General features: G+C 43.4%; 1 protein-coding gene, 2 non-coding genes and 1 pseudogene across 3 annotated transcripts; 3 read left to right on the top strand and 1 right to left on the bottom strand.

Annotated features, from left to right (window-relative positions):
• Window positions 1–119,910: 119,910 nt before the first annotated feature.
• Window positions 119,911–120,226, top strand: LOC145346395 (large ribosomal subunit protein P1-like; annotated as a pseudogene).
• A 132,496-nt stretch (window positions 120,227–252,722) lies between these two features.
• Window positions 252,723–1,148,102, top strand: LOC145346843 (piezo-type mechanosensitive ion channel component 2-like). Its single transcript, XM_080194667.1, has 54 exons — window positions 252,723–252,786; window positions 391,774–391,869; window positions 553,035–553,160; window positions 636,699–636,741; window positions 727,643–727,805; window positions 762,985–763,192; window positions 763,407–763,620; window positions 773,766–773,934; window positions 794,059–794,193; window positions 807,628–807,666; window positions 815,500–815,638; window positions 822,073–822,191; window positions 825,830–826,075; window positions 834,873–834,984; window positions 835,357–835,538; window positions 854,519–854,667; window positions 855,230–855,403; window positions 874,541–874,680; window positions 891,983–892,146; window positions 900,266–900,442; window positions 907,391–907,519; window positions 920,170–920,370; window positions 924,926–925,130; window positions 926,839–926,940; window positions 935,373–935,538; window positions 942,185–942,428; window positions 948,215–948,311; window positions 948,955–949,120; window positions 949,426–949,515; window positions 949,672–949,802; window positions 966,214–966,285; window positions 968,508–968,617; window positions 986,264–986,362; window positions 988,719–988,818; window positions 999,819–999,896; window positions 1,001,149–1,001,315; window positions 1,012,594–1,012,793; window positions 1,020,658–1,020,816; window positions 1,023,362–1,023,664; window positions 1,023,752–1,024,010; window positions 1,033,080–1,033,262; window positions 1,046,821–1,047,058; window positions 1,061,366–1,061,501; window positions 1,069,967–1,070,114; window positions 1,084,861–1,085,075; window positions 1,085,289–1,085,447; window positions 1,094,574–1,094,721; window positions 1,097,536–1,097,724; window positions 1,099,923–1,100,015; window positions 1,103,913–1,104,085; window positions 1,107,172–1,107,288; window positions 1,125,902–1,125,981; window positions 1,131,934–1,132,126; window positions 1,143,616–1,148,102. The coding sequence occupies exons 1-54, from the start codon at window positions 252,723–252,725 to the stop codon at window positions 1,143,866–1,143,868; spliced, it is 8,262 nt and encodes a 2,753-aa protein (XP_080050793.1). The 3' UTR covers window positions 1,143,869–1,148,102.
• LOC145347110 (U2 spliceosomal RNA) lies at window positions 458,814–459,001 on the bottom strand. The gene has a single exon (XR_013887768.1). It is a non-coding gene; the product is annotated as a U2 spliceosomal RNA (small nuclear RNA).
• LOC145347171 (U2 spliceosomal RNA) lies at window positions 658,089–658,280 on the top strand. Its single transcript, XR_013887815.1, has one exon. It is a non-coding gene; the product is annotated as a U2 spliceosomal RNA (small nuclear RNA).
• Window positions 1,148,103–1,153,433: the final 5,331 nt, after the last annotated feature.

Below are 1,153,433 nucleotides of genomic sequence, written 5' to 3'. Positions count from 1 at the left end.
GATCTGGAGTAATATGTATACCAGACCAGGTTACAATGGCAGATTTCCTTCTCTTAAGGATATGAGTGAACATTTAGTGTTTTATGACAATCAACAATGGTTTCGTGGTCATTATTAGACTTTTAATTCCAGATTTTTATTAAATTCAAATTGCACCATCTGCCGTAGAGGGATTCAAACCCAGGTCCGCAGACAATTAGACCATAAGACTATGAGGTATAGGAGCAACACTCAGCCCATTGAGTCTGTTCTGCCATTCAATCATAGAAATCAAAGAAACCCTACAATGCAGAAAGAGGCCATTTGGCCCATCGAGTCTGCACCAACCACAATCCCACCCAGGCTCTATCCCCAATTCCCTACATATTTTACCTGCTAATCCCTCTAACCTACGCATCTCAGGACACTAAGGGGCAGTTTTTTAACATGGCCAATCCACCTAACCCACACATCCTTGGACTGTGGGAGGAAACCAGAGCACCCGGAGGAAACCCACGCAGACACGAGGAGAATGTGCAAACTCCACACAGACAGTGACTCGAGCCGGGAATCGCATCCAGGTCCCTGGAGCTGTGAAGAAGCAGTGCTAGCCATTGTGTTACCATGCCGCCCAATCATGGCTGATATTTTTCTCATCTCCATTCTCCTGCCTTTTTCCATAATCCTGATCCTCTTATTAATCAAGAACCTATCTAGCTCTGTCTTAAAGACACTCAATTATTTGGCTGCCACAGCCTTCTGCGGCAAAGAGTTCCACAGATTCACCACTTTCTGGCTGAAGAAATTCCTTCTCATCTCTGTTCTAAAGGATCGCCCCTTAGGTTGCGCCCTGGATTACCAGTCCAGGGATTATACACCACCTGCCCTCCCCCCCCAACCAGGGAAGTGGAACTAGAGTAGGCAGCTCCCATTAAAGACATGGTGGACCCAAGTGTTCTTTTACCACACTGTAACTACTTTGATTCTCTAATATGCTTTTAGATTCTCATTTAGGTCTCAGCTCATTGATGGCCTCTGGGATTTGAGGAGATGAAAATTGGCTATGTCTCTAATAGCAGTAGAATAGGGAACCTAAGATAATGTGGAAGGGCATTTCTAATCAGCTAATAAGATTGATAGGCAGAATGCAGTCTTTCAGAGGATAAGGAATCCGTAAAGAGTTAAATGATTATAGGGCAAGCTAACACAAACAGTTTACACATATGTGAATGCAGTAAGTGAATCAAAACAAGTAATTATGATTTTTAAAAAATATGCTAATATTTTATATGTATTTCAATGCATTGTATGCTTTTGTCAAGCAAAGTCACTGAAAGGGTGGTGGTCGGAGTCAGTAGTTTAAAGTCAAAGGTCTGGGAACAGATTAGTCAGTAAATCTCATCGGGTGGCATTCCTAAGAAGGGATGCATTCTGTAATATTAATGAAGAGATGTATTCATTGCCCAGACACGGAATAGATATGAACCTGGGTATAGGAACACATGTCTACTCAACTTGACAGTGAGCCAGTGGGAGTATCCATTTTGACCTCACGGTAAAGTCTGCCATTACCAAATGACAGGGAGTTAGTTAGTGCCAAAGGGGAGACTATGTCCAGAATCAGTTGGATGAATAAGATATCACCATGCTATTAAGTAACTTATGATTGGCTGTGGTATTTGACTTAGACTTGTAATGATGTATAACTGTTAAATGGAATTGATTTTAAGCTAATGAAGGGCAGAATTATCGATTATGAAAAAGTATAATTGATCTATATTTGACTTTGTAATCCCGTTATTTTGGATATATGCTATCGCTCTATCCTTTGAGCTGCTTTACCCTTTGTCACATTCTGTTGGCTGTACGTTTGTCTTGTGTTGTTGGGGTGGCACAGTGGTTAGCACTGCTGTTTCACAGCATCAGGGACCCAGGTTCGATTCCTGGATTGGGCCACTGTCTGTGTGCAGTTTGCACATTCTCCCTGTGTCTGTGTAGGATTCCTCTGGGTGCTCCGGTTTCTTCCCACATTCTAAAAGGCGTGCTGGTTAGGTGCATTGACCCAAAGAGGCACCAGACTGTGGTGTCTAGGGGAATTTCACAATAACTTCATTGTAGTGTTAATGTAAGCTTTACTTGTGACTAATAAATTAATTTTAACTTATGTTTCATGTTCAATAAATTTGTTACGTCTTTTACACAGAGATATCTGCCTTGGGAGTTTTGAATTGTCTTAGTTTAAGACACAATTAATTGGCCACCTCTTGAAATTTCCCCACCACTGTGCAGTATCCCTGTGTTGGGAAAGGAGTCAGCTACAAAAGAGAGGCGACCTTATGGAGACTTGTTGAGACATATAGGATTCTCAGAAGGGTTTCACAGGGTAGTTGTTGAGAGGTTGTTTCCCTTATAGGAGAGTCTAGGACCAGAGGCCATAATCTCAGAGTAAGAGATTGCCCATCTAAGATAGAGATGAGGAGGCATTTCTTCTCTCAGACGACAGTGGATCTGTGGAATTATTTACCACAGAGGACTGTAGAGGCTGGGTCATTAAATATGTTCAAGGGTGAGGTAAACAGGTTTTTAACCAGGAAAGGAATCAAGCTGAATGGGGATAAGGTGGGAAAATGGAGTTGAGACCAAAAGAGAAAATGCTGGAAAATCTCAGCAGGTCTGGCGGCATCAGTAAGGAGAGAAAAGAGCTGATGTTTCGAGTCGAGGTGACCCTTTGTCAAAGCTGGATTTACACCAGAAATTAAAGCAACTGCTTTATGAAAGAAAATGGAGTTGAGGATTATCATATCAGATTAGTCATGATCTCTTTGAATGGTGGAGCAGACTTGATGGACCAAATGGCCTACTTCTGCTCTTATGTCTTTTGTTTTATGGTCTATAACAAAGATCCTTACTTGCAGATAGGAAATTTTTATGTATTTTTTCTCCCAGTCATTAGCTGAATGGAAAATAGTGAAAGAAGGTAAGAAAAAAGACCTGCAATGAATTTTTTGCTTAGATTTTGAGTACAGTCTCTAATGCGCAACTTGAACTCACAACTATCCAACACAGAATTGAGAACGGTATCCCTGAATTACAACTGACAACATACCTTTATCGGGAAAGTTTGCAACTTGGATCTGTTCATGGAACAACAATGGGTAACTCTTAAAAATGCCTTTCAAAACTCTTTGGAAGAACAAGGCTTCAAATCAAATTACATTTTAAGCGTGAAAATAAACAGAGTTTTTCAGTGTCAGAAATTTCATCAAGTACAGACAAATTATATCTCTGTAGAGAACTTCAGATTATCATTACACTGTCTCATTTTAGCTAGGACATTATACATGACAGACAACACAAAAGATTAACAGTTTAGTTTTCTACCAGCTAAAGTGATGGATCCCAGGAGACAACTTAAAGCGTGGGGCAGATGGGACTGCATCTTTCTTGTTAAAAGCAATGCTTTCTAATCTCAGTTACTTCAATGAATGTGACCTTGAAATGCTTTTACATTGAAACTTCCCCCCATTCTATTGAAGAAATATGATGTTCAGTTACAACAACCTTTGCAAGTTGGAACTTTGAGAAAATACTACAACTGTTCTCTATCATCCCGGATCATACTAATGGCCCAATAAGTAAGGCAGACTGTATTTGAAATTTATTTTCTATAGGTATTCATGAAATGCTGGAGTTGATTTTTCTTCACTGGTGTAAGTCAGATTTAAGGATTGCTGCTAATTTTGTTACATAACGTGCCACCAATGTAACACGCTTAGAGCTCTGGACAGAGTAGCTGCTGAGAAACTCTTTTCCCTTGATTGGAGAGTCTACACTCAGGGCCATAGGCTAGGACTTTCTGGTCTTTCCCAGTGGCAGGATCATCTGGTCCCTTCAAAGCTGACCCGTTGTGGCAGATCCCCGATGGCATGGCTGGCGAGCAATGCAAACGGCCTTTGACTTCGGCAAGACTGTATGATTCTGCCGGTGACCAATGGTGAGCCCCCTCTGCTGTGGCTGGCGGGGGGAGGGTGGGGGGGGGGGGGGGGCACGGAAAATCCCATAGTCTCATGGTGAGAGTTCAGTCATTTAGGATTGAGATGAGGAAAAGTGTCTTCATTCAAGACCCTTGTGATTTTTTGGCATTCTCTACCCCACTGCGCTGTGGATTCTCAGTCACTGAGTACATTCAAGGCTAGGATTAATACATGCTTGGGCACTAAAGGATATTGGGAGTGGGCAGAAAAATGGAGTTGATGTGGAAGATTTGCTGTGTTCATCATGAGTTGCAGACCATGCTAAAAGAGCCAGATAACCTCCCACGGCACTATTCCTTACATTCTTATTTAATAGACTAGCATTTTGAATCCATGTATTTGCATAATTGATCACAGACCCAGCTGCAGATGTGGCAGGGACAGAGAGGGCATTGACAATGAGAGCACTTTGCTTGTGGCTTGGCAAGTTGCCTTTTCACTTGTGATGAATGGTAAGACATGAACTGACACCAAGTTATAGGGGGATGTGAAAGACATCTTTGATTGTTTGCAGGATAGTTTTGTCTTAGTGAAATTGGATGGGATAGGGAAATGGCTTTCACCTGTTGTTATCCGATGGGTGTGCTGGTGGGAGTTGAAATGAATCATGTATTAACGAGGCAACCCATGCAGCAATGTACAATGCTGCTGGTGCGTTCTCGCATCTTGTACTGCGTCCTCGCCCTCCTTCTTAAAATCATCTACGTCTCTGGTTTCTTGGCTTTTTTGCTCCTGCAGGTCCAAACTTCACTCCTGTACAGAGTTGTGCAGGGTTCAGTACACCATGACCATTCTGCACATTCTGGTTGGTGCCGACATAAAGGTGTTTCTGGAATTGCCCTGGTTGAAGTGTGCCTTCAGGATGCTGTGGCTTGCTCAGTGACACACCTGGTTGACTTTCACTGTATTGTTCATTGGTTGGGATCCTCATGATGTTGTGAGCCACATTTTAAATGAGTATCCTTCACAGATTGTGGGTTATGCTGGCTAGATCAGCATTTATTGCCAATCTCTAATCACCCTTGACAAGGTGGTGGTGAGCTGTCTTCTTGAACAACTGCAGTCCATGTGGTGTAGGTACACCCACAGTGCTGTTAGGGAGGGAGTTCCAGGATTTTGACCTATGTGACAGGAAAGGAATGGTGATATATTTCCAAGTCAGGTTATTGTGAATTTGCAGGTGCTGGTGTTTCCACGCATCTTCTACCTTTGTCCTCTGATACAGTCAGCCTTGTGGACTTAGAAGATACTGTGGAGAGTTGCTGATTTGCATCTTGCAGATGGTACACACTGCTGCCACTGAACATCAGTGGTGGAGGGAACAAATGTATAAGTTGGTGAATGAAGGGCCGATCAAGCAAGCTGCTTTGTCCTGGATGGTTTCAAGCTTCTGACATGTTGGAGCTGCACTAATGCAGGGAAATGGAGGGTATTCCATCACAATCTTGACTTATGCATTGAAATAAGAGCATTAAAAATGGAAGTTCATTTGGACAATCCAAATGGGAGATCACTGACAGCAAATTCTGAACTTCTTTGATTAGCTCTGCATGTGGGGACACCGAGGGTTGGATTTACAAAGGCCAGTGGCTGAATTCCAGTGTGGGCAGAATTGAAAATCATTGTCCTGGATGCTACCTCAGGATTCAGGCACCTTTGGGAAAGTTTGGAACTTTCAAAAGGCTGGCAGGGTGAAGGAACGGGAGATCCATTGTCGCATTAAGGACATCATTGAGCTTGTAAAGGGGCTGGGATGTTCCAGAAAGCAATTTTGAAATCTGATGTTGCCAAACCAAACAGTCTGATACACATTAGTCAACAACCACCTGGGTTGCTGCGGGGTAAAAGGAGTTTTTTCCATTTGTGTTCAAATGACATTTGAAGGATCAACGGTTGCCAGGTCCTGCTTGGTGTTCATGGACATCCTCCGCATGGTCCTTTCATCAGCTGCTTTCTCTCCTTGGCAAGGCAGTGGAAGCCTCCGACATTGCCAAGGCACAAGGCAAGCAGCTCCTGCCTCCTGGAGGAATTTGGGGTCTATAAGTAGGCGTTGATCTCACTTCCTGCCCAATTAGTGTGCTTGCGTCCGAGCACATTGTCTTGAGAACGATGCAGCTCAAACACAGGGTTGAAAACCAGAATTCATCTGGGTGTCAGCTTCCCAACTGCATTCTAAATCTAGTCCCAGAAGTTGCTGTCAGATTCACAGAACTTTGGCATTGGCAGTTTTGCCGTAGACGCTATCACAAATTCTGGGCAGTGAAATTGACAAGTTCTGGACTCCTCCCCCATTGTTTCCGGCATTCTCTATCCTGACTAACCTCGGCATTGGCCCCTTCCCCCCGATCATCACCAGCATCCCTATTGCTCCTCCCCCTCCCCCCGCCACTGCCAACCACCATAAAAAAGAGTCCCTGCATGTGAGGCTCCCTCTAAGGTCTGTCCCTGGCAGTGCTGGGAAATTACCAGGGGAAGTGCCAGGGCCATATCCCTTTTGCCTGCGGGCTCCATTGAGCTTTACACCCCTGGGGGGATTCCCACGACAGGTTCACATCTGGGGGAACCTGTTGTAAACCTTGCTTTATGACACTTCTTATAGTAAAAAGTCTGACAAAGGGACAAACCCCGACAGCTTGTGAGTTTACTATCAGATAAATCGGTTGGACTTAAACCTGGCGTTGTCAGACTTTTTACTGTGTTTACCCCAGTCCAACGCCGGCATCTCCACATCATGACTTCTTGTAGTGACATAGGTGTCATTGTAACTGTTGTCCACCCACCTCCTTAGCCCTAAGCACGTCGTACTAGTTATGAGCCAGGACAGCAAACTGGACAAACCCGGCAGCAAAAGTCCTGACTGAATCTTCGGAGTACGAGTAAGATTGATACAGAATGAAACTTTCAGCAGCTGTGCAGAAAATGACCTGAGTAATGTGTTGGCTTCCTCAGAATACTTTAATGCAATTCTTACCACCATTTATATAGTGATAGTAATTACTTGTGGTGGGTTTAAAGTGGAAGCTTGGGGAAATGGATTGAAGGGATTAACCATGCACCCACTTACACATTAGTCTCTGGGAGGCATTCATGATGTTTTTTTTTCTGGAGGATAATTTACGTGCTGTTTCCTTCATAGCAAATCAGTAACCTTCAGTGACCAAGTTATTATGTTTAGCACACCAAATTCATTCTAAGATATATAGTCCAGGCTAAAGTGTCTCTTCTCATCACCTATGAAGAAACAACATACATATGAATTAGGAGCAGGAGTAGGCCATTGGTCCCTCAAGTTTGCTCCGGCATTCAGTAAGATCATAGATAGAACATAGAACACTACAGCACAAACAGGCCCTTCGGCCCACAAGTTGCACCGATCACATCTATACCTACCAAGCCATAGAACTATCTGTAACTCCCAAAGCCATTAGATCCCATTGTCCAGAAGTCTTTTAAAAGACCCCAGTGAGTTCGCCTCTACCACCACCGATGGCAGCCGATTCCACTCACTCACCACCCTCTGAGTGAAAAACTTTCCCCTAACATCTCCTCTGTACTTGCTTCCCAGCACCTTAAACCTGTGTCCTCTTGTAGCGACTATTTCAGCCCAGGGAAATAGCCTCTGAGAATCCACCCTATCTATTCCACTCAACATCTTATAAACCTCCATCAGGTCACCTCTCAACCTTCGTCTCTCCAGGGAGAAGAGTCCCAGCTCCCTCAACCTATCTTCATAAGGCATGCCTCCCAGTCCAGGCAACATCCTTGTCAATCTCCTCTGCACCCTTTCAATAGCTTCCACCTCCTTCCTATAGTGAGGCGACCAGAACTGCGCACAGTACTCCAAGTGGGGTCTGACAAGGGTCTTATAAATTTGCAGCATTACCTCCTGACTCCGAAACTCAATCCCTTGATTAACGAAGGCCAGTACACCATACTTCTTCACCACGTCCTCCACCTGTGAGGCCGATTTAAGAGTCCTATGGACCCGGACACCAAGATCCTTCTGCTCTTCAACACAGCTAAGACTCCTACCCTTGATATTGTATTCCTTCATCCCATTGGTCCTGCCAGAATGGACCACTACACACTTATCTGCGTTGAAGTCCATCTGCCACTTCTCCGCCCAGTCTTGCATCCTACCTATGTCCCGCTGCAACTTCTGACATCCCTCCAGACCATCCACAACACCACCAACCTTCGTATCGTCAGCGACCTTACTAACCCATCCCTCCACTTCCTCATCCAGGTCATTTATGAAAATGACAAACAGCAAGGGTCCTAGAACAGATCCCTGGGGCACTCCACTGGTGACCGACCTCCATGCAGAAAAAGACCCATCCACAACCACTCTCTGCCTTCTGCAGGCAAGCCAGTTCTGGATTCACAAGGCCAAAGCCCCCTGGATCCCATGCCCTCTCACCTTCTCAAGAAGTCTTGCATGGGGGACCTTATCAAAACGCCTTGCTGAAGTCCATGTAAACCACGTCTACCGCTCTTCCTTCGTCAATGTGTTCAGTCACATTCTCAAAGAACTCAACTAGGCTCGTAAGGCACGATCTGCCCTTGACAAAACCATGTTGACTATTTCTGCTCATTCTGAACTTCTCCAAATGCTCATAAATCCTGTCCCTCAGAATCCTCTCCATCAACTTACCAACCACTGAGGTCAGACTCACCGGTCGGTAGTTTCCCGGGCTATCCCTGTTCCCTTTCTTGAAAATAGGAACCACATCCGCAATTCTCCAATCCTCCGGAACCTCTTCCATCTCCATCCACGATGCAAAGATCATCGCCAGGGGCTCTGCAATCACTTCCCTCACCTCCCACAGTAACCTGGGGTACATCCCATCCGGTCCCAGCGACTTATCAATCTTGATAGAATTTAAAAGTTCCATGATGATGATCAACTCCACTCAACTCCACATTCCCCCCACACCCGATAACCTTTGACTCCTTTCTTAGTCAAAAATCTATTTGCTTTAAAAATATTCAATAACCTCTTCTCCACCGCTCTCTGGGGAAGAGAATTCCAAACACTTACATCTATCTGAGAAAAAAACTGTCTTAAATGGGAGACTCCTTTTTAAACTGTGTCCCCTAGTTCTAGTTTCCCTCACAAGGGGAAGCATCCTTTTTAGCTTCACTCTGTCAAGCCGCCTCATGACGCCACCTCTTATTCTTCTGAACTACAATGGCTACAGGTCCAGCCTGTCAATTCCTTTCCTTATAAGGTAACCCATCATATCCACAGAAATTATAGAATCCCTACACTGCAGGTGGCCAATCGGCCCATCAAGTCTGCACTGACTCTCCAAAAGACCCAGGCCCATCCCCGCAGCCCTGTCCCCGTAACCCTATGTACTTACCATGGCTAATCCACCTAACCTACGCATCTTTGGATGCTATGGGACAATTTAGTACGTCCAATTCACCTAATCATCCCAGGTCTCTGTCATGCGCACCTTCTCTGAATTGCTTCAAATGTGGTTATATGCTTTCTTCAGTAAGGCCACTAAAAATATACACACTATTCCAGGTGTGGTTTCACCAACACCCTGTACAACTGGAGCAAAACATACTTAATTTTATAAAATCATAGAATCTCTACAGTAGAGAAGGAGGCCATTCAGCCTATTGCGCCTATACTGACAACAACCCCACCAAGGCCTTATCCCCATAACTCCACCTATTTATCCTGCTAATCCCCCTAACATTAAGGGACAATTTATCATGGCCAATTAACCTAATCTGTATATATTTATATTCTACTTCCCTTGCAATAAGCAACAACATTCCATCTGCCTTCCTACTCTCTTGAGCATACTAACTTTTTATGTTTTAAGTACCAGGACACCCAGATCACTTTGTACCTCAGTATTCTGCGATCTCTCTCCAGTTAAATAATAGGACGCTTTCCTGCTCTTCTTGCCAAAATGGACAAGTTCATAATTTCCCACCTGCCAAAGCTTTGCTTGCACCCTTAACCAATTTATATCCCTTTACAGCTTCTTATGACTTATCACAGCTTATTTTCCCAACTATCTTTGTAATCATCAGCAAATTTAAACAACCAGGACTTTGTGCTTTTTTGCCAAACAACGGCTGTTTTGGATTTCAATTCTCTTACTGACTGGATGAGTCGTGTGTGGGGAGGGGGGAATGATGGGGTGGACGATGGTGAAGAGGTAGGTCGGGAATAGATTCAAACATCTCTTGGAGGCGGAGTGAATAGGAGTGGGGAGAGCGGATGGTGAGTTCAGGATAAGATGCCAGAATACATCAATGACTCGGAAAAAATGCAATAGTTCAACAGGTAGTCCAAAGAGGAAGAGTCAGGCATAGCTTTAGTAGTGAGTAGGGATTGTGAATGGAATGTGGTGATGTTGGGAAGGGGGTGCTTAGTTGGGGTGTGTAGTGGCAGGGTACTAGTTAAATGAAGAATTGGAGAGAGGTCCGTTTTGGGGAAGGGAAGTGTCAGAGACCTTCATCTTCCAATCAAATTCCTCCACAAAATGGAGCATCTTTTTTTCTCCACTGCATCGCTGATCTCATCCTAAAGAAAGATGAATAGAAGAAACAGATAAAAGTATAAAGAAAAGCGAGTAAGACAAGTTGTTGGATGAGAGAAGCATGTCAGAAAAGAATGAGGGACAGAAGAGGGGAAAGACAGAAAAAAAAGGGAATATGAAGGAGAAATAAGCAAAAGAGGGACTATATCGTTTGGGCTGCCATGAACAAAGCCATGTAGGATTCGCGGGTAGATATCTGCATATTCAAATAATATAATTTTCTTTTGAGGGTGATTGGAACTCTGCAAAATAGTACACATTTACAGTAAGTAGTTTCTTTTTAAAAAGTTGACATCCAATACATTAAATATTGAACAATAATCACTTCTGTAAACCAACACCAACTATCAAGAAGGAAGTGCTTTCAAAGGGATCTTGATGGATGAAACCAATGGTTTATGACATTGTGACCAAGCATTTTACATGAATATTCAGTGTAATTGACAGATGTAAAGTAAGCATTTGAGCTTCTCCTTTGGGTACCATTGCTGCGAAAGGCTTTAGTAATGACTAACAACTGCTAATGCAATACATAATATCCATCCTGTAATACCAGTGGGAGGTTGGTAAGTACTGTACATTATATTTATCACCTGCCTTACTACCGGCACAAAGGTTTTAAAAGCTAAAACTGTGTGACTGCTTGTGAATATGATGGATAAGGAGTTGCTTCCTCCCTGCCCTACCTCCCAGTTTTAAAACATTTCTGCTCTGGAACTAATTCCGACTTTCCCCACCCCTTGCTCCTAGTTCCCAGGCCAGTAGTCAGTCCACGTAGACAGAATGTTGGACACTTATTTACTTGTGGGAGCTGAGCCCAATGTTATTCTCTCAGTTTCCACAAACAAGCAATTCCCAGCAAGGTCACTGGATTGTGACCCTTAGTGAGAACACAGCCTGCTCCGTGAGTTTAACAACTTTGGGTCTGATCTGCTTCTCCCATTTCTTGGACAGCATGTGCAGGCAATGGAGAATGGCTGCATTAGAGCCATTGTGGGTGGCACAGCAGCACAGTGGTTAGCACTGCTGCTCCACAGCTCCAGGGACCTGGGTTCGATTCCCGGCTCGGATCACTGCCTGTGTGGAGTTTGTACATTCTCCTCGTGTCTGCATGGGTCTCCTTTGGGTGCTCTGGTTTCCTCCCACAGTCCAAAGATGTGCGGGTTTGGTTGATTGGCCATGTTAAAATTGCCCTTAATGTGCTGAGATGCATAGGTTAGAGGGATTAGTGGATAAATATGTAGGGATATCGGGGTGGGACCTGGGTGGGATTGTGGTTGGTGTAGACTTGATGGGCTGAATGGCCTATTTCTGTGCTGTAGGAATTCTAAGTTCTAGAGCCATTGGAAATGTAGGAGGGATGTGGTTGTGCTTGGATAGAGGGGGCGGGGGGATTTCCCTTTCGGTATGCAGCTGGGGGGGGGGGGTGGGGCAGTGATTTACACCCATACGCTACTTATCTTTCCTTCTGCACTCTGGGCCATTTCTTTGCCATGGTCCCCTCCTTCTCTCCCTGGTATTTTGCAGTAATTATTTCCAGTTTCTCCAGACACATCTTTTTTTATTATTGCTTATCCCATTACCACCTTGTCTGGTCCCACCTTCCCTTTTGTCATTGAATCTCTCCTGTTCCATTGTAGATCATTTTCTTCCTTCCTCCAATTTTCCTCACCCACTTTCCCTGGCTTTGTATTCACTTCAGATCTGTTCAGGGGCAATTTTCCCCAGAAATATTTGGAGCTTGGCTTCTGCTAGCGCTGCTGCCTCACAGCACTAGGGACGTGAATTCAATTCTGTGTGGCGTTCTGCCCATGTCTGCGTGGGTTTTCTCCTAGTGCTCCGATTTTCTCTCACAACCCAAAGATGTGCGGGTCAGGTGGATTGGCCATGCTAAATTGCCCCTTAGTGTCGGGGGGGTAGGTAGGGTAAATGCATAGTGTTATGGGGATAGGGCCTGGGTGGGATTGTGGTCGGTGCAGACTTGATGGGCTGAATGGCCTCCTTCTGCACTGTAGAGATTCTATGATTCTATCCCTAATATAGGATCATAAGAAATAGGAGAAGACACAGGCCATTTGGCCCATTAAACCAGCTCTGCCATTCAGTAAGATCGTGACTGGTCTGATTGTGGCCTTAACTCCAGTTCTTTGCCTGACTTTTTTCAATATATGGTCAAGCGACAGCTAACCAACCCATCAAACCACATGCTGAGTGTGCATGTACAAACTGGGGAACTGTAAATAACACCTTCAGATTTGGAGTCACTTCATTGGAATGTGCCTCCAAATTCCTTGGAAATGCTAATCCCAGGGAACCATTTGATTAGAGAAAAGCCTAATACAATAACCAAATCCTTCCCCATCAAAACCATCTTCACATGTTAATGGATTATTTACAAACAATGTTTACATCTCTGCTGATGCTAAATGTGAAGGCATCCCAAAATCCAGAGGGGTAACTCGGAACACCAGCTCTTGGTGGTGTATATTTTAAATTTGGTATAATGTGAGAAAAGATTACTAAATTGTGCGTGGGATGAAGACATCAGGAAGGGATGTCTGCAGTAATCGTTGGATTGCAAGGCTGACTGGAGCAGTCCCATGCCTTAACCCTGAGGAGATAGTGTTGACACTCTGAGGCAATCAGGTCAACCCTTCTTGCCTCAGAGGGACCTCTGAGGGCCCAGAGGGTGGCAGTGTGAATCCTGATGCAGGACTTCTGCCCTGCACTGGTAGAGGGCACGATTTCCATGGTGCAAGGCATGTACTCCATGGTGCAGACTCTCAAGGGTATCCATGAGTGCCAGCACAGTAGATGGTGAGGCTTGTGGGTCTCACTTGAGTTGTCCCTCTATGCCAAGGAGGAAGCCAGGTGCACCCATAAGGAGGAGCAGAAGCTGATCCATTGCTGATCCAGCCAGGGAGTGTCCAGCCCATCTGACTCCCGTCTTTCTATGTCTGTTCCAGCTCCAACCCCACACACTGACGATGATGACATGACCACATCCCGAAAACATGCCAGGCCCTCCAAGTACCGGCCCTCCATTGGACACCTGCCAAGATAATCTCAGGCAACAGGATGTGGCAGACAGAAGGATGCTCCACGTCTGCTGTGGATCCTGGGAAGACGTAGCCTTAGGGTTAGAAAACTGAAAATTTTAGTTGCAAAGAGTGGGCACAGGTGTTGTTAGATAATTATAGATACCATGCACTTATCTAAGAATTAAACCATCTTTGTCAATGTGTTAAATATCATATTTTGCACCTCTTTGCCTCTCCCTGCACTTGTTAGATTTCTCCATAAAGTGTCGCTGAGACAACTGTGTCCATCTAACACTGAGAGGCTGGATGCTCTCACACACACACAGCTTTCAGCTCCTCTCTGTAATGCACACATTGGTTGACACTCTCTCACATTAACACAGCACATGAGTAATGACAGTGTAGCACAGACCTCCCCCACAAAGGTCATGCCTATCACTCAATCCAGTCCAAGGGAAACTCTGATCTCATTCCATTGGTCCCAGTGCCTAGACTCGTGTGAGAACTGTGCCTCTGGCAGTGCTCACACTGATCCTGAACAGTACCCCTAACTATAGAGGAACCAGCATCAGCGGAGATGAGCCTCTATACGCCATGTTTCCCTAATACCTCTCTGGTCCCTGGGAGTTCATGAGCTGCCTGTCATATATTGGAAGCAGCTCTTTGAGGAGCACCTAGGACAATGCTAATCTCCTTCGCTCAAACCCACCAAACTAGATGGTAAATTGTCCTGTGGCAGGGATGGGTGAATTAAAAAATTAATGATCTGGCAGGCAAGGGTGCGATCGTTGATGTTAAGTACAATTTTCCAGGTCAGATGTTCCATCATTAAATCACTGGAGGAATGCCCTATCCCCTCAACGTGATGGATCCTAAAAAATCTTGTCTGTGGGACACCCACTCACTTAGTCCAGTAGTTCGGGCTTTCTAGGTCAGTACCGGAGCACATCCAGAAGGCAAAGGCCATTCAGGCCAGATATTCAACCTCAGAGGTGGCACGGTGACACAGCTGTCAGCATTGGTGCCTCACAGCGCCTGGGACCTGGGTAAAATTCCGGCCTCGGGGGACTATCTGTGTGGAGTTTGCACATTCTCCTTGTGCCTGCGTGGGTTTCCTCCGGGAGCTCCGGTTTCCTCCCACAATCCAAAGATATGCGGCTTAGGTGGATTGGCCATGCTAAATTGTCCCTTAGTGTCTGGGGAATAGCATAGTAAATATGTAGGGTTGTGGGGATAGGGTGGGATTGTTGTCAGTGCAGGTTTGATGGACTGAATAGCCTCTTTCTGCACTGTGGGATTCTCTGATAGATTGGATGAGCTTCAGAAGTGGCTTTCCTCCCCTTCCCTTGCTTATTTCTTTCACCCTTCGGGGGCTAAACCACAATTGCTGCCACATCAGTCTACTCGTGATTATTATAGGAAGTGTTATTGACAGTGCCATCAAGCTGCACTTAGTCAGCAATCACTGACACACAGATTGCGTTCTGCCAGGGCCACTCAACTCCTACCCTTATTATAGCGTTCACTGCCCTCTCTGTCATCATAAGGAAATCCAAACTTCTGATGATTCCTGGTTGCTTAAGCTGCCGAAGGCATTGTTAATGTGCAGCAGCACATCATCACCCAACCTCGCAGTGACCGGTTCCCAACGGGTTGTGGAAGAAATCACAGTGAGAATGCCAAAGATATTTTAGTAAAGCTAAAATTGCTGGAGTGAGTAGCCTAACAATCACGGAATGATACAGCCCAGTTGTTCTAGCACGCCAAAGTCAACTCTTTGCAAGAGCTATTGAGTTGCTCAGTTCACATTGGCATCCCTTTCCTTGTAACTTGCAAAATGTTTCGCCTCACATGTAACTTAGAATGGACTGGGTTGGGCTGGATGGAGACTCTCGTGGGAACAAACAGAATAGTTCACGAACATTCCATTTTATTTTATTATGGGAAAATATCAGTGGGGAACAGACATTACAGAGAAAATTGGCAGCTGATCCTTCAAGTGACATGTGAAACTCAAACTCATTGTAACTTGCATGTTGAAATCAATATAACTTTGTCAAAGGCTGATCGTGCCTTACGAGCCTGGTTGAGTTCTTTGAAAATGTGACTAAATACATTGACGAAGGAAGAGCGGTAGATGTGATTTATACGGACTTCAGCAAGGTGTTCAATAAGGTCCCCCACGCAAGTCTTCTTAAGAAAGTGAGAGGGCATGGGATCCAAGGGGCTGTTGCCTTGTGGATCCAGAACTGGCTTGCCTGCAGAAGGTGGTTGTAGATGGGTCTTTTTCTGGTGACTGGTTGGTCACCAGTGGAGTGTCCTAGGGATCTGTTCTGGGACCCTTGCTGTTTGTAATTTTCATAAATGACCTGGATGAGGAAGTGGAGGGATGGGTTGGTATGTTTGCTGACGACACACAGGTTGGTGGTGTTGTAGATAGTTTGGAGGGATGTCAGAGGTTGCAGCGTGACATAGATAGGATGCAAGGCTGGACGGAGAAGTGGCAGATGGACTTCAACCTGGATAAATGCGTAGTGGTACATTTTGGCAGGTCAAATGGGGTGAAGGAGTATAATGTCAAGGGTAAGACTCTTAGCAGTGTAGAGAATCAGAAGGACCTTGGGGTCCGGGTCCATAGGACTCTTAAATCGGCCTTGCAGGTAGAGGATGTGGTTAAGAAGGTATATGGTGTACTGGCCTTCATCAATCAAGGAATTGAGTTTAGGAATTGAGAGATAATGTTGCAGCTTTATAAGACCCTAGTCAGACCACTCTTGGAATACTGTGCGCAGTTCTGGTCGCCTCATTACAAGAAGGATGTGGAAGCTATTGAAAGGGTGCAGAGGAGATTTACAAGGATGTTGCCTGGATTGGGTGGCATGCCTTATGAGGATAGGTTGAGGGACTTAGATAGGTCTTAGGGAGACGAAGGATGAGAGGTGACCTGATAGAAGTGTTTCAGATGTTGAGAGGTGTAGACCGGGTGGATTCTCAGAGGCTTTTTCCAAGGGCAGGAATGGTTGCTATGAGAGGACACAGGTTTAAGGTGCTGGGGAGTCGGTACAGAGGAAATATCAGGGGTAAATTTTTCACTCAGAGGGTGGTGGGTGAATGGAATCAGCTGCCGTCAGTGGTGGTGGAGGCAAATTCGACAGGGTCTTTTAAGAGACTTCTGGATGACTACATGGGACTTAATAGAATTGAGGGTTATAGGTAAGCCTCGTAGGTATGGATATCATCGGCACAAAGTGTGGGCCGAAGGGCCTGTTTGTGCTGTAGTTTTTCTATGTTCTAACTTTTTTTTCCCGTTTTCACTGAATCATATGTTATGATCTTTATGGAGACCAACAATGTTTGAAAATGTGTTCTAATGTTCAGTTAATAGCTGAAAGAAAGGGTGATGTGACAATATTTTACATTTTAAGACTTTTACTGTAAGAAGCAAACTCGGAAATACATTGACTAAACATTATTTTTGTATCCAACATATACCTTAAACTATGGAACCAAAACTTTCCCTTTTATTTTAACAAAAACAAAAGCCTTACTTCACAATTATGCATTACACTGTCCTTCAGATTTACATTCAATTCTCCCAGAATGAGTCCAACGTAATTGTTAATTCCCAAGGGATTACTTCTGTACTCTTATTCCCAATCTGGTAATTTTAGTTCCTGATCTGGCTTTGACATCTTGGGATTTTCCTGAAGATACTTCTTCTAGTCCAAGCTTGGCAAATCTTCCCACTGCTGATCAAATCTTCATGAATTTGATCTTTTCAACCTGAGCACAAAGGAAGAGCCACAAAGAACCCTAGATGCTCCCTCTCTCCCGGATCCTGGAACACTATTTACACCTATGAGTTTTATGGCCAACTCAGAAATCCTTCCCCTCACAAATGCCATCTCCATGGCAATGTGAAAGACATGGGCCTTTTATCCAGGTAGAAATACTGATGACTTAATCTGAGAAAGAAAGACTCTTAGGAAGGGCTCAGCATGTAAGTTAAAGATAATACCAAGTTGAAAGATAAAGCATATCATTCCGCAAAGTTGAGTGGCAGGTCAGAAGATTGGACAGAATAAAGAATAGCGAAGAATGGATAAATGATTACAAGAAGGGAGACATTAGAGTAAGAGAGAATGTTAGTTAGAAATATAAACTAATAGTTTCTACAGGTATTTAAAAAAAGTAAAATGTTACAAAGAATGGGGAATTAATAATGGAAAACAAGGAAATTATGAATAAATTGACCAGATATTTTGCATCTATCTTCACTGTCAAGAAATCAAATAACATCCGAGAAGTAATTATGAATCAAGAAATGAAAGGAAGGGAGGAACCTAGAGCAGATACAGAGGAGGTTGTGGTGTAGTGATACTGTCACTGGGCTAGTAATCCAGATACCCAGGGTAATGCTCTGGGACCTGGGCTCAAATCCCACCATGGCAGATAGAGGAGTTTAATAAAAAAATGGAATTAAATGTCTAATGGTAATTATGAAATTATTGTAAAAAGCCACCTGATTCACCAATGCCCTTCAGGGAAAGAAATCTGCCATCTTTGCCTGGTCTGAGTTACATAAGAACATAAGAAATAGGAGCAGGAGTAGGCCATCTAGCCCTTCGAGCCTGCCCCGCCATTCAGTAAGATCATGGCTGATCTGTCGTGGCTCAGTTCCACTTTCCCGCCATCTCTCCATAACCCTTAATCCCCTCTCTTATCAAGAACCCATCAACCCGCTTCTTAAAAATATTTAGCGAGGCAGCCTCCACCACTTCAACGGGCAGAGAATTCCAGAGATTCACCACCCTTTGAGTGAAGAAGTTCCTCCTCAACTCCGTTCTAAACCACCTCCCCTTTATCTTGAGGCTGTGCCCCCTAGTCCTACTGTCTTTTTTGAGCGGGAAGAGTCTCTCCACCTCTATCCTATCCATCCCATTCATCATCTTATACGTCTCAATGAGATCTCCCCTCATTCTTCTAAACTCTAACGAGTACAAGCCTAGTTTATTCAGCCTCTCCTCATAGCTCAATCCCCTCAACTCCGGTATCAGCCTAGTAAACCTCCTCTGCACTCCCTCCAGGGCCAAAATAACATTGCGCAGGTGCGGCGCCCAAAACTGCACACAGTACTCCAGCTGCGGCCTCACCAATGCCCTATACAGCTGCAGCAAGACCTCCCTACTTTTATATTCAATCCCCCTCGCTATGAAGGCCAGCATCCCATTCACCTTCCTGACCACCTGCTGCACCTGCAAGCTGGGTTTTTGCGACTCATGCACAAGGACCCCGAGGTCCCTCTGCACCGTCGCCTGCTGCAGTTTTTCGCCACGTAAGTGACTCTAAATGTGCAGCAATACAGTTGACCTTGCTGGAATCTAGAGAATTTTGGAAATGTTCTCTGAAATGGCCTAGCACTTACTTCAAGGGCAATTAGGGATGGGCAATAAATGCTGACCCAACAAATCAAATGCTGGCCCAGTGAATGAGTAAAAAACACAGGCACAGAAAAAATTATAGAAATAAAAGTTGATAAGTCCCCAGATCCTGATGGACTTCTTCCAGTGGCTGCTGAGAAGGTAGATGCTTTGGTTTTAATTTTCCAAAATTTCATAGATTCCAGAAAGATCCCATCAATTTGGAAAATAGCAAATGAGACTTCTCTATTCAAGAAAGAAAGGAGACAGAAAGTAGGAAACTACAGGCTACTGAGAGTGACATTTGTCAGAGAGAACTGCTGGAATCTATTGTTAAAGATGTTTTAGAAAATCTCAGTACAATCAGGCAGGGTCAAAATGGTTTTGTGAAAGGGAAATAATGACTAATTACTGAAGTTCTTTGAGGAAGGAACAAACAATGTGGATGAAGGGGAACCTGTGGATGTGGTGTACTTAGATTTGCAGAAAGCATTTGATAAGGTGTCACATCAATGGTTACTATATAAAATAAGAGGTCATGGTATAAAGCGGTAACATATAGCATTGCTAGAGGATCGGTAAACTAACAGGAAACAAAAATTAGTGATAAAACATTTATGATGGAGGTGAGTGGACACTTTCCCTCTTAGAAGGTCGTGAGTCTTTGTAACTCTCTTTCCCAGAAGGCAGTACAGGCATTGTCATTGCATCTTTTTAAGCCAGATATGTATTGATTCCTTACTAACACTGGAGTCAAAGGTTATCTGGGTAGGCAGAAATGTAGAGCATGATCAGAACAGCAATGGTCTTATTGAATGATCCTCGCTAATCCTTCTGCCAATCACCTTAAATCTATGCCCCTTGGTATTTGACCCTTCAGCTAGAGGAAGCAGATATTTCCTGTCTAGCCTACCTAGGCCCCTCAACAATTTGTACACCTCAATTAATTCACCTCTTAGCCTCCTCTGATCTGAGGAAAATAACCCTAACCTATCCAATCTCGCCACACTGCAGTGACTGAGCCAGCCAAAGGCTCATTAACACTTGTGGCGCCAGTAAATGCTGCCAACAGATTGGACCTGAAGTTTTCACTGAACCTTCTTGAAAAGTAGTGCCCAGGATTGGACACAATGGCCTCAATTCTGACTTGCTCATGGCTGGGATTCCTTGTTCCTACTGCAGTGAATGGAAATTGGGGCTGAGTGCCAAATTTCTCATTCTTGCTGGCAGTGGCGGGGGGAACGTGTGAAACAGGAGAATTCAGGCCAATGTTTCAGCTGATTCCTCACTAGTACCATAATATGGAGATGCTGGAATTGCCTGGGGACTGGTACCATAACTCCTTTGCTTCTAGACTCTCTGTCGCTATTTATAAACCTGTGCATCCTGTATTCTTTTGCTTAACAGTTTGTCCTGCCACCCTCAAAGATTTCTGTGCATAATCCCTCAATTTCCTCAGTTCTTGCAAACTTCGTAAAACTGAACCAGAGGTTATATTGTCACTATAGGATCGGCGTAACATTCTCAATTTCCCCACACCAGCTGTCCCACTGAGAATGCTAATTTAGTGTTAATTAGAGTAAAATCAAGGACTGTTTATTGCTATGGTTCCAATGTCCTCTCAGAGATCGCACAATGTGACTTTACAGCGAGTAGAGACAGGTGCCATTTTCCCTCTTTGGTCTGATCTGAATGTAATCCAGTTCGCAGAATGTCTCAGCCCTGCCCAATCCCCTAGGAGCCACTTCATACTCTGTTAACCTCAGCCTACATCATTGTAAACTAATTCCTGCCCAGCTGGGATTGGGGGCAGGTTTTGTTCTTCGGAGAGCAAAGGTAAGAATTTGCTTTAACTGTTGACCGTGGACTGCATCTGGCTGTAAAGAATCAGCAAGAGGGATAGATCTTTCACCAGTCCTCAGCTGGATTTTGGATCATTTATTGCTTGTGTTTTAAAGATATTTGCTTTGGATTCTTACCATTTCATGTGTTAAAAATATATAAAGGATCATTTCAACATTCAGGTACATTCAGCAACTCGTCTGATTTGAAAATTGTTAATGATATGGCTGCAAAAACTGCCTTCAAAAGTATTATTGTCAAAAGACCCAATAGAATCAGCATTAAGTCATCATTTCACTAAGGCAGCATTTCTGAAGCTACTCAAAATCATCAAGCTTTAAAGGGACGGTATTCCATATGATAGAATTGATGAGTGCCTATTTCAAAATCACAGAACTGAATCACAGAATTGTTATGCTGCAGAAGGAGGTCATTTGGCCCATCATAGAACCATAGAACCACAGAACATAACATCACAGAAACAGGCCTTATGGCCCTTCTTGGCTGTGCCGAACCATTTTTCTGCCTAGTCCCACTGACCTGCAGCTGGACCATATCCCTCCACACCCCTCTCATCCATTTCCCTCTCCAAGTTTTTCTTAAATGTTAAAAGAGAGCCCATGTCTGCAAATGAGCAACATGGCTCAGTGCCAAACCCTGCCTGTTCTCTGTACCCCGACATGTTGTTTCTATTCAGATAATCATTTAATTTCCTCTTGACGCATCATGGCCTGCAGTGATTCAAGAAGGCAGCTCATCACCACCTTCTCAAGGGCAACTAGGAATGGGCAATAAATGCTGGCCAGCCAGTGACGCCCATGTCCCACAAATGAATTAAAAAAAATTGAACCTGCCTCCACCCTCACTTCCAGCCTGTCCATTCCAGATCTGAACCACTTATGTGAAAATAATTTTTCTCACATCACATTTGCTGCTTTTGCAAGTCACTTTAAATCCGTGCCCTCTCATTCTTGATCCTTTTATGAGCGGGAACAGTTTCTCCCTAGCTACTCTGTTCAGCCCCCTCATGATTTTAAATATTTCTATCAAATTTCATCTTCAACTTCTTCCCTTGAAGGGGAACAGTCCCAACCTATCCAATCTATCCTCATAACTGAAGTTTCTTACTGCTGGATACATTCTTGTAAACCTCTTCTGTACTCTCTCCAATGTGTTCATATCCTTCCCATAGTGTGGTGCCCAGAACTGTACACAATATTCCAGCTGATGTATAACTAGTGCCTCCTGTTAGTTCAACATAACCTCCTTGCTCTTGTACTCTATGCCACTGTTAATAAAACACAAAATGCTATATGATTTATCAACTGCTCTCTCCGCACATCCTGCCACCTTGAATGATCTATGTGTGAATATTAAGCGTTCTCTACCACAGGAGGCAGCTGAGACCAAAACATTGTTTGTTTTCTCGAAGGAGTTAGACATAGCTCTTGGGATTAAAGGATCGAACAATATGGGGGAAAGCGCAAACAGGTTGGATGATCAACAATGATCATAGTGAATGATGGAGCAGGCTCAAAGAGTCAAAAGGCCAACTCTTGCTCCTATTTTCTGTTTCTATATAAGTAGGTTTAACAAATGAAATGTTGTCTCAAGTGTATTTTGAGTTGTTTTGGATATGCAGCTCAAAAGATTATTTACTCAATATTAACTCACGAGATTGCATCAATAAACAACCCCATGTAATATATGATTTCTTCTATTGAAATATCTCAAAAACATTTAAAATAGTCTCTCTAGATGTATAATGTAGAACAGGTCTCAAAGAACATAATGAAAAGGGTTCATATTTTTATTGTTCTAACCAAAGGCACATCTGCACAGATGTGTGCAGATGTTTAATGTTTATCAACTCATTACAGATGTTGCTTTAAAAATCCAAGAGAATGATAATCTCCTTTCAGCCAATTTCCCTCTGATCCTTTTCTTCAGATTGTTTCTTTGGAATTGGTCACTGGACAGTATTAAACAATCAGGGCCTTTTGTAAATAATACTTTGACCCACATGTAGTTTGCTCAGTGAGACCAGAAAGATGTGAAATGTCAGAAAATGAACAGTACCGAAAAGAAATTGCAGAAGCATACGCTACATTTTATGATGAATTACTAATAGCTGACAGCAAATGCAAGTTGTAATTCCACCATGTAGATTCTGTTGAGGTTTACGAACTGCCTAATTAATGATATCGTCAAAATCTCTGATGAATTTATTGTCCTCTAAGCCACTAATAGCTTTTTATTTTTCATTGTTTGAGGGCAGCAGTATTATTGCTGTATTCAGATCACGGGTGAGACATATTGGAATATACTCTGCAGTAAAAATAAAGGTGCGGTTAATCAAGCACAAATTGGGTGGCAACTAACAATGAGCAAACAGGTAAGCATCCTGGTGGGTAAATCTTAATTCCTGGCAACCAACCACACTGGCACTGAAAATTAGCATTCACACGTGTGGAGTCAATTTCCCTCAGCTTTATTTGTTAATTAATGACATTTAATTTAAATTAATCTTAATAAAATTTATTTTAAAATGTTTTTCTCCTGTCTCTTTTAAAACTTTTAAAATGTGCTTATTAATGTCACAAGTAGGCATACTGTGTTGAAGTTACTGTGAAAGTCCCCTAGTTGCCACACTTCAGAGCCTATTCAGGTACACTGAGGGAGAATTTAGCATGGTCAATGCGCCTAACCAGCATGACTTTTGGACTGTGGGATGAAACTGGAGCATCCGGTGGAAACTCATGCAGGCACGGGGAGAACATGTAGACTCCACAAAGACAGTGACTCAAGCTGGGAATAAAACCAGGGTCCCTGGCACTGTGAGACAGCAGTGCAAACCATTGTGTCACCGTGCCACTCTTTTCCTCACTGTGCCTGATTTGACTTCTAATGATTCTTCTCATGTACACTATCTAATTCAGACTTTCTGTTGTGATCCTTCAATCTGATTGGTTAAAGTGACAGAAGATCTAGCCCTGTTTACCTGTAGACACACTGTAGAGGATGCTGAGCTTTTTGATAGTTGGCTGACAGGAATTTTCCACTGCCCGTGGGCAAATTTAGATTTAAACCTAAGAAACAGCAAGTTAGGAGTAAAACGTTTACTGGTATCTAACAATGATTTTCATAGGATTTCATAGAGTCCCCTCAAAGCAGAAGGAGGCTATTTGGCCAATCAAGTCTACACTGACTCTCCAAAAGAACTTCCCCTCAGGCCCTATCCCCTTAACCCCACATATTCATAACCACGCTAATCCCCCTAACCTACACATCTTGGGACACTAAGGGGCAACTTTGCATGGCCAATCTGTATGAAGTTGGACTGTGGCAGGCGACCAGATCACCTCCATGCACACATGGGGAATAACGTGCAAACTCCACACAAATAGTGACCCAAGGCCGGAATTGAACTCGAGTCCCTGGTGCTGTGAGGCAGCAGTGCTGACCATTGTGCTACCGTGTGTGCTATATAAATGCTGTGTGAATTTTGTGAAATAATGAATGGAGCATTAAGTTTTACTGCTTTGTTTCAAAAAAAAACTTGTGAGACCACCACTGAGATTTTATTCTGCTAGTTAGTAGTGTGAATAGTTCGTGTATTAACCATACTAAAGGGATCCAACCTTCAGTGGTGTAACGAAAAGTTGCTTCTATTAAAATAATAAATTATTATGAAAACATATTTTATGCCAACATGCTTTATTTGGGGGAGATGGTGCACAGTAGTAGCAGTGCTGGACGTACTCCAGAGGCCCAGGATAATATGCTGGTGACATGGGTTTGAATCTCACCATGGCCACTGTTGCAATTTAAATTCAACCAATAAATCTGGAATATAAAACCAATCTCAGTACTTGCGACCATAAAATTATAATTGTTTGTTGTAAAGACCCAACTGGTTCACTAATGCCCTTTAGGAAAGGAAACTTGCCATCCTTTTCTCATCTGGCCTTTATGTGACTCTAGACCCGCAGCAATGTGGTTGACTCTTAACTGCCCTCTGCAGTGGCTAAGCGAGCTGTTCAGAGAAAAATAATGATTTTTAATTCACTGACTGGAAACCTGAGCTTAACTTTTAAAACAGACTTCTTCGAGCTGGCTATATGATTTGCCTCACTCTAACCTCTGCATTCCAATTCACTGAGACGCATACACCATGGTTGCAGTGACCCAATCAAGGACAGTAACCTCTGGAGAATATGACTGAGCTGCACATCCTGTCTCCATCAACAAGACATCAAGGCAATGACTGCCGGAGGTTCCCAGACATGAACTCATCAAGCTACAGTGGGAATATGCTTTAAACATAATCATTTGAATAATGCAACCCTGGCTGAGAGGAGGTTTTCCAGATACGAAATGATTGTTACCAGGAAGAATACGCTCGTAACAAGCATGTTTGTATCACTGGGTGATTGGGGCCATGTGACAGGCCTCCCTTGTGTGTTTAAGCTTCTGCTTTCCCTAGGTGCTGACCAGGGAAGATCCAAGTCCCTACTTCCTCCCTCTCCCTCCAACTCAACTCACAAGTTTCAGACTCTATTTGCTGATAGCGCTCTTTCAGAGATGCAGACAGAGACTACTTGAGGGAATTTAACTGTATGTCCTGGTGTCCAGGGGAAATCAGCAATCCACATCTTTAGATCACTTCAAGCACCAAGACCACCGACTGAAAGGTGCAGGACCACCAGATTCAGCCTGAAACCCACCAAGTCACCAACCCCAACAGATGGTAAACCACTTTTATTTTATTTTGAGGTAATGTAGAAACAAAGAAGCAGAGAAAATAAGAGCAGAAGGAGGCCATTTGGCTCTTCAAGCCTGCTCCACTATTCATTATGATCGTGGCAGATCATCTAACTTAATAGTATGATCCTGCCTTTCCCTTATAACCTTTGATTCTTTTTGCCCAATAGCTATGTCTAACTCCTTTTTGAAAACATACAGTGTTTTGGCCTCAACTGCTTTCTGTGGTAGCAAATTCCACAGGCTGACCACTCCCTGGGTGAAAACAAATACTTATCTCGGTCCTAAAAGGTTTACCTTGTACCCTTAGATTATGACCCTTGGTTCTGGACTCCCCACCATCCTCCCTGTATCTACCCTGTCTAGTCCTGTTAGAATTTTATAGGCTTCTATGAGATACCCCCTCATTCTTCTGAGCACCAGCGATGGTAGTTGTAACCGACTCAATCTCTCCCCATACGTCAGACCTGCCATCCCAGGAATCAATCTGGTAAACCTTCTCTGCACTCCCTCCAGAGCAAGAACACCCTTCCACAGATAAGAAGCCCAGAACGCACACAATATTATAGATGTGGCTACACCAAGGTCCTGTATAATTGCAGCAAGATAGCCCTGCTCCTGTACTCAAGTCCTCACGCTATGAAGGCCAACATACCATTTGCTTTCTTTACTGCCCACTGCACCTGCATGCTTACCTCCAGTGTACAAGGCACCAGATATCATTGCATACTCCCCTCTCTCAATCTATAGCCATTCAGATAATAATATGCCTTCCTGTTTTTGCTACCAATGTAGATAACCTCATATTTATCCAAATGTACTGCATCAGCCGTGCATTTGCCCACTCACTCAGCTTGTCCAAATCACACTGAAGCATCTCTGTATTCTCTTCACAGCTCACTCTCATTACCAGCATTGTGTCATTAGCAAATTCGAAGATATTGCATTTAGTTCCCTCATCAAAATCATTAGTATATATTTTTGTGAATAGTACTGATCCCTGTTATACCTCACTAGTCACTGCATGCCATTTGGAAAAAGGCCCGTTTACTCCTACTCTTTGTTTCCTGTCTGCCAACCAGTTTTCTATCCATCTCAATACACTACCCATCCCTCCATCACATGCACTTTAAGTTTACATGCTAATTTCTTCTGTGGGACTTTGTCGGAAGCCTACTGAAAGCCCAAATAAACTATATCCACTGGCTCCTTCTCATCAACTCTACTGGCTACATCCTTGAATAATTCCTTCGTAGATTTATCAAACATGATTTCTCTCTTGTAATCCCATGCTGACTGTCTGATTCTGCCACTGTTTTCCAAGTGCTCTTGATAGTAATAAAACCCTTGACAATAGAGGCATAGAGTCATAGAGGTTATAGTATGGAAACAGGCCCTTTGGTCCAACTTGTCCATACCACGCTTTTTTTTAAAACCCTAAATTAATCCCAATTACCCACATTTGGCCCATATCTCTCAATACCCATTGTCCCCATGTAACTATCATAATGCTTTTTAAAAGATAAAATTGTCACCCGCCTCTACTATTACCTCTGGCAACTTATTCCAGACACTCACCACCCTCTGTGTGAAAAAAATTCCACTCTGGAGACTTATGTATCTCTCCCCTCTCACCTCAAACCTACGCCCTCTAGTTTTAGACTCCCCTACCTTTGGGAAAAGATATTGACTATCTACCTTGTCTATGCCCCTCATTATTTTATAGACCTCTATAAGGTCACCTCTCAGCCTCCTATGCTCCACAGAAAAAAGTCCCAGTCTATCCAGCCTCTCCTTATAACTTATAATGGACACTAGAATTTTCCCCATTACCAATATCAGGCTGACTGACCTACAAATCTTTGTTTTCTCTCCACCTTCCTTTTTAAACAGTGGGGTTATAATAACTACTCTCCAATCAATGTGAACTGTTCCAGAGTCTATAGGGTCTTGGAAAGTGACAATCAATGTATCTACATTGTTGATAAAACTCAAGAAAATCTGCAGGATTATGGATTTTAAGATCAATGTGAGTAAACAGTTAAGCACTCATGGAATTAATAAGTATGTTGTTTTCACAAAAATTCTGTTATAGTCAAACACGGAGCTGGAAAAGAAGGGAATTTTATGCCCTCTCATCTGATTATAACACCATCTTCTGAAATCTTGACATAGTTAGAAATGGAACAAATACTCGGAAGGTCGATTTCTATGACCACTGTATATTTCATAGGGGCACAATCTTTATGAAAATCTGCTTTGTAAGCTTCTTTTTGTTTGTGTAGGGATAAGAACTTGCCCATGAAACTGCTCAATAAAAAAATCAATTTCAAGGTTTAAACTATTAAAGCCAGGTTCATAAAGGAAACAGAACAATAATTTCACTTCAACTCTCTACAGTTGACAGGTTGAGCTGAAATTATTACTCCATTATAGGCACAGTATTTCCAGATAATTAAAGTGAACTTGAAAATAAAGAATGGCTTCTTGTGGTATAATCCCTTACGTTTATTCAAGATTGCTAGAAAATGCAGAAAGAAATAGATAATGAAGCATTGTACTCAATAAAAAAGTTCTGCCAAGCGCAGTGTAATGACACAAGTTATATTGAAGTGCATTTTGAAAATGCTATATTGTCATGTCATGATGAAGATAAAGCAATGGTTAGCACTGCTGTCTCACAGCACTCTTGAAGACTGACCTTTCTTGATCGTCATTGGAAAAAGAACCAAGTCCTGCACCAACTCCCCCCACCCCCACCACCAAACCCCCATTTACCACCTCAGACCCTGATACTCCCTTCCTTATGTAAGGGCTCAGTAATATGTTTTATTTAAAGTTTGCCCAATTCTGGGATCCAGTTAAGTAACTTAGGCTTCTTCCTCCCATCCCCTAGGACAGAGTTGAGAACAAGCCAAGAGAAGAAATCAAAAATATTATTTGCTATTAAAAATATTGCAGCTTGAGAAAATAAACTGTAGCTGGATGGGGAGTTTAGAGTTGAGATTGTCATATGATAAAATCTCCAGGAATATGTCTAACCAGAGTTTGGCAACCTTATAGATAACCCAGAACTGTTGCAACTTCTTTGACCAGGGTACACAACTGGGCAAATATCTCCATGAATGCTTATTTTCCTCACTACTTAGTAATAATAGAGATTGGAGTTAGATTAATGTGTTTGGGCCATTTCGTGCCTGGGATGAGCATCAATGTGCTTTTCTTGCCTATTTTTCTATCCAGTCATAAATTGGAGGCAAACTCAACCACACAACTTCAGGTGAGCTGGTTAATAATGGCAGGGGGCTGATGAGCAGCCCACCTCCACAGAGAGGAAGGATGGATGATCTTAAGATACATAGATACATTCCTATGGATTAAGAATTCTGATAACTTCATCTTTATATGACTATAGGTAAAGGATGCCTAGGGATTAGTAAGGGGAATGTTTGAAGTCCTGATGATAGGCTGGAGGGAGAGGGAGTTTCATAAATCTCTGGCTGTTGAGGGGAGGGTGCCCTCAGTCAGAAAGGGGCTTCTGATGGAGATGTCCCCCCTGTCCTCTCACCCAAGATAAAGGATTGGTCATATTTCTGTTTTCCCTCGATCAGTTATTTACCCTCCCTAGAAAATGAGGCCAGGTGGGAAAAGGTGCTGAAATTGAAATTAAGTATTCACTTAAAAGCTTTAACTGGGGAAAAGGTGGTCTCGCTGAGTAGCCACCTTTCTCAATTGACACACGTTCAAATAATAATCCACCTTCCTATTTTTGCTGCCAAAGGGGATAACTTCATATTTATCCACATTATAGTGTATCTGCCCACTCACTTAGCATGCCCAAATTACGCTGAAGCATCTCTGCATCCTCCTCACAGCTCACCCTCCCGGTCAACTTTGTATCATTCACAAATGTAGAGATTATACATTTAGTTCCCCTGTTCAAATCATTAACATATAATGTGAACTGTTGTGGTCCTAGCACAGATCCCTGTGGTACCCCACTACCTACTGCCTGCCAATCAGAAAAAGATCCATTTGTTCCAACTCTTTGCTTCCTATCTGCTAATCACCTTTCTATCCCTTACAAGGCACTACCTGCATCCCATGCATTTTAATTTTACATAGTAATCTGCCATGTGAATCCTTTTCAAAGGCCATCTGAAAGTCTAAATAAACCATATCCACTGGTTCTCTCTAGTCAACACTGTCAGTATATTCTCAAAGAATTCCAATAATTTTGTCAAGAATGATTTCCCTTTCAGTAATCCATGCTAATTTTGTCTCATTATACCACTGCTTTCCAAATGCTGGGCTATGAAATCTTTGATAATGGACTAAGTAACTTCCCCACTACCAATGTTAAGCTCACTGATCTATGCTCGTTGGAGCAGGGAAGTCTGAAGGACAACCGGATTGAGGCATACAAGATTATGAGGGACATGGACAGAGTGGATTTGGAGCAACTATTCTCCTTAGTTGAAGGGTCAGCCACAAGGGTGACTCAATGTGAGGGCAGGAGGTTTAGGGGGGAATGTGAGGAAAAACTTTTACCCAGAGGGTGGTGAAGGTCTGGAATGCACTGCTGGGGACGGTGGTAGAGGCGGGTTGCCTCATATCCTTTAAAAAGTACCTGGATGAGCACTTATCATGTCACAACATTCAAGGCTATGGGCCAAGTACTGGTAGCTGGGATTAGGTGGGAGCTCAGGTGTTTCTTGCAAGTTGATGCAGATTCAATGGGCTGAAGGGCCTCTCTGCACTGTATGCTTCTATGATCTATAGTTCCCTGTTTTCTCTCCATCTCCCTTCTTGAATGACAGTCTCATATTAGCTAATCCCCAATCTGTAGGAACTATTCCAGAGTCTAAAGAATTTTGGAAAATGACCACTAATGGACCTACTATTTCTGGGGCCACTTCCTTAAATACTCTGGGATAAACATAATCAGGTTCTGGAGATTTATCTGCCTTCAATCCCACCAATTTCTCCAAAACCATTTCAATACTAATTCTGATTTCCTTCAAGTTCCTCACTAGAACTTGTGTTTCTCAGAACTTTCAATACATTATTCATGTCTTCGTTGTGAGGATAGAAGCAAAATACAAATTTAGTTCCTCAGGTATTTCTTTGTTCCCTGTTGTGAATTACCTCATTTTTGACATTCATTTTTGTCAATCTTTTTCTCTTTATACACCTATAGAAACCTTTATAGCAGTTCTTATGTTTCCTGCTAGCTTATTTTCATACTGTTCTTAATCACATCTCTTCTTAATAGTGTCGTTTGATTTCCCTTGAAGCATAGATTTTTAAACATTGCCACTGATTTAGGTTAGTTATTTTCTTAGGTGGTCAGATGTGGAAGAAGTTGCACTTATTTTGAGATCTTGGCTTGATAATAGGTTTCTGATAGTTGAATTCTCAAACAGAATGACACACTTTTTCCAAAAGAAAGAATGAGCAGCACGGTAGCACAGTGGTTAGCACTGCTGCTTCATAGCTCCAGGGTTCGTTTCCTGGCTCGGGTCACTGTCTGTGTGGAGTTTGCACATTCTCCTTGTGTCTGCGTGGATTTCCTCCGGGTGCTCCGGTTTCCTCCCATAGTCCAAAGATGTGCGGGTTAGGTTGATCTGCCATGCTAAGTGTCCAGTGATGCACAGGTTAGAGGGATTAGTGGGTATAATATGTATGGATACTGGGGTAGGATCTGGGTGCGATTGTGTTCGGTGCAGACTCAATGCGCCAAAGGGCCTCTTTCTGCACTGTAGGGTTCTATGATTCCAATGGAAGAGAGGGCTTTCAGCTTGTCTCTTCTGCTAAAGCCTTTCTTGCCAGCTTCTTGCACTGGCTACAGCCTGGCCTGTTATGCTTTGTCCATTGTGTATTTTGGGTGGATCTGTCTGCAGCAACCATGTTTTCAATATTCATCACTGCTCTTTAATATCTCTTCCTTAGACAATGGGCAATACAGTGGCATGGTGGTTAGCACTGCTGCCTCACAGTGCCAGGGACCCAAATTCCAGTCTTGGGTGACTGTCTGCTTGGACTTTGTGCGTTCTATCCGTGTCTGCATGGGTTTCCTCCCATAGTCCAAAGATAAGCAGGTTAAGTGAATTAGCCATATTGAATTACCCATTTGTATCAAAAGATGTGTAGATTAAGTGGATTAGCCATGACAAATGCACACTGTTACAGCGATACGGCAGTGGGGGGGGGTGTGCTGGGTAAAATGCTCTCTCAGAAAGACAGTGCAGACTTACAACCCCCAATGGTGCCTTGTTTGCTTTTTCACCTTCAGCTTGGAGGGCAGCCTTGCATTCTTAAGTAGTTTGTTCTGGCTTATTTCAAATTGCAAAATTTCCAGAGGGTTGAAAATTGACAATCCTATTTTTTTCAGGGGGCACAGAACAGAAAGATAGATAACAGGCTGATCCAAACTTTTCACAACAGTGGCATCTGATTTGACCCTGCAATGAGCTTCTGACCATCTCCATTACCAAGAGCACTTAATTCTACTTCCATGCATCACCCATCTCTTACTCTATCTCAGTTGTTGAATCTGTCATCCATGCATGGACACCTCTTCACTTGACTATTCTAATGGTCTCCTGGTTGGTGTCTCATGTCCCACCTTCCATTAAATTTAACTCATCCAAAATTCTGTGGTCTATATCCCAACTTGCACTCAATCTCATTTACCCATCATCCCATGTGCTCGCTGCCGTATATTCATTTCTTGCCAAGCAATTCCACGATTTTAAAATTTTCAATCTTGTATTCAAATCACTCCAGAGCTTGGCTCTCCCTTTCTCTGTGACCTTCTGCATCCCTAAAGCCTTCAGAGATCTTGTTGTTCTTCCAGTTCTGTCACCCCAGATCTGTGTATCCGAGATTTGAATTACTGCACCATCGGATGCTGTGCTTTCATCCTAAGCTCCCGAACCCTCCCCAGCTCTCTACCTCTCTCTCTTGCCTTCTTTGTGACACTCTTTAGCAGTTTTATCTTTGGCCAACCTCTTCATCACATAGCTTAACATCTTCCCACAATGCCTCAGTGTCAAATTTTGTTTCCTATTGCCCCTTTGAAGCACCTTCGAACAATTGAACACATTAAAGGTGTCATATAAATGTAAGTTGTTGAAGGAAATGATAAATGCACAATTTGTACGGATGTGTATTGGACAATAAGATTATAAGTAGTCTCACAACACCAGGTTGAAGTCTAACAGGTTTATTTGGTAGCATGAGCTTGAGAGCAGCGCTCTAAAAGCTCATGCTACCAAATAAACCTGTTGAACTTTAACCTGGTGTTGTGAGATTACTCATTGAGCCTACCCCAGTCCAACGTTGGCAACTCCACACCATAAGACTATAAGACTTAGGAGCAGAAGCAGGCCATTCGGACCATCAGATCTGCTCTGCCATTCAATGTGATTATGACTGATCTGATATAATCCTCAACTCCACACTCCCGCTTTATCCCCATAACTATAATGCTCGTTATCCTTGTAGGAATTTCCACAATTTATGCAAATGTCAGGAAAATGCAGGAAAGAGTATTGTTGATGTCACTTACTTGGAACCTCCATGGATTTTGTGCTGGAGTTTTGATGGAGGATTAGGAAAATGTCTTTGAAAATTCAATCCCAAATCACCAAAAAATCTATTAAACCCTACAATAATAGAGGATAGGTAGAGAATAAGTGAATATCCAGAGTGAAGCATACTGAGGAAAACAGGAGAGAGTTAAACTTTCAAATGACTGCTCCTGGAAAGTTTGACTCTGAAGCATATTATAAATATACCATCCTACATCAGGCATGTACTTGGGACTTTGACATTTTGTGGAGCAGGGGGTTTCAATTTGCTGATGGGATTTTGAACAGTAAATCCTCTGGGATGTATGAATTACATCCAGTGTATTTAAAGATACAAGAGAGGAAATTTGCCCAACATTTTAAGGGAACTAATGAAGATTAGAGATTTTAATGGATTAATGCCGTTCCCAGATTCTCTCATTCAAGAAGAACAATACAATCATGAGTAAGTATAGATCTACTAGACCAAACTGCGATTAGAAATCTGAAGGAATCAGAAAAAAATTGCAACCTAAATCAGGATAGGTCTTGTCTGATTACCTTCCTGGCATTTTTTGCATTTCAAATACCCGAGATTAATGAGGGTCAGGAATATAACATATTGATTGAGCAATGCATGGAAAAAGTCTTAAGAATGGTTGATTTTAAGGTTAAGTCATTGATTTGAATAATTGGCTACAGAGGAGAAAACAAAAGCTGGAATTTTACCTCCCTCCCGCCGCTACGGGAATTGGAGCAGGCTGGGGCCGGGGGTGGGGGGGGGGGGGGCGTGGTGGATGGTTGGGGGGGAGTGTGGGGGGGGGTGGTGGGTGGGCAGACAATGGGCACGATTTTATGCTTTCAGGACAAGCCACGCCGTAAAATCCCACCCATAAGATTCTAAGTAAACAGGTTACAGTGGAAGTGCTAAGTAAAATATCACAATGATTTTTGATGGGACGTCTTCAGTTCCTGGTATTGACTGTAAGGAAATCAATGTAATTTTAGGTCATTTATGTTTATGTGTGTTAGGATCAAGTTATAGATTTAAGTTTAATTTTAAGCTTAATTTGTATTTCTGCAGTTGTGTGTTAAGTAGACTTTAAAATATGGCTTTTATTTTAATGAGAGCTTTACAACTCAAAAACAAATATCGAGTGTAAAAAACTGGGCTGTTGCTGAGCAACCAAAGGCTGTAAATAGGCAGTAGAAACAATTTAAGTTCAGTCAAAAGAATATAACCTAGCAGTAAAGACCTTTTCACAGAATCTGCTGGAACAGGGACATGAGAGACTGTGGGGAGCAAGTTCCAAGCTAAAGAACAGAAAGGCCCTAAAACCAGGGTGAGGGACAGAGGTATGTTCCAAGAAGAGCTTTGAGTCACGGGAACAAAGAACAGGAATCTGGAAAAAAAGATTCCGTTCAGTGAAGTTAAGAATGAGAAGCAGAGACAGATGCCAAAGTTGTAAAATGCAGACAGAAAGTAAAGTGGGCTTGCCAGAAACCAGAGATCCAAGAAGACCAGAAGGTTGGTAACCCATTTCTACAGGCCTCTGATATAATAATGCTCTGCTGGCAGAGTTATTGTGTAAAAGCCTGAATGCATGTGGCAACCCAGGGCAGAGAAGTACCAGAAAGAGAGCTTGAAACCCTGGAAGTGGATCCTTGGTGAAGACATCCAAGACGAAGTGTCATTTTGGGGAAGGTTCCAAGATGTTTTCTTTGAGATTGAAAACTTCATGTGAAAGTAAAGTTTGAGTGAAACCAGTTGGTTCAGTTGTTTGGGGGGTAACTACCAATTGGCTTCAGAGTGTGGTGTGTCTGACCACAGTTTGCCTATTAATTTACTCTGTATTCAGTGAGAACATTAGGCTTTAAGATAAATTTTGTAACTTGTGTTTTCCTTATGAATCTGTATATATCTTCTATCTGTATATATCTTTTTAAGAAAAAATAAGATGCTTCAAAGGAAGATGTATGGTTGTTTGTTTTCTGGAGAATGGGATCAATGGACTGAATAAGCTTTTGAGTCTGAATTGGACGTGAATTGTAATAATATCAATCAGCTAATTGTTTTCTTCTGGATAGGGTGAAAGGGGAAGAGTCGAATTTTACAGCTGAAATGTCATGTTGCAATAGTTTATCCAACATTCTACATGAAAGCAAATTCAATTGATCTGAAATTCTGCTACATAGCTCCCACAGCATTTATATTGGTGCAGTTCTTTGAATCTAACTGAAAGGACATTATTTTGAGCATAATATTTAGCAAATCTTTTTGTGTGTTTGTCAGACATTGATAATGTGATACTGGATATCTTGGGTGGGATTTTCAGGTTGCGTGAACCCCAAGTCTGGAAATTCCCATTCGAGGTCAACGGAACTTTAAATAGTCCACCAAATTTTCTGTCCCATCTGCTGCGATTCCTGCAGTGGGAGAGATTGGAAAATTCTGCCTCACATGATCACTTTACATAAATGTCTTCAGAATGAAAATTATGTATGGAAGTTTTGTTAGGCCAAGAACACGTTTTTTTTATTTCACCCCAATTTTCTCCCTTCTCCTGAACATCTGATGATTCCTTGTAAGAAACAGTTTCACAGGCACTTGGCCCTTTACCCTGCAGCTAGTCAATTTTTTTACACATAATTTGTCTGAGTGTGGGACTTGTAGGCAAGTCCAAACACAAGCCTCACACACATAGAACTAACAGCAAATGGTTGAGTAGCAGAATTTGCTGGAGCAGGAATCTTTTCAGTTTTTACTCCCCTGATCCAAGAGATCTGAGGTCATTTGGGGTGCCTCAACCATCCAATACTAACCAACTCTTTATAGAACAGGGATTGAACCAGGTCTGCAATGGCCCAGTTATACACTGAATAAACTCAATGTGGTATTCGAGAACAAACAGTGCTCCTTTAACTTAAGGAGCAATTTAATTTTACCAACAATGGAGTGGCACAGTGGTTAGCTCTGCTGACTCACAGTGCCAGGAACCTGGGTTCAATCCCCGGCTTGGGTTACTGCCTGTGTGGAGTTTGCACATTCTCCCTGTGTTTGCATGGGTTTCCTCCGGGTGCTCCGATTTTCTCCCACAGTCCAAAGATGTGTGAGTTAGGTTGATTGGCCATGCTAACTTGATCCTTAGTGTCAGAGGATTAGCAGGGTAAATATGGGGGTTAAGGGATAGGGGTTGTGTGAGATTGTGTTTGGTGCAGACTCGATGGGCCAAATGGCCTCCTTCTGTACTGTATTGATTCTATGAATAGATTTTCAAATAAATTTTGTGAATCGATCAACATTCATCACGTATCTTCACATTATTTGCGAACATGCTGTTAGTAGAACTTTATTTTTTTCCTCTGGCAATTTTGTTTTAGTAAATCAAAGTATCAATTGTGAACAATTGGAATGGGTGTTGGAGTCGGATTACCTGCTTCTATGACATGCATTCTGTGCATTTCAATATAATGGGGATCCTGCTTATTTCCCCAGTTACTCCTTACAATGCCTCAGCAATGTGATGGCATCTCATATAAAGGAGAATATGTTGTTTAATATTACCTCCCTATTTCTGCCTGCCTACCATCATATTTCTACATGGATGCTGAGGGGAAGGGATACAATTCAGCCTCACTGAAACTTCAGGTCAGGTTTTACATAACCACTACATAAAACTTTCAGCAGTAAGAACCCGATGAGAAAGGTGTCGAGGGAATAATTTAAGACCACTGCTGAACATTTTTCACGTTACAGGCCATCTCAATACTTTGTTGCTCTCTGTGGATGCTATCAAGGACTTTGGCATAGTGCACTTGTCTTTTTTTTATTTGCTGTCCTTAATGGACTCGGCTTCCTGGAATCCTTCACATGTTTTATATGTATTTGTTTCATCCAACGAAGTGACTCAATGCATTAATGTTCCAGTAGTAAGGTAATGCGCTTTAAATTTTGGCAACACACCCCCAGGTAATGATGATATTGAGAGATATCGGCTAACTTCCACTCACTCAGCTGCTACGTGGCCCATCAGATTCTTGAGACCTTGAGAATGATAGCTGCTCAAATATTAATCAGAGCAGCACTCTGTGCATTAACACCACTCAACAGATGCTGACAATGGCAGCTTCACATTAATGAGTCACTTAATAACTTTCCCCAGGAAAGCGAATGTTCAGGGAACAAATCCAATAAAATGTTATATCTTCTATACCATGTGTTGCCAAATTTGTTGCACTACACATAATTTACAAAATTAAAATAAGATTAGTAACACAGTTGGAAAGATTGTTCTTACCCAATTCAGCGCTTTCATTGGCAAAATATTTGTAAAGAATGGAATAAGCAAATTATCCTGTCAAAGTTAAAAACATGTAACCTTCTGCCCAAACTAATACAAAGTATTTTACTATATGATAAGTTCATATGTGTACAAGTAATTGAAGTCAACACATCCAAATTAGTCCAAAAACAAAGGAAACAACAAAAAAAGTCAATTGACTTTTGGTCGCTCTCCAAATTCCCCCAAGCTGCCCGTGACAATGCCCACCATTGGCAGGAGTCGAAAATCCCAGCCTAAGACTGGATCACATGACACTTTCTTTCATGCCCAGTCTGCTGAATCCCTTAAAGACATATTACAACTCCTTTCTTTTCAAAATGCTTTCCCTCCTTCCAAAGAAGCATAAATATTTACAGTGCATGTTAATGTTTAGTTACCATTATGTAAGTGCATAGAACCAATGAATCTGTAAGTCTGTAAGGCATAAAGTTAATCTGCTGATACGCCCGGAGCTTGTAATGATAACCGTGTGTGGAGGCTTCTTCAATTGCTCATAGTGATCTGTGGAATTGTCATTCTTGGATGTTATTCCTGGTTGCATTTGGGATTTTGGCCTAGGTACAATAGAACTACATGTGGGTTGAGGAGCTGGGATGCATCTGATGTGTCCTTGGTTACACCTCACCATTGCGTTTTTGTGTGTAATGACTTCGCAGGATCTTGGTTCTGAATAAGTCCTTATCATCTGGGCTAATTAGCGTGTGCTTTCTGTGGGATCTCATTGCAAAATTGTCCTCCCAACTGTAAACCTGGTAGTTCTTTGCCTGTAATTTTATTGTGCATGTTGGCCACCTTCTGTTGTAGTTCAAAAAGTTGCTCTGTAGCTTCTAATGGAGTTGAATGGGTAATAGTAGGTACATTGGTAAGTACTGATCTGCCAAGCATGAGCTCATGATGTGGGAATGCTGGCGTTGGACTGGCGTAAAAACAGTAAAAAGTCTGACAACACCAGGTTTTAGTCCAACCGATTTATTTGATAATACTCACAAGCTCTCGAGGGGACTGCCTCTTCGTCAGGTGAATGGAGAGTTCTGGCCTCAGACAGAGCATATAAAGCACAGACAGTTTAGAGATTCTGTAAAAACTTGATGTCTGTGTCGATATGCGCAATCTTCTTGGAGATCCTCTCCACTTGGATCCGGCAGTTTGTGGTGTCGATAGTAGTCATGATGTGGGAATGCCGGCGTTGGACTGGGGTAAACACAGTAAAAAGTCTGACAACACCAGGTTTTAGTCCAACCTCAAAAGCTTGTGAGTATTATCAAATAAATCGGTTGGACTAAAACCTGGTGTTGTCAGATTTTTTACTGTGTTTACCCCAGTCCAACGCCGGCATTCCCACATCATGACTACTATCGACACCACAAACTGCCGGATCCAAGTGGAGAGGATCTCCAAGAAGATTGCGCATATCGACACAGACATCAAGTTTTTACAGAATCTCTAAACTGTCTGTGCTTTATATGCTCTGTCTGAGGCCAGAACTCTCCATTCACCTGACGAAGAGGCAGTCCCCTCGAAAGCTTGTGAGTATTATCAAATAAATCGGTTGGACTAAAACCTGGTGTTGTCAGACTTTTTACTATTAAGCATGAGCTCTGCCAGTGATGGAATAGCTGTATTTAAAAGGTCTCTTTCTGTGATGTAATGTTGCAATGTGCAGATCTTGCTTGGTCTGTCTACATTTAAGAATTAGGGATTGCACTTTGCAAATCATTCATTCGGCTAGGCCATTAGATCTAGGGTAATGAGGGGAAGTGGTAGTGTGATTGAAATGCCATTTCTCAACATATCCCAAAATGGTTTATCAATAAATTGCAAATTGTTGTCTATAATTATCTCTCGAAGCACACATAGCACTTATGAGGATGTGCAACAGTTGTGCTTGATGTAATATGCAATTGTTAAATAATGAGGCACTTGCAAAAGTAGTCGATACTGATGGAAATCCATGTCATGGACATGAAAGAGATTGGATGCAATTTTGGACCAAGGGTGAGTAGGAACATCATATGGAATCAAGGGCGCTTTTGTGTTAACTTGGAATATGCTTTTGACATACCTCTCACTTCTTGACAATAACTTCAGTGTCATTGTTCACACCCGGCCAGTAGCCTGTCTCTTGTACAAGTCTTCTCATCCAATCTATGCTCATATCTGAGTAATGAAATAGTTGAGTATTGTCAGGTTATAAAGATTGCACCATGATGATCTATGTCTTTAAACATGATTCCCTGGGAGATGCCTGATAGGGTTAAAGTGGTCTCATGTGTTCATGGACATGCTGAATTTAATCAGGCCATCCTTTGATGATGGCTTTCTACCACTTCTATAGTGGAGAATCTTTTGCTGTTTCTTCTTGTAGCTGCTGGCAGTTAAATTGTGCAAAATGTAACTATTTGGAGAACATCTTCAAATTCAATGTTAATTAAATCAACTGGTGGATCTCAGGACATACCTCCTGTTTTCATTATAGGCAACCTGCTAAGTGTGTCCAATGTGATCATCAAATTATCTGGCTTGTACCTAATCTCATCATCATAGTTCAGAATCTTTATCACAAAACATTGCCTTTAGCAGTGCACTGGCCAATAGTTTTTATCAAGTGATCTTCAGTGGCTTGTGGTTGGTCTCCACACAAGTCATTTGTCAAACAGGTAAATATGAAAATGCACAAATCCAAGTATTAAAGCTACCAATTCCCACTCAATGTTAAGGTAGTTGGATTTCATTACAGAGAGATTTTGAAGCAAATTTGTTTGCCTTTTCGTAGTATACGTGTTCCTAGAGCTTTCTGAAAGGCATATAATGCAAAGGTATTGTCACCCAGGATCATAAAATAGCAAAGTTGATGCTTCTGGTAATGATTGTTTCTTTGCTTTGAAGAGGTCTTAGTGGTCTCTATGCCACAAGAAAGGCACATCCTCTAACAACAATTCGCTTAGCTTGGGGGATGTTCAAATAACTAGAAATTGTAGAGAGACAAGAAATTGACATCTTTGAAGATCATCCTTATCTTGATGAGTTGACATTGCTTTAATATCTTCTACTTTACTTGGATCAGGAAATATGCCAGCTCTGGAATAAATAGAACCGAAGCACACTGATGTCACTTTTCAGGCTGTTGAAAAGGAATCCTTAATTTTGTGCTGCTTGCATCAATAAATGCACTTATTTTAATCTTCCCACATTGGCAATATCATCAGTGATACAGATGCACCCTGGACCAGTGGATGTAATGCAGTCCATATGAGCTAAGGAAAGATTCTGACTAGCAGACAGCCGGAAAGGAAGTCACTAAAAACAGTATCGTATAAATGGGATACAAACTTATCCCAAAATGTACAGATCAGTAAATCTGCTGGGCATCAAGCTTCATAAAGAAATTTGCACATGTATGTATTCCAGGACGATGGATCCTGGAAATAGTGAACAATTGTACGTTCAAAGTACCTTTTGCCATGGCCTCCCACTTCTGTGGATATGTGCCTTTTAGAATCTACAGAGATAGTGCCTTTGCACTTGCTCTGTGTCAATTTTGGCCAAAAATGAATAGTTACCAAATTTTAGGAAAAATAATTTGAATCTTGAAAACACTTCAGACAGTGTGATGACATTTATATTTACCATGAAATTGATGGAATGAAATGTCTTCACCGTAACTTGTCTCATCTTCCATATCATTGTCATTTTCTGGTTTGCCACTGGCCTCATGTATATGTTCCTGACTGGATACCAGGTGGTCATTCTTATTGCTTAAAGGTAGCCACTGTGTATGGTCTGCATGAATTAGTGCACAGCTTATGTAGCTGAGTCTGCCATTGCTCTAGTGTACTGTCGCAGTCTGTGGCACTTTCTACCAGGTACCTTACAAAATTGTTGAAAAGCTGGACATTTCCTTGGAGCATACAGAAGGCCATACCTTCCACATGCCTTTCTAGATCTGGGTGTTCTTGAAAGGGCATCAACAATTGGGCCTGTAAGGCTTATCACCCTATGAGAAACGCTTTGTACTTACGTTCATTCTGGAGTAGTTCTTTGATGCTGCACATTTTGTGTTTGTCAAGCAGTTTTTTCTGGAATGCTTCAATGGGTGTAGATAAAATTATCCACAATTTGGTCTGCATTTGAAAAATCACAGTATTTACTCTTTTCTCTGCATTTTTTGATGAAGCGCGCTGTGGGTACAGGAGATGTTTTCAAAATGATATGAACTCTAGTCGATGACTACGGGAGTTTAACCAGATTTGGAACTGGTTTTCCATTGTAGTCAATAGCTTTTGGGGATCCTTTAACTCTTCTGCGCAGATAGTCCTAACACATTCAGTCTGTGCAGACTTTCATTCCCAATTGCTAGACGATTTTAATGACTTGCTTATTTGGTTTAGGTACACCTAAATCAAGAAGCCACATCTCTGTATTTTGTTTAAACATTTTGAATCCGGATAGTATGTCAGTTGGGGAATTTTGTAGACATTCTGACAATATCCCTTTGACCTTCCTTCTTCTGTTGTACCTAGGATGAGAGTCACTGTAGCCGCTTTCCCTTCTCTGAAGCTCCACCCACCAAAATGAGAAATGATGGGATTATATCACTGAGTAATGACTTCTTTGCTTTTTAATCAATTGTTTTTCAGCAACTCCCGAGCCCCCCAGTTAGAATTGGAACATTCCCTGGCTGGATTTTTATGGCTTTTCTTTGCTTTTTTTTGTTTGGCTCCACCTTGCATCGACCCTGATCACTCGCCTTTCCTGACTGAGCTGCCATGGCGCTGGTCCTCTCGACCACACTGTCTTACTCACCCAGTGACAGGCTATACACTGCAATCTCACCATGAGTGATCTCTCTGCTTGCCCTGCTCTTTATTGGAGCACTAGTTCAGCACTGTCTCTTCAAATCTTTTATTTGCACTCACCACAATGTGTTTTCAATGCTCTTTCACACTTCCCCTTCAATGTGATCCAGGCAAAACATCAAGGCTCTTCTCACAACATGTACCATGATCTAAAGTTGTTCACTATGTCATATCTGTGCTGAGTCTTGCTGCGAGATTGTTTGACCATTGCTGAGCACCATTTTGTGTTATGGTAATGATATAACTCTGAATTAGTATGATGAAAGCCACATATTCCTTCCCAGTATTTCAATTAGGAGTGGGTCATATTCTAATAACTGCTTTCTGAAAATCTGATTAAGGGCTTATCTTCCAATGGACATACATTAATTTCTTAATTATTCAGATCTAAGTGTGATGGAATCATAACCAGCACCATTTTATAGAAATACCAGCACAAATACATTTATATACTATATATTTTATACACACATAAAATATTGTTCAACCATTGAAAATTAATTTGTGTCAACTAAGTTTCCATATTGTATTGATTACTCAGAACTAATTTAATGTTTAAAAGCTTCATGTATCAAGAACCCATAAATAGAGCATTTCCACAGATAAATCAACAGCCATTAATTTTACATGCATTCATTTGACCACGGCCCATAGGAAGTGAAACATGGTGAGAAACATTTCAGTTATCATTTAATGAAAGTTACCAGCATGACCACGTTTTCATCTCTCATCATCACACAAACAGTAAACTAAAAGACGTTATTCAGTCATGTTTGATTACCCTGGCTGGGATTTTACCATCCTACCTGCCAAGGGAATCACAGCAGGGGAAGGATGGACCATGGAAAAGTCCAATGACCTTAGACGAGATTTTTTACAGTTTTGGGACGAGCGAGTCCATAAAATCCCGCTCTTTGTTTTTGGCAATGCCAATAAAAGGTTGTTTTATTTAAAAAAAAGAAACAGATGCGTAACTTGCAAACTATCTTCTGCCGAAGGTTGGCATCCATGTGTTTGATCGCTTAGTGCTTATTCATAATCACAGAAACCCTACAGCGCAGAAGGAGGCCATTCAGCCCATCAAGTCTGCACCAACAATAATCCCACCTCGGCCCTATCCCTGTAACCCCACAGAGGGGCAATTTATCATGGCCAAAGCACCTGACCCGCACATCTTTGGACAGTGGGAGGAAACCGGAGCACCTGGAGGAAACCACACAGACATGGGGAGAACGTGCAAACTCCACACAGACAGACACCCAAGCCAGGAATCAAACCCAGGTCCCTAGAGCTGTGAAGCAACAGTGCTAACCACTGTGCCATCATGCTGCCCATTCCTTGATCAACACCATTAAATCAGATCATCTGGGTCATTATCTGTTTGTGTGAGTGTGTTGCTGTGTGTAATTTTGTCCACATCCTATTCCAACACAACAGTGTCTATGCTCCAAAAATAGTTAATTGGCTACAACATGCTTCAGGGTGTCCTGAGTCATAAAATGTGCTTTATATGTGCAATTAATGAATCCTTTGATTGAAAAACAAGAGGGTTGATGAATGAACAAGAGGGTTGAGGTACATTTGTGGATGATGAAGCACCTGGGGATGGGCAGTGATTGGCTGAAGTTCACTGCTCAAACTCAAATGAAAGGCAAAGTCCAATTTTTATTGGGCCTTGGGTCTGCCTGTCCTCATACAGGCTGGCACTTTCAAATTAGCCATGGATATGCAATCACTTTCCAACTGTGTGACAAGGCAATCCGGGACTACGATGCCATTCCCATTCCCATTTCTCCATCTCTGTGTTTTTCAACTGTTTGACCAAATCATGGATGATCCAGAACTACTTATGGCTAAACATTGAACAGTGTGTAATTATTACCTGGCAAAAACATACTACCGTTGCTCTCATCTCTATCCAGCTCCTTGGTTGTTCATTGAGGTTGAGTCAGTCAGGTAAGCTCATTGTTCATTTCGACACAAGCTCAGTGTAAAATACAAACTTTCGCCAACGCTTGAGTTTTGTCAGTTCACATCATGATTCAATTATTCCAACAAACTTTCCTCCCCCATGATCCATAGACATCAACTTGTCCAAAATACGGCTTTTTAAAAAATTGATTTATAGCATGTAGGCGTCACTGACTAAGCCAGCATTTATTGCCCATCTGTTCAGATATGAACTGTCAATATACTGAGACTGCTTAGTCTATAGACTCCCCTTTTAACCCTGGAAAATGTTGACTTGATGTATTTTTTTTGAATTGCCCTAGCCATACAGTGAAGCCGTACAAATTTGCCAGACACTGCTTGGAATGCCACCCTTCTCTGTTAAAAAACCCTTTCTTAAAACCACTCAGGGAGCCTTTTTTCTTACTTGGTCTTCCTGGCACATTAATCTTTAATTCCTGTTGTTGCTTTTCCTCAGCCTTCGGATATTCGAAGTGTGAGGACCCACAATGTTATTTTCTTCTACTTAGGATCTTTCCTCAATGAAACAAAATGTCTAGACTCGTCACCAATTTTCTTTTTGTAATGTCCTATGTTAGCATAGACGTGGCTTGCGCACTTAGGTTCAGATCAACGACAACAGATTCATTCGAGCAGCTTTTTGCCTGTTCAGCGTACACACAGAAAATAAAACAGCAGCCTCTGCAGCACCCATCACCATCAAGTCATGTGGCCAATTCAATGTAATCTGCAACCATTTAAATATATAACACATTAACCTAAATTTGTGGGGTTAACTAATTTATTTTGTGCCAAATCCTACATTTATTTCAGTAAAGAGTCATTAATTTAGCTTTGTTACCAATTTTTTTTCCTTTTTTGATCCTACTTTTTATGTTTGTAACCTCTGTCCCTTCCTGTCACATTCTGGGTGTCATTACCTAAATAGCTGCCTTGTAATGCTGCCATATTCTTTTGCTTTGTAAATTTACATTCCTCCCTCACCCCGACCCCCAGTTTAGATTAAAACCCTCTCTACTTCCCCAGTCAGGCAATGTGCAAAAAACATAGGTCCCAACACGGTCCAAACAGTATAGCCCCCACTTTCCCCAGAACTGATTCCAGTGCCCCATGAACTAAGATTCACTTCTTCCACGCCAGTTTTTGAAACACATATTCATCTATCTAATTTTATGTAGCTCTATGCCTGGATAAGGAGACAAAACTGTTCAAAATATTCCAGGTGTGTTCTAACTACTGCCTTGTATGGTTTTAGCAAGATTTCCCTAGTTTTATACACCATTCCCTTTGAATTAATGACCAGCATTCAGTTGCCTTCCTTATTACCTGCTGAATGTGCATGCTAGGCTTTTGTGATTTATGCAAAAGGGTCCCCAAAGCCCTCTGCACTGCAGTTTTCTGGGGCCTTTCTCTATTTGGACAATGTTCAGCTCTTTTATTCTTCCTACCAAAATGTGTAACTTCACATTTTCCTACATCTGCTGCTCTCCTGATTTTCTGCCCCGTCTATTCATTGTACTCTTGTGCTTGCAAAAGTACACAGCGAGCATGTTTGGATAATCAGTGCTGAATTTGACAGAGTAGATTTCTTCAGTAATTGCACGAAGGATGACAAGAGTTCTGGGAGCTCCGTTCATTTCTCAGAAGACAATGTTGTTTACTTTTCCTGGACTGGATAGATACCAAAAGGAATACAATGTATACACCCCTCTGGAATGTGCAGGATTCCACCATAATTCCAAAGGCAGTGACTTCGATTTGGCATTATCGGAAGCGATAAATTACCCATTCTCCTTGTCACTCTTTGTATAAGTCTCTGTTGGGTTTTTGATTTCCTGTGCTGTTGTGATATTATCAGCATTCTTTCTCCTTGGTCTTTCAAACTTTATTTGCCATTAAGCATGAAAGATGTCTTCCTTTTGTTGTGTCCCAAGGGTGGTCACTTCTTTCTTGCTGTGTAATTGCTTCTGTTGGTTAAAGTGCCTGCAGAAGTTAGTTACAAAATATTTGTCGTGTGATAAATCACCTCCTGTTGTTGAAATCAATGCAAAAATATGATGCTGTTTTGAAAAGTTGGTGTTCATTTTTCTGTTCCAGCATGATCACAAATTACAGCAAAGGCATGGCTTGAAAATCCAATTGTGCTCCCATCTACGAGTTTGATTGACATTTCGAGAAACACCACAACTTTTCTACAAATGGTTGAAATACGTGTTCAGGAATTATGTTATTTGAACATATTTTTGATTGCTAACATTTTGGAGATAATCATTTTCTCCAGATGTATGCTGTTCTGATAGCCATTATCCCATAGCTGCATCAATAGTTGTAATCTCCGTTTTTCTTTTTTCTACTAATCAATTACTTTATCTCTTTTTCATTGATATTCTAGTCGATAGACTGTCTTGTCATTTTTGCTGATTTGCAGTAACAAAGGAAATGGACTGAATGTTATTCGTCTATCAAAAGGAATCCAATGTTGGCAAAGTCAATGCTTCAGCCTCTGTTGCCCACTGCATTTATTCCCAAGCTCCAACAACTCCTTACTGCATCTCCCAAAGAAAAACCTCAAAACACTTCTCAAAATTTGAGCATTGCACAATGGTTAGCACTGTTGCCTCACAGTGCCAGGGACTCAGATTCGATTCCCGGCTTGGGTCACTGTTTGTGTGGAGTTTGCATGCTCTCCCAATGTCTGCATGGGTTTCCTCCAGGTGCTGCAGCTTCCTCCTGCGGTCCAAAGATGCTCAGGTTAGATGGCTTGGTCATGCTAAATTGCCCCTTAGTGTTCAAAGATATGTAGGCTAGGTGGATTAGCTATGGTAAATGTGGTTGGTTATGGGGATAGGGCGAGGCAGAGGGATAGGGCTGGTAAGATGCTCTTTCAGAGAGTTGGTGCAGACTTGATATGCTGAAAGATCTCCTTCTGCAATGTAGGGATTCTTTGGAACATAATAGTCTGGTATAGAGTTCATTTGCTGTGCTAAGTGCAACCCATGGGCAATCATTTAGTGAGACTGAAGGGATGAGAAGATTGAAAGTGTCAGATCAGTCGAGAAGATAATTTTTCTTATAGAACATAACAAATAGCAGCAGGAGTAGACCATTTGGCCCTTTGTGCCTGTTCTGCGATTCATTGGGATCATGGCGAATCTTTTCCTTCAGCACTGTTTTTCTACGCTATCCTCATAACCCTCAACATGCAGAAATCTATGGATCTCAGTTTTGACATTCTCAGTGACTTAGTTACCACAGTCCTCTGGGGCAGAGAATTCCAAAGATTCACCACTCTTCTGAGCAAAGAAATGGGTTATCTTAAATATATATTATGTTTACATGCTTATATTTATTAACATGTCTATGTATATAGTAGAGTAATAATCGTGTGAAACTAGAAGTTTTGAAAAATGAAGCCATCTTTGATTTGATTTGATTTTGATTTGATCTGTTTTATTGTTGTCACACGTATTAGCATACAGTGAAAAGTATTGTTTCTTTCCTGCTATACAGACAAGCATACCTTTCATAGAGAAGAAAAGGAGAGGGTGCAGAATGTAGTGTTACAGTCATAGTTAGGGTGTAGAGAAAGATTAACTTAGTGCGAGCTAGGTCCATTAAAAAGTCTGACAGCAGCAGGGAAGAAATTGTTCTTGAGTTGGTTGGTTTTTGACCTCAGCCTTTTGTATCATTTTCCTGATGGAAGAAGGTGGAAGAGAGAATGGCTAGGGTGCACGGGGTCCTTAATTATGCTGGCTACTTTTCCGAGTCAGCAGGAAGTGCAGACAGAACCAATGGATGGGAAGTTGGTTTGCGAGATGGATTGGGCTACATTCATGACCTTTTGTAGTTTCTTACAGTCTTGGGCAGAGCAGGAGCCATACCAAGCTGTGATACAACCAGAAATAAGGCTTTCTATGGTACATCTGTAAAAGCTCATGAGAGTCGCAGCTGATATGCCAAATTTCCTTAGCCTTCTGAGAAAGTTGGTGGGCTTTCTTAACTATGGTGTCAGCATGAGGGGACCAGGGCAGGTGTTGGTGATCTGAACACTTGAAAATTTGGAACTCTCGACCATTTCTACTTCGTCTCCATAGATGTAGACAGGGGCATGTTCTCCACTATGCTTCCTGAAGTTGGTGACAATCTCTTTCATTTTGTTGACATTGAGGAAGAGATTGTTATCACCTCACCAGTTCACCAGATTCTCTAACCCATTCCTGTACTCTGCATCATCATTGTTTGAGATACCCCTCACATCAGCAAACTTGAAAATCGAGTTGGAGGGGAATTTGGCCACACATTCATAGGTGTGTAAAGAATGTAGTTCTGGGGACACTGGTGTTGAGGATGATCGTGGAAGAGATGTTGTTGTCTGTCTTACTGATTGTGGTCTTGCATATCAATGGTTCATTTTCTCTTAAGGGGAGATGTGGTGATACTTCAATTTGATTTGATTTATTACCGTCACATGTATCGGAATATAGAACATAGAACATAGAACACTACAGCGCAGAACAGGCCCTTCGGCCCACGATGTTGCGCCGACCAGTTAAAAAACAATGACCCTCTTACCTAAACCAAACCCTTTCCATCCATAAACCTATCCACGGATCTCTTAAGCGCCCCCAAACTAGGCGCGTTTACAACTGCAGCAGGCAGGGCATTCCAATCCCTCACCACCCTCTGGGTAAAGAACCTACCCCTGACATCCGTCCTATAACTGCCATCCCTTAATTTAAAGCTATGCCCCCTCGTGCTAGCTTTCTCCATCCGAGGAAAAAGGCTATCACTGTCCACCCTATCTAAACCTCTAATCATCTTATATGTTTCAATAAGGTCCCCTCGTAGCTGCCTTCTTTCTAACGAAAACAACCTCAAATCCCTCAGTCTCTCCTCATAGGACCTCCCCTCCATACCAGGCAACATCCTGGTAAACCTCCTCTGCACCCTCTCCAAAGTCTCCACATCCTCCCTATAATGTGGGGACCAGAACTGCACACAATACTCCAAGTGCGGCCGCACCAGAGTTTTGTACAGTTGCAACATGACGCTGCGGCTCCTAAATTCAATCCCCCTACCAATAAACGCCAAGACACCGTATGCCTTCCTAACAACCCTATCTACTTGATTCCCAACTTTCAGGGATCTATGTACACATACACCTAGATCCCTCTGTTCATCCACACTATTCAGAGTCCTACCGTTAGCCCTATACTCTACATATCCATTATTCCTGCCAAAGTGAATTACCCCACACTTTTCCGCATTAAACTCCATCCTCCACCTCTCGGCCCAGCTCTGCAACTTGTCAAAATCTCCCTGTAGACTAAGACACCCTTCCTCACTATCTACCACACCTCCGACTATGGTGTCATCAGCAAATTTACTAATCCACCCAACTATACCCTCATCCAGATCATTTATAAAAATTACAAACAGCAGTGGCCCCAAAACAGATCCCTGAGGCACACCACTCGTAACTGAACTCCATGTCGAATACTTACCATCAACCACCACCCTCTGTCTCCTATCCGCCAGCCAATTCCTAATCCAATTTCCTAAATCACCCTCAATCCCATACATCTGCAATTTCTGCAGAAGGCTTCCATGGTGAACCTTATCAAACGCCTTACTAAAGTCCATATATACCACGTCAACTGCCTTACCCCCATCCACCTCTTTGGTCACTTTCTCAAAAAACTCAATAAGGTTAGTAAGGCACGACCTACCCTCCACAAAACCATGCTGACTATCTCTAATCATTTCATTACTCTCCAAATAACTATAAATCCTATCCCTAATAATTTTTTCTAAAACCTTGCCCACAACAGAAGTAAGACTCACCGGTCTATAATTCCCGGGGAAGTCTCTGTTCCCCTTCTTAAACAATGGGACAACATTCGCTAACCTCCAATCTTCTGGCACTATACCGGTGACCAACGACGACCTGAAGATCAGAGCCAGAGGCTCTGCAATCGCCTCCCTTGCCTCCCAGAGAATCCTAGGGTAAATCCCGTCCGGCCCAGGGGACTTATCTATTCTCAAACCCTCAAGAATATCTAGCACATCCTCCTTATCGACTGCAATACTGTCCAGTTTACAACCCTGTAACCCAGTGTTCTCCACAGCTACATTTACGTCCCCCTGCGTGAACACCAAAGAGAAATATTGGTTCAATGCCTCTCCAATCTCTTCCGGTTCCACACATAAATTCCCACTGCTGTCTCTAATTGGCCCTAATCTTGCCCTAACCAACCTTTTGTTCTTAACATACCTATAGAACGCCTTAGGATTCTCCTTAATCCTATCAGCCAAAGTCTTCTCATGTCCTCTTTTAGCCCTTCTTAACTCTCTCTTTAACTCCCTCCTAGCCAATCTCAAGCTTTCTGTATGTGCCACACAGACAAAGCATGCCATTCATAGTGTACATTGGGAGAAGGAAAGGATAGGGTGCAGAATACAGTGTTGTAGTCGGAGACAGAATGAAGAGAACGAGCAACTTAATGTATGATAGGGCCATTCAAAAGCCTGATGGCAGCAGGGAAAAAGCTGTTCTTGAGTTGGTTGGAACATTTTGCCAGACTTTTGAATCTTCTTCCCGATGGAAGGAAGTGGAAGAGAATATGTCTGGGATGTGTGGGGTCCTTGATTGAGCTGTCTGCTTTCATAGAAATCATAGAAACCCTACAGTGCAGAAAGAGGCCATTAAGCCCATCGAGTCTGCACCAACCTCAATCCCACCCAGGCCCTACCCCCATATCCCTACATATTTTATCTGCTAATCTCTCTAATCTACGCATTTCAGGATATTAAGGGACAATTTTAGCATGGCCAATCAACCTAACCCGCACATCTTCGGAGTGTGGGAGGAATCTGGAGCACTCGGAGGAAATCCACGCAGGCACGAGGAGAATGTGCAAACTCCACACAGATCGTGACCTAAACCGGGAATTGGCTTTCCCGAGGCAGGGAAAGCATAGAAGGAGTCAATGGATGGGAGGCTGGGTGGCGTGATGGGCTGGGCTTCGTTCATGATCAGGTCACATTATGGGCAGGATTTTACGGCCTTGTTCAGACGAGTCTGGAAATTACCACCTGAGGCTGTTCTGATTCTGGGTGGGTGAGGTGGCAGTGTCCCGGCCTATATGTTTTTTCCTTCAGTACTCTCTTAACTTCATTGGTTAACCATGGTTGATTTATCCCCTTCTTAGAATTCTTCTTGCTCACTGGGATACATTTTTGTTGTGAGTCATGGACCATTTTCATAAAATGTCTGCCATAAGACCATTGAGTTCCTGCAGTTCAGAAGGAGTCCATTTTGCCTATCGAATTGGCACTGACTCTCCATAAAAGCATCCCATCCAGGGTAGCCCCGTGACCTTGTGCATTTACCATGGCTAGTCCACCTTATCTACACATCTTTGGACACTATGGGGCAATTCAGTGTGGCAAAATGTCTCATTGACGAAGTGAGAACTAGCCCAATTCATCAATCAGGAAAATCCACCACTCACTTATCGCAAATGACAACTGACTGACCAGTCAAACTGCTCAAACAGTTCACCCCCTCAGAGAGCTGAATGGGAGCTGGTCCAACAGCAAAGTCAGATATTGGTACCAGTTGCCAGTGCAAAGGTGCCAGGGGCCAAGTTTAGTGTCATTTAGCCACCAGGATTCTCAGCAAAGGCAATTCGGAAAGAGTGTCCAGTTATTCTACACAACCTGGCTGCAATAGTGTTTCTACAGTGGCTTCCTGTTGGACAGCATCTGCATTCAGCTCCCTGTGGTGCTCCATGCCATGGCTGGGATCTCGGATCTCGGAGACCTTGCAAAGATGGCATAGTAAGGTGAAAAGTCACTGAGGAGCCATCTTTGAATGTTTCACTTTGATTTCAAGTAACTAAATTGTATTAAAATCCCAGTATTTTGCCTTCTGTGTTGCTGTCACTGGAACGGCAGCATTTATCGTCCATCTCTGTGAGTGCGATAGCCCAGCACAGGGCCTTAATAAAACAGATTGTCTTACTAAACAATAACTTTGAGTAAAATGAAGATTCTGGCCAGGCTGGCTGAGCATTAAAGATTATAACTTCTGTTTCAGGCTCGTGTCTTCAACAGCCATGAATCCTATTTCTGTGTTATCAGCAACTTGCCAGAGTCACTGAAATGTTGTAAAGTCAAGTGAACAAAATACAGGGACACCTTCTTTAGTAGTGAAACTGTCAAAACTTCAAATAGTGAAACCAAAGAGCTCCTGTCATGGTGAAAGGCTAATGTCACAGGATTCCTCCTCGGAGAGAGTATTGACACTGATCAGGTTCTCACAGCAGCTCATTATTGACAACCACAGCCTCCTGGAACAGAATCTCCTTCCTAGTGGAGTACTATCACTTATCAACACAGCACCTGTCACTGCAGATCCAGCCCCGCCTTCAGGTCGCCACCTCTCCTGAGTATGTTTGCTTATATCAACTACATGGAGGGGATTGGGTTGTGTAGATAGGAAGCAAGGGAACTTTTAAAAAAGAGTGTTTGCAAGACACGGATGCAAGAAGGCAAACATGGGTGTTTTCTCTCCAGATGGGATGTGAAGTGTCTCCAGAAAGGGGATAACTGGAATTGTATTATCCTGAGGAGCGCTCTATATGACTGGGAGTAGAGGGAGCGATCAGAGTGGAGGGTAGGGGGTTGGACATGAACAGGGGTCAGCCATCCTTAGACTGGGATGGACAGGGGATTGGGTGGTTGATTGGTAGTCAGGTTGGGGTTGCTGTGGTGGGTTCACTGAGGGATCTTGTGATTGCTGTGTCCCGTGCAAGATTGACTCTGGTTGTTTAGATAGTTATGCTGGAGTTAGAAGTATTTTTTCCTTCTAACTCTTTCAGACAGAAGCATCAGGAACTAGAGATTCAAATCATTTCTGTTGGATGGTTCCCAGCCCAGTGCAATTATCCAGAGGAAGTGAGAACTTCTGAGCAATTGCTGGGTACACTTGTGTGGGAACTTCCTGGAGGGATTCCCAATGCATCACTGGGGTACCCCCAAATGCTCTACTGGGAAGCCCAAAGGTTATGGGCCTGCAGAGTTTGGGGCTTGGAATCTGAAAGTGTTACACTGCTTACCTTTCATACCCTTCTGAGATCCTGGATCCTGTTAGTGCACTCTTCCTAGATTGGATGGAATAGACTTCTATTGCAGACTTACTCAGTTACTTACATCTGCGCTGCCTTGGTTGAAGAAGCTACCCTCTTCTTCCCATTCTTATAGTTGTTGCAGCCTCTGAAATCCAAATGCTGGTGAGTCCTTGTAATATATTTCAAAATGCCTATAATTAGAAATCCCTCTATTGACAGATCCAGGGATTCACCACCCTTTGAGTGAAGAAGTTTCTCCTCAATTCTGTTCTAAACTGCGCCCCCCCCCCCTTATTTTGAGGCTGTGCCCTCTAGTTCTGGTACACTGAGGGAGAATTTAGCATGGCCAATGCATCAAACCTGCACATCTTTGGACTTTGGAAGGAAACCAGTGTACATGGAGGAAAACCTGTGCAAACTCCACACATACAGTGACCTGAGGTGAGAATCGAACTTGGGTCCCTGGGGCTGTGAAGTAGCAATGCTAACTGCTGTGCCATTCTGCCGCCCTTTAGTCCCAAGAGTGACATCTAATTTCTTCTTGAAATCATTCAACGTTTTGGTCTCAGCTACATTCGATGGGAGCGAATTCCACAAATTCACTGCCCTCTGGGTGAAGAAATTTCTCCTTGCCTCAGTTCTACAAGGTTTACCCCTTATCCTCAGACAATGATCCCTCGTTCTGGACTCTCCCATCATTGGGAACATTCTTTCTGAATCCACCCTGTCTAACCTTGTTAGAATTTTATAAGATTCAATAAGATTCCCTCTCACTCTTCTAAACTCCAGGGAATATAATCCTAACTGATTTAGTCTCTCCTCGTATTCCTACTATCCCAAGAATCAGCCTGGAAAACCATTGCTGTGCTTCCTCTATAATCATTTGTGGATATTGTTGACACTATTCATATCTTCTGCAGTAGCCTACAAGTGCCAAAGGTATAGAAAGAAGATTTGTATTTATTTTGTGCCTTTTCTGACCTCAGAATGTGCCAGAATGATTCACAGCGTATGAAGCTGTGGCTGTTATATACAAAAAAACTGCAGCCAATTTGACCACAGCAATGTCATCATATAAATTTATTCTGTTTTTAGATATTGATTCATGAGAAATGACTGCTAGTCTTCTTTGAAATCTTTTACTCCCCTCCCACCCCACTTTAACACCTCACTTAGCAGAGGATGGGTGGGATTCTTCGGCTGCACTTGCCTGAAAACCAGAGATTCCCACTTGACTTCATTCGACCTTCAGATGGTTGTTTCCCCTCCCTCCCAGCCTCTAGAATTCTCTGCCCATTGAAGTGGTGGAGGCTACCTCGCTGAATATATTTAAGTCACGGGTAGATAGGTTTCTGATAGACAAGGGAATTAAGGGTTATGGGGAGAAAGCGGGAAAGTGGAACTGATCCACTTCAGATCAGCCATGATCTTATTGAATGGCAGGGCAGGCTCGAAGGGCTAGATGGCCTACTCCTGCTCCTATTTCTTATGTTCTTATAGAATTCCAGTGGCGGGCAGGATGCTGGAGAATTCACTGGGAAATATATCACTGGGAGAATTCTGGCCAGTATCTCCAACATTACCACAGTTCCTCAGGACAGGGCGGCACAGTGGTACAATGGTTAGCACTACTGCCTCACAGCGCCAGGGACCCGGGTTCAATTCCCGGTTTGGGTCACTGTCTGTGTGGAGTCTGTGCGTTCTCGCTGTCTCTGCCTGGGTTTCCTCCGGGTGCTCCGGTTTCCTCCCACAGTCCAAAAGGTGTGCCAGTTAGGTGGATTGGCCATGCGAAATTCTCCCTCAGTGTACCCGAACAGGCACTGGAGTGTGGCGAATACGGGAATTTCACAGTAACTTCATTGCAGTGTTAATATAAGCCTACTTGTAACACTAATAAATAAATTAAGCAGGACTGCACTGGAAGATCAGCCTAGATTTGTGCTCTGCAGCTGGGTCTTGAGTCTATAACATTCTGAGTCAGATGGAGACTTGAGCCACGTCTGACAAAAAAGTCAGATGATGTGGAGATGCTGGCGTGAGCACAAGTTGAGAATAGGGACTCTATCTTGGTTTCCAGGATGCAGCGTTTGCTGTAGAGCTGGTGTATGAGATTGTTGAGGAGTGTGAGAGAGGTGAGACGGCAAAGTCTCTCAGTGTAGTCTGTGTTATAGGTTGATCTGAGTGGGTTCGTGATCTGTCATCCTTTTGGTATCTTGCCTGCATTCTTGCATCTTTGTAGAAATTTGATGTTTGTGTCGATATGCGCGATCTTCTTGGGGATCTTTTCCACTTGGAGCTGGCAGTTTGCGGTGTCAGTGGTGGCCATGATGCGGAGATGCCAGCGTCAAATGTCATTGCCACGTTAGCTATCACAGGCATTTGGCACAGCCTCTCTATCCAGATCTCAGGTTGAGATTGCGGAAGGATCTCACTGCCTTCAGCTGTACGTCGGTGGCACAGTTCCAGCAATCCAACTCAGATTTTCCTGACCTGCCTTCCATAATGGCTGGAATTCTTCAGCTGTTCACATGCCGGCATCGCTGCCAGCGAGAATGGAAAATTTGACATTCAGCCCAAATCTCCATTCGCTGCAACAGGACTGGAGAACTCCGGCTGCAGGCGAGGTCAGAGAATTTCGGCCAATATCTTTGATTTTTATCCTCTTGTGAGGGATTCAGTGAAAGACCGAGACAGTCCCATAGTTTGCAATGGAATTACAGTGAAGGTCTCCCTTCTCCAGAGGTGATAACCTTGACAGCCATTTCACACGAGCAATCTCAAGTTCTTTGTGGCAGCGTGAGAAAACAGGAAATTCACAAACAGATTCATTGTCTCCTCAACTGCGTGGAAGCTGCTATCATAATGAGGCTTCTTACACACTGCCAGAGGGTCAAGAAAAGAATCGAGCAAACAGAGCGCACAGGAAGCCAGATAGTTTTGGAATTCATAATTTTTTGGCACCTGTTTGCCGAGCTCCAGCCAGCAAAAGCAATTTTGCCATTAGGAATTTCTAAACTAACCCAATAAAGCCAGACATAATGCTCGATTTACAACCTAGGCTACCAATGATTTGAAGATAAACGTAGACTATTCTGCCTGTTTCAGAAATTAATGTGCTTGTTTTAAATAATTCCAAACATATTACAAATGTGATGGGTTTTTCTCTTTCACAGATTCATTTTGTTACGTGCTCAGTCAGTATATTCTCTGCAATACCCACCTCCTTTCTCAAGTTTTAAATTGGCATTGATCTAAATCTATTTTGCTTCAGGTTCAATGTTCAGGTCCGTTGGTGCAGCAGTAACCAATTCCTCTCCCTCTTTATTTAATATAAGCTTTGGCAGAAGTAATCAGGGACTTCCTTTCTGCATATCCTTTGGAGCCTGCGGCTACTGTTATCCCTGCACAGTGAGGAAGTACTGTATTTATCTGACTTTGTAAGTATATAAGAAGAACTTTAACTAATAACAGTACAAAGTTTAAGTAGTTACGATGGAGTAGAAATTCATCCAGAGCAGTAGTATAAAACCAGTGATAGTGAATCAGCAGCCTTGTTTTATATACCACTTGATTTTCTTTTCCAATTGGGCAGAGTTCAGAGCTGGTTGCAATTCACTATTCTTTGTTTGGAGCTACCGGCCAATAAAAATTTCTACTCCAAGTGCTTTTCGAGCCAAATCTGTCAAAGGGAACCCATTATGAATGTTTGGAATTGAACAGAATGTCAGCTGGATTAAAATTAATACCATTGTTAACACTGCTGCAGATGTTCCAGTTCAGTTTTCAAAGTTTCAGCTTTTAAAGATAAAAAGTAGCGTAAGGTTCCTTTGAAAGATTAAAGAAATATCCAAATCACTTGACAAAAGAAAGAGGGGGAGACCTGTGTACACCAAACCAGAGTTAGGAGATGTCCTAGGGCCGGGTTTTGAGAAGGCAATTAAAGATGTGGGGAGAAGTTATAACAGCAAGAAGTCTCACAATACCAGGTTAAAGTCCAACAGGTTTATTTGGTAGCACAAGCCACAAGCTTTCAAAGCGCTGCTCCTTCGTGGGAGATCTGTTCACAAACAGGGCACATAAAGACACAAACTCAATTTACAAAATAATGGCTGGAATGTGAGTTTTTACAGGTAATCAAGTCTTAAAGGTGAATGGAGAGAGGGTTAAGCACAGGTTAAAGAGATGTGTTGTCTCCAGAGAAGTTATAAGGCAGAGAATTCTCAGCTGCAGAGACCAGTTTTTGTGAAGATAGGAGAAAAGAATATGCTGCATGTAGTAGGGCTCCTGGGGAGATTGGGCTACAGCAAGATAGGAAAGAATGGAAAAGGTTAAACAGGCAACCTGGCTGTAGGATCCAAACTCACTGCAGGTAGACACATGACTAATTACAAATGACTATCTCCCAGACAGCACTGGACAGTCACACCTCAGGTGATACCCTTCAGACATTACAGCAACAATAAACAATCAATACATTTATCGTGATGCCACAATTTCTAGACAAGATGCATAAGATCCATTGTGCCTCCAGAAAACTAATCAAGTATTGGGGAGATGGTGACAATTGACATAAACAGTTGAATAATTGCAAGGCTTTGATATTACAACAAGATAGACAGGATATGTGCAATAGAACGATTAAATATAAAAGCATATAGGGCAATAGAGCAGCACAATGTGATAAGAACCAAACTTTAACAAGTTTAAAGTAACAAGATAATGACCTAATCGAAATCTCGCATGTAACACATTACAGCACGAAAAAGTATAATGTGTAAGGACCTATGATTAGCAGAGTAGCTCAGAAGCAAGCTGGAATAATAGTTCCGAGTACTGCTCTCCCTCATGCATGTTGAATAAAGCCGTTTTTGTTGAAATTCTATACATTCTCGTGGACTGTTCAATTCCTCCAACACTGCATGATTAGACACACCAGTTGTATGTGAACTGGGTCTCAAATTATAGATGTTATGTATTCACCCATGTTTGAACAGAAGAAATGGGAGCAGGAGGAGCTGATACCACATCTCAAAACTATTCACACTCAATCTTATTGAATGACTGTGTAGACTTGAGAGATTGCATGTCCTCGCCCTGCTCCTATTTTATGTTCCTTTGGGAAAATTGTTAATTTAAGATCATTAGAAATGCATGAGATCACAAAGACCAACAAGAATGGATTAGAACATAAGAACATAAGAAATAGGAGCAGGAGTAGGTCAACTAGCCCTTCGAGCCTGCCCCGCCATTCAATAAGATCATGGCTGATCTGTCGTGGCTCAGTTCCACATTCCCGCCCTCTCCCCATAACCCTTAATCCCCTCTCTCATCAAAAACCCATCAACCCGTGTCTTAAAAATATTTAGCGAGGCAGCCTCCACCACTTCAACGGGCAGAGAATTCCAGAGATTCACCACCCTTTGAGTGAAGAAGTTCCTCCTCAACTCTGTTCTAAACCGCCTCCCCTTTATCTTGAGGCTATGCCCCCTCGTCCTACTATCCTTTCTGAGCGGGAAGAGTCTCTCCACCTCTATCCTATCCATCCCATTCATCATCTTATACGTCTCAATGAGATCTCCCCTCATTCTTCTAAACTCTAACGAGTACAAGCCTAATCTATTCAGCCTCTCCTCATAGCTCAACCCCCTCAACTCCGGCATCAGCCTAGTAAACCTCCTCTGCACTCCCTCCAAGGCCAAAATATCCTTGTGTAAGTACGGCGCCCAAAACTGCACACAGTACTCCAGCTGCGGCCTTACCAATGCCCTATATAGCCGCAGCAAGACCTCCCTACTTTTATATTCAATCCCCCTCGCGATGAAGGCCAGCATCCCATTCACCTTCCTGACCACCTGCTGCACCTGCAAGCTGGGTTTTTGCGACTCATGCACAAGGACCCCGAGGTCCCTCTGCACTGTCGCCTGCTGCAGTTTTTCTCCATGTAAGTAATAATCCTTCCTACCATTATTCCTACCAAAGTGGACCACCTCGCACTTGCCAACATTAAATTCCATTTGCCATTTCCTGGCCCATTCGCCCAGCCTATCTAGATCCTTCTGTAGACTCTCCACACCCTCCGCACAATTTGCCTTTCCACCAATTTTGGTGTCATCAGCAAATTTCGACACCCTACACTCGGTTCCCTCCTCCAGATCATCTATATAAATGGTAAATAGCTGAGGCCCCAGCACCGACCCCTAAGGCACTCCACTAGTCACCATCCGCCAATCCGAATAGCACCCATTGACCCCCACTCTCTGCCTCCTGTTTGACAACCAGTCCCCTATCCACGCTAACACCCTACCCCCAACTCCATGCCCCCTGACCTTCTGCAATAACCTCTTGTGAGGTACCTTGTCAAACGCCTTCTGAAAATCAAGAAAGACCACATCCACCGGCTCTCCTCTATCCACCGCCCTAGACACATCCTCATAGAACTCCAGTAAATTTGTCAGACACGAAACCGTGCTGCATCTGCTCTATCAAGCAGTTCCCCTCAAGATGCCTCACTATTTCCTCCTTGATGACGGATTCTAACATTTTACCTACAACAGACGTTAAACTAACAGGCCTATAATTCCCCGCCTTTTGCCTGGCATCCTTCTTAAACAACGGCGTAACATTAGCCGTTTTCCAATCTTCCGGCACTTCCCCGGAATCCAGCGACGTCTGGAAAATAACCACCAAGGCATCCACTATCACCTCCGCCATTTCTTTCAGGACCCTCGGATGCATTCCATCCGGTCCTGGGGACTTGTCCACAATCAGCCCCTCCAGTCTGTCGATTTCTAAAGGCAAGTGTGTTTGACAAATCAACTAAGTTATTTGAACAGCTGATTGATTTTATATAGGACAATATATCTATGTATATTTAGATTAAATATAGTTATGGGGATTATTTGGATTTAATACCCTGCTGTCTGAGGAAGCTGGATGAGTTCCTGCAGTGTATCTTGTAGATGGGGCATACTTGCATTGGTGATGAAGCGAGTGAATGTTTGTGGTTGAGTTGCAAATCAAGCAGGTTGCTTTGTCCTGGATAGTGTCCAGCTTCTTGAGTGTTGCTGCAACTACACTCATTGAGGCAAATGAAGGGTTTTCCATCACACTTTTGGCCTGTGCCTTGTAGATGGTGGACAGTCTTTGGGGAATCAGGAGGTAATTTACTCTCAGCAGAATTCCCAGCCTCTAACCTCCTCTTGTAGCCATGGTATTTATATGTTGAGTCCAATTCAGTTTCTGGTCAATAGTAACTCCCCAGCCCTGCCACAATGTTGATAGTTGGTAGTTGTACAAAGCTCATGGTAGCAGCAAAGCTCAAGTAGTCTCTGTCTGATCTCATTTATCTTTCCCAGGCCATGATGTCTGAAGCAGGAGGGCCTAACCTCATGGCCTGCACCCGTTCTTATTTTGAAATCCCCCAGTAGGGTAAAGATGTTTTGATTCAAGGTTTCTTGCTAATACCAGTATGATCCTCCTCATAGAACTGGCTTATCAACTCTATCGGGTATCATAGTGTTGGAGCATAAATGTCTATGAGGTTACATGGTCCTGTTTGAGTTGAGAGTTGGATCTAGGGAACACATTCTGAGCCTTTTGTGGGAAGGCTAGGTTCTATCATTGTGAGTAATGAGTTCCTTTCAGCGAAGTCTACATTTGGTCACACATTTCCTCTGAACTCTTCTGCAAAGGAGGAAGTGAAATCACTTATTCCCTATGAAAAACCGCAGCTGTCAACCTGGCTAAGAGCCTTTATGGACATCACGGTTCCGAAAAATGGGAGTACTTGAGATGCATTCGAGCATGAAGGGAAATGTCAATAAACACAGCTGACTGGAGACTGAGTAGAAATCAATTAAGCTGTGAATGAAAGTCTATGTTAAAGCACTGTACTATGAAATTTAAAGAGATCAAATGTTTCCAGTGCAATAGAGACAATTTCAAAAGTTTCAACTTTCTAGGATGGCTCAGAGACTGAAAATATAAGATGTCTGATTGCACTAGGAGAGGGGAACCACTTCCCCCAGTGAAATTGACCTCCCCCTGTCTGGGGACTTCAAAGGGGTCTGCTTACACCTGCAACTTCTAACAGAGAGGATGGTAATACCTGCTGCATAATGGAGCGCTGCTTTCCTTTGAAAACTTGCCAGCTGTCCAGGGGCAAGGAAATTAAAGTGACTGGGCAGGAATGAAGATGTTAACCACTGAGCTGCCTGAAATCACCATGCCAGTGGTGACCTTCAGATCTGCCAGGGCTGGAATGGGCAGTACTGCCATGGGACACCCTCATCCCAATATTCTGAGCCATGATCAACCCCTTGCCCCAGCCTGAGACCAACCAACCTCAGGACCATTGGGGGATCCTCCCTCCGCAACATGACTGTGGCAGAGGGGCAAAGTCCACTGAACCTACCTCCTTAACCAACCTCAGAGTCCAAAGCGCCAGACCAGGGTGTCAGTACCATGATGAGAGGGGACAGTGCACCATTGGCACTGCCAAGAAGTAGATCCTAAGAGGAGGTCTGGGTGGAGAGAGGGACCAAATTGGGGGGGGGCTGCTGAGTGGGGATGGGGGCTAAATAAACTAATAAACTAGGCTTGTACTCGTTAGAGTTTAGAAGAATGAGGGGAGATCTCATTGAGACGTATAAGATGATGAATGGGATGGATAGGATAGAGGCGGAGAGGCTCTTCCCGCTCAGAAAGGACAGTAGGACTAGGGGGCACAGCCTCAAGATAAAGGGAGGGGCGGTTTAGAACGGAGTTGAGGGGGAACTTCTTCACTCAAAGGGTGGTGAATCTCTGGAATTCTCTGCCCGTTGAGGTGGTGGAGGCTGCCTCGCTAAATATTTTTAAGACGCGGGTTGATGGGTTTTTGATAAGCGAGGGGATTAAGGGTTATGGGGAGAGGGCGGGAATGTGGAACTGAGCCACGACAGATCAGCCATGATCTTATTGAATGGCGGGGCAGGCTCGAAGGGCTGGATGGCCTACTCCTGCTCCTATTTCTTATGTTCTTATGTTAAATAGGGGGGCTGAGTGGGGATGGGGACTAAATGGGGGCGCTGAGTAGGGATGGGGACTAAATGAGGGGGCTGAGTGGGGATGGGGGCTAAATGAAGGGGCTGAGTGGGAATGGGGGCTACATGGGGGGGCTGAGTGGGGATGGGGGCTAAATGGGGGGCTGAATGGAGATGGGAGCTAAATGGGGGGGCTGAGTGGGGATGGGGGCTAAATGGGGAGATTGGGTGGGGAGGTGCTACTGATTGGGGGGGCTGAGTGGGGCACCTACTCGGGTGGTGGCTTGAAGAGAGGGGGTCAAGTCAGGTCACCCACTCACCCAACTGGCTGATTTGAAGTTTCGGGCTATATAAAATAGTTGCCTTCCTGCCTCCTGTCTCCCAGATTATGGTGGGCAGGGAAAGTGGCAGCCCACCTATCCTTAGGTCTATTGAAGCCACAAGATGGCCAATCAATGGCAAGTTAAGGACCTCTTTCTGTCTCCACTGCTGTTTTACTGTGTCAGGGGAAGGCAGGTAGACTGGTAGCTTTCACACTGTGGACTGTGGGGCAATCGGTGCGGGGGGGGGGGATTTTCTGATCTCCCCATGGCATGTTTTTTGCACCGGGAAGCGGCATGAGATTTCCCAGTGACTGTACCCCATGCGGCAGGAAACTCACGGCAGGGATGCACCATCAACGGGACTAGAAGATCCCACCGGCATGATCAGTAGGTAAATTCCAGTCTGGGTTTCCAGTGGGCAATCTAACAACGGACTTATTGGCACCCCATAAAATCCAACCCTTGGCAAAAATAGCACTTGCTTTTTCATATGCCATCTTTCAATATGCAAATGAAACTTCGATCTGTCCATTACAGACACAATTGAGCAATAAGTTTAAGAGCTTTTTCCCTCCTATCTTGCCAACGCCATCTCCAATTTCACGTGATAATAATATGCAAATCACTACAATATTCAGCCAACTCTCACAACAACAACTTACATTCAGACGATGCCAAAAATGTAGCAAAACATCCTGAGGCTCTCCATGGAAGAGTTATCAACATTTGACACATAATGAATAGTAGGGCAGATAACCAAAATGTTGGTCAGAAAAGTGAGTTGGTGGTGGGGGGGCGGAAATGGTCCTGAGTGGAGTTTATTATTAAACTAGAAAGAATGCAGGAAAGACTTACTCAGATGCTACCAGGACTTGACGGTTTGAGCCATAAGGAGAGGCTGGATAGACTGGGACTGTCTTCCCTGGCGCCTAAAAGGCTGAGGGGTGACCTTATAGAGGTCTACAAAATAATGAGGGGTGTAGATCAGCTAGATCATCAACAACTTTTCCCAAAGGTAGAGGAGACTACAACTAGAAGGCATAGGTTTAAGGTGAGAGGGGAAAGATACAAAAAGTTCCAGAGGGACAATTTTTTCACACAGAGGGTGGTGAGTGTCTGGAACAAGCTGCCAGAGGTAGTAGCAAAGGTGGGTACAATTTTACCTTTTAAAAAGCATTTAGATATGGGTACGATGGGTATTGTGGGATATGGGCCAAATGTGGGCAACTGGGACTAGCTCAGTGGTTAAAATAAGGGTGGCATGGACTAGTTGGGCCGAAGGACCTGTTTCCATGGTGTAAACCTCTATGACTCAATAAGTGGACATTAAGAGCTATCTCAAAAGAACAGTGATGCTCACAAAGGTTTAGGGATGTAATTTTATAGCTTAAGGGATACCTTACGACAATCTTTAAAGCTGCTTGATGTACAGTCCAACTGAATTACCTCTGAACTTGGATCCTCATGCCAATTAGAAGCAAAACATCCTGACAGAGGGGAAGGAAACAATGAACATTTGTTTGACACTGACTGAGATTGGAAGGAAACTGCAACAGCAATAATATGTGTAATTCCTAAGTCCACAAAACAGTAATTCTGTTTTGAAGGAGAACCATGTCGATGGAATTGTGTTAGGCAAGCCCTATAAGTTTATTCACAAATGCAAACACAGCCTCATAAATAATGGTGAAATGTATCATCTTGCCGTTTGTATGTAATATCATCAGGTTACAAAAGATTTAACTGGCATTTCTCCCTCTTCACATTTGTCACAGAGAGTATGTTTGTTCAACCTAAGGCTTTTAAGGCTGTTTTTGATTAGTCAATGAAATAGACTGTGAGGCATTCTTCTCCATCTTACATAACTTGGGTGATTTTGTATTTTCTGCATACTGGGCCCGCTGTATAAATGGCCTTTTATAGATTTGCCGAGCTTTTTCTTGTGAAATTATACTTTCTGACTTAGCAATGGAACAAAACAGCAGCAGCTTTGATTCCTCCAGGCCAGTAGTTGGGGTAGTGGTGGTGAGATCAATGTGGCATGGCATAACCAGGATCGAGGTTTCCCTGTAATCAGGCAGTGGGCCCTTGCTGCCTGAATCCCTGAGCCTGCCGACCAGGAGGTGATTCCTGCCTGGGTTGGAGTGTAAGCCTGAATATTTGAATTAAATTTGGGAATGTCCAGACCTGGATGTGCAAGTTCATCCCTTGCTCTGGCTCCATTTGCAATTGGCCCCATCCATATCTGTAACTGAGGTCTGGCTGTGTAGGTTCAGGGCATAATAAGATACTTACAAGAACTGAAACCATTAAAATGCTTTCAGGGCAGACAACATTGTTAATATTTAGGGGAGGTGATGGCCTAGTGGGATTATCACTAGACTATTAATCCCGAAACTCAGCCAATGTTCTGGGAACCTGAGTTCAAATCCCGCCTTGGCAAATGGTGGAATTTGAATTCAATAATAAAAAATATCTGGAATTATTGATGACCAAGAAACCATTGCTGATTGTCGGAAAAACCCATCTGGTTCACTCATGTCCTTTAGGAAAGGAAATCCTCTGTCCTTACCTGGTCTGGCCTACATATGACTCCAGAGCCACAGCAATGTAGCTGACTCTCAACTGCCCTTGAAGGGTGACTAGGGATGGGCAATAAATGCGAGCCAGTCAGCAATGCCCATGCCCCATGAATGAATTAAAAAAAAGAAAATTTATGGAATGTATTCATTGAAAGAGGCAGCACAGAAAATCCTAGTTGAAGTTTATTTATTAGTGTTACAAGTAGGCTTACATTAACACTGCAATGAAGTTACTGTGAAAATCCCCTAGTCGCCACACTCCAGTGCCTGTTCGGGTACACTGAGGGAGAATTTAGCATGGTCAATGCACCTAACCAGCACAGCTTTCGGACTGTGGGAGGAAACCCATGCAGACACAGTGAGAACATGCAAACTCCACGCACACAGTGACCCAACTGGGAATCAAACCTGGGTCCCTGGTGCCGTGAGACAGCAGTGCTAACCATTGTGCCATTATAAATTGAGGCTCTTATGTATATTTAAGACACTGACATTTTTCTTTGAGAATTTTAATGATTGCATCAAATGAAATGTTGATGTGAAACTTCAAACCCTATTGTTTCCAGTACCTTCTGTTCTTCAGAAATATCGCAGTCTTCACTTGGTTCAAACTAATGACTGAACCATTGGACAAATGGCTGAAAACATTGCCTAGGCATGAGCTGATAGGCCCAGGGCTCACCCACTACTGGACTTCAAACCTCATTTATATCAAACACAGCTGGGTAAACACTGGTGGTGGAAATGAGAACTTCAATTCCAAGTTGCCGCTCCTCTGACTGTGATGCATAAATAGGTCTTGTAAAGTAAAAATAATTGCGAGGGAGGGAGAGAGTTGGGAGCATTGGAGACAATAATTGTGAGTGGGGAGTGCAGTGGGTTAGCAGGGGCAAGTGATTGGGAGGTGTGAGGCACTGAAATGCAAGGGAAGAGATAATGTTTAGGAGGCCAGTAATTATGAGGCTTGAATGAGGGAGAGGCTGGGATTGAGTGGTGGGGAGGCATTGATCGTAGAGGTGAGGCAGTGATAGGTGGAGGTGGGTGCCAGTGATCGGGCAGGAATTTGGAGGGAGGGTCAGTGATGGAATGGGGTGCAGGATTTTTTTGGGAGAAGGACCAACATGCGGGATACGGTGATGAAAAAATGATCAGGACAGGGTCCAGTGATGGGGAGAGAGGCAGTGAATTGGGAAAGGGACAGTGATGGGGAGATGGAGCATTGATGGGGAGAAAGGGAGGGCAGTGATAGAGAGAGAGGGGGCAGTGATGGAGTCAAGGGCAGAAAAGACAGAGGGGGCAATGATGGGAAGAGAGGGGCAGTGATGGAGTGAGGGGCAGAGAGGACAGAGGGGACAGTGATGGGGAGAGGGGGCAGTGATGGGGAGACAGGGCAGTGAAGGGGAGGGGGTGACAGTGATGGGGTGAAGGGCAGTGATGGGGAGAGGGCGGCAGTGATGGGGAGGGGGCGGCAGTGATGGGGAGGGGGCGGCAGTGATGGGGAGGGGGCGGCAGTGATAGGGAGGGGGGACAGTGATGGGGAGGGGGGACAGTGATGGGGAGGGGGGACAGTGATGGGGAGGGGGGACAGTGATGGGGAGGGGGTGGCAGTGATGGGGAGAGGAGGCAGTGATGCGTAGAGGGGGCAGTGATGGGCAGAGGGGCAGTGATGGGGAGGGGGGCAGTGATGGAGAGTGGGGGCAGTGATGGAGAGGGGGTAGCAGTGATGGGGAGAGAGGGCAGTGATGGGGAGAGAGGGCAGTAATAGGGAGAGGGGGCAGTGATAGGGAGAGGGGGCAGTGATGGAGTGAGGGGCAGAGAGGACAGAGGGGGCAGTGATGGAGAGAGCGAGGGCAATAATGGAGAGAGGTGGCAGTGATTTGTGAACATTAAAAATAAAGTAGATTAAGTGTAAAAATCTGTGTTTAGCTTTGTTACTGGGGATATTGTGAGTATCTCCAATTCACGCTGTTTATTTTCAGTTTGCTTTCCAATTTGTGCTGCGAACATTGCTTTTCCTTTTGTGTTGTTATTTAGTGTTTTGCCTGGTGTTTTATTTGTGTTTTCGCTGTGCACTGGTGTGATACCTCAGTCTTTCCCTCACTGTGAACTGTCTTTCTGTGACCTTACTGCACTTTCAAACCATGAATAATATGTTAAAAAATCTTCAATAATCTACCATCCGACTACTGGTCACAGTTAAATCATCAAATTGCGACAGTGACTTAGCGGGCCCTATTTTACCATTTTGATTCAAAGTGCCTTGTGGATTTGAACCTGGGAGTGTTTCAAATCTGACTTTTAGACCCGTTCTCAGGCACCCCCATACATGCTGTGCCTGAAAAATATCAGCGATTCCGAATCGCTCTGCAGAAGCCTGTGTGTGGGGCTTAATGCATCCAAAATCCTACAGCTCCCATTGGCATCTCCAAATGCGCATGCGCAGAAAAGAAATAGACAAGTGTTCCCCTGCCACATTGCTCCCGGGCCAAATAATGCCTCCCCCCAGCCTAGCTCCACAGACATTATCCCACTCCCACACCATAACTGACTCCCTTATTCCCCCAACCCCCATCACCCAGACTGATCGTGGGCCTCTTCCCCCTTTGACACGCAGAGTGGCAGCGGACCTCCCCTGCTCCCTGCCCCCCCATCCCTGCCTCCTTGTCCCCCCCCAGCCCCCCTGCTCTCTCCCCACCAGAGAATCATCTAACTTATCTCCGTCCCCCCCACTGGAGAACCATCTGACCTACTTCCCTCCCTCCATCTGAGAGCCGTCTGATTCACCTTCTTCCCCCTCACCAGAGAGCCATCTGACCCACCTGTCTCTCTCCCCCACCTCCCCACCCACCGATCTAAGTCACAGAGCCTCTGAAAGCTCTGAACTTTCCTCTTCAGAAGCTGGAGTGCTCGAATCAAACCTTTGTGGACCATGTCTGTTTCGTGCTGATTCTGGATGGGCAAACGTCCAAAGGGGGAAGTGCTGGTAAGTTTGGGCTTGCAGCCCATTAAATTGCTGCGCCTATTTCGGGCGGGGTCCCGATCGCGGCCATTTTTGGCCCTTGGTAAAGTGGGAAGGAGCGCAGAAGTGGACATGGATTGTGTTAATCGCCTCACACCCGACTTTACCAAGTTTTCGTGCCTGCAAATGCGCGCAACTTGATGGTAAAATCAGGCCCAACATGTTTTCTGTCTTTCTTTTAAGGCATTTGACATGCAGCTTTTAATTGATTTGTGTACAATTAGAACCAGAGTTTAGCTGACTACTGTATTTCAGGGTAAATGTAGACAGTGACACAATGGTTCACACAGAAGAGACAAAAGTCTGAGGTCACGTACCAACCGACTCAAGAACAGCTTCTTCGCTGCTGCTTTTGAATGGACCTACCTTGCACTAAGTTGACCTTTCTCTACACCCTAGCCATGACTGTAACACTATACTTTGCACCCTTTCCTTTCCTTCTCAATTAACAGTTCCTATAGCATACAAGAAACAATACTTATCTCTGTATACCAATATATATGACAATAACAAATCAAATCTAATTTTATTTCTAAAGTGTAAATCAATAAAGATAAGCCACTTTACACCTTGTTTCCCGACCATAAAAAACAATAAAAAACAAAATGTATTCGTATGAAACCTTTAATGTCGTAAAAATACCCAAGGTGTTTCACAGGAATGATTATCAAATGAAATCCAGCAATGAGCTATGTAAGCAAACACAGTGCAGCCTCGTTGTAACGTGATGGTTGGGGTCCATAAAATGTTATCACAAATGTTATTGGGGTTGCACTAAATCGGGATCGTGCTAAACCACTAAACCGGAAAGAGCAAAGAAAAGGGTCCATCCATCATATCGCACCATATCCAATTTTGCGCTAAATTGGGGCATGTAAAATCGGGGTTCCACTGTATTAGGACAGATAACCAAATGTTTGATCACATTTTTGAGGGATCACTAAAGGAGGAGAGTGAGGGAGATGGAGACGCTGAGGGAGGGAGTAAAAAACTTAGGGTCTAGGTAACTAAAGGCAGAAGCACCTAGAACCGTAGAATCCCTACAGTGCAGAAGGAGGCCATTCAACCCATCGATTCTGCACCAAACACAATCCCACCCAGGCCCTATTCCCTTAACCCCATATATTTATCCCGCTAATCCCCCTGACACAAAGGGTCAGCTTATCATAGTCAATCAACCTGCACATCTTTGGCCTGTGGGAGGAAACCGGAGCACCCGGAGGAAACCCACACAGACATGGAAAACTCCACACAGACAGTGACCCTAGGGCCAGAATTGAACCCAGGTCCCTGGCGCTGTGAGACAGCACCGCTAACCACTGTGCCACCGTGCCACCCTTTTAACTTATCATTTATCCTATGGAATCACATTATTCCAGTTAGAATGATAAAAGACAATGGATGGGACTATACCCTGACTTATCAAACCCAATAACTGATATGGAAGTATGCCATGTTGGAATTGTATTAAGTATAAGCATGACCATTTTTGTGCACGGCCTCAGGAAGAAACCTGAGAGAAATGATCAGAGGTGGCTCTTGGCTGAGGGGGACCAAAGAGGGAGACTGTTCTTCTGCTGGTGAAGAATCTAAGCAACGTTTCAGAGCTGTAATCGCAGAACTAGTGAGGAATGAGAAACCTTCTCTATCTCCCAATATCTGCTGAGTCCACCTCCGATTATTACTCCATAGACACCACCACAGCTCCACACAATCATAAATCTTTCCAATAGCAGTAGAAATAGACCAGGGCCCATCGAGCCTACTCCATCATTTGATAACTAACACTTCAGTTGCATGCTTTCGGCCTTCAATGATATCTGAAAAGACTGGATTTAATTTGCCCTAATATGTATCTTTTATTCTTATTTCATTTAATATCTGTATGCGTTTAGTTAGTAACCTTTACTTAAGTAATTTATTACAGCGATTTATAACAAACTGACCTGTATCTAGTTCAAGATTAAAGCTTAGCTACTTGCTATTTTGAAATTGAACCACTCACAAGTCAAAAAGGAGGCTACATGCAAACACAACCATTCTTAACTTATGGACCACTTTGGGGAAATGCTTATCACAGGATCCTGACATAATGGCAACATTTTTCCTCTTATCTCATTGAGTTTTCGAAAAACTGTGAAACCAGAGAAGCAAATGGAATTTATGAGTAAATATTGTGATTACATTTATTCTCCCATCGATAAGTTAAATTCCTGGACATTTTCAGAAACTCTGATACTCTAAGATTTCAAATTAATGTAATTACGAGATCCTCTCGATGTCGGATGTATTGGGAATTACAGTTAAAGCAGCTTTAGTGTGAAAAGTTATGACCTGGTATCAATGAAAATTACATTTCATTTATCTGTGGAAACATAAGGATCGTGTTTTATCATTAGGCAGAATTCCCTTGCTTGGCAACCAATCCCAGTTATTGAATCAATAAGTTTATTTTTTTTGCCAATAATAAGATTCAGGTGATACTGGATTACAAGGTTTATCAAAGGATTGTAAATGCACCATAGGACTTACACTAAAGCAGTTTGTGCCTGTCAATAGAATTCTGATATCCATTGTAATATATTCTGATTAGTTTATCGAAAGATATCAGGTTGTTTTCTGCTTTAGCAGAGATGGATTAATGATACTCTTGATCCTAAGGATGTGTGTTCCTATTTTTTAGCAGTGGTTTTGTTTAGAATAAAAGTAGGTGAGAGGCCATATTATGGGTAAAAGCGCACCCTTACCATGTCACCAATGCTACTGTATTTCAAATCATTTTCACAGTTAACAGATTCAGTTAATATTTGCAGTAAAATTATTTTAAGAAATGGCTAGTTGGCATATTGATATTGTACCGGTCAAGGAATCAGTTCCAAGATGCAGGTATCTGCATGCATCTCCATCTTGGTCAAACTACTTTGTGTGGTATTCCTCTGAGTTGTATGCATATGCATTGTCTTCTTGCTCTTTACGTGATCAGTTGTGGTCCTTGCTATTTTCATTTATAATGGTCGTTAGTTATATATTTTACATTTATATAAAACTGTATATTCATGTGTAATTAGATGCAGGAAGTGGGCATTCACAAACAATTCACTTGAAGCCCCATAAATACTCACAGACTGAAACTGTGTTTGTTGTGTTAGGAGGTATATGCATGTAATGTGTAACTCTGTAAAAATATATAAAAACTGTAACGATTGTCTATCCTTCAGCAGCTTGTCTTCTGGAAAATAATATGAGTGTAGGTTAAGGTAAAAAGATATCTGGTCTCATTCCATTTAAGCTCTTGACATATAGTTGCCTAATGTTCTCAAACCAGTGGGTGAATGATACCATTTTGTGATAAATTTTCTGATGAATTCACTCAGGCAGCTTCTCTTGAGCAAGCTGATCACCTTTCAAAATTAGGCTATATCACACATAAATGGAAATGTTTTGCATTGTTGCAAAGTTACATTAGGCAACACATTATCTTTTTTAATTCATTCTTGGGACATGGGCGTCACCCACTAAATATGGTGTATGCTGTGCCACTGTATCTGGATGGAAACCTCATAGCAGTCACCAGGAGAAAGGGAGTGGTTGGTCCTCAGCATCTTGCTCGTTGACTCCCTTGGCCTACAGGAGGAATGGGAGGAAAGCATGATACTCAACAGAGCAGCACAAATATGGGCAGCACGTTGGTACAGTGGTTAGCACTGCTGCCTCACAGCACCAGCGATTGGAGTTCGATTGCAGTCTGGGGTGACTATGTGGAGTGTGCACGTTCTCTCCACATTTGCATAGGTTTTCTCCCACAGTCCAAAGATGTTAGGTTGGGTTAGGTTGGCCATGCTAACTTGTCCATAGTCAGGGGATTAGCATGGAAATACTCAGGGTTACAGGTACGGGGTTAGGGCCTGGGTGGGATTGTTGTTGGTGCAGGCTTGATGGGCTGAATGGCCTCTTTCTGCATTGTAAGGATTCCATTAATCTACGACACAGCTGCAGGAGAGAGGGGCAGAAGAATGAGGTGGATCCCTTCCCCACTCCATCTTCAGGCAATTCTCTTCATCTGGTCAAGGTCCCCTGGTGCCATGTCTGATAACCTGTCCACTCACCTTCTCCTGTGATCCCTGATCAATTCAAAAACCTACCTTTTTTATGTCAGCCAGTGTAGTGCACAACTTCAGTGGAAGTGGGTGTGAGGGGCCTGCACCATACGGCCCTCCTATTGATTGAATTTAGTTAAGATAGTATTTCCAATGTTTGGGCCTAATCCTAAAGGCCCCGGTTGCACAATGCTGCAGCAAACATCACAACATTTCCTCCAACCATCCTACCCTTGCAGACAGGCTTGCTGCAAAGCTGGTTATCACACCAGAAACCTGTGACTAGATAGTCATTACCTCGACAAATTTCAAGCTAATTTTGGGCAGCATGGTGGCACAGTGGTTAGCCCTGCTGCCTCACAGTGTGAGGGACCTGGGTTCGATTCCCTGTTTGGGTCAATGTCTGTGTGGAGTTTGCACCTCCTCTCCATGTCTGCGTGGATTTCCTCTGGGTGCTCTGGTTTCCTCCCACACTCCAAAAGTGTGCAGGTTGGGTTGAATGGCCATAGTAAATTGCCCCTTAGTGTCAAGGGGTTAGTAGGGTAAATAAGAGGGTTTACGGGGATGGCCTGGGTGGGATTGTTGTCGGTGCAGACTTGATGGGCCGAATGGCCTCCTTCTGCGCTGTAGGGATTCTGTGGATTCTATGGTTCACCAAAAAACAGTTTAGTTCAATTGGTGATGTTCCCACGCTTGAGTCAGGCTTGAATTGCAGTCTCAGTCCTGCATAGGATCTAAATTGTTGGCATTGCCATATTTCAGGTAAACTGTGAAGTCTTGTCAGTCTGTTCCTCGGGGTCGGCTGCATGTTAAAGATCCCTTGATACCATTTAAAGAACAGAGAGTCCTTCTGGTGTTCTGGCTAGCGTTTCTCCCTCAGCCACTCACCAAATACAAACAAGCTGGTTATTCATCCGATTGCTCTTTATGTGAACTTGATGTGCAGAGTTTGAGTGCAGCGCTTACACCTACATAGCAGCAGTCAGTTTAATTGAAAGCAGTTCCTCATGGACGAAGCAGTTCGGAACATTTCTGAACGATGTCATAAGCCACTTTCCAAATACAATTACATTTCTCTCTTTTTTCTTTCTGTCTCTCAAGAGCAGACTCAGGATACACAACACAAATTCTTGGCCAAATACATCTCAAAGACTTTACTGTTTGCCTGACACTGTGAAACTACTTGTTCCCTCCTGGGTCCCATTGGTGCACTTCATTCACCTAAACATGTCTAGCATACTAATATCCAGTTACATTGAGGCCCTTTATTGACCATTTATAAGTTCCCGAATGCCACAAAATTTGCTTTTAATTACTTGCTGCATGAAATTAATGACAAACATTTTCTATTTCAAGCAATGCGTTGAAATGTCACCTGATGAGTAATCCAGAGGCTTGGATTAATGAATGGGGGGGGGCAAGCAGATAGATTTTCCCAACCCCGTGGTGAGTTTGAAAGGGGGGTTGGGGGGTGCAAAAACTGGAGAAATTGCTTAGGGATATCTCACCATGCCGCCAGATAACATTCTCGGGGCTAAGCTGGGAAGGTGAAAGGCTGCTCACTCCAAAATGGAGGCAGCCAATTTCACTTGTTATGGCCCCCACTTGGAGGGGATTTTGTGGCCTCATCAGCATTTTGCTGAAGCAGAGAGGCCCATTCCCCCACCCCTCTTCCCCACACTCCCTCTCCGCTGCGTGTGGAAGCTGACAACTCAGTGGAGGCAGCCTCCCTGCAGAAGGCCTGATGGCTCTTGGATGCTGAATTCATGAAAAGCTACATCTGCGGCTGAGAGCAATCCAGCAGAGAGCTTTCCCCCTCCACCTGAATTGTGGCACAGTGGTTAGCACTGCTGCCTCACACCGTCAGGTACCCGGATTCAATTCTAAGGGGCAGTTTAGCATGGCCAATCAGCCCTAACCCGCATATCTTTAGACTGTAGGAAGAAACCCATGGGGAGAATGTACAAACTCCACACAGATAGTCAGGCCAGAATTGAACCAGGGTCCCTGGCACTGTGAAGCAGCAGTGCTAACCACTGTGCTACTGTGATGCCCTGGATCATTGTAAATCATCACCACTGGATCATTGTAGAAACCCACCTAATGTCCCTTAGAGAAGGGGACCTGCCGTCCTTACCTCATTCAACCTGTTTGTGGCTCCAGCCCCATTAGCAATGCGGTTGGTTCTTAACCTCCCTCTGAAATGGTCTAACAAGTCAGTGTTGTATTCAGGAAAGGCAGCTAATGTTGGCCAGTGAGGCTCACATCCTATCTTTTAAAAAAGTTGCTCTTTTATACACATTTTTTCACTGGCTGGATTTTAAACTGAAACCTTATGCAGAAACAGCCCAGACAGACCAAGCTGCTACAACGTGCAGTTTTGCATTCCACAAAGTTGGAATGAAGACAGACAATCAATCCCTCGGAGAGCGTGAAATCCCCAATCTCCTGACTGCTCACACCACACCAAGACTTAGTAAATGTTTCTGAGATGAGACGTAAAAATTAGGTTACCTGTTCCGAACTAATAGCTGCAGAAGGCATAAACTAGCCAAGCCCTCTGGAACATATAAACAACAAGGTATTTCAAGGGAACTCCTGTCAAGCAGGAGAGGGGAAGAAGTTTTTTTTTAATATATCTGTGAGCTGTGAGTGTCACTGGCTGGCCAGCATTTATTGCCCATCCCTTGGAGAGCAGTTGCAAGTCAACCACATTGCTGTGGCTCTGGAGTCACATGTAGACCAAACCAAGTAAGGACTGCAGATTTCCTTCCTTAAAGTATATAAGTGAACCAGATGATTTTTTTTCCCGACAATCAACAGTGGTTTCATGAACATCGGTAGATTCTTAATTCCAGGTTTTTTTTATTGAATTCAAATTCCACCATCTGCTGTGGCAGGATTCAAACCCATGTTCTGAGAACATTAGTTGAATTTCAGGATTAATAATCTAGAAATAATACAACTCAGCCATCAGCCAGAGGACAATGCTGCACTGAAGTAGGCTGTGGGAATTGTGTGCCTTTTCTGTCTCTATCTGTGAGTCAAGAACTTTTAAAAAATGGATACCACTCTGTATGACTACATCCAGGAGAATGGCTAAGCTAAATACCCAAAGATTGAATCACTATGTCAAGTATAATTAAGGAACCGCTCACTATATACTCTGTTTTGCTTTATTTCCTCTTACTCTGCCACTTGTACCTGCATTTACGTGGATTCAGAAAACTGTTTGCAACTGTATGAATGGTGTGGCTTTTCTTTTTAGCACGGGAATTATTTCCAGGAACGTAAAGTGAACACACCAAGCTTTCATGGTTGGGCTGAAGGGCCTGTTTCCCGTGCTGTGTTGTTCTTTGTTCTTTGTTATACCGCCACTCACTGCTGGGTTAATTCCATCAATTATGTAACCTAGGTCGTAGACTCGCTTGCCATATTCTCGCCTAATTAAATGTCCCCCATCACAAAACTCACCATGGGGAAGGAACAAGATTCTGCCTCAGCTTTTCCTAGGTTTCATAAGAACATAAGAAATAGGAGCAGGAGTAGGCCATCTAGCCCTTCGAGCCTACCCCACCATTCAATGAGCTCATGGCTGATCTGAAGTGGATCAGTTCCACTTACCCGCCTGCTCCCCATAACCCTTAATTCCCTTATTGATCAGAAATCTATCTACCCGTGCCTTAAACATGTTCAACGAGGTAGCCTCCACCACTTCAATGGGCAGAGAATTCCAAAGGTTCACCACCCTCTGAGTGAAGAAGTTCCTCCTCAACTCTGTACTAAACTGCCCCCCCGCAACCCCCCTTATTTTGAGGCTGTGCCCTCTAGTTCTTGTTTCCTTTCTAAGTGGAAAGAATCTCTCTACCTCTACCCTATCTAGCCCCTTCATTATCTTATATGTCTCTATAAGATCCCCCCTCATCCTTCTAAACTCCAATGAGTACAGGCCCAATCTACTCAACTTCCCCCAATTCATGCCACTCTTTCTACATCCATTTGATCCATAGGATTAACCTTCTGCTCCCTCAGCCCCAATTCCTACAAACCATTTGATCAGCCAACTTCCCTTCTTGCCTCCCATTTTAGTTGATATTGTAAATAATTCTCTCTCTCCTGACAATCTCCCCAGACCTTTCAACGTTACCGCAATCACAGACTGCCACCTTAAAAAAAATCTCAGTGCTAACTTCTCTGTCCTCATGAACCATCAGCCATCTCCTGCACTTTCCCAAATGTGTTTTTTATTCCAGATCTGTGGGCCACCTCTGCTGCAACATCATTTTGAATTCCTCTAGTCAGGTTTTTACTTCTTCCACAGCACCAATAAAGCCCTAACCAATAAAACAGCTGTGACTATGGGAATCACCCCTTCATGAACTCTATGTAGCTTTGGCACAGTTCATCACACAACCCCTCTTCAATATCACTCCTCAAGTTGCAGCTCCATGGGACCCCTATTGTTTGGTTTATTCTTACCGATTCATGTCAGAATCAGATTATCTACTGCATTGACTTCTCTTCCTTTCCTGGGATTATTTGTTTTCATTCTCCTCCCCTTCTTCATTCACAGATTGTCCCCTGAGGCATCAACAGTCTCACCACATTCCCTATTTCCTTGTTAAATCCGTTCTCACCCTGGCCATCATCTCTGGCTGAAGCAACTTGTTTAGTTCCTGTTTGACTCTGAATTAAGTTTGAGCTGCATATTTCCAACTCCTTAAAGTTCCCTTAATTCTATTTACATTGCCTGTGCTCACTGTAACGTAACCTATTTAACATTGAAACCCACATACATGCACTTTTGTTATCTCTGGACTTGCTGATTCTAATGTTCATCTGGTCAACATCTCATCCGTCAACATTCACAAACACCCGCTCTTTAAAACTCTGCTGCCCGCGCCTATTCAATACCAAGTCACTAATCACACCACACCCACCATCACTAACACAGTATCTCTGATTTTACATTCTCATCCTTGTGATTTAAAGTTCCCTCTTCACATGTGTAACTTTCCATATCCCTATAATATGCATCCCTGCTCTGTATCCTGCAATCCATATGCTTGTGTATTCTCCATCCTTATGCCCCCGTTTGTTGCTCTACCTTCAGCCACCTAGACTTCAATCTCTGGATCTCCCTCCAAAAGTATCTCCTGCTCTCCTCCGTTAAACCCTTGTTAAAATGTAACTGTTTTGCTCATTCCTTTTCTTCAACTTTAGCTTAGAATCCATTTTTTGATGGTGCACTTGTTTTTTTCCACGAAGGAGCCACTACATAAGTGTAAACTGTCGCTGTTAATTAAATAGGAGAAAAATAAATGAGGAAAAAAGAAGCAAAAAGGTGCGTTAATGCCACCTTTACAGTGTCTGTAGGGTTGGAGGTATATTAGCCAAACTTCCAGTATTGCTCTTAGAAACAATGGAGAGTTTGAAGCCAAAAGCTGCCTTGGCTCCAGGTATTATTGAAGAGCTGCTACTGATAAAGACATCAAATGGTGTATTGCCACCAGTCTGCCTTCACTTCTTTTGGACAATTGCAGATGTGGCAGCACAGGTGAGGAGGTGGTGTGGTATTGCCACTGGACTAATAATCCAGAAACTCATGTCCTGGGGACCCAGGCTCGAATTGCACCACAGCAAAAACAACCTGGAATTAAAAATCTGATGGTGACCATGAAACCATTGTCAGTTGCCATAAAATATCCCTTTAGGAAAGGAAAACTGCTGTCCTCACCCGACTGGCCTGCGTGTGTCTCCAGACCCTCAGTACTGTGGTTGTCTCTTAAGACACCCTCTGAAATAGCCCAGCAAGCCATTCAGTTCAAAGGAAATTAGGGATGGGCAATAAATGCTATCTCAGCTAATGATGCTAATATTCCTATGAAAGAATTAAAACCAAGATATTAGGAAAACCAGTCCATTTGCAGGAAAATACGGAGCTGTGTACAGCTGAGAATGAAGTACAAACAACAGAATGGTTGCAGATATGGATTGGAAAAAATTGCAGGTTGGATTCTTACAATTTTAGGCAGGGAGAAGGGGGTGATTTTACCCTCTTGCATGTAATTCTGGGTTCACGCCCGGTTTTTCATCTCTCTTGTCCTAGAGGATTGGAGAATAGCCAATGTTGTTCCTTTGTTTAAGAAGAGTAGCAAGAATAATCCAGGTAATTACAGGCCGGTGAGCCTTATATCAGTGGTAGGGAAAAGAGGATTCTCTGAGACAAGATTTATTCACACTTGGAAATAAGTGGATGTATTAGTGAGAGTTAATATGGTTTTGTGAAGGAGAGGTTGTGTCTCATGAACTTGATTGAGTTTTTCGAGGAACTGACGAAGATGATTGATGAGTGTAGGGCAGTGGATGTTGTCTATGTGGACTTCAGTCAGGCCTTTGACAAGGTCCCTGACGGCAGACTGGTGCAGAAGGTGAAGTCATGTCGGATCAGAGGTGAGCTGACAAGGTGGATACAAAACTGGCTTAGTCAAAGAAGACAGAGGTAGCAGTGGAAGGGTGTGTTTCTGAATGGAGGGTTGTGACAAGTGATGTTCTTCAGGGATCAGTGCTGGGACCTTTGTTGTTTGTAATATATATAAATGATTTGGAGGAAAATGTGACTAGATTGATTAGTAAGTTTGCGGTCGACACAAATGTTGCAGATAGCGATGAGGACCACCAGAGGATACAGCAGGATATAGATCAGTTGAAGACATGGGCAGAGAGATGACACATGGCGTTTAATCTGGACAAATGTGAGGTAATGCATTTTGGAATGTCTAATACATTTAGGGAAGATACAGTAAATGGCAGACCCCTTAAGAGTATTGATAGGCAGAGGGATCTGTGTGTATAGGTACAGAGGTCACTGAAAGTGGCAATGCAAGTGGAGAAGGTAGTCAAGAAGGCATGTGGCATACTTGCCTTCATTGGCCGGGGTATTGAGTTTAAAAATTGGCAAGTCATGTTGCAGTTTTATAGCACCTTAGTTAGGCCATGCTTGGAATATAGTGTTCAATTCTTTTGCTACACTATCAGAAGAATGTGGAGGCTTTGGAGAGAGTACAGAAAAGATTTATCAGGATGTTGCCTGGTATGGAGGGCATTAGCTATAATGAAAGGTTGGAAAAACTTGGTTTGTTCTCACTGGAGCAATGGAGGTTGAGGGAAGACCTGATAGAAGTCTACAAGATTATGAGAAGCATGGACAGAATGGATAGTCAGAAGCTTTTTCCCAGGATGGAAGAGTCAATTACAAGGGGGCATAGGTTTAAGGTCTAAGGAGCAAGATTTAAAGGAGATGTACAAGGCAGATATTTTACACAGAGTGTAGTGGGTGCCTGGAACTCGTTGCCGGGGATGTAGTGGAAGTGGATAGGGTAGTGACGTTTAAGGGGTGTCTTGACCAGTACATGAATAGGATGGGGATAGAGGGGTATGGTCCCTGGAAGGATAGGGTGTTTTAGTTAAGTCGGGCAGCATGGTCGGTGCAGGCTTGGAGGGCCGAAGGGCCTGTTCACGTGATGTAATTTTCTTTGTTCTTTTGTTCTTACTGCCCCAATCTGCTGGCATAATAAACCTCGCACCCTTCTTACTTATTTATAAATAATTTTTTATAAGTTAATTTAATTAATCTTAGTGAGCCCAGGATGTAATCGTCTGGGCTCACTTGCATTAACTGTCTTACCAACCGGTGAGAATCAATGGTCTGCAGCAACGGGAACCTGACATGATGTCCTTGCCAGTGGTACTTGAAGCCATTGAAGATTCCCAGGTGTTTGGGGAGCAATCATCTCCACATTTTTGGGGACAAGTACAGGCAGTGCCCCTTGAGCAGTGCCAGCCTGGCACTGCCAGTCTAGGACCTGGTAGTGCCAATATGATACTCTGCCAACGCCAGCATGGCACCCTTGCACTGCCCACTGGATACCTTAGCACTACTTGCCAGGCAACAGGTAGTCCAAGAGGCAGGGCCTAAGGGGAGACAGTGCCTGGGTGTTGCACATTTTGCATTGGTGAATGGGGGAAGGACGGGGGCAGTCATCGACTGGGGGCTGATTGGGCACGGTGATTTTCCGGGGGGCTGAACAGGGATGGTGATCAGCTGGGGGAATTGGGTATCGGGGTGGTGATCAGGGTGGGATAATTGTGGGGTTGGGAGCATGATGTTTGGGGAGTGGGGGAGTGACAATCACCCAGTGCACTGTGTACGCTTGACACAATGCATTGGGAGATCAGGGCACATGCACAATAGCACCGTCCAGCAGTCAGCAGCTGACTTCCTATTGGGAGTAGACTCCATCCACTTGCCCTCGTGGCAAGAATCACACTCTGCCTCATTGTTTTTCTCAGTGTCATAAGATTTGATTTCTTCTCTTGCTGAAGAAAACGGGTGTGAAATTTTCCTGCTTTCATACTTGTTCGGCACTTAGAATTTTTTTGGCAGGAATGCCCCAAATGCAATGAAGTCATGATGAATGGAAATCTTGTCCTGCCTCACTTTTGGTGGCACAGCCCATTGCTAGAATTTACAGGTGTTATGGGCTTAGCAGATTAGCTAGATTATTATATAGAGATGTGAAAATAGGCTACAGACTGTGGAATGTACATTCTGGACAAACAGTTATAATTAAGGCCACTTGTCCATGATTATGCTTGAAATTTAACTCCAAATAATTGGTTTGGCGATTGAGAGGAATGTTAAATGTAATTCCAAGGATAAGATTAAACTAAACAATTCTTCCCCTGGGACACCCCCTCCCAAAGAGCCATGTCTCCTTAAACTCTATCTCTGTATGTGGACAATTTTAAATTCAGAATTATAGAAAAAAATCTCTTAAAGTCTTTTTGCTTTTGAAAGGATTCCTGTAGACGGCTGGAATTTTACTCGCATGCCCGCACCCAGGATTGGGGTGGGTGAGGCTCACAGAATGGCATCCTCCATTGGCCTCGAGCAGGATTTTATGAGCCCCGGGAGGGCAAGACGACAAAATTCCAGTACGTATATCTTCATGTATGGATATTCTGCTCTCTTGTCAAAACATTGAAGTATGACTAATGTTTAACAGGTAACATACAACTCAGAGTGGTCTGAACATGTTGGAGTTGAACTATTATGGAACTCTGGAAAATCAGATGGGAAGAATCGCATTGAGATGTGGCAGAGATCTGGCAAATTTACCTTTGTGTGCTCTGTTCAAGGCAATTATTCAATAACCAAACTGCAAGTAAGGAAAATCTGTTCCCTGATGTTTTTTACTGTGCCTTAATTTTCCTGAACGTGCGAAATTGTTTACCAACAAGAGAATCATTAAATGTAACATGTGGTGGAGAAGATTGTGGTTTATGACAATTATTTTTCCATTGAAAAGGGAAATAGGGGTTACTTTGTGTGAAAAGTTGTCATTGAAGGAAGGCAAATTAAAAACTAATCAGCAGAAATGTTCAGTAAGTGAGCGACCAATCTATTGAACAGGCTCCTTCGGGAAATGATGGAAACAAATAGACCTGATTGATTTAAATGAAGATTAGGTAGGTTTCTTCAAGAGTACAATATTTTGGCATGTAGTATGTTAATAATCGAGACATTTGGGAAGTATAATAGACTTGCGAGGAGCAGATGATCTTAGATGAATGTTTCCCAAAGCTTTCAATGACTTGGGATTTTGTCTGCTTCTGTTGCAGGCTAACTAATAGAGATTTTTTGCCACAGTCAGTCAACGACTCCAGTTATTTTTCTATCGTGCGATTACCAGGATAGTAAAAGGCAAATTAGGTGGATGTGAGCTTTGTCTGCTGGTTCCTATCTTACTATGTTGTTGAAGCAGGTTCTGGGGGAGCAGGTTAGGTTATGGTAAATCTATTACCATTGCCCTATTACGTTGTCACTGAATATCCTATCTCAAGCAAATTGAGATATTAGGTTCAATTATTCACCGGACGCTGTACCCCTCTGTCATGCCGAAAATAGGAGTGGGCTCGGCCATCATGGGCAGTGGAACCCTGCACATCATTTTTCCCATGAGCATGGCTGTCTATGTCCCCCCTTCAACCAACACCCCACCAACCACCCCATCAGAGCTGTAGGGCCAATCAGAGGGGCTGAGGGACCGTGGCAGATAGACCTGGCTACGGCTGAAGATGAGGGTGTCTCAATGCCCAGGCATCCTTGAAAACTGTTAAACATGCTGAGGGAAGTGGGACCAGACAAGCAAGCCCCAGCCATTAGAGGATGTGAAGTGGAGTGATAGAGTTCATGGTGCATCAGCTACCAGTGACCAGTTAGGTATGGGGATGCCCATTTCCACCTGGGGTTGCTCCAAACACCATCAAGGAGAGGCTCCCCCTTGCCCTGGCCCAATAGGGAACTAGTTAGGCAATTGATAGTGGGGAGATTCCGGAGGTTTATGACTCAATGGGCTGCCCAGTCGGTGGCCCTGGCACGGAGGAGTCTGCCATTGGCCATAGTGGCAGTAAGGCATCAGGTTTCCCTCCTGATGCATTCCCTCTTCCACTATTCCAGATCCCCACCTCCCAGCCTGTCTGCAATGGACTGGGAAAATCCAATCCATTTTCTTAATAGCAACAGGGGTTTGTTTTACTGACCCTGCTTTATTTAATATACTGACTGCTATCAACTGAAGCCATCTGTTCCCATACTCTGAATGCAATCATCTATTGTCGAATGAAAGGCTTCCATTCAGCAAAAGTATAAGTGGGATTTCATTCCTGCAACATCAGCAGGAAGGTGTTTAGCAATTACTCTGGCTCCAGCCCGAAGTCGTTTATTCTTATAAATTCTAGCTCAGACACCCTTAATGCCTGGTATGTACTGAGCTTTGAATCTTCTATGTTCTTTGCCTGTGTCTTGCTGACTTTCTGCTTTTCTTTTTTATTTGGTGACAGTGATTATAATCTGAAGCCTCGACATAAAGAAGAAAGATAAAATGGGAAGGAAGTATCACTGGTATATTGATTGAGGACTCAACAGAAAACCTGGAATTCAATTTGGTACTTTAGATTTTTCGGTAGATCAGTTGTAACCGCGTTAATGAGATTTCAGAATTCTTTATTGCTCTTTTGCTATCTAAGCACCACTATATCCTTGTGATAATAAAGAGAGAGACTTGCATTTTTGTAAAGCCGTTCATGAGCTCAAGAGTTTCCAAACTTTTCAGCAATAAAGTATTTAGAAATGTTTTAAACGTACGAGTAAAAACCTAGCATGAATGTTCATTTGGAGGAGAGAAAAACAGTTAAGATTCCATTATACATAACCCTTCTCTTTAAAAGTTATTGCAGTAATAGACAATATTAAAATAGATGATTGAACACAGTCAGTTCCCTTCGTAGCCAGTAGACGATAAACTTTAACAATTATTCCTACGAAGCTCATCTCCAAACTCCGTGGCCTGGGGCTCGGATCCTCCCTCTGTGACTGGATCCTGAACTTCTTAATCTACGGATTGCAATCAGTAATGATAGGCAACAACACCTCCTCCATCCTCAACACCGATGCCCACAAGACTGTGTACTCAGCCCCTTATTATACTCCGTATACATCTATTACTGTGTGGCCAAACTCTCCTCCAGCCTGATTTTCAAGTTTGCTGATGATACCACTGTAGTGTGTCAGATCTCAAACAATGATGAGACAGAGTTCAGGAATGTGATAGAGAATCTGGTGAACTGGTGCGACAACAATAATCTCTCTGTCAATGTTAACAAAACGAAGAGATTGTCATCGACTTCAGGAAGCATAGTGGAGAACATGCCCCTGTCTATCTCAATGGGAACGAAGTAGAAATTGTCGAGAACTTCAAGTTTTTAGGTGTCCAGATTACCAACAACCTGTCCTGGTGCCCCCATGCCAACTATAGTTAAGAAAGCCCACCACTGCCTCGACTTTCTCAGAAGACTAAGGAAGTTTGGCGTGTCTGCTATGACTGTCACCAATGTTTACAGATGCATCATAGAAAGCCTTCTTTCTGGCTGTATCACAGCTTGGTATGGCTCCTGCTCTGCCTAAGACTGCAAGAAACTACAAAAGATTGTGAATAAAGCCCAGTCCATCACACAAGCCAGCCTCCCATCCATTGACTCTGTCTACATATCCCACTGCCTCAGAGAAACAGCCGGTATAATTAAGGATCCCACGCACCCCAGTCATACTCTCTTCCACCTTCTTGCATCAGGGAAAAGATACAAAAGTCTGAGGTCATATACCAACTGACTCAAGAACAGCTTCTTTCCTGCTGCCATCAGACTTTGGATGGGCCTACCTTACACTAAGTTGATTTTTCTCTACACCGTAACTATGACTGTAACACTACATTCTGCACTCTCTGCTTTCCTTCTCTATGTATGGTATGTTTTGTCTGTATAGCACACAAGAAACAATATTTTTCACTGTATACTAATACATGACAATAATAAATCAAATCAAATCAATGAAGGAATGGAAGGAACTGTTTGCAGTTCTGGAATCCACATTATAGGTGTGATGTGATAGCATTGGAAAGGATATTACCTGGGCTGGAACGTTTTAGTTATGAAGAGAAATTAAATAGACTGGTGTTATTTCCTTTGGAGCAGAGGAGATTGAGGGGGGAACAGATTGAGATGTATAATGTTTTGAGGGGAATGGATCGAGTAGACAGGAAGAAACATTTCTTCTTGGTGGAGAGATCAATGACTGGGGGTGTACAGATTTAAGGTAAAAGGCAGGGGGTTTAGAGGGGATGTGAGGAAAAACTTTCTCACCCAAAGAACAAAGGCCAAGGAAAATTACAGCACAGCAACAGGCCCTCCAAGCCTGCACCAACCATGCTGCCCAACTTTACTAAAACCCCCTACCCTTCTGGGAGACCGTATTCCTCTACTCCCATCCTATTCATGTACTTGTCAAGAGGCCCCTTAAAAGTCACTACCCTATCTGCTTCCACTACCTCACCCAGCAATGAGTTCCAGGCACCCACTACTCTCTGTGTAAAAAAATCTGCCTTGTACATCTCCTTTAAATCTTGCCCCTCGCTCCATAAACCTGTGCTCCCTAGTAATTGACTCTTTCACCCTGGGAAAAAGCTTCTGACTATCCACTCTGTCTGTGCCTCTCATAATCTTGTAGACTGTTATCAGGTCACCCCTCAACCTCTAGGTCTCTCTGTTCTGTAACTCTCTCCAACGCCCTACCATTAACTAAATAAGCCCTGCCCTGGTTCAATCTACCAAAATGCATCATCTTGCACTTGTCTAAACTAAACTCCATCTGCCATTCGTCAACCCACTGGCTCAGTTGATCAAGATCCTGCTGCAATTGAAGCTAACCTTTCTCACTGTCCACTATGCCACCAATCTTGGTGTGATCTGCAATTTTACTAACCATGCCCCCTATATTCTCATCCAAATCGTTCTTATAAATGACAAATAACAGTGGGCCCAGCACTTCCCAGCATCAATCCTATTCACCCCTTAAGTATTTTTAATGTTTCAACAAGATAACTTCTCATTCTTCTAAATTCTAGGAAGTATATGATCTAGTTTGCTCAGTTTTTCCTCACTAGGTAATCCCCTCATCCAGGATTCAGTATATGAACCTTTGTTGCATTTCCTGAAAGATAAATATATTGTTTGGTAAGTTTCCTCCAGGGGCTCCCGTTTCCTCCCAGAGCCCGAAAGATGTGCTGGTTAGGTAGATTGGCTGTGCTAAATTCTCCCTCAGTGTACCTGAACAAGCATTGGAGTGTGGCAACTAGGGAATTTTCACAGTAGCTTCATTGCAGTGTTAATGTAAGCCTACTTGTGAGACTAATAAATAAACTTTAAACTTTAATGCTTGAAACTTTAAAATCTTTAAACTTTAAAGGTAAGGAGATCAAACTGCAAAGTATTCCAGATGTGGTCTTAACAAAGTCTTTTACAATTGCAGTACGATTTCTTTGGGCCATCAAGCTAACATAAGAACATAAGAACATAAGAAATAGGAGCAGGAGTAGGCCATCTAGCCCTTCGAGCCTGCCCCGCCATTCAATAAGATCATGGCTGATCTGTCGTGGCTCAGTTCCACTTTCCCGCCCTCTCCCCATAACCCTTAATCCCCTCTCTTATCAAGAACCCATCAACCCGCTTCTTAAAAATATTTAGCGAGGCAGCCTCCACCACTTCAACGGGCAGAGAATTCCAGAGATTCACCACCCTTTGAGTGAAGAAGTTCCTCCTCAACTCCATTCTAAACCGCCTCCCCTTTATCTTGAGGCTGTGCCCCCTAGTCCTACTGTCTTTTTTGAGCGGGAAGAGTCTCTCCACCTCTATCCTATCCATCCCATTCATCATCTTATACGTCTCAATGAGATCTCCCCTCATTCTTCTAAACTCTAACGAGTACAAGCCCAGTTTATTTAGCCTCTCCTCATAGCTCAATCCCCTCAACTCCGGTATCAGCCTAGTAAACCTCCTCTGCACTCCCTCCAGGGCTAAAATATCCTTGCGCAGGTGCGGCGCCCAAAACTGCACACAGTACTCCAGCTGCGGCCTCACCAATGCCCTATACAGCTGCAGCAAGACCTCCCTACTTTTATATTCAATCCCCCTCGCTATGAAGGCCAGCATCCCATTCGCCTTCCTGACCACCTGCTGCACCTGCAAGCTGGGTTTTTGCGACTCATGCACAAGGACCCCGAGGTCCCTCTGCACCATCGCCTGCTGCAGTTTTCTTCATTGCTTTCTTTACCTGCATTTTTATGATTCACATACCCAATGTTTTCTACCAATTAATCAACAGTGCTTTCAAGCAGCAATTGCTTAATTATAATCTGCTCACTAACACTCAGTTTGGGTTTGGCCAGGATCCTGATCTCATTACAGTCTCAGATCAAACATGGACAAGAGAGCTGAATTCCAGAGGCGAAGTGAGAGTGGCTGCTCTTAACATCAAGGCCTCATTTGACTGACTATGACTAGTGAAGCTGGAGACAACAGGAATTAGGGAGAAAATCCTCTCCTGTTTTGGAGTCATACCAAGCACAAAGGAAGACCATAAATCAGCAGAAGTAGACCATTAGCCCTATCGGGTCTGCTCCACCATTCAATGAGATCACGACTGATCTAATGTGATAATCCTCAACTCCATTTTACCACTTTATTCACTTAACACTTAATTCCCTTCCTGATTAAAAATCTGTCTATCTTGGTCTTGAACATATTTAATGACCCTGCCACTAAAGCCCTCGATGGTAAATAATTCCATAAATTCACCATCCTTTGAGAGAAGAAATTCCTCCTTTTTTAGGTCATAAATGGGCGATCCTTTACTCTGAGATTATGCCCTGTCTTCCTTGGTCCTTCCGCAAGGGAAAATGACCTCCCAGCATCTACTGTGCCATGCCCCTGAAAATCCTGTACATCTCAGTAAGGTGGCCTGCATTCTTCTAAACTCCAGTGAGCACAGGCCCAGCCTTACGTTGGTCGTGGTCATTGTAGTTCAACCATCTCAGTTCCAGGACATCCCTGCAGGAGTTGCTCAGGGTAGTATCCCAGGCCCAACCATCTTCAATAACTTTATCAATAACCTTCCTTCCATCATAAGGTGAAAAGTCGGGATGTTCACTGATCATTGCATCATGCTCAGCACCATCCATGACTCTGCAGATACTGAAACAGTGCATGTCCAAACACAGCAGCATCTGGACAATATCCAGCTTGAACTGGCAAGTGGCAAGTAATATTCGTGCCTTTTAAACACCACATAATACCATCTCCAACGAGAAATAACCTCACTATTGCCCTTTGACATTCAATGGCATTGCCAATACTGAATCATCCACCATCAACATCATGGGTATTCCATTGACCAGAAGCTGAACTTGACAAGCCAAATTATTGGACTCTTTACCTGTGGATTTTTTATTCTTTAAGGGAACGTACAATTGTGGTAAATTATGAATTAATTATTTAAATAATTGCCATTGCTTATCTACAGGCATGCCATTTAATATAATTCGACTTGCCCTCGAACCAAATATTCTGTTCCAATTTAAGACTCAGCTTTGGACTTAACTAACTCACTCTCAAAGTCAATGTAAGATTTTATAATGTTATGATCAGTATTCCCTTGAGGATCCTTTACTACATAGATATTACATAATCCTTTCTCATTTCACAATGTTATATCTGAAATATACTGTGCCCTTGTTAATTCCTAAATGCACTGACTAAAAAATCCTGTCTTACACTTTTCCATGTATTCATTCTTTGTACTGTAGCTGAACATTTGATTTTCTGAGTATATACGAAAATTAAATCCTCTATGATTACTATGTTACCCTTGTAACCTTTAATTTACACCCTATCTGACTTTACAGCTGATATCAATTATTCCCACCAGTGTTTTCAGTTCCTTGTTTCTTAGTTTGACAAACCTATTTGACAAACATTTTGATTTTTCAAGTCAAGATCTTTTCTCTCTCTGTCATTATCCCTTGTTACCAGGGCCACCCTTCTCCACAACTACCTTCACTTCCTTTTCCATGTTGCCTATATCTTCTAAAAGTTCAAGATACTGAAATAATTAGCTTCCTACTCCACTGCCACATCTCTTTCGGGGCTATAAGCTGAAACCCATTAGTTTCTATATGTATTATCCGTGAATGCTTCACGTATAGTCCAGATATAGTCCTGTGAACTTGAATCTATTTTGATTTTCCCTGATGTCACTTTGTAGCCCTTTGAACATAATGAACAACATAATTGTGGAAAGAATGGATTGCAAAACAGAATATGTATACTCCAAATCAACTATTTTTACATTACTCTTATCCCAGTTGGCACAAAACCTTGTAACTGGTGGATTTGATGCCAAAATGTTTTATTGAGGTTTAGAGAAATCTGGTTTCACAGAAAGATTTTCATATGCCTCCAGATTGTTATATATTCATTATTTACATAATACACAATGCTAATAAATTGTTGACCTTGGTAAGTACAGGTTATTAAAACAGTTCACAAAAACAGAAAATGCTAGAGAAAGTCAGGAGGTCTGACAGCATCTGTGGAGATAGAATGGAGCCAATGTTTTGAATCAGGATGACCCTACGTCAAAACTCTGACCAGCTGATTTTTTTCCAGAATTTTCTGTTTTTGTTTCGGATTCCAGCATCCTCAGTATTTTGCCTTTGTTATTAAACTGCTACTGAATCACAGAATCCTTACAGTGCAGAAGGAGGCTATTCAACCCACTGAGTCTGCATCGACCACAGTCCCACCCAGCCCCTATTCCCGTAAGACCACATATTTACCCTGCTAATCCCCCTGACACTATGGCCATGCTAAATTGACCAATCAACCTAACCTGTGCATCTTTGGACTATGGAAGGAAACCGGAGCACCTGGAGAAAATCCACACTCATATGGGGAGAATGTGCAAAATCCACACAGAAAGTGACCCGAGGCAGGAATTGAACCCGGGGCCCTAGTGCTGTGAGGTAGCAGTGTTAACCATTGTGCCACCATGCCATCCTGATGCATCTGTATCTCAGATAAGCGAAGGATTTATTGCATCAATCTACACAACAAACATGCACTTTCTAGCAAGAGCATGTGTCAAAATAATGTCGTAGAATCATACAGTCATACAGCGCAAAAAAGGCCCTTCAGCCCATCGAGTCTGCACTGACAGTAACTATCACTAAAAGCATGCACATCCCATTTGCCTGTATTTGTTCCATATGTGGCCCAAGATTTGGTCATATTCTTTGCTTTTGATTGAATGCTTATAAATAATTTGGTATTCCAAATCCTTGGACAGATCTTCAATGCACTCTAAAGAGATCTGAACGAAAGAGGTTTGAAAGATGGTGTTGGATTGTCCAGCAAGGCCATATTTTTTATCTGCATCTTCGCCATTGCTGCGACCTCAGGCGCACCTGAACTGACTTAAAATGGAGGTTGATGTCGTGGATTGGTTTGGCAGAGCGTGCTGGGCCTCAACTTTGGCTTTCCTGCTTTGCTCCCTATCGAAGATGTGGAAGCTGAACCTAATAGGCAGGCTAAATACACAAAATAACTGAGGAGACAACTTTCTTTTATACTTTTAACATGCAATGTCCCAAGTGCTTTACATAATAGGAGGAAGAAAGAAAATTGATGTAAGGAATAAAAGAGCTGATGAGGATGGACTGAGGGCCAGCAAGTGTAGGAATGTTTGGTAACTGCAGGGTAAGAGATGGGCAATTGAGATTTGAACAAGCTGAAGACTGTAGGATGGGGTCTGAAAAATTGCTGCTAGAGGTGACTAAGGCAGAGATAAGGGTTTGAATGGTGTGATTGAGCAGGGTGGAGGGTGATTATATTAGAAATGTGGAAGTAAGCAATCATGATTATGGCTAGTGTGAATTGTATGTTGATCTGCTGTTTAATTGTATTCAAGTAGAATGCACTAATTGGGGACTCACTCATACTCATAGGATCAGGTGGAATCTGTGTTTGTTGGGTTGGAGATGCATAATATATAATGGCTCTGTAAATAATAAGTTGTAAAGGTACAAGCATTTGACTCCAGCATTCATGCCTTCATCTCCTGGACTCCTAATAGCTAGGATGTAGGGTATCAAATTCAGGTCATTTCCTTTTAGTTTTGAGAAATGTTCTTGTTTGCACCATGAATGAATTTCAGTATCTTTAGCAGGAAATTAATAAAAATATACATTGATATGACAAACTAAAATGTAAGGCATCATCACAGTCCTCGCTGCCATCAAAGAATCAATACTGCAGAAAATGGATACCATTGATTTTACATTGTTTGTAGTTTTATGCTAGAGACAGTGAAATTATCAGCCCTTCAACTAACAGCTTAAACTACCATTTGTCTCATTTATTATTAATCTACCAGCGCTATAGCAATGAAGATGTAGCCTTGAGACTTTGTGCATTACCCTCAAATTAACCAATTCACACCGGATTTACAATAATACAAAGTTGCACCATTGAAGGCTGTATCATCATGCCAAGTTTATTTAACTTGGCACTGAATCGGTGGGGATGCGTGATGGTGAAATGAGTGACAATCTGATGCTCTGAGGCCTGGGGAGGATTTAGCTCCCAGATTTCATTTACATACACAGGCTGGAATCCCACTCAAATCCAACATGGACAATGCCTGCTCGGCTGGGAAAAGTGGGAGTTAGAGTGAGAATTCTGACCACATGACTTTTTTGTAGCTCAGAGGGATACTCCTACTTCTGGCCCTGACTTCTGTTTCAGAGTGTTTGGCCTGGTGGGGATCAAGCTACCACTGCCCGCTACCAGTTGCCATGTTAAAAAGGGCAATCAGGTTGCAATAATGCAACCATTACCTGACCTTTAAAGATCACTAGATTCTCGGGGATAAATAAAAGTTAAAATAAATTCTTGGGCTTTAAGTACCAATTTTTTTTATTTGATAGTGACATATCTTCATCCCACTTTGGACGGTGACTTATTTGCTGTTGTGATGACACTATCACCATACTAAGTGGGACAGACTTTGAACAGATCTAGCAACTCAAGTCTGGGCATCCATGAGGTGCTGTGGACCATCAGCAAGAGTGGAATTGTACTCCAGCACAATCTATAACCTCATGGTCCAATATATACCCCACTCAACCATTACCATGAAGTCAGGGGATCAACCTTGGTTCAATGAAGAGTGCAGGAGCGCATGCCAGGACCAGCACTAGGCATACTAAAAATGAGTGCCAATCTGCTGAAGCTACCAAACAGGACTGCTTGCATGCCAGATGGCATAAACAGCAAGTGATAGACAGAGCTAAACGATCCCACAGCCAAGGGATCAGATCTTAACTTTGCAGTCCTTCCACATTCAGTAAATGGTGATGGACAATTATAAGACACAAGTCAGGAGTATGATGGAATACTCCCCACTTGCCTGGATGGATGCAGGTCCAACAACACTCAACAAGACTGGCATCTTTCAGGAAAAAGCAGCCCGCTTGATTGGCATCACATCTACAAACATCCACTCCCCCCACCACCAATGCTTACGAGCAGCAGTGTGTACTATCTACAAGATGCACTGCAGAAATTCACGAAGGATCCTTAGACAGCACCTTCAAAACACACGACCACTTCCATCTAGAAGGACAAGGGCAGCAGATACATGGGAACACCTGCAAGTTCCCCTCCAAGACACTCACCATCCTGACTTGGAAATATATCACTGTTCTTTCGCAGTCGCTGGGTCAAAATCCTGGAATTCCCTCCCTAATGGCATTGTAGGTCAACCCACAACAGATGGACTGCAGTGATTCAAGAAGGCAACTCACCACCACCTTCTCAAGGGCAACTAGGGATGGGAAATAAATGCTGGCCAGCCAGTGATGCCCATGTCCCACAAATGAATAAAAAAATGGTCTCTGCCATATAATTCGGAAGATGTGAACAACAGCAAGATGATTCTCATTGCCTGGACATTTGGTTTACTACAATGCATATTTGCTAAGTGCAATCTTCAAAGATTCTGAATTTCCATTAAAGAAAACAGAGGCTGATGAACCATCAAGATGCCCAGCCCAGCATCTAAGCATGAGATCACTTAGATTAAATTATGCTGTGTTATACCCACGATCCTGTGGGTATAACTTAGGTGTTTACCAGATGGAAGAGACTGCTCAATATAGCAGTGTGTACATCATTGATTGGTGCTATTGTGTCAGCATTGGCTCAGTGGGTAATCTCTAAGCTAAAGGTTGTGGATTTAAGTCCCACTCTGGAAATTTGAGCAATAAACCTATTGGACTTTAACCTGGTGTTGTGAGACTTCTTACTATGTTTACCCCAGTCCAACTCTGGCATCTCCACATCATGAGTACTGCTCTGCCAGAGATGCTATCAGTTGGGTGAGGTTTTAATTATGAGAAGCAATGACAGTGGTGAGTGGGGAAGTTTGGTGAAGAGGGAAAGGAGGTGTTCATTTTGTTTTACTTTTTCTACGCTTTTCACTCTATGGGAATTGATTCTGATTCTATTATAAGGGAAAGAGCTAGCTGCTTGGTGACTATCTGGTAAGGGATAGATAGTATGTAAACTGGTGGTAACGTTTATGAAATATATAAAAGAAGAAAGTAAATATGGGAATAATATAATTAAGGAATTCATTGAACACATTAAGGATGGCTTGAGGAGATTCATCTTAGAATCATGCATTGACTGCACCCCATATCTCCGTGAAACCCGCAGCAAGGGTATGCAATCATCAGGATGAGAAGATCCCACTGGAAAATTCCAGCCAATATAAAAGAAGCTCATTATCCAAATGGAAAAAGATTACAGAGCTCTGAGATGCAGAGGAATCAAAGTATCCTATTGTATTAATCACAAAAGGCTGATGTGCAGCTACAGCAAGGAATGCGGAAAGCTAATATGATGTTATCATTTATTGTGAGGGGAATTGAATACAAAAGATTATTCTTTTGTAAGACCCCACCTGGAGTATTGTGCACAGTATTGGTCTCCTTATTTAAGGAAGGATGTTAATGCATTGGAAGCAATACTCATACCTGGAAAGGGGCGGGTTATCTTATAAGGAAAGATTAGACAGGTTAGGCTTGTATCTGTTGATGTTTATAAAATAAGAGGTGACTTTATTGACACATTAAGATCCTGAGGAGTCTTGACAGAAGGGATGTGGAGAGGATGTTTCCTCTTGTGAGAGAATTTAGTACCATGTGTCACCATTTAAAAATAACACCTTTCCGATTTAGGACAGAGATGAGGGGGGAATGTCTTCTCTCAGAGGGTTGTGAGTCTTTGGAACTCACTTCCTCAAAATATAGTGAAAGCAGAGTCATTGAATTGTCTCATTCTTGAGGAAGGGAATGAATGGTCACTGAGTAGGTGTGAATGTGGAGTTGAGGTTACAATCAGATCAAGCATGGTACTATTGAATAGTGAAGCAGGCTTGAAGGGTTGGAGAGCCTACTCCTGTTCCAAGTTCATAAGTTAGTAATGGGCAGCATGGTGGCACACTGGTTAGCACTCACAGTGCCAGGGACCCAGGTTCAATTCCGGTTTCGGGTCACTGTCTATGTGGAGTCCCCCACGTCGGTGTGGGTTTCTTCCAGGTGCTGCAGTTTCATCCCACAGTCCAAAGACGTGTGGGTTAGGTTGATAGGCCCTGCTAAATTGCCCTAGTTTCAGGGGAATTAGCAGGGTAAATATGTGGGGCAATGTGAATAGGGGGTGGGTGGGGTTGTGGTTGGTGCCGACCCGACGGGTCGAATGACCTCATTCTGCACTGTAGGGATTCTATGATTCTATGATAATTGAGGATCATCTGTTCTCTCAAATAGGCATATAAGAACACATGACACTATTTTGAAGAATTGTTGGGAAGTTACTCCTGGCTTCCTAATGGTGCAACCAGCATTTATCTCCCAATAAGCATAATTGAAAACAGATTATCTGGTCGTTACCACATTGCTGTTTGTGGCAGCTTATTGTGCACAAATTGATTGTTACATTTCCTGCATTATAACAGAGAGATTACATTTAGAAAAAATACTTCATTGGTGTCAAACACTTTGGAGCGGGGATTAAGGGTTATGGGGAGAGGGCGGGAAAGTGGAACTGAGCCACGACAGATCAGCCATGATCTTATTGAATGGCGGGGCAGGCTCGAAGGGCTAGATGGCCTACTCCTGCTCCTATTTCTTATGTTCTTATGTCATGAAAGGAAAATTTTAAGTTTATTTTCCAAATGTATCCCCTTTTGAGATTCAGCTCTGTTTTGTAAAAAACCTTTGTTGTAACGGTTTCTATTGGACAATAAGGCGAAGAAATCAATAATGGATTGGCAGCTAGTTTTCCCAACTTCAGATGAAATTGTGTAATATCTGAGAAATGTCCTCCAGATCATTTTGCCCTTGGGGCCAAATAAGGGTTCTTGTGGGGTTTAGACCCAGATCAACATTTCTACTTAGAGTAATACATCCCAGAAATGTTCTGAGTGGAAATATGTTCTGACAAAGAGTTTCCATTTTAAATATTAAACTGTAACTTCTTTGTCCAGAGGTTGGTGCTATTTAAATTGTGCTGGAAGAATAGATAATTTGCAGCAGTGAAAATGTTGATGTACTTGGAAGAAAATGCAGCTGGTTAGTTGGTACTTGTTAAAATGCTTCACAAACACTTTCCATTAGGATGAGTCAATATCAATGCAATTACAAATCATAATGATGTAACAATTACCATGTTCAGCTATATAAGGTCTCTATTATTGCAGTATACTGTTGCACTTCTGGAGTTAACAATGCATTACAAATGAAAACCCTATTGGCTGTAATGTAAGCAGAAATGTCTTTATGGCTTGAGTTTATTGACAGCAGTTTATTAATGAGGTATGAAAATTGGATCTAGTGGAAGAGAAGCTAATCAAATTTGATTTCGGAGGCTAACAATGGAAAGGTGACTGGATGGGCTGGTTTTTCACTGCCTTTTTATATTGGTGCCCAATGAGATTTGACCAGAACAATAGGAGCAGAGGCTTGTACCATTGCTACCCTTTGCACCTGATGGCCATGTTCTCCGCATCTCCAGTACTAATGGATATCTCTCCACTTGAAACATGTTCTTGTTTCATTGTGGCCAGAATTGAACATTGTACTTTAGGTAATAGAAAGTATTGTACAATATCTACAAATTTCTCTTCTAGCTATACATCCTGGAATTTTACTTGCTTTTTTAATTGCTTTGTCACATTTTCTGAAAGTCAAAACTTTGAGCCCACTCTCAATCCCAGTTCCCTGCTAAATTTCGTGTTAATCCAGTTCCTTCTTTTCCTTCTGTTATATACTTTTAAAACACAATTTTCAACTAAAGTACAAATATTATATTTAATTTGCTGTCAGCAAACTTGACAAATATTCAGGTGGTTTGCATTAGGAATACAGGAGTAGGCCATTCAACCCTGCTCCAGCGTTCAATATGATCATCGCTGATCATCCATCCTCAGTGCCTTTTCCCACACAATCTCCACATCCCTTCTTAATAACATTGGCAATTAGCAATCTGTCAATCTCTACTTTAAACATACTCAATGACTGAGCTTCCACAGCTCTCTTAGATAGAAAATTTCAAAGGTTCACAGCTCACTAAGTAAAAGGTTTTCTCCTGATTTGGGTCCCCCTATTTTAAAAATGTTCTAGATTCCCCAATCAGAGGAAATATCGTACCTCCATCTATCCTGTCTAGGATTTTGTAGATTTCAATGAAATTAACTCTCATCCTTTGAAACTGTGAAGAATACATGCCCAGTTTCCCCAATCTCTCTTCACAGGACTGTCCTACCATCCTAGTAACAAGTCTGTTGAACATTCATTACACTCCCTCAATGGCAATAATATCCTTCCTCAGATAAGGGCACAAAATACTCGAAGTGCAGCCTAACCAAGGATCCATACAATTGAAGCCAAGACTTTGCTTCTATTGTACTCAAATCCTCTTGCAATCAGGCATACCATTAACCTTCCTAATTGCTTGTTGCACTTGCAGGTTAGCCTTCAGCAACTTATTGCCTAACACATTCAGATCTTTTTATACATCAACACTTTTTAATCTCTTACCATTTAAGAAATACTCTGCACATCTGTTTCCTTATGACTGTAAAAGATTTACATTTCTCTTTTTGTCAATCTTTTTTCTCTGTAAATACCTAAAGAAAATTTTAGAGCCAATTTTTATGTCCCTCACTAACTTACTTTCATACTTTTTCATAATTTTCCCCTTCTTACTCAACCCTTTGATCCGCCTTTGCTGAATTTTAAACTGCTCCTAATCCTAAAGTCTATTGTTTTCCTTTGTCAACTATTTCTAATTTCCCTTGTAAGCCATGGTTTGACCACAATTCCCTTTCCACTCTTGTGGCAAACAGGAATAAACAACTTACCTGTTCACTGTATTTCCTTTCAGTAATTTTCCCAGTCTATCATAGCCAACTCATGTCTCATCGCATCATAGTTATCTTTATTGAGATTCAGGACTCTGGTCTCAAAATCAACTGCTTCACTGTCCACCTTGATAAAGAATTCTAACGTATTATGGTCACTCATTCCCAAGGGTTCTCTCACAATTAGATTGCCACAATCATTTCTCATTGCAAACACCCAGTCTAAAATGGCTTGTTCTCTTGTTGGTTCCCCAACATATAGGTCCAAAAAACCATTCTGCATGCACTCAAGAAATTCCTCCTCTATTGTGCTGTTACTAATTTGACTCTCCCAATCTAAATTTAGATTAAAGTCACCCATAATCACAGATGTTCCTTTAACACATGCATCTCTGAGTTCTCGCCTGATGCTATTCCCAACATTAGCATTATGGTTTGGTGGTCTGTATACCACCCCCACAAATGATTTTTGTCATTGGTGTTTCTGAACTTGACCATTTAGATTCCACACTGCCTGTGCTAATATTTTTCCGCAACGTTGTATCAACATCATCTTTAATCTACAGTGCAACACACCATTTCTTTTCATTTCTGTCTGTCCTTCCTAAACATTGACTAGCCCTCAATGTTTAGTTCCCATCCTTGGTCACCTTAGAGCTATATCTCCATAATTCCAACTATATCACACCACTTTGCATCTTTCCGTGCAACTAATTCATCCAATTTATTTCAAAAGTTCTAAGCATTCAGTTATAAAACCTTAAGATTAGTCCTTTTAACATTCCTTGTCCTGTTCTTATTATTTTTTACCATGTTCTTGTGTGATTCTGACCCTTGATTTCTCTGCCTGTCACTGTTCTTACTCTCTTTTCCTTGATTCCCCCCTGCGCTGAATCCTTTCATAGGTTCCCATTGCTGTGCCATATAAGTTCAAACCCTTCCCAACCACTCTAGCAAGTATCCTCCCCGAGAACGTCAGTCCCAATCCTGCCCAGGTGTAACCCGTCCAGTTTGTAAAGGTCCCACCTCCCCCCAGAACTGGCCCCAATGCCCCAGGAATCAGAAACCCTCCTCTTCATACCACTTTTTGAGCCACATGTTTGTCCTATATATCTTGCTGTTTCTACTCTGACTAGAATGTGGCACTGGTAGTAATCCTGAGATCACTATCTTTGAGGTCTACTTTTCAGCTTGCTTCCTAGCTCCTATATTCTGTTCTTAGGACATTATCCTGTTTTCTACTTACGTCGTTTGTACCAATGTGTACCGCAACAACTGGTTGTTTACCCTTCCCTTTCAGAATGTCCTGAAATCGCTTTTGAGACATCCTTCACCCTAGCACCATGGAGGCAACATACCATCCTGGAGTCTCTTTTGGCAGCCACAGAAATGTCTATTTATTCCTCTTCCAATTGGATCCCCAATAACTTCTGCATTTCTATGCCTTTTACTCCTTCCCTGTGTAGCAAAGCTAATCATGTTACAAATTTGTTTGTTGCTGTTATCCCCTGAGACTCCATTCCCCTCAATACTGTCCAAAACCGTATATCTGTTTTGCCATGGAATGGCCTTAGGAGATTCCTGCACTGCCTGCCTAGCTCACTTGCTCACCCATTCCCTTCCTGCCTGTGGGGTCTGAGCCTACAATGTTACCACCTCTCCATGTGCACTATCCGCGATACTCTCTGTCTTGCAGATGCTCCACAGTGTCCCCAGATATTGCTCCAGCTCCAAAACTAAGGCTTCCAGGAAGTGCAGCTGGAAACAATTCCTGCACACATTCTGGTTCCTGGCACTGGAAATGTTCCTGTTCTCCCACCTGGAGCAAGAAGAATAGACTCAGGGCTTAGAGCTTTCTTGCCATATCTTACCTCTTCAAGCTAAATTAATCCTTTTAATATCAAACAATATCATAGAGATCTTTTACATTCTTTGTTTTATAGAATATATTTCAAACAAACAATCATGGAGAGGTATCTTAAAAATTATAACCAATAGTAGTAGTAAGTACCTACCCAACTCTACTCACCCAAACAGCTGTTCAGATTGCTTTAGATCTAAACTTGCACTCTGCTCTTGCTTACAGTCTTTTAACCTTCTGGTGCTGCTCTGAGATTCCCTTTTTCTTTATTGTTTTATCCTCCTAGTTTTGTTCCCTAACAGTTATCTTAGTTATTTAAGTTTCAGCTATTTACAGACAGTCCCTAATAAAGTTAAAGTTTATTTATTAGTCACAAGTAAGGCTTACATTAATACTGCAGTGAAGTTACTGTAAAATTCCCCTAGTCGCCACATTCTGGCACCTGTTTGGGTCAATGCACCTAACCAGCATGTCTTTCAGACAGTAGGAGGAAACTGAAGCACCCGGAGGAAACCCACGCAGACACAGGGGGAACATGCAAACTCCACAGACAGTGACCCAAGCTGGGAATTGAACTCAGGTCCCTGATGCTGTGAGGCAGCAGTGCTAACCACTGTGCCACCGCACTGCCTCATCATGATATCAGTTACTCACCAACTAATCAGCTTGCCACTTTCCTGTGACATCACTCAATGTTTTTTCAAACGGAGTGCACTGTTTGGCTGCCGGCCCTCACTGTTCTGGTGTTCTCCATTCCCCGAGGGCCTTGAGCCTCATGCTCCATTTATCCTCCACTCCCAGTAGTGTCCCTTGCAGGTCCAGTTCTCTGGAAGAAGGTGGAAGCTGGCTTCTCAGGCCTAACGCCCCCAGACCCATAGTCAACCTCCTTACAATATTTTGCGCCCACGTTGCCATTTGTGCTTGCGGCGAACGTGGGCGCAAAATCGCAATAAAATACATGATGTCTTTCTTACCTTTGATGAGCAGGAATATGACTGTGGAGAAAACAACCACAATTGTAATCCAAGACACTTAGGCCTGAGAGACAGCTCAGCCAAGGGTTGGGGAGTTTGGAGACGAGTTAGAGGCGATAGATCAGCTGATTAGAAAAGATGTCGTTCGAAGGAAGTTGTTAATTATGGGATAAAGGCTATCCATTGCATTTACGATTAAGTGTCCACGAGAGTATGTTTTCTAACCAAAGCAAGAATATGGCAAAGTTACTGGAAAATAACTCGGAAAGAGAAAGAGAAGAGTCAGTGTTTGTGATTCAATAACATAGGAAAAAGCAGGGAGGAGGTCCAGTTGAGTAGCAGAAGTTAGTAATCTGTGGATTACAATGTGAATTGCGTGCAAATTGCCATAGGGATAAACAGATTAGGAAAGTGAATGCATGACTGAATGATGACTGTGGAAAGAAATAGTTTCATTTCATGGGAAACTGGCTCAAGTACTGGAACAGGAATAGAATATACAAATAAGGAGGACTGAATGTGAACTAGTTTGGAATGAGGGTCTTTGCAAAAGGGGGGAAAGAAATTTCAGCCAATAAAGAGGGTGGGCAGGTGGTCCAGATTCAAATAGTAAGAAGTCTCACAACACCAGGTTAAAGTCCAACAGGTTTATTTGGTAGCACACTTTTTCGGAGTGCTGCTCCTTCATTAGGTGAGTGGAGGATTGGATTCACAAACAGGGCATATTAGACACAGGGTCAATTACAAGATAATGGTTGAAATGCGAGTCTTAACAGGTAATCAAGTTTTTACAGGTGCAGACAATGCGCATTCCAACCATTATCTTGTAACTTGAGTCTGTGTCTATATATGCCCCTTTTGTGAACCCAATCCTCTACTCACCTGATGAAGGGGTAGCGCTCTGAAAGCTCGTGTTATCAAATAAACCTGTTGGATTTAGCCTGGTGTTGTGATACTTCTTACTGTGCCTAGCCTAGTCCAACTCTGGCATCTCCACATCACGGGTTCAAATAGTAGTAGCCAAAAACAATAAAAGAGGGGATATGATGAAAGGCTAGAGATCAAAAAGAGATAAAGATAATATAATCAAAGTTGGAATAGAATAGGTTACAGATAATATTAATAAAATATGTTCCACCTAATTCAGGGTAATGGAAAATAAAGCATATTGTCCTTGGCTGTCCCTCAATTCGAGGATTACGTCTGCCCGGAGTCACAAGTTTTCTTCGTGGGTCTTCACTTGACTGAACAAGCTGATTTTCAATCCACAGATCTTTAGGCAAATGGGCAGGATGTCCCATGAGGTAATGGTATCTGGAGTGTACGACTTATTTCCTTTTGTTTTCTACCGCTACTCTGCCTCATGATTCAAGGCATGTTGCAACTTGACAGGCAGGCTGGTGGGTTTTTTTATGCATTTACTGCATGTGGGCCTCACTGGCTAGGTGAGTGGCTTGGAGGGGAACCTGCTGGTGATGGTGTTCTCATGTATCTGCTGCTCTTGCCCTTCCAGGTGGTAGTGGTTTTGGGTTTGGAAGGTGCTGCATAAGGAGCCTTGGTGAGTTCCTTGAGTGCATCTTCTAGATAGTACACACTGCTGCTACTGTGCGTCAATGGTAGAGGGAGTGAATGTTTGTGGAAAGGGTGCCAATCAAATGGGCTGCTTTGTCCTGGATGGTGTCAAGCTGCTAGGAAGAGAACCACACTGTTTTCCTTGCTGGAAACAACGCTCCTCCATTTTTTGGTAAGAATCTCCCCTTTATTTCTCATGTTTAACAGTACAAATATAAATCCCTTAAAACTACCTTTGTTTTCCTGACAGGATATTTGAAGTTTGAAGTTTATTTATTAGTCTCACAAGTAGGCTTACTTTAACACTGCAATGAAGTTACTGTGAAAATCCCCTAGATGCCAGTCTCCAGCACATATTCAGAAAATAATAAGAAGCTATTTTATCATCTGTTGAATATCTAGACACCTTCCTAAGAGAAGGTTATCCATAACAATACTTATTAAAGTAAGATGATGCATCATTTCATAATTAAGCTGGAAGCACATTCTGAGGTTATGCCTTTGTTGCTTTGAGTAATCAGTGGTAAAGATGATGGAACCACAGGACACAAGGCCACCTTATTAACACTAAGCGTTTATCTGTGAAGCAATTGATCTTGTCAGAAGCATAACATCAGAGCGGTCACAATGTGTGCATGGCGTCATTTTTAAATGCCCCCTTCTAGTGATATAATTACATGGTGTTCGCCCCCAAAGGTGTTGGTAACTTTAAAATTCCATTAACCCCGGTGATGCTGCTCTTTAAAAAATCCCGCCACTGAGTGAAAAACACCTCTGCCTCTGAGGCCTCTGTCTTCCTATAATTCTTTTCTCTCTCGAATGATTCCACTGTCAGCGGCTGTACCTTCAACAGTCTAGACACTGAGTGAATTCTTTCCCTAAACCTCTCCACTTCTCACCTCTCCTTTCCTCTTTTAAGACGCTTCTGTCCTGGTTGCTCCTTGTTGTGGCTCAATGCCAAATTTAATTGATGATGCTCCTGTGAAGTGTTTTGTAATGTCCTACAATGTTATGGGTACTATATTAGTGCAAGCTGTTGTTGTTTAATATAAAAGGTTTAGCCCTATAGTAAACACATGACCTCTTTGCCATTTTAGGTATGAATTGGCCTTAAGCCATTACAGCTCCCTAAGTAATGAAAGAGGAAAATCCCTTTTGGGTAACAATTCGACACAATGGGTAGGATTTTCCAGCCACGCTCGCCCCAAGACTGGAAGATCCCACCCAAGGTCAATGACCTTTGCATGGTCCATGTCCTGCTCACTACGATTCCTGTGGCATGCGGGACAGGAAAATTCCACCCACTGAATCCATAATCAGTGCCTCCTGCATTTCTGGAGATGAAGGTCAGTCTGAACACCCATGGAACAAGTACTGTAGCCAGGGTGCACACCCGCCCTGTGGACAATAACTCAACACAGCCAGCTGGCACAATTACAGACCAAATTCCAAACTCAAGGACTACGTGCTGACTTAGTGTATACATGGGATATTTCCTGTTTTAAAATGGGGGGATGGGGTACGAAGAAACAGATTGGGCCTTGTTCCAGGTTTGGTGGAATAGAGAATGTTTAGTTACTGCGATCCATCATTGTTACGTGCAAGTGAGTATGTGGAAATGGGGAAGATTGCGTCCATATGTATATTGTGAGGCAAGAAGTGACACGTCGGTAGCACAGGAGTTATCCCCAGCTTGGCCACACATTCAAAATGTAAGATCTGCCAAAGAACTGTAAGTAAATTGTTTAGGTTTTAGCCTTGGTCGTCATTTTCATATAACCTGGTAACTTGACAAATATCAAGTACCTCACATCTGACCGAAAGTAGAAAAGACTGAGTCTTCTTCATCACTACGTCTGCCCAGACATCCTCCTGTCCCTGACTTCTAATCAAATCGAACCTCAGGGGTATCATTGCCTCCTGGGTGAAGATATCCTTGTCACTCTCCCCTCCCTAATTCATTGCAATGCCGGCATCTTGGATTCCAGCTCAGCAGCTCTGAGCCAAATTTCCTTAAATTGCAGACACTAACAGCAGATGTGGTTTCCTGCAAATCATAAGAGCTCTCCACAAACACTCACATTCTGCAGATGTTGCATATCTTCTACATTGCCACCCCTGGTTAACCTGGTTTTATGTTTTATTTAGAGTTACATTATAATTAAAATTTCAGATAATTCATTTGTCTGGGTATATTAAACCACTGTAATTAACTTATTTAGCTTAATTTACTGGTTCCTAGTTTTAAATTCTTATTTCCTGATGTGTATTTACTTTAAGCATTAAAAGCAAAAGAAAACACCACCTTTTCTCTCAATTACAAATTCCCACTTTCAGCAAGTTCTGAACTTCCCATTCGCTTTGTGATGTATTTAGTTAAAGTATGGCATGTGTTTATAGTCCAGTCTTAACTGATGCCTTACCTGTCACTTTCCACTTCTTCTGAGCCACCTCTTACCCAATCAGTTTCTAGCTTACAGTAATTAACCTCTTTGAAGAGAATTATTTAGAATCATAGAAACCCTACAGTGCAGAAGGAGGCCATGTGGCCCATCGAGTCTCCACCAACAACAATCCCATCCCCCCCAGGCCCTATTCCCACAACCCCACATATTTATCCCACTAATCCGAACACCCCAGGTAATTAAAGAGCAATTAGCAAGGCCAATCAACACAACCGGCACATCTTTGGACTGTGGGAGGAAACCGGAGCACCCGGAGGGAACTTTCGCAGACACGGGGAGAATGTGCCAACTCCACACAGACAGTGACCCAAGCCGGGAATCGAACCCAGATCCTTGGAGCTGTGAGGCAGCAGCATTAACAACCGTGCCACCATGCTGCCCTTCTAGTGCTGATGAGAACTCTTCAAACGGAAACATTAACTCTGTTTCTCTCTTCAGGGAAGCTGCCAGATCTGCTGAGAATTTCCAGTGTTGGTGTTTATTTCAGATTTCCAGCATTGTGACAATCTGCTCTAAAATCACTTACAGCTGTCCAACTGTTAACTACAAAACTGCCTTGCAGCTTTTAAAGTGCAACGATAACTTCCAAATGCTAGCATTAAATTTCTGTTTGACTTACTTGGGTTGACATGGTGGCAAAGTGGTTAGCACTGCTGCTTCACAATGCCAGGAACCCTGGTTCAATTCTGTCCTTGGGTGACTGTCTGTGTGACATTTGCATGTTCTCCTCATGTCTCCCGCACTCGCTTTAAATCTCCAGTCATTGGAACTTCTGAGTCCGAAATGGACACGGTGGATGTATCTGAGTTTACTCCCTTACTACCCGAAGTAGGGAGTGAACCCAGGCCTTGGCATTCCAGATGAAAGTGGTGATCACTGGTTCGCTACACCCTGCCTACATTGGGCACAGATCTCGAGTAAAAAGACCTGGCAATTAAATGCCTCAAGATGCACTCGAGGTGAATGAACTGCCAAGGTTCCCTGGACCTGGAGGGGGAGGGATGTAATGACTTTAACAAGGCCCACCATGTGGACCTCTTAGAATACGAGCTCCAGATTAAGTCAGTAATGGCTTTTGTTCCTGAATGGCCTGAGAATTTAAGACTTTCATATGGTCCAATCAAGGAGCCCTGTATGTGTACGTAACGTTGGAGTTAAAGGTACTCAAGGTTTATACTTTGTGTGAGGAAGTCCATGGCCAAGAGCAAATCCAACAGAACCTACTGGACCAAAGTGTTCATGGTGGTTGCGAACCTTCCCGTGGTGGCTTTGAGGTGCTCATATATTGGAGCCACAACATAGACAGAATGCAAAGGGACTCCTCTATCATGTGTGCTCTACTTCAGGAAGTGACTGTTAAACATCTGCCCAATGTTCCATTCCCTGCTGTGGCATCTCCATCAGTGAGCTAGCAGCTGCTTCCAAAGGTTCACTATCTGACTGGGATTGAGTAGATGGCTGGTCTCCAGCAACGACCCTCCAACTGCTGGAGACCTTGGCTCCAACTGCTGTGGGGATGTACCTGTGAGATGTTCTCCAAAACGTAATCCCAAAACAAACCTTGAACTACGGACCACCAAGTTGTGTGTCTCTGCACTAGTGGAGGGTACGGGTGAACACTGTATCGGTTCTTCATGTGCCCCCTTGTCCTCACAAGTTCCAGGGGTTTGAAGAGTTGCTCAGCTGGCTGGCTTGGCACTGTCTGCTTGTACCTCCAAAAGCCAAAACGACAGTTTTAGTGGATGAGCTGAAATTAATTCAGAATATATTACACATAGTGTGAGTTGCAGGATTGGGTGAAGTGATGGAGTTGAGATCCATACGAGGTTGTTGTGGAAGGCCAGGTTCTGCATCAACACAGGAGCGATCTCCATCCTCACTGGCAAGCTTTGCAGCTGCCTCTCAAACTCAGTGAGGCTGATTATCTCTGCCATCCCTCTGTCCAGTTTGGGCTTGGTCTCACTTGTCGTGAATAAGTTTGGCCTGTGTGGGAACAAAATAAAGATGTGATGAGAGGGGATGGAGCAGAGGGTGGGTGAAATGCTTGTGTGTGGTATGCCCTACCTAGAAGAGACAGGAATTGGAGTTCGAGCAATGAGACAGATGGGATGGTTGTGTTGAGAAGTCTTGTTGAGAGCATGAGGGCTCATATGTGTTCCCCACTAATGGATGCGTGAGTTACATGAAGAAAGTAGATAATTCAGTATATGATGTCATGCTGAGAGTTTGACAGTGGAGCAACCTGAGCAATTTTGCTTTGATTTGATTTATTACTGTCATGTATATTAGTATACAGTGAAAAGCATTGTTTTGTGCATGCTATGCAGACAAAGCAGACTGTTCACAGAGAAGGAAAGTGCAGAATGTAGTGTTACAGTCATAGCAAGGGTTTAGAGAAAGATCAGCTTAATGCAAGGTAGGTCCAATCAAAAGTCTGACAGCAGCAGAGAAGAAGCTTTTCTTGAGTTGGTTGTTACATGATCTCAGACTTCTGTAACTTTTTACTGATGGAGGAAGATGTGAGAGAGAATGTTCGGGGTGTGTGGGGTCCTTAATTATGCTGGCTGCTTTACTGAGGCAGCAAGAAGTGTAGATAGAATCAATGAATGGGAGGTTTGCATGGTGAACTGGGCTACATTTACGACTCTTTGTAGTTTCTTGCGGTCTTGGACAGAGCAGGAGCCATACCAAGCTGTGATACAACCAGAAAGAATGCTTTCATGGCAAGGGAGGACTTGCCCTGGTGGAGCGAATGAGATTATTCATCCGTTTTCTGCACTTGATGGCACTTTGTGGGCGGTTGACAGCTGTACACCGACGTTCCATCCAGAGAGGTTGGTGTGCTTCTTTGAAATGTCTCTGGAATAGAGGAAATGCCAGAGGGTCCACACTCCTTGCATAAGGCCTGAAAGCTGGTGCTACCATCTTCTTCAGGCCATCTGGGCTCTGGGCATCCTGCATGGTCTGGAGAAGACAGAAGAGAGTGATTCACTTGTACTGGACTGGTGTTTAAACATGACACTGGGATCTCCAAGCTTGCTAGCCAAAGGCAGACAGATGAATCAGTTGCTGACCCAACAGGAAAGCCTGAGAGGAACTCACCTGTGCATAATTAATGAGGTCCCAAGAGCTGAATCTGGTGTGAAATCCCAGTGCTCTGGTCAGCGGGACAGGTGGCAATGCAGCCAACCAACACTGCACTTAGTTTCAAAATGGGAGAATTCCATTTGTAATTTAAATATGGTCCAACCAAGATTCGATGCATGTTTCATGTAACTTCTCTGCTTCTCAATCCTGCCGCTTTAGATATAGGTAACAGTGCTTGGTTTGCTTTACAGAACCTGAATGAACAACATATAAACACTTATGATTTTCAAAAGTGCATTGCATCCAATATCGGTGCAGGTGTGTCAGCAATCCTAAAGCATTTTATTCTCCGTTATGTATCTGTGCAATGAAACTCCTTTGTGATTTCCTTAACTATGTAACTATGTGTACAGAAGGAACTGGGCATTTTATACAAAGCTCATTTCCAGATAAGTGTGTGTTTTGATACAGCAGGTCAAACCACTCTGCTAAATCATATCTACAATGTTGAGAATATGAATAATATTTGGGAAAGCAAGTTCACAAAAAATAAACATCAGCAAAAATGTAATTTGAAAAAGAGTTGTAATCAATTCAAATCTAATAAAGGATTCTTAAAAGCCTAATATGTTGACAATCAGTAGCAATTCCTTCTGGAACTCCTGCACAATAATGCTTCTAGCAATATGAAAGCAAATCAGATTTATATCTAAATTATGATTTAAATATTAATCTTACAGTATACCATTCTATACTGTACCATTTATTGAATCAGGGTTTTGCATTGTGCCACTTAAGAAGCCTTTCATTGATTACCCAGATTATGAGGATTGGTTTATCATTAACTAAAATGTTCCACATCTAGCGGAAAGAATCATCGGTTTTACCAGAACAGCAATTTCCCTCGGCTGCAGGAGTACAAAGGCTGGTTCAAAATGTATCTCTCAGTGGTTACTTTGAAACACAGCACTCTCCTAGTGTTCTAAGCGCGTAGGCAACACATGAGCTCTGTGTTCTGGTTTAAATAAAGCTGATTTTTTTGGGTAATATTTATATTGCTCCCGGATTACTAAGTTTCCTGGTGTGGGCTCCATGTGGCTGATTGCAAACCTTATGTAAAGCTGTTGGTATTTACAAAGGTCAATGGCTACTAAGATTGAAAATAATCATTGCGTTTACTCGGCAATGTGGAAAATTGCCCACGTATGCCCAGTCCAAAGCCGTATGTTAGGTGGATTGGCCATGGTAAATGCACTGGGTTGCGGCAATAGGGCAGAGAGCTGGGCCTGTGTAAGAAGGACCTGTCAGAGAGTCAATGGGCCAAATAGCCTCCTTCCTTTTGTCGTTGAATTTTTAAATACTGACCAATCCACTGACTTGAAGCAGTCCTGTAGGAAATCATCCAATTCCTCAGAACAACATTGCATGACTTGCTTCATCAGATTCTTCTGTTTCAGTTTTTGCTTGTAAGCCAGGAGAGGAGCACAGCCTCGTGGTCTGATTTGTTAAATTATGGGTGAGCGAGAGAGTGGTAAGCATGTTTGATATTTCGTAGAATCCATAGAATCCCTACTGTACAGAAGGAGGCTATTCAGCCTATCAAGTCTGCACTGACCACAATTCCACCTAGGCCCTATCCGTGTAACCCCACATATTTATCCTGCTAATCCCCCTGACACTAGAGTCAATTTAGCATGGCCAATCAACCTAACCCACACATCTTTGTACTGTGGGAGGAAGCCAAAGCACCCAGAGGAAACCCATGCAGACATGGGGAGAATGTGCAAAATCGACACAGGCAGTGGCCTAAGGCCGGAATTGAACCTGGGTCCCCGGCGTTATGAAGCAACACTACTAACCACTGTGCCACGGTGTAGCAGTGATCTAGAACGTGAATCAGGAATTGTGCTGGTGGTAAGCCCTTGGTCTTGGCCTGATTGAAGTCCCCGGTCACGTGAATAAGGCCTCCGGATGTTTCGTCTCAAGGCTATTTGTCGTGGCGTATATTTTGTCCAGCGCAGTCTTCACATCTGCACGAGGTGGGATGTAAACTGCTGTCAGGATAACAGAGGTGAACTCCCACGGAAGATAGCAGGATGACATTTTAGCGTCAAGTATTCTAGGCCCGGAGAGCAGAAACTCACCAGTGTTGCTATGTCCATGCACCAAGAGTTGTTGATTAGGAGATAAACCCCACCTCCCCTAGCCTTGCCTGAGGCCGCTGTACAGTCCATTCAATGGATTGAGAAGCCCTCTTGTTGTAGGGCACAGTCCAGTGAAGCAGGAGTGAGCCATGTTCCATGAAACAGCCCCTCAGTTCCCTTTGAAAAGTGAGTCTGGTTTTAAGTTTGTCCACCTTGTTTTCCAGAGATTGGACATTTGCCAGGAGTAAGCTGGGGAGAGGATCTTGGGACCACCTTGTTTCACTCTGACCTGCACGTTTTTCACACTTCCTGGAGTGACTACTTCTTTTCATGCCTGGGAGACGGTAAGAATAGTATATAATATCAAGGGTTTAGGTGCGCCTAGTGAGATTCTTTGCTTTGGTCGGTGTGTGGATGGAAGATTTGTTGTCTTTTTTGTGGTTCCTGCGTGAGAAGATGGGTCCGCACTATTGGGCGTTCCGGGTCACTGTCGGGCTGTGGTTTGGATTTGAAGGTCAGACATTTTTCAGACCACTCTCCAGCTTGGATGGGTCGAAGGCTGGTGTGTGACCTGCATTTCCTCTCCCTCCTGCTCCTAACTCTCTTGCTCATCTGTCTCCTCTTCCTTCACTTCCTGCTCCCATTCCTCATCTTCCTGCTGTTTCCCATCCTGTTCTTTCTCCTCTTCCCATTCCTCCTCCTCTTTGTTCTTCTCGTAGTTCATCACCTCAACATAGTCCAATCTATCAGAAATGAGCCTCCGATCCATTCACTCAGTCTACACTTCCCTCTGCCTCAGATAAGTAGCCAGCTGAATCAACGACCCCATAGACTCCCAACATACTCTTTTTTCCACCTTCTTCTGTGGGGAAAAAGATACAAAAATCTGAGATCACGTACTACTGACTCAAAAACAGTTTCTTCCCTGCTGCCTTCAGACTTTTAATGGGCCTACCTAATATTAAGTTGATAGTTCTTGACATCCTACGTATAATTGTAGCACTCTATGCTGCACACTTTCCTTTCCTTCTCCCCTATGTCCTCCATGAATGGTATGCTTTTTATAGTGTGCCAGAAACGATGCTTTTCGCTGTACCCCAACACATGTGACATTAATAAATCAAATCAAATCAAACCATTCTCCTCGTTCTTGTCGTCATTCTCCTTCTTCTTCTGATTCTCCTGCTGTCACATTCTGCTGCACAGGCAGTTGTAAGAGCAGCTTACTCACAATGAGAAGAATTATCTTTCACAAATCTGGAAACTTGCTCTGATGAGTACTGCAAAACCCTTCCCAAGTTTCAAGCAACAGAAATGTTGAGTCATGTTTCAGTGGGTGAATCCCAGAAGGGAAAAACAGTAAAATGGGGAAATAAAAATCCTGATCTGAATTGGTCTTGCATAACTTAAAATGGAATATTCATAAAACAGGCAAATAAGAACACTGGTTCAAGCTGCTTTTTCCCTTCTGGGTGGCTTGTGTTGCAAGCCATCTTTGCAGCTGTATCAGGTTCCTGTTAGTGTGTCACGGATTAAGTCTGAAAGGGGTAGCCAGCCTACAGCCTGACTGCCTGGCCAAAAGGAAGGCAGCATAGAGAGCTGACACAGGATGAATGTTGTCAAGAAACTGGGCACTCCCTTTAGTCACAAAGAAGCTAGTTGTTGAGGCAGTGGAATGACATTCAATTGAGAAAACATGTCAAACTGGCGACGGGAAGGAACTGGGGCAATGTGAGTGCAGTCTTGTCTCACCTTGCACTCAAGGGAAATGTACCACACCAAGGGCATGTCTGGTGTTTTCTAATTCTGCTTTCTCTGGATTGTGGTAGAAGAGGTAAAGGTTCTCTTCCTCCAACAACAAGCATATATCAGACATCTACAATGTGACGAGTGGCACACTTCAGGTGTAGAATTACTATACGCACTACCATGCACTAAACTAGACATTCAGGTGAACTTGAGAAAATAAGCTTAACGTTTTAAGGAGCATCTTAAAGGAGAAGGGAGAGGGAGATATTTAGGGAGGAACTTCCAGAGCTTAGGTTCTAGCCACCTGAAGACATGGCCACCAATGGTGAAGTGAAGGACATTAAGGAGGCACCAAAAAGGCAAGAATTGGAGGGATATGGAGATCTCAGGTAGGAGATTATAGAATGGGGGGAAATCATGGAGGAATCTGAAAGCAGGATGAGGATTTTTAAATCCAGGTGTTGCCAGAACTGACATGAGGAATGAAATTTAGTGAGTTAGAATACAAGCAGCAGGGTTTTGGGGAGTTGAAGACTCGGGAGCCACAATATGGGCCAGCATTTGAATAGTTCAAGGCGAGAGGCAACAAGGATGTGGATGATTTGCATGCTACTTGCCCCTAGCTTCCTGTGGGGCTCTATCAGTCTTCTGCTGCACATCAAATATCCTGTGGGAATTATCGATGGAATTTCTTCTCAGCCAATTTGTAAGCCAGGTTGAGTGTTCTTTGAAAGGAGTCAGCGCAGCTGCAGACTACTTGCAGAGTAGTTGAAATAACTCTGCTTCATAGCACTATAATTATCCTCCAGGTACTTCTAAAAACTACAAGCTGGAAGATAAATTAAAGACTGAAAATTTGTTAAAAATCTGGAAATTACTCCATGGTGTATGATCTACGAAGTTAAACAGATGGCTAAGTCAGTTGCTATTGCTATTATGTTTTACTTTTAGCACCATAGCACATTTGCTTCCTTGAATTAAGCAAACAGCCCAGCAGTTTCAGACATAGGTTCCACTCAGCTTTATGGCAATAATAAATCTAACTTTCTAGGAGATGCTAAAAAGTTACATTAAGTTTCACTTCTGATAAATTTACTGATGAGGTCTTGAAACATGTTTCCGCATCAACAGGTTTATAAAGCGTACCGGTTGAGACCTGGAAACCAGGCTGCAAGCTCACGCTATTGGTTACGGTGCAGAAGGAGGCCATTTGACCCATCGTGCCACCACTGGGTCTCCAAACGAGCATTGCGACTCTGCCTTTTCCCCATTACCCTAAACGTTGTTTATATTCAAATAACCATCCTCTTGAATGCCTTGATTGAACCTGCCTTTACCACTCTTCCAAATAGTGCATTCTAGACCCCAACCACTTACTGTGTGAACAAGTTTTTCTCCTGCATCGCATTTTCTTCTTTAACAAAGCACTTGAAATCTGTACCGTCTTGTTTTTGATCTTTTTAGGAGCAGAATGAGCGTGCGCCTACCACTTAATAAATGAACATTGAGGCAAACTTGAGAAAATGAACACATACCTTAAAGTTTTACGGAGCATCTTAGAAGAGGAGATAGAGGTTAGGAAATGGAGGGATATTTCTCCCTGTCTATTCAGGGCTTCCTCATCCTTCTGATAGTGTGGTGACAAGAACTGCACGCAATACTCCAAATACTGCCTAACCATGGTTTTAATTAGCTGCAACATGACCTGCCATTTCTATCAAATCTCCTCTTAACCCTCTCCTCTTCAAGGAGAGCTTCAAAGAACTTTTTGCAGGACCCATGCCCAAATCATGCAGGCCGCCATTTTCTAGTCAACTTAAATTGCCCCTGAGTAACTAAACTGTGTTATGATTTAATTTGGATGTTAAGACGAATGGAAGTGGGCTCAGTGTATCGAATGGCTTCCTTCTGTGTCATATTGGTACAAATATGTTTTCCTAATTTTCGTACAGGGAATGTAGCTGTGTTCTGCTGGAATGTTCTGTGTGGAATGGGAAAATTAGAGCCTTCCAAGACTTGTAACTATATTTACCTCAATCTATCAATACTTAGAGCTCAGATCAGCAGTGAAGCAGAAAACTCGGGATAATAAGAACATAAGAACATAAGAAATAGGAGCAGGATTAGGCCACCTAGCCCTTCGAGCCTGCCCCGCCATTCAATAAGATCATGGCTGATCTGAAGTGGCTCAGTTCCACTTTCCCGCTTTCTCCCCATAACCCTTAATTCCCTTGTCTGTCAAAAACCTATATTCAGCGAGGTAGCCTCCACCACTTCAACGGGCAGAGAATTCCAGAGATTCACCACCCTTTGAGTGAAGAAGTTCCTCCTCAACTCCGTTCTAAACTGCTCCCCTCTTATCTTGAGGCTGTGCCCTCTAGTCCTGCTGTCCTTTCTGAGCAGGAAGAATCTCTCTACCTCTACCCTATCCATCCCTTTCATTATCTTATACGTCTCTATAAGATCCCCCCTCATCCTTCTAAACTCCAACGAGTACAGACCCAGTCTATTTAGTCTCTCTTCATAGTCTAACCCCCTCATCTCTGGTATCAGCCTAGTGAACCTCCTCTGCACTCCCTCCAAGGCCAAAATATCCTTGCGCAAGTGCGGCGACCAAAACTGCACACAGTACTCCAGCTGCGGCCTCACCAGTACCCTGTACAGTTGCAGCAAGACCTCCCTGCTTTTATATTCTATCCCCCTCGCTATAAAGGCCAGCATCCATTCGCCTTCTTGATCACCTGCTGCACCTGCAGACTGGGTTTTTGCGACTCATGCACAAGGACCCCCAGGTCCCTCTGCACCGTAGCATGCTGCAGCTTTTCGCCCTTTAAATAGTAATCCCTCCTACTATTATTTCTGCCAAAGTGGATAACTTCACGCTTGCTAACATTGTACTCCATCTGCGAGGTCCTCACCCACTCGCTCAGCCTATCCAGATCCCTCTGCAGACTTTCCACACCCTCCGCACAATTTGCTTTTCCACTCATCTTTGTGTCATCAGCAAATTTCGTTACCCTACACTCAGCCCCCTCCTCCAGATCATCTATATAAATGGTAAATAGCTGAGGCCCCAGCACCAATCCCTGCGGCACTCCACTAGTCACCAACTGCCAATCAGAATAGCACCCATTGATACCAACTCTCTGCCTCCTATTAGACAACCAATCCTCTACCCACGCTAACACCTTACCCCCAACTCCATGCCCCCTAACCTTCTGAAGCAACCTTTTGTGTAGCACCTTATCAAACGCCTTTTGAAAATTGAGAAACACCACATCCACCGGTTCCCCTCTGTCTACCGCACTAGTCACATTCTCATAGAAACCCAATAAATTCGTCAAACACAACTTGCCCTTAATGAATCCATGCTGCGTCTGCTCTATCAAACCATTCTTTTCTAGATGCCTCGCTATTTCTTCTTTGATGACGGATTCAAGCATTTTTCCAACTACAGACGTTAAACTAACCGGCCTATAATTCCCTGCCTTTTGTCTACTACCTTTTTTAAACAGCGGCATAACATTAGCCGTTTTCCAATCTTCCGTGACTTGCCCGGAATCCAGTGAAGTTTGGTAAATAATCACTAAGGCATCCACTATCACCTCTGCCATTTCCTTCAGAACCTTGGGATGCATTCCATCCGGTCCTGGGGACTTGTCCACCATCAGTCCCGCTAGTCTATCGAGCACTACCTCTCTAGTGACAGTGATTTCATGTAAATGATTTCATGTAAATACTTTTATACTTAAAATCATTAGTGCTTACTATCAAGCATGAACATTGATGATGATTGCAAGCAAACAGGAGCTACATGTACTAACACCAGCAGTGTAGATCACCAGTTTAGTGTAGATTGTTTCTTCTGTCTGTGCAACTAATAATGTTGCCCAACTCAATGCAACAGTCTTGAACTGCTAAGCTTACCACCAAAAGCTTAGCAGAAGCTTTGCCACAGCTTAAAGGTTTGACTTGCATGATTTGCACCTCTTCCCTTGTCTGAAGTGCAAATGTCCCAACCATAATTTTGGGGTTTTCTAATGATTTTCTTGTTCGAATCAACTTGACTTCATCATTTAACAAACAAGAATGGCTGCTCACTCAGATTTAAATTCTACTACCTGTAATTAGATTAGTAAGGATAATTTGAACGGAGGAAATCCCATTTTACAGAATTAATTTGGCCAGTAGCTCAACCCTCAGCTTCTCAAGGCCTGTTGGTATCTCCAATTCACTCAAGTTACAACATAGATTTGGCCAATTTTTTTATTCTTTAATAGTGTAATTTCAAGACAGAAATATTGCATTTTTCATTGGATAGGATTTGATTGTGGTCTTTATTGCGACAATTTCTCTCTGCATGGCAGAATAAAATTGAGCTGGAGCACCTACCTAATTCTATGGATCTACTCCAAAACCTGTTCCAATTCCCTGAGTCAAGTATCTCCCCATAAGTGCGGTGGTTTCTGCAGGGATTCCATGCTACCAATATGGAGGCTGCCGTTGGGAAATCATAAAAAAATTTAATGACCATACAGTAACTTCTGCCACAATCTTTTAACTTCAGAGCTCATTACAGCTTTGCTCCAAATATGCAGAGAAGAATTGAATTTCAGAAATGCGGTGAAGGTGACTGTCCTTGGCATCAATGAGCCCTGCAAAAATCAATGGGAATCAGATGGGAACTTCTTCACTGGTTGAAGTCATACCTGGCACAGAGCAAGTTGGCTGTCATTGTTGGAGATCAATTATCCCCAGCCCCAGGACATCTATGCAGGAGGTCCTCCAGATAGTGTTCTAGGCCCAGTCATCTTCAGCTACTTCATCAATGACCTTCCCTCAAATCTAAACTCAGAATTGGGGATGTCCTCTGTTGAATGGACAGTACTCTGCACCACTCATAATTCCTCAGATACTGAAGTAGCCCATGCAGAGAGACTTGGGCAACATTCAGGTTTGTGCTTGCTAATAGGTAGCAAGTAACATTCATGCCACAGAAGTGCCAGGCACTAACTATCTCCAACAAGTGAGAATCTTTCAATCTCCACTTTATGTTCAATAGCAATACCATCGCTGAATCTCCCACAAACAAACTTCTGGGGGTCACCATTGACCATAACCTTAACTGGTACATCCAAATAAAGAGGAAGTTAACAGCTGGAAATTCTGCGGTGTGTAACTCACCTCCTAATGTTAGGAGGTCTACAGTTAAGGATAGGGTACAGGTAAGGGAAGAGGCTGAGGATGTCCCAAGTGGTGGCGTTACGGCAAATAGGGTCCAGAAGAAGGCTGGGATGAAAGCGCTTTATCTGAATGCACGAAGCATTCGGAATAAAGTGGATGAGCTGGTGGCGCAGATCGACACAAATGGATACGATCTGGTGGCCATTACAGAGACGTGGCTGCAAGGTGACAGGGACTGGGAGATGAATGTACAGGGCTATCAAGTGTTTAGGAAGGATAGGCAGGAGGAAAGAGGGGGTGGCGTAGCTCTGCTGATTAAGGACAGCATCAAGGTGGTAGCAAGGGATGATATCGGAGCCAAAGAGCAGAAAGTGGAATCGTTGTGGGTGGAGATTAGGAACAGCAAAGGGAGGAAGACGCTGGTGGGTGTCGTCTATAGGCCCCCGAATAATGATCTGGAGGTGGGGCGGGCTGTTAACGCGCAAATAAGTGCGGCGTGCAGGAATGGGACGGCAGTAGTTATGGGGGATTTCAATCTGCATATTGATTGGTCGACCCATGTTGGACGAGGTGGGCTCGAGGAGGAGTTCTTGGAATGCTGCCGGGATAGTTTCCTGGAACAGTGTGTGTTGGAGCCGACGAGGGAGCGAGCTATCTTGGATCTGGTGCTATGTAATGAGGCGGGTAGAATTAGGGACCTTGAGGTGAAGGATCCTCTTGGAGAGAGTGATCATTGTATGGTGGAGTTTCTGTTGCAGATGGAGGAGGAGAAAGTGGGTTCCCGGACACGTGTCCTTTGTTTGAATAGAGGGGAGTATGGTAGGATGAGAGAAGAATTGGCGAATGTGGACTGGGGGAGCGCGTTGGAAGGTAGGTCTGCTGAGGAGCAGTGGAGGATCTTTAAGGAGATCTTTCTTGGTGCTCAGCAGAAATTTATTCCGATGGTTAAAAAGGACAGTAGGAAGAGAGGTAATAAGCCGTGGATAACGAAGGAGGTGAAGGAAAGTGTTAAATTAAAAGCGGAGGAATTTAGAGTAGCTAAGAGCAGTGGGCGAGAAGAGGATTGGGAGAGGTTTAAATGTCAACAAAGATTGACAAAAAAGTTGATAAAGGAGGGTAGAAGAAGCTATGAAGCTGGGCTAGCGCTTAATATAAAAAAGGATAGCAAGAGTTTTTATAAATATATAAAAAGGAAGAGGCTGGCTAGGGTGAACGTTGGTCCCTTAGCGGATGAGAAAGGGGACCTAGTGGTAGGGGATGGGGATATGGCTAAGGTATTGAATAACTTTTTTGTTTCTGTCTTCACGGAGGAGGACGTGAATAATTTGCCGGGTGTTAGCGATGGAAAGGTGGTAGGACTGGAGGGTCTTAATGACGTTACTGTTACTAGAGAGGTGGTGCGCAACAGACTGGAGGGGCTGATTGTGGACAAGTCCCCAGGACCGGATGGAATGCATCCGAGGGTTCTGAAAGAAATGGCGGAGGTGATAGTGGATGCCTTGGTGGTTATTTTCCAGACGTCGCTGGATTCCGGGGAAGTGCCGGAGGATTGGAAAACGGCTAATGTTACGCCGTTGTTTAAGAAGGGTGCCAGGCAAAAGGCGGGGAATTACAGGCCGGTTAGTTTAACGTCTGTGGTAGGTAAAATGTTAGAATCCGTCATTAAGGAGGAAATTGCGAGGCATCTTGAAGGGAATTGCTTGATAGGGCAGACGCAACACGGTTTCATTAAAGGGAAGTCGTGTCTGACAAATTTACTGGAGTTCTATGAGGATGTGTCTAGGGCGGTGGATAGAGGAGAGCCGGTGGATGTGGTCTTTCTGGATTTTCAGAAGGCGTTTGATAAGGTACCTCACAAGAGGTTACTGCAGAAGGTCAGAGGACATGGAGTTGGGGGTAGGGTGTTAGCGTGGATAGAGGATTGGTTGTCAAATAGGAGGCAGAGAGTGGGGGTCAATGGGTGCTATTCGGATTGGCGGTTGGTGACTAGTGGGGTGCCCCAGGGGTCGGTGCTGGGGCCTCAGCTATTTACCATTTATATAGATGATCTGGAGGAGGGAACCGAGTGTAGGGTGTCGAAATTTGCTGATGACACCAAGATTGGGGGAAAGGCAAATTGTGCGGAGGGTGTGGAGAGTCTGCAGAAGGATCTAGATAGGCTGGGCGAATGGGCCAGGAAATGGCAAATGGAATTTAATGTTGGCAAGTGTGAGGTGGTCCACTTTGGTAGGAAGAATGGTAGGAAGGACTATTACTTACGTGGCGAAAAACTGCAGCAGGCGACGGTGCAGAGGGACCTCGGGGTCCTTGTGCATGAGTCGCAAAAACCCAGCCTGCAGGTGCAGCAGGTGGTCAGGAAGGCGAATGGGATGCTGGCCTTCATAGCGAGGGGGATTGAATATAAAAGTAGGGAGGTCTTGCTGCAGCTGTATAGGGCATTGGTGAGGCCGCAGCTGGAGTACTGTGTGCAGTTTTGGGCGCCGCACCTGCGCAAGGATATTTTGGCCTTGGAGGGAGTGCAGAGGAGGTTTACTAGGCTGATACCGGAGTTGAGGGGGTTGAGCTATGAGGAGAGGCTGAATAAACTAGGCTTGTACTCGTTAGAGTTTAGAAGAATGAGGGGAGATCTCATTGAGACGTATAAGATGATGAATGGGATGGATAGGATAGAGGTGGAAAGACTCTTCCCGCTCAAAAAAGACAGTAGGACTAGGGGGCACAGCCTCAAGATAAAGGGGGGGCGGTTCAGAACGGAGTTGAGGAGGAACTTCTTCACTCAAAGGGTGGTGAATCTCTGGAATTCTCTGCCCGTTGAAGTGGTGGAGGCTGCCTCGCTAAATATTTTTAAGAAGCGGGTTGATGGGTTTTTGATAAGAGAAGGGATTAAGGGTTATGGGGAGAGGGCGGGAAAGTGGAACTGAGCCACGACAGATCAGCCATGATCTTATTGAATGGCGGGGCAGGCTCGAAGGGCCAGATGGCCTACTCCTGCTCCTATTTCTTATGTTCTTAAATCTCTGAAACCTGTCCACCATCTACAAGACACAAGTCAGGAGCATGATGGAATACTTTTCACTTGCCTGAATGAGTACAGTTCCAACAACATTCAAGAAGCTTGATACCATCCAAATCAAAGTGGCCCATTTGATCTGTGCCTTATCTATTCTGTTAAATATTCATTTTCACCTTCACAGTAGCAGCAATGAGTACCGTCTACAAGATACACTGCAGGAACTCACCAACGCATTCCAAACCCTTTCTTCTTCACTGTTTGGTTTGGAAGTGCTTGGTTCTTCTGATTGATGCTAAGGCTGAGTTCTTCCCAGCAACTAGTACCATCAGACCCGCATCCAGCAGAGATCCAGCGCCATGACTTCTACCTCTGAACTTACGTGCATCTGCAGCAGATTCATCCTGCATGACAATGAGCTAATTCTATCCTGAGATAAACTCAATGCCCTGGAGTAACTATTAAGCTTTTCTGGCCCATTTTGTTTGACAAAGCATTGGCTAATGTCGACAACAATAGTCTGATCTACAACGTTGTTTCTGGTGATTGTGTCCCAGCTGCTACAGCTGTTTCTACTAATGCCCCCTGTTGCTGCTGAAGAGAAGAAAGGAAGAAAAGAAAGAAGAGGAATTGAAAGAGAACGATGATGACATGGGCTTTGATCTCTTTGGTTAAGTGTACCATGCAACATAACTGTTGCAATTAAAAAAAAGTGTAAAAATTGAATTGAATCTACCACCCAGAAGAACAAGGAGAGTGGCTACATGGGGACATTACCACTTCTGATTTCCCATCCGAATCACACACTAGCCTGACTTAAACGGTATTGTCATTCTTTTACTTGCTGGATCAAAATCCTGGAACTTCTTTTCTAACAGCACTGTGGGTGTACTTACACCACATGGACTGCAGCAGTTCAAAGCAGATCATTGTGATTTTCTCAAGGGCAGATACCGATGGGAATCAGTTGTTGGTCTTGCCAAAAGACAAAAATTAATTTAAAAAAGGGAAACCAGGAGCGGTAGTAGGAGAGAAAAAAAAGAGATGAAATTGCCTCAAGTGTTCCAGTCAAGGCTCCCATTGAAAGCTAAGTCCTTCAGCAGTTAAATGTTTGAGACTGATGAGAAAGGGATGGTCATTACAAGGCCCTTCTTCCTCTGTTGACGGGCTACAAGGTTCTGATGTAGAAGCATTGAAACTAGAAACAGGAGTAAGTCATTTAGATCATCGAGCCTGCTACACCATTCATAATGATCATGGCTGATCATCAAATTCAATATCCTGATTCCCCCTCCCCCCCATATCCTTTGACCATTACTTTGCGCAGGTCTGCCATCACTATCAAAATGGCAACCCTGGGAAACAGTGGTGTGTGCGGTGGACAAGAAGGAATCCTTGCAGGGTCACAGATTCCAGCCTCAGCCACTACTTTTCTTCCATTAGCGCAGTGGGGCAGGAGAATGTCATGGCGGGTGATACGTGGGATTCATGCATGCATTCCTGCCATGATAACGTTTCCCAGTGCCGGATTTCCGGCGGTGTCTGCTCTGCGCCAGAAACCGGCGGGGAGGCATGGAAGTACGTAGAATAAAAGGACAAAGAAAATTACAGCACAGGACCAGGCCCTCCAAGCCTGCACTGACAATGCTGCCTGACTTAACTAAAACCCCCTGCCCTTCCGGGGACCATACCCTCCTATTCCCACCCTATTCATGTATTTGTCAAGACTCCCCTTAAAAGCCACTACCGTATCTGCTTCCACTACCTCCCCTGGCAACAAATTTCAGGCACTCACCACCCTCTGTGTAAAAAATCTGCTTTTATTATTATTTTGCATCTGAATCAAATGCAATTCATCGCCCGGGACTGAAGTCTCCAGGCCTGCTTGCTTCTTCCCCCCCACAGAGCATTTCACTCCAGCATGGATTACAATAGCTTCCCATTTTCGGGGAGCTGGTTTCCAGGTCCAGCTGGAGTGAAAGTGGGCGGGGGGGGCAACTAAGGAGCCCAGATAATCAGGTGGTGGGGGTTGTCCCCTGGGATTGGCACCCTGGCAGTACTAGTTGTGTACCTGGCACAGCCCAATGGGCAAAGCATCAATGTCCAGGGGGCACCTTGGCACTGCCCATTGGGCATGGGGCAGTGCCAAGGGGAGGGCCATATGGGAAGCGGGACCTAGGGGTGGGGTCTGGTGGAGGTGGGACCTGGGGGCAATCAGTGAGGGTGGGGATCCTACTGCCACTCCGCAGTCGGGATCAGTTGGGGAGGAAGGGAGGCCAATGATCGAGGCGGACTGCTGGGGCAGGTGGGGCTAGCCAGGAGTGGTTAATCTTCAGGGATGCCAAGACTGTGTTGGGGGGGTGGGGGGGTAACGGTTGGGGGGGTGCTGGAGATGGGGTAGACTGGGGGTTGGGCCGAGGTTGGGCTTGGGAATGGTTGGGGGGGGCCAACGACTGGGCCATTAGGATGGCCGAGGGCCGGTGATGTGGGGGTTGCAGGGTCACTGTGCGTGCGCATGTATGAATTGGCCAGCAATCGAGAGGCCGTCAGCGCGGGGCCACTGTGACTGTGCTGATCCTGGCACTGACAGATCAGTGCACAGTGGCCTGCTCAGCGTGCAGATTTCAGCCTCTTCATCAGGAATCGGCCCTGCCTCCTAGTTTTTAATGCTATTCACGCTGGTGGCCTCTGCGGTGCGGAGTGTGGGAGATTCTTCTCTGAACTCCCACTGTGAAAAACAACGTGAATTACTCCAGTTTTCATACAAACTTGACACTTAGAATCTTTTTGGGAGAATTCTGGCCTTCGCCCAGCGGTTACTGTACTGCAAGCCCACGGATAACCTCACAATTCTCCACTTCTCCAGCTTCCACTCTAAACTTGTTAAAGAAGCCATCCCCTACGGACAAGCCCTCCGTATACACAGGATCTGCTCAGATGAGGAAGATCGCAATAGACACCTCCAGACACTGAAAGATGCCCTTATCAGAACAGGATATGGCACTTGACTCATCAATCAACAGTTCCAACGTGCCACAGTGCAAAACTGCACCAACCTTCTCAGGAGATAAACACGGGACACTGTGGACAAAGTACCCTTTGTCGTGCAAGACTTCCCCAGAGCGGAGAAGCTACAACATCTTCTCCAGAGCCTTCAACATGTCATTGGTGAAGATGAACATCTCGCCAAGGCCATCCCCACACCCCCGCTTGTCTTCAAACAACTGCACAACCTCAAACAGACCATTGTCTGCAGCAAACTACCCAGCCTTCAGGAGAACAGTGACCATGACACACAGAACCCTGCCACAGCAACCTCTGCAAGACGTGCTGGATCATCGACACGGATGTCATCATCTCACACCATCCACCAGGTACACGATACATACACTTGCAACTCAGCCAACGTTATACCTGATGTACTGCAGGAAAGGATGTCCTGAGGCATGGTACATTGGGGAGACCATGCAGACGCTACGACAACGGATGAATGAACACTGCTTGACAATCACCAGGTAAGAATGCTCGCTTCCTGTTGGAGAACACTTCAGCGGTCATGGGCATCCGGCCTCTGATCTTCGGGTAAGCGTTCTCCAAGGCGGCCTTCACGACACACAATAATGCAGAGTCACTGAGCAGAGATTGATAGCCAAGTTCCACACACATGAGGACGGTCTCAACCAGGATCTTGGGTTCATGTCACACTACCTGTAACTCCCACAGCTTGCCAGGTCTTGCAAAATCTCACTAACTGTCCCGGCTAGAGACAATACCCACCTCTTTAACCTGTGCTTAACCCTCTCTCCACTCACATTGTCTTTAATACTTGATTACCCATAAAGACTTGCATTCCAACCATTATTTTGTAAATTGAGTTTGTGTCTTTATATGCTCTGTTCGTGAACAGAACTCCCACTGACCTGATGAAGGAGCAGTGCGCCGAAAGCTAGTGGCTTTTGCTATGAGATAAACCTGTTGGACTTTAACTGGGTGTTGTGAGACTTTTATTTCATCCAGCAAGCAGGGATAAGAGCAATCATGTCAGCTGCAAACCGAGGAAAGGCCAGGAATCTGCTTTGTTGCGGGTGATGTTAAGTCACACTGCTGGATTGCTTACTGCTTCCCTGCTGCAATCCTGCTTGAGTGTGAGTGGGCACAATGGATTTTGAAAGCTGCAATGATGATATTTTTTATTTCTCTTCAGTTTTTATTTTCAAGGATTTTTGATTGCTGCAGCTACAAAAATCGATATGCAAGTTATTTTGCGTATTGCTCCTTTTCATGGTCTTAGCGGAGAGAGAAGGCGATTAAGGGAGAGGTGCCAGTAAAGCTTGTGACAAAGAAGACTGTCCAGATGCCTTTACCTCAACTATCATATCTATTGACCCAGTGCACCTACCTGGAACTGTCCAAGGAAAGTCATCTTTGCAAACCCAGTTGACATAGGCTCAAATTAAAGTGTGCTACATTCATTACAAAGGTTAAGAAGCTATTCTTTATACATTGGGTGTTAAATATGTTCAATAAACTTTCAGGCGGAGGCAAAACCTCTGGAATTAGTCAGATAGAAAGATGTTATGATTTCCCTGGATGAATGAATGAAGATGGACTAAATAAGATTCAATGTGATGGTTATGATACTGAACCCTGTGTTCATGAACTTAAATCTCAAGTCGTGCAATTGAATTCAACATATCAGTTCTAATAAGTTATTAAAGCTGCCAGGTTGCTGTGAAAAACAAACATCCTCTGATTTTTTTTTGGAGGAAATAATTCAACCTTACCTAAACATAACTCAGTCCCACGCTATGTGGTTGGCCTTTAATGACCTCTGAAGTACCTTGGCCAGTCATTCAGTTGTTAAAAACAATCACTGCAGTGATAAAAGCCCAAAACCATCTTCTGAATAGGCTGGGATGTAAATGCTGTTTTGCCAGTGCCACCCACATCCTGAAAGCAAATAAGAAGGAATATTTTGCCATCACCTATTGCTTTTACCTCATACAACCTTTGAAAGAACTTAAAATAAATTTTGAAGATCTTGCACCTTTTAGAAGCAAGTAAAATATCAGCAGGAATAGGCCATACAACGCAAGCAGCCTCGGTGTCATTCAAAAAGATCTTGGCTGTTCTTTTATCTAAATTGTAACTTCTTGTTCTATCCCCATTACCCTTGATTTTACCTGAAATTTGTTGATCAAAGCCTTGAATATATTCAATGACAGGGCTCTGGGGTAAAGACTTCCACAGCTTCACAATTTTCTGAGTGAATAAATTTGCCCTTATTTCCTCATTTCAGTCCTAAATGGCTGGGCCCTTATTGAAGACTTTGACTTTTAATTCTGGACATTCCAGCCAGGGGAAACCCACCTCTCACAAGTGGAAAGACGTAAAGCAATACTTCTAAAACTGTTCACTATTCCAAGGTCAGTCTGCATGGCAAGGATAATCCTTTTCTTTAAAAGGTCTTTCTTTTCTCTACAGCCAACTGTCTTCTGAAACCCCTCAACACTGCATGTGCCCCTCACCTCCAAAATAAATGTGAGGAGCTCATAGACCTCTTTGTCATTATGGCTGTGACCATCTGTTTAGCTGACTCTGCTACTTCCATCCTTTTCCCTCGTCTATTAGGTCAAATTTCTTCTTAGGTTACCGCTGTCTGGGCCCTGACACTTTCACTTTCTCTAATTTGTCTCCTGTCTCCCATTATTGCACCTCATACAGGATGGCACAGTGGCACAGTGGCTAGCATTGCTGCCTCATAGTGCCAGGGATCTGGGTTTGGTTTCCATATTGGGTCACTGTCTGTGTGGAGTCTGCATGTTTTCCCTGTGTCTGTGTGGATTTTGTCTGGTTTCCTCCCACAGTGAGAAACATGCTGGTTAGGTGCATTGACCAAACAGGAGCCAGAGTGTACTGTGAAATAGGGGAATTTCACAGTAACTTCATTGCAGTGTTCATGCAAACCTTACTTGTGCCTAATAAATAAACATTTTTAAGTATCATCTGAAAGCACAATGTCAGTTTCCAAATGCATACTGATGGCACCCAGATCCACCTCACCAGTACATCTTCCTTGACCACTCCACTACCTCTGTGTTGTCTGACATTTAATATAGGTTGAGCAGAAGTTCCTACCAAATATCAGGAAAAGCAAAGCTATTGTCTTTGACCCTTGCCATAAAACCTGTTCACTATCCACCAACTCCATTCTTCTCCCTGGTAACCATCTGAGAGTGAGCCAGTCTGTTTGCAACCTTGGTGTTATATGGTGTCATGAGATGAGCTTCCGATCACATATCAGGACCAAGTTTCTTCCTCTGCATGCCACTAGGGGTGCAACTGAATCCTTTTCTTCCAAAGGACACACGTGTGAGAGGAAACTGGTGCTCCGTGACAGAAGACAAAAATGTTCTGAAAGTAATTAGTCCCTTTTTTTGAGAATAAAGGTTTGGACTCCCAAGTGAGCCCCAGTGATACATTTCTCCAGAACAGTATGCATGATGTTATTCAGTAGACCAGCTGCCAATGCTCCATCCAGCCCCTGCAGAGTCACGGATGTAGGTACTCTTATGTTGGGAATTCTCTCCCCTCTAGCTCTGTCCCTTCCTAAACCACTGATGTTCATTAGGGCAATAGGAGACCCTGCTCCTAATGGGAATCTGTGCAGCACAGGAATTCCAGCAGGATTTCCCCAGAAGAAGCACGTTTGATCTCCTGTTCATAGAAGCTCTTATATTTATGTACTTATAGCTGTGGTGCACAAGAAACATTGAGCAGAATTTTATGCCCACCCACCAACCAGTCCCACTGAGGTTAATGGCCTTTTGAACAGCTCGCTGCATTTTCTGGTCTTGTCCTGCCATGACAGGACTGTAAAATTCTACCCATTCTTTCCCACCCCTTTCCCTTTTTGCTTGCAAATCTAATACAGGTCAGCAGTTTGCCTTAAATACAACACTGGAACATGTGTTCACTTTCCTAACACAGACAGGAAAATAGCTTGCAATGCTCCACCCCCACTTCTTTAGTCCCAAAACTGAAACATAAGCTCTGTGATCTTTAGCACAACGTCACATGTGTCAGCATGTTGACAGCACCCCTGTAATGCATTTCAGCTGTGTACCCAAATGAAATGCTTAAAATAATAGAAATATCCTCAAATATAGAAAAATAGTGCGAGGACAGAAATAAAAGAGGAGTGAAATTCCTCATTGAAGCGAAAACAGTGAATGCTTGTTTTCTCTGCAGTGCATGACTGCTACGAAAGTCACAGAATATAAAGCTTTGAAGTGAGGATTTCTGAGAATGTGCAACCATTAGGTCTTGTCAATTATCGAGACAAGAGTCATATTCAAGGTTTTAAATAAAAACAGCAATTTTACTCCCAGTTTCTCCTGACAACAGCTACTATAGTTTGGGGTTTCAAGGTCAGCAATAGACTGCAATGAGAAAACTGAATAAATAATAAGCAATCTGCATGGACTGTACCAACCTCTCCCCTTACCCAGGGTTCTGTTTATGTTCTGTCGTGCCTCCTCTACATTACAGTCATTTGTCCTTTAGGCCACTTTCTTTAGTTCTGAAGCTCAGAGTCCAGCACTTAGAAAACACAATCCATTTCCTCTGCTTTTCAGAAGGATGTTGGTTGGCTAATGGATTTATCAGGAACAGGGTTGTGGAAATTTTTAATTTTTTTCATGTGATATAGGCATCATTTGCCCTTGAGAAGATAATGATGAGCTATCCCCATGAATCACTGCAGTTCATATGGACTCACCTGATGAAGGAACAATGCTCCGAAAGCTTCTGATACCAAATAAACCTATTGGATTTTAACCTGATGTTGTGAGATTTCTTACTGTTCATATGGTGCAGCAAAGGGAGAAACTCTTAAGGAGGTGCAGGAACAGAGGGACTTCAGTGTATATGTACGGAAGTTACAGAAGATTGCAGGTCATGTTGAGAGAGCAGTTGATAAAGCATATAGTATCTTTGGCTTTATTATTTGGGGCATTGAATGCAAGAGTAAAGGGGAGTTATGTTGAACTTGTATAAGTTAGACCTCATCTGGTGTACTGTGCCCAGCTCCCAGTGCCTTACTTTGGAAAGACGTGAAGATATTGGAAAAGAGATTCATGAGCATGATTCCTGGGATGAAGAACTGTGGCTTTGAGAATAGATTGGAAAAAAGAAGGCTGAGAAGAGACCTGATGGAGGTCATAAAGGGTATGGACAGAGTAAACATGATGAACCGTTCCCACTGAAGAGAGCGTCAAGAGGGTGTAGATTCAAAATAATTGGCAAAAGGAGTAAAAGTGATGAAACAAAAAATAAATTTCATCCAGGGGGTGGTTGGAGTCTGAAATTAACTTCCTGAGAGGGAGGTGGAGGCAGGTTTGATCGAGATATTCAAAAGGCATTGAACGGCTATTTGAAAAGAAAGAATATACAATATTACAGGGATTAAGCAGGGGAGTAAAACTAGATAGAATGATCTTTCAGAGAGGGAATGCAGTCATAATGGGCTGAATGGCCTCCTTCAGCACTGTAAAGATTGTGTGATAGGACACCAACAATGCTGTCAGGAAGAGATTTTAACCCAGTGAGAGTGCTATCAAAGGAGAATTGATAGCATTTTGCAGACCTGTGATCTCCAGTGCCTAGAAGGCCAATGGCAGCAGATATATGGGAACACCAATACCTGCAAGTTTCCCCCCCAAATCACATACCACCTTGGACTTGGAATGATATCACCACTCCTTCACTCTCACTGGGTTAAAATCCTGGAAATCTCTTCCTGACAGCATTGTTGGTGTCCTATCAAACAATCTTTACAGTGCTGAAGGAGGCCATTCAGCCCATTATGACTGCATTCCCTCTCTGAAAGATCATTCTATCTAGTTTTACTCCTCTGCTTAATCCCTGTAATATTGTATATTCTTTCTTTTCAAATTGCCGTTCAATGCCTTTTGAATATCTCGATCAAACCTGCCTCCACCTCCCTCTCAGGAAGTTAATCGCACCTCATATACAAGTACACATTGCTGCATTGATGGTGGAGAGTGTGAGTGTTTAATTTGGTAGATGGGGAACCAATCAAGTGGAATTGTTTATCCTGGATGGTGATGAATTTCTTGAATGTTGTTGATAAAACACTCAGATCGGCAGCTAAACAGTATTCTTCATATTGCTGACTTGTGCCTTTTATATGTATGGTGGCCAGTCTTGGGAGTCAGGAGGTGAGTTATTCCTCCAAGGATTCCCAGTTTCCAACCAACTCTTGGTGTAGCCACAGTACTTATATGGCTGTAGGTGCAAGCTTCGAGGTGTCCAGATTACCAATGACTTGTCTTGGTCCCTTCATGCTGGCACTATAATTAAGAAAGTCCACCAATGCCTCTACTTTTTCAGGAGGCTAAGGAAATTCAGCATGTCTGCTACGACTCTCACCAATTTTTACAGATGCACCATAGAAAGCAACCTTTTTGGATGTATCACAGCTTGGTATGGCTCCTGCTCTGCCCAAGATCGCAAGATGCCAAAGTGGGTTGTGAATGTAGCCCAATTTATGATGTAAACCAACCTTCCATCCATTGACTCTGTCTATTCCTCCTGCTGCCTCGGGAAAGTAGCCAGCATAATCAAGGATCACATGCATCCCGGATATTCTCTCTTCCATCTTCTTCCATCAGGGAAAAGATAGAAAAGTCTGAGATCATGTACCAATTGACTCAAGAACAGCTTCTTGAACTGAAGGTCTGTGATAAGCAATGTTCTACTAGGATCAATGCTTGACCTCTATTGTTTGTAATATATATAAATGATTTGGGGGAAGGTATAGGTGGTCTGATTAGTAAATTTGCAGATGATACAAAAATCTGGGGAGTAGTGGATAGTGAGGAGGATTGTCAGAGGATACAGCAGGATATAAATCGGCTGGAGACCTGGGCCAAAAGATGGTGGATGGAAGTTAACCCGGACAAATGTGAGATGATGCGATTTGGAAGGTCGACTGCAGAAGGGAAGTATACAGTAAATGGTAAAGCCCTGAGAAATATTAGCAGACAGAGCAATCTAGACATGCAGATCTACAGTTCCCTGAAGGTGGCATCTCAGGTGGACAAAGCGGTCAAGAAGGCAAATAGCATGCTGGCCTTCATCGGTCAGGAGGTTGAGTATAGAAATTGGAAAATCATATTATGGCTGTATAATACTTTGGTAGGGCTGCATTTGGAGAAATGTGTACGATTCTGGTCACCACACTACCAGAAGGATGTTGATGCATTGGAAAGGGTGCAGAAGAGTCAACAACATTGCTGTGGCTCTGGAGTCACATGTAGGCCAGATTGGATAAGGATGACAGATTTCCTTTCCTAAAGGACATTAGTGAACCAGATGGGTTTTTATGACTATCAAAAATGGTTTCATGGTCATCTGTAGATTCTTAATTTCAGATTTTTTTTATTGCATTCAAATTCCACCCATTTGCCATGGCAGGATTTGAACCTGGGCCCCCAGAACATGAGCTGAATTTCTGGATTAATAGCCTAACAATAATACCACTGGGCCATCACCTCCCCTTGTTGTTTTAAGTTAATTCCCTATGTAATTTGGAGATTTTAGCTGCCAAATTCCTCTCTTCGTTCTAAATTCTTCTCATCTGACGACATCTTTTTAAACATGTACCTAATGCCAGCGTGGGGAAGGGAGATGACTATCAGAAAGAAATCCATTCTGAATTTACACACATTTAACAGACAGTTCGATCTCTCTGTGCTTGGATTAATAACTTTACAAGTTTCCTATTTTAACTTCAAATGATAAAATGCAACTAGCTGCCTATTGTTTTATGAATTCAATTGCTTTCAGATACTTCATTTGGTGCCTAGTATCCTGCATACATTGCCATGTTCAGTCGAAAGGTTGTCCTCTGTGTCATTAATTCATTGTTTTCTGCAATTACTTTGGTCTGATCTCATTTAATTTCTTTAGAATGACCTATTAAATATTCATAGTGAACACCCTGCCCCGATGGGGCCTGGTACAGGGAGCCCACTGATATAGTGGAGGGGAAACAACATCTGTCAACTTAAGGCTCTTACACAGCAGTTTTTTAAAGGTTTTGATGAACATTTGCTGGCAATTGTGGAAGAAGTGGCCGGAGCAAGAAATAGGTCTGATGCAAATCTGGATGTTCTTGTAGATAAAGTGCAGCTTGACAGGCCACCTTCCTCTGCAAACGAATGTGTGTGGTGCTTGGCAGGAGGTGATAATAGAGTGAATGATGTTTTCACCATACAAAAAACCTGGAGGCAGATGAGGGAAAAGTTAATAAATAGCTTTAGGAACTCTGCCAAGGGAAAGCTAGCCAGCATTTCACTATGTCAAGTCAATGGGCAAAGTATCCAGGACATTAATAGATTCCTTTTACCCAGTTAAACCCTAGTTGAGGCTACAGATGAAGCACTCAGGAACCAATATTTCCCAAATTTAGCATCCATGCCCTTACCATCGTAGGATAAATGTTATTCTGGTTATAGCTGTAACTATTATTGCGTGACCATTTGGAAAGGTTCACTACAAGGCAAATTTACCACAACGAACCTGCAGCTGCAGCATAAGCTGGAATCCAGGGTAGCTATTTCATTGGCTCTAGTCCACATCCTTTTCAAACTCTTGACGCCTCAACATTCTTTTGCCACTATTATTCAGTCAAAGCTGCACATAAAAGAGGAGGACCCTCTAATTTTAGAACCATCACTCTACATGTGTAGAATACGCTTGGCATGTTCAAATAGAGAAGGAGGTCAGCAATAGTGGAGCCGGATGGCTTATTGTAGAACAGATCAAACACAATCCTTTTTTTGTCATTCTTTCGTCACTCACTCACTCCGCTATTCAATTGATCATACAAATTGCAGCAAATCATTACAACACACGCCATTAACTATGTTAGCTCTGTTTTAGGAGACAGTTTACAGGCATCATTTATGACATGAGATGCAATTAGAGTATTGATTCCAGTTCTGGTCACCATAATTTTGGAAGGATGTGGGGATCATTGAGAGTGTGCAGAGGAGATGCTAATTTATTCTAGGGATGAAGAGTTATTTTGGATTGGAGAAGCTGGGTTTGTTCTCTTTGAAGCAAATGAGATTTAAGAGAAGATTTGATATTCACGTACCAGATTGTATAAAACCTTGGTTAGGCAGCATTTGGAGTATTATGTGCAGTTCTGGTCACCACATTACCAGAAGAACATAGAAGTATGAGAGAAAGTGCATGTAAGATTTACCAGATGTTACCTGGTTTTAAGGGTCATAATGTGGAGATGCCGGCGTTGGACTGGGATAAACACAATAAGAAGTCTCACAACACCAGGTTAAAGTCCAACAGGATTATTTGGTTGCAAGAGCCACCAGCTTCTGGAGCACTGCCCTTTTGTCAGGTAAGTGGGAATTCTGTTCACAAACAGGGCACATAAAGACACAAACTCAGTTTACAAAACAATGGTTGGAATGCAAGTCTTTACAGGTAATCAAGCCTTAAAGGTACAGACAATGTGAGTGGAGAGAGCGTTAAGCACAGGTTAAAGAGATGTGTCTTAACTCCACACAGGACAGTTAGTGAGATTTTGCAAGCCCAGACAAGTCGTAGGAGTTACAGATAGTGTGACATGAACCCAAGATCCTGGGTGAGGCCGTCCTCATGCGTGCGGAACTTGACTATCAGTTTCTAATCAGCGACTCTGCGTTGTCATGTGTTATGAAGGCTGCCTTGGAGAACGCTTACCTGAAGATCAGAGGCCGAATGCCCGTGACCACTGAAGTGTTCCCCAACAGGAAAAGAACACTCTTGCCTGGTGATTGTCGAGTGGTGTTCATTCATTCATTGTCATAGCATCTGCATGGTTTCCCCAGTGTACCATGCCTTGGGCCATCCTTTCCTGCAGCGTATCAGGTAGACTACATTGGCCAAGTTGCAAGAGTATGTACCATGTACCTGGTGGACGGTGTTCTCACGTGAGATGATATCATCTGTGTCAATGATCCAGCACGTCTTGCAAACGTTGCTATGGCAGGGTTGTGTGGTGTTGTGGTCACTGTTCTCCTGAAGGCTGGTAGTTTACTGCAGACACTGGTCTGTTTGAGGTTGTGCAGTGGTTTGAAGACAAGAAGTGGAGGTGTGGTGATGGCTTTGGCAAAATGTTCATCTTCATCAATGACATGTTGAAGGCTCTGGAGAAGATGTCGTAGCTTCTCCACTCCAGGGAGGTACTGGACGACAAAGGGTACTCTGTCTGCTGTGTCCCATGTTTGTCTTCTGAGGAGGTCGGTGGGGTTTTTCACTGTGGCGCATCAGAACTGTTGATCAATGAATCAAGCGCCATATCCTGTTCTTATGAGGGCATTTTCAGCATCTGAAGGTGTCTGTTGCGATCCTCCTCATCTGAGCAGATCCTGTGTGTACAGAGGGCTTGTCCATAGGGGATGGCTTCTTTAATGTATTTAGGGTGGAGCATCGTGAGGTTATCCATTGGTACAGTGAGGTTCTGAGGTGACCATCCTTGATGGAGGTGTGTGTGTCCAAGAATGCAGTCGATTCTGGAAAGTAGTCCGTGGTGAGTCTGATGGTGGGGTGGAACATGTTGAAGTCATCATATAGTTGTTTCAGTGATAGAAGTTGAGTAGACTAGGATCCTTTTCACTGAAAAGACCTAAGGTGAGACCTGATAGAGGTCTACAAGATTATGAGAGGCATAGACAGAGTGGACGGTCAGAGGCTTTTTCCCAGGATGGAAATGTGAATTACAAGGGGGCACAGGTTCAAGGTGAGAGAGGAAAAGGTTAAGAAAAATGTGTGGGGGAAGTTTCGCATGCAGAGATTGGTGGGTGCCTGGAACGCACTGCTGGAGGAGGTGGTGGAAGCAGGCACATTAGCAACTTTTAAAAGATATCTGAATGGATACATGAATAGAGAGGGATGTGGACCGAGTAAGGACTGAAGATTTTTTCTTTAGTTTAGTTAGGGCATCATGATCAGCACAAACTTGAAGGGTTGAAGGGCCTATTCCTGTGCTGTACTTTTCTTTGTTCTTTATTATGTCATGTTTGGATAAAATAAGCAAAGAAAAGTAATTCCCATTAGCCACTGGTACCAGGAGTAGGTGAGGCTGGAAAAGTAAGAAAGAACTGTCCCTGGTGTGTCTCCCCAACACATTCCTGACTCCTGAAAACTTTCTAATTTGCAGTTAGCCAATTAGGGGCCATTTTGCAATGGTATCAAAATTTTCCTGTCACCAGTGTGGTTCCTCCTCAGCTGAGGAGGCCTCAGCTCAATTCAGGCAGCATTCAAAGGCAAGCCAGGGTGGCTATCAGAGTCTGACAACAGAGATGAAACACCAGTTATCTTTATCATGAGTTCTGTTGGGGAGTTTCCCTTCATCTTCTTCGTTCTATTGACTTCAGACTTCTGAGGGCACTTCATGTTGAGGCAACTCCCTGCTCTCCTTACTGTCTCAGCAGTGGAACTTTTCCTGGTGCGGTTATCAACCAGACATCACAGTGGATCCTCTGATTGGGCCCGAAACTCTGGAGCCTGCAGGGGCTACTTTCTGAAAGGCTGTGCCACTGGGAAAGCTGACAAAATTAGTGGGCTTGGGATTTCCATATGGACCCAACTTTGGAGTCCTGATGCCTATTAACTCTGTCTTGCTTTCCACTGACGCTGTCTGACCTGCTGAGCATGGGCACAGTAAAAAGTCCCACAACACAAGGTTAAAGGTCAACAGGTTTATTTGGTATCATGAGCTTTTGCAGCACTGCTCCTCAGGACTCCAATGTTGGGCCTATATGGAAATCCCAAGCCCATCGATTTTGTCAGCTTTCTCACTGGCACAACCTTTTAGAAAGATTGCAGATGTCAGAGCAGCTTTCTCGAAGGTCAATCCACGGAAAGTGACTGGTCTGGATGGGGTACCCGGACGAGCACTCAGATATTGCATGGATTAGCTGATGGGGATACTCGCAGACATCTTCAATCTTTCTTTACAACAATCTGAGGTCGCTGTCTGCTTTAAGAAGACAACCATTATCCTGGTACTTAAGAAAAACCAAGCAGCGTGCCTCAATGACTAACGTCCAGTGGCTCTGACATTATGAAGTGCTTCGAAAGGCTAGTCATGGCATGAATCAAATTCAGCCTCCCGGACTACCTGGATCCATGACAGTTTGCCAACCGCCGCAACAGGTCCACAGCAGATGCTATTTCCCTGGCCCTGCACTTAACCTAGGTAACACCTAGGAACACCTAGATAACAAAGACACCTTTGTCAGACTCCTATTTATTGACTACTACAACACTATTCTTCAACACAATTATTCCCACGAAACTCATCTCCAAACTCCATCGCCTGGAACTCAGCTCCTCCCTCTGTGACTGAATCCTGAACATCCTACTCACAGACCACAATCAGTAAGGATAGGTAACAACACCTCCTTCCCTATCATCCTCAACACCGGTGACCCACAAGGCTGTGTTCTCAGCCTCCTGCTATACTGCTTATACACCTATGACTGTGTGGCTAAATTCCCCTCCAATTCAATTTTCAAGTTTGCTGGAACAGCACCGTAGTGGGTGAAATCTCAAACAATGACAAGACAGAGTACAGAAATGAGAGAGAGAATCTGGTGAACTGATGTGGCGACAATAACCTCTCCCTCAACATTAACAAAACGAAGAAGATTGTCATTGACTTCAGAAAGTGTAGAGGAGAACATGCTCCTGTCTAAATCAATGGGGACATAGAACATAGAACACTACAGCACAAACAGGCCCTTCGGCCCACGAGTTGCGCCGATCACATCAACACCTACCAATCTATAGACCTATCTATAACCCCCAATCCCATTAAATTCCATATACTCATCCAGAAGTCTTTTAAAAGACCCCAGCGAGTTCGCCTCCACCACCACTGACGGCAGCCGATTCCATTCACTCACCACCCTCTGAGTGAAAAACTTACCCCTAACATCACTTCTGTACTTGCCTCCCCGCACCTTCAATCTGTGTCCTCTCGTAGCAACCATTTCAACCCGGGGAAATAGCCTCTGAGAATCCACCCTATCTATTCCACTCAACATTTTATAAACTTCTATCAGGTCGCCTCTCAACCTTCGTCTCTCCAGGGAAAAGAGTCCCAGCTCCCTCAACCTAACTTCATAAGGCATGCCTCCCAGTCCAGGCAACATCCTTGTAAATCTCCTCTGTACCCTTTCAGTAGCTTCTACGTCCTTCCTATAGTGAGGCGACCAGAACTGTGCACAGTACTCCAAATGAGGCCTGACAAGGGTCTTATAAAGTTGCAGCATTACCTCCCGATTCCTAAACTCAATCCCTCGATTAATGAAAGCCAGTACACCATACGCCTTCTTGACCACATCCTCCACCTGCGAGGCCGATTTAAGAGTCCTGTGGACCCGGACCCCAAGATCCTTCTGCTCTTCAATACTACTAAGACTCCTGCCCTTGATAGTGTACTCGTTCATCCCACTGGTTCTGCCAAAATGGACGACTACACATTTATCCGTGTTGAAGTCCATCTGCCACTTCTCCGCCCAGTCCTGCATCCTATTTATGTCCTGCTGCAACTTTTGACATCCTTCCAGACCATCCACAACACCACCGACCTTCGTGTCATCAGCGAACTTACTTACCCATCCCTCCACTTCCTCATCTAGGTCATTTATGAAAATGACAAACAGCAAGGGACCTAGAACAGATCCCTGGGGCACTCCACTGGTGACTGACCTCCATGCCGAAAAAGACCCATCCACAACCACTCTCTGCCGTCTGCAGGCAAGCCAGTTCTGGATCCACAAGGCCAAAGGCCCTTGGATCTCATGCCCTCTCACCTTCGCAAGAAGTCTTGCATGGGGGACCTTATCAAACGCCTTGCTAAAGTCCATGTACACCACGTCCACTGCACTTCCTTCGTCAATGTGTTCAGTCACATTATCGAAGAACTCAACCAGGCTCGTAAGGCACGACCTGCCCTTGACAAAACCATGCTGACTATTTCTGATCATGTCAAACCTCTCCAAATGCTCGTAAATCTTGTCCCTCAGAAGCCTCTCCATCAGCTTACCAACCACTGAGGTCAGACTCACCGGTCGGTGATTTCCCGGGCTATCTCTGTTCCCTTTCTTGAAAATAGGAACTACATCCGCAATCCTCCAATTTTCCGGAACCTCTCCTGTCTCCATTGATGACGCAAAGATCATCGCCAGGGGCTCTGCAATCACTTCCCTCGCCTCCCACAGTATCCTGGGGTACATCCCATCTGGTCCCGGCGACTTATCTATCTTGATAGAATTCAAAAGTTCTAACACATCCTCCTCCTTAATATCCACATACTCAATCTTTTCCATCTGCTGCAAAACCGTAGCAAAATCTCCCAGATCAGTTTCCACTGTGAATACTGAGGCAAAGTACTCATTAAGCACCTCTGCCATTTCCTCTGGTTCCACACAGACCTTTCCCCCTTCACCTTTTATAGGTCCTATCCCTTCTCTTCTCACCCTTTTACTTTTCACATATTTATAGAAGGCCTTGGGATTCTCCTTAATCTTACCCACCAAGGCCTTCTCATGACCCCTTCTGGCTCTCCTAATTTCCCTTTTAAGCTCCCTTCTACAATCCTTATACTCCTCAAGATCCTTAACATCTCCTAGTTCCCTGAATCTTTTGTACACCTTCCTTTTCCTCCTGACTAGGTTCACCATAGCTTTCGTGCACCACGGTTCCCGTGACCTACCAAAGCCCCCTTGTCTCATCGGAACGTTGTCGTGCAGAGCTCCAGACAAACATTCCTTGAACATCTGCCACCTTCCTTCAGTACTTTTCCCTAAGAACGCCTCCTTCCAGTTTATTTGTCCAAGTAACTTCCTGACTTCTTCGTATTTCCCCCTACTCCAGACAAAGTAGAAAAAGTAAAGAGCTTCAGGTTTTTAAGTATGCAGATCACCAACAACCTGTCCTAATCCCCCCATGCCAATACTATAGCTAAGAAAGCCCACATAAGTCTCTACTTTCTCAGAATATTAAGGAAATTTGGCATATCAGCTACAACTCTCACCAACTTTTACAGGTGCACCATAGAATGCATTCTTTCTGGTTGTATCACAGTTTGGTATGGCTCCTGCTTTGCCCAAGACTATGGTCACGAATGTAGCCCAATCCATCATGCAAACCAGCCTCCCATCATTGTCTCTGTCTACACTTCCCACTGCCTCGGCTAGGCAGCCAGCATAATTAAGGACCCTACGCACTCTGGGCATTCTCGCTTCCACCTTCTTCCATCAGGAAAGATACAAAAGTCCGAGGTCACATACCAGCCAATTCAAGAACAGCTTCTTCCCTGCTGCTGTCCGAGTTTCGAATGGACCTACCTCACATTACATTGATTTTCCAAACATCCTAGCTATGACTGTAAAACTACATTCTGCGCTCTCTCGTTTCCTTCTCTGTGAACGGTATACTTTATCTGTATAACGTGCAAGAAACAATACTTTTCACTGTACGTTAATACATGTGACAATAATCAATCAAATCAAATCAAAACCTCGGTCCAACACAGGCATCTCCACATCACTGCTGAGTATGTTCAGCATTTTCTGTTTTAAAATCAGATTTCCAGCAGCTGTGGTGCTTAGCTTTTGTTGACAGAATACCCTGTTCCTGCACCTTGGATTTATGGAAATATCTTGGCAGATGCATTGAGGAAAGCACTCCATGCTTGTGAAAGAGTGTACCCAATTTCAGCGCATTAATTTAAATCAGCAGGGAAAGAACAGAAAACAGTTGTCCAGAAGGCTTGTCGCTGTCCGTTCTCAGCCTCAGGGCGTTGGTGTGCAGAATTCACTGAGCCTGTACATACAATTCTTCTGTTGTTGCAGAATCTAGCGAGTCGGTCAAACACCTGGCAAGGCTGTTGGTAGTGCAGTGCAATCCATTAGCAGCATCTTTGAATGCCCACCTTTCTTTTACGTGAAGCTTAAGTTCCAATTTCCCAGATGTGTCTTCTCCAGCTTGGGGAATTTCCTGCAGATAACCACTATGATGGATTTAATTGCTCTCATTGCTTCCTGAAGGCCTGATCCTACTCAGATGAAGACAGCTGTTGGGAGAATGCCTATTATTGGCAGATATATCGCTGGTGTTGAGCCTGAGGAGAATGGTGTTTTTCAGCACGCTGAAACATTAACCCCTCCAAGTCCCCTTGTTTCATTGAGAATAGATATCAGAAAGTTAGCAGGACCAAGCAGCCTTCCATAGCAGTGGAAGTTTTGAGTGGCAATCAGTTTCTACAGTAAGAAGTCTCACAACACCAGGTTAAAATCCAACAGGTTTATTTGGTAGCAAAAGCCACTAGCTTTTGGAGCGCTGCTCCTTCGTCAGGTAAGTGGGAGCTCTGTTCACAAACAGGGCATATAAAGACACAAACTCAATTTACAAAATAATGGTTGGAATGCGAGTCTTTACAGGTAATCAAATCTTAACGGTACAGACAACGTGAGTGGAGAGCGGGTTAAGCACAGGTTAAAGAGATGTGTATTGACTTTAGCCGGGACAGTTAGTGAGATTTTGCAAGCCCAGGCAAGTCACGGGGGTTACAGATAGTGTGACATGAACCCAACATCCCGGTTGAGGCCATGTCATGTGTGCAGAACTTGACTATCAGTTTCTACTCAGTGACTCTGCGTTATAGTGTGTCATGAAGGCCACCTTGGAGAAGGCTTATCTGAGGATCAGAGGCCGAATGCCTGTGGCCGCTGAAGTGTTCCCCAACAGGAAGAGAACACTCTTGCCCGGTGATTGTTGAGCAGTGTTCATTCATCCATTGTCGTAGCATCTGCACAGTCTCCCCAGTGTACCATGCCTCAGGACATACTTTCCTGCAGATTATCAGGTAGACAACATTGGCCGAGATGCAAGAGTATATACCGTGTACCTGGCGGATGGTACGGCTTTTGCTCTCAAATAAACCTGTTGGACTTTAACCTGGTGTTGTGAGATCTTCTTAATGTGTCTACCCCAGTCCAACACCAGCATCTTCACATCATAATCAGTTTCTAGACAATGGTGTAACTCCATCACTTTCTCTCAAGTAAAGACAATGATCCTGAATATGCCACATCTCAATTTCTTAGATTTTCGGGAACACTGTCTTCAACTCAGCTTAGAACAATTGAGATACACCTAATATCCATTCAGTGCAGGAGAATCATAGGATTCCTGCAGTGCAGAAGGAGGCCATTTGGTCCATTGAGTCTGCATCTCTCCAACAGAACATCCTGCCCAGGCCTGATCCCGTAACCCCACGTATTTGGTCCGCTAATCTCCCTCACCTACACATCTTGGGGCACTAAGGGGCAAATTATAGCATGGCCAATCCACCTATCCTGCACATCTTTAAACTGTGGGAGGAAACAGGAGCAACCAGAGGAAATCCACGCAGTAAGAAAACAAAAGTAACAAGATATAATTTGATGCATTAATAATGAACAAACAATAAATTATATTCCTATATATCCATGTCAAGTGTAGTGTGGAGTGCTGAGAAAAGGGAGGAAGGTTCTGGAGAAGCTGGAGTGCAGAGTTAAATGGATTTGGGGTCCGGAACACTCTGGAAGGTTTTACAAGTTTTCTGAACAAATAGCAAATCCTAGGGTCACTTTCAGTGCATTAAAATTGTCACATGGAAACATTCAGAGTGAGCAAAGAGTTCACAAGTTCTTCAGTGACTGTTTGGGCAGATGGTGGCAGGCTGGGGATAGGGTGATTAAGGAACATACGAGGTTGTGGAGTATTGGGAATAAAGCTGGAAGTGTTTTGAATACATAATCAAGATCTATGACTGCTTGAATTGACTGGTTGGGTCCATTATTTCTCAGAGCATGTGATGGCGATTGTAAATATTTGTGATGGGCAGGGATGGAAGTAATAGAGTGAACAGATGAGCTGCTCAGATGAAATAGCACCTAAAAGCAGTGCTCCCCAAACTTCTTCCCAATGTGACCCCATTTTAATACCTCAGGCTTTATGGGACCTCTCAGAATGAAAATTGTGGGGGTAGGGCAAGGGATGGGTACTAGCGAGTTGTTGGGAGGGGAAAATCACTATTTATCTTCAGCTCAGAGCTATGTTGATAGCACATTCAGAGAGCTGGTCACACTACAGCTTAAGGAGCTAGAGGAAGAGAGGAGCTATGTTGATAGCACATTCAGAGAGCTGGTCACACTACAGCTTAAGGATCTGGAGCAAGAGAGGAAGTGGATAGCCCAAGGGAACAAGGCAGGTAGAACAGGAATCCCCTGGGATCCCACTCAGAAATCATTTTTCCACATTTGGAAGCTGGTACTTCAGAGGAGTGCAGTTAGAACCTGATTCGTGATACAACAAATACTTCAGCTCTATAGGAGGGGAGGAAGGAGAAGAAAACAAAATTAAATGGGGATTTGTTAGTTAGGAAAACAAACAGGCATGTCTATGACCATTGGTGTGACTCCAGGATGGTCTGTTGCGTTCCTGGTGCTAGAGTAAAGGATTTCACAGAGCAGCAGCAATCATTCTTCTGGGGGAGGATGAACAGCTCGAGGTCCTGGTCCACATTGGTACTAATGACTTAGGTAGGAAGGGGACAGAGGCCTGCAATCACAATTTATGGACCTTGATAGAATATTAGCAAGTAGGATGTTAAATGTAATAATCTTTGGAATATTCCCAGGACAATTTGAAACGGAATGCAGAGATAGGAGGATAAGGTGGATGAATATGTGGATGGAAAGATGGTGCAGGAGGGAAGGTTTTAGATCCCTGGGACACTGGGACTGGCTCTGGGGAAGATGGCACCTGTACAAACTGGATGGGTTGCACCTGAACAGAGCTGCGACTGAGTTCCTCGTGAGATGTTTCGCTAATGCTGTTGGGATGGCTTTAAACTAACTCACCTGGGGAGTGGGAACCAAGAGGAAATATTAGAGAGAAATACCAGGATGCACAAAATTCTGGGAGGGACAGAAAGCGTTAGTGTAGAGAATAGTAGGTTGGAATAGTAAGAATAGTGAAGTTGGCATAAGTGAGAAAGTAATGACATTTAAATCAGGGTTACTATGCATGTATGTAATGCACAAATATAGTAAACACAACTGGGGAGTTACAGGTGCCGATGCATTATGGAAATATGGTATTGCGGTGATAAGAGACCTGGCTCAAGGAAGGGAAAATCTGGCTGTTAAATATTCCTGAGCACAAGGTGTTCAGAAACAATATTTGGAGTGTAATGAATTGATTAGAAATAGTCAGCATGGTTTTGTAGCAGGTAGGTCGTGCCTTACTAACCTTATTGAGTTTTTTGAGAAGGTGACCAAAGAGGTGGATGGGGGTAAGGCAGTTGACGTGGTATACATGGATTTTAGTAAGGCGTTCGATAAGGTTCACCATGGTAGGCTTCTGCAGAAAATGCAGATGTATGGGATTGTGGGTAATCTAGGAAGTTGGATCAGGAATTGGCTATCAGATAGGAGACAGAGGGTGGTGGTGGATGGTAAATATTCATCATGGAGTGCAGTTACGAGTGGTGTGCCTCAGGGATCTGTTTTGGGGCCACTGTTGTTTGTAATTTTTATTAATGATCTGGATGAGGGTATAGTTGGGTGGATTAGTAAATTTGCTGATGACACCAAAGTTGGAGGTGTGGTAGATTGTGAGGAAGGGTGTCATAGTCTGCAGGGAGACTTAGATAGGTTGCAGAGCTGGGCCGAGAGGTGGCGGATGGAATTTAATGCGGAGAAGTGTGAGGTAATTCACTTTGGTAGGAGCAACAGATGTGTCGAGTATAGGGCTAACGGGAGGACTTTGAATAGTGTGGATGAACAGAGGGATCTAGGTGTGTGTGTACATAGATCCCTGAAAGTTGGGAATCAAGTAGATAAGGTTGTCAAGAAGGCGTACGGTGTCTTGGCGTTTATTGGTAGGGGGATTGAATTTAGGAGTCGCAGTGTAATGTTGCAACTGTACACTACTCTAGTGCGGCCGCGCTTGGAGTACTGTGTGCAGTTCTGGTCCCCGCATTACAAGAAGGATGTGGAGGCGTTGGAGAGGGTGCAGAGGAGGTTTACTAGGATGTTGCCTGGTATGGTGGGGAGGTCCTATGAGGAGAGACTGAGGGATCTAGGGTTGTTTTCGTTGGAAAGAAGGCGGCTAAGAGGGGATCTTATTGAAACATATAAGATGATTAGAGGTTTAGATAGGGTGGATAGTGATAGCCTTTTTCCTCGGATGGAGAAAGCTAGCACGAGGGGGCATGGCTTTAAATTAAGGGGGGGTAGCTACAGGACGGATGTCAGGGGTAGGTTCTTTACCCAGCGGGTGGTGAGGGATTGGAATGCCCTGCCTGCTGCAGTTGTAAATGCGTCTAGTTTGGGGGCGTTTAAGAGATCTCTGGATAGGTTTATGGACGAAAAGGGATTGGTATAGGCTAGTGGGTCATTGTTTTTGTAACTGGTCGGCGCAACATCGTGGGCCGAAGGGCCTGTTCTGCGCTGTAATGTTCTATGTTCTATGTTTTAATAGGAAAAGAAGGGAGAGAATTGCTGTGCTGGAGAAAGAGGATGTAAGACCATAAGACCATTTTCCTCCTCCTGTTGCCTGAGGGATGAAATGGCCTGGACAGGCAAATAAGCAGAACTAGGACCTGTGTGAAACATAATGAGATATTTAGGTATATACACCTACATCAGCTGTGTAGACATACAAGCCTTTGTACTGAAACAGAGTATGCATCAGAATATGGATATGCAGACGTGACCATTTCCTTGATCCTCTCTGCAGATGAGTTAAGCTACTTATCCGGAATGTAGCAGATCCCCAAATCTTTTTTGACACTGAATCCAGGAACTTCATTCTCTCCTGCTGGGCTCACTGCAGCTGCAGTTTGAATCCAGGCTTTCTAGATTGTTATAGATGTATTATGTTGGCCTGCAGAATACAGGATACATCTGGAGACCTCCAGGCTTTAGGCAAGTGTGGGGCAGCTTCCTCCATGTCTCCTGTGTTATTCTCTCGATAAAAACATGGGGCAGAAAGGTTCATGAGCAATTCAGAATAATAAGCTGTCAGTTACTCTGTATTTATATGCTGTAATCATTTTCTGCATATTGTATGGTGTGGTAGTTCTACAAAAGTGCTTGGTGCCATGTATGTGTGGCTGCGACTCCATAGCATGCTGTGCTCTGGGATCACTGATAGCTCTGCTGGTTTGTTCCCTCTCCGTCACACTGTTATGCTGTGACAACGTGCAGATGTGACAGACCTGGTCAGGGGTCAACACTGGGCGCATTCTGATTGTGGATGGAGAAATGACATGGCACTGTTCATCATTCATCCATCCACCATATCTTGGCAGCTAACTACAATGTTTTCAGTGTTTCTGAAAAGTGCACGTTGAATAGGTAACAACAATGACAATTCTTTCATAGGGAAAGCCATGATGGTCATCTGTTTCAGGGAGAAATTCTCTGTTCACCAGTCTAAGTGCAGCGGTGGGTCACTCGCATAGAATCCATAGAATTCCTACAGTGCAGAAGGAGCCATTTATCCCATCGAGTCAGCACCGACCACAATTCCACCCAGGTCCTATCCCCACAATACCACATATCTACTCTACTAATCCCCTGGCACTTAGGGTCAATGTTCCATGGCCAATGAGCCTAACCCGCACATATTTGGAATGTGGGAGGAAACCAGAGCACCTGGCGGAAACCCATGCAGACACAGGGAGAATGTGCAAACTCCATGCAGACGGTCACCCAAGACTGGAATTGAACCCGGGTTCCTGGCATTGTGAAGCCGTAGTGCTAACCACTGTGCCACCGTGCTACCCATAATATCTTTCCCGCTGGCTAGGTTGGTGGGATCCCATGACAGTTTATGTACTTGGAATATCATTGATGATGTGCAGGCGAATTCCCCTCCAAATCACCTGTTGGGCTAGCAAGCTGATTTGCCTGCCCACAATCTGCTGGCACGTCATATTTAAAGAGCAGTCCAGATCAGTGATATGGTTTTGTCCAGCCCATCTATCTTCACCACATCATTCAGGACATCTGGAGCTCTGAAGCAGAATGCGAGTAGCCGCACAAGAAGAAGGCAGCACCAGCTTTAACCATCAAATTCCTCAAGGCCTATATTCAAGAATCTGAGTCCATTGGCATGTGCTCTACCCAATGAATGGCTTGAGAAAGCGCCTGGACTGCACCTGGCTGGCCTGAGAGGCCATTGCCTAGGAGGTCAGCACAACTACCATCCATCCACAACGAGCAATCCACTGCAGGAAGTGGACAAATGAGCGTTTATGCTGTTTACAGTCACCTGACTCTGTTATCAAGAACATATCTCAGGATTTTCTGATCCTAAAAGAGGTCCCCCCCCGGCTGGAGACAATAGTCTTTGTTCAGAAACATTTATTTACATGCCGACTATTTACAAAGGCTGAGTAGGCCTAACAAAGAGCTGGAGCTGCCCTTCATGACGCTACTCTGACATCGTCTTTCAGTAGGCGAATCATGGTGACCAAGCTTCTTTTGCACATGCTCAATGAGCTCTGATTAGAGTTAGCACATTACATCGCTTGCCGTGCCCTGAGTCTATCCACAATGCCCTATGCCTCCCTGCAAAGTCTCTTCTTTTAAATAGATAGTCTATTTGGTGGTTTTCCCAGTCTCCATGAATGAGTATGAAGCTCCTGCAGGGGTGGATGGGAATCCTGCAGTTCTAGGGGGCTGTCACTCCTGGTTTCCTTCATTAGTGGTGTAGTAGGCATGGTTCAGGGAACTTTGCCCATGCTGCTGTTGGTTTTCTGTCTATTGATATGAGGGCAGATCTGTTCTTCTGAATAATTCCTGACTGTGTTCTGACCAGGTATGAAGTTGTTTACAGCAGTATATCAACTGCCATTTCCACACAATTCTGCTCTCTGATTCATTGCCATTCTCTTTTCCCAGAATAGAAAGATCTTGAGCTCTAGGTTGCTGGTTGAATGTACAAGCTTGATATGTCCACTAGGTTTCTTCCTTCTTCCTAGCTTGATGATGCTCTTCCCCGTGTCACTCAGTAATCAGGTATGTGGCAGAAAGGGAATTTGAGTCTTTTATGCATGGCCTAACAGGAGTTTGCATGGGGCAAACCCATCATGTAATGAACAATAGCTCAGCAGAGTGAGCTCAAAGCCATCATTTTTCTTCAAGATTATTTTGTTAGTGCCTAGTCTTGTTCAGCTTCTTCACTCGTTGGAAGGTACTATAGGGAACTCAGGCAATCTTTGACTTGATTTGATTTGATTTATTATTGTCACATGTATTAGCATACAGTGAAAAGTATTGTTTCTTGCACTCTATACAAACAAAACATACCGTTCATACAGAAGGAAATGAGAGAGTGCAGAATGTAGTGTTACAGTCAGAGCTAGGGTAGAGAAAGATCAATTTAATGCAAGGTAAGTCCATTCAAAAGTCTGACATCAGCAGGGAAGAAGCTGTTTTTGAGTCAGCTGGGACATGACCTCAGACTTTTATATCTTTTTCCCGAAGGAAGAAGGTGGAAGAGAGAATGTCGGGGTGCATGGGGTCCTTAATTATACTGGTTGCTTTGCTGAGGCAGCGAGAAGTGTAGGCTGAGTCAATGGATGGTTTGCGTGATGGATTGGGCTACATTCACAACCTTCTGTAGTCTCTTGCAGACTTGGGCAGAGCAGGAGGCATCCCAAGCTGACAACCAGAAAGAATGCTTTCTATGGTACATCTGTAAAAATTGGAGAGAGTCCTAGCTGATATGCCAAATTTCCTTAGACTTCTCAGAAAGTAGAGGCTTTGGTGGGCTTTCTTAACTATAATGTCAGCATGGGGGGAGCAGGACAGGTTGTTGATGATCTGGGCACCTAAAAACTTGAAGGTCTCATCTCTTTCGACTTCATCCTTGTTGATGTAGACAGGGTCATGTTCTCTTTTATGCTTCCTGAAGTCGATGACAATCTCCTTCATTTTGTTGACATTGAGGGAGAGATGATTGTTGATGCACCAGTCCTCCAGATTCTTATCTCATTCCTGCACTCTGTTTCATCATTATTTGAGATCTGATCCACTATAGCGGTGTCGTCAGCAAACTTGAAAATCGAAAAGGAGGGGAATTTGGCCACACGGTCATAGGTGTATAAAGAGTATAGTAGGGGGCTGAGAACACAGCCTCGTGGGGCACCGGTGTTGAGGATGATCTTGGATGATGTGTTGTTGCCTATCCTTACTGATTGTGATCTGTGAGTTAGGAAGTCACAGAGGAATCATCGGTGAATTTGAATCACTATTGGCTATGTCTGGAATGCCATGTGTAGTGAATGTTTTCTTTAAGCAGATAGTAAATCTGTGTAGTAGTGGATATGCCTCTTGAGAAAGTAGAGGCATTGGTGGGTTTTCTTAACTATATTGTCAAACAAACCCAAGCTAAAGTGTTCCCAAAGCCTTGATGGGGAGGGCAGGAGTTTCTGTTTCTACTCCTGCCTGTGGATGACTCAGGTGACACAGATGGAGACCATCTGCTTAACTGAGGGCCTCAGACAGTTTGAGATCCCTGGCCACCAGACAGACTACTGTGCCCTGGCTCCAGTGAGCTGCAACAGGACTCCTATTTGACCTCAGTCTGATTTAAATGAGGCTCGCATCTCAAAATGTCTCCACCTTTTCTCCCATTTGAATCCTGGCATAGCCACCTGGAGGGTGGCTGCGTTTCAGCTGGCTAAAAGTTTAACTCTCATACACTATCATAGCACCCCACCCTCATGCCCCTGCTCCCCCCCACACCCCAACAACCAACCTGCCCCAGCCCCCACTCCCACCAGAACTAAACGCATCAGTAACAATGTTGCATTGCTTGCTAACCTAGCTTTAGTGCTGAACGCAATACAATTGTTTGGAAATGATATTGTGCGTTAGGAATGTTAAATGTTGCTGCCAGGAAGTGAGTGGTTATGCGTATCGACAGTCACAGGGTTCTGTGCGAGGTGCTGCTGTCAGGGTTTGAATGGATAAACAGGATGGGTCAATAACCTGGGGACACAGATTTAAAATAATTGGCAATAAAACAGTTGGGGGGGGGCACAGAGGAGAATATTTTACACGCTGTATTGTTATGATGTGGACGGCATTGCTTGAAGGGGAGCGAATTCAATAGCAACTTTTAAAAAGGAAATTCTTTTGAAAAATAAAAAATTGAAAGGCTACGTGGAAATAACAGGAGAGTGGGTATAACTGTTAGCTTGTTCAGAGTCATGATATGGAGATGTCGGCACTGGACTGGGGTGGGTACAGTAAGGAGTCTCACAACACCAGGTTACAGTCCAACAGGTTAAATTTGGAATCACGAGCTGCTGCTTCATCAGGTGAGTGGAGAGTTGGGTTCACAAACATACATGGACAGAGATGCAATTGCAAGATAATGGTTGGAATTTGAGTCTTTACAGGTGATCAAGTCTTTACCTGAGACAGAGACAATCGCAGGTTAAAGAGGTGTGAATTGGACAGTTAGTAGGATTTTGCAAGCCCGGACCAAATGGCAGGGTTGCATGCAGGTGACGTGAACCAAAGATCCCGGTTGAGGCTGTCCTCATGCGTGCATTTCAGTCAATACATGCATAATGAGCCAAATGGCTTTCAATTAGAAACTACAGAAAAATTACAGCTCAGAAACAGGCCTTTTGGCCCTTCTTGTCTGTGCCAAACCATTTTCTGTCTAGTCCCACTGACCTGCACTTGGACCATATCCCGCCACACCCCTCTCATCCATGTACCTGTCCAAGTTTTTCTTAAATGTTAAAAGTGACCCCGCATTTACCACTTTATCTGGCAGCTCATTCCACGCTCCCACCAGTCTCTGCGTGAAGAAACCCCCCTAATATTCACTTTAAACTTTTCTCCTTTCACCTTTAACCCATGCCATCTGGTTTTTCTCGCCCCTAGCCTCAGAGCAAAAAGCCTGCTTGCATTCACTCTGTTTATACCCATCAAAATCTTATACACCTCTCAAATACATCAAATCTCCCCTCATTCTTCTACGCTCCATCAAATTTCCCCTCATTCTTCTACACTCCAATTGTGCTGAATAATTCTATGATTCAAATATGGTCCAAGTGAATTTGTTTTTATTTTCTGAAATTCACCCACCTCCCCCAGTTGTCCCCACAACCTACCTTCCACCGCTTAGAACATAGAACATAGAACATTACAGCGCAGAACAGGCCCTTCGGCCCACGATGTTGCGCCGACCAGTTACAAAAACAATGACCCACTAGCCTATACCAATCCCTTTTCGTCCATAAACCTATCCAGAGATCTCTTAAATGCCCCCAAACTAGACGCATTTACAACTGCAGCAGGCAGGGCATTCCAATCCCTCACCACCCGCTGGGTAAAGAACCTACCCCTGACATCCGTCCTGTAGCTACCCCCCCTTAATTTGTTGTAGTTTGTCACGATTGGGAGGCCGATATCCCACTTCTGTCAAAATTCCAGTTGCTTGTCAGAGAATGTTTTAACTGGATATACAAGCTTGAGTAGTGAATAGGTTGGGTTTGAGTTGCCCTCATCACTGATGCAGTTCTAAAATTGAAGAATTAATGACACGCACTGCTGCTGGTTTGTTGATTAACATGAGAAAGTTTACGAGGTGCAATAAATTTTGATTACCCCAATGGAATCAGTAGAGATTTGGTGCTGTCAACCAAATTCTGCACAGGCAAGATGCTGCTTATTCACAAATATTGAGCCCTTCCAACTCATTTCCTCCATCTGAATCTTTCTATGCAGGGCAATAGCAGGTGGCACATTATTGTACAGCTGGAAAGTGGGCACAAGCTAGCAAATGGTTTCACAATGGTGTGGAACAGGAAACAAGTTAACAGACATTTGGACAAACTGTAAGAAACATTATCTGAGGTAAGCACAAAAATCACTTAACCATGGTTTGCCTGAAATTTTATTGGCTCCCATTGTACCTCATTGTGTCAAAAAGAAATTGTATTTAAGTGATTAATAATAGTAATGTTCTTATCTGAGAAACAGCAACCATTACCAGCCAGCTACTTTTCAACAAATCAATGTAACAAATTGCAAAATAATTATATTTTCTTTAAACCATACACTGCTCAGTCTATAGCTTAAATTTATCCTGTGTTATCAATTTCTGCATGTTGCAGAAACTCGATATTGGAAATTCTGTCAACAGAGCAAATGTTTATATCAAAGGACTTCTCTTCCGCTCAAAAAAAGTGTAAAATAAGGACTTTTTCATCATTTAAGCCCATTTTTAGCACTTTTCAAGTGTGGATGCAGGGTGTAACATTGCGGTAAGTAGTTTTTACACTGACTCATTTCACAAGGCTCTGCGTAGTATTTATTGTAGTTCACAAATTCCAACAAAGGTTTTAAAGAAAGGTAACTGTTTTATGATAGAGAGCCAGAAACATCAGTCAGGCCAAATATTGCAGAACCGATTCAACTAGCTTCAGATGGACCGCAAATTCCAAATTGTTACGCGGTGTACTCAACTAATGTCGTAAGTAAACCTAAGATCTGGTCTTAATTTACATCAACGGACGAGATGGCTCGTAATAAATGAAACAAATTTGGCAACTTTCTCGCAAGCTGCACTATTTTCAAAAGAGAAATTGTTGAAGCAAAGGCTTTGGTAAAACTGAGGGCAAGCAAATAGCAGGCAGCACTGACCTAGGGAGAGGGTCTATTGGTTGCACAAATCCTAAGTAAGTTTACAGTTTAAACTGATTCTGATCAAAGATAATTGACTTGAAATGTTGGCTGGAATTCTCTGACCTCACCTATGGCTGGGGTTCTCCCTCCCGCTGCAGTGAACAGAGATTTGGCTGAGTGCCAAACTCTCTGTTTTTGCTGGCTGGGCTGGGGGAGCGTACAACACAGGAGACTATTTTATCTATGATAGCTCAGAAGGCTTTAGACCTGACTTTTCGATGTTTGATCAAAATTAGATGAATATCTTGTTTTTTTCTTCCAAAATTAATGATATACCAATGATATTGCAGGAACATATGGTTTTCAAAAAATGTCACTGCCTTAGTGGAGTCTGCATGTTCACCCTGTGTCTCCCTGGGATTCCTTTGGGTGCTCTGGTTTCCTCCTACAGTCTGAAAGACGTGCTGGTTAGGTGCATTGGCCATGCTAAATTCTGCCTCAGTTTACCCGAACAGGCACCAGAGTGTGGTGACTAGGGGATTTTCACTATAGCTTCATTGCTGTGCTAATGTAAGCCTACTTGTGACACTAATAAATAAAAAAAATTCAAGTTTAAAAATTTAAAAATTTGAAACTTAAATATGTGATTTATAACATTTTTCAAAGACAATCAGTAGAACCTTAATACAAATACAATTCAGATAACCTTTTCTTCATCAGCTAATGAGCCACTTGGCCAATGCAAAACTCAAAGGTTGTGATCTTATAACCTCGCTCTGCCTGAATTTCAGCAAGCTGAGGTGCTAAGATTGGGCAGTAGGTGAAAAATTAGGTTTGTGCCCGGTCTTTACCTCCCCTGATCTTACTAGCACTGTTTTGTTTACCATTTAATAGTCACAATTAGGATGAGGGTAGAAAACCCATCTTAGACCTCGCCCATCCCCTGTAAAATTATTGATAGGTCATGGCAGGGTGGGCCATTGGGGCAATGTTTTGGGCCACCTGTCTGCAAGCCCAACAAGCAGGGACTCTAAAGTTCTGCCCTACGAATGTCCCTATAGAGCCCCTATGGGAATATAGATTTTATTGGGCCTGCATTGAAACAATAGTTGAAATAGCACCACCACAGTATTGAATAGGTGCTCACTTTGTCATACTATGTATTTGAAAGCAGTGTGACTGTATCGCCGTCTTCTACAAGAGTAGCATCATTAGAACATAACGCAGTCACGTTGCAATAGTAGAGGTGGAATACTTGGGCATGAATTGTGCATGGCGTAAAAGTGAGTACATAGCAGTAACAGTGATATTTACAGCTTACAAAGATTGTAACACAATAAGGGCAACCATCATTTATGCTGCTGTTACTCCTATGGGTCCAGGATGCAGTTATAGCTGGGATCAATCTGTAAGCCTGGTTATAGATAACCCTTCATAAATGCACACTTGCACACATGGGACAGTGGCAAATATGAGTGACAGATGGATAATTGGTTGGCACTCTGACTAACAGTAATTGTGCACAATTCCTCAAGCTTGCACAAATGATATTAGGCATTGTTTTTTGAAAGAGCAACGCCAAGGCTACTAAAACTGCAGAGGTTTCTGGCATTGATGTCTGTCCATCCTAGTTAATTACAGATGTAGTTAAAGAGCTTACTCTGTCCTTTCCATTGCAAAGTTTCAGTTATTAGTGCACGCTCTGAGCTACAGGAGCATTTAGTACACGTCACATCCACAAACTACACAGAAAACTGCATACTGTTCTTAGGACAAAGGATCAAATTCAGCACTAATGCCAAGAATAATGGGAAACTTAATAAAAATTAATTCATCTTTTATGTTTTACGTAATCTCCTACTCTTCTTGTGACTAAAGTATGTTGTCAGTTGGTCAAAAGCTAAAAAGCAGAAGTGCAAAAAATGCAAAGAAAAAAGAACGGGAATAAGAAATAATAGTTTCATTATTGTGAAAATGTGATAAATATGTGTGTGAATATGTGAAACCTTAATGCACGTACCTCCCATTTTATTGTGGATCAGTGCTGGATCCTGCAGAGGTGCCTGGAATGTGCAGCACAACAGTGCACTGTTTCAGTAACTTTCAATAGCAATTAGTACAGAACAGACTGACTCATTCCTTATATTCTTCTGTGACAGAAACACTGAGGGCAGTAGTGGCATTATCTGCTGGAATGAGCAGATGCTTGGCTGTTCTTTTTCGATCTTAGTGGACAAGGTGGCACAGCCTCCTTCGGAAGTCTGAACCCTCTCCTTCATTTCCTCCTCCCTTTGTGGTGAGGCAGTGGCATAGCAGTATTGTCACTACACTAGTCTTCCAAAGACCCATGGTAATGCCCTGGGGACCTGGGTTCAAATCCCACCATGGCAAAATCTGGAGTTAAAGGTCTAATGATGACCACAAAACCAATGTTGATTAAAAGCCCATCTGGTTCACTAATGTCCTTTAGGGAAAGAAATCTGCTGTCCTTACCTGGCCTACATGTGACTCCAGAGCCACAGCAATGTGGTTGACTCTCAAATGTCTTCTGAAATGGAGGACAGTTAGGGACAGGCAATAAATGCTTGGCTGGTGACACTCATGTCCTGTACAAAGAATTTAAGAACATCGGGAAACTAATAGGAATTGTACTTCAAAAATAACTCATTGGTTGTTAAACACTTTGGAACATCCTTAAGATAATCCAGGATCTATAGAAATGTAAATTATTTGTTTTATTCTAGTACAGCTTCATTGGGCTGAATTAATACTTTTTGTTTATATATTCATACTGCTGAATTGAAGACTTTCCACCTTGTTACCTGCTATATTTATCCTATTGACTCCTTTGCACACAGAACATCCTACCTTTCGGCAGTGGAACAGAGCTAACTATTTGCTGCTGACTGTTGATTGACATAGAGCTGCTGGAATCTCAGAGAGCAGTATTAGAAAATAAACAACATGAACAATATTCTTACAGTTTCTCTGTCCAAGCTATACTTGATGTGTTCTTCACACACTAAGTACTTGTTATTCACTATACCTGGCCTGTCATTCCTCATGACAGAAAACATTTAAAATCTAACTGCACCCACCTGTTCCCAACTGAAAAATACAGATATAAACAAAACCAGTCATCACTGAAAATCGAGTCATTGGTGTAAATGACAAGGCAGCATTCAATAGAATTCACACCTGCATTTCTCTTTCCGCAGTGGTTTGATCTCTGCTGTGAATAACCCTCTACCCTGTATGAAAACAAAGTTCATGGTGTGGATTCTGTGTCGAATACTGTGTCGTATGTTGTGGGGTGAGGGCAAATTGACTGAATGAAACTGTAATGAAAACAGGAAACGCTGGGAACACTCAGCACATCGTGCAGTTTCTGTGAAGAGAGAAGTGGGGTTAATGTTTCAAGACCATGAACTTTAATCATAATTCTCCAGCTCGGGCTCAACTAGCTTTTCTGCAGGTTTCAAAAGTGGCGTGAAGTAGCACAAAGTCCAGAGTTGGGTCGGAGTTCTGCTAAATAAAATACTTGGGAATTTGGAGAAGGGATTCGAATCAGTGAAGGAAGAGAACTGAGTTTTGGTCTCAGTAAAAGCAAGGTGTGGTCTGAGAGACGGAGCAGAATGTAATGAAATCTGAGAGCTGAGATTCAGGGACGTAGTGGGCAATTCTCCCAGCCTGCTGTGCTGCCTTTTCAGTGCAGTGGGCCAGAAGACTCTAACAGAGGCCATTTCGTGGGCTTCCCACTTGGCGCTGCGGTCTCCAACTGAAGTCTCCAGGCTCACTAGATTCTCCCCTCCCCTGCCAGGTATTTCACTCCGGCAGGGGAGTTGTGGGGAGCTGGCGGCCTGAGCCCACTGGAGAGAAGGGAGGCCACTGAAGCCCCCTAGGGGGTCAGGGGTGAGGGGGATACCCCCTCGGCATTGCTGTCTTGGCAATACCAGCGTGGCACTCTGGCCACCATGCATCGGGCTGTGACAAGGGCATGGAGCCTACAGGGGTGGGGCCTCTGGAGGGGAGATTGGTGGGGCTGGGGGTCCTGCTACCATTCTGCACAGGGGACACTAACGGACAGAGGGAGGCCAGCGATTAGGGCTGTCCATTGGAGTTGTGGGGGGCATCGGCCTGCTGACGGGGTCAGGACTGTGGTGGGTGGGAGGTATGGGTGACATTGGGATTGCCAGGCAGAAGGGAGATCAAGGTGGGCTGGGTATGGGGGGAATCAAGACTGGCCGGAAGGTGCTTGAGAGCCAAGTGACTGGGCTGCGGGTGGTCAGAGGGGCAGCAATGTGGGGGTCGCAAGGCTGGCCAGTGATCGAGGGGGCCAGCAATTGGGAGGCCAGTAGTGTGGGGCCAGTACGTGTGTACTGATTGGCCCTGACAGATCGATGCATGCACAGCGGCCCTCTCAGTGCTATGCTGCTGGTCTCTCCAGCGGGAATAGGCCCTGCCCTCAAATTTTTTGTGAAAATCGCAGTAGCGCACTCTGCAGTGCACAGAGTGTGGGAGATTCATTTTGAAAAAACAGTGGGATTTACTCCAGTTTTTACACAATTTTTTTGTGTAAATCGCCTCCATAATAGGTTAGCAGAAAAATGATAGGTTGGTGAGTTTTAAGATCCCTTTTCATCTCTAAATTAGGATAGTTGTGTAAATCTGAACTAGAAAAGTGTAAGTACACATTACATTTATAACACAACTAGTTAAACAACTTGATATAACTATAAATACTAATTAAACAAAGACTTTAAGTAAATACATGAAATAAATCTAGTATGAGCTATAGCAGGTTGTGTGTCTGCACTGCAGAATATGGGAGTTTGTGGGTGAGAATGTAATGAAGAACATGTTTGCAGGCAGTCTCAAGCTCAAATCTCTTTGCTCAGAGTCATTGAGCAGAACTTTAGGATCTCTCATTAATAGGTTGACAAGTAAGAGGCATAGAATGAGGCACCAAGGCAGTGGTGTTGGGTGCATTGCCTACTGCTACATCTCCTCCTGTGGGTATTTTACACCTGGCAGGGAGCATTGGGCAACCCAGTTGCTCATGGGCTAATTGAGACTCTTAATTGGCCAATTAATGGGGAGATCCATGCAAAGTGTCCTGGCAGCCTTGTGACTTGCCCATGTTCTGACCAATCCATTAGTGTCATTTGTCCCTCATTGCATGGGTAGGGCCAAATTAGGGGACCAACATCCTGCGTTTGAATAGCATCAGAAATATTTCCAATGCTAAATTAAGTCAGGGGATCAAGACCATTCCTAATGTCAGCCTAAAAGAGGCATTTATCAGAGTTCCCTACATTGCCAAAGGAGGCTACATAGTCCATTGAGTCTGCACTGGCTTTCTGAAAGAGCATCTAACTCTTTCTCAGGTAATGCGCATGAAGGTGGCTGAAATATTCAGAAATTAAAATATAACTAAATTTAATTATTATCATTCATTGCTGCTTTCTGAATGAATTATAAACATGTTGCTGCTGCTTTAAACCTATATATCAGAAAACTGGAACCTTCACCCACAGAAGTTGACTCTTACATGTTGCCACCAAAAATACTTAAACCATTAACAAAAATCACCAGTGTCACTTACAATTTAGTAATTAAGAACTGTTGAGATTAATATACATGAACTGACTGAACTGAGACTCTACGGCTATTTGGTTTTATAAAACAAACTCCTGCACTCCTCAATATTGTCTTCCCTCATGTCTTGAGAGTGCACCTGTCTTGAGTGTTGGCAGAGTGCAGCAGTGCGTGTGTGGTATAAAACTCTCTTTGGAAGATGTCTCTTTGAGTTTAGTATGCAAGTACTTTGTGGGCAGATTATCTTCTCAAGATCCAATTTAGAAGTAAATACAACATTCCCTGGCTGATTTGGTGAATTTATCCTTTGAGGCACTGAGCTAAGCAATTCAGAAGAATTCTAAGTTCAATCCCTAGTCTATGGTAAATTAGTTGATCTCACCTGGGAGGTGGTAGGACCATTATAATGAGCTCTCACATTCCCAGATCCAGAGGAGGAAAATGGGCCATGATTCCCATGCTTGACTGCTAGGCAGTGTGATACTTGCTGGAGGTGCCAACTAATGGACAGTAGGAGAGGATACAAACACACAGATTAGGAGAAGAAATAGGCTATTCAGCACTTTGAGTCTGCTCTGCCATGGCTGATCTGATTAAGGATGGACTGAAGTTTGGCTCTGATGCAATAGCCATCAACCAGCCTACCAATTCTGTTGAATCCTCCTGTTGAAACAATGACTGTTTAGGGAAGGCACTGGAGAGCAACTGTGGATGATGGAGATTCAACAGAGTGAATGGCCTTGAATGTTCATGGAGTCTTCCCAATCTCCTGTGGTAACTAAGGCAAATTGCTGGAAACCTTTATAGGAAAAAGAAGAGGGGAAAATTGAGAAGACAAATAAAATGTAGAAAAAGAGAGTGCTTGATATATTTGCATGATGACAAACTCTCTACCTTTTCTGTGATGAATATTTTAACATCATATTCAATATTTCTACATTGTGGCCATGATGTCCACTGGTTTCTCTTTTAGCTACAATGTGCCATGAAGTGGTGCCAGAAATAAGCAAGAGAAGGCTAAATATACTTTAGCAGAATAAAAGTAAAGACAGATCATTTTATGCAACAGTAATGGTATTGTTCATCCAAGTAAATATGGGAAGAGGTCAAATAGGCACAAAAAAAACCAAATATTTTAAGCAAGTCAGCTTCCAAATATTTTAACCGAAAAGCAATCAAGGATGCGAATTAAAGCCAAAATTGAATGTTTGGACATTCTATAGATGATAGTAAGTTGGATTTTGTTGAACCTCAGTGGTTATTCTGCCTGAATCTGCTTTCCCTTCCTGGTAAAATTCAGATTGAATGCTCAGCTAATGACCATTCATTCACATATGTGGCAGACATTTCACTTGGGCATCACTGAAATCCAATGAGTGGAAAATTCTCAGGTTCAATAAGTGGTGATTCAGATTGCACACAGTATAATGCAAATTTTCCAGCAGTTTCCAATTTCTCTTCCAGTTTGTAAACAATATTGAAACATACTTTTGAAATGCAAACGACACTACTGTGCTTCTGGGCTCGGGACTTGAACCTTTAAGTCCACGAATAGACTGAACTAAGCCAAGGAACTGGCATCAGAGTAATTCTTTATTGCATAAGGGTAAGTAATACATGTTCCAAAAGGTCAGGCTCTAGTTTACTGCACTGGTATCTTCCATTTTGCACCAGTACAACTCTGGGTCTGAAATTCCAATTGAAGCCTGGGTGCATTTCCGACCCAGATGTGGAAGTGGAGGGTGGAAAATGGAGTAGACTGGGGGGGGGGGTGCAGAATTAGGGCTGGTGAAATGGGCAGACAGTGATGAAATTTCATTCAGCGAAGTGTCATGTCATTCATTCTGCGAGGATGAAAGAGGAGAAATAACATAAGAGAATGGGTATAATAAGAACATAAGAAATAGGAGCAGGAGTAGGCCATCTGGCCCTTCGAGCCTGCCCCGCCATTCAATAAGATCATGGCTGATCTGTCGTGGCTCAGTTCCACTTTCCCGCCCTCTCCCCATAACCCTTAATCCCCTCTCTTATCAAAAACCCATCAACCCGCTTCTTAAAAATATTTAGCGAGGCAGCCTCCACCACTTCAACGGGCAGAGAATTCCAGAGATTCACCACCCTTTGAGTGAAGAAGTTCCTCCTCAACTCCGTTCTGAACCGCCCCCCCTTTATCTTGAGGCTGTGCCCCCTAGTCCTACTGTCTTTTTTGAGCGGGAAGAGTCTTTCCACCTCTATCCTATCCATCCCATTCATCATCTTATACGTCTCAATGAGATCTCCCCTCATTCTTCTAAACTCTAACGAGTACAAGCCTAGTTTATTCAGCCTCTCCTCATAGCTCAACCCCCTCAACTCCGGTATCAGCCTAGTAAACCTCCTCTGCACTCCCTCCAGGGCCAAAATATCCTTGCGCAGGTGCGGCGCCCAAAACTGCACACAGTACTCCAGCTGCGGCCTCACCAATGCCCTATACAGCTGCAGCAAGACCTCCCTACTTTTATATTCAATCCCCCTCGCTATGAAGGCCAGCATCCCATTCGCCTTCCTGACCACCTGCTGCACTTGCAGGCTGGGTTTTTGCGACTCATGCACAAGGACCCCGAGGTCCCTCTGCACCGTCGCCTGCTGCAGTTTTTCGCCACGTAAGTAATAGTCCTTCCTACCATTCTTCCTACCAAAGTGGACCACCTCACACTTGCCAACATTAAATTCCATTTGCCATTTCCTGGCCCATTCGCCCAGCCTATCTAGATCCTTCTGCAGACTCTCCACACCCTCCGCACAATTTGCCTTTCCCCCAATCTTAGTGTCATCAGCAAATTTCGACACCCTACACTCGGTTCCCTCCTCCAGATCATCTATATAAATGGTAAATAGCTGAGGCCCCAGCACCGACCCCTGGGGCACCCCACTAGTCACCAACCGCCAATCCGAATAGCACCCATTGACCCCCACTCTCTGCCTCCTATTTGACAACCAATCCTCTATCCACGCTAACACCCTACCCCCAACTCCATGTCCTCTGACCTTCTGCAGTAACCTCTTGTGAGGTACCTTATCAAACGCCTTCTGAAAATCCAGAAAGACCACATCCACCGGCTCTCCTCTATCCACCGCCCTAGACACATCCTCATAGAACTCCAGTAAATTTGTCAGACACGACTTCCCTTTAATGAAACCGTGTTGCGTCTGCCCTATCAAGCAATTCCCTTCAAGATGCCTCGCAATTTCCTCCTTAATGACGGATTCTAACATTTTACCTACCACAGACGTTAAACTAACCGGCCTGTAATTCCCCGCCTTTTGCCTGGCACCCTTCTTAAACAACGGCGTAACATTAGCCGTTTTCCAATCCTCCGGCACTTCCCCGGAATCCAGCGACGTCTGGAAAATAACCACCAAGGCATCCACTATCACCTCCGCCATTTCTTTCAGAACCCTCGGATGCATTCCATCTGGTCCTGGGGACTTGTCCACAATCAGCCCCTCCAGTCTGTCGCGCACCACCTCTCTAGTAACAGTAATGTCATTAAGACCCTCCAGTCCTACCACCTTTCCATCGCTAACACCCGGCAAATTATTCACGTCCTCCTCCGTGAAGACAGAAACAAAAAAGTTATTCAAGACCTTAGCCATATCCCCATCCCCTACCACTAGGTCCCCTTTCTCATCCTCTAAAGGACCAACGTTCACCCTAGCCAGCCTCTTCCTTTTTATATATTTATAAAAACTCTTGCTATCCTTTTTTATATTAAGTGCTAGCCCAGCTTCATAGCTTCTTCTACCCTCCTTTATCAACTTTTTTGTCAATCTTTGTTGACATTTAAACCTTTCCCAATCCTCTTCTCGCCCACTGCTCTTAGCTACTCTAAATTCCTCCGCTTTTAATTTAACACTTTCCTTCACCTCCTTCGTTATCCACGGCTTATTACCTCTCTTCCTACTGTCCTTTTTAACCATCGGAATAAATTTCTGCTGAGCACCAAGAAAGATCTCCTTAAAGATCCTCCACTGCTCCTCAGCAGACCTACCTTCCAACGCGCTCCCCCAGTCCACATTCGCCAATTCTTCTCTCATCCTACCATACTCCCCTCTATTCAAACAAAGGACACGTGTCCGGGAACCCACTTTCTCCTCCTCCATCTGCAACAGAAACTCCACCATACAATGATCACTCTCTCCAAGAGGATCCTTCACCTCAAGGTCCCTAATTCTACCCGCCTCATTACATAGCACCAGATCCAAGATAGCTCGCTCCCTCGTCGGCTCCAACACACACTGTTCCAGGAAACTATCCCGGCAGCATTCCAAGAACTCCTCCTCGAGCCCACCTCGTCCAACATGGGTCGACCAATCAATATGCAGATTGAAATCCCCCATAACTACTGCCGTCCCATTCCTGCACGCCGCACTTATTTGCGCGTTAACAGCCCGCCCCACCTCCAGATCATTATTCGGGGGCCTATAGACGACACCCACCAGCGTCTTCCTCCCTTTGCTGTTCCTAATCTCCACCCACAACGATTCCACTTTCTGCTCTTTGGCTCCGATATCATCCCTTGCTACCACCTTGATGCTGTCCTTAATCAGCAGAGCTACGCCACCCCCTCTTTCCTCCTGCCTATCCTTCCTAAACACTTGATAGCCCTGTACATTCATCTCCCAGTCCCTGTCACCTTGCAGCCACGTCTCTGTAATGGCCACCAGATCGTATCCATTTGTGTCGATCTGCGCCACCAGCTCATCCACTTTATTCCGAATGCTTCGTGCATTCAGATAAAGCGCTTTCATCCCAGCCTTCTTCTGGACCCTATTTGCCATAACGCCACCACTTGGGACATCCTCAGCCTCTTCCCTTACCTGTACCCTATCCTTAACTGTAGACCTCCTAACATCACCTACCCTCGTTATAAAAGGGATGCAGGAGAAGAAGGACCTGGGGGGATATATGCACACACAAATCATTGAAGGTGGCAGGGCAGGTTGAAAAAGCAGTTAATAAAGTATCCAGGATTCTGGACTTTATAAAAAGGGGCATAGGCCTGGAATTTCAAATCCTGGTCAGGATTGGAGAGATGGGATATTTTCCGGCTCTGCTGCCCAACCTGGGAGAAAGAGGCCCAGAAGGTCAGATTTTTACTTCAATGTGTGTGTGTGTGTGTGTGTGTGTGTGCATGTGTGGTGTGTGTTTGTGTGTGGGTGCGTGTGTGTGTTTGTGTGTGCGTGTGTCTGTGTGTGTGTGTGTTTGTGTGTGCGTGCGTCTGTGTGTGTGTGTGTATGTGCATGTGTCTGTGTGTGGGTGTGTGTGTGCACGCACACGCATGTGTGTGTGTGTGTGTGTGTGTGTGTGTTGGACGGTTGTGGGAAGGTGGGGGGGGTGAATTGGTGACATTTAAAGTTGGGCCCACAATCCCTGGAAGTACTGTGGAGGCTGATGGGTGGAAGGCCTGCCTCTGTGCACCGCCACAAGTAGGTTGGAAATGCACCTGGAAGTTATTTAAAATCTAATTTTAAAAAAGTCCTCAACCCACACACCTCCTCAACCCCTTAGACAGTCTACACACCCCATCCATGTCAACCTGTGCCACCTCATGTCTCCCACCTCTCACCTCTGGCCTCTCATACACTCTGTGCTACTCTATAGTCCCTTACCCTCCTCCCCTTAGCCCCTCATATTCCCTATGCACCTCCAAGCAGCCCATGGACCGACATATCTCTTATGCCACCCTGTTCTCCGTCACCCACCTTCTTATGCCAACTTAATGCCAACTTAATTTCAATTCACAGCAACCCATGCCCCTAACAACTTGCCTTTGCCCTTATTCTCCCCCCATGTGCCAACTTATCTTGTATCCAGCATCGATAAACCTCAGGAGCAATGCTGACATAAAGTTATGGTTTATTGATGATGTCACTATTTTTAAAAAACTCTCATCGATTAACATAAAAACATTCAATATGTTGAAATGTCTTAAAATAATCACTTATGGAAACAAACATTTCACTTAAGTAGTTAATCAGATATGAAAATAAACATTTCTATTTTATAACTGCTTAGAGCTGCCAACTGGGCAGCATGGTAGCACAATGGTTGGCACTGCTGCTTCACAGCGCCAGAGACCCGGGTTCGATTCCCAGCTTGGGTCACTGTCTATGTGGAGTCTGCACATTCTCCCCATATCTGTGTGGGTTTCCTCTGGGTGCTCCGGTTTTCTCCTACAGTCTGAGTGATGTGCTGGTTAGATGCATTGGCTTCACAGTTGTTTGGAAGCTTTGCAAATCCTTGACGATTTGTCACTTTCAATGCATTTATGCATTTTTATGCATAATCATGTCCAATTTTATGAATCCTAAAGTGAACCTGACCTCGCCCAAAAGGTTTCTTAACTCTTATAAGAAGTGCCTTGCTTCTCCTAAACGTGACCTGGGACCATATCCAAAGTGATGTCTTACCTGTCCGAAAGGGTGCCCTGGCTATCCAAACATATTAAGAAGTCTCATATCACCAGGTTATAGTCCAACAAGTTTATTTGGTAGCAAACACCACTAGCGTTTGCTACCAAATAAACCTGTTGGACTTTAACCTGGTGTTGTGAGACTTCTCACTGTGTTTACCCTATCCAATGCAGGCATCTTCACATCATATCCAAACATATTCACAGGTTTGAGACCTGCTCCTACCTGGTTTTACCTTCAGGTTTCAGATACATTCATGTCTAAGGGTGACATCATGGCACAGTGGTTAGCGCTACTATTTCACAGTGCCAGGGGCCCATGTTCAATTCTGGCCTTGGGTGACTGCAGCTCATGCTGAGGTCATGCAAATATGGCACATGACCACCCCCCCCCCATTTATCTCTCATTATGTGCCTCAGCTCATGGCTCTTTCATAAGAACATAAGAACTAGAAGCAGGAGTAGGCCATCTGTCCCCTCGAGCCTGCTGATCTTTTTATGGACTCAGCTCCAATTACTCACCCACTCACCGTAACCCTTAATTCCTTTACTGTTCAAAACTTTAACTATCCTTGCCTTAAAAACATTCAATGAGGTAGCCTCAACTGCTTTACTGGGCAGGGAATTCCACAGATTCACAACCCTTTGTGTGAAGAAGTTCCTCTTCAACTCTAAATCTGCTTCCCCTTATTTTGAGGCTATGCCCCCTAGTTCTAGTTTCATCCACCAGTGGAAGCAACTCCCCTGCTTCTACCTTATCTATTCCCTTCGTAATCTTGTAAGTTTCTATAAGATCTACATAAGAACATAAGAACATAAGAAATAGGAGCAGGAGTAGGCCATCTAGCCCTTCGAGCCTGCCCCGCCATTCAATAAGATCATGGCTGATCTGTTGTGGCTCAGTTCCACTTTCCCGCCCTCTCCCCATAACCCTTAATCCCCTCTCTTATCAAGAACCCATCAACCCGCTTCTTAAAAATATTTAGCGAGGCAGCCTCCACCACTTCAACGGGCAGAGAATTCCAGAGATTCACCACCCTTTGAGTGAAGAAGTTCCTCCTCAACTCCGTTCTAAACCGCCTCCCCTTTATCTTGAGGCTGTGCCCCCTAGTCCTACTGTCCTTTCTGAGCGGGAAGAGTCTCTCCACCTCTATCCTATCCATCCCATTCATCATCTTATACGTCTCAATGAGATCTCCCCTCATTCTTCTAAACTCTAACGAGTACAAGCCTAGTTTATTCAGCCTCTCCTCATAGCTCAATCCCCTCAACTCCGGTATCAGCCTAGTAAACCTCCTCTGCACTCCCTCCAGGGCCAAAATATCCTTGCGCAGGTGCGGCGCCCAAAACTGCACACAGTACTCCAGCTGCGGCCTCACCAATGCCCTATACAGCTGCAGCAAGACCTCCCTACTTTTATATTCAATCCCCCTCGCTATGAAGGCCAGCATCCCATTCGCCTTCCTGACCACCTGCTGCACCTGCAAGCTGGGTTTTTGCGACTCATGCACAAGGACCCCGAGGTCCCTCTGCACCGTCGCCTGCTGCAGTTTTTCGCCACGTAAGTAATAGTCCTTCCTACCATTCTTCCTACCAAAGTGGACCACCTCACACTTGCCAACATTAAATTCCATTTGCCATTTCCTGGCCCATTCGCCCAGCCTATCTAGATCCTTCTGCAGACTCTCCACACCCTCCGCACAATTTGCCTTTCCCCCAATCTTGGTGTCATCAGCAAATTTCGACACCCTGCACTCGGTTCCTTCCTCCAGATCATCTATATAAATGGTAAATAGCTGAGGCCCCAGCACCGACCCCTGGGGCACCCCACCAGTCACCAACCGCCAATCCGAATAGCACCCATTGACCCCCACTCTCTGCCTCCTCATTCTTCTCATTCTTCTCTCCTCATTCTTCTGAATTCCAATGAGTATAGCCCCAGTCTGCACAGTCTCTCAACTCCAGAATCAACCTGGTGAATCCCTTCTGCACCCCCTCCAGTGCCAGTATATCCTTTCTCAAGTAAGGAGACCAAAACTGTAGACAGTACAGTTTCACACAATCTAATACAGTGAGTCACATTTCTATACACAGCAGCAACATGAACAAAATCTCTTGCTCTACCAGCATAGCAATGCATATGTTAGACTTGCGTCAGAGGATTATATCAAGTGGCTCATGAGTGTAGGTCTATTCCCCTGATGCACCTGCACTGAAGACCCCTATGTAGATCTGGTAAGTTTTAATGGCAAATTGTATCGGACCCAGATTAACTCATTTCAGAATTGAGGAAATGTCCTTAATTCTCCCACACCGCTCACCACTGGAATTTTAGCAGATGAATTGCAGACAATGTGAAACCCCATTGACAGTCGAGTGAGAATTTCTGGCTTTTAGACCAGCATGGGCGGAGAATTCTGCCTATAGTGATTCTCAGCCTTAACTGTGGATTCTATTGTAAGACTATGGCAGCATGAAGTTATGATCATGTGTACATCTAGATATCACCCCTGTATTAGTTCACATTCTCCTCCTGCAGGATGCAGATCTATGGATCTAGCTGCCACTTTGTGACTCCTAAAGTGTTAGCTATATGGCAACAACAATGCGAGATCAGAGATGTGTGTCTAGGGCCCAGGTGACGAGCTATTAAATGGGAAGATACCACTCTTGACCTAAAAGTCTGGCTAACACAGCTTGAGTTAATCCCTGAACCAGGTCTCCAGTGGTTATATGGTTGTCAAGATACCATCAATGTGCCAGCTTTCCTTGTGTCTTTCTGAAACTGCTGGAATGAAAATGTGAAAATCTTAAATAGGATCAGAGTGAAGTGCTAGTGCATCATATGTGTGTTCTTTACTATCAACAAAGTTACCAGTTAAAACCTAAATGTGTTGTTGACATGTTCTGGGCCACAGATGCCAAGGCAATGCTGGATGTGAACTTGAGAAGCTCCTTACAAAGGCTGGGCCATGAATGCTTGTCAATGATCAGACAATGCTGCTGCTGAAGCTCTCTGTGCACACAAAGGTGATCTAACCCGTATTGTGTCCTGGGCTTAAATGTTTTTGGAAAATTGACTAAGTGAAAGAGAAACACTAAAGCCTGATGAGACATATACAGGTACTGAGCGTTCTGCACGCTGGAAATGTACAGGAGTTGTACTGGAGGTGTACATCATTAATTTGCAGACTTTAAATGAGGCTTCTACCTGTTTCAGGTGAGATTGTTGACCATTTTAACCCTGATAAAATGGACATTTGCAGAAATGAGGCAGTTCTTAGCCTCCATCTCCATCGTGCTTCTACCTGAAAATGGAATGAATAATTGGCCCATATCCTTTTTGTCTTGGTAAATTCCGTAAGATAGACTCAAACAGAATCCTATTAATTAACGGCATCCAATATTTTCTCTTTGACTAATCATCTCAAACTTAGTTATTCTGTGCATGCAGCAGTTTCTCTGTCTGCCAGTGTTTCCTAATGAAGTTCATTAGTTTTGTGCTGAAATAAATGGAGTCTCTCTCTCAATCAACTCCTGATATTACCAGCACTAGAGAGCTATTAAATTGTTTTATGTAATATAATCAGCTGCTCTTTAATCTAACATTTGAACTAATCAATACAAAGTAGTGGATAATACTGTTCATGCTTTGATGATTGTTCACAGCAGAGACCAAGGGGCGGCATTAAATGGGCTCTAAATTTGCACTCCTAGTTTGTTGCTTCTCTATCTAAAAAATCACTCAGAAACATTTTCAAGCTACTTGCAGTTGTTGTTTCTGTAACTTTGCATTCTTCTCTTGGTGAATAGTGTGAAGTAGTGGAAGGGCATGCAGGTAGTTGGGTATTCCAAGATTGTGATCACCCTTATAACAGCCAATAGGAATGGTTGGAACTTCATGGAGAATTTTAAGGTGTGGTAATGTGGCCTCTTTAAGGAGGTGATTCCTGAGGGCCATGTGGTTGAACTGGAGCCTATGGTGAGACATTGGGAGAAGATGAGCTAATTGGATGCAAAGGTGAGCGCCCTGGGTCAGGGTGGTATCTCAGTTGGAGTCAAGAAGGAGAAGAGAGTAGACATATATTCCTTTGTCAGACCTTTGTTTGTACCCTTGATATAATTATTGTTGATAATAAACTCTTTGTAGCTTGATGGCTTGCCTTCAAAGTTATTGCATCAGATCTCTCATAACCCATAAAAAAGAGGAGGTTTGAAGTGTCACACTAAATCAGGTGTAATTATCCCACTGGATGTCACACAAAGAATTTAGAACTGGTGTCTACTTACGGGAATGTCTGAATCAGGTTTTGAACCCAGTAATTTCCAAGGCAGGAATGCTATCAATCATCAAAGTCTCTGCCTCAGCAGGCAGTGGATTGAATATTTTTAAGGTGAAGGGAAATAGGTACACGTTAGGGAACAGAATCATTGATTATTAGGGATTAGTGGGAATGTCAGACTTGAAACTCAAGTAGATTAGGTACGCTTTTATCAAATGGCAGAGCAGGCTCGTGGAGCTGAATGGTCTACTGCTCCTATTTCATATGTTTGCATAAAATAAAACCCTGTTATTCAAAATGACCACTCACTAATAATTTAAAACAAGCCCAGCTTTGCGTCTCTCTGAAGATATGGAACTGTGTTTTATGTGCCCCTGCCTGGAGTGCTTTTGGTGGGCAGACCCAGGATGTGTAAACCAGGTCAGGTGAGTAGACCACCATCTTCCCATCCACCCTTGAGTTCACCCCCCATAATACGCAACCTAAGTGGGTGCCAAAGCAGCAGCCCATCCACCATATGTAAATAAATAATTAAGGTTAGTTGGCAAAGCTATTGACCTGGATAATAGAATCATAGGACCTCTACAGTGCAGAAGGAAGCCATTCAGCCCATCAAATCTGCACCGACCACAATCTCACCCAGGCCTATTCCTACAATCCCACATATTTACCATTCTGACACTAGGGTCAATTTAGCATTGCCAGTCAACCTAACATGCACATCTTTGGACCATGGGAGGAAACTAGAGCACCTGGAGGTACCCATGCAGACATGGGGAGAACATGCAAACTCCACACAGACAATCACCTGAGGCTGGAATTGAACCTGGGTCCCTGGCGCTGTGAGGGCAGCACTACTAACCAGTGTGCCATCGTGCCAATTCACAGTAACTTCACAGTAGTGTTAACATAGTGTTAAGCCTTACTTGTGACTAATAAATAAACTTAAAAAAAAACTTTATACATGTGAAGGTTTGATGAGTCATTATGCTGGATGGTTCTTCAGAAGTATCCCAATCACAGCATGCCATGCTTTCTGTGGCACTGAATGAAGAAAGACATGATGATGACCAACCATCAAAGTCTAATTATTTTATTCCACAATTCAATTTGTTTTCTGCCAAAAAAACTGCAATCCAACATCCTCACATCTAGAATACAAAAAAAAATCAAGATTGCATTAAGCTGAGGCTGTATCCAAAATTCCACCAGGAAAGTAAAATGAAAGTAACAAAAAGTAACATGTGCAGAGGTGGATGGAGAATCTTTTTGAAGGGCAATCCCTCAGCAGAGATCTCTTCACAAACCCAGCAAGAGGGACGGGGGAAGTGCTTCCTGCAAACCTGTTGCCAGACTCTTTTAAACCAAGAGGTTCACAGACATGAAGGATTGCAGTGGCCTGTGAGCAACCCCATTCCCAGAAATATTTGAGATGTAAGCCCTGCCCCCATGGCCCTGTACTGCATTTGTCTGGATCCCCTGCATCCTGTAAAAAGTCTGACAACACCAGGTTTAAGTCCAACCGATTTATTTGATAGTACACTCACTAGCTTTCGGGTTAGCCCCTTTGTCAGGTGAATGGAGAGTTCTGGCCTCAGACAGAGCATATAAAGCACAGACAGTTTACAGATTAGAATGCGAATCTTTACACCTAACCTGCTGTTCAAGTCTTAAAGTGGCTGACAATGTGAGTGGAAGGAGCACTGATCACAGGTTAAAGAGATGTGTATTGTCTCCAGACAGTACAGTAAGTGAGGTTTTGCAAACCCAGGCAAGTCACAGGGGTTACAGATAGTGCGACATGAACCCAAGATCCTTGTTGAGACCGTCCTCATGTGTGCGGAACTTGGCTATCAGTCTCTGCTCAGCGACTGCGCTGTCGTGTGTCGTGAAGGCCGCCATGGAGAATGCTTACCCGAAGGTCAGAGGCTGAATGCCCGTGACCACTGAAGTGTTCGCCAACAGGAAGGGAACAGTCTTGCCTGGTGATTGTCGAGCGATGTTCATTCATCCTGTCCAGTGCCTCCTCTCTAACTGACTCCCCAGGTGTGATGGTGACTTGGCCACTCAACTCCGATATCCCCTCCAGAGGCGAGGTCACCAAGTTTTGGTTTTTATATAGCTGTTGTACATCACACTGGCGCGCAATGAATATTCAGTGAGGTAGGAAGTCCTGGCAAGAGGGCTCACTAACGATGTGTTAAAATCATGTAAATGAGGTTCCTGACTTTTCTGGGCAGGAACCTTGTTACGCCACTGGCGAGGGGTTGGAGGATCAGTAAACGTGATTTTCATGGGATATTGTACCTGCGTCATCATTCTCACTGATGTCTTGTGCAGGCTCAAAATTTCACCATCTAATTTTGATTTGATTTGATTTGATTTATTATTGTCACAAATTATTGTTTCTTGTGCGCTATATAGACAAAGCATACTGTTCATAGAGAAGGAAGGGAGAGAGTGCAGAATGTAGTATTACAGTCATAGCTAGGGTGTAGAGAAAAATCAACTTAATGCAAGGTAAGTCCATTCAAAAGCCTGACAGCAGCAGGGAAGAAGCTGTTCTTAAGGTTGGTACATGATCTCAGACTTCTGTATCTTTTTCCTGACGGAAGAAGGTGGGAGTATGTCCGGAATGCGTGGGATCTTGATTATGCTGGCTGCTTTGCCAAGGCTGCGGGAAGTGTAGACAAAATCAATTGTTTGTTTTGTTCTTTCAGTTAATTTCTAGGCAGCTTTGTGCTGTGAACTCATGCCTACAGTGAATTGGATTTAAGATGTTAGAACTCATTTTGTGTAACATGCCTATTTCCATCAGGGAGGGAAACATTCATCCCATTAACCTGAGCTAGATTCAAACACATCTCCCAAAGGTGAAAGTATAACATACTAATTCACTATACTCCAAAATAATGTAATTGTAATAGAAAATCTATAACACATTGGGCATTTTGATTTTATGTTATATCACATTATCTGTAAAATGGATTAATTCCACAGGATGAAAATTGGATTTGTTTCAGTTCTGTATCAACTATTTTGATGTTAACAAAAACAACTTTTTTTTGATTATCCTTGGTGAGGTTGAGGTAACTAATTGGCGGAGGGGGGGGGAGTGTTAGATTGGCCCCAGATGGTGATCAAAGAGTGGGACTTAATCTGGTTCAATAACAAGAACATGACTTGTGACTCTGTGACTCTATGACTCTGTAACATGATGGATATATTTGCCACTGAAAGGTAGGGTTCTATCCACTGAACCCCATATAGAATGACAATGGTGGCACAGTGGTTAACATGTCTGCCTCATAGTGCCAGGGACCTGGATTCAATTTCCAGCTTGGGTCACTGTCTGTGTGGAGTCTTAACGTTCTCCCCATTGTCTGCATGGGTTTCCTCCCACAGTCTGAAAAACATGCTGGTTAGGTGTATTGACTATGCTAAAATTGTCCCTCACAGTACCTCAACAGCTGCTGGTGTGTGGCAGCTAGGGGATTTTCATAGTAACATTATTGCAGTGTTAACATAAACCTACTTGTGACACTAATAAATAAACTTTAGTTAACCATGTTACAGTTTTAGATATTTATGCTAGATTTCTCAATCACTCGCAGAGGTACACTCTCACTCCCAATATCTGAGGGAGGTTTAATCTATCATTTATCTATTAAATCATATTGAGTCCAGGGATGGTACAGGAATGATTGTGAATTCTTCCTTGATGTCAGAGAGCAGTAAACATTTTGCTGGAAAATAGCTGAGAGTATAAACTGCCAAACACATTTATTGAACCAAAAATGGATAAATGAGCAGAATCAGTAATGGATTTGCAGTGTTTAACAGATTAACTATCTCTCCTTAGATATTACATTCTGCTAACATTAATATGATAAAGAAGGGTTTTACTAGATATTATCACAGGTGGAAATCGGTAGTTGTTTTAATTAAATCAATTAAAATTACAATTTATGTATTTATTACAATTTATTTCACTGATTGAAAAGAACAAGCAGTTACGTCTGCTATGCTAAATCTTATTATAAACTGTAATTTACACATGGTCCCTGAATATTTATCCTTAAGTGTATCTTTGCTCCTATGCCCACGGGCGCATCTTATTTTGCCTATCTCACTGTCTGTTGGCTTCAGTGGATGCCCAATTTGAATAATAAAGGTTTATAAAGGAGCAAAACCGTAATGTTACATGTCCCTGCTAATGACAGGTGTCAGTATTTATATGGGAAGTCCTAACAAGGAACCATGCTGTAATATGCTCAGCTGTTCCAAGCTGATAGAAACTCTTGTGTTTGCCACTCTTTGTGTTTCTGGGAAGGGTCTACCCAGAACTCACACCTTTCCCAAGACCCCTTTGTTAACTCCATTAACCATTGTGTAAGTGGCCAATGCTTAAATATTTTCTAAAGAATCTGACTCTCGATATTTTATCATACCCACAAGTGGAAGGGAGTCCAGCTGAGGGGCCATGGAAATTTCCCCCACGTAAGTTAAACATATCCCAGACTCAAAATAAACCGGCATATAAATATGTTACTCAATCAGTGTCAACAATTTTGAAAGTCTGTAGATTTTCAGGGTCAGAATCTACATTCCTCAGCTTTGAGATCTAAGACAATTTTGTGACTTTTAACCCCATATTTGCCATAACAGAAAGAAAGTCACCAATATAGTGATACACATGACTATTCCCATTCACAGGATGGTTGTGGCTGAACTATCAGTGAACTTCTTATTGATACTCCGAGCTGAGAATTTATCTCTGACAACTCACTCTCCATACCTGGAGGTGTCGAAGACATGGACCTGAGTTACATGGGGGATTCTGAGTCAGGGGTTTGGAATGATCTTGCAGGAAGATAATGTGCAGTGCAGATCAGGGAAGCAGAAATGCCAGACATGGGGATTTTCTCATTGTTTGGTTTGGAGAATATTATGTGTGTTATTTTGGAATGCTGTGTGTATCTTATTTTACCAAACCGAAAAAATGTTGAAATTTATTTTATTTAAGTTATAAATGAAACATCAATCATATTGGAAACATTATCAGAAAATTGCAATGGCACATTATTAGCAGATATAATGGAAGATGTTTATTGTAAGTTGTAGTTGAGGATCTTTTCAGGCATCATGAATTTTTAAAGTACAAAGAAGACAGTGATTGCATTGCCTAGGTCGTTGAGCATTATCTGGAAGAGACTATCTACTACAGCAAATAAAGTTATAAATTCACCACACTATTATTGTAAAGTAAGCTGTAAAATAGAAGGCAATGCCTGACAATAACTTTGTTACTCATTTTTGCTAGGATGGCAACTCTCTGGAGTTGGTGTCAGAAATCAAGTATACATTTTTAATATTAATAAATAGAAAGAATGTGAAATTGACCTTTGGCAGTTGCGAGAATATTTCTCACAGAGAGAGACAGCAGCTGGATTTCCACCTTGATAAAAGCAAAATGCTGTGGATGCTGGAATCTGAAACAAAAACAGAAAATCTCAGCAGGTCTGAAGCGTCTATGGAGAAAGAATAGAGCCAAGTTTTGAGTCTGGGTGACCCTTCACCAGAGCAGGCTCTGCAGTGTAAAGGTAAGCTGTCGATTTGTAATGGACTTGTTTTGTGCCACTGGCCGATAGCAATGTCTCTGTATTGCTTATTTTACATAAACTTCCATTACTGGTAATATTTGTATCATGAATTATTTTGCGAAATCCTATTTTATTATGAACATATATTAATGCAGACCTGTGGCTGAAAGGTGCTGCAGAATTAACAGTTTGCAACTCTAAGAGAAAGATTACGAAAATCCCAAAGCGTGGGATGGTCAATAGAATAACCTACAGAGGTGAAAGAAAAATGGAAAAGAATCACACGGAAAAAATTGATGCTATTTTGAAGTTTAAACTTTTTTAAAAATTAAGTGGCCGATTGATGGAAAGCACACTGAAGTCAGAAAAGTTCAGAGAATAACTTTTTTAAAATATTTAAAAAAGGCCCATAATCCCTGGGACCCTAAAAATTGCAGCAAAATCATAGAGAAGAAGCCAATAGCTGAAGACAGCCTCAGTTTAAAAAATGGCTACTGCACTGATCACCTGAAAGGGGAAACAACATTCAAGGTTGTAACTACAAAGAAAGAAAAAAGCCATGAACATTAGAAGAGTCAGGTGTGTTTTGGATAGGAAATGGCTCAACCAGACCACAGAGTGGAAGTCTTGGAGAAGACCATTCTTCGTGAACAGGAGGCTTACAGACTTAAGTAAAGAACCAGAAGATGTACAAGTTAATGAGTTTTAATTCATCTTTTGGTTCACTTGCTAGTGAAGTACTCTACAGGCAACGCATAATTCAATACTCAACAACATTTGGTGAGATATTTAGAGGCCTTGACAGATGTTTAATATGCCAAGTTGTAGAGAGTGCAGATCCTAGAAGAAAGTTTTGTGCACACCCAATAAAGCACCAAGGGTAACAAGTGATCCTAGAGAGAAAGGGCAACAATTAAAAAGTTATCTGAATAAAAAGTTCTTCGGTCTCACTTTTTTGTCATTTTTAATGGGAGGAGTGTTGCTGCTCCTTGGTCAAATGGAAGAGTGCTGCTGGAGTGCCAGATTCTCATATTGGACACATATTCATATCTCACATACACTCACACACACACACACACACACACACACACACACACACACACACACACACACACACACACACACACACTCTTACATTCACTTATCTCTCTCACACACATTCTCTCATCTCTCACACACTCACAATCATCTCTCACACACCCACACTCATCTCTCACACACACACATGCACACTCACACTCATCATACACACACACACTCATTCTCTCACACACTCACTTTCATCTCTCACAGTCACTGTCCTCTCTTACACACACGCACTCTCATCTCTCACATACATACACTCTCGTCGCCCACACACACATCTTGCTTACACACACTTACTCTCTCTTACATACACTCACTGTTATCTTACACACACTCACTTACTCTCTCTCACACACACATACTATCTCATCTCTCACATACTCACACTCCTCTCTATGTCTCACACACCAGACACACACAGATACACACAGACACACACACACACACTTACTCTCTCACACACTCACCCTCATCTCCCACACACTCATGTTCACTCTCATCTCTCTCACACACACACTCTCATCGCTTACACACACAAACACACACACACTCACTCACACACCCATCTCATTCAGACACACTTACTCTCTCTCACACATACACATTGTGTGAGTCAGCAGAAAGGAAGTACATGGAAGAAACTCAGGGAGACTCTACTGAATTACAGAGAAACTGAAGATGAAGGAAGCAAACTTTGTAAAGAAAAATAAAAAAACCTCTTTTCCTTTTCAAAAGAGTTCTTTAGAAAGACCTCTACAAGCTACAAGAAATCCTCAGGACAAAGTTTGTACCTTTGGAAAATTAAGCCACAAAGCAAAAATAATTTAACATCACTGAAGGCACTGAAGAACCAGTTGGTGGAGAAGACTGATCAATGTTCTATATTCCAGGATAAAGCTGAAAGTTGTGAGCATCAGACTGAAACGCTAAAGAAGCAGTTAAATAACAAAGAGGAAGCATTGAAAGGGAAAACCGTAGGACTTTCCAAGCTGCAAGTGGATAATGAAGCTATGACTAGCACAATTACAGGACTGAAATAAGTTTAGACTTTGCCAAAGACAGGCTGGGCCAACAGTGAGAACAAAATGAAAGACAAGGACGAAATTCTGCTACAGACAGAGAAAAAACAATGCAGAAATAAGATCCATGGATATCTCCCATGTATCTAGGGAAGATTTGAAGATTATGGCAACCCATTCCCATGTGTCCATTACCACTTAATTTAGCTAGCTTGATGCAAGCCATTCAGACCAGGCAACTTACTCATTGTAAGCATAGTCAGTTTTTCCTGTATGTCCTTCCTGTCATTTTTCATCCCAAACTTTACCATTGTCATCCCTATTTTTTCCTTCACAGTCCTGGAGGACCATAGGCTGCTCTCCCCTTTGAGAGAGGGCTGACTGGTGGTGATTTTAACCTCAGGGTCACCACACCTCAGCCTTAGGCGAGAAGCAAGGTTGAGAAGGCATAGATAACCTCAACTGGTATAGGAATTGAACCCGTGCTGTTGACGTCACTACACATTACAAACCAGCCATCCAGCCAATTGAGCGAAGCGATCCCCCCTTTCTTCATAACCATCAATATATACAGTACTCATCTAGTTTAAATAAAACACAGAAAAATGTTTTTATTAAAAAAGTTTAAGACAACATCTGATGTTGCAGTGAATAATATTACCAGCTGAAATATCATTTCAAAGATCACAACATCTTGATACTAGGAAAGGTCAATAGACTATTAATACTTCAATAGAAGAGGTCAAGAAAGCTCTTTGTTAAAAAGTTAAGAAAAATACTTATAATGTAATTCCTTGGGCTCTTCAGTTATCTCTCAATGGATGTGTCAGCAGCAATTCCAGGATTCTCATTCAATGTTAATTCTCTGCTTATCTCCTCTGGCTGTTTCTGATTTTACTGTTCTGCAGATAAGAGATGAAGCTGAAATATTGGAGGCCCTATTCCCCCTAATCACCTTGCCTAGTGCATTACATTTTCTCTTGATCTTATCGATATAATAACACCAGTCTGAGTCTGCATGCTCCTCAGATTATCTGTTCAATTGACATGTTTCATCCCTTGCAGCAGTGCAAGACAATACATCAATTACAAAAGAAATCAAGGTTTTGTGTTCTTGAACATCAAGGATTCCATGATCATCAGTTGTCTCCATTTAAAAAGCCAACTTGTTAGCCTAGGATTTACACTAAGTGTATGCATTATCAACATATCCTCTGATTATAAACCCACAATTCCCATGACAACCACCATTCACAGCAAACTTTTGGGCCATGTTGGCATGTAACCTATAGGACACTTGTCAGAAATTATATTAGTAAGATGTAAGGCAGCATGCTGGCACAGTGGTTAGCACTGCTGCTTCACAGTGCTAGGGTCCTGGGTTCGATTCTCGGCTTGGGTCACTGTCTATGTGGACTTTGTACATTCTCCCCGAGTCTGCGTGGGTTTCCTCCAGGTGCTCCGGTTTCCTCCCATATTTTGAAAGATGTGCTGGTTAGGTACATTGACCTGATCAGGTGCCAGACTGTGGCAACTAGGGGAATTTCACAGTAACTTCATTGCAGTGTTAATGTAAGCCTTACTTGTAACTAATAAATAAAGTTTATAAACATAGCTGAATTCTCTAATCATCCCTCTTCTGTAGTTTCACCCCCAATTCACTGTCTAGATAAAACATAAAAAAAAGTGAAGCTTAAAATTTATATAAAAACAGAAAGAAACTGTAATGGTAGAAGTATTTGAAGGATTGGGAAGAATTTGTTCCAGTTACTGTAGAAGTCCCTACATTTGAAAAAGTACCAATGAAAATCCCAGCAGCTGTAAGACAAGTAGTTACAAGAGCAGGTCAGAGGCTAGGAATACTGCAGCAAGTAACTCACCTCCTGACTCCCCAAAGCCTGTCCACCATCTACAAGGCACAGGTCAGGAGTATAATGGAATACTCCCCACTTGCTTGGATGGGTGCAGCTCCAACTACAGTCAAGAAGCTTGACACCATCCAGGACAAAGCAGCCCACTTGATTGGCACCACATCTACAAACATTCAATCCCTCCACCACCGATGCTCAGTAGCAGCACTTTGTACTATCTATAAGATGCACTGCAGCAATTCACCAAAGGTCCTTAGACAGTATCTTCCAAACCCACGACTGCTTACATTTCCAAGGAAAAAGACAGCCGATAAATAGGGAGACCACTCACTACCTGCAAGTTCTCCTCCAAGCCACTCACCATCCTGACTTGGAAATATATCGCTGTTCCTTCACAGCCACTGGGTCAAAATCCTGAACTTCCCTCCCTAATGCCATTGTGGGTCAGCCCACAGAACATGGACTGCAGTGATGCAAGAAGGCGGCTCAGCACCACCTTCTCAAGGGCAACTAGGGATGGGCAATAAATACTGGCCAGCCGGCGACGCCCATGTCCCATGAATGAATAAGAAAAACAAGTCTGGAACAGACAGGAATGGAGGAAGAGTCAATACCAACATGAAGGCGAGGGTGAGGGGCTTTGCGTAGAGAAGCAGATGGGCATGGAAGGTAAATTAAATACACAAAGACTGTTCCATGTTCAATCAATATTTACCTTTCTTGAGCTATCTGGGTCAAGTTCCAAATAAGACTGATGTTAGATTAAGAACGTTAACTCTGTTTCTCTCCAAGGATCCTGTCAGATCTGCTGAATTCTTTTTCCAGAAAGCTGTTTTTACTTTAGATGTCCAGCATCCACCATGTTTTGCTTATATTGACCCTTCTGGGAACAGGCTTTCTCAATCCTTCAGGTCAAGAGTTTTGAAGATCTGAAGTTTCCAAGTTTTTATGCTTTGAATGAGACAAATGAAGGTGGCAGGAGAAAAAGATAAGGGGGATAAGATAGAAACAGAAAGATGAAAAGAAAGGAGGGGGAGTTCTTCTGTAATAATTTGAACTTGTTTTATCTTTCAGTATATTTACAGAAAACTAAGTTGAGGCACTGCTTTAAAACACAGCTTCTGCTGGAAGTACCTTTCATCCGAAACAAGAGTTTACAGAGACTGATTTATGTTATATTACAACATTTCCATTTACGAGTCAGTATAATGCAAGGCCATTTTGAGGAAACAAAATGACTCATTAACTGTTTTGAATTATTTACTCTGAAGTTTTTTGCTATTGCCAGAATCTACTTTGCACAACATGAGATGGCAGCTTTCAGCTTCCCATGATCCGAAACTATCCATGGCAACACATACACAATTTAAAATGCAGTATTTTTGAGTAGCTTTCTCTAATTTATGTATATCTGACATCCACAAAGCTCAGTGAAGAATGGAAAAATTACCTTAGCGCATCCTTATGTCTGAAATGGTATGTCAGTGCCCATGTTGATAGTCCTGATGTAACCACTACCAGTCTGATCAACATTCTTCTGCAGTTACCTGTCTTATCCATTCATCTTTTCCTTACTCTTCCTCTTGAAATTTGGCTGTTCAGTTCTCCAAACATGAACATCTCACCTGATGCATTCCTTCCTTTATGGTTACACGTCTGGAGTTGTTCAATTCTAGGGCATTGTTTGTACTAGTTGAATATGGTGATGTCTATTGATTCTCATGAACAATTTGATTCAGGTGCAGAAAACCCAGAGGTTCGAGGGTTGGAGGACGTGAGGTGGGGGAACAGATTGGGGAGGCCATTGTTTTGTTCTTATATTGTCAAAAACAATTAATAGCTAAATTGTTAGGCGCATGAATACATACGTACCCAAGGTGCCAAATCATTCACTAGTATACCACAGTCTGCGTACTGAACTGGAGTATATGGTGAGATCCGAGAGACCTGGGAACCACACAGCGTAACATGGTGGCAGCAGGTGCCTGTGAATAAAATCCAAGTATTATAAATGGAATAAATACGGCATTAGATTGAGAACAATCAACCCAAATTAATGCCAGAGAGAGAGATAAAAGCTGGGTAAATTATGTGAAAATGAATTGAACACCACTGCAGCAGTGAATGCGCAGCTGCAACTCAGGATGAATTGGGAGATTGACAAAGGCATAGAAACATCAGAGAAGTTTAAGCAAAAGTGTAGATTGACATTCAGTAGTTTTCCAAGAAGCACCAGTGAAGAAGGAAGGAGTTACATTACTTTGCAGGAGAGAAAGATTTAGATATTTTCAATAGCTGTGAAATGAATGAGGACTAAACACCCTGACAAGATTTCTGAGAATTTCAGAGCATAGGCTGGCATGATGGCACACTGATTAGCACTGTTGCCTCACAGTGCCAGGGACCTGGTTTCAATTCCAGCCTCGGGTGACTGTCTGTGTGGTGTTTGCACGTTCTCCCCGTGTCTGTGGATTTCCTCTGGGTGCTCCAGTTTCCCCCCACAGTCCAAAGATGTGTGAGTTAAATTGATTAGCCACAGTAAATTGCCGCTTAGTGTCAGGGGGACTAGCAGGATAAATTTCAGAATTTCAGACAAGAACCAGGTGAGCCTGTTGACAATTCTTAACAAGATTACGCAACATAGTTAGTGAGTGTAAATTCAAGGAAACAGACAGTATCTCATTTAGGGCCCTTCATTCTCTGATGTCCCAAAAGATCTGATTGGAAAGGACAAGTTCACTATATGGGAGGCGAGGGAAGTGATTGCAGAGCCCCTGGCGATGATCTTTGCGTCGTCAGTGGAGACGGGAGAGGTTCCGGAAGATTGGAGGATTGTGGATGTAGTTCCTATTTTCAAGAAAGGGAACAGAGATAGCCCGGGAAATTACCGACTGGTGAGTCTGACCTCAGTGGTTGGTAAGCTGATGGAGAGGCTTCTGAGGGACAAGATTTACGAGCATTTGGAGAGGTTTGACATGATCAGGAATAGTCAGCATGGATTTGTCAAGGGCAGGTCATGCCTTACGAGCCTAATTGAGTTCTTTGATAATGTGACTGAACACATTGACGAAGGAAGTGCCGTGGATGTGGTGTACATGGACTTCAGCAAGGCGTTTGATAAGGTCCCCCATGCAAGACTTCTTGAGAAGGTGAGAGGGCATGGGATCCAAGGGCCTTTGGCCTTGTGGATCCAGAACTGGCTGGCCTGCAGAAGGCAGAGAGTGGTTGTGGATGGGTCTTTTTCGGCATGGAGGTCAGTCACCAGTGGAGTGCCCCAGGGATCTGTTCTAGGACCCTTGCTGTTTGTCATTTTCATAAATGACCTGGATGAGGAAGTGGAGGGATGGGTAAGTAAGTTCGCTGATGACACGAAGGTCGGTGGTGTTGTGGATGGTCTGGAAGGATGTCAAAAGTTGCAGCGGGACATAAATAGGATGCAGGACTGGGCGGAGAAGTGGCAGATGGATTTCAACGCGGATAAATGTGTAGTCGTCCATTTTGGCAGAACCAACGGGATGAACGAGTACACTATCAAGGGCAGGAGTCTTAGTAGTGTTGAACAGCAGAAGGATCTTGGGGTCCGGGTCCACAGGACTCTTAAATCGGCCTCGCAGGTGGAGGAGGTGGTCAAGAAGGCGTATGGTGTACTGGCCTTCATTAATCGAGGGATTGAGTTTAGGAGTCGGGAGGTAATGCTGCAACTTTATAAGACCCTTGTCAGGCCTCATTTGGAGTACTGTGCGCAGTTCTGGTCGCCTCACTATAGGAAAGACGTAGAAGCTATTGAAAGGGTACAGAGGAGATTTACAAGGATGTTGCCTGGACTGGGAGGCATGCCTTATGAAGTTAGGTTGAGGGAGCTGGGACTCTTTTCCCTGGAGAGACGAAGGTTGAGAGGCGACCTGATAGAAGTTTATAAAATGTTGAGAGGAATAGATAGGGTGGATTCTCAGAGGCTATTTCCCCGGGTTGAAATGGTCGCTACGAGAGGACACAGATTTAAGGTGCGGGGAGGAAAGTACAGAAGTGATGTTAGGGGTAAGTTTTTCACTCAGAGGGTGGTGAGTGAATGGAATCGGCTGCCGTCAGTGGTGGTGGAGGCGAACTCGCTGGGGTCTTTTAAAAGACTTCTGGATGAGTATATGGGGTTTAATGGGATTGGGGGTTATAGATAGGTCTATAGATTGGTAGGTGTTGATGTGATCGGCGCAACTCGTGGGCCAAAGGGCCTGTTTGTGCTGTAGTGTTCTATGTTCTATGTTCTATATCACATAAAGACACTGCCAGAGAACAGAAAGTCATGAGCAGACAGATGAAGATACTGACCATCCAAATGGTCAGCTTTCAGTTACATCGAAGGTAGCAGGGTTGATGCAATGAAACAGCAACAAAAGAATGCACACCAGACAGAGAGAAATATGTGCAGGAGCTATGGGTGACAACATGAGTCCACAGACAGAAGGAAATGTGTCACATAAGCTTCAGAGTTTGTGCAACCACTCAGAAAAAAAGAGCAGACCAAAGAAAGAAGATGGTCAAGGAGTTACCAGAGGCAGACAAACACAGTGAATGAAAAGACGAAGAAACTGAAACATTCATATCCTGAAAGATGATGGTAAGTTTGAGAACACAATAGTCAAAGGAACCATACAACTGTGAGATATGTCTGGAAGCCACAATTCTCAGAGATAGGAAATTCAAAAAACCAATATTTAAATAAATGCAATTTATGCTCTTCAGTTCAAATAAGCAGCATGGAAAAGCATGGAGAAATTGTGGGCAGTGGTGGTGAGACAAAGCTGGGTTTCATTAACATATATGTGGAATTGACATTGTGTCAGTGATGATAAAGTCACTGAGGATTAGTATGTAGATGTGAAATGGGATAAAACCAAGGAAAGATCCTTGGAAGGCCATGGAAGCGGGAAGAATGACATTTGCAGGAGATTCTCTGCACGTGAATGGTGAGAAAAGAATGGAACCAGACACCAGCAGCTGGTGTCTGCTGGATAACGAAGGATCAGCATTGTAAAAGAATGGTGTGGTCCATCATATCAAAGGCTGCAGAAAGGTCATGAAGCCTCCAAAGGGTTAGCTCACTACCAACACTGTCACACATGGTGACATTTAGGACTTTAATTTAGGGCCATTTTAGTGTGATTGTAGTTCTGAAACCTGATTGGATGTGTTCAAGATGGAGTTACAGGAAAGATAGACGTGGGTTTAGGAAGCAATAACACGTTTGTAATTATGCACACTCACAGACTTCATCAGAAATATAGGGTATTTGTAAGGAAGAACTGTATAGCAGCCAACCAGCAACTCCCCACCCTCCCAGATGCAGTAGAGCAGCCTGCCGGCTGCCCCAGTCCCTACATGTCTTCCACATGTTTTTAGACTGTCTTCTGCCCAACTGAGGGCCCCACCCTCTGCGGTGATTACCCACTCTTGTCCTAAGTGGTCCCTCAAGCCAAGTGGCCTACTTGTGCTGTGTTGCCCTGAAAGGAACAATCACCACAATGTTTAAGGGCTTGCAGCTTAAAAGAGTCTTCTTCTTCCAGACCAGAAGAAAATATTCTCTCTTACCAAGAGTGCAAATAGCAGACAGTGAATTGATTGAATCTGTGATTGAGATGATGTCCTTGATATTAACAACTCTTCAACATTTCTAAAAATGCTCGTGCCTCTGCATATGTCCTCACACCCTGCACAGATTTGGGTTTAATGGGATTAGTTAAGATGTCTTAAATTACGTTTTTATTTATTTGATTATCCCTGTCTTTTATTAGATAGAAAATTCCAATGATCACTGGCAGTCACATGCACATTTGACATTACCAATTAAAACACATTGATCTGACCAAAATCAAATGACAATTTCAGATGAAATCCTCTCTAATGTGTCTCAGTTTGTGAGGAGTGAAACTGCAGCAATTGCAACCACAGTCCTGTTTTTAAAACAGAGAATTAAAGCGTATACTTTAAGTCATGTGAGATTCAATCTGCTTATGGAAACTGCCTGAATTAGCCAGGAAAATGAGAAGAGTATATTACTGGGACTAAGCCTAACCATATTGAGAAGTTTCCAGATAGTATTAATTTCCAGTATAATCTGATTTCCAAAAAAAAATCAAAAAGCCCACAAACTTGGTGGAGAGAAGTTATGATTGAAACAAACTGCAAATACACTGCTTTCGTTTGACTATAATTTGCAACAGAACATGTGATTGGCAATAAGTCGGATGTGTCTCTTTAAATAACTAACTTTAACTTTAGGATTTAAAATGTTGAAGTCCCATTAGAAATATGTTTGGTTTTCTGTTATGGCGGTTTTGTAATTCCCATTGTGTTAGTGAGAGGGACAAGATTCAGGCGATATTCTTTGTAACAAAAATCTCAATGCAGGTCACCTGAGTGCTGAGAAATGATAATGATTTGTTCGAGGAAATTAAAGTTTATTTATTAGTCACAAGAAAGGCTTACATTAACACTGCAATGAAGTTACTCTGAAATTTCGCTAGACGCCACAGTCCAGTGCCTATTGCGGTCAATGCACCTAACCAGCATGTCTTTCAGAATGTGGGAGGAAACCCATGTGGACACGGGGAGAACATGAAAACTCCACACAGATAGTAACCCAAGTCAAGAATCAATCCCAGATCCCTGGCACTGTGAAGCAGCAGTGCTAAGCACTGTGCTACCATGCCACTACCTAAAGAGACAGAAATACAAAAAGACAGAAATCACAGAAACAAGTCAAAGCTTGTCATATTTTTATTGATACTTATATTTATTTGTTTGCTTTCTGGCACATGTTAGAATGTGATACTGTATGTTTCTGCAGCACTTTTTTTACTTCAGGCTGCTTTTTAGAATCAGGTGGCTTCAGCAAATATCAGCTTCCAGTTTTGCTCCTGGAATTCAGGTGCAGCTCCGTTGGTGGCCCCACTGCCTCTGATTCAGAAGATTGCAGGTTCACGTTTTGCTCCGGAGGCCTGAGCACAAAGGTTTGGGCTGACATTCAAGTGCAGTGCTGCATTCTCCGAGGTGTAAGTCTCTTAAACGAAGGGTTAAATCAAGGCCCTGACTACCCCCTCAGATCCCATATCAACCATCCGATTGCACTATTTCGAAGAACATTATCCTCGCTTATCCCTAGTGTTCTGATCAATGTTTACTCATTAATCAAATTCACTATCACAGTGTTGCTTGTGGTAACTTGCTGCGCACAAATGTGCCTGGCAACTTTTCCACTTTGCAGCAGCAATTACACTTCAAAAGTACTCCATTGGTTGTAAAGCACTTTGGGGCATCCTGAGGTCATGAAAGGTGCTTTCTAAATGTAAGCTATTTTGCTCTTTCTTGACTGACTAATGAGTGGAATCTGTGATTGATTGCACATTCAGATGGCTGAGAGGCCTCCATGGCCTTGAGTCTCTGGTCTCATTTAAACTGGGGAGGTAAACTACAGAGTGCCAAACAGGAATCCTAACACAGCCAACTATGCTGCAGTCTCTAAATTGGACTCAAGCTTCCATCAGCAAGGTAAAAGTCCCAGGATTGCTAAGCCCTGGAGGTGTAGTACAGCAGTTGTGTAGATTACAATGTGGCAGTTGGTGGTGCTGGTTTGGGAACCTGTAACAAATGACGCCAGTTTCTGATGTAGGAAGCACCATCTGAGGCAACCACAAAGCTGTTTGGATTGGGCTGTGGGCCACTGCCAGTTTGTTCTGGCTATGTGTGGTCTGCATTCTCAATGTCTGGCCATACTAGAGTGCAGAGTCTGTGGGCGTATAGTCATAGCACCTCTCCCTTCTTGGTGTTGTTTTCAGAGGGCTCCACCCACATTTGTTTTCATTTTTGATTGGAGAAGGGCTTAGGTGACAGGGTTCATGGTTCTGGCACATCTGGAGGATATTCTCTGAGATGACGAGGGCGGGCCTCTCTTGGAAAATTTTGCAAATTGTGTAATGCTGCATGTGTTGTCATGTTGCCAAATTAAAATGCCCATTTTTGATAAAACTCAATTTAAAGAGTTGGCAAAAGAAATCTGCCAAGCACGGGCTGCATTCAGTTACAAACAACAAAATCAAAGAAATGGTGCTGTTAATTCTTACTAAATGCTGAGCAAATTTATATCATAAACGAGCATTGGAAAGAGCAAGGTAATGAATGGGATTAGAGTAAAATCTCTAGTAGAAGGATGGTACCACCACGAGTATGTGGGGTGAAGGGCCATTTGTTCTATAATTTTTATCAGGGCACAAAATAAATATATTACTTCAAATATTAAGATTTTCTTCACTTTGCTTGCGAAAGATAAATGCAAAGACCGGGATTCTCCCAAAAAAGTTCCCAACGTGTGGGAAAATGGGAGTAAATCCCATCGTTTTTTTTCCAGAATGAATCACCAACACTCACAACGAATGAATCACCAACACCAACACAATGGCCCCTCGGCAGCACTAACCCCCACAACATGGATGGAACTCCGGTCACCCTCCCTTCCCCACCGATTCCAATTGCAGAGTGGCAGTGAGTTCTCCTGTCACTGATCACCCCTCCTATAGGCCCCCCCACCAGTAGGCCTTACCCTCCTCTGGCCCTGCCTCCTTGGTACTTCCTGGTGCCTGGTGGGTAATGCCAAGGTGCCCCTTGCGCATTGCCAGTTTGCCCCTTGGGCAGTACCATGGTGCCAGGTTGGCACTGCCAGGCTGGCATTTCTCAAGGAGGCCCTCCCCCTTACCCTCAAACTTCTGGGGGGAGTGACAATGGCTTTTGTTCCCTGACTCCAGTGGCGTCAGGTCGCCTGTTTCTCATTAGTGTCGAGCAGTACTAAATCCTGCTGGAGGGAACCACTCCTGGCAGGGCAGGGATGACACTAATGGGTCCAGGAAACTCAGTCCCAGGTCCATTAATCATACAGAAATATCAATTACCATGAAGTTTCCATATGATAAATTGGCATGAGCTAATCACATCAGGAGACATCAGTGGAAGCCATGTTGACCAGTGGGAAGCCCACAAAACAGATACCATTGATGTCTCCCAGCCCCCTGAAGCTGTGTAGCAGGCTGGGAGAATTGCCCCCAAGATTTTTTTTTAAATTTAACCCACATAATCACATTTTGAATAACCATTTTCATCCCTTTTCACCAAGATGGCAATTTACTGAAATACTTTGAGTTGACACAACAGAAATAGGCCATTCAGGTGAATTGGTTGTATAGCATTTATGCTCTACATGAGTCTCCTCCGCACTCTGTTCAATTAACTCTGTAAACATATTCTTCTATTCCTTTTTCCCTGATAAAAAACAGGAGCAAGATTTGGTCACATGGCCCCTCGAGCCAATTCTGTTGTTTAATAAGATCATGGTCAAGCTTATTCTTCAACTCCACTTTCCTTCCCCCTCCCTTGATTAGTAGTGCCCAAAAATCTTTCGATCACATTCTTAAATATATTCAATCCCTGAACTTCCACATGCTGTCAGAGAATACAACTCTCTCAAAAAAGAAATTTGTTCTCCTAAGTACAAATCTTGCAAGTGGAGTCTATATGTGAGAATGAAGTTGCTGAATTCACCAACAATGCATCGCTCAAAATCACAGCCCGATTTTCCATTGGTACTCTCTTCTTTTGTATATAATATGCAACAGCCTCATTGCCTTCCAGAAACTGTGCCAATAAAAGTCAATGTTATTAGTTCATCATATTTTTAAATTTATGACATCAGTTAGTTGTGTGTTCAATCAAAAGTCCATCAAAAGTAGACAGTTAAAGGTCAGTTCCATAATGACTTGGCTTAAATTGAACAACTCTTTGATTTGTAATTGTGTGCAGGGATATGATTCAGTGCCTCTCTTATGGTAGGCTCAATACACTAAGGTGAAGAAGAAAGAAGAAGTGCCAGAGCAATTAAATCCTTATTGGAGGTTGGCACTAAACAGTAGAGATGGGTGTAATCCTTCGATATAGATAAATTACCAGTTCCCACCATTGAATACAAACTGAGCATCGATACAAACGACCCTGCGCAGCTCCTAGGATAATCATTGGACATACCATGGAGACCTTGCAGCTAACTTTCAAATGTCTTTGCAGATCAAGGGATGTCACATGTATCATCCTGCCATGGTCATCTCAATTATCAGTGTTTGCTGTACACGCAATAATGTTGTTCTCCAAAGAGAGCCTGATGAGGTGGAGGAGGCCAACCCACAGTCAAATAAAGAGCATGACACAATGACACATACATAAACCAAGAAGTCTGGCAAAATCTGGAATGCACTCCCTGAAAGGTTGCTGAAATCAGTCTCCATCGGAACATTCCACAGGCAATTAGGTGTCTATTGGAAGAGAACTAATTTTCAGGGTGATGTGCTGAAAGTTGGATGTGTGGCTAATTTGGACTAGTTTTAAAGAATCAACACAAGCATAATGGCCTCCCTTGTCTGTACTGTAGAATTCTAAGTGCCAAAGGGCCATGCATTCAATCAGGAAAAATCTTGCACAAGACATTCTGACATTCTGACATTGCTATACCAAAGCAAACTATTACAGATGCTGGAGATCCAGGATAAAAACAAAAAATGCTGCAGGTCACCTGTGGAGAGAAAGAGAGTTAGCATTTCTCTGATCTTCTCCACAGATACTGTCTGACTGCTTCCAATATTTTGTGTTTTTATTCTACAACCAGCTGTGCTTGTGCCAATCCTTTCATGTAGTTTTGATTTGAAATGTACTTAATAACATTTTTAAAAATTTATTCATTCATAGGATGCAGGCAAAATGGCTGCACCAGTATTTACTGCCCATCCCTAATTGTTCTAGAAAAGGCAATGATGAGTTGCCTTGTTGAACTGTGCAATCCAAGTGCTGTAGGTGCGGTGCTGATAGGGAGGGAGTTCTAGGAGTTAACTAAGTGACACAGTGATTTTGTTACAAGTCAGGATGATACAGGAGAACTTGCAGGTGGTGCTGTCCACTTCCATCTGCTGCCCTTGTGCTTCTAGGTGACAGAGTTTGCAGTTTTGGAAGCTGTTGTCATAAGAGCTAGGAGCAGGAGTAGGCAATTTAGCTCCTCAAGTCTGCTCCACATTTAATACAATCATGGCTGATCTAATCTCAACCTTAACTCCACTTTCCTGCCCATTCACCATAGCCCTTCAAACCCTTCCTAATTAAAAATCTGTCCATTGCACCCTAAATTATGCAATACCCCAGCATCCACCTGGCTCTGGGGTAATGAATTCCACAGACTCATGACTCTTTGAGAGAAGTAATTCCTCCTCATCTCTGTTTTAAAACTGCAGCAGGAATTTCACTTTCTCTCTGTTAGAAGCTGCAGGCATGAGCGGACCCCTCTGATAGACAGACAGAGATGTCAATTTCACAGGGGGAAGCAGTTTCCCTATCCACAGCTGTTCACTCTACACTCTACAAAGACTACAAGCCTGATTGACAGCTGTTTTTTTTATTGGGAATAAGCAGTTTCACTTCCTCTTCTGCATAAGAGTTCAGAGGAAATGTGTGAGCAAATGTGGACTTCGCTGAAAGGAACTCATTACTCACAATGACAGAACCAAGCCCTCCCACAAAAGGGTCAGAATGTGTTCCCTGTGTCCAACTCTCAACTCAAACAGGACCATGTAACCTCATAGACATTTATGCTCCAACACTGTGATACCCGATAGAGTTGACAAGCCAGTTCTATGAGGAGGATCACACTGATATTAGCAAGAAACCTTAAATCAAAACATCTCTACTTGCTGGGGATTTCAAAATAAGAATGGGCACAGGCCATGAGGTTAGGTCCTCCTGCTTCAGGGAACATAGCCTGGGAACATTAAATGAGATCAGACAGAGGCTATTTGAGCTTTGCTGCCTCAATGAGCTTTGTACAGTTACCAACTATCAACATTGTTGGGGAGGGGTGGGGTTTGATAAGTGGTGGGTTTTGCCATTGACCAGAAACTGAACTGGACTTGACATATAAATACCATGGCTGCAAGATGAGGTTAGAGGCTGGGAATTCTGCAGAGAGTCACTTACCTCCTGTGCCTGTCCACCAACTACAAGGCTCAGGATAAGAGTGTGATGAAAAACTCTTCATTTGTCTCAAGGAATATGGCTGCAGTGTTACTCAAGAAGTTAGACACCATCCAGGACAAAGCAACCCGCTTGATTGGCATCCCAACCACAAACATTCACTCCCTCCATCACTGATGCAAGTGTGTCCCACCTACAAGATACACTGCAGGAGCTCACCCAGCTTCCTCAGACAGCAGGGTATCAAATCTAAATCATCTCCATATCTATATATTATAAATATTATATACATAATATATAGACATATTGTCCTATATCACATCAATCAGCTGTTCAAATAACTTAGTAGATTTGTCAAACACACTTGTCTTTAATAAATCCACTCTTGTTGGTCTTTGTGATCTCATGCATTTCTAAACAATCATTAACGATCTCAAATTAACAATTTTCCCACAAAGGAAAACAAAATAGGAGCAGGGTGAGGACGTACAACCTCTTTAATCTTAACCAATCAATAAGATTGAGTTTGCGTATGTTTGAGGTGTGGTATGGGCTACTCCTGCTCCCATTTCTTCTGTTCTAACATGGGTGAATACATAACATCTATAAATTGAGACTCAGTTCATGTACAATTGGTGTGTCTAATCATGCAGCATATTCTTTTCTCCCATCTTCACAGTAATAGTCTCTGCACCGTGGAATTCTCTGCCTTATAACTTCTCCCACATCTTTAATTGCCTTCTCAAAACCTGGCCGTAGCGCATGTCCTAACTCTGGTTTTGTACACACTGCTCTCACTCTCTTCTTTTTGTCAAGTGACTTGGACATTTCCTTAACCTATCAGAGGAAACTCACACTACTTTTATCTTTAAAAGCTGAAACTCTGAAGATTGAACTGGAACATCTGCAACAACGTTAACAATGGTATTCATTTTAATTCAGCTGATATATTGGGACCAATTTTACCATCATGTTGTGCCTGTTTAGGGGCGTGAAAACTTGGTAAAGTCGGCCATGGGGGCGAGTAGCGTGATCCACACCCACCCCTGCGCCGGTTCTCCCTTTACCAATGGCTGCGATCGGGACCGTGCCTGAAACAGACAAACAGCCATAGAAATGCATTTGTATGCAGTTAAATTGACTTAATGGGCTGCACACCCAACTTCACCTGCACTTCTCCCTTTACCACTGTGTTCGCCCATCCAGAATCAATGTGAAACAGATATGCCCAATATAAGTCTGATTTGGGCACTCCAGTTAGTGAGGAGGTAAGTGCCAAGAATCTGATGGCTCTCTGCTTGAGATTGGTGGGGGGGTGGAAGGTGGGTCTGACAGCTCTCTGCTTGAGATTTGTTTTGGGGGGGAGGTGGGTCTACTACCACTCTGCCTGAGATCATGGAGGGGAAGGGGGGGTCCGCTGCCACAGTGCCTGAGATCAGTCGGGAGGAAGAGGGGGTCTGGTGCCACTCTGAGATTGTTGGGGGGAAGGGGGGAAGGGGGCTGTGATCGGTCTGGATGGGGGGGGGGACAAGGGGGTCAGTAGTGTTGTGGGGGTGGGGCAATGTTTATGGGGGCCAGGGAGAGGCATTATCCGGCCTGGGAGGGATGTGACAGAGGAGCCACATTCTATCATTTTTTTTCTGCATATGCGCAGTTGGAGGCACTGATCAGAGTTACAGGATTTCGGGTGCGTTAAGCCCTGCCAGAGGCTTGCGCAGCACGATTTGGAATTGCTGATATTTTTGCAAGCAGATCTGAAACAGTGCCTGTTTCGAGTCTGCCAAGCACTTAGAATCAACGTGATTAAATCGGGCCCATTCTATTCAATTCCAAAAATTCATAATATATTCCCTTGACCAGATCATAGAATCCTACAGTGCAAAAGGACGCCTTTCGACCCATCGAGTCTGCATCAACCACAATCCCACATAGGCCCTATCCCCATAACCACATGCTAGACCCCTGATACTAAGGGGAAATTTATCTTGGCCAATCCACCTAACCCGTATATCTTTGGACTGTAGGAGGAAACTGAATCACCTGGAGGAAACCCACACAGATACGAGGACAATGTGCAAACTCCACACACCCAAGCTGGGAATTGAACCCGGGTCCCTGGCGCTGTGAGACAGCAGTGCTGACCAACTGTGCCACTGTGCTGCCTAGATCAACAGGACTGCACTGATGCAGACCAGTAATGATTCGCGCTAGTGTTACGTCTCATCGGAGAGGTGGATAGCATCCGGGAGGGGGGGAAGAATGTATACTGAACACGCTACTGATATTGAAATCCAACCAATTTCATGATAATAAGTTTTGCACCCTTTCATGACATGAAGGGGCCAGGAAAATCAGAAACCATTTCACACCAGGTGTAAATTGGGTTTTTAGCTTTGCATGCTATTTTCCCAGCCTAGTGAAATATACATTCTCATTTCCACCTGCAGCACTATAACATATATTCATACTATGGATGCTGGATATCTGAAACAGAGACAGAAAATTCTGGAAATACTCAACGAGTCACGTAGCATCTGTAGAGAAAAGAAAGTTAACATTTCAGGTCTGTGCCTTTTGTTTCGATGGAAGGTCATAGACCTGAAACTTTTATTTTATTTCTTTCTCCACTGATGCTGCCTGATCTGTTGAGTATTTCCACAAAACTGAGTCTGTGCAGCCTCCTTACATAAGTTGCAATGGCAGAGGAGTCCAGAACCAGGGGTCAGAGTCTGAGGATACCGGTAACCATTTACGCCTGAGATGAGGAGAAATTTCTTCACCCAGAGAGTGGTGAGCCTGTGGATGTCTCTACCACAGAAAATGGTTGAGACCAAATATTGTTTGTTTTCAAGAAGGAGTTAGACATAGCTCTTGGGCCTGAAAGGGATCAAAGAATACGGGAAGAAAGTGGGATTACGTTACTGAGTTGGATGATCAGCCATGATCATAATGAATGGCAGAGTACGCTTGAAGGACTGAATGGCCTACTCCTGCTCTATTTTCTGTGTTTTTGCATGTTTCAATAGGAGTCACAACTTGCATCAGGAAATATTAAATCAGGAATTTCCATCTCCTATTAGTTCCATCATTCCATGCTGTGCTTTTCTTTTATTACTGCTAATCCTCTTCTATAGTATCTCTGAAATGGATTTTTGAAGACTCTATTACGAGCTTTAATATTAACTTTAAATATAATGTTAATAAATGTGAGTAAATTTACAGGTTCTATACTCTATGCCAATTGCTCTGTAAGAAATAGAAAGAAAGCCTTAATGTAAAGTTGATAATAATATGTATTAAAACATTTGCTCCCTTGGAGAATTTTTAGAATGGTTGACAGAAGTTAGTATTTATTCCATTAATGACTGATGAACTCACTGATAACTTCTCCAACATGACGTTTATCTCTGTTTATCTGTCAATCATGAACTTACAAAAATTATCATCTGAAAACTGCTGAGAAAGTCAAACCGGAAGTGACCTAATCATCAAACTGGTTAACTCCACCTCAGGATCAATGCTTCCGTTTCACACTCATCTACTCCTATCCTTTGCTATATTGTGGAACATTGCACCTTATTCAGGCTTGGTCACCACATACTAAGCTGGTGGATATTCAATACATGCTACTTTGCATCTTGTATTGGATACATTGCACCCCTTTTATGTTGATCAGCCTCTTGTAACAAAGTTCCATCTCATCGTAATCTTTTAGCTGCAGTAGCAAAATTTGATGCATCATTTTTTTTGCCAAAATCAAGCTGCCATTTCAGTCCAATTTATTCTATCCACTAACAACTCTTGGAAATGTCCAGTCTGGTCAAATCTTCATGATTCCTATCACTGTCTTTGTCAATTCACTGGCGTGAAGAGTGACTGTTCCTATCAATGACTATTTCTTCCCCAACCCTACAGGCTGTCTGTCAATCAGGATTTAACTGGGCACTTTGAAGCTGGGTGCTTCTTAAGTACTTTCAAACTGGACCAGGACAGCACAATTGAAATCTTCACCCATGCCCCACATCATCAACTATTTGATGGCTAATCAGTTTTGTATAGCAGTGAAGATGATTCTCAAAGATGGCTGGAAGTATATGCTGAATCTGCATGTCCTTGATAAATAATTAATAAATCCCAACCATAAAACTACCATTCTCTCAGCACACAGTGAACATTCACACTCGCTGCACACAGCAAATGAATCCTGTAGATGCGAATGTCAAGTCCCTTCTTTAGTTGACAGCTTTGTTTCATTCTGTTGTGTACAATACAGTTTCAGAACAAAACTTCTGCACCAATTAATAATACAACATACTCAGTTGTGACACATTAATCTGCTCACCAAATGAGATTTAGTCAATAGAAAATGTGCTGAAGAATTTTTCTATTTGGTTTCTCTGTGCAAGTAGAAAATTGAATTTATAATTTTCTAGCTTTAGCCTTATTGATTATAACTATATCGAAACGAGAAGTAACTGTGTTCTGCAGAGTTATGAACATGTGAAGTAGACTTGCAGATAGAGCAATCAATTCTGCATTGACAAGTACCTGCTGAATGAAGTGGATGAACAGCTGATTAGGAACAGAATTGACAGTTTATTAAATAAAGAGCAGGCTGAGATAATGAAATGCCTAAATGCTGCAAATACATATCCATCTGTATCTCTGAAGATGAAGACAAGTTAACATTTTAGGGGCTGGCCTTTTGTCAGGATGGGTGAATTACTGCTTTGTGGAATGTGTCAACTTGTGTCAACTTCAGCCATGATCTTATTGAATGGCGGGGCAGTCTGAAGGGGCTAGATGGCCTACTCCTGCTCCTACTTCTTATGTTCTTATGTAAGCCACTACTCTCCAAAATTTCTCCTTGCTCCTGCTCAGTGGTAAATCAAACCAATTTTCACAGTTATTATCTTAATTTATGTGCTTGGGGTAAATTTTGCCAAACTGCTTTTCTGAAAAGTGGATTGTTTAAATTCAGTTCAATGAAAGAGTGCATTGTCCATGATTAGTGGGAAGAATAAGATCTCTGGTTATGAGCATTCTAATTAATACAGCATGCATTTCTGTCAGTGCAATTGATTTTTCTGGTGGGAACTATACATGCAGGAGTGAGAAAATCTCAAGTTTCTTCAAATGGGTTTTCCAATTTGACATTCCTGGCACATGCCAGGAACATAAAATGGGTAATTTCCTGCCCCACCACCCAAGACACTTCTTAACTTTCCACTCCCACTTTCCCCTTCAACCTAAGCTGTATTCCAAAGATGAGGTGAGTGTGAAAGCCTTCAACATCACTGAAGCATTCAAACTTGTCTGGTATCAAGAAGTCCTACTGAAACTAAAATAATTGAGAATTGGGGAAAAACTCTTCAATGGTTGTCAATGTATTTGTCAATATGCAAAATGGTTATGGCTGTTGACAGCCAATCATCTCAGCCCAGGATATTGCTAGAGGAGTTCCTCAGGGCTGCATCCAAAGCCCTTCTATCTTCACCAGTGATCTTTCACTCCACCTTAAGGAGAGAAGCAGGGCTGTTTGCTGATGACTCACTTCATTTGGCTCGAGTTACAATTCCTCAGATAATGAAACAGTCAGTACTCATATGCTGCAAGACCTGAACAATGTGTAGACTAGGACTATCGTATAAGTGCTAGGCAATGACCATATTCAACAAATGAGAGTCCAATGACTTCCTTTATCATTCAATGGCATAACTATCATTGCATATCAATAGAGGAGGGATGAGGGATGCAGACACAAGGGCAGATGGTAAATTTCTGCAGGCGCCTCTCTTCCCAATGCCAGGGCCCTCAATCAGACAATGAATGCCTTTGAACAATGGATCCCATCTCCTGCTCCAGGATCTCACAAGCAGACAAACCACAATTTGCTTATTGTGTTCCCCAAATGGCTAGCTCCTGCTCATTTCCTTGGACTTAATCAGGGTGGAAGTGAGAAGACGGCAGGGTCCCCACCAGCCACCCTCCTACCCAATTAAATGACTCCCACCACCAAATGCTGTCTAGGTGAGGGCACAAGATTCTACCCAATGTGTAGAACAAGATGCGATGCAGTAAATTTTCAGGGCTTCTTTGACAGCCTCTCCCAAATACATAATAATCAAAATGCAGCATAATTAGAGCACAATGATTTCCTTCAACTTGCATCTATGTTTTTATTATATAACTTAACATTCTGCTGGTTTTGTTGATTTATCTGCTGTATTTGTTGGACACACTCAGCATTCAGTCTAGAAGACGCTTCGTTCTTTTTTGACTTTATTGTTGGCTATTTTAGCATCATCCCTGATATTTTGCTTGCATTTTTCATAACCGCTAATCGTTCCAAAATGTTTTACAGTCATTAAGTACTTTTGAAGTGGTCGCTGTTGCAATGTAGGAAATGGGGCAGTCAATTTGAGAACAGCGTATTCCCACAAGTACCAATGTGTTAATGACCACATAATTTGTTTTTTTATGTTGATTAACAGATAAATATCAGCCAAGATACCAAGATACCAGGTCTACCTCCTCTCCTCTTCTCCAAAATAATGCCATTGGATTTTTTACATCTACTTGAATGGGTAGACAGGTCCTTAGCATAAGGTCTCACCTGAACAGAACTTCTACCAATTGTTAAGAAATGTATACTTACTTTTGGAGGTCAGGAACTCTGATTCCTGATGAACCTTGGGCCTTCTGTACATACACCGGCTGGGAAATGGCTACACATGTGTAGTTTGGGTTTTTTTTTTGTGTTCTTCATCTCTGGGACAGCTCTGTGTGCCTGCATGGAAGGAGGAATGTGAAAATCATGTAAAAAAAACCTCAAATGATCTAATATAGAGGCCATTGTCTATTGGGCATCCCAGGGTACAGGACATATGAGGGGACAGGTCCCAAAAGGGAGTTGCAGGCAAGGGATAAAAGACAAGGGAAACAGGTCCCTGTGAAAGAAAAGAACAGAGAAATAGGCTCTGAAGTAAAGAAAGAGCTGTGTGGAGCAGACTTGAAATGAATTGGGCAAGAGAGAATGCCTGAAGATCCAAGAAAGCAGCCAAAGGTTGGTGACTCTGTGTTGTGGGCTCTTGGGGCAAAGGTACCCTTTTGGTGCAATAGTGTTTTGCTTGGTCCAGCCAAATTTTGTTGGGTAGCTGAAGTATGAATGTACTTAGAAATCAGAAGGCAAGATTGGAACCCTGAGATGTTGGCTATTGCTGAGTCTGTTCAAGTGTAAGTGACTTTTGGAGTGGGTTCCAATGCAAAATCTTTAAATGTGGAGACTGGAAATCTGTGTGAGAAAGATTATGTTTCCATCAGATTAGATTCGTAGATTCCCTATAATGCAGAAGGAGGCAGTTGGCCCATCAAACCTGCACTGACAACATGATGGTATTAGACAGGAACTTTCAAAAGTTCACTGGGTGAGTCTGTTGGCAGGCAAAGGGACAGGGAGGGTTTCAAAAGTATGTTAACCGGGGTTCAGGGTAAGCATATTCCTTTTAGAGTGAAGGGCAAGGCTGGTAGAAATAGGGAACCCTTAATGACTTGGAATATTGAGACCTTGATCAAAAAGAAGAAGGAGGCATATGATATGCATAGGCTGCTGCAATTAAGTGGATCCCTTGATGAGTATAGAAGGTGTCAGAGGAGAGTTAAGAGGGGAATCGGGAGGGTAAAAAGGGGACACAAGATTGTTTTGGCAGATAAGGCAGCACCAAAGAGCTTCTACAAATACACAAAGGGCAAAAGAGTAACTAGAGACAGAATAGTGCCTCTTAAGAACATAAAAAATAGGAGTAGGAGTAGGCCATCTAGCCCCTCGAGCCTGCCTTGCCATTCAATAAGATCATGGCTGATCTGAAGTGGATCAGTTTCACTTACCCGCCTGCTCCCCATAACCCTTAATTCCCTTATCGATCAGAAATCTATCTACCCGTGACTTAAACATATTCAACGAGGTAGCCTCCACCACTTCAATGGGCAGAGAATCCAGAGATTCACTACCCTCTGAGAGAAGAAGTTCCTCCTCAACTCTGTTCTAAACTGACCCCCCCCCCCTTATTTTGAGGCTGTGCCCTCTAGTTCTGGTTTCCTTTCTAAGTGGAAAGAATCTCTCTACCTCTACCCTATCTAGGCCCTTCCTTATTTTATATGTCTCTATAAGATCACCCTTCAGCCTTCTAAACTCCAACGAGTACAGGCCCAATCTGCTCAATCTCTCCTCATAAGCTAACTCCCTCATCTCTGGTATCAACCTAGTGAACATTCTCTGTACTCCCTCCAAGGCCAATACATCCTTTTGCAAATATGTAGACCAAAATTGCACACAGTCCTCTGGTTGCAGCCTCACCGGTGCCTTATACAGTTGCAGCAAGACCTCCCTCCTTTTATATTCTATCCCCCTCGCGATAAAGGCCAACATTCCATTCACCTTCTTGATCACCTGCAGACTGAGTTTTTGCGATTCATGCACAAGGACCCCCAGGTCCCTCTGCACAGTAGCATGTTTAATTTTTCACCATTTAAATAATATTCCATTTTACTATTATTTCTTCCAAAGTGGATATTTGTCATTTATATTAATGATTTGGATAAGAATTTTGTAGGCATGTAAGTTTGCAGATGACATCAAGATTGGTGGCATAGTGAACAGTGAAGAAGGTTATCTAGGATTGCAACGGGATCTTGATCAATTGGGCCAGTGGGCTGACGAATGGAAGATGGAGTTTAATTTAGACAAATGTGAGGAGATGCATTTTGGTTGATTTAACCAGGGCAGGACTTACTCAGTTTATGGTACGACTCTGAGGAGAGTTATAGAACAAAAAGATCTAGGGATACATGTTCACTGCTCCTTGAAAATGGAGTCACAAGTGGACAAAGTGGTGAAGAAGACATTCAGCATGCTTGGTTTCATTGGTCAGAACACTGAAACAGGAGTTGGGACATCTTTCAAGGAACTTGCTTGCCTTCACTGGAAAGGGCATTGAGGATAAAAATTGGCAAATTAAACACTGGTTAGGTCACATTTGGAATACTATGTCCAATTTTGGTCACCGCACTACCAAAAGGACGTGGAGGCTTTGAAGAGAGTACAGAAAAGGTTTACCAGAATATTGCCTGGTATGGTGGGAATTAGCTATGAGGAGAGATTGAATAAACAAAAATTGTTCTCCCTGGAAAGACGGAGACTGAGGAGCGACCTGATAGGAGTTTATAAAATTATGAGAGGTATAGATAGAGTGAACAGTTGGATCCTTTTTTCCAGGGCAGAAATAGCAATTGCAAGTTCAATATAAGGAGGAAAGGTTCAGTGGAGATGAGTGGGACAAGTTTTTTATACAAAGGGTGGTGGGGGCCTGGAATGCGCTGTCATGTGAGGTGGTTGAGCCAGTTAGGTTAGCCACATTTAAGACTTGTCTTCATAGACATTTGAACAAATGGAGAATAGACGGATATAGGCAGTCATTCTAGATAGATAAACGTGATCGGCGCAGGCTTGAAGAGCCGAAGGGCCTGTAACTGTGCTGCCCTGTTCTTTGTTGTATACGCTTTTCCACTCACAAAGCCATGCTGACCTTAATCAGTCCTTGCCTCTCTAAATGCCTGTAAATCCTGTCTCTCAGAATACCTTCTAACAATTTACCCACTACAGGTGTGAGGCTCACCGTTCTGTAGTTTCTAGGCTTTTCCCCTCAGCCATTCTTAAACAAAGGCACAACACTTGTCACCCTCCAATCTTCAGGCATCTCACCTGTGACTACTGATGATTCATGTATCTCTGCTAGGGGACCCACAGTTTCCTGCCTAGCCGCCAACAGTGTCCTAGGATATACTTAATCAGGTCCTGGAGATTTATCTACTTGATGCGTTTTAAGACTTACAGCATCTCCTCTTCTGTTGTATGTACACTCCTCAAGACATCACTACTTATTTCCCCAAGTTCCCTAACATCCATGCTTTTCTAAACAGTGAACACTGATGAGAAATATTCAATTAGGATCTCATCCATCTCTTGCAGATTTGCATAAAGATGACCTAAATGGAATTAATCCATGACCATTTATTTTCCTCTCTATTATCTCCTGATAATATGCAACTAAAGAGTTAAATAAGCAAATAAACAAATATTTCTTGGGTAATGATGCATTTCCTGCTGAAAAGTGATTCATCGTTTCCTAAAATAGCCATACTCTTATTTTTTCCATCTTGTTAAAGTCGAAACTTAATCCATCTGCCAATCAACCTACTTTTTTGTCTAATTAGGAAAAATACATATTTCATCATGATGTGTTCCATTTTGTTGTTACTTAGGCCTGATTATAAAATATATGTTGATCAGAAGTATTCATGAGCTGATCAACTCACCAAATAGTGATAAAGGACAGCTGCTGTCAAAATGGAATAGTGCTATCCTAACGTGTAGAAAATCTACAATCTGGTTGTATTTAGATCAGATATTTTAAATTTAAAACTTAGGGAAAATGGTGGAATTTGAAATCAATAAAAATATCTGGAATTAAGAATCAACTGATGACCTTGAAACCATTGTCAATTGTCAGAAGCATCTTGTTCACTAATGTCCTTTAGGGAAGGAAATCTGGTGTTCTTACCTGGTCTGGCCTACATGTGACTCCGGAGCCACAGCAATGTGGTTGACTCTCAACTGCCCATGGGCATCTAGGGATGGGCAATAAATGCTGGCCAGCGATGCCCATTCCCACGAATGTATATATAAAAAAAACAAGGTTCCTTAGGCAACACCTTCCAAACCTATCACCACTACCATCTAGAAGGTCATGGACAACATATATCTGGGAACACTATCACCTAGAGGTTGCCTTCCAAGTCACTCACCATCCTGAGTTGGAAATATATCACTGTTCCTTCACTGTCACTGGGTCAAAATCCTGGAATTCCCTCCCTAACAGAACTATGAGTGTACCTACATCTCAGGGACTGCAGCTGTTCAAGAAGGCAGCTCACCATCACCTTTTCAAGTGCAACTAGGAATGGGCAATAAATGCTAGCCTAGCCAGTGACATCCATATCCCGTAAATTAATTTTTGAAAATGGGCAGTTGATTTGATCTCCAAGATTCACGTGGAACGGTTGGTTGCTGATCATGGAGTTGATTGGTTGTAGGCTATTTACACAGATATGATTTTGGAGAGTCTCAAGAGTATGCCTGTGAACCACAGCGTGACGTAAACACAACAAAGGCAGTTCCTGCCTTTGGGTCTTTCTGGAAACCACTCTCAATATGTGAGGCCAGTGTCAAGGTCTGCTTTTAGCAATTGTGGCCTGTATGCAAACCTTCTGTTGTGGGAGGGGAGAGGAATGGGTGGGGGATGCATTGCTGTTTCCAGGTTGGGACTCAGTCTGTTCAGCAGGAGGCGTTCCAGGACCTTATTTGTAATTGAGAGTGGATGATCAGGTGATAGCCATGTGGGTCATCGAGTGAGTTGCCCCTAGCTTGGCAATGGGCATGATCTTGAATTCGTACCAACCGTTTGGATGGTGCCTGTGCCATGGATGTTGATGAACAGCTCTGCTAACCACTTCCTTCCTTGTGATCTAATGTTCTGGATAAATCCCTTTGACTCTTGCAGCTTTGCCCCACTTGGTTGCTGTCAAGGCATGGACCACTTCCTCTTTGTGTGTAAGAGCTTGAAAAGTCTGTCTGCGAGACCATATTGAGGCTGTTATCTTCCCGACTTGTCAGCATCTTTGATTTTATTAGGATCTGGGTAGTGAAAGCGCCAGCATTGCTTGGTTGTTCTGAGGCAGCACAGGAGTTCCCATGTGTTTCAACTTGAGTGCACCTGAGTTTCCACTTTTCCCCACCATCTGATGAGACAATCTTCATCAAGCGACTCAAGGAATGCTGTTCCCACACTGGGGACTGCATTTTTTCTTCTGTATTCTTCCAGGAGCCTTTTACTTGCCAGGGTCCAGCAGAGGCTGAAAGATTTTCCAAAGCCCCAGAGAACACAGTTGGTGGCTGTCAGTTTGAGAAATTGATTAAAGCAGTGTTGTTTGCAGAGGTAGAAGTGGAATTCGGTTCATGGTGGTTTAATTTGGACTGTAAATCTTAACTCACTTTTTCACCACAGATCTGCCAGAACTGCTGAGTTTACACAGCATTTTATGATTGTTCTTCAGATTTCCAGTATCCACAGAATTTTGCTTATGTAAGCTTTCCAGTTGTCTGTTCACAGATTCCAGCATGGTTTTAGCTTTGGGTTTATGAAGGTTAGTTTGAAGCCAATGTGAAAGAGGGCCGGCTGATGTTGGGAGTGAGGAAAGATCAATGGCACTTGTTGGGAGCACATCAGAAGTCAGCCATTACTGCCTGGGTCATGAAGCAAAGATGAAGTGAATAGTCCTTCGTCCACCTCACAGAATCGAATGTGTCAGGCTGCTTTTGCATCATAATATAAGTTTTAGGCCATGCATGGAGGCCCATTCTGACAGTTGCCACATATTGATTTCTGAGAGACTTTCTCTATGTTATGCACTTAAAGTTATATGACACACTTGACTCTTGGCAGTTCATGAATCAACATGAACATGATGGTGACCATGTTTCCAGCCCAGTCTTGTGCCTGGGTAATACTGATGTACAGACACACAGGAGATGATCTCACTGGCTCATCATACTGGTTGACCAGCGTGGCAAGCTGCTAAAACTGGGTGAGAGGTGAAAAATTGGGCTTGTATCTGTTTCTTGTCTCTCGTGATGTTACCAGTCCTGTTCTGCCAGCAAAATGATTTAAATATTCACAAAATTCTTTAAATGTGGGTAGTGACTCCTGGATGCAACCTTCTGGGCTCATGTGTCCTTACCTGCTTGCCAGTGAAGTTTCTCACTGGCAAGGATCACGTATGGTCCCTATCAATGGGGGTCTGACCTGATAGCCTCACTAGTGGGACTGGAGGCTATTGAAGTCACCTGGATTGTTGGGGAAAGGCTGGGCAATGCACCTTGAGCAGTGCCAGCCTGACAGTACCAACCTGTCACATTGGCACTGTCCACCAGGCACCCCGGCACTTCCCACTGGGCGCTGAGAAGTGCCAAGAGGTGGAGCTTGACAGGGAGGCCAGGGGGACAACTCCATGGGAGGATACACTGCATGGGGGTGGTTCGATGATGGCGATCAGCATGGGGAAATTGGGGCTAGCGATTGGCCGGGGTGGCAATTATGGGGGGTGGGAGTGATTTGGGGGGGTGGGGGGGGGGGCGATATCGCAAGGGGAGCAATGTGCAGGAAGACAATCGGTGGAGAGTGGTTGCATTGCCTGGGGAGGGAGGGGGGAAGAATTGGTGAGGGGGAGAGATTGGTGGGGGGAGCCATGTTCAAAAGGTGTCGGTTGGGGGGCAATGTCCAGGGGTTGTGGGGAGTGACGATCTCCCAATGTACACAATGCACTGGGAGATCTGGGAGCCCGCACAATTGTGCCCTTTGAGGTCAATAGCCGCCTTCCTGGTGAGAGCAGACTCCACCCACTCCCCCTACTAGTGAGAATCACATTTTGCCTCTTTGCTTTTCAGCTGCTGTATGATCATGTTTCAAAGTTCACTCAAAAAATAGGAGTGATTATAACCCATTTCACACTTGTTTGACCCTTAAAATGTTTCTGGTGAGATCGCCTCCATGGTATCTGCCATGGATTTGATCACAACTTTATGTGATGATTACAATACAAGTTACATGTAGGTTCTTATCGTGGCATTGGGTTTACCCCATCTCAGCTGAACTAAGTGAACAGCTAGAGGTGACTACCTCAACCTCAAAATTGATGAGTGTGTGTTGGTTTTCAGGGTTGGTTTTCAAGGTTTATTGCACATGATACCAATGACATGTGTAAGTATACTGAAGCACTTGTTTTAATGTCTGAACTAGTGAGTCATTCATTGAAACAGATCAAGTAAAAATCTTGTGAGCCATAACTAGAAGCCATTTCAGCACAATGGGCAAAATTTCTCTTTATTTTGGATGTGTAGTTTCCTTAACCCAAAATGATATCAAAAGAATCATTGCTTTCTCAACATGAGAAAGGTGAGTTTCATGCTATATTTTCAGGCACTTTGGAAATAACAATTTGCACGACTTTCGTGCTGCACTCATGCAGGCTGTCTTTAATTCACCCACCTTGTTATTACTCCAATCAGGGAGGCATTCCCAAGCATTTGTTCCAAGTCCAGTCAGGAGAATAGCTATTAGGAAGGCTGCCCTGAGGTTTTCTGAGCGAGAACTCACCAGATTGCTGGATGGGATGGAGCTGAGGCTGGACATCCTGCAAACTCAGGCTGACGGAAGACCAACCAGCAACGTCAACAATCAAACATGGGAGGCAGTGGTAGCACTGGTAAGCTCAAGCTCCCTGTTCAAGAGGACGGTCATTCAGTGCAGGAAGAAGATGAATAATCTCCTCTGTGCAGCCTCTGTAAGTCACTTCACATTTCTAAACACTCACCCACTCGTAGACCCATCACAGATCCACTGTGAGCTCATTGACTGCCAATTCACAGGACCCCACCATTCACCCTCCCACATGTTTCTTCGTCTCCCCTGTGGTTCCTCTCCTCATCACGTCTCAGCTCCCACTCACCAAGCACACATTCCTTGCATCCTTACCATCTGACCCAACATGCATCCTGTTTACACTCTCCCCATCTGCCTACTTGCAGAAAGAGCTGACTCACAATTAAAACGAGAGAGCACAGTTTTGGTTTGATATTTTAAATTTCATTTGCTTGTTTGGTTCAGACAGTATCCCTTTGCAGAGGATGCCTCAGTTTATTTGATTTATTTTTTATTAATTGTTATTTGATTTGCCACAAAAAGGCCTAATATTGAACTCCTCCATCTTGAACTTAACTGGACCAGATAACATCACTTTCAGCCCCCCACCCCTCCAGAAGTTGTGGCTTCTACAAGCACAGTATCGTGGACGCCCACCCACTTAGCCCAGCTGCTACTTGGTCCAGAGCCAGGGCTCCTTGAGACTGCACAAGCCCTTCAAGCTGTGGATTCCAGACTCAAGGTGGGTGTGATTTGTTTGTGGCTTAATTGCCCACTCACTGAAAATGTTCCTTAGCTCTTACAGAGCCAAAACCACTGCTGCCTCGCTGCACCAGGGACCTGGGTTCGATTCCTGGCTTGGGTCACTGTCTGTGTGGAGTTTGCACATTCTCCCCATGTCTGTGTGGGTTTCCTTTGGGTGCCGTGGTTTCCTCCCACAGTCCAAAAGATGTGCATTGATGTGAACAGGTGCCGGACTGTAGCGACCAGGGAAATTTCATAGTAATTTCAATGCAGTGTTAACATAAGCCTTACTTGTGACTACTAAAATAAACTTTTAAAAACCATACCCTCCTCTCAGAGTCATGCCAATGGCAGTCATCTCAAAATTCCCTCCCCTTGGAGGTGAAACTGCCTCCCCTCGGAGGTGAGGTCATAATTTCACGTTTTTAAAAACCTGTCAGAACAGCCTCCATTGAGGCTTGAATATACAATGAGGGGGAATGGCCATGTGGTAGCATCACTAGAGTATTAATCCAGAATGTTTTAATGTTCCCTGGACCTGGGTTCAAATCCCACCACGGCAGATGGTGAAACTTGAATTCAATAAAACACAAACCTGGAATTAAGAATCTACTGATGACCATGAAACCATTGTTGACTGTTGGAATAACCCATCTCCTTCACTCATGTCCTTTAGGGAAAGAAATCTGCTGTCCTTGCATGGTCTGGCCTACATGTGACTCCAGGGCCACAGCAATATGGTTGACTCTCATCAGTCCTATGAAATGACCTAGCAAACCACTCAGTTCAACAGCAATCAGGGATGGGCAATAAGTGCTGGCCACTAGTGATACCCATGTCTCATGAATGAATGAAAAAGATGAATACACTGGGAGTGCCCGCTATTGAAATGTTGATGTACTGAAATGAGGTTCCCAGCCTTCCTGGGCAGGAGCCTCGTTACGTCACTGGCAGGGGAGGGGAAAACAAGATCTCACTGACGAGATACCCATTTTTTGACTCTTGCAGGACTTTATGCCCATGTTTCAATTTGCAAAATCCCAGCCTTTGAATGGTGATGAAAGAGACCAGGCCACACATTCACTGAACAATTTTGTTGACGAATGGAATGCAATAAAGTGAGGATTGCCAGATATATAAAAGGTGCTAGGTGCCTTACTGGAAGAAACCAGAGAAGAGACACACTGTCTGCTCAACAGGCAACAGAGAAGAAGACAGAAAGAGTCAATTCAGTGTCCAGGGTTTGCAGAAACCAGAAAAAGCAGGAAACAGATGCCAGGTCTCAAGAAATCTGTTACGGTAAGTCAATAATAATGCTCTACATAACCTAAGTCCTTGGCCAAGTACATAAGCAAACATGACCACTCTGCTAACAATTTACTCTTTTATTTCAGCAAGATACAATGCTCTAAATCTAGTGCAAGATGTAGCAGTGACATAAAAGAACCGGGGCAAGAAACGTTTTGTTTGAACAGATATTTGTGTGGAACTGTGTGCACAGCAACATTCCTTAAAGGCGAAATCCACACAATGAAATGAATTCTGAATTTGAAGCATTGCATTGACTCTATGCTATTGGCCACTCTGCACTGTTACTTTGTTTGTAGGACAAGGGAACTTTTAATTGTTCATGATATGCGCAAGTCGTTTTCCAAAGCAAGTTAATAGCCAGGATTAGAACATAGAAAAACTACAGCACAAACAGGCCCTTCGGCCCACAAGTTGCACCGATCATATCGCTACCTGCTAGGCTTACCTATAATCCTCAATCCTATTAAGTCCCATCTACTTATCCAGAAGTCTCTGAAAAGACCCTATTGAATTTGCCTCCACCACCGACGGCAGCCGATTCCACTCACCCACCACGCTCTGAGTGATTCTCCAAAAAAAAATTCTATGTCGTCAATTTGCATGAAAACAGAAGTAACTCCCATTGTTTTTTTTTAGTGGGAGTTTCAGATTAAATCTCCCACCCTTTGAGCACTGCAGAGTGCCTCAATGCCATTCCCTCTGAAAATCAGGGGGTGGAGCCTATTCCTGCTGGAGAGGACGACAGCATAGCATTGAGCAGAGCCACTGTGCATGCACCGATCTGTCAGCAGAGAGATCGATGCACGCGCAGTGGCCCCATATTGCTGGCCTCCAGTTTGTTGGCCAGCCCGATCGCTGGCCAACTCCACAATCCCCCATTGCTTCCCTTGCTGACCGCCCCCCTCAACCCTGGATCACTGGCCTCCTAGATCTCCCTGGGCAAGCCCCGATGTCCCCACTCCCTCACCAGCCCTAATCTCCCCAACCCCCACCTGACCAGGCCTGATCTCCTGATCCTCCCCCACAGCAGTTCTGAGACCTCCCCCACTCCCGGGCAGTCCCAAGTCCTCGGCAGCTCTGACTCTGCCTCCCCATCTGGATGTCCAGCCCCATCCCTCCCTCCTTCTGTCACCACTCCACTGATCCCGAATGCAGATTGGCAGCGGGTCCCTCCATCCCCACTGATTGTGCCCCCCAAAAGACCCCATTCCCCCCTTTGGTCCCTCCCCCTTAACTCTGCACGATGCCTGTTGGACAGTGCCAAGGTGCCTCTTGAGCATTGCTAGTTTTTCCCTTGGGCCAATGCCAGCAGGCCAGGCTGGCACTGCCCAGGGTGCACCCCCCTGACCACCGATCTCCTCGGGGGGCTTCAATGGTCTCTCTTCCATCCAGTGAGGTTGGCTGCCTGTTCCCCGTTAGTGGAGAGCAGTTGTAAACCCCGCTGGAATGTTGCTCCCTTTGGGTAGCACCAGCCTGGCATCCTGGAACTACCCAAGGGGTAAACTGGTACTGCCCACCAAGCACTGAACAGTGCCAATGGGGCAGGTCATACTGTGGGAGTCAGGGCCTATGTGGGGGGGGATAATTAGGTATGGGGGGACCCGCTGTCACTCTGGCAGAATAAAATGGTGGGGGAGGGGGGAACTAGTGGGCCCAGAGACTGGAGCAGTGCAGTATACTGGGAAAATCATCCCCTATATCCTTTCAAAGATGCAGGCTGAGATTCTCCTGGCCTGCTGAGCTGCTCGAGCACTGTAGTGGCATGGGAGACATCAGTGGGGGCTTTTAGCGAAGTTTGCTGGTCACGAGATGCCCAAGTGCTTTGTTTTAGCACTATCAGCTCTGCGCTGACTATTGTATGGAAATTAACATCTCCATATGTGTCTCCCCCCTCCTCCCCCCCACCCCCCTACCCCGCTGCACTATGAGAGGTTCCCTCAAGCAGGGTTTATGACTACTCCCTATTAATCGGGAACAGGCAAACAGGCAGGCTGAACCCACTGGTCGGGATGGAGGGTATTCAGCCTCCCTTTCCCTTTGGGCAGCACCAGCCTGGCATCCTGGAACTACCCAAGGGGCAAACTGGTACTGCCCACCAAGCACTGAACAGTGCCAATGGGGCAGGTCATACTGTGGGAGTCAGGGCCTATGTGGGGGGGGAATATCAAGTATGGGGGGACCCGCTGTCACTCTGGCAGAATAAAATCCCATTTTACTGTCCGTTGGGCACTTAGTTTTGTTTTGGGAAAATTCTGGCTGCCACTTTTAAGATCATTGGACATGATTCCATCAATGCAGCGAGGGACGGTAAAGCTTGGAGCTTCTCTTGCATTTGGTACTGACATCATAATGTTCATGGAATATTATTCATTCTACTGAACAAGTTTGTACACTAATCCACCTAACTGGAATAGCATCACACACAGTGGACAAAACTTAATCCAGATAAATGGGGCTATCTGATTTTTGATTTTATTTATTATTGTCACATGCATCAGTATACAGTGAAAAGTATTGTTTCTTGCATACCATTCATAGAGAAGGAGATATGAGAGTGCAGAATGTAGTATTACAGCCATAGCTAGGGTGCAGAGAAAGATCAACTTAATGCAAGGTAGGTCCATTCAAAAGTCTGACGGCAACAAGGAAGAATGTATCTTGAGTTGGTTGGCATGTGACCTCAAACAGTTGTATCTTTTGGACATTGGGCATTGTATTGGGCATTTAAATACCTGCTGTGGGGCCTTCCCTAGGATTAAGGGTCCCGGGATAGAAATCCAGCTGCCTCCTAGAGCATCTGGCCTAATCAAAGGCCAACAGTGCTTCATTGGCCATCAGCACCACTGGGGGTGATGGCAGCTATCAGCAATGCATCTACAAGAGGCTTGGATCAACAAGGGACTGGAGGCCAAAAAAAATCACAGAATGGAGGATGTGGGCTCACATGAGAGTAGGTTCAGATGCAGGGCAGAGAGAGGGCTGGCTTTTAGCTGCCCTCTCTTCCTGATGCTGGATCCATCCATCAGGCATAGAATGCCTTTAAATGAAAGGCCCCACCTGGGACTTGTAAGGTTTGCTTTTTGGGCTTCCTGTACGACAGTTCCCCCACCCAGCAGTGGTTGAATACCAGTTGCAGTGTTTAAGCACTCAAGTAGTTATTGTTAGGTCAGCAGGCTACATACTGTGTCGGCCCTACCAAAATAAGTGACACTGTATTTACATAAATCAAATAGCATTTGCCAATGTGTAGCCTGCCCACCAGCACATCCAAATCAGAAGATCATGGAGCAATACAACATAGTAGGAGGTGCAGTGCACATGTGTCAACTCTTTGTTAAAGCTATCCAATCATCCAACTCCTGATCCTTTCCCATAGTCATTTAAATGTTTCACTCATATTTAAATAAGATTTCACTCCTCTACCATCTTAAATTCTTGCATAGATTTTGGTGTCATCTGAAAACTAACATACCGAACTCCCACTGTCCAGGTCATGAAGGATTACTGTGAAGATTAATGAATCCAAGACCCATCGCCCAGTTACACCATTTAGCAAAATGTCTCCAAGATAAAACATATCTATTAACCGCAACAATTAAAGTAGTGCTAAAGGTAGTATGAAAATCAGGAATGTTCATAAGGCTGGAATTGAAGGAGTGCAGGGGTCTTGGAGAGTTGTTTTACAGAAAAAGGGAAAGAAGATGCCATGGATTGGATGACAATTTAGAGAGAACTACTGGGCTGGGAGCCTATGCATGGGTGATGGACATCTTGACATTTTTCTCCACTGCTTCAATAGGATGTGCAAGAGGACTGAATTTGAAAAGGTCAGATGTATTTGAAAGTTATAAGGTTACAGAGATTGGGAGGTGTGAGGCTATGGAAGGATTTGAAAACAATGATTAGAATTTTAAAATTGAGGCTTTACAGGATCGGGAGCCAACGTACATGGATAGATCTGGGGAATTGGATTGAGTTAAAATACAAGCAGCAGATTTATGAATGAATTTGAGTTTACAGGGGGTGTATAGTGAATGGTCAGCCAAGAGAGGAGTAGAATAGACCAACGATATTACCGAGGTTGAAATAGGGTTACTGACAGTGTCCTCGCTCGGACATGCTGCAACGTGTAAACCCCCATGCAGGCCAAGTAAAAGTCAGCACTGTTCAATTATCATGCATGTGCAGCCACACAAAAAAAAGGGACTGCACTCTTAAACAATCACCTGTACAATCAAAAAAAGGTTATCAATAGAACGTTACCATTGATTAAAAACTCTCTGGGACTGTCTGTTTGTTTTGTCTATTAGTTATGAAAATACCGGAGGTGGCAAAAGAAACCTATTTGACTATGGAGGGTAATTGAAAGATATAACAATGAAACCTCTAGAAATACTTCAAACCAGAGTTGGCAACCCTACTCTTAAGACCTATTGACAGATGGAGATTGCTGCTTTGGCGGGATTTCCTAAATGCACATTTCTGTGTAAAGTACATTGCAAGGTCTGTGGAGGAATCTCGAACTGCCCAATATGCCATAAGAAATGTTAAATTTAGACTTTATCTCTATTTTCATGTGAAATTAGAGATTTATCTCTATTTTCATGTGAAATTAACAGCTAAAGAGCTGTTAATACACAATCCATAAAAATCAAGCAAAATTGCTCAGGTTAAAATAGGAAATAAATTTAGGTATCAATTTACATGATGGGTGGAATTCTCCTGAATTGGGACGAAGTGCCCAAGTCAATGGGAAAATGGGAGTGTTTTCTGCTGGCGCAGGGGGTATCTGTCAGATGGGATTCACCTATATTGGTACCAGAGCAAGCTGTGCCTAGCATACCTTCTAATTCTACATTTTACCCTCATTCTATGTTTCTAAAACTTTATTCTAACTCGCTTAAACTCTCGAACAGTGCTTTATTCAATTTCTTACACCCTAGCTATGACTGTAACACTACATTCCGCACTCACTCCTTTCCTTCTCTATGTAAGGTATGCTTTGTCTGTACAGTGTACAAGAAACAATACTTTTCACTGTATACCAATACATGTGACAATGATAAATCAAATCAAATCAAACGCACTTGATGGAGATTGTGCTAAGTGTAGGGGTGCCTTTTGGGCAGTGCCAGCCTGGCACTTCTGCACTGACCAAGGGGAAAACTGGCACTGTCCAAGAGGCACCTTGGCACTGCCCACTAGGAATTTTGCAGTGCGAAGGGGGATGAAACTGAGGGGGTTGGAGCCATTTGGAGGGTGGGGTCCATGGCGGGGAGGTGATCAGTGTGGGGGTGGGGGGGCCCACTCTGCAATTGGAATCGCAGAGGATGGGGGCAGGTGAGAGTGAGAAAAGAGATAATCAGGGCTTTCCATCTGGGTTGGGGGGGTGCTGCTGGGGGGCTGGGATTATCTGGGGGAGGGGGTGGTCAGGCCTGTCACGGGGAGTTCAGGAATGTTGGGGGCAGTTGCGGGGGAGGGAATTAGGAGATCAATGGTGGCTGGTTAGGGTTGGTGGGTGCTGGGGGATGGGGATTGGGAGACTGGGCCAGCTGGGGGTGGGGGGGCATGTGGTGTATGGGCAACATTGGGGCTTACTCAGGGAGATCTGGGATCCCTGCAATCTGGAGGTGGGAGGTTTGTAAGGCCAGTGATGGGGAGGAGTTTGCAAGGCTGACCAGCAGATAGATTGGCCAGCAATCAGAAGGCCGGCAATGTGTGATCATTGTCGACCTCGGCTCTGACAGATGTGGCCGACACAGTGCTATGCTGCTGGCCTCTTGCGTGGGAATAGGCCCTGCTCCCTACTCTCCAGAGTGAATCCTGCTGAGGCACTCTGTGATGTACAGTGTCGGAAACTCATTCTGGAAATCATGTTAAAAAAAGAACAATGGGATTTAATCCCATTTTCCCACAAATTGGGTACTTGGGATTTCTTTGGGAGTATGTCGGCCACAGTTTCAAAGTATCAGGGCAATTAGTAGTTTTAAGATATGCTTGAAATGATGACTATAGATGGTGAATTGCCTATGGCTTTTTCTTGCATTGATGGAATCTCATGCTGTTTCATTGCATTTGCTGCTTAGTGTCTGGTGTGGTCGCCTTCCTTTGTAGTCTTCCACCAGGGAATTTTCAAAGGAGGTGCACAATAAGTGGAGTCGATGGTCACATTAATTAAAAATGTTCAAAAGACTTTCCTTAAATGAATCCTCAAAGGGCATGGAGATTAAGTTTTATGGAAAACATTTTGTGTCCTAAATTGTTCTCAGAAAAACAACAGAAGCATGCGGAGTGTATACAATTAGAACTGTTGGTTATGAATGCTTGGAGTTCGGTCTCTTTTGGACTTAATGTATGACTAAGAAATGTTTAATTGTTCATTCAAATCTTACTGAGGCATGAGCTTTTCTTTGATTCAGGAGATTGCCAGCCTAACAATGTGGCCAACTGGGAGACACTAGGATCTCAACAGTAGTTATAAGAAAACAAATGCCCAAATTTGAACTTTTTCAAGTGGGGTTTCAAACAGCTATACTGTACTTTTAAGTGTGGTCTAACCAATGTATGGTGCAGTATTTCTTTTACTGTTGTCGAAGTTCCATTTTGTGACCCCAAGGCAATGCAAATTTCCTTTAATTCATTCCTGGAATGTAGGCATTACTAGTTGAGCTAGCATTTTATTGTATATACCTAATTGCCCCTGAACTGAGTGGCTTTGCTAGGCTATTTCAGAGGGCAAAGCAATATGTCATCCAGGCCAGGTAAAGATGGCAGATTTCCTTCCCTAAAGGACATTAATGAACTGGATAAGTTTTTACGATAACCGTTTCATGGTCATTATTAGACTTAATTCCAAATTTTATACTGAATTAAAATTTCACCACTTGCCCTAGTGATCAGCATTATCATGGGTCTCTGGATTACGCATCCAGTGACAGTACCACTGTGCCATTGCCTCCATATGTAAGGTCCACTGATCTATGATGGCTGAATAAGTAAAATAATGTATTTTTTAAATTACATAGTATTTTGATGTTAAGCTGCTCAGATTGCCCCAGTTCTGGCCAACTTTCCATTGGTTAGGTGCCTCAAATATTATGATTTTATGTTTATCTGCAATACTTCTCTTATTATCTTTTACCTTGTTCAAAACCCCAAATACACAGAAAGATGGTTGGCAGGAGATGCCAGAGAGGAACTTGGTATCTGCATTTAAAAGTCGTGGTCAGAAAGTTAAGACTTCACTTTCACCTACTGTTTTCTCCTTTGGTTAGCCCTCTCAGTTGGAAGGACAGAAACTTGCTGTCAAAAGGTTTCACAGTGTAAGTAGGTTCCTGGTCTCTGGGGAACTTTTTAATTAAAAAATATGTATGCTTATTACCTAACATAAATGATGATAAAGAAATCTCATACGGCCACCCCAATCGGATGGAATGTTAGCAGATGAAGGAAGTGACTTGCACTATTTGTTTGTTCAGTGGTTTGACTCCCTGAGAAGTGCTGGCTCTAATAACGTACAGCTTCATCCTCTTCCGCCTTTGAGAAGAAGTTTAATATTAAATTTATCATTTTAATACATGTTTGCTGTTTATTTAACCTTAAGAAGCTAAGTTAAAAATTCACTAGCATAATTACTAAAACAAACTCACCTTAAATCTTGAAATGTGAGCTGGTACCACAGTTATTATCGGCTTCTGTTAATGCATTCATTAAATTGTTTAAGTTAGTGTTAATGTGGAGTATTCTAGACCCAGCCATCTTCAGTTGCTTCACTAAACCGATGGCATTCCCTTCAACATAAGGTCAGAAACTGGAAAATTTGCTGAAGATTACACAGTATTCATCAACATTTGCAAATGACGCAATATGCAGCCACATGTAGAAAATCCTGGACACCACTCAGGCAGATGATCTGGAGGAGGGAACCGAGTGTATGGTGTTGAAATTTGCTGATGACACCAAGATTGGGGGAACGGCAAATTGCGCGGAGGGTGTGGAGAGTCTGCAGAAGGATCGAGATAGGTTGGGCGAATGGGCCAGGAAATGGCAAATGGAATTTAATGTTGGCAAGTGCGAGGTGGTCCACTTTGGTAGGAATAATGGTAGGGAGGACTATTTCTTACGTGGCGAAAAACTGCAGCAGGCGACGGTGCAGAGGGACCTCGGGGTCCTTGTGCATGAGTCGCAAAAACCCAGCCTGCAGGTGCAGCAGGTGGTCAGGAAGGCTAATGGGATGCTGGCCTTCATAGCGAGGGGGATTGGATATAAAAGTAGGGAGGTCTTGCTGCGGCTGTATAGGGCATTGGTGAGGCCGCAGCTGGAGTACTGTGTGCAGTTTTGGTCGCTGCACTTACGCAAGGATATTTTGGCCTTGGAGGGAGTGCAGAGGAGGTTTACTAGGCTGATACCGGAGTTGAGGGGGTTGAGCTATGAGGAGAGGCTGAATAAACTAGGCTTGTACTCATTAGAGTTTAGAAGAATGAGGGGAGATCTCATTGAGACGTATAAGATGATGAATGGGATGGATAGGATAGAGGTGGAGAGACTCTTCCCGCTCAGAAAGGACAGTAGGACTAGGGGGCACAGCCTCAAGATAAAGGGGGGGCGGTTTAGAACGGAGTTGAGGGGGAACTTCTTCACTCAAAGGGTGGTGAATCTCTGGAATTCTCTGCCCATTGAGGTGGTGGAGGCTGCCTCGCTAAATATTTTTGAGACGCGGGTTGATGGGTTTTTGATAAGCGAGGGGATTAAGGGTTATGGGGAGAGGGCGGGAATGTGGAACTGAGCCACGACAGATCAGCCATGATCTTATTGAATGGCGGGGCAGGCTCGAAGGGCTAGGTGGCCTACTCCTGCTCCTATTTCTTATGTTCTTATGTTCTTATAAGTGACAAGTAACATTCACACCTCACACGTCCCAGACATTGACCCTTCACCAACAAGAAAGAATCTAACCATCTCCTGTATCATCACTGAATCCCCAAGTATAAAAATTCTACATGTTTTTATTGACCTGAAGCTTAACTGTGACTACAAGAGCAGGTCAGAGGCTGAGAATTGTGTAGTGTGGAATTCATTTTCCGACTCTTTAAAACCTATCTCAATCTACAAGGTACAAGTAAGCACTGTAATGGAGTGCTCTCCATTTGCCTAGATGTATGTAACTCCAAAACAGTCAAGAAGCTTGACACAATCTTGGGCAGAGCAGTCCAATTGATTGGTAGCCCATTCATCACCTTCAGTTTCACATAGTGGCGGGGGTGTTCACCATCTATAGCATTCACTGCAGCAACTCGGAAGCAACTTCTAAAGCTGTAACCTCTACTACCAAGAAGAAAAAGGGCAACAGACGCGTGGGTCACACTCCAAGCCACTCAGTTGGAATTATATTGTCGCTACTTCACTGTCACCGGCTATAAATCCCGAAACACAGTGCCTAACATCATTAAGATTGCATCCTGTGGGAAATTCAAGATTAGGAATAAATGCTGGCCTTGCCAATCACTCATATCACAAGAAAAAGATAGAAAAAAGTAGGAGAGCATCATTACTTCAAATGTAATCAGCATCAAAATCTTCATTTAAGTGCCTGGTTTAACACATCATAATTGAATCATAGATTCCCTACAGTGCACAAGGACTCAGCCCATCAAATCTCCCCATCAGAGATCCCACCCAGACCCACATCCCGCCTTACCCCAAGTCCTTAGACTCATCCTGCCACTTTCCTAACCCACACATCTTGGAACATGAAAAGGCAATCTAGTGTTTAGTAGTAACAAGTCCACCTAACCTGCACATCTTTGGATTGTGGGAGGAATCCAGAGCACCCTGAAGAAACCCACGCAGACATAGGGAGAATGTGCAAACACCACCCAGACAGTTACCCAATGCCAAAATCAAATTCAGGTCCCTGATGCAGTGAGGCAGTAGTAACCACTGTGCCACAATGTCGCCCATATCTTTATGCAGTTAGAGTCATAGAGATTTACAGCATGGAAACAGGCTCTTTGACCCAACTTGTCCATGCTGCCCTTTTTTTTAAAATCCCTAAGCTAATCCCAGGTGCCTGCATTTAGCCCACATTCCTCTATAGTCATCTTACCCATGTAACAGTCTTAATATTTTTTCAAGGACAAAATTGTACCCGCCTCTTTTACTACCTCTGGCAGTTTGTTCCAGAGACTTACCACTCTCTGTGTGAAAAAATTGTCCCTCTGGACGCTTTTGTATCTCTCCCCTCTCACCTTAAACCTATGCCCTCCCCTACCTCTCTTACCTTTGGGAAAAGATATTGGCTATCTAGCTGATCTGTGCCCCTCCTTATTTTGTAGACCTCTATAGGATCACCCCTCAACCTCCTATGCTCCAGAGAAAAAAGTCCAGTCTATTCAGCCTCTCCTTATAACTCAAACCATCAAGTCCCAGTAGCATCCTAGTAAATCTTTTCTGCACTCTTTCTAGTTTAATAATATCCTTTCTATAATAGGGTGACCAGAACTGTACACAGTATTCCAAGTGTGGCCTTACCAATGTCTTGTACAACTTCATCAAGATATTCCAATTCCCAACAGTTCCCAACAGTTAGTAGGGAAAATGCTAGAGTTTATTATAAACAGGACAAGTCAACATGGATTTATGAAAGAGAATTGATGTTTAACAAACCAACTGGAGTCTTTGAGGATGTAACCAGTAGAATGATTGGAAAACCAGTAGGGTGGAGTTGGTAGAGAGGGTGGAAGACTTGCTCTATTTCTGTTCTTTCCCAAAACGGAAATCCAATGATGGCAATGATCATTTGTAACTTAACAGCTGAATTGTTTTATTTGTGGGCATTACTGGGAATAATTGCCCATCCCTAACATGGTGGTGGTGACGGTGCCATGGAGCACCATAATCTCTCTTCATATGACAATTTTCATTCCACTCATATTAATGCAATGCGTATAGGTTTATTTCTGTTAAGAGTTGACAATCTGTTCTATTAGGTTACTGCAGAAGTGCCAATTGAAAATTACACCTTTTACACTTGCTAGTTGTGTAGAATATGACGTAAAATGACGCAAACAGTGTGATTGCCATATTGGCTGTGGTAGTTTATAAAGGCCTGCCTCCTTGCCATGCCCCATGCTTGTGGAACAGTGTCCCTCAAGTTTTATGCAATCAATTGGGTACCTCTGATGTAATGAGATTCCTAGGTTCTTTGTGGACTACAACTAATTATTTATTTGCTAAACCCATCCAGCAAGATACCTGCATTATAACAGTGGCTACACATCAAAAATACATTGGCTGTTAAGTGCTTTGGAATGTCCTGAAACACACTGTATGAATGCAAGTTCTTTCTTTATCTGACTTTGTGATAAGAAGCTGGTCTCAGAAAACTGGTACAAATATTATGCATCCCATTGTCTAATATCCACAAATAATTATTCTGTCACAAATGATACCAATATGGAAAGCATGCAGCTGTAATCTCAAACTAGTACTTTTGTTAGAAGATAAAATGAGAGCTCAGAAATGATGGGAATCTGAAATAAAAACAGAAATGCAAAACATTCAGCATTTGATTAAATGTCAAGTCCTGAAGGAGCACCTGAACTCACAACCTTCCTTACTTGGTAGGTGAGACTGCTGCTGTTAAATCATGCTGACAGAACATCACGTGGTTTTGTGTTCATGTAACTTTGTTAGTAAAATTATTCAATCATACTATTTCATTTATTGACTTTCCAATGCTTTATTACACTTTTAAAGAAATGTATTGAAGGTAGTATCAAAGTTAAAGCTAATCCTCTCTCACCAAATATTTTTAAATTTCATCACGGCCATATACTTAAAATAAAGGGGCGGCACAGTGGCACAGTGGTTAGCACTGCTGCCTCACAGCACCAGGGACCCAGGTTCAATTTCAGGCTTGGGTCACTAGCTGTGTGGAGTTTGCACATTCTCCCTGCTCTGTGTGCATTTCCTCCCATGTCCTGAAAGACTTCTGGTTAGGTGCATGCACCCAAACAGGTGCCAGATTGTGGCGACTAGGGGAATTTCACAGTAACTTCATTGCAGTGTTAATGTAAGCCTGACTTGTGAATAATAAATAAACTTTAGCTTAAACAGGAGTAATTGCAGCATTACTGGTTTCATATAAACATTGCTATAATAAACCAGATGAACATTCCTTCAAATCGACAGGTACATTTTTGGTAATGGGACATGGTGCCTTGGTGGCAAGGTAGCACAGCCTACTGTTGTACCAACGCATTGCACTATTGAGCACAAATACATGGCAAGGTCTTTGTTTTAGTTGAGTCATTAAAGGGAGAGACATGAGGTAAACAGACACTCAGGAGAAGGTATTGAAAATAATTAGAAGACAATTCAATCTGATTGCTTACCCTCTTGCACCTCCTAATGGTCCATTACAGGGAAGTATTGATAGAGTTCTGGCAGCAGATCTTCTGCTCTCTCATCCAAGGCACAGCTACATTGTGGTAGACTTCTGAAAGCATTAAGGACAAAGCATAATAATTAAATACATGAAGTGACTGGCTGAAAAATAGGCAATAATCTTAACTATAGCCAACTATTTTCCAGTTTAGCTTTTAAAAATATACTGTAAACATTCCTTAAGAATTACCAAACTGAATTGTATCTTATAGCATAGTGTAGAAATATGTTCTCAATTTTATGGAATAGGGGTTTTAAACTAATTTAACCTCAATATGAAATAGCTCTTTTACTCCTATTTCAAAATGTCCCAACTATCATATTTCAAATTCTAAAAAATCTGCTTAGCATGGTATGGTGACTCAAATACAGATTAGAGGAGATGATCAATGTCTCCATTACTGGCTATGCTTATCAAAACTAAATATTGACATCTATGGGAACACAAGAATAGAAGTAGGCCATTTGGCCCTTTGAACCTGCTCTATCATTCAATCATATCATGGCTAATCTGACTATGATCTCAGCTCCACTTTCCTGTCTTCCTCCACCACTCATAAACCTTGTTTCCTTGCCTAACAAAAATATGTCCAACTCTGAGGGAATCTTACCTCAATTTAGCAAAGTGCTGGTTCCGGTGAGAAAAACAGTGCAACATTTTCTCACGGAATTTTAAGCCTCATTAGGAAATGCTTTCTCTGATGTGATTCACCCCGGCTCATGGCAGCCTACCTCTGATTCACTCACAATCTCTGCAATCAGTGGGGAATTCCATATAAGCGCCTCCTCAGCACTTATTCCAGATCCATTAGAGAGGATGGGTGTCAGGCAGTCAGCATCATGATTCTTTAGAGGGAGCTATTGGACGGTGTGCAGCACAGGTGGGATGTCCTCTAGACATGGTTGCGCAGGCGTCCTTCCAGCAGGTTGACCATACCCACCTGGGAGGCAGTGTCAGCCTTAGTGAATGACAGCTCACTACACAAGAGGACGGGACAGCAGTGCCGCAGGAAGATGAATGATCTTCTTTGCATGGCCAGGGTAAGTGTGCCTCCATCAGTCTCCCGCCAGATCCACAGTCAATAGTGGGGTAAAAGAAAATGTTAACACTGAGAACAGTTGCAGCTGAGGAGAATTCTTCAGCGGACTGTGACATACTTATGGGCAGCCCCTAAAGAAGCAAATAACTTTAAGATTGACATGTCTTATAAGAGAATTCTTGGTAGAAGTAGGAATTAAATCTGAATTGCCATGGAGAAAGCAACTGGGAACTATATGCTACCCAAGCCTTGAACTAAATTACCCAGAAGTTTGGGAGCTTCTTCTTCCCTATTGTTTTCTCCAAGGCAATGCCTTGACCAATCAGAGCCCACTTGCCAACCAATTAGCATCTTTTTCCCCTATATTACAAACTGTTGTGATCCTTTGAAATTTAACATTGTTGCAATTCTCCTAATAAGCGCAAGACAAAAAGTTTAGACAACATATTTCTCTTTTCAACATCATCGTCCATTGTTGCCTCACCTGCCTCATCTGTCAAATAGCCTAAGTCCTCTCTTTCTTAATATATCTATTAAAAACTCCTGCTGTAAGTTTTGATTTCCCATGCAATACTTCAATATTAGAAATGTGTATGTGGTTTAAAAGGCATATCTTGAACTCTTCTGTATGAATTAAATAGTAATAGCAACTCTTCTATAAGAATTTAATAGCAATAGTACTGAAGACTTATGCTCCAGAACTTGTTCCCCTAGCCAAGCTCTTCCAGTACAGTTACAACACTGGCATCTAACCAACAATGTGGAAAATTGCCTAGGTATGTTCTGTAACAAAAAGTAGGACAAATCCAAGCGGCCAAGTATCACCCAATCTGTATGCTCTCGATCATCAATAAAGTGATGGAAGGGGTCCTCAACAATGCTATCAAGCAGCACCTGCTCAGCAATAACTTGCTGAGTGACGCCCAGTTTGGGCTTTGCCAGGGTCACTCATGGGCAAAAGAGCTGAACTTCAGAGGTGAGGTGAGAGCGACAGCTCTTGACATCAAGGCCACATTTGACTGAGTGTGGCATCAAGGAGCCCTACGAAACTGGAATCAATGGGTAACGGGGGCAAACTGTCCACTAATTGGAGCATGCCTGGCACATAGGATGATGGATGTGGTTATGGAGAGTCAGTCAACTCAGCTCCATGACATCTCTGCAGGAGCCCCACAGTGTAGTGTCCTATGCCCAACAATCTTCAGCTGCTTCATCAATGACCTTCCTCCTGTCATAAGGTCAGAAGTGGGGATGTTCGCTCATGATTGCACAATGTTCAGTATCATTCGCAACACCTCAGATACCGAAGCAGTCCACGTTCAAATGCAACAAGATCTGGGCAATATGCAGACTTGGGCTGACAAGTGGCGAATGACATTTGTGCCACACAAATGCCAGGCAATGACCATCACCAGTAAGGGACACTCCACCATCCCTTGACATTCAATGGTGTAACCATCACTGAATTCCCCACTGTCCACTTGGGGTTAACATTGGCCAGAAACTCAACTGGACTTATCACATAAACACAGTGGCTACAAGAGCAGGTCAGTGGTTAGGAATACTGTGATGAGTAACTCACCTCCTGACTCCCCAAAGCCTGTCCACCATCTATAAGGCACAAGTCAGGAGTGTGATGGAATACCCCCTGCTTGCCTGGATGGGTGAAGCTCCAACAACACTGAAGAAGCTTGACACCATCCAGAACAAAGCAGCCCGCTTGATTGGCACCACATCTACAAACATTCAATCCCTCCACCACCGACACTCAGTAGCAGCAGTATGTGCAATCTACAAGATGCAGCAATTCACCAATGATCCATAGACAGCACCTTCCAAACCCATGGCTGTCTCCATCTAGAAGGACACGAGCAGTAGGTAATGGGAAACACCACCATCTGCAAATTCCCCTCCAAGCCACTCACCATCCTGACTTGCAAATATATTGCTGTTCCTTCGCAGTCGCTGGGTCAAAATCCTGGAATTCCCTCCCAAACTTCATTGTGGGTCAACCCACAGAATATAGACTGCAGTGATTCAAGAAAGCAGCTCATCAACACCTTCTCAAGGGCAACTAGGGATGGGCAATAAATGCTGGCCAGCCAGTGATACCCAAGTCCCTCAAATGAATAAAAAAAATTAATAGGATCACATCATGGGGCACAGGCCTTAAAAACATTTTCTGAGGCCTTAACAAATTTGGTGCACACCTGTTGCACGGACCCTTAACACCACATGTGCCTCTCCATCTCATTTTCTTGTGATGTGTACAATAAGCACACAAAAAGCTTAGCACTAAATAATATAGGTCACCTGCACTCAATTCACATTACTGTTACTGGCACCAAGCTTTACATTATTGGCCCCATAATTTTTTCCTGGTCAATGAAAAATGCATTATGGTGAAATGGCTCAAAGCACAAGAATTTAATTACTTTTCTCATGTTGGCTTCCCAAAAATTGCCTGGTCAGTAAAGAGTTGTTGGGTATTATAATGGAGTTGAATTTATTAATAATGCAAATGTAAAAGGTAATTTATATCTCTTCTTATCCTTGTAACTTAATGGTTGATGTCATATTAGACTGAATGACGGTTGAGTATAGATTATTGAACACTGCACAACAAACAATCAGATACATTAACATTTAGAATTTCCATTTCCACTCAATATCCCATTTATTTTTAATAGTAAAATGTGTACCCATCTAAGGGGAAATGTATTTATCTTAATTTAGTACCATACCATTGGAGCCTACTTCAGAGGCTTAACTTTAAGAAGGTTAAGCATTGCAATAATCTGTTCCATTGTTTTAGAAGAGATTTATTCTGAATAAACCATTTTTATTACAAACTCCAGCAATTAATTAAATGTGGTTGCAATTTCACTGAAAATGTTTAACTTGCCTGACAATATTTATCTATATTTTTTCCTTTTCTAGAAATAACCTTGGAAATGCATGTGAAGATTAAAGGTGACTGATGCCATGCAATTGTTTCTAAGGGTTTCACTCGTGAGACTTTTTTTTGATATTTTGGTTTATCTATGGTCAACCGAATAGTGGGTAATCTATTACAGGGTTTGCATGAGGTTATTGAAAGAGCTCCAGCAGCTATATAAACATCTGCATTATTGTCCAAAACTTCTGGGCAAAAAAAGGCTTCTCATCTTAGACTCATAAATCTGCAATATCGCACTGGAGCTTATGCTGTTAAAAGGAAGGTTGTCCCCTTTAGCACTGAAGAATACCATTCACAAGAATTGCAATTCTGGCAGTAGATAACAAGCACTGATAACTTTTGCCACAAATATCCAGATCATCTGGGTTGAAATGGATAAGGAAGCTTTTAATTTAAGGTTACTGAATGACTTCCTTTGCCAAGTGTTATGTCCTGAGAATAATTGCAACGAAGTCCTATAATCTATTTGCTCGATTGAAATATTTTTACAACTTACAGCACTTTGAATATTTATTAGACATAGCCTAAACAGAGATTACAACTTATATCTGACATTGTTGATACATTGTAAACTTTACACATGGCAAACCTTTCCAATAGAAGCTAAATTCCTTCATTTGCAAATTGGATAAACCGCATCTTGTACAAAAATCTGTCACTATATGTGCTTTTTAACCATTTCAAGTCTACTCTGCCTGCAGTATTTAATTTAAACCCTTGAATCACTTTGAGGAGATTTGGTAAATATTATCGGAAATGGACGCTTCCAGGAAATTAGGGGAGGTGAATCTGGAAACCTCCTGAAGCGGTTAGCATAACTTAGTGATACATTCTCCCTATGGCGAAGAAAAATAAGGCTGGTCTCGCATGGTGCAACAACTGATGGATTTCATTATTTCTGCACTCTTTTTGTTTGTTGCTGCTGCAAAGACGTCATTAGCCACAGCTAAAGATGGTAACCATAATCTGTGCAAATTTCCTTCAAATGATTCTTATTCAAATGATTATCAGAAAATGAAATGGTTAAATGGGTTTTTCTGGGTACGTGGTGCTTGAGTTACATCATACCGCGTTGGTGATCATGAGATGATGTACAACACTTGTTCCTGTTCCTTGCACCACAGGGATGAGAGACTGATAGCTACAAGCAATATCCTAATATACTTTGGGAAAACCAACAAGCAGTTCACTTGAGCAGCATTGCCCTTCTGCTCCGGAGAAGGAGATGCAGATCTTCAGACTGTAGGCTGTTTCATTAGCCACCTCACCTGATACATTTGTCAACAGAACATATACATATTTCCTGCATCAACCTGGAAGCAATTGGAGGCATAAAAGTTTGAGACAGATTCATCTTGACTGCTGCTAATAGTGCTGCGCCAATAGTGGAGGTTTACTGCACATTGTCTTGACATGTGAATCTCTATGATAGTTAATGACCATTTAAATGGGCAAGATTAGTGCACTACATTTTTGTGGCATGAAAGCAGGAAATGCTGCATAAAGTATTATTCAATAAAAAGTTTGCAATGCCTATAAAGATATCATTTGTCATGTAATAGCACCCATCTTTCAGAAGCCTTAGAGTAATGAGGCAGAATTTTATGGCCTTGCTCATCTTGAAACTGTAAAATCCCATTTGAGATCAATAAACCTTTCCATGCTCCGCCCCTTATGCGCTCCAATTCCCATGACGGGCAGGCCAGTAAAATTGCGGCCATTGAGTCATAATCATACAGAGCAGAAAAGGCCCTGTAACTTCTCTGATTAGCCACCGTTGGACCACTTTTTTTCAGGGAATGCAAATTTAATACAAATTATGAATGAATTCCTTAAATGCTTGCCCCTTTGTTATCTTGCACTGCATCTTTTAACCTAGTTTCCCAATCTAACATAGCCAAACTTGCCCCTTGTACCTATATAGTTTGCTTTATTCAGATTTTATATTTTAGTTTTGAACTAAATTACTCCCAAAGTCAATGTAAAATTCTATCATATTATGATCAATATTCCCTAGACACTCTTTTACTACAAGCTCCTTAATTAACTTAATTCTTTACATAATACTGAATCATAGACAGTTCTGAAATTGGTTCCACTGCATGCTGACCTGGAAAACTAACTTGGTCTCACCACTATCACTGCAAATTTGGTTTGTCCACACTATATGAAAATTAATGATGTTGTAACCAACACAGATGAAGGAGCAGTGGACCACAAGGAATAAAAGCCAAGTCTTCAATTATTTATGCGCACTTTAATATTCAATTATATAGCAGATTAAGGGGCTACTAAACTATAAAAGAAAAACACTTAAAAGGCAAGGGAAGAAGAACAATCAGCTTTAAGTAAGTAGCTGGATTAGGCCAAACCAAGAAAAAGAAGTACCTTATAGGATTCAGATTTAATCCATCTGATTGAAGGCACATCAAGAAGTAGAGATAAATGAATAACTGCGGTAAAATGAATAAATAAGGATAAAATAGATAATGTCAATGCAGTCAGTGTATTAGGGCTGAAGAATGTGGGAATTCGTCGGCAATCGCAGAGAGTCCTAATGTCTCTAATCCTTCTGGCTGAGAAACACTGAGTTAGAAGCACACTGACACTTACTTGGATAGAAACATGCTATTAAACAGCATTTCCTAACATATGAACCTCCACAACATTTAATGAACATTTAAAATGCACAAGGTCAGTGCACTACTTGTGCAAATTTTGTCATGCTGAGTTGGTACAAAAAAAGGGATGCATGACAGACAACCAACAGGGCAAGGGAAAACTAGTGCAGGCAAGGAAGGAGAAATCACTGAAGTTCGTCCTTGTTGTAAAATTGCATGAAACACACTGTGAGCAATTCCTGTAGAAATTTAAAGGAGGAAAATTAGATTATGTGAATTTTGATTTTGCTAACTTTAAAATATGAAACAAATGTTTCAAGAGTAGCCAGGTTGCTTTTGTGGAACTCTGAGGAGCACGTTACTTCCCCTACCCCTGAAAGTTGACCTTGTCACCTTCCCTGGGGCTGGACAGCCAGCTGAAACTAATGTGGCAGGACTCAACTGGTCACAGCATGTCTACCTGAATCCTACAATGAAAATCTATTTGTTAAGTTCATCATGAAATCCCTATTTGTAGATTAAGAAGGTGAACCACCTTGTATGCTCCAGCTACCTGTATAGATGGAAATTTAGCCACAGCAGGATTGGGACAGTAAGACTTACATAGGCATTTTTGGGGTACTATTGTCTCATTGTTGACAGGCATGAGACCTCAAAAATCTCCCTGACATTTTACTTCCATTTACTATTTGTGTTGGCATTTAACTAACTTGACTCAATAAACAAAACCTATACTTTGCTGTCAGTAGTGTTAAGACCCAAGCCAGAAACTCCAAGGTGTTTTGTGAAGTTAGCCTAGACCCTAATTTTACATTTGATTTTGGCTTGGGTGAGCAAAAGATGTTTTACTCCAGGTATGATTCAAATGACCCACTAGGAAGTTTTTATCAAGCAAAGTTTATTTAAGAATACAGTTAAAGCATAACAAAAAGAATTAGCATAACTTTTACTAATTACACAATTTAAACAAGACATCGCATAACCCTTAACATCTATCTATGTTGTTCCAGTTAAAGCAACCCCATAGACATGTACCCTCCTTCAGACTAAGTTAGCACTAAAGCAAGTATGTTCACATGATGCTGGTTTTGCAGCTTTCAACACCTATGTGAATTGGTCCTTTCAATGTTGGATGAAATATCCAAAGATCACCAGTCTTGGAACTTTCAGAAAGTCTTTGGAAAGAGAGAGATAGCGAGATACTGCTTTCTTCCACCAGCTTCTGGCAGCAACTGAAAACAAAACTAAAACTGTAATCTTCTATGGGGAAAAAAGCTGTCCTCATTCACCCTTGTTCACATGACATAACCTGAAAATCAACCCCAATCAAGCTCCACTCAGCAATCCCAGGGGATACATTAAAACCAGAGAACACTGCATTCCTTCAGATTAAAATCAACACTGCTTCGATTATCCTGCCTCAACAACAATAAAAAACAATGGTCACAGACAACAATGTTGACAAAATTCCAGACCCTGCTAGAAACATCCCGCAGAGAACATGATCAAAATACACCTCTTAAAGACACAGTACAATCATAGTATCCAGTAACTCTCAGAGATTACGATATGTCAATGGAGAGACCGCAATAAGCAAGATTAAATTCCTGTTCGAGGACCATTTTATATTACAGGTGTGACATAACAAACAATTATTTAACATGGGTTAAACAAGCTGTTATTGCTATAGCTAAAATCTTTTGTTAATTTGTAGTTAAAACAAATTTCTTAATTGCTCAAAGTGCCTACAGATCCCTGAGGATTAAAAATATATGAAGTGAAGCATTTGTTAATCTAATGACATTCTCTGGAATGATTTCTTCTATGGGAAATAATATTCTGTGTTTTACTAGTGAAGAAATGGTTTTCTAGACAGCAGTAGACTTCTGGCCTGAAAAAGCTGACAACAGCTTATCGTTAGTAAGCTGTCGTTAAACTGAAAAACTGAATTAACATGCTTCTGGGCTTCTACATGTTTGTCAGGGTAGAAATTCTGACTGTTTTCAGCTTTCCAATTGGGTTTTGTGTCCTCCAGATGAAGACCATTACTGTCTCCCCTAAAATATATTTCTTTGTAAAAGACCTTAATTACAAGTGAAAAAAAAACCTTAAAAGGATGATTTTTGAAACAAAGAAAGCAAACAACTAAAGTAACTCATTTTAATGTTGATTGTGGTTCCTTGGGTCAAAGCTTTAAAAACATGTATTACAAATATCAGAGGTTTCAGTGTGTGGGGAAACGAGAGATTAGATTTTGGCATAACTTAACCTGAGGCATTGGGTCGGGAAGAGAATGGAATTGTATGTATGCACGGAATCTATGGTAGATGGACGTGTATGATAATTTCCATCTCGCAAATGTTGAATGGGAGGAAATTGAAACTTGTCAAAGACCGGGTGGTGGGATTTTTCCATTCACGCTCTAAGTCTGATGGAGGGTGTAAAGATCGACTTTTTCCTGCCAACCCCAAAGGTGGATTTAAATGCTGTATGTCAGTTAACTGTTTCATTAGTTATGTGCATATGGGAAAAATGTTGAATTGTGGATGGCTGGTCTCTGATTCACTCACCCTACATGAACTCACCGGTACCTCACTCTGGGTGATAATTTAAATAGCAGCCAAACACAGCTGTCCCACTGTGCAGGATAACTCCACTGAAGACGTGGCCCTGAAAGCCAAGACAACGCAACCCCCAAATTCAGTGATGCCTCCTTGGGCTATTACTTGTCTCTCCTTTCTTTAGTAGGGTGGTCCTCCCAAGTGTCAGCCAACCGTGAAGACCTGCTGTAGCCACAGGAGGTCCACCAATATTAACATACTGGCTTGGAAGGCAGTAGCAGTGGCAGAGGTGGTCTGTGCTAATGCTGCACAAAAGAGGTCAACCATCCAGTGCAGAAAGATGATGAGATGATGAGTGATCCTCCCCATTCCACCAAGTCAATCACTTCATCATTCTCAACTCAAACACTCAGCAGCCAAAGAACAAAGAACAAAATTAGCCTGGGAAACAGGCCCTTCGGCCCAATGAGCCCACGCTGCCATCTCAACACCACCTCTCTACCCATGACCGCTATCTAATGTTTTATGGCCATCCAGATTGAGGGAAAACTGATTTAGGGACAATTTATTCCTGCCAATCAGCCTAACAGCACATCTTTGGGGTGTGGGAGGAAACCGGAGCACCCGGAGAAAACACATGCAAGCATGGGGAGAATGCACAAACTCCCACATTCCCATTGGACATTCACTGGCATCTCACCACTACTAACCCAAAAGACCTCACTACTCACTCTTCATACACACTTTTGCATATCTGTCTGGTCTTACATCCTCTGGAGCTCATATCTACATCCGTCCATGATTCCACTTAGCAACTAAAACTGCCCTAGTGTGCATTGTGCTCAAAGTCTCTTCATGCAGGACAAGCTTGCACACAATCAGAGGAGGACGTACCAAACAGCTGGTGGAGTAGTTGAGATCAAATTCCTCACTCCCCATGAGAAGTGAGCCATTGAGCTGACTGGAGAGGATGTGGACTGTTTCTGTGGCAATAAGATTGGTGAAAATCAACCTAGTTAGTATCCTGTACCAACTTATTCCTCAAACAACCATACTGTGAATGCAGTGAATGTTTTCTGAGTGCCCTGTTATGCAATAATCATCTATACTTTATTTCACACGTACTTCTGCCAACTATCTGAGGTCCTTAACCAGCCAAACCCTCATCTCTTGCCTTATAACATTTCATATTGGGAATGTTATATATTTAAAAGGTTTGCAGGTTGCTTTAAGAGCTGATCACATGATTTGATGATCACATCATTAGGGTGTTGCCACAGGCTGCTGTTTTACTTTTAGTTTGTACTCTGTGCAGCCCTAGTATAAATCTGTTGTTGTTACTTTGAATCCATGTCTGCAAAGCATGTTTTTCTCCTTTTTGTTAAAACCCACAAGCCCTAACATTGGAAGGAGCCTGAAAGAACATTAACCCATCTCCTCTATCAGCAGAGACAAACACATTGTTGGGACCTAATTCCAAAGCAAGCTCAGGATCACTATCTGGTGAACACAGCACACAATCTGGTCTGCAACAGATGGAGAAGGGATTTTGCAGCTTGCTGGCACTCAGGAGGCTGCTAGAGACTGGGATTCTTCTGAGTCCAAGCCAGGAAACAAGCCTCTGGAGCTGCAGCAACAATCATGGGAACATCAGCAAAGGACTTTGGCTGCATTTTTCAAATATCGACACATGATGGAAGAGTTTGTCCACTTTCAGCCTGTCTTCATCGTGTCGGCATGTCAACACACAAGATCAACACTGGTAGGATGGCAATAGCCATGGAGACTTTGGCCCAGGACATTGGTCATGCATTGTGGCAGAAGCTTCATTTCATTGGTGTGAGCGTTGGTGGCATCCATCAGTGGCTATGTGAGAGGATCTGGGGCAACTCAATTCCATTCCTGCCTAGCCTTCTCCTCAGGCAATCAGCTAGAGGGTCTCAGACATAGGGATGAGGACCAGCAGCTGGATACCCTGGGGTCACCCACACAGATGTGTTAAACATATGAATATAGTATTCATAAAGTGTAAATAGAATCCCATCCTTCTCACATAACCTCTTATCTATGCCTCCTCTTTATGATCAGCTATTTCTGTCAATCATATGTGACAACATGATCCTTCTTGCAAAGGGATATAGTCAGGTTAAGTAATTGAGAAACAGGTGCTGGATGGATCATAATGTGGGGAAGTGGGGAGTTATTCACTTTGTAGCATCAGTGGCCTTCAAAGAGATAATAAGAAAATTAAAATAAATTTACGTCAAGTTGTTATGCTTCATTTTGATGTTCCCACTCTCAAATTATGGGAGGTGCTACATATGAGTCATTTTGAGAATAGTGATGTGGATTGCAAGTTCTGGGAAGTGCACAAACCACTTTTCTTTATTATAAGAGCTGAGACTTGTCACTTGTAATAGGAGAGACACAATGGTGCAGCTGTTGAGTTTATTTATACATTACTTCCAAATGTCATTACATATTTATACTTCCTCTGAACAAACAATAGAAACCAAAAAAAAATCCAATCAGACAATATGAAAGATTGAACATAGCATGAATAATATTTGCCCTGAATTGTCAAAGCATTAAAATATTGAAGCATGGTGTATATGCATAGTGGACCCCACGGGGAAATGATTCATATGATGGGGACTTAAAAGGTGTTTTGGAATCAATCAGACACTTACTTTTTAGACAAAAACCTTTTCACATCCATTTTGTTTAGTTTTCCAACAGGTTATTTTAGATCCAGTGAAATAGAGTTAAAATAAAGCATAAGGCAGAGTGAGTATTTTTTTCAATTCAATTTCGAGCTGTGAAATGAAATGAACATTTCAACTTCAAGATGGATGGTCATGACAAAACATGGAGCAAATCCACAGCAAGATGTTACAGTTTACCTGTCAAAGCCAATGCCTGCTGTTGTAATTTATTGAATCTTAAATAAATGCTTTATCATTATCTTTATGGAGATCTGAGTGTGTAGTGTAAATTTAATGGGCTAGAAACCAGAGGCCCAGGCTAATGGTCTGGGGCCTGCATTTGAACGTCATCACAGCAGATAGGGATGATAGTGGTTTAGTGACAATGTTATTAGGCTAGGAATCCACAGGCCCAGGCTAATAGTCATGCGATGAGAATAAATCCCACCACAGTTGGTGCAGTTAAAATTCAGTAAGTCTGGAATATGAAGCTACTTTCAGTTATAGTGATCTTGCAACTTTTGCAAAAACTCATCACGTTCACATCTGCCCTTTAGTGAAAGAAATCTGCCATCCTTACCAACATGTGACTCCTGACCTACAGCAATGTGTTGACACACTGAAATAGCTTAGCAAGCCACTCATTTGTATTGCAATTGCTAGAAAGTCTATAAGGAATGAAACCAGATGGGTTACGTAGCATAGATGTAGGCACAAGAAATGACAATGGCAAACTCAGCACTGATGTGGAGATGCCAGCGTTGGACAGTAAGAAATCTCACAACATTAGGTTAAAGTCCAACAGATTTATTTGGTAGCAAAATCGGAGTGCTGCCCCTTTGTCAGGTAAGTGGGAGTTCTGTTCACAAACATAAAGAAACAAACTCAATTTGCAAAATAATGGTTGGAATGCGAGTCTTTACTGAAATCAGGTCTTAAAGGTACAGACAATGTGAGTGGAGAGAGCATTAAGCACAGGTTAAAGAGGTGTGTATTGTCTCCAGACTGGACAGTTAGTGAGATTTTGCAAGTCCAGGCAGGTCTTGGGGGTTACAGATAGTGTGACATGAATCCAAGATCCCGGTTGAGGCCATCCTCATGCGTGCAGAACTTGGCGATCAGTGTCTGCTTAGCGACTATGCGTTGTGTGTCATGAAGGCCGCCTTGGAGGACGCTTACCTGAAGATCAGAGGCCGAATGCCTGTGACTGCTGAAGTATTTCCCAACAGGAAGAGAACACTCTTGCCTGGTGATTGTCGAGCAATGTTCATTCATCCGTTGTTGTAGTGTCTGCATGGTCTCCCCAATGTACCATGCTTCAGGACATCCTTTCCTGCAGCGTATCAGGTAGTCAACGTTGGCCACGTTGTGAAAGTATGTACTGTGTACCTGGTGGATGGTGTTCTCACATGAGATGTGGCATCCATGTCGATGATCCGGCACATCTTGCAGAGTTTGTTGTGGCAGGGTTGTGTGGTGTCGTGGTCACTGTTCTCCTGAAGGCTGGGTAGTTTTCTGCGTCAATGGTCTGTTGGAGGTTGAGCAGTTGTTTGAAGGCAAAAAGTGGAGGTGTGGAGATGGCCTTGGTGAGATGTTCATCTTCATCAATTACATGTTGAAGGCTCCAGAGAAGATGACGTAGCTTCTTCGCTCCGGGGAAGTACTGGATGACGCAGGCTACTCTGTCTGCCGTGTCCCGTGTTTGTCTCCTGAGGAGGACGGTGCGGTTTTTGGCTGTGGCGCGTCGGAACTGTTGATCGATGAGACGAGCACCATATCCTGTTCCTATGAAGGCATCTTTCAGCGTCTGGAGGTGTCTGTTGCAATCCTCCTTATCTGAGCAGATCTGTGTATACGGAGGGCTTGTCCATAGTGACGACTTCTTTAACGTGTTTAGGGTGGAGCATCGTGAAATTGACTGTGGGCTTGTGGCACTGTCAGCTTTGCAAAGTCCTCTTTACTAACATCTGGGAGATTCTGCAAAAATTGGAGGAGCTGCCCCACAGACTAGTCAAGAACAGTCTGATATAGTCCTGGACATGGAATCATACATTACAGATGATATCCCAGACACCATAATCACCATCCCTGCTTATATCCTGTTCCACCAGGAGGACAGACCTAGCAGAAAAATGGTGGCATAGTAGTATACAGTCAGGACAGAGTTGCCCTAGGAGTCCTTAACATTGAAGTCTCATGGCATTAGGTCAAACAGGGGCAAGGACTACTATTTACCACCTTTCCCCTCCCTCCACGCTTTAAATGATGAATCAGTACTTCTCCATGTTGAACACTACTTGAAGGAAGCACTGAAGGTGGCAAGAACATTTAATCTACTTTGAGTGGACAACTTCAATGTCTAACCAAGATCGGCTCAGAAGCACCACTACTGATTGAGATGTCCAAATCCAAAAGGACATAACCACCAGACTGAGTGTGTGATAAGCGGTGAGGGAATCAATAAGAGGAAAAAACATAGTTAATCTCAACTTCACCAATCTGCCTGTCACGAATGCAACTGTCCAAAACAATATTGGTAGGAGTGACAGCCACACAGTCCTTGTGGAAACAAACTCCCATCCTCTCACTGGGAATACTATTGATTGTATTGTACAGCACTGCCACCCTCTTGCCAGCCCCCAGTGAAGAAACACACTCCCTCAGCAGCAATATGGACAGGAACCCAGGAAGCAGCACACAGGAAGAGCTGGCTGCATACCAACCCCTTTAAAGCAAGTGATGCACTGACATGAAGGGAAGGTAAGGTCTGCAAGTAACCCCTCCTGACCCCCCTTGCCCAAATGGCCATTCTGGGGCTTTCACCCCTAGGTGAACTTATCTGTGTACCCATGTGTACACCACTGACGGTACTGGCTGCCTAAGTGTTTACGTCCAAAATTCCTCTTGGAGATGAAGGTGCCAGTTTCATACTTATACAGAGCGCCTTCCAAATGGCGCCAGTGTCACCTCCTCTGGCACCTATTGAATATCCAGTGAGGGAGGAGTTCCTGGAGTGAATGTTCACTAATGACATGCTAATGTATTAAAATGATCTTTCTGCAGTCCCGCGGCATGTTTCATGCCACTCCACCAGTAAGGGGCCAGTAAGTTCAGAATTTAGAAATTAGCTGATGCAAATTGTGCTGTCTGGATTTTGAGCACGCATCACCATTCCCACATTGATGTTAGACTCACTGGTCTATTGTTCCCTATTTTCTCTTCACCTCTCTTTTTGGGCTTACATTAGCTACCCTCCAATCTGTAGGAACAAGTCCTGAGTCTAAAGAATTTTAGAAAATGACCACCAATGGATCTACTATTATTTAGGTGAGAATAGTTTCAATTTCTGCTTCATTTGAGGTAAAACAGTGTGATGTCTGGGAACATGGATTTATCATTTCAGATGGTTAATCGATTTCTAGTATCATTATGTCCTGTAGAACTTCACTAAAGCAGGCACATATCAATGTATTTTTGATGAGAAAACTACTTTGCCATAGTATGTTTTTGTTGTAGCTGTTAGTACTTGGTATAATTCAATTATAGGTACAGGATTGCTTTACAAAACTTAAAAAGTTTTGGAAATGACAAAAATTTGATAAACATGTGAAGTGATTGTTGCGCTAAATATAACACAACACATTCAGTTAATACATATTAAATTTCAAAGAACCATTGAGTTACAAAAGCTAATTACTGAACTTAATATTAAACTTACAAAATCAAAGATAGTTACGTACTGTGAAAGAAATTGACATATTTTAAGCATCATAAGTTAAACTGCATTAATTTAGTGCACAAGGCTGAATGTTTTAACACTTGTTTTTCTTTGCACAATGGGTCTTTGAATTTAGAGAATGTAGCTGATCATTTTAATTGCTAGGGAGGTGGATGGTTCCACTCCAGTAATAGTTCAAACTTGATGCCGTGCATCACTGGCTGTATTTTTTTCTCTCTTGTTAAGTGTAAGCCCCATGCTAAGACCAAGTCGTGTGATGAGCTAGTGTGCCAGAATTCAGCATAAAATCATATTGGGTTGACATAATTTGATTATTTGACTAATGCCATAACTGAACTACAAACTAATTGCAAATAATTATCAAAATTGAGCTTTCTACATCAGTTTCAGGACATCACTGCATGAGTTCCTTAGGGTAGTGTACTAAGCTCATCATCTTTGGCTGCTTTGTTAATGACCTGCCCTGATGACAGTATAACGTTTGGCACCATTTGCCACTCTTCAGATACTGAAGCAGCTCATGTCAAAATACAGCAAGAGCTGGACATCATCCATGCTTGAGCTGGCAATTGGTAAGTAACATTCTTTTTTTTTTATTCATTCATGGGACAGAGGTGTTGCTGGCCAGCCAGCATTTATTGCCCATCCCTGCCTGCCCGAGGGCAGTTGAGAGTCAATGATACACTGCTGTGGTTCCAGAGTCACATGTAGACCAGATCAGGTAAGGACTGCAAATTTTCTTTGCTGAAGGATATTAGTGAACCAGTTGAGTTTTTCTGACAATCAATAATGGTTTCATGGTCATCGGTAGATTCTTAATGCAGATATTTTTTATTGAATTCAAATTCCACCAATGGCCATTGCGGGATTCGAACCCAGAATTCGTGCCACACAAATGCAAGGCAATGACATTCTCTAACAAGGTGGAATCTAGCCATCACCTATCAACATTCAATGGCATTACCATTGCTGAAGCCTTCACTATCACCATCCTGGACATTACAATTGGCCAGAAACTTAAAGGACTATCCATATAAATACAGCAATTACAACAGCAGGTCAAAGGTTAAGAACCCTAGGGTGAGTAACCTAGCTCCTGTCTCCTAACAACCTGTCCACCATTTACAAGGCACAAGTCAGGAGTGTGATGGAATATTTTCCACTTGTGTAGATAAGTGCAGTTCCAACAACACTTAAGAAGCTGGACACTATCCAGGACAAAGCGAACTGCTTGATTGGCATCCCAACCACAAACATATACTCCTTCCACCACTGACACACAGTGGCAGGAATGTTGCCATCTACAAGATGCACTGCAGGAACTCACCAAGGCTCCTCAGACAGCACCTTCCAAACTGATGACCGCATGCATCTAGAAAGACAAGGGCAGTAGATACATGGATACACTACTGCCTGAAAGTTTCCCACCCAGCAACACACCATTAACTTGGAAATATATTGCTGTTCCTTCACTGTCGCTGGAACAAAGTCAAAGAAAATAATCACAGAATCCCTATAGTGCAGAAGGAGGTCATTCAGCCCATCAATTCTGCATCGACCACAATCCTACCCAGGCTCAATCCCTGTAACTCCACATATTTACGCTGCTAATCCCTATGACACAAGGATCAATTTAGCATGGCCAATCAACCTAGCCTGAACATCTTTGGATTGTGGAAACCCATGCAGACATGGGGAGAATGTGCAAACTCCGCAAAGACAGTGACCCAAGGCTGGAATTGAACCTGGGTCTTTGGTGCTGTGAGGCAGCAGTGCTAACCACTGTGCCACCATACCACCCCAAATCCAATTCACTGTAGGTGCGAGTCCACAGCATGAAGGTGCCTAGAAATTAACTGTAAATTATCCCTGATAAAATTATAGAATCCCTGCAGTGCAGAAGGAGGCCACTTGGCCCATTAAGTCTGCACTGACCACAATTCCACACAGGCCCTACCCCCTTAACCCAATCTATTTACCCTGCTAGTCCCAGAACACTAAAGGGCAATTTAGCATGGCTAATCAACCTAACCTACACATCTTTGGAGTGTGGGAGGAAACCAGAGCACCCAGAGGAAATGCATTTAGACACGGGGAAAACATGCAAACTCCGCATAGACAGTGACCTGAAGCTGGAATTGAACCCAGGTCTCTGGTGCCATGAGGCAGCAGTGCTAACTACTGTGCCACCGTGCCAGTAATAGTGCCACCATGCCGGCGATGGAACTTCCTCTGTTATAATACTGTGGGTGCACCTTTATCACATAGACTGCAACTATTCAAGAAAGCAGCTCACCAATACCTTCTCAAGGGCAATTAGGGATGGGTATTAAATGTTGGCCGAGCCATTGATACCACATCCCATGAATGAATATGTAAAATTGTTTTTGTATGTTGTAAATTTGACAACAAAACATTAATTTTGTGATCTGAGCACATAGCTTTAAAGATAGAGGATGTATTGACTGATTTGAAAAGCTTCACTTTTAACCTTAAAATTATGAATATTCAAATTTGACATGTAAGCATGACATTGAGTAATATTGCACAATATGTTAAGGTAGTAGATTACTTTGCCCACTATTATAATTTCTAATACTAATGTTAAATTTTCTGTTAAGGCTGTGGTCCAAAAGTGGGATGAGGTTCAAAGAGGATTGGCACACTGGAGGCCCTGCCATTAAATAAAAGTCCTGGAATCCTACCCAGTATCACACTAGGTTCAGTACTTGAGAGGTAACCAGCAGTGGGGATTTGGCATCAGGAGGTTGACAGTCAGATTTGGAAATGATGGGGATTGAAGGTTTTGGACGACCTGTGTGATCATGAGTAGGCCAGGACGAAGGATGCCCGAGGAAACACACACAGAGGGACCTGGGGGTGCAAGTCCACAGATCCCTAAAGGTGGCAGCACAGGTGGAGAGGGTGGTGAAGAAGGCATATGGCATGCTTGCCTTTATTGGATGGGGCATAGAGTATAAAAGTTGGCACATGATGTTGCAGCTATAGAGAACATTGGTTTGGCCACATTTGGAATACTGCATCCAGTTCTGGTCGCCATACTACCAGAAGGATGTGGAGGCTTTGGAGAGAGTACAGAAAAGGTTCACCAGGATGTTGCCTGGGATGGAGGGTCTTAGCTATGAGGAGAGATTGGGCAAACTGGGGTTGTTCTCCCTGGAAAGGCGGAGGATGAGGGGTGACCTAATAGAAGTGTATAAAATTATGAAGGGTATAGATAGGGTGAACAGTGGGAAGCTTTTTCCCAGGTCAGAGGTGACAAGCACAAGGGGTCACAAGTTCAAGGTGAGGGGGTGGTGGGTGGTGGGGTGGGGGGGGGGGGGAGTTGGTGATGGGTATGGTTCAACACAGATGTCAGGGGGATGTATTTTACACAGAGGGTGGTGGGGGCCTGGAATGCACTGCCAAGCAAGGTGGTTGAGGCAGACATGCAGGGATCGTTTAAGACTTATCTAGATAGCCACATGAACAGACAGGGAATAGAGGGATACAAACGAATGGCTTGGAAGGCTGAAGGGCCTGTTCCTGTGCTGTGCTGTTCTTTGTTGAAACTTTATAGGAATGTAAGGAGCATTCCTGCTTCTCCTGGTCTATAGGTGTGCAATCTGAAATAAATTCCTTCAATGTATCTTGGCCTTTTCTGACCAATCAGCTTTCCCACCCTGGTTTTGGGGCAGCACGGTGGCACTGGCTGAAAAGAATACATGATTTCTGTCTCGCACTCATCAGAACAAGCAGAAAATGCCAAATTTCTGAGGGAGTGACAATTTGTACTGCATGAGAAAAAGGCTCTGGTTGGTTGGCTAGTCAACTTTGATTGGTAAAAGTGCTTCAGTGGAGAACATGCCAGGGAACCATTGTTCTCTACCCTTTTGTTTTAAGTAAAAAATATACAATTCTTGGATATGTTGTTTTTGCCTGTAGAGGACAGGTTCCTACATATGTAGGAAGCATAAGCTTGCAAGCATAAGTGAGTCATATTATGATAATCTTAGGTCCCAGTCCATAGCCTCTCCTCGTAGCTCAAACCATCAAGTCCCAGAAGCATCCTAGTAAATCTTTTCTGCACTGTTTCTAGTTTAATAATGTCCTTTCTACAATACGGCAACCAGAACTGTACACAGAATTTCAAGTGTGGTCTTAGAGGTGGCACAGTAGCACAGTGGTTAGCACTGCTGCTTCACAGCGTCAGAGATCCAGGTTTGATTCTTGGCTTGGGGAATCTGTAGTGTTTGCATGTTCTCCCTGTGTCTGCATAGGTTTTAAGAACATAAGAAATAGGAGCAGGAGTAGCCCTTCGAGCCTGCCCTGCCATTCAATAAGATCATAGCTGATCTGAAGTGGATCAGTTCCACTTTCCTGCTTTCTCCCCACAACCCTTAATTCCCCTGTCTATTAGAAACCTATCTAACTGTGACTTAAATATATTTAGCGAGGTAGCCTCCACCACTTCAATGGGCAGAGAATTCCAGAGATTCACCACCCTTTGAGTGAAGAAGTTCCTCCTCAACTCTGATCTAAACTGCCCCCCCCTCTTATCTTGAGGCTGTGTCCTCTAGTCCTGCTATCCTTTCTAAGCGGAAGAATCTCTCTACTTCTACCTTATCCATCCCCTTCATGATCTTATACGTCTCTATAAGATCCCCCTCAGCCTTCTAAACTCCAACGAGTACAGACCCAGTCTATTTAGTCTCTCTTCATAGGCCAACCCCCTCATCTCCGGTATCAGCCTAGTGAACCTCCTCTGCACTCCCTCCAAGGCCAATATATTCTTCTGCAAGTGCGGCAACCAAAACTGCACACAGTACTCCAGCTGCGGCCTCACCAGTACCCTGTACAGTTGCAGCAAGACCTCCCTACTTTTATATTCTATCCCCCTTGCTATAAAGGCCAACATTCCATTCGCCTTCTTGATCACCTGCTGCACCTGCAGACTGGGTTTTTGCGACTCATGCACAAGGACCCCCAGGTCCCTCTGCACCGTAGCATGCTGCAGCTTTTCGCCTTTTAAATAATAATCCCTCCTACTATTATTCCTGCCAAAGTGGATAACCTCACACTTGCTAACATTGTACTCCATCTGCCAGGTCCTCGCCCACTCGCTCAGCCTATCCAGATCTCTCTGCAGACTTTCCACACCCTCCACGCAATTTGCTTTTCCACTCATCTTCGTGTCATCAGCAAATTTCGTCACCCTACACTCAGCCCCCTCCTCCAGATCATCTATATAAATGGTAAATAGTTGAGGCCCCAGCACTGATCCCTGCGGCACTCCACTAGTCACCAACCACCAACCAGAATAGTACCCATTGATACCAACTCTCTGCTTCCTATTAGACAGCCAATCCCCTATTCATGCTAACACCTTACCCCCAACTCCATGCACCCAAACTTCTGTAGCAACCTTTTGTGAGGCACCTTATCAAACACCTTTTGAAAATCTAGAAACAGCACATCTACCGGTTCCCTTCTGTCTACCTCTGTTTTCACAGTAAAAAGTCTGACAACACCAGGTTTAAGTCCAATCGATTTATTTGATAGTAACTCACTAGCTTTCGAGGTTACCCCCTTTGTCAGGTGAATAGCCATTCCCCTGACGAAGGGGGTAACCTCGAAAGCTAGGGAGTTGGTTGGAGTTAAATTGGTTGGACTTAAACCTGGTGTTGTCAGACTTTTTACTGTGTTTACCCCAGTCCAATGCCGTCATATCCACATCATACCTCTGTTTTCTCCAGGTGCTCCGGTTTCCTCCCACATTCTGAAAGATGTGCTGGTTAGGTGCATTGACCCAAACAGGCACTGGACTGTGGTGACTAGGGGAATTTCACAGTAACTTCATTGCAGTATTAATGTAAGCCTTACTTATGACTAAAAAATAAATAAACTTTAACGTCTTGTACAACTTCAATAAGACGTCCCAATGCCTGTATTCAATGTTCTGATCAATGAAACTAAGCATGCCAAGTGCCTTCTTCACCACTCTGTCGACCTGTGACTCTATTTTCAAGGAGCTTTGAACCATACTCCTAGATGTCTTTGTTCTATAACTCTCCCCAATGCCTTACTACTAACTGAATAGGTCTTGCCCCAACTCAGTCAACCAAAACATATCACTTTGTATTTATCTAAATTAAACTTCATCTGCCATTCATCAGCTCACTGGCCCAATTGATCAAGATCCCATTGCAATCCTAGATAACCTTCTTCGCTGTCCACTATGCTACCAATCTTGGCGTTGTCTGCAAAATTACTAACCATGCCTCCTAAATTTTCATCCAAATTATTAATATAAATAACAAAAACAGTGGACCCAGCCCTGATCCCTGGTGCACAATACTGGTCCAGTTTGAAAAACAACCCTCTACAACCATCCTCTATCTTCTGTCAACAAGAAAATTTTGTGTCCAATTGGCTACTTCACCCTGGGTCCCATGAGATTTCCCTGGATCCCGTGAGATGTGGCTGAACTCGGCTCCTAATTCTGAAATCCTTTGTGTTGCTTATGTTCCCAGTTGGAACAAGGTCACATTAAGAGTCCAGTCATGTGATGTATTGTTGGCATCATAGGCGATTTGCATGGGAAAATGGGCAGTCTATTCTAACAACCCGCAGAGTAAATACCTTTCCAGTGAAGCACTTCTTTGTTGTACCTTCATGGTTTGCTAGCCTATCCTTTAAAAAAGTACAAAAAACAAGGAGAAATTGAAAAATTGTTGATCTGTACTGCAGATATTAGGAAAAATGAGGAAGATTAAAAACATCGCCAAACCAAAGCTGGTGATGGGGGGATGCCAAATATTAGTAGCAGCCATTGATGGAACCAAAATTTAAACAAAGATCAATATCGAAAAAAGGTTTATTATGTGTTCTGCCCAGAGACATCTGGAACAGTGCAGGAAGCATTGTGAAAAAAAATACTTCTGCAACAATAATTTAGAGCTAGGGGTTTTGCAAAACTTGGAAGGAAACAGACTGAACTCAGGGTTACCTTGTTTGAAAGAAAAAGAAGCAAAGTGGTGCTAAAAACTTTGTGATACGTTGTGCTTATGCAAGCCATTCTCCTAGTAAAATGATGGAAGTTTTTGGCACTGTGAGATCATACAATGAGAACCATGAGTAGTGCAGCTTATACACTGAAAGATTTGCATACTTTTTCCAAGTGAACAAAATTTCCACAGAAATTGTAGTCCCTCTTTCCTGAATATCATGGAGGGCGGGGTAGGGGGCACATTCAATTTCTTGCAAAATCTGTTGCTGTCAGAAAAACCGGGCTCAAAAACCTGTGATGAGATTGTGGAGATATTTCAGGGTCACTTCTCTTCTTTGGTGCTTCAGGTTCCCTTAGCATAACTAACAAGAAGCTGAATCAATTGCAGTTTGTAGCTACTTTGAAGAAATTAGCTGAACACTGCGAATTTGGAGATATCTTGAACAACACCATTAAAGACAGACTAATATGTGAGTTGAGGAACAAAGCTAAGCAGAAGAGGCAGTTAAAAGAAAGTAACTTAGACCTAAAGGTTTTAGCAGTCATGATTTCTGTGGAAGTCCAACAATTAAGCTTGAGCGCGAAAGTCCATAAGGTATCGGCTGAAACCCAAACATAGACACAGGTTTGAAATTTCCACTGATGTGCAAAAAACTGGACACACAGCAACTGGCTGCTGGTGCAAAGATGTAAAGTCCACAAATTGTGACAAAATGGGGCACATCAAATGTGAGTGTTGGAGAAAGAAACAATAAGTTCCAAACAAGAATTATAAAAAGCAAGAGCCAAGAACCAAATGCAAAACTGAATAGAGGGAAAAGGATCCATTAGATACAAAAGACTGTGAAAAAGGACCAGGGTCAGTCAGATAATGAACTATTGTTGACCATATTGGCCATTGCTGGTGCAACAAACTATTACTGGGTCACTCCTTTACTGGACGGACAGCGATGAAAATAGATTTGGACACAGAGACAGCAGTTTCAATTGGTACTAGAAACTGTTTGCCAATAGAAACTACAACATATTGCCTTAAAATCCTCAAAGATAATACTAAAATCCTACACTGGTGAAGTGTTTCCACTGAGGGGCTATATCAATGTAAATATGCAGTTGAATGGACAGACCGCAGACTTGTCAAAGCAAACTATCCGGTATTAATGGGGAGAGCTTGGCTGGAGAGAATCAAGCAAAATTGGGCCGAGGTGAATGGTATGTCGGAGTTTGAGCAGGTCGACAAAAAAATGTGCCATTGTCTTTGATGGAGAGCTGGAAAGTGTGGAAAAGATCTCAGTCAAGCTAAAGATTAAGAATAAAGCCAAACAAGATGCTTAAAGGCTAAGTCAGTGCCATACATAATCAGGCCTAAGAGAGGCTAGTCAAGGCAGGGGTCCACAAACTTCTTAATGTAAGTGAGCAGACCCTGCCTTTAATTGATGGTTTATTTGTTTGGTTGACTGGAAGCCAGCATTTCAATACTGTTGATCTAGGTCAAACTTCTCTCCAGATGAATGTAGTCTAGATTCACAACCCTATTTGACAATTGTGACATGATGTGGGGGTATTCAGATATAAAAGACTTCCATTTGGCATTATGTCTGCATCTACATTGTTCCAATGTGCTATGGATCAAATTCTAAGTGAGCTTTCAGAGACAATTTTACGCTACTTAATGCAAAAAAAAGGCAAAGTGTGATTCACACCAGTAGGGAGAGTGAATGGAGTCTATTCTCACTGGAAAGTTGACTAATGACAGCTAAAGGTGATATTGCACATGCACAGATTACTCAGTCTTTTGTGTACAAGTGTACATAGAACACTAAATGTCTCTCACTTCCCCCACCTCCTTGATTATCTGCCTTCCCCAATCACTGGCCTCCCCAGCCAATCGTCCCCCCACTGATATTGCCCTGATACCCCCCCACTCAGGCCAATTGCCACCCCAGTTGATCCCTGATTGCAGAGTGCACAGCTCCTCCCACCCTTTAGGCCCCGCCTGATCACAGACCTACCCCATCTTTTTAGGCCCGCCCCTCGGCACTACCCAGTGCCAAATACCACCAGGATGCCTGGTGGGGAGTGTCTAGATCCCAGGCTGGCAGTGCCAGGTAGGCACTGTCTCTCCCAGCTCCCGACCATCCGGGGGCCTCAATAGCCTCCAGTCCCACCAGCGAGGCCATCACATCAGTTTCCCTGTTGCTGGGGACCATACTTGATCCTCACTGGTGAGGACCTTCACCGGTGAGGCCACTAAGGCAAGTGAGCCCAGATGATTCTGGCCTGGGCTCACTAATCACATTAAAATGAGTTTTTAAATACTTAAATCAGCACGAGGCTGGTCACACCAGTAATCCAGAGCTGGTTAGACTGTGAGAGGTCAGAAACTGGGATTGAACCCACTTTTTCATCTTTCTCCTCAGATCTTACTAGTTCACTACACTGATCGACTGGCATGACGAGCTGTTAAGATTGCCTCCTAAGAGTCCAATCACATGACACATTGACAATGTCATCAGTCACTGGTGCGAGCAAATGGGTAGTCTACCCTAACAGCCTATAAACACCTTCCCAATAAAACCCATGCTTGTTTTTTCACCATTGTGGTCTGCAAGCCTTTCTTTTAAAATACCATGCTTGTCATCCCAAGATCCAGAATGGGCCTGAGCAGGCTGGAGCAGAACACCAAGTCAAAAACTGTCGAGAAAAGCTGTGCCGTCTTTGCCTCTTGAGAATCATCAGTCGTCAGTCAGTCTGCGAACCAGACCCTGAAACTAGCTGCAAGTCATCAAACAGTCAAAGTACTGAACCTATTCCAGTTTCAAAGATCATCTGAGAACAAAGCTCCTAGACGTTCAATGACAAGAAATGTTACAACCTACTTCATTTTACAAGATCCTCACTTCAACTTTAAAATAACCAGGTCCATTTAAAAAACCACCAGCCTGCCAAATGGGAGATCGGGAATTATAAACCAGAGACTGAAATAACTGTATCCTGTAAAATAATGTTATCTTTATCAGTATTTTATCTTTTTGTGTGTGTGTGTGTGTGTGTGTGTGTGTGTGTGTGTGCGTGTGTATATATATATATATAAATGAAACCAAGTACGTGTGGTTGTGTTAATTCAGGTTAAGTGTGAGAATAAATAACCTTCCTTAATTAAACTCACAAAAGTTGTTGTTGAATTATTTAATTGGAATACACACTCCAAGCATAAGAAAATACATACCTCTTTCTATACAAAATGTACTGACTGCAGAGAGTAAGAGAAAAAAACACATTGTGACACCATTTTGTGGAGGCTACAAAATTTAAGAAATAGAAAATCCATTAGGTATAGTTTATTTGTATTTTGAGCAAAATCCTTTTGAGCGGCTTCTAATTAAAATAAATCCATGAGAATCCAAGTTAGAATAGGAGATTAGATTGGAAATAGAAAGCAGGCAGGACGTGTGGGAAACGTGAGGTGGGCGATGGGATTCTCTCTTTCAGAACAAACATCTGGCTGTGGGCCTTCCATCCACCCCTCTGTTCATAAACCCTGTTTCATGGATCAGTGTTAATCACATAAGCGCAATTTGCTTTTGGCTGGATTCCCAAAATCAAGTCTGTCACTCCAAAATTAGAAATGGGAGGGTGAGAGCAGTGGAGAGGGGTGGTGGAAGAGGGGGCAGATTGCTGGAGGGGAATGGAATGTAGTACAAGAGGATTCAGCAAAGGTATTTACAGGGAAAACATGATGCAATCTTTACAGAGGAGATTTGCCCTCCCACAGAAGCCCATGCCTCAAATTAGGGCCTTCAGTGAGCAAATGCAAGGAAGTCGTAGGAAAGAATTAAAAAGGGGGTGGGGGAATGTACTTTCATACAAATCAAGAAAAGTTATATTGAGATTTTATACTGTACTGCTCTGATTTTTTTGTGTTGTGTTAGATGTAGAAAAAACAAAACATAATAATCACAAATGGAAGGTTGAATTTGCAGCCATGAGTTAAGTACTCTGAGGAAAGAATAATGAAATCTAAGTGAATGATGTAAATAAGATTAACAGAACACTATGGAGGCAACGCTCCCAAAAAAATTCTAAGTGTTGAATTCATGTAAAAACGAGTAAATCACGCTGTTTTTTTTCAGGGAGGGTTTCAAAACCCACACTCTGTGCACCGCAAAGTGCACTGACATGATTCACTCCAGAAACCAGTGGGCAAGGTCTATACCTGCTGAAGAGGCGGGCAGCATAGCGCAGAACAGGCCATTGCACACGTGCCGATCTGTCAGCACCGTGATCGGTGTATGCGCTGTGGCTGTGTCTGCCAGCCTCCCAATCAGCCAGCCCTGCAACCTCTGCCTCAGCACCCCACCCACCTGTGGTCCTAATCTCCGGATCCATCCTCTCATTTTCTCCCTCCCACTGGGAGCCCGAGCCCCACTCCATAATCCCGAGCCCTCTCCCTGCAGCTCTGACATCCCCCCACCGTCCCCCACCCACTAGGCTGCCTCCCCACCCCAATGCCCAGCTCCAATTAGAACCATAGAAAATTTACAGCTCAGAACAGGCCTTTTGGCCTTTCTTGTCTGTCCCGAACCATATTTTGCCTAGTCCCACTGACCTGCACTTGAACCATATCCCTCCACACCCCTCTCATCCGTGAACCCGTCCAAGTTTTTCTTAAATGTTAAAAGTGATCCCGCATTTACCACTTTATCCGGCAGCTCATTCCACACTTCCACCACTCTCTGCGTGAAGAAGCCCCCCTCCCCAATATTCCCTTTAAACTTTTCTCCTTTCACCCTCAACCCATGCCCTCTGGTTTTTTTTTGCCCCTAGCCTGCTTGCATTCACTCTGTCTATACTCATCAAAATCTTATACACCTCTATCAAATCTCCCCTCATTCTTCTATGCTCCAGGGAATAAAGTCCTAACCTATTCAATCTCTCTCTGTAGCTCAGCTTCTCAAGTCCCGGCTACATCCTTGTGAACCTTCTCTGCACTCTTTCAACCTTACTTATAACCTTCCTGTAACTAGGTGACCAAAACTGTACATAATACTTTAAATTCGGCCTCACCAATGCCTTATATATGTCTGAAGACTGAGATCTGCCAGAAAATAAGTCTCGTTCACTAAAGGTCTGTTGCTGGAAGGTAGATCTTTCTCTGGAAACTGTTGTATGGGAGTCAGAAGACAGGTATCTTTCTGTTTCTGTCCAGATGGGCTAAAGGGCTGGAAATCTAGCATCCACATGAGCTTATCTGTTTTTGGTGCTAATTGATTCAGAAGTAGGATTAATGCCTATGGGATTATTGCTTATATTGGAACCATAGAGATAGTTAGCTGTTATGAAATATACTTTGTCATGTTTAAGTATTTTAATTGATAAAAGTTATGCTAATTCTTTTTGTTATAGTCTAACTGTGTTGTTAAATAAAGTTTGTTTGAATAAAAACTTCCTAGTGGGTCTATCGAATCATTCTGAAAGAAAAACATTATGCTTGCCCTAATGCTAAAAATGTGGGGTCTAGACTAACTTCATAATATACTTTGGAGTTTCTAATCTGGTCCCTAGCACCATGCAAATGCCAGTCAATGACCAACTCTAGCAAGAGAGGGTCTAACCATCACCCCATGCCATTCAATGGCATTATTACCATCATTGAATCTCCCGCTATCCCGCTACCATTGACCGGAAACTGAACTGGACTGGCTAAGTAAATACTGTAGCTACCAGAGCAAGTTAAAGGTGAGGAATCCTTCAGCAAGACGTGAAAGAGGTTCCCTCACATCCTTTAAAAGTGCTTAAATGAGCAATTGGCACATCATAAAATTCCAGACTATGGGCCAAATAAATGGGATTAGGTGGGAAGTCAGGTGTTTCTTGTGTCGGTGTATTCGATGGGCCGAAGAGCTTCTCCTACATTGCATGAACCTATGATTCTAAGTAACTCATCTCTTGACCCTAGGAAGCCTGTCAGGAGTGTAATGGCATATTCTCCACTTGCCTGGACGAGTGCATCACCAATGCTGTTCAAAAAGCTCAGCACATCCAGAACGAAGCAGCCCATTTGATTGCTACCCCTTCCACAAACATTCAATCCCTCCACCAATGAACAATGGCAGCTGTGTGTACCGTCTTCAAGATGCACTGCAGAAACTCATCCCAAGGTTATTTAAGCAGCACCTTCCAAACCCACAACCACTACTATCTAGAAGGACAAGAGCAGCAGATAACTGAGCACATGACTCCCAGGAAGGTGCCCTTCAAGTCACTCACCATCCTGACTTGGAAATATTTCGTCTTTCCTTCACTGTCAGTGGGTGAAAATCCTGGAATTCCATCTCTAACAGCACTGTAGGTGGATCTCACCTTAGGGACTTCGCTGGTTCAAGAAGGACGCTCACCACCATCTTTAAGGGCAACTTGAGATGGACATTAAATGCTGGCTTAGTCAGTGATGCCCACATCCATAAATGAATTCAGAAAATATCTAGACTATGTGGTCAAGGTTCTGGAGAGAGGATGGAATCTGCAATATTTTGAATCAGTATTGAATCAGCGGTGTACCAGAGGGATCAGTGCTGGGTCGTCTGCTATTTCTGATTTTTATCAATGACTTGGAGGAGGGGCTGAAGGGTGCGTCAGTAAATTTGCTGATGACACCAAGATTGGTGGAATAGTGGATGAGGTGGAGGGCTGTTGTAGGCTGCAAAGAGACATTGATAGGATGCAGAGCTGGGCTGAAAAATGGCAGGTGGAGTTTAACCCTGAAAAGTGTGAGGTGATTCATTTTGGTAGGACATATTTGAATGCGGATTACAGGGTCAACGGCAGGGTTCTGAGGCATGTGGAGGAACAGAGAGATGTTGGGATTCATATCCACAGATCTCTGAAGGTTGCCACTCAAGTGGATGGAACCGTGAAGAAGGTGTTTTAACGTTTATTAACAGGGGGTTTGAGTTTAAGAGCCATGGGGTTATGCTGCAACTATACAGGACCTTGGTGAGACCGCATTTGGAATATTGTTGCAGTTCTGCTCACCTCACTATAAGGATGTGGAAGCACTGGAGAGAGTGCAGAGGAGATTTACCAGGATGCTGCCTGCTTTGGAGGGTAGGTCTTATGAGGAAAGGTTGAGGGAGCTAGGGCTTTTCTCTTTAGAGTGGAGGAAGTTTATAAAATGATGAGGGGTGGATGGATAGAGTGGAAGTTCAGAGACTATTTCCTCAGGTGGATGTAGCTGTTACTAGGGGGCATAACTATAAGGTTCATGATGGGAGATATAGGAGGGATGCCCGAGGTAGGTTCGTTACTCAGAGAGTGGTTGGGATGTGGAATGGACTGTCTGCTGTGACAGTGGAGTTGGACACTTTAGGAACTTTCAAGCAGTTATTGGATAGGCACACGGAGCACACCAGAATGATACGGAGTGGGATAGCTTGATCTTGGCTTCGGACAGAGCTCAGCACAACATCGAGGGCCGAAGGGTCTGTACTGTGCTGTACTGTTCTATGTTACTGTCACCTTGTATATTGTTGGGAAAATTGAATATTATCTGTAAACTACTGAGATACTGCAAGGTTCAGTTCTTGGGCCTCAGGTATTTGTAATCTAGATCAGTAACTTAGATCAGAAACTGAATGTAATGGATGAGATTTCCCCAGAAATCAGCAAAAGCTGATGTTGGGTGGGAAAAGTGGTGTTTACAGCATTGGTGGCTTTCTCTGCTGTATAGTCCAGAACTTTGAAAATAAAACCTGAAAGGGCATATCCCACATATATTGCTGGCGGGATGACCATTGATTCACCCACCCCACCTGCAACTTAGTCAGCTGAGGATTGGGGCACCATTTTTAAAGGTGGCCTCAGTGTAGAGAGAGCAAAGGAGTTCACTCTAGTATAACCCTCTCCCCCCACCCCCTAAGCGCTGCATATGCTTGTACTCACCCAGGAGTCTGCTTGCCAGGTGCACACCTTGAGAAGCCAGTGATGATTCATGCCATACTGCCATCATGCTGATATAAACATATTTTTGATGGGTGTGGGGAGGAGGGGTTGATTCAGGTGCAGGGACCTGATAATTATGTTAATGTATTTAAATGATATGCCCAATGTTGAATGTCAGGAAATGCACCCTGTCACTGATGTCATCTTGTACTTACGCCAACATAACACACGACTTTGCAGTTCTTGCAGTATTTTCCTCTCTGTCGCTGGACCCACCTGATGCAATCAGGAGCAGAAAATGTATCCAAATTTGCTGAGGGGACAACATTAGGTGGTAAGGTCTGAGAAGGATATAAAGAGACAGCAAGAGAAGTTAGACAAGTTAATGAAGTGGACAGATGTGGCAGACAGATCATAATATGAAGAATTGTAACATTTTCCACTTTACTCAGAAAAGTACAACACTTCTTTTCAAACAATGGGAGACAGAGATATCGATCAGAATTTTCATGCCCCACAGCTATTGTGAGCAAAGATGGAGAATTTCACACTCAGCCAAATCTCCATTCATTGCAGCGGGACCAGAAAGTCTCACCGGCATGAATGGTCATTTTCCCCATTGAGTGAGAGATGTTGGTATTCAAAGGGAGCAGGGTGACCTCCTTGTAAAGGAATCACAGAAAGGTAACTTGGGGATACGGTGAGCAATTAGGAAAAATGTTGTACTTTTTTTAACAACGGAGTGTAACAGTAAAAACCTTGGTAAGATCACACCTGGTTTACAGATTACAGTTCCTTGCCTAAGGAAGGATATACTTGGATATACTTTTACTTAGAGGGGCTGCAATTGGTTCACTGGACTGATTTCTAGGATGATGTACTTGTACTATAAGAATAAATTGAATAGGCTAGGGCTATATCGCTTAGATTTAAAAGAATTGAAGAATTGTAACATTCCTTTCAGAGGTTTGACAGGATAGCTGTAGGGAGAATGTTTTTCCTGGCTGGGGAGTCAAGAAATAATGGTTAAAATAGCAGAATAAGGAGTAAGCCAATTACAACTGGGATGAGGAGAAATTTCTTCTCTGAGTGAACTTTGGAAATTCTCCAACTCAGGAGTGTTGTCGTTGTTGAATTGTTAACTATATTTGAGATAAAGCTTGATAGATTTTTAGGTACTAAGGGAATCAAGGGCGGATGCATATAATTCGGAAGTTGCAGTTCAGGTAGGTCAGCAAGCTCTCATTGAATTGCAGAACAAGCATAGAGGGCTTGTGGATGAAGAAAGAATGACTACAACAATGATTTCAACAACAATAATGGCAACATTAGCTTTAAAAAGCAATGGTGACTGAGAATTAAGTATGCTGGGATTTTCGGTCAATTTATAATTGAAAACAGATGCAGGTCGTAAAGTTGTTCTTGCTGTGGTCTGGCCTGACACTTCCTGTGTTGACCAAAATGGGAAGTTGTTTAGTTTGAGCTGAACTCTATGGCACCGAGATTTAAGGGTTCTATGTGAGCTGCATGCTATCTGGATCAAGTATAATGGTGTAAAAGTAATTCCATTGGCTGGTCAAGCAATGTGATCGGTTTCCAGTTACACCTTTGGCTGGGTGCTAGAAAAACTGAAAAAGTTGAAATAATTTGTAGGTAAAAGAGATGCGCAGTCCTTCGTCACTAGCGATAACTCTAGAGATCAACAATCACAAGAAATGTCCTGAAGAACATCAGAGAAGGACCATGAGGATATTCTACATTGAGAATGGACCCGGCCATTTCATTCTAAACTGGGTAGTACCTGTTTTCAGTTAAAGAATTAAAGTTAATGTTAAACAATTAGAGAGAATGTTCAGTTAAAGAGCCAACGTTCAGCGAAGAGTTAAAGTTCAGTTAAGAGTTAATGTTCAGTAAAAGTGTTGCAACTGTTGTAAGTTTGAATTTGGTACTGAAAGTGTTAAATAAAGGAAGATTGTTAAATGATTAAGAGTCCACTCCTGTCCTTATTTGTGATATTAAACTGGAATGCTTGGACAGGGTTTAAATTAGTAGCAGAATGACAGGCTGAATGGCATACTCATTCTTATATTTCTTGTGTTCTTAAGTTATTATTTATTCTATAATCTATGTTGTTGGCATGCATCTCCTGGTTTATTCACTAATCATATCCATATGTTCTGCGAGTGTTACCAAATGTTTCTGACTTGCCTAGTTCTGGAATTTCACATGATCTCATGTATCAATTAAACCAGTAGTCCTAACATTTTACTGTCAGTTAAATAATGAACCCTCTTTTAGATAGTTATCTAATCTCAAATAAATGACTATCAATCATACACTCATGTAACTATGTTCGTATGCAATATTTTCATCTTTTATTAGGTGACTCCTGCATAATAATGATTGTATTGTTGGTGACTGGCTCAATCACCTAATGTATTGTCCAGAATTTTCAGCAGTTTCACTATTGCCAACTATTAACTGGAGCTGATTGCTTGGTTACTTAATGATGCAGCCTTTCCCATCACATCACAAAATTGTAATAATTAGGTGGCAGCTGGCAAACTGGATGACTGGCCAATTTTGTGGAAATTAGTCACTGTCTGCTACCTTTACGTGCAATGGGCCATTAGATCTACAACTATTTAATGTTAATATGCTTTAACAACTGCACATAGATGTAATAAATAATTAAATCTTTGGCATGTAAAGGAAATGCAGAGCCTTCTCTATTGCAGTAACACTGAATAGCTCATATTTCTGTTATGATTTATATTATCTGCTACTGTAACTGGAATTTCTACTGTTGAAGAATGTTTCAATAATTTGAAGAGCTTAAAAATAATGTTTTAAATTATTATTTAAAAATAATAAGATATTTCTCAATAAACATATCAGAGGAAAACAATCAGTAGATCAATTGGTGGGTTCATTTGCCATCTGCAGAACTGACGCATAGACGCCTTGACCCTCCAATGGACGTTTTCAATAAAAGTCAACATTGACACTGAGGAACGGATGTCGCTTCTTTTTTTCAAATCCAACTCCTTTCCAAAAAATACTTCCAAAAAATGATTGTGTTTTATTTAAACGGAAAATCGTCCAGTGTTCAGGATATTCCAGGTGGATCCCTTTCCTGTTAACAATGCTAAAAGACTTGTTTCCAATTTCTAAGGAAATAACATTGTGAATTCCAAAAAAATTTCCGCGAGCAAAAAAGTTAAATGGTAGTCAATAAAGTCCGTGGATCTTTCTGTCTCCAGGCATTGGGCGTATGACCAACTGCCCCCAAAGATCTGCACCTGAAGAAAACGCTACGTGGAACTAGACGAGGATCCGAAAAATAGAAAAAGCTGCTTACTTTTGCTTACATTTTGCTTACTTTTTTTTGTTTTGAAAGGTCACATCAGTCTTATATTGCTTCAGCAAATAAATATAGGTAAACAAAGATCGCTCTGATATTTTTCGAATACAACGTCTTTATTTTTGTATCTTTTATTCTCTCTCTTTGTGTCGTTTTACAAACCTGGCATTCCGAGTAGAAACTGATTTAAATCAACTTTAAATACATCGCTTTCTTCCTCCAGCGATTGTGTCATAGATCATATATTACGTACCAAATAAATAGTTGGCGTGTGATTTAAAAAAAATCCAACCCACAAATAAAGTAACTGTCAAGATGAGTTTCTGTTAAAGATTAGTTTTTATCTATGTAAGGATTTAAAAAATGGACGACCATGAATAAAGTCTCAATCTCTTTTTAATAGAGAATTTGTAGCATCGTTTAATACATCGAATTTTCTTTCCAGCAATGTTCTCAACTGTTTTAAATCGTAAAAAGATCATTGCTGCGCTTTTTTTTAAATATTGCGTTCATGGTGTTTGCAAGTGGCTCCACTGTCCCGCTGGGTGCAATGAAAGAAAGAAGAGTTTCCACACTCCATCCTCAGTTGTAAAGATTGGCTTTTATTCCAATATACCAAGCAGTACTTTATCCTCTCTCTCTCATACTCTGTCCACACGCATCGTCTCCCTTTGTGAATGGTCGACTTGCATGTCAATCACGGAAGGAGGCGGTGGGAATTGGTTTGACAAAGTTTCATTGAAGGTAGTTCAGTCAGATGTGAGCAGAGCAGCTGGAAGCCAGAAACCAGCGAGGGGCAGCGCAGGAAGGCTGAAATTTCAACCCTGTATCAGCGGGATTTAAAACACATTCATTGCATTTCAGCCTGTCACAGAACGCACCCACGCGCATCTGGTTTTCAAAAAAAAGAGAAAGAATCTTCTGAAAAGATCATTTCTTTTAAAAGAAAAGTCAAGGGGATCACAAAGCAACGAATGAAATAGAGACCGTCGGTAGTGGAGTGCCCCTTGCATTCGTGTTGCAGATGTTAATCCTCATGGATGAAAAAAAAGAGAAGCCAGTCCAGAAGCACCATCAGTGAAACGTGTTGGGCTCCGATTCTGCTTTAGCGATGAGTCATACAAGCCACGGGATTTAACAGCAGAAGTTTGTGAAGTCCCCGCTTGCTGGAAAATTGAAAACCAGTTCGCCGCTGGATCATTTCTTGCAAGCCGTTCCGTCGCATCGTTGCCTTTTTTTTAAGAAAAAGAATTGATGCATAAAACTGCTTTTGAAAATAAATAAAAGGACAACTTCGAAAGAAGGCGGAATTTGCTTGCCGGATCGTCGTTTCTAGATTCCTCCCCCCCGGGCTTTATCTCATGAAAATTAATTTGCCTCCCATCAGATCAGCTGGTACTTGATGGGCTATTCCGGCGATGCCAGCAACCTTCTGAGACTTTCCGGCTGCGGTGGGTAGATTGAAATAAGTTCACGAGGGCACCATGCTAAGGTTGCTTTGAATTTGGACGAGGCCAGACCTGCAGTTGACTGGGATTTGTGTACATTTTGAATGATAAGCGGTTCGGTGCGGCCAACAAGTATTTAAACACCCTCTGCCTATTTGAGAAGAGAGCCATCTATCTCTACTCGCGATGGCTTCAGAAGTGGTGTGTGGGCTGATCTTCAGATTGCTCCTTCCCGTCTGTTTAGTTGCCGGTAAGAATGCTTTCAGATAAGGAAAATAAACTCTTGGTGTTTTTTTAGACCGAGGGGCATTTCTGGTGCATATTTTTCTTTCTCCCTATGGATGCCAACTCCACAAACCGACGCATCATCTGAAATCAATGATAATACGGTTTTGAAATTGTTTTTAAATTCTCTGGGCCAAGTTCATCATTGCTTTCACATGCTAGCCATTGGCCGTAATAACATATTGCTGCAATATTGCGCTTTTAGACAGATGTATGACCTAAAAGACATGAAAGTGAGTGCATGACAGAATTTACAGCATGAGAGGGGCAAAACCTCACACGTATAATCGATTTTTTTTCGTTCATTTAAAACGTACTTTGAGAATGCATTTTAGAAATAATGATCGCCAACAGGAAGCTGTTTTGCAATCGATCAGGTGTATTTATCCATGTCTATCACTCTCATAAGGCGAAGGTAAATGTCAACGCGCGACTGAGACGAAGTCATGCGTTTCCCCCACTTTTTAAAAATAAACAAAAAAAATGCACCAAGCAAAAATACAAACGGGTACAACTACAATTGCGGATTATTTTGTTCAGAGTTTAGCAATACAGGGAAGCTTATTCCAGGGCAAGGAATGTGGATGGTTTGAAAAATGAAATGGACTTCTTTTTTAAGCTGGGGAGCAACCTGTCAGGGGGCAGAATGAAACCGAGTAGTTTAAATGACAAGTCGAGAGAGGAATGAATGGCTCTTGATCTGAAGCTGCCAGTGTGGTTGAGGTCTGGGATAGAAAAATAAAAAAGGGGAACAGGGTTGCAGTCAGACGGGTTTCGGGACTGCTTCAAAAGTTTCATTGTAATGGGCGTGAGGAGAGACCATCGGCTCGGGTCGGATGCCGGTGAAGTGTATCCCTCGCCTGACCCTTCTATCCTTTTTCCTTGCTGCCAAATGGGGGAAGGGTCGGATCGCCAGCCCACCTCCCCCCCACCCCCCTCACCTTTTGCCCCACTGGCCTGGGGAACTAACATCAATCCGGTCCAGAGCTACATTATTGCGAGTGACTGTAAACTTCACCGCCCAAGCGCATTGGTTTCACGGTCAACGTCCTTGGGTCAATTTGTAGTTAAAAAAAGAGTTGCCAGGTCTGACTTTGCGTTCTTACCTGCCGATTTCTTAAAATTTCAGTTCGGTAAACCATCACCCCAGCAGTTTTCACGTTTGTCTGTTACATGCGTTTTGATGTTACCAAGTCAACGTTCACTTCTTAGTGTCCATTCATTCCATCGATTTTTCTGACCAAAGAAAAGCGCTATACCGCTGGCCAAACACGAACTGGCTCAACTCCCAATTTCACAAAGTGTTAGCAAAAGTGACACACAAGACTGGAAAATCTGGGTTTTATGTTTTTTTTAAAAGTCTCTTAACGCGGTTTGTGTGAGATTGCTTCATTACTGCCTTTTTTTCTGTCACCTTTTACTACACTTGTCCGGAATGCAGCAGGTAGAAATCCAGACGTCCAGCGAGCTAGTTTAAATAAACATCCTTCTCGCTGCAAAGTCACGCATTCAGCATATTTCGGGGAACCGTTACCTTTCTGCACTTAAGGATTTCCAGATGAGACGGCGACGCGCCGCTCGCAGCTGGAGAAACGTCGTCTGTTGCCGTTGCAATTCGTAATAGAAAAAAAAAGAAACACTGCATTTTGTGCCTGTGAGAAGCTGGTGCTTAATATTCGGCAAGGGGAGAGTAGCAGAGCTTGCAATCGCGCCCAGGTGTGTGCTTGCAGGCTGCCTCCTCGTGCTGGGCGCGGTGAGCGCACGTGCTGCTTTTCCCCCGCGCTCGCGCCTGGTCCCGGGGCGGCCGCCTGGGCTGGAGGGAGCCGAGGGGAGGCTCTGCACCGCCCGGGCTGGAAGAAGCTGCGGGGAGGCTGCGCCGCCTGGGCTGGAGGGGGGTGGGCGGCAGTGCACCCTGGGCTGGAGGAATCTAGGGGCGGGCAGGGGGTGCTGTGCACCCTGGGCTGGCGCGTGCTGGAGGGGGGTCTCTGCGCCCTGATTCTCGGGGCGACCGCCTGGGCTGGAGGGAGGGAGGGGGGAGTGGGCGGCTGTGCACCCTGGGCTGGAGGAATCTGGGGGCAGGGCGGGGAGGGGGTGCTGTGCACCCTGGGCTGGCGCGTGCTGAAGGGGGGTCTCTGCGCCCTGATCCTCGGAGCGACCGCCTGGGCTAAGGGAAGATTTCGAATGAGCTCGCGCCGCGCCAACCGTCAACCGCCTCTCTCTGTGCGCCTCTTGACATTTGGCAGTCGAAGAATACCTTTAAAACACAAAGAGAGGGAGCTGGGAGTGAACCTGACTCCCGATGGTGCAGTCGAGAGAACAAGAAACAAATAATCAAATGTATGTTTTGAAAAAAAGGTACTTTTACTAGTTTTGCTTTCACCGTTTCCCCATTGCATAAAGTATGGAATTTATTTATATATCTTTGTTAAATAGGAGTGATTCACACACTAATATTAACGTGTGACTTGGTGAAGTTACCTTTGGAATGAAGTTCCTGACGAATAAGAGAAACATGGGAATCGTTAGCATGCAGCTTAGAAAGTTAGTGTTAAATTCAACATGACGGCTGACAATTTGGGATTCCTGGTGGAAATTTCCTCATGATCAATATTACAGTTAATACATGAACACTTACGTACCGTTCTCTTCCTGTCGAACCCATAATCTTTACTTTCTAAAAGTACTTTGATTTTATTGTCACGTATTGGGATACCGTGAAAAGTATTGTTTCTTGCGCACTATACAGACATAGAAGGAAAGGAGGGGGTGCAGAGTTAAAACTTTCCTAGCTGATAGACTACTCTGACCTGAAGTTCAGGAGACCCCAGACTCATTGCCGGATCGTTAACAGTCCACATTTCCAGAAACTTGTGGTGTAAAAATGAAATGATCCGAAGGGTGAAGTGAAAAGAAAATCAAAGCACAACAATATGAGATAGCAGGTCAGCGATTTTTATGCCAAGCTGGGTTCATTTCGAAAATGTTTAATTTAATTGCACACAATTGCTTATTTCGCGCCCACAAATATAATTGGTAAGATACCATGCTATACTTAGTATTTCCACAACAGGCAGAATTAGACACTGAAGGAAGACTATTCTAGTGTGAGATGAAGTCTAGTGCAAAAGGACAGAGCTAGAATGGTAATGTACAAATACAAACACTTGACCTGTATCTCTTTTTTATAAATCAAGACTTCCATTATCTCAGGGATTGTTTTGACTTTACAGCAGTGGTGAGGCAGAAGTATACACAGTCCACAATGGAATTAAGATGACGTTAATTGTTACTCTACATCAGAAGTTAGAATTGTACTTTTGCATTGATAAGGTTGCATTTCATAATATGTTTTAAAAGAGGGAGGCAGATCTCAGAAGTTAGAAATAATTTTTAAAAAGTTAAAGTTTGTTTAGTCACAAGTAAGTCTTACATTCACACTGCGTTCAAGTTACTGTGAAAATCCCCTAGTCGCCATATTCCTGCACCTGTTCGTGGATACTGATGGAGAATTTAGCACGACCATTTCACCTAACCTGCATATCTTTGGACTGTGGGAGGAAACCGGAGCACCTGGAGGAAACCTACGCAGACACAGGGAGAACGTGCAAATTCCACACAGACAAAAAAAAATTATTAGTTACAAGTAGGCTTACATTCACACTGAAATGAAGTTACTGTGAAAATCTCCCAATTGCCATATTCCTGCACCTGTTCAGGTACACTGATGGAGAATTTGGCATGGCCAATGCACCTAACCTGCACATCTTTTGGACTGTGGGAGGAAACTGGAGCACCTGGGGGAAACCCACACGAACACAGGGAGAATGTGCAAACTCCTCACAGGCAGTGACCCAAGCTGGGAATCAAACCCAGGTCCCTGGCGCTGTGTGGCAACAGTGCGAACCATTGTGTCACCCATTATCATCGTTTGGAAGTTATGTTGCGTGCACATGAAGAAAAAATATATGCTGGAGTAAAGTTGTATGCGTCTGGTGACTTTAAGTAATGTAGTCTGAGTTTGTTTTAGAGGAACATCCAGTAATTAATTACTCAAAATCTTTTCATGTTAATTATCTTCCAGGTAGCCACATGGGTACTGTCACATATTCAAAACAAATATATTCACAAACTCTTATGCAGCCCATTTGCAACGATATGGTTTCTAGAGTGAACTTTATGAAGTACTCTACAAATTATGCATTTTAAATTATACTAATCCATTAAAGCATTTGCTTATCAGGCCTTGAATAATCTGCAATTTTTATTTATTTCAGCAAAAGTTTGGTAAGATTTTTGTGCAAAATGCATTCAGGATTATGGAAGAAACATCCAGAGAATTAATTTATAATTTCCATGGTTATGAAATCCGCACCCTTCAACCTTTATTCAAACCCCATAAATAGTTCCATTTGTAAATGAGTAAATCTTAGTGTACATCTCTTGTTTATTATTCTTCTTTGTACTGAAATGGTGGTAATGTATTCTGAAGGCTTTTAAACATTCCTTTCAGATAAAATTTCATGTGTCAAGATGAATATTTTGTCTCAGGACAAAATTGAACAAACATCAAGAAGATAAAGTAAATATTTTTCTAAAAGTTCGGAATCTATGCTATGTGTCTAAATTGGAAAATAAACATGAATTAAAGCATTTGTTACAGATTAGGAATGTAATCCAAATTTTAGATACCACCCTTGTTATAGAAAGATTTTGTGAAAACATTGTGCCTCTTTGTGAGGCAAAATATTCCATTTCGTTAATTATTTTTACTTCTTCTGTGATCAAGTTCAGTATAGAATCTCTGAACACATCTAGGTATTAACCTAAAAATGACTCTTGTTCCAGTCCTCTCAAACCCACTCTGTGTGGAATTAACTGAGGTATATTCAGCACACGATGCATAGAATATAGTAGGTGATTTGGCCCTTTGTGCCTGCTTCGCATTATGATCATGGTTGATCATCAAATTCAATACCTTGATCCTGCCTTCCCTCCATATTCCTTGATCCTTTTGGCCCCAAGAACAATATTTCATTCCTTCTTGAAATTGTACAACATTTTGGCCTCAACTACTTTCTGTGGTAGTGAATACCACAGATTTACCACTCTCTAGGTGAAGAAATTTCTCTTCACCTGAATCCTGAAAGGTTTACCCTTTATCCTCAAACTATGTTCTGGACTCCCCTCTTACTCTTGTAGACTGCAATGAATATAGTTCTAATTGACTTTGTCTGATTTTGTATGATAGTCCTGCCATCCTAGGGTACCGCCTGGTAAACCTTCGCTGTACTCCCTCTATAGCAAGAAGATCCTTCCTCAGATAAGGGCTTCCAAACTGCGCACAATGCTCTTGGTGTGGCCTCTCCACTGTCCTATACAATCACAGTAAAACATCTCTATCCTATACACAAATATTATCACTATCAAGGCCAACGTATCATTTTCCTTCTTTACTGCCTGCTGTACCTGCACACTTATTTTCAGTGACTGATGTACATGTGCACCAAGGACTGTGAACAGGATACAATAAAAAGAATGACCTGCATTTATATAACATGACCACCAGACTTTACAGCCAATTAAACTTTTTGAAATGTAGTCACTGTTTTAGTACTGGAAACTGTTTTAGTACAGTGAAATTACAAGCTTCCACAAAGAGCAATGTGATAATAACCAGATAATCAGTTCTGTGATGTTAACTGAAGGATAAATGTTGTCCAGGATACCAGGAATATCTTCCCTGTTCTTCAAAATAGTGTCATGAAATCATTCACCCAAAGAAGCAGATGGAACCTCTGCTTAACTAAAATACAGCGCACCTGACAGTGCAGCACTCCCTCAGTACTAACCTGGAGTGTCAGCTTTGAACTTGTGTTTATGCTGGTTTTGTATACTCTTGTAAATTTTATATTTAAAATATTAAAGGAGAATTGTAGGTGTGTATTACATTAAAGCATAATTTGGTCTCTTCAAGTTTATCTTGCAATTTCTTTGAACACTATGGATAGTTAATGGATATTAATCACAGAACTGTTGTTATATATTGCGCAGAAAGGGAGGATGGGAAGAAGCCTGTGAGGTCGATGTGTTCATTTAGATGCTGGTTGTAATAGCTTGGAATTTTATGAACTTAAACTTGTAAACTGTAAACAAAGTTTGACAAAACTTAGTTCCAGAAGGATAGTGCAAAAAATGCAGCACTAGAGTAAAAGAAGAATACAAAGCTATGGTTTGAGTGCTGCTGCAGTCCCAAATTACTCTTTACGCCCAGTAATACAATTAAAGTACTATTTTGCTATTGTGTGAGGCAGTATGAGGTATATTACAAATATTGAATGAAATGCAGACATTTTTTGCAGGAACAATCCTTGTCAAATCTGGTTATATAGCTTTATACAAAACTTATTCAATAGCGAAAGAACAAAGACTTGTATTTATATAGCACTTTTCACAACCACTAGCCAAAGTACTTTAAGCAATTGGAAAATTTAAGAAAGTACACTGATGGGAATATAGTGCATATCGTCGATCAAAATGACTTTAAGAACATAAGAAATAGAAGCAGGAGTAGGCCATCTAGCCCTTCGAGCCTGCCCTGCCATTCAACAAGATCATGGCTGATCTGAAGTGGATCAGTTTGACTTTCCCACTTTCTCCCCATAACCCTTAATTCCCTTGTCTATCAGAAACCTATCTACCCATGACTTAAATATATTTAGCGAGGTAGCCTCCACCACTTCAATGGGCAGAGAATTCCAGAGACTCACCACCCTTTGAGTGAAGAAGTTCCTCCTCAACTCTGATCTAAACTGCACCCCCCCCCCTTATTTTGAGGCTGTGCCCTCTAGTTCTGCTATCCTTTCTAAGCAGGAAGAATCTCTCTACCTCTACCCTATCTAGCCCCTTCATTACCTTATATGTCTCTATAAGTTCCCACCTTAGCCTTCTAAACTCCAACAAGTACAGACCCAGTCTTTTCAATCTGTCCTCATAGGCTAGCCCCCTCATCTCCGGTATCAGCCTAGTGAACCTTCTCTGCACTCCCTCCAAGGCCAATATATCCTTTCGCAAATGCGGCGACCAAAACTGCACACAGTATTCCAGTTGCGGCCTCACCAGTGCCCCGTACAATTGCAGCAAGACCTCCTTGCTTTTATATTCTATCCCCCTCACTATAAAGGTCAACATTCCATTCGCCTTCTTGATCACCTGCTGCACCTGTAGACGGGGTTACAACTTAAAATACTCATTATTACTTCAACATTTCTTCAATGTACTCAAAATCCGGACCTTTGGCTGAAAAATGAGTATAAAACTCAGTTAAACCAGTATCTCATCTATATCCTTTAATGCAACAATAAAAATCTTGGTGAGAAATTCGCCAAATGATAACTCTTCTGTACCACCAAATTTCATAGTAAAAAGTCTCACAACACCAGGTTAAAGTCCAACAGGTTTATTTGGTAGCATGAGTTTTCAGACCGCTGCTCCTTCATCGGGTGATGAAAGCTCGTGCTATCAAATAAACTGTTGTACTTTAACCTGGTGTTGTGAGACTTCTCACTGTGCCTACCCCAGTCCAATGCCGGTATCTCCACATGACAACTAAATTTCATGTTATGATATGGCACGTTAAATCTTGATTGAATATAGGCTCAGACGACTTTTAGTTGTTCAGTGTGTTCAGCTAAAACCGATATTAGACCCCTTGAGTATTCAAATCAGGCTTAAATGTGAATTTAAAGACAAATATGTATAGTTTGTACCATGCATATTCAGCTTAGATTTATTGAGCCTTGAGTGACCTAATCAGTTTTGCTTTAAGAGACTGCTGGAAGTCACTCAAAATATGGTGACAGGTGGATTCTCGCAGGGATCTGTGCTCGGACCCCAATCTTTTACAATTTATGTTAATGATTTGGTGGAAGGGCACGAAGGTATGGTAGCTAAATTTGCAGATTAATAAAAGATAGATAGGAATGTATGTTATGAAGAGAATGTAAGGAGATTATAGTTGGATATAGGCTGAGTGAATTGGCAAAAATCTGGCAAATGGAGTATGATGTCAGAAATTGCGAAGTTGTTCACTTTGACATGAAGAATAAATAAAAGAGACAAAAGATCGCTCAAAATGGAGAAGGACTGTAATTCCAAGGTGCAAAGGGATCTAGTTGTTCTAGTGTATGATTACGAACAGTTGGTATGCAGATATAGCATATAATCAGGAAGGCTATCTTTTATTACAAGACAAATGGGACATAAAAGTTATGTTATGCTTCAGTTAAAAAGGGCATTGGTGAGACCAAGTCTCAGATACTATGTGCAGTTTTGGTCACCTTATTTAAAGAAAGATGTAAGCATGTCGGAGGAGATTCACTAAATTGATCTCTGGAGTGAATGGGTTTTCTTACCAGGAAAGGTTGGACAGTCTAGGCTTGTTTTCAAGGGAGTTTAAAAGATTGAGAGCTGACTTAATTAAAATATAAAATTCAGAATGGTCTCAGCAAGGTGGATGTGTAAAGGATGTTTCCCCTTGTGGGTCAGTGCAGAACTGCAAGGTGGCTGTGGAAAGTCTGCTTCCTCTTGTGGGTCAATCCACAACTAAGGGCTACTGTTTGAAAATTACGGGCTGTCCTTTCAGACAGAGATGAGAGGGTTGTGCAACTTTGGAACTCTGCCTCTGTAGGCAGAGTCATTGAATATTTTTAAGGCAGAAATAAATCAATTATTGTTAGGCAAGTAACTCAAAAGGTCATGAGGTAGATGGGAATGTGGAATTTGAAACTCAGACAGATCAGCCATCATATTGAATAGTGGAGCAGACTTGAGGGCTGAATAGCTACTCCTATTTTATATGTCTGTAGCTTATGGTTCAAAATATATTCCTAGACATCCATCATTTGTCTTTTTGTATGATTATTAGTATCAGTTTTCAGCTTTAGCTGTGTACCGAACATCCAGCAATTGGGTCTTGGCTTAGAAGAACTATGCTTGTGAATTATATTGTCTTAAAAACAACAGTAACTTAAAATTAACATAATCTTTTCTTATACAGCATTGCATTTATTATAGCATTAAACATGTGGCAGGTTGATATGCCCTTGTGGTGTTGGTCAAAATTTATGGCTATCCGCACCATCAGAGTTTTTAGTTTTGCTTTGACTATTGCTCAAAGAAAATACCTGATTCCCTAACCATCTTGAGATAATTAAACTGGTAGTGGTAATATACCTGTGCACTTTTAAATTTTTACTCTTTTAGCTTTCATAAGTAAGCTTTTGAACTTCACCTCTAACAAAATAGTCTCAACAATATATCTAGGATCGCGAAACACACTACTTATGAGCGTACATATGTTTTCTGTTTACGTAGTAGTTAAAATGGTTGAAATTGTGATTGTGAACTGCACACAAGTGTACACTTTTGAGTGTCAGCCCATTCCAAGGGTGGAATTTAGTGTTCTCACCACCTTTCTCCAGGATGTTGACACAATTAACAAGTTAAAAAACAAAATGCTGGAAAAATCAGCATAGTGTATAGAGGGGAACCAGTTAATATGTTGCATTTGGACTTCTAAAGGTGTTCAACAAGCCACTTCACAAAAGTTCAAGTCATAAGAGCACTTGGTATTGGGGATAGTATGTTGATATGGATAGACAATTGACTAATGGACAGAAACCAGTGAGTGCGGATAAGGGGTTCTTTTTCAAGTTGATGAGCTGTAACCAGTGGGGTTCCATTGGGATCAGTGCTGAGACCACAACTGTTTACGATATATATTAATGATTTGGAAGTAATGGACTGTAGCCAAATTTGCAGACAGCACAAAAAATAGGTGGTCGGGCAAATTGTGAGAAGGATACAAACAGTTTACAAAGAGATATTGATAGATTAAGTAAGCTGGCAAAAAGTTAGCAGATGGAGTATAATTTTGGAAAATGTGAAGTTGTTCATTTTGGAAGGAACATTAAAAGAACAGTTATTTTAATTGGGACAATTTGCAGAAAGCTGTAACACAGAGATTTGGGGGTATGTGTGCATGAAACATAGGTGACACACAGGTGCAACAGCTAGTCATAGGGCCAATACTTCATTAGCCTTCCTATCAAGGGGGGTTAGGGTATTAGAGTAGGGAAATCTTTCTGCAAATGTACAAGATACTGGTGAGACCACATCTGGAATACTGTGATTCTCCCATCCTGCTGTGCTGCTTTTATAGTCTAGTGTTGGGCCTCCATGCATCACCCAGGACCAGATTTCTGGCACTGTCAGCACCTCGCAGAGCTGCATAATATGTGTGAAAGGTAACTTAAATATATTTTAAATAGCATAGTAAGCCTGTGGCTAAAATTTCCGTGCCTGCTAGCCAAGGGGGCAGGGCCTCTGTGGGGGGGGAATGATTGGTGGAGGATCCCGCTGCCACTCTGCACTTGATCTGAGTGACAGAAGGAGGGAGGCCAGCAGTTGGGGCGGGGTGATCGGGGCTGGGCCAGGCATGTTATGGCGGGCGGGGGGGCAGTGATCAGACCGTGGGGAGAGTGGAGGGGCCAGCAATGTGGAGGCTGGCAGACAGGAGCCACTGCATGTGCACCTATCTCGGTGCTGACAGATCGGTGCATGCGCAATGGCCCGCTCAGCACAATGCTGCCAGATTCTCAGTGGGGATAGGCCTGCCCCCAGCATCTTAATGTGAATCATGCACAGGGTGTGAGAGATTAATTTCTAAACTCCCGCTGGAAAAGAAAAGTGTGATTTACTCCAGTTTCTACATGAATTCGACACTTTGAATTTGACTGGGAGAATCCATCCCTATATTTCATTGGAGGCAGTTCAAAGAAGATTCACAAGGATGATCCTCAGTGTGGAAGGATTGTCTTATGAGCAAAGGTTAAATAGGTTGGGCTCTAATCATTGAAATTTAGAAGAATGAAGGGTAATCTATTGAAACATTTAGGGATCAGGATATTGAGTTTGGTGATCTGCTGTGATAATAATGAATTGCAGAGCAGGATCAAAGGGCTGAAGGGTCTCCTCCTGCTCCTATTTTCTATGTTTCTATGAAACAAAATTCTGAGCGGTTTTAATCCTCCAAGGCCTGCGGATGGATGCTCAGGTTAAGTTAAGTTAATGAGTCGGTTAGGAAATACATGGATTTGATGATTGAGTTGAAAGAGATATTGATGCAGAAGTTCAGCCATGATCTTATTGAATTGCGGAACAAACTTGAGGTGCTTTATGTGCCCAACTCCTACTTCCACTTGCTCTTGTTCTATTTTAGTTGCTTGAATTATGATAATAATAATAGTGTTGACTGTCCTTTGGAACTGAATGATTGCTTGTTGAATTTTTTTTCAAGCTCGCATCTATTAAATAAGAACATAGGAGCAGAAGTCAGCCATTCAGCCCGTTAAGACTATCCATTCAATACGATTGTGGCTGAGTGGACACAATAATGCCTTTTACCCATACTATCCCCCAGAACACTATATGTTATTGTTAATCAGATTTATATCAATCTGTTCCACAGTGGTTAGCGCTGCTGCCTCACAGTGCCAGGGGCTGGACAGGTAAATGCTGAGGGGATGATTTCCCTCATAGGAGAGTTTAGGACCAGAGAACATGGTTTCAGAACAAAAGGATTGCTAATTTGAGACTGAGATGAAGAGGAATTTCTTCTGTTGGTTGTGAGTCTTTGGAACTTAGCTATGGAGGCAGAGTCCTTGGCCGGAATTTGACCATCCCACCTGCCACGGGAATCAGAATGGATGAGGGGCGGACCATGGAAAGGTCCGTTGACCTCAGGCAGGAGTTTATGGTTTCAGGATGAGCGAGGCCATAAAATTCCGCCCTTTGTGTATATTTAAGGCTGAGACAGAAACACTTACTGATCAAAAATCTATCAAGGGTTGCAGGGAAAGGGCAGGAAAATGGATGTGAGGAATGTTGGTCGGATCAGCCATGATCCTATTGAATGGTGGATTGGCTTGAGGGGCTGCATGGCCAACTCTTGTTCCTGTTTCTTATGCTATTGTGGTCTGGCAGCATATGTGGAGAGAGAGAAGCAGAAGTTAATGTTTTGAATCTGGATGGCTCTTTTTTAGAGCTGAAGAGAGGGAGAAATGTGAAGGGTTTTATACTGCTGAAGAGAAATGGAGAAAAATAGAAGGTCAGGGATAGGTGGAAGCCAAGGTTGGGGTCATCTTTGTTGTCTGACCAATGGTATTCTGCAAAAGCAGTCACCCAACCTTTATTTAGTCAACCTAATGCAGAAGAGATTGCATTGTAAGCAGTGAGTTAAATAGACTAAACTGAAGGAGGTGCAAATGAAAAGGAGTGTTTGTGGTTTGTAGCTTTGAATGGTGAGAGGCTCAACGGGCAGGTGTTACAATTTCTGCGATTGATGGGAAGGTGAATGAGGAGTTGGGGGCGATGCAGGAGTGGACCAGGGTGTCACAGCATTCCTTTGGAATGCTAACCGCAGTGGGCACGGCAGGGGGGTGTGATTTTGAAGGTGAGGGGAAGATGTGTTTGGTGGCAGCATCACGCTGGAATTTATGGAAATGATGGAAGGTGATCCTTTGAAAGTGGACACTGGTGGGGTGAAAAGTGAGGATAAAGGAAACCCTATCATAATTCTGGGAAAAGCAGAAGGGTTGAGGTAAAATTATGGTTTAAAGTTTATTTATTAGTGTCACAAGTACAGTTACTTTAACGCTGCAATGAAATTACTGTGAAAATCCCCTAGTTGCCTGTATGGGCACACTGAGGGAGAATTTAGCATGGCCAATGCACCTAACCAGCATGTCTTTCGGACTGTGGGAGGGAACCGGAGTACCTGGAGGAAACCCATGCAGGCATGGGGAGAATGTGCAGATTTCACCGAGACAGTGACCCAAGCTGGGAATCGAACCCGGGTCTCTGGTGCTGTGAGGCAGCAGTGCTAGCCACTGTGCTACCATGCCACCCATCTCCCATGGGAGATGGGGTGAACATGAAGGTTTGTCAGCCAGTGAAGTAAAAGCTCAGCTCAGGAAAGAGGAAGACATGTCAAAAGCATGGTTTTGGAAGTAGCATCATCAGAATGATCTGATTGATGCAGGGTGTGAGCCACCTGTGGAAGTTGCTGGGCTTCCTGGTCCAGATGGTGGCATGAAGCAGCACCAATACAGTCATCCACGTACCAGAAAAATGTGGAAGGGGGCCTCTGCAACACTGGAAAAAGTAATGTTCCACATAGCCCACAAAAAGACATTTGTAACTGGGGCCTGTGTGGACGTTCGTAGCCATTTGGAGGAAGTAAGACAAGTTAAGGGAGAAATTGTTCAGTAAGAGAACAAGTTCAGCAAGGCAGAAGAGAATAGTGGTGGATGATTATTTGGGCTTCTGTTCAAAGAAGAAACAGAGAGCCAATAGACCAGCCTGGTGGAGGATGGATGTGTAGAGGCATTTGATCTTCATGGTGAAGAGGATATGCTTATGGTAAGGAAACAGGAAATTGTTAATATGTCATAGGGCATCAGAGGAATCATGAATGTCAGTGGACCGAGGCTGGACAAAAGGAGAGAGAATGGAGTCATAGCGAGAAGAAAATGTGGGCAGGAATAGCCTGAACCTATGGGCTTCCCAAGCCAGTCCTGTTTATGGATTTTGGGAAGGAGGTAAGCCAGAAAACAGCAGGTTTGATAACAAAATCAGAATTGGACCTGAGAAAACGGAGTGCAGCAAGTTCAGAAGGAGACAGATTGGAGTGGGTCAGAAGAGGCAAAGAAATTAAGATGGTCAGTGATAACTATTGACATGACAATGAAAAGATCTAGAGCAGGTAAGGTGCCTGAGGGAAAGGGCCAGATAGAGGGAGAATACAGGAGGTGTATGACAGGATCTGTTGAACGATTGGAAGATTCCTGCCCAAAAGAAGTGAGCATGCTGTCAAAAATGACAAAGTTCAGCATCGTGTCGAGCCCGAAATTCATTAAGGTGAGGGCATAAGGGGATGAAACTGAATAGTTGTTGTGCAGAGAACATTCAGCATTAGAGAAAGAAGGTCAGGTAAATACACAGCAAGAACTGAGATTAGAAGAAGAGATGGAGTCAGAGGGATAGGAAAGGGTGGAGGGCTCTAGGTGGGCATTGCTATCAATAAATTGTTTGAGCTTCCATTCCTTCACACCTGAATGGAAGAGAAAAAGAGTTAGCGCTGGTACTGCACAAAACAAATTGTTTAGTCCTTATGTTGCTGATTGCTATTTGCAAATCAGCTGTCCACTTTATAACTGACTACATTCCAAAAGTATACCTTTGGCTGTCAAGCACTCTGGGGTGCCCAGTATTCATGAATGATGATATATAAATGCAAATTTTCTGTGGTATTGTGGTATTGTTATTGGGCTAGTAATCCAGAAATGCAGGATAATGCTCTAGGGACCCAGGTTCAAATCCTACAATGGTAGATGGTGAAATTTGAATTTAAAAAAAATCTGGAATTAAAATATTAAGAGTGACCGTGAAATCACTGTTGATTGTTGTAAAGATTCATCTGGTTTGCTAATACCCTTTAGGGAAGGGAATCTGCTTACATGTGACCCCAGACCCACAGCAATGTGATTCACACTTAAAAGTTAGGATTTGGAATGAAATGCCTGATAACGAGATGCACAGGAATCCTGTAGTAATCTTGGGAATTAGATAACTAGGTAACTAGGTAAGATAACTTTTATTCAGGGTGGTAGGTTCTTTACCCAGAGGGTGGTGAGGGATTGGAATGCCCTGCCTGCTGCAGTTGTAAATGCGCCTAGTTTGGGGGTGTTTAAGAGATCCGTGGATAGGTTTATGGATGGAAAGGGATTGGTTTAGGTTAGAGGGTCATTGCTTTTTAATTGGTCGGCGCAACATCGTGGGCCGAAGGGCCTGTTCTGCGCTGTAATGTTCTATGTTCTAACTATAGGAGAGAAAAAATTGTAGATAAAGGGATGAATTTTACAGGGTGGTGGTTGGGGTGGGGAGCTGGGGGGGATGCGGTGGTTGTATTGGTCACTGTTCCAGTCGAAAAGTTAGTCTTGAGCTGGTCAACTTTTTTTTTAAAAAGGCTGCTGGGGATGGTCTTAACAAGCTGAGAGAGGGACTTTCATCCCTCAGGGAATGCCAGTGAGAGCTTTTGGCAGCTGAGTAGTCCCAACACCATCAGAATTCAGTAGTGGTCACTGCTGGAGCTGCAAGACCTCCCAAGGAGAAGATCCATGAATGTCAGACTTACAGGTGCGTCTAAGGTTTTATTCAGGGTGGTAGACAATGTTGGGGTTGCAAAATCTCACTAACTTTTCTGGCTGGAGACAATACGCATCTCTTTAGCCTGTGCTTAACGCTCTCTCCACTCACATTGTCTGTGCCTTTAAGACTTGAATACCTGTAATGATTCGCATTCCAATCATTATTTTGTAAATTGAGATTGTGTGTTCATATGCCCTGTTTATGAACAGAACTCCCACTCACCTGGCGAAGGAGCAGTGCTCCGAAAGCTAGTGGATTTTGCTACCGAATAAACCTGTTGGACTTTAACCTGGTGTTGTGAGACTTCTTACTGTGTTTCTTCGCAATGCCTTGCTCAGCTGCATGTATTATTGTGGCAGGAGCAGAAACAGGCCCTTAACTGTTAACAATTAATTGCCCAGTTAAGTACCTCAAGCCGAAGGACAGTTGAGCTGGCTGTCATCTTAACTGTCTGCCGTATTATGGGGGAACAGCTAAGGGATGGGCAGGAAAATGTTGGAATATCTCAACTACCTGTTCTATTTTACTTCTTAACTGCCTCCTGCCACCCCCACCGCAACCTCGGCTGTCAATTACACTAGCAGGAAGCCATAAAATTCTCCCATGGTATAAAATAGGACTGGGAACAACTTGATTGTTTTGGTGAAAGAAACTAGTTAAGACTTTGTGTCAAATGGCCTTGTTCTGTGCCACACAACTGTACAATTCTAAGATAGCTGGCTTAACTGAGCATGGATTTGGAATCAACTGTGAGACCTTATGGTCTAAATGACAGTGCTGTTACTGCAAAGATTATTTGAACACATTTGATTTCTTTAAATAGACTTTTTTATCGCTGAGCAAAAATTATCACTTCTTTATGTTGGAATATAAGAACATAAGAAATCGGAGCAGGAGTAGGCCATCTAGCCCTTCGAGCCTGCCCCGCCATTCAATAAGATCATGGCTGATCTGAAGTGGATCAGTTCCACTTTCCCGCTTTCTTCACATAACCCTTAATTCCCTTGTCTGTCAAAAACCTACCTACCTGTGACTTAAATATATTTAGCGAGGTAGCCTCCACCACTTCAACGGGCAGAGAATTCCAGAGATTCACCACCCTTTGAGTGAAGAAGTACCTCCTCTTTGGATTGGAAGAAGATGAGATGATTTTTTTATGCAGAGTTGCTGTGATCTGGATGGACTTGAAAGTTTGATAGAAGAAAGCCTTTTTCCTTGGATGGTGATGGCTAACACGAGGGGACATAGCTTTAAATTGAGGGGTGATAATTATAGGACGGATGTCAGAGGTAGGTTCTTTACTCAGAGCGTAGTAAGGGTGTGGAATGCCCTGCCTGTAGCAGTTGTGGACTCGCCAACTTTAAGGGCATTCAAATGGTCGTTGGATAGGCATATGGATAATACTGGAATAGTTTAGGTTAGAGGGTCATTAGATTGGTTCCACTGGTTGGCGCAACATCGAGGGCCGAAGGGCCTTTACTGCACTGTAATGTTCCATGTTCGATGTTCTAGAAGCAAATTCAGTAATTGCCTGGATTTTGCAGTAATAAAAATAGTGAGACTGTAGGTGCTTACTCTTACTGGTAATACTAACAGCAGCTTCTGTCAACCACACATTGGGCTGCAATCCAGAAATTACTTTCATTGCTAGTCTGCTCTTCCTCAGGCTGCACGGTTGCCGTCTTTGTCAGTGGAATCAACAGAGATCATGCCAGAACCTGAATCTATTCTCAATCAAAATAAGTTTAAGGCTGATTTAATCATGCTTAGCTGAACTTTTAATGATATAGTAAGTGATAATTATTCTTAACCTCTCTTGTGCCAAAAAAATGGAATTTCATTTCTTCAGAAAAAAATGAGAGTTGCAGATTTTTTAATTTTCATAATCATTTTGGCATTTTTCCGTTTTACATCTTTATGACTTTCCCTTACTCCATGTGTATGTCTTTGAGTAAGATAGTGTAGAACTCCAGAAGGACATAGGCAGGCTGGTGGAATTGGTGCACAAGTGACAGATGAAATGTAATGCAGAGAAATGTTAAGTGATCCATTTGGTAGGAAGAAAGACAATATAAAATAGAAGGAACAATTCTAAAAGAGGTGCAGAAGCAGAGGGACCTAGTTGTATGTGTGCATAAATCATTGAAGGCGGCAGGACAGATTGAGAGATTAATGAAGCATTCAGCGTCTTAGGCTTTACCAATAAGGGTATTGTGTATAAGAGAAAGGAAGTTATATTAAACTTATATAGAGCACTGGTTCAGCCTCAGCTGGATCATCATACAGTTCTGGCTGTCACACTTTTGATTTAATATGTTATTGTCACATGTATTAGTATACAGTGAAAAGTGTTTCTTGCTATACAGACAAAGCATATTGTTCATAGAGAAGGAAAGGAGAAAGTGCAGAATATAGTATAGGGTGTAAAAAAAATCAACTTAATGCATGGTAGATCCATTCAAAAGTCTGATGGCAGCAGGGAAGAAGCTGTTCTTGAGTCGATTGGTATCCTTATCATTTAGGAATGATGTGAAGGTATTAGAGAGGGTGCAGAAAAGATCCATGATAATGGTCCACAGGATGACACGAAGATGAGTGGAAAAGCAAATTGCGTGGAGGGTGTGGAAAGTCTGCAGAAGGATCTGGATAGGCTAAGCGAGTGGGCAAGGACCTGGCTGATGGACTATAATGTTAGCAAGTGTGAGGTTATCCACTTTGGCAGAAATAATAATAGGAGAGATTATTATTTAAAAGGCGAAAAGTTGCAGCGTGCTACGGTGCAGAGGGACCTGGGGGTCCTTGCGCATGAGTTGCAAAAACCCAGTCTGCAGGTGCAGCAGGTGATCAAGAATGCGAATGGAATGTTGGCCTTTATAGAAAGGGGGATAGAATATAAAAGCAGGGAGGTCTTGCTGCAACTGTACAGGGTACTGGTGAGGCCGCAGCTGGAGCACTGTGCAGTTTTGGTCGCCGCACTTGCGCAAGGATATATTGGCCTTGGAGGGAGTGCAGAGGAGGTTCACTAGGCTGATACTGGAGATGAGGGGGTTGGACTATGAAGAGAGACTAAATAGACTGGGTCTGTACTCGTTGGAGTTTAGAAGGATGAGGGGGGATCTTATAGAGACATATAAGATAATGAAGGGGATGGATAGGGTAGAGGTAGCGAGATTCTTCCCGCTTAGAAAGGATAGCAGGACTAGAGGGCACAGCCTCAAGGTAAGGGGGGGGGCAGTTTAGATCAGAGTTGAGGAGGAACTACTTCGCTCAAAGGGTGGTGAATCTCTGGGATTCTCTGCCCATTGAAGTGGTGGAGGCTACCTCGCTAAATATATTTAAGTCACGGGTAGATAGGTTTTTGACAGACAAGGGAATTAAGGGTTATGGGGAGAAAGCGGGAAAGTGGAACTGAGCCACTTCAGATCAGCCATGATCTTATTGAATGGCGGGGCAAGCTCGAAGGGCTACGTGGCCTACTCCTGCTCCTATTTCTTATGTTCTTATGATGAGGAACTTCAGTTATGTTGACAGATTTGAGAAATTAATACTATTTTCCTTGGAGAAGAGAAGGTTGAGAGGAGATTTGATAGAGATATTCAAAATGATGAGGGGTCTTGACAGAGCAGATGAAGAAAAGTAGCTCCCATTGTGAAAAGATAGAAAACCAGAGGGCACAGTTAAAGTAATTGGCAAAAGAAGCAATGATGATATGAAGAAAAGTTTTTCATGCAGTGAGTGGTTAGGATCTGGAATGCACTGTCTGAGATTGTAGTGGAGGTAGGGTCAATTGAGGCTTTTAACATGGAACTGGATGGTTATCTGACAAGAAAAAAAATGTAGAGTGACAGTGGGAAGACAGGGGAGTCGTCACTGATTGTTATGTGGAGATTTATTGTGGTAGTATGTTGCATGTACTTTATAGCGCAGAGCCAGACTATTTGGCCCAGCTGGCTTATCTGCTATTCTTATGCATCACAATAGCCTTCCCTTAATCTACTTCATCTAACCCAATTGAAATATCCTACTATTCAACACCAACTGGCTGCATTTAAACAATGCCTATAACATTTTATGTCTACCCCGGAATGCGAAGACAGAGTCTGGCGGATTGAGCAGATGACACCAATGGAAGGTCCAACGGTCAAAAAGGCGGTCTCTGCAAGTATCGTGGAACACGAAGAGCAGGATAAGACACAGAAGACGTCCTGGTCATCCACTGCGCCTAGTCCCACCTCCAGCCATCTTGACTCTTGTCTTGCCACTGGATCTAGATGGGAATTGGGAAGAGAGAGTGAGGCTGATGCTGCGCAACTCTCCCTCACTTTAATCCAAATCAAGTGGTAGTCCTTTGGCGATGGGTGAGCGATGAAGCAGCAGTTGTGGACACACTGGGAGCTGTAGTCACGGACCTGCACGCAGGTGGCTCAGGTCTAATGGTCGTTTTCCGCTGACCGAAGCAGCAGTGGAACTTGGCGCTTACCTGGGCGACTGAGCAGTCCTCTTCAGGAACGCACTGCTCACCTCCATAGAATGAGGAAGGGGCTAGAAAAGGTGCCCTAAACATTGCCTACTTTACTACACCCTAGCCAGTTTACCACGGCTGGTGGGGATCCCATCTTGTGGTCAAACAAACAAAATAAAACACAAGGTGACACCGCTCATCATTGGCACTTGGAACATGTGCACGCTTTTGGATAACCCTACAGCAGACAGGCCAGAGAGAAGAACAGCCTTAGTTGCCAGAGAGCTTGCAAGATACAACATTGACATTGCAGCCCTGAGCGAAACTCATCTTGTCAACATAGGTCAGTTGACTGAAACTGGAGGTAGATACACTTTTTCCTGGAATGGCTGCAGCAGCGATGAGTGTCGTGATGCTGGAGTTGGATTCGGTGTCAGAAGTCACCTTGTTCGGGAACTTGCTAGTCTACCCAAGGGTGTGAATAACCGGCTTATGACATTACAGCTTCCGCTACAGAACATACAGAGGTCAAGCCACCCTGATCAGCGCCTTGGCTCCACAATGAACAACCCGGACGAGATGAAAAACAAGTTCTATGAAGAACTAGACGCCCTACTATCAGCAGTGAGCAGTACCGACAAGCTGATCATGCTTGGTGATTTCAATGCAAGAGTAGGGTGTGACTCTGCAATCTGGCAAGGAGTCACTGGGAGGCATGGAGTGGGCAAGTGTAACAGTAACGGCCTACTCTTAATGAAGACCTGTGCAGCACATGACCTCCTCATCACCAACACAACCTTCCATCTGCCTACTCATAACAAGACTCCCTGGATGCACCCCTGCTCTAAGCATTGGCATCTTATCAACTGTCTCATTGTCAGGAGAAAAAACAGGCAGGATGTTAGAGTAACCAAGCCAATGTGTGGTGCTGACTGCTGGACAGATCACAAGCTCATTGTCTCCAAAATGAGGCTCTGCATCAGACCCAAGAGGCAACCACAAGGAAGCAAGGTTATGAAAAGAATCAGTGCGGCCAATCTAAAGAATCCCAGCATAGCTTCAGCACTGGCTGAAGGACTTAGAAATCAAGCTTGCTGACCTACTGACCAGGCAGCGCTGAGGACGACTGGGAACGCTTCAGGGATGTTATCCATACATTTGCGCTGAAGACGCTCAGGCCCTCCACCTGCAAGCAGCATGATTGGTTCGATGAGAATGATGAGGAGATACAGGTTCTACTTGTTGAAAAGCACTGTCTTCATCGGGCCTGTCAGAACAACCCATCTTCAGCTGCCAAGAAAAATGCTTTTACCAGTGCTCGCAGGACAGTCCAGAATAAAATGCAGGGTGCCTGGCTGAGCGCCAAGGCAGATGAAATACAGGGATACGTTGACAGAAACAACTTGAAATGGTTCTATGAAGTCCTCAACGCTCTCTATGGACCTCAATCTCTCAGGAGTTCTCCCCTCCTGAGTACAGGTGGTACAACTCTCATTACAGAGAAGGCTCAGATCCTGCAGAGATGAGCTGAACACTTTGAAGCTGTCCTGAACCGACCGTCATCTATTAACGATAAGACAATAGACAGGATCCCCCAGGTTGATATCAACAGCGCCATGGATGACCCACCGGTAGTAGCCGAAGTCACGAAAGCTGTCAGCCAGCTATCCAGTGGCAAAGCCCCGGGGCAGATGCCATACCTGCAGAGACCTATAAAGCTGCTGGTCCTGCACTTACCGAGAAGCTCACTGAGTTGTTCCAGTCCTTTTGGAAGCAAGGATCCATTCCTCAGGAGCTTAAAGAAGCTTCCATCGCACACCTCTACAAGAGGAAAGGTAATCGGCAAGTATGCGACAACCACTGAGGAATCTCGCTGCTCTCCATCACAGGAAAAACCCTTGCAAGAGTCCTGCTAAATCGTCTGGTCACTCATGTAGAGCTAGGCCTGCTTCCAGAGTCACAGTGTGCCTTCTGCAAAGGTCGTGGGACCACTGACATGATTTTTGCTGTGTGCCAACTTCAGGAGAAGTGTCAGGAGCAGAATCGCGAGCCCTACACAACCTTTGTTGACCTCGCGAAAGCCTGCGACTCTAAGCCGACAAGGCCTGTGGAAGATCATGTCAAAGTTTGGCTGCCCCCCCCCAAATTCATTCAGATGGTACGCCACTTCCATTATGGCATGATGGCAGAGTACTGGGTGGTGGAGAATCCTCTGAGGCATTCCCAGTCACCAGTGGCATCAAACAGGGCTGTGTGCTCACATCCACACTGTTCAGCATGATGTTTACTGCCATGCTGAATGATGTCTTCCAGGCCAGTGTTGCTGGAATCAGCCTCAAGTATAGAGTGGATGGGAAGCTTTTCAACCTGAGGAGACTTCAAGCTATTACCAAAGTGAAGGAGACTGTTCTGAGGGACTTCCTCTTTGCTGATGACTGTGCCCTGTATGCTGGCTCAGAGCCAGAGATGCAACTCAGTACGGACAAATTTTCCATGGCTTGTGACAACTTTGGACTCACCATCAACATTAAAAAGACCAAAGTCATGCACCACCTGCTCCTCATGCACCGTACGCAGAACCCACAATCACAATCAAAGGGCAGAAACTACAGGCAGTGGACCAGTTCACTTATTTTAGTAGCACCCTCTCCCAAGCAGTGACTATTGATTTGGAAGTTAACTGCAGAATAGCAGAGGCAAGTTCTGCTTTCAGTAGACTGCGCTCTACTGTATGGGAATGTTGAGGAATCAGCCCAGCAACAAAACTGAAGGTCTATAGCACCGTGGTACGCACTACCCTCCTTATACCTGTGAAACATGGACTGTGTATCGAAGGCATCAAGCCTGCTCAATCATTTCCACGTAACTTGTCTTTGTAGACTATTACGCATCCTATGGTAAGACAAAGTACCAGACACTGAAGTTCTCTCTAGAGCAAGTGTTCCATCAGTCCACACACTGCTGATGAGAGCGCAGACCCGTTGGTCAGGTCATGTCATCCGTATGTCATACGAGCACATACCCAAGCAGCTCCTTTCTAGGGAACTCTCTGCTGGAAGATGCTCACATGGAGGGCAGAAGAAACATTTCAAAGACACACTCAAGGCCTCGCTGAAGTCGCTTGACATTGACACGACCACCTGGGAAACGCTGGCACAAAACCGCCCTACCTGGCGCTGCCTCATCCACAAAAGCCGTCAAGCTCACGAAACAAGGTGTACTGCTGAAGCACAACTTAAGCACGAGCTGCGCAAGTCCAGAGCCACTAGCATAACAACGACAGTGTCTACACAAGTCTGTCCAATATGTGCCAGGACATTCCGTGCCCAAATTGGCCTGATCGGTCATCTTTGGACACATCGTATCCAGCCTCAAAATGACTAATGGTGTCGTGGTCCTTATCGATGATGATGGACAAACAACAACAACATCCCTTGAGACATCATTATTTATTTCCACAATTTCCCTAACATCCATGCTTTTCTTAATACTAAATACTGATGAGAAATATTCATTTAGGATCTTACCCATCTCTTGTGGATCCGCACATAGATGACCTTGTTGACCTTTAAGAGGCCCTACTGTCTCCCTAGTTACTCTTTTGGCCTTTATGTATTTAAGACTGGGTAGTTTGCTGCGTACAATGGTCTGTTTTGAGGTTGCACAGTTGTTTGAAGGCAAATAGTGGGGGTGTGGGGATGGCCTTGGCGAGATGTTCGTCTTCATCGATGATATGTTGAAGGCTCTGGAGAAGATGTCGTAGCTTCTCTGCTCTAGGGAAATACTAGACAATCAAGGGTATTCTGTCTGCCGTGTCTCATGTTTGTCTCTGAGGAGGTTGGTGTGGTTTTTCGCTGTGACGCATTGGAACTGTTGATCGATGAGTCAAACGCCATATCCTGTACTTATGAGGGTGTCTTTCAGCATCTGCATTTGTCTGTTGTGATCCTCCTCATCTGAGCAGATCCTGTGTGTACGGAGGACTTGTTCGTAGGGGTTGGCTTCTTTAACATGTTTAGGGTGGAAGCTGGAGAAGTGGAGCAATGTGAATTTATCCATGGCTTGCGGTACAGTGAAGTGCTGAGAAGAGTGTTGTTGATGGAGATGTCTGTGTCCGAGTTTGCAACCAATTTTGGAGAGTAATCCATCGTGAGGATGGAACTTGTTGATGTCATCATATGGTTGTTTCAGTGATTGTTTGCCATGAGTCCAAAGAAAGAAAATGTCATTGATATGTCTAGTGTAAAACATCAGTTGAAGGTCTGTGCGGGGAAGAGGTTTTGTTCGAACCTGTGCGTGAAGACGTTGGCATATTGAGGTGTGAATTTGGCCCCCATGGCTGTTCCATGTGTCTGGATGAAGAACTGGTTGTTGAAGGTGAAGATGTTGTGGTCCAGGATGAAGCAGATGAGTTATAGAATTGTGTCTGGAGATTGGCAGTTTTCAGCGTTGAGTACTGAGGTAGTTGCAGCAATGCCGTCGTCATGGGAGATGCAGTTGTAGAGTGCTGAGACATCATTGTGATGAGGGGTGGTCCTGGTTTAACTGCTCCATGTGTGCTGAGTTCCTATAAGAAATCTGTAGTATCACAACAGAAGCTGGGGGTTCTTTGTACAGTGGGTTTCAGGATGCCCTTGATGTAGCCAGAGAGGTCTCACACAGGGTCCCATTGCCTGATACAATGGGACGGTCGGGTGTGTTGGCTTTGTGTATATTCAGGAGGCAGTACAGATCTCCAGTATGTGGGATGAGAGCACGGACAGTGCTATGAAGATCTTGATCAGTCTGTTGAGTTGACAGGTGTGTTCTTTGGTCAGATCTGTGGGTAACTGCCTGTAGTGTTACTCGCTGTTCAGATGTCAGTATACTTCTTTGCTGTAATCCATTCTGTTCAGTATGACAGTGGCCCCTCCTTTGCTGGTTTGATGACAATGTTGCGGTTAATCTTAAGAACGCGGATGGCATTGTGTTGTGCTTGAGTGACATTTGGGGCTGTCTTGTGAGTGCGGCTGATGAATCTGGCATTGACACACCTCCTGGGGCATACATGTCGAGTTGAGGGCAGCCGCCTTCTGGAGGAGTCTAATTCAACTCTTTCCTCTTTGGTCGTTGCATCTCGGATCGCTCTGTCTGCTGATCTGGTTTACTGGCTGTCTGATTGGGTTTGCTGTTGGCCTCATGGGGTTTGTGGAAGAACTTGCGGAGCTGATGAATCCAATTCTTCCCCGGAGCGGAGATGCTATGACATCTTCTCCGGCGCCTTCAACATGTCATTGATGAAATCGAACATCTCACCAAGGCCATCCCCACACCCCCGCTACTTGCCTTCAAACAACTGTGCAACCTCAAACAGACCGTTGTTTGCAGCAAACTACCCAGCCTTCAGGAGAACAGTGACCACGACACCACACAACCCTGCCACAGCAACCTCTACAAGATGTGCAGATCATCGACACAGATGCCATCATCTCATGTGAGAACACCATCCTCCACGGTACATACCGTTGCGACTTGGCCAATGTTATCTACCTGACATGCTGCAGGGAAGAATGTCCCGAGGCATGGTATATTAGTGAGATCATGCAGATGCTATGACAATGGATGAATGGACACAGCTCAACAATCACCAGGCAGGAGTGTTCCTTTCCTGTCGGGAAACACCTCAGCAGTCAAGGGTGTTCAGCCTGTGATCTTCGGGTAAACATTCTCCAAGGTGGCCTTCTAGACACACGACAATGCAGAATTGGCGAGCAGAAACTGATAGCCAAGTTGTGCACATGAGGACAGTCTCAATCGGGGTCTTGAGTTCATGTCACACTATCTGTCAACCCATGATTTGCTTAGGCTTGCAAAATCTGTCCTGGCTTGAGACAATTCACATCTCTTTAAACTGTACTTAACCCTCTCTCCACTCGCATTGTCTGTACCTGTAAAGACTTGATTATCTGTTAAGACTTACATTCCAATCATGGTCTTGTAATTGAGTTTGTGTCTATATATGCCCTGTTTGTGAACCAAATCCTGCACTCACCTGATGAAGGGGCAGTACTCTGAAAGCTCGTGCTATCAAATAAACCTGTTGGACTTTAACCTGGTGTTGTGAGACTTCTTACTCTGCCTTCCCTGGTCCAATGCTAGCATCTCCACATCATGGCTACCCCAGGATGTTGATAATGGAGGATTCAGCGATGGTAATGCCATTGAATATCAAGGGCAAATGATTAGATTCTCTTCCTCTTTGCAAATGGTCAATGCAATCTCAGCAGGGTTGGCACCTTCAGTAGTGAGAGAAACAGAGTTCGTAATTTGACTCCAGTGCGACCATTCGAAATTAGATACGGGAGTTCCAAATAAGAATCATATTGGGCTTGAACTGTTAACTCTGTTTACCACTACACAGATGCTGACAAATTTGCTGTGTTTTTGATTGCTTTTCTGTTTTATTTCCAATTTCTAGAATCCAAAGTATTTTATTTTTATTTCAGTTCTGTTAGAAACTCCCCTCTTGGAGATACTTTTTGTCTGGCTGTTATTATCCATGTGTGGGAATCATAAATCAAAATAACAAAATACACTGAGTGATCCCCAAATGAAGAAATTATCAACAAGATACCACTTTTTGGAGTTTAACACAATCAGAATCCATGTAAATTAAACACGAGTTAACAAGCAAATTATGGTTGTGCAAAATTTAGATTACAAGGAATAGCAAATACAGCAAAGACAATCTCATAAGATATCACATCATTACCCACACAAATATGGCACTATGTCACTAACCAGCTCCATAGTATTCTGTTTTTTATTTATGCAGGGTAGGCCAGGAGTCATATCCAACAATAACTTTTGCCTTGAGTTTCATGAATACGGTTATCATCACCGAATCACACTTATACAAACCCTCAGATCCTGACAATCCTAATGGTGCAGCTTTTCAGAGTTTTAGTGACTAACCAATAATACCATGGTTCAGAGTTTGGCCACTTTTGGGAAAACTCCCAGCTCCTTGGCACCGTCAAACTACTTGCACAGCTTTTCAGGTTTTAGAATTTTTAAAGTTAGCTCTTACAGTACCCCTAAGAGCTTCTGTCTTGCTTTTTGACAGACAGAAAAACTCACCTCTTCCTGAAGGCTGCCTTCCCAGATCTTTCCATTACTGTCATTGTTATAATCTTAAAAAGTCCAAGGGCTGGTTGACTTTTCTGGTCCATGCCGTAGTCCCTGTTATTAGATATTTTTCCTTTGAGAGAATTGACCAGTTATCCTAGCCTTTCTCCTGTAATAAGTCAAGGGTGCCTTGATGAGGCCTAGGAAGAAAAAGGCTTCATTGCCAATGAACAAATAACTATATTTACAAACAAGATGAGACAGAATAACTGCGACTGTACACTGCCCTCCCTGAGTCCAACTGCAGATCCTTGCCCAATCCCGGATACACATCCTTGCACTCAATTGGCTCATCTCCCCACCTTGACACTCCATAGGTCCAGATCGACCACATGGCCCTCAAAGGGGCCAAGCTACCACACTCATTTTCTCCCTAACTTCTGAAGTCACCAAAGGAGGAAACAAAAGAAAACATCATTGGCATAAACAACAATTTTCAGAAAAATTTCAGGAAAAGCCCTCAAGTTAAGTAGTCGTAAGTTCACTCAATCCAATGGCTTCCAAACTCTAGTTGAAGTCTGAATTCTGAGCTAGGTTCATCTGGAAATGAAAAATTACATCAGACCAAGGCAAAAGACATACTTATCAACCAGGGTCTATTTCTTCCTCGGTAGCTGCTGTATTCATAAGAACATAAGAAATAGGAGCAGGAGTAGGCCATCTAGCCCTTCGAGCCTGCCCCGCCATTCAATAAGATCATGGCTGATCTGTTGTGGCTCAGTTCCACTTTCCCGCCCTCTCCCCATAACCCTTAATCCCCTCTCTTATCAAGAACCCATCAACCCGCTTCTTAAAAATATTTAGCGAGGCAGCCTCCACCACTTCAACGGGCAGAGAATTCCAGAGATTCACCACCCTTTGAGTGAAGAAGTTCCTCCTCAACTCCGTTCTAAACCGCCTCCCCTTTATCTTGAGGCTGTGCCCCCTAGTCCTACTGTCTTTTTTGAGCGGGAAGAGTCTCTCCACCTCTATCCTATCCATCCCATTCTTCATCTTATACGTCTCAATGAGATTTCACCTCATTCTTCTAAACTCTAACGAGTACAAGCCTAGTTTATTCAGCCTCTCCTCATAGCTCAATCCCCTCAACTCCGGTATCAGCCTAGTAAACCTCCTCTGCACTCCCTCCAGGGCCAAAATATCCTTGCGCAGGTGCGGCGCCCAAAACTGCACACAGTAGTCCAGCTGCGGCCTCACCAATGCCCCTCAGTTATAGAAACCACTGGTTCCTCCCGTTTCATATTTACACCTGGGATCCATGTAACCAGGTGTGGCAGATCTAAATTTAGTGCTGGAGTCTCCTGTTGATCCCTTGTATCAGGCACTTCCTCAGGTGGTCTACATGTTTCTTGATGTGACAAACTTGCACCTTTACAATATAGGAGACTGATCTTGTCCTTTTGCACAATCTTACCAGCCACCCATGTTGGTCCTGCTGCAAAATTTTTGACCATGACTAAATTATCAATTTGGAAAACTCTATCACTCTTCCTTGAATTGTGATTTTCTTTCTGAGAGGCTTGCCTAGCCTCCACCCTCCCCATCTAATCCAGGAATGTCATATCCAAATGTGTCCTTAAGTGGTGTCCCATTAACAGCTCGGTTGGCATGACCCTATGCTCACACTTGGTGTGGTGTATAAGGCAGTACAATGCTGGCAATACGTAAGGGTAGAAGCTGATTTACTTATTTCTTTTTTGATGCGTTTAAAGTTTGCACAGTATGTTCAGCTAACTCATTTGAGACTGCGTGGTGAGGTGCTGACCTAACATGGTGATTTCACAAATTTCTGAAACTCCTCCACAATGAAGGATGTTCCCTAGTTTGATCCTAAGACCTCAGGGATATATCATTGGCAAAGATTTTTCTCAATTAATTAATGGTAGCAGTAGCCATTGTGGACTTCTTCAACTGAACATTAAGCCACTTCAACCATGATACTGGAAACATATGGCCCGTAACTGGTCTTGCTAAATCGATATGTATTTTTGCCCGGCGTTTGCCCGGCACTCCCAAGGATGCATTTTGCTGGTGGCAGCAAAGCTTGTTTGCCAACTGGAAACCATGGATGAACCACTGCTTGCTGAAGTCCAGATCTGAGGCATTCAAGTTAGATGACTCTGACCTATTCCGTGGATAGGTTTATGGTCCGTGGATAGGTTTATGGATGAAAAGGGATTGGTTTAGGTTAGAGGGTCATTGTTTTTTAACTGGTCGGTGCAACATCGTGGGCCGAAGGGCCTGTTCTGCGCTGTAATGTTCTATGTTCTATGTTCTATACATGAAATCCAGACACGATCTACGGAGAACAATAAAGCATGCCAAGAGACAGTATTGGACCAAGCTTAGAGTCCCAGGCTAGCCCCATGGATTCCCACTGACTATGGCAAGGTCATAACAGGCTACAAGATGAAGGCATGTAGAATCGCTGGCACCAATGTACCCCTCCTTGAAGAACTCAATGCATTCAGTGCATATTTTGAGCAAAGAGGTCAGTGAGGGCATGTCTCCCAGCCCAGAAGCCTCGGCCAAACCGGTATCTGAGGTCACCATCACAGACATCAGATCAGCCTTCTTGAAAGTCAACCCGCGGAAAACAACTGGCCAGGGTGAGGCAGCTGGACTAGCATTCAGATCCTGCAGGAACAGTTGATGGGGGTATCCTCAGATAACTTTAACCTCTCCTTACACTGATCTGAGGTTCCTACTTGCTTCAAGAAGATGACCATCATCCTTGTACCAAAGAAAAGCCATGCTGCATGCCTTAATGACTATCACCCAGTGGCTCTGACATCCATTGTTATGAAGTGCTTCAAAAGATTAGTCATAGCACGGATCAATTCCAATCTCTCAGATTGCCTGGATCCACTATGGTTTGCCTATTGCCGCAACAGGTCCACAGCAGGTGCTATTTCCCTGGATCCCCCTCTGTGACTGATCCAGGATTCCCTAACCCACAGACCCCAATCAGTATCGATAGGGAACAACACCTCCTCCACAATTATCCTGAAGACAGGTGCCCTGCAAGGCTGTGTCCTCAGCCATTTACTATACTCCATAGACACCTAAGACTGTGTGGCCAAATTCCCTTCCAAATGTATTTTCAAGTTTGCTGATGATACCACCGGAGTGGGCTGAATCTCAAACGATGAGATGGAGTACAGGAAAGAGAGAGAAAACCTGGTGAATTGTCCAATGACAATAATCTCTCCCTCAATGTCAGACCAGGTGCTAGACTTGGAAGTTGGTGTGCATTTTGGTGATAGTGACCACAATTCGGTTACGTTCACCTTAGTGATGGGAAGAGATAGGCATGAACCTCGGGTCAGCAATTTTAGCTGGGGTAAGGGCGATTATGAGGCTATCAGGAGTGAATTAGGAAGCATGGATTGGATTAGGGGATTACAGGGACTGGGAACGTCTGAAATGTGGAGTTTTTTCAAGGAGCAGCTACTGCGAGTCCTTGATAGGTATGTCCCTGTCAGGCATGGTGGATTTGGTAGATCTAGGGAACCGTGGTGCACTAAAAGAGTTGAGTCGATGGTTAAAAAGAAAAAGGAGGCTTATGTTCGGATGAGATTGGAGGGCTCAGATAGTGCACTAGAAAGCTTTAGATTGGCTAGGAGGGAGTTGAAGAGTGAGTTGAGAAGGGCTAAAAGAGGACATGAGAAGACTTTGGCTGATAGGATTAAGGAGAATCCTAAGGCGTTCTATAGGTATGTCAAGAACAGAAGGTTGGTCAGGGCAAGATTAGGGCCAGTTACAGACAGCAGGGGGAAGTTGTGTGTGGAACCGGAGGAGATTGGAGAAGTATTGAACCAATATTTCTCTTCGGTGTTCACGCAGGGAGACATGAATATAGCTGAGGAGGACATTGGGTTGCAGGGGTGTAAAATAGACAGTATTACGGTTGATAAAGGGGATGTGCTGGAAATTCTTGAGGGGCTGAAAATAGATAAGTCCCCTGGTCCGGATGGGATCTACCCTAGGATTCTCTGGGAGGCTAGAGAGGTGATTGCAGAGCCTCTGGCTCAGATCTTCAGGTCGTCATTGGTCTCTGGTGTAGTCCCGGAGGATTGGAGGATAGCGAATGTTGTCCCATTGTTTAAGAAGGGGAACAGAGACTTTGCCGGGAATTATAGACCGGTGAGTCTTACTTCTGTTGTGGGCAAGGTTTTAGAAAAAATTATTAGGGATAGGATTTATAGTTATTTGGAGTGTAATGAATTGATTAGAAATAGTCAGCATGGTTTTGTAGCGGGTAGGTCGTGCCTTACTAACCTTATTGAGTTTTTTGAGAAGGTGACCAAAGAGGTGGATGGGGGCAAGGCAGTTGACGTGGTATACATGGATTTTAGTAAGGCGTTCGATAAGGTTCACCATGGTAGGCTTCTGCAGAAAATGCAGATGTATGGGATTGTGGGTAATCTAGGAAGTTGGATCAGGAATTGGCTATTAGATAGGAGACAGAGGGTGGTGGTGGATGGTAAATATTCATCATGGAGTACAGTTACGAGTGGTGTGCCTCAGGGATCTGTTTTGGGGCCACTGTTGTTTGTAATTTTTATTAATGATCTGGATGAGGGTATAGTTGGGTGGATTAGTAAATTTGCTGATGACACCAAAATTGGAGGTGTGGTAGATTGTGAGGAAGGGTGTCATAGTCTGCAGGGAGACTTAGATAGGTTGCAGAGCTGGGCCGAGAGGTGGCGGATGGAATTTAATGCGGAGAAGTGTGAGGTAATTCACTTTGGTAGGAGCAACAGATGTGTCGAGTGTAGGGCTAACGGGAGGACTTTGAATAGTGTGGATGAACAGAGGGATCTAGGTGTGTGTGTACATAGATCCCTGAAAGTTGGGAATCAAGTAGATAAGGTTGTTAAGAAGGCGTACGGTGTCTTGGCGTTTATTGGTAGGGGGATTGAATTTAGGAGTCGCAGTGTAATGTTGCAACTGTACACTACTCTAGTGCGGCCGCACTTGGAGTACTGTGTGCAGTTCTGGTCCCTGCATTACAAGAAGGATGTGGAGGCGTTGGAGAGGGTGCAGAGGAGGTTTACTAGGATGTTGCCTGGTATGGTGGGGAGGTCCTATGAGGAGAGACTGAGGGATTTAGGGTTGTTTTCGTTGGAAAGAAGGCGGCTAAGAGGGGATCTTATTGAAACATATAAGATGATTAGAGGTTTAGATAGGGTGGATAGTGATAGCCTTTTTCCTCGGATGGAGAAAGCTAGCACGAGGGGGCATGGCTTTAAATTAAGGGGGGGTAGCTACAGGACGGATGTCAGGGGTAGGTTCTTTACCCAGCGGGTGGTGAGGGATTGGAATGCCCTGCCTGCTGCGGTTGTAAATGCGTCTAGTTTGGGGGCGTTTAAGAGATCTCTGGATAGGTTTATGGACGAAAAGGGATTGGTATAGGCTAGTGGGTCATTGTTTTTGTAACTGGTCGGCGCAACATCGTGGGCCGAAGGGCCTGTTCTGCGCTGTAATGTTCTATGTTCTATGTTCTAAAATGAAGGAGATAGTCATCGAGTTCAGGAAGTATAGTGGAGGAGATGCCCCTGTCTACATCAGCAGGGATGAGGTGGAAATGGTTAAGAGATTCAAGTGTTCAGATCACCAACAACCTGTCTTGGTCCCTCCACACTGATGCTGTAGTTAAGAAAGCCCACCAATGCCTTATTTTCTCAGGAGGCTAGGGAAGTTTGTTGCGTTTGTTACGGCTCTCACTAGGGTTGACAGACGCACCATAGGAAACATCTTTTCTGGATGTATCACATTTTGGTATGGCTGACCAAGACTGCAAGAAACTACAAAAGATCATAAAAGAAACCCAGTCCATCACACAAACCAGCCTCCCAATCATTGATCCTGTCTTTGGAAAAGGACCCAGCACAATCAAGGACCCAAAGCACCCTGGATATGCTCTCTTCTACCTTCTTTCAGGAAAAAGGTACAAAAGCCTTGAGGTCACGTACCAACTGAATCTTGGACTGCTGCTTCACTGCTGCCTTTAGACCTTTGAATGGACTTATATTAAATTGATCTTTCTTGACCCCTGACTGTAATTCACATTCTGCATTCTGTCTCCTCTCCTCTATGAACGGTATGCTTTGTCTGTAAGGTGTGTGAAAAACAGTACTTTTCACTGTATACCAATACATGTGACAATAATAAATCAAATCATACCCGAGATCAACTGAGTGAACCTTCTCTGGATTGCCTCAAATCTTTGCACATCTTTCCTTAGATAAGGGTACCAAAATTGTTCACATTATTCTAGGTGTGATTTTGACTTTTTGATTTTGTGGATTGTTTTAGCAAGATTTCCCTATTTTTAAGCTCCATTCCTTTCGAAATAAAAGCCAACATTTCATGCACCTTCCCTATTATCTGCTGAACTTACATGTTAGCTTTTTGTGGTTTATGCAGCAGAACCCAGGAATCCTTCTCTACTGTAGTTTTCTGCAGTCTTTCTCCGTTTAACTAATATTCAGCTCCCTTATTCTTCTAACCAAAGTGCATAACTTCACATTTTCCTTCATTGTATTCCGTCTGCCAAATTTTACCCACTCACCTAACCTATATAATCCCTCTGAAAACTTGCCTTCCCACTTATTTTTGCGTTATCTGCAAACTTGACAATAATACATTAACTTCCCATATCCAGTCATTAATATATATTGTAAATAACTGTGGCCCCAGCACTGATTCCTGTGGCATTTCACCAGTTGCAGATTGCCATCCTGAAAATTCCCATTTTAACCGAACCCTCTGTCTTCCGTCAGTTAACCAATCTCTAACCATGCAAATATTCCACCCCTGACACCATGGACTCTTATTAAATAGCTTTTTGTACAGTATATTATCAAATGCTCTTTGGAAATTGAAGTGTATTATATCTACTGGTTCCCCTTTAACTATCCTGCTCATTGCAACCTCAAAGAATTCAAATAAATTTGTCAGGCTTGATTTCCCCTTCATGAAACCAAGCTGACTCTGCTTGATTATACTATGCAGTTCTAAATACTTTGCTATTACACCCTTTGTAATGGATTCTTAACATTTTCCTAATGACAGATGTTAAGCTAACTGGCCTGTAGTTATCTACCTGTTACCTGTTTTTTGTCTCCCTTTTTAAGTGTGTAACATTGGCAGTTCACCAATTCTCTGGGACCATGCAAAATTTAAGGATTTTCTTGGAAGTTTACTACCAATTCATCCATTATCCCTATACCTACATTCCTTAATATGCTGGGATGCAACCCACCAAGTCTAGGGGACTTATAGAATCATAGAAACATAGAGAAACTACAGCACAAATAGGCCCTTCGGCCTACAGGTTGCGCCGATCTTATCTCTACCTACTAGGCTTACCACTAACCCTCAATCCTACTAAGTCCCATGTACTCATCCAGAAGTTTCTTAAAAGACCCTATCGAATTTGCCTCCACCACCACTGACGGCAGCTGATTCCACTCACCCACCACCCTCTGAATGAAAAACTTACCCCTAACATCTCCTCTGTACCCACTCCCCAGCACCTTAAACCTGTGTCCTCTTGTCACAGCCATTTCAGCCCTGGGGAAAAGCCTCTTGAGAGTCCACCTGATCAATACCTCTCATCATTTTATACACCTCTATCAGGTCCCCTCTCATCGTTCGTCTCTCTCTAAGGAGGAAAGATCGAGCTCCCTCAACCTATCCTCATGAGGCATGCCACCCAATCCAGGTAACATCCTTGTAAATCTCCTCTGCACCCTTTCAATGGCTTCCACATCCTTCCTGTAATGAGGCGGCTAGAACTGAGCACAGTACTCCTGGTGGGGTCTGACCAGGGTCTTATACAGTTGCAGCATTATTTCCCAATTCCCAAACTCAGTTCCTCAATTCATGAATGCCAGTACACGATACACCTTCTTAACCACATCCTCTACCTGCAAAGCTGATTTGAGAGTCCTATGAACCCGGACCCCAAGATCCTTCTGATCTTCCACACTGCTAAGAGTCTTACCCGTAATATTATATTCCTTCATCCCATTTGACCTGCCAAAATGTACCACTACGCATTTATCCGGGTTGAAGTCCATCTGCCACTTCTCCGTCCAGTCTTGCATCCTATCTATGTCACGCTGCAACTTCTGACATCCCTCCAAACTATCCACAACACCTCCGACCTTCGTGTCATTGGCAAACTTACCAACTTATCCCTCCACTTCCTCATCCAGGTCATTTATAAAAATCACAAACAGCAAGGGTCCCAGAACAGATCTCTGGGGCACTCCACTGGTGACCGACATCCATGCAGAAAAAGACCCATCTACAACCACACTCTGCCTTCTGCTGGCAAGCCAGATCCACAAAGCAATGTCCCCTTGGATCCCACGCCTCCTCACTTTCTCACTTATCGGCCTTTAGCTCCATTTGTTTCTCTAATACTTCTCTAGTGATAACTATTGTATTTATTTATTAGAGGAGGTTCCAGATAAATTGAGAGAAAACCAGAGAAAGAGGCTCTGCGCAGGAAAAGGACTGAGATTAGCACATTTCAATCAAAGAGGGCTGAATAGAAGCCCTGGCAGTGGAAGAGAACTCTGGAGAAGTCCTGAACATCTAAGAAGGCAGCAGAATGTTGGTGACTCAGGCTGTTTGGGAGGTATCCTTTAGAGCAGTAATGTTCTGCTTGACAGGGTCAAAGAGTTGAAATTGTGTTTAAGTTATACTTGAGCGCATACTTGGAAATCCAATGGAACAGAATCTCAGGAAACAAGATTGTAACCCTGTGACTTGGGCCATTGGTGAGGCCTTCAGTGTTGGAATGACCTTTGAAGAGAATTTCCAAGTTATATCTTCAAAGTTGAAGTTTGAAGTTATGAGAGATACAGAGCCAGGATTTTCAGGCTGCATTGTGCCCAGCACGGAGTGCATTAGAGCAGAACGGGGCCAGAGTATCACAGATGCAGGTCCAGCACATTCAATGCTGATGCGAAACCCTTTGGAATCTTCCCAGCCACTGCTCTTGGATGTAATCTGGTGGGTGGGAACCAGATTGGCATATTTAAATAAGTACTTAAATATGGTAATTCTAAGGCCAGATTCTCTCTGTTCCTGGGGTTTTCCAACCCTTGGGCACAGCAGGAGCCCGGTGAAAATCACTACTGGCTTCCACAAACGGAGATCAGGCATGATAGCTAGACTGGGCCATTGAAATCCCTGAGTGGTTGGGGATATGGCTGGACAGGGATGGTCATAAGGGGAGGGACATGGAGGGAGAGTCATGAAAGGTAACCATTGGGTGGGCCCCAATGCTGGAGGTCTTTGTTGGTGAGGGAGATGGGGAAACATCCCTTCAATGTGAGAGAGGGAAAGGGGATCTTCAATTTCACTTTGAGGTCATTAAAAATGGTGCTCAATCGCTTTGATAGAGTCACAGAGGTTTACAGCATGGAAACAGGCCCTTCGGCCCAACTTATCCATGCCGCCTTTTTTTTAAATCCCTAAGCGAGTCCGAATTGCCCGCTATGGCCCATATCCCTCTGTACTCATCTTAACCTATGTAACTGTCTAAATGCTTCTTAAAAGACAAAATTGTACCCACCTCTACTACTACCTCTGGCAGCTTGTTCCAGACGCTCAACACCCTCTGTGAAAAAATTGCTGCCCTGGACCCTTTGGTATCTCTTCCTTCTCACTTTAAACCTATGCCCTCTAGTTTTAGATTCCCCTACCTTTGGGAAAGGATGCTGATTATCCAGCTGATCTATGGCCCTCATTATTTTATAGACCCCTTAGCCTCCTAGCTCCAGAGGAAAAAGATCCCAGTCTATCCAACGTCTCCTTATAATTGTGGCCTTACCAATATCTTGTGCAACTTCAACAAGATGTCCCAACTCCTGTATTCATTGTTCTGACCAATGAAATCAAGCATGCTGAATGTCTTTGCCACTCTGTCCACCTGTGACTCCACTTTCAAGGAGCTATGAACCTGTACCCCTAGTTGTACCCCTCTTTGTTCTGTAACTCTCCCAATGCCCTACCATTAATTGAATAAATCCTGCCCTGCTCCAGTCTAACAAAATGCACCACCTCGCATTTATCTAAATTAAATTCCATCTGCCATTCATCAGCCCACTGACCCAATTGATCAAGATCCCATTGCAATCCTGGATAACCTTCTTCACTGTCCAGTATGCCACCAATTTTGGTGTCATCTGCAAACTTACTAACCAGCCTCCTTTATTCTTATCCAAATCATTAATATAAATGACAAATAACAGTGGACCAATCACTGATCCCTGAGGCACACCACTGGTCACAGACATCCAGTTTGAAAAACAACCCTCTACAACCACCCTCTGGCTTCTGTCATGCAATTTTATATGCATTTGGCTACCTCACCCTGGATACCATGAGATTTAACCTAAGGCAACAACCTACCATGTGGTACCTTGTCAAAGGACTTGCTAGAGTCCATATAGACAACATCAACTGCACTGCCCTCAACTCCTTTCTTGGTTACCCCTTCAAAAAACTCAAGATGCAGATGAGCAAATTTGAATCAATTGGCTGGTCAGCCCCACTTTTCTGAGATTGGGCCAAACTTTGAGACAGTACCTCCCCCCCTCAAAAAAAATTAAATGAAGTCCACCCGCCTTCTACTGACCAGGGGAGGACCACCAACTCCTCACCAAAGAAGGGCATCCTTCCCCCACCACCCACAAATAATGGATAACCCCTCCCATGCACACCATAGGCATGAGGCTGTCCCAAACTGCTCCCCCATTCAACACTTCTCCTCCCCCCTTAGATGATGACACAAAGGTCGGAGGTGTTGTGGATAGTTTGGAGGGATGCCAGAAGTTGCAGCGTGACATAGATGGGATGCAAGACTGGGCGGAGAAGTGACAGATAGACTTCAACCTGGATAAATGTGTAGTGGTACATTCTGGCAGGTCCAATGGGGTGAAGAAATATAATATTACGGGTAAGACTCTTAGTAGTGTGGAAGATCAGAAGGACCTTGGGGTCTGGGTTCACAGGACTCTCAAATCAGCTTTGCAGGTAGAGGAATTGGTTAAGAAGGCGTATGGTGTACTGGCCTTCATCAATCGAGGAATTGAGTTTAGGAGTTGGGATATAATGCTGGTTGTATAAGACCCTGTTCAGACCCCACTTGGAGTATTGTGCTCAGTTCTAGCCGCCTCATTACAGGAAGGATTGGAAGTCATTGAAAGGGTGCAGAGGAGATTAACAAGGATGTTACCTGGATTGGGTGGCATGCCTTATGAGGATAGGTTGAGAGAGCTGGATCTTTTCTCCTTGGAGAGATACAGGATGAGAGGGGACCTGATAGAGGTGTATAAAATGTTGAGAGGTATTGATCAGGTGGATTCTCAGAGGGTTTTTCCCAGGGCTGAAATGGCTGCCACAGGAGGACACAGGTTTAAGGTGCTGGGGAGTAGGTACAGAGGAGATGTTAGGGGTAAGCTTTTCATTCAGAGGGTGGTGGGTGAGTGGAATCGGCTGCTGTCGGTGGTGGTGGAGGCAAATTCAATATGCTCTTTTAAGAGACTTCTGGATGAGTACATGGGACTTAATAGGATTGAGGGTTAGTGGTAAGCCTAGTAGGTAGAGATAGGATAGGCGCAACTTGTGGGCTGAAGGGCCTTTTTGTGCTGTAGTTTTTCTGTGATTCTTTTCTATGACTGCCCCCTCAGACCCCTTCACCCAGATCTTCATTCAGCCCCTTTACTCTTCAGATATCCCACGCAGGCCTCCTTTCCCCTCAGACCACCCACTCAGGCCCTTCAGTCCCCCTTCAGGCTACGTGCTTTGGCAGTGCCCATGGTGCACTTTCCCCTGGCAAACCTGCACTAACACCTTAGCCCGGTACCCTAGGAGGTTCAAGGAGGAAGACCCAGTACCAATTTGCTCCTGTGCTGCTGCCATGCTGCAGAGGAAGAGTCCCTCAGGGATACTGGAGATTGGGCTGGGGGCATTCTCTGCTGGGATGACGTTGTTGTGTCGAATGTGGGGGTCTGGTTAAGTATCATAACAGACTATAGACCTGAAAATGTTCCCATCATTCTGGAGGGACTGAAATGAAAAAATTCCACTCTTCATGTTTGTTATTTCTAGCGAAGCGGTTCTTCCACAAGAATGGGTTATAATTTGACAAGAAGTTGTAAGTCATGATGACCAGAGAAGATCCTTTCTTTATAGTGAATTTAAGAAGTGTTCTATGGTTCTATATGTTGGTTTTATTTTATAGGGACAAATTTTACATAATCTGTGGTGAATCTAAAACAGCCATACAATATATATCCGTGTTCGCAGTTGTTATGGTGTAAATTGGATTACAACCTCTGGCAACTACAAGTTTGTAATTAAAGCAGGCAATCAGTAAATTGCTGACCTGATGTCCTGCTCCCGTCAGAGCTTCATTCACCAGCCAGTACCTCACGCAGAGACTTGTAATTAAAATACATGGAATGTCTTGCATTGTGTGGCGGTTGCCTACTGGATTTCCATCATTATGTCAGGGTTTGAGATGATAAGATCCCACCCTTCATGTTAAGTGCTAAACTCACCAATAAAAGTAACTTTTTTGGTTTTTTGCATGTGAGCCATGTGAACATCTCTTTGGGTTCCCCTCTAACCAAATATTACTTGCCACTTGTCAGCCCAAGCGATGTCCTGGGACTGAGGTGATTGACCTCCAACAACAACAATAACCACCTTTTTTGTACAAGGTGTGACGCCAAGCAATAGAGAGCTTTCCTCCTGATTCCCATTGACTCAAGTTTTGCTCGGGCTTCTTGATGCCATACTCAGTCAAATGATATCAAGGGCAGTCACACTCACCTTGCCTGTTATGTGTGCTGAAGATTGACTTTGTGCCCTGAGACAGATGAAATGCTTGTGATGCTAAATCAGTAGCAATCTTTGGAAATGTTTCCCACCTAGTATTGTGTAACCCTTTGAGTACATGATGCCATTATGAGATTGTGAGATTGGAGTGAGGAGTAAGTTGATTTATACTGGCAGTTCGAATGCAATCATTCATTCACTTCCTGCATTGATTGTGTTTTGAGGGGTGTTGTATATTGCATTCACTGCTCTTGCAGTGGCCTGCCAGGTTGGCTATCTCTGGGCCATAGGGTATCCCTACGTTGCTGCATACTATGTATTTGAGATTGCAGGGGCTCCTTGCAAACCTCAGAGCAGCTTTCTTTAATGTAGCCATTTTGCACATATTCTTCTGGCAGCTGGGTTGGAGAGAGTGAGGATGGTGTTTAACTGTAGAGTCCAGGCCTTTGAACCCATTATGTGACAGTGCAGTTGAGTTAGTTCCCAATGTGTAACATGATTTGGAGAGAAACTTACCTATGCATAGTTAATGAGCAAACAAGCATGAAATTGGTCACTATTTCCCTCCACAGCAGTCTGCAGTAAATGCCCTCCATCACTCTTAGTTCCAAAAATGGGAAATTCCACCCTTGACACTTCATGATATTAACAGGAAAGGACAGGGTTGATAACGATAAAACTATTTCCATTGGTTGGAAATTCTCGAACTAAGGGGTGCAGTCTAAAGATTAGGGCTGTATGGTTTAGGAGAGATGGAGGCTTGGAACTCTTCTTCCACAAATAGCAGTTAATGCTAGATCAGTTGCTTTCTTTAAATCTGAGATAGATAAATTCTTGCTTAGCAAAGTTATTAAGGGATATGGGCCAAAGGCAGGTATTTAGAAATAGGCCACAAATCAGCCATGATTTCATTAAATGGCAGAACAGGCTTAATGGGCTGAATGGTCTACTCCTGTTCATGTAAACTTTTACAGGCACTATTCTCATTCCTTCAGATTTTTTAGTGTTGGAGATTCAAAAAAACTGTAATTTTTAAAATGTCTGTTCCTTATATTTCTCTGCTAATCCCATATATCCTTCCCGTTTTTAATTTCTCTTGCTATGTATGATTTGGCATTGGAATAAATATTTGACTTCACATTTCATGGTTCAGAATTTCCATGCTTCAGCAAGTGTTCTTCGGTTTAATTGGCCAAAGAGATACACAGCTGCTGTCCTGTTCATACGGATTCCCTGCTGAGGGTGAGACATTTAAGTGGCTTTCTAACTCAGCATAAGTGCAGTGAAGAGAGAGCATTGTTTGTTTGCCACAGAGATTTTTTTGAAGTAAACAATTTTCATAATTTAAATAATAACAAAGCAAGTATCTCTGTGAGATAAATATTTAAGAAAAGCAGTGAAATAAATTGAAAAGAAAATTGGATATAGTTAAAAACAGGTTGCTGATTCATTAATGTTCATGATTGGCCTTACAGCTATAGTCTTGTTTCATTCACATTGTCCTCCCACTGTCTGATTAATTTGTATCTTTTTTCTGTTGGTCAGAGAGGGTGAGTCTGTGCTAGTTTCTTCCCCTCACTGACAAATGAACATCTTGTTACCACATGGCATTCCAACCAAAAACTTAGCTGAGTGCTGGCAACATTTACCCAACTGAACAAATTAGCTCAACTACCAGGATCAGGAGTTGGCTTTTGGCTGACTGCCAAACTTGAGACTGCTTGAACTACAAAGCTCATTCATTACTGTGCATGTGCAAAATGGCAATAGATGTGTTGAAGACTAATTTTTTAATTCCCTGCAAATACAGCTTAGGTTTAAATATATTTCAAAATGTTATTTAAAACATATCAAAGCATGGTCATGTTTATTTAATGAACTTTGAAACAGCTTAAAGCGTTCCAAAATATATATATTTTTAGCAATATGTTTATATAAGCAGGTGGTATTAAATATGACTGAATACATATAGAAATTTAAAATATGTTTGCATTATTGTTGCTGTTCATAACTTTTGCATAATGAATTAAGTAAAATGGGTATTGGGTAAGCAAGATTCCTTATACTAGTTATAGCAAAATTGCAAACTTATTTATAAAGAAGTTCTGCTACACCAGAGGAAATTTTCGCCACGGCCAATAATTTATTTTTGTGGCCCTTATTTGACTTACATAAGAACATAAGAAGTAGGAGCAGGAGTAGGCCATCTAGCCCTTCGAGCCTGCCCCACCATTCAATAAGATCATGGCTGATCTGAAGTGGCTCAGTTCCACTTTCCCGCTTTCTCCCCATAACCCTTAATTCCCTTGCCTACCAAAAACCTATCCACCCGTGACTTAAATATGTTTAGCAAGGTAGCCTCCACCACTTCAACGGGCAGAGAATTCCAGAGATTCACCACCCTTTGAGTGAAGAAGTTCCTCCTCAACTCTGTTCTAAACTGCACCCCCCTTATCTTGAGGCTGTGCCCTCTAGTCCTGCTGTCCTCTCTGAGCGGGAAGAATCTCTCTACCTCTACCCTATCCATCCCCTTCATTATCTTATACGTCTCCATAAGATCCCCCCTTATCCTTTTAAACTCCAACGAGTACAGACCCAGTCTATTTAGTCTCTCTTCATAGTCCAAGCCCCTCATCTCTGGTATCAGCCTAGTGAACCTCCTCTGCACTCCCTCCAAGGCCAAAATATCCTTGAGCAAGTGCGGCGACCAAAACTGCACACAGTGCTCCAGCTGCGGCCTCACCAGTGCCCTGTACAGTTGCAGCAAGACCTCCCTACTTTTATATTCTATCCCCCTCGCTATAAAGGCCAGCATCCCATTCGCCTTCTTGATCACCTGCTGCACCTGCAGACTGGGTTTTTGCGACTCATGCACAAGGACCCCCAGGTCCCTCTGCACTTTTGCAGAGCTGCACTCTGCAGCTTTTCACCCTTTAAATAGTAATCCCTCCTACTATTATTCCTGCCAAAGTGGATAACCAAAGTGGATAACCTCACACTTACAAAGCTGACCTAACTGATTTGTGCAACTTCACATCTGAACTACAATATCCAGTTCGCAGTGAACCTGAAACCAGTTTGGATTAGCATAAAGTGTCTAGTATTACTAACTGATTATGTGAGTAAGGGGGGTATAATGTTGCAATCAAAATCAATAATGATTTGATGCTGTTGCTAATATTTTTAATAAGTTGATATGTGTCTTTGTTTCATAAGCATTTGTGTTGCATTTACAAAACTGGGAAAAAGTGATGTTTCAGTGAGTAACATGAATTGATCTGATTGTGATGCTTGAACATGTGCAATGTTTTCTCCGCAGTTAGTTAAAAGTTGAAACATTGAAGTGGAACTTATCCTTAGACTTTCCAATTAAATTACAATCAAAAGTATGAAGTGTGATGTTTAGCAAGGTCAAATTACACAGGTTGTTTTGCTACTGTACCATGTTCAGCTTCTGTTGATTATCTGATACCTTAGTAAAGACAAAGGTAAGGCCAACAGCTGTGCATCCGGTGTATGGAAAATATATTACAGTATAGGACTTGCTGATTGATTGGGTAGACTGTAATAAGTCTTTTGTTGAAAAATGTCTGGAAATGATATGAAGCTCTGTATTTCTAAAGAAAGATCTAGGAAAAGACATTTTGTGTGTGTGTATACTATAAATATGTGTGTTTTTAGATGCCTGTTTGTTGTTTGTACAACTGAACAGGGGTACTAATTTGACGGTTTTAAACGCAGCTGTAGTAAACTGATATCATCTGTAAATAACTGACAAAGAACCACAATGAAAGATTTACAATGATGATTTTGTAATAATTTCCCACAGCTCTATAATGAAAACATAAAACACCTTGTGATTATGGGCTTTTATTGAAAGTAGCAAAAATAAATTTCAAAAGGTTTTTTTGATAGTATTTAATATAATTTTCCCTAACACCTTAATATTCACAGCATAATGCATAGAAAGCTGATTGAAGGTACACAGGCTGGAAAAACTGAAGCTTTTTTATATGTACTAGTTGTTGAGTTATTTGAAGTTTTACTTTCTCCAAAGCAAGGTGAAGACAGTTGTTGAATTAAGGAGAATGTATGCCAAAAGTCTTCATTTGAACACTTGTGAAATTGTTGGGTTTTGGAAATAAAATTATGAATTTTGCTTAATTTGAAAACTTATATTGAGATTCCCATGTTAAGGATTTTGCTGCTAAAGTTTTCACTCCATTGTGTGATGCACCATTTGCCTGTTTATGGGTAAATTGCAGGGACATGGGTATGTCTGGCAAAGCTGCTTTTAGTTAGGTTACATGCTGGAGGCCTCATTGTTATTGAATATCACTGTTTCTGTAATGAACTAAGGAGGCCAAAATCTATGGGGAGGGTGGGGGCGGTGGGGTGCAAGTGCAGGAAGTGCGGGGGAAGACCGTGTGTGAAGTCAATAATGGAAAGATAGATTGCTAATCCTGGATTTGTGACAACCAATTAAATCTTTCTAAGAACAAAATAGTATCTTTTTGCTCCCATTCCTGCAAATGTTCATGGTACACTGAAACAGATGCAATGTAAGAATGAAGGCCTAAAGCAGCACCGCAGGACCTAGCTCCTAAATGTGTATGATTGTATAGAATGGATGATAGCAAGTCAGCATGACTCCCAATTTTTATTTCATTGATATCTTGTAAATATAAACAGATTTAACTTCCTCATACTAGATTTCATGAAGCTTACTGTGAGAAGACTGTTAGACTGGCTGACTTCTGTATTCTTTATTGGCAGCTGTGCCTTATTCCAGTTGATTTATTAACGTTCATTTCTCAGTAAATTGTTTGGCAGATTTGCATGAGTGCACTGAATTGTCAAATGATTTTTATCCCATGCTAAAGTTGAGAAACAGGCACATACGGATGGTATATCCCTGTACCATTGCCAGCTGTAGCCCTATGGGTACCACTCTTGCTTCTGACTGAGTAGGTTGTAGATTCAAGCCCCATTTTAGAAATTTTAGCAGGAAAAATATTGTACTGTTGGACGTGATGCTTTCTGAAAAGGATATTTAAATCAAGGCCCTATCTTCTGTAAAAGTGGATGTAAAAAAATCCCATAGTCCCATTTCAAAGAGAAGTGAGTGAGTCACCACCCCACCTTCTCCCCCCCCATTCCCCCAGTGCCCTGATACACATTTATCCCTGAACCAACAACATTGCTAAAAATCAGGTTAATTGGTCATTATGATTTTGCTATCTGCGATAGTTTGCTGTGTGGAAATGAGTTGCTATATTTCATATTTTCAGTGACTACATTTCAAAGACTTATAGAGGTTTACAGCATGAAAGTTTTTACCACTAAGCTAGTCCCAATTGCCTGTGTCTGGCCCATGTCCCTCTACCCATCTTACTCATGTAACTGTCTAAATGCTTTTCAAAAGACAAAACTGTACTTACCTCTACTGCTACCTCTGGCAACTTGTTCCAGACGCCCACCACCCTCTAAGTGAAAAAAATGCCCTTTGGACCGTTTTGTATCTCTCCCCTCTCACCTTTAACCTATGTCCTCTAGTTTTTGACTCCACTACCTTTTGAAAAAGGTGTTGACTATCTTGCTGATCTATGCCCCTCATTATTTTATAGATCTCTATAAGATCATCCTGAAGTCTTCTACGCTCCAAGGAAAAATGTCCCAGTCTATCCAGCCTTTCCTTATAACTCAAATCATCAAGTCCCGGAAGCATCGTAGTAAATCTTTCCTGCACGCTTTCTAATTTAATATCCTTTCTATAATAGGATGATCAGAACTGTACACAGTATTGCAAGTGTTGTCTTACCAATGTCTTGTACAACTTTTGAATGTACTTCATTATCTAGTATGTTTTGTGATGTCCTGAGATTTTGATAGATGCTCCTTAAATGCAAGTCTTCCTTTCTTTACTTCATGGTTTAGTCTCAGAGCTTCATATACCCGGACATAAAGTGCAGTGGCTGCCTCTGGAGTACAATTTTCGTAATGCTTGTTCAGTGCATGGAAGAATACAACTGCTTCCTATTTCAAAGTCTTAATTGGCTGCTGAGCATATTGAACAAGTGTTGGGCATGATGACGGAGCGGCTTTGGGCAATCATCACACTACAAGACATCTTAGACTGAACACGCAGGGTAAGAACTAAGTTAAGAGCCAAAGGGCTCTTACCATGCTTTATAATGTTGAAACAGCTGAAGGAATTTTTAGGTAAACTGTTATTTTTATTAAAAGTGCAAACTATTATTGTCCATGCACTAATTTCCAGCATTCTTCCTGAATCACCTGAAGTAGAACCATAGGTGAGCACAGTCAAAATTATGAGCTGTGCTATTACAACATTGAGTAAGTTCTTACAACACCTTTTGAAGGATAAAAAATATTATTATTTGGCTTATTGATCCAAAACTAGTATTTAATAAAGTTTTTTTTACTTAATTCATGAGATGTGGGCATCATTGGCTGGCCAACATTTATTACCCATCCCTAGTTGCCCTTGAGAAAGTGAGCTGCCTTCTTAAATCGTTGCAGTCCATGTTTTGTGAGTTGATTTTGAGTTGTGGGTTGGTAGGAGGCGAGGTCCTTAATACAATTACTGTTACTAAAGATGTGGTGCTTGGTAGACTAATGGGACTGAAGGTAGACAAGTCCCTGGGCCCGGATGGAATGCATCCCGGGGTACAGAAAGAAATGGCAGAAGTAATAGCAGATGCGTTAGTTATTTATCAAAATTTGCTGGACTCTGGGGAAGTACCGGCTGATTGGAAAACAGCCACTGTTACGCAGCTGTTTAAAAAAGGAAGTAGACAAAAAGCGGGTAACTACAGGCTGGTTAGCTTAATGTCCGAAGTTGGGAAAATGCTGGAATCCATCATTAAAGAAGAAATAGTAGGACACCTGGAAAAGAATGGTTCGATCAAGCAGACGCAGCATGGATTCTTGAAGGGAAAGTCGTGTTTGAAGAATTTACTGGATTTTTATGAAGACGTGACTACTGTGTTTGACAGAGGGGAACCAGTGGATATGGTGTTTTTAGATTTCCAGAAGGCATTTGATAAGGTGCCTCACAAAAGGTTGCTGCAGAAGATTAGAGTCCATGGAGTTGGGGGTGAAGTGTTAGTGTGGATTGAGGATTGGCTATCTAACAGGAAGCAGAGAGTTGGAATAAATGGGTGCTTTTCTGGTTGGCAGTTGGTGACTAGTGGCGTGCTGCAGGGTTCGGTGCTGGGGCATATACTATATACATAGACGATCTGGAGGAGGGGGCTGAGTGTAGGGTAACAAAGTTTGCTGATGACAGAAAGATGAGTGGGAAAGTGAATTGCGTGGAGGACGCGGAAAGTCTGCAGAGAGATTTGGATAGGCTGAGTGAGTGGGCCAGGATCTGGCAGATAGAGTATAACGTTGGCAAATGTGAGGTTATCCACTTTGAGGCTTTGGTTATCCACTTTGGAAGAAATAATAGTAAAATGGAATATTATTTAAATGGTGAAAAATTACAACATGCTCCTGTGTAGAGGGACCTGAGGGTCCTTGTGCATGAATCACAAAAACTCAGTTTGCAGGTGCAGCGGGTGATAAGAAACATAAGAAACATAAGAAATAGGAGCAGGAGTAGGCCATCTAGCCCTTCGAGCCTGCCCCGCCATTCAATAAGATCATGGCTGATCTGTCGTGGCTCAGTTCCACTTTCCCGCCCTCTCCCCATAACCCTTAATCCCTTCTCTTATCAAAAACCCATCAACCCGCTTCTTAAAAATATTTAGCGAGGCAGCCTCCACCACTTCAACGGGCAGAGAATTCCAGAGATTCACCACCCTTTGAGTGAAGAAGTTCCTCCTCAACTCCGTTCTAAACCGCCTCCCCTTTATCTTGAGGCTGTGCCCCCTAGTCCTACTGTCTTTTTTGAGCGGGAAGAGTCTCTCCACCTCTATCCTATCCATCCCATTCATCATCTTATACGTCTCAATGAGATCTCCCCTCATTCTTCTAAACTCTAACGAGTACAAGCCTAGTTTATTCAGCCTCTCCTCATAGCTCAATCCCCTCAACTCCGGTATCAGCCTAGTAAACCTCCTCTGCACTCCCTCCAGGGCCAAAATATCCTTGCGCAGGTGCGGCGCCCAAAACTGCACACAGTACTCCAGCTGCGGCCTCACCAATGCCCTATACAGCTGCAGCAAGACCTCCCTACTTTTATATTCAATCCCCCTCGCTATGAAGGCCAGCATCCCATTCGCCTTCCTGACCACCTGCTGCACCTGCAAGCTGGGTTTTTGCGATTCATGCACAAGGACCCCGAGGTCCCTCTGCACCGTCGCCTGCTGCAGTTTTTCGCCACGTAAGTAATAGTCCTTCCTACCATTCTTCCTACCAAAGTGGACCACCTCACACTTGCCAACATTAAATTCCATTTGCCATTTCCTGGCCCATTCACCCAGCCTATCTAGATCCTTCTGCAGACTCTCCACACCCTCCGCACAATTTGCCGTTCCCCCAATCTTGGTGTCATCAGCAAATTTTGACACCCTGCACTCGGTTCCCTCCTCCAGATCATCTATATAAATGGTAAATAGCTGAGGCCCCAGCACCGACCCCTGGGGCACCCCACTAGTCACCATCCGCCAATCCGAATAGCACCCATTGACCCCCACTCTCTGCCTCCTATTTGACAACCAATCCTCTATCCACGCTAACACCCTACCCCCAACTCCATGTCCCCTGACCTTCTGCAATAACCTCTTGTGAGGTACCTTGTCAAACGCCTTCTGAAAATCCAGAAAGACCACATCCACCGGCTCTCCTCTATCCACTGCCCTAGACACATCCTCATAGATCAAGAAGGCAGATGGAATGTTGGCCTTTATCACGAGGGGAATGGAATATAAAAGCAGGGAGGTCTTGCTGCAACTGTACAAGGCAATGGTGAGGCCGCAACTAGAGTACTGTGTGCAGTTTTGGTCCCCTTATTTGCAAAAGGATATATTGGCCTTGGAGGGAGTACAGAGAAGGTTCACCAGGCTGATACCGGAGATGAGAGGGTTAGCTTATGAGGAGAGATTGAGTCGATTGGAACTCGTTGGAGTTTAGAAGGCGATCTTATTTAGAAGGGTGATCTTACAGAGACATATAAGATAATGAAGGGGCTAGATAGTACAGAGGTAGAGAGATTCTTTCCACTTAGAAAGGAAACCAGAACTAGAGGGCACAGCCTCAAAATAAGGGGGGGTCAGTTTAGAACAGAGTTGAGGAGGAACTTCTTCTCTCAGAGGGTAGTGAATCTCTGGAATTCTTTGCCCATTGAAGTGATGGAGGCTACCTCGTTGAATATGTTTATGTCATGGGTCGATAGATTTCTGATCGATAAGGGAATTAAGGGTTATGGTGAGCAGGCAGGTAAGTGGAACTGATCCACTTCAGATCAACCATGATTTTACTGAAAGGCGGGCAGGCTCAAGAGGCTATTTCTTATGTTCTTATGTTCTTATGCCATTAGGGAGGGAATTCCAGGATTTTGACCAGCGGCTATGAAGTAACGGCGATATATTTCCAAGTCAGGATGGTGAATAACTTGGAGGGGAACTTGCAGGTGGTAGTGTTCCCAATGATCTGCTGCCCTTGTCCTTCTGGATGGAAGTTATTGAGGGTTTGGAAGGTGCTGTCTAAGGACCTGTGGTGAATTGCTGCAATGCATTTATAAATAGTACACACTGCTGCTACTGAGCATCGGTGGTGGAGGGATTGAATGTTTGTAGATGTAGTGCCAATCAAGTGGACTGTTTTGTCCTGGATAGTGTCAAGCTTCTTGAGCGTTGTTAGAGCTGCAGCCATCCAGGCAAGTGGGGAGTATTTCGTCATACTCCTGATTTGTGCCTTGTAGATGGTGGATAGGCTCTGGGGAGTCAGGAGATGTGTTATTCACCTCAGTGTTCCTAGCCTCTGACCTGCTCTTGTAGCCACTGTGTTTATGTGATGAGTCCAGTTGAATTTCTAGTCAGTGGTAACCCCAAGTTGACAGTGGGGAATTCAGTGATGGTTACACCATTGAATGTCAAAGGGCAGTGGTTAGAGTGTCACTTATTGGTGATGGTCATTGCTCGACATTTGTGTGGCGCAAATATTACTTGCCACTTGTCAGTCCAATCCTGGATATTGACCAAATTTGTTGCATTTGAACATGGACTGCTTCAGTACCTGAGGAGTCACGGATGGTGCTGAACATTGTGCAATCATTGATGAACATCCCCACATCTGACCTTATGATGGAGGGAAGGTCACTGATGAAGGAGATGAAGATTGTTGGGCCTAGGACACTACAATGTGGGACTCCTGCAGAGATGTCGTGGAGCTGAGATGACTGACCATCCACAATCACAACCATCTTCCTATGTGCCAGGTATGACTCCAACCAGCAGAGAATTTGCCCCCTGATATCCATTGATTCCAGTTTTGCCTGGGCCCCTTGATGCCACACTTGGTTGAATGCGGTCTTGATGTCAAGGGCTGTCACTCACACCTCACCTCTGGAATTCCGCTCTTTTGTCCATATTTGAACCAAAGCTGATTTGTAGACCTCAAAATAATTGGGCTGCAAGTTTAACCTACAATAATTCCTTCTAGTCTCAGGAATTTTGTTGACTGTAAAATAAAAGAATATCCAGTATGGTAAAGCGCAATTTTTGCTTTGAGTTTTCATGTTAAGTTACAATTTATATCAAAGAAAACACTTTAAAAGTACACTTTATCCCATGTAATAAAAAAAAGTTGGCAACACACTGGCTTTACTAAGCTTTGTTCCCATGGTTTATTATATCATACAATCATACAAATTTGACAGCAGAAAAGACCAGCTGTTCTCGCAAGTCTGCCCATAACATGATGCCAATACATCATGACTGAATACCATAATTCCCTTCCTCCCCACCTCCTTCTCATCCCTTGAGCCATATAAGGGGAGGCAGAAATACAGGGTCATTCAGAGAAAAAATATTTTGGAAAATCCCTTTCCAATCCCTTCAACTGATTAATACAAATTCAGGAGATCAGATGGACCAAGTGTTATCTGTAAAGACAGTTGTCTTCCATGCACTCAATGCAAGTCAAACAAATTATTGAATTGTAATTTGCTGTCAACTACCTATTCTAAACTAATTTAAACTGTCATACTTTAAATCTGTGCTTAATCAATTTGACTGGTTGCTGGTTTTTCAATTCATGCTGATTGGATCAAAAATCACATTTTCATTGCCACATAGGAAGAGCGACAAGACAGGTCACAAAATGTTACTGCCAAAATTTACCATTATCAATCAGGAACCAGCAGCCCACAGTATGCATAATAGCAATCAAATAATCATTCAGTATTTATCTTATGCTGTCAACTCACGGTGAACGATGTAAAGGATACCATAGAATTTCACAATCATTTAAAAATAAATTTGATTTATTGCTGTCACAGTACAGTGAAAAGTATTGTTTCTTGCATAATATGGACTATATGCATACTATATGTTCATAGAGAGTACAGAATGTAGTGTTACAGTCATAGCTAGGATGTAGAGAAACTTTAAAGTAATAAAAGGATTGCACAAATGTCAACATTTCAGTATATAAGTAATCACAATATGTTGAAAAGTGCAGGTCGCAGTCTAAAAGTCTGTTACACTCTCCATTTTGTGTTAAAGTCCATTAAGTTGGGTTCATTAATTTCTCAATTATTTAAATAAGTGGGGGCTTTGGCTGTCTCAAAGTCTTTCATTTTATATCTTACTTGAGATATGGCGTCCCTTCTCATAAACAGGTTGGTGGAATGGGCAAATCAGTAACAGATGAAATTTAATGCAGTGAAATGATTCATTTTGATAAGAACACAGAAACAATGGCTGGAATTCTCTACCCTTGCCTGTGGCTGGGATTCTCCAGTCCCACTGCAGTGAATGGAGTTTTGGTTGAGCACCAAATTTTCTGTTTACATTGGTAGCAGTGGTGGGAGGAAAAGAATTGGAAAATCACGGCCAATTTAATATATGGGGTGCAATTTTAAAGGGGCTGCTGGAGCTGATGGATTTTCCTATATGTGTGCATAAATCATTGAAGGTGCCAGGACAGGTTGAGAGGGTAGTAGTCAATAAAGCATACAACACTCTGGACTAAATTAAACAGGGCATAGAGTTCAAAAGCAAAGAAGTTATGCTAAATATGTATGAAGTGTCAACTGGAGTTTCATGCCTAGTTCTGAGCATCACACTAGGAAGAATGTGAAAATATCAGAGAGTTCAGAAAAAGATTAGCGAGAATGGTTCCACGTATGAAGAACTTCAGTTACAAAGAGAGATTGGAAAAGTTGGGACTGTTCTCATTGAACAAGAGAAGGTTAAGAGGAGATTTCTTAGAGCGTAGAATCCCTAGAATGCAGAAGGAGGGCATTCGGCCCATTGAGCCTGCACTGACCACAATCCCAGTAAGGCCCTATCCCCATAACCCCTCATATTTACTCTGTTAATCCCCAGACACTAGGGTTAATTTAGCATGGCCAATCAACCTAACATGCACATCTTTGGACTATGGGAGGAAACCAGAGCACCTGGAGAAAATCCAAGCAAACACAGGGAAAATTTACAAACTGCACACTGGTCTGGAAGGATGTCAAAAGTTGCAGCAGGACATAAATAGGATGCAGGACTGGGCGGAGAAGTGGCAGATGGACTTCAACGCAGATAAATGTGTAGTCGTCCATTTTGGCAGAACCAACGGGATGAACGAGTACACTATCAAGAGCAGGAGTCTTAGTAGTGTTGAAGAGCAGAAGGATCTTGGGGTCCGGGTCCACAGGACTCTTAAATCGGCCTCGCAGGTGGAGGAGGTGGTCAAGAAGGCATATGGTGTACTGGCCTTCATTAATTGAGGGATTGAGTTTAGGAGTCGGGAGGTAATGCTGCAACTTTATAAGACCCTTGTCAGGCCTCATTTGGAGTACTGTGCGCAGTTCTGGCCGCCTCACTATAGGAAAGATGTAGAAGCTATTGAAAGGGTACAGAGGAGATTTACAAGGATGTTGCCTGGACTGGGAGGCATGCCTTATGAAGTTAGGTTGAGGGAGCTGGGTCTCTTTTCCCTGGAGAGACGAAGGTTGAGAGGCGACCTGATAGAAGTTTATAAAATGTTGAGAGGAATAGATAGGGTGGATTCTCAGAGGCTATTTCCCCGGGTTGAAATGGTTGCTACGAGAGGACACAGATTTAAGGTGCGGGGAGGAAAGTACAGAAGTGATGTTAGGGATAAGTTTTTCACTCAGAGGGTGGTGAGTGAATGGAATCGGCTGCCGTCAGTGGTGGTGGAGGCGAACTCGCTGGGGTCTTTTAACAGACTTCTGAATGAGTATATGGGGTTTAATGGGATTGGGGGTTATAGATAGGTCTATAGATTGGTAGGTGTTGATGTGATCGGCGCAACTCGTGGGCCGAAGGGCCTGTTTGTGCTGTAGTGTTCTATGTTCTATGCACACAGTCACCCAAGGCCGGAATTGAACCCGGGTCCCTGGCACTGTGAGGCAGCAGTTCTAACCACTGCGCCACTGTTCGATGGAGGTATTTAAACTCATGACGGTTCTGGACAGAGCAGATGTAGAGAAACTTGCTGTTGGTGAAAAGATCATCAGCAAAGTGATGAAAGGTGTCGTTGACAATGCTATCAATCAGCACCACCTGAGAAATAACCTGCTCACTGATGCTCAATTTGGGTTTTGTAAGGAGGACTCAGCTCTTGACCTCAATACAGCCTTGGTCCAAACCTGGACAAAAGAGCAAAACTCAAGAGATGAGATGAAAGTGTTTGCTCTTGACGTCAAGGCATCATTTGACGCATTGTGGCATCAGGGGATGAGAATCGGGGGTGGGGTGGAAATCTATCCACTGGTTGGAACCATATCTATTACAAAGGAAAATGGTTTTGGTTGTTTGAGGCCAATCATCTCAGTCCCAGCATTTCCATCGGGGTAATGCCCTAGGCCTAAACATCTTCAGCCACTTCATCAGTTGCATCCTCCCCCTGCCAACGCCATCATATAGTCAAAACTGGATGTTCGCAAGTGACTTCATATGCTCAGCACCATTCATGAATCCTCAGATACTGAAGTAGCTTGTGTCCATGTGCGGCAAGACATGGAAAATATATAGGCTTGTAGTGAAATGGCAAGTAACATTCATGCCCACAAGTGGCAGGCAATGACCATGTCCAATAAGAGACAATATTAACTATGTTTCCTTGATATTCAGTGGTAGTGGCATTGCTGAGTGCCCCAGTAGCAACATCTTGAGGATTATCATTGATCAGAAATGGGACTCGACCAGCCATATAAATTCTACTAGAGCAGGTCAGAGGTTGTGAATTCTGCAGATAATAGCTTACCTCCTGACTCCCCAATGTTTAGTCTACCATCCACAAGGAACAAATCTGGGATATGATGGAATATTTTATTCTTGCCTGGATGAGTGTGCTCCACCAGCATTCAAGATGCAGGATAAACATTCAGCTTGATTGGCACCCCATCCATCACCTTCAACACTTACGACCACCACCGATGCATACTGGTATTGGTGTGTACCGTCTACGAGATGCACTGCAGCAACTCACTCAGGCTCTTTCAAACAGCATCTTCCAAACCCACAACCTCTACTACCCAGGAAGACAAGGGCAGAGCACCACCTGCAGGTTCCCCTCCAAGTCGCATATCATTCTGAATTGGAGCTAGCCGCCATTCTTTCACTGTTGCTGTGTCAAAATCCTGGAATTCCCTTCCTAACAGCACTATGCGTGTTCCTGCAACATATGGACTGCAGCAGTTCAAAGCGAGAGCACACCATCATCCTCTGAAGAAAAATTAGGTATGAACAACAAACTGGCCTAGCTAGAGACACCTACATCCCATAATGAATGAAAGAACAAACCTCAGCAATGGCTGCCACCCACCCCATTCCTAATTCCTGCCTTCTTCCTTCTATCCAGAATGCGATTCCAGGCCAAATACCTTATTTCCATATTGAAATTGCATGCACATTGCTGACACAGTGCAGGGTTGGGACCTGGAAGTGGCTGCCACGTTGGTCCTGACCCCAGAATGCAAATCCTGCCCCATACAAAATCGATCAGAAACTTTACAAAGAACAATGATGAGGTGTGTGTAGCAAACAAAGGGTGAAATAAAAATTAAGCATTGAACACAGCTGATGAAAATGAATGTAAAGCTTATATTTCTATTCCACTGTCCAAGCATCCTGAAATAGCCACAAAATCAAAACTAGAACAGCTTAATTTTGGATATACCCTTGCTGCACATCCACGTTTTGTAGGATCCAGCCTGAAATCCCAAAGCTCAGTGTGAGGAACATTCACAGCACAACAAATGCATACATATGTGGATTACTTAATACCTTGAGAAGTAACAAAGCAGTGACACATGTAATATATATTTAATTTTGATTTGATTTATTATTGTTATATGTATTAGTATATAGTGAAAAGTATTGTTTCTTGCATGCTGTACAGCCAAAGCATATCATATGTAGTGAAGGAAAGGAGGGAGTGCAGAATGTAGTGTTACATCATAGCTAAGGTGTAGAGAAAGATCAACTTAATGCGAAGTAGGTTCATTCAAAAGTCTGACAGCAACAGGGAAGAAGCTGTTTTTGAGTTGGTTGGTACATAATCTCGGACTTTTGTACCTTTATCCCGACGGAAGAAGGTGGAAGAGAGTATGTCTGGGGTACATGGGATCCTTGATTATGCTGGCTGTTTTTCTGAGACAGCGGGAAGTGTGGAAAATATCAGTGGATGGTTTGAGTGATGGACTGGGTTTCATTCACAACCCTTTATAGTTTCTTGTAGTCTTGGACAGAGTAGGAGCTGTACCAAGCTGCGATGCAACCAGAAAGAATGCTTTCTACGGTGCATCTGTAGAATTGGTGAGAAATGTAGCAGACATGCCAAATTTCCTTAGTCTCTTGAGAAAGTAGAAATGTTGGTGAGCTTTCTTAACTGTAGCATCCGCATGGAAAGACCAAGACACGTTGTGGATGATCTGGGTACCTAAAAACCTGAAGCTCTCGAACATTTCTATTTGTCCCCATTGATGTACAGGCATGCCCTCTACCTCGCCTCCTGAAGTCAATGACTATCTCCTTTGTTTTTCTAACAGTGAGGGAGAGACTATTGTCATTGCATTAGTTCACCAGATTCTGTATTTCTTTCGTGTACTGTGTCACGTCATTGTTTGAGATCTGATCACAATGGTGGTGTCATCAGCAAAATTGAAAATTGAGTAATTTGGCCATATGGTCAAAGGTGCCTCAGGAGTACAGTAAGGGCTGAGGACACAGCCTTTGAGCACTGGTGTTGAGGATGATTATGGATTGTTGTGTATCCTTATTGATTACAGTCTGTAAGTTAGGAAGTCTAGGATCAAGTTGCAGAGGGAGGAGCTGAGCCCCAGGCCATGGAGTTTGGAGTTGAGTCTCGTAGGAATAATAGTGTTAAAGGCTGAGCTGTAATCTATGACTAGGGGCCTGACATTTTGTTATCTAGGTGTTCCAGGCTTGAGTATAAGGCCAGGGAGATGGTCTGCTTTGGACCTGTTGCAGTGATAGGTGAACTGTAGTGAATCCAGGCAGTCTGGTCAGCAGCAATTGATTTGTGTCATGATTAACCTTTCGAAGCACTTCATAGTGATGGATGTCAGAGTCACCAAACGATAGTCAATAAGACATGCTGCCTGACTTTTCTTGAATACCTACTCGTTAAATTACTCTTCTCAAAGTGTATCATTTCACACTTTCTTCAGGATGAAATTTCATCTGCTACTTATCTGTCTACGTGACCATTCTTATAGCCCAAGACATGCAGCCTCACTGTTAACCATTTGGCCAATCTTTTGTCGTCTGCAAATTTACTAATCCTACCACTATCCCCGCCCCCTACACACACACACACACACACACACACACACACACACACACACACACACACACACACACACACACACACACAGTCATCTATGTCATTTGTATAAATGGTGAATAATAGGGGACCCAACACAGATCCCTGTGGTACACCACTGGACACTGGCATCTAGTCACTAAAGCAGCCTTCTGTCATCGTCCTCTTTCCTACAACTGAGCTAAGATAAATGGTTGTAATTAAATAATGACCAAAGCATTTTATTGTCAATGATATATTCATTTACATTCAAGTAGCTATTTCTGCTTTAGATTTAAACTGAAACAAAGCCATGATTTGTTTCGCTTTTATTTCTGAGTTTCAAGATTTTTCTTCACCAAATTTAAATATATGCCAAAAGTTGCATTTTACACAATTCTTATTTATATTTCCAAATTGTATTATTTTAGACTAAAGATATTACTTGACAAAGTGCAGTTGATTGTGTTGTCTCTACATTTAAGGTTGTGTGTTCAACTCCCACTTCAGAGACTTGGCCACAAAAATCTTAGCTGACACTCCATTGCCGGCCTGAGTGAGTGCTTCACTGCCAGAAGTATCAGCATTTGGATGAGACAACCAACCACCTGCTCCCTCAGGTGGATCCGATAATAAAAGTAGCTATTTTGAGGAAAAGTATGGGAGTTATTCCTGGTGTCCTGGTGCATATTTTTCTCACAAGTTATAGCAATTTTGAGGGGCCAGATGGACTACTCCTGCTCCTAGTTCTTATGTTCTTAAAGCAGATTATTTGTTCACATTGTTTATGGGAGCTATCTGTGCACAAATTGGCTGACATTTTTTACATTTCAACAATGACTGCTCCTTTAATAGAAAAAGACAAAAAAGTTAAATGCAATGCTTTCTGTGAAGCCAATGTAAAATAGCAATATGAAACAGACAATTGGATATACTTGTTTCCCTGTTTTACGAGCAAATTTTTAAAAATTTAATCAGATCATAGCGTACAGTACAGAAGATGGCTGTTCCACCACTTTATCAGGCATGGGATTCAAATCCGAACCACTTTGTAATTAAGTTTTTCCTTACACTGCCTTTTTTCTTTCACCAGTCACGTTAAGTCAATGACCTGTATTAATTTTATTTATTTCAAACGATTTTCAGAGAACTGTTCATTAAATTATCATAACCAAATGAGTGATGAGTCAACCATCCTATTTAATTTCAATAAGTCAGAACATCTGCAGCTTTTATCAACTTTAAAAATTCAACATAATTTGGTTGTGCAACACCTGAAGTGTTAAATTCCTAAATCTGTGCCAAAATGTCAAACCAGTTTCTAAGTGTATGCTTTTCTTTATTTCAAACATTTGCCTTGTATTTTGGCTTGAAGACTTTTTTGTTTCTGTTTTCTGAAACTACATAACAGGCACTACATTTCATTGCATGTCAAGTTCTTTGGCTCATTTCAAAGAGTGACAATCTACTTATAAATGAAGCTCTTTCTCACCACTACAATCAAATAAACTCAATCATGGTAAATCTAAAGCATAACCATTTTTCATACTTTTTCATCTTATTTCTTTAAGTTTAATTAAACAATTAAAAAAAAACCTAGTTCTTTCAATTGTTACAATTACAAGAAATTCAGAGTCAACTACAGAAGATTATGTATATTATCAAGAGCACTTTGCTTCGTTTTCTTTTAGAATTCAAACAGCAGATGTCAGTAAACAATTGGGATACTGAATTGAAGGTATTATCCAGCTGAATTTTCATTATCAAAGCTGTGGCTACAATACAAGAATGATGTGGTATTAATCAATCATGTCAACTCAATCCTTTCACACTATCAACTTCAACAATCCCTCAATAAGAACCAATGATAATTTCTACTTAAGCAACATATTCAAATATTTATCACATTTCAAAAAAATTAAGATGTTATTTCATGAAGTCAAACATAAATCATTTTATTTAATCATGAAATTCCTAGTTGGATCAGTTGGATCAGTTATTGGTTGCAGCGCATGAAGGGACTGATTGAAAAACTATCGTTATAAAGGGATTTGATGATAAAACAGCGTAATAGAAGAACTAAGAGAGACAAAAGTGAGAAGAAAAAGAAAGTGTCTCTGAGTGAGAGGGACAAATAGACAGCGAGAAAGAAAGCTGTCCAGGCCTGACCAGAGAAATGTTGAGTCGTAACTTCTAGGCTCCCCAGTGTCAGATTTGGGAAGTATCCTAATGTTGTATTGGAAAACCCTCTTAGAACATATAGAACATAGAACACTCCAGCTCAAACAGACCCTTCGGCCCACACGTTGCGCCAATCATATCCATACTTACCAGGCCTATCTATAACTCTCAATCCCGTTAAATCCCATGTACTCATCCAGAAGTCTTTTAAAAGACTCCAACGAGTTCGCCTCTACCACCACCGACGGCAGCCGATTCCACTCACTCACCACCCTCTGAGTGAAAAACTTACCCCTGACATGTCCTGTGTACCTGGTCCCCAGTACCTTAAGCCTGTGTCCTCTTGTAGTGACCATTTCGGCCCTGGGAAATAGCCTCCGAGAGTCCACCCTATCTATATCTCTCAACATCTTATAAACCTCTATCAGGTCGCCTCCCAACCTTCGTTTCTCCAGGGAGAAAAGACCTAGCTCCCTCAACCTATCCTCATAAGGCATGCCACCCAATCCAGACAACAGCCTTGTAGATTTCCTCTGCACCCTCTCAATAGCTTCCACATCCTTCTTGTAGTGAGGCGACCAGAACTGCGCACAGTACTCCAAGTGGGGTCTGACAAGGGTCTTATAAAGTTGCAGCATTACCTCCCGACTCCAAAACTCAATCCCTCGATTAATGAAGGCTCGTACACCATATGCCTTCTTGACCACATCCTCCACCTGCGAGGCCGATTTAAGGGTCCTATGAACCCGGACCCCAAGGCCCTTCTGCTCCTCAACACTGCTAAGAGTCCTACCATTGATATTGTACTCCTTCATCCCATTGGATCTACCAAAATGGACCACTACACATTTATCCGTGTTGAAGTCCATCTGCCACTTCTCCGCTCAGTCTTGCATCCTATTGGATCCAGAATTAAATCTGGGTAATTATTTTAAACACCTGCATGGGACATTCCAACACCTGTAATTCGTCAGGGGACTCCCCAACCTGAACTAACCACAAACACATGGTATTCCCCATTGCTGAACCGCCCCCCCCCCCCTTCTTTCCACCCAATTTGAACCATTATAATGGACCTTACAACTGAATAGCTTGTGGAGTCACATCAGAAGAGATTGAACTTAAGTATGTGGTGTTGGATGAGTCACATCTATGTCAAACTGACTATGGATAACAGACTTTCCATCACTGAAGGATATTAGCGAACCATTTGCCTCATTAGTGCGAACAGTAGCTTTTATGGTGACTGCTCCCTAATTGTCAGATTTATTGATTTCAGTTTTATAATTTGCTATAATGGGACTTGAGTTATGATCCCTTGATTATGAATCCAGCACCATAACTATTTGCCCAATTTTTTTTACCCCACCCGTCCTTAAAATGCTTATTCTTCATAGTGTTATGATCTCGGTCATGACCAGCAACTTTTATTTTGAAAACATGAAGAAATCCAAAATCTTAGTTATTCGCTGAAAGAATGAAGCCACAAGGTTCCACAATTTAAAATAAAATGATTTTTACTATACAATTTAAACAAAACAAGCACTAAATTCTATCTTAGCAAACAGCCTACTCTAAATCCCAGAATAAACATAAGTTAAACATGAATGAATAGGCAGGTTGTGGTCAATTATAGTTCTGATACAGTTCTGGTCACCTCACTATAGGAAGGATATGATTGCATTAGAGGGGATACAGAGGAGATTCACTAGAACGTTGCCTGGGTTGGATCATTTGAGCTATAAAGAAAGATTGGATAAGCTTGGATTGTTCTCTTTGGAGCAGAAAGGGCTGGGGGGGGGGGAACAGGACTGAGGTGGATAAGATTATGAAGGATTGATAGGAAGCAGTTGTTCCCTTTGGTTCAGGCATCAATCATGAGGGGGGCATAGTTTTAGAGTGTGGGACAGAAGATTAAGAGAAAAAGAAATTTCACTCAGGTTGGTGAGAATCTAGAATCTACTGCCTGGGAAGGTAGTGAAAGCTGGAAACCTGACTACATTTAAAAAGTATTTGGATGAGTAATTGAAACATCATAACATTCAAGGATATTGGGACAAGTGCTTGGAAATGGGATTAGGGTGACTTTAGTAGTTGATATTGTCGATATAGACTTGGTCGGCCAAAGGGCTGCACAATTCTATGACTCTATAAAGGTAAATTTACCAGAGTCCCAGATGACCATACACTGCTCTTCCCTTTGAGGGGAGAGCTGATTGGTAGTGATTTAACCTGAGAATTTCTACAACTCAAATGAGGGATGAGGATGAGAAGGCAGGCCTTCATGAATAGCCTTAGTCTGTACGGGAATTAAACCCACGCTGTCGGCATCACTCTGCATCACTAACGAGCTGTCCAATCAACTGAGCAACCCCTTAAATTATAAATTACATATTAAGGGGCAGATGCAACCAAGACAGATCATACTAAATGGTTCGGCAGTCACTCAGAATATATATAATCCATCTGTCTTAAAGCACTTCAAAACTCTATCTGCCTCACAGAGGATTTCAGTTCATCTTGGATTTGACACTGTATAATGTTTAAATTGAGTGCTGTATCAAACCTGGTTTGAAAGTGCTCAGTGGCTTGATTAGAATGCATGGATACTTAGCAGTAAAAACGGCCACCAACATCCAAGCCCTTTGCCTGAAACAAGCATTCAGAACTTTGCATATGCAACTTTATTTGAACACCCATTTCTTGAAAAATTCTCATAACAACATTCTTTGAATGTAGTTATGCTGAGCTTCCTGCATTCAGGTGATTGGCAAAAGGACCAGCAGACACAAAACATTTTTTACGCACACAATTGGTGTGATATAGAATGTGCAGCCTGAAAGGCTTTTGATAGTGGATTAAATGGTAAAACAAAAAACAAACTAGTGAGAAAAATACAGGGCTATGAGTAAAGAGCATTGTAGTAGGATTAAGTGTACAGCGTTACCAAAGATCCAACATAAGAACGTAAGAACATAAGAAATAAGAGCAGGAGTAGGCCATCTAGCCCTTCGAGCCTGCCCCGTCATTCAATAAGATCATGGCTGATCTGTCGTGGCTCAGTTCCACTTTCCCGCCCTCTCCCCATAACCCTTAATCCCCTCGCTTATCAAAAACCCATCAATCCGCGTCTTAAAAATACTTAGCGAGGCAGCCTCCACCACTTCAATGGGCAGAGAATTCCAGAGATTCACCACCCTTTGAGTGAAGAAGTTCCTCCTCAACTCCGTTCTAAACCGTCCCCCCTTTATCTTGAGGCTGTGCCCCCTAGTCCTACTGTCCTTTCTGAGTGGGAAGAGTCTCTCCACCTCTATCCTATCCATCCCATTCATCATCTTATATGTCTCAATGAGATCTCCCCTCATTCTTCTAAACTCTAATGAATACAAGCCTAGTTTATTCAGCCTCTCCTCATAGCTCAACCCCCTCAACTCCGGCATCAGCCTAGGAAACCTCCTCTGCACTCCCTCCAAGGCCAAAATATCCGTGCGTAAGTGCGGCGACCAAAACTGCACACAGTACTCCAGCTGCGGCCTCACCAGTGCCCTATATAGCTGCAGCAAGACCTCCCTACTTTTATATTCAATCCCCCTCGCTATGAAGGCCAGCATCCCATTAGCCTTCCTGACCACCTGCTGCACCTGCAGGCTGGGTTTTTGCGACTCATGCACAAGGACCCCGAGGTCTCTCTGCACCGTTGCCTGCTGCAGTTTTTCGCCACGTGAGTAATAGTCCTTCCTACCATTATTCCTACCAAAGTGGACCACCTCGCACTTGCCAACATTAAATTCCATTAAGCATGAAAGGCTAATGGCCTCCTCCTTTATTGTATTGGTCAACAATTTTCCATGTGACCATTTCCAGTTGTTCTTAAAAATAAATTGGTGGAGGCCAGCACTACAAAGGAAAGATTTGTCAAATTATTCATCAAAATGTGAGTCAGAAATAGCACTGTCCAGTCTGTGACATCACCAGTTTATGCTGCAGGGAGCTGGAACCAGCTATTGTCCTGGGAACAATTGGGTACTGGGTGGGGGGGCAGGGTGATATGAGGATTGGCAAGAGAGGTTGAGTGGGGTTGGGGGAGAGTGGAGAGATGAGGGGCTCAGTGGGAGACAAGGAGCCTGGGGAATAGGGTCAGGGATGGACAGACAAGAAGACTGGATAATGAGATTGGTTTGAGGGATGGATATGAGGAAATGGAATTTGGGATGGGAAGAGATGGAGCTTAGAATGCAGTGGGGAGCTGTTAGGTTGGGGATGAGGAGAGAGAGAAACTGAAAAATAATATTTTTCACTTGAAGAGGGAGTATAGGATTGGAATTTGGCAAAAATGGGGATGTGACAAAATGCAAATACCTTACTTTTAAATTGCAGCCAGGAGTTCGGAGGCAAGGAACTTCCATACCCAATGGACATCGAGCTTGTTGTGTATGCATAGTTGGGAAAGGGCCGCACATGCATGGTTAGTGTTTTTATGTTCTGAAGGCTGGGAATCGGCCCTGTGTACATACGCAGAAAGAAAAGAAGCATAAAAGCGGAACAACATGAAAAATACAGGGCTATGAATAAAGAGCATTGTAGTGGGATTGAATGTACAGCGCTACCAAAGAACCAATATAAGCATGAAAGGCTAAATGGCCTCCTTCTTTATTGTATTGGTCAACAATTTTCCATGTGACTATTTCCAGTTGTTCTCAAAAATTGGTGGAGGCCAGCACCACAAAGGAAAGATTTGTCAAATTATTTATCAAAATGTGAGTCAGAAATAGCACTCTCCAGTGTGTGACATCACTAGTTTATGCTGTGCGGAGCTGGAACCAGCTATTGTCCTGGGAACCATTGGGTATGGGTGGAGGGGGTTGGGGGCAGGGTGATATGAGGATTGGCAGGAGAGGTTGAGGGGGGATTGGGGGAGAGCTGACTTGAACTTAATTGCCATTAAAAGAGCAGAATATGGGGAGGGTAAAGGCACTAAACCAAGAAGAAGGTCCCAAACCAGGGAGTGGAACAGAAAGAAGTTTCAGGCAAGGACAAAGGCTGAGATCAGATCTTGATTCCACTGAGTCAAGATAAATGAGCAGAACAGAGAAAAAGGCCCCACGTTTACGAGAAAGAGCTTCATGGAGAAGATTTGATGTGAAGTGAATTTGAGAAAAGCACATAAGATTCAATGATTCTTTACTGCAGGCTTTTTGGGGCAGTGGTGTTCTGTTTAGCATGGCTAAAATTCTGAAAGTGCTTGGTAGGTGAAGCTTGAGTATACTTGGGGAATATATTGGGGAATTTCATAGTAACTTCACTGCAGTGTTAATGTAAGCCTATTTGTGGCTACTTTACTTAGAGATACAGGATAAAGACGTCTTGGAAGGCGAGATTGAATTCCTTTAGGTGGACCCTTGTAGGAGTGAGTGGGAGTGAGGCCTGGAGAGAATTCCACAGTGAGTTCTTCAGATGTGAAGATTGGAAACTCTCGTGAGCAAGACAGAGTTTCAATGAGACCAGTTGGCTCATGGTGTGTATCATGAACACTTCAATCACAGAAAATGGTTATCTTCAAGGACCAAACATTCTCGAAGAACTTGTGTTTTAAACACACTTTGTTAAATGCAAAAATGCTCATTGTTATTACTTGAGAAAATGTCCTTTTTTGAGATAGGTGATGGAAAAAAATGCCTGTAAAACTGTTTTTAGCTGTTTGGATTTGAAATGAGAAGGAAAAACTATGTTACTAAGCTTTTGCTTTCTATTCAACAAGACTGGTTTTATAATCTGATAAATTTTTTTGTTTATTGAAGAAACCTGGTCATTAAATGGTCATCCTGAGATTAATAGAGAAAGGACAAGGTCGTGGCTTTTCACCAAGGTTACATCATAGTCCTCCATGAGGAAATGCTCCCTAAATGTGGAATTAAAGTATTTCAATTAATTGGTCACATATTAGTTCATTTGTTTGTGTGCCAAATGTACATTTAGAAACCAATTGCTACAATGCTACCATGTATTGTTTAATGAGCTCGTAATACAGCTCATGTATATCATTCAATCATCTCATTTTGCTTTGAGCCAGAGTATTTTTCAAGAGCAATTATCACCATATCAAATGTAGGATAACCCTCTTTCTGGCCCACTCCCTGGTTTGGGACCTTCTTCTTGGTTTAGTGCCTTTACCCTGTCTCCCTCCCCATATTCTGCTTCTTTAATGGCAATTAAGTTCAAGTCATCTCTGCTCTCCCCCACCCCCACTCAACTTCTCCTGCCAGTCCTCATGAATATCCTCCTGAATATTTATTGGCCTTTTGCTCAAATAAAATGTACAAGTATTGTTTTCTTATGAAGCACTACAAAAGTCCATCCAGTATGGTGGCATAATGGTTAGCACTGCTACCTCATAATGCCAGGGATCTGGGTTCGATTCCCGGTTTGGGTCACTGTCTGTGCAGAGTCTGCATGTTCTTCCCATGCCTGTGTGTGTTTCCTCTGACAGTCTAAAAGACCTGTTCGCCTTGTTGAATTCTCCCTTAGTACACCTGATCAGGTGCTGGAGTGTGGCGACTAGGGAATTTTCACAGTAATTTCATTGCAGTGTTCATTTGATTTATTATTGTCACATATATTTACAGTGAAAATTATTGTTTATAGAATCATAGAAAAACTACAGCACAAACAGGCCCTTCGGCCCACAAGTTGCACCGATCATATCTCTACCTACTAGGCTTACCTATAACCCTCAATCCTATTAAGTCCCATGTACTCATCCAGAAGTCTATTAAAAGAGCCTATTGAATTTGCCTCCACCAACACTGACGGCAGCCGATTCCACTCACCCACCACCCTCTGAGTGAAAAACTTACCCTTGACATCTCCATGTACCTACTCCCCAGCACCTTAAACCTATTTCTTGTGCTATACAGATAAAGCATACCATACATAGAGAAGGAAAGGAGAGAGTGCAAAATGTAGTGTTACAGTCATAGCTAGGGTGTAGAGAAAGATCAACTTAATACGAGGTAGGGCCGTTCAATTGTCTGCTGGCAGTAGAGAAGAAGTTGTTCTTGAGTCGATTGGTGTGTGTCCTCAGACTTTTGTATCTTTTTTCGATGGAAGAATGTGGAAGAGAGAAAGTGGCCCTTGATTATGCTGGCCATTTTTCCGAGACAGCAGGAAGTGTAGACAGAGTTAATGGGAGGCTGGTTCGAGTGATGGACTGGGCTTCGTTCACGACCCTTTGTACTTTTGTGCAGTTTTGGACAGAGCAGGAGCCACAGTAAGCTGCGAGACACCAGAAAGAACGCATTCTATGGTGCATCTGTAAAGGTTGGTGAGAGTCGTAGCGGACATGCCAAATTTCCTTAGCCTCCTGAGAAAGTAGAGGCATTGGTGGCCTTTCTTAACTATGGTGACGGCATGGAGAGACCAGGACAGGTTTTTGGTGGTCTGGACACCTAGAAACTTGAAGTTCTCGACCATTTCCACTTTGTATCCATTGATGTAAACGGGCGTGTCCTCCACTGTGCTTCCTGAAGACGACTCTTTTGTTGACGCTGATTCCCTATTTCTTTCCTGTATTCCTCCCTGAGACATTAACAAATAAACTTTAAAACTTTTAAACTCCATGCAGCAAGCAAGAAGGGCTTGAACCTCAAAATCCATCCATTAACCCATGACGTGGTAGGGACTCTCCCAGAGAAGAAAGAAATGGTGCTGAAGCTGGTAAAATTAAATTTTTCTTGATCAGCCTCATTGCCAGCCCATGGTGTTTGCCAATTAATTGTATATTCTATATCTTGGTGCAAAGCAAGTTATATTGGATTTACATCTGTACAAAATGTATTTACAAGAATTCTGTAGTCAGAAAATGACTGCAGTAATGCTGCAACTCTGACTTCCAGTGCCATCTGTAGTTTGTTTACTTTGGTCAAGTCTGAGTAGGAACTCAATCAAGTACAATGAGTATCAATTTTAAATAGCCTCATTTAGTCAAATGCAAAACAATTGACCCCACAGTACGAGCATCATATAAGTAATCCTTTTCATTTTCTATGCTTTAATTCTCAATTCTTAAATTTTTGATTAATATTTATTTTGTCAAGATTTATTCAGATTTAATGTTCAGCTGACCAATTATTTTGGACAGATGAAGATTTTTGAAATGGAGTCAGTATTTTCTCTGCCAGTATTAAATTTACTTTATTTAACATGTTGCAGTTTAATTTAATACAAACTTCTGAAAACTGAACAATGTGTTCAATTTGGTACATGATGCAGCATAAAAAATGCATGCTTAGCACTTGCGACACTCTAAAACTCCTTTCGTTCACATGGAACAAACACTTAACAAATTTGTTTGTCATCCCGTCACATAAATAATTCATCTGCAGTGCTACCTACCATGATACTTACCTTTGTTTCAGACCTTTTGTTGTTTGTATACATCTATACAAAGATCTAGTCAACTGTTGCTTTGATGATTTTATAATGCAAAGCTCTGAATACATTGGAAAGATTAGTTCTCATCATGAGCTTTTTGTTTGGCTTCAATGAAGTTTTCTAGTTTATAAAAAACATCAGAAAAAACATGTTTGGTCCAGCCAAAACTTTTAAGTACTAGATAACACTAAGGAAGGAAATGAATCACAAAAGACTAGTGTACAGATACAGCAATTAATTAGGAAAGACATTAAAATGTTATTGTTCAATGTGAGGGGAATTGATTGCGAAGTGTTACATTGAGCACAAAAGCCATGGGAGATCATCAATAGATCTGCCCATGGGCTTCGTGGAGAACAAGCTGCCTTATTGAACGAGCATAGGTGAATGGGAAATAGCCTGGGGGGTTCTGAAGCCTGTAACTTTACCCAGACTGGTACTGAAGGTCCTGAATGAAGACTGCCTGACTGTAAGCCACAGGAGTGGTCTTGCCTTTTGGTGCACAATAAAGATATTGGTGATGGGAAACTTGGCTGAATTACTACAGTGGCGATGAGGAGAAAATATACTTTTTCCCTCTGGACAACCTTTGAAAATCAAGAATTTCCCCGGGAAGAAAAAAGCCTCTTTTTGGGCAACTTGAACCCAGTGTCACCAATGGGAAAGATTGGACCCAATACACTGAGTGCATGCAGTAGTTCTGCCATGCTAACACCATTGAAAGAGACAAAAAGCAAAACATGTTATTGTCAACAGCATGCAGGGCTCCAACTTTCAGTGTGATAAAAAGTCTGATCTGTCATGATGCCCTGATTCAAAAACGTTTGAACTGATAGACTTGTTTAAAAAAGCATTAAGATCCGAAGCCCCTGGTAATTCTCCAGCAATATCGCTTCAGCATGGCTGGGAGAATCCCTAGGGAACTAGTCACTGAGTTCTTGGTTAGGTTGCAGAAATGAGTCGAAAACTCTAAATTTAGACCACCTCTTAATGAAATGTTGCAGGACAGATTGACATGTGGTATTATTTATGTGACCATCCAAAGATCCAACCGGAAGCACAACTCATCACATAACTGATTGTCTGGCGCTCATGTTAAGCTGTGCACACTCTCATCCATTTATCATTCATCTCTTTTCAATCAGATAGTCGGGTGTCAGTTTGTTCATGTACTCCGAGTGACAGCCAGCAGTGGCACTTACGGCCGACTTGGTGCTGAAGCAAGAGGGACCACCTTTGTGTGAGAGTTCAGGAGTACTTTGTCGTTTCTCCTGCAGAACGAAGTGAGATGTATGGATATGCAACATTGAGATCTGGGCATGATGGCACTGCAACACTTGTCAAGGCTGAACTCATTTTGGTGTCTTTGATAACACTTATTATATTTCTTAAGTCTGCAGTAGGCCTTTCTATTTGTCCGGCTTTCTTCAGTGACTTAATTTTGAAACTCTCTGCTTGTCACACAGCACTGAATATGCGAAATACTTTTGCAACTTTTCTTTTCACCTCACTTCCGTATAACTTTGTCTTCAACAAAGTGCTTGTCTATATGAGGTACACGCATTTGTATTTTTTGTCCCCCATGGATCACCTGCATTGCCTTTGTGGAACACAGGTTGGAAACCACTGAACTAGAATTTAGAAGAGTAAGAGGCAACTTCATCAAAACCTTTCAGATCCTGAGGGGTATTGTTAGGGTGCATGTTTCCTTCGTCTGACAATTGAGAACTAGGAGAACTAAAAATAAGGGGGTTACTCATTTAAGGCAGAGGTAAGGGGAATTTTTTCTCCAGACTGACATGTGTCTCTGGAACTCTCTTCCTTAAAAGACAGTGGAAGCAGAGTCTTTGAATATTTTTAAGGGAGAGCTAGTTAGATGGTTATCTAGAGTAGGCAGGGAAGTGGGATTGAGGTTGCAGTTGGATCAGTCACGATCTTATTGAATGGCAAACCAGACTTCAGGGGCTGAGTGGCCTACTCCTGTTTCTAATTTGTATATTCATATTTTCATATGAAATGCGCCATAGGAAATAAACGTCAAGTGTTCCAGTGGCTTTCAGTGTGGTTCATGCTCAGTGAAATTATTGGAAGTTTCATTTATGTGTCTAAACTCACAGCAAGTCAAATCCTTTTAGATTAGAGGTTTTGGCTAGTATATAAGGATTAATGGCAGAATTGATTTAACTTTATACATGCATAGATAAGTTCAACTTTTGTTCACCATTGCATCTACTACTTGGCAGATGTGATAAATTTAAATTAGTCATAATTACTTTCAAGTATGGTTGGATATAATCGATGCCAAACAATCTAATGTGTTAAATGTTACATGAGAACATGACGAGGATGATTTTAATTTCCTTTACACCCTGAAACAATTGTAGCCAGAGCAAAACATAATACTTTCTGCTTATTTTCATCCATACTTTTTGGTTTTTGATCAGATTTGGGGTGCAAGCTCAAACTTGCCTCTGGTACAGGTAGAAGTTTCATTTACATAAAAACTGCAATATTCCCCAGGCAATTTAGTACGCCAGGCGCAATCCATACAATCATAGAATCCCTACAGTACAAAAAGAGGCCATTCAGCCCATCAAGCTTGCACCAACAACAATCCCATCCTTACCCTGTGATTCCTCCCGAAACTAAGCTCATTTTAGCATGACCATTCAACCTAACCTGCACATCTTTGGACTGTGGGAGGAAACCAGAGCTCCTGGAGGAAACCCATGCAGACATGGGGAGAATGTGCAAACTCCACATAGACAGTGACCCAAGCCGGGAATCAAACCTGGGTTCCTGGTGTTATGAGGCAACAGTGCTAGCCACTGTGCCGCCCCAATCCATAGGCATGAAGTTTAATATTTTGTGGACTTTTTAAGTAGGGAACATTTAAAAAAAAACCTCCACTTTAAGAACAGGCTATTTAACTGCAGATTGTTTTGAGTGTAAGTTGTCTACACCTCCCCCATGCACCCTGGACATACTCTCTTCCACCTTCCTCCATCGTGCAAAAGATAAAAAAAGTCTGAGGACACATATCAACTGACTCAAGAACAGCTTCTTCCTTGCTGCCATCAGACTTTTGAATGGACCTGTCTCATACTAAGTTGATCTTTCTCTACACTCTAGCTATGACTGTAACATTGCATTCTACACTCTTTTCCTTCTCTATGAACAGTGTGCTTTGTCTGTATAGTGTGCAAGAAATCATACTTTTCACTGTATACCAATACATGTGACAATAATAAATCAACTCAAATCCTTCCCCTTTATTCCAACACCTTCCATGACCTCAGAACTTGGGGAAGCTCAGTTGGCTGGCTGGATGGTTAGTGATGCAGAGTAATGCCAACAGTGTGGGTTAAATTTCTGTACTGGCTGAGGTTATTCATGAGGCTTGCCTACTCAACCATACCCAAAATTCTTGTCAACCAGTTTCCATTTAGGGCTGCTCCAATCACAGGTTGTTTCTCTCCTGCCTTTGCTGATAGGCTAACTAGTGAGTAGTGAACAGTATGTTTTTTTGATATATGGCTGTCACGTGTTTTGGGATGTAGTGAAAAGTATTGTTTCTTGCGTGCTATACAGACATAACATACCATACATCTAGTACATCAGCCAGAAGGAAAGGAGAGGGTGCAAGTTAAAGTGTTACAGTCATAACTAATATGCAGAGATAGACCAGCTCAAATCCATGCAAAAGTTTGATGGCAGCAGGGAAGATGCTGTTTTTGAGTTGGTTTATACATGATTTCAGACTTCTGTATCTTTTTCTTGACAGAAGAAGTTAGAAGAGCATGTCCAGAGAGTGTGAGGTCCTTGATTATGCTGGCTGGTTTCCTAAGGCAATGGGATAGAAACATAGAAACATAGAGGATAGGAGCAGGAGGAGGCCATTTGGCCCTTTGAGCCTGCTCCGCCATTCATCACAATCATGGCTGATTGTCAACTTAATAGCCTAATCCTGCTTCTTCCCCATAATATTTGATTCCATTTGACCCAAGTGCTATATCTAGCCACCTCTTTAATACGTTCAATGTTTTGGCATCAACAATTTCCTAAGGTAATTAATTCCACAGGCTCACCACTCTTTGGGTGAAGAAATCTCTCCTCATCCCCGTCCTGAATGGTCTACCGTGAATCCTCAGGTTGTGACCGTTGATTCTGGACACCTCTACCATCGGGAGCATTCTTCCTGCATCTACCCTGTCTAGTCCTGTTAGAATTTTATAAGTTTCTCCGATTCCTCCCTCATTCGTCTGAACTCCAATGAAAACAATCCTAACCTAGTCAATCTCTCCTCATACACCAGTCCCGCCATCTCCAGAATCAGCCTGGTAAACCTTTGCTGTACTCCCTCAAGAGCAAGGACATCCTTCCTCAGAAAAGACCAAAACTGTACACAATATTCTAGGTGTGGTCTCACCAACGCCCTGTATAATTACAACAATACTTCCCTGCTTCTGTGCTCGAAACCTCTCGCAATGGAGGCCAACATATCATTTGCCACATTTACTGCCTGCTGCACCTGCATGCTTGCCTACAGTGACTGGTGTACAAGGACGCCCAGATCCCACTCCACACTTCCCTCTCCCCTCTCTTAATTTATAGCCATTCAGGTAGAAATCTGCCTCCTTGTTTTTGCTTCCAAAGTGAATAACCTCACATTTATCCAAATTATACTGCATCTGCCATTGATTTGCCCACTCACCCAACCTGACCTGACCATTCTGAAGGATCTCTGCATCTGCGCCACAGTTCACCCTCCCATCCAACTTGGTATCATCTGCAAACTTTGAGATGTTACATTTTGTCGTCTCATCCAAATCATTAATGTATATTGTGAATAGCTGGGGTTCCAGCACTGATCTCTGTGGCACCGCACTAATTACTGCCTGCCAATTTGAAAAAGACCCATTAATTCCTACACTTTGTTTTCTCTCTGCCAACCAGTTTTCTATCCATCTCAATACACTTTCTCCCAATGTGCTTTAATCTTGCATGTTAATCTCTTATGTGGGACTTTGTCAAATGCTTTCTGAAAGTCCAAACGTACCACATTGATTGGTTTCACCTTGTCAGCTCTACTAGTTACATCTTCAAAGAACTCCAACAGATTTGGGAAGCACGATTCCCCCTTCATAAATCCACGCTGACTCTGTATGATCCTGCCACTGCTTTCTAAATGTTCTGCTATAAAGTCCTTGATAATGGATTTGAGAATTTTCCCCACTACTGATGTTAGGCTTACTTGTGTATCATTTCTTGTTTTCTCTCCACCTCCCTTTTTGAATATTGGAGTGACATTAGGCACCCTCCAATCTGCGGGGACTATTCCAGAGCCTATAAAACCCTGGAATTCCTGGAACAGGTGCCAGTTAATCAAATATGTTGGTTAACTGAGGTGCAAGGTGAGTTCCAGAGAGAGAACTCCAGGATGATCATGCAGATATTGAGGTCTCACAACATGTGAAGGAGCATGCAATTGAGTAGATGGTGGTGCAGAGCAGTGGGAGTGAGGAGAAGCTGTTTATAATTGTGACTGGTAAGTTTGACTTTTCCAATAAATATGGATCCAAAGACCTGACCTCAGAATTCTGTTTAATAAAAATTTCCAGCTGGTAGAGCAAAAATGTTCACTGTACTTCTATTATTAGGCAAGCATCCAACTCCCTTTCAAAGAAAATCATGGACTCTGCTAAAAAAAAAATTCTGACAGAGTTGTGAGGAGTATGAAAATTATCTCATACTTTACAATCTTTTGATATCTTACACTATAGGTCTTATCATCATCTGGCTTTCTCAATATAAAAGAAACCACTGATGTTGTTCACAACAATCAAAAGTAGTTATTGTAGAAAGGATGAATAACTTGATTCAAAAATATTAAACTCAGCGGTATAGTCAGGTGCTCTTTGTGTTATAATAATTTCACGAGACATTTGGCAGAAATTCAAAGAATTTACAACAAAAGAGTTGTAAATTCTGAGAGAATTCATGGACCAATATTTGTCAACCTTTTCTAATTCTGGGGATAGGGTAGAATCAAGGTAGAAATTAAATGAAAATTGTTCCAATATGAAACAACAAATTAGGGTTTGTGGACAGGTGACAAAATACGTGCAGCATCCAATGACATTTTTGATGGGTTAACAAGTTAAACCATAAAACGTAAGAGCAGAATTAAACCATTTGGTCCATTGAGTCTGCTTCTCCATTCAATCATTGCTGATTTTTCTCATCCCCATTTTCCTGCCTTTTCCCCATAACCCCTGATCCCCTTATCAATCAAGAACCTATCTATCTCTGTCTTAAAAACACTCAATGACCTAGCCACCACAGGTCATTGCAGTCAAGAGTTCCACAGATTCACCACGCTCCGGCTGAAGAAGTTTCCCCTCATCTCTGTTCTAAAGGATTGTCCTTTTAGCATGAGGTTGTGCCTTCTGGTTCTTGATTTTCCTACTAGTGGAAACATCCTCTCCATGTTCACTCTATCCAGGCCTCGCAGTATCCTGTAAGTTCAATAAGATTCTCCCCGCAACCTTCTGAACCCCAATGAGTACAGACCCAGGGTCCTCAACCATTCCTTATACGACAAGGTCTTCATTCCAGGGATCATTCTTCTGAACCTCCTCTGGACCCTTTCCAAGGCCAGCACATCCTTCCTCAGATGAGGGACCCAAAACTGCTCACTAAACTCTAAATGATGTTTGACCAGAGCCTTATACAGACTCAGAAGTACATTCCTGCTCTTGTATTCTAACCCTCTCGACATGAAATGCTAACATTGCATTATCCTTCCTAACTGCCAACAGAACCTGCACATTAACCTTAAGAGAATCTTGAACAAGGGCTCCAAATCCCTTTTTATTTCTGATTTCTTAAGAATTTCTCCATTTAGAAAATTGTCTATGCCTCCGTGCCTCCTTCCAAAGTGCATAACCTCACACTTTTCCACATTGTATTTCATCTGTCACTTATTTGCCCTCTCTCCTAACCTGTCCAAGTCCTTCTGTAGCCCCCTGCTTCCTCAATACTACCTGTCCCTCTACATATCTTTGTATCATCTGCAAACTTTGCAACAATGCCTTCAGTTCCTCCTTCCAAATCATTAATATATATTGTGAAAAGTTGTGGTATCAGCACTAACCTCTGAGGCACACCACTAGTCACTGGCTGCCATCCTGAAAAAGACGCCTTTGTCCCCACTCTCTACCTTCTGCCAGTCAGCTAATCCTCTATCCATGCCAGGATCTTACCATTAACACCATGGGCTCTCAACTTATTTAACAGTAGCCGATGCAGCATCTTGTCAAAGGCCTTTTGGAAATCTAAATAAATCATGTCCACTGGTTCTCCTTTACCTAACTTCCTTATCCCTTCCTCAAAGAACTCTAACAGGTTTGTCAGACATGACCTCCCCTTGACAAAGCTGTGTTGATTCAGTCCTATTTCATCATGGATGTACAACTACATGAAATAGCTACAATGTTAGGAAACCAAAGGTAATTTAGAGGTTTAAAGTTTATTCATTAATCACAAGTAGGCTACATTAACACTGCAATGAAGTTACTGCAAAAATTACCTGGGCACCATACTCTGGCGCCTGTTTGGATACAGTGAGGGAGAATTTAGCATGGCCAATGCACCTAACCTGTGCACATCTTTTGGATTGTGGGAGGAAACTGGAGAACCCGGAGAAAACCCACATAGACATAAGAGAAGGTGCAGACTCCGCAGGGACAGTGACCTAAGCTGAGAATTGAACCCAGGTTCCTGGCGCTGTGAGGCAGTAGTGCCTGGATGTATAACTGTATGGGTAAACATTAGAAATAATTTTTAGTTTTAGGTGAGTTTAATTTCATGTTTCTGTGCCTGGAAGAAAACTGTAGTTAGATTCATGCTAGATAAATGTGTTTATATGTGGCGGTTGCTTTCAATTCCAACTAGGATCCTGTAGTCTTAGAGGTTTGGAGGTGGTTGCTTAGCAAATAGAGGCTCCTAAGGGGAAAAAGCTTTTCCTTTGTTTGCAGTTTAATTATAAGGTTTAATCAGGCAGTTGCTGATAGATTGCCAGAGAGGGAACATCTCCCACAGTTTTGCTAAAGGCAGTTGATGATAGGCAGTTGAAAAAAGAACATCTCTCTCAGTTTTGCTAGAGAAAAACTAGATTAATAGAGTAATTAATGCAAGCTCTGAAGAAACTAAAGGACAGTTAATTATGGAAACCTGGAGAAAGAACGGATATTGTTTTTGGGCATCTCAGACAATACTGAGAAGTTTTGGTTGGTGAGAATGCTATAAAAAAGTTTTAAAGTAATCCTAAAGTTTGGAAAAAGAGTAGAACAGGCCTTTATCCCACTAAGCCTGCAGCGATACATGACGTCTTTCTAAACTAAAGATCTTTTGCATCTACGTGGTCCGTATTCCTCTATTCCCTATCTAATCATGTATCTATCTAATCAATATGCCGCTTAAACATTGCTATTTTATCTGCTTCTACCACCTTCTGTGGCAGTGTATTCCATGCACTTACCACCTTCTGTGTAAACAAACTTGCCGCTCACATCTCCTTTAAACTTTTCCCCTTTTACTTTAAACCTATGTTCCCCAGTAATTACATTTTTACTGGGAAAAATAAGTCTGAGTTTTTTGGATCCCACTTTCCACCATCCGAAGAGTAAACCCAACCAACAATGTTGATACTGGGGAATTCAGTGATGGTAATGCCATTTAATGTCAGGGTGAGACAGTTAGATTCTTCCTTGTTGGAGATGGTCATTGCCTGGCACTTGTGCAGTGCAAATGTTATTTGCCACTCATCAGTCCAAGCCTGGAAACCAGTCCAAAGATGTGTGGGTCAGGTTGATTGGCCATGCTAAAATTGCACCTTAGGGTCCTGAGATGTGTAGGTTAGAGAGATTAGCAGATAAATATGTAGGGATATGGGGGTAGGGCCTGGGTGGGATTGTAGTTGTGACCCGATGGGCCAAATGGCCTCTTTCTGCATGGTAGTTTCTATGATTCTTTGAATGTTGTCCTGATTTTGTTGCATGTGCGTATGGATTGCTTCAGTATCTTAAGAGTCGCAAGTGGCACTAAACATTGTTCAATTATCAGGGAACATTCCTATTTTTGACCTTATGATTGGAGGGCAGGTAATTGACAAAGCGGCTAAAGATGGTTGGGCCCAGACAGTACTCTGTGGAACTCCTGCAGTGGTAGCCTTGGATTTAAGTGATTGACCTCTAACAACATCTTCCTTTCTGCTAGATTTGACTCCAACCAGTGGTAAACTTTTTCTGATTCCTTTTGACTAGCACTCCTGGATGCCACACTTGGTCAAATGCTGAGTTGACGTCTAAACAGTTATTTATTATTATTTATTTATTATTAGTGTCACAAGTAAGCTTACATTAACACTGCAATGAAGTTACTGTGAAAATCCCCTAGTCGCTACACTCTGGTTACTTTCACCTCACCTCTTGAGTTCAGCTCTTTTGCCAATGTTTCGACAAATAAGTTCAGGGGCTGAGTGGCTCATAGCACCCACACTATGTCAATGGACAGTTTATTGCTGAGTAAGTTCTGCTTGATTGTTGATAACCCCTCCCATCATTTTGTTGCACATGGATGGGGTGCCAATTTGCTGAGTTGAATTTGTACTGTATTTGGGAATAGGATATACATGGGGAATTTTCCACTTTGCCAGATAGATGCCAATATTGTAGCTGTACTAGAACAGCTTGGCTGGGGGCATGGTTAGTTCTAAAGCATAAGTCTTTAGCCAGATAAAACATGGTGGCAGAGAATTTTTTTTTAAATATGAAGGTTGGAATCTAAATTACAATCCTTGTGGAAAATGGCCTTAAATGAATATAAATTATCGGGATGTGATAACTGCAATGATTTTGCAGTCTGAATATCCTGACCAGTGGAAGAATTAAATGGATATGAAATATTATAAGGAATTGTTAGTATCCGCTGGAACTTAAAAGACAAAGGGACGACTTGATTGAAACAAATAAGATTCTGAACAGTCTTGACAGGGTGAGTGTGGTAAGGATGTTTCCTCTTGAGGGAGAATCAAGAACTTGCGGGGGTGGGGGTGGGCCACTGTTTCAAAAATAATGGGTTACTTATTTCAGACAGAGATGAGACGAGGGTCAAAAGTTTCTGGAACTTACTTCCTGGAAAGGTTATGGAACCAGAAGGTGCAATCTTAACAAAATATTGCAAAATGGCAGGATCTGACTGAAAACTATTGTGCTTCTCTCCTAAGAAGCAGACAGGTTTTCCAGATCTTGCAAAGAACAAAGCAGGGAGCAAGTTTCACAACATCATTTTGAGGAGTGGGACCTAAACACACTGGCAGAGCTCAGCTCTGCAGAGATTGGGGCCCCATTTTAAAATCAGAGCAAAAACTTTCCTTCCCTCCACCAATGGAAGCATTAGGGGCTTCCACTGCTCCCTGTTCCCCACCAGTCATCACTGGCATTTTCCTCCCCTTCCCCATTGCTAATGGCATCTTTCTCTCACGCATCCTGACACCCCCTCCCCCCATCAGCACCAGCATCTCCCTCTCACACAACCCCCTCTACACTTCTGCACTGTAGGGATTCTATGGTACTTTCTGTCTTTTACGCTCTTCCATGCACCATCATTGCTGACAACGCCCTCTCAACCATCCTCCCCCCTCACCTGCCCCTCATCATTGCTGACATCACCCCCTCTCTCATCAGCCACCACCCCCCACCCCCCCACCCCCCACACTCACATCATTGCTGGCATCTCTCTCTCACACACCATCTGCCTCTCCACCTTCTGCCATGATCATCGCTGGCATCTCTTCCCCACCTTCAGTGTACACTCTCTTTCGCCCTTCCCTACCAATTATTACGTACATGACCATTCCCTCCCCCATCCCCTAACGAGGCTACCACTAGATTCTGCTCCTGACACTTCCTCTAGCACAGGTTAGCGCTGCCACGTTGGCAGTGCCAGTCTGTGCCAGGAGGTGGTGCCTGGGCATATCCCTCTCTCCCGGGAGCTATACTCATCTTTGTGCCCCCAGAGGAATCCCCATGACAGATTCATGTCTGGGTGAACCTGTTGTAGAAGATATGGTGAGGGGAAAAATATGGTGGAGGAGTGGGCTGATAATATTAAAATTAATGCAAGTTCAATAAAATTAGGTTTTCATTCTTTGTGGGCATGAACTCCTGACATTACCAGCAAGTAATGGAATAAATTGTGGAACACAATTTCTTTCAGAATTTCCTGATTCTCTCCTGATTTTCAGCTTGTGCCGCCATTCTTTCTGATGTTGAGTGTGGGCTGAAAATTGCCGTAAGAAGTCTCACAACACCAGGACTTCTAACTGTGTTTACCCTAGTCCAACACCAGCATCTTTACATCATGAAAACTGCCTCCAGAGTCTTTGAATATTTTAAAGGTAGGACTGGATAGGCAAGGGAATAAGTTATTGGAAGTAGGTGGAGATTATCAGGAGTAGGTGGAGTGCATATTTGAGGTTACTATCAGATCAATCATGATTTTATTTCATGGCAGAGTAAGCTTGAGGGGCTGAATGACCTACTCCTGCTCCTTGTTCGTATGCTTGTATGTTCAAAATGGTCCTGATACTGGATGCAGTCTCAACACAATGGAAGATTACAACTGATAGAATGAGTTGTATGCATCTTCAGCAAATCTGGGTATTACAGTAGAAGACAAATTGGAACCAGAAAAATAAGTGACTGAAACGAAGGAATGCCAGAGAGCTGGAGTCGAATGTCCTGTTTGTTTCATGACGTTTCCTAGAATTTTTTTTCAAGGCAGCAAACATCTGATCCAACAGAGTCTCCTTTTCTGAGACCGAAGGTCTGCCCATTTGAAACAATGTTATACAATTCAGCAATTTGACCACTAGTGCTGATGCAGGGATTCCCAAAATGTGTTTTTTCTATCTTAGGAACACTATATGATAGTTAGTTAGTAGGTGCTTCAGATATGACTGGAAGTTTCATTATATAATGAATAGCCCAAGCTGGGAGACAGTGCTAAATTATACTGGTTACAGAGATCTGGCCCTGTGATGAATGTGTTAGTTGTGGCGCTCTTTATCTGTACAGTACTGGGTAGTGTTTGCATTTTAACATTCTGAGATTGCTAACGAGTGTTGTAATTTCATGTAAACTAGCTGGTGTTTTTTTATTCATTCATGGGACATGGGCATCTCTGGCTGGCCAGAATTTGTTGCCCATCTCTAGTTGCCCTTGAGAAGGTGGTGGTGAGCTGCAAGTGACAAGTGGTGTTCCTCAGGGATCAGTGCTGGGACCTTTGCTGTTTAATATACATAAATGATTTGGAGGAAAATGTAATTGGATTGATCAGTAAGTTTGTGGACGACACAAACGTTGGTGGATTTGCAGATAGCGACGAGGACCATCAGAGGATACAGCAGGATATAGATCAGTTGGAGCCTTAGCTGGAGAGTTTAATCCGGACAAATGTGAGGTAATGCATTTTGGAAGGTCTAATGCAGATAGGAAATATACAGTAAATGGCAGAACCGTTAGGAGTATTGATAGGCAAAGGGATCTGGGTGTACCGGTACACAGGTCACTGAAAGTGGCAATGCAGGTGGAGAAGGTAGTCAAGAAGGCATACGTCATGCTTGCCTTCATTGGCCAAAGTATTGAGTTTAAAAATTGGCAAGTCATGTTGCTGCTTCATTGAACCTTAGTGAGGCCATGCTTGGAATATAGTGTTCTGTTCTGGTGGCCACACTACCAGAAGGATGTGGAGGCTTTGGAGAGGATACAGAAAAGATTTACCAGGATGTTGCCTGGTATGGAGGACATCAGCTGTGAGGAGAGGTTGGAGAAACTTGGTTTGTTCTCACTGCAGCGATGGAGGTTGAAGGGAGACCTGATAGAAGTCTACAAGATTGAGAGGCATGGACAGAGTGGATAGTCAGAGTCCACCCAGGGTGGAAGAGTCAATTACCAGGGGCATTGGTTTAAGGTGCAAGGGGCAAGTTTTAAAAGAGATGTACAAGGCAGATTTTTTACACAGAGTGATGGGTGTCTGGAACTCATTGCCAGAGGAGGTAGGGGAAGCAGATACAGTGGCGACTTTTAAGGGGCATTTTGACAAGTACATGAATGAGATGGGAATAGAGGGAGATGGCCCCCGGAAGCTTAGGGGATTTTAGTTCAGTCGGGCAGCATGGTTGGTGCAGGCTTGGAGGGCCAAGGGGCCTATTCCTGTGCTGTAATTTTCTTTGTTCTTTGTATAACTCGGGATAGTTAACTGCACACCCTTCTTCAGACTTGGCGTAGAAACAAGTACGCTCATGTTAAAAGCTGCAAATCCAGCATCACAACTATGTAAATCAGTCCTTTGAATGTTGGATCAACATTCTGAGATAGCCCAGTTCTGGAACTTTCGGAAAAGCCTCTAGAGAGAGAGACAGACGGACAGAGACACTGCCTTCTTCCACCAGCTTCTAGCAGCAAGTGAGAAACAAAACTAAAAACTTAGAATGCTGTATGAAAAAGTAGCTACGCCCAGGGATATCACCTCACCTGTCAATCATCCTCAATCAAGCTCCACACAGCAATCCCCAAAGGACCATTAAAACCCCAAAACACTGCATTAGTCCAGTTTAAAATCAACATGATATCAATTATACCACCTCAACAGCAATAAAGGATGCCGGTTACAGTCAACATGGCACCGATAAAATATTAGGGTCTGCTTGAAACGTCCTTCAGAGAAACACGAGTAAAGTACACTTCTTAAAGGCACTATACTGTCAAACCACCCTTTCACCTATTAAGGCCTTAATTGACCACTTTGACCACTTAATGGTTATTTAAGGGCCTTTTCCCACCCAGCCTCAATTTTTTGGCTGGCAGGTAGGTAGGAGACAGAAAAATAAACTTATTTCCGTAGTGGGCGGGGAGGGCTCAAGCTGATGGTCCCTCTGGGACCTCGGAGCAATGGGCCTCACTCCACTCCCTTCCCCCCTCCCCAGTACATAAAAAGCCCACTCTCCCAGCCCCCCAGGGGAAATCCTTTTATCTTTCCAATGGTCTTGGTACATACGTTCTAGGCAAAACGCTGATTTGTCAACAGGTCTCATGGGCAGAACTTCCTTCTGAGGACAATGGAAGTCCCATCCACCCATTGCCAATCAAACTCAAGTGAACATTAAATGAAATGGGCTTCAGAGAGTTGACTGCAATGCGTTAAAATTCTACCCTGATGTATCTCATCAGAGTGTTTGGCAGAGTGTAATCACATCAGGTGATAAAGAATTAGACAAATTGCAAATTGTCTTAAAGTTGCATAGAAAATTTGCTCATCATGCTTGTTAAAGGTTACAAATCCTGCTAAAGGATGCAGATGTGGTTTCATGAAGTGTATATGAAGCTAATAAAATATGAAATAAAATCTATTTTTTAAAATGTACTGAAGGATGTTGCCATATTCCATTTTAAGTCTTCCCTTGGCAACTTAAAGAGGTAGATGGCATGGATATGGGACAAAGACAAAAAAAATGCTTAATTCTACATTTTGGTAGGCTGGGGACCAGGTCTGCTTTTACTACAATAACACTTGAATGCAAAATGATTATTGTAGACAAAATCCTGGAAAAATGGATCCGGATCAGTTTTAAGGGAGCACCAGTGAAGCTTCTGATGGATAATGAATGTAAGTTTGCCAATGATGATCTCAGAGAGTTGTGAAACCCTGAACACAATAGTCATGAATATCACAGCTGAAAGTTCTCACAATGAACTCTGAAAAGAATCATGTGGTGATCGTGAAATGCTGCACAAAATTTTAGCCGATCAATCAGTCTGCAAGTTGACTGACCCTGGCATTGAAAGTTCATGTAAATAATTCACTCCACAAAGTTCAAGGATATAATCTCTAATAATTAGTATTGATCAGCTAATCTCTGGGAGAAATCCCAAATTGCCTCCTCTGCGATGCAATAGCTCTTCTTCTCTGGGTGTTACTACATTAGTTTCATTTTTCTCTGAACATTTATATACTTTATATGTAGCGAGATAGACTTTCATCAAGGCTGAGGTCTTGGAGGAAATTTGTTGATCATTGAGGCATTGTGACAGTCAGAATTTAATTAATACGATTGGTGTATTATGAAAGTGAGTGCCATAAGGAGTGGAAAAGCCCTGGTAAGTCAATGGCTAGGACAGTACCATAGAACCATAGAAAATTATAGCTCAGAAACAGGCCTTTTGGCCCTTCTTGTCTGTGCCGAACCATTTTTTGCCTAGTCCCACTGACCTGCACTTGGACCATATCCCTCCACACCCCTCTCATCCATGAACCCATCCAAGTTTTTCTTAAATGTTAAAAGTGACCCTGCATTTACCACTTTATCCGGCAGCTCATTCCACAGTTCCACCACTCTCTGCATGAAGAAGCCCCCGCTAATATTCCCTTTAATCTTTTCTCCTTTCACCCTTAACCCATGCCCTCTGGTTTTTTTCTCCCCTAGCCTCAGTGCATTCACTCTATCTGTACCCATCAAAATCTTATACACCTCTGTCAAATCTCGCCTCATTCTTTACGCTCCAGGGAATAAAGTCCTAACCTATTCAATCTCTCTCTGTAACTCAGCTTCTCAAGTGCCGGCAATATCCTCGTGAACCTTCTCTGTACACTTTCAACCTTATTTACATCCTTCCTGTAACTAGATGACCAAAACTGTACACAATACTCTAAATTCAGCCTTACCAATGCCTTATACACCCTTACCATAACACTCCAACTTTTATACTCCATACTCCGATTTATAAAGGCCAGTGTACCAAAAGCACTCTTTATGACCCTATCCACCTGTGATGTCACTTTTAGGGAATCTTGTACCTGTATTCCCAGATCCCTCTGTTCACCTGCACTCTTCAGAGTCCTACCATTTACCCTGTACGTTCTACTTTGGTTTGTCCTTCCAAAGTGCAATACTTCACATTTGTCTGTGTTAAGTTCCATTTGCCATTTTTCAGCCCATTTTTCTAGTTGGTCCAAATCCCTCTGCAAGCTTTGAAAACCTTCCTCACTGTCCACTACACCTCCAATCTTTAGTATCATCAGCAAATTTGCTGATCCAATGTTCCACATTATCATCCAGATCACTGACATAGATGACAAACAACAATGGACCCAACACCGATCCCTGCGGCACACCACTAGTCGTAGGCCTCCACTCAGGGAAGCATTCCTCCACAACCACCCTCTGGCTTTTTCCATTAAGCCAGTGTCTAATTCAATTTACTACCTCCCCATGTATACCTAGCGACTGAACCTTCCTAACTAACCTCCCATGAGGGACCTTGTCAAAAAGCCTTGCTAAAATCCGGGTAGACAACATCCACGGCCTTCTCTTCATCCACTTTCCTGGTAACCTCCTCGAAAAACTCGAATAGATTGGTCAAACATGACCTACCACACACAAAGCCATATTGACTCTCCCTATTAAGTCCCTGTCTATCCAAATATTTGTAGATCCTATCCCTTATCACACCTTCCAATAACTTGTCCACCACTGACGTCAAACTTAGTGGCCTGTAATTTTCCGGATTTCTTTTGGAACCTTTTTTAAACAACGGAGCAACATGAGCCACCCTCCAATCATCCAGCACCTCCCTCATGAATACTGACGTTTTAAATATATCTGCCAGGGCCCCTGCAAATTCAGTACTAGCCTCCCTCAAGGTCCGTGGGAATACCCTGTCTGGTCCTGGGGATTTATCCACTCTGATTTGCCTCAAGACAGCCAGCACCTTCTCCTCTTGAATCTGGAAAGGTTCCATGATCTTCCTATCTGTTTGCCCTATTTCCAGACTCCATCCCTGTTTCCTCAGTAAGTACAGATGCAAAAAACCCATTTAGTATCTCCCCCATCTCTTTTGGTTCCATGCACCGTCTACCACTCTGGTCTTCAAGAGGACCAGTTTTATTCCTCACTATCCTTTTGCTCCTAACATACCTATAGAAGCTCTTTGGATTTTCCTTCACTCTGTCTGCCAAAGTAACCTCATATCTTCTTTTAGCCTTCCTGATTTCCCTCTTAAATAGCTTCTTGCACTTTTTATACTCCTCGAGCATCTGACTTGTTCCTTGCTGCCTGTACATTTCATACAACTGTCTCTTCCTTTAATCAGCGTTACAATCTCCCTCAAGAACCAAGGTTCCTTATTCCTATTTACTTTGCCTTTAATCCTGACAGGAACATACAAACTCTCCACTCTCAAAATTTCTCCTTTGAAGGCCTCCCACTTTCCATTTACATCCTTACCAGAGAACAGCCTGTGCCAATCCACACTTCCCAGATCCCTTCTCATTTCATCAAATTTGGCCTTTTTCCAGTTCAAAACTTCAACCCGAGAACCAGATCTATCCTTATTCATGATCAGGTTGAAACTAATGGCATTATGATCATTGGATCCAAAGTGTTTCCTCACACTCACATCCATCACCTGCCCTAACTCATTTCCCAATAGGAGATCCAATACCGCATCCTCTCTAGTTGGCATCTCTATATACTGATGTAGAAAATTCTCCTGAACACATTTTACAAATTCTACCCCGTCTAAACCTTTAACAGTATGTGAGTCCCAATCTATATGTGGAAATCTATATGTACTTATGAAACATGTCAGAAAAGTTAGTCATCCCATGTGATTGACATGCAACTTGGATAAAATTATACAGTGAAATAAAAACCTCAGAATAGTTATGGAACAGAACTGGAAGCAGAAGTTCTTGTGATTGTGAATTTGCTGGCTGCTAATAAACCTGGGGATCAACTAATATGAGAGGCAACGCAAAGGGAATTAAGTAGTTTGTGAGTTCAGAGTTTCTTAATTACCAGATAAGGAACTTTGTCACACAGTTGGATTTGTACTGAAAAGTTCTCACAGGTGGGATTTGAGGTTAAAGTGAGGCTCATTATTGCAGGTTTTTTTGAAGAATGAGTGGATGATGCAGATGTTACGTGATCTCTCCCAAAGCTCAAAATGTAATCTTGAAAGTCTTTATAGCTGTTTTGGTTATGTACTCATTGGAATGTAGACCAGTCAGCGTAAATTCTGCATTTCTACCAGTCGATTCTTTTTAGAGAGGTGTTTCATTGAAAATAGATGGAGTTCAACAGAAAGCAAACCACATTTTTTTTTGTTCATTGGGTGTGAGCTTGGCTGGCTCAGCCAGCATTTATTGCTCATCCCTGAGGGCATTTAAGAGTCAACCACATATAGGTCAGATCAGGTAAAGACAACAGATTTCTTGCCTTAAAGGACATTAGTATTATTAAGATAATCTTTTGGGGAGCTTCATGATGAGTATTGGTGATATCTTATTGAGTGCTCCTGTGGAATTTGAGAAATGTGTTATGAATAAGATTAGAGTAAACTTAAATTTGGGAATCATACTTGTGGGGCTTTTAAATATATTGGTTTAGATATTAAGCAGAGTAGCTCTGGACTAACGTGAGTCAACATCCAATTAGAAATTTTTACTGCCCCCCTGGTTAATTTTAGGTCCTTTCAGAAAGGTGATGTTGCAGAAACATTTTTGGGCAATTGAACTGGTTGAGCACTCAGACCAGATGCTAGTTTTGATGCATTAGAGTTGAGTACTACAATGAATCACACTAAAGTCCAGAATGTTTTAATGGCAAGTAAGACATTTAAAACATTCATTTAAGAAATGCTTAGGTGATAAAAATATGAAACTAGTTATTTTTAGCAGAGGTTCATAGAGTCATAGCCATAGAGGTTTACAGCATGGAAACAGGCCCTTCGGCCCAACTTGTTCATACTTTTTTTTAGAAACCCCCTAAGCTAATCGCAATTGCCCGCATTTGGCCCATGTCCGTCTATACCCATCGTACCCGTGTAACTACTTGAATGCTTTTTAAAAGATAAAATTGTACCCGCCTCTACCAGTAGCTCTGGTAGCTTGTTCCAGACACTCATCACCCTCTGTGTGAAAAAATTTCCTCTCTGGACACTTTTGTATCTCTCCCCTCTCATCTTAAACCTATGCCCTCTAGTTTTAGACTCCTACCTTTGGGAAAAGATATTGACTATCTACCTTGTCTATGGCCCTCATTATTTTATAGACCTCTATAAGGTCACCCCTCAGCCTCCTTCACTCCAGAGGGAAAAGTTCCAGTCTATTCAGCCTCTTCTCATAACTTGATCCATCAAGTTCTGGTAGGATCCTAGTATCCTAATTTTGCTGATGGGTCTTTTTGTATAACTGATTTCATGCTATTTCTTATGGTGGAAATGAGAAATGCTATCCTTCAGCTTGGAAAACTAAGAAAATAAAAAGGGCTATTAGAAATATTTTGACTGCTGCAACACTGGCTGTTGCACAGGCAGTGAATACGGGATTCTCTAGCTCGAATTTCATGGAGCATTTGGGAATGGAATTAGAGGTAGGATGGCTGGAAAAATCATGTGGAAATGAATGAGTGGCTTATCTAATGCCTTTCCACTGCATGCCTTGGGGTAATGATTAAATTCTTCTTGTTCGAGATGGTCATTGTCTGGCACTTATGTGCTGCAAATGTTGCTTGCCTCTTGTTAGCTTAAGCCTGGGTATTGTCCAGGTTTGCAATGGTTTTGCATGGACTGCTTCAGCATCCAAGGAGTTGTGAATGTTGCTGAGAGTGTGCAATCATCAGCAAACATCCTCACTTCTGACCTTATTATGGAAGGAAGGTCATTGATGAAGCAGCTGAAAATGGTTGGATCTAGGACACAACCATGAGGAGCTCCTGCAGTGATGTTCTGTAACTGAGATGATTGACCCCCAACAACCATAATCATCATCCTTTGTACTAGGTACGACTCCAGCCAGTGAAGAGTTTTTCTCCCTGATCACCATTGACTCCAATTTTGCTAGGGTTCTTTGATGTCTATTTGATAAGATGCTGCTTTGATGTTAAGGACAGTCACTCTTGCCATACCCTTTGAGTTCAGCTCTTTACAGTTTTGGTTTAAAGATGGAACAATGTGGTCAGGAGCGATCCTGGTGGAACACAAACTGAGTGTCAGTCAGCGGGTTATTATTAAGCAAGTATCACTTGATAGGACTGTTGGCGACCCCTTCTGTCACTTGTGATCGAGAGTAGACTGATAGGGTGATAATTGCCTGGTTTCCATTTCATCTGCTTTTTGTGTATAGGACGCACCTGGACAATTTTCCACATTGCCAAGTGCTACAGCTGTACAGGAATACTTGGATAGGGCATGGGACAAGTTCTGTAATACAAGCCTTCAGTACTATTGCCAAAATATTGTCAGAGCCCATTGCCTTTGCAGCATCCACTGCCTTCATGTGTTTCATGTGGAAGTGAATCAAATTGACTGAAGATTGGCATCTGTGATGCTGGTGACATCAGGAAAATGCTGGCTGAGGATTATTGCAAATGCTTTAGCATCAAATTTTGCACTATGCGCTAGGCTTCTCCATCATTCAAATGGGAATATTTGTGGACTCTCCAGTGAGTTTTTAATTGTACATCACCACTTACATATTGGATGTGGCAGGACTGCAGAGCTTAAATCTAATCCTTTAGTGTTGAATTGCTAAGCTCTGTCACTTGCTGTTTATGTTATTTGTTATGCACGTAGTTCTGTGTTATAGCTTCTCCAGGTTTCTTGCTGCTCTGTAGTTTTTTCACTTGTGGGCTAGATGGCAAACAGCCCACCCAAATGGAGCCCAGTTGAGCCACTTGTTCCCAATTTAGGATCTCTTCCTGTCTTCCCTGGAATTCTCCATTTAATGGGATGGGGGAGGAGTGATGCTGTGACAGGGGAGGTGGAGTGGGGCAAATTCTGCAACATAGACTGCTAGATAAATTTTGATTGCTGTCTTGAGTTCCAGGATGGGGTGGCCCCCTTTTTTGGCTACAGTGGGGCTCCCTATCAAAAATGGGCACTTCTATGGCATCTGCACCTCTGTCTTTGACAAACCCCTTTGCTGTAGCTTGTCTACCTGGCCACAAACTTTTAGCAAAGGAACTGGCATTCGTACACTCCACTTATCTTACTTTGAGGGTGCACTGTACTCCTTCCTTCAAGTAAAACCCCAGTAGTGACCATTGCTAATGGTAGCTCTGCTGAATGGACCAGCAACTCTGAGTGGAACACAATCTTAAATTAGATGGTAGCCCAGGGAAAAGCCATTTACTTGGCCCCCTACAAGAAATGCAACACTGGATCCCATCATCCACCGTAACAGGGTTAAGACCCTGCCACCTCCCCACTCCTGAATTTGCTCCAGCCGTAGAAACCTTAGGCCATTTTTCTTTGGAGATGATATTGTCAGGTATTTTAAGTGAGATTCCATACATTTGGTGTACTATAGATAATGTAGAATTTGTTGGTAATTGTTCATTGTGGAATAATGTACACTCTATGGAACATGGGAATGAGAAAAGGTTATGGATTGAACTTGCTAACTTGAAATAAATTGTTGTAAATATAAATGCACCTTGGGACGGTTTCTTATAATTTTGAGTAATATGGAGGAGTGAAGGGATGTCATGTGATCTGTTTGAATTCTGCCCACAACAAGCTTGGGTGGCTTGGTTGCTAAAGGCCAAAGCTGAGAGGGGGAGCAAGGAGGTGAGAAGGCGGATTGTTGGGGAGTTTCTTTTATTGGGAAGGTATTAACATCTGTGAACAATGGCAAGAGCATTTGTCCTGAATTTTGTTAGATTGTTGGACTTGTATTTTTGCTATGACAAGGAGCCTCACCAAAATAGTAAATAATGGCAGACATGCACAGAAATTGAACACAACACAGCCTCTCCTTAGTGGACATGAATTTCACTTCTCATCTTGTTATATTTCATCAAGGCAGGAGGATTGATATTGTTGGAATAGCAATTAATGTTATAGTACACTGTAGTTCCTCCATTAGCCTACACTTCTGAGAGGGGTCACTTAAGCAGTCTATTGTTTATTGTTCTAAAGACAAATGACAGATTCTAGGGGTCACCTGATGTTGAATTCATGCCCCCAAGTACATATTCATTATACAGTGAGAAAGATTATATCAATCCACAATATCCTACAAATGATGCCCAAAATAGAGCAGCAACTGTGACATTGAATGAAAATGGCCACAAGACATTTTTTAGACAATAGCAAAGAGGAACAGGAAACTTCTTCTGTCTAAACATAATTACTTTCTTGTGTATCTGACATCCATTAAGATGCATCTTCCAATAAACAATAGCAACTTCTGATAATGTGCAATTTCTTAATAATTTTGCCTTCAGTAAAAATTCTGCCAATCTTACTTAACAAAAGGGTTTAAGATCTTATTTTTCCAATAAAGCTAAATTTTTGGATATTAACTCTATCTTGAATAATCTAAGAACATCGTGAATCACTCAATTTATTTTAAAATTTATTATTTTTAAAACAATACTTCAAAGTTAAATATTGAAGTCAAGCACCACTTAAGTTTGATTAAATCATTTTCTTGGTTTGCTAGGTTAAGGAGCCAATTCATAATTTTATGGAAACTGATCCTTAGATACTTCACCAGACAAAATCCCTACTTTCTGGGTGGGTTTACTAAATCAACTGCTTATTATCCACAATGGCTGCATGTGGATGGCCCAAGACAGATGAGCAGATACCATGACTGCAGATCTGATTGGAGTACAGAGGCAGATAGAGAGGCTTATCTGAGAGTTTTTTTTAATTGTGGGGTATACAATGACAAGGGAACTTTTGTGGTGTGGTGGATCATGTCCCTACCTCAAATCCCACCCAGGATTTGAAGGCCAAGGAAGGTGTGTTCTTAACACGGTTTAACAGGTTGAGTAACATAGAAACTAGAAGCAGGAATAGGTCCTTCGAGCCTGCTCCGTCATTCATCTTAATCATGGCTAATCATCAAATTTAATAAACTGCTCCTCATATCCCTTGATCCCTTTAGCCGCAAGAGCTATATCTCATTTCTTGTTGAAATCAGACAATGTTTTGTCCTCAACTACATTCTCTGGTAGTGAATTCATTGACCACCCTCCAGGTGAAGAAATTTCTCCTCATTTCAGTTCTAAAAGGTTTACCCCTTATCCTCAAACTACGACCCCTAGTTCTGGACTTCCCCATGATTAGGAACATTCTTTCTGAATCTACCCTGTCAGAATTTTGTGAGTTTCTATGAGATCCCGTCTCACTCTTCTAAATTTTGATGATAACCAACTTACTTTCTTCTCATATGGCAGACCTGCCATCCTTGGAATCAGCCTGGTAAACCTTTGCTGTACTCCCTCTATAGCAAGGACATTCTTCCTCAGATAAGGACATCAAAACAACGTCGTATACAGTTGCAGCAAAACTAACCCTATACTCAAATCCTCTACCTATGAAAGCCAACATACCATTTGCTGCTTTTACTATCTGTTGTACCTGCTGTAACTTCCAGCACACACACTCAGACTCCTTGAGTGAACTGTACTACATCACCCATAACTATGACGGAAAGAAATAATTGAATACCATGATCATGATACCATGATCATTCGGGAGGCAGAAGTGGTCATAGAAAGAAGCTTCAGGGATGTAGTTACTCTGAAGAATATGATAGATGGATAATGGTGAGAGGGGCTTTGAGGAAGCAATCAGTGCAGGGATCCCCTGTGGTCGCTCCCCTTGGCAACAAGTATACTGCTTTGGATACTATTGAGGGGGATGACCTACCAGTGGTAAGCCGCGATGACCAGATCTCCAGCATTGAGTTTGTCCCTGTGGCTCAGAAGGGAAGAGGAGACAGCAGGAGAGCAATAGTTGTTGGGGACTCATAAAAGTTAGGGACAGACAGGAGTTTCTATAGCAGCGAGAGAGACTCATGAATGGTATATTGCCTCCTCAGTGCCAGAGTCTGTGGTGTCTCGGATCGTGTTTCCAGGATCCTTAAGGGGGAGGGGGAACAGTCACAAGTCGTGGTACACATCGGTACCTATGACATAGGTAAGAGAAGGGACGGAGATTTAAAACATGAATTTAGGGAGCTAGGGTGGAAGCTGAGAGCCAGGACAAAATATGTTGTCATCTCTGGTTTGTTGCCGGTGCCACGTGCTAGCGAGTTGAGGGACAGGGAGAGAGTGCAGATAAACACATGGCTGCAGGGATGGTGTAGGAGGGAGGGTTTCAGTTACAGAAGGACATTCTGAGGAAGGTGGGACCTGTACAAAAAGGACGGTTTGCACCTGAACCAGAAGAGCACCAAAATCCTGGGAGGGAAATTTGCTATGGCTGTTGAGGGGGGGGCGGGTGGCGTTTAAACTAATTTGTCAGGGGGATGGGAAAACGAGCTGTAGTCCAGAAGCCAGTGTAGTGAGGTACAGAGGAGGGTATCAAGTTGTAGGAGTGTACTGACAGACAGGAAGGCGGGTTGAAGTGTGTCTACTTCAATGCAAGGAACATCCAGAATAAGGTAGGTGAACTTGGAGCGTGGATTGGTACTTGGGACTATGATGTTGTGGCCATTACGGAGACATGGTTAGAACAGGGATAGGAATGGTTGTTGGAAGTTCCGGGGTATGGATGTTTCAGTAAGAGTAGGGAAGGTGGTAAAAGAGATGGAGGAGTATCATTGTTAATCAAGGATAGTTTAATGGCTGCAGAAAGACAGTTCGAGGGGGATCTGCTTACTGAGGTAATATGGGCTGAAGTTAGAAATAGGAAAGGAGTGGTTACGTCGTTAGGAGTTTTCTATAGGCCCCCAAATAGTGATAGAGATGTGGAGGAAGAAATTGCAAAGCAGATTATGGATAGGTATGGAGGTCACAGGGTAGTTGTCATGGGTGACTTTAACTTTCCAAATATTGATTGGAGCCTTTATAGGTTGAATATTCAGATGGGGCAGTTTTTGTACAGTGTGTGCAGGAGGGTTTCCTGACACAATATGTGGATAGGCTGACAAGAGGTGTGGCCACATTGGACTTGGTACTGGGAATGAACCGGGCCAAGTGTTAGATTTGTTTGTGGGAGAGCACTTTGAAGATAGTAACCACAATTCAGTGTCTTTCATTATTGCAATGGAGAGGCATAGAGCCGTATGGCAGAGCAAGGTTTATAATTAGGAGAAGGGTAATTATGATGTGATTAGGCAAGAAGTAGGGAGCATAAGATGGGAACAGAAACTGTCAGGTATGGGCACAAATAAAAAGTGGAGCTTGTTCAAGGAACAAATACTGCATGTCCTTGATAAGTATATCTGTATCAGGCAAGGAGGAAATGGCTGAGTGAGGGAACCAAGGTTCACAAAAGAGGTTGAATGTCTTGTCAAGAAGTAAAAGAAAGTGTATGTAAGGATGAGAAAACAAGGTTCAGTTGGGTTTTAAGATAGCCAGGAATGAGCTAAAAAAAAAGGGCTTAGGAGAGCTAGGAGGGGGCATGAGATGTCCTTGGCAGGTCGGGTCAAGGAAAACCCCAAGACTTTTTACTCTTGTGTGAGAAATAAAAGAATGATCAGGGTGAGGTTCGGGCCGGTCAAGGATAGTAGTGGGAACTTCTGAGTGGAGTCAGAAGGGATAGGAGAGGCAATGAATACTTTCCTTCAATGCTCACCAAGGAGAGGGGCCATGATTTTGAGGATGAGAGTGTGATACAGGCTGATTGGCTGGAGGAGGTTGATGTTCCGAGGGAAGATGTATTAGCAATTTTGAAAAACCTGAGGGTCGATAAGTCCCCTGGGCCTGATGGAATATATCGTAGGATTCTTTGGGAGGCAAGGGAGGAGATTGCAGAGCCTTTAGTTTTGATCTTGGGTCCTCGTTGTCCATGGGGATAGTGCCAGAGGACTGGAGAGTGGCGAATGTTATTCCTCTTTCAAGAAAGGAAATAGGAATGACCCTGGTAATTATAAGCCGGTCAGTCGTACTTCAGTAGTCACTAAGTTAATGGAAAAGGTCCTGAAGGATAGGATTTATGACCATTTGGAAAGATGCAGCTTAATCCGGGATAGTCAAGATGGATTCGTGAAGGGTAAGTCCTGCTTCACAAATTTGATTGAATTCTTTGAGGAGGTAACTAAGTGTGTGGATGAAGGTAGAGCAGTTGGTGTCATATACATGGATTTTAGTAAGGCGTTTGATAAGGTTCCCCGTGGTTGGCTCATGAAGATAGTAAGGAGGTATGGGATAGAGGGAACTTTGGCCGACTGGATAAGTGACTGGCTATCTCATAGAAAAAGTCTGACAACACCAGGTTTCAGTCCAACTGATTTATTTGATAGTAAAATCACTAGCTTTCGGGTTAGCCCCTTCGTCGGGTGAATGGAGAGTTCTGGCCTCAGATAGAGCATATAAAGCACAGACAGTTTACAGATTACTGATTAGAATGCAAATCTTTACACCTAACCTGCTGTTCAAGTCTTAAAGTGGCTAACAATGTGAGTGGAAGGAGCACTGATCACAGGTCAAAGAGATGTGTATTGTCTCCAGACAGTACAGTAAGTGAGGTTTTGCAAACCCAGGCAAGTCACAAATAGTGACATGAACCCAAGATCCCTGTTGAGACTGTCCTCACGTGTGTGGAACTTGGCTATCAGTCTCTGCTCAGCGGCTCTGCGCTGTCGTGTGTCGTGAAGGCCGCCTTGGAGAATGCTTACCCAAAGGTCAGACGCTGAATGCCCATGACCACTGAAGTGTTTGCCAACAGGAAGGGAACAGTCTTGCCTGGTGATTGTCAAGCGATGTTCATTCATCCGTTGTCGTAGCGTCTGCATGGTCTCCCCAATGTACCATGCTTCGGGACATTCTTTCTTGCAACGTATCAGGTAGGGGCTAACCCGAAAGCTAGTGATTTTACTATCAAATAAATCGGTTGGACTGAAACCTGGTGTTGTCAGACTTTTTACTGTGTTTACCCCAGTCCAACACCGGCATATCCACATCATATCTCATAGAAGACAGAAGGTGGTGGTAGATAAAAAATTGTCAGACTGGAGACCAGTTACCAGCAGTGTACCACAGGGATTTTATGTTTATCCTTTACTTTTTCTAGAACACTGGCTGTGTTGTCGTCAAGATAATGGTTCCTGTGCTATTTGTGATTTTTTTGTCAATGACTTGGAGGAGGGGGCTGAACGGTGGATCAGTAAATTTGCTGATGACACCAAGATTGGTGGAGTAGTGGATGAGGTGGAGGGCTGCTGTAGGCTGCAAGGAGACATTGATAGGATGCAGAGCTGGGCCAAAAAATGGCAGATGGAGTTTAACCCTGATAAGTGCGAAGTGATTCATTTTGGTTGGACCAATTTGAATGCGGATTACAGGGTCAACGACAGGGTTCTGAGCAGTGTGGACAACAGAGAGATCTTGGGGTTCATATCCACAGATCCCTGAAAGTTGCCACTTAAGTGGATAAAGCTGTGAAGAAGGCCTATAGTGTGTTAGCGTTTATTAAGAGGGGGTTAGAGTTTAAGAACCCTGGCGTTATGCTGCAACTGTTCAGGACGTTGGTGAGACCACATTTGAAATATTGTGTGCAGTTCTGATCACCTTACTATATGAAGGATGTGGAAGCATTGGAGAGAATGCAGAGGAGATTTACCAGGATGCTGCCTGGTTTTGAGGGTACATCTTATGAAGAAAGGTTGAGGGAGCTGGGGCTTTTCTCTTTAGAGCGGAGGAGGATGAGAGGCGACTTGATAGAGGTTTATAAAATGATGAGGGGGATAGATAGAGTGGACATTCAGGGGCTATTTCCTCGGGTGGACGTAGCTGTTACTAGGGGGCATAACTATAAGGTTCATGCTGGGAGATATAGGCGGGACATCCAAGGTAGATTCTTTACAGAGAGAGTGGTTGGGATGTGGAATGGACTGCATGCTGTGATTGTGGAGTCGGACACTTCAGGAACTTTCAAATGGTTATTGGATAGGCACATGGAGCACACCAGAATGATAGGGAGCGGGATAGCTTGATCTTGGTTTCGGACAAAGTTCGGCACAACATCAAGGGCCGAAAGGCCTGTACTGTGCTGCACTGTTTTATATTTTTATGTTTCTATGTTATGTAAATGCTTCATTTTTATTATATTCGGATCTGCCAGGAACTAAATTGAGACTGCTCAGCTGATGTTATACAAGATTTCTGCAGTTATGAGAGATGGATTTAACCCCAGGTTTCAGAGATGAATGTATTATATTCCAATGTACTGCAATCTGTTTCACTCCTGACTCCCACCATTTAATTCATTATTTGGTAATCAAAATTTTGAACAGTGACTACATTTTAAAAGTAGTTCATTGATACTAAAGCACTTTGGAACACCCTAAACTCATGAAAAATACTACACATAAATGCAATTTTTCAAGGTTTAAATTCAAAGTACACTTATAACTGTATTGTACAGCTCAAAATCTATAGGAAATCTGGAAGAAATGTTAGATTGAATCTGAGCAAATTTAACTTCAAGACATTTTTGGTAAACTTTTCCCATTTAAGGTCAAATAAAGATTAAAAAACACGATATTGAGATTCTTGTGACGATAAAATGTATTTGTTCTTTGTTGCGCACTGCCAGCTAACTGGAATTATTTCATTATTTTATATGTTGTATATAAAATAGGCACTATTTTCATTAACATATAATAGACACAAGTACTATGTGCATTTTGCAGCAGATTTTTTTTATTTTATGTTTATCCTTTGCTTTTTCTAGAACACTGGCTGTGTTGTCAAGATAATGGTTGCTGCATGTCAAAAGTTAGCTATTGACGATGAGTATGTTGGGATGCCTTCAGGACATGAAAAGTATTGCACTTTCTGACTCAATCCCCATTTGTCCTGCACTCTGGCTATATTTCTATTTCAACTTAATGCTGTTTACTTCATTCCATTCCTTTTGAATGGGAGCATAATGCTTGCATCAAGTCTGTTAGTGAAGATGATCAGCAAGTTCTTGAAATTTTTCATGCTTAAGCAGAAATATCACTCAACAGCAGTTCTATCCATTACAATCTGTGGAACGGAAGTGGCTAAAGAAAATTTATTTTGCATTTGTTCATGGGATGTGGGCATTACTGTTACTTATTGCCAGTTCAGTTGCCCTTGAGAAGGTGGCCATAAGGAAATTTCTTGAACCATTTAAGTCCTAGTGGTGTGGATACTACCACAGTGCTGTTTAAGGAGGGAGTTCCACGAGTTTTGCTCTGTAACAGTGAAAGAATGACGAGATATTTCCTAGTCAGGATGGCGTGCAACTTGACTGAGAACTTGATGTTCCCAATGTACCTGCTGTCTTTTCTCTCCTAACTGGGAGGGAGTTGCATGTTTGGGAGGTGCAGTTTCAAGTTGCTGCAATGTAGCTTGTAGACTGCTGCCACTGTCAGCCAATGTAAAAGGGAATGAATGTTTAAGGTGGTGGATTAAGTGCTGCTTTATCCTAATATAAAGCACCAATATAAAGGGACTAAAGGAAAGAATTGAGAAAACTTTTATTTATATGTTTAGGTAACATTTTCAGAATTAAATTTCAGACATTTGGGAGGGAATTTTCCTGTCCTGCCCACCATGGGAATCATAGCCGGTGAGCTGCAGACCATGCAACGATCTATTGCCTTGGGCGGGATTTTCTGGTTTTGGGGTAGGCGTGGCTGGAAAATCCCACCCTTGGAATTTTTAATTTCACAGTTATTATTTGTAATTTTCGAAAACATTCAGCCAATACGAATTGTTTCTTTCCTTTAATTCTGCTCTTTTATCATTCTATGGAATGAATATTTATGTTAAGAAGCACCTCTACACACACAGTTGTTGTCTGGTACTCTTATACAAATGGCAGTTGATGCTGGATCAGTTGCTATCTTTGAATCTGAGATAAGTAATATTTTGTTAACATAAGAACATAAGAAATAGGAGCAGGAGTAGGCCATCTAGCCCTTCGAGCCTGCCCCGCCATTCAATAAGATCATGGCTGACCTGAAGTGGATCAGTTCCACTTTCCCGCTTTCTCCCCATAACCCTTAATTTCCTTGTCTGTCAAAAACCTATCTACCCGTGACTTAAATATAATCAGCGAGGTAGCCTCCACCACTTCAACGGCAGAGAATTCCAGAGATTCACCACCCTTTGAGTGAAGAAGTTCCTCCTCAACTCTGATCTAAACTGCCCCCCCCGCTTATCTTGAGGCTGTGCCCTTTAGTCCTGCTATCCTTTCTAAGCAGGAAGAATCTCTCTATCTCTACCCTATCCATCCCTTTCATTACCTTATATGTCTCTATAAGATCCCCCCTCATCCCTCTAAACTCTAACGAGTACAGACCCAGTCTATTTAGTCTCTCTTCATAGTCAAACCCCCGCATCTCTGGTATCAGCCTAGTGAACCTCCTCTGCACTCCCTCCAAGGCCAATATATCCCTGCACAAGTGCAGTGACCAAAACTGCACACAGTACTCCAGCTGCGGCCTCACCAGTGCCCTGTACAGTTGCAGCAAGACGTCCCTGCTTTTATACTCTATCCCCCTTGCTATAAAGACTAGCATTCCATTCGCCTTCTTGATCACCTGCTGCACCTGCAGACTGGGTTTTTGCGACTCATGCACAAGGACCCCCAGGTCCCTCTGCACCGTAGCATGTTGCAGCTTTTCGCCCTTTAAATAGTAATCCCTCCTACTATTATTCCTGCCAAAGTGGATAACCTCACACTTGCTAACATTATACTCCATCTGCCAGGTCTTTGCCCACTCGCTCAGCCTATCCAGATCCCTCTGCAGACTTTCCACACCCTCCACGCAATTTGCTTTTCCACTCATCTTCGTGTCATCAGCAAATTTCGTCACCCTACACTCAGCCCCCTCCTCCAGATCATCTGTATAAATGGTAAATAGCTGAGGCCCCAGCATCGATCCCTGTGACACTCCACTAGTCACCAACTGCCAATCAGAACAGCACCCATTGATACCAACTCTCTGCTTCCTATTAGACAACCAATCCTCTATCCACGCTAACACCTTACCCCCAACTCCATACACCTTAACCTTCTGTAGCAACCTTTTATGAGGCACCTTATCAAACGCCTTTTGAAAATCGAGAAACACCACATCCACTGGTTCCCCTCTGTCTACCGCACTAGTCACATTCTCATAGAAATCCAATAAATTTGTCAAACACGACTTCCCCTTAACGAATCCATGCTGCGTCTGCTCTATCAAACCATTCCTTTCCAGGTGCCTCGCTATTTCTTCTTTGATGACGGATTCAAGCATTTTTCCAACAACAGACGTTAAACTAACCGGCCTATAATTCTCTGCCTTTTGTCTGCTACCTATGAAGAGAGACTAAATAGACTGGGTCTGTACTCGTTGGAGTTTAGAAGGATGAGGGGGGATCTTATAGAGACGTATAAGATAATGAAAGGGATGGATAGGGTAGAGATAGAGAGATTCTTCCTGCTTAGAAAGGATAGCAGGACTAGAGGGCACAGCCTCAAGATAAGGTGGGGTGCAGTTTAGATCGGAGTTGAGGAGGAACTTCTTCACTCAAAGGGTGGTGAATCTCTGGAATTCTCTGCCCGTTGAAGTGGTGGAGGCTACCTCACTAAACATTTAAGTCATGGGTAGATAGGTGTTTGATAGACAAGGGAATTAAGGGTTATGGGGAGAAAGCGGGAAAGTGGAACTGATCCACTTCAGATCAGCCATGATCTTGTTGAATGGCGGGGCAGGCTCGAAGGGCTAGATGGTCTACTCCTGCTCCTATTTCTTATGTTCTTATGTAATCTGGAGATTTGAGCACAAAATCTTCTTTGATTCTCCAAAGCAGTGATTCTGTCTTGGATGAGAAGTTAAATACAGATACCTCTTCCCCTTTGTGGAGAAGGTCCTATAGCAATATTTTAAAGAAGAGTTGAGGAGCTCTTCCTTGTGTCCTGGTGGATATTTTGCTCTGAACTAACATCACTAAAATAAACTGGGGGCAATTTCCCCCAAAAAACCAGAGAAAACAGGAGGTTTTCCCATCTGTTTTTTGGACAAGATGAGTTTCATGAATTTATGGTATTCTATGCAATACAGGAGCTAACAGGCGATTTATGCCAGTGGGGCTAGAGCATAAACCCACCAGAGAGGCCGGTAGCAGAGTGCTTAGGAGGCCATTGTACATGTGCCGGTCTCCCAGTATACTGAGATCAGTTGATATTCTCCCCCCCGCTCCATCCCCCGGACATTGCTGGCCTGCCAATCGCCCACCCTGCCCCCTCATGTCCCAACCCCTTGGCACTGCCCAGTGTCCCAGTCGGCTGTGCCAGTCTGCCAGGCTGGCACTGCAGAAGGGGTGCTGACCCCCCAATCTCCTGGGGGCCTCAATGGCCTCCGGTCCCATCGGCGAGGCCATCACATCTGGTTCCTGCTGATGAGGAGCGAATATGATCCCCACTGGTGGGAACCTTCACCAGTGAGGTCAGAAAACCAAGTGAACCCAAACAGTAGCATCTGGAGCTTGTTGAAGACATGCATTTTAAAATTAGCCTTGTGTCAGTCCCTGTCACGAGACACATTATGTGAAAAAAAAGATCTGGGAAGAGTGTGACCTGCTGGGTGGGAATTAAATTTTCGCCATCTGCTTCCATTTCGCACCCAGCAACGCTGATCTAGTAGGGTTTCAGAGTGGTTGGGTCCATTATCTGGTCATTGCCCTATTTTGCTTGTTGGACCTTGCTGAGAGCAAATTGGCGAGTGCATTCTAGACATTACAACAAAAAGTACTTCATTGGCTATGATGTGATTTAGAATCATAGAATCCCTGCATTGCAAGAGGAGGCCAGTTGGCCCATCAGGTCTGCGCTGACTTGCCTTACCCAGGCCCTATCACTGTCACCCCATGTAGTTACCTAGCTAATCCGCCCCCCCACTACATATATCGGGACACTAAATGGAAATTTACATGGCCAACCCACCTAATCTGCTCATTTTTGGATGTGAGAGGAATCCGGAGCACCTGGAGGAAACCCATGCTGACGTGGGGAGACTGTGCAAACTCCACACAGTCATCTAAGGCTGGAATTTAATCCTGGTCCCTGGAGCTGTGAGGCAGCAATTCTAACCACTGTTTGGATATCCTGAGGTCTTGAAAGGCGCTTATTAATGTGGGTCTTTTTTTTGTTAAGTGCTGTTATTTTAAAATTTGGACTGCTTGCAAACATTGAAAGATGCAAAACTTAGTCCTGACACAATGGTATAGATATTAGTAAGTATTCAATGTAGTAGGGGGGTGGGCTGCATCTAATCTGCACGAATGTTGGAGTCCTTTTTCAGGGTGGAAGCTAAAAGCAACACTAAGGACCTGATTTTACCATTTTGATTCTAAGTGCTGAATCTGAGCGCAATTCAGATCTGACTTTGAAAAGTGCTCTCAGATGCCCCCATATGCACTTAACCTGAAAAAATTGAGAGTCTAAATCACGCTGTGGATGCTGCAGCTCTGATCGGAGCTTTGAACTGCACGTGTACAGTGAGGAAAAAAAATTGAAAAAACGTGCGTCTGTCACATTGCTCCAGGGCGGCAAAACATGGATGAAGCGGCCCAGGAGCGATGGACCCCACAAACATTGCCCCATCCCCACAACATAACTGTCCCCCTTATCCACCCATACCCCCTGTTATCAAAATGAATTGCGACCTTCTGCCCCCTTCCACCCTCCCCCCCTCCACTGATGACCTGCAGAGTGGCAGTGGACCCCCCCCTACCGAACCTTTCCCTTACCACCAGAGATCCATCTGGCCTCCGTCCCTCTCCTCCCCTCCCCTAACAAGAGAACCATCGGACCCCCCCACCCCACCACCACTGCCAGAGATACATCTGACCTGCCTCCCTCCCCTTTTCCATCAGAGAATGATCAGGCCTCTCCCCTCTCTCCCCCCACTTCCCTCCACCAGAGAATAATAGCTCCTCCCTCCCCCCTCCATCCCCACCAGAGAATGATCAGACCGCCCCTCGTGACCACCAGAGCATGTCTGTTTTGCGCCGAATCTGGACGGTCGAATGTGATGGTAAAGGGGGAAATGCAGGTAAAGTTGAGTGAGCAGCCTGTTAATTCAATTTAAATGTATGCAAATGCATTTAAATCACCGTTGTGCTTGTTTCAGGCGTGGTTCGGATCGTGACCATTTTCAGGCCTTGGTAAAGTAGGCTTCTGCACGCACGTAGGCGCAGATCTCGCTAATTGCCTAATGCCCAACTTTACCAAGTTTTTGCGCCCAAAAACCTGTGTGATGCAATGGTAAAGTCGGGCCGTTTGTCTCCTTAATGTACATGTTAAAGTCTTAATTTTGGACTTGTTAAATGTGTTAAAGTCTTAACACATTGACGAAGGAAGTGCAGTGGACGTGGTGTACATGGACTTCAGCAAGGCGTTTGATAAGGTCCCCCATGCAAGACTTCTTGAGAAGGTGAGAGGGCATGGGATCCAAGGGCCCTTGGCCTTGTGGATCCAGAACTGGCTTGCCTGCAGAAGGCAGAGAGTGGTTGTGGATGGGTCTTTTTCGGCATGGAGGTCAGTCACCAGTGGAGTGCCCCAGGGATCTGTTCTAGGACCCTTGCTGTTTGTCATTTTCATAAATGACCTAGATGAGGAAGTGGAGGGATGGGTAAGTAAGTTCGCTGATGACACGAAGGTCGGTGGTGTTGTGGATGGTCTGGAAGGATGTCAAAAGTTGCAGCAGGACATAAATAGGATGCAGGACTGAGCGGAGAAGTGGCAGATGGGCTTCAACGCGGATGAATGTGTAGTTGTCCATTTTGGCAGAACCAGTGGGATGAACGAGTACACTATCAAGGGCAGGAGTCTTAGTAGTGTTGAAGAACAGAAGGATCTTGGGGTCCGGGTCCACAGGACTCTTAAATCGGCCTCGCAGGTGGAGGATGTGGTCAAGAAGGCGTATGGTGTACTGGCCTTCATTAATCGAGGGTTTGAGTTTAGGAATCGGGAGGTAATGCTGCAACTTTATAAGACCCTTGTCAGGCCTCATTTGGAGTACTGTGCGCAGTTCTGGTCGCCTCACTATAGGAAGGACGTAGAAGCTATTGAAAGGGTACAGAGGGGATTTACAAGGATGTTGCCTGGACTGGGAGGCATGACTTATGAAGTTAGGTTGAGGGAGCTGGGACTCTTTTCCCTGGAGAGACGAAGGTTGAGAGGCGACCTGATAGAAGTTTATAAAATGTTGAGAGGAATAGATAGGGTGGATTCTCAGAGGCTATTTCCCCGGGTTGAAATGGTCGCTACGAGAGGACACAGATTGAAGGTGCGGGGAGGCAAGTGCAGAAGTGATGTTAGGGGTAAGTTTTTCACTCAGAGGGTGGTGAGTGAATGGAATCGGCTGCCGTCAGTGGTGGTGGAGGCGAACTCGCTGGGGTCTTTTAAAAGACTTCTGGATGAGTATATGGAATTTAATGGGATTGGGGGTTATAGATAGGTCTATAGATTGGTAGGTATTGATGTGATCGGCGCAACTCGTGGGCCGAAGGGCCTGTTTGTGTTGTAGTGTTCGATGTTCTAATACCTGTTGAAATTTGTCTGCAATGATTAGAGCATGCATTGCATTTCACACTGTCTCAGCTGCCTACAGCTGGTCCAGACATAAAATTGGGCCATTGGTACAGATTATGAAGTGGGGAAAATCATAAAGATGGGTACCTGACGCACAAAATGGTGGCCTGGCACATAAAATAGTTACCTGAGAAGAGACATTAAGCAGGCACTGACTTTAGCGCAGACAGCTACTTGAAAAGTAAAACGTGCAGCACAGACAGTTATTTAAAGTTAAACATGCAGGAAACAAATACTGCAGGAAGTCAGTAAGCGCTTGAGGCACTTTAAAGATAAGGACAGACTCAGGACAATAAGGTCTGATAAAGAGATTAGCCATAAATGGGAATACATAAATGCAGGAAAACCAATTACTGTATGTATAGGCCGAAACTAAGTCGTTGATAGTCACTAGTAGAGGAAATGTCTCCATTCTATGAAACAATGCAATGTTAAATGCCAATGTCTATATATGTCTGACTGTAACGATGTGTTAACTCGCAATCCTATTCAACTATAACTATGTGCTAAATGGCTAATGTCAGGATTATCCATTGTATGAAAAGTATAAAAATGAACCACTCCTATCGTATTATTGCGAAGGTAGCTGCCAAGTACTGTGGAGTACCAGCGCTTTTTCTCCGAAGCTTCGTGTCTGAAATAAAGCTGTACTGTTGAACCTCCAGTCTGACTGTGGTAATTTCCCTACAACAATTGGCGTAGTCGGCTAAGATCCTATTACTGGTAAGTTTCGATCAGTCATGATTGGAAAGCTCGGGTAGAGATCTCTGAATCTGCGGGAGTCAGACAAGATCAAGAATACAGTTTGAAAGGGGTTAAACTTAAGGGATATTTGTAGCAAAAAGTATTGTTGTATATGGTATAGTGGTAAGTACTAACTGCTGACAGTGACAAATAACTTACTTATGCTGACCGACAAGAAGGCAAGGTAGTGCCTGTCTCAAACACTCAGCCTTAGACCGGTTCTTAAGAGGGGAAATCCCCCATGTGAAGGTCAGGAATTGAAGTGGGCAAAGAGACACCAAGGGCACAAGTGGCAGAGGTTGGTTAACATCAAACTCTGTAGTGGCAAACAAACGGAGAGTTGCCATCTGATTGCATGACAGTTTGTAAAGTTGGCTACTGGACTGTCAATGTTGTAAAAGCGGTGCAGAAAAGGAGCTTGATCAACTCTGACATAGAGTCGGACTCCAGTGGAGAAGCACATTGCCGGGGTGGTAATAGTGGGAGCCACGAGTATAAATTGAGATGATAGTGAAACACAGTGCTAGAGTAGTAATAGTAGCCGGGGGTAGTGAAGTCCCTACAGTAGGGAGCACACTTTACTCAGGAGTAATTGTGGCCATACGTTGCCAAGGTGGCAATAGTGACCAGGGTTAGTGAAGTCTGCAAGATGGCAGATAATAAAGTTAAGAGAGGATCTGCAGGTTCTCTCATTCAAGTGTACATGACAGGCAGGCAAGCATTAATAAAGAAGATGCAAAGGGATGGCTGGGATACCTCTTAGACGTTAGAGCGGCGGAGAAAAGAGAAACAAGACAAAGAATCATAGAACCATAGAATCCTACAGTGCAGAAAGACGCCCTTCGCCCATTGAGACTGCACCGACCACAATCCCAACCTGACCCTACCCCCATATCCTTACATATTTTACTCACTAGTCCCTCTAACCTACGCATCTTAGGACACTAAGAAGCAATTTTAGCATGGCTAATCAACCTAACCCGCACATGTTTGGACGAAAGAAGAATGGAGTATTGTTAATGCAACAGTTAGCTGGACTTATTGTGCAAGTAGTCACCTCTACTAAAAAGTGGAGTGAAGATAAGGAAAAGATTAGAGAGTTAGAATCCAGAGTAAGAGAACTGGAGAAACAAAACCAAGTGTTAGAAGAGAAGCAATGGAGAGAGGAAACTGTTCCTCTACCCCCTTTTGAGTCCACGCATCAGGGACCAACCGCTCCTGCAGAGGAGTGGGAAGCACTAGAACACAACTTAGCATCAGTAACCCGAGGGGGAACAGATGTGCGGCCAAAGGCAAATTATAAATCTTTCACCCCAGGTGAGAGACAGCAGATAATGGCTTCCCTGGGTAAATTACAACCTTGAAGCGCAAACGCTAAATCCTGGGAAGAATTAGATACAATCTGGGTCGGACACCAATTACACCTGAGAGACGTACACCGGCTGGTCAGGGCTGCCTGTCCACCGGATAAATGGAGACAGGTAGCAGGTGGACCGCCACTCCTTCAGCACAGGATTATAGAGGGGGATGGTGGACACATGTAGTCCCCCTAACATTGGAGATAGATGCCCAACAGGTACCCTTCACCCAGTGTAAAGCAGAGATTCAGAGGGTATTAGGGAATGCTCCCACTAACTGGAGCAGAATTACCACAACAAAACAGTTGAAAGGGGAAGGAGCTTCTGAAAATGGGGAATGATTGTTCCAGGTATATCAAGAGTGCCCAGGACAAGGGAACCCAGGTCGAGGAGATCGATCATTCATCCAAGCTTTTAAGGATGGACTCTGTAGTGCCTACCAATCCATCCTAAAAATGGGATTGATTATGTCCCAAGATTACGATAAATGGGTAGAATGGGCTAGTAGCATTCTTGGAGGCAGAGAGGAGAAATCTTAGTTTTTGTATTTGTGTGTTTGTGTGGTTTGGTTGCTTGTTGAATGCAGGTGGTTGTTGTTGCATTAGATTGCAAACAGGAGCTGTTGAAGCCTGTTTGTTCTTGTGTCGTGTTTATTGCAGGCAGTGGATGCGGTGCTTTGCACCTTAGTTTAACTTCAGGGGGGCTGGGGAAGTGTTAAAACTATTAAAGATTAAAGTGATAAGATTTCTTGAATTTACTTCTGTTTTGAGTTTAATTATAGCTTGGAAGAAAGAGGAATAAAAGCAACTGTCTTAACCAACTTTCTGTATTCTCTTTAAATATTTTATTTTCATCCCAGTTTAAAATTGTTAAGTTTGAATGAAAGAGGAAGTGCCGTTGAATGAATGTTGAAAGCTTCCATGTGAGTCTGTGTGTGTTTAACAAAGTGGTTGCGTGGATGTTTTGTTGTTGTTTGCTTTAATGTTTCAATGTTCCTCCCCTAATTGTGATTGTACAACAGCGGGTTTGATACAAAGTTTAAATAAAAATTGGAAAGTAAATTGAAATTGAAAGGATTTAAACCTTGAAGGGAACCATGTGCTCTTTCCTTTTTCTTGAAGTAGAAATTATGCGAGAGTTAGTTGAGAAGTTAGGAGAAGAAAATAAGTAATTTTGTGGAAAAGTAGAAAAGCAGGAATAAAGGAATGAGGTAAATATACTGTCTGTGAGCCAGTGTAAAGTATATCAAGTCAGTGAAATGCAGTATTAAGGTCTGCAGAATATAGTGATATACAAATGTCTGATAGTTTAGTATTCTGTAACTGGTTAAAATTATGTACTGCCGTCGGAATTTCATGTGCCATCTATTGTTCAAGGTTTGCCAAATATAAAAACACTGCAAAGCTTAACTCAGTTTAAAAATAAAAACAAATGAAAAGGGTTTGGATATCACAGTTATAATGTGCAAAGTGGTATGATACAACTGCAGTTTGATTATTATTATATAGTAAGCACTGCCATATAGACCCGAGAATAAAATAAAATCCTGAATAACTTGCACAATGCTGCTAAATGTTGGTGCTAGGCATTTGAATGTACTTTGTAGGTAGGGTAGTGGCATTTTGTGAAGTAATGTGGCGCTTGCACGCAAACAAATAATCAAATTAGATATAATGTAAGAGTACATCATATAAAGATTGGAGTTAAACATGGAACATAGAACACTACAGCACAAACAGGCCCTTTGGCCCACTAGTTGCGCTGATCACTTGTATAGCTACTAAGCCATAGACGTATCTATAACCCCCAATCCCAATAAATCCCATATACTCATCCAGAAGTCTTTTAAAAGACCCCAGCGAGTTCGCCTCCACCACCACCGACGGCAGCTGATTCCATTCACTCACCACCCTCTGAGTGAAAAACTTACCCCTAACATCTCCTCTGTACTTGCTTCCCTGCACCTTAAATCTGTGTCCTCTCGTAGCGACCATTTCAACCCGGGGAAATAGCCTCTGAGAATCCACCCTATCTATTCCTCTCAACATTTTATAAACTTCTATCAGGTCGCCTCTCAACCTTCGTCTCTCCAGGGAAAAGAGTCCCAGCTCCCTCAACCTAACTTCATAAGTCATGCCTCCCAGTCCAGGCAACATCCTTGTAAATCCGCTCTGTACCCTTTCAATAGCTTCTACGTCCTTTCTATAGTGAGGCGACCAGAACTGCGCACAGTACTCCAAATGGGGTCTGACAAGGGTCCTATGAAGTTGCAGCATTACCTCCCGACTCCTAAACTCAATCCCTCGATTAATGAAGGCCAGTACACCATACGCCTTCTTGACCACATCCTCCACCTGCGAGGCCAATTTAAGAGTCCTATGGACCCGAACCCCAAGATCCCTCTGCTCTTCAACACAGCTAAGACTCCTACCCTTGATATTGTATTCCTTCATCCCACTGGTCCTGCCAAAATGGACCACTACACACTTATCTGCGTTGAAGTCCATCTGCCACTTCTCTGCCCAGTCTTGCATCCTATCTATGTCCCGCTGCAACTTCTGACATCCCTCCAGACCATCCACAACACCACCAACCTTCGTATCATCTGCGAACTTGCTAACCCATCCCTCCACTTCCTCATCTAGGTCATTTATGAAAATGACAAACAGCAAGGGTCCTAGAACAGATCCCTGGGGCACTCCACTGGTGACCGACCTCCATGCAGAAAAAGACCCATCCACAACCACTCTCTGCCTTCTGCAGGCAAGCCAGTTCTGGATCCACAAGGCCAAGGGCCCTTGGATCCCATGCCCTCTCACCTTCTCAAGAAGTCTTGCATGAAGGGCCTTATCAAACGCCTTGCTGAAGTCCATGTAAACCACGTCTACCACTCTTCCTTCGTCAATGTGTTCAGTCACATTCTCAAAGAACTCAACTAGGCTCGTAAGGCACGATCTGCCCTTGACAAAACCATGTTGACTATTTCTGATCATTCTAAACTTCTCCAAATGCTCATAAATCTTGTCCCTCAGAAGCCTCTCCATCAACTTACCAACCACTGAGGTCAGACTCACCGGTCGGTAATTTCCCGGGCTATCCCTGTTCCCTTTCTTGAAAATAGGAACCACATCTGCAATCCTCCAATCCTCCGGAACCTCTCCCGTCTCCATCGATGATGCAAAGATCATCGCCAGGGGCTCTGCAATCACTTCCCCCACCTCCCACAGTAACCTGGGGTATATCCCATCCGGTCCCGGTGACTTGTCTATCTTGATAGACAATAAAAGTTCTAACACATCCTCTTCCTTAATATCCACATACTCAATCTTTTCAGACTGCCGCAAACCTGTAGTACAACCTCCCAGATCACTTTCCACCGTGAATACCGAACCAAAGTACTGATTAAGCACCTCTGCCATTTCTTCTGGTTCCACACAGACTTTTCCCCCTTCACCTTTTATAGGCCCTATCCCTTCTCTTCTCATCCTTTTACTTTTTACATATTTGTAGAAGGCCTTGGGATTCTCCTTAATTTTACCTGCCAAGGCCTTCTCATGACCCCTTCTGGCTCTCCTAATTTCCTTTTTAAGCTCCTTTCTGCAAGCCTTATACTCCTCTAGATCCTTACCATCTCCTAGCTCTCTGAACCTTTTATACACCTTTCCTTCCTGTCTAGGTTCCCCACAGCCTTCGTGCACCACGGTTCCCGTGCCCTACCAAAACCTCCTTGTCTCATCGGAACGTTATCATGCAGAGCTCCAGTCAAACGTTCCTTGAATATTCGCCACCTTCCTTCAGTACTTTTCCCCAAGCACGCCTCCTTCCAGTTTATTTGCCCAATTATCTGCCTGATGTCTTCATATTTCCCCTTACTCCAGACAAACACCTTCCTCGCCTGCCTGATCCTATCTCTTTCCAATGCTATTGTGAAGGAGATAGAATTATGATCTCCATCCCCAAGATGCTGTCCAACCGAGAGATCCGACACCTGCTCTGGTTCATTAGCCAGCACCAGGTCAAGTACAGCCTCTCCTCTCGTAAGCTTATCCACGTACTGTGTCAGGAACCCCTCCTGAACACACCTAACAAACTCCTCCCCATCCAAACCCCTTACCCTAGGGATATTCTAGTTGATGTTTGGGAAATTAAAGTCTCCCATCACAACAACTCTGTTATTACTACATCTCTCTAGGATCTGTTTCCCTATCTGCACCTCAACTTCCCTGTCACTATTGGACGGCCTATAGAATACACCCAGCAAAGTTATCGACCCTTTGCTGTTCCTAACTTCCACCCACAATGACTCTGTTGGCAGTCCCTCCACGGCATCCTCCTTCTCTGCAGCCATGACACTGTCCCTGATCAACAGTGCCACCTCTTTTGCCCCCAACCCTGTCCTTCCTGAAGCATCTGAATCCTGGCACCTGAAGTACCCAGTCCTGTCCCTGAGATATCCAAGTCTCTGTAATGGCCGCCACATCACATTCCCAAGCAGCAATCCACGCCCTAAGCTCATCTACCTTATTTACTACACTCCTGGCGTTAAAATAGACACACCTCAGCCCATTGGTCTGGACATTTCTCTTCTCCACCACCCGTCTAACCTCCCTCTCATACCGTCTACAGTCCTTCCCTACCTGGGAGCTAACCTCCTTGGTTTCAGTCTCCTCATCTCTGTTCCCTCCCCCCAACCTTTCTAGTTTAAAGTCCCCCCAGTAGCCCTAGCCAGTCTTCCCACCAAGATATTGGTCCCCCTGGGATTCAAGCATAAAGATTGGAGTTGTATGGCATGTAATTTTAATGGGGAAAGCAGTGCCTATTGATAGGATTACATACAAACGAATGGATGTCCAGTTGCAGTCAAAAGGCCAGTGCAAAGTGTTATTTGATTCACACTAAGCTTTCTATGGAAGGGGGCGATGTAATTGAATATTTTGGACTACTGACATATAAGTGAATTGCAGAGGTATTGCCCACTATACTATTGAGACTAAGATCTTGCTGCAACTGTACAGGGTACTGGTGAGGCCATAGCTGGAGTACTGTATGTAGTTGTGGTCACCACACTTGCGCAAGGATATTTTAGCCTTGGAGGGAGTGCAGAGGAGCTTCACTAGGCTGATACTGAAGATGAGGAGGTTGGATTATTAAGAGAGACTAAATAGACAGGGTTTGTACTCGTTGGAGTCTAGAAGGATGAGGAGGGGGGGTTCTTATAGAGACGTATAAGATAATGAAAGGGATGGATAGGGTAGAGGTAGAGAGATTCTTCCCGCTTAGAAAGGATAGCAGGACTAGAGGGCACAGCCTCAAGATAAGGGGGGGCAATTTAGATCGGAGTTGAGGAGTAACTTCTTCACTCAAGGGGCGGTGAATCTCTGGAATTCTCTGCCCGTTGAAGTGGTGGAGGCTACCTCGCTAAATATATTTAAGTCATGGGTAGATAGGTTTTTGACAGACAAGGGAATTAGGGGTTATGGGGAGAAAGTGGGAAAGTGGAACTGATCCTCTTCAGATCAGCCATGATCTTATTGAATGGCGGGGCAGGCTCGAAGGGCTAGATGGCCTATTCCTGTTCCTATTTCTTATGTTCTTATCTACCACTAACCGGACAACCGGATTAACTCCTTATGAACTAATGACATGACAGACGATGCGATTACCAGAAAGCATCATAACAGGTGGGACCGATGTAAAGAAAAGATAAAATCAGGAGATATATTTTGGAACCAAGCACCCAACAAAAAGGGATGCGCATATTGGTAAAAGACAATCAGGAAATAAGAAACGCAGAGACAGAGCTTGAAATGCTCCCTGACATCCCAACAGTGGGAAGTTGCGTTCTAGAGAAAATATTACCTGACAAACCAGGGTTTGCACCAAAATGGAATGGGCCATATGAAGTTATAATTAGTGGGGACACTTTGCCTGTATAGACATAAGAGGGAACGGTATATGGAAACATTGGACCCAGCTGAAATTACACAAAGAAATGAATGAATGAATGACTGAGTAATCGGACTGCTTTCCTGAACACAGGCAAAGCTTGCAAGCAAGAGTAACTGGCGTGTTTGGGTTAATAGTATAACTTTTGGAGATTATATAAATTATAGGCAGAGAATTATAGGCCGGTTAGTTTAATGTCTGTTGTAGGTAAAATGTTAGAATCCGTCATCAAGGAGGAAATAGCGAGGCATCTTGAGGGGAATTGCTTGATAGAGCAGACGCAGCACGGTTTCGTTAAGGGGAAGTCGTGTCTGACAAATTTATTGGAGTTCTATGAGGATGTGTCTAGGGCGGTGGATAGAGGAGAGCCGGTGGATGTGGTCTTTCTTGATTTTCAGAAGGCGTTTGACAAAGTACCTCACAAGAGGTTATTGCAGAAGGTAAGGGGGCATGGAGTTGGGGGTAGGGTGTTAGCGTGGATAGAGGATTGGTTGTCAAATAGGAGGCAGAGAGTGGGGGTTAATGGGTGCTATTCGGATTGGCGGTTGGTGACTAGTGGAGTGCCCCAGGGGTCGGTGCTGGGGCCTCAGCTATTTACCATTTATATAGATGATCTGCAGGAGGGAACCGAGTGTATGGTGTCGAAATTTACTGATGACACCAAGATTGGTGGAACGGCAAATTGCGCGGAGGGTGTGGAGAGTCTGCAGAAGGATCTAGATAGGCTGGGCGAATGGGCCAGGAACTGGCAAATGGAATTTAATGTTGGCAAGTGCGAAGTGGTCCACTTTGGTAGGAATAATGGTAGGAAGGACTATTACTTACGTGGTGAAAAACTGCAGCAGGCGACGGTGCAGAGGGACCTTGGGGTCCTTGTGCATGAGTCGCAAAATCCCAGCCTGCAGGTGCAGCAGGTGGTCAGAAAGGCGAATGGGATGCTGGCCTTCATAGCGAGGGGGATTGAATGTAAAAGTAGGGAGGTCTTGCTGCAGCTGTATACGGCACTGGTGAGGCCGCAGCTGGAGTACTGTGTGCAGTTTTGGTCGCCGCACTTACGCAAGGATATTTTGGCCTTGGAGGGAGTGCAGAGGAGGTTTACTAGGCTGATACTGGAGTTGAGGGGGTTGAGCTATGAGGAGAGGCTGAATAAACTAGGCTTGTACTTGTTAGAGCTTAGAAGAATGAGGGGAGATCTCATTGAGACATATAAGATGATGAATGGGATGGATAGGATAGAGATGGAGAGGCTCTTCCCGCTCAGAAAGGACAGTAGGACTAGGGGGCACAGCCTCAAGATAAAGGGGGGGAGGTTTACATCGGAGTTGAGGAGGAACTTTTTCACTCAAAGGGTGGTGAATCTCTGGAATTCTCTGCCCGTTGAAGTGGTGGAGGCTGCCTCACTAAATATTTTTAAGACGCGGGTTGATGGGTTTTTGATAAGCGAGGGGATTAAGGGTTATGGGGAGAGGGCGGGAATGTGGAACTGAGCCACGACAGATCAGCCATGATCTTATTGAATGGCGGGGCAGGCTCGAAGGGTTAGATGGCCTACTCCTGCTCCTATTTCTTATGTTCTTATAGCATTTTGATTGATACTTGATCGTTGTGAATATGTATCGCGTATGTTACTGTACTACTTTGCGTTGTCACGACTGTAAATTTGACTGGATTGGAGGATAGCCTATTTTACAAAGCTCACATGCATTTACACGGGAATCGAACTGTTACCCATTAGCACAATCGGTAGAAGCCCTGTTTGTAGCCACCCCTGGGTGGACCTCTCATGACTTATCAGTAGATACATCAGATGCACCCTGTAAGGGACAAATTGGCAAATATAAAAGAGGTATACAGGGGAGATGTGTGGGACTTGTAAACCCCACAGATCCTGTGTGCAGGGGGTTCCAACAGATGGGAGGAAAAGCTTGTTCAGATACTGCAAGCTATCTGCTTTGTTTTAAGGGACAGGGCTGGAGATGTGCCTATGCCTTGGTCCCTAAGAATGATTCCTGTGTGCAGATGCAGTGTGTTCATCAACATTGTTGGGTTAATAAGAGACAGTTTACTTGCTCTTGTGATGAGCAGAAATGTCTGAATGTAACTGCGGGAAGACAGCTCATTTGTGGACAATGCAATGGAACTCACGTAAGCTCAGCCAAATGGACATACCCATTTGAACCTTACCAGGTGGTGGGATCAAATGGGGAGTCAAGTAAACCGAACAATTGGCAATATGAATAAACTCATAATCGAGACACTAAATGTTACCGGGCTAAGAAGGGATATGTGTTCCTCTTCAATGGTACTTACATAACAGAAACACCAAATCTCCCAAACCGTTTTGCAGTAGGAACAATAGGACCACTGACTGTTCCATGCCCTCAGAACATCTGGAGGAGAATAGTAACCTGGGCTGTCAGCAAAGAATTCTGCACTAACAGGGAAGCCCTGGGCTGATGGAATCCTCACTGGGATATGGGTTCCTTGGAGCCCTATCTCTGGGAGGGGCAGCTGGAGTGATTAGTGCAAAGAATATGAATCATATTGTTTGTGGGCTAACACTCCTGGGAAACAGCATTTCAAAAGCACTGTTAACCAAGAAATGGCTGAACTGAGATTATATGCACAACAGACACAGTATGCAGTGGACTACCAGTTAGCACAACAAGCGGGAGCGTGTATAATCATAGGCAACAAATGCATAACCCAAGTCACAGACGAGTCCTATAACATTACACAAGTCATGAATAGCATCAGAGAACAACTTGACAACTTCAGACAGGGACCCAAGAAAGGAAGTAGCTGGCTGGAATGGCTAGTAGGGGGGTCCTGAGAATCTTACTTATTACATGGATTAGTCATACTTATTTCAATTGTAATTGTCTGTTGTCTAATTGTTGGATGCCTAAAAGTCTGTTGCAAGATTATGGTAATGAGAATTGTGCCAGGAACCAGTGTATCCATCAAGGAATAACCCCTAATGAAGATTCCTGAAGACATCAGAAGAAATGAAGAAGGAAAGAAGAAAATTAGCCTCTATATGTGAATACGTAATTGTTGCTCTCGGGATTATTAAAGTCATAATCCGGACCAAAAGTGGGGAAAATCATAAAGGTGGATACCTGACACACAAAATGGTGGCCTGGCACATAAAATGGTTACCTGAGAAGAGACATTAAGCAGGCACTGACTTTAGTGCGGCCAGCTACTTGAAAAGTAAAACATGCAGCACAGACAGCTATTTAAAGTTAAACATGCAGGAAACAAATACTGCAGGAAGCCAGTAAGAGCTTACATAAGAAATAGGAGCAGGAGTAGGCCATCCAGCCCTTCGAGCCTGCCCCGCCATTCAATAAGATCATGGCTGATCTGTCGCTGCTCAGTTCCACTTTCCCGCCCTCTCCCCATAACCCTTAATCCCCTCTCCTATCAAAAACCCATCAACCCGCGTCTTAAAAATATTTAGCTTGAGGCACTTTAAAGATAAGGACGGACTCAGGACAATAAGGTCTGATAAAGAGATTAGCCATAAATGGGAATACATAAATGCAGGAAAACCAATTACTGTATGTATAGACCAAAACTAAGTTATTAATAGTTACCGATAGAGGAAATGTATCCATTCTATGAAACAATGCTCTGTTAAATGCCAATGTCTGTATATGTCAGACCGTAAAGATGTGTTAACTAGCAATCCAACTCAACTATAATGAAGTGTTAAATGGCTAATGTCAGGACTTTCCATTGTATGAAAAGTATAAAAATGAACCACCCTTTTCGTATTATTGAGAAGGTAACTGCCAAGTAGTGTGGAGTAGCAGTGCTTTCTCGCCGAAGCTTCGTGTCCGAAATAAAGCTCCAGTCTGACTCCGGTGGTAATTTTCCCACAACAGTTGCATCCATGCACAAATTATTTATCTATTTCTGTAATAAAATCAGATTTATATATGTATTTATAAGTGACCATAACAATTGGGATTTAAGCATTCTGTGTTATATAAAGTAGATAATTTGTATTTCAAATAAAATTTGGACTGACGGTTATTAATTATGGGAAGAAGGTGTCAATGGACTGATAATTTAGAGGCCCATGGTAATCCTCCTTGTAGGGCTAACTCCAGATGGCAGTTACTGGGATTTGAATTCAGTTAATCTGGAATTGAAAGCTATTCATTATAATGGTGACCATGATGACCATTACTGATTCTTGTAAAATCCCATTTGGTTTACTAATGTCCATTAGGGAAGGAAATCTCCTCCCCTTATTTGGCCTAGCCTAAATGTGACCACAGACCCACAGCGATATGGTTGATTCTTAACTGCCCAATGAAATGGTCTAACAAGTTACTCAGCTGGTAGGGCAAATTGGGAGTGGCAACAAGTGCTGGATTTGCCAACAATACACACATCCTGTGAAAGAACAAAAAATACTGTGCTTAATTTGTGCCTCTTTTAGGGAAAAAATACTGTGATTAGTTTGTGATATTATGACAGTTGAAATCTGACAAATTTAACAACACCTAGATACTATCAGGTTTTATTCTTTAAAATCTCAAAACCTTTACATTATTTTAGTTTCATTAGTTTACATTATTTTAGTTTATTATAATATTTTAGGTTGGAGTTGATCAGGGCCAGAATTCTCTGGGTGTTCATGCTCTACCACTGCTGCAAGCAAGAATGGAGAATCTTGCGCTCAGCCAAATCTCCGTTCGCTGCAGCGGGACCAGAAAATCCCGCTGGTGTGAACGATCAGAGAGTTTTGGTCTAAATTTCTTAAAACAGTTGGTATTCAAAGGGAGGAGTTTTCTGTATTGGGATTATTGATCAGAGTTAGTATTTGGAAGGCAAAATTGCAGAGAAGTGTGTACACCAGAATGCAGGCCTCCTGCCAAGGATTTTTAACAAATTCCAGATGTTTTCAGAATTGAAATGGTAGTATTGCATTTCAGCAAAAAAACACTAGAACAGATTAAACTACATGTACAAAGGCATCACAGTTCCTAGTACAACAGCCATCTGCAAAAATGTGTAGCTATTCATTCTGAGTCTCAAGCACTGACTGTAAGGATCATTGATGTGTTGACAAGAGTACATGTAAATAGAACATGAATTTTGGTCCATGACTCATGACTGCCCTTTCAATGAATGTCTGCATTTGGCACATCAGTAAAAGATCATTAACATAACACAAAATGCTGCACATTATGATTCCTTTTTGCTGGATTGTAGAAGAATAGCTTACAGTTTTATTACTAAAAATGTATTATTCTCATGCTTTAGAATTTTATGCCAATCATAAAAGGAATTTTGTTCAGGTACATTTTGATGGATGTTCTATATCAATAAAAGAGGTAAAATTCTTTGGAAATATTGTGTTCGGAAGCAAAGCAATATGATTGTTGTATTTCTTAAAACTTCTATGCTTGATGTTACCGTTTGTTGTTGAGTAAATAGCCTTCTCAGAATTCAAGAAGAGAAACTTATTGTGTCACTCAGTATCCTGATGGATAAGAAGGAAATATTGTTTAAGTGCAATTGTGACAGTTGAGGTATGATGGAACTATAAATCTATCAGTGAATATAGTATATACTAAGGAATTGATTTTCTTCTTTAGTTTGGCATAAGGAATTACTTAAGGGCATTCATAAAGAAAAGTAGATAGGAAGAATTATAAATGTGAATCAGATCCTGTCCAATTTTCCATTAATTAATGGAAATAATATCAGCTTGCCGCTGTTATGGGCATATAAACTTGTCTGCCAGTTCTTTCTCTTTGCACTTCACCCATAAGATTCTTCTTGCCAAATGCAATAACAATAAAAATTGCTCCTAAGTTACTGTACTTTTCCCTAACTTCATATTTTAACTGAAACTACTGTCTCTTGCTGTTACACCATTCAAAAGTTACCAGCATTCCACCTTGGCAGGCTAATGGACTGTGGAGGTTATCAGTGCTTAGCCTTGTTCTTGCTGAATATCTGCATATTAGCAACTTTCGAAAGGGAATTGGATAAATACTTAAAAAGGAAAAGATTTACAAGTCTATGATAAAAGAACAGGGGAGTTGGACTAATTGACCAGCTTTTCCAAAAGAGCTGACACAGACCTAATGGCCTTCAATACTCTACAATTCTACGATTCTTTCACTCAATATTAATGGAAATGTGGTTAATATTTGTCTTTTGTGTGCTCAGCCGAATTATGCTTCAGCTTTTATCAGGCTAGGCTCTCAGCTAGCTCCAACTGGAATAAAGTCTATACATTTCTTAGTCTTTATCCACTGAGCAATATAGGGGAGCTTCTAGAATTTCCTAATTGTTTGTGAATTTGAATATTAAAGTCAGTGGGTGATACCATGTAATGATATACCACAGTTTATTCTTTAATCGTACTCTAGTGGATGGTTTTTGAAACTCTTCATGTCCATAACAATCATTTTATTTTGACTCATTATGTTATGATTAGTGTAATTAATTGGCTTAGATAAGACTTAGAGAAAAAAGATCAACAAAATTTAAATCCCTTTTCTCAAAGATTCTCAAACATTTCTCAATGTCTGATTTTGATCATAAGAACATAAGAACATAAGAAGTAGGAGCAGGAGAAGGCCATCTAGCCCTTCGAGCCTGCCTCACCATTCAATAAGATCATGGCTGATCTGTAGTGGATCAGTTCCACTTTCCCGCTTTCTCCCCGTAACCCTTAATTCTCTTGTCTGTCAAAAACCTATCTACCCGTGACTTAAATATATTTAGCGAGGTAGCCTCCACCACTTCAACGGACAGAGAATTCCAGAGATTCACCACCCTTTGAGTGAAGAAGTTCCTCCTCAACTCCGATCTAAACTGCTCCCCCCTTATCTTGAGGCTGTGCCCTCTAGTCCTGCTGTCCTTTCTAAGCAGGAAGAATCTCTCTACCTCTACCCTATCCATCCCTTTCATTATCTTATACGTCTCTATAAGATCCCCCCTCATCCTTCGAAACTCCAACGAGTCTATTTAATCTCTCTTCATAGTCCAACCCCTCATCTCTGGTATCTGCCTAGTGAACCTCCTCTGCACTCCCTCCAAGGCCAAAATATCCTTACGCAAGTGCGGCGACCAAAACTGCACACAGGACTCCAGCTGCTGCCTCACCAGTACCCTGTACAGTTGCAGCAAGACCTCCCTGCTTTTATATTCTATCCCCCTCGCTATAAAGGCCAGCATCCCATTTGCCTTCTTGATCACCTGCTGCACCTGCAGACTGGGTTTTTGCGACTCATGCACAAGGACCCCCTGGTCCCTCTGCACTGTAGCATGCTGCAGCTTTTCGCCCTTTAAATAGTAATCCCTCCTACTATTACTTCTGCCAAAGTGGATAACCTCACACTTATACTCCATCTGCCAGGTCCTCGCCCACTCGCTTAGCCTGTCGAGATCCCTCTGCAGTCTTTCCACACCCTCCACGCAATTTGCTTTTCCACTTTTCTTTGTGTCATCAGCAAATTTCGACACCCTACACTCAGCCTCTTCCCCCAGATCATCTATATAAATGGTAAATAGCTGAGGCCCCAGCACCGATCCCTGCGGTACTCCACTAGTCACCAACCGCCAATCAGAATACCACCCATTGATACCAACTCTCTGCTTCCTATTAGACGACCAATCCTCTATCCACGCTAACACCTTACCCCCAACTCCATGCACCCTAACCTTCTGTAGCAACCTTTTATGAGGCACCTTATCAAACGCCTTTTGAAAATCTAAAAACACCACATCTACTGGTTCCCCTCTGTCTACTGCACTAGTCACATCCTCATAGAAATCCAATAAATTCGTCAAACACGACTTCCCCTTAGCGAATCCATGCTGCATCTGCTCTATCAAACCATTCTTTTCTAGGTGCCTCGCTATTTCTTCTTTGATGACAGATTCAAGCATTTTTCCAACTACAGACGTTAAACTAACTGGCCTATAATTCCCTGCCTTTTGTCTGCTACGTTTTTTATACAGCGGTGTAACATTAGCCATTTTCCAACCTTCCGGCACTTCCCCGGAATCCAGCGAATTTTGGTAAATAATTACTAAGACTTCCACTATCACCTCTGCCATTTCCTTCAGAACCCTGGGATGCATTCCATCCGGTCCTGGGGACTTGTCCACTTTCAATCCCATTAATCTATCAAACACTACCTCTCTAGCGACAGTAATCGCATTCAGGCCCTCAACCCCTACCATCCTTCTATCTTTACTATCCAGCAAACTATTCGTGTCCTCCTCCGTGAAGACCGAGGCAAAAAACTTATTTAAGGCCTCAGCCATTTCCTCATCTCCCACTGCTAAATCCCTCCTCTCATCCTCTAAGGGTCCAACATTCACTCTAGCCAGCCTCATCTTCTTTATATATTTGTAAAAACTCTTACTGTCCTTATTTATATTTAGTGCTAGTTTAGCTTCATAGTCTATCTTTCCTTTATCACAAATACATCAAATTGATGTATTTATGTAGCACAGCCCACACAGCTCAGCAACAAGAGCTATCTGGTCTTTAGTCATTCTTAGTGATTTCAGAAATGATGCTCTAAAATATTTTTACTGCAAACTAACAGAAGTCAGTTATTGAGTTGCTGACAATGGGGCGTATACAATAGTGAATCATCTCTATTAACATAATTGTGAGAATTATCTGCTATTATTAAAACCTATGCAGGGTAAATGTGACTAGTTAGAAGAGCATATGGATAATGTCTTCCTGCTTTGCCAACTTAGCTTCAAAAAAGCAGAGTGAACGTGAAAGTCAATTTTGTGAATAATTAATAGAATCATAGAAAAACTACTGCACAAACAGGCCCTTCGGCCCACAAGTTGCACTGATCCTATCTCTACGTACTAGGCTTACTTATAACCCTCAATCCTATTAAGTCCCGTGTACTCATCCAGAAGTCTCTTAAAAGACCCCATCAAATTTGCCTCCACCACCACCGACAGCAGCCGATTCCACTCACCCACCACCCTCTGAGTGAAAAACTTACCCCTAACATCTCCTCTGTACCTACTCCCCAGCACCTTAAACTTGTGTCCTTTTGTGGCAGCCATTTCAGCCCTGGGGTAAAGCCTCTGAGAGTCCACCTGATCAATACCTCTCATCATCTTACACACCTCTATCAGGTCCCCTCTCATCCTTCAACTCCCTAAAGAGAAAAGATCGAGCTCTCTCAACCTATCCTCATAAGGCATGCCACCCAATCCAGGTAACATTCTTGTAAATCTCCTCTGCCCCCTTTCAATGGTTTCCACATCCTTCTGTAATGAGGCACCAGAACTGAGCACAGTACTCCAAGTGGGGTCTGACCAGGGTGTTATACAGCTGCAGCATTATCTCCTGAGTCCTAAACTCAATTCCTCGATTGATGAAGGCCAGTACACCACGTAATACATAGGACTAAAACATTATAAGAACATAAGAAATATGAGCAGGAGTAGGCCATCTAGCCCTTCGAGCTTGCCCTGCCGTTCAATAAGATCATGGCTGATCTGAAGTAGATCAGTTCCACACCCGCCTGCTCCCCATAACCCTTAAATCCCTTATCGATCAGAAATCTATCTACCTGTGATGTAAGCATATTCAACGAGGTAGCCTCCACCACTTCAAAGGGCAGAGAATTCCATAGATTCACCACACTCTGAGAGAAGTTCCCCCTCAACTCTGTTCTAAACTGCCCCCCCCCGCTTTATTTTGAGGCTGTGCTCTCTAGTTCTGGTTTCCTTTCTAAGTGGAAAGAATCTCTTTATCTCTACCCTATCTAGCCCCTTCATTATCTTGTAAGCCACTATAAGAGCCCCTCCTCAGCCTTCTAAACTCCATCGAGTACAGGCCCAATCTATTCAATCTCTCCTCATAAGCTAACCCCGTCATCTCCGGTATCAGCCTGGTGAACCTTCTCTGTATTCCATCCAAGGCCAATATATCTTTTCGCAAATAAGGGGACCAAAACTGCACACTTGCAGCCTCACCAGTGCCTTGTACGGTTGCAGCAAGACCTCCCTGCTTTTATATTCTATCCCCCTCGCGATAAAGGCCAACATTCCATTTGCCTTCTTGATCACCTGCTACACCTGCAGACTAAGTTTTTGCAATTCATGCACAAGGACCCCTAGGTCCCTCTGCACAGTAGCATGCTGCAACTTTTCAGCATTTAAATAATATTCCATCCTACTATTATTTCTTCCAAAGTGGATAACCTCACATTTGCTAACATTATACTCCATCTGCCAGGTCCCCGCCCACTCACAGCCTATCCAATTCTCTCTGCAGACTTTCCGTGTCTTCCACGCAATTCGCTTTTCCACTCATCTTCATGTCATTAGCAAATTTTGTTACCCTACACTCAGCCCCCTCCTCCAGATAGTCTACGTATATGGTAAACAGTTGAGGCCCCAGCACCGATTCCTGCGGCACACCACTAGTCACCAACTGCCAACCAGAAAAGCACCATTTATTCCAACTCTCTACTTCCTGTTAGATAGCCAATCCTCAATTCACATTAACACTTTACCTCCAACTCCGTGTACCCTAACCTTCTGCAGCAACCTTTTGTGAGGCACCTTATTGAACGCCTTCTGGAAATCTAAAAACACCACATCCACCAGTTCCCCTCTGTCTACCACGCTAGTCACATCTTCATAAAAATCCAGTAAATTCGTCAAACACAACTTCTCCTTCATGAATCCATGCTGCGTCTGCTTGGTTGAACTGTTCTTTTCTAGGTGTCCTGCTATTTCTTCTTTAATGATGGATTCTAGAATTTTCCCAACTACAGACGTTAAGCTAACCGGCCTGTAGTTACCCGCCTTTTGTCTGCTACCTTTTTTAAACAGCGGCGTAACAGTAGCTGTTTTTCAATCCGCCAGTACTTCCCCAGAGTCCAGTGAATCCAGTGAATTTTGATAAATAACCTCTAATGCATCTGCTATTACTTCTGCCATTTCTTTCAGAACCCTGGGATGCGTTCCATCTGGTCTCGGAGACTTGTCTACCTACAGTCCCATTAGTCTGCCAAGCACTACCTCTCTAGTAACAGTAATTGTATTCAGGACCTCATCTCCTACCAACCCTCTAGCTTTAATATTTTGTAAGCTATTTGTGTCCTCCACCATGAAGTCCGACACAAAAAACTTATTTAAAGACTCAGCCATTTCCTCGTTTCCCACCACCAAATCCCCCCTCTCGTCCTCCAAGGGTCCAACATTCACTCTAGCCACTAAAACTGTGATGGATTCTTAGTAACTCCAAAAAAATAATCAAATTAACTAAAAAAGGTACCTTTAAACATATTAGTTTGCCGATTTTAATTTTATCCAAATATTATTATAAAGAGCAAAGTTTGTAACTATTTTCACAAGATCTGCAAAACATAATCATTTGGATTGATTTAAATTAAAGCTTTCCTTGCTTGAGACAATAGGTAAATGACAAGAAAAGTATAATTATTGCCCTACTTACGATTGCCATTTTACATATTGTCCTACTATAATTGCCATTGTACCATTGCATTACAGTTTCTGAAGCATAAATATTAAGGAGGTAGCAACGTAGTAGTAGTATCACTGGATTAACAATCCAGAGGTCCAGAGCAGCGCTCTGGGGACCCTGGTTCAATTCCCACTACAGCAGATGGTGAAATTTGAATTAAATAAAAAAAAATCTGTAATTAAAAGTTTAATCATAACTATGAAACCATCGTCGATTGGAGTACCCAAGATAGCTGCATAACAGCAAAACTTAAGTTTTAAATAACCCTTAACTACCTTCAGGAGAAAGAGAGCTGAGTTTTTTTTTAAAAGGTCATTTATGGGTTGTGGGCATTGCTGGCTGGGTCAGCATTTATTGCCCTTCTGTGAGTGCATTTATTGTCTAAGTTTGAGTTTCTTCCAGTATCGAGCAGTGATAAACAAGCTCTCTAGTGGAGAGCAACTGTAATTAGTTAATTAGGTAGTTAGTTTAGTTTCTGTAGTTGTCGCAGAACTGACTCATCTTCAAGTTTCAGGTAGTATAAATGCTGGATCAGGAGTGCAGCTGAATGCAGCTTGGGTTCAGTATGTAAAACTGACAGTTTGATGAATGATAGAGTTTCGTGAAGAGGGGAAGGTGGTGCTCTTTTCTTTTTCAGCCTCCAGTGGTTGGTAAGTACTCTTCTTTTTGCCTCCAAGTGAGGAGAGTGCAATTCGACTTGTTAGCTGATTAGTCAGTGAGTATCCAATACAGAAGTGTCCAATATAGCTGCATAATAGAAAAACTTAAAATTTTTAATAACCCTTAACTATCTACAGGAGAAAGAGAGCTAATTTTTAAAAAAAATCATTTATATCTTGTGGGTATTGCTGTCTAGGCTAGAATTTATTGCCCATCCCTGAGGGCATTTGAGAGTAAACCACATTATTGTAGGTCTGGAGTCACATGTGGCCAGGTAAGGATAGCATATTTCCTTTCATAAAGGACATTAGTGAACCAGATAGGTTTTTACAACAATCAACAATGGTTTCATGGTCTAAATCAGTTCTAAATCTACTCCCCCTTATTTTGAAACCATGCCTCCTAGTTCTAGTTTCACCTGCCAGTGGAAACAACTTCCTTGCTTCTATCTTGTCTACTCCTTTCATAATCTTATATGTTTCTATAAGATCTCCCCTCATCCTTCCGAATTCCAGTGAGTATAGCCTCAGTCTTTCCTCATAAGCCAACCCTCTCAACTGTCAATTCACCAGGTTGATTACAATCTCCTCTGCACCCACTTCAGTGCCAGTATACCCTTTCTCAAGTAAGGAGACCAGAACTGTACACAGTACTCCAGGTGTGGCCTCACCAGCACCTAATACAGCTGCAACATAACCTCGCTGTTTTTAAACTCTATCCCTCTAGCACTGAAGGAGAAAATTCCATTTGCCTTCTTAATTACCTGCTGCACCTGCAAACTAACTCCATGTGATTCTTGCACAAGGACACCCAGGTCCCTCTGCACAGCAGCATACTGCAATTTTTTGCCATTTTACACAATAGTCCATTTTGCTGTTATTTGTACCAAAATGGATGACATCACATTTACCAATATTGTACTCCATCTGCCAGAACCCTGCCCACTCACTCAGACTATCTATATCCCTTTGCAGACTTTCAGCATCCTCTGTCCACTTTGCTGTGCCACTCACTTTAGTGTCATCTGCGAATTTTGACACACAACACTTGGTCCCCAATTCCAAATCAACTATGTAAATCAAAAACAATTGCGGTCCCAACACTGATCGCTGAGGCATACCTCTAGCCACTGATTGCCAACCAAAAAAACAATCATTTATTCCCAATCTTTGCTTTCTGTCAGTTAATCAATCCTGTATCCATGCTGATACATTACCCATAACACCATGCACCTTTATCTTATGCAGCAGTCTTTGGTGCGGCACCTTGTCAAGCGCTTTCTGGAAATCCAGATACACCATCCAGATGTAGAAAATTGCATTTGCCTTGCTATAGAGATGTAGGTGCAACAGATGCATGGTCCTCAGCTCTCCCTCAGGTCCATCAAGTTAAATGAGGACCAATACGGAGATTCTTGTTGACATGAGAGCTAAGTGGCAAAAGAAGCGCATGCACAGGCTATAGCGTAAAAAATGAACGATAATGCAGATCCAGGTGAATGAGTGCTGAAGATGCAATACTGATCAGGCTTTGTTGAATCATGAGAAGATCTTATACATTGATATGTTGTGGTATTGTTCTTTCACGTACAGTAGGAAACTAAACAAAAAATATAGAGATAAGATTAAACTATATGAGGAAAGAATATTTAGCCTCTAATTTTAGCCCTGCAGAAGTTTAATGTTAGTTAAGGTCTAAGCATTGATGTTCTTTTCTAACGAGCCCACTGCACTGTTTTTGTAGTAAGAAGTCTCACAACACCAGGTTAAAGTCCAACAGGTTTATTTGTTAGCAAAATCCACTAGCTTTCGGAGTGCTGCTCTTTCGATCCTGGTTATAGATAATGTGACATGAACCCAAGGTCCCGTTTAAGGGCTCAACCGGGATCTTGGGTTCATGTCACAATATCTGTAACCCCCACGAGTTGCCTGGGCTTGCAAAATCTCACTGGCCTGTCTGGAGACAATACACATCTCTTTAACCTGTGCTTAACACTCTCTCCATTCACATTGTCTGTACCTTTAAGATTTGATTACCTATAAAGACTCACAGTCCAACCGTTATTTTGTAAATTGAGTTTGTGTCTTTATATGTCCTGTTTGTGAATAGAACTCCCACTTATCTGACGAAGGAGCAATGCTCCAAAAGCTAGTAGCTTTCGCTACCAAATAAACCAGATAGGTTTTTACAACAATCAACAATGGTTTCATGGTCTAAATCAGGTATAAATCTACTCTCCCTTATTTTGATACCATGCTCCCTAGTTCTAGTTTCACCTGCTAGTGGAAACAACTTCCTTGCTTCTATCTTATCTGGTGTTGTGAGACTTCTTATTGTGTTTACCCCAGTCCAATGCCGGCATCTCCACATCATGACTGTTTTTGTAGCACAGTGGACCAGGAGGCCATTTCATGGGCTCTTCGTTAGGTGCCACAGTCTCTGTGCATCTCTGGCAGCTGAATTTTAAATAAGATTAGTGGGCCTAGGATTGAAATCTCTAGTCCAGCTAGCCTGTTTGTCCCCCAACTGGGAGTGGTTCACTCCAGTGGGGTTCAGTATAGCTAAACCAATTTTGCAGGGCCTGACCCAGCGGAGTGAAGATGGGTGAAGCGCCCCACAGTGTCAGGTGCTGTTTGGGTGGGAGGGGCCTGGGTATTGACATCTGGCAGTGCTAGTCTGGGCCCTCTGGCATTTCCCAAGGGGAAAAGGACCAATGCCCAGGGATACATTGGTATTGCCCATTAACTATATGGCAATGCCATGAAGGCAGGGCCTGAAAGGGGTGGGGCCTCTGGGGACTCCCACTGCCATTCTGCATTTGGGTTGAATGATAGAGGAAGGGAGGCCAGCAATCAGGGTGTAGGGGGTGGGGGTAGAAATCGGGGGTGGGTGCTTGAGGCTGGCCTCGGCATGTTTGGGGGCACCAGTGATCAGGCTGCCCAGCGATCAGGAGGGTGGCAGTGTGGGACTACGGCACCTGTGCCAATCTTGGCACTGACTGATCGGCACATGCACAGTGGCCCACTCAGCGCTACACTGCCGGCCTCTCAGGTGGGAATAGGCCCCGCCCATAGATTTTCAACAGGATTTACACTAGTGAACAAAATGTGGGGGATTAATTTTGAAATTCTTGCTTGAAAAAGCCAGCATGATTTACTCCAGTTTTTACGCAAATTCACCACTTAGAATTTTTTTGGGAGAATCGTCCCCTGAAACTTACTGTGAATAATTCACATTGTATTGCCCTAATACACTAATGAATCTTTGTGGCATTGCTCATGGTAATCAGATAAACAGTTCTAAAATAAATGAGTTATAATGTACATTAATTTGCTGCTAAGATTCATACCAGAATGTGTTTAAACTGGTTTATCCCTACAAGGTAATGAAACGTTTCTTGCTATAAATCTTGAGGCTAAATACAATTGCTGTTGGTAAGAAAAGTTTTCAGGCAGTTAGTTATAAATTCTAAGTTCCTGGTCAGGAGAAACCAGCCTGAAATTTAAAATGATTACCAGTTATAAACATGCTTAGATGTGAGAAGCAAGTTGCTATCAGCACTACTTTCAATCAACTGCATTGTATATTAGGCATCAGTTAAACTTGGTGAATTATTAATGAGTGCTCTATGGTTGAGTAGTTTTAGCTCTGAAACAGTAGGATTATAGGGATAGCCTGCAAATGTTTTCTAAATGTTCTATTTGAATGGGCCATGTACTTGAAGATGAAAATATTATATTTCTGTTGAGATCTATTCAATTAGATTTCTGCTGCAGTTCCAGTGACCCAGGGGGCAGAGGCTGATGGCAGAAATAAGTTTAGCTTCCATTTGGCATTTCTCTGTTGGCAGTAGCCCAATCCAATCAATAAAAAGTAATTTGGCATATCAGAAATATTTCCAACCCATTCCTCCAACCTCATACCACCCGACCATCCCAGCGCTTTTCTTAATTGACAGACTTGTCCCTTTGTTAGGCATTGCAATTAATTCCCTGGGTGACCATGGGCAAAATTAATAATTCAGCAACTTAAAATATCGCCTGAGGAAATATTGATCATATTGTTACCTGGGATGCAAGGACTCTGCGTAACAGCGCACATTATGTGCTAAAAGTATAGAACTAAATATCAATTTAAATTTCAAATTTGGCTACTTTTCATTGGTTTGGCTTGTACAAAACCTTGCCAAATTGTAATATTCTAAAATTATTTTGCAGACATGCTAATTGAAGAGCAGACAATTTTTTTTAAAAAAAGTGCATATGCTTTGACATTTGGTAAGGGTTTGTCTAATGGTACAGCACTGAATGTTAGAAAACTAGTACTAATGTATTGAATTTAAGTACAGCCCATAGGATTTGACCAGTTTATTTCCAGAATCAGAACCAAAATAAAATTTTATGTTTCATATACCTGTAGTGTTTCTAGCACTGCACTTTACAATTTAGCTAGTTTACCCCTGATCCTGTGAGATTTAATCTTTTGCATCAGCCTGCCATAAGGGACCTTGTCAAATGCCTTACTAAAGTCCATGCAGACACATCCATGGCCTTCCCCTTGTCAACCATTTTTGTCACCACTTCAAAAAACTCAACTAAATTAGTGAGACATGACCTCGCTTGTATAAAACCATGCTCTCTGTCGCTAGTGAGACCATTCAGTTCCAAATATGTATAGATCCTATCTGTAAGAATCTTCTTCAACAATTTCACTATCACTGATGTCAAGCTTACTGGCCTATAATTACCCAGGTTAACCTTATTACCTTTCTTAAATAACATGATAACATCGGCTATCCTCCAATCCTCTGGGACCTCACCAGTGGCCAATGAGGAAACAAAGATTTCTATTAGGGACCCAGCAATTTTATCTCTTCTCTCCCTCAGTAATCTGGGATAGATGCCATCTGGTTCTGGGGGTTGGGTGAGCTCGGGCTAGGGGCAAGTGGTTGACTTTGTCACACTCCACTAGAATAGGGTGTCATGACTGGACTGCCTCTTCTGGCCCTGGCAGACCTGAAGACCACCCCAGGCAGCCCAGTGATCACTATCTGCATTCCTGCCTGTTTGCCAACCCCCTCCTGGGTCACCTGGCAGGAGTTTAAATTGTTGCAGCACTCCATTCTGCAGCAGAGATTTTCCTTTTTCTAACAGAAGCTGCAGGTGAGATCAGAACCCTTTGAGATTCTCTGAACTGAATGTATATATATATAAATGATTTGGAGGAAAACGTAACTGGTTTTGATTAGTAAATTTGTGAACGACACTAAGATTGGTGGATTTGTGGATAGTGATGAGGACCATCAAAGGATACAGCAGGATATAGATCGATTGAAGACTTGGGTGACAGATGACAGATGCAGTTTACACCTGACAAATGCAAAGTAATGCATTTTTGAAGATCTAATACAGATGGGAAATATACAGTAAATGGCAGAAGCCTTAAGAGTGTTGATAGGCAGAGGGATCTGGGCATACAGGTAGAAAGCAGCAACATAGATGGTGAAGGTAGTCAAGAAGGCATATGGTGTGCTTGCCGGGATATTCATTTTAAAAATTGGCAAATCATGTTGCAGCTTTAGGGAACCTTAGGCCACACTTGGAATATAGTGTTCAATTCTGGCTGCTGCACTACTAGAAGGATGAGGAGAACATAAGAACATAAGAAATAGGAGCAGGAGTAGGCCATCTAGCCCTTCGAGCCTGCCCCGCCATTCAATAAGATCCTGGCTGATCTGTCGTGGCTCAGTTCCACATTCCCGCCCTCTCCCCATAACCCTTAATCCCCTCGCTTATCAAAAACCCATCAACCCGCATCTTAAAAATATTTAGCAAGGCAGCCTCCACCACTTCAATGGGCAGAGAATTCCAGAGATTCACCACCCTTTGAGTGAAGAAGTTCCTCCTCAACTCCGTTCTAAACCGCCCCCCCCCCCTTTATCTTGAGGCTGTGCCCCCTAGTCCTTCTGTCCTTTCTGAGTGGGAAGAGTCTCTCCACCTCTATCCTATCCATCCCATTCATCATCTTATACGTCTCAATGAGATCTCCCCTCATTCTTCTAAACTCTAACGAGTACAAGCCTAGTTTATTCAGCCTCTCCTCATAGCTCAACCCCCTCAACTCCGGTATCAGCCGAGTAAACCTCCTCTGAACTCCCTCCAAGGCCAAAATATCCTTGCGTACGCTTTGGAGAAGGTACAGAACAGATTTACCAGGATGTTACCTGGTATGGAGGGCATTAGTTATGAGGAGAGGTTGAAAAAACTTGGTTTTTCCCTTGCTGGAACAACGGAGTTTGAGGGGCAACCTGATAGAAGTCTACAAGATTGTGAGGGGCATAGATAGGGTGGATAGTCAGAAGCTTTTTCCCAGGGTGGAAGAGTCAATTACTAGAGGGCATAGGTTTAAGGTGCAAGAAGCAAGGTTTAAAGGAGATGTACAAGGCAATTTTTTTACACAGAGGTTAATGGGTACTGGAACACGCTGCTGGGGGAAGTAGTAGAAGTAGATATGATAGTGACTTTTAAGGGGCGTCTTAACAAATACACAAATAGGATGGGAATAGACGGACATGGTCCCTGGAAGGAGAGAAGGCTTTAGTTCAGTTGGGCAGCATGGTCAGTGCAGACTTGGAGGGCCACAGGGCCTGTTCCTGTGCTGTAATTTTCTTTGTTCTTTGTAATGGCACAGCTGAAAATCTCCCGACTGGCAATGGGACCAGTCGGAATAATTTCTCTGATCACAGGTTCCCTCTTCCTGTCCTTGCCACTCCTCTAATAGATTCTGCATCTTGAGAAGAAAGATTGGGAGGGAATGAACTTGTGGTTGGAGGAGCTAGAACAATCAACATGGGAGAGACATAACTGTTATTGGCAGAGCAATTCCTCACAGATTTTGTCTCTTTTTTAGAGGATGAGTTAACTCTCATCTTTCACCTTTGTCATTTTGGGGCTTTCAAGGGCAAATTCACCCACCACCTCTGTGTACTTTAAATCTTATTTGAGACATAACAAATATTAGTGTATTATGCTGAAGAGTGACAGGTAACTTTGGAACTAGAAGGTTTTCCTTAATTGGTATTGTCCCGGTTTTTGGCACCATAGTAAACTAATTGATAGAGACTGATTGCTACAATTTGCCACCAACTCTATTATCCTTCCACCACAAGATATTAGAAGCTGAACTAGATAGCATATTTGTCTTTTCCATCAAATGATTCTTGTTTTCCTATTTTACACAATCAAATCAGGTTGGCAACCCTAGACCATATTCCAGTGTCTCTTTGGCATAATTGTGGGCTTAAAGGTGTGAAATACAAGTGAGAATCTTTGAGACAGTCATTGAATTGCCCTTTACTGAAAGTAATATGTTCAAAGTGTTAAACCTTTGAAAGGTTTTTCCACAAAACTTAATGTTGAAGCAATTTATGTGATTTATAGCAACTGTATAGCATTTTGACATTTTTCCAGAAAAGGTCTCAGAATTATTTTTATCAACAGCCTGGTATTCATTTATTTCCCAAAACAACATTGTTAACAATTCTATGCTTAAAATATAACCCTATCTTTTAGTGGGGTCTCTGTAAAGTGTTAACATTAGTATTTACAAAAGCTTACCATGACCACTGGCATAACTCAAACTCATGCACATGCTTGACTTTGCCTCTGCAATCAGGCAGGAAATGTATGTCATGATTCAGAAGCTTCTGAATAAGTCTATTGAAACTGATGGGAAGATAAGCTTCATTTACTCCCAGTGGTATTTTCTTGCACTTGGATGATTATAGACAACCTGAACTTTTATTCATTTAATTTTTATTTGATGGAATTGCAAATAAATGCACATGTTGGCCAGATTTCACTATGAACACTATATGCAACAGCCTGTTTGTCAACCTGAGCAAGTTTTTTGAGATACTGTACGTAACTGGCTAATTGAAAAGTGGAGAATAATGTATTAGGTGGGTATGCAATCTTTTTAGTAGTAAAAGAAAAGTGTTCTAGCCACACTTCTTGACAGGTTATTATCTACCTCACGTAAAGCATACAAATTGAGCTAGTTTTTAATCAGATGTTGGTTGACCAAAGCTGAAGGCTAAAACTTAAACCTAAAGCAATATGTTTAAAATCTTCATCTTTTGGGAGTACTCTGATGGTTTAATGGCATGCTGTGCCAGTGAACCAAAAGATTAAGATGGCCTCAGGCCTTAACCTGCATATGAATCCACTGTGTCTCTATCTTAGAAACAAGAAAGTTACACACACACACACACACACACACACACACACACACACACACACACACACACACACACACACACACAGTTGCCTCTCTTGATTGCCATCCAGTAATCCTTGAGTATCTACATTTTTGTGGAAAATTCCCATAGGGGAATCTTAAACCGATCAAATTTACTGAATAACAAAGAAATTATCAACAAGATTCTACTTTTTGTTGCTTTTACTTTAAGACAAATTGGAATCAACACAAATCAACCATCAAGTAAATGATACTTCAAATAAAATGGTAATACATTTTTCACCAGCACCTGCATCATTCCCTGCACAAATATGACACAACATGCAATCTTTGCAACTTACTGATTGGGCATTTGAGTTGCATTCACTGGCAGCTGTATTCCATCCAAGCTCTGTGTGGTTACCACTGAAAGGGTATCCCTCTTTTACTTAGGTCATGTCAGTCTTGATGGCACAGCTTTGCAAAGTTCCTTTTCAACAGGCCAAACAATAATATTGGGTTCACAATCTGGACCTCTGATACATATTCTCAACTTTCACATATCTGAGTTATTCGCACCACTTTTTAGATTTCAGTCCCTTTTAGCTGTCTTGTTCATCACTACCAAGGAATTTCTGGAATATTTTTTTCTTGTCTCACTGCCAAACAAAAAACTGACCTTTTGTAGAGCTTTGTTGGTTTCTCCTTGCACAAATTCTGTGTTCCTCTTTAGGTCTGTTTGCTTTTTCTTTGTGTCTGATTCTGTGCTGATTGTTTTTACCTCCAGCCCTCCTGTTTTTAGCTCTCCCTTGTGTCTTGTTATTCAGCTTCTGTCTTAACTTATTTCCAGTTAGTACTGCTTCAAGTCGAGGATTGTCAAGTTATGTGGACTAGTATTTCTTAGTATCTAAGAAAATTACAATTAATCTCTTTAAACATTATTAAAATATTTGATAAGGTGACGCACAAAAGGTTGCTTCAGAAGGTTAGGGGGCATGGAGTTGGGGGTAAGGTGTTAGCTTGGATAGAGGATTGGTTGTCTAATAGGAGGCAGACAGTTGGTATCAATGGGTGCTATTCTGACTGGCGGTTGGTAACTAGTGGAGTGCCGCAGGGATCGGTGCTGGGGCCTCAGCTATTTACCATTTATATAGATGATCTGGAGGAGGGGGCTGAGTGTAGGGTGACGAAATTTGCTGATGACACAAAGGTAAGTGGAAAAGCAAATTGTGCGGAGGGTGTGGAAAGTCTGCAGAGGGATCTGGATAGGCTGAGCGAATGGGTGAGGACCTGGCAGATGGAGTACAATGTTTCCAAGTGTGAGGTTATTCACTTTGGCAGAAATAATAGTAGGAGGGATTACTATTTAAAGGGCGAAAAGCTGCAGCATGCTACGGTGCAGAGGGACCTGGGGGTCCTTGTGCATGAGTCGCAAAAACCCAGTCTGCAGGTGCAGCAGGTGATCAAGAAGGCGAATGGGATGCTGGCCTTTATAGCAAGGGGGATAGAATATAAAAGCAGGGAGGTCTTGCTGCAACTGTACAGGGTATTGGTGAGGCCGCAGCTGGAGTACCGTGTGCAGTTTTGGTCGCCGCACTTGCGCAAGGATATTTTGGCCTTGGAGGGAGTGCAGAGGAGGTTCATTAGGCTGATACCAGAGATGAGGGGGTTGGACTATGAAGAGAGACTAAATAGACTGGGTCTGTACTCGTTGGAGTTTAGAGGGATGAGGGGGGATCTTATAGAGATGTATAAGATAATGAAAGGGATGGATAGGGTAGAGGTAGAGAGATTCTTCCTGCTCAGAAAGGATAGCAGGACTAGAGGGCACAGCCTCAAGATAAGGGGGGAGCAGTTTAGAACAGAGTTGAGGAGGAACTTCTTCACTCAAAGGGTGGTGAATCTCTGGAATTCTCTGCCCGTTGAAGTGGTGGAGGCTACCTCGCTAAATATATTTAAGACATGGGTAGATAGGTTTTTGGCAGACAAGGGAATTAAGGGTTATGGGGAGAAAGCAGAAAGTGGAACTGAGCAACTTCAGATCAGCCATGATCTTATTGAATGGCGGGGCAGGCTCGAAGGGCTAGATGGCCTACCCCTGCTCCTACTTCCTATGTTCTTATGTTCTTAAAAGCAAATGCAGATTTCACAATCCTTTTTAGAAAATTGCAAATTTTCCATATTGTTTGCATCTGGTCAAAGCCATAATAACTACAAATTCTATTTCTTACCTGTCTATGAAGTGTTCCCCTTATCTCTTTACTGTTGATGGTGTTCTTCACCAAAATGTTAATGTCACCTTTTTTGAAGCAAACTGGCTATAAAATGTAATATCAAAAAGATGTTCAGTTTGGAGCGATGTTGCCAGTTGAGATACAGAATGCTATTTAGTTGTAAAAAAAGTTGTAGATCCGTTCACATTTCTCTATTTGCCACACAATTGCATAGATGCATTTGTTAACCATAATCTTGAAGTCTCGTTTCAACAATAGATAGCTGGAAGTTAGTTACAAATCAGAATCTATTAATTTGAGGGGAAATGCTTTATAAGTATGTCAACTGTGAAATGAGTTTGCTGCCTTGAAGTGATCATTGTGTGGTGGAATTTCTGATGCAGATGGAGGAGGAGAAAGTGGGTTCCCGGACCTGTGTCCTTTGTTTCAACAGAGGGGAGTACGATAGGATGAGAGAGGAATTGGCGAATGTTGATTGGGGGAGCACATTGGAAGGTAGGTCTGCTGAGGAACAGTGGAGGATCTTTAAGGAGATCTTTCTTGGTGCTCAGCAGAAATTTATTCCGATGGTTAAAAAGGATCGTAGGAGGAGAGATAATCAGCTGTGGATAATGAAGGAGGTAAAGGAGAGTATTAAATTAAAGTGGATGCGTTTAGAGTAGCTAAGAGTAGTGGGCGAGAAGAGGATTGGGAGAGGTTTAAATATCAACAAATAATGATGAGGAAGTTGATAAAGAAGGGTAGGATAAACTATGAAGCTGGGCTAGCGCTTAATATAAAAAAGGATAGTAAAAGTTTTTATAAATATATAAAAAGGAAGAGGCTGACTAGGGTGAATGTTGGACCCTTAGAGGATGAGAGGAGGGACTTAGTGGTAGGGATGGGGAAATGGCTGAGGCCTTGAATAACTTTTTTGTTTCGGTCTTCACGGAGGAGGATGTGAATAATTTGCCGGGTGTTAGCGATGGAAAGATGGTAGGAGTGGAGGGCCTGAATGACATTATTGTTACTAGAGGGGCAGTGCTCGACAGACTGGAGGGACTGATTGTGGACAAGTCCCCAGGACCGGATGGAATGCATCCAAGGGTCCTGAAAGAAATGGCGGAGGTGATAGTGGATACATTGATGATTATTTTCCAAACCTCGCTGGATTTCGGGGAAATGCCGGAAGATTGGAAAACGGCTAATGTTACACCGTTGTTTAAGAAGGGTGGCAGGCAAAAGGCAGGGAATTATAGGCCGGTTAGTTTAACGTCTGTTGTAGGTAAAATGCTAGAATCCGTGATCAAGGAGAAAATAGCGAGGCATCTTGAGGAGAATTGTTTGATAGAGCAGACGCAGCACGGTTTCATTAAGGGGAAGTCGTGTCTGACGCATTTATTGGAGTTCTATGAGGATGTGTCTAGGGCGGTGGATAGAGGAGAGCCGGTAGATGTAGTGTTTCTTGATTTTCAGAAGGCGTTTGATAAGGTGCCGCACAAGAGGGTATTAAAGAAGGTTAGGGGGCATGGAGCTGGGGGTAGGGTGTTAGCATGGATAGAGGATTGGCTGTCAAATAGGAGGCAGAGAGTGGGGGTCAATGGGTGCTATTCGGATTGGCAGTTGGTGACTAGTGGAGTGCCCCAGAGATCGGTGCTGGGGCCTCAGCTATTTACCATTTATATAGATGATCTGGAGGAGGGAACCGAGTGTATGGTGTCGAAATTGGTGGAATGGCAAATTGTGCGGAGGGCGTGGAAAGTCTGCAGAAGGATCTAGATAGGCTGGGCGAATGGGCCAGGAACTGGCAAATGGAATTTAATGTTAGCAAGTGTGAAGTTGTCCATTTTGGTAGGAATAATGGTAGGAAGGACTATTACTTATATGGCGAAAAACTGCAGCATGCAACGGTGCAGAGGGACCTCGGGGTCCTTGTGCATGAGTCGCAAAAACCCAGCCTGCAGGTGCAGCGGGTGGTCAGGAAGGCTAATGGGATGCTGGCCTTCATAGCGAGGGGGATTGAATATAAAAGTAGGGAGGTCTTGCTGCAACTGTATAGGGCATTGGTGAGGCCGCAGCTGGAGTACTGTGTGCAGTTTTGGTCGCCGCACTTACGCAAGGATATTTTGGCCTTGGAGGGAGTGCAGAGGAGGTTTACTAGGCTGATACCGGAGTTGAGGGGGTTGAGCTATGAGGAGAGGCTGAATAAACTAGGCTTGTACTCGTTAGAGTTTAGAAGAATGAGGGGAGATCTCATTGAGACGTATAAGATAATGAATGGGATGGATAGGATAGAGGTGGAGAGGCTCTTCCCGCACAGGAAGGACAGTAGGACTAGAGGGCACAGCCTCAAGATAAGGGGGGAGCAGTTTAGAACAGAGTTGAGGAGGAACTTCTTCACTCAAAGGGTGGTGAATCTCTGGAATTCTCTGCCCATTGAAGTGGTGGAGGCTGCCTCACTAAATATTTTTAAGACGCGGGTTGATGGGTTTTTGATAAGAGAGGGGATTAAGGGTTATGGGGAGAGGGCGGGAATGTGGAACTGAGCCACGACAGATCAGCCATGATCTTATTGAATGGGGGGGCAGGCTCGAGAGGCTAGATGGCCTACTCCTGCTCCTATTTCTTATGTTCTTATGTTCATTATCTGTTATTATTTATAACAAATACCTTTCTCCTTCTTGTTATAAGTGAAGTAGAATTGGCAAACATTTCTGGCTTTGCCATCATACTTTTTGTGCCCTCACAATCTCTTTGATTTAGAGATCATTGAGGTGAATGTGCAATATGATTTTCATGGAATATTATTGTTTACCAACCAATTACTGCATGTTCACGAAAAGTCACTTTTGACTGATTATAGGTAATCTGCATGTCCTATCAAATTATTATATCAATGGATATTTTGTATTTTTATATATCTGACATGCTTAATTGTGTGAAGCTTGTAAGACATCTAAACTAAAATTGCAGTAATTGTTCAAGAAGTTACATCAATAAGCTCAGCCACCACCATCATTCGATCATGCTAAGCATGTCATAAATATTTAAATCGTCTTTGCGCCTAAAAAGAGCGAAAAGCCGATTTCGCTGGCAAAAGAAGGCTGGTATGATTGGGGGAAGCGAGAAACCAGGCTCGTTTCTCATTTTTCCCCCTTCACCTGATCATACTGTCTCGCCTTGTTGAAAGACAGGTGGGACCAGGTGATAAAATTGTGCTCATATGTTTAACAAATTTGATTGAATTTTTCAAAGAAGTGATTAGGTGTGTGGTGCAGTTGGTGTAGTCTACACATAGTCTACATGGATGTCAGTATGGCTTTTGACAAAGCCCAATGTGGGACACTGCTCAAGATTATAAGAGCCCATGGGGTTCATAGCAATTTGGCAAATTGAGTTCAAAATTGACTTATTTACGGGAGGCAGTGGATGATGGTTAAAGGTTGGTTTTTGTGATTGGATGCCTGTGTCCAGTGGTGTACTGTATGCAGAGACCAATGCTAGGTCCTTTGCTGTTTGTAGTGCACATGAATTAGCTAGACATGAGAGTTGGAGGTGTGATCAGTAAGTTTGCAAATTACAAAAAAATTATGGTGTGATAAATAGTGGGGGAAAATGTCTTAGATCACAGGACAATATAGACTGGTTGGGCAGAACAGTGACAAATGGAATGTAACCCTGAAAAGTGTGAAGTGATACATTTGGGAGGACTAACAAAGCAAGGGAATACACAATTAATGGTAAGATGCAAGGAAGTAGAGAGGACCAGAGTGATCTTGGGGTACATGTCCATAGGTCCCTGAAGGCAGCAGCACAGATAGATATGGTGGTTAAGAAGGCATATGGGATACTTGGTTTTATTAACTGAGGCATAGAATACAGGAGCATGGAGATTATGATGGAATTATATGAAATGCTTGTTAGGTCTCAGCTAGAATACTATATGCAGTTCTGGCCACTATACAACAGGAAGAATGTGATTATACTATAGAGGAAGCAAAGGAGATTCACCAGGATGTTGCCTGGGCTGAGGTATTTCAGCTACAAGGAGAGGTTGGCTACACAGGGTTTTTTTTTTGCTTAGAACAGGGAAGGCTGAGGGGAGACCTGTTCGAGGTGTACAAAATCCTAAGGGACATAGGTGGGGTATCTAGGAAATAACCTTTCCCTTACTGGAGGAGTCAATAACCAGGGGGCATAGATTTAATGTAAGGGGCAGGGGATGTAGAGGGGATTTGAGAATTTTTTTTTACCCTGTGGTGGTGGGAATCTGGAACTCATTGCCTGAAAGGGTGATGGAAATGGGAACCATCACAACATTTAAGAAGTATTTGGAAGAGTGCTTGAAATGTCATAACATACAAGGTTACGGAATAAGTGCGGAAAATGGGATAGAATGGATAGATGCAGGATGGCCACGCAGGTACATTGCAGAGGAACCTGGGGGTCCTTGTGCATGCGTCGCAAAAAACCCAGCCTACAGGTGCAGCAGGTGATCAGGAAGGCAAATGGGATGCTGGCCTTCATAGCGAGGGGGATTGAATATAAAAGTAGGGAGGTCTTGCTGCAACTGTACAGGGAACTGGTGAGGCCGCAGCTGGAGTACTGTGTGCATTTTTGGTCGCCGTACTTGCGCACGGATATTTTGGCCTTGGAGGGAGTGCAGAGGAGGTTTACTAGGCTGATACCGGAGTTGAGGGGGTTGAACTATGAAGAGAGGCTGAATAGAGTGGGTCTGTACTTGTTGGAATTTAGAAGGATGAGGGGGGATCTTATTGAGACGTATAAGATGATGAAGGGGATGGATAGGGTAGAGGTTGAGAGGTTCTTCCCGCTCAGAAAGGACAGCAGGACAAGAGGGCACAGCCTCAAGATAAGGGGGGTGCAGTTTAGAACGGAGTTGAGGAGGAACTTCTTCACTCAAAGGGTGGTGAATCTCTGGAATTCTCTGCCCGTTGAAGTGGTGGAGGCTGCCTCGCTAAATATATTTAAGACACGGGTAGATAGGTTTTTGATAGGCAAGGGAATTAAGGGTTATGGGGAGAAAGCGGGAAAGTGGAACTGAGCCACTTCAGATCAGCCATGATCTTATTGAATGGCGGGGTAGGCTCGAAGGGCTAGATGGCCTACTCCTGCTCCTATTTCTTATGTTCTTATGTTCTGAGGGGCCTATATTATGCTGTAAAACTGTGGCTCAAGTATGCCTTTTGGCAAAAAACATTAATCCAAAATTCTCACAAGGCAGAAATGATTATTCTTTTTCACTTGTCTTTCAGCATGTTTGTTCCGATACAATGGATTATCATTTGTGTACCTCATATTCCTTCTCCTTATACCACTTTTTTCTGAACCCACAAAGAAGACAATGCAAGGTAAGAAGTTTTAAATTATTGTTTTGTGTCCAAACCATATTTAATAGCAGGATGATAGCTTAGGAGTTAATGTTTGTGATTTTATTTCGTTTGTTCTTGGGATGTGAGCATTGCTGGAAAGGCCAGCATTTAATTCCGTCCCGAATTGCTCTTGAGAGGATTGTGATGAGCCTCCTTTTCGAACTGCTGTAGTCGATGTGCTGTAGGTACCACAGTGTTGAGGAGGAAGTTCCAGTTTTTTGATCCAGCAGAAGTAAAAGAATGACAATACAATTCCCAGATGGGATGAATTTCAAACCTGCCTCAGCAGTGAAGTCTGATTTGACTGTCAGTATCTGCAATTTACCTGCTACTGTCAACTTACTGTCAACTAAATGATGAGCCTGGAGTTGTTAATTAGGAGATGCCTCCAGAATATTGTCAAGCTGGTCCCACTGCTGACATGTCCAATGTAGGGTCCTGGAGCCTGTGGTAAAATTCAATTTATTGTTTTAGTCTGGGACTTGCTGTTTAAATTGAATTAGTTTATTTTAATTTTATATATACTTCATCAAATTTCCACTGGAACAATTGATTGTTTTTCTAACTGAATTAAAGGCTTGATCAGAAAAAGAATGATTTGTAAAATAGATTGCTAGCTGCACTGTCTGTGAGTAATACTGTTCATGCCAATTACCGAGATTTGAATAAACCTCAAATAAATCTTCTGAAATGTATAATGAATCTCTTCCAGAGATTTCAGTTGCATCTTCTGTAACAAGCATTCCTTCAAAGTGGAATTTGATCATTTACGGACAATTCCATTGAAATTGTATCAAGAACACAGGCTATTTTGCCCAATCAGTCTATATCAGTTTATCCTCCACACAAACAAGTGACCTAAATCCATATTTGACTACTTCTAAATCTCTGTATCCTCCTTTCTATCATTTATCTCTTTAATCGATTCTTAAATGTTAAGTGTGGCCTGTGCTTTCATGACGGACTCGGGTACTGCACTCCTCAGCCTTACTTCAAACATCTGTGCACAAAAAACTTTTTCTCTGCTTTATATTGCACTTGAGGAAAAAAGTGAATAGTTAGTGAACTTAGATTGTCTTGCATCATGGTCCTCTGGAGAAGTTTGATTCCTTAAGGAAGTTGGAAGGATATTTACCTAAATGGGTTTTTCAATGTTCCTAGTCTTTCCCAGAAGGTAGCATTCATTTCATATATCCATGCATTCATATGTGATTTGTATTTCCTGACAGCAGGGATAGAAACACAATTTTACTTGCTGCCTAATTCTGAATACAATCCATTTCACCTGAGGGTTGGAAACATATATATATTACTGGACAGTTGTGGAATCATTCTCCTCCTTTAATTCTCTATCTACTCCCTCTTTGATACTGTCATGAAAATAATGTGCTTCTTGTCTGCTTAGTAGTTTGTAAAGCAGTGTAACACTTAGATGGTTGCAAAATTCAACCCATGCAGCTCATGAAATACTTGTTGGTTAGCAATGCAATGAATAGATCCTAGAGAATCATAGAGCTTGTAGATATCAGATAAAGACCGGTTGATCAGACTGGGCAGAACAGTGTCAAATGGGATGTAACCCCAAGAAGTGTGAAGTGAAACATTTGGGAGGAGCAAGTAAAATTGTGTTTCTATCCCTGCTGTCACGAAGTACGAATCACATATGAATGCATAAATATATGAAATGAATGCTATCTTCTGGGAAAGACTAGGAACACTGAAAAGCCCGTTTAGGTAAATACCCTTCCAACTTCCTTAAGGAATCAAACTTCTCCAAGGCAAGGGAATACACAATTAATGATAAGATGATAGGAAGTACAGAGGACCAGAGTGATCTTGGGGTACATGTCCATAGGTTCCTGAAGACAGCAGCACAGATAGATCATGTGGCCAAGAAGGCAAATAGAATACTTGCTTTTATTAGTGGAGGCACAGATTACAGGAGCATGGGGATTATGAAGGAGCTATATAAAATGCTTGTTAGCTCACAGCTAGAGTACTAGCCACATACCATAGGAAGAATGTGATTACACTATAAAGGAGGTTTGACAGAATGTAGAACTAAATGACACCATACTCTCAGGTGGTAAATTCTGAATCTTAACAACACTTTGTGAAAAGACATTTCTCCTCATTATAGACCGTAATTTAAGTCAAATTTTTTTGGTGCTCACTGAATTCAAATATATTAAAAAATGGAAACCAAAAATGTGATCATAATTGCCGTAAAAATACCATACCCCTAAATATAGGAATTGCATTATCTTGAAAGAAAAATGAGGCCTAAAGGATATATGGACAATTAAAACAATATAACTAAGTTGGAGAAGGGAAATGTGAAAACCCAAAGTGGAACACACTTCAGTGTTGCAAGTATCAGTTGAAAGGAAAAAGGCAGATTCTTTTCTTGGGAAGTAAGTCATCATCCCTCAGATGATGACTTACTTCCATGCTAAAAATGAGTTCTCAGGTGAATTCAATTTGTGACCTGGAGTCTCCGTCACAGGTGGAGCAGACTGACTGAAGGAGTGGGTAGGTGGTGCACTCAGGTTGTCATGTGCTCCTTTCGCTGTTGACGCTTTGCTACAGCTTGCTTTCGGTGATGAAATGCGAGTTGTTCAGCTGCTTCCCAGATGCTTTTTCTCTTTCCTTGGGTAGACTTGGACCAGGATTTACAGGTGTCAGTGGGGTTACAATCATAGAGGTTTACAGCATGGAAACAGGTCCTTTGGCCCAACTTGTCCATGCCGCCTTTTTTGTTTAAACCCTTAAGCTAATCCCAATTGCCTGCATTTGGCCTATATTCTCTATACACGTCATACCCATGTAACTATCTAAATGTTTTTTAAAAGACAAAATTGTACCCGCTTCTGGCAGCTTGTTCCAGACACTCACCACCCTCTGTGTGAAGAAGTTGCCCCTCTGGATACTTCTGTATCTCTCCCTTCTCACCTTAAACTTATGTCCTCTAGTTTTAGACTCCCCTACCTTAGGGAAAAGATATTGACTATCGAGCTGATCTGTGCTCCTCATTTTTTTATAGACCACTACGAGATTACCCCTCAGCCTCCTATGCTCCAGAGAGAAAAGTCCCAGCCTATCCAGCCTCTCCTTATAACTCAAACCATCAAGTCTTGGTAGCATCGAGTACATGTTTTCTGCATTTTTTCTGGTTTAGTAATATCCTTTCTATAATAGGGTGACCAGAACTGCACACAATATTCCAAGTGTGGCCTTACTAATGTCTTGTACAACTTCAACAAGACGCCCCAACTCCTGTATTCAATGTTCTGACAAATGAAACCAAGCATGCCGAATGCCTTCTTCACCACTCTGTCCACTTGTGACTACACTTCCAAGGAGTTATGAACATGTACCCCTAGATCTCTTTGTTCTGTAACTCTGCCCAACGTCCTGCCCTGGTTCAATCTACCAAAATGCATTACCTCGTATTTGTCTAAATTAAACTCCATCTGCCATTTGCCAGCCCACTGGCCCAATTGATCAAGATCCTGTTGCAATTGAAGATAACTTTCTTCACTGTCCACTATGCCACCAGTCTTGATAACATCTGCAAACTTACTAACCATGCCTCCTATATTCTCATCCAAATCATTAATGTAAATGGATCCCTGAGGCAAACTGCTGGTTACAGGCTTCCAGTTTGAAAAACAACCCTTTACAACCAGGCTCTGGCTTCTGTCAAGAAGTCAATTTTGTATCCATTTAACTACCTCACCCTGGATCCTGTGAGATTTAACCTTATGCAACAACCTACCATGTGGTACCTTGTCATAGGCCTTGCTAAAGTCTATGTAGACAACATCAACTGCACTGCCCTCATTTACCTTCATGATTATCCCTTCAAGAAACTCAATCAAATTTGTGAGACATGATTTTCCACTCACAAAGCCATATCGACTGTCCCTAATTAATCCTTGCATCTTTAAATGCTTGTAGATCCTATCTCAATATCTCCCAACAACGTACCCACCACAGATGTGAGGCTCACTGGCCTGTAGTTCCCAGGCTTTTCCCTGCAGCCCTTTTTAAACAAAGGCACAACATTTGTCACTCTCCAGTCTTCAGGCACCTCACCCGTGACAATCGACGATTCAAATATTTCTGCTAGGGGACCCACAATTCCCTCCCACAATGTCCTGGGATTCACTTCTTCAGATCTCGGGGATTTATCTACTTTGATGTGCTTTCAGACTTCCAGCACCGCTTTCTACCTTGATGCACTTTCAGACTTCCAGCACCTCTTTCTCTGTTATATGAAAACTCCTCAAGACACCACTATTTATTTCCCCAAGTTCCCTAACATCCATGCTTTTCTTAACTGATGAGAAATACTCATTTAGGATCTTACTCATCTTTTGTGGATCTGCACATAGATGACCTGATGTTGATCCTTAAAAGTGCTACTCTCTCCCTTGTTACTGTTTTGGCCTTTGTGGATTTGTGGACTTCCCATGAGATTTAACCTTGTGCAACAACCTACCTTATGATACCTTGTCGAAGGCCTTGCTGAAGTCCATGTAGACTGCACTACCCCCATCTACCTTCTCAGTTACCCCTTTTGCACTTTTTCAAGGAGGCTTTATGGGTATCATTGAAATGTTTCCTGTGTCCTCTTGGGGCTCGCTTATGATTTTGAAGTTGCGTAGAGCGCCCCTTTCAGGAATCTGGACAATGTGGCCCACACAGTGGAGCTGATTGAGCCAAGTCAATACCTCAGTACTAAGAATATTGCCTTGAGTGAGAATACTGATGTTGATGTGCCTTTTCACCCGATTTTTAAAAAAGGTTTTAACATCTCCCTGCATTGAGCCTGTACTTGGGCACCAGATTGTTCAGATTTGCCCACTTTTAAATAGAAATAGTATTCTCATTCTCCTGACCTGTGAACAAACTCCTCAAAGCACAACAGGGCATCAATTGAAGGTGAGCAGATTCCTATACTCTCCTCCCCAAACTCGCTTTAAAATTGACGTGCACCCTGGAGGTATCGGGAACAACAGACTTTCAAATTGCACTTGCATCCATTTATGACCTCACTGGCAATTGAAAATTTGGTCCATGGTATCTGAATTACTGTAAGAAGTCCAACCGATTTTTTTGATAGTAAACTCGCAAGCTTATGGGGTTTGCCCCTTCGTCAGGCGAATGGAGAGTTCTGGCCTCAGACAGAGCATATAACAGCATGGACAGTTTACAGATTACTGATTGGAATGCGTGTCTTTACACCTGACGTGCTATTCAAGTCTTAAAGTGGCCAACAATGTGAATGGAAGGAGCATTAAGCCCCAGGTTAAAGAGATGTGTATTGTCTCCAGACAATACAGTAAGTGAGGTTTAGCAAACCCAGGCAAGTCATGGAGGTTACAGATAGTGCAACATGAGCCCAAGATCCCTGTTGAGACTGTTCTCATGTGTGCAGAACTTGGCTATCAGTCTTTGCTCAGCGACTCTGCGCTGCCCATATGTCGTGAAGGCCGCCTTACAAACAAAGAACAACACAGCACGGGAAACAGGCCCTTCGGCCCAACGAGCCCGCGCCGCCGTCCTACTATCTCAGTGACCTATTCATGATTTTAGTCTACGCCTAACGTGCGAGGATCAGGGAGGTCCAATTTAGGGACAATTTTAGTACCCAATCAATCAGCCTAAAAGCACATCTTTGGGGGATGTGGGAGGAAACCGGAGCACCCGGAGGAAACCCACGCAACCACGGGGAGAACGTGCAAACTCCCACAGACACAGGCCCAAATCCATGTGTCCGCACAGCAACAGAGATAGTCTCTGAGCTGTCATGTTGCCCTCGAGATGGTCCAGTTTAAGCACACTAACGACATGAAGCAATAGGCAACTCCCGAAGCAACATCCAAGAGCAGCCCACTACAACCTGCCGCCTGCATGCCCCTTGCTGGACTTAAATGCCTGTGGAGACAAAAAAATTCATTATTAAACAGGCAAAGACTAACATTCCTGAGGCAAAACATATTCCCAAGCCTACAATGTTCAGTAAGGCCTACTATATCCCCCTATATGTAGCCCGCTCATATGGCTGTCTAAGTGACTCTTAAACAACCCTAGCGTGCCTGCTTCCACCACCTTACTCGGCAGTGCATTCCACACCCCCACTACCCTTTGCGTGAAAAACTGCCCTCTAATATTTGTCTTATACCTAGCCCCCCTCACCCTAAGCCCGTGACCCCTCGTTCTATCCATTTCTTGTAGCGGAAAAAGCTTACCACCATTTACTCTATCTATCCCCTTCATAATCTTATAAACCTCTATTAGATCCCCCCTCAGCCGACGTCTCTCAAGGGAAAACAGCCCAAGTTCATCCAATCTTTCCTCGTAAGACAGCCCTTCCATACCAGGCAACATCCTGGTAAATCTCCTCTGCACTCTCTCCAGGATCTCTACATCCTTCCGGTAGTACGGCGACCAGAACTGGACGCAGTACTCCAAGTGAGGCCTAACCAACGTTCTATACAACTGCAACATCAGACTCCTACTCTTATATTCTATACCTCTTCCTATGAAGGCTAACATACCATACGCTTTCCTCATCACATTCTGCACCTGTACCGACACCTTCAGGGACTTATGCACTTGCACCCCCAGGTCTCTCTGCGTATCTATACTCCGGATAGTTCTACCTTTTATCGTATAACTCCCCTCCACATTATTCCGGCCAAGGTGCATCACCTCGCATTTCTCCGGATTAAATTCCATTTGCCATCTATCTGCCCAATCTACCAGCCTGTCTATGTCCTGTTGCATTGCCAGGCACTGCTCCTCAGTACCCGCCAATCCAACCATCTTGGTGTCATCAGCAAATTTGCTGATCACACCACCTACCCCCTCTTCCAAGTCATTAATATATACCACAAATAGAAGAGGTCCAAGTACCGAGCCCTGCGGCACACCACTGGTGACAGGCCTCCAATTGGAAAAGGAGCCTTCCACTACTACTCGCTGTCTCCTCCTCCCAAGCCAGTTCTCCACCCATCTACATACCTGGCCTTGTATCCCATGAGCCTTCACCTTTTCTATCAGCCTACCATGAGGGACCTTGTCAAACGCCTTACTGAAATCCATATAGACAACATCAACGGCTTGTCCTTCGTCAACCGTTTTTGTCACCTCTTCAAAAAATTCCACTAGATTCGTAAGGCATGACCTCCCTGTAACGAAGCCATGCTGCGTATCCCTGATCAGATTGCAGCGCTCCAGATGTTCATACATCCTATCCTTGAGGATCCTCTCCATTAGCTTGCCTATAACTGAAGTCAAGCTCACCGGCCTATAATTCCCTGGGTTATCCCTCTGACCCTTCTTAAACAACGGTACTACATTTGCAATGCGCCAATCCTCTGGGACCTCACCTGTGTCCAAAGAAGAGACAAAGATTTGCGTCAGAGGCCCAGCAATTTCATCCCTCACCTCCCTTAACAGCCTGGGATAGATGCCATCAGGCCCCGGAGATTTATCCGTCTTTATACTGTCTAAAAGTCCCAACACCTCTTCCCTCGTGATGACTATATCCCTCAACGGATCCTCAAACTCCTCAAGCACAGCACCAGACATCAGGCCCCTCTCCTGCGTGAATACCGACGCAAAGTATTCATTCAGGATCTCCCCCATTCCCCCAGGCTCCAAGCATAGTTCCCCTCCTCTGTCCCTGAGAGGACCAATCTTCCCTCTAACCATCCTTTTATTTCTAACATAGGAGTAAAATGCCTTAGGATTTTCTTTAATCCTACCCGCCAAAGCCATTTCATGGCCCCTTTTTGCCTTTCTGATGCCCCTTTTAAGTTCTCTCCTACATTCTCTGTATTCTTCTAACGCTATCTCTGTCCTCAAATGCCTAGATCTAATGTACGCCTCCCTCTTCCTCCTGACCAGGTCCTCAATATCCCTAGTTACCCACGGCTCTCTAATCCTACCCTTCCCATCCTTCCTCTTGACCGGCACGTGCCTTTCCTGCAAAGATTTTAGTTTTCCCTTGAGAGACTCCTTGGAGAATGCTTACCCGAAGGTCAGAGGCCAAATGCCTGTGACCACTGAAGTGTTCACCAACAGGAAGGGAACAGTCTTGTCTGGTGATTGTCAAGCGATGTTCATTCATCCGTTGTCGTAGCATCTGCATGGTCTCCCCAGTGTACCATGCTTTGGGACATCCTTTCCTGCAGCGTATTAGGTGGACAACGTTGGCCGAGTTGCAAGAGTATGTACAGTGTACCTGGTGGATGGTGTTCTCACGTGTGATGATGGTATCCATGTCGATGATCCGGCATGTCTTGCAGAAGTTGCTGTGGCAGGGTTGTGTGGTGTTGTGGTCACTGTTCTCCTGAAGGCTGGGTAGTTTGCTGCGAACAATGGTCTGTTTGAGTTTGTGCGGTTGTCTGAAGGCAAGAAGTGGGGGTGTGGGGATGGCCCTGGCGAGATGTTCGTCTTCATCAATGATATGTTGAAGACTCCGGAGAAGATATAATAGCTTCTCCACTCCAGGAAGTACTGGACGACAAAGAGTATTCTGTCCACTGTGTCCCATGTTTGTCTTCTGAGGAGGTCGGTGCGGTTTTTCGCTGTGACGCATCAAATAAATCGGTTGGACTTAAACCTGGTGTTGCCAGACTTCTTACTGTGTTTACCCCAGTCCAAGCCGGCATCACCACATCTGAAATACTGGCCAGGGCGGAACGATAGTACAGTGGTTAGCACTGCTGCTTCACAGCTCCAGGGACCTGGGTTTGATTCCCGGCTTGCGTCACTGTCTGTGTGGAGTTTGCACATTCTCCTCGTGTCTGCGTGGGTTTCCTCCGGGTGCTCCGGTTTCCTCCCACAGTCCAAAGATGTGCGGGTTAGGTTGACTGGCCACGCTTAAATTGCTCCTCAGTGTCCTGCGATGTGTAGGTTAGAGGGATTAGTGGGTAAAATATGTAGAGATATGGGGGTTGGGCCTGGGTAGGATTGTGGTTGGTGCAGACTCAATGGGCCAAATGGCCTCTCTCTGTACTGTAGGGCTTCTATGATTCTATGATCTGAAAGCAATAGGAGTAAATGCTGAGATGCTTGCCACTGTCATAAGAACATAAGAACATAAGAAATAGGAGCAGGAGTAGGCCAACTAGCCCTTCGAGCCTGCCCCGCCATTCAATAAGATCATGGCTGATCTGTCGTGGCTCAGTTCCACATTCCCGCCCTCTCCCCATAACCCTTAATCCCCTCTCTTATCAAAAACCCATCAACCCGCGTCTTAAAAATATTTAGCGAGGCAGCCTCCACCACTTCAACAGGCAGAGAATTCCAGAGATTCACCACCCTTTGAGTGAAGAAGTTCCTCCTCAACTCTGTTCTAAACCGCCCCCCCTTTATCTTGAGGCTATGCCCCCTAGCCCTGCTATCCTTTCTGAGCAGGAAGAGTCTCTCCACCTCTATCCTATCCATCCCATTCATCATCTTATACGTCTCAATGAGATCTCCCCTCATTCTTCTAAACTCTAACGAGTACAAGCCTAATTTATTCAGCCTCTCCTCATAGCTCAACCCCCTCAACTCCGGCATCAGCCTAGTAAACCTCCTCTGCACTCCCTCCAAGGCCAAAATATCCTTGCGTAAGTACGGCGCCCAAAACTGCATACAGTACTCCAGCTGCGGCCTCACCAATGCCCTATACAGCCGCAGCAAGACCTCCCTACTTTTATATTCAATCCCCCTCGCGATGAAGGCCAGCATCCCATTCGCCTTCCTGACCACCTGCTGCACCTGCAAGCTGGGTTTTTGCGACTCATGCACAAGGACCCCGAGGTCCCTCTGCACCGTCGCCTGCTGCAGTTTTTCTCCACGTAAGTAATAATCCTTCCTACCATTATTCCTACCAAAGTGGACCACCTCGCACTTGCCAACATTAAATTCCATTTGCCATTTCCTGGCCCATTCGCCCAGCCTATCTAGATCCTTCTGTAGACTCTCCCCACCTGCCGCACAATTTGCCTTTCCACCAATTTTGGTGTCAACAGCAAATTTCGACACTCTACACTCGGTTCCCTCCTCCAGATCATCTACATAAATGGTAAATAGTTGAGGCCCCAGCACCGACCCCTGGGGCACTCCACTTCTGCCAATCCAAATAGCACCCATTGACCCCCACTCTCTGCCTCCTATTTGACAACCAGTCCTCTATCCACGCTAACACCCTACCCCCAACTCCATGCCCCCTGACCTTCTGCAATAACCTCTTGTGAGGTACCTTGTCAAACGCCTTCTGAAAATCAAGAAAGACCACATCCACCGGCTCTCCTCTATCCACCGCCCTAGACACATCCTCATAGAACTCCAGTAAATTTGTCAGACACGACTTCCCTTTAACGAAACCGTTCTGCGTCTGCTCTATCAAGCAATTCCCCTCAAGATGCCTCGCTATTTCCTCCTTGATGACGGATTCTAACATTTTACCTACAACAGACGTTAAACTAACAGGCCTATAATTCCCCGCCTTTTGCCTGGCACCCTTCTTAAACAACTGCGTAACATTAGCCGTTTTCCAATCTTCCGGCACTTCCCCGGAATCCAGCGACGTCTGGAAAATAACCACCAAGGCATCCACTATCACCTCCGCCATTTCTTTCAGGACCCTCGGATGCATTCCATCCGGTCCTGGGGACTTGTCCACAATCAGCCCCTCCAGTCTGTCGAGCACCACCTCTCTAGTAACAGTAATGTCATCGAGACCCTCCAGTCCTACCGGCTTTCCATCTCTAACATCCGGCAAATTATTCACGTCCTCCTCCGTGAAGACCGAAACAAAAAAGTTATTCAAGACCTCAGCCATATCCCCATCCCCTCCCACTAAGTCCCCCTTCTCATCCTCTAAGGGACCAACGTTCACCCTAGCCAGCCTCTTCCTTTTTATATATTTATAAAAACTCTTGCTATCCTTTTTTATATTAAGTGCTAGCCCAGCTTCATAGTTTCTCCTACCCTTCTTTATCAACTTCTTTGTCAATCTTTGTTGACATTTAAACCTCTCCCAATCCTCTTCTCGCCCACTACTCTTAGCTACTCTAAACGCCTCCGCTTTTAATTTAACACTTTCCTTCACCTCCTTTGTTATCCATGGCTTATTACCTCTCCTCCTACGGTCCTTTTTGACCATCGGAATAAATTTCTGCTGAGCACCAAGAAAGATCTCCTTAAAGATCCTCCACTGCTCCTCAGCAGACCTACCTTCCAACGCGCTCCCCCAGTCCACATTCGCCAATTCTTCTCTCATCCTACCGTACTCCCCTCTGTTCAAACAAAGGACGCGTGTCCGGGAACCCACTTTCTCCTCCTCCATCTGCACCAGAAACTCCACCATACAATGATCACTCTCCCCAAGAGGAACCTTCACCGCAAGTTCCCTAATTCTACCCGCCTCATTACATAGCACCAGATCCAAGATAGCTCGCTCCCTCGTCGGCTCCAACACACACTGTTCGAGGAAACTATCCCGGCAGCATTCCAAGAACTCCTCCTCGAGCCCACCGCGTCCAACATGGGTCGACCAATCAATATGCAGATTGAAATCCCCCATGCCAAAACTATTAAGAAATCTCAAGTGGTGCACATGTGCAGCATATATCTGAAAAGTTTAAAATTATGATGGGGAAAATTATATTGCTCACACAATCTGAGATTGTCTCTAACACTGGTTTTACTGTTGAATGGCTTAACTTATTTCCCCAATCCTTCTCCCACAATTAAACTTCGGCATAGGACAGTGATCTTTTTCTATTCATTCATGTGGTGTGGGCATTGCTGGCAGGACCAGCATTTATTGCCCATCCCTAATTTAAGAGTGAATCACATTGTTGTGCATCTGGAGTCTTGTGTCAGACCAGGGAAGGTTGCCAGATTTTTAAAAGTTTTTTACTTTCAGTAGTGTCACAAGCAGGCTTATATTAACACTGCAATGAAGTTACTGTGAAAATCCCCAAGTTGCCTCACTCTCGTGCCTGTTCGGCTACACTGAGGGAGAATTTAGCACGGCCAATGCACAACGGCCAGTATGTTTTTCAGACTATGGAAAGAAACCAGAGCACCCAAGGGAAATCCGTGCAGACACTGGGGAAACGTGTAGACTCTGCACAGACAGTAACCCAAGTTGGGACTCGAACCCAGGTAAAAGCAGCTTTGACAAAGAGTCAACAGGACTGAATGTCAGCTCTTTTCTTTCCTTACAAATGCTGTTAGACCTGAGATTTCCCAGCATTTTCTCTTTTGGTAATTGAACCTGGGTCCCTGGCGCTGTGAGGCAGCAGTGCTAACCACTGTGCCACCATGCCGCACTGAAAGAAACTCCCTCCCTAAAGGAAATCCATGAACCAGATGGGCCTTTATGACCATTAACAGTGGTTTTCATAATCAGTGTTTGACTCTTAATTCAGATTTTTATAGGATTCAAATTTCACCATCTACCATAAGAACATAAGAACATAAGAAATAGGAGCAGGAGTAGGCCATCTGGCCCTTCGAGCCTGCCCCGCCATTCAATAAGATCATGGCTGATCTGTTGTGGCTCAGTTCCACATTCCCGCCCTCTCCCCATAACCCTTAATCCCCTCTCTTATCAAAAACCCATCAACCCTCTTCTTAAAAATATTTGGCGAGGTAGCCTCCACCACTTCAACAGGCAGAGAATTCCAGAGATTCACCACCCTTTGAGTGAAGAAGTTCTTCCTCAACTCCGTTCTAAACCACCCCCCCTTTATCTTGAGGCTGTGCCCCCTAGTCCTACTGTCCTTTCTGAGCGGGAAGAGTCTCTCCACCTCTATCCTATCCATCCCATTCATCATCTTATACGTCTCAATGAGATCTCCCCTCATTCTTCTAAACTCTAACGAGTACAAGCCTAGTTTATTCAGCCTCTCCTCATAGCTCAACCCCCTCAACTCCGGCATCAGCCTAGTAAATCTCCTCTGCACTCCCTCCAAGGCCAAAATATCCTTGCGTAAGTACGGCACCCAAAACTGCACACAGTACTCCAGCTGCGGCCTCACCAATGCCCTATACAGCCGCAGCAAGACCTCCCTGCTTTTATATTCAATCCCCCTCGCTATGAAGGCCAGCATCCCATTCGCCTTCCTGACCACCTGCTGCACCTGCAAGCTGGGTTTTTGCGACTCATGCACAAGGACCCCGAGGTCCCTCTGCACCGCCGCCGCCATGGTGTGTTTTGTTTTGAAAACCCAGGACCTGAGGGTATTATTATGACTAGTCCAGTGTCAATACCACTACACTGCTGCCTTTCCAGTGAGCACTGCACCCAGAGGAGCTAAAAACACTGTCAATAAATTCCACAATGTTCATCCTCCCGCCTGACGATGCTCATCCTGTGCTTCTGACAATTCTCATGCACCCCCATGAAAGCTCACTGCCTTGCCCATTCTTGATGATTCTCACCCTCTTGCAACCCTGATAATGCACCCTCCTTGCCTCCCCTGATATCCCAATACGTATCCTAACACCTTCCCACCAATGTTCACCCCGTATGTCCTGTATAATGCATACCCCTCACACTGTTCATGCCTCCTTCTAAACACCCCGTCCTGTCAATGCTTACAATCCCTGTTCCACACTCTTAATAATGTTCACCCGCTCCATACCCCTTACATTGTAGATCCTCACCCTTAGTCCTCCACTCTATAGCTCCAATCTCCCACCCAACCCAACCCTATCATCCTTTCAACAATCCCAATACAAACTCATAACAGCAATCAAAAGTATTAGACATTAGAAATAGTTAAAAAAAACTTACTATTTTTAAAAATATAAAAACATTAATAGCCTGTTTACCTTAAGGGGAGCTACTTTAACTGGTGATGTCAGGAGGAAGTGTGGGCTTGCCTTTATGCGGTGACAGTGCCTCCCTCTTCAGTCTGGATAGGCTGAAGGGCAACAAAGACTAGTCGTTCTTTTATTCACAGTCAGTTGCAACAACTGTGGCATCACTGCTGACTGGAAGATCTAGGCCAATATATTTTTTTGTTTTCTTATTTTTCAATTCCTGTGGAAACTGGACACCACCCCCTTTCTTGCCAGCAGTATGTAAGTAGCCCGACTAGGGATGGGGCTATACTGGATTTAGTTCTGGGTAATGAGCCAGGTCAGGTGGTTCAGGTTACAGTAGGTGAACATGTGGCTAACAGTGACCACAATTCTGTCTACTTTAGGATAATAATGGAAAAAGATGAGTGCTGTCTGAGGGGGAGGGTGCTAAACTGGGGGAAGGCAAGTTACAGCCGGATTAGGCATGAGCTTATGGATACTGATTGGGAGAAGTTGTTTGCGGGTAAGTCCACGCTTGGCAAGTGGGAGGCTTTCAAGGGAAAACTGAAAAGGTTGCAGGAAAGACATATGCTGGTTAAGAGGAAGGATAGGAAAGGTAGGATTAGAGAGCCGTGGATTACGGGGGATATTGAGGACTTGGTCGGGAAGAAGAGAGAGACATATGTTAGGTCTAAGCAACTGGGAATGGAGAGAGCACTGGAGGAATATAGAGAGAGTAGGAGGGAGCTCAAAAGGGGACTTAGAAGGGCGAAAAGGGGGCATGAAATGGCTTTGGCGGAGAGGATTAAGGAAAATCCAAAGGCATTTTACTCCTATGTTAGGAACAAAAGGGTGGTTAGAGGGAAAATCGGTCCTCTTAGGGACGGAGGAGGGGAACTGTGCTTACAGTCTGAGGGAATGGGGGAGATCCTGAATGAATACTTTGCTTCAATATTCACGAAGGAGAGGGGCTTGGTGTCTTGTACTGTCTTGGAGGGAGCTGTAGACCAGTGGAAGGAAATATCCATTATGAGGGAGGAAGTGTTAGGGTTTTCAGGCAGCATAAAAACTGATAAATCTCTGGGGCCTGATGGCATTTATCCCAGGCTGTTTAGGGAGGCGAGAGATGAAATTGCTGGGCCTCTGACGCAAATCTTTGTCTCTTCTTTGGACACAGCTGAGGTCCCAGAGGACTGGAGGATAGCGAATGTGGTACAGCTGTTTAAAAAGGGTAGTAGGGATAACCCTGGTTATCCCTACTACCCTTTTTAAACAGTTATAGGCTGGTGAGTTTGATGTCAGTGGTAGGAAAGTTGTTGGAAAAAATTCTTAGGGATAGGCTGTATTCGCATTTAGAGTGTTGCGATCTGATTAGGGATACGCAGCATGGCTTTGTTAAGGGGAGGTCTTGCCTTACAAATCTGGTAGAATTTTTTGAGGAGGTGACAAAAACGGTCGACGAAGGACGAGCCGTTGATGTTGTCTATATGGATTTCAGTAAGACGTTTGACAAAGTCCCTCATGGTAGGTTGGTTGAAAAGGTTAAGGCTCATGGGATACAAGGACAGGTATCTAGATGGATTGACAACTGGCTAGGTAACAGGAGACAGAGAGTAGTGGTGGAAGGGTCCTCTTCTGGCTGAAAGTCTGTCACTAGTGGTGTGCCGCAGGGCTCAGTACTGGGACCTCTTCTATTTGAAATATAGATAAATGACTTGGACGAGGGTGTACGTGGTGTGATCAGCAAGTTTGCAGATGACACAAAGATGGCAGGATTGGCGGACAGTGAGGAGGAGTGTCAGGCAACACAGCAGGATATAGATAGGCTGGTATATTGGGCGGATAAATGGCAGATGTAATTTAATCCTGATAAATGAGAGGTGATGCGTTTTTGAAGGAATAATGTAGAGGGGAGTTATATGGTAAAGGGTAGACCTATTAAGAGTGTAGAAATGCAGAGGGACCTGGGAGTGCAAATACACAAGTCTTTGAAGGTGGCAACACAGGTGGAGAAGGCTACGAAGAAAGATTATGGTATGCTAGCCTTTATAGGAAGGGGTATGGAGTACAAGACCTGGCGTCTAATGCTGCAGTTGTACAGAACGTTGGTTAGACCGCATTTGGAGTACTGCGTCCAGTTCAGGTCACCTTACTACCGGAAGGACGTGGAGACCCTGGAGAGAGTGCAGAGAATGTTTACCAGGATGCTGTCTGGTATGGATGGACTGGGTTATGAGGAAAGATTGGGTAAATTGGGGCTGTTTTCCTTAGTAAGACGGAGATTGAGGGGGGATCTAACAGAAGTGTATAAGATTACGAAGGGTATAGATAGAGTAAACAGTGGCAGGCTTTTTCCTAGATTGGAGACAAATATCATGAGGGGCCACGGGCTTAGAGTGAGGGGAGTGAGGTATAATTTGGATGCTAGAGGGAGGTTTTTCACACAGAGGGTTGTGGGGGTATGGAATGCACTGCCAAGTAAGGCGGTGGAGGCAGGCACTCTGGAGTTGTTTAAGGTGTACTTAGATAGACACATGAGCAAAATAGGGATGGAGGGATACAGGAGACTGTTTTAAATAAGGATCAGAGCCTCGGGATGTTCCTGGAAATCAACTGTTACACGTGTTGATGTTTTTCTCTTTTACTCCACAGGTGCGTCGGTCCACCTTGTTGTCTAACGAGGGGCATACATGCAGTGGGTCGTGCATGAGCTGCTCTTGGATGTTTCGAGAGTAGCCTAGTACTTCACATCGTTTGTGTACGCTTAAACTGGACCAGCAGATGGGCACCACGACAGCTCAGTGACTATCACTGTTCGCTGTGCAGATTTGGATTTGGCCAGTATCTGTGGGAGTTTGCGCATTCTCCCCGTGGTTGCGTGGGTTTCCTCCGTGTGCTCTGGTTTCCTCCCACACCCCAAAGATGTGCTCTTAGGCTGACTGGTGTAACAAATTGTCCCTAAATTATTCTCCCCTCAATCTGGTTTCCAATGTGGGTGCCATAAGCATAGACATGGGTCAAGGGTGGAAGAAGAAAAGAACAATGTTAAAATGGCGGCGCGGGCTCGTTGGGCCAAAGGGCCAATTTCCCGTGCTGTGTTGTTCTTTGTTCTTTGTCCTTCCTGTACCAAGCTTTAAGCCGTGCATGCATTGATCCTCCCCATCTTCCTATTTCCACTCTCGCTAGCTTGCAACACTGGAGGTAATCTTTCTATACCTTTCCCCATTATGTTCTATTCTACTGATGTTCACTGATTATTGTACAACCTTCAGTACCTTTGGCAACTTTCCAAACACTGAAGCAGTCCATGTGAGATTTGCAATAAGACCTGGTGTGATAATTTACAAGACTTGCAGAGGGAAACACTAATTGGCCTCCCCGTAGGATTCACTGAATACAAACTCCTGGGGTTGGTACTTAACTCATCAAGTGGAACTCGTATACCAAGCCTGAATAAAGCAGGCCCTTGAGTTGGTCCATTATCATATTGTCCCAGTTGGGACCTGTTTCTGTTCACCACAGGCTTGTTGTTTTGTTTTATTTTATTTTGTGCATTAAAACACTATCCCTTTACAGCTGACTCCTGAAGTTATTATACCTGGCCAACATACAGGCTTGGGCTACTAAGTGGCAAATAATATTCGTGCAAGGCAATGACAATTGTTACAATCCCAGTCGACTTCTTCACTGGTCAAGTTGCATCCAGTGTGAAATCTGGTTTGTGAGGCAATTGTATTTTTTTAAAAAGTTATGGAGGTAAGTTACTGAACACGTCTCAGAATTCTGCTGATGAATAGAATGTGTATTAAACAAGAAAAATGAACCAGATTACACTAGACAAAAGGGAAGGAAAGATCTCAATACCAACACAAGAAAATGATTCGAATACTCACAATCCCTTCATCTCAGCTATATATTTACGGACACGTACAAATTTGGAAAGATAACACAATTTACATTTCATGTGAACCAACTGCGAACTGTGGTCAGACACACTACTCTCAAAAGGAAATGACACTTGCAACCAAAGTAGATTCTATGGATTTCTCAAGAATGACTCAGATGCTCATTGCACTGTGAACCAATAGGTCTCGTTGAAATCTTGTCTTTCTCAGGAGGGTTTCCAGTCCCTATGCTTGAAGAACTTGCGCCAGTAGACTTCAACAAGGATTCAACTTCATGGTTGCGATCTTGCCTTCTAAGATTATTTTCTCCTGGATCACCATATACACTGAAACTTCATCTTTCAAGCACACTTTCAGATCTTCAGCCATCTCGAGTAGAACACTACTGCAAAGACCTGCAGTAACTCTCAACAGCTCCCTCAATTTTTGGGGGTTTCTCTTTTTATTCCCTTTGTTCATGGGCTATGGGTATTGCAGGTTGGACACGCATTCATTACCCATTTCTAAAGGTATTGAAAAGTCAACCACATAGCTGTGGATCTGGGGGTCACATGTAAGTCAGGCTAGGTAAGGATGACAGGTTTCCTTCCCTCAAGGATATTCGTGAATCAGATGGGTTTTTAATGAATGTTTCTTGGTTAATTGCAGATTTTTATTGAATTCAAATTTCATCAGCTGCTATGCTGGGATTCGAACTTGGGTCTCCAGAACATTACCCTGTGTCTTTAGATCATTAATCCAGCAGTAACACCAATATGCCACTACCTCTTGAGCCCACCTTGTTGCCATCTGCTTCAGTAAGAAATCTTACAATACCAGGTTAAAGTCCAACAGGTTTATTTGGTAGCAAATGCCAGTAGCGTTTGCTACCAAATAAACTTGTTGGACTTTAACCTGGTGTTGTAAGACTTCTTACTGTGTTTAGCCCAGTCCAACGCTGGCATCTCCACAGCAATCTGCTTCCGCCAGGCCTCTCACTTCTATTCAGAGCTTATTACTCTGCTCCTTTTTGTTTTCAACCTAAGTTAACTCTGTTCTTGTTCCTTACCTGGGACTTCCTTGTCAGATCTGTTTTTGCCTGACTCCCTGCTTTGAAATCTTCCTTGTTTGGGACCTTCTCCTTGTCCCCCTCCCTATATCCTGCTCTCTGGGTCACCCTTTGTTCTGCACACATGTGCAAAGGCTGAATATATGAAAATAGATGAACTGACATGTACGGCCCATTCCTAGCTGACAGACATGCAGAAATTCTGATGCTCACTGGGAACTGTGGTTCCCAAACTCCCCATCTAAATTTAAGGTAAATATTGGGAGTTCATTACACTATCTTCAACAAGAGAAAATCTAACAATCTCTCCAAGACGTTCATAGAAACATAGAAACTGGAAGTAGGAATAGGCAATTCCACCATTCATCCAACTGCTCCCCCCCCCACCCATCCTTTAGTCCCAAGAGTTATACCTAATTTCTTGTTGAAATCAGGCAAATGTTTTGGCCTCAACTAGATTCTGCAGTAGTGAATTCCACTCGTTCACCATCTTCCTGGGTGAAGAATTTTCTTGTCACCCCAGTTCTAAGTGGGGGAGTTTGTGGGAAGGCAAACGGATGTCTGGTAAGTGGGAGGCTTTCAAAAGTGTATTAACCGTGGTTTAGGATAAGCACATTCCTCTGAGAGTGAAGGACAAGGCTGGTAGATGTAGGGAACCCTGAATGACTCAGGATATTGAGGCCTTGGTCAAAAAGAAGGAGGAGGCAAATGACATGTATAGGCAGCTGGGATCAAGTGAGTCCCTTGAAGAGTACAGGGGGTGTAGGAGTAGAGTTAAGAGAGAAATCAGGACGGCAAAAAGGAGATACGAGATTGTTTTGGCAGATAAGGCAAAGGAGAATCCAAAGAGCTTCTACAAATACGTAAAGGCCAGAAGAGTAACTAGGGAGAGAGTAGGTCCTCTTAAGGATCAACAAGATCATCTATGTACGGATCCACAAGAGATGGGTGAGATCCAAAATGAATATTTCTCATCAGTATTTAGTATTAAGAAAAGCATGGATGTTAGGGACCTTGTGGAAATAAATAATGATGTCTTGAGGGATGTTTCTTTTGCATTCTTTCTGGCTGTATCACAGCTTGGTATGGCTCCTACTCTGTCCAAGACAGCAAGGAACTACAAAAGATCATGAATGTAGCCCAATCCATCACACAAACCAGCCTTCCATCCATTGACTCTGTCTACATTTCCCACTGTCTCGGCAAAGCAGCCAGTATAGTTAAGGACCCCACACACCCTGGACATTCTCTCTTCCACCTTATTTCATACAAAAGTCTGAGGTCATCTACCAACCAAACATCTTCTTCCCGGCTGCTGTCAGACTTTTGAATGGACTTACCTTGCATTAAGTTGATCTTTCTCTACAGCCTAGCTATGACTGTAACACTACATTCTGCACTTTCTGGTTTCCTTCTCAATGAGTGGTATGCTTTGTCCGTATAGTGCGCAAGAAATAATGCTTTTCACTGTGTTAATACATATAACAATAATAAATCAAATCAAATCTTCTCCCAAAGGTAGGGGAGTCTAAAACTAGAGGGCATAGGTTTAAGGTGAAAGGAGAGAGGTACAAAAGAGTCCAGGGAGGCAATTTTTTCATACAGAAGGTGGTGAATGTCTGGAACAAACTGCCAGAGGTAGTAGTAGAGGCGGGTACAATTTTGTCTTTTAAAAAGCGTTTAGACAGTTACATGGGTAAGATGGGTATAGAGGGATATGGGCCAAATGCGGGCAATTGGAACTAGCTTAGAGGTTTAAAAAAAGGGCAACATGGACAAGTTGGGCTGAAGAGCTTGTTTCCATGCTGTAAACCTCTATGACTAAAAGATTTATCCCTTATCCTCAAACTATGACCCCTAGTTCTGGACTCCGAAATCATTGGGAAGTAACCTGTTAGAATTTAGAAGTTTCTATGAGATCCTCTCTTGCTCTTCACAGCTCCAGTGAATATGGACCTGGAGATTTATCCACTTTCAATCCCATCAATTTCTCCAAACCATTTCTCTACTGATGTTGATTTCCTTCAGCTCCTCACTAAAACATGTTTCTCTCGGCACTTCTTGTACATTATTCATGTCTTCCTTTGTGACGACTGAAGCAAAGTATGAATTTAATTCTTCAGCCATTTCTTTATTCCCTGTTATGAATTCTCTCATTTCTGACTGTAAGGGGCCTATATTTATTTTTGCAAATCTTTTTTCCTCTTTAGATGTCTATGAGAAATTTTTAGTCAGTTTTTATGTTCCCCTCTAGTTTACTTTCATACTCTATTTTTCCCTCTTTAATCAATCCCTTAGTTGTCCTTTGCTGAATTTTAAATTGCTCCCAATCCTGAGGCCTATTTCTTTCTCTTGCCAATTTATATGTTTCTTCCTTGAATCTGATACTATCTCTAATTTCCCATGTAAACCATGGCTTGGCTACAATCCCCTACCACTCTGGTGCCAAATAGGAATAAACGATTTCTGGAGTTCACCTATTCATTCTTTAAATGCCTGCGATTGCCTGTCCACTGTCTTTCCTTTCAGTAATGTTTCCTGGTCCATCATGGCCAATTCATGCCTCCAAACCATTATGGTTGCCTTAATTGCGATTCAGGATCCTGGACTCAGAATCAACTATATCACCGTCAACCTTGACAAAGAATTCTACCGTATTACCGTCCGTTGTCTCCAAGGGTTCTCTCACACTAATCCTTTCTCAATGTGCAGCACCCAGCCCAATATAGCCTGTTCCCTTGTTGGTTCCTCAATGTATTGCTCCAGGAAACAATCCCATACGCATTCTGGAAGTTCCTCCTCTGTTGTACTGTGACTAATTTGACTCTGCCAATCTATATGCAGGATAAAATTGCTCATAATCACAGATATTCCTTTAACTTGTGTATCTTTGATTTTCTGTCTAATGCTTTTCCGAATATTACCACTACAATTTGGTTTGTATTCAATGGCATGATTATCGCTGAATCTCCCACCACCAACGTCCTGAAAAACCAGAAGCTGTAGTGGACCAGCCATATAAATGTGGCTACAAATGCAGATCAGAATGGGGAATTCTGTGGTGAATAGCTTAACTCTTGACTTCCCAAAACCTGTCCACCATCTACAAGATACAAATCAGGAGTGTGATGGTGTACTCCTCTCTGAGCTCTACCATCATTCAAGAAGCTTGACATCATCCAGGACAAAGCAGCCCACTTGATTGGCATCCAACCTACCAATTTAAACATCCAACAGTGGCAGCAATTTGTATTGTATACATAAAGTACTGCAGCAATTCACAGGGACTCCTTGGACAGTACCTTCAAAACCCACAACCTCTACCACCTCAAAGGACAGGGTACTAGACACATGAGAACAAGTTCCCCTCCAAGCCAGACTTGGAATCACAGAATGGTTACAGCACAAAAAGAAGGCATTTGGCCCATTGTGTCTGCACTGGCTCTCTCTCTTTCCCTGCATTTCTCCATAAACCTTACATATTCTTTTTTAGATAACAGTCTAATAGCTTTCGAATGCCTTGATTGAACCGGCCTCCAGTGCACACTGTGCATTCCAAAAAACATCCTTATGAGGAACTATATGGCCATTCCTTCACTACCAAGGGACCAAAATCCTGGAACTCCCCTGAAATACAATGGGTGTATCTGCACTAGATCACTAGATGATGGAGGCTAGTGAGGCAACTTACTATCACCCTTTCAAGAACTAAGTAGGCACAAGATGCTGGCCTTGGCAGTCATGCCCATATACCATGAAAAAAGTTAAAAAAGATTTGTGTAACAAAATGTGCTGTTACAAGTGTTTTATGAAGTCTGCCAGGATCATAAATTTTGTGGTTTGTTTTTGGCTAAGGTGAGCATGAGATATTTCACTTAAGGTATGATTCACATGACCCACAAAGGAGCTTTATCAAACAAAGTTTATTTTTGTATTCAATTAACATCTATAGAAAGAAAATTAGCAATAACTTATCAATTACCAACAAGAAAAAAGTTATATTTAGTCAGGGTTATTCAGTATAGAAAATGTTCTAATCAAACAAAACCCATATAGAAAACAGTTGCCACTGTTGCCACATGGCAAATACGAATGCTCATGTAATGCTGGAACGGAGACCTTTGGATGGAGAATTGAAACTCTGACTTCCCAGCCTTGTAACTTGTAGCAGTTCTCTGGGTATACACGCCAGAACAGCTTCCAAAACATCAGGGAGAGAGAGACTTTAGGCAAGCCAACCACCAACAGCAAATTTTCTATTCCAGGAAGGCCAGAAATCTTGCTCCCAACTAACAGCAGAATTTCCAAAACCAGGGAGAGGGAGAACACTGTTTTCCAGTCTTCTAAACCAAAACTGAAAATGAATCCTCAGATTTTTTTCTGGGAAGGAACCACCTGACTTTGACTTGTCTAACAATCATCCTTCTCACAATGCAAGACCATAAAAAAAATTCCAGAAAGTACGAGAGGCCCCAGAGTAAAAATAAACAAAACCCCATTTAAGCCCCTGAAGTAGCAATAAGAGGACCTCCAGCAGACGGCCCAGCAGCAATGAGAAAAAAATCTGAAAAGGTCTGCTTACAACTGCAGAGAACATGATTAAAGAAAATTTCTTAAAGGTACACCAACATTACAGGGTCCATAGTCTGTTAAGGAAGTCAATGCATTTCCAGTCTTTCTAGTATTAAGGCCCATAGTCTGTCCCTTTTTCAAAAACTTTGAGCCCCATTTATTTTATTAGCAATATTGCAAATTCTACTAGTGGCACAGCTAACTGAGAAAATTATTATTAGGTTAAGCTGGGCAGACCAATTGGTGAGACAGTAGTTTCAATTGTATGCTTTTATTTCTGGTTCAGATCCAACATTGGGAAAGGAAGTTAACATTTTCTCTCATTGACAGCTGTTTAGAATCTTAAATGCATTCAGTTTTGGCAGTCCCAGTCTAGTTCTTACTTGACTGGTATCCACATTGCAACACTACTTAAATTCATCAGCTAATACTTGGCTCTGAAAGAGCTAGGTTTTCAATAGTACAGGGAGAATTGCTGATGAATGAATAGCTAATTTTCCCTGAAATGTTATGCTGAACAAGAAACTTCTGAATAAAAATTACTGAGTGAGAATGGCATCTTGAAATCCTATGTCCTGGAACTTTGATTAGGTGTTCAGACTCAATTGCAGATAGAGCCAAAGCTTTTCTGAGGTTGATCTGGAGGCCATGCTTTGGGGATGGTAGAGAGAATCAGAGGTTTTATGAGTAGCTGACAATTACTAAGATTTATTTCCTAGTCAGTCAGATCATTGCGCTGGAACATATCAGATTTCTGGAGACTGGGAAATATGGTTCAGTGTCAAGTAACCAGATTGGCACCTCTTTAGGACCAAGCATAATTACCTGGCAGTACTTTCTAGACCAGCTGCAAGTGGTCTCAATAAAAAGAATAGTTTCAATATAAGTATTATAAAGTATTCAAAGGAAGTCTCAAGTAATTTCCTGTCTGCTTAGGACAGAATTAAATTGGATGTACCCATCACCAATTGAGTAGAACAATGGAGCTCTTAAAGCTTCAAAGATTTTTAAAATTTTTACTGTCAGTTTTACTGTACATTTCTAATACTATTTTCAACCATTAATTTTAGTTAGAGGTTTTATGAAAACATTTTTATACTTAAAAATTATTTTTCTTCAAGCATCAAAAATGGCCAAATATGTTCTGCCCGTTCACCATGAAACCAACTGGAATTGAAGCATGTACTTTGAATGCCAACTGACTGACTTCTGTTTTTGCACAGGTGCTACTTGCTGTGCATTTTCAGCTTTTTAAAACTTTTTTTAAAAAGGTCTGGAAACTGGATTAAGTCGAAACTCCTGGCTCATCACAATAACTGCAAACTCACCATGGCTGAGACAGGAGCAATTTTTCTTTTTGTTTGCAGTCTATTTGTTCAGTGTACAATTCCATTTAAGATTCTTGTGCACGTAAGTTAGAAGGAAGTTCGGTTACGCATGGCCTTTTGTCTGTTTCACTGAATACTGTATGCTGTGGAATGCGACATGACCTTGACTGGTATGGTTTTGCGGGAACTTTGATTGGGAATTATAAGTAAAATTTCAGGAGCTTTAAGGCGGGAAGAAAGAGAGTAGGAATTGTGATAGTAGTTAGAGACCATGGTTTCATTAGTTATGGGGTGGCAGGGGAGTTATTGGGTGATGCGGAAAGCAGCTGGAAAACTCAATAAGGGACACATGTCCTACTGATCTTAACAACAGGACCTCATTAACATTTTGCAGCTAGCCAAATGAAAAGGAAAACCAACTGCAAGAAGACATGGCCAGTAATCTTTCGGACAATTCGTGGAAACTTGGGAAAATTATGCAACTAGGAGGGCTGAGTGGATGTTGGTATCTGAGGATCATCAGCCAGTGCAATGGAGCAGGGTTGGATGGTGAAGAAAGGCTAATGAATCTGGTTAGCCTTTCTTGTTAGAGGGAGAACAAGGATCTGTGGGACCTGGTCTACAAGGAGTACTGAAAATGGCACTCTGAGGAGCTGGCAGCTTTTGCTGCCTTTCACTGCTGAGTTTCCCACCCCTAGGAAACCTGAATTTCAAATCAAGCTCTTAAGTTTCTTGAGGATCTAAGAAGCAGGGTGGATAAAGGGAACCAGTACAAAGAAAATTACAGCACAGGAACAGACCCTTCAGCCCTCCGAGCCTGCACCGACTATGCTGCTTAACTGAATTAAAACCCCCTACCCTTCCATGGACCGTATCCCTCCATTCCCATTCTAATCATGTATTTGTCCAGGTGCCCCTTAAAACTCACTATCATCTCTGCTCTTCTACTGCCTCCCCCAGCAGCGAGTTCCAGGCACTCACCACCCTCCATGTAAAAAAAAAATTGTCTCATATATCTCCTTTAAACCTTGCACCTTGAACCTATGCCCCCGAGTAGTTGACTTTTCCACCCTGGGAAAAAGCTTCTGACTATCCACTCTTCCATGCCCCTCATAATCTTGCAGACTTCTATCAGGTTGCTCCTCAACCTCTGTTGTTTCAGTGGAACAAACCAAGTTTCTTCAATCTCTCCTCATATCTAATGCCCACCATAACAGGCAACATCCCTCTCCAAAGCCTCCTCATCCTTCTGGTAGTATGGCGACCAGAATTGAACACTATATTCCAGGTGCAGCCTAACTAAGAACCTATAAAGCTGCGACATGACTTGCTAATTTTTAAACTCAATGCACTGGCCAATGAAGGCAAGCATGCCATATGCCACCTTGACTACCTTCTCCACCTGCGTTGCCACATTCAGTTGCATGTGCACATGTGCACCCAAATCCCTCTGCCTATCAATATACTTACGGGTTCTGACATTTACTGTATATTCCCTATCTGTATTAGACCTTCCAAAATGCATTACCTCACATTTGTCCAGATTAAACTCCATTTGCCATCTCTCCGCCCAAGTCTCCAACCAATCTATATCTTGCTGTATGCTCTGATGGTCCTTATCGCTATCTGCAAATCCACCAACCTTTGTGTTATCCACAAATTTACTAATCAAACCAGTTACATTTTCCTCCAAATCTTTTATATATATTATGAACACCAAAGGTCCCAAGACGACCCCCGAGCAATGCCACTTGTCACAGTAGATGTCGTATATTTTGAATTTCCAAAAGTGATTTGATGAAGTGCCACACAAAAAGTTGATGATGTGAGGGGTGACTTATTAGCATAAATAGAGGACTGACTAAGAGGAAGCTGGGAGTTGGGAGAGTTGTCATCAACTTAAGGAAACGTAAAGGAGAACATGCCCCTGTCTACATCAATGGGGATGAAGTAGGAAGGATTGAGAGTCTCAAGCTTTTAGATGTCCATATCACCAACAACCTGCCCTGGTTCCCCACTGCCATGCTGACACTATAGTTAAGAAAAGTCCATCAACGCCTGTGCTTTCTCAGAAGATTAAGGAAATTTGGCTTGTCAGCTATGACTTGGGCTCTGCCCAAGACCGCAGGAACTAAAAAGGTCGTGAATGTAGCCCAATCCATCACACAAACCAGCCTCCCATCCATTGACTCTGATTACACTTCCTGCTGCCTCGGCAAAGCAGCCAGCATAATTCAGGACCCCATGCACCCCGGACGTTCTCTCTTTCACCTCCTTCGTTCGGGAAAAAGAAACAAAAGTCTAAGATCACGTACCAATTGACACAAGAACAGCTTCTTTCCTGCTGCCATCAGACATTTGAATGGACCAACCATATATTAAGTTGATTTTTCTCTACATACTAGCTGTGACTGTAACACTATATTTTGCACTCTTTCGTTTCCTTCTCTATGAACGGTATGTTTTGTCTGTATAGTGTGCAAGAAACAATACTGTATGTTAATACATATGACAATAATAAATCAAATCAAAATCAGAAAGGGATAAAGGTTCATTTTCAGGATGGTGAATGGTAACTAATGAAGTATCGCAGCCTTAACAATTTACAATCCATACTAATGCCTTGGATGAAGGGGCCAACTATACTATAGCCAAATTTGCTAATAATATTAAGATAGATAGGAAAGGATATTTCTAAGTTGTAAGAAGGATATAAAGGCTGGACTTATCTGGACCTGGCTGCAACAGCAAGCTTGGCAGTTGGGGGGATGTCATTTGGCAGGAAACCAAAAATCAGCTTCCTGATAGTGGGATGAACTTTAGTAATTAAGTTTCAATACTTTAAAAGCAGATTGAGCTTCCTGGCGAACAATGTTGGGAAATTCTTTAGTATGGCATGCTTGCTCATTAAAAGGCCAGAATTACCAGAATTAAGGTTTTCTCCAGTGAGAAATCAATGTTCACATTTACAGCTGCATATAAGTGATGTACACCTGGTGAGGAAGAATTATTCCTTGATTACTGATAAGTAGCTACTTTAGTGGGTGTCTGTAAATGCCAGCCTATGCATGAGGCTGGATGAGGCAGTGCAGTTTGCATGGAGGATGACTTAGGTAGGCATAGCAGGGAAGGTCGGCAGGTTTAGTGCAGGCTTTCTGTGAAGGGTGAGTGCATGCTGTCCAGGGAAAGTTAGTCCGGGCTCTCCGGGGAGTGTGCAGGTTCTCTGTGCCCAAGATGGGCAGGTTAATCAGCTCAAGTGGGTGTTGGCCATACTTTTGGTTGGGGGAATGGCAGCCTGAGTAGTCATAGAGGTTTATAGCATGGAAAGAGGCCCCTAAGCCAACTTGTCCATGCCACCCTTTTTTTAAAACACCTAATGTAGTCCCAATTGCCAGCATTTGGCCCATATCCCTCTATACCCATCTTATCCATGTAACTGTCTAAATGCTTTTTAAAAGACAAAATTGTACCTGCCTCTACTATTACCTTTGGCAGCTTGTTCCAGACACTCATCACTCTCTGTGTGAAGAAATTGCCCCTCTGGATACTTTTATGTCTCTCCCCTCTCACCTTAAACCTATGCCCTATAGTTTTAGACTCCCCTACCTTTGGGAAAAAATTGACTATCGAGCTGATCTATGTCCCTCATTATTTTATAGATCTCTATAAGATCATCCCGAAGCCTTCTACGCTCCACAGAAAAAAGTCCCAGTCTATCCAGCCTCTCCTTATAACTCAAACCATCAAGTCTTGGTAGTATCCGAGTAAATCTTTTCTGTACTTTTTCTGGTTTAATAATATCCTTCCTACAATAGGGTGACCAGAACTGTACACAGTATTTCAAGTGTGGTCATACCAATGTCTTGTACAGCTTCAACAAGATGTCCCAATTCCTGTATTCAATGCTCTGATGAATGAAACCAAGTATGCTGAATGTTGTCTTCACCACTCTGTCCACCTGTGTCTCCACTTTCAAGGAACAGTGAACCTGTACCTCCAGATCACTTTGCTCTGTAACTCTGCCAAACACCCTACCATTAACTGAGGAAATCCTGCCCTGGTTCAGTCTACCAAAATGCATCACCTTGCATTTATCTAAATTAAACTCCATCTGTCATTTGTAGCCCACTGGCCCAATTGATCAAGATCCCGTTGCAATCGGAGATAACTTTCTTCACTATTCACTATGCCACCAATCTTGATGACATCTGCAAAGTTACTAACCATGTCTCCTATACTCTCATCCAAATGATTAATATAAATGACAAATAACAGTGGACCCAGCACCGATCCCTGAGGCACACCACTGGTCACAATCCTCCAGATTGAAAAACAACCCTCTACAATGACCCTTTGGCTTCTGTCATCAAGTCAATTTTATGTCCATTTAGCTACCTCACCCTGGATCCCGTGAGATTTAACCTTATGCAGCAACCTACCATGCTGTACCTTGTCAAAGGCCTTGCTAAAGTCCACGTAGACAACATCAATTGCACTGCCCTCATCTACCTTCTTCATTACCCCTTCAAAAAACTCAATTACATTTGTGAGACATGATTTTCCACTCACTGTCCCTAATCAGTCCTTGTGTCTCTAAATGCCTGTAAATCCCTTCTTTCAAAATACCTTCCAACAACTTACCCAATACAGGTGTAAGGCTCACTGGCCTGTAGTTCCCAGGCTTTTCCCTGCAGCCCTTCTTAAACAAAGGCGCAACATTTGCCACCCTCCAATCTTCAGGCACCTCACCTGTGACTATCAATGATTCAAATATCTCTGCTGGGGACCCACAATTTTCTCCCTAGCCTCCCCCAATGTTCTGGGATACACTTCATCAGGACCCGGGAATTTATCTATCTTGATGCGCTTTTAAGACTTCCAGTGCTTCCTTCTCTGTAAGATGTGCACTCCTCAATACATCATTCTTTATTTCGCCAAGTTCTCTAACATTCATGCTTTTCTCAACAGTAAATACTGATGAGAAAAATTCAATTAGGATCTCACCCATCTCTTGTGGATCCACACATAGATGACCTTGTTGATCCTTAAGTGGCCCTACTCTCTCCCTTGTTACTGTTTACTATGATCTGGAGGAGGGAACCGAGTGTAGGGTGTCGAAATTTGCTGATGACACCAAGATTGGGGGAACGGCAAATTGTGCGGAGGGTGTGGAGAGTCTGCAGAAGGATCTAGATAGGCTGGGCGAATGGGCCAGGAAATGGCAAATGGAATTTAATGTTGGCAAGTGTGAGGTGGTCCACTTTGGTAGGAAGAATGGTAGGAAGGACTATTACTTACGGGGCGAAAAACTGCAGCAGGCGACGGTGCAGAGGGACCTCGGGGTCCTTGTGCATGAGTCACAAAAACCCAGCTTGCAGGTGCAGTAGGTGGTCAGGAAGGCGAATGGGATGCTGGCCTTCATAGCGAGGGGGATTGAATATAAAAGTAGGGAGGTCTTGTTGCAGCTGTATAGGGCATTGGTGAGGCCGCAGCTGGAGTACTGTGTGCAGTTTTGGGCGCCGCACCTGCGCAAAGATATTTTGGCCTTGGAGGGAGTGCAGAGGAGGTTTACTAGGCTGATACCAGAGTTGAGGGGGTTGACCTATGAGGAGAGGCTGAATAAACTGGGCTTGTACTCGTTAGAGTTTAGAAGAATGAGGGGAGATCTCATTGAGACGTATAAGATGATGAATGGGATGGACAGGATAGAGGTGGAGAGACTCTTCCCGCTCAAAAAAGACAGTAGGACTAGGGGGCATAGCCTCAAGATAAAAGGGGGGCGGTTTAGAACGGAGTTGAGGAGGAACTTCTTCACTCAAAGGGTGGTGAATCTCTGGAATTCTCTGCCCATTGAAGTGGTGGAGGCTGCCTCGCTAAATATTTTTAAGACGCGGGTTGATGGGTTTTTGATAAGAGAGGGGATTAAGGGTTATGGGGAGAAAGCGGGAAAGTGGAACTGAGCAGCGACAGATCAGCCATGATCTTATTGAATGGCGGGGCAGGCTCGAAGGGCTAGATGGCCTACTCCTGCTCCTATTTCTTATGTTCTTATGTTTTGCCCATTATGTATTTGTAGAAGCTCTTTGGATTTTCATCATCTGCCAAAACAATCTCGTGTCCCCTTTCTGCCCTCTTGATTTCTCTCTTAACTCTACTCCTACACCTCCTATAATCTTCAAGGGATTCACTTGATCCCAGCTGCCTATGCATGTCATATGCCTCCTTCCTCCTCTTGACCAGGGCCTCAATATCGTGAGTCATCCAGGGTTCCCCTTTCTATCCCCTCTTGCCCTTCACCTCAGAGGAATGTGCTTATCCTGAACCCTGATTAACACAGTTTTGAAAGCCTTCCACTTACCAGACATCCCTTTGCCCTTCCATAGACTCCCCCAATTAACTATTGAAAGTTCCTGCCTGATACCATCAAAGTTGGCCTTGCCCCAATTTGGAATTTTAACTTTTGGGCCAGACCTATCATTCTCCATAGCTATCTTAAAACTAATGGAATTATGGTCACTGGTCCCAAAGTGATCCCTCACTGTCACTTCTGTCACCTGCTTTTCCTTATTTCCCAAGAGGAACTCAAGTTCTGCCCTCTCTCTAGTTGGGCCATCCACATACTGAATGAGAAATTCCTCCTGAATACGCTCAACAAATTTCTCTCTATCCAAGCCTCTAATGCTATGGCTGTTCCAGTCAATGTTGGGAAAGTTAAAAACCCCTTCTATTAGCGCCCTATTTTTCTTGGAGCTTCCTGTAATCTCCTTACATGTTTACTCCATAATTTCCCACTAACTATTTGGGGGCCTATAGTACAACCCTATCAAAGTCTTATTTCTCAGTTCTACCAATGTCGACTCAGTGGCCTAACCCTTGGATATATACCCTGTTAGAACAAAGAACATCCCAGCACGGGAAACAGGCCCTTCGGCCCAACGAGCCCACGCCGCCGCATCTTCCCACACCTACCCCGCCCTGTGTGTATGTGAGTGGGACCCCTAATGTAGCCAGATTCAGGGGAGAATAGTGTCAATTTGGTACACCAATCAGCCTAAGAGCACATCTTTGGGATGTGGGAGGAAGCCGGAGCACCCGGAGGAAACCCACGCAACCACAGGGAGAATGCGCAAACTCCCACAGACACAGGCCCAAATCCATGTATCTGCACAGCTAGCAGTGATAGTCACTGAGCTGTTGCCCATCTGCTGGTCCAGGATTAAGCACACACAACGACACAAAGTACTAGGCCACTCCCAGAACCTCCAAGAGCAGCCCACGCACGACCCACCGTGTGCATGCCCCTCGTTTGACAACAAGGTGGACCGACCCTGTGGAATAAAAAGACAATACGTTAACATATAAAACTACATTTCCAGTGTCGTCCCGAGGCTCTGACCCTATTTAATACCCTCTACTATAACCCTCCATCCTTGCTTCGCTCATGTGTCTGTCTAAGTAAACCTTAAACAAGTCCAACGTGCCTGCCTCCACCACCCTACTCGGTAGCGCGTTCCATACCCCCACGACCCTCTGCGTGAAAAACCTTCCTCTCATATCCAAATTATACTTCTCCCCCCTCACCCTTAGATCGTGACCTCTCGTAATTGTCCCCAATCTAGGGAAAAGCCTACCACTGTTTACTCTATCTATACCCTTCAGTATTTTATATACCTCTATCAAATCCCCCCTTAATCTCCATCTTTCTAAGGAGAAGAGCCCCAGTTTCTCCAACCTTTCCTCGTAACTCAGTCCTTCCATGCCAGGCAACATCCTGGTAAACCTCCTCTGCACCCTCTCCAGGGTCTCCACGTCCTTCCGATAGTAAGGTGACCAGAACTGGACGCAGTACTCCAAATGCGGTCTAACCAACGTTCTGTACAACTGAAGCATTAGACGGCAGCTCTTATACTCTATGCCCCTTCCTATAAAGGCTAGCATTCCATAAGCTTTCTTCACAACCTTCTCTACCTGTGTCGACACCTTCAGAGAGTTGTGCACCTGCACTCCCAGGTCCCTCTGTATCTCTATACTCTTAATTGGTCTGCCTTTTATCACATAACTCCTCCCTGCATTATTCCTTCCAAAATGCATCGCCTCGCATTTGTCAGGATTAAATTCCATCTGCCATCTATCTGCCCAATATACCAACCTATCTATATCCTGCTGTGTCACCTGACAGTCCTCCTCAGTATCCGCCAATCCTACCATCTTGGTGTCATCCGCAAATTTGCTGATCACACCACGTACACCCTCTTCCAAGTTGTTTATATATACTACAAAGAGGAGAGGTCCCAGTACTGAGCCCTGTGGCACACCACTGGTGACTGGCTTCCAGCCAGAAAAGGTCCCCTCGACAACTACTCTCTGTCTCCTATTTCCCAGCCAGTTTTCGACCCACCTAGCTACCTGTCCTTGTATCCCATGTGCCTTAACCTTTTCTACCAGCCTACCATGAGGGACTTTGTCAAACGCCTTACTGAAATCCATATAGATGACATCAACGGCTCGCCCATTGTCAACTGTTTTTGTCACCTCCTCGAAGAATTCCACCAGATTCGTAAGGCAAGACCTCCCCCGAACAAAGCCATGTCGCGTATCCCTAATCAGATCGCAACGCTCCAAATGCTCATACATCCTATCCCTAAGAATTTTTTCCAATAATTTTCCTACCACCGATGTCAAACTCACTGGTCTATAATTACCAGGGTTAGTACTGCTGTGATGTTTCCTCTAATCAAAGTGCAATTCCCCCTCCTCTCTCACCTCCTGTGCTATCTTTCCAAGAGCTGCCAGTCCTGTTTCTCCCTTAGCCATATTTCAGTAATTGCTATAATATCCCAGTTCCATGTACCCATCCATGCCCTGAGTTCATCTGTCTTACCTGTCAAGCTTCATGTATTGAAATAAGTGCAGTTTAATCTGGACTTCCCTTGCTTCTGTCTTGATTTTGCCTGATCTGTCTGGCAGTAGGGTTACTGCCTTTACTACTTAATTAGTGCTCTTTAACTTCTGTGCTGCTCTCAACCTTCTTTTCTGTCTCCCTATTGCTTTGGGTCCCACCTCCCTGCCAAATGCATCTAAACCCTCCTGAGTGGCTCTAGCAAATCTCCCCGCCACAATGTTAGTCCCCCTCTAATTCAGGTGTAAGCTGTTTGTCTTGCACAATTCATCCCTTCCCCAGAAGAGATCCCAATGATCCAAAAATCTAAACTTCTGCACCAGCTCTCAAGCTATGCATTCATCAGCCTAATCTTCCTATTCCAACTCTCACTAGCCCAGTTTCTGCCTGGCTTTCACAATGCGCTCGTCCCGGCTTTTGGCGCCTCCCCCTGCAGCTCCAAACCATATCCCCAGCACCTTCAGGTAATCTGCCCTGACGGTGAAGGGGATAAAGGATTTGTCAGCCCAGTTCCCAAAGAACATGGCTTCGTTCTTGCCCTGGTTGCTGGGGTCCGAGCAGAAGACAGCCACGTCATCCATGTACAGGGAGGCTTTGACCTGTGTGCCTCCACTGCCTGGGATTGTCACCCCTTTTTATATGCCTGGGTCACTTCTGAGGGCCTCGGCAAAGGGTTCAATGCAACACACTGAAAGGATGGAGGAGAGAGGGCAGCCCTGCCTGACTCCAGACCTGATTTGAAAGCTATCTGATTCCCACCCATTGACTGAAACTGCGCTACTGATGTCTGCGTAGAGCAGTCAGATCCAATAGCGGATTCCCTCCCCAAAGCCCATTTTGGAGAGCACGTCCATCATGTAACTGCGATATTCTGTCAAATGCCTTTTCCTGGTCTAGGCTGATGAGACACCTGCCTGTCCTGCACGTACGCGATCGTATCCCTGAGTAGCGCGAGGCTATCAGAGATCTTCCTGCCGAGTACAGCACAGGTTTCATCAGGATGGATCACTGACCCCAGAGCAGATTTGATCCGGTTGGCGATGACCTTGGCCAGAATTTTATAATCCACGTTCAGTAGTGAAATGGGTAGCCAATTTCCAATTTCTTCCCTTTCCCCCTTCTGCTTGTAGATGAGGGTAATGATGCCTTTCCTCATGGATTCTGACATTCTGCCTTCCAGAAGCATACTCTCATATACATCCAGGAGGTCCGGGCCCGTCAAGTCCCACAACGTCGAGTAAAACTCAGCCGGTAAGCCGTCGCTTCCGGGAGTTTTACCCTTCTGAAAGGACTCGATGGCCTTTGTCAGCTCGTCCAGAGATACCAGTCTGTCCAGGCTGTCCCATTCGCCGTCGAAAAGGAACGTAGTAGTAATTGGGGATGGCGTGGTTAAGGGTATTGACACTGTCCTTTGTCACAATGACAAAGTGCACAGAAGGGTGTGTTGTCTGCCTGGTGCTCGGGTCCAGGATATCGCATCTGGGCTGCAGAGGAACCTGGAGTGGGATGGTGAGAATCCGGTTGTTGTAGTACATGTGGGTGCCAACGACGTGGGAAAAATGCAAACTGAGGATCTGGGGAGGGAGTTTGAAAAGCTGGGAATGGAATTAAAAAGTAGAACCGACAAGGTGGTTATCTCCGGACTACTGCCTGAACCGAGTGCAGACAGGCGTAGGGTTGATAAGATTAAGGAAGTGAATGGGTGGCTCAGGGTTGGTGTGGGAGGAATGGGTTTGAATTTATGGGGCATTGGCATCAGTATTGGGGTAGGTGGGACCTATTCAGGTGGGATGGGGTGGGTCTGAACCGTGCTGGGACCAGAGTCCTGGCTAATCGTGTAAATAGGACTGTAGATAGGGCTTTAAACTAATTAGGGGTGGAGGGTGCGAGGGTAGGTGACATTACGGGGTCTAAAGTAAAGGAGAGGGTGCAGGTAAGGGGGGAGGCCAAGGATGTCCCAATAATAAAAGGGGTAGGGGGCATAAGTATGGTTGGTGGTGTTCCTGCAAATAGAGTACAGGTGAAGGCTGGGATGAAGGCATTTTATCTGAATGCACGAAGCATTCGGAGGACCGGATGGAATGCATCCGAGGGTTCTGAAAGAAATGGCGGAGGTGATAGTGGATGCCTTGGTGGTTATTTTCCAGACGTTGCTGGATTCCAGGGAAGTGCCGGAAGATTGGAAAGCAGCTAATGTTACGCCGTTGTTTAAGAAGGGTGCCAGGCAAAAGGCAGGGAATTATAGGCCGGTTAGTTTAACGTCTGTTGTAGGTAAAATGTTAGAATCCGTCATCAAGGAGGAAATAGCGAGGCATCTTGAGGGGAATTGCTTGATAGAGCAGACGCAGCACGGTTTCGTTAAGGGGAAGTCGTGTCTGACAAATTTACTGGAGTTCTATGAGGATGTGTCTAGGGCGGTGGATAGAGGAGAGCCGGTGGATGTGGTCTTTCTGGATTTTCAGAAGGCGTTTGACAAGGTACCTCACAGGAGGTTATTGCAGAAGGTCAGGGGACATGGAGTTGGGGGTAGGGTGTTAGCATGGTTAGAGGATTGGTTGTCAAATAGGAGGCAGAGAGTGGGGGTCAATGGGTGCTATTCGGATTGGCGGTTGGTGACTAGTGGAGTGCCTCAGGGGTCGGTGCTGGGGCCTCAGCTATTTACCATTTATATAGATGATCTGGAGGAGGGAACCGAGTGTAGGGTGTCGAAATTTGCTGATGTCACCAAGATTGGAGGAAAGGCAAATTGTGCGGAGGGTGTGGAGAGTATACAGAAGGATCTAGATAGGCTGGGCGAATGGGCCAGGAACTGGCAAATGGAATTTAATGTTGGCAAGTGCGAGGTGGTCCACTTTGGTAGGAATAATGGTAGGAAGGATTATTACTTACGGGGCGAAAAACTGCAGCAGGCGACGGTGCAGAGGGACCTTGGGGTCCTTGTGCATGAGTCGTAAAAACCCAGCTTGCAGGTGCAGCAGGTGGTCAGGAAGGTGAATGGGATGCTGGCCTTCATAGTGAGGGGGATTGAATGTAAAAGTAGGGAGGTCTTGCTGCGGCTGTATAGGGCATTGGTGAGGCCGCAGCTGGAGTACTGTATGCAGTTTTGGGCGCCGTACTTACGCAAGGATATTTTGACCTTGGAGGGAGTGCAGAGGAGGTTTACTAGGATGATGCCGGACTTGAGGGGGTTGAGCTATGGGGAGAGGCTGAATAAACTAGGCTTGTACTCGTTAGAGTTTAGAAGAATGAGGGGAGATCTCATTGAGACGTATAAGATGTTGAATGGGATGGATAGGATAGAGGTGGAGAGGCTCTTCCCGCTCAGAAAGGACAGTAGGACTAGAGGGCACAGCCTCAGGATAAAGGGGGGGCGGTTTAGAACAGAGTTGAGGAGGAACTTCTTCACTCAAAGGGTGGTGAATCTCTGGAATTCTCTGCCTGTTGAAGTGGTGGAGGCTGCCTCGCTAAATATTTTTAAGACGCGGGTTGATAGGTTTTTGATAGGCGAGGGGATTAAGGGTTATGGGGAGAGGGCGGGAATGTGGAACTGAGCCACGACAGATCAGCCATGATCTTATTGAATGGCGGGGCAGGCTCGAAGGGTTAGATGGCCTACTCCTGCTCCTATTTCTTATGTTCTTATGTCTAAGACCTGCGTGATAGACGACAGGAAAGACTGGGATGCTGTGCTATCTGTTGGCTTCAGGTCATACAGTCCGGCATAGAAGGATTTGCAGATCCTCAGAATGTCAGACTGCGATGACCTTTCTGAGCCATCTTCTTCCTTCAGGCTGCTGATCATAGAGGTTTCTCTGTGTACCTTCTGGAAGGAGAAACGCGAGCACTTTTCGTCCTGCTCCACAGAACGGACCCTGGACCGGAAGATGACCTTGGCGGCCTCCGAGGCAAAGAGCAAGGCTTGCTGGCTGTTCACCTCCTGGAGATCCTCCCTGACATCAACCCCCATCAACTGCAGTTGGAGCAGCTCCTGCATGCTTTTCTGGAGTCAGGACATTTCCCCCCATCTCTCTCTGGCCTTCTGAACCCTTTTGCAAATGAAGAACCTTTTGATGTTGCCTTTGATGGTTTCCCACCAGAGCGATGGAGACTCAAAGAAGAGTTTCACGGTCCTCTAACCGTGGTAAACCCTCTTGAGTTCCTCGAGGTTGTCTGGGGTCAACAGTTCTACATTTAGCTTCCAGGACCCCCTGCCCACTTTCTGGTTTTCCTCCAGCTGACAGTCGGCCAGCAGAGGCAGTGGTCAGAAAGGAACACCGGCTTGACATCGGTGAGCCTGACCGTGAGCATGCAGGATACTTTTTTTTGCTGAGAGGTAGACATAGGGAGGGAAACACTGAAGTAGTAGGGTTTAACTGTCCCTTTACAACAGCTCCTCTACAAATCACCATCTGGTTGCATTGACTGCACCTATACAAATCTTACCTGAAACAGCCAATCAGCGTCACCGCTCTGCTGCCCTCACCTGGACACTTGCTTTCACACAAAGAGGGAGAGTGTCTTCAGAAGATTCACCTTGTGGTTGCAATGATTGCGCTATGCAAATCTTACCTGAAACAGCCAATCAGCATTGCTGCTCTACTGCCCTCACCTATATGATGGCACAGGAAAGGATCCAAAGTGTGCGGCTGTGATTGTCGAGGTTTGGTTCCTAAGTGTTAAGATTAGGGTTCTGGGAGGCCAGGTGCCAGGGGAAAGCTAGTTTTGTTAGGTTGAATAGGTGGCACAGCGGTTAGCACTGCTGCCTTTCAGTGCCTGGGACCTGAGTTCAATTCCTGGCTTGGGTCACTGTCTCTGTGGAGTTTGCATGTTTTCCCTGTGTTTGCATGAGTTTCCTCTGGATACTCGGGTTTTCTCCCACACTCCAAAGATGTGCAGATTAGATGAATTGGCCATACTAAAATTCTCCCTCAGTGTACCTGATCAGGTGCCAGAGTATGATGACTAGGGATTTTCACAGTAATTTAATTGTAGAGTTAATATAAGCCTATTTCTGACTAATCAATACACTTTATTTAAACTTTAGAATTGGGTACTTTAGAATTTCATAGGAGCAGTTGTGAAAAGTCAGGTTAAGGGTGACCTCAAGGACTGGAAGGGTGACCTCAATTGGACAGTTAAGGGCTTGGGGGAGAACAGAGATAAAACTGTTAATTTTTATCAAAGGTAATAAGGGAGGTGTAAGACAAATGGGGAAATTAAAGATAATGTGGTATTGGTGAAGGAGTTCAGGGACAACTTGGTAGGTGAAAGAAGGAGGATAGAAGGCACCAGACCTTTGACTTATCTGCGATGTTGGAATGCAGCCTCTCAATGAAAGTCACGACTTGAAGCGGTAGATGAAATTGTTGGTGTGCTGAGTGGGCTAACTAATATGGTACCCTAAAATCATTAGTTGACTGGATGCTCAGTTGTGCTCTTATCTCTATAGTCAAACCAGCAAGACCTCAGCATTTCTGCATAATTTGTGGGTTTCGTGCGCTACATTCTAGCAAAGTCTGGAGCAGTGCCAAAGCTTGTGCAGAAAGCCATTTCCTCTTGACTGAGGCCAGACTGTCTGAAGGAAGTGGAGCTCCGCAGAGCTCAGATGAGAGAACAGCCACAGTGTGTCAGGTTGGAACCTTGAGCTATCTAGGTAGATAATAATGATGATGAGGGGGTGGGTGTTACATCTATGATGGTAAGAACAGGATCTACCAAATATCTCTCAAGTTTTGGAGGGAAGCTCAACAGTACTCGAGGAAGGATGTGTGGACATGACTTACACCATGTATCCGTGCACACAGATTAAATGAGAGGAGCATTAATCTGTGGTCCTCCAGTATTAAACTGAACCTCCAAGGTTATAATCTCTGAATTATTACCTGAGCTATGTACAAATTGACAAAGAGTACCCAAAATTAGAGAGATGAGTACATGGCTCATTGACTGATGTGGGAGAGTGGTATTCGGTTCGTGGGATGTTGGAATTAGTACTGGGGAAAAGAGGGGCTGTACTGTTGGGATCATGCTGGGACCAGTGTTCATGTGGACCATATAACTAGGGAAGTAGAGGGGGTTTAAAATAAAGAATGGGGGTGAGGTTTCAGTTGCTTGGAAAATTGGGAAGTCAAAGTTAAAGGTAGGAGTGCAGGTTAGTGATCAATCTGAGTGTGAACAGAAAACTACAGGTAGGAACAGATCATATAACATTGTAATACAGCAAAGACTTGTACAAGAGCTCTAACTAGAAGGGGGGAGGGTTCCAACACTGAAGGTTTAAAAAGTCAGGGATATGTGAGGGAGCAGTGGCACAGGATAGTAGGGGGAATTTGACTGTCATAGTATGGCAGGCCAGGGCAGGAAATGTAAGTAACAATATACAACACTGAGCAAACCCAGAGATATCAACCACATAATACAGATTGCAGTTTATGAGAATAATATGTGAGCTATTACAAAAACGTGCATACAGGATGACCAGGACTAGGTGCTCAACATTCCAGGATGTACAATATTCCGAAAGAACAAGCCAAAGGGGAAAGGAGGTGAGGTAGCATTGTTAATCAAGGAGAGTTTCAGGGCAGTGCTGTGTTGTGATATAAAGGCAGTGGATAGTGATATAGAATTGGTTTGGATTGAAATCATGAATAGAAGGGGAAGGGAGGCAAGGATGGGAGTAGTCTATAGACCCCCAAAATATAACCTCAAGAAGTCTGAACATAAATGGGGAAATATCAAAGGCATGTTTGATGAAAACTGTAATTATTATAGGAGATTTTAATTTGCGCATTGGACAAAGCAAACCAGCAAGGGTAACTTAGAAGAATTTGTGAAGTGCATCAGGGATTGTTTTTCAGAGCAGCACATTGTGGAACCTACTTGGAAATGGGCTATTCTAGATTTTTTTAATGTAATCAATAAGGGATCTTGGGGTAGTGACCACATGATAGAATTCAGATACAGTTTGAGGATGAACACCATAGATCCATAACCAGTGTCTTCAACTTAAATAAGTAAAATTATAATGGTATGAGGGAGGAGTTGTCTAAGGTGGACTGGGTAAACAAGCTAAGATACAGATTAGTAAATAAGTAGTGGCAGATATTCAAACAGCTGGTCCAAAACGCTCAGCAGGAGGTTATTGCAATCAAAAAGAGAGATTCCCTGAGAACAACACTAAATCCGTGGTTATCAATAAAGATCAAGAATAATGTTAAATTGAAAAGCAGGATAGTGGTAGATCAGAGAACTGGGAACTTTTTAGGCAGTAAGAAGTCTCCCAACACGATGTTAAAGTCCAACAGGTTATTTGGTAGCACAAGCCACAAGCTTTCAGAGCGCTGCTCCCTCATCAGGTGAGTGGAAGTTCTGTTTACAAACAGGGCATATAAAGACACAAACTCAATTTACAAAACAGTGGTTGGAATGCGAGTCTTTACAGTTAATCAAGTCTTAAAAGTGAGTGGAAGAGGGTTAAGCACAGGTTAAAGAGATGTGTATTGTCTCCAGCCAGGACAGTTAGTGAGATTTTGCAAGCCCAGGCAAGTCATGGGGGTTACAAATAGTGTGACATGAACCCAAGATCCTGGTTGAGGCCATCCTTGTGTGTGAAACTTGGCTATCAGTTTCTGTTCAGCAATTCTGCATTGTCGTGTGTCGTGAAGGCTGCCTTGGAGAATGCTTACCTGAAAATCAGAGGCTGAATGCCCATGACTGCTGAGGTGTTCCCCAACAGGAAGTTAACACTCTTGCCTGGTGATTGTTGAGTGGTTTTCATTCATCCGTTATCATAGTGTCTGCATGGTTTCCTCAATGTACCATGCCTTGGGACATCTTTTCTTGCAGCATATTAAGTAGACAACGTTGGCTGAGTTGCAAAAATGTGTACCATGTACCTTGTGGATGGTGTTCTCACGTGAGATGATGGCATCCATGTCGATGATCTGCCACATATTTCAGAGAATGCTCCACTGCTCCAGCTTCCATCCTAAACATATTAAAAAAGCCATCCCCTATGGACAAGCCCTCCATATACACAGGACCTGCTCAGATGAGGAGGATCACGACAGACACCTCCAGATGGTGAAAGATGACCTCACAAGCACAGGATATGGTGCTTGACGCAGTTGACAGTTCCTGTAAAAACTGCAATAAAGTGAATAAGGAATGTTAAAATCATCATTCTTGGCACTGTGTTTGGAAGCACGGAGGTACACTTCAACTTTGCAGAGCAGATTGAAGGGACAGACTGGTGTATTTCTATTTCTGCTATATGATGCACGGGACCTTCCCAGTTCAAGCAGTGGCCAAGCCCAATGCACTTACCTTTACTCCAGTGCTGCTCCTGATGCAGTGCTGATTGCAATCCCAGCAGTCCCTTGATCTCTGTTGGTTAATCAATCTTCAGAATGGATTGCTGAGATGTTGGTATGTACAAAAACAAAACTCATTTATTATATGCAACTAAACTACGTATAGCTACCAATGACTAAGTGTTACACTGCTGAAGCGATGAACATTCTCTCCCTTGACTCCTCGCCATGTGTTCTCTCTCTCACATTATGGCAGTTGACACCATCCCATACATTAATTCTACGAACCAAAATACTACAGTCATATAATCAGATTCCCGGCACAAACCAAAGTTGATGTGAAGGCCAGATATTGCTTTTAGCATAGGGAACAGAAAATATTGGGGAAGTGGAACACTGGAATTAGACTATTGGCTTGTGGAGAAAACCAGTGCAGACTTGATTGACCAAATGCTTTTGTACTGTAACATTTCAGATTTGTACAGTATTTGTAAAAATCTGATCAATTGCCAATTTGCACAAATGGCTGATACATTTCATAGAGTCATCGAGGTTTACAGCATGGAAACAGGCCCTTGAGCCAAATGTTCATGCTGCCCCTTTTTTTAACCCCTTAGTGCCAATTGCCCGAGTTGCAAAAACCCAGCTTGCAGGTGCAGCAGGTGGTCAGGAAGGCGAATGGGATGCTGGCCTTCATAGCGAAGGGGATTGAATATAAAAGTAGGGAGGTCTTGCTGCAGCTGTATAGGGCATTGGTGAGGCCGCAACTGGAGTACTGTGTGCATTTTTGGGCGCCGCACCTGCGCAAAGATATTTTGGCCTTGGAGGGAGTGCAGAGGAGGTTTACTAGGCTGATACCGGAGTTGAGGGGGTTGAGCTATGAGGAGAGGCTGAATAAACTGGGCTTGTACTCGTTAGAGTTTAGAAGAATGAGAGGAGATCTCATTGAGACGTATAAGATGATGAATGGGATGGATAGGATAGAGGTGGAAAGACTCTTCCCGCTCAAAAAAGACAATAGGACTAGGGGGCACAGCCTCAAGATAAAAGGGGGGCGGTTTAGAACGGAGTTGAGGAGGAACTTCTTCACTCAAAGGGTGGTGAATCTCTGGAATTCTCTGCCCGTTGAAGTGGTGGAGGCTGCCTCGCTAAATATTTTTAAGACGCGGGTTGATGGGCTTTTGATAGGAGAGGGGATTAAGGGTTATGGGGAGAGGGCGGGAAAGTGGAACTGAGCAGCGACAGATCAGCCATGATCTTATTGAATGGCGGGGCAGGCTCGAAGGGCTAGATGGCCTACTCCTGCTCCTATTTCTTATGTTCTTATGTATCTTATCCATATAACTGTCCGAATGCATTTTAAAAGACAAGATTGTACTGCCTCTACTACGAGCACTGGCAGCTTGTTCCACATACACTCCACCTTCTGTGTGGAAAAAATTGTCCTTCTGGACACTTTTGTATCTCTCCCCTCTCACCTTAAGCCTATGCCATCTAGTTTTAGACTCCCTTACCTTTGGGAAAAAGATATTGACTATTGAGCTGATCTATGCCCCTCATTATTTTATAGATCTCTACAAGATCACCCCGACACCTTCAATGCTCCAAAGGAAAAAGTCCCAATCCATCCAGCCTTTCCTTATAATTCAAAACCATCAAGTCCCGGTAGCATCCTAGTAAACCTTTTCTGCACTCTTTTTAATTTAATAATATCCTTTTCCATAATAGGGTGACCAAACTGTACAAGCATTCCAAGTGTGGCCTTACCAATGTCTTGTACAACTTCAACAAGACGTCCCAACTCCTGTATTCAGTGTTCTGATCAATGAAATCAAACATGCTATGAATGCCTTCATCACTCTGTCCAACTGTGACTCCACTTTCAAGGAACTATGAACCTGTACCCCTAGGTCTCTTTGTTCTGTAACTCTCCCCAGCACCCTACTATTAAGTGAGTTTGATTGACCAAAATGCATCACCTTGCACTGTCCCAAATCAGTCCTTATGGGCAAGATGTCAGCTCAGTGACTATCGCTGATTGCTGTGCAGACACATGGATTTGGGCCGGTGTCTGTGGGAGTTTGCGTATTCTCCCCGTGCTTGCGTGGGTTTTCTCCGGGTGCTCCGGTTTCCTCCCACACCCCAAAGATGTGCTGTTAGGCTGATTGGCAGGAATAAACAAATAAATTGTCCCTAAATCAGTTTCCCTCAATCTGGATGGCCATAAAACATTAGACAGGGGTCGTGGGTAGAGAGGTGGACTGGTGGTGTTGAGATGGCAGGCTCGTTGGGCCGAAGGGCCTGTTTCCCGGGCTGATTTTGTTCTTTGTTCTAAATGCCTGTAGATCCTGTCTCTCAAAATACCTTCTAATAACTTACCCACTATAGATATGAGGCTCTCCAGCCTGTCATTCCCAGGTTTTCCCTGCAGCCCTTTTTAAACAAAGGTGCAACATTTGCCACCCTCCAATTTTCAGGCACCTCACTTGTGACTATCGATGATTCAAATATCTCTGCTAAGGAACCCACAATTTCCTCTCTAACCTCTGTTTCCTGGGATACACTTCATCAGGTCCCAGGAATTTATCTACCTTGATGTGCTTTAAGACTTCCAGCACCACCACCTCTGCAATATGTGCACTCCTGAAGACATCACTATTTATTTCCCCAAGTTCCCTAACATCCGTGCTTTTCTCAACAGTGAATACTGATGAGAAATATTCATTTAGTATCTCACCCATCTTGTGGATCCACGCACAAACATGACCTTGTTGATCCTTAAGAGGTCCCACTCTCTCCCTAGTTACTCTTTTGGCCTTTGTGCATTTGTAGAAGCCCTTTGAATTCTCCTTTGCCTTATCTGCCAAAACAATCTTGTGTCCCCTTTTTGGCCTCCTGATTTCTCTCTTAACTCCTATACCTCTATACTCCTCAAGGGATCTACATGATCCCAGCTGCCTATGCATGTCATGTGCCTCCTTCTTCTTCTTGAGCAGAGCCTCAATATCCTGAGTCATTGAGGGTTCCCTACTTCTACCAGCCTTGCCCTTCACTCTAAGACGAATGTGCTTACCCTGAACCCTGCTTAACACACTTTTGAAAGCTTCTGACTTACCAGACACCCTTCCCACAGACTCACCCAATTAACTGTTGAAAGTTCCTGCCTGATAAAATTGCCCCAATTTATAATTTTAACTTTTGGGCCAGATCTATCATTCTTCATAGCTATCTTAAAACTAATGGAATTATGGTCACTAGTCCCAAAGTGAGCTCTTGCTAATACTTAATTATTTATTTATAAGAACATAACAATATAAGAACATAAGAAATAGGAGCAGGAGTAGGCCATCTAGCCCTTTGATCCTGCCCCGCCATTCAACAAGATCATGGCTGATCTGAAGTGGATCAGTTCCACTTTTCTGCTTTCTCCCCATAACCCTTAATTCCCTTGTCTATCAGAAACCTATCTACCCGTGACTTAAATATATTCAGCGAGGTAGCCTCCACCACTTCAATGGGCAGAGAATTCCAGAGACTCACCACCCTTTGAGTGAAGAAGTTCCTCCTCAACTCCGATCTAAACTGCACCCCCCCCACCTCTTATTTTGAGGCTGTGCCCTCTAGTTCTGCTATCCTTTTTAAGCGGGAAGAATCTCTCTACCTCTACCCTATCTAGCCCTTTCGTTATCTTATATGTCTCTATAAGATCCCCTCTCAGCCTTCTAAACTCCAACGAGTACAGACCCAATCTATTCAATCTCTCCTCATAGGCTAGCCCCCTCATCTCCGGTATCAGCCTAGTGAACCTTCTCTGCAGTCCCTCCAAGGCCAATATATCCTTTTGCAAATGCGGTGACCAAAACTGCTCACAGTATTCCAGTTGCAGCCTCACCAGTGCCCTGTACAGTTGCAGCAAGACCTCCTTGCTTTTATATTCTATTCCTCTTGCTATAAAGGCCAACATTCCATTCGCCTTCTTGATCACCTACTGCACCTGCAGACTGGATTTTCGTGATTCGTGCACAAGGACCCCCAGGTCCCTCTGCACTGTCGCATGCTGCAGCTTTTCGCCCTTTAAATAATAATCCCTCCTACTATTATTTCTACCAAAGTGGATAACCTCACATTTGCTAACATTATACTCCATCTGCCAGGTCCTCGCCCACTCTCTCAGCCTATCCATATCTCTCTGCAGACTTTCTGTTCCTTCCACACAATTTGCTTTTCCATTCATCTTCGTGTCATCCGCAAATTTCGTTACCCTACACGCAGCCCCCTCCTCCAGATCATCTATGTAAATGGTAAACAGTTGAGGCCCCAGCACCGATCCCTGTGGCACTCCACTAGTCACCAACTGCCAACCAGAACAGCACCCATTGATTCCAACTCTCTGCTTCCTATTAGACAACCAATCCTCTATCCACGCTAACACCTTACCCCCAACTCCGTGCACCCTAACCTTTTGCAGCAACCTTTTGTGATGCACCTTATCACACGCCTTCTGGAAATCTAAAAACACCACATTCACCGGTTCCCCTCTGTCTACCGCACTAGCCACATCCTCATAGAAATCCAATAAATTTGTCAAACACGACTTCCCCTTCACGAATCCGTGCTGGGTCTGCTTGATCAAACCGTTCTTTTCTAGGTGCTTTGCTATTTCTTCTTTGATGATGGATTCTAGCATTTTTCCAACTATGGACGTTAAACTAACTGGCTTATAATTCCCTGCCTTTTGGCTGCTACCTTTTTTAAACAGCGGCGTAACATTAGCCATTTTCCAATCTTCCGGCACCTCCCCAGAGTCCAGCGAATTTTCATAAATAATTACTAAGGCATCTAAGAACATAAGAACATAAGAAATAGGAGCAGGAGTAGGCCATCTAGCCCTTTGAGCCTGCCCCACCATTCAATAAGATCATGGCTGATCTGTCGTGGCTTAGTTCCACATTCCTGCCCTCTCCCCATAACCCTTAATCCCCTCTCTTATCAAAAACCCATCAACCCGCGTCTTAAAAATATTTCGCGAGGTAGCCTCCACCACTTCAACGGGCAGAGAATTCCAGAGATTCACCACCCTTTGAGTGAAGAAGTTCCTCCTCAACTCCGTTCTAAACCGCCCCCCCTTTATCTTGAGGCTGTGCCCCCTAGTCCTGTTATCCTTTCTGAGTGGGAAGAGTCTCTCCACCTCTATCCTATCCATCCCATTCATCATCTTATACGTCTCAATTCACCTCTGCCATTTCTTTCAGGACCCTGGGATGCATTCCATCCAGAATATATAGAATATATAGAATAACCTTTGTTATTTATAATACATGCATCTGTTAAGATAGTGAATCAAATAAATCAAATAATTTCATATGTGCCGTATCTGTGTTAATATTGTACAGAATAAGTTCTCGTCTAGAATAAATTATATTTTCCGTAACTAGTCATTTAAAGTCCTCAATGAGTAAAGATGTTGATCAACAATAGAACTGGAATGTCTGTTGTTCCAAAGTAACCCTTTTTAAAATCTGTTAAAAATCTTGCTGAGCACCTGTATGACACAGATTATTTTGACAAGAAACCCACTATAGCTTAGAGGAAGGAACAGGGTCAAACATGTTCTCATTCCTGGCAGTTCTGAAAATTTGAATGTGGCTGTTCCATAAATGAACAACTACTTCACAATTGAAAGACCAAATCCTTGAAGTTACATTGTGGATATTGATATATGAACGCTGACTTTGTCTTAAATGCAGTTAACACAAAAGGTAAAAACATCGTTAGGCAAGTTTTCTACACACCATGTGCTGGGGCCATCATGGCAAAACCCTTCTTTCCTCCAGTGTCTCCTTCATCTCCAAGTTCAACCCTGTAGCCATGTATTTATTTCTGGATAGACAAAAAAAAGAACAAATATAGTGGAGAAAAAAAATCACTCAAAGAAATGTCAAAGGTAAAAACCAAATGGCTTGCATTTATGTTGTAGCATGCTCGGATTCTATTTAGTGTTTGTACACCGATTTCCCATGACACTATTTCCCATACTGTCCTTTGAACCTGGATATTTAACCAATGTTGGTTGCAATCTTACCACCTTGTCCTGCCTATTGATCAGCAGGGCAAGACTGGACAATAATGTGCAATGCTAAAAAAATATTGTGCATGGCGTAAAACGGTTTGCTATCCTCCCAATGCCTTATTACTGGCATAAAATGGGTGTGAAGCTTAACAGCATGCATTTGAATGGATTTTAATATCATTAGCGAGGTCGACATGCATGCTTCGTCCCTTCCAAATGCTTCTTACCTTCAATGAGAAGTCATGCTGGCACGAATCATCGCTGCTCTATAAAAATGTAGTTCAGGCATAACAATAGTGAAGGAGAACGAGGAGTTGAGTAGCACTGACCACCAACAAATACAGTATTGTGGGAAGGATGTCACAGCTGCTGCCATGATGATGGATTGGTGTGCCTGTTTGGGTGCAGGAGTTTGAGGGAACTCATGCAATTCTGGGAGTCCTCAGTTTGGAGGTCACCACTGGCTTGGGGCTTGTGTTGTGTGCAATCCTCTGGCCACTGACTGACCTCCCCATGGGTTTCACATGGTTGACAGGCTCTGTGGCTGACTAGTGATATTCTATCTCAGGCCCCAATAATGAGTATCGTACCTGGTAGCTGTCTCCCCAATCAAAGAGCTCTGCAGGTTTTAAGACGGCTCCTCATACTGCATGGACTCTGCAGTGCTGTCTTTGGGAACCCATCCTGTGCTAGTTGCAGGGGTCCTTCTTCACCATCCGTTCCCCCCCACCCCCCCCCGAACAAATATGGATTTTGCATTGGAGACCTCAGTTGTATCTCTCAGTCCTCTGCGCACAAGTGTATCCTAAGGTGACAGAAACCCTGTACATCCGGGCAGGCAAATAACGTCAACTTTGACATAGGCCACCCCCAACAGGAAGCCCAGGCTGCGGGGTTCACTGGATGTCCAATGTGCAACATGCACATGCACCCCCTCACCACCGCACCGCCCCCCCCCACCCCCCACCTCCATAGTTGCAATGGAATCCGGGAGTGCCCTTTATAAACAGAGAAGGGTTCAACTCCCTGAACTTGCAGATAGTTTATGATGACCTGCTGAACATCATGCCTGTGTGGAGTGTGCATGATCGCTCTTAAAAAGTAAACGTTTAAAGTTTATTTATTTGTCACAAGTAGGCCTACATTCACACTGCAATGAAATTACTGTGAAAATCCCCTAGTTGCCACAATCCACCATCTGTTCAGGTACACTGAGGGAGAATTTAGCATGGCCAATTCACCTAACCAGCACTTTGGACTGTGGAAGGAAACCGGAGCACCTCGAGGAAACCCACACAGACACAGGGAGAACGTGCAAACCACACACAGATAGTGACTCAACCCGAGAGTCGAACTCAGATCCCTGGCACTGTGAGGCAGCAGTGCTAACCACTGTGCCACTGTGCCGTCCCTTGTGGCTAGAGGGATCAAGAGACATTGGGGGAAGGCAGGATCAAAATATTGAATTTCATGACTGGCCACAATCAAAATGAATGGTGGAGCAGGCTGGAAGGGCTGAAACAGTTTCTATAGCTACATCTTTTGCAGCTCAGACATCTCTGAGCTTTTTGAGGATCAGCCCAGGCTGCTGGGATGGCTCATGGGGGACAAAGACTACCTGCTGAGGCCAGTGCAGAGGCCTGAGAATGATGCGGAAACCTGCTAAGATGAGACCTATGCTGCCACCCAGTCCGTCATTGAGCACTGCATCTGGCTCCTGAAGGTGCAGTTCCTCTGCCCAGACCACTTTGCCGACGCCCTCCAATACAATCCCTGGGAGTCTCACCATTATCATTGTGGTCTGCATAGGCAATCCACAACCTGGCATAGCAACCCCTCTACACCCCATCATTGGTCCCATTGACATCACACCAGGAAGATGGGCCGATTTAATTTGTCATATGTATTAGTACACAGTGAAAAATATTGTTTCTTGCATGCTATACAGACAAAACATACCCTACATCGAGAAGAAAAGGAGAGAGTGCAGTATGTAGCACTACAGTCATAGCTAGGATATAGAAAAAGATCAACTTAATGCAAGATAGGTCCATTCAAGAGTCTGATGGCAGCAGGGAAGAAGCTGTTCTTGAGTTGGTGGTTGGTACATGGCCTCAGACTTTTGTATCTTTTCCCGGTAGAAGACAGTATGTCCAGCATGCATGGAGTCCTTGATTATGCTGGCTGCTTTTCCAAAGCAGTGGGAAGTGTGGACAGTGTCAGTAGGTGAGAGGCTGGTTTGCATGATGGATTGGACCTTTGCAGTTCCTAGTGGTCTTGGATAGAGCAGGAACCATCCTAGCCTGTAATGCAACAGAATGCTGTCTATGGTGCGTCTGTAAAAATTGGTGAGAGTTGTGGTTGACATGCCAAATTTCCTTAGTCTTTTGAGAAAGTAGAGGCATTGGTGGGCTTTCTTAATGATAGCATCAGCATGGAGGCACCAAGACTAGTTGTTGGTAATCTGGACACCTAAACTTGAAGCTCTCGACCATTTCTACTTTGTCCCTATTGAAGTAGACAGGAGCATGTCTCCTCTATGCTTCCTGAAGTCGACGACTATCTAATTTGTTTTGTTTACTTTGAGGGAGAGATTATTGTTGTTACGCCTGTTCACATATTCTCCATCTCTTTCCTGTACTCCATCTCATCATTGTTTGAGCTCCCAATGCCCCTTGAGTTAGAGATGGAGCCACTGCTTGCTCTAGCTAGCAAACCACCAACAGCAAAATTTTCACTCAAGAGGCAAGAAAGACCGCTTCCAACCAGCTAGCAGAATTTCTAATACCAGGGAAGGAGTAAAAAATACGTTCAGCTGGAGAGTAAACACCTTCTAACTATCCAGCAGCCAAAACTGGAAGTAAAGAACTCTTGTGAGAAAATAAAACTGTCCCACCTGACCTGTTAATCATTCCTTCTCCAACAATTCAAAAGGGCTGTAAAACTCCAGGACATTGTATTAGGCCCAGATTAAAATAAACAAAAGGTCTACTATATGACTCTAGCAATAATAAAAGATGCCACTACAGACGTCAGATGCTAATAACAAGAACAAAAGATTTCCTTACAAACTGCCGAGAACATGATTAAAAATACAGTTCTTAAAGCTATTGTGGTGTCATATACCTTTGGTGGCTATGCCTTCAGCTCTCTGGGACCTGAGCTTGGAAGTTCATCCAAACCTCTCTGCTCCTTTACAACTCTTTCATCCTTTAAAACTTACTCTATCCTGTTCAAATGTGACTTAGTGTCACATTTTGTTTGACACTGCTTCTGTGAAGTGCTTTTTGGTGTTTTACTTCATTAAAATTGCTGTATAAATGTATATGTACGTTCAACTACCATGTTTTATGTAGCTGAAGAGAATTTTAACAAGAGGCCAATTAATAAAGATAGGAGATTGGCATTTATATAATGCCTTTCACAACCTCAGAATTTCTGAAAACATTTCTTAAATTCATTTATGGTACCTGAGCATTGCATCTGTACCTTCCCAGTTACCGTAGATAGTGAGCTAATGTTATGAACCCGTGCAGTTGGTGAGGTACATCACATTGCTCTGCAGGGTTTTTGACCTGGCGATATTGAAGTAAACTGATATTGTTCCAAGTCAGAATGATTGTAGCTTGAAGGGGTGTTGTTACCATACATCTGCTACCCTTGCCCTTTTAAGGTGGCAGAGGTCATAAAAGGCACTACAATGGAGTTTTGACCTCAAAATGTGTACAAAACTTTGGCTATATCTTCCATAATTAATAAAGATCCTGTTATTATAGACTAATTTCTGTCAAGTCATGATTTATTCCCACTTGGAAATAAATGGATGTATTAGTGAGAGGCAACATGGTTTTGTGAAGGGGAGATCGTGTCTCATTAAGTTGATCGAGTTTTTCGAGGAAGTGACGAAGATGATTGAGGGTTAGGCAGTGGATATTGTCTACATGGACTTCAGTAAGGCCTTTGACAAGGTCCCTCATGGCAGACTGGTGAAGTTGCATGGGATCAAAGGTGAGCTGGCAAGACGCATACAAAACTGGCTCAATCAAAGAAGACGGAGGGTAGCAGTGGAAGGGTGTGTTTCTGAATGGAGGGCTGTGACAAGTGGCGTTCCTCAGAGATCAGCGTTGGGACCTTGGGCGGACAAATGGCAGATGGAGTTTAATCTGGACAAATGTGAAGCAATGCATTTTGGAAGGTCTAATACAGATAGGAAATATACACTAAATGGCAAAACCCTTGAGTATTGATAGGTAAAGGGATCTGGGTGTACAGGTACATAGGTCGCTGAAAGTGACAACGCAGGTGGAGAAGGTAGTCAAGAAGGCATATGATATGCTTGCCTTCATTGGCTGGGGCATTGAGTTTAAAAATTGGCAAGTCATGTTGCAGCTTTATAGAACTTTAGTTAGGCCACACTTGGAATATAGCATTTAATTCTGGTTGCCACACTACTAGAAGGATGTGGAGACTTTGGAGCGGGTACAGAAAAGGTTTACCTGCTGTGGAGAGCATTAGTTATGAGGAGAGATTGGAGAAACTTAGTTTGTTCTCACTGGAATGATGGATGTTGAGAGGTGACTTGATAGAAGTCTACAAGATTGAGGGAATGGACAGGGTGGATAGTCAGAAGCTTTTTCCCAGGGTGGAGGAGTCAATGACTAGGGGGTTTAGATTAAGGTGTGAGAGGCAAGGTTTAAAGGAGATGTACGGGGCAAGTTTTTATGCACAGAAGGTGGTGGGTGCCTGGAACTTGCTGGCGAGGGAGGTAGTGGAAGCAGGTACGATGGGTGACAATTGAGGGGCATCTTGACAAATACATGAATAGGATGGGAATAGAGAGATATGGTCCCCAGAAAGGTAGGGCATTTTAGTTCAATTGGGCAGCATGGTTGGTGCAAGCTTCGAGGCTGCAGGGCCTGTTCCTGTGCTGTAATTGTTTTTGTTCGCTTTGTCTTTGTAAGTATCAGCTCGGATCAAAATAAAAATTGTATGCTATTTTACTTTCTTATATGCTTGTGGTTTAGAACATAGAACATAGAACATAGAACATAGAACATTACAGCGCAGAACAGGCCCTTCGGCCCACGATGTTGCGCCGACCAGCTTTTAAAAAAAAACACTAACCTACTAATCTAAACCAATCCCATTTCGTCCATAAACCTATCCACAGATCTCTTAAACGCCCCCAAACTAGGCGCATTTACAACTGCAGCTGGCAGGGCATTCCAGTCCCTCACCACCCTCTGGGTAAAGAACCTACCCCTGACATCAGTCCTATAACTACCCCCCCTTAATTTAAAGTCGTGCCCCCTCGTGCTAGCTTTCTCCATCCTAGGAAAAAGGCTATCACTATCTACCCTGTCTAAACCTCTAATCATCTTATATGTTTCAATAAGGTCCCCTCTTAGCCGCCTTCTTTCCAGCGAAAACAACCCCAAATCTCTCAGTCTCTCCTCATAGGATCTCCCCACCATACCAGGCAACATCCTGGTAAACCTCCTCTGCACCCTCTCCAAAGCCTCTACATCCTTCCTGTAATGTGGGGACCAGAACTGCACACAATACTCCAAGTGCGGCCGCACCAGAGTTGTGTACAGTTGCATCATGACGCTGCGACTCCTAAATTCAGTCCCCCTACCAATAAACGCCAAGACACCGTATGCCTTCTTAACAACCTTATCTACTTGATTCCCAACTTTCAGGGATCTATGTACACATACACCTAGATCCCTCTGCTCCTCCACACTATTCAAAGTCCTCCCGTTAGCCCTATACTCAACACATCTGTTATTCCTACCGAAATGAATTACCTCACACTTCTCCACATTAAACTCCATCCGCCACCTCGCGGCCCAGCTCTGCAACCTTTCTAAGTCACCCTGCAAACTATGACACCCTTCCTCACAATCTACCACACCTCCGACTTTGGTGTCATCAGCAAACTTACTAATCCACCCAACTATACCCTCATCCAGATCATTAATAAAAATTACAAACAGCAGTGGCCCCAAAACAGATCCCTGAGGCACACCACTCGTAACTGAACTCCATGACGAATATTTACCATCAACCACCACCCTCTGTCTCCTATCTGCTAGCCAATTCCTGATCCAATTACCTAGATCACCCCCAATCCCATACATCTGCATTTTCTGCAGAAGCCTACCATGGTGAACCTTATCAAATGCCTTACTAAAATCCATATACACCACGTCAACTGCCTTACCCCTATCCACCTCTTTGGTCACTTTCTCAAAGAACTCGATAAGGTTAGTAAGGCACGACCTACCCGCTACAAAACCATGCTGACTGTCTCTAATTAATTCATTACTCTCCAAATAACTATAAATCCTGTCTCTAATAATCCTTTCCAAAACCTTACCCACCACAGAAGTAAGACTCACTGGTCTATAATTCCCAGGGAAGTCTCTTCTCCCTTTCTTAAACAATGGGACAACATTTGCTGTCCTCCAATCTTCCGGTACTATACCAGAGACCAACGACGACCTGAAGATCAGAGCCAGAGGCTCCGCAATCACCTCTCTTGCCTCCCAGAGAATCCTAGGGTAAATCCCATCTGGACCAGGGGACTTATCTATTTTCAAACCCTCTAAAATATCCAGCACATCCCCCGTATCAACTGCAATACTATCTATTTTACACCCCTGCACCCCAGTGTCCTCCTCAGCTACATTCATGTCCCCTTGCGTGAACACCGAAGAGAAATATTGGTTCAACGCCTCTCCAATCTCCTCCGGTTCCACACACAACTTCCCTCTACTGTCTGTAACTGGCCCTAATCTTGCCCTAACCAACCTTCTGTTCTTGACATACCTGTAAAACGCCTTAGGGTTCTCCTTAATCCTATCAGCCAAAGTCATCTCATGTCCTCTTTTAGCCCTTCTTAACTCCCTCTTCAACTCCCTCCTAGCCAATCTAAAACTTTCTAATGCACTACCTGAGCCCTCAAGCCTCATCCGAACATAAGCCTCCTTTTTCTTCCTAACCAACGAATCAACTTTTTTAGTGCACCACGGTTCCCTGGGCCTACCAAATCCTCCTTGCCTGACAGGGATATACCTATCACAGACCCGCAGTAGCTGCTCCTTGAAAAATCTCCACATCTCGGACGTTCCCAGTCCCTGTAATCTCCTAGTCCAACCAATGCTTCCTAATTCTCTCCTAATAGCCTCATAATTACCCTTCCCCCAGCTGAAACTACTGACCCGAGGTTCATGCCTATCCCTTTCCATCACTAAGGTGAACGTAATCAAATTGTGGTCACTATCCCCAAAATGCACACCAACTTCCAAGTCTAGCACCTGGTCTGGCTCATTACCCAGCACCAAATCCAATATAGCCTCACCTCTAGTCGGCCTATCTACATACTGAGTCAAAAAACCTTCCTGCACACTTTGAACAAAAACTGACCCCTCTAACGAGCTAGAGCTATAGCAATTCCAATCAACATGAGTAAAGTTAAAGTCCCCCATAACAATTACCCTATTACTTTCACTCCTAACAAGGATCGTCTCCGCAATCCTTTCCTCAACCTCTCTAGAACTTTTTGGAGGTCTATAAAAGACTCCCAACAGGGTGACCTCTCCTCTCCTATTTCTAATCTCCGCCCATACTACCTCAACAGACAAGTCCTCATCAAAGTTCCTCTCTGACACTGTGATACAGTCCTTGACCAATAATGCTACCCCACCCCCCCTTCTACCTCCTTCTCTACTCCGACTAAAGCATTTGTACCCTGGGACCTGCAACATCCATTCCTGACCCTGCTCTATCCAAGTCTCTGAAATGGCCACAACATCAAAGTCCCAGGTACTGGTCCACGCTGCAAGTTCATCCACTTTATTGCGAATACTCCTCGCATTAAAGTATATGCATTTCAAACCCTGCTCCGCCCCACCCCCACAATGCCGTGCATTGCAGTCCCCATCTATGCCCCCCTCACTTTCACCCCCTCTACTCAGGATCCCACCCCCCCTCTGAATCAGTTTAAACCACTCCGCATAACCTTCGCAAATTTACCCCCCAGGATATTTGTTCCCCTCTGGTTCAGGTGTAGCCCATCCCTCTTATAGAGGTCCCACCTTCCCCAGAACGAGCCCTAATTGCTCAAGTACTTGAACCCCTCCCTCCTGCACCATCCCCTCAGCCACGAGTTCAAACTTTCCCTCTCTCTATTCCTCTCTAAACTATCCCGTGGCACAGGCAAGAGTCCAGAGATAACCACTCTGTCTGACTTGGCCTTTAGCTTCCACCCCAACTCCATGAATCTCTGCTTAATATCCCCTTCCCTTAGCCTCCCTATATCATGCGTCCCCACATGAATTATAACTTGGGGTTGATCTCCCTCTCCCCTGAGAGTCTTGAATATCCTCTCTGATACATCCCGGACCCCAGCCCCTGGTAGGCAACACACCAGCCCTGAGTCCCTATCATTGCTACCGACTCTCCTATCCGTCCCTTTAACGGTGGAGTCCCCAATCACAAGACCCAATCTTTTGCAACCCCTAACCACCTGAGCTTTTGCAATAGGCTCATCCCCAGAGACCTGCTCCCTTTGGCTATCCCCAGTTGATTCCTCCTCAACTGTAGCCTCCAGGACCGAAAACCTATTTTGGAGGGGAACAGCCCCAGGGGATTGTCCCACCACATTCTTCTTTCCTCTCCTCGTGGCAGTGACCCAAGACTGGTTTCTAGGAGTGACTATCTCCTTATAACTCCTATCAATGTCCACCTCTGCCTCCCGAATTATGTGGAGTTCCTCTAATTCCACCTCCAACTCCTTTACACGCTCCTCCAGAAGCTGCAATCTAACACACTTCTTACAAGTAAAATCCCCTGAAACACTACTGGAGTCCCTCACCACATACATCCCACAGGAGATGCAGCACACTGCCTGAACTGCCATCCCTGAAACAATTACCAGCAGAAAAAAATAAAAAATATTAAAAAGAAAACTTACCCACACTTATAATTTAGGTTAGAGGAGGTGGGAGGGTGGGATTCTGTACCAGTGTAGAGGATCGGGTATCCTCTCTACACTAATTTATATGGTTAGGGGCCCGAAAAAAAAAACTACAACTCCCGGCAAGCGTCCTAGTGACGACTTCCGGTTTCTAACTAATTTTAAAAAAACCGCCGAAACTCGCAACTTTAAAACTAAAAATAAAAGTTAAACAGTATAAACAGAAAAATATACCTTCTTGTCGCCTCCTCTGATGCCCAAAAATCGCTGCCTCTCGACTCTGCTCGCCAGGAACAATGAGGAATTTTAGTAATTGTTTAGTAATTGTTTTGTCATTTAACCATATATCATCCATCAAATATTCAGAAGATACTCATTCCTTTTAAAGCCAAGGTAAACATGATGTTTGATAAAGAAAGTGGCATTTGAAGCTTTCTTGTGACGAAACATGAAAGCCCCCGGCACTTAATAAATATTTCAGTCGATCCGTCAAGACAACAGAGAAATCAGCCAATGTGCCGGAAGCAGAGATGAATGTGTTAGTATAAAGGTATTGAGAACAAAATCATGTAGCTACTGTGCATTTGGGATAATTGGGTGCAACATGATTTTTAAGAGGTATTGGTGGGATGGTATGGCCAGTTACAATAATTCTCATGCTGACCACAAGGGTTCAAACCACAATGATGAATCAAAAATTACTAACCGTTTATGCCATGGTATGAATAACAGTAGAAATGTTTCTAGACATTTTTGGGGAAAAATAGATGTATTTTCTCAGAAAAAATATCAGTGGTGTTTGTCATGTAGAGAATACACAGATATATAAGAATTTGCCAAGGCTTTTTTTATTACTTATCTCTGAATACAGTATGTTTGATTGGCAAAAGCACCAATAAAGAGAATTGAAAGGGCTTGCTCCGAATTTTAATGTGAGTTGTCTTACTCTTATTGCTCTTTTAAAAAGACATTGAATCAGCTTGAGCCACGTCCACGACACAAATAGGCACTTAATGTACAGTCACATAGTGGTTATGCTACTGTAATCTTGATGACAAATTCATATACCACCACGGTATTCTGAAAATATTGACCAGGAAGCTTCAAGATTATCGTAAGAACCAATCTAATTAACAAATGTCCTTTAGGAAAGGAAATTGCTGCCAATACTTTGCCTGACCTCTATGGACTCGAGGCCCACATCCATTTGGTTGACTCTGGACTGCCTTTTGATGTGCTCTATTTGATTTATTATTGCACATGCATTGGGATGCTTCTTGCATGTACACACAAAACATACTGTTCATAAATTACATAGGGGAGAAGGAAAGGAGAGGGTTACAGTCATAGCTAGGGTGTAGAAAAAGATCAGCTGAGTAGAAGGAAGGTCCATTCACAAGTCTGCTGGCAGTAGGAAAGGAGCTATTTTTGAGTCAGTTGGGACATGACCTCAGACTTTTGTATCATTTCCCCAGTGGAAGAAAGTGGAAAAGAATATGTCCGGGTGTGTGGAGTCCTTGGTTATGCTGGCTGCTTTTTCGAGGCAGCAGGAAGTGTAGACAAGTGTCAGTGGATGGGAGACTGGTTTGTTTGGTGGACTAGGTTACCTTCACAACCCTTTGTAGTTTCTTGGTTAGAGGTCTAAGTCAGAGTTGGACAAGCTGTGATACATTTAGAAAGGATACTTTCAATGGTGCATCTGTAAAAATTGGTGAGAGTTGTAGCAGACATGCCAAATTTCCTTAGCCTGTTGAAAAAAGGAAGCAGTGGTGGGCTTTCTCAACCATAGCATCAGCATGGAGGGAGCAGGACAAGTTGTTGGTGATCTGGACACTTAGAAACCTGAAACTCTCGCCCATTTCCACTTCATCCCCTTTGACGCAGACAAGGGCATGACTTCCTGAGGTCAATGACTATCCCCTTCATTTTACTGACATTGAGAGAGAGATTATTGTTATCGCACCATTTCACCAAATTCTCTCTCTTTCCTGTACTCCATCTCGTTATGGTCGTTTGAGATCCGACCCACTATGGTGGTGTCATCAGTAAACTTGAAAATGGAGTTGGAGTGGAATTTGGCCACATGGTCATAAGCGTATAAGGAGTATAGTAAGGGGCTGAGAATACATAGAAACATAGACAATAGGAGCAGGAGGAGGCTATTTGGCCCTTTGAGCCTGCTCTGCAATTCATTACGATCATGGCTGATCGTCCAACTCAATAGCCTAATCCTGCTTTCTCCCCATAACCTTTGATCCTGTTCTCCCCACGTGCTATATCTAGCCATCTCTTGGATATTTTTTGCATCAACTATTTCCTGTTGTATTGAATTCCAGAGGCTCATCACCCTTTGGATGAAGAAATGTCTCCTCATCTCCGTCCTAAATTGTCTACCCTGAATTCTCAGACTGTGACCCCTGGTTTTGGACTCCCCCGTCACCTACCCTATCTAGTCCTGTTCGAATTTTATAAGTCTCTGAGATCCCCTCATCATTTATCTGAACTCCAGCGAAAACACTCCTAACCTAGTCAATCTCTCCTCATACATCAGTCCCGCCATCCCCCGCATCAGCCTGGTAAACCTTCGCTGCACTCCGGAGCAAGAACATCCTTCCTCAGAAAAGGAGCCCAAAACTGCACACAATATTCCAGGTGTGGTCTCACCAAGGTCCTGTGTAATTGCAGCAACACATTCCTGCTTCTGTATTTGAAAACTTTCTCAAGGTCAACATACCATTTAATGCCTTTATTGCCTGCTCACCTTCAGCGACTGGTGCCAACTCCCTCTGCACACTCCCCTCTCCCAATTTACAGCCTCATGGGGCACTAGTGTTGAGGATAATTGTGGAGGAAGTGCTGTTGCTTATCCTATTGATTGCAGACTGTGGGTGAGAAAGCCTAGGATCCAGTCACAGAGGGAGGAGCCAAGCCCAAAACCCCAGAGTTTGGAGATGTGTTTTGTTGGGATAATGATGTTGAAGGCTGAGGTGTAGTCAGTAAGTGTGACATGTGTCCTTGTTATCCAGGTATTTCAGGATTGAGTGTGCAGCCCCTGAAATGATATTCATTTGGGGGATGACAGGACTGATGTATGAGAGATTGACTAGGTTAGGATTGTTTTCACTGGAGTTCAGATGAATACAAAGAACAAAGAACAAAATCAGCCCGGGAAACAGGCCCTTTGGCCCAACGAGCCCGCGTCACCACCTCAACACCACCAGTCCCCCTCTCCACCCACGACCCCTGTCTCATGTTTTATGGCCATCCAGATTGAGGGAAACTGATTTAGGGACAATTTATTCCTGCCAATCAGCCTAACAGCACATCTTTAGGGTGTGGGAGGAAACCGGAGCACCCGGAGAAAACCCATGCAAGCACGGGGAGAATGCGCAAACTCCCACAGACACCAGCCCAAATCCATGTGTCTGCACAGCAATCAGCGATAGTCACTGAGCTGTCGTCTTGCCCAGTATCTTGTCCAGTTTAGGCACACACTAACGACATGAAGCACTAGGCCAATCTCGAACAACCAAGAGCAGCCCCAGTACGACCCATCGCGTGTATGCCCCTCGTTGGACACGAGGTGGACCGACTTAAAACCTGTGAATGAAAAGAGAAAAAACATTATTATCATACCATACCCATTTACATTACCAGGGACGCCCCAATGATAATGATCCTTATTTAAAACAATCTCCTATATCCACCCATCTCCAACCCAGTCATGTGCCTGTCTAAGTTACTCTTAAAGGACTCTAGCGTGTTTGCCTCCACCACCTTACTTGGCAGAGCATTCCATACCCCCACTACCCTCTGTGTGAAAAATGAGGGGGGATCTCATAGAGACTTATAAAATTCTAATCAGACTAATTCTAAATGTTCCAGTGTTGAGTGTAGAGCCAGGGAGATGGCATGCTGTGGATATGTTGTGGCGATAGGTGAACTGTAATGGAGCCAGCCTGAGTTGATGTGTGCTGTAACTAACCTTTTGAAGCACTTCATAATAATGGATGTCAAAGCCACTGGCAGGTAGTCGTTAAGGCATACTGCCTTGCTTTACTTTGAGAGAGGGTTGATGGTCATCTTCTTGAAGCAGATTTGGACTTCAGATCGGTGTAAGGAGAGGTTATAGATGTCTGCAAATACCCCTGCCAGCTGGTCAGTGCAGGATCTGAGTGCTCCTCTGGCTACCTCTTCTGCGCCAGTTGCTTTCTGTGGATTAACTTTCAAGGCCGATCTGATGTCTGTGATATAAACCATTCAAATTCTACCAAACGTGCACAATGAGGGAAACATGTAGCAATGCCCATGTTTCAAGAATGAATAAAGAAAAGCTTTAACATTTTGCATATGGTGGCAGCCAGCAAGTTGTCCTTTTTGGTGTTCTACCATGCTGATTAATAATTTCAGTTACAAAGGATACAATTAACAACAGGAATAAAATGTCAAGTAATTTTGATTAACTCCTAACTGTAGAAATGAAATAAGATGTGATATAAAGCATTGTTAAGTTTGACTTTTTTTGGACCTTTGGTAGGGTGCAGTCAACAGTTCTTTTTCTTTCATGGGATGGAGGCATTGCTGTCTAGGCCAGTATCTTAATTGCATATCCCTAATTGCCCTTGGCAGCTACCTTCTTGAACAACTTGCAGTCCATATGGTGTATTATGCACAGAGTGCTGTTAGAGAGTTCCAGATTTTTGACTCGGCAACAATGAAAGAATGACAATCTAGTTTTTATTCAGGATGTTGTGCGGGTTGGATGGGAATTTGTAGATGGTGTTCCAAAGTATTTGCTGCTCTTGTGCTTCTAGATGGTAGAAGTTGTGGGCTTTGAAGGTGTTGTCAAAGGAATTAGTGAATTGCTGCAGTGCATTTTGTACGCACTGCTGGCACTGAGCCTCCTTGGTGGAGGGACAGGATGTGGTGGATGAGGTGCTAATCAAGCATACTGCTTTGTCCTTGGTGTCAAGTTTCTGAGTGTTGTTGGAAAGCAGGTGGAAAATGTTGCATCACACTCCTGATTTGTGCCTTGTGGATGATGGACAGGCTTTGGGAAGAGGTGTGGTCTCTCCACACAATTTTCAGTCTTTGTCTTGCAATGACAGTATTTGTATAGCTGGTCCAGTTCTGTTTTTGATTAATATGGGGGATATTGATAATGGGGCATTCAGTGATAATGATCTCAATTAATGTCAATCAGAGATGGTTAGGCCCTTCTTGTTGTAGATGGTCAGTGGCTGGCATGTGTGTGTCGTGAATTTTGCTTGTCACTTAGCATTTCAAGCCTGAAGGTTGTCCAGGTCATATGGATACACCCTGCTTCAGTACCTGAGGAATCATCATTGGTGCTGAACATTTTGCAGTCATCAGCAAACATATCTGCTTCTGACCTTGTGATGGAGGTAAGATCATTGATGAAGCAGTTGAAGGTGGTTGAGTCTAGGACACTACCCTAGGGAACACCTGCAATGATTTATCAACATACAGAGCAGGAGTAGGGTCCCTCAGACTGGTTCTGCCATTCAGTATGATGGTTAGTTTGTTTGTGTTTCAAATTCCGCGTTCCCATCTACCCCTGATAACGTTTGATTACCTTGTATGACAAGAATATATTAACATTTGAAATGGGACTGAGATGATTTTATCTCCAACAACCTAAATCACCTTCCTTCATGCTAGGTATAATTCTAACAAGTGGACAGCTTTTCCCTGGTTCCCATTGACTCCAGTTTTACTTTAGGGATGCTTGATGCCAAAAGCAAGGAGAAAACATGAAAAGAGACTGACAGCTAACATAAAAGGGAATCTCAATGTCTTCTATAAGCATATAAATAATAAAATGTGGTAAAAGAATGTATGGCCGATTTAGGGATGAAAAAGGGGTCTTTCATGTTGATACAGGAGAAATAGCAGAGGTATTAAATGAATACATTGCATCTGTCTTAAGCAGGAAGAAGGTGAGAGGTGGTAACTGGTACGCAAGAAGAATTTACAATTGAGAAGGAAGTTAGAAAGGCTAACTTTACTTAAAATTGATATGGTATCAGAACTAAATAAGATGCATCTCAGGGTACTGAAGGAATTGAGTGGAAATTGCAGAGCCATATGTAGTAAATTTCCTTATCTTGCATCATCCCTATGCCCAAGGAAACTAACTGGAGAATTTTGAAAGTTGCACATTTGCTCAAAAAAGAGTGCAAGGATAAAGCTGGAAAATACAGACAAGTCAGTTTGATTTTAGTGGTAAGGAACATCTGGCAACTGCAGTTTGGGACAAAATTAATAGTCATTTAGACAAGTGCAAGATAATTAAGGAAAGCCAGCATAGATTCATTGAGAAAATCATGTTAAACTAATTTGCTGGAGTTTTGAGTGGCAACAGAGAAGGTTGATAAGGGCATGGAGACTGCTGTTGATGTGATGTATATAGATTTTCAAAAAAACATTTGATATAGTGCCACATAACTGACTTGTGAATGAAATTCTAGATCATGGAATAAAAGGGCAAGTAGACACTTGGATAAGAAATTAGCTGAGCCACAGGAAACAAAGGCTGATAAGAAGTGGCTTTTCAGATTGTGGGAAGGTTTGTCGTGGAGTTTCCCAGGAGTCAATGTTGGGACACTTACTCTCCCTCATATATGTTAATGACCTAAAATGTACGTTCAGGGCATATTTGCAGAGATATTTGAATCATCGACAGCCATAGGTGAGGTGCCTGAAGATTGGAGGGTGGAAAATGTTGTATCTTTGTTTATAAAGGGCTGCAGAAAAAAGCCTGGGAGCTACAGGCTGGCAAGCCTCGCATCTGTAGTGGGTAAGTTGTTATAAGGTATTCTGAGACAGGATCTACAGGCATTTAGAGATGCAAGGACTGATTAGGGACAGTTAGCATGGCTTTTTGAGTGGAAAATCATGTCCGACAAATTTGAGTGAGTTTTTTGAAGGGGTAACCAAAAAGGTAGATGAGGGCAGTACAGTTAATGCTATCTACATGGACTTTAGCAAGGCCTTTGACAAGGTGCCGCATGGTAGGTTGTTGCATAAAATTAAATCTCATGGGATCCAGGGTGGTGTAGCCAAATGCGTGTAAAATTGGCTTGATGACAGAAGGCAGAAGGTTGTTTTTCAAACTGGAGGCCTGTGACCAGCAGTGTGCCTCAGGGATCAGTGCTGGATCTACTGTTATTTGTCATTTATATGAATGATGTGGATGAGAATTTAGGAGGCATGGTTAGTAAGTTTGCAGATGATACCAAGATTGATGTCTAGTGAACAGTGAAGAAGGTTATCTAGGATTGCGATGGGATCTTGAGCAATTGGGCCAGTGGACTAACAAATGACAGATGGAGTTTAATTTAGATAAATGCAAGGTGATGTATTTTGGTCGATTGACCAATGCAGGATTTACTCAGTTACTGGAAAGGCACTGGGGAGAGCTATACAAAGAGATCTAGAGATACAGGTTCATAGCTCCTTGAAAGTGGAATCCCAGGTGGAAAGTGGTAAAGAAAGTATTTGGCATGCTTGGTTTCATTGATCAGAACATTGAGTGAAGTTATACAAGACATTGGTAAGGCCACACTTAGAATACTGTGTACAGTTCTGGTCACATTATTAGAAAGGATATTATTAAACTAGAAAGGATGCAGAAATGATTTACTAGGATGCTACTGGGACTTGATGGTTTGAGAGGCTGGGATTTTTTTCTCTGGAGTGTAGGAGGCTTCGGGCTGATCTATGCCCCTCATTATAAAATAATGAGAGGCATAGATCAGCTAGATAGTCAATATCTTTTCCCAAAGGTAGAGGGCATAGTTTTAAGGTGAAAGATACAAAAGGGTCCAGAGAGGCAATTTTTTCAGAAGATGGTGAGTGTCTGGAACAAGCTGCCAGAGGTAATAGTACAATTGTCTTTTAAAAAGCGTCTTTTATCTTTTAAAAGTGAAGATAGCGGAGAGGGTAGAGAGGAATTTCACAAGAATGAAGCCAGTGATAATTAACAAGAATGCTTGGGACTAATTTTCTTGGGAAATAGAAGGCTGTTCATGGAGGCCTATTCAAGACCCTGAAAGGCAAAGCCAAGGTAAATAGTGAGAAAAGCATCAAGAACTAGAGGACACAGTTTAAAAATGATTGGCAAAAGCTGCAAAAATGATGCAAAGAAAAGCTTTTTAACCCAGAGGGGGAAGGGACTCTGGAGTAAAGTTTCGGACAGCATGATGGAAGCAAATTCGATCGAGATATTCAAAAGGGAATTGGATTGCTATCTGAAAAATGTGCAAGGTTGTGGGGATAAAGCAATGGCATAAGACTAGGTAGAATGCTCTGAGCCAATGCAGACTTGATGGGTTGGATGGCCGCCTTCTGCAGCAAAGATTCTGTGATTTATATCGAGGGCAGTCATTCTTACCTCACCTCTTGAATTCATCTCTTCTGTCCATGTTTGGACTAAAGCCATAAGGTTATAAATTGAGTGGGCATGAAGGAACCCGTACTGAGCAGGTTATTGTTGAGTAAGTGCCGCTTGATACTGTTGACCATCCCTTCCACCAATTTACTGATGATAGAGAGTAGACTGATTGAGTGTAATTGGTTGATTTGGATTGGTCCTGCTTTGTGGACATAACGTACCAGACAGCTTTCTGCATTGCTATGTAGCTGTGCTGAGGGTGCAACTAGTTCTGGAGTACAAGTCTTCAGTTCTAGTGCTGGAATGTTGTCTGGACCCACAGCCTTTGCAGTATTCAGTACCTTCAGCTGTTTCTTGGTATCATGGAGTGAATCAAATTAGCTGGAGACTGGTATCTGTGGTGCTGGGGACCTCAGGAGGAGGCTGAGATGATTCATTCACTTGGTACTTTAAACCATTGATGATTGCAAATATTTCAGCTTTGTCTTCCTTATCATTATAGGTAGGGATATATTAAAGCTTCTTCTCCAGTTAGTTTAATTGTCCACCACCATTCATGACTTAATTTGAAAGGGGAAGGAAGTAAATAGTCATGACAGCAACGTCAAGAAAATAAAAATTACCAATTCCCAGGTACAGGTGCTTAGCAGTCCCTGGGTCCAGCTGGATTTCACCTTACGTTAAGCTCTCACTAGCCAGTTCTTTTATGTTGTTGGTTTTAATTTTCCAAAATTCAGACAGTAAGGAAAAGGTTCCACTTGATTGCAAAATAAATATTGTAACACCTTTATTTTAAGAAAGGGAGACAGGAAACAGTTGGCCAGATAGTTTAACAGCTGGCATATAGGTTTTGAACACAAGTCAAAAAATGTACAGCTGCCTCATGCAATTCAGTTGCTACATTGCAAATTAAGTTCAAGAAGTGACTGAAACATGGGATGAATGCTGCACAGAGGCTTGCTCGTAGACCTGAATACTTTCCTGACATTTGTGGCATTAACAAAATTCTGCCCATGACAATTTTTGATGTCCAACCTAAATTTGCAATGATTTCCAAAAACGTTTTCCCCAGGCACTCTGAAGTGTGGGATCGAACGTAGAACATAGAACAGTACAGCATAGTACAGGCCCTTTGGCCCTCGATGTTGTGCCGAGCTATGTCTGAACCCAAGATCAAGCTATCATTCTGGTGTGTTCCATGTGCCTATCTAAGAACCTCTTGAAAGTTGCTAAAGTGTCTGACTCCACTATCACAGCAAGCAGTGCATTCCACACCCCAACCACTCTGAGTAAAGAATCTACCTCGGACATCCCTCCTTTATCTCCCACCATGAACCTTAAAGTTATGCCCCCTAGTAACAACTACATCCACCCAAGGAAATAGAGTGGACGTGCAGAGACTATCTATCCCCCTCATCATCTTATAAACCTCTTTTTTTAAAAACTTTACTCCAATTCAATCCAATCAAATGAAATCAAATCCAATTCAGTCCCAATAAGTTGAGACATTCCTGATCCAAGCTGACAAGACAGGGCTGTCGCCTCCTGTCTTGGGCTTGATCTACATGATCCAAGCTGATTGGAGTAGGTATAGCTCCTCCTCCAAGGCTTGATCCTCCTCCAAGGCCAGAAGGCCGAGATGCCGCTTTAAAAAATTGCTTCAAATGAAGCTAAAATGTAACCTAATGACTTCAACCAAGTACAGCAAGTCGATACAACACTTGATCTCAGCCAAAAGGCCGAGAAGCGATATAAACCTCTATTAAGTCACCTCTCATCCTTCTCTACTCTAAAGAGAAAAGCCCCGGCTTCTTCAACCTTTCCTCATAAGACCTACCCTCCAAACCAGGCAGCATCCTGGTAAATCTCCTCTGCACTCTCTCCAATGCTTCCACATCCTTCTTATAGTGAGGTGACCAGAACTGAACACAATATTCCAAATGTGGCCTCACCAAGGTCCGGTATAGTTGCAGCATAACCCCACGGCTCTTAAACTCAAACCCCCTGTTAATAAACGCTAACACACTATAAGCCTTCTTCACGGCTCTATCCACTTGAGTGGCAACCTTCAGAGATCTGTGGATATGAACCCCAAGATCTCTCTGTTCCTCCACATTCCTCAGAACCATGCCTTTGACCCTGTAATCTGCATTCAAATTTGTCCTACCGAAATGAATCACCTCACACTTATCAGGGTTAAACTCCATCTGCCACTTTTCTGCCCAGCTCTGCATCCTATCAATGTCTCTTTGCAGCCTACAAGAGCCCTCCACCTCGTCCACTACTCCACCAACCTTGGTGTCATCAACAAATTTACTAACCCACCCTTCAGCCCCCTCTTCCAAGGCATTGATAAAAATCACAAATATCAGAGGACCCAGCACTGATCCCTGTGGTACATCGCTGGTAACTGGCCTCCAGTCTGAAAATTTTCCCTCCACCACCACCCTTTGTCTTCTTTGAGACAGCCAGTTGCTTATCCAATCAGCCAAATTTCCTTCTATCCCACACCTCCTTAATTTCTTCATGAGCTACCATGGGGAACCTTATCAAACACCTTATTAAAATCCAAGTATATGACATCAACTGCTCTACTTTGTCTATACATTTAATTACCCCTTCAAAGAATTCAATCAAATTTGTGAGACAGGACTTACCTGTCATGAAAGTCTGCTGACTATTCCAGGTTAAGCTGCATTTTTCCAAATGGTCATAAATCCTATCTCTCAGGACCCTTTCCATTAACTTACCAACCACCAAAGTAAGACTGACTGGTCTATAATTACCAGGGTCATTCCTATTTCCTTTCTTGAAGAGAGGAACAACATTGGCTACTCTCCAGTCTTTTGGAACAATCCCTGTGGACAGTGAGGACCCAAAGATCAAAGCTAAAGTCTTCACAATTTCATCCCTTGCCTCCCAAAGTATCCTAAGATGTATCCCATCTGGCCCAGGGTACTTATCCACCCTCAGGTTTTTCAAAATTGCTAATACATCTTCCCTCAGAACATCTACCTCTTCCATCCTATCAGCCTGTATCACACTCTCATCCTTAAAAACATGGCCCCTCTCCTTAGTGAGCACTGAAGAAAAGTATTCATTCAACACCTCTCCTATCTCTTCCTACTCCATGCACAAGTTCCCATTACCATCCTTGACTGGCCCTAACCTCACCCTGGTCATTCTTTTATTTCTCACATAAGAGTAAAAAACCTTGGGGTTTTCCTTGATCTGACCCGCCAAGGACTTCTTATGCCCCCTCCTAGCTCTTCTATGCCCTTTTTTTTAAACTCATTCCTAGCTACCTTGTAATCCTCAAGCGACCCAATTGAACCTTGTTTTTTCACCTTTTTTTCTCTTGCCAAGACATTCAATCTCCTTTGTGAATCATGGTTCCCTCACTTGGCTATTTCCTCCCTGCCTGACAGGGACATACCTATTAAGGACACGCAGTATTTGTTTCTTGAACAAGCTCCACTTTTCATTTGTGCCCATACCTGACAGTTTCTGTTCCCATCTTATGCCCCCTAATTCATGCCTAATCACATCATAATTACCCCTGCCTCAATTATAAACCTTGCCCTGCCATATGATTCAATCCCTCTCCATTGCAATGATGAAGGACACCGAACTGTGATCACTATCTCCAAAGTGTTCTCCCACAAACAAATCTAACATTTGGCCTGATCCATTACCTAGTACCAAGTTTAATGTGGCCTCACCTCTTGTCGGCTTATCCACATATTGTGTCAGGAAACCCTCCTGCACACACTGTACAAAAAGTGTCCCATCTGCACTATTCAATCTTTAAAGGTTCCAAGTGAGTGAGTGTGAGTGTGTGTGAGTGAGAGTGTGGAAAGTTAAAGTCACCCATGATAACTACCCTGTCACCTCCACACAGTAGGAAGTCTCGCAACACCAGGTTAAAGTCCAACAGGTTTATTTGGTAGTAAACGCCACTAGCTCCCCGCTCACCTGATGAAGGAACAGCGTTCTGAAAGCTAGTGGTGTTTACTGTCAAATAAACCTGTTGGACTTTAACCTGGTGTTGTAAGACTTCTTACTGCATTTACCTCCACACCTATCCATAATCTGCTTTGCCATTTCCTCCTCCACATCTCTATTACTATTTGAAGGCCTATAGAAAACTCTTAACAACATTATTGCTCCTTTCCTATTTCTAACTTCAGCCCATATTACCTCAGTAGGCAGGTCCCCCTCGAAATGCCTTTCAACAGCCGTTAAACTATCCTTGATTAACAATGCTACTCCTCCACCTTTTTTATCACCTTTCCTACTCTCACTGAAACACCTATACCCCAGAACTGCCAACAACCATTCCTGTCCCTGTTCTAACCATGGTCTCCGTAATGGCCACAACATCATAGTCCCAGGTACCAATCAGCGCTCCAAGTTCACCTACCTTATTCCTGATGCTCCTTGCATTGAAGTAAATACACTTCAACTCACCAGCCTGTCTGCCTGTACACTCCTGCAACCTTGATGCCTTCCTCAGTCCCTCCCTATGCTCAACGCTGGCTTCGGGGCTACAGCTCATTTTCCCATCCCCCTGACAAATTAGGTTCAACCCCCCCTGAAGAGTCATAGCAAATTTCCCTCCCAGGATATTGGTGCCCCTCTGATTCAGGTGCAAACTGTCCTATTTGTACAGGTCCCATCTTGCCCAGAATGTGCTCCAGTTATCCATGTAAATGAAATCCTCTCTCCTACACCATCCCTGCAGCCGCATGGTAATCTGCGCTTTCTCCCTGTTCCTCAACTCACCAGCACAAATTGTTGCTGGAAAAATGGAGAAATTGCCCTACAATTTCACCATCACTGGTCACATATCTTAAAATTAAGGTTAATTAGTCCATATGACTCACTTCTAGTATTGAATCAACTATTATGGAATAGTATTTTCATCTTTAACTTTAGTGAATTGGTTTCTGAGCTACTCTGTCATTATAGGTTTAGGGACCAAAGAACATAGAACATTACAGCGCAGTACAAGCCCTTCAGACCTTGATATTGCGCCAACCAGTAGAACCAATCTAATGACCCTCTAACCTAAGCTATTCCAATATTATCCATATGTCTGTCCAATGACCATTGGAATGCCCTTAAAGTTGGCAAGTCCACTACTGCTGCAGGCAGGACATTCCACACCCTTACTACCTCTGAGTAAAGAACCTACCTCTGACATCTGTCCTATATTTAATCACCTCTCAATTTAAAGCTACGTCCCCTCATGTTAGCCATCACCATCCGAGGAAAAACCAGACCAGATCAGAAACTCCAAGGTATATTAAGAAGTTAGCCTGACTACAACTTTTTTTTGATTTTGGCATTCAGGCCAAAGATGTTTCACTCCAGGTATGATTCTATTGACCCACTAGAAAGTTTTTATTAAAACAAACTTTATTTAACAACACAATTAAAATATAACAATTAGCATAACTGTTACAAATTGATATACTTAAACTTGACTAGGTATCATTCTTAGAGCTAGCTATCGCTGTAGTTCCAATATAAGTAATGACCACACAGACATAAATCCCCCTTCAGAATAAGTTGGCACAAAAAAAATCAGCGCATGTGGATGCTTGATTTCCAGTCTTTTAAACCCTCTGGACAGATACAAAAATACACCAGTCTTCAGGGAAAAAGACATATTTCTTGGCAGCTCCCAGTCTCCAAATCCAGGGAGAGAGAGCAAGAAAACTTCTCTTCAACAATTCCCAGCAGCAACTGATCTTATTTGCGTAAACCTAGTCCCACCCAGTCACATGATTTGTCCTGTCAATTAAACTAATCAAGTCCCATTCAACCCCGAGTAGAAAACACTAAAGCAACAACCCTGAATTAGTCCTGATTAAATCAAACATTTCAGCAATTAAGATCAATTATTCTGAAACCAATCCTGCACAGAAACATAGCCATAGAGCAATATAGCACGGAAACAGGCCTTTTGGCCCAACTGCTCCAAGCCAACCATAGTGCCCTCCCAAATAGTCCCTATTGCCCACGTTTGCCCATGTCCTTCTAATCCTTTCCCAACAGTGTACTTATCCAAATATTTTTAAAATATTGCTATTGTACCTGCCTCAACCACTTTCTCTGGCAGCTCATTCCATATATGCATCACCCTCTGTGTGAAAACATTGTCCCTCAGGCCCCTTTTAAATCTTCTCCCCTTGCCTTAAACCATGCCATCTAGTTTTCAATTCCTCTTCCCTGGGAAAAAGACTTTGCGCATCCATCCTATCTATGCCCCTCATACTTTTATATACCTCAATAAGGTCACCCCTCATTCTCTATGTTCCAAGGAATAAAGTTCTATCCTGGCCAACCTTCCCTTTAGCTCAGGCCCACTAGTCCTGGCAACATCCTTGTAAATCTCCTTCCAGTTTATCAATGTCTTTCCTATAACTACACAATACTCCAAGTGTAGCCTTAGCAACGACATATACAACTGTAACATAATGTCCCAACTCCAATACTCAATGCCCTGACTGATGAAAGTTGCAGCAGGACATAGATAGGATGCAGGACTGGGCGGAGAAGTGGCAGATGGACTTCAACGCGGATAAATGTGTAGTCGTCCATTTTGGCAGAACCAACGGGATGAACGAGTACACTATCAAGGGCAGAAGTCTGAGTAGTGTTGAGGAGCAGAAGGATCTTGGGGTCCGGGTCCACAGGACTCTTAAATCGGCCTCGCAGGTGGAGGAGGTGGTCAAGAAGGCGTATGGTGTACTGGCCTTCATTAATCGAGGGATTGAGTTTAGGAGTCGGGAGGTAATGCTGGAACTTTATAAGACCCTTGTCAGGCCTCATTTGGAGTATTGTGCGCAGTTCTGGTCGCCTCACTATAGGAAAGATGTAGAAGCTATTGAAAGGGAGCAGAGGAGATTTACAAGGATGTTGCCTGGACTGGGAGGCATGCCTTATGAAGTTAGGTTGAGGGAGCTGGGACTCTTTTCCCTGGAGAGACGAAGGTTGAGAGGCGACCTGATAGAAGTTTACAAAATGTTGAGAGGAATAGATAGGGTGGACTCTCAGAGGCTATTTCCCCGGTTTGAAATGGTCGCTACGAGAGGACACAGATTTAAGGTGCGGGGAGGGAGGTTCAGAAGTGATGTTAGGGGTAAATTTTTCACTCAGAGGGTGGTGAGTGAATGGAATCGGCTGCCGTCAGTGGTGGTGGAGGCGAACTCGCTGGGGTCTTTTAAAAGACTTCTGGATGAGTATATGGGGTTTAATGGGATTGAGGGTTATAGATAGGTCTGTAGGTTGGTAGGTGATGTGATCGGCGCAACTTGTGGGCCGAAGGGCCTGTTTGTGCTGTAGTGTTCTATGTTCTATGTTCTATGAAGGCCAGTGTGCTAACTGCCTTCTTCACCATCCTGTCTACCTGTGACACCATTTTCAGTGAACTATGTGCTTGTACTCCAAGGTCCCTCTGTTCGTCAATACTCCCCAAGACCTACCGTTCACTGTACAATCTATCCTGGTCTGACTTTCCAAAATGTAGCACTTCACACTTAGCTGTATTGAAATCCATTTGCCAATTCTCCACCTACTTCCCTAACTGATCAAAATCCCCCTGTAGCTTTTGATAACCCTCTTCACAATCAACAATATCTCCTAATTTAGTATCATGTGCAAATTTAGTATCATGTGCAAACTTATTAACCATACCTTACACATTCACATCCAAAACATTTATATAAATAACAATTAACAAAGGTGTGCCGCCCCCTGAGGCACACCATTAGTTACAGGCCTTCAATCCAAGAAACAATCATTGACCGTCACCTCTGCTTCCTACAATCGAGCCAATTTTGAATCCAGTTAGCTAGCTGTCCCAGGATCCCATGTGATCTAACCTTCCAGACTAACCTGTCATGCAGGACCTTGTCAAAGGCCTTGCTAAAGTCTTTATACACAACATCTACTCATTGTTCATTGGGAGCAGTGAAGAGAGGCAGCGATTTGCGAGTGGAGAGCTTGTAGGTGAGTAGAGCGATTTTTTAAAGCTAACTTTTTACTAGTTTTTTTTCTTTAAATTTAATACCGGAAGCAGTTGCTAAGACACTCGGGTAGAGTTTTTTTTTAACCTTACTATAAATTAGAGCGGTGAGGAATCCCGATACTCTACATAGGTAGAGTATCCCAACCCTCCCCCCTCCTCTAACGTAAAAAAGAGAGAGAGAGAGAGGGGCTCTGACTGAGAGCAGGTAAGTTTGTTTTTGTTTTTGAGTGTGCTGTAAGGGCTTTGGCTCACAAGGCCAAAGAGATAAGGGTGAGGCGAGGTAAGTTATAAGTTTTTTTTACCTTTTCCTCTGGGTTACTAAAAAGGGGCAAGTATGGGTGTGAGGCCAGTATGTTGTTGCCAGTGCAACATGTGGGAGGTCTTGGAGGCTCCTGGTCTACCAGACATCCACACCTGTGCTCGGTGTGTGGAGCTGCAGTCCCTACGGAACCAGGTTAAGGAGCTGCAGATGCAGCTCGAGGACCTTCGGCTCATTAGAGAGAGTGAGGAGATAATTGACAGGAGCTATCAGCAAGTAGTCACACCAGGGCAACGGGAAGAAGGCACGTGGGTAACTATTAGGAAGGGGAAACCTCAGGTGATGGAGAGCACGCCGGCAGATGTCCCCCTTCAAAATAAGTACTCCTGCCTGAGTACTACTGGGGGGGAAAAGCTCATCCGAGGGAGGCAGCAGTGACCAGGTCTCTGGAGCTGAGCCAGTATGTCAAAAAATTAAGAAAGAGAGCAGAAAGGTAGTACTAATAGGGGACTCCACAGTGAGGGGGGTGGACAGGCGTTTTTGTGGGCGTAGACGTGAGTCGCAGATGGTGGTTTGTCTCCCTGGAGCTGGGATCCGGGATGTCTCTGGGCGTGTTCCAGACATCCTGAAAGGGGAGGGTGAGGAACCGGAGGTTGTAGTGCATATAGGTACTGCTGACATAGGTAAGAAGAGGGAGGCAGTCATGAAAAGGGACTATAGGGAACTGGGTAGGCAGCTGAGGAAGAGGAAAGCGAAGGTAGTAATCTCAGGATTGCTGCCTGTGCCACGGGAGAATGAGGCTAGGAATGGAATGAGGTGGAGGCTGAATGCATGGCTGAGGGACTGGAGCAGGGGGCAGGGATTTTGGTTCCTAGATCATTGGGACCTCTTTAGGGGCAGGTGTGACCTGTACAGTAAAGACGGGTGGCACTTGAATCGCAGGGGGACTAATATCTTGGTGGGAAGACTGGCTAGGGCTACTGGGGGGACTTTAAACTAGAAAGGATGGGGGGAGGGAATAGTGTTGGGGAGACTGGGACCGAGGAGGTTAGCTCCCAGGTAGGGAAGGACTGCAGGCAGTATGAGAGGGAGGTTAGACAGGTGGTGGAGAAGGGAAATGTCCAGACTGAGGGGCTGAAGTGTATCTATTTTAACGCCAGGAGTGTAGTAAATAAGGTAGATGAGCTTAGGTCGTGGATTGCTGCTTGGGAATGTGATGTGGTGGCCATTACGGAGACTTGGATGTCTCAGGGACAGGACTGGGTACTTCAGGTGCCAGGATTCAGATGCTTCAGGAAGGACAGGGAGGGAGGCAAAAGAAGTGGTGGAGTGGCACTGTTGATCAGGGACAGTGTCATGGCTGCAGAGAAGGAGGATGCCATGGAGGGACTGACTACTGAGTCTCGGTGGGTGGAAGTTAGGAACAGCAAAGGGTCGATAACTTTGCTGGGTGTATTCTATAGGCCGCCCAATAGTGACAGGGAAGTTGAGGTGCAGATAGGGAAACAGATCCTCGAGGGATGTAGTAATAACAGAGTTGTTGTGATGGGAGACTTCAATTTCCCAAACATTGATTGGAATATCTCAAGGGTAAGGGGTTTGGATGGGGAGGAGTTTGTTAGGTGTGTTCAGGAGGGGTTCCTGACACAGTATGTGGATAAGCCTACGAGAGGAGAGGCTGTACTTGACCTGGTACTGGCGAATGAACCAGGACAGGTGACGGATCTCTCGGTAGGAGAGCATCTTGCCTTCACAATTGCATTGGAGCGAGATAGGATCAGGCAGGCTAGGAAGGTGTTTGTCTGGAGTAAGGGGAAATACGAAGACGTCAGGAAGTTAATTGGACAAATAAACTGGAAGGAGGCATTCTTGGGGAAAAGTACAGAAGGAAGGTGGTGGATATTCAAGGAATGTTTGTCTGGAGCTCTGCACGACAACGTTCCGATGAGACAAGGAGGTTTTGGTAGGTCGCGGGAACCGTGGTGCACGAAGGCTGTGGTGAACCTAGTCAGGAAGAAAAGGAAGGTGTACAAAAGGTTCAGGGAGCTAGGAGATGTTAAAGATCTAGAGGAGTATAAGGATTGTAGAAAGGAAAAAGGGAAAAGAGCCAGAAGGGGTCATGAGAAGGCCTTGGCGGGTAAGATTAAGGAGAATCCCAAGGCCTTCTACAAATGTGTGAAAAGTAAAAGGATGAGAAGAGAAGAGATAGGACCTATAAAAGGTGAAGGGGGAAAGGTCTGTGTGGAACCAGAAGAAATGGCAGAGGTGCTTAATGAGTACTTTGCCTCAGTATTCACGGTGGAAAAGGATCTGGGAGATTTTGCTACAGGTTTGCAGCAGATGGAAAAGATTGAGTATGTGGATATTAAGGAAGAGGATGTGTTAGAACTTTTGAATTCTATCAAGATAGATAAGTCGCCGGGACCAGATGGGATGTACCCCAGGTTACTGTGGGAGGTGAGGGAGGTGATTGTGGAGCCCCTGGCGATGATCTTTGCGTTGTCGATGGAGACAGGAGAGGTTCCGGAGGATTGGAGGATTGCGGATGTGGTTCCTATTTTCAAGAAAGGGAACAGAGATAGCACGGGAAATTACCGACCGGTGAGTCTGACCTCAGTGGTTGGTAAGCTGATGGAGAGGCTGCTGAGGGACAAGATTTATGAGCATTTGGAGAGGTTTAGCATGATCAGAAATAGTCAGCATGGTTTTGTCAAGGGCAGGTCATGCCTTACGAGCCTAGTTGAGTTCTTCAAAAATGTGACTGAACACATTGACAAAGGAAGAGCAGTGGACGTGGTGTACATGGACTTCAGCAAGGCGTTTGATAAGGTCTCCCATGCAAGACTTCTTGAGAAGGTGAGAGGGCATGGGATCCAAGGGGCTTTGGCCTTGTGGATCAAGAACTGGCTTGCCTGCAGAAGGCAGAGAGTGGTTGTGGATGGGTCTTTTTCTGCAAGGAGGTCGGTCACCAGTGGAGTGTCCCAGGGATCTGTTCTAGGACCCTTGCTGTTTGTCATTTTCATAAATGACCTAGATGAGGAAGTGGAGGGATGCGTTAGCAAGTTCGCCGATGACACGAAGGTCGGTGGTGTTGTGGATGGTCTGGAAGGATGTCAGAAGTTGCAGCAGGACATAAATAGGATGCAAGACTGGGCGGAGAAGTGGCAGATGGACTTCAACGCAGATAAATGTGTAGTGGTCCATTTTGGCAGGACCAATGGGATGAACGAGTAGATTATCAAGGGCAGGAGTCTTAGCAGTGTTGAAGAGCAGAAGGATCTTGGGGTCCGGGTCCATAGGACTCTTAAATCGGCCTCGCAGGTGGAGGATGTGGTCAAGAAGGCGTATGGCGTACTGGCCTTCATTAATCGAGGGATTGAGTTTAGGAGTCGGGAGGTAATGCTGCAACTTCATAAGTCCCTTGTCAGGCCCCACTTGGAGTACTGTGCGCAGTTCTGGCCGCCTCACTATAGGAAGGACGTAGAAGCTATTGAAAGGGTACAGAGGAGATTTACAAGGATGTTGCCTGGATTGGGAGGCATGCCTTATGAAGATAGGTTGAGGGAGCTGGGACTCTTCTCCCTGGAGAGACGAAGGTTGAGAGGCGACCTGATAGAAGTTTATAAAATGTTGAGAGGAATAGATAGGGTGGATTCTCAGAGGCTATTTCCCCGGGTTGAAATGGTCGCTATGAGAGGACACAGATTTAAGGTGTGGGGAAGCAAGTACAGAGGTGATGTTAGGGGTAAGTTTTTCACTCAGAAGGTGGTGAGTGAATGGAATCGGCTGCCGTCAGTGGTGGTGGGGGCGAACTCGCTGGGGTCTTTTAAAAGACTTCTGGATGAGGATATGGGATTTAATGGGATTGGGGGTTACAGATAGGTCTATGGATTGGTAGGTGTTGATGTGATCGGCGCAACTTGTGGACCAAAGGGCCTGTTTGTGCTGTAGTGTTCTATGTTCTATGTTCTACTGCCCTATCCTCATCCATCCTCTTGGTTACCTCTTTGAAAAACTCTAAAAGATTAATCAGATATAATTTCCCATGCAAAAAGCCATGCTGACTACACTAATCAGACCCTGACTATTCAAATGTTGGTAGATCCTGTCCTACAGATCCCCTTCATAACTTACCCACCACTGATGTCAGGCTTACCAGCGTGTAATTCCCTTGCTTGTATTTGCTACCCTTCTTAAACAATGGAACATTAGCCATTCTTTCATCTTTCAGAACTTCTGCCATGGAAAAAGATGAAGCAAATATCTCTGCAAGGACCTCTGCACTTTCTTTCCTAGCCTCCCACAAGATCTGAGGATGCATTTGATCAGCCCAGGGGATTTATCCATGTTAATGTGCATTAAAGCTTCAAATACATGACACATTTAAAACATTTAACGATGTGGCATTGTCACAATAGTGATGAAGTCATTGTACTTCTGTGCAATAAAATCCTAAGTCACAATATTGATAGCTTTACAAATGTTTGAGAAGCTTGTCAAATTCACTGAAATATTCAAGGCAGGTGAAAAAATTATCTCCTTGACTTGACACTGAAGACTCATTATGTCCTCTTAAAGTAAGTGCCAAGGGAGATAGCAGTTTGACTGTGGGACCACTTCTTAGCACTTTCCCCTCGTAAGAATACTACGAGACCATAAGACATAGGAGCAGAATTAGGCCTTTCAGCCCATCAAGTCTGCTTTGCCATTCAATCATGGCTAATTTTTTTCTCATGCAAATTCTCCTGCCTTTTCCCGTAACCTCTGATGCCCTTATTAATCAAGAGCCTATCTATCTCTGTCTTAAAAACACTCAGTGACCTGGCTTCCACAGCCTTCTGCGGCAAAGAGTTCCACAGATTCACCACTCTCTGGCTGAGGAAATTCCTCCTCATCTCTGCTTTAAAGATCGTCTCTTTAGCCTGAGGTTGTGCCCTCTGGTTCTAGTTTTTCCTACTAGTGGAAACATCCTTTCCATATCCAGTCTATCCTGGCCTCGCAGTATCTTGTAAGCTTCAATAAGATCCCTCCTCATCCTTCTAAACTCCAGCGAGTGCAGACACAGGATCCTCAAGCATTCTACATACTTCTTTTTAACTTGAGCCAATAACGTAGAATCAATTATTCCAGATGATTTACAACTTGGAATGAATGCATACATAGCCTTAATATGACTTCTGGAAGCTTCGCGATCAGCAAGATCGCTTTCCGAAATTTCTCCAGTTAGAGCACCCATTGATGAAAACATGTTTCCCTCTACTAGGGTCAGGGAATAATTTGCAAACATAACAGTAGACTGCCTTGGTTTTCTGAAAATAATCAACCAATTTCTCCTTTCCATTTCCTTTCATCCTCAGAAAATGGGACTCATGAATACTGCTTTTGGCCACCAACACCAAACTCTTTTCTCAGATTTTTCATATTACCTGGTCTATTTATTACAAAGTATTCAATCATACCCTGTCATAAGCAATGTCATAAGCCATAAGCAATGTCTTGTAGGTTTCTTCCCTCACGACAGCTGCAGAAGAATTCAGAGTTCACTTCTCATTCTTGAACAACAACTTCAACATTTTCAGGCAATGTGCCATCACTGGAAATTGGCAAGTCAAAGTCATCAGATAATTTGTCCATAATTTTGGTAGATGAGGATGAATGTACAGTTTGCACCACCCAATACTTCAAACTTTCTAAAGTAAAATGACAAACTGTCTTTTTGGCGGCTTTGTCCTCTTGCCTTGCCTTTAATTTTCTGTGCTTTTGACTGCCAAATTGATAGTGTTGCTTTGCATTGACTCATGTTTCTTGACTTTAACGAATTACATTTCTGAAAGAGCAGACTTTTTTGCCCTCCTCAGCCCTTGGGTTCAAGTTGTCTGTGCTCGCTTAATGACCCCACTGTTGTGCTGGCTCATTGGTTCCCTGGCTATGGTATGGCCTTAGCCCCGTCCTCAGTTGCCCAGTCCTCCACAGCCCTGGTTGGGGTCCAAGTTGCCCCTGGTCACTCAACAACCTCACTGTTCTGCTGTCTCACTGGTTGTCTGCCTGGCTATCTGAACTCCTCATCTTGCCCTCAGCTCATTGCCCAGCCCTTCTCAGCCCTACTGGCCTGGTCAACTTGCCCCGATGTTCCCCTTAATGACTGCTGGCACGTCCTTGACTTTCGTACCTTACCTCTACTTTACAATGACCGTGGCAAATGTGCTGCTGCTTTGCCTGTTGCTTGATTGGCCTTCTCAGCTTGTCCTCAGTTCATCGCCAACCAGTCTTTTCAGTCTTGCTGTTGGCCTGGTTGAGCCGCCCTGCTGCTTCCTCTCGACTACTGCTGGCAACTCCTTGGCCATCACACCTCAGCTCTGCACAACACTGACTTCAGGGAATGTACTCGCTCATTCACTGGCTGCCTTGCCTGCTGTCTGGCCTCCATGCCTTGCCTTTGTCTTTGGTTCGTTGCCCATGATTGAGTCACCCCATTACTTCACTCAATAACTGCCAGTGCCGCCTCAGACTTAACACCTTGCCTCTACTTGATGACAACATTGGGAAATGTGCTGGCTCACTTACTAGCTGCGACGCCTTCTGCCTGACTGACCGCCTCACCTTGCCCTCGGTTTGTTGCCCACTAGCCCTTTGAACCTTGCTGCTAGTCTGGTCGAGTCACCCTGCTGCTCCCTTTGAGAACTGCAGCACCTGTACGGCCTACACAGCTCACCTATACCCTGACAACCTCACTCACTTCATTGGTTTCATCGCCTGTTGGATGGCCTCACCTCACCTTAACTTCACTCTCAGCTTGTTGCCCACCAGCCCTCTCAGCTGGTGGTGTGGTTGAGTTGCCCATTGCTCACTCTGATGACCACTGGCTTCTAGGCATAATGTATTTCATTGTAAATCTGCCCCTGGGTCTAACATATTCTTCCTCCTTGACAGTGTCTATGACTCAAAACGTTAAGTCTACTTGATAAATGCTGGCAGACCTGCTGAGATTTTCCTGTGTCTTCTGTTCTTGTTTCAGATTCCAACATTCACAATATTTTGCTATTCCAATGACTCTTCACTTGTAATATAAACCCTCACACCCAAAGCAAACTTACTATTGGCTCAGGTTGCTCTGGCCTCCATAGATCCCTGGCCCTGGTCAGAAATTGGCTTGCGTGTTTTTATACTTTGGTTGCCTGTTCATCATCCTCAGCCCTGGCATGGGGGTTGAGAGTTGACCTGCTGCTCCCTTTGATAACTGCCAGCCAGTGCCTGCCCTCAGAAGCTTGCAACCCTTAAGTTAAGTTATTTACCTTGCTGTTAGCTTAGCTACCTGCTTGGTCATCGAGTCTCCTCAGCACTGCTTAAGAAACCTGGGCTGTTGTTTTAAAATATATTTTTGGGAATCCTCAGTGCTGTTGTTCTATTTTCTCATCGAAGTTATCAAACTCTCAATGATTTTGCACAATGTTTTCCCACTCTTAGCGGGTCTCCACCAAGCAGAGACCAATGTTGCTTTGTATTGATTGCAGATGGGTTCAATGATCCTATCAGCAAATTCAGAGCTCTCAGGCTCTGATTGGAGGTTACCTACCAGCATGGGGTCCCGCTTTGATTAGGGTCCTGTATCTAGGCATAATGTGCTTCATTGTAAGTCTGCTTCTAGCTCTAACACATTCTTTGTCAAAACTGAAAGGAGGGAGAGTCAATGACTCAAAATGTTTACTCCCCTGATAGACAATGACATGATCTGCTGAGTTATTCACATGTCCTCTGTTGTTTCAGATTCCAAGCTCTGCAGTTTTGGCCATTCCAATGTCTCTTCACTTTTAATAGAGATAGGCACTGGCAGTGTAGTCTCCTTGCAGCCTAGTTTTTAAAACTAGTCTTTGTTCATTCATGAAATATTGTGGTGAAATTATTGAGATCATGAAGCAATAGAATTTTGCACAGAACCATAGCAAATTCTAAGCCTGTTCTTTAATTGATTTTACTGAGTGCACCATGATTAGATTCTGGAAAATCACTAAGCTATGAGTCACATCATAAAAACTAATTAGAGTTTGCTTGCCAGTTTATCATCCTGCTGTGGTTGCCGTTAATTGGCATCTTAGATGATGTTGCCAAACTGTGTGTTAAATTTTTGGAAGAATATTCATTTGAAATAGAAGGGAGTTTATTTTGGATTTACTTGAATAACAGCTTTAAATAACTTATTTGAAAAATAGTTTTGTTTTATTCATTTGTGGTTCATGGCCATCATTTATTGCTCATTCCTAGTTGCCCTTGAGAAGGTGGTGGCAAGCTGCCTTTTTGAATCGCTGCAGTTCTTGTGTTGACCTTGTGCTGACCACAATGCTGTTAGGGAGGGAATTCCAGGATTTTGACCCAGCGACTGTGAAGGAACGGTAATATATTTCCAAATCAGGTTGCTGAATGGCTTGGAGAGGAACTTGCAGATGGTGGTGTTCCCATGTATCTGCTACCCTTATCTTTCTAGGTGGAAGTGGTCATGGGTTTGGAAATGCTGTCAAAGGATCTTTGATGAATTGCTGCAGTGCATCTTGTAAATAGTACACACTGCTGCTAATGAGCATTAGTGATGGAGTGGAGTGGATGTTTGTAGATGTGGTGCCAATCAAGTGGATTGCTTTGTCCTGAATAGTGTCAAGCTTCATGAGTGTTATTGTATCCACCAGGCAAGTGGGGAGTATTCCATCACACTCCTGACTTGTGTCTTGTAGATGTGGATGCTGAGTCAGGAGGTGAGTTACTCTCTGCAGTATTCCGAGCCCCTGACCTGCTTTTATAGCCATTGTTTATGTGGTGAGTTGAGTTTCTGGTCAATGATAACCCCTAAGATGTTGACAGTGGAGGATTCAGTGATGTACTGCCATTGAATGTCAAGGGGCAGTGGTTAGAGAGTCACTTATTGATGATGGTCATTGCCTGACATTTGCGTGACGCGAATGTTACTTGCCACTTCTCAGCCCAAGCCTGGATATTGTCCAGATATTTTTGCATTTGAACATGGACTGCTTCAGTATCTGAGGAGTTGCAAATGGTGCTGAACATTGTGTAACCATTGGTGAACATCCCCACATCTAACCTTATGATGGAGAGAAGGTCATTGATGAAGCAGTTGAAGATGCTTGGGCCTGGGACATTATCCTGAGGAACTCCTGCAGAGAGGGCCTGGAGCTGAGATGACTGACCCGCCACAACCATAACCATCTTCCTATGTACCAGGTATGATTCCAGTCAGTGGAGAGTTTCCCCCAATGCCCATTGATCCCAGCTTCTCTAGGGCTCCTTGATGCCACATTCCATTTAATGTGGCCTTGATTTTAAGGGCAGTCACTCACCTCACCTCTGGAATTCAGCTCTTTTGTCCATGATCCTTTTGTCCAAAGGAACCAAGGCTTTAATGAGGTCAGGAGCTGAATGACCCTGGAGAAACCCAAACTGGGTATCTAAGAGTCTTCCATCTTGTTTTCACACTTTACAGTTACTGTTAAATCTCTGGATAGTTCAAAAGTGAAAAGATTCTATAAATATACAAACTGACGTCACATAAAACTGATTTTCCTGAAATAGTTAGCATCGCAAAATAAGATAAAGCAATTAGGGATTTGTGCAGAAACTGTTGAAAGTCTTAGTTTTACAACATTTTAGCATCTGTTGCACTGTTAATAAATGCATTGTGTTCAAAGAATATTTATAGCATATGCAGTAGCTGCATTCATCACATGGCAAAACAGGTTGATTATCAACTTGCGAACCTCTCAGTATGCCTGTGGCAGGAGAATCTCCTGGTCAATCAGAACCTGCAGAAGCAAGAACTTGCCATTGAAGTACCTTGCCAAACATAACAATGGACCAACACATGGAAGTCCATGGCCACCAATGCCATCTTGGGGCATGGTAGCTAAACAGAGGAAGAGCTTTGGAGGAGCCCTGAACCATGGCGTCTGCCAAGTAAAATCATGATTAAATATAAAGACGTGGGCCATGATTCTTCCATCCTGAACCACCAATTTTTTGGCCGGTCGGGCCAAGAGGATCACGTGCGCCGCTTTGCAGGATTCCCGCATGTGTCCCCGACACGTGCGCATCTTCCAGCGACAGATATCCAGTGCGATTGGGACCACACTGGAAATGGGCGGGAACACCAGGTAAGTTATTTTAATATTGTTTTAATGTGATTTGGATGTAATTATCAGGCCCAGGATTGAATTCTCCAGGCCCGATAGCATCTCCCACCCCGTCAGTACAATTTCACTCACACGAGGTTTAGAACAGCACCCCACTTTTGGGGGATTAGTGGGAGACCCCACTGGAGTGAAAGGGGGGCAATCAGGGTCCGCCCCCGGGGGTCAGATGGCAGGGGGTGTTGCCCCTGGGCAGGGACATCCTGGCAATGCCAGCCTGTGCCCCCATCACTACCCAAGGGGCAAAATGTCCATGCCCAGAGGGTACCTTGGCACTACCCACTGGGCATCGGGCAGTGCCGGGAGGGGCCGTAGACAGTGGGGCCTATGGGTGGTTGGTGGGTCCCACTGCCACTGCATGGGGATCGGTCCAGACTGGAGAGAAGCTAGTGATCAGGAGATCTGGGGGCGGGGGAGTTGGGGAGTCTGCCAGGGGTTGGGGGCATCTGCTGGAGGGGGATCTGCCTCCTGTGGGGCATGAGGGTGGGGGGGATCATCGTTGCTGTGGGGGGGGGGTGGTGGGAGCGGGATATGGGTGCTGGAGATTGGGAGTCTCCTGGACTGGGATGGGTGGGTGGGGTTGGGGGCAGTCCTGGGAATACTTGTGGGGCTGCATTTCAGCCATTGGGGTGTTGGGAGGGGCAGCACTGCAGGGCCCTGGGCTGGCCAGCAATTGAGCTGGCCAGCAAGCTGCAGGCTGACAGTTCGGGGCCGCTGTGCATGCGCAGGGGCCCAGAGCTGTCAGCCTCTGGCGTGAATTGGCCCTGCCCTGAGCTTTTTAATCTGATTTATTGTATTTTTGTCACATGTATTACCATACAGTGTAAAGCATTGTTTCTTGCATGCTGTAAAGACAAAGCATACCGTTCATAGAGAAGAAAACGAGAGAGTGCGTAACGTAGTGTTACAGTCATAGCTAGAATGTAGAGAAAGATCAACTTAATGCAAGGTAAGTCCATTCAAAAGTCCGACAGCAGCAGGGAAGAAGCAGTTCTTGAGTCGGCTGGTATGTGACCTCAGACTTTTGTATCTTTTTCCTGACGAAGGTGGAAGAGAGCCTGTCCATGTCCTTAATTATGCTGGCTGCTTTGCCAAGGCAGCAGGAAGTGTAGACAGAGTCAATGGATGGGAAGTTGGTTTGCGTGATGGATTGGGCCACATTCACGACCTTTTGTAGATCCTTGCGGTCTTGGGCAGAGTAGGAGCCATACCAAGCTGTGATACAACCACAAAGAATTATTTCTATGGTGCAACTGTAAAAGTTGGTGAGAGTCGTAGCTGACATGCCAAATTTCCTTAGTCTTCTGAGAGGCATAAGTGGGATTTCTTAACAATAGTGTCGGCATGGAGGGACCAGGACAGGTTGTTGGTGAGCTTTTAATGATATTCATTTTTGTGAAAGTGTGGGAGATTCGAGTCTGAACTCCCACTGAAAAAACAATCGTGATTTACACTAGTTTTCCTGCAATTCAGCATTTAGAAATTTTTTGGGAGAATCGCCTTCATCGAATCTCATCCTCCCCGAGTCACATCCCCCTCTCCCCCCACATCTCATCCTCGTCTCATCCCCCCTCACTCCCAGTCTCACCCCCCTGCGTCTCATTTCTTCCCCCTCTCCCCCGTCTCATCCCCCTCCCCCCGCGGCTCATTTCTCCCCCACCCCACTCCCTACATGCCTCATTTCTCCCCTCCTCCCTGCGCCTCTCATCCTCCCACTAACAGTACCTATATTGTAGGACGGAGAATAAATCAGGAGATAATAAGGGCATGTGAAAAAATGCAGTACTTTAATCATGGTAACTAATCTTTATGTGGATTGGGAAAATCAAATTGGCAGAGGTAGCCATGAGGAAGAATTCATAGTGTTTTCAAGACAATTTCCTAAAGCAATATGTTGTGAATCCAACCAGAAATCAGGCTAATATGTAATGACACAGATTAATAAACAATCTGAGTAAAAGGTCCCCTAGGAAACAGCATCCAGATTGAGAAAAGTGGGTCAGAAACAACTGTGCTTCACTTCAGTAAGGTATTTAGAAAGAACAGAGAGCATAGTCAGCTAGAGTGGACTGAGAAAGGAGTTTGGCAGGAAAGACAGTTGATCAGCAATGGCAGATATTTATGAAAATAGTTGATCATTCACAACAAAGATACATCCCAACAAAGAAAAATTCTAGGATGGAGTGCAGATTGCATGGATCTATAGCAGTATTGAACTTGCACTGACCCCACCCTACACCTTTGATTCCATCCTGATGTTGTGAGACTTCTTACTGTGCTTACCCCAGTCCAACATTGGCATCTCCACATCATTCATCCCAAATGGTAGGGTCAAGTTTAGCTGTGTGGAACATGTAGGTTTCAGCCACACTTTGTGCTACACAGATTCCTGTCTTGGTTGTAAAGAATGATAACCTTGTCTCATGCTATATCCTTGAAAAAGCTTTTTAAGAAATTATGGCAAAGAAGTCATTTCAAATGTGCATCCTTTCTAACAATAGATTGATCCATCTGCTGTAATGAAGCCAGCCTTTTAAATTATATTGAATCAGAATAACACCTTGATTTGTTAGAATGCCTCCTACCATGAGGAAGAAATAACTGGTTTTGGCAGATGACAGCATCCTCGCCAGCCATGCCTCATTCACTGCACACCCACATCAGAAGGTTGTGCAACTATTACCATGATGTGGAGATGCCGGTGTTGGACTGGGATAAACATAGTAAGAAGCCTTACAACACCAGGTTAAAGTCCAACAGGTTTATATGAAGGCCTTCACAACACATAACAACGCAAAGTCACTGAGCAGAGACTGATAGCCGAGTTCCGCACACACGAGGACGGCCTCAAATGGGATCTTGGGTTCATGTCACACCATCTGTAATCCCCACAACTTGCCTGGGCTTGCAAAATCTCACAAACTGACCTGTCTGGAGACAACATGCATCTCTTTAACCTGTGCTTAACGCTCTCTCCACTCACATTGCCTGTACCTTTAAGGCTTGATTACCAGTAAAGACTCGCATTCCAACCATTATTTTGTAAATTGAGTTTGTGTCTTTAAATGCCCTGTTTGTGAACAGAACTCCCACTTACCTGATGAAGGGGCAGCGCTCCGAAAGCTAGTGGCTTTTGCTACCAAATAAACCTGGGACTTTAACTTAGTGTTGTGAGACTTCTTACAACTATTACCACCCCTAGCTTTAGTGGAATTTGGCAATTAATTAAATAAATGCAGGGGAGTAACTGAAACCAGTCCTGTGACGAATTTGTGCCATGTCTGCCCAGATTTCACAAGTTATTTCCCTTTCCTTACCCAGCAAAAAGGTATTTGAGGATATTGTTGTTAAACTTCCAGTAGCTCATTGTGAAGGAAGAGAGCAGATTACAACCTTTACTCAGTTTTAGATTTATTCACCAAGTGAGGCATAAATGTATAGCTGCTAACTTTCCAACCAGTTTCAGTGTCTCTTTATTCTCTTTTCAAATTAAAATAAACAGATAAATAAATAATCAACACATTTTTAAAGAGGCACTGTAACTTTACCTTAACAAAAATGTTAATGGAAACTTACCAAATTAAGTCAAAATATTTTTGGGAGTCATGTCCTCCACCTCCTGTGGGACCTACCAATTGCAGAAGGCATAAGAACATAAGAAATAGAGCAGGAGTAGGCCATCTAGCCCCTTGAGCCTGCCCGCCATTCAGTAAGATCATGGCTGATCTGATAGTGGTTCAGTTCCAGTTATCCGCCTGCTCCCCATAACCTTAATTCCCTTATTGGTCAGAAATCTATCTACTTGTGACTTAAACACATTTAACGAGGTAGCCTCCACTGCTTCAATGGGCAGAGAATTCCAAAGATTCACTACCCTCTGGGAGAAGAAGTTCCTCCTCAACTCTGTTCTAAATTGACTCCCCCTTATTTTGAAGCTGTGTCCTCTAGTTCTTGTTTCTTTTCTAAGTGGAAATAATCTCTCTGCTTCTACCCTGTCTAGCCCCTTCATTACCTTATATGTCTCTATAAGATCTCCCCTCAGCCTTCTAAACTCCAACGAGTACATGCCCAATCTACTCAATCTCTCCTCATAAGCTAGCCCCCTCATCTCCAGAATCAAGCTGGTGAACCTTGTCTATATTCTCTCCAAGACCAATATATCCTTTCGCAAATAAGGGGACCAAAATTTCACACAGTACTCCAATTGCGGCCTCACCAGTACCTTGTACAATTGCAGCAAGACCTCCCTGCTTTTATACTCCACTCGCTCACAATAAGAACATAAGAACATAAGAAATAGGAGCAGGAGTAGGCCATCTAGCCCTTCGAGTCTGCCCCGCCATTCAATAAGATCATGGCTGATCTGTTGTGGCTCAGTTCCACTTTCCCGCCCTCTCCCCATAACCCTTAATCCCCTCTCTTATCAAGAACCCATCAACCCGCTTCTTAAAAATATTTAGCAAGGCAGCATCCACCACTTCAACGGGCAGAGAATTCCAGAGATTCACCACCCTTTGAGTGAAGAAGTTCCTCCTCAACTCCGTTCTAAACCGCCTCCCCTTTATCTTGAGGCTGTGCCCCCTAGTCCTACTGTCTTTTCTGAGTGGGAAGAGTCTCTCCACCTCTATCCTATCCATCCCATTCATCATCTTATACGTCTCAATGAGATCTCCCCTCATTCTTCTAAACTCTAACGAGTACAAGCCTAGTTTATTCAGCCTCTCCTCATAGCTCAATCCCCTCAACTCCGGTATCAGCCTAGTAAACCTCCTCTGCACTCCCTCCAGGGCCAAAATATCCTTGCGCAGGTGCGGCGCCCAAAACTGCACACAGTACTCCAGCTGCGGCCTCACCAATGCCCTATACAGCTGCAGCAAGACCTCCCTACTTTTATATTCAATCCCCCTCGCTATGAAGGCCAGCATCCCATTCGCCTTCCTGACCACCTGCTGCACCTGCAAGCTGGGTTTTTGCGACTCATGCACAAGGACCCCGAGGTCCCTCTGCACCGTCGCCTGCTGCAGTTTTTCGCCACGTAAGTAATAGTCCTTCCTACCATTCTTCCTACCAAAGTGGACCACCTCACACTTGCCAACATTAAATTCCATTTGCCATTTCCTGGCCCATTCGCCCAGCCTATCTAGATCCTTCTGCAGACTCTCCACACCCTCCGCACAATTTGCCTTTCCCCCAATCTTGGTGTCATCAGCAAATTTCGACACCCTGCACTCGGTTCCCTCCTCCAGATCATCTATATAAATGGTAAATAGCTGAGGCCCCAGCACCGACCCCTGGGGCACCCCACTAGTCACCAACCGCCAATCCGAATAGCACCCATTGACCCCCACTCTCTGCCTCCTATTTGACAACCAATCCTCTATCCACGCTAACACCCTACCCCCAACTCCATGTCCCCTGATCTTCTGCAATAACCTCTTGTGAGGTACCTTGTCAAACGCCTTCTGAAAATCCAGAAAGACCACATCCACCGGCTCTCCTCTATCCACTGCCCTAGACACATCCTCATAGAACTCCAGTAAATTTGTCAGACACGACTTCCCTTTAATGAAACCGTGTTGCGTCCGCCCTATCAAGCAATTCCCTTCAAGATGCCTCGCAATTTCCTCCTTAATGACGGATTCTAACATTTTACCTACCACAGACGTTAAACTAACCGGCCTATAATTCCCCGCCTTTTGCCTGGCACCCTTCTTAAACAACGGCGTAACATTAGCCGTTTTCCAATCTTCCGGCACTTCCCTGGAATCCAGCGACGTCTGGAAAATAACCACCAAGGCATCCACTATCACCTCCGCCATTTCTTTCAGAACCCTCGGATGCATTCCATCCGGTCCTGGGGACTTGTCCACAATCAGCCCCTCCAGTCTGTCGAGCACCACCTCTCTAGTAACAGTAATGTCATTAAGACCCTCCAGTCCTACCACCTTTCCATCGCTAACACCCGGCAAATTATTCACGTCTTCCTCCGTGAAGACAGAAACAAAAAAGTTATTCAAGACCTTAGCCATATCCCCATCCCCTACCACTAGCTCCCCTTTCTCATCCTCTAAAGGACCAACGTTCACCCTAGCCAGCCTCTTCCTTTTTATATATTTATAAAAACTCTTGCTATCCTTTTTTATATTAAGTGCTAGCCCAGCCTCATAGCTTCTCCTACCCTCCTTTATCAACTTCTTTGTCAATCTTTGTTGACATTTAAACCTTTCCCAATCCTCTTCTCGCCCACTGCTCTTAGCTACTCTAAATTCCTCCGCTTTTAATTTAACACTTTCCTTCACCTCCTTCGTTATCCACGGCTTATTACCTCTCTTCCTACTGTCCTTTTTAACCATCGGAATAAATTTCTGCTGAGCACCAAGAAAGATCTCCTTAAAGATCCTCCACTGCTCCTCAGCAGACCTACCTTCCAACGCACTCCCCCAGTCCACATTTGCCAATTCTTCTCTCATCCTACCATACTCCCCTCTATTCAAACAAAGGACGCGTGTCCGGGAACCCACTTTCTCTCCTCCATCTGCACCAGAAACTCCACCATACAATGATCACTCTCTCCAAGAGGATCCTTCACCGCAAGGTCCCTAATTCTACCCGCCTCATTACATAGCACCAGATCCAAGATAGCTCGCTCCCTCGTCGGCTCCAACACACACTGTTCAAGGAAATTATCCCGGCAGCATTCCATAAAGGCCAACATTCCATTTGCCTTGATCACCTGCTGCACCTGCAAACTGAGTTTTTGCAATTCATGCACTTGTAGCATGTTGTAATTTTTCACCATTTAAATAATAGTCCATTTTATTATTATTTCTTCCAAAGTGGATAACCTCACACTTGCCAACGTTATACTCCATCTGCCAGATCCTTGTTCACTCACAGCCTATCCAAATCTCAATGCAGACTTTCCGCGTCCTCCACTCAATTTGCTTTCCCAGTCATCTTTGTGTCATCCGCAAACTTTGTTACCCTGCACTCGGTCCCCTCCTCCAGATTGTCTATGCATATGGTAAACAGTTGGGGCCCCAGCACTGATCCCTGCGGCACGCCACTAGTCACCAACTGCCAACCAGAAAAGCACCCATTTATTCCAACTCTCTGCTTCCTGTTAGATAGCCAGGCATCAGTCCTGTGTTCACCACATGCTCCCTCTCCAGGGAGACTCAGATGTAGATGTAGCCAAGAAAGGGAAGCTTGCTCCCTCAATTGACAATTCCACAGGACTTATAATCTTCCTGAATAAAACAATGTATTGATTAATAAACAAAAATGTCAGGGGTGACAGCCCCTGCTGGGGCACTGTAACCAATATGAACATTCAAAACAAAACTTAATTAAATAAATTAAATGTCATTCCTGGGGGTGATGATGCACCAGAACCTTAGTGGAGCTCACTGTCACAGAAGGCCAGAAATGTGCCAGTGGACATACTGGAATGTGGATGTTGCTGGCATGGATAGGATTTGTTGTCAGTCACTAATTGCCCTTGAACTGAGTGGTTTGCTGGGCATTTCAGAGGGCAGTTGGAAGTCAACCATCTGGAGTCACATGTAGGCCAGACCTGGTAAAAACAGCAGATTTCCTTCCCTAAAAGACATGGGTGTACAGGGGGGCACGATGGCACAGTGGTTAGCTTTGCTGCCTCACAGCGCCAGGATCCCGGTTCGATTCCTGGCTTGGGTCACTGTCTGTGTGGAGTTTTCACGTTCTCTCCGTGTTTGTGTGGGTTTCCTCCGGGTGCTCCAGTTTCCTCCTACAGTCCAAAGATGTGCGGGGTTAGATTGATTGGCCATGCTAAATTGATTGTAGTTTCGGGGGCATTAGCAGGGTAACTATGTGGGGTTACGGGAATAGGGTGGGATTGTTGACAGTGCAGACTCAATGGGCTGAATGGTCTCCTTCTGTACTGTAGGGATTCTATGATTTTAATCTTCTATGAATGAATTAGATGAGTTTTTATAACAACCGATGATAATTTCACAGTCACCATTGAGATGTAATTGAATTCAAATTCCACCAGCTGTCGTGGTGGAATTTGAATCCATGTCCTCAAAGCATTAGCCTGGGTTTCTGGATTACTAATCCGGAAACCCAGGCTAATCCCTTTAAAACTGCGTGGACTCAATGTTGAGTTCAACAATTTCAGACAATGAACTCTGAAGTTTATATTTTTTTTGCCATGTACCATTCTGAATATTAATTTTTTTGTTTCTTTAATACAACCATGATTACTACCTTTGCCATTTGTTCCATGGCATCTTTGTCATTTAGTCTCTTTCAACCGCTATCCTTTCCCTGGTTTTCCCTTTTGTTTTTTCCTTGCCTCCATTCAAAGCATAAAATTTATCCTATTTGTACCTTCTGGCATGAAGAAGAGCCATATTTGACTCAAATTGCTAACTTTGTTTCTTTCCTCACAGGTGTTGAACCTGCTGAAAATTTCTAACACTTTGTTTTAATTACAATGGCATCTGTCAAGTTGTCTTGGGTGGCTACACTCCTGGATCTGAGTAAACAGTCTACTTTTTGGGGGCTGAGTAGTGAGTTGTGTTTACAAGGTTTTGGTATGCCTGAGGCAACATTCTCTGCATTTTTCACTGTCGGACCCATGCATTTTGTAACATTAGCTCAAAGATTTTCACAGATAATGTCCCTGAAAGCTACATTTTATTCTGAATACAGAAACCCCAGGTGTTAAATTGTTAATAAATGTTGCTCAATAGTTAACTCAATGTTTTTATTTGCGGAATTCAGGTTCAACGTTGAGGTTTTGGCCTTAAATTACTTTGTAACTTCCAATGCTAAATTGTCAGATTCATTGCATTGCTGCAGAGTGCAGAGGGGCGGCATAGTGGCACAATGATTAGCACTGCTAAGCACCAGGGACCTGGGTTTGATTCCCAGCTTGGGTCACTCAATATATGGAGTTTGCACATTCTCCTTGTGTCTGTGTGGGTTTCCTCTGGGTGGTCTAGTTTCCCCCACAATCCAAAGATGTGCGGGTTGGGTGGTTTGAGCATGTCAAATTGACCCTAATATTGGGGGAATTAGCAGAGTAAATATGTGAGATTACGGGAATAGGGCCTGGGTGGGATTGTGGTCAGTGCAAACTCCTTCTGCAATGTAGGAGTTCCATAGGTTCTATGGCATTTTTAACAACTGTAACATTGCTGGCCTAATGGAGAATAAGGCCTCACTAATATTATCACAAATGCCAGTTAAATCAGCCAAATCGTAGAATGGTTACAGAACAGAAGGTGGCCATTCAGCTCTGTGTCCTTGCCAGCTCTCTGCTGGAGGAATTTGGCTTGTCCCACTCCTTGTATTTTCCTCGTTGCTCTGCAAATGTACTTCATGTACTTATCCAATTTTTAAAAGCCCATATTGCACCTGACTCCATCATGCTCTCACGTAGTGCATTCTAGGTCTTAAGCACTCACTGCATAAAAAGGATTTCTTGGGTTCCTTTACCAATCATCTGATTTTGGTGTCATTTGATGGGAGGAGACTTTTTTCTGTATATTCTAACCTAAGACTATGATGGATTCTCTGAAGCACCTAATGGAGCAGAAACCATTATCTTGGCCACTTCTCATTCAAGGGGCTGATGATCACATTTCACGACTGTAACCTTATCACAATATTAAACTGAATTTCAATAAAAAGTTGAGGATTGAAAAGCAGTAACCTTGGCACCCTCCTCCCCAAGGTCCCGGCAGCTCATCTTCCCCATGTCCTTGACAGCCTATCCTCCCCCTGGCCTCAGCAGCTTGTCCATCCTGTGGTCCCTGCAGTCTCTCCTCCCCATGGTCTTGACAGTTTGTCTTCTTTGTGGTCTTGGCAATTTATTCTCTCAGTGGCCCTGGCTCTCTCTCCTATGTGTGACTTTGGCAGCTTGTGCATTGTGCCTCCCCTTGTAGCCACTCCTCATAGAACATAGAACATAGAACATTACAGCGCAGAACAGGCCCTTCGGCCCACGATGTTGCGCCGACCAGTTACAAAAACAATGACCCACTAGCCTATACCAATCCCTTTTCGTCCATAAACCTATCCAGAGATCTCTTAAACGCCCCCAAACTAGACGCATTTACAACTGCAGCAGGCAGGGCATTCCAATCCCTCACCACCCGCTGGGTAAAGAACCTACCCCTGACATCCGTCCTGTAGCTACCCCCCCTTAATTTAAAGCCATGCCCCCTCGTGCTAGCTTTCTCCATCCGAGGAAAAAGGCTATCACTATCCACCCTATCTAAACCTCTAATCATCTTATATGTTTCAATAAGATCCCCTCTTAGCCGCCTTCTTTCCAACGAAAACAACCCTAAATCCCTCAGTCTCTCCTCATAGGACCTCCCCACCATACCAGGCAACATCCTAGTAAACCTCCTCTGCACCCTCTCCAACGCCTCCACATCCTTCTTGTAATGCGGGGACCAGAACTGCACACAGTACTCCAAGTGCGGCCGCACTAGAGTAGTGTACAGTTGCAACATTACACTGCGACTCCTAAATTCAATTCCCCTACCAATAAACGCCAAGACACCGTACGCCTTCTTGACAACCTTATCTACTTGATTCCCAACTTTCAGGGATCTATGTACACACACACCTAGATCCCTCTGTTCATCCACACTATTCAAAGTCCTCCCATTAGCCCTATACTCGACACATCTGTTGCTCCTACCAAAGTGAATTACCTCACACTTCTCCGCATTAAATTCCATCCGCCACCTCTCGGCCCAGCTCTGCAACCTATCTAAGTCTCCCTGCAGACTATGACACCCTTCCTCACAATCTACCACACCTCCAACTTTGGTGTCATCAGCAAATTTACTAATCCACCCAACTATACCCTCATCCAGATCATTAATAAAAATTACAAACAACAGTGGCCCCAAAACAGATCCCTGAGGCACACCACTCGTAACTGCACTCCATGATGAATGCACTCGTAACTGCACTCCACTGAACCTCAGAGGCCAGTCCTACCCATGACCTCGGCAACCTGTCTTCTCTGTGGCCCTGGCAGACTCTCATCCTCATGGCCCCAGCAGTCTCTCCTCCTTGGCCCTGGCAGCCTATCTCCTGCATGTGTCCAATGGTTCCCTGGGGCCTGGCCTTGGCAGCCAGTCCTCCATGTGATCCTGTCAGTTTGTCCTCTGTATTCTTCCTGTAGCCTTTCCTTCCAGTAAGGCAAAGGTGCCTGTCTGCCATGTTGCCCGAGCAGCCTGCCCTCACCCAGGCCCTCTTTCCACCCTCCCCAAATCTTCCCAGCAAACCCATGCCCACTACTGTTCATTGCTCCTCCAATCAGAGACTGTTTCTCTCCCACATTAGCAAACTTGGAGGAGAACCAGTCCCTGACTGAAGGAGCAGCACCTTGCAGAATCTTCAACTTCTTCGGCCGCCTCAAACCATATGTTTCGATCATCAGCTGCGCTGCCCTCCTCCTCTTGTGTTTCCATTGCCCTGCTGCCTATAAGAGCACTTCCAAGAAGGCTTCACAGAATCTTGGAGCAATTCTTCCTCTTGCTGAAACAATACCTCATAGCCTGTCCGTAATTTTTCACAGGCTACAGACTTCCCTTTAAAAATAGTGGCATTTGGTCGCTGGCAATAGGACCCACTCGCTGCCTTTAATTGGCTGGTGGCCCATTTGCTGACTCTTAGATGGCTTCCCCTCATGATATCGTGGGACTAATCATGCCACCTGCATATGATGATCACAGATCTGGACATTTTAAAAAAAATGGGCACCACTTTGGTAGGATGAATGGATTAAGCAGAGTATTTGTTAAATAGGCAGAGATTAGACAATGTCAGTTAACAAAGGGATCTGGATGTCCCAGTCAATAAATCATTAAAAGTTAAAAAGCATGTGCAGCAACAATTAGGAAGGCTAATTAGCCTTTATCACAAGAGGATTTAAGTGCAGGAGTAGTGAAGTTTTGCTTCAATTGTATGGGATCTTCATTAGATCACACCTGGAGTACTGTGTGCTGTTTTGGTCCTCTTACTTCAGGAAGGTTTTCATTACCACAGAGGGAGTGCAATGAAGGTTCACTGGACTTATTCCCAGGATGGCAGGACTAACCTCAAAAAAAAGGGATTGGGCAAACTGGATTGTATTCTTCAGAGTTTTGATGAATGAGAGGTGATCTTGTTGAACTCTAGAAAATATTTAAAAGGACAGGCAAGGTAGATGCAGATAGGATGTTTCCCCTGGTTGGGAGACCAAGGGACACAATTTCAAAATAAGGGGAAAGCCACTTAGGACTGAGAGGAAGAGAATTGTTTTGATCTAGAGGGTTATGAGTCTATGCAATTCTCTACCCCAGAGAGTTGTGGAAACTTTGTCAATCTGTATTTAAGTGTACTCAATGACTGACTTCTAACTACCAATGACATGGTGGATATGGGGATAGCATAGCAAAAATACAATGAAGTGGATGATCTGCCATGATTGTATTGAATTGTGGAGCAGGTTTAATGGGCTGAATGGCCTATTCCTGCTCCTGTATTCCTATTAACTCATAATTGGGCCATCTATGTGATTGGTGTAAAAAATCAAGACTGAAGAGTCTGGATGGAGTAGAGGGAAATTGTTTCCATTTACAGAAGGATCAAGAGCCAGGGGATACAAATTTAAAGGGACTAACAAAAGAACTAAAAGAAAATGAGGAAGAACTTTTTTTTCCCACACTGGTTAAGAGCTTGAATGCATAATTTGAGTCTGTGATGGAAATTATAGCGAAGCTTTATGAAGGTAATTGGATAAGCACCTGAAGGGACATGGTTTGCAGGGCTGGAGCTGGAGGCTGAGGAGACTTGCTGAATTGTTCCTTCAGAGAGCCCGCATAGACTGATTGGGCCAATAACTTTCTAATTTGCTGTAACCATTCTGTGATTCTAAGTTTCAAAACAAGTGATTTTTTTTTCATCAAAATAGCTACTTAGTTTACACCTTGATCAAATTTTCATTCCATTGAACTAATTGAATGGGAAAATCATTGGGGCATTGAATGGCTGTTTCAAATTCTACTGTCTAATCATCATCCAGAGTTAAACCCAATGCATCCCAACTCTCATATTGCTAGTTACAATAGGAAATCTTGCCACATCCACATTTTATGTAGCTGCATGCATAAAACCATGATCACACAGACATGATTACTTGCAGGTTGCCGTGATCAACTTTAGATTGGGCAAATGACAGCCATCGTTGGCTTCATGTACTTCTACCTTGCACCCCATCTCCTCATTGAACTTCATGACTTTGTTGCAATAGCTGCATGGGAAGTCCTACAGCACAGTGCTGTTCAGACAGACATGAATGTGGCAGGGAAGGAGACCACTCTATTCCCTGACCCCAGATAGCTGTGCTAATTTGACACATTGCACGAGAGGGTTTCATGGATCTATTAGCACTATGCTGTCCGTGAAGATCAGCTCGGCATGAAGATGGAGGACGGGCCTGCTCTGGCAGTGTGGTGTACAGCGTATGAGATGCAGCACAGTTCTAAAGCAGAAAGGCTTTGTTGCTTTCACCTCAAAGCTTTCTGTGAATTGAGGACTATCTTGTGCATGCAACTCTGTCAGTTGGGTGTTAGACCAACATAATTTCCCGTTGTTGTGATTCAAATTTGGAAGGCCTGGCAGAAAACCGGTAGGTAGCTGTTTTAATGAGCATTCACGAGATGCAAGTGAATATAAATGAAGTTAATGCTGCCAGCAGGAAGACACATCTGCCATTTACACACCATTAGAAGGATTGCAATGTGATGTTACACCAGGTTTCTGACTTTTTCGCTGCCACTAAATTCTCTGCTCCTGCCCACTACCAAACCCACTGCGAGTGCAACAGGAGAATTCCGCCCCAATCTATTCCTCCCATTTCAAATGGGTGTTACAGGAAAAAGAAAATCTTACGTAAGTGTCATATTATGGTACTGCTATGTGTTCCTTACATGAAATCTGAGACTTTAATGAGCCTTTTGTAATAACTTGTGTATAAGCCCTCAGCAACCCAGGTGCTCCCCTAAAGCACTATGCTGCCCTGTGCCCAACAGAAGTGCACAGCAAGCATAAGACTTCAGAATAAGGGCCAGGATTCTCCCAAATAAATTCTAAATGTCGAATTGTGTGAAAGCTGGAGGAAGTTATGCTGTGTTTTTCAGTGGGAGCTCAGAGAAGAATCTCCCGTTCCCTGTCCAGAACTGAGTGCATGAGTGCAAATCACAAAAATTTAGGGGCAGGGCATATTCCACCCAGGAGGCTGGCAGCATTGTGCTAAGCAGGTCACTGTGCATGCGCTGATCTGTCAGTACTGAGATCGGCATATGCGCAGTAGCCTGTGCTGCCGGCCTCCCAATTGCTGGCAGGTTTGATTGCTGGCTCCTCAGCCCAGACCCCCACCTTCCCCGATGGCCAGCTCTGATCACTGGCCTCCCTCCCCCAACAATCCTGACTGCAAAGTGGCAGAGGAACCTCCTGCCCCATGTCCAATGGGCAATGGCAAGGTGTCTCCTGGGCATTGGCACTTTGTCCCTTGGGCAGTGCCAGGGATCCCAGGCTGGCACTGCCAAGGTAGTCTAGGGGGCACCTCCCACCACCTGACCCTCTGGGGGCTCCGATTGCGCCCCATCTTCACTTGAGCGGGGTCAGGCCACTAGCTGCCCAAAAGTGGGGAGCTACTGTAAACCCCTACTGGAATGAAATATTTCTGGCAGGGTGGAGAGGCATGAATATGTGAGCGCTTGCATATGTAATACAGCAACGCGCCTTTTTCCGGCGTGGACTCCACCGATCGGGCACCACTTAAATCTCCTGGCCAGCTGTGCTGGTTTTTTTTTGTTAGTGTAGTGGAATGGGAGAATTGCCCCCTAGATATCTGGAGAATTATTGTCTGTTATGCCAAATCCCTGCTCTGGTACTTTTATTAGCCTCCCGGAGCACTTTCTATCTACATTGATATGATAGTATCTTTCTTATATTGACAGATTTTACTCCATTAAAAATGCATACTTCCATCAATTTTCACCACAATATTTTTACAGACCCTACCCCAAATACTTGCAACAACATCTGTAGCACATCAATTCTTGAATGCATCGTAGATGCAGTGGACCTAATCAACTTATCTACACTTGTACCATTTTAGGTCCCTGTTTTCTATCAGCAGATCTCTTGATGACTTAACATGGGTTGTTACGTATTGTTCAACTGAACAATGAACATACATTATGTAATAGATTTAAGTCGACTCATGGCTCAAAATACAAAAGGGTTTATTGCCAACAATGAATATGACTATTTTCCACCCCTTCCTGCCCCAACTGAGGATCAACCTTTGCACCTGATTTGCTTGCTTTCTGCCTTGACACTCCATAGAGTCGGGCCCAGTCATGTAGTCCTTGGAGATCGTCCCTTAAAGGACCAGCTAGCAAATTGACTTTTAAATTAAGCTAACACACATCATAATGCAAATATTGGAAGTAATTGGCATCTGGACTTAGTTCAGATGTTTTGTGCTGCCTAAGAATTGGTTGGAATCATGGCTAAGGTACGGTTGAGGTTGTTGGTGAGACTACTCCTAGTGTATTCTGGGGCACCTGGGGATAGAACATAGAACATTACAGCGCAGAACAGGCCCTTCGGCCCACGATGTTGCGCCGACCAATTAAAAAAGCAATGACCCTCTAACCTAAACCAATCCCTTTTCATCCATAAACCTATCCACGGATCTCTTAAACGCCCCCAAAATAGGCGCATCTACAACTGCAGCAGGCAGGACATTCCAATCCCTCACCACCCTCTGGGTAAAGAACCTACCTCTGACATCCGTCCTATATCTACCACCCCTTAATTTAGAGCTATGCCCCCTTGTGCTAGCTTTCTCCATCCGAGGAAAAAGGCTATCACTGTCCACCCTATCTAAACCTCTAATCATCTTATATGTTTCAATAAGGTCCCCTCTTAGCCGCCTTCTTTCTAACGAAAACAACCCCAAATCCCTCAGTCGCTCCTCATAGGACCTTCCCTCCATACCAGGCAACATCCTGGTAAACCTCCTCTGCACCCTCTCCAATGCCTCCACATCCTTCCTATAATGTGGGGACCAGAACTGCACACAATACTCCAAGTGCGGACGCACCAGAGTTTTGTACAGTTGCAACGTGACGTTGCGGCTCCTAAATTCAATCCCCCTACCAATAAATGCCAAGACACCGTATGCCTTCCTAACTACCTTATCTACTTGATTCCCAACTTTCAGGGATCTATGTACACATACACCCAGATCCCTCTGTTAATCAACACTATTCAGAGTCCTACCATTAGCCCTATACTCTACACAACTGTTAATCCTGCCAAAGTGAATTACCTCACACTTTTCCGCATTAAACTCCATCTGCCACCTCTCGGCCCAGCTCTGCAACTTGTCCAAGTCTCTCTGTAAACTATGACACCCCTCTTCACTATCTACCACTCCTCCGACTTTGGTGTCATCAGCAAATTTACTGATCCACCCAACTATACCCTCATCCAGATCATTTATAAAAATTACAAACAGCAGTGGCCCCAAAACAGATCCCTGAGGCACACCACTTGTAACCGAACTCCATGACGAATACTTTCCATCAACCACCACCCGCTGTCTCCTATCTGCTAGCCACTTATTGAGTTTTTTGAGAAGGTGACCAAAGAGGTGGATGGGGGTAAGGCAGTTGACGTGGTATACATGGATTTTAGTAAGGCGTTCGATAAGGTTCACCATGGTAGGCTTCTGCAGAAAATGCAGATGTATGGGATTGTGGGTAATCTAGGAAGTTGGATCAGGAATTGGCTATCAGATAGGAGACAGAGGGTGGTGGTGGATGGTAAATATTCATCATGGAGTGCAGTTACGAGTGGTGTGCCTCAGGGATCTGTTTTGGGGCCACTGTTGTTTGTAATTTTTATTAATGATCTGGATGAGGGTATAGTTGGGTGGATTAGTAAATTTGCTGATGACACCAAAGTTGGAGGTGTGGTAGATTGTGAGGAAGGGTGTCATAGTCTGCAGGGAGACTTAGATAGGTTGCAGAGCTGGGCCGAGAGGTGGCGGATGGAATTTAATGCGGAGAAGTGTGAGGTAATTCACTTTGGTAGGAACAACAGATGTGTCGAGTATAGGGCTAACGGGAGGACTTTGAATAGTGTGGATGAACAGAGGGATCTAGGTGTGTGTGTACATAGATCCCTGAAAGTTGGGAATCAAGTAGATAAGGTTGTCAAGAAGGCGTACGGTGTCTTGGCGTTTATTGGTAGGGGGATTGAATTTAGGAGTCGCAGTGTAATGTTGCAACTGTACACTACTCTAGTGAGGCCGCACTTGGAGTACTGTGTGCAGTTCTGGTCCCCGCATTACAAGAAGGATGTGGAGGCGTTGGAGAGGGTGCAGAGGAGGTTTACTAGGATGTTGCCTGGTATGGTGGGGAGGTCCTATGAGGAGAGACTGAGGGATCTAGGGTTGTTTTCGTTGGGAAGAAGGCGGCTAAGAGGGGATCTTATTGAAACATATAAGATGATTAGAGGTTTAGATAGGGTGGATAGTGATAGCCTTTTTCCTCGGATGGAGAAAGCTAGCACGAGGGGGCATGACTTTAAATTAAGGGGGGGTAGCTACAGGACGGATGTCAGGGGTAGGTTCTTTACCCAGCGGGTGGTGAGGGATTGGAATGCCCTGCCTGCTGCAGTTGTAGATGCGTCTAGTTTGGGGGCGTTTAAGAGATCTCTGGATAGGTTTATGGACGAAAAGGGATTGGTATAGGCTAGTGGGTCATTGTTTTTGTAACTGGTCGGCGCAACATCGTGGGCCGAAGGGCCTGTTCTGCGCTGTAATGTTCTATGTTCTATGTTCTAATTCCTGATCCAATTAACTAAATCACCCCCAATCCCATACATCTGCATTTTCTGCAGAAGCCTACCATGGTGAACCTTATCAAACGCCTTACTAAAGTCCATATAAACCACGTCAACTGCCTTACCCCCATCCACCTCTTTCGGATTTCACGTTCCTTATCAGCTTATAAATTGGAACCTTGCAGATTGTTAGTCGGATAACCCAATGCTTTTTTAACCCCCTCACAATTTCACTGGCCTTCAAGGCATAAGGTAGGCATTTGAAATGTTCCATATTTGAATCGAAAGGTTCCAGTTTACCAAAAATGGGCATTTTGGCATTCACAAACTGCTGAATGATTTTACGTCAAAAGTCTTCCAAACGAGGTCTGCTGTCCTATTTTCTATCGTTATATGAAGGCACTCCTATTGATCCTCTAGGCTAAATGTAATATCTTGAATAACAGGCAGCCACCGTGTAAATTAACTAATAAACAGTTTGTTGGGATAAATCACAGTTTATAAAATTAGCTTATTCCATGACTCCAGATTCTTAACAACCAGGGAGACGGTGATGCCAAAACATTGAACGTATTCAAGAGGCAGCTTGATATAGCACTTGGGTGCAAATGGGATCAAAGGATTTCGGGAGAAAGCGGAATTAGGCTATTGAGTTGAACGATCAGCCATGATCGTGATGAATGGTGGAGCAGGGTTGAAGGACCAAATGGCCTCCTACTGCTCCTATCTTCTGTGTTTCTATGTCCCTGGAACTGCACATTCCGGCCCAATTGGCTGACTGGGTCACATGGCCCACAGACACTGCCACCGCGCCCCCCCCCTCCACTCCCACCCCCACCTGGTCTTAAATGGGCAAGCTACCATAGTAGCATAGTGCAAGTATTACTGGATTAGCAATTCATAGCCTTGACTAGTGATCCTGAGACATGGGGCTAGATTTTTCAGCTTGTTGCTGACCTGTTTGAAGGCTGAGGTTCTCATAAAACACAACACCCAACCTGACTCTCATTTTATTGGTGATAGTGGAGGCACCAGGAGGCCTACTCGCCCTTGGCCTCGTGAGACCCTTAAGTGGCTACTTAATGACCACTCAAATAGCTTAACCTGTCCTTGCCACAATTGTACTCATGGCAAGGGGAGGCTCAGGCAAGTGGGTAGCCCGACAACTTTTACTTGATGAGCTGCCAGGTGACTTTATTTATGAGAAGAACAAAGTACGGACACAGATATAAAGCAACAAATTTTATTAAATATAGTTAACCCGTAAATTGCCAACTATGTATACAAGGAACACCCAGGATTCAGCTATACTACCCGTAAAGATAATTGGTAGGATATAGATCTGGTCCGAGAGTCCATCTGGTTCCTTTTCGCGAAGGTGATTCTTGCTTGCATGCTTCCTTCCTTCTTTGTCTGGTCTCAGTCATCTCTGGTCTCGAGTCTTCACTCCCAAGATGTCCGGAATGCTTATTTTTATCCCCTGTTGGCCTCTCACTTTTTTTCCAGCTGCCCTTGACCTTCTGCCAATAGGGTGTCGGGGTTGGGGGGAGGAATCTCAGTGCCCAATGGTCTAGCTGATGACCTGTTTACAGGATGTCTGAGCCCACCCCAGGCACCTTGGAGTCTGGCCCCATCTAGGCTGTGGATAATATGCCTGTGCATATCAAATAGGAGCGATGATCATTTGATAGATTATCAGGGCTGATCCAGATATGCCTGGCAGCCTGTCTGAGTTCTGTATATTCAAACTTTAGTCAGGTCTGATTTTTGCTGGAATTGACTGTAGTTTAATTTAGAGTACCCAGTTCTTTAATTTCAGATGTCCAAATTTATCTTGAGCTCAGCACTACACATGGGATCCCAGCCTTGCCCCAACCTGAACCTTCCCATTGGAAGCGCCAACCCCCGGCCGTGTTCCCAGGGACAGTGGGTTCTCATGTACTGCCTCTCCCCTGGGAGTTGTATTTAACTGTGCACCCACCCAGTGGGGACTATTTGCCAGGTCCCCATTTGTTCAAACCTATTATAAATGCCACCAATGTAAAGTCATGCCAGCATGGGAGGAAATCCTAACATGGGGACGTGACAGCAACAAAGTCTGCTAATGATATTTAAATATGCCTAATTGGTTTCCGAACCTTTCATGGTAGGAACCCATTACATCATTGGCAGTTGTGAGGACATTGCAGTGGGAAAGCAACATTTCGTTTGGCGACTCCCTTTGGATTCTCTGCCTGCACTGATTTTTGTGCCTGCTAAAAAAGGAGCAGAAAACCTCCTCCCATTGAAACAAGTCTATGTATTTGACAGCAGAAGTTCGATACCCCAAACAGTGAACATGTAAAAAAAAGACTTAAACCCAAACACCAGCTTACAAAACCATTCACACTCTAGTTTCCTTCAATATGCTAATATGGATGAACATGTCTCAATATTTGGAGAAAATAGAACATCACTCATTTTTAGGCAGTGGTGGCATGAGTTTGTTTACATCAATGCTTTGGTATAACAGACCATTTAGTAGTAAGCAAAACTTCTCTGGTCTCTAGTGTTTATGTCTTAGATGATAAGAAAGCATTAGATAAAGTAAGGCTTTAAAAAAAGCCTTATGATCTTCAGGACAAATTAATTTGCTGGACTGAATCATGCTTAGCAACAGAAAGCTGAAACTGTGACAAATGAATACATTTACTCCTGGGGCCTGGGGACAATGGTTAGTGGAGTAGTGCCACAAAACTGAGCAATGCTTTCAACTTCCACTTGGTTCCTTCAGTAGAAACTAAAATGTTCCAGCATGATCAGTGGCTTTGGAGACCATTGGCCTCCAAGGATCTTTGCAAAGTCATCGTAAGCTTTTGCCCCTGGCTTTGGATGAACCAAGTTCCAGAGCAAACTGAATGTTATACTTTCTATTGTACTGAGAAAAACTGGGATAAGCAACTCATCTGCAACTTTATTCACTTGTACCAAGTACTGAAAAAGCTCTGCATCGGGACACCATGATTAATTTTCTTCATTGAAGGTACCCATGGATCCTATTGAGCACAGTAAAAAGTCTGATAACACCAGGTTTCAGTGGTGTTGTCAGACTTTTTACTGTGTTTACCCCAGTCCAACGCCGGCATATCCACATCATGACTCCTATTGAGCATCCATTTCTTTTGCAGTCACTCGCAACGTGAGACTGCTCAGTACTTTTTTTCTAGCGTCTTCCCGATACTCCTTTTTATACCCTGGAGACTGTTGACTTGATATGTTTTTTCAAATGACCCCAGCTATACAGCAAAGCATACACTCTTTTCAAATATGTCAGATATTACATGGAATACTATTGGAATCTCATCCATTCTTCTGATAGGAAAAAAAATCCCCTCTTTTAAATCTTACGGACACCTTTTCTTCTTAATTGGTCTTTCTGGCATTGGCACTCCAATCTTTAATCCTGTTCTTGCTTCTCCTCAGTCTTCTAATATTAAAGTGTGAGGGCCCAAAATTTTTTCTTCTTAGAATTTTTCCTCAATGTTCCTGTTGAAATAAAATTGATTTGCAGCCATTTTGCTCCCTGTAATGTCCTCACAATGTAACCGGTTGCCAGTTTTAACAGAAGGGAAGAACATGGTTTGCACATGTCAATTCAACGTAACAACAAATTTATTGAAGAGCTGTTGTCTGCACTACACAATAAAGAATTGAAAGTAAAATAACAGACTTGCAAACACTCTAATGACATCACCATCAAATCATGTAACCTGTGAAGAAGGTTATCTAGGATTGATCTTGATCTTGATCAGTTGGGCCAGTGGGCTGCTGAATGGCAGTGGAGTTTAATTTAGATAAACGTGAGGTGATGCATTTTGGTAGATTGAACCAGGGTAGGACTTAATCAGTTAACGGTAGGGCATTGGGGAGGGTTATACAACAAAGAGATCTAGGGGTACAGGTTCATAGCTGCTTGAAAGTGGAGTCACAGGTGGACAGGGTTGTGAAGAAGTAATTCAGCATGCTTCGTTTCATTGGTCAGAATACTGAATGTAGGAGTTGGGATATCTTGTTGAAGTTGTACAAAACATTGATAAGGCCACACTTGGAATTCTGTGTCCAGTTCAAGCGCAATTTAATGCTCTGCTCTTCTCGATGTAAGTGGGGCTGAAGCTTGTTTTCCTGCTTGTTTAGTGTGAACAGGAATTTGAGCATAACTATGTACCAAATATTTAGTTAAGCTAAAATATTAAGTAAATATGTACCTACAAGAACCAATTTTAGTCTCACTAGGCGCTGTAAAACATTGGTAAACAGGGATAAGAGGGTGCTTTTGTATAATGCGGAAACCAAACACACCAATATGTAGCTTAATGCAACATAAACTACCGCCACATCCCATTTTGTTTTAATATTTCCAAAAATATTTATTTAAGCTTTTAACAGTTTTGTATATAATATTCTTCTATTTATGTAGAGACTTGAAATCCAAACGTATTTGTGGTCTCCATAAATTGGCTCGACATAACCTCCAATACTTCTTTTCCAGTAAAAGAAGATGCGTTTTCATACCAAGCCAGTGAATAAACAGGTATCTAATTCCAAATGAAAAAAGTAAGTTACATAACAGATGGCAAGTGTAATTATTATTTAAAAACAGTTATATTGAAAATAACGGTTTGCTCAGAAAGATTTGCACAGCTGCAATCCGACTAAGGACAATAGCCTGAATTTTTCAAATGTTCCTGCCAGTGGGATCTTCTAGTCATGCTGATAGCATATCACCAGTGCAGGTTTCCTAGCAGCAGGAGTGCATACAACAGGAAACCCCGTTGACAGCGGCACCAGAAGATCCTGCCACTGGCCAATGGTGGGCTGCCTCTGCTGCTGTGAAACATGCTGCAGGGGGTGTGAAAAACCCCGCCCTATATATGTGATCAATGAATAAAAGTCAGATCTTTTATGACCCTTTTTAGTTTTTAAATTGGGAAGCAAAATGGGCCACTCTCAAGGCTACATCAACAACTTGCAAATAACCACTAATGTGCTAAAATATCCACATGCCAAGTCTCCATGGTGCCTGATTAATGTCTGACCTGGAACTGCTGCTAGGTACCCTCGCAATTTTCACAGTCTGCTTGCATATGCTAATGAGCATCCTGAGATCTGTTTTTGGACCTCATCCTAAAATTAGGCTGCATGGAGATGTTGCTGTGCTCAGGCTTTCACTATGTGAATGAGGCCCAACAACCCTTGAAGGTGGAGCCAGAGAGGGTCAGGCTCATCATATCAGCACTCTAGATGGATACTGTTGGTCATGATTATCCTCTTTCGTTCTCCTTTTTCTATACCTCCAGGGGCTTGAGGACTGTTGCTAATAATGTAGGTGACCCAAATTATATGACATGAAAACTTACTTCAGCAAGGCGTTCTAAGGTCTCCCACGCAAGAGAGGGCATGGGATCCAAGGGGCTGTTGCCTTGTGGATCCAGAACCGGCTTGCCTGCAGAAGACAGAGAGTGGTGGTGGTGGCTCTTTTTCTGCATGGAGGTCGGTCACCAGTGGAGTGCCCCAGGGACCTGTTCTGGGACCCTTGCTGTTTGTAACTTTCATAAATGACCTGAATGAGGAAGTGGAGGGATGGTTTGGTAAGTTTGCTGACGACACGAAGGTTGATGGTGTTGTGGATAGTCTGGAAGGATGTCAGAAGTTGCAGCATAACATAGATAGGATGCAAGACTGGGCGGAGAAGTGGCAGATGGACTTCAACCCAGATAAATTGTAGTGGTCCATTTTGGCAGGCCAAATGAGATGAAGGAGTATAATGTCAAGGGTAGGACTCTTAGCAGTGTAGAGGATCAGAAGAACCTTGGGGTCTGGGTCCATAGGACTCTTAAATCGGGCTCGCAGTTGGAGGATGTGGTCAAGAAGGCGTATGGTGTACTAGCCTTCATCAATCGAGGAATTGAGTTTAGGAGTTGGGAGATAATGCTACAGCTTTATAAGACCCTAGTCAGACCCCACTTGGAGTACTGTGCACAGTTCTGGTCACCTCATTACAAGAAAGATGTGGAAGCTATTGAAAGGGTGCAGAGGAGATTTACAAGGATGTTGCCTGGATTGGGTGGCATGCCTTATGAAGGTAGGTTGAGGGAGCTCGGTCTTTTCTCCCTGAAGAGACGAAGGATGAGAGGTGACCTGATAGAGGTTTATAAGATGTTGAGAGGTATTGATCGGGTGGATTCTCAGAGGCTATTTCCCAGGGCTGAAATGGTTGCTACGAGAGGACACAGGTTTAAGGTGCTGGGGAGTAGGTACATGGGTAAGTTTTTCACTCAGACGGTGGTGGGTGAGTGGAATCGGCTGCCATCGGTGGTGGCGGAGGCAAACTCGTTGGGATCTTTTAATAGACCTCTGGATGAGTACATGGGATTTAATGGGATTGAGGGTTATAGGTAGGCCTAGTAGGTAGGAATATGATCAGCACAACTTGTGGGCCGAATGCCCTGTTTGTGCTGTAGTTTTCTATGTTCTGTGAAATGGGCTAGTTGGGTCTGGATCTATGACAGGAACCAGCTAATGATCTCAGCTGTTACAATGAAACTTGAGACTCAATTTTAAATGAGTCGAATGCTTTCTGCTTCAGTGATATGTTAAGTGAGAAATGCCTGAGAATAAGCCATAACAAATGTCTACCACAGAGTTTATTAAGGACCAGATTGAGACTAAGTTGGAGCAGTTTCAACATCATAACTATGTTACATGGGTAATATAATTTGGGATCAGAATTATCTAAGTTACACTGAGGCAGGCAATGTGTCATTCTCTGAAATTTGTTTATTGCTTTTAATAGTCTGGCAATAAGATGAAAGTGTATAAAAAGATGAACAGCTAACATAAAAGAGAATCTAAATGTCTGCCACTAGCATATAAATAATACAAGCATAGCAAGTGGGGGAATGGGGCCAACTCAGTAACAAAAGGGAAATATGCATGGAGGTAGAAGCAAAATAATGCAGATGGTGGAAATCTACAATTAAAAAAAGAAAATTCTGGAAACACTCTGATCTGCAGCATCAGTGGAGAGCGAAACAAAGTTAATGGTTTGAGTCAAATATGACTTTTGTTCAGAGCATACATGTAATATTCAAATGATGTTAGAAGTTGTGGGTTTTAACAAAAAGAAAAGTTGTGGTTTACTCACATAGATTTGAACCAACAACAGCAAGGTTTATTGTAAAAGATGTCCTCTGCAATACACAAACTACAAACTGAAAGTAAAACAACAACCTCTGCAACACCTTGATGACATCACCATCAAATCACGTGACTGGCTCTTAAAGCAATCAGCAGCCACTTAAATGTATAACAACATTGAACAGCATATTATGAGGGGGGCAGCACACCCCTCATTCAGATTCAAAGTCAGCATGAGGCAATGGCTCCTGCCAACCCCACAGTCATGATATGGCACCACAGGAGGCCTGAATTGGGCAGTGTGGAACTTCTGCATCTCACTGGGTAGGAAATTCTGCCTTTGGGAGCAACCGGCCAAACAGATTAATAATGATTGTAATTGCAATAATAATCAAAGTAGTAATGGAACTTAAAAAAGCTAAAGATGTGGCAAGTAAAAGTATAAACAGCAGAATCTTGAACAGCTGCTATCCAAAAGCAAAGAAAAATTAGTTTAAAAAAACCTGTAAAGAGAAAGGAAACAACTATTTTATTTTGATTTGATTTATTATTGTCACATCTATTAGTATACAGTGAAAAGTATTGTTTCTTGTGTGCTATATCAAAAAAGCATTCTGTTCATAGGATACATTGGGGAGAAGAAAGTTGGGGGTGCAGAATAAAGAGTTCCAGTCACAGCTAGGCTGTAGGAGAAAGATCAACTTAACATAAGGTAGGTCCTTTCAAAAGTCTGATGGCAAGAGGGTAGAAGCTATTCTTGAGTTGGTTGGTATGTGATCTCAGACTTTTGTATCTTTTCCTTGATGAATGAAGGTGGAAGAGAGTATGTCTGTGGAGTTTGGGGTCCTTAGTTATGTTGGTTGTTTTTCTGAGGCAACTGGAAGATGTTATGGGTTGAAATTGTTAAACTCTGTTGAATTTGGAAGACTGTAAAGTAGCTTAATTTGAGTTAGTTTATTTGGTTAGCATGAAAAGAACTATCTAATTGAAAGATGAGGTGCTGTTTCTCATGTCTATATTAAGTTTCATTGGAACATTGCGATAGGCTGAGGACAAAGAGGTCAGTTGAGAGAAAACTAGGGAATTAAATGACAGGTGACTGGAATGTCACAGTAACGTGTCTGAACTGAGGTTTTCTGCAAAGCAGCCACCTGCTTTGTGTGTGTCTCCCCAATGTAGAATTGTGAGCATTGAATGCAGTATACTAAATTGAAAGAAGTAACACAAATCACTTTTTCACTTGGAATGAGTGTTTGGGGCTTTTGAGAAAGAGAGAGGAAAAAGCTATGTTTTTTCCATGCTTACAGTTTTACAGTGTTTAGGAAGGATAGATGGGAGGAAAAAGGGGGTGGGGTAGCTCTGTTGATTAAGGATAATATCAGGGCAGTAGTAAGGGAAGATATAGGCTCCAAAGAGCAAAACGTGGAATTGTTGTGGGTGGAGATCAGGAATACTAAGGGGAGGAAGACGCTGGTGTGTGTGGTCTATAGGCCCCCAAATAATAACATAGAGGTGGGGCGGGCTATAAACAAGCAAATAAATGATGTGTGCAGAAATGGAACAGCGATAATTATGGGGGATTTTAATCCGCATTTTGATTGGTTGACCCAAGTCGGACGCGGTGGGCTTGAGGAAGAGTTCTTGGAATGCTGTTGGGATAGTTGCCTTGAACAGTGTGTGACGGAACCTATGAGGGAGCGAGCTATCTTAGATCTGGTGTTCTGTGACAAGGCAGGTAGAATTAGGGATCTCATTGTAAGGGATCCTCTTGGGACGAGCAATCATTGTATGGTTGAGTTTTTGATGCAGATAGAGGATGAGAATGTAGGGTCCCGAACCTGTGTTCTCTGTTTGAACAGAGGGGAGTATGATAGGATGAGAGAGGAATTGGCAAATGTAGATTGGGGGCGCAGATTGGTTGGTAGGATGGCTGAGGAATAGTGGAGGATTTTTAAGGAGATCTTTATCGGTACTCAGCAGAAATATATTCCGATGGTAAAGAAGGAATGTAGGAGAAGGGATAACCAGCCGTGGTTATCAAAGGAAATAAAGGAGAGTATTAAATTAAGATGCGTTCGGAGTGGCTAAAAGTAGTGGGCGATTAGAAGATTGGGAAAGGTTTAAAAATCAACAAAGTATGACTAAGAAGGTGATAAAGAAAGGAAGGATAGACTATGAAGCTAAACTAGCACTAAATATAAAAAAGGACAAGAGTTTTCACAAATATATAAAGAAGAGGAGGCTGGCTAGAGTGAATGTTGGACCCTTAGAGGACGAGAGGAGGGATTTAGTGGTGGGAGATGAAGAAATGGCTGAGGCCTTAAATTAGTTTTTTGTCTTGGTCTTCATGGAGGAGGACATGAATAGTTTGCCGGATATTAAAGATAGAAGGATGGTAGGAGTTGAGGGCCTGAATGTGATTACTGTCACTGGAGAAGTAGGGCTTGATAGACTAATGGGACTGAAGGTGGACAAGTCCCAGGGTTCTGAAGGAAATGGCAGAGGTGATAGTGGATGCCTTAGTGACTATTTACCAAAATTCACTGGATTCTGGGGAAGTGCCGGAAGATTGGAAAACGGCTAATGTTACGCCGCTGTTTTTAAAAAAAGGTAGCAGACAAAAAGTAGGGAATTATAGGCCGGTTAGTTTAACGTCTGTTGTTAGAAAAATGCTTGAATCCGTCATCAAAGAAGAAATAGCGAGGCACCTAGAAAGGAATGGCTTGATAGAGCAGACGCATCACGGATTCGTTAAGGGCAAGTCGTGTTTGACGAATTTATTGGATTTCTATGAGGATGTGACTAGTGCAGTAGACAGAGGGGAATCAGTGGATGTGGTGTTTCTAGATTTTCAAAAGGCGTTTGATAAGGTGCACCATAAAAGGTTGCTACAGAAGGTTAGGGTGCACAGAGTTGGGGGTAAGGTGTTAGCGTGGATTGAGGATTGGTCATCTAATAGGAAGCAGAGAGTTGGTATCAATGGGCGCAATTCTGATTGGCAGTTGGTGACTAATGGAGTGCCGCGGGGATCAGTGCTGGAGCCTCAGCTATTTACCATTTATATAGATGATCTGGAGGAGGGGGCTGAGTGTAAGGTGACGAAATTTGCTGATGACACGAAGATGAGTGGAAAAGCAAATTGCGTGGAAGGTGTGGAAAGTCTGCAGAGGGATCTGGGTAGGCTGAGCGAGTGGGCGAGGACCTGGCAGATGGAGTATAATGCTTCCAAGTGTGAGGTTATCCACTTTGGCAGTAATAATAGTAGGAGGGATTACTATTTAAGAGGGCGAAAAGCTGCAGCATGCTACGGTGCAGAGGGACCTGGGGTTCCTTGTGCATGAGTCGCAAAAACCCAGTCTGCAGGTGCAGCAAGTGATCAAGAAGGCGAATGGAAAGCTGGCCTTTATAGCGAGGGGGATAGAATATAAAAGCAGGGAGGTCTTGCTGCAACTGTACAGGTACTGGTGAGGCAGCAGCTGGAGTCCTGTGTGCAGTTTTGGTCGCCGCGCTTGCGCAAGGATATATTGGCCTTGGAGGGTGTGCAGAGGAGGTTCACTAGGCAGAAACTGGAGATGAGGGGGTTGGACTGTGAAGAGAGACTAAATAGACTGTGTCTGTAATCGTTGGAGTTTAGAAGGATGAGGGGGGATCTTATAGAGACGTATAAGATAATGAAAGGGATGGATAGGGTAGAGAGATTCTTCCCACTTAGAAAGGATAGCAGGACTAGAGGGCACAGCCTCAGGATAAGGGGGGGTCAGTTTAGATCGGAGTTGAGGAGGAACTTCTTCACTCAAAGGGTGGTGAATCTCTGGAATTCTCTGCCCATTGAAGTGGTGGAGGCTACCTCGCTAAATATATTTAAGTCACGGGTAGATAGGTTTTTGACAGACAAGGGAATTAAGGGTTATGGGGAGAAAGCGGGAAAGTGGAACTGATCTACTTCAGATCAGCCATGATCTTATTGAATGGCGGGGCAGGCTCGAAGGGTTAGATGGCATGTTCTTATGTTCTTATGTTCTTATGTTCTTATGTTCTTATGTTCTTATGTTCTTATGTTCTTATGTTCTTATGTTCTGCTATTAGAAAGTGATGAGAGTGGCCAGGGTATTATTGAGGTAATGATCCTCACGGAATGCTGAAAGAGGAGGGGAAGATGGGTTTAGTGGTGACAATAGTTGGAGGAGCTCAGAATGGCAGTGGATGACCTGTTGAATAGGAGGCTGATGAAGTGAAAAATTAGGTCAAGGGACTGTCTAGAATAAAGGATTGATGAGCCCCTTGACCATCACCATCCCATTTCCATCACTTAAGCTCTTAACCTTTCCTCTGCCTCCCAGAACCATGATGTCCTAACAGTCCACCCCACCAACCTCCTTGTCCAATGAATTAACCTCTGTGTTAGGATGGCACAGTGGTTAGCACTGCTGCTTCAGAGTGCCAGGGACCTGCGTTTGATTCCTGACTTCGGTCACTGTCTGTGTGGAGTTTGCACATTGTCCTCGTGTCTGCATGGGTTTCCTCCGGAACTCTGGTTTTCTCCCACCGGTCAAAGATGTGCGGGTTAGGTGGCTTGGCCGTGCTAATTTGCCCCTTAGTATCAGTGGGACAAGAGAGGAGAAATGCATGCATTATTGGGATAGGGCCTGGGTGGGATTGTGGTCAGTGCAGACATGATGGGCCGCCTTCTGCTGTAGGATTCTATGATTCTCCACTGTGATGCCCCCATCTTCTTCTCCCATCGGCTTTCAGCATTTTAAAGGCAACTGTTGTACCCTGGACCACTGCTCATTCCAAAATTCCTCCCCTTTCCAAAGCTTCTTTCCATGCAAGTGCAGGAGATATAACAGCTGCCCTTTTACCTTCTGTCTTCTGAACCTCCAAGGCTCTGAGCACTCCTTCCAGGATAAACAGTACTGTACTTTCAATGTAAAATATTGTATTCAGTGCTCAGAATACAGTCCACATCGGAGAGAGCAAATGCAGATTGGGCAACTGCTTTTCAGACCACGTCTGCTCGTTCTCGGCAATACTAAGTTTCTGGTTGCCTACCATTTTAATTTTCCAGTTTCCTCTCTCACAGTCTTTGATTCAATGCAAAAGAATTGTCTCAGAATTTACAGGGAAATTATTGTCATCGCACCAGTTTGCCAGATTTTCTATCTCATCATTCTGCCTCATCATTGTTTGAGATCTGACCTGTTGTGGTATTGTCATCATCAAACTTGAAATTCAAGCTGGAGGGAAATCTGGCCAGTCGTAGGTGTAGGAGTATAGTAGGGAGCTGAGGACACAGCTTTGTGGGGCACCAGTATTGAGGATGATTGTGGAAGAGGTATTGTTGCCTATCCTTACTGATTGTGGTCTGTGAGTTAGGAAGTTCAAGATCTAGTTGCAGAGGGAGGAGCTGAGGCCCAGGCTTTGAAGATGGGAGATGAGTTTTATAGGAATTTCAATGGGAAATTCTATTACCAGCAGCGAGACCATAAAATTCTGCTGCCGGTAAGTGGCAGGTTGCTTGCAGCATAAGAAACGTGGAATGGAGGGAGCCAGAGAATCGCATCTATTGTCGTTCTCACTACAAGATCTGTTTCCTAGCCACCATGCCATCGCCTTATATCAGGCTGGTCCACTCCTCTCTTGGAGGGTGAGGGGAGTGGGGGTTTCACATTCCCAATTTTTTCTCACTCAAAAGGACCCATGAGCAAATTTTGGAAAGCTTATGATTGTTGGAGCAGCTTTTTGCAACACCCAGCTTACCTGTTTGACTGGCATTGTGAAACTGCCTAAGGGGTCACAGTGAATAACTTTGGGGTCCACATCTGTCCCTCGGGCTGCCGGTGGGACAAGCCTGCTCTATATAAATACAAATTGTTATTGTTTCACAATGATTGAAGAAATTACTCATTGTAGAGAAATGAATGAGTCAACAGCATGCTGGATTAAATTACACTTTCTAGACGAAGTGCTGGGTGTGTACTGTGCTCTAATGTCCTGATGGTGAGGATAAAAAGCTTTTCCTTCATTTGCATGACAGTGGTGTCAGCAAATTTAGCTATTTATTTTATAGCAAGGAGCTGTCTGTTCCTGTGAGCAGTTTCATTAATTTCAATGTAACTTGCAGCTTTAGGCTGAAGGGTTTAACATGGAACTGTTCAAACATTTTTGGTTTGTGGAGTGTAATGGCTACAAGCCCACAGGACGCCTTCCCCCTTCCACAACTGAGGGCTTCATGCAAATGAACAGACTTCCTCCTGGACACATACATGGCAATTCCAAATCTGCAAAATTGCCAGTGATGGCTAATGGACAAGAAGACTGAAAACGTTGGTATCATTTTGAGTTGTAAACTTTTTTTTATTCTAAAAGACTGGCTGGAATCCTCTAGCCATTCACATCCTGCTGCCATTGCTGCCAGCAAGAGTGGAGAATCTGGCGTTCAGCCAAATCTCCGTTCACTGCAGCACAGTTGGAGAATCCAGCCCTATGTTTGTGTGTATATCTTTTTTTTTAGGGATTGAAATGCAGTCATGAATAAAATTCCTCCTTGTAGACTTCCTCCCCTTTCAAACTATCAGCAGAATTTTACAACCCCCACTAGAGCATTTACAGGCAGAGGGGCCTGTAAAATTCCTTGGGTGGCCTTCCTGTAGTCTGCCCACAACTTGTCTGCAATTTTTCATGAGTCAGCCAAGGCTTGGGTAATAGGTCCACCCTCACCCCAAATGAGGCGCTTCAAGGGGCAGGGAAAAATAGAAAAAAATAAATCAACCCATAATATTTGCGAACAAAACACATGGTAAGTATAATATACAATGCCATATAATAAAATTAGTAAGAGATGCATGCTATCTAAACTAGAGACGACCTTCAATCTTTGTATCTACATTGGCTACAGCGGAGGTCCCAGAGGATTGGAGAATAGCCAATGTTCCTTTGTTTAAGTAGGGTAGCAAGAATAACCCAGGTAATTATAAGCTGGTGAGCCTTACATCAGTGGTAGGGAAATTATTGGAGAGGATTCTTTGAGACAGGATTTATTGCCACTTGGAAATATATATTAGTGAGAGGCATCATGGTTTTGTGAAGGGAAGGTCGTGTCTCATGAGCTTGATCGAGTTTTTCGAGGAACTGATGAAGATGATGATTGAGGGTAGGGCAGTAGATGTCTGCATGGACTTCAGTAAGGCCTTTGACAAGCTCCCTCATGGCAGGCTGGTGCAGAAGATGAAGTCGCGTGGGATCAGAGGTGAGCTGGCAAGGTGGATACAAAATTGGTTCAGTCAGAGGGTAGCAGTAGAAGGGTGCGTTTCTGAATGGAGGACTGTGACAAGTGGCATTCCTCAGGGATCAGCGCTCTTTGCTGTTTGTAATACATTTTCCTCCAAATCATTGGATCGATTAATAAGTTTGCGGACGACACAAAGATTGGTGGATTTGCAGATAGCAATGAGAACCATCAGAGGATACAGAAGGATATAGATCGGTTGGAGACTTGGCCGGAGAGGTGGCAGATGAAGTTGAATCCAGACAAATGTGAGGTAATGCATTTTGGAAGGCTTAATACAAATAGGAAATATACAGTAAATGGCAGAGCCCTTAAGAGCATTGATAGGCAGAGGGACTTGGGTGTACGGGTACACAGGTCACTGAAAATGGCAATGCAGCTGGAGAAAGTAGTATCAGGGTGGTAGTAAGGGAAGATATAGGCTCCAAAGAGCAGAATGTGGAATCGTTGTGGGTGGAGATAAGGAACAGTAAGGGGAGGAAGACGCTGGTGGGTGTGGTCTATAGGCACCCAAATAATAACTTGGAGGTGGCGCGGGCTATAAACACACAAATAAATGACGCGTGCAGGAATGGAACGGTGATAATTATGGGGGATTTCAATCTACATATTGATTGGTTGACCCACATTGGATGCAGTGGGCTTGAGGAAGAGTTCTTGGAATGCTGCCGGGATAGTTTCCTTGAACAGTGTGTGGTGGAACTGACGAGGGAGCGAGCTATCTTAGATCTGGTGTTGTGTAACGAGGCAGGTAGAATTAGGGACCTTGTTGTGAGGGATCCTCTTGGCAAGAGCGATCATTGTATGGTTGAGTTTTTGATGCAGATGGAGGATGAGAAAGTAGGGTCCTGGACCTGTGTCCTCTGTTTGAACAGAGGGGAGTACGATAGGATGAGAGAGGAATTGGCAAATGTAGATTGGGGGCGCAGATTGGTTGGTAGGACTGCTGTGGAACAGTGGAGGATCTTTAAGGAGATCTTTTTCGGTGCTCAGCAGAAATTTATTCCAATGGTAAAGAAGGATCGTAGGAGAAGGGATAATCAGCTGTGGTTATCAAAGGAATTAAAGGAAAGTATTAAATTAAAAGCTGATGCGTTTAGAGTGGCTAAAAGTAGTAGGCGAGTAGAAGATTGGGAGGGGTTTAAAAATCAACAAAGATTGACAAAGAAGATGATAAAGAAAGGATAGACTATGAAGCTAAACTAGCACTTAAATATTAAAAAGGATAGTAAGAGCTTTTATAAATATATAAAGAGGAGGCAGCTGGCTAGGGTGAATGTTGGACCCTTAGAGGATGAGAGGGGGGATGAGGAAATGGCTGAGGCCCTAAATAAGTTTGTTTTTGCCTCGGTCTTCACGGAGGAGTACGCGAATAGTTTGCCGGGTATTAAAGATAGAAGGATGGTAGGAGTTGAGGGCCTGAATGCAATCACTGTCACTAGAGAGGCAGTGCTTGATCGACTAGCGGGACTGATGGTGGGCAAGTCCCCAGGACCGGATGGAATGCATCCCAGGGTTCTAAAGGAAATGGCAGAGGTGATAGTAGATGCCTTAGTGATTATTTTCCAAACCTCGCTGGATTCCGGGGAAGTGCCAGAAGATTGGAAAACGGCTAATGTTACGCCACTGTTTAAAAAGGGTAGCAGGCAAAAGGCAGGTAATTATAGGCCGGTTAGTTTAACGTCTGTTGTGGGAAAAGTGTTTGAATCCGTCATCAAAGAAGAAATAGCGAGGCACCTTGAGAAGAGTTGTTTGATAGAGCAGACGCAGCATGGATTCGTTAAGGGGAAGTCGTGTCTGACGAATTTATTGGAATTCTATGAGGATGTGACTAGTGCGGTAGACAGAGGGGAAACGGTGGATGTGGTGTTTCTCGATTTTTCAGAAGGCGTTTGATAAGGTGCCGCACAAAAGGTTGCTTCAGAAGGTTAGGGGGCATGGAGTTGGTGGTAAGGTGTTAGCATGGATAGAAGATTGGTTGTCTAATAGGAGGCAGAGAGTTGGTATCAATGGGTGCTATTCTGATTGGTGGTTGGTGACTAGTGGAGTGCCCCAGGGATCGGTGCTGGGGCCTCAACTATTTACCATTTATACAGATGATCTGGAGGAGGGAGCTGAATGTAGGGTGTCGACATTTGCTGATGACACGAAGATGAGTGGAAAAGGAAATTGTGCGGAGGGTGTGGAAAGGCTGCAGAGGGATCTAGATAGGCTAAGTGAGTGGGCGAAGACCTGGCAGATGGCGTACAATGTTAGCAAGTGTGAGGTTATCCACTTTGGCAGGAATAATAGTAGGAAGGACTACTATTTAAAGGGTGAAAAGCTGCAGCATGCTACGGTGCAGAGGGACCTTGGGGTCCTTGTGCATGAGTCGCAGAAACCCAGCCTGCAGCCCAGCAGCAGGTGATCAGGAAGGCAAATGGGATGCTGGCCTTCATAGTGAGGGGGATTGAATATAAAAGCAGGGAGGTCTTGCTGCAACTGTACAGGGCACTGGTGAGGCCGCAGCTGGAGTACTGTGTGCATTTTTGGTCGCCGCACTTGCGCAAGGATATTTTGGCCTTGGAGGGAGTGCAGAGGAGGTTCACTAGGCTGATACCGGAGATGAGGGGGTTGGACTATGAAGAGAGGCTGAATAGACTGGGTTTGTACTCTTTGGAGTTTAGAAGGATGAGGGGGGATCTTACAGAGACGTATAAGATAATGAAGGGGATGGATAGGGTAGAGGTAGAGAGATTCTTCCTGCTCAGAAAGGACAGCAGGACTGGAGGGCACAGCTTCAAGATAAGGGGGGACAGTTTAGAACGGAGTTGAGGAGGAACTTATTCACTCAAAGGGTGGTGAATCTCTGGAATTCTTTGCCCGTTGAAGTGGCGGAGGCTGCCTCGCTAAATATATTTAAGACACAGGTAGATTGGTTTTTGGTAGGCAAGGGAATTAAGGGTTATGGGGAGAAAGCGGGAAAGTGGAACTGAGCCACTTCATATCAGCCATGATCTTATTGAATGGCGGGGTAGGCTCGAAGGGCTAGATGGCCTACTCCTGCTCCTATTTCTTATGTTCTTATGAAAGTAGTCAAGAAGACATATGGCATGCTTGCCTTCATTGGCCTGGCTTTGAATTTAAAAATTGGTGAGTCATGTTGCAGCTTTATAGAACCTTAGTTAGGCCGCACTTGGAATATAGTGTTCAGTTTTGGTCGCCACACTGCCAGAAGCATGTGGAAGCTTTGGACAGCATACAGAAAAGATTTACCAGGATGTTGCCTGTTATGGAGGGCATCAGCTATGAGGAAAGATTGGAGAAACGTCGTTTGTTTTGACTGGAACAACGGAGACTGAGGAGTGACCTGACAGAAGTTACAAGATTGAGAGGCATGGACAGAATGGATAATCAGAAGCTTTTTTCCAGGGTGGAAGAGTCAATTACTAGGGGGCACAGGTTTAAGGTGTGAGGGGTAAGGTTTAAAGGAGATGTATGAGACAGACTTTTTACACAGAGGGTGGTGGGTGCCTGGAACTCGTTGCCGGGCGAGGTAGTGGAAGCATATACGATAGTGACTTTTCTGGGGTGTCTTGGCAAGTACATGAATAGGATGGCATTAGAGGGATATTGTCCCTGGAAGGGTAAGGGGTTTTAGTTAAGTTGGGTAGCATGGTTGGTGCAGGCTTGGAGGACCGAATTCTTGTGCTGTAGTTTTCTTTGTTCCTTAATTTACATTTTGCACCTGCTTATTATTCTACATCAAGGATATGCAGGCATCATTAAATGAACAACAAGATATTCATTTAATATCCACTTTCAATAAAGCAGTTGCTGTTGTTAAAAGGGGGTGACTAGTATATTTGCATATCTTTTTCTTCCAAACCTCACTTTCTTTCGAAAGAAAAGTGGAAAACAAAGCTTCTTTGGATGACACCGAAAATAGGAGTCTCCAGTGTGGAAAAAGTTCAGTTATTTATCTTCACAGATAAACAGACAGACAATGGGGCAGCTCTGTTGTTAACTTTTAACCCCTTCTTTGTATATTCTAAATGGAAACCGGAATCTGCTAGTCCAACTAGACCTTATATACAGGATCTTTGAGATGAGATGGCCGTTATGTCCCTTTGTCTTTGCCGGAGATGATAATCAATATTTGAATGCTTTTAGATGTACCTTGTCTAGAAATGGGGAGGAATTCTATTGTCCCTGAGAGAATCATCCTGTAGCCATTCCTGTCAGTGGCTGACTGTAAATTTTCAGCCATCTTTAGAAATCGATTTTTAGAAATGAAACTCAGGTCTTATTTGAAGTCCTTATTTTCATGTGTAATTCTAAGTTTTTATCTCTATCATTATGACACTATTTGTGTTTCATCTTCGCAGTGCATTTGTTTTATTTTGAATGTTATGTGCATTCAGACACTGAATCATTAGTTTTGTCCTTTTTATTATTTTTGTAACTTCTAGCCTTAACTGCTGATTTACTCTTAGATTTATATTCTCTATCAGGGTCCATTTTTCCTTTCATATATTAATATGTGAAAAGAAAAACGTAAAAAAAAGGAGTGACGTATTAATATGTCACACATGCCTTGCCTTTATTCTTTGATTTATCTTTTTTTTTCTAAATTTGATCAGAAGGCCCCACTATTTCATTTCTTACCCTCTTCCCTCATTAAGTGGCTCATTAGAACACCTGGCCCCAGTAACATTGAAGTATAGACCATTCCAAACATACAGACCTCATTTTCCCCAGTACTGGTGCTAGTGCCCCACTAACTGGAACAGCCTTTTCCCACACCAGTCTTTGAATCATGCATTCATATCCTGAATTTTGTTTATCTTACGCCAGTTAAGCAAGACGTCAAAGTAACAGGGTTGTTGTGGTGAATGATTTTAACTTCCATATGTTGACTGGGACTCATTTAGTGGTAGGGCGTGGATGTGGTAGAGTTTATAAGGAGTATCCAAGAGGACGTCTTGAAACAGTATGTAGAGAGTCTAACTAGGGAAGGGAACGTACTGGACCTAATATTGGGGAATAAGCCTGACCAGTGGTCAATGTTTCAGTAGAGGAGTGGTTCGAGAACAGTGACCACAATTTAGTAAGCGTTAGGGTAGTGATGGATGAAGATAATTGTACTCCTCAGGTCAAGGTGCTAAATTGGGGGAAGGCTAATTACAACAATATTAAGCAGGAACTGAAGAATGTAGATTGTTGATTTGCCCCCATCTGGCAGGTGGGATGTTTTCAAGTGTAAGTTGATAGAAATTCATGATCGACATGTTCCTGTAAAGATGAAGAATAAATATGGCAAGTTTCAGGAACGTTGGATAATGAGAGATATTGTGAGCCTAGTCAAAAAGAAAAAGGAAGGATTTTTCAAGGCCAGGAAGCTAGGAACACACGAAACAAATGTGGAACACAGGGAAAGTAGAAAGAAACTTAAGCAAGGTGTTAGGAGGGCTAAAAGGGGTCACAAAAAGTCATTGGCCTGCAGGATTACGGAAAATCCCAAAACTTTTTATACAATTAGAGGGAAAACAGGGAGAGGGTTGGCCCAATCAAGGACAGTGGAGGGAATCTATGCTTGGAGCCAGAGGAAATGTGTGAGGTATTAAATGAGTATTCACCAAAAAGAAGGACTTGGTGGATGATGAGTCTGGGGAAGAGTGTGTAGATAGTTTGAGTCATGTTGAGATTGAAAAGGAGGAGGTATTGTGGACCTTGAGAAACATTAAGGTTGACAAGTCTCCAGGCCTGATGGGATATACCCCAGCATACTGAGAGGCAAGGGAGGAAATTGTACATATAAAGAAACACTGTTGACATTGATATAAGAATTTGGACCTAATTAAAATTTAGGACTGATGGTATCATTAGCCAGTTTAACTTTGTACCCCAAACTTACAGTTTACACAGGTTTCGCTGAGCTGACCTACAAGATACAATCAGATGTAGTGAACATAAGAACATAGAACATAAGAAATAGGAGCAGGAGTAGGCCATCTAGCCCTTCGAGCCTGCCCCGCCATCCAATAAGATCATGGCTGATCTGTCGTGGCTCAGTTCCACATTCCCGCCCTCTCCCCATAACCCTTAATCCCTTCGCTTATCAAAAACTCATCAACCCGCGTCTTAAAAATATTTAGCGAGGCAGCCTCCACCACTTCAACGGGCAGACAATTCCAGAGATTCACCACCCTTTGAGTAAAGAAGTTCCTCCTCAACTCCGTTCTAAACCGCGCCCCCTTATCTTGAGGCTGTGCCCCCTAGTCCTACTGTTCTTTCTGAGCGGGAAGAGTCTCTCCACCTCTATCCTATCCATCCCTTTCATCATCTTATACGTCTCAATGAGATCTCCCCTCATTCTTCTAAACTCTAACGAGTACAAGCCTAGTTTATTCAGCCTCTCCTCATAGCTCAACCCCCTCAACTCTGGTATCAGCCTAGTAAACCTCCTCTGCACTCCCTCCAAGGCCAAAATATCCTTGCGTAAGTGCGGCGACCAAAACTGCACACACTACTCCAGCTGCGGCCTCACCAATGCCCTATACAGCTGCAGCAAGACCTCCCAACTTTTATATTCAATCCCCCTTGCTATCAAGGCCAGCATCCCATTAGCCTTCCTGACCACCTGCTGCATCTGCAAGCTGGGTTTTTGCGACTCATGCACAAGGACCCCGAGGTCCCTCTGCACCGTCGCCTGCTGCAGTTTTTCGCCACGTAAGTAATAGTCCTTCCTACCATTATTCCTACCAAAGTGGACTACCTCGCACTTGCCAACATTAAATTCCATTTGCCATTTCCTGGCCCATTCGCCCAGCCTATCTAGATCCTTCTGCAGACTCTCCACACCCTCCGCGCAATTTGCCGTTCCACCAATCTTGGTGTCATCAGCAAATTTCGACACCATACACTCGGTTCCCTCCTCCAGATCATCTATATAAATGTTAAATAGCTGAGGCCCCAGCACCGACCCCTGGGGCACTCCACTAGTCACCAACTGCCAATCCGAATAGCACCCGTTAACCCCCACTCTCTGCCTCCTATTTGACAACCAATCCTCTATCCACGCTAACACCCTACCCCCAACTCCATGCCCCCTTACCTTCTGCAATAACCTCGTGAGGTACCTTGTCAAACGCCTTCTGAAAATCCAGAAAGACCACATCCACCGGCTCTCCTCTATCCACCGCCCTAGACACATCCTCATAGAACTCCAATAAATTTGTCAGACACGACTTCCCCTTAACGAAACCGTGCTACGTCTGCTCTATCAAGCAATTCCCCTCAAGATGCCTCGCTATTTCCTCCTTGATGACGGATTCTAACATTTTACCTACAACAGACGTTAAACTAACCGGCCTATAATTCCCTGCCTTTTGCCTGGCACCCTTCTTAAACAACGGCGTAACATTAGCCGTTTTTCAATCTTCCGGCACTTCCCCGGAATCCAGCGACGTTTGGAAAATAACCACCAAGGCATCCACTATCACCTCCACCATTTCTTTCAGAACCCTCGGATGCATTCCATCCGGTCCTGGGGACTTGTCCACAATCAGTCCCTCCAGTCTGTCGAGCACCGCCTCTCTAGTAAGAATAATGTCATTGAGACCCTCCAGTCCTACCACCTTTCCATCGCTAACACCCGGCAAATTATTCACGTCCTCCTCCGTGAAGACCGAAACAAAAAAGTTATTCAAGACCTCAGCCATTTCCCCATCCCCTACCACTAAGTCCCCCCTCTCATCCTCTAAGGGTCCAACGTTTACCCTAGCCAGCCTCTTCCTCTCATATCAGACCAGTGTGAAATTAGTATAAAATATAGAAGGACACCTCCCCATCCAGTTGTGAGTCTACCATTAGCACGAGATTTCCATGATATAGTGGCAATGGACCTAAAGATATGGGACAAGGACATAGGCATCTATCTATTGCAATTTGTGGACATGGCCACCTGATTTAGCATATCCACGGTGGTTTATAGCAAAGATAAAAAGACCATTATAGATAAAATTACGACCACTGGATTCAAACAGGATTGGGGGCACTGTCTCAATTTTTGACGGACAATGGGGGCGAATTCACAAATGATGAGTTTCAAGATATGAATTTAAATCTTGCAATAATGCACATTGCAGCAGAGAGCCCATTCAGCAATGGCCTCTGTGAAAGGAACCACACAGTTATAGATGACATGCTGCGTAAAATTTTGGTGGATCAAGTGGGATGTAAATTGCAGCTTGCATTAACATGGGGAGCGCATGCGAAAAATTCATTACAAGTGGTGGGGGGGCTATTAGCCCATATCAGTTGGTATACAGGAGAAATCCAAAGTTGCCATCAGTATTAACAGATGCTCCCCCAGTGCTAGAAAGAACAAGCACTCCATGTTTTCTGCAGAACTGAATGCTTTGCATGCAGAGAGAAAGGCCTTCATTCAGGCTGAGGTTTCAGAACAGGTAAGAAGGGCCCTAAGGAATTGCATAAGACCATCGGGGTTATGCTTTGAGAAAGGCGGTAGAGTCTATTATAAAAGAGGAGGCAAAACAGAGTGGAAAGGGCCCAGAAAGTAATAGGAACAGACAGCAAGGTACTTATAGTACGACATGGTAACCGGACAGTGCGAACCCACTCTTCAAGAGTAGTTGGACTTGGGTATGAATATGGAGCATCTGAGCAAGATGCAGAAGTGCACATAATCTTTGTTATTATGATGAGCAGAGGGAATCTGATGATCAACAAAGTACCAGTGAAGCAGGGGATAAAGCTGCTACTTCAAAGGTTCAGCTACCCAGTAGGCACAGTGGTATCATACATACCCAAAGGCTCAAGAGACTAGAGGGAGGCTACTATAATTGGGGAAACAGGAAAGTACAAACACCGGCTCAACATACAAGAATGAGGACAAGAATTCAAAGCAATAGATTGGAAAAATGGGGTGGAGTGGACAGATGGAAACAAAATGAGACCTAAGTCCTGAAGGTGAGATCGTAAGACTTTGTGAACCCAGGAATAAGTCATGAATCTGTGACCAAAGGTGTGTCAACTGAGAACAGCGTAGCAACCCTGACAGAAACAGGGCAGTAGAGGCCAGAGTTTAATGAGGCAGGCTAGGAATCAAACCAATGACAGGAATAGGAGCAGAAGACCCATAATAAGGGAATATTGACAGCTGCAAACAAAATGGAGCTCATGGAAGTAAGAGAGGCCAAACAAAGGGCGTTGGACAGTTGGAAGGAGTTTGGGGTGTAAACAAAGGTACCTGATGAAGGGCAGCCTGCTTTATCCCATAGGTGGGTTTGCACAGAGAAAGTTTTACAAGATGGACCGTATAAAGCGAAAGCCAGATTAGTAGTTTGTGGGTATGAGGAACATTTAGATGGGAGAGACATTAGGGTTGATTCACCCACAGCAGGGAAAGTGACACTGAATTTTTTTATTTTGCTGTTCTAGCATCTCATAATTGGATCTGTATATCAATTGACATCAAAGCAGCACTTCTGCAGAGTGAAGAATTTCAAAGAAAAGTTTTTTGAGGCCACCCAAAGAAGCAGGTCATACACAGGGACATTCGTGGAAATTAAATAAATGTGTATATGGGTTGACTGATGCATCAAGGGTTTGGTATTTTACTATGATCTATATAACTGAAGACTGGTGCATCCAGTTAAAAGCAGATCAAGCAATGTTTTACTGAAAACGAAAGGAAAATTAGGTGGAATTTTTATAATGCATTTGGATGATTTCCTATGGGATCACACAGAAGAATTGGAAAAATGGATAATTAAGAAGCTGAAAACAGAATTTAAAGTAGGGAGCCAAGCAGATGGTGTTCTTCATAAGAACATAAGGAATAAGAGCAGGAGTAGGCCATCCAGCCCTTCGAGCCTGCCCCGCCATTCCATAAGATCATGGCTGATCTGAAGTGGATCGGTTCCACCTTCCCACCTGCTCCCCATAACCCTTAATTCCCTTGTATATCAGAAATCTATCTACCCGTGACTTAAATATATTCAACGAGGTAGCCTCCACCATTTCAGTGGGCAGAGAATTCCAGAGATTCACCACCTTTTGAGTGAAGTTGTTCCTCCTCAATTCTGTTCTAAACTGCCTCCCCCCTTATTTTGAGGCTGTGCCCTCTAGTTCTGGTTTCCTTTCTAAGCAGAAAGGATCTCTCTACCTTGACCCAACTAGCCCCTTCATTATCTTGTAAGTCTCTATAAGATCTCCCCTCAGCCTTCTAAATGCCAGCGAGTACAGGCCCAGTCTATCCAATCTCCCCTCATAAGCCAACCCCCTCATCTCCGGTATCAGCCTGGTGAACCTTCCCCGTGCTCCCCCCAAGGCCAACACATCCCCCTGCAAATAAGGGGACCAAAACGGCACACAGTACTCCCTTCCCCCATTTCGACAGGCATTGCCTTTCCAGTCACAAACAGAAAAGGACATTCGGTCATCCATTTCACGTTGTTGAAACAAGAGAATTTGCAATGAAATGTGAGGTAATGCATTTTAGAAGGTCTAATATGATAGGAAATATACAGTAAATGGCAGAAACCTTAAGAGTTTGATAGGCAAAGCGATCTGGGTGTACAGATACACAGGTCACTGAAAGTGGCAACGCAGGTGGAGAAGGTAATCAAGAAGGCATACGGCATGCTTGCCTTCATTGGTCGGGGCATTGAGTTTAAAAAGTCATGTTGCAGCTTTATAGAGCTTTAGGCCACGCTTGGGATATAGTGTTCAATTCTGGTCGCCACATTACTAAAGGATGTGGAGGCCCTGGAGAGGATACAGAAAAGATTCACCAGGATGCCGCCTGGTAAGGAGGGCATCAACTATGAGGAGAGGCCGGAGAAACCTGGCCTGTTCTCACTGGAATGATGGAGGCCGAGGGGCAACCTGGTAGAAGTCTACAAGATTGAGAGGCATGGACAGACTGGATAGTCAGAAACTTTTTCCCAGGGTGGAAGAGTCAATTACTAGAGGGAACAGGTTCAAGGTGTGAGAGGCAAGGTTTAATGGAGATGTACGAGGCAGATTTTTTACACAGAGGGTAGTGGGTGCCTGAAAATTGTTGCCAGGCGAGGTAATGGAAGCGTATACAGTAGTGACATTTAAGGGGCATCTTGACAAATACATGAATAGGATGGCAATAGAGGGATATGGTCCCCAGAAGGATAGGGAGTTCTAGTTCAGACTTGGAGGCTGAAGGGCCTGTTCCTATGCTGTAATTTTCTTTGTTCTTTGAAATAGAAAGGAATTTTCTTCAGGGTAATGTCATGGATCTTGTACGCAGCCAGAAATGCACTTGGGGCCAGGTCCATCCACCTAGGCCCCCACCGCCCCACCCACCCACCAACACCCCCGACCCACCCAAGGACTGGGCGCACGAGCCACGACAATGAGGCCAATCCCACCACAGCCCCCCCCAACAACACCGGGCCACTGGGGCCACCGAGAAACAGACCACCGAAAGCCCTCCAGCCGCAAGGAGCCAGGCTCCCGCACCGCAACCCACCCAAAGAGACTGACTCCGGGACAGAAACCGGCCCACCCAACAAAGGCAGCAAATGTTTCATTCCCTCTGGGCACCCGACCACCGCAGCGTGCACCAACTCCAAACCTCCCGCGCCTCGCGCCCAGCGATTCCCAGCAACGGAACTAGCACGGACTCCACGCAGCCATACACGCCCAATCCCAGGAACCGGGACGGATCAACCCCACATTCACGTGGCGACCAAAGCTCCGTCCCTCCCAGAATCCGCAACCCCCCAATCAAAATGATTCCCAAGTCAATTTCGGGAAAAGTCCTTCAACCACAGGGAACTGTGTGAGCCCCCACAATCCCATGCCGTCACCTCCAATGTCAAACATGCCGGAGGTCACTCCAACATGGACACCAACACAAACGATCCTCAACCTCCACACTTGCGATCCCCGGCACAGTCCACCCCACCCTAGACAGGAAACACTGAGCTCCATTGTCACGCGTGACAAGAATGCCAGGAACTGGAAGAAAACACGCACCGTGGACCAGTCAATTGATGGCCCTGGTGTCATCCCCGACACAAATGTAGGCAGGAACGTCACCAGCCCGCCCCCCGCAACAGAGAACACACAAGTGTCAGACACAACAGGAACCAGAAGGACCACTCACTCCCTCATTGTCGATCTGTCATTGTCCCACCCAGCACTTGTGAGAAGATTGATTCACAGTCGATAATCATCCTAACAATCAGGAAATGAAGATTCATTTTGTTTCCCAGTTGACCATGGGAAAGTTGTGTGTTGTGAATTTGAGTGGGAGTGGTGACCAATCGTGAGAGGGTGAGGATGGGCATTTGGAGGCTGGCAGTCATGTGATGGAACCTCCAGGAATACGTTCCAGTGACTGTGTGTCATTGTAATGTTAAGGTGCTTGGCACTGCAAGGGTTAACATGGCACTCGAGGATAGATCCATACACAGTAAGATTTAAAGAGTTATACGGTAAAAGACTGAGAGAACAATCTAGAAAGAACACTTTGGAAAGGACCAACGTGCATGGAGCAGCACCACACATCCCTGGGTTACAGCTGGGATCTGTACGTAGTTAAATATTAACAATAAATGGTTCATGTTTAAACATAAGTCTCAAGATTTCCTCACTGGAACATCAAACAAATGCATAATGCAACATGATGAGTAACAGAGTTTTGACAAGTTATGGCTACATCTCACAGGCTCCATGTCTAATCTCTAATAATAAATCAGTGTGGCAATTGACATTAAAATAGTCAGAAAGTGATCCACTTTGCTGACCAGATATAAATCACACATTTGACAAATTCAAGCAGGATAAGAATACGGTGAAACTACAACAAAAGGTCATCAGAAATAGCAGCAGTGATAGACCCATTTGATAAGATCATGATGATCTATTGCAGCCTCAACTCTACTTTCCTTTCTATCCCCATTTGCCCTTTGACTCCTTTGGCAATCAAAGGTCTGTCCAATTCAACCCTAAATATATTAATGAGCCAACCTCCACTGCTCACTGGTGAAGACAATTCCATACACTAACACACTTTTAAAAAAAAAAGTTCCTCTTCATCTCCATCTTAAATGGAAGAGTCTTACTTTGAAACTATGCTAGATTCTAGATTACCTAAACAGCTTCTCAGCATCTACCCTGTCTTGCTGTTCCAGAATTCTCCTTGTCTCAACAAATCATAGAATCATAGAACCTACAGTGCAGAAAGAGGCCCTTTGACCCATCGAGTCTGCACCAAACACAATCCCACCCAGGCCCTACCCCCATATCCCAACATATACCCACTAATCTCTGACCTACACATCCCTGGACACTAAGGGGCAATTTTTTTAGCATAGCCAATCAACCTAACCCGCGCATCTTTGGACTGTGGAAGGAAAGCCACACAGACACGAGGAGAACGTGCAAACTCCACACAGATAGTGACCTGAGCCGGGAATCGAATCCAGGACCCTGGAGCTGTGAAGCAGCTGTGCTACTGTGCTGCCCCTCTCATTTCATAAAGTCACCTCTCATTTCTCCAAACTCCTGTGAGAATTGACTCAAACTGTTTAACATTTCCTCATTAAGACAGCCCATCCCTCCCTGGAACTGGCTGAATAAATCTTCTCTGATCTGCTTCCAATGTAAATATATCCCTCCTCAAGTACAGTGACCAAAACAGCACGCAGTCTTCTCGGTGTAGTTTCAACAATGATCTGCATAGTTGCAGCAAGATTTCTCTACTTATATATACCATTTTCTTTCCAATAAAAGGCAACATTCTGTTTTCCTTCTTAATCACCTGCTGTAGCTGCGTGCTGATTTTTTTGTGATTCACATAGAAAGACACAAAGATCACACTGCACCACAACATTCCCCACACTCTCCATTTAAATCATCCTCTGCTTTTTCACTCTTCCTGTCAAAGGTTTTCAGTGCGCTCCCTATGGCGTATTTTGCACTGGCAAAGGCAGCCCACTGTTGGCCAGTGACAGGGTCTTCCAGTCCTTCCACCTTTGTTCACATTCTCTGCTACTGGGGAATCCGTGGCTGGAGGTTCGCCTTCAATGGGACTGGAAGCGCCCACCAAGGGAATGTCGGAAAAATTTTGCCAAAGTGGACAACCTGATATTTTCCTAAATTTCAATATTCCTATATTCTTCCCGCTCATTTAACATATATCTATACCTTGCTTTTGACTTTTTGTTTCCTCCCCACAGCTTGTTTTCCCATTACAGTTATTATCAAGTATAATTTATGAAGCATGAACGGTAAATACATTTAACAAAAAGCAGTAAATACAACATGTATCAACCCTCAAAGGTGCAGATCCTTTGAGTGCTAACAGAAAAGTTAAAAGAGGTGATCTTACCTTCTCTTTCTGCCAGTTGATGGGCGGGGCATGCCCAATTTCTCACCTATTGCAATCTTACCGGCCTTGGATATCCAGTAGGTTAGCCTCGTGCCCAAGAAGGGAATGAGAATGATTATAACATTCAAATCCATTTTAATGTGGATTCAAGTATTATTAGTAAGCCTGGGATACAATCATCTGGGCTCGCTTATTTTAGCAGCCATGCTGGGGAAAGTCCTAACTGATGGGGGATCACATATGGTCCCCATCAAAAGAGACCTGTTGTGATGGCCTCACCAATAGGACCGGAGGCCTTTGAGGCCCCCAGGAGGTTGGGGGTAAGGGGGAGGATAGTGTCCCTTGGCCAGTGCCAGCCTAGTACCCTGGCTGTGCCAGTTATGGTGCCAAGGAGGCCAAGCCTAAGGGGAGGTGGAGGGAAGCTGCACACCCTGCCACTGGGGCTCAGTGATCAACTGGGATGGGGAGACAGGGCCAGGACAGGGGGTAGGAGCAAAGGCGTGGTCACAGAACAGAGATCTGTGCATGTGTGATTATGCTTTCTACTGCGAGATGCCAACTATCCAGCGAGCTTCGGCCCCCCCACTTCTGGCCTGACACAGATTTAGCACTATTTTTTTGCAGGCTGGCATAAGATTGGACTTGTGGCCTCACCATTGAAAAAACAGATCTGAAACTCTCCCGTTTGAATCCTTGTATGAGACTTAGAATATTTTTGCAAGTCTTTCTCTTCATCCTTGTTTGAGCAATGTCTTAGGAGAGTTGACATCATAGCAGCAGTGCAATAACTGTGCCAATGATGTCTCAGAACTGTCAATATTTATCCCTAATTTTTGGTCTGCTTGTGCCATACAAAGAACAGTACAGGAAACAGGCCCTTCAGCTCTCCAAGCCTGACCCACTCATTGGTCCAACTAAACCACTTGTTTGTATCCCTCCATTCCCAGGCTGCTCATGTGACTATCCAGGTAATTCTTAAACGATGCCAGCGTGTCTCCCTCCACCATCCTACTTGGCAGTGCATTCCAGGCCCCCACCACCCTCTGCGTAAAAAAATGTCCCTCTGATATCAGAGTTATACCTTGTCACTCTCACCTTCAGCCTACGATCCCTCGTGATCGTCACCTCCCACCTGGGAAAAAGCTTCCCACTATTCACCCTATCTATACCCTTCATAATTTTGTACACCTCTATTAAGTCTCCCCTCATTCTCCGTCTTTCCACGGAGAACAACCCCAGTCTACCCAATCTCTCCTCCACAGCTAAGACCCTCCATACCAGGCAACATCCTGGTAAGCCTTCTCTGCACTCTCTCTAAAGCCTCCACGTCCTTCTGGTAGTGTGGCGACCAGATTTGGATGCAGTACTCCAAATGTGGCCGAACCAGCGTTCTATACAGCTGCAACATCAGACTCCAGCTTTTATACTCTATACCCTGTCCTATAAAGGCAAGCATACCGTATGCCTTCTTCACCACCTTCTCCACCTGTGCTGCCACCTTCAGGGATTTGTGGACTTGCACACCTAGGTCCCTCTGTGTTTCTATACTCTTGATGGCCCTGCCATTTATTGTATAGCTCCTCCCTATATTAGTTCTTCTAAAATGCATCACCTCGCATTAATCTGGATTAAATTCCATCTGCCATTTCTCCGCCCAATTTTCCAGCCTATCTATATCTTGCTGTATTGTTCGACAATGTTCATAGCTATCCGCATGTCCAGCCACCTTCGTGTTATCTGCAAACTTGCTATTAACACCAGTTACACCTTATTCCAGATCATCACAAAAAGCAGAGGTCCCAGTACAGAGCCCTGCAGAACACCACTGGTCACAGACCTCCAGCCAGAAAAAGACTCTTCGACTGCTACCCTCTGTCTCCTGTGGCCGAGCCAGTTCTCTATCCATCTAGCCACCTCTCCTTGTATCCCATGAGCCTTAACCTTCTTAACCAACCTGGCATGAGGGATTTTGTCAAACGCCTTACTGAAATCCATATAGATGACATCCACGACCTTTCCTTCGTCAACCATTTTTATCACCTCCTCAAAAAACTCCACCAAATTTGTGAGGCACGAGCTCCCTCTTACAAAGCCATGCTGTCTGTCACTAATGAGATTGATCCGTTCTAAATGCGCATACGTCCTATCTCTGAGAATCCGCTCCAACAACTTCCCTACCACAGACGTCAAGCTCACCAGCCTATAATTACTCGGGTTATCCCTAATACCCTTTTTAAATAACGGTACCACATTTGCTATCCTCCAATCCTCAGGGACCTCACCTGTGTCCAGTGAAGAGACAAAGATTTCCATCAGAGGCCCAGCAATTTCACCTTGTGTCTCCCTGAGCAGTCTCGGATAGATGTCATTGGGCCGTGGGGATTTGTCATTTTTAATGTTCCCTAAAAAACCTAACACTTACTCCCTTGGAATGGAGATTCTCTCTAATGGGTCAACACCTCCCTCTGAGACACTCCCAGTCAACACGTCCCTCTCCTTTGTGAATACTGATGCAAAATATTCATGTAGGATCTCCCCTATTCCCTTGGGTTCTAAGCATAATTCCCCTCCTTTGTCCCTGAGAGGTCTGATTTTTGTTTTTATTTTTCCCTGACAACTCTTTTGTTCCTAATGTATGAACAAAATGCCTTAGGATTCTCCTTAATCCTGTCTGTCAAGAACATTTTGTGACCTCTTTTTGCCCTTCTAACTCCCTGTTTGAGTTCTTTCCTACTCTCTCTGTATTCCTCCAGAGCCCCATCCGTTTTCAGTTGCCTGGACCTAACATACACCTCTTTTCTTTTTGATCAAATTCTCAATTTCCCTGGTTATCCATGGCTCTCAAATCCTACCTTTCCTATCCTTCCTTTTTATAGGCACATGCCTATCCTGCAGCCTTATCAACTGTTCCTTAAAAAAACTTGCACATGCCAGACATGGACTTATCCTCGAACAGCCTCTCCTAACCAACGGCCACCAATTCCTGCCTAATCCGGTTATAGTTAGCCTTCCCCAAATTTAGCACCCTACCCGTAGGATAACAATCATCCTTGTCCATTACTATCCTAAAGTGAATAGAATTGTGGCCACTATTTGCCACATGTTCCCCTACTGAAACTTTGACCACCAGACCGGGCTCATTTCCCAGAACTAGGACCAGTATAGCCCCCTCTCTAGTTGGGCTATCTACATACTGTTCCAAAGAACCTTCCAGTACGCATTTTACTAATTCCTCCCTGTTCAGACCGCCAGCCCTAAGCACTTTCCAGTCTGTACCAGGGAAATTAAAGTCTCCCACTACATCAACCCTATTTTTTTCTGCACCTATCCAGAATCTCCTTACATATCCATTCCTCCACTTCCCATGGGCTGTTGGGTGGCCTGTAGTACATCCCCAGCATAGTGATTGCACCCTTCCTGTTTCTGAGCTCCACCCACAATGACTCATTACATGACCCCTTTAAATTGTCCACCCTCTGCACTGCTGTAATATGATCCCTAACTAATATTGCTACTCCCCCACCTCTTTTAAGCCCTCTGTCTCGCCTAAAACACTTGTACCCTGGAATATTCAGCTGCCAGTCCTGTCCTTCTTTTAACCAAGTCTCTGTCACCGCAACCACATCCAAATTCTGCGTAAGCATTAAGGCCTTAAGTTCGTCTGTCTTACTTGTTACGCTCCTTGCATTGAAGCAGATGCACTCCAGACCTCCAGGCCCACTCAGTTCATCCTTCTCCAGAATGCTCTTTTTCTTAGCTAGCCTTACCCTGGCCCCCAGCTCGACCCCAGCCTCAGTGCTTACTGACATACTGTTTTGATCCCCACTCCCCTGCCACACTAGTTTAAACCCTGCCGAAACACTGTAGCAAAATGCCCAGCCAGGATATTTGTGCCCTTCCAGTTAAGGTATAACCCATCCTTTCTGTGCAGGTGCCATCCTCTTGTGAAGACTTCCCAATGATCCATGAATTTGAAACCCTCCCTTTTGCACCAGTCCTTCAGCCACGCATTCAATTGTAGAATCTCTCTGTTCCTAGCCTCACTAGTACTAGGCACTGGGAGCAGTCCAGAGATTGCTACCCTAGAGGCCATACTTTGTAGCCTAGCGCCCATCTCCCTGAATTGCTCTTGTATGACCCCCCCTGCTCTTTCTACCTACATCATTTTCACCAATGTGTACAATTACATCTGTTTGATTACCTTCCCTTTTTAATATGCTTCCTATCCTCTTGGAGACATCCAGTACCCCGGCACCAGGGAGGCAGACTACCATTCTGGAGTCTCATTCGCGTCTGCAGAACCGCCTGTCCGTGCCTCTAACCATCGCGTCCCCCACCACAATGGTTCTCCTATTCCCCTTCTTTCTTTTCTGGGCCACAGAGCCTGTCTCCGTGTAGGTGATCTGGTCCTCATGGTTTATCTCTAGAGGGCCATCTGCGTCCACAGAATCCAAAACAATATACCTATTTTGGAGGGGGGCAACCACAGGGGATCCCTCCACTGACTGCTCACTCCCTTCCCCTCTCCAATCTGTTGCCAGCCCTTACGATTATGGGAGACTGCCACTGGGGTACTTTCTGGTACATCACTCTTCTGACTTTTACCCTTCCTAACTGTGACCCACATGTCTTCCTTCCGAGGCCCCGGTGTGACTACCTGCCTATAACTTCTATCTATTCATTTCTCATTTTCCGTGACTAAACTGAGGTCATCGAGCCGCAACTCCAGCTCCCTTACACGGTCCTTCAGGAGTTGCAGCTCCATGCATCTCGCATGGATGTGGATTTCTGGGAGGCAACTCGTCTCCAGGAACTCCCACATCCGACATCAAATGCAGCAAACTGGCCTCTCGCTCATACCTGCCATTTCCTTTATGGTTTTGGAAGATCAAACAAAGGGGGGGGGGGAACATATTTGGACATAGGTTGTATTAACTCTTTCAGTTGGTTAAAAGTTAGGTCCCTAGCTTCATCCCCACATCCATGGCTCAAGTGACTCAATTTGTAAGATAATGGTTGGAATGCGAATCTTTACAGGTAATCAAGTACTAAAGGTACAGATAATGTGAATGGAGAGAGGGCAAAGCACAGCTTAAAGAGGTGTGTATTGTCTCCAGCCAGGGAAGTTAGTGACAGCTTGCAAGCTGAGGCAAGTTGTGGGGGTTACAGATAGTGTAAGATGAACCCAAACTCCTGGTTGAGGCCGTCCTCGTATGCGGAACTTGGCTATCAGTTTCTGCTCAGCAACTCTGCGTTGTCGTGTGTCGTGAAAGCTGCATTGGAGAACGTTTACCTGAAGATCAGAGGCTGAATGCCCACAATTGATGAAGTGTTCCCCGACTGGAAGGGAATACTCCTGCCTGGTGATCGTCGAGCGGTGTTAGGGCTAAAAGAAGACATGAGGTTGCTTTGGCAGTCGAGGTGAAGGATAATCCTAAGAGCTTCTACAGGTATATTAAGAGCAAAAGGATGTTAAGGAATAAAATTGGTCCTATTGAAAATCAGAGTGATTGGCTTTGTATGGAACCAAAAGAAATGGGGGAGATATTAAATGGGTTTTTTGCATTCATATTTACTAAGGAAACTGGCATGGAGTCCACGGAAATAAGGCAAATAAGTAAGGAGGTCATGGAACCTATACAGAGTAAAGGGGAAGAGGTGCTTCCTGTCTTGAGGCAAATCAGAGTAGATAAATCCCCAGGACCGGACAGGGTATTCCCTTAGACCTTGAAGGAGACTAGTGTTGAAACTGCAGGGGCCTTGGCAGATATATTTAAAATGTTAGTGTCCACGGGTGAGGTGCTGGATGATTGGAGGAGAGCTCATGTTGTTCCGTTGTTTTAAAAAGTGATCCGGGAAATTATAGGCCGGTAAGTTTGACGTCAGTTGTAGGTAAATTATTGGAAGGAGTACTAAGAAATAGGATCTACAAATACTTGGATGGACAGGGACTTATTAGGGAGAGTCAACGTGGCTTTGTGTGTGGGTCGGTCATGGTTGACCAATCTATTGGAGTTTTTCGAGGAGGTTACCAGGCAAGTGGATGAAGAGAAAGCAGTGGATGTTGTCTACATGGACTTCAGTAAGGCCTTTGACAAGGTCCCACATGGGAGGTTAGTTAGGAAGGTTCAGTCTCTAGGTATACATGGAGAGGTAGCAAATTGGATTAGACATTGGCTCAATGGAAGAAGCCAGAGAGTGGTTGTGGAGGATTGCTTCTGAGTGGAGGCCTGTGACTAGTGGTGTGCCATAGGGATCAGTGCTGGGTCCATTGTTATTTGTCATCTACATCAGTGGTAAATTGGATCCGCAAATTTGCTGATGATACAAAAATTGGAGGTGTAGTGGACAGTGAGGAAGGTTTTCAAAGCTTGCAGAGGGATTTGGAGCAGCTAGAAAAATGGGCTGAAAAATGGCAGATGGAGTTTAATGCAGAGACACGTGAGGTATTGCACTTTGGACGGACAAACCTAGGTAGAACATACAAGGTAAATGGTAGGACACTGAAGAGTGAAGTAGAACAGAGGGATCTGGGAATACAGATAGGAATTCCCTAAAAGTGGTGTCACACGTAGATAGGGTCATAAGGAGTGCTTTTGGTACATTGGCCTTTATAAATCAAAGTATTGAGTATGAGTTGGAATGTCATGACGAGGTTGCACAAGACATTGGTGAGGCCGAATTTAGAGTATTGTGTGCAGTTTTGGTCACCTAATTATAGGAAGGATATTAATAAGGTTGAAAGAATGCAGAGAAGGTTTTCAAAGATATTGCCGGGACTTGAGAAACTGAGTTACAGAGAAAGGTTGAATAGGTTAGGACTTTATTCCCTGGCGTATTGAAGAATGAGGGGAGATTTGATAGAGGTGTATAAAAGTATGATGGGTACAGATACAGTGAATGCAAGCAGGCTTTTTCCACTGAGGCTAGGGGAGAAAAAAACTAGAGGATGTGGGTTAAGGTTGAAGGGGGGGAAAAGTTTAAAGGGAATATAAGGGGGAGGGGTTCTTCACAGAGTGGTGGGAGTGTGGAATGAGCTGCCAGATGAAGTGGTAAATGTGGGCTCACTTTTATCACTTAAGAAAAACTTGGACAGGTACGTGGATGAGAAGAGTGTGGAGGGATATGGTCCAGCTGCAGGTCAGTGGGACTAGGCAGAAAAATGGTTTGGCACAGCCAAGAAGGGCCAAAAGGCCTATTTCTATGCCGTAATGTTCTATTTGTTGTCATAGCATCTGCATGGTCTCCCCAATGCACCATGCCTTGGGACATCCTTTCCTGCAGGGTATCAGGTAGACAACATTGGCCGAGTCACAAGAATATGTACCGTGTGTCTGGTGGATGGTGTTCTCACGTGAGATGATGGCATCTGTGTCAATGATCCGGCAAGTCTTGTAGTGGCTGCAGAGGCAGGGTTGTGTGATGTCGTGGTCACTGTTCTCCTGAAGGCTGGATAGTTTGCTGCGGACAATCGTCTGCTTGAGATTATGTGGTTGTTTGAAAGCAAGAAGTGGGGGTGTGGGAATAGCCTTGGCGAGATGTTAGTTTTCATCGATGACATGTTGAAGACTCCGGAGAAGATGTCGTACCCTCTCTGCTCCGGAGAAGTACTCGACATCATTCAGTACTTCCCCGGAGCAGAGAAGCTACAACATCTTCTCCGGAGCCTTCAATGTGTCGTTGATGAAAATGAATATCTCGCCAAGGCCATCCCCACACCTCCATTCTTGCTTTCAAAAAACCACACAATCTCACACAGACCATTGTCCGCAGCAAACTACCCAGCCTTCAGGAGGTCAGTGACCATGACATCACACAACCCTGCCTCTGCAACCACTGCAAGACTTGCCATATCATCGATACAGATGCCATCATCTCGCGTGAGAACACAATTCACTAGGTACACGGTACATACTCTTGTGACTTGGTCAACATTGTCAACCTGATACGCTGCAGGGAAGGATGTCCTGAGGCATGGTGCACTGGGGAGACGCTACGACAATGAATGAATGAACATCGCGCGACAATCACCAAGCAGGAGTGTTCCGCTCCAGTCAGGGAACGTTTCAGCAGTCATGGGCATTCAGCCCCTGATTTTCAGGTACATGTTCTCCAAGGTGTCCTTCATGAGACAGGACAACGCAGAATCGGTGAGCAGAAACTGATAGCCAAGTTCCGCACACATAAGGACAGCCTCAACCGGGATCTTGGATTCATGTCACACTATCTGTAACCCCCATGACTTGCCTCGGCTTGCAAAATCTCACTAACTCTCCTGGCTGGAGATAGTACACATCTCTTTAACCTGTGCTTGGCCGTCTCTCCACTTACCTTGTCTGAACCTTTTAAGACTTGATTACCTGTAAAGGTAATTCCAATCATTATCTTGTAAATTGAGTTTGTGTCTGTATATGCCCTGTTTGTGAACAAAAGTCCTTGCTCACCTGACAAAGGAGCCTGAGAGTCTGAAAGCCAGTGCTGCCAAATAAACCTGTTGGACTTTGACCTGATGTTGTAAGACATCGTATTGTGCTTATCCCAGTCCAATGCCAGCATCTCCACATCAAGTTACATAGCTAGTAACTGAACTACACGTGCTTGTTCCTTGTATTCAATGTTAGCTTGAGATACTACATGAATTAGAAGTACAAATGACAATCCCATAAAACATACTTTCATTCTTATTCCAAAATACAGCTTGTCAGTCTTTTCAAGTTGTTTCCAGATTTTTGCAGACTAGTCATTTATGTCCTGAAAGATATTTTTACTAGTGTTAAACAGTTTCTGTCATGGTGAAACAGGAAATACAGCAAATAAGATGTCCTATTTGTCTTACTCTGTTGATTAAAGTTCAATGATCAATAGTTAGAAAATTATTCTGATTAGGAGGTATGTGTGCTGGTCCTAACCTTTATCACTTTGCAAGTGATTCATGTTAAGATTTTTTATGAGGCCTTGAGTGTGTCTTAAAAACAAGGGGATGCTTTGAATGCTTCAGATATACAGGCAAGCTAAGTCTTATTAGCAAGACAGTTCTTCACAAAGTACTAACAGCCTTGGATTGTTTTTAAGCTGTTGCACAGCTGCAAATGTTGAAAGTAAAGTTTTTAACTGTTCAATTGCCACTCAGCAGGCAATAACTTCAGTTAGTCTATTTAAAATGTGGTTAGTATCAGATCACAAAATGTTAACCCCAATTATTATAAAATCCTAAAATAGTAGATTATGAAATCCTTACACTGATGGTGGGTTGTAGATTTAGGAGCTATACTTTTCTAATGTTTTACTTTATGAATAAGTCTAAAACTGAGTCAAGGTTGACTTTTGGTCTCCTCCTTCACCAACTAGCTTTAGTATGTTAAGATCATCAATACTATACACTTCCGAAGAGATCAGCAAAGATCTAATTGAATATTGGAAGGAGACTTGAAGAGCTGTATGTATTACCACTGTTCCTATGTTTCGAACAAAGTTTGACCCAAATAAAACATAGTTACAAGACTCAGAATAGTTCCAGATGTTCCAAAGAAAATTACAATAAAATGAAAGAATTCCTGAAGGGAAACCATTAATGCTGACTTAAAATAAACAACAAGCAAAAGATGTTTGCTGAATTATATTTTTGCCATTGACAAGTTTTTCACAACTTCATTTAAACAACTTATAGTGGCAATATTTAAGAGGAATCTTGACAAATACATGAGTAGGCAGAAAATAGACTGCATGGAGGCAAAACATCTTTAATTTTGGAAGGCATCATGTGTTGGCGCAGGCTTGGTGGGCTGAAGGGCCTGTTCCTGTGCTGTACTGTTCTTTGTACTGACCATTATATGTTGGGCTGAGCTAAGGAAAGTGAAACATGGAAACCAGGCATCAAAAATGCATGAGCCATTGCCGTGGTATATTTAACAAGAGCAGTTATTCCCCCTTGGCGCACAGTTTATGTTGTACATTGATGCTCCATTGAGTGTTGTTATAGATCAATGCCAAATATGTTAGCAATCTCGATTTCCTACAATGTCAGTTTCCAATCTTATTTGTGTACTAGGAAGGGAAATGTCATATGACAAGAAATCTCAGGCCGTCTCCCACACCTCCGTCAGCAAGGTTAAGAAAAATATTTTGCCAAAACCTAGAACCATTTAATTTGCCTTTCAATCTGTGAGAGAGATCTGGCACAGGCAAGAAGGAGAGGAAAAATGGCAACAATAATTTTTATGAAACATTGTGAAAAGTACATGAATAATATGATATACATTTAAGTTGTGGTGATTAAGGGGGTAATTAACTTCTCCCATTTAGTACAAAATGAATGGTTTGGCAGCTCTGCTGTTTTGTATACCTCTGTATTCAAAAAAACCTGTATCTAGAACTATGGATTTGACATAAAAAGCTTGCACGCTGTCACAAAATGAACCGCTAGCGCAGCATATTGAAATGGAATGCAAGATAATATTGATTTACATGTTGCTCAGACAGAACCAATGCCTTAAATGAGTAAAGGATCAATATTCTGATAAGTGGAATACTTAGTTTTATTGTAGTTCTAATAGTACACACAAGCACATAACAGACCAATAGATGTCTAATAAATATGCTTCTAAATTTTTAAATTATCACTTAAGATCAAATACAAATGGGTATCAACTTCATAAAAATATTTAAATAAAAATATTATAAACCCCATTTTTGAAAAATGTCAAGTGTTACAGTGCTCCAATTCTGCCAACAATATGACATTTAATCTGTTTTAGTGATTGTTATTGGCAGGAGTGGTGCATTTTTTTGAGAAAGAAAAATAATGTATGAATTGCACCTTTTGATTAGTATTGGTATCACTTGTGCTTAGTTTTTTTTTGGTGTGAAGATTTCTGCAAAGAATGTTAATAGTGACATGCATTTAGTACCTGAAGTTTGATTGCATAACAGTGGATAAGAGTAAGAGCAGGAGTCATATTTTTAGGTCTCTTAACTTTTTAATGAAGGATTCCAAGGATCAATGTGCATTTACGTTGCTAACAAAGGATCTTCTATGAAAATAAAAGCTGGCAATGTTAATGTTTCCCTGGCTTTTGAATCTCTTAATATGATTTCAGTAGAAAATGTAAGCCTTGAAATTACAGTATGCATACTAGTATATGAAATGACTTCAATAGAAGAATCTGTTTATTTGAAATAAAGTAACAGCCCTTAAAATTGTAGATCAGGGAATATCATTCAAATCATGGAACTTTTGCATTATAGCATAATTTCAATGCCAAAATGTATTTTTCAGCAAATTAAATTGATTGTCAGTGATGCAGTTAAGAATCCCTTCCTACTGCAACTCATCAATATATACTCCCAGGCACTTATTGTTTCTGTTTATTTGAATAGCTAAACTTGGGAGTGGAATTTTCCCACCTTCTGCTGCTGGTGATTGTTTCACATCTTCCTTTCTTCTGAGAGTACGTAGCAAAATTTGGGGCATACGTAATGCACAGTATGGCCAATTTATTGTGCTGTAGTGAGTGAGCTTTGCCACCATGAAAAGTGTGAAGTTAAGCAATTGCAGTTTAATTGGTTTTAATCCTTGTTCCTGTATGTTAGAGTGAAAAGATTAAAGGGAGATTTAATAGGGCGTCCAAAACTATGGATGGAATCTTACCAGAGTTTGCCGAAATATCAATTCCAGTGAGAAAACCGGTGTGAATCCTGCTGGTATTGGTGGCAGGAAATCTCACAGTACTTTTGAGGTTCTTTTTCAGTTTTTTTTCTCCATGTGAATCATGCCATACTCGTGGCAGCCTATCTGATTTTCTTGCCCCAGGACAACTTAATCACTGCAATTAATGGGGAGCTCCATATAAACGCCTCCTCAGCAATATTTCCAGAACCATTAAAGGGGATAGCTGCCAGAAAACCAGTACCTCGATGCTCCAAGGGAGCCCTGACCAAAGCCCTGGTTGTTGTGCAGCAGAGGTGGGATGGCCTCTATCAACGGTCAAGTAAACGTCCTTCCTGGCGAGATCAACACCTCTGCCTGGAAGGCAGTGGCATCTTCAGACAGTGCCAGCTCACTACAGAAGAAGGTGGGCAGTGGTGCCACAAGAATACGTGTGGCCAAATTCCCCTCCAACTCAATTTTGAAGTTTGCTGACGACACCACCGTAATAGATCAGATCTCAAACAATGACAAGTTAGAGTACAGGACTGAGATAGAGAATCTGGTGAACTGGTGTGGCAACAAAAATCTCTCCCTCAATATCAAAAAATAAAGGAAATTGTCACCAACTTTAAGAAGCATAGAGGAGAATGTGCCCCTGTCTACATCAATGACAAAATAGAAAGGGTTGAGAGCTTCAAGTTTTTAGGAGTCCAGAACACCAACAACCTGTCCTGGTTCCCAGTGCTGACCTGTATAACTAAGAAAGCCCACCAATGCCTCTACTTTCTCAGAAGACCAAGGAAATCTGGCATGTTAGCTATGACTCTCGCCAACTTTTACAGTTGCACCATGGAAAGCTTTCTTTCTGGTTGTGTCACAGCTTGGTAAAGCTCCTACTCGGCCCAAGACTGCAAGAAACTACAAAGGGTTGTGAATGTAGTCCAATCAATCACGCAAACCAGCCTCCTGTCCATTGACCCTGTCTACACTTCCCACTGCCTCGGCAAAGCAGCCAGCATAATTAAGGACTCCACACACCTGGACATTCTCTCTTTCACCTTCTTCCAACGGGAAAGATACAAAAATCTGAAGTCACATACCAACTGACTTAAGAACAGCTTCTTCCCTGCTACCGTCAGACTTTTGAATGGACTCACCCTGCATTAAGTTGATCTTTCTCTATACTCTACCTATGATTGTAACACCACATTCTACACTCTCTCATTTCCTTTTCTATGGATGCTGTGCTTTGTCTCTATAGTGTGCAAGACACAATACTTTTCACTATGCTAATACATGTTACAATAATAAATAAATCAAATAAATGAGCTTTTTCACGTGGCCAAGGTAAATCTACCTCTTACACTCCTTTTCACACCTCCAAGGGGATCACTCACTCGATCACCTTACAAGTTGACAACACATATCACGCAGCTATTTTCCCCACCTTCCCCTGTCTGTCCCCATAGTCTTCCCCCAATACCCATTCTACTCCTCACATTCCTGCTCTAGTCTCATGCATGCCATGTATCATCACCATCTGGTCTGGCATGACTCCTGCCGAAACTCTCCTCATCTATGTGATTGTATGATAAAGAGGAGCATAACAAGCATGCCACACCCTTTGAGGAAAGAGCCCTTGAATTGGCTGGAGAGGATCAAGACCATGCCTGCACAGAGGATGGAGTGAAGGTGGCAGACAAAAATGAGAACCATCAAGGCAATGTAAGGTGCAAAATTAGTAAGTTTGCCGATGACACAAAGATTTGCCAGGCAGTTAACAGTGAGGCTGAATGTTTTGGGGTACAGGAAGATATAGATGGGATAGTCAAATGGACAGATAAGGAGCAGATGGAATTTAACCCTAAAATGTTTGAAAATAGTAATTTGACAAGGAAGTATTCAATCAGTGGAATGACAGTAAGAAGTTCTGTGGAACAAAGGTGTGTTTGTCCACAGATCTCTGAAGGCGGAAAGGCATATAAGATACTTGCCTTTATCAGTCGAGGCATAGATTATAAAAGCAGGATGGTCATGTTGGAGTTGTACAGAACTTTGAGGTCACAGCTGGAATACTCCATGAAGATCTGGTCATCACGTAATAGGAAGGATGTGATTGCACTAGAGAGAGTGCAGAGGAGATTCACCAGGATGTTGCCTAGGATGGAACATTTAAGTTGTGAAGTGAAGTTGGATAGGTTTGGGTTGTCTTTATTAAAGCAGAAAAGACTGAAGGGCAACCTCATCAAGGTGTATAACATTATCAGGCGCATGGACAGGGTAGATAGGGAGCAGCTATTTCTCTTAATTGACTGATCAGTCACGAAGGGGCACAAGTACAAAATGAGAGGCAGGACATGAAGTGGAGATGTGAAGAAAAGCCTTTTTATCCCAAGGGTGGTGATAGTCTAGAATGCGCTGCCTGGGAGGGTAGTAGAGGCAGGTTGCCTCACATTCTTTTAAAAAATACCTCAATGTGCACTCAGCATGTCATAATGTTCAAGGCTATGGGGAAAGTGCTGATAAATGGGATTAGGTAGATAGGTCAGGTGTTTCTCACCCTTCTGTGCAGATTGGATGTGCCAAAGGTCCTCTTCTGCACTGAAATTTTGTAAAATTGTGCCATCATTCCAATGCAATGAGGGCAACACTGTCGGGCTGACATCCACAATAGAGACCTTGGTGCAGGAGGTGCATTTCATGGTGGGGGATGTCTGCTGTATGGCTCAGCTCATGATCTCCATGGGTGAGGACCTGAGCTTCATGATGCACATGTTGGTAAGAATGTATAAGTGTCTGCGCCAGTAGCTAACAGGGCTTCTGTTAAATGGTAAAAAATTGTGGCATGCTGTTGTGCAGAGGGACCTGGGTGTCCTTGTGCAGGAATCTCAAGGAGTTGGTTTGCAGATGCAGCAGGTAATTAAGAAGGCAAATGGAATTTCGTCCTTCATTGCTAGAGGGATGGAGTTTAAAAACAAGATTATGTTGTAGCTGTATAAGGTGCTGGTGAGGCCACACCTGGAGTACTGTGTGCAGTTTTGGTCTCTTTATTTGAGAAAGGGTATACTGGCACTGATGGGGTGCAGAGGAGATTCACTAGGTTGATTCCAGAGTTGAGAGGGTTGGCTTATGAGGAGAGACTGCATAGACTGGGCTATACCCATTGGAATTCAAAAGAATGAGGGGAGATCTTATAGAAACGTAAAAGATTATGAAGGGAATAGATAAGATAGAAACAAGGAAGTTGTTCCCACTGGTGGGTGAAACTAGAGCTAGGGGACATAGCCTCAACCTAAGGGAAGCAAATTTAGGAGTGAGCTGATGAGGAACCTCTTCACACAAAGGGCTGTGAATCTGTGGAATTCCCTGTCCAGTGAAGCAGTTGATGCTACCTCATTGAATGTTTTTAAGGCAAGGATAGATAAATTTTTGAACAGTGAAGGAATTAAGGGTTATGGTGAACAGGCGGGTAAGTGGACCTGAGTTCACAAAAAGATCAGCTATGATCTTATTGAATGGCAGAGCAGGCTCGAGGGGCCAGATGGCCTACTCCTGCTCCTAGTTCTTATATTCTGGGTCTCATTCTAGCTGTCCCGCTATCCCATGGAAGACCACAGGAGCTCTTGGTAACCCAAAGGAAAGTGGATCAGCAGGAGCATAGCCCAGGCCTCCGTGGGCATGGGTGAACCTAGGCACAAGTATATAAATGTCACCATTGTTTTTTAGTTCCAGAATTAAAGTTAATTTTGTTCACCCATACAGCGCCCACTCTATTATTTCATGGTGTCAAGTTTGTTGAACCCCTGCACACATTTGGCACTTCATTTCTGTGGAGTGTGAGAATGGCAATACAAAGATGAACTGCTGCTGGCACCATGATCCTCCATGCACCATCACCACCACCACCACCCCCCAATTTAATCTGTGCTTGTGTCTCTTATAACTGCCACTGTTCCCCAGTGATGATGTGCTAGGGGCTGATGAAATAGTGAGAGCCTGCTCACCTCGGATGTAACATGGATGTGAATACCACAAACCTTGGCCTCGGAGGTAGCTGAGGTAAGTAGTCTAGCGTCTCTCAACCCCATGATAAGCCTGTTCGCTGGCAGGGTGCATTCAGTTCTCTGTTGTTGAGGGTGCGAAGAATATTGCCCTGGCCTTCTCCCATGGAGTCCAGCTAATGGTCTTAGCATCCTGCCCAAGAACTTGGACGCCATCATTAGAACCTTTTGTTCTCACTGGAGCGACAGAGGTTGAGGGGAGACCTGATAGAAGTCTACAAGATTGTGAGAGGCATGGACAGAATGGATAGTCAGAAGCTTCTTCCCAGGGTGGAAGAGTCAATTACTAGAGGACATAGATGCAAGGGGCAAGTTTTGAAAGAGATGTATGAGGCAGATTTTTTTACACAGTGGTGGGTGCCTGGAACTCGTTGCCGGAGGAGGTAGTGGAAGCAGATATGGTAGTGATTTTTAAGGGGTGTCTTGACAAGTACATGAATGAGATGGGAATAGAGGGATATGATTCCTGGAAGTGTAGGGGGTTTTAGTTAAGCCAGGCAGCATAGTTGGTGCGGGCTTGGAGGGCCAAAGGGCCTGTTCCTGTGCTGTAATTTTCTGTTAATTTTGAATAATTTGAGGCAACTTAATCTGATTTGGGGAAGCCAACATTTGGCTCATCAGGCCTGCCCTTTTGATATCCCACTGCTAGGGCTAGCTTAGCTGTCGTCCATTTTGAACTGGAGCTGGACGTCCCCTTCCCCCACCACACCACCACCCCACCCCCAACACTCACCCGCAAATAATGGTTACTTCGCCTACAATTATAGCAGAGGCTCATGTATCCATCTCCATTCTAGCTGATCATTTACTATCAACACAATCATAATTGGGGCTGTCTTGCCCACTTTAAGTTGTTCAATCTGTGCACTTCAGATATGTTTTCAGAGCTTTTCTCAACATTGTGTACTGGAGTTTGAGTTGACCCTATTAGGCTTTGCTTAGTCTTGTATTTGCTCCTAACGTGTCCTCACCTATTGAAGGCAAATTAACACACCGTTCCTGAATTTACATTCCTCCTGTGGGTGATCTCCCTCACACTGGTAGCAATTTTTTTGTAGCTCCTGGTATGTGGACTTAATTTCCTATATCTCTGCATTTCTTTTGCTCCACACCTCTTTACTCATTAGTTTCTGCACATTCAACCCTGGTGCCACAACTCATGGCGGCTTACTGCCAATTTTGGTGGACCTCGCTGTTTGCATGTTTTGCAGCTCCATCACCTTCCTCTTAGTACTTTCCACATTCTGGGTGATCTCCAATGCCTTCTTTAAAGTAATTTCTGTTCTTTTTGTTTTTGTATGAGCCTGTTATATCATCACAGACTAGCCTCTAAACATATCATTGAGTGCAGGCCCAAACTTGCACTGTTGAGCTGTTTGTCTTTAGCATGTTGTGAATGTTTCCTGTTGTTGAATTGAATTTGTATTGTTGCATTATTTCCGAGGGTTTCGGGTAATAATGTACCTTAACTAATTTCACAAGCTCCTCCAAAGGTTTTGGAGTTGGGGCATCTGGGGAAGTCCAGCTCCCTATCATGTTATAAGTTGGAGCCCTGCAGGTTGTTAGTAGGATAACCCACTGTGTTTCTTCCTCGCTGATTTCATTGGCCTTACAGAAATAATGTAGCTATTCGAGAAACAGTCCCAGCTGCTCCGTATTAAGGTTGAATGGTTGCAGTTAATGAGATCCAGAATCAATATTGAAAACTCAGGGCAACTCCCTCCACACTGTATACCATGTGCTGCCACCTCTTTACCATTGACAGGCAGGCCCAGGGATGGTAATTGTGAAATAATGGGAAATTATTTGTAATTAGGATTCTGCGTTGCTTGAGACAGCTGTCCCAATTTTGGATTTTGCTGGGTCGACAGAGCTGGATCTGCTGTTCCCATTTCTGATGATTAGGCGGATGCCAGGTGATCCATCTGGTTTGATTCCTTTTTTGACTTTGTAGCAATTTGATGCAACTGAGTAGCTTGCTAGACCATTTCAGAGGGCAATTAATAATCAACCACATTACTTTTTGTGTAGAGTCACATTTAGCCCAGACCAGGAAATGAGAGAAGATTTGCTTCCCTAAATGACATTAATGTACCAGATGAGTTTTATGACAACTGACAATTATTTCATGGTTATTATTAGTCTTTTGATTCCAGATTTATTGGCACTTTTATCCTGTGGTGGGGATTCGAACACCGGTCCCCAGATGGTTACCCTGATTTTCTGGATTACTAGATGTGAACGCTTTGCCACCCCAACTTTAATATATAACATGTCAATAAATAGAAAACTAAATTACTGAAAACTAAAATGAGCAATGTTAAAAGACAGCAATGTTACATTGAATTTATATAATTTTCATGGCGTTAATTATACTATATATGTATAAAACTATGTTCGTGAGTAAGAATATAGTATTAGAATTAAATGACTGCTACTGTAATTGTATCTTTAGTATCTGTTTACTCTACCATAGCATTTCTGTCATCAATAGCCACACAACCCAAAAACATCTGTTTTTTATTTTGTATTTCTCACAGAAATGATTTTCTATTTTGCCACTGGCAGCATATTTTTGTGATTCATTGCAGATGAAGTCTTTGTTCATTGTTTTACTTTGAGCATGCCAGTTATACTACATTATGATGTACTATAACTCTGGGGTGAAGCTGCCAAGAGTAAAGTTTGGTGACTTATATGTGAACACCTCAAAGGTGAATCCTACTTTCATTTCTCACTGAATGTAGTATTACTGCAAGCACCATGAAGAAACGATGCCAAGTTTGGACAGCTTGGAATGTTAAAAGTCACGTTCATTGTTCGATTTTAGCAGATCTGACTGTTAAGTTGGCTCTTCACAAATGTAACTGACAATTGTACCCTGGTGAGAGAAGCTTTATGTATGTGTGTAAAGCTCTGCTTTGCCTGACGAGAGAACAATGAGGAGCCAGTTGTAAAACTCAGCACTCTCAGATTCATACTGTTTTAAAATGATACCTATGGCGTAACTAGAGCAAAATAAATATGCATGCTAAACTTAATTGAATGTCTGTCAGGATAGGATCATAAAATTACTGACAGATGCTAAAGGTTGACTTTGCTTATTAAATTCTAAGATTGCTGCATGTATCAGGGAAAATCTATTTCATTTCTCATAAAGCAATCATGTTCTGCAGATTGATTATTCAGCATTAGTTCTTAACCTTTGCACTGCCAATAAGACTAAGGAGGTTCCAGATGGTCATGTCACACAAGTTCTGTTTTAAATTTGTAGTTCATACAAAGTGATATTGAAACAAACATATGTATTACAAGATGAGCATAGTCAGATCAGGATTTTTATAACATATTATTCCTAAGTAATCACAAAAAAACTTGAATATTTTGAGAAATATTTACAGCATAGTAACAAGTCATTCAGCTCAATTCATCCATGAACATATGAATAGGAGTAGATCATTTCGATTCTTGAATTTTTCCAGCAATTCAATGAGATTACGGCTTCATGATCAGTGACCTAATTCCTGCCTTTGTCCTTTTTATCTTGGTGTGTTTGATTAACAGAAATCAATGTTGGATTTCAAATTAGCAATTTACCGAGCATCAATTGCTTATTGTGAAAGGGACTTCCAAATTTCTATCACCCTTTCTGTGCAGAAGTGTTGTCTAATTTCACTCCAGGAACATCTGTTTTATTTGGGCTACGTTCCCTTGTCCCATTTTCTAAAACCAGCAGACGATGTTTTTCATTATCTAACCCCACAGTTGTCCTTAATCTCTTGAAAACTTCCATAAAATCACCCCCTAATATTTTAAATTCCAGAGGATACAATCCAAGTTTGTTTAATATCAGTGCTTGTGCTGCACATTTATAAATAATACTTTTAAAAACCATTTCGGTGTACACCATTGATCAGAATAGAATAAAAGCATCAAGAATTTTGTTAGATTGGGTAAAATAGAAAAAGAGGTGAAGGGGAAAAAGTCAAAAGATGCACCTACCACATAAGAGAGATAATGTCCCACAACTTCCTGTTTCAGCAGTGTCAGATTGGTGGGGGTTGGGGGTGGTGGGTGGTGTGGGGTGGGGGTGGTGGGTGGTGTGGGGTGGGGGGGTACCCCAAAAATTAACTGGGGAATCCCTCTTGGAAGTTCCCAGGTAAGGGTTTACCCGGTAGTTGTCCAGAAGTGCTAATTTCCCCTGGACAATTTATGCTGCACTGGAAACCATCTGATAAAATTACTTTTTAAAATCTGTTCATGGGATTTGGGCATGTCTGGGGCAGCATTTATTGCCAATTCTAATTGCCCTTGAACTGTGGGCATTTAAGATGTCCCGATGCTGTTTACCACTCCGAAGAAATTATAATCCAATAGATTAAGTTATTGAATAAAAATTGTCAGGAGACAAGGTAAGAATTGCAGATTTCCTACCCTAAAGGACAATAGTGAACCTGATGGGCCCAAAATCTACAATAATTTCATTGTCATCATTAGACTTTTTATTCTTGATTTTTATCAAATTAAAATTTCATCTTTTTGCTGTGGTAGATTTGAACCTGAGCCCCCATGATCTGTGGATTACTCATCCAGTGACAATGCTAGCATGCCACTGACCACTCTCCCCACCACCCCACTGGCTAATGTTGGCTAGTTCTGTCAGCAATTACATTCAATTTTACTCTGAAATAGTTGGAAGAAATAAAATGATTTCTAATCTCACTTTAAGCATTTAAAACACCCAGACTGGTTCCCACACAGGACACCCTCTATATATTCCTGACAACATAAGCAACCCCCCTCATCCACCACCACACCTCCTCCCCCCCACCAACCCCCCCCGCCCCGCCCAAACAGTATTCCATACTCGTATCATATCACACCACCCACACCCTCAACTTGAACAATGCCATCTCCTGATTTGCTCCGACCCCCAATGCAACACAGTTGTACCTTCTTCCTCCAACCCTAATCTTTTCCTCCTTCTCTACTCGAACTCCGTCGCCACAATGATCTGACCTGACCCAACTTGTGTCTCCAATCCCCACACCACACCCAACCCAATATGACTCCCATCCTGATGTCTGATCCCCACCCTCAATGGCCAAACTTGCTCTTCCAATGTCCAATCCCCTCTTTCCAATGTGCTGATTAATACTCCGAAGGTCAAAGACCAAAGAAAATTATAGCACAGGAACAGGCCCTTCGACCCTCCAAGGCTGCACCCACCGTGCTGTTCATAGAACATAGAACATTACATAGAACACTACAGCGCAGAACAGGCCCTTCGGCCCACGATGTTGCGCCCACCAGTTAAAAAACAATCACCCTCTAACCTAAACCAATCCCTTTTCATCCATAAACCTATCCATGGATCTCTTAAACGCCCCCAAACTAGGCGCATTTACAACTGCAGCAGGCAGGGCATTCCAATCCCTCACCACCCTCTGGGTGAAGAACCTACCCCTGACATCCGTCCTATAACTACCTCCCCTTAATTTAAAGCCATGCCCACTCGTGCTAGCTTTCTCCATCCGAGGAAAAAGGCTATCACTATCCACCCTATCTAAACCTCTAATCATCTTATATGTTTCAATAAGATCCCCTCTTAGCCGCCTTCTTTCTAACGAAAACAACCCCAAATCCCTCAGTCTCTCCTCATAGGACCTCCCCTCCATACCAGGCAACATCCTGGTAAACCTCCTCTGCACCCTCTCCAAAGCCTCCACATCCTTCCTATAATGTGGGGACCAGAACTGCACACAATACTCCAAGTGCGGCCGCACCAGAGTTGTGTACAGTTGCAACATGACGCTGCGACTCCTAAATTCAATCCCCCTACCAATAAACGCCAAGACACCGTATGCCTTCTTAACAACCTTATCTACTTGATTCCCTACTTTCAGGGATCTATGTACACATACACCTAGATCCCTCTGTTCATCCACACTATTCAGAGTCCTCCCGTTAGCCCTATACTCGACACATCTGTTATTCCTACCAAAGTGAATTACCTCACACTTCTCCGCATTAAACTCCATCCGCCACCTCTCGGCCCAGCTCTGCAACCTGTCTAAGTCTCCCTGCAAACTATGACACCCTTCCTCACAATCTACCACACCTCCGACTTTGGTGTCATCAGCAAATTTACTAATCCACCCAACTATACCCTCATCCAGATCATTAATAAAAATTACAAACAGCAGTGGCCCCAAAACAGATCCCTGAGGCACACCACTCGTAACTGAACTCCATGACGAATATTTACCATCAACGACCACCCTCTGTCTCCTATCTGTTAGCCAATTCCTGATCCAATTTCCTAGATTACCCACAATCCCATACATCTGCATTTTCTGCAGAAGCCTACCATGGTGAACCTTATCAAACGCCTTACTAAAATCCATATATTCCACGTCAACTGCCTTTCCCCCATCCACCTCTTTGGTCACTTTCTCAAAAAACTCAATAAGGTTAGTAAGGCACGACCTACCCGCTACAAAACCATGCTGACTATCTCCAATCAATTCATTACTCTCCAAGTAACTATAAATCCTATCCCTAATAATTTTTTCTAAGACCTTGCCCACAACAGAAGTAAGAATCACCGGTCTATAATTCCCGGGGAAGTCTCTGTTCCCCTTCTTAAACAATGGGACAACATTCGCTATCCTCCAATCTTCCGGTACTATACCTGAGACCAACGACGACCTGAAGATCAGAGCCAGAGGCTCTGCAATCACCTCTCTTGCCTCCCAGAGAATCCTAGGGTAAATCCCGTCCGGACCAGGGGACTTATCTATTTTCAAACCCTCAAGAATATCCAGCACATATCCTTATCATATCCACAATATCCTTATCAACTGCAATACTGTCTAGTTTACACCCCTGCAACCCAGTGTTCTCCTCAGCCACATTCATGTCCCCCTGCGTGAACACCGAAGAGAAATATTGGTTCAATGCCTCACCAATCTCTTCCGGTTCCACACACAACTTCCCTCTGCTGTCTGTAACTGGCCCTAATCTTGCCCTAACCAACCTTCTGTTCTTAACATACCTATAGAACGCCTTAGGATTCTCCTTAATCCTATCAGCCAAAGTCTTCTCATGTCCTCTTTTAGCCCTTCTTAATTCACTCTTCAACTCCCTCCTAGCCAATCTAAAGCTTTCTAGTGCACTACCTGAGCCCTGAAGTCTCATCCGAACATAAGCCTCCTTTTTCTTTTTAACCAACAAATCAACTTTTTTAGTGCACCACGGTTCCCTAGCTCTACCAATTCCTCCTTGCCTGACAGGGACATACCTATCAAGGACTCGCAGTAGCTGCTCCTTGAAAAAACTCCACATTTTGGACGTTCCCAGTCCCTGTAGTCTCCTAGTCCAACCTATGTTTCCTAATTCTCTCCTAATAGCCTCATAATTACCCTTCCCCCAGCTAAAACTACTGACCCGAGGTTCATGCCTATCCCTTTCCATCACTAAGGTGAACGTAACCGAATTGTGGTCACTATCACCAAAATGCACACCAACTTCCAAGTCCAGCACCTGGTCTGGCTCATTTCCCAGCACCAAATCCAATATAGCCTCACCTCTAGTTGGCCTATCAACATACTGAGTCAAAAAACCTTCCTGCATGCTTTGTACAAAAACTGCCCCCTCTAACAAGCTAGAGCTATAGCAATTCCAATCAATATTAGTAAAGTTAAAGTCCCCCATAACAATTACCCTATTACTTTCACTCCTAACAAGGATCGTCTCCGCAATCCTTTCCTCAACCTCTCTGGAACTTTTAGGAGGTCTATAAAAGACTCCCAACAGGGTGACCTCTCCTCTCCTATTTCTAATCTCCGCCCATACTACCTCAACAGACAAGTCCTCATCAAACTTCCTCTCTGCCACTGTGACACAGTCCTTGACTAATAATGCTACCCCTCCCCCCCTTCTACCTCCTTCTCTACTCCGACTAAAGCATTTGAACCCCGGAACCTGCAACAACCGTTCCTGACCCTGCTCTGAATACGTCTCTGAAATGGCCACAACATCAAAGTCCCAGGTACTGATCCACGCTGCAAGTTCATCTACTTTATTGCGAATACTCCTCACATTTAAAGTATACGCATTTCAAACCCTGCTCCACCCCACCCCTGCGATGCCGTGCGATCCCACCCCCCCTCCGAATCAGTTTAAACCTCCCTGCATAGCCTTTGCAAATTTACCCCCCAGGATATTGGTTCCCCTCCTATTCAGGTGCAGGCCATCACTCTTATAGAGGTCCCACCTTCCCCAGAATGAGCCCCAATTGCTCAAGTACCTGAACCCCTCCCTCCTGCACCATCCCCTCAGCCATGAGTTCAAACTTTCCCTCTCCCTATTCCTCTCTAAACTATCCCGTGGCACAGGCAAGAGTCCGGAGATAACCACTCTTTCTGACTTGGCCTTTAGTTTCCACCCCAACTCCATAAATCTCTGCTTAATATCCCCTTCCCTTAGCCTCCCTATGTCATGCGTCCCCACATGAACTATAACTTGGGGTTGATCTCCCTCTCCCCTAAGAGTCCTGAATACCCTTTCCGATACTTCCCGGACCCCAGCCCCTGGTAGGCAACACACCAGCCCTGAGTCCCTCCCATTACTTCCGACTCTCCTATCCGTCCCTCTAACTGTGGAGTCCCCAATCACTAGGCCCAATCTTTTACATCCCCTCACCACCTGAGCTTTCACAATAGGCTCACCTCCAGAGACCTGCTCCCTTTGGCTATCTCCAGTTGATTCCTCCTCAACTGTAGCCTCCAGGACCGAAAACCTATTTTAGAGGGGAACAGCCGCAGGGGATTGTCCCCCCAATTGCTTCTTTCCCCTCTTCCTGGCATTTACCCAAGACTCATTTCTAGGAGTGACTATCTCCTTATAACTCCTATCGATGTCCGCCTCCGCCTCCCGAATTATGCGGAGTTCCTCTAATTCCACCTCCAGCTCCTTTACACGTTCCTCCAGAAGCTGCAATCGAACACACTTCCTACAGGTAAAATCACCAGAAACACTACTGGAGTCCCTCACCACACACATCCCACAGGAGATGCAGCTTACTGCCTGAACTGCCATCCCTGAAACAATTACCAGCAGAAAAAAAACAAAAGAAAAAAGAACTTCCCACACACTTATAATTAGGTTAGAGGAGGTGGGAGGGTGGGATTCTCTACCAGTGTAGAGGATCGGGTATCCCCTCTGCTCTAATTTATAGGGTCAGGGACCCAAGAGAAAAAAACTACAACTACCGGTAAGCGTCCTAGTGACGACTTCCGGCTTCTAACTAATTTGAAAAAACCGCCGATACTCGCGACTTTAAACTAGAAATAAAAAGTTAAAAAAATATCAACAGAAAATGTACCCTCATCTGCACTAAAACCCCCTACTCTTCTGGGGACCATATCGCTCTGTTCCCATCCTATTCATGTATTTGTCAAAATGCTCCTAAAAAGCCACTATCATATCTGCTTCCATTACTTTCACCGGCAGTGAGTTTCAGGCACTCACTGGCCTCTCTGTGAAAAAAACTGACTGCGCATGTCTCCTTTTAACCTTGCCCCCTGCACTTTAAATCTATGCTCCCTAATAATTGACTCTTCCACCCTGGGACAAAGCTTCTGACTATCGCCCTGTCCATGTTCCTCATAATCTTGTAGACTTCTATCAGGTTGCTCCATCATTCCAGTGTGAACCCTAAACTAAGTTTCTCCAACCTCTCCTCATAGCTAATGCCCTCTATGCCAGGCAACATCCTGGTAATTCTGTTTTGTACTCTGTCCGAAGTGTCCACATTCTTCTGGTAGTGTGGCCTAGAATTGAACAATTCCAAGTGTGGCCTAGCTAAGGTTCTCTAAAGCTGCAACATGACTTGCCAGTTTTTAAACTCAGTGCCCTGACCAACAAAGGCAAGTATGCTGTATGCCTTCTTGACTACCTTCTCCATATGTTGCCATTTATGATCTGTGTATCTGTATACCCAGATCCCTCTGCCTATCAATACTCTGAAGACTTTGCCATTTACTGCATATTCCCCATCTGCATTGGACCTTCCAAAATGCATTTCTTCACATTTGTCCGGATTAAACTCTATCCGCCACCTCTCTTCCAAGTCTTCAACCAATCTATATCCTGCTGTATCCTCTGAAGATCCTCATCACTATTCGCAATTCCACCAACCTTTGTTGTCCGTAAATGTCAAAAATCAAACTAGTTACATTTTCCTCCAAATCATTTTTATATATTACAAGCAAGAGTCCCAGCATAGATCACTGAGGAACACTACTAATTACAGCACGCCATTCAGAAACCCACCCCTCCCCCTTCACTGCTACCCTCTGTTTTCTATGTCTGTATCCATTTTGCCAGCTCACCTCTGATCTCGTGCAACTTCACCTTCTGTACCAGTCTGCCATGAGAGACCTTATCAAACACCTTACTGAAGTCTATGTAGACAACATCCACTGCCCTACCCTCATCAATCATCTTCGTCACTTCCTTGAAAAGCTCCATCAGGCTAGTGAGACACAACCTCCCTTTTACAAAATCATGTTGCCTCTCACTAATATTTCGAAGTGGGAGTAAATCCAGTCACGAAGAATCCTCTCCAATAATTTCCCTACCACTGAAGAAAGGCTGACCAGCCTATAATTACCTGGATTATCCTTGCTACCCTTCTTAAACAAATGAACAGCATTGGCTATTCTCCAATCCTCTGGGGCCTACCCTGTAGCCAGTGAGGATACAAAGATTTCTCTCAAGGCCCTAGCAATTTCCTCCCTTGCCTCTTTTAGTATTCTGGGGTATATTCCATCAGGCCGTGGGGATTGTCTACCTTAATGGTTTTCAAGACCCCCAATACCACCGCCTTTTTGATCTCAACATGACCTAAACTATTTACGCACCCTTCCCCAGATATATTATCCACTAAAACTCTTTCTTTGGTCAATACTGATGCAAAGTACTCATTTAATGTCTCCCCCATTTCCTCTGGGTCTACACATTGATTTCCTCTCCTGTCCTTGATTGGGCCAACTACCCTGACTACCCTCTTGTTTTTATATATGTATAAAAAGCTTTGTTATGGTCCAATGGATTGAATCATCCAATAAAAATGGTTAGATGACATAAAGATCACTTCTGATTAGCTAAATGGTAACACAACTACTGACCTCCTTGCGTAGTATAACCCGACTGCAACCAAAAAACGGTTAAAATTTCAATTTACTATTTATTTTTGCATGGTGCTTAATTTTAATGTAAAATATTAAAAATATATGCCAATAAAAGGCCTTCCTATTTGGATAAAAAGGTGTAGATATTAATAAAGCAGGTATAAAATCATCAGTTGGTCCACTTCATAGCTCTCTGTCCAGGATTTACATATCAAACCAAGTTGATATGTAAAAACTTGTTACCACAGGATAAAATATAAAATCAATGTCCTGTTGCCTGTCAGTGTTCAAAGAATAAAGCTGTCCTGATTTTCTGCCAACATTTATGCCTTGATAACCATAAAATTGGCTGTTTGTTGTTTGAAAAAGACTTACATTTGTAAAGCAGTTTCACAATCTCACAACATCCCTTAGCAGTTTACAATCAATGAAGTGCTTTTGAAGTACAGTCTGTGTTATAATGTGAGAAACTTGGAAACCAATTTGTGCACGTCAAGGTCTTACAAACAGTAATGTGGAAAGGACCACATGTTCTGACCTGGTTGGTCCTTTGGTATTGTAGCAGGTGATTATTTATTTCATGTGAGAGAACAGATGAAGCCTTGAATTAAGGCCTTATGACGAACTTTGTTAAAAAATCGGGCTGCCCTCTCCTGCGTACCAAGATTGCTTATCTGAATATAGTAAGCAAACCGCTGGTGGGGGTGTGTAAAATACAGCCGTACATTCCTGGAGGAGTCTTTTTTATTTTAACAACTCATTGTAGCCACCTCAAGAGATACAAATTTGACAAGGTTTGAATTAACACAGGAAGGTGCCATATCGTTTTTTCTGTATTTCAGTTTTAAAAAAGACTTTTAAACTCATTGTAAAGGTTTGAAGATAGAAATGTACCTTTAAAATAGTTGAACTTAAAACCTGCAGCATCTTTCTGGAATACAGAACAAGTGAAGGCAAAATTCTAAAGCCATCAAAGATGTAGGCTATCAAATTGACTTATTTTAATATCCATTTTCAATAAAAATGTCAATTGTTTTCTCTTTTCCTCCCCTCCTTTTCTGATACTGTTTCTTGCTGGTAACTGGTTCCACTAGTTCAATAACTCTCTAGGCCATTAGACATCCAAAGTAAACGTGAGACCAGGCTCTTCATCATGAAAATCAGCACTGAAAAATCCAATTCTGTCCTTGCCTAAATCATTCACGCACACATGTGCGTATGCATATTTACCAAATCGGAAAGTATTTAATAGAGAGTTCAAGTACTGGCCTTCATAGCGAGGGGGATTGAATATAAAAGTAGGGAGGTCTTGCTGGGGCTGTATAGGGCATTGGTGAGGCCGCAGCTGGAGTATTGTGTGCAGTTTTGGGCGCCGTACTTACGCAAGGATATTTTGGCCTTGGAGGGAGTGCAGAGGAGGTTTACTAGGCTGATGCCGGAGTTGAGGGGGTTGAGCTATGAGGAGAGGCTGAATAAACTAGGCTTGTACTCGTTAGAGTTTAGAAGAATGAGGGGAGAACTCATTGAGACGTATAAGATGATGAATGGGATGGATAGGATAGAGGTGGAGAGACTCTTCCCGCTCAGAAAGGACAGTAGGACTAGGGGGCACAACCTCAAGATAAAGGAGGGGCGGTTTAGAACGGAGTTGAGGAGGAACTTCTTCACTCAAAGGGTGGTGAATCTCTGGAAATCTCTGCCTGTTGAAGTGGTGGAGGCTACCTCGCTAAATATTTTTAAGACGCGGGTTGATGGGTTTTTGATAAGAGAGGGGATTAAGGGTTATGGGGAGAGGGCGGGAATGTGGAACTGAGCCACGACAGATCAGCCATGATCTTATTGAATGGCGGGGCAGGCTCGAAGGGCTGGATGGCCTACTCCTGCTCCTATTTCTTATGTTCTTATCTCATCCCCATAGCCTGACCGATTTGGCTGATCTTAGCACTATAACTTCTTCCACCATTAAGATGACCCAGGGGTTCCCAAACTGGGTTCTACAGAATCCCAGACCTGAGAAGAGCCAAGGCTGAGGAGGCTATAGAAATGCTCAGGCGAATGCGGTTGAGAAAACCCAGGGATGGGGAGGAGCCAAGAAGAGTCAGACATGGGGAGCAGCTCAAGAAGAGCTGGGGCCAACACCAGAGGATCCTGAGAAGAGCCAAGGCCACGGGCTTAAGAAGATCTTGGATTGTGGGAGCCCAAGAAGAGCCAAGACTGGAGGGGCCTGAAAAAAGCAAAGGTCGGAGGGTTCAAGAAGAGCCAGGGCTACAGGCAGATGAGAAGAGCCAGGTGTTGTGGTGCCCAGAAGGTGGGTGAAGGTGAGAGAGAGTAGATGAGAGTGTGTGTGTAAGTCAGTCCTCCTTTTTCAAAACTTCTGTAGAAGGGTCATTTGGTTAAGTGCTAACTCTGTTTCTCGCCACTGGTGCTTCCAGACCTGCTGAGTTTATCCAGAATTTTCTGTTTTTATTTCAAATTTTCAGCATCTGCAGTATTATTTTCATATGTGTGAATCGTCTTTTAAGTTTGTTTCTCTGTGTTTTACGTATTGAACAATTTTTTTTGTGGCTTACTATTTTAATATAATAATGTTTCTCAGGGGTTTCTTCAGTACTCTTGGGATGTCAAAAGTGTTCTGGGGCTGGAAATATTTGGGAAGCCCTGAGATAAGCTTTTCAGAAGAAATTGGCAAATTTTTTAATAATAGAAGTTGTTTCCTTTATTTTATGCATTAAGAATCAAAAATGAATAACAAATGAAAAACAATCAGTTAACTTTATTCCATGATTGTGGTTTCCTGTAATTCACCTGTGCATCCATATTAAACAAATACCTTTACATTTTGACTGGAAAGTTAGGTAAAATTATCAAATTCAAATAGTGAAGTCCTTGATTTAGAATCATAAAAGCAGAAGAATAGAACTTTGTGGCACAGAAGGAGGCAATTTTGTCCCTGTGATGTTTCTTTGAAAGAGTTACCAACTTCTCTGCTCTTTACTGACAACCCTGCAGTTTTTCCTTTTCAAGTATTTATTCAATTTCCTTTTGAAATTTGTTACTGAATTTTCTTCAAATACCCTTTCAGTCAACGGATTCCAGATCATAACACCTTGCCCCCTAAAATAATTTTTCCTTATCCCCTCTCTGTTTCTTTTGCCAAATGTCTAAAATCTGTGATGTCTGGTTACTGATTCCTTTATCATTAGAAATAGTTTTCTTTAAGTACTCTATCAAATCTCTTCAATTTTGGATGTCTCTATTAAATCTCTTAACACTCTGTGTGAAGGAGAACATTCCCGCCTTCTCTACAACACCACAGTACCCTATATGGTCAGGACCCATAGTCTTCAGAAACATTTGAATGAGGGGTAAGTTATTCCTTGGCTAAGTCTGTGGGCATAATTATGGTCTTAAAACTTATAAAAATAATACAAATGCATTATGTATGCAAAAAAATTGAGATGGGGATACTGTTGGTCATCATGTAGTCCATGAAGATGCTAGTGAGCCAGACAACAGGAAAGCTATGAAATGTAAAGTATGGTATTGGCAGTATTACAATTAACTGGTCATTTGATTTAAATAGAATTTCTTACTGGGAACTTATTATTGAATTCTTGTTTTATTTCAGGACATACAGGCCGCTTACTGAAAACCTTGTGCTTTTCAAGCCTCACCTTTCTGTTGCTGCATGCCTTGTTTCAAATTACAATTTACAGCCTCCAAGCTAATGAAAAGATCAGGCCAGGCTTCAATTGTAAGTACATTCCTTTCTGTTCTTTTTCATGTGTTGTCACAACACCATGTGCGTATTTCTATTTCATAGTGGTGATTAGGGATAGAATAAGGAATTGTGCTTCTTGGCCTGGATTTGGAGTCAAGAGCAAAGCAATTCAATATTGCATATTGTGATTTACTATACATATTTGAAATATATATTAAATGTGTCCTATTAAAATATAAAGAAGTGTCATCTACAGATGTAAATAACATAAACACATTTAAGGGAAAACTAGATTCACAATATACATTAACGATTTGGAAGAAGGAATTGAAGGCACCGTTGCTAAGCATACAGATGATACAAAGAATAGTAGAGGGACAGGTAGTATTGAGGAAGCGGGTGACTGCAGAAGGACTTGGACAGGTTAGGAGATTGTATTCCATCGGCCACTTTGCCCAATGTGGAAAAGTGTGAGGTTATGCACTTTGGAAGGAGGAATGGAGGCATAGACTATTTTCTAAATGGGAAAATGCTTAGGAAACAGAAACACAAAGGACTTGGCAGTCATTGTTCAAGATTCTCTTAAGGTTAATGTGTAGGTTCAGTCGGCAGTTAGAAAGGCAAATGCAAGGTTAGCATTCATGTTGAGTGGGCTAGAATACAAGAGCAGGGATGTACTTCTGACGCTGTATAACATTCTGGTCAGACCCCATTTGGAGTATTGTGAGCAGTTTTGGGCCCCATATCTAAGGAAGGATGTGCTGGCCTTGGGAACAGTCCAGAGGAGGTTCACAAGAATGATCCCTAGAACGCAGAGCTTTGTGAGGAATGGTTGAGGACTCTGGGTCTGTACTCATTGGAGTTTAGAAGGGTGAGGGAGGATCTTATTGAATCTTGCAGGATAGTGCGAGGCCTGGGTAGAGTGGACGTGGAAAGGATGTTTCCACTAGTAGGAAAATCTAGAACCAGAGGGCACAACCTCGGGCTAAAGGGATGATTCTTTAAAACAGAGATGAGGAGGAATTTCTTCGGCCAGAGCATGGTGAATCTGTGGAACTCTTTGCCGCAGAAGACTGTGGAGGCAGGCCATTGAGTGTTTTTAAGAGAGAGATAGATAGGCTCTTGATCATTAAGGGGAAATGGGGTTATGGGGAAAAGGCAGGAGAATGGGAATGAGAAAAACAATCAGCCTTAACTGAATGATGGAGCAGACTCGATGGACCGCATGGCCTAATTCTGCTCCTATATCTGATGGTCTTATAGATAAACACGAGAGAGAAAGGAATATAAGATTATGCTGACACGGATAGATGAAGTAGGTTGGGCGAAGGCTTGTGGTGCCACAGAAACATTGGCCAGAATTTCATGTGGTAGTAGTGGGCATGAACTGAAAGAGCATAAAATCTTGCAAGAAGATGCTGGCTTGCGTCCTGAAGTCATTTCGCACTCACAAATGCACACAGTTGGAAGTGCTCCTGCTGACAATTAATCAGGACAAAGGCAATTGAATTGACAATTGAAGATAATTTTACGTTGTCTGTGTGATTTAATGGTTGTTGCATGGGCGATGAGCAGGCAGACGTTCTTTTTTCACTTTTTTCATTTAAGGATGGAGTAAAAGGCAGCTGGAGCATTGGCTGTGTGAGTTGGTTGGAGTTCAGTTGAATGTTTTCTGCTGCTTCATTGCTAATGCTTTTACTTTTTGCTTCTTCTGAAGTATTTGTTTTGTAAGTTTCTTGTTCTGATGACTTTTGTCAAATCTGAACACTTCTATTAAGTGCAGCCTTCAGTGAGTGAGACAGTGCCATTTGCATTTCAGCAGATGAGGATTTTCTACTCCATGACAGCGACCTCTGAGGAAGAAGAGAGTGGGGAGGGTCTGCAGCAGCATCAGAGAGAGAGACCTGTGGGAGGAGATTCCCTCGTAGAGGGAATGCATGGCTAACAGGGAGAGCGAGGGAGAAGATGCCCTACTATCACTGTGCATAGGCAGTGATCAAGCTATCGCAACATGTCTCAAGTGTAGTGCTGCAGGGATGTAGTTACGTGATCATGGCAGATAATTGGTCAGAGATCACCTCTAACCATGCTGGCGGGCACCCAATTCCAATGGCTCTGAAGATCATAGTACCCCTCAATTTTTTTTTTTGCCTCCAGATCTTGCCAGGAATCAGTGGAGGATTTGTCTGAAATTTAGCAATCAGCTGGCAAAAGTTGTATCAAGCTCATCACTGACGCTGGGTTCTCCCATTCATTCATTACCAGTTGGATAAAACTAACCAGACTGAGTAGACCAAAGGCTTCACAGTTATTGCTGTGTTCCTCTGCATTCAGGATGCCGTAATCTGCACTGATGTGGCCATCAGGGTGCCAACGGGTCAGCTGGATGCTTTTGTTAATAGAAAGGGTTACCACCCCTTGAACGTGCAGATAGTTTGCAACCACAATACCCAGATTCTGTAAGTCTGTTCAAGGTACCCTGGCAGCACCCATGATGCAAGCATCCTGTGGCACACCCAGGTGCCAAAGCTGTTTGTGGCCCCAACTTGGCTGGATGGTTGGCTGCTGGGTGATAAAGGATCCCTTAAAAGGATGGCTCATGGAACCGGCATCCAGGGACAGAGATGGAAGAAAGGTAAGATAGGAATCACGCCTTCACAGGGGTTGAGAGAGGACCATTGGGGTATTGCAGGTAAGGTTCCACTGCCTGGACTGATCAGAGGATGCACTGCAATATTCTCCAGAGCAAGTATCACTCATCATCATTGCTGCGCTCTGCAAAATCTGGCACCGGCAATGGGGGGACTCACCAGATAGTGAGGCAGCTCCACACATTTCAGAGAAAGACTACTGATGGATCTGATGAGAAGCTCGGCAGATATAGGGTGAGGATGTGGAGGTAGACTTGAGGAACCTTCAAAGAAACCAGGGTGTCTTGATTCAATGCATCTTCAGCTAGGCTGTTAAGGTATGGCTTCAATCTCATTGCAAGGGCACCAGCTATTTCTCTCAGCTATTTCTGAGGAGACGATCACATTGCTGCAAAATCAACTCTCAACCTCTGTTATAAAGTTGACTACCTACTTCTGCTATGAGCCTTTCAAAGGATATCCTTTGTCACCCAGCAGCCAACCATGTTGCCATCTTACCAAAAGACACCGATGAGGCCTTTACCTTTTGTAAAACGTGGTAAAGGACATTGAAACGTGATTTATATGTTCACCAAAATTGAAAACAAGGAAGGTAACATTAATATTAATGTTACTGTCAGACCAAAAAGGATTCATAAAGCTGATGCAATGAAAGAAAGCCACCCATAGTAGCCCAATCCTGCGCTCACAGTGCCTTGAACTTGTGCTTTCAAGTGCTGCATCTTGGTGTTTCTCTGCACCCTCACTAGCAACAACATTATAGAAATAGATAAAGCGGAAGCAGGAGTAGGCCATTCGGCCCTTCAGACCTGTTTCACCATCCATTACATAAGAACATAAGAACATAAGAAATAGGAGCAGGAGTAGGCCATCTGGCCCTTCGAGCCTGCCCCGCCATTCAATAAGATCATGGCTGATCTGTCGTGGCTCAGTTCCACTTTCCCGCCCTCTCCCCATAACCCTTAATCCCTTCTCTTATCAAAAACCCATCAACCCGCTTCTTAAAAATATTTAGCGAGGCAGCCTCCACCACTTCAACGGGCAGAGAATTCCAGAGATTCACCACCCTTTGAGTGAAGAAGTTCCTCCTCAACTCCGTTCTGAACTGCCCCCCCTTTATCTTGAGGCTGTGCCCCCTAGTCCTACTGTCTTTTTTGAGCGGGAAGAGTCTTTCCACCTCTATCCTATCCATCCCATTCATCATCTTATACGTCTCAATGAGATCTCCCCTCATTCTTCTAAACTCTAACGAGTACAAGCCTAGTTTATTCAGCCTCTCCTCATAGCTCAACCCCCTCAACTCCGGTATCAGCCTAGTAAACCTCCTCTGCACTCCCTCCAAGGCCAAAATATCCTTGCGCAGGTGCGGCGCCCAAAACTGCACACAGTACTCCAGCTGCGGCCTCACCAATGCCCTATACAGCTGCAGCAAGACCTCCCTACTTTTATATTCAATCCCCCTCGCTATGAAGGCCAGCATCCCATTCGCCTTCCTGACCACCTGCTGCACCTGCAGGCTGGGTTTTTGCGACTCATGCACAAGGACCCCGAGGTCCCTCTGCACCGTCGCCTGCTGCAGTTTTTCGCCACGTAAGTAATAGTCCTTCCTACCATTCTTCCTACCAAAGTGGACCACCTCACACTTGCCAACATTAAATTCCATTTGCCATTTCCTGGCCCATTCACCCAGCCTATCTAGATCCTTCTGCAGACTCTCCACACCCTCCGCACAATTTGCCTTTCCCCCAATCTTGGTGTCATCAGCAAATTTCGACACCCTACACTCGGTTCCCTCCTCCAGATCATCTATATAAATGGTAAATAGCTGAGGCCCCAGCACCGACCCCTGGGGCACCCCACTAGTCACCAACCGCCAATCCGAATAGCACCCATTGACCCCCACTCTCTGCCTCCTATTTGACAACCAATCCTCTATCCACGCTAACACCCTACCCCCAACTCCATGTCCTCTGACCTTCTGCAGTAACCTCTTGTGAGGTACCTTATCAAACGCCTTCTGAAAATCCAGAAAGACCACATCCACCGGCTCTCCTCTATCCACCGCCCTAGACACATCCTCATAGAACTCCAGTAAATTTGTCAGACACGACTTCCCTTTAATGAAACCGTGTTGCGTCTGCCCTATCAAGCAATTCCCTTCAAGATGCCTCGCAATTTCCTCCTTAATGACGGATTCTAACATTTTACCTACCACAGACGTTAAACTAACCGGCCTGTAATTCCCCGCCTTTTGCCTGGCACCCTTCTTAAACAACGGCGTAACATTAGCCGTTTTCCAATCCTCCGGCACTTCCCCGGAATCCAGCGACGTCTGGAAAATAACCACCAAGGCATCCACTATCACCTCCGCCATTTCTTTCAGAACCCTCGGATGCATTCCATCCGGTCCTGGGGACTTGTCCACAATCAGCCCCTCCAGTCTGTCGCGCACCACCTCTCTAGTAACAGTAATGTCATTAAGACCCTCCAGTCCTACCACCTTTCCATCGCTAACACCCGGCAAATTATTCACGTCCTCCTCCGTGAAGACAGAAACAAAAAAGTTATTCAAGACCTTAGCCATATCCCCATCCCCTACCACTAGGTCCCCTTTCTCATCCGCTAAGGGACCAACGTTCACCCTAGCCAGCCTCTTCCTTTTTATATATTTATAAAAACTCTTGCTATCCTTTTTTATATTAAGTGCTAGCCCAGCTTCATAGCTTCTTCTACCCTCCTTTATCAACTTTTTTGTCAATCTTTGTTGACATTTAAACCTTTCCCAATCCTCTTCTCGCCCACTGCTCTTAGCTACTCTAAATTCCTCCGCTTTTAATTTAACACTTTCCTTCACCTCCTTCGTTATCCACGGCTTATTACCTCTCTTCCTACTGTCCTTTTTAACCATCGGAATAAATTTCTGCTGAGCACCAAGAAAGATCTCCTTAAAGATCCTCCACTGCTCCTCAGCAGACCTACCTTCCAACGCGCTCCCCCAGTCCACATTCGCCAATTCTTCTCTCATCCTACCATACTCCCCTCTATTCAAACAAAGGACACGTGTCCGGGAACCCACTTTCTCCTCCTCCATCTGCAACAGAAACTCCACCATACAATGATCACTCTCTCCAAGAGGATCCTTCACCTCAAGGTCCCTAATTCTACCCGCCTCATTACATAGCACCAGATCCAAGATAGCTCGCTCCCTCGTCGGCTCCAACACACACTGTTCCAGGAAACTATCCCGGCAGCATTCCAAGAACTCCTCCTCGAGCCCACCTCGTCCAACATGGGTCGACCTATCAATATGCAGATTGAAATCCCCCATAACTACTGCCGTCCCATTCCTGCACGCCGCACTTATTTGCGCGTTAACAGCCCGCCCCACCTCCAGATCATTATTCGGGGGCCTATAGACGACACCCACCAGCGTCTTCCTCCCTTTGCTGTTCCTAATCTCCACCCACAACGATTCCACTTTCTGCTCTTTGGCTCCGATATCATCCCTTGCTACCACCTTGATGCTGTCCTTAATCAGCAGAGCTACGCCACCCCCTCTTTCCTCCTGCCTATCCTTCCTAAACACTTGATAGCCCTGTACATTCATCTCCCAGTCCCTGTCACCTTGCAGCCACGTCTCTGTAATGGCCACCAGATCGTATCCATTTGTGTCGATCTGCGCCACCAGCTCATCCACTTTATTCCGAATGCTTCGTGCATTCAGATAAAGCGCTTTCATCCCAGCCTTCTTCTGGACCCTATTTGCCGTAACGCCACCACTTGGGACATCCTCAGCCTCTTCCCTTACCTGTACCCTATCCTTAACTGTAGACCTCCTAACATCACCTACCCTCGCACCCTCCCCCCCCCTAATTAGTTTAAAGCCCTGTCTACAGTTCTCTTTACTCGATTCGCCAGCACTCTGGTCCCAGCACGATTCAGACCAACCCCATCCCGCCCGAACAAGTCCCACCTACCCCAATACTGGTGCCAATGCCCCATAAATTCGATCCCATTCCTCCCACACCAATCTCTGAGCCACCCATTCACTTCCTTTATCCTGTCAACCCTACGCCCGTCTGCACTCAGTTCAGGCAGTAGCCCAGAGAAGACCACCTTGTCGGTTCTACTTTTTAATTCCATTCCCAGCTTCTCATACTCCCTCCCCAGATCCTCAGTCCGCACTTTGCCTACGTCGCTGGCACCCACATGTACCACCACAACTGGGTTCTCACCCTCCCACTCCAGATTCCTCTGCAGCCCAGCTGCGACATCCTGTACCCGAGCACCAGGCAGACAACACACCCTTCTGTGCACTTTGTCATTGTGACAAAGGACAGTGTCAATACCCTTCACCCCACTATCTCCAATCACTACTACGTTCCTTTTCCCCTTATCTTTGCCTATGTCCTGCTGCATCACTGTACCGTGTGCAGTTTGCTCACCAACCTCACCTGCCTCGTCCTCTTCCAGACTGGAAGCAAGAACCTCAAACCTGTTATGCAGATTAAGAGGCTGAGGCCTCCGCTCCTCACCCCCCTTCCTCCTCCCAGCAGCCCCCTTTTGTTCCTGACCCTTAGATTTAGACAGTCTAGGGGGGGTGGATGTCACTTGCACCCCATTGACAATGACACCCTCTCTCCCCCTGGTGAGCCTCAGTGTCTGTAGCTCAGAGGCCAGCTCATCTACCTTGAGCTGGAGCTCCTCCAGCAACCTGCACTTACTACAGACATGGCCACTGGGAAGGACCCTGGGGTCCACCAGTTCCCACATCATACAGGAACCGCACATCACATGCCCCTCCATTATTCAATATAATTTGTTGTGGGAAAAAATATTTTCCTTGTTTTTGCTGTAGTAGTTTTGAAAAAAAAATTTTTTTTTTTTCCTTGTTCTTTCCACCTGGCCTTTTTACCTTCAAGCCCTTTTTGATATTAAGCCCTGATAGCTCACTCTGCTTCCCTCTCACTCCGCTGCCCGCTCTGACGCTGCCCGCTATCTACACCAGGCCTCCTTTTAAACTTGGCGCTGATTTAAAGCTGATGGGCCACAACTGCCTGATAATCACTCCCTCACAATTCTTAAAGCAGTAAATACAATCAGTAAATGCTTTAAACAGTTCTACAAAGAACAAAGTGCTTTAAACTTATTTTAAACAGGTTTTTAACAGGTAAAGTCTTAGCTTTCTCTCTGATGCTCCTTCCTCGTCTGCTCCAGCAAACAATGTAAGGCTTCACGATCAGACTGATCATTGAATTCAATATCCTGATCCCTCCCTTCTGCCCATATTTCTTGACCTCTTTAGCCCCAAGAGTTATATCTAATTTATTTTTAAAATCAGACATTTTGGCCTCAATTACTTTTTGAGGGAGCGAAGTCCATATGTTCACCACCCTATGGATGAAGAAATTTCTCGTCACCTCAGCTCAAAAAAGTTTATCCCTTATTCTCAAACTATAAACCCTAGTTCTGCACTCCCCCATTATTGGGAACATTCTTTCTGAATCAATGCTGTTTAACCCTATTACAATTTAATAAGTTTCTATGAGATCCCCTCTCGCTCTTCTCAATTCCAGTGAATATAACCCTAACCGACTTAGTTTCTCCTCAAATGACAGACCTGTTATCTCAAGAATCAGCTTTGTAAACCTTTAAAGAACAAATAACAGTACAGCACAGGAATGGGCCCCTTCGGCTCTCCAAGTCTGCGCTGCTCATACACCCAATTAGACCATTCGTTTGTATCCCTCTGTTCCCAGTCTGTTCACGTGGCTATCTAGATAAGTTTTAAACAATCCCCATGTCTCTGTCTCAACCACCTTTCTTGGCAGTGCATTCCAGGCTCCCGCCACCCTCTGTGTGAAATACGTCCCCCTGACATCTGTGTTGAACTTTGCCCCCCCCACCTTGAACTTGTGACCCCTTGTGTTTGTCACCTCTGACCTGGTAAAAAGCTTCCCACTGTTCATCCTATCTATGCCCTTCACAATTTTATACCCTCTATTAGATCACTCCTTATCCTCTGTCTTTCCAGGGAGAACAATCCCAGTTTGCCCAATCTGTCCTCATAGCTAAGACCCTCCATACCAGGCAACATCCTGGTAAACTTTTCCTGTACTCTCTCCAAAGCCTCCACATCCTTCTGGTAGTGTGGCGACCAGAACTGGACGCAGTATTCCAAATATTCGCAGTATTCCAAACTTCGCTGTACTCTCTTATAACAAGGATATCCTTCCTCAGATAAAGACACCAAAACTGCACACAAAACTCCAGCTGTCGTCTCACCAACACCCTATATAATTGCAGCAAAGCATCCCTATTCCTATACTCAAATACTCTCACTATGAAGCCCAACATATCATTTGCCTTCTTTACTGCCTGCTGTACCTGCACACTTATTTTCAGTGACTGTTTATATTTTTTTAACTTTTTATTTCTAGTTTAAAGTCGCGAGTATCAGCGGTTTTTTTAAAATTAGTTAGAAACCGGAAGTCGTCACTAGGACGCTGACTGGTAGTTGTAGTTTTTTTTTCTCGGGTCCCTGACCCTGTAAATTAGAGCACAGGGGATACCCGATCCTCTACACTGGTAGAGAATCCCACCGTCCCACTTCCTCTAACCTAATTATAAGTGTGTGGGAAGTTTTCTTTTTTTTTCTGCTGGTAATTGTTTCAGGGATGGCAGTTCAGGCAGTAAGCTGCATCTCCTGTGGGACGTATGTGGTGAGGGACTCCAGTAGTGTTTCTGGTGATGTTACCTGTAGGAAGTGTGTTCGATTGCAGCTTCTGGAGGAGCGTGTAAAGGAGCTGGAGGTGGAATTAGAGGAACTCCGCATAATTCGGGAGGCGGAGGCGGACATCGATAGGAGTTATAAGGAGATAGTCACTCCTAGAAATGAGTCTTGGGTAAATGCCAGGAAGAGGGGAAAGAAGCAACTGGGGGGACAATCCCCTGGGGCTGTTCCCCTCCAAAATAGGTTTTCGGTCCTGAAGGCTACAGTTGAGGAGGAATCAACTGGGGATAGCCAAAGGGAGCAGGTCTCTGGAGGTGAGCCTATTGTGAAAGCTCAGGTGGTGAGGGGATGTAAAAGATTGGGCCTAGTGATTGGGGACTCCACAGTTAGGGGGATGGATAGGAGAGTCGGAAGTAATGGGAGGGACTCAGGGCTGGTGTGTTGCCTCCCAGGGGCTGGGGTCCGGGATGTATCGGAAAGGGTATTCAGGACTCTTAGGGGAGAGGGAGATCAACCCCAAGTTATAGTTCATGTGGGGACGCATGACATAGGGAGGTTAAGGGAAGGGGATATTAAGCAGAAATTTATGGAGTTGGGGTGGAAACTAAAGGCCAAGTCAGAAAGAGTGGTTATCTCCGGACTCTTGCCTGTGCCACGGGATAGTTTAGAGCGGAATAGGGAGAGGGAAAGTTTGAACTCGTGGCTGAGGGGATGGTGCAGGAGGGAGGGGTTCAGGTACTTGAGCAATTGGGGCTCATTCTGGGGAAGGTGGGACCTCTATAAGAGTGATGGTCTACACCTGAATCAGAGGGGGACCAATATCCTGGGGGGTAAATTTGCAAAGGCTATGCAGGGAGGTTTAAACTGATTCGGAGGGGGGGTGGGATCCTGAGTAGAGGGGGTGAAACTGAGGGGGGCGTAGATGGGGACTGCAATGCACGGCATCGTGGGGATGGGGCGGAGCAGGGTTTGGAATGCGTATACTTTAATGCGAGGAGTATTCGCAATAAAGTGGATGAACTTGCAGCGTGGATCAGTACCTGGGACTTTGATGTTGTGGCCATTTCAGAGATGTGGATAGAGCAGGGTCAGGAATGGTTGTTGCAGGTTCCGGGGTTCAAATGCTTTAGTCGGAGTAGAGAAGGAGGTAGAAGGGGGGGGAGGGGTAGCATTATTAGTCAAGGACTGTATCACAGTGTCAGAGAGGAAGTTTGATGAGGACTTGTCTGTTGAGGTAGTATGGGCGGAGATTAGAAATAGGAGAGGAGAGGTCACCCTGTTGGGAGTCTTTTATAGACCTCCTAAAAGTTCCAGAGAGGTTGAGGAAAGGATTGCGGAGACGATCCTGGTTAGGAGTGAAAGTAATAGGGTAATTGTTATGGGGGACTTTAACTTTACTAATATTGATTGGAATTGCTATAGCTCTAGCTTGTTAGAGGGGGCAGTTTTTGTACAAAGCGTGCAGGAAGGTTTTTTGACTCAGTATGTTGATAGGCCAACTAGAGGTGAGGCTATATTGGATTTGGTGCTGGGAAATGAGCCAGACCAGGTGCTGGACTTGGAAGTTGGTGTGCATTTTGGTGATAGTGACCACAATTCGGTTACATTCACCTTAGTGATGGAAAGGGATAGGCATGAACCTCGGGTCAGTAGTTTTAGCTGGGGGAAGGGTAATTATGAGGCTATTAGGAGAGAATTAGGAAGCATAGGTTGGACTAGGAGACTACAGGGACTGGGAACGTCCAAAATGTGGAGTTTTTTCAAGGAGCAGCTACTGCGAGTCCTTGATAGGTATGTCCCTGTCAGGCAAGGAGGAATTGGTAGAGCTAGGGAACCGTGGTGCACTAAAAAAGTTGATTTGTTGGTTAAAAAGAAAAAGGAGGCTTATGTTCGGATGAGACTTGAGGGCTCAAGTAGTGCACTAGAAAGCTTTAGATTGGCTAGGAGGGAGTTGAAGAGTGAATTAAGAAGGGCTAAAAGAGGACATGAGAAGACTTTGGCTGATAGGATTAAGGAGAGTCCTAAGGCGTTCTATAGGTATGTTAAGAACAGAAGGTTGATTAGGGCAAGATTAGGGCCAGTTACAGACAGCAGAGGGAAGTTGTGTGTGGAACCGGAAGAGATTGGTGAGGCATTGAACCAATATTTCTCTTCGGTGTTCACGCAGGGGGACATGAATGTGGCTGAGGAGAACACTGGGTTGCAGGGGTGTAAAATAGACAGTATTGTAGTTGATAAGGGGGATGTGCTGGATATTCTTGAGGGTTTGAAAATAGATAAGTCCCCTGGTCCGGACGGGATTTACCCTAGGATTCTCTGGGAGGCAAGAGAGGTGATTGCAGAGCCTCTGGCTCTGATCTTCAGGTTGTCGTTGGTCTCAGGTATAGTACCGGAAGATTGGAGGATAGCGAATGTTGTCCCATTGTTTAAGAAGGGGAACAGAGACTACCCTGGGAATTATAGACCGGTGAGTTTTACTTCTGTTGTGGGCAAGGTTTTAGGAAAAATTATTAGGGATAGGATTTATAGTTATTTGGAGAGTAATGAATTGATTGGAGATAGTCAGCATGGTTTTGTAGCGGGTAGGTCGTGCCTTACTAACCTTATTGAGTTTTTTGAGAAAGTGACCAAAGAGGTGGATGGGGGTGAAGCAGTTGACGTATATATGGATTTTAGTAAGGCGTTTGATAAGGTTCACCATAGAACATAGAACATTACAGCGCAGAACAGGCCCTTCGGCCCACGATGTTGCGCCGACCAATTAAAAAAAACAATGACCCTCTAACCTAAACCAATCCCTTTTCATCCATAAACCTATCCCCGGATCTCTTAAACGCCCCCAAACTAGGCGCATTTACAACTGCAGCAGGCAGGGCATTCCAATCCCTCACCACCCTCTGGGTGAAGAACCTACCCCTGACATCCGTCCTATAACTACCTCCCCTTAATTTAAAGCCATGCCCACTCGTGCTAGCTTTCTCCATCCGAGGAAAAAGGCTATCACTATCCACCCTATCTAAACCTCTAATCATCTTATATGTTTCAATAAGATCCCCTCTTAGCCGCCTTCTTTCTAACGAAAACAACCCCAAATCCCTCAGTCTCTCCTCATAGGACCTCCCCTCCATACCAGGCAACATCCTGGTAAACCTCCTCTGCACCCTCTCCAAAGCCTCCACATCCTTCCTATAATGTGGGGACCAGAACTGCACACAATACTCCAAGTGCGGCCGCACCAGAGTTGTGTACAGTTGCAACATGACGCTGCGACTCCTAAATTCAATCCCCGTACCAATAAACGCCAAGACATCGTAAGCCTTCTTAACAACCTTATCTACTTGATTCCCTACTTTCAGGGATCTATGTACACATACACCTAGATCCCTCTGTTCATCCACACTATTCAGAGTCCTCCCGTTAGCCCTATACTCGACACATCTGTTATTCCTACCAAAGTGAATTACCTCACACTTCTCCGCATTAAACTCCATCCGCCACCTCTCGGCCCAGCTCTGCAACCTGTCTAAGTCACCCTGCAAACTATGACACCCTTCCTCACAATCTACCACACCTCCGACTTTGGTGTCATCAGCAAATTTACTAATCCACCCAACTATACCCTCATCCAGATCATTAATAAAAATTACAAACAGCAGTGGCCCCAAAACAGATCCCTGGGGCACACCACTTGTAACTGAACTCCATGACGAATATTTACCATCAACCACCACCCTCTGTCTCCTATCTGCTAGCCAATTCCTGATCCAATTTCCTAGATTACCCTCAATCCCATACATATGCATTTTCTGCAGAAGCCTACCATGGTGAACCTTATCAAACGCCTTACTAAAATCCATATATACCACGTCAACTGCCTTTCCCCCATCCACCTCTTTGGTCACTTTCTCAAAAAACTCAATAAGGTTAGTAAGGCACGACCTACCCGCTACAAAACCATGCTGACTGTCTCCAATCAATTCATTACTCTCCAAATAACTATAAATCCTATCCTTAATAATTTTTCTAAAACCTTGCCCACAACGGAAGTAAGACTCACCGGTCTGTAATTCCCGGGGAAGTCTCTGTTCCCCTTCTTAAACAATGGGACAACATTCGCTATCCTCCAATCTTCCGGTACTATACCTGAGACCAACGATGACCTGAAGATCAGAGCCAGAGGCTCTGCAATCACCTCTCTTGCCTCCCAGAGAATCCTAGGGTAAATCCCGTCCGGACCAGGGGACTTATCTATTTTCAAACCCTCAAGAATATCCAGCACATCCCCCTTATCAACTGCAATACTGTCTAGTTTACACCCCTGCAACCCAGTGTTCTCCTCAGCCACATTCATGTCCCCCTGCGTGAACACCGAAGAGAAATATTGGTTCAATGCCTCACCAATCTCTTCCGGTTCCACACACAACTTCCCTCTGCTGTCTGTAACTGGCCCTAATCTTGCCCTAACCAACCTTCTGTTCTTAACATACCTATAGAACGCCTTAGGATTCTCCTTAATCCTATCAGCCAAAGTCTTCTCATGTCCTCTTTTAGCCCTTCTTAATTCACTTTTCAACTCCCTCCTAGCCAATCTAAAGCTTTCTAGTGCACTACTTGAGCCCTCAAGTCTCATCCGAACATAAGCCTCCTTTTTCTTTTTAACCAACAAATCAACTTTTTTAGTGCACCACGGTTCCCTAGCTCTACCAATTCCTCCTTGCCTGACAGGGACATACCTATCAAGGACTCGCAGTAGCTGCTCCTTGAAAAAACTCCACATTTTGGACGTTCCCAGTCCCTGTAGTCTCCTAGTCCAACCTATGTTTCCTAATTCTCTCCTAATAGCCTCATAATTACCCTTCCCCCAGCTAAAACTACTGACCCGAGGTTCATGCCTATCCCTTTCCATCACTAAGGTGAACGTAACCGAATTGTGGTCACTATCACCAAAATGCACACCAACTTCCAAGTCCAGCACCTGGTCTGGCTCATTTCCCAGCACCAAATCCAATATAGCCTCACCTCTAGTTGGCCTATCAACATACTGAGTCAAAAAACCTTCCTGCACGCTTTGTACAAAAACTGCCCCCTCTAACAAGCTAGAGCTATAGCAATTCCAATCAATATTAGTAAAGTTAAAGTCCCCCATAACAATTACCCTATTACTTTCACTCCTAACCAGGATCGTCTCCACAATCCTTTCCTCAACCTCTCTGGAACTTTTAGGAGGTCTATAAAAGACTCCCAACAGGGTGACCTCTCCTCTCCTATTTCTAATCTCCGCCCATACTACCTCAACAGACAAGTCCTCATCAAACTTCCTCTCTGCCACTGTGACACAGTCCTTGACTAATAATGCTACCCCTCCCCCCCTTCTACCTCCTTCTCTACTCCGACTAAAGCATTTGAACCCCGGAACCTGCAACAACCATTCCTGACCCTGCTCTATCCACGTCTCTGAAATGGCCACAACATCAAAGTCCCAGGTACTGATCCACGCTGCAAGTTCATCTACTTTATTGCGAATACTCCTCACATTAAAGTATACGCATTTCAAACACTGCTCCGCCCCACCCCCGCGATGCCGTGCATTGCAGTCCCCATTTATGCCCCCCTCAGTTTCACCCCCTCTACTCAGGATCCCACCCCCCCTCCGAATTAGTTTAAACCTCCCTGCATAGCCTTTGCAAATTTACCCCCCAGGATATTGGTTCCCCTCCTATTCAGGTGCAGGCCATCACTCTTATAGAGGTCGCACCTTCCCCAGAATGAGCCCCAGTTGCTCAAGTACCTGAACCCCTCCCTCCTGCACCATCCCCTCAGCCACGAGTTCAAACTTTCCCTCTCCCTATTCCTCTCTAAACTATCCCGTGGCACAGGCAAGAGTCCGGAGATAACCACTCTTTCTGACTTGGCCTTTAGTTTCCACCCCAACTCCATAAATCTCTGCTTAATATCCCCTTCCCTTAGCCTCCCTATGTCATGCGTCCCCACATGAACTATAACTTGGGGTTGATCTCCCTCTCCCCTAAGAGTCCTGAATACCCTTTCCGATACTTCCCGGACCCCAGCCCCTGGTAGGCAACACACCAGCCCTGAGTCCCTCCCATTACTTCCGACTCTCCTATCCGTCCCTCTAACTGTGGAGTCCCCAATCTTTTACATCCCCTCACCACCTGAGCTTTCACAATAGGCTCACCTCCAGAGACCTGCTCCCTTTGGCTATCCCCAGTTGATTCCTCCTCAACTGTAGCCTCCAGGACCGAAAACCTATTTTGGAGGGGAACAGCCCCAGGGGATTGTCCCCCCAATTGCTTCTTTCCCCTCTTCCTGGCATTTACCCAAGACTCATTTCTAGGAGTGACTATCTCCTTATAACTCCTATCGATGTCCGCCTCCGCCTCCCGAATTATGCGGAGTTCCTCTAATTCCACCTCCAGCTCCTTTACACGCTCCTCCAGAAGCTGCAATCGCACCCACTTCCTACAAGTAAAATCACCAGAAACACTACTGGAGTCCCTCACCACATACATCCCACAGGAGATGCAGCTTACTGCCTGAACTGCCATCCCTGAAACAATTACCAGCAGAAAAAAAACAAAAGAAAAAAGAACTTCCCACATACTTATAATTAGGTTAGAGGAGGTGGGAGGGTGGGATTCCCTACCAGTGTAGAGGATCGGGTATCCCCTCTGCTCTAATTTATAGGGTCAGGGACCCAAGGAAAAAAAACTACAACTACTGGTAAGCGTCCTAGTGACGACTTCCGGCTTCTAACTAATTTAAAAAAAAACCGCCGATACTCGCAACTTTAAACTAGAAATAAAAAGTTAAAACATATAAACAGAAAATGTACCTTTCTTGCTCCCTCCTCACACGCCCAAAAATCGCTGTCTCTCGATGCTGCTCCTCAAGAACCATGGTAGGCTTCTGCAGAAAATGCAGATGTATGGGATTGAGGGTAATCTAGGAAATTGTATCAGGAATTGGCTAGCAGATAGGAGACAGAGGGTGGTGGTTGATGGTAAATATTCGTCATGGAGTTCAGTTACGAGTGGTGTGCCTCAGGGATCTGTTTTGGGGCCACTGCTGTTTGTAATTTTTATTAATGATCTGGATGAGGGTATAGTTGGGTGGATTAGTAAATTTGCTGATGACACCAAAGTCGGAGGTGTGGTAGATTGTGAGGAAGGGTGTCATAGTTTGCAGGGAGACTTAGACAGGTTGCAGAGCTGGGCCGAGAGGTGGCGGATGGAGTTTATTGCGGAGAAGTGTAAGGTAATTCACTTTGGTAGGAATAACAGATGTGTCGAGTATAGGGCTAACGGGAGGACTCTGAATAGTGTGGATGAACAGAGGGATCTAGGTGTATGTGTACATAGATCCCTGAAAGTAGGGAATCAAGTAGATAAGGTTGTTAAGAAGGCTTACGATGTCTTGGCGTTTATTGGTACGGGGATTGAATTTAGGAGTCGCAGCGTCATGTTGCAACTGTACACAACTCTGGTGCGGCCGCACTTGGAGTATTGTGTGCAGTTCTGGTCCCCACATTATAGGAAGGATGTGGAGGCTTTGGAGAGGGTGCAGAGGAGGTTTACCAGGATGTTGCCTGGTATGGAGGGGAGGTCCTATGAGGAGAGACTGAGGGATTTGGGGTTGTTTTCGTTAGAAAGAAGGCGGCTAAGAGGGGATCTTATTGAAACATATAAGATGATTAGAGGTTTAGATAGGGTGGATAGTGATAGCCTTTTTCCTCGGATGGAGAAAGCTAGCACGAGGGGGCATAGCTTTAAATTAAGGGGGGGTAGTTATAGGACGGATGTCGGGGTAGGTTCTTTACCCAGAGGGTGGTGAGGGATTGGAATGCCCTGCCTGCTGCAGTTGTAAATGCGCCTAGTTTGGGGGCGTTTAAGAGATCCGTGGATAGGTTTATGGATGAAAAGGGATTGGTTTAGGTTAGAGGGTAATTGTTTTTTAACTGGTGGGCGCAACATCGTGGGCCGAAGGGCCTGTTCTGCGCTGTTATGTTCTATGTTCTATGATGTATGAGGACACCTAGGTCTCGCTGGGTGTAAATTGAGAGATGGATACTCAATCAAGTAATAATCTGTCTTCATATTATTGACACCAAAGTGGATAACTTCACATTTATACACATTGTGCTGCTTCTGCCATGCATATACCCACACACTCAGCCTGTCCAAATCATGCTGAGGCATTTCTGCATCTCCCTTACAGCTCACCCTCCCACCCAACATCTGCACATTTCAAGATAATACATTTAGTTCCCTACTCCAAATAATTAATGTGTCATATGAACAGTTGGGGTCCTAGCACAGATCCCTGTGAAACCCCACTTGTCCCTGACTGCCAGTCAGAAAAATACCCATTTATTTCAACTCTTTGCTTCCTATCTGCTAACCAGCTTACTGCACATCTTAAGTCATTACCTGCAATCCCATGTACTTTAACTTTATACAGCAGCCTTTATGCGAGATTTTACTGAAAGCCTTTTGAAAGTCTAAATGAACCACATTCATTTGTTCAGCTACATTCACAAAGAATTTCAATAGATTCTTCAAGCATGATTTCACTTTCGTAAATCCATGCTGACTTTGCCTGATTATACCACTGCCTTCCAAATGCTGAGTTACGAAATCGTTGATCATGGACATTAGCAACTCCTTCAGTACCAACACTAGGCTCACTGGTCTATAGTTCCCTGTTTTCACCCAGCTCCCTTTTTGAATAATGGGCTTACATTAGCTACCCTCCAATCTGTAGAAACCAATCCCGAGTCCAAAGAATTTTGGAAAATAACTACCAATGGATCTACTATTTCCAGGGCCACTTCCTTAAATACTTTGGGATGAAGATTATCAGGACCTGGAGATTTATCCACCTCCAATCCCATCAATTTCCCCAAAACCATTTCTCTACTAATGCTGATTTCCTTCAGCTCCTCACTTCTTTCTCTTACAATTTCTTGCACATTATTCATGTCTTCCTTTGTGAAGACTGAAGCAAAGTACATAATTTCTTGGCCATTTCTTCATTCCCTATTATGAATTCTCCCGTTTCTGACTGTAAGGGGTTTACATTAATTTGTGTCAATCCTTTTCTCTTTACATACCTATAGAACCTTTTAGTCAAGAGTTTACTTTCATACGCGTATTTTTCCCTTCTTAATCAATTCCTTGGTGCTCCTTTGCCAAATTTAAAATTGCTCCCAATCCTCAGTCCTATTGCTTTTTCTTGCCAATCTGTATGCTTCTTCCTTGAATCTGATACTATCTCTAATTTTTCTTGTAAGCCATGGTTTTGCCACAATTCCCTTACCACTCGTGAGTTAAACAGGAATAAACAACTTTTGGAGTTCACCTATTGTTCTTTAAATACCTGCCATTGCCTGTCCACTGTCTTTCCTCTCAATGTTGTTACTGAGTCCATCATGGCCAAATAATGCCTCATACCATCATAATTACCCTGATTTGAGATTCAGGAACCTGGTCTCAGAAGTAACTACATCACTATGCCTCTTGACAAAGAATTTTACCGTTTTATGGTAACTCATCCCCAGTAGTTGTCTCACAACTAGATTGCCAACTGATCCTTATTGGACAATACTCAATCCAGATGGCCTGTTCCCTTGTTGGTTTTTCAACATATTGCTCCAGAAAACCATCCCGTGTGCACTCCAGAAACAACTCCTCTATTGTACTGTGAATAATTTGATCTCCTAATCTATATGCAGATTAAAGTTGGCCATAATCACAGATGTTCCTTTAACACATGCATCTCTGATTTCCTGTCTAAAGCTTTTCCCAACATTAGCACTCCAGTTTGGTAGTCTGTAAAACACTCCTCGCCATTGTTTTTCATCCCTCGTTGTTTCTTAACTTGACTCATCCAGATTCCACACCAATGCTAATAACTTTCCTCAGTTTCATATCAATATCGTCTTCAATCAACAATGGACCTCAACCATCTTTTCCTTTCTGTCTGTCCTTCCTAAATATTGAATGTTTATTTCCCATCCTTGGTTACCTTGGAGCCACATCTCTGTAATGACAACTATATCATACCCCTTTACATTTATCTGTGCAATTAATTCATCCATTCTGTTTCAAATTCTCTGAGCATTCAGGTGCAAAACCTTAAGGTGAGACCTTTTAACATTTTTTGTCCATTCCTACTTTTTTTTACTCCTTATCTGATTCTGGCCCTTGATTTCTCTGCCCATCACTTTCCTTGCTCTCCTAACTGTCTTTTCCTTTTGTTCTTAATTTTCCTTGCTCTGAGTCCTTGCAAATGTTCCCATCTCATTGGCGGCAGTTTGCTGACCATGCTGTCGTGTCAACACTGATGACCTTGACTATTAGCCACTGGCTGCTGGGGCTTGAGTAGTCTTCACCAGGGAGTATGCAACAAAAAAATGATTGGGCACTCCTCAGTCATCGCAGCCTTAAAAGATGCCATGGTCAGAGGGGCAGAGGAGCTTCTGCTTTCATCTGGAGCACCATGCAAAGAGCCCCAGAGACAAAGGGCAGCCTGTCCACCAGTGTGAGGCATGTCTGGATCTTTCCACTCATCATTGGATGGGCATCTAGCAGAGACTAGGTGTCTCATCCATCTTTCAGATTAGATCACTGTGGTATGAGTTTGCAGATCCAAGTGCAATGCCAGGAGACCTTGATTCTGTCCCTGGAATTGCCTCTCCATGTGAGTTGTCACTGTCTCAATGGAGGAGGCTACATGCTCTGTGCTTAAGGTCAACACAGTATTCAAGTTCCTTATAGACTCCTTCATGAGAGACCGTGGCACACAGCCCCTCGGTGATCTCCACCAAATCTTCTCGCACATCCCTCTAGACATCCAATATCAGCTGCCTGATGGATAATTCCAGAGGCTCATCATCTGCCTTGGACTTAGCTTCATTCCAATCTCCAACAGTTCCCTGACTGCTAGTGCCCTGGACAATCTGTGCCTCTGCCAGCTCCTCATGTAAGTATCCCTTCCCCACAATGCACAATCATTTGAGTCAATGAACTGCAGTTCACCGACAAGCTTGTATCTGAGCCAGTGTATGGTAGTGAGAGAGAATGTGTCATGGGTGGATGTGTGTGTGGCTTCTCCTCCGGTGTCAGTGGAGGGTCCTCGGGATTCTGGATGTCTCTGGATGATGGTGCAACTGAAGCAGGAAGACAATATATCAATCATCACGTAGTGAATATGCATGCTAAGCAGCCTGGTGACACTATGGAGAACAGGGTCACGGTGGCATCATCATTGCCGGATTTCTGAGGACTCTTGCTTAGAACTTCTCTTTTGAGATGGGAGGCTGTTTGCAGTTTCTGCCTGTCTCGCATTTGTTGACTGGACTCTTACCTTCCTCCAAGACACCTGCCTCTCCCTGACCTGATGAACTTATTGCGCATTAGCACTCGGCTCAAGGACATTCATCTCACATTCGTTCAGAATCAGCAGGTTAACCCCTTCCCCCCGGCCACCCATGCTTGTCTACTTAGCAGCATTTGATTTCTATTCTTCTGTATAGACAATGGTCCAATCGATAGTCCACTGTCTACCTGCAACACCGTACAAAGCTTGCACACACCCTCATCCCCACCCTCCCCTTCCGCTCCACCTGAGAACCAGGTTGAAATGGCTGTTATATTTGCACACCTGTCCCTTATATACACCCAGGGCTATCTGATTTCATAGCTTCACCAGGCATAGGTATATGTGACTTCTGTTACTCTGAATGTTAAACCTCTGAGTACAACGAAGGATGGCCACTCAGTGCCCTACTAAATTGGTACCTTATCCTTGCTGATCACAGAAGATCATTAAACTTTTCAGCAGTGAATCCAAGCAATCATACCACATTGTGCCCCCTGGGCTGGGCTGCTATCACTGCCAAGACCTTTCGGAGGCCTCCTCTTGCCATCCTGTGGTATCAGAATGTCTTGCTTGGCATTCATTGCCTCTATGAACATGCATAACCACTTCTCCGAGATCAGAGCATCAAATTGTCCACCTGCATTGCCTTGCGGCCTGACATGTTGAGCAGATGCCGATGCCATAATTAGCTTATATGTGGACAGCTTCCTGTCTCCTTTGGAACTATGTGAAGTTAAAGCGCACGGGACTGCAGTTAGTGCTTTGAGATGGATAGAAAGCTGGTTAGGAAGAAAAGAGTCGGAATAAATGTTTTTTTTTGAAATGGTAGCCCATGACTTGTAGGATGTGCTAGGATCTCAACTGTTCACATATGTAAATGATTTGTATGAGGGAATTAAATGTATAATCTACAAATTTCAAGATAATACAAAGCAGGGTGGGAGGATGAGCTGTGAGAAGGATGCAGAGATGTTTTGGTGTAATTTAGACAGGTTGAGTGAGTGGGCATATAAATGGCAGATGCAGTACAATGCAGATAAACATGGGGTTATCCACTTTGGCAACAATAATAGGATGGCAGGTTATTACTTGAATGGGTGTAAACTGAGAAAGATGGATACTCAGTAAAACCTTGGTGTCCTCGTGCATCTGACGCTGAAAGTAAGCATGTAGATACAGCAGGCAGTAAAGAAGGCGAATGGCATGTTGGCCTTCATTGTGAGAGGATTTAAGTATCCGAATAGGAATATTTTAGTGCAATTGTATAGGGCGTTGGTGAGGCCACCAGGAATATTGTGTGCAGCTTTGCTGTCCTTAAATGAGGAAGGGTGTCCTTGCTACAGAGGAAGTGCAGCAGAGGTTTACCAGACTGATTCCTGGCATAGCAGGACTGTCATATGAGGAGCAACTAAATGGGTTAGGATTATATTATTTGGGGTTTAGAAGAGTGAGAGGGAATCTCATAGAAGCTCATAAAATTCCAACAGGGTTGGACAGAGAACAGTCAGAACTTTTTAATACTGAAATGAGGAGAAATATCTTCATTACCATGGAAAAGGGCAGCACGGTGGCATAATGGTTGGGACTGCTGCCTCAGAGCTCCAGGAACCCAGGTTCGATTATTGGCTTGGGTCACTGTCTATGTGAGTCTGCATGCTCTCCCTGTGTCTGTGTGAGTTTCCTCCGGGTGCTCAAGTTTTCCCTCTGTCTGAAAAGAGTGCTGGGCAGGTGCTTTGGCCATGCTGAATTCTCAATGTACCTGAACAGGCGCTGGAGTGTGGCAACTAGGGGATTTTCACAGTAACTTCATTGCAGCATTAATGTAAGCCTACTTGTGATACAAATAAACTTCAAACATCAAGTAGTTGAGGCCAAAATGTTGTCTGATTTCAAGAAGAAATTAGATATAGTTTTTGGACTAGAGGGATCAAGGGATATGAGGGGATGGTGAGATCAGAATAATGAGTTTGTTGATCAGCCATGATTAATATGAATGACAGAGCAGGCTCATAGGACCAAATGGCCTCCTCCTGCTTCTATTTTTGATGTATGTTTCTGCCTCTTTGTCACGGTTTGGCACTCTGTAGAAAACCTCTAACAATATAACAACTCCCCCTTTCTTCCATCTTTACAGAGAAATTTGTAATCCCAACATCATAATCTTTTAATAGCATCTTGAATGGCTACTAAGCTTTTGCCATGATTATCCTATCCAAAAGACTATTTCCAGTATTAATTACTGGTAAAGAAGTTTTGCTTGATATTTGTTCAGAAATTGCCACTTGCCAGATTCTTTGATTTGTTGAATGCATTGCACACATAAACATCTGGCGGGGGGAGGGGGGGGGGTGTGGTTGGTGGAATCTTACCAAAAAAATTCTAACTGCCGAATGAGTGTGAAAATGGAAGAGAATTGTACCCATCTTTTTGCCGACTTGTCAGGCAAAATTTTATGGCACTTAGTGCAAAAAATTAGGCAATATGTGATTCACGCCAGTTGGAGGAGTGGACAGACTTTACTCTCACAGGCTGCTCACACTAGAAGGCACTAACATGCATGTGCAAATCCCTCTTTTCTGTGCAACAGACCACAGAAATCTGTCAGTTCCCCCACCTTCTTGGATATCGTCCCAGTACACCTTAGCCTGGCTGTTCACCACCCCAGCTAATCCTTGGTTGCAGAGCGTGCAGCTGCCCCCAGCGTCCGCCTCTACTTAGGCCCCTCCCCTTAGGCCATGTCCCATTATAGCCCCACCCCTTGGCACTCCCCAATGGGCAGTGGCTGGCATTGCCAGGATGCCAGGCTGGCACTGCCCAAGGAGACTACTCTCCCTTACCCATGAACACACCCAGGGGGCCTCAATGGCCTCTGGTCCTACCAATAAGTCCATCATGACAGGTTCCTACTGCTGGGAACCATACATGATCCTTGCCGGTGAGGACCTTCACTGATGACACTGTTTAGGCAAGTGAGAATCTGAGTTTGATCTCCTTGGCAATCCAGAGTCGGTAAGATTGTGAGAGGCGAGAAACCTGTCGCGAACTTTATTTCTTGCCTCCCTTGCAATCTTACCAGCTCGTCACGCCAGTCTACCAATGTGACTAGCCAGTATGGTTGCCCCCCCTCACTCTAGTATTGGACTTTGTAGTTTTTAAAAAATCAAATGCATTTTGAAGATTTTACAGCTTCAGGTCTGTTTGCCCAATCGAGTATTCTGATAATAGTAAATATCAAGAGCTGTGCTGTGATGCTGCTCACAATGAGTTAGAAAATTGGACAGCTGTGGTTTTTGCTTGTATTTGGCTCATTTGTTCTTGCTCTTTCTCTACATTTTTGTTTCTCTCAGACTTTTCTTCCATGTGTTTGACTTTAAGGGTGGTGGTGCTACAGTCTTCAAATACACCTGTTTCCCTGTTACTGATCCCAGCAGATCTCTGGGTCAAATTAATATGCGTGCAGTCAATAAGTTTCTGGCAGTACTTCCAATGCCTGCTTCAGCTGGAGGAGAGAAAATGACTCTGGTGCTCAAGCTTGTTCTTGATCAGATTTTTCCAACCTTTTCCAGTGGGAAGTGAATTTTTCACACACTTTGTGCCAAAGAGCAGATTTAAGAAAAATAAAGTTTGGCACAGCATTAAACACAATTTTTTTTAAAAAATGCTGAGCAAAAAAATTTCAAAGCAATAAATTGTTAATTGGAGAAAAATTAGTAATAAATAAAGATGATCTTTATAGTGTGAAAGTGTGTGTGTGTGCGCGCGCGCCCAGCCCACTCCCAGTCTCAGCATGCTCACATTCACTCATGCTCACCTACTGTGAGAGTGGGCAAGAGTGTGCATTGGTGGGAATGAATGAGAGCCCTGAGACTGGGAGCGAGTGAGTGAGGCACACACACTCCTTTCCCTCTCGCCCTTCCCCCTCTCTCATACAAACACACTTTCCCCTATGTTTTTTTTTCTCTCTCTCACCCACACACCCACTCCTCTCACATGCATTCACATCCCTCCCACGTATACACCCACTTTTAGTCACTCACCCACTCATTCTCATTCACCCACCCTCCATCTTTATTGGCTCTCACTATCATTCACTCATCCTCACTTACCAACCCTCAGTAATTCATCGTCCCTTTCATTTACCTACCTTCACTTTCACTCTCACACACCTCACTCTCATTCAATCACCCTTTCTCTCTCACCCACACCTATCTTCACTCACCAACCCCATTCCCACTCACTCACCCTCATTCAACAATCTTTCCTCACTACCATTCACTCACCCTCACTCACTTAGCCACTCTCAGTCACTCACCCTCATTCATTATATCATGATGGGAGAGGGGGTAGGTGCAATGAAAGCAGAAGCGAGACCTGGCGGGAGGACTGAGATTTAGCTTTACCTGAATGCAGGGGCCTACCAGCGAGAGCTGGGGGAAATGGCCTGAGCTGGGCGAAAGTAATCGGAGTCGGGAAAAGCAGCCAGAGCCCGGGTAAAGCAGCTGAAGCTGGTGGAAACCCACATGTGCCAGGGGAAAATGGCCAGAGCCATTGGAAACAGTAGAGACGGGAGGAAACAGCTGGAGCTTGGCCAAAGCACCAGTACTTACATCCAGTGTTCCCAATAGTCCCTCTTCCACTTATGACAAAGCATTTGCAAGGATGTTTTCTCTCCTCGCCACATGGATGATTTTTAAATTAAGTGGATGTTCTAGCAAATACCAACGAAATAACCTGGTGTTCTAATTTCAAAATTTCTCCAGAACTGTTGGGGGATTATGGTCCATATAAATGATCATCTCTGTTGGATTACTGGCAACATAAATCCCAAAATGTTGAATTGCTAATACCAAACTTAAGGTTTCTTTTTCAATTGTAAAATACTTCTGTAGGTGACAATTTAATTTTCTTGAGAAATGCCCCAATTCCAATTCCAATTTCATCTTCCTGTAACAACACAGCTCCCATTACCAAAAGCATCCACAGCCAGTTTACACTATTTGTCATAATTTGGTGCGTCTAATACTGGCTTTGTTGTCAACACAGTTGTCAAATGTTGGAATGCAGTGTGGCAGTTCTCCATCCAGTTAAATTCCTTGTTCTTCTTCAAGTTTGGCATTAACCTATGATAAAATCTGCTAATTCCTAGAATTCTTAATTTCTTTTCTTGTTGTAGGTTCTGGAAAATCCAAAAAGTCCCAAGACATGTCCTAAATATGAAACCTGAGCTTTAGCAAATTCACTTTTTGCCAAATTTATGATAAGATTAGCCTCCTTTAAGCATTTGAACAGTTCTTTTTAAGTTTTGCAGATGTTCTTCCCAACTTTGACTTAAATACCACCAAATCATCAATGTACACTGCACAATAACTTTAATCAGTGGTTCTGAAACGTTTTCTGTGTTTTCTTCAACCTGAATGGTATAACTTTAAATAAAGTTCATTTGGTAACATGAATGATGAGATTTTCTTTGCCCTATTGGACAAAGATACTTGCCAATGGCCCTTGAGCAAACCTATTTTTCTGATGGATTCAGACTGTCCAACTCATTCAACATGTTTCTCCAACCAAGGTATAAAAAACAAATCCCTGATGGGCATTCTCTTTCCTGTAGTCCATACAAAGTCTTTGTGTTCCATCTGGTTTCAGCATCATTACGATAGATAAACTCCAATCATTAGAACTCAATTCAATACTGTCATCTTGGAGCATATATCCAATTTCCTTCTGCACTTGTGATGGCTTTGCTGGATTTAACCTATTTGGATGTTGTTTTATTGGAACTGTTTCCCCCATATCTACATCATGCATCATAATCCCCTTTCTGCCTAATTTATTCTCACAAATACGTTTATAAGACTGCAATAACACTTCCAATTCGCCTTGGGTCTTATTTGGAAGGTAACTTAACTAGTTGTTTAAAATTTTCAGTAGTTCCTCGTTACCCAGATGAATTAGATGGAAGTCATGTCAGAGTTTAACCTTTCTTCTTTTCCATGCTTCATTATTACCAAGGCCTCCTGCTTATCTTCACCACCTCCTCTACCACGGTACCTCTTAAGTATGTTAATATGGCATACTTTGAGATTTGTCTATCTAGTATGTGTATCAGATAAGTTATTTCACTCCGTTTTCTTTCAATTTGATACAGTCCACTAAATCTAGCTTTTTGTGGTTCATCTGACACAAGCAATAGCACTGGCACTTTCTCCCCGTTACAAAACTAGAAATCAGTGCTTTCTTATCAGCCATTGCTTTCATTTCTTGCTGTGCTAACTTTGAATGCTTCCTTGCTACCTCACAAGCACCATTCAGTCTTTCTCTGAAATTCAATGTATAGTCCAAAGGTGTAGCCTCTGATTCGTACTTAATATCTTTTCATGGAATAATTTCAGCAGTCCTCTATCTTCATGTCCATAAACCAATTCAAAAGGATTAAATCTTGTAGAATCATTTGGTGCATCCCTTATGGCAATAATAAAAATGGAATCCGTCTGTCCTAACCATGAGGGTAATCTTGACAATACATTCTCATCATTGTTTTCAAAGTTTGATACTACCTCTCTAATTCTCCCTGTGTCTCTGGATGATATGCTGATGATTTACACTGTTTTATTTCCAGATTACTCATGACCTCTTTAAATAATCCTAACATGAAATATGACCTTTGATCTGATTGTATTTCTTCCAGTAAGCCATATCTAGTAAAGAGCTTGGTTACTTCGTCTTGCACTGTCTTGGCTGTAATGGTTCTTAACGGTATGGTTCAGGTCAGGCTATCTCATGGATGTATTCATAATAGCGAACAAGTATTGATTTCCACTTTGCATTTTCGCAACTGTCCTACAGCCAACTAGAACTCTTGTAAAAGGTTCTTTGAAAACTGGAATAGGGATCAAAGATGCTGTCATTTGTGGTTTCTTTATTGCTTGACATGTGTGATTTGCTCAACAAAATTTAACTACATCTTTATGTAGTCCCTGCCAGTAAAACAATTTCTGTATCTTTGCTTGTTTATTTTCTTTATCCCTAGATGTCCCCCAAATGGAATTTCATAAGTTATTCTTAGAATCTGTTTCCTATACTCAGAAGGTAATACAGTTTAGTGTATTTCTACCCATTTGATATCAGCATGGACACGTGGGGCATCATTTTCTCATTAATATGTGATCCTTTACATGACATTCAGCATAATACTGAGCCTCCAATTCTGAATAAGCAGTGTGGTAGTTTTTTATATATTTGAAATTACACTGCTGAATTCTATCAATCTCTTTGAACAAAACACATTGGTTTCTTTCCTTTCATCTGTTCCATCTTCATAGCACATGGAACATAGAACACTACAGCATGAACAGGTCTTTCGGCCCACAAGTTGCGCTGATCATATCCCTACCTACCAGGCCTATCTATAACCCTCAATCCCATTAAATCCCACGTACTCATCCAGAAGTCTCTTAAAAGTCCCCAACGAGTTTGCCTCCACCACCACCGACGGCAGCCAATTCCACTCAACCACCACCCTCTGAGTGAAAAACTTACCCATGACATCTCCTCTGTACCTACCCCCCAGCACCTTAAACCTGTGTCCTCTCGTAGCAACTATTTCAGCCCTGGGAAATAGCCTGAGAATCCACCCGATCTATACCTCTCAACATCTTATAAACCTCTATCAGGTCACCTCTCATCCTTCGTCTCTCCAGGGAGAAAAGACCGAGCTCCCTCAATCTGTCCTCAAGGCATGCCACCCAATCCAGGCAACATCCTTGTAAATCTCCTCTGCACACTTTCAATAGCTTCCACGTCCTTCTTGTAATGAGGCGACCAGAACTGTGCACAGTACTCCAAGTGGGGCCTGACAGGGGTCTTATAAAGCTGCAGCATTATCTCCCGACTCCTAAACTCAATTCCTCGATTAATGAAGGCTAGTACACCTTACACGTTCTTGACCACATCCTCCACCTGCGAGGCCGATTTAAGAGTCCTATGGTCCAGGACCTCAAGGTTCTTCTGATCCTCTACATTGCTTAGAGTTTTACCCTTGATACTATACTCCTTAGCAATAGGAACCACATCTTCATTCAGCTTACTAAAGACATGTCAGATGATTTTGTCTCACTTTTCACATCTTGTGCTCTTAATTCCTTTGTCTCTTGTCTTATTTTATGTGCCTGTGATCTCATTACTACTACCACCCCTACAAACACTTATCCTGTCTTCAAACTACTCATTAAATTTATTTTCACCAACGGAAGTTTTCTTGTTTCTCCAAGAATGCTGCTCTCCTCTGGATAATAAGTATCTTTATCCAACAACATTAAGGATTGACTCACTCATGTATCTCTTAAAATTGTAATATCTTTCCCTGTTTCATTTTGTACATATGGAAGGACACTCCCTTTGACTACAAAATTCCTAAACACATCAGCCATCTGCTGGTCACTGTTCCTATGCAATTTGTGCCCACATTTTCACTTCTATTGTATTTTTCTTCCTTTGTATATAAACCCTATCAGCCTCTTGTTATCCACATTTGGATTTAATGGTTCCTTAAGATTTATAACTCCAACTGGCATTCCATTTAATCCTCATTGTGATGATTTGGTGTGGTGCAGTTTATTACAATGAAAGCATCTAACTTCTTATATCTGATTCCCCCATCCCCTTAACACCATCTTTTTTACTCTGAGGTGAAGTCTCCTTGGAATTTTCAATCATTCACCATTTTACTTGAGTTTTCTCACATCTTTCCATTTTCTATCTGCCTCAGATTTAAAACTGTGTCAAAAAAAAGGTTCTAACCCATCAGTCATCTCATAGCCCATCATAGCTCTGCAACTTGTCTTGCAGTTTTAACTCTTTACTCTTCCACGTTCCTCCTGCAGCTAACAAATCTTTAAATTCTTCCATCAGAATTACTTCTCTAAGGCCTCATAGTTTATTTTTGTAATTTTAATACTCTCACCCAACTATCAAAATTACTTTGTTTAATCTTTTCAAATTTAATATGTCTGTCAACACTGTTTTTGAAACTTTTATCTGTAAGCCTCGGGTACTAACTCATAATCACTCAATATAGTTTTCTTTACTGTATTGTACACCTCAGACCTTTCCTCTGACAAAGATGCATAAATTTCAGTCGCCTTACCTACAAGTTTACTCTGTGAGGGCAGTGTCCAAATGTCGCGTGACCATTTCATTGCTAACTTGTGCATTTCTAATTTCCTTTGAAAGGCTGTTGCTTTTTCTCTTTTTCTCTCTCTCTCTTCCGTTTTGTTTTGCCCTTCCTGCATTTCAAGTTAATGTCTTTTCATTTCTATTTCTTTTGCTTTTTCCTTTTCTTTTCCCTACATTTCAAATTTCTTCATTTCTAGTTGCAGTTGAATCTTGGCTTAATTATTTTGCTCATTTTTTGATATATTAGTTTGTCTGACAACTCGTATGTTTAAATGTGTTGCAATTTTCTTGATGCCCTCAGCTTTCTTAACTCCTATAGATAATCTTAATTGTAATGCAATAGTCAATTCTATCAACTTAGTTTTAGAAACACTTTTCAAATTGTCCAATGTTATATTCTCTACGCCCAAACAATTCTTCTTGTCTAATGCAAGAGCCATTTTTGCAGTCATCTTATTTTAAATTGCATACCTCCTCACTTGGTTCCATGCTTTCCTCACTCTTGTTACATTTAAAAATCACAAATTCCCTACATTCAAGGAATTGTGCTTTTTAAAATTCCGGACTAGCCCCCAGTTTTTTTTGTTATGAACCCCGCTGATGTTGCATGAGAGGATGTCTCAAAACACAGAAGGATAACTTGGAGCACTGGTTTGTAGTAGTGTCTTTTTTTTGATATAAGTTTTGGTATGCTTACCATTATTAGCTGAAGCATAGAGTTTAAGAGCATGAATGTTATGCTAGAACTATGTAAAATGTTGGTTAGGCAACAGCTGGAGTATTGTGTGCAGTTCTGGAATCTACATCATAGGAGGAATGTGATAGTCCTGGAAAGGGATCAGAGGAGATTTACCAGGATGCTTCCTGGGCTGAAGAGTTTTAGTTATGAAGACAGATTGGATAGACTGGGGTTGTTTTGCATGGAGCAGAGGAGATTGTTGTGGAACATGATTGAGATGTATCAAATTATATGGGGGACAACTAATGAATTTAGAAAAGAACTGGAAGAACCTTTTCCCCTTGTGGAGGGACGAATGGTCAGTGGATATAGATTGAAGGTGAGAGTTAGGAGGTTTAAGGGGAGATATGAGAAAAATTTTTTTCACCCGAAGGGTGGTGGGTGTCTGGAACTCACTGTTCAAAAGGATGGTGGACCCTCACAACATTTTAAGAAATATTTAGATATGACTTGTGATGCCAAGGCATACAAGGCCATGGATCAAGGCTTGGAAAATGGAATTAGAATAGATAGGTGGTGTGATGACTTCACTTCAATCAGGCAATTGAGACTGGCTTCCTGCACGAACTTCCTGATTGATTGCTATTCTGTCAACAGGTCCAAGCAGCAGGCGATGGAAGGGGTTGTCCAACCTGACTGTCTGCCCCTCTACTGCAGCTATATTCACGGCCAGGTATTCCTGGGAAGGGAGCATGTGCTGTCCGGGGGCATGGTTGACACCTTGCGTGCCCACAGGGACTGGGGTGTATTGTCAACCCGTCTAATCACATTTTAATTTGATATTTTAAGTTTCCTTTCTGCTTTGTTTTTTGTTTCAGGTCGTTCCCCTCCTTTTAGGGAGCTGCGCTTTTTGAGCTGTCCCTAAGTTAATTTGATTTTGCTTACTTGGTTGGTACACTAAAAGAGGTTCCTGATTGGGCCATCAATTAGCAATCAATCAATCAGGGGGCCTCATGTTCTATATTTAAACAGGGATGTCAGCCTTGTAGCAGTCCTGATCCTGGTAGCACTGGGAGTACTCTGTAGTACTGTAGTAAGATCTTGTAAATAAAGGGACTTTTGGTGATGGGACTTCTGCCTCCATGGGCTTATTACAGTGGCGATGAGGAAAAATGAGTGACCTGAAGGAACGTGCTTAACCACTATGCATTGAAGATAAGCCATTGCTCGGCAAACATGTCTCACTTCAGGAAGTTGGACTCTTTTGACTCTGCAGTGGAATATGTGGAATGGATTAAATATTTCTTTAGAGCTAGTGACATAGCCTCAGATTAAAAGCAATGGGTTATCCTGCTTGTGGACCAGCAGCTTTCGCTGTTATGGGCAGGTTAACCTTTCCAGGAGTTGATGGACTTAGTAAAAGAATATTATGACTCTAAGCCACCTCTGATTCTGTGAAGGTACCAGTTTTAGTTGGCGTTCCAAGAGACAGGGGAGTCAATCACTAGTTTCCTGACAAGACTAAGGCAATTGGCAGAGGCTTGTGAATTTGGGATGACATGAAATGAGATGCCCTGAGATCAATTGGTGTGCGGAATCAATAACATGGCCATACAAAAATGTCTATTGACGAAGGCCCAGCTAGACTGTAAACGGACATTACAGCTGGCTTTGTCTTTAGGAAAAAAGGCAAGCAGAGCACAAGTTACAGGGTATTCCGATCGAGGTAGATGCCAACACCAGTGCAACTGAGTTAGGGGACAATAACTATGGGGCAGGCCACTATGTAGCTGCCCTCAGGAAGGATTTGGGTACAAAGAACCCAGGGCTCCTAAACAAGGCTGGATTAAGTCTAGAGAGAAAGCAGTTCCTTCAGAGCCCCACCTGGAATGACATTGCAAAGGTTTCCAGTGTCAGGAGTCAGTGAAGAAAAGCAAGGTTCCAAAACTGGCATTTCCGAAAAGGGGTATAGGATGTTGCACACCTTGGAAGCTCCACCTGCCTCTGACGAGGAACAGCTATTTTGCATTGTAATGGCCAGATTGGAACCTATTAAATTGTCTGTGAGACTGAATGGACATCCAATTTTAATGGAGGCCGACACAGACGCAGCCATATCTTGGTAGGGGAAACAGTGTTTTACAAAATATGCACTGGACTCCACCCTTATCCCTGACCAAAACTTCGGAAGACTGAGGACTTATACAGGGGAACCACTGAGACTTTTGGGCACAACCCATGTGCCAGTTGCTTACGGAAAACAACTGGTTAGGCTACCATTGATGGTAGTGGAAGTTTCGGGGCCAAGTCTATCGGGACGATATTGGCTGAAGGAGATCCAGCTAGACTAGGTAAACATTTTTCAGCTGGAAAATGGTCGACTGAGCAAATACCCATAGGTTTTTCAGGAATGGCTAGGAACAATTAAAGGAGCTAAAGCAAAATTACACACTGACCCAGCCGCATTCTGTAAGGCCCGGCTGGTACCATTTGCATTAAGGGAAAAGGTTCATGTGAAATTAAAAGATAGGAGCACGAAGGCATAATAAAACCGGTCCAGTTTTCAGAATGGGCAGCACCTGTGGTATCATTCCTAAGGCCAGATGGCTCTGTTCGTCTTTGTGGAAATTTTAAACAGATGATAAATCGTTACTCACAACTAGATCTTCCCCAGATCAAAGATTTATGTGCAAAGGTGGCAGGAGGACTCTTAGTCACAAAACCGGACATGAGTCACACATGCCTACAGCTGTAGCTGGACAAAGATTCAAAAAATTTGCTACAATAAATACACTGAAAGGCCTTTTCCAGTTTAAAAAAAAAAATCAGGTATCGTCAGCCTGTACTATATTCCATAGAACAATAGAAAATATACTACAGGGATTGCCACCGGTTGCCATTTACCTGGACAATGTCCTCATTACAGGGAAAACAAGGGCCTGGCGGAAGTCCTTAGAAGATTTGCAGCGGCGAGTGTGCACTTAAAAAGAGAGAAATGTGTCTTTTTAGCACCGGAAGTATCTGGGTTATGAAGTGGATAAGTTGGGCCTACATCCTCTGGAGGGTCGGGTGTGAGCAATAAAAGATGCCCCAGCCCCCACCACAATCCAGGAGTTAGTCATTTTTAGGGCTGGTGACATATTATGGGAAATTCATACAAAATAGGGCCTCCATTCTGGATCCTCTCCACCAGTTGCAAGCCTATAAATGGTCTGCCGCCAAGACCAGCCTTTAAGAAAATTAAACAGCAACTCTCCTCAGAAAATGTTTTAGCTCATTATGACCCCAAGAAGGAATTGGTACTCACCTGCAACACATCCCCATATGGGGTTGGCGCAGTTCTGGCACACAGATGGCAAAACGGACAGCAATGGCCAATAGTGTATGCCTCCAGGACCTTAGCAATAGCAGAGCGAAGATATGCCCAAATGGAAAAAGAAGGTCTGGCTGTAGTTTTCGCAGTAAAGAAATTCCACCAGTACCTATATGGGTGGAAATTCACGATCATCACAGATCACAAACCATTGCTGGGTCTACTCAAGGAGGATAAAGCAGTGCCACGAATAGCTTCAGTCTGGATCCAGCGCTGGACATTGGTATGCTGCCACTAATAATGTTAGTTGGAGAATCGACCAGGGACTCGAGTAGGAAACGCTGATGTCCTAAGCAGGCTACCATTACTAGACACCACACCCTTGGTACCCAGAGTAGAGGAAACGGTGATGTCATAAACTTCTTGGATACCCTCCCAGTGGCCGCATACAACATGTGCCTGTGGACACAAAAAGACCCTGTATTAGCAAAGGTAAAGAACCTGGTGCTAACAGGGGAGTTGGAAAGACTGGTCCAGCCACAATTCCACCTTTATTGGAGCAGAAGAGAGCAGATCACCATAAGGGATGGGATACTGCTGTGGGGAGCATGGGTTATAGTTCCAAGTCGGGGCTGTCGGGCCATCCTGGCTGAATTATGTCATGGGCACCCTGGAATGTCCAAAATGAAGATGCTGGCCAGGTCTGGATGCAGACATAGTGGAATTGGTGGGACAGTGCCAGAAGTGCCAACAGGGGCACAAAGCACCATTGGCATCCCCGCTGCACCCTGAGAATAGCCAGGTAGGCCATGGCCGCAACTCCATGTCGATTTTGCAGGTGTGGTTATGGGGTCCGTGTTTTTGGAAATAGTAGATGCCCATTCCAAATGTCTACAAATTGAACTCGGCAAACAGCAGCAACCGTTGAGAAACTGCACACCTCGTTTGCAACGCATGGGATGCCAGAGGTATTAGTTTCAGACAATGGATTGTTTTTACCGGCGCAGACACTCAAAATTCATGAAATCGAATGGGACTCAGCGCATCAGGATGGCATCAAATGGGCTGGCAGAGAGAGTATTCCAGACCTTAAAAGCTGGGTTGAGAAAACAGCTAGTGGTGTCAATAGAGACCAAACTCTCATGCTGACTATTCAGCTATAGGGCAACCCCACACCCCACCACAGGTATAGCTCCAGCAGGGTTACTCATGGGCAGACGACTCCGCATCAGATTGAGCCTGCTATTTCCAAATCTGGGAGGGAAGGTATAAAAACATCAAGAAACCCAATGCAGAGGCCATGACAACACTCACCAAGAGAGGCACTTTAATGCCAGTAAGAAAGTCTGGCTAAAAAACTACGCAAGTAGACCCACGTGGATAACCAGAATGGTTGAGTCCAAGATGGGATTGGTGTGCTATCGGGTACGTCTGGGCGAGACCAACATAAGGAAACACCTGGACCAGATCCGTACCACAAACTCACCTCCTCTTCCTGAGCCGAGTCAGCCCTGCAGTCCTAGGAATGAGCAGAGTCCTCCTCGATGGGCCAGCACCATCTCTCCAACATTCCTGTTGGGAACCCCAGAGACTGAAATGGACACAGGACAAAGCTGGAGCTGGTCACCATGCTGCCATCCTCCTGGTGTGGCTGGTTGTGGGTCCAGTTTTTCCTCCTTAACCGCACATGGCTGTGGCCACTTCAGGTGAGTGGAGCTGAGGTCATGAAAAGATCAGCCATGATGATATTGAATGGTGGAGTGGGCTTGAGGGGCCTGATGGCCTACTCCTGCTCCTAATTCTCATATATTCTTATGAATCACGTGCCTGGAGATTCCATAAAGGCATGATTCATCTGGAGGCTCCTTCAGTGCACTAAGTGTGGGAGGATTGCACCAAAAATATCTGCATGGACTGCTCCTGTTTTCTTGCCGTTTTGACACTTCAAAATATCTTGGGAGAATTCTGCCCTTTATCTATAACTGCTGCAGTTCTGATGTTAGTTGTCTCTCTTTTTCATTAGTTTTCTACAGTTAATCAGAATCAAAATGCATTTGGGCAGTGGGATCTGGGTGTCTATGTTAATGAATGGCAGAAAGTCAGTATGCAAGTGCAACATGTAATAAAAAAGGCAAATGATATATTGGCAATTATTGCAAAAGGACTGGAGTATGAATGTAGCGAAGTGTTATTGCAATTGTATAAGGTGTTGGTGAGAGCACATCTGGAGTATTATGTCCAGTTTATTCGTCTCCTTATTTGAGGAAGAATGTGGTGGCATTGGAGGCTGTTCAGAAGACGTTCACAAGATTGATTCTGGGGAAGAAAGGGTTGACGTATGAGGAGAGATTCAATAGTTTGGGCTTATACTTGCTGGAATTTAGAAGGATGAGAGGAAACTGATCGAGGTATAGAAAATTTTAAAAGGGATTGATAGAGTAAACATAGACCAAATGTTTCCTCTTATGAAGCAATCTAGAACAAGAGGTCACAGGTATAGGTTGCAAGGTGGTAGATTTAAAACTGAGATGAGAGGGTGGTGAATTTGCGGAACGTTCTGCCCGTAGCATGGTGGAGTCTGAATCGCTGAATGGTTTCAGGAAGGTGATAGATACATTTCTAATTAAAAAAGGGATATGGTGAACAGGTAGGGAGTGGATTTCAGACCAGGAAAGGATCAGCCACAATCTAATTGAATGGTGGAGCAGGCTCGAAGGGCTGAATTTGCCTACTTCTACTCCTAATTCCTATGTTTCTATTTCTTTCCATTTGATGTTACCCACTCTAGACAGTTGGCTTTTGGCAGGTATGAGTCAATTTTCTTATTTCTCCATGTTGAAATTATCACCTCTATGTCCCTATTGATTTCTCTAGTCGCATATGAAAACACTTTTTTTCCAATGTTAGGCTAATTTGCATCTCATTATTTCTCCTCTGCCTTTAATCAATTCCATGTTTTAAGTACTTTTATCATTGTTTCATTTTATTTTAATCTTAATTTTCCCCGATTCTTAATATGAGGTTGTGAAAGACACTTTATGTATGCAAATCTTTCTTGTTTGGATTATTTGTTATTGGACAAATCAACTGAAGAGACAGTGGTCATTTAAGCTGATCACAATCACTAATGACAGATGATTTAGGGTGACCATGATATCTCGTTTGGTTGATGTGTCCATTTGGTGTAATATGGGCTGTATGTAATACTTCAAACTTCATGGGTCTGTTACTGTAAAATGTTAATTAACAAAACAAAATCCTCTTTAATGAAGCCAGCTTTTCTGTAATTATCAGTATTTCCTCATCAAATATTGATGTGGTGAACAACCTTCATAGGGTCTCACCAATCTCCATGTTTCAACATTTTAAGCATACATATAGTCCACTTCATAAAACCACAAAACGTTAGCTTGGTGATCTTTGCATTTACCATATTAAAAGTCTAAAAATTCTCCTTTTTATAATCAGTTATGGAAACAATAGTGTCTTTTAGAAGGAGTTGGGTACTTGTTCGTCATCATTTCTCATGGGAACTGTAAAAAAAAATTGCTTTGCAACAGTAAAATTTTACTAAAACAAGCTTCCACATTTAACCTTTCACTTAGAGTATAGCATATGAAAGGTATATTGTGTAGCGTAGAATTTGATGCAGATAAAATACTGCCTTTGCTAGCCTATCAACAACTGATGCTCGATCTTGGGGCAAATGACTCTCTGCACACACACACAGACAAGTGCATATATACATAGATACACAGACACATAAATACACACACAAATACACATTCGCACACACATGCACATGTGTGCTTACACAAAGACATGCACACATGCAAGCATATACAGACAGACAAATATACACTTACACACATGGCAAAAGCTTAGCTTTCATTGATGTAGATTTTTAATATTTTGAGTTCCATAACCAGTAATCATTAGTACAGCAAAACTTAAAATGTAGAAAGCAAATGTGGAAATTTCCAGATTTGTAATCCTTTAAGCCTGATTTATTATCCTGGCTTCCTATATGGTAAACAAAAGTCACTGGACACTATTACCAGTAGTGACCTGTAGAGTTCCATTCTCTTATATAAATTACAAGTGGGGAATTTTATCTAGGAAGCAAATTTGCCGATACAAACTGTTGATCCAAGTTTGGTAAAATAAAGATATGTCAACATCCAGCTGAAGTTATCACTGTCCCCTGTTTTATAGGAATGAATGTCATTCTCCTGATCCTCACTCTGCCAGGCTCAATTTTGTTGATTCTTTTTACATTCTGATCAAATAAATATCTTATCAGAACCATCAACAATTTGCTTTAAGGATCATCTATGTGTCTTAACTAAAATAAACTGACAGAGGAAATGATTGGATACTAACCTGCCCCTGAGGATGGTCCAGTTTGGTAATTCAGTCTTCATAGCTGAGAGAACATAGAACACGACAGCACAAACGGGCCCTTCGGCCCCCAAGTTGCACCTATCATATCCATACCTACCAGGCCTATCTATAACTCTCAACCCCATGTACTCATCCAGAAGTCTCTTAAAAGAGCCAGCGAGTTCGTCTTTACCATCACCAACGGCAGTCGATTCCACTCACTCACCACCCTCTGAGTGAAAAACTTACCCCTGACATCTCCTCTCTACCTGCTCCCTAGCACCTTAAACCTGTGTCCTCATGTCATGACCATTTCAACCCTGGGAAATAGCCTCCGAGAACCTACCCAATCTATACCTCTCGACATCTTATAAACCTCTATCAGGTCACCTCTCAACTTTCGTCTCTCCAGGGAGAAGAGACCTAGCTCCTTCAACCTATCCTCATAAGGCATGCCTCCCATTCCAGGCAACAACCTTGTAAATCTCCTCTGCACCGTCTCAATAGCTTCCACATCCTTCTTGTAGTGAGGCAACCAGAACTGTGCTCAGTACTCCGAGTGGGCTCTGACAAGGGTCTTATAAAGTTGCAGCATCACCTCCCGACTCCTAAACTCAATCCCCCAATTAATGAAGGCTAGTACATCATACGCCTTCTTGACCACATCCTCCACCTGCAAGGCTGATTTAAGGGTCCTATGGACCTGGACCCCAAGGTCCTTCTGCTCCTCAACACTGCAAAGAGTCCTACCCTTGATATTGTACTCCTTCATCCCATTGGACCTGCCAAAATGGACCACTACACATTTATCTGCATTGAAGTCCATCTGCCACTTCTCCGCCCAGTCTTGCATCCTATCTATGTCTCGCTGCAACTTCTGACATCCCTCCAGACTATCTACAACACCACCAACCTTTGTGTTGTCGGCAAACTTACTAACCCATCCCTCCACTTCCTCATCCAGGTCATTTATGAAAACGACAAACAGCAAGGGTCCTAGAACAGATCCCTGGGGCACTCCACTGGTGACTGACCTCCATGCAGAAAAGACCCATCTACAACCACTCTCCGCCTTCTGCAGGCAAGCCAGTTCTGGATCCACAAGGCAACAGCCCTTTGGATCCCATGCCCTCTCACCTTTTCAAGAAGTCTTGCATGGGGGACCTTGTCAAATGCCTTGCTGAAGTCCATGTAAACCACATCCACCGCTCTTCCTTCGTCAATGTGTTCAGTCACATTTTCAAAGAACTCAACTAGGCTCATAAGGCACGACCTGCCCTTGACAAAGCCGTGCTGACTATTTCTGATATTACTAAACTTCTCTAAATGTTCATTGATAACATTTGAAGTAGCTTTAATAGATGATAAACAATGAAGTGAAATTGAGTACAGGTGATTCTAGACTCCAATCACTGCAGTTTATGGAAGGAGTTCACCTGTCATGGAACCCTATGGATGACCTACTGAAGTTTCTGCAAGTAAGAAGAGGAGTCTGCATAAATGGACCTTCTGTCATTATGGTGGGAAGCCCTGTAAAGTTCACATTGTTTCAATATGAGATTCTGTATACTACAAAAGACCCAGGAGAGCACCAGTTACTTGGTATCTAGCTTTAGGACTCTGATTTCTCATAAGGGTACAAAATCAGACTGTTTTACTGTTGATAATTCATAACCCTGTGGATAGATTATTTGAGCCAAATTCATGGGGGGAAACTAAAGCATTAGTGCAAGTTCTGAAAGTATAAAATTAGGTTAACAAGCACTTATTTTTTCAGAGGTGTTGATCTCTTGAGTAGTTGCTATTGTGAGTGGTCCATGTGGCACTTCAGAAGACAGCCAAATGAGTTGCCATGAAAAGAAGACATCCCAAGGTATAGAAGGTAACTGGGACTAGTGATATCAATCATTGCATTGTCCTGGAGTTAGCTTAAATGCCATTAAGGATTGGAGAGAAATTTTCAATTTTTCTGTTGAACTGAGTTTTTTTTTCTCTCTGTTTCTGTCTCTCTCTCTCTCTCTCTCTCTCTCTCTCAAAAGATGGGGTGGGATTTTCCTCCCCCTCCACAGTGTCACTGGGGAGTAGTGTGCTGCTTATTAGTGGTGGGATCTTTTTGTCCCACCATTGTCAGTGGGATTTCCTGTTGAACTCTTGCCTTTAGGAAACCTGCCAGGATGTGCCATTGGTGGGACCGTAATATTCCGCTGGTGTAAATGGCAGCAAGATTTCAGTGATAGTGTAAGTGGGGAGCCAATTAACTCAGTTGTTGGACAGCTGGATCATGATGCAGAGCAATGCCAACAGCATGTGTTTAGTTCCTGTACCAGCTGAGGATATTCATGAAGGCCTGCCTCCTCAACTTGACTCTCACCTGAGGTGTGGCGATGTTCAGGTTAAATCACCACCAATCAGGTCGCCCCCTGAAAGGGGAGAGCAACCTCTGGTCATCTGACACCATGGCGCCTTTACTTATTGTAAGCAGTATAGGATGAGTTCAGTGTGCATGTAGATTGTAACATGTCTGAATGGGACAGATTTGGTGGACCACTTAGCACTTTCCTATCCTATTCCAGGCGTTCTTCATTCCAGTGCTGTGTCAAAACAGGAGTAAAAATGTTCAGAGTCCTTATCTACAATTAATTTAAATGTGCATTACCTAAAAACTAAGTACAATGATAGAAGCTCTGTGGATATTTGTAAATACACATGAGCTGTGTAGTCTCCTGGACAGCAGAATTCAAGTTTCACCTAAGCAACATGATTGGAAAAAAAGTTCCAGTTCTGGTATAAGTTCATTTCAAGTACATTTACCATCAATGTAACTTTTTGCTCTCAAATATTGTGCCATCATTTGAAGTTATGCAATTTGTCTAGTTAACATTTTGCATGAATTAGTACTGGATGGCTTTGAACAATTAGTTCTTAGCTATCAGAGCATATGGCTCATGATAATGAGTGAGTTGTATGGATTTTAAAAATGTATTAATTCATAGGATATGAACACACTGGTGAGACCAGCATTTATTTCCAATCCATAATTGTTCTGGGGAAGATGGTGTGGATTATTGTGCTTCATAGCAGTTTTTGATCCAATTGAGTGGCTTGCTGGGGGGTTAAGAGTCAAACATATTGCTGGGGGTCTGCAGTCACATATAGGTCAGACTTGGTAAGGATAAAAAACATAAGACTTGGGCTTTTATTACCTTCCAGCAGTTTTATGGTGGTCAATAGTGATGCTGCTTTTTATTTCCAATTTATCTAATTACCCGACAAGTCACCTGCTATCATATCCTTGTGATAATGATACTAGGCAGGACTGATTTTCCTCTGCTAGCTCTGTTCAGGAATAACTTAGAGGACCCTTGAAGTGCACCCTGATTGGTCATATACATTACAGCCTACACTTACTGTTTGGTTTCAGTAGGATTTTATGGATGTACATTTGACACACTATTGTGTTTAGGGCTGCAGGAAAGAGGAAGTATGAACACCTCTACTAGATTAAAAAAACTCGTTTGGAAATATATCCATGACTAAAAGAGTTGTATAATTCCACATCTGAGGTACTGCATACAGTTTGGTCTCCAGACCTGAGGAAGGTACACTTGCTTTGTTTTCTTATTAAAGAAAGGATATAAATGCATTAGAAGCAGTTAAGAAACGGTTCATTTGATTTGGAATGGGAGGATTACCTTATGAGGAAAGATTGGACAGGCTAGGCCTAAATCAATTGGAATTTAGAAAATTGAGAAATGATCTTACTGAACATATAAGATCCTGAGAAGACTTGACAGGGTGGATGCTGAAAAGATATTTTCCCCTTGTTGGATGGACTTGAACTGGGGAACACAATTTACAAGTGTGTAACTCATGGGAAGGTGATGGCTCAGTAGTATTATCACTGGACTAGAAACTTGGCTAATGTTCTGGGGACCCAGGTTCAAATCCCACCGTAGCAGATGATTAAAAAAAATCAATAAACAAAATATCTGGAATTAAGAATGATGACCATGAAACCATTGTTGATTGTCAGAACAACCCATCTGGTTCACTAATGCCCTTTAGGGGAAAAAACATCTGCCATCCTTACCTGGTCTGGCATATATGTGACTCCAAAGTCACAGCAATGTGGTTGACTCTCAACTGACCTCGGACAACGAGGGATGGGTAATAAATGCTGGCCAACCAGCGACACCCATGTCTCACAAATGAATTAAAAAAAACAGTTTACAAGTACCTTGCGACTAAGTGATAAGACGCACACAATATTTGTTCAGCGCAGCACTATTATTGTGGTATTGATCTATCTCAAACATGGAGGAACAGGAAAAACAAATCTGAGCATGAAGAATTATGATATTGGAAACAGACCGTAAAGTTCAGCTTAACAAGAAAGACTGATCTCATAAGATTGACAATGCCTGAACAGCAGCTCGGGGATGAGTAGCACTTTTTTTTTACAGGAACCATACAGGATGAAAGCTGAGAGTAGAACTGTTGAACATTCCTTTTACATGAAATGTATATTTAGACACCAGCAAATCTATTAAAATGTTTTAGTGATATTCAGGATCAAAATGAGATGAAAGGAATTGTGTGATTATTCCTCCCGTGGTTAAAATTTTAAGAAATGTAGTGGGACAATACAGAGGATAATCAGTCTTAGCATGTTTAGATTATAGAATCTACAGTGCAGAAGGAGGCCATTTGGCCCATCAAGCCAGCACCAACAACAATCCCACCCAGGTCTTATCCACATAACCCCACATGTTTATCCTCCTAGTCCCCCTGACGCTAAGGGGCAACTTATCATGACCAATCAACCAAACCTGCACATTTTTGGTGTGTGGGAAGAAACTGGAGTACCGAGAGGAAACCCATTCAGACACGGGATGAACATGCAAACTCCACTCAGATAGTAACCCGAAGATGGAATCGAACCTGGGTCCCTGGTACTGTGAGACAGCAGTGCTAACCACTGTGACGTATTCCAAATATTTATGATCTCGACTTCAGACAAAAGCCGTCAATCATTTCATGAGGATCCCATTTTAATCTCTTTCATGTTCAGCAGTTGGAGAATGTACCTCATTTACAGTAAGTAAACCACCAAATAGCAACTTGCTCTGAACTCAATTACTCCTTGCAAAAGAGTGAGTTACACAGGCAGTGACAGAAGTAATTTATTACCTTAAGTCAGCAGTCTCCAATTGTAGCAGATTGCAGATAAGGTAAAGAAGGTGAAGTGAGGCAAACTAATTATCGTATTTTACAAACTATACTGCAAGTTTAATCTTATATTTTAGACCTTAAGGTATTATATCAGAATGAAATGGGATTGATATTATAACATGTCAACGTTGCCAATATCAATACCTGTAAACTTGCTAAATGCAGGGGCACCAAAAAATGTGACTATACCATGCTTTTTGCACAAGCAATAAGGCTGAATGGACTATTTGCATATGAACACATTGCCCCGCTTTTCGGGTGTGGTCTGAGCCACCAATCACTTCTTGAATGGTCTGCATGCATGAAGGATGAAGAAGGGTGCACATAAGTGCATCCTCTGTGTGCAGTAGAACAGCTTTATGTCAGCCTATTCTGAAGTCACTCCGTGGAACCAACTTATGCAATGCCAGGATTCAGAACACAGTTCAACCCACACATTGTTGAATCCCTCAACAAAAATGAAGCATATAACTGTTGGATTGGATCTGAACCTCACAAATTAAAGGGTCTTCCACAAATTGCAGGTGATGTGGTTGTTAGTAACAGACCCTTGTGCAAATTTGGTGGTTGCTCAGTGATAGGTTCCAGAGGTGTTTTTATACCATTTTAGCATAACTGCCTAAGGATGAAAGACGACCACCTCTTTCAAATATCAGGACAGTTCTTTCATCCTACTCTGCAGCAGAATAGGAACAAGGAGGTGTTTGAAGAAGACATCATGACCTTTGTGTAACCAGATGGAATGTCTCGTGATGAATTATGAGACTCAATTTCCATTTCAAAAAACATTCCAATGCCACCGTAGAACCATCAATCATCATCAAATCAATTAGGGCCTTCCTATCCAGTTTATCTAGACCCCTTACAATTTTATAAATTTCAACTTTCTTTCTCCTTGTCTTTCTATTCACAATCTTCTCTCATTACTTCCTCCGTCTTAAATATGTATCCAATTCCTTTTAAAAACAGAAGTCACTTAAATTGGATATTTGAGGATCTGGCAGGAATAGAACAGGTTAACTTTAGATTTTTAGTTTAGCAGCTATTAGACTTAGATGCTAGGTGGAAAGGATAGGAAGCTGTATTACCTTAACTTTACAAGTCAAATTTTACTGTGCTTTGCAAGTTAACATCAGAGCCTTGGGAATCACATGTTGGTAGGAAATTGGTATGTTTTGCAAATGTAGAATTGTGAGGCAGTGGATTTTGCATTTACACAGAGACTACAATTGTCCTTATAAAATTAAATTCTATATCTCAATTTTGTAAACCATTCATCATCAGATAATCTGTAGCTTTTATTTTGTTGTGTATTTTGATACTTTAATTTTGCTATACTAAGCATTGTTGGAAGGTTGTATCAGTTGTCTGACGGAATATGAATTTTCCAAGGATAATTTACTGTGAAATCATTTACTGTAAACAGTGGATGCACATCAGGAAGTGGTGAATTACAGAAAATGAACCATGGTGTAGCACGGTGCAGTACTTCCTGAGAGCCACCTGAAGTGTCTGTCAGATTACGAGTCATTTATTTTCTGCAATTGATTGCTTTTCTGAAATTTTCTTTTTCCCAAATACCACATTTTTAAAAGTAATTTTGTAAAACTTACCTTTTTCCTTTACTCATTAATGCAGAGAGTAGGAATGGTTAGTGGTTTGCTTTTTGTGGTTCTGTATGTCAGTACTTAAGAATTTCCAATCTTGCATCAAAACACTCTGAAGCAAAGGGAAAGCAGAAATATGAATAATGGGAAAGGGTCAGGATCCACAAACAAAATTAGATTGAGAAAAATGAACCACCGATAAACAGAAATATACTGAAGAGGCCTAAAAAGCACAGAGTAGAATACATATGGGTGCATACTTGCAACTGTTAGAGAAATAGTTCTCTTGAGCTCTTCCCTAATGAACACACCTGGGGGCACTACTGTTGAGCTGCTTGGAATTGCAGGATAAGTATTCACATTTCTCCATTCTTCCTAAAAGCCTGAAGTAGTATTGATATCATGTGGACTTGCCAGTGCCTGCATTTTGAGATCATATTAAAATCTTTAATGTTTTGAGATGTGGGCATCCTCAGAGTGAAATAAATTGGTTGGAAATTGATATGATTGGGAATTGGGAATCAAGTAGATAGGGTTGTTAGGAAGGCATACGGTGTCTTGGCGTTTATTGGTAGGGGGATTGAATTTAGGAGCCGCAGCGTCATGTTGCAACTGTACAAAACTCTGGTGTGGCTGCACTTGGAGTATTGTGTGCAGTTCTGGTCCCCACATTATAGGAAGGATGTGGAGGCTTTGGAGAGGGTGCAGAGGAGGTTTACCAGGATGTTGCCTGGTATGGAGGGGAGGTCCATTGAGGAGAGACTGAGGGATTTGAGGTTGTTTTCGTTAGAAAGAAGGCGGCTAAGAGGGGACCTTATTGAAACATATAAGATGATTAGAGGTTTAGATAGGGTGGACAGTGATAGCCTTTTTCCTCGGATGGAGAAAGCTAGCACGAGGGGGCATAGCTTTAAATTAAGGGGGGGTAGTTATAGGACGGATGTCAGGGGTAGGTTCTTTACCCAGAGGGTGGTGAGGGATTGGAATGCCCTGCCTGCTGCAGTTGTAAATGCGCCTAGTTTGAGGGCGTTTAAGAGATCCGTGGATAGGTTTATGGATGGAAAGGGATTGGTTTAGGTTAGAGGGTCATTGCTTTTTAACTGGTCGGCGCAACATCGTGGGCCGAAGGGCCTGTTCTGCGCTGTTATGTTCTATGTTCTATGATGGCCCTAGGAAATTATCAATGGTTTTCTCCATGCACCTTATAGAGTACAAGCTCCATTATTAATTGAGTGGAGGCTCGTCCAATAGTGAAGGAGCTGCTGGGGGTTTAAAATCAGCTGGCTCCATTCAGGCCAGCAGTCGAAGGACACTGGAGTTTGACCTGTACACTAGCTGCGGAACTGCTACTTCATGCATGTTGTTAATAAATGGTCTTGGCGACGGAAGACTGACCTTGCAAGATTATTACATTGGCGATGAGGAGCAAAATGAGTTTTTTCTTCCCCGGACAACTTTTACTATCGAAACAAATAATCCTGAAGTAAGAAAAATGCCTCTTTTTGGTAAACTTGAAGCCTACGATGAAAGCATATGTGATGCTAGTATACCTTTAAGAATGTATTTTTTAAAAAATCGTGTTCTCTGCAGTTAAACAGCTTTTTTTTTATTGTTGCTGGGCTGTCAGGTTAGAAGTCCTTTTATTGCTGCTTCAGTGGCTTAAGTGGTGTTTTCTTTATTTTTACTCTGGGCCTCAGGTACTTTCTGGGATCTTTTATCACCCTGCATTGTGAGAGGGAAGATTGATCAACAAGTCAAATTCAGGTGATTCCTCCCCAGAAAAATATAAGGATTCATTTTCAGTTTTAGAAGGGGGGGTGGACATTAGACTGAAAAATTGTTTGCTGGAGCAGAGAGAGAGAGCTAAGACTTTACCTGTTAAAAACCTGTTTAAAATAAGTTTAAAGCACTTTACTCTTTGTAGAACTGTTTAAAGCATTTATTTATTGTATTTACTGCTTTAAGAATTCTGAGGGAGTGGTTAAAAGGCATTTGTGGACCAGCCTGCTTTAAATCAGCGCCAGGTTTAAAAGGAGGCCTGGTGTAGACAGCGGGCAGCGTCTGAGCGGGCAGCGGAGTGAGTGGGAAGCAGAGTGAGTTAATAGGGCTTAATATCAAAAAGGGCTGGAAGGAAAAAGGCCAGGTGAGTTTGTTTGAAAAAACAAGGAAAAAAAATTTTTTCAAAACTACTACAGCAAGAAACAAGGAAAAAAAATTTTCCCCATTAAAAATTACAGTGAATAATGGAGGGGCATGTGATGTGTGGTTTCTGTATGATGTGGGAACTGGTGGACCCCAGGGTCCTTCCCAGTGACCATGTCTGTAGTAAGTGCAGGTTGCTGGAGGAGCTCCAGCTCAAGGTGGATGAGCTGGCCTCTGAGCTACAGACACTGAGGCTCATCAGGGGAAGAGAGGGTGCCATTGTCAATGGGGTGCAAGTGACATCCACCCCCCCTAGACTGGCTAAATCTAAGGGTCAGGGACAAAAGGGGGCTGCTGGGAGGAGGAGGAAGGGGGGTGAGGAGCGGAGGCCTCAGCCTCTTAATCTGCATAACAGGTTTGAGGTTCTTGCTTCCAGTCTGGAAGAGGACGAGGCAGGTGAGGTTGGTGAGCAAACTGCACACGGTACAGTGATGCAGCAGGACATAGGCAAAGAGAAGGGGAAAAGGAACGTAGTAGTGATTGGGGATAGTGGGGTGAAGCGTATTGACACTGTCCTTTGTCACAATGACAAAGTGCACAGAAGGGTGTGTTGTCTGCCTGGTGCTCGGGTACAGGATGTCGCAGCTGGGCTGCAGAGGAATCTGGAGTGGGAGGGTGAGAATCTGGTCGTTGTGGTACATGTGGGTGCCGGCGACGTAGGCAAAGTGCGGACTGAGGATCTGGGGAGGGAGTATGAGAAGCTGGGAATGGAATTAAAAAGTAGAACCGACAAGGTGGTCGTCTCTGGGCTATTGCCTGAACCGAGTGCAGACGGGTGTAGGGTTGACAGGATAAAGGAAGTGAATGGGTGGCTCAGGGATTGGTGTGGGAGGAATGGGTTCGAATTTATGGGGCATTGGCACCAGTATTGGGGTAGGTGGGACTTGTTCGGGCGGGATGGGGTTGGTCTGAACCGTGCTGGGGCCAGAGTGTTGGCGAATCGAGTAAAGAGGACTGTAGACAGGGCTTTAAACTAATTAGCGGGGGGGAGGGTGCGAGGGTAGGTGACGTTACGAGGTCTAAAGTTAAGGATAGGGTACAGGTAAGGGAAGAGGCCGAGGATGTCCCAATTGGTGGCGTTACGGCAAATAGGGTCCAGGTGAAGGCTGGGATGAAAGCGCTTTATCTGAATGCACGAAGCATTCAGAATAAAGTGGATGAGCTGGTGGCGCAGATCGACACAAATGGATATGAGCTGGTGGCCATTACAGAGACGTGGCTGCAAGGTGACAGGAACTGGGAGATGAATGTACAGGGCTATCAAGTGTTTAGGAAGGATAGGCAGGAGGAAAGAGGGGGTGGCGTAGCTCTGCTGATTAAGGATAGTATCAAGGTGGTAGCAAGGGATGATATCAGAGCCAAAGAGCAGAAAGTGGAATCGTTGTGGGTGGAGATTAGGAACAGCAAAGGGAGGAAGACGCTGGTGGGTGTCGTCTATAGGCCCCCAAATAATGATCTGGAGGTGGGGCGGGCTGTTAACGCGCAAATAAGTGCGGCGTGCAGGAATGAGACGGCAGTAGTTATGGGAGATTTCAATCTGCATATTGATTGGTCGACCCATGTTGGACGAGGTGGGCTCGAGGAGGAGTTCTTGGAATGCTGCCGGGATAATTTCCTTGAACAGTGTGTGTTGGAGCCGACGAGGGAGCGAGCTATCTTGGATCTGGTGCTATGTAATGAGGCGGGTAGAATTAGGGACCTTGCGGTGAAGGATCCTCTTGGAGAGAGTGATCATTGCATGGTGGAGTTTCTGTTGCAGATGGAGGAGGAGAAAGTGGGTTCCCGGACACGCGTCCTTTGTTTGAATAGAGGGGAGTATGGTAGGATGAGAGAAGAATTGGCGAATGTGGACTGGGGGAGTGCGTTGGAAGGTAGGTCTGCTGAGGAGCAGTGGGGGATCTTTAAGGAGATCTTTCTTGGTGCTCAGCAGAAATTTATTCCGATGGTCAAAAAGGACAGTAGGAGGAGAGGTAATAAGCCGTGGATAACGAAGGAGGTGAAGGAAAGTGTTAAATTAAAAGCGGATGAATTTAGAGTAGCTAAGAGCAGTGGGCGAGAAGAGGATTGGGAAAGGTTTAAATGTCAACAAAGATTGACAAAGAAGTTGATAAAGGAGGGTAGGAGAAGCTATGAAGCTGGGCTAGCACTTAATATAAAAAAGGATAGCAAGAGTTTTTATAAATATATAAAAAGGAAGAGGCTGGCTAGGGTGAACGTTGGTCCTTTAGAGGATGAGAAAGGGGAGCTAGTGGTAGGGGATGGGGATATGGCTAAGGTCTTGAATAACTTTTTTGTTTCTGTCTTCACGGAGGAGGACGTGAATAATTTGCCGGGTGTTAGCGATGGAAAGGTGGTAGGACTGGAGGGTCTTAATGACATTACTGTTACTAGAGAGGTGGTGCTCGACAGACTAGAGGGGCTGATTGTGGACAAGTCCCCAGGACCGGATGGAATGCATCCGAGGGTTCTGAAAGAAATGGCGGAGGTTATAGTGGATGCCTTGGTGGTTATTTTCCAGACGTCGCTGGATTCCGGGGAAGTGCCGGAAGATTGGAAAACGGCTAATGTTACGCCGTTGTTTAAGAAGGGTGCCAGGCAAAAGGCGGGGAATTATAAGCCGGTTAGTTTAACGTCTGTGGTAGGTAAAATGTTAGAATCCGTCATTAAGGAGGAAATTGCGAGGCATCTTGAAGGGAATTGCTTGATAGGGCAGACGCAACACGGTTTCATTAAAGGGAAGTCGTGTCTGACAAATTTACTGGAGTTCTATGAGGATGTGTCTAGGGCGGTGGATAGAGGAGAGCCGGTGGATGTGGTCTTTCTGGATTTTCAGAAGGCATTTGACAAGGTACCTCACAAGAGGTTATTGCAGAAGGTCAGGGGACATGGAGTTGGGGGTAGGGTGTTAGCGTGGATAGAGGATTGGTTGTCAAATAGGAGGCAGAGAGTGGGGGTCAATGGGTGCTATTCGGATTGGTGGTTGGTGACTAGTGGGGTGCCCCAGGGGTCGGTGCTGGGGCCTCAGCTATTTCCCGTTTATATAGATGATCTGGAGGAGGGAACCGAGTGCAGGGTGTCGAAATTTGCTGATGACACCAAGATTGGGGGAAAGGCAAATTGTGCGGAGGGTGTGGAGAGTCTGCAGAAGGATCTAGATAGGCTGGGCGAATGGGCCAGGAAATGGCAAATGGAATTTAATGTTGGCAAGTGTGAGGTGGTCCACTTTGGTAGGAAGAATGGTAGGAAGGACTATTACTTACGTGGCGAAAACTGCAGCAGGCGACGGTGCAGAGGGACCTCGGGGTCCTTGTGCATGAGTCGCAAAAACCCAGCTTGCAGGTGCAGCAGGTGGTCAGGAAGGCGAATGGGATGCTGGCCTTCATAGCGAGGGGGATAGAATATAAAAGTAGGGAGGTCTTGCTGCAGCTGTATAGGGCATTGGTGAGGCCGCAGCTGGAGTACTGTGTGCAGTTTTGGGCGCCGCACCTGCGCAAGGATATTTTGGCCCTGGAGGGAGTGCAGAGGAGGTTTACTAGGCTGATACCGGAGTTGAGGGGATTGAGCTATGAGGAGAGGCTGAATAAACTGGGCTTGTACTCGTTAGAGTTTAGAAGAATGAGGGGAGATCTCATTGAGACGTATAAGATGATGAATGGGATGGATAGGATAGAGGTGGAGAGACTCTTCCTGCTCAAAAAAGACAGTAGGACTAGGGGGCACAGCCTCAAGATAAAGGGGAGGCGGTTTAGAACGGAGTTGAGGAGGAACTTCTTCACTCAAAGGGTGGTGAATCTCTGGAATTCTCTGCCCGCTGAAGTGGTGGAGGCTGCCTCGCTAAATATTTTTAAGAAGCGGGTTGATGGGTTCTTGATAAGAGAGAGGATTAAGGGTTATGGGGAGAGGGCGGGAAAGTGGAACTGAGACACGACAGATCAGCCATGATCTTATTGAATGGCGGGGCAGGCTCGAAGGGCTAGATGGCCTACTCCTGCTCCTATTTCTTATGTTCTTATGTTCTTATGAAAAGCAATGTTTCTCACTCACCCTGGTATTGGAAATTCTGCTGGTTAGCTGGAAGCGATGTTTTTTGCCTTCCTGGAGAGAAAATCTGCTGTTGGTGGTTTTACTAGCTGGTACCTAGACTTTCTCTCTTTTTCTCTCTTTCTCTCTTTCTCTTTTTCTCTCTCTCTCTTTCTCTCTTTTTTTGTTCTCTCTCTTTTTTTCTTTCTCTTTTTCTCTCTTTTTTCTCTCTCTCTCTTCTTTTCTCTCTCTCTCTTCTTTTCTCTCTCTCTCTCTTTTTTTTTCTCTCTCTTTTTTTCTCTCTCTCTCTTTTTTTCTCTCTCTCTCTTTTTTTCTCTCTCTCTCTTTTTTTCTCTCTCTCTCTTTTTTTCTCTCTCTTCTTTTCTCTCTCTCTCTCTCTTTTTTTCTCTCTCTCTCTTTTTTTCTCTCTCTTTTTTTTCTCTCTCTCTCTTTTTTTCTCTCTCTCTCTTTTTTTCTCTCTCTCTCTTTTTTTCTCTCTCTCTCTTTTTTTCTCTCTCTCTCTTTTTTTCTCTCTCTTTTTTTCTCTCTCTCTCTTTTTTTCTCTCTTTCTCTATCCCCCCCCCCCCCCCACTACTCCCCCTGGTATTTTTGGGAAGCTTCTGTGATGGTATTTAGCTGTTAAGTATTATACAATATCATGGGTTTTTTTTCTCTCTTGTTTGTAATTTGGACAAGTTATTGCTAATTTTCTTTCTATATATTAATTGTATTCTTAACTAAACTTTGTTTGATACAAGCTTCCTAGTGGGTTAATTGAATATACCTGAAGTGAAGATCTCATACTCCTCCTAGCTAAATTCAAATTGCAAAACTTGTAATATAGGCACTTTGGAGTTTCTGACCTGAATTTTAATACGTAGAAGGTCCAATCCACAGTGCGCATGTATTTTTTTTCGGGCAGTGGCACAGTGTTTAGCACTGCTGCCTCGCAGCTCTAGGGACCAGGATTCGATTCCCGCCTTGGGTCACTGTCTGGGTGGAGTTTGCACATTCTCCCTGTATTTATGTGGGTTTCCTTCAGGTGCTTCTGTTTCCTCCCACAGTCCAAAGATGTGTGGATTAGGTTGATTAGACATGATAAATTAACTCTTAGTGTCCCAGGATGTGATAGGTTAGAGGGTACTGATGGGCTGAATGGCCTCCTTATGCACTGTAGGGAATTCGATGACTATATGAATATTGAGGGGGATGCAAAGCATACAAATTGTCCTGTTGACATGAAGGGTCCCAGCCTTCAGTGTAACACAAAGTCTGACCTACTCGGATGCTTCTGACTCCAAAACTTTAATGAATTGGTGGATTTGGTTAAAAGCTATTATGACCCAAAATCTTCCATAATATTCCAGCGATACAGCTTTAACTCAGTAGGATGAACACCCTGAGGAACCTGTTACTGCATTTATGACCAAGCTACAAAAATTGGCAGAGCACTGTGAAATCAGAACACCCCGAATAACATGTTATGAAATGGACTGGTCTGTGGAATTAACAATGTGACAGTACAAAAACAATTGACAGAACACAATTTGGACTTAAAGGTGATTGAGATAGCTCTATCATTGGAAAATGCAGAGAAAGAAGTGCAGGAACTACAGGGGATGTCAGGCAGCAGTGTCCTTCGATTGGGAGAGGGGGTCATGCCTCATGCAACGTCCATATTTCAACTGAGAGCGGTGGCATCAGTTTTAAAAAAAAATCAAGAATCCCTTATAACAATGGGGTCCAGGTTGCATCAGCAAGCAGTTAAAGAAGGGAAGGGACAGCCTTCAGCCTCCTACGAAGCACGCTCCAAAAGGTTATAGGTGATAGATGGTGGACTATTGCAAGTACCGCAGAAGACCACGACTGAGTCAGAAATGTAGGGACAGTCAAAAATGTGTTCTGTTTTGAAAAGAGGCCAAAGCCCATAATAGACTGAATCTTGCTCTTTACCAGGAAGAGGGACAATGCAATTAAATCACATCTCCACAACAAATGTTGCCCCAAAGTGATGGAGCTGTTAGTAAATGGCTACTCATTAAAAATAGAAATGGATATTGGGGCTGCGATCTCCGTTATTGGGATGTAGACTTATAATCTCCTCCAGGTTGGTATTCTGTCCTGAGCTTAGAAGACACAAAGGCCAGGGGAGCCATTACAGACAAAGGGCACCACGATGATCCAAGTGACTTACAGGTAGCAGTCAGTTCGACTTCCATTCATCATTGTTTGGGGACAAGGACCAAGACTTATAGGGAAAGATTGGCTCCAGCACATTAGACTGAACTAGCTGGAGACCTTCAGGTTGAACATGGGGCGGATTGTATGAAGTAATCAATAAATATCACAATGCTTTCCAAGAAGAACATGGAAAAATAAGGGGAGCCAAAGCTAAGGTCTATGTTGACCTCAATGCTACACCTAATTATTTTAGAATGAGACCAGTTTCATACTTCCTATTGAAAAAAGTAGAGTTGGAACTGGAACATCTGGAAAAGCTGAGCATAAGACCCATGCAATACCTATTGTTCCTGTCCTCAAGCTAGACAGCCCATCCAGGCACAGTGCTGCAGTGACCAGAAGAGGCACCGCAGCATCATGCCTGGGATTACACAAGAAGCTGGTGAGAGTTGTGGCAAGAGTACTGCTAAGGAACGAGTTGGGAATGGTCGGGCGGGGTGGGGGGGGGGGGGTGGTGGGGCGGCGAAGTGGGAGGATTGAGTGTTTAATCTGGGAATAGGCTGGTGGATAAGGGATGTATAGAAGTTTATGAGGGAAAGGCACCTCCAGTCAGACCCCTACACACGTCCCCTTCTCACCTGAGATTGACACCAGTGATTTTTTTTTTCTCTGTTTCCCACCCTCAGCTATCCAGCATCTGCCAAGCTGAAAATTGAAGCTGGTTGGAGACAGGCCATGAAAGTGGGCTAGGGTGGGCTGTCTGTCTGAAGCCCTGCTTGCTTCACCATAAAATTGCATCCAGGTTGGGAAGGGCAGCATTCTGGAGGGAATCTCGGCCATGGAATTTCATGGTGTGGAGATAGAGTGGGTACAGTAAGAAGTCTCTCAATACCAGGTTAAAGTCCGACAGGGTTTATATGGTAGCACGAGCTTTCAGAGTGCTGCTCCTTCATCAGGTAAATGGAGAACCTGTTGCGATGCAGAATCGCCAAGCAGAAACTGATCACCAAGTTCTACACACATGAGGGCGGCCTCAACTGGGATCTTAGTTTCATGCTGCATTACCTGTAACCCCCATGATTTGCCTGGGCTTGCAAAATGTTACTAACTGCCCTGGCTTGAGACAATTCACATCTCTTTAACCTGTGATTATCCCTCTCTCCACTCGCATTGTCTGCACCTGTAAAGACTTGATTACCTGTAAAGCCTCCCATTTCAACCATTATTTTGCAATTGAGTCTGTGTCTTTATATGCCCTATTTGTGAACACAACTCTCCACTCACCTGATGAAGGAGCAGTGCTTTGGAAGCTCATGTTACGAAATAAACCTGTTGGACTCTAACCTGGTGTTGTAAGACTTTTATTACTATGCAATTTCATGCACCACCCCATACCTCAAAACCCACCAGAGGAGAGCATAAAACTCAGGACCATGAGTTAGGAATTGAGCAGGAATGTTTATATTTTTGTGTTTATGATATGAACATAATTGATGTCAAGGCTGGCAACACCTGCAGGGTTTCTCCTGATCTATTAATGTAATGTTGTCAGAGCGTTGGAGGAACACTGGAAAAATACTTAAACGGCTAAAATGGCTATCTTTTCTGAATGGCAAAAGAGTAGTCATGATGACATAAGAATATTCCCTTGTCTCTCTTAGTATTCTGGGGTATCAAGCCCTGGGGACTTATCTACCTTAATGTTTCTCAAGACCCCCAATGCCACCTCCTTTTTGATCTCAACATGATTCAAACTTTTTGTACACTCTTTCCCAGTCTCATCATCCACAAGTTCTTCTCTTTGATGAATACTGACGCAAAGTACTCATTTAATACCTCACCCATTTCTTCTAGCTTCATGCATAGATTCCCTCCCCTGTCCTTGAGTGTGCCAACTATCTCCCTGGCTACCCTCTTACTCTTTATATGTGTATAAAAAGCCTTGGAATTTTTCTAAATGCCCCTGTTGGCCAATTACTTTTAGTGACCCCTTTTAGCCCTCCTTACTCCTTGCTTAAGTTTCTTTCTACTATCCTTGTATTCTACCCTTGCTTCATGTGTTCCCAGCCTCCTAGCCTTGAGAAATGACTCATTTTTCTTTTAATAGGCTCACAATATCTCCTGTTATCCAAGGTTCCCAAAACTTGCCATACTCATCCCTCATCCTTACAGGAATATGCCGGTCCTGAATTCCTATCAACTTACTCTTAAAAGCCTCCCACATGCCAGATGTTGTTTTGCCCTCAAACATCTGCCCCCAATCTATATTCTTCAGTTCCTGCTAAATATTATTTGTAATTAGCCCTCCCCCAATTTAGCACTTTCACTTGTGGACTACACTTAACTTTCCCCATCAATATGTTAAAGCTTACTGAATTGTGGTCCTGTATTTCTCTTGGACTGTTAAGGGACCTATAGAACACTTCCAGCAATGTGATTACTTCTTTTTGACTTAAGTTGTACCCATTATTTGCAGAGCCTTCTAAGATGTTGATCCTCCTTACTGTTTTTATTGATTATCTAATGAAAATTGAGATGGCATCTCATTTTTTTTTTAACCTCATTCCCTGTCTCTTCCGGAGATTGTATCAGTGGAATCTTAATATGCTACTTTTCATTTAGATACTGACATTGCCATTTCATGTTTCTTTCTAAATCTGATGGTACTTGGTCTGATAAAAATCAGGGGAGTGTGTTTCATGCTGTCATTTTAAGGAGTGGAGCCTAAGTAAGCCAACTGTACTGAGGTCGAGATGCCATTTTTAAAGAGTGACCTAGTCAGACTAAGAAATAAACTCCCCCCACAGTCTTGAGGGTCTTCTCTCCACCCACACCATCAAAGCCATCGTTCGTCCTCCCATCGGATCAATGCCAGCATTCCGTCTCCCCATCCAACTGTCATTGCTAGCATTATCCCTCCCCTTCCAACCAGTAGTCACCACCAGCACCATCTTCTCCCCCCCCCCCCCCCCCCCCCACAGCCCAAACTGTCATCTCCAGCATCTCCCTTTCTCCTCCCCACTTCACACACGAGGCTCTCACTGAGGTCTCCCTGGCAATGCCCCTTAGCGCAGGTTGGCACTGCCACATTGGCAGAGTGTCAGGACACTGTCTGGCTATGTTCTTCTCTCCCAGAACTCACTTTTACCTCCCCAGGGCGATCCCCACAATAGATTCACATCTGGGTGAAACTGTTGTAAACTTCACTAATGTGACACAGTGAAAATACAGTGAGAGGGGAATCAAGTGGTGAGGGGAGTCTTTAATTATTATCAACTTTATTCAAATGAATAGAAATCATATTCTTGGCCATTATGGGTGCAAATCTGATTACAGTGCTGTCAAGGGATGTTGAAAACCAGAGATCGCAAACTTGCCAGCAAGATTCACGATTTTTGGGTTTCACCAGATCTTGAGCCTCTTCCACGGATCCCATGGATGGAGAATGTGGGTTCAAGATCATCCCCAAATCCTGGAAGGTTAAGCTGCCAATCCTGCCCACACTCATATATAAAAGCTCCTATATCTCTTGAGCAGTAATTGTAGCCAACAATGATACCAAATATTAAGGATTCAAACATTTATCTAGTTTCAAATTTCACTTTTAATCCAACTCTCAATTCCCATTTGATTTTAAACTCAGTACTTAAACTATTATTGCAAAATCACAATTTAAAGAAAAAAATAAATATTAAAAGTTGAAGCTAGCAGCACAAAAATGAAAAATCCACACCAGTTATTTATTGACACATGGATTCACTCTAGGAAACTCCCATATTCATACATCATCTCACAGCATTTTGTTTTCATTCAATCTTACCGATTTAAAACTGAAATGAAAATGAGAAATTTCAAAGAAAACAAGGAACTAGATTAAGACAGTGGTCTTCATTCTTCTTCTTAAAAAATTATATAAATAAAGTTTAAAATTAAGACTCTTTCACAGCCAGATAACCTTTGACATGAAACCAAAATGTAAAACATCATGGCTGGAATTCCCCCAAAACAAAACTTAAGGCAGAATTTTCCTGTCCTGCCCACCATGGGAATCACAACAGGTAGGACACAGACCATACAAAGGTCTATTGATGTTGGGTGGGATTTTCTGGTTTTGGCGCGAATGCGGCCAGAAAATCTCACTTTGAATGCCCAAGGGCAGGAAAAGGGGAGAATTTCTTACCCGTTCTTTGGGCATACTTACCTGAATGAATCTCTGGCATTCTGTGAAATGCAGAGTGCCATAGAAAGACTCACGCCGAAAACTGGGCGGTGGTAGGTGCAGGGCTCATCCTGCTGGAGAGCTGGCAACATAATGCTGAGCGGGCCACTGTACATGCTTTAATGGAGATCATTCGGTGGCCCTGACAACCATCATTATGAAGTGCTTCGCAAGTTTAGTTGAGGCACAAATCAATTCCTGCCTCCCAGACTGCCTGCATCCACTGTAGTTCATCTAGTGCCACAACAGGTCCACAGCAGATGCTATCTCCCTGGCTCTTCACTCAATCCTGGAGTACCTAGGTAACAATGACACCTATGTCAGACTGCTATTTATAGCCTTTAACACCGTTATTCCAAACTTTGTAACCTGGGACTCGGCTCCTCCTTCTGCAACTGGATGCTAGACTTCCTAACCCATAGACTGCAGTTAGTCAGGCTAGGCAACAACACCACTTCCACAATCATCCTCAACACCTGTGCTCTACAAGACTGTGTTCTCAGCCCTTCATACACCTCTGTCTGTCTGGCCAAATTCCTCCCCCCAACTTGATTTTCAATTCTGATGCTAACTCACTGTAGTGGATCAGATCTCAAACAATGGCAAGACGGAGTACAGGCAATAGATAGAGAATCTAGTGAACTGGTCCAACAACAATAATCTCTCCCTCAATGTTAACAAAAGGAAAGAGATAGTCATCAACTTCAGGAAGTATAGTGGAGGACATGCTCCTGTCTACATCAGTGGGAATGAAGTATAAACAGTCGAGAGCATCAGTTTCTCGGTGCCCAAATCACCAACAAACTGTCCAGGTCTCTCCATGTCGATGCGATAGTTAAGAAAACCCACCCATGCCTCTACTTTCTCAGGAGATTAAGGGAATTTGGCATGCTTGCTACAACTCTTACCAACTTCTACAGATGTATCATAGAAAGCATTCTTTCATGTTGTTTCACAGCTTGGTATGGCTCCTGCTCTATCCAAGATCACAGTAGTAGACAAAAGGTGAGTAACTACAGGCCGGTTAGCTTAACGTCCATAGTTGGGAAAATGCTAGAATCCATCATTAAAGAAGAAATAGCAGGACACCTGGAATGGTTCGATCAAGCAGACGCAGCATGGATTTATGAAGGGAAAGTCGTGTTTGACGAATTTACTGGATTTTTATGAAGATGTGACTAGTGTGGTAGACAGAGGGGAACCAGTAGATGTGGTGTTTTTAGATTTCCAGAAGGCGTTCGATAAGGTGCCTCACAAAAGGTTGCTGCAGAAGGTTAGGGTACACGGAGTTGGGGGTAAAGTGTTAGTGTGGATTGAGGATTGGCTATCTAACAGGAAGCAGAGAGTTGGAATGGCGGGGCAGGCTCGAAGGGCTAGATGGTCTCCTGTTCTTATCTTCTTATGGAATAAATGGGTGCTTTTCTAGTTGGCAGTTGGTGACTAGTGGCTTGCTGCAGGGATCGATGCTGGGACCTCAACTGTTTACCATGTACATAGACGATCTGGTGGAGGGGGCTGAGTGTAGAGTAACAACGTTTGCTGATGACACGAAGGTGAGTGGAAAAGTGAATTGCGTGGAGGAAGCGGAAAGTCTGCAGAGAGATTTGGATAGGCTGAGTGAGTGGGCAAGGACCTGGCAGATGAGTATAGTGTTAGCAAATGTGAGGTTATCCACTTTGGAAGAAATAATAGTAGGATGGAATATTATTTAAATGGTGAAAAGTTGCAGCATGCTACCTGGGGTCCTTGTGCACGAATCACAAAAACTCAGTTTGCAGGTGCAGCAGGTGATCAAGAAGGCGAATGGAATGTTGGCCTTTATCGCGAGGGGGATAGAATATAAAAGTAGGGAGGTCTTGCTGCAATTGTACAAGGCACTAGTGAGGCCGCAACTGGAGTACTATGTGCAATTTTGGTCCCCTTATTTGCAAAAGGATATATTGGCCTTGGAGGGAATACAGAGAAGGTTCACCAGGTTGATACCGTAGATGAGGGGTTCGCTTATGAGGAGAGATTGAGTAGATTGGGCCTGTACTCGGAGTTTAGAAGGCTGAGGGGGGATCTTATAGAGACATACAAGATAATGAAGGGGCTAGATAGGGTAGAGGTAGAGCTATTCTTTCCACTTAGAAAGGAAACCAGAACTAGAGGGCACACCCTCAAAATAAGTGGGGGGGGGGGTGCAGTTTAGATCGAGTTGAGGAGGAACTTCTTCTCTCAGAGGGTAGTGAATCTCTGGAATTCTCTGCCCATTGAAGTGGTGGAGGCTACCTTGTTGAATATGTTTAAGTCACGGGTAGATAAAGGAGTTAAGGGTTATGGGGAGCAGGCCAATAAGTGGAACTGATCCACTTCAGATCAGCCATGATCTTATTGAATGGTGGGGCAGGCTCGAGGGGCTAGATGGCCTACTCCTGCTCCTATTTCTTATGTCCTTATCAGCTGAAAATATTTTGCAAGGTTACAATTATTGACCTGAGTTCCAATTTCCAATTCCAATGACATCTGAAGACAGCCAACCTGTTGTCGTCATTAGTTTTATTATAATATATTAAATTACATTTATCATAGAATCCCTACAGCGCAGAAGGAGGCCATTTGTCCCATCCAGCCTGCAACGACAACAGTCCCACCCAGGGCTTATTTCCATAATACAACATATTCACCTTGCTAGTCCCCTACACTAAGGGGCAATTTACCATGGCCAATCAATCTAACCCGCACATCTTTGGAGTGTGTGTGGGAGGAAACCGGAGCATCTGGAGGAAACCCAGGTAGACACAGGGAGAATGTGAAAACTGCATACAGTCACCCAAGGCCAGAATTAAACCTGGGTTCCTCACTGGTTAGCACTGTGAGGCAGCAGTGCTAATCAAGTGTGCCACCATGCTGTCTCTACTTTAATATTGCATTTTTGAAACCATCTAAAAAATGCAGGGGGCTCCTTGTGTATCATAAGGAAATTACAGTCGGTGCTCCACTCACTTTTTATTGGCCTGGAGTTGTCCTCCTAAATTTACACCATCAAAAATGTATGATTTTTTTTTAAAAAAACCTTTGGTGTGGAACCAGTTCTGTCACTTGTCTCGGCTGCAGTTGTATCTCTTCCTGTTCTCCTCAACTTCTCCCTCAGTCCTCTCAGTCACACAGAGGCATAGTAAGAAATCTCACACCAGGTTAAAATCCAACAGGTTTATTTGCTAGCACAAGCTTTCACCATTAAATCCCCCCTCTCGTCCTCCATGGGTCCAACGTTCACTCTAGCCTCTCCCTTCCTCTTTGTAAATTCGTGAAAACTTTTTACTATCATTTTTTATATTTAGAGCTAGTTTAGTTTCATACTCTATCTTCCCTTTCTTTATCACTTTCTTAGTCATTCTTTATTGTTTTTTAAATCTTTCCCAATCTTCTAATTCCCCACTATTTTTGGTGGCTCTGTATGCATCAGTTTTTAATTTAATACTCTCCTTTATTTCCTTCATTATCCATGGCTGGTTATCCCTTTTCTTACAGTCCTTCTTTATCACTGGAATATATTTTTGCTGAGTTCTGAAAAAAATCTCCTTAAAAATCCTCCACTGTTCCTCAGCTCTCCTACCGAACATTCTGCACCCCCAGTCTACATTAACCAATTCCGCCCTCATCCTATCATACTCCCCTTTGTTCAAGCAGAGGACACTAGTTTACACTGGATAACTCTTGAGATATAGATTTCATATGTACGAACAAAAAAAAATGCAAACCATTGTATAATGTATATTTTTGAAATTATTACAAAATGATGGCAAGGCTGTCTCATCCCAGTGTATTTGCTGTAAAGATACATAGTTCTTGAGAAACATGAATATTCTGAAATGTGCATATGAACTGTTTTTATCCATTTTCATTCTGATGCAATTAGCTTTGATAAACCTGTACAGTTCAAACTCTGCCAAAAATATTAAATTTAAACAATTCCGCACACTGCAGTTGTTGATTACTTTAAAGTAGCTGTTTTCCTGAATTTCAGGCAAATGATTCTGATGATCTACTTTGAAACTATTTTCATTTGTTAGTTTGAGCTCCCATGTGTTCAATTGCAATTTTTTTTCTCTGAGCCTGGTTCTAATTGGATCCATAGAGTGAGTAGGTATTAAGATATTGGTTTGCATCACAGCTGCCCTGACTGCACTGAGTAGTTTTACAATGAGAGAGCTAGGTATTAGCTCCAAGCAACACGCAGGGCCATTACTAGTTGAGCAATATCTTAGGCCAAATATTTGCTGGACCCTCTTTTGTTAACAGTTATAATGTGGAATGATGCAACTAAAATCCTTTTAAAAGTGTTGGGATTCTTACCGTTCTGTGTGATACAAGATTAGCCTTATTGGCAACCTCACAAATAGGGCCTGGACCATTTGCTCACCATGCAAACTTGTTGCCAAAGGCATATCAAAGCTATCCTGTGGGATAGTGGCTACCCTGATAAGTTCATTGTTTGCTATAAATCGCATAAATATATGATTGAGCCTAAGGCTGCTAATTTCGGTCCTGAAAATTGCCCAATCTATCTCAGATTACCCTGGCAGGGTAAAATGTATTGAAAGTTTGAGCAACAGGTTCATGACTCTTTGACAGGTTCATAGCTCTTTGAAAGTGGAGTCCAGATGGACAAAGTGGTGAAGAAGACATTTGGCATGCTTGGTTTCATTGGTCAGAACATTGAATAGAGGAGTTAGGACATCTTGTTGAAGCTGTACAATACATTGGTAAGACCACATTTGGAATACTGTGTACAGTTCTGGTTACCCTATTATAGAAAGGATATTATTAAGCTAGAAAGAATGCAGAAAAGATTTACTGGGCTGCTACCAGGACTTGATGATTTGAGTTGTGAGGAAAGGCTGGATAGACTAGGACTTTTTTCCCTGAAGTAAGGAGGCTTAGAGGTGATCTTATAGAGGTCTATAAAATAACGAGGGGCATGGATCAGCTAGATAGTCAACATCTTTTCCCAAAGGTAGGGGAGTCTAAAACTAGAGGGCATAGGTTTAGGATGAGAAAAGAGAGATATAAAAGGGTCCAGAGGGGCAATTTTTTCACATAGTGACTAGTGAGTGCCTGGAACGAGCTGCCGGAGGTACTAGCGGAGGTTTTGTCTTTTTCAAAAAGCATTTAGACAGTTACATCAGCAAGAATGGTATAGAGGGAAATGGGCCAAATGCAGGCAAGTGTGACTAGCTTAGTGATTCTTAAAAAAGTCGGCATGGAAAAGTTGGACCAAAGAGCCTGTTTCCATGTTATAAACCTCTGTGACTCTAAGGTGTTATAATACGTGAAGCAAGCAGTTTCACAATGGCTAATATTCAGTAGCAATACAATTGGTATCCTCCACTAATAGGATGCTGCCATCAAGCCAAAAAGATGCTCTGCCTACCACACGAATGAGTAATGTTGTATATGAACTTCAGTGCTGGTATGATGCCAGGTACGTAAGCTGTACATCCTAACAACTGGGGGATCTTATTAAATAGCATGTCCTTTTGGCTGTTCCTTTTGTGCTAAAAGTTAAATATATTGCAAACAAAATATGTCCATGACTTTTTCAAGTAAACAAAAGCTTGTAGGTCAGTAATTCCCTGATTCATTTCCCATAGCAATGCCTTGCCCAATCAAAGCTTACCTGCCTGGCTTGAATTTAAGTGAAAGCATGGCAGTTAACTGATCCCTGGTGCATTCTCCGCAGCAGTGCTTCTACCTATCAGAGTCCACTTGCAAACCAATCATCACCCTATTCTCATGCAACATAAATTGTTGTTCCTTTTGAGATTATTTACTCTTGCAATTCTGTCTTGATGAGTGCAAGATGACAGCAATTTTTTTCAGCAGGACTCAAAAAACTTTAAGTTAACAGGAGTGTAGGTGGAATTTCTAATAGATTTTCTTTAAAAGGATAATTGGGTAATAACAGGGTGGCACAGTGGTTAGCACTGCTGCCCCACGACACAAGGAACTCGGGTTAGATTTCGTACTTGGGTTGCTGTCTGTGTGGTGTCTGAGTAGGTTTCCTCTGAGTGCTTCAGTTTCCTCCCACCAAAAGACATTTAGTTGGAAGCATTAGAATGCTAGATTCTCCCTCCGTAAACCCGAACAGACAGGAGAATGTGGCGACTAGGGAATTTTCACAGTAACTTCATTGCAGTGTTAATGTAAGCCTACTTGTGATATTAATAAGTAAACTAAACTTCAGAAGGGACATGGCTAAGTACATGAAATGAAAACCTTTGCAGAGCTATGTGGAAAAAGCAGGGAGTGGGACAAATTGGATAGTTTTTTTTTCTAAAAATTGGTACAAACATGATGAACTGCGTTCATAGAACACTACAGCACAAACAGGCCCTTCGGCCCACAAGTTGCGCCGATCACATCAATACCATCCAATCCATAGACCTATCTATAACCCCCAATCCCATTAAATCCCATATCCTCATCCAGAAGTCTTTTAAAAGACCCCAGCGAGTTCGCCTCCACCACCACTGACGGCAGCCGATTCCATTCACTCACCACCCTCTGAGTGAAAAACTTACCCCTAACATCACCTCTGTACTTGCTTCCCTGCACCTTAAATCTGTGCTGATTTGTGCTATAACTTCATGAAATAAGTAACTAGGCAAGCAAACCTTCGTGAATGTAGCCCAATCCATCACGCAAACCAGCCATCCAAACATTGACTCAGTCTACACTTCTTCTTGCTGTCTTGGCAAAATGGCCAGCATAATTAAGAACCCCACGCACCCCGGATATTCTCTTTTCCACCTTATTCCTTTGGGACATAGATACAAAAGTCTAAGGTCACTTACCAACTGACTCAAGAACAGCTTCTTCCCTGCTGTATTATTTTGAATGGATTTGCTTTAAGTTGATCTTTCTCTACATCCTAACTATGACTGTAACACTACATTCTGTACTCTCTCCTTTCCTTCTCTATGAATGGTATGTTTTGTCTGTATAGCGTGCAAAAAGCAATACTTTTAACTATATGTTAATACATGTGACAGTAATAAACCAAATCAAATCAAAACCTGTTGCTCATGTAGGTAGTGATATTATCGACTCGTCATGCTAGTTGAGCAGTGTGACGAGCTGGTAAGATCGCGCGAGTGGCAAAAAAGCAACTTTGTGCCTGGTCTCTCGCCTCTTGTGGTATTAGTTACCCTGTTAAGCTGGCATAATCAAGGGTGTAAGGCAGATTTTAATATTTATAAGTTAATTTCTGTATTATTAGTGACCCCGGGACACAGTCGTCTGGGCTCACTTGCCTTAACGGCCTCGGGGGGTGGGGGGGTCCTCACTGGCAAAGATTACACATGGTTCCCCCACCAACAGGGACCTGACATGATGGCACCTCCGATGTGACCGGAGGCCATTGAAGCCACCCAGGTGGTTGAGGGCAGGGCTGGGCAATACCCCTTACGCACTGCCACACTGGCAGTTAGTCTTGGACCCTGTTAGTTCCAGCTTGGTACCCTGACACTATCCACTGGACACCCTGGAACTACCAGCCTGACACCCTGGCAGCCTCTGTGGGTGCCCGGGTGTGAGGGGAGGGGAAATCGGGGGATGGCAATCAGTGAGTGCTGGGGCGAGGGGAATGTGGTTCTCCAGGGGAGTGAGTAAGTGACAATCTCCCAAAGCACTAGTGCACTGGGAGATCAGGGCACATGGGCAATAACATATTTCTATAAATAGCCTCTCTACCAGTCAACAGCCAGCTTCCCAGCATGAATAGACACTGTCCACTGCCTCTACTGGCGAGAATCACACTTTGCCTCACTTTTTTTTCTAAGTGCCATAAGATTGCAAATAGAAGCTCACCCAAAAAGTGGTCACAATTCTCTCCTGTTTCCACACTTGTTTGGCACTTAGAATTTTTTTTTGATGAGATCACCCCCTAATGTTTGAAGTAGAAAAAGTATTGTGGAAATAGTTGTTTTACAAATTTTGCAAGCAACTTTGTTTTTGTGCTGTGGATGCCTTTTATTAATTAAATTTTGCCCACGCCTTGCATGTAGTTCCAGTACTGTCTGATGCAGTTGCCATCTTCACGAGGTTATTAGTGTGGGCATTAAGATCTTGCATTGGAAATATGCATGATACCAGTCAGTGTGTAATGCTTTTTTGACACTGCGCTGCCAAATTGTCTTTTTTCTCTCAGTTTTCAAAATATGAGCGGAGTTTTCAAAGCAATTGTTACACGTCAATTAGCCTGAAGCCTTCTCAATGAGATGGAAATTCTGGATAAAAAGATCTTGTTTTTTCTCTTTGTAGTTACAGAACATCAATCAGGTAGGAAAAAGTGTTATGGGAGAGGTGTGCAAATGTCATGACATTGAGTTCACGCAGCATGTTCACACAGTATGTTTTCTATCAGGTATCCTTTTCCCTGTTTTTCTGATGTTTTTAGCTTCTTCATCTGCTAATTATATACAGAACTGAATCAACAGTTAACTAATTGAAAGTTGAGTATGTACATAAGCAGCTTCTGGAGTGTCGAACTGGAAGCTTCTCACATTCCAATGAGCTGCCACCACTTAAAGTCAAACACCACCAATTGCTTGATCCACAAAATATACCAGCATACTTCAAAATCAGCTAAATACATTTCCTCCTTTATATATTTTACTCTAATTTACTATTATGTTTAGAAACAAAACAATTATTTTGTAGCAAAATAAATAAACAGAAAGAGCTGGAAATACTCAATCAGCCTGCAGCACTAGTGGAGAAAGAAACAGAATTTGGAATGGAAAATGATGCTCTTTCTTCTCCCGAAGTAGTTATGCCTGACTGAAAATTGAACTCTCTTGCTCTTCATGCAGATACTACCAGACCTGCTAAGTAGCACCTACTCTTTTCATTAATGAACAGCACTGTACTTGTCTCATGGTGACCAATACAATCAGTTGTATCACTCTAACTCATTAAGAGTGCTCATTTTAAAAAGCCAAAGAGTTAACAAAGTATAATAGTGTATGCAATGTATTTGTGCACAGAGATGGTACTAGCAGATGGCTGTTTTCTATTCTGCAAACAGAACACTTTTTTATCACTTGATTTTTGTATTGATGCGAAACCAAAATCCAATCCCTTTGTCATTCCACAAATCACTGAGGATATTTACTTCAATGATGGAATAGCCTATTCCATTTTAGCTAGTCTACAGCATAATTACAAAGTGATGACAGCAATCATGGTGTCGACATTTTCCTTCACTGTTCAATAGAATTGTTATTTTCTTTTTAGCAACACAGTGAATTACATTTTGTAACCTCTTCTGTCTACTGTTTATAGATATTTATGTGTGCAAAGGTATATATCACAATAGGATGAATCTCTATGCTGAAAAGACACTATTGTGTTGGCAGTGTCATTTGGAGTTGACTGACAAAAAATTAATCATTTCAATGTTGGGGATTGGTGCAGTGAATTAGACAGTGTCTTCCCGTCTCTGAGACTGGGGTTCAAATACAGCTTAGCCTGATGCGACGAAAGTTGTTTCTGTCTGTTAGTAGTCAGGGCAGTTTCAATCAGTTTCTAATGAACATGGTCCCACATCAGAAACCTGTAGTTACTGTGGCAAATGAAAGAAATATCACACTTTTATTAAGAAGAATGCTCTCCTACTGTTGGAGTTGGGGAAAGTCTTTTTTATTCTTTCATGTGATGTATCACTGGCAAGGCCAGAGTTTGCCCAATCCTAATTGCTCTTGGACTGAATAGCTTGTTCGGACATTCCAGAGTCAACCACATTACTGTGGATTTGGAGTCACACGTAGCCAGACCAGGTAAGGATAGCACATTTCCTTCCTTAAAGGTCATTAGTGAAGCAGAGGGATTTGGATGTCTGAATTATGAATTGCAAAAGGCTATTATGCAGTACAGCAAGTAATAGAATATGAGCATTTATTTTGAGGGGAGTTGAATATAAAAATATGGAGGTTGTACTTCAATTACACAGAGTACTATTGAGACTACATCTGGAGTACTTTGTACAATGACAGTCAATTTATTTAAGGAAACATGTAAATATGTTGAAAGCAGTTCAGAGAAAGTTTACCAGACTAATATCTAGAGTTGGTGGGTTGTCCTGCGAGGAAAGATTTGTATTCACTGGAATAAAAGCTAACTATTACAGACAGTGGAATCTGAAACAAAAATAGAGAATGCTGGAAAATCTCAGCAGGTCTGACATCATCTGTGGGGAGAGAAGAGAGCCAATATTTCAAGTCTAGATGAGATGACCCTTTGTCAGAGCTCAGACTTCCAGTTCCCCAGCCCAAACTGCCTCCTCTTCACCATGGATGTTCAGCTCTGACGAAGGGTCATCTAGACTTAACATTGGCTGTGTTCTCTCCCCACAGATGCTGTTAGACCTGCTGAGATTTTCCAGCATGTTCTGTTTTTGTTGTATTCGCTGGACTTTAGAAGTGTAAGAGGTGCTTTGATTGAAACATCTCAGAAGATCCTGAGGAGTCTTGAAAGGGTGGATGTGGAGAGGATGTTTCCTCTTGTGGGACTATCTAGGACTAGGAGTTGATCTTTAAAAATAAGGGGTCACCCATTTCAAACAGAGATGAGATTAAATTATTTCTCTGAGGGTTGTGTGCCATTGGAACTCTTTCTGAGAAGACAGTTGAAGCTTGTCTTTGAATATTTTTAAGGCAGAGGTGACTAAATTATTGATAAGAAAAGGGGGGTGGGGGTGATGCAATTCTTTGATTACTATCAGATTAGTTATGATTTTACTAAATTGCTGAGAAGGTTCAAGGGGCCAAATATCTTCTGCTTCTTGTTTGTATGTCTATAAGTACTACACTGGGCCTTTGGATTACTAGTTCTATGGAACTGTCTCCCTGTGGCTGCTGTAATCAAGGAGAGAAAATGTTACTCTGCAGTTGGCTGGGCTGCAACTAACCTGAATGTGCTTAATCCTAGTACTAGTAGATAAAGATGAGATCCTCCAAAGCTAATGGGCCAGATTTTTGAAGCACAATTGGAGCTGACACCCAGATGAATTCAGGATCCCAACCTTTGCTTCAACAGCATTCTTGCAATATTATTTTAAAATGCTGTAATTGGCTAGAAATGAGACTGGTACCCATTTAGTGATGCCCAGCACTTCTTGGAGGTGGGTTTTCCTGCCTGGCAGTAGTACCTAGGGCAAAAAGCAACCATGTAGGGGCAGCCTCTCCTTTTGTTGAAGATAGGCAGCTGCTGAAAGAGGTAGCATCATCTTACAGCGGCACATATTGGTGTCAGAAAGGAATGAGTAAAAAACAAATTAACTTGAATTGGTCCCTTGCACTAATGCACACCCAACTGTTTGGATTTATTACTTGAATGGGTGTAAATTGAGAGAGGTGAATACTCAGTGAGACCTTGGAGTCCTTGTGCATCATTCACTGAAAGTAAACTTGCAGGTACAGCAGGCAGTAAGAAAGGCAAATGGTATATTGCCCTTCATAACGGGAGGATTTGAATATAGGGATAGGGAAGTTTTGCTGCAATTGTATAGGGCGTTGGTGAGGCCATACGTGGAGTTTTGTGTGCAATTTTGGGGTTCTTATCTGAGGAGGCTAATCATCAAATTCAATATTATGATTCCTCCCATCTCTCCATATCCTTTGATTCCTTTAGCCCCAAGAGCTATAGCCAATTTCTTCTTGGCCTCTACATTCTGTGATAGTGAATTCCACACATTTACCACCATCTGGTAAAGGATGGAGAAATTTCTCTAAGCAAGTTAAGTTTATTTATGAATCACAAGTAGGCAAATGAAGTTACTGTGAAAATCCCCTAGTTGCCACACTACAGCATCTCTTCCAGTACACTGAGGGAGAATTTTGCATTGTCAATGCACCTAACCACGTGACTTTCGGACTGTGGAAGAAACCCAAGCACCTGGAGGAAACACATGCAGAAATGGAGAACGTGCAGACTTCGCACAGATAGTGACCCAAGCTGGGAATCAAACCCAGGTTCCTGGGGCTGTGAGACAGCAGTGCTAACCACAGTGCTTCTCCTCACCTCAGTTCTAAAAGGTTTACCTTATATCATCAAACTTTGACCTCTAGTTCTTGACTCCCCCACCATTGAAACATTCTTTCTAATCTATCCTGTCTAACCCTGTTATAATTTTCTGAGATCCCTTCTCAAACACTCAAATCCGGTGAATATAATTCTAATCAACTCTTCTTCAACCATTTTGTTACAGAGAAAGGTTGAATAGGTTAGGACTTTATTCCCTGGAGCGTAGAATAACGAGGGGAGATTTGATAGAGGTGTATAAAATTATGATGGTTATAGATAGAGTGAATGCAAGCAGGCTTTTTCCATTGAGGCTAGGGGAGAAAAAAACTGGAGGACACGAGTTAAGGGTGAATGAGGAAAAGTTTGAAGGGAATATTGAGGGGGGGAGGGTTCTTCACACACAGTGGTGGGAATGTGGAATGAGCAGCCAGATGATGTGGTGAATGCGGGTTCGCTTTTAACATTTAAGAAAAACTTGGACAGGTACTTGGATGAGAGGGATGTGGAGGGATATGGTCCAAGTGCAGGTCAGTGGGACTAGGCAGAAAAATGGTTCGGCACAGCCAAGAAGGGCCAAAAAGCCTGTTTCTGTGCTATAGTGTTCTATGGTTGTCATATGAGACACCAGCCATGTCAGGAATCAACCTGATAAACCTTTGCTGTACTCCTTCTATAGCAAGGACATTTCTTCCTCAGATAAGGACACCAAAACTGCACACAATACTCTAGGTGTGGCCTCACCAATGCCCTATACAATTGTAGCAAAACATCTCTATCCCCATACTGAAAATTTGGTTCCAATTTTAATTTTCTTTAACTTTTATCTTTTATTTTATTGAAAAGGTGAGTTATTAAGCTGGAATTATGGAATGACATTATTTAGTGGTCAGTTGCAATTTGTGTGAATGAAATTTCCACTTTCTGGAGAGTGCAAGTTTGAGATTGAGACAAAAACATTATGAAAGCATCGGACGTATGTCAACTCCTGAAGCTACGTTAAAATTAGAACAAAACGGTGCCATCTGAAATTTAACGTGTTGTTCCTCTTTCAAATGCTGATAGGTTTATTGTATAGTTTATAGTATCTGTTTCACATGATTAGTTTGGCTGAGATTACTACTGGCTGTGGAAACCTATAGCACTTGGGATTTGAATCAATTATAATCCGAATAATCCAAATCTGACCTTGAACAGGTAGTTCAAAAGTACTTTTCAATGTTTCTAACATCGTGTGAAGTGACTCAAAATTAAGCAATATTCTCATCAGTAAGGATTTTGGTTTTCAGTTAAATTGTTCCTTGATGTGGACCATATTAAGATCATATGGTCTACCCTGAATGTCTTGAGAACCTCAAGAGTATATTATATAAGAACATAAGAAATAGGAGCAGGAGCAGGCCATCTAGCCCTTCGAGCCTGCCCCGCCATTCAGTAAGATCATGGCTGATCTGTCGCTGCTCAGTTCCACTTTCCCGCTTTCTCCCCATAACCCTTAATCCCCTCTCTTATCAAAAACCCATCAACCCGCGTCTTAAAAATATTTAGCGAGGCAGCCTCCACCACTTCAACGGGCAGAGAATTCCAGAGATTCACCACCCTTTGAGTGAAGAAGTTCCTCCTCAACTCCGTTCTAAACCGCCCCCCTTTTATCTTGAGGCTGTGCCCCCTAGTCCTACTGTCTTTTTTGAGCGGGAAGAGTCTCTCCACCTCTATCCTGTCCATCCCATTCATCATCTTATACGTCTCAATGAGATCTCCCCTCATTCTTCTAAATATAGAAGGGACAGATGTCACATGTAGACCAGGTTGGTAGGGAAACAGATTTTTTTCTGAAAAAAGTGGATAGCCACTTATTGGCACTTGAGGGCTTTTCCAACCTTGCTTCAATTTTCAGGCTGCAGGGTGCCAATTAGCTGAGGATGGGAATTAGAAATAAATCACTGGCCTCAATCTCAGGCAGGAGGAGTGGGGATGGTTCTCATTCTGAATGGGGACACCCTCCCATTGTGGACACCTCCAGAGCTCCCTCTCTGTCCCCTTACCCATCCCCCAATTAAATGCCTGTCCGCATCCCCTCCCCATTACCATTCCTTCTCTGGGACTCTTGTCACTTGTCTCACGGAAGCACAGCATCTCAATGTCTCTTCTGTCCACTGCAAAGCTATGCCTGGATGGGTTGGAGTGCTTTTGGTGAATCAGACTGGCCAACAGCTACCTAAAGCAGGACTATCTTCCAAGTGCAGATGGAAGTCGTGTCAGCTGCCAATCAACATTCATTTGAGCGTGAATCGGCATTAGGCCTGTCAAGTGCAGTGGGATGCATTTCGTGCTGATTCTCTGGATGGTAGGGCCCTGAAAAATTCAGGCCTAAATGAATTCTGCTTAGTATGATGGGTACACCAAATTGTGTGCAGTCAACTATTTTGTTCCTGAACGTTCAGGTTTTAAAGAGTTAACATTAATGTATTGTTACTGTCACATAGTTGTCTGGATAACTGGTTTGTGATGCAGAGCAGCACCAACAGCCTGGATTTATTTCCTGTATCTGCTGACGTTATTCATGAAGATCTGTCTCCTTAACCTTGTCCCTTACCTGAGGTGCGGTTATTCTCATGTTCAATCACTACTAGTCAACTCTTCCCCTCATTGGGGAGAGCAGTCTATGGTCACCTGGGACTGTAACAATTTTACCTTTATCTTTAAATTTCTGGGTAATCAGTAAAAGTTGATGAATAATTTTCATCTTGATCTCATAACATGGAAATAATCTTGCTGCTTTGAAATCATTTGACTCTGATGATTACTGTGGTCCTTCCACCTGCATGACAGCTTGGTACGGCTCCTGCTCTGCCCAAGACCGCAAGAAACTTCAAAAGGTCGTGAATGTAGCCCAATCCATCATGTAACCATTGACACTTTCCGCTGCCTCAGCAAAGCAGCCAGTATAATTAAGGACCCCACACACCCCAGACATTCTCTCTCCACCTTCTTTCTTTGGGAAAAAGATACAAAAGTCTGAGGTAACATACCAATCGATTCAAAAACAGTTTCTTCCCTGCTGTGTCAGACTTTTGAATGGATTTACCTTGCATTAAGTTGATCTTTCTCTACACCCTAGCTATGACTGTGACACTATATTCTGCACTCTCTCGCTTCCTTCTCTATGAACAGTATGTTTTGTCTGTATAGTGCACAAGAAGCAATACTTCTCACTGTATGTTAATACATGTGACAATAATAAATCAAATCAAATCAAATTCCTGTGAGGTAGCAATTAGCAGACCACACATCTGGGAGCCCTGTCAAATCAAGGGCAGTTGGAGGATAAATTTATGCTTGTAAGCCAATTTGAAAAGGCTATGAAACCTCTCCTTTTTTTTTGTTAAAAGCAATTTTTAAAACAAACTACTAGTTACACAACAATACCCCTTGAACATTTCAGGATTTTGAGTGGAATCTATTGAAATCCTTCCTAATTCTGTACCTACTTACATTTCAGTACATTAATTTTTAAGGCTTCTCTGGTGTGAGAAGTGTTATTTTTGTCAATATTATGTGCAAGTGAAACAATGAGAGGGTTAATTCTGTAGTATTCACTCCACATACAACTGCTCTTCAAAAGCAGCTTCTTCACTGGGTCTGTGATGTATCAGAATTAACATGAATGTATTATAACTGACATTCATTTCTGGCCAATCAATATTCACATAAATCTGAACACTTAGGGAAGAATTTTGCTGCCTTCGTTTTAAAACACAGCCAGGACCATTTTTGAGTCCTGACGGTAATGATGATTACTGTCATCTGCCCACCTGCATGACCTTTCTGGGAGGTGGCCAATTAACAGGCCACATCTGGGGGGCCCTATCAAATGAGTGGATCGATTGAAATGTATGTGGCTGTGGGCACTGGGAAAGGAAGATGCTGCAGATGTAGGAAGAAGACTAGGAGGATGCCCTCAAGTTAGAAGCATCCTCTGAAAACTTCACAAATAAACAAGTATGGCCATTGGAGCCAGGCTGTCATGGTCGAGGGAGAATTGAAGGAGGCCTTGCTGGCTCCTGTGGACTATTGCTGGGAGGCCACTTTCTGAACCTGAGGCAACCCATCTGCTGCAGATATGATGTGGTGGTATTACCAATTTACCTCTAACTAAGCACTTAATTATGCTGTTGGGTAGATAATTGTTGCCATCCAGACCCTGCCTCTGGCAAGATTGTTCAGAGCTGGAAATGCATCTGCAAAACCTCTCCCAGTGCAAGATATTCTGAAATTCCCTTTCTTTCAGTTCCAAGGCTGTATCCCTTCTTCTGGCAAGATTCTGCCCACAATAAGCAGGACGTTGTCAATAGCAACATTCAAAATTTTTGTCAGCACTGAGAGCACAATCAATCAATAAATAATTTATGTTTGGATCAGGATTATGGATTTCAAGATATGCCCGAAATATGAATTCAATTTAATTGTGAAGATTCAAAAGCAATTAAAACTTTTGTGTTTTGGTCAGAGTGAATGGTGCAGGCATTGACTCCAGCCAAGGTTTATAATTCTAGAATACTGAAGAGGAAGAGTTTACGTTTGTAACTGAATGGAGTTTTATCCTAAATGGCAGAAATTTGCCACCAAATCTGGAATTTGTTTTGAAGATCACGTGCAAAAGTATGCTACTTGGAAAAACTGAGTATGGCTTTTGCTCTCAGGCAAGTACAATAGATAATCACAATTAAGCCAGAGGGCACAATTAAGCCAATAAATTTCAGAATAAGTAAGGACCATTCTTTAAAAAATACTCAGAATGGTTGAAGGCCAATGAAACAAAATTGTGAAGTGAATAAAACTAAAGGTAAGATGGAATCCTGCAGGCATTGATCTGCTGCAGATGACAGATAGAAAGTATAATTGGCTGGACAGGCATTTTATCTGCCAAATATCATGGTTTGTGGTTAAATTCAGTGAATAAGTACAATTACAATGCTACCATAAGAACAAACTACAATACATGTAACAACTTGTAGTATATATAATGGACTTTACTAAGATGTTTGATAAGATCCCACATGGCAGACTGGTACAAAAACTAACATCACTTGGGATTCAGGCTGGGTACAGAACTGGCCTGGTCACAGAAGACAGAGAGTAGCAGTGGAAGGGTGTTTTTCAGAATGGAGATCAATAAGGGTGTTTCATAGAGATCAGTGCTGGGACTTCAGTTGTTTGTCATATGTATAAATGTTCTGGAGGAAAATGTGTGAATTGTAAGTTTGTGGATGACATGAAGCTAGATGAATTGCCATGTCCCGAGGCATGGTACATTGGTACATGCAGGTGCTATGACAACAGATAAATGAACACCGCTCGACAATCACCAGGCAAGAGTGTTCTCTTCCTGTTGGGGAGCACTTCAGCGGTTATGGGCTTTTGGCCTCGGATCTTCGGATAAGCATTCTCCAAGGCGGCCTTCACAACGCACAACAACGCAGAGTCACTGAGCAGATACTGATAGCCAAGTTCCACATACATGAGGACAGCCTCAACCAAGATCTTGGGTTCATGCCACGCTATATGTAACCCCAACGACTTGCCTGGGCTTGCTAAATCTCACTAACTGTCCTGGCTGGAGACAATATACATCTCTTTAACCTGTGCTTAACCCCCTCTCCACTCACATTATTTGTACCTTTAAGACTTGATTCCCTGTAAAGACTCTGTTTGTGAACACAACTTCCACTCACCTGATGAAGGAGCAGTGCTCCGACAGCTAGTGCTGCTAAATAAACCTGTTGGCCTTTAACCTGGTGTTGTGAGACTTCTTACTGTGCTCATCCCAGTCCAATGCCAGCCTCTCCATCATGCTGGAGGTTGTCAGAGGATTCATCAGTTTATAGGTAGATAGATTGGAGACTTGGACACGGAAATAACAGATGGAGTTTAATCCGGACAAATGTGAGGTGATGCACTTTGGAGGATAAAATTTTAGGTAAGAATTATACTGTAAATGGCAGAACCCTTAGGACATTGACATACAGAGGGGTCTTGGCATACAGGTCCATTGATCCCTGAAAGTGGCGACACATTTGGCCAAGGTGATTAAGAAGGCCTATGGCATGCTTGCCTTCATCGGCTGGGGCATTGAATACAAGAGTCGGCAAATCATGCTGCAACTATATAAAACCTTGGTTATGCCCATTTGGAGTACTGCATACAGTTCTGGTCACCATATTACCAGAAGCATGTGGAAGCTTTGGAGAGACTGCCAAGAATGACCACCAAGATGTTGCCTGGTCTTGAGGGTTTGACAATGAGGAGAGGTTGGTTAAATTAGGATTGTTTTCACTGGAAAGGTGGAGGCTGAGGGGAGACATAAGAACATAAAAACTAGGAGTAGGAATAGGCCATCTGGCCCCTCAAGCCTGCTCCACCATTCAATAAGATCATGGCTGATCTTTTCGTGGACTTAGCTCCAATTACCCATCCGCTCACCATAACCCTTAATTCCTTTCCTGTGCAAAAATTTATCTATCTTTGCGATAAAACATTCAATGAGGTGGCCTCAACTGCTTCACTGGGTAGGAAACTTCTCAGAATCACAAGCCTTTGTGTGAAGAAATTCCTTCTCAACTTAGTTCCAAATCTGCTTCCCCTTATTTTGAGGCCGTGCCCCTTAGTTCTAGTTCCATCCGCCAATGGAAACAACTTCCGTGCTTCTATCTTACCTATTCCCTTCATAATCTTATATGTTTCTATAAGATCTCCCCTCATTCTTTTGAACTCCCAATGAGTATAGCTTCAGTCTACTCAGTCTCTCCTCTTAAGCCAACCCTCTCAACTCCGGAATCAACCTAGTGAATCTCCTCTGCACCCCCTTCAGTGCCAGTATATCCTTTCTCAAGTAAGGAGACCAAAACTGTACACAGTACTCCAGGTGTGGCCTCACCAGCAACCTTTACAGCTGCAACATTATCTCGCTCTTTTTAAACTCCATCCCTCTGACAATGAAAGCCAAAATTCAATTTGCCTTTTTAATTATCTGTTGCACCTAAAAAAAAACAACTCTTTGTGATTCTTGCACAAGGATATGCAGGTCCCTCTGCATAGTAGCATGCTGCAATTTTTTACCATTTAAATAATAGCCCATTTTGCTGTTATTCCCACCAAAATGGATGACCTCACATTTACCAACATTGTACTCATTTGCCAGATCCTCACCCACTCACTTAGACTATCTATATTCCTTTGCAGACTTTCAGCTTCCTCTGCACACTTTGCTCAACCACTCATCTTAGTGCCATCTGCGAATATTGACCCATTGTACATGGTCCCCAACTCCAAATCATCCATGTAAATTGTAAACAATTGCAGTCCCAACACTGATCCCTGAGGCACACCACTAATCACTGATCGCCAATCAGAAAAACACCCATTTATCTGCATTCTTTGCTTTCTGTTAGTTAACCAATCCTCTATCCATGCTAATACATTACTCGTAACACCATGCATCTTTATCTTATGCAGCTGTGTTTGGTGCGGTATCTGGTGAAATGCCTTCTGGAGTCCCGTTACACCACATCCTCAACTATCACACCATAAAGTTTTTGCTCCCAGCCCATCTTACCCAATGCCTCCCTCATCGTTTTGTAGTCTCCTTTGTTTAAGCACAAGACACTGGTTTTTGATTTTAATGTCTCATGCTCCACTGTGCATGTAATGTTCTCAAAGAATTCCACCAAATTAGTCAAACACAACCTGCCCGTCATGAACCCATGCTGCGTCGTACCAATGAGACAACTTATATCCAGGTGTCTCTCTATTTCTTCCTTGATGCTAGATTCAAGCATTTTCCCTACTACAGAAGTTAAACTAACCGGCCTATAGTTACCCGCCTTTTGTCTACCTCCTTTTTTAAACAGTGGCATCACATTTGCTGTTTTCCAATCTGTGGAAACCACCCCAGAGTCCAGTAAATTTTGGTAAATTACCACTAGTGCATTTGATATTTTCTTCACCATCTCTTTTAGTACCCTGGGATGCATTCCATCAGGGCGAGGAGACTTGTCTACCTTTAGCCCAGTCAGTTTGCCCAACACTACCTCTTTCGTGAAAATGATAGTTTCTAGGTCCTCACCTGCCATAGCCTTCCTGTAATCAATTTTTGGCATGTTATTTGTGTCTTCCATGGTGAAGACCAACACAAAATACCTGTTCGATGCCTCAGCCATTTTCTCATTTCCAGTTATTACGTCGCCCTTCTCATCCTCTAAAGGTTTACTTTAGCCACTCTTTTTTTGTTTTATATATTTGTAGGAACTTTTGCTATCTGTTTTTGTATTCTGAGCTAGTTTACTCTCATAATCCATCTTATTTTTCTTTATTAGCTTTCTTTGTGACTTTCTGTTGACCTTAAAAGATTTCCCAATCCTCTAGTTTCCCACTAATCTTTGCCACTTTGTATGCATTTTCTTTCAATTTGATAGAAAATCCTATCTAATTTTATTTTCTTAGATATCCATGGTTGATTTATCTCATTTTCTACAGTCTTCCCTTATCACCTGGTATATACTTTTACTGAGCACTGTGAAAGATTGCTTTGAATGTTCTCCACTGTTCCTCAATTGTCCCACCATAAATCTTTTGCTTCCAGTCTACCTTAGCCATCACCTCCCTCATCTCTTTGTAGTTTCCTTTGTTTAAGCACAAGACACTGGTATTGGATTTTACCTTCTCACACTCCATCTGTATTTTAAATTCAACCAAACTGTAATCGCTTCTTCCGAGAGGATCCCTAACTGTAAGATCATTAATTATTCCTGTCTCATTACACAGGACCAGATCTAGGATAGCTTGCTCCCTCGTAGGTTGCGTTACATATTGTTCAAGGAAGCGATCGTGGAAACGCTGTATGAACTCCTCCTCAAGGCTGCCTTGACAGACCTGTTTGACCAATTGATATATGGATTAACATCCCCATGATAATTGCTGTACCATTTTTTACACGCATCGATTATTTCTTTGTTTATTTCTCGGCCCACCGTGATGTTATTATTTGGTGGCCTATAGACTACGCCTATTAATGACTTTTTCTCCTTTCTATTTCGAATTTCCACCCAAATTGGGTACATCCTTTTTTTTCATAGAACCTATATCATCTCTCAATACTGCCCTGATGTCACCCTTAAATATCAGAGCTATACTACCTCCTTTACTTTCCTGTCGGTCCCTCCGAACGGTCTGATACTCCTGGATATTTAACTCCCAATCATGACCATCCTGTAACCATGTCTCTGTAGCGGCCACCAAATCATACTCATTCACAATGATATTTGCCGTCAACTCATTTACCTTGTTTTGAATGCTATGAGCATTCAGATAAAGTGCCCTAATGCCAGTTTTTATACCTTTTTGAATTCTAATGCTTCCATTAATAATGTCTCTGAATTCTCCTTCCTTTTAACATTTAACTTTTTTCTTGATTTTTGATTTGGTGAGACCTGATAGAGGTCTACTAAAGTATGAGAGGCCTAGATAGGTGGATAGTCATGGGCTTTTTCCCAAGGTAGAATGTCAATTACAAGGGGACATAGGTTCCAGATGAGCGGGAGAAAGTTTAAGGGAGATGTGCAGATGAAGTTTTTCATGCAGAGAGTAGCAGGTACCTGGACCCTGCTGCCAGAGGAAGTGGTGGAAGCAGGCACATCAGAATATTTAAAGACATCTGGATGAATACATGAATAGGGAGGGAATAGAGGGATATGGTCCAGTAAGGGCAGAACGTTTCTTTTCTAGTTTAGTTGGGGCATCATGATCAGCAGAGACTTGGAGGGCCAAAGGACATGTTCTTGTGCTGTACTTTTTCCTTTTTTTTGTTCTATATAACGTAACTATTAATCTTTTTGGTAGAATATTAGTGTGCATTTACACTACATAGGTTTAGCACAAAACAATTTGTAACCCAAATCTGAATGTCTGAAGACAAACACAACTTTACTGGAAGGAAGCAGATTTACTCTGCTTTGGTTAATTCCTGACTGAGGATTTAGGCTATATTTACATTATGTAGGCAATTGAATGCATCTTCCCTGTGTGGCAACAGAATTAAATACAATTAGAAGGCTCTGTTCATAATTTTTCACCTATTAAAATGGGTAGGAAAACAATGTGTGTGCTTACAATTTTCTTTATTTGCACTTTGCCATTTAGTCCATATTGATTCATCCTTTTAAAGGATGATTCATCCTTTTAAAGGGATAGACTTCCTTCATTTTTGTATCTAATTAATTTTTAAATATTGGGAAAGTTTACATTTCCACTACTCTCTCTGGAAGTCAATTCCATGTTTTATCACCTGTATAAGGAAGAGTTTTTCAAACTGTAAAATTATACTCTTTAATTTATTCTCATCTGCTTTCAACCCGTACCACTTTTTCCGCTCTTCCAAATGTATTAACATTTAAAAAGGAATCTGAATACCTTAATGGAACCAATAGAACTGCACCACAGGATGCATCTCTTTTGAAACAAACAACACATCTGTTTAAAGTTATTAAATCCTGCAGGGCTACCCATAAATATGCCACAGTCCTCTGTAGAATTTTCCTCAGCTCCAGCTGTTCTTAGAGGTAAAATTCTCACTTACCCTCTCTTGGCTATGGAGGCTGACTCTCTTGTTGTGGTTACTTTTCCAATACTTCCATGCTAGTTGGCTGTCATTTTTTTTCATTGTAAGACACTGAGGCCAATTGTAGATTTTTCCTGAAGCTTCAAACTAGCCAATCTCCCAGCTCCTGTTTTTCACAAACTCCAAACTGAGATTAAGCCTCAACTTCCTTACACATGACTAATGATGAAGTTAGTGCCTTCCTCTACTTAGAGTGCAGGCCTGTCAAACAGTCATTTATTTTTGGTTAATTTCTCTCAGCGAGCTGTAAACCACAAAATGCAACAAATACCCCTCTCAGCAAAGATCGAGATAAATTAAAATTAGAGAGCCTTTCCGAGCTGCATCCATCTCTGAGGGTATAGTTCCAAGCTATCAGATTTTTTTACACAGAGGGTGGTGAGTGCCTGGAACTTACTGCTGGGGGAAATAGTGGAAGCGGAAACAGTGGTGACTTTTAAGGTGCATCTTGACAAATACATGAATAGGATGGGAGTAGAGGGATATGGTCCCTGGAAGGGAAGGGGGTTTTCGTTCACTCAGGCAGCATTGTTGGCACAGGCTTGGAGGGCCGAAAGGCCTGTTCCTGTGCTGTAATTTTCTTTTTTCTTTGTTCAAACTGCCCTTAAGTTAATTTCTACTTGTTTACAATATTTTTCATTTTATGAAGTAAATGGCCTTTTATAATCTTTCGGGTTTCTAAATGCTTTCAAACTAATAGAGCTTTTAGTCGCAAAACAAAACTATGGACACACTATTACCACCTCACCATGCCCGTCAGTGTGGCAAGCTGCAAAATCCAATTCACGCCCAATGTAAACGGTTTGCTATTTTCCCAGCCCTTTTTACTGGCACGAATAACTTTGCGTTCAAAGGTGAGCATAAAGCTTGTTAGCATGAATTTGACTGGATTTCAGTATTATTAGTGTGTTCAGCACAGAATCATCCCCCCGAGCACTTTATGCCTTTCCAGGGTGATGTCACATCGGCGTGAATCACTGTCACTCTATGAAAGTGTAATTCAGGTGCAACCTTCACTCAAAGGGTGGTGAATCTCTGGAATTCTCTGCCCGTTGAAGTGGTGGAGGCTGCCTCGCTAAATATTTTTAAGAAGCAGGTTGATGGGTTCTTGATAAGAGAGGGGATTAAGGGTTATGGGGAGAGGGCGGGAAAGTGGAACTGAGCCACGACAGATCAGCCATGATCTTATTGAATGGCGGGGCAGGCTCGAAGGGCTAGATGGCCTACTCCTGCTCCTATTTCTTATGTTCTTATGTTCTTATGTAGCAAAGGGGAGTTGGGAGATGAGTACTACTGAGCACCAACCTCTGGGGTACAGGAGGAGGTGGGTCTCAACCGCTGTCATGGTGAAGGGTTAGGTGGGGGGCTTGCATGGAGAGGCTTGTGCCATTATTGGGGTCCTCATGTCGGGGGTCACCATTGGCTTAGGGCAGAATTTAAAAAATCAGAATCTTGAGAGTGGAAAGGAGTAGCACAATTGTAATGCCAATATGTTTGGTAAAGACTTGGGTGGAGGTGTTGTAATATATGGGTATCTGGCATAGCAAGGGTTAATGTGGGATTGGGAAATAGTGCCTGCCATTGTATAATGTAAAGAGACACATGACCTGAGACTAGCAACAGTTGTGGACTGGACAGAGACCCGAGTAAAAGTTAACATGAAACTTGAGCTATACCCAGTATACTCTTATGAGCATACCGATTACCACACCAAAAAATGCAATGTTCAAATATATAAGACTAGTAGGCCATGTTAGCACGAGTGGACGAAACAACCACTATGGACTCAGGGTGAAGTTCAATAATGGCACAGCTTTATTTTCTTTTTACGTCGACGGAGAAGCACAGTCAGGATATACAACCGGACTGTCTCAAAAGTGCTCTAAAGACTCCCCCACAACGGGCTACAGTTATACCTGAACTTCACGTTTCAAATGCTAATCCTTTATTTACAGTATTTGACTTCAGCCATCCTGTTTCGATGTTTTTGAGTGTTGGAGCATTTGTTTTAAGTGTGTGTTAATCGTTTTTGTCTGGTTGGTTATCAGTGGTCTAGGATCTCTGTGGTTTGAACCATAGGTGTGTTATTGATCTCAAGAGTTTTGAGGGGCCAGGGACGCTTTCCTTAACTGTGTTAATTTTAGCTGTCTCCATGGGTTGTTTGACTGGTTTAGAAGTGCTGATTTTGATGGGGTGGGGATGTGTTCTTTAATTTAGTTCCTGTAGGTGCCATCCTGTCCAATTTCCCTTATGTGGTAGCCCTCATTTGCATTCTAAAAGCATGCTCTTGCCTACTGATCAGTGTCGGTTACTTTGTGATTTTAGTGGGGGGCTCTGAGGATAGCTTTAGTTTGCTTCCATTTTGTGTGCCTAATTTCATAAAATTTGTTGTCCGATAACAGCCATATACTCCTCTTTGTAGGAAACCTACAACATATAATCAACTTCAGGCAGGCAGTCTCATAATTTAGCAATAGTGGAAAATTTGAGGTGATAAGGTAGAGCTGGGTGTTATCAGCGTACAAGTGAAAAATTACACAATGCTTTCAGGTGAAAGCAACATCTTGCATGGAGATGAGAAATAGGAGGAGACCAAGGAGAGATCCTTTAAGAACACCACAGGTAATAACATAGGAGGAAGAGAAGCCTTTGTAAATAATGCTCTGGGTATGATTTGATAGGTAAGAAAGGAACCAGGTGAGCATATCATCATTCAGTTGAATGATAAGATTGAAGCTTTGGAGGAGGATTATGTGGTCAAAAGTCTTGAGAGCTGCAGACAGGTCCAGAAGGATGAGGAGAAAAGGTCCACCTTTATCTGAGTCACATAGAATGGCATTTGCACCTTTGATAAGAACTGTTTATGTACAATGTCAGGGCAGGAAATCTGATTGGAAGTTTGGAACCTTTGAGAAAAAAATAACAGGCTAATTGAATGCATCATAGGCCGAAATCTGTGAATTGCTATTTATTTATTTTATGGTTCCACTTAAACAATAACGGTCATAATTAATTATTTTGTTTCCCTTTTACCAGGCACAGATTGGGAAAAGACCTTCCGACAGATAGGATTTGAAAGGTGAGTGTTTCGCATAGTTCTATCAGATACGGGCTAGTCTTATAACAAAGCATAATAAATGCTGATTTTCTGAGGTTTTGCTTGAAGTAATAGAATAGCCTATTTTGATATAGGATAATATGCTCTGGTTAATTAATTCCCCAGTAATCAGGACATACACAATGCGTGCAATTTTTCCATTTTTGCAGAGTGAGGAGGAAACTGGTGTGCAGCCCACCAGCTGCTCAGTTGGCCTTACTCATCACATTGTGCAGTATTCTGCAAAAAAAAATGGAGGCAGGCATATCCAAAAAGGGTAGCCCCTATCTATAAAAGAGAAACAGGAACCCCAACTCACGTTCCCAGGCAAACCCTCCTCCTTATGGACATGGGGAATACCCCTCTCCCCTCCAAAAGATATGGGAACAGCACCACCCCCCCTCCCCATTGAACCCACCAGAGGGGTTCCCAAGCATTTCCCCAGCACCCTATGGGGAAAAAAAAAGCCTCTGGCATTGTCCACGATAAGGCAAAGAGCACTGGAATCTAGTGGAAAAAATGTCTGAAATGTTTGCTGAGATTCATATTTTCTGCCCTAAGAAAGTTGATAACTACTTGTTATTGTGATAGATTGGCACAGAAGTAAGTGCCAACATTCTACCTCTGCAGATTCTAAAACATATGTATTCACAAATGATTAAACCATGGCAAAACCTATTACTGTGCAACGTTCGGTTATCAATGCTTTACAAATTCCATACATAGGGTCCATAGTCCTGAGTGCATGTACAATCAATCTCTCTGGGTGTCATAGATGTTTTACATTGTGGAGACTAAAGGTCCGGCAATAGTAGACCTATCAGCATGCCATGACCTCGCACTAATCACAGTCCGTGGAATTAATCAGACATCACACAGCAGATCAACCTCAGTTCACGACCTAACATTGCAATATCCAGAATGTTTTATCAAATTTGACAGTTTCAAGGGAGCTGCATCATTACAGTTTCAGTAGAATACAAGTCCATCTATTAATTCACCACGTAAGTGTAGCATCCACTTGCAAGACAAAATGAAGGTTAAGCGAGACAAAATGGAGAACAAAATCATTAGAAGAATACAGGAGCACACAGATTGGTGCAACTTCATTACATGTGTCAGAAAGAAGGTCAGATCATTGACAGCATGTGTTAACCCATGAGGTATATAAATGCAGCTTTGAAATTTTGTCCTTACAAATACCCACATTAGAGCAGATTTGCAGGTAGAAAATTATTCTTAAAGCCTGATGCCAAGCACAGTGGAGAACACCTGAGCACTAATTATATTTTGTATGCCGATCAGTCAACACTGTTTTGAATGACTTCCCTTTGGGCTCTCTGTTAGCCAGGGCCTCTTTCAAGCTCACATGGACTGCATCTATAAGTACCTAAAAACAAAAAGATTGGTGAAGAAAAACAGTCCTTTACAGTCAGACACAGGGGAATAGATAATTAAGAACGAGGAAATGCTGTAGCAATTAAGGAACAACAACCTTAGCTCTGCCTTCATAGATAAAACCTTCCCAAAAATACTCGGAAGTAAAGGTCCAGTGAGAAGGAGGAATTGAAAAAATATTAATATTTATAAAAAAAAGCGCTGGAGGACTGAATGTTGATAAATCCCCCAGGTTTGATAATCTACATCCCATGGTACTCAAGGAGGTGGCCATGGAAATAGTGAATGGATTGGTTGTCATTTCTGAAGTATAAAATGGAGCGCAATACCATTGAATGGAGTATAAAAAGTGCAAGAAGCTAATCAAGAGGGAAATCAGGAAGGCTAAAAGACATGAAGTTGCTTTGGCAGACAGAGTGAAGGAAAATCCAAAGAGCTTTTATAGGTATGTAAGGAGCAAAAGGATAGTGAGGGATAAAATTAGTCCTCTTGAAGACCAGAGTGGTAGACTGTGTATGGAACCAAAAGAGATGGGGGAGATACTAAATGGGTTTTTTGCATCCGTATTTACTGAGGAAACGGACATGGAGTCTACGGAAATAGTGCAAACAGGTAGGGGGGTCATGGAACCTTTACAGATCACAGGGGAGAAGGTGCTGGCTCTCTTGAGGCAAATCAGAGTGGATAAATCCCTAGGACTGGACATGGTCTTCCCACAGACCTTGAGGGAGGCTAGTGTTGAACATGCAAGGGCCCTGGCAGACGTATTTAAAATGTCAGTATTCACAGGGGAGGTGCTGGATGATTGGAGGGTGGCTCATGTTGTTCCGTTGTTTAAAAAAGATTCCAAAAGAAATCCGGGAAATTATAGGCCAGGATGTTTGACGTCGGTGGTGGGCAAGTTATTGGAAGGCGTGACAAGGGATAGGATCCACAAATATTTGGATAGACAGGGACTTATAAGGGAGAGTCAAAATGGCTTTGTGCATGGTAGTTCATGTTTGACCAATCTATTAGAGCTTTTCGAGGAGGTTACCAGGAAAGTGAATGAAGGAAAGGCGGTGGATGTTGTCTACCTGGATTTCAGCAAGGCCTTTGATAAGGTCCCTCATGGGAGGTTATTTAGGAAGGTTCAGTCGCTAGGTATACATGGGGAGGTAGTAAATTGGATTAGACACTGGCTGAATAGAAAAAGTCAGAGAGTGGTTGTGGAGGATTGCTTTTCTGAGTGGAGGCCTGTGGTGAGTGGTGTGCCACATGGATCGGTGTTGGGTCCATTGTTGTTTGTCATCCATGTCAATGATCTGGATGGTAAATTGGATCAGCAAATTTGCTGATGGTGCAAAGATTGGAGGTGTGGTGGACAGTGAGGAAAATTTTCAAAGCTTGCAGAGGGATTTGGACTAACTAGAAAAATGGGCTGAAAAATGGCAAATGGAATTTAATGCAGACAAATGTGAGGTATTACACTTTGGAAGGACAAACCAAAGTAGAACGTCCAGGGTAAATGGTAGGACTCTGAAGAGTGCAGTTAAGAACATAAGAACATAAGAAATAGGAGCAGGAGTAGGCCATCTGGCTCTTCGAGCCTGCCCCGCCATTTAATAAGATCATGGCTGATCTGTCGTGTCTCAGTTCCACATTCCCGCCCTCTCCCCATAACCCTTAATCCCCTTGCCTATCAAAAACCCATCAACCCACTTTTTAAAAATATTGAGCGAGGCAGCCTCCACCAATTCAACGGGCAGAGAATTCCAGAGATTCACCACCCTTTGACTGAAGAAGTTCTTCCTCAACTCCGTTCTAAACCGCCCCCCCTCTATCTTGAGGCTGTGCCCCCTAGTCCTACTGTCCTTTCTGAGCAGGAAGAGTCTCTCTGCCTCTATCCTATCCATCCCATTTATCATCTTATATGTCTCAATGAGATCTCCCCTCATTCTTCTAAACTCTAACGAGTACAAGCCTAGTTTATTCAGCCTCTCCTCATAGCTCAACCCCCTCAACTCTGGCATCAGCCTAGTAAACCTCCTCTGCACTCCCTCCAAGGCCAAAATATCCTTGCGTAAATACGGCGCCCAAAACTGCACACAGTACTCCAGCTGCGGCCTCACCAATGCCCTATACAGCCGCAGCAAGACCTCCCTACTTTTATATTCAATCCCCCTCGCTATGAAGGCCAGCATCCCATTCACCTTCCTGACCACCTGCTGCATCTGCAAGCTGGGTTTTTGCGACTCATGCACAAGGACCCCGAGGTCCCTCTGCACCGTCGCCTGCTGCAGTTTTTCTCCACGCAAGTAATAGTCCTTCCTACCATTATTCCTACCAAAGTGGACCACCTCGCACTTGCCAACATTAAATTCCATTTGCCAATTCCTGGCCCATTCGCCCAGCCTATCTAGAGGGTTCTGGGAATACAGATACAGAATTCCCTAAAAGTGACATCACAGGTGAATAGAGCCGTAAAGAGTGCTGTTGGTACATTGGCCTTTATAAATTGGAGTATCGAGTATAAAAATTGGAGTGTTATGATAAAGTTGTATAAGGCACTGGTGAGGCTGAATTTAGAGTATTGTGTACAGTTTTGGTCACCTAGTTACAGGAAGGATGTAAATAAGGTTGAAAGAGTGCAGAGAAGGTTCAGGAGGATGTTGCCGGGACTTGAGAAATTGAGTAACAGAGAGATTGAATAGGGTTAGGACTTTACTCCCTGGAGCGTAGAAGAATGAGGGGAGATTTGATCGAGGTGTATAAGATTTTGATGGGTATAGATAGAGTGAATGCAAGCAGGCTTTTTCCTCTGAGGCTAGGGGAGAAAAAAAAACAGAGGGCATGGGTTAAGGGTGAAAGGAGAAAAGTTTAAAGGGAATATTATGGGGGGGATTCTTCACACAGAGAGTGGTGGGGATGTGGAATGAGCTGCTGGATAAAGTGGTAAATGCGGGGTCACTTCTAACATTTAAGAAAAACTTGGATGGGCTCATGGATGAGAGGGGTGTGGAGGGATATGGTCCAAGTGCAGGTCAGTGGAACTAGGTAAAAAATGGTTCAGCACAGACAAGAAGAGTCAAAAGGCCTGTTTCTGAGCTGTAATTTTCTATGGTTCTATGAGAAGTTATCCACTTCGGTCGGAAAAACTAAATGATAGAGTATGATTTAAATGGTGATAAATTGGGAAAGGTTGATCTGCAGAGGGACCTGGGTGTCCTTGTACTCTAGTCATTGAAAGCAAGTATGCAGGTATAGCAAGCAGTTTGGAAGGCAGTTAGTATGTTGGCCTTCATTGCAAGAGAATTTGAGCAAAAGAGCAAGGAAATCTTCCTGCAGCTGTATGTGGCCTTGGTGAGACCATACCGGGTGTCTTATGTACAGTTTTGGTTTCCTTACCTAAAAAGATATATATATGCCAATAAAGGAAGTGTGGCAAACAATCACCATTCTGATTCCTGGGATGGTAGGGTTGTCATCTCAGGAGAGAGTGAATCATCTAGGCCTATACTCACTGAAGTTTAGAAGAATGAGAGGGATCTCACTGAAGCATATAAAATTCTGACAGGAAATAGAATTCCCACTATCAATGTCCTCAGGCTTACCCTTGACCAGAAACTGAGCTGGACTAGCCATATAAATACTGTGGTTACAAGAGTAGGTCAGAGTCTGGAATTCTGCAGCAAATAACACATCTAACTCCCCAAAACCTGTCCACGATCTACAAGGCACATATTTGAAATACCGTCCACTTGACTGGGTGAGTGCAGCTCCATTCTGGAAGCTTGTCAGCAGCTAGAACAAAGTAGCCCTATTGATTGGCACCCAATCCACCACTTTCAACATCCAATACCATATCCTGGTCACCAATCTACCTCTTCAGGCTTCTGATTCCACTTTCACCCTCAAGCTTCTGATCTCCATTTATGCAAGCCTCCAATTAACTTCAGTTCATCCCGCCAGGGTTTCAATAACTCCCAACCTTCCAAACCAGCCCTCCGTATTCCCCCAGCTCACTCGGAGCAGGAAATCCCTAGAATGTCTTCCCCTATTGTGCCACTCTGCCCAACACCCTGTTCCACCTATTTTCTTCTGCCTTGGAACCAACTTTCCTTCTCTGCTCCAATTCCCCCTGATCAACTTTTGATTCCTACAGCCTTCCGTCTATCCCAAACCCCACTTGGGTCAGCAAAATAAAAATCCAGGCAGATATTATCTATGCCAGTTTAAACTCTTCATTGTACCCATCTATTTCAATTCCATTTGCCTTGTTTGTCCCCATGTCATTCAATATTTTTCATCTTCATCTTCAAGTATCCACCTAATCCCATTTACATAAGAACATAAGAAATAGGAGCAGGAGTAGGCCATCTAGCCCTTCGAGGCTGCCCCGCCATTCAATAAGATCATGGCTGATCTGAAATGGATCAGTTCCACTTTCCCGTTCTCTCCCCATAACCCTTAATTCCCTTGTCTATCAAAAACCCATCTACCCAAGACTTAAATATATTTAGTGAGGTAGCCTCCACCACTTCAACGGGCAGAGAATTCCAGAGATTCACCACCCTTTGAGTGAAGAAGTTGCTCCTCAACTCCGATCTAAACTGCCCCCCCTCCCCCTGCCCGCTTATCTTGAGGCTGTGTCCTCTTGTCCTGCTATCCTTTCTAAGCGGGAAGAATCTCCCTACCTTATCCATCCCTTTCATTATCTTACACGTCTCTATAAGATCCCCCCTTGTCCTTCTAAACTCCAACGAGTACTGACCCAGTCTATTTAGTCTCTCTTCATAGTCCAACCCCCTCATCTCCGGTATCAGCCGAGTGAACCTCCTCTGTACTCCTCCAAGGCCAATATATCCTTGTACAAGTGCGGTGACCAAAACTGCACACAGTACTCCAGTTGCGGCCTCACCAGTACCCTGTACCGTTGCAGCAAGACTTCCCTACTTTTATATTCTAATCCCCTCGCTATAAAGGCCAACATTCCATTCGCCTCCTTGATCACCTGCAGACTGGGTTTTTGCACTCATGCACAGGGACTCCCAGGTCCCTCTGCACTGTAGCATGCTGCAGCTTTTCACCTTTTAAATAATAATCCCTCCTACTATTGTTTCTGCCAAAGTGGATAACCTCACACTTGCCAACATTATACTCCATCTGCCAGGTCCTCACCCACTCATGGAGCCTATCCAGCTCCCTCTGCAGACCTTCCACACCCTCCACGCAATTTGCTTTTCCACTCATCTTCGTGTCATCAGCAAATTTTGTCACCCTACACTCAGCCCCCTCCTCCAGATCGTCTATATAAATGGAAATAGCTGAGGCCCCAGCATCGATCCCTGTGGCACTCCACTAGTCACCAACCGCCAATCGGAATAGCACCCATTGATACCAACTCTCTGCTTCCTATTAGACAGCCAATCCTCTATCCATGCTAACACCTTACCCCCAACTCTGTGCACAGTAACCTTCTGTAACAACCTTTTATGAGGCACCTTATCAAATGCCTTTTGGAAATCTAAAAACACCGCATCCACCGGTTCCCCTCTGTCTACTGCACTAGTCACATCCTCATAGAAATCCAATAAATTTGTCAAACATGACCTCCCCTTAACGAATCCGTGCTGCGTCTGCTCTATCAAACCATTCTTTTCTAGGTGCCTTGCTATTTCCTCTTTGATGACAGATTCTAGCATTTTTCCAACTGCAGACATTAAACTAACAGGCCTATAATTCCCTGCCTTTTGTCTGCTACCTTTTTTAAACAGCGGCGTAATTAGCCGTTTTCCAATCTTCCGGCACTTCCCCGGAATCCAGCAAATTTTGGTAAATAATCACTAAGGCATCCATTTCTTTCAGAACCCTGGGATGCATTCCATCCAGTCCTGGGGACTTGCCCACCTTCAGTCCCATTAGGCTATCAAGCACTACCTCTCTCATGACAGTAATCGCATTCAGGCCCTCAAATCCTACCATCCTTCTATCTTTAAGATCCGGCAAACTATTCGTGTCCTCCTCCATGAAGACCGAGGCAAAAAACTTATTTAAAGTCTCAGCCATTTTCCTCATCTCCCACCGCTAAATCCCCTCTCTCATTCTCTAAGGGTCCAACATTCACTCTAGCCAGCCTCCTTTTCTTTATATATTTGTAAAAACTTTTACTGTCCTTTTTTATATTTAGTGCTAGTTTAGCCTCATAGTCTATCCTTCCTTTCTTTATCAACTTCATGCACCCTGGAAATACTCTGTCCCACCTTCTTCCGTCAGAAGAAAGATGCAAATATCTGAGATCACGTGTCAACCGACTCAAGAACAGGTTCTTCCCTGCTGCCATCAGACTTTTGAACGGACCTACCATATGTGAAGCTGATCTTTCTCTACACCTTAGGAATGACTGTAACACTATTCAGCATCCTCTCCTTTCCTTCTCCTTATGTATCCGATGAAGGATATACGTGTGTGTATAGCATGCATGAAAATTGTTTCTTTGTATACAATATAAGAACATAAGAACATGAGAAATAGGAGCAGGAGTAGGCCATCTGGCCCTTTGAGCCTGCCCCGCCATTCAATAAGATCATGGCTGATCTGTCGTGGCTCAGTTCCACTTTCTGGCCCTCTCCCCATAACCCTTAATCCCCTCTCTTATCAAAAACCCATCAACCCGCTTCTTGAAAATATTTAGCGAGGCAGCCTCCACCACTTCAACGGGTAGAGAATTCCAGAGATTCACCACCCTTTGAGTGAAGAAGTTCCTCCTCAACTCCGTTCTAAAACGCCCCCCCTTTATCTTGAGGCTGTGCCCCCTAGTCCTAGTGTCTTTTTTGAGCGGGAAGAGTCTCTCCACCTCTATCCTATCCATCCCATTCATCATCTTATACGTCTCAATGAGATCTCCCCTCATTCTTCTAAACTCCAACGAGTACAAGCCCAGTTTATTCAGCCTCTCCTCATAGCTCAACCCCCTCAACTCCGGTATCAGCCTAGTAAACCTCCTCTGCACTCCCTCCAAGGCCAAAATATCTTTGCACAGGTGCGGCGCCCAAAACTGCACACAGTACTCCAGCTGCGGCCTCACCAATGCCCTATACAGCTGCAGCAAGACCTCCCTACTTTTATATTCAGTCCCCTTCGCTATGAAAGCCAGCATCCCATTTGCCTTCCTGACCACCTGCTGCACCTGCAAGCTGGGTTTTTGCGACTCATGCACAAGGACCCCGAGGTCCCTCTGCACCGTCGCCTGCTGCAGTTTTTCGCCACGTAAGTAATAGTCCTTCCTACCATTCTTCCTACCAAAGTGGACCACCTCACACTTGCCAACATTAAATTCCATTTGCCATTTCCTGGCCCATTCGCCCAGCCTATCTAGATCCTTCTGCAGACTCTCCACACCCTCCGCACAATTTGCCGTTCCCCCAATCTTGGTGTCATCCGCAAATTTCGACACCCTACACTCGGTTCCCTCCTCCAGATCATCTATATAAATGGTAAAAAGCTGAGGCCCCAGCACCGACCCCTGGGGCACTCCACTAGTCACCATCCGCCAATCTGAATAGCACCCATTGACCCCCACTCTCTGTCTCCTATTTGACAACCAATCCTCTGTCCACGCTAACACCCTACCCCCAACTCCAATGTGTGACAATAATAAATCATAGAAACCCTACAGTACAGAAAGAGGCCATTTGGCCCATCAAGTCTGTACCGACCACAATCCCACCCAGGCCCTAACCCCTTATCCCTATATACTTTACCCACTCATCCCTCTAACCTACACATCTCAGGATACTGAGGGGCAATTTTAGCATGACCAATCAACCTAACTCTCACATCTTTGGACAAAGCAATCAATGCAATATATTTCTCTACAGGCATTTCTCAACCTTACTGAAGAAAAAGCTGCTTGCAATTAAAGTTTATAGCTAACACTACAAACCATAAAATTACACTTCATTCTGTAATTCCTTTGTTGCAATCTGTGCGTGACTAAAAAGCTTTTTGTGCATTTTTTGGGGCTATGTTGGAAAGACTTTGTGGAGCATGTTCCCGCACAGCCTGGTTAGCTTAATTGGTAGTTAGTGGGGCTCTTAATCCCAGGGTAATAATCTTGAGCCACATCTGATAATTTTATTTATGATTTATTTATTCAAACCACTGAAGAAAAGCACAATAGTCTATGACTGTTTAAAATCAGAGATATTTTTAAGTCCAGCTCTACTTTCTATTATTGAATTCTTGAAATGGGTGGCACAGTAGCACAGTGGTTAGCACTGCTGCTTCACAGCTCCAGGGATCTGGGTTCAATTCCTGGCTTAGGTCACTGTCTGTGTGGAGTTTGCATATTCTCCTCGTGTCTGTGTGGGTTTTCTCCAGGTGCTCCGGTTTCCTCCCACAGCCCAAAGATGTGCGGGTTAGGTTGTTTGACCATGCTAAAATTGCCCCTTAGTGAGATGAGATGCGTAGGTTAGTGGGATTAGTGGATAGATATGGAGGTAGGGCCTGGGTAGGATTGTGGTCGGTGCAGACTCGATGGGCTGAATGGCCTCTTTCTGCACTGTAGGGCTTCTATGATCTATTCTATTTTTATGATCTAATTATAACTGTGATGAAGATAGTGAATAGACAGTGGCTTGCAAAACAATGCAAAAAAAAAGGTCTCGGTCAATAAAATCCAGGTTTATTAAACTAAGGGACTTACTTATAGTAAGCATTTTTTTAGCTGACAGATATTTTTGCATCGGTGGCCACAGTGCTTGCCAAATGTGCAAGTGCAACCATTCCTGGTGCCTTTCTGGCCAACGGTAGATGTTGCAATGAATTAGGAATAGCATTGACAGATTTTAAAAGGAATTGTACTGGACAAACTTCGTTAAATTTGTTGAGGAGGTAGCAGACCGTTTGCCCCTTGGCCCTCCTTAGCTTCCAACCTGGCAACATTGCAAAATTTAATTTCTCATCCTAGTATTCAAATCATTCATGTCTCATGGTTTCTTGCTTGAAAATCCTCTGTGATCTTTTCCTTTCTCCAATTTTGGACTCCCATACAATCTCAATTTCCATCACCCCACCATTGGTGCCTATGCTTACAGTTGCCAAGGCTGTATGGAATTCCCTCCCTGAATATTTATTTCTCAGTCTCTCCTTGAGTAAGCTTTAGGTTATATCTCATGTGACTTGGTGTCCACATTTGGCAAAGAATGCTCTGGTGAAGTTCTTTATTTGGAATGTTTTACTCGCATTAAAGGTATTACATCAATGCTGTTCTTATTATGAGGGGCCTTTGAGGGATGGACATTGTTGAGGACTGTAATGGTATGGAAGTGATGCTCTGGCACATCTTTTGAGTGTTCAGCAATATCAATGAAAAGAATAAGTTAAACTACTATGTTAAAACTGACTGGGCCATGTCCCTCCCAAATGCCAAGCAATACAGGATGTAAAATTGATTGGCTTTCGGCAAATGAAAAGTTATGAGTGTTTGTCAATAATCACACAATGGTTGTGCTGAACTGCTCTCTGTGAGAGCAATGCTAACTCAATCCCAGCGTTGGGTGCACGCTGTTGTAATTCAGACCACTGCATCCTGAAATCCATTGCCATCTGGGGCTCAGTACCACAATCCTACCTCTGCATTAATAATGCATGAGTGTTGGCATTTGGGATAATGGTGCTGTCCAGATGCAGCTGCCTCTCAAGACAGTCAAGCACTAACTACTGACAAATGTGTCTTGTCTTAGAGGTGCCTTGCTAAGCTGCTGTCATACAGGCATGAGTGCATCTCACACTAGCATTCTGGTCTTAAACAAATATAATTACATAGGCATGAGGACATATTTGGCCCAAGTGGACTGGACAGGAAGACAGTTGATGATCAATGGCAGATGTTTAGGGAGATATTCAATTCCTCCCATCTAGAATACATTCCAGACAGGAAGAAAGATTGTAGGGGGGGAAGAAATATCCATGCCTATGCAAGTTAAAGGTAATAAGATAAAAACTATGGAAAAGTCTTATTTCTTATGTTCTTATGAATACCATGTTGCAAAGGCAGGCTGGAAGATTGGGAAACTTATAATGATCGACAAAGGGTTACTAAGAAGGTAATAAAAAGAGCAAAGGTAAATTATCACAGAAAACCAGCAGAAAATATAAAAAGGATAGCAAAAGCTTCTATAAGTACACAAATTGAAGAATTGGGCCCTTGGAGGATGAGACTGGGGAGTTAATAATGGGGAACACAAAAATGGCGGAGACACACAATCAGTATTTTGCCTCAGTTTTCACAATGGAGGATACTATTACCATCCCAATAGTAATATGTAATGCCGAGGTAATTGGAAAGAAGGAACTTCATCAAGAACAATCATCAATAGGGAAAAAGTGCTGAGAAAATTATTGGGATTGAAGGCAGACATGTCACCAGGGCCTACTGGCCTACATCGTAGGGTCTTAAAGGAAGTAAGTGGCAGCAGAGATAGTGGATCCATTGGCTATAATATTCCAAAATTCGCTGGATGCAGGAAAATTTTCAGTGGATTGGAAAAATGCTAATATAATGCCCTTATTCAAAAAGGGAAGGAGGCAGAAAGTAGGGAACTTTAAACCAGTTAGTTTCACATGTTTGTGGGAAATTGTTAGAATCTATTATTAAGGAAATAACAATAGGACAGTTGCAAAGTCAAAATTTTTTCCCTCAGAGTCGGCATGATTTTATGAATAGCAAAGTTGTGTTAGACTAATTTGCCAGAGCCCTTTGAAGATGTAACAAGTAGATTTTTAAAAATGTATTAGTCACAAGTAGGCTTACATTAACATTGCAATGAAGTTATGTGAAAATCTCCTAGTCGCTACATTCCAGTGCCTGTTCGGGTCAATGCACTTGATCATGGGGATCCTGTATTTGTAGTATATCTGGACTTCCAGAAGGCATTTGATAAGGCATTGCACAAAAGGATAATACACAAGGTAAGATCACATGGGATTAGGGGTAATTTATTAGCTTGTATAGAGAACTGGCTAACCAATAGAAAGCAGAGTTAGGATAAATGGGTCTTTTTTGGATCGACAAGATATAACTCGTGAGGTGCTACAGTGTTTGGTCCTTTCAGCGCAACTATTACCATCTATTTTAATGACTTGGATGCAGAAATAGAAGATACTGTAGCCAAATTTACAGATGACACTAACATAGGTGAGATAGTAAGTTGCAATAAAGAAATAAGAAATTTACAAACGAATGTGAATAGGTTAGGTGAGTGGGCCAAAATTTGGCAGATGAAGTTTAACGTGGATAGGTGTAAGGTTATCCATTTTGGTCAGAAAAATACAAAGGCAACTTGTTATTTAAACTGAGAGACACTTCAGAATGCTTCATTGCAGAGGTCCCCAGTGAAGCTGTGCAAGTATCTACAGCAAAAAATGATCAGTTCAACAGTGCCCTACAGCCACCAGAGTTGGATACCCACCAAGTCTGTGCCATGTCAGTTCCTCTTGGGGAACATGGCAAATATGAGCTACCACACTCCTGGACAAGTAAATGCACCTGCCTTTCATTAATCTCCGTGTGTGAGTTGCATCTTCTGTCATCTGTTGGCCATGCCAAAAGTCTATGGATTTAGCTTCTCCTTGTCAGCATTTGAGTCTTTCTTCTTCCCTCCATATACAAGGCAAGGATGCAGCCTCTAACCCATGACTTTCTGTTAGTCTGCGCATCACTAACAAAGGCCACTCCTCGCAGGATGATATCACCCTGGAGGACAACAGATGGCTGAACTTCCCCTCAGATGTGGCTGTATATTCACAAAAAAAGTCTAAATTTGGTCAGAAAATCCAGCACAATCAACCTGTGTTGGTTGTCTTCCAGTGACCTTGACAATAACTGTGGATGCCCAGTCTTTGCATTTAAGTACTGACTGCAGGCATGGTGCCTTGACTGTCTTGAATCCAGTGCACTGGGAAGATAGAGGTTTATAGGGCTCCACTGCCTCTGCACAGCAGACATGGACATTGATTTTTGGATTGCCTCAGTAAAGATCAGATGCCAATTGACACCATATGCCCTGAGACTGTTTTCCAATTGATGTTCTTTCTAGCTTGTTTTCGAACAGTGTCATTGTAAGGCAAACTCAAAAATGGTGCTACTGACTATCTTGTGGGAGGCCAGCTTTCAACATCTCCCTATCTTCCAAGAAGTCCCTGTCGTTCTTCTGCCTCCTGATTATCATTCTTCCTATTAATATCCAACCTCCCCTGTTACCTTGGAAGTCTGATGTGGAGATGCCCGTGTTGGACTGGGGTAGGCACAGTAAGAAGTCTCACAACACCTGGTTAAAGCCCAACAGGTTTATTTGGTAGCATAAGCTTTCAGAGTGTTGCTCCTTCCTCAGGTGAGTGAAGAGTTGTATTCACATAAGAACATAAGAAATAGGAGCAGGAGTAGGCCATCTAGCCCTTCGAGCCTGCCCCGCCATTCAATAAGATCATGGCTGATCTGTCATGGCTCAGTTCCACATTCCCGCCCTCTCCCCATAACCCTTAATCCCCTCGCTTATCAAAAACCCATCAACCTGCGTCTTAAAAATATTTAGCGAGGCAGCCTCCACCACTTCAACGGGCAGAGAATTCCAGAGATTCACCACCCTTTGAGTGAAGAAGTTCCTCCTCAACTCTGTTCTAAACTGCCCCCCCCTTTATCTTGAGGCTGTGCCCCCTAGTCCTACTGTCCTTTCTGGGCGGGAAGAGTCTCTCCACCTCTATCCTATCCATCCCATTCATCATCATATATGCCTCAATGAGATCTCCCCTCATTCTTCTAAACTCTAACGAGTACAAGCCTAGTTTATTCAGCCTCTCCTCATAGCTCAACCCCCTCAACTCCGGTATCAGCCTAGTAAACCTCCTCTGCACTCCCTCCAAGGCCAAAATATCCTTGCGTAAGTGCAGCGACCAAAACTGCACACAGTACTCCAGCTGCGGCCTCACCAATGCCCTATACAGCTGCAGCAAGACCTCCCTACTTTTATATTCAATCCCCCTCGCTATGAAGGCCAGCATCCCATTAGCCTTCCTGACCACCTGCTGCACCTGCAGGCTGGGTTTTTGCGACTCATGCACAAGGACCCCGAGGTCCCTCTGCACCGCCACCTGCTGCAGTTTTTCACCACGTAAGTAATAGTCCTTCCTACCATTATTCCTACCAAAGTGGACCACCTCGCACTTGCCAACATTAAATTCCATTTGCCAGTTCCTGGCCCATTCGCCCAGCCTATCTAGATCCTTCTGCAGACTCTCCACACCCTCCGCGCAATTTGCCGTTCCACCAATCTTGGTATCATCAGCAAATTTCGACACCATACACTTGGTTCCCTCCTCCAGATCATCTATATAAATGGTAAATAGCTGAGGCCCCAGCACCGACCCCTGGGGCACTCCACTAGTCACCAACCGCCAATCCGAATAACACCCATTGACCCCCACTCTCTGCCTCCTATTTGACAACCAATCCTCTATCCATGCTAACACCCTACCCCCAACTCCATGCCCCCTTACCTTCTGCAATAACCTCTTGTGAGGTACCTTGTCAAACGCCTTCTAAAAATCATGAAAGACCACATCCACCGGCTCTCCTCTATCCACCGCCCTAGACACATCCTCATAGAACTCCAATAAATTTGTCAGACACGACTTCCCCTTAACGAAACCGTGCTGCGTCTACTGTATCAAGCAATTCCCCTCAAGATGCCTCGCTATTTCCTCCTTGATGACGGATTCTAACATTTTACCTACAACAGACGTTAAACTAACCGGCCTATAATTCCCTGCCCTTTGCCTGCCACCCTTCTTAAACAACGGCGTAACATTAGCTGTTTTCCAATCTTCTGGCACTTCCCCGGAATCCAGCGACACAAACAGAGCCAGAGCCACTAACAGGGCATACATAGACACAGACTCAACTTACAAGATAATGGTTAGAATGCGAGTTGTCACAAGTGATCAAGTCTTCAAAGGTACAGACAATGTGAATGGAGTGAGGGTTAAGCACAGGTTAAAGAGGTGTGAATTGTTTCCAGCCAGGATAGTTGGTGAGATTTTGCAAGCCCAGGCAAGTCGTGGGGGTTATAGATAGTGTGACATGAACCCAAGATCCCAGTTGAGGCTGTCCTCATATGTGCAGAACTTGGCTATCAGTCTCTGCTCAGCGACTCTGCGTTGTCATGTGTTGTGAAGGCCACCTTGGAGAATGCTTACCCAAATATCAGAGGCTGAATGCTTGTAACTGCGAAGTGTTCCCCAACAGGAAGAGAACACTTTTGCCTGGTGATTGTTAAGTGGTGTTCATTCATTCATTGTCGTAGCATCTTTGAACCTTTGAATCCTTCATTATCCATATGAATATCCCTGTTCTCCCCCTGCACCCTTTTAATGTGCCCATACCTTTGTCTGACCGCTCTCTTCCTTGAGGCCACATGCACCCTAACTTTCTGGGCCTGCCACGAGACCATCAAATATGCTGCCTTCCCTCCCCAACCCCTAGCGATGACTTTCAGTGACTGACTTACAGGATACAGATGCCTCCTCTGACTGTGACTGTGCCCTCTGCCTCACAGTATCATGACTCTCACCCCTAGAGCCAAAATCCTTAAGTGACTGACATACTGTCCATGGCCATCACTCCCCCAAGATTGGCATGTTTGCCATTCAATGCCCTCTAATAAGGTCCACACCACCCCAGGATTGCCTCTTCAACATGCTCTCAACAACGCCCATTCCTCAAAGGCCTCTTATAATAAGAACAGCATTGATATAATATCTTTAGTGTTGAGAGTCCCACCTCTTGTCAGCTTATCCACATATTGTGTCAGGAAACCCTCCTGCACATACTGTACAAAAAATGGCCCATCCGAACTATTCGACCTAAAGGTCCCAATCAATATTTGGAAAGTTAGAGTCACCCATGATAACTACCCTGTGAACGCCACATCTATCCATAATCTGCTTTGCCATTTCCTCCTCCATATCTTTATTACTACTTGAGGGTCTATAGAAAACTAACAATATGACCGCTTCTTTCCTATTTCTAACTTCAGCCCATATTACCTCATTAGGCAGATCCCCACGAAATGCCTTTCAGCAGCTGTTGAACTATCCTTGATTAACAATGCTACTCCTCTACCTCTTTTACCACCTTCCCTACTTTTACTGGTGTGACATCACTTTGGTGCCATTTACAAAAGGTTCACCTGGGAGGGTTGGGGGGGTGGGGGGAGGTGGCAGTTACTCAGGCTCTGATCAGGGTGTGGGATTTTGCTGGTGTGTTGAGTCCCCCCCCTCCCCTGCCCCTCATATGATGGTGTGAACCACACCCTCTTGATTATTTTTTGGCAGAGTGCAGTAAGATCTGGAAAGAAAACCAACCTGGAGAGAAGCACAATGACTTTCTTGTTGGAAACAACACCCTTGTCATTTTTGGGTAAAATTTTGCCCACCATCTTATTTGCAGATATCTAGACTGGATAGAAAAATCTAATTTGCATATTAATTGCATCCTTTCTCATCCTCTGTCTAGAAACATTTCAGAACTATTTACTTTTGAAGTGCAGACAAATCCAACAATTTGCATCTAGCATAGAACATAGAACATAGAACATTACAGCGCAGAACAGGCCCTTCGGCCCACGATGTTGCGCCGACCAGTTACAAAAACAATGACCCACTAGCCTATACCAATCCCTTTTCGTCCATAAACCTATCCATAGATCTCTTAAACGCCCCCAAACTAGACGCATTTACAACTGCAGCAGGCAGGGCATTCCAATCCCTCACCACCCGCTGGGTAAAGAACCTACCCCTGACATCCGTCCTGTAGCTACCCCCCCTTAGCATGGTCCTACAAGCTGCTAATAGCCAGGTACTGTGCTTTAACCACAGTTGAGAAAGAGATATTGGCTGGGACACCAGAAAAACTCTCAGTTCTTTGAAAACTATGTGTTCTTTTGTATCTGTTTGAGAGGAAAAGCAGTTAGTTTAATCTCTCACCTAAAAACATTGACAATGCAGCATTGCCATAGCACTGCACTAAGTGCATTAAACATTAAAGTTGCTTGCCCAGCATCTAGTTTTGGATGAGCAGAAACTTGCTCCAATTAAATATTAGGAAGAGTAAAGTTTTTGTCTTCAGCTCCAGAAATAAATTCCGTTTTCTAGCCATGAATGCCATACCTCTCCCAGGCCAAGTTTATAAACCTGGCATCCTATCTGGCCTTAAACTGTGTCGCCCACCCCATCTTCTCCACCACCATTACTGCCTACTTCCACTCACATAGTATTGTTCATCTGCCCCAGCCTCAGCCTATTCATGCTTTAGTTGTATCCAGATTTCATTATTCCAAATCTCTACTCGGTGGCCTCCTATATTCTATCAATTTCTGTTCATCCAAATTGTTACTGTTTGTATCCTGACTTGCATGAAACCCTGATTCACCCATTACCCTTGTGCTTTTGATTTACATTACTTCCTGCTCCAGCAATACCTTAAATTTATCAGACTTGTTTCAAATCTGTCTTTGACTTCATCTATCGCTATAACCTCTTCCAGCCATACAAACCTGTAAAAATAGTTTCTTGTATATCTGACAAGTTGTGCATTGAGCTATGCACAAATAGTAGTAGCATGGAGAAAGAATAGAGCAATGATTATGCATGACTTTAATCTTCATGTTGATTGAGTTAGTCAAGTTGGAAACACAGCTATGACAGCAAATTCATAGAGTGCATTAGGTATAGCTTCCTAGAGCAATATATCATGGAGCCAACCAGGGAACAGGCTATCTTGGATCTGGTAATGAGTAAGAGGCACGCTTAATAAATGGCCTCAGAGTAAAAAATCACTCAGCAAGTAATGATCATTCCGTGATAGAATTTAATATTCAGTTTGAGAGTGAGAAACTTGGGTCAGAAACAATTGTGTTTAACTTAAATAAAGGAAATTACAATGAAATGAGAAAAGAGTTAGCTAAAGTGGGCAGGGCAGACAGATTAGCTAGAAAGACAGAAAGCAAACAGTGGCAGGATTTAAGGAGGTAATTCATGACTTTCAGCAAAAATATATTCCAATGAGGAGGAAAGATTCCAAGAGAGGAATAAATCAACTATGGCTAACCAAGGAAGTGGGTCCAGAGAATCTCGTCACCAATGAATAGTACAATGCCTCTCTCAGCTGAGAAACACGTAGCTGACAGGCTAGAGAATCCCACCCAGCATCTCCTTCTGTGGGTCAATGTCAAATTTTGACATGTAACATTCCGCTGAAGTGACCAGGAACATCGTACCACATTAAAGATGCTACATAAATGCAATTTTATTCATGATATTTATCTAAATTTTCTTTATGCATTGAACTCTTGAACTGGCCTTGAACCAACAATGTTAGTTGAAAGTGAGAACAACTAGCTGATTGGAATTATGTATTTGTTTGTTATGAACAGTTTGTTCAGGATCTCTTACCAACATTAACATCAGAAAATTATATCAAATGCCAATGACCTCAAAGAGGTAGTTCTTTCTATAGCTTTGTGATTTTGGAGGTCTATAAGATGATGAAGGGGATGGATAGGGTAGAGGTTGAGAGGTTCTTCCCGCTCAGAAAGGACAGCAGGACTAGAGGGCACAGCCTCAAGATAAGGGGGGGACAGTTTAGAACGGAGTTGAGGAGGAACTTCTTCACTCAAAGGGTGGTGAATCCTGGAATTCTCTGCCCGTTGAAGTGGTGGAGGCTACCTCGCTAAATATATTTAAGACACGGGTAGATAGGTTTTTGGTAGGCAAGGGGATTAAGGGTTATGGGGAGGAAGCAGGAAAGTGGAACTGAGCCACTTCAGATCAGCCATGATCTTATTGAATGGCGGGGCAGGCTCGAGGGGCTAGATGGCCTACTCCTGCTCCTATTTCTTATGTTCTTATGTCTAATAATTCATTGAGAAATGAGTGGAGGACATGGTACTACTTAATGCAGATCACTGTTAAAGCTTAAAAAGATGGAAGACAGTCAAAGCAAAAAGTAATAATTAAATTACAAGCTCAGGTCTAAAAAGGTAAGAAATTACATTCATTGAGAAAAAATGATTTAGAATAGATTTAATGAATCTTCAATATGCTGGAAGAGTAAGTAATTTGAGATATCTAGGATTTAAGGGGATTAAGGCAAGAAAGATGAGAGGAGCTATGGCCATAATAGTGGTAATAAAGTAGAGAGAGAGATGAAAAAGCTTATGTGAAACAGGAAGATTGAAAGCTGAAGGTAAGTGAAGGTTTAATAGAATCCATCTGTAGGGCATAGTAAAGCGTCCAAAAAATATTGGTGTGCATTACTGTTTGCCAGAGTTACAATGTATTTTACAGCAATTGTAGTGCGGGGAAAGCGGCTTTTGGCTCAAATATCAACATATTGAGAAAAAAGTGACAAGAAGCCATGTTAACTGAATTATATGGATTGTTTGAAATCCAATTATTTTTTACATTCGTGTTTTAGACTAGAAATTTAAGTGCTGGGTGTACACAACATTGTGATATGAGATAATTCATCTCTATTGTGATAATTCATCACCAAAATAAGGGTGTCAAACATTTTTTCATGAAGGCAATGCACTTTTAAATTTCTTGCATTGGAATTCCTAACTCTGTTTTTTTTGATCTTGGCTGCCAAAATACAAAACTGTGAAAAGATCATTGAAAAGGGAAAAACTATAATTGCTGGAAATTGCTATAAAAATTGGAACTCTGGAAATCTTCCGACAGATCAGTCAGCACTATAAAAAGAAATACAATGCCAGGGTATTGAGTTTAAGAGTTGCAGCTGTATAAAACATTGGTGAGGCTGCATTTGGAGGGTTGTGTGTAGTTCTGGTCGCCACACTACCAGAAGGATGTGGGATGTTCATCAGGATGTTGCCTGGTCTCGAGGGTGTTGACTATGAGGAGAGGTTGATTAAACTAGGACTGTTTTCGCTAGAAAGATGGAGGCTGAGGTGAGACCTGATAGAGGTCTACAAAATTATGAGAGGCATAAACAGGGTAGTCAGATAGTCAGAGGTTTTTTCCCAGAGCGGAAGGGTCAATTACAAAGAGGCACAGGTTTAAGATGAGAGGGAGAAAGTTTATGGGAGATGTGCGGGTGAAGTTTTGCACGCAGAGAGTATGGGTGGCTGGAACATGCTGCTAGAGGAGATAGTGGAAGCAGTCACGATTGCAACATTTAAGATGCATCTGAATGGGTACATGGATAGAAGGTATGGACCGAGGTGAGGCACAAGATTTTCTCAGTTTAGATAGGGCAACATGATCGGCGCAGGCTTGGAGAGCCGAAGGGCATGTTCCTGTGTTGTACTTTTCTTTGTTCTTTGTTCTATAAATTTCAAGCATGTATTCCTGCACAAGAGGTATTTTGACATAGGGCAAAACCAAAATATCAAACCTTCTCTTCACTGACAGTGTCATGTAACCAACAAGTTGCATTTACACAGCATCTTCAATGTTGTGCAATGTTCCCAGTCCCTTCACAGGAGTGTAAAGTGACACAATTTAAGCCACTGCAGATTTCTAGCGCTTCCTGTTTTCATTCTTCTGTCAAGATGTGCACGGAAGTTTCTTGTGATAAATTGTCCAGTTTAATCGAACCTTGATATGAGATTTTTTAAAAAACTGACTAGATTAACTGTGCATGGTAATGTATATGCTCATTGTTGTGTTTTCTTTGTGTTAGATATGCATTTGAATATTGCAAATACTCCTACTATATGGAAAGTGAAATAAAACAGAATGCTTGATGTCGACAGTAAGAACATCTTAAAAATTGTGTTTAATTAATGCCTGAATTTGATGTAGCTGAGCAGCTAACAGTGGGTGAAATTTAGCAAGCCCATTTGCCAAATGCAAAAGTTACGATGGCTATCGCTTCTCAGCCTTTTGGCTAAGATCAAGTGTCGTATCGACATGCTGTGCTTGGTTGAAGTCATTAGGTTACATTTTAGCTTAATTTGAAGCAATTTTTAAAAGCGCTATCTCAGCTTTTTGGCTAAAATGCAAATGAGATCAAGCCTTGGAGGAGGAGCTATGCCTACTCCAATCAGCTTGGATCATGTAGATCAAGCCCAAGACAGTCTTGTCAGCTTGGATCAGGAATTTCTCAACCTGTTGAGACTCTGAATTGGACTTGATTTGATTGAATTGGAATAAAAACCACAAAAAAAATTAACAGACCATAATGAGATTTACAATGGTAAGACCTCGGTTCACAATCCTATCTACTGCCCTGCTGGTGATGTAATCATGTTCACACCAAATTTGATTCACTTTAAAAATTAACTTCCTTTTGCTGTATTGTCTGGTCCCATTGAATGTTGCTCTCAGCATTGTGATGTCACACTGGCACAATTCACTAACGAAAATCAGTCAAAAAGACCAGGCTGGGGATGCGGAGGTGTCTGAAAGCCCTAGGGATTGAGGGCCAAGACTGGACATTGTCAAGGGGCACTAAAGTGGGCACTGCTGGGGAGTTACCTTCCTTTATTTGGGGGGTGCAGGTTCCCCTTTGTGTTGGGGGAGAAGGGTGCAGGCCGTGGGGGTGATGGCAGAGAGGGAAAGAGCCTCCCGATACTTCTATGGTGTGGGGAGTGGGGAGTTCACCCTGAAACATTTGGGGGAGCCGTCCATAGCTATGAAGGGGTTGGGAGGGTGTCTATAATTTTTTTGCAGATCAGGGCGCCCTTTGAAAATGGTACTGATTTTTGTGAAGTCAACCTTCCCTGCTATCAGACCCAACCCTGCCAGTGTGATGGTGCAAACTATGCCCCTAATTTTTTTTTGACAATGTCAGAAGATCTGTTGAGAAACCCTGGCAGTGCTTCTAGAGTTTTCAGTCAGAACCTTACATTTTGTCATTTCTTTGGAAAATTCCACCCAATATATATGATTAGATTTGTCTTTGCAGTGAAGGGGCAAATGGTAAGATGATGGAAATATTTGAGTCATGTGATCAAACTGTAGAATGGTTTTCTCAAAAACAATAAATCAGACATATTTTATAACAGTGCATTCTCATGATAATAGTCATAGAGTTATAGAGGTTTACAGCATGGAAACAGGCCCTTCAGCCCAACTTGTCCATGCCGCCCTTCTTTTCTAAACCCCTAAGATAATCCTAATTGCCCACATTTGGCCCATATCCCTCTATACCCATTTTACCCATGTAGCTGTCTAAATGCTTTTTAAGAGACAAAATTATACCCGCCTCTACTACTACCTCTGGCAACTTGTTCCAGACACTCACCACTGTCTGTGTGAAAAAAAATTGCCCCTCTAGACAGCTTTGTATCTCTCCCCTCTCACTTAAACCTATGTCCTCTATTTTTAGACTCCCCTATCTTTGGGAAAATATATTGACTATCTAGCTGACCTGTGCCCCCCATTATTTTATAGATGTCTATAAGATCACCCCTCAGCCTTCTATGCTCTAGAGAAAAAAGTCCCAGACTATCCAGCCTGTCCTTATAATTCAAATCCCAGTAGCATCCTAGTAAATCTCTTCTGCACTCTTTCTAGTTTAATAATATTCCTTTATATTACAGGGTGACCAGAACTGTACACAATATTCCAAATGTAGCCTTACCAATGTCTTGTACAACTTCAACAAGGCGTCCCAGTGTTCTGACCAATGAAATCAAGCATGCTGAATGCCTTCTTCACCACTCTGCCTACCTGTGACTCCACTTTCAAAGAGCTATGAACATGTACCCCTAGATCTCTCTGTTCTTTAACTCTTCCCAATGCCCTACCATTAACTGAGTAAGTCCTACCCTGGTTCAATTTACAAAATGCATCACCTCACAATTATCTAAATTAAACTCCATCTGCCATTTGCCAGCCCACTGGCCCAATTGATCAAGATCCTGTTGCAATCGGAGATAACTTTTTTTAGTGTCCACTATGCCACCAATCTTGGTGTCATCTACAAACTTACTAACCATGCCTCCTATATTCTCATCCAAATCATTAATATAAATGACAAACAACAGTGGGCCCAGCACTGATCCCTGAGGCACACTGCTGGTCACAGGTCTCCAGTTTGAAAAACAGCCCTCTACAACGACCTTCTGGCTTCTGCCAAGAAACCAATTTTGTATCCATTTAGATACCTTACCCTGGATCCCATGTGATTTAACCTTATGCAACGTAAGGTTGCATAAGGTTAACTGGTGGTTAAATTCCACAGCTGCTGTGGGGCTACTCAAATTATCTCTAACTCATTCAGACAGGCCTCTAAATAATCAGTCCCACAACATAATCAATAGGTACTTGTGTCGTGAAGAGTCAGGGTCCTATTTTACCATTCTAATTCTACGTGCTGGGTAGACTTGAAACTGGAAGCGTTTCAGATCCGGCTTTTAGACCCGTTCTCAGGCATCCCCCATACGCACTCTGTCTGAAAAGAAATCAGCAATTCCAAATCGCGCTGCAGAAACCTATGGGTGGGGCTTAATGCTCCCGAAATCCTGCTCTGATCAGTGCCTCCAACTGCACATGCACAAAAAAAGATAGAATGTCATTCCCCTGCCACTTCACTTCTGGGTCAGATAATACCATCCCTGGCCCCCACAGACATTGCTCCACCAGCACAACATTGCCGAACCCCTTATCCCCCCACCTCCTCACCACACAGATCACAGGCCCCTCCTCCTTAGCGTGGATAGAGGATTGGTTGTCAAATAGGAGGCAGAGAGTGGGGATTAATGGGTGCTATTCGGATTGGCGGTTGGTGACTAGTGGAGTGCCCCAGGGGTCGGTGCTGGGGCCTCAGCTATTTACCATTTATATAGATGATCTGGAGGAGGGAACCAAGTGTTTAGTGTCGAAATTCGCTGATGACACCAAGATTGGTGGAACGGCAAATTGCGCGGAGGGTGTGGAGAGTCTGCAGAACATAGAACATAGAACATAGAACATTACAGCGCAGAACAGGCCCTTCGGCCCACGATGTTGCGCCGACCAGTTACAAAAACAATGACCCACTAGCCTATACCAATCCCTTTTCGTCCATAAACCTATCCAGAGATCTCTTAAACGCCCCCAAACTAGACGCATTTACAACTGCAGCAGGCAGGGCATTCCAATCCCTCACCACCCGCTGGGTAAAGAACCTACCCCTGACATCCGTCCTGTAGCTACCCCCCCTTAATTTAAAGCCATGCCCCCTCGTGCTAGCTTTCTCCATCCGAGGAAAAAGGCTATCACTATCCACCCTATCTAAACCTCTAATCATCTTATATGTTTCAATAAGATCCCCTCTTAGCCGCCTTCTTTCCAACGAAAACAACCCTAAATCCCTCAGTCTCTCCTCATAGGACCTCCCCACCATACCAGGCACCATCCTAGTAAACCTCCTCTGCACCCTCTCCAACGCCTCCACATCCTTCTTGTAACGCGGGGACCAGAACTGCACACAGTACTCCAAGTGCGGCCGCACTAGAGTAGTGTACAGTTGCAACATTACACTGCGACTCCTAAATTCAATCCCCCTACCAATAAACGCCAAGACACCGTACGCCTTCTTAACAACCTTATCTACTTGATTCCCAACTTTCAGGGATCTATGTACACACACACCTAGATCCCTCTGTTCATCCACACTATTCAAAGTCCTCCCGTTAGCCCTATACTCGACACATCTGTTGCTCCTACCAAAGTGAATTACCTCACACTTCTCCGCATTAAATTCCATCCGCCACCTCTCGGCCCAGCTCTGCAACCTATCTAAGTCTCCCTGCAGACTATGACACCCTTCCTCACAATCTACCACACCTCCAATTTTGGTGTCATCAGCAAATTTACTAATCCACCCAACTATACCCTCATCCAGATCATTAATAAAAATTACAAACAACAGTGGCCCCAAAACAGATCCCTGAGGCACACCACTCGTAACTGTACTCCATGATGAATATTTACCATCCACCACCACCCTCTGTCTCCTATCTGATAGCCAATTCCTGATCCAACTTCCTAGATTACCCACAATCCCATACATCTGCATTTTCTGCAGAAGCCTACCATGGTGAACCTTATCGAACGCCTTACTAAAATCCATGTATACCACGTCAACTGCCTTGCCCCCATCCACCTCTTTGGTCACCTTCTCAAAAAACTCAATAAGGTTAGTAAGGCACGACCTACCCGCTACAAAACCATGCTGACTATTTCTAATCAATTCATTACACTCCAAATAACTATAAATCCTATCCCTAATAATTTTTTCTAAAACCTTGCCCACAACAGAAGTAAGACTCACCGGTCTATAATTCCCGGCAAAGTCTCTGTTCCCCTTCTTAAACAATGGGACAACATTCGCTATCCTCCAATCCTCCGGGACTACACCAGAGACCAATGACGACCTGAAGATCTGAGCCAGAGGCTCTGCAATCACCTCCCTAGCCTCCCAGAGAATCCTAGGGTAGATCCCATCCGGACCAGGGGACTTATCTATTTTCAGCCCCTCAAGAATTTCCAGCACATCCCCTTTATCAACCGTAATACTGTCTATTTTACACCCCTGCAACCCAATGTCCTCCTCAGCTATATTCATGTCCCCCTGCATGAACACCGAAGAGAAATATTGGTTCAATACTTCTCCAATCTCCTCCGGTTCCACACACAACTTCCCCCTGCTGTCTGTAACTGGCCCTAATCTTGCCCTGACCAACCTTCTGTTCTTGACATACCTATAGAACGCCTTAGGATTCTCCTTAATCCTATCAGCCAAAGTCTTCTCATGTCCTCTTTTAGCCCTTCTCAACTCACTCTTCAACTCCCTCCTAGCCAATCTAAAGCTTTCTAGTGCACTATCTGAGCCCTCCAATCTCATCCGAACATAAGCCTCCTTTTTCTTTTTAACCATCGACTCAACTCTTTTAGTGCACCACGGTTCCCTAGATCTACCAAATCCACCATGCCTGACAGGGACATACCTATCAAGGACTCGCAGTAGCTGCTCCTTGAAAAAACTCCACATTTCAGACGTTCCCAGTCCCTGTAATCCCCTAATCCAATCCATGCTTCCTAATTCACTCCTGATAGCCTCATAATCGCCCTTACCCCAGCTAAAATTGCTGACCCGAGGTTCATGCCTATCTCTTCCCATCACTAAGGTGAACGTAACCGAATTGTGGTCACTATCACCAAAATGCACACCAACTTCCAAGTCTAGCACCTGGTCTGGCTCATTTCCCAGCACCAAATCCAATATAGCCTCACCTCTAGTTGGCCTGTCTACATACTGAGACAAAAAACCTTCCTGCACGCTTTGTACAAACACTGACCCCTCTAGCGAGCTAGAACTATAGCAACTCCAATCAATATTCGTAAAGTTAAAGTCCCCCATAACAATTACCCTATTACTTTCACTCCTAACCAGGATTGTCTCCGCAATCCTTTCCTCAACCTCTCTAGAACTTTTAGGAGGTCTATAAAAGACTCCCAACAGGGTGACCTCTCCTCTCCTATTTCTAATCTCCGCCCATACTACCTCAACTGACAAGTCCTCATCAAACTTTCTTTCCGACACTGTGATACAGTCCTTGACTAGCAATGCTACCCCACCCCCCCTTCTACCTTCTTCTCTACTCCGACTAAAGCATTTGTACCCCGGAACCTGCAACATCCATTCCTGACCCTGCTCTATCCAAGTCTCAGAAATGGCCACAACATCAAAGTCCCAGGTACTGATCCACGCTGCAAGTTCATCCACTTTATTGCGAATACTCCTCGCATTAAAATACACGCATTTCAAACCCTGCTCCGCCCCACCCCCACTATGCCGTGCCTTGCATTCCCCAACTATGCCCCCCTCACTTTCACCCCCTTTCCTCACTATCCCTCCCCCCCTCCGAATCAGTTTAAACCTTCCTGCATCGCTTTTGCAAATTTACCCCCCAGGATATTGATTCCCCTCTGGTTCAGGTGTAGACCATCCCTCTTATAGAGGTCGCACCTTCCCCAGAATGAGCCCCAATTGCTCAAGTACCTGAACCCCTCCCTCCTGCACCATCCCCTCAGCCACGAGTTCAAACTTTCCCTCTCCCTATTCCTCTCTAAACTATCCCGTGGCACAGGCAAGAGTCCAGATATAACTACTCTTTCTGACTTCGCCTTGAGTTTCCACCCCAACTCCATAAATCTTTGCTTAATATCCCCTTCCCTTAATCTCCCTATGTCATGTGTCCCCACATGAACTATAACTTGGGGTTGATCTCCCTCTCCCCTAAGAGTCCTGAATACTCTGTCCGATACATCCTGGACCCCAGCCCCTGGTAGGCAACACACCAGCCCAGAGTCCCTACCCTTACCTCCAACTCTCCTATCCGTCCCCATAACTGTGGAGTCCCCAATCACGAGGCCCAATCTCTTACCCCTAACCACCTGAGGAAGGATCTAGATAGGCTGGGCGAATGGGCCAGGAACTGGCAAATGGAATTTAATGTTGGCAAGTGTGAGGTGGTCCATTTTGGTAGGAATAATGGTAGGAAGGACTATTACTTACGTGGCGAAAAACTGCAGCAGGCGACGGTGCAGAGGGACCTCGGGGTCCTTGTGCATGAGTCGCAAAAACCCAGCCTGCAGGTGCAGCAGGTGGTCAGGAAGGCTAATGGGATGCTGGCCTTCATAGCGAGGGGGATTGAATATAAAAGTAGGGAGGTCTTGCTGCAGCTGTATAGGGCATTGGTGAGGCCGCAGCTGGAGTACTGTGTGCAGTTTTGGTCGCCGTACTTACACAAGGATATTTTGGCCTTAGAGGGAGTGCAGAGGAGGTTTACTAGGCTGATACCGGAGTTGAGGGGGTTGAGCTATGAGGAGAGGCTGAATAAACTAAGCTTGTACTCGTTAGAGTTTAGAAGAATGAGGGGAGATCTCATTGAGACATATAAGATGATGAATGGGATGGATAGGATAGAGGTGGAGAGACTCTTCCCACTCAGAAAGGACAGTAGGACTAGGGGGCACAGCCTCAAGATAAAGGGTTTAGAACGGAGTTGAGGAGGAACTTCTTCACTCAAAGGGTGGTGAATCTCTGGAATTCTCTGCCCGTTGAAGTGGTGGAGGCTGCCTCGCTAAATATTTTTAAGACGCGGGTTGATGGGTTTTTGATAAGAGAGTGGATTAAGGGTTATGGGGAGAGGGCGGGAAAGTGGAACTGAGCCACGACAGATCAGCCATGATCTTATTGAATGGCGGGGCAGGCTTGAAGGGCTAGATGGCCTACTCCTCCTATTTCTTATGTTCTTATGTTCTCCGCTCCCCCTCACTGATCATAGGTACAGTGGCAGCAGGCTCCTCCTTTAGCCTCACTGATCACAGCCTGAGTGGCAGCAGACACCCCCTCTCTTCCCACCTTCTCAGTGATCTCAAACAGAAAACTGTTGGACCCACCTTCCGCTGCCACCCTCCCCATCGATCTCAAGCAAAGAGCCGTCGGACATTCAGCACTTACCTCCTCACCAACTGGAGTGCCCAAATTGGACTTTTGTGGAGCATGACTGTTTTGCGCCGATTCTGGATGGGCAAACACAGTGGTAAAGGGGGAAAGTGCTGGTAAGATTAGGCGTGTAGCCCATTAAGTCAATTTAAATTTGTGCAAATACATGTAAATGGCCATCGCGCCTATTTTGGGCGTGGTCCCGATTGCAGCCAATTTTGGGCTTTGGTAAAGGGGGAACTGGTGCAGAGGCGGGCGCTGATCACACTACTCGCCTCACACTCGCCTTTATCAAATTTTCACATCTGAAAATGGGCGCCACTTGATGGTAAAATTGGGCCCTGTGGGTTAGATCACAACCTTTCTTCTGCCTAGCCCCTGCTGCCATTCTGCCTTATCGTTTGGTGATTCCTGCCCAGCTGTGACTTGTACTTCCTGCTGCAGCTGTTGTGCTGGAAGTGGTGGCTCTGCACCATGGTGTTCTTGTGCACATTTCCTTCAGTTCTCCTTGCACAACACAGTAATGAGACAAAACCCTGCATCCAGATGGCATGGAGGAGAACAAGCCGCACCAGATGAAGAAGGTAAACAAGATGGAGAAGAGAATGTTTAGTCGGCAGGATTTCGCCCCTAGTGGGGCGAGAAATAAACAAAAAAAAACTGATGCATGTAAAAATGGTACAGCAATTATCATAGGGGATTCTAATCTACATATCAATTGGTCGAACCAGGTCGATCATGACAGTCTTGAGGCGGAGTACGTGAGTGTATCCGTGATCGCTTCCTTGAACAATATGTAATGCAACCAAGAGGGAGCAAGCTATCCTAGATTTGGTCCTGTGTAATGAGACAGGAATAACTAATGATCTTGCAGCTAGGGATCCTCTTGGAAGAAGCGATCATAGTATCGTTGAATTTAAAATACCGGTGTCTCGTGCTTAAACAAAGGAGACTACAAAGGGATGAGGGAGGCCTTGGCTAAGGTAGACTGGGAGCAAAAACTTTATGGTGGGACAATTGAGGAACAGTGGAGGACTTTCAAAGTTATCTTTCACAGTGCTCAGCAAAAGTATATAGCAGTGATAAGGAAGGACTGTAGAAAAATAGATAATCAGCCATGGATAGCTAAGGAAATAAAAGAGGGTATCAAATTGAAAGAAAATGCATACAAAGTGGCAAAGATTAGTGGGAAACTTGAGGATTGGGAAATCTTTAAAGGTCAACAGAAAGCTACGAGAAAAGCTATAAAGAAAAGTAAGATGGATTATGAGAGTAAGCTAGCTCAGAATAGAGTAAACAGATAGCTAAAGTTCCTACAGATATATAAAACAAAAAAGAGTGGCTCAAGTGAGCATTGGTCCTTTAGAAGATGAGAAGGGGGATGTAATAACTGGAAATGAGAAAATAGCTGAGGCATAGAACAGGTATTTTGTGTCGGTCTTCACAGTGGAAGACACAAATAACATGCCAAAAATTGATGACAGGTGAGGACCTAGAAACTATCATTATCACGAAAGAGGTAGTGTTGGTTAAGTTAATGGGGCTAAAGGTAGACAAGTTTCCTGGTCCTGATGGAATGTATCCCAGGATACTAAAAGAGATGGCAGGAGAAATAGCAAATGCACTAGTGGTAATTTACCAAAATTTGCTGGGCTCTGGGGTGGTTTCCCAGATTGGAAAATTGCAAATGTGATGCCACTATTTAAAAATGGAGGTAAACTAAAGGTGGGTAACTATAGGTCATTAAAGCTAACTTCTGTAGTAGGGAAAACACTTGGAACTATCATTAAGGAAGAAATAGCGAGGCATCTCGATATAAATTGTCCCATTGGTAAGATGCAGATGGGTTTATGAAAGGAAGGTCATATTTGACTAATTTGGTGGAATTCTTTGAGAACATTATATTCGTAGTGGACAATGGGGAACCTGTGGATACATCTGGATTTCCAGAAGGCATTTGACAAGGTACTGTACCAAAGACTGCTACATAAGATAAAGGTGCACGGTGTTACAGGTAACGTAAGAACATAAGAAATAGGAGCAGGAGTAGGCCATCTAGCCCTTTGAGCCTGCCCCGCCATTCAACAAGATGATGGCTGATCTGAAGTGGATCAGTTCCACTTTCCTGCTTTCTCCCCATAACCCTTAAATCCCTTGTCTATCAGAAACCTATCTACCTGTGACTTAAACATATTCAGTGAGGTAGCCTCCACCACTTCAATGGGCAGACAATTCCAGAGACTCACCACCCTTTGAGTGAAGAAGTCCCTCCTCAACTCCGATCTAAACTGCACCCCCCCTTATTTTGAGGCTGTGCCATCTAGTTCTGCTAAACTTTCTAAGCGGGAAGAATCTCTCTACCTCTACCCTATCTAGCCCCTTCATTATCTTATATGTCTCTATATGATCCCCCCTCAGCCTTCTAAACCCCGAGTACAGACCCAGTCTATTCAATCTGTCCTCATAGGCTAGCCCCCTCATCTCTGGTATCAGCCTAGTGAACCTTTTCTGCACTCCCTCCAAGGCCAATATTATCCTTCCGCAAATGCGGCGACCAAAACTGCACACAGTGCCCTGTACAGTTGCAGCAAGACCTCCTTGCTTTTATATTCTATCCCCCTCGCTATAAAGGCCAACATTCCATTCGTCTTCTTGATCACCTGCTGCACCTGCAGACTGGGCTTTTGCAATTCGTGCACAAGGACCCCCAGGTCCCTCGGCACCATAGCATGCTGCAGCTTTTCACCCTTTAAATAATAATCCCTCCTACTATTATTTCTACCAAAGTGGATAACCTCACATTTGCTAACATTATACTCCATCTGCCAGGTCCTCGCCCACTCACCCAGCCTATCCAGATCTCTCTGCAGACTTTCCGCGCCTTCCACGCACTTTGCTTTTCCACTCATCAGCAGATTTCGTTACCCTACACTCAGCGCCCTCCTCCAGATCGTCTATGTAAATAATAAACAGTTGAGGCCCCAGCACCGATCCCTGCGGCACTCCATTAGTCACCAACTGCTGACCAGAATAGCACCCATTGATTCCAATTCTCTGCTTCCTATTAGACAACCAATCCTCTATCCATGCTAACACCTTACCCCCAACTCTGAGCACCCTAACCTTTTACAGCACCTTTTGTGAGGCACCTTATCAAACGCCTTCTGGAAATCTAAAAACACCACATCCACCGGTTCCCCTCTGTCTACTGCACCAGTCACATCCTCATAGAAATCCAATAAATTCGTTAAACACAACTTCCCCTTCACGAATCCGTGCTGCGTCTGCTTGGTCAAACCGTTGTTTTCTTGATGCCTCGCTATTTCTTCTTTGGTGATGGATTCTAGCATTTTTCCAACTACGGACGTTAAACTAACCAGCCTATAGTTCCCTGCCTTTTGTCTGCTACCTGTTTTAAACAGCGGTGTAACGTTGGCTGTTTTCCAATCTTCCGGCACTTCCCCAGAGTCCAGCGAATTTTGATAAATGATTACTAAGGCATCTGCTATCACCTTTGCCATTTCTTTCAGAACCCTGGGATGCATTCCATCCAGTCCCGGGGACTTGTCTACCTTCAGTCCTGTTAGTCTATCAAGCTTACCTCTCTAGTGACAGTAATTGCATTAAGGACCTCATTTCCTACCATCCTTCTATCTTTAATATCCGGCAAGCTATTTGTGTCCTCCTCCGTGAAGACCGACACAAAAAACTTATTTAAAGCCTCAGCCATTTCCTCGTCACCCACCGCTAAATCCCCCCTCTCGTCTTCCAAGGGTCCAACATTCACTCTAGCCAGTCTCCTCCTCTTTATGTATTTGTAAAAACTTTTACTATCCTTTTTTATATTTAGAGCTAGTTTAGCTTCATAGTCTATTTTTCCTTCCTTTATCGCATTCTTAGTCATTCTTTGTTGTTTTTTAAATCTTTTTCCCAATCTTCTAATCGCCCACTATTTTTAGCCGCTCTGAACACATCAGCTTATAATTTAATACTCTCCTTTATTTCCTTCGATAACCATGGCTGGTTATCTCTTCTCTTACAGCCCTTCTTTACTATCGGAATATATTTCTACTGAGCACTGAAAAAGACCTCCTTAAAAATCCTCCACTGTTTCTCACCCATCCTACCAACCAATCTATGCCCCCAATCTACATTCGCCAATTCCGCCCTCATCTTATCATACTCCCCTCTGTCCAAACAGAGGACACAGGTTCGGGACCCTACTTTCTCCATCTGCATCAGAAATTCAACCATACTATGATCACTCGTCCCAAGAGGATCCCTCACAAGAAGATCCCTAATTCTAGCTGCCTCGTTGCACAGTACCAGGTCTAAGATAGCTCGCTCCCTCGTAGGTTCCGTTACATACTGTTCAAGAAAACTATCCCGACAGCAGTCTAAGAACTCTTCCTCAAGCCCACCGCGTCTGACTTGGGTCATCCGATCAGTATGCATATTAAAATCCCCCATAATTATCGCTGTTCCGTTTCTGCACGCATCAATTATTTGTTTGTTTATAGCCCGCCCCACCTCAAAGTTATTATTTGGGGGCCTATAGACCACACCCACCAGTATCTTTCTCCCCTTACTATTCCTTATTTCCACCCACAGCAATTCCACATTTTGCTCTTTGGAGCCTATATCTTCTCTTACTACCATCCTGATATTATCCTTTTTTAACAGAGCTACCCCACCTCCTTTTTCCTTCTGTCTATCCTTCCTAAACGCCTGATACCCTTGGATATTCAGTTCCCAGTCCCGGTCACCCTGCAACCATGTTTCCATAATGGCCACTAGATCTTACCCATTTGTGCTGATTTGCGCCATCAGCTCATTCACTTTCTTCCGAATGCTTTGTGCATTCAGGTAAAGTGTCTTTATACCAGCCTTTATCTGGACCTTATTTGTTGAAACGTTACTAACCTCTCTCGTGCCCCCTACTCCTTTAATTTACGGAACAACCTCAACATTAACCTGCATACGTACTCTCTTTACTTTAGGTTTTGTATTTTCCTCCACCCCTGCATCCTCCCCCCCACTAATTAGTTTAAAGCCCTATCTACAGTCCTAGTTGTACGATTCGCCAGGACTGTGGTCCCAGCACGATTCAGATGAAGACCATCCCATCTGAACAGGTCCCATCTGCCCCAATACTGGTGCCAGTGCCCCATAAGTTCGAACACATTCCTCCCACACCAGTCCTTGAGCCACACATTCATCTCCTGAATCCTATTTACTCTGTGCCAATTTGCACGTGGTTCAGGTAGTAATCCAGAGATAACCACCTTGTTGGTTCTGCTTTTTAATTTGGTTCCCAGATTATCATACTCCCTCTGCAGATCCATAGTTCCTATTTTGCCTATGTCGTTGGCACCCACATGAACCACGATGACCGGATTCTCACACTCCCACTCCAGGTTCCTCTGCAGCCCAGATGAGACATCCTGGACCTGAGCACCAGGCAGGCAACACATCCTTCGGTATTCTTTATCCTTGTCACAAAGGAAAGTGTCTATGCCCCTAACTACACTATCCCCAATTACCACTACATTTCTCTTTACTTCTTCCGCTTTGACCTCTCCCCGCACCACTGTACCATGGGCAGATTGCTCGTCCACCTTGCAGTCCTCGTTCTTGTCCACACTGGGAGCAAGAATCTCAAACCTGTTGTGCAGATTCAGGGGCTGAGGCTTTTGGATCTCCCCCTCCTTCCTCCCCCCACCCCCCTCCTTCCTTCCCCTCAGCTACCCCCTCTTGTTCCTGATCCTCAGAGTTTGTCAGTTTAGGGGGTTTGACTTTCTCTTGTAACACATTGTCCAGGTTACACTCCCCTTCCCTGATTTGTCTCAGTGTCTGAAGCTTGGAGTTCAGCTCATCCACTTTGAGCTGGAGCTCTTCAAGCAGCCAGCACTTACTGAAGACATGCTCGCTGGGAATGACCTTAGGGTCCACCAACTTCCACATCATGCAGAAACAGCACATCACATGTCCCTCCATCTCAGTCACCTATTCTAGACCCAGTGAAGAGTTTAAACTTACTTTGCCCTTCTTGTTCAAGCCCTGTGAGCCAAAGCCCTTACAGTTCACTCTGCTCCCTTCTCACTCCGCTGCCCGCTTCTGATGCTGCCTGCTGTCTACTGCAACCCTCCTTTTATACTTTGCGCGGTAAAAATCCCTTCCCAGAAGACTCCGCAGCCCACTTCCTGTTTAACTTTTAAAGCTGGATTTCCGTTAAAGAGCCTGCGAAAAGCTTTACAAAGTCAATCGCTTACCTTTACTCTTGTTAACCTTCTCTCCGCTCGCTCCAACGAACAATATATTTCACATGGATAGAGGATTGGTTAACTAACAGAAAACAAAGGGTGGGGGTAAATGGATGTTTTTCTGGTTGGTGATCTGTGACTAGTGGTGTGCCTCAGGGATCAGTGCTGGGACCACAATTGCTTCTAATTTACACCGATGATTTGGAGTTGGGGACCAAGTGTAGTGAGTCAAAATTCGCAGATGGCACTAAGATGAGTGGCAGAGCAAAGTGTGCAGGGGATGCTGAAAGTCTGCAAAGGGACTTAGATAGTCTAAGTGTCTAGCAAGGGTCTAGCAGCTGGAGTACAATGTTAGTAAATGTCAAGTCATCCATTTTGGTAGGAATAACAGCAAATGGATAATTATTTAAATGGTAAAAAATTGGAGCATGCTACTGTGCAGAGGGATCTGGGTGTCATTGTGCAAGAATCACAAGGAGTTAGTTTGGAGGTGCAGCAGATAATTAAGAAGGCAAATGGAATTTTGTCCTTCATTGCTAGAAGGATGGAGTTTAAAAGCAGCTGTATGAGGTGCTGGTGAGGCCACACCTGGAGTTCTGTGTACAGTTTTGGTCTCCTTACTTGAGAAAGGATATACCGGCACTGGAGAGGCTCCAGAGGAAATTCGCTAGGTTGGTTCCAGAGTTGAGAGGGTTGGCTTATGAGGAAAGACTGAGTAGACTTGGGCTATACTCATTGGAATTCAGAAGAATGATGGGAGATCTTATAGAAGCATAAAATTATGAAAGGAATAGATAAGATAGAAGCAGGGAACTTGTTTTCACTGGCAGGTTAGGAGGCATGGCCTCAAAATAAGGGGAAGCAGATTTTAGGACTGAGTTGAGGAATAACTTCTCCACATAAAGAGTTGTAAATCTGTGGACTTCCCTGCCCAGTGAAGCAGTTGAGTCTACCTCATTGAATGTTTTTAAGACAAGGATAGATAATTTTTTGAACAGTAAAGGAATTGAGGGTTATGGTGAACAGGCGGTTAAGTGGAGCTGAGTTCACGAAAAGATCAGCCATGATCTTGTTGAATGGCAGAGCAGGCTCGAGGGGCCAGATGGCCTACACCTACCCCTAATTCTTATCTTCTTGTTGGTTCTGTGACACTGGCTGGATGATTCCCAACTTTATAACTCACTAGTTGTCCAGGAATGATTGATCTCTCCATGGCCCCTCAGAGTTTAATTTCTCTTTTGCCCCTTTTAAGCTCTGACTCCTCAATGTCTGAGAGTAGATCATATTCTGAAAGGCTGTGCTGCTCAGAGCTGCCCCTCTAGTTTGACCAACTTTTCCTTTGCTGTTTCTCCTTGGTCCTACACTTACACTGCACTGCAAAGGAAGGTGATTCAACTTTTCTGCTGAAATTCAGAGATGCCATCTGTAACTCCCAGCTTTCAATGGATGTGTTTCCAACAGCACATTGTGGCATTCCCAAGCACCTCATTAAATTTGAGAGGCAGTATAAAATCTGACTTAACAACCTTGCAAAGAAACTACTTCCCCAATCTCTTCCTTCCTGTAGCATGCTTTAATTGCCTTCTGTTTTCCCACTTTCGGCCTCTCACCAGGTTCTCCTGTGTGATTCGGTAGCATCCATCTGTCATGTTTCCTATTTTAGTGGGTTTGTTTTTTATTTAATTTGACAACTGTTGGTATTTTCAAAATCAATAGTTTTGGTGTGACTATCATTTTGTAGTCTGAGTTAATAGATTATTTAGCATATTGTGCTCATATTGACTGAAGCCATTTTATGAACTAAACCAGTTACTGCATTGTTGAAAATCAGCCACATTAATGAAATGGACAGCCTTAATTGTGAGACAATTAAAGAATAAGCAATTTATTTATTGCTTATTTATTTTCTCTAGCTTCCACCCAATGCTTCAGGTAGGTGATCCTTCCACAGCATGAGCTGTGTACTTCCAGTAATTCTTCCATTTATATTGTGGATATTAGCATCTGCCATACTTTACTCTTGCTTTAATGAAGAAGTACTTCATATTGAAGCCATACACTGATTAGACTCCAAATTCCTGCAATAAAGAGGTCCCAAATTGATTAATTCTTAGTGTCAAATGAGGTATCTGGTACAAAATTCACTGAGGTGTGTGCAAGCACAAGTGAAAGGCATTTGTTCTGGAAAGTGAGTAAAATAACTATGTATGGCATGTTTGGATGCACTGAAATTACTTCACATTCAATCTCTATGTAGGACATGGGTGTAACATTATCATGAGGTCAAACAGATGACAATTTCAAGTCAAAGCAATGTCCAAGTTGATAAGTGTGGCTCATAATGTGTTTTTTCTTACAACAATGTTTCAATGGCTAGAAAGTCAACTGTATTGTGACAGCAGAAAGTAACTGTAGCTATCTACTCATACAAAACATTTGAGGGAAATTTAACAGGAGATTTAACATAAATGCTCAGAAATGAAAGGTTTTGATTGAGTAAAGGAAGAGAACTGGTTTCTAGTGACAAAAAGGGCTGGCTGGTAACCAGAGAGTGCTGATCCAAAAATAGGCAGAAGAACCCAAAGTGACATGAGGGAACTTTTATTTACATAGTGAGATACGATGGGGACGATCTTATGAAAAAAAATTCTAACTCCAGAATGAGGGTGAAAATGAAGAAGTTTCCATTCTTTTTTTTTGGCGAGGCCACAAACTCAATCTTATGGCATTCTGTTCAAAAAATAGAACTCCCCCTGTAATCATTGGCCTCTGTGACTGATTGCTCCCCCCACCCCCACCCCCACCCCCACCCCACCTCTGGCCATTTCTGGCCTCTGCAGCTGATTGAAACCGCCCCCCCCTCCCCCACTCATTGTCCCATGCTTCCTAATAATTTAAAAATTCTATTTAACATTGACTTAAATATGAAATTGGCCTTGTACCCTTTTCGGATGTGAGGCTGATCTTGTCAAATTTCTGAGCCCAATAAGAGCACGATAGGCGTGAACCCAATTTTCTTTTTGCCTATCTTGCAATCTTACCAGCTCATCCCGTCCATCGACTGGTGGGACGAGAAGGTAAGATCATCCCCTTCGTTCTGGAAAACATTGGTAAAAGGTGGTGAAAATAGATTAATTAGTAACTTTCAAAAGGAAATTAGACAAGTAATTGAAGAAAAATAATAACATGGTATGGAGAAAGAAGTGAGTGGCATAAGAACATAAGAAATAGGAGTAGGCCATCTAGCCCTTCGAGCCTGCCATCCATTCAATAAGATCATGGCTGATCTGTCGTGGCTCAGTTCCACATTCCCGCCCTCTCCCCATAGCCCTTAATCCCCTTGCCTATCAAAAACCTATCAACCCACGTCTTAAATATATTTAGTGAGGCAGCCTCCACCACTTCAACGGGCAGAGAATTCCAGAGATTCACCACCCTTTGAGTGAAGAAGTTCCTCCTCAACTCCGTTCTAAACCGCCCCCCCTTTATCTTGAGGCTGTGCCCCCTAGTCCTACTGTCCTTTCTGAGCAGGAAGAGCCTCTCCACCTCTATCCTATCCATCCCCTTCATCATCTTATATGTCTCAATGAGATCTCCCCTCATTCTTCTAAACTCTAACGAGTACAAGCCTAGTTTATTCAGCCTCTCCTCATAGTTCAACCCCCTCAACTCCAGAATCAGCCTAGTAAACCTCCTCTGCACTCCCTCCAAGGCCAAAATATCCTTGCGTAAATGCGGCGCCCAAAACTGCACACAGTACTCCAGCTGCGGCCTCACCAGTGCCCTGTACAGTTGCAGCAAGACCTCCCTACTTTTATATTCAATCCCCCTTGCTATGAAGGCCAGCATCCCATTCGCCTTCCTGACCACCTGCAGGCTGGGTTTTTGTGACTCATGCACAAGGACCCCGAGGTCCCTCTGCACCGTCGCATGCTGCAGTTTTTCGCCAAGTGAGTAATAGTCCTTCCTACCATTATTCCTACCAAAGTGGACAACTTCACACTTGCCAATTTTTTAGCTTTACCAAAGATTACAGGCACAATGGACTAAATAGCATACCTCTTTTGTGAAACCATAATATATCAGATGCTGCATTATATGAGGAATTTCATTATTCTCATTTTGTAGATAACTTCTCTTGTAATTCCATTAGTTACTGATGGATGAGTGGTTGCTTCAAAACCTATGCTAACTACTTTTTGTGGTTTCTATGCTATTTACATAAACACTGATACAATCTACTTTAAATACTTGTCAGCAAATGTTGTACTACTTCCAGGTTCACCATTTTCTCTTTTTTGAATCTTTGTGGTAGGATTTGCTGTCCTCAGGTCATTCAATCTTAATGAAGCTCTCAAAAATACCACCAGTGCAAATGACTAGATGAGAAAGAGAGACTATTAAGATCTCAAGTATTAGAGATATGGGTAATGGGAAGGAGTGGGTTTGTTTGAGGTTTAAATGTACTCAGAATTGATTATGATGTTCTCAATTCAGTGTTTATTTTCTTTGAATTTTCTGTACTGAAAGCACTGATTTGTACTGGGGTACAATTTCATGCTTGTTGGCAGCCTTCATGTATTTTTGCCTTTGGGCCATTCTTCATGAGTAAATTTTGTCAGTGGAGCACATAAATTGTTCCTCATATGGGGTTTCTATATGGTGTCGATAGTAGTCATGATGCGGGTATGCCGGCGTTGGACTGGCGTAAACACAGTAAAAAGTCTGACAACACCACCTGACGAAGAGGGGAACCTCGAAAGCTTGTGAGTCTATTATCAAATAAATCGGTTGGACTAAAACCTGGTGTTGTCAGACTTTTTAATGTTTCTATATGGCACATGGATGATGTGGTATTATAAGTTCAAATAGTTGACAACTTGAAATCAAGGCAGTGTCCATGCTGACAAGTGTAACGTTTTTTCTAAATAACAGTATTGTCAATGTACAAGTTAACTGCACAGTGAAGGCAGCTATCTATTCACATAACTGTTCTGACGAATGCAAAATGGAGATTCAGGAGGAACACAGACTGAAGTACTGACCAATATATCAGCATGCATAGTTCCTGAGGTTTGCTATTAATCTGCAAACAGAATCTCTTGATTCTTCTAATAAAAGGAAAATACTGATTCTAATATATTTGACCCTTTTTCATGAGTTCTGTAGAAGGGTCATATGAATTTGAAACATTAACTGTTTCTCTCTCCACAGATGTTCCATACCTGCTGAATATATCCAACATTTTCTGTTTTTATCACACAATTCTGCTACTAGATTGTCCTTAATATCGTGCAAAATTATACCTGATCCTTATACTGTTTCTCTCCCTTCCTGTTCCACATGCTGGACAAGAACTCACTAAGGCCCCTTAGACAACACCTCCCAAAACAATGGTTGCTATCATCTAGAAGGACAAGAGCAGCAGATTCATGGGAATACCACCAGTTGGAATTTCCCCTCCATGTCTCTCACCATCCTGACATGGAAATATATCACCATTGCTTTACAGTCACTGTGTCATGATCCTGGAACTCCCTTCCTAATAGCACCATATATGCATCTGCATCACATGGACTGCAGAGATTCGAGAAGGCAGCTCACCACCTTCTCAGGGGTAATTTAGTGATGGACAACAATTGCTGGTTTAGCCTGCAATGCCCTTATCCCGTGAATGAGTACAAAAACATGTACACTTAAACACATCAGACTTTTGAATGGACCTACCATATATTAAGCTGACCTTTCACTACATCCCAGCTATGACTGTAAGACTATATTCTAGAACATAGAACACTACAGCACAAACAGGCCCTTCAGCTCACGAGTTGCGCTGATCACATCAACACCTACCAATCCATAGACCTATCTATAACCCCCAATCCCACTAAATCCCATATACTCATCCAGAAGTCTTTTAAAAGACCCCAGCGAGTTCGCCTCCACCACCACTGACGGCAGCCGATTCCATTCACTCACCACCCTCTGAGTGAAAAACTTACCCCTAACATCACTTCTGTACTTGCCTCCCTGCACCTTAAATCTGTGTCCTCTCGTAGCGACCATTTCAACCCGGGGAAATAGCCTCTGAGTATCCACCCTATCTATTCCTTTCAACATTTTATAAAACATTTTATAAACATTTTATATTCTGCACCCTCTTCTTTTCTTCTCGTCATGTACTCTATGACGGATGTGTTTTGTCTGTATAGCACACAAGAAACAGTACTTTACATTGTATCCCAATACATGTGACAATAATAAATCAAATCAAATGGACCCATACACAAAATACCAATATTTCTCATTGTATATTGAGCAGCAGTGAAGTCGTAAACAATCCCGCCCCCTGCTGCCTCTTATAAGGTGAGTTGTAAAATAGATGTTGGAGAATTATCCAGAATCACTGTTGAACTGAGAGGGTTGCTGATCCATTTCAGAACACATTAAGAATCAACCACATTACTGTAGATACGTGGGTCATATGTAAGCCATTGTTATTGGAAAAAGTGGTGGTTAAAATCTTGGAGTTGCAGGCAAAAGTGACAGGGTGCCAGGGAGCAATGCCATGTATAGCCCAGGCACGTTCCTCTTGCCCCAGGGGATATACTAACCTGTTTATCCTCAGCAGGTTTCTTTCACCTGGTTCCTGTTTTTAAAAAGTAGCTACAATCTCACCAAAGTGGGGGAATTCCAATTGTGGAAGGACAATACAATGGGGTTGCGCACAATTGTATTGAAATGTATGAAAGTGGGATTTTCAATTTATTAGGACCTCATTACATTGCTGGTGGGTGGTGAAGAGAATTGGAAAACGATATTTCACTGGTGATTTTTATTTTCTGAGTTTCTCAATAATTTGCACCCACGTTGCTGTTTGTGCACATGGCAATAAATTGTGACTATAGCGTTGTTAGGGAGGGAGTTTCAGGTTTTGCCCCAGTAACAATGAATGCTAGCAATATATTTTGAATACAGTAAGAAGTCTCACAACACGAGGTTTGAGTCCCACCAGTTTATTTGATAGTAATCCCACAAACTTTCAGAAACGGTGTTCCTTCATCAGGTGTGTGGAAGGTTCTGATCAGAGCTTGCTACTTAAACCTGGTGTTGTGAGACTTCTTACTGTGTTTACCCCAGTCCAACACCGGCATCTCTACATCAATATATTTTGAAGTCAGGATTGTGTGCAATTTGGAGAGGAATGTGCAGATGGTGGTGTATCAGATTGGATTCAAAATGTAAATTGTTTCTCTCTCCACAGCTGCTGCCAGACCTGCTATTTCTTTCAGCACTTCTGGTTTCTATTTAAGCAAATTAAACTTTGGCCTAAGAGCATGTTTAAACACTAAATAGTGAAGTGAGCAACCTGTTTATAGACTTGCATTTGTCTGGAAGAATACAGAAAAGAACCATGGCAGTGACTGCCTACTTGTCACCCAGCAAAAACTCCTGTAAGGGCCCATCCACATCGTGAGAGGAGACTCCATAGTTGTGGGAACAGGAGATTCTATGGCTGCAAACGGGAGTCCAGGATGGTGTGTTGTCTCCTGAGTGCGAGGGTCAGGGATATCTCAGAGCATATCTCGGAGAAAATTCTCAAGAGGGGTGGGAAACAGCCAGAAGTCATTGTGCACATCGGCACAAATAATGTAAATAGAAATAAGGATGAGGTCCTGAGTAGTGATTACAAAGAGTTCAGAAGCAAGACCACAAGGGTGGTACTCTCTGGATTATCTTCAGTGCCATGTGTTTGTGAGAGTAAGAACAGGAGAATATGGCAGGTGAACATGTAGCTAAAGTATTGGTGCAGGGGGCAGGGATTCAGATTCTTAAATCATTGGGGTCTCTTCTGGAGCAGAGGTGACCTGTTTAAAAGGGACACATGCTTCTGAACTAGAGGGGGACAACATCCAGGGGACAGATCTACTAGGGCTACAAGGGAGGGTTTAAACTAGATCGGCAAGGGGTGGGATCCTCAGCAGCTGGGAAGCAAATGAGGGACTGAAAGGAGATGTAGTACTTAACAATGGCAAGCTGAATAGACCTGACAGGCAGGAGCATGACAGGGAGTGGGGAAAACCTGTTGGATTAAATTGCATCTATTTTGATGCAAAAGGGCTGCCAGGTAAGGCTGATGAACTCAGGGCATGGATAGGTACATGGGACTAGGGTATTAAAGCCTTAATTGAACCATGGCTTCCCAGCTGCTGAGGATCCCAGCAGGGGGAATAAGGGAGGCAAATGCCAGGCTGCAGAGGGATGGTTCCAAAATGTCCTAGGGTTGGGTGGGCTCTGGCTGGGGATATGGGATTGACCTTGGTCCTCTCCCCTGGGATGGAGGTCCTGTGGCTAGCCTGCCGCTTCTAACCCTGGGAATTTATGATAATTCAGAAGACGAGAAAAAATGCAAGTACTTAGGCATGGTGAGTTCGGGTATTTCTCTGGTCAAAGTCTTAATTCTGGTATGCGTACTCTGAAAACTTTGAAGTGGTTTGGTCATTTCAATCTCCATGTCCCTCGATACCTGGCAGGCTTCCAAATCACAGCAGTATTCTATTATGCAGAACAAATTTCCCTTTCTGCAGGTGTGAGAAGACCCCTTTCAAGTCCTCTGACTGACAGGAAAAATCACTTTCACTGATTGGAGGCGGGGTGGGGGAGGGAAGAAGGTGAAGAATTCCCTTCTCCACAATTGCTCATTCAGCACCATTTTTTTCATACTGCATTTGTTCCAAGTCTCTAAGCCTTTCTAGAAAGCACAAATTCTTCGAAATGCTTTGAAAGCCCTTTGTTTTTCTTTGAAAACCTTTCGTTCAATTTTGCAGTACAGTGGAACAAGCCTTTGATTGACAGCCTAATCTTTTTTGCACAACATGCTATATTTATCTTTTCCTTAGGGTTTGAATGAATATGAATTACCCCCCATTGTTCTGAACCACAATGTTTATATAAAGGAGGACCTGACAGCACTTAGCTTCATTGAAGTTGCCTGCAGCTTGTTTCAAAGCCACAAAAGTCGGCAGTTGTAGATGCTGCTAGGGAGGTGGATAAATGGTGGAATGGCTTTGAATCGGGTTTCAAACCTGCCTATTACATTCAAATTGGCAGTTCTGCATAATCAACAGGTTCACACCTGATCGGGGCCAGTGGGATGTGTCAGATGAATGGCGACAGGCTCGACGCGCATCGGGAATCTAGTTTTAGCCCCTACATCCCGTTCGACAGGACATCGGGATTCCCACCAGCTTGAATTGGTTTGGCAAATGCCTCCCCAAAGCCACAGAATACTTAATGTCCACCTGAGGTGTTTGTTGAAACCTCAGTTTAACGTCACATTGAGAAGGTGGTCCTTAAATTCTCTCAGAACTGCAGTGAAGTGTCTAGATTATATTCTCAACTGTGTGACGTGAAACTAGGGTCAGAATTCTCCAATGTTGTATGCCCTGACGTCACTATCAGCAAAAACAGAGAATTTAGCACTCCATTCATGGCAGTGGTACCAGAGAATCCCAGCCACGAGCAAGCTTGGAGAGTTCTCTCCTGATCACACATTTCTCTGACTCAAAGACATAAATGCTACAATTGAACTATGGCTGACACTTGTGAAATACATGATGTGGAGATGCCGGCGTTGGGGTAAACACAGTAAGAAGGCTCACAACACCAGGTTAAAGTCCAACCAGTTTATTTGATAGTAAATCCACAAGCTTTCAGGCTTTGCCCCTTCGTCAGGTGGGTGGAGAGTTCTGGTCTCAGACAGAGCATATAACAGCACACACAGTTTACAGAATACTGATTAGAATGCGACTCTTTACAGCTAACCTGCAATTCAAGTCTTAAAGATGCAGACAATGTGAGTGGAAAGAGCATTAGGCATAGGTTAAAGAGGTGTGTATTGTCTCCAGCAGAGACTGATAGCCAAGTTCCGCACACATGCAGACTGTCTTAACCGGGATCTTGGGTTCATGTTGTACTATCTGTAACCCCCATGACTCGCCTGGGTTTGCAAAACCTCACTTACTGTACTGTCTGGAGACCTTTCTGTCCATCTCAAGACTCTACCTGCAATTCCATCTGCTTTACCTTTACATAGTAATCTGCTATGTGAGACCTTGTCAAAAGCCATCTGAAAGTTTTGATAAACCACATCAATGGTCAGCTCTACTAGTTACATCCTCAAAGAATTCCAATAGATTTGTCAAGCATCCATCTCACCTCTTATTCTTTCTCTCCTCCCTTCACTATTTTCCCTCTGAACCTGTCTTATTCTGTTTTCTGAAGTCCAACTCTAACATTATCATGAAACCTATTGACAAGGAAGATATTGCTGTTGTTTTTGGTACCGGCCTGCACCTAGCAGAGGTCGAAAGTCAACTCTCTGACACCTTCAGAAAAGAAGGGAAAACGGGAGGTCAGTTGGTTGTATTGATTAGGATATATATTGGAAATATGGATTTAGCAGATGGTCATGAGCAGCAAGGATAAATTTCATTTATTTAGAGCTGTAAAGCAAAAATCATGCTACAGAGATAAAGGAGCAAATCTGCAGTGTATATGCAAGGATTATTAGGGTGGTGATATTGGATTCTTTACTCAGTTTACTGTTATTCATAGTTATCCCAATTGTTGAGTGTAAGGAGAGGGAGGAATTTCCAAAGTATGTTCTGGAGAATTTCCTTGATCAACATGATCTTGGTCTAACTTGGGAGAAGGCATTGTTCTTTGTTCTTTGTTCATTGCTGGTGCTGGGAATGAGGTGGGCCAAATGGACCAAGCGTCAATGGGAGAACACTTGGATAAGAGTGATTATCTTTACACGTTTAGAATTTCAAAGCTTTGTTTTAAACTTTAAACAATGTGAGAGTTTTTGCTATCAATGAATAAACCACTAAGTCAGCATTCGAATACTGCAAATATAGTAGCATGCTGGATTTTTAATCAAAATTCAATACAGATAGGTTGACAAGTTACCTGCTTGGACATGCCATGAACACAGCTTCCATGGCAATTAATTTGGGAGATGGGACTCAAATCTGAAACTCAGAGATAGGGATGCTACCCATATGAGCACTACACCTCATTTTAAGTCAGGATATAATGATGGGGTCAAAAGAGAAAATGCTGGAAAATCTCAGCAGAACTGGTAAGGAGAGAAAACAGCTGACATTTTAAATCTAGATGACCCTTTGTCAAAGTTAAAAGGCATAGAAAGTGGGAAATATGTATACTATAATGTGAGGGAATAAAAGATGAGTAATAGCCACAAAAACTGGAGGGGCACCAATATCTTGGCTGGGAGCTTTGCTAGTATGGTTCGAGTGGGTTTAAACTAATGTGGCGGGGGGGTGGGAATCAGAACAGGTCAGCAAGCGTTGAGACTGGGGACGAGCATGGGGCCAAGGCAAGGCTACCTAAGAGGAAGAGCAATCTTGAGGAGGATGAACTCAGTGGGCCTGGAGGTCTGGCTTGCATCTGTTTAAATGCAAGGAGTGTAACAGGCAAGACAGATGAACTGAGAGCCTTAATACATGTACAAAACTTGGATGTGGTTGCAGTGACAAAGACTTGGTTAAAAGAAGGACCGGACTGGCAGCTGAATATTCTGGGGTGTTCAACAGCTCGGTGACTATCGCTGCTAGCTGTGCAGATACGTGGATTTGGGCCAGTGTCAGTAGGAGTTTGTGCATTCTCCCTGTGGTTGCGTGGGTTTCCTCCAGGTGCTCCGGTTTCCTCTCACACCCCAAAGATGTGCTCTTACGCTGATTGGTGTAACAAATTGTCCCTAAATTATTCTCCCCTGAATCTGGTTTCCAATGGGAGTACCATAAGCATAGACATGGGTCAAGGGAGGTGTAGGAAAAATGCTTTGTTAAGATGGCGGAGGGCTCGTTGGGCCGAAGGGCCTGTTTCCCATGCTGTGTTGTTCTTTGCTCTTCTTTGTAAGTGTTTTAGGTGAGACAGAGGAGGGCTAGAAGAAGGGGGGAGTAGCAGTACTGGTTAGGGAGCATATTGCAGTGGTACAGACACTGTGGGTAGAGCTCAGAAACAGAAAGGGCGCAGTCACTTTGCTGGGGGTATACTACAGGCCTCCCAACATCCCACAGGAAGTTGAACAACGGATATGTAAGGGGATTCTGGACAGGTGTAGAAAAAATAGGGTTGTTGTAGTCGGAGACTTCAACTTCCCTCATATAGACTGGAAATCCATTAGGGCTGGGGCTCCGGATGGGAGGAATTTGTAAAATGTGTCCAGGAAGGTTCTTTGGAATAATGTGTTGATAATCCTACAAGAGAGGGAGCTATACTGGACCTAGTACTGGAAAATGAGCCCGGTCAGGTCATCAAAGTTTCAGTGGGGAAACATGTGCGAAGAGTGACCACAATTCTGTAAATTTTCGGATAGTCATGGAAAAGGATAAGTGTTGAAAAGGATAAGCTGCTGAATTGGGGGAAGGCTAACTACAGCTGGATTAGGCAGGATTTGGTGGCTATTGATTGGGAGAGGCTGTTCGAGGGTAAATCCTCATCTGGCATGTGGGAGTCTTTTGAGGAGCAGTTGGTAGGAGTGCAGAACAGACATGTGCCTGTAAAAAGAAAGGACAGGAAAGGTAGGATTCGAGAGCCGTGGATAACCAGAGAAATTGTGGGTCAAATCAAAAAGAGAAAAGAGGCATACATAAGATCCAGGCAGCTAAAAACAGAGGAAGCACTGAAGGAATACAGAGAAAGTAGAAAAGAAGTCAACCAGGGAGTTAGAAGGGCAAAAAGGGGTTACAAAATGTCCTTGGCAGACAGGATTAAGGAGAATCCCAAGGCATTTTATACATACATTAGGAACAAGAGGGTTGTCAGAAAGAGTCGGACCTCTCAAGAACGAAGGAGGGGAATTATGCTTAGAACCCAAGGAAGTAGGTGAGATCCTAAATGAATACTTTGCATCAGTATTCACAAAGGAGAGGGACACGTTGATTGGTAGTGTCTCAGAGGGATGTGTAGACCCGTTAGAACAAATCACAATTATAAGGGAGAAGTTTTCGGTGTTTTAAGAAGCACTAAGATAGACAAATCCTCATGGCCAGATGGCATCTGCCCTAGATTACTGAGGGAAATAAGAGACGAAATTGCTGGGCCTCTAACAGAAATCTTTGTTTCTTCATTAGACACAGGTGAGGTCCCAGAGGATTGGAGGATAGCAAATGTGGTCCATTTATTTAAGAAGGGTAGCAAGGATAACTCGGGTAATTATGGGTCAGTAAGCTTGACGTCCATGGTAGGGAAATTGTTGGAGAAGATTCTTAGAGATAGGATCTATGCGCATTTAGAACAGAATAGTCTCAATAGCGATAGACAACATGGTTTTGTATGAGGGTCATGCCTCACAAATTTGGTTGTGCTTTTTGAGGAGGTGACAAAATGATTGACAAGGGAAGGGTCTTCTACATGGATTTTAGTAAAGCATTTGATAAGGTTTCTCATGGTAGGCTGGTGCAAAAGGTTAAATCTAACGGGATCAAGGGTGAACTAGCTGGATGGATTCAGAACTGACTTGGCCATAGAAGACTGAGGGTAGCAGTGGAGGGGTCTTTTTTCTGATTGGAGGTCTGTGACTAGTGCTGTTCTACTGGGACCTCTGCTATTTGTGATATATATAAATGATTCGGAAGAAGATGTAGCTGGTGTGATCAGTAAGTTTGCGGACAACACAAAGATTGCTAGACTTGCGGATAGTGATGAACATTGTCAGAGAATACAGCAGGATATAGATAGGCTGGAAAATTGGGTGGAGAAATGGCAGATGGAATTTAATCCAGATAAATGTGGTGATGCATTTCAGTAGATCTAATGTAGGGGGGAGCTATACAATAAATGGCAGACCCATTAGAAGTATGAACACACAGAGAGATCTGGGTGTGCAAGTCTACAGATCCTTACAGATGGAAAAGGTGGTGAAGAAGTCATATGGCATGCTTGCCTTTATTGGACAGGACATAGAGAATAGAAGTTAGTATATGATATTGCAGTTATATAGAATGTTGGTTGGGCCACATTTGGAATACTGCATCCAGTTCTGGTTGTCACACTACCAGAAGGACGTGGAGGCTTTGGAGAGAGTGCAGAAAAAGTTTACCAGGATGTTGCCTGGTTCGGAGGGTTTTAGCTATGAGGTGAGATTGAGTAAACTAGGGTTGTTCTCCCTGGAAAGACAGAGGCTGAGGGGCAACCTGATAGAAATTTATAAAATTATGAAGGACATAGATAGGGTGGACAGTTGGAAGCTTTTTCCCCAGGTCAGAAATGACAAACACAAGGGGTCACAAGTTCAAGGTAAGAAGAAGAGGGGGGCAAGGTTCAATATAGATATGCGGGGGACATATTTTACACAAAGGATGGTGGGGGCCTGGAATGCACTACCAGCAAATTGGTTGAGGCAGACATGCTAGGATCATTTAAAACTTATCTAGGGGGCCACATGAACAGAGTGTGAATAGAGGGATACAAATAATTGGTCAAGTTAGGAAAACATGATTGGTGCAAGCTTAGAGGGCCGAAGGGCCTGTTCCTGTGCTGTATTGTTCTTTGAAAATAGTAGAGATAGCTCGCTAGAATTGAAAGATGGAATTTTCCCATTCCACCGCCACAGCAGTTGTACTGGTTGGGACATGGACCATGCAAAGGTCTGGAAAATCCCACAACAAATCTTTCACTGTCTCCTACAGTAAATCAGTAAATATATAGCTTGAAGTTTATTTTCAGCTATTCTAAAGATTAATAACTTTCTATTGATTGTTTTTTTACATGGCACAATGAACTTGGCTCTTAAATCTGTAAAACAGCCAAATTAACTGAGCTATAAAGTATTTTATTCTGATAGTTCAATTTACGCTATATAAATGCAAGCTGTTGTTATAGCTGGTAACTAGACACAGGTTTAAGTACAGAGATAATAAATGGACTGTGGCTTATTTATCTAGAGAAAATAATGTCATTTCCAATTCCTACTTTCAACTAAAAAAATTTACAACTGCACAATGTCTTCATTCATTGCCTTTTGGATACTTTCCAACTGTAACAAAACTAAAATTTATATTACAAATCAGCATTTAATTATTTCCTTTTGCTCTCTCTTAATCTTTGCAGCTAAATCTATATGATTCAATGTAATCCCACATATTGGCCCAAATTTTATTAGCAAACTAAAGATGAGGATAATGGTACTGGTTATTACTTATGCAAAAGTGGTACAGCAACTTTAGACAAAAGGTAAATACATAGTTAAACCTAAATATCCAAAGACTATAGACAGTGATCTTCCTCCTCCATTTTGACTTTTTTTTATATCATAGAATCATAGAATCTATGGCATGAAGACAGACCCTTCAGCCCAAAGTGGTCCATGCTGACCAAAATGCCCATCTCAGCTAATTCCATTTGCCTGCATTTGGCCCATATCCCTCTAAACCTTTCCTATCCATGTTTCCGTTCAAATGCCTTTTCAATGTTGTCAATGTCCCTGCCTCAACCACTTCCTCCAGCAGCTCATTCCATATACATACCACATTCAGTGTAAACAAAAAAGTTGCTCCGATTAATTTTTTTCCCCTCTTAACTTAAACCTATGACCTCTAGTCTTGATTCCGCAACCCTGGAAAAATGACTTGAGTGCATTCACCCTATCCATGCCTCTATCTTTTACACCTCTATAAGATCACCCCTTAGTCTCCTGCGCTCCAAAAAAAAAAGTCTTAGCTGACCAATCTCTTATCATAATTCAGTCCCTTGGGCCCTGGCAACATCCTTGTGAATCCCTTCTGCACTCTGTCCAGTTTGATAACATCTTTCCTATAGCAAGGCAACCAAAACTGAACACACTGCTTCAGATGCAATCTCATCAATGCAAAATAACTTCCCAACTTTTATGCTCAGTGCTCTGACTGATGAAAGCTAGCATGCCAAAAGCCTTCCTCACCTCCTTATCTACCTGTGATCCACCTTTAGAGAACCATACACCTGAACTCCAAGGTCCTCATTTCCACGATACTCCCCATAGTCCCATTATTCACCATGAAAGTTTTGCTTTCATTTGACTTTCCAAAATGCAACACCTCACCCTTTTCTGTATGAAACTCCATTTGCCATTTTTTGGCTTACTTCCCTAGCTCATCAAGATCCTGTTCCAATTTTTGATAACCTTCTTCACCGTCTACACTACCACACAATTTAGTGTCATCTGCAAACTTATTGATCATGCCTTGTACATTCTCATCCAAATCGTTGATATAGATAACAAACACAATATGCCCAACGCTGACCCCTGAGGCACACCACTAGTTACAGGCCTTCAATTCAACAAGCATCCTTCCACCATTATCCTCTGCTTCCTACCATCAAGTGGAGATGCCGGCGTTGGACTGGGGTAAGCACAGTAAGAAGTTGCATGACACCAGGTTAAAGGTTTATTTGGCAGCACTAGCTTTTGGAGTCTCAAGCTACTTCATCAGGTGAGTGAGGACTTGTGTTCACAAACAGGACATATAAATTCACAAGCTCAATTTATAAGGTAATGGTTGGAATGCGGGTCTTTACAGGTAATCAAGTCTTAAAGGTACAGACAATGTGAGTTGAGAGAGGGCCAAGCACAGGTTGAAGAAACGTGTATTGTCTCCAGCAAAGACAGTTAGAGATTTTGCAATCCCAGGCAAGCCATGAGGGTTACAGATAGTGTGACATGAACCCAAAGCCCCAGTTGAAGCCATCCTCATGTGTGCAGAATTTAGCTATCAGTTTCTGCTCAGCGATTTTGTGTTGTCATGTGTTGTGAAGACCGCCTTGGAGAACGCTTACCCGAAGATCAGAGGTTGAATGCAAGTGACTGCTGAAGTGTTCCCTGACTGGAAGGGAACACTCCTGCCTGGTGATTGTCGAGCAGTGTTCATTCATCCACTGTCGTAGCATCTGCATGGTCTCCCCAATGTACCATGCCTCGGGACATCCTTTCCTGCAGCACATCGGTAGACAACATTGGCCGAGTCGCCGAGAGCATGTACCGTGTATCTGGTGAATGGTGTTCTCACGTGAGATGATAGCATCCGTGTCGATGATCCAGCATATCTTGCACTGGTTGCTGTGGCAGGGTTGTGTGGTGTCGTGGTCACTGTTCTCCTGAAGGCTGGGTAGTTTGCTGCAGCCAGTGGTCTGTTTGAAGTTGTGTGGTTGTTTGAAGGCAAGAAGTGGGGGTCAGGGGATGGCCTTAGTGAGATGTTCGTCTTCATTGATGACATGTTATAGGGTGTGGAGAAGACATTGTAGCTTCTCTGCTCTGGGGAAGTACTGGATGACGAAGGGTACTCTGTTCGCCGAGTCCTATGTTTGTCTTCTGAGGAGGTCGGTGCAGTTTTCTGCTGTGGCACGTCGGAACAGTCGAACGATGAGTGGAGCGCCATATCCTGTTCTTATGAGGGCATCTTCCAGTGTCTGTAGGTGTCTGTTGTGATCCTCCTCAGCTGAGAAGATCCTGTGTATACGGGGGGCTTGTCCGTAGGGGATGGCTACTTTAACGTGTTTAGGGTGGAAGCTGGAGAATTGGAGCATTGTGAGGTTATCCGGAGGCTTGCGGTATAATGAAGTGCTGAGGTGACCATCCTTGATGGAGATGTGTGTATCCAAGAATGCAACCGATTCTGGAGAACAGTCCATGGTGAGTCTTCACCCTAAACATGTTAAAGAAGCCATCCCCTACAGACAAGTCCTCCATATACACAGGATCTGCTCGGATGAGGAGGATCGCAACAGACACCTTCAGATGCTGAAAGACGCCTCATAAGAACAGGATACGGTGCTCGACTGATCAGTCAACAGTTCCGGTGTGTCACAGTGGAAAAATCGCATCGCCCTTCTTAAAAGACAAACATGGGAAACAGCGAACAGAATATCCTTCATCATCCAGTACTTCCCCGGAGCGGAGAAGCAACAACATCTTCTCTGGAGCCTTCAACATGTCATCGATGAAGATGAACATCTCACCAAGGCCATCCCCACACCCCCACTTCTTGCCTTCAAACAAGTGCACAGCCTCAAACAGACCATTGTCTGCAGCAAGCTACCCAATCTTCAGGAGAACAGTGACCACAACACTACTCAATCCTGCCACAACAACCAGTGCAAGACATGCTGGATCATCAACGCAGCTGGCAACATCTCACGTGTGAATGCCATCCATCAGGTATGCAATACGTGCTTTTGTGACTTGGCCAACATTGTCTACCTGATGCACTGCAGGAAAGGATTCCCGAGGTATGGTACATTCGGGAGACCGTGCAGATGCTACGACGATGGATGAATGAACACCGCTCGACAATCACCAAGTAGGAGTGTTCCCTCCCAGTTGGGGAACTCTTCAGCAGTCACAGGCATTCAGCCTCTGATCTTTGAGTAAGTGTTTCTTCAAGGCAGCCTTCATCACACATGCTAATGCAGAATCGCTGAGCAGAAACTGATAGCTAAGTTCTGCACACATGAGGCCCGCCTCAACCGGGATCTTGGGATCATGTCACACTATCTGTAACCCCCACGACCTGCCTGGGCTTGCAAAATCTCACTAACTGCCCTGGCTGGAGACAATACTTATCTCTTTAAACTTTGCTTGGCCCTCTCTCCACTCACACTGTCTGTACCTTTAACACTTGATTACCTGTAAAGATTCGTATTCCAACCGTTACCTTGTAAATTGAGTGCCTTTATATGTCCTATTTGTGAAGACAAGTCCTCACTCACCCGATGAAGGAGCTTGAGACTCCGAAAGTTAATGCTGCCAAATAAAGCTGTTGGACTTTAACCTGGTGTTATGAGACTTCTTATTGTTTCTACCATCAAGTCAATTATATATCCAATTTGCCAGCTCTCCCTGGAATTCCATATAATCTCACCTTCCAGAGTAGCTACCATGTGGAACTTTATCAAAGGCCTTACTGAAGTCCATATAGACTACGTCTACTGCCCTGCCCTCATCAACCTTCTTGGTCACTTAAGGCATGATCTCCCATGCACAAAACCATGTTGACTACTCCTAATCAAATCCTGGCTTTCCAAATGCCTGTATATCTTATCCCTCAGAATCCTCTCTATTAACTTACTCACCATTGATGTTAGACTTATTGGCCTATAATCCCCTGATTTTTCTTTGCAGCCCTTTTTAAATAAGAGCACATCATTTTCTACCCTTCTGTCTTCTGTACTTCACCCGTGGGTAATGATGATGCAAATAACTCAGTCAGGGTTCCTGCAAGTCCAAGCATATTTGCTTGTTCACATGGTTCTGTCCAACACTAGATTGGCCCCTTGTCCCAGCAAACAGCTCAAACCTGGTGTTGCTGGGCCTACAGAACTGCCAGCTAATCAGATTAGCAGTTACATCTCTCAGGTGATACTTCCTCCCCAGATGGAGAATGGCTATGGGATAGCTACTGCTTTCCTGATGGATAGGCTCCCTACCGACTTTCTACACTGTGGGACGGGTCAGGAAAAGGAAATTCAGTACTCTGTAAAATGCAGCCCAGTATTTCAGCATTATTAACGGGAGCATCTTGAAGCATGCACATTAGGAATATTTTTGGAAATCTGCAATGAAATAAAGAACAATTACAAATTGATTTACTTCAGGGATGGAAGATAAAGTAAATTATGGATTTATAAAAGTGTGGAGCTTGGCAAGCAGTGAGAAGGATTTTAAAAAATTTTCAAGCTGAAAGGCCAAACTAGGAGAGCCTATGCAACTGCCTCTGACTGTTAATTGGCTGCCCTAGAGAATAACAATGGTGAGTGTTTCTCCAGGGGCAAAGGGAAATTCAGTACCCTCTCCTTTCCTTCTCCCCTATGTACTCTATGAATGGTATGTTTTGTCTGGATGTCCATTCTGATGAAAATTATCAACCAAATACATTGGCTGCTCCACCCCATCTTTTACTGTACATAAGCTAATCATATTTCTCCCTCTCTTTCACTCTGAAAAGTTATAGAAACCTGAAACATTACCTTTAGTCTCTCCATAGATGTTGCCAGACTTGATGAGTTTTTCCAGCATTCTCTGTTTTTATGTGTGATAAATATCCAAAGGCTGTTGTCCAGGATGTGCTGTTATATCCTTAGGCTAGAATTTTACTGCCCCATTTGCCATGGGAATTGAAATGGATGAGGAGCGGACAGTGGAAAGGTTCTTTGACCTCAGGCAGGATTTTACGGTTTCAGGATGAGCGGGGCCATTAAATCTCACCCTTAGTTTCAGAAAAATGATACCTTGCTGTCTATCTCACCATTGGCATTCATTGAACAGAACAAATATGCTGTATTTGTAAGCTACACTTATCACAATATCATTTTAGTAGAATGATAACCTTTTCTCCAAAAAGCTCTCTGGCCCTGGATGTCAGCTATTATAGATGCAGAATTCTATTCTTTCAAGGTTAATTGTTGGTGAACATTTTTAACTTTCCATTTTTTCAATCCTTTTCCTCCTTATTTTTGCTGAATTCGATTTGACATTAAATTTTCAAAAATTTGAAATGGCGCTGTTCAATCTACAGTTCTTCAATCTGACTGGTTCAAGAGATACTCATTGCATGTTGTGTTCTTCAGGCCCCAGATATGCAGTTTCTCTTGTTGTGACAATTATCGCCTTGTACAATCAGCAACTTTATTTTAGAACCTAATTTGTAAAGGGCAAGTTTTTTAATACTCTTTCATGCCTGGCCTGATTAGCTGACAACTCTGAAAAGCAGGACTTCCTTCCCAGTTCTGATGAAAGTCCTGCAGGCTGCCAATCAATGCTCATTTGAATGTGAAATGGCAGCAGACCTGTTGGGGATATCTTCCCCACCAACTCTCTGGCTGACGGAGGGCATTCAAAAACTGTTGTTCAAAAATTTTAGGCATATGTTCTGGGTTTTACAAGCACATTCTGGTTCTCAACCAGCATGTCAAGGAAAGGGGACTTGTTTGGCTGCTGGGGAGTGTTACTGAATGGTAGTTCTTTCAATTAGCCAGAATAGGCATGAAGGGTCAAATGGTTTCATATACTGCGTGATTCCATGAATCTATGATTACAAAATTGTTATATCTGTTTCTTAGAATTACTTGGCTACTGCCTTCATATGCAGTTGCACAAATGGAGCACTGTTATGTGTTTATGTGATGCAAACAGAGTGAAGTTAAGTTTTTGTATTGGTGGCTTTCCAAATTTGACCTACTAAAAACTCATGACTTTCATCTGCCCCTGTTTGTCCAAGTGCAGAACAAAAGTACCAATATTTAAAATCATTATCACGTTATGGATGAAATATGCTTTTCGTTTTTAAGTGCCATATTGCATCTGTTAAATAAATAATTAGAAATGTCATTATACGATGCAGGATTTTGGAATTTTGGGTGAGTTGCTCTGCCTTTACTTGCAAATTACTGAATAAAGCAGAGATCATTTATTTAATTGCTGTAGACAATGAGAAGCAACATTAAGGTGCATTTACTTAAACCATGAACATTTTATGTTAACATTATTTCACCTCATGTATTATCTGAAAACACGTTACTTCAGCACCAAGGCATGCAGTTATATGTTGTACCTGGTTTTTTTGGCTACTTCTGCACACAGTCTTCTTATTAATCAGAAACAAATAGCTTTTGTTAGTGTTGATGACTAATGAAGTGTTTTCGCAAGTATGTACAGCAACCCCTAATTTATTTCCTGAGTTGGATTTGCTCATTTGCAAAGTTCTAACAACTTGTGCTTTTTCATGCCAAACATAATACCTCTTGTGGCATTCAACACTTTGAACTTTTTTTATGAGTTGCTTTTGGCTTTCTACAATATCTTCTGCTTTTAAAGCTGAATATGCGATGCTACTTTCTGATGGACATGTTTAAATTGAAGTTACTTGATAGATGAGCTGCGATGTAAGTAATTGAGGATCACTGGATGCTTCTAATTTTACTTCTGGGTACAAATTCCAATTTGCCTCTAGTTTAATACTTGCATTAAAATCATGCAAACGTGAATTTTGCAAATACACACTAAGCATTTACAGAGCAGCAATTAGAATTTTTATTCTTAATCTCAGCTGGCCGTGCAGAATTTTTTTTCTATCATGCTTAAATATGAAATAATATTAAAATAATGAAATAATTGCTTTATCCATATTAAGTTTACTTGTAGTAGGGATAGTCCTAACCTCGGGATCCAAATATACGAGTCATTAGCCACTAAGACATATAGGAGAAACATTTTTACTCAGATTTTTAAGAACATGGACCTTGTTGCCATATGGACTGGTAGAGTTAAACAGTATAGATGCAGGTAAGTTAAAGTCGCCCTGGACCCATATGATCATAGGCTGCTCTCCCCTTGCGATGAAAGTACACAGAAAAAAATAATTTTAGATTCCCCATCGCTACATAGCAAGACATCCTTCTTGAACCTTCAACAACTTTTCTGTAGAGGCTTTCCTCTCAATGAAACAATCCAATATTTGTGATGATTTCCTCTTAATGAAACAGTCCAATAGCTTAGAGATTTCTTTCCTGTTCAACATCTGGTGTCATGTGGATGGCATGGTAACAGTGGTTAGCACTGCTATCTCACAGTGCCAGAGACCTGCGTTCAATTCCCAGCTTGGGTCACTGTGTGGAATTTGCACATTCTCCCCATGTCTATGTGGGTTTCCTCCGGGTGTTCCAGTTTCCTCCCACAATCCAAAGATGTGCAGGTTAGGCGCATTGACCACCTGAGTAGGCGTCAGAGTGTGGTGCTTAGGGGATTTTCACAGTAGCTTCATTAGTGTGAATGTAAGCCTTCTTGTGATTAATAAATAAACTTTAAGCTTTCATTGCATTCCCCAGGAAGTCATTATCCCCAACCCTATCCAAAGCAGCATATATAAAAAGGGTATGGCTCTAGGAGGGTCCTGCACTGGCAACGTACCTCTCTACTCTGCCTGGCAGTCACCCATTCCCTTTCTGCCTGTGCTGACTTAGCTTGGGGAATGGCTACCTCTCTAAATGCGCTATACACAAAAATGGCAATCCCTCATGGATGTTCCTGAGTGACTCCAGCTGCTGTTTCAGTTCTCATGCATGGATTTTCATTTGCCACATTTGAAGACACACCCTGCGCTCGTATTCATTCTCATCTCTGGAAGTGTCCCTGGTATCTCACATAGCGTAGGAGGAGCATCCATGTGGCCAAGCTGCCCTGAAATGACTGGCCCTTAGATCATAGAACCACAGAAAATTACAGCTCAGAAACAGGCCTTTTGGACGTTCTTGTCTGTGCCAAATCATTTTTTGCCTAGTCCCACTGACCTGCACTTGGATCATATCCCTCCACACCCCTCTCATCCATGAACCCATCCAAGTTTTTCTTAAATGTTAAAAGTGACCCCGCATTTACCACTTCATCCGGCAGCTCATTCCACACTCCCACCACTCTCTGCGTGAAGAATCCCCCCCTAATATTCCCTTTAAACATTTCTCCTTTCACCCTTAACCCATGCCCTCTGTTTTTTTCCTCCTCTAGCCTCAGTGGAAAAAGCCTACTTGCATTCATTCTATCTATACCCATCAAAATCTTATACACCTCTATCAAATCTCCCCTCATTCTTCTGCACTCCAGGGAATAAAGTCCTCACCTATTCAATCTCTCTCTGTAACTCAGCTTCTCAAGTCCCGGCAATATCCTCCTGAACCTTCTCTGCACCCTTTCAACCTTATTTACATCCTTCCTGTAACTAGGTAACCAAAACTGTACACAATACTCTAAATTCAGCCTCACCAGTGCCTTAAAAACCTTACCGTAACGCTCCAACTTTTATACTCAATACTCTGATTTATAAAGGCCAGTGTACCAAAAGCACTCTTTACAACCCTATCCACCTGTGACGCCACTTTTAGGGAATTCTGTATCTGTATTCCCAGATCCCTCTGTTCCACTGCACTCTTCAGAGTCCTACCATTTACCCTATATGTTCTACTTTGGTTTGTCCTTCCAAAGTGTAATACCTCACACTTGCCTGCGTTAAATTCCATTTGCCATTTTTCAGTCCATTCTTCTAGTTGGTCCAAATCCCCCTGCAAGCTTTGAAAACCTTCCTCACTGTCCACTACACCTCCAATCTTTGTATTATCGGCAAATTTGCTGATCCAATTTACCACATTATCATCCAGATCATTGATATAGATGACAAACAACAATGGACCCAACACCGATCCCTGTGGCACTCCATTAGTCACAGGCCTCCACTCAGAGAAGCAATCATAGAATCATAGAACCCTACAGTGCAGAAAGAGGCCCTTCGGCCCATCGAATCTGCACTGAACGCAATCCTACCCAGTCCTACCCCCAATTCCCTATATATTATACCCACTAATCCCTCTAACCTATGCATCCCTGGACACAAAGGGGCAATTTCTTAGCATGGCCAATCAACCTAAGCCCCACATCTTTGGACTGTGGGAGGAAACTGGAGTACCCGGAGGAAACCCATGCAGACACGAGGAGAATGTGCAAACTCCACACAGACAGTGACCCAAGCTGGGAATTGAACCCAGGACCCTGGAGCTGTGAAGCAGCAGTGCTAACCACTGTGCTACCATGCCGCCCCAATCCTCCACAACTACTCTCTAGCTTCTGCCACTGAGCCAATTTACTACCTCCCCATGTATACCTAGCGACTGAACCTAACTAACCTCCCATGAGGGACCTTATGAAAGGCCTTGCTGAAATCCAGGTAGATAACATCCCTTCATTCCCTTTCCTGGTAACCTCCTCGAAAAACTTTAATAGATTGGTCAAACATAACCTACCACGCACAAAGTCACGTTGACTCTCCCTAATAAATCCCTATCTATCCAAATATTTGTAGATCCTATCCCTTATCACACCTTCCTTATGCATGAGTCGCAAAAACCCAGCTTGCAGGTGCAGCAGGTGGTCAGGAAGGCGAATGGGATGCTGGCCTTCATAGCGAGGGGGATTGAATATAAAAGTAGGGAGGTCTTGCTGCAGCTGTATAGGGCATTGGTGAGGCCGCAGCTGGAGTACTGTGTGCAGTTTTGGGCGCCGCACCTGCGCAAGGATATTTTGGCCCTGGAGGGAGTGCAGAGGAGGTTTACTAGGCTGATACCGGAGTTGAGGGGATTGAGCTATGAGGAGAGGCTGAATAAACTAGGCTTGTACTCGTTAGAGTTTAGAAGAATGAGGGGAGATCTCATTGAGACGTATAAGATGATGAATGGGATGGATAGGATAGAGGTGGAGAGACTCTTCCTGCTCAAAAAAGACAGTAGGACTAGGGGGCACAGCCTCAAGATAAAGGGGAGGCGGTTTAGAACGGAGTTGAGGAGGAACTTCTTCACTCAAAGGGTGGTGAATCTCTGGAATTCTCTGCCCGCTGAAGTGGTGGAGGCTGCCTCGCTAAATATTTTTAAGAAGCGGGTTGATGGGTTCTTGATAGGAGAGGGGATTAAGGGTTATGGGGAGAGGGCGGGAAAGTGGAACTGAGCCACGACAGATCAGCCATGATCTTATTGAATGGCGGGGCAGGCTCGAAGGGCTAGATGGCCTACTCCTGCTCCTATTTCTTATGTTCTTATGTTCTTATGTTCTTCCAATAACTTGCCCACCACCGACATCAAACTTACTGGCCTCTAATTTCCTGGATTTCTTTTGGAACCTTTTTTAAACAACGGAACAACATGAGCCCCCTCCAATCATCCGGCAACTCCCCTGTGAATACTGACATTTTAGATATGTCTGCCAGGGCCCCTGCAAGTTCAACACTAGCCTCCCTTAAGATCTGTGGGAATACCATATCCGGTCCTAGGGATTTATCCACTCTGATTTGCCCCAAGACAGCCAGTACCTCCTCCCCTGTGATCTGTAAAGGTTCCATTACCTCCCTACGTGTTTGCCCTATTTCTGTAGACCCCATGTCCGTTTCCTCACTAAATACGGATGCAAACAATCCAATTAGTATCTCCCTCATCTCTTTTGGTTCCATACACAGTCTACCACTCTGGCCTTCAAGAGGACCAATTTTATCCCTCACTATCCTTTTGCTCCTTACATACCCACAGAAGCTCTTTGGATTTTCCTTCACTCTGTCTGCCAAAGCAACCTCATGTCTTTTAGCCCTCCTGATTTCCCTCTTAAGTAGCTTCTTGCACTTTTTGTACTCTTCGAGCATCTGATCTGTTCCTTGCTGCCTGTACATTTCATACAACTCTCTCTTCCTCTTAATCAGTGTTACAATCTCCCTTGAGTACCAAGGTTCCTTACTCCTATTTACTTCGCCTTTAATTCTGACAGGAACATACAAACTCTGCACTCTCAAAATTTCTCTTTTGAAGGCCTCCCACTTTCCATTTACATCCTTACCAGAGAACAGCCTGTGCCAATAAACACTTCCCAGATCCCTTCTCATTTCATCAAAATTGGCCTTCTTCCAGTTCAGAACTTCAACCCAAGGACCAGATCTATCCTTGTCCATGATCAGGTTGAAACTGATGGCATTATGATCACTGGATCCGAAGTGTTCCCTCACACTCACATCCATCACCTGCCCTAACTCATTTCCCAATAGGAGATCCAATATCGCATCCTCTCTAGTTGGTACCTCTATATACTGATGTAAGAAATTCTCCTGAACACATTTTACAAACTCTACCCCATCTAGCCCTTTAACAGTATGCGAGTCCCAATCTATATTTGGAAAATTAAAATCCCCTACTATCACAACTTTGTTTCTTGCAGTTGTCAGCTATCTGTGCTGATTTGCTCCTCCAATTCTCGCTGACTATTGGGTGGTCTATAATACAACCCCATTAATGTGGTCATACCTTTCCTGTTTCTCAGCTCCACCCATTGGGCCTCTGTAGACAAGCTCCCTAATCTATCCTGCCTGTGTGCCACTGTAACATTTTCCCGGACCAACAATGCCACCAACAAATTCACTATTAGCTATAATGTCATATTTCCATGTGTTAATCCGCTCCTTCAGCTCATCTGCCTTCCCCACAATACTCCTGGCATTGAAGTAGACACACCTCAAAAGATTATTTCCACCACACTCAACCCTTCCATTTGTGATATTGCCTGAACTCCCCTTACAACTTCCGAGAAAATAAACAACACTAAGGACTTTCTTCTGCACCAGATGCTGACTCTTGTAGCAGCAGATATTATTATATTACTGTATATCAAATGATAGATACTCACCAGTTCCTACTTACCAATCAGCAGGTTCTCAGACTGCCTCACTGCATTGCTGACTGCAGGACACCCTTCCCAGTCTGCTTCATTGCAATGATAACAGCAGAACACTCTGTCCAGGCTGCTTCATCGCAATACTGACTGCAGGATACACTTCCCGGTCGGCCTCACTGCACTTTCTTGTTAATAAACAGCCTCAGAAGTCTCCCCCACTCCCTCAGAATCTCTCACTGCTGAGTGACTTGTCTGTTTCATGCTATCTTGTGCACTTGGTCAAGACATTAGTTAATAATCTCTCACTTGACACATATCACACCCTCATGCCCTTCCATATATGTCCATTCTCCAAAATGGTTATACATTCAGCCTGGCAGATAATAAGAGGTCATTCAGCCTCTTGCATGCTGTTATCAAACCCTTGGTATGATTCCACAGCTACTGACCTCACTTGTGACTTTTTGTCTAAGTTGCTTTTGGCTGGCTGGGACGTATTCTGCTGATCAACCATAGACTGGAGGAGGATTTGGATGGCATAATCATCATACCGTGGATCATGCTGCTCTGGGCGCCTCAACAGCTCTAACAATCTCTGTGGAGGGGCAAAGAGAGTTAATGGATAGAATTTGAGTCTTTTTCTAAACGCTTGTTATTCATAAGAGGAATGTGGCAGGTTTTCTCAAATATTCTTCCCTCCCTATCAAGAATCCCGAGGGAGAAACTGCTGGCACATTAATCACCAAAATTTAAAAATTAACTCTTACGTGCTGCTGCTCCAATAGTTCAAAGGATTTGACACTCTTCTGGGTCAGAATTTTGATTTGAAAACCACTAATTATGGTACAGCTACCACCAATGCCTCACTCTCTCGGAAGTCTAGCCCTGGTGGCATAATTGGGTGAGCTGACCACCCTTCCTTTCCCTGTTTGTCCAGCTTCCCACTGGAAGGCCACTAACTGGCTGCAAGATACTTTGTGCGCAGTTCTGGTCACCTCACTACAGGAAGGATGTGGGAGCTATTGAGAGGATGCAGAGGAGATTTACAAAGATGTTGCCTGGATTGGGAGGCATGCCTTATGAAGATAGGTTGAGGGAACTAGGTCTCTTCTCCCTGAAGAGACGAAGGTTGAGAGGCGACCTGGTAGAGGTATATAAGATAGGGTGGATTCTTGGAGGCTATTTCCCAGGGCTGAAATGGTCGCTACGAGAGGACACAGGTTTAAGGTGCTGGGGAGTAGGTACAGAGGAGATGTCAGGGGTAAGTTTTTCACTCGGAGGGTGGTGAGTGAGTGGAATCGGCTGCCGTCGGTGGTGGTAGAGGCGAACTCGTTGGGGTCTTTTAAAAGACTTCTGGATGAGTACATGGGATTTAATGGGATTTGGAGTTATGGATAGTTCTATGGCCTGGTAGGTATAGATATGATCGGCGCAACTTGTGGGCCAAAAGGCCTGTTTGTGCTGTAGTGTTCTATGAAGGGTACAGTTTCGGGACGGTCATTTTGAAGTTTCAATGAAAAATACTGTCCTGTGGAAGATTTATTTCATTCTCTCATAAAATACTTCGTAAGGATAATCTTAATTATTAGAACGTCTCATAGTTTAAAAGAGTTAGTTTCTATAAAACCCCAAGGCAAAATAGGAGGAAGATTAAAGACAGTGGGACTAGAAAGGGTGTAGAGGAGATTTACAAAGATGTTACCTGGATTGGGTGGCATGCCTTATGAGGATAGGTTGAGAGAGCTTGATCTTTTCTCCTTGGAAAGACGAAGGATGAGAGGGGACCTGATAGAGGTGTATAAGATGATGAGAGGCACTGATCAGGTAGACTCTCAGAGGCTTTTCCCCAGGACTGAAATGGCTGCCGCAAGAGGACACAGGTTTAAGGTGCTGGGGAGTAGCTACAGAGGAGATGTCAGGGGTAAGTTTTTCACTCAGAGGGCGGTGGGTGAGTGGAATCGGTGGTGGCGGAGGCAAAATTGTTAGTCTCTTTTAAGAGACTTCTGGATGAGTACATGGGACTTAATAGGATTGAGGGTTGTAGGTAAGTCTAGTAGGTAGAGATAAGATCGGTGCAACTTGTGGGCTGAAGGGCCTGTTTGTGCTGTAGTTTTTCTATGATTCTAGTCCTGAGCCAGTGGTTGTCAAATAGGAGGCAGAGAGTGGGGGTCAATGGGTGCTATTCGGATTGGCGGTTGGTGACTAGTGGGGTGCCCCAGGGGTCGGTGCTGGGGCCTCAGCTATTTACCATTTATATAGATGATCTGGAGGAGGGAACCGAGTGCAGGGTGTCGAAATTTGCTGATGACACCAAGATTGGGGGAAAGGCAAATTGTGCGGAGGGTGTGGAGAGTCTGCAGAAGGATCTAGATAGGCTGGGCGAATGGGCCAGGAAATGGCAAATGGAATTTAATGTTGGCAAGTGTGAGGTGGTCCACTTTGGTAGGAAGAATGGTAGGAAGGCCTATTACTTACGTGGCGAAAAACTGCAGCAGGCGACGGTGCAGAGGGACCTCGGGGTCCTTGTGCATGAGTCGCAAAAACCCAGCTTGCAGGTGCAGCAGGTGGTCAGGAAGGCGAATGGGATGCTGGCCTTCATAGCGAGGGGGATTGAATATAAAAGTAGGGAGGTCTTGCTGCAGCTGTATAGGGCATTGGTGAGGCCGCAGCTGGAGTACTGTGTGCAGTTTTGGGCGCCGCACCTGCGCAAGGATATTTTGGCCCTGGAGGGAGTGCAGAGGAGGTTTACTAGGCTGATACCGGAGTTGAGGGGATTGAGCTATGAGGAGAGGCTGAATAAACTGGGCTTGTACTCGCTAGAGTTTAGAAGAATGAGGGGAGATCTCATTGAGACGTATAAGATGATGAATGGGATGGATAGGATAGAGGTGGAGAGACTCTTCCCGCTCAAAAAAGACAGTAGGACTAGGGGGCACAGCCTCAAGATAAAGGGGAGGCGGTTTAGAACGGAGTTGAGGAGGAACTTCTTCACTCAAAGGGTGGTGAATCCCTGGAATTCTCTGCCCGTTGAAGTGGTGGAGGCTGCCTCGCTAAATATTTTTAAGAAGCGGGTTGATGGGTTTTTGATAAGAGAGGGGATTAAGGGTTATGGGGAGAGGGCGGGAAAGTGGAACTGAGCCACAACAGATCAGCCATGATCTTATTGAATGGCGGGGCAGGCTCGAAGGGCTAGATGGCCTACTCCTGCTCCTATTTCTTATGTTCTTATGTTCTTAAGCTGTCACTGTGCCCAAATATTCACATATTTCTCATTCCTAGTTATTTCTTTCAGTCATCTCCTAATAGCCACGTTACACCAATGTAACATAGACAAATGATTCAGAAAGATTTACTTCCTCTACTTTATCCTTTCACTGAAAATAAATCTGTTTTCAGAAACTAACATTTACAAGCTCAAGATTTAATAACAGACTTCTGCTTCATTTGCCTACGCTTATCGTATCTTATTATTTAGATTTCACTTATGTATGTTGCCAGTCCCAGTTACAGAAAACATATACATGTAAAGACATTTTACTGCAAAGTAGTTAGATTTCTGCTGGGGTTACCTGAATTATCCTCAGTAACTTGAGTTGAACACCTGTAACAGCCACAGAGAAACCCTTGAAAGTTGGCAACCAATTAGGACAATCATAAGGAAATTGAACCCCAAGTCTAGCTGGTCACCTTACTACCGGAAGGACGTGGAGGCGCTGGAAAGGGTGCAGAGGAGGTTTACCAGGATGTTGCCTGGCATGGAGGGACTGGGTTACGAGGAAAGGCTGGAGAAACTGGGACTGTTCTCCTTGGAAAGACGGAGATTGAGGGGGGACATGATAGAGGTATATAAGATACTGAAGGGAATAGACAGAGTCAATAGTGAGAGACTGCTTCCTAGATTGGTTACAAATACAAGAGGACATGATTTAAGGGTGAGGGGGGAAGAGGTATAATTTGGATATGAGAGGAAGGTTCTTTACGCAGAGAGTTGTGGGGGTATGGAACGCGCTACTGAGTAGGGTGGTGGAGGCGGGAACGTTGGACTCGTTTAAGGTTCAGTTAGATAGGCACATGAGTGAAATGAGGATGGAGGGTTATGGTAGGGGTTATTAAATAAGGGTTAGAACCTCGGGAGACACCGGAAAGGCAGGCTTGTGATTAACGTTTTTGTCTTTTTATTCCGCAGGTGGAGGTCCACCTCGTTGTCAAACGAGAGGCATGCACACGGTGGGTCGTGCGTGGGCTGCTCTTGGAGGTTCCGGGAGTGGCCTAGTACTTCGTGTCGGTGTGTGTGCTTGATCCTGGACCGGTAGACGGGCGCCGCAACAGCTCGGTGACTAGCACTGCTAGCTGTGCAGATACATGGATTTGGGCCTGTGTCTGTGGGAGTTTGTGCATTCTCCCTGTGGATGCGTGGGTTTCCTCCGGGCGCTCCGGTTTCCTCCCACACCCCAAAGATGTGCTCTTAGGCTGATTGGTTTTACCAAATTGACACTATTCTCCCCTGAATCTGGCTAAGTCAGGGGTTCTATTTGTAGATACGCAGGGTAGAATAGGTGTAGGGTAATGCGGTGGCGCGGGCTTGTTGGGCCGAAGGGCCTGTTTCCCGTGCTGGGTTGTTCTTTGTTTCTTTGTTTTGTTTGGTTCTCACGAAAGAGAACACCAGGAAATGTCAGATTATTGATGGTAAAGTGAACCATCAGGAACAACAAAACTGAAAGAGTAAGTGTACAAACCTTTCCATGGGGGTAAGTGGATAATATTTTAATACAACATACTCATGGGAAAGTACTGTATTAAAAATTTAATGCCACCCCACAACCCTTGGTTCATAATCTGGAAATAAGAGAACACATGGAGTTCCAGAAAAAGCTGTGTGGCAAGACTTTTTATTTAATTAAGTCAAAGCCTAGCATTACACTATGATTTGTACAAGCTTTCAGATAAACAAGTATGACTTTAAACTGGAAGTAGAAGGTAAAACAATGGAATTAAAATTTTTCGGGGCTATTTTATGGAAATTAATTTTTGAGTACAATTTCTTTTATTATTCAAAGATGACAATAGGACTGATGATGTGTTCTTTGAGTGCTGGTGCCTCACATCATGGAGGCCTGGCACATTAGCGAGGCCTGTAGCACTATGGAGACCAATGGCATTATGGATGCCTATTACAATTTGGAGAGCTGACACAGTAAGGACGTTTTGGGGGAAAGAGTAGGGGAATAGGTTGGGGAATAATTGGTCTTTCAAAGAACCGGCACAGCAAGTTGTGCCATGTGGCTTTTGTAAGATTCAGAGGACTGGATGCGTGCTTGCCTGCAATTAACAGGCTGATTTAGAACATGGAACATAGAACGTTACAGCGCAGTACAGGCCCTTCGGCCCTCGATGGTTCCACTGGTTGGCACAACAATCTAATGACCCTCCAACCTAAACTATTCCAATGTTATCCATATGCCTATCCACTGACCAATTGAACGCCCTTAAAGTTGGCGAGTCCACAACTGCTGCAGGCAGAGCATTCCACGCCCTTACTACCGTCTGAGTAAAGAACCTACCTCTGACGTCCATCCTATAATTACCACCCCTTAATTTAAAGCTATGTCCCCATGTGTTAGCCGTCACCATCTGAGGAAAAAGGCTCTCACTATCCATTCTATCTAACCCTCTGACCATCTTGTATGCCTCAATTAGGTCACCTCTCAACCTTCTTCTTTCTAACAACAAAAACAACCTCAAGTCCCTCAGCCTTTCCTCATAAGTCCTTCCCACCATACCAGGCAACATCCTGGTAAACCTCCTCTGCACCCTTTCCAATGCCTCCACATCCTTCTTATAATGCGGCGACCAGAACTGTACACAATACTCCAAGTGCGGCCGCACCAGAGTTTTCTACAGTTGCAACATGACCTCATGGCTCGAAAGTTCAGTCCCTCTACCAATAAAAGCTAACACACTGTACGCCTTCTTAACAACCTTATCAACCTGGGTGCCAACTTTCAGGGATCTATGCACACGTACACCGAGATCTCTCTGCTCGTCGACACTACCAAGAGTCCTTCCATTAGCCCTATATTCTGTACTCCTGTTACTCTTACCAAAGTGAATCACCTCGCACTTTTCCGCATTAAACTCCATTTGCTACCTCTCAGCCCAGCTCTGCAGCTTATCTATGTCCCTCTGCAAACTGTAACATCCATTCTCACTGTCTACAACTCCTCCGACTTTAGTGTTGTCAGCAAATTTACTAACCCATCCTTCTACACCCTCAACTACGTCAGTTATAAAAATGACAAACAGCAGTGGCCCCAAAACAGATCCCTGAGGTACACCTCTTGTAACTGAACTCCAGGTTGAATATTTCCCATCAACCACCACCCGCTGTCTTCTATCAGCTAGCCAATTCCTGATCCAAACTGCTAAATCGCCCTCAATCCCATGCATCTGCATTTTCTGCAGTAGCCTACCATGGGGAACCTAATCAAATGCTTTGCTAAAATCCATATACACCACATCAACTGCCTTACCCTTATCCACCTCTTTGGTCACCTTTTCAAAAAACTCGATAAGGTTTGTGAGGCATGACCTACCTTTCACAAAACCATGTTGACTATCCCTAATCAATTTATTTCCCTCTAGATGATTATAAATCCTATCCCTTATAATTCTTTCCAAAACTTTGCCCACAACAGAAGTAAGGCTCACTGGTCTATAATTCCCAGGATGGTTTCTACTCCCCTGCTTGAACAAGGGGACAACATTTGCTATCCTCCAGTCTTCTGGCACTATACCTGTAGCCAATGACGACATGAAGATCAAAGCCAAAGGCTCTGCAATCTCTTCCCTAGCCTCCCAGAGAATCCTAGGGTAAATTCCATCCGGCCCAGGGGACTTATCTATTTTCATACTCTCAAGAATTGCTAACACCTCCTCCTTAAGTACCTCAATCTCGTCTAGTCTGAAAGACTGTATCTCAGTATTCTCCTCGACTACGTTGACTTTTTCCTGCGTGAACACTGACAAAAAATATTCATTTAGTGCCTTTCCTATCTCTTCAGGCTCCATGCACAACTTCCCACTACTGTCTCTGACTGGTCCTAATCTTGCCCTAACCAATCTTTTATTCTTGACATACCTGTCCAAAGCTTTAGGAGTTTCCTTGATCCTATCTGCCAAAGTCTTCTCATGTCCTCTTCTAGCTCTTCTTAACACTCTCTTAAGCTCCTTCCTGGCTAATTTGTAACTCTCCAGTGTCCTAACTGAGCCTTCATGTCTCATCTTTACATAAGCCTCCTTCTTCCTCTTCACTAGAGATTCAACTTCTTTAGTACACCACGGTTCCCTCACTCGACCACTTCCTCCCTACCTGACAGGTACATATTTATCAAGGACTCGCAGTAGCTGCTCCTTGAATAAGCTCCACATTTCAGTTGTTCCCAGCCCCTTTAGGCCATTAAAAATCCAAACAACAGCAACTTCTTGTTGCCTGTGCAATTTTCATCTCATGGGCAAAATGAATCGACGCTCATCACTTATTTTTCATTTCCTCATCCAACGGCAGGATAAAAGGCCCCTGGAGCAGTAGCTGTTTCTCTGTGATAGAGAGTTTGTATCTGTGTGAGTATAGAGTTTTGTTTGAATTTCCTAGTTATTGTTAGCATTTGTAGTGTGATTTTAAGCATTTCTGGACTTCCCTGGAAGGTTTTCCTGAGGATTGCGGTACAATGTTTCATCATTTGCAAGGCATCAGCCCTCTGTATCTGTTCCAATGGCATATTCCATTCTGCTCACGGGACCTCCTCTGAAAAGAGAGAGAGAAGCAGGAGGAAGAGGAGTCACAATGTGTGTCGGCAGTATCGACTGGCTCAGTTGATGCAGGGCCAACAGGGGAAGTCAAGGCAAGAGGGGACACTGAAGATGCCACTACCTAGTGGCTAGAGTATACAGTTGGTGCACCAGCCAGCTGCAAATGTCTGAATTCAAGTGGTGCAGGAGGCTACACCTCTCCAGCGACACTGATAGTTTCCAAAATTACATCCAACTGAGTGGGCAGTCATTTTATGCCAATGAAGTTCACAGTAGCTCTCAACCTTTATGGCTCCCATTCATTTCTTTACATTGGAATTCATTACAATTCTTTGCTCCTTCACATATTTATCCAATTCGCTTTTGAAAAATATTGTTGAATCTGCTTCCACCTTAAAGCAGAGCATTTTAAATCATTACTGGCTGCATGAAAGAGTCTTCTCATCTTGTCTGCATACTTTTGACAATTTTCTTAAAGTTGATTAAATAAAGTCACAATTAAACACCAGAAAATTTACCTAGTTTCCTTCTGCATCTAAATTCTGATCTCAGTTTTGCACACATTTTGAACCAGCATAATGCAGGAAATTCACTCATTAGCCTGGAGATAGAACCATTATAATAATCAGTAAGGTGCTTTGGTGCAAGCATCGAGCATAAACGAATAAGGAAATTCAGGATGGCATCATTGTGTGTGTAGCTTTGGGGACTGAGCATGCTCATTCCATTAGGCTAGGTTTTTGCTTTGCACCTCGATTACAGTTGTCTTTTAGAGTAAGAATGAAGGAAATTCCATCTCTGCGTGAGCAGAGGAATGAAATGCTGAATCTGCCTTCAAGGAAACTGAATTATCAGTAGATTTTCCTTCTATCCTTTAAGAAACAGGAGAGGCTAATGATAATGTTTGTTTTTAACTAAACAAGAGAATGAATTTCTTCTCCTGTAAGCATTGATTTAAAATTTAAATGATGAAACAAGTATTTGGCATAAAAACTGACTATTAGTTAGATTACCAAGACACAAAAAACTAAAGCAGGTCAGAGGTGCCAATATGAATGAAAACACAGATCCACAGCTGTAAATTATTACTATGATATGAAAGAAAACTTGCATACTATAAAAATGATTAATATTAAAATGTCCCTCTGTAATCATGTGCTGTGAGTAGCTTGTGTATACACCTGATTTTGCTTTCTTTTTCTTTTGATGAATTGCCGTGCCTAGATTTGGACTTTGGACCATCCAGCTAGATCACAAGTTCACCACATACTGCCTTAACGCTCTTGCAATGTTGGCACACCAATACACTTGGTCACTAAGTTGCCTGCATGCCTTAGGAAAGTTTACTCAGACACAAATATTACATCAATCTGTACTAGTAACACACTATTACCGATCTTTAAATATATATTGATTATTGATGAACAATCTGTTCAGCGTTTTTTCTTTATGTGACTATAAAAATCCATATTCAAAATCTAGGTCTGCGCTGCTCAGAGTTTTTAAAGGAACATTATAAACAAAGTTATACAACAGACCATTTGGCTCCTCGAGCTGGCTTTACCATTCTAGTACACCATAGCTGCTTTGCACTTGAATACTATTTAATGACATTTTCCGTATCTCTCAATGCATTTATGAAAAAAACATCTATCTCAGTATTAAAAGCTCCAACTGCCCCTCATCAATAGCATTTTAGGAGACAAAGTTATAAATTTCTGCTACCCTTTGTGTGTAAAAATGCTTTCGGCTTTCCCTCTGAGCTTTAATCAGCTCTAACTAATTTTAAGATTATGCCACCTCATCCCAGATGAATTATTTTCTCTGGACGGAATCTTCTGGTTACTGTAATAACTCCACGGAGGTGAAAGTCCCATCACCAAGTTACTTTATTTACACCATACATCTGTACACAGCCAACTCTCCAGTTGCCCCCTGCTTAATATAGCCTGGAAGTCTGACACACCTGCTTTAAATAGGGACCATGTGTCTCTCTGATTTAACCATCAGTTAAGATTCATCAGGTATTTCTTTTGATTCCAACCAAATAACTAACTCAAATTAACTTAGGGAAGACTCATCAGGTAGCACATACCCCAGCAAGCCAACCTCATTAGTCCAGCTGAAATCATCACAGTCACCCAGTAGCGGGAAGCTTAGTGGGTGGAGCAACTTAATTTGACGAGACCACAAATCTGTTTCCCCGTGGCAGGGTAAACTTTAGAAATTAAGTTCTCAGGATTTTAAAGATGGGTTGAGATTTCCAATGAACAATGTCAGGAAGCCATTTGGCATACATTAGCATGTCGCACATGCTCATTTAAAACTCAACTTGCCAGAATCAAGTTCTCTCTTCAAATTAGTTCCCTGCCAGTAAAAACTTAAAACATTCACATTTGCGGCTGGATGTATGTGGTGTGCATCTGTTAAGCTTGACTTCTTCCATGACTTTGCAGTCAGTAGATGGTGCTTTGTTGTGGACTTGCTCACAGATCTTGACTTGATGCTAGTATGAGATTCTGTACAATATGCTGAAAGATGTTCTGGTTAGGTGCATTGGCCAAGCTAAATTCTCCTTCAGTGTACCTGAACAGGTGCTGGAATGTGTTGATTAGGGGATTTTCACAGTAACTTCATTGCAGTGTTAATGTTAGCCCACTTGTGACACAAATAAATAAACTTTATAAACTTTAAACTTTATCAGCTGCTGTCAGATACAGAGATGAAAGGAGGGAGATAAATGAATGTCTCCGGGAGCACAACTTGTAGATGACAACAAATCACACTCCAAACCTCCATTCCCAGTGAATGGTCATGGCTGACAAGGCTCATGTGGTTAGTCATGCTGCCAAGGCAAAGGTTTCTCCATAGAGACTCCAGGGCTGTGAAGGCAAGCTAAATTGTGTCAAAGGGAGGGAGGGTTGTCGCACATGTTGCTTATCACCCCAATCAAAGAGTAATGTCTCCTTCTGCAGTCAGTTATGAATGAGAGGACCACTGTCTCTGGCTCTACAAGATGTCTCTCGCCTGGGGTGGAAATGTCATTTCTCAATGGAAGCCAGGCACAGGGCTTAGCACTGGCTAGTTGGCTCTGAGGTAGAAGCAAACCTGAAGAAAAGGTACTCACAGGATTGATTCCTTCAATTCATTCAAATTCACTGAGGCCTAGATGATGCAAGCTCCAAACTGGCACTCCTCTGAATAAGGAGGGGGAGGACCCATCACAGGTTGCAACAAGGCCAGGAGGAGCAAAGGCCCGAGCAGCAAAAGATAGAGGGGCCTCAAGAAGGCTAGAATGACCAGGGCACACAGCAATGGTCAGGATTAGCCTGATGTGGAGATGCCAGCGTTGGACTGGGGTAAACACAGTAAGAAGTCTCACAACACCAGGTTTGAGCCCAACCAATTTATTTGATAGTCTGCTTGGAGATCCTCTCCATTCGGATCCGGCACTTTGTGGTGTCGATAGTAGTTATGATGTGGAGATGCCGGCGTTGTGAGACTTTTTACAGTGTTTACCCCAGTCCAATGCCAGCATCTCCACATGATGACTCCTATCAACACTGCAAACTGCCGGATCCAAGTGGAGAGGATCTCCAAGAAGACTATCAAATAAATTGGTTGGACTCTGACCTGGTGTTGAGAGACTTTTTACCAGGATTAGCCTGACCATGGGTATATCAAAGTTGCACCTATCTACAGATGAGCAAAAGGCAATGCAATAGGTGCCTTTGAATATCCCAGAATGTGATTGTACACATCTGTCAGCTCCTATACAATGACCTGAGGATGGAGCTGATGAGAATGTTGCTGAGATGCGTGTAGAGCCCATAGCAAGGATATAACATGACAGTTCTGTGACAGTCTGATTGCTAAAGAAAATCCTGACAGAGTAAGCTGCTAAGATATTTTCTTTGCTATTTGTTTTTCTGTCCTCTGCTAGCTGGAAGGCTTTACCTCCTTTTTGGTTACAGTTGTCATATTTTGCTGAAATGTACCTTGATTCATGATGGCTGAAATTAATTTAATGTCTGCCCTACTAGTGGTTTGACCTTTCAAAGTGCCAAAGTGTGCTAATATGCAGAGCCCTAACTGAATGCATATATTAGAAATGGTATAGCACACTGTTCTCCCATGACCCCAGTTAGTGAACACCTGTAAGTGGAATTGAGATTCTTTCCATGTTGTCACACAGTCTGTGCACACAGCAACTTGGAAGCAATATCAAATCTGTCCCCTTTTTGAGCAAATGTCTCCATACATAACTGTGTAACCATTTGAGGTTAATTTGGAGTCTACTCACTGAGTGCCTCACCTCCACTGTGGGTTGTTGTTGTTATGTTGTGACTGTTATGGCATCGTCAAAAGATTTCAGACTCTGTTAGGAACAAAAGGTATTTGTTGAGAAACTTAGGTACAAGCGGTTTATGCAGCATAAAGGCTACCCTGGGACAGGGCCCACTTCTACATGCTTACAACATGGTTCCAGAAGTAAAATGCCAGAGACAGGATCTTCTCTTTCCCTGGGTGATTATTCACATTCGGTTCTCATTGGTCCCTCAAGCCAGGTAACCTTCTTATGATGTATTGTCTTAAAGAGACAGACAGTACATACACAACCCCTTTAACTTTCTTATACAATCTTCAAAATTGATTTACTCAACCCAAATTCTAAATAAACATGATACACATAAGTTAGACATTTGTACATTGATGTAGCGATTGTATAATGGAGGGATCATGTAACTTGCATTTAGCATAATACTTCTTCTAGAAAGCATCAACTATGCACATTTCCAAATATAATCTTGTATGGAATCCTTCCATATAGGCTTTCTGCTTCCCAAGTTCTGTCCTAGACTGTGTGCTGACCAAGGACTACATACTTTGCAGATGGTATCAATCTAATCTTCCATTGACTATCTGTCAAGTCAAGTACCTTACTCTACAATGCATGTAGGTACCATCATCACAGTATAACCTGGTCTTAAATTCTGACAGTTCTTGCACAATCTCCGTTTGTCACTTATGAAGGAAATGATTGTGGTACTCCATTTCTGGTACTTACGTCGTGTGAAAACATTTCTTCTTTTCCTAGAATTTCCATTTGGCATGTTTTCCACCTATCATGTTATCATATTGGTTCTTGTGCATTTCAATTAGTGTGACCACTTCAGCAATCTTGTTCTGGCATTCAATCTCAGCTACCTTCTGTGCCTGATTTGCTGCTAAGTTTAGTTTTTGCACATCTCTTTCAACTGGGTGGCTTAATCATCAAGGAATCATAGAAACCCTACGTACAGAAAGAGACCATTCGGCCCATCGAGTCTGCACCAACCACAATCCACCCAGGCCCTACCCTATATCCCTACATATTTTACCCACTAATCCCTCTAACCTATGCATCTCAGGACACTAAGAGGCAATTTTATCATGGTCAATCAACCAATTAACATCTTTGGACTGTGGGAGGAAACCGGAGTATCCGGAGGAAACCCACGCACACGAGGGGAATGTGCAAACTCCACACAGACAGTGACCCAAACTGGGAATTGAACCCAGGTTCCTAGATCTATGAAGCGGCAATGCCAACCACTACTACTGTGCTGCCCACGTTTAATTTTCCAACGTTTTCCTTTCATCTTCCATGTCAACCAATCTTTTGCTTACACCCAAGTTGTTCTTTATTCCAGTGCGTGTTCTTTTGCAATCCATTCAGTTTATCAATTCCTTAGTTTCTTCCAAGATTAATCCATCATTCCCTTCCAGGAACATTTGGTAACAATTTCTCCCATATCATAGTTGTATTTTTCAGAGAACTGTCACATTTATTTTTGTTGTAGTTGCATCAAACTCGACTTCTGTGTTCAACATTTCTTTCTTTCTTCTTGTCTGGTTTTTTTGTTAGACAATTCTGAATTTCAAACTTGTTCAATAGTTGTGCTCTCTCTTTGAGATTGTCCGTTGCTATGACCTGCACAGCACCCTCGAACACCGAACAGTTTCTGCGTCTCTGCAGAATGCCAATTTCTCCGGCTCATTTGTGTTTTCCACACAACTGCTAGTTTGATCATTCAGTTGGATTTCTAGAGAATTCCCAGTATGGCGTATGGAGAATGATAGCTCTGCTCTAATTTCTGCTTCAACAGTATAGTGACTTTTGCAACAGATGTTGCAGGATATCGTATGTGAGAGCCATGGGTTAAATCCTTGAGGTGCTTCACTCTGAGATGAGTGGTTCTCCAACTGATTACGAAACTGGTAGCATCTATTTCATTGGCTCTTCTCGAGTTCCATGCAGTGACTTCTGTTCTGACGTTCCGCTTGTGCTTTTTTACTCTCAACTCTTTTTACCTTTTATTCATATCTTCATGTTCTAACTCCAGTTCCTTCACCACCTGTTGGTGAATATTATACTGTTTATAATTGGCACTGACAGATTTCATAGCTACTTCCACTTCTTTCATAGTGCTTGTTTTTTTTTCCTTAGCTTGGATGTAGCTGGGACATTTCTCATTTTGATTGAGTCACAAACCCTTTACTTCATTTTCTGTTTGCTGTGGTTCTCGATGAAGTTTATTCAACTCTTTTTCACTTACTACTACTACCACTGTAGCTTGTCTTACTTTCATTTGCTTGTAGTTCATTGCTACAACTTCAGGAACTTCTCATTTTATTACAAAAGAATGTGACACAATTCGGTTTTGGTTTCAGCTTTTCATTTAGTGTCTTTCGGAGCCCTTTTCCTTGGGATCTTTCATTGCCCTTTTGGGGTATTTTATTGCCTACCTGGGGTCGTTCATTACCCCTCTTTGAGGGGGTCTTTTGCTACCTACTCTGACTTGAGGACTTATTATCTCCTCTGAGCTTCAGCCTTGCCTCTTTCTAGAGGTCTTAATTTCCTTCTTTGTGATGCCTACAGACCCATTTTTGGAGAGTTGCTCTCTTCTTAGAGTTGCTCTCTATCCAGAGTCTTGCCTGATTTTCCTCTCCGTTGACTTTTTTTTCTTTGCTGCATTAAATGTTGCACAATTTTAAATGTTTTATTGCTTTAAGATTGTCAAAGTTTTATTTTCACTGCCACTGTTCTCCCTGTGCTCTTATTGCAATTTTGCAGTTTTGGTGGGAAACTACAGCTCCTCTTTTTTTGGACGTCTCTTTTAGAAGCTTTGAAACTTTTTTTCTTAGCTGGTGGAAGATTTCTACCCCAACTTCTGCAGTTTTCCCTTTCTTCTGGCTACCTGGAGAATCTGTTCTTCTCTCCTTGTTCTAACATTGATCCTTTTCGTCAATTTTATTGCTGGTTCCAGTCAGGACCGCTCTTTTAAGAAAGCTTTTTCAACTGTTTTATTTTTAAACTGGTGAAGGTCTTCTCCTCTTTCAAAAACTTCAGAACCTCTCTACTGAAGGTCCCTCAGCACAAGGGCTGATACCCGGACCACCTGCAGGCTCTGTTTGAATTGGGAGACCTGCAACATCTCCCTAAGGCTTTTCTTCCCCTTTTTCTCATTTTTGCTTCTGAACTTATTAACTGATGCCATACATTCTTCAGGAGCACCCAGGATGAGGCCTGCTCACCACATCTTTCTCCAGACTTATAGGGCAGCCTCTGGCTTCCTACTATCTAAAAGAAACTATAGGTCTTCACTCTTGTCAGCCCTGAAATTGTATCTACAAGTTTCCTTACCACTCACGTAGCAGGTTTAACTCCTCCTGAGAACTCATGGCATTCCACCCATTTCTCATATTATGGCAACAGCAACATGAGCTCCAGTCCTCGACCTCAGTGAACATAATTTCAGAAGTCAGAACATGGTGAACTAAAGTAATGGCTTGCATGATGTGGATGTCGGGACTGTGGCAAGGCTACACACTCACAAATGATGGCAAATGCTGAGTCATGCACATGTGGGATTATTGAGTAATCATTGTGTTGATATTATCAGAGAAGTACGTAGGAGTTCATTATTGGACTCTGATGGGAGCGCAGATTTCATTCCCTTAAATGCCCATGATCATTCAAGCATCTAGCAGCAAGGTGAAATCCAGGAAATCTATATTTGAAGCAGCTAAAACTATATACAATGATTGTACATCTGTGTACCTTCAAAATGACTTTACCTTTCTTTGCCTACTGCTGCAGTCCCAACATCCACAGCTGAGGTAGAGGCAGCAAACTGACTGCTGTGCCCTGTTGATTGTGATGTGATATGTGCCGTGGTAACCCGTAGCCTAGAGGATCCCAGCCTGCTTCAGGGTATCCTTGGAGGCCCTTGGATGAAGCTTCTGAAGTGCCAGGCTGGCGCTCTTCTCACTGTGGGTGCCTGATGGCACCATTCTGACTACTTGCAGAGAAGGAGCACCTGCAGGGAGGTCAATATGACCATTCCTCTCCCGCCTAGCCGCTGCTACACTGCACCCATTGCAAGAGAAATGGGGTACAGGAGCGAGCACACATCTGGCAGCCACTGTGCATTCTACTGGATCTGGGTCTTCAAGGCAGGCACTGCTCTTTCTGTTGAGGTAGCCTAGCACTCACATGCCAGAGCCAAAACACCAGCAGAATGTGGATGGATTCTTCCAGCCTTTGCTCCAGTCTGTATAAGAGCCCTGTATCTCAGCCTGATGTTTCCTCCCTGTCTCTGCATTTGCAACAAGTGTCTTTGGGCTATTCCAGAGACTTATCAGGGGGCTGAGCAGGCTGCTGCTCTCCAGTTGTCCTCCAAGTGTTGAAAACCTTGTCAGTCACTTCTTCTGCCAACTCTGGATTCATGATGTGGAGATGCTGGCGTTGGACTGGGGTAAACACAGTTAAAAAGTCTCACAACACCAGATTAAAGTCCCAACAGGTTTATTTGTAGCAAACGTCACTAGTTTTCAGAACTGGCTGTTCATTTGTCAGCTGGGTGGAAGTTCTGATCACAAACAGGGCCTACAAAGACACAAACTCAATTTACATGAATAATGATTGGAATGTGAGTCTTTACAGCTAATCAAGTCTTAAAGGCACAGACAATGTGATTGGAGAGAGCATTAAGCACAGGTTAAAAAAATGTGTATTGTTTCCAGACAGAAAGTTAGTGAGATTTTGCAAGTCCAGGCAGGTTGTGGGGGTTACAGATAGTGTGACATTAACCCAAGATCCTGGTTGAGGCTGTCCTCATGTGTGCGGAACTTGGCTATCAGTCTCTGCTCAACAACTCTGCGCTGTTGTGTGTCATGTAGGCCGCCTTGGAGAACACTTCTTCAAGATCAAAGGCCACATCCCACATCCATTGTCATACTGAACAGAACGGATCACTGCAAAGAAGTATACTGACAACTGAACAACAGGGAACACTACAGACAGTTATCCACAGATCTGACCAAAGAATACACCCGTCAACTGAACAGTCTGATCAAGACCTTTGATCCAGACATTCAGAGCACCTTCTGTGCTCTCATCCCATGTACTCCCCGCGTTGGAGATCTCTACTGCCTCCCGAAGATACACAAGGCAAACACATTTGGCTGTCCTATTGTATTGGGCAATGGAACCCTCTGCGAAAACCTCTCCAGCTACATCGAGGGCATCCTGAAACCCATTGTACAAAGAAACCCCAGCTTTTGTCGCAACACTGTGGACTTCCTACAAAAACTCAGCATACATGGAGCAGTTGAACCAGGAGCATTTCTTGTCACAATGGACGTCTTGGCACTTTACACCAGCATCCCCCCATGACGATGGCATTGCTGCAACTGCCTCAGTACTCAATGCCGACAACTGCCAGTTTCCAGATGCAATTTTACAACTCATCTGCTTCATCCTGGACCACAATATTTTCACCTTCAACAACCCGTTCTTAATCCAGACACACACAATAGCCATGGGGACCAGATTTGCACCTCAGTATGCCAACATGTTCACGCACAGGTTTGAACAAGACTTCTTCACTGCACAGGACCTTCAACCGATGCCATACACTAGATACATCAATGACATTTTCTTCCTTTGGACTCATGGTGAGCAATCACTGAAACAACTATGTGATGACATCAACAAATTCCATCCCACCATCAGATTCACCATGGACTACTCTCCGGAATTGGTTACACTCTTGGATGCACACATTTCCATTAAGGACGGTCACCTCAGCACCTTACTGTACCGCAAGCCCACAGATAACCTGCTCCATTCTCCAGCTTCCACCCTAAACACGTTAAAGAAGCCATTCCCAATGCACAAGCCCTCCTTATACACAGGATCTGCTCAGATGAGGAGGATTGCAACAGACACCACCAGATGCTGAAAGATGCCCTCATAAGAACAGGATATGACGCTCGACTCATCGATCGACAGTTCCAACGCGCCAGAGCCAAAAACCATACTGACCTCCTCAGAAGACAAACACGGGACTTGGTGGACAGAGTACCCTTTGTCGTCCAGTACCTTCCTGGAGCGGCGAGGCTACGACATCTTCTCTGGAGCCTTCAACATGTCATTGAAGACCAACATCTTGCCAAGGCCGTCCCTACACCCCCACTCCTTGCCTTCAAACAACCGCACAACCTCAAACAGACCATTGTCGACAGCAAACTATCCAGCCTTAAGGAGAACAGTGACCACGGTACCACACAATCCTGCCACAGCAACCTCTGCAAGATGTGCCGGATTATCAACATGGATGCTATCATCTTATGTGAGAACACCATCCACCGGGTACATGGTACATACTCTTGCAACTTGGCCAACATTGTCTACCTGATATGCTGCAGGAAAGAATGTCCCGAGGCATGGTACGTTGGGGAGACCATGCAGACGCTATGACAATGGATGAATGAACACCACTTGACAATCACCAGGCAAGAGTGTTCTCTTTCTGTTGGGGAACACTTCAGCGGTCATGGGCATTCGGCCTCTGATCTTTGGTTAAGCGTTCTCCAAGGCGGCCTTCACAACACATGGCAGTGCAGAGTTGCTGAGCAGAGACTGATAGCCAAGTTCTGTACACAGGAGGACAGTCTCAACCGGGATCTTGGGTTCATGCCACACTATCTGTAACTCCACAACCTGCCTGGATTTGCAAAATTTCACGTAACTTTCCTATCTGGAGACAATACATATCTTTTTAACCTGTGCTTAATGCTCTCTCCAATCACAGTGTCTGTATCTTTAAGACTTGATTAGCTGTAAAGACTTGCATTCCAATCATTATTCATGTAGATTGAGTTTGTGATCAGAACTTCCACCCATGTGATGAAGGAACAGCAAGTTCTGAAAACTAGTGACATTTGTTCCAAATAAAACCTGTTGGAGTTTAACCTGGTGTTGTGAGACTTCTTACTCTGGATCCATGTCAGTGATATACTCACCAGAGCCTACTCTAAAATGTGTACCCACCAGGGTGACCATATCTGTAGTGTGGCAGTATGTAATTGAATGCTTTGATGGTACATCCACTGAGGCTTCTGAGGCATCTTCCTCAGAAGTCCTGTTGGGGTTGTTTCTGTGGCTTGTCTCCTTTGTGGGCCTCACCATTTTATTACTAGTACCTGTAATAGAAAAAGAAGATTTAGTGAATGCCTAAGCAAACTCCTTAAATAAACCAATGTGTTTACTCTATGGGCACAACTGACATCTGAACACTGGACGCATCTCACTGGCTTCCTGGGGATCTCGCCTTCAACATGTGCCCGTCCCTGACTATCTGGGTGGCTTACTCCTCATTTGGGGTGTGTCTGGAATGCTGCCTCTGCTGTTGCACAACTCCTACTTATTGTGGCCATTCTTGTCGTGCAGAAAGACACAAGGATTGATTGTAATATAGCTGTCACTGTTAACCACCTCAGTAAGTGATTAACAAGCAGGATATCCTGATTGAAGATTAAGAGAATGAAGTGGCTGACACTTCATCTCAATCTTTTATAGTGGGGTTGGTGGTGGGGGCGAGGGAGGTGGTGGTGGGAGGGGATTGCTGTAGGCATATAAAATTTACTTGATCCTGTGCATTTCATACCAGACATATTAAGTTAAAATTGTCTTTTTTTTATGTTGTAGGATGACCAATTTCATATATCAACTAATTTTACATGGACATGGACAAAATTGTAGGCCTGAAGCCTGGTTATATTTACATATACATGTGTTACCTTACCTCTGACTCCCAGGTCAGCTGATTCAATGAAGTACAGAATGTACTGTGTTATATGTAATGTGCATTTAATGTTGCTTTCAGCACGAAAGGTTGGGAGTGCATTTAGATCTACACTTTAGATCTAATTAGGTCTAAACTTTGTTTCCTCCACCAGGGAGACATATAATTGTGGTGTAAAACAAATTCTCAGACTAAAAGGTAGAGAAAGCTCAGTTGCAAATATATTAAGAGTGTATTGATATGACACCAGAATTTCCCCAATCTTTCACACCATTCTATTGATCCTTGCTGCAAACATACCTTGACATCATCATAATGGCTGTAGCCTGAGTGAAAGAGTCTTCAATATGAATTTTCTGCAGTTATGCTGGTTCAAAACAGACTTAAACTAAGTCTCATATCTGGAGTGCCAGAAACAACACGCAGCAAGAAACAATCATTTTTCTGGTGTTTTATTGCATATTTTAGGCATTTTGTTTTATTTTTCCTCTCCAAGATCTGCACTGCATTTTCAGTTTCTTGGAATGCACTTTTACGGCCTTAGTATGAGTCACATTTAACATTTAAAAGCCCTTTAATTCCTACAGTGCACAAGGAGGTCATTTGGTCCATTGAGTCAGAACTGGCTCTTGACAGAGTATCTTACCCAGGCCCTCTTCCCTGGCCTACCCCTGTAACCCACATATTTGCCATGGTTAATCCATCTAGCCTAGATACCTATGGATACTAAGGGGCAATTTATCATGTCCAATTCATCTAACCTTCACATCTTTAGGCTATTCACCAACCACAAAGTTAAACAAGTTAAAGTTTATTTATTAACCACAAGTAAGGCTTACATTAACACTGTAATGAAGTTACTGTGAAATTCCCCTTGCCCCATGTTTCATGCAACATTGTTCTGCACTTAAGTACTTACAGGTTTGATTATAAGCTCCTTCTACTTTTTCTATTCACTTCAGTGCAGTTATACTTGAGTTTAACTTAGCATCTCAAACTGAGGCACAGTTAGGATCAAAAACTCCCCTCTTGGGAAACTGTATATGAAATGGGTGATAGGATGGGGGTTGGTAATGAAACCAAATACAAGTCGTTGTACAATGAATGTTATGTGTAGCTCTTTTACAGACTAGGCAGCTAAACGTAACACTGTAGACTTAAGGAAATCTTATCCAGACAGGACTGTGAAATCCTGTGTGAATGTTTGTGGATGACTCATACTATTTTTATTGCTGTGTTTGCTGCAGACAGGGTGAATGATTTCTTGCCAGTATTTGTCCACATTGCAGAACAGATGTAGAAATTAATATGTCTTTTTGGTGTGAAGGGCAGTTTGTTCCCTTTTGGTTTCCTAATAAAAAAAGATGCTTTATCTCCCAATGATTTTTACATCTGTTCTAAAACATGGCACATTTCCTGATTTGATATTCGTTATACATTATGCTAAAGTTTCTCTTTCATTCAATGATTGAATGTAAAAAGAAAATTGTGTTTTTACTCTTGGAGACTGAGTTTATTACTTTTCAAATCTGTATTACTCTTTACCTCCTTCAGTTTACGCTTCTTTGGCCTGTGTTTAATTTACCTTATCTTCTCAGCAATGGTTTATGGCTCATACTATGCGCCTTCTCTCTTCCTCTAAGTTTATCAATTATAGAAGCAAGACAAATAAAAAAGAATTGATAAAATTATTTCTGTTGGCCTTTTGCAATCTGCTTCCAGTCTTTATTTACTGTTTTAAGTTTGCATGGTTGTATCAGTTGAGCAGTACAGCATGGTGATACAAAAGGATAATCAGTACCTGTCACCTAAAGATGATGGGGGTGATTTTCCCACCTCGCTGTGTCTGCGCAAATGGCAATGAGGTAGAAAAATAGTAGGCAAATCTAAAAATCTGATTTATGCCCAGCGCCAAACAGTTTGCGATCTCTTGGCCCGTATCAAGTGGTGTGAGTTGCGTCACGCTCAAAAAGTGCACAAAGCTTATCATGCTAATAATTTTAATATTATTAGTGCGCTTGGCAAATATCCCCCTTCTGGAGGCTTCCCACTTTCACAGCACAACATCACACTGGTGCCAGTTAGTACCGTGTTTTCAAAAGTACGTGGTCAAGGCATAGCATAACAAAGGAAAACTAGGGGGTGACACAGCGGCACAGGAGGTTAGCACTGCTACCTCATAGCGCCAGGGACCTGGATTTAATTCCTTCTACTTCTACTTTATCTATTCACTTCGGTGCAGTTATGCTTGAGTTTAACTTAGCATCTCAAATTGAGACACAGCTAGGATTAAAAACTCCCCTTTTGAGTGACCGCTTAGGTGACTGTCTTTGTGGAGTCTGCACATTCTCCCAGTGCCTGCCTGCGTGGGTTTCCTGCGGGTGCTCCAGTTTCCTCCCATAGTCTGAAAGACATGCATTGTCTTTGTTAGGTGCATTGGCCCTGTTAAATTCTTCCTCAGTGTACCCAAACAGGCGCTGGAGTGTAGCGATGAGAGGATTTTCAAAGTAACTTCATTGCAGTGTTAATGTAATCCTATTGATGATTAATAAATAAACTTTAGGAGGTGCATACTGCTGAGCACCAACCTCTGGAGTGTGGGAGGGTGAGATGGGGATAGGGGGTTGGTTTAGTTACTACTGCCATGGTGTGGGATTGGGTGGGGGCTTACATGGATGCAGAGCTTGAGCATGTCCAGAGCTCACCGCTGGCTTTTGTTGTACACATTTCCCCTGGCCATTGCATGACCCCTGAGAGATTGCAAATGAGATCCAGACTCAACCCCATTACTGTCTCATTGGTTACTCTGCCTTCTGCCTGCTAGACAGGCTCTGTGGTTTATTGCGGGCCTTCCATCCCTGATCCCACTAACAGTAACAAGCACCAATTCTGACAGCTTTTACCCCAATCAAGGCAACTTGGCTGGTGTTAACACAGCTCATCACACTGCATGAACTTTGCAATACTTCCTACAATGGCTACCCATCACATGAAAGCCACAATGGTGCTTCTCCACTGTCGACCTGAACTGCATCCCATTCCTGAAAACCAGTGCACCAGATGTACAGGTGGGTGCACGCAAGTCTATGCTTCAAGTGTTCCAAATGAGGATCTCTTCACAGCCATCCTTATGCCAGAGTGTGGAGCACAGTCCACCACATGTTTCTGGCAATAGCCTGTGGTTTCAGGAGTCCATAACTGAAGGAGTTGCCCATCTAGAGGGGCACTAGGGGTGCAGAATGCATCATACCGACAATGTGAAGGGAGGGTGCAGCCGTGTGGGAGGCCATTAGTGACCATAAATTATGATGGTTTTCGTTGTCTTACAATTTAATAGTCTTCAGCAGAAATAAATCCAGTGGTACTGAAGAATTGGACCTGACCATGTCATCTTGACACATTCAGTAAGCAAAAAATCTGCAACTATGTGCAATAGGTTTGCTATTAAAATTTGTGCCACTGTTCAGAAATTGAAATTGAAATTGTGAAAAAAAGTGAAATAAATAATTTAAGTGAAATTAATGAAGGAGTTAAAAGAATAAAAGAAAAAGGTAATGGTTACAACTCACTTTACTTGCATAAGGAGGTATGGTCCCCAACAGAGGGGAAGGGCAAATACACTCAGCAAGCACCCAGGTGTGAGAGCTGCAATTTCCTTCCAGGGTCCCCATCCCTTTGCCTAGATAGCATGCAGGATCTCAGAGTTAACCTAGGGACAATGCTTAGGAGACAGGAGGGTTGCCAGAGCTGGGGCCAGAGAAAGGCTGAGTGGGGAAAGGGTACTCCGCGGTCTTTTTCCAATCTTGGAGATTTTTAGGGAAAAGTTTGCAATGTGATGGCTAACACAATTGTCTCTGTCTGTCAGCATGCTACAACCAGAGGTGAATAGGGCAAGAGTGAATCCTTCGAGATGAAAGGTCACCATTACCTCTCTCTCTTATTAGTCATTATTTTAGTGCATCGAGAGAAGAGATCTGGCTCTTCAGAGCCAGGAGCAGAACTCTGAGGTGGAAAGAGTGATAGGACCTGTCATGCTGCCACAGGGTGGACTCCAGAGAATGGTCACTTGGAGGCATCTTATAAGGCTCAGGGTCTACAGACGGCACCTGACCTTCCTAGAAATAAGCCATCGATGAAGGATTCACCTAGGGACAGGATAGCTCACTTATGCCACCTATAGTAGAAATTAACGACACATGGACTTTGGAAATCACAGCTGCCCTCAATTTTTATTCAACAGGCTCCTCTCAGGGCTCTACAGTGTGCTCTCTGGCATCTTGCAGGCCTCTCTGCTCATTAATGCATCAAGGAGATGATGGATACTCTAATTACAAGGGTTCACAACTATATTCAGAATCAGGCTAGCCTGATTCTAGAACCAGAATCAGGCTGGTCATCTCAGAGGAGCCATAGGATTTGCACAAGTAGCAGATATGATGAAGTGAGTCTGTGTCTGTGTATACCATGTTTGTGAACTCAACTCTCCACTCATCTGATGAAGGAGCAGTGCTCCGAAAGCTCGTGATACCAAATAAACCTGTTGGACTTTAACCTGGTGTTATGAGACTTCTTACAGTGCCCACCCCAGTCCGAAACCGGTATCTCCACATCATGGCTACCAGAAGAACTCGAGACTCATAGCCACCCAATTCATGGATGCTGATGATTAAAGCTAATGATAATGTTCCATCATCCCGAAGTCCCTTCTACGCTTGCCCGTCTGATCGTTAGCTCTACCCACCTTCATTGATGAGGCTCACGTCATGAGGAGGGAACAGTTGCCCATAGTTTTTATGTTGAAGGAGTATTACGACGATTTGCAGTGGAACCACTGTACTATTCCTCAAAAAGCTACTGCGAATGTCTGACTCCTGTCTGGCTGAAACAACTTGCCTACTTTCAGTGACTAAGATCATATCAGGGTGATGACACCCGGGTAGTTTAATCCCGCCTGACTTAAGCTGCTTCTAAGTTCAATGTCGCCGGAAGCAGATGCCAACTCCCTGGGATGTCTGTGCTTCCACCTGCTGTGGATCAGACAGAGTGAGGTGCTCAACAGTTTGTGACCCCAAGCCCCTCTTAAGTCCCACCAAGGTGTGTGTCTTTGTGCTGATGGAGAGTGTTAGTAAAAGCTCTGATGCCTCTTCAATCTCAGGGTCCAAAAATTTGTCCTCACTGGTCTCTGGGGTGGAGTCCTATGCCTGGCTGGTGGAAGCACTGGGCTCCTCCCCTGTTGTGTCTACAAGAGAAGGAAGATGTTATCAATGCATTGGTGGCAGCATGATAAAAAAGACAGGATTCACATTAGCATGGTGAGATGGATGATGTGTTCTGGGACCTCACTTGGCTTTTTGGCACCCACCTAATTCTCAGCAATCACCTTCCTGTCCAGCCAGTTGGAATTCCTTGAATTCCAAGAGGACTTTAAACTCAGGTATCCCTTCACCCTTCTTGGATCTCTCACTATTATTATGTACTAGCTTGTCCTGCATGAAAACAGATGGAGAGAGGGAAAGCAGGCCATGTGCTAGGGAAAATAGTAAGAATGCTGGCATGTATGTGTGGTTGGTGAGCAGGAGCAGAGAGGTGATGAGGAGACAAGCTGTAGGGGAGGTGAAGAAGTATTTGTAGTGAGTGGTGGTTTTGCGTCAGCTGGGAGTGAGTGAACGCTCAATGGATGTGTGATGTGTGAGTGGAGAATGATGAGAAGAGTGGCTCATCCTGAAAGAGATCACTCATTCTTTTATGACAGTGGAAGGCTGTCCTCCTCTGAAGGGAGCTGGTGCTTACCAATGCAGTCATAGCAGGTTGGTGACCTTGCTTGAGGTCTCCTCCCTGTGTGTGGGTACAGGATTTGCAGATGCTCCTCCATGACATCCAGCAGGCTGCCAAGGTACGTCTCTGTAAATCTTGGGGCATACTCCTAAGTTGTCATTATAGGAGCATGAAGAAGTTGCTGGAGAGTGCTGGGATGGCCGTTAAATGGAGCACCCCATTGATTGAAGCACTCAGCTGATGGCTATGAGGGCAAATCAGAGGCCTCCCACCATGGAAGCAACGTGAATCCCTGTACGAAATATTGTCTTTTTCAAAGTGGTTGAAAGTAGGATGCAAAATCCTGCCAATGCTGCCAGTGGGCTAATCACTGCTTTTCCCGCATGAAACCAAGGAAAAGCCAAGCAGCATTCCTTAATGACTATTGTACAGTGACTCTGACATCCATCATTATGAAGTGCTTTAAAAGGCTAGTCATGGCACGAATCAATTCCAGCCTCCCAGACTGCCTGGATTCACTGCAGTTCGCCTACCTCCACAACAGGTTCACACAGAAGATGCCAATTCCCTGGTCCTGTATTCAACCCTGGTTCACCTAGATAACAAAGACGCCTATGTCAGACTCTTATTTATTGACCACAGCTCAGCCTTCAACACCACTATTCCTACAAAACTAATCTCCAAACTCCGTGGCCTGGGCCTCAACTCCTGCCTCTGTGACTGGATCTTGAGCTTCCTAACCCACAGACTTCAATCAATAAGGATAGGCAACAGCACCTCCTCCATGATCCTCAATACCGGTGCTGAATAAAGCTGTATTCTCAGCCCCCTACTATACTCCTTATACACCTATGACTGTGTGGCCAAATTCCCTTCCAACTTGATTTTCAAGTTTGCTGATGACATCACAAAGTTGGTCGGATCTCAAAACAATGACAAGACAGAGTACAGGAATGAGATAGAGAATCTGGTGAACTGACACAGCGACAATAATCTCTCCCTCAATGTCAACAAAATAAAGGAGATAGCCATTGACTCATAGAAATGTAGAGGAGAGTATGCCCCTGAGCTATGAGGAGAGGCTGAATAAACTAGGCTTGTACTCATTAGAGTTTAGAAGAATGAGGGGAGATCTCATTGAGACATATAAGATGATGAATGGGATGGATAGGATAGAGGTGGAGAGACTCTTCCTGCTCAGAAAGGATAGTAGGACTAGGGGGCACAGCCTTAAGATAAAGGGGAGGCGGTTTAGAACGGAGTTGAGGAGGAACTTCTTCACTCAAAGGGTGGTGAATCTCTGGAATTCTCTGCCCGTTGAAGTGGTGGAGGCTGCCTCGCTAAATATTTTTCAGACACGGATTGATGGGTTTTTGATAAGAGAGGGGATTAAGGGTTATGGGGAGAGGGCGGGAATGTGGAACTGAGCCACGACAGATCAGCCACGATCTTATTGAATGGCGGGGCAGGCTCGAAGGGCTAGATGGCCTACTCCTGCTCCTATTTCTTATGTTCTGTCTACATCAACAGAGATGAAATAGAAAGGGTCGAGGGCGTCAAGTTTTTAGGATCACCAACAACCTGCGTGATCTCCACCACCGCCCCCCCCCCCCGCCCCATACCGATACTACAGTTAAGAAAGCCCACCAACACCTCTACTCCCTCAGACGACTAAGGAAATTTGGCATGTCAGCCACAACTCTCACCAACTTTTACAGATGCACCATAGAAAGCCTTCTTTTTGGTTGTATTACAGCTTGGTATGGCTCCTGTTCTGCCTAAGACCACAAAGAACTATAAAAGATTGTGAATGTAGCCCAATCCATCACGCAAACCAGCCTCAGATCCATTGACTCTATCTTCACTTCCAGCTGCCTTGGCAAAGCAGCCAGTATAATTAAGGGTCCCACGCCTCCTGGATATTCTCTCTTCCACCTTCTTTCATTGGAAAAAAGATACAAAAGTCTGAGGTCACATACCAGTCAACTCAAGAAAAGCATCTTCCCTGCTGCCATCAGACTTTTGAAGGGCTCTATCTTGCATTAAATTGATCTTTCTCTACACCCTAGGTATAACTGTAACACTACGTTCTGCATTCTCTTGTTTTCTTCTCTTTGTCTGTACAGCGTGGAAGAAACAATACTTTTCACTGTATGCTAATACATGTGACAATAATAAATCAAAACCATGGTTGGAATTTTCTGGCCGTTCACACCTGGCTACCACCGCAAGCAAGGATGGAGAATTTGGTGTTAAGCCAAATTCCCAATCACTGCTGTAGGACCAGCGAATTCTGCTGATGTGAATAGCTGGAAAATTCTGGCCCTAACTTCACTAAAAAATTGGGAAATTCCACCCAAAATGTTTGTATTCACCTCTTGAGTTGTAATTTGTCAATGCAGTGTGCCCAAATATTGTAACAAACCCCTCAACAGTGGTTGGAAATGGTTCATGGTATGGGATTCTGAAGAAATACAGGACAAAGCTTTCTTAAACTTTCAGTGCATGATAATGCTTGTGAATAAGTATTGTAAAAGGTAAAAACTGATGATCCAATCAGTTAGTGATCCATTAGGGAACTATGAATTTTTTTGTAATTCTACATCCATTGCCAGTCTACCATCAATACCAGCCTTTACAGTTAGTATTATTAATTGAATGATGAAACTGTTTACAAAAATCTTACTAATGTGCCACATTAATTTAAAAATTCTTCACATTTACTTAAGATGCATTTTTTTCTTCACAGTGTGAGTGGGGCAGATGCTGGGAACATTATTAGACTTTTTGCTCCAGATGTTGGAATGTTTGTTGCTGGCTTGGCTACATGGCTTGTCTGTAAAAATTTAGTTCAGCAACCACCAACAGAGGACATGGCACAGTACAATCCAGAGTTCCAGAATGAAGAACAGGTAAAACTTAACTTTTTTTTAACCTTTTACTTTCGTCTTTACAACAAAATAGAAACCTTGTTTTTGAATCCAAAGCTTTGAGATTCAGTGAAACAAAGTTATTGTTTTAATGACTGTTTAGTTGTTGAACGGCTAAAAGCAGATGGTTCACTGACATGATGCTGAAGCATGTACTAGGCTGTTGTGTTCTTAGTTTAATCCTGGCACTCGACCTTATCGCCCACATCATGATTGGTTTTGCCACTTGTCAGCTGGTGAGAAAACTCAGTACCTAAACTGGAAATTAATTATTCCAATGATAATCTGGTTGATTATACAGCAGCATAGTAATGTTAGTGGTTCATCTACCTTTAACCTGAATAAAAATGGATATGGACAAGAGATTATTGGGGCTAGGAATGGATAGTTGCAATGGTTTCAAAATGAGATCTGTTTTTAGAAATGTGGTGACTAACCTGTAGTAACAATATACAAATGTCTCTGATTCAAAAGATTTTTTTTAAAAGACTTGCATTTATATAGCGGCCTTCACTACTTCAGGACATCTCAAAATGCTTCATGACCAATGAAATACTTCTGAAATGCAGTTACTGTTGTAATATAGGAAATTAAGAATAACATGTCATTCCACATATATGACACATTTATCCACTTTTAACTGAGTCATCACTGCAAAGAGCACCTGTGTAAGGAAAATTTATTCATACTTAATATAAATTGTTTGCTGGAGCTGAGAGAGAGAGAGCTAAGATTTTACCTGTTAAAAACCTGTTTAAAATAAGTTTAAAGCACTTTACTCTTTGTAGAACTGTTTAAAGCATTTATTTATTGTATTTACTGCTTTAAGAATTCTGAGGGTGTGGTGAAAAGGCATTTGTGGACCAGCCTGCTTTAAATCAGCGCCAGGTTTAAAAGGAGGCCTGGTGTAGACAGCGGGCAGCGTCTGAGCGGGCAGCGGAGTGAGTGGGAAGCAGAGTGAGTTAATAGGGCTTAATATCAAAAAGGGCTGGAAGGAAAAAAGGCCAGGTGAGTTTGTTTGAAAAAAAAAGGAAAAGAAATTTTTTCAAAACTACTACAGCAAGAAACAAGGAAAAAAATTTTTTCCCCATAAAAAATTACAGTGAATAATGGAGGGGCATGTGATGTGTGGTTTCTGTATGATGTGGGAACTGGCGGACCCCAGGGTCCTTCTCAGTGACCATGTCTGCAGTAAGTGCAGGTTGCTGGAGGAGCTCCAGCTCAAGGTGGATGAGCTGGCCTCTGAGCTACAGACACTGAGGCTCATCAGGGGGAGAGAGGGTGCCCCTAGACTGGCTAAATCTAAGGGTCAGGGACAAAAGGGGGCTGCTGGGAGGAGGAGGAAGGGGGGTGAGGAGCGGAGGCCTCAGCCTCTTAATCTGCATAACAGGTTTGAGGTTCTTGCTTCCAGTCTGGAAGAGGACGAGGCAGGTGAGGTTGGTGAGCAAACTGCACACGGTACAGTGATGCAGCAGGACATAGGCAAAGAGAAGGGGAAAAGGAACGTAGTAGTGATTGGAGATAGTGGGGTGAAGGGTATTGACACTGTCCTTTGTCACAATGACAAAGTGCACAGAAGGGTGTGTTGTCTGCCTGGTGCTCGGGTACAGGATGTTGCAGCTGGGCTGCAGAGGAACCTGGAGTGGGAGGGTGAGAACCCGGTCGTTGTAGTACATGTGGGTGCCGGCGACGTAGGCAAAGTGCGGACTGAGGATCTGGGGAGGGAGTATGAGAAGCTGGGAATGGAATTAAAAAGTAGAACCGACAAGGTGGTCGTCTCTGGGCTACTGCCTGAACTGAGTGCAGACGGGCGTAGGGTTGACAGGATAAAGGAAGTGAATGGGTGGCTCAGGGATTGGTGTGGGAGGAATGGGTTCGAATTTATGGGGCATTGGCACCAGTATTGGGGTAGGTGGGACTTGTTCGGGCGGGATGGGGTTGGTCTGAATCGTGCTGGGACCAGAGTGTTGGCGAATCGAGTAAAGAGGACTGTAGACAGGGCTTTAAACTAATTAGGGGGGGGGAGGGTGCAAGGGTAGGTGACGCTACGAGGTCTAAAGTTAAGGATAGGGTACAGGTAAGGGAAGAGGCCGAGGATGTCCCAATTGGTGGCGTTACGGCAAATAGGGTCCAGGTGAAGGCTGGGATGAAAGCACTTTATCTGAATGCACGAAGCATTCGGAATAAAGTGGATGAGCTGGTGGCGCAGATCGACACAAATGGATACGATCTGGTGGCCATTACAGAGACGTGGCTGCAAGGTGACAGGGACTGGGAGATGAATGTACAGGGCTATCAAGTGTTTAGGAAGGATAGGCAGGAGGAAAGAGGGGGTGGCGTAGCTCTGCTGATTAAGGATAGTATCAAGGTGGTAGCAAGGGATGATATCGGAGCCAAAGAGCAGAACGTGGAATCGTTGTGGGTGGAGATTAGGAACAGCAAAGGGAGGAAGACGCTGGTGGGTGTCGTCTATAGGCCCCCGAATAATGATCTGGAGGTGGGGCGGGCTGTTAACACGCAAATAAGTGCGGCGTGCAGGAATGGGACGGCAGTAGTTATGGGAGATTTCAATCTGCATATTGATTGGTCGACCCATGTTGGACGAGGTGGGCTCGAGGAGGAGTTCTTGGAATGCTGCCGGGATAATTTCCTTGAACAGTGTGTGTTGGAGCCGACGAGGGAGCGAGCTATCTTGGATCTGGTGCTATGTAATGAGGCGGGTAGAATTAGGGACCTTGCGGTGAAGGATCCTCTTGGAGAGGGTGATCATTGTATGGTGGAGTTTCTGGTGCAGATGGAGGAGGAGAAAGTGGGTTCCCGGACACGCGTCCTTTGTTTGAATAGAGGGGAGTATGGTAGGATGAGAGAAGAATTGGCAAATGTGGACTGGGGGAGTGCGTTGGAAGGTAGGTCTGCTGAGGAGCAGTGGAGGATCTTTAAGGAGATCTTTCTTGGTGCTCAGCAGAAATTTATTCCGATGGTTAAAAAGGACAGTAGGAAGAGAGGTAATAAGCCGTGGATAACGAAGGAGGTGAAGGAAAGTGTTAAATTAAAAGCGGAGGAATTTAGAGTAGCTAAGAGCAGTGGGCGAGAAGAGGATTGGGAAAGGTTTAAATGTCAACAAAGATTGACAAAGAAGTTGATAAAGGAGGGTAGGAGAAGCTATGAGGCTGGGCTAGCACTTAATATAAAAAAGGATAGCAAAAGTTTTTATAAATATATAAAAAGGAAGAGGCTGGCTAGGGTGAACGTTGGTCCTTTAGAGGATGAGAAAGGGGAGCTAGTGGTAGGGGATGGGGATATGGCTAAGGTCTTGAATAACTTTTTTGTTTCTGTCTTCACGGAGGAGGACGTGAATAATTTGCCGGGTGTTAGAGATGGAAAGGTGGTAGGAATGGAGGGTCTTAATGACATTACTGTTACTAGAGAGGTGGTGCTCGACAGACTGGAGGGGCTGATTGTGGACAAGTCCCCAGGACCGGATGGAATGCATCCGAGGGTTCTGAAAGAAATGGCGGAGGTTATAGTGGATGCCTTGGTGGTTATTTTCCAGACGTCGCTGGATTCCGGGGAACTGCCGGAAGATTGGAAAACGGCTAATGTTACGCCGTTGTTTAAGAAGGGTGCCAGGCAAAAGGCGGGGAATTATAGGCCGGTTAGTTTAACGTCTGTGGTAGGTAAAATGTTAGAATCCGTCATTAAGGAGGAAATTGCGAGGCATCTTGAAGGGAATTGCTTGATAGGGCGGACGCAACACGGTTTCATTAAAGGGAAGTCGTGTCTGACAAATTTACTGGAGTTCTATGAGGATGTGTCTAGGGCAGTGGATAGAGGAGAGCCGGTGGATGTGGTCTTTCTGGATTTTCAGAAGGCGTTTGACAAGGTACCTCACAAGAGGTTATTGCAGAAGGTCAGGGGACATGGAGTTGGGGGTAGGGTGTTAGCGTGGATAGAGGATTGGTTGTCAAATAGGAGGCAGAGAGTGGGGGTCAATGGGTGCTATTCGGATTGGCGGTTGGTGACTAGTGGGGTGCCCCAGGGGTCGGTGCTGGGGCCTCAGCTATTTACCATTTATATAGATGATCTGGAGGAGGGAACCGAGTGCAGGGTGTCGAAATTTGCTGATGACACCAAGATTGGGGGAAAGGCAAATTGTGCGGAGGGTGTGGAGAGTCTGCAGAAGGATCTAGATAGGCTGGGCGAATGGGCCAGGAAATGGCAAATGGAATTTAATGTTGGCAAGTGTGAGGTGGTCCACTTTGGTAGGAAGAATGGTAGGAAGGACTATTACTTACGTGGCGAAAAACTGCAGCAGGCGACGGTGCAGAGGGACCTCGGGGTCCTTGTGCATGAGTCGCAAAAACCCAGCTTGCAGGTGCAGCAGGTGGTCAGGAAGGCGAATGGGATGCTGGCCTTCATAGCGAGGGGGATTGAATATAAAAGTAGGGAGGTCTTGCTGCAGCTGTATAGGGCATTGGTGAGGCCGCAGCTGGAGTACTGTGTGCAGTTTTGGGCGCCGCACCTGCGCAAGGATATTTTGGCCCTGGAGGGAGTGCAGAGGAGGTTTACTAGGCTGATACCGGAGTTGAGGGGATTGAGCTATGAGGAGAGGCTGAATAAACTAGGCTTGTACTCGTTAGAGTTTAGAAGAATGAGGGGAGATCTCATTGAGACGTATAAGATGATGAATGGGATGGATAGGATAGAGGTGGAGAGACTCTTCCCGCTCAAAAAAGACAGTAGGACTAGGGGGCACAGCCTCAAGATAAAGGGGAGGCGGTTTAGAACGGAGTTGAGGAGGAACTTCTTCACTCAAAGGGTGGTGAATCTCTGGAATTCTCTGCCCGTTGAAGTGGTGGAGGCTGCCTCGCTAAATATTTTTAAGAAGCGGGTTGATGGGTTGTTGATAAGAGAGGGGATTAAGGGTTATGGGGAGAGGGCGGGAAAGTGGAACTGAGCCACAACAGATCAGCCATGATCTTATTGAATGGCGGGGCAGGCTCGAAGGGCTAGATGGCCTACTCCTGCTCCTATTTCTTATGTTCTTATGTTCTTATAAAACTATTATGTTTGAGGTCTGATATTGAAGACAAATAAAGAACACAAGGTCAGTAGTCATAAACTAACAGAACAGTTTACTACATGTCTTTCTCCTAGCACAGTCAGCACAAGACTTCCCAGGCAAGCGCCACCCATGTGGGGTGTGAATCCCAGGTCACCTGACCTTCATATAACATATACACATTTTTAACATACATGAATACATAATTCAGCTATATTCGAAAACATGAACATCAACTGTGAAAGGCAATATCAATGTCCATTACAGGGTCTGTATAGACATAATCTGTCTATCTGGAGGATGATGGTTCCTGGACGATCGTCTTGTTGCCACTTGGCTCTTCTTGGCTGTTCTTCCCCACATTTCCGGAAGCTCTTCTCTAACATGGTTAGCTTTTGTTGACATTTCCTCTCTGTTAGTTTCAGAAACACAAGAGATACATTCGTACTGCCTCTGGGCCTCCATTGTTGTAGGTACCCATTTTACCCTTCTCCATGTAGTTCTTCGCCAACACAATTTCTCCCTTCCTGAACTTCCTTGTCTTTCCCTCTGTTTGGGCCATCTGTCCTGTTTGGTTGATTGTTACCACTTCGCTTGTCTCCTCAGCCGCATCAGGTCAAAAGTAGTCCTCAATCTGCAGCCAAATATTAATGACGGCAAAGAAACTTGGGTCATTGCGTGAAGTGTGTTGTGATCTGTGCTTAAGAATTGAATTGCTTGCTTTCCAAGGGGCCCATCCTGTTGGAAAACCTTCATGTTGCACCCACGCTGGCCAGCTTCTTAGTTGCTCACCCTGCCATGACTTAATGGCTGCTATTTAAACATCTCCCCAGAACTTGTTTGAAGTCCAATTGAGGGAAGGCTGCCAGAAAGACTGCACCATGCTTCATCACGGGGCCCTCAGCAACCTGCTGGATGGGGTCCAACAGAGGCAGGAGACCGTCTCCCCTCAATCAGACAGATGTCCTGCCAGCAAGATGACCAGCCCTGCTTGGAAATCTGTAGCCATGATTGCAAGTGCCAGCTCACTGCATAACAAAGTGAGGCTGCAGTGCCATAGGGAAAAAAAGAACTTCCTTGAACAGGATAAAGCTGCTTCCTCATGTCTCCCACAGCCTTGACACAGCTCTCACACCTCCACAGTGATCTCAATCTCACCTACCTCACGGGGCTCCCACACTTGTCATGCTGAACCCCTGCCCATGCCCCCCCATCCCCCATAATTCCCATAGTAGCTCCTCAGTTCCTCACATCCCCAGTTGCACTCAAACCTCCATGCATGTCAGCCTAAATTACAATCTGATGTAATCCTGCTGACATTCTTCCCTTCTGTCTTATTGCAGGACAAATTTGAGCACAAATGGCATGAGGGAGCACAGCCAGGCGTAGTGATGCCAGAGCTCAGTACTCTTACTTTCTTAGAGGAGCAAGCCTTTGAGCTTATCGATGAGGAGACGTACCATGCATGTGTAGAGGGTGAGGTGGGGGCCAAAGACACATGTAAGATCCCTCAACAAATCCAGCCATGCTCAAACCTCACATGAGTTACTTTTCTCCTATCAGTATTCCCCTGTCCTGCACTAATGCCACCTCTCTTCCACTTCAGGTCAATCAGCAGACCAGCCCGGTTCATCCTCATGGTCCCTGAAGGTCACAGACCTGAGCAACTCTGAGGCGACATCTCGGAGATCAGTATTGAAGCGGTATCACAGCTGTCACCCGCACCCTCCACTAGCACAGATACTCACTTCTCGGTGGGAATAAGTAGCAGGCAGGCATCTGGGTCACTCACTGGTGAGCACTTCATACCTAAAAACCCATAATAGGCCAAGGCAGGGATGTCTCATGGATCCAGTGCTTGGAGGGATGAAGGAGCCCAGGACTCTGATGGGGGAGGCCTATAGAAAACACCCAGTAAAGTTATTGACCCCTTCCTGTTCCTAACCTCTACCACAGAGACTCCGTAGAAAATTCCTCCATGGCGTCTAATTTTTCTGCAGCTGTGACATTACTCTGATCAACAGTGCCACTCCCCCACCTCTTTTGCCTCCTTCCCTATCCTTTCTGAAACATCTGAAACTTGGCACTTGAAGTAATCAGTCATGTCCCTGAGTCATCCAAACCTCTGTAATGGCCACCACATCACATATCCAAGTAGTGATCCACACTCTAAGCTCATCCACTTTGTTCATAATACTCCTTGTGTTAAAATAGACAGATCTCAAATCTTGGGTCTCAGCGCTCCCTTTCTCTATCACCTGCCTATCCTCCCTCTCACACTGTCGACAAGCTCTCTCCATTTGTGAGCTAATCTCCTCTCTCCCAGTCACTTCAATTTGATTCCCACCCCTCCCAACCTTTCTTGTTTAAACTCTCCCCAGTGTCCTTGACAAACCTCTCTGCCAGGAAATTGGTCCCCCTGGAATTCAAGTGCAACCCTGCCTTTTTATACAGGTCACACGTGCCCCAAAAGAGGTCCCAATGATCCAGAAACCTGAATCCTTGTCCCCTGCTCTAATCCCTCAGCCACGCATTTATCCTCCACCTCATTCCATTCCTACTCTCACTGTCTCATGTCACAGGCACCAATACCGAGATTACTACCTTTGCGGCCCTTCTTCTCAACTCTCTTCCTAAGTCCCTATATTCTCCTTTCAGGACCTTTTCCCTTTTCCTACCTATGTTGTTGGTACCAATATGTACCACAACCTCTGGTTCTTCTCCCTCCCACTTCAGGACATCTTGGACGCGATCAGAAACATCCCAATCCTGGCTCCAGGGAGGCAAACTACCATCTGAGTTTCCTGATTGCGTCAGCAGAATCGCCTGTCCAACCCGCTCACTATACAGTCCCCTATCACTACTGCCTTTCTCCTCCTTTCCCCACCCTACTGAGCCACAGGGCTGAACTACTGGGGTACTCTATAGTACCTGACCTTTCCCCTTCCCCTTCCTAACCGTGACCCACTTGTCTGCCTCCCGTGGCCCCAGTGTGACCACCTGCCTGTAACTCCTCTCTATCACCTCCTCGCTCTCCCTGACCAGACGAAGGTCATCGAGCTGCAGTTCCAGTTCCCTAATGCGGTCCCTTGGGAGCTGCAACTCAACGCACCTGGCGCAGATATGGACATCTGGGAGGCTAGGAGACTCCAGGACCTCCCACATCCAACACCGAGAACAACAAACTAGCCTCACACTCATAATTGCCCCTTTCTTCAAATAACACAGGAAAAACTAAGAACTAAACCTACCCTGCCTCACCTGTTTCCGCCGAAGCCCTTTGTGCCAAAGCCCTTCAACCTTCACTCTGCTACCTGCTCACTCCACTGCCCACTGGATAGTGTGGCCTGCTCTTTAAACCTCACGCGCACTACTGGCTGACTTAAGGCACCTGTGCAGTCTTAAAAAAAAGTCCGCGAAAAAGGTAAAAAAAACAATAAATCTCTTATCCTCAGCCCTCCTGCCATGAATCACTCCCTCTCTGCCTTGCTCTGGTCGAACAATGAGCCTGATATTCCCTCACCCCCTTAGGTTTGAGGAATAAGCAAAAAGAAAGGAAAAAAGAAGAAAGCTTACCTGCTCTCACTCCGAGATTTTTTTTTAGTTTAGAGGAGGGGGGAGGGTGGGAGACTCTAGAAGTGTAGAGTCTCAGGTTTCCTCCCTGTTCAAATTTATTGGGGGAAAAAGTCCTCCCTAGGTCTCACTGGAGCCTACTTCCGGTTTTAAAAAAAACTCAGAAAAAAGTGAGGTAAAAATCCCTCTTACCTGACAAATTCTCTTTATTGAATCACCACTCCAACTGTTCCTCTGGAAACAATTTTGCCAGGGTCACTTAGTTCAAACATGGACAAGAGACCTGGGAGCAAAAATTCAGGCCATAGTTTCCTCCCAACTTATAAATTAAGGGTTTCTCTGGCTTTATGTTGATTTCATTCCTTGGGTCTTTGCTATCACTGCACATTATGGGGAGAAGGAGGAGATTTTGAAGAGGGGAAAAAAGTGAAGATTAAAAAGGTTTGAATGTGCTATATATTCTTAGAAATTTTGTCTAAATGCATCATTTTTCCTGCTGGCTTATGCCTCAGAATGAACTTAAATGATTGTGCTATATAAGAGTTTAATTTATTTTCACACAAGTTAAATTATCAAATCCACTGCTTCTATTATATGCTTTCCTGGCTTTTCACCATCAGCTTGCACCTGGTCTGTACAAGTGATTTCACTGCAATGAAAGAATGTGGTACTTTTCTAGTCAGGATGGAAACATGCACTTGCTGCCCTTGTTATTCCAGGCTGCAAAGGTCACAGATTTAAATGGCGCTGTCCAACAGGCTTGGCGTTTTTGCGCATCTTGTTGTTGGTGCATGTTGCAGTCTTGTTGCACCTGTGATGGAGGGAGTAAATGCTTCAATTGGTAGATGAGGTATTAATAAAGCAGCTGTTTGCCTGGATAGTGTTGAACTTCTTGTGTTGTTGGAGCTGCAATCATCCAGGTGATTGCAGAGTATTCAATCACATTCCTAACTTGTGCCTTTGTAAATGGAGGAAAATCTTTGGGGAGTCAAGAGGTGAGTTACTTGGCCTCTGACCTGCTTCTGTGTCTTATTTATTTTATGTGGCTGTTTCTGACATGCTTTTGTTTCCATGTTATTTATGTGGTTAGTCCAGTTAAATTTCTGTTGGAAGCAAATTCACATTGCCTATTGCCTGTTTTATGATTCCATCAGGGCCGTCTCTTTAACATTCAAGCCAATAATAAATCAAATGTGTTCCCAACGCTGCTTAGGCACAGGATGTTGGTCCCTAAATTAGATTCCTATGTACCTATTATTAGCCATGGAAACCAGTGCAATGAGGTCCAATTTTACACTCGTTAAATTGTGCCATGTTCCACAGTATTTCAGCCAATCAGTAGTAGTTGCAAGCATAGAGTGTTTTTTGCTAATTGTGGTCTGCTCCCTTGTTCTGTCTCTTCATAAAGTTTATGAACTTATGAAGTTTATGAGCAGTGCCTGCAGTGGAAAGCATATCTGTCATGATTGTAAAATGCTTTCATATGGGTAAATTAATACTTTTATTGCAAATTTTGTAATCTTTATCATGACGCAGACCTCACTTTGGATAATAAATTCCTCAGCCAAGTGAAAATAAGGCTGTGCTTCTCCAGGTATAGCATCTCCATTATTCAAGGATCGCTGAACTGTGGCCTTAATGCTGCAATTTTGCTATGGTGTAGGGATAGGAGATGGGCCTAAAGCTTTTCTCAGCTGCAGTTGGGGATCAAACCCCCTGTTGACATTTGTCTGAACCATACACTAACTGAACTAATCGGCACCCCCCCAGTGGATACTAAGATTTTCAATAAAATAATTTGAGTGATTAGATCATGTTTTTATTGGTATCGGTTTGCTTTAATTTTTGTTTGTTAGTCTTCGAACTTCTTAATTGGTAGCTTTCTTTCACTCTTGCTAATTGCACCGTCGTGATTTTTTGCTGTTTTACGGATATGACATTTGAGCCAATGAATGCAAGTTGAACATATACTTAGTGGCTCAAGTGTCATGCCTGAAACATGACAGATGAAACCAGTAGTGTACATATATTGATTTATAAGTTAGAAATTATTGTTAACTGTCAACATTGAAAATCAAGTTGTTATGAGTCAGGCAGTATTACAAACCAATTAGAAATTATCTGAAATTAACACTTTTTACACAAGAATATGCAAATAGGAACAGTTTTAAATTGAGAGCAGTCTTGTGACTTATCAACAAAAGGTCTAGAATTAAAAATAGATTTTTATTTCACAAGAGAAAATGATTTGCAGAATCATGCCTGCATATAATTTATTATCCTATCATAGAAAACAAATCATTTCTTTGTTTTCAAATACATCTGTAGCTTTAATAATATATGAACTTTGGTTAAAGTTTATTTATTAGTGTCACAAGTAGGCATGTATCAACACTGTAATGAAGTTACTGTGAAAATCCCCTAGTTGCCATGTTCCGGCGCCTGGTTAGGCACACCGAGGGAGAATTTAGTGTGGCCAATGCATCTAACCCATCTTTTGAACTTTGGGAGGAAATTGGAGCACCCAGAGGAAACCAACACAGAAGTGCAGAGAACTTGCAAACTCCACACAGGCAATGACTCAAGCCAGAAATCAAACCAGGGTCCCTAGCACTGTGAGGCACAATAAGTAGTCTCACAACACCAGGTTTATTTGATAGCATAAGCTTTCAGAGTAACACTCCTTCAGGTGAGTGAAGCATTGTGTTCACAAACAAGGCATATTTAGACACAAATTCAATTTACAATATAATGGTTGGAATGCAAGTCTTTACAGGTAATCAAGTCTTAAAGATACAGACAATAAGAGTGGAGAGAGAATTAAGCATAATTTAAAGAGGTGTGTATTGTCTCCAGTCAGGACAGTTAGTGAGATTTTGCAAGCCCAGGCAAGTCATGGGGGTTACAGATAGTGTGACATGAACCCAAGACCCCCGTTGAGGCCGTCATCATGTATGCGGAACTTGGCTATCAGTTTCTGCTCAGTGATTCTGCGTTGTCGTGTGTCATGAAGGCCGCCTTGGAGAACGCTTACTCGAAGATCAGAGGCTGAATGCCCGTGACTGCTGAAGTGTTCCCCGACAAGAAGAGAACACTCCTGCCTGGTGATTGTTGAGCGGTGTTCATTCATCTGTTGTCATAGCATCTGCATGGTCTCCCCAATGTACCATGCCTCGGGATATCCTTTCCTGCAGCGTATCAGGTAGACAGTGTTGGCCGAGTCGCCGAAAGCATGTACCGTGTACCTGTTGGATGGTGTTCTCATGTGAGATGATAGCATCCGTATCGATGATCCAGCACGCCTTGCAGAGGTTGCTGTGGCAAGGTTGTGTGGTGTCGTGGTCACTGTTCTCCTGAAGGCTGGGTAGTTTGCTGTGGGCAATGGTCTGTTTGAAGTTTTGCGGTTATTTGAAGCAAGAAGTGGGGGTATGAGGATGGCCTTGGCGAGATGGTCATCTTCATCAATGACATGTTGAAGGCTTCAAAGACAGTGTCATAGCCTCTCCGCTCTGGAGAAGGGTTGATGACGAAGGGTATTCTGTCCGCCATGTCCTACGTTTGTTTTCTGAGGAGGTCAGTGTGGTCTTTTGCTGTAGCACGTTGGAACTGTCGATTGATGAGTCGAGTGTCATATCCTGTTCTTATGACGGCATCTTTCAGCGTCTGTAGGTATCTGTTGTGATCCTCCTCATCTGAGCAGATCCTGTAAACACAGATCCTGCTGTGAGGCAGCAGTGCTAACCACTGTGCCACCGTGCTGCCCTAGTATTGTTACCTAATTTGCTGAAAACCTTGCTGTCCTAGAAGTATATTTCAATATTCCCGTTGTGATTTTCATATTATTTGTGTAATATTGTGCTAAAGGACTTTAAAATCCCATATTTAACCATGAATGAGTCTTTCCAACAATGATTCTGTTACAGGTTTTGGAAGTAAAAGATGTACTAAACATTGGAATCAACAAAATATCAGAATTCACATTGAGTTGGTGGCGTTCTGGCAAATAGGGTCCAGGTGAAGGCTGGGATGAAGGCACTTTATCTGAATGCACGAAGTATTCGGAATAAAGTGGATGAGCTGGTGGCGCAGATCAGCACAAATGGATATGATCTGGTGGCCATTACAGAGACGTGGCTGCAAGGTGACAGGGACTGGGAGCTGAATGTCCAGGGGTATCAAGTGTTTAGGAAGGATAGGTGGGAGGAAAAAGGGGGGTGGGGGGGGCGTAGCTCTGCTGATTAAGGATAGCATCAGGGTGGTAGCAAGGGATGATATAGGAACCAAAGAGCAGAAAGTGGAATCATTGTGGGTGGAGATTAGGAACAGCAAAGGGAGGAAGACTCTGGTGGGTGTCGTCTGTAGGCCCCCGAATAAGGATCTGGAGGTGGGGCAGGCTGTTAACGCGCAAATAAGTGCAGCGTGCAGGAATGGAACGGCGATAATTATGGGGGATTTCAATCTACATATTGATTGGTCGACCCATGTTGGACGCGGTGGGCTCGAGGAGGAGTTCTTGGAATGCTGCCGGGTTAGTTTCCTGGAACAGTGTGTGTTGGAGCCGATGAGGGAGCGAGCTATCTTGGATCTGGTGTTATGTAATGAGGCGGGTAGAATTAGGGACCTTGTGGTGAAGGATCCTCTTGGGGAGAGTGATCATTGTATGGTGAAGTTTCTGGTGCAGATGGAGGAGGAGAAAGTGGGTTCCTAGACACGCGTCCTTTGTTTGAACAGAGGGGAGTACGGTAGGATGAGAGAAGAATTGGCGAATGTTGACTGGGGGAGCGCGTTGGAAGGTAGGTCTGCTGAGGAGCAGTGGAGGATCTTTAAGGAGATCTTTCTTGGTGCTCAGCAGAAATTTATTCCGATGGTCAAAAAGGACCGTAGGAGGAGAGGTAATAAGCCGTGGATAACGAAGGACGCGAAGGGAAGTGTTAAATTAAAAGCGGAGGCATTTAGAGTAGCTAAGAGTAGTGGGTGAGAAGAGGATTGGGAGAGGTTTAAATGTCAACAAAGATTGACAAAGAAATTGATAAAGAAGGGTAGGAGAAACTATGAAGCTGGGCTAGTGCTTAATATAAAAAAGGATAGCAAGAGTTTTTATAAATATATAAAAAGGAAGAGGCTGGCTAGGGTGAACGTTGGACCCTTAGAGGATGAGAGGGGGAACTTAGTGGTAGGGGATGGGGAAATGGCTGAGGTCTTGAATAACTGTTTTGTGTCGGTCTTCACGGAGGAACATAGAACATAGAACACTACAGCACAAACAGGCCCTTCGGCCCACGAGTTGCGCCGATCACATCAACACCTACAAACCTACAGACCTATCTATAACCCTCAATCTCATTAAACCCCATATACTCATCCAGAAGTCTTTTAAAAGACCCCAGTGAGTTCGCCTCCACCACCACTGACGGCAGCCGATTCCATTCACTCACCACCCTCTGAGTGAAAAACTTACCCCTAACATCACTTCTGAACTTCCCTCCTTGCACCTTAAATCTGTGTCCTCTCGTAGCAACCATTTCAACCCGGGGAAATAGCCTCTGAGAGTCCACCCTATCAATTCCTCTCAACATTTTGTAAACTTCTATCAGGTTGCCTCTCAACCTTCGTCTCTCCAGGGAAAAGAGTCCCAGCTCCCTCAACCTAACTTCATAAGGCATAAGACGCTGGTGGGTGTCGTCTGTAGGCCCCCGAATAATGACCTGGAGGTGGGGCAGGCTGTTAACGCGCAAATAAGTGCAGCGAGGACGTGAATAATTTGCCGGGTGTTAGCGATGGAAAGGTGGTAGGACTGGAGGGTCTCAATGACATTATTGTTACTAGAGAGGCGGAGCTCGACAGACTGGAGGGACTGATTGTGGACAAGTCCCCAGGACCGGATGGAATGCATCCGAGGGTTCTGAAAGAAATGGCGGAGGTAATAGTTGGTTGCCTTGGTGGTTATTTTCCAAACGTCGCAGGATTAGTTAGTTTAACGTCTGTTGTAGGTAAAATGTTAGAATCCGTCATCAAGGAGGAAATAGCGAGGCATCTTCAGGGGAATTGCTTGATAGAGCAGACGCAGCACAGTTTCGTTAAGAGGAAGTTGTGTCTGACAAATTTATTGGAGTTCTATGAGGATGTGTCTAGGGCGGTGGATAGAGGAGAGCCGGTGGATGTGGTCTGTCTTGATTTTCAGAAGGCATTTGACAAGGTACCTCACAAGAGGTTGTTGCAGAAGTTGAGGGGGCATGGAGTTGGGGGTAGGGTGTTAGCGTGGATAGAGGATTGGTTGTCAAATAGGAGGCAGAGAGTGGGGGGTTAATGGGTGCTATTCGGATTGGCGGTTGGTGACTAGTGGAGTGCCCCAGGGGTCAGTGCTGGGGCCTCAGCTATTTACCATTTATATAGATGATCTGGAGGAGGGAACCGAGTGTATGGTGTCGAAATTTGCTGATGACACCAAGATTGGTGGAACAGCAAATTGCGCGGAGGGTGTGGAGAGTCTGCAGAAGGATCTAGATAGGCTGGGCAAATGGGCCAGGAACTGGCAAATGGAATTTAATGTTGGCAAGTGCGAAGTGGTCCACTTTGGTAGGAATAATGGTAGGAAGGACTATTACTTACATGGCAAAAAACTGCAGCAGGTGACGGTGCAGAGGGACCTCGGGGTCCTTGTGCATGAGTCGCAAAAACCCAGCCTGCAGGTGCAGCAGGTGGTCAGGAAGGCTAATGGGATGCTGGCCTTCATAGCGAGGGAGATTGAATATAAAAGTAGGGAGGTCTTGCTGCAGCTGTATAGGGCATTGGTAAGGCCGCAGCTGGAGTACTGTGTGCAGTTTTGGTCGCCGCACTTACGCAAGGATATTTTGGCCTTGGAGGGAGTGCAGAGGAGGCTTACTAGGCTGATACCGGAGTTGAGGGGGTTGAGCTATGAGGAGAGGCTGAATAAACTGGGCTTGTACTCGTTAGAGTTTAGAAGAATGAGGGGGGATCTCATTGAGACGTTTAAGATGATGAATGGGATGGATAGGATAGAGGTGGAGAGACTCTTCCCGCTCAAAAAAGACAGTAGGACTAGGGGGCACAGCCTCAAGATAAAGGGGGGGCGGTTTAGAACGGAGTTGAGGAGGAACTTCTTCACTCAAAGGGTGGTGAATCTCTGGAATTGTCTGCCCGTTGAAGTGGTGGAGGCTGCTTCACTAAATATTTTTAAGACGCGGGTTGATGGGTTTTTGATAAGAGAGTGGATTAAGGGTTATGGGGAGAGGGCGGGAAAGTGGAACTGAGCAGCAACAGATCAGCCATGATCTTACTGAATGGCGGGGCAGGCTCGAAGGGCTAGATGGCCTACTCCTGCTCCTACTTCTTATGAGACATATAAGATGATGAATGGGATGGATAGGATAGAAGTGGAGAGACTCTTCCCGCTCAGAAAGGACAATAGGACTAGGGGGCACAGCCTCAAGATAAAAGGGGGGGCGGTTTAGAACGGAGTTGAGGAGGAACTTCTTCACTCAAAGGGTGGTGAATCTCTGGAATTGTCTGCCCGTTGAAGTGGTGGAGGCTGCCTCTCTAAATATTTTTAAGACGCGGGTTGATGGGTTTTTGATAAGAGAGTGGATTAAGGGTTATGGGGAGAGGGCGGGAAAGTGGAACTGAGCAGCGACAGATCAGCCATGATCTTATTGAATGGCGGGGCAGGCTCAAAGGGCTAGATGGCCTACTCCTGCTCCTATTTCTTATGTTCTTGTGTTCTTATCATGCTGAATGTTAATACTCAAAGCACTTAACCTGGCACTCATGTCCTGACCCAGATCACATACCAGATAGCACATTACTAACTCAATTTCTCGCTTGCATTTTCACCTTGGGATAGAAACTAATCAAGAATTTAAATTAGACTATTTCCATCTAGTGGATAGGAATTCAACTGCTTTGTTTAGCATCTTTAAACTGATAACCAAGGGGAACATTTTATATCAAAAAATATAAACATGGCTCAGTTAAAATTTACAGCCACATTAAGCAATTGTCCTGCCCTTTATCGTAACATTGCTTTTATTGAAGGAATTTCTACAGGTCAGTATAGAGAATGACTCTTCATCATTTTCCATAAAGATTCAAAAGGACTTCTGCAAATATATGATTTATTTTAGAGGACAGAGCAATCTCATACTAAATTTTCAAATTTAGTCATGTAGACAATTATATTTAGTCCGTAAAGAGATGCAAAAAATGTAAGGGCTGATTGAAACTACTGGCAGAAAGCTGGAGGGAATGGCTGCAAATCCTACATTGTAGTTTTTTTTTAGTCATTAATGGGACATGGACATTGCTGGCTGGCCAGATTTATTGCCCAACCCTAGTTGCCCTTGAGAAGGTGGTGGTGAGCTGCTGCCTTGAATCAGTGCAGTCCACGTGCTGTGGGTTGACCCACAATGCCATTCGGAAGGAAGTTCCAACATTTTGACCTAGCGACTGTGAAGGAGCGGTGATGTGTTTCCAAGTCAGGATGTTGAGTGGCTTGGAGGAGAACTTGCAGGTGGTGGTGGTGGTGTACTAGGTGAAAGTGGCCATGGGTTTGGAAGGGGCTGTCTAAGGATCTTTGGTGAATTGCTGCAGTCCATCTTGTAGATAGTATACACTGCTGCTACTGCGCATCAGTGGTGAAGGAATGGATGTTTGTACCAATCAAGTGGGCTGCTTTGTCCTGGATGGTGTCAGGCTTCTTAAGTATTGTTGGAGCTGCACCCTTCCAGGCAAGTGGGGAGTATTCCATCTCACTCCTGACTTGTGCCTTGTGGTTGTGGACTGGTTTTGGGGAGTCAAGAGGTGAGTTACTCGCTGCAGTATTCCTAGCCTCTGACCTGCTCTTATAACCATTGTGTTTATGTGGTGAGTCCAATTGAGTTTCTGGTCAATGATAATCCCAAGGATGTAAAGGGGGAATTAAGTGACTTGTTTACATAACTAAATTTGAAAACACCATTGAATGTCAAGGGGCAATGGTTAGTGTCTCTTACTGACGATGGTCATTGCCTGGCATTTGTGTGGCATGAATGTTATTTGCCACTTGTGAGCCCAAGCCTTGATATTATCCACATCTTACTGCATTGGAACATGGACTGTTTCAGTGTCTGAGGAGTTGGAATGGAGCTGAACATTGTGCAATCATTGGCTAACATCTCCACTTCTGACCTTATGATGGAAGGGAAATCATTGATGAAACAGTTGAAGATGTTTGGGCCTAGGACACTATAAGGCACAGGTTAGAAGGATTGTAAAGGAATACTCTTTCCATTTTCTTGGAGGGTATTCCATTCAATCATTCAATCCCCCAGCATCAGAAACATTGTGGCAATCTGTACCGTCTACAAATGAACTGCAGGAGTTCATCAAGGTCCTTCGGCAGCACCTTTCAAACCCATGACCATTACCATATTGAAAGAGTAGCAGATACCTGAGAAAACCACTACCTGATGTTTCCTTCCAAGTCACGCACCATCTGTCTTGGAAATATATCGTCGTTCCTTCACTCTAGCTCGGTCAAAATCCTGGGATTCCTTCCCTAACTGCAGTGTGGGTATACATACACCTTAGGGACTGCAGCAGTTCAAGAAAGCAGCTTCTGAAGGGCAACTAGGGTTGGGCAATGAATGCTGGCCTGGCTAATAATGCCAACATTCCTTAAAATGGGAAGAAATGCACTCTACGCACTTCATTAAATGCACTTCACGGCAATCCAAAGACAATATATTTTTTCTAAGTTGCAGTGCCCCGAACTGTACATTGTAGCCCAAAATTTCACAAGTATTTTGGTCTAACCAGTGATTGCACTAATCAGAGAAAATTGTTGCTGATTTGGAACAGGAATGGGAGCAGGAGCAAGAGAAGGCCAAAGAGCTGGAAAAGCAGGAGTTTATACAAGTTTACTACCAAGGAGATCCTACAAAGGCTCATGAGCTTTTCAATGTATTCTCCATTATGGAAGTGTGTGATTGGAAAAATAAGAGGCCCAGATCTTCCAACCAGTGGTAATAGAGTGGGGGGGGGGGGGTGGTAGGGAGGTAGGTGGTGCTTAGTTCAGTAATGCTGATTAACCTCTGAGCTGCACCAAGTATTAATCAGCATTAATTTAGAATAATACAATAGAATCATAGAATCCCTATAATACAGTAAGAGACCATTTGGCCCACTGAACATGCACTGACAGCAATCCCACCCAGGCTTTATCCCAGTAATCCCATGTATTGACTCCGATAATCCCTCTGACACTAAGGGGCAATTTTTAAGATTCGCATTCTAATCAGTAATCTCTAAACTGTCTGTGCTTTATATGCTCTGTCTGAGGCCAGAACTCTCCATTCACCTGAAGAAGAGGGAATCCCCTCGAAAGCTAGTGAGTTTACTATCAAATAAATCGGCTGGACTAAAACCTGGTGTTGTCAGACTTTTTACTGTGTTTACCCCAGTCCAACGCCGGCATATCCACATCAAACTCCACAAAGCCAGTGATCTGAGGCTGGAATTGAACCCAAGTCCCCATCGTTGTGAAGTAGCAATGCTGACGTGTTCGACAATGCCACCCCAATACTAATGTCCTGCAAAACTAATTAAATTTAATTATTTAGTTTCTTTTAGATATTAATTAATCTTATTACAAACTCCAGTATAATTTTAAAGCTTCAGAAAATACATATTGGCCCATTATTAGATATTCACCCGATATGCATCAGCAGCTCATCTCCTCCCCTGTAGAACAGTAGAAACCAATTCTTACAAGGTGAAAAAGTTAGAAAAACAAAGGAGTACCATCTTCGACTTCTCATTGAACTCCCTCTTACCATCTTTCATGCTCTGTCTGAAGCTGCACTCAGTGCTGGCCACAGGGCAAGATTTTCTATCTGCGTTCACCCCAAGGCCGGAAATTCCTACCCGAAGTCAACAGACGTTTGCATGGTCCTCCCCCACCCACTACAACTCCCATGGTGGGTAGCGTGGGATAATTCAATCCAGGGTTTCTGAATTTATATGTTCTGAACAAGGAACTAGATGAATCCAGGTACAGCAATTAAAACTAGTTTCCTTAGTTAATTAATCTGGTTGAGACCTGGAAGTTAAACAATACCTGCAGTTAAATGTTAAACACAAATACAAATAATATTAGAATTATATTTGAAATGTCCCTCTTCTCACCAACCTTCCACATCAAATGGAATTCCAGTGGCAAGGCAACCTCTGGCAACCCTTTAGTCTTTAACTCTTCAAAAAGCTCAGTTCTTTGAACTTTGAATTCATTCTAACCAGCACTCTGCTTGGTGTTTAGCAAAAAACAGGCCCATTCCTCTCACACAACATAATATAAAAAGCAAATTACTGTGGTGCTCAAATCTGAAACAAAAACAGAAAATGCTGGAAATTTTCAGCAGGTCTGACAACACCTGCAGAGAGAGAACACCATTGACATTTCAAATCTAGATGACTCTTTGTCAGAGTTACAGACAGTAGAAAATAACATACAATTTATATTGTTCCACACTTCGTCTGAAGCCATACCTTCTCCAGAAATGCCTCAGCAATAGAGGTAGCCACACTGACTTTTCAATAAATGCATGAAAAGTAAAAGAAATTTTGTTCATTTAAACATTGTAAAATTCTAGTGTACCCATCTTATAGTCTCTGAATTTGTATCCCATTAGAGCCCTTAATTTCTTGTGTTACCCATAGCGACCAATAACTTTTAAAAATATATATGAATTTTCCAGTGACCGGTGCAAAGAGTTGTACAAGATTTCATGTTCTAAGGCTTTTCTGTAACGAACAAAAACCATTATTCACTAAATATTACTTTAGTGAACAATTAATACACTAAACTACAGAAATGTAATTCCCTAATAAAATCTTAGTACAACAAAAACCCCAGGTCACATTTGTGTTTTATATCCCATTCTCTGTGGAAATATAATCTTGTGCAAAAACTCCCAAACTTCTCCCATTTTAACAGAATATTCCTCCAAGACGAATCTTCCAATGTATTTTTAAAACAATGGCCCTTCACTCAATATTCTGAGCATAATCAAATGGAATTCCAATGGCAAGGCTACTATGGAGGCTGGTAGAGGGCCAGCAGTTTGTGGAGACGGGAAAGATTGACAAAGATGTCATAGACAAAAAAGCAAAGGAAGGTAAATGATGGTGATCATGGTTAAGAAGAGTGCCGATTATGGTCATTAAGAGATCAGAATGAGTAAATGGCCGAGCAAAGTTAAGCAGATTGTCAAAGACAACATGAGACTTGTAACAAATGGTCCTAATGGGGTGGGGGAAAAAAGTTGAAAAATGAAACAATAGAAGAAATAAAAATAAAATATCTATAAAATAATACAATAAATTGATGGAAATTGGGGAAGGAGAGAGTTCATGGTCTGAATTCGTTGAACTCGATGTTCAACGGGGGCGGCGCGGTAGCACAGTGGTTAGCAGTGCTGCTTCACAGCTTCAGGGTCCTGGGTTCGATTCCCGGCTTGGGTCACTGTCTGTGTGGAGTTTGTGCAAACTCCTCGCGTCTGCGTGGGTTTCCTCTGGGTACTTCGGTTTCCTCCCTCAGTCCAAAGATGTGTGGGATAGGTTGATTGGCCATGCTAAAATGGCCCCTTAGTGTCCAGGGGTGCGTAAGGTTAGAGGGATTAGTGGGTATAATATGTAGGGATATGGGGATTGGGACTGTATTCGGTACAGACTCGATGGGCCGAAGGGCCTCTTTCTGCACTGTAGGGTTCTATAATTCTATGATTCTATGTTCAGTCCGGAAGACTATAAAGTGCCTAATCAGAAAATCAGGTGCTGTTTCTTCAGTTTGCTTTGGGCTTCATTGAGAGATTGGGTGGGATTTTACACCCTCGCTCGAGCAAGATGGGAAAATCCTACCTGAGGTCAATGGAATTTCCATTGCCCTCCTCTTGTCCACTCTGATTTCATGACAGGCGGAGGTGCTAGAATTTAGGCAATTGCAGCAAGCCAAGGATGGACATGTGGGCATGAGAACAATATGGTGTGTTAAAATGGCAAGTGACATTTTAAGTCATGCAATTGAGAGTCTAAGCCATGCTTGCAGACAGACTGAAGGTTGTTTTCCTCTGCCTAGTATAGCAGCACCTCACAATCTCAAATCTGTCTGATTGACTCAGGTTCTGTGTTTCTGTACACAATAGGACTAGCTTTGTGTTTAGGTGTTAAAACTTGCACCTTACATTCAAGAAGTTTTGTTTGAGTTTATATCTCCATAGCAAACAGATTTTTTTAAATTCATCCCAGGGAAATGGGCATCACTGGTTGGGGGAGCATTTATTGCCCATCCCTAATTGTTATTGGACCGAGTAGTTTGCTGAAACTTTTCAGAGTACATTTAAGAGTCAGCCACATTGTTGTAGATTTGGAGTCACGTGTACGCCAGATCAGGTAAGGACAGCAGATTTCCCATGCTTTAGGAGGTTCCGCACACGTGCAGATAGGAAGCAGGCTATACCTATGCAGTCCCCTGTTCTAGAATTCTTCAGACGGGCATCTGCATGGAAAAATAGCATGGAAGCTTGATCATGGGACCAAGGAATGGGGCACCATATGAGAGAACAGTCCTAGAACAGGGGAGATTGAGTCCTCTCAAAGACAAAATTCTGAGAGGGAACCCAGGGAGAGGTCCCAGAGAGGGAATGGGAGTGAACCGGAAATCACTGGGAGGAGATCCTGGTAAGAACTGATGGAGGTGGGAACAAGCCAAGAGACTTCAACAGTAGGAATGCAATAGTTGGCAGGCTTCAAGTAACTGGACTTCGGATAGTGAAAAGGCAACAAAAGGTTGATGAGTTCACCTTGTGGGCCTTTGGGGCAGTGACATTTTGCTCAGCATGGCTGAAGAGTTAAAGCTGTGCTTGTGAGTTGATGCTGGAGTGCAGACTAGGAAATCCAGGAGTATGCAGTCTTGAGAGACAAGATTGAAACTGCATAGGACAAGCAGTGGTTGAGGCAGTCCAAACTGAAGCACTTTATGGAGGAAATTTAGAGATTAGATCTTTGACGGGGAACTGTGAAGACTTGCAATCTTCATAAGAGAAATGGAGTTTGAATGAGATTGTGTAACTCTCAATGGATGCTGATATCTGGATGGGTTGCTGAGAAAACCGTGACGTCATCCTAGTTGCACCTGACATATTTATTGTGCAGTTACTGTTTTAGGTAAAATAATACCTCTGAAACTGCTAATGAGTCAAAATACAGTGGTTTTTATTTCAGAACTCTGGGGTGTATTCCAGAATTTTGGAAGAAGTAGGACTATAGACTTCTCATAGAACACAAACACAAGTGGGCATTTATACATCATGAGTCTTAATGTCAGTCACGATTCAAAGTTCCAATTCCAGCCAGACCTTCAGGTCTTCTTTCCTGGGTCACGATGCAGCCCCAGAGTTAATCAGGAATTACAGTCCAGCTGGCAGCTGCAGTCATGACACATGGTCACGATTCAAAACCTTTCTGCAGCAGTACCGGCATCCCTGTCTTTGAAGTTACTTGTGTGATCGCGGCTGTCCCAACAGGACTCTTCCTGTTAAAAGCCGGTATCGCAATCTGCCATCAGCAGCTGTCAAAAGCTGATATTGTAAACTACCATCTGTGTAATGATGTCCAACTAACACAAATAGGTAAGATTTGCAAAGTCTACAAAATAACAGCCACATTAAACTCTCTGTCTTTATAAAAATGAGAGTTAAAGCATGTAATACATAACAAATAACTTATATTTCTGCCAGGAGCAGTATAAGCTTGAGAAGATCAGTCATGATGAAGGGTTATGTTTGTGACATATTCTAGGTACAAAATTCATTATCCCTTTCCCTACTTCAGTAACCATAAATATATCAATGGGAAGAGGATAGCCAGGGTTTCATTAGGAACCCAGAGGACAATCTGTGGGTGGAGCTGGAGGACATTAGTAGAGTGTTGAACAAATACTTCACATCCATCTTCACCCAAGAGAATGAAGATGAAGGTATGGAATCCAGGGAGAGAGACTGCAAGGTTCTTGAGCAAATTGACATTGTGAAGGGTGAGGTATTGAAGGTGTTGGCAGGCATAAAAATGGGCAAATCTCCAGATCCAGATGAGCTGTGTGCAAGGCTGCTGTGGGAAGCAAGGGAGGAGATTGCAGGAGGTTTGAACCAAATGTTTTAACCATGAAAAGTGTAAAAAGAGTAATTTGACAAGGAAGTATTCAATGAATGGCATGACACTAAGAAGTTCTGTGGATCAAAGTGGTGTGTTTGTCCACAGATCTCTGATGACAGAAGGGTATGTTAGGTGGGTGGTGAAAAAGACATATATGGGACACTTGCCTTTACCAATAGAGGCACAGATTACAAAAGCAGGGAAGTCATGTTGGAGTTGTAAAAAAGTTTGGTGAGGTAACTGCTAGAGTACTGTGTGCACTCCAGGTGTGTAGGAAGAATGTGATTGCATGGAATGGGTGCAGAAGAGATTTACCAGGATGTTACCTGGGATGGAACATTTAAGTTATGAGGAGTTGTTGGATAGTCTTGGGTTGTTTTCATTGGCACAGAGAAGACTGAGGCGTGACCCGATTGAGTGAAGAAGATTATGAGGGGCATGGACAGAGGGGCAGCTGTTTCCCTTCGCTGAACAAAGGTTCAAGATGAGGGCAGGAGGTTTAGTGGGGATGTGAGGAAAAACATTTTACCCAGCAAGTGTTGATGGTCTGGAATGCGCTGCGTGGGATGGTGAGCTGCCTCACATCCTTCAAGTACCTGGATGAGCACTTGGGCCAAGTGCCAGTAAATGGGATTAGGTGGGAGGTGAGGTGTTTTTCACATGTTAGTGCAGACTCAAAGGGTCAAAGAACCTCTTTTGCACTGTATGATTCTATGATCCTGTGCAATGTGTTTGCTCACAGTTTGCCTGTTAATTCATATGTACCAATTTAATTCCATTGAGTTTCCCCTCAAAACATCACAGTATCAGAGCATTGTTCCAACAAGTCAGAACAAAATCAACCAATTCAGGTATTTGTTGACTTACTACAATCCTAGTTTGTTCAGTGAGTTCAGTACTGGGATATACTTTATAGTAGCAGTTTTATGTATTTGTCTGTATATATATAAGCGGCAAGGAAGCTTTTTTAGCGTATTGTGACCAAATCATGTTAGATGACCCTCATTTTAGGACTCTTATGTACAGGCATCCAATTTGCTGCTGTGCGCAATATCAATTGTAATAATGTTTTAACTTTATAGCGTGCAAACTGGATTGAGCAACAAGAAGTCACAAGGCAATGTTTCAGTATTCATAAGTCCTGCGACATTTCTGCCCTCCAGTTGACATAGTTAGTACAAGAATGATGTAAAATTTAAAAAGGTAGGGTTAATTTGGAGTAGAGGGTTGCTGAATGGCACAGCAGATTAGGAAATATGCAGGGTTCAAAATAAACAAGGGGTTGTGCAAGTTTACCCTTAAAAAGTCACAAGTAACCCAGAAAAAGCTAAGAAAAATTCAAGTGGTCGCCCACATACAATATTCCTTAGATGATTTCTCCTCCATGGTCTGGGGCTGAACAATTACAGGTGGCTTGTTGAGAGCAGGAAAATATGGGAGACTGTTGGTTTTTAAATTGTCCACCACCACCACCACAATTCATGGCTAGAATTTTTTTCTTCTTTTATGCAATATCGGCATTACTGGCAAAGCCAGCAGTTGTTGCCCATCCTAATTGTCTTTTTACTGAATGGTGTACAAGGTCATTTCAGAGGATTGGGGAGGTGGTGGCATAGTATTATTTTCACCGGAGTGGTAATACAGAGATGAAGGGGACCCATGTTTAAATCACATTACCCCTTAGGGAAGGAAATCAACAGTACCTAACTGCTCTGGCCTACATGTGACCCCAGACACACGACAAATGCCCTCTTAAACATCCTCTGAAATGGACTAGCTTAGTTGTATCAAACCACAAAAACTCTAAAAGGAATGAAACTGAACTGACTGTCCAGCATGGATCTAGGCACTAGAAGGGCAAACTCAACCCTGTCAATTGTCTCATAGACTAGTCAAGCAGCAGCCTGACATAGGGGAGGCAGTGGCGTAAGTGATATTGGCAGTGGCGTAAGTGATATTATCACTGGCCTAGTAATCCAGAGACCCAGCGTAATGTTCTGGTGTTCTAGATTCAAATCCCACCATGGATGATAATGGAATTTGAATTCAATGAAACAATTCTGGAATTAAAAGAACATAAGAACATAAGAAATAGGAGCAGAAGTAGGCCATCTAGCCCTTCGAGCCTGCCCCGCCATTCAATAAGATCATGGCTGATCTGTCGCTGCTCAGTTCCACTTTCCCGCTTTCTCCCCATAACCCTTAATCCCCTCTCTTATCAAAAACCCATCAACCCGCGTCTTAAAAATATTTAGCGAGGCAGCCTCCACCACTTCAACGGGCAGACAATTCCAGAGATTCACCACCCTTTGAGTGAAGAAGTTCCTCCTCAACTCCGTTCTAAACCGCCCCCCTTTTATCTTGAGGCTGTGCCCCCTGGTCCTACTGTCTTTTTTGAGCGGGAAGAGTCTCTCCACCTCTATCCTATCCATCCCATTCATCATCTTATACATCTCAATGAGATCTCCCCTCATTCTTCTAAACTCTAACGAGTACAAGCCCAGTTTATTCAGCCTCTCCTCATAGCTCAACCCCCTCAACTCCGGTATCAGCCTAGTAAACCTCCTCTGCACTCCCTCCAAGGCCAAAATATCTTTGCGCAGGTGCGGCGCCCAAAACTGCACACAGTACTCCAGCTGCGGCCTCACCAATGCCCTATACAGCTGCAGCAAGACCTCCCTACTTTTATATTCAATCCCCCTCGCTATGAAGGCCAGCATCCCATTCGCCTTGTTAATTGTTGTAAAAGCCCACCTGGTTCACTGATGTCCTTTAGGGAAGGAAATCTGCTATCTTTACCTGGTCTGACCGACATGTGACTCCAGATCCACAGCAATTTGGTTGATTCTTAAATGTCCTCTGAAATACCCTAGCAGGCCACTCAGTTCAAAGGTCATTAGACAATAAATGCTGGCCCAGTCAGCGACACCCACACCCCATAAGTGAATGTAAAAAACTTATGGAATCATACCTAAAGATAATGTTACAGACAGCACCATCATCATCCCTGGGTATGTCCTGTCCAACCAGTAAGAGGTGATGACAAAGGGACATATCGTCAGGAAGCACTTGCCTTGGGAGTCTTTAACATCGACTCTGAACCTCATAAATTCTCATGACTTTGGGTCAAATATGGATGAAGAAACCTCTTATTGATTACAAGTATCACCCCCCTCAGCTGATGAATCAGTACTCCTCCATGTTGAACACCAATTGGAGGAAGCACTGAGGATGGCACGAGTGCAGAATGTACTCTGGATGGGGGTTTCAATGCCCTTCACCTAGAGTGGCTCAGTAGCACCACAGCAAGCTGAGGCCTAAAGGACATAGCTACAAGACTGTGTAGGTGGTGAGGGAACCAACAAGAGGGAAGACCATACCTGACTTTGTCCTCATGTGTCCGTGACAGAATTGGTAGAAGTGACCACCACAGTGCCCTTGTGGAGATGAAGTCACATCATCACATCGAAGATGCTCTCCATTGTGTAGTATCAAAATCAGGATAAATGGAAAATATTTCAAACAGATTGAACAACTCAAGACTGGATAACAATGAGGCACTGTTGGCCATCAGCAGCAGCAGAATTTTATTCAAGCACAATCTTGTGGCCTGGAATATCCTCTGCTCCACTGTAACTATCAAGCCAAGGATCAACACTGGTTCCGTGAAGGGTGCAGGAAGGCATGCCTCAGGAGCGATACCAAATACATAAAAAAGAGGTGGCAGCTTGGTGACACAACAACTCAGGACTACTTGCATGCCAACAGCATAAGTAAGCAAGTGCTTCCACTGTGGTGATGCCCGTCGTTGTGTGAGGCCTGGTACTGAAGTCTCCGGGCCAGCTAGCATCTAGGCCTCCCCCACTGCCAGGAGTGTTTCACTCCAGTGGGATTGATAGCAGCTCTCCACTAGTGGGGAGCTGGCGGTCTGACCCATAGTTAATAACACTTAAACATTAAGTATGCAAATATTCAGTAAATGGAACTAATCAAGAAAATAAATAATAGGTTGCCAAAATAGTTTTTTTACATCTCAGTATTAACTGATTGATGATTATAAATTTTGAAATGATTGCCTGAGATTGATTTAGATTGGTGAAATTAATTTAGGACTAGACTGCTTCGAGAGAGCCAGTCTATTGATTCCATTTTATGTGGATGTGGCTAATAATATTTCTAGAAGTTATATGACTGTGTTTTCATGAGAAATAGAACATTACAGCGCAGTACAGGCCCTTTGGCCCTCGATGTTGCACCGACCAGTGGAACCAATCTAATGACCCTCTAACCTAAACTATTCCAGTGTTATCCATATGCCTATCCACTGACCATTTGAACGCCCTTAAAGTTGGCGAGTCCACAACTGCTGCAGGCAGGGCATTCCATGACCTTACTACCCTCTGAGTAAAGAACCTACCTCTGACATCCGTCCTATAATTACCACCCCTTAATTTAGAGTTATGTCCCCTTGTGTTAGCCATCACCATCTGAGGTAAAAGGCTCTTACTGTCCACCCTATCCAATCCTTTGATCATTTTGTATGCCTCAATCAGGTCACCTCGTAACCTTCTTCTCACTAATGAAAATAACCTCAAGTCCTTCAGCCTTTCCTCATAAGACCTTCCCACCATACCAGGCAACATCCTGGTAAACCTCCTCTGCACCCTTTCCAATGCCTCCACATCTTTCTTATAATGCGGCGACCAGAAATGTACGCAATACTCCAAGTGCGGCCGCACCAGAGTTTTGTACAGTTGCAACATGACCTCGCGACTCCAAAATTCAATCCCTCTACCAATAAAAGCTAACACACTGTACGCCTTCTAAACAACCTTATCAACCTGGGTGCCAACTTTCAGGGATCTATGCACATGTACCCCGAGATCTCTCTGCTCGTCAACACTACTAAGAGTCCTTCCATTAGCCCTATATTCTGTACTCCTGTTACTCTTACCAAAGTGAATCGCCCCACACTTCTCCATATTAAACTTCATCTGCCACCTCTCGACCCAGCCCTGCAGCTTATCTATGTCTCTCTGCAAACTGTAACATCCATCCTCACTGTTTACAACTCCTCCGACTTTGGTGTCGTCAGCAAATTTACTAATCCATCCTTCTACACCCTTATCTAGGTCATTTATAAAAATGACAAAAAGCAGTGGCCCCAAAACAGACCCTTGAGGTACACCACTTGTAACTGAACTCCAGGTTGAATATTTCCCATCAACCACCACCCGCTGTCTTCTATCAGCTAGCCAATTCCTGATCCAAACTGCTAAATCGCCCTCAATCCCATGCATCTGCATTTTCTGCAATAGCCTACCATGGGGAACCTTATCAAACGCTTTGCTAAAATCCGTATTGACCACGTCAACTGCCTTACCCTTATCCACCTCTTTGGTCACCTTTTCAAAAAACTCGATAAGGTTTGTGAGGCATGACCTACCTTTCACAAAACCATGTTGACTATCCCTAATCAATTTATTTCCCTCTAGATGATTATAAATCCTATCCCTTATAATTCTTTCCAAAACTTTGCCCACAACAGAAGTAAGGCTCACTGGTCTAAAATTCCCAGGATGGTCTCTACTCCCCTTCTTGAACAAGGGGACAACATTTGCTATCCTCCAGTCTTCCGGCACTATACCTGAAGTCAATGATGACATGAAGATCAAAGCCAAAGGCTCTGCAATCTCCTCCCTAGCCTCCCAGAGAATCCTAGGGTAAATACCATCCGGCCCAGGGGACTTATCTATTTTCATACTCTCAAGAATTACCAACATCTCCTCCCTATGTACCTCAATTCTGTCTAGTCTACTACCTGGTATTGCAGTATTCTCCTCGACTACGTTGACTTTTTCCTGCGTGAACACTGACAAAAAATATTCATTTAGTGCCTTTCCTATCTCTTCAGGCTCCATGCACAACTTCCCACTGCTGTCTCTGACTGGCCCTAATCTTGCCCTAACCAACCTTTTATTCTTGACATACCTGTAGAAAGCTTTAGGATTTTCCTTGATCCTATCCGCCAAAGTCTTCTCATGTCCTCTTCTAGCTCTTCTTAACTCTGCCTTTAGCTCCTTCCTGGCTAATTTATAACTCTCCAGTGCCCTAACTGAGCCTTCACGTCTCATCTTTACATAAGCCTCCTCCTTCCTCTTCACCAGAGATTCAACTTCCTTAGTACACCACGGTGACTAGGGGGCACAGCCTCAAGATAAAGGGGGGGCGGTTTAGAACGGAGTTGAGGAAGAACTTCTTCACTCAAAGGGTGGTGAATCTCTGGAATTCTCTGCCTGTTGACGTGGTGGAGGCTACCTCGTTAAACATTTTTAAGACGCGGGTTGATGGGTTTTTGATAAGAGAGGGGATTAAGGGTTATGGGGAGAGGGCGGGAATGTGGAACTGAGCCACGACAGATCAGCCATGATCTTATTGAATGGCGGGGCAGGCTCGAAGGGCTAGATGGCCTACTCCTGCTCCTATTTCTTATGTTCTTACGTTCCCTCGCTCGACCATTTCCTCCCTGCCTGACAGGTACATACTTATCAAGGACTCACAGTAGCTGCTCCTTGAATAAGCTCCACATTTCAGTTGTTCCCAGCCCCTTTAGGCCATTAAAAGTCCAAACGACAGTAACTTCTTGTTGCCTATGCAATTTTCATTTCATTATATGGGCAAAATGAATCGACGCTCATCACTTACTTGCAGTAGCTGCTACTTGAATAAGCTCCACATTTCAGATGTTCCCAGCCCCTGCAATTTCCTACTCTACCCTAAGTATCCTAAATCTCGCCTAATAGCCTCATAATTACCTTTCCCCCAGCTATAACCTCTGCCCTTCGGTATATGCCTATCCCTTTCCATCACTAAGGTAAATGTAACTGAATTGTGGTCACTATCACCAAAGTGCTCACCTACCTTCAAGTCTAACACCTGGTCTGGTTCATTACCCAATGTTTGGTTCAGGCACGTTGAGTGTGATCAGATTGTTATTTTAGTATTAGTGTCATGTTCTAATATAATTGCTTAAAACGACAAAAATATCAGGGATATAAAAGCTGGATTGCATGCTTATTACAACATTGTCATTCAATTACTTGAGCTATAATAGGATAGAGACATTTTACCATGCAGCGCACAATGCATTACACTCTAACAAGATGAAACTATTTCGAACTGCCATAAGACCATAAAGCCAAAGAGCGAAGTCTTACCAAAAAATGGCAGCGTGTTGTTTCCGGTGAGAAAATGGACAGAGAAACAGGTTAGTTTTCTTTCCAGATCTTATGAAAATCTTCAAAGGAAAGTATTTCACGCTGCCACATAAGGGGGCGTGGCCTAAATATGCCAGGAAAACCCAGCAGCACAGAGATCGAGGTGCCATCTTTTAAAGTGAGCCCCAATCAGAACCTGAACAAATTTTCTGCCTCCCCCCCGCCAGTCAACTATGGAGATCTCAGGGGCCCCCCTTCCCACCCCCGGTCAGACTCAGCACCGTTTCCCCCCTCCTATCATCAGCACCATCCCACTTTCTGTCCCCCCTACCCCCCAGACTGAGCCAGCACCCATTTTCACTCCTCCCCTTCACCTCTGCTCCATCTCCTCATCCGCTCCCAGCCACCACCACATCTGAATGAAATCCCCACCTCCCCTGCTCCCCCCCACCCCCACCATCCCCCAAACCTTGCAATGCCAATCTGTGCCAAAGGGCAGGCTTCCACTGAGGGCCTGCCCTTTGACACAGATCGGCATTGCCAGGTTGGAGCTGCTGGTGCTGCAAACTTGTTCAAGAGGCATTGCCAGGCTGCTGACTGGCCATGTCCCTCTCCCATGGGGGCTATATTTACCTTTATGACCCTGGGGAGAGAGATCCCCAAAACAGGTTCATGTCCAGATGAACCTGTGTAAATGGCACCAGCATGATGTCATGGCAATGCCTGCTGAATATCCGGTGAAGGGAGATATCCCAGAGAATGAGCTTGGTAATGGTAAGGCAAGGTAGGGACATATTCAGCGCAACTTTGTGGGCCGAAGGTCTTGTACTGTGCTGTAGTGTTTCTATCTTTCTATGTAATGACATAATGAACTCTCCATGGTCCCACACCATGTTTCACACCACTTCACTGGCAAGGGGACAATAAGATTGGAACCAGAAACTTGCTGGCACAAATCACACTCTCCTGATTTTGCACATACACCACCATTCCTGCAGATGGAGAGTGTGGGCTTGAAATTGCCCTTTAAATGTTGTAAGTAAGCAGAATGAGGTAATTACAACAGAGGGATGGAACTATGGACATCAAAATGAAAAAATGCTGAAGTTAAGGAAGACAAAAGGCAAGGTTAAATAGAAGACTCCTGATGATATTTTTAAAAGCAGTGAAGGAATTTAGCACAGTTTTCATGGGACTGAATGACTGACCTCTCATGGTGTGTTGGGGGCAAAATGAAGCTCGGTGTTAGAGGAGCAATAGGCATCAAGCGATTACTGAGGTAGAATGGAGTGGAACATGGAGGGATTTGAAATGGAGATGATTATTTTGAAGTCAACTTGATGGTGCACAAACTGCCAATGAAGCTTGGAGAGAGCAAAAGCTGTGGAGCATTGTAATTTTGTGTAGGTTAGAAAGGAAAATATGTAAACTTTATTAGTCACAAGTAAGGCTTACATTAACATTGCAATGAAGTTACTGTGAAATTCCCCTAGAGTTGTAAGCTGCAGCACTTTGAATGAGTTGAAGATTGTGGAGCACTGATAATGGAAGTGAGTTTGAGAAGTCAAACTTTGAATGAAGGCTAATCCCTCTTAAATACATACTGGAATTATGATGTGAAGATGCCGGTGTTGGACTGCGGTAGGCACAGTAAAAAATCTCACAACACCCGGTAAAGTCCAACAGATTTATTTGGTAGCGTGAGCTTTCAGAGCACTGTCCCTCACCTGATGGAGGGACAGTTCTTTGAAAGCTTGTGCTACCAACTAAACCTGTTGGACTTTTACCAGGTGTTGAGAGACCTCTTACTGTACGTACTGGAGTCAATTAGATCCAATTATCTCTTAGAAAAGTGCCAGGAGGACATAATACACTTCCCTTTTCTGTCTTACAATTTTAAAAAAATTGTTAGGTCCTTTTAGAAATTGTGACATTCTGGATGTGATTGCACACGTTTTAAAGGCTATTACATATGTATGTGTATGATTACATTTTGATCAAATACATTGCATAACCTTTTGGATTGCTGGTGTATTATTTGTGGGCAGCATTATATAGTTGTTTGTTTTTAGTAAGTACTGTGCTGAAACTGATTAATCTTGTCCTTCCTTCACATGTACTTTGAATGTGACTTCAGGAGTCATTTTAAGTCAAGTCCAGCATATCATGCTGGTCTGTTTATGATATCTACTTTTTCAGTAAAATTTAACAGACAAATGATTCCCAAACTCTTGCAATCTACTACCATAATTTTAACAGAAGTCCATGGAAACTGTGTTCTTTTATGAAACTGGGAAGTCTATTGCAAACAAGTTGCTGTGATGAGTGGGAGCAACTCTGAGGAAGTTCCCAACCATAGCAGCAAATGGGATTAGTGACAGAAATATTTGGTGAATGAAGTTCTTTTAGGCACTATTTATAAACAAACCCCGTTTAGTAAACATACTTTTTTTTAAACTGAGAAAGTTAACATTTGATTTGGGTCAAGTTTCTTTTATTGTTTAAGCATAATACAGTCTTGTAAATTTATAAATTAATAAAATGCATAACTCCCAGAAATAATAGTTTCCTTTGTAAAGTTTTTTTCTCCACTTTTCCCTTTTTTCTCTTCCTGGCTAGGTTCATTACAACCATCGTGCACCACGGTTCCCGTAACCTACCAATACCTCCCTGTCTCATCAGGACGTTGTCGTGCAGAGCTCCAGACAAACATTCCTTGAAAATCCGCCACCTTCCTTCGGTACTTTTCCCCAAGAACACCTCCTTCCAAGTTACTCGTCTAATTTCCTGCCTGATGGCTTCATATTTCCCCTTACTCCAGATAAAGACTCTCCTAGCCTGCCTGATCCTATCCCTTTCCAATGCTATCGTGAAGGAGATAGAATTATGATCACTATCTCCAAGATGATCTCCCACCGAGAGATCCAACACCTGTCCAGGTTCAAAAGCCAGCACCAGATCAAGTATAGCCTCTCCTCTTGTAGGCTTATCCACATACTGTTTCAGGAAACCCTCCTGAACACACCTAACAAACTCCTCCCCATCCAAACCTCTTGCCCTCGGGATATTCCAGTCAATGTTTAGGAAATTAAAGTCTTCCATCACGACAACTTTGTTATTACTACAACTCTCCAGGATCTGTTTCCCTATCTGCTCCTCAACATCCCTGTCACTATTGGGCGGCCTGTAGAAAACATCCAGCAAAGTTACCGACCCCTTGCTGTTCCTAACTTCCACCTGTAGAGTCTCCGTAGACAATCCCTCCATGGCATCCACCTTCTTTACAGCCGTGACACTAGCCCTGATCAACAGTGCCACTCCGCTCCCTCTTTTGCCTCCCTCCCTGTCCTTCCTGAAACATCTGAATCCTGGCACCTGAAGTACCCAGTCCTGTCCCTGAGACATCCAAGTCTTGGTAATGTCTACCACATCACATTCCCAAGCAGCGATCCACACTCTAAGCTCATCCACTTTATTCACTACACTCCTGGTGTTAAAATAGACACACCTCAGACCTTCAGTCTAGGAGCTCCCCTTCTCAATCACCTATCTATCCTCCCTCTTACACTGTCTACAATCCTTCTGTATTTGCGAGCTAACCTTCTCGCTCTCAGTCACCTCATCTCGATTCCTTCCCTTTTAAGAGACTTCTGGATGAGTACATGGGATTTAATGGGATTGATGGTTATAGATAGGCCTGGTAGGTAGGGATATGATCGGCGCAACTTGTGGGCCGAAGTGCCTGTTTGTGCTGTAGTGTTCCATGTTCTATGTTTCCCTGTTGTTTTTAAGATTCTTGACGAGGAATATTACATGTATCCCCAGCAACTTCTGATGCCTCACTAAGGTGGCTATTCTCAATGTATAAATCTTGATAAGAGCATGAACAAACTTTTTAACAAAGCAAAATATCAGTAATTTGAAGTCCCTGAAGTCAATTGTGGCAATGGCAGTTGCTCAGATCAGGTAAGTCAGCGCACATTAGAATTTAAATTCTAGACCATCCTGTTTGGTATGGTTTAGTTTCATATTAACTAACATAATTACAATATTGAGTCATAAGAACATTTCTTAATTATTAAAGACTTGCAGCTTTTTTTTACAGGATGAAGAAAAGCTTGAGCTGGCTGATGCATTCATTTATGAGGAAGATTTTGAGGTAGCTGACGTAGTTCAAGAGATGGAAGAAGAGGGAAATAAACAAAATATTCTTCGCAGAATTGCAACATATGCATCAAAATTAAAAGAATTTATTGGCATTATTATAGCAACCACTGGAAAAGTAGTTGTTACCATTTTACTTGGTTTAACAGGTTTGTATTATAATTAGGGTGCATTAAATCTTTGTGCCATTCATAAACAATAATTTCCTTTTGCTCCAAACTCACATTCTGCTTTATATGTGCAGTGTGTGTCTATTATTAAATTTAGGCAAATATAGATTAAGAAACTACTATCTCCCACTCTCTACTTCCCCGCTCCCTTACTCAGATGACATTAATAAAATTGCTTTATTTTTTTCTGCAGGTATAACGCTACCATCTTTGACCTCAGGAGTATACTTCTTTGTATTTTTGGGATTATGTACTTGGTGGTCCTGCGGTAAACAGTTTGATCCGCTGATATTCAGCTGTTTGTGTGTATTAATGGCCATATTCAGTGCAGGACACTTAATTGGACTGTATCTTTACCAGTTACAGTTCTTGCAAGAACTTGTTCCACCTGGTGACTTCTATGCAAGGTAAGGTCGCAATTTTTATTTTAAGGATATTAATATAATGATTTCTCAATCCATAGCATAAAATCAACATTGCACGTCTTATAACATTTTAAAGCGTGGAGAAACTTCTTGATCAGAGACAAAATTAATTTAAGTTAATAAATGACAGTCAATATGAATTTGTTAAAGGCAAACTCAGCCTAATTATCTTGATTAAGTTTTTCAAGAAAATATTAGAGATGAATCAAGATAGTGCTATTGAAGTTGTGCGTAGACTTTCAAGAGGTGTTAAAGTTTATTTATTAAAATTAACACTGCAATGAAGTTACTGTGAAAATCCCCTAGGTGTTCTATGTAGTGTCACTTTCTTTGCAAAATTGAAAGCTAAAGGAACAGTTTTAGCATTAAAACAAATTTAGTTAAGGCGCAGAAAAGGTTTAGAACATAGAACATTACAACACAGTACAGGCCCTTTGGCCCTCAATGTTGTGCCGAGCTATGTCTAATCCCAAGATCAAGCTGTCCCCTCCCTATCGTTCTCATGTGCTCCATGCGCCTATCCAATAACCACTTGGAAGTTCCTAAAGTGTCCGATTCCATTATCACAGCAGGCAGTCTATTCCACATCCCAACCACTCTCTGAGCAAAGAATCTACCTGAGACATCCCTCCTATATCTCCCACCATGAACCTTATAGTTATGCCCCCTAGTGACAGCTACATCCACCTGAGGAAATAGTCTCTGCACGTCCACTCTATTAATCCTTCTCATCATCTTATAAACCTCTATTAAGTCGCCTCTCATCCTCCTCTGCTCCAAAGAGAAAAGCCCCAGCTCCCTCAACCTTTCCTCATAAGACCTACCCTCCAAACCAGGCAGCATCCTGGTAAATCTCCTCTGCACTCTCTCCAGTGCTTCCACATCCTTCTTATAGTGAGGTGACCAGAAGTGAACACAATATTTCAAATGTGGTCTCACCAATGTCAGCATTTAGTGATGAATGTTGTTTTTAGATGAAAGGAAGTATAAAGGTAGGTATTAGGACAATGATTGTTTTAAATATACGTTAATGATCTGAACTTGGGATATAGGAGTCAAAGTTTACAGATAGCACAAAGTATAAAAATTTTGTGAACAATGAGGAGGGCATAGATAGATTGGTGTAATAGACCATACATAACAAATGTTATTTAATACAGATCAGTTTGAATTGATGCATATTGGGAGGAAGAATCCATATTGACTGAGGAGAGCCAATATAAACTAAATTGTATGATTTTAAGTGCAGTGCAGGAACAGGGCTACATGGGGATGCATATAAAAGTATTTTAACATTGCACGACAAATTCACCAATTGTTAAAAATGTATATGGCTTTATAAACAGAAAAAGTACAAAAGCAAACCACTGCCTCAGAAAAGCAGCTAGCATGATCAAGGAGCACAAACACCCTGGACATTCTGTCTTCCATCTTCTTCCACCAGGAAAAAGATACCAAAATCTGAGATCACATATCAACTGACTCAAGAACAGCTTCTTCCCTGCTGCCATCAGACTTTTGAATGGAACTACCTTATATTAAGTTGATATTTTTCTTCACCTTAGCTATGACTGTAATACTATATTCTGTACCCTCTCCATTCCTTTTCCCTATGTACTTTTCACTATATCCTAATACATGTGAAAATAATTAATCAAATCAAATTCAAAACATGAATCAGGCCTCAACTGGAGTGCCAATTATGGGCACCACACTACAGGGAGGGTATCAAGGCCTTGGGAAGATTTATCAGAATTTGTAGTGCATTAGGATGTTTTATCACGTTAAATGTGCTACATAAATTTAAGTTTATTAACACCCTTATTAATACCCTGAAGAGCTAAATGTCTAAACAGCACTGCAGGTAATAAGAATAAATATTTGAGAACTGAAGAAGGTGTAAAATTCTTTCTGAGAATGATACCAAAACAGAGATGATCTAACTAGCAGAGGTTATAAGATTATAATTGAACAACCTTGGCTCTTTTCTCTGAAAAAGAGAAAGCTGGGGACTGAACCAGTAGAGGTTCTTACAATTCAGAAGGGGTTTTGATAAGGGAGACGTAAGGCTGATTGGGAGCGTTCTCCACCCCAAACAATGTATTAATCCTGAGTCTCATTTTAGCAGTTCAGACTTACATGGGAGCATACGAAATAGGAGCAGAATTAGGCCAATTGGCCTCTCAAGTCTGCTCCACCATTCAATAAGACCATGACATCTATATATGCTGAGTTCCACATTTCTCATCTATCTCCAATAACTTATGTTAGTTCTATAACTGTTTCATTTAAGAAGCAGAGTTTCTATTTAAGATCTGTATTAATTAGAGGTCTTTTATCTGTCTGCTGATTACTTAGTCATTGTCCATGATGCAAGGTTATTCATAGAATCATAGAAATCCTACAGTGCAGAAAGAGGCCATCTGGCCCATCGAGTCTGCACCGAACACAATCCCACGCAGGTCCTACCCATTTACCTACTAATCCCTCTAACCTATGCGTCTCAGGACACTAAGGGGCAATTTTTAGCATGGTCAATCAACCTAACCCGCAAATGTTTGGACTGTGGGAGGAAACCGAAGCACCCGGAGGAAACCCACACAGACACGAGTGGAATATGCAAACTCCACATAGATAGTGACCCAAGCCGGGAATCAAACTCAGGTCCCTGGAGCTGTTATTGTTGCACTCAACTTCTTCCCGACAGGCCCCTTTCAGGCAGCATGTGGTGATCTCACTGACAGAATGCAGCCTGCTGCAGCTTACTACCTCAAGGTCTTCTCTGATGCGATATTTCAAAGGGCAAGGGAATTATATCTCTTCAAGCTGGATGAGCAGCGTTAGCTGGATAAAGCCAGAGGGTTCACGATGACTGCAGATGTTCCATGGTATAGGGAGCTATTGATTATACACACGTTTTCTTTATGGCTCCTCCTGGACAGCCCTGTACATTCATGAATGGGAAACGTAGAAACTAGAAGCAGAAGTAGGTCATCTGGCCCTTCAATCCTGGCTCCACTACTCATTATGATCGTGACTGGTCATGAAATTCAATATCCTGATCACCCCACTCCCCCATATCCCTTGATCCCTTTAGCCCCATGGCTATATCAAATTTCTTCTTCAAATCAGATATATTTTGGCCTCAATTACTTTCTGTGGTAGTGAATTTCACACATTCACCACCCTCTGAGTGAAGAAATTTCTCCTCACCTCAGTTCTAAAAGGTTTGCTCGTTATCCTCAAACTATGACCCCTAGTTCTGGACTCCTGCACCATCGGGAACATTCTTTCTGAATTTACTCTGTCTAATCCTGTTAGAATTTTGTAAGTTTCTATGAGATCCCCTCTCGTTCTTCTAAACTCCAGTGATTATAATCCCAACCGACTTGGTCTGTCCTCATATGACAAACCTGCCATCCCAGGAGTCAGCCTAGTAAACCTTTGCTGTACTCCCTCTATAGCAAGGACATCTTTCCTCAGGTAAGGGCACCAAAACTGCACACAATACTTCAAGTGTGGCCTCACCAACTCCCCATACAATTGCAGTACAACATCCCTGTTTCTATACTCAAATCCTCTCACTATGAAGGCCAACACACCATTTGCCTTCTTTACTGGCTGCTGTACCTGCACACTTACTTTCAACTAATTGCATTAGCTATGAGAAGAGATTGGAGAAACTTGGTTTGTTCTCACCGGAACGACGGAGGTTGATGGGTGACCTGATAGAAGCCTACAAGATTATGAGAGACACGGACAGAGTGGATAGTCAAAAGCTTTTTCCGGGGTGGAAGAGTCAGTTACTAGAGGGCATAGGGTCAAGGTGTGAGGGGCAATGTTTAATGGAGATGTACGAGGCAGGTTTGCTACATAGAGGGTGGTGGGTGCCTGGAACTCACTGCCTGGGGAGACAGCGGAAGCAGATACAATAGTGACTTTTAAGGGGTGTCTTGACAAAATCATGAATAGGATGGGAATGGAGGGATATGGTCCCTGGAAGGGTAGGGGGTTTTAGTTAAGTTGGGCAGCATGGTTGGTGCAGGCTTGGAGGGCTGAAGGACCAGTTCCTGTGCTGTAATTTTCTTTGTTCTTTGTTGTAATGAACAAGGACACCAACATCTTGTTGAGTACCCACCTCTCTCAATTTACATCCATTCAAGTAATAATTTGCCTTCTTACTATTGTTACCAAAGTGGAAAACCTCACATTTATTGACATTATACTGCATGTGCCATGCATATGCCCATACACTCAGCCTGTCCAAATCACACTGAAGCATCTCTGCATCCTCATCACAGCTCATCCTCCCACACAACTTTTGTATCATCTGCAAATTTGGAGATAATAAATTCAGTTCTGTGTTCCAAATATTAATATATAACTTGAACAGTTGGAGTCCTAACATAGATCCCTGTGGAACCTCACTCATCAGTGCCTGCCAGTCAGAAAAAGATCAATTTATGCCAACTCTAAATCCATGCTGACTTAGTCTGATTATACCATTGCTTTCCAAATGCTGTGTTATGAAATCCTTGATAACACAGGAGGTTGAATGTCTTGTTAAGAGGAAAAAGGAAGCATATTTAAGGATTAAAAAAACAAGGTTCAGTTGGGTTGCTTGTGTGTTACAAGGTAGCTAGGAATGAGTTAAAAAAATGGACTTAGGAGAGCTAGGAGGGGGCATGAGAAGTTGTTGGTGGGTCAGACAAAAGAAAACCCCACGGCTTTTTAGTCTTATGTGAGAAATAAAAGAATGACCAGGGTGAGGTTAGGGCCAGTCAAGGGTAGTGGTGGGAACTCGTGCATGGAGTCAAAAGAGATAGGTGAGGTGTTGAATGAATACTTTTCTTCAGTGTTCACTAAGGAGAGGGGCCATGTTTTTGAGGATGAGTACGTGATACAGGCTGATAGGGTGGAGGAGGTAGATGTTCTGAGGGAAGATGTGTTAGCAATTTTGAAAAACCTGAGGGTGGATAAGTACCCTGGGCCAGATGGGATTCATCCCAAGATACTTTGGGAGGCAAGGTATGAGATTTCAGAGCCTTTAGCCTTGATCTTTGGGTCTGCACTGTCCACGGGGATAGTGCCAGAGAACTGGAGAGTGGCAAATGTTGTTCCTCTCTTCAAATAAGGAAATAGGAATGATCTTGGTAATTATAGGCCAGTTAGTCTTCCTTCGGTGGTCGGTAAGTTAATGGAAAGGATCCTGAGAGATAGGATTTATGACCATTTGGAAAGATGCAGTTTAATCTGAGATAGTCAGCACAGTTTTGTGAGGGGTAAGTCCTGCCTCACAAATTTGATTGAATTCTTTGAGGAAGTAACGGTGTGGACAAAGGTAAAGCAGTTGATGTCGTATACGTGGATTTTAGTAAGGCATTTGATAAGGTTCCCCATGGTCTGCTCATGAAGAAGATAAGGATGTGGGGGATGGAAGGAAATTTGGCCGATTGGATAAGTAACTGGCTGTATCATAGAAGACAGAGGTGGTGGTGGAAGGAAAATTTTCAGACTGGAGGCCAGTTACTAGCAGTGTACCACAGGGATCAGTGCTGGGTCATCTGCTATTTGTGATTTTTATCAATGACTTGGGAAAAAGGGGCTGAAGGGTGGGTTATTAAATTTGCTGATGACACCAAGATTGGTGGAGTAGTGGATGAGATAGAGAGCTCTTGCAGGCTGCAAAGAGACATTGATAGGATGCAGAGCTGGGCCGAAAAGTGGCAGGTGGAGTTTAACCCTGATGAGTGTGAGGTGATTCATTTTGGTAGGGCAAACTTGAATGCAGATTACAGGGTCAACAGCAGGAATGTGGAGGAACAGAGAGATCTTGGGGTTCATATCCACAGATCTCTGAAGGTTGCCACTCAGGTGGGTAGAGCCATGAAGAAGGCTAGCGTTTATTAGTGTTATTAGTGTTATTAGTGTTAGCGTTTATTAACAGGGGGTCTGAGTTTAACAGCCGTGAGGTTATGCTGTAACTATACCAGACGCTGGTGAGACCGCATTTGGAATATCATGTTCACTTCTGGTCACCTCACTGTAAGAAGGATGTGGAAGCATTGGAGAAAGTGCAGATGAGATTTACCAGGGTGCTGCCTGGTTTGGAGGGTAGGTCTTATGAGGAAAGGTTGAGGGAGCTGGGGCTTTTCTCTTTGGAGCGGAGGAAGATGAGAGGCAACTTAATAGAGTTTTATAAGATGATGAGGGGGATTGATAGAGTGGGCGTGTAGAGACCATTTCCTTGGGTGGATGTAGCTGTTACCAGGGGGCATAACTGTAAGGTTCATGGTGGGAGATATAGGAGGGATGTCCAAGGTAATTCTTCACTCAGAGAGTAGTTGGGGTGTGGAATAGACTGCCTGCTGTGATAGTGGAGTCAGACACTTCAGAAACTTTCAAACGGTTATTGGATCGGCACATGGAGCACACCACAATTATAGGAAGTGGGATAGCTTGATCTTGAGATTAGACATAGCTCGGCACAACATTGAGGGCCGAAAGGCCTGTACTGAGCTGTAATGTTCTATATTCTGTGTATTCTATAATGGACTCTATCAACTTCCCTGGTACTGATGCTAGGCTGACTAGTCTATTGTTCCCTGTTTTCCCTCTATCTCCCTTTTTAAATGGTAGGCTTACGTTAGCTACTCTCCAATCTGTAGGGTATACTATTGGGGGAATCCAGCGAAGATTCAGCTTGCTTTGAGGGAGTCCAGCGAAGGTTCACCAAACTGATTCCCTGAATGGCAGGACTGACATATGAAGGGAGACTGGGCTTGTACTCACTGGAATTTAGAAGAATGAGAGGGGTTCTCTTAGAAACATATATAATTATGATCGGACTGAACAGACTAGATGTGGGGAAAATGTTTCCGATGTTGGGGAAGTCCAGAACTTGGGGTCACAGTCTAAAATAAGGGATAAGCCATTCAGGGCTGAGATGAGGAAGAACTTCGCTCGGAGTGTTGTGAACCTGTGGAATTCTCTACCACAGAAAACTGTTGGGGTTAGTTCATTAGATATATTCAAGATGGAGCTGGATGTGACCCTTGCAGCTAAAGGGATCAAGGGGTATGGAGAGAAAGTGGGAGTGGGATACTGAAAGTGCAAGATCAGCTATGATCATATTGAACGGTGATGCAGGCACAATGGCTGAATGGTCTACTCCTGCACCTATTTCCTATGCTTCTATGTAATCAGTCCAGAGTCCAAAGAATTTTGGAAAATAACCACCAATGGATCTACTTTTTCCAGGGCCACTTCCTTAAGTATTTGGGATGAAGCATCAATCATAGGGATGCAGCAATTGAACATGGTCCTGACATTGCAGGAGGATAATGACAATTTGCAGTAGGGACAGTGCATAGATCCCCAGAGAGCTTCTGTGAATGTCTGACCCCTATCTGGCTGATAGCAGTTAGCTTGCTCTCAATGACATGGGTCATATCATGGCAATGTGGGGGGAAGTTGCACCTCTCCTGATTTAACGTCATCCCATGTGAGCTGTACCCTTGTGGTTCAATCTTACCAGAGGCTGAAGCAAATGTGATGGGGGTGCTAGCTACAGCTCAAAGGTGCTGAGAACACACATTGATAATGACTGGAATGAGATGCACTAACCCTGTACATTGTAGGAGACATCGCCATTCCCTACGAGAAATGGGTATGACTGATGTGTTTTGTCATTGTGAAGAGACACCACCAATGTGTTGGAAACATTGCACAAAACACATGGAGGAAGCCCTGCATTGAGCACTGCAGGAATCCAGTTTTTAGGTCGGTACTACATGAACACTGCTCATCGATCAAGGAGCTATAGAAAGAGTGCAATTAGTGATTGTTTATTTAGATGTAAATGCTATGTAAAGTGCTTAAGATGACCATGCTGTGTAACTAGAGCTTCTTAACTTTTTTAACTCTGCCACGATGATTGATGAATTCCCAACATCCACACCAGAGGCAGAGGCAGTCTGCTGTCTGCTATGCACTGTTATTTGTGATGACCTTAGCAGGCATCCTCTCGACTACCAACAGCTGGAGGGTAAAATAAGGCTCATGCTGCAATTCACAATTCGTTAGAGCAGCCCATTAGGACTGCGGAGGATGAGGTTCTAGTGCCTGGACCAGTGTGGTGGAGCCTTGCAGTGCAATCTGCAGAGGGTGTTACATTTAGCGATTGATTCATGCATCCTGCACTGGTCATGGGGACGCAGTTGTTGTCCACAGTCTCTACTTTACAGGAGGATGACGACAACATGCAGTGGATAGATCCTCATAAGCTCCCATGAATATCCGTCTCCGATCTGGCTGATGGTAGCTCACTTGTTCTCAATACTTTTGGGATCCTGCTGTGTGGCAGTGCCATCTCCTTTGGCCAATGGAACTGGAGTAGTCACAGGAAGAGATGATTCAGATGGACAGGATACTCCCAGAGTCACGTGGGTGATCCGGGGTGTGCACTGGCCGGTCCTTTGCCTTATGGGTACTAAAAGGCCTCTGGCTTCCTCCTTTAGGTAGAAGGGAAGCTCTGTCATTTTCTGGCATTGGTACTGATGGATCCTAGCAAGTGCCTGCACCATGGAGTATGTGTCCTCAGGCAGTACAGAACAAAAGTCTTGGACCAAGGTCTCCATGGTGGCCAAGACCATAGCTATGTTGAACCATTGGAGGGTAGGTGACGTCCATTTCTAGTTTAGGAGGTGAATTCCATGATGTGGGGGAGGGGTTGTTCTGTGGTGATGGGGTGAGTATTCCTTTATTCTATTTTTTACTTTTTTTACATTGGCGCTCCCTTAATTTTTCTTGTCTATAGGCAGAATGTTCTCCTTGTTTACCTAAATGTCAATTTAGACGGGAAAAATGGATTGTAGCCTGACAGTTTTTTCTGCTACACTTTTAAACAATTAGACAAAACAAAAATCAAGGAAGCAGGCCCCACAACATCATGGTGGTGGGATGGGCTTTGAATGGACATGGAACACAACCCTCTCCCCTCCCTTTCCAATGGTGTCAACATAGCTAGGGTCTTGGCCACCATGAAGACCTTGGTCCAAGACTTTTGTTCTGTACTGCCTGATGACATGTACTCCATGGTGCAGACACTTGCTAGGACCCATCAGTATCAATGCCAGAGGATGACAGAGCTTCCCCTCTATCTAAAGGAGGAAGCTAGAGGCCCTTTAGTACCCATAAGGCAGAGGGCCAGCCAGTGCACACCCCGGACCATCCAGGTGACTCTGGGAGTGTCCTGCCCATCTGAATCATCTCTTCCTGTGACTGCTCCAGATGACTAACCCCAAAAACATTCCCACAGATCTCCTGGGCAGTGTCCCCTGGCACTGCTGTCTGGGGACTCTACTCACCTGTACACCCCCAATGTTTTCTGCTTGTCAGTTTTCCACTTATAAAAACCTGTTTCTGAGACTCAGCTGGCATGGAGGTGGGGTGGGGAGGACTTTTTCGACTGGGTGTATATTACAGTGAAGAGACCCATTAATTATATTTAAATATATCCGAATGAGTTTCCTGTCAATGCATGCTAGGAACCCTGATACATCACTGGCGGAGGATGGTGACAATCGTCTCAGGAAATCACACTGGTGTAAAAGCTGTTTTGGGCCTCCTGCTTGATTTTCCTCACCCTCTGCCATTCCCACCCACCAAAAAAGGGGTCAGAACATAAGAACATAAGAAATATGCACACAGTACTCCAGTTGCGGCCTCACCAATGCCCTATACAGCTGCAGCAAGACCTCCCTACTTTTATATTCAATCCCCCTCGCTGTGAAGGCCAGCATCCCATTCGCCTTCCTGACCACCTGCTGCACATGCACATGCAACTTTCATTAAATCCTCTCCCATTTTCCATAAAAATAAGGTGGGAAAAGACTCAGTGCAATTGGCGGGTTACACCCCACTTTTGTCACCTGAGTTGACAATTAGTCAAAAAGTGACAAAATTCCATCCAATATTTTTGCCATTTAAGTTTCTTGTTCCTGACCATTCTTATTTCATTTTTTCCCTGCATAATCAACAAAAAAAAATGTGTAACTTGTATAGCATTATTGGAGCTTTGACCTTAGTAATAAGTTCATTATCTTTCTTTCTCTCTCTTTTAACAGATTGTTTGGTGTTTCACCAGTGATCCAAACAAACTGCACAACTACTTGGAAGATTATAGCCAATCCCAATATGTCTTGGCCCCAGCATGTTAATCCTATCATGTTGTTACTACTGTACTACACTCTGGCAACACTCATACGTCTCTGGCTTCAGGAGCCAGTTATAAGGGTGGGTAATGCTTGAATGATTATATTTTTTGTTGCATAGTTATCTTACAATGTCATAAATTTGGCATGAAAGAGCCAGTACTTATCCTGTATATCATAATGCAGCAGACTTCTTTTTGCACTACACTACATATAAGTCTTCATCATCTGATTTAGTCACAGCAAAATTGTATAAGACCTGAAAGTGGGTACACATTTTTATTCTTTCATAGGATATGAGCATAGCAACTAGAGCAGTGTATGTTCCCCTTCCCTAATTTCCCTTGAACTGAGTGGCTTACTGGACTATTTGATGACATGATCACTATGATGTCACCAAGTTTAACACTGCAGCATCGCAGTGTCAGGAACCTGGGTTCGATTCCGGCTTTGAGTGATTGTCTAAGTGGAGTTTGCACATATTTCCTGTGTCTGCGTGAGTTTCCTCCGGGTGCTGCAGCTTCCTTCCACAATCCAAAAATGTGCAGCTTAGATGAATTGGCAATGCTAAATTGCCCCTTAATGTCCCAAGATGAGTAGACAATGAGATTTGTGGGGTTTTGGGGATAAGGCGAAAAGTGGGCCTGAATAAGATGCTCTCTTGGAGGTTTATTGCAGACTCTGTGGGCCACATAGCCTCCTCCTATGGATTCTATTTCAAAGGGAAGTTAGACGTCAACCGTATTGCTGTGGTTGTGACTGTAGAGATGTCAGACTTCTTTCCTAAAGGGCAATAATGAACCAGATTTTTTAATATAATAATCAAAGATCATATCATGGTCACTATTACTCAAACTGACTTTATGTTTAAGATTTATTAATTGGATACTTGCAATTGTGATGCAAAATTAACCTGCACTTGTTACTTCTGATGCAGGCCATCCTGAAGTTCATGCTGCCTGCTGATCACCATGTTTGTAGCAGGCTCAAAAGGTTGAAAGGCCTACTCCTGCTTCTAGTTTCTATGTTTACATGCCTGAGAGGGTATCATGAAGTCATGAAAAAGTTAGCATCACATCAAGCAAAGGTAGTTCTGCACAATTTAAAACCAGTCCGCACCTATTAAAGGGAGGTTAATTTTGACTAGGTCAAGTGGTAGAGCTGGTTGTGGAAATGCCTGAGTAGAACATAAACTGAAAAATGATGCAAGAGGCTAGAGGATGTGTTCTAAATTTATCTGACACAGCATTAGAGATATTTGTGCAGGAGCTGGGCAGAAACAGTTCACACTTTCCTGCCCATCCCCAACTGATCCCTGTGTGAAGTGATGGGTAGGGTGCCCAATAGCTGGTCCACCTTTAAGGCTATTAAGGCCTTAAGTGGCCAATTATTGCCCATTAAAGGCCCTCAATAAGCTTTCCTAAGGCCCTCAATGCAGTGGCAGGTGGGAAACAGTGGAGAGGCCATTTTTTAAACAAGTTTTGTGAAATGGCAGAAGGGAAGAGGGGTCATATCATTCAGGGGATGCCTGTGAGCATCAGTGGTCAATCCCCAAAACGTTACTCCCGCCACCTCCTCGCCTTCAAAACCTACCCCCTTACTCCTCCTTATTCACTTTCCCTGGAGTGCCCACTCTCTCACTGCTCTAAAAACCTTACCTAGGTCTGATGTAAATCTTCTGCATCAGTCTCCTTGCAGTTAAAACAGTGCCCACTACTGAGTTCTGGCATTGTTTGGACTACTAGAGGTGCTGGTCAATCAGATTAGTGGGCAACTCTTGAAGGTAGGCCTTTTTCCCTCCGACGGGTGGAAGTCTGACCCTTTGCTTGTTTAGGCTACCCAGAGAGTGTTATTGCTGCGGGAACTTTTTTTAAAATTTGCTCAGTTTGGAACTGCCTTTCCTTCTGGGGAGTAAGCAGTATGCCCTCACCATAAAATCCAGCCCGGAGAGGTATTTAAAGAAGATCAGGAAGACAATGGGAGCAGATAGGCATTGTGTTCAATTACAGTAGTGTAGCTCAAGGAACTGGATGCAGTGCTGCAAGTTCAATGATCAGTGAGTGTTCAAGGTCAGTAAAATCATTTTCAAATGCCATATCCTTACAAATGAGCACGAGCATCACACCACCCTTCACTCACCAACTGACAATCCATCAACTGTTTTTCTTTTTTTTTACTTCTTTCACACCCTCAGACGTGTAATGTTGCTCCAGTGTCATATCCACGCTCACAGTTTGCATGCTGTTGAACAGTGTTTCAGCTATTCAACAATTGCAGGATCCTCACCCAAACACATTGCACCTACACACTGACATACTTCCCTCAGTCTTGCAGGGCAAGTTGGTACACAAGATGCAGCAGCATCTAAAATTCAGGGAATAGCTTCATCCTGATGGAAGAGACAAAGCATGCTACAACTGGAGCAGCTGTGATTGATGCTGTCATCAGCTGAAGGACTGGACGGATCAAAGATCCGTGTGCTCGTACCTAATCCTCTTTCTCATATTGCACTTCCTGCTCATCCTACATTCCCTTCTGATAGTGTAAGCACCTCTTGGTTTCACCACTTCTCCTCACAACAATCTTACATATCTGCCTTTATATTTTCAGAAACCCAAGAGTTGTAACCTAACCACAGGTAAAGGAGCAAAAGATATGGAAGAGGAAAAGAAACCAATGATGAAGGAACACTCTTCCTCACTCCCGCACTTAGCTCAGACACTTATGCATGCACTTTATGGGTGGATCTTCACATGGTGAGACACAAGGCATGCATGGCCTGCAGCCAGAGAATGGGAAAGGAGAGTGGGAGGGCCAGCTTGCCAGAGGGTGAGGTCACACATGAGTTTTGCTGCAGAGGAATCATAGGAAGACTTCAATGGTAACATAGAAAAAGATGAAGGGCATGCACAGAGAAACCTTAAGTGCTCAGCCTACAGAAAGTCTGCAGTCATCGTCAAAGAACATGGGAAGTTCAGCACCTTCCATACACACTACTTTGTGCTGGTCTTGGAACCCATAATTTCTATAATGAAAGTGATGGCTAACTCCATTTATGCACTTAACCATGGAATGTAAATTCTCATGGCTAATGCTTCTGTTCCTATTGCAGTTTAAAATCAAAATCCACCCGAAGCACGAGTGCTGCAATGGATTCTCAAACTGAAGTCATACAATCGCATTTGTTGCCATGAAATTGTAGCCTGTTACCATGCAGGTTCAAACGGCTGCCATTGTGGCTGCAGATACCATTTCTCAAAGAAACTCGAAGGTGTCACAGCAGTCTAACAATCTGCTCTCAAACATGTTGTTGGGTATACTGAGGTGTCACCTGGGAGAGTAGCATTGTTGCTGTGGCACATGAATCTGCTATCCTCTCTCAGGATACCAGTATTGACTTTTTCACCATGGCTATTTTGTCAGTGCCCTTGCTGCTGTCACCCAAGCACACTACTGACACCCATGATGAGTTGGTGCAGTTCAAAGGGCCTTTCAAGATCCAGAGCTGTGAAAAGTCATCCTTCAAGGCCATCAATAGTTTACCCATTGAAAGTCAGCAGCCTTTTTCAGTCATATTGCAGTCACTGAAGTCGCATTGTGCAGGAGCACCTGGACAGATATTGGTACAGGGAAGACACATCCTAAGGGAATGGACAAAGGTTTTAGTTTCTGTGGAATATTTGATTGTTTCATTGATATAGTTCATTTGGAATGGTTGTTTTGTTGGGACTTGACAATCAACCTGATTGGCCATGCATCTTCTGTGGCCATCAAGTTCTCTGGTGGAACTCATATCTGAAAATTCTGGTTCAGAGTAGGGATGCTATCCATAGCAACACTCCAAATAATAACCAATTTAAGATAATCAGTTGAGTTTGTAATGCAGCTTGTTGTAGGTAAAATAACATCTCTGAGACTGTTAGTGAGTCAAAGTACAGTGACTTTATTACAAAAGCTTTTGGAAGAAGCTGGTTCCTGAAGTCTGCTGGACTTCTCCCCAAATACAAGTAAGTATGGATATTTATACATTATGGTTCTCGGTCCCAGTCACGATGCAGTCCCTGGCTCCAATCATAATCACAGTTCTTCCAGCCCCAGTCACGATCACCGTTCCCGGGTCCAGTCACTATTGCAGTTCTTCCTTTGTGCACCTTGTGTGGTTGCGGCCGTCTCAGTACTGTTCCTCCTTTCAACTAACCGTTGTTGCACTTAAACATCTGCAGTTGTTTAACTATGCTTAGCTAACACACAAACCTACACAAACAGATAAGGTTTGCAATGCTCTTGCACAAATTCTAAGTACAAAATTCATTAATCCTTTCCCTTCTTCAGTCCCCCCTTTTGGTCGGGGTCAGGTCCAAGCATGGCCCCATGACCGATTCAGAGCCAAATGTTACCAGCATATGGGTCTACCTCCTTCGTCAGGAAGTCTGCACCTCCTGCCTGTACACTTGCATTCAGCATAATCCGGGCTGTTACCGTTTTACAACAAGTGTTCAGTAATGCTATACAAACACAACAAGCAATAACAATGACAATTAATACAATCAACTCATGCATTGGGTATGATGCCCACAACCTGAACCATTGCCCCAGCATCCCAGAGGGTTATAATTATGATATTGGCTCCCTTCATCTTGTATTGTCTTCGCTACTCATTTGATATGATCTGCCAAACGAGTTATATTTTCTGAATCATCTGGGATATATGTGTAGCATTCGGATCCAATTATGGCGCATGCTCCTTCCTGGGAGACTAACACATAATCAAGTGCCAATCAGTTCTGTAAAGCAGCGGTCTGGATAGCTACAACCTCAGCTGATACCTCAGAGATAGCTGTGCTCACCTCCTTGAACCCGTCTCTAGTTTCATTTGTAATTCTCTCTAAGAGGCCATATGTATACGTTTCTGAGCTAAGGTCGGTAGGCTGTCATGAAGAACCATGCTGTCTCACTAATAGTTCGCTTAGCCCTAAGCAGGTGTATCTTGAGGTGATCCCGTAAGTCAGTGTAATGGTGGATATAGGGCACCATATACGCTAAACAACATGATCTTGCCCAATCCCAGGGAAGCCACGTGTATGCATTGCTTCCACAGAGAAAATAGGTACCATTATATGCAGTCATACCGCTCACATAAGCAGAGGAAAGGTTGACTGAAACATCGGCTGTGGGGCAATGAATTGTAATCTGTTGCACCAAAGCCCAGGCGTCACTGGTGACATTAACCTGCTGAGTACAATAGATACGGCCAACAGGTATGGTTCAGTTTCTTACCAAGCAGATAGATCCCCTTTGTTGGTTTTTCACAACGAAGTGGGGAGGAGAATCTGATCTATTATAGCTAGGCTGATAATGGTTCTTAAAGGCTGACAGAGCACACCCTCCGCCTCCTAACCCCAAAACAGCATCGCTGTTGCTGATATTGAAAGTACCTTGCATAGCGGTGCCTGATGGAGTTTTAAATGTCAGTTTCCTTGCCCCATCCTGGGTTCCATTCTGATTCAAAATCCATTCTACCATTTCTGGAGTTGACTAGGGGATAGGATATAAAAGACTTCCCCCCTTTCCTCCATACATGGGCATGTGTGAGCAGACCCAGCACTTGCTCAAATTTGACTGTAATGCATACAAGTGAAACATATATACAAAAGTGTTCACGTGATGGTGTCCGATTTTAACAGACTGGTGCAATGACCACTTGGAATGGCCAAATCTCTTGTTGATGTACTCATCCTTATGAGCCCTCTGCTGTTGCTGGGCACAGTTTCATACTGGCTCCTCAGCTAAACACTGGAAATTCCAGTTACACCAAGTTACATTGCATGGGAGGCCCCAATCACCTCGCCCCTTCAACAAAGTTGGCAACATGGTACGGTTGAGAAATCCCGAGCAGTGGTCTCTGTGGATTACCTCCCAGGGGCCTATTCCATGTGTCGGATGGTTACAATAGACAAAGTCATTGTTACAGAGATGCTTGTGATGCTCTGTCCCCAAGTGTACACAATTCCGTCGATACTTACCCTCCATGGCTGGCAGGGCAAGGGTCATGAGAAGCAGCAAGAGAATCATTCTATCACCTAATTATAACCCGCGCAACTGTTATACAATGGACCAAAGGTATACTGCCCACGCACGACTTCCCGTGCACCCGTTGAGCTTGCTTGAAGATCAGTCATCTCATAGACCCATGAATTGAGTACATTACATATTTTTCCAATTGCTGCCGGTATATTTTTCAACTGAGTTGGTTTCCCTTAAAAATATACCATTCAGGGCTTTGCTTATCTGGTTCCTTTTGGTGTGCCTTTACCTTCAATACTGTGGCTTCCAACAGGAGCTCGCTGGCATCCAATAAGGCTTTGATTATCTGTCCATGCTTGACTGGACTGCCTCCCATGGTAATAAATCCCCTTCTTCCCCAAACAGCCATATAGTCATGTACAATAGTGTAAATGTTGACCCTTCTCCCTGCCGCCTCAGTAAAAGCCACTAGACTTTTACTTTTACTAGGCTTGAGGCCACTAGTTCTGCCACTTGTGCTGACATACTTCCCTCTATCCTTCTGATCGGACAAAATGTAAGTCCGTGTTTACGACGGCCTATCCTGTTCGCGGTGACCTGTCTATATACTTCCATGACCCATCCACAAACAGGATCTCATCTGGTGCCTCCAAGGGCACATCTTTTATTCTATTTTCCTCCAACTCCTCATTTATGTTTCCGCACGTGTGTGGTTTCCCTTCACCTAACATTCCTTCAGTGGGGTTCTCTCTCATGTCTCGTACAATGATGATAGATTTAGTGGGGGGAAGAAGTACTGCCTCCCACTTCATCCTTCTCATATTTGAGTCACATCATAATTTTCCTGTATATAACATTTCCACCAAGGTATGTTTGGTGTGCAAGACTATATTTCCCGTCATTACAATGGGCTTTCTGACTTTTACTGCCCACGCTGCGCAATCCAGCTATACACCGGGGTAATCCAAATACTACAGGGCTCTCGGCTGTAGAATAATATCCCGCCGGCCGCTGTTTGTCCCCATGGGTTTGGGTTACTACTGCCGAATACAACCCTCCTTCATTGAAAGCAAATTGCATGGAGGGTGTGGAAAGTCTGCAGAGGGATCTGGATAGGCTGAGCGAGTGGTCAAGGATCTGGCAGATGGAGTACAATGTTAGCAAATGTGAGGTTATCCACCTTGGTAGAAATAATAGCAGGAGGAATTATTATTTAAAAGGCGAAAAGCTGCAGCATGCTACAGTGCAGAGGAACCTGGGGGCCCTTGGGCACGAATAGCAAAAACCCAGTCTGCAGGTGCAGCAGGTGATCAAGAAGACAAATAGAGTGTTGGCCTTTATGGCGAGGGGGATAGAATATAAAAGCAGGGAGGTCTTGCTGCAACTGTACTCAGCTGGAGTACTGTGTGCAGTTTTGGTCGCCGCACTTGTGGGAGGATATATTGGCCCTGGAGGGAGTGCAGAGAAGGTTCACTAGGCTGATACCGGAGATGAGGGGGCTAGCCTATGAAGAGATTCTGAATAGACTGGGTCTGTACTTGTTAAGAGTTTAGAAGGCTGAGGGGGGATCTTATAGAGACATGTAAGATAATGAAGGGGATAGATAGGGTAGAGGTATAGAGATTCTTCCCGCTAAGAAAGGATAGCAGGACTAGAGGGCACAGCCTCAAGATTAGGGGTGGTGCTGTTTAGATCAGAGTTGAGGAGGCACTTCTTCACTCAAAGGGTGGTGAATCTCTGGAATTCTCTGCCCGTTGAAGTGGTGGGGGCTACCTTGCTGAATATATTTAATAAGAACATAAGAAATAGGAGCAGGAGTAGGCCATCTAGCCCTTCGAGCCTGCCCCGCCATTCGATAAGATCATGGCTGATCTGTCGTGGCTCAGTTCCACATTCCCGCCTTCTCCCCATAACCCTTAATCCCCTCGCTTATCAAAAACCCATCAACCCGCGTCTTAAAAATATTTAGCGAGGCAGCCTCCACCACCTCAACGGGCAGAGAATTCCAGAGATTCACCACCCTTTGAATGAAGAAGTTCCTCCTCAACTCCGTTCTAAACCGCCCCCCCTTTATCTTGAGGCTGTGCCCCCTAGTCCTACTGTCCTTTCTGAGCGGGAAGAGTCTCTGCACCTCTATCCTATCCACCCCATTCATCATCTTATACGTCTCAATGAGATCTCCCCTCATTCTTCTAAACTCTAACGAGTACAAGCCTAGTTTATCCAACCTCTCCTCATAGCTCAACCCTCTCAACTCTGGTATCAGCCTAGTAAACCTCCTCTGCACTCCCTCCAAGGCCAAAATATCCTTGCGTAAGTGCGGCAACCAAAACTGCACACAGTACTCCAGCTGCGGCCTCACCAATGCCCTATACAAGTCACGGGTAGATAGATTTCTGATAGACAAGGGAATTAAGGGTTATGGGGAGAAAGCAGGAAAGTGGAGCTGATCCACTTCAGATCAGCCATGATCTTATTGAATGGCGGGGCAGGCTCGAAGGGCTAGATGGCCTACTCCTGCTCCTATTTCTTATGTTCTTATGTTACCATAAATATGAACATCTTTATTAGCATCTGTTACCTAAATCCTGGGGCCGACATTAATCCTACTTTTAGTTTACTATATGCCTCTTCCTGTTTTGAACCCCACTCCACAGCTTCTAAAGCGGGTTTCCCCCCTTTTAATAGTCTTTGGATTGGCTCAACTAATTTGGCATATTCTGGTATAAAGTTGTGATTGTAATTAAACAATCCCAAAACCTTCCTTACCCCTCAGAGAGTTACTGGCCTTGGCATTTGTTGTATCGCCATTTTCCTGTCTATGGGCATTTCCTTGGTCCCTTTGGATGTTAAATGTCCCAAATATAATACCTGTGTTTTTCCTATTTAGGCCTTTTTTGGGTTTGCCTTTAACCCTTGATCTTCTAAGTGCTTCAAGACCGAGTATAGTGCGTCTGATGTTCTGCTTTAGTTTCAGAGGCTTTCAAGATGTCATCTACATACTGTGAAACTGTGCTCCCTTTTAGGAGCTCCACTTGTTCCAGTATCTTACTCATTACCTGGTGAAATATGGCTGGACTGTTATGGAATCCCTGAGGGAGCCTAGTCCATGTATACTGCTTATCGCCTACTGTGAAGACAAATTTATCCTGTGAATGTAAGTCCAAGAGGATGGGCCAAAACCATTGGCAATATCTAAAACTGTAAAAATCTCATGGGATGGTGACAATCCGTTTAGGATGGAGGAGGGGCTGGCCACAAGGGGATGTAGTTTAGGAGTTACTTTATTTAAAGCCATATAATCAATGGTTAATCGGTAACTCCCATCTGGTTTGGACACTGGCCAAATCGGGGAATTGCTGGCACCAGTGGTCTCCCACAGGATCCTTTTTCCACCAATCCCTACACAATTTTCTCGACCGCCATCTTGGCCTTGGGCTTAATCGGATATTGTTGGTGAAGTTTATGCTCCGGACTGTCCTCTATTATAGGGTCAACTTTAATTTGCCCGATATCTAGTTTAGTTTTTGCCCATATCCCTGGGCAATGATGGATGGCGCCAAATCATAGAACATAGAACATAGAACACTACAGCACAAACAGGCCCTTCGGCCCACAAGTTGCGCCGATCACATCACCTACCAACCTACAGACCTATCTATAACCCTCAATCTCATTAAACCCCATATACTCATCCAGAAGTCTTTTAAAAGACCCCAGCGAGTTCGCCTCCACCACCACTGACGGCAGCCGATTCCATTCACTCACCACCCTCTGAGTGAAAAACTTACCCCTAACATCACTTCTGAACCTCCCTCCCCGCACCTTAAATCTGTGTCCTCTCGTAGCGACCATTTCAAACTGGGGAAATAGCCTCTGAGAGTCCACCCTATCTATTCCTCTCAACATTTTGTAAACTTCTATCAGGTCGCCTCTCAACCTTCGTCTCTCCAGGGAAAAGAGTCCCAGCTCCCTCAACCTAACTTCATAAGGCATGCCTCCCAGTCCAGGCAACATCCTTGTAAATCTCCTCTGCACCCTTTCAATAGCTTCTACATCTTTCCTATAGTGAGGCGACCAGAACTGCGCACAATACTCCAAATGAGGCCTGACAAGGGTCTTATAAAGTTCCGGCATTACCTCCCGACTCCTAAACTCAATCCCTCGATTAATGAAGGCCAGTACACCATATGCCTTCTTGACCACCTCCTCCACCTGCGAGGCCGATTTAAGAGTCCTGTGGACCCGGACCCCAAGATCCTTCTGCTCCTCAACACTACTCAGACTTCTGCCCTTGATAGTGTACTCGTTCATCCCGTTGGTTCTGCCAAAATGGACGACTACACATTTATCCGCGTTGAAGTCCATCTGCCACTTCTCCGCCCAGTCCTGCATTAAACCCCATCCACTGTCTTCTAATCGCCAATCACATCCTGTCACAGATGCGGCATGGATAATTCCCAAATGATTTGCATAGGCTCCTACCTTTTCCTTTTTTCCATCGGGACGGGGCCAAATCAATTCGCCCTTTCCACAATCTATTAAAACTTCATATTCCTTCATTAAATCATTGCCCCTAATTGTTGCTTCATTGTTCTTGCACACACAAAATTGCATGGGTATGTACAAATTATTTGATTCTACCAGAGTGGTTTCGTTTAGATAGGCTGGGGTTTTCTGTCCCGTTAATTCCTCTCTCATAAATCATTTTATTAGTCGTGGGTAGGGGTAGGTCCATGATGGATATGGAGGCTCTCATGTCCACCAGCATCTCACACTGTCTGCCCCCTACTAGTGCAGACATGTAAATCCTACCTTCCTTATTACCCATATCCAAGGGGGCTGCCGACTGTCAGTTAACCTCCTCCATTGCAGTGGGGGAGGCTGGGTTAGGTCAACCATGTTTGCTCCAACAAGTGGTTTCTGTATGTCCACTCTTGTTGCAAAATTGGCATGTAAGCATTTTCCTCTTATCCCCTTTGGGGCCCTACAGTCCAGGTGAAATAGCCTGGCTTCCCACAATTATGACAAATCCCCTCAGGTTTGATCCCATTAGTTAAGGCTATGTGCTCCTGCTTTATTCTTGGGTATTGTTTTTTGTCTGGTCCATCCTTAATTCCAGAAGCCCATTCCACTAATTCATCATAATCCCGTGAACTGATAATTCCCATTTTAAGGATTTTCTAATGAGCCGGTGACAGCCCATCTTTAAATGTCTGGATGAATGCCCTATCTGTACGAGCGGCTTTGGGCATCCCCGAGCATTCTTGGTAGATCTTAAAAAGTCGCTCCCCATATTTGGAGGCCTCTTCATCCTTCTGTTTTTTAGTATTTGTAACTTTGGACCAGTTGGTTGGCGCATTACCCCGGACACGCTGAACCTCTGCCTTAAACCAATTAAATGGTCTCTGTTGTGCCTCCATTTTTGCTGTTAACTATGTGTGTCTACCTTCCTCCCCACTAATCAAATCGAGACCGGTTGGCGAGATCCTGTTGGTCCATCCCGTCACCCATTTGTCTCCATTTGTCCTGTGGGCAGGCGGCTTGTACCAACTGATGTATATCTTGTAAGTATAACTGGTGGCCAACCCAGACTGTGTCCACAATTTGGCATTTGCACTCTGGGGCTGAAGTTTCCACAGCAAAATCAGGACCTGGTGTCTTTCCCCTGGGGCGAAGGGCTTAAATCGAGCAGTGAGGGCATTTATAGTACCTCCCCGAACTACAGGGGCTAAGTTATGAACCTCCTCCTCGTCAGGGCCAAAATCTCCCACTGGTGCCGTGAGCTTTATTATTCAGCTACCAGGATACGGGGGCAGAGATCCCAAGAATAGTCCCCTAATGTTTGACTTCTTTTCTCCAATTCTTTAACATGTGATTCTAACAACTCGATTCTTTCTTTATCATTAGCCCATTTTTTAACTAGAGACAGAGACCTGCTTAATCAGTCCGGCTAGTTGGTGCACCAACAAAACTCTGGTTTTCTTGGTCTTGTCCATCTTTTCTTTCTCCAGCCACTTGCGCTGAGTGTGACAGGAAAAACGGATGAGCTTAGGGCCTTGATGTTTGTGAGGAAGTTAGATGTGGTGGCTGTAATGGAGACATGGTTACGTGAAGGGCAGGACTGGCAGCTGAATGTTCCTGGGTATAAGTGTTTTAGGTGTGACAGAGGAGGGTTGAAGAAAGGTGGAGGGGTGGCACTGTTAGTTAAGGAAAACATCACAGTAGTGCAGAGGGAGGACAATATGGAAGAGTTAGGGATTGAGTCGCTGTGCGTGGAGTTGAGGAATAAAAAGGGAGAGATTACGATGCTAGGGGTATACTATAGGCCACCCAACAGCCCGAGGTCGGTGGAGGAAGCCATTTGCAGGGGCATTTTGGATAGGTGCAGGAAGAATAGGGTGGTTGTAGTGGGTGACTTTAATCTTCCTGGAGTGGATTGGAGGGGGCCTAGAGCTGGGGGTACGGAGGGAGAGGAGTTTGTAAAATGTGTTTTGGAAGGGTCCCTAGAGCAGTATGTAACTAGCCCGACTAGGGAAGGGGCTATACTGGATTTAGTGTTGGGTAATGAGCCGGGGCAGGTGGTTGAGGTTGAGTTGGCGACCATGTGGCTAACAGTGACCACAAGTCCGTCTACTTTAGGATAAAAATGGAACGGGATGAGTGCCGGCCAAACGGGAGGGTGCTGAACTGGGGGAAGGCATGCTATAGCTGGATTAGGAGGGAGCTGAAGGACACTGATTGGGAGGGACTGTTAGCTGGCAAGCCCACGGTTGGCAAGTGGGAGGCTTTTAAGGGCAAACTGAAAATGTTGCAGGAGAGGCATGTTCCGGTTAAGCGGAAGGATGGGAAAGGTAGGATTAGAGAGCCGTGGATTACAGGGGGTATCGAAGACTTGGTAAGGAAGAAGAGGGAGGCGTATGTTAGGTCGAAACAACTGGGTACGGAGAGTGCGCTGGAGGAATATAGAGAGAGTAGGAGGGAGCTAAAAAGGGGAGTTAGAAGGGCGAAGAGAGGGCATGAAATGGCTTTGGCTGATAGGATTAAGGAAAATCCAAAGGCATTTTAATCCTATATTAGGAGCAAGAGAGTAGTTAGAGGGAAAATTGGTCCTCTTAGGGACAAAAGTGGGGAGTTATGTATTGAGTCGGAGGGAATGGGGGAGATCCTGAATGAATACTTTGCGTCGGTATTCACGAAGGAGAGGGGTTCGGTGTCATGCAGTGTCTTGGAGGGAGCTGTGGATCAGTGGCAGGAAATATCTGTTATGAGGGAGGAAGTGCTAGGGCTTTTAGGTAGCGTAAGGACGGATAAAGCTCCGGGTCCTGATGGTATTTATCCCAGACTGCTTCGGGAGGTGAAAGATGAAATTGCTGGGCCTCTGGTGCAAATCTTTGTCTCTTTTTTGGACACAGGTGAGGTCCCAGAAGACTGGAGGGTAGCAAATGTGGTACCGCTGTTTAAAAAAGGTAGTAGGGATAACCCTGGAAATTATAGACCGGTACGTTTGACATCGGTGGTAGGGAAATTAATGGAAAAAATACTTAAGGGTAGGATGTATGAGCATTTGGAGCGTTGCAATCTGATTAGGGATACGCAACATGGCTTTGTCAGAGGGAGGTCTTGCCTTACGAATCTGGTAAAATTCTTTGAGCAGGTGACAAAAGTGGTTGACGATGGGAGAGCCGTTGATGTCATCTATATGGATTTCAGTAAGGTGTTTGACAAAGTCCCTCATGGTAGGCTGGTAGAAAAGGTTAAGGCGCATGGGATACAAGGACAGGTAGCTAGGTGGATTGAGAACTGGCTGGGCAATAGGAGACAGAGGATAGTTGTTGAGGGGACCTTTTCGGGCTGGAGGCCAGTGACCAGTGATGTGCCGCAGGGCTCAGTACTGGGACCTCTCCTCTTTGTAGTATACATAAATGACTTGGAAGAGAGCGTACGTGGTGTGATCAGCAAGTTTGCGGATGACACCAAGATGGCAGGGTTGGTGAATACTGAGGTGGAATGTCAGGTGATACAGCAGGATATAGATAGGTTAGTAAATTGGGCAGATAGGTGGCAGATGGAATTTAATCTGACAAATGCGAGGTGATGCATTTTGGAAGGAATAATGCAGAGAGGAGCTACGTGATAAAAGGTAGACCGATTAGGAGTATAGAAATACAGAGGGACCTGGGAGTGCAGGTTCACAAGTCTATGAAGGTTATGACACAAGTGGAGAAGGTTGTGAGGAAAGCTTATGGAATGCTAGCCTTTATAGGAAGGGGTATAGAGTATAGGAGCTGCCGTCTAATGCTTTAGTTGTACAGAACGTTGGTTAGACCGCATTTGGAGTACTGCGTCCAGTTCTGGTCACCATACTACCAGAAGGACGTGGAGACTCTGGAGAGGGTGCAGAGGAGGTTTACCAGGATGTTGCCTGGCATCGAAGGACTGAGTTACAAGGAAAGGTTGGAGAAACTGGGACTTTTCTCCTTGGAAAGACAGAGATTGAGGGGAGACATGATAGAGGTATATAAGATACTGAAGGGAATAGATAGAGTCAATAGTGAGAGGCTGCTCCCTAGACTGGGTACAATTACGAGAGGTCATGATCTAAGGGTGAGGGGGGAGAAGTATAATTTGGATGTGAGAGGAAGGTTCTTCACGCAGAGGGTCGTGGGGGTATGGAACGCGCTACCGAGTCGGGTGGTGGAGGCAGGAACGTTGGACTTGTTTAAGGTTTACTTAGATAAACACATGAGCGAAACAAGGATGGAGGGTTATAGTAGGGGGTATTAAATACGGTCAGAGCCTTGGGAGACACCAGAAATGCAGACTTATATGTTAACGTTTTTGTCTTTTTATTCCGCAGGTGGAGGTCCACCTTGTTGTCAAACAAGGGGCATGCACACGGTGGGTCGGGCGTGGGCTGCTCTTGGAGGTTCCAGGAGTGGCCTAGTACTTCGTGCCAGTGTGTGTGCTTGATCCTGGACCGGTAAACGGGTGCCGCAAAAGCTCAGTGACTAGCACTGCTAGCTGTGCAGATACATGGATTTGGGCCTGTGTCTGTGGAAGTTTGCGCATTCTCCCTGTGGTTGCGTGGGTTTCCTCCGGGCGCTCCAGTTTCCTCCCACACCCCAAAGATGTGCTCTTAGGCTGATTGGTTTACCAAATTGACACTATTCTCCCCTGAATCTGGCTAAGTTAGGGGTTCCACTCGCAGACACGCAGGGCAGGGTAGGTGTAGGAGGATGCGGCGGCGCGGGCTCGTTGGGCCGAAGGGCCTGTTTCCCGTGCTGGGTTGTTCTTTGTTCTTTGTTCTTTGTTGATCCAGTGGGTGGGATGGGTCCCACACCCCTTTTGTCATCTGTTTAATGAGTCTGTCTCTTTCAGTCATGTACTGGTTTATCAGGGACCCCGGGGGTCCCCACTGTCTTGCGATTCCACCATATTGTCAATAAGTTTATACTCACCACCTGGAGTCTTCTATTCTCCCTTCTCGCTCTCCCACTCCTAGGTCACTCTTATCAGAGTCCAGTGGTACCTGTCAGGGTTGATCAGATCCCTCTGTATCACTGCTTATGCTGTTAAGCTGGCAACTCCTCCAGCAATCACTCAGTTTCTCTCTCATTCACATCTGAACATCACATCCTACGCACCTCTTTCTCCAGACTCTACACCCACTTCAAGTTCCTGACCTTCGCATGGGGAGGGGCTACCCCTCTTAACAACTGGTCTAAGGCTGGGTGTAAGAGACGGATGCCTCCTTGTCCATGTATGTTCAGTTCAGACGTCTTCCACTTCTATATTCTCTTATCACAGATGATTGTCCACTGCAGTTTGACCCACTCTGTTAGGCTCCGTGTTCTATTCCGGTGTCCCAGTTGAGGTCATTCAACTGGGTCTGCAAATAGAATCCTGTTCGTGATGCCAATTTGTTGTAGGTAAAATAATATCTCTGAGACTGTTAGTGAGTCAAAGTACAGTGGCTTTATTACAAAAGCTTTTGGGAGAAGCTGGTTCCTAAAGCGGTCTGCCAGACTTTTCCCCGAATGCAAGTAAGTGTGGGTATTTATACATTATGGTTCCCGGTTGCAGTCACAACATAGTCCCTGGCTCCAGTCACGTTTGCAGTTCTTCTTTTGTGTAACTTGTGTGGTCGCAGCCGTCTCAGTCCTGTTCCTCCTTTCGACTAGCCGTTATCGCACTTAAACATCTGCAGTTGTTTAGCTATGTTTAACTAGCACACAAGCCTGCACAAACAGATAAGGTTTGTAATGTTCTTGCACAAATTCTAAGTACAAAATTCATGAACCCTTTCCCTTCTTCACAGCTCATTTATGCTTGGTGGAAGATTATTCATGAAGGCCTTATCTTCGCAATCTTGCCCCTTGCTAGAGGTATGATGGTACGCTGATTAAAATCACCACCAGTCAGCTTTCCTCCTCCAAAAGAAGAGCAGCCTATATTCATGTGGGACTATGGCAACTTTACTGTTTACCATTAGAAGTGACATACATATATAAGCAGAGATCCATTCTCTGCGAACAAAAGGAATATGTTCAAGCCTTTTAAATTATCCAGGAGCTTGATAGTCTGTTATTCTATATTGCTTTTGCCATGGCAACTCCTCAGCCGATCAGAATCGACTTGCAAACTAGTCAGCACCTTTTTCTCCTGCAATGTAAACTGTTACAATTATTTTAAGTTTGGCATTCTTGTGTTTATCCTGGTGAGCACAAGATGAAAAGCTTAGCAATATAGCTCACTTTTCAGCAACATTCTGATATGCAATTGTTTAAGAGAAGGACTTCGCAAGGTCAACTGGACAAGGTATTTTTTTTTAGCACCTAGGCTGATGAACATAAAGAACTTTATGATCATGGGCAACTTTACAACCATTATCATTGCCATCTTTGCTTTTTTCTCAGGCTGCAGGTCTGACTAAAACATTCAGCCAATTGTGCACCATAGAGAAACAAAGTTGTTACACACTCTGTGCTGAATTTGAGATGGCAGAATTATTGCCTGAAAACCATGGATCAATAATGCCTCTTGCTAGGCTCTCTTTTCCCTTTAATTCTTCTCCCTCTTAGAAGAGAACTCATCCTGTTGTGCATCACCTCTACTCAATTGCATGTCATGCGACATGGTGGCTCAATTGCAGGGCAGCACAGTGGTTAGCACTGCTGCCTCTCAGTGTCAGGGACTCAGGTTCAATTACTGGTTTGGGTCACTGTGTGGAGTTTGCACATTCTCCCTGTGTCTGTGTGGGTTTCTTCTGGGTGCTCCGATTTCCTCCCACACTCCAAAGATGTGCAGGTTAGATGAATTGGCCATGCTAAATTCTCTCTGTGTACCCAAACAGGCACCGTAGTGTGGCTACTGGGAGATTTTCACAGTAACTTCACTGCAGTGTTAATATAAGCTGACTTGTAACCAATAAATAAACTTTGCTGAACATACCTCCAAACATCTCAACTAACTGAACAATAGCCAGTATAAATTAACTAGCAACTAAGGTGAAAGATTCACACCCCAAACCACTGTTCATTAGGAAATGGAAATGCACGATCCAAAATATTGATATAGGTTTAAAAAAAGTATTGGGACCCAAACCTGAAAAAGGCTTTGAAATCTTTGCTGATCTGAACAAGGGTTTGACAGACAAGGTTTCCTGAGTTGGTTCGCCCTGTGATAGTTGACTCTAGCACCGCCCAGGAAAACTAATTCTATGTGCAGCCTAACCAGCAGTACACAAGCAGGCCAGCACCAAAATTGTAAAATTATGCCCTTTTGCTGAAGATATACAGCAGTGTGAAGGTGAAAGATGGTTTTCCCACAGGGCAGGAAATGCACATGCAGTTTAAAATGCTAGACTTGGAAATTCTGCATCACTCCAGCACCTCTGCACTCTTAGAACATGATGCAATTCATGCTGGAAGCATATGGAAATGAACGAATCTTTGAAAACTGAACAATACAGTGTGGCACAAAATGTGTTACCTAATGCCCCTGAATTATGGATCCAGTCTTGCAAGCTGTCTGACCACCAAAACTACATATTTATTCATTTGAATTATTGTCATTAACTTATGCTCCTTGTTTATATGTGTGTATTCCTCACTCTAAATTTGGGTATTAAATTTGATATACTTAGTAGTGAGGAGATTTATGGAAGCGGTAACCTCGCAAGGAATTTTATTTTCAAAAGCTCGGAATCCTTATTGGTATTATTATTCAGAGGGTTGGCTCATCGAAATTTGATTTGATTTATTATTGTCACATGTAATAACATACAGTGAAAAGTATTGTTTTGTGCGTGCTGTACAGACAAAATGTACCATTTATAGAAAGGAAATGAGAATGCAGAATGTAGTTTACATGATAGCTAGGGTGTGGAAAAAGATCAACTTAATGCAAGATAAGTCCATTCAAAAGTCTGACGGCAGCAGGGAAGAAGCTGTTCTTGAGTTGGTTGGTACGTGACCTCAGACTTTTGTACCTTTATCCCAATGGAAGCAAGAATGTCTGGGGTGCATGACGTCCTTAATTACGCTGGCTGCTTTGCCGAGGCAGCAGGAAATGTAAACAGAGTCAATGGATGGGAGGCTGGTTTGCATGATGGATTGGGCTACATTCACGACCTTTTATAGTTCCTTGTGGTCTTGAACAGAGCAGGAGCCATACCAAGGTGTGGTATAACCAGAAAGAATGCTTTCTATGGTGCAACTGTAAAAGTTGGTGAGAGTTATAGTTGACATGCCAAATTTCCTTAGTCTGAGAAAATAGAGGCATTGATGGACTTTTCCTAACTATAGTGTTGGCGTGGGGGGACCAGGACAGGCTGTTGATGATCTGGACACATAAAATCCTGAAGCTCTTGACCATTTCTACTTCATTCCCATTGATGTAGACAGGGGCATGTTCTCCTTTACGTTTCATGAAGTTGATGACCATTTCCTTCGTTTTGTTGACTTTGAGGGAGAAATTATTGTTGCTCTGCCAGTTCACCAGATTCTCTATCTCTTCCTATACTCTGATCATTGTTTGAGATCCAACCCACTATGGTGGTGTCGTCAGCAAATTTGAAAATAGAATTGGAGGGAAAGATGGCTGAGAATACAGCATTGTGGGGCACCAGTGTTGAGGATGATCGTGGAAGTGTTGTTGCCTATCCTTACTGATTGTGGCCTGAGAGTTAGGAGTTCAGGATACAGTCGCAGAGGGAGGTGCTGAGGCCTAGTTCATGGAGTTTGGAGATGAGTTTCGTAGGAATAATAATGTTGAAGGCTGAGCTGTGGCCAATAAATAGGAGTCTGACATAGATGTCCATGTAATTTAGGTGTTCCAGGGTTGAGTGCAGGGCTAGGGAGATGACGCCTGCTGTGGACTCTTGTGAGGGTAGGCAACTGTAGTGATAGACTATTGCCTGCATTATTGGGCAACTGTTTCTGAAATTGTGTCATATAACTGTTAAGTTCAACAAAAGATAGACCCAAATTATGATTTATTTTCAAAATTCCAGTCTTAACTCAGGTTATTCTCTGGGAGGAGTTGATTACTAGTACAAGGAGGGAGAGAACAATTCGGACTACTTGGGGGTGATACTCTCAAAAGAAATTCGAAGGCTGGATTTTTACATTCTTGCCCACTCCAGAATCAGAACAAGCGAGACTCGTAGAATGGCATTCTTCACTGGTCTCGGGTGGGCAAGATGGTAAAATTCTGGCAGAAGTGTCAAATTCATGTAAAAGCTGAGTAAATCCTGCTAGTTCTTCAACGGGAGTTTCAGAATGAATCTCCCATACTGTGTGCACTGCAGAGTGCCCTCGCATGAATGATGCAAAAAATGCAGAGCAGGGCCCATTTCCGCTGGATAGGTTGGCAGCGTAGTACTGAGCGGGCCACTGCATAGGTGCCAATCTGTCAACGCTGACTGACCACACAATCGCTGGCTAGCCCCCAACACCCCGCATCACTGTCTCACCGACAACCATCCTCCCCAGTGGCCCGATCACCTCACCTTGCCCCACCACGGCACACCTCTATCTCCCTCCAACGCCCACATCCCTCCTCTCCACTTCCTGAAGTGTGTGTGAGACATGTGAGAGATTTTAACTAGAATGTAACAATAGCTGGAATGTATATTTGTACAATTTGCAAAATTACGTTTCATTTTATCTTTACACAGGATATGGAAGAAGAGAGAAATTATGAAAGGGAGGAAGAAGAGCAAAAGGAGGCATTAGGAAGTGATTCATCTGTTACTGCCAATATGAGACGGAATATGTGGTATTCAGCGCACTATGCAACTGATGAGAGAAGGGTAATGCCTCTTAAAACACTTGTCCATATTAAAGCTTTCAAATTAAATCTTGTTTAGGTTAAAGCTTTCAAATTCAATCTTATTCAGGTTAAAACTTTTAAAATCAATTTTCAGGACTGTGGGAAAGGTAGTTGGAATAATTAAAAGGGAAACTAATATCATTCGTGACATTTTTTATTTGACATCTTTAAACAGGATCGTATAATTCATCTGAAAGTAGCTGTACTACATGAAGTAATTTGTGTACCATTTCAAAATACCTTGTAAAATATACCATTTGTTACTAAATGCTCAGTGCCACAGATACCCAAAGTAGTATACTTGTCAAACCAAAACCTTTTTTGAATGTATCCAGTGACCATTTGTCACTTATAATCGCCCAGGACAAATCTGTTGTTCAGAATGCTGGAAAATATTGTTTAATTGTAAGTCTTTCAGGATAATTTGCTGATTTTGTACTTCCTGTAGTAACTTCTTTTTATATTGGATGAGATAAATACTTCGGGCAGGATTTTCTGGCCCCTCCGTGCCATGTTTTCTCGTGGTGATGGTGGCTCGCCTTTAGCCACCAGTGGGATCATCCGGTTCCGCTGATGTCTGTGGCGTTTTGCATGGTTCACTTCACCCACCACTGGGGAGCCCACCATGAGGCGTTGTCTGTGGCAGGAATGGAAGATCCAGCTGCGAGGAGGACTGGAAAATCATGCCCTGAGTGCATTTGCAAATATTTGTGAGTGAATGTTTATGAATATGAGGGATATAGTTTTCAGTGTGGTTTGTATGAATAATATCAGAAAAATATGGACCAATGAGAGAGCATTTTTTAAAAAAAGGTTTATCTACCAGAAACTCTGTCAGAATCATAGAATGTTTACAGCGCTTTGGGCCATTACATCTGTGTAAACTCTGTGCGAGAAAAGCTGCCTCAGTTCATTCTCTTTCCTATTCCCCGTAGTCCTGTATTTTTTTTTCAGTTCAGATAGTTATTCAGTTCTCTTTTGAAAATTGTTATTGAATCTTCCTCTACCACAGTTTCAGGAATTGCATTTCAGATATGAACCACTTTCTGCATAAAAGGGTTTTTCTTATGTTTCCATTGTTTCTGACACCAGTCATCTTAAAACTATGTCCTCTGGTTCTTGATCCTTGTGCCAATGGGAACAGTTGCTCTCTATCTCGATCTTTGTATCCTTATTAGCCACTGGAGAGATCCCACAAGACTGGCAAGAAGCTAATGTTTTCCTCTGTTCAAGAAAGGAAATAGGGATAATCCAGGAAATTATAGACTGGTGAGTCTCACAACGGTGGTTGGGAAGCTATTGCAGAGGATTCTTGGGAAAAGGATTTACATGCATTTGGAGGGTGGCATGGTGGCACAATGGTTGGCACTGCTGCCTCTCAGCACCAGTAGTCTTGGTTCAATTCCCTAACTTGCGTCACTGTCAATGGAGTTTGCACATTCTCCCCGCATCAGCGTGGGTTTCCTCCGGGCGCTCTGGTTTCCTCCCACAGCCCAAAAGATGTGCTGGTTAGGTACATTGGCCATGCTAAATTCTCCCTCAGTGTACCTGAATAGGCATCAAAGTGTGGATTTTCACAGTAACTTCATTGCACTTGAATGTATGCCTACTTGTAACTAATAGATAAACAATTAAACAAATGCATGGTCTAATTAGGGAAAGTCGGCATGACTTTGTGCAGAGCAGGTCACATCTTACTAATTTGAAATGATTTTTCAAAGTGTTGACTAAAGTGATCGATGAGGGTAGAGCTGTGGAGGTACTCTACATGGATTTTAATAAAGCTTTTGACAAAGTCCCTCATAATAGGCTCAGTCAGGAGGTGGAAGGATGTTTTTCTGGCTGTAAGTCTGTATACAATGGTGTCCTGCAGGGATCCGTACTGGGACCTCTGCTGTTTGTGATATATGAAAACGTTGATGGGTAGGTTAGTAAGTTTGCAGACGACACAAAGATAGGTAGAGTTGTGGATAGTGTCAAAATTTGTCAAAAGGTACAGTAGGATATCGATCAGTTGCAGATATGAGTGGAAAAGTGGTAGGTGGAGTTTAATCTGGGCAAGTATGAGGTGCTGCACCTTGGGAGATCAAATGTTAAGGGTAAGTATATAGTTAATGGCAGGACCCTGACAGCATTGATGTACAGAGGGATCTTGGAATTTAAGTCCATAGCTGCCTGAAAATAACCACAGAAGTAGATTGGGTAGTGGTGAAGGCATATGGCATGCTTACTTTTATTCATCGGGACACTGAGTCCAAGAGTCAGGATGTCATGGTGCAGCTTATAATCTTATAAAACTAAACCAAGCTTAGAGTATTGCATTCAATTCTGGTTGTCACATTACAGGAACAATGTGGAGGCTTTGGAGAGGGTGCAAAAGAGGTTTACCAGGAAGCTGCCTGCATTAGTAGGTATGAGCTATAAGGACAAACTAGGGTTGTTTTCTCTGGATTGGCAGAGGCTGAGGGGAGATGCGATAAAAGTCTAAAAAGTATCCTGTCAACCCTATCTATGCCTCTCATAATTTTATAAAGTTTAAAGTTTATTTATTAGTCACAAGTAACACTTGCATTATCACTGCGATGAAATTACTGTGAAATTCCCCTTTTCCCAGAGTGAAATGTTTAATACTAGGGGGCATACACTTAAAATGAGAGGGGGAAATTTCAAAGGTAATATGAGGGGCAAGTTTTTTACACAGATTGGTAAGTGTCTTAAACATGCTGCCAGGGATGGTGGTGGAGGCAGATACAATAAGGATGTTTAAGGAGCTTTTAGATAAGCACATGAGTATATAAGGAATAGAGGGATATGTACAAGGGCAGGCAGAAGGGCTTAGTTTAATCTGGCGTCATGTTCAGCACAATATCTTGGGCTCAAGGGCCTGTTCCTGTGCTGTACTGTTTTATGTTCTATCTACTCTATTCAAACCCCTCATGATTTTGAACAATATCAGATCTCCTCTCAACCTTCTTGTCTCCAAAGAGAACACCAACTTCTTCAATCTACCCAGGTAACTGAACTTCCTTATCCCTGGAACCATTCTCCCAAATCTTTTCTGCACTCTCCCTATTGCCATCACACCCTTCTTAAAGTGTAGCTCCCAGAATTGGACATCAAATGCATGGGAATATCACCACTTGCATTTTCCCATCCATGCCAGACACCATCCTGACTTGAAACTATATCACTATTCCTTCATTTTCACTGGGTCAAAATCCTGGAACTCTCTCCCCAACAGCATTGTCGATGTATCTACCTCATATGGGTCACAATGGTTCAAGAAGGAAGAATCACAGAATCTTTACAATGCAGAAGAAGGCCATTTAGTCTGTTGAGTCTGCACTGACTCTCTGAAAATGCATTCTATCTAGTCCCACTCTCTTGCTTTCTCACTCTTTAACTTGTCCATGCCCCTCGAGATCTTATATATCTGTATGAAATCTCCTATCGACCTTTTTTTCTCCAAGGAAAATAGGCCCAATTTTGTCAATCTATCCTCACAACTACAATTGTTTATAGGAACATAGGAATTAGGAGCAGGAGTAGGCAATTGAACCTTTTGAGCCCATTCCACCATTTAATATGATTGTGGCTGATCTTATTCTGGTCTCAACTCCACTTTCCCGCCTGTCCCCATAGCCCTTTATCGTGCTCTTCATCAGAAACTCATCTATCTCTTTCTTGAGTCTGGTGATTGATTCTGCCTCCACTGAACTCCAGGGCAGTGAGTTCCACAGATTCACAACCTTTTGAGCCTTACCTCAATTTTGAACCTATCTCCTCTCACTCAATGAGGTCAATCTTAACTTCTCGTCTGGCCAGCTAATGGACGGGGCGAGATCTTACCGGCACTGGATGTCTGGCGAGATCAGTCTTGTGCCCGAAAAGATATAATAGGTACAAGATGAAGACATATTGAATTGCCAGCACCAATGTACCCATATTGTTTGAGTTCAATGCATTCTATGGCTGTTTTGAGCAATACGTCAATGAATGATAGGAAGGACTATTACTTACGTGGCGAAAAACTGCAGCAGGCGACGGTGCAGAGGGACCTCAGGGTCCTTGTGCATGAGTCGCAAAAACCCAGCCTGCAGGTGCAGCAGGTGGTCAGAAGGCTAATGGGATGCTGGCCTTCATAGCGAGGGGGATTGAATATAAAAGTAGGGAGGTCTTGCTGCAGCTGTATAGGGCATTGGTGAGGCCGCAGCTGGAGTACTGTCTGCAGTTTTGGTCGCCGTACTTACGCAAGGATATTTTGGCCTTGGAGGGAGTGCAGAGGAGGTTTACTAGGCTGATACCGGAGTTGAGGGGGTTGAGCTATGAGGAGAGGCTGAATAAACTAGGCTTGTACTCGTTAGAGTTTAGAAGAATGAGGGGAGATCTCATTGAGACATATAAGATGATGAATGGGATGGATAGGATAGAGGTGGAGAGACTCTTCCCGCTCAGAAAGGACAGTAGGACTAGGGGGCGCAGCCTCAAGATAAAGGGGGGTGCGGTTTAGAACAGAGTTGAGGAGGAACTTCTTCACTCAAAGGGTGGTGAATCTCTGGAATTGTCTGCCCGTTGAAGTGGTGGAGGCTGCCTCGCTAAATATTTTTAAGACGCGGGTTGATGGGTTTTTGATAAGCGAGGGGATTAAGGGTTATGGGGAGAGGGCGGGAATGTGGAACTGAGCCACGACAGATCAGCCATGATCTTATTGAATGGCGGGGCAGGCTCGAAGGGCTAGATGGCCTACTCCTGCTCCTATTTCTTATGTTCTTATGTTCTTACATCATGCTTTCCACCCTGGAATAAATCCTTAGGACCTGATGAAATGTATCTCAAGACATTGCTGCTGCCCTCAAGGGGTACTCCATGCAATTGCACCAAGGGCACCCAAGTTGGAAGTAACCAGATACAGGACAACTGTCCTGGTCCTCCATGTACGGTTAGGGAAATCTCCAGATATGCACTGCGTAATGCACTCAAGCTGCATCAAGTAAAGAAGCCGTACCACTTAAATGAGGTCTGAGACCTCCCATGGTCATTCGCAGCAGCTCACATCTTCAAATGGAATGGTAAACAACATGTAGTCTTAATTGATTCGTATTCCAGGTGGCTTGAACTCAGTTATCTACTAAACATGATGAGTAACATAGTAAAATCAAGCTTAAGAGGCACTTCGACACACATGGCATCCCACAGAGGCCCATAATTGCTTGGCAATTCGTCTCTGCTGAATTTCACAACTTTTCACACAGAACTTTAAACATATCACGAGCAGCCCCTATATCTGCAGTCAAATGGCCTCATGAAATCGGCAGTATTCTCAGCCAAACATTTTTCAGAAAAATGTGCGCAGGACTGCAGAGACTACTATAATGCACACCTCAGCCTATGAAATCTACTACGATAGGGCTGCCCCTTGTCAACACAGTTATTTTTTTTTCCAGGCATATGATCTTGTACTCTGCATCCTAAAGGGGTTGAAATCATTGAGTGCAGCAGAGTTCCCTTGTGAATTGAGTACAGAATGAATTCCCTGAGAAATTACTGTGATGTTTCTGTTCAGTTCCCACATTTGCAGATGAACTGCACAAAGAAGCTTAACAAGGGACAAGAGGATGGGAACTCTGATGGTAGCCATAACAGCAAGTGTTAATGTTTGTTTGGATGGTGGAGCCATGTAGGCATACTTTGTTAGTAATTAATTATTATAATTAGACAAGAATATAGAGGCTGTAAATGGTTAACTATATTCACCTGACACAAATGAAGCAATTAGAATTATTAGTTGTAATTAGATACCAATGACTTCGGAACAAATGGATACTTGTGATTGTATATGCAAGTTACTTGTAAGATAACCAAAAGTATAACTAATGCCATGTATCACTAGGAAAATCTGCATGTCACTCAAGGAAGGCAGACTTCTCTGCTATAGTTTGAATAAAGGCCAATGTAAAACTCTGAAAACTTAATTTTGGTCCCTTGAGAGGAAACAGAATGGACTAGCTGGATAGTTGTTTCCATCCCTATCACAGCCTAAACTTGAAACCAACGTGAATGATGCCCTGCTCCAATGCAAATTAAGAAGCAAAATGCACAAACTTCAGCCCTCTAACACCAAGTCAAATAGTTAGTATTCAGACCCCAAGTGGCCATGACCAGTTGGCAGTGGTACACAGAAATGTCCTGCAACCAAACAGATACGTGGCAGCCTCAGACAATGCCCATTATGTACACAAACACTGACACCTTCTGCAAGTATTAGAATGAGCATCAACAGATAATGCAGGACTTCAGACTTCCAGTCTATGGTACCATCTTTTGGGTGAAAAAATTTCTTCGTATCACCTGTAAATCTTCTGCCTCTTACCTTAAATCTAAGCAGTGATTCCTTCCACCAAGGGGAAATGTTTCCTCTTATCTACTTGATTTACGCTTTCATAATTTTATACGCATCTCAAACTTGCTTCCCACCCCACCCCCCAAGGAAAACAACCCCAGCCCATCCAATTTCTCTTCGTAACTAAAGCTCTCCATCTGAGGCAACCTTCTGGTAAGTTTCCTCTGTACCCTTTCCAGTGCTGTCACATCCCTACTATGTGTAGGTTTCAGAACTGCATACTATATTTTAGGTGTGGCCTGACCAATGTTTTATTTTGTTCCAGGATAATCTCCCTCCTCTTAAACTCTATGCCTCGGCTAATGAAGGTATACAATATGCCTTTTTGACCATTTTATTCACATACTGCTATCTAAGGGACTGATGTACATGCACACCAAGACCCCTTTGATCCTTGGTGCTTCCAGGGACCTAACGTTCATTATGTATTCCCCTGTCTTGTTTGTCCTGACCAAGTGCATCGTAACTCACACTTATCTGGATTGAATTCCATTTGCCACTGATCAGCCCATGTGATGAACCTGTCTGTATCCTCCTGTGAGCTAAGATTATCCTCCTCACTCTTTACCAGCTTCCCAATTTTTATATCATCCTGCAAACTTACTGATCAACTCTCATTCAAGTCTTAATAATTCATATAAATCACAAACAGCAAGGGCCCCATTATTGATTCTTGCGAGACCCTACTGTACACAGTTTTACAGGCTGAAGAACACTCCTTGCGTTTGACAAGGTACCTCACAAGAGGTTATTGCAGAAGGTCAGGGGACATGGAGTTGGGGGTAGGGTGTTAGCGTGGATAGAGGATTTGTTGTCAAATAGGAGGCAGAGAGTGGGGGTCAATGGGTGCTATTCGGATTGGCGGTTGGTGACTAGTGGGGTGCCCCAGGGGTCGGTGCTGGGGCCTCAGCTATTTACCATTTATATAGATGATCTGGAGGAGGGAACCGAGTGCAGGGTGTCGAAATTTGCTGATGACACCAAGATTGGGGGAAAGGCAAATTGTGCGGAGGGTGTGGAGAGTCTGCAGAAGGATCTAAATAGGCTGGGCAAATGGGCCAGGAAATGGCAAATGGAATTTAATGTTGGCAAGTGTGAGGTGGTCCACTTTGGTAGGAAGAATGGTAGGAAGGACTATTACGTGGCGAAAAACTGCAGCAGGCGACGGTGCAGAAGGACCTCGGGGTCCTTGTGCATGAGTCGCAAAAACCCAGCTTGCAGGTGCAGCAGGTGGTCAGAAAGGCGAATGGGATGCTGGCCTTCATAGCGAGGGGGATTGAATATAAAAGTAGGGAGGTCTTGCTGCAGCTGTATAGGGCATTGGTGAGGCCGCAGCTGGAGTACTGTGTGCAGTTTTGGGCGCCGCACCTGCGCAAGGATATTTTGGCCCTGGAGGGAGTGCAGAGGAGGTTTACTAGGCTGATACCGGAGTTGAGGGGATTGAGCTATGAGGAGAGGCTGAATAAACTAGGCTTGTACTCGTTAGAGTTTAGAAGAATGAGGGGAGATCTCATTGAGACGTATAAGATGATGAATGGGATGGATAGGATAGAGGTGGAGAGACTCTTCCCGCTCAAAAAAGACAGTAGGACTAGGGGGCACAGCCTCAAGATAAAGGGGAGGCGGTTTAGAACGGAGTTGAGGAGGAACTTCTTCACTCAAAGGGTGGTGAATCTCTGGAATTCTCTGCCCGTTGAAGTGGTGGAGGCTGCCTCGCTAAATATTTTTAAGAAGCGGGTTGATGGGTTGTTGATAAGAGAGGGGATTAAGGGTTATGGGGAGAGGGCGGGAAAGTGGAACTGAGCCACAACAGATCAGCCATGATCTTATTGAATGGCGGGGCAGGCTCGAAGGGCTAGATGGCCTACTCCTGCTCCTATTTCTTATGTTCTTATGTTCTTATGTTCATCAGCCTATGCTTGTTGCCACTCAATCGATTCTGTATCCAGTTTGCCAGTTTGCCAAATCCCATGGGCTCTTACCTTCACTATCAGTCTCCCACGTGGGACTTCATCAAAAGCCTTGCTAACATCCAATAAGCCTATGTCTATTGCATTACCTTCGTCTACACACCTGGTCACCTCTTTTGAAAAATTCAATCAAGTTCGTCGGTGACGACCTCCCCTAATTATTTTCTTAGAATTGCTTTCAATAATTTCCCCATCACTGAGGTTGGACTGACTGCCTTTTGTTTTCTGGTTGATCCCTTTCTCCCTTCTTGAGTAATGTTACTGCATTGGCTGTCCTCCAGTCCTCTGGCAGCTGTCCTGTGGTCAGTGAGGAATTGAAAATTATTGCTAGTGCTCCTGCTATTTCCTCCCTTGCCTCACTCAACAGCATGGGATACATTTCATCCGACCGTGATGAATTATTTACTTTTAAGCCTGTCCGGCCACTCAGAACCTTCTTTCTGGCTATGTTAATTCCTTTAATTGCATCACAGGTCTTCTCCCTGATTTTTATGTGCCCATCATCTCACTCACTTGTGAACATGGACACAAAGTATTCTTACGTCCTCCAGCTCCACACACACTGTGGTCTTTAATGGGCACTACTCTTTCTTTAGTTATCCTCTTACCCTTAATGTGTTTATCCTAATTAATTTAGGATTTTCGTTTATTCTACTTCATTCCACTATATTATTCTATTATTTGCTCTTCTAATTTCCTTTTTAAGTTCCCTCTTGCAAATGTTATACTCCTCTAGGACGTTTGATGTTTTTAGCCTTCAATGTCTGCCATAAGCCTCTCCTTTTTCTCTTTATTTAATGCATATATCCCTCAATATCCAGGGTCTACTGGATTTGCTGTCCCTCCCTTTTTCTTTATTGGCAATTTTATGACAATTATGATTTGACTTCCCAGATTTTTAAATTGAATTAAATTCCTCCATCTGCCGTGGTAGGATTCAAACTCATATTCCCAGAGCATTACCCTGGGTTTTTGGATTGTTGATTGACAATACCACTCCATCACTGCCTCCACTGCATGCTAACTTTCTCTTCAAATATCAAAAATTACAAGTTTTTCACCTTTTTCCAAAAAATTACCACTTTTGTATTCTTATAACCAATGAGTAATATGATGGTAGTGTGCTATTGCTTTAGGTATATTTATTTTTATGTTTAAGGGGACTGCTTACAGATTTATCTCTATCTGGAAGCAGTTGCTGTGTCTGGAAAACATTTAGCTCAGATGCTGGGAAAGCAAGTTAATTGCTCATTTTAGCAGCGTAGCGTTTTCTGAGGACTAATGATTTTTTGTTTATAGCTGGAGATTTACCCTGGGGTTTTGATTTAAAGGTATGGAAGGTGGGTTTAGATATGCAGAGTTTTTTGATTCTGGCTGGGGATTGCTTAAAGACAGGTTTCTGCTGCTGAAACTCATTCCCTCTCTCTGAAAGCTTCAAAACTGCCTACACTCATCATAGCAAGTATATTTTTGGATATTAGCTATATTTAAAGTGGTATTGTGAGTCTATAAAAAGGATGTTGCTTATTTGGAACTGAAACGGAGGTAATCTAGGAATTAAATTTGTTTTCTTTCAGTTTTAAATATTGTTCAACTGATAATAGTTAAGCTGCTTCATTTGTTATATTTCATATTTAAACTGTGTTCTTAAATAAAACTTATTTTACTATAAAAGATCCCTAATTCGTCAGTGGAATTACTCCAGGAGTGAAACATCCTAACCTTACATTTATGCTAAAATAGAAAAATTGTTGTGGTCTAATCTGGCATCCTAATGCAATTTGGGGTTCTGATCCAGAACCCTAACAATAACTTCACACTTTACTATGTTATACTTCATCTTTCTGTGTTTAATTTTTAATGACACTATATAAATAAAAGTTACTGTTGTTGTTGGCACCAACATGTTGTCTAAAGAAGATTGGAAAATTATGACCCGTCCATCCACAATTTCCATCCTTAATTCCCTTAGTGTTGTTGGAATCATCTCATCTGGTCCTGATGATTTTAACTGATACAGCCAGAATATCTGATACCCCTTTATCAATTTTTAGCCCTCAAGTACCTCAATAACTTCCTCTTACACTGTGACTTATGCAGCATTCTCTTCCTTGCTAAAGAGAGTCAAAGTGCTCATTTGGCTGAAAGCAAAATACTACGGCTGCTGGAATCTGAGCTAAAAACAGAAAATGCTAGAAAATCTCAGCAGGTCTGACAGCATCTGTGGAGAGAAAATAGAGCCAACATTTCCAGTTTGCATGAGCCTTCTGGTAACTTAGCCATGCCCCCTGCCTCCATGTATAAATCCATTTTAGGTCCCTATTCAGCCACACTCTTCCATTAACCAACAATTTATTATTTACAAAAACAAAATACTGCAAATACTGGAAATATCAAATATGAACAAAAAATTCTGAAAATACTCAGCAACTCAATAAGTATCTCTGGAGAGAAAGAAAGTTATTTTTTCAGGTCAAGATGAACTTTCATCAAAACTGTTTTATGTCTGTGGAAGACTTTTGGATTCTTTTTAATGCTAACAGCCAGGCTCCTCTCATACTATTTTTTGCTTCTTCTATTTTTTTTTCACTTAACTCTGAACATTGAATAGGTTAAATTTGATTAGACTAGATTTGATAGCAAGTGAGCACCTTACATCGAAATAGGAACATAGGAATAGACCATTTAACACTTCCAACCTGTTCCATTATTCAGTGAAATTACAGCTAATCTGTAACCTAACTTCATCAATCCCTGCAGAAAAAAGCAAAATACAGTAGGTGAAGGAAATCTGGAATAAAAACAGAAAATGCTGGAAATACTCAACAGATTCGGCCACATCTGTGGTGAGAGAAACGATGGTGATGTTATAATACAGGTTCATCAATCTGAAACATTGATGCCCAGAAGAGATAAGTAGACGAAGGAGGGAGTAGACACACTGGCCGTTCCACACACAAGTGTTGTTCGAACAAATGTTGGACACTGCGTGCTGTGAAATGAAACAGTGCAACACCTGTGCCATTTGTTGCAGGACCTGGCACCTTGGGGCAGTGGTGGGGGGGCACCCATTTTTGGTGGCTGTGAAATTGACAGCCGCTTTAAACTTCTATGCCACCAGGTCCTTCCAGACCCTCAGTTGAGATATGTATGACATTTCCCAGTCAGCTGTCCACCACTGAGGTCACAGATACCCGGGCTGGCCAGTATCCTAAATTTGACCTGGTCCAGGCCCAGCAGGAAGCCCAGACTGTAGGATTCACAGATATCTTGGTCAGGCCAAATGTCCAGGGGCTAGAGATCACCCTCGTTTCAGAATCCATGACAATTCATGAATAGAAAGGACTTCCATTCCCTATATGTGCAATTGGTGTGTGACTATAAGATGCATATCATGCATGTCTGCACCAGACATCCCAGCAGCTTCTTATTGTGGAGCTCAGATATCCTGGAAGTCTTTGAGGAGTGCAGGGATGGCTGTTCATCTTGCTGCCCCTGAGATGCCCAGATGTCAGGAAGCAGGAGGGCAGTGGGGGGCCAGAAGGTATAGCCACAGCTAGTCTCCTGGCTGGAAGGCCCCAGCTTGGGATGGAGCCCTTTCTCCTCCCTCGGAGTTCCTATGAGCCCCTGGGTTACTCCACGGGGTGGCAGTACTTGTGCAGAAGCATTGGAATCACCTGGCCCTGCCAGTCCTGGAGGACCACCTATGTTCTACCCATGCTATTCCAGCCCACTGCGATAGTCAGCTGAGTCAGAGCCACCTGTCAATGGCAGCAGCAAATGGGCCACACACTGTAGCCCCTCACCTTGACCTTCTGTGACTGAGCCACATTCTCACGGGCTGCTGCTGTAACCCGCTGTGCCTCAGCGCTGTCCCACTAGATCGTGTGGAAGCTCTCGAGCCTCTCAGCCATGGACGGGCCACCAAATCACGAGAATCCTATTGAGTCCTTCAGCTGTGGCTCACTGTGACTCAGTGGCACTCTGGAACTCCACTGTGGCCTGCTATGATTCGGCCATCGTTTGGAACCTGCCACTCATGGTGAGCATTCCCTGCCCCAGGCTTTCCACCCCTATACCCTTCATACCAATGTAATTATCTAAATGTTTTTTAAAAGATAAAATTATATCTGCCACCTCTATTACATCTGACAGCTTGTTCCAGACACTCACCACCCTCTGGACACTTTTGTATCTCTCCCCTCTCACCTTAAACCTATGCCTTCTAGTTTCAGACTCCCCTACCTTTGGGAAATGGCAGAAATGTTATAGCAGAAATGTTTATATGTCACATCCATGAAATACTACAAAGAATATGCAATATTAATATTGCAGAATGTTTTGTTATCTTACTCTTTTAGCAGATCCTTTGGGTCTTGTGGAATGTTGTAGCTGATTTTGTAAATAAAAACCCTTAGAAGTACATAATGAAAATTATGTTTAAATTGATTTAAACCATTATTTTTGCTCTGTGTGGGTTACTCCTTCTATGTTGACAGAAGATGTTACTTTATTTTCAGAACATAGGAATAAGTATAGGAATAAGCATGCCATTCAGTCCCTTGAGATGGGTAAAACTATTCAATTTGATATAAATACATACATATAGATGTAAAATATGTGTGTGAAATTTATCCTCACAGTGTAGCAACTTGTAGTACACATCAGAAATTTGACTCTGGAGATATATGGGCTGAAATTGGCTTGCCAGTGGCACAAAATTGTCTCTTAATAGATCAAAAGTTCAAGTTACACCATGCTGGATTTCCTTTTCCAAAGTTCAAGACCAAATTCAACCCTAAACCCCACCTGATATATTTCAGCAAACCTAGCAAGATCTGAACTCTTGATGTATCAGTGGGTAAAACTGTACTGTGGATGCAGAAAATATCAATGGAGATAGATAAAATGGTACACATTTGTAACCATGTTCTGTCCTTATATGTTGTAAGTTTATTATAATAATTGCTGACTAATACATGATAGATGCATGGACCATTGCAAACTTGATTATAACACTTTTTTCTTTCTTTATCTCTTCCAGCTCCTTACAATTACCCAGGATGACACCAACTCCTCTGATGTTAGTATATATACTTGGCATTGTGTTTATGCGTGCTTTAGAAATGTCTGGTTGAATGTAACTACGGCTAAATTTCTTAAAAACTTGTGATTGAGGCTTTTTATTTTTTAAATTGTTTTATCTTGAAATTAACGTTGTTGAGTGACTCCATAAAAATTCTTTAAACTGTTTTTTCTGTTACTAAGAGAGCAAGGTAGAACTAAAAATTTCCAAATTCTTTCCACAAACCCTTGCTATGTAGCATTCATAAAGGATGCTGTTCACAGTAGGCCACCTCTGCAAAATAAAAGATAGCCAAAACCTTGTAAAGCAAATCCAGAACTTAGAAAGTGTTATCTGTCATATATCATTGATGTATTTAACTAATAAGTGTTAATTAATAAAAAGCTAATAAGGACAGAATTGTCAAAAGTTACACATTGCTGTAAAAGTATTTAGATTTATGTTGTTTTTGTTATAATTATGAGTCAGGTTGTATTCTTGTAGCACTCTTGGCTCAGGAATAGCAACCTTGCCTGAGTGAGAATGTTGTCAGGGCAAATGTCAAGGACCAGTGTACCCTTTTAGATGGGCATAAAAGAACCAATGGCACTGTTTGAAACACAGTAAGAAATCTCACAACACCAGGTTAAAATTCAACAGATTTATTTGGGAGCATAAGCCACTAGCTTTTGGAGCGATGCTCTTTCATCAGATAAGTGGGAGTTCTGTTCACAAACAGGGCATATAAAGACACAAACTCAATTTACAAAATAATGGTTGGAATGAGAGTCTTTACGGGTAATCAAGTCTTAAAGATACAGACAATGTGAGTGGAGAGAGGGTTAAACACAGGTTAAAGAGATGTGTACTGTCTCCAGACAGGACAGACAGTGAGATATTGCAAGCCCAGGCAAGTCATGGGGGTTACAGATGGTGTGACATGAACCCAAGATCCCGGTTGAGGCTGTCCTCATGTGTGCGGAATTCGGCTATTAGACTCTGCTCAGTGGCTCTATGTTGCCATATGTCGTGAAGGCTGCCCGAAGATCAGAGGCTGAATGCCTGTGACCGCTGAAGTGTTCCCCAACAGAAGAGAACACTTTTGCCTGGTGATTGTCGAGCGATGTTCATTCATCTGTTGTCATAGCTTCTGCATGGTTTCCCCAATATACCGTGCCTCAGGAAATCCTTTCCTATAGCATGTCAGGTAGCCAACATTGGCTGAGTTGCAAATGTATGTACATACACTTGCAACTCATGATGTGGAGACGCTAGCATTGGACTGGGTTAAAAACACAGTATGAAGTCTCACAACACCAGGTTAAAGTCCAACAGGTTCATTTGGTAGCAAAACCCACTAGCTTTCGGAGTGCTGCTCCTTCATCAGGTGAGTGGGATTTCAGTTCACAAACAGGGCGCATAAAGATACAAACTCAATTTACAAAATAATGGTTGGAATGCGAGTCTTTATAGGTAATCAAGTCTTAAAGGTACAGACAATGTGAGTGGAGAGAGGATTAAGCACAGATTAGAGAGATGTGTTCTGTCTCTGTTCTGTGTATGTGAAATCATTGTTTTAAAAAACAGCAGGAGTGTTCTCAACAGTGGCTCGACCAATATTTATCCCTCAATAAATATCATTAAAATATCTGGTTGTTACCTCATTATGGTTTGTTGGTCTTTGCTGTGCATTATAAGTTAAATCACATAAAATGTGTTGCCTACACTGCATCAGTTAAATACTCCATTGGCTGTTATTAGCTTTGGGACTTCATGATACCATGCATGCTCTTTCTTTTGTACTTTTATGACTTCTTGTGTTCCCAAATGTTGATATTTTTGGAGGAAGTTAAATAATATCTTCAAATTTTTTTCCTGTAATATTTTCAGTGACATTTTTTTAATTGGTTGCTAAGGGGCTAAAGACTGAAATTCCCAAAAGAAGTAGAATAAATGAAATACCAAATCTGTTCGCCATCTTTAAAATGTTTTCTCGTTAATTGTATAACATAAATTTATAGGCCTTAATAGGTTAGCTTTTTTTAATGGTTCAAAATTAAGCATCCTTTGAGCTTAAAGAGAGTTCCTTTTAATTTGTAATGTTAACTTGCACCTGCACTCTAGGGAGTAATTTTGACTTGGGGTGATAGTTCAATCAAGAGGGGCAATAGTAGAGTCATAAAGGTTTACAACATCAAAACAGGCCCTTCGGTCCAACTTGTCCATGCTGCCTTTTTTTTAAAACCTGTTAGCCAATCCCAATTGCCCACAACTGGCCCATATCCCTCTACACCCATCGTACCCACGTAACTATCTAAATGCTTTTTAAAAGACAAAATTGTACCCACCTCTACTATTACCTCTGGCAGCTTGTTTCAGATGCTTGCCACCCTGTGAAAAAAATTGCCCCTCTGGACACTTTTGTATGTCTTCCATCTCACCTTTAATCTATGTCCTCTAATTTTAGACTCCCCTACCTTTTGGAAAATATATTGACTATCGAGCTGATCTGTGCTCCTCATTATTTTATAGACCTCTTTAAGATCACCCCTCAACCTCCTACGCTCCAGAGGAAAAAGTCCCAGTCTATCCAGCCCCTCCTTATAACTCAATCCATCAAGTCCCGGTAGCATCCTAGTAAATCTTTTCTGCATTCTTTCTAGTTTAGTAATTTCCTTTCTATAATAGGGTGACCAGAACTGCACACTGTATTCCAAGTGTGGCCTTACCAATGTCTTGTACAACTTCAACAAGACATTCCAACTCCTGTATTTAATGTTTTGACCGATGAAACGAAGCATGTCAAAAGCTTTCTTTACCACTGGTTGCTGGAGAAGCTCCAGCTCAAGGTAGATGAGCTGGCCTCTGAGCTATGGACGCTGAGGCTCATCAGGGGGAGAAAGGGTGCCATTGTCAATGGGGTGCAAGTAACATCCACCCCCTCTAGACTGGCTAACTCTAAGGGTCAGGAACAAGAGGGGGCTGCTGAGAGGAGGAAGGAGGGTGGGGAGAGGAGGCCTCAGCCTCTCAAGTTGATTAACAGGTTTGAGGTTCTTGCTTCCAGTCTGGACGAGAACGAGGGAGGCGAGGTCGGTGAGCAGACTGCACACGGTACAGTGATGCAGCAGGCCATAGGCAAAGAGAAGGGGAAAAGGAACGTAGTTGTAATTGGGGATAGTGGGGTGAAGGGTATTGACACTGTCCTTTGTCACAACGACAAAGTGCACAGAAGGGTGTGTTGTCTGCCTGGTGCTCGGGTCCGGGATGTCGCATCTGGGCTGCAGAGGAACCTGGAGTGGGAGGGTGAGAATCCGGTCGTAGTGGTTCATGTGGGTGCCGACGACGTAGGCAAAATGCAAACTGAGGATCTGGGGAGGGAGTATGAAAAGCTGGGAATGGAATTAAAAAGTAGAACCAACAAGGTGGTCATCTCTGGGCTACTGCCTGAACCGAGTGCAGACGGACGTAGGGTTGACAGGATAAAGGAAGTGAATGGGTGGCTCAGGGATTGGTGTGGGAGGAATGGGTTTGAATTTATGGGGCATTGGCACCAGTATTGGGGTAGGTGGGACCTGTTCGGGTGGGATGGGGTTGGTCTGAACCGTGCTGGGATCAGAGTGCTGGCTTATCGTGTAAAGAGGACTGTAGACAGGGCTTTAAACTAATTAGAGGGGGGGAGGGTGTGAGGGTAGGTGACATTACGGGGTCTAAAGTTAAGGAGACGGTACAGATAAGGATAGAGGCCGAGGATGTCCCAATAATAGAGGGAGTAAGGGGCGTGAGTATAGTTGGTGGCGTCCCAGCAAATAAGGATGTCCCAATAATAGAGGGAGTAAGGGCGTGAGTATGGTTGGTGGCGTTCCAGCAAATAAGGTCCAGGTGAAGGCTGGGATGAAGGTGCTTTATCTGAATGCGCGAAGCATTAGGAATAAAGTGGATGAGTTGGTGGTGCAGATCAGCACAAATGGATATGATCTGGTGGCCATTTCAGAGACGTGGCTGCAAGGTGACAGGGACTGGGAGCTGAATGTCCAGGGGTATCAAGTGTTTAGGAAGGATAGGCGGGAGGCAAAAGGGGGGGGCGTAGCTCTGCTGATTAAGGACAGCATCAGGGTGGTAGCAAGGGATGATATTGGAGCCAAGGAGCAGAACATGGAATCGTTGTGGGTAGAGATTAGGAACAGCAAAGGGAGGAAGACGCTGGTGGGTGTCGTCTATAGGCCCCCCAATAATGATCTGGAGGTGGGGCAGGCTGTTAACGCGCAAATAAGTGCGGCGTGCAGGAATGGAACGGCAGTAGTTATGGGGGATTTCAATCTGCATATTGATTGGTCGACCCATGTTGGACGCGGTGGGCTCGAGGAGGAGTTCTTGGAATGCTGCCGGGATAGTTTCCTGGAACAGTGTGTGTTGGAGCCGACGAGGGAGCTATCTTGGATCTGGTGCTATGTAATGAGGCGGGTAGAATTAGGGAACTTGTGGTGAAGGATCCTCTTGGGGAGAGTGATCATTGTATGGTGGAGTTTCTGGTGCAGATGGAAGAGGAGAAAGTGGGTTCCCAGACACGCGTCCTTTGTTTGAACAGAGGGGAGTACTGTAGGATGAGAGAAGAATTGGCGAATGTGGACTGGGGGAGCGCGTTGGAAGGTAGGTCTGCTGAGGAGCAGTGGAGGATCTTTAAGGAGATCTTTCTTGGTGCTCAGCAGAAATTTATTCCGATGGTCAAAAAGGACCGTAGGAGGAGAGGTAATAAGCCATGGATAACGAAGGAGGTGAGGGAAAGTGTTAAATTAAAAGTGGAGGCGTTTAGAGTAGCTAAGAGTGGTGGGTGAGAAAAGGATTGGGAGAGGTTTAAATGTCAACAAAGATTGACAAAGAAGATGATAAAGAAGGGTAGGAGAAACTATGAAGCTGGGCTAGCGCTTAATATAAAAAAGGATAGCAAGAGTTTTTACAAATATGTAAAAAGGAAGAGGCTGGCTAGGGTGAACATTGGTCCCTTAGAGGATGAGAAGGGGGACTTAGTGGTAGGGGATGGGGATATGGCTGAGGTCTTGAATAACTTTTTTGTTTCGGTCTTCACGGAGGAGGACGTGAATAATTTGCCGGATGTTAGAGATGGAAAGCTGGTAGGACTGGAGGGTCTCGATGACATTACTGTTACTAGACAGGTGGTGCTCGACAGAATGGAGGGGCTGATTGTGGACAAGTCGCCAGGACCGGATGGAATGCATCCGAGGGTCCTGAAAGAAATGGCGGAGGTGATAGTGGATGCCTTGGTGGTTATTTTCCAGACGTCGCTGGATTCCGGGGAAGTGCCGGAAGATTGGAAAGCGGCTAATGTTACGCCGTTGTTTAAGAAGGGTGCCAGGCAAAAGGCGGGGAATTATAGGCCTGTTAGTTTAACGTCTGTTGTAGGTAAAATGTTAGAATCCGTCATCAAGGAGGAAATAGTGAGGCATCTTGAGGGGAACTGCTTGATAGAGCAAACGCAGCACGGTTTCGTTAAAGGGAAGTCGTGTCTGACAAATTTACTGGAGTTCTATGAGGATGTGTCTAGGGCGGTGGATAGAGGAGAGCCGGTGGATGTGGTCTTTCTGGATTTTCAGAAGGCGTTTGACAAGGTACCTCACAAGAGGTTATTGCAGATGGTCAGGGGGCATGGAGTTGGGGGTGGGGTGTTAGCGTGGATAGAGGACTGGTTGTCAAATAGGAGGCAGAGAGTCGGGGTCAATGGGTGCTATTCAGATTGGCGGATGGTGACTAGTGGAGTGCCCCAGGGGTCGGTGCTGGGGCCTCAGCTATTTACCATTTATATAGATGATCTGGAGGAGGGAACCGAGTGTATGGTGTCGAAATTTGCTGATGACACCAAAATTGGTGGGAAGGCAAATTGTGCGGAGGGTGGGGAGAGTTTACAGAAGGATCTAGATAGGCTGGGCGAATGGGCCAGGAAATGGCAAATGGAATTTAATGTTGGCAAGTGCGAGGTGGTCCACTTTGGTAGGAATAATGGTTGGAAGGATTATTACTTACGTGGAGAAAAACTGCAGCAGGCAACGGTGCAGAGGGACCTCGGGGTCCTTGTGCATGAGTCGCAAAAACCCAGCTTGCAGGTGCAGCAGGTGGTCAGGAAGGCGAATGGGATGCTGGCCTTCATCGCGAGGGGGATTGAATGTAAAAGTAGGGAGGTCTTGCTGCGGCTGTATAGGGCATTGGTGAGGCCGCAGCTGGAGTACTGTATGCAGTTTTGGGCGCCGTACTTACGCAAGGATATTTTGGCCTTGGAGGGAGTGCAGAGGAGGTTTACTAGGCTGATGCCGGAGTTGAGGGGGTTGAGCTATGAGAAGAGGCTGAATAGATTAGGCTTGTACTCATAAGAGTTTAGAAGAATGAGGGGAGATCTCATTGAGACGTATAAGATGATGAATGGGATGGATAGGATAGAGGTGGAGAGACTCTTCCCGCTCAGAAAGGATAGTAGGACTAGGGGGCATAGCCTCAAGATAAAGCGGGGGCGGTTTAGAACAGAGTTGAGGAGAAACTTCTTCACTCAAAGGGTGGTGAATCTCTGGAATTCTCTGCCCGTTGAAGTGGTGGAGGCTGCCTCACTAAATATTTTTAAGACGCGGGTTGATGGGTTTTTGATGAGAGAGGGGATTAAGGGTTATGGGGAGAGGGCGGGAATGTGGAACTGAGCCACGACAGATCAGCCATGATCTTATTGAATGGCGGGGCAGGCTCGAAGGGCTAGTTGGCCTACTCCTGCTCCTATTTCTTATGTTCTTATGTTCACTCTGTCACCTGTGACTCCACTTTCAAGGAACAATGAACATGTACTCTGATATCTCTTTGATCTGTGACTCTCCCCAATGCCCTACCATTAACTGAGTAAGTCCTGCCCTGGTTCAGTCTACCAAAATGCATCACCTTGCACTTAGTTAAATTAAACTCCATTTGCCATTCATCAGCCCATTGGCCCAATTGATCAAGATCCCATTGCAATTGGAGATAACTTTCTTCATTGTCCACAATGCCACCAATCTTAGTGTCATCTGTAAACTTACTAACCATGCCACCTATGCGCTCATCCAAATCATTAACATAAATGACAAATAACAGTGGACCCAGCACTGATCTCTGAGGCACACTGCTGTTCACAGGCCTCCAGTTTGAAAAACAATTCTCTCCAACCACCCTCTGGCTTCTGTCAAGAAGCCAATTTTGTATCCATTTAGATACCTCACCCTGAATCCCGTGAGATGTAACCTTATGCAACAACCTACCATGTAGTACCTTATCAAAGGCTTGTCAAAGTAGTTCTGCCATCCATTAAACATCTTGCCTGAAACAGAAATCAGAAGGGGTGGTTTAATGGAATGGTCAAGCCAAGAATTCACATTGTACACTATTGCGTAATGTCATCATTATCCTACAAATGTTCATCTTGTGAATTAAATGGCTAAAATTAACCTTGATTATCTTATATTGTGCTACTTTGATTATAAATAATTGGTTATTGGGCAAAATATATTGTTACCAATATAAAAGCTGTAATCTAGAGCTTAATGGTTTTCGACAGAAAAATCAAATCAGTCACTAAATTTTGACATTTCACAAAATTGACACATCATGAAAACTATTAATTTATGTAGAATGACTTTTTTCAATCGATGCTGTTTCTAAAAACAAGTTCCTCTCTCATCAATAAATTAGGCAATTGATCTTCAAATAATCCAGTAATTGTGGACAAGTAAGTCTTCATAATTAAAAAGTCATAATATGTGACTAAGATTTTTTAAACAGGGTTTCTGGAAAATATGTGAACTTGATATTTTGATTATTTTGCAGGCCTTGCTGGTAACAATAAATGGAAACCCTGTAGACTATCATGGTATGAACTCAGCACTGCAAGCTGACAATGGTCCAACTACACTAGAGATGTACTCCACACCACAGTATAAGTGGGAAATGACTGATGATTCCCCTGGTAAGTTAACGGATCAAAGCCAAATACTATAGATGCTGGAATATGAAACAAAAAATGAAAATGCTGGAAAATCTCAAAGGTCAGAGAGAGAATAGAGCCAATGTTTTCAGTCAGGATGACCATCAGTTTTGCTGAGTTCCTTTTTAAAATTAACTGGCTCGGAGATATAGCCCTAAATTGGTCAGAACTCAAATTAAGTCCTTTTCAAATAAAGTCAGCAGTATCAAACTGATTGAATTCTTTTTTATAGTCACAGGACATCTGTTTCTCCTAATACAATAATTTGTAACCAATTCTAAATAGATCTTTAGGTCACAGAGCATATGCTTCAGACCTACCATCGGTTGAGGAGCTCCATAAACCCTGTTAAGTGCCTTCCTGCATCGTCTCTGCAGCCACACATTCATTTGTTCTATCTTCCTATTTCTATATTTACTAGTAGTTGGCACCAGGAGTGATCCAAGATTACTATCTTTGAGGTCTTCCTGCTAGTCTCCTTCCTAACTCCCTGAAATCTTTTTGCAGGACCTCATCTCTGTTTCTGCTTATTATTATTGGTATTGATGTGGACCACAACTTCTGGCTGTTCATGTTCCCATCTCAAGAGTTCTCTGCCGCCGCACTGGCACAAGAAGGCAACATATCACCCTGAATTTGTATCTTTGGCCCCTGTACTCCCCAGTGAACCATGACTCCACCAGTATTGAGAACTGATCACAAGTTGGAGAACAAGATGCACTCAGGAGATTCCTGCACTACTTTCCTGGTCCGTGTTTCTATTCCCTCCCATGTCTGCAAATGCTTAAGATGCTGCTGCTATCCATGTAACTTATTGATGGTCAGTCCTTTCAGTCTCAGCAGATCACTGCAGGGATTTTGCAGGATATTATTCTAGGACCAACAATCTTTGGTTATTTCATTTGTGACATTCCCTCCATCATAAGATCAGAAGTAAAGTTGGTCGCTGATGATTGTACAATCAGTACCATTCGTGACTCCTCAGACATTGAAGCAGTCTGTGCCCATATGCAGCAACATTTTCAGGCTTGGGCTGACAAGTAGCAAGTAACATACACGCCATACAAGTGTCAGGCAATGAGCATCTCCAGTCAGCGATTCCAACCATCCAATGGTATTACTATCACTGAATCCCCCAACATCCTGGGGGTTATCATTGACAAGAAACTGTCAAGAAACTTATCATTGACAAGAAATTTGTTTGCTGGAGCAGAGGAATGAAGGAGCAGAGAGAGAGAGATAAGAATTTACCTGTTAAAAACCTGTTTAAATTTAAGTTTAAAGCACTTTGTTCCTTGTAGAACTGTTTAAATCATTTAAAAGCATTTTTGCGGGCTTTTTGTATTTACCTCTTTAAGAATTCTGAGGGAGTGGTTAAAAGGGAGTTGTGGGGGAGCAAGCTTTAAATCAGCGCCAGGTTTAAAAAGAGGCCTGGTGTAGACAGCGGGCAGCAGAGTGAGGGGGAAGCAGAGTGAGCTATTAGGGCTTAGGAGCAAAGGGCTGGGGAGAAAGAGGGCCAGGTGAGTTAGTGTTGAAATTTTCAATACTGCTACAGTGAATAATGGAGGGGCATGTGATGTGTTGTTTCTGTATGATGTGGGAACTGGTGGACCCCAGGGTCCTTCCCAGTGACCATGTCTGCAGTAAGTGCAGGTTGCTGGAGGAGCTCCAGCTCAGGGTAAATGAGCTGGCCTCTGAGCTACGGACGCTGAGGCTCATCAAGGGGAGAGAGGATGCCATTGTCAATGGGGTGCAAGTGACATCCACCCCCCCTAGACTGGCTAACTCTAAGGGTCAGGAACAAGAGGGGGCTGCTGAGAGGAGGAAGGAGGGTGGGGAGAGGAGGCCTCAGCCTCTCAATCTGCATAACAAGTTTGAGGTTCTTGCTTCCAGTGTGGACGAGGACGAGGGAGGTGAGGTTGGTGAGCAAACTGCACACGGTACAGTGATGCAGCAGGACATAGGCAAGGAGAAGGTGAAAAGGAACGTAGTAGTGATTGGGGATAGTGGGGTGAAGGGTATTGACACTGTCCTTTGTCACAATGACAAAGTGCACAGAAGGGTGTGTTGTCTGCCTGGTGCTCGGGTCCAGGATGTCACATCTGGGCTGCAAAGGAACCTGGAGTGGGAGGGTGAGAATCCGGTCGTTGTGGTACATGTGGGTGCCAACGACGTAGGCAAAATGCGAACCGAGGATCTGGGGAGGGAGTATGAGAAGCTGGGAATGGAATTAAAGAGTAGAACCGACAAGGTAGTTACTTCTGGGCTACTGCCAGAACCGAGTGCAGACGGGCATAGGGTAGATAGGATTAAGGAAGTGAATGGGTGGCTCAGGGATTGGTGTGGGAGGAATGGGTTTGAATTTATGGGGCATTGGCATCAGTATTGGGGTAGATGGGACCTGTTCGGGTGGGATGGGGTTGGTCTGAACCCTGCTGGGACCAGAGTGCTGGCAAATGGAGTAAAGAGGACTGTAGACAGGGCTTTAAACTAATTAGGGGGGGAGAGGGTGCGAGGGTAGGTGACGTTACGGGGGCTAAAGTTGAGGAGAGGGTACAGGTAAGGGAAGAGGCCGAGGATGTCCCAAAAATAGAGGGAGTAGGGGGCGTGAGTATGGTTGGTGGCGTTACGGCAAATAGGGTCCGGGTGAAGGCTGGGATGAAGGCACTTTACCTGAATGCACGAAGCATTCGGAATAAAGTGGATGAGCTGGTGGTGCAGATCAGCACAAATGGATATGATCTGGTGGCCATTACAGAGACGTGGCTGCAAGGTGACAGGGACTGGGAGCTGAATGTCCAGGGATATCAAGTGTTTAGGAAGGATAGGCAGGAGGGAAAAGGGGGGGGTGTAGCTCTGCTGATTAAGGATAGCATCAGGGTGGTAGCAAGGGATGATATTGGAGCCAAGGAGCAGAAAGCGGAATCGTTGTGGGTAGAGATTAGGAACAGCAAAGGGAGGAAGACGCTGGTGGGTGTCGTCTATAGGCCCCCCAATAATGATCTGGAGGTGGGGCGGGCTGTTAATGCGCAAATAAGTGCGGCGTGCAGGAATGGGACGGCCGTAGTTATGGGGGATTTCAATCTACATATAAATTGGTCGACCCATGTTGGACGCGGTGGGCTCGAGGAGGAGTTCTTGGAATGCTGCCGGGATAGTTTCCTGGAACAGTGTGTGTTGGAGCCGACGAGGGAGCGAGCTATCTTGGATCTGGTGCTATGTAATGAGGCGGGTAGAATTAGGGACCTTGCGGTGAAGGATCCTTTTGGGGAGAGTGATCATTGTATGGTGGAGTTTCTGGTGCAGATGGAGGAGGAGAAAGTGGGTTCCCGGACGCGCGTCCTTTGTTTGAACAGAGGGGAGTACGGTAGGATGAGAGAAGAATTGGCGAATGTGGACTGGGGGAGTGCGTTGGAAGGTAGGTCTGCTGAGGAGCAGTGGAGGATCTTTAAGGAGATCTTTCTTGGTGCTCAGCAGAAATTTATTCCGATGGTCAAAAAGGACAGTAGGAGGAGAGGTAATAAGCCGTGGATAACGAAGGAGGTGAGGGAAAGTGTTAAATTAAAAGCGGAGGCATTTAGAGTAGCAAAGAGTAGTGGGCGAGAAGAGGATTGGGAGAGGTTTAAATGTCAACAAAGATTGACAAAGAAGATGATAAAGAAGGGTAGGAGAAACTATGAAGCTGGGCTTGCGCTTAATATAAAAAAGGATAGCAAGAGTTTTTATAAATATATAAAAAGGAAGAGGCTGGCTAGGGTGAACGTTGGTCCCTTAGAGGATGAGAAGGGGGACTTAGTGGTAGGGGATGGGGATATGGCTGAGGTCTTGAATAACTTTTTTGTTTCTGTCTTCACGGAGGAGGACGTGAATAATTTGCCGGGTATTAGAGATGGAAAAGTGGTAGGACTGGAGGGTCTTAATGACACTACTGTTACGAGAGAGGAGGTGCTCGACAGACTGGAGGGACTGATTGTGGATAAGTCGCCAGGACCGGATGGAATGCATCCGAGGGTTCTGAAAGAAATGGCGGAGGTGATAGTGGATGCCTTGGTGGTTATTTTCCAGACGTCGCTGGATTCCGGGGAAGTGCCGGAAGATTGGAAAGCGGCTAATGTTACGCCGTTGTTTAAGAAGGGTGCCAGGCAAAAGGCAGGGAATTATAGGCCTGTTAGTTTAACGTCTGTTGTAGGTAAAATGTTAGAATCCGTCATCAAGGAGGAAATAGCGAGGCATCTTGAGAGGAATTGCTTGATAGAGCAGACGCAGCACGGTTTCGTTAAAGGGAAGTCGTGTCTGACAAATTTACTGGAGTTCTATGAGGATGTGTCTAGGGCGGTGGATAGAGGAGAGCCGGTGGATGTGGTCTTTCTGGATTTTCAGAAGGTGTTTGACAAGGTACCTCACAAGAGGTTATTGCAGATGGTCAGGGGACAGGGAGTTGGGGGTAGGGTGTTAGCGTGGATAGAGGATTGGTTGTCAAATAGGAGGCAGAGAGTGGGGGTCAATGGGTGCTATTCGGATTGGCAGATGGTGACTAGTGGAGTGCCTCAGGGGTCGGTGCTGGGGCCTCAGCTATTTACCATTTATATAGATGATCTGGAGGAGGGAACCGAGTGTAGGGTGTCGAAATTTGCTGATGACACCAAGATTGGAGGAAAGGCAAATTGTGCGGAGGGTGTGGAGAGTCTACAGAAGGATCTAGATAGGCTGGGCGAATGGGCCAGGAAATGGCAAATGGAATTTAATGTTGGCAAGTGCAAGGTGGTCCACTTTGGTAGGAATAATGGTAGGAAGGATTACCACTTACGTGGCGAAAAACTGCAGCAGGCGACGATGCAGAGGGACCTTGGGGTCTTTGTGCATGAGTCGCAAAAACCCAGCTTGCAGGTGCAGCAGGTGATCAGGAAGGCGAATGGGATTCCGGCCTTCATAGCGAGGGGGATTGAATGTAAAAGTAGGGAGGTCTTGCTGCGGCTGTATAGGGCATTGGTGAGGCCGCAGTTGGAATACTGTGTGCAGTTTTGGGCGCCGTACTTACGCAAGGATATTTTGGCCTTGGAGGGAGTGCAGAGGAGGTTTACTAGGCTGATGCCGGAGTTGAGGGGGTTGAGCTATGAGGAGAGGCTGAATAAACTAGGCTTGTACTCGTAAGAGTTTAGAAGAATGAGGGGAGATCTCATTGAGACGTATAAGATGATGAATGGGATGGATAGGATAGAGGTGGAGAGACTCTTCCCGCTCAGAAAGGATAGTAGGACTAGGGGACACAGCCTCCAGATAAAGGGGGGTGCGGTTTAGAACGGAGTTGAGGAGGAACTTCTTCACTCAAAGGGTGGTGAATCTCTGGAATTCTCTGCCCGTTGAAGTGGTGGAGGCTACCTCGCTAAATATTTTTAAGACGCGGGTTGATGGGTGTTTGATAAGAGAGGGGATTAAGGGTTATGGGGAGAGGGCGGGAATGTGGAACTGAGCCACAACAGATCAGCCATGATCTTATTGAATGGCGGGGCAGGCTCGAAGAGCTAGATAGCCTACTCCTGCTCCTATGAAACTGAACTGGGCCAGATTTAAAGACAGCGGCTACAACGGCGGGTCAGAGGCTGGAAATTCTGCAGAGAGTAACTGACCCCCAGGTTCCTCAAAGCTTGTCCACTGTCTACAAAACACAAGTCAGAAGTATGATGAAATACTCTCGACTTGCCTGGATGAATGTAGCTCCAACATCACTCAAGAAGGTTGGCACTATTCAGGACAAAACAGCCCATTTGATTGGCACCTTATCCACCACCCTCACATCCACTTTCTCTACCACCAGTGCATAGTAGCAACAGTGTGTACCATCTACAAGACGCACTGCAGCAACTCTGAAAGGCATTATTTGGCAGCAAGCTTCCAAACCTGCTGCCTCTACCACGTAGAAGCATGAGGACTTCACTGCTTGCAAGTCTGCCCCATGTTACACACCATCCTGACTTGGGACTATTTTGCCATTGCTTCATTTTCACTGAATAAAAATACTGGAAGTCCCTTTTAACAGTAGTGTGGGTGTACCTACAACAAATGGACTGCAGTGGTTCAAGAAGATAGCTCACCACCACCTTCTCAGGGGAACTCAGGAATGGACATAAATGCTGACCTAGCCAACTATGCCCACATCTTGTGAAACAATATAAAACAGTCTTCTCTCTCTGCCATTCCTTTTATATCCTCTCTCGTCCCTCCCTCTTTTCTCTCTCTCTCTCTTTGTCTGTCTCTGTCCCTGCTCATCTATCTTCACTGTTCGCCTTATTTTCCATTTCTACACTGGAACTTACTTAACCATGGCCATGTAACTTAAAACAGTGTAACTTTGTTTTGTTTTGTATGAACCAGAATTTAGATATACATAATTAAATGTGTTCATTTGTTACTGCCAGACAAAACTGAAGAAGACAGAATCTCAGAAGAGGCAGATAATAGCAAGCCCAACAGCCTCATCACCATCTTCCGTTTTATTATGAAGCAGAGTTATATATGTGCACTCATTGCAATGATGGTAAGTACAAAGGTGAAAGGCTGATTTTAAAGTCACTGTTATGTGTGCTGTAACACTGGTTCAAACCCAGCCACGTGATGAAGGGACAGCCTGTCCCGAAAGCTTGTGGCTTTTGCTACAACTAAACCTGTTTGGACTTTAAGCCGGTGTTGTGGGATTTCTTTCTGTTTTACCCCAGTCCAATGCCGGCATCTCCACATCAATTAACCATAAAATCCTACAGTGAAGAAGGAGGCTATCTGGCTCATTGAATCTGCAGCGACCACAATCCCACCCACACCCTATCCCCATAACCCCATGCATTTACCCTAGCTAGTTCTCCTGACATTAAGGGGCAATTTAGCTTTGCCAATCTACCTAACCTGCACATCTTTGGACTGCGGGAGCAAACCGGAGCACCAGGAGGAAACCCAGGGTGAATGTGCAAACGCCACACAGACAAAAACCCGGGAATCGAACCCGGGTCTCTGACACTGAGAGGCAGCAGTGCCAAACACTGTGCCACCATGCCGGCCCTTGTGCGTACAATGCTAAACTTGTATTTGAGAGTATTTATGTGCCACTATTATTTGAGCAGCAGCAGCAGAACTTTCTTAGATACAGAAAAATGCTTTGAAAAGCAGCCTTTTCACACTGATCAGCAGATCCCATTATGTGAGATACCCACTGCTAGTTCCACAGGTCAATAATGAATAAATTCCATCACTGAGGCCTTGGACCCAAACTTTTATGAATGAACTCAAAGGCTATTCAGAATCTAAGTCAAATTGGGGACAAAAAGTTGAATATTATTATTTTTATTACCAGATCAAAATGAATATAACTGGTGTTGATGTTATTCCAGCTCCAAAAGGACCATTGATGGGGTCATGCTCTAAATGCCATAAAACAAATTATAACCATTACCGGAGAAAGCTGTACATGCTATAATAATTTATTTCCTCTAATACAAGCCCTTTCTCAGCTGTGACAGAGCCAAAATCTATTGCGGAAAGTATAAAAAAAACTTTTCACTTCTAACGTCATCCTTTCATCTTGACCTTCTTCTAGATAAGGTAATTGAAAAGATGCACAATTCCAAGTGCACTGATATCACAAGTAATGGCCACGTGTTTAGATAATTATTTAGGCCAGCAATATTACAATACTTTAACACTTCTATGAAACTGATTTTAAATTTTATTTACCTGCTAATAATTAGAATTAGAAATTAATAATTTTCTTCCACCTACAAACTGGTGAGAGAGAGTTGAGGGCAGAGTCAAAATATCAGGTTCACAACCCAATCTCATTCCTGCCTTTGTAAATCTTACGTGCAGAAATCAGGCATGGACAAGTACAGCTCAGATTCTAATTAATAAACTGAAACCACAGCCTGATGGCATCATTGTTATCATGACTTAAATTTAATGGTAACAGAAGGAACATCCAACCTGTCAGAAACCTGTTCCCAACCACCCTGATTGCAGTCTTTCCCTCACCCCACCCTGGCCCTTCCAAATGCTATTCTGTCCACAGTCCTAACTGCCTCCTACTTCCCTGAGCCTTACTAATTGTCAATCACCTCCCAATTGTCCAAATTCCAACTTCCTTCCAGCTTTCCAATTGCCATTCAGTCTTCATGTTCTTTTTGCAGTGCTGGGGACCATCCCCATTGGTACACAGCTGCTGTCTCCTGTCACTTCTGCTTTTCTGTCCCTCACTAGCATCCTCCGTAGCTCTCTGTTGATAATGTGGTCAAAGATGTTAGAGATAGCGGTCAGAATTTGACATACAACCTCTGAGAAGTGGCTGGCAGGTGGGTGAGGGGCATAAAAATGACTGACAGCTTGAGTGCCTTGCCTTTCACCTATACCCACCACTGATGGCATGTTTTCCAGCAGTGGGATAAATGTTCTTTGCCTGACAGCCCATGGGCCACTTAAGGCTCTTTAATGACCAATAGTGGCCATCTAATGGCCTCCTCCCACTGCCACTGCAATTTTAATAGCAGCCAGGTGTGGCAATGCTATGTGGCAAGTCCACCAGATACACTCTGCAGGTGCATAGGGGGATTACTTATTGTTCAGAAACCTTTGCAGGCTCATGGGAGGATTCCTCCCCCCATTCAAACACTAATTGGTGTGTGGGGTGCATTTCTCCAGTTTGGACACTCTTCTGGGCTCATGAGGGCATCCCTCCTGTTCAAACGCGCTCATGAGGGCGACGTCTGATCTGACACACTGGCTCATTGCAGGTCCTTCTTGTTTGGACACTCTTGTGGATTCTCTGGGGATGTGTGCTTTTGTCTGTTCATACATCCTATGTTGAACGAACCCGCCCTCCCCTGTAGAATTTGACACACCATCTCTGGGAGCTGGCTGGCAGGTAGGTGGGGCATAAAAATGACTTACAACTTGAGTTCCTTACCTTTCACATACACCCACCACTGATGATGTTTACTTCTGGGAGCTGGCTGGCAGGCTGGAGGCCAATAAATTGTTTCCAGAAATCCCATAAAAAGTCAAATACCAATGTTGCCAGCAGGTCACTTCATCCAGTACCATTCCAGAAATCTGCCCAAGAGTCACAACTCACATTCTAGTCTGTGGTATTGTTCTTGCCCCAGTCAGAAGTCTTTCATTCCAAGTTCAACTCCAGAGACTTGAATGCATAATTTAGACTGACATTCCAATGCTAGAATGAGGGGCAGATAAACTTCTGTCAACATAAAATGTTTGATGGCCATTTATCTCATTCTGCTTGCAACACCCTACTGCTCATTAAATAGGCTGCCACATTTCCCTCTATTATGACTTCAAAAGCAATTTATTATTTTTTAAAAAGTTGTTCTTTTTAAAACCTGTTTCTTGGTGTTAATTATTTGGATGAACTTTTTGCATAAAATTACCCTGACAAATAAGTGTTGTGTAATAAATTTTATTTGATTTACTGAAGCCTCTCTGTCAAAATTACCAAATTTCTGACTACTGTTCCATCTTTATCTTAGCTTTTTCATACCAAATAATCATTGTGAAAAATGTACATTTCAGGGGGTATATTTTGATATGTTGGCCAGAATTTTATGCTCCCCCAGAGGCAGGTTCTGCAGTGAGGGGAGGGGAAGCGTAAAATTACATGGGCAGAATGACTCTGGGATCCCACCCCAACCCAGATGCAATTTCACGATGGGGCAGGAAAGATTATGCCCTTTCAGACTTGGACCGCCCTCCCCTCCAGGACCTAGAAGTTCTGACCTTACCTCAAGTATGGTCCCAGAGCTTAGACTGAGGCAGAGCACTGCAGCACAGTGTCTGGGAAGGCTGGAAAGCTGTCGACTAAGCAAATTTGCTGATCGCTGTCCAAGGCAGGAATTCTCACCAAGGATGGACAGAGGTCTTGCCTACTGCCAATTATTGCTCAATTGAGTGTGAAATGGCAGTGGACCTGTCAAAGTTGGTGGGGAGGGGTTACTCACTGACACTCAGGGTGGCAAATGCTTGCCACTAAATCACTTAAATCACACTTTTTACTGAGCACATAAAACATTTTTATTTTTAACAAGTATCAGTTATGTTCAATTCCACATTTGTTGCTTGACTTGCAGTTTAATTTTGGTTCATATGAGCATTTTATATCATCTTATTGGTTTCCTCTAGGCTTGGAGTATTACTTATCATAGCTGGCTAACCTTTGTCCTGTTGATCTGGTCCTGTGTACTTTGGATGGTGCGTGATCGGCGACGATATGCTATGCTAACATCTCCATTCATGGCTTTCTATGGAAATGTCCTTTTAACCCTGCAATATATCTGGAGTCTGGACCTCACAGAAGATGAACTTCCTGAGCTATCAGGAGTCTTAAAAAAGATGAAAAATAATCCATGTATCGAACTGAGTTCAAAGGTCGGTTTTAACAAGAGCAATACCTTAGAATTATTTTTTCAGTATCTGCATGCAAATGTTTAATATGTTTGCCTGAAATTCTGCTCCCTGCTATTTTAGTAGAGGCCTTAACCTATTTGTAATGGGCAAATGTAATGACATTATGGTTATGTTACCCATCTAGTAATCCAATGTCTGTGACTGACAATCTAAAGAAACATGATTTCAAAGTTCACTGTTGCAGTTTCAAAGTTTAAATTCAAGTTTTTAAAAATCTAGAAATAAAAGAAACTTGAAATTGATCACAAAGTTAACATAAGTCATTTTGAGCTGGTGGTGGCCATTTAAAGTTAAAGTTTATTTCGTCGTCACAAGTAAGGCTTACATTAACACTGCAATGAAGTTACTGTGAAAATCTCCTGGTCGCCACAATCCAGAGCCTATTCAGGTCAATACACCTAACCAGCATGTCTTTCAGAATATGGGAGGAAACCGGAGCGCCCAGAGGAATGCACACAGACACAGGGAGAACATGCAAACTCCATATGGACAGTGAATTGAACCTAGGTCCCTGGCGCTATGAAACAGCAGTGCGAACCACTGTGTTACCATGCCACCCATTTGGCCCTGTGAGCCTACTCTACTTTCCTAACCTCTTTCCACATCCTTAATTCCATTTGTAAACTAAAATGAATCAATTTCTGAATTGAATAAGCTCAACGACTGAACATCCACAGCTGTCTAGTGTAGAGAATTTCAAACATTCAAAACCCTTTGGATGAAGAAATTTCTCTGCATCTCAGTTATTAAAAGCCAACCCAAGAATAAGGAAAAGTACAGCACAGGAACAGCCCTTTGGCCCTCCAAGCCTGTGCCGATCATGATGCCCTAACTAAACTTAACTTAAAAAACCTTCTACTCTAACTATCTCTTCTATTCCCTGCCAATTCATGTACCCATGTACTCCTTATTCTGCTTCAATTTGATGGTCTCTTATTCTTCTAAACTCAAGGGAATTATAGGCTTAATCTACTCAATTTCATATAGGTTAGCCCCCTCATCCGAGGAACCAGTTAATGAACTTTTGTTGCACTCCGCCTAGGAAAGGTGAGACATTTCTTAGATAGGGAGACCAAACCTGCACACAGTACTCCATGTATAGCCTCACCAATGCCCTGTTTAATTGTAGTAAGGCTACTTTTATATCCCAATCTCTTTGTAAACAATGATAACAATGTACCATTGCACATTGTACTTAAATGTTAACTTTTAGTGATCCACTTACAAGGACGTGCAGGTTCTGATTTTTCTTTTTTTTTGATGTCCTACTGTATCTCTCATTCTTTCCAAAAGAATGAGGTTATGCCTGTTACTTCTCAATCCTTGGACATTCTTATAGAATTGAATGCATTCTGGAAGATCAAAACCAATACACAAACATCTCTGCAGCTAGCTGTTTTCAAGATCTAGGATACAGGTTGGCTGGTCCAGGAAGATATCTTTGCTTTGCTCATTAATTTCTTGAGTATTATTTCTGACACTGATTTCTTTAAGTTCCTCAATCTGGCTAGATCCAGGAATTCCCCATTATTTCCAGGATCTTTTTGTGTTTGCTATCTTAAAAACATGTTCAAAATATTTGTTCAAAGTCACTGTCATTTTTCTATTTCCTGTTATAATTTCATCTGTTTCTATCTCTAATGGATTCATGTTTACTTTCACTAATTTCATGATTCACTATTTAAATGCAAGGCTGTAGAAGTAGGGAATCCTGGATGACTCAGGATATTGAAGCCCTGATCAAGAAGAAGAAGGAGGCATATGCATAGGGAGCTGGGATCAAATGGTTCCCTTGAAGAATATATAGAATGTCAGAATAGAATTAAAAGAGAAATCAGGAGGGCAAAAAGGGACATGAGATTGCTTTGGCAGATAAGGGAAAGGAGGATCCAAAGAGCTTCTATAAATACATAAAGAGCAAAAGAGTAACCAGGGAGACACTAGGGCGTCTTAAGGATCATGTTGTCTCTTTGGACTTTGGCAAAACTTTTGACAAGTCACCGCATGGTAGGTTGTGGCATAAGGTTAAATCTCACGGGATCCAGGGTGAAGTAGCCAAATGGATACAAAATTGGCTTGATAACCGAAGATAGAAGGTGATTGTGGAGGGCTGTTTGCAAACTGGAGGCCTGTGACCAGCAGTGTGCCCCAGGGATTGATACTGGTTCCACTGTTATTTGTCATTTATATAAATGATTTGGATGAGGATTTAGGAGGCATGGTTAGTAAGTTTGCAGATGATGCCAAGATTGGTGGCATAGGGGATAATGAAGATAGTTATCTGGGATTGCAATGGGATCTTGATCAATTGAGCAGTGGGTTGATGAATGGCAGATGGAGTTTAATTTAGATAAATGCGAGGTAATGCGATCCCTTCAAAAATTGAAAGTGCACAGAGATTGAAGTGTACAAAGTTATGAAGGACATAGATAGGGTAGATAGGATGAAACTTTCTCCCTTCATAGAAGGGTCAATACCAGGTGACAAAGATTTAAGTTAATGGGCAGGAAATTTAGAGGGGATATGAGGAAAAACCTTTTCGCCCAAAGTGGTTGGAATCTGGAATTCATTGCCTGAAAGGGTGGTAGTGTTGGGAACCCTTACAACAATTAAAAAGCATTTAGATGAGTGATTGGAACTCCATAGCTATGGACCAAGTGCTAGAAAATGGGATTAGAATTAATAGGTGCTGAATAGCTGGCACAGAAATGAAGGACCAAAGGGCCTCTTTCTGTGCTGTATGACTCTATCACTCTATGATGCCAGTAAAATCTAAGAAAAGTCTATCTCTTTCTTGAATACATTCAGTGTACTCCACAGTCTACTGTGGTAGAGAATTCAGTAGGTTCAGGGACAAGGTAAATGAGGTGATGGCGCAAATCATCATGACTGAGTATGATTTGGTGGCCATTACAGAGACATGGTTGCATGATGGTCACGACTGGGAGTTAAATATCCAGTGGTATCAGACTGTTCAGAAGGACAGGCAGGAAAGTAAGGGAGATGGTGTAGCTCTGATATTTAAGGATGACATCAGGGTAGTAGTGAGAGATGTAGGTTCTAAAGAAAAAACAATTGAATCCATTCGGGGGAAATTAGAAACAGTAAGGAGAAAAGGTCACTGATAGGCATAGCCCATATGCCATCAAATAATAACATCACGGTGGTGTGAGCAATAAACAAAAAAAAACTGATGCATGTAAAACTGGTAGAGCAATTAGCACGGGGGATTTTAATCTACATGTCGATAGGTCAAACCATGTCGGTCAAGGCATCCTTGAGGAGGAGTTCATAGAATGTATCAGCAATAGCCTCCTTGAACAGTACATAATGGAACCTATGAGGGAGCAAGCTATCCTAGATCTGGTCCTGTGTAATGAGACAGGAATAATTAATGATTAGTTAGGGATTGTCTTGGAAGAAGTGATCACAGTATGGTTGAATTTAAAATACAGATGGAGCATGAGAAAGTAAAATCCAATACCAGCGTCTTGTGCTTAAACAAAGGAGACTGCAATGGGATGAGGGACGAGTTGGCTAAGGTAGACTGGGAGCAAAACTTTTTGGTGAGATAATTGAGGAACAGTGGAGGACTTTCAAAGCGATTTTCCACAGTGCTCAGCAAAAGTATGTAACAGTGATAAGGATGGACTGTAGAAAAAGCAATAATCAGTCATGGGTATCTAAGGAAGTAAAGGAGGGTATCAAATTGAAAGAAAATGCATACAAAGTAGCAAAGATTAGTAGGAAACTAGAGGATTGGGAAATCTTTAAAGGTCAACAGAAAGCCACGAAAAAAGATGTAAAGAAAAGTAAGGTGGACTATGAGAGTAAACTAGCTCAGAATATAAAAACAGATAGCAAAGGTTTCTACAAATTTATCAAATGAAAAATAGTGGCTAAGTAAACATTGGTATTTATAGGATGAGAAGCGGGATGTAATTGGAGATGAGAAAAACGCTGAGGCATTGAGCAGGTACTTTGTATTGGTCTTTACAGTGAAAGACACAAATAATATGTCAAAAATTGATGACAAGAAGGCAATGGCCAGTGAGGACCTAGAAACTATTATCACCAAAGAGGTAGTGTTGAGCAAATTAGTGGGGCTAAAGGTAGACAAGCTCCTGGCCCTGATGGAATACAATCCAGGGTACTAAAAGAGATGGCGGGGAAATAGCAAATGCACTAGTGTTAATTTACCAAAATTTGCTGGACTTGGGAGCGATTCCCGCAGATTGGAAAATAGCAAATGTGACCCCAGTGTTTAAAAAAGGAGTAAACAAAAGGCGGGTAACTATATGCTGGTTAGCTTAACTTCTGCAGCAGGGAAAATGCTTAAACCTATCATCAAGGAAGAAACAGCGAGACATCTGGATGCAAATTTTCCCATTGGGAAGATGCAGCATGGGTTCATGAAGGGCAAGTTATATTTGACTAATTTGGTAGAATTCTTTGAGAACATCATGTGCACAGTGGACAGTGAGGAACCTGTGGATGTGCTGTATCTGGATTTCCAGAAGGTGCCACACTAAAGATTGCTGCACAAAGTAAAGGTGCATGACATTATGGGTAATGTATTAACATGGATAGAGAATTGGTTAACTAACAGAAAGCAAAGAGTAGGGGAAAATGGGTGTTTTTCTGGTTGGCAATCAGTGACTAGTGGTATGTCTCAGGAGTCAGTATTGGGAGTGCAATTGTTTACAATTTACACAGATGATTTGGAGTTGGAAACCAAGTGTAGTGTGTCAAAATTTGCAGATGACACTAAGATGAGTGGCAAAGCAAAATGTGCAGAGAATGCTGAAAGTCTGCAAAGCGATATAGATAGTCCAAGTGAGTGGGCAAGGGTCTGGCAGATGGGGGACAATGTTGGTAAATATGAGGTCATCCATTTTGGTAGGAATAACAGCAAAATGCTCAATTATTTAAATGGTAAAACAAAAAGCAGCATTCTGCTGTGCAGAGGAACCTGGGTGTCCTTGTGCATGAATCACTTAAAGTTGGTTTGCAGGTGCAACAGGTAATTAAGAAGGCAAATGGAATTCTGTCCTTCATTGCTAGAGGGATGGAGTTTAAAAACAGGAACATTATGTTGCAGCTGTTCAAGGTGCTGGTGAGGCTACACCTGGAGTACTTTGTACAGTTTTTGTCTCCTTACTTGAGAAAGAATATACTGGCACTGGAGGGGATACAAGGAGATTCACTAAGTTGGTTCTGGAGTTGAAAGGGTTGGCTTATAAGGAAAGATTGAGTAGACTGGGGCTATACTCTTTGGAATTCAGAAGAATGAGGGGAGATCTTACAGAAACTTATGAGATTAAGAAGGGAATAGATAAGATAGAAGCAGGGAGGTTGTCTCCACCGGCAGGCGAAACTAGAACTAAGGGCCGTAGTCTCAAAATAAGGGGAAGCAGATTTAGGACTGAGTTGAGGAAGAACTGCTTCACACAAAGGGTTGTCAGTCTATGGAATTCCAATGAAGCAGTTGAGGCTACCTCACTGAATGTTTTTAAGGCAAGGATAGATAAATTTTTGAACAGTAGAGGAATTAAGGGTTATAGTGAGCGGGCAGGTAAGTGGAGCTCAGTCCACAAAAAAATCAGCCATGATCTTATTGAATACGCGGAGCAGGCTTGAGGGACTAGATGACCTACTTCTGCTCCTAGTTCTTATGTTATTATTACTCCCTTTGGATAAAGAAATTTTTCCTCAACAACACAACAAAATCAGAAAATGCTGGAAAATCTCAGCAGGTCTGACAGAATCAGTGGAGGGAGAATAGACCCAGTGTTTTGAGTCTGGGTGACCCTTCGTCAGAGCTAAGATAAAGAAAATCAGAAAAGATTTATGCTAAGAGGGTGGGGGGGAGCTCTAATGGAACTAAGGATGTGCAGATGGGGATGAAGAAGGCTAGGAGAAGTGCTAAAAGTGTCCATTAAGTGATCAGAATATATGAATGGCAGAATAGAGGTACAGATGGTTAAGGCAGTTGCCCTGAAAGGGGGAGGGGGTTCGGGGCAAGAAGGAGAGCAGGAATGGAGAAGTAGAAAAATAGAAATGAGAAAGATGGATGAATGAGATGAAATTATGAAATTTTTCCTCATCTCAGTCCTAAATGGTCTTGTATTCTGAGATTGTGTCCCCTGGTTCTAGATTCCCCAACCAGGATAAACACCTTCCCTACACCTAGTTTGTCCAGCCCCTTTTAAAATGTTATATTTTCAATCAGATCTCCTCTCATCCTTCTAAAAAAAAGACAGACCAATTCAAACCAATTTCCTCATAGAACATCCCAATATCCCTAGTGAATCTCCGCTGCACTCCCTCTTAGCTAGTATGTCCTTTCTTAGATTGGGAGACCAAAACTGCACACAATGCTCCAGGTGTGATCTCAACAAGGAAGGAAATCTGGCATCCTTTCCTGATCTGGCCTATATGTGACTCCAAGTCCACAGAAATGTGATGGACTTTTAAATGCCCTCTGATGTGGTCTAACAAGCCACTCAGTTTGAGGACAATTGGGACTGTGCAACAAATGCTGGCCCTACCAGTGACACCCACATCCCATGAATGAATTTTTAAAAAAACCATTTTGTGCTAGCTATGCAGCAAATTCGACATTTGCTAAAAATATACCAGCATGTCCATTTTATGATATTCTGTTTAGCTATAAAACATTAAGAATTATTAATCCAGTTCATTCTATAGGCTATTAGGTCTAATAACCCAGAGTGTGGCGACTAGGAGATTTTCACAGTAACTTCATTGTTAATGTAAGCTTACTTGTGATACGAATAAATAAACAAATTTAAACATTCGAACAGTAGTACCGAAAATTAGCCATGTCCCAGCCAATCTCCAGCAACAACACTGGCATTGACAAATGTGGAAATTGTCCACCAAAACAGGACAATCCAAACCAGTTAATTACCATACATTAGTCTATACTCAATCATCAGCAAAGTAATGGAACATGTTGTTGACAGTGCTATCAAGCAAAACTTACTCCCTAATAACCTACTCCCTGATGCTTGCTAGGGCTTCTTGGCTCCAGATCTCATTGCATCCAAGGTGCAATCATGGATAAAAGAACTGAGTTCAAGTCATGAAGTCAGAGTTACTGTCATGAAATCAAGGCAGCATTTGACTATGACATCCAGCAATTCTATCAAAATTGAAGCCAATGGGAATTGTAGGTAAATGCTCCATTGATGGGAGAAAGACATTGGTTGGGCTTTTGGAAGCCAGTCAGACAGTTATTGCTACATATTTCCTCAGGATATTGGCTCCAGACATCTTCAGCTGCATTATCAATGTCTTTGCTCCTATCAGATGGTCAAAATGGGAATGTTCACTGATGAATGCAGGGTTCAGTAATGTTTACAGCTCTTCAGATGAATCAAAGTGAGCCCAAATGCAGCACAATGCAAGAGAATAAAAACAAAGCGCTGGAAAAACTCAGCAGGTCTGACAGCATCTGAGAGACACAGACCTAAGGGGCTGAATTTTCTGGCCATGTATGCCTCAAGACTGGAAATTCCCACCCGAGGTCAACAGACCTTTAAATGGTCTGCCAGATTTTCTGCCCCACCTGCTATGATTCCCAGGGCAGGCAGAACTGGAACATTTGCCTCAATGTTTTTCCAGCCCTCCCTGTTTCTTCAGCATTCACAGTATTTTGCTTTTAAAATCTGTACAGTATTCAGGAATGGACTGAGAAGTGGCAAATAACATTCATGTCACACAAATACCAAGTAATGACCATCTTCAAAGAAGTTAATTTAACATCTCCCTTTGACACGATATTAAATGGCACTACCATCGCTGAGTCCCCCACTATCAACATCCTGGGGGTTGCAGTAGACAGGAAACTGAACTGACCAGCCTTTTAAATACTATGTCCACAAAGGCAGCTTGGAATTCTGAGACAAGTAACTCATCTCCTGAATCCCCTAAGCCTGTCCACCATCTTCAAGGTACAAGTCAGGAATGTAATTAGCAAGTGTGAGGTTATCCACTTTGGTCGAAATAATGGTAGGAGGGATTATTATTTAAAAGGCGAAAAGCTGCAGCATGTTACGGTGAAGAGGGATCTTATAGCGACATATAAGATAATGAAGGGGATAGATAGGGTAGAGGTAGAGAGATTCTTCCTGCTTAGAAAGGATAGCAGGACTAGAGGGCACAGCCTCAAGATAAGGGGGGTGTAGTTTAGATCGGAGTTGAGAGGAACTTCTTCACTCAAAGGGTGGTGAATCTCTGGAATTCTCTGCCCGTTGAAGTGGTGGAGGCTACCTCGCTGAATATATTTAAGTCACGAGTAGATAGGTTTCTGATAGACAAGGGAATTGAGGGTTATGGGGAGAAAGCGGGAAAGTGGAACTGATCCACTTCAGATCAGCCGTGATCTTATTGAATGGCGGGGCAGGCTCGAAGGGCTAGATGGCCTACTGCTGCTCCTATTTCTTATGTTGTTGTGTTCTTATGTAATAGAATACTCCCCAATTGCCTAGGTGAAAGGAGTCCCAAAAATACTTGAGGCTCAACTGTTCTGGACAAAGCCAGTCTATTTAATCAGCACCCAATTTACCACCTTAAGCTTTTACCACCCCTACTACTGGCGCATAGTTGCAACAGCGTGTATCATCTACAAGCTTCACAAAATTTTTATTTTCTAAAGGTGTAGATGCATATCTCACAATTTCATTGATTATGCCTTAGTTCAGAATATTTAGTGATATATTTTATTCAATAGATCCTGTGTGCACTGACATTCTGGCTGTTACTTCGCCAATATATCACAGAGCGTCGTGAAGCAAAGAAACTCGAGGAATCTGCCTTATCAGAAGTCAAAGTGGAGGAATTAGGTAAACCAGAATTATAATGTCATTAACTTGAGAAATCTTTTGAAGAGTATCTTCTGGATTTTATTGTCATGGAACATCTTGAATTTCTTTGTGTGAAAGAGGGGATTTTCACAGTAAATTCATTGCAGTGTTACTGTAAGCCTACTTGTGACACTAATAAATAAACTTAAGCAAGATACCATAGATTTTGGTTTTCACCACCTGGGCAGTATCACCTAGCCCTCCAATTGAAAATAAAGCAGGTTCTTGAAAAGGTGCTTGATCCTTCAACCAAATGACTGCCCAGAAGATTACAGCCCAAAATCTAACCTTTGGGAACAAAACCTTGTTGTTTGAAAATTGCCTAGTCAACTTGGTTTTTTTTTCATCTAGAAGATGGCCAACAAGGGAAGGAGATAATGAAAGTATTAGGAACCCTAGTGATGGGAATGTTTGTCAAGTACTGGATTTACGTCTGTGGTGGAATGTTTTTCTTCGTCAGTTTTGAGGGGAAGATTGTCATGTACAAGATTATCTACATGATGCTGTTTCTGTTCTGCGTTGCTCTATATCAGGTACTTATTTCTGGTAGTTTAATGGTAGTGCCACATCTTGTAAAAATTATAAAATTGTATATGCTATACCAGTGATATTCCTTAGCTGTAGTATTAAGTTTTCTCTATAATTAATAATATTTAACTGTTAAAGAATAAATGACCGTTTTCCCAAACAGCCTTACATACTGATATTTTAGTTATGTGTTTCTGTTGTCAAAATAATTAACATGGATTATTGTTTTACCTTAGTTAAGGAATTATTGCTTCTTTTAAACCATGATTTATATTTCTTCCAAATTTAGGATAGTACTTGATCTACCTGGCTGTCTGTTCTGTACCGGATCATAAAGTTCTCTTTTTACCTGAATTCTAGATGGGTTAAGTGAATATGGGGAGAGTAGGAAAAAAATGCCAGGGAGCTTGGAAGCTATTAAATCCCCAGTGTTTGGAGGCATGGTCAGTCAGTGCCCAGTGGGCATTCTGGCAATGATGTGACACCATGGAAGTAGCCACCAGGCACCCTGGCAGTGCAACTTGGGCACTACAGAGTGCCCAGGCAGTGCCAAGGGTATGGGGCCTGAGTGGGGGCTACCGGGGGGAAGGGGGCTATGCAGGGGTGTTATAACAGGGGGGCAATGCCGTGAGGTTCAAGTGAGGTGGTCATGCAGTGGTTGATTGTGATGGGCGGTATGTCAACAGTCTAGTTGGATAGCATGTTGGGGGTCATGATGGGGAACTTGTCAGGGGTCATCATGGGGGACCCGTCAGGAGGGCCTTGGTGCCAATGATCCATGTCAGGGAGGTGTGGGGAAACGTGCCGCTGATGAGGAGTAGTCCGATGTCAGTGGGGGGGAGGGAGGGGATCTCACAGTGCACAGCAAGATTGGATACCCTTGCAATATGGACTAGAGCACTCTAAAGCCGTGCTCATCAGTGTGTGTAGGCCCCAGTACTGGTGCGCAACTCACCACTGTCCAAGTGTCGGATTGTGAAACAATTGTAGTGTGGAGTGCTCCTGAGAGACCAATACAGATCGCTCTGTTATTCTCGCCGTTAAGATACTTAGACTGCAGTGTAACTGGCACTATTTTACCAGCAAAATTGACTTTGCATTCAGAAAGGGCATGAAGCTGATTTAACTATCAATGACATTGTCGTCCAGACTCACTTAGCCCCTTACTGATCGAGGCCCTCACCTGTGAGAATTACAGATGGTCCCCTCTAGCAGGGATCAGATATGATGGCTTCTCCAATGGAATCGGAGGCCATTGAAGGTCCTGGGTGGCATGGGCTACAGCTGGGCGGAGCTCCTTAGACAGTGCCAGTTTGGCAGTGCCTGCCTGGCACCCTGGAACTGCACACTGGGCATCTTGGCATGGGCCACTTGGCACTGCCCACTGGGTACCTGGCACTGCCCACTCTAACTCCTTAAGCTTATTGACTATATTTTATGCATTCACATAATTGCACAATAACCCTGATGCAGGCATGATTACTTTCTTCCTTACTTTAACTTCACAGATTACATACTATTCTCTATACTAGTGTTTTCTATTCCTCCCAGTTTTTTGTGCATCCTGGTGTTCCTTTCTCATATTTCCATTTGGTTTCCACACCCCTTTGGAATTAATTTAAAGCCATCCTAGCAAAATGCCCTCAAGGGATTCAGTCCCTGCTCTGTTCAGGTGCAAGTCATCCAGCTTGTACAGTTGCTATCGCCCCCAGAACCAGTCCCAGTCTCCCATGAATCTAAAACTCTCCCTCCTGCACCATCTTTCCAGCTACACATTTGTCTGCCTTTTCCTTCAATTCTGTACTTAATTTCAGGTGGCATTGGGAGTGTTGCAGAGATTACTACATTGAGGTTCTGCTTGCTTATTTTCTGCTAGCTTCCTAAATTCTGATTGCAAGATTCCATCCCCTTTCCTGCCTAAGTCATTGGTACCAATGCTGACCAGGACCTCTGGTTGTTCATCCTCTCCCAGAAGAATATCCTGTAGCTACTCTGGCATCAGGGAGACAACATGGCATCCTGGAGTGACGTCTATGGCCATAGAAATGCCTGTCTGTTCCCCTAACTAATGAATTCCCTCTCACCACTGCACTTCCCTTCTTCTTTGTCCTTTTCTGTACAACCAAGCCACTCTTCTGCCACAAACCTAGCTCTAACTGTACTCCTTTGAGGAACCAGCACTCTTTCCAAAATGGAAAATCAATTTCTGAACATGATCCAAGGCACTCCTGCACAACCTGTGTAGTTTTCTTGGAGTCTTAGTCCCCCATTCCTTCACTGCCTCAAGGCCCTTATACTGCAGTGTGACCATCTCCCTGGGCGTGCAAGTAGCTTTCAGTCTTGCAGATGCACCTCAGTGATTTCAGTTTCCACTAAAGTTATTGTCCAAAATTTTTCACTAAAATTGAGTCAGTTTCCCAGCATGAGCTAAAAGGATAGGAATTCTCAGGTAATACTTTGCTAGTTCTTTGATTTGCTCTTCTACTTCCAGAATTTTCTACGAAAAGCAGTGGATGACATATATGGATGGTCACAATGTAATAGAATGCATTTGTTTTAAATTCTTTCATGGGATATGGGTATCACTGGCAAAGCCAGTATTTGTTGCCCATCCCTTTTGCCCTCAAACTAAACATTTCAAGTTACAGTTCAGAGCCAGCAACATCGCTGTGGATCTGGAATCACATGTAGGCCAGACCAGGCAAGGGTAGCAGATTTCGTTCCCTAAAGGACATTGGTGTACCATCTAGATCTTAATGACAGTTGATAATAGTTGTTACAGTCACTATTACTGAGACTAATTTATATCCCAGATTAATTAGTTAGATTGGGGCGACATGGTGACACAGTGGTTAGCACTGCTGCCTCATGGTGCCAGGGATTTAGGTTCAACTCCGGCCTCGGGTCACTGTCTGTGTGGAATTTGCACATTCTCCCCATGTCTGTATGGGATTCCTCCGGGTGCTCCGGTTTCCTCCCACAGATGTGTGGGTTAGGTAAATTGGCTATGCTAAATTGAACCTAGTGTCAGGGTGATTAGCAGGGTAAATGTGTGGGGTTGTGGGGGTGCGGCCTGGATGGAATTGTGCTCTGTGCAGACTCGATGGGCTGAATGGCCTTTTTCTGCACTCTTTCTAGTTTATTAGCTTAATGAAAGGAGATTTCACTAAATTTATCACAAGTTATCACTTAGTCGTAATGTGGTTGTTGTTATAAAGCCTGATCATTTTAGAAAACAATTAATGAGGTTCCATCCAAGAATAATGAATAAGTGAAATATAAGATAAAAGAGGACATTGTAAATTGTATAATTAAATAGATTATCAGCAGAAAATCAAGAGTGGTTATGTATATTTGATAGATGTAAGTATATCCTTTAATGTTCGTTGTATTCATAAATAAATTATGTTATAGGCTTTGGCCTGCAAAAAATAGTGACTGCAAAAATAATTTATTGATTATGAAGTGTGCTGCATATTCTTCAGGACCTGTGCATTGGAGAGAGCACATCCTGAGTGAGACACAGCCAGGGAATATGTGTATTTGGGAATTTGGAGCACAGTGGGAATTCAGTGCTGAGGAGTAAGAGGAGCTTTTTTTATTTTTTCTTTCTAATGTTTTAATCTTCAGAGAATGGTCTTGCCATGCTAATCATAGAATCCCTACAATGAAAGAGGCCATTTGGTCTGTCGAGTCTACGCCGACTTTCTAATAGTCCCCTCCTCGCCCTATGTCTGTAACGCCACACGTTCACCTAATCCATCTAACCTACACATCTTGGGATCCTAAAAAGCAATTTAGCATAGTCAATCTACCTAATCTGCACATCTTTGGGAAAGAGGATAGTCAAGAAGACATTTGAGACACTTGCTTTTATCAGTTGTGGCATAGAGTAACAACCTGGAGTTGGCAACATTGGAGCTGCACAAAAGGTTGGTTAGGCCATAGCTGGAGTACTGTGTGCAGTTCTGGTCATGTCACTATAGGAAGGATGTGATTGCACTAGAGAGGGTACAGAAGAAATTCACCAGGATGTTGCCTGGGATGGAACATTTGAGCTACAAGGAGAGACTGAGGGGGGCATTATTGAGGTTATAAGATCATGAGGGATTTGGACAGGAAGCAGCTGTTCTCCTTGGTTGAGGGGTTTTAGGTGAAGGGGCAGGAGATTCAGAGGGCGTTTGAGAAAACAAAATTCACTCGAGAGGATGGTAGAAATCTGAAATACTCTGCCCAGGAATGCTTACAACCTTAAAAAGGTATTTCAATGAGCTCTTGAAACATCATTGTAAGAGGAATTTCTAAGGTGTCTCACTGGGATTTCTTGTACTCAGTCAAACTCACTCAACCAATACGTAGACTATGACAGTCAGCATGTAGTTGAAGAATGAAATGGAATTTTATTTCCTAGTGTATGCATCAGGAGGGAGAATAGTTGATGGGGATAGTGTGGTTAAGGGTATTGACACTGTCCTTTGTCACATAAGAACATAAGAACATAAGAAATAGGAGCAGGAGTAGGCCAACTAGCCCTTCGAGCCTGCCCCGCCATTCAATAAGATCATGGCTGATCTGTCGTGGCTCAGTTCCACATTCCCGCCCTCTCCCCGTAACCCTTAATCCCCTCTCTCATCAAAAACCCATCAACCCGCGTCTTAAAAATATTTAGCGAGGCAGCCTCCACCACTTCAACGGGCAGAGAATTCCAGAGATTCACCACCCTTTGAGTGAAGAAGTTCCTCCTCAACTCTGTTCTAAACCGCCCCCCCTTTATCTTGAGGCTATGCCCCCTAGTCCTACTATCCTTTCTGAGCGGGAAGAGTCTCTCCACCTCTATCCTATCCATCCCATTCATCATCATATACATCTCAATGAGATCTCCCCTCATTCTTCTAAACTCTAACGAGTACAAGCCTAATCTATTCAGCCTCTCCTCATAGCTCAACCCCCTCAACTCCGGCACCGGCCTAGTAAACCTCCTCTGCACTCCCTCCAAGGCTAAAATATCCTTGCGTAAGTACGGCGCCCAAAACTGCACACAGTACTCCAGCTGCGGCCTCACCAATGCCCTATACAGCCGCAGCAAGACCTCCCTACTTTTATATTCAATCCCCCTCGCGATGAAGGCCAGCATCCCAAGGGTGTGTTGTTTGCCTGGTGCTCGGGTCCAGGATGTCGCATCTGGGCTGCAGAGGAACCTGGAGTGGGAGGGTGAGAACCCGGTCGTTGTGGTACATGTGGGTGCCAACGACGTAGGCAAAATGCGAACTGAGGATCTGGGGAGGGAGTATGAAAAGCTGGGAACGGAATTAAAAAGTAGAACCGACAAGGTGGTTATCTCTGGACTACTGCCTGAACCGTGTGCAGACGGGCGTAGGGTTGATAAGATTAAGGAAGTGAATGGGTGGCTCAGGGATTGGTTTGAATTTATGGGGCATTGGCACCAGTATTGGGGTAGGTGGGACCTGTTCAGGTGGGATGGGGTTGGTCTGAACCGTGCTGGGACCAGAGTCCTGGCGAAATGTATAGATAGGACTGTAGATAGGGCTTTAAACTAATTAGGGGGAGTGGGAGGGTGCGAGGGTAGGTGAAATTACAGGGTCGAAAGTAAAGGAGAGGGTACAGGTACGGGAAGAGGCCAAATATGTCCCAATAATAAAGGGAGTAGGGGGCGTGAGTAAGGTTGGTGGCATTCCGGCAAATAGGGTACAGGTGAAGGCTGGGATGAAGGCACTTTATCTGAATGCACAAAGCATTCGGAATAGAGTGAATGAGCTGGTGGCGCAGATCAGCACGAATGGATATGATCTGGTGGCCATTACAGAGACGTGGCTGCAAGGTGACAGGGACTGGGAGCTGAATGTACAGGGGTATCAAGTGTTTAGGAAGGATAGGCGGGAGGAAAAAGGGGAGGGACGTATCTCTGCTGATTAAGGATAGCATCAGGGTGGTAGTAAGGGATGATATAGGAACCAAAGAGCAGAAAGTGGAATCATTGTGGGTGGAGATTAGGAACAGCAAAGGGAGGAAGACGCTGATGGGTGTCGTCTGTAGGCCCCCAAATAATGATCTGGAGGTGGGGCGGGCTATTAACGCGCAAATAAATACGGTGTGCAGGAATGGAACGGCAATAATTATGGGGGATTTCAATCTACATATTGATTGGTCGACCCATGCTGGACGCGGTGGGCTTGAGGAAGAGTTCTTGGAATGTTGCCAGGATAGTTTCCTTGAACAGTGTGTGTTGGAGCTGACAAGGGAGCGAGCTATCTTGGATCTGGTGTTATGTAATGAGGCAGGTAGAATTAGGGACCTTGTGGTGAAGGATCCTCTTGGGAAGAGTGATCATTGTATGGTGGAGTTTCTGATGCAGATGGAGAAGGAGAAAGTGGGTTCCCGGACCTGTGTCCTTTGTTTGAACAGAGGGGAGTACGATAGGATGAGAGAGGAATTGGCGAATGTTGATTGGGGGGGCACATTGGAAGGTAAGTCTGCTGAGGAACAGTGGACGATCTTTAAGGAGATCTTTCTTGGTGCTCAGCAGAAATTTATTCTGATGGTTAAAAAGGATCGTAGGAGGAGAGATAATCAGCCGTGGATAACGAAGGAGGTAAAGGAAAGTATTAAATTAAAAGCGGATGCGTTTAGAGTAGCTAAGAGTATTTGGCGAGAAGAGGATTGGGAGAGGTTTAAATATCAACAAAGAATGACGAAGAAGTTGATAAAGAAGGGTAGGATAAACTATGAAGCTGGGCTTGCGCTTAATATAAAAAAGGATAGTAAGAGTTTTTATAAATATATAAGAAGGAAGAGACTGACTAGGGTGAACGTTGGACCCTTAGAGGATGAGAGGGGGGACTTAGTGATAGGTGATGGGGAAATGGCTGAGGCCTTGAATAACTTTTTTGTTTCGGTCTTCATGGATGAGGACGTGAATAATTTGCTGGGTGTTAGCGATGAAAAGATGGTAGGAGTGGAGGGCCTGAATGACATTATTGTTACTAGACAGGCGGTGCTCGACAGACTGGAGGGACTGATTGTGGACAAGTCCCCAGGACCGGATGGAATGCATTCAAGGGTTCTGAAAGAAATGGCAGAGGTGATTGTGGATGCCTTGATGATTATTTTCCAAACATCGCTGGATTCCGGGGAAGTGCCGGAAGATTGAAAAACGGCTAATGTTACGCTGTTGTTTAAGAAGGGTGGCAGGAAACGGCCAGTGGATGTGGTGTTTCTTGATTTTCAGAAGGCGTTTGACAAGGTGCTGCACAAGAGGTTATTACAGAAGGTTAGGGGGCATGGAGTTGGGGGTAGGGTGTTAGCGTGGATAGGGGATTGGTTGTCAAATAGGAGGCAGAGAGTGGGGGTCAATGGGTGCTATTCGGATTGGCGGTTGGTGACTAGTGGAGTGCCCCAGGGATTGGTGCTGGGGCCTCAGCTATTTACCATTTATATAGATGATCTGGAGGAGGGAACCGAGTGTATGGTGTCGAAATTTGCTGATGACACCAAGATTGGTGGAACGGCAAATTGTGCGGAGGGTGTGGAAAGTCTGCAGAAGGATCTAGATAGGCTGGGCGAATGGGCCAGGAACTGGCAAATGGAATTTAATGTTGGCAAGTGTGAAGTTGTCCACTTTGGTAGGAATAATGGTAGGAAGGACTATTACTTACGTGGCGAAAAACTGCAGCATGCAACGGTGCAGAGGGACCTCGGGGTCCTTGTGCATGAGTCACAAAAACCCAGCCTGCAGGTGCAGCAGGTGGTCAGGAAGTCAAACGGGATGCTGGCCTTCATAGCGAGGGGGATTGAATATAAAAGTAGGTAGGCCTTGCTGCAACTGTACAGGGCACTGGTGAAACCGCAGCTGGAGTACTGTGTGCAGTTTTGGTCGCTGCTCTTACGCAAGGATATTTTGGCCTTGGAGGGAGTGCAGAGGAGGTTTACTAGGCTGATACCGGAGTTGAGGGGGTTGAACTATGAGGAGAGGCTGAATAAACTAGGCTTGTACTTGTTAGAGTTTAGAAGAATGAGGGGAGATCTCATTGAGACATATAAGATGATAAATGGGATGGATAGGATAGAGGTGGAGATGCTCTTCCCTCTCAGAAATGACAGTAGGACTAGAGGGCACAGCCTCAAGATAAAGGGGGGCGGTTTAGAACGGAGTTGAGGAGGAACTTCTTCACTCAAAGGGTCGTGAATCTCTGGAATTCTCTGCCCGTTGAAGTGGTGGAGGCTCCCTCGCTCAATATATTTAAGACGCGGGTTGATAGGTTTTTGATAGGCAAGGGGATTAAGGGTTATGGGGAGAGGGCGGGAAAGTGGAACTGAGCCACGACAGATCAGCCATGATCTTATTGAATGGCGGGGCAGGCTCGAAGGGCTAGATGGCCTACTCCTGCTCCTATTTCTTTTGTTCTTATATCTCACCCAACCTGTCATCCAAACTGGAGGGTTCAATTACAATATTACTCAATACTACCTTAGCCAATAACGTTCCACCTGTCAACAGAATTAGAGATCATTAGCTCATTGCACCTAAAGGTTCCTACGGCATTACCGAGGAATCTTAACCCACAAGGCCTCAGTTTAACTCAAAGGGTCGTGAATCTCTGGAATTCTCTGCCCGTTGAAGTGGTGGAGGCTCCCTCGCTCAATATATTTAAGACGCGGGTTGATAGGTTTTTGATAGGCAAGGGGATTAAGGGTTATGGGGAGAGGGCGGGAAAGTGGAACTGAGCCACGACAGATCAGCCATGATCTTATTGAATGGCGGGGCAGGCTCGAAGGGCTAGATGGCCTACTCCTGCTCCTATTTCTTTTGTTCTTATATCTCACCCAACCTGTCATCCAAACTGGAGGGTTCAATTACAATATTACTCAATACTACCTTAGCCAATAACGTTCCACCTGTCAACAGAATTAGAGATCATTAGCTCATTGCACCTAAAGGTTCCTACGGCATTACCGAGGAATCTTAACCCACAAGGCCTCAGTTAACATCTGTGAATTTTAATTGGTGAAAGGAGTTAATCTTGTGCCTGAATCTCTTATCAGTTCGAGGGACTGCACCAGCCTTGCTAACCAGGAATGAATATATTCTCATATGTTCCAGGCCTTTAATTAAATTTGCTGCTATGTATCCTAAACTGACAAGAAAATTTTCCCCTCTGTACTTCATTGTATCAAATGAATTTAGTCTGTCTACCACTGTGTTTCCCATCATGCTGAGCAGTTAGATTGCCCATTGGCCAAAGTTTACAAAACACATTAAGACTACAGTTTAATTTCATAATATTTGTTAAATTGTTTTTGATCTGATTTATTATCGTCGCATGTATTCATATACAATGAAAAGTATTGTTTCTTGCACGCTATGCAGACAAAACGTATTGTTCATAGAGAAGAAAACGAGAGAGTGCAGAATGTAATGTTACAGTCATAGCTAGGATGGAGAGGAAGATTAATTTAATGCAAGGTAAATCCATTCAAAAGCCTGATAGCAGCAGAAAAGAATCTGTTCTTGAGTTGGTTGGTGCATGACCTCAGACTTTAGTGTCTCTTTTCCGAAGGAAGAAGATGGAACAGAGAATGTCCAGGGTGCATAGGGTCCTTAATTATGTAGGCTGCTTTGCTGAGACAGCGGGAAGTGTAGACAGAGAGAATGGATGGGATGCTGGCTTGCATAATAGGTTGGGCTACATTCATAACCTTTTGTAGTTCCTTGTGGTCTTGGGCAGAGCAGGAGCCATACCAAGCTGTAATACAACCAGAAAGAATGTTTTCTATGGTGCATCTGTAAATATTGGTGAGGGTCGTAGCTGACATGCCAAATTTTTTTAGTCTTCTGAGAAAATAGAAGCATTGGTGGGCTTTGTTAACTACAGTGTTGGCATGGGGGGACCAGGATAGGTTGTTGGTGATCTGGACACCTATAAACTTGAAGCTCTTGATTCTTTCTTCTTTGTCCCCATTGATGTAGACAGGGGTATGTTCTCCTTTATGCTTTCTGAAGTCAAATGGCAATCTCCTTTGTTTTGTTGACATTGAGGGAGAGATTATTGTTGTTGCACCAGTTCACCAGATTCTCTATCTCATTCCTGTACTCTGTCTCGTCAGCAAACTTGAAAATCGAATTGGCCACACAGTCATAGATGTATAAAGAGTATACACAGCCTTGTGGGGCACTGGTGTTGAGGATGATCGTGAAGGAGGTGTTGTTGCCTATCCTTACTAATTGTGGTCTGCGAGTTAGGAAGTTCAGGATCCAGTTGCAGAGGGAGGTGCAAAGGCCCAGGTCACGGAGCTTGGAGATGAGTTTTGTGGGAATAGTAGTGTTGGGATTATACAGTTTAAAATATCTTTGCATATATTGTTCCAGGCACATTGTGAATTCTCACTCTACATAAGGCGCTTTATAACCTTAACCTAGTGTACTTATTATAGTAAATCTAAAATGAGGGGCTTCTATAATCTGATTTCAATTTACCCTTCTTCAATCAATACACTCAAGAATATGGGACAAGTGCTGGAAAATGGAATTAGCACAACTTTAGTGGTAGTTATTGTCAGAGCGGACTCAATGTGTTGTGTGACTCTGTGACTCGACAACAGTGCTGTCGTGCCCATTGGCTGATGCGCGGGTCGAGCCAGTAAGATCATGAGACAGCTGAGAAATCAGGTTGACACCCGATTTCTCACCTCTTGTGACCTTACAAGCACTGGATATCCGGCGTGATCAGCTTCATGCTATTTTCTGGCGCAAGACTGAATAAATTATTTAAATTATATTTAAATATCATTTAAATGAAATAAGCGAGCCCGAGACTCGGTCGGCACACTTGCCTGTGTGGCCTCATTGGGGAGAATCAAAGCAGGTCCTCAGCAAACTGCATGGCATCATGGCACAGGCACCCTGGCATTGCCTGCTGGGCACCCTGGCATTGCCCTTTGAGTACCAGGCAGTGCCAAGTGGATGGGGCATGAGGAGGTAGAGCCTACTGGGAAAATAGGGCCAGACCCGGGAACGGGCCAATCGGCGGGGGGAGCCACTACACACTCTGCAGTTGTGATCAGTGGGGGGAGGGGAGGGAGGAGTGCACTACTGCCACTTTACATAGCGTTCGGTTGGGGAGGGTAATGTGGGTTGTGGGGGTCGATCGGTTTAACTGGGATGAAGGGGGAGGGGTCAATCGGTGTGGCCGGGAGGAGGGGGTGGGGATAGGATGTGGGCCCCTGCGGTAGTTGGGGATAGGATGTGGGCCCCTGCAGTGGTTGGGGGCAGGCATGCTCTAGGCCATAGAGACCAGCTGAGAGCAGCAATGGCTGTATCAGAACTCTCTCTGTTGCTTATAACACAGGGACCTGCACATGTGCAATTACCCCTTTCGATGCTATCAGCCAACTTTCCAGTGATTTAAGCCTTGCCCACTCCCAGGTGGAAATCAGTTTTTAGGATTGTTTTATGCACTGAGTGCATAAGATACCAGGGGGTGATTCTCCCAGCCCATTTCACGGTCCCTGCACATCCCCCTCCCCCCCACCAAAGGATATTGCAGGCGCCCTCTGGGCTGTTTGGCACTGCCCAAGGGGAAAGTGGCAATGCCCAGGAGGAGCATTGGGGTGGGGTCAAAGAGGGCAGGGCCAAAGGGAGTGAGATCAATGGGTGGTCACGCTGCCATTCTGTAGTCGGGATCAGTGACAGAGGGCTGATCGATGCTGGCCATCAGAGTGCCAGATGGGGTGGGGTGGGGGTTGCCCTGCTGGGACAGTTGGGGCTGTGTGGGTTGCAGAGTCAGGAGTGCTGTATGTGTGGCGGGGGGGAGGGGTGCGGTGGTGGGATGAGATCAGGACTTTGGAGAAGGATGGGGGGGTGATGGGGGTGTTGGGGTTGGCTTGGAGACGTTGGAAGACCAGCGATCAGGAGGTGTACAGATCAGAGGGGCCAGGATGTAGTGTCGCGGGGCTGGCCAGCGATCAGGAAGCCGGCAGTGCAGGGCTACTGTGCATGCTCCAATCTCTGCAATGACAGATTGGCACATGAGCAATGGTCCACTCAGTGCTATGCTGATGGCCTCTCCAGTGGGAATGCATCCCAGCCAGAGATTTTTTTTAAATCAAGATTCACGCTAGGGCACTCTGTGATGCACAGAGTGTGGGAGATTTGTTTTGAAAGTCCCGCTAAAAGAACCAGCCGGATTTACTCCAGTTTTTACATAAATATGGCACCTAGATTTCTTTTGGGAGAATCCCAGCCCAGATTTGGACTACCTGCAAAAACGGATCCGAAACGCTCCTGTTTTTGTGCTCGTCCTGGAATTGGAATGTTTTTCATAAGATTGCCCCATGGTATTTAATGCATTGTAATATGTACAGTACTATTGTTATATTTATTTTATTATTATTACATTTCACATATTTTAAAGGGAGATGGTGGTAATATCATTGGACCAAAAATCTGGAGGCCCAGGTTAATGCTCTAGGTTCAGGTGTTCAAATCCCACCGCTGTAGCACATTGAATTTTAATTCAATTCATAGATCTGAATTGAAAACTAGTGTCAATAATGGTGAACATGAAAGTACCACCAATTGTCATTAAATAAAAAACCCATCTAGTTCACTGGTGTCCTTTAGAGAAGTAAATCAGCCATCCTCATCAAGCCCACATGGTACCCCAAAGCAACATCAATGTAATTGACTCTCTGCCCTCTGAATTGGCTGAGCAAGACATGCAGTTCAAGGGCAAATTTAGAAATAGAGGACAAATGTTGGTTTTGCCAATGAAGCCCACATCCCGTGATTGAATAAATTTTAAAACATCACCAATGCAAAGAGTGTTTAGCTTTTTCTTGTCCGTGATGTGATTATAAAAGGACAATTAGGGATGGACAATAAATGCTCGTCTTGTCAGCCACATCCACACCCTATGAATGAATATTTTTTTAAAAGCGACATTACAAATTATTTTGTTAACTAGCATTTCCAGCAGAAATCTGTAATCACCAGGAATGTGATTCAGAGATCGGGGCTGGATTTTATGGCTTCCCTCACCAAGCATGTTTCTGCAGAGGGTGGCTAGCCTGCCCACTCTTGACCCAGTCCCCATCACACATGTAAAACATTCACTAGATTGCCCACCCTTAGGCATTTTGAGGCCAATATTGTCCATATAAAGCCCCTAATCCAACTCCATTGCCATAATATACTGGGCAATACGCAAATGTAATGACTCAGGAAGTCTGACTGGAAAGGAACATAGTGGTTTTACATTGCATTCTGTAATAAACTACAATGGTACACACTCTAGTCCCGGCCTGGGACTACAGTGCAGCAGACCCAGTCCTGGGGTAATGAGTTCCAACTGGGCAGGCCACTGCCATTTACTATAAGAACGTAAGAACTAGGAGCAGGACTGGACTTCTGGCCCCTCATGCCTTCTCCACTATTCAATAAGATCATGGCTGATATTTTTGTGGACTTAGCTCCATTTACTCGCCCGTTCACCATAACCCTTAATTCCATTACTGTTCAAAAATTTATCTATCCTTGCCTTAAAAACATTCAATGAGGTAGCCTCAACTGCTTCACTGGCAGGGAATTCCACAGATTCACAACCCTTTGTGTGGAGAGGTTCCTTGTCAACTCAGTACAAAATCTGCTTCCCCTTATTTTGAGGCTATGCCCCCTAGTTCTAGTTTCACCCACGAGAGGAAACAACTTCCCTCCTTCTATCTTATCTATTCCCTTTATAATCGTTTATGTTTCTATAAGATCTCCCCTCATTCTTCTGAATTCCAATGAGTATAGCCCCAGTCGACTCAGTGTCCCCTCATAAGCCAACCCTCTCAACTCCAGAATCAACCTAGTAAATCTCCTCTGCACCCACGCCAGTGTCAGTATATTCTTTCTCAAGTAGGGAGACCAAAACTGTACACAGTACACCAGGTGTGGCCTCACCAGCACCTTATACAGCTGCCACATAATCTTGCTGCTTTTAAACTCTACCCCTCTAGCAATGAAAGACAAAATTCTATTTGCTGCCTTAATTACCTGCTGCACCTGCAAACTAACTCCTTGAGATTCCTGCATAAGGATACCCAGGTTCCTCTGCACAGCAGCATGTTGCAACTTTTTCACCATTTAAATAATAGTCCATTTTGCTATTATTCCTACAAAATGGATGATCTCACATTTACCAACATTGTACTCCATCTACTGGACCCTCGCCCACTCACTTGGATTATCAATATCCCTTGCAGATTTTCAACTTCCTTTGCACACTTTGCTCTTCCAGCCATCTTAGTGCTATCTGCGAATTTTGACGCACTACACTTGGTACATAATAAGAACGTAAGAAATAGGAGCAGGAGTAGGCCATCTAGCCCTTCGAGTCTGCCCCGCCATTCAATAAGATCATGGCTGATCTGAAGTGGATCTGTTCCACTTTCCTGCTTTCTCCCCATAACCCTTAACTCCCTTGTCTATCAGAAATCTATCTACCCGTGGCTTAAATATATTCAAAGGGGTAGCCTCCACCATTTCAATGGGCAGAGAATTCCAGAGATTCACCACCCTTTGAGTGAAGAAGTTCCTCCTCAACTCCGTTCTAAATTGACACCCCCCCCCCTTATTTTGAGGCTGTGCCCTCTAATTTTGTTTTCCTTTCTAAGCGGAAAGAATCTCTCTACTTCTACCCTACCTAGCCCCTTCATTATCTTGTAAGTCTCTATGAGATCCCCCCTCAGCTTTCTAAACTCTATCGAGTACAGGCCCTGTCTACTCAATCTCTCTTCATAAGCTAACCCCCTCATCTCCAGTATCAGCCTGGTGAACTTTCTCTGTATTCCCTCCAAGGCCAATATATACTTTCACAAATAAGGGGACCAAAACTGCACACAGTACTCCAGTTGCAGCCTCACCAGTGGCTTGTACAGTTGCAGCAAGACCTCCCTGCTTTTATATTCTACCCCCTCGCGATAAAGGCCAACATTCTATTCGTCTTCTTGATCACCTGCTGCACCTGCAGACTGAGTTTTTGCGATTCGTGCACAAGGACCCCCAGGTCCCTCTGCACCGTAGCATGCTGCAGCTTTTCACCCTTCAAATAATAATCCCTCCTACTATTATTTCTACCAAAGTGGATAACCTCACATTTGTTAATGTTATACTCCGTCTGCCAGGTCCTCGCCCGCTCACTCAGTCTATCCAGATCTTTCTGCAGACTTTCCGCGCCTTCCACGCAATTCGCTTTTCCACTCATCTTCCGGTCGTCAGCAAATTTTGTTACCCTACACTCAGCCCCCTCCTCCAGATCGTCTATGTAAATGATAAACAGTTGAGGCCCCAGCACCGACCCCTGCGGCACTCCACTAGTCACCAACTGCCAACCAGAAAAGCACCCATTGATTCCAACTCTCTGCTTCCTGTTAGATAACAATCCTCAATCCACGCTAATGCTTTACCCCCAACTCCGTGCACCCTAACCTTCTGCAGCAACCTTTTGTGAGGCACCTTATCAAACGCCTTCTGAAAATCTAAAAACACCACGTCCACTGGTTCCCCTCTGTCTACTGCACTAGTCACATCTTCATAGAAATCCAATAAATTTGTTAAACACAACTTCTCCTTAACAAATCCGTGCTGCGTCTGCTTGATCAAACCGTTCTTTTCTAGGTGTCTTGCTTTTTCTTCTTTGATGGATTCTAGCATTTTTCCAACTATGGACGTTAGGCTAACCAGCCTATAATTTCCTGCCTTTTGTCTGCTACCTTTTTTAAACAGCGGCATAACATTAGTTGTTTTCCAATCCTCTGGCACTTCCCCAGAGTCTAGCGAATGGAGTTGATCCCCAACTCCAAATCATCTATGTAAATCGTAAACAATTGTGGTCTCAACACCGATCCCTGAGGCACACCACTAGTCACTGATCGCCAACAGAAAAGCACCCATTTACCCTGACTCTTTGCTTTCTGTTAGTTAACCAATCTGCTATCCATTACATGTAACACTGTGCACCTTTATCTTATGTAACAGTCTTTGGTGCAGCACCTTGTCAAATGCCTTCTGGAAATTCACAGGTTCCCCATTGTCCACTACACATGTAATGTTCTCAAAGAATTCCACCAAATTAGTCAAACATGACCTGCCCTTCATGAACTCATGCTGCATCTTACCAGTAGGACAATTTAAAGAACAAAGAACAACCCAGCACGGGAAACAGGTCCTTCGGCCCAACGAGCCCGCGCCGCCATCTCAACAAAGCATTTTCCTGCACTTACCTTGCCCTGTGTGTATGCGAATGGTACCTCTATTGTAACCAGATTCAGGGGAGAATAGTGTAGGGACAATTTGGTACACCAATCAGCCTAAGAACACATCTTTGGGGTGTGGGAGGAAACCGGAGCACCCGGAGGAAACCCACGCAACCACAGGGAGAATGCACAAACTCCCACAGACACTGGCCCAAATGCATGTATCTGCACAGCTAGCAGTGATAGTCACTGAGCTGTTGTGGTGCCCATCTGCTGGTCCAGGTTTAAGCACACACAATGACGCGAAGTACTAGGCCACTCTTGATACATCCAAGAGCAGCCCACACACGACCCACTGCGTGCATGCCCCTCATTAGACAAGGTGGACCGACACACCTGCAGATTAAGAGACAAAACATCAACACATGTAGTATTAGATTTCCAGTATCATCCCGAGGCTCTGACCCTTTTTAAAACCATCTCCTATAACCCTCCATCCCTGTTTCACTCATGTTCCTATCTAAGTAAACCTTAAACAAGTCCAGCGTGCCTGCCTCCACCACCTTACTTGGTAGTGCATTCCATACCCCCATGACCCTCTGTGTGACAAACCTCCCTCTCGTATCCAAATTATACTTCTCCCCCCTCACCCTTAGCTCGTGACCCCTCGTAATATTTGTCTCCAATCTAGGAAAAAGCCTGCCACTGTTGACTCTATCTATACCCTTCATTATTTTATACACCTCTATCACATCCCCCCTTAATCTCTCTCTTTCTAAGGAGAAGAGCCCCAGTTTACCCAATCTTTCCTCATAACCCAGTCCTTCCATACCAGGCAGCATCCTGGTAAACCTCCTCTGCACTCGCTCCAGGGTCTCCACGTCCTTCCGGTAGTAAGGTGACCAGAACTGGACACAATATTCCAAATGCGGTCTAACCAACGTTCTGTACAACTGAAGCATTAGACGCCAGCTCTTATACTCTATACCCCTTCCTATAAAGGCTAGCACTCCATAAGATTTCTTTGCAACCTTCTCCACCTGGGTTGCCACCTTCAGAGACTTGTGCACTTGCACTCCCAGGTCCCTCTGCATTTCTATACTCTTAATTGGTCTACCTTTTATCATGTAACTCCTCCCTGCATTATTCCTTCCAAAATGCATCACCTCGCATTTGTCAGGATTAAATTCCATCTGCCATCTATCTGCCCAGTATACCATCCTATCTATATCCTGCTGTGTCACCTGACAATTCTCCTCACTATCCGCCAATCCTGCCATCTTGGTGTCATCTGTAAACTTGCTGATCACACCACGTATGCCCTCTTCCAAGTCATTTATATATATTACGAAGAGAAGAGGTCCCAGTACTGAGCCCTGCGGCACACCACTGGTGACAGACCTCCAGCTAGAAACTACTAGTCTCTGTCTCCTGTTGCCTAGCCAGTTTTCAATCCATCTAGATACCTGTCCCTGTAACCCATGTGCCTTAACCTTTTCTACCAGCCTACCGTGAGGGACTTTGTCAAACGCCTTACTGATTTCTTCCTTAATGATAGATACAAGCATTTTCCCTACTACAGATGTTAAGCTAACTGACTTCTCGTTACCTGCCTTTTGTAGATCTCCTTTTTTTTTAAACCGTCCCAGAGTCCAGCAAATTTTGATAAATTACCACTAGTGCATTTGTTATTTCTCCCGCCATCTTTTTTAGGACCCTGGGATGCATTCCATCAGGACCAGGAGACTTGTCTACCTTTAGCCCCGTTAACTTGCCCAACACTACCTCTTTTGTGATGATTATGATAGTTTCTAGGTTCTCAGCCGCCATAGCCTTCCTGTCATCAATTTTTGACATGTTATTTGTGTCTTCCACTGTGAACTATGAGTTCCACCAGAGGAACTTATACTCAGTGAGCCCCACAGGGAGATCAATCAGTGATCCACCACCCCCCACTGACCCCCGAGTCTGAACGTTCCCCCGTGCTCCCATCTCTTTGTAGGGTCTGGTCAGGAGGCGTATAGTGGATAGGTCGCAGGGCAGCATGATTGCACAGTGGTTAGCACTGCTGCCTCACAGTGCCAGAACTCCGGGCTCGATTCTCAGCTTGGGTCACTGTCTGACTGGCATTTGCATGTTCTCCCTGTGTCTGCATAGGTTTCCTCCGGATTCTGTGGTTTCCTTCCACTGTCCGAAAGGCATTCTAGTTAGGTGCATTGGCCATGCTAAATTCTCCCTCAGTGTACCCGAACAGGCGCCGAGAGCGGTGGCTAGGGGATTTTTACAGTTACTTCATTGCAGTGTTGGTGTAAGCCTACTTGTGACAACAATAAATAAACATTAAACTCTTCCACGAAGAGTGTCGAAAATCCACTACAGGCAGCTGGTCCTCGGTGCAGCCTCTGACTGGGAGTCCTTCGCTTCTGAGTCCATGTTAGAGCCAAATCCTTCATCATCCAGCTTACTGGCTCTTGAGTTTTTGGAGGGCAGAGTTTGCCATCCACAGGCCAGTGTGAAGGATGCAGACAGTGGCACATTCATAGAGACATTTGCCTCTATGGCGTTTTCCCTACAGGGGTGATCTATGTGCTTCTATCAGGTCTTCCCCCTGCTTTCTACCTTATAAAACACCAGTCCTGTCTTCCTGAAAATAACTCCTGAAATCAGATGTCATTATTAGCTATGTTATATCTTCCTTGGCTGTTCATATTTATGGAGGCTTATTTTTCAGGTTCATTATGACTGGTGGCGGCGGATCCTGAAGTATTTTTGGATTATTGTTGTTTCCTATACAATGCTGGTCTTGGTCCTTGTGTACACCTATCAGTTTGAGTCATTCCCGAATCTGTGGCAAAACATGACAGGAATGGATATTGAAAAGTGAGTAATCAAAAATGTCATAAAAAGTGTTGTGTAAGACAGACCAAAATAATGTTTTATTTAATCTCAAATGCCTGCTAATTTCAGAAAGACATTAAAATGGATAAGCTAAGTGCACAACTTCATTGAAATGAGTAGAACTGCACATTACATATTTAGTAATATGCAAGGGATAAGAAAGTTCACCATACCTTCTCAGGGCAACTAGGAATATGTAATAAATGTCGGCCTTGCAAGTAGCATCCACATCCTGAGAGTGATTTATTTTTAAAATAATTAACCTGTAAAGAACAAATAATGGTTAATAATCAAAGTGTCAAATTGAATACACTTCACATACAGTTGGTGTAGAATAGGTGCATTAGATTATGATTCAATTGAAACAGGACAAAATAAGTGAAATTATTGCTATCTATTCGCGTTAACCTGCATCTTTTGATGTTCAGTATTAAACTAGCTCTGTATTTCACATTTGGAAAAAAAAGCTTAGTTTATTTTGATCAGAATATGTTACATGTTTCTTTTAAAACCTTATGCATTATATTATTTATTTTTGTTAAAGATTGAAGGACCTTGGATTAGAACAATTCAGCATCACAGATCTGTTTACCAGCATTTTCATCCCCACATCTTTCTTGTTGGTCTGTGTATTACATCTACATTATTTCCATGATCGTTTTCTGGAGCTTACTGATTTAAAAGCTGTTACCAGCAAACAAGAAAGCACTATCTATAGGTAAGAAATAATCCCCATTGTATTGACAAATCACTTAATAGACCTGAATATCTTTTGATCATTATTCGTCATAATCTCAATTCTGGCTCTGATCTTTTTGGTCTGTTGCAATAAACAAGCATATGAAATACATTATTGTTGTGTATATATATGCCACATATTAAAACTGAAATATATGCATTTTTTAGCCATCATTTAATTACTTAAGATTTGAATATGAATGTGAAATATTACAGCTTCTTACCATTTTGTGTTAAAATTGTTGAAATTTAAAGTCTCAGTGGACAGGGTTACATTTTCCCTTCAACATCAGGGTACTAACCTGGTGAACTGGTTCAGAATCTTGTGAGAATGTTTGGCAGAGTGTTAGTTCTGATGAGAAAACTGGTGTGGAACTCTCAGCTCCACTGACCAGTTTTCTCTCTGGATCATGTCACTTTAACTGCCAAAAAAATGACTGGAGGTGGAGGGGGGAGACTTGTTCACATCTGTGTGACATCATGTTGGTAAAATATGAAAATCTAATAAGGGGAAGAAGAATTAGCTTGGGAGATGGTTAATTATATTTAAATTTATTAAAAAGAATGTAAATCAGGTTGTTACCCAGCAAATCAGGTTCTCGCCTATCTGGGCGAGAACCTGATCACATTGATGGTGAGGCCAGCAAAAATTGGAAATCGCTGTCTTGCTAACGATCTTGAGCCCCTGCCACCATTTCGCACGTGGGACTAGGCTCAAGATTCTGCCCGTATTTGAGATATTGGAGTAAATTTTTGTACCAGTCCAATTTCAGACCCTGACTTGGAAGTGTGGAAGACATTTTCTGACCCATAGCAATCCCCGTAGGATTGGGATGAGGGGCAGTGAAATTGGGGAGCTGAATCAGGATGTATTCATACTTCCTGAAGGTTTTCCTAGTGTGGGCAGCAACAATGGTAGTTTTGGGGGGTGGATGGAAAATTCTGGCTGTGGACTCAGTAGAGTTAGTGATGCCTTACCCAATGTCCGTAAAATTACATCACTATCCAGCAATGGGTGTGATAACCAGTCTATTTCAATATCAGGTAGAGGTAATGCTGGTCAACCATTCAAAGACACAGTTGTAAATTAAGTCAGGTTTTTTGAGTAAAACTTTCTTTCCCTGGTGTCCATATTGCATTGTAAGTGGGACAGTAAGAATACAAAAATTGCCTTCAGGATTAAAAATGATAAATCAGTACCTTACTCATTGCCTTTTATTATCACAGACTTAACAATCCTGCCTGATCTTCCTTTAGGTTAATAAAGCTCTTGGATTTCTCACTTTTTAATGTTCATTAATTACAGGTCAGGTTTCGGAACAGAATAAATGGGTTGGTTTGAGAAATAATTCTCCTTTTCAGTTTCCAAAATTCATTTATGGAAATTTATATATTTATAAAAAGGCCTAAAACAGGATCATTCATTTTATTTATATTTGATAGTTTGTGATATTAGGGTAAATGTAAAGTTACCATAGTCCCAGATGGACATAGACTGCACTCCCTATAAGGGGGGAAAGTTGACTGATGGTGATTTAATCTGAGGATCACCACACCTCAGGCAAGAGGTGAGGTTCAAAAGGCGGCCCTCATGTATAGCCTCAGTTGCTATAGGAATTGCACCCACATTGTTGGTGATGGCATGTTGGCATCACAAACCAGCTGGCCAGCCAACAAGACTGACATTACAGTAATAATGACCCAGATTTTGCTGTACAAACAACACTCACTGGCTTAAATTGACAGTGACATCTGACATTTGTACAGAAATCTGAAGTTGCTGTCAGGGATACCCTGCTTCTTTATGAGTTGCACTGTTACAGTCTTTGCCAATTCATGTAGGAACTATAAGATGCTTCTCATCTCCTGAATAACCACATGTACAGGAAGTGTTATTAGCTGCTGCAGCTTGAACTTAAGGTTTTGAAGCTTGAACAGCAGCTGGCATCACTGCGGTATATGTACTGAGGTTGAGACTTTCACAGATTGCACTTTTGTGGATGTGGCCACCCTGCAGTTTAAAGGCTTTATAGGGAGAGGGAAAATGGGTGACAGTCTGGCGATAAAGAAGGAACTGATAGGTCATGCAGTAATCTCCTGACTGCGTCTCATTTTCCAACCAGTACTTTGCTCTGAACACTGATGAGAGTGGACTCACATAGTGTGCAGTCATAGCCTTATCCATGGTTCCATGGCTGGCTTAGATGTACAAAGGATAAGAGGGAAAACTGGAAAAGCAATAGCGATAGAGGATTTGATAGTTGAAAGAATAGACAGGCTTTTTTCTGCATCCACAGAAGTGAAACCAGGATTGTATGTTGCCTTCCTGATACCAAGAACAAGGATGTCATTGAGCAGCAACAGAAATTCTGAGAGGGGTTGAGCAGCCAGTGGTCCTTATTGGTACCAATGACAATGAAAGAAAGAGGGATGAAGTCTTGCAGGCAGGGCTTAGGGATCTAGGAAGAAAAAATACCTCAAATGAAATAATCTCCGAATTACTCACAGGAGCATGTACAAGTGAATTTCGCAATAGGATGATAGAGTAGATGAATGTCTCAATGGAGGGATTGTGCAGGAGGAAGGGCTTTAGATTCCTGGAGTGTTGGGGCTGGGGAAGATGTGCAGGCTTGTGGGGCTGAACTGCCTATTCCAGCTCCTAGTTCTTACGTAGGGCAGACAAGTTGCACCTGTACAGAGCTGGGGTCATTGTCCTTTTGAGGCAATTTGCTGGTGTTTTTTGGGAGTGGTAGATCTAAGTTTCCAGTGGTGTGGGAATTAGGAGGTAATATTACAGAAGAAAACCAATATACACAGACCTTGAGAGTGATAGAACTTGAGTTGGAAATAGAAAGGTATAAATCAGAGTAAGAGAGAATACAATGAGGTCTAATTTGGGTTTATTGGACATGTATCTAAAAGCTCCGAATTATAGCAATTAAGGTTCCTGAGCTGCAGGTACAGATATCTACATAGAAGTAATGGCAATAATGGAGACCTAACTCAAAAAAACATCAGGACCGAGTACTTGGTTTGATATTTCTCGATATGAGGGGCTGGAATCACTTCGCCTGCGCCTCCCCCCCCCTCCACCACCACTACCACCACCACCACCACCACCACCACCACTGCTAGCAGGTTTGAAACTGGAGGGATTTGTTAAATCCAGCAGGCAGCCTGCCTATTGCCAACCTGTCCACACCAGACCTGTCTGAAATTTTATGGGAGCAGGTTAAGAGGAGATTTAACATGGATGTTCAAAACTTTGAGCAGTCTGAACAGAATGTGGTCACCCTGCGGATTAAAGGCTTTGCAGGGAGAGAGGAAATGGGTGACAGTCTAGTGATAAAGAAGGAACTGGTAGGTCATGCATCACAAGCCAGCTGGCCAGCCAGCAAGGCTGATATTACAGTAGATGATTCAGCATCTCAACCCCTTATTAAGTTAGATGCATGGCAAAAGCAGAAAATGATGGAAAATCTCAGCAGATCTGATAGCACCTGAGAAGAGCAAATAGAGACAATGTCTTGAGTCTGAATGACCCTTTGTCGGAGCTGTGACTCCAGACTCGAAACATTGGCTTTATTCTCTCTCCATAGATGTTGTCAGATCCTGCTGTGATTTTCCAGCATTTTCTGTTTTTGTTTCAGATTCCAACATCTGCAGCATTTTGCTTTTATCTTAACTTAGATGCAATGTTGGTTGTCTACTATCTACCTTAATTTTAACATTTGAATATTTTAATTCAGCTCAGCTTCAGCATGATGAATATCATGTACTTTTGTCCTTGTCAAAACAGTTAGTTGGTGAATCATGTTTTGGCATACTGATTGTTCACATCACTGCCATCAACCCTACAAATGGTGCAACATTATTTGGCCAAAGGATGGGCAGGTGACCTACTCAACATGCCCAACCCATGCACATGAGGTGCAGTACAGTCAATGACCAATCATTTGAAAATATTAATAATCACCATCCATAACCAAAAGATTTTGCATAGATAGTACAGCTGATTTAATATTGTAACAACATGAGAAATAAGAGTTAAGACCTTTTGGGACAAGTGTATCAGAACAAAGTTGAATTTTTTTTATTCATTCATGGACTGCAGGCATCTCTGACAAAGCCCATATATATTGCCCATGCTGAATTCCTCTTGCAAATGTGTTGGTGTACCATTTGAACTGCTGCATTACATGTGTTGAAGCTACTCCAACAGCGCTCTTAGAGAGGCAGTTCTAGGATTTGACGCGTTGGGGGTGATTTTGAGATTGCACTCTCTGTATGTAGGAATGGTGGTGCATGCTCAAAATCCAGAGAGTGCGATTCATGCAGGCAAGTTTCCAAGTTCCAACATTCCCAGCTCCTTGCCAGTGGAGTGGCCTGAAACATGCCGCGAGACTCCAGAATGCTAATTTTAAAACATTAGCATGTCATTAGCAAGCAGCTGTCCAGGACTTCCCCGCTCACTGGATATTCAGCAGTCCCCACATTGGCACCATTTATAACAGGCTGGCATGTAGGCAGCGTTTCCCATGTTCTCCTTTTTGGATTACTGTCCATTATCACAGCTGAGGGAGTGCTCTGCCTTAGTGGGGGCTGGGAAGAGGATGGGAGGGGCATAGCACTGCCATTTTCACATTCCACAAGGATAATGTGTCAGATGAGCGTGGGTGGTTCCCTAAGTTTGGTGACATCAACAGATAGGGTGGAAGCAATGTGGGTGAACAAAGTGAATTTTATTGACAATCATTCAGAACAACAAGATGACCTTTCTGCAATAGCGCCTATATTTACCCATGCCCATTAAGTGCTTACAGTTTTTTAATCTTCCTCACACTCCCACTACATCTAGGTGTCTCCCCAGGAGTCACAGCTGAGGTTGAGATGGCCTGCTGACTTCCATGCCCTTTTGCCTGAGATGACTTTGGCATATATCCCTTCTAGTGCTGGGACCTTGAGGGTTCAAGCATGCTTTCAGGCAGCATGGATGTTGAACTGCTGTCCTCTTCAGTGCCAGGGACTGGAAGCGTTACACTCACAGGGAGAGTGATATCAGATGAACCAGAGATACCCAAGGTTCCCTGGCTGTTGGACCTGGGCTGTACTCCTGCCAGTGCCTACACCATGCAGTCAAAGCCGTGAACCATGGTGTGGATATGCCCTGCCACAGAGTCACATCTTTCCTCAAGTTCTCTACCCCAGGGCCAACTTGGCTATGTTGGCCTTGGTGTGCTGCAGAGATAACACCATCTTCCTCGGATAGAAGGTGATGGGACTCCTCCAATGGCCTTACAGTCTGAGAAGTGCAGCTATCATCCCTTCCTGAGACACTCAACACTGACTTTGCAGCTCCAGCAGCTGTGGGACAAGTGGGCCCTGGGGCACATCTATTGGCTAGGGATCAGCAGAGTCTTAGGGCTCTGGCATCCTTCTAAATGCCAGTTTCCTGGGACATCCCTGCCTCTGCCTGCTTTAGATTTTCAGCTGAGAGATGTTCACAAGTGAGTAACCCAAAAGCTTGCCCACTTATTGGACACAAAATGTGAGTATCTACGCTGTTGCCAGCATGGGTGACATCCTCAATGGTGGGGTCAGAGAAGCCCCCTCTGTACTGGTTAGGGGAGCAGGGGGTAGGGGGAGCACAATGGTGGTCTGGCTTGTTTTGGTGCTCGGCCTGAAAGAGAACATAGAACACTACAGCACAAACAGGCCCTTCGGCCCACGAGTTGCACCGATCACATCAACACCTACCAATCTATAGACCTATCTATAACCCCCAATCCCATTAAATTCCATATACTCATCCAGAAGTCTTTTAAAAGACCCCAGCGAGTTCGCCTCCACCACCACTGACAGCAGCCGATTCCATTCACTCACCACCCTCTGAGTGAAAAACTTACCCCTAACATCACTTCTGTACTTGCCTCCCCGCACCTTAAATCTGTGTCCTCTCGTAGCGACCATTTCAACCCGGGGAAATAGCCTCTGAGAATCCACCCTATCTATTCCTCTCAACATTTTATAAACTTCTATCAGGTCGCCTCTCAACCTTCGTCTCTCCAGGGAAAAGAGTCCCAGCTCCCTCAACCTAACTTCATAAGGCATGCCTCCCAGTCCAGGCAACATCCTTGTAAATCTCCTCTGTACCCTTTCAATAGCTTCTACGTCCTTCCTATAGTGAGGCGACCAGAACTGCGCACAGTACTCCAAATGAGGCCCGACAAGGGTCTTATAAAGTTGCAGCATTACCTCCCGATTTCTAAACTCAATCCCTCGATTAATGAAGGTCAGTACACCATACGCCTTCTTATTTCTTATACGCCTTCTTGACCACATCCTCCACCTGCGAGGCCGATTTAAGAGTCCTGTGGACGTGGACCCGGACCCCAAGATCCTTCTGCTCTTCAACACTACTAAGACTCCTGCCCTTGATAGTGTACTCGTTCCTCCTGTTGGTTCTGCCAAAATGGATGACTACACATTTATCTGCGTTGAAGTCCATCTGCCACTTCTCCGCCCAGTCCTGCATCCTATTTATGTCCTGCTGCAACTTTTGACATCCTTCCAGACCATCCACAACACCACCAACCTTCGTGTCATCAGCGAACTTACTTACCCATCCCTCCACTTCCTCATCCAGGTCATTTATGAAAATGACAAACAGCAAGGGTCCTAGAACAGATCCCTGGGACACTCCACTGGTGACTGACCTCCATGCTGAAAAAGACCCATCCACAACCACTCTCTGCTGTCTGCAGGCAAGCCAGTTCTGGATCCACAAGGCCAAAGGCCCTTGGATCCCATGCCCTCTCACCTTCTCAAGAAGTCTTGCATGGGGGACCTTATCAAACGTCTTGCTGAAGTCCATGTACACCACGTCCACTGTACTTCCTTCGTCAATGTGTTCAGTCACATTTTCGAAGAACTCAACTAGGCTCGTCAGGCACGACCTGCCCTTGACAAAACCATGCTGACTATTTCTGATCATGTCAAACCTCTCCAAATGCTCATAAATCTTGTCCCTCAGAAGCCTCTCCATCAGCTTACCAACCACTGAGGTCAGACTCACCGGTCGGTAATTTCCCGGGCTATCTCTGTTCCCTTTCTTGAAAATAGGAACTACATCCGCAATCCTCCAATCTACCGGAACCTCTCCCGCCTCCATTGACGACGCAAAGATCATCGCCAGGGGCTCTGCAATCACTTCCCTCGCCTCCCACAGTATCCTGGGGTACATCCCATCTGGTCCCGGCGACTTATCTATCTTGATAGAATTCAAAAGTTCTAACACATCCTCCTCCTTAATATCCACATGCTCAATCTTTTCCGTCTGCTGCAAATCCGTAGCAAAATCTCCCAGATCAGTTTCCACTGTGAATACTGAGGCAAAGTACTCATTAAGCACCTCTGCCATTTCTTCTGGTTCCACACAGACCTTTCCCCCTTCACCTTTTATAGGTCCTATCCCTTCTCTTCTCATCCTTTTACTTTTCACATATTTATAGAAGGCCTTGGGATTCTCCTTAATCTTACCCGCCGAGGTCTTCTCATGACCCCTTCTGGCTCTCCTAATTTCCCTTTTAAGCTCCTTTCTACACTCCTTATACTCCTCAAGATCCTTAACATCTCCTAGTTCCCTGAACCTTTTGTACACCTTCCTTTTCCTCCTGACTAGGTTCACCACAGCCTTCGTGCACCACGGTTCCCGTGACCTACCAAAACCCCCTTGTCTCATCGGAACGTTGTCATGCAGAGCTCCAGACAAACATTCCTTGAATATCCACCACCTTCCTTCGGTACTTTTCCCTAAGAACGCCTCCTTCCAGTTTATTTGTCCAAGTAACTTCCTGACTTCTTCGTATTTCCCCTTACTCCAGACAAACACCTTCCTAGCCTGCCTGATCCTATCTCGTTCCAATGCAATTGTGAAGGAGATAGAACTATGATCACCATTCCCAAGATGCTCTCCTACCGAGAGATCCATCACCTGTCCTGGTTCATTCGCCAGTACCAGGTCAAGTACAGCCTCTCCCCTCGTAGGCTTATCCACGTACTGTGTCAGGAAACCTTCCTGAACACACCTAACAAACTCCTCCCCATCCAAACCCCTTACCCTAGGGATATTCCAGTCGATGTTTGGGAAATTGAAGTCTCCCATCACGACAACTCTGTTATTACTACATCTCTCTAGAATCTGTTTCCCTATCTGCACCTCAACTTCCCTATCACTATTGGGCGGCCTATAGAATACACCCAGCAAAGTTTTCAACCCTTTGCTGTTCCTAACTTCCACCCACAGAGACTCTGTAGACAGTCCCTCCATGGCATCCTCCTTCTCTGCAGCCATGACACTGTCCCTGATCAACAGTGCCACTCCACCACCTCTTCTGCCACCCTCCCTGTCCTTCCTGAAGCATCTGAATCCTGGCACCTGAAGTACCCAGTCCTGTCCCCGAGACATCCAAGTCTCCGTAATGGCCACCACATCACATTCCCAAGCAGCAATCCACACCTAAGCTCATCTACCTTATTCACTACACTCCTGGCGTTAAAATATATACACTTCAGCCCCTCAGTCTGGGCATTTCCCTTCTCCACCCCCCTGTCTAACCTCCCTCTCATACTGCCTGCAGTCCTCCCCTACCTGGGAGCTAACCTCCTCCATCCCAGTCTCCCCATCACAATTCCCTCCCCCCATCCTTTCTAGTTTAAAGTCCCCCCGGTAGCCTTAGCCAGTCTTCCCACCAAGATATTAGTCCCCCTGGGATTTAAGTGCCACCCGTCTTTACTGTACAGGTCACACCTGCCCCTAAAGAGGTCCCAATGATCTAGGAACCGAAATCCCTGCCCTCTGCACCAGTCCCTCAGCCACGCATTCAGCCTCCACCTCATTCCATTCCTGCCCTCATTCTCCCATGGCACAGGCAGCAATCCTGAGATTACTACCTTCGCTTTTCTCTTCCTCAGCTGCCTACCCAGTTCCCTATTGTCCCTTTTCACAACTGCCTCCCTCTTCTTGCCTATGTCAGCAGTACCTATATGCACTACAACCTCTGGTTCTTCATCCACCCCCTTCAGGATGTCTGGGACACGCCCAGAGACATCCCGGATCCCAGCCCCAGGGAGACAAACCACCATCCGCGACTCACGTCTGCGTCCACAAAAACGCCTGTCCGCCCCCCTCACTGTGGAGTCCCCATGGTCTCAGTATATTGTATGGGGCATGAGGGGAACATTGTTTACTCACGTGAGTCTTGATGAATGATAGCATTTGTAATCAGGATTCTCATGTTTCTTCCTGTCCCCACTTCACTAGCAGCGCTTCCCTGCAAATTGGACATGACTTATTCAGTTAATGGTAAGGCATTGAGGAGAGTGACAAAACAATGAGATCCAGGGGTACGTGTTCATAGCTCCTTGAAAGTGGAGTCATAGGTGGACAGTGTGGTGAATAAGGCATTCAGCATGCTTGGTTTCATCGGTCAGAACATTGAATACAGGAGTTGGGACATCTTGTTGAAGTTGTACAAGGACATTGGTAAGACTACACTTGGAATACTATTATATAATATAATACCTATTATATAAAGGGTACTATTAAACTAGAAAGATTGAAGAAAAGATTTACTAAGATGCTACCAGGACTTGATGGTTTGAGTTATAAGGAGAGACTGGATAGACTGAGAATTTTTTCTCTGGAGCGTAGGAGTCTGAGAGATGTTCTTATTGAGGTCTATAAAATAATGAGGGGCACAGATCAGCTGGATAGTCAATATCTTTTCTCAAAAGTAGGAGAGTCTAAAACTAGAGGGCATAGATTTAAGGTGAGAGGAGAGAGATACAAAAGTGTTGAGGGGGCAATTTTTTCACACAGGGTGACGAGTGTCTGGAGCAAGCTGTCAGAGATAGTAGTGCTGTTTGGTATAATTTTGTCTTTTATAAAGCATTTAGATAGTTACAAGGATAAGATGAATATAGAGGGATAAGGGCAAAATGCGGGCAATTATGATTAGCTTAGGGGTTTAAAAAAAAGAGTGGCATGAACAAGTTGGGCCAAAGGGCCTGCTTCCATGCTGTAAACCTCTATGACTCTATGACTTCAGCTGGCTACACCTGCTGACACCTGTTGAGCTCTTGTTTGCTCTGCAGTGACATGGATGGGGAGTGAGTAGGTGGAAGTGTGAACATTTAAGATTGTGATGAGGTTTGGCAGGCAGGGGTTGTAACTGGAGGGTATGGAGCATAGCAGGTACTAGTAGATAATGATAATTGTGGAGGGAGGCGGAATCTGATGCCTGTTGTTGGTAGAGACCAAGGTGGCTGAGTGCAGCAAGGGGTTGGGGTGCAAAGGATGCAGTGGGAGATTGGGAGTGATTCATTTATCCTGGTTGAGCAAAGAAAATCATTCATCTGTTGTTCCATCCTCTTATGTAGTGCAATTGCACTGACCAGGGCTGCCACTTCATTCTAGGCAGAGGTGGTCACCCTGTTGGACATCCATCTCCTGGAATGCAGGTTTAGGGTTTCCCACCTCTGTGCCACTCGATCGAGCAATCTGGTGAGGACCCACTCCATGAAGTGCGGTGCTAGCTTCTTGGCTACCATCCTCTGGTCATTATGGAATATGTGCTGGAGCACTATTTATGTGGAACTCCACTTATGGAGCTGCAGTCAAGTCGTTACGCGTGGGCAAATCAGAGGGAACACACTGCTGGAGCAGCATGAACCTCATGCAAATAAAAATTAATACTAATGAGCCATAAGATTTGGAGCAAAATCATGCCAGTGTCATCAAAGGGAATCGCTCAGTTTTTTGCACCAGAATCAATACTTGGCCATTTTTTGGTGAAATTTCATCCAATGGCAGTGAATGAGCCTCAAAATATTTCCAAGTCAGGGTAATGTGTAACTTTGAGGGAACCTTGCACATGATGGTGTTCCCATGCCCCTTTGTTCTTCTGGTTGGGAGCAGTTCTGAATTTGGAAGGTGCTATCAAAGGAACTTTGATGAATTGTGGCAATGCATCATAGAACATAGAACATTACAGCACAGAACAGGCCCTTCGGCCCACGATGTTGCGCCGACCAATTAAAAAAGCAATGACCCTCTAACCTAAACCAATCCCTTTCCATCCATAAACCTATCCACGGATCTCTTAAACGCCCCCAAACTAGGCGCATCGACAACTGCAGCAGGCAGGGCATTCCAATCCCTCACCACCGTCTGGGTAAAGGACCTACCTCTGACATCCGTCCTATATCTACCACCCCTTAATTTAAAGCTATGCCCCCTCGTGCTAGCTTTCTCCATCCGAGGAAAAAGGCTATCACTGTCCACCCTATCTAAACCTCTAATCATCTTATATGTTTCAATAAGGTCCCCTCTTAGCCGCCTTCTTTCTAACGAAAACAACCCCAAATCCCTCAGTCTCTCCTCATAGGACCTTCCCTCCATACCAGGCAACATCCTGGTAAACCTCCTCTGCACCCTCTCCAATGCCTCCACATCCTTCCTATAATGTGGGGACCAGAACTGCACACAATACTCCAAGTGCGGACGCACCAGAGTTGTGTACAGTTGCAACATGACATTGCGGCTCCTAAATTCAATCCCCCTACCAATAAACGCCAAGACACCGTATGCCTTCCTAACTACCTTATCTACTTGATTCCCAACTTTCAGGGATCTATGTACCCATACACCTAGATCCCTCTGTTCATCAACACTATTCAGAGTCCTACCGTTAGCCCTATACTCTACACATGTAGATGGCTCAGAACTTTTGCCTATGTGTGATTGTGCTGGAGGGAATGTACATTTGAGATCATGGATTTTGCCCATGCTTAAATGATATTGAACTTCTGACTGTTGTTGGAAGTGCAGTCGTCTATGCAAGTGGACAGCATTCCATTGCACTCCTGATTTCTTCCCTGAAAATAGTGGAAAGGTTTGGGAGAGAAAGAAGATGAGTCACTCATTGCAAAATACCCAGCCTCTGATTTGCTTTTCCAGCCAAAGTATTTATGGGACATTCGGTGAGAGATGCCTTTTTAATGTCAAGGGATGACTCTATTGGAGATAGTCATTGCTTGGCACTTAGTGACGCAAGCATTGCTTGCCACTTATCAGTACAAGCCTTAATGTAGTCCAGCTTTAGCTGCATCCAGCCATAGATGGCTTCATTTTCTGAGGAGTTGCTCTTGAACTTAACATTTTTCAATCATCAGTATAAGTCCCCCTTTTTAACCATATAATGGAAAGAAAGAAACATTTTTTAAGCAACTACAGATTGTTGGACCTCGAACATTGCCCTGAGGAACTCCTACAGCTATATTCTAGGATTTAGATGATTGGTCTCCCACAGCCACAACCAACTTCCTTTATGCTAGCTATGACTCCAGCTAGTGGTGACTTTTCCCCTATTTTTCATTGACTTCAATTTTACTTGGCTCCTCTGCCACATTTGGCCAAATGCTTCCTTGATGTCAAGGACAATCACTCTTACCTCACCTCTGGAATTCACATCTTTGTCCAAGTTTTGCTTAAGGTTGCAATGAGTCCTGGAGCAGTGAGGTCCTGATAGAACCCAAAATGAGCATCGTTAGGCAGGTTAATAGCACTGTGGATGATACTTTCCATCACTTTATGAATGATTGAGTGTAGGCTGATGAATGGTAACTTCAGGGTGGCAGTGGTATAGTGGTATTGTTGCTGGACTAGTAATGTAGGGACCAGGGGTAAAGTTTGAATCTCATCACAGATAATGTTGAAATTTGAACCCAATAAAAACCTGGAATTAAAAAGCTAATGATGATGACAAAATCATTGTCATTTGTTATAAGATCCCATCTGGTTCACTAATGTTCTTCAGGGAAAGAAATCTGTCGTCTTTACCTGGTCCAGCCAACATGTGACTCCAGACCACAACAATGTGGCTGACTTTTTAATGCCCTCTGAAATGGCCTATCAAGCCACTCAATTCAAGGGCAATTAGGAACATTCAATAAATGCTGTCCCTGCCAGTGACGCCCATATTCCATCAACAAGCAAAACAAAATTGTTCAGACTGAATTTGGCTTGTTTTTTCTTGACAGATCTGGCAAATTTCCATTTGTCATGTTGTAACTGTGCTGAAACAGTTTTGCTAGAAGTGCAGTTAATTCTGAGATTATGAATTCAGCAGTACAGCTGGGATGTTGTAAGGGTCTGTAGCCAGAAAGGCCATCTAAGTATGGCATATTATCCTTCCCTAAAGGTGAATTGGATCCAGATGTTACATGTTCACTATTTCTGATATTAGCATTTTGTCCCAGATTTATTTAATTTACTAGATTTAAGTTTCTCAGCTGTCCAGTGAGATTTTTCATTAGTCCATTACCACAATGCTATCATTCCCTCAATGTTAATAATACTATATCCTGCCTTACCTTTGCTAATATTTATTATTTTCCATTGCTTCAATGGTAACTATAAGCTTACTAATCATTTAACTATGTGTTGTGGTGTGTTGGCTAATTGTGATGGTTTGTGGTTTCTTATTACCTCTGTTTCTTTCCTCTTTCTCTCTTTGTCCATTTATGTGTTTGCCATTACTTCATTTTCCAGCCATGCCAAAGTTAATGGTCGTGTTTATCTGTTAGTAAATAGGTGGGTACTGTTGTGCTTTCCATTAGTAATATCAAAAGTTCATTGCAATTTTATTACTTGCCCCAAGTTGCAGCATGCAAGTCACTCTTATTTTGGAACTGCTTTTGCACGAGAATTCCAATTATCTGCACCATATTTTTAATTGCATCCTGGATATTGAGACCATAAGATGTATATAATGTTTTAACAGTAACTTTGGCATTTAAAGTCTTGTGTTTTCTATTAAATGTTTTACATTTCAAATATTAAGGCTTGCATTTACAATGTATATCAAACTATTTTAAATTTAAACTTCATCTGGCTAATTGTCCGACCTTATAGTCAATGTTAACTAGTGTGAAGTTTTAAACAAATGATTGGCCAACAGCGACAAAGAAATTTTAATTTTTTGATATCCATCGGGGTTTTCTCAGTTTGCACTTATAATTTAGTGGAGACCTACAAAGTTTCACAGCTTCATTAATTGAACCAGTGACTAATGTCACTTGAACACAATTCAGAGAATCTTGAATCTCCCCAATACAGTGCAGTTAGGTACCTTTGAACTTCTACCAACAGATAGATTTTGTTTTTAATTCTTAAATTAAAATAGTGAAAAGCAAATAGTTTACGCTGAAAGTAGGGGTGGGATTCTTTGGTCTTGTCTGTGGTGGGACCCATTGTGAGTGAGAACGGAAAATTTGTATTTCACAAAAATTCCATTTACCATCAGCAGCACCAGAAAACCCCAACCAAGAATGAGGACAGAAGATTTTGGCCCAAAATTCTGTTCCACTTCAATTATTATCAAAAAATATTATTATTGAATTTCCAGCTTTTAACAACTTGCCTAGATAGAATATCCTATATACTCAACACAGTACCCAAATTCCTGAAACCCAAATGCAGTACTAAAAAAAACAAGTAAAAATATAATAGCAATAAAACCTTTCATTTATTAAGCATCTTTAATGGAGAAAGATGTCTCAAAGCAAAAAGGTGGATGCCAAGCAGGCTTTCCTGCAGGATAACTTCTTGAATCTGAATTTAATTCTCGAGAACCAGAAAAAACCTAGCCCATCATAGCATACAGATTACTCACTTTTCATATTCACCATTTAACTGGTACAACTCAGAATAATTGGTCATCTGCTATATGTGCATATGTGTATACATTGAATCCATGAACATGGCTCAAATGGTGACTTACCCAGAATGCTTATTTTTCATATAAAGCTAGTCCCGGTTTTCTGTGACTGAAATTTTAGGCTCCAATAGGGATGAGTACAAAGGTGGGTGGATGCATAAATTTGTGTTGTTGTCAGGCTTGTCAGTTTCCCAGCACCATTCTTCCCCTGGCTCATTTCTGGTAGAATGGAGGTGGCCAGCAGGGTACAGACCCATAAGCAATTGATAACCAACTCAACTTGTCAAAGCCTATCATCAGAGACTGACAGTCAGGAGCCCTCCACACCTGCCTGGTTTCAGCTGCAGCCACAGGTCATCATATGGAGGGGTTTCCCCTGCAGAATGTGACTTGGCTATTCTAAAATAGTTGGAAAGCATCCCAAAATGCTGGTGCCCTCTCCCATGCTTAAATTAACAAGGCATCCTACTTCAGTGTTAAAGGGCTCTCTAATTTTAAAAGAAACAAACAAGCATTTTAAATTGAATTGCCAGCCCTTGAATAGGCCCTAACTGAATGATTCAAGGAAAATCAGTGGGATGACTGTCCCCATAGAGTGCAAGCATCTGACCACCCCCAACTCATTTCGATCTGATGGTGGAGTCCTGAAGCCTGTAGGGAAAATTCTTCCAGTGATGTAATTAGAAAAGGTGAACAGTTAGTCTGTGCACTCAAATCATGCTTTTACAGATGATAATCTCAGTTTCACCTAATGCTAACCTGCAATTTTACTAGATTGGAGTAATAATACCTTCTTTAGTCTGCTTAAACTTCCTTCATTACATAAACCGCTGTTCCTTAAGATATTGATGTTGTCATTGGAAACCCTTTAAAATTAGTACTCAGAAACACTGTGATGCTAAAACACAGTACAAGTTTTTGTCACAGGAATGGCTTCAGTGTACCTGAACTCATAACCAGATCTAATCCCACATGGAGTTCTTTCATTCTGCACTGAATCCTCCAGAGGCATCATCATCTCTGTCATTGTTTTTTTTTAAATAGCACAGGGTACATGGGAAAACTTGGAACAGAAGCAGTTTTAGAAGGTTAATTCAGAGAAATCCAGGAGAAATTGAAATTTCCCTTTCCTTTACATAACCAAAGTTGCTTCCAAATGTGAATTCAGGACTTGCTTTGTTTCCAACTTTACAATGACTGACTTTTAAAAAGGCTTATCTGACTTTAACTGTAAGTAGTTTCACAACACCAGGTTAAAGTCCAACAGCTTTATTTTGTAGCACGAGCTTTTGGAGCATTGCCCAGTGAGTGAAAAGTTTGCTTCACAGACAGGGCATATATAAACACAAACTCAATTACAAGGTAATGGTTGGAATGCGAATCTTAACAGGTAATCAAGTCTTTTCAGGTGCAGACAATGTGAGTGGAGTGACTTCAACTGCCTTTGTTCGGTAATTTTACCTCTTATTCAGGATGGCACAGTGTTAGCACTGCTACCTCACAGTGCCAGTGGTCCAGGTTCAATTCTGGTCTTTGGCTGTGTTTGCACATTCTGTTACCTCACAGTGCCAGTGGCCCAGGTTCAATTCTGGTCTTTGGCTGTGTTTGCACATTCACCCTCTGTCTGTGTGGGTTTCCTCCAGGTGCTGCCGTTTCTTCCCACACTCCAAAGATGTACGGCTTAGGTTGATTGGCCATGCTAAATACGTCAGGTTATGGGAATAGGGCCTGGGTGGGATTGTTGTCAGTGCAGGCTGGATGGGCCAAATGGCCTCCTCCTGCATTGTATGGATTCTATGATCTACAGATAGAATTAGAAAACCAGAGTAACAGTAATAGAGCAATTAGTCTAGATTTTTGTTACTGCAGCACATTCCTCAAATCAGGTCATTTCCAGCTCGCTGCACCTGCCTTGGTAGAAAGGATGGCAGGATCTTTGCTTCTGGGTGCAGGTGTTGGATAGATTTGGGATTGTGATCCTGGAAGTGGCTGGCATGGATCTGATGTGCCAAATGGCCACATAGCGGATGAGTTCTGAGGCAGGCTGGTTAAAAGGCCCACTTTAGTTCTCTGGAACTTCATCCCATTGTTTAGTCACATTTTCTAGCCCTCTTGTCCCCACCCATTACCATGCCACCTCCATGTCCCTTACCAACTTCATGCCAGCTCATGTTCCATCACCACCAATGGCCCCCCATAGCCCCATGCCAACTCATGCCCCTTCCATGTTCATTCACCCAGTTTATACTATCTACAGAATCAATGAATTCAACAGTAGCAATCATATGCGTGGAACTGTTTATTTCAAAATTGTTCTGACTTAATGAAAATCGAGGTCACAGTTTTTTTAGGGCTCAGAAAGTGGACATTTAGCCCACCAATTCCATGTCGGCTTCCCGCCAAACTGTCAGCCCCACTTCCCCAGTAACCCTGAAAGTACCCATCCAGTTTCCTTGTGAAGTCATTGATTGTTTCTGCTTCCACCAACCTCAAGGGTGGAGAGTTCCAGGTCCTTCCTGCTTGCTGTGCACGTTTCCCCTTCATCTCTTGTCCAAAGTTTTAAATCTGTGCCCTCTAGTCCTTGTACAATCAGGTAATGGGATAGAAATGAATCAAATGCTTATTACATCTTCTAATTGCCTTGTTCATGTTGTTGCTACTTGTCCAGTTCTTCATTAAAGTTAGTTGCCAAAGTAAAATATTGCTTTCAATTACCAACAGACCATGTCATGTACAGTACCTCAACAAATATCTTTATTCTTAAAGAAAATTGTAAAGGAATTCTTTGTTTGTGCACAGTGGTAGGGTGGCAGAGTGGTTAGCACTGTTGCCTCACAGCTCCAGGGACCCAGGTTCAATTCCAGCCTTGGGTAACCGTCTATATGGAGTTCCCATTTTCCCACAGTGTTTGCGTGGGTTTCCTTTGAGTGCTCCAGTTTCCTCCCACGGTCCAAAGATGTGCAGATTAGGTGGATTGGCCATGCTTAATTGTTGTTGGGTGTCCCAAGATGTATAGGTTAGGTAGATTAATTATGGTAAATGCCTGGGGCGACAAGATAGCACAATGGTTAGTACTGCTGCTTCACAGTGCCAGGGATCTGGGTTCGATTCCCACTTGGGTCACTGTCTGTGTGGAGTTTGCACATTCTCCCTGTGTCTATATGGGTTTCTTCCGGGTGCTCTGGTTTCCTCTCACATTCTGAAAGATGTGCTGGTTCGGTGCATTGACCCGAACAGGCGCCGGACTGTGGTGACTAGGGGAATTTCACAATAACCTCACTGCAATGTTTATGTAAGCCTTTACTTGTGACTAATAAATTAACTTTACAGGGATAGGATGGGGAAGAGGGCTAAAGTAACATACTCTATTAGAGAGTAGGTGCAGACTCGATGGGTTGAACGGCCTCATCTGCACTATAGGGATTCTGTGATTCTATCATTAAACTGCTGTGCTTTCAAATGCAGTTTGTGGAGAAAGTGCATGATGTATATTTTTCAAAGCATGCAAGTGTCTTCTTTCACTTAGTAAGATATTCAAATGCAACTGCAAATTGATAGTAAGTATTTTGCTATTTTTGATTCTAACAAAACAAGCAGAATAAAATGTTAACTCTTGAATGTATGCCTAAACAAATTAAGACAATGCAGTCTGAAACACATGTCAAATATGGAATGGCAATTAATATTTGAATGTGTTGATGTTTTGTAAATATAAGCAATGAATGATGGGAATTGCATGTACTATCCTATCAGAAAAGCACGCTGCTTTAGCACAGAAACTGCTGTTGTACCAAAAGAACACAATACAGAGAGGAACATTTAGCAGCACATTTTACAGGTAATAAACTGCTTAATGCAAATCCTTTTAAAAAAAACTTTCATAAGATCTCTGTTCTCATCCTCTTTTTCTTCCTATGTGAATTACTCTGTACAGAATCAAGCAGTACATATCAAATCGTCAGAATGCGTAAGTCTTCCAAAGACATGAAATGCTTGCTCTGATATGTTGTCATTTCATGCTCTCCACTTAAACTCTGACAGTTTTCTTCCCATGGAAAATGTCAAGTTTAAGCATGATTCATAAAAACAATGAACTGCAGGCTGTAAATTGATGCATCAATATTAATATGCACCTGCTTTAGATAATTGCTTCGTACAAGCAGTTATTTTAAATCTGCTGTATTCTGATGTAGAAATGATCATATGGAAAGACATCTGTCAAAAGTAGCATAAAGTGCTTGTAATTCTATGTTGAGAAATGTCTGCACCTGTTCCCAATAAGGGGAAAAAGCATGCTGGTTAATGTTTTCTTAACTGGCCTAATAACCTGCCAACAGGTTAGTAAACCAGGAGGGAAGTCTCCCAGACATTGGTATGATGAATCTTAACACCAGTACTCAAAAAGAGGAAAGAATGGAGGATAAAAAGCCAGAGCAGGGTGAAGAAGATGATGAAGAAGAGGAGGAGGAGCCAACAGGTGATCTGTTTTTCATTTATCATCCTTGGTTAAGCATTTTTTTGGTCTCAGTTAGTTTGGCAACACAATCCTTAGGGGTTATTCCTGTACTATTCTATTTATAAGTAAGTCCAGATAGTGAAATTAGTGAAAGGGCATTTGGTGCTCTATTGTTACAAGAAGATAATGAAAGGATAGGAAGACATAATGGTTACTTCTCAAAAAAAAACTATAGAACATAGAACATTACAGCGTAGTACAGGCCCGTCGGCCCTCGATATTGCGCCGACCAGTGGAACCAATCTAATGACCCTCTAACCTAAACTATTCTAATATTATCCATATGCCTATCCAAAGACCATTTGAATGCCCTTAAAGTTGGCGTGTCCACAACTGCTGCAGGCAGGGCATTCCACGCCCTTACTACCCTCTGAGTAAAGAACCTACCTCTGACATCCGTCCTATAATTATCACCCGTCAATTTAAAGTTATGTCCCCTCGTGTTAGCCATCACCATCCAAGGAAAAAGGCTCTCACTGTCCACCCTATCTAATCCCCTGATCATCTTGTATGCCTCAATTAGGTCACTGCTTAACCTTCTCTCTAACGAAAACAACCTCAAGTCCCTCAGCCTTTCCTCATAAGACCTTCCCACCATACCAGGCAACATCCTGGTAAACGTCCTCTGCACCCTTTCCAATGCTTCCACATCTTTCTTATAATGCAGTGACCTGAACTGTACGCAATACTCCAAGTGCGGCCGCACCAGAGTTTTGTACAGTTGCAACATAATCTCACGGCTCCGAAATTCAATCCCTCTACCAATAAAAGCTAACACACTGTACGCCTTCTTAACAACCTTATCAACCTGGGTGCCAACTTTCAGGGATCTGTGCACATGTACACCGAGATCTCTCTGCTCATCCACACTACCAAGAGTCCTTCCATTAGCCCTATACTCTGTAATCATGTTACTCTTTCCAGAGTGAATCACCTCACACTTTTCCGCATTAAACTCCATTTGCCACCTCTCAGTCCAGCTCTGCAGTTTCTCTATGTCCCTCTGCAAACTGTAACATCCATCCTCACTGTCTACAACTCCTCTGATTTTAGTGTCATGAATTCAGTTCAAAACTATATATTCATCAAAATAAATATTCAACCATCAAAAGGAGAGTTTACTATTGGCAGTGCAACATGTTAATATTTTTATTGCCAGTAATTCATCAGAGCCAAATCTGAGGACATGGGAGTTTTTTTTGTAACGTTATATATATGATGATAAGCAGTATATATCTTGGATTTTATGTTTCTGCAGAATGCTTAACATTTCAGCTTTATTTCATAGGCAGTGTGTTTAGTAAAAATATGGCTCAAGGGTTGTAAAAGCAAGTTAATTACTCATTTCAGCAAGGAATTTGTTACTTTTATAGAGCTAATGGAATTTTGTTTACACATAAGATTCCTTGGGAAGTTGATTGACAGTGCAATGTGATAATATGATGAATGTGCAGAGTTGAGTCTGTAACTGAGAGAAAGAAGATTTTGCAGTTTAGATTTGGGGTTTAGTTGGGAAGTGTTTGAAGATAAAGGTTTCTGCAAACTGCTCTAACACTAATAGAACATAGAACACTACAGCACAAACAGGCCCTTCGGCCCACAAGTTGCGCCGATCACTTCTATACCTACTAAGCCATAGACCTATCTAAAACCCCCAATCCCATTAGATCCCATGTACTCATCCAGAAGCCTTTTAAAAGACCCCAGCGAGTTCGCCTCCACCACCACCGACGGCAGCCGATTCCATTCACTCACCACCTTCTGAGTGAAAAACTTACCCCTAACATCTCCTCTATACTTGCCCTCTCGTAGCGACCATTTCAGCCTGGGGAAATAGCCTCTGAGAATCCACCCTATCTATTCCTCTCAACATCTTATAAACGTCAATCAGGTCGCCTCTCAACCTTCGTCTCTCCAGGGAGAAGAGTCCCAGCTCCCTCAACCTATCTTCATAAGGCATGCCTCCCAGTCCAGGCAACATCCTTGTAAATCTGCTCTGCACCCTTTCAATAGCTACCACGTCCTTCCTATAGTGAGGCGACCAGAACTGCTCACAGTACTCCAAGTGGGGTCTGACAAGGGTCTTATAAAGTTGCAGCATTACCTCCCGACTCTGAAACTCAATCCCTCGATTAATGAAGACCAGTACACCATACGCCTTCTTGACCACATCCTCCACCTGCGAGGCCGATTTAAGAGTCCTATGGACCCGGACACCAAGATCCTTCTGCTCTTCAACATAGCTAAGACTCCTACCCTAGATATTGTATTCCTTCATCCCATCGGTCCTGCCAAAATGGACCACTACACATTTATCTGCGTTGAAGTCCATCTGCCACTTCTCCGCCCAGTCTTGCATCCTATCTATGTCCCGCTGCAACTTCTGACATTCCTCCAGACCATCCACAACACCACCAACCTTCGTATCGTCTGCGAACCTACTAACCCATCCCTCCACTTCCTCATCCAGGTCATTTATGAAAATGACAAACAGCAAGCATTCTAGAACAGATCCCTGGGGTACTCCACTGGTGACCGACCTCCATGCAGAAAAAGACCCATCCACAACCACTCTCTGCCTTCTGCAGGCCAGCCAGTTCTGGATCCACTAGGCCAAAGCCCCCTGGATCCCATGCCCTCTCAACTTCTGAAGAAGTCTTGCATGGGGGCCCTTATCAAACGCCTTGCTGAAGTCCATGTAAACCACATCTACCGCTCTTCCTTTGTCAATGTGTTCAGTCACATTCTCAAAGAACTCAACTAGGCTCGTAAGGCACAATCTGCCCTTGACAACACCATGTTGACTATTTCTGATCATTCTAAACTTCTCCAAATGCTCATAAATCTTGTCCCTCAGAAGCCTCTCCATCAACTTACCAACCACTGAGGTCAGACTCACCGGTCAGTAATTTCCCGAGCTATCCCTGTTCCCTTTCTTGAAAATAGGAACCACATCCGCAATCCTTCGGAACCTCTCCCGTCTCCATCGACGATGCAAAGGTCATCGCCAGGGGCTCTGCAACCACTTCCCTCACCTCCCACAGTAACCTGGGGTACATCCCATCCGGTCCCGGCGACTTGTCTATCTTGATAGAGTTTAAAAGGTCTAACACATCCTCTTCCTTAACATCCACGTACTCAATCTTTTCAGACTGCCGCAAACCTGTAGTACAACCTCCCAGATCACTTTCCACCGTGAATACCGAGGCAAAGTACTCATTAAGAACATAAGAAATAGGAGCACGAGTAGGCCATCTAGCCCTTCGAGCCTGCCCCGCCACTCAATAAGATCATGGCTGATCTGTCGTGGCTCAGTTCCACATTCCCGCCCTCTCCCCATAACCCTTAATCCCCTCTCTTATCAAAAACCCATCAACCCGCGTCTTAAAAATATTTAGCGAGGTAGCCTCCACCACTTCAACGGGCAGAGAATTCCAGAGATTCACCACCCTTTGAGTGAAGAAGTTCTTCCTCAACTCCGTTCTAAACCGCCCCCCCCTTTATCATGAGGCTGTGCCCCCTAGTCCTACTTCCTTTCTGAGCGGGAAGAGTCTCTCCACCTCTATCCTATCCATCCCATTCATCATCTAATATGTCTCAATGAGATCTCCCCTCATTCTTCTAAACTCTAATGAGTACAAGCCTAGTTTATTTAGCCTCTCCTCATAGCTCAACCCCCTCAACTCCGGCATCAGCCTAGTAAACCTCCTCTGCACTCCCTCCAAGGCCAAAATATCCTTGCGTAAGTACGGCGCCCAAAACTGCACACAGTACTCCAGCTGTGGCCTCACCAATGCCCTATATAGCCGCAGCAAGACCTCCCTACTTTTATATTCAATCCCCCTCGCTATGAAGGCCAGCATCCCATTCGCCTTCCTGACCACCTGCTGCACCTGCAAGCTGGGTTTTTGCGACTCATGCACAAGGACCCTGAGGTCCCTCTGCATCGTCGCCTGCTGCAGTTTTTCGCCACGTAAGTAATAATCCTTCCTACCATTATTCCTACCAAAGTGGACCACCTCGGACTTGCCAACATTAAATTCCATTTGCCATTTCCTGGCCCATTCGCCCAGCCTATCTAGATCCTTCTGTAGACTCTCCACACCCTCCGCACAATTTGCCGTTCCACCAATCTTGGTGTCATCAGCAAATTTCGACACCATACACTCAGCTCCCTCCTCCAGATCATCTATATAAATGGTAAATAGCTGAGGCCCCAGCACCGACCCCTGGGGCACTCCACTAGTCACCAACCGCCAATCCGAATAGCACCCATTGACTCCCACTCTCTGCCTCCTATTTGACAACCAATCCTCTATCCACGCTAACACCCTACCCCCAACTCCATGTCCCCTGACCTTCTGCAATAACCTCTTGTGAGGTACCTTGTCAAACGCCTTCTGAAAATCCAGAAAGACCACATCCACCGGCTCTCCTCTATCCACCGCCCTAGACACATCCTCATAGAACTCCAGTAAATTTGTCAGACACGACTTCCCCTTAATGAAACCGTGCTGCGTCTGCTCTATCAAGCAATTCCTCTCAAGATGCCTCGCTATTTCCTCCTTGATGACGGATTCTAACATTTTACCTACAACAGACGTTAAACTAACCGGCCTATAATTCCCTGCCTTTTGCCTGGCACCCTTCTTAAACAATGGCGTAACATTAGCCGTTTTCCAATCTTCCGGCACTTCCCCGGAATCCAGCGACATTTGGAAAATAACCACCAAGGCATCCACTATCACCTCCGCCATTTCTTTCAGAACCCTCGGATGCATTCCATCCGGTCCTGGGGACTTGTCCACAATCAGCCCCTCCAGTCTGTCGAGCACCGCCTCTCTAGTAACAATAATGCCATTGAGACCCTCCAGTCCTACCACCTTTCCATCTCTAACACCCGGCAAATTATTCACGTCCTCCTCCGTGAAGACCGATACAAAAAAGTTATTCAAGACCTCAGCCATTTCCCCATCCCCTACCACTAAGTTCCCCCTCTCATCCTCTAAGGGTCCAACGTTCACCCTAGCCAGCCTCTTCCTTTTTATATATTTATAAAAACTCTTGCTATCCTTTTTTATATTAAGCGCTAGCCCAGCTTCATAGTTTCTCCTACCCTTGTTTATCAAATTCTTTGTCAATCTTTGTTGACATTTAAACCTCTCCCAATCCTCTTCTCGCCCACTACTCTTAGCTACTCTAAACGCCTCCGCTTTTAATTTAACACTTTCCTTCACCTCCTTCGTTATCCACAGCTTATTACCTCTCCTCCTACTGTCCTTTTTGACCATCGGAATAATTTTCTGCTGAGCACCAAGAAAGATCTCCTTAAAGATCCTCCACTGCTCCTCAGCAGACCTACCTTCCAACACGCTCCCCCAGTCCACATTCGCCAATTCTCCTCTCATCCTACCGTACTCCCTTCTGTTCAAAAGCACCTCTGCCATTTCTTCCGGTTCCACACAGACTTTTCCCCCTTCAATTTTTATAGGTCCTATCCCTTCTCTTCTCATCCTTTTACTTTTCACATATTTGTGAAAGCTTCAAGACTATCTACACTCATTACAGCAAGTATATTTATAATTGCTAACTGTGTTTAAAGTGGCATTCAAGCCTGAAAAGAGTATTGGAACTAGAACAATCATAAGCTAGAAAGTAAAGTTGCTTGCGTTCATTATTAAATATTGTTCAACTGTTAATGGCTACCAGCGAGAATGGAGAATTTGGAGCTCAGTTCAGGTTTTCTGCTGCAAGACCAGAGAATCTCAGCTCAGTCGGGCGAGATTGGGGAATTCAGCCTAATGTATAAAAATATATATCTTCATGTCATCTCTGGTTTCTTTCTTGCATGGAATTTTCCTATCCCACCCACAGTGAGTTCTAGAGAATCTAGCAGTAGGTCAAAAGTCGGAAACCCACTCTAAACTGCAAAATCTTCTTTCTCTCAGTTACAGACTCAGCTCTGCACATTAATCACATTATCACATCACACTGTCAATCAACTTCCCAAGGAGTCTTCTGTGTAAACCAAAGTCCATTACCTCTATAAAAGTAACAAATTCCTTGCTGAAATGAGTAATTAACTTGCTTTTACAACCCTTGAGCCATATTTTACCGGACACACTACCTACAAAATAAAGCTGAAATTTTAAGCATTCTGCAGAAACATAAAATCTAAGATATATAGTCCCTATCATTATACGTCTACCCTTAAAAAAAACTTTTCCCAGTCCTTGGCATATAAACAGTTAGCAGTTCTCCAAATGGTGGGTCAGTCATCCCACTGCCAAGTGGATGGAATTCCATTTGCATTCATTTACATCTCACAAATGTTGATTAAAATAGCTGCTCACCAGAATGTCCTCACGCCTTTCAATTGGAAAACTACGCCAGTCACAAACCCACTTGAAAGTGAGTGATGTTACAAGTCAGACTTCTGTTTACCTGTGACCTAGCAGTGAGTGCAAAACACATGGCGTACTACCATAGAGCTGCACCACCTTTGTTGCTTTCAAATTGACACTGTTGCAGCTTTGGGTTGGTCTCTTCCTACTCTTTGCCAATACTGTCTGCAAGCACATCATTGTGCTACAGTTCTCAGGCAGCCTCCACTTTCAGACACTGAATTGTGCCCAGGCTTGTGGGTTGCAAGGCTCCCAGTGGCTGCCACTACAATCTACAAGGATACTATTGTGATGGGGGACTCACAGCTTCCATTTTTATAGATTAGAATTTCAACTAGGGATGGAGTACTAGGGGAGGGTGGGGTAACTCAGACAAGGGGGAGAACTTACACAGGGAAGAAAAGCTGTGCGAGAGCCGTGGTGGGGTAGGATAAAGGAAAACAATGGAAGGCAGAAGGGCAAGAGAGGGTAGAGAAGGATGAGTAACAATGAAGGGCAAAGGAAAGACCAAGAGTTGCCAAGCTCGAACCCGACAGACTTGTGTTAAACATTTACAAACAAGGGGATCAAAGGATATCTGGGCCAGAATTCTCCAGCCTTGCATGCGCTGCTACCACTGCCAATGAGAATGGAGAATTTAACACCCAGCCAAGTCTCCATTCTCAGCAGTGGGACCTGAGAATCCCAGCTGTGGTCGAAGTTGGAGAATCCCCACCTACATCTTTCATTGGATGTAGACTTTAATGCATACTCTAATTGAAAAAGGTTTGTGGGAAGTGGGGGTGGGTTGCGGGGGAGAGGAGGGGGTGCATTGCTAGGGTTGTGGAACATAAATCTTTTACCTCGGTCAGTGACCACGCACAATGCCTTTAAATAGGGTGGGTTCATTACCAATCGTTTAATCGATGTTGTTAAAGGGATACACTTAACTCACTGGCTTCATATTGCAGTCACGTCTTCAAAAGATTATAATGTAGGGGTGTAAACTTGGTGAGTTCAGGCAATAGTGAAGGGAGCACAGCTGTATCATATATGGCATGTCGTCATGACCAGTAATATGTTCACCATAAATGCCTCTCAAAACTGGTCAAGCAGCATCTACTCATTGACCATGTGTCACTGATAGGTTATTATTATACCACTTCAGAGAACAGAGCACAGAACTGCTTTGCAAAACTTATCTCATTTACATTTCATCATCCCTCAGAGAGCTTCAGATTTCATGGGTGTGATTTAACTATCTCACCCTGCTCATCAATTAGCGTGGCGAGGCTGGAAAATAGTGTGCGATACTAAAAATCAGATTTGTGCCTGGAGCCAAAAAGGTTTGGTATCTTCCTGGCATGTACCATTTGCACCTAACAGTAGCAAGAACCAAGCCTGGCAGTTGTTGCCCCAATCAAGGGAACTTTGCAGTGTTAACAAGGTTCCTCACACTGCTTGGACCCTGCATTGCTGCCTTCGATGGGAACCCATCTCGTGATAGTTGTAGGGTTGCTTCTCCACCATATGCCTGAACTGCAAGCCATTCATGGAAACCATTGCACCAGACATCCAGGTCTATGCTTCAGGGATCACCACTGTGGATCCCCTCACAGCTACCTGCAAATATGGAACAAATAGACCTGGCAATAATTCACATGTCTGCTGAGGAGGAGGTGGGAGAAGGCCAGACCAGACCAGAGGCCATAGCATGGTGCCACTGTGATTAGCACTGCTGCTTTACAGTGCCAGGGACCTGAGTTTAATTCCAGCTTTGGGTGACTGTCTATGTGGAGTTTGCTCCCACAGTCCAAAGATGCGCAGGTTAGGTAGATTGGCCATGCTAAATGCACAGAGTCACAGAGATAGGGTGAAAGAGAAAGCCTGATTGGGATGCAGATTCGGTGCAGACTCAATGGGATGGATGGCCTATTCCTGACAGTAAGGATTCTCTGATTCTAGGAGGACAGCGGGTTACCAGACAGGACCAGGACATGGCTGCCCATTGGCTTGTAGGGGGATGCAGAGGATGCAGGAGACAGAGATCCAGGGTGTATTGGACCCAAATGGGCTGCCAGACACTTTGTTCCACCACAGGCTTCAGCTCAGTAAAGAGACACTGTGGCATCTGTGCCAAGTCCTCACAGACCTGACATCTTCTGCTGCAAGAGGACAGCTGGTCCCCTTGGCAGTGAAAATCATGGCGGACCTCAACTTGTACAACAGGGGATTCTTCCTTGCCTCCACTGGTGACCTCAGTGGTATCTCTCAGTCCTCCATGCACGTGTAACCAGATGGTGATGAATGCTCTGTACATCCAGGCAGGGCATTACATCAACTTCTATGTGTGCCAGGCCCAATAGGAAGGTGCAGACTTCGCTGCCGTCACCAAGACGCTGCATGTACAGGGGGCTGTAGATACGTCCAGGTTGCCCTGCAGTCCCCATATGATCATTGGCTGCCATTTCTTAACAGTAAGGGACACCATTTCCTGAATGTGCAGGTTGTTTGCAAACACCCTTGTATATCATGGATGTATGAGCATGCCACCTGGGGAATTTGCAGGATAGCTACATCCTTTGGACATCCCGGTGTCTTTGAGGACCGTCCCACGCTGCTGGGATGGTTCGTAGGGGACAAGGACTACCTGCAGCAGTCATTGCTGATGACATCAGCGTGGAGGTCTGAGACAGAGGTGGAGCCCTGCTACAATGAAACCCACCTGGTCTGTCGCCAAGCAGTGCAACAGGCTGCTGAAGGTGTGGTTCCACTGCCTGAACCACTCTGGTGGATCCTCCAATACAACCCTCCGAGGATCTCTCTCATCATTGTGATCTGCTATGAGCTCTACAACCTAGCGCAGCAACAGGGGGAGGAAGAGGACCAGACAGACGATGCTGAGGCAGAGGAAAAGACCAAGGAACAGCTTGAGGATGGACAACAGGCGGTGGTAAAGATCCTGAAGGGCAGAGCAGCGAGGGAGGTGCCCATCATACCAAATAGGAGGCGTGGAGCTTTTTTTATTAATTTGTGGGATAAGGGCATCACTGGCTGACCAGCATTTGTTGCCTATCCCTAGTTGCCCTTGGAGGGCAGTTGAGAGTCAACCACATTGTTGTAGGTCTGGAGTCACATGTAGCCAATCCAGGTAAAGACGACAGATTTCCTTCTCTAAAGAACATGAGTGAACCAGATGGCTTTTCTGACAAACAACAATTGTTTTATGGTCATCATCAGATTCTTAATTCCAGGTATTTTTTACTGAATTCAAATTCCACCATCTGCTGTGGCAGGATTCAAGCCCAGGTCCCCAGAACATTAGCTGGGTTTCTGAATTGTGGTCTCGCGATAATACCACAAGGCCATCACCTCCACTGCAGTCCACCAGCCTCAACCTCCACTTGTTCATAACCCCAGGGGCCTTCAAACCCCACCCTCTTGTCCACACCCGCTGCCATGGGTCCCATTGACATCACAGCAGGGCGATGGACCTGGATTGGCCCCTAGCGAGTTATTGTTCCAGGCAGGATGGTTGTGGTGATTTGCTGTGCGGCACACTGATGCTGCTCTGGTGCAACATGTGTCTGCATCGTAGAATAGAGTCATAGAATTCCTACAGTGCATAAGGAGCTCATTCGGCCCATTGAATCTGCACCGACCTCCATCACACCTAGGCCCTATTCCTGCAACCCCACACATTTAACCTACTAATCCCCTGACACTAGAGTCAATTTAACATGGCCAATCAACCTAACCCACACATCTTTGGACTGTGGGAGGAAACTGGAGCACCCAAAGGAAACCCATGCAGACACGGGGAGAACGTGCAGACTCCGCACAGACAGTGACTTGAGGCCAGAATTGAAGCCAGGTCCCTGGCACTGTGAGGCAATAGTACTAAGCTCTTTCCGACTCCTACTTGTTCCCTACCTGGAACCACGTCCAAGTGAAGGTAAGGGACACCACAACTCGGGGGAAGGGGTCCCAGAATCATCATAGTGGAGGAGAGGTGTACTGAGGGGGGTCACTTACAAACCTTACCTTTCTTTCTGTTCTTGCCACCCCTTGCTTTAAAAGGGGCTGTGAAGATTAGTATGCAAACAGTGCTTCCCGTGTCCTCCTTCCTGGCTTCTTGTCCATATTGCAGCTAAGAGACTGCCCTTCCTTAGTGGGAGCTGGCCAGAAGGTGGAAGGGTTTGGAAAAAAGAGACTCAGTGCTGGGGGCGACTATGAGTTACCTGAGTGGTGTCTCGTGACAGGCTGGGCTGTCAGTGCACAGTAGCATATTCAGGAATGGGCTACATCTTGCCTCATGTGGCCTGAAGGGCCTTGAACTTGGGGGAGGATGATTGCATTGATTGGAGCCCACACTCAGGCAGCAGTGTGAGGGCAAGTGGGAGAAGGCATCCAGCAATCAAGAAACAATTGTCAGTGATACTTGCATGTAATGGTAGATCTCAGTGGGTCATGGGAAAGCTACTCAGCTCTCCATCTCTTGTGACCTGTGAGAAGCAGGGAGCCCTCGAGGAATGCACTGGATGTGCTAATTGCTGGCCTCTCATGATTCAGCAGCATCTTGTCTGCTCTTGATAGACTCTTGACTGAACAGGCACTTCAGCCTTCCCTCACTAGTGATTATGCCAATAAATTGTGCGCAGTAAAAAGAAAACTTGTTTTGTGGAGTCCCAACATTTAACTCTTTGCATGCCAATGTCACAGGCATGGAGCTGACATTCCCAGAAAGGCTGCAACATGTCACATGTGCCCCCCTACGCAAGGCATGATAGTGATGTCTATCATCACGCAGCCCAGTTGAGGTCATAATGGGGTGCATCAGCCCCCTATCAGAATGCAAACACTAGCTACTTGACTGCCTGCTGACGTGACACCAACTTTTTTGCAGGGGCTTGGTGCTGGGGGAATGCGGGCATTTGGTGCCACTGAGACCCTGGTGGGTCAATGCACTGCATCCTGCTGGAGTTGACAATCAGTTTGGAGATATGGATGTAGTGTGTGAGGAATGACATTGAGGCAGTATTGAGTGTGCTGTGATTGGTGGTCCAAAGGAATTGAGGGATGAGGGCCGGGTATCTCACAAACCTTTGTAGCTCATTGTGGTCTTCTCTTCTTTGCAGTGCATGGTCTGGTGGATTATGGGGCTTGTCAAGTTGACTATCCAATTTATTGCCATAGAGCAACAACAGAGACACTGGTGTGCCATGGCCCTTGGCCAGGACTTTGTTTTGATTTATTCTTGTCACATGTATTAGAATACATGGAAAATTTTGTTTCCTACACACTGTACAGACAAAATATAGTGTTCATAGAGCACATTTTCACAGTAACCTCATTGAAGTGTTAATGTAAGCCTACTTGGGACACGAATAAATAAACTTTAAAACATAGAGGAGAAGGAAAGGAGAGGGCGCAGAATGTAGTGTTGCCGTCATAACTAGGGTGTAGAGAAAGCTTAGCTTAATATGTTATAGGTCCATTCAAAAGTTTGATGGTAGCAAAGAAGAAGTTCTTGAGTCGATTGGTATGTGACTTGCATCTTTTCCCTGACAGAAAAGGTGGAAGAGATTATATCTGGTGTGTGTGCAGTATTCGATATATACCCTGCAGTGGAGGAAATTCTATTTAAAATAGAATTTAAATATCACAAGCGAGCCTGTGACAGAATCATTTGGGTTCACTTGCCTGTGTGATCTCAGTGGTGGAGGTTCTGTCCAGCAAGGATCACGTATGGTCCCCACGGGAATGGAGGGATACAAGTGAATGGTCTAGTTGCACCAATGAGCGGCACAGGCTTGGAGGGCCGAAGGGCCTGTTTCCTGTGCTGCATTGTTCTTTGCTCATCAATGGGGACTGTTATGATGGCCTCACTGGTAGAACCAGGGGCAATTGAGACCCCCTCCGGGAGGTGTGGGGTGGGGGTTGCACCTTGTATGGTGTCAGCCTGGCACTCTGGCACTGCCTGCTGGGCATGAGGGGATGGATGAGGTGCTGGAGGGAACCTGAGGCAGACTGGGGGCAGGCTGTTCCGTGGGGAGGGGGCAGAAACTCTGCACGCTCTGCAATAGCAATTGGAGGGTGGTGGGGCAAAGTGGCGATCAGTCCTGACGAAGGGGAGGACGATCGGCCATGGAATCCCTTGTTAGGAGGGGGGGCTTTGGCCATGAAGGCTGGCTAGAGCTGGGGGATGGCCCTGGTGGGTTTCTGTGCTCTCGGAGCACTGAAATCTGCACATGCACAATTGCAAACTCTGCTTCTATCAGGCAGCTTTTGAACGATTTAACCAGGTAAGTCAGGAAAGATTTGATTTTTAAATCACCCAAAAAACAGTGCAAATTTCTCCCGTTTTCACGCTCATTCAGGACTTAGAATATTTTTGGTAAGATCTGCCTCCCCTGTTGAGGGGCAGTTTAGTTCTGAAAAAGAGCCAAATTGATTCAATACATTGCCCACAATTTTCTGTAAAAATGACTGTCATAACAGTGAGAAAATTAGAGCCTACTGCGCCGATCTGTCAGGCGCAATCCGGACAGTAGTTGTTCTACACCTAGTCATTTTTGGGACAGTGGTGATTTGTGCACTGGTTCTGGGAGGAATGGGGCCTAAACACACCAGTCAGCCCATCTGCAAAGCCATCAAGCACCAATGTCGAAAGGTGCCCAATTTCACAGTGCACTGAGACAACCTTCCCTTCCCCACAGACGGAACAACCCCGCCCGCCACCCACCCCCCACCGGCTGGTGTGCCAGATGGTGGAGATGAACAGTGATTCTTCCCGGGCTAGCTCAAGCTTTGGAAGAACCCAGGAGTGGTTCATGCTGCTGCCTCACAGCTCCAGGGACCCACATTCCATTCCTGACACTTTCTGTGTGATTTCTGCATATTCTCCCCATGTCTTCATGGGTTTCCTCCGGGTGCTCCGGTTTCTTCTCACACTCTGAAAGATGTGCATTGGCCATGCTAAATTCTCCCTCAGTGTACCCAATCAAATGCTGGAGTGTAACAATTTGGGGAGTTTGACAGTAACTTCATTGCAGTGGTAATGTAAGCCTACTTGCGACAATAATTAATAAAAACTTTGAAAATTTTGAGCTGGGAGATTCTAGCGACGAACAGGCTAGAAACATATAAAATAAGGCCATAGAGGCCTACAGCATGAAAACAGGCCCTTTGGCCCAACTTGATCATGTCACCGAGTTTTTACCATAAAGCTAGCCCCAATTGTCCATGTTTTGTCCGTATCACTCTATACCAACCTTGCCTATGTAACTGTCTAAAAGCTTTTTGAAAAGATAATTGTACCAACCTCTACTCATAGCTCTGGCAGCTTGTTCCAGATGCTCACCACCCTCTGAAAAAAATTACTACTCTGGATCCTTTTGTATCTGTCCCCTCTCACCTTAAACCTATGCCCTCTAGTTTCAGACTTGCCTATCTTTGGGAAATGACATTGACTATCTACTTTATCTATGCCCCTCATTATTTTATAGACCGCTATAAGATCAGCCTTCAGCCTTCCATGTTCCAGAGGAAAAATGTCCCAGTCTATCTAGCCTCTCCTTATAACTCAAACCAAGAAGTCCTGGTAGCATCCTAGTAAATGTTTTCTGCACTCTTCCTAGTTTAATAATATCCTTCCTATAATAGAGTGACCAGAACTGGACACAGTATTCCAATGTCTTTTACAACTTGGCAGCACAGTGGTTAGCACTGCTGCCTCGCAGTGACAGGGAGCCGGGTTCAATTCCCAGCTTGGGGCACATTCTCCCCATATCTGGGTGGGTTTCCTCCAGGTACTCCGGTTTCCTCCCACAGTCCAAAGATGTGTGGGTGAGGTAGATCAGCCATGCTAAATAGCCCTTAGTGTCAGGGGGACTAGCCAGGGTAAATGCATGGGGTTATGTGGATAGGACCTGGGTGAGATTGTGGTCCGTGTGGACTTGATGTGTCAAATGGCCTCCCCCTGCACTGTAAGATTCTATGAAAACTTCAACAAGACGTCCAAACCCCTATGTTCTGATCAATAAAACCAAGCATGCCCAGTGCCGCCTTTACCACCCTATCCACTTATGACTCCACTTTCAAGGAGCTACTTACCTAACTCCCTAGATCTCTGTTTTGTAACTCTCCCAAACCATTAATTAAGTCCTACCCTGGTTTGATTTATCAAAACGCATCATCTCATATTCATCTAAATAAAACTTCCTCTGCCATTCATCAGCTCACTGGCCCAATAGATCAAAATTCCATTGCAATCCTAGATAACTTTCTTCACTGCTCACTATGCCACCTGTTTTGGTGTTATCTGCAAAATTAACCATGCCTCCTAAATTCTCATCCAAATCATTAATATAAATGACAACAGTGCATCCAGCTCCGATTCCTGAGGCACACCACTGGTCACAGGCCTCCAGTTTGAAAAACAACCCTTTGTAACCATCCTCTGTTTTCTATCATTTTGTATTCAATTGTCTTCATCACTTTGGATCCCACGAGGTGGCTATTTGTCTCCTTCCTTAGAAGGATGAGGGGGGAATCTTATTGAGACATATAAGATGATGAAAGGGATGGATAGGGTAGAGGTGGAGAGGTTCTTCCCGCTCAGAAAGGACAGCAGGACACAGCAGGCACAGCCTCAAGTTAAGGGGGGGGGGGGGCGCAGTTTAGAACAGAGTTGAGGAGCAACTTCTTCACTCAAAGGGTGGTGAATCTCTGGAATTCTCTGCCCGTTGAAGTGGTGGAGGCTACCTCGCTAAATATATTTAACACGCGGGTAGATAGGTTTTTGGTAGGCAAGGGGATTAAGGGTTATGGGGAGAAAGCGGGAAAGTGGAACAGAGCCACTTCAGACCAGCCATGATCTTATTGAATGGCGGGGCAGGCTCGAGGGGCTAGATGGCCTACTCCTGCTCCTATTTCTTATGTTCTTATGTTCTCATATTCTTATTTGGCCCTTCAAACCTGCTCTGTCACTCATTATGATCATGACTGATCACCCAACTCAATATCCTGATCTCGCCTTCCTCCCTTATCATTTCACCTCCTTTACTTCCTTTGGGAAAAAGATACAAAAATCTGAGGTCACGCACCAACCAACTCAAGAGCAGCTTCTTCCCTGCTGCTATCAGACTTTTGAATGGGCTTATCTTGCATTAATTTGATCTTTCCCTACACCCTAACTATGACTGTAATGCTACATTCTGCACTCTTATTTCCTTCGCTATGAACAGTATGTTTTGTCTGTATAGTGTGCAAGAACCAATACTTTTCACTGTATGCTAATTTATGTAACAATAATAAATCATAAAAGTTTTAGTTAACTGCTTCTTGAAAACATTCAATGTTGTGTCCTCAACTACTTTCTGTGGTAGTGAGAGCTGATAACTCTGAAGAAACTTCTCATCTCTGTCCGACATGGTCCACCCCGTGATTGTGACCCCTGCTTCTGGAAACCCCATCATCAGGAACATAATTTTTGTATTTATGTTGTCTAGTCCTGTTGGAATTTTATAGGTTTGTCTGAAATCCCCCCTCATTCTTCTGAACGCTAGCAAATACAAACCTAACCTACTCGATCTCTCCTTATGCGTCAGTCCTGCCATCCCTGGAATCAGTCTGGTAAACCTTCTCTGTACTCCCTCTAGAGCAAGAACAACCTTCCTCAGATAAGGAGTCTAAAACTGCACACAAATATTCCTGATATATGAGCTTATCAAGCCCCCTGTATAATTGCATAAATCATCCTTGCTCCTGTACTTGAATATTCTCGCTATAAAGGCCAACATGCCATTTGCCTTTTTTTTACTGCCTTATAGCTATTCAGATAATAATCTGCCTCTCTGTTTTTGTTACCTAAACAGATAATCTCACATTTATCCAAATTATACCGCATCTGCCATTTGTATACCCACTCATTCACCTTGTCTAAATCACACTGAAGGATTTCTGTATCCTCCTCAGAGCTTTCCTTTCCATTCGACTTTGTGTCATCTGCAAATTTGGTGATATTGTATTTAGTTCCCTCATCTAAATCATTAATATATAACATGAAAGCTGGGGTTCCAGCACTGATCACTGCAGTGCCCCACTGCCTGCCATTTGAAAAAAGACCCGTTTACTCCTATGCTTTGTTTCCTGTCTGCCAACAAGTTTTCTGTCCAATTTAATACACTGTCCCCAATCCCATGCACTTTAAGTTTATGTGCTAATCTCTTATGCTGGAATTTGTCGAAAAACCAAATAAACCATATCAACTTGCTCCCTTCAACTCTACTGGTTACATCCTTGAAATTTTCCAGTAGATTTGTCAAGTTTGATTTCCCTTTCATAAATTAATGCTGACTCTGTCTAATCATGACACTGCTTTCCAAGTGTTTTGCTGTAAATAAATATTCGGTTATATTTAAATGCTACTTTAAATGTATTATTTGGCCTCTTGCCCTTTTTTGGGCATAATCCGGTTTGCGCCATTAGAAAGGGTCCGGGAGGATTGCAAACCATTTGGCTCAGGGCACAAAACCTGTTGTTAGGCTCGCACACTATGTTCTGGAATCGGAGTAATCTGCCCTGGGCACAACAAGGATGGAAATCAACCTCATTAATTCTGTTTCCCTCTCCACAAGTGCTGCCAGGTCTGCTGAGTTTTTCCAGACTTTGCCTTTATTATAGAAGGAGGGTCCTCAGCTTCAGGCTGGGTAAAACATCAGCAATTAATAGTTTTCCAACTTTCCTTCCTTGTTATTGGAACACATGTTCTATTATTCTGTGATTTGAGTTGAAGCTAATTGCTGAATTGATTCGACTGCTTTATATATATGATCTAAACACTTAAGAAAATAATTTACTTTTATCTTTCTGCTTAGAAGAAAAGACAAATAAATGGCACCTGGTAATTGACCGACTAACAGTGTTGTTCCTGAAATTTATGGAGACTTTCCACAGACTACAAGTTATGGTTTGGTGGATTTTGGAGCTACACATAATCAAAATTGTATCCTTTTACATCATTTGGATAACTTTGAAAGAGGTCAGTGTAACAGCAGAATGACCATTTCCACATGTCTTCATGCGTCGGCAGTCACAGAAGAATCTATTAATTTTCAGTCATCTACCACAACTTGGTGCAATTTAAACTTGTTTTGAATAAGAAATAGAGGAGTTGCAAAAAAATAAGTTTTGGATTAGGGAGTGCGAATTTAAAAAAAAGGCAGGATCTGGCCAATGTACACTGAAAACAGCTACTTGTGGGAAAATTTACAGAAAAGCAGTGTGGGACGTTAGAAAGGAAATGGGGAGGGTACAGGCCCAACATGTTCCCTTGACAGTGATAGGAAGGAGAAGCAAGCCCAGAGAATCATGGATGACCAGAGATATTCAGGATACAATATGAAGGATAATAGACGATTTTAGCAAGTACGAGGGGAACAAATCAGTGCAGATATTTGTGGAATACAGAAAGTGCAGAGTGGCACTTAAGAAAGCAATTAGGAGTGCAAACAGGGGATATGAGAATGCTCTGGCTGGTAAAAATGGGGAAAATCCCAAGGTATTCTTTAAATATTTCAGTGGGAAGAGGATAACCAGGGAAAAGTTAGGGTACATTAGTGACCAAAGGGCCAATCTGTGGGCGGAGCCAGAGGACAGTGGTAGAGTGTTGAACGAATCCTTCCCATTCATCTTCACCCAAGAGAATGAGGATGAAGTTATGGAATTCGGAGAGAGACCGTGAGGTTCTTGAGCAAATTGACATAGAAAAGGATAAGGTATTGGAGGTGTTGGCAGCCTTAAAAGTGGATGAATCTCCAGGTCCAGATGAATTATGTCCCAGGCTGTTGTGGGCGATAAGGAAGCAGATTGTAGGGACACTGAATCAAATTATTAATCCCTCTTTGGCCATAGGGGAGGTGCTAGAGCACTGGCTGATAGCTAATATGGTTCTGGTATCTAAGAAAGGTTTTAGAGATAAGTCAGGGAATTGTTGTTGTCCGTCCATCGTCATCGATGAGGACCTTGAACCATTAATCATTTTGAGGCTGGTTGCGGTGTGTCCAAAGATGACTGATCAAGCCAATTTGGGCACGGAATGTCCTGGCACATATTGGACAGACTTGTGTAGACACTGTAGTTGTCATGCTGGTGGCTCTGGACTTGCACAGCTTGCACTTAAGTTGTGCTTCAACAAAAAACCTTGCTTCATGAGCTTGACAGCCTTTGTGGATGAGGCAGCGCCAGATAGGGCGGTTTTGTGCCAGCATTTCCCAGGTGGTCATGTCAATGTCAAGCAACTTCAGGGAGGCTTTGAGTGTGTCTTTGAAATGTTTCTTCTGCCCTCCATGTGAGCGTTTTCCAGCAGAGAGTTCCCCAAAAAGGAGCTGCTTGGATATGCGCTCATCTGACATACGGATGACATGACCTGCCCACCGGGTCTGCGCTCTCATCAGCAGTGTGTGGACTGATGGTAGACTTGCTCTAGAGAGAACTTCAGTGTCTGGTACTTTGTCATACCATCGGATGCGTAATATTCTGTGAAGACAAGTCATGTGGAAATGATTGAGCTGTCTTCAATGATTGCACGCCTTCAATGCACAGTCCACGTTTCACAGGCATACAGGAGGGTAGGGAGTACCACGGCACTGTAGACCTTCAGTTTTGTTGCTGGGCTGATTCCTCAACAATCCCATACAGTAGAGCACAGTCTACCAAAAGCAGACCTTGCCTTTGCTATTCTGCAGTTAACTTCTACATCAATAATCACTGCTTGGGAGAGGGTGCTGCCAAGATAAGTAAACTGGTCACTGCCTGTAGTTTCTGCCCTTTGATTGTGATTATGGGTCCTGTGTACGGTGCATGAGGAGCAGGCTGGTGCATGACTTCGGTCTTTTTAATGTTGTTGGTGAGTCCAAAGTTGTCACAAGCCGTGGAAAATCTGTTCATACTGACTTGCATCTCTGGCTCTGAGCAAGCATACAGGGCGCAGTCATCGGCAAAGAGGAAATCTCTCAGAACAGTCTCCTTCACTTTGGTAATAGCTTGAAGTCTCCTCAGGTTGAAAAGCTTCCCAACCACTCTATACTTGAGGCTGATTCCAGCAACACTGTCTGAGAAGACATCATTCAGCATGGCAGTAAACATCATGCTGAACAGTGTGGGTGCAAGTACACAGCCCTGTTTGACGCCATTGGTGACTGGCAATGCCTCAGAGGATTCTCCGCCATCCAGTACTCTGGCTATCATGCCATCATGGAACTGGCGTACCATGTGAATGAATTGGGGGGGGGGGGGGGCAACCAAACTTTGACATGATCCTCCACAGTCTTGTCGGCTTACAGTATCGAAGGCTTTCGCGAGGTCAACAAAGGTTGTGTAGAGCTCGCGATTCTGCTCCTGTCACTTCTCCTGAAGTTGGCGTGCAGCAAAAATCATGTCAGTAGCCCAACGACCTTTGTGGAAACCACACTGTGACTCTGGAAGCAGGCCCAGCTCCAGATGAGTGATCAGACGATTTAGCAGGACTTTGCGAGGGTTTTTCCTGTGATGGAGAGCAGCGAGATTCCTTGGTGGTTGTCGCATACTTGCCGATTGCCCTTCCTCTTGTAAAGGTGTACGATGGAAGCATCTTTAAGTTCCTGAGGAATGGATCCTTGCTTCCAAAAGGACTGGAACAACTCAGTGAGCTTGTCAACAAGTGCAGGACCAGCAGCTTTATAGATCTCTGCGAGTATGACATCTGCCCCTAGGGTTTTGCCACTGGATAGCGGCTGACAGCTTTTGTGACTTCGGCTCCTACCGGTGGGTCATCCATGGCACTGTTGATATCAACCTGGGGAATCCTCTCTATTGCCTCATTGTTAATAGATGATGGTCAGTTGAGGATGGCTTCAAAGTGTTCAGCCCATCTCTGCAGGATCTGAGCCTTCTCTGTAATGAGAGTTGTACCATCTGTACTCAGGAGAGGGGAGCTCCTGAGAGATTGAGGCCCATAGAGAGTATTGAGGGCTTCATAGAACCGTTTCAAGTTGTTTCTGTCAGCATATCTCTGTATTTCATCTGCCTTGGCGCTCAGCCAGGCACCCTGCATTTTACTAGCTAATGTGGTTCTGGTATCTAAGAAAGGTTTTAGAGATAAGACAGGGAATTACAGCCTAGTGAGTCTCACATCAGTGGTAAGGAAACTATTGGAGAAAATTCTGAAGGAATGAATCTGTCTCTGCTTGGAGAGACAAGGTTTGATCAGGGATAGTGAACATGGCTTTGACTGAAGGACGTCATGCCTCCATTTGATTGAATTTTGTGAGGAAGTGACCAGTTGTATAGATGAGGATTGTATTGTTGATGTAATTTATATGGATTTCAGCAGTCTTTGACAAGGTCTGATGTCGGAGACTTATAAAGAAGGCAAATGTACATGGGACACAGGGTAATTTGATGAGATGGATTCAAAATTGGCTCAGTTGCAGGATGTGGGTATGCCGGCGTTGGACTGGCGTAAACACAGTAAAAAGTCTGACAACACCAGGTTTTAGTCCAACCTATTTATTTATTTATTTAGGAGTAAATAGGTTGGACTAAAACCTGGTGTTGTCAGACTTTTTACTCAGTTGCAGGAGACAGAGGGTGATACGCTTTGGAAGAAGTACTTTGACAAAGAAGTGTTCAACGAATGGCATGACACCAGGAAGTTCTGAGGAACAAAGGAGCTTGGCATACTTATGCATAGATCCCTGAAGGCAGAAGGGCATGTGAATGGGGTGGTGAAAAAGGCATATGGAACACTTGCCTTTATCAATCAAGACACATTACAAAAGCAAAGAGGTCATGTTGGAGTTGTGTAGAACTTTGGTGAAGCCACAGCTAGTGTACTGTGTGGGGTCTAGTCACCACATTATAGGAACGATTTGATTACGCTGGAGTGGGTGCAGAGAAGATTCACCTGGATGCTGCCTGGGATGGAACATTTAAGTTATAAAGAGAGGTTGGATAGGCTTGGATTGTTTTTGTTTGGAGCACAGAAAACTGAAGGACGACCTGATTGAGGTGTACAAGATTATGAGGCATGGACAGGGCGTATTGGGAGCAGCTGTTCCCCTTAGGTGAAGGGTCAGTTTCAAGAGGACACAAGTTCAAGGTAGGGGCAGGAGGTTTAGGGGGGATGTGAGGAAACCTTTTTTACCCAGGTGGTGGTGACAGTGTGTAGTGCGCTGCCTGGGAGGGTGGCAGACGCAAGTTGCCTCACATCCAAGGCTATGGGCCAAGTGCTGGTAAATGGGATTAGGTAAGTCAGGTGGTTCTTTAATGACGATGTAGACTCAATAGGCAAAAGGGCCTCTTCTCTGTAATTCTGTATTCTATAAAGTCAGTATTTGATTGTTGCCTTTCCACTTTACTATAAAAATAGTGAAACAGCAATTTAATTTGTACATTAAGTTGTAATTTCTTTCAGCACAAATGGAAGGCATTTGGTCCATTCTGTGTGATGTTTTCTTGCTGGAGGCCTTCACATCTAATTTTAATGTCTCATGGCCAAAATTTTAACACATGCTATCATTTCACTGTGGAAATTTATCTTCAGCCAATAAAGGCATTTCATCAGTCCTGTGCTCCCATTGGAGAACTACACTGACAGAGGAGTTGAAGTGAAAATGTTGGAACAGAGTTTGCTCTAGCAAGATATCCAATTACGTGTCACTCGCTTGACCCTCCATGTATCTTTGTGCTCCACCAAAAATTGTCCACAAAGTTGCCGAAATGGCAATCTGTACAACAGTGCTGCAAGGCACATAAGGCCTCTGTGACCTGATGAACAGGAAATTAACAAGTTATTTCCCTAACAAATCCAATTTAAGAACAGGGAAGTAAATAATAGAAGAGTTGGAAAGGAGGCAAATTAGAAGGAGTGAATTCATTCTCAAATCAGACGTAGAAAGTGAAATGAAAAGAGAAAAAGAAAGTTTTGATTGAGAGTAAAAGTTAAAATAAAAAAAAAGAAATGCAGTGTTTGACATTTTTAAGATCTACCCAAACTTTCAGAACCTTAAAGAACATGACTGCACACTTGATGGTTAATTTTCAATGGCAAATCTGTTGATTGGCAATTAGCTTGTTATTTAAAGGATACTTATGCTATTAACCTGTCCTATGCATCTTCAGCAGGCTTAGTTTGTATCAACCACATCATTTCCATTTATTCAGTTTTATGTGGGTATCACTGGCAAGGTCAACATTTGTTGCCCATTTCTTATTGTCATTGAGAAGGTTTCGTAATGAGCTACCATCTTGAATACAACTGAGTGACTTATGAGACCATTCCATAGGGAAAAACAAAGGGTTACAAATATTTGGAACTGTTCCACAAACAGCAATTGATGTTAAATTGTTTGGTAATTTTAAAACTGATATTGATGGATTTTTGTTAAACAAGGGAATTAAGGAATATGGAGCTAGGTCATAGATTAATCATGATCTTATTGAATGATAGAACAGACTCAAAAAATCAAACGGCATACTACTGTTTTTGTTTTCTTGCATATAAGGCAGAATGGATAAGGCCAACGGATTTCCTTCCCTAAAGTGAACCTAAAAGGCTTTTCCAATGTCAGCTTCTTAAGACAGATTTTTACTTAATTAATAAGATTCGTATTTCCTAACTGTCATGGTGGTACTCGAACTTCTTTCTCTAAATTACTAATGCAATATATATATAAATAAATAATGGAAGAATTGGAAAGGAAGGCGAATTAGAAGGAGTGAATTCATTGTCAAATCAGACATAGAAAGTGAAATGTAAAGAGAAGAAAGCTTTCATTGAGAGTGAAAGTTAAAGTAAAAAAAAACAAATGTACTGTTTGACATTTTTAAAATCTACCCAAACTTTCAGAACGAGACTGCACACTTGAACATAGAACATTACAGCGCAGTACAGGCCCTTCGGCCCTTGATGTTGCACTGACCTGTGAAACCAATCGAAAGCCCATCTTACCTACACTATTCCATTATCATCCATATGTTTATCCACTTGAGATGGTTACATCTCAGTATTAAATGTTACTGTGCAATATTTAATACTGAGGCAAAAAAACGTACTGTTTTTGCAAAACTAATGATGGAGCAAACAAACTTTAGGACATTTGTATTATATTGTGCATCTACTGACCTCCTGTGCCATTTGTACATAAATAACAATAAATGATGGCCCAAGATCTGTCTCCAGCCTAGAATCTCTATATGCATAACTTCCTTGCTAAGTTAATGGAATTGTGGCTTCTCCTCTTATAAGCATCTCAAATTATATAGATAATTAAAGAGTGGTGAAGGAGGTGGGGTGAGAGAGAAGATAACTGATACACTAGAAGAATTTACAGATGACAATGAGGAGATGATAGAAACATTATCTCCTCCGGACACTTTTGTATCTCTCCCCTCTCACCTTAAATTGTGATGAGGACAGCCTTGAATTTCAAAAGGATATAGACATATTTGTGGATTGGACAGGCAAGATATGGAGGGATCTTGATGTATATGTACATAAGTCATTAATGATGACATTAAGAGAGCAGTTAATAAATCATATAGTATTTTATGCTTAATTAATAGGGTCATTGAGTACAAGTAGGAAGGAGGTCATATTCATCTTGTATAAAGGCCTCATCTTGAGTACCAGGTCCAGTTCTGGGCGCTGTACTTGTGGAATGATGTGAGGCGTTGGAGAGAGTACTAGAAGGCATGGATTCTAATAATTGGCAAGAAGACTAAAGCTAATGAGAAGAATATTTTTTTTTCACCCAGAGGATGGTTGAAGTCTGGAATGAAGTTGGTATCAATGGGTGCTATTCTGGTTGGCGGTTGGTGACTAGTGGAGTGCGGCAGGGATCGGTGCTGGGACCTCAACTATTTACCATTTATATAGATGATCTGGAGGAGGGGGCTGAGTGTAGGGGGATGAAATTTGCTGATGACATGAAGATGAGTGGAAAAGCAAATTGCATGGAGGGTGTGGAAAGTCTGCAGAGGGATCTGGATAGGCTAAGCGAGTGGGTGAGGACCTGGTGGATGGAGTATAATGTCAGCAAGTGTGAGGTTATCCACTTTGGCAGAAATAATAGTAGGAGGGATTATTATTTAAAAGGCGAAAAGCTGCAGCATGCTACGGTGCAGAGGGACCTGGGGGTCCTTGTGCACGAGTCGCAAAAACCCAGTCTGCAGGTGCAGCAGGTGATCAGGAAGGCAAATGGAATGTTGGCCTTTATAGCGAGGGGGATAGAATATAAAGGTAGGGAGGTCTTGCTGCAACTGTACAGGGTGCTGGTGAGGCTGCATCTGGAGTACCGTGTGCAGTTTTGGTCGCCGCACTTGCGCAAGGATATATTGGCCTTGGAGGGAGTGCAAAGGAGGTTCACTAGGCTGATACCGGGGATGAGGGGGTTAGACGATGAAGAGAGACTAAATAGACTGCGTCTGTACTCATTGGAGTTTAGAAGGACAAGGGGGGATCTTATAGAGACGTATAAGATAATGAAGGGGATGGATAGGGCAGAGGTAGAGAGATTCTTCCTGCTTAGAAAGGATAGCAGGACTAGAGGGCACAGCCTCAAGATAAGGGGGGCAGCAGTTTAGATCAGAGTTGAGGAGGAACTTCTTCACTCAATGGGTGGTGAATCTCTGGAATTTTCTGCCCGTTGAAGTGGTGGGGGCTACCTCGCTAAATATATTCAAGTCACAGGTAGGTGGGTTTTTGATAGACAAGGGAATTAAGGGTTATGGGGAGAAAGCGGGAAAGTGGATCTGATCCACTTCAGATCAGCCATGAGCTTATTGAATAGTGGGGCAGGCTCGAAGGGCTAGATGGCCTACTCCTATTTCTTATGTTCTTATGAACTTCCTGAGAGGGAGGTGGAGGAAAGTTTGCTCAAGGTATTCAGAAGGGAATTGGATTGCTATCTGAAAAAAAAATTAATGTTATGGGGATAGGACAGGGAAGTAGGTCTAGGTAGAAAGCTCTATTGAAGAGCCAATACAGACTTCATAGGCCAACTTGTCTCCTGCTTCACTAAAGGTTCTATGATACTGTGATAATAACTTGCTTCTAATCCGACTGCTCGATCTGCATCTTTAAAATGTGTAAGACTGATACAAGTGTACTTCTTCTGCAGGTTTCCCTGTTGAATTACGTTTTCTTAATTTCTTGGGCCTTTGCTTTGCCTTATGTAAAGTTACGTCCATTGGCATCAAGTGTCTGCACAGTCATGACTTGTATAATCATTGTATGTAAAATGTTATACCAACTATCTTCTGTTCAGCCTTCAAACTATTCTTCTAACTGTACAATTGTAAGTATATAATTTAAATAATTTTCTATTTGTGTTCTTATGATTTCAACTGCTGATTACTTGGAATATGATTTTATAATTACGATGTTTTGTATCAACAGAGACCCTAACCTATATAGCCTGATGTATGTACATCTCCTTCACATAAGATACAACTTGAAAGTTGCTCAATTGCCTGCTTTCATCACCAACTCTGGCAATGTGTCCCAGCCACCCATCGCCTTCTATGTGAAAAACTTTCCCTGCAGTTCTGTCCTAAACTTACCCCCCTCTCACCTTAAACCTGTGCCCTCTTGTAATTGACCCTTCCACCCTGAGAAAAAGCCTGTCTATCCAGCTTACCTTTGCCTCTCATAGTTTTATAGACTTCTATCAGGTTTGCCCTCAGCTTCCATCCTTCCGGTGAAAACAGTCCAAGTTTATCTAATCTCTTCTTCTACCTAAAACCCTCCAGACCAGGCTTTTGCTTTCTTTACTATCTGCTGTACCTATATGTGTTCAGTGACTGATGCACGAAGGTATCAAGGTCTCACTGAGCAACTACCTCTCTCAATTTACACCCACTCAAATAATAATCTGCCTTCCCATTATTGCTATTGAAGTGGATAACCTCACATTTATCCATATTATACTGCATCTGTCATGCATTTGCCCCACTCATTCAGCCTGTTCAAATCATGCTGAAGCGTCTCTCTGACAGGTCACTCTCCCACCCAACTTTGTATCATCTGCAAATTGAGAGAACACATTTAGCTCCCTCTTCCAAATTATTAATATATAATTTGCACAGATCCCTGGGATACTCCACTAGTCATTTCCTGCCAATCGGAAAAAGACCCGTTTATGCCAAATCTTTGCTCCCTGTCCAGTAAACAGGCTTCTATGCATCTCAAGACACTACCCCCAATCCCATGCACTTTAACTTTACATAGTAGTCTGCTATGTGAGACCTTGTCAAAAGCCGCATCCACTGGTTCTCTTTTGTCACTACTTGTTACATCCTTAAAGAATTCCAATAGATTAGTCACGCATAGTCTCCCCTTTGTAAATCCTTGCTGATTTTGCCTGATTATACCACTGCTTTCCAAATACTGAGCGGTGAAATCCTTGATAATGAAATCTAGCAACTCCCCCAGTACCAACACGAGGCTCACTGGTCTATATTTGATTTGATTTATTATTGTCATATGTATTAACATACACAGTGAAAAGTATTGTTTCTTGCCCACTATACAGACAAATATACCATTCATAGAGAAAGAAACGAGAGTGCAGAATGTAGTGTTACAGTCATAGATAGGGTGTAGAGGAAGATCAACTTAATGCAAGGTAAGTCCATTCAGAAGTCTGATGGCAGCAGGGAAGAAGACGTTCTTGAATGGGTTGATACATGACCTCAGACTTTTGTATCTTTTTCCTGATGGAAGAAGGGGAAGAGATAATGTCCAGGGTGCATGGGGTCCTTAATTATGCTGATGCTTTGCCAAGGCAGCAGGCAGTGTAGACAGTGTCAGTGGATGGGAGACTGGTTTTATGTGATGGATTGGGCTACATTTGTCACCTTTTGTAGTCCCTTGTGGTCATGGGCAGAGCAGGAGCCATACCAAGCTATGATTCAACCAGAAAGAATGCTTTCTATGATGCTATAGTTCTGTTTTTTCCTCTACCTCCCTTTTTGAATGATGGGCTTACATTAGCTGTCCTCCAGTCCATGGTCCAAAGAATTTTGGAAAATGATCATCGATGAAACCACTATTTCCAGGGCCACTTCCTTAAGTACTCTGGGATGAAGATGATGATTATGGGATCTGCCTTCAATCCCATCAATTTCCCTACAACTAATTCTCCACACATACTGATTTCCTTTAGCTCCTCAGTAAAGTTTGTTTCTCTCATTACTTCTGGTACATTATTCATGTCTTCCTTTGCAAAGACAGAAGCAAAGTACAAATCTAGTTCCTCAGCCATTTCTTTGTTCCCCATTATGAATTCTCCCATTTGATTGTGAGGGGCTTTCATTCATTTTTGTCAATCTTTCTTTTGATGGTCTCATGGTATTATTGTTAGACTATTAATCAGAAGCTCAGCTAATGTTCTGGGGACCGGGGTTCAAACCCTGCCATAGCAGATGAAAGAATTTGAACCCCATTTTAAATAATCTTGAATTAAAAATGTACTGATGACCATGAAACCATTGTCAAATGTAGGAAAAACCCAAATGTAGGAAAAACCCATTCACTAATGTCCTTTTAGGGAAAGAAATCTGCCATCCTTTCTTGGTCTGACCTACATGTGACTCCAGAGCTATAGCAATGTGGTTGACTCTCTACTGCCTTCCAAGGGCAACTAGGGATGGGCAAGAAATGCTGACCAGCTAGCAATGCCCACTGCAAATGAATAAAACAGACCAGTGGAAACTTTCAGTCAGTTTTTATGTTCCTTGCCAGCTTACTTTCATGTTCTATTTTCCCCTTCTTCATTAATCCGTTGGCCCTCCTTTACTGAATTTTAAACTGCTCCCAATCCTCAAGTCTATTTCTTTTCCTTGCCAACTTGTATGCTTCTTCTTTGAATCTAATGCTATCTATAATTTCCCTTGTAAACCATGGTTTGACCACAGTTCCCTTTCCACTCTTGTGCCAGACAAGAATAAACAACTTTTGGGATTCACCTGTTTGTTCCTTAAATGCCTGCTATAGCCTGTCCACTGCTTTCCTTTCAGTAATGAGATTCAGGACCCTGCTCTCAGAATCAACTACATCAATATCCATCTTGATAAAGAATTCATTCATATTATGGTCACTCATCCCCAAAGAGTTATCGCATAACTAGATTGCCAACTAATCATTTTTCATTGCACAATACTCAATCCAAGATGGCCTGTTCCATTGTTGCTTCCTAAATGTATTGATCCACAAAACCAACCTGTAGACAGTCCAAAAATTCCTTTGTTGTCCTGTGACTAATTTGACCCTCCCAATCTATATGTAGATTGGAGTCATCCATAATCACAGATGTTCCTTTAACACATGCATCTGAGTTCCTGTCTGATGCTATTCTCAACATTACCACTGCAGTTTGATGGTCTGTATACCACTCCCACAAATGTTTTTTGCCTCAACCCACACAGATTCCACATTGTCTGTGCTACTATCTCTCCTCATTGTATCCATATCTTCTTTAATCAATAATGCAACTCCATCTCCTTGTCCTTTCTGTCAGTCATTCTTAAGTACTGAATAGACCTTAATGTTTAGTTCCCATCCTTGGTCACCTTGGAGCAATATTTCTGTAATGCCAACTATATCATACCCCTTTACATCCATCTGCATACATTTTGTTTCAAATGCTTTGAGCATTTTGGAACAAAATCTTTAATGTGAGCCATTTTCTTGTCCTGTTCCTATTTTTTCCCCCATCCCTTACTAACTCTAAACTTGATTTCTCTGTCTATCACTTTTCTTAGTCTCCTTGCTGTCTTTTCCTCTTGTTCTTAATTCCCCCTGCATTGAATCATTACGTAGGTTCCCATCCCTTTTCCATATTAGTTAAGCTCTTCTCCAACCACACTATCAAGTATCCCCCCCCGCCCCCCCAAAAAAGGACATCAGCCCTAGTTTTGAACAGGTATAACCCATCCAGTTTTTAACAGGTTCCACCTTCCCCAGAGCCAGTCCCAAAGCCCCAGGAATCTGAAACCCTTCCCCTATCTTTTCAGCCACATATTCATCCTATATTTTCTGTTGTTTCTGCTCTGACTAGCACATGGTACTGGTAGTAATCCTGAGATCACTACCTTTGAAGTCCTACTTTTCAGCTAGCTTCCTATATACTGCTTTTAGGACCTCATCTCTTTTTATACCCATGTCATTTGTACTAACATATACCACTACCACTGGCTGTTTACCCTCTCTCTTCAGAATGTCTTGCAACTGCTCTAAGACAGCCTTGATCCTATCGCCAGGGAGCTAACATACCCTCCCGGAGTCTTGTTTGTGGCCACAGAAACACTTATCTATCTCCCTTAAAATTGAATCCCCTATAACTATTCCCTTTTTATGCCTATTCCTCCTCCCCTATGCAGTAGAGCCAACCATGGTGCTATGAATTTGGCTGTTGCTGTATCCCCTGAGAGGCCATTCCTCTCAACAATATCCAAAACAGTTTATCTATTGGCAGGGGAACAGCCACAAGAGATTTCTGCACTGCCTGTCTAGTTCCCTTGCTCTGTCTGGTGGTCACCAATTCCCTTCTTGCCTGTGGAGTCTGAGCCTGCAGTGTAACCACCTCTCTATACATGCTATGCACAATAGTCTTCATCTCACAGATGTTTCACAGTGCTCTAGATGCTGCCCCAGTCCGAAACTCTGGCTTCTAGCACTGCACCTGGAAATACTTTCTGTACACACACAGCCCCGGGCACTAGAAATGATCCCAACCTCCCACATGGAGCACAAGAAGCAGACAATGGCTTGGAGCTCTCCTATCATGACTTTCATGCTTTAAATTAAACTTTTGGAAGATACTTGATATCAATTATAATCCAATTCTCAAGGGTCCTTCTTTCCTGCTCTTTGATACTACTGAACATAATGCTTACAAACTGTAAGCCACAAAAACAACTTCTGAAACTTATTGTGAAAGAAGTATTAAATACTTGCCCGACCTTATCCACTATTTACCATTCAGCTCTTTCCTTTGTGCCCTCTACCACTACGTGATGTGAAATTGCCAGCATTGGGCTATCACTGCAGTAGTGCAAGACCACTCCTAGGATTTAAAGGTTGGAAAGCAAGAAAAAAAAAGCAAAAAGCACCTCTTGACCCTCTGCACCAAATTCCCACTCAGTTCCAAATTCCTGATAGATCCCACTCCAGATGAGGTCTCTCCCACAGTTTATGTGCAAACTCACTGATTGCCACTTCCAAAAACCCCTTTCTTAAATACAGCTCAGGTGACTCTCACACCAGTTAACTTCTAATGTATTCACACCTATTGAGGCCCTAATCAGACTTCAAGTGATTGACAGTTAACTGCCACTCAATAATTGGTCAGCTCCTGATTGACCTTTTAACGGGACGACTACACATACAAGGAAAAAAGAACTTGGCCATGCTTCAGTTGGACCTGTCTCAGCTCGAGCTCCAAAGGCTCTCGGGAGAGAGGGAAGGAAAATCAGGAAGAGATGTCAGATACACTCCTCAGTTTGAAAGGCTGTATGGAGGAGTCGATCCTGCCGCCTTATGTCTGAGATGATTTTGCTGACATTCCAATGCAACAGCTAGAGTGGCAGCCGCTGCAAGACCTTTGTCCTGAACTACTGCAGGACACGCTCTTCATGGTGCAGGGCATTGAACTACAGTGCCAACAAGCCAGCTGTGCCAACACCAGAGAACAGTGGGCTTTTCGACCTCACTCCAGTTACCCTTCTACCCAAAGGAAGCCAGGGGTTCTCGGGCACCAATAGGGAAACATAGAAGGTAGGAGCAGTAGGAGGCCATTTGGCCCTTCGAGCCTGCTCTGCCATTCATTACGATCGTGGCTGATTGTCCAACTCAGTAGCCTAATCCTGCTTTCTTCCCATAGCCTTTGATCCCAGAGGATCAGGTGCTGCAGTTTGGCTTGGTGTAATCCTGGGAAATCATATTTCCACTTTTCCAGTCTGGATTGAGGCATAGTGTAACATGCCTCAAGAAGGAACAAGGAGTGATTGAGAATTCATTCATTATTAAAAACTGTCAGGTTATCAACACATTTTTCCATCAAGACTAAGGAGATAAGTGCTAAGAATATGAACATATGAAATGAACAGCAAGGAAAAGACTAACTGGTCCTTAGCCTGTCATGCATCATGATTACCAAATCACCTTGATTAAAAACTTCATCTTCACTCCTGAAAAAGCAGTATGAGATCAACTGGAGGAATTAGAAGGTTATCTTTCATCTTTGTGCTGACTCATTATTAGAACAATTCAAACCCAGCTTCACAACACTATTTTTCCCCATATTTCTGATCTTCCTCAACTTCAGATAGTAACTTTTTTTCTTCCCTTAAGCTCTGCAATGAACCTGTCGCATTGGAAATACATACTATAATGCCTCTATCGCTTTATTTTTCCGTTCATTTTTAGTCAAATATTTTAAAATATATTTATACTTATATTCTATAAGATATTAAGCAGAATTTTGACTGCCAAATGGAGGTGGGTTTGCGTGTCAGCTGGGGATGGAGGTGTCATTAAATCCCTAAAAAGAGAAGCATGGTTGGGAACCCAACATAAGCCCAATCATTTTGTATGGTTCAGGTGGAATTGTAGATCGGTAGAAGACCCCAGTGTAACCCTGTGGGTAAGTTATTATAACATTTAAACAGCCAGTCATCCTCTAACCTAGGATTGAGGTTTAAATAGCCAACTTACAAATTCCCCAGCTTCTCCGTAATTCACCATCATCAGCTAGAGAAGTGTACAGTGGGTAGTGCTTCTTCAGTAAAACTGATGAGCTGAGAAGCCTTTAACAGCAAGATATCTTGCTTAGGTAAGAGGCTGCTAGTCACAGGACCTCTTCTCGAAGTGCTGTTTGCTAATTTGCCGCACTATTTGCCTACCCTCTCTGATTGTCAGGGAACATGAAAGCAGGATGCTAATGACATGATTGAGTTAAAGAGCCATGGTAAAGCTAACTTCAACTGCAAATGGGTTTCTGTCCCACTGCTGGTCACCTTCAGTTGAAATTCTCCTTTCTGTTTTTTAATATCTGGTTTAACACTGGTCACTTTTTTTTACTATTTTAATAGAATAGTCTTTTTTGTAAGCTACTATTAGTCATTAAAATTAGTCAGCCAATTCCATTTAAAGGAAAAATAATTGAAAGTCAACGCATTTAGCAATATTAATTATTTATTATTTTAAAACTGCAAGTAACATATTTGAACATTTAATTCCTCAGCCACAAATCAATGAGACAAATGTAGAGAAAATGTCAAAATTGAACAAATCAGTGCTTTACGCCAGCCCAGTCGATCCAGCAAATTGGATTGGACTAAGAAAATCTTCTCCACTTCTGGTGTACCTTAAGGTATGGATTTGCTACAAATTCCCTAACTTTCTTTTTATATACAAGCATTTTTTCAAGAAAACAGAAAAGGGTTATCTCTCAGAATTTGGATTTGTTTTCATCATAGAAATTATGCCTCAGGTGGTCTATGATCATTTGTACATCCTTCAGCATTAATTTATGTATAACATTACCTGCAATAAAACAAATGAATGCTTGCATTATTGAATCAAAATGTGAATACCAACATCTGCTAAAGGCTTTAAAAAATATAGATAAATGTAAAATGTATTATTGATCAGTGAAAATTACAATTGTTGCATAAAGTGTTTGTGATCAAGCCCTGATTTTTCACATTTGACTCAGGTTTACAAAGTATACAGAATGTTTATATGATGTTGCCATGCTAATCACAACAAATATTGTGAGCCAAAAAAATTGATGCACTGGCACTGTCACATCAGGTAACTATTTAATCATTGGGCATTTAGCGCTGAAAAGATTCTCCCTGGTCTACTCCATCTTAGGCAAATTCTTCATGATTTCTAGCATTTTCTGTTCTTACCTCAGACTTCCAGCATCCACATTATTTTGCTTTTGTGTTGGTATGTGCTCCAAATAATTTGCTTGTTTTTTCGAGCTGAAACCAAATGCTCACGTAAACTAAATTAAGAAAGTAGTAATTTGGTGTTTTCCTAGATCAGTCACTAGATTATTTTAATTACATGACTAAGTGACGAATAGGCTTTTTGCTTCTTCAGGGGCAGTGAAATCAAATGTAAATACACATACTATATTTTAAAAATCTCTAATGAAATTTGATTTAGTATTGTCATTTCTGGGGCACTCCGTAAGTACATATATAGGAACATAGGAGCAGGAATAGACCGTTCAGCCTCTTGAACCTGCTCTGACATTCAACTAGATCATGGGTGATTATCTACCTTAATGCCATTTTCCCTTGCAATCCCTATATCTCTTGATGTCATTAATATCTAGAATATCTACCCTCTGAGTAAAGAAATTTCTTCTCATCTCAATTGTAAGTGGTTTGCCTTTATTCCAAGACTGTGACCCCGATTCTAGAATGCCAACCAGAAGAAACGTTCTACATCTACCCTGTCTAGCTCTTTCCAAATTTTGTAAGTTTCAATAAGGTCACCTCTCTTATTTTTCTAAATCCTAGATCGCTGTAAAGACAAATTTCAATGCGGAGTTCATCTTTTGAAACACTTAAAAGCAATTTTAACCAGCGGCACTGTAGCACAGTGGTTCGCACCGCTGCTTCACAGCTCCAGGGACCTGGGTTTGATTCCCGGCTCGGATCACTGTCTGTGTGGAGTTTGCACATTCTCCTCATGTCGGTGTGGGTTTCCTCCGGATGCTCCAGTTTCAACATAGAACATAGAACATTACAGCGCAGAACAGGCCCTTCGGCCCACGATGTTGCGCCGACCAGTTACAAAACAATGACCCACTAACCTAAACCAATCCCTTTTCGTCCATAAACCTATCCACGGATCTCTTAAACGCCCCCAAACTAGGCGCATTTACAACTGCAGCAGGCAGGGCATTCCAATCCCTCAGCACCCTCTGGGTAAAGAACCTACCCCTGACATCCGTCCTATAACTACCACCCCTTAATTTAAAGCCATGCCCCCTCGTGCTAGATTTCTCCATCAGAGGAAAAAGGCTATTACTATCCACCCTATCTAAACCTCTAATCATCTTATATGTTTCAATAAGATCCCCTCTTAGCCGCCTTCTTCCCAGCGAAAACAACCCCAAATCCCTCAGCCTCTCCTCATAGGACCTCCCCTCCATACCAGGCAACATCCTGGTAAACCTCCTCTGCACCCTCTCCAAAGCCTCCACATCCTTCCTGTAATGTGGGGACCAGAACTGCACACAGTACTCCAAGTGCGGCCGCACCAGAGTTGTGTACAGTTGCAACATAACGCTGCGACTCCTAAATTCAATCCCCCTACCAATAAACGCCAAGACACCGTATGCCTTCTTAACAACCTTATCTACTTGACTCCCAACCTTCAAGGATCTATGTACACATACACCTAGATCCCTCTGCTCATCCACACTATTCAAAGTCCTCCCGTTAGCCCTATACTCGACACATCTGTTATTCCTACTGTTATTCCTGTTTCCTCCCACAGTCCAAAAATGTGCAGGTTAGGTTGATTGGCCATGCTAAAATTACCCTTTAGTGTCCTAAGATGCTTAGGTTAGAGAGATTAGCGGGTAATAATATGTAGGGATATGGGGGTAGGGCCTGGGTGGGATTGTGGTTGGTGCTGACTCGATGGGCCGAAGGGCCTCTTTCTGCACTGTAGGGTTCTATGATTCTATGAATTTGAGGGGAGGGAAGCAGAGATGTAAAAAATTAGATCTGGTATCATTTCTCTAACAATATCACAATACACAATGAATTTTCACAATACACCACTTAATTGATTTTCAGTAATTTACTGCAAACATTAGGAACTGTGCTTCTGGCCATAGTAGGACTGGTTAGGCTCCAAGGGCAGTTATCATTGGTCTGTTTTAATGTACATCCAAGAAACAATAACAACATTACTTTTCGGGGCCATTGGAGATGGGTTCAGGGGTGAGTGGGGTGGAAAAATCTCAGAAACTAATGTCTGGACGAGTACTCAACATAATCCTGTCCCCTTCTGCTTTTCCAAGGGCAAGATTGAAGGAGATCTGGAAATGCTTTTTGATCTGTTGGCTGAGTATTTAAGTCATTGTTGAGGTTGTTAAGAAGCCAATTCTTTAGCCCTGAGTACTGGACTTCTCAGTTGTGAAACCTGTTTCCTGACCTGTCAGCAACTCATCAGGATCGCAGCCAGAAGAGCTTTTTCAGTGAAATTGACAAGCTGGGAAAGTTTTGATTAGTTAGATTGAAGAGCTCCAGCCAGAATCATTGAGCTAGCCTATACTGTTGAATAGGTGATTGCCCACTCTGTGAAAGGAACTTCACCTGTTCAGCAATTCAATCAAATACATCAGCCTTCAGCATGGCATGGGTGCAGCAGCACCCATGACCTTTTTCTCAGCTGCATGCCCCTCAGAGACAGATGGGATAGGCACAAAGATCCACCTGGGAGGAGGAAATACCCCAACAAAGGGACTGCAGGTAGAGGATCAGCTCTCTTGACCAGTGCCTCAGGAGGCTCAGGTGCATGGAAGGTCATCTTCAGCTATTTTACAGCTAATTCATTAATACTGAAATGTACCTGCTGTGTGCAATCCATAAGCTCCCACTATAAACTCTCTTAGTCCTCCAGTACACTCACTTTCCTAGAATTTGGCCTTATGAAGCAGGGTTCCTACTCAAAAGGTGTGCACCCTGTCAATTAGAAGTCTTTAGGCTCCATACTCATCTCTCACTTCCATTTTCAAAACCATCTTCTATGATCCCCAGGGATCTGTTCTAGGACCCTTGCTGTTTGTCATTTTCATAAATGACCTGGATGAGGAAGTGGAGGGATTGGTAAGTAAGTTCGCTGATGACACGAAAGTCGGTGGTGTTGTGGATGGTCTGGAAGGATGTCAAAAGTTGCAGCAGGACATAAATAGGATGCAGGACTGGGCGGAGAAGTGGCAGATGGACTTCAACGCGGATAAATGTGTAGTCGTCCATTTTGGCAGAACCAACGGGATGAACGAGTACACTATCAAGGGCAGGAGTCTTAGTAGTGTTGAAGAGCAGAAGGATCTTGGGGTCCGGGTCCACAGGACTCTTAAATCGGCCTCGCAGGTGGAGGATGTGGTCAAGAAGGCGTATGGTGTACTGGCCTTCATTAATCGAGGGATTGAGTTTAGGAGTCGGGAGGTAATGCTGCAACTTTATAAGACCCTTGTCAGGCCTCATTTGGAGTACTGTGCACAGTTCTGGTCACCTCACTATAGGAAAGACATAGAAGCTATTGAAAGGGTACAGAGGAGATTTACAAGGATGTTGCCTGGACTGGGAGGCATGCCTTATGAAGTTAGGTTGAGGGAGCTGGGTCTCTTTTCCCTGGAGAGACGAAGGTTGAGAGGCGACCTGATAGAAGTTTATAAAATGTTGAGAGGAATAGATAGGGTGGATTCTCAGAGGCTATTTCCCCAGGTTGAAATGGTCGCTACGAGAGGACACAGATTGAAGGTGCGGGGAGGAAAGTACAGAAGTGATGTTAGGGGTAAGTTTTTCACTCAGAGGGTGGTGAGTGAATGGAATCGGCTGCCGTCAGTGGTGGTGGAGGCGAACTCGCTGGGGTCTTTTAAAAGACTTCTGGATGAGTATATGGGGTTTTATGGGATTGGGGGTTATAGATAGGTCTGTAGATTGATAGGTGTTGATGTGATCGGCGCAACTCGTGGGCCGAAGGGCCTGTTTGTGCTGTAGTGTTCTATGTTCTATGTTCTATGATATTGGAAGGCAACACCTGGATCGTGATCTGGTGAACTGTACAGTGATGTACTTTAAACTACATCTTCAAGTTTGGGTTGAAAGTACGTAGCATACAGATTTGAAATAAAAACTTACCAGTGCTCCAGTAATCAATGACACAGTGGTTTTTCACGAGACTGTTAATCCAGAAACCCAGTTAATGTTCTGGGAACCCAGGTTCAAATCCCACCATGGCAGACCATAGAATTTGAACTCAATAAAATATCTGGAATTCAGGATCTACTGATGACCATGAAATTGTCAATTGTTGGGTAAATCCATCTGGTTCCCTAATGTCCTTTAGGGAAGGAAGTCTGTCATCTTTACCTGGTACAGCCAATATGTGACTCTGGATCCACAGCAATGAGAAATAAAAGTTGGAGTGTTATAGTAAGGCTGTATAAGGCATTGGTGAGGCCGAATTTAGAGTATTGTGTACAGTTTTGGTCACCTAGTTACACAAAGGATATAAATAAGATTGAAAGAGTGCAAAGAAGGTTCACAAGGATGGTGCTGGGACTTGAGAAGCTGAGTTACAGAGAGAGATTGAATAGATTAGGACTTTATTCCCTGGAGCGTAGAAGAATGAGAGGAGATTTGATAGAGGTGTATAAGATTTTGATGAGTATAGATAGAGTGAATGCAAGCATGCTTTTTCCACTGAGGCTAGGGGAGAAAAAAACTAGACGACATGAGTTAAGGGTGAAAGGAGAAAAGTTTAAAGAGAATATTATGGGGGGATTCTTCACGCAAAGAGTGGTGGGAGTGTGGAATGAGCTGCTGGATAAAGTGGTGAATGTGGGGTCACTTTTAACATTTAAGAAAAACTTGGATGGGTTCATGGATGAGAGGGCTGTGGAGGGATATGGTCCAAGTGCAGGTCAGTGAGACTAGGCAAAAAATGACTCGGCACAGACAAGAAGGGCCAAAAGGCCTGTTTCTGAGCTGTAATTTTCTATGGTTCTATGAGATTGACTCTCATCTGTCCTCGAGCACTAAGGATGGGCAATAAATGATGGCCAGCCAGAACACCCACATCCCATGCGTGGATAAATAAATAAATATTGAAGAAGCTGACAGGTTAAGAAGGCTTCGAAAAGCAAAAATGACTAGCTGCTATTTTGCATATATAAGAAACAGTAGATCACAGGTCTCCTTCACAAAGCATGCTTTTTGATATATTTTCCGCACCATCTGCCTACCTCCTCTGATTGGCAGAGAATGTGAAAACAAGATGCTCATGACATGATTGAGTTAAAGAGCCATGACAAAGCCCATTTCATTTGCAAATGGTCCAGCACGGTGGCACAGTGGTTAGCACTGCTGTTTCACAGCGCCAGGGACCTGGGTTTGATTCCGAGCTTGGGTTACTGTCTGTATGGAGTCTGCACATTCTCCCCGTATTGGGGTAGGTGGGACTTGTTCGGGCGGGATGGGGTTGGTCTGAATCGTGCTGGGACCAGAGTGCTGGCGAATCGAGTAAAGAGGACTGTAGACAGGGCTTTAAACTAATTAGGGGGGGGGAGGGTGCGAGGGTAGGTGATGTTAGGAGGTCTACAGTTAAGGATAGGGTACAGGTAAGGGAGGAGGCTGAGGATGTCCCAAGTGGTGGCGTTACGGCAAATAGGGTCCAGAAGAAGGCTGGGATGAAAGCGCTTTATCTGAATGCACGAAGCATTCGGAATAAAGTGGATGAGCTGGTGGCGCAGATCGACACAAATGGATACGATCTGGTGGCCATTACAGAGACGTGGCTGCAAGGTGACAGGGACTGGGAGATGAATGTACAGGGCTATCAAGTGTTTAGGAAGGATAGGCAGGAGGAAAGAGGGGGTGGCGTAGCTCTGCTGATTAAGGACAGCATCAAGGTGGTAGCAAGGGATGATATCGGAGCCAAAGAGCAGAAAGTGGAATCGTTGTGGGTGGAGATTAGGAACAGCAAAGGGAGGAAGACGCTGGTGGGTGTCGTCTATAGGCCCCCGAATAATGATCTGGAGGTGGGGCGGGCTGTTAACGCGCAAATAAGTGCGGCGTGCAGGAATGGGACGGCAGTAGTTATGGGGGATTTCAATCTGCATATTGATTGGTCGACCCATGTTGGACGAGGTGGGCTCGAGGAGGAGTTCTTGGAATGCTGCCGGGATAGTTTCCTGGAACAGTGTGTGTTGGAGCCGACGAGGGAGCGAGCTATCTTGGATCTGGTGCTATGTAATGAGGCGGGTAGAATTAGGGACCTTGAGGTGAAGGATCCTCTTGGAGAGAGTGATCATTGTATGGTGGAGTTTCTGTTGCAGATGGAGGAGGAGAAAGTGGGTTCCCGGACACGTGTCCTTTGTTTGAATAGAGGGGAGTATGGTAGGATGAGAGAAGAATTGGCGAATGTGGACTGGGGGAGCGCGTTGGAAGGTAGGTCTGCTGAGGAGCAGTGGAGGATCTTTAAGGAGATCTTTCTTGGTGCTCAGCAGAAATTTATTCCGATGGTTAAAAAGGACAGTAGGAAGAGAGGTAATAAGCCGTGGATAACGAAGGAGGTGAAGGAAAGTGTTAAATTAAAAGCGGAGGAATTTAGAGTAGCTAAGAGCAGTGGGCGAGAAGAGGATTGGGAAAGGTTTAAATGTCAACAAAGATTGACAAAAAAGTTGATAAAGGAGGGTAGAAGAAGCTATGAAGCTGGGCTAGCGCTTAATATAAAAAAGGATAGCAAGAGTTTTTATAAATATATAAAAAGGAAGAGGCTGGCTAGGGTGAACGTTGGTCCCTTAGCGGATGAGAAAGGGGAGCTAGTGGTAGGGGATGGGGATATGGCTAAGGTCTTGAATAACTTTTTTGTTTCTGTCTTCACGGAGGAGGACGTGAATAATTTGCCGGGTGTTAGCGATGGAAAGGTGGTAGGACTGGAGGGTCTTAATGACATTACTGTTACTAGAGAGGTGGTGCGCGACAGACTGGAGGGGCTGATTGTGGACAAGTCCCCAGGACCGGATGGAATGCATCCGAGGGTTCTGAAAGAAATGGCGGAGGTGATAGTGGATGCCTTGGTGGTTATTTTCCAGACGTCGCTGGATTCCGGGGAAGTGCCGGAGGATTGGAAAACGGCTAATGTTACGCCGTTGTTTAAGAAGGGTGCCAGGCAAAAGGCGGGGAATTACAGGCCGGTTAGTTTAACGTCTGTGGTAGGTAAAATGTTAGAATCCGTCATTAAGGAGGAAATTGCGAGGCATCTTGAAGGGAATTGCTTGATAGGGCAGACGCAACACGGTTTCATTAAAGGGAAGTCGTGTCTGACAAATTTACTGGAGTTCTATGAGGATGTGTCTAGGGCGGTGGATAGAGGAGAGCCAGTGGATGTGGTCTTTCTGGATTTTCAGAAGGCGTTTGATAAGGTACCTCACAAGAGGTTACTGCAGAAGGTCAGAGGACATGGAGTTGGGGGTAGGGTGTTAGCGTGGATAGAGGATTGGTTGTCAAATAGGAGGCAGAGAGTGGGGGTCAATGGGTGCTATTCGGATTGGCGGTTGGTGACTAGTGGGGTGCCCCAGGGGTCGGTGCTGGGGCCTCAGCTATTTACCATTTATATAGATGATCTGGAGGAGGGAACCGAGTGTAGGGTGTCGAAATTTGCTGATGACACCAAGATTGGGGGAAAGACAAATTGTGCGGAGGGTGTGGAGAGTCTGCAGAAGGATCTAGATAGGCTGGGCGAATGGGCCAGGAAATGGCAAATGGAATTTAATGTTGGCAAGTGTGAGGTGGTCCACTTTGGTAGGAAGAATGGTAGGAAGGACTATTACTTACGGGGCGAAAAACTGCAGCAGGCGACGGTGCAGAGGGACCTCGGGGTCCTTGTGCATGAGTCGCAAAAACCCAGCCTGCAGGTGCAGCAGGTTGTCAGGAAGGCGAATGGGATGCTGGCCTTCATAGCGAGGGGGATTGAATATAAAAGTAGGGAGGTCTTGCTGCAGCTGTATAGGGCATTGGTGAGGCCGCAGCTGGAGTACTGTGTGCAGTTTTGGGCGCCGCACCTGCGCAAGGATATTTTGGCCTTGGAGGGAGTGCAGAGGAGGTTTACTAGGCTGATACCGGAGTTGAGGGGGTTGAGCTATGAGGAGAGGCTGAATAAACTAGGCTTGTACTCGTTAGAGTTTAGAAGAATGAGGGGAGATCTCATTGAGACGTATAAGATGACGAATGGGATGGATAGGATAGAGGTGGAAAGACTCTTCCCGCTCAAAAAAGACAGTAGGACTAGGGGGCACAGCCTCAAGATAAAGGGGGGGCGGTTCAGAACGGAGTTGAGGAGGAACTTCTTCACTCAAAGGGTGGTGAATCTCTGGAATTCTCTGCCCGTTGAAGTGGTGGAGGCTGCCTCGCTAAATATTTTTAAGAAGCGGGTTGATGGGTTTTTGATAAGAGAGGGGATTAAGGGTTATGGGGAGAGGGCGGGAAAGTGGAACTGAGCCACGACAGATCAGCCATGATCTTATTGAATGGCGGGGCAGGCTCGAAGGGCCAGATGGCCTACTCCTGCTCCTATTTCTTATGTTCTTATGTTCTTATCTCTGCATGGGTTTCCTCTGGGTGCTCCAGTTTCCTCCCACAGTCCAAAAAACATGCTGGTTAGGTGCATTGGCCATTCTAAATTCTTCCTCGGTGTACCTGAATAGGTGCTGGAGTATGGCGACTGTCAGAATTGATGTCAATTACTATATGACTTCCTAAATTCAGGAACTTATGGCTTCAAGCTTCACTCCAGCATATGAAGGCCTAATATTAACATTAAGAGGGATACTGGGGACGACTCCCCATCCTTGCCTGCTTGACGCAGATCACAAAAAATTGTGTGTGCGCCTAAAAACAGGTTTAGTACCCAGCGCGAAAAGTTTTGCAATCGGCCCATTCCCTTCTACTGGTGCAAACCAGATCTTGCCCAGAAAGGGTGAGAGGCCAACTAACATATTTAAAGTAGCATTTAAACATGTTTAACCTGTTCGACACCGCATTCTTCCAGCTCCTGGGATCTTCTGACCCTCAGCAATAATCGCTTCTGGAATCTGAATATCACTTTTGGTCTTCACTAGTAGCCACCAGAAGTGATGACCACACCGGGGGACTCAGAGACCATTGAAGCCCTCGGGTGACTGGAGATGTGACTGAGCACTGCCCAACTGCCACATTGACAATGCCTTGACAATGGTTGTCAAATAGGAGGCAGAGAGTGGGGGTCAACGGGTGCTATTCAGATTGGCGGATGGTGACTAGTGGAGTGCCCCAGGGGTCGGTGCTGGGGCCTCAGCTTTTTACCATTTATATAGATGATCTGGAGGAGGGAACCGAGTGTAGGGTGTCGAAATTTGCTGATGACACCAAGATTGGGGGAACGGCAAATTGTGCGGAGGGTGTGGAGAGTCTGCAGAAGGATCTAGATAGGCTGGGCGAATGGGCCAGAAAATGGCAAATGGAATTTAATGTTGGCAAGTGTGAGGTGGTCCACTTTGGTAGGAATAATGGTAGGAAGGACTATTACTTACGGGGCGAAAAACTGCAGCAGGCGACGGTGCAGAGGGACCTCGGGGTCCTTGTGCATGAGTCGCAAAAATCCAGCTTGCAGGTGCAGCAGGTTGTCAGGAAGGCGAATGGGATGCTGGCCTTCATAGCGAGGGGGATTGAATATAAAAGTAGGGAGGTCTTGCTGCAGCTGTATAGGGCATTGGTGAGGCCGCAGCTGGAGTACTGTGTGCAGTTTTGGGCGCCGCACCTGTGCAAAGATATTTTGGCCTTGGAGGGAGTGCAGAGGAGGTTTACTAGGCTGATACTGGAGTTGAGGGGGTTGAGCTATGAGGAGAGGCTGAATAAACTGGGCTTGTACTCGTTAGAGTTTAGAAGAATGAGGGGAGATCTCATTGAGACGTATAAGATGATGAATGGGATGGATAGGATAGAGGTGGAAAGACTCTTCCCGCTCAAAAAAGACAGTAGGACTAGGGGGCACAGCCTCAAGATAAAAGGGGGGCGGTTTAGAACGGAGTTGAGGAGGAACTTCTTCACTCAAAGGGTGGTGAATCTCTGGAATTCACTGCCCGTTGAAGTGGTGGAGGCTACCTCGCTAAACATTTTTAAGACGCGGGTTGATGGGTTTTTGATAAGAGAGGGGATTAAGGGTTATGGGGAGAGGGCGGGAAAGTGGAACTGAGCAGCGACAGATCAGCCATGATCTTATTGAATGGCGGGGCAGGCTCGAAGGGCTAGATGGCCTACTCCTGCTCCTATTTCTTATGTTCTTATGTTCTTATGCCTGTTGGGCACTGTCAGGTGTGCACGGCCAGTATGCCAGCAGCAGTTGGCCCCTGTCTGGATCATGATGGGGACTCTATTGGGGGTGGGGGGGGGGGGGGGTTGGCAATGGCAGAGGCATGGGGGGGTGTGGTAACATGAATTCATGGGGCATGAAGGGGGGTGATGATCTGGGTCATTAATGGGGGCATGTCGAGGTTCATGAAGGGGGTCCCAATGGGAGGACCCTAATGCCGCAATGCTGAGAAGTGGTGGGGAAACATACTGCTGATGGGGAGGGTGAGCCGATGTCCATGGAGAGAGGGTGGTGGTCTTCCAGTGAACTGTGAGATCAGGATGCTTTTTCAAAACAACTCCAATCGCTTTGCAGCCAGGCTCACTGGCGTGTTTAGGCCCCACCCCTTCCAGAATCAGCACACAATTCACCACTCTCCCAGAAATTGATGAGGTGTAGGCCAATTGCGGTCTGGTCTACATCGGATAGAGTGACACGGATCGCTCTGGTTTTCTCATCCTCTCTTTTAGCTTACAAGATTCTGCCTGACTGTTCAGCTACATGTCAAAGATTCAGTGTTACTATTCTTGCTTAACTAAAATAGATGAAATATTTATTTCATTGTTTTTTATGGATGCTTGCTGATCACAATGTCACTTCTTTATTTACCTACATAACTGGCTAAGATCAGGTGTAGTATTGACATGCTGTGCTTGGTTGAAGTCATTAGGGTACATTTTAGCTTCATTTGAAGCAATTTTTAAAAGCAGCATCTTGGCCTTTTGGCTAAGATGCAAATGAGATCAAGCCTTGCAGGAGGAGCAATGCCAACTCCAATCAGTTTGGATCATGTAGATCAAACCCAAGACAGGAGATGAGAGCACTGTCTTGTCAGCTTGGTGTAGAGATGCTGGCGTTGGACTGAGGTAAACACAGTAAGAAGTCTGACAACACCAGGTTTAAGTCCAGTTTATGTGATCGTAATCCCACAAGCTTTCGGAAACGGTGTTCCTTCATCAGGTGTGTGAAGGCGGGAAAAAGCCATAAAGATGGGTACCTGGCATGAAAATAGCTGTGTGGCACATAAGGGGTTAAAAGGCATTCAGCCTGCACTGACTTCCAACATAGACACTGACTTTCAAACACAGACAACTACTTCAAATTTAAGCCACAGGACAGACAGTTAATTGAATTAAAACAGGGAACAGATGTTTCAGGAAGCCAGGCAGCTTAAAAGAGATAAAGATAGTCCTGGGACAATGGGGTCTGATAAGGAGGTTAAGAACAGGAATGCATAAACACAAAGGAACCACTTACTACAAGAATAGAATAAAATTAAGTCATTGATAAAGAGGAAATGTACCCATTCATGGAACAATGTAATATTGAAACAATCATGGCTGTACCTGTCCATAATAATGAGCTAAGGGATGTACCCATTTGACTATAACAATGTGATAATAGTGTCCGGTCCACCTATTGTGTAAAGGGTATAAAGATGGACCGTTTCATCGAGAGAAGGTAGCTGTCCAGTACTGCGGAGTGCTGGTGCCTTTTCTCCACGAAGCTTCGTTAAATAAAACTGTATTGTTGTTCCTCCAGCCTGACTCCGAAGTGGTAATTTTCCCACAACAAAATAAACTGGTTGGACTTAAACCTGGTGTTGTGAGACTTCTTACTGTGTTGATAGCTTGGATCAGGAATGTCTCATCTTGTTGAGACTCTGAACTGGATTTGATTTGATTGAACTGGAATAAAAAGAAAAAAAAGGTAACTGCGCCTTGAGATAATGCATTATGTAACATAGATACCAGGGCTACCTTCTGACTTTCTGGAATATCTGCAAATTTTAAGTATTGTCAGAATTAGTGCAGAATATATCTTCAGAAATTTCAAGCAGAACAAATGTATGTTTTTTTCTCTCTTTCCTAGAACAACCTGTTGATTCTTGCTGTTTTAGCATTTGAAGTGACAATATACCGTCATCAGGAGTACTTTAGGCTCCATAATAACCTTCCACCTCCAGTAACGAAAACCATCTTTCATGACATCACAAGGCAACATTTGGATGATGGACTGGTGAACTGTGCGAAGTATTTCATAAATTTTTTCTTCTATAAGTTTGGGCTGGAGGTATGGAACATATAGATTTTAACGAAAATCCTACTTACCTGCTGCAGTAATCAAATATTCAAAGCAACAAAGTAGTATATTAAAAATGTCAATGATTGGAAATAAATTGCAGAGTATTAAGACAGCACAGCATCACACTGTTGGGAATTACTGGTTTGACTTTTAATATTATTTTATGGCAGTATTGCCTAGCCCTAATTGCCCTTGAATCACTGTGCTGCTCAGTTTCTTATAAAATAGTACAATGTTACAGCACGGAATTGGCCAGGCTTGAAGGTGGAACAAAGAGGAAAGTCACGAAACATTTCACCAAATTAATGGTCTAATGTATTCCCACCTTTTGGCACTCTTGCTTGAGGCAGGTCATCACCATCAATGGCCATCCTCAAAAGTGGATTTGAATAAACTTAGGTTGACTGGGTACAACCGCAGGATCTTCCAAAGAGTGGATAGGTCCGCAATGAGGGTCAAGTTCCTCAGGTGCCTGGAGGCACGTTGCCAGTGCCTGGCCTGCCTGTTCTAACTTCTGTTCCTACACTACTGTAACCTCACCATCAGATGGCCACACTGTGGCTGTCAGCCAGCCTGTGGAGGATTTTACCCTTAACAGGGTTGCCGAATTGCTGATGGCTGCCATTTATTTTGTTAAAGTAAACAGCTATTCAGAGGGCACTTCAAGATGGAGGTGTTCTCGCAATCTACATCCCGCAGTGCTGAGAAGAATGTGCTTCCAAGGCTGCAGGCTCACTAATTGGTCCTGCAGTTTCAGGAACCTGATAGCTATTTTCTTAATTAGCCACATATGGGAAAATCTCCAAGAGGGCATTTGAACCACCATGCGTGTTCAGGTTATTTGAGAGAACTATCCAAGCTATCCCTTTCCCAATAGATCTGAACATTCTTTCCCTTCTTGTGTTTATCCCATTCTCTACTGAAAATTATAATGTTTTCACTCCTATTTGTTAAGTCTGTTTGTAAACAACATATCTCAAAAACTAATAAATAGATGTCAACAAACTTAAGATACAGATGGACATTAAGACATCACAAGGAAGGGATGTTTTTTTTTGCCGAAGGATCCAGTTCCTAGAATTTTTTGAAGGATCTGTTAGCATTGAGAGATGAGGCAAGCTGCCATTTTTTAAGAATACCTGGATTGTTTTATTTTGAGTCTTGTTGATTGTTTTAGAATGGTGTGGATTGTGTCAGCTACTGTGCTACAACTTGTAACAGCTATCAAACTATGAGCAGAGCTTCCAGAGCAGGTTGTTGGATGTGGATTGATCTGACACTCACTATGCCCAAAGTCAGTTCAAAACTGCATAAGTGCCCACTACAATCACTTCCAATTCCAGCCAGTCCTGTAACCTGACCTCTGGCTTGGGGCTGGGGGTTGGAGTTGAGGGGGATAGAGAGGGGAAGGAGGAAGAGAGAAAAAGGGAGCAGAAAAGAGAGATGGGAATGGGAAAAGGGGTAGTGGCAGCAAGAGACAGTGGTGGGGGGTTGAGGCAAAAAAGGGGGAGTGAATGTATGGGTGGGAAGAGAATGAAAGGTGGTAAAGGGAGAGAAGGGTTGGGCTGAGAGGGGGTAGGGAGAGAAAGAGGAGGGGAGAGGTGGGGGGATGGATGGGGAGAGTGGGGGACAGGGAGAGGGGAGAGAATGTGAGGGGGAAGACAAAGGTAGAAGGGAAGATGGGGGGGAGAGAACCGCTGCAATTATTGTCAGATGCGGAGTTCTGCTGTGGAAGAAAATTGCTTGGGGGTTGTAGGGGGAGAAGATTTCTCTCAGGACGATTGTGGTGATGAGAAAACTGCTGCAATCTGAGGGTGGGAGTGTGGTACAGGATGGGGGAAGGTAATGGCGGGGTGTTGTTGCAATATAAATTAGGAAAAAAAGCAGAAAATAGTTTGTTCAAAACATATGTTAAAACTGAGTCTTCTCTTTCTAAAGTTAACTCAGTTTAAGATATATGAAGCTATGGATATTCAGAATTAGCACTGCAATTTCAGGCAATTGATGGCAGTGATGTCAGTTACATTACTTACAATGTTAAATGATAGCTAAATAATTGCTTTTGAGTGCAATTGATATCAGATGAGTGCAATTGAATGTTATTGGAGACATGCTGTTCTCCTCCCATCCAGGGAAATAGCCTGTAGGAGAGGTGTCACTGAATATCAGGCTGGTGCCTGCTTCTTCCTAGGGGGCATATAAATGTTGCAGAGTCCTGGCATGATGCATAAATGAGTGTCCGGGTGCCTTTTAAATATGGTGTCCAGATATGACAGCAACTTCCTGCTCGCCTTACAACATGAATCAGCATCAAACCCTCAATTGCATAATTAATTAGATGAGCGGCACACGATTGGGCATGCTCACCCATCTCACTTACAGCAGGAGTCCCTCAGGGATGCCACTCCCACCACAAACATAAGGTAGAATTTTAAGGATAGTCAGCAGAAAATCAGCATCTTTACCTCAAGAAAAGCTTGTTTGATTGACTCCTAATTGCTCACTGTATAAATAGTTGAATACATTTAGATTCAGAAAAGGCACATCTTCATCAAAAAGAATCTTAACTCTTTGTTATGACCGACTGAGGCAATTAAATAGAGGGGAGCCAGTTCACTGCTTCTCACCTAGTCATAATACTAGTTAGTTAATCATTTGTTTCTCATGAGCAGGTTAATTATAAATTGGATCTGGTCCATGTTGCAAAGCATCTTCTCTTCTTTTGTTTAGGTGTACAAAAGAAAGCATCCCCACTTTATCCCTGCATACTTTATACCTTTTTAAACTGTAATACTCTCATATTGTGTTTCGTTTAGACCCATTTCATGTGCCATCAACAGGCCAGGGGCAGCTGGCCAATCAGATCAAAACACAGAGATACAGCCTAGAATTAAATGCTACAGAAAATATTTGCCTGGGCCCAGGCCTGATGAGTGCATAGGTCCCAGCACTTTGCAAAATGTTGGTAGGAGTCTTCCTTGCAGCAACTAGTGCCTCTCCGGCAGCACTGCTGAACAAAACAGCTCACCAGCCTCTGATTGGTCGGCAGATCTTAGTAGGTGAAATGTCCACGCACAGTATCCTGATTCTGGGGAATGGTCTGTCACTCTCCCCTCAACAGCCTGATTCAACTTTTAACATTTACATTTTCCTTAAAATAAATCATTTATTCGAAGGTCCAAATTTTGGGCAGAAGTTACAACCCAGTGAGCAATGTGGGTCTCTCAGCACCTGTGACAGGTGAACCTTGTATCTCCACACAATTCTGACCATTGTGCTATTATTACAGGAACTTTTCTATCAACAGATGAATAACTATCTCTGCCAACCCAGCCTCTGCCATGTAGTGATAAAAGCTCTCATTGGGGGAGCAATTCCACTTTATTTCACTCATTTTTAATCGTAAAACAAATGAAAACTTACTAAAATTGGGTTGTAACCTCTGTTCAAGCTATACTCAAAATTTGGACCTTTTAAGATGTTGTTTATTTTAAACAAAATATAAATGTTGGAAGTTGAATTCAGAATTCTTCTTCCTAATTCTGTGGGCATGATCTACGACCTTGTTCCATCTGACCATTAGCAAGATGAGGTGGTAAGATCGGGCTGGAGGTGAAAGATCATTTTTCACCTCCCGCTATTATAGCGGCACTGTTTTGTCGGCAAAACCAGCTTCATGGCCATGAATGTCATTAGGGAGTCCCAGACACTATCATCCAGGTTCAGTCTCTGAGGTTTTCCCCGACAAGAATCACATATGACCCTCATTAACAGGGACCAGTCATGATGACCTCGCTAGGAGATCAGTGGCCATTGGAGCCCCCAGGTGTTCAAGGGCAGGGTTGGGCAGTGCCCATGGAACAGTGCCAACCTGACAGTGCCTGCCTGGGACCATGGCACTGCTCATTGGACACCTTAACTGTGCCAGGTGAAGCGTTAAGGGGGCAGAGCCAGAGTGGGGTGGAGCCAGAGTGGGACGGATCCAGAGTGGGACAGAACCATGACAAGGGGGGAAAACAAGCAGGGAGTTCCGCAGGGATGGGAGGAAAGAAACTCTGCCAGGGTGGGAGAGAAAAGGGGAACTCTGCCAGGCAGGCGATTTGTAGGAGAAGAGGGAAGGAGGGAATTCTGCAGACTGGGTGATCAGTGATTAGGGAGGGAGGGAACTCTCAGGGGGAAGATCAGTGGCAGGGGTTGGATGTGGCGATGTCCTTGGAAGGGGGTCCCAATATCCACGGGAGGCTGGGGGGGTTCTGATGTACGTGGGGCAGTAAGAGATCCCCCAGTACTGAGAAATTGGGGCACTTACATAATGGTGCCCCTGGAGCTCAGCAATTGGCTTCCCTGACAAGCTGAGGCTCCGCCACCTCTCCCTCCCCTGCTGGTGACAGTCGCATCCTACCGCTTTTTTTCACTAAGTGTCATAAGGTTGCCTTTTCAAACTCGTCAAAAAAACAGATCTGTAACTCTCCCGTTTTCTCGCTCGTTTGGCACTTTGCCTTTTCCTGATGATACAATTTCTATTCATTCACATTTCCCGCAGATATGTTTTTTGATGACTGTCAATGTGATTGGTCAACGGATGGATCTATATGCTATGCTTCATGCATTTTGGTTATTTGCATTACTCTACCGACGCCGCAGAAAAGCCATTGCAGAACTCTGGCCTAAATATTGCTGTTTCCTAGCATGCATTTTGACCTTTCAGTATCTACTTTGTATTGGCATCCCACCTGCTGCCTGTAAAGGTACGTGTGCTGCATTTTAAAATTATTTGAACTAATATCAGTAAACTTGAATTGTGACAATAATGACTTGATCTTCCTTTGATTTAAGTGTCACGCAACCTGTGTAACATTGGCACAAAATAGTAATGAAAAGTCAGCAGTCAGGAGGTAATGATTGTTGAATAGAAATTCATATTATTGATTTTGACAATGTGAACACTTTCTTCATCTCTACTCAAGTTTTTACTATTGATTAAAATGCACAAATTCTGTTTCTGCTTGAGCAGGTGAATTTACAATTATTCACTTCTAGTGTGCCCAAAGATCAATACAACATAGGGACAGGCCCTTCAGCCCGCTAAAGCTGCACTAACACAAGATGCCATTCTAAACTAAAGACCTTTTGCCTCTATGTGGTCCATATCTCTCTACTCCTTGCCTATTCATGTATCTGTCAAGATGTTTCTTAAATATTGCTATTGTATCTGCTTCCATCACCTCCTCTGGCAGCACATTCTAGGCACTTACTATCATCTGTGTAAAAAGCCCACGTCCCACATCACCTTTAAACTTTTCCCCTTTTACCTTAAATTTGTGTCGTTTAATAGTTGATATTTCTACCCTGTGACTCTGACCATCCCTTCTATCCATGCCTCTCATAATTTTGTAAACTTCTATCAGGTCACCACTCAGCCTCCGATGTTCAAGTGAAAACAAGTTTGTCCAATCTCTCCTCAAAGCTAATACCCTCCAAATCAGGTAACAATCTGGCGAATCTTTTCTGTACCCTTTCCAAGGCCTTCACATCCTTCTGGTAGTGTGATGACCAGAACTGTATGTAATTTTCCAAATGTGGTCTAACTAATGTTCTATACAGCTGCAACATGACTTGCCAATTTTTATACTCTCCTGATTGATGAAGGCAAGCATGTCATATGCCTTCTTGACCAACTTAACCACTTGTGTTGCCACTTTCAGGGAACTGTGGACTTGTACACCTAGATCCCTCTGTATGTTAAAATTTCTAAAAGTTCTTCCATTTACTGTCTACTTCCTTCCTGCATAAGACCTTTCAAAATGCATCACTGTGCATTTGACCAAATTAAATCCCAATTGTAGAAGAACTCCACCCAAGTCACCAGTCTATCTATCTCTTGCTGTATCCTCTGGCAATCCTCCTTACTTTCCACAGCTCCCCCAATATTTGTGTCTTCCACAGGCTTACTAATCATACCACCTACATTCTCCTCCAACTCATAGATATTGCAAACAACAGGCATCCCAACACTGATCCCTGCAGAATAGCACTGGTCACAGAAAAACACTCTTCTACTGCTACTCTCTGTCTTCTAAGCCAGTTCTGTATCCATTGTTCCAACTCACCATAGATCCCATGTGACTTCACCTTCTGTATTGGCTACTGTGATTGTTTCTGTTTAGTATTAGCTATAAAGGGAGGGGGACAGGTTTCTCTTTAAGTATGAAACAGACTTACTTTTGAGTCTTGCTTTAAAATAACAAACTGATAGAAGAACCGTGTACAACATTTTGAGCAATATGCCGCCCTGCATTCACAGCTGAAGTAGAAATAATGTAATTTTTGTCACTTTTCTTATTCATTTCAGATAGCAGTCAGTGATTATTTACCAAACAAAATGTAAACAGAAGCGTTCCATTATCCAAATAAATAGCGATCAAAATGTCTCACAGTACTTTTATTGAATTGCAGACTATCCATGGAGATATGCCAGTGCCAAAATCAACTCAAACTTTATTAAGTGGTTGTACTTTCCAGACTTCATCACAAATCCAAATCCAATGTTTCTTATATGTGAGTACAAGAAATGTTTTAACTAGCATTAGTATTAGAGATTGAATTCACAACTACAATATGAATCTGGTTGGTGTTACTTGGAGTACAATAGCAAGACAGAGCACTAATATACCTATTGTTTTGTTTCATAGCTTCTTCCTGTTGTGCATTCATGCATAACCAGCTTTCATGCATGATGATAACATCTAAATTCAACTCCTTGAACAAATATTTTGAAATGCTTATTGTGCAAATGCTAGTTTGCATTTATATTTAACACATTTTGCTAATTTATAGCAAAGTAGCCAACCAAATGATCATAGCTTTAATATTCTTTTAACAATGCTGAAAATATTGATGACATGTTATGATAGTATTGTATCATAAAATAGCATAAACCCAGTCAAGTCGTGAGGCTAAGTCTAAACCACTACAACTGTCTCAAATTCCAGTTAATTTCGAAATGGACAAATCAACTGTCAAGTAGAAGTTTATTTTAATTCTATTAGTTGCAATTGCTTTGTAAAACGCACTTTGACTTGAATTCCCATTGGCAAGACAAGAGAATCCCTCCACTCCTTTCCATCTCTATGAATGTTATGCATTGTTTGTATAGCATGCAAGGTGGGAAACATGCAGCTGGGAGGCTAGAGAATCTCACCCATGATATTTAAATTTTTCTGTTCAAGTTGTGGAAATTGCAATTTTTACTTATTCAACAATTGAAATAATTCATTAAGATGCATATAAGAAGCTGAGAAATGGTAATGTTTGGGGATGTCTAGGAACATTCTTCTTCACAATCTAATATTAGCCCCTTTAAGAAATTTCTGTTACCACGAATTTAAAAACAGCCCTGCTTAACACCGGGATCGTCCAGTCCCACCAAAAGTCTATGGACATTTCTGGGCAGCTGAATCTTCTATGGCAGTCCCGCTGCAATGAGGCAGGAATATCCCGGTCTTCATCTTTTCTAGTTAGTATCCATGCTAAAGCACAGAAATGGGCATGGCAATTCAGCTAACAGTTGTTTCATTCTCCTAAATGAAATGCAATCTTGCTTCATGCTGCAAAATTGTTTTTGAAACGGATGCATAAGTATGTTTACAACCACAAATAACACAGCATTTTGACATAAGTCCCATAAAAATATCTATGATTGACTAATCAATTCAATGAGAAAGTTTGTATTTCTGCCTCTTTTCATCACTAGATTGACACCTCATTCTTTCTATTTATAATTTGTGAAAAGCAGACTAAGTTATAGAAAGGCTCACATTTATTTTGTAATGTCCAAAAGTAACTGTCTAGCTGATACCCACAACTATTATTCGACAATACTTGTAACAGATATTGATGCCAGTGACCTTTATTAGGTGGTCTAACTGTGCATAATTATACTGTCAGGATGACCAGATGAAGTTTTTGATTTGATTTATTATTGTCACATGTATTGGTATACGGTGAAAAGTATTGTTTCTTGCATGCTATACAGATAATGCATAATATTCATAGAGATGGAAAGGAGAGAGTGCAGAATGTAATGTTACAGTCAGAATTCCTAACTCTCAGACAAAATCAGTAAGGATAGGCAACAACACCCTCTCCACAATCATCCTCAACACTGGTGCCCCACAAGGCTGTGTTCTCAGCCCTTTACTATACTCCTTATACTTCTGTGACAATGTGGCCAAATTCCCCTCCAATTCGATTTTCAAGTTTGCTGATGACACCACCATAGTGGGACAGATCTCAAACAATGATAAGTCAAAGTATAGGAATAAGATAGAGAATGTGGTGAACTGGTGCAGCAACAATAATCTCTCCCTCAATGTCAACAAAACGAAGGAGATTGTGTTCTTATGTTCTTATGTCATCGACTTCAAGAAGCATGAAGGAGAATATGCCCCTGTCTACATCAACGGGGATGAGGTAGAAAGGGTTGAGGGTTTCAGGTTTTTAGTTGTCCAGATCACCAACAAGCTGTTCTGATTCCCCCATGCTAACACTATAGCTAAGAAAGTCCACCAACATCTCTACTTTCTCAGAAGATAAAGGAAATTTGGCATGTCAGTTACAATTCTCACCAACTTTTACAGATGCACCACAGAAAGCATTCTCTTTGTTGTATCACAGCTTGGTATGGCTTCTGCTCTGTTCAAGACTGCAAGGAACTACAAAAGGTCGTGAATGTAGCCCACCCATCACGCAAACCAGTCTCCCATCCATCGACTCTGTCTACACTTCCTGCTGCCTTGGCAAAGCAGCCAGCATGATTAAGGACCCAATGTACTCTGGAATTCTCTCTTCCACTGTCTTCCGTCAAGAAAATTATACAAACGTCTGAGGTCATGCACCAACTGACTCAAGAACAATTTCTTCCCTGCTACTGTCAGACTTTTGAATGGACTTACCTTGCATTAAGTTGATTTTTCTCTACACCCTAGCTTTTACTGTAACACTACATTCTGCACTCTTTCGTTTCCTTCTCTATGAACTGTATGTTTTGTTTGTATAGCACACAAGAAACAATACTTTTCACTATGTTAATACATGTGACAATAATAAATCAAATCAAAAATCATAGCTAGGGTGTAGAAAAAAAACAATTTAGTGTAAGATAGGTCCATTCAAAAGTCTAATAGCAGCAGGGAAGAAACACTTGATTTGATTTATTATTGTCACATGTATTAACGATGATGTGGTGATGTTGGCATTTGACTGGGGCAGGCACAGTAAGAAGTCTCACAACACCAGGTTAAAAGTCCAACAGATTTATTTGGTAGCACAAGCTTTTTAGGAGCACTGCTCCTTCATCAGGATTTGGTTCACAAACAGGGCATAGACACAAACACAATTACAAAATAATGGTTGGATGTGAGTCTTAACAAGTAATCATGCCTTTACAGGTACAGACAATGGGATTGGAGAGAGGGTTAAGCACAGGTTAAAGAGGTGTGAATTGTCTCAAGCCAGGCAGTTAGTGAGATTTTGCAAGCCCAGGCAAGTCGTGGAGGTTACAGATAGTGTGACGTCAATCCAAGATCCTGGTTGAGGTTGTCATCATTTGTGCAGAACTTGGCTAACAGTTCTGCTCGGCGATTCTGCGTTGTTGTGTCTTGAAGGCCATCTTGGAGAATGCTTACCCAAAGATCAGAGGCTAAAGGCTTTGGAGAAGATGTTGTAGCTCTTCCACTCCAGGGGAGTACTGGATGACAAAGGGTACTCTGTCCATCGTGTCCTCTGTTTGTTTTCTGAGGAGATTGGTGCAGTTTTTCGCCGTGATGCGGCAAAACTTTCGATCGATGAATCGAGCATCCAATCCTGTTCTTATGAGGGCATCTTTCAGTGTCTGCAAGTGATCCTCCTCATCTGAGCAGATCCTGTGTATGTGGAGAGCTTGTCCATAGGGGATGGCTCCTTTAATGTGTTTAGGATGGAAGCTGGAGAAGTGGAGCATTGTGAGGTTATCTGTGGGCTTGCGGTACAGTGAAGTGTTCAGGTGATCGTCTTTGATGGAGATGTGTGTGTCCAGGAATGCAACCAATTCTGTCCATGGTGAGTCTGATGGTAGGATGGAACTTGTTGATGTCATCAGATAATTGTTTCAGTGATTGAATCCAAAGGAAGAAAATGTCATTGATATATCTCGTGTAAAGCATCAGTTGGAAGTTCTGTGCAGTGAAGAGATCTTGTTCAAACCTATGCATGAAGATATTGGCATATTGAGCTGCGGATTTGGTGCGAAACACAGCTTCATCGTCCAGTACTTCGCTGGAGGGGATAAGCTACGACATCTTCTCCGGAGCCTTCAACATGTCATCGATGAAGATGAACATCTCGCCAAGGCCATCCAACACCCTCGCTACTTGCCTTCAAACAACCATGCAACCTCAAACAGACCATTGTATGCAGCAAACTACCCAGCCTTCAGGAGAACAGTGACCATGACACCACACCATTTGCCACAGCATGTCTACAAGACGTGCTAGATCATCGACACGGATGCCATCATCTCAGATGAGAGTACATTGGCACCCAGGCTGAGAAGGTTGTTAAGAAGGCGTATGGTGTGTTAGCTTTTATTGGTAGAGGGATTGAATTTCAGAGCTGTGAGATCATGTTGCAACTGTACAAAACTCTGGTGCGGCCGCACTTGGAGTATTGCGTACAGTTCTGGTCGCCACATTATAAGGAAGATGTGGAGGCATTGGAAGGGTTGCAGAGGAGGTTTACCAGGATGTTGCCTGGTATGGTGGGAAGGTCTTATGAGGAAAGGCTGAGGTACTTGAGGTTATTTTCAAAGAACAACACAGCACGGGAAACAGGCCCAACGAGCCCGCGCCGCCGTTAGAGAGATGAAGGTTAAGAGGTGACCTAATTGAGGCATACAAGATGATCAGAGGGTTAGATAGGGTGGACAGTGAGAGCCTCTTTCCTCAGATGGTGATGGCTAACACGAGGGGACAAAGCTTTAAATTGAGGGGTGGTAATTATAGGATAGATGTCAGAGGTAGATTCTTTACTCAGAGGGTACTAAGGGCGTGGAATGACCTGCCTGCAGCAGTTGTGGACTCGCCAACTATAAGGGTGTTCAAATGGCCAGTGGATAGGCATATGGATAACATTGGAATAGTTTAGGTTAGAGGGTCATTAAATTGGTTCCACTGGTCGACGCAACATCGAAGGCCAATGGGCCTCTACTGTGCTGTTATGTTCTATGTACATCTACCAGGTACATGGTACATACTCTTGCAACATGGCCAATGTTGTCTACCTGATATATTGTAGGAAAGGATGTCCTGAAGCATTGTACATTGGTGAGACCATGCAGACTCTGTGACAATGGATGAATAGGCATCACTCAACAACCACCAGGCAGGAGTGTTCACTTCCTGTCAGGGAACACTTCAGCAGTTGAGGGCATTTTGCCTCTGATTTTTGAGTAGGTGTTCTCCAAGGCTGCTTCAAGACACACGACAATGCAAAATCACCGAGCACAAACTGATAGCTAAGTTCCGTACACATGAGAACGGCCGCATTCGAGATCTTGGGTTCATGTCACACTATCTGTAAACCCTACGACTTGTCTGGTCTTGCAAAATCTCACTAACTGTCCTGGCTTGAGGCAATCCACACCTCTTTAACCTACACTTAACTCTGCCTCCAATCGCGTTCTCCGTACTTGTAAATACTTGACAATTTGTTAAGACTCGCATTCCAACCATTATCTTGTACTCGAGTTTGTGTCTGTATGCCCTGTTTGTGAATCAAATCCTGCGCTAATCTGATGAAGGAACCGTACTCCAAAAGCTCATGCTACCAAGTAAATCCATTGGACTTTAACCTGGTGTTGTGAGACTTCTTGCATGTATTAACAGCGAAAAGTATTGTTTCTTGCATGCTATATAGACAAATAATACCATTCATAGAGAAGGAAACGAGAGAATGCAGAATATAACGTTATTGTGATAGCTACATGTAGAGAAAGATCAGCTTAATGCAAGGTAAATCCATTCAAAAGTCTGACAGCAGCAGGGAGGAAGCTGTTCTTGAGTTTGTTATTACGTGACCTCAGGCATTTAGAACATAGAACATAGAACACTACAGCACAAACAGGCCCTTCGGCCCACAAGTTGCGCCGATCACGTCAACACCTATCTATAACCCCCAATCCCATAAAACCCCATATACTCATCCAGAAGTCTTTTAAAAGACCCCAGCGAGTTCGCCTCCACCACCACTGACGGCAGCCGATTTTGTATCTTTTTCCTGATGGAAGAAGGTGGAAGAGAGAGTGCCAGGGGTGCGTTGGGTCCTTAATTATGCTGGCTGCTTTGCCGACGCAGCAGAAAGTATAGACAGAGTCAATGAATAGAGGCTGATTTGTGTGATGGATTGGGGTACATTTACGACCTTTTGTAGTTCATTGTGGTCTTGGGTAGAGCAGGAGCCATTCCAAACTGTGATACAATCAGAAAGAATGCTTTCTATGGGCATCTGTAAAAGTTGGTGAAAGTCGTAGCTGACATGCCAAATTTCCTTAGTCTGAGAAAGTAGAGGCGTTGGTGGGCTTTCTTAACGATAGTGTCGGCATAGGGGAACCAGGACAGGTTGTCGGTGATCTGGACACCTAAAAACTTGAAGCTCTCGGCCCTTTCTCCTTCAACTCCATTGACATAGACAGGGGCATGTTCTCCTTCGTGCTTTCTGAAGTCGATGACAATCTCTTCCAACTCAAGAACAAACATGTTCTTGAGTTGGTTGGTACATGACCATAGACTTTTGCATGGTTTTCCTGACAGACATAAAAGAGAAAATACTGGGAAATCTCAGCAGATCTGGCAGCACCTCTAAAGAGAGAAAAGAGTTTATGTTTCAAGTCCAGATGCCTCGATAACTCTTTTAGCTCTTTTCTCCAGAGCTGCTGAAATTTTCTAGCATTTTCTTTTTTGGTTTCAGATTTCAGCATTTGCAGTAATTTGCTTTTAAAGTTTAAAAGTTTATTTATTTATTAGTCACAAGTAGCTTAAAACTGCAATGCCGTTACTGTGAAAATCCCCTAGTCACCACACTCTTGCACCTGCTCAGGTACACTGAGGAAGTATTTAGCATGGCCAGTGCACCTGACCAGCATGTCTTTTTGAACTGTGGGAAGAAAGCAGAGCACCTGAAGGAAACCTACACAGACACAGAGAGAATGTGCAGACTGCACACAGACAGTGACCCAAGCGGTGTCGTCAAACCAAGGTCCGTGGCACTATGAGGCAGTAGTGCTAACCACTGTGCCACCATGGAAGAGAGTATGTATGGAGTGTGGGGGGTACTTGATTATGCTGGCTGCTTTTCTGAGGCAGTTGGAAATGTAGACTGAGTCAATGGATGAGAGGCTAGTTTGCACGGTGGGCTGGGCTTCGTTAAAAAATGTGTGTAGTTTCTTGCGATCTTAGTCAGAGCAGATGCCATACCAAAGGTTGGTGAGAATTGTTTCAGATATGCTGAATTTCCTTAGCCTTCTGAGAAAGTAGAGGCATTGGTGGGTTTCCTTTACTACTGTATCTGTGTGGAGGGACCATGAGAGGTTGTTGGTGATCTGCACGCCTAGAAACTTGAAGCTTTTGACTATTTCCATTTCATCCCCGTTGATGTAGACAACAGTAGCAGCATATCCTCCACTATGTTTCCTGAAGTCAATGACTGTCTCCTTCATTTTATAGACATTGAGGGAGAGATTATTAATGTTGCACCAATTCACCCGATTCTCTATCTCTTTCCTGTACTCCATCTCGTCATTGTTTGAAATCCATCCCAATATGGTGGTGTCATCGGCAAACTTGAAAATCGAGCTGGAGGAGAATTTGGCCACACAATCATAGGTGTATAAGGAACATATTAAGGGGCTGACGGTACAGCCTTCCGGGCACCGGTGTTGAGGATAATTGTGGAGGAGGTGTTGTTGCCTGTCTTGACTGATTGTTTACCCTTTCCCCTTTCTGATGGCTATTAAAAGTCATAAATGAAGTGAAAACTGATGTCTTCAATTCAGTACCTACCGAGGAAATACAACTCAAATTTTAAACAAATAAAAATTAAAGATTAAGATCGGAATTTTATGACCTTGCTCAGATGAGGTTCATAAAATCTCTCCCACGACCAATGGTGAATTCCCTTCTGAGCGGGATGCCAGTAAAATTCCAGCCATAATATCCCAAGCAGTTCATAACACATTGCTGTACTGATGAGGAATGCTTGAGTAGCAAGAAATAGGATTGGTGTGAGCCAAACAGTTCAGGATCCTGCTCCACTATTTATTAAAACCATGGCTGAACTTCCCCACCAGCTCTGCTTTTCTGCTGTGTCTCTGTCTTCCGTAATTTCCTTTGTGCCAAAATATTTGTTAGGCTTTGCCTTGAATGTACTCAATGACTGACCATCCAATCCTTTTAGATATAGAATTCCAAAGATTCACATACTTCTGAGTGATGTAGTGTGTCCTCATCTAAGGCTTAAATAACCAACACCTTATCATGAAACTGGTTCCAGAATCTTTGCTCAGGACAAGTAACCTTTCATCATCAACCCAGTCAAACTCATTTCAAAATTTTATACATTTCACTGATATCATCTCTCATTTCTCTAAACTCCAGAGAACATTCCAATCGATTTTTTTTTGCCTGTATGGTGAGGTCCTTATCCAAAATTGATTCTTTTGTTTGTGGTGGGGAATGTGGTGAAAAAGACACTCGGTCAAGGTGCGCAGCCAGTGCTCTTTTCAGAGAAGGGAAGGAACATTGATTGCTATGCTAAGTTCTTTTCTTAATACTGATGTCATATTGCATCTTAAATGTTACAAAAAAGCATTCAGAAACTCATTCTTTCTGTGATGTGAATAGTTTAAAATGTAGAAAAAATGTCAAATAATAATCTAAGATGGCCTTGCTCTTTCTCAGATGATTTTATGATGTTGCTGTGTGCATCGCTGCAGTGGCAAGTGTTTGAAGATGAAAACAAAGCTGCGATAAGGATAGTTGCTGGGGACAATGTGGAGATTTGTAGAGATTTGGATGCAGCCACATTCAGTCAGCATAACCCAGTACCAGACTTCATTCATTGCAGGTAAAGCATTGAATCTGGTTGTAATGTTTCATACTTAGTGAGAAATAGTTATTGATCTTGGCATGTGCCAGCACATTTATTTTCTTTAATGGGTTTGTTGTAGCATAATATTCCTTATTACATTTTTAAATATGAAAAATAAAAATCACCAGCAAATTTAGTGGAGGTTTATTCATGGTACAGTTCTCTCCGTACAATATTTTGTATGCAACTGTAATTATGTTCCTAATTAAAGCACATTGTATAGTTAACAAAGACAACAGCCAGGATTTTCCCCAATATCAACACAGGCCAATGTTGGGCAGAAAAAGCAGCATTGAATGACAATCTTCTCTGTCTTATAATATGGAACTTCAAAACAAAATTTCAAGGCACTGATCTCATGACATATCGCAGGCAGGACAGTCCTCTGATGTGCCCGACCCACCACCAACTCAGACACTCGATGATCCAGGGCACCATTTCTAAAGGTTGTCCCAGCATACAGCAAGCAAAACAGTTCACGCATATGCCCTTTGACACACCCCTGGCACTACCCAGGCATTTGCTGGCACAACCTGTGCACTACCTTGGCACTGTCTGGCATCAATCATACACAAACCTGGTGCTCCTGGCACTACGTGGGCATGCCTGTGTGTGATGTATGAGATGTCAGTGTTGGACTGGAGTAAACACAGTAAGAAGTCTCACAACACCAGAGTTAGAGTCCAACCAGTTTATTTGATAGTAATCCCACAAGCTTTCGGAAACGGTGTTCCTTCGCCAGGTGTGTGGAAGGTTCTTCCTGCAACTTAAAAACCCGGACAGCTTCTGACTCTGAACCAAAACTGAAAGTAAGTCCTTGATACTTCTGTTGAGTAACCACCTGACTTTGATTTGTCAATCAATCTTCCCCCTAACAGTTCAAAAGGCCATAAAATCCAGGACACTGCATAAAACCTGGAGTAAAATAAACAAATCTACTTAAACCATTGAAGCAGCAATAAAAGGACTGTGAAGCAGGCAGCTTTGTGCAACAACAAAAAAAAGCTTAAAATCTGCAGAGAACATGATTTTTTAAAAAAATTCTTAATAGCACACTAGGCTTCTTTCAATAAACTCAGGATGATGATTTATTATAAAACAAAACTTATTTTAACAAGTTGGTTAACACACAGTTGTAATCAAGAAGAATGAAGTAAAAATTCCTCAGCAAACACACAGACACATACACACACAATGCTTTGTATGGTGCATCTGTAAAAGTTGGTGAGAGTCGTAGATGACATGCCAAATTTCCTTACTCTTCTTAGTATCACAGCTGCTATTTATCTAGATAGATGGAGAGAGGTAAGAGAACAAACATTGGCCAGGATTTTCAACTCTCATTGACGTTGGGTGGGGTTCAGCAATGGAGCAGTAAATATTGCGAGAAGTGCAAAGTGGTGTTTTATGTCAACTTGAAAGCATCGAGTGATTGTTCCCTCCTCCCATCAGTGACAGGCTGTGTTTTCTAATATTCACTATCAAAAACTTATTGTAATAAATAATCATATTATCATTTGCCAGAATCATACCCCATCAAAAAATCCATCCCCGCAGTGTGATCACAGATTTGCAGACAAAACAATTGGTCTTTGAAGGTTTGCACCTAGCAAGCTGTCCTCCCAGGGGAGCTCAAGTGAGTGCAGGGAAGAGGGTCATCCCAGAATAGTGCCAGGGCACCACCCTCACACTCAGCACTACCTTGGTCCCTTAAGAATTAACCTGGCGCTACCCAGGCAATGCTTGGTCTGCTTGATGCATGGGCAGTGCCTGGTTAGTGCCAGAGGGTGATTAGGTAGTCATAGAATCCCCACAGTACAGATGGAGGCCATTCAGGCTATCAAATCTGCACTGACTCTCTGAAAGAGTAACTTACGCAGACCCCATCATATAGCCCTACATATTTACCCAGTTAATCCCCCTAACATATCTTGGGGCAATTTAGCATGACCAATCAACTAAACCTGCATATCGTTAGGTTGTGGGAGGAAACCTGAGCACGCTGAGGAAACTCACGCAGACATGAGGAGAATGTGCAAACTCCACACACTTATCTAAGGCTGGAGTTGAACCCCGATCCCTGTTGCTGTGAGGCAGTAGTGCTTACCACTGTGCCACTATGCTGCCATTAGTGTTCCCTTGATTCCATGCTGTGCCAGGGTATTGCCTACTTGATGCCTGGGTAGCACCAGGGATGCTAAGGAGGGCCAGCTGTGCATTAGGCTGGCCTTTGAAAGTGGTGCCCTGGATCACCAATTCACTGAGTTGGTGGTGGGGTGGTCGAATCAGAGTCCAACCCACCAGCAATATGTTGTGGGAACCATGACATAGAATCATGTAATCATAAAATCATTTAGCACAGAAGAGGCCCTTTGCCCTATCGAGTCTGCGCCGGCACATTAGAAACCCAAATGCTCGCCAAAGCCCATCAGCCAGCACTTGGCCCCTGACTGTTATAATGTGTCAAGTATTCACCTAGATACTTTCCAGGGCAGCGCAGTGGTTAGCACTGCTGCATCACAGTGCCAGGAATCCAGGTTCGATTCCTGGCTTGGGTCACTGTCAGTGTGGAGTTTGCAAATTCTCCCTGTATCTGCATGGGTTTCCTCTGGGTGGTCCGGTTTCCCCCCACAGTGCAATGATGTGCAGGTTAGGTGTATTGGCCATGCTAAATTCTTCCTCAGTGTACCCGAACAGGCGCTGGAGTGTGGCAACTAGTAGATTTTCATAGTAACTTCATTGTAGTGTAAATGTAAGCCTACTTGTGACTAAAAAATAAATAAACTAAACTTTATAAATAAATAAACTTTTAGAGGATGTGTTTTCAGAGTTCTGCACTATATGGCGGAGAAAACTACCATTGCCATCAGCAGCTTCAATACCATTTTTGCCACCTGATATCGAGGAAATCATGGCTATCAACTTCTACTCCAGATCAAACCAAAATTAGCAGTGCAGTTCTGCATCCTTATCAGACTTCTGCTTGATCCATTTTGGGACTTGGCCTTATTTATATGCTTTTAGTATAAGACTATTATTTACAAAGAAGCAGAATAAATACCTCTCTCAATATTTAGAATCATTTTCTGAAGTGTAAAATCTTTCAAAATATTTTGAAATATTTTGAATAATAAAAGGAGTAGGGGGCGTGAGTATGGTTGGTGGCATTCTGGCAAATAGGGTGCAGGTGAAGGCTGGGATGAAGGCGCTTTATCTGAATGCACGAAGCATTCGGAATAAAGTGGATGAGCTGGTGGCGCAGATCAGCACAAATGGATATGATCTGGTGGCCATTACAGAGACGTGGCTGCAAGGTGACAGGGACTGGGAGCTGAATGTCCAGGGGTATCAAGTGTTTAGGAAGGATAGGCAGGAGGAAAAAGAGGGGGGCGTAGCTCTGCTGATTAAGGATAGCATCAGGGTGGTAGCAAGGGATGATATAGGAACGAAAGAGCAGAAAGTGGAATCGTTGTGGGTGGAGATTAGGAACAGCAAAGGGAGGAAGAAGCTGGTGGGTGTCGTTTATAGGCCCCCGAATAATGATCTGGAGGTGGGGCAGGCTGTTAACGCGCAAATAAATGCGGCATGCAGGAATAGGACGGCGATAATTATGGGGGATTTCAATCTACATATTGATTGGTCGACCCATGTTGGACGCGGTGGGCTTGAGGAGGAGTTCTTGGAATGCTGCCGGGATAGTTTCCTTGAACAGTGTGTGTTGAAGCCGACGAGGGAGCGAGCTATCTTGGATCTGGTGTTATGTAATGAGGCGGGTAGAATTAGGGACCTTGTGCTGAAGGATCCTCTTGGGAAGAGTGATCATTGTATGGTGGAGTTTCTGATGCTGATGGAGGAGGAGAAAGTGGGTTCCCGGACATGTATCCTTTGTTTGAACAGAGGGGAGTGTGGTAGGATGAGAGAGGAATTGGCGAATGTTGATTGGGGGAGTGTGTTGGATGGTAGGTCTGCTGAGGAACAGTGGAGGATCTTTAAGGAGATCTTTCTTGGTGCTCAGCAGAAATTTATTCCGATGGTTAAAAAGGATCATAGGAGGAGAGATAATCAGCCGTGGATAACGAAGGAGGTGAAGGAAAGTGTTAACTTAAAAGCGGATGCGTTTAGAGTAGCTAAGAGTAGTGGGCGAGAAGAGGATTGGGAGAGGTTTAAATGTCAACAAAGAATGACAAAGAAATTGATAAAGAAGGGTAGGATAAACTATGAAGCTGGGCGAGCGCTTAATATAAAAAAGGATAGCAAGAGTTTTTATAAATACATAAAAAGGAAGAGGCTGGCTAGGGTGAACGTTGGACCCTTAGAGGATGAGAGGGGGGACTTAGTGGTAGGGGTTGGGGAAATGGCTGAGGCCCTGAATAACTTTTTTGTTTTGGTCTTCACGGAGGAGCACGTGAATAATTTTCCGGGTGTTAGCGATGGAAAGATGGTAGGAGTGGAGGGCCTGAATGAAATTATTGTTACTAGAGAGGCGGTGCTTGACAGACTGGAGGGACTGATTGTGGACAAGTCCCCAGGACCGGATGGAATGCATCCTAGGGTTCTGAAGGAAATGGCGGAGGTGATAGTGGATGCCTTGGTGATTATTTTCCAAACGTCGCTGGATTCCAGGGAAGTGCCGGAAGATTAGAAAACGGCTAATGTTACGCCGTTGTTTAAGAAGGGTAGCAGGCAAAAGGTGGGGCATTATAGGCCAGTTAGTTTAACGTCTGTTGTAGGAAAAATGTTAGAATCCGTGATCAAGGAGAAAATAGCGAGGCATCTTGAGGAGAATTGTTTGGTAGAGCAGACGCAGCAGGGTTTCGTTAAGGGGAAGTCGTGTCTGACGAATTTATTGGAGTTCTATGAGATGTGTCTAGGGTGGTGGATAGAGGAGAGCCGGTGGATGTGGTCTTTCTTGATTTTCAGAAGGCGTTTGACAAGGTGCCTCACAAGAGGTTATTGCAGAAGGTCAGGGGGCATGGAGTTGGGGGTAGGGTGTTAGTGTGGATAGAGGATTGGCTGTCAAATAGGAGGCAGAGAGTGGGGGTCAATGGGTGCTATTCGGATTGGCGGTTGGTGACTAGTGGAGTGCCCCAGGGGTCGGTGCTGGGGCCTCAGCTATTCACCATTTATATAGATGACGTGGAGGAGGGAACCGAGTGTATGGTGTCGAAATTTGTTGATGACACCAAGATTGGTGGAATGGCAAATTGTGTGGAGGGTGTGGAGAGTCTGCAGAAGGATCTAGATAGGCTGGGCGAATGGGCCAGGAAATGGCAAATGGCATTTAATGTTGGCAAATGTGAGGTTGTCCACTTTGGTAGGAATAATGGTAGGAAGGACTATTACTTACGTGGCGAAAAACTGCAGCATGCGACGGTGCAGAGGGACCTCGGGGTCCTTGTGCATGAGTCGCAAAAACCCAGCCTGCAGGTGCAGCAGGTGGTCAGGAAGGCGAATGGGATGCTGGCCTTCATAGCGAGGGGGATTGAATGTAAAAGTAGGGAGGTCTTGCTGCAGCTGTATAGGGCACTGGTGAGGCCGCAGCTGGAGTACTGTGTGCAGTTTTGGTCGCCGCACTTACGCAAGGATATTTTGGCCTTGAAGGGAGTGCAGAGGAGGTTTACTAGGCTGATTCCGGAGTTGAGGGGGTTGAACTATGAGGAGAGGCTGAATAAACTAGGCTTGTACTCATTAGAGTTCAGAAGAATGAGGGGAGATCTCATTGAGACGTATAAGATGTTGAATGGGATGGATAGGATAGAGATGGAGAGGCTCTTCCCGCTCAGAAAGGACAGTAGGACTAGAGGGCACAGCCTCAAGATAAAAGGGGGGGCGGTTTAGAACGGAGTTGAGGAGGAACTTCTTCACTCAAAGGGTGGTGAATCTCTGGAATTCTCTGCCCGTTGAAGTGGTGGAGGCTGCCTCGCTCAATATTTTTAAGACGCGGGTTGATAGGTTTTTGATAGGCAAGGGGATGAAGGGTTATGGGGAGAGGGCGGGAATGTGGAACTGAGCCACGACAGATCAGCCATGATCTTATTGAATGGCGGGGCAGGCTCGAGGGGCTAGATGGCCTACTCCTGCTCCTATTTCTTATGTTCTTAATTCCTTAAGATTATATTCTTAGTGATTTGGCGGTCCAGACACCGAACTTACTTATATTGAATTTTACCTGCCATTACTATGCCATATATTTTGTTTCAAGGTGTGCAAGAAACATAAGTTAACCTGAAGCTTTATTTTAAGAGGTTTGAACTGTTAGAAGACAAGTTGATGACTGATTTCAGGAAGTAAAGAGGTGATTAATACCTGGAATATTTCTCTAGATAAGGTAGTAGAGATGAAACCCAAATTATTTGCAAGAACATTAGGGGCCAGATTCTCCGACCTCACCCGCAACTGTGATTCTCCGGTCTTGCTGCAGTGAACGGAGATTTAGCTGAGTGCCAATTTCTCCATTCTCGCCAGCAGTGGTGGCAGGGCATGAACAGTTGGAGAATTCTAGGTTAGATGTTGTGATTGGGGAACTGTAGATTGCTGTGAAAAAATACTTCGTGAGCTGAGTTACCTGGTCTTTATAATTTTATAATTTGATATTTCAATGTTTTCTTTCATCCAAACACAGATCCTACCTCGATATGATCAAAGTTATTGGATTCAGTTACCTATTTTGGTTCGTGCTTACAATCATCTTTATCACAGGAACCACACGAATCAGCATCTTCTGCATGGGTTACTTAGTTGCCTGTTTCTACTTCCTGCTGTTTGGTGGAGAGCTTTTACTAAAACCAATTAAAATAATCCTGCAATACTGGGACTGTCTTATTGCCTACAATGTTTTTGTGATCACAATGAAGAATATTCTATCTGTAAGTAGTGAATTATAAAAACCAGAACAGTTAGGGTCTAAGGTGTGTTAAAATGTATTTTTATTTTGTTGGTGAAACATTTACTATTGTATCATTATTGTTACATTGTTAAGGCAGTCAAACCCATTTTCTTCAGATGGTCAGGCATAGGGTGTGATGGCAAGAGAAACAGGTATTTCGAGGTAAATATATAAGAGCCTCAGTCCTTGTAATTATCAAACAGGTTTGATGTTCTTGTAACTTGTGTGGATGAGAGCAGGGCCTTCAGGGAGGATGAACAAACTGCCCACAGTACTGGGGTGTTATTCAAGTGGGGGGTTGTTGAAATGAATATAGTTGTGGTAGTTGACAGTACAGTTAGGAGGATAGATACTGTGCTCTGCAAATGAGAATGAGAGTCTGAAAGCTGTGTTGCCTGCTTGGTGTCAGGGTTAAGGACATTTCAGGGCAGAATTCAGGAAACTGTAGTCCAGTTAGTCTAGCATCTGTCATTGGAAAAATGCTAGAATTCAAAATTAAAGAGGTGAGAGCAGGACGTTTAGAAAATCATAATACTATCAGGCAAAGCCAGCATGACTTGCTGAAGGGCAATTATGTTTGACAAATTTATTAGTGTTACTTGCAGGGCAGATAAAAAGGAACCAATAGTTTTAAGCATAGATTTTATCACAGAGCAGATGCACCAAGTCGGGAGATTTATTAGCCCGACCCTCAAAAAATTCAATTCACAGGTCAGATTTTTAGTTGGAGGAAGGAGCACAGATTGAAATAAGAGAGGGACGGGCCAACCCTGGAGTAAATGCACAGCCTGCCAGATGTGGAGGCCAGCAGGGTGCAAGGCACACCTCCATGCCTTGGCGCTGTGTTTAAGTAAATAAAATTAATAATAACCAAAACAAACTTTCCTTTGTCCCTCAGCTTCTCTACTCCCATCCCCATCTATTCCTACCCATGCTTCTGACATAACCTCCATGGACCACATCCCTTCATGTAAACCTTATACCACCACCTATGCTAACTGAGTACCCCTCAACACATCCCATGGGCCCTGGGCCTCTATGCCAACTTGCTGCCAATTCATTCCCTTACCCACCATCTTTTGCCCTTAAGCTGTCCGTGCTAACTCACCTATCCTTAGACTTCCCTTGATAGCTTTGATACTTCCTGGATAGCTTTCACAGGTTTGATAACTTTTACACTTCCTGGACAGCTTTCAAAGGTTTGACAACTGGGCAAGTCCTTTACCATTCATTGACAGCAGGACAATTCCTTGACAGCTGTATAGTACTTTAAATGTTCCTTGATAACTGGGCAGTTCTTTGACAGCAGGAAAATTCCCAGACAACTTGACAGTTCCAATAATTTTGTGCGTAAAAAGTGCGCAATCATTTTCACTTTTAGCAATCCCAAAGGGTGCTTCACTTCTCCCAAAAGTGTAATTAGATGGTATGTAAAAGGATACCTTACCTCTCCAAAGGGATATCCTAGTTATGCAAACACATCCACTGAGTTCAGACTTCTTAACCTGTTCTAATCTGCGCACTCTGGATATAACTTTCCTGTTCTTTCAAAACCCCTTTCAATAGTGGTAGCTGTTGATTTAAATGGCCAACAGCTTTTGCTAATTGTACATGCACGAACCCTAGGATGACTTTAGTACTGCTCCAGGTTTAGAGGCAGAACTTCAAATTTTCAACCATTTCTGCGATTTTCATCAAGATGAGAGCTAGAATATTGAGTACAGTTCTGGAAACCATACTATAGGAAGGATGTGAATGCATTTGAGAGAGTGCAGAGGGGATGTCAAGGAGGTAAGTTCTCTGCCCAGGCACCCCTCTGCCACTGCCAGGTTGCAGAGGGAGGGCCCCCAAGGGACCTTAGGGCTGGGGATATTCAGGTGGGGGAGGCAAGTGTTTGGCCTTGGAACTGTCCCCTGGGAAAGAGGTCTCATGACTGAATGCCCCTTCTAGCCTTGGGAAACCTGAAGATTGCTCTTGGCGTGGAGATTTCAGACAGTTTTCTGATCAAAATCTTCATTCTTGTCTGTATAAAGCATTTTTTCAAGTCTTTCAGCCTTCCGAGAAAGCTCAAAATCTTTAAAGTTTTTGAAATCCATTGCAAATCTTTGAAAATCTTTGTTTTCATACAATTTCATGGTCCAGTATCTTTAACTAGCCTTTTACTGACAACGTGATGGTTTTTACACAGAAGTGTTGATGAGAGAAAATGTGTGAAAGGCAACAAAGTGAAAAAATGGAGAAAAGACAAAGTGGAAATGAAACAGAAAGACTGAGAAGGAAATAGAAAAAGTTGTAGATTAGAAGTCAAGAAAGACAGAGGCATATTTCTTTTTGTTTTTGTCTTTTAGTAATACAGTTATCAATTAATTTGTTCAATGTTACATTAATAATTTTGGTTCTTACTTAAAAAAGTATGAATTAGCATCAGAGGGAGTGCAACAAAGATTCAGATTGTTTTAAAAATAAAGATTGAATAAGCCCATTTTGTGTGAAATTAAAAAAAAGCGGTAGAATAAAATAATAGAAGGGTATAAAATTCTTAAGTTAAAATTCTTAACAGGAATGATGCTCGGAGGATTGCCCTCTGGTTTGAGAGTCTAGAACTGGGACTTACAGTCTCAGAATAAAGCATCAGCCATGGAGAACTTAAATGAGAAGAAATCTCTTCATTCAAATAATGTAAATCTTTGGAATTCTCTATTCTAGAAGACAGTGGGTTTTCAGTTGTTTAATATATTTAGGATAGAGATCAATAGATTTTGGTTAGCACTGCTGCCTCACAGTGCCAGAGACCTGGGTTTGATTCTGGTCTTGGGTGACTGTGTGGAGTTTGCACATTCTCTCCGTGTCTTCCTCTGGGTGCTCTGGTTTCCTCCCAGAGTCCAAAGATGTTCAGGGTAGGTGGACTAGTCATATTAAATTGCCTCTTAGAATCCAAAGATGTGTAGGTTAGGTGGATTAGCAGTGATAAATGCAGGGGTTTGTGAGATAGTTGCAGACTCATTGGGCTGAATGGCCTTCTCCTGCACTGTAGGGATTCTATGGTTAAAGAAATTAGGAAACATGGGGTAATGTGCAAAGGGTGGAATTGAAGTAGAGGATCAGCCATATCATATTAAATCACAGAGGTATGTCTGAAGGACCGAATGGCCAACTCTTGCTCCTGTTTAGATGTTTTTATGTTGTAAACTCCAATCAGCAATATTAATAGTTAAAATAGGCAATAGTTTTCTTTCCCTCATATGCCAAGAGCCAAGACCAATGATTCCTCGATTTCTTTTTTGTTGTGCATAATTTGTGTGTTGTTTGTGAAAATATGTTTGAGACTGCTGCGGAGCCACACAAACCTGTGTCTCTAAAAAAACTTTTTGTGCAGCTTTTTTGTTGTACTGCATAGTACATTCCTGATTGCTGCATGCAACTTACAGGTACTGTATAATCGTGTCATTGAGGTCTATAGCATTGTCAAGGTTGTTGACATTTCGCCACCCACTCTTTTCTTTCAGTGAGTTACGTTTACAGTTGCTGCCACCCATTTTCTTGATTGAAATCCTTAAATTTTCCTGGGTGGAGGGTATGTTTCCATTCTAAGAACATAAGAACATAAGAAATAGGAGCAGGAGTAGGCCATCTAGCCCTTCGAGCCTGCCCCGCCATTCAATAAGGTCATGGCTGATCTGAAGTGGATCAGTCCCACTTTCCTGCTTTCTCCCCATAACCCTTAATTCCCTTGTCTGTCAAAAACCTATATTCAGCGAGGTAGCCTCCACCACTTCAACGGGCAAAGAATTCCAGAGATTCACCACCCTTTGAGTGAAGAAGTTCCTCCTCAACGCCGATCTAAACTGCCCCCCCCTTATCTTGAGGCTGTGCCCTCTAGTCCTGATATCCTTTCTAAATAGGAAGAATCTCTCTACCTCTACCCTATCCATCCCTTTCATTATTTTATACGTCTCTATAAGATCCCCCCTCATCCTTCTAAACTCCAGCCAGTACAGACCCAGTCTATTTAATCTCTCTTCATAGTCCAACCCCGCTTATCTCCAGTATCAGCCTAATGAACCTCCTCTGCACTCCCTCCAAGGCCAAAATATCCTTGCGCAAGTGCAGCGCCCAAAACTGCACACAGTGCTCCAGCTGTGGCCTCACCAGTACCCTGTACAGTTGCAACAAGACCTCCCTGCTTTTATATTCTATCCCCCTTGCTATAAAGGCCAGCATTCCATTCGCCTTCTTGATCACCTGCTGCATCTGCAGACTGGGTTTTTGCGACTCGTGCACAAGGACCCCCAGGTCCCCCTGCACCGTAGCATGCTGCAGCTTTTCACCCTTTAAATAGTAATCCCTCCTACTATTATTTCTGCCAAAGTGGATAACCTCATACTTGCCAACATTATATTCCATCTGCCAGGTCCTCGCCTACTCGCTCAGCGTATCCAGATCCCTCTGCAGACTTTCCACACCCTCCATGCAATTTGCTTTTCCATTCATCTTCGTGTCATCAGCAAATTTCGTCACCCTACGTTCAGCCCCCTCCTCCAGATCATCTATATAAATGGTAAATAGCTGAGGCCCCAGCACTGATCCCTGCGACACTCCACTAGTCACCAACCGCCAATCAGAATGGCACCCATTGATACCAACTGTCTGCCTTCTATTAGACAACCAATCCTCTATCCACACTAACACCTTACCCCCAACTCCGTGCACCCTAACCTTTTGTGAGGCACCTTATCAAACGCCTTTTGAAAATCTAGAAACACCACATCCACCGGTTCCCCTCTGTCTACCACACTAGTCACATCCTCATAGAAATCCAATAAATTCATTAAACACGACTTCCCCTTAATGAATCCGTGCTGCATCTGCTCTATCAAACCATTCCTTTCTAAGTGCCTCGCTATTTCTTCTTTGATGACGGATTCAAGCATTTTTCCAACTACAGACATTAAACTAACCGGCCTATAATTCCCTGCCTTTTGTCTGCTACCTTTTTTAAACAGCGGCGTAACAATCTTCTGGCACTTTCCCGGAATCCAGTGAATTTTGGTAAATAATCACTAAGGCATCCACTATCACCTCTGCCATTTCCTTCAGAACCCTGGGATGCATTCCATCCAGTCCACCATCAGTCCCGTTAGTCTATCAAGCACTACCTCTCTAGTGACAGTAATTGCATTCAGGCCCTCAACTCCTACCATCCTTCTATCTTTAATATTTGGCAAACTATTCGTGTCCTCCTCCGCGAAGACCAAGGCAAAAAACTTATTTAAGGCCTCAGCCATTTCCTCATCTCCCACCACCAAATCCCCCCTCTCATCGTCTAAGGGTCCAACATTCACTCTAGCCAGCCTCCTCCTCTTTATATATTTGTAAAAACTCTTACTGTCCTTTTTTATATTTAGTGCTAGTTTAGCCTCATAGTCTATCCTTCCTTTCTTTATCAACTTCTTAGTCATTCTTTGTTGATTTTTAAACATTTCCCAATCTTCTAATCGCCCACTAATTCTAGTATATACATATTTGGAAAAAATAGTGCTGTGAAATAGTATTTCACGAGAGTTAGTTATCTCAAGGGCTGAGTAAAGGCACTAAAAATACAATGCAGTTGTGTTAGTCAAATCTTCACTGATGTCATCTAATAATATACTTAAAGTTGTTTAAACTATTCACTAATTAATTGTCCTTAGTAACAAAATTAAAGAAAGAAATCAACACTGCTTTTTGTCTTTAAAATGTATACTTGAATATCTGTTTTTATTCCAGATAGGAGCATGTGCCTACATCAATTCTTTAATTTTGAAAAGCTGTTGGTTAATCCAAACATTTGGTCTCGTTTGCACTGTTAAGGGCTATGATGAGCGTAAGTAATACATTTATCTTTTATCCTACAAAAATATTTATGCCAAAGAAATATATTCTCCAAAAGGCTCAAGGTACCAAATCTGAATCACAAAATGGACAAAATTAGGATTTAATGTTTCTAGTATAGTATATGTGCTTATATAAAATTACAAACACCATGCAAAGTGTACAATTGATTCAAAATTGAGATCTGCATGTAGAAAAGCATGGACTCATTTCTAAATTCAATTAAATTGATGCCATTGTACAGGGTTATCAAATGCATAGTTAGAATCCATTTATGCTACCCAACAACTGACAATAAGCTAACCCTAACGCATTACTGAAACTAATAACCCTGAATTTTATTACCTAATGAAAGTTTTCTAAATGCTTAATAAACCCATCAGATTTCCTAGTTTCAGCACACTTTCTAGTAATGTATTTTACATTTTGTCATTTTGCTTTTTAACCCAATTTTTTGTTGTTGTTCTTGATTTGTAGACACATATACCTGAAAAGTTAGCAATTCAATAAATAGTATAAATGTGTTGGTGAAATCTTAAAAAAACATAAAATTTACAATAAGAACTAGTAGGCTGATCATTTCCATAATTAGGTTTTGACTTATTGCTGTGTTGAAATAATATCTTTTTCTCTAGCCCCTCCTGAGAATCTTAAGAAATGTCCATTGCCCAAAGATGAAGCAGGCATTATATGGGACAGTATATGTTTCTCCTTTCTGTTGCTGCAGCGGAGAGTTTTCATGAGTTACTACTTCTTGCATGTAGTGGCTGACATAAAATCTGCCCAAATCCTTGCATCAAGGTAGGTTAAAAATAAATAAATCTTTATGTAATATAGAAAAATCCATAAGACTATTAGAATTAGTGTTTATCTGATTCAATCATTAATGTAGTTACATTATATTTCATTTCTGCTCATGATCAATTGTTCAGATACCTTCTAAAAGTGTAAATATTAATTACATTTCAGTTTTTGGAAGAAACAACATCAGACTATACTAAAATTTTGTTGCATCAGCAAAGATCTTTACATTACACAAACTTTAAGTTTGTGATAATTTTTAATGTGTATATTGCTTACTAGTCATGCTTTATGTCCTGTTTTAGAGGCGCAGAGCTGTTTCAAGCTACAATTGTAAAAGCTGTGAAGGCAAGGCTTGAGGAGGAAAAGAAGTCAATGGATCAACTCAAAAGACAGTAGGACCACATTCTAAGTGACTATTTTTATGAATGCATGTTGTCATGTCATGATTGTGACCTTGCATTGAGTATGATAAGACTAAGAACCTTTGTATTGTGTATTGGTTGCTGCTAATATGCCATTCACACACATACTTCTTCTATCCTAAATAGGATGGATCGCATCAAAACAAGACAACAAAAATATAAAAAAGGCAAAGAGAGAATGCTCAGTTTGACTCAATCAGTAGATGCTCAGGGTTCCCAGGTGAAGCAGGAAGATGATGATCAAGATGATGATGAAGGTATTTCAACTGGGAAGCAATAAGTCAAAATGTGTTGCATGCATTTGTTAATTCCATTGTTGACCTGTGTTATTTATGTTATACCACATGTCACAACTATTACGGATATGCAGCATGGTCATCCTCTTAATATTTTATCAATAAGATACAGATACAGAATTTAGAGTTAACAATGCACATGAATTAACAATTTTGCAAAGAAAAGTTTCAGTTATGTCTACACAAATTTGATTTGAGTGTAAGCTCCTGATGTACCATTCTGATTTACTCCCATTAAGAAGATATTGGAGCTGGTCATCCTTTGGCTGATTTTCTGACAGACCACACCAGCTGGTCTTCTGTACTTGCAGTGAAGAGGCAGCCATGTTAGGTTAGGCTACATTACTTCCATTGGACCAGCCATTTATATTGGAATGCATATTTGTCACCCTGCAGCTCACTGGCTATGTATACGGTTTGGGCAGGTAAATATTGACTGTCTTGACCACCATTGAAAGTGTGGTAGTGTGGCCCCTTTAAGGGGTGGGAACGCATGGGTCACAGGACCCTACAGGTATCTATCAGGAGGAAGCGCACGAACCATTACCCATCAAGTGTTAAGGTGTGGGAGTTGGTAGGAGGAATCTTTAGTGTGAGCCCGGGCTTCAGTGGAACTAGACTTGTATCTGCATTGAATTTAGTGCATGTGGTTTTATCTTTCCTTCAATAAATCATTGCTGTGATTCAAGGCTGTCTCATCATGATACCTCATGCTACAACGCTGGCAATTAGAATAAATTAACAGTGACTAATGTGCCTAAATCTGGAAGGGAAAAGGTGAGTCCCTGAAAGACAAACCTGCAAGGAAGTGAAAAAAGGTCACAGTGCCAACCTTAGCCGTGCCACAGTTCGGGAAAATCGGTCTGATCGAAAGCTTTGATACTTTCTCACAGCCAACGAAATAACATTTGAAGAAAAGCAGAAAGTTATTTTACTTGCAGTTTGTGGACCTTAGACATATAACCTGTGAGAAGCCTTACATCTCTGAAAGCACCGAATACAAAATTCATTGACCAGTTATTAAGGGGCCACTTTAATCTTCGACCCTCCATTTTTATGCAGTGATATGAATTCCACTCAGCTATTAGGGACCCAGAGGAGGCACTTTCTGCTTTAGTCACTAGACTTCACAAATGGCAAAAACTGTGCGATTGTTTAAAGTTTATTTATTAGTGTCACAAGTAGGCTTACGTTAACACTGCAATGAAGTTATGTGAAAGTTCCCTAGACGCCACACTCTGGCCCCTGTGTGGGTACATTGATGGAGAATTTAGCATGGCCAACACACTTAACCAGCACACCTTTCAGACTGTGAGAGGAAACCAGAGCACCCAGAGGAAACCCATACAGACATGGGGAGAGCATGCAGACTCCATACAGACGGTGACTCAACCTGGGAATTGAATCCAGATCTCTGACACTGAGCCAGCAGTGTGAACCACTATGCCACTATGCTACCCCACAGTTTGGTCCATCTTTAAGTGATATGTTACATACTCATCTCGTATTTCGTGTTAACAGTTTGAATACTCAAAAGAAACTCCTTGTCAAAACTAAATTTTCACTAGATAAAACGGTTGAATTGGCTCAAGCGACTGAGCGCACTGAAGAAAGCATTCTTGAATTGCAAGGCATGCAGGGCAATGTGAATGAAATTTGACGGAAAATGGAGGCTGCTTGAAATACTAGCTACAAGAGCCCAGCGGAGCCCAAGAGGAGGAAGAGAAGTCACTAACCACAAGTGGTTAATGAATATTACCATCACCCATTCCCAAGACAGATGCAGATGTAAAGAGTTCATTTGTTACAGATGTAATTGGAAGGGTCACATAAAGCCAGATGCTGAGTCAGATAGTCTGTGCCCAGTTCGCAAAAAAATTAAGGATTCCATTTACAAGATTAAGGAAGATTCAGAAGAGAAGTGTAAAGTTAGACAAACATCTCCAATTAAAATCTTCCTTATGGTCAATGGGTGTCCATTAACTATGGTACTTTGGCCTTGGTAATAGGTGAATAAACATATAAGTATTTGCAAAGAGGTCTACAACCCCTGAGACACAACAAAACTTTGGTAAAGTTGGTAACCTGTATGGGGAGGCACTAAAGTTATTGGGCACAACATCAAAACCAATGTCTTAGCAGCAACAGTCTGTTGTTACTCCTGATGATAGTGAAAGAACAGAAGCCTAGCCTTTTGGAACAAGACAGATTGAGGCAAATTAAGTTGAATTGGGTGGTAATAGTCAAGGTCACAGATGGGGTTTTCCAAGAACTCTTGTGTACATATCAAGAAGTTTTTCAAAGAGAGCTGGAGTATCTATGGGGTGTAAAACTAAAATTTACATAAACCCTGGGTCAACGCCAAAATTTTTAGAGCCCAGCCTGCCCCTTATGCATGACATCAAAAAGTTGAGGTGGAGTCAAAGATATTGGAAGACCTAGTGACAATCAAACTGGTACAGTTTTCAGTGTGGGCTGTGGCAAAAATTTCAGTGCTAAAACCAGTGAGGATTTGCAGTGATTACAAGCTGACTGTAAACAGAGCTGCTCAAATAAATAGCTATCCTATCCCCAGGGTAGTAGACCTTTACACTAAACTGGCAGGAGGCTATGAGTACATGAAATTGGACTGGTGTCATGCCTACCAATAGCTTGAGTTGGAAGAAGACTCAAGGAAAGTTGTTGCCATTAATACGCATAAAGACTTATTCCAATATATGAGATTACCCATCAGCATTTCATCTGCTATCACTATCTTTCAGTGCACCATGGAAAGCCTCCTGCAAGGGAACCCACAGTGGTCATGCATCTAACCAATGTCTGAATAACAGGGCCATCACCCAAGGAGCATAGGGTCAATTTAGAGGAAGTTCACAAAAGATTCAAAGAACATAAGAACATAAGAAATAGGAGCAGGAGTAGGCCATCTAGCCCTTCGAGCCTGCCCCGCCATTCAATAAGATCATGGCTGATCTGTTGTGGCTCAGTTCCACTTTCCCGCCCTCTCCCCATAACCCTTAATCCCCTCTCTTATCAAGAATCCATCAACCCGCTTCTTAAAAATATTTAGCGAGGCAGCCTCCACCACTTCAACGGGCAGAGAATTCCAGAGATTCACCACCCTTTGAGTGAAGAAGTTCCTCCTCAACTCCATTCTAAACCGCCTCCCCTTTATCTTGAGGCTGTGCCCCCTAGTCCTACTGTCTTTTTTGAGCGGGAAGAGTCTCTCCACCTCTATCCTATCCATCCCATTCATCATCTTATACGTCTCAATGAGATCTCCCCTCATTCTTCTAAACTCTAACGAGTACAAGCCTAGTTTATTCAGCCTCTCCTCATAGCTCAATCCCCTCAACTCCGGTATCAGCCTAGTAAACCTCCTCTGCACTCCCTCCAGGGCCAAAAGAAGCTGGTGTCCACTTGAAAAGAGAATTTAGGATTCTGAGTAGATGCAAAAGACTTGAACCCAGGAGAGGTAAAGGTAAAGGCAGTAAGAGATTTGCCTCTACCAAAGAACATAGCAGAGTTGAAGTCCTTCTTGGGTGGTGAACTATCATGGTGGTTTTTTACCCAACTCGTGTACCATTTTGGCATCCTTACACCATTTTCTAAAAAAAAAATCAATGTTGACAATGGGAAGATGTCTTTGACCAAGTAAAACAAGCCCTGCAATCATCTATTTTACTTGTTCATTTTGACCCAGGTAAGCAGATCATAGTAATGTGCAATGCATCACCTTATGGCATAGGGGTCATACTTCCCCATCGGATGGAGCATAGAATGGAGCAGCCTGTCATTTTTGCTTCCAGGACCTTGTCAAATGACAAAAAGGAGGATTCACAGATTGAAAAAGACAGCCTAGCAGTTGTATTCACTGATGAGAAGTTTCATCAGTATGTGTATGGCTGCCATTTCACCATTATTTTGGATCATAAGCAGTTGCCAGGGCTATTCTGCATAGACATACCAGTCCGGCGGATTGCATCAGCTGAAGTTCAAAGATGGGCCTTGCTGTTAGCTGCCCATGGTTACATATTTCAGCACAGGCCAGGGGCACAAATTTCTAATGCTAATGCCCTAAGTTGGCTCACACTTCCGCAGCCAGTATCTTTGCAACCAGTCCCGCAGAAGATAGTCTTTGCATTGAATTTTCTGGGCACACTACTCATTTTGGTCAGCCCACATCAAGACGTAGACCCAGAGGAACCCAGTCCTTTTGAAAGTGAAGAAAATGGTTTTGATAGACTGGCATTTTGACAAATCTGAGCAAGTCCGGCTCTTTTGCAGCATCATCATGAAATCACCCGCAAAGATGGGGTGTTTTTGTGGAGGAGCCGAGTGATAGTACCACATCAGGAGCAACATCCCTTCCTCCAGGAGTTGCACAGTGCAGATCTTGCACAAACCAAGATTGAAATATTGGCCAGGAGTGACATTTGATGGCCAGGAATTGACAAGGATGCAGAGGGTGTGGTCAACTCCTACCAACATTGTCAAACGCAATTTCACCGGGTGCAAACTCTCACGCTAGTTGCCATTGGACAAGGCTCCACTTTGACTTCACTGGCCCTTTCATGGGGAAGATGTTTTGATTCTGGTGGATACCCATTCAAATTGGCTAGGTGTGCAAATCATGAACTCCACAACCTCAGCTGTCACTATATGGACAAGCTATAGCAAATTTTCAAGGTTCACGGTATTACAGAAGTAATTGTTTCCAACAATGGCACTGCTTTTACAGCTGAGGACTTTGTCCAGAATGAATGGCATCAAGCATATACAAACAGCAACTTATCACCCTGCTTCTAATGCTTTGGCAAACAAGGCACTGCAGACTTTCAAAGCATTGATGGGAAAAAAGTCCAACAGACCACTGCCCCTCCAATTAGCCAATTTCCTACTTTCCTGTAACACCCGGTTTCGTCCAGGTGCTCTGGTTTCCTCCCACATTCTGAAAGACATACTGGTTAGGTGCATTGACAGGAACAGACACCGGACTGTGGCAACTAGGGAATTTCACAGTAACTTCATTTCAGTATTAATGTAAGCCTTACTTGTGAATTGGTAGATGGAACATAACATGGGAAAATGTGAACTTGTCCACTTTGGCAGGAAGAGTAGAAAAGCAGTATATTATCTGAATGGAGTGAGGCTGCAGAACTCAATGATTTCAGAGGAATTGAGTGTCATGGCACATAAATCATAAAAAGTTGGTATACAGGTGCAGCAAGTGATTCAGATACCAAATGTACTGTTGACATTTATTGCCAGGGGAATGGAGTATAAAAGTAGGGAGGTATTGATGCAGTTTTAGGGTCATAGCTATATCTTATTTGAAGTATTTTGTACAGTTTTGGTCTTCTTATTTAAGAAAGGATATAATTGCATTAGAAACTGTTCAGTGAAGGCCTGTGTAACTGATTCTTGAGATTAAGGTGTTAACATATGAAGGGAGGTTGAGCAACTTGCATCGATGCCCATCGAAGTTCAGAAGAATGATTGGTGATCTTATTGAAACATAGGAGGGTACTTGACAGAGTGGGTTCTGAGTGGATGTTCCCTTAGAGAATCTAGATCTAGAGGGCACATTGTAAAAATTGGAGATGTCCCATTTAAGACTGCAATGAGTTTTTCTTTCAGGGGGTTGTTCATCTGTGAAATTCTCTTTTCCAAGAGCTGTGGAGGTAGAGTCATGAAACATATTCAAGGTTCAGCTAGATTCTTAATCAACAAGGGAGTCAAGGGATATAGGGAGTAGACACACAATTGGAGTTGAGGCCAAAAATCAAATCAGCCATGATTGCATCAATTAGTGTACTCTTGTTCTAATTCTTGTGTTCTTATGTGAGTTCTTTTGAATACTACTTACCCCAAACAGAAAATGTTCAATTCCCCAGCACTGAGACATCTTCAGCTTAATATTTACAAAACTTGCAATATTACAGAATTCACTTCTATTGTGATCAAAGAGTAAGTTTTTTTTATTCTTTCATGGGATGTGAGTATCGATGGTTGGGCGCCTCCATTTACCCCCCACTCTAATTGCCCTTGAACTGAGTGACTTGCTAGGCCACTTCAGAGTCAGCCACATTGCTGTGCATAGGAGCCACATTTAGGCCAGACCGAGTAAAGATGACAGAGTGAACCAGATGAGTTTTTACAACAATGATCTTATGGTCAGCATTAAACTTTTAATTCCAGATTTAAATCAGATCTCCAGAGCATTTCCTTGGGTCTCTGGACCCCTAGTCCGGTGACAATACCATTACAGCACTGCATCCCGTGGTGATTTTTTTTTTCAACACAGCATAGTCCTTGCTATGGTGAAGTAGCCTGCATTCCTATTATAGAACCCACCAGGTTTTCATCTCAATGATTTAAAATACTTATTTACTTCTCTGCATTCACAGTAATATATCTTTTACTTAATGGCATTTAACAATAAGCATTTCACTAAATTATGTTAAAAATATTGTATAATAATAATTACTTTTTCAACCAAAGAACATATAACATATAGAGGTTGAGATGGCTGATAGAAAATTAGAATCTCCGTTCAATCAATTACCATTGAGACATAAACCACAAAGGTAATAAATATGGATGTATAATATTAAAGGATAATATTTCACTTGATGAATAATGATTTTATAGGCAAAATACTAGAGGAGTTTACTGATAAATGATTTGGTAGATACTGCACTCATGGTTATGATCCATTTACAGTAATTTTATAATGAGAATAATTTGTAACCATTATTGATCCTGCTATAGGTTGAAAAGTTCTGATCATGTACTTTGAGCTTTGTGTAAGAACGTCAGTTTCCTAATGCAGGATTATTAGAACTTGTGCTTTTGTTGATACATCATTCACCCTAATTAATGTTATTTCAGTTTCATTTGTGCTAGATGCATGATACTTTTTCATATTTTACCAAATTTACAATTATATTTCCTTACAATGAAATAAGTATATACTTCAGAATTGTTGGATTTTTTTTCTGTTTGAGCCTTAATTAAATTTCAGCCTTGGCAACAGGCCAATTTCTTTGTCCCAGATACTTGAAGGAAGGAAGGAAAAAATATTGGGCTTCCATGAGTCATATTTACCTTACTGTTGAGTGGAGTGTAAATTTGAATGGGATATAAAAAACATTGCACCCAGTTCTGTCAGCTTTTAATGGGCAGGTTAGGTTAAAATTGCCTCCCTGAGTCATTAACCATTGCTAAAAGTGTATACATGTCTGGATGCCAGATGAGAATAGGTTTTGGATCATATTTGATATTGAATAGCCCACTGCTACTCTTATTTAGCATCACAAATGAAGAATGGCCACTTTGGTAAAGGAAACAGTAACATCTTTGCAAAACTAGACAAGATTTTAACTCACTCAAAATCAATTCACTCAGAGTTAAAATCAGGCCCCAAAATCACAATGTGAGAATTGGAAAAGGAAAAAAAATCAGCAAACGAACTGGAGTGCAATTCTCATTTTCAGAATCATCCACACAAGCAATGTGTTATTTGTCCTAATGTCATGAACTGATATGCATTCAGATGAAAAACTTTTCTTTAATTTAGAAATATCTTTTGATTACTTGTTTTCCATTTTTATTAAGTTGCTCTTGTTAGTACATGCTCTATTAGTAGCAAAAGCCTAGGAAATATTGCTGGCACTACCAGTAAACAAATATTTAACACATTTGTATGACATTCCTCTGCCCATTAATTTAATGCATACATTAACCTTATTATTTTAAGTGTGTAATCTTCCCGTTAAAACAGGGGTAGAGAAATGCCATATGAATTATCAACAATAATTGCTAGGCTAAAATTAGCACAGCTAATATTTTAACAAGAAGCTTGGATTCACATTTGTCTGGTGCTGAAGTTAGTTGAAGTAATCTCAAATTGTTGAATTAACATTGGTAAACTCAGTGAAATGTTTTATTTCTGTTAATTCTAAGTTTCTGTTAGCTAGGAAAATAAGAATGAACTTTTTTTATTGAAAGGTTTTGAAAAACAGGATTGATAAAATATAAGCTGCATAATAACAAGACAATAATAAATATGCACGATGATATGCTAGTAAATTATTCCTACTTTATGGAAGACTTGCAGCACATTTAAAAAATTAGTCAATGTAATAAGTGTGCCTGTGTTATTTTCTTAATTTTTGAAACTATTGGAACAGGGAACTCATGCTGCTAGCTATGATATTTCTGATGGAAAGTATGTATTTTCCAAGTTAACAGAGAGGACGTGAATATAGTAAGAAGCATCATTAAAATATACAATACTTTAATTTATTTAATGGTACAATGAAACATGGGGAGGTGCATCTTTTTGTTAGCAGATCATAGAATTAACAAAATAACATAGGAGAATGTATAATGATGAATTGAGAAATGGCAGAGAAACTAACCGATTACTTTGACTTTACAAAAGAAGATACAGAAAATCTTCCAGAAATACTAAGCGAAATAAATGACTCGTAAAACTGAAGAACTAAAAGAAATCAATATTAGCAAAGAGGTAGTACTTCAAACGTTAACTCGGTTGAAGGTTGATAAAACCCTTAGACCAGATGAGCTTCTTTCTAGAATTGAAGGAGTTGGTTAGAGAGACAGTGGATACATTGTATAGATTCTGGAAAGATTCCTGAAGACTGGAAAGTAGCAAATGTAATCCCACAATTTAAGAAGTTGGAAAGAGGGAGAATAGAGAACAACAGACCTATTAGATTTAATCATTTTAGGGAAAATTTTAGACTCTATAATAAAGCTATGTTCCTTGTCCATGTTTAACCTGATGCCGTGAGACTTCATGAGTTCGGAACTGATGTTTAGGACTCTCAGGACTCTTGACTGTATGTTACTGTGCCACCACCTCTACTAGGTTTGTCCTGCCTATTTCATTCCTTTGGGACTTTGTAGAGATTTGATCAAATTGAGTGGCTTGCTAGGTCGCAAGAACATAAGAACGTAAGAAATAGGAGCAGGAGTAGGTCATCTACCCCTTTGAGCCTGCCCCGCCATTCAATAAGATCATGGCTGATCTGTCATGGCTCAGTTCCACCTTCCCGCCCTCTCCCCATAACCCGTAATCCCCTTGCCTATCAAAAACCTATCAACCCGCGTCTTAAATATATTTAGCGAGGCAGCCTCCACCACTTCAACGGGCAGAGAATTCCAGAGATTCACCACCCTTTGAGTGAAGAAGTTCTTCCTCAAGTCCGTTCTAAATCGCCCCCCCTTTATCTTGAGGCTGTGCCCTCTAGTCCTACTGTCCTTTCTGAGCGGGAAGAGCCTCTCCATCTCTATCCTATCCATCCCATTCATCATCTTATATGTCTCAATGAGATCTCCCCTCATTCTTCTGAACTCTAACGAGTACAAGCCTAGTTTATTCAGCCTCTCCTCATAGTTCAACCCCCTCAACTCATTTCAGAGGATGGTTAAGAGTCAACCATATTGCTGCTGCTCTGGAATCACATGTAGGCCAGATCAGGTGAGGACATCAGGTTTCAAAGAACAAAGAAAAGTACGGTACAGGAAGAGGCCCTTTGGCCCTCCAAGTCTGTGCCGATCATGAAGCCCAAACTAAAAAATAACCTTCTGCCCTTCCTCAGTGCATATACCTATCCATGTACCCATCCCAATGCTTCTTAAATGTTGCTAATGTGCCTGCTTCCACCACATCCACCGAAAGCACGATCCAGGCACCCACCACTCTCTGCTTGGAAAACATCCCCCACACATCTCCCTTAAACTTTCTGCCTCTCACCTGTGCCCCTTTGTAATTGACAGTTCCACCCCTGGAAAAAGCTTCTGACTATCCACCCTATCTATGCCTTTCATAATTTTGTAAACCTCTATCAGGTCTCCCTTTAGCTTCCTTCTTTCCAGTTACAACATTCCTTATTTATTCAACTTCTCCTCAAAGCCAGCATCCTGGTGAACAACCTTCTTTGCACTCTCCCCAAAGCTTCTGTGTCCTTCTGATAGCATGGTGACCAGAACTGCATGCAATAGTCCAAATGTGGCCTAACCAAGGTTTTATATGGCTGCAACATGATTTCCCAACTCCTGTAATCAATGTTTTGGCTGATGAAGGCAAGCATGCCATATGCCTTTTTAATCACCTTGGTAACCTGTGTTGCCACTTTTAGGGAACTGTGGACCTGCATGCCCAGATCCCTCTGTATGTTAATGTTCCTAAGCATTCTGCCATTTATGGTATAATTCATACCTAAATTTGATCCTCCAAAATGCATCACCTTGCATTTGTCCAGATTAAACTCCATGTGCCATTTCTGTGCCCAAGTCTCCAATCTATCTATATCTTGTTGTATCCTCTGACAATCCTAGGCACTATTAGCAACTCTGCCAATCTTTGTATCATCCGCAAACTTACTAATCAGACCACCCACATTTTCCTCCAGATCTCTTATATATACTACAAAAAACAGAGGTCCCAGCACGGATCCCTGTGGAACACCACTAGCTACAGATCTCCATCCTGATAAATACTCTTCTGTAACCAAGATGTGGAGATGCCAGCGTTGGAGTGGGGTAAGCACAGTAAGAAGTTTCACAACATCAGGTTAAAGCCCAACAGGTTTATTTGGTAGTAAACACCACTAGCTTTCGGAGTGCTGCTTTTTTGTCAGGTTCAGGACACTCACCTGACAAAGGAGCAGCACTCCAAAAGCTAGTGGCATTTACTACCAAATAAACCTGTTGGGCTTTAACCTGGTGTTGTGAGACTTCTTACTGCGATTCTGTAACCAAGCCAGTTCTGTATCCATCTAGCCAACTCACCCCAAATCCCATGTGATTTTAGTTTTTGTACCAGTCTGCCATGTGGGACCTCATCAAACGCCTTCATAATGTTCATATATGCTACATCCACAGCCCTTCTCTCATCAATTTTCTTTGCCAGCTCTTCAAAAAAACTTAAGTTAGTGAGACATGACCTTCCCCGAACAAAACCATGCTGTTTGTCACTAACAAGTCCATTTTCCTCCAGATGTGCATATATCCTGTCCCTTAGTATCTTCACCAAAAGCTTGATGTCAGGTTCACCAGCCTATAATCTGCTGGATTATCCCTACTTCCTTTCTTAAACAAGGGAACAACATTGGCTGTTTGCCAGTCCTCTGGAACCTCGCCTGTGATGAAAATAAATGTGAAGGTATCAGTTAAGGTCTCAGTTATTTCTCCCCTTGCTTCCCACAGTAACCTGGGATAGATCCCATCTGACCCCGGGAACTCGTCTACCTTAATGCAATGTAAGGTACTCAACACTTCCTTCTTTGATATATTGCATTCTCAAGGATGTTCACACACCTATCCCTGACCTCAACATCCGTCATGTTCTTCTCCTTGGTGAATACCAATACAATGTATTCATTAAGGATTTCACCCATTTCCTGTGGTTCCACACTTAACTTCCCTCCATTGCCCTTGAGTGGGTGTATTCTTTCTTTTGCTACCCTCTTGTTCCTAATATATGCATAAAAAGCCTTGGGATTCTCCTTGATCCTGTTTGCTAAAGGCATTTCATGGCCCTTTTTAGCCCTCCTAATTTCACGTTTAAGTTCCTTTCTGCTTTCACTGTACTCCTCAAGGGCTTTGTCAGTTTTTAGATGCCTTTTTCCTTTTGACTAAACTTACGATTTCCCTTGTTCCCATGGTTCTCGATTCCAGCCATTTCTATCTTTCATTTTCGTGGAGGCATGCCTTCATGTCCTGCACTTCAATCAACTTTAAACGCCTCCCACATGCCACACGTGGATTTGCCCTCAAATAGCTGCTTCCAATCCACATTCCCCAGTTCCTGTCCAACGTGGATTAATTGGCCCTCACCCAATTAAGGACCCTTACCCGAGAGCCACTCTTGTTCTTATCTACGATTACCCAAAATCTTATGGAATTATGGTGGTTACGCCCAAAATGCTCCCCTACTGAAACATTGGTCACTTGGCCTGGCTCATTCCCCAATCCCAAGTTTAGTATGGCCCTCTCCCTGGTTGGATTGTCAACAAGCCCTCCTGGACACATCAAACAAATTGCTCTCCATCTGAGCGCTTGGCTGTAAGATTCCCAGTCCGTAGGGGGGAAGTTAAAGTCACCCATCACAACTACCATGCTTAATTCACACCTTTTCAGTATCTGACTACACACTTGCTCCTCTGTCCTCTGAGGGTTGTTGGGAGGTCTATAATGCACTCCCAACATTGTGATTTCACCCTTCTTACTTCTGAGCTCCACCCATAATGCGTCACTATAAGATTCCTCCAAATTGTCCTCCCTGAACACAGCTGTGATTTGTTCCCTAATCAGTAATGCAATTCCCCCACCTCTTTTGTTTCCACTTCTGTCTGATCTAAAACAACGATATCCCGGAATATTAAACTGCCAGTCTTGTCCCTCCTTTAACCGTGTCTCTGTAATTGCAATTACATCATAATTCCATGCAGTAACCCAGGCTCACAATTCATCTGTTTTACCGGTTATATTTTTTGCATTGAAGCAAACACAACCCAGACCTACAGCCCATCTGAGCCCCGTGGCTTCCCTCTGCCTGCTCTAGTTCTGCGCTATGTTTATCTCAGTCTCACTTTTTTCCCTAGTCTCTATACTTACTGGCTTGCTGTTCCAGTTCCCACCCCTGCCACACTAGTTGAAATCCTCCCAAACAGCACTAGCAAATCTCCCGTCCAGGATATTAAGAACATAAGAAATAGGAGCAGGAGTAGGCCATCTAGCCCTTCGAGCCTGCCCCGCCATTCAATAAGATCATGGCTGATCTGTCGTGGCTCAGTTCCACAGTCCCGCCCTCTCCCCATAATCCTTAATCCCCTCGCTTATCAAAAACCCATCAACCCACGTCTTAAAAATATTTAGCGAGGCAGCCTCCACCACTTCAACGGGCAGAGAATTCCAGAGATTCACCACCCTTTGAGTGAAGAAGTTCCTCCTCAACTCCGTTCTAAACCGCCCCCCCTTTATCTTGAGGCTGTGCCCCCTAGTCCTACTGTCCTTTCTGAGCAGGAAGAGTCTCTCCACCTCTATCCTATCCATCCCATTCATCATTTTATATGTCTCAATGAGATCTCCCATCATCCTTCTAAACTCTAACGAGTACAAGCCTAGTTTATTCAGCCTCTCCTCATAACCCAACCCCCTCAACTCCGGTATCAGCCTAGTAAACCTCCTCTGCACTCCCTCCAAGGCCAAGATATCCTTGCGTAAGTGCGGCGACCAAAACTGCACACAGTCCTCCAGCTGCGGCCTCACCAGTGCCCTATACAGCTGCAGCAAGACCTCCCTACTTGTATATTCAATCCCCCTCACTATGAAGGCCAGCATCCCATTAGCCTTCCTGACCACCTGCTGCACCTGCAAGCTGGGTTTTTGCGACTCATGCACAAGGACCCCGAGGTCCCTCTGCACCGTCACCTGCTGCAGTTTTTCGCCACGTAAGTAATAGTCCTTCCTACCATTATTCCTACCAAAGTTGACCACCTCGCACTTGCCAACATTAAATTCCATTTGCCAGTTCCTGGCCCATTCGCCCAGTCTATCTAGATCCTTCTGCAGACTCTCCACACCCTCCGCGCAATTTGCCGTTCCACCAATCTTGGTGTCATCAGCAAATTTCGACACCATACACTCGGTTCCCTCCTCCAGATCATCTATATAAATGGTAAATAGCTGAGGCCCCAGCACCGACCCCTGGGGCACTCCACTAGTCACCAACCGCCAATCCGAATAGCACCCATTGACCCCCACTCTCTGCCTCCTATTAGACAGCCAATCCTCTATCCACGCTAACAACCTACCCCCAACTCCATGCCCCCTTACCTTCTGCAATAACCTCTTGTGAGGTACCTTGTCAAACGCCTTATGAAAATCAAGAAAGACCACATCCACCGCCTCTCCTCTATCCACCGCCCCTCCTCTATCCACCGCCCTAGACACTATAGCATTACAATATAACAGACAGTTTATGGTCGTACTGGTTCACTATTATGTCTATCAATTCATTGAAAGATTTTGAATCTGGGTAGGTTAAACCTTTTATGATGCTGAAAATTGGGACCCAACAAATATTCAGGATAAAAATAGTTCCCTTCTATCTCATTTGCCCGGAAGAAATATCTCATTCTTTTAACATATTGGGGCCAATCCTCCATACCCACATCGTAAGGTTCCAGTTTCCCACACAGTGGCATTTTCAATATCTCTCTATCACTGTCTTATTGAGTTTGTTAAAAGACAAGGCTGTCGAAAGCTTTTCTTGTTCCTTGTTGCCGATGTAATAACTCAGGAAGCCTGACTGGAAAGGAATATAATTTATTTACAGAATGCAAAGTAAAACCACTACCATGGTCCTTGCCATTCTTTCTGACAAATCAAATAAACTAAATTAAACAAACTGAGAGACAGTTCTGCAGACCCAGTCCTTGGTATGCCTTATAAAAGGCTTAGGTAATGAGTTCCAGCTGAGCAAGCCATTGCATGTTACCAGGGGAATTCTTACTCAACCAGCCCCCCAGGGAGTTCAATCAATTATTATCCAAGGATACTGTATGCCGTGGTTAGAACAAAGATTGATAAGCATTTTTAATGACAAACTACTGGTTAGTAAGGGGCAAGTGAGACCCTTTTTCAGTCAATTTCAGCCCAAAGATGATAGCAATAAATTGAAAGTGAATCAACCTTTTGTTGCAGTAGTTTTAAAATCTAAGAATTGATCAGCTAACTAGGCATACTCTTTGCTTGGGTTTGGAGAGGGATCTTGTTACTGAAAGTTGGAATCCCTCCTTTTAGACTTGGTAATCCTGTAAATCAAAGCCTACCAGGGAGAGCCATCCTAGGCAGCAGATAAAGTTGCAAAAGTCCCAGATGACCAGAGGCTGCTCACCCCTTTGAAAGGGAGAACTGACTGGTGGTGATTTAACCTGAGGATGACCACACTTCAGCTAGTACAGTAATTGAACCCACGCTGTTGACATCACTCTGCGTCTCAAGCCAGCTGTCTAGCCAACTGAGCGAATACATTAGTGCTTTCGTTCTGCTGATAAACTATAACATTTTTGCTAGTTATAATCAAAACATTTTGATGGAGATTGGGCCTCTTACTAACGTGTTCTTTGGGCTTAAATGAAGCAGTGTATCTCTACATGAGAATATATGCACTTCATAATGTAGGGCAGGATATTCACTCTGATGTCCTGATCCTGCTGTCTGGATGAAATGCAACCAGGAATCCAGAAATGCTGGCGTAGAGATCCAGAGGGATATTTTGGAGGAAATGGTCGACTGCTAGTCCCATTAAATCAAGGACAATGGATAGGTTCTCAAGTCTGCAGAGCAAATCTAAGGCATTCCACTGAAAGATCAACAGATGGACGGCACGGTAGCACGGTGGTTAGCACTGCTGCTTCACAGCTCCAGGGATCTGGGTTCAATTCCCAGCTTGGGTCACAGTCTGTGTGGAGTTTGCACATTCTCCTCATGTCTGCATGGGTTTCCTCCCACAGTCCAAAAATGTGCAGGTTAGGTTGATTATCTATGCTAAAATTGCCCCTTAGTGTCCTGAGATGCATAGGTTCGAGGGATTAGTGGGTAAATATGTAGGGATGAGGGGGTAGGGCCTGGGTGGGATTGTGGTCGGTGCAGACTTGATGGGCCAAATGGCCTTTCTGCACTGTAGGGTTTCTATGAGATGGAGTTGCTGAAGTAGATGAACAATCATTAGTGTGTTTCAAATTGGAGGAATTCTCTGAAGGCTTTACACTATTTATACATAAAATATGGCTACAGATGTTCGGCCAGAATTACAGATGGAAAACCTCAGCTGTGGCCCTCTTCATTTGTGACTGGATTAGTTAAAAGAGGCATCAGTGGCCCCAGTGGCCTCCATCCAACAAGCCACAGTAACAGCAGGTGGGCCATTTGTATTCTAGAAAAATCTAGATGGTGTGTGAAGAGTGTCCTCAATTGACACTTCAATTGGCTACCTCTGTTGGAAGCATAAATAAAACTAAAAAATCAAATTATTCAGGAGCAAATCTTTAGGTGACTCTGATTCATCAGTTCTTTTAAGAGTGAGGAATAGTGTTGAGAGGTTGTGAAGGAATCTTAAAAAGCATTGGAAAATAACTCACATATGCAGATGATTTCATGAGAGAAAATGTGATAATTAAAATAGGTACTTATGTATTAAGTATTATTTATTTCTTGCATAAAGTTCTCATTAATATGTTACTCCATTTGTAATTCTCCAGTTAAAACTCAGCCCACCTAATTATTTTGTTTTTGATTTTCATAATTAATATTTGGACCTATTTTATTTTAGGAGAACCAGAGAAAGACAAAGCCAAGGGCAAAAAAAAGCAGTGGTGGCGGCCCTGGGTTGACCATGCTTCTAGTAGGTTTGCCTCAATCATCTGTTAGTTGTGTATGCTAATCATGTACCAAATTTCCTTGAATAGACAATTGTGGTTTTTTTTTAGTTTAATTTCAAACAGAACTTAATAAGTAAAAATGTTTTTAAAAATCATTGCCTATTCTAGTTTGATTTAAAGCATGAATTTATTTTAGCCCAGTTGTTATTATTTTGATGGGCTTTATGCTCGGTTTCAACCAAGGTTGGAGTTATGCAAGAAGGTCCTTCTGCACTAACTCACCATCACTATAAGGGTCCACCTCGAATGCACAATCAACTGTGAAACTACAGTATGCTGAATATGATCATCTAACCGTTTTGCATTGTGCTTCAAATAAATTCTACGCGTATTAATTTGAAGTAATTCTTTACCTGACAAATTTTGAATTATCCAGTATTTGGAATTAAGCAATTTTAATAATACAGCACAAGTGTTTTCATTTTGAATTAGCTGATTATTTGCATTACGCAACTTCAGGTTAAGAGGAACAGACTATGTGCGTAAATGATTAGATGAAAGCCAATGTATAAGCTATCTTTATGCCATCTGTTTATCTGTTGTGAACAAAACTGATAAATCCATGGCTGATTACTGAAGAACACAGTTTTTTAGCTGCATTGATGTTGTTTTCTGATCTGTAAAACTACTTGTGTTAATTGGTACCACTTAAATACATAAATGTATACAGGAAAGACAACAATGCTGTTTTGCCAGACTGCAAGGAATCATTACTTGCAGCTGTTTGTCTCAATCAAACAGCCAGTTGCTCCATTATTTATATTTTTGGGTTGGCCTTTACCTTTATGACTCTGTTACAAAATGAGGCATGAAAGTAATGAATTCTTGATCTATTCAAGGAAATAAGGTATCTGTTCCATGCGTGATATCAAACTAATTGGTTATTTCGGAGGCTAAGGTCAGTTCCGGGATGCTGTGAATTTTCAGTATGTGGATCCGTCAAGACCATTTTGTGACTGCTTCATTTTCACGAAGAATTGTCATTAATTTTGACCACTGTTTCATTTTTTTTTCTGTCTATTTATTGATTTTTAGGATTGATTCAATTTATCCGTAAAGGTATTGGTTTGGGAGGTTACTGAGTTTCTTATCAGGAAAATGAATTACAGTCGTTGTAGGTAAAATTTGTAGTAAAACCATAAGCTTTCTTTATAAGTGTTTTAATAACATTGTTACTGGTGCGCAAGATAGAAAATTTCTGTTAATTCAGCTTATCTTTTAATTCCCTCATTCTATCATCCCAGTAATCTTTCCAATCAAGCACTTACTATTTAAACAAAAATGAAAGCAAAGCTATAAATATAAATAGATAGAAAAAACATGAAGTTAATGACAATTTATTTTAATTATGAGATTGTGTTTTATAAGGGTTTATAGCATATATAAATTTCAAAAGGATATTTATAATGCAGTGCATTTGGAATTAATAAGTTAACTATTTTTAATGACTGAAAAGAACACTGTGCATTCTCTTTTATTTTATTTGGTACAAATCCAGGGTTTGCTTAGTTTATATGGTTATACCCAGTCAAATGTAAATCTGAAAATTTAAAATGTACAAAAGAAAGCTTGATATGCATTATGTTATGATGAAATGCCGTGTCATTTTTATATGATCTGTTGGACAGATTTTGTATTGTTTGAAATCCAATTGAAATGCATGTTTCTGCATGGATTATTTAAAACTGAATTTCAGAAATATAAAACTAAAAGTTATATTTCACTGAGCCTTAGCCACAACTTCTCACTTCCTTATTCACAGTACTTGCACCGAAATATTACCTGTCTTTGCAATATTTATTCTCTTTTACTCCACCTTCACATTTTTCAACTATAGCCACCCTTTTTGATGTTGTGTATTCTGCTACTAATTCCTCATTAAACTTTGCTATCCTGGCTACTATTTCTTGATTTTTCTGTGCATTCTCTTGAGTTGGATGTTAACATTCAGGTAACCATTTAGGTAGTTTAGTGCTGTACATTCTTTACACTCTGCTGTCTATTACATTGTTGATATGGTTCAATCTTTAATTTATCATTTGTTTTATTAATGCCAGCTCATAAAGTAGAATGAAATGATTTTAAGATATATTTTAATAAAAGTAATTGAAGATCCATTCAGAAGTCCACAAATTGCAATGTTTCACCTTTCCTTTTACTAGTAATGTTATCTTCTCCTACTTAGTGGTACGAAGTGGAGATTACTATCTCTTTGAGACAGACAGTGAGGAGGAGAATGAAGAAGAAGTAAAGGAAGAAGAAGAAGAACAACAACCCAAAAAATCAGGTTTCCAGGTACTATTCTGGAATGCTGTTATAATTTTTCCAAGAATAAAATTTGTAAAACAAAAATCAAAAAACATTAAATCTAAATGCGTACAGTAAATAAGAGCTAAAATATTCTCTCAGCTCATGGAAATAAAAGCTGTCAATGCAAAGGTTAATTTAGCATCTGAAACTTAAGTTGAAACTTTGGATCAGATTCTGTCAGCTCTGACAGGGATGTTAAGACAGTAAGAAGTCTGAAAACACCAGGTTTAAGTCCAACCGATAAACCTGGTGTTGTCAGACTTCTTACTGTGTTTACCCCAGTCCAATGCCGGCATCTCCATATCAGGGATGTTAAGAGTCACACCTGAAGCTACCTTTTGTCTTTCAGATCTTGGCTGACCAAAAGTTTATTTCCAAGATTTTGAGGGGGTTGTTATAGCATTCATTATTTTTATATTTGTTCATGGAATGTGAGCATCACTGTCAAGACCAACATTTATTTCCCATCCTTAATTTGCCCTCAAGAATGAATAGTAAAAGAGCCACTTTATTGAACCACTTTAGTGGGTGTGGTGTTGCTGCATCCACAGTATCATTTGGAGGAGGGCTCCCAGATTTTGACCAGCAATAATGGAGGAATAATGATACAATTCCACATAAGGATGGTGTGTGGCTTGGAGACAAGTTACAGATGGTGATGTTCCCATGAGTCTGCTGCCCTTTTACTTTCAGGTGTAGCGGTTATGAGTTTGGAAAGTGCTGTTGAAGGAGCTTTGGTGAGTTTCTGCAGTGCATCTTGTATATGGTACGTATGGCTGCCTCTATATGTCAATCATGGAGGAAGTAAATGTTGAAGGTAGTGAATCAAGGGGGCTACTTTGTCCTGGATGGTGCCGATCTCCTTGAGTGTTATTGGAGCTACACTCATTCAGGCATTTAGACAGCATTCACTCACACTTCTGACTTGAACCTTGTAGATGGTAGACAGACTTTGAGGAATCAGGAGGTAAGTTACTCTTCAAAAATTCCTAATCCCTCAGCTGCCCTTGTGGCCACAATATTTATATCACTGCTCTAGTTCAGTTTCTGGTCAGTGGTAAACCGAGGACTTTGCTGGTAGTTGATTCAGTGGTGGTAGTGCCGTTAAATGTCATGGGGAGATGGTTAGATTATTTCTTATTGGGAATGGCTATTGTTGACAGTTTTATGTCATAAGAACATAAGAAATAGGAGCAGGAGTAGGCCATCTAGCCCTTCGAGCCTGCCCCGCCATTCAATAAGATCATGGCTGATCTGTCGTGGCTCAGTTCCACTTTCCCGCCTTCTCCCCATAACCCTTAATCCCCTTGCCTGTCAAAAACCTATCTACCCGCGTCAAACCCATGTCGTTGAAGTTATTTGCCTCATCAGACCAAATCTAAATGTAGTCCAGATCTTGCTACAAATGGGCATAGAGTGCTTCAATATCTGAGGAGTTGTAGGTCATACTGAACACTGTGTAGTCATCAGTGACCACTTCTGACCTTCTGATAGTGGGAAAGTCATTGATGAAGCCTTTAAAGATGGTTGTCCCAGGACTTTACCCTGAGGAACTTCTGCAGCTTGAGGCTCTTTATTCGTTCATGGGACATAGGTGTCGCTGAAGAGCCAGCATTTATTGTCCATCCCTGGTTTCCCTTGGAGGGCAGTTGAAAATCAACCACATTGCTGTGGCTCTGGAGTCACATGTAGACCAGACCAGATAAGGACAATAGTGAAATTGAGGCTGAAATAATTGGCCTTCCAATAAGCACAATCATCATTATCCTTTGTGCCAGGTATGACTCCAATCAATGGAGATTTCTTTAGACTGTATTTTTGCTGCGGGCCATGCTGCCACGTTTGGTCAAATACTACCTTGATGTCAAGAACAGTCACTTTCATTTCACTTCTTAGGTTAACCTCTTTTATCCATGTTTGGACCAAAGATGTAAGAAGTTCTGGAGTTGAGTGTCCGTGGCAGAACCTAAACTCAGCATCATTGAGCAGGTTACTGCTGAGTACTGCTTAATAACGATGTCGATGATGCCTTCCATCAATTTGATGATGTTTGAGTGTAAATTGATAGAGCAGTAATTGGTTAGGTTAAATTTGTCCTGGTTTTTGTGCACAGATATACCTGGTACTACAATTGAAATGTTTTTGGGATTTATAGGGTGGGATTTTCCATTTTCTGCTCAGAATCCTGGCTGAGGCAACAAAACCTGCACCTAGCTCACAGACTGCACAGCGGGCTTTACTTGTGAGATAATCCAGCAAGCTGTGTGGAAAAAATCTAGAGGCATGGCCCATACCGTTATGCTGATGGGGTGGGGCCCAAAAAAGTCAGCAACTGGGAATCCCATGATCACGGTGCCCTTTTTAAAGGGCATCCTGATCTCTAATAAGCAACATAGGAAATCCCTCCACATATTTACATGAAGATCCTGTGGACACATGAACTCCCCACGTGATCAAGGGGAATCTCCCACTCCCACTAATATCAGGACCCCTGCCCATGGAGATCCCCAGAGTGTATGCCTTTGGTACACTCCATGGCACTACCTCCAGTGCATTGACTAGTGCCGTGGTGATAGGAACAGTGCCCGGGTACGTTATCTGTCGATTGGCTTTTTGACTATATCACTTAATTTATAACAGTAATATGTAATTGTCATCTACATTCCCCTGTCCATATTACAAAACAGTTGAACCCAATCTCAGATGATCAGAGGATTGCGTAATAAAATGCTTCAAAAGCAGGATAGAAGGATATGCATTTTCCCATGTCTAATATGAAAGCGATATAGTTCTATTAATTCTTACCAAAGTTATTATCCCCATGGGAGTGTTGTTCATTAAAGGTAACAAGAATTACAGAAATAAAGTTCATTATAATTTTAATTTTTTTGAAGGCTTGAACAAATCAGATCAATCCTGCTGATAGCAGAATCATTGAGAGTGTCAATGTTCGAAGAAACATATTCCACCCTCAAGGCAACAATATGAAAAGGAAAAAGGGGAAAATTGGCAAGAAACAGAGAAATCGTTCATAGAAAATGTTCCCAAAATATCACTATTAACCACAATAGATGTTTAGTGGCACTGTGAATACTGTTAACTGTACATCTAGACAAAAAGATTTTCTATGTGATCTCACCTTGGGCAGTCACTGGCTTCAGTTGCTTTGAACTAAGGAATCAGAGCCAAGTTTTCCCTTCCTGTCTTTGGGCCAGTTGAACCACTGAAAGTATGTCAGTATTGATGAGGGCAAAATCATGATTTGTGACTACAGTTGAATTCTCTGATGACTCTCACTACTTTGGTTCACATGTGAAAAGTGACCATTTAATCAAGTTATTTAGCATCTGCTACTTTCCATGCAACTATATCTAGTGTATGTTATGGTTTGCAGGAGGATAAAAAAAAGATAAGGAGAGAAATATACTTCAATATTTTAATAAAAGCAAATTACTGCAGATGCTGGAATCTGAAACCAAAACAGAAAATCTCAGCAGGTCTGGCAGCATCTATAAGGAGAGCAAAGAGCTGATGTTTCGAGTCCACAGAGTTTTGACAAAGGGTCATCTGGACTTGAAACATCAGCTCTTTACTCTCTTTACAGAGACCTGCTGAAATTTTCCAGAGGAGCTCAATATTTTAAGATGGTTGCAAATTATTATTTGATAACCTCAATTGGCTTTTAAAGAAGAGGTGGATTTTCTAGGGGCTGTACCAGCTCTGTTGCCATAACTTGGGAGAAAGTTAACTGAAAACGCCTTTTATGTTTGTAAATTGGACTAGCTGAAAATCTTGATAAAGTTTAGGCAGTCAAACAAAGGAAGCTTCAAGGAAACTCCTGTGAAAAATTTGATTTGCAGAATACGTATTTCTGGAAACACACGGTGTAGCTATTTAAATGTTCTCAGAGAACTGTACATTCATCACAGCAGTTGTGATGAATCGCCCATCAATGTGAAACCCCATTGGTAAGTATTGTCAAGCAGGGTTGTAGGCATGACTTTGTTGCTGCTCTCATCCTCCAGATTGTGTAGGAGAAGTGTTTTAACTAAGAATAATTATTGATGATCCAACCACTTCACTATCAAGTAGCTTTCAAATATAGTGCAGCTATTTGCTAAGTGTTTTCAAATTTCTATGTATTTAAATAAAATTGTATGTCTTGTTCATACAAAGATCAGTTAGAAGGTCTGTACTGATGCACAAATACATATTTTGCTCTTTTCTATCTTTCATTATAAATGCTGTTTGCTTATAATGACTTTTTGCTTGTTGTTGCACCCAATTATGCAGACAGACTGGGATGTAAGAATGTCTTCTTCCCACATCGAAACATGAAAAATAAAGTTTCAAGTCAAACTTTATTTTCATGATCATAATAATTGAAGTAGTAACTGCTTACATCACATTTGTGGCAATGCTTTTAGTGTGGCTTGTACAACTGAAATAATAATTCGACATAAATCCCTGCAGATATGCTATTGATATAAAGCAGGATTTTGTCAAATATCTTAGAACAATGTGTGTTGTTATATTACTATATATTTTTACTTTTTTTGTCTTGATGTATCCTAATGCAATAAATTTTGTAAGATTGTGATAACCTTTTGCTCTGATTTGCCAATGTCCATGGTTAACAGAATAGACTTCTTGTACAATTCGTTAAGATTCCTGCCATGTGAATGATTGAAATGCCTTGTGTTAAACATTCTTTGATAATGGAGAAACCGAGTATTGCTGATGATCTCAAGGTTGACATTCTAGTTTGAGATTAAATGCCAAATTATTGTCCTAAACCTCATTTTTTTCAAGGTTTAGTCACTCATTTTTGTTTTTTAATTAAGGTTCTGCATTCATGGATGTAGTCATTGCCAACATATATTGAGAGACAGAAAAATAATACAACAAATTTCAAGGGTATTTGTAAAAAGAGGAATACAACTTATTAAATTAGAATTTGAAACTTAAACCATTGCGCTTGGTATTTAAATTTTTATCACTGATTATAAACTTTTGACTTTATCTGAAACTTTTGACTTAATCTGATATGTGACCTAATACCACTTAAATTTCAAAAATTAGTGAATTCCATACTAATTGTCTGTTAATTTTTGAAAATGCAGCAAATACTACAGGCCAACAATTATATCAAGATACCATATTGTTCCAATCTTCACCTTATGTTCTAATTTGAATTCCAAAATTGTGACCATCTTTTTTGTGACTGCACTCCTATATTGCCTTCAGCGCTCCATCATGACCCTGTTCCCTCACAATTCCCATACACCCCAAGCTACTCAGCTGTTCTCCACATAAATATGTCTACATTTTACATGTTCCTTATAATTTCTCTGCCATCTTCCCTGTATTCTTCAGTTCTCTTATTTTGTCTGTGAAGTCCACCACTTGAGCTTCTGATCACTCAAAGACACCCCGTTAACATAGGGTCATCTGGACTCGAAACATCAGCTGTTTTCTCTCCTTGCAGCTGCTGCTAGACCTGCTGAGATTTTCCAGTATTTTCTCTTTTAGTTTCATCCCTTCTTTACCTTGTTCACCACCAACAACAACAACAACAACCTGTCTCCCTTGTCTGGCATTGACATTCCTTTCCGCAATTTGTATTTCTTCTTAAGCAACTTACTTTTTCAATTTGCCCAGCTACTTCAAAGTCTCAAAGCTTGTCATTCAAAGTCCTAGAATGTAATATAATACTTAAGCAATGCTTCAACTTCACTTAGTATTTTGTTTTCAGTTTGGTTTCTAACCTGCATACTGCATAAAAATTATACCAATTGTTGCTGAAAAAGTAGATATTTTTTGTCAAAATTTTCGTATTGCACTCATCGGCACGTTTGCAAGAATAGTATCAGGGAAATCAATACATTTGTACTGTATGAGAGAAGAGTGCTAATTGGTTGATATCTTGATTAGGAGAGATGTTGCCATGGGGCATGCATCAGTTGATGGTAACTGACAGTTAACTGCCATGCATTATTTGGAATTTAAACTAAAGTGACTTTGGTCACATATTATTACTGTGAAGAGTTTTCAGTTCCAGGTTTTATGAATTGAATTTAAATTCCACCAGCTTTTGTGGTGATATTTGAACCCATGTTCCCAGAACATTAGCCTGAGCCTATGGATTATTATTCCAGTTACATTCCCACTAAATCACCATCTCCACCATCTTTGATTGATATCTTGAGGTTTACCAGTGGCCTAATCTATGTTGGGAAGTTTTCCCTCTACTCATGAGTGACTTAGGTCTACAAAACTATTTTGTTCAGTTATAAACTGCTTGTTCAAAAAAAGAGACTGTTTTCTATGCAGGTTTAGCTCTTCCCGTTAAGAACTTAAGCCTATCTCTGTTAATCAACCTGATCAAGACTCCATTCTGAAACCCCAGGGGAAAAACCAAGTAAACACAAATGCACTAACTCCATTTAGACAAACATATCATTAGCTAAAATGAATTATTATCCTGAATCTCAGTATGAAACTGCATGGTTTTTCAGACAAAGCGACTCCTTGCAACAAAACACTCTTACAAGCAACGTGATATAAATTTATTTCTTAAAAGCACAGTATTATCAGACAATGTTATGTTGTGATACATATTACTATCTCATTGCTATAAATATTAACCCATTATTCTATACCTCCTGACAAGTATAATCTCAACTTTTGTAATAATCACCTTGAACTAATTTCTTGAATATTTATATTATATATTCAAACCTTTGTAGCATCTTCTATCATTACAGATTCTATCCAATTCCTACTCTTACTGTGCTTTCCATTGCAGCCGCCTCCCCAGTCTCCCAAGTTCATACGTTATAGAGGAGAATTATGCCTTTCAGCCCATCAAGTCCGCTCTGCCATTCGATCATGGCTGATATGCTCCTCATCCCCATTTTCTTGCCTTCTCCCCATAACCTTTCAAAACAATTCCAATTAAAAATATGTCTACACCTCCTTAAATTTACCCACTATCCCTGAATCCACCGCACTTTATGACTTTATATGTCATAAAGGATTCAATCTCCCATGGTGTTCTTGGCTCTCTGGTCTGAACTCATGGATACATGTGACTGCTCACCTTTTCCCTTGGATGACTACTGGATCAACAAGTGAGACAGCAACTTTTCACGACTGCTGGTAACTGGGCTGTGATCTCCACAACGACTGAAGTGTTAAGGATCGTGAAACCTTTTCAAAGAAAAACTAATCCAAGAACAAAGACTGCAGGACATAGACAATCGTTCACTCTTGAACAGGAAGAAGACAAACTTGCATTCATTCAGGAAACCTCTGCTCCCTTAGCATATTGGAGAAAAGCCTGAGAAGATGATGTATTTTCAACTCCAACAAAGAATTACGTAGCTGAATGATTCACTGCTACATGGCAGATAAAAAATATATTCAATATATGAGATTGAACAAATCTGGATGATGATGAGAAGAAGGACAAAAATTATGTAGACAGGATATCTTTGCAGAAGATACGGAGGCCAATTCTACCAGCCTGCTGCACAGTTTTTATAGCACAACAGGCCAGGAGACTCAAGTGGAGGCCATTTTGCGGGCTCCCTGCCGGATGCCACGGCCTCCACGTGTCTCCGGCAGTCGGATTTACAGTGCCATCAGCGCTGTGCTGATTTCTGGTATAGAGCTGTATAATTTATGCAAATACACATCTCAATCGACTTTAAATGTCACTAGCAGGCCCGGGACTGAAATCTCTGGGCCCACTAGCGTCTCTCCCCCCGCTACCTGCCAGGTGGGAGTGGCTCACTCCAGTGAGGTTTAGTGTAGCTCCCAACTTGCAGGGAGCTGGCAGCCCAACCCTGCTGGAGTGAAGAGAGGTCATCAAGATTGACAAGGGCTGGTGGGGGCAGTAAGTGCAGCCTAGCAGATCGGCGCATGCGCAGGGGCCCACTCAGCGCCATGCTGGCGATCTCTCCAGCAGTAATGGGCTCCTCCACTTATTTTCAATGGGATTTACGTGAGGGCACTCTGCAGTGCACAGAATGTGGGAAGTTCATTTTGAAATTCCAGCTGAAAAAGAAGTGTGATTTACTCCACTTTTTACACAAATTTGATACTTATAGTTTTCTGGGGAGAATCACCCCCATGATTTCCCTACTGCATTTAGGAATCTAATTTCACTCTGTGGTCCTGCTAATCTTGCCAAATGTGGATCAGCATGGGGCTGCTCTGCTGTAGGCAATGTGATGATTGTGGTAGAACAAAAATATAAGACAACTAACTTTTAACAACAGAATGAATTTCCAGAACTAAACCTAGATGAATTCTTGGATAAGACTCTTCAGCTGTGGAAGTTCTAATGTTTTGGCTTCTGCACTGAAAGAAAAATTTCACGGAAGGATGATTTTCTGGTGAGAGTGAAATGTGGGCATCTGCTTACTTCTATTCAAACTAATGGGCTCCAGCAACACTCTGGCAGTCTAATCCACTATGGAATCAAACATTTTGTTCTCCCTGGACAACCCTCTATGGTCAGCCAACAGCACACAATGTTTCTCATTGGTTTGTTCAATGAGTCAAGTATATGAATTCTGTGCTTTGACAGCACACACAGCCAGCCGGTCCCTTAAAAAAGACAACTGATAAGTTTCATGCAAGCCTCTATAGTTCAACCTGTAAATAAACAAGTTTTGTTTTCTTAAATTGGTGAACGGGCATCTTTACATTTGGTGATGAAGTTAAAAATGCAATCCTAAGACTGTGAGTATCCAGTTTACATTGAAGATGAGAAAAGAAAAGAGTCCTTGCTAAGATGCCCCTCTTTGGATTGATAATCCATTTGATTCCCCTGTGGAGAACTCCAAAGATTCAAGCTTAATCAGGCAAAATGATTGTAACTTATATCATCAAATTGAAACAAATATTAGAGTGTTGCAATTTGTGAGCCACCTTGAATGATAAGTTATGAGACAGATTAGTCTGCAGGGTGAATAATGAGGTGATTCAATGCAGATTACTTGCAGTGGTCGATTTAAATTTTAAATGAACAAAAAAGATGGGAAATGCTGGAAAAAATGTACAAGAGTCACAGTACATACAAAATGGCACTCTCCACCAATTAGGTTGGGAATGTGCAGCGAGCAGTGGCCTTAAACTTAAATAGCCATAAAGCAGGAAATAAGTTAAGTCACAACTAAGACAAGAAGATTGAGGAGTCACCAATTGTATAATGAGTCACCAGCATACAATGTGGAAGAGTATAGCACCATGATTTAAATATTCACTCAATATTTAATATAAAAGTGTGCAAGATAGCCCCGATTACTGTATTGTTCCAGGTAATTTGGAAGCTTTTTAAGATGGTGGTTGATTGAGGGGTATCAGCTAGTGTGATAGGTGAGCATGCTTATCAGTATTTGAAAGATGGAGTTCAATCTTTGGATTTGAAGGCTACTATAACTTATATTGGAGAAGCAATAAAATCAGTGGGCACTGCAATGGTACCGTTAAGCTACAGGCAACAATCTGCCCAACATAATTGCAGGTGAAGGACCAAGCCCTCTCGGCCACTACTGGCTTAAGGAAATCAAGTTAAATTAGACTGAAGTTTCCAAGTGCATGAAGGAGCACTGCTTGAACTGATGAGTATGAGAGCATCTTGAAGGATGAATTAGGCAACATAAAAGGCCTGCAACTGAAGAACTATGTGGACCCAGAAGCAACCTCCCTCCTCCCCCCCTAGTTGTTTAAAGAAAGACCAGTACTATTTACCGAGAAAGTAGATACTGTGTTAAAGTGATTGGAACAATTGGTCATTATTCAGCCAATCTACTTCTCAGAATGGGCAGCAGCCACAGTTCGTATATTGAAACCGGACAAGACCATCTGCATTTGTGGTGATTACAGGTTAGCAGAATCGAGCTGCCAAATTGGATAAATATCTAATCCCAAAGATTAAGATCTGGATGTAAAGCAGGCTGGAGTTCAATGCTGTATAAAGCTGCACGAGTCATGTATCAGCAACTCAAATTAGACAATGCTTCCTGAGGTTAAGACATGATAAACACACACAAGAGGTTGTTCCAATGCTTTGGTGTGTCTTCAGTATGTGCAATTTTCCAGAGGACAATGAAGAGTCGACTGCACAAGTTGCATTATATCTCAACGATATTTTAATAACTGGAGTGACAGAAGCCAAGCATCGAGTAAATGTAGAGAAGGTGCTGAAATGATTTCAAGAGGCTGAAGTTCACCTTAGGAAGGAGAAATGTATTTTTCAAGCCACTGAGGTAATCTACCTGGGGTACTTGTAGATGCATGAGGATTACAGAAAACTAAGCGCAGAAGAAGCCCTTTGGCCCATCTAATCTGCACCAACGCCTGAAAGGCCCTGACCTGTCCACGTAATCCCACTTGCCAGCACTTGTCCCATAGCCTTGAATGTTATGGAGTGCCAAGTACTCACTCAGACACTTTTTAAAAGATGTGAGACATCCTGCTGATACCACCCTCCCAGACAGTGCATCCCAGACCACCACCCCCCTCTGAGTAAAAAAGTTTTTCCTCAAATCTTCCCTGAAGCTCCCACCCCTCACTTTTAACGTATATCCTTTTGTAACTTACCTTTCAACTAAGGGGAACAGCTGCTCCCTATCCACCCTGTCCATGTCCCTCGTGATTTTGAAACCTCAATCAGGTCACCCCTCAGTCTTCTCTGCGCCAAAGAAAACAATCTGAGCGTATCCAACCTCTCTTTATAACTTAAATGTTCTATCCCAGGCAATATCTTGGTGAATCTCCTCTGGACCCCCTCCAATGTGTTTATGTCCTTCCTATAATGTGGCAAGCAGAACTGCACATAATATTCTAGCTGTGGCTTCATCAAACTTCTATGCAACTCCATCATGACCTCTCTGCTTTTGTAATCTATACCCCGATTGATAAAGATGAGCGTGCCAAATGCCTTTTTCACCACCCTATTAACTTGCCTTTCTGCCTTCAGAGATCTACGGACAAAAACATCAAGGCCCATTTGTTCTTCTGATCTTCTTTGTGTCAGACCTTTCACAGTATACTTCCTTGTCAAATCACTCCTTCCAAAGTGTATCACCTCATGCTTTTCAGGGTTAAATTCTATCTGCCACTTATCCGCCCATTTGACCATCTCGTCTATATCTTTCTGTAACCCAAGACAGTCAACCTCATTGTTAAACACACAGCCAATCTTGAGTCATCAACAAACTTACTGATCCTACCCCCCACATAGTCATCTACGTCATTTAAATAAATAACTAACAATAGGAGCCCAGCACAGATCCCTGTGGTACGCCACTGGTCACTGGCCTCCTGTCACCAAAGCAGCTGAATGCCACCACCCTCTGCCTCCTACTGCCAAGCCAATTATGAATCCACCTTATCAGATCACCCTGTATCCCATGTGCATTTGCATTCTTAATATGTCTCCCATGTGGGACTTTGTCAGAGGCTTTGCTGAAATCCATGTAAACTATTATCAACCGCACTACCCTCATCCACACACTTGGTTACACGCTCAAAAAATTCAATCAGATTGTTTTTAGGCATGACCTCCCTCTGACAAAACCATGCTGAATATCCCTGATCAAACCTTGCCGCTCCAAAGTGGTGAGCTTGAGGAAGAGTTCTTGGAATGCTGTTGGGATAGTTTCCTTGAACAGTGTGTGACAGAACCTACGAGGGAGCAAGCTATCTTAGATCTGGTGTTGTGTAACGAGGCAGGAAGAATTAGGGATTTTCTTGTGAGGGATCCTCTTGGGACGAGTGATCGTTGTATGGTTGAGTTTTTGATGCAGATGGAGGATGAGAAAGTAGGGTTCCGAGCCTGTGTCCTCTGTTTGAACAGAGGGGAGTACGATAGGATGAGAGAGGAATTGGCAAATGTAGATTGGGGGCGCAGATTGGTTGGTAGGACGGCTGAGGAACAGTGGAGGATTTTTAAGGAGATCACTTTCGGTGCTCAGCAGAAATATATTCCGATGGTAAAGAAGGAATGTAGGAGAAGGGATAACCACCCGTGGTTATCGAAGGAAATAAAGGAGAGTATTAAATTAAAAGCTGATGCATTCAGAGTGGCTAAAAGTAGTGAGCGATTAGAAGATTGGGAAAGGTTTAAAAATCAACAAAGAATGACGAAGAAGTTGATAAAGAAAGGAAGGATAGACTATGAAGCTAAACTAGCACTAAATATAAAAAAGGACAATAAGAGTTTTTACAAATATATAAAGAAGAGGAGGCTGGCTAGAGTGAATGTTGGACCCTTCGAGGGTGAGAGGGGGGATTTAATGGTGGGAGATGAGAAAATGGCTGAGGCCTTAAGTAAGTTCTTTGCCTTGGTCTTCACAGAGGAGAACACGAATAGTTTGCCAGATCTTAAAGATAGAAGGATGGTAGGAGTTGAGGGCCTGAATGCGATTACTGTCACTAGAGAGGTAGTGCTTGACAGACTAATGGGACTGAAGGTGGACAAGTCCCCAGGACCGCATGGAATGCATCCTAGTGTTCTGAAGGAAATGGCAGAGGTGATAGTGGATGCCTTAGTGATTATTTACCAAAACTTGCTGGATTCTGGTGAAGTGCCGGAAGATTGGAAAACGGCTAATGTTACATCGCTGTTTAAAAAAAGTAGCAGACAAAAGGCAGGGAATTATAGGCCGGTTAGTTTAAAGTTAGTTTGAAGTGGTGGAGGCTACCTCGCTAAATATTTTTAAGACGCGGGTTGATGGGTTTTTGATGAGAGAGGGGATTAAGGGTTATGGGGAGAGGGCGGAAATGTGGAACTGAGCCACGACAGATCAGCCATGATCTTATTGAATGGCGGGGCAGGCTCGAAGGGCTAGTTGGCCTACTCCTGCTCCTATTTCTTATGTTCTTATATTATCTGTAGTTGGAAAAATGCTTGAATCTGTCATCAAAGAAGAAATAGCGAGGCACCTAGAAAAGAATGGTTTGATAGAGCAGACACAACATGGATTCATTAAGGGGAAATCGTGTTTGACAAATTTATTGGATTTCTATGAGGATGTGACTAGTGCGGTAGACAGAGGGGAACCGGTGGATGTGGTGTTTCTAGATTTTCAAAAGGCGTTTGATAAGGTGCCTCATAAAAGGTTGCTACAGAAGGTTAGGGTGCATGGAGTTGGGGGTAAGGTGTTAATGTGGATAGAGGATTGGTTGTCTAATAGGAAGCAGAGAGTTGGTATCAATGGGTGCTATTCTGATTGGTGTTTGGTGACTAGTGGAGTGCCGCAGGGATCGGTGCTGGGCCTCAGCTATTTACTATTTATATAGATGATCTGGAGGAGGGGGCTGAGTGTAGGTTGACGAAATTTGCTGATGACACAAAGATGAATGGTAAAGCAAATTGCATGGAGGGTGTGGAAAGCCTGCAGAGGGATCTGGATAGACTGAGCAAGTGGGCGAGGACCTGGCAGATGGAGTATAATATTAGCAAGTGTGAGGTTATCCACTTTGGCAGAAATAATAGTAAGAGGGATTACTATTTAAAGGGCGAAAAACTGCAGCATGCTATGGAGCAGAGAGACCTAGGGGTCCTTGTGCATGAGTCGCAAAAACCCAGTCTGCAGGTGCAGCAGGTGATCAAGAAGGCGAATGGAATGCTAGCCTTTATAGCGAGGGGGATAGAATATAAAAGCAGGGAGGTCTTGCTGCAACTGTACAGGGTACTGGTGAGGCCACAGCTGGAGTACCGTGTGCAGTTTTGGCGCCGCACTTGCGCAAGGATATTTTGGCCTTGGAGGGAGTGCAGAGGAGGTTCACTAGGCTGATACCGGAGATGAGGGGGTTGGACTATGAAGAGAGACTAAATAGACTGGGACCGTACTCGTTGGAGTTTAGAAGGATGAGGGGAGATCTTAGAGAGACGTATAAGATAATGAAAGGGATGGATAGGGTAGAGGTAGAGAGATTCTTCCTGCTTAGAAAGGATAGCAGGACTCGAGGGCACAGCCTCAAGATAAGGTGGGGGGGCAGTTTAGATCAGAGTTGAGGAGGAACTGCTTCACTCAAAGGGTGGTGAATCTCTGGAATTCTCTGCCGTTGAAGTGGTGGAGGCTATCTCGCTAAATATATTTAAGTCATGGGTAGATAGGTTTTTGACAGACAAGGGAATTAAGGGTTATGGGGAGAAAGCAGGAAAGTGGAACTGATCCACTTCAGATTAGCCATGATCTTATTGAATGGCGGGGCAGGCTCGAAGGGCTAGATGGCCTACTCCTGCTCCTATTTCTTATGTTCTTATGTTCAAATGGAGGTAGGTTATCTCCTTCGGAATCTTCTTCAGTAGTTTCCCAACTACAACCTTTCTTAAATAGCTTTTCTCCAGTCCTCTGGCACCTCGGTAACCAAGGAGGAATTAAACATTTGGGTCAGAGCCTGCAATTTCCTCCCTTGCCTCCCACAACAGCCTGGGACACAATTCATCTGGACCTGGAGATTTGTCCACTTTTAAGCCCTCCATGAAAGCAGACTAAACTATGCCTGAAGAGACACCTGTCATTGTGGTTTTGGCTGACAGCAATTCTGTGGAAGTGCCAGTCCATGAGAATTAGGAAACCCTCTGAGAAACTTATAATTGACTAAATGTTTAATTATCTTGACTGTATAAATTGAGTATTGATATTTGCATAAAAGGACTTAGTGGGAAGGATATGTTGATTGTTGTCCCTTTAAGGATCCATCTGCAGAGTAAGGGTGACATGACATGACCCAGGGAACCATTCGGGGAGCAGGGTGGAGTAAGTGCGGTGTTCTGTACTCAGTGTCATCTTGGGAGCTCATTGCAGCCACACTGATGTCTGTGGACGTTTGAGGTTTTTGAATGGGCGTGAAAGGAGCAGTGATTGCTCAACTGGTGCTGCAATCCCTATGAATCCTCAGTTTGCCACAGAGCTAAGTGAAGTCTTTTGATTCTTCCTGTAAAGAAGCCTTCTCCCAATTTCTCTCCATGGGTGTGCTATCATGGCACCAAAGTCTGAGGACATGCACCGACTCAAGAACAACTTCTTTTCTGCTGCCATCAGACTATTGAATGGATCTACCTTGTATTAAGTTGATCTTACTCTACACCCTGGCTATGACTTTAACATTACATTCTGCAGTCTTTCCTTTCCTTGTCTACGTACGATATGCTTTGTCTGTGAAAGAATACTTTTCACTGTATACTAATACAATAATAAATCAAATCAAATCATTGTTAGATTGGTGCCACCACCAGTGCTACCATGTTTTGCAGTTTAACATGTGGCCTAATCAATATTTGGAAGGTTTCCCTTTTCACTTGAGTGACTTAGGTTTAAGAACATAAGAACATAAGAAATAGGAGCAGGAGTAGGCCATCTAGCCCTTCGAGCCTGCCCCGCCATTCAATAAGATCATGGCTGATCTGTCGTGGCTCAGTTCCACATTCCCGCCCTCTCCCCATAACCCTTAATCCCCTCGCTTATCAAAAACCCATCAACCCGCGTCTTAAAAACATTTAGCGAGGCAGCCTCCACCACCTCAACGGGCAGAGAATTCCAGAGATTCACCACCCTTTGAGTGAAGAAGTTCCTCCTCAACTCCGTTCTAAACCGCCCCCCCTTTATCTTGAGGCTGTGCCCCCTAGTCCTACTGTCCTTTCTGAGCGGGAAGAGTCTCTCCACCTCTATCCTATCCATCCCATTCATCATCTTATACGTCTCAATGAGATCTCCCCTCATTCTTCTAAACTCTAACGAGTACAAGCCTAGTTTATTCAGCCTCTCCTCATAGCTCAACCCCCTCAACTCCGGTATCAGCCTAGTAAACCTCCTCTGCACTCCCTCCAAGGCCAAAATATCCTTGCGTAAGTACGGCGACCAAAACTGCACACAGTACTCCAGCTGTGGCCTCACCAATGCCCTATACAGCCACAGCAAGACCTTCTTACTTTTATATTCAATCCCCCTCGCTATGAAGGCCAGCATCCCATTCGCCTTCCTGACCACCTGCTGCACCTGCAGGCTGGGTTTTTGCGACTCATGCACAAGGACCCCGAGGTCCCTCTGCACTGTCGCCTGCTGCAGTTTTTCGCCACGTAAGAAATAGTCCTTCCTACCCTTATTCCTACCAAAGTGGACCACCTCGCACTTGCCAACATTCAATTCCATTTGCCATTTCCTGGCCCATTCGCCCAGCCTATCTAGATCCTTCTGCAGACTCTCCACACTCTCCGCGCAATTTGCCGTTCCCCCAATCTTGGTGTCATCAGCAAATTTCGACACCATACACTCGGTTCCCTCCTCCAGATCATCTATATAAATGGTAAATAGCTGAGGCCCCAGCACCAACCCCTGGGGCACTCCACTAGTCACCAACCGCCAATCCGAATAGCACCCATTAACCCCCACTCTCTGCCTCCTATTTGACAACCAATCCTCTATCCACGCTAACACCCTACCCCCAACTCCATGCCCCCTTACCTTCTGCAATAACCTCTTGTGAGGTTATGTTGGCATATGTATTCAATCTCAGGTTTAGCTTTCTCTCTCAACTGTGTCGAACTAAAAAAATGCTTCCTTGCACCTCTGCAATAATAGCTGCACTACCCCATGTCTAGTTTTCTATCACAGAAATTATTGTCCACACCTTCATCACCTCAAGGCTTGGTATCTTCAATTACTTTGCAGCTGGTTGGCCACCACACATTAGTCCTCCAATAAATTTCAACTCATCCAAAATGACATAACAAGTGTTTTCACTTGCACAATGTCCAACATTCTCAATACGGTTATTTACCCCCAAGGTCTAACTCCCATGGCACAAAATGTCGATTTCAAAATTGTTTTTTGTTCGGGAAGTCCGCTGTGGCCTTATATGGCTACATAGTCAATCCCTCTAAAGCCAAGGGACCAGACCTGAATGATCTCTTCCTACCTTACCACTTTCTAACTTTATTCCTCTAACATTTGACTGTCTTCATGCCTCACTGTGCCTTCTGCTTCATTTGAAGTCATTTCCCAATTGCTATAGTCCCAATTTTAGCAGCGATGACCCAGTTTGAAGTGGATGCCCATTTTCATCCTCATCAACTTTACCCAGCAATAAAGTAAGTAGGAAACAAACTCAGATGAGCCATAAAATGGTAATGTTCTGAATTGCCCCTTGCTCCCACTGGGCAAATTAGGTTTAATTTGAACCCATATACTCTGTGAAAGTGATTATAGTTCACTGCTTTTCTGCCTGCTTCCAAAAGCTTGGTCAAAAATCTTGTTTTCAGTAATGCTTTAGATTCCCCCAACCTAGCTTCTACATTTAACTCCCCTTTTTCCCATTGTCAGTATTCAATACATTTCTTTTCTTCACTATTTACTGTCTCTGATGTGAGACACATCATTTGGATACAAGTTTTTATTTTAATCAATAGTTAATTTAGAAAGTCAAATTCTCTTTAGTTTTTTTCTGTGTAGAGTTTGCCTTTTTGTAGATTATGTAAACTTCAAAGATAAATAACTTCCAAATGAATGTGAAACCTTGAAATATTGACATGAATTACTTTTCAAAAAAACTCAAGTATTAGGAACTTCCTTTCTACTAACAATTGCCTTGCTTTATCCTTCTCTATAGAGAGCAATTCGGAAGTTTGCTTCAGCCATAATAGCATTGCCAAAGTCTATCCTAAAACTACCAAAAACCATACTTCAGTTGATAGTCAGAGCTGTAAAGGTATTTCTTAGATGTTTCATGTGTGTGCAATGATTATGCCTCATTCTGTAGAATGCCAACACATTTAATACAGTACACCCCTACCAGTTGACAACTCTTCAATATATTTGGTTGAGTTGTAGTTCAAATGAATTTTTTCTGCAGTGTTTATTGTGTAGCTTAAAACATTTGTAGAGATGATGTTTTGGTGTGAAAACATAATGTTAGAATTACCAAGTAATATTTATTCTCCTCAGTGAAAGTACCCAAAAAAAGCTAAAATGTGATGTCACCCATCTCCTAAGATTGCCAATTGGTGGAGGTGTACTGGACTTCCCTTACATATCAGTACCATTCTGCCTTTTAATAACTGGCTTTTATCTGCATGTTTAGTTATCCTTCAATAGAATTGTTCAAGCATATTAGTAGAGAGCTTGACAGCTGAGGCAATTCAGATAAGAGAAACAAACCATTTAACATTAAATTTAAAATAAACAAAATTGACCTGAAGAATTTTATTTTCTGAAGTTTTTGTTTATTCAGATCAGTTGATTGGTGCATTTTAAGAGTTTGTTTACATAAACTAGATGCTCAATTCAACTGTGTAACACCTACTGTGATTATAAGAGCTTATTATTAAAGTTAAATACACTGAGGCTAATAAAAAGTACTTTCATAGTCAAAAAGGTGAATATTGTACTAGCAGAGACCCTTTTTGCGTTAATGTTTAAATATTTATGGGTTATGAATACACAAGTCAAAATCTTGTGGTTTAGAGTTGTCACAAATATTAATACTCAAATAAAATGGAGAAAATCAAAATGATAGATTCAGACTAAGTTCTATGTAATATTTTAAGATAGAGGTTGATGATATTGTCTGAATGCTAATTGATTTTATGTAGTTCTTTGTTGATTTTTCTGCACACCAGCTCAACTAAGAGTTGGAAAATACTTTGGCTTCTGTACATCATAATATGCATGTCTTGCTTCCATGCTTGCTTTAACCCAGTGCTGCCTTTTTGTGCTTTTGTTGCTCTTGCTTTGCATGCGTGATTATATCTACGAAATAAGGGAAATGTACTACTTAACAAATAGAATTTTCCTGTGCCATCAAAAATCACCATAGAGATAAATTAAGTTAATGCTGCTGATAAATTATTTGAACTAACCACTAATTATGCATTTTTGCTAACTACTAACAACTCCTAAAAAGTAGCAAACATGTATTGTGGTTTTCTTTTTCCTCAGTCATTTACTTATTATTGTGTTTATATTTGTGTAGTGCTGTGCATTGGTATTTCAAAAATGGAAACCTAGCCAAATTAAATACAGAATTGTTGGTTTTTAAGTAAACTTCCACAAATTGCCTTGAGATAGGCTTTATAGAATGCATCAGCCACTGTGCCAGCAACCAATGGACATGTTGAGAGGACTCTTATTCACTGTTGTGTCAATCATAAAAAATATTTAAAATGTTAGTTAAAACAACATTGTCTTTTAGACAACAGGCATCAGCGTCTGCTGCCATCAGACTTTTAAATGGATCTACCTCATTCAATTGATCTTTCTTTACATCTCAGCTATGAGTGCAACACTACATTCTGCACCCTCTTTCTTTCTCTATGAATGGTATGCTTTGTCTGTAGAGCACACAAAATACTTTTCACTGTATACTAATGTGATAAATCAAAGTACTCTCAGACCCAATATAGTATATATAGTTTATTTTATGTGCTTTGGAGTTCTCGCTATTTTGTTCCAGTCCAAACATACTGCTAAATCGTAATCTCAACAGATCAACCCTAATGTACTAGTCTGACATTTTCTTCTATCCATTTTGTGGCTTCTTAGAATGAAATTGCCAGAATAATGCTAATTTTGTGCAGGATAATCATATTACTAGGATATAGATTGTATATATTCCCCTATCATTTCACATGCACCCCTTATAACCAGCAGGAAGGCAAAGGAAGATTTTCAATGACAGTGTCTCTGAAAATATGTATGTTGTTACATTTCCTTTTGGACAAACCCTTAATCTGTGTGTCCAGCAGTAAAAAAAATGGTGGATTTTAATTTTTACTTTTATTAATGATTTTACAGTGCCTGATTTTTGCATACCAATACAGCACTATAGTTAAAATAGTTAATAAGGATTGAGAGCCAAAATAAGCAGCAAAGTCTCATCTAAAACTTGGCTATTCCAGCCAGTAAGCTGTATATTCCATTGATGTTTTGAACCCAATTGCTACAGTGTTTTCAATAAACTTAATGCTGTGATGAGTTTCTGGGTGTCACTTGTATTCTGTAGTATGGCTATGCACTGAATGTTGTCACTTTAATCTGGTGAAGTTATGTGAACTTTGCTTTTCCAGTTCATTTATCAGACCTGGATGAAAGATTCAAAATCGGTGCTAAAAGAAAGGGATCAAAGCAAGCGGAAAGGATGGGAGCGTGGTAAAAAAGAAGCAGGAGGTAATGTTGGTGCAGCATTTTGTCATTCACCTGCAACTTTGAAAAAAGTAACAATCTTAAATTATACATGAAGATACTACTTAAAATGGAGGTGCTGGATTTGACTCCCTGTTCACACTTGGTCATCATTTATTGCTGACTCTTCCAATTCTTTACCTGTTTCCCTTCTGGCAAATAGAGTTGAATTCAGGTAATCTCACTGCAATTATTCTTGAGTGCGGAGAGACCTCATTATGTTCTGAATGTTAAATAGAAAAACATGTGTTTCCAATAGTAGAATCTGTTCATACTTTCCATGGTAATTCCATGCTTCTGCTGCCCTTATCCTTCTGGCAGCAGTCATGGGATTCGAAAATACTGTCTAAGGAATTTGCATCTGTGCAACAGTGCATCTGTGCTTCAGTGGTGGAGGGAGAAATTGTTTGTGGATGAGATGCCAATCAAGCAAGTTGCTTTGTTCTGGATAGTGTTAAGGTTCTTGAGTGTTGTTGGAGCTGCACTCATCCAGGCAAGTGGAGAGTATTCTATCATGTTCCTGGTTCATGCCTTGTAGATAATGGACAAGCTCTGGGGAGTCAGGAGATGAGTTATTCACAGGATTCCTCACATCTAACCTGATCTTATACAGTATTTATATGACAAGTCCAGTTCAGTTTCTGGTAAATGCTAATCCAGAAGATGTTGCTAGTGGAGGAATTCAGTGAAGGTAATGTCATTGAACATCAAGTGGCAATGATTAGATTATCTCTTGGAGATCTTTATTGCCTACTACTTGTGTGGCATAAACATTACTTGCCACTTATCAGCCGAAGTCTGGACATTGTCCAGTTCTTGCTGTATTTGGACATGACTGTTCTGGTACTGAGGAGTCACGAATACTGCTGATCACTGGGCAATCAGTGAATACCTTCTCCACTGACATTATGATGCAAGGAAGGTCATTGATGAAGCAGCTGAAAATGGTTGGACCTACAACACTACCCAGAGAACACCTGCACTGACGTCTTGAAACTGAGATGATTGACTTTGTGACCAGAACTATCTTCCTTTGTGCTAGGTATTACTCCAACCAGCAGAGTATTTTTCTCTTGATGCCCATTGACTCGAGCTTTGCTAGGTTAATTGATGTTACATTTAAAGTCAGAGCCTTGGAGGTTTACAGCATAGAAACAGGCCCTTCTGCCCAAATTGTCCATGCCACCCTTTTTAAACCCCTACACTAGTTCCAAATCCCTCTATACCATCTTACCCATGTGACTGCCTAAACGCCTTTTAAAAAACAAAATTGTACCCTCCTCGACTATTATCTCTGGCAGCTTGTTCCAGATACTGCACCTTCTGTGTGAAAAAATTGCCCTTATGAACCCTTTTGTATCTCTCCCCTCCCACCTTAAAAATAGTTTTAGACTCGCCTATCTTTGGAAAAAGATATTGACTATATAGCTTATCTACACCCCTCATTATTTTATACATCTCTATAAGATCATCCCTCAGAAAAAAATGTCCCAGTCTTTCCAACTTCTCCTTATAACTCAAACCACCAAGTCCCAGTAACATCCTAGTAAACCTTTTCTGCACTCTTTCTATAATACGGTGACCAGAACTGTACACAGTATTCCAAGTGTGGCCTTACCAATGTCTTATGCTACTTCAACAAGACTTCCCAACTCCTGTATTCGATTTTCTGACAATGAAACCAAGCATGCCAAATGTCGTCTTCACCACTCTGTCCACCTGTGACTCCATTTTCAAGGAGCTATGAACCTGTACCCCTAGATCTCTGTTCTATAACTCTTCCCAATACCCTATCGTTAACTTCGTAAGTCCTACCCTAGTTTGATTGACCAAACTTCATCACCTCGCACTAAATTAAACTCAATCTGCCATTTGTCAGCCGACTGACCCAATCGATCAAGATCCCATTGCAATCTGAGATAACCTTCTTCACTGTCCAATATGCCACCAATTTTGGTGTCATTTGTAAACTTACTAACCACACACACTAAATTCTCATCCAAATCATTAACATAAATTACAAAAACAGTGGACCTAGCCTGATTCCTGACACACACCACTGGTCACAGGCTTCCACTTTGAAAAACAACCCTTTACAAACACTCTCTAGCTTCCGTCAAGAAGCCAATTTTGTATCATTTGGCGACCTCACCCTGGATCCCGTGAGATTTAAATTTATGCAACAACCTCCCATTTGGGACCTTGTTAAAGGTCTTGCTAAAGTCCATGTAGACAACATCAACTGCAATGCCCACATCTACCTTCTTGGTTACCTCTTCAAAAAACTCACTCAAATTTGAGAGACATGATTTTCCACCCAAAGCCCTGCCTGACTGTCCCTAATCAGTCCTTGCATTGCTAAATGCCCCCATAGATTCTGACTCTCAAAATATCTTCCAACAACTTACCCACTATAGATGTGAGGCTCATCGGCCTATGGTTCCCAGGCTTTTCCCTACAGTCCTTCTCAAACAAAGGTGCAACATTTGCCACCCTCCAATCTTCAGGCACCTCAGCAGTGACTATTGATCATTCAAATTTCTTTGCTAGGGGACCCTCCCTAGCCTCCCACCATATCTTGGGATGCATTTCATCAGGTCCCGGGGATTTACCTACTTGATGCGCTTTGAGACTTCCAGCACCACCTCCTCTGTTGAGTACATTCCTTAAGGCATCACTATTCATTTCCCCAAGTTCCCTAACATCAATATTTTCAGCAGTATTTACTGTTGAGAAATATTGATTCAGGATCTCACCCATCTCTTGTGGATTCACACACAGATGACCTTGTTGATCCTTAAGAGGCCTTACTCTCTCCCTAGTTACTCTTTTGCCCATTATGATTTGTGGAAGCTCTTTAGATTTTCCTTTGCCTTATCTGTCAAAACAATGTTGTGTCTCCTTTTTGCCCTCCTGAGTTCTTTCTTAACTCTACTCCTACACTCTCTATACTCTTCAAGGGATCCACTTGATCCCAGCTACCTATACATGTCACGTGCCTCCTTCTTCTTGACCAGGGCCTCAATATTCTGAGTCATCCAGGGTTCCCTATATCTATCAGCCTTGCCCTTCACTCTAAGAGGAATGTGCTTACCCTGAACCCTGGTTACACACTTTTGGAAGCCTCCCACTTACCAGTCATTCCTTTATGCCCACAGACAGTGAGGATGGATGTTATAGTTTGCAGAGGGACATAGATAAACTGCAGAGCTGGGCTGAGAGGTGGCAAATGGAATTTAATGCAGAAAAGTGTGAGGTGATTCACTTTGGAAAGAGTAACATGATTACAGAGTATAGGGCTAATGGTAGGACTCTTGGTAGTGTCGACGAGCAGAGAGATCTCGGTGTACGTGTGCACAGATCCCTGAAAGTTGGCACCCAGGTTGATAAGGTTGTTAAGAAGGCATACGGTGTGTTAGCTTTTATTGGTAGAGGGATTGAATTTTGGAGCTGTGAGGTCATGTTGCAACTGTACAAAACATTGGTACGGCTGCACTTGGAGTATTGCGTACAGTTCTGGTCGCCGCATTATAAGAAGGATGTGGAGGCGTTGGAAAGGGTGCAGAGGAAGTTTACCAGGATGTTGCCTGGTATGATGGGAAGGCCTTATGAGGAAAGGCTGAGGGACTTGAGGCTGTTTTCATTAGAAAGAAGAAGGTTGAGAGGTGACCTAATTGAGGCATACAAGATGATCAGAGGGTTAGATAGGGTGGACAGTGAGAGCCTTTTTCCTCGGATGGTGATGGCTAACACGAGGGGACATAGCTTTAAATTAAGGGGTGGTAATTATAGGATGGATGTCAGAGGTAGGTTCTTTACTTAGAGGATAGTAAGGACGTGGAATGCCCTGCCTGCAGCAGTTGTGGACTCGCTAACTTTAAGGGCGTTCAAATGATCAGTGGATAGGCATATGGATAACATTGGAATAGTTTAGGTTAGAGGGTCATAAGATTGGTTACACTGGTCGGCGCAACATCGAGGGCTGAAGGACCTGTACTGCGCTGTTATGTTCTATGTTCTATGTCTCCCCCAATTAACTGTTGAAAGTTCCTGCCTAATACCATCAAAATTGGCCTGGCTCCAATTTAGAATTTTAACTTTTGGACCAGACTTATCATTCACCATAGCTGTCTTAAAACTAATGGAATTGTGGTCACTGGTCCCAACATGATCCATCACTAACACTTCTGTCACCCGCCTTTCCTTATTTCCCAAGAGGAGATTAAGTTTTTCTCCCTTTCTAGTCGGGCCATCCACATACTGAATGAGAAACTCTTCCTGAATACAGAAATTTCTCTCCATCTAACCTCTAATACTATGGCTGTCCCAGTCAGTGTTGGGAAAGTTAAAATCCCCTACTATTGCCACGCTATTTTTCTTGGAGCTACTTGTAATCTCCTTACATATTTGCTCCTCAATTTCCTGCCAACTATTTGGGGGCCTATAGTGCTACCCGATCAAAGTGATTTCCCTCCTTATTTCTCAGTTCAACCCATGTAGATTCGGTGGCCGAACCCTCAGATATATCCTCTCTCAGTACTGCCGTGATGTTTTCCTTAATTTGGTCAAATGCTGCCTTGATGTCAAGATTAGTCAAACATTTCACCCATTGGGTTCAGCTCTTCTGTCATGTTTGGACAAAGGCTGTAATGGGTCCAGGAGCTGAGTTGCCCATGCCGAACCTGGCAGACTTTTAAGGGGCGTCTTGACAAATACATGAATAGGATGGGAGTAGAGGGTATGGTTCCCAGAAGAGCAAGGGGCTTTAGTTCAGATGGGCAGCATAGTCAGTGCAGGTTTGGAGGGCTGAAGGGCTTGTTCCTGTGCTGTAATTTTCTTTGTTTTGTAACCCACACTGAGTGTCAGTGAGCTGGTGATTGCAAAGCAATGGTACTTGATTGCATTGTGGAATTACCCCTTCCATCACTTTACTGATGATTGAGTAGACTGATGGGCATGACTGCTTTTTGTTTGCAGCATATACCTGGGCAACTTTCCACATTGCTTGGTAAACAGCACTGTTTTAGCTGAACTGGAACAGCTTTCCTAGGGCAGGGCAACTTCTGGAGCACAATTGTTTAGTAGTATTGCCAGAATATTGTCAGGGTCCATTGCCTTTGCAGTATCTAGTGCCTTTGACCATTTCTTGATATCATGTGGAGTGAATCAAATTGGCTGAACAACTGGAATCAGTGATGCTGGGGAATTCCAAAGGAGGCCAAGGTGAACCTAGAACTTCTGGCTGTAAATTGTTGTAAATGCAAGATTGCCTTATTTTTTGCATTGATGAGCTGGGCTACCCCCATCATTGAACCACCTTCTCTACTGAGTTGTTAAATTATACACCACCATTTATGACCACATGTGGTAGAACTGTAGAGTTTAGATCTGATCCATTGGTTGTGGAATAGGTCTATCCCTTGCTGCTTTTGCTGTCTGGCATACAAGTAGTCCTGTGTTTTAGCTCACCAGGTCAACACCTCATTTCTATGTATGCCTGGTGCAGCTCCTGGTGTCTGTCTTGCGCTCATCATTGAACCAGGTTGTTCCCCTGGCTTGGTGGTAATGTTAGAGTGGAAGGTATGCCAGGCCATGAGATTATAGATTGTGGTTGAGGACAATTCTGCTATTACTGATGGCCATATTGCTGATGCTAGGAACGCAAGACTAGACAAAATCATTCAACTTAGCATGGCAATTGGCCATCATGGCCACTGTCCTCTCCGTGCAGGCAGGATCTTGTGCTCAATCCTCCCGATACTGTCATGGACAGGTGCATCTGCAGCAGGCAGTTTGTTGAGGATGAGGTAAAGTATGCTTTCTCTATTGGTTCCCTTACCACCTGCCATAGACCCAGGCTAGCAGCTATGTCCTTTAGGACTCAGTAAAAAGTCTGACAACACCAGGTTTTAGTCCAACCTAATTATTTGATAATATACTCACAAGCTTTCGGGGTTAGCCCCTTCGTCAGGTGAATGGAGAGTTCTGGCCTCAGACAGAGCATATAAAGCACAGACAGTTTAGAGATTACTGATTAGAATGCGAATCCTTACACCTAACCTGCTGTTCAAGACCTGAAGTGGCTGATAATGTGAGTGGAAGGAGCACTGATCACAGTTTAAAGAGATGTGTATTGTCTCCAGACAGTATAGTGAGTGAGGTTTTAATCCCGAAAGCTTGTGAGTATATTATCAAATAAATAGGTTGGACTAAAACCTGGTGTTGTCAGACTTTTTACTGTGTTCACGCCAGTCCAATGCCGGCATACCCACATCATGACTTTAGGACTCGGCCAGCTCAGTGTGTGGTGGTACTACCAAGCAACACTTGGTGATGGACATTGAAGTCCCCATTCAGCGTACATTCTGCATCTTTGTATGTACTGAGGGGTACAGTACATGAAATAGGATGTTTCCTTGTGCATGTTTAACCTGAAGCCATGAGACTTCATGTGGTTCGGAGTCGATGTTTAGGACTCCCAGGACTCTTGACTGTATGTCGCTGTGCTACTACCTCTGCTAGGTTTGTCCTGCCTATTTCATTTCTTTGAAACTTTGATTTGATCAAACTGACTTACTAGGCCATTTCAGAGAGGGTTAAGAGTCAACCATGTTGCTGCCAGATCAGGTGAGGACATCAGTTTTCAAAGAACAAAGAGAAGTACAATACAGGAACAGGCCATTTGGCCCTTCAAGCCTGGGTCTATCATGATGCCTTTACTTGTTCCATATACCTCTATTTCCTCTTGATTCATGTACCCACCCAAATGCCTCTTGAATGTGCCTATCTCCCTGCTTCCACCACATTCACTGGCAGCACATTCCAGGCACCCACCACTCTCTGCATGAAAAACATCCTCTGCACATTTCCCTTAACCTTCCCCCTCTCACCTTGTAATTGACACTTCTACCTTTAGAAAAAAGCCTCTGACTATCCACTCTATCTATGCCTCTCATAATTTTGTAAACATCTATCAGGCCTCTCTTCAGCTTCCTTCTTTCCAGTTAAAACAATCTTAGTTTATTCAATCTCTCCTAATAGCCAACACTCTTGAGACCAGGCAACGTCCTGGTAAGCCTTCTTTGCACTCTCCCCAAAGCTTCTATGTCCTTCTGATGGTGTGGTGACCAGAACTGCATGCAATAGTCCAAATGTGGCCTAACCAAGGTTTTAGATGGCTGCAACATGATTTTCCAACTCCTGTAGTCAGTGTTCTGGCTGATGAAGGCAAGCATGCCATATGCCTTCTTAATCACCTTGGTCGCCTGTGTTGCTACTTTTAGGGAACTGTGAACCTGCATGCCCAGATCCCTCTATGTTAATGTTCCTAAGCTTTCTGCCATTTACAGTATAATTCATACCTAAATTTGATCCTCCAAAATGCATCACCTTGTTTTTGTTTGAATTAAACACCACCTACCATTTCTGTGCTCAAGTCTCCAATCTACCTATATCCTATTGTATCCTCTGACAATCCAAGGCATTATCAGCAATTCCACCAATCTTTATTTCATCTGCAAGCTTCCTAATCAGACCACCCACATTTTCCTCCAGATCACTTACCAGCCTCCAAACCAGCCTCCCATCCATTGATTCTGTCTACACTTCCCGCTGCCTCGGCAAAGCAGCCGACATAATTAAGAACCCCATGCATCCTGGACATTGTCTCTTTCACATTCTTCTGTCGGAAAAAAAATAGAAAAGCCTGAGGTCACGTACCAACCGACTCAAGAACAGCTTCTTCCCCGCTGCTGGCTGACTTTTGGATGGACTTACCTTGCATTAAGTTGACCTTTCTCTACACCCTAACTATGACTGTAACACTACATTCTGCACTCTCTTGCTTCCTTCTCTATAAATGGTATGCTTTGTCTGTATAGCTTGCAAAAGACAATACTATGTTAATACATGTGACAATAATAAATTATTTATATATACATTATAAACAGAGGTCCCAGCACTGACCCCTGCAGAACATCACTAACTACGAATCTCGATTTTGAAAAACACCCTTCCACTGCTACTCTGTCTATAACCAGTCCTGTATCCATCTAGCTAGCCCAATCCGAATCCCATGTAATTTTACTTTTTGTACCAGTTTGCTATGTGGGACCTTGTCAATTACATTACTAAAGTCCATATAAACTACATCCACAACCCTTCCCTCAACTTTCTTTGTCACCTCTTCAAAAACTCAATCAAGTTAGTGGGACATGACCTTCCCTGTACAAAATCATGATGCCTGTCACTAATTAGTCAATTTTCTTCTAAATATACGTGTATTGTGTCCCTCAGTATCTTCTCCAAAAGCTTCCCCAGTATTGACATCAGGCCCACCGGCCTATAATCTGCTGGATTTTGCCTGCTTCCTTTCTTACAACACGGGAACGTTGGCTATTCTCCAGTCCTCCAGAACATCGCCTGTGGTCAATGGGGATGCGAAAATATCTGTTAAGGCCCCTTGTCCTCGTCTCCCGCTGTAACCTGGGATAGATCACATCTGGCCCTGGGAACTTGTCTACATTAATGCAATTTAGGATACTCAACACTTTCTTCTTTGATACATTGATGTTCTCAAGGGCATTCTCACATATCCCTGACCTCAACATTCATCATGTCCTTTACATTGGTGAATGCCGATGCAAAGTAGTCATTAAGGATTTCACCCACTTCCTGTGGTTCCTTGCACAACTTCTCTCCATTGTCCTCGAGTGAGCCTACCTTTTCTCTTGCTACCCTCTTGCTCCTAATACATGCATAAAAAGCTTTGGGATTCTCCTTGACCCTGTTTGCTTAAGACATTTCACGGCTCCTTATTGTCCTCCTAATCCCATGTTTAAGTTCCTTCCTAATTTCACTGTACTCAAGGGCTTTGATAATATACTCACAAGCTTTCGAGGGACACCCTCTTCAGTGTCCCTCGAAAGCTTGTGAGTATATTATCAAATAAATAGGTTGGACTAAAACCTGGTGTTGTCAGACTTTTTACTGTGTTTACGCCAGTCCAACGCCGGCATACCCACCTCAAGGGCTTTGTCAGTTTTTAGATGCCTAGACCTATCACAAGTTACCTTTTTTCTTTTGACTAGGCTAACAATTTGCCTCATCATCCATGGTTCCCGAATCCTGCCATTTCTACCCTTCATTTTTGCAGGGGCACGTTTGTCCCGCACGACTGTCAAGTGGCCTTTAAAGCCTTCTATATGCCAGACATGGATTTGCCTTCAAATAGCCACTCCCAATCCACATTCCCCAGTTCCTGTCTAATTAGGATGTAATTGGCTATCGCCCAATTAAGCACCCTCACCCTAGGGCCTTATGTCCTTATCCATGATTACTCAAAATCTTACGGAATTATGAACGCTAACCCCAATATGCTCCCCCACTGAAACATTGGTAGCTGATTCCCCAATACAAAGTCTAGAATGGCCTCCTCCCTTGTTGGATTGTCAGCATACTATATCAAAAAAGCCCTCCTGGGTACATCTAACAATTGCGCTGCATCTGAGACCTGCCCGAAAGGGATTCCCAGTCACCCATCACAACTACCCTGTTTTTTTTTCCACACCTTTTCAGTAGCTGACTACACAGTGGCTCCTCTGTCTCCTACAGGCTATTGGAAGGTCTATACTACACTCCCAGCATTGTGATTTCACCCTTCTTATTTCTAAGCTCCATTCATAATGCCTCAATATAAGATTCCTTCAATGTGTCCTCCCTCAACATAGCTGTGATCTGCTCCCTTATCAGCAATGCAACTTCCACCTCTTTTGTTCCCCCTTCTGCCCCATCTAAAACAATGATATCCCAGAATATTAAGCTGCCAGTCTTGTCCCTCCTTTAACCATGTCTCTGTAATTGCAATTAGATCATAATGCCATACAGTTATCTAGGATCTCAGTTCATCTGTTTTACCTGTTATACTCTTGCATTGAAGCAAATGCACTCGAGACCTACAGTCCTGCTGAACCCTGCAGCTTCCCTCTGCACCACGTTTACCTCTGATTTGCAGATGCTGGCATTGGACTGGGGTGGGCATAGTAAGAAGTCTCACAACACCAGATTATAATCCAACAGATTTATTTGGTATCACAAGTTTTCTGAGTGTTTCTCCTTCATCAGATGAGTCTGAACTAAAACCCTCCCTCCTACACCAGCCCTTTAGCCACATGTTCAACTGTACTATCTCCATGCTCCAAGCCTCAGTAGCACGTGGCACAGGAAGTAATCCTGAGATTACTACCCTGGAGGTCTTGCTTTTTAGCTCCTAACCTTACCCCCTGGATTGTCTTCACAGGACCTTTGCCCTCTTCCTGCCTATGTCATTAGTACCAATGTGGACAATGACATCTGTCTGTTTACCCTCCCATTGTAAGATGCTCTGTAGCTGCTTAGAGACATCCAGAACCCTGGCACCAGGGAGGCAACACACCATCCTAGACCCTTTGTTTGCAGCCACAGAAATATCTGTCTGTGCCCCTGACTATCAAATCTCCTACTACTATCACTCACCTGGGCTTAGCTCTAACATGCTCCACAGCAGAACCAGTTGTGGTGTCACAGGCCTAGCTGCTGCTGATATCTCCTCCTGAGAGGCTATTCCGCACCCCCCCCCACAGTATCCAAAACTATATACCTGTTTCCTTCTGAACAGGGCATTAGTGAAAGAGATGGGTCTTTCTGACAATCAATCAATAATGGTTTCATGATCATCATTGGACTTTTAATTCCATATTTTATATGGAATTTAAATATCATCACTTACTCTGGTAATCAGCCATGATTAGAACTTGGTCTCTGGATTTCTAGTCCAGTGACAATATGGGCTCAATGTGTGTTCAGATAGTTGCCGTGTCTATTATGAAAGCGTTATGAGCTCACTTAGGTGTCTGTTTGAAGGACTATAAAAAAAAGGAGCAATTGTATAGATGACGCAACTAGAACAATTTGAGTTTGTTCACATGCCACTATACTCTTTTGGCTAGGTCACGTTGCAATTGAATGCGAAGAGACAGAAGAGCTGCCAACACCAGAAGAAGTGCGTAAAAATTCAAATGCACCAGGTATGACCTTTTAATTAAAATAGAGACAACTTTATGTAGAAATCGGTCTGGAAGAGAAATTAGGCCAATTCTCAATTGTAGAGTAAAGTTTAACAATTAGAAGCAATGGCATCAAGCTTCACGCAATGAAGATATCTCTTCAGAGTTCGGACATGGAGAATAATAATTTATCACAGAACATGTGATAAATATTTGATCTCTGTATCTATATGCTTATATTCCTGTGCACCAAATTCAGCATCAAGCATGTAAAATCTACCCCAGCCTGTTCTTACTGTTACAGTATTGGAATAATCTTTTATGACTGTTATTAACACAAAATAATCAAAGAGCAGAACAGTGTAGTTGCTGGAAAGCTGAAAAGAAAGAGAAAATGCTGGAAATAAACAACAGGTCAGATAGCGGAAAGAGTAACTGGGTGGAATTTTCTGGCCCTTCCTGCAGTTGGGATCTTCTGGTCCAGCTAAAGGCAACCCCCCAGGGCACGTTCCTCAGCAGCACAGCCAGTACAACGCAAATGGCCTTTGACATTGGTGACACCGCCAGCAACAAATGGCAAGCCGCTTCCCCCAGTCATGGCCTCCCTGTTATTGCCCCAGATGGCCCTCTCTTCCCCCCTGCCACTGTCATTGTCCCTATTCAGCCCCATCCTCATTCAGGCCCCATACCTTGGCACTGCACCTGGCAGTGCACACCTGGCACTGCCAGGGTGTCTGGAGGGTACTGCCAAGGTGTCCCAATGGGCATTGCCCCCAGTATGGCCATCACACTTGGTCTCCGCTACTGGAGCCAAGTATTGATTCACGCCCATGTGGTGTTCCGCCAGAAAGGAACATTCCATGAGGGGGTCAATCATGTGCTGAACTTGCTAATGTGATTGAAGTCAAGTCAATCTCATTAATCAGCCTGATTCCCTTTCTGGGTGCCACCCAGTTGCGCCAATGGAAAGGGGCCAGGATGATTGCAAACCATTTGGTGCCAGGCGCATAACCAATTCTTAGGCCAGCATACTATTTTCTGGGATCAATGCAATTTGTGCCAGGTGCATCAATGTTGGAAAATCACCCTACTTATTCCAATACAAATTCCAGCTTTAAATTTTTCAATTGGCCTAGTTCATTTCAATGGATAAAAAATTTTGAGGGCCTACTTCTATGTCTGAATTTCCTATGTGCAATCAATGCTGGAAAGGCTAAATTCACTCCTACAATTTTTAACTGACTATTTCTAATAATGCTTCTCTTTTTTTCAGATAATGTCATCAAGCGAGTGTTTAATCTTCTGAAGTTCACGTGGGTTCTCTTTTTGGCTCTGGTGGACAGTTTTACAAAATGGCTCAATTCCATCTCAAAAGAGTGCATTGATATATCTACAGTGCTGAGGATTGAGAGATGTATGCTTACAAGAGAAGTGAAGAAGGTATGACAAATTGGGATAATCTTTCTTAAAATCCTGTTTATTGACTGAAGAGATTTAATTCAGAAAATCAATTTTGTTTCTAAAATGCTGCAGCCTATTATCCTGATGCTTATGCTCACTATATTACTGTTATCTAGACTTAGTCCATTTGATGATAATAGGTGTGATATTGAAATGGTAGCCAAACAGGTTGAACCTGGGTTCAGTTCTCGCATTGGTTGACTGTCTCCAAAAGTTTCCTCCAAATGCTCCGGTTTCCTCCCATGGTCCAAAGCTGTGCAGGTTAGTTGGATTAGCCATGGTAAACATGTGGCATTATGGGAATAGGGCTGGGTGGTGGGCCTGGATAAGACTCTGTCAGAGAGTTGGTGCAGGCTCGGTGAGCTGAATGGTCTCCTTCTGCACTGTAGCAATTCTATGAGGTACAAATTTAATACAACAGCACTCGACTTGTTTGTTCATGGTGGTCTAGTAAGGCCCATAACTGGGCCTAAGTAGCATACCAGCAGAGAATTGTAGGCTTCAAACAGGTGACCTGCTGTAGACTGATTCCAGTTGGGCAGGATATCATCCTATGCCAACCACCTGACAAAGCAATGCAGAGGGCCTAGGTGGGGAGGGGAGGTCTTGAATAGTAGAGTGAAAGGGCAGAGATATTTAAAACTTTGGCTTTCTGGTTAGGTTGGTCAATGACTTGTACTACTACATTGGAAACATTAGCTCACAAAGAAAACCTTTCAATTATATTCATTTCATAATTCCAGAATTATACTTTTCCATTGTAGCTATTCCATTCTAACTTTTCCTTCTGAGCCCAGTATGCTCAACCAATCTTCCTGGCAACACATATCAAATTCTTGATCATCCTTTGTGACAATTATAGGTTAGAAAAGTAATGCATTTTGGACCGTTTTTCCTCCCAAGCAGATATTAGTCCTACAAATAAAACATTCCGATTTTGAAATTGCTAAATTACATCACATTAACTGTTACATTTACAAAAGCTGTTCCATGTCATCTTTTGTAATTAGCAGCATATATGAATCACAACATAGTTAAACAATTAGACAAAATGAGCAGAACAATCCGAATTATGTAGTATTTTTAAATAAGTCTCAAATTTGTTTCAGTGGTGCCACTGTTTTGGCATGACTGGAGACAAATAAAGGTGGGTTAGTCCATTCTGCCAGTGTTTGGCTGGGCCAATGCCAAATGCCATTTTGAAGGGTGATATTACAAGTACACAATCTGCCATTTTGAACCTTGCTTGCCTTATTAATGCTGTCTGTTAAACATGTAAAGCTGAATAAGCATTCAACTGTGCAGGAGACACTCTATCACGAGTTCTATTGAAAGGCAAGAGCATTCAACTTTCAGGTGAGGTTTTGCTGCTGCAGCATTTGTAGAGGAGTTGACAGAAGTTCTTACAGTCAGGAGGAAGTGCTGCTGTGTCTTTGTATGGGAATGTGTGAATTTAAAAGGCCTCTGAGTTTATCACTTACTTCCGGCCCTACCGATCTAGGGTGTTTTTCTAATTGCACCTCAGCCATGAGGAATGTCAGTTACACTGCATGAAAATTGCTCTACCTTCCCAAGCCTGCCCCTTAGCCACAGAGTACTGCTAGGATATCAATGCGAAAAGCAATCAAGGTTATTGTTGCCCTCAGTTTCTATGCCAGTTGAGCCCTAGGGTCCAAGATACCATCAACATATCAGTTTGCCATCAATCACAGCATCTGTGATAAAACAGAAAATGCTGGAAATATTCAGAAAGGGGGAGCAGTCCGGTAACAGCAGAGGGTGACAAATTTTAACAAACATGGTCTGATTGGCACGGCAACAATTCTGTTTCAAGTCGATGATCTTTCATTAGAAGTAGAGGGACATAGGTTAGAGTAAGTGAGGGGAACAGGTTTGAAATGACCAATGGTACACTGGCAATTCTCAATGAAAAGGCAAGAGGGTGAAGAGGTCAGAGGGAGGGGTCCAGGTGGAAGGAATATACTGAGCACGGAAGGACTGCTGACCAAAGAAGTGGGCACAGAAGCAAAACTCATTGAGGCAGGGTTTTTTTTAAAAATTCACTTCTGAGATGAGGGTGTCACTGGCCAGGCCAGTATTTAGGGCGGCACAGTAGCACAGTGGTTAGCACTGCTGCTTCACAGCTCCAGGGACCTGGGTTCAATTCCCGGCTTGGGTCACTGTCTGTGTGGGGTTTGCACGTTCTCCTTGTGGCTGCATGGGTTTCCTCTGGCTGCTCTGGTTTCCTCCCACAGTCCAAAGATGTGCAGGTTAGGTTGATTGGCCATGCTAAATTGACTGTAGATGCATAGGTTAGAGAGGATTAGTGAGTAAAATATGTACAGATTGGGGGTGGGGCCTGAGTGGGATTGTGGTCGGTGCAGACTCAATGGGCTGAAGGGCCTCTTTCTGTACTGTAGGGATTCTATTCTATTTATTGCCCATTCCTACTTACCCTTGAGAAGGTGCTGGTGAGCTGTCTTCTTGTTTCACTGAGGTCACAGGTGTAGTTACACTTTTAGTGCTGTTAGGGAGTGAGTTCCTGTATTTTGACCTAATGACAGTGAAGGGCTGGTGATAGAACATAGAACATTACAGCGCAGAACAGGCCCTTCAGCCCTCGATGTTGCGCCGACCAATTAAGAAAAAAGCAATGACCCTCTAACCTAAACCAATCCCTTTCCATCCATAAACCTATCCACGGACCTCTTAAACGCCCCCAAACTTGGCACATCTACAACTGCAGCAGGCAGGGCATTCCATTCCCTCACCACCCTCTGGGTAAAGAACCTACCACTGACATCCGTCCTATAACTACCACCCCTTAGTTTGAAGCTATGTCCCCTCATGCTAGCTTTCTCCATCCGAGGAAAAAGGCTATCACTGTCCGCCCTATCTAAACCTCTAATCATCTTGTTTCAATAAGGTCTCCTCTTAGCCGCCTTCTTTCTAACGAAAACAACCTCAAATCCCTTAGTCTCTCCTCATAGGACCTTCCCTCCATACCAGGCAACATCCTGGTAAACCTCCTCTGCACCCTCTCCAATGCCTCCACATCCTTCCTATAATGTGAGGACCAGAACTGTACACAATACTCCAAGTGCGGCCGCACCAGAGTTTTGTACAGTTGCAACATGACGTTGCGGCTCCGAAATTCAATCCCCCTACCAATAAACGCCAAGACACCGTATGCCTTCCTAACAGCCTTATTGACTTGATTTCCAACTTTCAGGGATCTATGCACATATACACCTAGATCCCTCTGTTCGTCAACACTATTCAGAGTCCTACCATTAGCCCTATACTCTACACATTTGTTATTCCTGCCAAAGTGAATTACCTCACACTTTTCCGCATTAAACTCCATCTCCCACCTCTCGGCCCAGCTCTGCAACTTGTCCAAGTCTCTCTGTAAACTATGACACCCCTCTTCACTATCTACCACTCCTCTGACTTTGGTGTCATCAGCAAATTTACTAATCCATCCTTCTATACCCTCATCCAGATCATTTATAAAAATTACAAACAGCAGTGGCCCCAAAACAGATCCCTGAGGCACACCACTTGTAACCAAACTCCATGACGAATACTTTCCATCAACCACTACCCCCTGTTTTCTGTCAGCTAGCCAATTCCCGATCCAATTAACTAAATCACCCTCAATCCCATACATCTGCATTTTCTGCAGAAGCCTTCCATGGTGAACCTTATCAAACGCCTTACTAAAGTCCATATATACCACGTCAACTGCCTTACCCCCATCCACCTCTTTGGTCACTTTTTCAAAAAACTCAATAAGGTTAGTAAGGCACGACCTACCCTTCACAAAACTGTGCTGACTATCTCCAATCAATTCATTACTCTCTAAATAACTATAAATGCTATCCCGAATAATTTTTTCTAATACTTTGCCCACAACAGAAGTAAGACTATAATTCCCGGGGAAGTCTCTATTCCCCTTCTTAAACAATGGGACAATGCTCGCTATCCTCCAGTCTTCTGGCACTATACCTGTGACCAACGACGACCTGAAGATCAGAGCCAGAGGCTCTGCAATCGCCTCTCTTGCCTCCCAGAGAATCCTAGGGTAAATCCCGTCCGGCCTAGGGGACTTATCTATTTTCAAACCCTCAAGAATATCTAGCACACCCTCCTTATCTACTTCAATACTATCCAGTTTACAACCCTGTAACCCAGTGTTCTCCACAACTACATTTACGTCTCCCTGCGTGAATACCGAAGAGAAATATTTGTTCAGTGCCTCTCCAATCTCTTCCGGTTCCACACATAACTTCCCACTGCTGTCTCTGACTGGCCCTGATCTTGCCCTAACCAATCTAAAGAAAGCCTTAGGATTCTCCTTAATCCTATCAGCCAAAGTCTTCTCGTGTCCTCTTTTAGCTCTTCTTAACTCACTCTTTAACTCCCTCCTGGCTAATCTATAGCTTTCCAGTGCACTACCTGAGCCCTCAAGCCTCATCCTGACATAAGCCTCCTTTTTCCTTTTAACCAGCGAATCAACTTTTTTAGTGCACCACGGTCCCCTTGCTCGACCATTTCCTCCTTGCCTGACAGGGACATGCTTATCAAGGACTCGCAGTAGCTGCTCCTTGAATAAACTCCACATTTTGGATGTTCCCAGCCCCTGTAGTTTCCTAGTCCAACCTATGCTCCCTAATTCTCTCCTAATAGCCTCATAATTACCCTTCCCCCAGCTATAACTACTGCCCCTAGGTTCAAGCCTATCCCTTTCCATCACTAAGGTGAACGTAACCGAATTGTGGTCACTATCACCAAAATGCTCACCAACTTCCAAGTCTAACACCTGGTCTGGCTCATTTCCCAGCACCAAATCCAATATAGCCTCACCTCTAGTTGGCCTATCTACATACTGAGTCAAAAAACCTTCTTGCACACTTTGTGTAAAAACTGACCCCTCTAACGAGCTAGAGCTATAGCTATTCCAATCAATATTAGTAAAGTTAAAGTCTCCCATAACAATTACCCTATTACTTTCACTCCTGTCCAGGATCGTCTCTGCAATCCTTTCCTCTACCTCTCCAGAACTTTTAGGAGGTCTATAAAAGACTCCCAACAGGGTGACCTCTCCTCTCCTATTTCTAATCTCAGCCCAAACTACCTCAACAGACAAGTCCTCATCAAACTTCTTTTCTGTCACTGTGATACAGTCCTTGACTAATAATGCCACTCCTCCCCCCCCTTCTACTCCCTTCTCTACTCCGACTGAAGCATTTGAACCCCTGAACCTGCAACAACCATTCCTGTCCCTGCTCTATCCATGTCTCTGAAATGGCCACAACATCAAAGTTCCAGGTACTGATCCACACTGCAAGTTCATCCACGTTATTGCGAATACTCCTCGCATTAAAGTATACGCATTTCAAACCATGCTCTACTCCACCCCCACGATGCCGTGCTTTACAGTCCTCATCTATGACTCCCTCGATCTCATGCCTGCTACTCAGGATCCCACCCCCCCTCTGAATCAGTTTAAACCCCCCTGCATAGCCTTTGCAAATTTTCCCCCCAAGATATTGGTTCCCCTCTGATTCAGGTGTAGACCATCTCTCTTGTAGAGGTCCCACCTACCCCAGAATGAGCCCCAATTGTTCAAGAACCTGAACCCCTCCCTCCTGCACCATCCCCTCAGCCACGAGTTCAAACTTTCCCTCTCTCTGTTCTTCTCTAAACTATCCCGTGGCACAGGCAAGAGTCCCAAGATAACCACTCTGTTTGATTTGGCCCTAAGTTTCCACCCCAACTCCATAAATTTCTGTTTAATATCCCCTTCCCTTATCCTCCCTATGTCATGTGTCCCCACATGAACTATGACTTGGGGCTGACTCCCCTCTCCCTTAAGAGTCTTGAACACCCGCTCTGAGACATCCCAGACCCCAGCCCCTGGGAGGCAACACACCAGCCCTGAGTCCCGTTCATTACTGTTGACTCTCCTATCTGTCCCCCTAACTATGGAGTCCCCAATCACCAGGCCCAATCTTTTACTTCCCCTACCCACCTGAAGGCTCAGGTGGGTAGGGGACCTGCTCCCTTTGGCTATCTCCAGTTGATTCTTCCTCAACTGTAGCCTCCAGGACAGAAAACTTATTTTGGAGGGGAACAGCCCTGGGGGATTGTCTCCCCGATTGCTTCTTACCCCTCTCCCTAGCAGTTACCCAAGACTCATTTTTAGGAGTGACTATCTCTTTGTAACTCCTGTCAATGTCCGCCTCAACCTCCCGAATTATCCGGAGTTCCTCCAATTCCAGCTCCAGCTCCTTAACACGATCCTCTAGGAGCTGCAAGTGTACACACTTCCTGCTGGTAGAATCAGCAGGAACACTACTGGTGTCCCTCACCTCATACATACCGCAGGAGGTGCAGCTTACTGCCTGAACCGCCATCTCTGAAACAATTTCCAGGAGGGAAAAAAAACTTCCCACACACTTATTATTAGGTTAGAGGAGGGGGGAGGGTGGGATACTCTACCTGTGTAGAGGATGGGGTATCCTCTCTATACCAATTAATAGGGTCAGAGAGACAAAAAAAAACAACTACCGGTAAGCCTCCTTATGACGACTTCCGGTTTCTAGCGAATTTAAAAAAAAAGATACAGAAAAACCACCGCTGCTCGCAACTTTAACTAAAAAGAAAAAGTTTAAAAATTGCCTTAATCACGAACTCCACACTCGCCCAAATCGGTGCCTCTCCGTGCTGCTCCACAGGAACAATGAGGCCGATACCCGGAGGTAAGTACTTATAAAGTTAAAAAAAAAGCTACAACTACCGGTAAGCCTCCTTATGACGACTACCGGTTTCTAGCTAACTTTAAAAAAAAGGGTACAGAAAAACCACCGCTGCTCGCAACTTTAACTAAAAAGAAAAAGTTAAAAATTACCTTAATCTCGAACTCCACACTCGCCCAAATCACTGCCTCTCTGTGCTGCTCCACAGGAACAATATACTTCCAAGTGATATATTTCCAAGTACTGCTGAAGAATTAAGTCAAGGACGTGCATATGGTGGCTCATGGTGTTGATTGAGAATTTCAGGGTGCAGTGAGAACAATGGTTTGAGGAACATTGAATGTCTCAGATACCTTTAATAATGAACAAAACAGGAAGAGTGAAATTTTAATTGGAGCTGGAGAAATTGATGATTAAGGAAATATTGGTAGGGGGATTGAATTTAGGAGTCGCAGCGTCATGTTGCAACTGTACACAACTCTGGTGCGGCCGCACTTGGAGTACTGTGTGCAGTTCTGGTCCCCACATTACAGGAAGGATGTGGAGGCTTTGGAGAGGGTGCAGAGGAGGTTTACCAGGATGTTGCCTGGTATGGAGGGGAGGTCCTACGAGGAGAGACTGAGGGATTTGGGGTTGTTTTCGCTAGAAAGAAGGCGGCTAAGAGGGGATCTTATTGAAACATATAAGATGATTAGAGGTTTAGATAGGGTGGATAGTGATAGCCTTTTTCCTCAGATGGAGAAAGCTAGCACGAGGGGGCATGGCTCTAAATTAAGGGGGGGTAGTTATAGGACGGATGTCAGGGTTAGGTTCTTTACCCAGAGGGTGGTGAGGGATTGGAATGCCCTGCCTGCTGCAGTTGTAAATGCGCCTAGTTTGGGGGCGTTTAAGAGATCCGTGGATAGGTTTATGGACGAAAAGGGATTGGTTTAGGTTAGTGGGTCATTGTTTTTTAACTGGTCGGCGCAACATCGTGGGCCGAAGGGCCTGTTCTGCGCTGTAGTGTTCTATGTTCTATATGATGAGGAAAGCAAGTTTAAGTTGAAACCTGATCAAACAGAAGAAGGGAAATAGGAAGCAGTGAAGGATATGGAAATCCCATTGGAGAGAAGGACAGAACTTCAAGGTGGGCATTCTTGTTTCAGAGGTGGCAGTGAATTAAGCACTGAAGGTCCTCACTAGCAAGGATCATGTATGGTTCCCATAAATGGACCTGCCCGCTGGATATTGGGCACTCCCAAAGGGGAAGGGGCCAAGGGGGTGTGACCTGAAGGCAGCAGGATTACCGGGGAAAACACTGCGCGTTCTGCGACCGTGACTGGGGGGCAGCGACACCGCACAGTCTACAATCGCAATCAGGGGAGGCAATGCTGTGCACTCTGAAACTGTGGCCAGTTGGTGGGGGAGAGTGGGGGCACGATGCTGCACTCTCTGCAACTAACAAGCAGCTGGTCTGTGCACAGAAGGGGTTGAATCGGCCAGGGAGTCGTAGAAATGTGGCAAATATGTGCAGGAAGAAGCCATTTGGCCCTTCGAGCATGCACCACCATTCAGTATGATCATGCACTTTCAGTATCCCACTCCCACTTTCTGTTCCTACCCCTTCATCCGTTTAGCCACAGGGGTTGCGTCCAACTCCCTCTTAAACATATCTAATGAACTGGCCCCAAAGCTTTCTGTGGTAGAGAATTCCACAGGTTCACAACTCTGAGTGACGAAGTTCTTCCTCATCTTGTTCCTGAATGGGTTACCCCTTATTCTTACTCTGACCCCTAGTTCTGCACTTCCCCAACATCAGGAACATTTTTCCCTGCATCTAGCTTGCCCACTCTCATCAGGATTTTATATGTTTCTATGAGATACTCTCATTCTTCTGAATTCCAGTGAGTAGAAGCCCAGTCAATCCAGTCTCTCCATATGTCAGTCCTGCTATCCCAGGAATCAGTCTGGTGAACCTTTGCTGGATTCCCTCAATAGCAAGAATGTCCTTCCTCAGACTAGGAGACCAAAACTGCACACAACACCCAAGGTGTGGGCACACTCAGGATATTGAGGCCCTGGTCAAGAAGAAGAAGGAGGCACATGACATGAATAGGCAACTGGAATCAAGTGGATCCCTTGAAGAGTATTGAGGGTGCAACAGTAGAGTTAAAAGAAAAATCAGGAGGGCAAAAAGGGGATACAACATTGTTTTGGCAGATAAGACAAAGGAGAATCCACAGAACTTCTACAAATACATAATGGGCAAAAAAGTAACAAGGGAGAGAGTAAGGCCTCTTGAGGATCAACAAGGTCATCTATGTGCGAATCCACGACAGATGAGTGAGATCCTGAGTCAATATTTCTCATCAGTATTTTTGTTGATGAGAAAAGCATGGACATTAGGGAACTTGGGAAAATAAATAGTGATGTCGAGGAATGTACATATTACAGAGAAGGAAGTGCTGGAAGTCTTAAAGCATATCGAGTAGATAAATCCCTGGGACCTGAAGAAGTGTATATCCCAAGACACTGTGGGAAGCTAGGGAGGAAATTGCGGGTCCCCTAGCAGAGATGATATTTGAATCATTGATAGTCACAGGTGAGATGCCTGAAGATTGGAGGGTGGCAAATGTTGTGCCTTTGTTTAAGAACGGCTGCAGGGAAAGCCTGGGAACTACAGACCAGTGAGCTTCACATCTGTGGTGGGTAAGTTGTTAGAAGATATTGAGAGACATAATCTACAGGTATTTAGAGAAGCAAGGACTGATTAGGGACAGTCAACATGGCTTTGTGAGTGGAAAATCATGTCTTACAAATTTGATTGAGTTTTTTGAAGAGGTAACTAAAAAGGTAGATGAGGCAATGCAATTGATGTTGTCCACATGGACTTTAGCAAGGCCTTTGACAAAGTATCACATGGTAGGTTATTGCATAAGGTTAAATCTCACAGGATCCAGGGTAAGGTAGCTAAATGGATACAAAAGTGGCTTGATACTTCACTGGAACTCTTCCAGAGCATATAAAATGCTGGAAAATGATCAGTGCGTCCACTATTTCTGAGGCCACGTCCTTGAGTACTCTGGGATGTAGAGCATCAAATCGTAGGGTTTAATCCCAGTAATTTCTCCAATACAATTTCCTGAGTAATAAGGATTCCCTTCAGTTCTTCCTTCATGTTTGACCCTCTGTCCCATAGAATTTCTGGAAGGTTATTTGTGTCCTCCTTAGTGAAGACAGATCCAAAGTATTTTTTCAGCTGGTCTGCCATCTCTTTGTGCCCATTATGAATTCACCTGTAAGGGACCTACATTTGTCTTCACCCATCTTTTTCTCTTCACGTATCTATAGAAGCTTTTGCAGTCAGTTGTAATGTTTTCTGCAAGCCTACTCTCGTATTTTGTTTTCCCCTTCTGAATTAAACCCTGCGTCCCCTTCTGCTGGATTTTAAATTTCTCCCAGTCCTCAGCTTTGCTGCTTTTTCAGGCCAATATATTTGCCTCCTCTTTGGCTTTATCACCAACCCTGTTTTCCCCTGTTAGCCATGGATGAGCCACCTTCCCCATTTTACTCTTACATCAGATAGGGATGTACAGTTGTTTTAAGTTCATCTGACGTTGCCTATCCACTGTCAACCCTTTCAGTATTCTTTGCCAGCTTAACCTAGCCAATGCAAGTCTCATATCATCAAAGTTAGCTTTCCTCAAGTTCAGGACCCTAGTCTCAGACTTAACTGTGTCACTTTCCACCTTGAAGAATTCTGCCATATTATGGTCACTCTTTCCTGAAGGATCTTGCAGCGCAAGGATGCTAATTAATCCTCTCTCAGTACACAATACCCAGTCTAGGATGGCCTGCTCTCTAGTTGGTTCCTTGACATATTTGGTCAAGAAAATCATCCATTGTACATCCTAAGAAATCCTCCATCCCATTGCTACTGTCATGACTTAACCCTTCAGTTAACTTAACAACAACAACAACTACAATGCCAAGAAGAAAAAGAAAAGAAAAACTACTTACCAGTTACCAGCCAATCACTTATCTGTTGGCTGCGACTTCACAATTCAATTTCTTTCTATTTCTCACTTGCCCTCGAGTCTCCCTCACAGATCTGCCTCTCCACTACTCCCAAAATGAGCACCTCTTTTCCATCAGCACTAAATTTCCAATACCCTCACTCTGGCTGAATCTCACTCTAGCTGCAGTCTCTCTCCACCAGCAGGCGCAAGCTCACTGGTTATGCGCTTGCTAAAACCACTGCCTTAAATACAGCTGACGTGAGCTGAGATGACCCATACCAGTTTAAAATACCTATGTGTTCACACCTCTTGAGGCTCTAATCAGGCTTCAGTCAATTGACAGATAATTGCCACTTAGCTACAGGGTTGGTTGCTTGCTAACACCTACTCTGCCAAGGACCTTTGCATTATAAAACCATGCGAGCATAGACAACATCATATTACACGAACTGGCCTTTAAACCTGCTCACCATCTTTTGTGTTATTATACCACAGGGAAATGTTCCATGCCGTGACAGTATCCATAATTACTACAAGTACCAGATGAAATTGCACAGTTCACGGGAGTCAGGTCTGGATAGAAATGACGATGGTGCCAGATGTGCTGCTCTAACGATCCACGAAGGAAACCGAGAAGTGAGTGCTGAAAGAATGGATAGCACGGATTCTGTAGGTTCTCGTGATAGTCTCTCCAGGTAATTGCTTCAGAAATGCTTGTTCCTAACATTTTATCGCTTGTGTCCTATTGGAAAATATTTAAATTCAATTGTCTGACCAGACCTGAATTTAACTAATGTTCATTAACATTTAAAAAAAAACTGAATTCATTATAAAGGATCTTGCTTAACTCTATGCACATAATCTTCAGGCTATTGTTTTTCATTAAATATGTACATATGACTTGGGCACTGAACACGGGGATGAATGCCTGTGCCTGAATGTTAAGGCCCAAGATGCATCCTCAAGCCTCATTATCATCTAGCCAGTAAATTATGGATGCTTAGAGATTGCCCATTGGCACAGGGGAATAGAAAATCAGGCTGCTGAAACTTCAGCAACAGTGCTCTGGTAGGTGACTTAAAGGGAATGGTAATGAAAGTGTGTGAGTGAGGAAGAGAATGATCGATTAGGGATGTAGCAGTGTTCTGGTATTCCAGAGTATTGCCCATTCAGGTGTGGCTACCTCAGATCGAAGAATTCTCGTAGCAGTTGCCTCAAACAGATTTGAGGTTTGATGTAAATAAACTAACATCTATTTCAGATATAGGCATAACATACAACCATAAGTGACATTACACGATGAAGCAATTCATGTAAACAATTTCTGATTCTGAACCAAAGAGATAGAACCCAATCAAGGAATATCATTCCATTAACAACAATGAAGCATAGAATTTAGAAGTTATGCTTTGCACTTTAGACCAACTTGTTATTGTAATTCACAAGAACAGAGCAAACCAAATCCTGGGATTCTTTTCCCCTGGTAAATATGACTAGTACTAATTCACTAAACAAATGGAAAATAATGCTTATGACATTCTATATTTTAAGTGATAAGTTCATATTTCCAGTTGAATTAGGATTGCCGCTATAATGGTTTATCTTTGTCCATGCTCAAACTCATGGACCAACAGATGTGGCACTGTTGCAAACTGATTTTGATGAACCTTTATCAATGTGGTGCAAAGTGTACTTGCTTCTAATAAACCTGAATTTCCTGCCCTCCATACTGGACGCTTATCAGGCTATATTAAGTCCACAAAATGATTGTTGTTGATTTAAATGTTGCAGCCTATAGATCTATAATAAGCCACCTTCTTGAACCACTGCCGTCAATGTGTTGTTGATCAATCCAAAATGGTGTTAAGGAGGGAGTTCTAGGATTTTGACTCAGCTACAGTAAAGGAACAGTTATTATTCCCAAGTCAGAATGACATTAACTTAGAGCATTTGCAAATGGTGATATTCCCATTTACCTGCTGCCCTCTCCTCCTTGGTGCTCGAGGTTGTGTGTATGGAAGGTACTGTCATGGCATCCTTGGTGAGTTGTTGCAGTGCAACTTGTACATGGTACCCACTGCAGCCATTAGGGTAGAGGAAGCAGCAAATATTTAAGATGATGGATAGGAGACAGATCGAGTGGGCTATTTTGTCCTGGATGAAGAACTCTTGCATGAAGAAGCTCAACTCATCCAGGCAAATGGAAAGTGCTCCAATATATTGTAGATGATGGAAAAACTTAGAAGAATCAGAAGATGAATTACTTGCCATAGATCTTCCAGCCTCTGACCTGCCAAGGATACCATCATGAGTTATGGTGATTCATCTCCAACAGCCACAACTATCTTCCCCATTCTTCCTCTTTGCTAGGTAGTGGAGTGTTTCTCCCTGTTTCGCACTGACTGCAACATTGATGCCACACTCAGTCAAAAGGTGCCTTAACATCACCTCACCTCTTGAATTCAACTCTTTTGATTATGTTTGGACCAAACTTGTACTGAGGTATGGTGCCAAGTTCTCCTACAGGAACCCAAACTGAGCATTAATGGGCAGTAAGTGGTGATTGAAAGCACTGATTTCAATGATTTCAATGATTTCAGACCAACAGCTATTTGGTGCAGCCATATAATAGAGGAAAACACTGAAATGTGACAAAAGAGCAAGATTCATCACAGCCTATGAAAAGACCTCAATATCAAAATGACTAGTTTCCAGAGATTCATCATCAAACAGCAACAAAAAGAATACCATTAAGTTACATTGACAACATGGATAAAACATGCACAAATTTTCATATGCCCAGCAGCTGAAATGTAAAGGTTCCTAAACAGTTATAGTGAAATAACAGGACATGAGAAGACAAGATTCATTTTGAATAGTAGTAGACAATAATATTGTAAGCACACCAACTGACAGTTTCATTGACTACACCTTCTCACATCCTTCCTCCTCATAAGGATTCAATTTCATTGACTACTCTGTCTCAGTCTTATTTATTTTGGTGATGAAACCTTCCACAGATATATCTTCCATTTCCAACAATCAACGATTCCACGCCACAATAGTTGACAGGTCCTTAACTGTATTTGACCTAATTCCTGAACTTTCATCCCTTCTGCTTCCTCCAGAACCATTCACTTTCCACCCACCAGCCTCACGTTCAAAGAATCATACCCCATCATTTCCACCAGCTCCAACACAATGCCACCACCAACGTAACCATTCGTTTTTCCTCTCCCTTCCCCTTTCAAAAGCCTAAAGCCCATATTTCACTTTCTTCAGTTCTAAAGGCTCGAAATGTTAACTGTTTTCTCCCCAGAAATACTACTGAGTATTTCAACTACTTACCCATATTTCAAAAAATATTCATAGTTTTGGTTCCAGCTTAACTGATAAATTATACTTTATAATAACTAAAGATTAAGGCCAGGATTCACTAAGACCGCTCGCCCCTAATGGGAATCCTAACAGCCTGTTGAATCAGGTGACCCTGAGCAAGTAGGAACCCAATAAATATGCAAAGCCCTTCATTTTATTGCCATTAGAGGGCTGAAAGGCCGATTCTCCATCTTGCCACAATGCATCCACCTCCCCAGCTGGAAATCTGTGGGTGTTATTTGGTGCAGGCCCTAAAAAGTGGAGACATGGCGCCAAGGAATCCAAGGGGGATCAAGAAGGTAAGTGCTCTTCTAAACATTGTCGTGGGCTGCACAGGGGGTTGTGCAAATCAACAGGGGGTGGGGAGGTTTCATCTTGGTGCAAAGGGGTGACTTCGGAGGAACCCTCAGGATGAAAGTGCTTTGGCTGAACTTCTTTATGGTGCAGTTAAACAATAGCAATGCACTCAATCCAGTATGTTTCCTACAACAATCAATTCACAATGTGGCATTGCCCTGGCTTCATCCAATGAACCACAGTTGTCGTCTCTCCTCTCTGAACTCCTTTCATCCACCAGGTACATCACTTTCACGAAGGCTCTCCCTCTTTCAGGTTTCACTGAGCCCAAGCTGCACACCTCTTTGATCTCTCTTCATTGACAGCCCCACAGCAGATGAAAAAGGATATGGCCAAGGTTACTACACACAAGGATTGAATGCCCCAATAGCAGATGAAAACTCTGTTGCCAGACAGCCCATGTCAAATCAAAAATTTCATTGTTCATACCATCAGTCAGTGTTCCATGATGGCGTATGCACTCTCGCTTTGTCCTACAGCTGATCACTGCCCTAATTTTTTCCCCACTGGATCAGGTTAATAGTATTGGGCCATTTCTGCAGATCACACCAGCAGTTTGACAGGGCTCTCATTTTATCCATTGGCTACATCATTGTATGGTGTGAAGCTTCCAGCAAAAGTACACATATCTGAGTTTCACTAAGCTAAAGTCAGTGGCACCAGTTCACCTTTTTCCGAAGGAATCACATTCCTGCCCAAAATTTGCATCAGCACCACACAGTTGCCACAACTCATCCAAGAAGGCACAAGGATCCCTCATTGAAGGACTGTAGTGTCAACTCTGTGTCCTAGAAGGGGCTGAGGGCAAGGGTTGATTGGTTGGTTAGTGGTCTGTCACTCGAGTTGAAAATGCCAGCTCATACTGTGGCTGTGCAGCTGATTGGAGTGTGGCAACTACTTAAGAAGAAGGTGGGTTTTATTTTTAATATTTTAAGCGTTTGCCATGCTTCTTTGTCTCTAAGAGCAACTGTGCCTTTCACACGCCTGCTTGCCTAGAGCCTCCTATCAGCTGTTCATCAACATCGTAGATCGGTAGTATCCAGGCACTAAATCTAAGTCTAGGTTAGTCTGGGAAAGAGGTAGTCACAGGCAGGGCCACGAGGCTCTTGGCCACGGAGCCACTAAGGAGTGCGCTTGTACCAAAATATGATGTGCATCATAACTGGTAAGGTAAAGGGGGGGAGCGACCAGACTAAAGGCTCTGATCGAATATGAGGGGCCATGATGCAAGCTAGATGGTGTGGGCAAAAGCTGCTCAAACCTGCAATGGGCAGCAGGAATGGTGAGGGTTGATCATCCTTCATATGCTGAATCATGATGGGATTAGGGAGGACCATCTGGTTCACTGATGTCCTTTAGGGAAGAAAATCTGCTGTCCTTACCTGGTCTGGCCTACATGTTACTCCAGAGCCACAGCAATGTGGTTGACTCTCAACTGCCCGTGGGTAATTAGGGATGGGCAATAAATGCTGACCAGCCAGCGATGCCCATGTCCCACAAATGAATAAAAGAAAACTTGAGGAGTAAGGGATGGATGAACTTGCTGACAGGCTCTCGCTTTCGCTCGTTCCTCTCTCACGCTCTCTCTCTCCTTTACAGTTCTTCACAGATTGAAGATGAATATTGTTCTTTTTCTTGCTGAGGCAGTGAGAGTGCTAGGGCCAACCCAGTGCCATACGAACCAGCACCCAAACATCAGGAGGCTGCGTGACTACTGCCTGACTATCAGACTGAGGAGGGGGAAAGAAGACATTGATACTGTAGGCTATGTGTCTACAGGGGAGCTGGTCTTTTCACGAGCTGATGGACAACATGTGTTACTGAAGACTGCACCTTCCTTGGGACACAGTACAGCACCTTAGCTAGGTTTTCACACAGCTGGTACCAAGAGGAGGTGGAGGATATCTATTCCAGATGACCGTGGGAGTGACCATTGCCCTGAACTTCCTCGCCAGAGGGTCTTTACAGGTCGCGAGTGGGAACATATGCAGAATATTGCAACCAGGTGCATCCGGGAGGTGACGGATGCCTTGTATGCCTGGGTGTCAGATTTCATCATCTTTCACCTAGATCAAGCCCACCACCCCCTGCCCAGGCAGTAGGATTTTGTGCCCTTGGCAGGTTGCCTCAGCTCCAGGGATAATTAATGGCACCCATGTCACCCTGCGAGCACCGTCGCATCATTGAGTGCCTTTCCTAGAAAGGAAAGTGTTCCAGTCCTTTAACATCCAGCTGGAGTGCAACCACCAGCTGAACATCATGAATATCTGTGTGCGCTACCCTGAGAACATGCATGATGCCTACACCCTGGGACACTCCTGGGCCCTGGTGGGGGGATTGGAAGTAAGGTTCAGCTTCTTTCAGTGCTGTATGGCTCTATGGCCACAATTCACCCAAATTGACATTAGATGTACAGGCCAGTGGAAGCTTAAGTATTCCGAGAAAGCTGACTGCAAAGCATTTGGGCACCATTGCACAGGGTGCCCTGGTATCCTACTGAAGTTGGAGACCTCCTCACTTGCATAGCACTTCCCTTGTATAGAGACCCTCCCCTTACAGAACTCACTCTTTGCATAGCCCCTCCTTGCACAACTCCCCCCCCCAACTCCACCTTGCACAGCAGCCCCTGGAAAAGCCAACCCCCTGCCACTGTGCACACTACCCTTTTGTCATAGCCCTACCTCCACTTAGGCCCCACCATCCACTCAGCCTCCACCTCCTTTGCAGTGTCCCTGGCACACTTATAGTGCCCATCCAGGCACTGCCAGGATGTCAACTGGGCACTGACAGGTGGATACTACCAGGCTGGCACTGTCCAGTCATGCCCCTGACCACCGCAGACTTGAACAGTATTCAAAATGGCCATGGCGCCTGGACCCAGCTACTGCAGAACAGTAGTGATTCTCTCACTGCGCGATGTCTCATCAGTGAGGAGGAAGATTCTGAAAGGTGGGAAGAAGCCACGCGGGAGCAGTTAACTGCTTTTAAGTTAGATTACCTTCACTTAGTAGGCATCACGCCCTTTGTGGTGGCAAAATAGGGTGCAAATCAATTTTTTATCCTCACCCAATATCTTTTCGGCTTGCCACACTGAATGGCTGGCATGGTGAGCCGGTAAGATCATGCCCTATAACTTAACATTCAACCCAGGCAGAAATCCAATATGAACATACAATACAGTGGATGCTGGAAATCTAAACAATTTTGAGCCGATCATTTAGGATTGAGATGAGGAGGTATTACTCACTCAAAGTGTTGTGAATCTTTGGAGATCTCTACCCCAGATGTTTGCAGATGCTCCCTCATTGGATTTGTTTAAGGCTGGGGGAAAGCAATTTTTTGGTCTTTCAGGGAATCAAGGAATAGAGGGAATGGGCAGAACTGCTGATGGATGATTGGAGGTTCCCTTAGAAAGAATTTAACACCTTAGATAGAATTTTGCATGGTCCCACATTACCAGCTTGGTTTTATATGATGGAGGTTGCTTATTAGAAAATCACAAATAAATTTCCCAAGACCTGTCATCCATTAATGTAAAATTGCACACACACAACTTTCAAATAAATTTCACCCTGTCTATGAAGCCCCACCAGTATGGTACTGCCATGGGAAATTACTCCTTTATTCTTCTACAAAATATTCCCTATTTCAATCATTTTACTTTAGAAAACGGTGCAGTTTATTTTCATTCTGTCAGTTAATAATCTATGTTCTTGTGTTTTTTTAATTAAGCTAGTGCTTATTATTTAGCTTAATAATTTTTCTTATGGATCGATGCTAAATAGCTCTTTCATTTCAGAAAACCTCTTTCTGAGCAGAGAGGAACAAAGCACGACATACCCCTGTCTCATTGTATTAGCCTATATATATATTGGTTTATTATATTTGAATTGGTTTTTAATAAGGTATTGGTGGGAGTGGGGGGGTGGTGCCTACAAACCTTTTCAATACTGATCTAAAATATATAGAGCGTTCTCCAATCTCGTTGGCACCATTCCCTCTGCCAGTGCGAACAGAGAATTTGGCACACAGCCAAAACTCCGTTTACTGCAGGAGCATTGGACAATCCCAACCACCGGTGAGTTTGGAGGTTTCTGGTGATGTTTATTATATCCTGCAGTTTTTCATCTCTCAAGAGATACATTTAGGCTGGGATTTTCTGTCCCCACCATTGTGGGACCCTCTGTGAGGGATGCAGCGAGCCAGCCACAGTCCATTGACAATGGGCGGGACCAAAATATTCTGACGGCGGGCAGGGCTGGAAAATTCTGCCCTTGGTTTCTTTGCATTTTTACCATCTAAAATATAAGTCATAGTAATGGCTTAATTATATCTTTTTAGATTTTAGTGTATAATTGAGAATAGCTGATCAGTGAAAGACAATTGCTGCTATATTATTCATTGCTAATACTTTGTTGATTCTTTGAGATTTGCCTGTACATTTAGTTTGACAAATGCTTAAAATATTAAAAATAAAACCCACCTTTTAATTTGACATGGCATTTGAGGAAAGCTGAATAATTTCCCCATTGATGACATTAACAAGCAAATACCAGCTGTTACCTCACTTACTGTTCTTTTTATTAAACATTTATTTTAAGGGAAAGAATCCCTTAAACCTAAGGTAACCAAAGTGAATAATCTTTTCCATGAAACTCCTTTTGTTTAGGTGGACCTTTTCTTCAAATTGTCAGAGGACAATACAGCCCTAAGATATGGGTGCATCAACAGAATCTTGGAGATTCTTTTAAATCTTTTGTGCATGCAGCTGTTTTGGGCACTTTTGTCTAATTTCAATGTCATTTTAATTTTTTGTACTGCTAGCTGCTACACTGAAGCTACCATGCTATACTCACGGCAGTCAACTCTAGATGATATAGATGATATTCCTAAAACAAGTGAGCGTGCTCGGCCTAGGCTTCGTAAAATGTACAGCGTTGATATGTCCTCCTCATCGGTTGAAAGTTGCAGTATAGTGTCAAGGTGCCTTATTCATGCATGCTTAATTTCAAAAATTAATCAAATATATTTATTATATATATAATATATATATATGTTTGCATAATGGATGCTGGCATGATTCCTAGTTTGAAATACAGGTTTCTCCTTTGCAAAATGTCACAAGACTACAAGTTATTCAATGCTGGATAATAAATATAATTTTAGAAAATGGCTATCAGTGATGCTAAAATAATGTGCTCAAACCCTACATCATTCAACTCTACATAAATCTTTCTGTACATGCTACTTAATCTGCTGACTACACTTAGAATTGCAGAGAATTGCATAAGAGTCTAGATTCTATTCAACTGGCTAATGTCAGTGTTCATACAACACATGAGCCCCCTCCTACTCTAATTCCCTCTTCCCAACCTGCCCTCATATTCCTCTATTGCTTTCAACTCAAATATGCATCAAATGTTCCATCAAATACACCAATACTAATTGCTTCAGCCACTTCATGTGGCGATGAGTTCCGCATTCTTGTCTGAAGAATGTCTTCCTGCATTCGTTATTTGATGATATTGACTATCTTATATGTATGCCCTCTGGTCCTAGACTTCCTCAGAAGTTGAACCAATTTCTCCATATCCACAATATGAAACCCTTTCAGTATTTTAAATAGTGTATTGGGTCACCTCTCAATCTCTTTTACAGAGAAAAGACTACCTGCTCAATCTTTCCTGATAGGTGTATCCTCTCAATTCTGGTATCATCTTATATATCCTTTATATCTTCACTTTCTCCAATGTTTTAATGTCCATTAACATTGTGATTAGAACTACACAGAATTTTCTGGCTGTTCATGCCCTGTGCTGCTGTAAGTGAAGACGGAGAATTTGGCACTCAGCTAAATCTCCGTTCACTGAAACAGGACCAGAGAATCCCGCTGGTGTGAACAGTTGGAAAATTCCAGCCGGCAACTCCAAGTGTGGTTGAACAAAATATCCACATGAATGTAACATTTTACCACTTGTCTACATTGTAAACTGTGCATTTGTACCAGCAGATATTTATAGTAAAGATTCTAGAAAATGTTCCATAAAAATATTTAAAACAAGGGTATCTTTTTTAGGCCACTGTAAATGCTTTTAATTATGTGCTGGTTTAGATTGTTTTCTGCAACATCTTAGTTGGTGTGAGAATGTGCATGATTCCAATAACTAATTTCCAAAGATGCTCAAGTATATTGTAGTCTCAGAATAAAATGAATATTAAACAACTTACAATAACATACTTCCCCAACAATGCTTATAATGGATATGTTCTATAAAGACTCTGTGACATGGTGGCACAGTGGTTAGCACTGCTACCTCATAGCACCAGGGACATGGGTTCAATTCTTGGTGTGGGTCACTGTCTGTGTGGAGTTTGCATGTTTTCCCTGTGTCTACATGGATTTCCTCTGGGTGCTCTGATTTCCTCCCACAGTCCAAAAATGTGCAGGTTAGGTGCATTGGCCATGCTAAATTGCCCCTCATTGTCCCAGGATGCATTGGTTAGAGGAATTAGCAGGGTAAATACATAGTGTTATGGGGATAGGGCCTAAGTTGAATTGTTGTCGATGCAGACTCGATGGGCCAAATGGCCTCCTTCTGCACTGTAGGGTTTCTATGATTCTATGACTCCTGCTTGAATAAACACTTGAACAGTTGAACTAGAATCTATAGAATAGTGATTTGCATGCACATTTTCTTGGCCATTTCAGTTTTGGTTTTGTACTATGATAAGATAGTTTTGTACTATGATACAATAGTTACAAGTTTGAGTGAGAGGAAAAGAACTTCTTCCCCTTTCGTTTCTTAAGTAACCAATGTGCACTTTGTAGTTTAACACTAAAGTGTGCAAAAAAGGTAGGTATAAAATTCTGTCTCTGATCTGGTCTGAATTAATTAATCTAAATGAAATTGTGGTGGAGATACTGCAGATGATCGTCGTGCCTTGAGAATGGAGGAAACCAATAAGGGCTCTTTATTCTGCTTGCTGCCTGATCAAAGTGTGTGCATGTTGGGTGAGAACTGATTTGGACCCATTTGTGATGTCTTTCATTATTAAATAACCTGCTGACATGTCAAAAATGGTTGCTTTGGCATGGGACTGGAGGGCTACCAGTTCCAAAGAATTTGTGCAATATGATGAATTGTTCCCTTCCAAGGGAAAAGGAAGAAAAAAAAAATTCCGATGAATAGAGTGCAGCAATTGGATTATAACAATACATGTACAATATTATCTTTACCTTTTTGTTATATTTTCACATTTTAATCACATCAATATTATTTGACACACAAGTTTGGGCCCATGTATAAATAGGTTTGCAATATTGGCATGTGCATGAAACTGGTGCCAAATAAACAAATAATCTTTTCCTAGTCAAAGCTATCAAAATCCATTGCAATTTCATGCTTAAATACTAATGGAAATTTCAAAACTTTTGAATGGGAAAAGGTTAAAAATCTAAAATATTTTTGAAAGGAAAATGATTAAATCCAAACTGAATCTTATAAAAGTGAATGTTTATTTTTCTTAGTGAGCCAACACAATGCACAATGTTGTATTCACGTCAAGGGACCACGGATACAATTGAAGAAGTAGAAGACGAGCAGGATGAAGAAGCAACAATTCCTGTGTGCACAGCAGATATCATGACTGAGGAAGTTCCTCCCTCATATAGCAAAGCTGTTAGCCTTGATCGTATATCCTTTAGTTCAGATTCAGCTGGTGAAAAACACCTCATGGCACTGACCCCAGATAGCAGAATGGATCTACTGGAAGATGATATATTTCCAAACTTGAGCCATGAACTAACAGCCAGTGAACTACTTCTTAACAAGTAAGGTGAAAATTCAGATACATATCTGTTTTTGTTTAATTGAGATAGTACATTTCTTTAATGTGATTCCAATATCTTACATTACAGAATGTTTTATGACGAAGAGTTAGAAGATTCAGAAAACTTTTACAAAGCGCAGCCCCGTGCTCTGCTTCTGTTCTTTGCTCTATATAATACCTTGGTAGCTCGTTCAGAAATGTTATGTTTCTTTGTTATTATACTGAACCACATGGTTTCAGCTTCCATGATTACACTGGTGCTACCTATCCTCATCTTCCTCTGGGCTATGCTATCTGTACCCAGGCCAAGCAAACGCTTCTGGATGACAGCCATTGTGTATACAGAGGTATGTATAATTTTTGGATTTTGATAAACTTAGTTTACAATTATTGTGACTAAGCGTAGCTCTATAATATTGAAAGAACCATGAAAAATTGCCAATTCAATTTACTGAAATGAAAATGTAAAACATAATATAAAGCTTTGAAATATCAAATTAAAGCACAAATGTGTGAGGTTAGAGGCAGGATGGGGGTGGAAAGAGGAATGGAAAATCACCCTAAATGGATGCAGGATGCAGTTGTGGGTGGGGCGGGAGGGAGATCTTACGAAAAATATTCTAGGTCCTGAATGAGCGTGAAAACAGGAGAATGTCACACCGCTTTTATGAGCGACTTAAAAATTGAATTTAGCCTGACTTAGGCAAAAATATCTTTACAAACCAGTTTTGTAGCAGAAGGGGGATTGGACATGGCCTAGAAAGCTGGCTGATAGCAGCAGAGGGCACAGTTGTGCATGCTCAGATCTGTGTGCTCTGAATCTTTCATGAATTGCCACCCCCCCCCCCCCCCCCAGTTCGGCCACATGCCCCTCAGACCCAACCCCTGCAACAGCCAGGGTGCCAGACTGGCAGTGCTGGGGTCCCCAGTGAGCACTACCAGTGTGCCAAATTAGCACTGTGTGCCACGCTGGTAGTGCCAACCTGAGCACTGCCCAAGAGGCACTCCCTTCCCCTGACCTCCCAGGGGGACCTCAATGGCCTCTTGTTCTACTGGTAAGGTCACCACATCTAATCCCTGTTGATGGAGACCATGAGTGATCCTCGCCAGAGCGAACCTTCCTCGCAAGACCACAAATGCAAGTGAGCCCAGACGATTCCGTCCTGGGCTTGCCAAGTCTATTCAAATTATGTTTTAAATATATTTAAATATTGTAATCAACCTCACGCCAGATATCGAGTGCTGCTAAGATCACGAGAGATGAGAAATCAGGCACTGATTCCTGATTCCTTGGCTCTTGTGATCTTACCTGTTCGCCCCATCCATTGGCAGGCAGAGTGCAATGGTAAGATCACTCCCATAGTGTTAATGGTATTAATAAATGCACCTATTGTTTTGGCTTAGTTAGCCTTACTTTTGTCTGATGCAGAATTCCAAATAAAATTCCATGAATTGAATACGTCATCCAGCCTGAAATAGCAGTGTGAATGCATTGGTGAAGATAATACCATTTAATCATCCAAAGATGTGCAGGTTGATTGACCATGTTAAATTGCCCCTTGGATTGTACCTGGATGCGTAAATTCGGGGGATTATTAAGGTAAATACATAAGGTTGCAAGAACTGGGTAGGATTGCTGTCAGTGCAGACTTGATGGGCTGAATGGTCTCCTTCTGCAATGTAGGGCTCTATGATTCTCTGACTGTATCTGCTGTTTGTGCACCCTTGCTGTTGTGCTTTCCTATAAAAGCATATTTGACTATACTTCAAATATAAATCCATTGGTCTCATTTTTAATTCACTAAGGGTGCATAAGGTTATTTGAAGTGGAAGAGTTTTCTTAAATAATTATTTACATGAACCAATTCTATTTTGTCTCTAATAGGCAGAAAGTTCAATGGCCTCATGCATATTTCAAATTGGATGAGGTAGTATCAAAATGTACCTGGACCTGTCAAAACTTCCAAAAACGTTTAAGATATCTGGCCAGATGCAAAATTGAGAAATTACTTTTAAAATTTTCACCCCACACATTTGTTTTAATTTGATATTTCAAAGCTTTGTAAATAAATGCCATTATACTTTCCATTCTCATTTCAGTAAATTGAATAGGTAACTTTTCCATAGTTCTTTCAATATTGTAGATTGAAATCAATATACAAATTATTATTTTAAAGATATTTTGTTCAGAATTTGTTTTGATCAAATTTTCAGAATGTGAGCTTTAACTGTATTTAATGCCATTTTAATAAAACTTCAATAAAAGCTATTGAAATTCACTTTGGCATAAGAATAAGAGCAAAGATGTGATAGATTTGGACAGGGCTACAGTTAGAGTACTCCAAGTTTTAGGTACCTGTTGGAGAAAAACAATTAAAGCCATAGATTGCATATAGTATAGATTAATAAGAATAATATCAGATATAAGAGACCATAATTAAGAGAAGATACTTAAAATGCATTGGAATAGTCAAGGCTAAATGGAAATTTAGTAGTTTTTTTTAAAGTGTAGTTTTATTTAGTCAATTGGTGAATTAGTCACGAGTTCATCAGTGAAAATTGCCACTCCAAGAGTCAGAAATAAATTTAGTAGACAGTTAATTTCACAGTAACCAGATAGAATGCTTTACCAAAAAGAGTAGTTCATAGAACATAGAACATTACAGCGCAGAACAGGCCCTTCGGCCCACGATGTTGCGCCGACCAGTTAAAAAACAATGACCCACTAACCTAAACCAATCCCTTTTCGTCCATAAACCTATCCACGGATCTCTTAAACGCCCCCAAACTAGGTGCATTTACAACCGCAGCAGGCAGGGTATTCCAATCCCTCACCACCCTCTGGGTAAAGAACCTACCCCTGACATCCGTCCTATAACTACCCCCCCTTAATTTAAAGCCATGCCCCCTCGTGCTAGCTTTCTCCATTGGAGGAAAAAGGCTATCACTGTCCACCCTATCTAAACCTCTAATCATCTTATATGTTTCAATAAGATCCCCTCTGAGCCGCCTTCTTTCCAGCGAAAACAACCCCAAATCCCTCAGTCTCTCCTCATAGGACCTCCCCTCCGTACCAGGCAACATCCTGGTAAACCTCCTCTGCACCCTCTCCAAAGCCTCCACATCCTTCCTGTAATGTGGGGACCAGAACTGCACACAGTACTCCAAGTGCGGCCGCACCAGAGTTGTGTACCGTTGCAACATGACGCTGCGACTCCTAAATTCAATCCCCCTACCAATAAACGCCAAGACACCGTATGCCTTCTTAACAACCCTATCTACTTGATTCCCAGCTTTCAGGGATCTATGTACACATACACCTAGATCCCTCTGTTCATCCACACTATTCAAAGTCCTCCCGTTAGCCCTATACTCAACACATCTGTTATTCCTACCAAAGTGAATTACCTCACACTTCTCCGCATTAAACTCCATTCGCCACCTCTCGGCCCAGCTCTGCAACCTGTCCAAGTCTTCCTGCAAACTATGACACCCTTCCTCACAATCTACCACACCTCCGACTTTGGTGTCATCAGCAAATTTACTAATCCACCCAACTATACCCTCATCCAGATCATTAATAAAAATTACAAACAGCAGTGGCCCCAAAACAGATCCCTGAGGCACACCACTCGTAACCGAACTCCATGACGAATATTTACCATCAACCACCACCCTCTGTCTCCTATCTGCTAGCTAATTCCTGATCCAATTTCCTAGATTACCCTCAATCCCATACATCTGCATTTTCTGCAGAAGCCTACCATGGTGAACCTTATCAAACGCCTTACTAAAATCCATATATACCACGTCAACTGCCTTACCCCCATCCACCTCTTTGGTCACTTTCTCAAAAAACTCAATAAGGTTAGTAAGGCACGACCTCCCCGCTACAAAACCATGCTGACTATCTCCAATCAATTCATTACTCTCCAAATAACTATAAATCCTATCCCTAATAATTTTTTCTAAAACCTTGCCCACAACAGAAGTGAGACTCACCGGTCTATAATTCCCGGGGAAGCCTCTGTTCCCCTTCTTAAACAATGGGGCAACATTCGCTAACCTCCAATCTTCCGGTACTATACCAGAGGCCAACGACGACCTGAAGATCAGAGCCAGAGGCTCTGCAATCACTTCTCTTGCCTCCCAGAGAATCCTAGGGTAAATCCCTAGGATTTACTGGTAGAAAAGGTTAAGGCGCATGGGATACGAGGCCAGGTAGCTAGGTGGATTGAGAACTGGTTGGGAAATAGGAGACAGAGGGTAGTTGTGGAGGGTACCTTGTCGGGCTGGAGGCCAGTGACCAGTGGTGTGCCGCAGGGCTCGGTACTGGGACCTCTCCTCTTTGTAGTCTACATAAATGACTTAGAAGAGGGAGTAGGTGGTGTGATCAGCAAGTTTGCTGATGACACCAAGATGGCAGGGTTGGCGGGTACAGAACTGGATTGTCAGGTGATACAACAGGATATAGATAGGTTGGTGCAGTGGGCAGATAGGTGGCAGATGGCATTTAATCCTGACAAATGCGAGGTGATGCATTTTGGAAGGAATAATGCAGAGAGGTGCTATGTGATAAAAGGTAGGCCGATTAGGAGTATAGACGTACAGAGAGACCTGGGAGTGCAGGTTCACAAATCCATGAAGGTTGCGTCACAAGTGGAGAACGTTGTTAGGAAGGCTTATGGGATGTTAGCCTTTATAGGAAGGGGCTTAGAGTATAAAAGCTGCCGTCTAATGCTTCAGTTATACAGAACGTTGGTTAGACCGCATTTGGAGTACTGCGTCCAGTTCTGGTCACCTTATTACCGGAAGGACGTGGAGTCTCTGGAAAGGGTGCAGAGGAGGTTTACCAGGATGTTGCCTGGCATGGGGGGACTGGGTTACGAGGAGAGACTGAAGAGACTGGGGCTATTCTCCTTGGAAAGAAGGAGATTGAGAGGGGACATGATAGAGGTATATAAGATACTGAAGGGAATAGATAGAGTTAATAGTGAGAGACTGCTCCCTAGACTGGGTACGAACACAAGAGGTCATCACTTAAGGGTGAGGGGGGGGAGGTATAATTTGGAGGTAAGAGGAAGGTTCTTTACACAGAGAGTTGTGGGGGTCTGGAATGCGCTACCGAGTAGGGTGGTGGAGGCAGGAACGTTGGACTCGTTTAAGATGCAGTTAGATAGGCACATGAGTGAAACGAGAATGGAGGGATATGGTAGGGGCTATTAAATAGGGTTAAACCTCGGGAGACACCGGAAGGGCAGGCTGTATGATTAATATTTTTTGTCTTTATTCCACAGGTGGAGGTCCACCTCGTGTCAAGCGAGGGGCATGCACACGGCGGGTCGTGCGTGGGCTGCTCTTGGAAGTCCAGGAGTGGCCTAGTACTTCATGTCGGTGTGTGTGCTTGATCCTGGACCGATAGACGGGCTCCACAACAGCTCAGTGACTAGCACTGCTAGCTGTGCAGATACATGGATTTGGGCCTGTGTCTGTGGGAGTTTGCGCATTCTCCCTGTGGTTGCGTGGGTTTCCTCCGGGCGCTCCGGTTTCCTCCCACACCCCAAAGATGTGCTCTTAGGCTAATTGGTTTCCACCAAATTGACACTATTTCTTCCCTGAATCTGACTGAGTAGGGTCCCATTCGTAGACATGCAGGGTAGAATAGGTGTAGGGCGATGCGGCGGCGCGGGCTCGTTGGGCCGAAGGGCCTGTTTCCCATGCTGGGTTGTTCTTTGTCTTTGTTTATCCCATCCGGACCAGGGGACTTATCTATTTTCAATCCCTCAAGAATATCCAGCACATCCTCCTTATCAACTGTAATACTGTCTATTCTACTCCCCTGCAATCCAGTGTCCTCCTCAGCTATATTCTTGTCCCCCTGCATGAACACCGAAGAGAAATATTGGTTCAATGCCTCTCCAATCTCTTCCGGTTCCACACATAACTTCCCTCTGCTGTCTATAACTGGCCCTAATCTTGCCCTAACCAACCTTCTGTTCTTGACATACCTATAGAACGCCTTAGGATTCTCCTTAATCCTATCAGCCAAAGTCTTCTCATGTCCTCTTTTAGCCCTTCTTAACTCACTCTTCAACTCCCTCCTAGCCAATCTAAATCTTTCTAGTACACTACCCGAGGCCTCAAGTCTCATCCGAACATAAGCCTCCTTTTTCTTTTTAACCAACGAATCAACTTTTTTAGTGCACCACGGTCCCCTAGCCCTACCAATTCCTCCTTGCCTGACAGGGACATACCTATCACGGACTCGCAGTAGCTGCTCCTTGAAAAAACTCCACATTTCGGACGTTCCCAGTCCCTGTAATCTCCTAGTCCAACCTATGCTTCCTAATTCTCTCCTAATGGCCTCATAATTACCCTTCCCCCAGCTAAAACTACTGGCCCGAGGTTCATACCTATCCCTTTCCATCACTAAGGTGAACGTAGCCGAATTGTGGTCACTATCACCAAAATGCACACCAACTTCCAAGTCTAGCACCTGGTCTGGCTCATTTCCCAGCACCAAATCCAATATAGCCTCACCTGTAGTTGGCTTATCTACATACTGACTCAAAAAACCCTCCTGCACGCTTTGTACAAAAACTGACCCCTCTAACGAGCTAGAGCTATAGCAATTCCAGTCAATATTAGTAAAGTTAAAGTCCCCCATAACAATTACCCTATTACTTTCACTCCTAACCAGGATCGTCTCCGCAATCCTTTCCTCAACCTCTCTAGAACTTTTAGGAGGTCTATAAAAGACTCCCAACAGGGTGACCTCTCCTCTCCTATTTCTAATCTCCGCCCATACTACCTCAACAGACAAGTCCTCATCAAACTTCCTCTCTGACACTGTGATACAGTCCTTGACCAATAATGCTACCCCTCCCCCCTTCTACCTCCTTCTCTACTCCGACTAAAGCATTTGAACCCCGGGACCTGCAACAACCATTCCTGACCCTGCTCTATCCACGTCTCTGAAATGGCCACAACATCAAAGTCCCAGGTACTGATCCACGCTGCAAGTTCATCCACTTTATTGCGAATACTCCTCGCATTAAAGTATACGCATTTCAAACCCTGCTCCACCCCAGCCCCACGATGCCGTGCATTGCAGTCCCCATCTATGCCCCCCTCACTTTCACCCCCTCTACTCAGGATCCCACCCCCCCTCCGAATCAGTTTAAACCTCCCTGCATAGCCTTTGCAAATTTACCCCCCAGGATATTGGCTCCCCTCTGATTCAGGTGTAGACCATCACTCTTATAGAGGTCCCACCTTCCCCAGAACGAGCCCCAATTGCTCAAGTACCTGAACCCCTCCCTCCTGCACCATCCCCTCAGCCACGAGTTCAAACTTTCCCTCTCTCTATTCCTCTCTAAACTATCCCGTGGCACAGGCGAGAGTCCGGAGATAACCACTCTATCAGACTTGGCCTTTAGTTTCCACCCCAACTCCATAAATCTCTGCATAATACCCCCTTCCCTTAACCTCCCTATGTCATGCGTCCCCACATGAACTATAACTTGGGGTTGATCTCCCTCTCCCCTAAGAGTCCTGAATACCCTTTCCGATACATCCCGGACCCCAGCCCCTGGTAGGCAACACACCAGCCCCGAGTCCCTACCATTACTTCCGACTCAACTATCCGTCCCCTTAACTGTAGAGTCCGCAATCACGAGGCCCAATCTTTTACATCCCCTAACCACCTGAGCTTTCACACTAGGCTCATCCCCAGAGACCTGCTCCCTTCGGTTATCCCCAGTTGATTCCTCCTCAACTGTAGCCTCCAGGACCGAAAACCTATTTTGGAGGGGAACAGCCCCAGAGGATTGTCCCCCCAATTACTTCTTTCCCCTCTTCCTGGCAGTGACCCAAGACTCATTTCGAGGAGTGACTATCTTCTTATAACTCCAATCGATGTCCTCCTCCACCTCCCGAATTATGCGGAGTTCCTCTAATTCCACCTCCAGCTCCTTTACACGCTCCTCCAGAAGCTGCAATCTAACACACTTCCTACAAGTAAAGTCACCTGAAACACTACTAGAGTCCCTCACCACATACATCCCACAGGAGATGCAGCTTACTGCCTGAACTGCCATCCCTGAAACAATTACCAGCAGAAAAATAAAAATATATAAAAAAAAACTTCCCCCACACTTATAATTAGGTTAGAGGAGGTGGGAGGGTGGGATTCTCTACCAGTGTAGAGGATCAGGTATCCTCTCTGCACTAATTTATAGGGTTAGGGGCCCGAGAAAAAAAAACTACAACTACCGGCAAGCGTCCTAGTGACGACTTCCGGTTTCTAACTAATTTTAAAAAAACCGCCGAAACTCGCGACTTTTAAAACTATAAATAAAAAGTTAAACAATATAAACAGAAAAATGTACCTTTTTGCTGCCTCCTCACACGCCCAAAAATCGCTGCCTCTCGATACTGCTCCTCAGGTAGAGATTATTGTTCTTTCAAGAGAAGAAAAAACATTTGAAGTAAAGGAACTTGAGAATAGAGCATGATAGTGAGATTCATTTTACATTGTTGTTGCAAAGAGCCAGCTCAGATGTGTTAGGCTGAATAGCCTCTTTCTGTACCTTCAGCTTCAATGGCTCTATGGAAAACAATCTCATATTCTTTGGGTAATTTAACCATATTTCTGGGAGGCGATTTTCCAACCTCACTGCCCCTGGAAGACACCAGGCATGATGGCCATGCAACGGGGATCAAATCCATTGAAGTCTTTGGGTTGTTGGGGGCATGGTCGGGCAGTGCCCACCAGACACCCCAGCAATGGTCACCAGGCCAGTTGGGCACTGCCAGGGCAGTGCTAAGAGAGTGGGGCGTGGGTGGGGCTATGATGGAGATGCTATGTAGGGAGGCCGTGCAGGGGGTGCTGTGCAAGAGGTTGTGCAAGGATGGAGTGTCAGGGAATCATTCAGGGATGGAGTATTAAGCGGTTATTATAGGGGGCATATTGGGAGTCATGATGGGGGTCACGTCAGGGACTAGGCGGGGGGGACACAGTGAGTGGGCCCCAATGCTCCGATGTTGATGACCCATGTTAGGAAGGGATGGAGGAACATGGATGAGGTGAGGGGTCCTGATGTCCTTAGGGGGAAGGAGAGAGTGCAGTGTGAGATCAGGATGCCTTTGAGAAAAGGCGCCCAAATGCTCTGAAACTGGGCTCACTATTGTTTTCAGGCCCCACTCCTTCCCCAAGTAACTCGCTACTCTCGCAAAAAATGGAACTCTTAACTGTGAATCCTGGAATACAGACTTGTAATCAGTTACTAAAAGAAAATTCTGATCCTTTCCCATACTTCCCAGCATACTAGTTTTTTAAAATTTTCTTGAATAAGGCTAAGTGATGAAACAAATGTGACTGCTCCACAAAACAATGGTGTTTCATCTTCCTACAGGTAACAATTGTGATCAAGTACTTTTTCCAGTTTGGATTTTTCCCATGGAATGAAAATTTGAGTCTCAATCGAGAAAAACCTGAATTTCCCCCAAATATAATTGGTATTGAGAAGAAGGAAGGCTATGTGCATTATGACCTAATACAGCTGCTTGCATTGTTCTTTCACCGATCCATTTTGAAGGTAATAGGCTGTCATTTCCCTTCTTGAAGGAAAGGTATGCTGTCATTCCAGCATCTTTATGCATTATTGTACAGATTGTTGGAATAGTAGATGTACATGTCAACACAACATAATATGTAGAAAAAGTAGGAAGAACACATAGCTGCTGAAGGGTTATAAGTGGAGCATTAACCAATCTATTATCTCAGATTTATCAGCCTACTCTGTAGTTTTAGAATTGTTTGTTCTGATTTCAGCATTTGTAGTTTATGTAAAGCAGGCTTATCCAACCTTATTGTATGATGGGAAGGGGGGAGCACGTTTCAGTCTTTTTCACATGTTGGAGGCTGATGAGCTACTTTCAGGAAAGTAGGGTTTGGCACAACATTAAACCTGAATTTCAAACAAAAAGCTGATGTATGGAAAGAAACAACTTGCTGAGCATAAAAAGTGAAAATAATAAATTAATCATTTAAAAAATAAGTGAGAAATAAAGATGATCATTAGAGTGTTGATGTGTGGAAGCGAGGATTAATGAGAACCCTGAGATTGGAAGTGAGTCAGACATGAACTCTCCTTTTCTTCTCACCCCTCTCTCTCACACACTTTGAACAATTGTTCCAGGGGCCACATATAGGGGTTTTGCCCAAGGGCTGTATAAGCCTGGTGTAAAGGATGCTTTTCCCCAAACCACAAACCCCACATGGAAGTTAAATGCGAGCATGTACGTGTCCACAGATTAATGATAGGTTTCTGCTTTGAACGTAATCAACGATAAATTACTCTACCTGTGATAAATGTTTTCTCTCAGGCTTCCAATCAAATTTATTTGCATTTTGCCAAATGTAAGGACTGGATTTTAGGGAAGTGGTTCAGCCCATATCCTAATGTAAAAGTCAGCCTGCTCACTCTATGCCATTTAGCAGCCATGGGACCATTAATTGTGTTGAAGAGGGCCTTCAACTTGCATCTAGGAGTATGACCTGCCTCCATGAGCAGCTGGCCAATGAAATGGTCAGTAGCTCTCTAGTTTCCGTAAGTAGTCTCGCAACATTGGGTTAAAGTCCAACAAGTTTATTTGGTAGCGTGAGCTTTCAGAGCATCGCTCCTTCATCAGGTGATGAAGGAGGAGCAGGTGACTCACCTGATGAAGGAGCAGCACTCCGAAAGCTCATGCTACCAAATAAACCTGTTGGACTTTAACCTGGTGTTGTGAGTCTACTTACTGTGCCTACCCCAGTTCAATGCCGACAACTCCACACCATGGCTTTCCTAGTCCAGCAGCTCAAGTAGCAACAATGGCCACCGCTGGAATTTCAGCCAGTTCCGAAGAAGTCGAAGTGCAATGGAGCCATATCTTTATGGAGCCAGGTCTTGCCTGGACCAAGCTGGCAGGCCCCAGTGAGGGGGTGCTGAAGGAAGGAAAACAAGGGAGTATGAAGACCTGGAGCAGAATCTCTGTTGAGCATGGGGACCCAAAAAGGTGGCACCCACTTCCTTCCCTTGATGGATCACCAGACTGACTAAGGAAACCCACCAGGCTGGCATGGGCCCTTCTATCATTTTTCAACTTTTTGGACTCAAGGGTGTAATAAAAGGAGAATGAAGCCTAGGCTGGATGCGGAGTTAGGAATTTCAGGGAGAGAGTTGAGTTGATGTTTTGTGGTTTTGAAAGCGTGATTTCTGTGTTAGGTTCATCACAACGTGGAGGCCTCTGGACATTGCTGTCCTCTCATGCCGAAAGTTTGGTTCCTTCTGTCATCCTTCATGCACTGGTCAGCTCCATCTGCATATCCACAGATGGGTATTATTTATTCAACAGGTTGCACCTATTCTGAGGAGGAGGACAGGGAACAAAGAAGGAAGAGGCCTGGTGATCACAGGCATACACTTCTGGCAGAGGCATAAGGACTGGATCACGATGGACAACAGGGAAGACAAGGAACACGCCCCCACAGAAGATGTCATGATCTAGGGTGGTCAGGCAGCATTTAAATTACTTGGACACGATACAAATCCTGTTGAAGTTAATGGCTTTCGTGGGGATCCATGATGAGTGTATACCTGGCCCAAAGATAGCCTTCAATTGTGTGGGTGGACAGCCAATCTCGTGGCTTTCAAGGTCACTGTGGCACTAAGCTTTTATGCTTCCGACCATTCCAGAGTGCAGTGGATGATCTTTGCAGAGTCTTGGGGCCTGATTTTACCATCAAGTTTTGCCTGTTTTCTGGCACAAAAACTTGGTAATGTTGGGCGTGAAGTGAGTACAAAGAACAAAGAAAATTACAGCACAGGAACAGGCCCTTCGGCCCTCCAAATGCACTGACAATGCTGCCTAACTTAACTAAAATCCACTACCCTTCCAGGGACCATAGCCCTCTATTCCCATCCTATTCGTCCCATTTATCAAGACGCCTCTTAAAAGTCACTACTCTATCCACTTCTACTACCTCTCCCCAGCAACGAGTTCCAGGCACCCACTACTCTCTGTGTAAAAAATCTGCCTTTAAACCTTGCCCCTAGCACCTTAAACCTATGCTCCCTAGTAATTGACTCTTCCACCGTGGGGAAAAAGCTTCTGACTATCCACTCTGCCTATGCCTCTCATAATCTTGTAATCTTCTATCAGGTCTCCCCTCAACCTCTGTCACTCCAATGAGAACAAACCAAGTTTCTCCAACATCTCCTCATAGCTAATGCCCTCCATGCCAGGCAACATCCTGGTGAATCTTCATTGTACCCTCTCCAAAGCCTCCACATTCTTCTGGTAGTGTGACAACCGGAATTGAACACTATATTCCAAGTGCGGCCTCACTAAGGTTCTATAAAACTGCAATATGACTTGCCAATTTTTAAATTCAATACCCCAGCCGATTAAGGCAAGCATGCCGTATGCCTTCTTGTCTATCCTCTCCACGTTCATTGCCGTTTTCACTGACCTGTGTATCTGTACACCCAGATCCCTTTGGCTATCAATACTCTTAAGGGTTCTGCCATTTACTCTATATTTCCTATCCGTATTAGACCTTCCAAAATGCATTGTCTCACATTTGTCTGGATTAAACTCCATCTGCCATCTCCATATCCTCTGTATCCTCTGATGGTCCTTATTGCTATCAGCAAATCCACCAATGTTTGTGTCATCCGCAAACTTACTGATCAATCCAGTTACATAGAACGTAGAACATAGAACATTACAGCGCAGAACAGGCCCTTCGGCCCATGATGTTGCGCCAACCAGTTAAAAAACAATGACCCACTAATCTAAACCAATCCCTTTTCGTCCATAAACCTATCCACGGATCTCTTAAACACCCCCAAACTAGGCGCATTTACAACTGCAGCAGGCAGGGCATTCCAATCCCTCACCACCCTCTGGGTAAAGAACCTAACCCTGACATCCGTCCTATAACTACCCCCCCTTAATTTAAAGCCATGCCCCCTCGTGCTAGCTTTCTCCATCCGAGGAAAAAGGCTATCACTATCCACCCTATCTAAACCTCTAATCATCTTATATGTTTCAATAAGATCCCCTCTTAGCCGCCTTCTTTCTAGCGAAAACAACCCCAAATCCCTCAGTCTCTCCTCATAGGACCTCCTCTCCGTACCAGGCAACATCCTGGTAAACCTCCTCTGCACCCTCTCCAAAGCCTCCACATCCTTCCTGTAATGTGGGGACCAGAACTGCACACAGTACTCCAAGTGCGGCTGCACCAGAGTTGTGTACAGTTGCAACATGACGCTGCGACTCCTAAATTCAATCCCCCTACCAATAAACGCCAAGACACCGTATGCCTTCTTAACAACCTTATCTACTTGATTCCCAACTTTCAGGGATCTATGTACACATACACCTAGATCCCTCTGTTCATCCACACTATTCAAAGTCCTCCCGTTAGCCTTATACTCAACACATCTGTTATTCCTACCAAAGTGAATTACCTCACACTTCTCCGCATTAAACTCCATCCGCCACCTCTCGGCCCAGCTCTGCAGCCTGTCTAAGTCTCCCTGCAAACTATGACACCCTTCCTCACAATCTACCACACCTCCGACTTTGGTGTCATCAGCAAATTTACTAATCCACCCAACTGTACCCTCATCCAGATCATTAATAAAAATTACAAACAGCAGTGGCCCCAAAACAGATCCCTGAGGCACACCACTCGTAACCGAACTCCATGACGAATATTTACCATCAACCACCACCCTCTGTCTCCTATCTGCTAGCTAATTCCTGATCCAATTTCGTAGACTACCCTCAATCCCATACATCTGCATTTTCTGCAGAAGCCTACCATGGCGAACCTTATCAAACGCCTTACTAAAATCCATATATACCACATCAACTGCCTTACCCCCATCCACCTCTTTGGTCATTTTCTTCCAAACCACTTGTATATATTACAAACAGCAAAGGTCCCAGCACTGATCCCTGAGGAACACCACTTGTCAGAGCCCTCCTTTCAGAAACATACCCTTCCACTGCTAACCTCTGCCTACTTTGACCGAGCCAGTTTTGTATCCACCTTGCTGGCTCACCTCTGATCCCATGCAACTTCACCTTCTGCATCTGTCTGCCATGAAGAACCTTGTCAAAAGCCTTATTAAAGTCCATGTAAACAACATCCACAGCCCTACCCTCAACAATCATCTTCATCACTTCCTCGAAAAACTCGGTCAAGTTCGTGAGACGCAACCTCCCCTTCACAAAACCAACTAATATGTCTACTTATTTCCAAGTGGGAATAAATCCTGTCTCGAAGAATCCTCTCCAATAATTTACCTACTACTGATGTAAGTCTCACCAGTCTGTACTTACCTGGATTATTCTTGCCACCCTTCTTAAACAAAGGAACACATTGGCTATTCTCCAATCCTCTGGGATCTCCCCTGTAGCCAGTGAGGATACAAGATTTCTCACAAGGCCTCAGCAATTTCCTCCCTTGTCTCTCTCAGTATTCTGGGGTATATCCCATCAGGCCCTGGTGACTTGTCTACCTTAATGTTTCTTAAGAACCTCAATACCTCCTCCCTTTTGATCTCAACATGATTCAAACTATCTACACATCCTTTCCCAGACTCATCATCCACCAAGTCCTTCTTTTTGGTGAATACTGACGCAAAGTCCTCATTTAATACCTCACCCATTTCCTCTGGCTCCACGCATAGATTCCTTCCCTCGTGCACATCCTTCAGCTGGAAGTGAGCTGAGTGCACTAGGACCCAGCAGTACTGCAAGACCCGAGGTCAGTTCTGAGACCTGGGTCCATGCTGCAAATTGGACATTGGAGACCCTGAGTAGTGCGTTTGGAGCCGACCTCCGCACCAGGTCCCTCTGCCAAGGCTCGAAAATGGCCGCAATTGGGAAAGTGTCCGAAACAGGCACCATGGTCATTTAAATGCACTTAAATCAAATTAATGGACTGCATCCCCAACTTTACCAGCACTTCCCCCTTTATCACCATGTTTGCCAATCTGGAATCGGCGCGAAACAGACATGCTCCTAAAAATTCGATTTGGGTACTCTGTCAGTGCGGGGTTAGTGAGGAGGTAAGTGTATAGCCTCCAACGGCTCTCTGCTGCTCATGGGTGTCCTTTTGTTGAAGCCATTTTTTTTCTCGGGTCAGTGACGGGTCTGCAATGTGTGGGGTATGTGCAGGGGCACTGTTGCTCTGTAGGGTCTCTGATGTCTGACTTGCAGCACGGATCCGGGTCTCACCACTGACCTTCGGTCTTGCAGTGCTGCTGGGCCCTAGTGCACTCAGCTCACTTCCAGCTGAAGGATGTGCACAAAGCCCTTACAAATTGCACTGCTGCAATCTCTCAACATTGCAATAAGCTGTGATTGTGGGGAGCATGTGGCTAGGGGAATTGGTGGGGGAGGGACAGGGGCTGTGATTGTTGGAGCATTTGGCTGAGGGAATTGGAGGGGGTGACTGTTGATGTGCTAGAGCAAGCAACGTTTCTTAACCTCTATATGTGGTCCTTGCCATTTCCTTCAATATGTCCGTGCCCCCCGCCCCCAGGAGTCTTTTGTGATGTAACCAATCGATCTTGCTATTCTTTTGGTTGCTGCTGGAGCTGAGGAGCAGGAGTTGTTGGAAGAATTGTGGGCACAGGAGTCCTGGGCCTTACCAATTGCAGGAGTAGAGGGAGGTGACTGCCAGAGGCAGGAGGTTGACCACCATTCACCCAGTGGAGGGGAGTGGGGGGTGGGGGGGGACAGGAGAAGGAGGGAGTAAGAACACTGGCAGTTCCATGCACTAGTGTCAATTGAACAGGTGTTGTATACCGTGTGCTGCCGATGTCTCCAGCTCTGAAAGAAATCTAGGCAACACTGTGCAACCTGTTGCAGGATCTGGCATCTAGAGGCAGTGTGGCACCCACTCTCAGTGGCTGTCAAATTGACAGCTGCTCTGAACTTTTATGCGACTGGCCCCTTCCAGACTCCTAGCGGAGATGTCTGTGGCATCACCCAATCAGCCATGCACACCTGTGTCAAGCAGCACACTGAAGCCCTGTATGCCCGGGCTGGGCTGTACATCAAATTTGACTTGGACCAGGACCATCAGGAAGCCCAAACTGCAGGATTTGCAGCCATTGCGCGGATGCCTACCGTACAGGGGGCCATCGACAGCACACATCATCCTCAAGGCCCCCCTACAGAATCCATGGAGATTCAACAACAGAACAATACTGTCTGAATGTTCAACTCATGTGTGACCATAATGTGAACAATACAAATGCCTGCGCAAGACACCCAGGTACTCTGCACGTCAGCTTCATTGCCAGAAGCTCAAACATCCTGGAGGCATTTGAGGAGGAGCCCAGGCTGCAGGGGTGGCTCGTGGGTGATATGGATTTCCTGTTTGGACATGGTTGATGATGCCTGTGTCTGAGGCAGAGACCTGCTACAATGAGGCCCATGTAGCCACTCAGGTGATAGTGGAGAGGTGCATTGGGCTCCTCAAAATGCAATTCCGGTGCTTGGACTGATCCAGTGGGGCCTTCCAATACAGCCAATGATCTCTTCCTCCATAGTGGTCGTGTGCAGTGCCTTGCACAATCTGTACGGACAAGTGAGCTATTGGAGGAGGAGGGCATGGAGGCTGACCAGCTGGGCATCGCTGGGGATAATGACCAGCAAGAGGAGGAGGAGGAAGTTGAGGAAGAGCATGCTGAATAACACCAACTAGGCGCTTAAGCATCCCTCTGGTGATCATCAATTGAAGAGAATTCCTATTCAAGACAAATCTGAGACAAATTAGTCACAGGTGGGTGGTGAAAAAACATTCAATTGCAATAAAGGTGTTTAAATAAGACATTCCAACATAAAAACTTGTGAACAGAAAATGTTAAAATAGTTAAATATCTTTTTAACTAGTGCAGCCCTTCACCCATTCCATCTCAGTGCCACTACAACTTTCTAATCTTACGTGGCCTACCACTACATCTCAGTGACTCCTCAGAATGTGCATCAGAGGCGGAGGGGGCCAGATGCCTATCATGTTCTATGGCCTGTGATGCAGAGGCCCTGGACCTTGAGGATCCTGGCCTGCTCCAGGTGTCTGGGATGTCTGCCCCTGAGATGCCCCAGTGTCAGGAAGGGGGGCATCAGAAGGTGCAGCCACAGTCACAGTCTCCTGGCTGTAAGGCTCCAGTATAAGCTCAAGGTCTTCCTCCTTTCTTGGTGTTCCTTACGGCCCCTGGGTCACTCCATGGGTCGGCGGTACTTCTGCAGTGAGCCCCAGAAGCTCCGGCATCATCTGGTACTGCCAGTCCTGGAGGACCACCTACGTCCTACCCATGGTGGTCGAGCCCTCTGTGATGGCCACTTGAGTCGGGGACCACCTCTCAATGGCTGCAGTAAGTGCCCTCTGAGATTGGGCCACACTCTGCAACCCCTCTGCGACTGGGCCACGTTCTCAGGAGTTGCTGCCATAGCCTGCTGTGTCTCAGCGCTGTCCCACTGGGTCTCCTGCAAACTCTCGAGCCTCTCAGCCGTGGGCCACAGAATCTTGAGAGGCCTGTTCAGTCCCTCAGCTGTGACCTGCTGTGACTCAGTCATCGCATTGAGCCTGCCACTCATGGTGAGGAGCCCCTGCCACAGGCTTTCCATTGCAGATGTCACCCTTGCAATGTTGGCCTGGGAAGCAAGCAAGATGGGCAGTAGCTGGTCTGCCTGAAAGTCTTTGCACTCCTCTCAACAGCCTCACAATTGGTCCAGGATGGACAGGACTGTGGCTGTCAGTCCCTCCTGCATTCCCTAGTTCTATTGCTGCATCTCCAGCAGCTGAGGGAAAATTGATCTCAGAGGCCCAGCATGTAGCCTGGGGCCAGCTAAGTCCTCGTCTCCAGCAGGCCCACCACACGCCAGAGGTCTCAGACGTTCCCTTCTCCATCCGATTACTTTATCAGATGTGTTGTGTTCACCAGAGGCTGACCCAGAAGCCTCATCACTATCTGAATCCACCAATGTGTCAGTGTCTGGGATGGTGAATTATGAGGTGGAAGCTGATGTCAATATAGTACCACCTTCAGAGGTCCCTTCACCCATATCCTCTGAGGACTCATCCGAGCTGCCTGGACCAGGATGGGCGGGAGCTGCAGCATGGGCAGTACAGTCCAAAAGGTCCCGGGGTGTCCAGATCTGTCCCTGGACATAAAGTTAAATGCAAAGGACGGAAAGGAATCCGGGATGCCAAACATGTGATTCAGACTTCTCCATTGAACATAGAACAAAGCACCAAAAAAATTATATCACAGGAACAGGCCCTTCAGTCATCCAAGCCTGTAGTGACCAGGCTGCTCATCTGATTTGTTATCCCCCTACCCTTCCAGGGACCATTTGCTTCTATTCCCATCCCATTCACATAGCTGTAGAGATGCCTCTTAAAGGTCACTATCATATCTGCATCTGTGAATTCCCCCTCACAATGAGTTCTAGGCACTCACTACCCTCTCTGTGCAAATAAACATGCCTAGTACATCTCCTTTAAACCAAACCTCATGCCCTGGAGAAATTGCCTCAAAGTGAGTGGAGGAAAGACAGGTGCTCACATCTGAACGGCAGCCTGACCACGTTGTCGCTGACAACCCGCATCTCCCCTCCCCTTGACAGCTCCAGCACCCGCTCCTCAAAGGGTGTGTGCACCCAGAGGTCAGGCTCACCACCCCCTGTCTTCACCCTCTCGTAGGTGCTATGGTCAGTCTTCTTCTGTGGAGGCAGAGAAGCTATGAAAAAAAATGATGGCGTGACTCCTGCAGAGTATCACATGGTGGCCCTTAGAAGGCAAGCATAGTGGAGCCTTTGAGAGGATAGGAAGAAGCTGTTTGGGTGTCAGGAGCTGGAAGCATGCAGGATGCTGGCGATGGGAGGATCTGGGGGAAGATGCAAGATGCAGATCAGCACTCACCCTTGCTACGCGGATGAGGTCATTGACCTTTTTCCGGCACTGCTTCACGGTTTGGGGTTGGGTGGGGGGAGGGTGGCAGTGCCCTGGCATTGACTGAGATGGCAACTTTCTCCCAGGCCACATTTCCATCAGCCCGCCCATCCCCCACAAGTCTCTGTCCTCTTGGGGGGGGGGGGTGGAAGAAGGTTTCCCACCTTGCCTCTGCTGCATCCAGTAGACTCCCCAGGTCACCCTTGTTAAATTGGGAGGCTGGTCATGCGCACATCTTGTGCAGGACTGCCTGCCTGTCCATTCTCGAGTTTTTAATAGAGCTACCCCTTGTTAGGGCAGAACAACTGCAGGCAGTTTGGCAGAGCATTCCAGCAAGTTCCGTGCAATTTGTTTGTTAGCATTGAGGGGAAGGCAAGTGAACACTTGCAGGTGTGCTGATGGAGTGGATCAGTGCCTCAATGATAGTGACAGAGGAGAGAGAAGGAGGTGTCAGACAGCCATCAGAGTCCAAAGGAGATGAGAGCCTTGTGAGAGAGGGTCTGGGAGGGGTATCACCCTGCCTGATATCTGTACGGTGGAGGGGGAGGGTGGATCTCTCTGCCTGAGATTGGTGTGGAAGAAGGGAGAGCCCACTGCCACTTTTCCTGAGATCACTGGGGGGATGGAGGGGGGTTTGCTGCTACTCTGCCTGAGATCATTGGAGAGGGGAAGGGGGGATCTGCTGAACTCTGTGAGATCATTGGGGGGAAAGGGGAGTCTTCTGCCACTCTGTGAGATCACTGGGGGAGGAGGGAGGTCCACTGCCACTCTGCCTGAGACCATTGGAAAGGGGATTGGTGGGGGGAAGGAAGGGAAGGGCCTGGGATTGTTCTGGGTGGGGCGATAAAGGGGTCAGTAATGTGGGGGTTGGGCAATGTCTGTGGGGGCCAGAGGAAGGCATTATCCGGTGAAGTGGTAGGGGAGCCGCATTCTATCTTTTTTTTAGTTGAAGCGCTGATCGGAGCTGTAGTGTTTTGGGTGCAATAAGCCCCGCCCACAGGCTTGTGCCGTGCAATTTGGACTCGTTATATTTTTGCAGGCAGAGTGCATAAGGGGGTGCCAGAGAACGGGTCTAAAAGTCGGATCTGAAACACTCCCAGATTCAAGTCTGCCCAGTACTTAGAATCAAAATGGTAAAATAGGGCCCTTTGTATCAGTTGCACAGAGCTTGTCAAGCTGGTGACTGGCTCTGTTCAGGCATATTTGAATATGTATTCATTTTGAGATGGACCAAGCCATACAAGCTGACTGGGCCAGAGTTGTTGCCATTGTAGCTTTCCCTCGCGTCCAGGGTTCCATAGATTGCACCATGGCCATCAAGGCATCAATTAGCCAGTCAGGTGCATTTAAGAACAGGAAGGAATTCTGCTCAATGAATGTTCAGATAATCTGCAACCACAGGACCCAGATTCTGCATGTCTGTGCAAGGTATCCAGGTAGTTCTCACGATGTCTATATACTATGGCACTATGCCACTGTTGGTTAATTGATGACAAGGAGTATCCACAGAAGAGGAGGTTGATGACACCTGTCAGGTGACTGAAGACAGAGGCAGAGGAGAGATACAACTGCCATGTATTCACAAGTGCAGTGGTAGTGAGGAACATTGGGCTGCTGAAGATAAGGTTCTGATGCCTGGACCAATCCGGGCGCGCCCTGCAGTATTCGCCCGAGTGAGTGATACTCATCAAAGTTGCTGCGGTCTTCATAATCTTGCTCTCTCCAGGGGGGAACCTTGGACCAGGAGGGCAATGTGGCTGATGTATCTACATCAGATATCGACTTGGATGCAAATCCCAGGCAGCCAGAAGGGAGGCATCAGGGATGTGGGTGGGGCTGGGGGGGGCACGGGAGGTGGGTGTTGTCACAAGGGAGACCCTCATTCAGCACATTTTCAGGGAGCCTATCCTGTCCTCTGACAGAGCCCATGGGCATCACCCCAATCTCAAATAACTCAGTGAACCTCTCCATGAGCCCAAATGCCTGGCTAATGAAGGTTTATACCCTGGATATCTATCCATAGTCATTTATGAGAATGAAACTGCTCAAGGACACGGGACACTGTTGGGTTTGTGACCGATAAGAATTTAATGATGGCAACAATCATATAAACAGTGTGCAGCTGGATAATCTAGAGAAAACAGGGAGAAGGAAGGAATTTAGAAGTACCCTGTGCAAATCCCTGGTTGTGCTCCTTGTAACTTACGTTTACATTAATGGTGCGATGTCTAAGTTACCAGCTTGTGGTGGTACAGAGGTCACTTGGCATATTCACTAGCTGTTCATCCACATAAGCAGTCATTGTTTATATCAACATGTTATTTTCCCTTGATTGTGAAATTTTACTTAAACGTTCCAGAAGTTTTACATAGATTTACATAGTCCTTACACCAGTAGCGTGGTGGCACAGTGGTTAGCAATGCTGCCTCACAGCACCAGGGACCGGGTTTGATTCCCAGCTTGGGTCACTATCTGTGTGGAGTCTGCACATTCTCCCCATGTCTGCGTGGGTTTCCTCCAGGTGTTCCAGCTTCCATGTCTGAAAGACATGCTGGTTCAGTGTATTGGCCATGCTAAATTCTCCCTCAGTGTACCCAAACAGGCGCCAGAGTGTGGTGACTTGGGAATTTTCACAGTAACTTCATTGCGGTGTTAATGTAAGCCTACTTGTGACACAAATAAACTAAACTTTAAACTTGTGATGAGACGGTTAACCTTCAGATGGATCCCTTAATTACCCATATTTACAATTTGCCATAAGAAATAATTGTAATAAACTATATTCATTATTTTGCTCTAACACAACATAAAGGAAGGCAGGGATGTGTGGTGTTGTTGCTGGACGACTAATCCAAAATTAGAATCTCACTATGTCAACTGGTGAAATCTGAATTCAATAAAAGTTTGATAAAAAGTCTAATAATGACCATGAAGCCACTGTCAATGGCCATAAAACCCATTTGGTTCATTAATGCCCTTGAGGGAAGAAAATTTGCCACCCTTAACTGGACTGGTTGATATGTGACTCCAGACACACAGCAATGTGGTTAAATGGCCTCAGGGATGGGCAATAACTGCTGGCCCAGCCAGTGACACCCACATCCCTGGAACAGATAAAACAAATAGTCTCAGTTGCATTGAAGTGTCTCAAAGACAGTTACATAACTGGAGTCATAGAATCACTGCAGTGCAGAAGGTGGCCAGTTGGCCCATCGAATCTTCACCGACTCTCCGACAGAGTATCTCACCAGGCACACTCCGCCCTATCCCCATAATCCATGCATTTACCATTGGATAATCCATTTAACCTACACATCTTGGGAAAATAAGGGGCAATTTAGCAAAGCAAATCCACCTAACCTGTACCTCTTTAAAGAGGCAACCTGACACTGCCCACCAGCCACTGGTCAATGCCAAAGGAATGGGGCCAGAGCCTACTAGGGGGCAGAGCCTTTTGGGGTGGGAGACAACCGATGGGGTGGGGGGGGGAACATGCTGCCACTCTGCAAGAGGATCGGTGAGGAAGGGAAGAGGGAGTAAGGGCTATTGGGACTGGCCATCGAGGGTGGGAAATGGGAGGGTTGGGGCTGGCCTGGGGAGGTTTGGGGGGAAATCAGTTGAGGAGGTGGGAGTGGGCTGGAAGGCCAGCAATCAGGGATGGCGGTCAGCGATTGTGAAGATCGGCAATGGGGACCACTGCGCATATGCCAATCTCCACACTGACAGATCGGCGCAGTGGTCCACTCAGCATTATGCTGCCAGTCTCTCAGGTGGGAATAGACCCTGGTCCTTGCTTACCAGAGGGAATCACACTGAGGCACTCTGCAATGCAGTGTGTTGGAGAGTCGCTTTAGTAATTATGCTAAAAACAAAGCGGGAAGTACTCCCGTTTTACCCCACATTGGAAACTTAGACTTTTTTGGAAGAATCCCAGTCCACATACCTGTGTCATCTGCCAGACAAATTCAATCAATTCATTTTGTTACTGTCCTTCAGTTGAAGCACTGAACCAGGCCTTTTCATTTGATTTGTCATTTTTGTGGATTATTCATGAGCAGAAAACAAAATATTGTGGTTCATTATTGTTCTGGCTGCAACAACATACTTCACTTTTAAAAATTTTGTTTTAGTGTCACGGTTTATGGGATGAGGATGATAAGAATGAAAATACTTCTGCCAAAGATGACATGGAAGAAGATAATCTGAATGAATCTCAGAGAAAGAACTCTCTAGGTTCTTTAAAGTCAATTAATTTGCAAGCATCTATGGATTCCATACATGTTCATTTTCCAGAACAGACAACAGCCAGAAGATTAAGCTCAACAGGTTCACAGATCTCAAATCGATCATCACATAAGTCACAAAGAGGTAAGATTTTGAGATAATTGGAGTATGAGAAAAAATGTATGAAGTTTTGAGAGTGCTAAAACATCTTAATGTTTGGAAATATCTCAAAATGACTATCTTGTGATTTTTGCCATTGTGCAAAACTATGTGAATGCATCATGTTAAGCATATCACTAAGTAGTGAAGACAACATTAATTAACAGTGAATTTCCAATATTGTTACTTTTAGCTTATTTATCAACAAAATGTGACAGTTGCAGAGGACTCAATGTAGTAACACTAGATGAGGTTTTCACCAATGTAATTGAAGAAACTTTCAAATTAAATTAATTGAAATAGAATCACTGTATAAAAAAATCCAGCAATTAATATCATTGCTTCATATTGTCAAAGGCATAAAACTTTTGTTAATTGAGTTCGGTTTAACTGGGTCATTTTATACTTCTGGAAAGCAACCAAATTTGCATGCAATTATTAACTGAAAATACAAGAGCATGTTAATGACTGGGAAGTCTCATCGTCTAACTCTCCACCATCTACAAGGCACAAATGATGGAGTACTCTCCACTTGCCTGGATAATTGCAGTTCCAGCAACTCAAGAAGCTTGGCATATCCAGGATAAAGCAGCTTGCTTGATTGCATCCCATCCATGAATCTAAACATTCACTCCCTCCCCCACCAACTCACAGTAAAAATTGCATGCAAAATTGGTTACTGCGTTAAGCATGGTATTAAAGGGAATGGAACTTGTTTTTAAGGTCAAGTATAATTTTGTTTTAAAAACATTTTTGAAGCTGGCATTACTCTTTAGCAAGTAGTACACGCAGGCAAAATGGGTCTTCTAGCTCTAAGTCTGGCTTAACTTGATCTCAAACCGATTCACAGAGATGTGAGAAGTATGGTACTACATAAGTGTCGACCACATGTTTTTTCTTTTTTCATAAGCTGTGGGCATCACTAACAAGGTAAGAAGTCTCACAACACCAGGTTAAAGCCCAACAGGTTTGTTTGATAGCAAAAGCTGCCAGCTTTCGGAGTGCTGCTCCTTTGTCAGGTGAGTGGGAGTTCTGTTCACAAACAGGGCATATAAAGACACAAACTCAATTTACAGAATAATGATTGGAATGTGGGTCTTTACGGCTAATCAAGCCTTAAAGGTACAGACAATGTGAGTGGTGAGAGCATTAAGCACAGGTTAAAGAGATTATAATTCTGTAAATTGAGTTTGTGTCGTTATATGCCCTGTTTGTGAACAGGACTCCCACTCACCTGATGAAGGAGCAGTGCTCCGAAAGCCAGTGGCTTTTGCTATTAAATAAACCTGTCAGACGTTAACCTGGTGTTGTGAGACTTCTGACTATGTTTACCCCAGTCCAACACCGGCATCTCCACATCATCACTAACAACGCCAACATTTGTTGCTTATCCTTAATTGCCCTGAGATGGTGGTGATGAGCCACCTTGTTGAACTGCTACAGTCCAGATACACCCTCAGTGCTGTGAACAATAGAGTTCCAAGATTTTGAACCAGTGACAATGCAGGAATGATGATATAGTTCTATTTCAAGATATTGTATGGTTTGGAGGGGAACTTGCATATGGTTGTGTTCACATACATCTGCTGCCCTTATCCTTCTAAGAGATAAGGTCCCATGTTTGGAAGATGGTGTCAAAGGAGATTTAGTGAGTTGGTGCATTGTACACAATTAGCCATTGCTTCCACTATGAGTTGGTGGGGGAGACAGTGAATGTTTAGATTCGTGGACGGGATGCAAATCAAATGAGCTGCTTTATCCTAGATATGCCAAGCTTCTTGAATTGTTGGAACAGCACCTATCCAGGCAAGTGGAGAATATTCCATCATTTGTGCCTTGTAGTTGGTGAACAGATTTTGGAAAGTCAGAGGATGAGTTACCCTCTGCAGATTTCCCGGTCATTAACCTGCTCTTGCAGCCTCAGTTAATATGACAGGTTCATATACTTTCTGTTCAATGTGGGGCCTGGAAAAATAGCATTTTTCCATTATGTTGAAGGGTGGAGGATGGAGTTGTTATCACTCAAAGGCCATTTGGAAAAATAAAACTACTGAGAGTTCCATTGCTGCTTTTCTAATGATAGTCACTTGAGTCAGCAGACTTTAAGTGGCCAATAAGTGGAAGGTCTTTCTTAACTTTTTGTCTCATTTTTCACTATTGTTGGGAAACAAAAATTATCCCAAATATAACCACAGTTGATGTATAGGATGGGAAATCTATCTCTGGTCATTATTAAAGATCTGACTCAGTCTTTCTTCTTCAACCGTGGATAATAGCTATTGGAAGTTAAGTGCAATTTTCCCATAGTTTTCTATCCGGGAAATGAATGGATAAATAAATAGCTTGTATCTGCACCTGAGTGTTGAAGAGGAAATCTTAGGCCATCTATGTTTGATGAGCCTGATTCAGTTGCTGCTGTCAACAAAATAGTTACATGTCACAGCAAAGAAGGTCCCAATATCACATTTACTTTGAATCCCAGAAAAGACAGTGAAAATGAAAGTCTTGCATTTATAGCTTGCTTGTGATGATCTCAAGCCTGTATAATATACTTGCAGGGAGGTTTGCTAGTGTTTTGGGGAGGGTTTAAATTAGATTTGCAAGGGGATGGGAATCAGAGTGTCAGAGCAGATAGTTGAGCGGGGGTGAAAATAAATGATGTTAATAGTTCATGCAAACTCACAAATAGGACGGTTGTGTGTGGTGGTAATAACCTTCTGAAGTCTGTCTATTTCAATGCCAGGAGTATTGTGGAGAAGGCAGATGAGCTGAGGGCATGGATTTACACATGGAATTATGACATTATAGCCGTTAGTAAAACTTGGCTACAGGAGAGGCAGGACTGGCACCTTAATGTTTCAGGGTTCTGATGTTTCAGATGTGATAGAAGCAGAGGGATGAAGGGTGGGGGGGTTAGCATTGCTAGTCAGGAAAAACGTTACAGCAGTGCACAGGCAGGACAGATTGGAGGGCTTGTTTACCGAGGCCACATGGGTGGAGGTGAGAAACAGGAAAAGTATGACCATATTAATGGGGTTGTATTATAGACCCCCCCAATAGTCAGCGAGAATTGGAGGAGCAAATCTGCAGAGAGATAGCAGGCAACTTCTTGTGATAGGGGAATTTTAATTTTCCACATATAGATTGGGACTCCCATACTGTTAAAGGTCTAGATGGGTTAGAGCTTGTAAAACATGTTCAGGAAAATTTCTAAATCAATATATAGAGGTGCCAACTAGAGAGGATGCGATATTAAATCTTCTTTTAGGAAATGAGTTAGGACGAGTGACAGAAGTGTGTGTAAGGAAACACTTTGGTTCCAGTGATCATAACGCCATAAGTTTCAACTTGATCATGGATAAAGATGGACCTGGTTCTCAGGTTGAGGTTCTAAACTGGAAAAAGGCCAAATTTGAAAAAATGAGAAAGGATCTAAAAAGCGTGGATTGGGACAGGCTGGCAAGGATATGATTGGTGAGTGGGAGGCCTTCAAAGGGGAAATTTTGAGAGTGCAGAGTTTGTATGTTCCTGTCAGGGTTAAAGGCAAAGTGAATAAGAAAAAGGAACCTTGGTTCTCAAGGGATATTGGAACTCTGATAAAGAAGAAGAGAGATGTACGACATCTATTGGCAATAGGGAGCAAATAAGATGCTTGAGGAGTATAAAAAGTGCAAGAGACTACTTAAGAAAGAAATCAGATGAGATTGTTTTGGCAGTCAAGGTGAAGGATAATCCTAAGAGCTTCTACAGGTATATTAAAAGCAAAAGAATAGTACAGGACAAAATTGATCCTCTTGAAGATCAGAGTGGGGGAAATATTAACTGGGATTTTTGCTTCCGTATTTACTAAGGAAGCTGGCATAAGAACATAAGAAATAGGAGCAGGAGTAGGCCATCTAGCCCTTCAAGTCTTCCCCGCCATGCAATAAGATCATGGCTGATCTGTCGTGGCTCAGTTCCACATTCCCGCCCTCTCCCCATAACCCTTAATCCCTTTGCTTATCAAAAACCCATCAACCCGCGTCTTAAAAATATTTAGCGAGGCAGCCTCCACCACTTCAACGGGCAGAGAATTCCAGAGATTCACCACCCTTTGAGTGAAGAAGTTCCTCCTCAACTCCGTTCTAAACCGCCCCCCCCTTTATCTTGAGGCTGTGCCCCCTAGTTCTACTGTCCTTTCTGAGCGGGAAGAGTCTCTCCACCTCTATCCTATCCATCCCATTCATCATCTTATACGTCTCAATGAGATCTCCCCTCATTCTTCTAAACTCCGAGTACAAGCCTAGTTTATTCAGCCTCTCCTCATAGCTCAACCCCCTCAACTCCGGTATCAGCCTAGTAAACCTCCGCTGCACTCCCTCCAAGGCCAAAATATCTTTGCGCAGGTGCGGCGCCCAAAACTGCACACAGTACTCCAGCTGCGGACTCACCAATGCCCTGTACAGCTGCAGCAAGACCTCCCTACTTTTATATTCAATCCCCCTCGCTATGAAGGCCAGCATCCCATTCGCCTTCCTGACCACCTGCTGCACCTGCAGGCTGGGTTTTTGCGACTCATGCACAAGGACTCCGAGGTCCCTCTGCACCGTCGCCTGCTGCAGTTTTTCGCCACGTAAGTAATAGTCCTTCCTACCATTATTCCTACCAAAGTGGACCACCTCACACTTGCCAACATTAAATTCCATTTGCCATTTCCTGGCCCATTCGCCCAGCCTATCTAGATCCTTCTGCAGACTCTCCACACCCTCCGCACAATTTGCCGTTCCCCCAATCTTGGTGTCATGAGCAAATTTCGACACCCTACACTCGGTTCCCTCCTCCAGATCATCTATATAAATGGTAAATAGCTGAGGCCCCAGCACCGACCCCTGGGGCACTCCACTAGTCACCATCCGCCAATCCGAATAGCACCCGTTGACCCCCACTCCCTGCCTCCTATTTGACAACCAATCCTCTATCCACGCTAACACCCTACCCCCAACTCCATGTCCCTCGACCTTCTGCAATAACCTCTTGTGAGGTACTTTGTCAAACGCCTTCTGAAAATCTAGAAAGACCACATCCACCGGCTCTCCTCTATCCACTGCCCTAGACACATCCTCATAGAACTCCAGTAAATTTGTCAGACACGACTTCCCTTTAATGAAACCGTGCTGCGTCTGCTCTATAAGCAATTCCCTTCAAGATGCCTTGCAATTTCCTCCTTAATGACAGATTCTAACATTTTACCTACCACAGATGTTAAACTAACCGGCCTATAATTCCCCGCCTTTTGCCTGGCACCCTTCTTAAACAACGGCGTAACAATTAGCCGTTTTCCAATCATCCGACACTTCCCCAGAATCCAGCGACGTCTGGAAAATAACCACCAAGGCATCCACTATCACCTCCACCATTTCTTTCAGAACCCTTGGATGCATTCCATCCGGTCCTGGGGACTTGTCCACAATCAGCCCCTCCAGTCTGTCGAGCACCGCCTCTCTAGTAACAGTAATGTCATTAAGACCCTCCAGTCCTACCACCTTTCCATCGCTAACACCCGGCAAATTATTCACGTCATCCTCCGTGAAGACAGAAACAAAAAAGTTATTCAATACCTTAGCCATATCCCCATCCCCTACCACTAGGTCCCCTTTCTCATCCTCTAAAGGACCAACGTTCACCCTAGCCAGCATCTTCCTTTTTATATATTTATAAAAACTCTTGCTATCCTTTTTTATATTAAGCGCGAGCCCAGCTTCATAGTTTCTCCTACCCTTCTTTATCAACTTCTTTGTCAATCTTTGTTGACATTTAGACCTCTCCCAATCCTCTTCTCGCCCACTACTCTTAGCTACTCTAAATTCCTCCGCTTTTAATTTAACACTTTCCTTCACCTCCTTCGTTATCCACGGCTTATTACCTCTCCTCCTACAGTCCTTTTTGACCATCGGAATAAATTTCTGCTGAGCACCAAGAAAGATCTCCTTAAAGATCCTCCACTGCTCCTCAGCAGACCCTCCCTCCAACGCGTTCCCCCAGTCCACATTCGCCAATTCTTCTCTCATCCTACCGTACTCCCCTCTATTCAAACAAAGTACGCGTGTCCGGGAACCCACTTTCTCCTCCTCCATCTGCACCAGAAACTCCACCATACAATGATCACTCTCCCCAAGAGGATCCTTCACCGCAAGGTCCCTAAAACTACCCGCCTCATTACATAGCACCAGATCCAAGATAGCTCGCTCCCTCGTCGGCTCCAACACACACTGTTCGAGGAAACTATCCCAGCAGCATTCCAAGAACTCCTCCTCAAGCCCTCCGCGTCCAACATGGGTCGACCAATCAAATCCCCCATAGCTACAGCTGTCCCATTCCTGCACGCCGCACTTATTTGCGCGTTAACAGACCGCCCCACCTCCAGATCATTATTCGGGGGCCTATAGACGACACCCACCAGCGTCTTCCTCCCTTTGCTGTTCCTAATCTCCACCCACAACGATTCCACCCTCTGGTCCTTGGCTCCAATATCATCCCTTGCTACCACCGTGATGCTATCCTTAATCAGCAGAGCTACGCCACCCCCTTTTCCCTCCTGCCTATCCTTCCTAAACACTTGATAGCCCTGTACATGCATCTCCCAGTCCCTGTCACCCTGCAGTCACGTCTCTGTAATGGCCACCAGATCGTATTCATTTGTGTCGATCTGCGCCACCAGCTCATCCACTTTATTCCGAATGCTTTGTGCATTCAGATAAAGCGCTTTCATCCCAGCCTTCACCTGGACCCTATTTGCTGTAACGCCACCAACCATACTCACGCCCCTACTCCCTCTATTATTGGGACATCCTCGGCCTCTTCCCTTACCTGTACCCTCTCCTTAACTTTAGACCTCGTAACATCACCTACCCTCGCACCCTCCCCCCCCCTCTAATTAGTTTAAAGCCCTGCCTACAGTCCTCTTTACTCGATTCGCCAGCACTCTGGTCCCAGCACGGTTCAGACCAACCCCATCCCGCCTGAACAGGTCCCACCTACTCCAATACTGGTGCCAATGCCCCATAAATTCAAACCCATTCCTCCCACACCAATCCCTGAGCCACCCATTCACTTCCTTAATCCTGTCAACCCTACGCCCGTCTGCCCTCGGTTCAGGCAGTAGCCCAGAGATAACCACCTTGTTGGTTCTACTTTTTAATTCCATTCCCAGCTTTTCATACTCCCTCCCCAGATCCTCAGTCCGCATTTTGCTTATGTCACCGGCACCCACATGTACCACAACGACCGGATTCTCACCCTCCCACTCCAGGTTCCTCTGCAGCCCAGATGCGACATCCCGGACCCGAGCATCAGGCAGACAACACACCCTTCTGTGCACTTTGTCATTGTGACAAAGGACAGTGTCAATACCCTTCACCCCACTATCCCCAATCACTACTACATTCCTTTTCCCCCTCTCTTTGCCTATGTCATGCTGCATCACTGTACCGTGTGCAGTTTGCTCACCAACCTCACCTCCCTTGTTCTCGTCCAGCCTGGAAGCAAGAACCTCAAACCTGTTATGCAGATTAAGAGGCTGAGGCCTCCGCTCCTCACCCCCCTTCCTCCTCCCAGCAGCCCCTTCTTGTCCCTGACCCTTAGAGTTAGCCACTCTAGGGGGGGTGGATGTCACTTGCACCCCATTGACAATGGCACCCTCTCTCCCCTTGATGAGCCTCAGTGACTGTAGCTCAGAGGCCAGCTCATCCACCTTGAGCTGGAGCTCCTCCAGCAACCTGCACTTACTGCAGACATGGTCACTGGGATGGACCCTGGGGTCCACCAGTTCCCACATCATACAGAAACCACACATCACATGCCCCTCCATTATTCACTGTAGTAGTCTTGAAAAAAATTTTTTTTTTTCCTTGTTTTTTCAAACGAACTCACCTGGCCTTTTTGCACTCCAGCCCTTTTTGATCTTAAGCCCTAATAACTCACTCTGCTTCCCCCTCACTCCGCTGCCCGCTCCGACGCTGCCCGCTGTCTACACCAGGCCTCCTTTTAAACCTGGCGCTGATTTAAAGCTGTTGGCCCACAAATCCCTTCTAACCACTCCCTCAGAATTCTTAAAGCAGTAAATACAATAAATAAATGCTTTAAACAGTTCTACAAAGAACAAAGTGCTTTAAACTTATTTTAAACAGGTTTTTAACAGGTAAAATCTTAGCTCTCTCTCTGCTCCTTCACTCGTCTGCTCCAGCAAACAATGGAAGGCTTCACCGTGTGGCCAGTTGATAATTAAAGCTGTTGGCCCACAAATCCCTTCCAACCACTCCCTCAGAATTCTTAAAGCAGTAAATACAATAAATACACATCCTCATAGAACTCCAATAAATTTGTCAGACACGACTTCCCCTTAACGAAACCGTGCTGCGTCTGCTCTATCAAGCAATTCCCCTCAAGATGCCTCGCTATTTCCTCCTTGATGACGGATTCTAACATTTTACCTACAACAGACGTTAAACTAACCGGCCTATAATTCCCTCTCTTTTGCCTGGCACCCTTCTTAAACAACGGCGTAACATTAGCCACTTTCCAATCTTCCGGCACTTCCCCGGAATCCAGCGACGTTTGGAAAATAACCACCGAGGCATCCACTATCACCTCCGCCATTTCTTTCAGAACCCTCGGATGCATTCCATCCGGTCCTGGGGACTTGTCCACAATCAGTCCCTCCAGTCTGTCGAGCACCGCCCCTCTGGTAACAATAATGTCATCGAGACCCTCCAGTCCTACCACCTTTCCATTGCTAACACCCGGCAAATTATTCACGTCTTCCTCCGTGAAGACCGAAACAAAAAAGTTATTCAAGACCTCAGCCATTTCCCCATCCCATAAGAACATAAGAACATAAGAAATAGGAGCAGGAGTAGGCCATCTAGCCCTTCGAGCCTGCCCCGCCATTCAATAAGATCATGGCTGATCTGTTGTAGCTCAGTTCCACTTTCCCGCCCTCTCCCCATAACCCTTAATCCCCTCTCTTATCAAGAACCCATCAACCCGCTTCTTAAAAATATTTAGCGAGGCAGCCTCCACCACTTCAACGGGCAGAGAATTCCAGAGATTCACCACCCTTTGAGTGAAGAAGTTCCTCCTCAACTCCGTTCTAAACCGCCTCCCCTTTATCTTGAGGCTGTGCCCCCTAGTCCTACTGTCTTTTTTGAGCGGGAAGAGTCTCTCCACCTCTATCCTGTCCATCCCATTCATCATCTTATACGTCTCAATGAGATCTCCCCTCATTCTTCTAAACTCTAACGAGTACAAGCCTAGTTTATTCAGCCTCTCCTCATAGCTCAATCCCCTCAACTCCGGTATCAGCCTAGTAAACCTCCTCTGCACTCCCTCCAAGGCCAAAATATCCTTGCGCAGGTGCGGCGCCCAAAACTGCACACAGTACTCCAGCTGCGGCCTCACCAATGCCCTATACAGCTGCAGCAAGACCTCCCTACTTTTATATTCAATCCCCCTCGCTATGAAGTCCCCCCTCTCATCCTCTAAGGGTCCAACGTTCACCCTAGCCAGCCTCTTCCTTTTTATATATTTATAAAAACTCTTGCTATCCTTTTTTATATTAAGCGCTAGCCCAGCTTCATAGTTTCTCCTACCCTTCTTTATCAACTTCTTTGTCAATCTTTGTTGACCTTTAAACCTCTCCCAACCCTCTTCTCGCCCACTACTCTTAGCTACTCTAAACGCCTCCGCTTTTAATTTAACACTTTCCTTCACCTCCTTCGTTATCCACGGCTTATTACCTCTCCTCCTACGGTCCTTTTTGACCATCGGAATAAATTTCTGCTGAGCACCAAGAAAGATCTCCTTAAAGATCCTCCACTGCTCCTCAGCAGACCTACGTTCCAATGCGCTCCCCCAGTCAACATTCGCCAATTCTTCTCTCATCCTACCGTACTCCCCTCTGTTCAAACAAAGTACGCGTGTCTGCGAGCCCACTTTCTCCTCCTCCATCTGCACCAGGAACTCCACCATACAATGATCACTCTCCCCAAGAGGATCCTTCACCGCAAGGTCCCTAATTCTACCCGCCTCATTACGTAACACCAGATCCAAGATAGCTCGCTCCCTTGTCGGCTCCAACACACACTGTTCAAGGAAACTATCCCGGCAGCATTCCAAGAACTCCTCCTTGAGCCCACCGCGCCCAACATGGGTCGACCAATCAATATGTAGATTGAAATCTCCCATAATTATGGCCATTCCATTCCTGCACGCCACACTTATTTGCACATTAACAGCCCGCCCCACCTCCAGATCATTATTCGGGGGCCTATAGACGACACCCACCAGCGTCTTCCTCCCTTTGCTGTTCCTAATCTCCACCCACAACGATTCCACGTTCTGCTCTTTGGTTCCTATATCATCCCTTGCTACCACCCTGATGCTATCCTTAATCAGCAGAGCTACGCCCCCCTCTTTTTCCTCCCGCCTATCCTTCCTAAACACTTGATACCCCTGGACATTCAGCTCCCAGTCCCTGTCACCTTGCAGCTACGTCTCTGTAATGGCCACCAGATCATATCCATTTGTGCTGATCTGCACCACCAGCTCATCCACTTTATTCCGAATGCTTCGTGCATTTAGATAATGCGCCTTCATCCCAGCCTTCACCTGGACCCTATTTGCCAGAATGCCACCAACCATACTCATGCCCCCTACTCCCTTTATTATTGGGACATCCTCGGCCTCTTCCCTTACCTGTACCGTCTCCTTAACTTTAGACCCTGTAATGTCACCTACCCTCGCACCCTCCCCCCCCCAATTAGTTTAAAGCCCTGTCTACAGTCCTATTTACACGATTCGCCAGGACCTGGTCCCAGCACGGTTCAGACCAACCCCATCCTGCCCGAACAGGTCCCACCTACCCCAATACTGATGCCAATGCCCCATAAATTCAAACCCATTCCTCCCACACCAATCCCTGAGCCACCCATTCACTTCCTTAATCTTATCAACCTTACGCCCGTCTGCACTCGGTTCAGGCAGTAGCCCAGAGATAACCACCTTGTCGGTTCTACTTTTTAATTCCATTCCCAGCTTTTCATACTCCCTCCCCAGATCCTCAGTTCGCATTTTGCCTATGTCGTTGGCACCCACATGTACCACAACGACCGGATTCTGACCCTCCCACTCCAGGTTCCTCTGCAGCCCAGATGCGACATCCCGGACCCGAGCACCAGGCAGACAACACACCCTTCTGTGCACTTTGTCACTGTGACAAAGGACAGTGTCAATACCCTTAACCCCACTATCCCCAATTACTACTACGTTCCTTTTCACCTTCTCTTTGCCTATGTCCTGCTGCATCACTGTACCGTGTGCAGTTTGCTCACCAACCTCACCTCCCTCGTTCTCATCCAGACTGGAAGCAAGAACCTCAAACTTGTTATGCAGATTGAGAGACTGAGGCATCCGCTCCCCACCCTCCTTCCTCCGCTCCCCACCCCCTTTCCTCCGCTCCCCACCCCCCTTTCTCCGTTCAGCAGCCCCCTCTTGTTCCTGTCCGTTAGAGTTAGCCAGTCTAGGGGGGGTGGATGTCACTTGTACCCCATTGACAATGGCACCCTCTGTCCCCCTGATGAGCCTCAGTGTCTGTAGCTCAGAGGCCAGCTCATCTACCTTGAGCTGGAGCTCCTCCAGCAACCTGCACTTACTGCAGACATGGTCACTGGGAAGGACCCTGGGGTCCACCAGCTCCCACATCATGCAGAAACAACACATCACATGCCCCTCCATTATTCACTGTAGTAATATTGAAAATTTCCACATGAACTTACCTGGCCCTTTTTCTCCCCAGCCCTTTTGATCCTAAGCCCTAATAGCTCACTCTGCTTCCCACTCACTCCGCTACCCTGGAGACTATGAAAATAAGACAAACAAGTAGGGAGGTCATGGAACCTATACAGATTAAAGGGGAGGAGGTGCTTGCTGTCTTGAGGCAAATCAGAGTAGATAAATCTCCAGGACCGGACAGGGTATCCCCTCGCACCTTGAAGGAGACTAGTGTTGAACTATCCACTATCGACAGGTGAGGTGCCAGATGACTGGAGGATGGCTCATGTTGTTCCATTATTTAAAAAAGGCTCAGAAAGTAATCCGGGAAGGCAGTGGATTTTGTCTACATGGATTTCAGTAAGGCCTTTGACAAGGTCCGGCATGGGAGGTTAGTTAGGAAGTTTCTGTCACTAGGTATACATGGAGAGGTAATAAATTGGATTAGACATTGGCTCAATGGAAGAAGCCAGAGAGTGGTAGTGGAGGATTGTTTCTCTGAGTGGATGCCTGTGACTCGTGGTGTGCCACAGGGATCAGTGCTGGATCCATTGTAGTTTGTCATCTACATCAATGATATGGATGATAAAGTGGTAAATTGGATCAGCAAATTTTCTAATGATACAAAGATTGGAGGTGTAGTGGATAGTGAGGAAGGTTTTTAAAGCTTGCAGAGGGATTTGGACCAACTAGAAAAATGGGCTGAAAAATGGCAGATGGAGTTTAGTGCAGATAAGTGTGAGGTATTGCACTTTGGAAGGACAAACCAAGGTAGAACATACAAGGTAAATGGTACGACACTGAAGAGTGCAGTAGAACAGAGGGATCTGGGAATACAAATACATAATTCCCTAAAAGTGGCGTCACGGGTAGATAGGGTCGTAAAGAACGCTTTTGGTACATTGGCCTTTATAAATCAAAGTATTGAGTATAAGAGTTGGAATGTTATGGTGACATTGTATAAGACATTGGTGAGGCCAAATTTACAGTATTGTGTGCAGTTTTGGTCACCTAATTACAGGAAAGATATTAATAAAGTTGACAGGTACATGGATGAGAGGGGTGTGGAGGGATGTGGTCCAGGTGCAGGTCAGTGGGACTAGGTAGAAAAATAGTTCAGCACAGCCAAGAAGGGCCAAAAGGCCTGTTTCAGTGCTGTAATGTTCTATGATTCTAATAGAGGGAACAAGGGCAGGTGACTGCCCTCCCAATCCCCAGCAGAAGCAAAGTTAGTATGCAGATGATCCAATTCACATCCGCCCACCCCGCTATCATAATGCATTGTTAAACAAGGGTCGAGTGAGACTTCTGCCGTCACTGGGATTGGCTGACAGGTCTATCAGTCACAGTAGTGCCAAGAACTCATTAGTGGCTGCTGCAGATGCTGCAAGAGAAAGAGGAAGAAGGTCCTTGGATCCTAGGAACCAGATAATTGGGTTTGGGGGGTTTGAGCAGGTCAGGGGTGGGTTTAAGGCTGCCAGAAGATCGGAAGAAAGGGAGGGGTGGCACAGTGACAAAGCGATTAGCATGCTGCCTCACAGCACTAGGAATCAGGTTCGATTCCTGGCTTGGGCCATTGTCTGTATGGAATTTGCACATTCTCCCCATGTCTAAATGGGTTTCCTCTGGTATTCCAGTTTCCTCCCATAGTCCAAAGATGTGGATTGGATTTAAATGGATTGGCCACATTAAATTGACCATTAGTGTCAGGAGAATTAGCAGGGTAAATATATGGGGTTGCTGGGATAGGACCTGCATTGGATCATTGTCAGTGCAGGCTCAACGGGCTGAATGGCCTCCTTCTGCACTGTAGGGATTCTATGGATTCTATTTTATCTTTTCGGAACAGCCCTCGATCTATACATATCACCAAAGCTAGAACACCCATCCCCCGCAATTTATTCCCACCCTTTGATGAAATTGTTTTAAAAATTGGGCTGTCCATGCCAAGCATTTCTTGGCATGGCCAACGTAGTATCAGGGCTAGTTGGCTTGATAACACATTTAGTTGACTATTGATTACCTTATTATATATGGCAAGCAGGCTGTCAATTCCTGTGCAAGCCCACCATTCTTGTATTATAGGGTGGGAGAGAAGGTGGTGAGGTAGGCTCTGGCTCTATTTTACATGTCCCACCACACTGAAAGCATGTTCAGCAGTGTTCATAAAATGTAGCCCTGGGACATCCCAAATGGTTTTATAACCAGAGATCCTTTTGAAGTGCAATTTACGAACTGCATGGACTGCGTTTTGAGTGGCTTAGTGATATCATCCAGCAAAAATATATCATTTTTATCTCAGAAGCAAAGGAATTATTAGTGTAAGTACAGACTTTTGGTTTTTTTTAAATCACGCGATGGTCATTCAACTGTGTAAATTTTGATAATGCTGTTTTTTTGTGACTAATCTTCATAATTAAAAGCTTTGCTGCAACATCAAGCAACTGTTTAATCGAGATGAATGCTTTTCCCCCTATTTTCATACAGGCAGTATAAGTACTCGAAACAGTAGTAGTCGGAAAGGAAGTGGGTCACTCAGTGTCCACCCAAAGAATAAAAAGGAGCTTTTATTGGAAAAATTAAGGGAGCAAATGATCAAGGCAAAAGCCATTGCCATTGCAAAGTAAGTGATATAATTCTGATTTCAGAAAATATCCATCCATACAGCATGTTAGGGTCATTATAAATAATTCTGCCCTTTAATTGAAGATGCAAGACATTTGTAGGAAAGGTGATGTTTCACCTCAGTACCTTGTCTTTACGTCCAGGCTAGGGAAATGATGGAATTTTCCTTCTATTATGATTATGATGGGTTTAAAGTATAAGAAGTTAGACAATCTCAATTATTTTGCTAAGGTATGTCAATCTACAGCAGAAAATAGCCCTTAGTTCAATGTTAGTTGCTGCTGGCTTGCCAATTAACTTAGACAGCAATATTGATCGATCTTTTTCTGGGAAAGGGTACTACTCTGATCTGAGGATACATTTGGGATCATTTAAACATAGAATAGAATCATAGAATCCTGATAGTGCATAGAATCCAGGACTTGGCCCATCAAGTCTGCACTGACTCACCAACTCTGTTGGTTGTTGGGAACAGGCGGGCAAGTGGAACTGAACCATTATCAGATCGGCCATGATCTAATTGAATGGCAGGGCAGGCTCAAGGGGCTAGATGGCCTACTCCTGCTCCTATCTCTCATGTCCTTATGTAAAATGAAGGTGAATTTGAGAACACAATAGACATCAAAACCAGGTTACTGCATGAAATGGCTTGATGAGACAGTTCCCAGAGAAAATTCACATAACTCACTAAAGAACAGAAAGATGGAGGTCAACAAACATGCTAAATCCTGAACTGAGCTGTTGAAAGGACAAAGTATACATATACAGGATCCAAGCATGAAAACATGGAACCCAGCAAAAGTTATTTCTGAAGCTGAAATGCCAAGTTCATAAATAATTGAGGCCAAAAATGGCAAGCAGATGAGAAGAAACAGAGCCCATATTTGATCTACGTTGGAGCAGGAAATATAGAAAAGATCATCCGCAATTCTGGAAGCATCAAAATTCAGAGAGACAATGTTAACAACATCACCAACAAATGACACGTTAGCGTCAGCAAGTGTGATGCCTGCAACACCACAGACAGGAAGCACAACATTACCTATGCAACGTGCCAACTCAACCACTAAGGAATTTTCAGAAGGCATTTGATAAGGTGCCGCACAAAAGGTTGCTTCAGAAGGTTAGGGGGCATGGAGTTGGGGGTAAGGTGTTAGCGTGGCTAGAGGGTTGGCTGTCTAATAGGAGGCAGAGAGTTGGTATCAATGGGTGCTATTCGGATTGGCGGTTGGTGACTAGTGGAGTGCCCCAGGGATCGGTGCTGGGGCCTCAGCTATTTACCATTTATATAGATGATTTGGAGGAGGGGGCTGAGCGTAGGGTGTTGAAATTTGCTGATGACACAAAGAAAGTGGAAAAGCAAATTGTGCGGAGGGTGTGGAAAGTCTGCAGAGGGATCTAGATAGGCTAAGCGAGTGGGCGAGGACCTGGCAGATGGAGACATAATGGTCAGAATTTTCTGCTCTCATATGCCCTACTGCCACCAACAATGGAGAATTCAACCAAATCTCCATTTACTGCAGCAGGGCTGGAGAATCCCAGTCATGGACAAGGTCAGACAATGTGAGATCATTTGGTAGGAATAACAACAAAATGGACTATTATTTAAATGGTAAAAAATTGCAGCATGCTGATGTGCAGAGGGACCCGGGTGTCCTTGTGCATGAATCACATAAAGTTGGTTGGCAGATGCAGCAAGTAATTGAGAAAGAAAATTGAATTTTGTCCTTTGTTGTGAGAGGGATGGAATTTAAAAACAGGGAGGTTATGTTGCAGCTGTATAAGGTGCTGATGAGGCCATGCCTAGAGTACTGTGTACAGTTTTGGTCTCCTTACCTGAGAAAGGATATACTGGCATTGGAGGGGGTGCAGAGGAGATTCACTAGGTTGATTCTGGAGTTGAAAGGGTTGGCTTATGAGGAGACACTGAGTAGGCTTTACTCATTGGAACTCAGAAGAATGAGGAGAGATCTTATAGAAACATATAAGGTTATGAAGGGAATAGATAAGATAGAAGCTGGGAAGTTGTTTCCATTGGCAAGTGAAACTAGAATTAAGGGGCATAGTATCAAAATAAGGGGAAGCAGATTTAAAACAGAGTTGAGGAGGAACTTCTTCAACAAAGGGTCGTGAATCTGTGGAATTCCCTGTCCAGTGAAGCAGTTGAGGCTACTTCACTGAATATTTTTAAGGCAAGGATAGATAAATTTTTGAACAGTAAAGGAATTAATGGCTATGGTGAGCGGGCGGGTAAGTGGAGGTGAGTGTATAAAAAGATCAGCCATGATCTTATTGAATGGCGGAAGAGGCTTGAGGGGCCAGATGGCCTACTCCTGCTCCTAATTCTTATGTTATTGTATTTCAGCCAACATCTTACAACCTAAGTGACACCATGAATAATATTTTTAGAAAATAATACACGTACGCCATGAAAGACTCCTAAGAAGGGATTCAGCTATTTCCAAAAGTCAATTAATTATTTTCTTTATTTTACAAGAAAAATGTTGTATATTGTTATATTATCTGTGAAGAGCTAAGACCTAATTAGCTAAGAACCAATTGTTATAGAAACCATAGAAAATTTACAGCTCAGAAACAGGCCTTTTGGCCCTTCTTGTCTGTGCCAAACCACTTTTTGCCTAGTCCCACTGACCTGCACTTGGACCGTATCCCTCCACATCCCTCTCATCCACGAACCTGTCCAAGTTTTTCTTAAATGTAAAAAGTGAACCTGTATTTACCACTTTATCCGGCAGCTCATTCCTCACTCCCACCACTCTCTGCATGAAGAAGCCCCCCTAATATCCCCTTTAAACTTTTCTCCTTTCACCCTTATCCCATGCCCTCTGGTTTTTTTTTTCTCCTCTAGCCTTAGTGGAAAAAGCCTGCTTGCATTCACTCTATCTATACCCATCAAAATCTTATACACCTCTGTCAAATCTCCCCTCATTCTTCTATGCTCAAGGGAATAAAGTCCTAACCTATTCAATCTCTCTCTGTTAGTCAGCTTCTCAAGTCCCAGCAACATCCTCGTGTGCATCCTCTCTGCACTCTTTCAACCTTATTTGCATCCTTCCTGTAACTAGGTGACCAAAACTGTACACAATACTCTAAATTCGGCCTCACCAATGCCTTATATAACCTTACCATAACACTCCAACTTTTATACTCAATTCTCCAATTTATAAAGGCCAATGTACCAAAAGCACTCTTTACGACTCTGTCCACCTGTGATGTCACTTTTGGGGAATTCTGTACCTGTATTCCCAGATCCCTCTGTTCAACTGCACTCTTCAGAGTCCTACCATTTACCCTGTACGTTCTACTTTGGTTTGTCCTTCCAAAGTGCAATACCTCACATTTGTCTGCATTAAATTCCATTTGCCATTTTTCAGCCCATTTTTCTAGTTGGTCCAAATCCCTCTGCAAGCTTTGAAAGCCTTCCTCACTGTCTACTACACCTCCAATCTTTGTATCATCAGCAAATTTGCTGATCCAATTTACCACATTATCATCCAGATCATTGACATAGATGACAAACAACAATGGGCCCAACACCGATCCCTGTGGCACACCACTAGTCACAGGTCTCCACTCAGAAAAGCAATCCTCCACAATCACTCTCTGGCTTCTTCCATTGAGCCAGTGTCTAAGCCAGTGTTATGTATAAGTGTTCTAAGCGGACACATTTAATGGCTGCATTAGAGATTCATGTAACAGAACTGGTCCTGTTCAAGGCAGCATGGCAAGTATTATACATAAAGAGCTCTTTCAAAGCTTAAAATGTGATTAGTGCCAACGTTATGGCTCCAAAAGACAACAAGAACTCATTGCACACCAGCCATCACCACTTCTGCAAACACGCCTGTTGACAAGGGATACCTACGATGGCACAGTGGTTAGCACTGCTGCCTCACAGTACCAGGGACGCAGGTTCAATTACCGGTGTCACTGCCTGTGCAGAGTCTGCACGTTCTCCCTGTGTCTGCGTGGGTTTCCTTTGGGTGCTCCGGTTTCCTGAAAGATGTCCTGATTAGGTGTGTTGACCATGCTAAGTTCTCCCTCAGTGCACCCAAACAGGTGCTGAAGTGTGGCAACTAAGGGATTTTCACAGTAACTTCATTGCAGTGTTAATGTTAGCCTACGCGTGACACTAATAAATAAACTTAAACATTAAAAAATTTAAACTTAAAGATGGCTGCTGACATCAGTGAGGAATTCAAGACTAAGACGGAGGAATGCAGTAATACAAGTTATGCTGTGACTAGAATGATTGTCGAGCAGACTATCAGATAACTGGATCAATTCAGTATGCTTCATCGAAGGTCTCCCAGAAAGTGGTAGTCTGCGGCACACAATCTGATGCTGCAGTGAGGAAGGTAGTGCATGCTGAAAACATAATGGAGGATGAGGAGGATGATGAGTCTGCACAGCATCTTGTTAGACGTGAGGGGACACTTGCAAGGTGCTAAGATATCGGCTCAAGGAGACTCACGAGGCACTTGCACCTTCTACTTTCGGCTGAGCCTTACCATTGCAGCCAACCAGCCAAAATATACTGCGCACTCCAAGTACAACTTAATGTCAGTCAGCTCTGCTGTAACCCCAGAGCCTCCAGCCAACCCTCAAGTTGACACATGCCACTTTTGCAGAGTAGAGTACTAATGACACTGGATAGAAACTTCCATTAATCAGATGTTTATTGGATTAATCATAAAATACAAGTAGAAAATCAGTAGCTGTCTAATCATCTGGGAAGCCCAAGTGCATCTAGTGTGTTTCCTTAAATCTTTTGCAGGTGTTCCCCCTTCAATGCCAGCTTGCTACATCATGGGTTTGGGATGTACTTCGTGGCAGCCTTCTGACTACCTGAGTCATAGAGGTTTACAGTATGGAAACAGGCTCTTCAGCCCAACTTGCCCATGCTGCCCTTTTGTTTAAACTCCTAAACTAATCCCAATTGCCCGCATTTAGCCCATATCCATTTATACCGATCTTAGCCATGTAACTATTTAAATGCTTTTTAAAATTCAAAATTGTACCCGCCTCTACTACTACCTCTGGCAACGTGTTCCATTCACTCACCACCCTCTGTGTGAAAAATGTGCCCCTCTGGACACTTTTTATTTCTCCCCTCTCACCTTAAACCTATGCCCTCTAGTTTTAGACTCCCCTACCTTTGGAAAAAGATATAGACTATCTACCTTATCTATGCCTCTCATTATTTTGTAGACCTCTATAAGGTCACCCTTCAGCCTCCTACGCTCTAGAGAAAAAAGTCCCAGTCTATCCAGCCTCTCCTTGTAACTCAAACCATCAAGTCCCAGTAGCATCCTAGTAAATCTTTTCTACACTCTTTCTGGTTTAATAATATCCTTTCTATAATAGGATGACCAGAACTGCACACAGTATTCCAAGTGTGGCTTACCAATGTCTTGTGCAGCTTCAACAAGATGTTTCAACTCCTGTATTCCATGTCCTGACCGATGAAGCCAAGCATGCCGAATGCCTACTTCACCACTCTGTCCACCTGTGACTCCACTTTCAAGGAGCTATGAATCTGTACCCCTAGATATTTTTGTTCTGTAACTCTCCCCAATGCTGTACCATTAACTGAGTAAGCCTGGTTCAATCTACCAAAATGCAGACCTGGTGGGCTTGGAATATTGAGGGGCTGTTGCATGGTTGCAGGAATCTCCTCTGTCGTCATGGCACCCTGAGGCACTCAGGTCACTGATAGAAGGGCTGAGAAGATCCTATCAACACTCAGAACGCCATGAGAGCAGCCCTCAGAAACAGAAGGGCACACTTGTTTCTCCCTGGTTGAGACTCCAGGTGCTCTGTCCCCTTTTTGATGTTATCATACCCTTCAGCTCATGGACAAGGCAATAGCATGCAGGTCTGCATGCATCTCCAGCATCCACTGATTGGTCTGTTAGATGTTGCATTAGACTCACAAATTAAAGTCACAAATCTCTCAATAAAGAGATGGCTCGGATGGCCTCCTCCAATGTTGAAGCCAGGGCATAGATACATTGAGGAAGATCTGCCAGATCCTCATGCACCTCACAGTAGACAGTAGACACAGTAGCATTGCCAACACATGGATAACTCCAGAGGCAGATCATCAGCCTGGAGTTCAGAATGGGTCTTGCCTTCCACAGTCCTCTAAGTGTCAATACCTCCAACATATTTTCAAGTCAGGATGGTGAGTGGCGTGGAGGGGAACATGCAAGTGGTGGTGTTCCCTGTATCTGCTGCCTTTGTCCTTAAAATCATAGAATGACTTTTAACCAGGCTTACTGCATAATCCCACATATTTACTCTGCTAATTCCCCTAAACACTAATGGGCAGTTTGACTTGGCCAATTAACTTAACCTGCATATCTTCAGACTGTGGGAGGAAACCAGAGCACCCAGAGGAAACCCATGTAGAGGTGGGGAAAATGTGCAAATTCCATACAGACAGTCACCAAGGCCAGAATTGAACCTGAGTCCCTTGTCTGTGAGATAGCAGTGCTAACCAATGTCCCACCTTCCAGCTTAAGAGCCCCCTTCTCCTCCATGGGATTCAGGATAATGATGATCAAGACTCCACCACCAATTTATGCCCTCTCTCTGGCGTTCTGGTCCGTCTTCTACTGTGGCAACAGAATAACAATAATAATAGTCATTTGAGAGCAAACACAATGCCTAATTGCCTTGCACTGTTGCTGCTGTGTCTGCTGCCATTGCCATTCATGTGGAATTGGGCCACTTTGGAGTGACCTTGTGAGAGTCACATCCCTTAACAAAACTGAAGCTAACCCCCCTCCTATTAAGAAGATGCTGCAGTCTCCAACTATTGCCACTGACAAGATGAACTTTCCCTCCCCAACAGTGACACCTTATCTCATATCCATTTATTGACCTGTTTGTTGTGTTGCAGCCAGGTTCTCCAGATGACCCTAGAGCTACTGACCACCTTTCCAACCTCTGCACAGGTTGGCCTCCTCCTTCTGCCCCTGGGGAAGAGAACCTCCAGCCTTCCCTCAGTGGTCTGAAGAAGATCATGCAGGGAGTTGTTACTGAGCCATTAGGTCACTGGGACCTTTTTTCTACCAATCCAACAAGCGTCTTTCTGCTGTGGTTTTCTTGTGAGGATGCTGGGGGAGTGTCTAAGTCTCCTGGAAGCTGAGGGTTTCAACGATTTCTGGATGTTGGGGATAGTTGGGGGAGTGAGGGGATTGGGGTGGGGTGGTAGGTGATCCAAGGCATCTGGATGCTGTGGAAAAAGAGCAAATACTATTGAAAGTTTAGGAGTGTAGGTAGTCAAAGGCTCCTTGATTCTGTGGGGAGATGAGGTGCAGGAATTTCTGGCTCCAGGATTCTGGTAGGGCGTTAGTCTTCTGAGAATTGTTACAGAAGGATTGCTGAGACAAAGACCATTCAGATTATGGCTTGAGTGCTTTCAGCCCTTTAAACATGGCGCCAGCATTTCCACTTTAGGGAACAATGCGGCCATTGCCCACTTCCAGCCACTGAGAGGTGGGTCACCCCATCTTTCCAGCTACAAGATTGTATCACAGATGGAGTTGGTGCAGGAGGGCCTTCGCTACTCCCTTCAGATTCCACATCCCATTTCCTGTCAGTTCCTGAAAAAATCCCAGTCACTATCTTAGCCACAATTTTATTACCATTGGAAATGAGAAATTGAGGGGCGTGTCATTCCAACTACAGATTTTAATGTAATGATAGTTGAATAGAAACGTAAATGTTGTTCGATGCATCTATTCTGCAAGATTGTCTCATGGTTACTCTAATACTCAGTTTAAGTAGTCTTGGGAAAGAGAGTCAGCATCAGAAAGTAAGGCCGTGATGGGAAAATTGTCTTGAGATTGAGGAAATGGACTTGAAGAAATTCTGGTTTGACTAATGGCTAGTGCTTTGCTAGTGAAAATGATGTACTCTAGAACTGCTTATCTCTTTTAACAAAAGTTTTGATAATTAATTGGAAAGTTAAAATGACTATTAGAAATAATCAGTATGCTATTAATATATTCTAATTATTCTGTATTTTAATCACAAATTACAATATTAATTATGACCCTTTATGATATGCATATTTTACAGGATGAAAACAATGCTACATTGACAATAATAGATAAAAGGGTAACAAACTTAGCCTGGTCTTTAATCTTGATGACCATTATTTAAGTCATAGAGAAATCAAATCAGTTTGATGCCAGTGAACTATCAAATCCTATGTTACAAGTGACTTTGCTTCAAAAAGACTCTATTGACTGCAAAGCACTTTGGGTTAACCTAGGTCATGATGTGTGTGTATAAGTGCAGCTTTATTCCTGTCCTTTACTAGTTTGTGCACTAAAGAAGAATTAGATCGAGTATTACATTTAAAATTAAAATGTAATATAATTTATGATTGTTAACTTGAATTTCATTCAATGTTTTATTCTTTTTCAGAACACTTCAAATATATATCCCAATCAAGCATTTCTTCCACAACATTATCCATCCAGAATATAGTGCAGTAACAGATGTCTATGTGTTGATGTTCTTGGCTGATGTTGTAGACTTCATTGTCATTGTCTTTGGTTTTGGGGCATTTGGGGTAGGTAATTTTTGTTTTATTTTGTAGAATGTTTGACATTGTCTAATTAATTGTGGTAAAGTTTCTGTAGATTTCCTAATCTCTCATTAGAAATTTGACCTTTTGCATTGTTTCTCTAGGGTTTCCATTGATCTTGGCCAAAGTAAGAGGTCAGGAGAAACCCCAAGAAAATATTACCCCATTATCTTTTCAAATCTATTCACAGTAAATATTTTATCTCAAGGTATTGTGGTACATTGTTTATATTTTATCCTAAGGTATTGTTTTTTGGTAAATTTCCTAAAAACTTCTGTCGTGGAAGCATAATGCTGATTTAACAAAGCACAAGTCTTGTATATGTTCCTTAAAAAATCTGAAGAGCACATAATAGGCATTGGGCTGTTCAGGTTTGCCCTGCCATTCAGTAAGACCATGGCTCATCTTCTATCTCTATCTTGCTGCACTATCAACATGCCGCTTAATTCCCTTAGCATCCAAAAAGCTATCAATCTCTACTTTGAATGTACCGAATGACTGAGCATCCAGGGCCATGGGGGTAGAGAATTCCTAAGACTCACTGCCCTATGAGTGAACATGCTTTTCCTCATCTCAGTCCTAAATTGCTGATCTCTTATTCTGACACTGTGACCCCATGTTCTAGATTCCCCAGCTAGAAACATTTTTTCAGCTCTAACCCTGATAAATAACCCTTAAGAATGTTTTATATTTCCATTCAATTACCCTTCATTCTTTTAAACTCCAGGGAATATAGGCCTAGCCTACTCAATCTTTCTTCTTAGGATAATCCCCTTATGCCAGGCACAATTCTAACTAATTAGAATAACTATCTAATTAGCATGGTGGCACAATGGTTAGCATGACTGCCTCACAGCACCAGGGACCCAGGTTCGATTCTCAGCTTGAGTCATTGTCTGTGGTGCATCATGTATTTATAAATATCCCAACACATTTTTGTCATGGAAGCGTAATGCTGTCTGCACATGACCTGTCTGTACATTCTTCCTGTGCCTATGTGGGTTTCCTCCAGGTGCTCTGATTTCCTCCCACAGCCCGATAGACATGCTGGTTAGGTGTATTGGCCATGCTAAATTCTCTCTAGGTGTACCCAAACAGGCACCAGAGTGTGGTGACTAGGGGATTTTCACGGTAACCTAATTGCTGTGTTAATGTCAGCCTACTTGTGATGCTAATAAACAGACTTAAAAAAAAATTGAACCTTTGTTGCATTCCCTGTAGAGCCAATATATCCTTTCTTGGGTAAGGAGACCAAAACTGTTCAGTTCTCCAGATGTGCCTTGTCAGTGCCTTGTGATCACTTTTTTATTCCTATACTCTAATTCCTTTGTAACAAAAAGACACAGAACATTTGCTTTCTTAATTGCATATTATACCTGCATGTTACTTTGTGATCCATACGCTTGGTCAAACTGATGCATGTAAGTGCAAACATTTCCCAATATATTTTCTTTACTGCATTATATTTCAGCTGCCATTTTCCTTCGCATTTGCCCATCTTGCTTGGGCCCCTCTGCTGCCTATTTGAGCCCTCCTCAGTCCTTCCTTTCCACCTAACCTTACGTCATTGGCAAACTTGAATGTGTTATACTCAGCCCCCTCAACTAAGCTGATAATTTCGATTGTTAATAGTTGTTGCTCTAATACTGATCCTCGAGGTATCCTGCTAGTCGACCCAAAAATATCTGTTTATTCCTATTCTGTTTTCTGTCTATTAGCCAGTTCTCATTATGCATCTCTATGATAGCCATCCTACCACCCATTTCCATAATTTTTTTTTTACTTTTTGTTCATTGTTTTTTTGTCTATCTTTATTTATTGGTGTTGCATTCTCAGATCTCTAGTAATGTTCCGCTGTAAAATAAATAGTCAACTCTTCAGGAATGTCTACTGATTATCTAGGATGGTATGTTGCCTGCCTGATGCCAGGGTGAAGGATGTCACTGAGCAAAAGCACATTAGTTGAGCAGGGAGGGGATAGAGATTGGAGTCTAGATAGAAAGAGAGATTTTTCCTATTGGCAAAATATAAGGAACTAGGAAGAATCTCTTGATTTTTGATTTGATTTATTATTGTCACATGTACTAACATACAGTGAAAAGTATTGTTTCTTGTGCGCTATACAGACAAAACATACCATTCATAGAGAAGGAAACGAGAGAGTGTGAAATATAGTGTTATAGGACTTGATGGTTTGAATTATAAGGAGTGGCTGGATAGACTGGGACTTTTTTCTCTGGAGCATAGGAGGCTTAGGAGTGATCTTATAGAGGTCTGTAAAATAATGAGGGACATAGATTAGCTAGGTGGTCAATATCTTTTCCCAGAGGTAGGATAGTCTAAACTAGAGGGCATAGGTTTAAAGTGAGAGGAGAGAGATACAAAAGAGTCCAGAGAGATACACAGAGGTTGGTGAATGTCTGGAACGAGCTGCCAGACATCGTAGTAGAGGCAGGTACAAATTTGTCTTTTAAAGAGCATTTAGAGAATTTTATAGGTAAGATGGGTATAGAGGGATATGGCCAAATGTGGGCAATTGGGACTAGCTCAGTGGTTAAAAAAGGGCGGGATGGACAAGTTGGGCTGAAAGCCCTGTTTTCACACTGTAAACCTCTGTGACTTTATGATGAGGCCAAGGGCTGCTGAGGGGCTGCCAGGCTGCCCACCATGGTTGTAAGGTGCATCTGAACACCAGAACCCCTGAAGTGTTCTTCACTGATGTTTGTTGCTGCTGCACTGGTATCATCTGCCATCTCTTGAGTGGGTATGTATTGTTCCCGAGGAGCCATCCCTCCAGCTGCCACTCTCCCTCAAAGACAGCTGCATTCTGAGAGTGCCCCAAGATATAGCTGTTATGGATTCTCCCTGTGAAATGGGCACATGCCTGCATGAAACACATCATGCGGTCACAGATGAGCTGCACATTGAGAAAATGAAATCTCTTGCAATTGATGAATGGTGCCACATGATGCCCTGAAGCATGCAGGGACACCTGGAAGCAGTCAATCAAACCTTGCCACTGGGGAAAGCCTGCTATGTGGATGAAGCCCATGGTCCTGGCATCTTGGCTCATGTGGTTCCAATCCAAGTTAATATACTTGTGACCCCTCACATAAAAGGGCATCTGTTACCTCCCGGATGCATTAGTTTATGGCCAACTAGGAGATGTGACACAGGTCATCTGTGCTGCCCTGGAGTGAGCCACTCGCATAGAAACTCAGAGCGGCTTTGAGTTTGAGAATCACAGGCAATGGGTGTCCTCCCATTGCATGTGGTGCCAGCCCCTGCAGGGCCTGGCAGACGTGGTCCACTTTGACCAGGGACAGACACAGTCTTTTACATCACTGCATCTCTGACAACTGCAGACTTGATGACTAATGTGGTGCTGCTTCTGGAACAGCAACTGGCCCAGCCCCTCCTTCCTCTACAGGGTACATGTTCTGGGCAAATGCCACAGCGTGTTGGTTCCTCTGCCACTGTTCTTTCCAATAAGGAGGATAGCCAACTCAACAGGTTCCATGATCCTCCAAACCGTGCACAATAAAGAAAACCACAGTGAGCTCTAAGTATTCAGAAATTCCCGACCCTCATTCCTCAATTCCTCTGGGACTATCATCCAACGACAGCACACTCAGTAGATGTATCAACGGCATACCTCACACCCTCCACTCTGCCACCAAAGCCACAACTCCACAATGGTTTCTGTCAATTCCAGCAGGATGCAGCATGTGGACCCACCAGGAGCTCAGTGGCACCAAATACTGGCATGTCCCAGTCCTGTCCCCCGAAAGAAACAAGGCGTTATGTTAGAGGGCAGTCAAGTAGTTGCATGAGACCAGTGATTGCATCCTGAAGGGGGGCTGATGCACCCCATCATGACCTCAAACTGGGGTGTGGGATGATAATCATCACCATCGCACCTGGCATAAAGGTTCACATGATGTGGAGATGCCAGTGTTGGACCGGGGTAAGCACAGTAAGAAGCCTCAGAACACCAGGTTAAAGTCCAATAAGTTTATTTGGTAGCACAAGCCACAAGTTTTCAGAGCACTGCCCCTTCATCAGGTGATTGCCACTCACCTAATGAAGGGGCAATGCTCCAAAAGCTTGTGGCATGTGCTACCAAATAAACCTGTTGGACTTTAACCTGATGTTATAAGGGTTCACATCAGCGTAACCTATGAGATGTTGCAGCTTTTTTGGGAATGTCAACTCAATTCCTGGGATATATGCTTGCAAGAGGTTCAAAGCTGGCCTCTGCTAAATGGCTGTGCTGTTTGGCTGTGCAGCATTTATTGGCATAAGCACTAGAAGGAGAGACTGGAGTGGCTGTTCAGCCAAGTGTCTTCCACTTGTGGCATTGCCAGCATTGGATTGTAAGAAGTCTCACAACACCAGGTTAAAGTCCAACAGGTTTATTTGGAATCATAAGCTTTCGAAGTGCTGCTTCTTCATCAGGTGAGTGGAGAGGTCGGTTCACAAACACGGTATATATAGGCAAAGACACAATTGCAAGATAATTACAGATTGGAATGTAAAGAATGGTTGGAATGCGTAATCTGTAGTCCTTTCAGGATCTTGTTTGCTTTCTTGCATCTTTGTAGAAACTTGACATCTGTGTCAATATGCGCGATCTTCTTGGAGATCCTCTCCATTTTGAGCAGGCGGTTTGTAGTCGATAGTAGCCATGATGTGGACACATACTATTCCTCTTGTGCCAGATGAGGTATAGCTGAATCATGCGAGGCTAGCAATTAGCATGTCCAGCGGATTCCCAGAGGGCACCTTTGGGGAAATTCTGTCAGTCTGCTGCACTGTTTTTGTAGCACAGCAGGCTGGGAGTCTCAAGCAGAGGCCATTTCGCCGGATCCCCACTAGGCATCATGGCCTTTGCGATTTCCCAGGCATTGGATTTCCAGCATAATTCATTAAAATTCGAATTGTAATACAGTTTAAATCCCGTTAACGGGCCCAGGACTGAAGTCTCTGGGCTCAGTAATGTCTACCCCATTAGAAGTGGTTCACCTCAGTGGGGTTTAGTATAGCTCCCAAATCTGGCTGAAGGGGGGCCACCAAGGCCCTCCCCCCCACCAGAGGGCACTTTGGCACTGCCCAGAAGGAGGGGCCTAATGGTGGGCAGAGTCTGATCAGTGGGGGTGGGGGTCCCGCTGCCACTCTGCAGTGGGTGGTGACAGAGGGAGGGCAGCCTGAAATCAGAGCTGTGGGGAAGGTGGGAAATGGAGGCTGGCCCAGACATGCCAGGGCACTCAACAATTGAACCATGGTGGGGGTTAGCAGCGGGGGTTGGTCACATGGCTGGCAATACGGGGGTCATGGGGCTGGCCAGTGATTGGGAGGCCAGCAGTGTGGGCTACTGTGCATGTGCCAATCTTGGCACTGACATATTGGCGCGTGCGCAGTGGCCCGCTCAGTGCTATGCTGCCGGCCTCTCGGGTGGGAATAGGCCCTTTAATTTCAGCGTGATTCATGCTGAGGCACTTTGCAGTACACAAAGTGTGGAGATTCATTTTGAAACTCCCTCTGGAAAAGTCTAGCATGATTTACTCCAGTTTTTATGTGAATTCAGCACTTCAAATTTTTTTGGAAGGATTGCCAGCCCCTGTTTCTCCCAGGTCACAAGACGTGCAGGCTGAGCAGCTTTCTATGAACCGTTGAGATCTATCATTACACACAAGTACCCCTGACAATTAGTTTCTGATTGCCAACCAGTTCTGCCTTTTGTCCTCATGTTGCTGCGGAAGTATGGGTTCCAATCACTGCAGTCATCCTCCCCGAAGTGTGAGGCCCTTCAGGCTGCATGAGGCGAGACGTAGCCCATTCCTGAAAACCCCCCACTCTTCCCTGACAGCCCAGCCTGTCATGGGACCCCACCCAGGTAACTCACAGTTGCCCCAATGCTGAGCATCTTCTTCTGAAGCCCTCCCACCTTCTTGTCAGTTCCTACGAAGGAAAGGCACCACCCTTTGGACAGGATATGATATGGACAAGGACCCAGGAAGGAGAACGTGAAAAGTACTGCTTACACACTAGACTTCACAACAAAGAAAGGGACGTCCCCGACGTGAAAGGAAGGTGAGACCTGCAAGTGACCCTCCTGACCCTTCTCCCTAAAATGGCAATTCTGAGACCCTTACTCCTGGTCCTGAGTTGCTCGAATCCTCTCCTAATCAGTGCACACCATAGAGGGTTCTTGCTACCTTAGCACTCGCCTTCAAACTCCTCCTCAGAGTTGAAAGTGCCAGATTCATGCTTATGTAGACCTATTGTAAACAGCAACAGCACCAGCCTGATATCATGCTGGCGCCTGCTGAATATCAATGGGCGTGGCAGGCTGGGGAGGGGTGGAGCAGGGGGAGAGGGATAAAGAGAGTACTCGCGAATTACTGATGTATTAAAATCAGCTTTCTGCAGTCCCACGGCATGTTTCACTCCACTCTGCCAGTGAGGGGCTGATAAGATCAGTACTTGAAAACTCACTGGCATGAATCACACTTTCTGGATATTCAGCATGTGCCACCATTCCAGCAAATGGAGAGTGCGGGCTCAAAATGCCCCTTCAAGTCAGTTTTTCCTGCAGCTTTAGATGTTTTCATTTTTTTTGCATTTTAGGGATAGCAGAATTTTTTTTGCCCCAATTGTTTTTTCTATTCCGGCATTTCCCCACTGAGTGTCCAACTGCTCACATTGATGACTTGCCAGTTGTTCCGCAGACTTATTTTTAATGGTCTCCATTTTGTGGATCTTTGCACCTATTTGCGAAACCTCTTTCACAGCCTGCTCCATTGACACTGCAATGTTCATTGTTAATTTCAGGGTAAGTCTTCTTTCCTTAAGCAGCCTTTCCTGAAAAGCTTCATTCTGGAAAGCACGCACCAACCTATCATGAAGAGTATCTTCGAGCATTGCACCAAATTCACAGTATTTACCTAGCCTTCTTAAGATCGCCACAAACTGTAAAACGCTTTTGTCTTCCTCCTGGCTTCAGCAGGGGATCCTAAATTTTACTGCATTAATAAGCAGTCTAGGTGAGAAATGCTCCTCTAAGACTTTTGTCAGTAGGTTTTAATTCCTGGCTTTGTCGGATGGACAAAACTTTGTACTATTGTAAAAGTTTTGCCTCCTACTGAGAAATGTTACAACCATTAGGTCATCCGGTACTTGATTTGATTGGAAATAATATTGGAATTTTTTTTCATCTGAGTTCAAAACCTCATAATCCTCATCAAATACATTAATGGCGCAAACTTTTTCTACCATTTTTGGTTATTAGTTCTTGAGTTTTATACTTTCTTCAGTTTTTCCCCTCTTTCTCACGCAATGCTACAGAGTCCCTTAGCTAACAGTGTCACAGTTTCCTTTTCCTGGAACGTTTCCTTTGTTTCAAGTAGTAGCTTCACGTTAAAATCTCTCAGGCTTTTTTGCTTCTCTGAGTCTCCATGCTCACTGCCCATTCCCCTTCCCTACGTACGATGTCTCTGCAGTTTAGAAGTTTACCCACTTATTGAATGATAAGTAAGTTTAACCTTTGTTTCTTTCTTACTCTTGGTTTCATTTTCTTTTAAACCTTTTTGTAGTGCATCAGAGTTTCCTTTTCCTTGCCTTCGATCAACTTTTCAATTTGAAGTGCCGGGTTTTGTTTTCTTCAATCTGGTTAAAAATATTTTCTTTATTTTCTGACCCTCATCATCAATTTCTTTTTTGTAACATATTGACTGGTAGTTATCACAAAGAGAAAAATGGTGAGGTGCAATGCTAGAGGATTTTCACAGTAATTTCACTGTGGTGTTAATGTAAGCCTGTTTGTGACACTAACAAATAAACTTTAAACTTAGTGGGTTGTAGGGAAACATGATGCAGATTTATTAAGAAGGTGTTGCTTGATCAAGAATGGAAGAACCACAGAAACCCGTGAATTTCTCTGCTTAAGTCACCACTGATCATGTGACATTAGACACAGGAGAGATAGGACAATGGGAAGATCCGTTAACCTTGGCCGGGACACAAGGCCGTAAAATCCTGCCCAACGTTGAGTCCATATGACCCTTCCATGGAACTGAAAAGGGATAGAAATGTGAGGAATTATATACTTGGAGATGGGAATAGGACAAGATGAGAAGTCAGTGATAGGTCCGAGTTAAGGAGTGATCAACACATATCTCATGGACATGAGACAAACAGGCTGTTAATGTTGACATTAGGAACAGGAGTAGAGTGTCAATTGTGCCAACGGTAGTATAGCAAATGTATTAATAGGAGAACAGGAGTTAGTGCTCAGAGGGAGTAAAACTGAACAATAAGGGACACACGCTATACGGGGGAGGTTTGGGGTTGTGTTGGGGCAAACCTGGGGAGTCAAATAACAGAGAAAAAAGGGGAAAGGTCAAGATGGAGGGGAAAGTTCAGAGTCTAAAATTATTGAGTCGTGAAGGCTGTAACGTGCCTAATTGGAAAATTAGGTGTTGTTCTTCCAGTTCGTGTACGGCTTCACTGGAGCTTGCAGCAGGCCAAGGACAGATGTGTGGGCATGAGAACAAGATGCTGAGTCGAAATGACAAGCAAAGAGAAGGTTGCAGTCATACTTATGGACAGAACAAAGGTGTCCACAAAGCAGACACCCAGTCTGTATTTCGTCTCCCCAGTGCGAGGGGAGGCAACTGCATTGGTAGCAGCAAATACAGTGGACCAAATTGAAGAAGGTGCAAATGCAATGCTGCATCATCCAAAGGGAGTGTTTGGGTACTTGGATAGGGATGGGAGAGCAGGAAAAGGGGAAGGTGTTGCATGTCCCATGATTGCATCTTTTTTCTTTAGACAGTCCATTTTCTTTCTTCAATTGTGGGTCAGTGATGTTTTTGATATAGTACCCAGGTATGATGGTAGGACGGATGTCAGGGGTAAGTTCTTTACCCAGAGGGTGGTGAGGGATTGGAATGCCCTGCCTGCTGCAGTTGTAAATGCGCCTAGTTTGGGGGCGTTTAAGAGATCCGTGGATAGGTTTATGGATGAAAAGGGATTGGTTTAGGTTGGAGGGTCACTGTTTTTTAGCTGGTTGGTGCAACATCGTGGGCCGAAGAGCCTGTTCTGCACTGTAATGTTCTATGTTCTATGCCCTCAAGCAAGTCCCACCTTAGAAGATGGTGCAAAATCCCTGGATGCATAATTAATTACGCCAGGGATGGAAGCTATAATGTGGTTTCCCATCAGCCTCCAAACAGGAACACTTCTCACCTTGCCACAGGACTTAGTCTCAGATGGGAGAGTTCTGCCCAGAGCATGTGGCTGAAATACTAAATGAAAACTTTCTCAGGACTAGAGTTGTAAAGTACTGTTAACTGTGTAAAGGTATTCCTGTATCTTTAAAAGTCTCTTTGGTTAATAAATGTTTAAATGTACCTATTAAAACTGTCAGGATTCCCTTGCTATGTGCAAAAGAGAAATAATTTGATAGCTCCCACAAATTAGGGGCGGCATTGTGATTAGCACAGCTGCTTCACAGCACCTGCAATCCGGGTTCAGTTCTGGCCTCGGGTCACTGTCTGTGTGGAGTTTGCACTTTCTCCCTGTGTCTGAGTGGGTTTCCTTCAGGTGCTCCAGTTTCCTCCCACAGTCCAATGATGTGCAGGTTGGGTTGATTGGCTATGCTGAATTGACCCTAGTGTCAGGGGGATTAGCAGAGTTAATATGTGGGGATACAGGAATGGGGCCTGGGTGGGATTGTGGTGAGTGCAGACTTGATGGGCCAACTAGCCTCCTTCTGCTCCATAGGGATTCGATTAACATGATTTATCTCAGATAGTTACTATTTTCACTTTTTTATAATCAGGTTGGTTATTTTTCCCCCCAAATCATGGAGTCGTGATGTGAACAAAAGTTGCCAGCTTTGAAGATCTCTGTTATAGAAATAGTACAGTATAGAAAGAGGCCAGACAGCCCATCGAGTCTGCACTGACCACAATCCCACCAAGGCCCTACCCCCATATCCCTACATATTTTACCCACTAATCCCTCTAACTAAACATTTCAGGACACTAAGAGGCAATTTTAGCGTGGCCAATCAATCTAACCCGCAGATCTTTGGACTATGGGAGGACGCAGACATGAGGCACGTGGAGAACGTGCAAACTCCACACAGACACTGACCCAAGCAGGGCATCAAACCCAGGTCCCTAGAGCTGTGAAGCAGCAGTGCTAATCACTGTGCTACCAGGCCGCTGTGTAGGTTCCCTCTGGGTGCTCCGGTTTTCTCCCACAGTGCAAAGATGTGTGGATTAGGTTGATTGGCCATGCTAAATTGCCACTTACTGTACTGGGAGCATAGGTTAGAGGGGTTAGCGGGGTAAATATGTGGGGTTAGGAGATAGAGCCTGGGTGGGATTGTTGTTGGTGATCATTGTGATCGAGTGATCAAATGATCGAGTGATCATTGTATGGTTGAGTTTTTGATGCAGATGGAGGATGAGAAAGTAGGGTCCCCAATCTGTGTCCTCTGTTTGAACAGAGGGGAGTACGATGGGATGAAAGAGAAATTGGCAAATGTAGATTGGGGGCGCAGATTGGTTGGTAGGACAGCTGAGGAACAGTGGAGGATTTTTAAGGAAATCTTTTTCGGTACTCAGCAGAAATACATTCCGATGGTAAAGACGGAACATAGGAGAAGGGATAACCAGCCGTGGTTATCGAAGGAAATAAAGGAGAGCATTAAATTAAAAGCTGATGCGTTCAGAGTGGCTAAAAGTAGTGGGCGATTAGAAGATTGGGAAAGGTTTAAAAATCAACAAAGAATGACTAAGAAGGTGATGAAGAAAGGAAAGATAGACTATGAAGCTAAACTAGCACTAAATATAAAAAAGGATAGCAAAAGCTTTTACAAATATATAAAGAAGAAGAGGCTGGCTAGAGTGAATATTGGACCCTTAGAGGATGAGGGGGGGATTTAGCGGTGGGAGATGAGGAATTGGCAGAGGCCTTACATAGGTTTTTGCCTCAGTCTTCATGGAGGAGGACATGTATAGTTTGCCAGATCTTAAAGATAGAAGGATGGTAGGAGTTGAGGGCCTGAATGCGATTACTGTCACTAGCGAGGTAGTGCTTGATAGACTAATGGGACTGAAGGTGGTCAAGTCCCCAGGACCGGATGGAATGCATCCCAGTGTTCTGAAAGAAATGGCAGAGGTGATAGTGGGTGCCTGAGCAATTATTTACCAAAATTTGCTGGATTCCGGGGAATTGTCGGAAGATTGGAAAACGGCTAATGTTACGCCACTGTTTAAAAAAGGTAGCAGACAAAAGGCAGGGAATTATAGGCCGGTTAGTTTAATGTCTGTAGTTGGAAAAATGCTTGAATCCGTCATCAAAGAAGAAATAGCGAGGCACCTAGAAAAGAATGGTTTGATCGAGCAGATGCAGCACGGATTCATTAAGGGGAAGTCGTGTTTGACGAATTTATTGGATTTCTATGAGGATGTGCAGTAGACAGAGGGGAACTGGTGGATGTGGTGTTTTTAGATTTTCAAAAGGCGTTTGATAAGGTGCCTTATAAAAGGTTGCTACTGAAGGTTAGGGTGCACGGAGTTGGGGGTAAGGTGTTAGCGTGGATAGAGGATTGGTTTTCTAATAGGAAGCAGAGAGTTGGTATCAATGGGTGCTATTCTGATTGGCGGTTGGTGACTAGTGGAGTGCTGCAGGGATCGGTGCTGGGGCCTCAGCTATTTACCATTTATATAGATGATCTGGAGGAGGGGGCTGAGTGTAGGGTGACAAAATTTGCGGATGACACGAAGATGAGTGGAAAAGCAAATTGTGTGGAGGGTGTGGAAAGTCTGCAGAGGGATCTGGATAGGCTAAGCGAGTGGGCGAGGACCTGGCAGATGGAGTACAATGTTAGCAAGTGTGAGGTTATCCACTTTGGCAGAAATAATAGCATGAGTCGCGAAAACCCAGTCTGCAGGTGTAGTAGGTGATCAAGAAGGCGAATGGAATGCTAGCCTTTATAGTGAGGGGGATAGAATATAAAAGCAGGGAGGTCTTGCTGCAACTGTACAGGGTACTGGAAAGGCCGCAGCTGGAGTACTGTGTGCAGTTTTGGGTGCCACACTTGTGCAAGGATATATTGGCCTTGGAGGGAGTGCAGAGGAGGTTCACTAGGCTGATACCGGAGATGAGGGGGTTGGACTATGAAGACAGACTAAACAGACTGGGTCTGTACTCGTTGGAGTTTAGAAGGATGAGGGGGGATCTTATAGAGATGTATAAGATAATGAAAGGGATGGATCGGATAGAAGTAGAGAGATTCTTCCCGCTTAGAAAGGATAGCAGGACTAGAGGGCACAGCCTCAAGATAAGGGGGGAGCAGTTTAGATCGGAGTTGAGGAGGAACTTCTTCACTCAAAGGGTGGTGAATCTCTGGAATTCTCTGCCCGTTGAAGTGGTGGAGGCTACCTCGCTAAATATATTCAAGTCACAGGTAGGTTTTTGACAGACAAGGGAATTAAGGGTTATGGGGAGAAAGCGGGAAAGTGGAACTGATCCACTTCAGATCAGCCATGATCTTACCGAATGGCGGGGCAGGCTCGAAGGGCTAGATGGCCTACTCCTGCTCCTATTTCTTATGTTGGTACACACTTGATGGGCCAAATGGCCTCCTTCTGCATTGTATGACTGACTGAGCTGTCACACTCATGGGATTGTTACTAATTGAAATGGTTCTGTGGGAGATCAGTTGCCATTGTGAGCTGGTGTATATGTACCTTTAAGGGAGAGTATCAATCACTACCACCTTGACACAGAATGTGCTGTAGTATTCCTCTCAGTACCCTGAACTCAGCGGAATTTTTTCCGGGAATTGTAGTGGGCAAGGGTGGACCATGCAAAGGTCCATTGACCTCAGATGGGATTTCCTGGTCTTGAGTCAACACTGCTGGAAAATCCCACCCTCAGTTTACAATGGCAGCTTGTAGTAGTCAGACTTTGATATGCAGAATCCCAGTTACCGTTAGGTGTATTTATTCTTACCTTCTAATAAAGAACCCACATTATTGTTTAGTAATAAACAATGACTGAAAGGTGTACAAGCTTCAATCCTTCAATGTACAGCAGCAGAACTGCTTGGAAGTGAAATAATTGTCAACTGCTAATTCAGCCTATGTATGTGATTCTACAGCTCTGAAGGAAGCCTACACACCTTCATTCTGGAATATCACGCCTCATTCTAGCCAGCAGGGACTTGGCTCCATTTGATTTGATTTATTATTGTCACATCTTTTAATATAGTGAAAAGTATTCTTTCTTGCGTGCTATACACACAAAACATACTGTTCATAGAGAACAAGAGAGTGCAGAATGTAGTGTTACAGTCATAGCTAGGATGTAGAGAAAGATCAACTTAATGCAAGGTAAGTCCATTCAAAGGTCTGACAGCAGCAGGGAAGAAGCTGTTCTGGACGGTTAGTATGTGACCTCGGACTTTTGTATCTTTTTCCTGACGGAAGAAGATGGGAGAGAGAATGTCTGGAATGCACAGGGTCCTTAATTATGCTGGCTGCTTTGCCAAGGCAGCGGGAAGTGTAGACAGAGTCCAGTAAAGTTGTTCAAATTTTGGAGAACTTAACTGGCATAAGTCTACCTATAGCAAGGTTTGTGCAAGAACAGAGATTAAATAGCAGGCTCCAGAGGGTCTAGCTTTAGACAGAGCTCTACAGAAAGGAAATAATCCATTATTGCTTCTTGCTGTCCCTTCAGCAGGTTGGGGAGAATTTAAAACACTAGACACTGGGCTAGGGTAGAAGTGTCAATTTGGTAACAGTTCCCAACAGCTCCTAACTAATGTAAAGGTCTTTTAAAACTGTTCAATTTGAAACTCTGCAGTTTTATTTTCACACCTCAGTCACTATTTTCTGGGAGGAGCTTCAATAAGCCTGGGAAGAGCAGAAACAGCTCAACAGTGCCACCCTTGTAATCAAGCAATAACCTATGACCAGCTAAGGCAGTGGCTAAAAGTACTGAAATTCAAATGAACCAAAATAGCTGTCCTGTTCTATGAAAAGCATTATATAACTACAAGGCTGTTTTTTTTCCTCCTTTAGTTGTGCTGCTCACCATGTTGCTCAGAAGGGATTTCTGGTGCTTGCTCTTCATTTAGCAAGGACTAAAATTAGCAGCTGTCAGAGGTCTAATGCTGATCTAGTGACTGTCTACAGTACTATCTTGAGGTTAAATTGGCTCCAAGATAGCCAATCAAAGGTGGTAAATTCAAATTGAGCCAATAATCTTTTTTTTTAATCAAGTACCTTTGCCAAATCCCAGTAATCCAGGTTATTGTTGCTGATTAACCAGGAGCTTGGACTCCTTTCATTTAACTGCGTGCCAGATAATCCTTCAGTTGGGGTTGATATGTAAGTAATTGAAGTGCCAACTTCTAATGAGTTTGTACACTTAACTGCTAAGTCCAATAATTTCTCAATGTAACCAAGGAGCCCTTAACATGTAGCCTGTTCTTAAGTTATTGAGGCCTAAGTATGATGTGTTCCTATGTAGACTATGAAGTCCATGGAAAGCAAAGGAAAACATTTTTTAATCTGGATTTTTCCATAATGTAATTGAAAAACTCCTTTGGTTGCTGTTGAATTTCTTTGTATCCCAGAGATCTAATTGACTAAAAGTAACTGTGTGCAGGAAGTCAATAGCTCAGTGATGCCTGCTTTGTCTTCCACAGAAACATTCCGCAGCTGCTGATATCACATCCTCTTTGTCAGAAGATAAAGTACCGGAGGCGTTTTTGGTGATGTTAATAATTCAGTTTGGAACAATGGTGGTAGATCGAGCACTGTATCTCAGAAAGACAGTCTTAGGGAAAGTTATCTTTCAAGTCATCCTTGTTTTTGGAATTCACTTCTGGATGTTCTTTATCTTGCCAAAAGTGACAGAACGGTAAGGTCTTTAATTTGTTGAGCTAGATGGAAATTTCAAGAGGCAAAAAGCTTGGGTTTTATAGACAAATTACTCAGTTATTTCACTGTAGGCTAGTAATCGTCAATAGTGACAAATGCTTCATGTATCTTCCACCATCATTTAAATGTGTTTGGTGTATTCATATATACTAGCATAGCACTCAACATAGCTTTCTTTGTTATTTTCTTACAGGAGGTTTAGCCAGAACAAAGTTGCACAGATTTGGTACTTTGTTAAATGTGTTTACTTTGGATTGTCAGCTTATCAGATACGTTGTGGTTACCCGACACGTGTGCTTGGTAACTTTCTGACAAAAAGCTACAACTACATCAACTTGTTTCTCTTCCAAGGGTAAGAAAATTTCTTGTTAAATGTGGTAATCAATTCATACACCTTCTCAGTTTGACTAAATATTTACTGAAATTTATAGTTATAGTTCCCAAGTATCTCAATGATACAGTAAAAATTGCCTGAGGTCACACAGCTTTCAATATAAGTGACAATATATAGATTTATAATGAAAGAAGCAGTAACCCATACATAGGTAAATTTTATAAACATTAAGAATATATGGCCTCATAACTTGTTTTCATATCTTTGTATCATCAGCAAATTTGACTACAATACAATCCATCCCTTCATCCAAGTCATTAATGTAGATTAGAAATAGTTGAGACCCCAACAATGATCCCTGCAGCACTCCACTAATTACAGGCTATACACTGAGTACTTCCCATTCCTTCACAGCCGTTTTTCTCAAAACATCACCATTGACAAGGAGATCAACACCAGATCAGCCAACTCGACCTTCTATAAACTATAGCACAAATATGACAACAGAGACGACCTCATGTCAAAAAAAAAGTACTAGTATACAGAGCAATTGCAGACACCACACTCCAGTTCTTCAATTAGATCGGGGGCTGGATTTTCATCCTAGAAATGGGTACCTCACATCAGGAAATTTTCCAGTTCAGCACACCCACTTAAAGAAAAAGTAGCCTGACTGGCAAGCACCATATTTATCTGAGGAAGATGGGTATGGGAAATGGTTGACCAAACCGCTATTAGCACAGATCAGAGGCAGCTACAGGAGCTGCTGAGACAGACCGGTTAAATGAAACTCGTCAGTCCTCTGGGAGTTCATCCCACTTGTTTTGTACGATATTAGACCTTCTACCCTCACCCCCTCCACACATTCCTCATGTCTTCACGGAGGAGGACGTGAATAATTTGCCGGGTGTTAGCGATAGAAAGGTGGTAGGACTGGAGGGTCTTAATGACATTAGTGTTACTAGAAAGGCGGTGCTCAACAGACTGGAGGGGCTGATTGTGGACAAGTCCCCAGGACCGGATGGAATGCATCTGAGGGTTCTGAAAGAAATGGCGGAGGTGATAGTGGATGCCTTGGTGGTTATTTTCCAAACGTCGCTGGATTCCAGGGAAGTGCCGGATGATTGGAAAACGGCTAATGTTACGCCGTTGTTTAAGAAGGGTGCCAGGCAAAAGGCGGGGAATTATAGGCCGGTTAGTTTAACGTCTGTGGTAGGTAAAATGTTAGAATCTGTCATTAAGGAGGAAATTGCAAGGCATCTTGAAGGGAATTGCTTGATAGAGCAGACGCAGCACGGTTTCATTAAAGGGAAGTCGTGTCTGACAAATTTACTGGAGTTCTATGAGGATGTGTCTAGGGCGGTGGATAGAGGAGAGCCGGTGGATGTGGTCTTTCTAGATTTTCAGAAGGCGTTTGACAAAGTGCCTCACAAGAGATTATTGCAGAAGGTCGAGGGACATGGAGTTGGGGGTAGGGTGTTAGCGTGGATAGAGGATTGGTTGTCAAATAGGAGGCAGAGAGTGGGGGTCAACGGGTGCTATTCGGATTGGAGGATGGTGACTAGTGGAGTGCCCCGGGGGTCGGTGCTGGGGCCTCAGCTTTTTACCATTTATATAGATGATCTGGAGGAGGGAACCGAGTGTAGAGTATCGAAATTTGCTGATGACACCAAGATTGGGGGAACGGCAAATTGTGCGGAGGGTGTGGAGAGTCTGCAGAAGGATCTAGATAGGCTGGGCGAATGGGCCAGGAAATGGCAAATGGAATTTAATGTTGGCAAGTGTGAGGTGGTCCACTTTGGTAGGAAAATGGTAGGAAGGACTATTACTTACGAGGCGAAAAACTGCAGCAGGCGACGGTGCAGAGGGACCTCGGGGTCCTTGTGCATGAGTCGCATTCATAGCGAGGGGGATTGAATATAAAAGTAGGGAGGTCTTGCTGCAGCTGTATAGGGCATTGGTGAGGCCGCAACTGGAGTACTGTGTGCATTTTTGGGCGCCGCACCTGCGTAAAGATATTTTGGCCTTGGAGGGAGTGCAGAGGAGGTTTACTAGGCTGATACCGGAGTTGAAGGGGTTGAGCTATGAGGAGAGGCTGAATAAACTGGGCTTGTACTCATTAGAGTTTAGAAGAATGAGAGGAGATCTCATTGAGACGTATAAGATGATGAATGGGATGGATAGGATAGAGGTGGAAAGACTCTTCCTGCTCAAAAAAGACAATAGGACTAGGGGGCACAGCCTCAAGATAAAAGGGGGGCGGTTTAGAACGGAGTTGAGGAGGAACTTCTTCACTCAAAGGGTGGTGAATCTCTGGAATTCTCTGCCCGTTGAAGTGGTGGAGGCTGCCTCGCTGAATATTTTTAAGACGCGGGTTGATGGGTTTTTGATAGGAGAGGGGATTAAGGGTTATGGGGAGAGGGCGGGAAAGTGGAACTGAGCAGCGACAGATGAGCCATGATCTTATTGAATGGCGGGGCAGGCTCGAAGGGCTGGATGGCCTACTCCTGTTCCTATTTCTTATGTTCTTATGTCCTGTCCATGCCAAGCCAGGACCTTCCACCCATCCCCAATTGCCCTTCCTAGTCTTCGTGTCTCACCCTCCATGCAAAACCATGCCCTCCACTCACTCCCAATGGCTATTATAGACTCCAAGACAACCCATGCACCCTTGATGATGCTCATAGTCTTCCACTCAGCTGCAGTGGTCCCTCACATCCTATATGTCCTTCATGTCAATTCCTAGCACTTGAGTGCCCTTTTACTTAGTATACACTGTGCAGAACTAATGACCTGTGGTAATGATGCCATGTATGTAAATGTTTAAAAGCAACCATTTGTAACTTTATTTTAAAAAAACTGTTATTACTATACTCCTATAAAACTATCAATCAACTAAACTTTTAAAGTATTAATAACAGAAATTATTGTTACGTTACACCTCTTTACCATGTATAAGTAAACACTGAGCCAGTGACAAAATAGATCACAAAGAAAACATCTTTTAAACATAAACTTGCATCACATTTTCCCTTGTGTGAACCTGTTTTATCAAATTAATGGAAATCTAGGATCTCATTTGATTGAAAGAGAACTGTAGATGTGGTATACCTGAATTTCTAGAAGGCATTTGATAAGTTGCCAAGTAAAAGATAAGAGTACATGTACAGGGCTCAATGTACTAACATAGATAAAGGATTGGCTAGCTAATGGAAAGCAGATAGTGGGTACAAATGGGTAGTTTTCAAATTGGCAAGCTGAAACAAGTGTGCTACAGGGACCAGTGCCGGGGTCTCAACTATTTATAATATATATCAATAATTCGGATGAAGGGACTGACTGTATGTTTGCTAACTTTGCTGATGATATCAAGATAGGTAGGAAAGTTGTCAATTGAGGCAAAGAATCTGTAAAGACTGATTACGTGTGGGAAATAAAATGACAGGTGGAGTATAATGTGTGAAAATATAAACTTAGCCACTTTGGCAGGAGGAATAGAAAAACAGTATACTATTTTACGGAGAGAAATTGCAGAACTTGGTGCAATCTGGATGTCCTGGTACATAAATTATAAAAACTGAGTATGCAGGTATAACAAGTGATTAGGAAGACAGATGAAATGTTGACATTTATTGCAAGGGGAATGGATTATAAAAGTAGGAAAGCCTTACTGGAGCTGTAGAGGGCCTTTGCGAAACCACATCTAGAATACTGTGTGCAGTTTTAATCTTCTTTGTTAAAAGATGACAGAATTGCATTAGAACAAGGGAATGGCGGAGGTGATCGTGGATGCCTTGGTGGTTATTTTCCAGTCGTCGCTGGATTCCAGGGAAGTGCCGGATGATTGGAAAACGGCTAATGTTACGCCGTTGTTTAAGAAGGGTGCCAGGCAAAAGGCGGGGAATTATAGGCCGGTTAGTTTAACGTCTGTGGTAGGTAAACTGTTAGAATCTGTCATTAAGGAGGAAATTGCAAGGCATCTTGAAGGGAATTGCTTGATAGAGCAGACGCAGCACGGTTTCATTAAAGGGAAGTCGTGTCTGACAAATTTACTGGAGTTCTATGAGGATGTGTCTAGGGCGGTGGATAGAGGAGAGCCGGTGGATGTGGTCTTTCTAGATTTTCAGAAGGCGTTTGACAAAGTACCTCACAAGAGGTTATTGCAGAAGGTCAAGGGACATGGAGTTGGGGGTAGGGTGTTAGCGTGGATAGAGGATTGGTTGTCAAATAGGAGGCAGAGAGTGGGGGTCAACGGGTGCTATTCGGATTGGCGGATGGTGACTAGTGGAGTGCCCCAGGGGTCGGTGCTGGGGCCTCAGCTTTTTACCATTTATATAGATGATCTGGAGGAGGGAACCGAGTGTAGGGTGTCGAAATTTGCTGATGACACCAAGATTGGGGGAACGGCAAATTGTGCGGAGGGTGTGGAGAGTCTGCAGAAGGATCTAGATAGGCTGGGCGAATGGGCCAGGAAATGGCAAATGGAATTTAATGTTGGCAAGTGTGAGATGGTCCACTTTGGTAGGAAGAATGGTAGGAAGGACTATTACTTACGGGGCGAAAAACTGCAGCAGGCGACGGTGCAGAAGGACCTCGGGGTCCTTGTGCATGAGTCGCAAAAACCCAGCTTGCAGGTGCAGCAGGTGGTCAGGAAGGCGAATGGGATGCTGGCCTTCATAGCGAGGGGGATTGAATATAAAAGTAGGGAGGTCTTGCTGCAGCTGTATAGGGCATTGGTGAGGCCGCAGCTGGAGTACTGTGTGCAGTTTGGTGTCTTGGCGTTTATTGGTAGGGGGATTGAATTTAGGAGTCGCAGCGTCATGTTGCAACTGTATACAACTCTGGTGCGGCCGCACTTGGAGTACTGTGTGCAGTTCTGGTCCCCACATTACAGGAAGGATGTGGAGGCTTTGGAGAGGGTGCAGAGGAGGTTTACCAGGATGTTGCCTGGTATGGAGGGGAGGTCCTATGAGGAGAGGCTGAGGGATTTGGGGTTGTTTTTGCTGGAAAGAAGGCGGCTAAGAGGGGATCTTATTGAAACATATAAGATGATTAGAGGTTTAGATAGGGTGGATAGTAGTCGCCTTTTTCCTCTGATGGAGAAATCTAGCACGAGGGGGCATGGCTTTAAATTAAGGGGTGGTAGTTATAGGACGGATGTCAGGGGTAGGTTCTTTACCCAGAGGGTGGTGAGGGATTGGAATGCCCTGCCTGCTGCAGTTGTAAATGCGCCTAGTTTGGGGGCGTTTAAGAGATCCGTGGATAGGTTTATGGACGAAAAGGGATTGGTTTAGGTTAGTGGGTCATTGTTTTGTAACTGGTCGGTGCAACATCGTGGGCTGAAGGGCCTGTTCTGCGCTGTAATGTTCTATGTTCTGTGTTCTATGTTTTGGGCGCCGCACCTGCGCAAAGATATTTTGGCCTTGGAGGGAGTGCAGAGGAGGTTTACTAGGCTGATACCAGAGTTGAGGGGGTTGAGCTATGAGGAGAGGCTGAATAAACTGGGCTTGTACTCATTAGAGTTTAGAAGAATGAGGGGAGATCTCATTGAGACGTATGAGATAATGAATCGGATGGATAGGATAGAGGTGGAGAGACTCTTCCCGCTCAAAAAAGACAGTAGGACTAGGGGGCACAGCCTCAAGATAAAAGGGGGACGGTTTAGAACGGAGTTGAGGAGGAACTTCTTCACTCAAAGGGTAGTGAATCTCTGGAATTCTCTGCCCGTTGAAGTGGTGGAGGCTGCCTCGCTAAATATTTTTAAGACGCGGGTTGATGGGTTTTTGATAAGAGAGGGGATTAAGGGTTATGGGGAGAGGGCGGGAAAGTGGAACTGAGCAGCGACAGATGAGCCATGATCTTATTGAATGGCGGGGCAGGCTCGAAGGGCTAGATGGCCTACTCCTGCTCCTATTTCTTATGTTCTTATGTTCTTATGTAGAACAAAAGAACAAAGTACAGCACAAGAACAAGCTCTTCAGCCTGCCAAGCCTGCGCCGATCATGATGCCTGCCTAAACTAAAACAGGCTGCACTTACAGAGCCCATATCCTTCCATTACCATCCTATTCATATATTTGTTTAGTTGCCCCTTAAATGCTGCTATCGTATCTGCTACCACCACCTCATCGGGCAGCACGGTACAGACATTCACCACCCTTTGTGAAAAAAAACTTGCCTCTCACATCTCCTCTAAACTTATCCCCATGTACCTTAAACCTATGTCTCCTAGTACTTGACTTTTCTACCTAGGAAAGAGCATCTGACTATCTACTTTGTCCCCCATGCCATTCATAATCTTGTAAACATCTATCAGGTCACCCCTCAACCTCTGTCATTCCAGTGAGAACAAGCCAAGTTGGGCTATTTACGTACTGTTTCAAGAAACCCTCCTGGATGCTCTTTACAAATTCTGCCCCTAGCAAAAAGTGAGTCCCAGTCAATAAATTGAAAGTTAAAATCACCCACCGCAACAACTGTGTTGTTTTGCATCTTTCAAAACCTGTCTGCACATCTGCTCCTCTATCTCCTGCTTGTTGTTGGGAGGCCCATAATAAACTCCCAACATTGTGACTGTACCCTCCTTATTCCTAAGTTCTATCACATTGTCTTGCTGCCTGAACCCTCTGAGGTATCATCTCTGAGTAGGGTTCTGATATACTCCTTAACCAGTAATGTAACTCCCCCATCCCCTTTACATCCCCCTCTAGCCCGCCTGAAACATTTGAATCCTGGAATGCTTAGCTGCCAATCCTGTCCCTTTTTCAATCAAATCTCTGTAATAGCAACAACATCATAGTTCCAAGTACTAATCCAAACTCTGAGTAATCTGTTTTACCTGTTATACTCGCTGCATTGAAACAAATGCACTTCAGACCACCAGTCCTGCTGTGTTAACAGTACTCCCTGACTGCTTTTTCTTGTAATCTCACTGGCCTTCTTCTGGAACTCCTCCTCAGTTATTTCTCCTGCTGACCCACTGCTGTGGTTCTCATACCCCTGCCATGCTAATTTAAACCCTCCCAAGTGATTCTCGCAAATCTTCCTGTCAGGATATTGGTGCCTCTTCAGTTTAAATGTAACCTGTCCTTCTCGTATAGGTTTCACCTGTTCCAGAAGAGATCCTAATGATCAAGATATCTGAACCCCTCCCTCCTACACCAGCTCTTTACCCATGTGTTCAGTTGCACTATCTTCCTATTCCTATCCTCACGGGCATGTGGTGCACGAAGTCATCCTAGAGGTTCTGTTTTTCAACTTACTACCTAACTTCCCTTGCAGAACCTTGTCACTCTTCCTGCCTATGTAGATAGTACTAATGTGTACCATGACCTCTGGCTGTTCATCCTCCTCTTTCAGAATGTCCCATTAGAAGTACAAAAAAGGTTCACTCAACTTTTTGGCTTAGTAGTATTATTGCTAGACTATTAATCCAGAAACTCAGCTAATGTTCTGGGGACGTAGGTTCGAATCCTGCGAAGGCAGATGGTGGATTTGAATTCAATAAAAAAATAAAATTCTGGAATTAAGAATCTACTGATAACCATGAAACCATTGTTGATTGTCAGAAAAACCCACCTGGTTCACTAATGTCCTTTAGGGAAGGAAATCTGCCATCCTTACCCGGTCTTGCCAAATAGATTAGGACTTTATTCCCTGGAGCGAAGAAGAATGAGGGGAGATTTGATAGAGGTGTATAAAATTATGATGGGTATAGATAGAGTGAATGTAAGCATTCTTTTTCCACTGAGGCTAGGGGAGAAAAAAACTAGAGGACATCGGTTAAGGGTAAAGAGGGAAAAGTTTAAAGGGAATATTTGGGGGGGTGTTCTTCACACAGAGAGTAATGGGAGTGTGGAATGAGCTGTCAGATGAAGTGGTAAATACGGGCTCAGTTTTAACATTTGAGAAAAACTTGGACAGGTACATGGATGAGAGGGGTGTGGAGGGATATGGTCCAGGTGCAGATCAGTGGGACTAGGCAGAAAAATGGTTCAGCACAGCCAAGAAGGGCCAAAGGGCCTGTTTCTGTGCTGTAGTGTTCTATGGTTGTATACATGTCACTCCAGAGCCACAGCAATATTGTTGACTCTCATCTGCCCTCTGAACAAGGACAGCTCGGGATGGGCAATAAATGCTGGCCAGTCAGCAATGCCCAAGTCCCACAAATAAATAAAACAAAATGAATTTTAAAAAAGTCATCCTGAGATGAGTGCACATGAAGTATAGGTGCACAGGTTGGGCCTTTACTCATTGGAAGTTAGCAGAATGAATATCATTGAAATGTGTAAAATCCTGAGTGGATTTGATAGGGAAGGTATTTGGGGAGGATGTTTCCCCTTAAAGAGGGTGTTTCACTTGTGGGAGAGACGAAAACCAATAATACAAATTACAAACAAGAAGTCTACCATTAAAGACTCGGATGAGGTGAATTCTCTCAGATGGCTGTTAGTATGTGGAATGTATTTCCCCAGAATGCAATGGAGACCAGGTCATTGAATTTTTTTTAAGGCAGAGTTAGACAGATTTTCGGGAGCCAAAAGTCATGGAGGGGGTCGACAGCTTGGTAGAGTTGAGACCACAACGCAGATCAGTCTTGATCTTATTGAAGCGGGCTTGAAGAGCTAAATGGCCTCCTCCTGTTCATAAGTCCTTTTCCTGATGATTTTCAAATGTCCTGCTACTATCTCTTTGATAATGGATTCTAACATTTTCCAACGACAGATGGTGGATGTATAGACAGTAGTTTCCTGCTTTCTGTTTCTCTCCTTTCTTAAATAGCAATGTTACATTTGCAGTTCCATTTAAACTGGATCCTTTCCAAAATTTTGGAAGATTACATCCTATATATCCACTATCACTGCATTTCACACTACCAACTTCACCCTTATTGACTTCTCAACAAGAGTAACTAGAGAATGACCAACTTTAATTCACTATTTTTCTTTACTAGTCTAGGTGCTGCGGGTATCTTAGTGTTCCATCAGCTATCCTTGTCTGAGAACTATTGACTCAGAACAGTTAGCACACACATGATATTTCTGGAGTGATGTGAGGATGTTTGTGAAATCAATTAAATTTTATTAATTATCCAGTGCCAGACACGCGGCACCTGTTCAATTCCGATGTAACATGATCTCCACAGATTTCGACTAGTTCCATTCCTGACTGAGCTCAGAGCTGTGATGGATTGGGTCTGGACAGACACAACCCTTAGTCTCTCAAGTTGGATCTGTATAGAAGACATTTACGCCCATATTTTTATTCTGAAATGCTGGCGTGAATCTGAGAAGGTAGGAAAGAAACATATAAATCACAGATCAATAATGTTTACAAATACATTTTTGAAAAAGGAAAACATTTATTTATCTGATAGCTTAATAATTTTCTGAAACATTCACTAAATGTTCTTGATTATTTTTCTCTGAGCTTTGCATTATTTCTGAACTTAGAACTGTTGCACATTTTTCATATTTCACATTAGTAAAACAACATTGACACAATGGATGTAATTCTCCAACAAAATGACTAAGGGAGTGATCTTCCCAGCTTGTCACACTGGTCGAACACTGTGGTGAGCTGGTAAAATAGGGTGGGAGGGGAGTGATCCCAGCTGCTCACCCACTGCACCTGATTTCTCACCTCTCATGATCTTACCAGCACCAGATATCTGGTGAGATCAGCCTTGCCCCCAAAGAGGATGCAAGGCAGATCTCACTGTTTAAATACCATTTAAAATATTGGACCGTGCAGGTGGATACCAATTGGCCGCAGAGCCATGCAGCTGTGGCAGGGTTTTATGGGCCAGCTATGGCTGGGGGAGGCAATGACAGGTTTCTGCACTTGTGCAATTGCGCCCTATGCTGCGATCAACTGGTTTTTGGGCAATTTAGGCTATACCACTCACCCTGCTGGCAGATTCCAAGTTTGACAAGGTGTTTTTGACCAAGTCAAATAAAATTCAATTTTTAAGTTGCCCAAAAATAGCATGAATTTCTCCCGTTTTCACGCTCATTTAAGATTTAGAATTTTTTGGCAAGAGAGGCAAAAAATCAGGCCTGCGTCTATTTTTCGCCTCTCACGATGTTACTGTTTTGCTGGTGAAAATCAACCTTGCACCTGGAAAGAGTGCAAGATTGATTTAAATATTCATCAGTTAATTTAAATATGATAAGTGAGTCTCAGACGCAATCATCTGGACTTAACTGCTTGCCAGTGGATATTCCTCACCAATAGTGACCAGACGTGATGACCTCGCCAATGGGACTGGAGGCCTTTGAAGCCCTCAGGTGGTCAGGCAGTGCCCTTTGGGTTAACAATCATCCAGAATGGAGGGATATGGGGTGGCAATTAGCCATTTGGGGAAATTGGATGTGGTGACTTGAAAGTAGCGATTGGCCAGGGGTAGATAGGGGGTGGCAAATCAGTGATCTGGCAGGGTGCTGGAGATTAGATGAGGTGGCAATGGGAGAGCAGTTGGTGAGGGAGGGGTGGGGGGTGGTGGGGGGTGAGGGAGTGACAGATCTCCCAGTACACTGCGTATGCACTGTACACAACGCAGTGGGAAATCAGGGTGCTGAGCAACAGCACCCCTACAGCTCAGCAGGTAGCTTCCTCAGCATGAATAAACTCAACCCTCTTCCCCCTACTGGCAATGACCATATCTTGCCTCTTTTTTTTCTAAGTGCCAAATGATTGTGTCTGGGAGCTCACCCAAAAAATAGGTGTGATTCTCTCTCGTTTTCATGTTTATTTGGCACTTCGAAATTTTTTAATAAGTTCGCCATCTCCAGCATGAAACAATGCAATTCCCATCGGGTCAGTTGGTGCAATCCTGATCGCAATTTTACAACTTTTATTGAGTTGCAATGTGAGTGAGAGAGATAGGGCTTAAAGACACTGACAAGGACTGCTCTTCAGAGAACAGAGCACCTCAGATTAACATTTAGGCCATACCTTGATCACTGGCATCAAAAGCCCACTCCTTAATCACTGGCAATATCAGGACCCCCCCCCCCCCCAATCTCTGGCATCAAAGGCCCCCTCTCCCTCTCACTTGTGCAAATCACCACTGTAGGCTCGCTACAGTCTTTGGCCTTTCAGCCTTACTGTTTGGCAGTGCCAACCTGACAATATCCCTGGCACCATGCTAGGTTGGAACTGCCCATCCATGACCACCTAGGGACTTCAGTGGCCTCCAAGCAACCAAGCATGGTCATCACATTTGGTCTCCATTTATAGAGACCAGTAGCAGTGATTCCCACCAGCTTCCTGTTGTGCCAATGGGTTGGTGAAATCCAGATTAAATGAAGATTTAAATATGTTAACCTGCTTCACGCCCTCATGAGGCAAGAACCAAATTATATTGCCACAGGTAGAGTAGAAAGAATCCCAAAAGAGGTTCACCGCAACGCAAATCGCATTTGACCCCTTTCACGAGATACTCCGGCCATCATGCTATTTGCAGCTGGGCACGTAAGGCTGGAGAATCAGCCCCACTGTATTTACTAGCATAATGGTTTATGTGCTTCAGGATTTGTATAATCATGGAACAGGGTTGGTGGCTAGTGGATGAGAGGGAATGAACCATTTTGCAATTCATAAGCACAAAAGTGCTTTAAAATCCTGCAGATTTATTTTAAATTAATTAATTTGTTTTAATAGTTTTAGAATGCCTTTTAGGTAACATGTATTAGTATTGAGGAATGGAACTCTTCCAATGCTGGCATCCAATGTCAGCATGAACTATACAGCAAGATCAAGTGTTGTACAGTTGGGTGAAACTTAAGTGCTCTCTACACAGCCCCAAAACCAAATCTCAGCTCACCCTTAAGAGTACATCCTAACGGAACACTTTATTTTCTGTTTCCAATACCAACCACGTAGGGACCTCTCTGAATGAGATTGATAGTCAATTACTACTAAATTATAAAGAGTTTTTAAGTTCCTGTCCAAATTAAATAATGTACATGATCGATGCCTTCAGGTTTGACACTACTTTCATATGGCAGGTGCTTGGATCATTCAGTTTAACACCCCAACTGAAATGGCTCTAGGATGTCTTGTTTAATGATTTTTTTTTAACTTTTGTTTGGGTTTCATTACAGAGATATCCTCAGCCACGTGGGCAGAAGAAAAAGAAAGTTGTAAAATATGGCATGGGTGGTCTTATCGTCTTCTTGTTAATATGCATTGTATGGTTCCCACTCCTCTTCATGTCCTTAATCAAATCTGTTGCTGGTGTGACAAACAAACCTTTGGATGTTTCTGTTAAAATAACCATCGGAGGTTATCAGGTAAAACAAAAGCTGCATTCTTTCTGAAACAAATTGTATACCAATGTAAACATTTAAAAAAATGCCAGAATTTTACGATCCTCCCAGTGGGTTTTGAGGTTGGGGCAGAGGTGGAAGGATATTGCATGGCTGGGAATCCCTTTGAATGGGACCCAGTTTGAATGGGAAGCAATTTTTTTAGTTAGAAATTTATTAGTGTCACAAGTAGCTTACATTAACACTGCAATGAAGCTACTGTGAAAATCCCCTAGTTGCCACACTCTGGTGCCTGTAGGGGATCAGGGAGGGCCTCCATCTAAAGCATCCTTCCCATCCCTCTCATCAAGCCAGGAGATTTCTGGACCACCCTCTGTCCTTTGGCCTACCCCCTGAGATAACAAATGCCACCCCATGACTCTCCAGGCATCCCCTACCTTCCCCTCCCGGCATCCCCTATCCTTGCCTCCCCTGGACCCTGCCACTTATCTTCACTCCAACTCCCTGCACTTAGTTCCAGGTACATTACTTTGGTGTTTCTTTCAACTATTGCAGAGCTGTGTTTGGAGGGGCTGGAGTATTGCTGGCCAATCTGATTTGCTGGAGGCTTTGCAAATCAGGAATTCTGCCTAAGTTAGGACAGATGTCCAACCTTCTGCCAATCAATGCTCATTAGGGCGTGAAGTGGGCAACAGGTCTTCGGAGTGGGCAGGAATATGTTCCCTGCCAACTCTCCAAAATGACAGGGACCGAGAACCACATCCCATCCTAAAAAATCAGACACAAGTGTATTCAATAAGGTATGAAGTAAACTGTGAAAATTTAGCTTTCATTTCCATACAAAGATTTCCATAATTGTAACAAATCTCAGCTGGATCCATTTTACTTCATTTCAGATGTGTGAAGGAAAGCGATTCATTAATTTAAACCAAGTTACAACAGAGAACAATAAGTTGCAAATTAACCAGTCTGGGATGGCACGGTGGCACAGTGGTTAGCATTGCTGCATCACAGTGCCAGGGACCTGGGCTCAATTCCTGGTTTGACTGACTGTCTGCATGGGGTTTCCTACGGGTGCTCTGGTTTCCTCCCACAGTCCAAAGATGTGCGGGTTAGGTGCATCGGCCATGCTACATTCTCCCTCAGTATATCTGAACAGGCGCTGGAGTGTGGCGACTAGGGGATTTTCACAGTAATTTCATTGCAGCATTAATGTAAGTCTACTTGTGACAATAATAAATAAACTTAAACTATATGATGTTGAGGGGAATACAAATTAAATCCAATTCAAAATTCTTTTGTCACAAATCTGATTTTAACTTGCAGTATTCCCTTGAAGAAAATTGAAAGGAGTGTAATATTTACTAAAATAAACATTTAAAATGTAGAAACATAGGAAACAGGAACAGAATTTGACCATTCAGCTCTTCAAATCTGCTCTGTCATTCATTATGGCCATGGCGATCTTCCAACTCAGAAACATGTTCCCGCTTTCCCCTATATCCTTTGATCCCTTTAACCTCAAGAACTATATCTAATTCTTTTCTGAAAAAATTGATGTAGAGCAACCATGTCAATAACGAGGCAGCTCAGATGCTAACTGACTGAGTGGGCAACTCAGAGGTCTCCTGCTTAAAAGCACCGCAGGAAAGCTGCTCTTTGAAGGCCCTGGGTAATAGACCAATCCAGGCCACAGGAAAGTATGGTGAGGGTTTTTGCAGGGTGCAATCACTGGTTTGGGGTGCTCTGAACACCCCCCATACCCACACCTAACTTCTGATGCTGGGTCTCTTGAGCAGGCACTGAATGCTCTTTGAAAGAAGGTCGCTCTCCCACTCCTCAAACTGACTTTCAAGATGAAAAGCAGCCCACACAGGTTTACTGCCTTCTGGAAACATAATTCAATCCCCCATTATATGGAGTGAAAAAACAGAAGTTTTATGTAGATATTTGGAAGCTAAAATAGCAGAGTCTCAGGAAATGAATGAGCCGCAGTATAGCCCAGTTGGTCTGAATGATCTGTATCTGTGCTATATGTCTCCATGTATCTCATAAACTGTTTTTTCACTGGAAGACAAAAATCACCACCCGATGTGTTATTCCCCTGTGAATCTCTTTTCTGGTGAATTTTAATATGTTGCCATATTCAGACACAGGTTCCAACATCTAGAATAATTTTTTATTTTAGTGACATATTCAAATCTGTGTTTCTTTTCCTCAAGCCTATCTTTACAATGAGTGCCCAGCAGAAGCAGCTGCATGATCTTACTCCAAGTCAGTACAACAGACTCTTAAGAAAATATAATGACAATTCTGTAAGTACTTTCTGCATCATTATCATTTATATGCTGTGTGGCACACTGTGGCACAATTTCAAAATTTCCAGATGATATGAAACTTGGAAGCATTGTGAACAATGGGGAGGATAGCATGGAACTTCAAAAGGGCATAGACATGTTGATGGAACGGGAGGACAGTTGGCAGATGACGTTCAGTGCAGAGAAATGCGATGAAAAGGAGCCCACACAAGTTTACTTGCTTTGCATGCCACATGGCAATAGGCCTGCCCACAGCAGGCTTGATACCAAATACCATTGTTTGCTGGGGACAGTATGGAGACAGCTTTCCTGTGTATCTGACCCCATGTTGTACCTGTCCCGTGAGTGTTTGATGGGGACAGTGTAGAGGGAGCTTTACTCTGTATCTAAAAGAAAGTCAATATCTTTTCCCAAAAGTTAGGTAGTCTAAAACTAGAGGCATAGGTTTAAGGTGAGGGGAGAGATACAAAAGATACAGAAGGGCAATGTTTTCACAGAGGGTGAACAAGCTGCCAGAGGTAGAAGTAGAGATGGGTACAATTTTGTCTTTTAAAAAGCATTTAGACAGTTACTTGGGTAAAATGAGTATAGAGAGATTTGGGCCAATTGTGGGCAATTGGGACTAGCTTAGGGTTTGAAAAAAAGGTGGCATGGACAAGGTGGGCCTGTTTCCATGTTGTAAATCTCTATGACTCGCTGCAGCAGGAAATGGCCCTTAAGGAGTCATTAATTTTTCATTTATGGGCCTCACTTGATGGTGGGTAGGAGGTCAGGAACCTGTGATAATTTGCAACAGGCTTTGCCAAGACTACTTTGTTTCTTCATAGCAGTTGAAGGTCCAAAATCAGTTGAGAATGGCATGGATGCGTGGAGTTCACAAAGTAGAAATTGAAATAGGATGCAAACCCACACAAATGAGGAGAATATGCAAGCTCCACACAGTTACCCAAGGGCAGAATTGAATCTGAGTCCCTGGTACTGTGAGGCAGCATGTCTACTGTGCCACCATGTCAGCATAAACTCCAACCTTTTTCTCTCTTGCTCAAAAGACAGCATATCAGGTTATAATGTATCTTAAAAGGCTATTCAAAAATATTATGAATTTTTGTCCCACTCATTGTAATTGAACCATCCCTTTAAATTTGACTTATGTGCATTATATCCTCCCTTATCGATGGTGTCATGTGGAGATCCAGCTGAGTTTGCACCTGAATTTGTGAACTTAGATAAGAGATTTGAATGCATTTTACAGTTTAGATTCAAATATCTCGTGATGTCTTGATGGGAGACTTTAATTTCCCAAACATCGATTGGAATATCCCTAGGGTAAGGGGTTTGGATGGGCAGGAATTTGTTAGGTGTGTTCAGGAGGGTTTCCTGACACAGTATGTGGATAAGCTTACACGAGGAGAGGCTGTACTCGGTCTAGTACTGGCTAATAAACCTGGACAGATGTCAGATCTCACAGTGGGAGAGCATCTTGGGGATAGTGATCATAACTCTATCTCCTTTACGATAGCATTGGAAAGAAATAGGATTAGGCAAGCTAGGGAAATGTTTATCTGGAGCAAGGGAGAGTATGAAGCCATCAAGAAGGAAATTAGACGAGTAAGTTGGAAGGAGGTATTCTTGGGGGAAAAGTACCAAAGTAAGGTGGCAGATTTTCAAGGAATGTTTGTCTGGAGCTCTGCATAACAACGTTCCAATGAGACAGGGAGGTTTTGGTAGGTTACGGGAACCATGGTACATGAATGTTGTAATGAACCTAGTTAAAAAGAAAAGAAAGGCGTACAGAAGGTTTAGAGAGCTAGACAATGTTAGGGATCTAGAGGAGTACACGGCTTGTAGGAAGGAATTTAAAAGGGAAATTACGAGAGCCATAAGGGGTCATGAGAAGGCCTTGGCGGGTAAGATTAAGGAGAATCCTAATGTGTGCTACAAATATGTGAAGAGTAAAAGGATGAGATATGAAGGAATAGGACCTATAAAATGTGAAGGTGGGAAAGTTTGTACGGAACCGGTAGAAATAGCAGAGGTGCTTAATGAATGCTTTACCTCAGTATTCACGGTGGAAAAAGATGGTTGTACTGCAGGCTTGCAGCTGACTAAAAAGATTGAGTATGTGGACATTAAGAAAGAGGACGTTTGGAAACTTTGAATAGCATCAAGATAGATAAGTTGCCGGGACCAGATGGGATATACCCCAGGTTACTGTGGAAGGCAAGGGAAGAGATTGCAGAGCCTCTGGCGATGATCTTTGCATTGTTGATGGAGACGGGAGAGGTTCCGGAGGATTGGAGGATTGCGGATGTAGTTTCCATATTCAAGAAGGGGAATAGGAATAGCTCAGAAAATTACCAACCGGTGAGTCTAACTTTAGTGGTTGGTAAGTTGGTGGAGAAGATCCTGAGGGACAGGATTTATGAATATTTAGAGAAGTTTAGTATGCTCAATAGCAGTCAGCACGGCTTTGTCAAAGGCAGGTCATGCCTTACGAGCCTGGTTGAATTCTTTGAAAACATGACTAAACACATTGACAAAGGAAGAGCGGTAGATGTGGTTTATATGACTTCAGCAAGGCGTTCGATAAGGTCCCCCATGCAAGACTTCTTGAGAAATTGAGAGGGCATGGGATCCAAGGGGCTGTTGCCTTGTGGATCCAGAACTGGCTTGCCTACAGAAGGCAGACAGTGGTTGTGGATGGGTCTTTTTCTGCATGCAGGTCGGTCACCAGTGGAGTGCCCCAGGGATCTGTTCTGGGACTCTTGCTGTTTGTAATTTTCATAAATGACCTGGATGAGGAAGTGGAGGGATGGGTTAGTAAGTTTGCCGACGACACGAAGGTTGGTGGCTTTGTGGATAGTCTGGAGGGATGTTAGAAGTTGCAGCATGACATTGATAGGATGCAAGACTGAGCGGAGAAATGGCAGATGGACTTCAACCTGAATAAATGTGTAGTGGTCCATTTTGGCAGGTCAAATGGGATGAAGGAGTATAATATCAAGGGTAACACTCTTAGCAGTGTAGAGGATCAGAAGAACCTTGGGGTTCTAGGTTCTTAGGACTCTTAAATCAGCCTTGCAGGTAGAGAATGTGGCTAAGAAGGCGTATGGTGTACTGGCCTTCATCAATCAAGGGATTGAGTGTAGGAGCCGGGAAATAATGCTGCAGCTTTATAAGACCCTTGTCAGGTCCCACTTGGAGTACTGTGCTCAGTTCTGTTCGCCTCATTACAGGAGGGACGTGGAAGCTATTGAAAGGGTGCAGAGGAGATTTACGAGGATGTTGCCTAGATTGGGTGGCATGCTTTATGAGGATAGGTTGAGGGAGCTCGGTCTTTTCTCCCTGGAGAGATGAAGGATGAGAGGTGACCTGATAGAGGTTTATAAGATGTTGAGAGGTATAGATCTGGTGGATTCTCCAGAGGCTATTTTCCAGGGCTGAAATGGTTGCTATGTGAGGACACAGGTTTAAGGTGCTGGGGAATAGGTACGGAGGAGATGTCAGGGGTAAGTTTTTTACTCAGAAGGTGGTGGGTGAGTGGAATCAGCTGCCATTGGTGGTGGTGGAAGCAAGTTCAATAGGGTCTTTTAAGAGACTTCTGGCTGAGTACATTGGACTTAATAGGATTGATGGTTATAGGTAGGCCTGGTAGAGAGGGATATGATCAGTGCAACTTGTGGGCCGAAGGGCCTGTTCGTGCTGTAGTTTTTCTATGTTCTATGTTCTATGTCTTAAAGCAGTGCTAAATAAATTAGAACTGACATATCTAAAGGGGAAAGTCATCCCCATTGGATCACAATAAATAACATCGATGTTTATTGCTCTCAAAAAATGAAGTTGATAGAAATAAAATTCACAGTGAATTCAAGAGCTAATTGTATTTTTTCTTAGGCTGCTATGCAGTTCTTGGAAGCGTACATGAGAGAAGATATTCTGATTGCACAACTTGAAGGAAATTCAAACTCTCTCTGGACTATCAGCCCACCAAGTCGGGAGAAGATGATAGAAGAATTAAACCATAATGCTTCAAAAATCTCCATTGTTGTATCTTGGTCTGTCCAAAGGTAAAATAGTTTGAATGTTTGATTACTATTAAATTTCATTGTACACATGATGAGTTGAAATTTATCAGCCCTTCGGAGACAGACTGGGAGGCAAGATGGCTCAAAAAATATTGCAGGTAGTTGGCAGGGTAGTGCACCTGTTGTTTTCCTACCACCATGGCAATGGCAGGGAACAAGGCAGACAACTGTCCTGCCCAGAGCCCAGTTGAACAACCTTAAGGGCCTGTTCCCATATCCGCTGGCATTTAACCAGCAGTGAGGGAAGACCGCCAGGTAAATCCAGGCAGTCCCCCAACAGATGCCAGAAGTGGGAAAGGGCTCTCTATTTTTTCGTCACTTGTTAGGCCTCTTAGTAGCCCCCAAAGAGCAATGGTATTGCCGGCACTCTCAAATTCCATTTCCCTGTCCCAATACAGTCTCCCAGATGGACACCAGTGCTCCCAGACCCTGTTGATGTGATTGTGAAGGCACTACATCCACCTTCCTCTTTCTCCTGGTACAGTTCCAGCAATGGCCATTGCTCCTGTTGGATTTGTTGAGGAAATACCTGATATGATTTAATATTCATTTTCTGACTTACATAACAAAGTATAACCAGATTTTCTGCTGCTACATAATTCATCACATTATTTCCAACCAGTAAAATAAGTGGATGAAAAATCATGTCTTGGTGAACACATTTCCAGAAAATCCCAGTCTATAACTTAAGAGTCATAGTCAATTTCAAATAGATTCTCCAGGTCTGCTAGCTTCCAGCTAAAATTGCAATGGCCAGGAGAATTGGGAATGGAAAACCAGGTTTCACTTCAGTTGCCAAACCCATTGCAACCCTCCCAGGCCCCCATCGGGGTCCTGCCCATAGTATATATTTAAATTCAGCACTTTCAATATAATTAGCAGGCTTGAATTCCAATTCAAACAGCTGTTGCTATTCACCCTTCTCCAAGATGTGATCTGCACTGGGCGGGCTTTCATGCAGGTGGTCACAAGAGTTGAACCCCGAGGGTTGAGGAAGCACCACTCAGCAATGAGAGGCACCGCCTCCACATCACACAGGTATGAGTTTTATCTGACCTGACCCCCTACTCCGGTCCCCTCCTCCCAAGACCCTCCCCCCACTCAACCTCCCATCAGGCTATGTGCCATGACAGTGCCAACAGTGCAGTGCTTCCTGGCATCCTAGCACTGACATCCTGGCGGTCCAGTGGCCATTTGCCCCATTGCTTTTGCCAGGCTGAAAGGACAAGATCCTCGAGGGTCCTGGGATTGGGTAGGCTTGGGCTTGGGCTGGGACTGTGCCACTCTCCACTGGGGCAGGGGTGTCATGGCTTGAATGCTCCTTCTAGTCCTGGCAGACCTAAAGATCACCCCTAGCACGATGATTTCAGGCAGCCCTGTTCAAATACATCTGTCTGACAGCATTGGCAGAAGTGACTATCACAAAGTAGGCACTGGGAGACCAATTCTCATCTTCGTACTTGGGGGCACCGTCCAAAATATTGTGTGACAATACAACTGTACTAAGTGGGATGGATTAAGGTCAGAATATAGCAGCTCCAAACTGGACATCCATGAGGACCTTTGTGCAATAACAGTAGCAGAGTTGTATTTCAGCACTTTCTATAACTTCATGGCCAGCATATTCCTCACACCTCCAGTAACATTAAGCCAAATGATGAATGCTCGTTCAACAAGCAGTACAGAAGAACATGCCATAATCATCACCAAGCTTGTTCTCCCAGTGTCTATATGGGTTTTCTCTGGGAGCTGTGGTTTCCTTTCACAGTCCAAAGATGTGCAGACTGGGTGGATGGACCATACAAGATTGCCCCTCTGTTTCTAAAGATGTGGAAGTTAGGTGGATTGGCCATGGTAAATGCACAGGGTTACAGAGGGGGTGTTAGGCCTGAATGGGTGGGATGTTCTCTGAGTCGATGCAGGCTCGATGGGTTGAATGGCATCCTTCTGCACTGTAGGTATTCTGTTCTAACTAGTTGAACCTCTATTCCTTTGGTTAGGTGTTTGCCCAAATGATCACCTTAAAAATAGCATCCAACTACTAATTACCTTTTTACAATGAAAGTATACATCAACTGATTTTGTCACATTATACCCACTTAATATTTCATTACAAATTATGAGCCAAGACTTAATATTGGAGATTATGGACTAAATTTTACTGATTCCTAAATTGAGGAAGCAGATACAGAGGGGCTTGTAAAATGGTAGGAACCCTTTTGGGTCAGCTTCTCTATCAGTGGTGATGTTTTACAGTGGCAAGCAGGAAGCAGGCTGACAACCCCTTAGAAATAGCCTCCCTGTGGCAACCTGGGGCAGTGGAGCCATTGGTTCTATGGCCCAAAGAGAAGGCCGTGGACAGAAAAGGTAATAACACCCCATGGTTCCAACTATATATCCAGAAGGGTTGCCCCTTCGTACTGTGGTATGTAAAGTTTAATTGCTGTTTTACCAGTTAGGAGACTGCATTGGTAAAATTAACCAACCAATTCTGCTGTCTTCAAGTGCTGCCATGCACCTCGATTTTTGATTCAACCTCAAGCTTGTAAAACCCACAGGAACATTCAGCCCTTTATTGAATGCAAATAAATTGAGTTTGCACATTCTTCCTGTGTCTACGTGGGTTCTTTTCAGGTGCTCCAGTTTCCTGCCATATTCCAAAGATGTGTGGGTTAGACTGATTGACCATACAACATTGCCCATTAATGTCATGAGGACTAGCAGTGTAAATAGGTGGGGTTATGAGGATTGGATTTGGGTGGAATTGTTGGTGCAGGTTCAGTGGGCCAAATGGTCTCCTTTTGCACTGAAAGAATTCTATGATGTATTTCCTTCCCAGATTTTCATTATATTTCATTATATATAAAGACAATTTAAGTTGTTTTTGGTTCAGACACATTTTATGAAGCAGAACATTTTCAACTTATAACATTGTTAACACTTTGTCCTAGTCAACCAAACCATTTCATCATTTTATCTTATGATTCTTTGCTTATTATCTGAGAGTATTCATGTTTCAATATTCATGGTGTACACTACAATCAGCTTTCAGTACATTCAATTCACAGGAATATCAGTCTTGGTGGAAAGGCAGAAATTGCTTCCGATAAACTCTCGTGTGAAATTCAACCGCAGGCCAGAATAGGACTTGCTGCATTGCTCGAAGGAAGTGAGAACAAATCTGTGTAAGTTAATAATTTTAGTTAACTACACAACTAATATTTCATGTTTCAAGGTTTTTTTAATCAATAATCTTTACATTAATTGCAAATCTTATTTTTAAAAAATCCAACACTTGAATTCCTGGCATCTATATTTTTATCATAAAGTGCTGGGTTTGGACTTTGAGTTCTGTCATCTGATCTCAGCAAGAGAATTGTTTTGTTTGCTGAATGTAACCATATGGTGGGCACATTCTTTGTGAATGTATTTTTAACAGCAATTCAGAACCAGAACCATTCCATCATGCTATATGACAATGTATTTTATTAAAATGTTTCTTTATTTAGCACAATGCACATACTTTGAAAATTTCTGAAGTATAATAAATGGATTGAAGGATTTTACAGCATAAACACCTTGCATGTATATGCTGTTTATGTTGAAGAATATACCAAGAGGATTTATAGAAGCATGAAGAACATAAAAGATGAGCAAACATTAGTACAGATGACCAAGACTGGGTGAAAATGGATGATCTTAATGGAGGAGAGAATGGTACTGGCAGTGTTTAGGAAAAGAATTGCAAAGGTGACATCTGGACAACTAACAACATGGTCATCAATAGGTGGGGTGGGAGGGGTTAGATGTGGTGAAAGAAGGAGGAATGCATTAAAGGAACAGAACTTGATGTTTGGGAAAGGTGGGGATTGTGAATGGAGTGGCAATTAAAACACTGGAGAAAGTCACAGTGACATGGAGGACTGTGGCCATTGGAGGATTTTAATCCAGGGATGAGAATTTTGGATCTTGAGGATCTCAGAAACTAATGCAGGTCAGCAAGAACAGGGTGGTGTGTAACTGTGAGGGTAACATACAGGAAGCAGTACTTTAGATGAAATCAATAATGTTTTATAGAATCAAAAAAAATGCTGGAAAATCTCAGCAGATCTGGCAGCATCTGTAAGGAGAGAAAAGAGCTGATGTTTTGAGTCCAGATGACCCTTTTGTCAAAGCTGGTTTTATGGAAGATGAGAACAATCGATAATTTTAGTCTGGAAGTAACAAAGGCATGACAGTTTTTTATCAGCAGATATGTGAGAGTAAGAACAAGCATGGGTTATTTTAGATGGAAATCAGCTATTTATGATGGAGAGCATATTAACTTGAAAGCTGAGCTCAAAGTTAACCAGATGTCAATGTTGTGAACAATCTGGCTCAACTTTAAACATGCATTAGCTGTAGGAGGGACCCTCCCTGCACCACTGACCTCATTAGCCCTGTTTAAAAATATTAGCATGGAATTCTGAAATGAGGTGCTTTAGTCATTCTTCCAGTTTTGCAGAAATAGTAGGTTTATTCATAATGTTGAAGGAGTTGAAAATTTGTTAAGGGTCAAATAAAGTGGTGTTGCAAGTTTCTAATGAGTCCAATGAAGGTTGAAGGCTTAGTGGCAGAAAACCTGCTGTGACTCATGGGATCTATAGTTGCTGCCCCTCTTAGGGTGCAGCACTACCAGAAAAATGGAGCACAGACAGCAGCGAGGGGAAGCTATGAGCAGAGGAAATGGAACAGGGCATTCAATAGAATATGTATTCAACCATGATAGCTACAAAGCACTTCTGCTTCTTCCACCACAGACAGGGGCAATGTCTGACGTAGCTATAATTTAAAAGAATATGATCATTCAACTGACTCTCTGGCACTGCTACTCCAGATGAGTCTATAGCAACAGAGCAGTGGAAGGATGACTCTATGCATGGCCGATTTGATCACAGTGTCCTTTGATTTCTGTGTCTCAGAATCCTACCAGACTGAAGCCAACAACATTGGCAGCATCTCACAGTTTGCCATGCATCATTGCACTAATGAGATAACGGAGGTTGTGTACACAAGGAGAGAGGACTGTCTTCTCTGAAGCCAGAGAAAAGCAGGAGGGGCAAGAATGTGGTTTTTCTAGGATGGTAGGATTTTTCAATGGTGCAGGGTGCCATGGACTGCAGAAACATGAGAAACAAATGTCAACAGGAAAACATGTTGGAGTCTAAAGGATACCATCCTCTTACCACGCATTTGGAGTGCAGCCATGCATAAAGCTTCATGTTGGTGAGTGCCTGTTATCCTGTCGGCAGCCACAATGAAGTTCCTCTATACCAGTCTGACATTCAAACTACCACAACAAATCAGAGGCTGACTGGTGACAAGAGCCACCTCCCAGATCACTTGATGTTTAATCATTAGCTTTGAATTACCCTGACAACTATTGGGCTCTCTTCCAAGGTTAAAAGCTGTTGAGGAACTGGTGAGTTTTCTTTTGCAGGTGTTGCATTCCACCTTGTGGAAAAAAATGCTTTTTCAGTGGCTAAAGATTACCTGGATGTGGAAGAGATCACTCGGGGTGGTTTACAGAGGGTGGTTGAAACAAAGCTTTTGGATTTGGTGAACAAGCTGCAACTGACTGTAACTGAAGGGGAGAGCAAGGCAGAGATCATTTTGGCAGAGATAATTTGATAGCTCAGCATTTCAATTCACCAGAAACACAGATTGAATCATTGGAACTGGCTAGAATTCAATTATAAATGAAACAGCCGCAACACGAAAAGTATTCAAACAGTTTGAATTGCAATTAAATTAAATTAAATTAAACTCGCTAGAGTTTAGAAGAATGAGGGGAGATCTCATTGAGACGTATAAGATGATGAATGGGATGGATAGGATAGAGGTGGAGAGACTCTTCCCGCTCAAAAAAGACAGTAGGACTAGGGGGCACAGCCTCAAGATAAAGGGGAGGCGGTTTAGAACGGAGTTGAGGAGGAACTTCTTCACTCAAAGGGTGGTGAATCTCTGGAATTCTCTGCCCGTTGAAGTGGTGGAGGCTGCCTCGCTAAATATTTTTAAGAAGCGGGTTGATGGGTTTTTGATAAGAGAGGGGATTAAGGGTTATGGGGAGAGGGCGGGAAAGTGGAACTGAGCCACAACAGATCAGCCATGATCTTATTGAATGGCGGGGCAGGCTCGAAGGGCTAGATGGCCTACTCCTGCTCCTATTTTTTATGTTCTTATGTTCTTAAATGCAAAAGAAAGAGAGAGATAGGTAAAGATATTAAGATCTTAAGGGATGCAGAATCAAGTCAATTAGTAATGATGAAGAAGTATTTCCAGAAAAGGTGGAATATGTGAAATTAATGGTGAAAAGACTAGTGTTTCATTGTCTAAGCTAAGGTTAGAGATTCCAATGAAAAGTGATGAATTGTAGTAGAAATAATAGGGAAATTACCTTTTTCAGAGATTCAGTTTACCCTGGGTAACAAATAGCTAGATCACAGGTGGAAGTGATGCCTACTGTGGTTGAAAAGTCAGGGAAAATCAAACAACTGAGTGTTGTGGGAAGAGTATCCTGGGCTGTTTCCCAACAAAGAATGAGACAGAAAGAGGGGAAATCAAGGAGTAAAGATAAGGAGGCTGAGGTTCAGTTATCAGAAACATTTTTTTTCCCAGATGGTTGATAAAGAGCAAGAATGGGATGAAATGGGTATCTTTAATTCAGGAAAGCTGGTAGAATTGCAATAGAATGATGTAGGGATAGAGCAGTTCTACCAGAAAGCAGACACAGAAGAAGGAGAGTATACCAGAGTGTTATTATATTAGAAATATGGTGGGATTTTATGGCCTTGCTCATCCCAAAACTGAAAAATCCCACCCAAGGTCAATGGTCCGCCCTTTGCCTGCTGTGGCAGGCAGGATAGTAAAATATTGGCTAATATCTGAATGAGGAAGTAGAGACCTTTACATCTTTAGACAGGTGAAAAATGCGCGGTGGTTCATCAAGTTATATTACTGGTAGGTTTTAGGAAGGAGTATTGTGGGTAGCGCATGAGGTGCCAGTAGGAAGTCATTTGGGAGTAAGGAAACTCAAGTGAAAATACAAAACAATTTATTGGCCTGGATTGCATAAAGATGTAGTAGAATTTTGCTGTACATGTTACAAATGTAAGGTAATGGGAAAATCTCAACTGGCAATCAAACCAGAACCCTCAATGCTCATTCTGGCATTTGAGGAACCTTTTACTAGGATCCTAATTGATTGTGTGGGTTCCCTCCCTAAATCAAAAAGTGGGAATCATGATTTGTTGACCATAATGGCTGTGTTTACTGTTGTGGTTCAGGTCAGAAACTCCAAAGTGTTTTGCAAAGTCAGCCTGAATCATAAGTTTTGCATCTTGCATTTGGCTAGGATAAGCATGAGGTGTTTCACTTTAGGTATGATTCAAGTGACCCACTAGGGAAGTTTTATCAAACAAAATTTATTTAAGAATGTGGTCAACATGTATAGTAAGAAAATTAGCAAGAACTTTTATCAATTGCAAGCAGAAATAAAACAATCACAATAATGTATAACACTTAACCAATATATATATCAGATATTCCAATCAAAACCAACATCCAATAAACAAAATCCTTCAAACAGATTTAACACTGCACAGGGTAAAGCTCTCATAATACTGGAATCTAGTTCCCTGGCTTGAATGCTGATTTTGAAATGATCTTGAAAACTCAGAGCGGCTTGTAATCATCAGCTCCCTAAAACACCAAAAACATAGATTCTTTACTGCAGCAAGACAACAAGCCTTCCTTTCAGTTAACTGGTAAAACTTTTGAAGCAAAACCAAAAAGAGAGACTTCTTTCAGCTGTGCTTCTAACATTGCAGCCAAAACAAAACTAAAAACAATCCTTGTCACCTGACCGAAACACAGCTTTTTTTCTCCTTCCACTATGACATCACCCAAGGCTATGATCATGATTTTAAAAAACCTCTTAAAGATATACAAACCTCCACATTACTAGATTTCTAGACACCCTTTCATTATGTAATATTTCAGCTAAAAGAATTGTAGACAGACAGAAATCCAATTAGATCAAGGATCAAATTTTACATAAGTTATCCAAGGAGGTTATGGATAGCTTAGGAGTGAAGCAATTTAAATCAATTATGTATCATCCATAATCGCAGGGAGCATTAGGACAGTGGCATTAAACTTTAAAGACTGAATGGGGGTGGGGGCGAACATTTGAGTTGTTGGGGATATTAGAAAACCCAAATTAGAGGAGGAGGTAAGAGTGCAGATTAGCAATGTGGTGGATGGTTACCAGGCAATAAAGGTGAGGGACAGAATAGGTGAATGTCTTTATGCACGAAGGAATTATAAAAGAGTAGGGAAATTTACCAGTAGAACAAAGATAAAAGCTTTGTATCTAAATGCATGAAGCAGTTGGAACAAAATTAATGAGTTAATGGCGCAAATGGAAACAAAGGGGTATGATTTGGTGGCTAAAAGCAAATTGCTGCAGATGCTGCAATCTGAAACCAAAGGAGAAAATGCTGAAAAATCTCAGGTCTGGAAGCATCTGTAAGGAGAGAAAAGAGCTGATATTTTGAGTTCAGATGACCCTTTGTCACAGCTAGTTGACGTTGGTTTATGATTTGGTGGTGATTACTGAGATTACTGGAGGAGGAGAAAGTGGGTTCCCGGACATGCGTCCTTTGTTTGAACAGAGGGGAGTATGGTAGGATGAGAGAGGAATTGGCGAATGTTGATTGGGAGAGTGTGTTGGAAGGTAGGTCTGCTGAGGAACAGTGGAGGATCTTTAAGGAGATCTTTCTTGGTGCTCAGCAGAAATTTATTCCGATGGTTAAAAAGGGTCGGAGGAGGAAAGGTAATCAGCCGTGGATAATGAAGGAGGCGAAGGAAAGTGTTAAATTAAAAGCAGATGCGTTTAGAGTAGCTAAGAGTAGTGGGCGAGAAGAGGATTGGGAGAGGTTTAAATGTCAGCAAAGAATGACAAAGAAATTGATAAAGAAGGGTAGGATAAACTATGAAGCTGGGCTAGCGCTTAATATAAAAAAGGATAGCAAGAGTATTTATAAATACATAAAAAGGAAGAGGCTGGCTAGGGTGAACGTTGGACCCTTAGAGGATGAGAGGGGGGACTTAGTGGTAGGGGATGGGGAAATGGCTGGGGCCCTGAATAACTTTTTTGTTTCGGTCTTCACGGAGGAGGACGTGAATAATTTGCTGGGTGTTAGCGATGGAAAGACGGTAGGAGTGGAGCGCCTGAATGACATTATTGTTATTAGAGAGGCGGTGCTCGACAGACTGGAGGGACTGATTGTGGACAAGTCCCCAGGACCAGATGGAATGCATCCAAGGGTTCTGAAGGAAATGGCAGAGGTGATAGTGGATGCCTTGGTGATTATTTTCCAAACGTCGCTGGATTCCGGGGAAGTGCCAGAAGATTGGAAAACGGCTAATGTTACGCCGTTGTTTAAGAAGGGTGGCAGGCAAAAGGCGGGGAATTATAGGCCGGTTAGTTTAACGTCTGTTGTAGGAAAAATGTTAGAATCCGTGATCAAGGAGAAAATAGCAAGGCATCTTGAGGAGAATTGTTTGGTAGAGCAGACGCAGCACGGTTTCGTTAAGGGGAAGTCATGTCTGACAAATTTATTGGAGTTCTATGAGGATGTGTCTAGGGCGGTGGATAGAGGAGAGCCGGTGGATGTGGTCTTTCTTGATTTTCAGAAGGCGTTTGACAAGGTGCCTCACAAGAGGTTATTGCAGAAGGTCAGGGGGCATGGAGTTGGGGGTAGGGTGTTAGCGTGGATAGAGGATTGGCTGTCAAATAGGAGGCAGAGAGTGGAGGTCAATGGGTGCTATTCAGATTGGCGGTTGGTGACTAGTGGAGTGCCCCAGGGGTCGGTGCTGGGGCCTCAGCTATTCACCATTTATATAGATGATCTGGAGGAGGGAACCGAGTGTATGGTGTCGAAATTTGCTGATGACACCAAGATTGGTGGAACGGCAAATTGTGCGGAGGGTGTGGAGAGTCTGCAGAAGGATCTAGATAGGCTGGGCGAATGGGCCAGGAACTGGCAAATGGAATTTAATGTTGGCAAATGTGAGGTTGTCCACTTTGGTAGGAATAATGGTAGGAAGGACTATTACTTACGTGGCGAAAATCTGCAGCATGCGACGGTGCAGAGGGACCTCGGGGTCCTTGTGCATGAGTCGCAAAAACCCAGCCTGCAGATGCAGCAGGTGGTCAGGAAGGCAAATGGGATGCTGGCCTTCATAGCGAGGGGGATTGAATATAAAAGTAGGGAGGCCTTGCTGCAGCTGTATAGGGCACTGGTGAGGCCGCAACTGGAGTACTGTGTGCAGTTTTGGTCACCGCACTTACGCAAGGATATTTTGGCCTTGGAGAGAGTGCAGAGGAGGTTTACTAGGCTGATTCCGGAGTTGAGGGGGTTGAACTATGAGGAGAGGCTGAATAAACTAGGCTTGTACTCGTTAGAGTTTAGAAGAATGAGGGGAGATCTCATTGAGACGTATAAGATGTTGAATGGGATGGATAGGATAGAGGTGGAGAGGCTCTTCCCGCTCAGAAAGGACACTTGAACTGGAGGGCACAGCCTCAGGATAAAGGGGGGGCGGTTTAGAACGGAGTTGAGGAGGAACTTCTTCACTCAAAGGGTGGTGAATCTCTGGAATTCTCTGCCCGTTGAAGTGGTGGAGGCTGCCTCGCTCAGCATTTTTAAGACGCGGGTTGATCGGTTTTTGATAGGCAAGGGGATTAAGGGTTCTGTGGAGAGGGCAGGAATGTGGAACTGAGCCACGACAGATCAGCCATGATCTTATTGAATGGCGGGGCAGGCTCGAGGGTCTAGATGGCCTACTCCTGCTCCTATTTCTTATGTTCTTATGACATGGCTACAAGGAGACCAGGTCTGAGAATTGAATATCCAAGGATATTCAGCATTTCAGAAAGATGGACAGAAAGGAAAAGTAGCTGGTATAGCTTTGCTGGTGAAGAAAGAGCTCAGAGTTGTAATGAAAAAATGACATAAGCACAAGAAATCAAAATGTGGAATCAGTCTGGTAGAAATAGGAAATAGCAAAGGGAAGAAGTACTTAGTTGGAGTAACTTAGAGGTCCCTAAGCAGTAGTTCCACAGTAGGGCATAGTATAAAACCAGGAAATACTGGGAACTTGCAAGAAAAGTACAGAAATGATCATGGGTGATTTTAATATGCAAATAGATTGGAAGAATCAAATTGGCAAGGTTAGCTGGAGGCAGAGTTCATTGAATGTATTTGAGATTGTTCCTTGGAACAGTATGTTATGGAACCAACCAGGGAGGGGGCTATTCAGGAACTGGGGTTGCGTAATGAGGAGGGATTTATTGGTGACCTCATAGTTAGGGATCCTCTAGGGAGCAGTGACCATAGAATTTTGAATTCCGTCGTACCATCATACTATGATAGAAAGTGGAGTCCCAAACTTTCGTTCTGGAATTAAACAAAGAAAATTACATAGGTATGAGGATAGATTTGGCCCAAATAGAGTGGGCAGGAAGGCTAAAAGGTAAGACAGCAAATGTGCCGTGGCAGTTGTTTAAGGAAGTACTGAATTCCTCACAACTGAAATATATTCTAGTGAGGAAGAAAGATGTAAGGGGGGTAAAAAAACATCCATGGCTAAACAAGGAAGCCAAAGATAATATAAAGACAAAATCTAATGTATACCATATTGCAAATGCCAGTAGCAGGCTGGAAGATTGGGAAACTTTCGAACATAAACAAAGGGATACCAAAAAAGTAATAAAAAGCGCTAAGGTAAATTACAAAAAAAACTAGCACAAAATATGATAAAGGATAGCAAAAGCTTCACTTAGTATATAAAAGGGAAGAGAGTCACAAAGCTGAATGTTGGTCCCTTGGAAGATGAAGCCAGACAGTTAATCGTGGGGAATACTGAAATGGCAAAGTCAATAAATCAAGACTTTGCCTCACTTTTCATGGTGGAGGACAGTAGTCCCATTTCTATAGGAATGGGCAAGTCAAAGGTAATAGAAAGGGCAGAACTTGGGCAGCACGGTAGCACAGTGGTTAGCCATTTCACAGCTCCAGGGACCCGGATTTGATCCCCAGTTTGGGTCAGTGTCTGTGTGGAGTTTGCACATTCTTGTGTCTGCATGTTAGGAGTTAGGAATAATTTATTAGCCTGGATAGGTGATTGATGGACAAAAGACAGAGAGTTGGGATGAATGTTTTTTTTTCCCAGATGGCAGAAAGTAACTAGTGGGGTGCCGCAGAATTCAGTCCTTGGGCCCCAGCTATTTACGATTTATGTGAACGACTTTGATACAGGGACAGAAAATGACACAAAAATAAGCAGGACAGTAAGTTGCAATGAGGGAATAAGAATCTTACAAATGGATATAGATAGGTTAGGAGAGTTGGCCAAAATGTGACAGATGGAGTTTAACGTGGATAAATGTGAGGTCATGCATTTTGGTCAGAGAAATGGAAAGGCAACTTATTATCTGAATCGAGAGAGCCTCCAGTGCAGAGGGATCCGGGTGTCCTCATTCATGAGTTACAGAAAAGTAGCATGCAGGTACAGCAGATTATAAAGAAAGTGAATTGAATGTTGGCATTTATAGCTAAAGGAATAGAATTTAAAGGTAAGAAAATATTGTTGCAACTATACAAGGCATTTGTGAGACTGCACCTGGAGTATTGTGCACAGTTTTGGTCCCCTTGTTTGAGGAAAGATGTAGTGGCATTGGAGACAGTGTAGAGGAGGTTCACTAGATGATTCCAGAGATGAGAGGTTTGTCATATGAAGAAAGATTAAACAGTTTAGGCCTAAACTCTCTGGAATTTAGAAGAATGAGTGGAAATCAAATTGAGGTATACAAGCTGATAAAAGGTATGAATAAAGTAGTCATGGAGCAGATGCTTCCTCTTGTGGGGCATTCTAGGATGAGAGGTCTTAAAATAAGGGGTAACAAACTTAAAACAGAATTGAGGAGAAACTATTTCCCCCAAAGGGTTTTGAATCTGTGGAATTCACTACCCTAAGGTGCGGTGGATGCTAGGAATGAGTAAATTTTAAGGAGGAATTAAACAGATTTTTAATTGGTAATGGGTTGAAGGATTGTAGGGAAAAGACAGAAAAATAGGGATGAGGAAAATATCAGCCATGATTGAATGGCAGAGTAGACTCGATGGGCTGAATGGCCTAAATTCTGCTCCCATATCTTATGAACTTACAAGACCATATTGATGGCCTATAGTCAGCAATATCCAGAGGATTGGGATAAAGGAATTTCGTTTGTACTTTTTGCAATTAATGATCCATCTAATGAATCAAAAAAATTCAGTCCCTCTGAATTAATTTTTGGCCATGAGATAAGAGGACCACTTAAGATTGATCAAGGAGACATTGGTGAGTCAGCATTCTGAGACTGCATTATTGGACTACGTGAAATTTTAGAGAAGGATTGAATAGAGTAGGTGAGTTGGCTAGACAGTGGCACTGCATGTGATGAAAAAAGAAATAGATAAGAATCAAAATTTTGTAGTTTTGTTAATGGGGAGAAAATATTTGAACTATTGACAGTGGTAGGTGAACCACTAAAAGTAAGGTTTAGCGGGCTTTATGAAATCAAAACAGCTAATTGAGGTGAGGTGAATTATTTGATACGGCTGCCAGATATGAGGAAGATTCACAGAGTGTGCCACGTTAATACGTTCAAACTGTATCTTGATAAGGAAGGAAAGTAAAAGAAGGATGTGTTCATTGTTACAACTCAGAGTGAAGAAACAAATCCAGTGAAGCAGTTGAGACTGCCTTGTTGAATGTTTTTAAGGCAAATATAGCTTTATTTTTACAAAGTAAAGGAATTAAGGGTTATGATGAGCAGGTGGATAAGCAGATCTGAGTCCACAAAAAGATCAGCCATGATCTTATTGAATGGTGGAGCAGGCTCAAGGGGCCAGATGACCTACCCCTGCTTCTTGTTCTTATGTTCAGATACTAAATTGAACAATGATGAAGTAATCAAAATTTGGGACAATTTACTGAGTTACCTTTCAGAGAAAAATCAAAATGATTGGAAAGAGTTGTTGCAATCATATAAAGCTATATGTGGGAATAAACAGGAAAGTACTAAAGTAATTGTGCATGATGCAGATTAGAAAATGCTATTCAAATTGAGCAATATCCATATAGGCTCATTCCACCAAATTGACAAAAGTTCAGAAGTTGAAGTTAACACTTGCTCAGTGTGAGATGCAGCACAAAATCTTGATCAAACACTATGAAGGGCTGGTCAATAGTGCCAAATCTCAGTTAATGAATATGCAAATCGAGACAAATGAGGGCAATGTAAAGTGGTGAAGGCAAAGAAGGAAAACAAGTTTTACGACAGTGATGCAAATAAGGAAGAGGAATGGAAGAAAAATTGATTGATCTGAAGCCTGTTCCTGAGTTGTTGAAATTAACTGAGCATAAACTGCAGTTCTGTCAATAGCAACTTGTCTTCTATGAAAGGAAAAATACAGATAAGTCAGTAGTCATGTGTGATCTCAAGATGGAGATTGAGGAGCGGAAGCATTTTACTATTGCAGACTGAAGAAAAGGACAACGAGACTGTTTGATGAAACTGTACCATCATTCCTAATGAATTGCTGGGATAATGAATCTATACAGCTTGCACAGACATGGATACCCAGAGAAACAGCGCTGTTCACAACTGATATTCGAGCAAATTACAATGGTGTTCACAATAACATAACTGCTGCAATGATCACTAAAACCATAATTAAATCCTGACACTGAAGAAGCCAATCTGTTATATATCATTTCCAAAGAATGTGCAGAAAATGACGAAGATCCAGAACAAACTAATCACTTAACTATACTGGAACAGAAAGATATACTTCTATTTTCACAATCCAAGATTGTCCAATTTATATTTTCCAAGGTGGTGAGGAATAAAAAAACTATCTAACAGTTTCAGAATTGAGAGTTGTGTTGTAATTGACAATCCACTAATGCAGGCCAACGCTGCAGATAAAGAAGAAAATCATAATCCACAACTAAAAATTTGAGGTTAGAGAGAATTTTGTGCTTAGCATTTTGCAACAGAAAGTGGAGTTGGATTCACCGACAGAGGAACTAAGGCCAGTTAGCAAAGGAGACTGGGATAAAGTGACCCCTCTGGATGGTCCTGAACACACATGTGAAGTTGAGAAAATATGCTAAGGGACTGGTTGTCTTTGACAAAATCTGTGAGCAGCTCAACCTTCTGCAAAGATTGCTTCAATTCGACATTTCAGGACTCTGAAATTCAAAAGAACTGATTCGACTCAACAAAGGAAATTACAAAGCAAATCTGAATTGTTTTGTGCCAGTTTGCATTCAGTGTAAAGTTTTATCCTCCAGACCCTATCCAGCTCTCTGAGGACATTAATAAAACTAATTTGCAATTATGACAATAGAACCAAGCTCAGACTCAGAATTATAACAGGATCGAAAACAGAAGACCTCTGGAAAGACGCAGCTGAACAACCTAGCCCTTATCCTTAAATTATGACTTCTTGATTTGATTTATTATTGTCACATGTATTGGGATACAATGGAAAGTATTGTTTCTTCCATGCTATACAAACACGACATACTGTTCATAGAGTGCATAGAGGAGAAGGAAAGGTGAGAATACCATGCAGTCACAGGGTGAAGAGAAATATCAGCTTAATATATGGTAGGTCCATTCAAAAATCTGATGGCAGCAGGGAAGAAATTATTCTTGAGTTGGTTGGTATGTGTTATGAGACCTTTGTATTTTCCTGACAGAAGAAGGTGGAAGACAGTATATCCGGGATGCATGAGGTCCTTGATTATGTTGGCTGCTTTTTCGAGGCAGCAGGAAATGCAGACAAAGTCAGTGGATGAGAGGCTGGTTTGCTTGATGGATTCGGCTATGTTCATAACCCTTTGTAGTTTCTTGTGGTCTTGGTTAGAGCAGGGGCCATACCAAGCTGTGATACATCTGGAAAGGGTGTTTTCTATTGTGCATTTGTAGAGCCATCCAGATTCAAAATGCTGGCTCTGTTTTCCTTCCACAGATACTGTTAGACCTGATGAGATTTTTAGCATTTCCTGATTTTGTTTCAGATCCCAGCATCCACAGTAATTTGCTTTTATTTTACTGAGACAATGTATCTTTATCAAAATAGTGCCATGGAAACTTTTGCAGACAGAACAGCTGAGGTCTCGAATTAACATTTCACCTGAAAGGTGGCATGGGCATCTGTTCCTTAATAGTTACTGTCAGTCTACATCTTGTGCCCAAGTTACTTGGATGGGACTTTAATACACAACTTGCTGTCTCCAACTGCTGCAGTAAAGATCACAGGCTGCAATTCTCCCAAAAAGATTCTAAGTGCTGAATTCACAGAAAAACTGGTGTAAATCATCATTATTTTTTCAATGGGAATTCACACTAGAATCTCCCACACTCTGTGTAATGCAGAGGCCACAATCGTGAATCTCATTAAGTTTCAAGGGTCAGGGCCTATTTACAGTGGCCCCGAGCTGTCAGCTTCCCATTTTTGCTGGTCAGCTCAATCGCTGGCTGGCCCAGGACCCCCATAGTGCTGCCCCCCCAAAACCCCCAATGGCCTGATCGCAGCCCCCCCGCCAATTCATGCGCTAGCCCTGACCTCCCTGCCCTGAGCCAGAGAGCACCGATCTCCGAAACTCCCTCCCAGCAGTGGCGATTCCACCCACCCCCACCCCCCACCTCGGCAGACACCTCCCTAATGGCCACTGGCCCCACCCCCAGCACATCCTGGTCTCTGGCCTCTCGCTACCCTGACCAATCCCATGCAGAATGGTAGCAAGACGCCCCTACTGATCACCCCTAAGCCTCTTGGTACTGCCCCATGACTGGTGAACAGTGCCAATGTGCCCTTTGGGCATGGACACTTTGCCTCTTGGGCAGTGCCAGGGGGCACAGACTGACACTGCCAAGGTTCTCATGATGTGGAGATGCTGGCATTGGACTGGGGTAAACACTATAAGAAGTCTCACAACACCAGGTTAAAGTCCAACAGGTTTATTTGGTAGCAAATACCACTAGCTTTCGGAACACTGCTCCTTTGTCAGGTGAGTGGGAGTTCTTTTCACAAACAGGGCAGATAAAGACACAAACTCAATTTATGGAATAATGATTGGAGTGTGAGTCTTTACAGCTAATCGAGTCTTAAAGGTACAGAAAATGTGAGTGGAGAGAGCATTAAGCACAGGTTAAAGAGCTGTGTATTGTCTCCAGATAGGACAGTTAGTGAGATTTTGCAAGTCCAGGCAAGTCGTGGAGATTACAGATAGTGTAACATGAACCCAAGATCCCAGTTGAGGTTGTCCTCATGTGTGGAACTTGGCTATCAGTCTTTGCTCGGTGACTCTGCGCTATCGTGTGTCGTAAAGGCCGCCTTGGAGAACACTTACCCAAAGATCAGAGGGCAGATGCCCTTGACCACTGAAGTGTTCCACAACAGGAAGAGAACAGTTTTGCCTGGTGATTGTCGAGCAGTGTTCATTCATCCATTGTCGAAGCGTCTGCATAGTCTCCCCAATGTACCATGCCTTGGGACATCCTTTCCTGCAGCATATCAGGTAGATATGCTCAGTTGCAAGAGTTCGTACTGTGTACCTGGTAGATGGAGTTCTCATGTGCAATGATGGCATCCGTGTCGATGATCCGGCACGTCTTGGAGAGATGGTTGTGGCAGGGCGTCTCCATTAAGGACGGTCACCTCAGCATCTCACTGTACCACAAGCCCATGGATAACCTCACGATGCTCCACTTCTCTAGCTTCCACCTTAAACACGTTAAAGAAGCCATCCCCTACATACAAGCCTTTGTATACATAGGGGCTGCTCAGATGAGGAGGATCATAACAGACACTTCCAGATGCTGAAAGATGCCCTCGTAAGAACAGGATATGGCACTCGACTCATCGATCGACAATTCCAACGCGCGACAGCGAAAAACCACACCGACCTCCTCAGCAGACAAACACAGGACACAGTGGACAGTGTACCCTTCGTTGTCCAGTACCTCCCCGGAGCGGAGAAGCTATGACATCTCCTTCGGAGTCTTCAACATGTCATTGAAGGTGAACAACTCATCAAGACAAAGAACAAAGAACAAAATCAGCCCGGGAAACAGGCCCTTCGGCCCAATGAGCCCGCGCCACCATCTCAACAGCACCAGTCCCCCTCTCCACCCACGACCCCTGTCTAATGTTTTATGGCCATCCAGATTGAGGGAAACTGATTTAGGGACAATTTATTCCTGCCAATCAGCCTAACAGATCATCTTTGGGGTGTGGGAGGAAACCGGAGCACCCGGAGAAAACCCACGCAAGCACGGGGAGAATGCGCAAACTCCCACAGACACCGGCCCAAATCCATGTGTCTGCACAGCAATCAGCGATAGTCACTGAGCTGTCGTCTTGCCCAGTATCTTGTCCAGCTTAGGCACACACTAACGACATGAAGCAATCTCGAACAATCAAGAGCAGCCCCCGTGACTTAAAACCTAAGACCATCCCCACACCCCCACATCTTGCCTTCAAACAACTGCACAACCTTAAACAGACCATTGTTCGCAGCAAACTACCCAGTCTTCAGGAGAACAGTGACCACAACACCACACAACCCTGCCACAGCAACCTCTGCAAGACGTGCTGGATCATCAACATGGATGCCATCATCTCACATGAGAACACCATCCACCAGGTATACAGTTCATACTCTTGCAACTGAGCCAACGTTGTCTACCTGACATGCTGCAGGCATGGTACGTTAGAACATAGAACATAGAACATTACAGCGCAGAACAGGCCCTTCGGCCCACGATGTTGCGCCGACCAGTTACAAAAACAATGACCCACTAGCCTATACCAATCCCTTTTCGTCCATAAACCTATCCAGAGATCTCTTAAACGCCCCCAAACTAGACGCATTTACAACTGCAGCAGGCAGGGCATTCCAATCCCTCACCACCCGCTGGGTAAAGAACCTACCCCTGACATCCGTCCTGTAGCTACCCCCCCTTAATTTAAAGCCATGCCCCCTCGTGCTAGCTTTCTCCATCCGAGGAAAAAGGCTATCACTATCCACCCTATCTAAACCTCTAATCATCTTATATGTTTCAATAAGATCCCCTCTTAGCCGCCTTCTTTCCAACGAAAACAACCCTAAATCCCTCAGTCTCTCCTCATAGGACCTCCCCACCATACCAGGCAACATCCTAGTAAACCTCCTCTGCACCCTCTCCAATGCCTCCACATCCTTCTTGTAATGCGGGGACCAGAACTGCACACAGTACTCCAAGTGCGGCCGCACTAGAGTAGTGTACAGTTGCAACATTACACTGCGACTCCTAAATTCAATCCCCCTACCAATAAACGCCAAGACACCGTACGCCTTCTTAACAACCTTATCTACTTGATTCCCAACTTTCAGGGATCTATGTACACACACACCTAGATCCCTCTGTTCATCCACACTATTCAAAGTCCTCCCGTTAGCCCTATACTCGACACATCTGTTGCTCCTACCAAAGTGAATTACCTCACACTTCTCCGCATTAAATTCCATCCGCCACCTCTCGGCCCAGCTCTGCAACCTATCTAAGTCTCCCTGCAGACTATGACACCCTTCCTCACAATCTACCACACCTCCAACTTTGGTGTCATCAGCAAATTTACTAATCCACCCAACTATACCCTCATCCAGATCATTAATAAAAATTACAAACAACAGTGGCCCCAAAACAGATCCCTGAGGCACACCACTCGTAACTGTACACACCACTCGTAACTGTAAACCGTTGGGGAGACCATGCAGATGCTACGACAACAGATGAATGAATACCGCTCGACAATCATCAGGCAAGACTGTTCTCTTCCTGTTGGGAAACACTTCAGCGGTCACGGGCATTCGGCTACCAAATAAACCTGTTGGATTTTAACCTGGTGTTGTAAGACTTCTTACAAGGTTCCCATGCCCAGGGTGCACTACCCCCCCAGCCACCTTCACCCCTGGGGTGCCCCAATTGCCACCCCCCCACCCTCGTCCCCCTACTCCACTCCAGCAGTGTCGTCCCGCTCATTCCCTGAAAGTGGGGAACTAGTCTGAACCCCACTGGAGCATTCTCCAAGGTGGCCATCATGACACAACAGCGCAGAGTCGCTGAGCAGAGACTGATAGCCAAGTTCCGCACACATGAGGATGGCCTCAACCGGATCTTTTGTTCATGTCACACTAGCTGTAACTCCTACAACTTGCCTGGACTTGCAAAATCTCACTAATTGTCCTGTCTGGAGATAATATACATCTCTTTAACCTGTGCTTAATGCTGTCTCCACTCACATTTTCTGTACATTTTTAAGACTTGATTAGCTGTAAAGACTTGCATTCCAATCATTATTCTGTAAATTGAGTTTGTGTTTTTATATGTCCTGTTTGTGAAAACAATTCCCACTCACCTGACAAAGGAGCAGCGCTCCGAAAGCTGTTGGCGTTTGCTACCAAATAAACCTGTTGGATTTTAACCTGGTGTTGTAAGACTTCTTACAAGGTTCCCATGCCCAGGGTGCACCAGTCCCCCAGCCACCTTCGCCCCGGGGTGCCCCAATTGCCACCCCCCTAACCCTCCTCCCCCCACTCCACTCCAGCAGTGTCGTCCTGCTCATTCCCTGAAAGTGGGGAACTAGTCTGAACCCCACTGGAGTGAAATACTTCTGATGGGATGGGAGATGCTAGTGGGCCCAGAGACTCCAGTCCTGGGCCTGCTAATCACATTAAAAAGAAATGTAAAATATATTAAAATGACTTACCTGCTGTTCCAGCCGGTTTCTAGTGCGGTTCCAATGGCACTGGATGTCCGGCACTGGGAGGTCTGTGCATGTCAGGAATGCATGCGTGAATCCTGCCAATCGGCCAACATGCAATTCTCCTGACCCACTGCGCTGAAGGATTAGTGCGGCAGGATTGGAAAATTGCCCCCAGTCTTTACAGAAGTGGGACTGCCTATATACTGAAGTTTCCTGGGGTCCAAATTTCTCTCCATGCTTTTAAAACATGCTTTTTCAGAATATTCTCAACTCATTCTGAGGATGAAGGGCTTTTATCTTATGAGAAAAGATTGAACAGATTGGACCAGCACCGACTGGAGTTCGGAAAAATGAGAGGCAATATTATTGAAACGTATATCTTGAGGAAACGTATTAGGTTGGATACAAGGAGGATGTTTCCTTTTGTGGCGAGACTAGAACTAGGGGACAGAGTTCAACAATAAGTTGTGTCCATTTTAAGATTGAGATGAGGAGAGATTTTTTTTTCCTCAGGGTTGTTAGACTTTAGAATTCCCTTCCATAGAAAACAGTGGAGGCAGGGGGTCATTGAATTTATTCAAGACTGATTTAGATAGACAAGATAGTCAAGGATATGATGACCGATAGGAAAGTGGATTTGAGGCCACAACCAGATCAACAATGATCTTATAAAATGGCAGAGCAGGCTCAATGAGCCTACTCTAGTTCCTTAATCCTATGTTCCTTTCATTAATTTGTTGGTCAATTAACTCACAAAATAGACTTGCACGCTTCTGGTAAATGGGGCACTGTGGAAATTCATGGCCATTATTTAGTTCGTTAGGAAGCAAGAGTGTTCTTCTTATATTTCATAAACTATTAAAAAAATGTTCTTATTTTACAGAGAACTTGAAAAAATATTCCCAAACTATATTAGGGCTCCCTCTGGTTCGGAAACAAAACCTGTGAAACAGCTTTATGAAAGTAAGTGTGCATGTGCTTCATGAACACACATGAAAATATGAATCCAGTGATACATTGGATATGAGTAACTGAGTAAATAACACTTGAAACAAAATTACTGGTGGGGATTTGCTCAAAGCTGCTCCCAATTCACCTCCATAATTTCTCTAGAAATACAGCACCCACCCTGTTTATCCATTTGGATGAGGTTTCTTCCACTTCTGGGTAAATTACAAAAGAACATTATAAATGGGTGCACGAGTAGCCCGTACAGATCCTGAAGCCTGCTCTGTCAGTCGTTAAGATTGTGGTTAATTTTTGATCTCAACTCCATTTTTCCTACCATGGCCGGAATTCTCCCAAAAATTCTAAGTGTCAAATTCCCGATGAAAACTGCAGTAATTTGGATTGTTTTTGTTTTCAGTGGGAGTTCAGAGAAGAATCTCCCACACTGTGTGCACTGCAGAGGTCACTAGCATGTATACCATTATGAAACTGGGGGCAGAACCTTTTCCCGTTGGAGAGGCTGATAGCATGGCAGTGAGCGGGCCACTGCATTATGTGCCAAGATCGGTGCATACGTAGTGGCCCCATACTGCCGGCTTCTTGATTGCTGGTTAATTCCACAATCCTTGCAACGCTGGCCCTCCAACCCCAGAGCCCGATCGCTGGCCCCTCCAACCATTTTCAGGCCGGCCCTAAACCGACCTTGATTTCCAGTTCCTGTTTTTCACTGCTCCCGATTGCTGGACTCCCTCCTTCCCCCATTGTTCCTGTTTGCAGAGTGGCAGTGAGTACCCCATTCTCACTGAATTGCCCCTGCAGGTCCCGCCCCTTCTCACTGCCCCATGCCTGATGGGCAATGGCAAGGTGCCCCATGAGCATTGGCAATTTCCCCTTGGACAGTGCCAGCACATACCCCCTGGGTGCCAATGCCCCAGGGCATACTCCCATCCCTGCTGCCTGATGCTCTGGGGCCCCCCAAAGGTCCCCCCTTCAATTCAGTAGGGTTAGGCCACTAGTTCCTTGAAAGTGAGGAGCTACTGTAGTCTGCCCTGGAATGAACCACTCTGGCAGTGGGTGGGGGAGGGGTTTGGTGGGGGAGTGATGCAAGCTGGCCCAGAGATTTCAAATAAGTATTCAAATGATTTCCCCACTGATTTCCGGTGAGGAGCTGATGCTGCTGGAAATCCAGCACTGGGAGACACTATCACAGCGGGTACCCATGCGTGAACTGCATGAATCACCCAATACAAGAATCTTCCAGCCTGCTGCGCTGATTTATTAACATCGTGACATGGGAGAATCGCAGTCCTTATTTTCATATCCATTAATTCTCTCATTGAAGCATCCAAAAATGTATCCATCTCAATATTGAAAATACTTGATGACTGAGTATCCACAAACCTCTAGAGTGGAGAATTATGAAGATTCACAACTGTCCAAATAAATAATAATTCCAACTGTCAGCCTTCAACAATCAGCTGCTTATTTTGAGAGGGTGACCATTAATTCTAGACTCTCTAGCCATCGAAAAGAACCTCTCAACAATTACCCTGTCAAACCCCTAAAGAATTTTTTACGTTTTACTGAGGTCACCTTATATTCTTCTAAACTCTGGGGAATGTACATCCATTCCACTCAATCTCACAGCAGGAGCAGCTCTGAGGAAATAACCGATCAATGTTTCAATTCTGTTGAAATTTGATTCTAAAATAACATCTGTTATTTCTGTTCAAAATATGCCCAGTTCCTCTTAAAAATTATGCCTCACCAAACATCACACCTTGGAATTGGTCCATTATCCAAGCACATTTTCAGATGTGACAAAAATTCTGTTATCTAGTATGTAATTTTTAAAAATGCAAATGTATATTATTCTTTCTTGACTATGTTGAAATCAAAGCTCTCTGTACCTACCAATGCTGTAACTCCCATCTTTACCAGGTCCACAAAATATTACAATTTTTTTTGTAATTCATTCTGGAGGTTTGAATATCACTGTCAAACAGCTTTATTGACTATCCCCATTAGCCTTAGAAAGTGTGATGGTTGTAGGATTGTTGCAATCCACAAAGTGGTTGTTTTCTTATCAGTTTGTGATTCTAAGCAACTTATGAGCTGAACACAAGAACACAGTAAAAACATTGCAGGTGGAGCAGAAGTAGACCACTTGCCCCTTCGTGCCTGCTCCAGCATTTGATAAGATTGTGCCTGATCTGGTTCGCGGTCTCAACTCCACTCGCTGTCTGCTCCCTGTAACTCTTACAATCATAGAATGCCTACAGTGTCAAAAGAGGCCATTCAGCCTGCACCAACAATAATCCCACCCAAGCCATATTCCCATAACCTCACACATTCACCCTGTAAATCACCCTAACACTAAGCATGGCCAAATTAGCATGGCCAATCCATCTAATCTACACATCTTTGGAGTGTGGGAGGAAACCCACACAGACAGGGGAGAACATGCAAACTCCACACAGACTGTCATCCAAGGCCAGGATTGAACCCAGGTCCCTGGCGCCATGAGGCAGTAGTGCTAACCATGCTGCCCATTTTGCTAATCAAAATTCTATCTAACTCGGCCTTGATTATTTTCAATGACCCAGCCTCCACTGGTCTTTGGGAAACAGACTTCCCAAAAACACTCTGAGAGGAAAAGCTTTCTCCTTATCTCGGTCTTAAATGAAAGCTTCATTTTTAAACTGTGTCCCCTACCTCTACACTTGCCCACAAGGGGAAACATTCTTTTTGCATGTACTCTACTGAGTCCACTCAGAATCCTATGTTTGTATAAGCTTATCTTTCATTTTTCTAAACTCCAACATATAGGCTCAATCTGCTCAAACTTTCCTCGTAAGATAGCCCTTCATAGAATCATAGAGATTTACAGCATGGAAACAGGTCCTTTAGCCCAACTTGTCCATGCCGCCTTCTTTTTTAACCACAAAGCCAGTCCTAATATGTTCAGCCGATATCCCTCTATACCCATCTTGCCCATTTAATGGTCGGAATGCTTTTTAGAAGACAAAATTGTACCCAGCTCTACTATCCTCTAGCAGCTTGTTCCAGTCAATCACCATCCTCTGTATGAAAAAATTGCCCCTCTGGACACTTTTGTATCTCTTCCCTCTCACCTTTAATTTATGCCCTCTAGTTTTACCTTTGGGAAAAGATATTGTATAGGTAGCTGAACTGTGCCCCTCATAATCTTATAGACCTCTATAAGATCATCTCTAAGCCTCCCACGCTCCAGGAAAAAAAAAGTTCCAGTTACACAGCCTCTCCTTATAACTCAAACCATCAAGTCCCGGTAGCATCCTAGTAAATCTTTTCTGCACTCATTCTTGTTTAATAATATCCTTTCTATAATAGGGTTGCCAGAACTGTACACAGTATTCTAAGTGTAGCCTTACTCATGTCTTGTACAACTTCAACAATCCATCCCAACCCCGTATTCAATGTTCTGACCAATGAAACCAAGCATGCTGTTTACCTTCTTCATCACTCTGTCCACCTGTGACTCCACTTTCAAGGAGCTACGAATCTGTACCCCTAAATCTCTTTGTTTCATAACTCTCCCCAACAACATACAATTAACTGAGTAAATCCTGCCCTGGTTAGATCGACTAAAATGCATTACTTGCATTTAACTAAATTAAACTCCATCTGCCATTCATCCGCCAAATGGCCCGATTGATCAAAGTCCTGTTGCAATCCTAAATAACCTTTTTCACTGTCCACTGTGCCGCCAATCTTGGTGTCATCTGCAAACATACTAACCATGCCTACTACATTCTCATCCAAATCATTAATATAAATGACAAATAACAGTGGACCCAGTACCAATCTCTGAGGCATACCGCTGGTCACAGCCCTTCAGTTTGAAAAATAACCCTCTAAAACCACCCTCTGTCTTCTGTCGTCAAGCCAATTTTATATCCAATTGGCTACTGGATCCCATGAGATTTAACTTAATGCAACAATCTACCATGCAACACTTTGTCAAAGGCCTTGCTAATGTCCATGTAGATGACATTAACTCCACTGCCTTCATCCACCTTCTTGGTTACCCCTTTGAAAAGCTCAGTCAGATTTGTGAGACATGATTTTCCACTCAAAGCCATGCTGATTGCCTCTAATCAATCCTTGTGTCTCTAAATGCCTGTAGATCCTATGTCTCAGAATCTCAGAATACCTTCTAACAATTTGCCACTACAGCTGTTGGGCTCACCAATCTGTAGTTCCCAGGCTTTTCTCTGCAGCCCTTCTTAAACAAAGGCACAACATTTGCCGCCCTCCAATCTTCAGGCTCCTCACCTGTGGATGTTGATGATTCAAATATGTCTGCTAGAGGACCCACGATTTCCTCTCTAGCCTCCAACAATGTCCTGGGACATATTTCGTCAAGTCCCGGGGATTTATCAACCTTGATACACTTTAAGATTTCCAACACCACCTTCTCTGTAATATGTACACTCCTCAAGACATCATTATTTATTTCCAAGTTCACTAACATCCATGCCTTTCTCAACAGTAAATACCGATGAGATGTGTTCACTTAGGATCTCACCCATCTCTTGTGGATCAGCATATAGATGACCTTGTTGAACCTTAAGAGGCCTTACTGTCTCCTTAGTTACTCTTTTGGCCTTTGGCAGATACGGCAAAATTCTCCTTTGCCTGATTTGCCAAAGCAATCTTGTGTTTCCTTTTTGCCCTCCTGATTTCTCTCTTAACTCTACTCCTACATCCCTATACTCTTCAAGGAATCCACTTGATCCCAGCTGCCTATGCATGTCATATGCTTTCTCCTTCTTGACCAGGCCTTCAAGATCCCAAGTTCATCTCAAGAGGGTGGTGAGTGAGTGGAATCGGCTGCCGTCGGTGGTGGTGGAGGCGAACTCATTGGGGTCTTTTAAGAGACTTCTGGATGAGTACATGGGATTTAATGGGATTGAGGGTTATAGATAGGCCTGGTAGGTAGGGAAACAATCGGCGCAACTTGTGGGCCAAAGGGCCTGTTTGTGCTGTAGTGTTCTATGTTCAATGTTCTAAGAATCAATTGGGTGAATGTTCCCTGAACTACTTCCAAAGCAGTTAAATCCTTTCTTAAATAAGGTGAACAAAACTACGTAGTACTCCAGATGTAGTATAAGTAAGACCCTGTACAGCTACAGCAACACATCCCTACTTTTATAATTAATTTCCCTTGTAATAAACACCAATATTTAATTTGCCTTCCTTATGCATCTGCATTCCAACTTATTCTGAATCATGTACAAGGCCACCCAGATCAGAGTTCTGCAATCTCTTTATATTTAAATAAAATTTTATTTTTCTGTTCTTTCTGCTGAAGTGGACAAGTTGATAGTTTCCCATTTTATACTTCGTCAGCCAAGTGTTTTGGCCCAGTCTTAGGGGTTTCTAAATTTCTGAACTCATGTGGTCTTTTTTATGTTGGTGGCACAGTGGTTAGAACTGCTGCCTCACAGCTCCAGGGACCCAGGTTCAATTCCTGTCTTGGGTCACTGTCTGCACAAAGTCTGCACGTCTTCCCTGTGTCTGCGTGGGTTTCCTCCAGATGCTCCCGTTTCTTCCCATAGTCCAAAAAAGATGTGCTGGTCAGGTACATTGGCCGTGCTAAATTCTCTCTCACTGTACCCGAACATGCGCTGGAGTGTGGTGACTAGGGGAATTTCACAGTAAATCCATTGCAGAGTTAATGTAAGCCTACTTGTGACAGTAATAAATAAAATTTAAATTAGAAGCTTGAAGGTTGCAATTTTAAATCCAGGCTTGATGTTGCATTGTCATTAATTTACTTAAAGTTTTAATTATACATTTTATTAATTATTTATTGCTGCATTTTTTCCCCCATTTTAAAATCTGGTGGCAATCCAGCAGTATAGTATTGATGAAAATGTGTAACTTTTTCAATGTTATGTTTCTTATATGTTTATCCAATAGATGATGTTGACTACAGTAGACTTGTTGTAAGACTGGCTCAGAAAAAAGACAACCGTACAGGACAAATTCAGGAATGGTGGACTGTTAATCAGACTGAAAAATTCAACAGCTATGATAATAAAGAAAGCTTAGAAATTATTGTATTCAGTGATAAAGTTAGCCCACCTAGCCTTGGGTTTCTTGCTGGTTATGGGTAAGAAGATACTTTTACTTTGTTTATAGTTATTTGATATATGTTTGTTACAAAACATCAGTTAATTAATGATGGCATCAAATTTCTTTGCTTTCTTCACATGTACACCTTTATTATGTTGTAACTGTATTGAAAAGATTGAGAAAATATATGTTTCCATAAGGATACTTTTACCCCCAGTATTGTGCTCAGCAGCATCCCAAAGACATAAAATGGCCTGGGCTGGGCTGCTGGTTACTTCTAGAGTACCCTGTAAGCTATTGACATAAATATGCCATGTATGCATTTGTGCTATGAGCAAAGGTTTGTTGGTCAATTTCATACACAAAGTTGAAACTTCAGCCATGCATGCCCACTGAATGTCTGCACTGATCACTCACAGCTAAATAGGCATCCAACCACATAAGGGACCACCACGCCCTCCAAATTATATTATTTAAAGAACCAGACATCCAAATTTCACGTGAGGTGCTTTTGACTTACTTATGCTATTGCAAAGTTGGTAGAAATTCTGTGGCTTGTTAAAATCCAGGCTAAAGACTCAAGTGTTTTATGAAGTTAACTTAGACCCTAAGCTTTACATTTGATTTTGGCATTGGTTTCAGTCTAGGGACACTCCAAATGTCTCACCAGGAAGTTTTTATCAAACAAAGTTTATTAAAGGCCACAGTTAAAATACAACAAAAAGAATTAGTGTAACTTTTACCAATTACAAGACTTAAACATGATACCATTTAACTGCCAGCTATTTCTGTTGTTCTAAATTAAACACCATTCCAGAGACACACAACCTTCTTCTGATTTAACACAAACACAAGTATGCTTATGTGATGCTGGACTTTCAGTTTTGTAACACCTATGGACAGAAATACAGGCTAAATGTTTGAGTGAAGGATATTTCCTCAAACTTTATGAAGTAAAAATATCAGACAACTTGCAGTTCCCAGAGAGGGGAAGAACCACTGTTTCTCTCACAGCTTCAAGTAGCTTCTGAAAATGAAGCTAAAACTCAAATGCTCTGTGAAAAATAGCTGTCCTTAGTCACATGACATAACCTGTCAATCATCCCCAAATCAAGCACCACTCAGCAAACCCAAGGGACTATTAGATTCACAGAATACTGCATTCATCCAGATTAAAAATAAACATGTCAATTACATTGCTTCAGTAACAATGAAAGACACTGGCTGCAAAATGGTGTTGACAAATTGCCAAGGACTGCAGAAACATCCTGCAGAGAAATGTGATTAAAATACATTTTGATTTGTTTTATTATTGTCACATATATTAACATACAGTGAAAAGTATTGTTTCTTGCACACTATACAGATAAAGCATACTGTTCATAGAGAAGGAAATGAAAGAGTGCAGAATGTAGTGTTACAGTCATAGCTAGGATGTAGAGAAAGATCAACTTAATGCAAGGTAAAAGCACATTATCATTGCAGCCTTGTTAAACCATAGAAAAACCATAGAAAAATTACCGCTCAGAAACAAGCCTTTTGGCCCTTCTTGTCTGTGCCAAACCATTTTTTGCCTAGTCCCACTGACCTGCACTTGGACCATATCCCTCTACACCCTTCTCATCCATGAACCCCTCCAAGTTTTTCTTAAATGTTAAAAGTGACCCCGCATTTACCACTTTATCCGGCAGCTCATTCCACATCCCCACCACTCTCTGCATGAAGAAGCCCCCCATAATATTCCCTTTAAACTTTTCTCCTTTCGCTCTTAACCCACGCCCTCTGGTTTTTTTCTCCCCTAGCCTCAGTGGAGAAAGTCTGCTTGCATTCACTCTATCTATATCCATCAAAATCTTATACACCTCTATCAAATCTCCCCTCATTCTTTTACGCTCCAGGGAATAAAGTCCTAACCCTATTCAATCTCTCTCTGTAACTCAGCTTCTCAAGTCCCGGCAACATCTTCATGAACCTTCTCTGCACTCTTTCAACCTTATTTACATCCTTCCTGTAACTAGGTGACCAAAACTGTACACAATACTCTAAATTCAGCCTCACCAATGCTTTATATAATGTTACCATAACACTCCAACTTTTATACTTGATACTCAGATTTATAAAGGCCAATGTACCAAAAGCACTCTTTACGACCCTATCCACCTGTGATGCCACTTTTAGGGAATTCTGTACCTGTATTCCCAGGTCCCTCTGTTCAACTGCACTCTTCAGACTCCTACCATTTACCCTGTACGTTCTACTTTGGTTTGTCCTTCCAAAGTGCAATACCTCACACTTGTCTGCGTTAAATTCCATTTGACATTTTTCAGCCCATTTTTCTAGTTGGTCCAAATCCCTCTGCAAGCTTTGAAAACCTTCCTCACTGTCTACTACACCTCCAATCTTTGTATCATCAGCAAATTTGCTGATCCAACGCACCACATTATCATCCAGATCATTGATATTGATAACAAACAACAATGGACCCAACACCGATCCCTGCAGTACACCACTCGTCACAGGCCTCTACTCAGAAGCAATCCTCCACAACCACTCTCTGGCTTCTTCCATTGAGCCAGTGTCTAATCCAATTTACTACCTCCCCATGTATACCTAGCAACTGAACCTTCCTAACTAACCTCCCATGAGGGACCTTATCAAAGGCCTTGCTGAAATCCAAGTAGACAATATCCACCGCCTCCCCTTCATCCACTTTCCTGGTAACCTCCTCGAAAAACTGTAATAGATTGGTCAAGTATGACCTACCATGCACAAAGCCATGTTGACTCTCCCTAATAAGTCCCTGTCTATCCAAATATTTGTAGATCCTATCCCTTATCACACCTTCCAGTAACTTGCCCACCACCGACGCCAAACTTAAAGGCCTATAACTTCCCAGATTTCTTTTGGAACCATTTTTAAACAATGGAGGATGGCTCATGTTTTCCAATCATCCAGCACCTCCCCCGTGGATACTGACATTTTAAATATGTCTGCCAGGGCCCCTGCAAGTTCAGTACAAGCCTCCCTCAAGGTCCATGGGAATACCCCGTCCGGTCCTGGGGATTTATCCACTCTGATTTGCCTCAAGACAGCCAGCACCTCCTCCCCTTTAATCTGTAAAGGGTCCATGATCTCCCTACCTGTTTGGCCTGTTTCCTTAGACTCCATGCCCGTTTCCTCGGTAAGTACAGATGCAAAAAACCCATTTAGTATCTCCCCCATCTCTTTTGGTTCCATACACAGTCTACCACTCTGGTCTTCAAGAGGACCAATTTTATCCCTCACTATCCTTTTGCTCCTTACATACCAATAGAAGCTCTTTGGATTTTCCTTCACTCTGTCTACCAAAGCAACCTCATGTCTTCTTTTAGCCCTCCTGATTTCCCTCTTAAGTAGCTTCTTGCACTTCTTGTACTCCTCGAGCATCTGATCTGTTCCTTGCTGCCTGTACATTTCATAAGAACATAAGAAATAGGAGCAGGAGTAGGCCATCTAGCCCTTCGAGCCTGCCCCGCCATTCAATAAGATCATGGCTGATCTGTCGTGGCTCAGTTCCACTTTCCCGCCCTCTCCCCATAACCCTTAATCCCCTCTCTTATCAAGAACCCATCAACCCGCTTCTTAAAAATATTTAGCGAGGCAGCCTCCACCACTTCAACGGGCAGAGAATTCCAGAGATTCACCACCCTTTGAGTGAAGAAGTTCCTCCTCAACTCCGTTCTAAACCGCCTCCCCCTTATCTTGAGGCTGTGCCCCCTAGTCCTACTGTCTTTTTTGAGCGGGAAGAGTCTCTCCACCTCTATCCTATCCATCCCATTCATCATCTTATACGTCTCAATGAGATCTCCCCTCATTCTTCTAAACTCTAACGAGTACAAGCCTAGTTTATTCAGCCTCTCCTCATAGCTCAATCCCCTCAACTCCGGTATCAGCCTAGTAAACCTCCTCTGCACTCCCTCCAGGGCCAAAACATTTCATACAACTCTCTCTTCCTCTTAATCAGTGTTACATCTCCCTCGAGAACCAAGGTTCCTCATTTCTATTTACTTTGCCTTTAATCCTGACAGGAACATACAAACTCTCCACTCTCAAAATTTCTCCTTTTGAAGGCCTCCCACTTTCCATTTACATCCTTACCAGGGAACAGCCTCTGCCAATCCACACTTCCCAGATCCCTTCTCATTTCATCAAATTTGGCCTTTTTCCAGTTCAGAACTTCAACCCGAGGGCCAGATCTATCCTTATTCATGATCAGGTTGAAACTAATGGTATTAAGATCACTGGATCCAAATTGTTCCCTCACACTCGCATCCATCACCTGCCCTAACTCATTTCCCAATAGGAGATCCAATATCGCATCCTCTCTAGTTGTTTTTGAAGGTCTATTGAGACGTCATTCATCCATTCAGATAGGGAAGAGGATTTTGCCACCTGTTTGTAAAAGGAATGGGGATTATGATTGCAATACCTCTGTATTTGCCACAACACTAACAAATGGAACAGAGGTTGAATAGAGGGGAGGCTCTATGAAGTGGGAGGAGGAGAAGGACTCTTCCCAGAAGTCCCGACCCATCATGTGTTTTTCGAGTACACTTATCTGAGCTAGGAACGATGGCAGAGATGACTCAGATTCACTAAGGACATGGTTATATGACTGTGCCACCTTCTTCTGCGCTACCTGGAGTGTCACACTGGGACCAAGGAAGGCACTGTCAGTGGTCAGACAGGTCAGTGTGGCAGTAAGCATCTACATGAGCAGGTCTTTCTGGGCAGGAGTAGCCAATGGTCCAATATCTCCCAGTACACTGCCTGGTGACAAATCCAGGATATGCTTATATGCCAAGAGAGATGATTACATCATATTCTGCTTAAGGTGTAAGGTGCAGGGCGAGGGAGTCGCACACAATTGCAAGCATAACAGGATTCCTAATTGTGCAGGAGGCCATTGACTGCATGTACATGGTTAAGGGCCATGTCAACGGTGCAAGATAAACAAAACAAAAAAAAAGCTACCTTTCTGTCAGTGTGCAGTTGGTGTGCTACCATACACAAAACATCATATTAGTGAATGCTCACAACCCTAATCAGGGGAGATGGTGGCATCATGGCAATGTAATTATACACGTAGGAGAGAATGTACTGTACTAGTTATTCAGAGGCCTAGACTAATGCTTTGAAGACATGGCTTCTGTTTCTATGTTTTTTGGATAAAAATGGACAGGTTACTTTTTTGTAGGTTTTATTGTAGAATAGTGGCCTAAGGAATATATTTTAGATAAATGATGAAAGGGGAATAGGGGAATCATGGTGACAAAGGGAAATGGTAGAATGGTGTCAAGCTACAGTGTTGTTGCAGCTATACTCATCTGGGCCAGTGGCGAGTATTCCATCACACTCCTGATTTGTGCCTTGTAAATTGTGAAGAGGCTTTTGGGAGTCAGGTGCTGAATTACTTGATGCAGGATTTCCTAGCCTCTGACCTGCGCTTGTATCCATAGTATTTCTATGGCTAGTCCAGTTCAGTTTCTGGTCAATGGTAACCCCCAGGACTTTGATAGTGGAGGATTCAGTGATGATAATTCCATTGAATGTCAAGTGGTGATAGTTAGATTCTCTGTTGTTGGAGATGATTATTGCCTGTCACTTGTGTGGCACAAATGTTATTTGCTACTTGTCAGCTCAAGCCTAAATATTGTTTAGGTCTGTAGCAATTTATATATACTGCTTCAGTATCTGAGGAGTCATGAATGGTGCTGAACATGATGCAAACATCCCCAGTTGTGATCTTATGATGAAAAGGAAGATCATTGATGAAGCAAGTGAACATGTTTGGTCCTAGGACACTGCCCTGAGGAACTTGTTTGTTCGTTATGCCTCTCATAGCTGGATTGCTGGAAGAATTTGGAGGCAACAAAGAATGGCTGTGATGCTTTAAAGTGTGTGAGGGTGAGGAAGAATATTTGAATGTTAGGCAAGAGTTTTGAATGCTCAAAACTGTTGATGGGTGAGTGACAGGGTTTTTTAAAATTAATTTATGGAATTTGGGCATCGCTGACTAGGCCAGTATTTATTGCCCATCTCTTGTTGCTCTTGAGAAGGTGGTGGTGAGCTGGGTGGAAATGGTGTGGCACATTGAGCAGCATGAGACATTGGTGGCGCAGTGGGTATGGGATGATCTTTGAAGTACAAAGAACAAAGAACAACACAGCACGGGAAACAGGCCCTTCGGCCCAACGAGCCCACGCCACCGTCCTACTGTCTCAGTGACCTATTCATGATTTTAGTCTACGCCTAACGTGCGAGGATCAGGGAGGTCCAATTTAGGGACAATTTAGTACCCAATCAATCAGCCTAAAAGCACATCTTTGGGGGATGTGGGAGGAAACCGGAGCACCCGGAGGAAACCCACGCAACCACGGGGAGAACGTGCAAACTCCCACAGACACAGGCCCAAATCCATGTGTCCGCACAGCAACAGAGATAGTCTCTGAGCTGTCATGTTGCCCTCGAGATGGTCCAGTTTAAGCACACTAACGACATGAAGCAATAGGCAACTCCCGAAGCAACATCCAAGAGCAGCCCACTACAACCTGCCGCATGCATGCCCCTTGCTGGACTTAAATGCCTGTGGAGACAAAAAAATTCATTATTAAACAGGCAAAGACTAACATTCCTGAGGCAAAACGTATTCCCAAGCCTACAATGTTCAGTAAGGCCTACTATATCCCCCTATATGTAGCCCGCTCATATGGCTGTCTAAGTGACTCTTAAACAACCCTAGCGTGCCTGCTTCCACCACCTTACTCGGCAGTGCATTCCACACCCCCACTACCCTTTGCGTGAAAAACTGCCCTCTAATATTTGTCTTATACCTAGCCCCCCTCACCCTAAGCCCGTGACCCCTCGTTCTATCCATTTCTAGTAGCGGAAAAAGCTTACCACCATTTACTCTATCTATCCCCTTCATAATCTTATAAACCTCTATTAGATCCCCCCTCAGCCGACGTCTCTCAAGGGAAAACAGCCCAAGTTCATTCAATCTTTCCTCGTAAGACAGCCCTTCCATACCAGGCAACATCCTGGTAAATCTCCTCTGCACTCTCTCCAGGATCTCTACATCCTTCCGGTAGTACGGCGACCAGAACTGGACGCAGTACTCCAAGTGAGGCCTAACCAACGTTCTATACAACTGCAACATCAGACTCCTACTCTTATATTCTATACCTCTTCCTATGAAGGCTAACATACCATTGTTATGTGATATTGACTGACCACTCATTTGAAATCGTTAAACTTTTCTCTTAGTGTTGTCAGGTCCTTACGGCCAGGCACCATAAGTGGGATTTTCCAGCCGTGCTCACCCCAAAATCAGAAAATTTTGCTGAGGTTAACTGATCTTTCCATGGTCTGCCCCTCACCTGCTTCGATTCCTGTGACAGGTGGAACGGGAAAATTTGCCCCCAGGTGTTCAGCTCTGGCCACCTGCTCCCATTCAGAGAAGTCTGTGACAGAACCTTAGAAAAGAACAATGTTTGGGTGCAGTTGAGGTTTTCCCCAACCCACCACCCCGGAGGAGGAGAGCTAGGAAAACCAAAGCCAGAGCTCCCTGGATGATGAAATGAGAAGAGAGTAAGACGAAATCCAGGGAAAAAAAGAGGCAGTGGCAGTATGGGTTCAAGAACATAAGAATTAGGAGCAGGAGTGGACCATACAGCCTGTCAAGCCTGCTCTACCATTTAATATGACCATGGCTGATCTTGGGTTTTAGCTTCATTTTCCCACCTGCTCCTCATATCTCTTTAATTCTCTGAGACCAAAATTCTGTCTGAGAATTACAAAGATTCACAGCCCTTTGAGTGAAGTAATTTTTCCTTATCTCCAAATGATTATCTCTAAATCTTTATCCCAAGACTGTGCCTCCGTATTTTAGACTCACCAATTGACAGAAACAATCTATCTGCTTCTACTCTATCAAGCTCCCTCAGAATTTTGTAGGTTTCAATGAGACCATCCTCTTATTCCTCTAGACTCCAGGGAATATAATCCAGTTTACTTAGTCTTTCATCATAGTACAATCCTTCAGCCCATGGACCAATCTATTGAACCTGCGCTCTAATCCTCCAATGCAAGTAAATCCTTTCTTAAATGTGGAGGCCAGAAATTGAATACAGTACTCCAGATGTGGTCTCACCGAAACCCTCCTTTATTCTTGTACTCCAATTCCCTTGCAATACAGGGCTGTGTCTAAGTTACAGGAAACAAAGAATTGTGTTTGTTTTTTGAACAGGAGGATGGTATAATGTGGTGTTCTCAAGGGGTTGGTATGAAGACCACCGTGTCTATTTATGGCCTAAGCTTGGATGTATGAAATGAACTTCAAAATTTGCCGATGTCATAAAACCAGAAAGCATTGCAAATTTGGAGGAGGGAAGTACAAGACTTCAAAATGTCATAGGTTGATGGAATGGCCAAACTTGTGGCAGATGAAGTTTTAAAAAATTAATTTGTGAGTTGTAGGTGTCACTAGCTAGGTCAGCACTTAATGCCCATCCATAATTGTCCTTGAGAAGGGAGTGAATCACTGCATTCCATGTGAGATCGATACATCCACAGTGTTTTAGGAAGAGAGTTTCAGCATTTTGGACGAACAGCAGTGAAGGAACAGCGATATATTTCCAAGTCAGGGTGGTGAGTGGTTAAAGAACAAAGAACAAAAACAGCCCAGGAAACAGGCCCTTCAGCCCAACGAGCCCGTGCCGCCATTTTAACACTACCAGTACCCCCCTCCACCTATGACCTTTATCTATTGTTTTATGGCCATCCACATTGAGGGAAACTAATTTAGGGACAATTTATTACTTCCGGAAGCCGGAGCACCTGGAGAAAACCCACACAAGCACGGGGAGAATGCGCAAACTCCCACAGACACTGGCCCAAATCTATGTGTCTGCACAGCAAACAGTGATAGTCACTGAGCTGTCGTCTTGCCCAGCATCTGGTCCAGTTTAAGCACACACTAACGAAGCACTAGGCCAATCTCGAACAGTCAAGAGCAGCCCAAGTACAACCCATCGCGTGTATGCCCCTCATTGGACAATAAGGTGGACCGACTTAAAACCTGTGAATGATAAGAGAAAAAACATTATTATCATACCATATCCATTTACCAGGGATGCCCCAATGCTAATGAACCTTATTTATGAACAATCTCCTATATCCACCCATCTCCAACCCACTCGTGCCTGTCTAAGTTACTCTTAAACAGCTCTAGCGTGCTTGCCTCCACCACCTTACTTGGCAGAGCATTCCATACCCCCACTACCCACTGTGTGAAAAACCTCCCTCTAATATCTGTGTTATACCTCTCCCCCCTCACCTTAAGCCCATGGCCCCTCATACTGTGTGTCTCTAACATAGGAAATAGCTTACCTCTGTTTACTCTATCTATAGTGAAAAGTCTGACAACACCAGGTTTTAGTCCAACCTATTTATTTGATAATATACTCACAAGCTTTCGGGGTTAGCCCCTTCGTCAGGTGAATGGAGAGTTCTGGCCTCAGACAGAGCATATAAAGCACAGACAGTTTAGAGATTACTGATTAGAATGCGAATCCTTACACCTAACCTGCTGTTCAAGACCTGAAGTGGCTGATAATGTGAGTGGAAGGAGCACTGATCACAGTTTAAAGAGATGTGTATTGTCTCCAGACAGTACAGTAAGTGAGGTTTTGCAAACCCAGGCAAGTCACAGGGGTTACAGATAGTACGACATGAACCCAAGATCCCTGTTGAGACCGTCCTCATGTGTGCGGAACTTGGCTATCAGTCTCTGTTCAGCGACTCTGCGCTGTCGTGTGTTGTGAAGGCCGCCTTGGAGAATGCTTACCCGAAGGTCAGAGGCTGAATGCCCGTGACCACTGAAGTGTTCGCCAACAGGAAGGGAACAGTCTTGCCTGGTGACTCTATCTATACCCAAGGTTCAAGGGGAATGTCTAGGTAGAGATGTTCCCATGGGAACTGCCCTAATCCTTCTTGATGGTAGTGATTGTGGGGTTGAAAGGTGATGTCTAAGAAGCCCTGGTTCATTCTCATGATTCATTTTGTAGATGGTACTCACTGCTGCCCCTGTGGAGTGTGAAGTGATACATTTTGCTTGGAAAAACATGGAGAGACAATGTAAAGAATATAGCAAGCGCAAGAACAGAAATGTTTGGGGATTATGTGTGCACAAATTGTTGAAGGTGATAGAGTATTTGAGAAAGTGGTTAAAAAGATTTAAGGGGTTGCAGGCTTTATAAATGAAGGTGTGGAGTGACCTCATCAGATGGTCAGTATCACAGTAGAAACTTCAAATAGGCATTAGGACAATTGGAGGAGGGAACCGAGTGCAGGGTGTCGAAATTTGCTGATGACACCAAGATTGGGGGAACGGCAAATTGTGCGGAGGGTGTGGAGAGTCTGCAGAAGGATCTAGATAGGCTGGGCGAATGGGCCAGGAAATGGCAAATGGAATTTAATGTTGGCAAGTGTGAGGTGGTCCACTTTGGTAGGAAGAATGGTAGGAAGGACTATTACTTACGTGGCGAAAAACTGCAGCAGGCGACGGTGCAGAGGGACCTCGGGGTCCTTGTGCATGAATCGCAAAAACCCAGCTTGCAGGTGCAGCAGGTGGTCAGGAAGGCGAATGGGATGCTGGCCTTCATAGCGAGGGGGATTGAATATAAAAGTAGGGAGGTCTTGCTGCAGCTGTATAGGGCATTGGTGAGGCCGCAGCTGGAGTACTGTGTGCAGTTTTGGGCGCCGCACCTGCGCAAGGATATTTTGGCCCTGGAGGGAGTGCAGAGGAGGTTTACTAGGCTGATACCGGAGTTGAGGGGATTGAGCTATGAGGAGAGGCTGAATAAACTAGGCTTGTACTCGTTAGAGTTTAGAAGAATGAGGGGAGATCTCATTGAGACGTATAAGATGATGAATGGGATGGATAGGGTAGAGGTGGAGAGACTCTTCCCGCTCAAAAAAGACAGTAGGACTAGGGGGCACAGCCTCAAGATAAAGGGGAGGCGGTTTAGAACGGAGTTGAGGAGGAACTTCTTCACTCAAAGGGTGGTGAATCTCTGGAATTCTCTGCCCGTTGAAGTGGTGGAGGCTGCCTCGCTAAATATTTTTAAGAAGCGGGTTGATGGGTTCTTGATAAGAGAGGGGATTAAGGGTTATGGGGAGAGGGCGGGAAAGTGGAACTGAGCCACGACAGATCAGCCATGATCTTATTGAATGGCGGGGCAGGCTCGAAGGGCTAGATGGCCTACTCCTGCTCCTATTTCTTATGTTCTTATGTTCTTATGTTCTAATACAAAGGCACAAACATTTATGATAGGTGTGGTCATTGATAGAGTAAAAAAAGGGCATGCAATGTGGCAAGTGATTTGGCAATGATTGCTTAACATCCTAAACAGCCAAATTTCTGGGCTCTGATCTTTTTTCAATACAGGGAAATAATTTTTTCATGCTGTTTTCATTACTTTTCAGTATTGTGGGCCTGTATGCATCAGTTGTGCTAGTCATTGGAAAGTTTGTACGTGAGTTCTTCAGTGGAATCTCTCATGACATCATGTTTGAAGAACTGCCAAATGTGGATCGAATTTTGAAATTATGTACAGATATCTTCCTGGTTCGAGAGACTGGAGAACTTGAATTGGAAGAGGACCTGTTTGCCAAGCTCATCTTTTTGTATAGATCACCAGAAACTATGATCAAATGGACACGTGAAAAAACAAAGTGAAAGCTTCTGCTGGTGTGGATGTAAAAGGTTTTTTTAAAATTAAAAAAGCACAATGTCACTGAAAAGCTGAGCTTATCAGTTAGATGACAACAGCTTTTCCTTATGGAGCCCAGGCAGTTGCACGTTTCTTAAGTCCTCTCTGCCTACAGTCTCTCCGCTGATACTAAAGGCTGGTGCTTGTTCTAACGTTCAGCATCAGTTATGGAAATGATTCTGCGTTGCAACTGAATCCAGTTGCTATTTTCTATTTTTAATCAGCCAAAATCAGGACTTCCAAAATGCTTATGTTCCTTGCAGGTATCAACTGTATCAGTCCTTTATATTTCTTCATGCAATGCAATGGTTTTGTGCCATGTAATCTGCTGTCATTATCACCCAGTCACAGAGGAACAAGGCCTGGAGTGATTCAATATTGACGAGGACATCATCAATGAATAAGAATTCTTGGATATCACAGGTGATGCAAGTATATACTGACTGTCCTGAGCAAGGAAAATAATTTGACAATTTGTTTTGAATGCCTTATTTTATTTGTACTGTCAATAGAAAAATATGACCACGTCAGTAATCTTTCTCAGGAAAAAAGTTCATTTATCAAAAGGCTTGTGTGTCTTCTGTAACTTCATTATATTATAGAAACAATGTGAGTACACAATATTGCAATACAATCAAAAGTACTCCAACTTGAGCAAATGTTTCTCCAAGGTGAAAGACCCTGGTGATATTGGTAAAAGTACATGAAATTAAAAGTCAGCAAAGTGTTCAGAATTCACCTGAACTTTTGAAACGCAAAGCCTTCAACTGTTTTTAATTATTTGATTCAACCAAAAGCAACACTACTCTTGCTTGATGGTCCCATAGTTTCATCAGTTTACTTTTATGATGGGAGAAAAATAATAACTGTCTTTCCTCTTCCCTGATTTTTCCATCTCGCTGAGACATCTATCCTTTCATCTACAACATTTGTCAGCTGAGAGCTTGGGCAATTGATTGCCATGTCTCTGCCTGTAGTGGTCTTTAACAAATCTTTCAAAAGTACATAAGAGCCCAGGGCCGTTCATTTCTGATTTTGTTTTTGTTGGGCTTCATTTATTTTCATCCATTGCCTATCAGTGTGAAAGCCTAACCAATATCAAGAACCTATTTGTGGGAGTCAAGGGCACAACTGTGTCACCCTCTCTTGTGTTACAGTAAGTTGGAATAACAATATCATGGGTCTCATCTATTATTGTGTCTCATATCCATTATTGTGCAAGTAACATTTTAAATGGACAAAAATAATTTCTGTTCATGCTGAATAGAAGAAAACGGCCAACTGAGATCCAAATGGTTTGGATAGATTTTGCTGTACTTAGTGCATTTAAATTTTATTTCCATGCCTAATGATCAACAAATATGCACAACAGTCACATGATCAGGTTCCAAAACTAATAATTGCTATCTTTTTATTCTAAATCGAACTTTAAAGGTAACAGTGTTGAGCACAGTATATAGAATATGAAATAATGAGTTAAAAGGAAGTTATGTAACCATTCAATATTGCATAATATTTTGACAACCTAGATTGCCTGCTAGAAAATATGGATTTCTGCATTGAAGCAGATCTGTTTGACGTAAATTTTGATTCTTTTTCTACATATTTCCATATGCAAATTGTTATTGCTACAATGGTTGAAGTCCCTACAGACCTGTGACAGGACAAAATATCAATCTGACGGATCTTAATGTTTATTTTTATTGACTTACCAAAATGCAAACATGTTGAATTTGCTTTAGAAATTGAGCGGTATTACTAAGGATTATGACATCATCAATAGGAATGATCATAACACAGTCATTGGACCTTCAGCTTATTTGAAAAACCCTTCTAAAAATGAATCAGTTGTTGCAGCAAGGATCATTGCAATATAATGTTGCAGTGTATAATTGTAGAAATTTTAATTGGTTGTGCTTCTCAAAAGATTACCACTGACTCAATTACTTGAAATGGTCAGTTCTCAAGATGACCATTCTGTTTCATATATATTGTATTTAGATAAACCAGTTGGTTTCACAACTAGGACAAGCTTGTATCATTAAGTCATTATTAGTAATGTGAAGCAGGGATTAAAATTTACCTTTCTCATTGGTAGATTTTCTTCTTAATGACCTAATTCAGTGGCTGATGAATTTTTTCTGTAACTTGCTACACAATCCCAAGACAGCCCATTTGTTAAAACTTACAGGGCTCAATAGATTGTGTGTTTACATTGGCATACTGATTAACCTGATTTCATTTATTGTCACATATATTGATATACAGTGTAAAGGATTGTTTCTTGCATGCTATACAGACAAAGCATTACCATTCATAGAGAAGGAAACGAAAGAGTGCAGAATGTAGTGTTACATTCATAGCGAGGGTTTAGGGAAAGACCAACTTAATTAAAGATAGGTCCATTCGAAAGTCTGACAGCAGCAGGGAAGAAGCTATCATTGAGTAGATTGATACGTGACTTCAGATCGTTGTATCTTTTTTTCTGAAAGAAGAAGGTGAAAGAGAGAGTGACTGGGATGCGAGAAGTCCTTAATTATACTGGTTGCTTTGCCGAGGCAGCGAGAAGTGTAGACAGAACTAATGGATGGGAGGCTGGTTTGCATGATGGATTGGGCTACATTCGCAACCTTTCCTTACAGTCTTTGGCAGAGCAGGAGCCATACCAAACTGTGATTCAACCAGAAAGAATGCTTTCTATGGTGCATCTGTAAAAGTTGGTGAGAGTTGCAGCTGACATGCCGAATTTCCTCAGTCTTCTGAGAAAGTAGAGGCATTGGTGGGCTTTAACTATAGTGTCGCATGAGGGAACCAGGACAGGTTGTCAGTGATCTGGACACACAAAAACTTGAAGCGCTCGACCCTTTCTGCTTCATCCCTGTGCTGTAGACAGGGGCATGTTCTCCTTTATGTTTCCTGAAGTCAATGACAATCTCTTTCATTTTGTTGACATTGATTATTTATTTAAACAATGTTGGAGTGCAGGTTTAGTCACTTCAAACAAATGCCTGCTTTTGTGTTTTCATGAAGACCTGGACAGAATATCTTGGTAATAATCTGCATATGAAGAAAAGTGGTGAATAATTTGACTCTATGATCCTGCAAGTTATTACAAAGGTAGTCTACTATGAATTACTGTGAGGCTACTATGATTTTCAAATACTGCTGACAGAGGGTCAAAACTAACAGAAAGAGAAGCTAAGTAAACCTGCAAAATTCTTTTAATCTGCAACATTATAGTCATGGTAACCCTTTAACATCATTTTATAAACTCCATGCAAGAGTGAATGTTCATATCCAAATATTCTAGAGTTTTCACCTTTTGGAAGGAATTAATAGCAATTCCTACTGCTTGGAAGGCGATTGGTTGGGGGGGGGTGTTAGTGGAGGGAGCAGTGAAACTATTGCTTTAATTTGATTTTTTGTGATTACCTTAACCATGTTTATTGAAATGAAATAGCTATTTTCAATCTGCTTGATGACAGTGCAGCTGCATGTTCCAACCCTCTCCACCATGTGCACTGTCTCGGATGATTTTAAAATGAACATTTCTGAAGATACATTATAGTGGTTTGAGCAACCAAGTTTTGTATGACACAGGAGTTATGTTATTCCATAGTAGATTTCAATATTACAATGTGTGTTAATTTGTATTTATATTTCAAGTTTATTCATAAACTTCTGGAATAGTTATAGAAAATATGCAATAAGCTTTGTTTCTAGTTGGGTTACTCTGGTTTTCCTCTGAACAAGATGCTGTCTACCAGACTCATACAATTCTGACCCTGCTGTAACAGGAAATATGTCCCTGTTTTATATTTGTTTCTAAGACATCTCACTAAGTGATGAACATTTTCAATAAAATTTCTTGAAAAATTGATTTTCTCTCACCATTAGATTTGTAAGGTCTGAAAATGCCAGGGGCTTTCATCCCAAGTTGCTCTGAATGCTTTTCTTTGTTGCAGACTCTGTATTAAACCACAGGTATCTGGAAATTTCAAAAATTACAACTTCATTGTCCCTTAATATTCCAGATCAGAACTGCCATGAGTGATCATTCTCGTTATTTAAAAAGCTAAACATTTGTAAGATGTGTTTAAATGATGGTGAAATTATCAGTCCTGATATCTCTGATCAAGATAATTTGTACATACTACATAACATCTTATATAATCACTGTTTGTTTCCCTGAGAAGGCGATTAATTATGATGGGCAATAAATATTTGGCTTGTCAGCGATGATTGTATCCCATTAATTACTTCTTTTGAAAAGCGGTGTTGAGAACTTTGAGTTGCTTGATGTAAGCTCACTGCCTGGTGTCCTGGATTGACACCATAATTAATCCTCTCAGTTATAGGGTGGAATGCTCCATGTGGGGACACAGGGAAACCTAAGGACTTGACATAGGTATCCACTGCCATCCCACAAAAACACAACCTGCCTCCATCCCCCACTGGCAGTGAGTGGAATTCCACTCTCAAATTTAGCCCAACCCTCCTGGGACTGCAGTAAAGCTGCAGAAGCCACCTCCTGCTCCCCAAATTCTTGATACAACCCCAGACCAGTCAGGTGTTTCTTGTTCAGTTCAAGCTGAAGCCTGATTCTGAATACGAAGTTACAATCTCTGGGACAGCCAATGTGTGCGCAGCAAAGAGCAATGTAATGACCAAATTGTAATGGCCTAGCTATATTAGGGGTTGTGGGTTTAACAGCAAGATGAGAGTTAGATACTGAGATTCAAACTAACACAATAGTTCTTATTAAAAGAAATGGTTTCAGCACTGCAGAATACAAAATTGCCACCGTGATTTGATGATGATACTATTAGTTGTGTCACAGTGGCTAACAGTGCTGCCTTAGTGTTAGGGACCTGAGTTTGATTCCTGGCTTGGGTCATTGTCTGTGCTGAGTCTCCACATTTTCCCCTTGGGTTTCCATGAGTTCCCTCTCGCAGTTTGAAAGACATGCTGGTTAAGCACGTTGGGCCGTGCTAAATTCTCTCTCAGGTGCCAGAGTGTGGCAACTAGGGGATTTTCTTAGTAACTTCATTGCAGTGTTAATGTAAGCATACTCGTGACTAATAAAGAAACTTTAACCTTGAATCATGTTATCAGCTCTTAAAGCTACCTACACAACCCTTTAAAATATATAACATCCCTTCCCCTTCACGTGTGGCCCTGACAAATTACTATGACTCATTATTATCATTCATTTGTAGGACACAGGCATCACTGGCTGGCCAGCATTTAGTACCCATTCCGAGTTCCCCGAGGGCAGTTGCGAGTCAACCACACTGCTATGGCTTTGGCATCACATGTAGGCCAGACCAGGTGAGGATGACAGATTTCCTTCCCTACAGGACATAGAAACTAGAAGCAGGAGCTGGCCATTTGGCTCTTTCAACTTGCTCTGCTATTCATTTTGATCATGCCTGATCACTGAATTCAATATTCTGATTGCCCCTTCCTCCGAACATCAGTGAACCAGATGTGTTTTTTTGATAATGGTTTCATGGTCAACAGTAGATTCTTAATTCCAGATTTTTTTATTGAATTGAAGCTCCACCATCTTCCATGGTGGATTCAAACCTGAGTCCCCAGAACATTAGTTGAGTTTTCTGGATTAATAATCCAGTGATAATACCGCAAGGCTATCATCTCCCCTGTGATCAATAATACTCTCGACACAGCACGATGCATTAATGATCACTATACACAGCTAGTAAGGCAGTCAATTAGAGGATGTCTATTCCCCTTTTGTTGTACATTACATTCTGGAATTTGTCCTTGTCCCTGAAAGTACAAAGAACAATACAGCACAGGAAACAAGCCCTTTGGCTTTACAAGCCCACACCACCATTTTAACATTCAGTGAGTGCCTCAGTCCAATCCCTCGTCTACCTATGACCTTCGTCTATGCCTATTGGAATCCACAATAAAGGTGCACAAATTTAGAGAATTATAACCAGATTGAGGGACGCTTAATTTAGGGACACTTTGTTAACACCAATCAGCCTAAGAGCACGTTTTTGGGGTGTGGGAGAAAAACCAGAGCACCAGGAGAAAACAGAATGATTTGGAACTTCGTAGACACCTCTTGGAGCTAATGCTACATCACGCTTACTCGGTATAGTAACAGAGACACAATTATCAGGCAACTCAAATTCAACTAAGTCTTCAGCAGCATTCACAACACTGGAGACTAAAGAACGTGATGTTTCTGAAGTTATTCCGAGAAATTGTTTTGATATGATAACAATTGGTCAGCACGGTGTCGCCAAACCAGTTCACAGCAACTTAAATCGTGTAAGAAATTGGACCTGTTTTTGCTAACACTATGCCTAGTACCCATTTCTCACTTGTGGCGTAGTTACAGACCAACACAATCCGTGTTAAAATGAGCATCATTTTACCCTCACTTCTTGTCTAACAGCTTGACATTATTATTGATGTTCTATTATTGCTGAGGTTTCTGGAGGTAATAACAAATCAAACTTAGTGCTCAACTTTATCTTTAAAAGTAGTAATGCAGTTGGAATTTGGGTAGTCACAAGTAGTGTTTCTAGAAGATGCTAAAAAAGCTATTCACATACTGATAACAAACCTTGCTCTTTTGACGATTTTAAAGAACAGTTCAAGGATTATACAAATCTTTCAGCTGCTCCATTGGTTGATGGATGATAACGTATGGATTTTATATGTTGCATACCATTCCCTGACAGTCTGTTTCTCGTGACCAAATCCTGCCAAGATTTTGTCAGGTTTTTCAACGGTTTGTTCAAATATAATAGATTGCATAACTTCTGGCCACTTTGAGTGTGCATCAAGTACAATTAAAAAGGAGCACCAGCAAAATCTACATGTAACTGTTGCCATAGCATTTTAGGCCACTCTCAAAGGTGTAAAAGAGACAATAGTGCTTTATTTCTTATTCACACCAAGGATACTTTCCCACTTCTCTTCAATCTGCGCATCTAGAACTGGCCACCAAAAATAACTTGTGCTAATTCTTTCATCCAGACTATACCAGGATGTCCTTCGTGAGGTTGTTCAAGAACTCTAGGTAGAATGAGCACTTGGATTCCCCACAATGGACACCCTAACTTGGATAGTCAACTCCAGCTTTCTTGACAGATTTGGTTTCAAATCAGGATGCGGAAGGTGCTTTCCAGTTATCATATTCATCTCCTGCCCCATCACAGTTTAATTTCTGGTATGTCTCTGATCTTGAGATGTTGTCACAGTTAAATGATCTACTTGTGAAAATACAGAATACTAGCAAAACTAGTTGGTGGTATCTGCTCAGTAGGTAAACAATACTCTGATTGATATTTTTATATCCTAAGAGTGTGCAGATAAGATCAGTGACCAGCTAACTGTTGAATGCCATTATACGACCCACATCAATGATCGGTCACTAATATGAAATGAGTGCATACTGAAAATTATACTCTGCTTTTTCCAACTGAACATACTTAGATTCAGCATTAGTCAACAGTATGTGAAGCAAAAGCTCATTCTGCTTCTGAAGGCACAATATATGAAACTACTGCCCCTACTCCATAACAGCTTCAGATTAAAATGAACCAATACATCAGATTTCAGCAAAGCCTCTTTGACATCCTTGTTTCTTTCTCATTCTGTTGACCAGTCCTAGGACTATTTCATACATAGTAAATTATGCAATGGCTTCAATAATGTAACTAAGGAACAAATTTTCCAGAATAATTCATTACTCCTAGAAAGATCCTCAATTGCATCACATTCATCGGACGTGATGCTTCTAAAAAGCATCCATATTTTTAGGTGCTTTATGTGGGCCTCTTTTTAACCCTAGAGACTGTTGACTTGATTTTTTTTTCAAATGACCTCAGCTATACAGCAAAGCATCTACTTTTTTGCCATGCCAGAGTTTGTTGATGCAGGCTCAATGGGCTGAATGGCCTCCTTCTGTACTGTAGGGATTCTATGATTTTGCCTGGAATTACACCTTTCTCTAATTAAGAAAATACTCTCTAAAAAATCACACAAAGAGCTTTTTCTTTCTTGGCTCCCTGGCCCTTTACTCTTCAATTCTGTTGTTGCTTCTCCTGAGCTTTCTAATATTCTGAGGACCTACAATCTTTTCTAACTCAGGACTTTTTTTCTCAATGAAACAAAATCCTGTCTCATCACCAATTGTCTTTCTGTAATGTCCTATGTTAAGGGGTGGGTGTTAACAAATAAACTTGGTTTGCACATGTGGATTCAAACTAACTCAGAATAGGTTTTATTGAAAGGTGTTCTCTACACTGCAGAAAACGTAAAACAGCTGCTTGCAACACCCTAATGACATCACCATCAAATCATGTGATCAGTCTTTAAAACAACCTGCATCCCTTATAAATATATATCACTGATTATCCAGTTTAATGATCCTGATAAATATTGGCCACACACCAGAGTACTGCCCACCCCAGCCCTAGCTCTTTTTTGGCGGGGACAAACTAGAACTTGGTTTAAAGTTTCATCTAAAAGACAACACTCCAAAAACAGTTTTTCCTCAGTATTGCATTGGACTGTCAGCCTAGATTTTTTTACTCCAGTCTCCTAAATGGGATGTGAACCCTCTGACTGAGTGGTGACAGTACCACAAAATGAGCCACAAGAGCAGTAACAGGATTCCAAACCTAACTTATAGGATTTTATTTAACTACGCTCTGGCAATTTTAGGTACAAGTACTTGAACACCTTATTTTCAAAGCACTTCAAGTGCACCCTGCTGTCTGCAATGCATTATAGTTAGAATCACAGAATCCCTATAGTGCAGAAGGAGGCCATTTGGCCCATCGAATCTGCACCAACAACAATCCGCCCCAGGCCCTGTTCCTGTAACCCCATGTATGTATCATTCTAATCCCCTGACACTAAAGAACAATTTAGCATAGCCAATCAACCTAACCCACACATCTTTGCACTGTGGGAGGAAACCAGAGCACCCAGAGGAAACCCATGCAGACACCAGGAGAACATTCCACACAGACAATGCCCTGAGGCCAGAATTGAACCTGTCCTTGGCGCTGTGAGGCAGCAGCGCTAATCACTGTGCCACCGTGCTGCATTATAAAAGTTATAAAACAATTAGGTGGCTTTGTATTAAACTGGAACACATAAGCTGAGAAAATAAAAAGAATCGTTGACAATGTACTTCAAGTATGGATACCAATGACAACTTAAAATAGGAATGGTTAAATTGCTGATTCAGCAAAGAATGAATGAATAAAAACTAGACATGGAGCCAGAATTGAAATGAGCAGTTGGAGTGGAGCTGAGGGCAGGCACATGAAGTCTGAATGATACTGTGTTACTTGACACCACTGTGTAATTTTTTGCACTTTTGTAATTATTAACACTGTTTGCTAGCATATTTTATAATTTAGGAATACTTAAATCAACACAACTCAGACGTGCTTTGTGAAAGCCCTTTTTCCAAAACGGAGAGGAAAACCAAGTCCAGGGAGTCCGTAGGGAAGCAAGATCATCACTTGAGAC

Source organism: Carcharhinus amblyrhynchos, chromosome 8 (genome assembly GCF_965287045.1).
Source record: "Carcharhinus amblyrhynchos chromosome 8, sCarAmb.v2.hapA, whole genome shotgun sequence".
Classification (NCBI taxonomy): Eukaryota; Metazoa; Chordata; class Chondrichthyes; order Carcharhiniformes; family Carcharhinidae; genus Carcharhinus; species Carcharhinus amblyrhynchos.
This window is presented reverse-complemented; position numbering and strand designations above follow the sequence as displayed.

What these genes read in the sequence shown, in the direction of transcription:
- LOC145346843 (XM_080194667.1), top strand. Translation starts at nt 252,723, where the DNA reads ATGGCTTCAGAAGTGGTGTGTGGGCTGATCTTCAGATTGCTCCTTCCC. An exon ending in GTGCACTCATTGCAATGATG is followed by an intron (nt 822,192 to 825,829) that starts GTAAGTACAAAG and finishes GGTTTCCTCTAG; the next exon opens with GCTTGGAGTATTACTTATCA. An exon ending in TTTGGATAACTTTGAAAGAG is followed by an intron (nt 892,147 to 900,265) that starts GTCAGTGTAACA and finishes CTTCTTCTGCAG; the next exon opens with GTTTCCCTGTTGAATTACGT.